This window comes from Lepidochelys kempii, chromosome 1 (genome assembly GCF_965140265.1).
Source record: "Lepidochelys kempii isolate rLepKem1 chromosome 1, rLepKem1.hap2, whole genome shotgun sequence".
Taxonomy (NCBI): domain Eukaryota; kingdom Metazoa; phylum Chordata; order Testudines; family Cheloniidae; genus Lepidochelys; species Lepidochelys kempii.
In genome coordinates, this window is record NC_133256.1 from 159,176,064 (window position 1) to 160,329,496 (window position 1,153,433).

Sequence of the window (1,153,433 nt, forward strand, 5' to 3'; positions counted from 1 at the left end):
CTAATGTCATAATTTCTATTCCACGGGAACTTCTGACGTTTCAAAATTTCCTTTCACTGGAACAAAAAATCAAAATTTCCTGTGAGCTGAAAATTCTGAACATTATTGTTTCAAAAATGACCATATCAAAATGCTTTTTTGAGTGTTTTATATATTATATTAAGGTAATATAAAAGTCTAAACATTACAGTTGAAATGAGGTTCTTCTACCTTATCAAAACAAAATGTCTGATAATTTTTCATCAAATCAGCATTTTCTGTTCTGTTTGAAATTTTTCAACCAGCTCTAACTGGATGTGTCAAAATATGAATTGGCCTCAGCATTTGATCTGACTGATAGTAAAATGTTACTAATAATGCAGAATCTGGATTCAGTAGTCACAATGTAATGAAATCGAAAATACTCAGTGCAAAACAAAATTTTCCCACAATTCAGGATCTGGATTTATTCTCTTTGTTGCATAGAATATCATTGTAGAGATAACTGTGGTGTCATCATTTCTTTCCAACAATCAAAAGAACTAGTCCTTATGTAATATCAATATATAAATTACAGGATAACTTAGAAAGTTATGAGTATATGGCAGCTAGAGCTGGTTAGAAAATGTTTTTTTCCATGGAAAATTTTAACTTTTTGGTGAAAAATCATAAACTGAAAAGTTTCCGCTGAAAATTGAAAAAGTTTCAGCCCATAATTTTTGGCTGAAAACCAAAACTTTCTACTTGGTAATGACATTTCAGTGCCTCATGTGAGGTGTAGTTCAGGTGCATCATGCCCCCATTCTCCTCTATAGGCCAAGCTCTGATGTCAGACTACATCACCCATGATGCACCACAGTCTCCCAACTTGATGAGCCACTGTGATGCATCATGAGAGAATCTGGCCAGAGTAAGCCAAGAGAGATGTCTGGCTGGAGAACTCAGCATAGAACTCAGAGAAATAACATATCCAAACTTCAGCTCTCATGAGGCATTGCCACATGAATTCTGAATCAACATTTTTCATTTTTCAGCTGACATATTCTGGTTTTTCAATCAAAAACAGATTTTTTCATGCTTTTATGTGTTTGCTTTTTTGACAAAGAGTTGAATTTTTCTTTAGAAAACAGTCCCATTTTGCAAAAAAATTTTAGTCGACAACCTAATTTTTAGTATAAATCAGTTTTGATTGAAAATCCTCAACCAGCCCTATTGAAAATCTTAGCTCATATTAGGAAATAAGAAATGGAAAAGTTTTGTTGATGATGGAGCTTGAGAGGATTGGAAAGTATAAATTAAGTAATATAAAAGCGACATTACACTAACCAGCAGTAGATTTTGCTGTTCCGGACTAATAAATCTCCAGCTTATATAGCCACTGGTCTTTCAGTTGGATCAAGGTGAGCAAACCTTTGTGCCCACTTGGAGCCTTACTGATTTCCATGGGACTCCACTGAATGGCCCCTTGCCTTTGGGAAATCCCCTGGGAGTCAGTGGAGCTCTACAGGGTGCACCTACCTGGATCCTACTACAGGATCAGAGCCATGATTTGTATACAGAATTTTATTGAAAATGTGTATGTTAAAGTCAAGATTGTTAGTGTCTCTTGGTAAAAATTGTTCATTATATGAAAAATAAATAAATCTATGTTTCTGTTTTCAAATATAAGTGAAATTATGATGACCTTTCTATGTTGCAGGAAGTCATCCAAAGGTATAAATTTCAGTGATACAGGAACCTCAAAGAGCAGTAATTCCTATACAAGTGTCACATTTCTGATTTTCCTTGGGTTGACTGGATAATCAGTAGGTCTTCGAGGTGATACTCTGTTCTGCTGCACCTTATAAGGTACCTATGGATAATTAACAAACAATTACATATTAGATTATATCAGAATGAAATCCATCAAGTGTCCCACTCAAAACCCAAGTATAAAGTAAAACAGGATTGGGAAGAAAGAAAACACTTATGTAAGTTTCACATGTGACACACTAATTGTAGGACTGACAATTCTGGCATTTGTTAATTAATCATTTGAAGTCTGAAAGCTGCTAGTACACCCTTGTAACCTGTACCCCTTTCAGCAAAAGACTGTTAGAATACCTCTTCTCTGATCTTTTTTACTGAAGCTATTCAACAAGCTGAAATACAAGTAGGACTTCTGGCATTGTTCTCTTAATACTAAAATTAAAAATATTAAACATGTCAACCAAAGGGAAACAATATTTTAGCGGTAGGTCGCCTGACTTTGAAGTGTTGATTTAGGGTGGGATTTTAAAAAGGCATTGGCCTACCTCTGCTCCCATCGTAGGCAATGGGAATTTTACAATTGATCGCAGTGGGGCCAATGTTAGGTCTACGCTGAGCACTTTTGGAAATCCTCCCCTAGAAGATTTGTGGTTAGTATAACGACTTACATCCTTAATTACATATGAGTCTGTGCAAAATATCATATGAAAGAGAAAAGACAAGGTAGAATAAGATTCAAAATCCTCAGCTACTGCAACCAAGAAATATGTACTTCAGATTGTTAAACCTCAAAAAAATACAGAGGTTTAAGAAAAATAGTTACTTACTAAGGAGATCCATGGACAAGAAATTACTGCAAAATTACAATTGTGCAACTTCACAAATGTAGTTTCACAACTGTAAACCAGCAGGGAATTTTAGCCAACGACCCAGGTCCTCGACTATGGCTGAGGAGCATACAGTGCAAATCAGGACAGGTGGGACAAAAAAAAGTTGGCTTTGGGCTCCCCAAACCTGGGACAATCTGTGTGTCAGTATAGTCCCCAGTGTGACTAGCAATGATTGACTCATAATAGGCCTGACTGTAAGTCCACTGAAGTCAATGGGAGTCTCTCCATTCACTTCAGTGGGGCTTTGGATCACACCCAGGATGAGAAAGCTGGATCTCAGCTATTGAATAGTCTTCCTGTGGTTTGCTTGAGTCTAAAGTGTAAGTGCATGAAATCTGTGTTCTCTTGGTATTCTGCCTGTATTTAACATCTTAAATAATGCATCTGGTACATATGAATTATTTAATAGGTCATAGAAGGAAATGGTAGGTAACAAATGTGGACAATATTGCTCCAGTATATAGCTTCGGATTTAATGGCTCCCGACACCTCAGAGAAAACCACAGGATAAATATAATTATTCCAGGAACATGTCATAAGACAGCTGTCTTCTGTTTCAAACATAAGTCTGTTTCTTTTTTCTTCTGCATCACTGAAACATAAGTAAGTTGCCAAATTTACCCATGTTATTAACTATTTATTTCAACGGAGAGTGAGCAGTACTTTCAGAAGTGACCAGGTGGCCCATCTCTCCTTATGAGACCCTCTCAGGGACCTTTCTGCTGGTCCCTGCTGATCTTAGCCTCTTGCAATTTAGCAACAATCTGAGGACTTTGCCTATCTCCCTCACCAGAGTCATTGCTCACTTGTAATTTCCAGAGCACAGGGGATCTTTCCTTTGGTCTGTGGGACCTATGAGGAGAATAGCTGATAGCAATTGTTCAGGTTATGGCCAAACAATATTGGGCATTTCTTGATACTTCAGTTATAGGTATGGTCATTGTGTCAGAACATCTGTGACAAGTCACATAAATAAAAGTGCAGGATCGCTACCTGCAGAAAAATGTACAGATTTATAAAAGAAATGGTGCAGATATCAGCTGAAAAAATCAGAAGGCAAATGTTGTTTGTGGAAAGCAGCCACCTGCTTCTCGGATATTCTGGACTGCCCATCTAACATAAATCATATTGAAAAGATTAAACTAAAGGTAGGGAGGTTCAGTCTGTTTGTTTGTTTTGTTGCACTTAATAACCATGAAGTCTCAAATAGAGACAGAACAGAAATGCATAGTTCAGAACTGGCTCTGAACTTTCCCAACATATGGGATTTTTTTAAATCTGATGTTTAGCAAAGTGTAGATCCATGACATTTCCATAGATGTGTTGCACCAAAATATTTCACGGTGTTCGACTTTATTAAAAAAGTCAATTGCACCAAATACTACTGTAGTGTTATTGTAAGATATAGAGTTTGGGACCATTACTAGACAATGCCATAGTAGGGTCAGTTTTTGCTACTGGTGGTGGTTGTTTTAATAAGGGTGAACTGACAGAGGCAGTCTTGAATAACGTTATGGCCAGATTGCCCTGGTACTAGGGCTCGTAGATAGGGAAGGGGAAGGGGAGTCTTCTATTGCCTTGGAAATCCCATCCAAAGGTATGGACAATTGCAGTTCCCCCCTCTCCACCCAGAAAGGGCTGGGGCAGTATGTGCACTCCCACTGCAGGCACGATAGAAAGGGATTATGCCCCTAAACGTACAACAGGCCTGCTTCACTATTGCCCTGCATCTTGTCTATACATTTACACCAGTTCCAAGTGAATGAAAAGTGTGTATAAAAGGCTATTACCCTGCTCTGGTTGTTTTACACCCACACTGCACTGGTATAAATGCCTACACAAGGTGCAGTGAATTAGGCCCAGTGTCTGCGAGATCCCTCTGCAGCCATGCAGCTCTACTCAGACTGTGGCTAATTGATACCATCTAGCCCCTGGCAATTTAGCTTTCCCTAATGAAGATTCTAAAAGATCAGATGCATTATACGGTTTCATACGTGAAATTCAAATACTTAGGAGCACAATAGTAACTTCTTGATTTCAATCATTGTGTTATGGATGCCACGCCCTCAGCTTGGTTTGATTCCAAGCTTTTTCTTCTTTGGAATAATTCAGCACATATGTGTTTCCAGTCTTTACAGGATCCCTCTCGGACCTCATGAAGATTAATGGCTTCATTGTCAATTACATCTAATTTGCTGGGGAGGGGAGGGAAGAAGTAGCAACAGTGATGCATGATTCATTTATTGAAGTATCTGATGCTGTGTTATCAATGTTCTTAGATGGTCACAATGATCCCCTCTGCCATATATGAAGCAAAATGGAAGCATTCCTTCTTCATAGCTTTAAATCTCCCTGCAGTCATAGCATGAAATTCTTTATCCGTTGACAATTGTCAGTAAAAAGCTTAAAACCTCACATGCTGATTTATCAACTGCCCTCAAGGTTATTGAAAGCATAAAGCCTTTCTTATCACATTGGCTTGGTTGGGAGGAACTGGATACCCAATCAATCTTTCTGTCTATTACAGCTCTTCAGCCACACAAAAGGAAGTAGTAGTTCATGGATGAAGCTAAGGATAAAACTGGTGCATGCAGCAGCTCACTTCAGGGTTGAATTCTTTCACTGTGTTTCTTCAATCAGTGAAAGAAAGATTTCAGCAAGTACAAACACAGTGTAGTCACTTTTAATTCCTATATGACATCAAGTAGATGAATGATGTGTACACATCTGCTATTATGAAACAGAGGTTTGAACTTCAAATTGATTTGACAGGTGGCAGCTCCTCAGATGCGGATGCTATGGAAATGTGAGATGAACTGAAGGCCCTGCCTATTGTTACCCAGCCAAAACTCCACCTCCAACGGCATTAGAACAAATTGCTGAAATTAATATAGTAGGCGTGTTTCCAAGCATGTCTGTTTGCTCGACGCACTCTACTGTACTAACAGCTGGAGCCACTGGGCAGCACACAGCTTAGGGGCCCGGTCCCTGCTCAAGCAAAACTCTGCCTGCAATCAGTGGGAGTTTAACCTGCAGGTTCAGGCCCTTGTTATGGGTTAGCTTACAGTGAGAGGAGTCTGTGTGCTTATATGGGTGGTGTATCTTTAAAGAGCCTGACTCTCTTACTGGGGGACCTTTTTAGAAGCTCTTCCAATCAGGTGCATTCCAGAGGTGAGACTGAGTGTCAGCCAGCTGGTAGGTATGGGGACATCTCCTGTTTGTTTTAGGCTTCAGGGTTGCTTACCCCCATTTGTTTCTTTTAATTCCAAATTTTATTTTAGTTATTTATTTCAATGGATAAATCAGCAAATAAGCACCCATCCTAAAGCATGGATACCCTAACAATAATTCAAATGCACCATATCACAACATCCACTGTGACAAAAATCATGTCACAGAACAGACTGCCTCCATACCCGCAGTTGTGTAACACCATCAGCCACACTCTCCTGCTCACCCAAAGTCACTCCCCGCACACGCCCAAAACAAGATCATAACCTTGCTCCCCTCCCTGGGCATCTGGAAAAAATTATCATCATTGTGTCTATTAACCGGAACTGCCTTTTCTTCAAATGTGTCGTGTCCATTTCTTGTCCTATTAATCAAGATTCACCGACCAATGAACATCATAACAGGACATACTCAATGGTACATTTCACCTTTAAATGGGAACTTACTTGCTGTCACTGGTTTATATTTCTGTTTTATTGGTCTTTTAATTCAGTTTTGATAGTGCAGTTTTTCTTCTCAAACAATCCACAGAGTCCCCATGTGGTTATATGTAATGCAATAAATGTGGCCACTACCCTAGCCTCATTCCATCATAAAACCATAACCGCAACTAACTAATATTTCTAATTTATGTGCAGTCATTTGTAGTAGTTAAAATGAAAACCAGATCTCTCCCCATTACTGGAATCATGATTCATGTTAGATTGAAAAATAAGGACTGCAGATATTATGCCAAATCCAAACCTGGTATAGCTCTACTGAAGGCAATTGACTTACGCTGAAGATGGATTTGGTCCACTATACATATACAGATGATTTTACAAAATGATCATCTTGTCTATTAGACAGGTTTCAGAGTAGCAGCCGTATTAGTCTGTATTCGCAAAAAGAAAAGGAGGACTTGTGGCACCTTAGAGACTAACCAATTTATTTGAGCGTAAGCTTTCGTGAGCTACAGCTCACTTCATCCGATGCATAAAAGTGGAAAATTAGTGTCTATTAGAGACTTTTCGGGTATATTAAGTGAGTCAATTATGTGGCTTGCTTAAGAGAGTGCCCAGTCCTGCACGGTTCTGAGTGCTTTTAATGCCCGTTGAAATCAAGGGGAATTGAAGGAGCTCATACCTCACCGAAGGTGCTCAGCAACTTTACAATTGGCCCTCATAGCCCTTTCTGGGGCAAAAATACCTGTGGTCCTGATCCAACGTGCACTGATGTCAATGTAAAAACTTCAGTTCAGTGGACTTTGCATCATGCCATGTAGGACTAAAATCAGTGCTTCAAAGAAGGTGAAACAACCCTAAGGCCAAAGCTAAATGCATTGAGAGTATCTTACTCCCAAAACATAAATTTGGTCCACAGCTTACCCCTGTAACTCTGAACAAGAAGCACACTTCATTATCATCATTGCCAGTAACAAAATATACAATTAAACAGAATTCATCTTCCTGTGGCTTTTCCTTAGCTAATGTATTCACAGTGGAGACTTTCCAGCACCTCTGGACAGATGCCTTGGCCTCGTCTTCTGCTTGCTGGCAACTTTCTCCTTAGCTCAATATTTATATCATATCATTTTTAAACTGATAAATGCTACAGCATTAGTTTTCCCTATGATGATTTGCCAAATCTTTTGCTTATGCTATGACTTGATCAGTGCAGTTGCTGTGCAAAAGAACCAGTATTCATAGTCTATGAATGTTTTACATTAGTTTCTATTCTGATGAGATTAATTTATGACAGCTGTTGTCTGTTATTTTGTGTTGCCAGTTTCTATAAAGAGACACTGTATGTTCCTGAGTGCTTTACTCTAAGGGGTCGTGAGCAAGGATTTCTGTGTAAATCAAATCTTTGGTGTCAAGTCCCATCTAGTAATTTAAAATTGCACCTTGTTAAGCATTGAAAAGTAAATGCCAAATTTGATGTCAACATGGTTTAAGATCCTAATCAGAAGCCTGATCCAAAGCCCACTGAAGTCAATAGGAGTTTTTCTACTGGCTGCAACATGTGCTGGATTAGGCCCTAAATGCCTAACAGTTTGCATCTAATTTTCACATAGGCTGGGGAATGTACTGTACAGAAGAAATGTTTAAATCAATCAGTACAGAATGTTACAATATGCTAAACACAAGGAATTTATTTTAAACAAGGGAAATAAGACACAAACATGGAACTCAATAATGGAGGAAATGAAAAAGAAGAAGACCAACCAACCAAGATCTTCCTGATTAGAATGGAGGAAAGGGGAGACAAAACCAACAATTCCCAAATCTGAAAGGAGGAGCAAAACAACAGGTAGAAGGTTTGCAAAAACAAAAGTAATGCTGCTGCACTTGATGGTTTGGAAGATCACAGGGGCAGCTCCTAGGTTGATGGATCTAAGGTTCAGGTGAGGGCTTCAGGTTTGTTCTGTCATGAGTTGCTGGTGCTGGCCTCTGGATTGATGGTTCCTGGATTACAAATGAGGGTCCTTTGGTTTCTGAGTCACTAGTTGGGGGTTCTGACCTGTGGATTTCTGCTTCTTTGATTGGGGTTCCTGACCCCAGAATTGTTGGGTCCTGGTACGGGGGTGCTGGTTCTTGATTTGCTGCCCCTGGGGCTGGTGGATCCTGGGTTGTGGGTGCTGACTTCTGAGTTGTTGGTTCTTTGTTTGTAGGTGCTGACCCTTTGGTTGCTGGGTTCTGGGATGCAGGGTCCTAGTGTGTGGGTGCTGATGTCTGTGTTGGTATTTGTGGCGGTACAGGGTCCTGATATGTGGATGCTGGCTTCTGGATTGCAGGGTCTTGGGGTAAATAATCCTTAAGTGAGGGGTCTTTATTTGCTGCCTCTTGTAGTTTTGTGTCTTGGGTTGCTGCCTATGATGATTATGGTGATGCACAGGTGAAATGGAAGTGTGGTATGGAAGAGAACATGATGATCTGGGGACCTGAGATGACTGCCACCCTACATGTGTTGAGATCTGTATGGGAAAAAGGAAGCAGGTTATGATCAGAATGCACGGTGAATAATCACATGATGATAGATACCCAACAGGTTTGTGGCTAGATCAGTAACTATGAATCCACAAGGAGTTGAAGACAAACGTAAAGGTCAGAGCAATCCTATCTGTGGCCCAATAGTGCCTGAGTGTGCAAGACCTCCTCTTAGTCCTCCTAAGATGTCAGCACTATAGGTATGATATTTTGATGTCTGCACACTACTTTATTTGCACTGCAGTGAGTACAACATTATGAACATAATAGTACTCACAATAATATTAGACCACACATACAGCTTTGACTAGGAAAAATGCTAATATTTGATTCAGATTCTATTCATTCTCAGTGACTGTGTTTGCATTATAGTCAATCTCTCCAGGCATGAATACCATCTGAAAATGAAGCCCTGTCGTCAAACCCTGCCATTCTCCTGCTGCCACTGCTGCTTCTGTTCTTCTTTCTGCTGATTCCTCAAGGTGTCAAGGAAGCCAAGCACAGAGATCTCCAGAGATGGAGAGACAAGTGATTGGGTCTTCACTTCCCATTCTCTTTCTTTCAGTGAGGGGGAGCAAGTATGTTCATTTCCTCTTCCTTCTCCTCCAGGGAGGTTCTTCACTCCCCTCACCTGTCCTCCATGGAAGGATTGCCAAAAGCCCAGATGTTTACTCATCCTCCCTTATTACCCAGGGACCGGGAGACAGGTGCTTGGGTCTTCATTCCCATATCCTCCTGGAATGTGGAAACAATTATTCACGTAATTCCTCTCCCTCCCCTTTTTTTCATTTCTGTTAAAGTACCCAGAAGAGCAATAGGGTAAGGAAGAAGAAGAAGAAGAGCCACTGGTAGTGTCTCCTGTACCTGGACAGAGAGAGCCAAGCAAGATGCATAGATGCCTGTGGCCACTGAACATGCTGTTTGGTTGAACAGTAATCACCAACCAAGAACAAATAACAGGAAGTTATATGGCTGGCCATCTGATTTTTTTCCGGGTTGACAAGACATTTAATATCTTGAATGAGCAGCACACTGTTTTACATGTTTGTCATGTGACATATTGGCAGCTGCAGTAATTGATCAGTCGGTGTACAAATGCAGTTATTGATGTAGATGTAAACCACCTTAACTTTCCCCTGTCTTCCTCTCTGATGTGAGAAATCGGAGCTAGACAACACAGCCCTTCCATGGTCTGCCTGCACACTGGACTACCAGCTAGTTTAATAGAAATGCTTCATCTTTATATTGTGAGACCATCCAGGCTTACCAAAATTCCAAAGCTTATCAGACAATGGTGAGAAAAAGGGAGATAATGAAAGACAGTTGTCAAATTGTTCATGATAATGTTGCAACAATTAAAAGAGCTAGTGATGATTTTGATGTTGCATCTTCAACTGCTTTGAACATATCTCACACCTTTGCATTAGTGAAATTTTTGTTAGCTAGCAGTCCATATGAAATATAATGGCTACCCAGAAAGATCTTTGATTATTTTAAGCAGTTATCCTGAGAAGTTTCTAAATTGCATAATATAAAGAAAGATCTAGGCTCACTCTTCAATGAATTAATACAAGATATCATCAGAAGATAGATCTCAGCTTTCTATACGTTGAAACATCTCATTCAAAATAAACAAGATTTCAGTGTGCTGTATAAACTCATAAATGTTCCTCTCCACAGAAATCTTTAGTAAAGGTGAAAGATTTATACAATCTGAAGAGAAACCAGAGTATATAGGAACTGAATGCCACACCACTGGCTCTTTCCTGAGAGAATATTGGTGAGATTGTAGTTGGCATACTAAAGCTCTTTTACAAATTTACAAGATAAATTAATACGGAGCAGACCAGCATTTCCTGACTGTGCTACCAGCTGTTAGAGCTTGAATCTACACTTAAGCGAGGAGGTAGCTGAGAGGGCAACAAATGAGAGAATAAATACTGAAATATGCTTCAGCCATATTGAATGGGCACAAGGTTCTACATTCACTTCTGTGGCACATCCATGCTTTAAGTTGTATCTTTCATTTTAGATGACGAATATTGTGATTCAAATGACTTGTAAAACTCGTGAGAAAGAATGTCAGTATCTGTAATAGGGGTATGAAATCTGAAATAAAGAAAATGTTGTCAAGTGGCCCAGCAAGAAATCATGCAGGGAAAATGCAAATCTGTGTTGTTACTCTGATTATGAAGGAGTCGCAATCCCCAGCTTCCACTACTACAATGGATAGAGAACTCATGTTTCATCTTAGGTTATGTCAACACTGCAACAAGAAAAGCCGCAACTGTGAGTCTTAGAGTCCAGGTCAAGTGACTTGGTCTTGCAGGGCTCACGCTCTGGGGCTAAAAGTAGCAGTGTAGGTGCTCAGGCTGGAGCACAGGCTCTGAAAACCATTGAGGGGAGTGGGTCTCAGAGCCCAGGCTCCAGCCGGAGTCCAAAGGTCTACACTACTATTTTTTAGCCCCATAGCACATGCCCTGCGAGCCCGAGTCAGATGACCTGGGCTCTGAGACTCACTATCGCAGGGTTTTTTTGGAGTGTTGACACATCCTCAGACAGCCAGGCCTCTTGGCCCTTTAAGAATGGTGGAAGCACAACGCTATGAGGCCTCCAAGTTTTGATGGTATTGCAAGGCTTAGAGCCGTACCTAGTAGTGCCCCTTCTCAGACAGTTCAGTACTGCTTAGGATATTTATGCTGATTATCAACATAGTGTTCCTGAGAATGTCCAGAGGTTTTGTTTTTCAATGTGTAAGCCTGGGCAGGTGGGGCTTGGCAGCCCAGCTAGGAGAAGAAAAATTCTGATTTCAAACCAAGAACATCAGGCCTGGCTAACCGGTTTATAAAAACTGTGCAAATCACACATGCTCTATAGATCTGCACCACCGATCCCAATTTACAGTACAAGGCAAAGGCCAAGCAAGCAAGCAAGCAATGTGTGGGTCTGTGTCTGCCACAAATGAAATAGCTTCAATTAATACAAAAGTGGGCGAGTTTAACTAATAGACTAGCTAGCTGTACTGAAAGCTAACTTTTCCTAAACCAGTTTTATTTAAAAAAGAGTCTTGTACCACAACTATTAATTCAACTTCAATTAAAAGTAACAGTAAATAGTAATCCACACGAATCTACATAGAAACCATTATTTGGTCATATTTCTTTTCAGTTGTTTTGTAACATCACAGAAAAAACACTTGCATATGTGCAGCATTTTAGAGCATGTGCAGTGGAACCAGTATCAAGTAACTGTCCAAGGTAGCAAAGGAAGTGGTGCTGTGTCTGTCTAAAGTCCCAATCTCATCCTTAGACTCTAGTCAGCAATACAAGGCCTCACACTTCATTCTGAGCATTTAACATCATCTGTGCCTATTTTAAACACATACTAAGCACCTAGTTCTGGGCACTTAAACACATAAATACACCTATTCTCATTGTGCCATAAATGTACATAGCTTCATGCAATAGCAACATGTTCTAAAATAGTCCACAAAGAACTCACAGTGTAATGGCCTATCCTTGTGAGCAGGTATGTGCTTCTATGTACTGGTGTATTTGTAACTTTTAGCACGAGCAGTAGTTTCAAAGGCCAAATCAGACAAACTTGAAAATCTAGAATAGCAAAAGGCTGACAAAATGGACAAAACTCCCTTTCACTTCAGTAGGGCCAGGATTTCACCTTTGGAGAGGAGGAAGATGCAGGCATAAAAGTTTTTTTCTGAGTTATTTTAGAAAAATAAATACATAAACAAGAAAGATTTTGTTTTATGGCTAAGTACTTATTAAATCCTGCAATATCAATATTCCAAAGTAAACAAGGAAATGCTAGGGGCATTTGTGAAATTATCAAGTTGGCACTCTGACAAAAACATGACATGGTGAGTTTCACAGACCAGCTTGCTAGGATCTGTCTACAAAAGAACCTTAGATGGAGCAAAGTGGTTGGTCAAGTAGTCAAAGCCTTCTCAGGTTGGAGTAACACAAGAGAGGCGAGAGAGATACCTGTGTGTAGAAGTTAGCTTTTTAAGTCCCTATAGTGGCCGCGGGACTGCAGTTTTGCCAAACTGCTGCTTTGTGGTAACCTATATCTTTCCTCTGTACTATACAGAGGAGATCATTATGGAATTGAGCTACATCATTCTTCATGTCACTTTGTTGTTCCTACATTCATCTGAGCCTGTCACTCAATGTCATCCTGGTGCTTTCTTGTAACAGCTATTGTTCTCAGCTCCAAATCAAATAGACCAAGAGACTTACATGCTGAGAAGAACAAAAATCATAGAGGAAATGAACTTCCATATTATCCTGATCATGAATTACTGAGGGCAGAGAAGATAGTCTTATGAATGATAAACTGCCATCTTTTATGCCGCAAAGTATGTTCACATTTCTTTTCTAACTAATGGCACTTCTCCCCACCCCGATTCTAATGAAGCAGGAGAGTTTCCTGGGATAAGTTCCGGTAGAATAGCCATCGCATTAAAGCATGTTCCAAGAGCATGCCCCATAGTGTACTTTATACCTATATCAATGTTTCATCTCAAAACTTTTTAGGAAGTATTGGCCTGATCCAAACCCTGCTGAAATGAATGGAAATTCACCCAATGAGTTCAATGTGGTTTGGATCAGGCCCTATGTGCTCCTGAATTGCAGCATCTTATGAGCTGGAGGTGAGCCAACTACTGCACACAGAAGCAAGGAAATGTTGCACATTGAAAGCAGAGCAAAAAACTCCATAATCTAATGGGCTCTTTAATATACAAACAGGTGACTTCTTGAAAAGCTGAACCAAGGAGGAATTCCTGCTGATGAATAAAAGACTGGACTGTTTTAAGTAATGATAACTATTGTATTAATGTTGCCTTGATTCTAGAAAAAGATGAGACGTTAATTGCCTATGGTTATGGCAGCTCTATGCCAGCAAAAGTCCCTATCACGCTGGCAGTGGAAATTCAGCTGCTGACTATCCCCTTTGCTCCACCTGAGAAGCACAAAGGGGCATGTAGCAGAACCTAGGATCTGGGTCTAGACCTAGGATCTAGATTTTTTTTTTCAGGAGCAGATGGGTGAGTCTGAGGGGGTCTGGGTGGTTGGGAATAGAAAAGAGCATACGATAAGGAGCCCAGATCTTGCGTAGTTATAGCCCAGGCTGGTAGGAAGGTGTACATAATTAATAAAAACAAAAAACTTTTAAACCAAATTTTTAGATTTTTAATTTTAGATGCAAAGCTAAGAAACTAGCATTAGCCTCCAGTGTTTCATAGAAGCTAAAAGGAGATAATGTTGAACGCCCGAATGGAGCCCTACTTGGCTTTTAAATTTCAAAGTCCTTTAGAAATCCATGATCTAAGTATAGAACATATTTGCTATATGAAAATATCAAGATCTCAGTGGGTTGTTTTCCAATTACCTCTGACGTAGAACTGACTTCTAAATCTTGTTCTGGACCATTCAAGCTGGAGGCCATTGGAGGAAGAGGGGCGATTCCTGTAACAGAAGAGTATATAAGATCATTGTTATTCACTGTCCAACATGGCATGAACCATAAATCATTCTGGTATAAAAATAAAACATGATTCGTTACTGTAGGTGTTTTGCGGAGTTACTTCTACCTAATGAATTTTCAAGGAACTCATCTAGGAGACTGGAGAATCTTCTTGCTGAAGTTTATCTAAGCTTGTCTAAGTTTATACTTTATGAAATAGCAATATATTGCTTCTGTGGACCACTGCAATCTTCATAGTAGATGCACTTCTTTATATGTACTTGTTTTTTAGGAGAAAGTGTGCATAGTTGGATTATACACTGTGTACAATCATTTTACATCCTTGAAATGTTTGATACAGCAAACGAATGTGATTATAAATACAAGTGGCAAGCAAGGATTTGAGGATTTGGTTGAGATTTACATTTACTATTTGTCTATATACGTTCAAGTACAGGCCTCCTGTCTGGGAGCTGGAATTTGCATTATATTAGTCATTTATTGCTAAAATCTTAAATCTCTAGTATATTTTCATACATATATTCAGCAACATGGAGAAAAGGACTGCAAAGGGCAATGGTTTTTCCTTGTATTTCTGTGGGAAACATAAGCTGTTCAAAGAATTGGGCTCTCTCCAACTTTTGTACCTCCACCTATATCTTCCAGACATGGTACAGCAGTCAGTGGTCTACCAAGTCCTTAGCCACCACTCTGTAGTCACCATGGTGAATGCAAACATTATAAAAACCACCACTTTAAAATGTAACTGTTGGGCTTTTTAACCACCCCCACACCCAGGATTATATAGTCTAGACAGTTAAGAGTAGAGCTGAGTGAATAATTAATTTTTTTGGTTCGGTAGCCAAACCAAAAAAGCAGGAGGAAAAATCAGTTATTTTAGAATTTAAATTGCATTTTGATATTTCTCACGGCAAAAAAATTTGGGTTGAGCTAAAGGGTTCAAATGTCAGTTTGAAATGGCACTTTTTCGAAGAAAATGTGCCTTTGGAACAAAACGTCAAAACGGTTCGTTTTAAAAATGTCAAAACAAAATATTTCAGCATTTCAAAAAAAAAATCAGCCTTTTTTGTCCTGAATTCTTGAATATTTTTAGTGTTCCCAAAAATGTATATGTGGGGTAATTTACTATTCCCTCCCCCACCACCAAAAATTGCCCAGCTCTAATTAAGAGTTCTACTACATGGAAACAGAATGTACTGTGGTGGGAAGCTGGACATGTCAGTGGGGTTCACTGTTCCATAAGTATATCATCCATAAACATAAAAAGAAAAGGAGTACTTGTGGCACCTAAGAGACTAACCAATTTATTTGAGCATGAGCTTTCGTGAGCTACAGCTCACTTCATCAGATGCTTATGCTCAAATAAATTGGTTAGTCTCTAAGGTGCCACAAGTCCTCCTTTTCTTTTTGCGAATACAGATTAACACGGCTGCTACTCTGAAACCAATCCATAAACATATCATCCTCTAAGAATATCTCTGTACTATTGTATAAGATAATAACCCAAAGAAATACCCACCCATGCCTGAAAAACTATGAGGATATTGAAATGTTACCCTGAGATATCATTCCAAGAGTAGTAGCTGCATGAATGAACAATACAACAAGTCTGCGGCTTGCCAGGAGCTAGGATTCACGATGTGACAGAGAGACTGCCGAGACTCATCAAGCCCTCGGATCGCTACCCCTTCCTGCTTCTCCACGTGGGCACCAATGACACTGCCAAGAATGATACCGAGCAGATCACTGCAGACTACATGGCTTTGGGAAGAAGGATAAAGGAGTTTGAGGTGCAAGTGGTGTTCTTGTCCATCCTCCCTGTGGAAGGAAAAGGCCCAGGTAGAGACCATTGAATCGTGGAAGTCAACGAATGGCTACGCAGGTGGTGTCGGAGAGAAGGCTTTGGATTCTTTGACCATGGGATGGTGTTCCAAGAAGGAGGATTGCTAGGAAAAGGGGCTCCACCTAACGAAGAGAGTGAAGATCATCTTCGCAAGCAGGCTGGCTAACCTAGTGAGGAGGGCTTTAAACTAGGTTCACCGGGGGAAGGAGACCAAAGCCCTGAGTTAAGTGGGGACGTGCGATACCAGGAGGGGAGACGAGCAGGAGAGCGCAAGAGGGGAGGCTCCTGCCTCATACTAAGAAAGCAGTACAAACAGCAAGTTATCTTAAGTGCCTATACACAATTGCAAGAAGCCTGGGAAGCAAGCAGGGAGAACTGGAAGTCCTGGTACAGTCAAGGAATTATGATGTGATTGGAATAACAGAGACTTGGTGGGATAACTCACATGACTGAAGTACTGTCATGGATGGATATAAACTGTTCAGGAAGGACAGGCAGGGCAGAAAATGTGGGGGAGTTGCATTGTATGTAAGAGAGCAGCACGACTGCTTAGAGCTCCAGTATGAAACTGCAGAAAAACCTGAGAGTCTCTGGATTAAGTTTAGAAGTATGAGCAACAAGGGTGATGTCGTGGTGGGAGTCTGCTATAGACCACCGGACCAGGGGGATGAGGTGGAAGAGGCTTTCTTCTGGCACACTAACGAAAGTTACTAGATCGCAGGCCCTGGTTCTCATGGGAAACTTCAATCACCCTGATATCTGCTGGGAGAGCAATACAGCGGTGCACAGACAATCCAGGAAGTTTTTGGAAAATGTAGGGGACAATTTCCTGGTGCAAGTGCTGGAGGAACCAACTAGGGGCAGAGCTCTTCTTGACCTGCTGCTCACAAACAGGGAAGAATTAGTAGGGGAAGCAAAAGTGGATGGGAACCTGGGAGGCAGTGACCATGAGATAGTCAAGTTCAGGATCCTGACACAAGGAAGAAAGGAGAGCAGCAGAATATGGACCCTGGACTTCAGAAAAGCAGACTTTAACTCCCTCAGGGAACTGATGGGCAGGATCCCCTGGGAGAATAACATGAGGGGGAAAGGAGTCCAGGAGAGCTGGCTGTATTTTAAAGAATCCTTATTGAGATTACAGGGACAAACCATCCCAATGTGTAGAAAGAATAGTAAATATGGCAGGCGACCAGCTTGGCTTAACAGTGAAATCCTTGCTGATCTTAAAACACAAAAAAGAAGCTTACAAGAAGTGGAAGATTGGACAAATGACCAAGGATGAATATAAAAATATTGCTCAGGCATGCAGGAGTGAAATCAAGAAGGCCAATTCACACCTGGAGTTGCAGCTAGCAAGAGATGTTAAGAGTAACAAGAAGGGTTTCTTCAGATATGTTAGCAACAAGAAGAAAGTCAAGGAAAGGGTGGGCCCCTTACTGAATGAGGGAGGCAACCTAGTGACAGAGGATGTGGAAAAAGCTAATGTTTTCAATGCTTTTATTGCCTCTGTCTTTACAAACAAGGTCAGCTCCCAGACTACTGCACTGGGCAGTACAGTATGGGGAGGAGTTGACCAGCCCTCTGTGGAGAAAGAAGTGGTTTGGGTCTATTTAGAAAAGCTGGACGAGCACAAGTCCATGGGGCTGGATGTGCTGCATCTGAGAGTGCTAAAGGAGTTGGCAGATGTGATTGCAGAGCCATTGGCCATTATCTTTGAAAACTCATGGCGATGCGGGGAGGTCCCGGATGACTGAAAAAAGGCTAATGTAGTGCCCATCTTTAAAAAAGGGAAGAAGGAGGATCCTGGGAACTACAGGCCAGTCAGCCTCACCTCAGTCCCTGGAAAAATCATGGAGCAGGTCCTCAAGGAATCAATTCTGAAGCACTTAGAGGAGAGGAAAGTGATCAGGAACAGTAAGCATGGATTCACCACGGGCAAGTCATACCTGACTAATCTAATTGCCTTCTATGACAAGATAACTGGCTCTGTGGATGAGGGGAAAGCAGTGGACATGTTGTTCCTTGACTTTAGCAAAGCTTTTGACACAGTCTCCCACAGTATTCTTGCCAGCAAGTTAAAGAAGTATGGGCTGGATGAATGGACTATAAGGTGGATAGAAAGCTGGCTAGATTGTCGGGCTCAATGGGTAGTGATCAATGACTCTGTCATAAATATAAAGGGAAGGGTAACCACCTTTCTGTATACAGAACTATAAAATCCCTCCTGGCCAGAGGCAAAACCCTTTCATCTGTAAAGGGTTAAGAAGCTAAGATAACCTCGCTGGCACCTGACCAAAATGACCAATGAGGAGACAAGATACTTTCAAAGCTGGGGGTGGGGGGGGGAAACAAAGGGTCTGTCTGTCTGTGTGATGCTTTTGCTGAGAACAGATCAGGAATGCTCTTCAGAACTCCTGTAAAAAGTTAGTAAGCAATCTAGCTAGAAATGCATTAGAATGCTTTTGTTTAATGGCTGGCAAAATAGCTGTGCTGAATGGAATGTATATTCCTGTTTTTGTGTCTTTTTGTAACTTAAGGTTTTGCCTAGAGGGATTCTCTATGTTCTGAATCTGATTACCCTGTAAGGTATTTTCCATCCTGATTTTACAGAGGTGATTCTTTTACTTTTTCTTTAATTAAAATTCTTCTTTTAAGAACCTGATTGTTTTTTCATTGTTCTTAAGATCCAAGGGTTTGGGTCTGTATTCACCTATGCAAATTGGTGAGGATTTTTATCAAGCCATCCCCAGGAAAGGGGGTGTAGGGCTTGGTGGGATATTTTGGGGGGAAGACGTCTCCAAGTGGGCTCTTTCCCTGTTCTTTGTTTAGCATGCTTGGTGGTGGCAGCATAGGGTTCAAGGACAAGGCAAAGTTTGTACCTTGAGGAAGTTTTTAACCTAAGCTGGTAAGAATAAGCTTAGGGGGTCTTTCATGCAGGTCCCCAGATCTGTACCCTAGAGTTCAGAGTGGGGAAGGAACCTTGACAGGCTCCATGTCTAGTTGCCAGCCAGTATCAAGTGGAGTGCCCCAAGGGTTGGTCCTGGGGCCGGTTTTGTTCAATATCTTCATTAATGATCTGGAGGATGGCGTGGATTGCACTCTCAGCATGTTTGCAGATGACATTAAACAGGGAGGAGAGGTAGATACGCTGGAGGGTAGGGATAGGATACAGAGGGACCTAGACAAATTATAGGATTGGGCCAAAAGAAATCTGATGAGGTTCAACAAGGACAAGTGCAGAGTCCTGCACTTAGGACGGAAGAATCCCATGCACCACTACAGACTAGGGACCGAATGGCTAGGCAGCAGTTCTGCAGAAAAGGACCTAGTGATTACAGTGGACAACAAGCTGGATATGAGTCAACAGTGTGCCCTTGTTGCCAAGAAGGCCAATGGCATTTTGGGACATATAAGTAGGCGCATTGCCAGCAGATTGAGGGACGTGATCGTTCCCCTCTATTTGACATTGGTGAGGCCTCATCTGGAGTACTGTGTCCAGTTTTGAGCCCCACACTACAAGAAGAATGTGGAAAAATTGGAAAACGTACAGCGGAGGGCAACAAAAATGATTAGGGGACTCGAACACATGACTTATGAGGAGAGGCTGAGGGAACTGGGATTGTTTAGTCTGCAGAAGAGAAGAATGAGGGGGGATTTGATAGCTGCTTTCAACTACCTGAAAGGGGGTTCCAAAGAGGATGGATCTAGACTGTTCTCAGTGGTAGCAGATGACAGAACAAGGAGTAATGGTCTCAAGTTGCAGTGGGGGAGGTTTAGGTTGGATATTAGGAAAAACTTTTTCACTAGGAGGGTGGTGAAGCACTGGAATGTGTTACCTAGGGAGGTGGTGGAATCTCCTTCCTTAGAAGTTTTTAAGGTCAGGCTTGACAAAGCCCTGGCTGGGATGATTTAGTTGGGGATTGGTCCTGCTTTAAACAGGGGGTTAGACTAGTTGACCTCCTGAGGTCCCTTCCAACCCTGATATTCTATAATTCTATGAACATTTATTGCATGAATTAACTAAAAAAATACAGTAGTACCAACTGTAATTATTATTAAGTAACATGGGTAGCAAAATAGTAGTGATGGACGAGCCTTAAAACATTCAGAAGTGCGGTTGTATTCAGAGAATCATCCAAAGTTCCAAGAGTTAGCTAAACTATTATAATTTCTGCAAAACTGGATTGGAAATCTCACACCAACAGGCTCTGTTGTGATGTTTCTTGCATTTTCTGCTTTCAGTCAAACTGTAAATCACTGCAAGAACAGCCTTTCTTGTGGGATTCTGTTCCTCCATCTCCAGCCCTTGCAGGAATTTGGAAGTGAAAAGACACATGGAAGAATTTTTTTTAAACAATCAAAGTTTTTACAACTTCACAAATGCTCAGTTCACACATTCACTTAGATTTTTGGGCAAAGGTCCACCCCTACAACTACAACTGTGTTTGGAAGCCTCCAAACACCCTAGCATTCTGAGAGATCTGAACTTCCCTGAATAGGGTCAGGCACACATTGTGTTTTCCATAATATATTGGGTATTCTAAGACTTTAAATAGCACAGAGTAAAAAATACTCATTTCTTGGAAATTGGTGAGCCAACTCTATTATGCTTGCTTCATTATCACTGACATGTTTGACTCACTTGGCATTTGTTTTGTGTACACTGGGTCCTCTGGACTGTACCCAGAATTTTCATTACCACTGCTTCTCCTGGTCTTCATATTGCTATCGTTGGTTTTCTTAGTTGAAACTTTTCTGGAAATAAAAATTCCAATCATTAAAACCTACATGCTATTGGCATTCTTAGGCAGTATCCAACAGAGAGTGAGGCACAAATTCTCAAAGGTATTTCGGCACCTAATTCTCATTGATTTTCATGGAAGTTAGATATCTAAATACCTTTGAGGATCTGGGCCAAAGGACTTGCAGATGTGTCCAACTTCCAAAAGAGTAAAGAAAAATAATGTATAATCCTTGAAAGAATTTACCTACTGCATGCACAGTCTTGTATAAATTCTAACTAGGCTTTGCTTAAAAAGTTCGGATCAGATGCTTAATAACATTTGGGAAATTAAGATGATTAACATCTTAAGACTTCAAGTCTGTGACCCATTTCAAAATTTTTGTAAGAACTAAAGCACAACCCAATATTCTGACCTTGATTGTGTGATTTAACTACAGCCCTGCATTGGGAGCAATAAGGAGAGTATCCCTGGGGGCAGGGGGACTATGCAGTCTGCTCCTTCTGCCTCCCCACCATTGAGGAGGGTGCAACCTGCTTCCTGTGGTTCTGTGGGCCAGTTTGGTGAGGAGGCCAGGCTATGGCTCTGCCTCTGCCTCCCCACCCCCAGCTCCTCTTTGGGGTGAGGTGCACCAGGTCTTTTTGCAAGCTGTGCAAGGCAACAGGAGGCTTCTTGTGTGCATCCTCCCAAACACACCATGTAAGGCTCCATCACAATCTGACCTATGGCCCTGATCCTTCAAACATTTACACACATGCCTAACCTCAAGCAGGTGTCTCGTCCCACTGAAATCAATAGGACTACTCCTCCGTTAAGCACATATGTAAGCATTTGCAGGGTGGGGGCCTACATTTGTAGCCAGTGGGATATAGATAATATAATTCTATTTATCACTCTGTTGCGCTACAAGGGATTTTACTCGTCATTTGTTCCAAATAGCTCAAGTCTGGGGTCCTCCAGGGCATGCTGAAAGGTCCATCTCTTTGCCCCGGCTTTTGGGGAGAGACAAGCCAGCTAAGGGTAGGGGTGTGCGGAAGAAGGGCTGGGATTTGTAGCTGGAGAGGGATTTTTTTCTTTGTTCCCATTATTTGGGGAAATTGCTGCATTTATTTCTATACTTTTAACATAATGTACAAAGTGCCTAGAGTTTCAGACAGGGGCATTTTCAATGCTTCTATAGATCTAAATAAATAGATGTTAGGATCAGATGAGTAGACTGCAATGAGTTTTTTTAAACCCTATATGAAGCTAGTGTCGTTCCAATGCAGTATTTAGGGATAGAGAGCACTCATTTATAGATATAATTAGAAAACAAAAGTACCAGTCCTGCAAACACTTATGCTCATGTGTAACTTTAAACACATGAGTAGCCCCTTTGTCTTCATTGGGACCATTTACGTGAGTAAAGTTGCACATGTACTTAAAGTCTTTGCTTTGCTGAGTTCCTAAATTCAATATAAACCCTAAGGCCCTGAGCCAGCAAAGTACTTAAGCATGTGATTAAAGTTAATCATGTGAGTAGCCCCACTGAAGTCAACAGGACTTCTTGTGTTAGACTAGGGACTAAAAAACATGTAGCATTTTATGAAGCTCCAACTTCATTTACCATGGGTCACATTCAAGCTCCTTTTTATTTTAATAATAGGTGTACACAGAAAAGAGGCAACCAGACATAACTGTTATGCCCTGCCTTGCACTCCTTCAAAACCTGTGGAAAAAACACCCTGTGGGCCCTCTGTGGAAAGAGAGAGGCAGGCGTGTACCTGGATGAGGGCAATAGATTTGGACATTGTGTTTTAGCATGTACACTCCCTGAACTACTGACTTCATCTGTTGTGTAGATTCCCTCTTTAGAGAATCATAGGTATGGTTATACTGCAATTAAAAATCCCTGGCTGGTCTGTGCCAGCTGACTCGAGCTTGTAGGGCTCAGGCTAAGGGGCTTTTTAATTGCAGGGTAGACATTCAAGATCAGGTTGGTGCCTGGGCTCTAGGACCCTGTGATGTGCAAGGATCCCAGAGCTCAAGCTGCAGCCTGAGCCCAAATATCTTCCTGATGATTAAACAACCCCTTCACCCAAACCCCGTGTGCTCGAGTAAGCTGGCATGGGCCGGTGTCAAACTGCAGTGTAGACATACCAATAGGTTCAGCCCTAGCAGGATTAATCCATACAGTGAGTCTGGTCAGGACTCAGAATACGAGCCACAATGACAGATCCTTTTACAGCAGTTTTATTTGAATCAAAAATAAAAATTGACTTGGACCTGCATTTGGCCTCAGGTGCTTTATTGATTTAGTCCAACCAGTTTATCTAGCTGTACCTGATAAATTGGTTGAAACAATAATTACAAACAGAATAACAAAACACCTGGAAGATCATGATATGATAAGGACTACTCAGCATGGTTTCTTCACAGGAAAATCTTGTTTCACTAATCTCTCAGAATTCTTTGAATGGGTCAATAAAATAGTGGATAAAGGAGAACCAGATGACAAAATGTATTTATGCAGTGTTGTTGTAGCCGTGTTGGTAGATTTTCAAGAGGCTGTTGACCAGTTTTCACACAAGATGTTACTAAAGAAGTTAAGTATCATGGGGTGAAAGGCAAAGTATTGTCATTGATCAAAAATAGCTAGGAGACAGAAAGCAAAGTAGGATTAAATATCCCAGAAGCATATAATAACTATGGTTGGATTCACAGTGTACATCTAAAAAATTAAAAAGGATAACACAAAGTAACCCCATTGAAAAAGTTTTTCTGTTCACATTAATACTGACAAATAGGATCTTAATATTGATTAACAGGATCCTACCTTTTAAGGTGTTTCAACCTAATGCAGTAATGCAAAACCAATTAGGTTGCTTTGTATTCAGATGTGTCTGATACTCAATTTGGTTAAGTAGGAAGTGTTGACAGGTATCACTGGCAGCTTTTTCTGTAGTATAACTAATGATCCTTAAAAAAGCAGGGGACATCATCAAATTTGTCTGCCAATCAGTCTCATTTAATTTGCATCAATCCATCTCAGTTTCAACATTTCTTCTGTACCACAGAAATTCTAGCTCAGTTATACTCTGGGCAAATTGTAAATCTACTGTAATCTTGACTGAAGCTTGGAAGAGAGAGCTATTTTGGTGCACAGTGACCTCCTGTGGAATTTGTTGCAAATGCTGAGTGTTGAGGCTGAAGGAAATCTGGTGCAAAATTGGAATATCTAGAAGTATAGGATCAAATCTAAACCCATATTCAGTGAAGTACTTGAGCATATGCTTAATTTTTGGGTACCTGAGTATTCTCATCGGCTTTATTGGGACTGCTCACATGCTTATAAGTTAAGCACGTGCTTAGGTATTTGCTGAATCTGGAACTCAGTAACTAGATCATTTTGATCATTTTCAAAAGAAGTTTTATGGGGACATCAGTTACAGTTTTCAGTAATATGGTGTTGCTGATTCACTCCAATGCGTGTAACGGGCACGTTTCTGACTGGGGGTTACTTTTTTAAAGGTAGTGATTTATAACTTCCAATTATGTAGACTTGGTTGTATAATCATTTTGGGGAGAAAACTAAAAGTGGAATGAGATTTTGGGCTGTACTTCAAAAGCTACGTTTGCATTGTGAGCAAGGGGTATAATTCCCATATAACTCACACTAACTTGATGAGAACTGGCAGGAGTATAAATAATAGCATAGCCATAGCAGCATTGAGGTCTAGCTTAGCCGTGCCGAGTACATGCCCACGGGGATCGGGCAGGTTTGTACTCAACACAGCTAAGCTGCTGCGGCTGCCCATGCAACCCCAGTATGCTGCTAGAGCGAGTATGTGTACACAAGCAAGGAATCACACCCATAGCTTGCAGAGTAGCCTAAAAGGCTCAGCATAAAACTCGCATCCCAGAGGGAGGGACTGGGAAGCTTGATGCTGGTGGCTTTGAGCCACCTTTGCTTCCTTAGGGTTCTGGACTGCTGAGGGGAGCCAGTGAGGCCCCAGAATAATTTAGAAGGGCTGCCTGTGGGTGACAGCACTGCCCGGAATTCCCACAGTGCTAGAGGCTGTGGCCCTCCCCCACCTCTCCTGGCACATCCCTTATGCCTAGGCTTGCGATGGGGGCCTCATAGGGCAGTGTAAGCTGCCTTCCACAGTTCTGTCCTGGCCAGATCTGGGGCGCTAATGGCTCTTTTGTGGTGCTGCAGAAACATACAAGGGGCATACCAGAGGAGGAAATCCATGGTATTCAACTTACCTCAACTCCTTTTGATAGGTGGACTCTGAAAGGAAGGAAGAAATGGTTTTAAAATACAGTGAAATAAAATAAGGCTTGCTACTGAGGTTCTCTCACTTTCTCACAGTTCAGACTGTATTTTAATACAGAAATTATTTCATAGCTGCCCTCCCCTCCCGTCTGCAGTCACATAACATCCTGGTGTACTTGCTTACATGGAAAATTAATACTAGGAAAGAATTTACTGAATGCATTTGTAGCTGGTGTGTACATTGGATAGCTGTACAAATCTAGGTGTAGATGTACAGTGACTGTCAATGAGATTTGTGTTCTACTTCATTTACTCACTTTTGAAAATCTTACCCTTCCTCTTTACTATTGACAGAAATACTAACGAGCCACCAATTCCACTGGAAACAAGTTACATCAGAAGAAGTCAGCAGGCAACTATCTGTAGTATCTACAAGCCACTGGTTATCAGAATCACCTTTCTTCCCTGAACAATCCTTACCAAACCATGCACTATGCTTTAACTTGCTGTAGGATTCTCTGCTTCTTGAAGTCTTTAAACTACGATTTGAGGACTTCAATAGCACAGATATAGGTGTGAGGTTTTTTTTTTTTTGTAGGAGTGGTGGGTGAAATTCTGTGGCCTGCGTTGTGCAGGAGGTCAGACTAGATGATCATAATGGTCCCTCCTGACCTAAATATCTATGAATCTATGAAACTGAAATAGTAATAGATTAAATCTATTTTGAGGTTTAAAAAAAGCATAGCCAGTAGCAAAAATCCTCTTACCTTTGTTTTTTAGGCGGCAGTATATTATTATAAAAATAATAATGATCAGAAGAAGAAAACCAATTGACAATGTGACTGCAAGTATAATAGTCCGTGTCCGTGTGCTGTCTTCTTGGTTACCATTTTCTATTAAATGAAATGAAGTATCATTACACTAGCAGAGCTGCGACCTTTCTTTTTCTGAAGAGCGTGACCAACTTTCTGGAAACATTATTAAATTACTTGTTGATTATTTAAAACAAGAGATGGATTGTGTTTCTCATTTGTGTTGAAAATGGCTTTCCCCTATATTGATGATACCCAGTACCACAAAATGCCTTGATCACGATAATTCTTTGTTACAATTATTCTACTTTATCTGCTAGTTGTATTTCTGACAAACCTAGGCTGCTAATTTTCTTCATTCTTCACATTTAAACTTGTTTTGTAGACATTTCGAGCCCAATCTAAACCCCACTGAAAGCAAATGGGAGTCTTTCCATTGGCTTCAGGAGGCTTCAACTCACTGTGCATAATTCAAAAAGCCCTCAGTTGTCCATGGTAAAGGACAAGCATGTTAACAACACATCTACTGAGTTTGAGATTGCTAACCGTAACACGTTCCTGCATCCTGGACTATAACATAATTTTGCATAGTGATATACACTATGCATTTATGGTGTTTTCACATAACTAGGATTTGATTTTTTTTTAACCTATAATGCTAAATTGGGTGATTTCAAAATCATTCAGTGTATCCCTGTTTCTGGTTGCCACAAACAAAAGGTGCTCACCATATATCCCCCCAAATAATCAACATTAAATTGATAGCTTTTACCCTTTAACTAGTTGTCAACATACAATAGACGCTTCTTCTGATGGTAATACGGCCCTGTCCATCAGGCTCATCCAATATCTATGGTGCTCTTTAACCTAATTGGAACCAATCTTTGATCTTCCTAACTGCAGAGAGTAACCTCAGCCCAAAAGCTAAGGCAGGTTCCAAAAGCAGTCCAAAATATAGCCCTGGTAGCTATATTAAAAACAAACTTCAAATCCAACCGAAAAGCACAAGGTTTGTACAGACTTGACAATACTGCCTCTGTTGCACTGGATTTGTGTGTGTCAGGTACTTTTTAGTGTTCCTAATTAAAGATGGGCCTGAATGGCAAAATTTGGATACAGATTTCAGACTCACCAAAGTTTGCAGATATTCTTCTGGGGTTTCGGATTGGCCCATTATAGCATAATAGCCCAGATGCAAAATTTGGACTTGAATTTGGATTCTGAACACTCCAAAGATTGGATGGTTCAGAAATTATTTAATTTAGTCTCCTCTCTAATCCTAATGAACTATCAGCATGTAAATTAATCATGCAAATTAACCCAATTGAGGGGCTGCTCCTGCACCTACTTATAATCTACTACCCAAAATATTCCTGGATTCCAACTTTAACACATATCTTTACCCATCTAGAGCACTTCAAGGATGTATTGTCTCCATGTCAATGGTCGTTATTAATGATCTCTAAGAGGATATTTTGCCCTTGGGTGCGTGAACATTAATTCCGTTGCGAGTAATGGAAACCCTGTGTATAAATGCAAAGGCAGATATCAGCCCCCATTTTAAATGCTCTTTATAGGTTCTTCATCCGCCATCCTCCTCCTCCAGCCACACGTGACCCACCTAATTCCCCCCAATATTTTCTGTTCATGTCATTCCCGACACACCTCAAACACCAGATTTTCTTCCCCCTTCATCCCAGGTTTTTTGAGCAACCAATCCTTCTCTCTCCTTCTGTGCTCAATCTCTGGAACACCTGCCTTCTCTGAGCACCTTCCTGAATCCTGTCTGCCTTCAAATCTCATCACAACCAGATTCATCCCTCGCTCTTATGTAGGGCTCTCAATGCACTCTCTGAGAAAACTAACCACCCAGATCCTGCTACCAGTTAAATAAGTGGCAAAAACCATTTTACATTAAGGGAAGCAGAATCAAGCCCTTAATTTTCCATGTCTCTGTCTTCAATCATTCTTCCTAAGACTGGCCTTGTACAGCTTTTGTTCTGCCTCGCCATAACTACTGAAGTTACCAGTATATTATGATCTGCAGCCTTGTAGTTAATATGTATAAATCAATTATGAAGTATTTTGTGATTTTTTTGCATGGAAGAAATAAATCTACAGCATAAATCTGCATTTTATTTTATGTTATTTTATTTTGTGCCATACAAAATGCTATGGGAATTTTAAGGTAATTAAAATATGAAATGAATGTTAATCTTGCCTGTGTGTTTAATTATGTTTTTAATAAGTTATTGCTACCAAATATCAGTTATTTTGAGTACTCTTATTTTTAGTTCTTGTTTTTCTATTTAGCTTCTTGTAATACATTTCTCAGTTAACTTTAATACAGATTTGTGATAAGATACATGCAGAAAATAATTTGTTGTGCTAAGTCATATCAAGGTTAGATACAAGCAGTATATAGATTAATAGAGCTGTGTTAGTCAATATTTTTTTAATGAGTCCTAGAAACAGATCTCCATATGTGATAGCCTAAGATTTCTGTTTGTCAGCTGCAACGTTATGCTTTGGCAAACGCTACACTCTCATTAGTTTCACATTTCTTGGTACATACAGCAACTAAGGTTTGAGGAATAGTTCTTACAACAGCTTCATTTGTTCTTGTGATTTTCATTTAACCAGCCTTTCAGCCTTCATGGCCTATTCATTTGCCAAAGTAAGATAGCTGCTCAGGTCAAATTCAGGAATACCTGTAGTCTGCTTTCCAGGCAGCACAGAGCAGAAAGAGAGAGCAAGGGAAGGTTTTTGTTCAGTGCCTGCCCTTGAGCTTTGACATAGATGGATCGCTAAGACTTGCCAGCATTGGAATGTAGAAGCAGGAAGATGCCAATGGCACTGCTCCTGTGCTCTGCATCAGCTCTTCTCCCATGTACTTGTCACTCAAAATGATCACTCTGTTCAGGAGGACTGTTTTTAACACTTGTAATTCCCAAGAATTATGTTGATTTAAAAGCAGAGGACTCTAATTATCATTAGAAATTCAACATTAATTGATAGGAAAAGCTAAGCACAAGAAACCTGCACTGCATAATAATCATATACTTGGAGTTCTAAAAATGTCCTTACTTCTTTCCCCTTACTTTATCCATACTCTATAATCTCAGGTTAATATAAATCTAATAAGTCTCCTGTCAGTATATTCTCTAATAGCATCTTTCACATTAATTCTAAGTTATTTCCATACTGTGGGAACTTCTTCAGTATGCATACTTTCACCAGTCTTGTTCACTGTCATTCTGTTGAGATCGAGGACTACAAAAAGCCTGCACATTGATGTTAAGAAACTTTACATACTTGAAACAAGTCTTGTAAGCAAAGTGCCCAGGATAATTTCAGATATTTCAATAAACCCCCCCAAAAGTGCATTGCTTAAGGAGTCATCTTCCTTCTTTTTTTTTTTTACCTGAATCCTCTGTTTAAGATGAGATTTGTGTGGAATTTTCACTGCAGTGGAGCATAGCCATCTTTCAGGATTGAAAGGGAACTAGCAATGGAAAGGTACTTCCTACTGTGTATCACTAGAATCCATTACAAGAGATCTTCTATATAATCTAGCGGAGAGGGAAACGAGATCGTTGTGTGCAAAACACAGCAGATTTTCTTTTTATAAAACGGATGAGAACAGACTGACTGTGGTATTCTTGAAGAAGCAGGGAGTCTTAGGTTTCACTAAAAAGCTGTTACGCCAACAATGTAATGGATGAGACTGCATCCAGTGTCTGGCTCGGAGAACTCTCTTTATGAGTATGTCTACCCAGCAGTGGTGTAAATCCCAGTGGGGGTAGATGTCCATGCACTTGCTCTGCTCGTGCTAGTGCAATAAAAATAGCAGTGTGCCCATGGTGGCACACGCAGCTGCTTGGGCTAGCCACCCGAGTACAATCCCCCCTGATCCCTTGGATACTCAAGCGACAAGCCCAAGGCACTTCCCATGTTGCCTGGCCCACATTGCTATTTTTAGGTGCTAGTTTGAGCAAAACTAGTGCATGTTTGTCTACCCACGCTGCAAATTAGACCTCCCAGCTACTGTGAAGACATACCCTCTGTCTGTGTCTAGCCTAGCCTACTTCCTACTAGTTACCTGGGGTGTCTGTAAGATGGCACTGTACCACATTGTCCCTCATAGTTCAGGATGTTGTGGAGACCATGAATGTGCCTGTAAGGAACTGGACTAGCTGGTGCTGGTATGGCTTAACACTTCCACATAAATCAGTGTGAAAAATAAACAGCCACAGACTTCCCATCTCAACGGCTGTCGTTATCATCTGCTTTTCCCAGTTTGGCAGTTTAATGAATCTCTTCCCTGTTTGATCTTCCTGCTTGCCCCAGGGACTGCAGCCCCATAAGAACTATAGTAGTTTGCTAAATTGCGCATGAGGAAGCCCTCACCTTAGTCTCTGTAATGTCTACACTACCACTTACGTTGGCAAAAGTTATGTCGCTCATGGGTGCGAAAAAACACCACCCTGAGCAGCATAATTTTTGCCAGCATAAGTGGCGGTGTGCACAGCGCTATGTCAGTGGGAGAGCTTCTCCTGCCGACATAGCTACTGCCACTCGTTAGGAGTGGTTTAATTATGTCGACAGAAGATATGCCGTCGGCATAGAGTGGCTACACAAGAGATCTTACAGCGCCGCAGCTGCATCGGTACAGCTGTGCCAGTGTAAGGCCTCTAGTACAGACATAGCTTAACTGACAGATTAGTTAAGTCTCTGTTGGCCAGGCCCAATGTAACATTATGTGATGCCTGGCCTCAGGCATTAAATAAAACATTAGGAAGTTCAACTAACAAGCTTTACGTTGGCCATCTCTCCATTTTCAGTGGTTACAAGTGAAATAAAGGATCAAATGACGTCATCTGGAATTTTCTGTGCAATTCTGATTTTCCATGTTTCAGAAAGAGGAAATCAAACTGGAACAGGTGCAGAGAAGAGCTACTAGGATGATCTGAGGAATGGAAGGCCTTTCTTATGAGACTCAAAGAGCTTGGCTTGTTTAGTCTAACGAATAGAAGGCTGAAGGGAGATATGATTGCTCTGTATAAATACATCAGAGGGATAAATAACAGGGAGGGAGAGGAGTTATTTAAGTTAAGCATCAAGGTGGACCCCAGAACAAATACATATAAACTGGCCATCAACAAGCTTAGGCTTGAAATTAGGCGAAGGTTTCTAACCAGCAGAGGAGTGAAATTCTGGAGCAGCCTCCCAAGGGGAGCAGTGGGGGCAAAAAGCTTAACTGGCTTCAAGATGGAGCTTGATAAATTTATGGAGGGGATGGTATGACAGGACTCCCTGCAATGGCATGTGGCCCATCGGTGACTGCCTATAGCGAAAATCCCCAATGGCTGGAGATGGGACACTAGATGGGGAGGGCTCTGAGTTACTACAATGAACTCTTTCCCAGGTGTCTGCCTGGTGGGTCTAGCCCACATGCTCAGGGTCTAACTGATTATCATATTTGGGGTCAGGAAGGAATTTTCCCCCGGGTCAAATTGGCAGAGACCATGGGGGTTTTCACCTTCTTCTACAGCATGGGGCATGGTGGTCACTTGAAGGTTTAAACTAGTGTAAATGGTGAATTCTCTGTAACTGGAAGTCTTTAAACCATGATGTGAGGACATCAGTAACTCAGCCAGAGATCAGGGGTCTATTACACAAGTGAGTGGGTGAGGTTCTGTGGCCTGCAACATGCAGGAAGTCAGACTAGATGATCACGATAGTCCCTTCTGACTTTAGTATGAGTATCTGAGTAAGAATATATATTACAATTTTAAACCTAATCCGTGTCCCATAAATGACTTGCCACAAGATGTCAGAACATGTTAGTATTAGAGCTGAGTGAATCTAATATTTATTTAATTTTCTTTCTTGGTATAGGAATTAGATACAGTGCTCCTGTCAGATATTTCTAAATTATTATCTGCAAAAACATTAGAGTTTTCAGTTGCCTAAGTAGCCCCTGGAATCACGCTTAAAGTTGCAGGGCCCCCCAAATCTGAAATGGCACCCCTGTGGACAGGCACAGAGTTTGCCCACCCCCAGCACGTGCGGTCCCATTGGCCTGATCAGAGCCGCCCCTCCAAATATAGACGTGAAACTATGCCTATGCTGAGAAATCTTGAGTATCTGTTACTGCATAATCATTTTCCCAAAGAGGAATGCATGATGGTCCTATATGATCACCAATTATGTACTAATTGTGTCTGTGACATCTGTTTTTCTCCTCTTCTAATGTACAGCATGTAACTATGGAAACTGTGGGCAGATGCCTCAATAGCTCTAGAATGAGTAGGCTGGGGAGTTTAATCATTTTATTAAGTCCTCAGGACAGATCTCTTGTTTAGTCAGTAATTAGAAGCAATTTAACTTAGAGGAAGCCTTATTAAACCTAGTAAAATGGCCTTTTTCAATTGCATTACAAAGTAGATGGTCCTGAGAAATTTGCTAACAATGGCTCACACTTAAAGTAAAAGGCCCAGCCAGTCTGCCTATCTATCTATCTATCTAGGTTTTTATACCACACCCATCACTGTAGTATCTGAATGCCTTTTATACACCATGCCAGTGCCACCCATTTCAGAACACAGAATGGGTCACATGTCACGTAACACTCCGAGGGGTGCCAACTCAGCCAAAGAGCTGTCAGTTTGATGTCACAAGCTCAGCTCCTTTTTTCCACACTCACCCAATCACTAAAAGAAACATGGATTTAAGGACCTCCTCTGCCTACGGGAAACTCTGGGTGGCACAGAGTCACCATAAGGGCTTCTACACCACCCCTCCCGCTCCCACCATAGGAGGTGTGACAAAAGTGTCTCTGTGCCCCAGTAATCTCACCTTTTGTAACAGTCCCTAGAGACCATGAGCAGCTGGTGTTAATTTCAGCAGCCCTGAAACGACTCTTCTTTGCAGCACTGGGGACAAACGGCCAGATAATTCCCAAGATTGAGGGGCCAAAAAGGGCATTTTCATGCCTCCTCCCTCTGCTTCACCAAGCGCTGCTTAGCCCCAGTTGAGGATCTAGTCCTGTTTGTTCTTATTGTGCTAGCGCTTGGAAAAGAAAACCATCCATCACTACCTCAAAAACAGGTAGTGCTATTCAGGCAGCACAATGCAGGTGGCAGCTCAGCTTACCCAGCTGGTTGGTGATTCCTCTGGCATCGGGGGTCATATTAAGCTATGGGATTAATTTCCACAGGTTGTTGGTGAGGCCAAGAATTAGGCAATATGTCTGGATGCTGGCCACTATCTGGGACTTGACGCTGGATGAGATGGGCCGCTGGGCTGATCGAGCATGGCAATTCCTGAGTTGGAGTGAAGCTTGGTAAAGTGCATGAGGCTGGAATGCCACTGTGCTAGAGTCATCCCTGGCTGATGGAACAGCCAGGACCCCCAAGGTGGAAACACGGTGGGGACCAAGCACAGTACGGCTCTGAGGCTATAACTACAATGGCAGAACAGCTCAATGCCTGCCGTGTAACCTTGTGCGGAGCATTGTGTTGTGCACAAGTGTTTACTTTGGGTTGTGTGTAGGGGTGAAATCCTACCTCTGTTGAAGTCAGTGGCAAAACTTTCAGAGTTTAGTATTTCACATTAGGATTTAGTCATGAGCAAACAAGACATAGCATACGATGTTTATGCGACTGGATTTCACATTAGGATTTAGTCATGAGCAAACAAGACATAGCATACGATGTTTATGCGACTGGATTTCACATTAGGATTTAGTCATGAGCAAACAAGACATAGCATACGATGTTTATGCGACTGACAGATAGAAATCTATTGTTATTTCATGGCCGGAATCAATTTTTTTCAATGCCTAAATTCATGTGGTGAGATCTTGCAAAAGGCAGAAAATCCAATTTTGTATGCAATGAAGCCCTTAATAAGCATTAGGGAGAGTTCTGTTTCCCTTGTGCTGTTCCAAATAAAGAGAATTTAGTGATGCTCAGGACTCGTGCTGGGGCGCAGCACAGGAGTGAATTTAACACTATGTGATGTCTGTATTGTTTACTAGAGTTTGAGTCTGTTACATTTGCAGGTGTCATGTTGCTTAAACTGGAATAAAAGATTTTCAAAATAAAAGGCATAGTATAGAGAACGTTCACTTACCTGCAAGAGAATCCTGCACAATAAGAGTTACAGTTGCATTCTGGGGCTTAGGGAGTGCCTCTATATAAGCTAAGCATGTCAGTGTCTCATTGGCCATTGGAGTCAAAGTTAAGGTGCTCCCTTCATTGTGAAGATCATTAGATCCTTGACTGTGGTTAGTAACATACCTGGACTTATCTACAAAAGAGTCGTTTATCATCCAGGTCATGTTTGGAGCTGGAGCCCATCCTAAGGCTTCACAAACAATGTCAATTGTTTCATTCTTTCTTACTGTAGAGTTGTGATCTTTGATGAGCAAAGATCCATTAACTGTGGGGGGAAAAGATGATTTGTTCCTTCAGAATATTTAACTGCAATGGTGTCTTATTGCCCGTTTTAAATCATCTTTGGCTACCAAAAATCCTATTTTGAAATTTTCAAGTTAAAAAAATAATTAAAATAAAATAGAAAACCTAAAACATAGAGATGTTGTTTACATGAGATAAACGTGGAAGCCACTGCAGCTTCTCAGCCATGTTATAGTCCATTTCGGCTTCACAACTAGACTTTATTTTCCACCATCTGTCCAATGAAAACTTTGGAAGTGTCATGCTTTGGCCATACTGAAATATCTCCTGCACCAGCTAAAGGACCATGTGTCATCAGGATTTTATTTCTCTGTTACCTCTTAGAGATGTTCTTCAGGTTTATCAAGGAAAGTTTATAGAAAGGTGATGCCCGAGGCATCAGCCTTCTTCTTTTTTGGACAAATGAATAGTAGATGGAAGGAAGATTCCACTTTATTGGATGCACTTCCTTAATAATGATGCTTGAGGAAGCTACAGAGAGGATGTCTGATATACATGAAAGGTTTACTGGATCCTGGAAGCTGTAGTGTACAGCAGCAGTCACATCCCATGATATCACCTTGTGACTCAGAGGCTAAATTTTTGCACTACATTAAACCCCAACACAAACTGGGTGGAGGCTGTCTATTACTAGGTCGGACAGTAGGAAGGAACTCTCCATTAAATACAAAAGTGTTATGTACAAAAATGAGAAAAAAAATCCATAAAGACTCTGGCGAAAAGAGATTGTTTTTGACTGATGGCTGGCAGCACTGATACAGGCTTCTGGCATTTTCACACAACTCAGAACAGAGTAAGAGCTGCTACAGAAAAAAGTGAGCACAACTGAAAGTCTTTTGCAGTGGCAGCCTCAGTCTACCTTGGAATGCCAATCTGTACATGAAATTACTGATCCAGCTTTCCAGATGAGAAACATAGCAGACTTTGGGCATTCACTGAAAGTTGGTACACATACAGTCTGGTAATTTTGGCATTGTGACATTGGATTTCTGTTAAGTACAAATTAATAAAAACTCTGTGACAAAAATGAAAAGGCATACAGACCTTGCACAGAAAGAAAGGCATAGCTGTTGGGGCTACTAAGTTGGAGGCTGCATTCTATTTGACCAGAATCGTCCAGCTGGACGTTGTGGATGATCAGCTCTGAGGTAAAAGTCTCACCGCTGGTATAATTTTGCTGAGTGAAGCGATTCATTGTTACAACAGCCCCTCCAAGGGAAGTTGTCGTGAGAACAGCATTCCCGTTTAAAAGCCAGATGATAACTTTCCATCCTTGTGACACAGTACAGTTAAACCGGGCCTCTGAACCGGCTAGGACGGTTGCATTAGCAGGGCCATTAACAATAGAATAACCAAAGCCAAAACCTGGAAAGAAAAAAACAAGAATTGTAAATATACCAGCACCAATGTCAATGAGGTGCCTTTGGCGTACCTTGCATATTCAACAAGATAAGACTACAAAACAAAAATACTTGGCTCTGAGTAACAGCACTTTGTCATGTGAATATTTTGTGTATTTGATGTCTGAAGAACATATCAGAAAAGGCCACTGAGTCCTCTAATCTGGCAACACATCTCTAATGATGAGTTTTACCAGATGCTTTCAGCGAAAGCTTAAAATCCCCACTATCATTAAAACAGGTTTCAGAGTAGCAGCCATGTTAGTCTGTATTCACAAAAAGAAAAGGAGTACTTATGGCACCTTAGAGACTAACCAATTTATTTGAGCGTAAGCTTTCGTGAGCTACAGCTCACTTCATCGGATGCATTCAGTGGAAAATACAGTGAGGAGATTTATATTCCTCACTGTATATAAATCTATATACAGGTATATAAATCTCCTCACTGTATTTTCCACTGAATGCACCCGATGAAGTGAGCTGTAGCTCACAAAAGCTTATGCTCAAAATAAATTGGTTAGTCTCTAAGGTGCCACAAGTACTCCTTTTATTATCATTAAGAATTCCCAGTAAAAAAATCTATGTTAAAATGGAGTTAAGGATGAGGAAGGTTGATTTTATATCAGTAGTGTTAAGGTCAAATACATTGCAAGGTTATTGTATTATCCCCAAACCAAGTGTTATAAACCCAGGAAATACACAATTAGAGTTAAACTTAAAAGAAACCTAAACAAGTTACCATATGGGAATGCATAGTTAGGGCACCCAGCAACCTGAACTCTGCTCTGCAGTGACAACATGGAAAAACAATGTGATTATGGCTGAGTCATTTTAAGTGTTTGTCATCCCAGATGAGATTAAACTGATTTGTAAAGACACATTAGATTTTTTTTTCCTTTCATGGTGTCACTATAGAGCAGAGTTAAGGCTTTTGTTGGAAGAGAACTTTCAGTTATGAAGACTAATGGGTGGGAAATTAAATATATGTTCAAATGTGCCTATGCACAAGATTTCAGTTAATTTTAACTTATTTATCGTTTGAAAAGTTACATTATACCTCAGATTCTTAAACTGTTATTTCCTTAGGGGGGAAAATACACTTTTCCGTCAATCCTCCAGGAGGAGGTCAGTAGAAGTAGTCATGGGAATAAAAGATTCTGTGCAGACAGATTTGCTTTTACATTCATGGAAGCCTGTTATAGAGACTTGCTGCCTTCACAGGTTTCCATTAAAAACATTGTGCCTTTCTACAGCATTGCAGTCTCCTAAATATCTCTGTATATGAGTGACAGAATAGCCACAAACTTCACTTCTACTGTTAGTTATCAAAATCATAAAATATATCGTAAAGCACTCTCCTTTCAACAGAAATAGCCCATTTTTCCTTGTAGAGTTGCAGTTATCCTTAGCATGCATCATTATCTTAAAGGTGAACTGGAGTGCTTTAAAATGTACAATTGTTTCAAGTCCTGAAACACAATTATATGTAAACACTTAACATGTTTTATTAACAGTTGTTAAAACAAAATATGTGAAAGACAGTTCTTCCACTTTCTACCTGCCAATTCCTATACTGAGGGGATCCTAGCCTACAACTGCTGATGACATCACTAAAACAGCAGTGGCTTTTGTGACGTCAGTACAGTGCCTAGGAAACAGACTGAGACCACTAACCAGTTTTACATGCTCCATTTACAGCAACAGCCATCAGATTATCATGAATTCTGGTCATTGCTGACCATTGCCAGATGTGAACCACTGACTTAGGTGAAAAAGACTCTGTACCCTTAACAATTCCCGGAGCCACCAAACATTCTGACCAAGGGGTTTTCCTGTGGATTGTGACCTCACAGACATATGTGACAGAACTAGCCTGCTTATTAGTTAGCCTTTGAAATATGAAACGTCTTTACCCGTTTTTTCCTCTCTGTCCCTTGGGACTACACAATTTTGATATATTGAATTCTGAGGGTTAAATTTTCAAGGCTTTCTGTGAACTTTAGATGATTGATTGCAACTGACTTTAATAGCCATCATGAGGGTCAAACTGTACACAACCATTTTTAGAATTCACTACAGAAATCTGATTTTTCCTGAATCCTGGGTTATATAACAGCCCAAAAAACCCTAACAGGTTTTCAACACAGTGCGCAGAGATTTAGCAACACAATTCCCATTAATGCAAATAGATCCCTGTACACACATAATGTATTTCTTAGCCAGTGCTCTTACCCCCTTGCTATAGCAGCAGTAGCAGGATGGTGGGGGGGAGGGGCATTAAAATTTGGAAAGGGCACCTGGAAAATTGGCTTGTTGGACAAACTGGAGAAATAGTTTACAGAATAATACCCCATGGATCCAAACTCAGCACAGCTTTATTCAGCACATTCCTAGGTTACAGTGCCTCTGGCTTAAGTACTGGACAATTACAGGTTCATGCAGATTTAACAGAAACTTCAGCTCGTCAACTCTCTCCTACAGCTGGGGCTTATACAACAAAAAGTACATTTTAGAACTCACTGGATTCCGTTCAGAATGGCAAAAGTAGAGATCCAAGTCAATTATGCTGGAGCAATGGAGCGTTGAATACTAATCTAATATATATGATTTTTGAATGTCCATTGTGCACGTACATGGGCATGAAATATTTCACAGAACTGATATGACTTTTTATTCTTTTGGATCCTAAAATAATCAATCTTAATTTACCTCACACTGGGATCGATATAATAAATCTACCATAATATTTAGCAGCTATAGCAGTTTTTGTCTTTGTGCTATTTCCATCTTGGAAATAATTTACAAATTTAGCTAAGCAATCTTCATAACCCTAGGGAAGTAGAAAGTAAACCTAATCATACTCAGATTACCGACTGCGAAAGTAATGCAGAGGTTACAGCAGAGGTGGGCAAACTACGGCCCGCGGGCCACATCCAGCCCGCGGGACCGTCCTGCCTTGCTGCTGAGCTCCCAGCTGGGGAGGCTAGCCCCCGGCCCCTCCCCCGCTGTTCCCACTCCCCCTCCCACGCAGCCTCAGCGCGCTGCGCTGCCAGCGCTCTGGCCCGCCACTCCTCCCGGGCAGCGCGGGCAGCATGCCTGGCTCCGGCATGGTAAGGGGGCAGGGAGCGGAGGGTCCTGGGGAGCAGTCAGGGGACAGGGAGCAGGGGGCGATTGGATGGGGCGAAGGTTCTGTAGGGGGGCAGACAGGGGATGGGGAACGGGGAGGGGGGTTGGATGTTGGAGGGCATTGGAGTCCGGGGGGGCCTGTCAGGGGGCAGCGGTGTAGATAGAGGTTGGGGCAATCAGGGGACAGGGAGAATGGGTGGTTGGATAGGGGGTGGGGTCCCGGGGGGGCGGTTAGGGGAGGGGAGTCCTGGGAGGGGGCGGTCGGGGACAAGGAGCAGGGGGGGTTGGATGGGTTGGAGATTCTGAGGGGGACAGTCAGGGGGCAGGAAGTGGGAGGGGACGGATAGGAGGTGGGGGCCAGGCTGTTTGGGGAGACACAGCCTTCCCTCCCCAGCCCTCCGTATAGTTTTGTAACCTGATGTGGCCCTCGGGCCAAAAAATTTGCCCACCCCTAGGTTACAGGCTAGATCTACAAAGGGACTTACACACTGCCATGCCCACTGTTACAATGTCCTGCCACCCAGTGGAAGCCTCAGCCCCAAGTTAGGCACGTAGGCTCCCTATTCAATGTATGGCAACAGTTAGGTGCCTAAGAATGGGATCCACAAAAGCCAGAAAGCTGAACAGGGAGCCACCTAAGGCAACCAATCACAGTCAGTGGCTTCCTCTGGGCTCGGGGGTGCGGTTCAACCCCCCAGGTCCACCCCAGGCCCTGCCTGCACCTGACTCCTTCCCCCAGCCCCCACCCCCATCCCGCTTTTTCCAGCCCCTGCTCCGCCCCAGGCCCCGCCCTCACCCCATCCCTTCCCCCAAGCCCCCACCCCCAACCTGCCTCTTTCCTGCCCAGTTTCACCCCCTTCCCCAATGTGCACCAGTCCCACTCCTCCACCTCTCTCCCAGAGCCACCAGCATGCCACAAAACAGCTGATCACAGCAGACGGAAGGCAGTGGGAGAGAGCGGAAGGCACTGATCAGCGGGGCAGCAGGCGGGTAGGAGGCACTGGGAGGTGAGTGGGGAGCTGGAGCACACACAGAGTTGGCACCTATGCAACCAATAGTAAATGCCAAGGAGAGAGGTGAGTCCTAAGCCCCACCCCCAAAGGAATTTAGGTGCCAAAATCTGGACTAGAGGAAGCTGCCTCCCTCTGCCTGAGATTTACAGCCAGGTCTGCTTTCCTGGAGTTAGATGTCTAAATCCTTTTGTGTCTCTAGCCCTAAGTGACTTATCCAAGGTCAAAGAAAAAGCTGGTGCCAGAATTGGCATTAGAACTCAGGCGTACTTGGTGCCAAGTCCTACTCTCAGACATTTCAACTGTACCTGCCTTTCTCAATGACCAACCTGGAACATTTCTGTGGAGAGCAGTTTAATAACAAAAAGGCTGATCCTTCAAAAATAAAAGCATCTGAAAGTGTGCATTTTATAAACCATTCCAGGAGACTGAGTTAAACCAGTCAATACAGATCCATGCCATTAAAAATACTGGAGGATAAGCATGGGGAACTATGGGTTTTGTGTGTGGTTTTGTAATCTTCTTATACAGTATTTTGTGCATCACTTACAAATGTATTACGTTTTGGAAATTTAAAAAAATAGAATGGAAATAAATGCACTCATACTGTTCCCCAGGCCATCACACTTCTTAGCTTCGACAGTAGTTGCTTAGCTTCAGCATGCACAGCCTACCTTTCCTCTACATCTCTCCAGTGCTCCAGCTTTGTCATTTATCTACACTGTCTTTTTGCTGTCTCGGAAGAGTCATAAAATCAGTCTTCATTCCGTAAACATTTTGTGTTATCAAAGAAGTTAACGGTTTACCATCCCTGTGAATAAATTGCCATGGGTTTCTGTACATCATCTATGGCTATGAGATCATGTTTATGAGTGCCACTGAATCATAGACTAAAAATTCTCGATTCTCTAGTCTAGGGCAAAATTGTGCCCTTGTCTTATGCAGCCAAGCAGGGTAGTAAGAAGAAGGAAGCATGATTTATTCCTCCTTTTAACTAACACAATTACATTTTAACAGTCCATGAGCCAGACAAAGCCCAGGATCTATGCTGCCTTACGCACACAAGGCCTGATTCAGTGCCTATTGAAGTCAATAGAATGCTTCCCATTCTAACCCAGACAACCTGGTTCAGGTCCCTACTGGGCGGAAAGTCCACTAAGGCGGGGAATGCCGCAAAAGTGAAAGTGGTAAGGTAGGTCACAACCGCCCCTTCACTGGGAGCCCATAAGACACCAGCACAGCTCAGAAAGTATCCAGTGCTACTCAGAGAGGAGATGTGGTCACATCCACTGTGGGAAGTGTTGATTTAACCTATCCCCACAATAACTTAAAGCTGCCCTTCCTTGACAGAAAATCCCAAGACAGAACGTAGATCAGGAGTGGGCAAACTGCAGCCTGGGGGCCGCATCTGGTCCTTCAGACATTTTAATCCAGCCCTCTAGCTCCAGCCAGGGAGCGGAGTCAGGGGCTTGCCCCATTCCTCACATGCCTGGGCTCTGTGCAACTCCCGGAAGCAGCAGCAGTATGTCCTCCCTTTGCCTCCTACACCTAGGGGAAGTCAAGGGGCGCCACACATTTCCCCTGCAGCTCCCATTGGCCAGCAACCACAGCCAATGGGAGCTGCAGGGGCAGCGCCTGCGGGCAGGGCAGCACACAGAGTTGCCTGGTTGCACCTCCGCATAGGAGCTGGAGAGAGGACGTGCCACTGCTTCTGGGAGCTGCTTGAGGTAAGCGCCGCCTGGAGCTTGTATCCCTTACCCCTCCGGCGCCCCAACCCCCTGCCCCAGCCCTGATCTCCCTCCCACCCTCCACACCCCTCATCCCCAGCCCCACCCCAGAACCCGCACCCCAGCCAAAGCCCTCACCCTCTCCCACACCCCAACCCCCAATTTCATGAGCATTCATGGCCCATCGTACAATTTCCATACCCAGATGTGGTCCTTGGGCCAAAAAGTTTGCCCACCCCTAGTGTAGATGGTACCACTGCCTGCCAACCCACATTGTGTTGCATAGGGGAATCATTTTCCTACACCTGGGCTCCGAGTCTAAGGACTGGTTAGACAGTGAAATGCCTTCTCCTGTATCTTCTGCCAAAACATTTTCAGGCATTTACCTGTTGTTTCAAAGAGAAACTTCATCTCTTTGGTTTTTTTAACTTTCATTATTTATCTTACAGGAGGACATAGGCCTAAATCAATATGAGCTCCCATTGTGCCAGGCAATGTAGAAACATCATAAGAGACAGCCCTGCCATGAACTCTGCAACCTAAATAGAAAAGGAGAACTGTGGAAGAACTAGGAAGCGAGCGCAGCTCTTCTGAGTCTCAGACTAGTGCTTAAACCACAGGATTAGCATTCCTCTCTAATGTACAGTGTTCCCTAATTCAACAAATACACTTCAATACCAATTTCATCACCTTACTGTCTGAAAAATACCTTACACGTTCATTGAGAAAAACTGAGACCTCAAACTAAATTCTCATTGCATTTTTCAGGGAGTTATATGTTCAGTTCTTATTAACACAAGTTCAGCACCTAACTTCTCCCATACACCTGATGGAAATTCTTGCGCTGACAATTAGCCCCACTTTATTACTCTCCACTGGAGAAAACTCTAAACCATGCACAATACACCATGAAATCATATTGTTCATTTGCTTTTGCATGATAAGGTGTGGATTAGTAAAGCTTCACATTGCCTTGGGCATATCAGTAAATGTTTACTAAAGGATCAATCTGATGAAAGTTCATAACAAGAATATTTCACCTAAGCCTAAGGGTACAGTTCTGTACCTGGTGTTTCAGCCATCCAACCTTTTCCAAAGGCAATCCAAAGGCATTCATGGTGCGCATCAATTGTTCTATGAATGGTTATTCCCCACTCTGTCACACTAACTTACTGTAACAGGTCTTCTGGTTCCTGCAGAAATAAATGCTTTTCTTGTGTAACCCTTCTGCCCATCAGAGTTGGCAGCAACAAGGGCAGGGTTCAGTATCTAGGGGTTCCATTTCAATAACACAATGCAAAACCGGCTCAAGCCCCCACCCAGTGATGTGGGACAATTACATACCACCTCCCAAGAGGCAATACTTCCCCTCTAGCAAGCACAGAGTCAGAGTGTAGCTAAAGCCTTTTAATAAAGGAGGGAAACAATGTGGCATTATGTTGGGGAAATACCACAAACAGGATTCATAACACCAACCATGGGCAAAAGACCCACCCCCAAGTAAGTTTGGCAGTGTCCTTTTCCCTTCAGAGTCTTAAATCCAGCAACCCAATAGTCACCCCCACCCACCCACACACACACAGTTTCTGTCCTTGGTCAGTGCAACCCCACAGTGTTCATCTGCAGAGTTTACCTCCCAGCCCGGGTGGAAGTGGAGGGAGGTATGGGGGGGCATCTTACATGCTCTGCTGCTTAGGTCAACGCCCAAGTGGCACACCTCTCCATGGGGTTCTGCTGCAGCCTTCACCACCAGCCATGCCTCTCCGTCAGCTACCCTGCTATCCGCTCCACTCCACTCCTCTCCGCTAGCTGCCCTGCTGTCCACTCCTCTCTGCCAGCCACCCAGCTAGCCACTCCAGCCGTCCACTCACCAACTTGTCTTCAGCCCCCCCTTAACACAGCTCTCAGCAGCTTCAGCTCTTTAGTGATTTTTAGCTGGTAACAGGGAAGCCCCAGTGCTGGTGCACCACTAGACCAAAGTAGGTCTAATGCTTAGACCTAGGTGTCAGTGACTTCAGCTCTGCAGTATGTAACAAGACTCTTAATAGAGCCAAAATTTGCTCTGTTACTACACCCTGGAGAGAGGAGGGGTCAAAGTAGTGTTTAGAGCCCTAAGAAGGGGGCCTCCCAATCCCCATACCCTCTCAAGTCCCTGGCAGTTAGAACCCATGTCCCTTATCTAGCGAGTGCTACTTAGTTGAGGGTGAGTCCCTTCGTCATAAAATGCCAAGTATAGTTCTACTGTCCTTGATTCATTCACATAACCAGGATAACAACCCTTTATTACTCCTGCCCCACAAACAGAGAGACTGGGGATCCCACAGCAGCTAAAGTTACCATTTGGGCAAGCAGTCCATCATGCTAGGCAGGGTGGGAGTGCCCATGCAAACAAGAGTGCCCCTGCAAATGAGATCAGCCCCTGAAGTCCTTTTCCACAGGTCACCACCAGATGTCAGGGTAGAGCTCATTCTGACTCTGCTTACACTTGTTTACAGTTACTCAGTGCAAGTGGCAAATGGTGCACAAGTTAATGAGACATTTGTCCAAAACCCATCCCTTCCTACTACCATTTTCCTGTCCTCACTTGCTCTTCCTCTCACAGAGGGGGATCAGATTTTCAAACAGGTGTTTTGGCATCTGGAAAGGATTGAGAAGAAAGTGCCCATTTCTCCTTCTGCTCCCTCCACCACCGACTACACTCCTTCTCCTTGATAAATGACACATCAGGACACATTACAGCAAGTGATGGGATGGGAAAAATGTGTTTACTCCCAAGTACTCCTCATTAATTGTTTTTTCTAGTTCTGTTATGGTATTTTTAAAGCATTCCCACAGTGCCACACCTTTTTCTTTTTATCTCCCACTGCAGATTCTCCCACATGCTGAGTCTTCCTTTCATCTACCATATAAGAGGTAAGAGATGGAAAGGAAGGGGAATGCTCCCTCTTTTTAGCAGAGGAGGGAGAGCTATACACATCTCCTGTACATGCATTCTCTCTCTCTCTCTCTCACACACACACACACACACACACTCACACTCTCCTCCTTAATTTATCTCCTGCTCAGCAACTCTTGCTTTCTGGGACTGATGTGAAAGCATAGACCTTTGTGGCCTCACTGGCGCAGCCCCGCTAGTTGCTGGTTGGCTGGTATGAGACAGGTCTCTGTGATGTCACCGGCTCAGCACTTACAGCTTGCTGGGAGGATGCCAAGATACAGACCTTTGTGAGCTCACTAATTCATCCCTTGTAACTGGTTAGGATTTCCAGGCTTGAGGCCTCTGTCTCAACATCTCTAGCTTGCTATGCTGGTGTCAAGGGCTATGCCACTTGACATTACTGACTCATCTCTAGCTTTCCGGAATTATTTCAAGGCAGGTTGCTATGCAGCTGTTGATTAAGCACCTGTTACCTGCTGGGCTGATGTGAAGGAACATATTTTTCTGATGTCACTGGGTCAGCATCACTAGTTTCATGGGATGATGCCTAGTTACAGGCCTTTGTAAATGACTGACTCAGCTAGGGTCACCAGAAGTCCTGCTTTACTAAAATTGTCCCAGTTTGAAGGTGTCATAAATACAAAGGGAAGGGTAACCATCTTTCTGTATACAGAACTACAAAATCCCTCCTGGCCAGAGGCAAAACCCTTTCACCAGTAAAGGGTTAAGAAGCTAAGATAACCTCGCTGGCACCTGACCAAAATGACCAATGAGGAGACAAGATACTTTCAAAGCTGGAGGGGTGGGGGAAACAAAGGGTCTGTCTGTCTGTGTGATACTTTTGCCGGGAGCAGATCAGGAATGCTCTTCAGAACTTCTGTTAAGTTAGTAAGTAATCTAGCTAGAAATGTGTTAGATTTTCTTTTGTTTAATGGCTGGTAAAATAGCTGTGCTGAATGGAATGTATATTGCTGTTTTTTGTGTCTTTTTGTAACTTAAGTTTTGCCTAGAGGGATTCTCTCTGTTTTGAATCTGATTACCCTGTAAGGTACTTACCATCCTGATTTTACAGAGGTGATTCTTTTACTTTTTCTTTAATTAAAATTCTTCTTTTAAGAGCCTGATTGCTTTTTCATTGTTCTTAAGATCCAAGGGTTTGGGTCTGTGTTCACCTATGCAAATTGGTGAGGATTTTTATCAAGCCTTCCCCAGGAAAGGGAGTGTAGGGCTTGGGGGGGCGTGTTTTGAGGGGGGGGGAGACGTCTCCAAGTGGGCTCTTTCCCTGTTCTTTGTTTAGCATGCTTGGTGGTGGCAGCATAGGGTTCAAGGACAAGGCAAACTTTGTACCTTGAGGAAGTTTTTAACCTAAGCTGGTAAGAATAAGCTTAGGGGGTCTTTCATGCAGGTCCCCAGACCTGTACCCTCGAGTTCAGAGTGGGGAAGGAACCTTGACATGGTGGCAGAGAAGTGGGATCATTTTGAGATTTTTTTTAGATCATTTTGAACCAGAAGCACAGCAGGATTTTAAAATGGTTTTATAAAAAGAGACAGCAGCAAGCATAATAAAGGGATCTTCCTTTTGTGAGCTGGAGTCTTCTCTACCTAAAGGCAGGATAGTTAACCTCCTGCAGGGAAATTCACAAGTTTTTCACAGACCTGAAGAGGTGGGGTTTTTTTTAGCTAAGAGCAGCTAGAGGATTTTTCTGTAGGCTGAGAATACCTGTCACAGAACATAGGTATCAGGTTACAGCACAACTAAATTTTACAAGCCAGGTTTGTTTGTTTTTTTAACTCTCTGGTGTAAAGTTAGTTAAAAACAGATCGGCTAAGATGACAGAACCCAAGACAGAAAAAGCCAAAGAGGCTGCCCACAGGAGAGAAATGGAGGCAAAGGAAAATGAAATGGAGGCTGCCCACAGGAGAGCTATGGAGGTAAAGGAAAAAGAATGGAAGCATGCACTGGAGATGGAGAAGGCAAAGGCTCAGCAGAATATACCAACAAACACTAGCAATCCTTCTCCAGGTACCACTTCACGTCCCAGAAAGTTCTCCACCTACAAGGCAGGCGATGATACCAAGGCCTTCTTAGAAAACATTGAAAGGGCCTGCCTTGGGTACAGCATCTCTACAGACCAGTACATGGTAAAGCTGAGGCCGCAGCTCAGTGGACCCTTAGCAGAGGTGGCGGCTGAAATGCCTAAGGAACACATGAACAAGTATGAACTGTTTAAAATCAAGGCGAGAGTCAGAATGGGGCTAACACCCGAGCATCCCCGTTGGAGGTTCAGAGCCCTAAGGTGGAAACCAGATGTGTCATTTACCCGACATGCCTACCACATTGTGAAACATTGGGATGCCTGGATGTCAGGAGCAAATGTTAAATCTCCAGAAGAATTGCCCTTCCTAATGCAAATGGAGCAGTTCTTAGAGGGTGGTCCTGAGGAAATAGAAAAATACATCCTAGATGGAAAGCCCACAACTGTAATCGAGGTGGGGGAGATTGGAGCCAAATGGGTGGAGGTGGCAGAAAAGAAAAGAACTAGTAGCAGTTGGGGCGAATATCAGAAGGGGCAACCCGGAACAAAACGGGTGGAGGGAGAAGAGAGGAACAATCCCAGTTGCAGTTGGAGCGGAGACCAGAAGGGACAATCTCTGACCTCACCCTACTACCGGGGACAGCCCAAGGCCCCAACAACACACCAAGGAACACTCCAGACACCTTATTGTCCTGCCACACCATTCTCCAGCAACCCACCTCTCCCCAGTGATGATGGACGATGTTTTAAATGTAACGAGCTGAGGCATGTAAAGGCCAACTGCCCCAAGAACCCCAACAGATTACAGTTCATTGCACTGGAATCACAGCAGAGGTCCTCAGGCCCAGATGCCTTCCAGATACCCTCGGAGCGGAGGGAAACTGTGAGTGTGGGCGGGAAGAAGGTCACCGCGTGGAGGGACACCGGAGTACAAGTGTCAGCTATCCATGCTTCCTTAGTGGACCCCAATTTTAATTGACCCAGAGATCCAAGTGACGATTCAACCCTTCAAGTCCAACTCTTTCAATTTGCTTACAGCCAAGTTGCCGGTCCAGTACAAGGGCTGGTCAGGAACATGGTCTTTTGCAGTCTATGATGATTATCCCATCCCCATGCCGTTGGGGGAAGACATGGCCAATCATATGAAGCTAGCCAAGAGGGTGGGAATGGTCACCCGTAGTTAGGCTTAGCAAGCTGTCACGCCTAGCTCTGTTCCGGAAACTTCTACCAGGACCCGGTCAGAGGTGATGGAAACAGACCCCATGCCAACGTCTGCAACGGCAGTAGTGGATCCAGTCCCAGAGACCCAGACAGAGCCAGTCCCAGAACCGGAACTGGCGGAACAACCAGCACCAGAACCACTGCCAGCACTGAATCCAGTACTTGCAACCCCAACACCAGAGGGCCCCACCGAACCTGCACTGGCAACAGCAGATAACCCTACACAAGAGGCTCAGCCAGAGCCTAAACCCCAGCGTAGTGGAAAGTGGCACCAGTGGAAAGCGGTTCACAGTCAACGGAAACAGCCCTATCCCCTACATCACTTCCAGAGGGACCAAGCCCAGATCAACAATCCAATGAGGAACTGATGTCTCCAGCCTCAAGGGAACAGTTCCAGACCAAACAGGAAGCAGATGAAAGCCTCCAAAGAGCTTGGACGGCGGCATGGAGCAACCCACCACCTCTCAGCTCTTCTAATCGATCCAGGTTTGTTGTAGAAAGAGGACTTTTATACAAGGAAACTCTTTCTGGTGGACACCAGGAACACGGGCATCCTCAGAGACAGTTGGTAGTTCCAACTAAGTACTGGGTAAAGCTTAGCCCATGATCATCCTAGTGGCCATGCTGGGGTGAACAGGACCAAAGACCATTTGGGGGGGGTCATTCCACTGGGAGGGAATGGGCAAGGATGTTTCTACCTATGTCTGGTCTTGTGAGGTATGCCAAAGAGTGGGGAAACCCCAAGACCAGGTCAAAGCCCCTCTCCAGCCACCCCATCATTGAGGTTCCATTTCAGCGAGTAGCTGTGGATATTCTGGGTCCTTTTCTGAAAAAGACACCCAGAGGAAAGCAGTACATACTGACTTTCATGGATTTTGCCACCCGATGGCCGGAAGCAGTAGCTCTAAGCAACACCAGGGCTAAAAGTGTGTGCCAGGCACTAACAGACATTTTTGCCAGGGTAGGTTGGCCCTCCGACATCCTCACAGATGCAGGGACTAATTTCCTGGCAGGAACTATGGAAAGCCTTTGGGAAGCTCATGGGGTAAATCACTTGGTTGCCACCTCTTACCACCATCAAACAAATGGCATGGTGGAGAAGTTTAATGGAACTTTGAGCGCCATGATACGTAAATTCATAAATGAGCACTCCAGTGATTGGGACCTAGTGTTGCAGCAGTTGCTCTTTGCCTACAGAGCTGTACCACATCCCAGTTTAGGGTTTTCACCATTTGAACTTGTATATGGCCGAGAGGTTAAGGGGCCATTACAGTTGGTGAAGCAGCAATGGGAGGGATTTACACCTTCTCCAGGAACTAACATTCTAACTAACATGTTTTAATCTACAAAACATCCTCCGAACCTCTTTAGCTCTTGCTAAAGAAAACTTACAGGATGCTCAAAAAGAGCAGAAAGTCTGGAATGATAAACATGCCAGAGAGCGTTCGTTCAAAGTAGGGGACCAGGTCATAGTCTTAAAGGTGCTCCAGGCCCATAAAATGGAAGCATGGTGGGAAGGGCCATTCACGGTCCAAGAGCGCCTGGGAGCTGTTAATTATCTCATAGCATTCCCCACTTCAAACCAAAAGCCTAAGGTGTACCATATTAATTCTCTAAAGCCCTTTTATTCCAGAGAATTAAAGGTTTGACAGTTTACAGCCCAGGGAGGAGATGACGCTGAGTGGCCTGAAGGTGTCTACTATGAAGGGAAAAGTGATGGTCGCAGAGAAGAGGTGAACCTCTCCATGACCCTTGGGCGTATGCAGCGACAGCAGATCAAGAAGCTGTGCACTAGCTAAGCGCTGATGTTCTCAGCCACCCCAGGACTGACTGAACGGGCATACCACTCCATTGACACAGGTAATGCTCGCCCAATTAAAGTCCAACCTTACCAGGTGTCTCCTCAAACTAAAACTGCTATAGAGCGGGAGATCCAAGATATGCTACAGATGGGTGTAATCTGCCCCTCTGGCAGTGCATGGACATCTCCAGTGGTTCTAGTTCCCAAACCAGATGGGGAAATACGTTTTTGCGTGGACTACCATAAGCTAAATGCTGTAACTCGCCCAGACAACTATCCAATGCCACGCACAGATGAACTATTGGAGAAACTGGGACGGGCCCAGTTCATCTCTACCTTGGACTTAACCAGGGAGTACTGGCAGGTACCACTAGATGAATCCGCCAAGGAAAGGTCAGCCTTCACCACACATGTCAGGCTGTATGAATTTAATGTGCTCTGTTTCGGGCTGTGGAATGCACCCGCCACCTTCTAAAGACTTGTAGATGGTCTCCTAGCAGGACTGGGAGACTATGCAGTCACCTACCTTGACGATGTGGCCATATTTTTGGATTCCTGGGAAGAACACCTGGAACATCTACAAAAAGTCTTCAAGCACATAAAGGAGGCAGGACTAACTGTTCAGGCTAAGAAGTGTCAAATAGGCCTAAACAGAGTGACTTACCTTGGACACCAGGTGCGTCAAGGAACTATCAACCCCCTACAGGCCAAAGTGAATGTTATCCAAAAGTGGCCTGTCCCAAAGTCAAAGAAACAGGTCCAATCCTTCTTAGGCTTGGCCGGATATTACAGGCGATTTCTACTGCAATACAGACAAATCCCCACCCCACTGACAGACCTAACCAAAAAGAAACAGCCAAATGACATTCAGTGGACAGAAGAGTGTCAGAAGGCCTTTAACCAGCTTAAAGTGACACTCATGTCTGACCCTGTGTTAAGGGCCCCAGACTTTGACAAACCGTTCCTAGCAACCACAGATGCATCCAAGCGTGGTGTGGGAACAGTTTTAATGTAGGAAGGACAGGATCAAGAATTCCATCCCGTAGTGTTTCTCAGCAAGAAGCTGTCTGAGAGGGAAAGCAACTGGTCAGTCAGTGAAAAAGATTGTTACGCCATTGTCTATGCTCTGGAAAAGCTACGCCCATACGTTTGGGGATGGCATTTCCACCTGCAAACCGACCATGCTGCCCTACAGTGGCTTCATACCGCCCCGAGAAATAACAAAAAACTTATTCAGTGGAGTTTAGCTCTCCAAGATTTTGATTTTGACATCCAACACATCTCAGGAGCTTCTAACAAAGTGGCTGATGCACTCTCCCATGAAAGTTTCCCAGAATCAACTGGTTAAAATCGTCCTTGAGATGTAGAAAATATTGTTAGTCTTTATACACTTGGTAGTATATTTAAAGGTGCATGTGTCTTATTAACTCTGTTTTCTCCTAGAGCTCCAGGAAGAAATCACAGCCAGTGTTTCACCCTATCTGTGATTTGGGGGGGGTGTCATAAATATAAAGTGAAGGGTAACCACCTTTCTGTATACAGAACTATAAAATCCCTCCTGGCCAGAGGCAAAACCCTTTCATCTGTAAAGGGTTAAGAAGCTAAGATAACCTCGCTGGCACCTGACCAAAATGACCAATGAGGAGACAAGATACTTTCAAAGCTGGAGGGGGCGGGGAAACAAAGGGTCTGTCTGTGTGTGTGATGCTTTTGCCGGGAACAGATCAGGAATGCTCTTCAGAACTCCTCAGAACTTCTGTTAAGTTAGTAAGTAGTCTAGCTAGATATGCGTTAGATTTTCTTTTGTTTAATGGCTGGTAAAATAGCTGTGCTGAATGGAATGTATTTTGCGGTTTTTGTGTCTTTTTGTAACTTAAGGTTTTGCCTAGAGGGTTCTCTCTGTTTTGAATCTGATTACCCTGTAAGGTATTTTCCATCCTGATTTTACAGAGGTGATTCTTTTACTTTTTCTTTAATTAAAATTCTTCTTTTAAGAGCCTGATTGCTTTTTCATTGTTCTTAAGATCCAAGGGTTTGGGTCTGTGTTCACCTATGCAAATTGGTGAGGATTTTTATCAAGCCTTCCCCAGAAAAGGGGGTGTAGGGCTTGGGGGGAGTGTTTTTGGTGGGGAAGACGTCTCCAGGTGGGTTCTTTTCCTGTTCTTTGTTTAGCATGCTTGGTGGTGGCAACATAGGGTTCAAGGACAAGGCAAACTTTGTACCTTGAGGAAGTTTTTAACCTAAGCTGGTAAGAATAAGCTTAGGGGGTCTTTCATGCAGGGCCCCAGATCCGTACCCTGGAGTTCAGAGTGGGGAAGGAACCTTGACAGAAGGGATAGTTCCATCATCCTGTTAGCACTGCAGATTTGTTCCACCTTCACTAGAACATTGTGACATCAGGTCACCTCCTCCATCCCAACGAGAACAGGAGGTGGACACAGGGAGCATTCCTAGTGCCCTTTCTTGTGTGGAGGTGAGAGAAGGGAGGCAGGGATCTGAGAGGGGTGGCTCAGGCACTACTATTGCTTTTTCAGGATAGGAAGCAAAATGAGAAACTGAGTAGATGGAGACATGGCTTGTTTCAGAGGAGAGGGAGAAGAGCAGGCTCTGCCCACTGCTACTTTCAGAATAGAGGCGGGAGAAACAGAAGTAAAAGGACCAGATGCAAAAGGAGGATTGGCTGGGGGCTGAGGGGTTCTACAAATCCAGGAGAGGAGCAGAGATGGGCCACCCATAGCACAGAGGCCTGCAGACAGGTAGTGGGGCAGCATAAATTGATTTGGGGAAGGAGGGCAGCATTAGTTAGTTTGCAGGATTATCGTCTTGTGGGGGATCCATTGCTTTATCGGGGCAGAATGTATTTATTGAATGATGAGGAAAGGAAAGGGCAACAAGAGCTGGAGCCAGCTGATTGGATGTGGCTGCTTGAGATGGGGTTGAAAGAAGAGAGAGGGAGAGAGGGAGCTGAGAGAGGAAAAGGAGCATGTTACTCTGCTGGCCCAGGCTGGAAGCTGTGTGTGATGATGACAAGTGAGGAGGAGCTTCAGTCTCACCTGTTCTGGACCTGGACCTGTCAGGATGAGTGTGCGAGCAAGGGCAGTAGGAAGGAGTGGGAATGTCTGGGGCCCAGGAGTTAGGAGCACTGAGGCTATGGGGGTAAAAGTAGAGGAGCCAAAGAAGCAGATGGGAGGAAGATCCTGGCAGAGGGAAGGCATTTTGGTAAGGTGGGGCTAGTCTTTGTATTTTATCAACTGGTCACCTAGCAAGGGAAAGTACCTTATTTTCTCCCCTTCCTCCTTCCTGCTGTGTAGCTGTCCTTGGTTTTCACTTTGTAAGCCTGGTCATGCTAGGTCAGCACTCCTAGCTGGCTGTGCTGCTGTGGAAGCTCAAGTCTCTATGAGATAACTGAGTAAGGTAACCAGAGGTTAAAGCAGATCAAAGTGGGAGGGAGGTGCTCCACAATTCTGGTGGCTTTATGTCATCATAGAGGGTGACATGTGGTGAAATGACACCGTAGTGACTTGTGTGAGAGACAGGACATAGGGGTGATAAGGGAATAAATGTGCGTCAAAGGTGTCTATGTCCCCAAACAGGTGCCAAACAAAGTGAGTGTGAGCATGTAAATGTGGTGCTGTGGGAACAACCTGTGTGTGCCTTATCCTCTCCCCACCAACACACACCCCACTATGGAAAGCTCGGAGGGCAGAGAGACCTGACAGGGCCATTCTTTTTCTCCTTGATTCAGTCAAGGAGAGGGGAAGGGTTTCTCATTTTTCCTGGAGGGGAGGGAGAGTTTGAAGTAGCAAGGTCTGCCTCTTTCCCTTCCAGTCCCCTAGGGAGAACCAGCAGGGAGACATATCGTCCTGTAGAAAAAAATGCAGTAGAGGTAGCTAGGAGATTCCCAGCTTGGACTATTCTTCTCCTCTCAGCTATTGGTGCTGTTTCGTCTGCTGGTGGAAAGACCTGAAGCCTCATAAATTCCCCAGACAGGTACAGCTCCCCCTGTTGCTCCCGACTGAAATTCTGCTGCCTGATGTGTCATTTCCCCAGGCAGTGCAGAGGCAGAAGGAGGGGGACTCTATGAGGAGCTGAGTTCCCTCAACCTCTGGAGAGGGCATGGATGGGGAACACTTTGCTTTTAGAGGAACTAAGGCCTTCCCTCTGCCACGATCTTCCTTGCATCTGCTTCCCTGACTCCTCTATGCCTTCTCCCTCTCCCCTCCTCCCCACTGTAACCCTTTCTAACACCTTCGTACTGTGGTCCAGCCAAATTCATGATGTATTTTCAGGCTTGAAAGGTAAAGCAATCCCTTCTAAGAATATTTAATAAATTCATTCACTATTAAGCATTACTGTGAAACATACATTTGATACTGCCTGTAATAGATATTTACGGTGCTTTAAAATTAGTTTATAAATGGTCTTCATTATGAGTCATTTAATGAATTAGCAATGTCCTACCTGTTAGTGAGGCAAATAGGAAAAAAGTGACTGGAATAAATTTCTGGAGGCTATCCATTGGAGCATTTTCTCCTGAAACCTAGGACAAAAAGGCATGTAGTTGTCATTGGATAGTTATCAAGAAGCTACACAACAGAATTGCTTAGGAAATGTTGCTGCTGGTTTTTATAGCGATCTAGCACAGAGGTAGGCAACCTATGGCATGTGTGCCAAAGGCGGCACCCGAGCTGATTTTTCAGTGGCACTCACACTGCCCGGGTCCTGGCCACCGGTCTGGGGGGCTCTGCATTTTAATTTCATTTTAAATGAAGCTTCTTAAACGTTTGAGAAACCTTATTTACTTTACATACAACAATAGTTTAATTATATATTATAGACATAGAAAGAGACCTTCTAAAAACGTTAAAATGTATTACTGGCACTTGAAACCTTAAATTAGAGTGAATAAATGAAGACTCGGCACACCACTTCTGAAAGGTTGCCGACCCCTGCTCTAGCATTTAAACATTTGTCCCTTTGTGTCCTGTATTACACACGTGTTGAGACGATTAAAGGTGACAGTGAGACCCTTTAACATAATGAAAATGGATCATGGGCAGCTGGGAGAAATAATTCTGAGTTGTCTGCAATTAAATGTGTACTCGGAGTACATCGTCCATGCTGCTGGTACTATTCTGGCAGACTAAAGAACTCTGTGGTCACCCATATCCTCTCTAAAGTAATTGGACAGGGTTTAATTCATGACTGAGGCTACCCATGGGATGTGTTTAATCAGTACAGCTCCAGGCTCCCTCAGTACATTTCCACTCTGGCCAGCGCCACACACTTTTAAAGCTATTCTGGCTAGCCCTGGGACCCTCAGCATAATGGGTTTTGTGGGAATAGTGCTCCTCTGCAACCCCTTCTGTGTGGGCTTTGTGCCCCTGAATGTCCTCTGCTAGAATCCACACTGGTTTCAAGCCCATTTTATTTCCTCACAGCAAAGCTTGGCAGAATTTGAGTTTAGGGGTTGGTTTTGTAATTTTGATGGCTAATATCAATGTTTATTTTTAATCATTTTTATTTGTATCAATTTAAACTTTCACAGTTGCACAAAGTTATGGGGTTTAAACATTTATTTTTATTTTTATCTATTTAAATTTTCAGAGTTGTGGGAAATTAGGGGGATAACACAACAGGGAGGGGCAGACAATAATTTAATAACAGTAGACGTTGAGATTCAAAAAGTTAAAGCTTTATAACCATTACAACACAGCTGCCAGTATCAGCTGTCAAAATATACAAAGTAAAGATCCTTAAACCAACCTCTAATAAGTTCTCAAGCAGCATTTTTCTCACTTTGCCTGTTAGTAAATTTTGATTATTACCAATGGAAATATTTTTTTTTCTTTGGTTTGTGTGTATCCGGTGAAATCAATGTTTATTGACATTTACCAAATAAAAATCTGTGGCTTCCTAGCCTACTCATAACACACCCATATTGGTTATGTTTCCAGAGAATTACTGACCAAGCAAACTACAATGAATCATGGTCAAAACATAATTTTCAAAAGTACTGATATTACTCTTATTACTGCACAATCCAGCTGCACACAAATCCTATTCACCTGTCAGTTATATATTAGTAGTTTTGTTTCCCTACAGGTACAATATCATCTACATTTCTTATTTTCCCAGCTCTGACAGGGCTGCAATATGGGTGATATTTGCATCTGTGCAGATAAGGTGTCACTTGGCACCCAAGGCGACTACACACCCCTATCTCTGCCCCTGCAGAGAACCAAGAGGAACTGGGAAAACATCACGGTACTTTACTTCCCCCTATAAAAACTGCCATTTTCTCTGTGCCCAACACAGCTCCTATTCAGTACTTTTATTCACACAGTTCAACAAGACTCTCAGCATGCTCTGTGTGGTGCCATTGATCCTGAGACTACTAGCTGCTGACGGAGAAAAACAACAGGACACATTGAGCTGTCTTTCCTGGTTTCTATTTGTGCGGTCACAACTAAAGAAGCTATCTGTACATTAGGGTGTGTCCTAATATTATTTTTCTGCCCTTTACTCAGGTCAGAAAAGACAAATATCCCTACTCCCAAAAGCAAACTTCTGCTGGCGTCCCAAAGAGGGCAGAGTTAAGGTTGTATGGATTGTCCTGTGTGAGAGTACCACCTTAGCACTGCATTTCCCAGGTCACTTCTACATGTGAGTCTGTGAGGCTCAGCTCACAGAGACATACTTATGCTAGCTCTCATCAAGCTAACCTACTAAAAATAGTAGCATAGCTGCAGTGGCACAGGCAAGCCACCTGAGCATAAACCCGTCCAGACCCCATGAGTACGTACTCAAGGCAGCTAGCCCATGCCACTACTTGCTGTTGCCCATGCTGCCACGGCTACACTACTATTTTTAGTACGCTAGCTCACTGAGAGCTAGTACAGGTATGTCTACTTGAGCTGGGAATCACACCCCAGCTCCAAGTAGAGACACTGCACAATCCCAGTTTCCTAATAGTTGTACTTTGTTTTATTGTAACCCTAACATTTATAAGAAGTATGTGGGAGGGACCTAGATTGCCTGTCATGGCTTGCACACTTTTCACTTTAGGGAATTAAACTCGTGCATTCAGGAAGAGGAAGAGGATGAAAGGATACTGTTTTGTGGCCACAACCTTTACTCCCTGTAACAAACTTCTGTTGCCTTTAAATAGACCTTGCTTTGTGACACCTAGACCCTTACTCTGGAACCTGTACAAATTAATAGCACAGCAGTGACACTGTGGGTTCCCTATAAAAATGTTTTACTTCTTCTTGCTTTTAAAAGCAATACTACTAGGGTGACCAGATGTCCCGATTTTATAGGGACAGCCCTGATTTTTGAGTCTTTTTCTTATATAGGGTCCTATTACCCCCCACCCCCCATCTCGATTTTTGACATTTGCTGTCTGGTCCCCCTAAATACTACATGGGGAAAAAAGCTGTCATGACCATTTTATTTCTCTTGAACAAATCCAGTACCTTGCTATGTTACAGTAAGAGCCTGTATTTAAGGGTCTGTATTAATAACCAATAGGGACTTTGTGATTATAGCTGTGTGGAAAAGGCAAATTTCTGCCTCAGATGAATTTGTAGCACTTCCTAGGATCAAGACCCTTAAAGGAATGTGCAGAATGTATGTGGCTCCCTCCTGCACTGGAACTATTTGTGCTGTGGTTACTTCTTGCAAAACAGCTAGAACCCTGAAATCACCCTGGCAGGTGAAATAAACAAACAACAGAAATGCCGTTTCAGTTCATTTAATTGCAATTTAAAGGCTAGTGTGTGTTTTTGTTAGTGATTCAAGGTCTTAGATAGATAGATAGATAGATTCTGAAATCATTTAAGTTTACTTTAGATACATGCTCGTTCTCACATTTTGTGTGGTGAAAAGTCCATTATTAAGCAGCTGAAAAAGACAGGATCCAATTCCTAATAAAATGAAACTTTTCTCTTTCATCTGCAGCATTTATTCTCACCGCACAAAATCTGGCAATGTTTGCATGTAATTATCTCCAGTATTAATAGAAATAATAGAGGTAAATCCCCAGACCAGGAAGCAAATCCAAAATTATTAACCTGCACTTTCTGTTGTACCCATGCAACTAGAGAAAATTCCATGATTTCAGATTTTGTTATTCTTCTGATTTGGAATGGAAACATAATTATAATTTCCTGATTAATTAAATTTTCAAAAAAGAAAATTAATTTTTGGTCAATCAAAATATTTTGTTTAAATAAAATGAAAGTGTTTCATTCCGGTTTTGACTTTTTAAAAATTTTCTATTCTATTGCCATTTATAATAGAATATAAAATATTGAAATGAAAAATCATTTTGAAATTAAAAATCAAGATGTTCTGTTCTAATAAGGTTGAAACAGAATGTTTTGCCGTTATTCAAATGCTTCATTTCAATTTTTTCTATATGAAATGTTGATGAAATTAATGCATTCCCAAGGAAAGTCTCAGTTTTGATAAAACAGCATTTTCAGCCAGCATACCAATTAGTTGGAAAAATATCAACCAGCTACTTGTATAAACTTAATATTGCATAGTCGTTAAGACTAAATTTTGCTTTAAATCTCTTGTACTTGTAGATCCTGGGCCTGCTCCTGCACCTATTAAACTCAGTGACAAAGATGAACACTTTTAAATAAATAGGAGCAGGATCTGGTCCCCTACATTCATGTGGGGCCTGAGTCTCCATTGCTGTGAAATTTGTGTAGTTGTTTACACCAGAGCTGACTGGGTGTAAAATGTGCCTGTCATAAATATAAAGGGAAGGGTAAACCCCTTTGAAATCCCTCCTGGCCAGGGGAAAGCTCCTCTCACCTGTAAAGGGTTAAGAAGCTAAAGGTAACCTCGCTGGCACCTGACCAAAATGACCAATGAGGAGACAAGATACTTTCAAAAGCTGGGAGGAGGGAGAGAAACAAAGGGTCTGCGTCTGTCTGTAGTCGTCTTGGCCGGGGACAGAACAGGAATGGAGTCTTAGAACTTTTAGTAAGTAATCTAGCTAGGTATGTGTTAGATTATGATTTCTTTAAATGGCTGAGAAAAGAATTGTGCTGAATAGAATAACTACTTCTGTCTGTGTATCTTTTTTGTAACTTAAGGTTTTGCCTAGAGGGGTTCTCTATGTTTTTGAATCTAATTACCCTGTAAGATATCTACCATCCTGATTTTACAAGGGGGATTTCTTTATTTCTATTTACTTCTATTTTTTATTAAAAGTCTTCTTGTAAAACACTGAATGCTTTTTCATTGTTCTCAGATCCAAGGGTTTGCGTCTGTGGTCACCTATGCAAATTGGTGAGGCTTTTTATCCAACATTTCCCAGGAAAGGGGGGGTGCAAGTGTTGGGAGGATTGTTCATTGTTCTTAAGATCCAAGGGTCTGGGTCTGTAGTCACCTAGGCAAATTGGTGAGGCTTTTTACCAAATCTTGTCCAGGAAGTGGGGTGCAAGGTTTTGGGGAAGTATTTTGGGGGGAAGGACGCGTCCAAACAGCTCTTCCCCAGTAACCAGTATTAGTTTGGTGGTGGTAGTGGCCAGTCCAAGGATAACGGGTGTAATATTTTGTACCTTGGGGAAGTTTTGACCTAAGCTGGTAAAGATAAGCTTAGGAGGTTTTTCATGCAGGTCCCCACATCTGTACCCTAGAGTTCAGAGTGGGGGAGGAACCGTGACAGTGCCCATTCCAATCTGGCAGCATTTTACACCCACTTTGCACCCACTGTGTACTGAGGTAAATGACCCCACGTGGTGCAAAACAATGGTGAATCAGGGCTGACACACATAAATGAGTATGAATTGAAAATAAATATGGAACTTAAGGTTTAGCTCAAGCTCCATACTAGCAACTGTGTTTAACACAAGGTTAGCTTTTGGCATGCTAGAAGCTTCTTTGTTGCTCCATGAATAAAGACTGAAGACATGTAAAGAAAGGTTACACGATGAATGCTTAGGCTCTGATCCTGCACTGAGCCCTAAATGGGAGGACCCCTGTGCCCACAAGAGCCTTACTTAAGTCAGAGGCTCTGTGTGTTCTGTTCTGTTTTATTCTATAATGGTTGTTGTGCCACGCTCATCACCATAGTATTTGAGTGCCTTCCGGTCATGCATTAAGTGGCGTTACTAACTTCTGTGGACATGACAACACACCCAAGCAGAGCTCATTGCAGGTTCAGGGTCTAAGTTAAAGCTGAAAAGTGAATACAAGAACAACATATTACCACACTCACTGTTCCCAATGTTAGAGTTTTTTTAAAGCTATATTTCAGACACAATTCCTTATGCCAGAGTATTTAGCAGTTAACTGGTAACACAGCTGGAAAACTGAAAGCCTTTCTCAAACGCCATTTCTAACCCCAGGAAATAGTTTTAAAACTATCTAAATCCAATTTAGATTAATTCTGATTAAATTATTTGATTTATTTATGAAAATCCATTGTAAAATCATTAATCTATTTTAAACTAATAAATACAGGTGATGTTTTCTTACCTTCGCTGTGAAGATTGTCTTTTAAAAGTCTTGGATAAATTCTCAGATATTCTCACATGAACAAAAAATCTACTACCAGTGGCACCTGGATGCACATAACTCCTCATACACACACACATACACTGAATGTCTCTCAAAAGTGTTGATTTCTCTTTCCCATTTTGCTGGACGATCTTAAAGAAACTATTTCAGTGTAGTTTCTGTTCACTGCTTTTAATGGCTGTGCTTTGCAGTGACAATGTAGTTGTGATAAGATAAGGTTAGATTCCAAAATCAATGTGCATATTCCTTTATTAATCATTAACAAGCACTGTGAAAAGAATTGCGTAAATGCCTGTGAGGTGGATCCAGGAAAAAACTGCACATAAATCTGACCTGAGAAGTTAGGTTGGTGATGATACTTACTGCCATAACTAAGGCTTGCTCAGAAACATTGCCTAGGGTTGATCTGTCAGATCATTCCAGTGTGAGCACTAGCACTTACTGTGATTATTAGTAACTCCAGAAAAAACAACGAGGAGTCCTTGTGGCACCTTAGAAACTAACAAATTTATTTGGGCATAAGCTTTCATGGGCTAGAACCCACTTCATCAGATGCATGGAGTGGAAAATAAAGGAGCAGGTATAAATACATGAAAAGATGTGATTTGCCTTACCAGGTGTGAGGATAGTCTAATGAGACAATTGACAGCAGGACACCAAGGGAGGAAAAATAATTTTTGTAGTGGTAATGAGAGTGGCCCATTTCAAACAGTTGATAAGAAGGTGTGAGTAACAGTAGGGGGAAATTAGTATTGGGAAAATTAGGTTTAGGTTTTGTAATGACCCAGTCCCAGTCTTTATTCAGGCCTAATTTGATGGTGTCCAGTTTGCAAATTAATTCCAGTTCTGCAGTTTCACATTGGAGTCTGTTTTTGAAGTTTTTTTGTTGAAGAATTGCGACTTTTAGGTCTGTTATTGAGTGGCCAGGGAGATTGAAGTGTTCTCCTACTGGTTTTTGAATGTAATAATTCCTGATGTCAGATTTGTGTCCATTTATTCTTTTGCGTAGAGACTGTATACAGTTTCACCAATGTACATGGCAGAGGGGCATTGCTGGTACATGATGGCATATATAACTCCAGAGTTACCCTCATGGATTTGTTGAGGTTTATTGCATTTACATCAGAGTAAAGTAGAGCAGAAATTAGCCTTTACTGAGAAGTGTATTTTTCAAAAAAGATAGTCAGAAAATTTCTGTTTTAAAATGTTTTTGATAGAAAATACAGTTTCTGCAAAATCAAAGTTTTCCATGGGAAAAATTTCAATTTTCCTGATTTTTTTTTTCATTTTACATTGGGAAAACCTAAACAAAATCTAAACAGTAGGTCAGGGTGACCTAAATCAAGATATTTCTCACAAACTTTAAGGCCAGAAGGGACCATCATGATCATTTAGTCTGACCTCCTGCACATTGCAGGCCACAGAACCTCACCCACCCACTCCTGTAACAGAAAATCCATCATTTACACCAGTTTAAACCTGCAAGTGACTCATGCCCCATGCTGCAGGGGAAAGTGAAAACCCCCAGGATCTCTGCCAATCTGACCTGGGGGCAAATTTCTTCCTGACCACTAATCTGGCGATCAGTTGGACCCTGAGCATGTGGGCAAGACCCACTAGCCAGACACCTGGGAAAGAATTTTCTGTAATAACTCAGAGCCCTCCCCATCTAGTGTCCCATCACCAGCCATTTGGGATATTTGCTGCTAGCAGTTGCAGATCGACTACATGGCATTGTAGGCAGTCTTATCATACCATCCCCTCCATAAATTTATCGAGCTCAGTCTTGAAGCCAGTTAGGTTTTTTGTCCCCACTGCTCCCCTTTCAGTTTGTTAAATCAAAACATTTCTGGTCAATTTGACATTAATCTGTTTTCTGAGCTATCATGCTGCCTCATAGGAGTTGTCGTTTGGGTGCATCATACTCCCATTCACTGCTATGGGCTGGGCTCACTGGCTTTTCCTACATTTCCTATGATCACCATGTCCTAGCTGGTTGAATCAATGCAGTGCATTACAGGAGTCACATAATCACAGTGCCGCGCCAGAGACATAATCCAGGGGGAGACGCTGTCCATAAGAAAGAATGGATGTATGAGACACCTGAACTGCAGCTCCCATATGGCAGGCCAGCAGCTCAGATAAACACAGATTAATGTCAAATTTACCTGAAATGACCCTGAAACATTTTGATTCGGGAATGTTAAAACATTGCATTTCAATATTTCCACATCAAAGTTTTTTGGAACTTCCATGAGAAAAAAAATCAATATTTCAATATTTGATGAAATATTTGTTTGAAGTATCATCATTTCACCTGGTACACAAATGCATATTTTGACTCGCTCTCATTTTTTACTTTTCTTCACTTTTCCAAACATCTTTGTTGCTGTGCCTCTGACATCATAGTAGAAAAGTTGTGGTTTTTTTTAAATGAGTCTTATCCTCTCAGCCAATAAGCCTAATGAACTCCATAAAAGTATCAAATGTGTACATTTATGAACAAGTATGTTTCTAACTGTCTGAAGCCAGATGAGGAGTGCGGAAGTCCTAGAGACCAACTACCATCCTGGATTGCATCAGTAGAGAAGGACACCTAGACAACAGCTTTAAAATATGTGTTTGGATCTCAAATTAGTTCTCAGGGAGGCTTTCTGAAGGAACATCTCTTTGTGAAATGGCCTGATGGACTTCAGTGGCTACTTTCAAACTTTTAAAAATTTATTTTCAATTTGACATCAATAGCTCTCTTGGTTTGTAACTTCAGCCACATCACCCCTCTCTTTGTATTCCACCACTGCCTCTCCCATCTCTACTGCATTAAACACAACTGCTTGTCTTCAGTCTTTAACCCCTTCGTGGCCTGTCATTGCCTGTATCATATAGAGCTGCCAATGATGGTAGTCTTTATCACCCCTGGGTACAATGTTCCCCTCAGACATCTTTATGCTTTCTCCTATGCCATCCCCTATGGGAGGAGTTTCCCATAAAAATCCACAAAACTACTCTATTATCCTATTTCAAATCCCTCCTTAAAACTCCCCTCTGTGACTGCTGCTTAGGACACTACCTGTGACCACTGCACGCTTGCCCTGTGCTCCCTCATCTGTGTGTTGTACCAATTTGTTGTCTATTATCAGACACTTAGACTGTGAGTTCTTTGGGACAGGGACCATCTTTTAATTACAGTTGTGTTCAGTGCCTACTACAACGGGGCACCAATCCTAACAGCAGTCTTCTAGGCACGGTTGCAACACAAACAAATGAATATTAATAACAAATGTCACTCCCATTCATGCATCAGTGTCATTGCATTGTGTCAGCAGCAAGCTATTATTGCAGTCAAAACTTATTTTCCATTCACATTACCACTTAATAACAATAGCACGAGAATGTGTCACTCCTCTATTCTCAGTGAGGCCCCAGTCCCGCAAAGATTTATGTACTTGCCTAACTTTTTACACTGTTCGTAGTATCATTGAAAGAAATGGGACTACCCACAGGGCATAAAGTTACTCCCCTGTTTAAGTCATTGCAGGAATGGGGCCCAAGCCTCCAGTCAGTTGAGTTTCCATTCCCACAAACACAAGCAGTTCTCAAGAGAGAAGGGAGGCACAGAGACAGGTTTGAGTGCCTGGGGATTTCCCTGGCGTGCACTGCACACTGAAATGGAAGCTCTAGAGGCATTTTTAAACTTTAAAAGCACAGGATAGCAGGACTGAGCGGTGGTATTTCTGTGTCCCTCAGCCTCAGAAAAGAATAGGCCAGCTAGCCACCCATCTGCTAAGGATATTAGCTGAAGGAGACATCCCAGGCACCCCTTGGAAGGGGATGATAGGCTGTTAGGCATCTCTCCTACTCCCCACACTGATAGCATCTCAGGTGAGAAGGGGGAAGATAAAGGTAAGGTTTAGGGGCTATGCTGGGACCTTCTCAAGCTCCCTCTAGAAGGGATGGTCCTTAACTTTCTCAAATGTCAGTAAGATTCTAGGCAAATTCCTTTTGAAGAATATTTTATTAACTTAATTGATTTATTTAGATGTTGGTTGGAAGGAAATTCCATTCCAAAGGGAGTCTGTCCAAAGCTCTCAGAGCCCTTGACAAACACTTAAAAACACAATGTAGCAGCTGCAAAGCACAAATTAGCCCAAACGGCAGTGCTGCTTCTTTCCACTCTACCATATCTCGAGTAATCACCATGGTGTGATCAGTGCAGCTTCACACCCCTACCATACTGTCCCATGAGACAAATACCCCACCTCAGCCAATGCCAGCTCAAACAGATGAGCTTTGCAGCATGCCAGGGAAGGTCAACAAATTTAGGCTATTTCAGAGATTGGGATGAGGAACAGCATTCCAAAAAAGAAGTGCCAGTATGGAGAGACCTCTGCCAGCAGCCCTCTTCTTTTGTGACACACACATTATTTTTACAATAGTAGATCATTCATCTCGATTTACCCACCCACTAAACCAGACAATTGATGCAATTTTCAAAAGTACCCAAGTCACTTAGGTTTCTAAGTCCCATTCCCAAAAGTAACTCAGGCTCTTGAGGCCAGATTCTTAAAGGTGTTTAGATAGGTGCTAGAACTAGGGATGCTGCCACTCCCCCAGGCTTGAAGTGATTTCCATGATATACAGGGTTTACAGTTTGGTTCAATGGCTCTCAGCACCCCCACTGTCCAAATTGTTCCAGCATACCTGGATGTTTAGCTGCCTAAAGATGCAGATAGGCACCTGGTAGAACTTTCAAAATGGCTTTGTGTCCAACTCTCACTGAAACTACTGCAAGTTAGGTATTCAGATTATGTGAAAATTCCACTGGTTACCTACTTGCACCTTTAGGTGCATAAATATCTTTAAAAATCTGACCCACAGAAGCGTAAATACCATTGACTTGCAATGATACCTACATCTCCAAGGCCCAGACCCTCAGAAGGTATGTAGGCACCTCACTCCCATTCATTTCCATGGGAATTACATGCCGAAATACCTGTGAAGGGTGGGGCTCCAGTATCTAAGTCACTTTTGAAAATGGAACTTAGTCTCCTAACTCACTGTCTACACTTTGATCTGGAGGCGTAAATTTCAGTTTGAGGAGCCATACCCTTGCTAGCTCTGATGGAATGAGAGTGCAACAGAAGGGGCTAGCCGTCCCGAGTATGAGCCCTTTTAACATGCTCGATCAGAGTGAGTGCAGGTATGTCTCCTCGAGCTGGGAATGTCAGCTCCAGGGTAGACATACTTTTAGATGCTTTTGAAAATTGTACCCAGTTTCCCCATGAATGAGGCAAATTTGCATGAGTGACACAAAGCTGAAGCTAAATTTTTTTAATAAGGAAAGTGTATTTTTCCCCACTCTGCTTCCTCTCAGAAATGGCTGATCATTTTTAGTTCACGTATTACAAAAAAATCTCCTTCAGGTTGGAAGCAAATTACTCCCTTCCCTCACCCTGCTGATCTTAGCTACTCTCCACAGAGCGACTAAGCAGGAGAGTAGCCTAACATGTCCAAACCCATAGTCCCTGTAGAGTACTGGTTCTCAGACTGTGGGTCGAGATCTCAAACTGTGGGTCGCAACGCCTTTTTAATGGGGTCCCCAGGGCTGGTGTTAGACTTGCTGGGGCTCAGCGTGGCAGGGAGCAGGTTACAGGCCTCCCAGCTGGGCTGAAGCCCTTGGGCTTTGGCCTCCCCGCCTACCACTGTGGGTTGCAGGCTTTGGCTTTGGTCCCCCTTACCCCCCCGACTCAGGGTGAGGGGCTCAGGCGGGCTTTGGCTTCAGTCCCTTCTCCTGGGGTCATGTAGTATTTTGTTGTCAGAAGGAGGTCGTGGTGCAATGAAGTTTGAACAGGGCTGGCCTTACCATGAGGCGAACTGAGGCAGCCACCTCAGGTGCCAGACTGGGGGCGAGGGAGTGCCACTAGGACCCAGATGTAGAAAATTGTGTCTGCTGCTGGGGCATATGTTTTCTCTCCGCTCTAGATGCACAGAGATGGTGGAGCGCTGTGCTGGAGAAAGGAGGGCACAAGAGACATATCAGGCAGGCAGGAGAAAAGGTGAGAGGGAATAACAGAAAGCAGCAGGAGCTGCCGGGAGAGAGAGGAGGAGGAGCCTCTTACATATCTCTCTAGCATCCCCAGGAGCCTGGACTGATTAACACCAGCTTCTCAGGGAGCTTCCTGTTTCCTGCGGCTTCCCAGAACCCACTTGAGGAGAACAGGCAGTCAACTGACGTAGTAGTAGGAGCCAATTAGGCCCTTAAGATGCTGATATCTTCCCTCACTCAGGCCCTGCTACCAGCCTGCTTATTTGTCCCCTTCAACTGAGTGTTGAGAGCCACTATAGCTGGCACAGAACAACAGTCATGAGTGAAAGAAGAAAACGCCCCTCTGGGGCAGCATTCAGAAAAAGAAAGAAAGCAAAGGAAGGAGCTCTCCTGAGATACATAGACACAAATGTTCACGGTGAGCCTTCTGGCCCCAGTGAGGATGTGAGTGGTGAGGAGATGCCTGATCTTCCAGTTAGTCAGAGTGCAGGTGACTTGGCAGCTACTGCAGCATCCATATCTCCATCTCAAATGGATGTAACCGTGCACAATCCTGAAGAAAAGTGTAGATCAGAGAAGAGTGTTGTAGAGGCGCAAGAAACAGCTACTGCTGAGTTTAGTTCCTTAAGTCTAGATGATCCAGGACTGTGTACCCACTTGAGCAGTAGCCTGAGGGACCTCCTTGTACTGCATGGGCCACAGCAAGTGAAAAACTTCATGTTCCCCAAAGACAACGAAAATAGAAGTTTCCATCCAACAAATTACTGGTGTGAAATCCCCAACAGTGACAAAGTGGAGAGGCCATGGCTTATGTACTCAAAAACCCAGAGTGCTGCACATTGTTTTTGTTGCACACTCTTCCAGTCTAATGTTCCAGCCACATTGGATTCTACAGGAATAAAGGACTGGAAAAATCTGGCTAGAAATCTGGCATGCCATGAGAAGGCAGCAAATCACCAGAGAGCATTCCATAGGTGGAAAGAGTCTGAGATGAGACTAAGGTTAAAGGCTACCATAGATGCTCAGCATCAAGAGAAGACTGCATCGGAGTCTCTTTACTGGCAAAATGTTCTGAAAAGGCTCATTGTGAGAATGCTTGCTACCCAAAACCTAGCACTGCGTGGCACTTCAGATCAGCTGTATGTGCCAAACTATGGAAACTTCCTTAAAATTGTGGAGCTGATGGCTGAGTTTGATGCTGTGCTCTAGGAGCTATTAAAAAGAGTCACCACCCAAGAAATGTACACACACCACTACCTTGGAAAAGCAATTCAAAATGAGATCATACAGTTACTAGCAACAAAAGTCAAACAGAAGATTGTGGCAGATCTGAAGGCAGCAAGATATTATTCAGTTATTCTGGACTGCACACCTGACATCAGCCATATGGAACAAATGACTTTAATGGTGCGTTTTGTAACAACAACAGAACCTAGTGAAAATGCCCCTGCAATGGTGACTGTCAGAGAGCATTTTCTAGAATTTATTAACATTGATGATACTTCAGGAGCTGGTATGACAAATGTGCTTCTTAAAAAGCTGGAAGATACAGGAATTGCGATAGCTGACATGAGAGGTCAGGGCTACGATAATGGAGCCAACATGAGAGGAAAGAACAAAGGAGTGCAGACACGGATCCGAGAGTTAAACCCTCAAGCTTTTTTTGTCCCACGCAGTTCTCATTCATTGAGCTTGGTGGTCAGTGATCCAGCATCAGCTTCTAGTGAGGCTGCTGAATTTTTTAATGTAATTCAAAGCATCTATGTATTTTTCTCTGCATCAACTCTTTGATGGCAAATTTTGAAGCAACATCTGGGAACATCCTCTCTGACACTGAAACCACTGAGTGCCACACGAAGGGAAAGTCGAGTGGAGGCGATAAAGCCTATCAAACACCAAACTGGGAAGATTGATGATGCCTTAGTTGCCATTATGGAGGATAATGCTATGACAGGAGCTGTTTGTGGGAGAACAGTAGCAGAGGGAAATGGAATCACCAGAAACATACATAACTTCAAATTTCTGTGTGGCTTAGTGTTGTGACATGACATACTGTTTGAAATAAATGTTGTAAGCAAGAGACTCCAAGGTGTTGACCTTGATATATCTGGAGCAATGGAAGAACTGGACAAAGCAAAGTCATACCTACAGTCTTACCGGTCAGATGAAGGATTTCAAAACGTTCTGAAAAGTGCACAGAAGTTGGCAGAGGAACTTTACACTGAAGCTATTTTCCCACCAATTCAAGCATACAAGAGTCATCAAAGAAGAAGACATTTTGATTACGAGGCACGGGATAATCCCATAGAGACCCCAAACAACAGTTCACAGTTGAATTCTTTAACCAGGTGCTAGATTGTGCAATACAGTCAGCTGAACATTTCATGCAGCTCAAGGAACACAGCAGTATATTTGGGATGTTGTATGATATTCCCAAACTCTTCTCTATACCTGAAGAAGGCCTACACCAGCAATGCAGGGCACTAGAGACAGTATAGACACATGATGACATGCGTGATATTGATGCAAGTGATTTAGGTGATGAACTGAAAGCCCTTTCAAGATACATTTCAGCAGGATCAACTCCAAAGGCTGTTCAGGAATATATGTGCACAAGTAAGATGACCATCCTCTTTCCAAATGCTTTTGTTGATCTGCGCATACTTCTAACACTTCCTGTAACAGTTGCAAGTGGAGAACGCAGCTTTTCCAAGCTGAAGTTAATAAAAACACATCTATGCTCCACAAGGACACAGGAGAGGCTGGTCGGCCTTGCAACCATCTCAATAGAGCATGAGCTGGCCCAGACTGTGGACCTTCAGCAGGAAGCAGTTCAAATCTTTGCAACCAAGAAGGCACGGAAAGCACCACTTTGATTATTCAAACAGATAAAAATGCCAGTGTTTACTATAAAAAGAAAAGGAGTACTTGTGACACCTTAGAGACTAACAAATTTATTTGAGCATAAGCTTTCGTGAGCTACTGCTCACTTTGTCTGCAACTCTGAAACCCGTCATTATGCAAGGCACAGTGTTTACTATGCAGACAAGAAAAGTTATATTTGCTGTTCAGGCGTTTGAAAGTTAAGTGTTACTTAAAATTTTTGAACAAGGCATTTAAAGTTGTTAGTTCTCCTTTATTGGGGTAGGTAGCAGAGCAGTACCGTGAGAGGAGTAGAACAGGAAGAAGGCAGAATTGAGACCGTCAAAGTTTTGGCCCAAGCAAGAGGGCATAGGGGTGTCATTTGAGCTCCCCACCTCAGGTGCCAAAATGTTGTGGGCCAGCCCTGAGTTTGAGAACCTCTGCTGTAGACTCATAAGGGCCTAAGTGGCCTTTCTAATGCTCCTGTGCGGGCATCTAGTCTGAGTCACAAATTAGAAAAGAGAAACATTTGTTTAAATTTTATCCCTAAAAAGAACCCCTAATTTACAAGTATCAGTATTATAATAATTAAGGTCCTAACACTGCAAACACTTAATGCCAAATATAGTAATGCATTTGCTACCATAATTAGTCCCATTTTTTTTGCAATAGGCTTGGTGTTAAGGGTTTGCTAAATCAGGCCCTGAATGTCAAATTTTTCATACCTCTTACAGGCCTGTACTGTTTAAAAATCTTAAAATTGTATTCTGCTATTGGTATGCAAGTGTATTAATGCTAACAGGAGTTACTAATGTTGATAGCAGCATAGTCTCATAATTGCTTTTCCTGTGGCTGCTGTTTGAAGTGTAGTCCTGCTCTTCTTATCCACTAGAGCAGTGGTGGGCAAACTACGGCCTGCGGGCCAAATCCGGCCCGTGGGACTGTCCTGCCCGGCCCCTGAGCTCCTGGATGGGGAGGCTAGCCCCTGGCCCCTCCCCCACTGTCCCACCTCCCCCACAGTCATGCTGCTGCATGGGCAGCACAGCTTGTGCCCGCCCGCCTCCCAGGCTTTCCAATAAGCCTGTCCTGACGCTCTGAGCAGCATGGTAAGGGGGGAGTTGGACAAGGGGCAGGAGGTCCTGGGGGGCAGTCAGGAGACAGGGGCGGTTGGATGGGGCGGAGGTTGGGGGGGGGGCGGTTAGGAGACAGGGAGTGGGGAGGGGGGGTTGGATACGGGATAGGGGGTCCTGGGGGGGCAGTTAGGGACAGAGGTTCTGGGGGGCAGTCAGGGGTCAGGGAGGGTTGGATAGGCATGGGAGTCCCGGGGGCCCTGTGAGGGGGCAGGGGTGTGGATAGGGGTCAGGACAGTCAGGAGACAGGGAGCAGGAGGAGTTGGATAGGGTGTGGGGTCCTGGGGGGGCAGTTAGGGGTGTGGTGTCCCCGGAGTGGGCAGTCGGGGACAAGGAGCAGAGGGGGGTTGGATGGCTCAGAGGTTCTGAGCGGGGCAGTCACCATCCTTCCACATCCCAACCCACTGTCCCATCCTGGAGCCCCATCCTGCACCCTGAACCCCTCATTTCTGGCCCCTCCCTGGAGCCCACACCCCCAGCTGGAGCCCTTCCGCCCTCCCGCACCCCAACCCCCTGAGCCAGCCTGGTGAAAATGAGCAAGTGAGTGAGGGTGGAGAGAGCGAGCAACAGAGGGAGGGGGGGGGGGGGCTTCGGAGAAGGGGTGGGGCATGGGTGGGGCCTTGATTGAGAGGCAGGGCAGGGGCAAGGCAAGGGTGTTTGGTTTCATGCGAGTAGAAAGTGAGCAACCCTAGGCTCCAGCCACATGGCCCTGGCCTCCAGTTGTAGGGCTTCAGCCTCCAGCCCCGGTTCCAGCTGTGTGGAAGCAGGCGCTGGCTCCTGGCTCCAGTCCCGGGCCTGGTCGCGCAGTGGCAGATGCTGGCCAAAGGCGCTGACCCCCAGCCCCAGCCACACAGCAGCGGGCTCCAACCACGGGGCTTTGGGCACCAACTCCTGTGTCTGGCCGCAGGGCAGCAGGTGCTGAAACCCGGCTCTGGCCATGGAGCTTCAGTCGGCCTCTGGCCCCCCAGATCTGTCCATGCGGTGACAGGCGCTATCCTCGGGCTCCAGTTACACGGCTCTAGCCCCTGGTGGTGATCACTGCCTCAGCTACACGGCAGCAGATGCCGACGCACAGCTCTGTTCCTGGGCTCCGGACACATGATGGTGGGAGCTGGCCCCAGGTGCCAACCCCTGGCCTGGGCCACGCAGCAGTGAGCACTGGCTCCAGCCACACAATGGCAAGTGCTGGCTTCTGGATCCAGACATGCAGCCCTGGGCTGCAGCACCCAGCTCCGGGCTCTGGCTGTGCAGCAGCAGGTACTGGCCCCAGACGCTGACTCACAGCTCAGGCTGCGCAGCAGCGGGCTCCAATCCCTGGCTCTGGCCATGTAGTTCCTGTTCCCAGAGCTGGGTTCTGGCTGCGGGCACTGAGCCCTGGCCCTGGCCACATGGCAGCAGGCACCAGTTTACCCACAAAGGTGCCAGTGTAGACATAAGTTTGTAAGCTTGATGAAGATGGAAAATCATTTTGTAAGTAATTGGCTTGTCCTCCTCCAAATTCTCCTCTCAAACCCTCCACTTTTCTTGTGTTTGTAGGATTTTTTCCTCCTTTTTCTAATGTTCCTTTGAACCCTTTCAAAATCACTTTTACAAGCCATGTAATTTTTTCTGTAGGTACCTACACATGCAAGTGAGTGGGGAGCCTCCATTTAGTTCACCACAGGACTCAGTTTAATGAATGTGAAACCTTTTAAAATGCACATTCTAATGCACATTCTCTTTCTGAGAAGAGTTGAATAAAAGCTTTTTTGCCACAAATGTAATTTTTTTCTAAGCTCCTGGTTTTTATTCTCCAAGAGAGATGGGTAAATTGTCATGATAGAAACTGAAAAGCATGTAGACTCCCTCGTTTGTAAAACACTTCTAATGAGAGAGGGAGCATAGCAGGGGAAGTAGGCACTTACTACTCTTTAATATTGTACATTATTTTAATTAGCTCAGGGAGAGAAGAACCAGTCTGAGAAGTCATGCACTGAAATGTCAGGGACACTACACGTCTCCATCAAATTAAGAAAACGTTATTTGCAAATGCGTAGTTGAAATTGCATTGAGATTTGCCGTAGAAGCAGGATTAAAATCCATCAGTTTCCTAAGTGGAATTTGGTTTGGAAATGTCAACTGCACACTTAAGTGATGGGAGCATTAGAAATGTCTCCAGTGGATAGCTCCACATTTGAAAATGTGCTTGTCTCCAATAGGAAACAGGAGAAAGTAGAGAGCACACTAAAGAGGATGAGCTAAAAGAGACGCAGACCTACCAGTTTTATAGGCTCTGTACCATGATGTCTATGTAGCCCTGCCTGCTGATATGCTGATAGCTGATCAGGGCTCGGCAGACACTGAGCCATGACTTTTCCTCTTCCACTTCTTTCCTTCTCCTGCTCCATTACTCCTACCTCTATCCCTAACTAAAAGTAGTAACACATGTAACAAAGCTACACCCATTCTTCAGCATTCATTTGCTTGTATTTGAATACCCTTATCCCCTACCTTTTGTCTGTTTGCATCTTTTAGCTCTGTAAGTACTCCAGAGTAGAGACTGTCTCTTTTCTGTTTGTACACCACTCAGCACAATGAAGTGTCAGTCCCAAGTAGGCCTTCGGGTGCTATTGTCTCATAAGTACTGGCTAGAAAATTTCAAAATGTCCTACTTTCTGTTGCACAAGAAAGGGCAAAATATTTGGCTACATATTCTACATGGACCCCAGATTTTAAAATAGCTGGTTTCCTGAGTAAGGCAACAAGTATTTGCTGTCGAGAAAACAATCATTTTTTTCATGTCACATTCCAATCAAGAACCTGCATATATGCAAATGGGCTGGAGAAGCACTTCTGGGACAGGGTTAAGTTCACAAATACCAGTATGTGGATAGATAATAACTGTATTCCATGGTTAACAGGAGCAATGGTGGTCTTGTGGTAAAGGAACTGCCCAGGATATTGAGACAGCTGATTTCTGTTGCCAACTGTGCCTGTGTGACTTTGGGCAAGTCACATGAAACCGTATTTTCAGAGTGCTCGCAAATTTTGCATACCTTAATTTTGGGTGCCTGTAAGGCGTTCGCGGCGGTCCCTCCATCCATCTGGGAGGGAGGCCATGCCCCTCACAAGTCCTCTGGAAGAGCACAATTCAGGGGGGAATTACTACCAGGTTCTCTGCCACTCAGCAGGGTAATCCAGTACTGGGTCTAGGGACCCCGGTCCTCTGACTGGACAGGGCACCAAACAGTTAGGGGGCTCCAGTCTACAATCAAGGTAGAGCAGGAGTGTCCACAAGCCACAGGCCTCTGGCAGGGAGAGGCACCAAGCAGTTAGGCAGCCTTGGCCACTGGTATTCAGGACAGATCAAATAAGGAATCTATTAGCCCAGGCCCTACAGGACGGGCAGCAAAGTTAGGAAGCTCGAGCCTGGACTCAGGACAGTGCAGCAACCAGTCTATTCGCCCAGGCCCTCAAACAGGGCAGGGCAGCAAAGTCAGGACACTCGGGCTTGTACTCAGGTCCGAGCAATAATGAGTCTCTAAGCCCAGGCCTTCAAACAGGGTGAGGCAGCAAGCAGTTGGGGGTCCTGGCTCTGTTGGACCGCCGACAAATGCAGGCTTCTTGGCCTCTGGTGGGGAGGCTGCCACCCTAGGGGTGGGGTGTCAGGGGTAGGAGGATGCAGGCCCACCCGACTCCACTACATCCCAGCCCAGAGCCCTAACCATGGCAGAGTGGTCTGCCACTGGGTCAGTGGGGAAATCTGGCCGCAACGTGCTGGCCAGCTGTCAGTCAGCAACACAGCCAAACTACATTTGGCTCCCCAGGCTACTTCCTACACTCCCGTTCGAGGGGTGTCCCTGGGTCGTCGTCGTCCCTCTTGCTGTGGTAGCCCCAGCAACTCCTCAGGGTCTCCGGTGACTGGCAGCTCTGGCAGTCCCTCCAGTTCTCGGGCACTGCAGTGGTTGCTGTTGGGTCTGAGCTCCAGCAGCAGGTGAGAGACGTCCTTCTCCAGCGGCTCCTCTCTAACTGAGCTGGAGGGCTGGCCTTTTATACGTCTGGTTCCTGTTCCGCCCCTCTGCTTCCAGCCGGGCGGGCCTGGGTGTCCTGGGTCTGCCCACCGGAGCAGGGCTCGCGACTGTCCCTCCATCCATCTCCAAGGGAGGCTACGCCCCCTCGCTACAGTGCCCAAATTGACATACATGGGGCTAGATTTCCAAGGGGGACTTAAGCACCCTACTGCCACTTAAAGTGTCCAAGTCCAACATTTAGCGCCACTGGCATTCACAAACTAGCTGTCCAGCTGTCGCCATAGGCCTCTAGAGCCCTTGGGCACCTAAGTTTCCACTGGTAAAGTTCCCCAGGTACCTAATTATCTGCATCCAGGCATGCACATAGCCACCTAAATCCTGACATCACTAAGCAGCATGGCACCTACCTCACACTTAAGCCCCAGCGAGATTCATAAATCATTCACTAGTCATGTCCGTGCCTATCTCACCTGTGAGATCAATGCAGTAGGCATGCCCAGAGACTGTTGAGCAGCACTCCTGCCAGATCGGGTCCTGCATAAAACACAGCTGAGGAGGAGGTAATGGTGTTGTCCCTCTGCTCAATAGCCAGTGGTTGGAGCACTCATGTAGGAGACCAGGGCTCAGACCCCTACTCTGCCTGATTCAGAGCAATGACTGGAATACAGGTCTCCCACCTGAATACCTTAATCCATGAGCTATAGGATAGGTTAGAGTGAGCTGCTCTCAATCACTTCTGTTGAAGCTGTTCCACTTTATATAAAATACTTAAATAGTCTTTGGAGAAGGGACTGGAACCCAGGTTTCTCAGAAGAGTGTGCTAACTAATAGGCTACAGAATCATTCATTCTCTCTCTCTCTCTCTGGCCCAATGGCTATTTAAGTATTTTATACAAAATAACCTGGCTTAAGCACCTAATTCCCTTTGAGTAGTGGGGGTTTAGGCCATACCCTTCTCTACAACATTTCCTTCTGGCTGGTTTAGGTAGCTACACACTCAGCTGGCTGGCTTCTGTGAATCACTTGTTTAGCTTCATAATTACCCATGCATTATACGGAGAACCTGGATACTTAACTCCAGGTTGTGAATTCCACTAAGTGGCATCCATGCCTGAAAGTTAGGCATTGCACTGCATGTGTCCTCCTTGTGAATCTAGCCCCTGGTGCCTTATTTTTAAAGGACCCAAAGTTCCTGTTGAAGTCAACTAGAGCTATGAAGTCTGAGCACATGTGAAAGTCAGGCACTAGTGATCTAGATCTACAAAGGTGTTTAGGCTCCATGGAAGTTAGATCCTAAATACCTTTGAGGATCTGGGGCTACATGTGCCAGATTGGGAACCCAAAAACTTCAGAACACAAAATTAGCCCAAATCTTAATTCTTGGTTCAAGTCTTTTTCCCAGTTTTCTCTTGATTGTTATCACAAAGTCATAAATTTATGAAAACTGCAATGGGCCTCCATTTAGGGGCAGAGTACAGCTCTATTCTGGAATCATTAAGGATTCCTACTTTTACACAGGAAGTCATGGAATTAAACCTCATTTTAACAAAAAGCCTTCCAGATCTTAGTGTTTTTATCTAGCCTAAATAAATCTGCATGTCTGGAAGTAGTTGTCTGCTACCTTACTCCCAAGGCAACTTTTTAACTGCATTCCACGTCTTCCCTTTGGTCAGTCTTCCGATAGAATTAATTTTGCCAGCTAAATCTCATTACGATTTTTAAAGTGTCATAATTCAGGGGTTATGGACAAGATTAGTTCAGCAGTGAGTCATCCAACTGTAAATAAAGAATAATATCTATCACAGAGTCAAAGAGGAAGCAATTTTGTTGGGTGCAGAAGGCATGTAAATTGAAGAAAGAAAATTTTAGTGCACTTCCTACGCACTGATTTCCCTGAGCAATGTACACTTTAGCTTTAAATTTTAAAAGTTAAATTAGATTAAAAACAAATTCTCAGCACTGTCAAGTTTCCCAGTTGCTAGTCTGGATATCAGCCAGTCTCTTCTAGGGAGATTTTGTAACTATCAGTGTACTGCAGTCTGCTATGACAGTGTAAACATCATGAATCATAACTTGTTTTTCCTAAGGGTTGTGTCCTCGGAACTCGTCTTGGGCTTCCCATTTACGCCCAATTTCTTCGAAGGGCTCAAGTGGAGAGCAGATGTTACAACCACAGGAAAGCTGATGTGATAAGATATGAAGTCATACTCTTTCTAAATGGTCAGTTCTTTTGCAAGGTTGCCAGTTATGAAAGATATAAATACCTGTACCTTTTGAAAACTGAAGACTCTTATTGGAATTAATTGTGAATGACCCACAGTGCACTGATTGGAGAGCATGTCATCATATGATCAGACAGTGGTACGTTTGTTTATTTCAATATTCAGCAGTTTGCTTTTTGTACAAAGTAAGAATCCCAGGAAGTGAGAGAATTGCTTTTAAAAATTGAAAATCCACTGGCATCACTCCTGATCTAGTGAGCATTTTTAAAACATTGGTGAAAGTGTCTTTAACTTCTTGACAAACGTTGCAGAAGGAGATCCTTCTCAGTTACACCTGTTCTTGGGAAAAATTCATCTGTCACTGATGAGGTGTAGGCATATTGGGGGTGTGAGGAAGGGCCTGGCCAAGGCTTTCCTCTCCCTTGGCTAACCTGAGCCCTTGCAAAGACCAATAGGGATAACTGCAGCAAGAATACACCAAGTTAGGGCAGCAATAAACTGTGCCAGGAGCATCACTGGCCCCGACAGTCTCTGATTGGATGAGGCACAAACTCCTTCCCCTCTCCCTACATCAGTGTAGGGATGTTCCTGACCTAGGGTTGCAGAATCTTGCCCTAAAAGTAATTGGCTCTGAATCCAAATACACATAAGGGGATCTGATGTGGAAGAAGATGCTATTTCACATAATGACTTTGCAGAGCAGAGCTGCACAGAAAGGGCCAAAGTACAATTATGTTGCTTCTCCTCTTCTTAACACAGGAGAAAGCTGCATTACTCATGAGCCAGATGAATGCCTCCTACTAGTGCATGAAGGCTCAGTTCATTCTTTCCATTTTTTTATTCTCTTGCTGAAACTTTATTAACAAACCACATGTAAAAGCTGCAGGTCCCTTATAGGTGAGAGTCAAACATTTACTTACACGGCTTTTCCAGTGATGGCAATTAAATTAAACATGAAGAGAACACTGCTGCTTGGAAGTTTTACAACCCGAAGGTGTAAATCACACCTTCATAACTAATTTATGACATTCCATGCCTTACAGCTCCTCGCTGGTGTTTTGTAAAGATTAGAAAGGATCTGCTTTCTATGTGCTTTTTGGGACAACAGAGTAGGAAGCTGATGTGTGTAGTCTTGGGTTGTGATCCCTGATCAAAATCACAAATTAAACAGGATCAGGGTAGGTCAGGATGCAGATGCAACAAAGGATGTAGATGACAGATTCACTTGGGTGACACTCTGAGTCAGCATCAAAAGGAGCCTGCTGAAATATTCCTATGAAGGAGGGTGAGGCGGGGGGAGGGTTGGTTGTTGTTATTTGACAAAACTTGCCTGGTTTTGAGTTTGTGAAACAATGTAACAGCAGGATTTTATGAAAACCTGAACTTGTCCAATTAAATTCTTCAGTGAAAAATTGTGGGAGGTTGTTTGCTTTGTAATGAGGAACCCTGAAACTGTTGTTTTAAACATTACTCTTTTGAATCTCAGTCTGGCTTGGTTGGTTTTGAGTAGTTACACAATGCACATGATATTGGTTCTAGCTCTTTAAGCAGAAGGATTCTCTATTGGCTAGGCTGCTAGCCTGGGGTTCAGGAAACCTAGATTTAATACTCTGCTCTGCCACAGACTTTCCGTGTGGCCTTGGGCAAGCCCCATCTCTATGTGCCCCAGTTCCCCCTCTGTGAAATGGGTATAGCAGTACTTCCTCACAGTGGTTTTGACAGGATAAATACATTCCAAAAGATAATGAGATACACAGGGGCCCTCTAAGTACCTCAGAGTTTTGAGCCTGCTCAGCAGTGTGGAAGACTTATTTAGGCTCTATTTCTCAGAGGGCAGCATTAACCTAATAAACAGGAATAACGACTATCCTGAGAAGGTGTCTCTCACATCCCAGGTGAGTGCCCTAATCACTAGGCCAGAGGGTTTTCAGCTGTGAAGGTTTGTGTGTGCATCTCTCTCTCTCTCAGGAAAAGGGGGCTGACCTGGGTTATTCTCCCAACTCCAGGACAGGTTTCACAGCTATGAATGCCAAATGACGATAGGTGCCTAACTGCCTTTGAAGGGTTCCTACTGGCTAGCTTAGGCAGCTCCCCACTCAGGTTGGTGACTTCTGTGAATCCCTTTCTTAGGTGCCTGACCCTCTCCATGCATTGTATAGGGAGCCTGGGTGCCTAACTCAGGGCTGAAGATTCCTCTAGGTGGCAGGGTGTTGCAGCTCCTAAATCCTTTTGTGGATTTAGCCCTTGGCCTCTCTGCCTCAGTTTTCCATCAGTAAAATTGGAATAGCAACATCTCACCAACGTGTTGTGAGGATAAATATATTAACAATCAGGATTTGCTCAAACACTGTGTTGATATGTATTTATAGGGCGCCTAAGATGGAGATGGAACATCCTCTTCTGTCCCTTGAAGTTCCAAGGCATCTGATTCTAAGATTCCAGTCTTGGCCTAGCTCTAGTCCTAGCAGCCTTTCCTTGTACATTTAACAATACTTTTATTGATAAGACATAGAAGTCATTTATAAAAATAGTTTACCTTCACATTTCCATGACCCTTTCTGCAAACAGTGTAATTTTTTACCCAAATGTTTTGTACCACAAAGAAGCATATTGTGGTGGCAGCTACAGTGACAGTATCATATACTATCTACTCTGGAAATAAAGTTCTCCTGTTCTTGACCAAGGGAATTATATGCTTGCATTGGAAAAGAAACCTCTTATTAGAGCAGTGGTTCTTAACCAGCGGTCCGGGACCCTCGGGTGCCATGAGCAGGTTTCAGGGGGTCCATCAAGCAGGGCCAGTGTTAGACTCACTGGGCCCCAGGGCAGAAAGCAGAAACCCGACCGCATGGGGCTGAAGCCCAGGGTCCTGAGCAATTTAGCTTCACGGGGGCCCCTGTAGTATGAGGCCCCAGGCAATTGCCCTACTTCCTACCCCCTAACTTTTAAATGTAGAGAACCAGTCTTGGCTTTTATATGTAGAGAATCAGTCATTGTGGCACAGGTGGGCCATGGAGTTTTTATAGCATGTTGGGGGCTGGGGGGCTCAGAAAGAAAATGTTTGAGAACCCCTCTATTAGAGGACCTCTCCCCCAAGGTATTTTAGAGACGGAAAGATATGACTCTTTGTTTTTTAAAAAAATAACCCTTTTAGAAAAATGAATTTCAAAGCATTAGTTGCACTCTCAAGTAGAAGACAACCAGACAGACAAAAAGCTTTAATAGCAATCTTTTATTACAATAGTATCATACAGCAAGTTTTGTTAATTTGATATTTATATGTTCTATGCAAATAATGTAAAGAGTGTCATACTTTTTATATCAGCCTTAAAAAAGTCGCATGTGCAAATTCAAGGGGAGAATAGACTCATATTTAAAACATTCACATTTTGTTACATCAAATACACTATATACAAATAGCCCTTTTGTTCATTCAGCTTTTACATATATGGCCTGAGTATAATCATAACAATTGAGGCTGCGGTTTTCAAAAGAGACTAATGGAGTCAGGTGTCCAAATCCCATTAACATGATGGCGGCACCTCGTGCTCTTCAGCCCCTTTGACAATCCCAGCAGAAAGGGAAATGTGATGTTTGAGTTTAGAATTTTGCACTATTTACTAATTGCTCTGCATTCAAAAATATACCTTGTACTGAAGGGGGAATATAGCATGTTGAAATACATTATTTATTTACCAACTCCAATATTCTGTCAGCACTATTGATTTTTTCTTTCCATTGGGTTCTCGATTAAGCCTTGTATGCATAATTTTAAATGTGAAATGTATAACAGAAAACTAATGCAGTGATCTTAAACGCTCAGAAGTTAACCTATGGTACTTAAGACCCTGCTCCTCCAACAGGCTCTGAATAGGTAGATCTGTACACCTGTGCAAAGCCCCATCAACTTCAGCAGGGTAAAGGGTTTCATGCAGATGCATGTCTCTGCTCACACACAGCTCATTACAGGAGTGTGGCCTAACCTTGTTATAATGTGTCAGGGAATGGACTTTGGACTGTAAACTTTTAATGTTAGGGAAAATGAAAAAAGGATAGAGAGAACCAAATCATATGTAAGCATTCCCAGCCTTCTGCTGACATTACTATACGTGTTGGTACAGAGACAAAGCAGTTTTGTTGTCTTTTGCTCTAAAGAAAGTCCAGTGTTTGCAAATAAATAACAGCAAATTTGCAGAGGGGCAAGAGATTAAAATATTTATCTGTGTCTTTTTGACTTTACAGGTCCCCGGCCTGACTTCAGTGGCCGAGTTTTGCCTGACTAAAGGCTAGGTTTACCACCTTTGAAATGCAAAAAAACCCCGGCACCACTCCCACCCCTACAAGACCCCTGCAAATCCTGCCCCCAATAGCCACTTACAGTATCTAGAGAGATAACACATATAGATAAGATTGATAACATCATTTTCTTACTTAAACACTGCAGCATCTTTAGCTGGACACAGAAAATTTTAACATTAGATATCCCAGTGTAATGTGGTGATAATAATTCAAATCTTTAGACCCATGTAAAAAAAAAGGCAGATTAAATTATTTTTCTGGCAACTGGCAAATCCATAAAAAAATGGCCCGGCCACTCAACTACTGGCCAGGTGGTAACCCTTCTAAAGGCTGGTCCTGGAGCTTTTTTGTGTCACTTTTCGTTAGCTCAGCTATTTCAATCATCTGGGCATTTTTCATCCATTGAGCTCTCCAGTGCATTCCAGTAGATCAGCAGTTCATGAGGTTTCACATAATGGCATGTCACAATTTTCTTGAAGCGACAAAGAGAGAACTCAACCCTGTCTGAGAAGAATGTCTGTTCTGAATGAAGTTCCTCCAGGTTGATTTTTAGTTTAGCAAGACACAGTCCTATGAAAACATCCTCCAGTTTAATAAAAGGGACACTTTCTGAAATTTTATAAATCTGACTAGCAACATCGGTGGAGAAAACATAACCAGTCCCTGAACAAAATGGAGGATATGTTAGTCCTGGATATTCATCTTTACTCACATACCATTTACTATATATCTTTCTTATTGGGAAGTCATTCATCTTTAAAAAGCCTGTGAAGAATCTAGTGTTTCTGTTTTTTCTTAAAAGAAGTTCGGTCAGGTAAAAGATATTGACAAACATATCTGTGTCAGTTTTCATCACAAACCTGGATTGATGACAAAATTTGTGAACCCATTCAATTCCCATCATTGTCTTTAAAGTCAAATTGTAATATGCATCTATAAAATCCTTCTGGATAATGTCTCTGTATTTCTGACTTTCAGCAATAATACCAGTTTGATCATTTTGGTTCATGGTGGTTCCCAGAAGAAAATATGTCATGATGAGGTTGCCAGCAACTAGTCTGTGTTTCCCCCAGGTTTCACGGATAGCCATCCTAGCTTTATTCTCGCCATGTGACGATGTCACAAGGAGTACCAGGAACGGAGGAGTCCTACTGCAGTCTATATTTGGCAACTGCAAAAAGTTTCCGCTCTCTGTTATAAAAGTCAGTGACGTGGCCTCTTCCTTCTTTTGACAGAATATACCAATTTCAATCAAATACAAACAAGCAGAGGCCAATACTACAATTAAAAACAAAAGAATTTTGAACCTCTTTGAAGCCATCTGAAAGAAATAAAAACAAATGGTACATTGGAAAATAATCTTGCTCCTTTGTATACCAAACTCTGTGCTATTGCTTGGGGATTTAAGGGTGTTCTCCCTTCTGTGGGACTCAGCAGAGTGTAGCCTTGCCCCCAACAAGATCAACATACAAACACCCACTGATGGCAAGGGCATTCATGCAGATACGCCAGACCCATCACAGACTCTTTGCCTCCAACATGACATAGAAATATGACTATCAGAACTACACTGCCAGGAACTCTCCCACCAGCTAGTGCTCCAAGAATGCATCCCTAAAGAGAGAACTCTACAACATTGATTGTAGGAAGCAGGCAGGAGTTTACCACAGACCTGATGGGAGAGGATAGTAGTAATAGCTTTATACCTTATTTCTCCATTCATTTTTTGACAGGTGACCATGCCCTGAGTTCGCAAGCATGGGCCACTTAAAAAGGCTAAACTAGACCACTAGTCTCTCCTTATCTCCACCCCGCCATTTATAATGGGAGCTGCATATCGATTCAGAAGTTGCTCCTATGCTTTCCTCCCTTTCTGGGGTCCTCTAGGGAACAGTGTTGAGGTCTTGGTGGCCATTTTGAAAAGAAACAGCAGATACGTTGAATTGTGTTTCTCTTTTGTACAGTTCTGTGTTGGTTCAAATGATTAAAACACAAAAAAGGAGGGCTTTGCATTTTACTCCTCTTTTTGGAGGAAAGATGTAATTAAAAAAAAGTTAAACAAAATAATTCATGCTTGTAAGCACAGAATATTCTTTGATTATCTCTTAATCCCTCTTATCCACTCAGTACAAATCTTAGATGGAACAAGCCAGAAAAGCCACAAAGTCTTAGTGATGGGAAAATAAAACACTTCTATATTCATAGTTTAACTCCGAGAGACAATTATAATTGAATTATTTACATACGTACAACGTGTGTGTCGCCAGTATCCTTTGAAAATTGCAGTCACAAAATAAAATTTTAGAACAGCTGCGAGTTTTAGACCAAAGGGAAAAGAGGGCAGAGAGAAGAGTATATAGAGTTATTTCTTCTTATGACCTTAGATATTGCCATTCTCTAGCAGTTATTCTCAGCTCTGGATCCCTGCAGAGCCACCAAGAGGTTCTTTCCTAGAATGTGGGGAAGAGAAAAAAAATGGTACTACAGAGACTACTCTCTCTCTTTTTCCCCATGTACTTTTGATAGGGAAATTAGCTTGATCTTCTAAAATTAAAGCGTTGGGCTTCTACCCATGCAAGGAATTAAAAACATACATGGTGGCATACATACAAAGGCAAGTTTATATTCTTCAGAGCCGCAGGTTCCTTGGGAGCTTAATCCTCTGGGATTGCTCTGTGTAGAATGTCCAAAACCACTTCAATGTCCTTCTTTTACTCCGATTCAGGTTCTTGAAATACCATGAAAATATCTGGTCACGAACGTAAGTGTCCTTAAAGTTCTGAATAACTGTTCTTGGCGCCAAATCCAACTCATTTTACTCACATGAATGGTCCCATTAATTTCAATGACACTTCTCGCATGCATAAGACAAGCAAGATTCGGGGCTATTGCTTTATTATAGATCATCTCCAGTCTGAGGCCTGCAGTGAACTCCATTGTTACTAGACACAAATCCACTTTTCAGATATATATATAAAAATACGCCACATGCCTTCTTCCCTTCATTTGCCTGTTAATTGTCTTTAGATTGTAAGCGCTTCTGTTCAGGGATATGTTTTTTTAATATGTTTGTAAGGCTCCTAGCACACTTTTGAAGCGACTGTCTCTGTGGAGTAACTGCTCACTAATGTGAATAATGGAATCACAGTCTGGCCCTTAGTGCAAGAATGGAAACCTGTCTGGTTCTGAATATAAGCATGGTAACCACTAGCTCCATTTAATCTTTATCCAGGTTTTTTGGCCTTTAAGTTCCCCTTCCTGCAAATGATCACACGCAGCCAGAGTTGAAAGGTTTCTGCTCTGGCACAGCAGTCTGCCTGTATGGATTGGAATCTCAGTTAGAAAGGTGCATTTACTGGAGCAAAGCAATGTCTGGTTTTAATTGTTTTCAGTCCAATTGATACTTACCATTTTTACTTGCTTCATCATACACTTTAAATTCCATTATGCTAATTTTAAGAAGTTGAATGTTCTTTTACTCTTTTGAAAGAAATTGTGTGCATGCACCCAGAGGTGTGATTCTTAGAAACCAAAAAAAAATATGAATTGAATGCATTTTCACTCTAATAATATTTTGCTTTTGCAATGTTCTTTCATTCATGTAGCTGAAGTTCCCCTCACCCCCCCTAAATTTTCTTACCCAGATAAATTCAGTAAGCTTATTTAGTTTTGGTGGAAGCATTTGCTGCTCACTGACACAGAGTCCTTGGTCTCTTACCTGTTTTTATTTTATTCCCCTGGTAATCCCAGAGGCAAGGCAAGAATGACTATCGTGATAATATTTTCAGTTTTGTGTATAAGCTGTTTTTTCTCTATGCTTCTCATCATTGTAGTAGCTGAGCAGTTGCAAACATTAATAGATTTATCCTCACAACAATCCTTTAAGTATCATTAGCCCGATTATACAGACGGGGAATTGAGGCTGAGAGAGATTAAGGTCGTTATCCTGAAAGTTGCTCCCTGCAAATGGATCCAGACACCTCTGTGGGGTCAGCACAACTCAGTGGGACTCCATGAAGGTTCAGGGATCTGCCCACACAGATGCAGTTGCAGGTGTGGGACCTAAATATCTAAAGCTGTGGGCACATAATATTTGCAGGCACTTTATAAAATTGTGGTTTACCCAAATGTATACAGAAAAACTGTGGGAGAGCCAGCAAGAGAATCCCCCTTTGCTGAGTTTGCGTCCAATGCCTTCACCACAAGACCATCCTTCCTGCTTACAAGTGAACAGGGGGAATCTGGAAGTTAAAAAAATACCTAATATTAAAATAGGCGACTTCCAAAACGACCCTGTTTTGGCTCATCTTTAGTTCAGTATGCTGAAGTTCTGTTTGCCTTCCTCACTAACAGCTGAGCTGCTGCTACCTTTCAGTGCCATAAAGCAGGTATTGAAATTCCTCAAACTTCCAGCTCCTCTCAATGTATACATTTTCAGTCCTGCTCAATGCATGCACCAGTGGCATATAGTCCAGTCTGCTGCATGGGGTACATAGGAATCAGAAGGGTCACAGTGAAGTGAAAGATTGGTTATATGGTTGCATCCCTGCTCCATGCAGCCACAACTTGCTCCTTGTGCTTAGTGGGCTATGGCTAACCAGAAGGGAGAGGGTATCAAGGAACAGCCACTACATGTAACATGGTCTACTAGGACTCCACTGTGAGTTACAGTGCAACTTCTTTCACAAAGAACAGCCATAATTCTTTCACCATGGCTTCTCATATCACAGACATTTGCCTGTTCAGAGTGTGGGGAACCAGCCGTTGGACTCTTGAAAGTAGAGATGTTGAAAACATCAATTATTTTTTGCAGGCAATTTAGAAAAATTTTCTTTGTCTTACTTAAATTTCCTGGTTGCGGGGGAGTGGGACAATTTTTAGTTAAAAGGTTAAAACTATGAAGGGAAAACCAAAATATTCCATTTTCAAAACACTTTTTTGGCAAAATGTTTCAGTTTTCAGTAAAAACGTTTGGTTTTCAAAAAATTAAATTTTTTTACCAAAATATATTTTCAGATTTGACCAAAATGGATTTTCATTTTGGACATAAAGCCGTTTTCCACCTAAAAAAAAAAGTTTTGGCCAATTTTTTTCAGACGCGTCTACTTGCAGACCCTCTTGTCATTGTTCAGGGTGGGGGAGATGACCCATGGAGGGGAAATCACTCTGTGAAGATGTTCCCAGATGTGTACGGTGTGCACAGAATTTCCTCATGGATTTTTGGGTTCTGAATGATTGCCTGGCCCTACCCCTGCTGTGCTGACACATTTGCAGCGACTGCCTACGCGAGCCTGTGCTCTCTAGGTTTAGCCTCTTCAAAACCATGAATTTGTATAGGTAAAACCTCCCAGTCCACAGCATTTTGCCCAGAAAATGGACGACACAGGCCTTGCTCCTTTCTGCCACGCACTTCCCTAAGAGTCCTTAATGGGCCTGTGTACCTGCACTACTATGAATATTTTTTAAACATTAGCTGAAGCCCATGTGCCTACACAGAGTACTGAGCCATATCTGTCAGCCTTACATGTATAACCCACACACCTCCTGGGCGTGGTGCTCCGTCCCCTCAGTGGCACTGAGACCACTTGGAGATTAATGAGTCTACTACAGCCTTAGCTAAAGGCCTTGTGGCTTTTTGCTCATGCAGTAGATGCTCGTGCACTCAGCTCCAGAGACCCCAGTTCAACCCTGCTCGCCAACGACTGGGGGTCTGTCAGTGTTACACGTGCACTACAGTTAAGTGTGGTTTCCTTCCAAGTCATAACAGGATATTTTCAATATTCACCATATTAAGGCTGCTTCAGGAGAAATACTCCTGGGGGAATTCTGCGCCACTGCATGTCTGCAGAATTCATGTCCCCTGCATATTACTTTGCTTCCCTACAGAAAAATGACTTTCTGACAGGGAAGCAAAGGGAAGCTGCAAGAGCAGTCACGCACCACTCCCTAACTGCGCAGGTACATTGTTTCAGGCACCCGGAGCAGCCGGTGGAGGGGTAAATCATTGTGTGGCTGGAGACACCCCAGCCAGTGGCTCCTAACCTGTGCTGGCGGCAGGAGAGGGTGGGACTTCCTCTTCCCCTACAAGGAGTGGCTGGGGCTGTGTCAAACCCAGCCCCAGAAGCCTTCCCCAGCTGCAGGAAGCTCAGCATCCTCCCCTGCTTTCTGACCCCATTGCTCCTCAGCTGTGGGGGGTGGGGAGGGTGTCACTCAATGGGGACCTGCTCCCCCATCCACATAACCCCCATGCGTCCAGACCTCCCATACTCAGACACCCCTGCCAAGTCTCACCCAGTACATCCAGAACCCCCCTAGCCCTCCATACCCAAATCCCACCCTACTGAACCTTAGCCCCTGCATCTGGAGGCTGCCTACACCCAGACCCCCTGCCTCCAGACCCCCACCCATGCACCCAGACCAACCCCCACTGAGCTCCCTGCACTCAAACCTCCACCCTGATGCACCACCCCTTGCACCACTTTGAGCCCCCACAGCCAGACCCGACACCACTGACCTCCAACTAGCTGCACCCAGACCCTGACCCCACCAAGCCCCAGTTCTCCAGCACCCAGACACCCCCCCACTGAGACCCCCACACCAAGACCCATCTGCTGAGCCCCAATCACCTTCATCTGGAAGCCCCTGCAGAGTCCCATTGCCCCTGGAACTCCACCAACGAGCCTGTGTGCATCCAGATCCCCCACACCTAGACCCCCCACTGAGCTGCCTGCACCCAGACTGATCCACACAGAATCCTCTCACCCCACACCTGGATCCCCCCAGACTGAGCCCCTCTAAAATTGGATCCTGCCTGGTTGAGCCTGCCTGCTCCACACCTGGTGTGCCTGGCACAGAGGGGAAGGGCCCCAGGGTGTTTCTGGGGCAGGCCCAGGCCTTGTGTTGTGTCAGGGTCATGTACAGCCTCACCGCAGAGTCCATGTCTCAGGGGTGGGGTGTGTGGAGGTGCAGGGTGATCTCCCACCTTCGTGCAGCCAGTGGCCTGTGCTCCCTACTGCCATGCTGGAGCCTCTGCATTTATTTATTGACAAATAAAACTTGCAGAATTTTGCAGAATTTTAAAATATTGTGCACAAAATTTTTAACTTTTTGGTGCAGAATTTTTAAGTTTTTGGCACAGAATGCTCTCAGGAGTAGAGAAAGGAGCATCTTGTGGTTAAGGCACTGAACTAGAATTCAGAAGAGATGGCTTCGCTTCTCAGCTCTCCAAAAGATTTCCTGTGAAATCTTAAACAAGTCACTTTCTCTCTTCATTCCCCATCTGTAAAATGGAGGTAATAATACTCCCTCTTGCCCACTCGTCTCTCGTCTGTTTATATTGCCAGTAATTTGGGGCATGGGCTACCTTTTACCATGTGTATGTACAATGCCTCACAAAATGGGGCCCTGATCCGGACTGGGGCTTTTCAGCTGCTATTGTAATACAGATAATCAGTAAATAACTTTGGTGGGATACAGGCTTAAAATTAAGCAAACATTTAAGCATTCTGCTGGACTGGGGCCTAAAGCCCAGATACTCAAAGGTCATATGCTCCTCACTTTTATTGATTTCAATGGAAGTTAGGACCCTAAATACCTTAGTGGATCTGGGCCTCAGTCTCTAATTCAGATTTCCATCCTGCTATGTGCATATGCTTATGGAAAAGTCCTACAGAATTTAATAGGGATAAAACAGTAGGATTCTACAGAAATTACTCTAAAAAACTAGAGAGATTTATAGCAAATTATCTCCTTTCTATAGGTTATCTTGAACCTCCTCTAGTATTTTATATCATGAAAATATATCTTTTCTGTTCTACAGGAAAGTCATCATTTTCTATTAAGTTCTATTAAAAGGAGGTTAGATTAGATGACCCTTGCAGTCCCTTCTAATGTGATGATTCTATGATTCTACAGGACTTTTCCGATATGGGTTTGAGCTGAAGATTGCATTGTGTCTAGTTTTTCAAAGGGTTTTGCTACTTCCATTGCTTTATCTGCACGGTGTTCTTTTTAGGGTATTGACCATTACCTGCTTTTTTGCCATTGAAAACTTTTTCCTTAGACTCACTGGTGCAGCAGTAAAAACAATGAGGAGTCCTTGTAGCACCTTAGAGACTAACAAATTTATTTGGGCATAAGCTGTCATGGGCTAGAACCCACTTCATCAGATGCATGGAGTAAAAAATACAGTAAGCAGTATATATATGAAAAGATGGGAGTTGCCTTACTAAGTGAAGGGGACAGTGGTAACTAGGCCAATTCAATTAAGGTGGAAGTGGCCTATTCTCAACAGTTGATTACTTTTGTAGTGCTAACGAGGCCAATTCAATCAAGGTGGACCTCGCCCATTTACAACAGTTGACAAGAAGGTGTGAGTATCAGCAGAGGGAAAATTACTTTTTGTAGTGACCCATCCACTCCCAGTCTTTATTCAAGCCTAATTTGATGGTGTCCAGTTTGCAAATTAATTCCAGTTCTGCAGTTTCTCGTTGCAGTCTGTTTTTGAAGTTTTTTTATTGAAGAATTGCCACTTTTATGTCTGTTATTGAGTGTCCAGGGAGACTCAAGTGCTCTCCTACTGGCTTTTGAACCACGTTGCCAACTCTGTCCCCATATCTTTTCAAGGGACATCATCATAGGACCTAACCACATCAGCCACACCATCAGGGGCTCATTCACCTACACATCTACTAATGTGATACATGTCATCATGTGCCAGCAATGCCCCTCGGCCATGTACATTGGCCAAACTGGACAGTCTCTACTTAAAAGAATAAATGGACACAAATCAGACGTCAGAAATGGTAACATACAAAAGCCAGTAGGAGAACACTTCTATCTCCCTGGACATTCTATAGCAGATTTAAAAGTAGCCATACTTCAACAAAAAAACGTCAAAAACAGACTTCAAAGAGAAACTGCCGAACTACAATTCATTTGCAAATTTAACACCATTAATTTGGGCTTGAATAGGGATTAGGAGTGGCTGGCTCACTACAAAAGCAATTTTCCCTCTCTTGGTATTGACACCTCCTCATCAATTATTGTGAGTGGACCACATCCACCCTGATTGAATTGGCCTTGTCATCACTGGTTCTCCACTTGTAAGGTAACTCCCTTCTCTTCGTGTGTTAGTATATTTATGTCTGCATCTGTAATTTTCACTCCATGCATCTGAAGAAGTGTGTTTTTTACCCATGAAAACTTATGCCCAAATAAATCTGTTAGTTTTTAAGCTGCCACTGGACTCCTCGTTGTTTTTGTGACTCCATGGTAAGATTGGTACAGTGATCCAGGAGTTCACATTTGTCCCTGGCTTGGTGAATTCTAATTACAGAACACAACACCAGCTTGGGCTGTCTGCCCTGTTTTTGACAGTCTACCTGAGGTCAGCATTCACAGTCATGAGCCACTCCAGACAAAGACAATGCGTGTAGCTGTTTATTGCTTTGTCTAGATCTGTATACTTCTTGTGCTAGATAAAGAGTGATTGGTTTTTAGAACCCTTTCAAAGTCTGTGTGTTCAATTATCACGTGTCCCTAAGGATGTGAACTGTAAACCAGAGTAACCACAAGGTTGGAGCTTTGGGGAAAAGTTGTGCTTAAGCTACTGAGAAGTCTGGCGGTGTCAGCACTGGTCCTGGGGGCCTAAGGCAGATGGGTTCCATGTTGATGAAGGGGTAACATGATCAAGAGCTTATGTCCAGGAAGTGTTCCAGAGAGGCCAAGAAAAAAGAGAGCACTGTTTACCCAGACCATGAGAAATGTAATAGCACACAAGTCTAAGGACCCAAATACAGCAGCCTGGTGTAGTTCTACAAGGGCGCTGTGACACCTTAGTACACCCACATATAAAGCCTTAGGCATTGTTTCCTGTTAAATATAGCTTTAAAATGTTCTAGTTATACATTTAAAGGACTTGACCCTCTAGAAAACAGTTTCTGCTAAACCAAAGGGAAAATTGGAGACTGTCATCTGACATGGAAGCCCTTCCTTTAGGCCCTATTAATTATTATATTTATTTATACAGTACAAGAGGTGTAAGGTTGCCTGGCATACAGGATCAGGGAAAATATTCCTGCCATAGGGAGAGGAGTAACAGTCTGGAGTCCTTGTGAGAAAAGGAGACTAAAAATGTCAGTTTAAAGAAATATTCTGCTCAGTTATTCTGGTGCAAATCTGGAGTAATGCCACTGAATTCAGTGGAGTTACTTTAGACTGGCACCACCAGTGTTACTGAGATCAGAACATGGCCTAATGAGCCAGCTACATCACCTTGGTGTGGTTTGGAGAACTTATTTCCCCCTCGCTGTAGTAAAAGACAAAAAACTAACAAGAGACTCAAAAGTCTTATGACACAAAAAGTAGAAGTCTGTTGTTAAATATCAAACAGAAGGGACGGTCCTCATCTGATGTAAATCAGCATTGCTCTGTTAAAGTCCATAGAGCTATCCTGGTTTACACTAGCTGAGGATCTGAATTAAAATGGTGTTATTATTTACTACAGGAAGTGTCTGTCTACTTTTGTTTATTTCTTAAGTGGCAAAACTCAAAAAACTTCCATTGTGGCCAAGAGCTACCAGTTCTTCTCTATCCACTATATATTGAATGGAGCCAAAATGTCAATACAAGGTTCATAACTATGTGTTAATTTAGGCATGAAATTTCCGCAGAGCGGGAGTCAAGCAGCCCCTGGGAACAGAGGAAGTCGGCACCTGTGAACATAGGTATGACCAGGGAATAGAGTATATACAGAGAGACACAGTAAGGACTTGAATCAAGTTAGTAATGATAGTTGTCTTTTTCTAGCTACAGAATCAAATTAAACACTTACATAAGTAGTCCCTTTGAAGTCAATGGAACTACTCATGTGTGTAAAGTTACACACAGGTAACTGAAGGATCAGGCCCTGACAGTAGCAAACAATGACATTTTATGCTTTTTGTGAGTTATTTTTTGTCTGCACCTAGTTGGATACAAAAATCATTTTAGTAGGTTTAACAGACTTAAAAGTGGCAATTCTTCAACAACAGACTTCAACGATAAACTGCAGAACTGGAATTAATTTGCAAACTTGACACCATCAAATTAGACCTGAATAAAGACTCGGAGTGGCTGGGTCGCTACAAAAAATAATTTTCCCTCTGTTGATACTCACCCCTTCTTGTCAACTGTTGAGAATGGGCCATATCTACCATGACTGAATTGGCCTCTTTAGCACTGACCGCCCACTCGGTAAGGCAACTCCCATCTTTTCATGTGCTGTAATATATATACCTACCTATGGTATTTTCCACTCCATGCCTCTGATGAAGTGGCTTATAGCCACAAAAGCTTATGCCCAAATAAATTTGTTAGTTTCTAAGTTGCCATAAGGACTCCTCGTTGTTTTTATTTAATGACAGTAGATGTTGAGATTCAAAAAGTTCAAGCATTATAACTGCTAAAACACAAACTGTCAACATCATATGTCAAAATGTTTGCCTTAAATCAAACTCTTAAGTTCTCAGGCAGCATTTTTCTTTCTATGACTATCTGTAAATTTTGATTATTATCTATGGAAATAATTTTTCTTTGGTTTGTGTGTTTATGATGAAGTTGATGTTTAACAACATTTATCATTAAAAATCTAATCTTTCCAAGCCTATAAATAGCTCTTGCTTCATCATGAAAAATTATTTATTGCATCCTCATTTACAAATGCTTATGGAAAGCTGTGCTGACATCTAGTATTGAATTTTTATAATTAGTCATTTGAGTGAAAGAGGAAAAACATGAACATGATATTTTTTAAAAAAGATGAGGGGCTTTCTCTTGTTACTTGGGAGTGATCTAAATGGATATAAAGAACGATGAAAAGAAAGGATACACAGAATTGATAGAGCTGCAAATATATCTTTGAACAAAAGAGAACATATTAGTGATACACATGTTGCAGATATTGCTATCAAATTTCTGAGACTATCAGTAAGATTTAAGAACAACCCAATAAGTTTTCAATCATGTGCATTCTTTTTAAATCAGAACCTCTTTTGGAAGGTTTCTTTTACCATTTTAGCCACTTTCATTGCCCATGTAAGATACCTCAACCCAGCACCCCCCTACCATTCTCTGCCCTTTCACTCCATGACAATTCTTAGCTTGTTTGTTTTTTAGTATTTTGAGGGGTTTTGGTTTCTAGTGTAGAATTTTTTCAACTGTGTCTTTTAACTATCGTATATATGTGTGAGAAGGGGAGTTTGGTGCTTTTTAAGGCTAATGATCCTAGAAGTTGTCCAGTCTATCCATAGAACTAGCACAGTGCAGGCAGTGGCAATGCAGGCTTCCTTCACTCCTCCATTAATGTGCCAAACCTCAACCTGGAGGGAACACTTCCAACTATTCATTTCAGTGGTGCCAGGCAAACATTAACAAATACACTCACAGGGCATGAACCTGTAAGATCACCCTTGTGGTGCTTACTAATGTAAGTAGCCCCATCAGCTTCAAGGGGACTGCTTATGTGCATAAGTGTTTTCAGAATTAGGCCGAGTGATTGTTTTCTTGATTGTTTGCATAGAAGTAGGGGGGAGGGGAAATGCCTTAATAGTTGGAAGCATATAATCCAGGTGAGATTTCAGGCAAACTGAGGAGGCAGTGAGGGAACCTGCATTACCATTACCTCTTCTGTGGGTAGGTAGGACAATTTCCAAGACCACTATGGCACCTTTTAAGAGCAACACATACGCACTCTTATCAGTTAGATTATTTATTTATCAACAGTTTAGGAATTCTCGATCAATATACTCACGCTGAATGTTAAATACTATGTGTATCTTCTTGCTTAATTTTATACAGTATTATAAATACTTTAAAAACAGCTAATGTAACAATTTTTAAAAATACTTGAACATCTGCAGATATTCTGTGCTGTGTCAGGACCACATGCTGCACGCTTTGTTCATTCTCGCAAGCCCACTGATTTGTGGGGTATGACTTATGGGAGCAAGGCAGTGCTTAATTTGTAATGGAAGAGCTGCTGGGGCTCAAGCAATTAGATGCCGGGGCTCAAGCAGTTTTTTTACTTTTATAACTGATGTGGAGACCCCAGAGGTGCCAGGGCTATGAACTGCCAAGACTAGAAGTGCCTCGGCTCAGCCCCAGCAAGCCCTGATACAAATAAAACACTGGAGCAAGGCAAGCTGAATTTCGGTCCTAATCCTGCTCTCACTGAAGCAAGTTTTCATTGACTTCAGCAGAAGCAAGATCAGACCTGACGGAAGGGTTCTATATGCTAGAGTTAGTTACCCTCCCTTCCAAAAGTTGTCTACTATTGCAGTTTCTTAGGGGACTAAATAATGTGGATGCATATGAAATAAAAAGAATCCAGATCCCCTTACCTCACGTTTCTGCAGAGCACCCTCCGCTTTTATAGCCATATTGTATGAAAGCTGCAGTGAGTGGGCTAAAATCTCTGTCACAAGAAGCAGATTAGGGTCTTTTACTTCTTCACTGGTGAGTGATCCTGATGCAAATGAGCCCAAATAAGATGAGAAATGATAATCTCCTTTAGAAGTGGGAGTGGGAGCAAATATCAATGTAGCAATGGAACCCTGATCTCTGTGTGTGGGAGTGTCTCTCTCCCTCTTGCTACCTCATTCCCTCTCTCTGGTAGTTAACAGACTAACAGTATCACTGCAGTGTGATTGGCAGGAAAAGGAAAGTTAGGAACTGTCTACAAATGTTCTTATTTTGTACTTGGAGAAGGGGGAAAATATACCCGTGCATACACCTTAAATCACAACCATGAAGATAAATCCTAGCAGATCTAAGAAAATTGTGTTCTAACAGAATTAGCCCTTTGTTGAGGAGCACTGAGAAAGCCCCAGCTCTACTCTCATAATGGAAAGTCACATTGCCTTGCGTCTCACAGTGGGAAACAAATCGCCCACTGCCAAAGAGGCAGTCTTGAAGCATTCCCCAAGTTATGAGAACTTCTCCACTGACAAATCACAACACAGTGAAAGGGGGTAATGGGGCACATACCAATGCTCCCATAAGATTATCACTGACATGGCTTGGCACACACCCTTTCCTGATCTCTGTTTCCCCTTCTTTTCCTCCTAAACATTCCTCGCTTGATAATTGTTTTTATTTCTTTAGCCATTTATTATTTCCATTCTATTATTTCAGGCCCTGATTCAGGAAAGCAGTCCTACTTAGGATAGCTCTGAAACATATGCTAAATTAAGCATGTGCGTAAGTGCTGTCCTGAACAGGAATGGATTTAAGCTTGTGCTGACATGCTTTCCCGAGTTGGGGGCCTACATGCTAGAGCTATGTACATAGATATGAATTTTTTCTGTGGTGGCCTTTTTTTTACTATTGACAATCTGAGATGTTTAGAGGCCTTCAATTATTGTATATGGGGTATTTTATTCTGTTTTTTACTTTGTATATGCTTCTACCTTGTCAATAATGTATCCACAAATAATTACTGATTTAGTATTGTCTAGATTTATGCAGAACATGTTTTAGGGGGAAAATGTTCTGTAGGCAGCAATCCTCTCAAAGAGAGCCTTAAATCCTTGAAGTTATGTACATACTTAAGTGCTTTCCTGAATGAGGGCACAAGTCCCATTCCTGCAAGGTACAGCAGTCCCCACACATACTACCCATTGCAGGATCAAGGCCATGCCTGGGGTACTTGATTCGTTCACACACAGGAGTTCATTTCCTTTCTAACTCAGTCCTTGGGGGATAGATTCTGCATTCTTTCCACAGGATAGGGGTGAGGGTGCAGTATCTGGCCCTTCCACTATACGTATTTCTTCCATATATCTTTCCCATCCCCCTTCCCCTCCCCCGGTATCTGTTGCAAAAAAGTTCACACAAAACTCCCACCAATCCACAGTGTCTTCTAACCAGGAGAAATTTGCTTAACTGCCCTTGAATCATTTCCCAGAGTGCCTTGCATACTCCCTTCAGAAAATAAAAAGTTAACGTGAGTTTCTAGGGCCCAACTCCACACTTCTTTTTGTGGCAAAGTTAACCCTCAAAGTGCAGTTGACAGGACAAGGTTTCAGTGCTATTTACCTAAAGAAAATCAAATGTATTGGTTACAGTCCCCACCACAGCAATTTGCAAGCCCAGCCTTTAGGCCTCAATAGCGCATTGCAATGAGGCCCACCATGTTCAAATGGTCATCTGGACTAAGTCATTATTGTAAGTGGAGCATTTGGTGTGCCAGGGCTGATGTGAACTTCCTCCAGACTGCTGGCTGCCTGCCTGCCTGCAGCTTGTACAGTTCATGAGCTGCCTATGTGGCCCTTAGGCCCTGCAAAACCACATAACTTTAAGCATGTAATTGAACTCAATGAGGGCATTAAGTGCAATAGGACTACTCACACACTTAAAATGAGGCATATGAATAAGTCTCCGCAGGGTCAGGGCCTTAGTCATAAAAGGCCTGGTCCTGCCAAGTGTTAAGAACTCCTGTGAGGCAATGAGTGCCCTCAACTCCCATTCAAGGGATGAATGAACTCCTCTAGAATGTACAATGACTTTACCATATTCTACAGAGGGTTTCACATAAAAGCACTTGCACCTTTTAGATTTTATTCAGCAATCCCTTTAAATCAGCCTCCAAATTTTGATAGTGCAGGTCATGATTTTCCCCAGGATTAAATACTGGTAGACTTTGCAGTATCTTATCCATTGTTAATAGGAAAACAGTGCTGCTAAATCTGCACCATCTGGTAGCCTCTAATAATGAGGCATGTATAAATAAGTGCTTATGATGACAGTCTCCCCTAAAAGATCCAATTTTGAGAACTGTATCACCCATCTAGTTGCATATGTCAAAGTTCCAGGGATGCTGCAGCTGTATTGCCCCTCGATGGCCCACCAACAGCACTGTCTTTAGGCTTCTGGCTCCCAGCCATCACTCCCTCCTGACCGGGGATATGAAGGCTGCGTAGTTCCCTGCCTTATACCGTGATAGCGTCAGCAAGCCAGTCCGCCTGAAAAGGCCACCACCTGTGCTTTGCTTTATGACCAGTGTCATGCCCAGAGTTACAAGTTACCACACAGCTCCTTCTAAGCAACCACATTTATTCTTCAAGTAAAAGCATTACAGAGAAAACATAAAAACAATAAAAGTTCCTAAACGCATGCTAAAATACTAACTAGAGATCATCCCCCTGCAACTCCAGCCTACGGCACTGGTAGGTTTTAGTCCTTCAAAACCCACAGCTGGGTTTCCCCTGTGGTTACAAGTTCATATCCATCTAAAAAAGATCCAGGATTAGAACAAAGGTTGTTTCTTTATACCGCTGGGGCCTTTGGTCTTGGCCTTCTGTAACAGGTAATTGGCAGAAAATGACCCTCTCCTCAGGGCACAGCTTCAAAAGGCTGGGTTTTTGCATAACTGGAGTTGGGGAATTTGCATTAACTTCTCCCAAGGGATTCCGCAGGAAATCCACTTCACACTTATTGTCCCAAAAGTCCATACTTCTCTGGCACATTTTCAGTATAGTCTTTCTAACTCCCAGGTCTTACATCTGTCACCCTCCAGAGAGGTTACATACAATCCCAGCCCACAATAATACATACACTTAATGCAATAAGGTCTTTCAAGGATATTGCAGGAAATTGCCAAATCTGTCACAGCATGAACACAGAGTCATAGAGTTTAAGGCCAGAAGAGGGACCGTTATGACCAGCTGTTTTGACCTCATGCCTAAATCAGGCCAAAGAATTTCACCTAGTGATTCCTGCATCAACTCAATAACTTGTAGTTAACATAGAACATACATTTTAGAGAGACAGCCACTCTTTATTTAAATAGTGCTGGTTGGGAATTTTCCAATGAACCAGTTTTTCATCAGAAAATGCCAATTCAATGAAACTGAAATATTTTGTAGAAACATTTTGGTTTTGATGAACTTTCACTGAAACACAGACAGGTTTCCATTAGAAACCTGCCTAGGTTCCCGCCAGCTTACCTGGTGTGCTGCTCTGGAGCTGGGCTTCTAGTGTCAGCAGCTCCAGGACAGCCCTGCCCTACATAGTGTCTTGGGGGAAGGGATCCCTGGGCTTCCAGGCTCCTTTCCACAGAGCCAGAAACCTGGGAGCCCTGCCTGTAGCACAGACTCTCAAGGTCTAGCCTCCCAGCTCTGCAGCAGGGAGCCTGAGAGCCCAAGTTCAAGCTGGGGCTCTCAGGTCTTCTACACCCCCTGCTCCATGGCTGGGAGCCCAGCAGCCCAGGAAGCATGGGGAGTTCTGGGTCACACAGTTTGGGGAGTCCCCCAGGAGTTGGACAGCCAGCTGCTCCATTTCATTTAGAAAAGAATCAAACCAAAACTGTTTGATTTGTCTAAAACAAAAAAATTCACAATTTCCATCCTGTGGGAAATGTAGAAATTTCTAGTTTTCTAAAGTGTTGGACTTTCCCATAGAAAGGAAATTCCAAGTTTCAACCAGCTCTAGATTTAAAGACTGCAAGTGACAGAGGATCCACCCCATTCCTTGATAAGCTGTTTCAGTGCTGAACAACCTTTGCTGTTAAACATTTGTGCCATATTTTCAGTGTGAATTTATATAGCTTCAACTTCCAGCCTTATATCTTGTTATGCCTTTGCCTGCTGGATTAAAGAGCCTCCCAGAATCAGAAATCTTATCCCTGTTTAGGCATTTATAGACCATGATCCAGGAGTGGCAGAAGGTCCCTAAAAATGGGGGGGCCAACAGTGCTGAACTCCTGGCCCTAGCCTCTGTGCCGCCCCTCCCCGCTGGGGACCTGCCCCTGCACCGCCCCTTCTCTCCAAGGCCCCACCCTCACGCCACCCATTCCCTCAAGCCCCTGCCCTCACACCGTTCCTTACCCTGAGGCCCCGCTCCCGCACCACTTCTTCCCCACAAAATCCCACCCTCTGCTTGCTCCTCTTCGCCCCCCCATCTCTCAACTTTACAACCAGTAAAAAGTGGGGGGGGCATTGCCCGCAGGCTGCCCCCCTTCCAGCACCCCTGCCATGATCAAAACACCTCTTTAATTTTCTCTCCAATAAACTAAATAGATTGAGTGCCTAAGGTCTCTCCTTTCTTTAGCTTTTCGGTTTTCAGTGCAGGAGTTATCTGTTTTCTGTGTCTATACAGTATGCTGCACAATGGGGCCCCAATCCAGATTGGGGCTTTTGGGTGCCACCATAATATTAATATTTACTATCACCGCTACTATTAGTAGTGACATGTTTTCCAGACCTCTAATAATTCTTGTAGCTCTTTTCTGAATTCTTTCCAGTTTGTCAACATCTTTTTTTGAAGTGTGGACACCAGAGCAGAACACAGTATTCCAGTACTGGTATCATCAGTTAAATGCAGCGGTAATACCATTGCCTTACGTCTACTTGATATTCCCCCTGCTTATACAGCCAAAGGTCACATTAGCCCTTTTAGCCACAGCACTGCTCTGTGTTCAGCTGTTTATCTTTCATAACTCCTAAGTCCTTTTCTGTGTCATTGCTTTCCAGGATACAGTGTCCTATCCTACAAGTATGATCTATATACTTTGTTTTTACAATTATATACAGGTCATCTAATCTGAAGACAAAGTACTGATTCTGGAACTTGCTGATGGCACTTTACAGTAACTAGATATATGCATGAATCTGTCTCATTTTCAGATACAGTTTGTGCTGCTTTTTCCACATAGTCTACTTTCTCTGTACAATCCAGCCTTCTGCATTTTGTTCTTTAGAGCAGTGGTTTTCAACCTTTTTTTCATTTGTGGACCCCTGAAAAATTTCAGATGGAGGTCCTACCCCTTTGGAAATTCAGACTGTGGTTCATGGACCCCTACCATAGAAGTCTTAGACTGAAAACTGACTGAACAGAATTCAACTATAAATGTTACATGTGCTTGGACTGGCATTTGACGCAGTGTGAGAAAGGGTGCCAAACTGTTGGCTTCTCTGGTAACAACAACACTTCTGGGTTTTGACTTGTAGGTGGGGGTAGTCACATAATTTTGATCAGAAAAATGGAATGCCTTTTCTGGGATCTGAAACTTTATTTTCATAGTCACCTTTTGTGGACCCTTTAAACATCGTCTGTGGACCCCCAGGGATCTGCAGACCACAGGCTGAAAACCATTGCTTCCTCCCTTGACCTGCGCCACTTCCAGCAGCTCCTATTGGCCTGGAGCAGTGAACCACGGCCACTGGGAGCCGCCATCGGCCAAACCTACGGACGCGGCAAGTAAACAAACCGGCCTGGCCCACCAGGGGCTTTCCCTGCACAAGCAGCGGAACAAGTTTGGGAACCACTGCTTTAGAGCATATGGCATTGCGTGTGGCTCACAAAATACAAGGGTAGCATTTTCCTTTATTTTTAAGTAACCTATCTGTCCAGTTTATTGTCAAACACACAGTATTTGGAAAACAATTTTAGATGGTCATTTTTCATACTCACAGATTACAGGACTTCCAGTTGTTTGAGAAATACTTAGCTACTCCAAACATAATCAAAGAAAATATAACAGAGGGCAGGGAAACCAGTGCAAGCAAATGAATCCTTGCATTCTTGAGAAAATACCACCCAGACAATAGTACAGTCCCATAGAAATAATGATTGACAACCAAATTTCCTATCACTCCTTTTCCTCCAACTGGTCTGCCTGCCAAGATTTCCTGAATCTGGCTGGAGCCCGGATTTAGGGCCCTGGAGGGTGGGAAGGTCCCAGAGCTCAGCCTCCAACCCAAGCCTGGAAGTCTACACAGCAATGCAAAGCCCCTCAGCCTGAGCCCCGTGAGCCCAAGTCGGCTGGCACTGTGCAGCTGCAGGTTTTTCTTTGCTGTGTAGACATCCCCCTAGGAAACCCCAGGAGGATTAACAAAGGATCAATTGATAATAGATAGCTAAGAGTTTGCAGTAGTTGGTTATGAGTCACATCCCAATACTCTTTAACAACTGGACCTGTCTACCATATATGCATTAAATCTTCTCTTTCATCCCAATTTGGCCAACATTTATCCCCATTCAATCTATATATTGTACACATTTTTAACCTGACCGCTGTGAAATATCATTGAAACAGTATCTTAAAGACATTTTCTTTTATCATACCACAAACTGAGTCCTCTTTTCCGGATCAAAGCCCATTCCTTTGGGGTAATTCATTTATTCAAATCCTTTTCCCACCATGTCATATATGGACATTTCTTTTCAGGAAAGTTGTCTGCAAAGATTAAGATATTAGTTATAATTTTTTGTTTCCTAGTTGACCAGCAGACATCATTTCTATTAAGTTAGTTTCTGTATAAAAATTTTCTAGGAGATTAAGTAATATAATGCCTAAGATACTGGTACCATGGGAGAGTGGGCCAACTGATAATTATTATTATTTTATTTATTTCTGGTTGTTCATTTACTGAAAACACTTTTTTTTTTTTTTTACAAAATTTGGACATTTAATGAAAAAAACTTGTATAAAAAAAAGTTTCTGTCCAAACAAACATTTTGACCAACAATTTTTGACCAGCTCTATTTATAAGTTATTGACAACTTTTTACCAGCCTTAACTTTAATTTAGACTGTTTTCCAGAAGAAAGAGCCAGTGGTCAGCTATGGAGAGTGAAGTTCTTAAGGACAGCCATTGGGATTCTGTGCCTCTCCAGAGGTATATAGAGGAAGCAGCCCCTTTGCTCCCCCAAACTGCAATTGTGACAGGCCCTTGTACACGTCAAGCAAATGGGGGAAGGCTCCCTGTGCATTCCCACCCTCCCTCACCACACCACACCACACCACACTGGAGCTCTGAGCTAGGTAAGTGTGTTGCTGTTAGCACAATAGAACAAAGTACTGTATTAAAAAGAGTCCCTCCTTCTTGTAATTCTCTTGCATTTGAGCATGTAAGCACCTGCTTTTAGCTTTCAGATGGAGCTCAGTAAATGGAGTTCCAGTTTAGAAAAATAAGGCAATTTAATTTTTGTTTTAAAAAATAAGATACTGGTACCATGGGAGAGTGGGCCAACTGATAATTATTATTATTTTATTTATTTCTGGTTGTTCATTTACTGAAAACACTTTTTTTTTTTTTTACAAAATTTGGACATTTAATGAAAAAAACTTGTATAAAAAAAAGTTTCTGTCCAAACAAACATTTTGACCAACAATTTTTGACCAGCTCTATTTATAAGTTATTGACAACTTTTTACCAGCCTTAACTTTAATTTAGACTGTTTTCCAGAAGAAAGAGCCAGTGGTCAGCTATGGAGAGTGAAGTTCTTAAGGACAGCCATTGGGATTCTGTGCCTCTCCAGAGGTATATAGAGGAAGCAGCCCCTTTGCTCCCCCAAACTGCAATTGTGACAGGCCCTTGTACACGTCAAGCAAATGGGGGAAGGCTCCCTGTGCATTCCCACCCTCCCTCACCACACCACACCACACCACACTGGAGCTCTGAGCTAGGTAAGTGTGTTGCTGTTAGCACAATAGAACAAAGTACTGTATTAAAAAGAGTCCCTCCTTCTTGTAATTCTCTTGCATTTGAGCATGTAAGCACCTGCTTTTAGCTTTCAGATGGAGCTCAGTAAATGGAGTTCCAGTTTAGAAAAATAAGGCAATTTAATTTTTGTTTTAAAAAATAAGATACTGGTACCATGGGAGAGTGGGCCAACTGATAATTATTATTATTTTATTTATTTCTGGTTGTTCATTTACTGAAAACACTTTTTTTTTTTTTTACAAAATTTGGACATTTAATGAAAAAAACTTGTATAAAAAAAAGTTTCTGTCCAAACAAACATTTTGACCAACAATTTTTGACCAGCTCTATTTATAAGTTATTGACAACTTTTTACCAGCCTTAACTTTAATTTAGACTGTTTTCCAGAAGAAAGAGCCAGTGGTCAGCTATGGAGAGTGAAGTTCTTAAGGACAGCCATTGGGATTCTGTGCCTCTCCAGAGGTATATAGAGGAAGCAGCCCCTTTGCTCCCCCAAACTGCAATTGTGACAGGCCCTTGTACACGTCAAGCAAATGGGGGAAGGCTCCCTGTGCATTCCCACCCTCCCTCACCACACCACACCACACCACACTGGAGCTCTGAGCTAGGTAAGTGTGTTGCTGTTAGCACAATAGAACAAAGTACTGTATTAAAAAGAGTCCCTCCTTCTTGTAATTCTCTTGCATTTGAGCATGTAAGCACCTGCTTTTAGCTTTCAGATGGAGCTCAGTAAATGGAGTTCCAGTTTAGAAAAATAAGGCAATTTAATTTTTGTTTTGGAAACATACTTCTCAGTTAAGAAATTTTAAGAAAATACTGCATAACACGTGCACAACAAATTATTGTTGCTTCACTTATACAACAGCCTCCTCAGAGCCAATTCAGCAAAGTAGACAAATATTTTGATTCATAGCTACATCTAACAGGAACCTTCAGGTATAGTCAGATATTAAAATAAACTATTTTGTTGTATGAACTACTTTTTGCTCATGTAAATTCCCAGAGTTTGAGAGTAATTAAGAATGTCAAAACTCACATTTTCTCCTCAGGTCTTCAGGCTCAAGAGGTGCCCGAGCTAATATTGCAATCAGCCTCCTTTCTGTGCCCACTTGAATATAGAAAAGCCTTTGGTGCACTGATTAAAATCCCAGGACTGAGGCCTCTTGGACTGTGAGAACCACTTCAAGTATGTCAATGCAGTAACCATGGTAACCAAGCTACTCATGCATACTTAAAAAGAAAAGGAGTACTTTTGGCACCTTAGAGACTAACCAATTTATTTGAGCATAAGCTTTCATAAGCTACAGCTCACTTCATTGGATGCATACTGTGGAAAGTGTAGAAGATCTTTTTATATACACACAATGCATGAAAAAATACCTCCTCCCACCCCACTCTCCCGCTGCTAATAGCTTATCTAAAGTGATCACTCTCCTTACTTTGTGTATGATAATCAAGTTGGGCCATTTCCAGCACAAATCCAGGTTTTCTCACCTCTACCCCCCTCCCCCCACACAAACCCACTCTCCTGCTGGTAACAGCTTATCTAAAGTGACCACTCTCCTTACAATGTGTATGATAATCAAGGTGGGCCATTTCCAGCACAAATCCAGGGTTTAACAAGAACGTCTGAGGAGGGGGGGGGGGTAGGAAAAAACAAGGGGAAATAGGTTACCTTGCATAATGACTTAGCCACTCCCAGTCTCTATTCAAGCCTAAGTTAATTGTGTCCAATTTGCAAATGAATTCCAATGCAACAGTTTCTCGCTGGAGTCTGGATTTGAAGTTTTTTTGTTGTAATATCACAACTTTCATGTCTGTAATTGCGTGACCAGAGAGATTGAAGTGTTCTCCGACTGGTTTATGAATGTTATAATTCTTGACATCTGATTTGTGTCCATTTATTCTTTTACGTAGAGACTGTCCAGTTTGACCAATGTACATGGCAGAGGGGCATTGCTGGCACATGATGGCATATATCACATTGGTGGATGTGCAGGTGAACGAGCCTCTGATAGTGTGGCTGATGTTATTAGGCCCCGTGATGGTGTCCCCTGAATAGATTTGTGGGCACAGTTGGCAACGGGCTTTGTTGCAAGGATAGGTTCCTGGGTTAGTGGTTCTGTTGTGTGGTATGTGGTTGCTAGTGAGTATTTGCTTCAGGTTGGGGGGCTGTCTGTAGGCAAGGACTGGCTTGTCTCCCAAGATTTGTGAGAGTGTTGGGTCATCCTTCAGGATAGGTTGTAGATCCTTAATAATGCGTTGGAGGGGTTTTAGTTGGGGGCTGAAGGTGACGGCTAGTGGCGTTCTGTTATTTTCTTTGTTAGGCCTGTCCTGTAGTAGGTAACTTCTGGGAACTCTTCTGGCTCTATCAATCTGTTTCTTCACTTCCGCAGGTGGGTACTGTAGTTGTAAGAATGCTTGATAGAGCTCTTGTAGGTGTTTGTCTCTGTCTGAGGGGATGGAGCAAATGCGGTTATATCACAGAGCTTGGCTGTAGACGATGGATCGTGTGGTGTGGTCAGGGTGAAAGCTGGAGGCATGTAGGTAGGAATAGCGGTCAGTAGGTTTCTGGTATAGGGTGGTATTTATGTGACCATTGTTTATTAGCACTGTAGTGTCCAGGAAGTGGATCTCTTGTGTGGACTGGACCAGGCTGAGGTTGATGGTGGGATGGAAATTGTTGAAATCATGGTGGAATTCCTCAAGGGCTTCTTTTCCATGAGTCCAGATGATGAAGATATCATCAATATAGCGCAAATAGAGTAGGGGCGTTAGGGGACGAGAGCTGAGGAAGCGTTGTTCTAAGTCAGCCATAAAAATGTTGAGCTCTATCAAGCATTCTTACAACTACAATACCCACCTGCGGAAGTGAAGAAACCACATACCATACAACAGAATCACTAACCCAGGAACCTATCCTTGCAACAAAGCCCGTTGCCAACTGTGCCCACATATCTATTCAGGGGACACCATCACAGTGCCTAATAACGTCAGCCACACTATCAGAGGCTCGTTCACCTGCACATCCACCAATGTGATATATGCCATCATGTGCCAACAATGCCCCTCTGCCATGTACATTGGTCAAACTGGACAGTCTCTACGTAAAAGAATAAATGGACACAAATCAGATGTCAAGAATTATAACATTCATAAACCAGTCGGAGAACACTTCAATCTCTCTGGTCACGCAATTACAGACATGAAAGTTGTGATATTACAATAAAAAAACTTCAAATCCAGACAGCTTATGCTCAAATTGGTTAGTCTCTAAGGTGCCACAAGTACTCCTTTTCTTTTTGCGAATACAGACTAACACGGCTGTTACTCTGAAACCTGTCATGCATAATTGGTGCATATGAAGTCATGGCATAATGGTACAGGAAAGTTTAAAATAAAGTGGTTACAATCAAAATTATATTGCAGTTTAACACTGGAGAAAAATGACTGTCTTTAAGAAATGAAGAAATCCAAAACATCAGGAGTGAACTTTTACTATTCAACAATCAAACATTTAAACAGTTAGTTACTGTAGTCTCTCTAGTTCAGCTTGTCATAGGTTTCCATTTAAAGCATGATTTTGAACCCCTCTAACAGGGGTGGCCAAACGTACTGACTCTCCGAGCCACATACAGTAATCTTAACAAATTTGAGAGCTGGGCATGCCTGCAGGGGCTCGGGGCTTCTGCCCCACATAGGAAGCACCAGCCGGGGCTCAGGGCTTCTGCCCCACATGGGAGGTGCCAGCTGGGGCTTGGGGCTTCTGCCTCGCAGGGTATGCCTGCCCCACTCCTGCTGAAGCCCCAAGCCCTGGCAGGCACCCCCTGTGGGACTGAAGCACTGAGACCTCCCTCCCCATAGGAACTGTAAGTAGGAGTGCTGGGGGTAGTGCTGGGGGTTCTGCCACACCCCTTGGCTTGAAGTTGTTTCCATTATATACAATGTTTACAGTTTGGTACAATAGCTCTCAGCACCCCTACTATAAAAATTGTTCCAGCACCCCTGTCCCTCCCCCCGCTGAGCAGAAGCCTCTAGCCCCACCACCCCACTGCAGGGCAGAAGCTCCGAGCTCTCCCCTCCCCATTCCTCTCCCAGTCTGGTAGGCAGAGAATGGGGGGGGAGCGCAGAGGGAGCTCTGCGAGCCACACATCAACTGTAAAAGAGCCACATGTGCCTCACAAGCTGCAGTTTGGCCACCCCTGTCCTAGAATTTCAGCAAAGGGAAACCAATTTCCCTGAAATGTCATGTGTATACTTCTACAGAACCTAAAGAGACATGTTCAGGAAAGTCTGAAGTTAATGAAACAAGGTATATTATCAATTATTACAATAGATATAAGAGATTAAAAGAAAAAGATGATTCGCTTTTTAGAAGTTTCCTAAGCTTTTTTTCTACTTGATATTTCAAAAACATTTTGGCCTGGCAACTCTAGATTTGTTTATTCTATTTACTTTAGTATGGATTGACTAGTTTTTGAAAGGGGATGTGATTTTTGGAGCAATTTGACTTTCTTAAAAAAAAAGTCTAAGAAGTTACAGAGTTACTAGAGGAACTTGGACTGTGGCTTCTTAAAAGCTGTGGACCAAATTATACTCTGAGTCACACTGGTGTAAATCCAGAATAACTCCATTGAAGCAAATGAGGCCAAGTTTTCCCCCTCAGACACAGATGCACACAACTCATTCTGGATTCTCTGGAAGCTGTGTAAATGTATTTGAAGGGACAGTTTAACCCACTATTTCAATAGTCTGACTGAGAGCAGACTCTAACCCTTTATTTGTGCTTGCTGGTTACTACATGTGGGATTTAAAATTAAACATTCACCAGATGAAGGCTCCATGCTACCACAATACTTCTTCTGAGGCTTTTAAGCCTCACAGGAAGTTTGTAAATACTATATTAGTCCTGGACCTTCCAAAGGCTTCCTCTCCCTCTACTTGGTAGTTATTAAATGTTTAAAAACTGGGAATTGTAAATTAAGGACAAAGGCCCAGTTATTCACAGATCACTTAACTCTCATTGATATCAATGGGAGTTAGGTACCTAAATACCTTTGAGGATAGAGTTAGGCACCCGAATACCTTTGGGGGATCTGGGCCTAAGTTTCCCAAATACCAAACATTTGAAAGTTTGGGAATTTAGAGTTCACGTAGTGCAAATAACCTTAACTCTACCCTGTCTTCCTATCTCTGATTGCTCTACATCTGTGTGGGACACACTGACAGCCACACATCATAACTTTTTCTACTGTATTCTCAGTGTTCTTCCTGTAATGTTTCATATTAAGCATACTAATATGAAGAGACCACATAAGAGCCATGTAGCAAACTAGACTATCCTTGATCCTTGCTTTATAAGCCAGCTGTCCAGTATCACATGATAAACAAAACAACACTACCCATCATACATTCCTGTTATAGTAAAGAGACTACAATATTTTCACATCTTGCCCACTATGTACAATGTCACTGTAATAAACCACATATCCAAGGCAAATTAATAAGGAATATGTCTAACCCACACCCATTCACCCACCTTCTTCCTGGAAACTACAAAGACAACTATAATCATCTCAAACACTCTCTTGATGTGAGGCTGAGACCCAAACATCTGAGAACAACCCTCCTTCCTGCCCCTCATCATTGATCAAATAACGCCTGTAAATCATAGAAAACCTATTCTCCAAAATAAACTATTACCTGTTGCATGTAGAGGATAAAGGATCTAGGACAATTACAGCTGGTCAAAAAATCCAATATTATTTCAGTGAAAAATTTTGAACAAAACAAGTTCATTCTAATTTTTTCACTGAAAATTTATATTTTTTTCATTTAAAAAATCACAATGAAAAGTTGTTGATTTGAATTCACACCTTTGTTTCATTCTGGGTTTTTTTTTGAAAACTAAAAAGTAATAAAAATATCAATTCAAAAGAAATTATTACTATTTTTTGTCAAAAATTTCATTTGCTATAAAATATTTTGATTTTGGCAAAATTGCATTTTTTAATCAAAAAAAAAAAAATTGTGGCCTGAAAATTTCAACCAACTCTAATGAAAAAAAATTGAAAAGTAATTGTGATAATTATCAGAGATATTTTTCTACGTCATGGAATGATGCACAGTATTGCAACATGGGGACAGCATTTGTGGGATCTTAACTCTGAATTTCCACACCTGTGTAGTTTACTAAAACTTTAGGTCAGATTCATCCTGGGTTAAAGGAGTTATTGCACAGATTAATTTGGCCCACTACCTTTAACTGAAAATTTTCAGGCCCTCATATTACATATTTTTATAATTACTTCACACTCATAAGGTTCTTCTGATGTAACCGATCTGTCTGCATAACCTTAAGCTTCTTGCCTGGCAATTATAATAAAATTTTGTGAAGAAATAAAGGTGAGTGGTGCTGGGTGTTAGAAGTAGGGTAGAGCAAAAACAGCAGAACAACTACCACCTTGCCATTCATACCACCAGCCCTGGATAAAAAAGCATTGCATTTGGCACTAGTACAGATGACTGTTGATTGGAAAAATCAATTTCTTTCTGGTGGTTACCGAGAAAATGGATGGGAATCATAAGAAACAGCCATTGACTGTAAACTGTATGGTTTGAAATTACTTAGCAGTGCCCACTGAGCCATTTAGTCCTGATCCTCTGATCTACTCAACTCAAATCTCAATACTGACCTGCTCAGCCAGAACACAGGTATGAAGAGACCAGGCTCTCAGCTCCCCACATTGCCCCTCTTAGGTCAGTGGAAGGACTCCTATTCAGGACGCACACCACCAACCCCAGGAGGGTAGTATGGACATGTACCACCCCTAAGATAGGTTGACTTACCGTTCTAGCGTAGACATACCCTGAGACACAAATTGACAGCCCAAGAGTTCCTTCTCCATATCAACCTCCTGAAACTCACAGTGGTCAGATATGCCTGCTAGCACTTCCTTCACATGATCAAGGTCAATCTGTCAAATTCATTGTGACGTTGCACATACTTTATGAAAATATGCTAATGAGCGTGAATATAATGTAATTGAAATATGCTTCATGCAAAAGGTCTCTTGTAAGGTATCATTACAGAGCTTATAATCTGACTGTTCGAAGGCATCAGCTAAAAAAGCCATCTCATCCACAGATTTTACATCTTTGTCCCATAGACATTGCTTTACATCAGCCTTACATATGCTTAGGAAATGCTCTTGAGCAACAAGATTCAACATTCCCTCCAAACTTGCCACCTCTTTACCCCTCACCCATTTTCCCAACAAATTTTTCATTTTGTTTACATATTCCCCATTACCCATACCAAGGGGAGTCTCTGACACAACTCAGACCAAACGTACTGCTTCAAGTAGAATCACTAGTGCAAGTACGGTGGTACTTTCCAGTGCACAGTACTGGCAAGAGATTTTAGGGGGTACAGGGTACTGGAGAGACTTGGGGCTAGCCTCCACCTCCAGAGGTGGCGGGGGGGGGGGGGGTGCTGTGCTCTGGTCCTTAAAGGAGCAGAACATGGCTAGGGAGGGCATTCATTCTTTTTATGGCTTTAACAGCACAATGCATATGCTAACAAACTTAAACAAAGGCTTTGTTTAAGTTTGTTAGCATATGCATTGTGCTGTTACCCTGGTCAGGAGTCTTCAAGAGGAGAGGGGTGAGGGGGATGGAAAGTGTTTAAAAAGTGGTTTTGGCTCTGTTTCTCCCCGTTAGTCTGAATTATCCATGACATTCATACTGCATCACAGGAAGTCCAGATCATTAGAGGAATGCCTCTGCTTGCACTGACCAGAGGATGTTTGGATTCTGATGTCAGCTCAGTTCTGCAGCCTGACAGCTTTCAGGTATTGTCCCCAGTGTACATAGAATTCTTCTTTGCAGCCAAACTAGTCTAATATGCATTTTGCTGACTGGAACTGAAGCAGCAAAACAAAGAAAACAAATGCCTCATTTTCCAGCTTTATGGGTGAGAGAACTGTAAGTGAAGATTATAATGCCAGACACTGATGACCTTAAACCAGCTGCCTCAGGAATCTGCCAAGAACTTTGCTGAAAATATGTTCCTCATTTTAGCAACATAGCTAAGACTTATCACACATCTGCCCTCCTTTATTCGAGTGACACTCTTTCTGATCTGACAGCTCAGGCATTGTCAGTTTCATCTAGAACAATTTACAAGCTTGGAAGCTAATCCTGTAAACCCTTAACCATTTGATCAATCCCACTGAAGACAATGGGACTATTTGCATGTCTATGGACCACTTTTGTGGTAAGAGTTTCAGGAGTCTGTTCTGTTCCTATAAAGGAAGCTGAATCTCCCATTGAAATGCAATGTTTGGATACAATACCATAATGCAGTTTAGGATACAGTTCTACTTAAAATTTGTCTTTTAATAAGTCATACATATACTGAAATGGCTCCTCACACAACTCCCATATTCCATATAAACAGACGGAAATACTACATATTCTGGGGGAAAGTGAGTAGTTAAGCATGTTGATGTTTGTATATGCAAACACCCATTTCATCACTGTACTGGAAAATATAGCTGAACTTAATTTTCTATGGAATTTGAAGAAAGTTTAACAGCCCCAATTGTTTTCTGTGTTAATCAGTGTGAACCTGAAAAAATCACATGCCTTCTAAGAGAAAAGAATCAGTCCACACTTACCAAAAAAAAAATTCCTTCCAACTGGTGTTCAGAAGAGTGCTACAAGACACAAACATAACCTCATGAGCAGAGGGCAGAGAAGATACCCTCCCACATTATGACTAGCAAAAATAATAAATAATAATAATAATAATAAAATCTCAAAGAGGCAGAGGTTCACAGATTCGCAAACCTAAAAACCTGTGTTATGCTTTAAACCACCTCAGCACATACCAGGTTTATGAACATTCAAAAGTTAACTGCAAAGGAACACTGCAGCCCATTAACCTGAATGTGTGCCAGCCAGTATGCCCTCACTGACTAAAGGTGCAGGCACACCTGAACAGCTAAAAATTAACCTTGCCCTTTTAAGCTAAAAAGAGTCATGTCACTGGCTCCATCTCTGTTGTTACATAACAGATAAAACACCTGTAGGGCATGGTGCTGGCACATAGGGTCTCAGGTACGTGGTGTGATTTTTCAGAATCTCTTTTGGGAACAGTCATGTAGGTGAAATAGCTGGTACTTATGATTATGCTATTTCTATGCATGTATATTCATCTTGGTATCTGAAGTTATGAATATTAGCTATGTTTACTACATGTTTGCTCCTGTGGTAACGCCCACAAAAGTATGTAGCCAGCACATGAAGGGACAAGTCAAGTTGAATGGCCCATTAAGGAACACTTAGCTCACAACGGACCCGGGAAAATGCCCATCTACACTTCATGGACTTTTTGTGAATGTTCTAACTGGAATATGGGTCGGGGTAATGGACATATAACTTGCCCATGTGACTCCAAACACCATCTTTCACAGTAAGAACAGATTTCCCTTTACTTGGCACTTGGCAGAAGCTAAAAGGCCCAGGCCTGGAAACATATCCATTTTGCCTCCTTCCTGCTCTGGCCTCTTTCCTGCTCCAGCCTCTGTACTATGAACATATACTAATGGGAGCATTCTAACCAAGGGACTGAGGACTTTAAGGTAATCTGGAGCCTTCATATTTCCTTGATCCTTTGCACATGGACTTATGAGTTGGATATGGTACAGAGACTGTTCTAGCCTCATTGATTGCTGATTTCTCCCTTGCAACTGACAAAGATCAGATGTCTGCTGACTTCCTCACATGAGTCAGCAGCTTTGATACCTGTGGTATAAGCAACATAGCCCTTGCTTGAGTGGTTTTGTTCTTTCCTCTCCAAATGTCAAAGCCTGTTTCCATTGAACTCAATAGCAAAACTCCATTTGATCTCAATGGGAACAGGATTTGGCAGCAAGAGATCAGAGAATGCGATTTTGATCAATTGCTTATCTGTCCAGAGACGGTTCTCATGCATGTTCTGCCAGGCTGATTTTGATTGCCCTTCCTGTATGTCATGCTGAGGAAAATAATAAAACAATTTGGGCTGTAGTTCTATCAAAATGCACATGGCACACACCGTTCTATGCCTCTTTTCCATCAAACTCCAATGGCGCAGCATCTTTGCTTTCCTAGTGACTGGTGGAGAGCAACACTTAGATAAAGGCAAGTGGCAGAAGCTTAGTTTGTACATAAGGGAGGCACTAATCGTGTGTTAAGGGAAAGTGGGGTGATTGTCCTTCCTGTCCTTCTTTCATTTAAGAAGGGGTGCTGCTGGATCCTCAATGACACCTGGAAGTACAGGTGGCACCAAGGTCCCAAAGCATAATTTTACAACTGCATCTGTTTAACAGATGCAGTTGTAAAATTTTAGACACATAAGGGGGATGCTGGAGGGGATGGGGAGAGTGTGGGGGCCCCGGGCGGGGTGGGGAGGAATCACATGGAGGGTCATGTGCAGAGGTCACGTGCCCTCCCTTGTGTCCCTCCCATGAGTGCAGTATAGGCAAGAAATTATTTCTGCTTGCACCACTTGGTAGAATAAACAAACAGATTTATTAACTATAAAGATATATTTTAAGTGATTATAAGTCAAAACATAACAAGTCAGATTTAGTCAAATGAAATAAAAGCAAAACACATTCTAAGCTGATCTTAACACTTGCAATACCCTTAGAAACTTAGATGTTTCTCATCACAGGCTGGCTGGTTGCTCTTCAGCCAGGCTCTCCCCTTTGATCAGCGCTTCAGTCGCTTGGTGTGGTGTCTATAGATGTAGGTGGAAGAGAGAGGAAGAGCATGGCAAATGTCTCTTCCTTTTATCATGTCCTTTTCTCCCTCTTGGCTTTGCCCGCCTGCGCCCCCCCCCCCCCGAGTCAGGTGAGCATTACTGAGTCTCTCCAAGCAACAGTGAGCAATTCCCCTGGTGTGGCCTCATGCAGGTGAGACATTGCATTGTAGCTTCCTTAACGGACAATGGCTGTTGATGGGTTGTTTGACACCCGACCCGGGCGTTGGTTACTTTCCTTGCTGTTGCCTCTGGGGAGCTAATATCTGGCTGATTCCCCCAATTTACAGCATGTTTTAGTAACAACCATACTACACAATTCTCATAACTTCATATGCATTAATGATGTACATATATGGATAGAGAAATGACTTTCAGAAGATCATAACCTTTCCCCTGATACCTTACAAGGCATGCTTTATACGTAAGATCACGATTATATGAAAATGAGGCATATGGGGGTTACAGCACGCTCCCCCAAGGTACAGAATGTCACACACCTCCAGTGTAGTTTGATTGTATGCCAATAAAGAAACCACAGTGACAAGTTTAGAGTTGAGCTGAATTCTTGGGAACTGAGTCAATAATGTCTCAGAAGCCACTCCAACATATTCCTGACTGGATAAAGTCTCTAAGGCTACCCCAACAACCGCATGTGGGAAGTGAACAATCAAATTGTCAAACATATTTTCCTCACCTGGAGTCTCCTGGGAATAGACCCTGTGACATAGGGCCAGAAAGGGTTAAGCAACTTGCAGGCTAAATGACCCTAAATTCAACCTTTAAAGACATATTAGACAAGTATAAAAACAACCAGGAGTCTGGTGGCACCTTAAAGACTAACAGATTTATTTGGACAGCTCTCCAAACTGAAGCAATTACTCACCAGCAACTACACACCACACCACAGAAACACTAATCCAGGAACCAATCCCTGTAACAAACCCTGTTGCCTACTCTGTCCCCATATCTACTCTAGCGACACCATCATAGGATCCAACCACATGAGCTACACCATCAGGGGCTCATTCACCTGCACATCTACTAATGTTATATATGCCATCATGTGCCAGCAACGCCCCTCTGCCATGTACATTGGCCAAACCGGACAGTCTCTACGCAAAAGAATAAATGGACACAAATCAGACATCCAGAATGGTAACATACAAAAGCCAGTAGGAGAACACTTCAGTCTCCCTGGACATTCAATAACACTGCAATTGTCTACCAGCTGCAGGTGTCCTAAGTCAGCTGACTTGGGCTCGGGGGTCTGTTCAAAAGCTTCTTGTGGTCCGGATCCCTCTCCTACAGCATTACATTATTTTTTTTAATTGTGATTTAATACAGTTAGTCAAGTTTTCACCTAAGCAAAACTTACATAGCTCACCATGCGGGTGAAAAGAGAGGATTTGAGATTATATCTTCTATGTTGTTTTGGTGTGAGAATATAGAATTTATACTTCCAAAACTAGGAGACCAAAGTGAATGTACAAGCTGAATGTATCTTTGAAATGTGTACTGTTAGTCGAATGTGTTGACTGAGGGAAACAAGGTCTAACACAACTCAATGGCATTTCTCTGTTTGTTTATAGGACTGGACCATATGGGTACGTCTACACTGCAATTGTCTACCAGCTGCAGGTGTCCTACGTCAGCTGACTTGGGCTTGGGGGTCTCAGGCTACAGGGCTGTAAGATTTCTGTATAGACATTCAGGCTCAAATGTCTACACAGCAATGTCACAGCCCCACAGCGTGAGCCCAAGTCAGTGGATATGGGCCAGCCATGGGTGTTTAATTGCAGTGTAGACATACCCTAGATTTCCCCAGAGCAAAGGGTCCACTAGCAGGTCTTCTTAACTTATACACCATGGGGTTGATGTAGGGCAATTAACAATATAAATGGAGAGATAATTAAAAAGAAAATATTAATGAAAGTGTGTTTAGCAAATGGCAAAGACAACGTAAGGGAAAAGGCTACTACAAACACCAAAGAAGATGCATTTTAATTAAATATCAATGTAACTTTCGCACCCTCGTGGCCAAGATGGAGTCTGCTCTGCAGGCAGCTCTGGCCAAGAGACGGCACGTGCAGGAACGCAGCAGGAAAAATCCCTTCCACCCCAGGGGCACCTGTTCCAACCCCCCCCCCCCCCCCGAGTGAACACACAAACCCACAGGAAAAGTACAATGGATACAACAAAGGGAGATATTTATTTACAGAGGGATGAGAGGAGAAAAACAACAAGGAGAAGTATAGGGGGAGCAGTAGAACAGGGTTGCATCCAAACCAAGGCCCCACCGGCCCAGTGGTAGCACAGTCTGAAAGGGCAGACACTGCACACAGAGTTCAGGAGTCCTGAGCAAAGTTCCAGTCCAGCGGTGAGTCTTGGATGCTCCTGGTCGTCTTCGGCGCCAGTGAACTTTCCCCAACAAACCCCCCCCCCCCCCCCAGTGCCCTCTTCTGCCGCTCTCTGCAAAGCCACACAGAGCGACCACCTCCCCCGCTTCACTAGCTACAGCCTCCCTCCTTATTCCCAGTGCAGAGTCACAAGCCGCAGTACTCACAGCCCCATGCAGCTCTGGGCAGCAGTGATACTGGGTCCAGCTCCGGCCTGTCCTTCTCGGGCGCGTCCTCCCTGGCACAGTGCTCCTCCTGGCTCCTGTCCTGGGGAGTCCCCGACCGGCGGCCCTGTCCTTCCCAGGCTTCCGGCAAGTTCTCTCTGCTTCACTTCATCCAGGGCCTCCAGGCTGCAGCCCTTCCCTCTCTGGAGCCCCAGAGCCACACCCCCAAGTTTCCCTCCTTTCCCTCACTGCTCCCCCTCCCTCCTAGGAAAAAGATTTAAAGGGGCCCATGCTCTCTAAACCCCAAAGGGGTTACATCAATATGCTGAGTAACTGGAAAAATTTGAAATTAGATTTTTGTGTATGAAAAACTGATTATTCAGAAGCTTGTAACAAAGGTTCTGTTAAGTGAAACACAACTGGTTTTTTAAAGAAAGATTTGTTTCTATCGTCTGTGTGATGTGACTAAAGAATTTACCTCCACTAAAAGGTGCCATGGCAGTATTTGGAGATCTGCTGCTCCCAGCTGCTGCACCATCTCTGGCACATGGGGAATTGGGTACAGTTGGACAGCTCTAAACTGAGATTTATTTCTCGGGGACTATCCTGCTTCAGCCATCAGCTAGAAGGGGATGAGCCAAACCCTTTCTCCTACTTCCTCTTTGAACCCCCTACCCCTTCCTTTTATACTCCACGGCCAGAGTAGCCATGTGAAAGGCAGGGGGACCTGTTACTTGCATTCTGCAATGTTCTTTGCTTGTCACAGCCTATTTCATGGTGCGTATTTTTTTGAAAAGTAGTTACTGTGTTTGTATCTACCAGACCTCATATTCCAAGATAAGGAGAGATGTACTTTGCAGATTGGCAGGTAGGATTGAGACATTTTACTGATCATATTTTAAAAATCTAAATTAGCAGTACACTATCAAAGATCTAACAGCATAAAATATCTCAGCTGTTCAGGCATGGTCTGAAAAGGAGAAGAAATTTAGCGAACAACTTTTGACGTGTTTTAGTCATAAGCCAAAATATTACAAACTACTTCTGATTTTAGAGTAGCAGCCGTGTTAGTCTGTATTCGCAAAAACAAAAGGAGGACTTGTGGCACCTTAGAGACTAACTTCTGATTTGACTTTTTGAACAGTTTCGATTTGTAATGGATGGGCTATAGCAGTGTTTCTCAAACCTGGGTCAAAAATCCCAGTGGGGTCACAAAAGGCAATCACGGGGGTTGTGAAGTGTTGAAAATTGTATAATAATCTAAAGCAAAGATAATCTTGCTGCCTGGCTCCCCACATATCCTCACCCTTCAAGGCCAAGTACCCTGTGTCACCCTCTTGAAACACACAAATAGATTTTATAGGCATATCACTTTCATCATGGATACATTTACTTTAAGAGTAAAAATGTAAGGAGTGAGTGAAAAATGTTGACTTTGACTAAGAGATTGCCAACCTGAAAAGGTTGCGAAACACTAGGATAGAGCAACTGCAGCTGACTAAAGAGGAACATTACTTGATGCTTGTACCAAGGAAACTATTGATCAAGTACATTTGTCTCCATTCAATTCATCCTCAAGTTTCATCAGAAGAAACCCTTAATGTAAATAAATGTCATGAAAGATGGTTAACCAAAATAGGGTTCTGTAGTTTAATGGTATGATTTTACATCATTCATTTCCTAACACAAAGGAAATTCCAGTATAACTTCCTTCTCTAAATGAAACTAAAGGAAAACACAGGCACTGGGCTAGAAAGCATTGTTTCAAATCCAGTGAAATCAGTGGCTTTCACACACTGGGAGGAGCAGAGGAAAGTGATGTATTCCAGACACAATATAAACAGATCTGCTTCCCTCAGTAATGCAGAAGAATGGGTGCTGCAACTAAGCCAGCTGTAAACAATTCAAAGGGAGGAGATAAGGAGAGGGTAAAAAGCTGTTTAAAAGCATATTTGATCTCCAAATTCTAACAAAGTTTATCTGTTTATTTCAGGCCTTGTCTACACCAAGGATTTTCCAAGCTTCAGCCATCGCTGCCTATCTACTGTAGCTGCACAAGTCTAAACCTTTAGCAAAGACAGGCAAAGTCAGTACAAGCCACGGTTTGCACTGACCCAACATACCCCCCACTTGATACTGAGGGATATTGCCTATACTCGGGGTTTTCATCTGCTGGTGGCTGGCCACAATGGCTGTCATCATCATCATGATATTCCTATTATGCCTCTGGTGTTTAGGCAGTGACAAAGCTTCTCCACTCCTGGCTGTTTCTGGCAAGTCTTTCAATGGTTCCCCATCAGGTTTTCCAGCTCGGCTTCCACAGCTCTTTGCCATGTTGTTTTCGGGTGGCCTCATTTTCGCTTGCCTTCCGGTGTCCATCTTATTGCCACTCTGGTGATGGAATCAGTTTCCATCCGAAGCATATGACTGATCCATCTCCAATGCCTCCTGGCAATGATGGTGCTCAGATCCTCTTGGCTGCACTGTGTCAATAGATCTTAAAGTGAGATTGTTCTGGGCCAAAAGATACGAAGGATTTTTCTGAGGCAGGTTGTATGGAATGAAGACAGTTTGGACATGTCATACTTTGTCATTTCCCAGCATTCTGCACTACAAAATAGTGTGGAATGGTGTTGTCCATCATCCTGTCCAGAAAACAGAAAAGTTTCTCCTGAGGCTGTTGTTAATCTTCCTGATCCCATCCATCTGCTCTCGCTGACACCCAGGATGTATAAGCTGTAGCGTCTCATCTCGGCTATGACCTGAGCTAACTTCCCTGTTTTGTACATTGTCCGTATATTCCAAAAACCAAGTCTGGTTTTCGTCTTGGTGTTGAGCACTTCAGTCTTCATGCCAGTTGCTTCCTTTCGGCTTTCACCACTGGCAGTCATACGGGTCATTGACTCCTGAAGGCCATCACACACAGTAATGGTCAATTTCTCTGTCGCTGTTTCTGTAATGTATTTTGTTTTTTACGGGACAGGGTTGTTAGCCCTGTGCCTAACCCCCAACCTGGAGGACCAGGGTGTCTGTTTTTTCTGGCCCCTCCCCCACAGACCAATGCAGCATGGTTGAACCTACCAGGAGCAAAAATCCCCTGCCAACACAGACTCTGGGGATCGTTAGAGCATTCAAGCTGTCCCATCACGACAAGGCACAGACAACAGGGGACAATGGCTGTAACTAAGACAAATTCCACTGTTGAGAAGGGGCTTGATTCACCTCGCCCATGTTGGTGTTAATCAGAAGTCAGTCCATTGAAGGCAATGGTGATGCTCTGATGTACAATCAGTGTAAGGTCAGAATCAGGTTCCAGGCCTCTGATACAACCTTAAAACTTTATCTAATAGTTTACCTTGTCTTGTATGGGCATAACAACTGGAGAGAAGGTTTCTTCACATCGGGGTGCAATTCATCCCTTCACTGTGGAGGGCATCAGCATAAGGCTTAATGCACCACATAAGCTTTCAGGACCAAGGCCTTACTGGTGTATGGATTTTGTGCCGGTTCTCTTCAGAGAGTTGAATTTCATCCATGCTGGTTTAATCATATGCTTCATGATGAGGGAGAGGATTAAAAAAAAATTGAAAAAGGAATCAACTGATGTAAAAATAACTTGAGTGCTTTTATTAGACCAGGCTGCAGCCAGTACTCTCCCTTCATGGTCAAATGCAGAGTCACTGCTGCCTAAAGTATTCCAGCCGGTGCACTCAAAAGACATTTGCTGCCATAAATGCATGGTCAGGGTCCCAAGGGAATGGGACAGAGGATTTTTGCCTTGTACCCATGAATACATTGTATTCCTTGTTTGGAAATGTTGTAGGGGGAGAGACAGTTGGGCACGCAATCCTACTGATTTTCAGAGGGAAATGGGCACCAAGTTGTCCTTTTTATCTTTGAAAATCTTCCACCTTAAGGAACAAGAAAATCATGGCAAGACAATTCAATACTGAATATTAAAGATGGCGGGGGGGGGGGGGGGGATTGTTGGTGAGGAGCCTTCCTGAGGTAATTTACTTTCAAAAGAAAAAAAGCACCAGGTAGTCTATAAATACAATTATGGTGGCAATTTAGCCCAACTGATGCTATAACTTACTGTGACGTGTATTTTTCATGATTATGGTGCATGTTTTGGTGTGGGTGTTAATGAGGGGTTATTTTCTATGGAGTTAGATCAAGGGGGGTTATGAAACCAAGCAGGAAAGATGAAACAACAGCCTAGATAAGGAGCTTCCTCACAAACACAATGCCCTGATTTATAGCGATGAAAATGTGACTTCTCAGCCCCAGCCCTGGTGACATAACTGTCTCTGAAGAGAGAAGCCAAAGGGAACGCTAAGCCATTAGAGGATGCTGGGGTCTAGAAAAGGCTGGGGATTGAGTGAGTGCCAGGGGGTGCCCCAGGATAGCAGCAGAAGCTGACAGTCTGGCAAGGCAACATACAGACAGGGAAAGGCTGATGTGATCAGGACAGCCTCTTTCTCCCAGCCAGAGATGGGGGGTTAGCTGGTCTGAGGGGCACTAACAAAAGCTGGCCAGGAAAGATGCAGATGTACCAGGCCCAGGCGTATAGTGCTTTTATTAGTTTTACCCTTTGCTCTACATGTTTTGTACCTTTAGCGGAAGGAGTAAGTAGTGCTTTGGTCTGAAGGCACTGTCTGAGTCATTTTAATCAACTCTCTGGTCACAGGTCCCCATAATGAAAGGGCTGACAGTTGTATTAAATGCAGTTGGGCCTGTTGTATTAATATAGTCGGGGAAACAGTGGGGCTGTAGCCCAGACTGCAGGTTTCCACCCAGGGTGAAGTGCAGGAAGCCAGGCCTGTCACGCAAGAGAGACTAAAAGGGATCTAAAATGCAGTTTGCCCTGTAATTAGCATAGAATCTCAGGGTTGGAAGGGACCTCAGGAGGTCATCTAGTCCAACCCCCTGCTCAAAGCAGGACCAATCCCCAATTTTTGCAGCAAATCCCTAAATGGCCCCCTCAAGGATTGAACTCACAACCTTGGGCTTAGCAGGTCAATGCTCAAACCTCTCCCACCAGCCAAGAGCCCCTCTCCCCCCCACAAGCCAGACTCCAGCCCCCCCTTCGTTACCCCCTCCCCCGCTAGCCAAGAGCCCCTCTCCCCCTACAAGCCAGACTCCAGCCCCCCCTTCATTACCCCCTCCCCACCAGCCAAGAGCCCCTCTCCCCCTAGCCAGACTCCAGCCCCCCCTTCATTACCCCCTCCCCACCAGCCAAGAGCCCCTCTCCCCCCAGCCAGAATCCAGCCCACCCCCGACCTCCTGAGGGGAGGGACAAACTAGGACAGCGGGTAGAGGGAATTATTCTAACCCCTCTCACAACCCCCTTCCCCACAATTGTGACACATTCCATGGTTAAATTAATGCCTCGGTGGACAAACAGAAGGCCTGACCTAAAATGTGTTTATTTAAACTACTGTACAATGGAAATCACACTCATTTTAAAGGCCAGTTCAGAGATAAGCAACACAAAGCTTGTACACAGGGATCTTCTTTGGAGTTTTCAGTGCTGAAGTTCTTTACCTCCTAATACAGTTTTGATGCACAACTGTGGTTATTTACTGAGTGCCGATAGTGTGCTTGGCAGAGTACAAACATGGAGGAAGACACGGTCCCTGCCCCAAGGAGCTTACAATCTAAAATTAGACATAGACAGTACTGTTAGAACATATAAAGCTAAGATATTGTCAGACAGAATTAAGGTGACCCACTTTAACAAAAGACCAGAATACCAATATATATATAATATAGGGCAGAGTGGTGTCTTGTATTTTGGGGATATACAGATGTCTATACATGTGTTGGTGCAAAACGCAATGGTGGGTTGTTTGGGGGGAAGAGGTGGTTTTATTTTCTCTGGTGCTGCACGGACTTGTGCTTCCTGAAGAGGAAAAAAGTAAATAAATAAATAAAAGTAGCACTGTCATAGAATTTCACATACAAAGCACTGTACAACATTAGGGCACATTAATCCCCAAGCAGTGAAGGAACCCAATGCTGGGATGAGGTATAGTAAAAGAAGGGAGGGCTGGCCCCTCATCCCTCACAAAGCCATGCTGAGACACTGGGTCTCCACCCTGGCATCCATGAATCTGCTGAGTTCTGTGGGTGGAAGCCCAGATACTGAAGTCACTGGGAATTCCATTAACTTCAAGGGGCTTTGGATCAGCTTCTGCCTATACTGCAAAGAAGGAGAGAACCTGTCCCACCAGCGACAATCTGCAAGAAACACTGAGTTTCCCATTCCCTAAACAAGTGTTTTCCCAGTTGGGAGCTGAGCTGGCCCTTAATAACCATTTCTTTTTAGAGAAGAAGGAAAAACAAAGAAAACCTGGGGAATTAAATACAAAAACATACTTTGATGTAACACTAAATTTACAATATTAAACACTCAGACATCTGGTCATGGAAGCATTCAGAGGCCCTTTCTCCTCTCACCTAGCAGGTGCTAAGTCAGGAGTAACCCTTCGAAGTCAATGGAGTTGCAGTGATGAAGAATGGAGAGAACTCATCCACATCAGACATATTGAGTATGATGATTTATTAGTTTGTACTGCTGTGTCTATATCTTAATACAGAATGGGCTCAGTCCTGGAGTTGCATATGCATTCAGAAATGCATGTACAACTCCAGTAGGAGATGCATGACTATTTCTGAGGGGAAAACTGAGCTCCATATCTGCAAGGTGGGTTTTTTCAGAGAATCTTAACCTTTACATTTCCAGACTTCAGGGTTTAAAATGGGAACTTATTCAATATTTATTTATTAATAATTAATTATTATTATCATTATTATTATCATGGACAATTTTACTTTTTATATAAAAAAGTGCTTTGAATAGAACTGATTATCATTTTTACAAACCATGTAAACATTCCAGTTGTGCAGGAAGGAACAAAAGTTCAATGTACTGGTGAATAGCACCCTAGTATGCAGCTACTGTAAAATAACTCTTTAGTTATAGTAGGTGACACAAGTCTATCAGATCACTATGATTTTGATCCATTCGCAAAATATCAAGGTGGGCAAAAAAAAATCTGGGAAGAATCAAATCAATCAAAAAAAAATTCTCCAGAGTACAGTATACAGAATTAGGTATTTAAAAAAAAAAAAGAAAAGAAAAAGATGTATGACTCTAGGGACTTGCTATAAAAATACACTTCAAATACATCCACTTGGCCAAAAAAGAGGGTGCGAGTCTCTCTGTCTTCTGCTTATTACTAGCCAAATCAGAGAAGTGATAATGGCAGTCCTCGGTGGAACTGATCATCTTGGCTTCCTAGTTAGGAGACTGGCCTCCTCTGATGACATCTATACATGGTTGAGGCCATAACGAGGGGTGAAAAGGATAAGTGTTGGTACCTGAAATACTGAGTATGGAAACCCCCAACACCCTTTCTATATTTTCTTTAGGGATAATGAGAGGGGTTATGTGTAAGGGCTGATGCTTGTATTCCTATCTTCCTCCGATTGCAAAAATAAATATAAAAAACAGCCAGCTGCTGAAGTTAAAGGGGCACTGTCCCCTTAAAATCTAGTCAAAAAGTAGTTAAAAAGTAGTTTCACACACTACACTTGCCTTTGAGGCTTCCTGGTGTTCTTTTGATTTTACAAGTCACTCTTCCTGTTTAAATATATATATTTGTCTGACTTTTGGTAGTCTAAAAGACTCACAAACAACAGGGAAAACTGACTGACTATACAGGGGTGGGAATAGTAATTAACTGTACACAAAGTGCTGTCAGGGAGAATCCGGATTTTGAAGTATATGATGCTTCCTTATGCTTGTTTAAAAACTAGAGCAAGCTGACTTCATAATTACCTGAAAAACCTTTTGAAGAAAAAAATGCCATAACAAAGTACTAAGATTCTTCCTCTTCCTCCTGTTCTTCTTCTTCTTCTTCCTCCTCCTTCTTTGTAGAACGGGGGTTCAAAAGTGATCACAGGAAAGTTGAAAGAAAAATGAGCAGTCTTGAAATACAGGTCCCTAAATTTGCAACTGTATCTAGATTATGTATCTAGCAGATGTCACATTCATTAGTGTATAAAACAAAATTAGCACAGATACATTTCATGATGGTTTTTTTTAAAAAAACATACACACAGTGCACTAGCCTTATGGTATTAACAGGCAAGCTTTGAGGTATAAAAATGCTTTTCACAAAGCAGTTGGGGGAACAGATACATCTAAGCTGTAAACAGATGCTAAAAGATTAGATTTTGAATATACATGTATGCAAATATGATAAGCATCTGACGTTTTGGATGAGATCTTACTCTATAGCAATGAGAAATTCAACATACATGCCCCATGAACTAGGCTACTGCAAAGCCTGAAGTCATTCAGAGTCAAATAATAAGCCTGTGTTTCCATTTCCAACATGTTCTTTGCTTTTTGAGATATAGAATGAATTTCAGAAGTGAAAAACAAAGCAAAAAAAAACCTTTCTGACTAAGGAACATCAGCCAGCCAAAGAAGCCATTATCTGAAAGTTGCCATTTCCATACCACAGAGAAAACAGCCTATGGGTATGTCTACACTGTAATAAAAGACCCCTGGCATGGGCACAGCTAGCATGGTTAGCTGACTTGAGCTTGCGGGACTTGGGCTGGAGGGCTATAAAATTGCAGTGTAGACATTCAGGCTCAAGCTGGAGAAGGTTGCCATTCAGGCTCAAGCTGGAGCCTGGGCTCCAAGACCACATGAGGAAGGAAGGCCTCTAAGCGTGGGGTCCAGCCCAACCCCAAATGTCTACACTGCAATTTTATAGTCCTATGAGCCCAAGTCAGATGGCCTGAAACTCAGTTCTGTGGATTTTTTAATGATAGTGTAGACATACCCTCTGTTTGCTCTGTCTTCCTCCGCATAGCAAGTGAAGCTTTTAGCAGGCAGTTCTACTCTGAAAGTGACTAAAATGGCATTGTAATGTTTTGCGTTTATTGTCCTTCAGTGATTTCTGGATCAAATATGCTCCCTTTGCAAGTAAAAAGTATTGCTAACTGCCACACCTACAAAGTCCACCTACATTGTGAAAAATTAAGGTGGGTTCTTTCAGGATTATGCATAACTAACAATTAAATACTGAGCAACTAGAATTCAGTTAGAAGTTCTGATGATGATATGTGAGGCAGAATATAACCCAGTTCTCTCTCCCAGAACTATATTGACTCTGCAGTGCTAACAGAAACAATAAAAAAAAAATCCTTCAGTCAGCAAAGTTAACGGTTGTAACTAAATACACACGTAGGTGTGGAGCTCTTGAGTACGAAGGTGCCAGTTTAACATAACTGCATTAAAGAACCATTCCTGCAGAATCACACTTTATAAAGCAAACTTTATAAAGCATTAAAATGAGCTTCCCCTTAGAGTAACTGAACTGGAAAATGCCCATCCAAATGGAATTTCATATGGCATCTTTGGAAGTATTTCCAGTCTATCCTTAAGAAGGATTTCTTTGGCCAGTGTTGTTGAGAACAATCCAAGAAGGCTCATAAAAAACTGACATCAATCCAGGTTTTGTGTATTGGATTTGAAATTCAAATCCATTAAATTTACAACATCAAGTGTAGAGATACATTTTTTAAAAAAAGCTCTGCATGACATCGCTGTGATGTATGAATGTTCAGTGAGATGCTGGAGCAGAACCTAGGGAGATGTCTGAAGAACATCAACACAGCAATAAATGGATGCAGATTCCTTCCACCTTTTACAAGGGAGTCTCACTTCTCTCAAGTTTAGAGTTGGAAACCAAAGTGAAAGGGTTTTTACTCTTCTGAGGCACTGGCTGATAGAAGGAGTGAATACAGAAAAGCTGGGGCATCCCTAGCTATGAGTAGCTTGTAGGTCTACGTGACACAATACTGACCATAGCCATGTATATATAATAAACCTATGACAGAACACAGTAATGTGGAGAGATTTAGAATGTATTAGCTATTTTCCAGTATGAATCAGCAATTAACTCCCAAGGGTAATTAACCTTACTGAGGATATTAGGGAAAGATTTAGGACATAAACTGCAACCCCGGGGGAATACTCATAGAGGTAAATTTAATCACCTGTGAAAAGGTTTGATGGATAGGGCTCTAAGAATCTTGGGCAGGAAAAAGTTGCCCTGTAGAGACAACAACACCTTAACTGGAAGGATGGTTTTTAGGGATTCAAGATATTTGTAAAGCATAATCAAGATAGTTTTAAATTAATGAGTTTCAAAGGAAATGAGTGTCTTGGGAACCCACAGCAAATTTTATTAAAGAGCCTTTGAACAAAAGGTTCTTTTCATTTAGTTTCTAATTATCAAGGTCAAAGGTCTGCTCCTCAACCAGTTAGATACGGGCACTGAACAATAATTGTCCCTAACCAGACTTTAATATCAGTATTTCAAGTTTGGAAGTGGGTAGATGTCAAAGAGATTTGTGAATTTGCTAACTTCTGTTGGAGTAGATGGGGATGAGTGGGCACTGCACGCATGCACACACCATAATTGAAAACATAGTGTCTGAACATTCTACTGCACCTCTGTCACTGGGTGTTCTTCCTCCTTTTCCTACACAAAAAGATACAGAAAAGATTTTTAAAAGGGCAGATCTAAGAAAAATGTCAAAGGCCATAGAGGGAAAACACAGGTGAGACTAAAACCAATTTAAATTAAAGCAATTATGTGGAATTATGAGCTATATTTTGAAGTATTGTTCCCTTGGGGCTCACTCCCAAAGAACACTTACACTATGGTTCTACTCGGAAAAGTGACTACAAAATTATAATAATAGAGTCTTATATCTTTTGTCACTTAATGACTTCCAGTCAATTCTGCTCAGTTTACAAGCAAAGCACTGCTGTTTTTAGTCCTAATTGTCCACCCTTCAAAATCAAAGTGGAATTTGTTATTGAGTCTGCCTAAAAACCCTAAAAATATACATTACAATTATTTGGATGTGAATGTGTGCATATTTAATTGTTTTTCCTAAAGTTAATTAAGTATTTTAGGGGGAAAGTGTCAGTGCAGACACCAGTGAGAGTTGGTGGCCGCACTTTAAGGCCACCAAAAATTTGTTGTGAGAACCCCTTGCCTTGGCTACTTGGGAGTGGAGCTTTTGAGGCCCAGTATCCTGGAGCAGCTCACAGCAGGGATTGGGTGGGAAGAGCTGTCAGGCCCTACATTTACCACCATTTGTTGCTAGTTCCTGATTCTGCTGTTGTAACTTTTGTTGTGGAGTGGCCTTCCAGAATCTGAGCTCTTCCATATAGGGTGACCAGACAGCAAGTGTGAAAAATCAGGACAGGGGGTGGGAGATAATAGGAGCCTATATAAGAAAAAGACCCCAAAATCGGGACTGTCCCTATAAAATCGGGACATCTGGTCACCCTACTGCCATACAACTCCTTAACTGAGACAGAGCCACAGCTTATTGTATCATCTGTCATATGTTTCTTGGCATAGATCAAGATATCTTTAACTAGCCAGGATTCCATTCGAATTTTTCTATGACATAATCACCAGCACAATTAAACAGGCTGGATTATACTCTACACCGAGCTTTCCTTTTTAAATTGTATGAAACAAAATAGTGAATAGAGCCAAAATGTCAGTACAAGGTTCAAAACTTTGTGTTAATTTAGACATGAAATATAAAACTATGGCACTGTAACTGTTTTATTTTGGTTTGAATGAGCAGAAGTTGGTCAACATGGTAAACTGAAACTCCAACTCGGACCTGACTAGAGTTCAGAAGATGCAACCATATGGTTGCAAATTACAGTGGGCACTGATGGAAAGGTCACCCTTTCAGAACATGAGACACACTGATGGCTTCTAAATTAACTGTAACCAATCAGGGGAAAACCTGGGCACGGACAGCTCAGTGAAAACCTCTGCTCAACGGCCAGATATGGTCAAAAAAGCAAACCAGAGGAGTTAGGCTGTAGAATAAATAGAGAATAAAACTGAAACTAGTGTAATGCCATTATATACATTGAAGCTACATGCTCACCTTAAAGACTGATGTCTACCTATCTTATGTATTTATATAGCCTCCATGACCATAGTAGCTGAGTATCTGACAATCTTTAACATATTTATCCACACATAATCCCTGTAAGGTAGGGAAGTGCTATTGTCCTCCCTTTACAGATAGGGAACCATACAGCGTCTAAGTGATTTGTTCAATTTCGTATAGGAAGTCCATGGCAGAGCAGGAAATTTAACCTAGATCTCCTGAATCCTGGGCTGGCACCCTAACTGCTACACCACCCTTCCTTTCTTCAGTTTTGGTTACCCTCCCTTACAAAGAATACAGCAGAAATAAAAATGGTGATCTTCTAGGAGCTAGCAGAAGTTCATGAGTCTAATGGGATCTGGAGTACTGTATGACAGTTTTGGGGGGAGATTTTTTCCTCTATTTTGTGCCACTTGAAGGAACATTTGAACATTGCTGGAGTCTGGTGGGTGAAATATGCTCTATGAGAGAACTCAGAAGAAAAATCAGGTTATGCCATAACCATAAAAAGATCACTTTAAACACATTATTCCCCCCCATACCCAGCTGTTATACTGGCCAAAAGACACTGTTTTCCACCGGGGACTCAAACCTATCTTGTAAGAAATGAAGACCAGAAAGTTGTTAGTTGTATAGAAATGGCATTGCATTATGTCATTACAAAGCCTCTCATACACAGCTGCTTGATACCTGTTAAGACTTCAACAACTAGTTCCAGCATTCTGTTCCCATTTGAAAACCATTAGACTAGAATGCCAGCCTGAACAGCAAGTAACTCAATACAGCCAAGGGGTGTTCTACAGCCTTATCCAGGGCTTCCCCCGAGGTCTGAGGAAAGAGGTATTAAATGGCCACCATGTGCAAGCTGAAAGTGAGCAAAGCTTGGAACATGAACAGATGCAACTGAAAGATGAAATTCAGCCCTGTGCCAAGAGCTGGCACAAGGACTAGGCACCACCTAAGTCCCAGTAAAGCCCTATTTTGAGGGTTAAAATGAAACTTTAATGGATGCCTAACCCTTATGCATGGAGGTGCATCTGATCCTTAATGATTTAAAATAAGTGAAGAGTGGGAAGAGGCTTTCAGAGAGGGGTACATCCTTTGGGAAAACCCTGCAACCAAAGGAAAAAAGCTTCTGTCTTCATTTTTAAGGTCTGTTGCTGGCAAAGAGGTGAAACGTCTGTGACTCCCATTCAAAGAAGACAGGCTCAGTTCAGCATAGTGTTTCTACTACCTTCTAAGCCACACAAGCTACAGAAGATTCTGGGTACAGACACAGCAGTAGGTCCACCTATTCAGAAGAAAGGTCAGACTGCAGCAGAAAGACATGCCCCAACCAAACAACTACAGTCATGCAGAGTAGTGGTGGGGTGGGGGTGGAAAGGCAGTCATGTGGAAAATCATCTCCCTCTCTCCATACACCAGGGTGAATAAAAATCAATGATATTTTTTAAAAAATCAGATTTTTTTTATTTAACTCAAATTTTTTGATAAAATGCTTTTTGAGGAAAAAACCTATCTAAAGATAGTTTTAATTAAGATACATTATAGCTCAAAGATATCTCATCATGGAATAGGGATTATAACTTCTAATTCTATAGTATGAGACAATATATTCATTTAATGTTTAAGAAAAGTTTTGAAAATGAGTTCCAATAATTCATGGATTAGGGAGCCAATTTTATGGGGTTCCAGGGCTTCTGTATAGATTATTTAGGTTAATCTTTCTATCTACTCAATGGGACTCAGTGCTCAGTCTAGAAGATACCATCAGAGATGCTTAGTTTTGCAGTTCTCAAACTGTGGATTTGTGTCTCCAGAGATAACATGCTTGTTAAGAGCAAAAATGTTTTTAAATAAATAAATCAATACTATATAGAGGTGAGAAATAACAGACCTCAACCCTGTTGTCCCTCTGCAAATTTGTGTACACAGAGTCAATCCCGTACCTCTCTCTAAAAGTGCAAAGTTTCAAAAAGTTCAATGAACAGAAGATTGTCTGGAGATAAATGTAAGAAGGGAGGGACAGGCAATAGGAACAAAAGTGAAACTGTTTGAGCAGCAGCATATTCCAGAAGTTTTGAGGTCTTTCTGAGTGTAGCCTTCATTGATTTGAGATCTACCATACCATTCTCTCACTAGAAGGGAAAACCTATAATGGCAGCAGGCCATAAAAGAGACCCAGTTTGGGAATAAGAACCATTCAAGAAATATGTTTGCTGATGATGTTTTAAAGAAAGTCACACCAGTGAACTGGTAGAAGTCACGTAAGCACTTGGATTCAGAGACTGTTGAAGTGATAATCTCACTTTTAACAGCAGTAGCTTCTTCTGCCTGTGTAGAAAGAATATTTTCTTCCTTTGGACTAATTCATTCAAAATTGAGAAATTGTTTGGGACCTGAAAAAGCAGGAAAGCTTGTTATTCTTTTCCAGATTATGAACAAACAGGAAAATGAAAGGGAAGACGACTGAGTTAGCTGCAGAAGCCAATATTTTAAGTTTCTCATGTTGACCTGGTTGACATAGTCTATTTAATTTCAGTTTTTTTCTAAAAAAAATATTTCATTTAACTATTTTAGTTTAAAACAATTTTAACAAAAAACAAACCTGATTTTAAAAAGCCTGAATGTTTAACTACATTAAAAAATTCAGATGCTTGTTTTGTTAAAATATTATATGTTTGCTGTTGAAGAAAAAAATCCAGAACAATAACGTTGTTTTAGCTAAATAAAACAATTTAAATGTCTGTCTGGTGATGTTCTCCTCCTAATACAGCATGGCAAGAAAATGCTCCAAATATTAATGATTAACCTGTTGAATTGGAGATAGTTCACCTCCCAATGACTTCATAAATATCTGCTTCAATTACCTTTGGTAAATGAAAAAAACCAAACAATCATTCATTTTCTGATATAGCTGTAAAAATAATCTGAAATGTTTTCAAAATAAATCACTTTAAAAATGTATATTGTGTACCTTCTTAAAATGAAACCTACATCTATCTCTGAGTTGTGAAGAATATGTATTAAGGTTATAACCAGTGATGGGCTGCCAAAATCTTAACAACGGGTTCCCTCCTCACCCCACGAGGGGGTCGTGGCCCACCCCCACCCCCCGGGACTCGTGCCCCATCCAACACCCCCACGTTCCTCGACGCCCGCCCCCCAGGATCCCTGCCCCAGCCACCCCCCTCCCCTGTCCTCTGACTGCCCCCAGAACCGGGCAGGAGGGTCTCGTGGGCCACCGTAGTGGGTGCCCACCCCTAAGAGCCAGAGGCACCTGCTGGGGAGCGAGGTGGGGAGTCCCGGCGGTGCTTACCTGGGGCAGCTCCCAGGAAGCATCCAGCAGGTCCCTCTGGCTCCTAGGGGCGGGGGAGCGTAGCTGGGGGGGGGGGGGCAGGGGGAGCAGCCGCTCCCCCCACTGATCACATCAAAAGTGGTGCCTTAGGCACCGACTCCGTGGGTGCTCCAGGGCTGGAGCACCCACAGGGAAAATTTGGTGGGTGCAGAGCACCACCAGCAGCTCCCTGCCCTGCACCCGGCCCCGGCTTACCTCCGCTCCGCCTCCACCTCCTCCCCTGAACGCCCCCCACCCCCCCAGCCTGGCTTCCCACGAATCAGCTGTTCGGCGGGAAGCCGGGGAGGGCTGAGAAGCAGGCCGCGGCTTCCCACTCAGGCCGAGGGTGGCGGAGGTGAGCTGGGGCAGGGAGCGGTTCCCCTGCGCACCCCCCTGGGTTACCTGCTGCGGCGCGGGCAGCCCTCCTCACAACCCCCTGCCCCAGCTCCCCTCCACCTCCCTGGGCCTGAGAGGGAAGCCACCGCCTGCTTCTCAGCCTGCCCCGGCTTCCCGTGCGAACAGCTGATTCTCAGGAAACCTGGGGGGGTGGAGAAGCAGAGCGGGGCGGCGCATTCAGGGGAGGAGGCAGAGCAGAGGTGAGGTGAGCTGGGGCCGGGGGTCGGGTGGGGAGCTGCCGGTGGGTGCTCTGCACCCACCAGATTTTCCCCGTGGGTTCTCCAGGGCTGGAGCATCCGTGGAGTCGGTGCCTAAGGCGCCACTTTTGGCCGGTTAAATTTAGAAGCCCTTTTAGAACCGGTTGTCCCTCACGGTTCTGAAAGGGCTTCTAAATTTAACAACCGGTTCTAGCGAACCAGTGCGAACTGGCTCCACCTCACCACTGGTTATAACAACCAACAAGAATGCAGTTTTATGTAGAAATCCATGATTAAATCGAGTCTTCCTGACTAGTGATTTAAATCATGATTTAAATCAATTTGATTTAAATTAAATCCACCCTGTCATACACATGGGCAGTCTGTGCCACGCACTCAGGGGAATTGGACCAGACCAGTAACTTAAAACACCTAAACAAGGAGGAAGAGGTTCCCCTCTTCCACAAACATACATAACCATCTCCACCATTCTGGATCTGCAGCATATTCACAGACAGCACTCCCACGGGCTGTTGCTGTACCAGACTCCTGAATAAACCACAAGGATAGCTGTATAGTTCCCAGCACATTTCTATCCACTGGCACCTTTCTGAAGTTAGCAAATTAGAGCAGGACCTGACTGGTATCTTTCACAAATAGTGGCAAAAATCCAGAGTGGCTGGTGACGGGACACTAGATAGGGAGGGTTCTGAATTACTACAGAGAATTCTTTCCTAGGTGTCTGGCTCATGGGTGTTGCCCACATGCATCTAACTGATCACCATATTTGGGGTCAGGAAGGAATTTTCCCTGGGTCAGATTGGCTTAGTCCCTGGGAGGGGTGGTTCATCTTCCTCTGGAGCACGGGGTATGGGTCACTTGCAGGTTTAAACTAGTGTAAATGGGGGGTTCTCTGTAACCTGAAGTCTTTAAACCATGATGCGAGTACTTCATAACTCAGCCAGAGGTTAGGGGTCTATTACAGGAGTGAGTGAGGTTCTGTGACCTGCAATGTGCAAGAGGTCAGACTTAATGATCATGATGGGCCCTTCTGACCTCAAAGCCTGTGAATCAATAAGGTTTGCACCAAGGCAGTGCAGACGCAGTGGTACTGGCAATGCTTGTGCAACATGAGGAGCACTTTTGTATGGGGAAAACAGGGTTTTACAAGCACCTCAGGTGCCTGAACCATTGATGGCAACAACTTTTCTCTCCGGTATAGACAGTGATTGAGCTTCTAGTTTCCGGATTATTCCTCATACTAGTTCTTAGTTCTAGGTGAGCTTAAAAAATGTGCATGTTTATAAGTGGTGGGGGGAAGCTGGTAACTAAAGGACAGCTATTGTTAGTCAAGACCTGCATTTACATATGTTTCCCATGCAGGTCCGGTGCAACCACTGGGCGAACTAGGCGGTCGCCTAGGGTGCCAAGTGGTTGGGGGCGGCGGTGGAGCGGAGGTAAGCTGGGGCAGGGGGGCGCGGAGAGGGCCGCCTGCAGCAAGGGGGGGACGGTGCACAGGGGAACCGCTCCCCGCCCCAGCTCACCTCTGCTCCACCTCCTCCCCTGAGCACCGCCCTGCTCTGCTTCTCTCCCTCCCAGGCTTGCGCACCAGACAGCTGATTGGCGCCGCAAGCCTGGGAGGCGGGAGGAGCGGCAGCGTGCTCGGGGAGGAGGCAGAGCAGTGGTGAGCTGGGGTGGGGAGCTGCCGTGGGTGGGGGGCGGCGCAAGGTGGAAGTTTCGCCCAGGGAGTGAAACCTCCTTGCACAGGCCCTGTTCCCATGATTTTTGTGAACTTGAAGAAGAATGCACACAAATGCCAGTTGTGGCCAATTTTAAGATCAAAGTATAGCCAGCTCCACCCTGAGAGTTATGCTGAGGAGTTTAAAGATTTATATGGAGACATCTGGATTTAATTAATTTAGCCCAGATGTGGATTAAACTTCCAGAGAAGAAAAGAGAAAATTACCTGTTGCTCTTCTGATGGCAGTTCAATAGAATTAGCGACTGCATTTACATTGTCTTCTGTGTGTGCCTCATTTTCTTCAGTTACTTCAGACTTTTCAGTCTCCTGACAACAAAGGAAAAGCACAGCAGAAAGAACATCAGAGGGGGAAGAAAGACAATAGATGTACAAAACTGACTGCTTATGTGCTCTCTCAGAAACTCACTGTTCAAAGCCAAATAACCATTATACAGTTGCCAACATTTATTCAGACATTGGGCTATCTGACTTATTTCTTTCCAGGGAAATGTACAAGCAGCTAGTACAGAGTTCATTTTTAGTGCTGATGCAAGTTTACGTGAACTGTTCAAGATCACACTCATCCATACAGAAACCGTGGTTGCATGAGTGTACTCACTCCCTTTAAGACAAAAGGAGCCTCTTTTTTAAGTATGTGAATAGGCCCTAAGGATTTATTTGTCTGTTCCTTTTTTAAAAAAACAACCTCATCTCTAGCTCTGCTGTTAGGCGAAAGGGCCACAATCCTGTGAATTCAATAGAACTATTCAAATTCTTAAAGTTAAGCATGTTGCTTAAAGGTTTTGTTGGACTGGAACTCAGGGGGAATAGAACATGCTGGATGATTAGAATGGGTGAAAATGGACTTCTGAGGGTGAACAAAATACTCAGTTATTACTTCCACAACTTTGTGCTCTTCACCCGAAATGTCACCGTTTGGAAGGTTTGATGTCTCTTCAGCAGTTTTCACCTCCTGAATCAGGGAAAATGAACAATATGTGAGAACCTGAATGAATCTACAGAACAAAGCTGGAGAAAGAGCAAGCAGGTGCTAAGAAAAAAAATGTTTAAAGATGTCTACCAGCATGACAAATTTTGGCAACTGACTCAGTACCTCTTTATACTGATAGTATTATTATTAAAAGGGCGTTCCAAGAGCCATTTGTTGGTTTAGTGTGCCCTTTACACTTCTGGCTTTTGGCCATGCAAACTAACAAAGGAATTCTAGAATGAAAATGCTAGCCATGCCCCATAAAGGCTCTTAACCTTAAAAAAAGAATTCTAGTATTATGAGAGGTTTTATAAATTTGTTGAAATTCTCTTGCAAAATATTGCATTTATCATTTTGCTTATGTGAATGACAGTTCTCTTTAGAGACACTTTTTTGTAGTGACTCATAAAATTTAAAGACATAGCTCTTATTGAGCATAATCTTTAAAAAAAAAACTGTTATGCCTTTAGATTTCTTATGCCCCTATCCTCACTGGCATTAATGACTTTTTATAAATATTTAAAACATACACAAGAAATGAGGATAAAATGTCCATAAAAATATACCACCATACAAACTATCCCAGGCTAACAGGACACTTACCCAAAATACAAGCTTAAAGGAATGGTTAGGAGAATTAGACTGTTAGTAATATTTTACCACCAAATATATACACACACCCAGCTTGACTGAGATGTGCATGTCTACTACCAAGGGCAGAATTTAGCTTTGTATGATGTGTGAAAGAAACTGACTCAAAAACATATGAATGATGAATATAGAGTCATACTGAAATAACACCATTTGGAACCTAGTCATGAAACTATCACTTCAAAGCACCCCAAATAGTTTTTATTAATTTAAAATTAAGCAACATTCCTGCAAACTGATGAGTCTTTTTCTTGTCAATAAAACACATCTATCAGTAGTTCATACAGCTACCTTAAGAGTGCACATTTTCTCTTTTTCAATTTCACATTCAGAGATGCTTTAAAAGGAGAATTCTCCATTTACTAAAGTATATATGGGACTAAACTTCAAAATCAGCATAGCAAATCCAAAAAGGATTTAGGGATGAGTAACACATACAGGTCCAGATTCTCATCTGCCATAAATCAGCATCGCTCCATTGAATTCCTAGAACAGCTGCAGAAAGGAATAGTGTAGCAGGGAGCTATCTGCTTTCTGGAGTTCTGGGAGATGTAAGCTATGCTCCATTTTTGCTAAATAACAGTAGACAAGGATAAACCCATTACTTCCCCACAACAAATAAACCACTGTCAGCATTCAAACCTGGCTAACTACCCTGAAGCCATGATGGTACAATACACTGCTTGCTAACTTAATTTAATTTAAGTCACAGTCTTCTCATGAACAGGATGCCTCTCCTGTAACATTTGAGAAAAAGATCAAGGGATAAGTCATGCTATACATCTGAACACACAGCCATGGTTTTAAATTAGTCTCAAAACAAACATCCCCAGAAACAATCTCTTGACTTCTTTGAAAAATGGGTTCCCTTTACAAAAACAGTAGCTTGGATATGCAAGAAATAGAAATATTTTCAAAACCAGAAGCATACTAGGGGATAAAGCTATAAAAAGCCGTCAGCTAATCTATACCAACTAGAGATTAATCTACCAATTAGGCATTACATTGTAAGTGTTTTTCTGATTGATGGTTCCTTTTTCTTTACTTTATCTCACCTAATTATTTCTTGACACCCCATCTAGGTTTGGGGGGCCAGAGGGAGGTTGGTTGTTTTTAAGCTTGCTCAGTACCGCAAGATTATCTTTCCATGCACATTAACAAAGACTGATAAAGAATGTTGAAAACAGAAATGCCACTCCCACCTTCTCCAAATTCAGCCAGACTTCTAACATAGCCATTCAGTCTCACATTACGTACAAGTATGAAAGAGGTAGGGGCACCAGGAAGATATCTCTCCAGCCTTACCTCATCACCCTGGTGATACCTAGAGACTAAGGTATGTGAGCCTAAATCACTAGAGTTACAACCTTTATGGGGCATGACTCAGATTCATATGCCTAAACCCCTCCATCTACACTGGGGGTCTGATCCAAAGCCTGTTGAAGTTAGTGGAAAATCTACCACTGACATGTATGACCTTTGGATCAGGCCCTAAAAGTATAGCCATCCCCTGCATTCAGATCTGAAACGATACGTTCTTTTTCGTTTGGAAGTTAGGATTAAAATAGACCGGGTTTAAGATCAGGTGGTCCTTCAGCACACATAAATAGATTAAAGAGCTTATAAACACAAAACTTCTTCTCTCCAGAGGAGTATAAAACTGTATTACTCATCCATGTTAAATGATACCATAGGAGATGTAATAACGGTTTTGGAAGGCTAGAGATGTAGCGGCAGATTGAATTAGTCCTGGTATAAATCAATAAGTAATTTGGCTCTTTGCAATGTCCTGTAAATTGAGGGCTAACAACCCCATTGGAAATGATAATATACTCAGCACTTAGAAAAAAACATCAGGTGCTTTGCCCTGACCCTGCAAAGACTTATGCAAATACTTAATGGTAAGCACAAGTGTGATCTCTAGTTGAGTTCAGCCGAGCTCCTTGTGTACTTAAAGGTAAGCACACATTTAAGTGTTTTGCTGGATAAGGGCCTACAAGTGCTGTAAAAACATGTATCAATATTATTATTAATTCTTTGTATTGTAGTAGTACCTGGGGACCCCAATCATGGAGCAGGGTCCCTTTGTGCTAGGCGCTGTACAAATTCAGAACAAAAAGATGGTCTCTGCCGCAAGAAGCTTACAATCTAAGTGTAAATGAGAGAAACTGGTGGATACCACAGATAGGCAGGGCTCGTCAGACAATACCAGTCAGCATGAAAAGCATCATAGCATACCAGCTTCATGCTAATTGTCCTAAAGCCTCAGTGAGGAGAGATACTGTGAGGGAGAAGCACACTAACTGACTTGTTGGCTTTATAAATTTTCATGTTATGGTTTTAAAAAATTACCTCTGTGTACTAGTAAGTTCCTAAGACAAGAAGAGATTTACTGGGAAATATTGTTTAAAGAATTGCCATTACCACCACTACCCTTCTAAATTCACCATGCGTCTCCAAATTCATGCCACTGGCCATCGCTTTCACATTTCTCCCATTACACTTCACACGAGGGCTGAATTGACAGTCAGGTGAAAGAAAAGCAGCAGCAGCACAAGGAGGTCATTTATATGACAAGCTATAACCACTCTGGCCTCCAATGAAGATGCTGAGAAATACTCTGCAATAAATGCTAAAAATAGGTGTTTGTCCTGATCTGTAGATCTCTCTCAAATTCAGCTGCAGATTTTAGATGGTGCTAGCTGTAAAGATAGTTCCATGTTTTAATTTTTTTTTTAAATGCTGTAAGGCATTCAGCTCCAGATCTGAAAGGCTAGCACCTTGGTACAGCAGTTAAAGCAGTAGAAACCATTCTTTGCTTGTTACTAATAGCACCAAAAGGTTGTTTTTCCGGCAATAGGTCCTAAGCATATTGTTTTCAACATTTGTGGCGTTGCCACTGACTGGACATTTTAATAGCCTCAGGTGTAAGCTAGGAATAGGTGAACTCTTTAAGGGGAAAAATAAAGTACTTTGCTCCACAGGAAAAAAAAAACACCTAGCTGAGCAATGCATGAAGGAATGGATGGTGTATGAAGTGAGAAAACAGGAGAAATACAATTTTCTTAATCCTATTGATTCACCACATTTTGATGATGATGATGATGATGATATGTAGCACATGTAGCTTCTTTAACACCCGAAACGCTCTATGGACATTCACTAAATTATTTCTCACAAGACTCCTCTGAGATAGACATATAAGTGTTGATATTCCTGGGATAGAAGTGGGAAACTGAAGCAGAAAGTTTAAAGGATTTTCCCAAGGTCACCCAGGGAATCACCAGCAAAGACACAATTAATAGTAGTAATGCCTTTGTTTTATGTATGTAAATAATGTAACTTTTCGTTTGTAGCTCTCAAAGCTCTTTACAAAGGAGGTAAGTATCATTATCTCCATATTTACAGACAGGGAAAGAGGTGCAAAAATGCGACGTGAGTCACCAAGCAGAACAAGGACTAGAATCCAGGTCACTTGAGTTCTACTCCAGTGTTTTGTCCACTAGGTCATGTTAAAACAAAGGAGTGTATTGCTACCAATCTTGTGCTCAGACTATGTCTCACCCGCCCACTTGACTCATTATATCCACGTCTGCCATGAGAATGATGGCAATATTTAGATCTGATCACATTTGAGTATGATCAAAGATAGAGTTATAAGCCCCCTACATGAACATGACATGTTAGGGACAAGTCAGCACAGCTTCTGTAAAGGAAAATAATAGCATGCCTCTCTATTATGCTAGAATGCATGTCAACAAAATATAGTGGATAGAGGAGAACGGGTAGAGATAGCCTATATGGACTTTCCAAAAGCCTTTGATAAAGTCCCTCACAAGAGGCTATTAGCAAATGACAGAATTATGATGTGAAAGATAAAGCATTGCCATGTTTTAGAAACATGAGAGAGAAAAAAAGAAGAGGAATAAATGGTCACTTTGCATAACAGAGCAAAGGTTAACAGTAGAGGAGACTCTGGGACCTGTATTAAGACCAGTACTCTAAGACCTAGGAAAGGGGTGAACAGTGAAGTGGGGAAATTTACAGTGGATACAACATTATTTAAGTTAGACAAAACTGGTGAAGATTGTGAAAAAATTTACAGGGACCCCACAGGAGAAAGGAGGCAAACGATTCATAAAAAACAGTGATGTATATGAATACTGGGAACATCCACAATTACATTGGTTAGGATTAAAAAAATAGAAGAATATAAACCTTCATGCTTCAGGTCAAAAGATGACCACTAACTGATGAGATTAGGAATAAATTTTCTCTGTGTACAGGTTAATTTCACAACTGTCGGTTGCAAAGTTTCTTGCAGCTTTCTCTGAAGCATAAGATGTCAGAGATGGGATATTGGACTAGATAACCACTGTTCTGGTCAAATTTGGAAATTCCCTTGTTATCTCTATCCCTTCTATAGGTGGAGTCGGTCTATTATAACAAGCATTAATTATGAATCAGTGTTGTGCACAAGTGCCACTTCATCAACACAATCTGCACATTAGTGAGGAGGATGGAATGCCCCCTCCAGCACCATGGAACAGATGTAATTCAACAGGCAAGAGGTGATCAGCTATGAAACCGTGTGCAGGGGAAATCAGCACATCCAGCACAACAGAGCTGGAATCTGAGCTTTATGTGGGACAGTGCAGAAGGGTGGCTTGTGGCACACCATGGGACTAGTTAAACAGCCCATGGTTGTAAGGACCCAATATCGACAACTCCCGCCGTCAGATTAAACAGAGTCACAGTCTCCCATTTCCTGATAGGGGATATCCACCCAGATAGGGGAATGGATTCTGTATCCGAGCCCTGCATAGTTCTCCCATACAAAGCCTGTTCACTCAGGGCTCTGTGCAATGGGGTTTGTATGGATTTCACCCATAATTTAATTAGGGATTGCCGTATGGTTTCAAAGTTGAATATGGCAAAATATATGTGCTTTTTTAAAAGTAGCAGAAGAGGTTGTAACAAATTCCTGGTGAAAGAAGACTTTCTATTGGAAAGCCTTCATTGTTGATTTTTTTTCTTAAAAGACTTTGCTGCAGTCCTGTGCCAGCAAACTAACTTCTTATTTCAGAGTAACAGCCATGTTAGTCTGTATTCGCAAAAAGAAAAGGAGTACTTGTGGCACCTTAGAGACTAACCAATTTATTTGAGCATGAACTTTCGTGAGCTACAGCTCACTTCATCGGATGCATACTGTGGAAACTGCAGAAGACATTATATACACAGAGACCATGAAACAATACCTCCTCCCACCCCACTCTCCTGCTGGTAATAGCTTATATAAAGTGATCACTCTCCTTACAATGTGTATGATAATCAAGTTGGGCCATTGAGTGGTCAGTTTGGATGAGCTATTACCAGCAGGAGAGTGAGTTTGTGTGGGGGGGAGGGGGGGGGAGAAGACCTGGATTTGTGCTGGAAATGGCCCACCTTGATTATCGTGCACATTGTGGGGAGAGTGGTCGCTTTGGATGGGCTGTTACCAGCAGGAGAGTGAATTTGTGTGTGGGGGGGGGGGGGTGAGAAAACCTGGATTTGTGCTGGAAATGGCCCACCTTGATTATCATGCACATTGTAGGGAGCATGGTCACTTTGGATAAGCTATTACCAGCAGGAGAGTGAGTTTGTGTGTGTGGTTTTTGGAAAGGGGGGGGGGGGGGAGAAAACCTGGATTTGTGCTGGAAATGGCCCAACTTGATTATCATACACATTGAAGGAGAGTGATCACTTTAGATAAGCTATTACCAGCAGGAGAGTGGGGTGGGAGGAGGTATTTTTTCATGCTTTGTGTGTATATAAAAAGATCTTCTACACTTTCCACAGTATGCATCCGATGAAGTGAGCTGTAGCTCACAAAAGCTTATGCTCAAATAAATTGGTTAGTCTCTAAGGTGCCACAAGTACTCCTTTTCTTTTAACTTCTTATTGCAGCACTTGTCACTGTCCATTATTTTACATGCTGAATCAGGGCCTACACCTCCATCTTTTACTAAATTAAAATGAATGGGCCTCAGCAAAGAACAGAAATTCATACCTTTGAACCCGGAGGAGGTGCCAGACCCAGGAATGAATAAATAATGTTTTCTTCCTTGGCAGAGAAGAAGGATTCAAAGTCCTAGAAAAGGAATTAAACAAAGAACAAGAAATTGGTAAGAAGCATACGCAAAAGAGAACAGAACCTACAAATCCTTCCATACATTGCCCCAAATCACTACTCTCATGACTAAGGATTTTCAGAATCTGAGACATAGAAAGAAGCATATTTAGAGCAATGTGTTTAATGCCACTTGGCAAAACGAATACACTTCTGCATCTTTGTAAGGACTAGGCAGAATCTGGCCTTAAGTTAGGTACAACAGAGCAATGGATGAGAAACAAAGTAAGGGGGAAGGAAGGACAAGGGTTACAACAGTGATGGATCATAAGATGTGCTTGATATTAAATACACACACCCTGTTAGTTCCTCTTTGGATAAAGTTGTTAGACTGTAAGTGTCCCAATAATTTACATGTACGTACATGGTATCTCCAGTGGATAACCAGACCTAGGATCACACCAAAACCAAACCACTGGCATCATTTAAAAACAGCACCCAAGACAGATAGTAAGAAACACAGCAATTTCAATGTGTTCCTGGTATCTAATAATACTCTATACGTAAGTAACCTTATAAGTGGATACTCTACCATACCCATGGTAGAGTTACCTCTACATTTTGGTAAATTAAGGACAACTGTATGAAAAATGTAGTCAAACTTATTTTTAAACAAACAATACCCCATAAGGTTTTATCTGTGATATAAACTCATACATTTTTATCACACTATATACAATCCTTTGCATAATTACTGCTGAAACACAAGACAAAAATGCATCATATATTATTGAGTATCAGCTATGCCAGACATTAGGTACAAAAATAAGGGATTTACCTCAAAATATGGGACACTCCTTAAAAATAAGGAGCAAGTGATCAATCTACTCTAGAGATCCAGATCACATAATGAACAGGATGTTTTTTTTTCAATTTCTTCCTTAGAAGTTTTCTTTGTCACAGAATCATAGAATCTCAGGGTTGGAAGGGACCTCAGGAGGTTGTCTAGTCCAACCCCCTGCTCAAAGCAGGGCCAATCTCCAATTTTTTCCCCAGATCCCTAAATGGCCCCCTCAAGGATTGAACTCACAATGCTGGGTTTAACAGGCCAACGCTCAAATCACTGAACTATCCCTTCCCCTCCCCCCCCCCCCCGCCACAGGTAAAAGCAAATGCAGGAAAACAACACAAAGTGCTCAGTGTATTTAGCCCTGGTCTACACTAGGACTTTCGGTCGAATTTAGCAGCGTTAAATCGATGTAAACCTGCACCTGTCCACACGATGAAGCCCTTTATTTTGACTTAAAGGGCTCTTAAAATCGATTTCCTTACTCCACCCCGACAAGTGGATTAGCGCTTAAATTGGCCTTGCCGGGTAGAATTTGGGGTACTGTGGACACAATTCGACGGTATTGGCCTCCGGGAGCTATCCCAGAGTGCTCCGTTGTGACTGCTCTGGACAGCACTCTCAACTCAGATGCACGATTGTTTGCCGTTGCTGTGATGCAAGGAGGGGCGACTGATGACACGGCTTACAGGGTTGGCTTAACAGGAAGCTAAAATCTACAAAGGGGGTGGGGCTTTACATCAAGGAGTATTTCAGGCAGGACTTCACGGAGGGTTCCAATAAGAAATGGTGCACCTAAGTTATTGTTCTTATTGGAACAAGGAGATTAGTCTGGCCTCTGATTGATACATGGCTAGATTTACCTCGCTGCACCTTCTCTGTGAGTGACTGCAGTGTGACCTAGAGGAATGAGTCCCCTAGAAGGGGGGCGGGGGGAGGTTTGCAAATGAGTACAAAACAAATCTGGTCTATTTCTTGTTTTGATACACTCCATCTATCTTTTACATCTTTGGCTGGCAGCAGACGGTGCAGAAGGACTGCATGCCATCCACATCTCATGGCTGCTCGGCAGAAGATGGTACAATAGGACTGCTAGCCATCCTCATTTCTTGCCTGCCCGGCAGAAGATAATGCAATAGGACTGCTAGCAATCCGTATCACCTGCCTGCTCACCATAAGATGGTTCAATAGGACTGACTGCAGGACTAAAGAGAATGACTTGATCAAGTCACTCCAAATTTAGTTCCTGCGCCCATGTCTGCCCAGGCGCTCCTGATCGACCTCACACAGGCAACCAGGAGCACCTCGGACATGACGATGATGGCTACCAGTCCTATTCCACCGTCTGCTGCCACAAGGCAGTTGGTTGCTGCTGCTGTGTAGCAATGCAGTACCGCGTCTGCCAGCACCCAGGAGACATACGGTGACGGTTACCTGAACGGGCTCCATGCTTGCCGTGGTATGGCATCTGCACAGGTAACTCAGAAAAAAAGACGCGAAACGATTGTCTGCCCTTGCTTTCACGGAGGGAGGGAGGGAACAGGGGCCTGACGCTATATACCCAGAACCACCCGCGACAATGTTTTAGCCCCATCAGGCATTGGGATCTCAACCCAGAATTCCAATGGGCAGCGGAGACTGCGGGAACTGTGGGATAGCTACCCACAGTGCAACGCTCCGGAAGTTGACTCTAGCCTCGGTACTGTGGAAGCACTCCGCCGAGTTAATGCACTTAATGCACTTAGAGCATTTTCTGTGGGGACACACACACTCGAATATATAAAACCGATTTCTAAAAAAACGACTTCTATAAATTCGACCTAATTTCGTAGTGTAGACATACCCTTAGAAAGTGATGAAGACCTCTGTGTAGACACCAACAGAAGAAGCAGCTTAAGTAAGAGATTAAGTAAAGAATATAATTGTCAACGTAGATGGTTTATAATGAATACTAAAAACTAATTTCAAGACTCATTTGACTTAGCTTTTAAAAATGGTTATCGTAACTGCCTTTTTTAAAAAAATAACACTGCACAGCACTGAGATGCTTTCACAAAGGATGTTGTATAAATATAAATTTGTAGTAACATGCAAATTCTTTTTTCCCAATATAGCTTCACACACAGAGTCAAATACTGCACATTTATAATTTACAGGTGCTGCAGCTGGTCTGCCTAGCTTTATAAGGCAGTTGCTATTTAATGGTATACAGTCACTATGTAACTTATCTTTATGGAATCTCAAAAATCTTTATCGTGACACAAGTTGGGCAAAAGGTACAGACTCAGACTCATAGACTTTAAGGTCAGAAGGGACCATTATGATCGTCTAGTCTGATCTCTTGCACAACGCAGGCCACAGAATCTCACCCACCGACTCCTGTAACAAACCCCTGACCTATGTCTGAACTACTGAAGTCCTCAACTTGTGGTTTAAAGACTTCAAGGTGCAGAGAATCCTCCAGCAAGTGACCCGTGCCCCACGCTGTAGAGGAAGGCAAAAAAAAACCCAGGGCCTCTGCCAATCTGCCCTGGAGGAAAATTCCTTCCTAACCCCAAATATGGTGATCAGCTAAACCCTGAGTATGTGGGCAAGACTGATGAGCCAGACACCCAGGAAAGAATTCTCTGTAGTAACTCAGATACCACCGTATCTAGCATCCCATCACAGGCCATTGGGCATATTTACCGCTAATAGTCAAAGATCAGTTAATTGCCAAAATTAGGCTATCCCATCATACCATCCCCTCCATAAATTTTTCACACTTAGTCTTGAAGCCAGATATATCTTTTGCCTCCACTGCTCCCTTTGGAAGACTATTCCAGAACTTCACTCCTCTGATGGTTAGAAACCTTCGTCTAATTTCAAGTCTAAACTTCCTGATGGCCAGTTTATATCCATTTGTTCTTGTGTCCACATTGGTACTGAGCTTAAATAATTCCTCTCCCTCCCTGGTATTTATCCCTTTGATATATTTATGAAGAACAATCATATCTCCCCTCAGCCTTCTTTTGGTTCGGCTAACAAGCCAAGCTCTTTGAGTCTCTTTTCATAAGACAGGTTTTCCATTCCTCAGATCATCCTAGTAGCCCTTCTCTGTACCTTCTCTTAAACATGGGAGACCAGAACTGCACACAATATTCCAGATGAGGTCTCACCAGTGCCTTGTATAACGGTACTAACACCTCCTTATCTCTACTGGAAATACCTCGCCTGATGCATCCCAAGACCGCATTAGCTTTTTTCACAGCCATATCACATTGGCGGCTCATAGTCATCCTGTGATCAACCAATACTCCGAGGTCCTTCTCCTCCTCTGTTACTTCCAAGTGATGTGTCCCCAGTTTATAACAAAAATTCTTGTTATTAATCCCTAAATGCATGACCTTGCACTTTTCACTATTAAATTTCATCCTATTACTATTACTCCAGTTTACAAGGTCATTCAGATCTTCCTGTATGATATCCCAGTCCTGCTCTGTATTGGCAATACCTCCCAGCTTCGTGTCATCCACAAACTTTGTTAGCACATTCCCCCTTTTTGTGCCAAGGTCAGTAATAAAAAGATTAAATAAGACTGGTCCCAAAACTGATCCCTGAGGAACTCTACTAGTAACCTCCTTCCAGCCTGACAGTTCACCTTTCAGTATGACCCATTGTAGCCTCCGCTTTAACCAGTTCCTTATCCATCTTTCAATTTTCATATTGATCTCCATCTTTGCCAATTTAGCTAATAATTCCCCATGTGGAACCGTATCAAATGCCTTACTGAAATCAAGGTAAATTAGATACCCTGCATTTGCCTATGTTAAGATAAATAGGGTCTGTTATCTGTCCCCCTGCCCTTAATATTTATATAAGAAAAGTAAGCACTTCATGATTTGAATTTACATTCAAGCTCAAAATGGCAAACTAACTGTACCAGGTACCTCCTTTGACCCTTACTCATAAAAAACAGTTACTAACCTTCCATAACTGTTGTTCTTCAAGATGTGTTGCTTATGTCTATTCCATGTTAGGTGTGTGTGCTTGCCACATGCACCAGTGCCGTAAGTTTTTCCCTCAGTGGTATCCATAGGGGACTGGCTCTGGCATCCTCTGGAGTGGCGTGCATATACACCAGTATAAGGGGCACCGCCGGCCCCACCCTCCCTCAGTTCCTTCTTGCCGGAACTCTGACAGAGGGGAAGGAAGGCGAGTCATGGAATGGACATGAGCAAAACATCTCTAAGAACAACAGTTACAGAAGGTTAGTAAACATTTTTTCTTCTTCGAGTGCTTGCTTATGTCTATTCCATGTTAGGTGACTCCCAAGCAGTATCTCCAGAGGCGGGTAGGAGTTCATGAACGTGTCGATCGCAACACAGCTTTGCCAAAGCCAGAGTCATCTCTGGCCTGCTGGGTGAAGGTGTAGTGGGTCGTGAAGGTGTGCACCGACGACCACATTGTGGTCCTGCAGATAGCCTGGATAGGGATTTGTGCCAGGAAGGCTGCTGATGACGCCTGAGCTCTAGCTGAATGGGCCATCACTATCGGTAGAGGTACAACCTGTGCCAACTCATAGCAAGTACGGATGCAGGTAGTAATCCAAGATGAAAGCCTCTGTAAAGACACTGGGAGGCCTTTCATCCTGTCAGCCACTGTGACAAAGAGTTGAGTCGATCTGCAAAAGGGCTTGGTGTGCTCTAAGTAGAGAGCCAGAGCCCGTCTGACATCCAGGGTGTGCAAACCCCTCTCCTCGTTGGACGTGTGAGGCTTTGGTCAGAACGCTGGTACGAAAATGTCCTGGTTAACATGAAAGGGCAACACCACCGTTGGCAGGAAAGCTGGATGGGGATGCAACTGATCCTTGTCCTTGTAGAACACCGTGTATGGAGGCTCCGACATAAGGGCTTTAATCTCTGAGATTCACCTCACTGAAGTGATAGCCACAAGGAAAGCAACCTTTCACGACAGATGCGAAAGAGAACAGGTAGCCAGAGGGAGAGGCTCAAAGGGAGGGCCAGTGACCCTAGGGAGGATTAGGTTAAGGTCCCATTGGGGCACTGGTTCCTGGACCAGTGGAAAAAGCCTTTTGAAGCCCTTAAGAATCCTGATCGTCATTTCATGTGCGAATACTGATCTGCCCTGGACACAGGGATGGAAGGCCTTGATTGAGGAGAAGGCTAGGCCCTGATGTTTCAAGTGAAGCTGGTAGTCCAGAATGGACTGCAGAGAAGACTGAATATGGGAGATCCTCCACTCCAATGCCCAGCAGGAGAAGCACTTCCCTTTTAATTCATGTCTCACAACATTTGTACAAGTAACATTTAATGTTCCTAGACAGTGAAGTTCTCTTGGATACTTGAGGAGATGCCTTTTCATGAAGTTTTGTGTCGGAACCATCTATCTGTCTCAGGTTCTGAACACCTTTTCCTCCTGTTTATGAATGCTTGTCAACAAGTCAGGGAGCAGAAAGGATAACAGCTGGGCCCAGATCTTCAAAGGTATTTAGGAACCCAACGCCCAGGCATTTCAATGGGAATTAGGTGCTTAAATACCTTTGAGGATCTGGGCCCATGTAACTAAATCATGGGCCCATGTCAGACCAGTCATGACATGAATGAGGAATAGGTTTCATGACTATTTTGTTTAACAATTGTAAATGATGAGCAAGTCTGTAATAAATAAAATCAAAATCTGTTCATGGATAATTCTCAAACAGGGGTCAAAGGGATGATCTATGTGCTGTAAGTAGCTAACCAAGCTCTAATGGTGACTAAACGGTGCTATGTAGAAGCTGACTGAAATCAGTATGGGCATAGAACTAAAGGACCTAAGTGGCCTGGTTGACTGGATAGATGAAAGATTCACTTTTGGGCAGCAGCTCTTGCAGTTTTGCGGGCTGAGCAGCCTGTCCCTCCATATCTGGCTATGTGCCCACGAGGTTTATTGTTTTCTATTCCGCATGTGACACCTCTGCTGCTATTGTTTCCAGATGTGACCTTCATGTTCTGGAAAAATGTCTGATGCTGAACCTGGCATTACAAGATGAATCTAATACCAAACAATAAAACAGGGAAAAGATGTAGGGCTCTGTCTAGAATAATATACCAGGGAGTTCAATCTAATTATGCAACAAGAAAACTCAGCTAACCAGTAGGGAAAGAAATAAATTTCCCCTTGTAACACTGGGAGCTAATGGACTGAAACAGTGGGGCAATTATTATTTTATATAAGCCACTGTCTAGGAAAAATGCACTATACCTGGCTGAAAGAGAGAACTCAAATATCAAGGAAGATTCTCCTATAAACCTTTCCTCTTTACATTTCCTCTCCTTTTTTTCCATTCATATCTTCCTTCCCTCTCTGCTCTTTCCCTTTTCTGTATCCTTGTGTGTGGTAGATGTGATGGTTTTATGTTTTGTGTGTATTGTATCTTTCCATTTCTAGGAATTTTTCACATCTGCAGAGCTCATTGCCTGTTTTGTTCCCAGAGTTGCTCGGTGTGATAAGGGAAAGTGGGGTGATTGTCCTTCCTGTCCTTCTTTCATTTAAGAAGTTTTCAATTTGGGGTGCTGCTGGATCCTCAATGACACCTGGAAGTACAAGTGGCATCAGGGGCCCAAAGCATCATTTTACAATTGCATCCGTTTAACAGATGCAGTTGTAAAATTTTAGACAGGTAAGGGGGATGTCAGAGGGGTCAGGGAGAGCGTGGAGGCCCTGGGCTGGGGGTGGGGCGGGGAGGAGTCACATGGAGGGTCACACGGGGAGGTCACGTGCCCCCCCCCCTTGTTTCCCTCCCATGAATGCAGTACCAACAAGAAAGGATTTCTACTTGTACCACTGCCAGCGATGCAGGTGCCTGGCTGGGCTCCAGAGACGTGCTGCCCCACATGGGCCTATGCTGCTCTCCGGATTTTCCCTTTTCAATGTGGGATGTCAGGGAACGCCCTCTCCCGGTGCGCTTCCTCTGCTTCTTAGCAGGTACCGGGGGCTGGGACCGGCATTGGGACGCTGATGCCGGTGGCGCACTTCGCACCAATACCACTGTGCTCGGAGTCCAATCTCAGCGGCTTGGAGACTGGCGCGAGACCCAACTCCATGAGGAGCACTCTCGGTCTTATGTCACGCTGCTTTTTAGTTCTTGGCTTGAAGCTCTTGCAGATGTGACACTTATTGCTAACGTGGATTTTCCCCAGACACTTCAAGCAGCTTTGATGAGGGTGGCTGATTGACATAGGCTTTTTGCAACCATCACAAGGCGTGAAGCCCAGGAACCAGGGCATGCCCTGTCCCTGGGCTAAGTCCCTTAGGGGACTATCTAACTTATCTGCAGTACTATTCGCTAACTATTAATAGAACTAAAAGAACTACTTATCTAAGAACTAGTTATACAATGAACAATAGGAAGAACCACTGGGTAAGAGCACTTGCCGAAGCAAGGAGATGCTCTAGCACGGTCACTGGCGATAAGAAAAAACTAGGGGAGGGGGAGCCGGAGGCCCCCCTTATACTGGCACATATGCGCGCCAGTCCAGAAGGCATCAGAGCCAGTCCCCTAGGGATATCACTGAGGGAAAAATTTCCGGCACCAATGCATATGGCGAGCACACACACCTAACATGGAATTGACATGAGCAAGCACTCGAAGAAGAATATTTATGGTATGGTATTGCCTTCCATTGGTTTAAACACATTACTATAAGGAGAGGTTATTTGCCCATTGCAAGCCCATATGCAAATATAAAAGCCCATGGGGCCTATTAACAGTTTCTGTCATAAAGTGGTGAATATTTATCATGTAAGCGATGCATATGCCAAAGCATTACAAGCAAAATAATCTGGTCGAAATGCTATCCATTGGAACCATTGCAGTTACTCTGTGTTTTACTATTTGCTTCCATTTATATTATAGGTTCCTCCTCCTCCAAAGTGCCTAGCCCGATGTGCCTTAGACATATACTTGCCTTCTTCAGTGGGGGCTTCATTGGATCTATAGCATTGCTCACTTACAACTACATGTGGAGTAAACAAGAACCCAGGCTCTAACATACAGGTTATGGAAAGAGATCAATAAAAATACCATAGATACTTAACTGAAAACTCAAGCAGGAAAATACATTCAAAATGGGACACAAGACCACCCTTGGTAGGAAACCTTTAGTCTTGAGTGACTCAGTATCGCCTACCCTAGGTATTCAAAATTCATGAGTCAGGCAGCCAAAAACCATGAGAGTGATTTAAAAATCACAAGATTTTAAAAATAATGAATCTGAGGTGCTTTTTATTTGCCTTCTAGGCTTAAGCCATTAGGGTGCATTCGGGTCATATTTTCAAACTTTCCTCTACAACCATTAGGGCTAGAACATACGCTCTCTTTTTGTTTAAATCAAAATGAGATTTTCATGTAATCACATGACTCTGGGAGCTGGAAGTGAAGATAAACAGTAAATTATCATGAGATTCATTGTAATATTGCAAGAGTTAGCTACGCACACAAGGTGAAGAACTGTCTGAATTAACTGGACTCTTAGTTCCAGGAAAAATTATGAAATAAATTGTACTCTGATTCAAGGAACAAATTAGATAATGTACATTCTGAGAGAGAAGTCCTGAATTTTTACAGAAGTGAAATTGTCTAATTCTAAATTATATGAGAGTTTGGGCTATAACTCAAAATAGGATCACATACAGAATTTCACATCTGGCCTTTGATCACCTCAAAGTTGAGGCCCAAACCCAAGCCACAGATCTCTTCTTATCTATAACAAAGGAAGGAAACCTGTTTGCTGAGAATCTGTGAGAGGAAAGGCTGTCTCCTTGAATCTTTATGATCTGGACAAGTTGTCCCATTTAAGAATATCCATTTTTTAAATCTTTATGAGGTCTGATCATCAAAAGACAAGAAACATTGGACTGAATTTTCAGAAAGGGAGCCCTAAGGTTCATGTGCAAAAGAAGTTCAAACAATTGCACACTTACAGCTGAGTATTCATTTATGTTGGTTCTGAGCATGACTGCATGTACAAATAACTAGATAGCTGCCTAAATATCTACGTGCAACAGCCAAATTTGCATGCAAAGATAAGCTTGTATTTTTGCCCATGGAACTCTGAGTTCCAGATATAAAAAAAATATTTTAGTCATTTGAGCGGGGATCAGGGCTTATTTTCATTTGTAAAGCACTTAGCACATTGTGTGCACTACCAGAAAAATATAATACATAAAATAAATAAATAAATTATAACAATAATAATAATAATAATTGTATTCCTCTTTCAGAATTACAATCTTGTATATTGTAAACTAATTGTAAATATATCTTTTTTCTACTAAGTTCTGTTACCTCGGTAATTCTAATGGTACAATCTATTTATGTCATCAAGGAGATGATAACTAAGGCTACGTTTTAGTCACTGGTATTTTTAGTAAAAGTCATGGGCAGTAAACAAAAATTCACAGCCCGTGATCTGTCCATGACTTTTACTATATACCCCTGACTAAAACATGAGAAGGGAGAAGGTGCAGGGGACAGCCAGGCAGGGCCCCCCGGGGTGTTCGGGGGGCACGGCCCCACAGGGTGCTGCAGGTGCTGGGGGGCGCAGCCTGGGAGGGCACTGCAGGTGTTTGGGGAGGGTGTGAACCGGGGGGGGGGAGGTGCCACAGGTGCTGGGGAAGGGTGGCCTGGGGGGTGCCATGGGTCCTTGGGGGGGCCTACCCTGCGGGGGCGCCATGGGTGCTGGGAGGAACGGGGAGGAGCTGCAGGTGCTGGGGGGAGCAGGGAAGTGTCCTGGGTTCTGTGGGGTAGGGTTGGTGGGGCTGGGGCAGGCTCCCTACTTGGCTCCTGAGCTCCACGTGCTACTTGCTCTCTGCCCCAAACCCTGGTTCTGCAGCTTCCATCGGCTGAGAACTGCAGCCAATGGGAGCTGTGGGGGCGGTGCCTGCCGGCAGAGGCAGCACGTGGAGCTAGGAGCTGAGGGAGGGGAGCCCCCCTCTCCAGGTAAGCACCACCCCACACCCCAATCCCCAGCCCTGAGCTCCCCCCCATGCCCAAATTCCTGCTGGTGGAGGGCAGGGGGCCTAAGACGGCTCCAATAGCAGCCAGTGCACCTGGCCTGGGGGCTGCCCAAGCTGCTCAGGCGGACCCTGGGCCAGGCACACCAGCCACTGCAGAAGTCACGGAGGTCAGGAAAAGTCATAAAATCCATGACTTCCGTGACAAACACTGAGCCTTAATGATAACTAACAGCCTGATCCAATGTTCATTAAAGTCAATGACAGCATTTCAAGCACTGGATGAGGCCCAAAGGGGCTTCTTCGTAGCAAATGCGCAATGTGACTCAAGTGGTACGTTACCAGGATTCATCACCAAATTTAGTCCGATGGTTGGATCATTAGCTTCCCCGGCTCAGTCCAGGTACAGACTGGGACCTAAGGGGCTGTCTGAGAGTGCTGAGAGAGTGTTATTCACAAATATCCATACGGAAAAAAAAAAAGCTCTATTAAGCATTTACAGATACAGTCACGGAGCCTAAACAAACTAATGAAACCCCACTCTTTGGCACAAAGGGGACAAAAGGAATAGAAATCATATCAGAAAAGGCCTCAAAGTTGCTGGAAGGAAGGAAGGAAGTAGAGCCAAGAAAGCAACATCCTGCACCTCCTCTCTGAGCTCCAGTGGTGCCCCTCTGCACAAACATCGTAGGGGTGGGACTCCCGGTTTATTTGCTGGGGATCCCACATTTATTTGCTTGCTTTGTATGTGTGGGAGGAGGTCATGTCAATCCAAAGGATGCAGAGCTGGACACCAGGACTGGGGAAAGGGACAGTTGCTCTCTAGGGTCTTGCCCCCTGACTACCCAGTGGAAGTTGCAGTATTGCCCATTCAGCACCCTTTAGCCCCCTCAAGATAGGGCAGAAGTAGAGTGTGAGCAGGGAGCCAATAGAAGAACAGCTCATGAATAAGCTATGCTATATTAGGGGCTGTGGTGAAGTGGGAGGGAACACATGATTTCCAGGGAGCTCCCATAAGAGTGGCAGGCTGACACTCCATGTACTTCACTGAACCCACAAGTCACTGTCTCTGCAGAGGACAGTTAGGAAACTCCATGCAGTTCACCAAGCAGAGTTTCCCTAATAAGTTTTCCCTCCCTGTAGGTGTCTCTGTGAAAGGGGACAATCAGGCCCTCTATTTTCTCTTCTGGGCTAAAGAAACATCTCCTAAATCTATTAGCTCGAAAGAGGATCTCAAATGATTTGAAGAGTGGTGGAATTTAGGGCACTTGTGAAATGTCCTGAAGGAAGAATGTCTGCAAAGTTATGAAAATATCAAATGACATCTCACCCCACAGTACTGCTCCTCATTGAAGATCTGTGGAGGGAGGGGGATTCCATTTTGTGGCTTCTTTTCACCTGGGACGTTCTCTCTCATCCATTTCCTGTTGTCCTCGTCACCAGCTATGTCCATTTGCTTAAAGTCAATCTTGTTGGCCTCTAAGAAGCCCACTACTTCTTGCTGTTTCTTCTTAATCTAGTTAGAAGACAGAAGGAAAAAACAAGAATTGTTATTTTCATGTAAACTAAAAAAATAGAATCGTTATATTAAGAACCAATGCAGCTATATCAAACTTGATGCTTTATCCAATATAGAACAGATTCCTTTAAGCTAGTCTTTACTTATGAAATTTTATTCTGCCAGGAATCTTTTCTTTTGGGCCTGCCCCTTAACACTTAGGCCACAGGTACAATTAAGGATGCTTGATGAAAAATGTTTCCTTAGCTCCTGTATTGGAAACTTTCCCCACTCAATCTGTGCTTTGCGGTTTTACAGGAACATCAAGAAGCGTTGTATACACAATGTTAGGGCATAACTTCCATTGTGTATCAGATAAAATTTAAACATGTCACTTGTACATTTTTATTCTAATATTCTGAGCAATTGGAACCCAGAAACCAATCCTGCAGCATATGCCATTAGTTTGCAGCTATAATTCTGATGATTATTTTCTGTTTGTTTGGTGAGAGGCCTGCACTATTCAGGGACTAATGGCATGAGTTTGAGTTTAAGCACCATGCATGCTTCCTCACAGAGTTCTGCTAATCACATGCACCTAATCTGTGACCAGCAACATCTGTGTTCCAGACCTGGGTCTCTCTTACTGCCACTTTTGCTAAACCATGTGGGAATTTAATGACATGTCAAAATGGTTACTAGAATGATCCCACCAAGGTAATTTTTGCTTGTGACTCATCAGATGATTTGAAAGCTGATTTGCAGAAATGAAACATTTGACCACTGAAACCCACAATGCCACCTAGCCAATGTAATTCAGATCTTAGCAATGAGACAGGAAATAAGCCTGCAATTTAATTTACTGCTATGTGTCTATAATCTAATCAGACTGAAAAGCTGGAGAAGAAGTAGACAGTCAGAACATTTTATTAAAGGACTCATTTTCATTAGCGTTATTGTTAAAAATAATAATGAAAACCCCTCTGTGTTTATTTCTACTAAGACAGAAATAAAATGACAATGTGTACAATTTTGGGACAAAAACTTAGCTTTGTAAAAAGGGCTAAAACAGACACTTGGGATGCAAACACTGATACAAAGTGTTTAAAACATACAAGTGAATATGCAACTGATCAGTCTAAGACAGTGGTTGTTAACTTGGGGTGCTCTTTCGGGGGGTGTGAGACATGCCAGATTTTTTTAGAAGGCAAATCATCAAAAACGCAAATTAAGCACAGGCACATACGTACAGCTACTTTGTTTCATTAAACCTCTGTATTTATTAACATTATACGTTTTGTAAAACGATTACTGTAATATACAAACAAAACATTTATTTTCAAGTTTTTAAGCTAATTGTAGTGAAGTTATCTCGCTACAAAATACAGTGTACCGCCACGTTGCAGGGTATTTCTTGACTCATGCGCAGATGATGATGTGGCAGGGCCGCGGCTTTGTTTGAATTCAGTTAGCCTCTAACTGTTAGTGCGTTGGTTACAGTTTACTTCCACAGCAAAACTCCGCAACATCTCTGGGTAGTACTTCCCTATTTTTGTGTGCCTACTGGACTATTATTTGTGGTGAGTAATAACAAAACTATTTTACATATATTTAATATGCATTTAAAAAAGTGTATGGGCTCCCGTATCTCCATTTATATATTTTTTTCATTTCAGTAACCCTTGCCATGTCGAAGAAACGCAAATGGAAGGACGACTGTGTTCGTTACGGGTTCACTTGTACGAAAGAGAAGGATGGAAATCAACGACCACGATGTGTACTGTGCAGCTCATCATTTTCAAACGCCAATCTCAAACCATCGAAGCTGTCTGAACATTTCAACAAACAGCATGGTGGTGCGGCTGCTGGACATGACATTGACACCCTGACGTCTACGAGGGCACGATTTGATCGTAGCGGAACCTTGAGGACGTTTGGGTTTGTGTCACTTGAGAAGCCCTTGTTACAAGCATCCTATCAAGTTGCATATTTGTGTGCCAAGGAAAAGAAGCCTCATACAGCAGCTGAGGAATTAGTGAAACCTTGTGCATTGGAAATGGCAAAAACAGTATTGGGACCAGATGCACAAAAGAAGCTTCAGCAAGTTCCCTTGTCAAATGGCGTGATCCGTTCTAGAATTCATGAGATGAGCCAGGATATCTTGCAGCATGTTATAAAGATATCAAAGCTAGTCCTCTTAAAGTGGGTATTCAGCTCTACGAGTCAACTGACGTTGATGGCTACAGTCAGCTGTTGGTGTTTGTGCGGTACGTAAAGGAGAAAGAAATCTTAGAAGAATTGTTGTTCTGTGAACCATTGCAATTAACTAAGAAAGTAATTGATGTGTTCAATCTCGTCAAAGACTTCTTTTTGGAGCATAGGATAACGCTTGACGTGTGTGGATCAATTTGCACCGATGGTGCCCCTTCCATGCCAGGAAAAAATTCAGGATTTGTTGCCTGTGTAAAGAAAGAAGTACTTCATATCATGATCACACATTGTATGTTGCACCGTCATGCACGTGCCGCAAAGACTTTGCCTACAAAATTGAAGGATACTTTGTCTACTGTGGTGAGCACGGTAAACTTCATCAGAGGACGTGCTCTAAATCATTGCCTCTTCCATGCTTTTTGCGAAGAAATTGGTGCCGAGCACATTGTCCTTTTTTTCCATACAGAAGTGAGGTGGCTTTCCCATGGCCGAATGCTTACTCGTATTTTTGAAATGCGTGAAAAAATAAGTCAGTTTCTTTGTAACCAAAGCAGTAATTTAGTTGATGACTTCGAAAATAGAGAGTTTATCCTTTGCCTAGCGTACATGGCAAATGTATTCACACACCTAAATGAACTCAACACATCTATGCAAGGAACTGGATGAACACGGTAACAGCCAGAGAGAAGTTATCTGCTTTTATTCAGAAACTTCCAGTTTGGATAAAGCGTGTTGAGAAAAGAAATTTCACTAACTTTCCTTTTCTTGAAGAAACAGTTGTTTTGGAAAATGAAGGAATGACCATCACAACGGAAGTGACAAACCATTTGCAACAGTTGAGTGACTCTTTCCAAGGATATTTTTCCACTAGAGATCTTGATGTGGCAAAGAAATGGATACTGGATCCATTTCTTTTTAACCTGGATTCCATCAATGATAGTGATTTGATGAAAGATGATCTCATTGAATTACGTGCCAATGGCCAAATCTTAATGGAGTTTGAGACAATGAAGCTTGAGCATTTCTAGTGTGCTCAACTAGCACCGTTTCCACAACCGGCGAAGACAGCGCTGGAGATCCTTGTGCCATTTGCCACTACATACGTGTGTGAGAGAGGATTTTCATCACTCTTACACATCAGAACAAAGGTCAGAAACCACCTAAATGCAAGTGATGACATGCGTGTGGCTATTTCAAAAAAAGTTCCTCGTTTCTCAAATCTCATTGAACAAAAGCAACAGCAAAAGAGTCAGTGAGCTGGTAAACTTAAAAGAAGTGTGTAATTTTTCATGGATTCTTAATTTTATTGTGAAATTAAAATAAATATATAATTCTCTCTCTTTCATTCTACAGTTATGAAATATCTAGGTTTAAAGAACTGACCTACTTCAACAATTTTTGATAAGGGGTGCGAGAACATATTTTGAGAACCAAAGGGGTGCAGGCTGCAGTAAAGGTTAAGAACCACTGGTCTAAGACCATGTCTACACTACAAAATTATGTTGACCTAAGTTATGTAGGCAAAGAGCCGCCACAATTATTTTGTCTCTTGTGAGTGTCCACACTACGCTTCTCGTGTAGGTGGTGTGCGTCCTGACCAGGAGCGCTTGTATCAGTGCAGAGTACAGTGCACCATAGGTAGCTATCCCACTGTGCAACTCATCACCATCCAGCGCAGGGTGTTTTGGGAAGTTTTCGCAATGCCTCCTGGGGCCAAAATGAGTCATGCAGGAGTGACTGGGAGCAAGGGTTCAACTTCCCATAAAGTTATGTGCTCCATCCCATCATTTCATCTGCATCTCATAATATTTCATGCCTCTTTTCAAAATCCCCACAACTCGCTCATCCCTCCTTGCTGTCCACCATCGCTGGCAGAAACATGCATCCTGCACAGCTCTGACTATTGTGATGAGCATAGTGAGCACAGGCCATCTGATCCTGCAATATTTGCAGAGATGCAAGCAAAGTCATGGATAACATGACAATTCCTTGGAGGTTAGATTGCAGTGGGACATAGAAAGAAACAATTAAAGGTTGGTGGTGACATTCACAGACCAAATGCACAGGGTGGAGTGCCTGTTCTGGGCCCAAGCACAACCTCCCAAGCCAGGCTCTCACAGGCAGCCACCCTGCTGCACAGAACAGGAAGCCAGAGTTGCCAGTGTGAAAAGTGATTGGTCCTGCCCCCTCTGCTACCCACCTGGGCCTCGCTGCCAGGACAGAGGCCGAGTGTGCTGGAAGGCAGGCACAGCAGAAGGACAGAGCCCCTCTCCCTCCCTCCTGGCAGACCAAGAAGAAATGGGGGGTGTGCACTTGACCCCACATGCCTCCCTATGCATCGCCAATGCCTGAGCCCTCCAGCACAGGGACACCAAAATGAGAACTGCATTTACAGTTGAGAAGCGAGTGGCGATTGCACTATGGAAACTTGCAATGCCAGATTACTACCGGTCAGTCGAAAATCAATTTGGAGTTGGGAAATCCACTGTGGGGCTGTTGTGATGTAAGTGTACAGGGCCATTAATCACCTGCTGCTACACAGGACTGTGACTCTGGGCAGTGTGCCGGACACAGTGGATGGTTTTGTAGCAATGGGATTCCCAAACTGTGGTGGGGCAATAAATGGCATGCTTATCTCTATTTGAGCACCAGACCACCTTGCCACAGAGTACATCAACAGAAAGGGCTACTTTTCTATGGTAATGCAAGCGCTGGTGGATCACTGGGGATGTTTTACTGACATCAATGTGGGCTGGGTAAGGAAAGGTGCATGACATGCACATCTTTAAGAACAGAGGACTTTCAGAAAGCTGCAAGCAGGAACTTTCTTTCCCGGCCAGCAGATTACCATTCCCATTGGGAATGTTGGAATGCCAATAGTGATCCGGAGAGACCTAGCCTACCCCTTACTCCCCTGGCTCATGAAGCTATACACCTGTCATCTCAACAGCACCAAGGAGCGTTTCAATTACAGGCTCTGCAAGTGCAGAGTGACAGTTGAATTTGCCTTTGGTCGTTTGAACAGTCGCTGGCATTGTCTACTTATGAGATTAGTCCTCAGTAAAAAAAAAATCCCAATGGTTATAGCTTCCTGCTGTGACCTACATAATATCTGTGAAGCAACAGGGGGGGAAAGTTTCTTGCTGGGTGGTGGAATGGCTGTCTGGTGAATATGAACAGCCAGATGCAAGGGCTATAAGAAGAGTTCAGCACAGAGCTATATGGTTCAGGGAGGCCTTGAATGACCATTTTAATAGTGAGCCACAGTAGTGTGTCTTGCTGCAGTGTGCTCTACCTGGCCTTGCGCTTTTACAGCCTGATATGAACCTTGCAGTGAGTGCTGTGTGTGTAGGAATATAGCATTGCAGATGTAGATGCACCTATTAATATTTTCTGTGAATAATGTTATGGGTTCTGTGACAAAATGAAGTAACAGGATTTGGTGAGTGTCAGGCCTCCTCAGCACCAGACAGCATATGTTGCAAACTAATAAAAATGAATTATGTTCCAAAAAAATAGAATTTTATTCTGTAATCAGGCAAATAAAAAAGCACATATAGAACTTAATAAAACTTAATAAATTAAGTGAACAGAACTTATGAAAGGGAAAGAACAGTCATTTCTATTTCAGGTACATGCACACCAGCCATGTATTTCACAGGTTAGTGTACATGGAGCTGTGATTGTCTTTAATGTCTCCCGGGTTGGAGGGGTAAGGCTCGTGCATGGCTCTGATGCCACGTGGAATGTTGTTGGGGGCGGGGGGGGGGGGGGGGCATCAGGAGATTCCAACATTGAGTTGTCTATGGGCTGCAGAGGGAGGCGAGCATGGGATTCTTGGACCTACAGGTCTATCAGATCCGCAGCATCTCTGTTTGCTGCCTCAGAAGCCCATTATATCTGGTGCACCTCCTTCGTCTTATCCTGCTTGAGCTCCCAGACTTTTCTCCTTTCTACTCTTTCCTTCTCCACGCTGTCTGCAAGGGTCATCCTCAAGGCTCTGGTCTCATTCTCTAATGCAGCACAGGTTTGCAGCATCTCCTGGACCATATCATCCCAAGTCCTCTTCTTTCTCCTCCTGACCTGGCTCAGGCATTCCACAAGTGTGGAGGGAGAGACCCTCAAGGCCACAATACCAGCAGCTGAAGATACAACACACAGAGGGTACCATTATCAGTGTATTCACAACAGAAATTGAAACTTAGGCTACTGAACTCACTCCCTTTGATCCACACAAGTTGTAACCACTACATTCTCACTTCTCCTTGAGATTGATACAGAACAGCGCCAGTCACATCATGAGCCATGGTGAGCCTAGGGAGCAGGAGGTCAAGGGGAGAGATTAAGGAAATGAGGGATAGTTGGGGATATCTCACAGGCACGAGTCTATGTGTATAGGGCAATGGAACTGAATACTCACACCGTTTTCCACAGGCAGTGGTGATTTTAGACAATATCTCACTCCTGAGGGTAAAAGAGACAGAGAGAGCCCAGCCGGTGCTGGCATCCTGATGCCACCCAGGCCCATACACTGCTAGCCTGTGCACTGCAATGGTGTCGGCTGACGTAATCTCTGAGTGGTGTGGGAAAGTATACTACCACAGCAGCAAAAATAAGGCAGTCCTCCCTAGAAACTTTCAGCAGAGGATTGCAAAATACCTCCATGAGAGTTACTTCGAGATCTCTACGGAGGATTCACGGGATACCCCGGTGCACATAAACAACTGCTCTGTGTGGCCCCTCTGACTAACTCTAGAGGGGAATGAAAAGCACATAGCAACTTACCTCTCCTGGTTGTTTCACTGCCTCTCCTAGCACAAGTACAAAAGAGTAAATCAAGAGATGTGTCCTGCTACTTTGGGGGTTCCATTCCTGCAATTTCAAAGCAAACAGCATACTTACCAGAGGTTCCTTCCCTTGCATCAGGCTAGGCCATGCTTGACTGTCAGCACTGGCTGGACTGCAGTGGAGTCAAAAACATGGCCTGGCTCACTACACAGCTGGATCACCTAGTCGCCTGTCCCCCATACTCCTCCTCCTCTCCTTCATCCACCTCCTCTTCCTCTCCGTTCATGGTGGAGGCCTGTGACTCAGGCTCCTCCGAAGTATCCACGGGGCTCTTAGGGGTGAGGGTGGGGTCTCCGCCGAGGATGGCATGCTGCGGTTCCTCACCAGATCGATTGTTGGCCCGCCTGGCTTTCTGGTAGGCCTGCCACAGCTCCTTGGCTTTCACACAGCACTGCTGTTTGTCCCTGTTGTGGCCCTTTTCCTGCATCCTCTGCCCAATCTGCTCGTTCATGTTGACGTTTCTACAGCTGGATTAGAGCTCTGTCTGCCCAGCCTCTTCTCCCCACAGAACCAGGAGATTTAACACCTCTTGGGTACTCCAGGCAGAAGCTCATCTGCAGCATGGAGCCAGCTTGGTCAGCTGCAGACTACAATGGAGAGCTGCTAGGTGTGTTTGCCAAGTTGGGCAACAAGGAAAAGGAATTTCAAAAATTTGCAGGGCTTTAAAGGGAGGAGTGGCTGCCTGGCCCCTGGGCAGCAGAGTTCACAACAGTAACCAGACCAGTGAGGGTGGGGCATTGTGGGACAACTCCTGGAGGCCAGTAACAACCAATGTAAGTAACACAATGTCTACACTGACACTGCATCGACCTAACTGCACTGACCTTGCCTCTACGCTGCTCAGGGAGGTGGTGTTATTAAGTCGGTGTAGTGGGCCAGTTAAGTCAGCGAGAGCAAAATTTAAGTGTAGACACATCCACAGCTAGATCAATGAAAGCTGCCTTGCGTCAACCTAACAGTGTAGTGTAGACCAGGTCTAAGAGGTGGTTTTGTTTTGTTTTTAAAAGGAGATCGTTTTTAAAAAGGCCATTTAACTGCACAGTTCTTTTAAGGAAACTTTCTGATGACAGGATGGGTTGCCTTGGGCACTCACAAGGGCATCACATCAAAAGAAATTAACATGAGAACATCTGTATAAATCATACACAAAATAGACATTCAAACAATACTAATGCTTATACCTAATCCTATAAAAGCCAGTAAACACACTGCTGACAGCTCTAATTCCAGCATTATCCCATCTCATTGTGCACAGGAATTTAAGCACATATGGTATACAGGGCACAACATCACCTAGTGCTCCAAGAGCTTTGTGAGGAGGAACGACAGTTGAACTGCAACCCAGCATTCCCTAGTTTATGGCTTTAAATATGGGTAAACAAGGTTTGTCTAATTTCAGACTCACATAGGTATAGTGGGATAGAACATTCAGCTCAAACAATATTAGGACAGAGAGTAAAACAAATACAGAGACATTTAAAAAAGGAAACCAGAGGTGGGGGAAGGACCTCAACGTTTATTATTTTTTAATATCTGGTGATTCTTAAGCCAGTGTGGTACTTAGTGGGGGGTCATGATTTTTGAATGCCTGGAGCTGTCAATGCTGTATTATGCATTATTTACACATAGTTGTAAAAGGTGTGACTCACATTAATGTTATCTCAGGTCAGAGGCAGCTTCAGATTTTAAAAAGTATCAGTAAAAGTCGATTGTACTATGTTCAAAACAGTTCTGAATAAAAATCTTGGCCTGTGTTTTAGTATCAATACACGGGACTGAGGGCATACAAAGTATCATAACAGCTTATACTGTATTGGTGAACAAAATATGGAAATCAGAAAATAGGAATTCTGTTCTCATCTCTGCCCCAGACCTGTTATCTGTTGTTTGCATTGCAATAACTTTAGGCACCCCAACCAGGGCCCCCATTGTGCTAGGCATTGGGTACTTAGATAAAGTAACAATCCCTGCCCATATAACCTTTAACAGCTCTATGCCTCAGCTATAAAATCATTAAGGCCCTACTTGAATCCCGGGATGATCTTCAAATAATTGCGGCTGAATTGTGGACAAGACATGAAAAATCACGGAAAAGTAATAATGGACTTTTATTAATAGCAGCAATTTGGAAAAGCCAGAGTTCACCTATTTGTTTTTTAAAAAAATCCTGGAATGATATAAACCCTTAAGTGTTATATTATGCCTGCTAATTTTTTTGATAACCAGACATTTTGCTGCAACTATATTACATTCTTTTTTTTTTTTTTTTTTTTAAGTGACCGGTATTGTCAGGGTTCCTTCCCCACTCTGAACTCTAGGGTACAGATGTGGGGAGCCGCATGAAAGACCCCCTAAGCTTATTCTTACAAGCTCAGGTTAAAAACTTCCCCAAGGTACAAACTTTGCCTTGTCCTTGAACCCTATGCTGCCACCACCAAGCGTGTTAAACAAAGAACAGGGAAAGAGCCCACTTGGAGACATCTTCCCCCCAAAATATCCCTCCAAGCCCTACACACCCTTTCCTGGGGAAGGCTTGATAAGAATCCTCACCAATTTGTACAGGTGAACACAGACCCAAACCCTTGGATCTTAAGAACAATGAATAATCAATCAGGTTCTTAAAAGAAGAATTTTAATTAAAGAAAAGGTAAAAGAATCACCTCTGTAAAATCAGGATGGAAAATACTTTACAGGGTATTCAGATTCAAAACACAGAGGATGCCCCTCTGGGCAAAACCTTAAAGTTACAGAAAACAGGAATAAACCTCCCTCTTAACACAGGGAAAATTCACATAAACCAAAAGATAAACTAATCTGCCTTGCCTGGCTTACCTATACTGGTTGCAATATTGGAGACTTGGATGAGGATGGGTTGGAGAAGATGGATTTCTGTCTGGCCTCTCTCAGTCCCAAGAGAGAACAACATGTAAACAAAGAGCACAAACAAAAGCCTCCCCCCCCCGCAAGATCTGAAAGTATCTTGTTCCCTTACTGGTCCTTATTGGACCTCAGGTGCCAGCCAGGTTAGCTGAGCTTCTTAACCCTTTATAGCTAACAGGATGTTGCCTCTGGCCAGGAGGGATTTTATAGCACTGTATACAGAAAGGTGGTTACCCTTCCCTTTATATTTATGACAGGTACAATGTAAAATTCAAAAGACTAAATGTCTTAACACAACTGCTGTAGAAATTGAGTCCAGTCACTTTAGCCTTTTACATTGAATGTTAGTGCAGTACTAATTGGATACTCAAAATGTATGCAAAATTGTGGACCGTATAAAGTAGGGTAATTAAAATCAAAATTGCAGAGGAAGACAAATATTGCAGGATCCCCAGTTTCTGCAATATCATGAAGTAGGGCTTTAGTGATAACACTTATCTCTGTGGTGGGGCTTACTTAAGCAGTGACTGTGAAATTATTTGAGTCCTGAGATGCTATTTTGCAACTCTACTGCACCTATTATTTTGTGTGCCAGTAGTAAATGCCAAAATATAGTAGTAAATAATAATAATAATAAATGCTGCTCACACATAGCATGCCCTTTTTGCTATCATCTGTACAGATTAAGGTAAACAACCCCTCTCCATCACCAGTGCAAGCCTGACTCCACCCCTTTACCACTCTTGCATCTCAGTAGGGACAAGGAATGGATAGTCGACTCATAGATGGAACAACAGCTCCTTTCCTCCAGTCCCTTGGAGGGGATTGGACTGGGAGTTAGAATCATAGAATATCAGGGTTGGAAGGGACCTCAGGAAATCATCTAGTCCAACCCCCTGCTCAAAGCAGGACCAATTGCCAATTTTTGTTCAGCTGTTGGGTCCCTGCTGTCCTCCTCTCCATTCAGGAGGTGCCTGAGGGGGTAGGGGTGTGAGATGTGGATGTGGGGTGGAAAGAAGAAGAATACATTAAGGGGGATATGATGAAATCATCATGCTCATGCTCTGTTCAGACACTGCTCTTCTATGCACTCAAATGGTGAAATTTATGTCCTTGTGGAAGGCCCATTCAAGGCCCTCGTGTACATTACTGAAGTCTCCTTCACCCTTGTGTGGGTGAGGGGATGGTGCAGATAAATCAGCCATACAGGGTGCATTCTCTTTGTGCCAAAGGTGGGCTCCATGAAAGCTCTATATAGATCAATCTAAAGGGGTACCTAAGGTGGGGCCCACAGGATCTGATCTCACACATAGCTCCCAACAGTCCCAGGTTTCACAGGACTATCCCACTTTGACCTCCCAGACCGCCTGCCCCAGTTGAAGTGACTTCTGGTCCATGGGTCTGGCTGGGCTTGGCTCCCTATTCTGTGCACTGTGACCTACCCTCGGTGCACAGGGTTGCAGCATCACTGTTTTGATCCAGCTCCCCTGACAGGTGGGCAGCTGGTCCACATTTGAGTGAGTGATGCTGCTGCATCCTGGCAACCACTGGTAGTTTCATCTGTTGTGGAGTAAAATATTTTCATCTATATCCCTGGCATCCAAAGTTTACCCACTGACCAACTGTCCATAGGTGTCCAGCAACAGCAGAGGGTATCTGGTCAGCAAGTTTATAGCAGCATTAAAGCTGGCAAATAAAGTTGATGCAGTTCTCTGATCTGACGCGATAAAAACAATCTGTTTCTGATGGGCTGACAGAACTATTTATGTTCATTACATTGCTGCTTCTGTTGTGGCTCGGCATGCTATCCTGTTTGTCTGTTTGCAATATGAGCTCAAGCCTACATTTGGCCAAATTCACCCACCCCGTCCCTCCCAGATACTAGTGCTCTGGCATGTATTTCAAAGTAAAAGAATACAGTTATTCTGTATTCAGCACAATCCTGCTGAATGGATGAGTTATTGTAAAACTGAAGTGTAAGGGCTCAATACTTCAAATACACAGGCCTTCACTTGCCCTCAGCTGGCTAAGTGCCTGCTATGTGACCTCTTTCCTCTCCCCTCCTCCGCAACCATGCAGTGGACTGATATATACACTATCCAATCCAAACATTAACACACACAATTGTTATCAGGGTCAGCAAGAATTAAAAGCCTAAATATGTTGTTTACATTTTATGAAATACATTTTATGAAAGCAGGCTCTCTCAGGCAGAAGCGGCTCCGTGCAGCTCTCCAGCTAGCTGCCAGGGAGAGTGGCCGGACAAATGTGTGCGATGAGACGCAAAGAGAGAAGGACAGACAGCTCCCCTTTCCCCCCCAACAGATAATGGGCAGGGAGAGCGCTGCAGCCCCAGGCTTGGCACAGGGTGGGAGGGGTCACTGGGCAGGGGATACACATGGGTCAGTCATGTGTTCTCCCCTATAGCTTGTGCCCCCATAGTATGGGGAGGCACAAGTCATCTATGCCTGGCAGGCTGCCCCCATCCCTCTCAGCTCCCCATTTCCCTTTGGGAGTGGGAAGAAGCCGCCCAGGCTTCTTGCCCCTGCAGAGCAGGGTCCAGGTGCCCCAACTTCTCACCGCTCTTCCACCCTCCCTACTACCTGCCAGGAGCTGGGCAGGTTTGTCAGTTTCACAACTCAGCCATGAAATTGACAAGACAGTCAAGGGTCCCAACTGAGCAAGGTGGGGGAAGCCGCCTGGGCTTCTTACTCTGACTTTTTGCTGAAGAATTGCCACTTTCAGGTCTGTTATTGAGTGGCCAGAGAGATTGAAGTGTTCTCCAACTGGTTTTTGAATGTTATGATTCCTGATGTCAGATTTGTGTCCATTTATTCTTTTGCATAGAGACGGTCCGGTTTGGCCAATATACATGGCAGAGGGGCATTGCTGGCAGTAGGAGAACACTTCAATCTCCCTGGTCACTCAATAACAGACCTGAAAGTGGCAATTCTTCAACCAAAAATCTTCAAAAACAGACTCCAATGTGAAACTGCAGAACTGGAATTAATTTGCAAACTGGACACCATCAGATTAGGCCTGAATAAAGACTGGGAGAGGTTGGGTCATTACAAAACCTAAACCTAATTTCCCCAATACTAATTTCCCCCTACTTTACTCACACCTTCTTGTCAACTGTCTGAAATGGGCCACACTCATTACCACTTCAAAAGTTATTTTTCCTCCCTTGGTGTCCTGCTATCAATTGAATTGTCTCATTAGACTGACCTCACACTTGGTAAGGCAAATCACATCTTTTCATGTATTTATACCTGCTCCTGTATTTTCCACTCCATGCATCTGATGAAGTGGGTTCTAGCCCACAAAAGCTTATGCCCAAATAAATGTGTTAGTCTCTAAGGTGCCACAAGGACTCCTTGTTGTTTTTGCTGAAACAGACAAACATGGCTACCATTGTGAAACTTGTCAATTTCAGGGTTCCTGCTGAGAAATTGACAAGACAGCCAAGGTAAGTAATACAGTGTCTACAGACACTGTATCACACCAACATAAGCCCTACAATGCTACACAAACAGGTGGCTGTGAAATTATCTAGTTAAAATATAATCATGCAAATCATTATTGTGACCACTGTTATATACTTGCAACGAATCTTATAAAGAGTGTAACACATGGCTGGAAAGGATTAAGCATCTTGCAGGCTAACTAACCCAGAGTCAGCCTGTAGAGACATGTTAGAAATGACAATTAAGGCCTTTCAAGGCTAGAACTTTGAAATGCAAACCTCTATTGTTAAAGAATGAAAGGTGATACTTATTGTGTGTATCTTAGATGATAGCCATGTAATCAGACAGTTCCTGTCTGTCACTATAACTATTAATTCAGAGATCAAAAGGGAATATTAACATTTAGATGAATCTTGGGTGAAATACTGTCATTGTCTATATTTCTCTTTGAAGTTTGTAATAGACTACCTAATGGATAAACTGCCCTATGTTAATTTGTGTAACTAATTACAGGTGGTGCTTAGGAAACAAGAGGTTACATCAAAAGACTATTGTTTACCCATGACTGTATGGTCAACCAAAACTATATAAAAGACCTTTGGGTCCTGATCCTGACATCTCAGATCTGCGTAAGCTTCATCAGGGGTGGTTTGAGCTGCAAGACTGAGGTCCCAGTTCATCGGCAAACACCCTGAATATGATATTGGACATTGGACTATAACCTATGGACTAAATTCTAAAAGAACTCTTTGCAACTACAAAGCTCACCATCTCTGCTGTGTATCTGAAATTCAAGAATTGAACTCATGTCTGTAGGTATATTGATCTTTTAACCATACTCTGTCTCTTTTCTTTTTTAAAAATTTTAGTTTAGTTAATAAGAATTGGCTGTAAGCATGTATTTGGTTAAGATCGGGAATATCCATTAACCTGGAAGGTAACGTGTCTGATCCTTTGGAATTGATGAAATAAGACTTTCAGAAATCTTCATCACATTTGACTTGGGTACCTGGATGGAGGCCTGAGGCTGGGTTACTGTAAGGGAACTGTGTTGTTGGTTTCTGGGCAACTAGTGAGGTAATAAAGAAGCTGTTTTGTGCTGGCTCGGTAAATGTAAGTACTGAAATATCCACCAGCTTTGAGGATAGTCAGCCCCATTCTTCGCAGTTCACCGTAACTGAGGGACCTCAGATGCCCCCACTGGGATTCTGTTCACAGTGGCAAACCCTTTTTGTGTGGGACTAGGATGATCAGCACAGAGGAACCCCACCCTCTGCCACTCTTATTATGAAGGGAAATGATTGGACTTACTGAGAATATGCAAGGTATGGGCCCAATCCTGCAAGCACTCTGCATGGCAGTAGACACAAGGAGCACTTCTAAGTGCATTGACTCATCTCCTTTTATAATTACAGATTGATTCTTAGAAGGCAGGTGAGCACATAAAAAGGTCAGATATAACAAGAGCTTATAAAGTGACATAAAAAGATTTCGGAGGTGTCATAACCATGAACGGCAGTAAGGAACATTGGAGGAGATATGGTATTCTCTCTCCTTAAGAATGAAACCCCCTTTTCTATTTATTATACAGCAGTGTACTTCTTAAGAAAATGTATCAGCTTACAGGATTTCTAAACACTTTAAGAGATAGTTAGGAAATGACTTCAATGGTTATCACTTTTTCAAGCCAACCATTTGGTAAATCTAGATGCTAAAATTAAGTGTTGATCTTCATCTTTCCTTAATGAATAGCTCTGCATCAACTAAATGCTTCTATTAGGATATCTATAATAGAGAATGTATTTAAAATATGTAAAGATTTAGTAAGGGAAAAATATATACAATAGATTTCACTCCAGAGCTTAACTGATTTTCACCAGCTGAGGATCTGGTCTATGGCATCAAAATGTAATCAGGTTCACTGGACTCACTTTGGGAAAATATTTTACTAAGTCAATAGCATATTGCAAATACAGATCCATATGAGTAATTTTTAAAACAGCAACAATTGAGCTAGACAGAAAAGGCGGGTGACACGGTAAAATCTTGTATTGGATCAGCTTCTGTTGGTGCGAGAGACAAGCTTTTGGGCTACACACAGCTCTTCCTCAGGTCTGGGAAAGATACTCAGATTATCACAGCTAAATACAAGGGTGAACATAAATATTTAGCATAAGCAGGTTTCAGAGTAACAGCCGTGTTAGTATGTATTCGCAAAAAGAAAAGGAGGACTTGTGGCACCTTACGGTTAGTCTCTAAGGTGCCACAAGTACTCCTTTTCTTTTAGCATAAGCAGTTAGCACCCATTAACACCACTTCACCTTGAATTGTCCTTTAAAATATGTGCAAACTACTTATGCTAACCTATCTGTTCAGCCTTGTATTTAGCTGTGACACCTTTCCCAGACCTGAGGAAGAGCTCTGCTCTGTCCAGCTGGAAAGCCTGTCTCTCTCACCAACAGAATTTATTTAGTCCAATAAAAGATATTACCTCACCCACCATGTTTCTCTAATATCTTGGGACCAACACAGCTACTATAACACCACATACAACAATTGAGTTACGCAGACTTACACCTTTTGAGTTTGGGCCAGTCGTGTTTTTATTCTGTTTCAAAATAAGAAGCATTTGAAGTAACAGCCAAACTGGAGGCTGCATCAGTAATACCAGTACAATTTAAATTCTGAATTGATAAAATTCACAGAAGGACAATACAAGACTGCTACAAAATAAGGCTTAAGTGGGACTTAAGCAATGTGTGTGCCTTGTGCTGGCCCTCTGTATGAGATGAGTTTCATGCTATATATATTTAAAGTTTATAAAAAAGGGCACTTTCCATTCCTATTGCTCTATAGTAATACTACAATAAGAACAATATGACTTCTTAGAAAAATCACTCAAGCAAAATATTTTGTTAAGGAATAGTTAAGTTTGCAGGCCCATATCAATAGTCTGAGTGTATGTTACCTTTTGAGAACAGTGGTGTTTAACAACGCATAAACATAACACACCTGTCTAACATTAGAAATCCAGGAAATGCAGAATTAAAGTTGTGCTTGAACCATTTTTACACAACTAACAAAAAAAATAAAAAAAAGTCAACCAAAATGTGTTGACATTTCACAAGCATAATATTCATATACAGCTAACAACGACTGAAGATTGGGCTCAAAAAATGCAAAATTTATAACGTCCATCTGGCATTGATCACCTTTCTTAGCAATAGTAGTTCAGTAGTAAAGTAGTAAATTGCTTTAGCAGTGCTTAAACTGGTGCATCTGGATGATAAGCATATGTAATCTACTGTTCAGGGCATGTTATGTGTCCCTTTCATTTCAGTGCCTTATCCATAGAAGAAAGGAATCTGCTACAGATGCCAGCTAGGTGAATATACAGTATCTCTGATTCAGGAAAGCACTGAAACGTGCAGTTTTAAGCATGAGTAGTCTCATTGGCAGCAATGATTTAAGCACGTGCCTAAGTGTTTTAAGGAATTGGGGCCTTAGTCCAGAGGCTCATGCTCTAGTCTCACATATTCAATTCTTGGGAATAACCAAAATGATAGCCATTGCACACACGTAAAAAAAGTCTGCAGAGTGACTTCAGTCATGCTTGCAGCCTTTCCTCAAGGACAGCTGATTGGGAACAAAGATAACTAGGTATGACTTTCCTTCCATGATCAAACATCAGAAAAGAGTAAATCTGTGCAAGGTAGATGGCAATTTATACAGCCATTTAAATAATCTGTGCTTGACTACAGATTAGCAACCCAACAGTATTTTCCTTATCGCTGTTCTCATACTTTACATCTCATTTTTTCATATAAAAACAAAAGGTTGGTAAAATGGGTCTAAAAAGTCTACAATAAAAGTGTTTCAAGCTGAAAAGCTCTGTGTTAGCAAGGTTAGTAAGAGCTTTGTCATTTCTCTGTTATGATCCTTTTGAGGCATTAGTGGGGCTCTACTTAGTTGCCAGAGACAGTGACTCGTCCAGAGAATGGTAGCTTTTTCGGTACTTTTCAACTCTTCTGCTCTGGAAGTTTCTTAAGGAGGTGGTGTCAGTGTAACTGTAGAGATGCAGTTACAGTTATGTGCATGCACTAGCCAGTTTGTTTACTGTGTCACCGTGATTGAGTGATTGCTAAAGCAGGGCTGCAATCTGAGCTCCTCTGGGAACTGGATATAAAAGGAAATAGTCCTTTCCCAGTTCCCACCTCCCCTGGATTTCCAGCTCTCTCTTCTCTTCACATGCCCTTAGCTTCAGCCAACGTGTTGTGCTGACAGCTACAGCAGCAAGGTTCAAAACTAAAATCTCCAGTATAGCTTTTCAAGAGACAAAAAAAAAAAGGGGGAAAAAAAGGCGCAGGGAGGAATAACTGGGAACAATTTTACTCTTTTCACTTTGGTTCTGGCTTATTCCTGGAAACAATATCCACTATGCAACAGCATTAAACCCTAGCCGAGTCACAAAGTATTGATCAAAAGTAACTATATATAATTTCTGCTGCAAACAACCTAGCTCAATATTTTTAGGGCAATGGGCAACAGAATAGCCTATTTTGTATACACCTATTGTATATATTATTTGCAAAGAGATTTCAGTCTATTAACTGAAATTATATTTAGACATCAATATATTAATTGCAATTAGAATTTAAATACGCACAACCCACATTTATTAACTATAATTCTCCATGTGTGGAGGCACTTGCAAGAATTAGCTATTAGATATGAGACTAGAGACATCTCACTGTTTCCCTCCCATTCAGACCCAGGCTCACCTGGTAACTAATACATACATATCCCATACTTAGACACCAGTTAATTCACAAAAATACTGATCCTGATAGAGAGAGGGTAGGGGTGAAACATACATTACATGAGTAACCTACCGCTGTAGACCCAGAAGATGTGGCTACAAAGACTTTGATCACCATTTTGACCGTTATAGAAGAGAACCACCAGAACAATCCTGTTATCTACAAGTCACCGGAGCCCTGAGAGTGAGCCTGACATGCAACAGCTCCCAGGGCAGCCAGAATCCCTTCCCAAATGAATCTCCCCTCCACATCAATCTAACCAGTTTTAGCCTCTCCCTCCCACTGTTATCCTGGGCTTTCCCAACTTCATTGGCTCTTTTAGGTATTTTGGGAGCCTAGAAGCTGGGAGAGGATTGGTTGGCAAAAGTATCTATAGCAGAGAGACTTGCACCTGCCCCTAGCCTCTTCACTTTAGAATTGACCCGGTGACAGTCCATAAAAGGCAAGGGAGAGTGGTGCACCAATCAGACAGGGCAAGGGAAATGCTGGTGGGGAGGGGAGGGGAAAGAGTGTTGGAAGAGTTTGCAAAGCTGCAGAACAAAGTTTAAAGGGATGTCAGCATTTTCATAATAATCCCCTGTATTCAAGAGCTCACACCCACTCTTGGACTAAAATAAGGAGCCTCAGTTTGAAGTTTATACGTAGAGTAACACCCACAAACTCTACCTTTAAAAACAAAACAATTTGGAAACAACAATTCTGAGATCAGCCTGAACTAAAGCCGCAGTTTCAAACACTCTGAGGCTTTGCGAAATTCAGATCAGGATCCAAACTTTATGGCTCTATTTTCTCTTTGCAATATATGTTAGGTCATTGTGAATTTATTTTGGGGTGGGCAAGATGGGGGGGAGGCATGCGGATGACTCTATGCATGAGACACTAAAAAATAAGTTTTTCTGTACTCTATGTGGCCAATGAAGATCCCATGGTACTTTTTGTAAAAGTAGGGCCAGGTTTCCTTGTGAAAATATTCTCTTCTCTGAGTAGTACAGGGCACTGGTTTTCCATGTGATTGCTGCTTTTCCTCCCATAGACGGCTGCCTGTCAGTGGTGCTGAATACACATATTGTTTAGCTTTTGGGGATCTTTCAGAATGAACTTTATTTTAGGAATGTGAAATATCACATTTTTAAACTGTAAGGGCCAAATTCACAACTGGTGTAAGTAGGCTCATCTCCATTGATTTCAATGGAATTGAGACTCCTAATGCCAGAGGTGAATTAGGCCTCAAGAATTTAGGCCTCAGTTCTGCAAAACGTTTTAAAATGTTTAACTTTAAGATTCAAGGCTTCAAGGCTCCAATCCTGCAAATGCTTAACACTGAACATAATGCTAACTATAATTGACTCCAAGAGAGTTATACTTATAGTAAGTAGTAAGAACTGCACTTGGCAAATGACTTACTACCTATTTGGACCATTATATAATTTTAAAGATACATTGCTCTGTTGTGTGAAAAATTATTTCCCTCTTTATGTAAATGGAATTCTGAAGAAATTTATTGAAAACAAACAACAGAATGTCAAACAAACAACAGTGTCAACAGAATGGATACTTTATAAAGTTCACTATTTCTCAATCTCTGTCACCTGCTTCTCCAGTAAGGAGGCGAGAGGCAGTCTTACAAGTAGTGAAGACAGGTAGTAAAAAGCTTTCGCTGACAATTTTTCTAAAAAAACAACAAAAAAAGAAACTATGCCAAAAAAAAAATCGTACTTCATGCTAAAACTCAGCATACAAGCATTTACCCAGGAGACTTTTTTTTACTAAATTCAACAAAAATTATTTTAGAGCAGAGCAATGATATGAATTCAAAGAAACTTGGACCCTGTTTTTTGTTAAATTTGGATAACGAATGCTGAGATAGCTCAAATAATGCCAGACTTCCATTGCATCTGTCCTCTCTGTTTTTTTCCCTCCATCCTGCCCCACCTCCACTCCCCTCTTTCCTTTTCTTATCTGGTTTTATATTGTCTGGTTGTGCAGCTCTGACAAGCTGTAAAGTGGTATAACAGAATAATTCTATTGGATAGCCTGCAAAAATGTGCAATATCTGGTAACATATACAAGCTGAGTCATTTACCTTTTTGTATTTTTATGGTTTCTTTATTAAAATAAATTAAAAAAATCACAAAATAAAGAGTTTAGCCAGTTTTCAACTATTACTTTTATTTATTGATTTGAATAGCATCTTTTACAGGCCTCAAAATGCTTTGCAGAATTACAAATGAAGGGTCTCATCCTGTAATCATTTTCTACAAGTCATAGTACCAACTATCATGAATAGTCATGCCACTAATAATTATTAAACATACCAGTATTCACAGGATGGGGCCATTAAGGCATTTAGTACCTTGCAGGACTGTGACAAAATGATGAACAGTGCATTACTCATTTTTATTACCCAACTATCAAGAGCAAGATCCTGTAGGCACTCTGTACCTGAAACTCCCATTGAACAGGATCTGGCCCAAATTTCTATTGATTTAAAACGTCATATTCAAGGTTTATGCAGTGGGGCACAATTCCTTTTATTCCCAGGTTTGAAGAAAATTGTTTCAATGTTTATAATTATATGAGTAAAATATCTATTTAAATTTTTCATTAATATTTTTTATCCTAATATACTCAATTAATTTCATTTCAGCCCCTCCTTTCTCTGGAGCTTGAGAATAAGGCTGGGTGTGTTATTGCCTCCTCTCTCTTTGGGATAGCCTGTAAGGGAGGATTTTGCTGTGTGTGTTTCACCCCTCAGTCATAGGCTCCCTACAGCATAATAGCACTGCTGGGATTGTAGCGAGAAGAGAGCCTGGTGTGTTTCTAAGGCATCAGACATTGGGGGTTATTACATGGATCTGATGGAGCGAGCAACAGGAGCGATCACTGCTGCTGTTCACTGTAAAATAGATCCGGGGTGGCCTTCCCCTTTCAACCCCTGTGGGTGGATATTGGGGGCTCTGATAACTGGTGTAGGGGGCAGCAAGGCAAACACCACAGAGTGCATTTATTCCCGAATATAGAAAGCGGGGACGGGGGGGGGGGAGGGGTGCGAAGGCGAGGAGAGGAGAGAGCATGTGGGAGGGATCGAGCAGAAATAGGAAGGGGAAGGCGGCTGAAGCAACAACCCCCCCCTGAGAACACTGAACTACAAGCCCCAGGATGCACAGCGCCAGAGTGCCCCGTTCCCATAGCAACAAAGAAATGAAAACAGCTTCTCCCGCTAGGGCAGTGGAGAGAGCCAGGTAACGAGGGGATGAGAGCCCCTCCCTGTGCGGGGTGGGGGGGCAGGGGAGTGGGGGGGGCAGTGCGAGGAGAGAAGGGGGGCTTACCTGTGGGGGGGCAGGGGAGTAGGGGGGACAGTGCGGGGAGGGAAGGGGGGGCTTACCTGTGGGGGGGGCAGGAGAGTAGGGGGACAGTGCGGGGAGAGAAGGGGGGGCTTACCTGTGGGGGGGCAGGGGAGTAGGGGGGACAGTGCGGGGAGGGAAGGGGGTCTCTATCTGTGCAGGAGAGAGGTGCAGAGGAGCTCCAGGGGGCCCCTCAACCAGGTTGACCTTCCTGGCAGCATCTCCATCCCTTGTAGGGCTTGTGGTGTCCCAGATTCTAACTCCATCCCATTCCTGCCCTAAGCCCATTTGTTCTTCAGACTGAGGCGGCCTGGTGGTGCCCTGGGCCTTGGACTGGCTGATTGGGGGACCCACTGAACCATATGGTAACACCCTCCTCACCCAGGCTGTGCTGTCCTGTTCTTTCTTTCGACTGTCTTCAAACCATAATTAATCTCTCCCCTCTCCCCACTCCTCACCCCTATTTTTGCTGCTTTTGGATGCCTGGGGCCAAATGATGGTTGAAACGGAGTTTGTAAACCGTGTTCGAATGTAGACCCTTGCCTAATACCTAGGCTAAAAGATGATTTCTGATCCCTGATGGATCATTGCAGTGGCCCAGAATCACGGCGGCAAAGTACTGCCCCTGCCACTCTTCCCACCCCATCTGCTCCCAGAATATCCCATGCATTAGGGTATCCCTTGTGGGGAGAGAGGAGAGGTCCCTGCACAGGGGTGAATTCCCCTGACAGGTTTCATATGATGTGAAGAGGAGGCAGGGTGAACCCCACACAGGAAGCAGTCCTTCGAAGAATCACAATTTAAAAATGGCACTGCTGAAAGCATAACTTAATCTGTTGTGCTAGCTCCTAGTAGCTCCAATAAGTAAAATGCAGTGAATAAGCAATTACACATCCTCTGATTTGTTGTTCCGATCTCATGTGAATAATAACTAGAAGTGTGTGAAATATTCAGAAACAAAACCCCTCAGGTATTTTCTGTCTTTTTATCAATATGAAAATTGCCCTATTTTCTGAAAAACTCACCAAAATTCACAGTTCATTTTGCTCGAAAACTCGAGTGGAGGGAGGAAAGGACACATTTTCAAATGCAATTGCGCCTCTTTGAATATATGGCAAAAGCACATGAAAATGTACCTAAGTCAAGGACTCATAAATCTGGAAATGTCTTAGTTTGATGTTATTTTCTGAATAAAATAGAGTTTATTATTTCTTTTTATCCTCACTATTTAATATGAACTCCCCGACTGGTACACTAAATTTTGTCCCTCTTCTGAGACTCCTGAGAACATATGCCTATATGGTGTTAAGCTCTTAAATAACAAAGATTATGTATAGTATTCTCTTTCTAGAATCTAAGGGTTTGTCTGCACAGCACAGTTAGCCTTGAGTTATAACTCGAGCGTTATCCCTAACTCAACTCCCATCCACACACAAAAATCTCTAGCTGGAAGTAGATGGTGTTTTAAGCTTGAGCTAGCTGGCCTGTCCGGGCATGTCTACACCGCATCTGGGAATGAGCCTTCTGGCTCGGGTCCACAGACTCATGCTTGCGGGGCTTGTGCTAGCACTATAGAAATAGCTGTATAGACATTGCTTTGACATTGTGGCTCAGTCTGGAGCATGAGCTCTTAAGCCCCTTGCCAGGCTTCAGAGGCCAAACTCCAGGCTAGCTGCAGCGTCTACAAAACTATTTTTAGAATGCTAACATGAGCCCTGCTAGCATGAGTGTGTGGACCTGGACTGGGAGGCTCCCTTCCAGATACAGAATAGCCATGCCCTGGGGAGTTGAAGCTCCAGTGCTTCTAATGCTCGAACTAGTAATGTAGTAGGGTTACAACAGGTCCAGTTACAACTCAGCAACAGCTTCTCCAGTCACTCTATGCTGCTAAACAAATCACTCTGTAACTCCAATGTTGAGTTGGACACAATGGTGAAATGAGGACAGACACATTGATGGATTTTAAGTAGCAGGCCACAACTTTTATTAAATTTTAAATACAGGGGAGGGGTGCTACCTGCCCATCACATATACTCTCCTGTACCAGCAATTTAATTGTTTCCAGTGTGGGAGTTACAGGGCTCCTACCATATAACCCATAACTCAGGGTAAGCTCTTTCACTGATGGCCCCATCAAGTTTCCCTACCCCTTGAGGCTGACGGGTGGCATTTGTTTTGAAGTGTGGTCGCACTTGAGCTAGGCTAGCTCCAGTGCATTAATCTGAGTACTAACTTGAACTAGAGTGGCCAGGTGCTCGGTTTTCGATCAGAAAGTCTTATTGAAAAGGGGACCTGACAATGTCTGGTCAGATCTACTGACTGGACACCCAAAGTCTGGTTACTGCGGGTCGGGGAGGCAGGGAGGCGCAGAGTCATCACCCTACACCAGCCACTATTTAGCCGGGGCTGCCTTCTATGGGCATTGCAGCTCCCAGCCCCGGCTCTGCAGGCAAGTACCTCCCAACCCGGGCAGAGGTGGGGGAGAGAGGGGAAGAGCTGCAAGTGACGGGGGGAAGGGGAAAGAGGAGCAAATGGGGGTGCTTCCTCAGGGGGATGGGGCAGGGAAGGAGTGGGACCTCAGGGGAAGAGGCAGGGAAGGGATGAAGCCTGGGGGGAAGGGGTTGGGCAGGGACAGGTCTTCAGGGGGAAGGTGTGGGGCAAGGATGAGGAAGGGGAGGTTCTAGCTCTCCTGCTGGAGTGTCCGTTTTTTAAATATTACAAAGGTGGCAACCATAACTTGAACTAATTGTTGCAGTGAAGATGAGCCCTAAATTATTGCCTTATTTCAGCCCACACAATTGTCTGTTTCTATTAGACTTAAGGAGAAAATATACTTTTGAACAGGCAAATAAATACTAAGTTTTTTCATGTTTATGTGTATAAACTGACAAACATTCCACTCCTGATAGGTCATGGAACCCATTTACAATGTCCTCTACTAGCAACACAATGATGGCCCTAGATGACTGTTTCCTCCGTATTATAGTGCCAGAAGATAGTAAGTCAGAAAGCTACACAAGAAGCAGAGGCAGTAATGAATCTCCTAGGACCAGTAAGAGCACCAGAAGCAGCAGTAGTAGCAGAATTAATGATTATAGTAGGTGCAGTAGAGAATGTGAAAGTGAAAGTTCTCATGTTAACTACTCTGATGATTTTCTCACTGACTATTTGGAATCAGCTGGCAATAGCAATTATTTAGAACTGTCAGGAACCAAAGAGAAGAAACTACAGAAGAAAAATAAGAAAAATGATCAGCCAAAAGGTAAAAAGAACATTGTTCTTGTTTCCCCACTAATGAATTAGATTTTTGACAATAGCTAAATAATATACATATGAAGATTGGTACTATCCCCAATTTTGACAGTTTTTGTCTTAATATGTCACATAAAATAAAAATAAGTTTTTTGTTTTAGGTCTATTTCAGTCTCATTTGTCAGCCAATGTAATATTGAATTAGCCATATTATACAAAATATATTCCTTCTGTGTAAACACTAACAATAAAGAAAATATCCCCCATCAAACCCACATTTTTACTTTCATGTCTGGAAATGGATTTCCTTAATTTCCACCATTCAAGTGCACAAAGTGACTGTAAAACTCAGGGGCCAACTCCTACCCCGTCCAAGACCCTTGCAGGGTCCCAAAAACGTGTCCAGCCCGAGCCTGAACGTCTACATTGCAATTTTATAGCTCCACAGGCCTAACCCTGCGAGCCTGATTCAGCTGACATGAGTCAGCCATGAGTCTTTTATTGCAATGTAGACATACCCTTTGAGCCTTCTTCCATGCAGCCCCATACAACTGGAATTCCCAACTCCCATGACCTCATCCATCATGCCTCCACCCCTATCTCCTTCAAGCCCCTCCTTTTGAGATACTTCTTCCAAAAGGCCCATAAACCTAGTCTTTCCCTCAAAGAATTGTTAATAAGACAGACTAGAGAAAATAAACAAATAAAACTAGAACACACTATAGTGAAAAATCATGGAATTAACAGGACACCAGCTAACTTCACTGTGTAATCACTTGTTTGTGTAATCCCCTCCCCAACCTTCATCTGTAACATGATCCAGTGTCTCGAAGTTAAAGCCAGACAAATTCAGGCTGGAAATAAAGTGTATTTTTTAACAGTGAGGGGTAATAAATCACTGGACCAATTTACCAAGGATTGTGGTGGATTTTCCATCACTGGTAATTTTAAAATCAAGACTGAATATTTTTCTAAAAGCTCTGCTCTAGGAATTATTTTGGGGAAGTTCTGTGGCCCGTGTTACACAGGAGGTCAGACTAGAAGATCACAATGGTCCGTTCTGGCCTTGGAATCTATGAATCCGTCAGGTCTGGCCTTACCATGAGGTGAACTGCAGCGCCTCAGGTGCTAGACTGTGGGGGGGCCCAATAGGACCCAGAGTTTCAGAGTTTTGGCCCAAGTGAGGGGGCATGGGGGCGTCATTTGAGCTCGCCACCTCAAGTGCCAAAATGTTGTGGGCTGGCCCTGGAATCCGTGAATCTATTATGTTTTCTACTTAAAGCCTGTTCTTGTAAATAGTTCATATCCAGAACTCCCACTGAGTTCAACAGGGGTGCTTAACAGGACCTGGCTCTTAGATTGCCAGCTGTTCAAGGCAGGGACCCTGAATGCATATTTATCTTTAAAATGGCTAGGAGATTTTGGGTGCTATATAAATTATAATACTAATTCTCTAGAAATGCACTTCCTGGAATGCCTTAGAGTTACTTTGAAATTGAATGTATGCATAAAAGCAAGGAAAACAGTCAGACTTATAGTCCCAACCCTTTAAATTTTCAGTTATACTTCAGAAAGGGACATTGATGCTTAGTAGTGGTACCCTTAGAATTTCAGGCTGTCAAGAATATTTATCAAATACAGTATATAGAATGGAAAACTGTATAACTATTCTAAATGCCTGATAATTTAAACAACACTACATATGTGTTTCTAAGCTATTTTTGATTTAGTTCAAATAAAAAAATGGTTTTAAAGTGATACAATTGGTACAGAATTCCTAGATGCAGGTGTGTTAGGAAATGTGTTATTACCATCACTTTGTTTTCTGAATTTTTGCAGTAAGTTATTGTTTTCTTCCTTCTTCATCATGAATTGAATTTTCCTAATCTAGGGCCATATCCAACTCCACTGAAGTCATTGGGAGTCTTTCCATAGGGAATTGGATCAGGCCCGTACAACCTAATCCTCTGACAAAACACACACTGACTTCAATAAATTACTCAGAGACAAACTTTATTTTAGGTGGCGCTGGGGAGACTGTTCTGTAAGCACATCCTACCAGCCCCAGAGAAAGCCTAATTTGTCTCAGAGAAAGCTGTTGCTGGAATATTAGCACTAAGGCTATCTAGAGTGAAGATGGTTCCTGCAGGAAGACAGTGGTCAATAGAATGAGGAAGTGAGGGAACCTTTGGACCTCATATGGACCTGACTTTAGTTGTGGCCAAATGCTGCCAGGAAAAATCCATGCTATAGATGTATCAGCACAAAATATTTGAACAGTGAATTTTTAGTACAGATTTTGAACTCTGTGCGATACATACTGCCTTTAAGTAGCTTAGGATAACTAGTTATGAGTAAAGATATGTACTGATTTTGCTTTCTGTACCATTAAATGATATGTAAGTCACTATTAGTTTGTTTTGGTCTGAATGCAGGAGGCAAGAAGTTGCCACCTAAGAAGATGCAATTCCAGAATACTTCATTTTTAAGTACTCAGAATAATATGATTTCCCAGAAAAAAGATGCTACGGCTCAACGTATATTATCTGCAAGACTTCACAAAATTAAAGAACTGAAAAATGAACTGTCTGACCTCCAGCATAAACTGGAAGCATCAAACTTAGAAAACCAGCTTCTGAAACAGCTTCAGTATCGGCACTTGAAAGCAATAGGTAAATATGAAAATGCAGAGAATAACTTGCCTGATATTATAGCAAAACATTATAGTGAGGTAAGATCTCTAAGGGGACTCCTTAGGAAGTCTCAGGAACAGGAGCGAAATACATCCAGGAAGCTTAGAGAAGTTGAAGCAGAGCTGTTAAAGACTAAAGATGCCTTGCAAGTATTGCAGAAACTTTCAGAAGACACGAATCTTGCAGAGAGAGGGGAACTTACTCATAGATTATCAATCCTTACAGAAAGAATGGAAGCCAATGATAAGAGAATACAGGTAATATGGAACATGTCCTTGTATTTTTAGAACTATAATAGGAAACATTTTTGTGAAAGAATAATGCAAGATTATTAATCAATGCATATAAAATGAATATTTATAGTGCAAGCTAACAACACAGAAATTCAGAGCCATTTGTTTTAATCCAGAGCTTTCCAAAGTTTAGTGATATTATGAATGAATTACCCATAACTTTAATAAAATCTTGCAAAAATGTATCAATGAATTAAACTTGGAAATAAAGATTAGTCAAACTGTTGCCCTATTACCTTTAAAAATATGACATACTACTGGAGAGCTGTCTCCAAGTCTCCCATTCACTCCTTAGTACAGGTGTAGTCAAACATATTGCAGCTGTTGACTAGTGAATTAAGCATGAGTCAGAAGTCCTAGTCTTAGGTCTACCACTGATCTGATACTTGGCACTAGGGAAAAGACTGAATTTATTTGAGCCTTAGGTTATCCTTCTGTTAAAAGGATGGACAGCATTAAAGGAGGGTGATGTGAGGCTTTATCAATGAATATATCTGAAGTGCTTTGAAATTCTTGTATGAAACGTGCAGTATAAGTGCTAATATTATTATTTATTTCAAGGGGTTTTTTTTGGCAGAGTTAATATTTAATTAATTTATATTGTGACCGTCATTGTGATATCTAAGGGTATTTGACCAAAACTAATAAAAACAACGTTGCCAACATTTAAGTAGACAGCACCCTTGTTAGGATGCAATATTCTTCCAGAAGGAAATGGAGGGAGGTGAAGCATGAAGAAATAATAAAAGATAATTCTCAGTAAAATGAGAATTGGGAGAGTAGCCATTGGGAAGAATAGAAAAACAATTGCCTCATAAATTCATAACACTATTTCCCCCTTATTTCTGGGTGTGGCGATCCCCTAAAACTTACCTCAGAGCTAACATGATCCCCTATCTGCCCACCTTTGATGCCTCTCCCCCTCTGCACTACAGCGACCTGTCTCCTGTGGACAAGCTTGTATATCGTTCTTTCTGAAGCTCACTAAGGGTATGTCTACACTACGAAATCAGGTTGAATTTATAGAAGTCGGTTTTTTAGAAATTGGTTTTATATATTCGAGTGTGTGTGTCCCCACAGAAAATGCTCTAAGTACATTAAGTGCAGTAACTCGGTGGAGTGCTTCCACAGTACCGAGGCTAGCGTCAACTTCTGGAGTTTTGCACTGTGGGTGGCTATCCCACAGTTGCCGCAGTCTCCGCTGCCCATTGGAATTCTGGGTTGAGATCCCAATGCCTGATGGGGCTAAAACATTGTCTGGGTACATATCATCAGGCCCCCGTTCCCTCCCTCCCTCCGTGAAAGCAAGGGCAGACAATCGTTTCGCGCCTTTTTTCCTGAGTTACCTGTGCAGACGCCATATCACGGCAAGCATGGAGCCCGCTCAGGTAACCGTCACAGTATGTCTCCTGGGTGCTGGCAGACACGGTACTGCATTGCTACACAGTAGCAGCAACCCATTGCCTTCTGGCAGCAGACGGTGCAATATGACTGGTAGCCGTCATCGTCATGTCTGAGGTGCTCCTGGCCGCGTCGGCCGGGAGCGCCTGGACAGACATGAGCGCAGGGACTAAGTTTGGAGTGACTTGACCAGGTCATTCTCTTTAGTCCTGCAGTCAGTCCTATTGAACCGTCTTATGGTGAGCAGGCAGGCAATACGAATTGCTAGCAGTCGTACTGTACCATCTTCTGCCGGGCAGGCAAGAGGATGGCTAGCAGTCCTATTGTACCATCTTCTGCCGAGCAGCCATGAGATGTGGATGGCTTGCAGTCCTTCTGCACCGTCTGCTGCCAGCCAAAGATGTAAAAGATAGATGGAGTGGATCAAAACAAGAAATAGACCAGATTTGTTTTGTACTCATTTGCTTCCCCCCCTCCCCTGTCTAGGGGACTCATTCCTCTAGGTCACACTGCAGTCACTCACAGAGAAGGTGCAGCAAGGTAAATCTAGCCATGTATCAATCAGAGGCCAGACTAACCTCATTGTTCCAATAAGAACAATAACTTAGATACACCATTTCTTATTGGAACCCTCCGTGAAGTCCTGCCTGAAATATTCCTTGATGTAAAGCCACCCCCTTTGTTGATTTTAGCTCCCTGAAGCCAACCCTGTAAGCCATGTCATCAGTCGCCCCTCCCTCCGTCAGAGCAACGGCAGACAATCGTTCTGCACCTTTTTTCTGTGCGGACGCAATACCAAGGCAAGCATGGAGGCCGCTAAGCTCACTTTGGCAATTAGGAGCACATTAAACACCACATGCATTATCCAGCAGTATATGCAGCACCAGAACCTGGCAGAGCGATACCGGGCGAGTAGGCGATGTCAGCGCAGTCACGTGAGTGATCAGGACATGGACACAGATTTCTCTGAAAGCATGAGCCCTGCCAATGCATGCATAATGGTGCTAATGGGGCAGGTTCATGCTGTGGAACGCCGATTCTGGGCTCGGGAAACAAGTACAGACTGGTGGGACTGCATAGCGTTGCAGGTCTGGGACGATTCCCAGTGGCTGCGAAACTTTCGCATGCGTAGGGACACTTTCATGGAACTTTGTGACTTGCTTTCCCCTGCCCTGAAGCGCATGAATACCAAGATGAGAGCAGCCCTCACAGTTGAGAAGCGAGTGGTGATAGCCCTGTGGAAGCTTGCAACGCCAGACAGCTACCGGTCAGTTGGGAATCAATTTGGAGTGGGCAAATCTACTGTTGGAGCTGCTGTGATGCAAGTAGCCCACGCAATCAAAGATCTGCTGATATCAAGGGTAGTGACCCTGGGAAATGTGCAGGTCATAGTGGATGGCTTTGCTGCAATGGGATTCCCTAACTGTGGTGGGGCCATAGACGGAACCCATATCCCAATCTTGGCACCGGAGCACCAAGCCGGCGAGTACATAAACCGCAAGGGGTACTTTTCAGTAGCGCTGCAAGCTCTGGTGGATCACAAGGGACGTTTCACCAACATCAACGTGGGATGGCCGGGAAAGGTACATGACGCTCGCATCTTCAGGAACTCTGGTCTGTTTCAAAAGCTGCAGGAAGGGACTTTATTCCCAGACCAGAAAATAACTGTTGGGGACGTTGAAATGCCTATATGTATCCTTGGGGACCCAGCCTACCCCTTAATGCCATGGCTCATGAAGCCATACACAGGCAGCCTGGACAGTAGTCAGGAGCTGTTCAACTACAGGCTGAGCAAGTGCAGAATGGTGGTAGAATGTGCATTTGGACGTTTAAAGGCACGCTGGCGCAGTTTACTGACTCGCTTAGACCTCAGCGAAACCAATATTCCCACTGTTATTACTGCTTGCTGTGCGCTCCACAATATCTGTGAGAGTAAGGGGGAGACGTTTATGGCAGGGTGGGAGGTTGAGGCAAATTGCCTGGCTGCTGGTTACGCGCAGCCAGACACCAGGGTGGTTAGAAGAGCACAGGAGGGCGCGGTACGCATCAGAGAAGCTTTGAAAACCAGTTTCATGACTGGCCAGGCTACGGTGTGAAAGTTCTCTTTGTTTCTCCTTGATGAAACCCCACGCCCCTTGGTTCACTCTACTTCCCTGCAGGCTAACCACCCTCCCCTCCTCCCTTTAATCATTGCTTGCAGAGGCAATAAAGTCATTGTTGCTTCACATTCATGCATTTTTTATTCATTCATCACACAAATAGGGGGATGACTACCAAGGTAGCCCAGGAAGGGTGGTGGAGGAGGGAAGGAAAATGCCACACAGCACTTTAAAAGTTTACAACTTTAAAATTTATTGAATGCCAGCCTTCTTTTTTTGGGGCAATCCTCTGTGGCGGAGTGGCTGGTTGGCCAGTGGCCCCCCCACCGCGTTCTTGGGCGTCTGGGTGTGGAGGCTATGGAACTTGGGGAGGAGGGCGGTTGGTTACACAGGGGCTGTAGTGGCAGTCTGTGCTCCAGCTGCCTTTGCTGCAGCTCAATCATACACTGGAGCATACTGGTTTGGTCCTCCAGCAGCCTCAGCATTGAATCCTGCCTCCTCTCATCACGCTGCCGCCACATTTGAGCTTCAGCCCTGTCTTCAGCCCGCCACTTACTCTCTTCAGCCCGTCACTTACTCTCTTCAGCCCACCACCTCTCCTCCCGGTCATTTTGTGCTTTCCTGCACTCTGACATTATTTGCCTCCACGCATTCGTCTGTGCTCTGTCAGTGTGGGAGGACAGCATGAGCTCAGAGAACATTTCATCACAAGTGCGTTTTTTTTTTCTTTCTAATCTTCACTAGCCTCTGGGAAGGAGAAGATCCTGTGATCACTGAAACACATACAGCTGGTGGAGAAAAAAAAAAAGGGACAGCGGTATTTAAAAAGACACATTTTATAAAACAGTGGCTACACTCTTTCAGGGTAAACCTTGCTGTTAACATTACATACATAGCACATGTGCTTTCATTACAAGGTCACATTTTGCCTCCCCCTACCGCGTGGCTACCCCCTCAACCCTCCCCCCTCCCCGTGGCTAACAGCGAGGAACATTTCTGTTCAGCCACAGGTAAGCAGCCTAGCAGGAACGGGCTCCTCTGAGTGTCCCCTGAAGAAAAGCACCCTGTTTCAACCAGGTGACCATGAATGATATCTCACTCTCCTGAGGATAACACAGAGAGACAAAGAACGGATGTTGTTTGAACGCCAGCAAACATACACTGCAATGCTTTGTTGTACAAGGATTCCCGAGTACGTGTTACTGGCCTGGAGTGGTAAAGTGTCCTACCATGGAGGACGCAATAAGGCTGCCCTCCCCAGAAACCTTTTGCAAAGGCTTTGGGAGTACATCCAGGAGAGCCGCAAATGCCAGGGCAAAGTAATCCTTTCACATGCTTGCTTTTAAACCACGTATAGTATTTTAAAAGGTACACTCACCGGAGGTCCCTTCTCTGCCTGCCGGGTCCAGGAAGCAGCCTTGGGTGGGTTCGGGGGGTACTGGCTCCAGGTCCAGGGTGAGAAACAGTTCCTGGCTGTCGGGAAAACCGGTTTCTCCACTTGCTTGCTGTGAGCTATCTACAACCTCATCATCATCATCATCATCTTCTTCGTCCCCAAAACCTGCTTCCATATTGCCTCCATCTCCATTGAAGGAGTCAAACAACATGGCTGGGGTAGTGGTGGCTGAACCCCCTAAAATGGCATGCAGCTCATCACAGAAGTGGCATGTTTGGGGCTCTGACCCAGAGCGGCCGTTCACCTCTCTGGTTTTCTGGCAGGCTTGCCTCAGCTCCTTAAGTTTCACGCGGCACTACTTCGGGTCCCTGTTATGGCCTCTGTCCTTCATGCCCTGGGAGATTTTGACAAAGGTTTTGGCATTTCGAAAACTGGAACTGAGTTCTGATAGCACGGATTCCTCTTCCCATACAGCGATCAGATCCCGTACTCCCGTTCAGTCCATGCTGGAGCTCTTTTGCGATTCTGGGACTCCATCATGGTCACCTCTGCTGATGAGCTCTGCATGGTCACCTGCAGCTTGCCACACTGGCCAAACAGGAAATGAGATTAAAAAGTTCGCGGTTCTTTTCCTGTCTACCTGGCCAGTGCATCTGAGTTGAGAGTGCTGTCCAAGCGGTCACAATGGAGCACTCTGGGATAGCTCCCGGAGGCCAATACCGTCGAATTGTGTCCACAGTACCCCAAATTCGACCCGGCAAGGCCGATTTAAGCGCTAATCCACTTGTCAGGGGTGGAGTAAGGAAATCGATTTTAAGAGCCCTTTAAGTCGAAATAAAGGGCTTCATCGTGTGGACGGGTGCAGGTTTACATCGATTTAACGCTGCTAAGTTCAACCTAAAGTCCTAGTGTAGACCAGGGCTAACACTGCTCTTGTAGGAGGCTGCTAGAGAGCTATGGAGGATGTTCCTTCCTTACCCCCAAGGGTTGGGCAAACTGCCTTTGCAGTGTTCCCAGGGTCTTAGGGGTTGAAACACCAAGCATCACAATGCCCAACTTTTAGGCGCCTAGAAAATCACAGAAAAAACACTAAAAAGAAAAGGAGTACTTGTGGCACCTTAGCGACAAACAAATTTATTTTGATCACAAAGCCTGAATTTGGTGCCTAGGCTCCTATACAATGAACGGGGAGAGACAGGCAACTTAGAAAGCCAACACACTAGACAGGGAGCCAGCTAAGCTACCCAAGGGAGATGCTGATGAGAGGGGTTTGCTGAGCCCCAATCTCTCTCTGAGATAGGCACCTAAATCGGGGCTTCAGGGAGGTGCCTAGGTCTGTTTAGTGATCCACAAATGGGAACCAGGCACATAATGTCAGGTGACCTAAGCCCTTCTTGAAGGAATGAGTTGTGCACCTGCCTCACACCACACAAAATGGCCACCGGAGGAGTAGGAGGTGGTGGTGGTGCCCACCATATAACTTTAGCTCTGTGCTTAGAACACTCACCTTATGCTCTTAACTACTGAGCCATGGGATATTCTGATATGGGGATCCCTCAATCTCTCCTTTGAAGCTGTTTCATTGTGGATTAAATAATGAAAGAGTGAATGGGCCTGGGGTCTCCCATATGGGTACCCTAACACACACACACACACACACACACAAGCAGTCATTGGATTAGAGAGAGAGAGAGAGAGAGAGAGAGAGAGAGAGAGAGTGAGAATGACTTTATAGGCTGGTGGTTAGAGCACCCACATGGGAGACCCCCAAGTCCAATAACCCCTCCTCCATTCACTCCTTCATTATTTATCCACAAAGGAACAGCTTCAGCAGGAGAGACTGAGGGAGCCCCACATCAGAATATCCTGTAGTTCAGTGGTTGGAGAACCCTCCTGAGAAACAGGAGATTCCCCTGCTCAAGTCCTTTCTCACCCTCTGGCAGAGAGGGGGGAATTGAACCTGCATTTCCCACATCCCAGGGGAGTGTTCTAACCACTGGACTAAAAGTTATAAGGTGGGCACCACTCTTTCCTCTTCCAATGGATTTTGAATGGGACCCAGTCTGGAAGGGAAGGCACCTACTGGATCAAGCCCCATATGCAATTTAGGCAGCTCAGTGCCTATCTTCCCCCAGTTCATTAATCACTCTGGGCTTAGGTGGGAGGGAGGCATCTGGACTCCCAGAGTGGGGCAGTGGTGGGCATGTCCCAGAGTCTAAAACTTAGGCACCTAGAGAACTTTTACAGTGGAAAGTTAAGCGCCGAGTGAGTTTAGGTGCCTACAGGGTTAGGCAGCGGCCAAGCAGAAGTTTTGTGGATTGCAGTGCTGCCACACATGGGGATTTAGGGGCCTAACTCTGGAGTTTAGGGGCCTAAAGTGCTTCATGGATATCTTTACTTTTACTCCTTCCAATTTAGATGTAGATCATTCAAATTTGAATTCATAACAGTATCAAACACAAATATTTTAATCAAAAAGTAATGGCGTACAGAACTGTTAAAAATAATGTCCCTGAGAGCGTGTAATAAAGGCATAGGATGAGAGAAAATAAAGAGGATTCCATGCCTTTAATGTCTCATACTTCTTTACTCTCACTGTCTTTATGGGGAAAGCCTCCATCTCCGATTTTTAATAAAATCTCAGAACAGTGAAGTCTTCCATTTACCCTCCAGAAATTCATTTCTACTCTATCAGAAGAATAACTGAACTCAGCTGCCATTCTGAAAGCTGTTCATTTGTAGAACCCCCGTTGAGAATCAGTAGAAAGTCTTGCTCATGAAGACTTTGCAGGATTGGGTGCTTAGCTTATAATTTTGATACTGACACAATGGCAATTACAGTTTATCCCCTGGATTCTAAATGATACAGGACCTGATTCTCATTTATACTGCCAGAGTGGTGTAAAGGGGCCTTAATGTAAATGAGAATCAGGTCCTGATGATCTCCCAAAAAAAGACTGTACTGGATTAACACATTAGGAATTTAGTATATTGAGTTATTTTTAATTTTTTAATACCTATATATTCATTTTGTTTGGTAACCAGCTTTTTGTTAATTTTAGATGTAAATGGATACACTGCATTTTTGTTTTATTACAAACTTCTAATTTCAGATTTTATTTACAGTAGAATATGATTATTAGAAGTTTCATTTTTCATTATGTTACTCTGCTTATTTTTTAAACCTGATGTGAATTGAAATTCTTCAGCTGTTACAGTGAGTATATCTACATGGTTAAATATGTAATGTTTCTAGGGCTTAGAAAAACAGCTGACATTGAACAGTAACATCTTTAGTCGTCAATTGGCAGCTGAGAATAGAAAGACTATAGCAGCTCGGACAATCACAAAGAACTTACAAATGGAAATTAAGTCTCTTCAACAAAAAATTAAGGTACTCAAGGTTTAAAATAGGGTTTTTTTTATAAAAGTGCCACATGTCTTGTGTTACATGTTCCTGTTACTTTCATTATATTCTTAAATAAGATAACTAAGGAATATGTAATGCAAAATGTATACACTGCAAAAATATAAAAAAGTAAAATAAATTAAATTATCATTACATCTATTTGTCAGAATCTGAAGTAGATTAATAACTGGTAGAAATGCAATTAACAATATCTGCCTGTTACCATTTGATGAGTCTGGATCAGCATGTTATGCTATAACTGTAGCAGGGTCCCACAGGGGTCGGTCCTGGGTCTAGTCCTAGTCAACATTTTCATTGATGACTTGGATAATGGGGTGGATAATATGCTTATAAAATTTGCAGATGACACTGTGACAGGTTGCCCTCCTTAGGATGCCACCTGATGTGCTGAGATACCACTAAGCCCGCCTGTTCTGCCACCTGGGCATCTTTTTTACCTGTCTTGCGGAGCCAGGCTATTAAGCCTCCTCCAGCACACACACAGGCAGCGCCATACCCAACTGCAGAACAACACAGATGCTGAGATCAGCTCTGGAAAGACTCATCTTAAGGGACTTGCCCCAGCACTCAGGTGTCCACCTCTCTTGGAGTGCAGACCCAAAGGTATATTATAAAATCCACCTCCTCCCTCAGTGTGGAGGAACGTATGCACAACCTCTTATTCCCCCACCCCCAATTATGAATTGCACAAACGGGGTTATATTATAAACAAGAAATAAGTTTTTTAACTACAAAAGGTGAATTTTAAGTGGTTAAAGAGATAGCAAACAGAACAAAGCAGATTACTAAGCAAATAAACAAAACACGTAAGCAAAGCTTATTTCACTAAATAAATTAGTTACAAATAGTAATTTCTCACCCTAGATATTGTTGCAGGCAGATTACAGAAAGTCTTGAAAGGCAGCTGCACTGGTCTCCAGCTTGAGACCTCAGGTATTATTACTCACAAGCTAGACACCCTTCCAGCTTGGGATCAACCCTTCTTCCCCAGTTCAGTTCTTGGTTCCAAGTGTTTTTCAGTATCTCTTTGGGTGGGGAGGCAGAGGAGAACCACAATGAGGTCACTCCCCTGCCTTATATAACTCTTGTGTAAGGCGGGAACCCTTTGTCTTCCAGTGGAAAAACACTGGCATTCCAAAAGGGAAGGTGGGGTATCCAGAACCAGGTTACTTGGACCCATGTCTCTGCATGGCTGTGGCAGCCATTGCTCATAGGCTGTTTCAAACGTCCACAGGAAGACTAAGCTATTTTACAGTCCATTGTCTTTGCTAATGGGTCATTAGCACTGTCTGGCTTTCTCATTGTTGTACCTGAATGGCTAGTTGGGGGTGCACCCAAAGTATCCCATTTGAAATACAGATACATAGTCAATATTCCTACTTCAGATACAGAAATGATACAGGCGTACAAATTAGATAATCACATTCAGTAAATCATAACCTTTCCAATGATACCTTACAAGACCCATCTTGCATAAAGTACATCTCAGTGATGTCATACCCATATCATAAGCATATTTTCATAAAAAATATGGAGTGTAATGTCACAGACACCAAGCTGGGAGGGGTTGCAAGCACTTTGGAAGACAGGATTAGAATTCAAAACGATCTTGACAAATTGGAAAATTGGTCTGAATTCAGCAAAATGAAATTCAATAAAAACAAATCCAAAGTACTGCTCTTAGGAAAGAAAACTCAAATGCAGAACTACAAAATGGGGAGTAACTAGTTAGGCAGTTGTACTGCAGAAAAGGATCTGGATGTTATAGTGGATCATAAACTGAATATGAGCCAACAATGTGATGCAGTTGTGAAAAAGTCTAATATCATTCTGGGTTGTATTAATGAGAACGTCGTATGTAAGACATGGGAAATAATTGTCCTGTTCTACTTGGTACTGGTGAAGCCTCAGCTGAAGTACTGTATCCAGTTTGGGGTGCCACACTTTAAGAAAGATGTGGACAATTGGAGAGAGTCTAGAGGAGAGCAACAAAAATGACAAAAGTTTTAAAAAGCCTGGGGTCTTTTATTAACCCAGAGTAAGTAGTTAATACCTGGGGGAGCAAACATCTGTGCATATCTCTCTATCAGTGTTATAGAGGGTGGACAATTTATGAGTTTATTCTGTATAAGCTTTATACAGAGTAAAACGGATTCATTTGGGGTTTGAATCCTATTGGGAGCTGGATGTCTGGGTGCTAGAGACAGGAGCACTTGCTAAGCTGTTTTCAGTTAAGTCTGCAGCTTTGGGGGCGTGGGTCAGACCCTGGGTCTGTGTTGCAGCAGATTAGCGCATCTGGCTCAACAAGACAAGGTTCTGGAGGCCCAAACTGGCAGAGAAAACAGGCTCAGAGGTAGTCTCAACACATCAGGTGATAGTCCTAAGGGAGTCTGTGTAACCCAACCTGTTGCATCTCCATCTCTTGAATGTAATGTTATGAAAAATCGATATGAAAGAATGTAAGTGTGTGTTAAGGCTTAAAAGAGATCAGAATTCAAATTCTGAGTTTAGATCTCTGAAGAAAATGACAGGTTTCAGAGTAGCAGCCATGTTAGTCTGTATTCGCAAAAAGAAAAGGAGTGCCACAAGTACTCCTTTTCTTTTTGAAGAAAATGAGATTGCTAGTTCCCATTTATGGACATCACAGGCTCACTCCCATTGGCACAATTCACCATGGTTGATAGTTTCTGTCCAAGAAAGGCTTTGGACTGGAATGTGAGGATTTTCACATTTGAGTTAAGATCAACGTGTATTGGTACAGTGATGTGTTAAACCTTTTACAAAGTGTCTGCCTGCAGAGCGTTTGTCTCAGGCCACAGCTACTTGTTCTCTATTTTCATGAACATTATTACATTCATTAACACTATTTTAAGATGAGGCACTGGAGCTGGTAAAAGGTAATCATTAAGTTTGATAGTGTGGATTTTTTTTTAGGAAAAGGAACGAGAAGTTGGTATAAAAAATATCTACGCAAATCGGATGCTTAAAGGTCTACAGGACAAAGCTGATCCAGTACCTCGCAAAAAAGGTACTGTATATCTGTAATATTTTTTATTTTTATATATTTTAGTGTTGAACTTGCATTGCTTTATAACTGGGACATAATGGGATAAATTTTCTAAAACAGGGACCTAAATTGCACCTGTAAATATGCAAAATGGGTTCTTGCGCATGCAGTTACCCCTTTGGACACACAATTACTTTTCTTTGCTCATGTGGATGCAACTAAGTAGCCCATTTCTGAATATTTAACTTAGTTTATGTAAATGAACTTTGGGCCAATTTTTACCTTTTTTTAGTGACATTTACATAGACTGTACAGTATATGATACTGTGTCTGTTAATACTTACAAAAGTTTTGGAAAATAAAGTGTAATAATGATGAGATGTAAGCAGTGTTTCTGCCTTAAGTACATAATCTCTGCATCGTTAGATCATTAGCATTCAAACAGTATTTCATATTACAGCACCACAGATTTTGTATAGTATGTTTGAACATAGCTGTGCTCTCTAACACCACTGTAGTTAAGGTTATGTCAGGGTTTTATTTGTAAAATCTGTTAAATTTTAAATTTATAATTTGTCTGCAAAAATTACTTTGGCCTGAAATTTAGCATTTTATTAGTCTAGTAGCAAACTTGCCTTACCCATTTCTTTAAAAATCAGATAGGCAGTTTAAAAATGATATAAATACTATTTCTGATGGTATGTGTGTAACCAAGATAACTCAAAAACTAAGATAAAATACCAGCATTGCTGCTCCAATCTTTACAAGTTAGTGGTTTTAGAAAATCAGATTTCTGGGATTCAGCTTGCCCCCTAAATCTAATTGCGTTTCTGCTGAGTCAGCTGATCTGAATCAGACAGAGCCAACAACATCCAGTGAGAAGTCCTCTCTGTGATGTCACAGGCCTTCGGTGCCTTTGTTTCAGGTAGCTTTTTACAGCAATGGCACTTCAGCAGAAATTGTTTCTATGAAGAAAAATTTCAGTTAGAAGCTTTCACTCTTATATTTGATCCATAAGATGAGTAAAGGTTTGGACAAGGTTTGCAAGAGGTGTGTTGCAAATTTCTTCAGTAAATACTGCCAAATATCCTGCTAAGAGGACAGGAGTAAGACATTTCTAGGCTGCTGCATCCAATCCGAGGCTTCCCTCTCCTCAGTTCTAATAAGGTAAGACTCTGTACCTCACAGTACACTTCATCCAGCTCAAGCCTCGCTCATTTCCACTCTCAGTTTATAGAGATGGCTATGGAAGAAATGCATTATACCCTTATCAGCCTGTCAAGATATCTGATCACTGAATTATATCTCTTGTCACCTCTGCCAGTCATCATGTGCAATAAACAAGGATGGTTATTGTTGTTCTTTGCAGTTTTGTGTGACACTTTCCACCTCGATCTAATTGTCATATCCAACAGTGTCTTTTGTATATATGTTAAATGTTCAATATCTTACGAATGCATACATGAGTTATTATGTGTTTATGTTGTTTGTCTGATAGCCCTTGTTATGTGATGTTTCCATTCCATGAGTTAGAATGTTTTTGGAGAACAGAAAGTACTGGATTGTTGCTGTTGTTTCTAAAATATAGTATGGGTATTATAAGATATGCATATACTGTATGAACTCACTGCAAATATACGGATGTTGTTTTAATTTTTTTTCAATATTCATTTAATGAATAGTTTCTTGAATGATTCTATCATTTCCCCCAACTAACATTTCAAATAGGGAGGAACCCTTTTCTAGGAGGGCTGGTTTCCAGTCACAGAGAAGGAAACATTTCTTGGCGTTTACTTACAGTACCAGGTAAATAATAATAATAATTAATAATAAAAACAGGACCCAAATAGCAACTGGATGAACAAATTTAAAATAAATTAAGGACATTCAAGTGGCAACTTCAAAGACTATTTTCCTAACCCGTAAGCCCTGGAGATTCTGTTATACATTAATCTCAAAGATGCATAACTTCCCATGAGCCTTTCACAGCTAAAGCTTCTAAGGGTATGCCTACACTACAGTCAACACAGTACCACTGTAGCACTGTAGAATAGGTGCTTCCTATACTGATGGAAGGGGTTTCTTGTCAGTGTAGGTAATCCACCTCTCAGGCTTGTCTACACTTACTGGGGGATCGATGCGTGGCGATCGATGCATCGTCAGTCAATCTAGCGAGTCTAGTGAAGACCTGCTAAATCGACTGCAGATTGCTCTCCTGTCAACTCCTGTACTACACCGGATCGAGAAGAGTAAGGGGAGTCAATGGGAGAGCGTCTCCCGTTGACATCGCGTAGTGTGGACCCTGTGGTAAGTAGATCTAGGCTACGTCGACTTGAGTTACGCTATTCACGTAACTCAAATTGCGTAGTTTAGATCGACTTTTCCCTGTAGTGTAGACAAGACCTTGACAGTAGCTAGGTCGATGGAAGAAGACTTTAATTGAATTAGCTGTGTCTACAGTAGGGGTTAGGTTGACCTAACTATGGGGTTCAGGGCATGAAATTCTTCATAGGCCTGATCATAGCAGTTAGGTTGACCTGGTTTTTATGTGTAGACCAGGCCTTAGACTTGCATTTTGAGGGTGAGAGATCCCAGACTAGGGCTTGCTTCTAAACAGTATTTACAAGACTGATGGTCACAGTGACAGGTTGTCTGACAGAAGAAGAGCATAAGAACATAAGAACAGCCATACTGGGTCAGACCAAAGGTCTGTCAAGCCCAGTATCCTGTCCTCTGACAGTGGCCAATGGCAGGTGCCCAGAGGGAATGAATAGACAGATTATCATCAAGTGATCCATGCCCTGTCACCCAATCCTAGCTTCTGGCAAACAGAAGCTAGGGACACCATTCCTGCCCATCCTGGCTAATAGCCATTGATGGACCTATCTTCCATGAATCTATGTAACTCCCTTTTCAACCCTGTTATAATATTGGCCTTCACAATACCCTCTGGCAAGGAGTTCCAGAGGTTGACAGTGCGTTGCATGAAAAAATACTTTCTTGTGTTTGTTTTAAATCTGCTACCTATCAATTTGATTTGGTGGCCTCTTGTTCTTGTATTATGAAAAGGAGTAAATAACACTTCCTTATTTACTTTCTCTATACCACTCATGATTGTATAGACCTCTTTTATAGAAGGGGAACTCTGTTTTCCTTTGGTTAGCTTCATAGATTCCAAGGGACCATTGTGATCATCTAGTCTGACCTCCTGTATAACACAGGGCATAGAACTTCCCCAAGATAATTCCGAGAGCAGAGCTTTTAGAAAAACATCCACTTTTCATTTAAAAATTGACAGTGATAGCGAATCCACCACTATCCTTAGTAAATTGTTCCAGTGATTAATTACTTTCACTGTTAAAATGTATGCCTTATTTCCAGTCTGAATTTGTGTAGCTTCATTGAATTGTGTTATACCTTTCTATGCTAGATAGAAGAACCCATTACTAAATATATATTCCTATAGACGGTTATCAAGTCACCCCTTAACCTTCTCTTTGGCTATGTCTACATTACAGACCTTACAGCGGCATAGACGAACCGCTGCAGTGGTGCCGCTATAAGATCTCCTGTGTAGCTGCTCTATGACGGTGGGAGAGAACTCTCCTGCTGGCATCATTAAACCATCCCCAGTGAGCAGCAGTAGCTATCTCGGCAGGAGACCATCTCCCGCCAACACATCACTGTCCACACCAGCACTTTTGTCAGTGAAACTTTTGTTGGTCAGAGGCTGTTTTTTCACATCCCCCAACGGACACAAGTGCTAGTGTAGACAAAGCCTGTGTTAAGCTAAATAGATGAGTACTTTGAGTCTCTCACTATAAGGCATGTTTTCTAATCCTTCAGCCGTATTAAAATGCATATTGGTTGCTTGCATCTAGTTTACCAAGTTTAGTTAGTATAAACAAAGTTCAAACAGACAATCAGAGAGATTGCAATAATTGAATTGTTAGAGAGCCTCCTTCCTAGTTGTCAGAGTAACACCCGTGTTAGTCTGTATTCGCAAAAAGAAAAGGAGTACTTGTGGCACCTTAGAGACTAACCAATTTATTAGAGCATAAGCTTTCGTGAGCTACAGCTCACTTCATCAGATGCATATCGTGGAAACTGCTGCAGACTTTATATATACACAGAGAATATGAACCAATACCTCCTACCACCCCACTGTCCTGCTGGTAATAGCTTATCTAAAGTGATCATCAGGTGGGCCATTTCCAGCACAAATCCAGGTTTTCTCACCCTCCACCCCCCCACACAAATTCACTCTCCTGCTGGTGATAGCCCATCCAAAGTGACAACTCTTTACACAATGTGCATGACAATCAAGTTGGGCTATTTCCTGCACAAATCCAGGTTTTCTCACATCCCCCCCACCCCCATACACACACAAACTCACTCTCCTGCTGGTAATAGCTCATCCAGACTGACCACTCTTCAAGTTTAAATCCAAGTTAAACCAGAACATCGGGGGGGGGGGGCGGGTAGGAAAAAACAAGAGGAAACAGGCTACCTTGCATAATGACTTAGCCACTCCAAGTCTCTATTTAAGCCTAAATTAATAGTATCCAATTTGCAAATGAATTCCAATTCAGCAGTTTCTCGCTGGAGTCTGGATTTGAAGTTTTTTTGTTTTAAGATAGCAACCTTCATGTCTGTGATTGCGTGACCAGAGAGATTGAAGTGTTCTCCGACTGGTTTATGAATGTTATAATTCTTGACATCTGATTTGTGTCCATTTATTCTTTTACGTAGAGACTGTCCAGTTTGACCAATGTACATGGCAGAGGGGCATTGCTGGCACATGATGGCATATATCACATTGGTGGATGTGCAGGTGAACGAGCCTCTGATAGTGTGGGTGGGGGGATGTGATTTGTGCTGGAAATAGCCCAACTTGATTGTCATGCACATTGTGTAAAGAGTTGTCACTTTGGATGGGCTATCACCAGCAGGAGAGTGAATTTGTGTGGGGGGGTGGAGGGTGAGAAAACCTGGATTTGTGCTGGAAATGGCCCACCTGATGATCACTTTAGATAAGCTGTTACCAGCAGGACAGTGGGGTGGGAGGAGGTATTGGTTCATATTCTCTGTGTATATATAAAGTCTGCAGCAGTTTCCACGATATGCATCTGATGAAGTGAGCTGTAGCTCACGAAAGCTTATGCTCTAATAAATTGGTTAGTCTCTAAGGTGCCACAAGTACTCCTTTTCTTCTTCCTAGTTGTGTCAGTCAACAAATAAGAGTGCACTAGAATCCAGTCTTTTCTTCATATGAATGTTCAGACAGGTACATGAGATATATCCCTGTGGATAAAATTACTTCTGAAGAGCAATTTTTCCCCTTTGCAATAATACAGGATTCACCCCATGATAAATATTTATCAACAAGCTCCAGTAGATACCTCCCCACTCTGCTACAGATGTGCTCCCCTCAGTTACGAAGTACACATACTGATCACTGTGCTATACTCCTATATAATCCATATATTCCTCATGGACAAAATATGAACATTCCCTGGAAATTACATTTCATATAAGCTTGCAGGGGCTGTTGCTATCCTCCATGGCTATAGTTTTTGGGGAAAAAAACTTTTTTTTTAAATGGAAAAAACAAATTAATGGATTTCTCAGCCCATTATCCCTTGCACATGAACATGAGACACCGATACTAGTCTGGGTTAGGGGAAGGAATTTTTGTGCAGAAGCCCTTCGTTAAAATATTGGCAACATGTTGCTGTCCCGAAATTGGAAAACTAAACTGGCACTTCTTTGATGAGGGGCAAGTACTTAAACTTCATTTGCTAGATACTATCATAAGGAAACTTTCACTTCTGTGAATATTGCAGAGTTCTTAGAAATTGAGTGGCAATATGCAGACTTACTGTTGTCTTCTGTCTATTCCTTTCCTAATGTACTGCCTCTACTGAATGTCTGAATCCCAGTAAGTGTTAGCTGGCAATTCATGTTGTGGGATTTAAAGACATGTCACTGCCTGATACTGGCCCTGTAAAAAGGAGCAGGGCTAGTGCACCTGTGCCTTATCAGTACAGTCCAATCTGGCCAATTAATTGATCTTAAAAGCGGGTACCTGAGCCTTAGGGGAAGGGAGACCCAGTGAGTTAGGAGGGAAGATCTGACAGAGCCAGGAGATTATGCTTCCTGGGAGAAGGCTGAAGGCAGGAGAGCAGCAAGAGGGATTTGCTGGCTGGTGTCCCCAAGCCAGGGGGCCAGGGCTGAAGGCCAAAGAACAGCAGAGGGAGTTGCCTGCTGGCTCTAATCTGGAGAGCTGGAGCCAAGGGCCAGAGACGGCTGAATACAGGGAGCAGCAAGGACAGAGGTGGATTAAGATTTATTGAGGCCCTGGGCACAAAGAACATTTGGGCCCCCCAAACCCTGGGAGCCCAGGAGTACCAGAACTGGGCCATGCCCTCCCTCTTTTTAACGTGTTCGTAGTAGCCCTGGGCAGGCATTAAGTTGTGGCGGCATGGGTGTACTTTGTGGGGGGGGAGGGGAGTTTGCCCCTCCAACTGCAAGCCTTGGGTAGAGGCAACAGGAGGAGCAGTGCCACATGTGGCTGCTGCCTCAGGCACAAAGCCCAGGCAGCAGTGCAGGAGCAGCCTCGCAGCAGGAGCGACCCAGTGGGGAGTGGGCGGTAGACTGGCACCTGGAGTCAAGTGCAGGCACTGAGCAAGCCTGAGTAGAGTGTGGTGGCCATTGAGGCCGGGCCAGTAGCAGTGGGAGCTGCACTGGAGGAGCCCTCCCTGCCCAGCTCCTTGCTGCCTGTGACCTTTCTGGGGCTCCCTGCCTCCTCCCAACTGGGCCAGGGCCTCCTCTCCCTGCAGAGCACATCTGCAGGCCCGGGGAATGGGGCAGGAGGCTGGACTGGAGTCCCCACCCATGAGTCCCACTGGCAGCGCTGTGCCCTGGGGTGCAGGGACACGGGCTAGGGGCTGTTCTCAGGCACCCTGGCCCCCACCCAGGGCAAGTGGAGGGTCTGGGGCTCCCCACAGCTGCTCAGGCTCCCTGGGCATTGCCCGGCTCTGACTTCTGTTCTGGCTGGGGAGCAGGGCAATGGGAGGGGGGGTGGGGGAAGAGGAGGAGCAGGAGGTGGGGGCACAGTTCCAGTGCTGGTGGCCCCCACACTTCTACCCAGGTTTTGGTGCTCCTGCAGGGGCCCCTAAATTGGCCAGGCCCCCTGGGCATGCGACCCATTTGCCCGTGTGTTAATTTACTACTGAGCAGGGAGCTTACTTGCTGACATCTCTAGGGCCAGAGAACAGGACCCAGAGGGACCATGAGAGAGCCTGGGGGAGTGAGGAATGCTCTCCTGGGAAAGATGATCTCCTAGCAGAGAAGCAGAGGGGGTTCATGCTGGGAAGAGAGATGTTGCACTCCAATTGGATGAGCTGGGGTTGCTGCTGTCCTTGCAGAGGGACAGAAGAAGAGGGCCAACAAGGAGCCTAGGTGTGGTGGAAGACACCAGAATATGGTATGGATGGGCTCCCAGCAGAGATGATAGGAGGGTGCTTGCTGGGAAAGCAGGATTTTTAAGAACTATATCCACAGGGTGTGGAAATGGACTGTGTTTGGGACTCTTGTTGAGGACTAATTGAGCTATGTTTTGGTAATAAACCTTGTGGATGGACTAGAGGGTAAGCTTGCATGGAGTTACTGGGGACTCAGGGAACTGAGGCAGGTGTAATTATCATGCTGTGGGGGGAAGTGGGTGCTCCAGGTAGGGCTGCCCTGTGACAAAACACATATCCCCACTTCCCACCCAGAGTAGGGTGACTTTTTTTAGTTATGATGTGTTGGCTTCAAATTTTAGTTACACGGCAATAATAAAGTTTTACTTTAAGTCTTATACTTCTTTTGTTGTTGCACTTTTGTTCTATTGTGTTATTCTTATTTAAGTTCTGTTTCTGCTTGCATGAGATGAGGAAGCTCTCAGGTGGGGAGAAGTCTGTAATTTTATATATGGGGGAAGAGTTCTGACAAAGGTCTGAGGGCTGGTATCTCTGCCAAATGGGTTTGGTTCTGAGCCTACCAGTTAGGACTGATTTAGAACCCAGAACTGGAAATGCCACCAAGTAACTTGTCTTCTGTCCACATTCTGAGTTGGTTTTCCCATGATCACCTTGATCAATCGGTCCATCAGCCCTCACAGAAAGAGCGCCGATCACAATATGTCATTGGTGTTGTTGTAGCCAGTCCTTCAGCCACCAACGGGCCAGGCTCTCAGTGGCACTTGTCCATGATATATTAAGAAAAAAGATATGCTCCCCCTCAAAATGGCCATTTTCTATTTTTTCATTTGTGAAAAAAGACTAATTATATATTTCTTGCGTGTCTGAGTTAACGACTTGAGATTGTCGAAATTACAGGGTCAATTGAAATTATCTTAATCTAAGATTATCAATCAGATTAGTACAGCACTATACAGAATGAAATAGATACATTACTACCCTTTGTTGTCAGACTAAGAGCTGTATATCTGTCTGTCCTGCATCTGGAAGGGACGTGCAGTTTTCATTCTCCCAACCTAAGTTTCCATACCAGTATCATTATATAGGGTTTCAGACAAAGGAAACCTAGTTGCCAAGAATATTCTCCCAGAAACATATATTGTGATGTCATTTCTATAGAGTCTCAGTTTACCTGATTCACAGGAGAAGGCATGATTATTTACAGCTGAGAGGACTAACAATTCTTCAAATTAATATCTCTCAATGGGTCTTTCTTACCCCACAATCATTCTTCCATATTGATTTCCCCAACAGAAAACATCTGACTGCTATAACAATAATTTCTTATTAGTTTTCCTAGTTAAGATATGCTTATGCCAGCATTTTATATGTATGTTAAGGAGATGGTTTTCCAAGAACATGAAGGTGCCCTGGAGTTATTAAATACAGCATAATGAATGAATTTCTGAATAGGGTTATTTACTGGTCAAGACCAGTGTTCTAGGCCTTAGAATTCAGACATACTCTTTGCTGAAGATAAAGATTCTAAAGAATAGCTAATATATATAAATGAATCAAATATACAGAAATAAAGAACTAAAGGTATTACTGTTTACTAACAGGTTTCAGAGTAATAGCCGTGTTAGTCTGTATTCACAAAAAGAAAAGGAGGACTTGTGGCACCTTAGCGACTAACCAATTTATTTGAGCATAAGCTTTCGTGAGCTACAGCTCACATCCGATGAAGTGAGCTGTAGCTCACGAAAGCTTATGCTCAAATAAATTGGTTAGTCAACTAAGGTGCCACAAGTCCTCCTTTTCTTTTTGTTTACTAACAGGTACTAACATAAGGCACATCTAAATCTCTAGCTCCCCCTAGTCCTGAATCTAAGAAATGCTCAAAGGACTTCTTCTGACAAGGCTTTTAAAACAACTCAATAGCACTCACCAAAGATTCAGAAAGAAAAGGAAGGTTCTCTGTAGCAGTGGCTCTCAATATTTCCTGACTATTGTCCCCCTTTCAGGAGTCTGGTTTGTCTTGCGTACCCCAAGTTTCACCTCACTTAACTACTTGCTTATAAAATCAGACATAAAAATACGAGTGTCACAGCACACTATTACTGAAAATTGCTTACTTTCTCATTTTTACCATATAATTATACAATAAATCAATTGGAATATAAGTATTGTACTTACATTTCAGTGTATAGTATATACAGCAGTATAAACAAGTCATTGTCTGTATGAAATTTTAGTTTGTACTGACGTTGCTAGTGCTTTTTATATAGCCTGTTATAAAACTAGGCAAATACCTAGATGAGTTGATGTACCCCCCTGGAAGACCTCTGTGTACCCTCAGGGGTTTGAGTATCCCTGGTTGAGAACCACTGATTTATTGGACCATTGCCACCATAGCTGTCCACCACACTGGTCCAAAATCCTTAAGAAATAATTTCCAAAATGCTAGCTATGAAGATCCTTCCTAGCTACCACCCAGCAACAGTTCAAGGGAGACAAAACAAAGCCAACACCAGGAAATCATGCTGCAGCCAATGCTCTGGTTTCAAACCGAGTGTGCTAGATGTAGAAATACTCATGCTGCATCCTCCCATTACTGGTTTAACCAATTGATTTGCTACTCTAAGTTATTATCAGAAATGCTCTGATCAGGAAAAGGAAACGCTGACAACTTTGTGTTCAATAAATGAAGCCCTCATGATGACACCTTTTTTTCCCCTTCTGCTATGTTTTTGTACCCCTTACATGGGGCTAGATTCGCAAAAGGTGTATGGGTGTTGCATCCTGTCGTCTAATGAAATTCACGGCCCTTTTTAGGCATGGAGTGAGAGTTAATTTTTTTAAAAAAAATTCACAGAAGCCAGCATGCTGGGAGCAGGGAAGCCATTTAAGCTAATCAGAAGGAAATGACGAGGAGTGGGGCTTAGGCCCCATCTCTGAAAGGAAGTTAGGTGCCTTCCTCCACTTGGGATTCACAGAGTTAGGCATCTAAGCCAGTTCAGTTTTTTCTCATGAAAAATCAGGAGGTAGCACGAGGAAATTATAGGCAATAGCCCAGTGGTTAGGGTGTTCACCCAGGCTATAGAAGACTCAGCTTCCAGTCCCTCCTTTGCTGGACTTGAACTCAGGTTCCAATATAAGTGCCCTAATCACTGGGCTCTTTCAATCTCTCCTGTTGAAGCTATTCCACTTTTAATAATTATTATTAATTGGGCCAAAGAGAGAGTATGAGAATGACTCTATAGCTCAGTGATTAGGGTACCCACCTGCAAGAGGGGGCTTCAAGTCCCTGCTTTAAATCAGGCAGAATGGGGACTTAAGCCTCGGTCTCCCACATGGCATGTGAGTGTACTTCTCGAAAGCTTATGCTCAAATAAATTGGTTAGTCTCTAAGGTGCCACAAGTACTCCTTTTCTTTTTGCGAATACAGACTAACACGGCTGTTACTCTGAAACCTGTCACTGGGCTATTGGTTATAAGAGGGAAAATTGACACCACCACCATTGTCTTTTGTGTGTTAGGCATGCTCTGAATATGCCTACCTGTCAGGTAAGAGGCCATGGAACACCTAGTTTGTGAAACTTGGCAGGTCTTAGACATGAGGTAGGGCATCAGGACTTAAATGGCTTTGTGTATGCCTGCTGGCAGAAGCATAGGTCCCTACGGGACTCCTCTGGTGGACACTTAGGCACTTATGGAGGTTAGCCAGCAGCTGAGTAGTGGTTTTGGGAATGCCAGTGGTGCCTGTTTTATCTGTGTGGATTTTGATAGAAACTGTTACAAACCTCTTCTGCCTTATGTTTTTTTATAAAATGGCATTATGGGAATAAAGAATACATACCCGGAGCTAGAGATGTTTAAAATAATAGATTTCCATACCAATATTGGTTTTATAGGTATTATCTATTTCCAAATATGGCATTGTTTCAGAAACTCTGTGCTTCCCTTTAATACTTGCTCTTCTTTCTACAGGTGTTAGTTTAAGCAAATCAGTACAAGTAAATAAGCAGAATTTTAGATCAGCACAGGTTTCACATCATCAAAAACAAGGAATAGTCAAGAGTGCAGCTCTATTCCTAGAGGTATGAAACATTTGGATCCCATTTAACCTCAAAGTTTCTAATGTGTTTGCTCCTATATCATACTTCATTCCATAATTTTCAACTTTTTTTCTGAATATCCTTAATTTCAGTGTGTTCTGAAGATGTATTGCATGCACCATTTTTTGTTTAAATATAGTGGTATTATTTTAAACATATAAGGATACTTTTGTGAGGGCAAAAGTTACTATATGAAATAAATGTATGATAATCTAAATAGAACAGAAAATACCAAAAATGAGCGTCTTGAGTCACAAAAAAATCACTGATCATTCACTAACATAAGTGTAGCTTTTTTTACCATTATCTTTGTTTATCTTGAATTGTAGGAGAAAAAGACAACTGAAGACATAAATCAAAAAGTAGAACCCTATGAAGATACAAAACATAAGATAGAAATTGAACCAACCAAGAAACCATCAAAGCAAGAAACTTCTAATAAAACATGTAGAGGTATACTTTTAATTTTTCATAACCTCATTTGAGCTTATGCAAACAGAACAAATGAACTACAGTACACTGGTAATATACGCTGCCGTGATGGCCATTAGTCTGTATCTGACATACAACAAACAAGTTCAACAACAGCGTTAATACAAGCCACTGAAGTCCACCTTAGTGATGCTGTAGCACTTATGTAAGTAATTTATAGTTGGTTTATATATGTCTGTGCTTCTGGCCTTCTAATAGCATTCTTGGTGACAATATGCAGAAATCAGGTGCCTTGTTTGAGCAGATAATGGATTATGGTGGTTTTATTGACAATTTATGCTGATCAACTTGATCCTGAGTGATAGGCTGCTGACCCCTATCATCTGGCCTTCAGAAGGGTGGTTTCAGATGAGGGTTGAGAGGTAATTTATGCTGCTACTGGAACCTTGTCTAGAGTTTGTCTCGGTCTACCTTGTCTCCCCAATTGTCTCAACAAGGATTGAGATCAGAGCCCATCTGCTCTCAAAACTTGTCCTCCTTTTGGTTTGTCATACCCCAAAGGTGCACCAAACCTGCTTGACCCTGTTTTGACACTATTAATGCTGTTATCCCTGAAGAGGCATATCTGATGTAGCTGCATGAACAAGGGGAATCCACCCTGCAAGGGGGGGAGGGTTTCTTACTGAGCCAAAATCACTCCTTGGTGGTCTTCAGTCCTTGGTATAAGGCCTTTCTGTTTATCTCTGTTAATCTTTGACTATTTTCACTTCTCCTTGTGATCTACTTTTTCTTTAAGGTTGTGTTTTAGCTCATTTTATTGTTTGGCAGTGAGTAGTTCTCTCCAAGACAGTGAGACCATCCCTATTTTTTTTTAATTGTATAGCAACTTGATATATAAGCCTTGGGTGCTCTCTGTGTGTATACTACCCCCCCAAAACAACCCAAGTAATGCCCACACTACAGAGCCAATACAGCTAGGATATGATAAAGTGGAATCTATTCCACCTTATTCAACATCAACAAAATTGTCACTTAAGTTCCAGAATTCTTCTTTATGATGGGTGATGATACTGAAGACAAAAAGAACACAATGTGAGTTTAGATCCCATGTTGAATTTGTTTGCAGGGCTGGTAGTTGGACTTTGTCATATAGAAGTATATTACTTTTCTAGGTTCACCATTTACAAAATCATGGAGTATTAAAAATTATCATGAATAAAATTATCACATTTATACACTGAATAAAGTTAAACAACTGGAAAAAAAATGTAATAAAAGCCTAGAGGAAAACTCTAGGGTCGATTTAGCGTCCGGGTGCTCTATCTAGATCTAACAAATCTTCTGGCATACTCATTAGTGAACAGTATCTTCTTAGTAATCTCATAAAACTGGTGAAATATAAACAAGAATGATGTTATATAGATTTACAGAGGTAAAATGTCTTTGCACTATCTAATGCTCTTAAACAATTTTTAAATTAAAAAGATTCCTAAATAAAAATATTCCATTGTAGAATTTTTAAGAGATGAAATACAGCTCACAGAAGAAAAAACTCATTTTGAATTTATGGAAAGAAAAAAGAAAAATAGAGAAGTGCAAAAACGGAAAGCTGACTTACTGAAAGAAGAACTGGAGAAACTGATGAAAGCAGGACAAACTCGACCGCCAAACGATGTCCCAGTAAGGAAGAATAATCAGGAAAAAGTTGTAGCAGAAGAGAATGAAAAGGAGGAAAGAAAAAGTAAACAACTAAGTGACAAAGGAGCAGCAGAAGATAAAAGTGTAACTTCAACGCAGAATAACAGAACACCCACTAGACTAAAAAAACAGTATACCTTCACAGAAGCCACTGAAAACTTGCATCAGGGGCTTCCTGCATCAGGTCCAGTGTCCAACACAGGCAGCCTCCGCAAAAACAGACAAGCTGGTCAGCACCAGAGTGAGACAGCTGAATTGAAGGCAAGAAATTCATTTGGCATATATGAGCCATCATTTGGTAAAGTTACCAAAACAAGGCAGAAAGACACTGCTGCAGAGGATGGATGCTATGTTCGTACAACGCTAAGAGAGAGGAAAAATTCTCTTATGGAAGAACTCTTTGGACCAAGCGGTGTCTTAAACAACCATTCAACCCCTAACACAAAAGGGCTTGATAAAGAACAAACAATTGTGGACAATGAAACGTTACATAATTATACAAGTGAGATTTCAGACTCTGACACTGGTCTGCAATGTGGAGATTCTAAACTTACACTAGGAAAGTCTTAGCTAACAACTTCATCCTCAGACTTAAAATAGTTTTAATATTCAATTGATTTATAAGTTAAATTGTTTATCTTTAATCTTGAAATATGCAGTATGTTTAACATTTGTTGAAAAGCAGTGTGTTGCCTACCAGTTTTGGGTTTTTGCCTTCATTATTTGTAAGATTTCATTTAAATCTTATTAGAATTTTTATCTGAACCATTCTTCAGCAATAAAACTGAAATGGAATACTCAGTTACAGGAGAGTATTTCTCTACAAGTGCATTATCCCAGTGCTCATGCACTCTACTCAATTGGTTGAACATTCTTGGGCATATTAGAATTCACCATAATACAGAATATTAAAACCATGTTTATGCTAGCTGCAGTGAAAGGCTGTCAAAGCTGGAAAGCAGTTGAAGTCTGTCTGGAAAAGTAACACATTAAAGAAGGGCTTGTGCTACAGAACAGTGAAGACAAATAGGATTGAAATATCTACTGGATTTAGGGGGAAAATTCTGCCCCTATGAAGTCAGTGAGGTCAGGATTTCACAAGTGTTTTAAATATGTGTGTAGCTTTTAAATCTGAGCCCCTAGTCTAGCAAAGCACTTAAGCAGTTTCATAACTTTAAGCACAAGTAGTTCTTCACTACGACTATTCCTGCTTAAAGTTATGCAAGTACTTAGATACTTTAGTGGATCAGCGCCCATATATAAAATGCTTTAAGACTATAAAAGTAATCATCTGTAAGCTATGTTTTTATCCAATAGTGGCATGACTCTAAAAGCTGAAGCGTTTCAGTAATCTTGTGTCAGAATAAGAGAATACATTAATTCAAACTGCCATAAGTTTAAAGTTGAAATGCTGGGGGCAGATAGCAGGCCTTTATTGGTGAAAGGTCTTCAGCTCTGGAATTCAATCATCCACCAACCCTCAAGAATGACAGGCAGCCTTTAGGGTGAAATGCAAGATCTTTCACTTCAATCTGGATTTCTAAGTGAGATTTGTCAGCTGGCTAAGGTGATTGATTTGCTTTTATGGTCATTATTTGGCCCTGATACAATAAAAGTTAGAGTTCAGTCCTGAAATATCCTCCAAAATTCAAACAAAATTATATTTTCACCAGCTCCAGAAAGCTCTGAAGCTTCATTTGTTGCCATTGAAAGTTAGAATTCCTCAAAGCACCCCACCCCAACCACTGGACTCAGGTGATGAAGTCTGCACTATTTTGCCCACCTAATATGTAGTTTTGGAAAAGTAGGGGATGCCCACTTCTCAAGTAGCCTTGCCTTTGTTTACTGTTTTGGTTTTTTAAAATCTGTACAGTCACTTAAAGTAGGATGTTTCAGATACGTAGCAAGGGTCAGAAAAATCAAAGACAGATTTTTTTTTCCTAATTTTCAAAAAAGCCAAGGACATTTAAAAACAGTTGCGTAAACATTAATTATCCTGTAACAGATTCCAATCACTTTTCAGGATTAAGATACTCTGCATGTGTTCACATAATAGTATTTCTCTTGGTATTTGATAGCTTTTCTCCTAAAGATAAGATACTTTGATTAAACTTTGCAATGAAAAACTTCAAAGATCATGGGTGTCATCAAAGATGCATGTGGAAAGAATATCTATGAAATATTTCTTTTGTGTGATTATAGCCATACCCAGCATATGGAGCAGTCACATTCAAAAAATACTTAAACCAACACCTTTGTTCACAGTTCTCAGAGCCAAAACTTCATTGCTCTTGCTCTCCCAAGGAGGTTAATTAAAGAAATCAATAGGATTACTTGTGTGAATAAATAGAGCAACACTTGGCCCAGTAAATGTAACCAAAACAGACAACACAAATCTACTGCTAAAGCAGCTTTTCTTTTGGAAAAAGATGCTGCTTCTACTGGTCTTGCTGCTCTTTCACTTCAAAACAAATGAAATGCAAGACTTTTGAGCATCAGCAGATGCGTCTAGGGCAGAGGTGGGCAAACTATGGCCTGCGGGACTGTCCTCCGCGGCCCAAGCTCCTGGCCAGGGAGACTAGCCCCCAGCCCCTCCCCTGCTGTCCTCCCTCCCCTGCAGCCTCTGCGCAACGCACTGCCAGCACTCTGGGCTGCGAGCTCCCTCCGCTCTGAGCGGCATGGTAAGGGGGCGGGGAGTGGGAGGGTTGGATAAGGGGCAGGGAGTCCTGGGGGGCACTCAGGGGACAGGGAGTGGTTGGATGGGGCGGAGGAACAGGGGGACTGGATAGGCATGGGAGTCCTAGGGGGCCTGTTGGGGGGAGGGTGTGGATAGGGATCGGGGCAGTCAGGGGTGGTGGTTGGATAAGGGGTGGGGTCCTGGGAGGGGGTAGTTAGGGGACAAGGAGCAGGGGGGTTGGGAGTTCTGAAGGGGCCAGTCAGGGGGCGGGAAGTGGGAGGAGGCCAGGCCGTTTGGGGAGGCACACCCCTACCCGGTCCTCCATACATTTTCACAACCCCAAAAAGTTTGCCCACCCCTGATCCAGGGGACCAGTGTTAATAGTATGGTTAAAATAATCTCCGTTTAGTGCCTCAAAGTTTGTGTATGTAATGCACTGTTTCCTCGTTTATCTCCTTAGGAACTACCAATTATCTTCCAATAAAATGATCGTTAATCTTTTCAAAAGTTTTAATTAAAATGAATATGGCATGAACCACCTATTTAATGAATAAAGAAACCATGCACACCGGTTCTCAATCCCTGTATTTTTTTCTTGGTGCTGCATATTTAATGCATAAATATTAATACAGACTCAACATAACCAACATAAAAAAACACATTAAAAATTCACATACAAAGAAAAGCATTTCATGCACACACACAGAACAGATATCATGACCTTAAGAATTCATTCCTAAACAAAGCGTTCATCTGGGGGCGGGGGATGAGAATCAGGCACATCCCTCTAGGACTATGAAGGGAGCTGAATGTAGTGGAACAGATGCGGGTCCATTGCACCGGGCAAGCAGGTGAGCCAACGTTCCTGGAACTTACACAGGCGTGTTATGTGCCCCTTTCCACGTGAGTTTTTTCCATGCCAGTGTAGAGGCATGCAGGGCTTGTGGATCAGGGACTCTGCAAATCCACTGACCATTGGCCCTCCAGGAAAGGAATGACATGGGCAGTGGACAGTGTAGCCCAGCAGTTGCAAAACAGTTTTATCACTGTTCAGCAGGTTAGTAGGGAGGTCCCTTACCCTGCAGGACCATATGCATCCAGCCTGTTTACTGTAGCTTAGCACTGGAGAAAAGAGGATTCATTCCAAAAAGTAAAGTTTTTCCTCTGCTAATTATCGTTTTCTTCAAGATTTTCTATTACTTAGAAATCCGAGTCCCTGACTTACTTTATTACCTTGCAGACTGTCTTGGGCTATCCTGGAAGATGACGTTACTCATATTTTGAAATGTTTCAGAGTAGCAGCTGTGTTAGTCTGTATCCGCAAAAAGAGAAGGAGGACTTGTGGCACCTTAGAGACTAACAAATTTATTAGAGCATAAACTTTCGTGGGCTACAGCCCACTTCATCAGATGCATCAAATGGAACATATAGTAAGATATATATACACACACACAGATAAGTTGGAAGTTACCATACAAACTGTGAGAGGCTAATTAGTTAAGATGAGCGATTATCAGCAGGAGAAAAAAAACTTTTGTAGTGATAATCAAGATGGCCCATTTAGACAGTTGACAAGAAGGTGTGGGGATACTTAACATGGGGAAATAGATTCAATATGTGCAATGACCCAGCCACTCCCAGTCTCTATTCATTACACATATTGAATCTATTGTTACGTATCCCCACACCTTCTTGTCAACTGTCTAAATGGGCCATCTTGATTATCACTACAAAAGTTTTTTTTCTCCTGCTGATAATCGCTCATCTTAACAAATTAGCCTCTCACAGTTTGTATGGTAACTTCCAACTTATCTGTGTGTGTGTGTGTGTGTATATATATGTTCCATTCTATGCATCCGAAGAAGTGGGCTGTAGCCCACGAAAGCTTATGCTCTAATATTTTGAAATGTTAGTGATTGCGCTTCCTTCTGAAGTTTAAACATTTCCTGCTTCTCCTCCTCAACCATGAAACAGGAAGAGACTGGCCACATCGTTCCTTCCCAACAGAGTACAAGTTGGGGCCATGCTCTGGCATGTCTTTGAGACTACCGCTTTTCTCCCTCTTCCTGGGCCAAGACAGAAAGAGGAGGAAAAAAGGAGACTTCAGGACCAGAGCATGACCCCAGTGATATTCCCTCAAGATAGGGGGAAGAGAAGTATTTTGACAGGGAGAATCAGGTCTGGGGCTAGGAAGAGCCATTTGGGAGAGGAGATAGAATACGTTCAAGAAAGTGGGTCTCCATTGTCATTTGGGAGCAGACAGGAACAAGTAGCCAGCCACCACATATTTGGCAGTTGAGAGAGGGCCAGGGAACAACTCTAGATTTCAATTAAATCAGTGGTGCATCTTCTAAAACAGCCCACAAATGCTGAAGTCCGCAAGGTAAAGTCAGGAAATCGCATTCTAAAATAAGCAAGCAGTAAATCTATCTCCCTACTCCACCGAAAGAAAATTATGTGAAGCAGTCTCCATACTTCTGCCAAAGAAATAGTAAAGCCCCAAAAGAATCCCCACCCACTCTGTAATTCACCTTAAAAAGCTATAGTTAATCCAGCATTGCAACTGATTCTCAGTGAAACTGTAATGACAAATTCTTGTTTCTACAGTTAACCAGTGTATATACTAGCCATCAACAACAAAAATGAGGCGTTTATCAAAAGAAATGTTATTCTTTAAAAGTTATTGACTAAGAACTTGAGGGATAAGTCAAGGGAAGAAGGTATGACCAATAAAGCTTATTGATAAATATTGAACTGAAATAAAAAAAGATGAACATTAATTCATGCTTAATTATTACATTGTATACAACAATTGTTTCCTTAGATGGACAGGGCTTTCCCCCTTTATACACCAGAAGTGAAGTACTTAGTGCAAGCTCTGTATTTTGTCTCTTGTAAAAGACTCCAGGACTCCACTTTCTAACTGTAATAACGGAAATGCAGTTTAGAATTCTGGGATTCCTTCTCAGCTGAAAGGGTGAAGCATAATGGCCACAACTTTGTTGCAGACGACAAGCCAGCATGTAATTCCAACACCCCCTGAAGAGAGAGAAAAACCTGATGTGCATCATTGTATCAGTAACTCTCAAACACACATCTCTAACTCTGGTAAGTAACTCAGGAAGTTTCAAAAATGAAAATTTTAAGAAATCAAGGGATAAAGTATTTATACCTAATTCTGAGAGAATCTGAAAGTCAGGGAGACGGTACTAAATGAGAGGTACAGTATGTATGTACCAATGGGTGGCATACATATCCTGCAGCTTCTAAACATACCTGTTGTATGATTAGAGATATATAACTTTGCTGTTGAAGACAAAGGTGAAGTAGAAAGGGAGCACCACAGTAGAACCTTCCTTTTAAATTAAAAAAAAAAATTCAAGGTGGGTAAAAAGAACGTTTCCTGAAAATGCTCTATTTTCTTAAAGAGATGTTTTAAATATGTATACCGGGGAAAAACTACTAACTCCGTCACTGCTGGACCCTCCCTCCAGATACTCTTGTGCTACTGTTTTAAATGGCCTTCCCACTAAAACCAACAGTGTTGACATACAGTAGTTATCTTTGGCAGAATAGAGTGTTTCCAGACTGAAGGACACCAGGAAGTTCAGCAACAATAAAGTGGTAAGTAAACAAAAAGAAAAAGATAATACTCCTTAAAAATTAAAAGTATTACAAAACTAAAGAGAATTGTTGTTTCCAAGTGAATGTACTGCTGCACACAAGTTTAAAAAAAAGTGCCAAATTCTTAGAAAGTAGAACAGTAATTTTTAATCAAAAGCTGGATTTTCTTGGCATCCCACAAAAGCTGCTTGACACTGACCAATCACATTTCACAATTCACTTTAGGCTGGCAAAGCAAAATAAAAAACAAAGGGAAAGATTCTGGATGAGCTTTTAGTTCATTATGTGGCTTTGAATCTTTTTTGGAAAGTTTCTGCATTTTTATGCTATGTCAATTCAGTATCATGTTTAAAAAATGAAAATTATTTCCTTGGGATAGAGGTGGAGAAACTATTCTTTTCAATGGTTTTAAATGTTTCTGTACTGGCAGCAGCATAATTTAGAAGCATTATCAAGAGCAATAGCCTTCCTTCCCTCATGATTATCAACTAAGACAAAAGAAGAGGATGAGAGAGAGAAAATTGAACAGAACTGTTCAAAGCTTTATGTATTGTTTAAGTAAATGCCTTTCAAGGACTAATCCTTCCCAGCACCACAGAAACAGTCCTGTCTCAGCAAGTTATCATGGTGAATAGGGACCATTCTCAAGAAAGCTTTTAAGTGTTAAAAAGATAGCAACATAATTTAGAATCCTTTGAAGAGGACACCATTGGCACATATAGGCTTGTCATCTGTGTTTTAGCTTGTGGGCATATATATACGCGTTATATTGTCCTTGCAGTCTGCCCATCTGCTCAGCTCGTCAGTATACGGCAGTCAGGGTCTCCATTCAGAAACATGGATCTGAGACCTCAGAGAAACCCTGAATCTTGAATTTACTGTTAGGTAGTGCTGGAGAAAAGTTGCATTTTTTTACCTCTCTGTTGAAGCTCTTGTTTTCAAAATGATAGATTTTCAAAGATCAGGAAGACAATGTGGAAAGATATAGTATTTTTTAAGGTAGGCAAAAGTTTAGACTTGACACCTTTTAAACTGTCTACCAACACCTTGCTAAGGTCTCTCACTAAACACTGAATCTTTCAAAGTCAATGTAAAGCTCCCCTTGACTTCAGTGGAAGTGGGAGTGGGCCCTCAAGCATTACTTTTCTAAATTCATTTCAGATCACTTTATATATGACCTGTACATGATTACTCTAATCTAATGTGAGGTTTTGGCTTTTATTAATTTAAAATTGATCTCTAGTTTATTTTCCCTACATAAATTCCTTTCAACATCTTTTTAGTTTTAACATAATAAAGGAAATACATACAGTTTCTCTCAGAAGCAAAGGCAGGGTTCTGCTAATGGCCAACGGCCCAGAAAGGAATATCCCAAATGGAAATATGGTGAATGAGGTTTGTAGAAGAGACCAGACATCCAGGGAGGCTTCAGGAATTGCTTAAACTTACTTCCGTAAAAAAATTAAAGCCAAGAAGGGAAACACTACAATGCATTTCTGTGTCTAGGCCCCCATGCAGCCTAATCATGTTTCCTTCAGCAAAGGAAGCTGAGAGCAGGCTGTTCTGTCTCTAATCACTTTTTTCAAATTTCCCATAATGTGAAAGAGGCCTTTATTTTTAACGTTATTTAATATTAAAATTGCAGTAGGGCCCAGAAGCCTGCTCAGTAAAGACTGTAGTTTAAAATTCTCTTTGTTATTAGAAAGATAGGTAAGGAAAGCATTTTTATCCTCCATGTGCCCTTTCTCGTTATACTATTGGAATCCACATACACTTGGAGAAGAGAAATGTATTCTATTTTACACACAATCTTACCTGCCACTCCTGTAGGAAAGGCTACTAAACGTTCCAGTGGTGCTAGCCATTTGCTTGGAAGCACAGTAACTGGCTCAGAATAATATTTCCAAATTAGTGAGATCATCAAGGCAGCCTGGAATGAAAATTCTCATTAGCCAGGACAATAACACATGAAAAGTATGTTCAAATTTCTATTTTGTGGCAGTAAATTAAAATATGAATAATTATGAAGTGCAGTTAAACTTACAAATGTAAGACCATGCCCATAAAACTACAAAAAGTTGTTACAATCTGAATGCTACTTAATCATCTTAACTAGACACACAATATTAAAATGTCAACATCAAAATACGGTCTCTTGGGGGACTGGATGGCTCATAGAAAAATGGTGCTTTTTACCTGTAGGTGCTGGGTCAATTTTAGCCCAGATAAACAGTGATCAAAAGCTGTTACAATCTGATGGATTTTTATTTTTTTCAACCAGGATAAACTGAGTTGATGGTTATAGTCTGCTACAAACTAGACTGGTGTCCACATCAAGAGAGGGAAAAAAAACACCTCACAATGGATTCTAATGGTCACCTTTTTTGACAGTCTCAGCAGAGAGACAAAACAATGAATTGGCATGAAATCTGAACTATTCAAGAAATGAATCTAAACCCTCTTTCAAGGAAAATTTCAGTCCAAACAGTTAAAGTCTGGTAAAGTTATAAGCAACTGAAAACAGGGTCTTATAACTGTAAATGTGTAAGCAACCTTAACAACAGGCAGGGCTACCAGCCCAGTTTACAAAGATAGATAGCACCTATCCTGGGCTCCAGCTGCCTCTGACATAAATAACAGAGCAATGACTTAATAGATAAGGCAAGAAGCCTCCTCTCCCACCAAAGCCAGAAAACAGCAGACCAGACTTTAAATCAAACTCAAAAATCCCTCCTCCCCACAAATACCACCCTTCCCCCCCATTAGCAATATCCTCTCTCCCTGGAAATAAGTGTTTTACTGATGAGAGGGTTTGCCATGCTACATATAGTCAGAATGTCAGATACACTTCTATGGCTTTATCTACATTAGCACTTTTGTTGGCAAAACTTTTGTTGGTCAGGGTGTGAAAAAAAACCCCACACCGTTGACCAACCTAAGTTTCACCAACAATAGCGCTGGTGTGGACAGCGCTATGTCGGCAGGAGAGTGTCTTCTGCCAACACAGCTATCACTGCTCATTGGGGGTGGTTTAATTATCCTGGTGGGAGAGCTCTCTCCGGCTGGTGGGAAAGCTGCAACGGTGCAACTGTGCCGCTATTAGGTCTGTAGTGCAGACATAGATAAGTATTAGCCAATAGCTGCCGAATGGTAAAATATCATTGTAAGTATTTGTTTTAATAATCCATCGTAATAAAGTGTTCACTTACTTGTAAAATGTAGAATACAATATTTATCACCCACTTTATTTTGGCTAATTGAGCAGTTCGTGCTTTCACTGTGAAAAGAAAAGAAATATTGCCATCTGTATTATTTATATAACAGTAAATGTGCTTAGCTCAAACTGGTGAATTAACAACATTTCACTTTCCAAATGAAAATATTCTGTTCAAAAATTATACTCCTATTTATGTGCTGTCTCTGGCAATTTATTATTGGAAAACATAGGCATTCTTTTCATCGTCCAAAATATCAGTGTATGCTACAGAGTATCCCTCTGCGAGTAAGATGCTACCTACTTCCTTAACCAAAGCTACTCTGGGGAATGTTTGAAATAGTGGTTCACCAGACTAAGAAATGTCATGTGTAACCAAGAGTTCTATCCCCAACCAAAGGGAATCTCTATGGCTGCTGACCTATGAAAACTTATGTTGGATTAAACACAAACGAGAGTACTCTCTTTTCCATAGGGACAGTGCAATCTCTTTAGCAGACACAGACTATTGCATTAGGCATTCTGTCACTGACTTTTTTTAACCATTTGGGCTCAGGGAATGTTGTCAAGAATACTTTCCTGCCCAGCTGAATGAATCTCATTCAAAATGAAAAATCATTTTAGTGTGATTAGTCCAAATAGTTACATCTGACAAGAAAGGCTGTTTTCTCAATTTGAGTTTCAACCACTGTGATGCTTCAGAGCAATGTAAAGGAATCCACCAAAAAGAATATATCTTTAAACATGGTGGCCCAGCGGCCAAAAGCTTTATTAAACAGCTTTGTAGAGACAATGCACTGTAGTTTTACCAAGAGATAAACTAGGTGAGGCCAACCACAGGCAGGAGGCAGAGGACTGACCATGTCTAATTAGCTTGTGCTAAAATCTCCAGTCAGTGCCTTGTCTCCATTAGGACTTTACAAAGGGACTGCTAACATGCATTAATTATCCTGCTAAAGAAAAAAACACCTTTTTGCAATGAAGCCAAAGCCTTACTAGCTCACTTTCATGTCTTAAAGACACGCTGCTATTTTGACTTGAACTAAAAAATTCTAGGTGTACTGACTGACTGGAGTGTTTCTTCAGACATAGAAAATGAAAACTTGTCTTCTGCCTCAGTTTCCTTGTGAATTCTTTCTCTGAATTGCTGCAGTTTGGGGAGATTCTAAATCCCACCCCTTTAGTATTATGTACAACAGAAATAAAAAACAATATTAATAAAGCCCTCAAACTTAAAAACAAAAAAAAACCAGAGACACCACTGCTTAGGGATAAAGAAAAAAGTGAAAGGCTCTACAAATAAGGTCAAATACAGTCAAAATAAAAACACATACTTGGAAAAAGATGTGTTTTTAGGTAAACTGAACAAGTGGCAAATATTGCACTCTACCATGAGTTTTAAGTTTGTCAGTCATTTTGTTAATCTTTCTTTCCAGTCGGGCATATCTAGCAAACTCATCCATCATACTAATGGTTGAGAGTTCTTGCTTCATGTTCTGAATGTCAGCTCTCATCTGGGACTCCTGCTCTGCATCCTTCTGTAGCAATCTGGATATCTACAAAAAAAAAAAAAAAAAAAAAAAAAGGAACTCAACCAGCTATTTAGTCAGAATTTAGTATATATTTATTTTCTTAAATATATAAAAGAGCAAATACCATACTTTCTATATACTTGTACAATTTAAAACTTATACCACAGAATAAATTTACAATATCAACTAAAGGACTCAACAACCTCACAGAACAAATTAATCTTTACTCCCACCCCTCAGAAAAATCTTGATTAAATACATAGACTGCAGCATAGCCTCAATGTCAACAAATTCTGGTTCTTTGTTAAGCTGTGAAATGGAGTTTGAGTGTTGAGGCCCAGTCACTAAGGGCTTGTCTACACTTAAAATGCTGCAGCAGCACACGTGCACTGCTGTAGCACATCAGTGAAGATGCTACCTACACTATTTGGAGGAGTTCTTCTGTTGGCACAGATAATCCACCTCCCCAAGAGACAATAGCTAGGTCAATGGGAGAATTTTCCCGCCAACCTAGCATTGTCTACACTGGGCCAGGTCAGTTTAACTGCTTCTGGATTTTTCACAATCCAGAGCGACAGTTACACCAACCTAATTTCATAGCTCATTTTATTCTCTAGTAGTCAAAGATTGGCTTAACCCCTGAAGCATGACATTTAATATCCCTTCCAAAATTCTTGTTACCTTTAAGTATTATAATTCTGATGTCCTTGCTATCCATATAAATGGCTAGGTCCTTTTTTGAATCTTGCTAAATTCTTGGTCTCAGCAACTTCTTGTGACAATGAGTTTCATGCTTTAATTACATATTATGTGAAAAAATATTTCCTTTTTACCAGTTTAAATTTGCTAACTTTTAATTTCATTGACCGTGCCCTTGTCTGGTATTGAGACAGGGAGAACATTTCTCTGTACCGATCATTATTTTATAAACTTGTATCATCTCCCCTCTGATTTGTGTCTTTCTAAGCTAAGCAATCCCCATCTCTTCATATAAGTTTTTCCATGCCCCTAATCATTTTGTCTTCTCTGAATTCCCTCTATTTCTGCACTATTGTTTTTAAGATGATGTGAAAAGTGCTGTAGTTCTCTAGCTGAGGTGCACCACTGATTTATACATTTTCCAATTTATTTGCCATTCCATCTCCCGTGCATCTTAACATCTGGTTAGGGTTTTGCTGTTGTTGGGTTTTTTTTTTTTATATCCACACTGGAAGAGGTGCATTGAGCTGGCTACCATAAAACCCAGATCACTTTCCTGAGCTGATATAATTAACTTCCACCTAACAAGATTCTATGAGTAGTTGAATTTTTTTCCCTCCAATGTGCGTTACCGTGCATTTACTGACTTTTGTAAAGAACCCAGGAGGAAAAGGGAGAGGAAATAATATGGCTGATAAAAGTGCACAGGCTAAAGGAGGGTCAGAGAGGACCAGCAAGAGACCTAGCGGGGCATCTCAAGAAGCTAAGAGTGCTGCAGTTACAATTTCTGGGATAGTAGTACTCTACATAAGACAAACATGTACAGGTTCTTTATTTTAAACTCTTGTAACTTTGTGCTTTATTCCAACTACTAAATAAATATATTTTGTTTTAAGGCATCTGTTACACAATATCCCTGGTCACAGGTTCCTGAAAGGAGAAAACACAAGTGTCCAAAACCAAGTCAACCTTCAGTAATAAGTGGTTGATAGGGAACCAGGTGTGCTACTCCATGCCTATCTAAGAGTAGAATTGTTTGATTCCATCCCAAAACAAGTTAAGGACAAAAAGCCTAACACTTCAGGCGGTAGGTCACTCAAACACCACAAAGAAAACAGAGCTGCAACTAGTAATGATGACATCGGTCTTCTAAGTTTTTTACTTATATAGTTTGTTGATTTTTCTAAAATAATTTCAGTACACCTCTTTAAGTGTTCCATTACTTAACTATTGTGAGATAAAAAGAATGGGCTGGGGGGGGGGGGGGGATTTTGCAGTGTATCTTTCTGCCTAACTTAAAATGAGAATCCACAATCTGAATGTTGGGTTTATATGGACTTATTCTTCAGAGCAGTGGTCTCCAACCTATTTACGCAAAAGATCACTTTTTGAATTTAAGTGCAACCCAGCATCTACCCCACCCAGCTCAGTCCAACCCCCCGCTCTCTCTGTTGCTCACTCTTCCCCCACAACTCACTTTCACTGAGCAGGGATTTGGGAAGGGGTGCAGGCTCTGGGCTGGGGCTGATGGGTTCCAAGTGTGAGAGAGGGCTCTGAGCTGAGCCTGGAGCAGGGGTTTGGGATGCAGGAGAGGGTGAAGAGTGCGTGCTCTAGAAGGGAGTTTGGGTACAGCAGGGGGCTCCGGGCTGGGGCAGAGTGTTGGGGTGCAGGAGGGGGTACAGGGTGCTGGCTCCGGGAGAGGGCTCAGGGCTGGGGTGCAGGCTCCCGCCAGGCGGCACTTACCTCAGTCGGCGACACAGCGGAGCTAAGGCAGGCTCCCTGCCTGCTCCAGCCCCATGCCACTCCCAGAAGGGGCCAACGTGCCCCTGCAGGGTGGTGGCACATGGCTCCGTGTGCTGCCCCTCTGCAGGCACTGCCCCCGCAGCTCCCTTGGCCACCGTTCCTGGCCAATGGGAGTTACAGGGGCAGCGATTGCAGGCAAGAGCAACGCAGAGACCCCTTCCCCCCCAGGCCGTGCTTGCCACTTCTGAATGGCATAGGGCTGGAGCATGCAGGGAGCCTGCCCTAGCAACAGCACTGCTATACCGCCAGACTTTCTGCGGCCGGAGATCACGATCGACTGGGAAAGTCTCCAGGATCTACAAGTCGACTGCAATCGATCGCTTGGTGACCCCGGCTCTATAGTTTCTAAACATTTCTAAAATACTGTCGATAAAATAGAGTTACGTCTTTCATGATAATGCTGAATAGCTACTTCAGAAGGATGATGTTAATATTTAAAGTTAAAGATTTTTTCACGGTTATTTTTGGTAAGTCACAGAAAGATTGTGAGCAATAAACAAATTCATGCAGGCTCGTGATTTGTCTGTGATTTTTACTAAAAATAATGGGGATAGGGCCTGATGGGGGAATGACTGAATACAGACGACAAAAAAAGATTCAGAAAGTGTTTTTTGACAAATGGATCCTTACTAGGCAAATTAATTAACAATATAATCACACAAGTTCCAATTATTTTGGTAATTTATTTCAAAATCCCTGTCAGCAAGTATGTCTATAACAATACAGACCAAAAAAAAATTCAAGAAATGTTTTTTGACAAATAGTTTCCTTACTAGGCAAATTAATACAGAACTCTGAGTAATCATTCATTTTAATTAAAATACAGAACCACATTTCCCACACCCCTCAGAAGCAGTGCAAAGGCTTGGGGAAGTCAGGGATAATGGAGGAGCTGAAAGAGAAGGAAGTAATTGCTGGGAAGGAGCCTAGAAGTGAGGAGGGTTGGTGGGTGTGTATGAGAGAAGCATGGAACAGTTGTGATTTTTTGGGAAAGGAGAATTTTAGGGAGTTGAGGAGCCTCCCCCATGCAGACCCTGGCCGACCCCTAGCCTCTCCCACTCAGTCAGGCACATCTGCCACCCATGTCCCCATGTGTCCCTGCACCCCCACGCCTCTTCCCTTAGTCCCTATGCATCCCTGCATCCCCTGCCATTCAGCCCCCATCCATATGTCCCCCCACTAGCCCTTCTGAACCCACCTGCGTGACCCCCCCAGCAGCCCAATCTCCCCCCACACACACTGGTTTTGTCTGTCCCCCATACATCGTGCCTCCTCACCTGGCCCAATGGGCAGAGCCAGGCTCGCTGAGCTGGCTGCCCTCTAGTCTGGTGCCATGGCAGCCCCAGTGGGTGAAAGGTGTAGCTGCAGCACCTGCCCAGCAGAATGTATTTTTTGTAGAGAAAAAAAAGTCTGTGGGGGGGAAATGAATTCTACGCGTGCACAGAATTCTCCCAAGAGTATAATAGGTTCAATTTATGGATGAGGTTGTAGGAGTACAATCTGTGGCTGGACACGAAACAGTGATTAACATACAAGGCCTCTGTAAAGGCCCTTTTGGTCACTAAGAGCCACCAAGGAATGTCTGGGGAGGGAGGTCAGTTTTTCTGAGACTCTAAATGAGCTCTCCGCTCGGGTTACTGGCAATGGATAAAACCCTGAACCCGGCCGGGGCGAGCGGCGTTTCCTGCACAGGCCTTTAACGAGCACCTACCACTAGGACGGGCCCTTGGCCTCAGGGAGCCAGGTGCCATTTCCAGGGGCAAAGCCTGGCAGTGGCAGCAGTCGCCTGAGGCCAGAGCACAGAAAACCCGGGGTGGGACGAAGCGCTTTACGCACCCTTGAGTCACGACGGCCCCGATAGGGCCGAGCTCGGCGCGGGACAGCGGCACAGGCCGGGCCTTTGCCAGCCAGGCCCCAGGGCCGGGGCCGTTTCTCCCAGGTGCCTGTAGCTGGCCCCGGGGCTCAGGCCCCAGCCTGGGCTCAGGAGACCGCGGCTCAGCTTCTCGCCCGCCCAGGGCTCCCTGCGCCAGTGCCCCGGCCAGGCCGCCCCAGGCTCCCGAGGGGCGCGCGCGCCGCAGCCGGGCTGTGGTCCCTGAGAGAGGGAAACACCGGCAGCGTCTCCGGCGTCCGAGCCGCCAGCCGGGAGTTTACGGCCACTGTCGCGAGCGGGGGCTGACGGTTGCTAAGGAGGGAGCCCGGCGCGCTGACGTCACTTACAATAGAGGAGCAGGTGGGCAGGAGGATTTTGAGAAGGTTGCACAGAAACACCGAACTCAGCACGAGCAGCCACGCGCCGCTCTCCGCCATCACCCACCCCTCGCAGCCACCACCGAGCTACCGTTACTACAACGCGCACGCGGCCGCCATTGTCCAACCGGACGACTCCGCCTCCTGGCATTGCGCATGCGCCAACCGCCCCCCCAACCAGAAACCCGCCCCATCCCTGCTCCAGCATAGAGGGCAAGCGGGACGGAAGGCGTGGCCATGTGAGAGACCTTGACCAATCAGGTGGGTGCTCATCCCCCTCCCCCTGCTGGAGTGATGGGCCACGCCCCACGTCCCAGAGTGAGCGACAGGGCCCGCCCCAGGGGCTTGTTGTGATTCGAAAGCAGCCCCGCGGGAGGCTCGACCCAATGGGCGCGCGCGGCCGCCAGTGAATGGGACGCGCCCCCTCCCCCCTAATCCGGCTGCATCCTGTTGCAGAGCCGCTGGCGCTCCTGGGATGGGGGAAGGGCGGGCTCCGACCACTGCGCAGCCAGACTAAGATTCACGCACAGGCAGCAGCCGCTCGCTGAGAGCGAGTGAACACGGGAAGCAGCAGAGACCTCAGCTGCACCAGCGAGTTGTTGGTCGGAGCCACCTCGCGTCATGCCGAGGAGAAAGGTGCGGGCTGAAGCCGCTCCCCACAGCACCGAGCCGCCGACCGGACGCTGCGGTGCCGGGCTCAGCCCGGGCTTCTCGCTTCGCTGCCCGCAAATTCGCCGGGCTCGGCTGACACTCGCTTCGGGGGCCGTTGGGTCAAATGGCGCCCGGAGCATCAGCGCCCCCCTCCTGCCGGGCTCGCCGGGACGCCAGGCGGACCCGCCAGCCTATCTCGGCGCTGAGCGGCCGCGGGGCCCTTCTCCCGACCCGCGGCTGCTGCGTCACTCGAATTTTTTTAGCCGTTAAACGCGACGGCACTCGGGGTTCGAAATCCGAACGCGGCGGCGGGAAGGGGCGTGTGTCTTGACGTCACTCAGCCGTGACCGCCTTTAGGGAGGGGGAGGAAACTTGGGCTTTGCGCTTGCGCACGTTTGTCCGATCAGTCTCCTATGCGTTTCAGAGTAACAGCCGTGTTAGTCTGTATTCGCAAAAAGAAAAGGAGGATTTGAGGCACCTTAGAGACTAACCAATTTATTTGAACATGAGCTTTCGTGAGCTTATGCTCAAATAAATTGGTTAGTCTCTAAGGTGCCACAAGGCCTCCTTTTCTCCTGTGCGTGTTTGTTTGCAGGTGAACGCGGCCGAAGCGGAGGCGCGGGACGAGGTAAGTGCCGGGCTCCCCGCGCGGGCTCCCGGGGGAGGGCGCGGGGCAGGGATCCGACTCTCACGCTGTGTCTGTCTCCCCTTCTAGCCCAAGAGGCGGTCTGCGCGCCTGTCAGCTGTAAGTATAGACATCCCCTGGCTGCCCCTTCCTAGGCGCTGTGTGAGGGGCGAGCACTAAACCTGCTTCTCTTTCCAGAAACCTGCCCCCGCCAAAGCCGAGCCCAAGCCAAAAAAGGCGGCGGCAGCAACAGCAAAGGTGAGTGAGACACACCTATGAATGGCACAGACTGTCCTTGTGTGGCTTGGTCGACACACCAATGTCCAATGTTGGTTGGATGATACAGCTGGATCTAGGGCAGATTTCAACTACAGATAAAAATATTTCGTATCTTTATTGCTACCTGAACGGGAAAGCGTGTATGTACTTGCATTTTAAAAGACTACATAGAAATTCTTGGTTTAACATTACAAAATGATTTTTGGACTTGTATTGAGTTCAGTATTAACTCAGGGCATATGTATTGGCAGAGCTGTACTGATGCAGCTGCGCTCCTATAGTTCATCTGGTGAAGACACTCTGTAATACATAGACACATGTGAAATACGGAAAATATCCCATTTTCTAGTGAATTTAATCTTGGCTATGTAAAATAAAGTCCTTAAGTTGCAGCTGTGAAATAATTTAGTGTTCTGATAGTATTTTCTGTAAATGTACTTGTGAAGGAAGTATATGACTATATGTGACAGTTCTAACCAGTAGGCTTGCAGTATGCAAATGAACTGAGACAGTCTGTTTGGGTTCTCAGCCATAATTTTACCCACTATACATGATTAATCTTCAAATTAAAAAAATGACTTTTTCTCTTCTCTTGACCTCAATTTTAGAAATAGAGATGCATGAAGATTTTGTGTATAGAAGCCTTTTAGATTAAATTTATATAATATTGAATGTTTGAAATGAAAAAGTAGGAAAGCTGTGAAGCATGGCTAAATATGTATGTCTTAAATTTTGCTAATATTCCCAATAAATATGTTCATTCCCATGACTATTCTGTCTAGAAACCCATCTGCTGCAGTTTACTTATAGTATTTGTGTATATAATAACAATTGCCTGATAAATCCCGTTCTTATTGCATAATACTGTTCTATAAATAAATGGCTGTGCAAAGTGTTGAAGTATAGTAGTGTCCTAGTTAAAAATTCTATCCTTTAGATAAATGAAGGTATTGCATCCTCTCCTTTGCCTCTTTTCTTAATACAGCATTATTAACAGTGAATTCCTTAGTCCTTTTGTCTAAACACAAGAACAAGTCTTAATCTGCTGTTCACTTAATGGCATCAATAAAATTAATGTTGTTAAACAAAAGTATTAAATTGTTCTTTTATATTAACTCCATGCTGCTATATTAAATATTTTCAAACCGTGGATATCAGCTGAAGCATTCTTAGAATGCAACTCAATGATACAAAGTTTGTTGGGAAGTTTGTACTGAATTTTTTTTTTTTTTAAATGAAAATATTACTTCCATTGAGTCAGAAGAAACCTCTAGCTTAACCATACTAGTTCGGGCAAAAAATATAAAGCCTATGTCAGCTGACTGTTGAATGTGCTCTTGAAAACATTTTAATGCATTATTAAATTTTTTCCATTAAGTTATAAAAAGAGGATAAAGCTTGATGTGTTTAGCCCTTCTATTTCAGAAGCACCATACATTATTATTCGGGCTGTCAGGCAATTAAAAAAATTGATTGCAATTAATCATACTGCTAAACAACAATAGAATACCATTTATTTACATGTTTTGGGATGTTTTCTACATTTTCAAATGTATTGATTTCAATTACAATGGAGATTACAAAGCTATGGTGCTCAATTTATATTTATTTTTATTACAAGTATTTGCACTGTAAAAAATGTGAAGAAATTGTATTTTTCAGTTCATTTCATACAAGTACTGTAGTGCAATCTCTTTATCGTGAAAGTTTAACTTAGTGTAAAATTATGTATAAGAAAACCTGCATTCAAAAATAAAACAATGTAAAACTTTAGAGCCTGAAAGTCCACTCAGTCCTACTTCTTGTTCAGCCAATCGCTTGGACAAATAAGTTTGTTTACATTTGCAAGAGATAATACTGCCTGCTTCTTGTTTACAATGTCACCTGAAAGTGAGAACAGGCGTTCTCATGGCAGTGTTGCAGCCAGCGTCCCAAGATATTTGTGCGTCAGATGTGCTAAAGATTCATATGTCCCTTCATGCTTCAACTACCATTCCAGGGGACATGTGTCCATGCTGATGACGGGTTGTGCTCGATAACAATCCAAAGCAGTGCGGACCAACACATGTTCGTTTTCATTATCTGAGTCAGATGCCACCAGCAGAAGGTTGATTTTTCTTTTTTGGTGGTTTGAGTTCTGTAGTTTCCGCATTGGAGTTTTACTCTTTTAAGACTTCTGAAAGCATGTTCCACAGCTTGTCCCTCTCAGATTTTGGAAGGCACTTCAGGTTCTTAAACATTGGGTCGAGTGCTGTAGCTGTTTTTAGAAATCTCACATTGGTACCTTCTGTGTGTTTTGTCAAATCTGCAGTGAAAGCGATCTTAAAATGAACAACGTGCTGAGTCATCATCTGAGACTGCTATAACATGAAATATATGGCAGAATGCGGGTAAAACAGAGCAGGAGACATGCAGTTCTCCCCCAAGGAATTCAGTCACAAATTTAACACATTTTTTTTAATGAGCATCATCGGCATGGAAGCATGTCCTCTTGAATGGTGGCTAAAGCATGAAGGGGCATACGAATATTTAGCATATCTGGCATGTAAATACCTTGCAAAGCTGCCATGCAAATGTCTGTTCTCAATTTCTGGTGACATAAATAAGAAGTGGGCAGCATTATGTCGTGTAAATGTAAACAAACTTGTTCTTCTGAGCGACTGGCTGAACAAGAAGTAGGGCTGAGTGGACTTGTAGGCTCTGAAGTTTTATTTTGTTTTTGAGTGCAGTTATGCAACAAAAAAAACCCCTACATTTATAAGTTGCACTCTCATGACAGAGAGATTGCACTACAGTACTTATATGAGGTGAATTGAAAAATACCATTTCTTTTGTTTCTCATTTTTGCATTGCAAATATTTGTAATTAAAAATATACGCTTTGATTTCAATTAGAACACAATACATGAAAATGTAGAAAGAATCCAAAATATTTAATATATTTCAATTGGTATTCTATTGTTTAACTTTGCGATTAAAACTGCAATTAATCATGATTAATTTTTTAATCCCGTTTAAGTTTTTTTTGAGTTAATGGTGTGAGTTAACTGCGATTAATTGATAGCCCTAATTATTATTTTTGTTACAATATTAGCATAGACAAGTCATGGACTTTGCAAGCTTCTCTGGGCAATTCTACCAATGCATTTCACTTCTGTCTTCCAGCATGTATTTTCCTCAGTGTTAGGCCTCTCAAACAGGTTGCCATTCATCAAATTGTATAGTGGTTATGTAGAGGTAGTTATGGGGTCTGAGAAACCACTACTAACCTTCTTACAAATATTTTCGTTTCTGATCCCAGTTTGACTCTCTTATTTCTGGAACGGAGATATTTTTTTTTCTATATATCTATGGAAACCACCTTCACTGGTTATGGAGTATATAGTTTCTGAGGTTTTTTTAGTAATATTGAGAATTAGTAACCAACTTGTTTTAAAAGGTTATCTAAATTCTTACATTCATTTAATTGTAGGATAAATCTGAGGACAGGAAAGCTCAATCAAAGGGGAAAAAAGGACCAAAAGGAAAACAGATTGAGGGGACTAATCAAGAAGAAACAAAGGACAACTTGCCTGCAGAAAACGGAGAAATTAACAGTGTGGAGGTATAGTAGTAGCTTTAGTCTTAACCTAGACAAAAGATTAGTTCTTGATTATGAAGAGTTCATATAATGTAGTGCACTAGTTAATCTAAACATCTATCAGACATCAGATTTAGTTTCTGCAAAATCTAAGATATAAATGTATGTTGCTGAGATTTTCACAGCAGCTTAGGGGATTTAGCCATGCATCTTCTATTAACTTTAATGGAAGATATATAGTTACCAGAACTGGTGTGAAAATTCATTCAAATCTTTTCCTGTGGAAAAATAAGAAACATTTTCATAACTCAATTTCCATGGAATATAGCTTTTACTAAAAGCTCAAAATGAAAAGATTTCAGCCAAATGTGGCAGTAGAGCCTCAGGGGAGTTGTAGGTTGCTCCTCATGTGCCCCATCTCTTTGGGCTGTGAACCCCAGCTGGAGTACATCTCCCATAATGCATGATGGCAAGGAACTTCATGTTGCATACAGCCCTCATCCAGAGAGGAGACTGGTGCATTACGGAAGATGTGTATCTGGGGTCCCAGCCCATGGAAGAGAGTGAGTACACAAGGAGCAAACTACAACCCGTGAAATGCTACAACTAGTCAAAAAACAATGTTTTCTGCAGAAAGTGAGAAACATCTCACAAAAATTCCATTATGTTAACCAACTCCCTCCCCTCCCAATAGCTGACAGAAAATTTTCAACCAGCCTCAGTGGCTTTGTCCTCTGACTGTTCTGAAAATCTCTAATAGTTTCTAGTCTTCATGGTTGCAAAGAAATACTCTAGAAGGATAACTGATGCAAATTCAAAAGAAGACTTTTTAGAGCTATTTTCAGGCTGTCTGCAATGTCAACTGCTTCGTTCATCTCAGTGGGATATTAATCTGACTTGGTGTCAGTAGGCTCAATACATTGATTAGCCAAACAAAGGTCAGAAATAGTATTTGTTGAATGCAACAGTTGTTCTTCAAGCGATGATGTCCCTCTGGGTACTCCGCTGTAGGTGTGGCAGCGCCCCCTGTGCCTGGGATTGGAAATCTTCAGCAGTGCCCATTGAACTGCACATGTGCACCTCCCCCTGTCACGCTATGAGCAGGACATGCATGCGCACACGCAGCTAGTGGGTCTCCTTTACCTTCAGTAGATAGTACCTTACCTGTCAGTTTCAGGGCTGGTCTACACTACCGCGGTAAATCGATCTAAGTTATGCAACTTCAGTTAAGTGAACAACGTAACTGAAGTTGATGTAGTTATATCCACTTACCATGGTGGCTACACTATGCTCTGTCGATGGGAGAGCATCTCCTGTGGCCTTCCCTTATCCTTCTTGGAGAGATGGAGTACACAAATCGATGGGTGAGTGCCCTCCCATGGATTTAGCATGTTTTCAGTTAAAATCGCTGCATCACAGTTAAATTGATGCACTTGCTGCATCAATTACAGCAGTGCTGATCCACTACTAAGTGTAGACATGTTGAGTGTAGTTAGTACTACAGTACTTGTATGAGGTGAATTGAAAAATATTTTTTGTTTTTACAGTGCAAATATTTGTAATCGAAAATAAATATAAAGTGAGTACTGTACACTTTGTATTGTGTTGTCATTGAAATCAATAGATTTGAAAATGTAGAAAACATCCAAAAATATTTAAATGAATGGTATTCTATTGTTTAATTGTGATTAATCGCACTGTTAATGTTTTTAATCACTTGACAGTCCTATTTTAAAGATAATGTTCATTGCATTTTTACTGCATAAATTTATCTATCAAGATGTATTCTTTCAAAAAGAACTGGATACCTTCGTGGAGGATAGGTCCATCAATCACTATTAGCCAGGATGGGCAGGGATGTGAAACCATGCTCTGAAGTGTCTCTATACTTTGTTTGCCAGAAGCTGGGCATGGGCATTGGGGATGGATCACTTGATTACCTGTTCTGTTTATTCCCTGTGAAGCACTTGGCATTGCGTACTGTCAGAAGACAGGATACTGGTCTAGATGAACCATTAGTCTGACCCTGTATAGCTGTTCTTATGTTCTAAGCTTGTATGAATTCATTATTTTGAAGTTAAGGGACAAAATACTGGCTTGATCTAGACCAGTGGTCACCAATTGATTGCAATCTCCAGTGGTGCAACAGGGCTGCCTGCTTTGGCCCCATGCTGCTCCCGGAAGGGGCCAACGAGCCCCTCCCGCCTGGGGGGGCAGGCACATGGCTCTGCATGCTGCCCCTCTCTGCAGGCATCGACCCCGTAGCTCCTGTTGGCCAGGAACAGGGAACTGTGGCCAATGGGAGTTGTGGGGGAGGTGCCTGCAGAGAGGGGCAGCACGCAGAGCCACGTCTCTCTCCCTCCGCAGGGGCGCGTTGGCCCCTTACAGGAGTGGGTGGGACTGGAGCAGGCAGAGAGATTGCCTTAGCTGTGCCATTGCCCGAGGTAAGTGCCGCCTGGCAGGAGCCCACACCCAACTCCCCTCTCAGAGCCAGCACTACATAACCCCTTCTGCATCCCAACTCTCTACCCCAGCCCTGACCACCACCCCCCCGCTGCACCCACGTGCCCCCCAACCCCCTGCTGCAGGCTCAGCCTGGAGTCCCCTCCCACTCTCCAAACCCCCCAGCCCAGAGCCTGCACCCCCTTCCCCAGCCTGGTGAAAGTGAATGAGGGTGGAGGAGAGCGAGCAATGGAGAGAGTTGAGGGTGGAGTGAGTGGGGCCTCAGGGAAGGGACAGGGTAGATCCTAGGTTGCCCTTAAATTCAGAAAGTGATCTTGGATGTAAAAAGATTAGAGACCACTGATCTAGATGCTCTGCCACTATTACTCAGTCGAGATATTTAATTAAATATCTGCAGAGATGGACTTCTAAATTCAAGAATACTGTGACATGATCACGTTTCGTCTTAAAACATGTTAGGAACCTTGAAATAGTTAAAGTAACAATGCAAATAGTGCAGTGTGGAATAACCCATTCAAACGTTTGCTTCTCTAAAGATATGCTATTCCCCAGGATCTAAGCTTCCTAGTATGAGAGAGTACTCATTAAATCTTAAAGTATTTTGACCTTTAAGGGCATCAATTAATGAAATGGACTCCTTTTTTTAAAAAAATCCCTTCACCTTTAAGCCTGTCTTGAGCTGGAATTGTTTTACATCACTACCTCATATGCATTCTAGAATCAGTAATACTGTTTAAAAAGTTAACCGTTTAAACAAAAACGCGATCCTGCCAGCGCGGTTGGGGCTAGGGCTCCTTCAGCCGGTATGGCCGGGCTGGCTGGTGCTGCGCCGGGCTGAACGGTTAAGACAGGTTAACGGGTAAAACTAATACTTACCGGTTAACCTTTTAAATTCCTAATATGAGGAGCAGACTTCCTAAAATTTGAGTCAGTTACATTTCACTTTAAGTTGATTTGTGTTGTAGAATGTTGTCAAAGGGGACTGAGACTGGTTCATTAATGATTGGTTAAGCTCATGAATCAAAATGCGTGAAGACTTTAAAAAATACCATATATACTCATTCATAAGCCGAATATTTTTTTCTAAAAAAGTGATGCATCAAAGAGCGGGGGTCGGCTTATAAATGGGTCTACACCAAAATTTGATGATTTTAAACTCTATGAAATCATTGCATTGAATATCTAATACGTTGTAGTTTCATTTACCTGGAGCCCCTCAGTTCCCTGTGGCTGCGGTTCGCCATTCCCAGCCAATGGGAGCTGCCAACCGTGGCCACAGGGAGCTGACGGGCTCCATGCTTGGGAACGCTCCAGGTAAACAAAACGTCCCGGCCCGCCAGTGGCTTACCCTGACGGGCCAGGAGCCAAAGTTTTCCAACCCCTGAAATATAGGGTCGGTTTATGAAAGGGTCATACTGTTTTTAGCTATCCATCTTGGGGGGGTCGGCTTATAAACGAACAGGCTAATGAATGAGTATATAAGTGATCATTTATCCTCCACATTTGATACGAATTTTGCTCTAAAATATACCTGATTTGTAAATCCTTTTGAAGCTACCATACTTCTTTTACTGTTAGATCTTGTGTGTGAATTAAGACGTTGAGAATTTCAGGAAACTGTTATACTAAATGTTCTCTATTTCTCCTCCCCTTTTTCAGGCTCCAGGGTCTGATTCAGCAAGAGAGAAAGAAGCCAAGTCTCAGTAATATCTCTACCAAGTCTTTTATCAGTGGTCCCAGTACCTACCTTCCTTGTACAATTCAGAGGAATATTTTTATCAACTATTTTGTAAATGCAAGTTTTTTAGTAGTTCTAGAAAACACACTTTTTAAAAGGAGGGAGTCCCGCCACATCCCATTTTTTTTACATAATTAGATAAGTGTAAATGCTGCTTTCTTTTTTTAAAGATGTAAAATCAGATACTGGTTGTCTGTTTTCTGTGTAGCCAGAAATTAATGGAATGTTAGATTAGGGAGAGACTTTGAAATTCTGATTACACTTAACATTCCATAGGCTGTGAGGAACAGTTTTTATATCCTGTTAAATGAGGCATGACACGGATCAAACTTTGGAATCATAAGTTGAAAATGTCTTAACATTTTACATATCTGTATCCACTGTGTCTGTAGAGTTACTTCTGTTATGAAACTGCTCCTTGGTGTTGGATCTCCCTTTCAGAATTGTGTATTATCTGTGACTTATTTTTAGTAGTGGTAGTTTTATTTTTGTCAATAACTTTGTAACTGTGCTGTGAAAGATTGGAAACCTTTATTGGGTGTGTAGTGAGTGTGATGTTACTGAGCCCTGGTCTACACTACAGACTTATGTCAGTATAACTGTGTTGCTCAAGGGTTTGGAAAATCCACCCTCCTAAGCGATGTGGTTATACCAACCGAACTCCCAGTGTAGACAGAGCTATGTCAATGGAAGGGCTTCTCCCATCAACATAGCTACTGCTGCTTGGGGAGGGGGAGTACCTTCGCCAATGGGAGAAACTCTCCTGTCGGCATAGGTAGCATCTTCTCTAAGCGTTACAGCAGCACAACTCCCAACTGTGCAGCTGTGCTCCTGCAGTGCTGTAAGTGTAGACAAGCCCTGAATAGGTGGAACTTTCTGTATAGCAGATCTAACTTCATATGACCGTATTCAAGATACTGGTACATCATGTCCAATTTTAAAGGACAGTTTGTCAACACAAGTTAAGATGAAAAGTCACTGGAATAATGGTTTTTTAAAAGAGTAAAAATATACAAGAATAAAAAATTATACAAATTGTTCATGGTGTGTCTATGTACTGAACACCAAACGAGCCAATAAAATCTTGGTTATAAAAGGACATTGCTTTTGTTGCCCCTGGGTTGACTTCAGTGACTCGTGTAACTCATACAGAAGTCTGTTTACTGGATTTTATTTTTCTTTGAAAAACTGAGAGAAACATGTACTAATTGATACTTTAATTATATATTCAGAGTGAATAATGTCATTCCTGGAGGTGAGGATAGAGAGGGATTTTTTTTAATTGCCAAGTGTCCAGTTGCAGTCTTACCTGGGTTGACCAATTGGAATGTTGATATCATAATTAAAATTGAGTGGGATTGTATGATGAGGTTGCCTGTGCTGGTGAGACTCTGAGTGCGGCAGCAGCCCCTGGGATCCCTTCCAGTTAATGTTTTATGTTCTTAAAATCTCATCTTCAGGGCTTCATTCGGTCAGCTGCTGGGAGTCAAAAGGAAATTTCCCCCTTCCCTTCCCTTGATGTATTCTGTTTTTTGCTTCTTTTTGTTTTCTTTTCTCTAAAGCATCAAAGATGGGCAGGGTTGGCAATTTACTTGGGAAAATTAGTTTAGGATTGGGCTAGTATTTACTAGTATCTAGTAAATACTGTCTTAATCTGGGAAAAATAAAATTATTAGAACTATACTAATGAAAAATACTGAAATATTTAGCAAATTGGTAATAGATTTGCAGTAATATAGTCTGCTTAATTTTAATTATAGGAACTAAAAACAAAAGTGTCAATTTAAAGCTGTACGCTATTGTCTAGGCTACCTCAAGTAGAAACTGAAACTTTGGAATCTGAGAATGCCTGTTCTTTGTTTAGCTATGAAAATTAGATGTTTAGCAAACCAAGAAGAGGAATTTTCAGATTGAGAAGTTTGTTAGTTTGGCAATTTAACTCAAAAAACTGTCTAGTCCATTACACTGTCTCTTGATCTGGCTGGCTGGAGTGCAACTGAACTGAACGAGTAGAGTGACTTAGGACAAAATATTTCTGCATGAGCCAAGGTGGAGGACTACTTGACCCAATTCATAACTATTTTGAAAAAGTTCATAAAGTTAGCAAAGAGTCTTAAATGCAGAAATTGCAAAGAAAAGGTGAGTAGGAAGGGAGGCTGAGGAAACATTTTACAAAATCCACTGGAAAGAACAGACACCAGAACCACTGACTTTAGCTAAACGTATGCAAGTATTGGAATTGGCCTCTGAGGATGAAGATACGGATAATATGATATTACCATTGCCAAGTTACAGTATGCTTCTGGGGATACACAGAGCTGTGCGCCATTGTGTTATCTCTCTCCCTCAGTAAGGATGAGTTTTGCTGGTGAGTAGACTGTGTCAACCCCCTGCCATGCCAGCCTCTCTTCCTTACCCAGCAAAATCCGCAGGACATTCCTGACCGACTTTGCCTACCAGGTAACAATTAGTGAATTCCAGTCCCTAAGCTTCTAAGAGATGTTTCAATTCTATGCACAACTCCTTTCACTGCTTTCACAGAAGATAACAAGTTTGCTGTCCTGTTAGTACATCACAGCTTATTAACTGGTGTAAATATACTAGGGCTGTTGATTAATCGCAGTTAGCTCACGCGATTAACTCAAAAAAAAACCTAATCACAATTTAAAAAATTGTGATTAATCGCATCGCACTGCTAAACAATAGAATAACAATGAAATTTATTAAATATTTTGGATGTTTTTCTACATTTTCAAATATATCTATTTCAGTTACAACAGAACATAGTGTACAGTGCTCACTTTATTTCTGATACAAATAACTGAACTTTAAAAATGATAATAGTATTTTTCAATTCACAAGTACCGTAATGTAATCTTTTTATCATGAAAGTGCAATTTATGAATGTAGATTTTTTTTGTTACATAACTGCATTCAAAAACAAAACAATGTAAAAGTTTAGAGCCTACAATTCCACTCAGTCCTACTTCTTGTTCAGCCAACAAAACAAGTTTGTTTACATTTACGGGAGATAATGCTACCCACTTAATTACAATGTCACCTAAAAGAGAGAATAGGCATTCATGTGGCAATGTTGTAGCTGGCGTTGCAAGATATTTACGTGCCAGATTTGCTAAAGATTCATATACCCCTTCATGCTTCAGTTGCTGTTCCAGAGGATGTGTTTCCATGCTGATGACACTTGCTTTAAAAAAAAGGAGGGGGGGTAAATTAAATTTGTGACTGAACTCCTTGTGGGAGAATTGTATGTCTCCTGCTCTGTTTTACCCACGTTCTGTCATATTTCATATTACAGCAATTTTGGATGATGACCCAGCATGTTTGTTTTAAGAACACTTTCACTGCAGATTTGACAAAACGCAAAGAAGGTACCAATGTGAGATTTCTAAAGATAGCTACAACACGGGACCCAAAGTTTAAGAATCTGAAGTGCCTTCCAAAATCTGAGAAGGACGGGGTGTGGAGCACGTTTTCATAAGTCTTAGAAGAGCAACACTCCTGTGGAAACTACAGAACCCAAACTACCAAAAAAGAAAATCAACCTTCTGCTGGTGGCATCTGACTCAAATGATGAAAATGAACATGCATCTATCTCTCTGCACTACTTTGGATCATTATTGAGCAGAATCTGTCACCAGCATGGATGCATGTCCTCTGGAATGGTGGTTGAAGCATGAAGGGACATATGAATCTAGCGCATCTGGCACATAAATATCTTCCAATACTAGCTACAACAGTGCCATGGGAGCACCTGTTCTCACTTTCAGGTGACATTGTAAACAAGAAGTGGGCAGCATTACGATTGGATGAACAAGAGTAGGACTAATTGGACTTGCAGGCTCTAAAGTTTTACGTGGGTTTATTTTTGAATGCATTTTTTTTTTTACATAATTCTACATTTGTAAGTTCAACTGTCATGATAAACAGATTGCAATACAGTACTTGCATTCGGTGAATTGAAAAATACTATTTTTTATAGTGCAAATATTTGTAATCAAAAATAAAGTGAGCACTGTACATTATTCTGTGTTGTAATTGAAATCAGTATATTTGAAAATGTAGAAAACATCAAAATAATTAAATAGTAATCTGTTATTGTTTAGCAGCACGATTAACTTTTTTTAATCACTTGACAGCCCTAATTTACACCCTTTCTCTTCACACAGCATTTCATGGGTTTATAGTAGAGGTAAAACAATTTTATTAATAGAAGTGCATGGACTAAGTGATACTAAATAGAAGGGAGTGAAAGTAGAATAGATTACAAGCAAATAAAAGTGAAAATGTATCTAAAACTTAAAAGCCATCTTACTACATTGAGATGGTTTTTCTCACCAAGTCTCCTAGGTTTTACTGGCTAGTGTTGCCAGCAGGCCCATCAGAGAGATTAGATCAGTTGATTCTTTGAGTAGTGTCCCTATGGGTACTCCAGTGTAGGTATATCTGCACCCTCTACTTTTAAGGGAGATGAGTCTAGGGAGATGCCTGTGAGCCACTCATGTAAGGCCTCTAAGAAAAGGTCCACGTGTCCCCATAGCGAGCCCCGGTCGAGCAGAAAACCATTTCTGGCTCTGTCCATATCTTTGGTATCAATGGTACCAAAGCCATCTAAATCTAAACCCAGCGCCTGCAATGTACCGAACTGACAGGACAAGTCAGATTGCCTTTGTGACAGGTTGTCACTCCCAGGGTGCAGTCTGGGAGCAGAGAGAACCGCTGTGGGCTCTGACCTCCCTAGCTGGGCAGGCCTCTCGGGCTGTTGTCTTCAGTTTGTCCTTGAGTGGCTTAGATAAAGCACTAAGGTAACTCAACTGGCTGTGTGGTGTCACCCCTGTTGTGGGGTGATAACAGGGCTCTAAGGGGCATTAGGGCTGGCCCTACAGCTACCAGTACGGGAAACATCTCTGACAACTGTGCACGTGGCACGCACAAACCTAGCATGGAATGGACAGGAGCAACACATCTTAAAGAACAACAGTTATGGAAGGTTAGTAACTATTTTCTCAAAGGTATAATGAACCTCTTCCCACAACCCAGACTTCCCATTCCTCAGTGGGATCTCAACCTAGTGCTAAAACGGTTGACACATTCCACCATTTGAACCTATGGTCACTTGTTCATTAACTCACCTTTCCATGAAGATGGCACTCCTGATCACCATCACCTCTGCAAGAAGGATAGGGGAGATAGCGGCTTTGATGGTGCACTCCCCTTTCACTGTGTTCTTGCCTGAAAAAGTCACACTTAGGTCACATCAAAAGTTCACTCCCAAGGTGATTTCTGCATTTTACATGAATCAGCTTATTCAGTTTTCAGCCTCTTATCCTAAACATCAGGATAATAGGGAATCCTCCATAGGCTCAACATGAGGAGAGCCTGGGCCTTCTATTTGGACAGAACAAGAGCTTTCAGAAAATCTCTGAGAATCTTACTCTCCATTGCAGACAAGTCAAAAGTTACAGTGATTTCAGCTCAAAGACTCTCTAAGTGGGTTATGGGCTGCATTAAACTTTGTTACCACTTGTGTAATGTAACACCCCCATCTTCAATGTGCATGCATTCTGAGGCCAGTCTCTTCCAGTCACCTTCTTGAAGGTATCCTATTATCAGAACTCTGCAGAGCAGCTACCTGGACATCTGCACCCCACTGCCATCCTGGGGGATTCATTTGCAGATGCCAAATTTAGTGCCACAGTACTATCATTCATATTGGACTTGACTGAAATCTTAGCTCCAGGGGTGGGCACTGCTTGAGTCACCTACAGTGGAAGAACACCCATAGGGACGCACATCATGAAGAATCATTGTTACTGCTCAAAGTTAGTAACTTCTTTCTTTTTGTCTCCTTTTAGATGAAAGATCAATACAAAGTCTCTGTTCCTTGCATTTCCAAAGGGATTTCTTTGCCTTATAAGTCAGGAAGGCTTCCTGGGTATTCAGTTTCTTGTGTCTCTGAGGTGCAGGAGCCATGTTCATTCTCTGTTTCCGTTCAGGCTCAAGATGATCCCTGCTGGTTTAGCTTTGTTTACAGCTAATGCAGATTTCAGTAAACCCATTATTTTGTCTCAGACAGACCTGTTTATCACCTATACCTAGAGTAGGCTTCTTTTGTTTTAAACATGTTCTATTAATGTCATGCAGAGGGAATCCATAATTTCACATATTAACACATGAATTTTACCATATTAATAACCATGTTGTTAGCTTTCATATACCTCACAAGTCATATTTTGTACAAATATTGCAGTAGTATGTAGGGTGTGAATACAGGGGTGCCACGGGTTAGAAAAGTATATTAAAAGAAAGCCAGATCCAGGTTGGCTAAAGCCAAAGAGGAGGAAGTATCACTGTCAACCACAAATGGATATGTTTGTAACAAAAACAATCCCAGAACTAAAACAGATAGAATTGAGAATTGCAGAATTTTTTTGTGGCTGTGATATTTCCTTTTCTGTTATTGAGAATCAACTTTTCAAGCAATGACCAGCTGCCTAAGGCCAAGCTCCAAAGCATCCAGTCAAAAGCAGGTAGAAGATGAACTGTTAGATGTGGTTACAGATGGCTTGAGGGTGGAGGCACAAAACAAATTACATGGAAAATAATTTAATACTGGATGCCTGGAACAATGTGCACATTGGCCCAATGACAGCTAAATGTGCACAGATAAGGGAAACTATGGTTTATCAGCAGCTGATACTGGAAGCAATAAGAAGAATGGAATGTAGTGTGCTATCCTAAGAGAAGCCAAAAGAAACAGCAGATAGTATTCACCCAAGAGTTCTGAAGGAACTCAAATATTAAATTGCAGAACTACTAATTAGTATAAAGAAAAGGAGGACTTGTGGCACCTTAGAGACTAACCAATTTATTAGAGCATAAGCTTTCGTGAGCTACAGCTCACTTCTTCAGATGCATATCGTGGAAACTGCAGCAGGCTTTATATATACACAGAGAATATGAAACAATACCTATTCCCACCCCACTGTCCTGCTGGTAATAGCTTATCTAAAGTGATTTCCAGCACAAATCCAGGTTTTCTCACCCTCCACCCCCCCACACAAATTCACTCTCCTGCTGGTGATAGCCCATCCAAAGTGATAACTCTTTACACAATGTGCATGACAATTAAGCTGGGCTATTTCCTGCATAAATCCAGGTTCTCACATCCCCCCCACCCCCATACACACACAAGGTAGCCTGTTTCCTCTTGTTTTTTCCTACCCCCCCCCCCCCAGATGTTCTGGTTTAACTTGGATTTTAACTTGAAGAGTGGTCAGTTTGGATGAGCTATTACCAGCAGGAGAGTGAGTTTGTGTGTGTATGGGGGTGGGGGGGATGTGAGAACCTGGATTTATGCAGGAAATAGCCCAGCTTAATTGTCATGCACATTGTGTAAAGAGTTATCACTTTGGATGGGCTATCACCAGCAGGAGAGTGAATTTGTGTGGGGGGGTGGAGGGTGAGAAAACCTGGATTTGTGCTGGAAATCACTTTAGATAAGCTATTACCAGCAGGACAGTGGGGTGGGAATAGGTATTGTTTCATATTCTCTGTGTATATATAAAGCCTGCTGCAGTTTCCACGATATGCATCTGAAGAAGTGAGCTGTAGCTCACGAAAGCTTATGCTCTAATAAATTGGTTAGTCTCTAAGGTGCCACAAGTCCTCCTTTTCTTTTTGCGAATACAGACTAACACGGCTGTTACTCTGAAACCTACTAATTAGTATGTAACCTAGCACCTCAATCAGCCTCTGTACAGGATGCCTGGTGGATAGCTACTATAATGCTGAGTTTTAAAAAAGGCTCCAGAGGTGATCCTGGCAATTACAAGCCCGTGAGCCTAACTTCAATTCCAGGTAAATTGATTGAAACTATAGTAAAGAACAGAATTATCAGACACATAGATAGCACACTATGTTGGAGAAGACTAAACACAGCTTTTGTGAAGGGAAATCATGCCCCACCAATCTAATAGAATTTTTTGAGGGGTTCAACAAATGTGGACAATGCATACTCATAGAAGAAGTACGGGGAATAAACAGGAAGAACTAGAATGTTCGTGAATAAACACAACTATGAAATAGTTGGCATCACAGAGACTTGTTGAGATAATACATGACTGGCTATAGAAAGGGGTGAAGCTTGCTCAGGAAGGAAAGGCAGGGGGAAAAAAGGAAGAGGTGTTGCCTTGTGTATCAAAGGTCTATGCACTTGGAGTGAGGTTGAGATGGAAATAGGAGACCAACTTGTTGAAAGTCTCTGGGTAAGGATAAAAGGGGTAAAAAAACCCCAAGGATGTCATAGTACGGGTCTACTATACCTAACCAGGAAGAAGAGGTGGATGAGGCTTTTTTTAAACTAACAATTATTCAAAGCACAGGACTTGGTGCTGATGGGGGACTTGAACTACCCAGACATCTGTTGGGAAAATAATACAGCAGGGCACAAATAAACCAACACATTTTTTAAATGCATTGGAGATTATTTTTATTTCAGAAGGTGAAGATAGCAACTTGCAGAAAGGCTGTTCCAGATTTGATTTTGGCAAATCAGGAGGAACTGATTGAGCATGTGAAAGTGGAAAGCTAGTTAGGTGGAAGTGATCATGAAATGATAGCGTTCATGATTCCAAGGAATGGAAGGAGGAAAAACAACACAATAGAGATAAAAGGATTTCAACATGGGCAGTAGGTGGATCTTTCCTTGGGGAGGCTAGCCCCGGCTCCGCCCCTTCAGCGGGAGTTAGGCATCTACATACCTTTCATTATCTGGACTAAAGTACACTGCAGTGGAGCGTGAATGCCAGCAGCCTCATGGAAATACAGAATATTTTTTGGATATTTAGGGGAAACTGTGTGCTGTTGGTAACCCTAACTCAGGCAGCGTAGCAAAGCTCATATCCCTTGCATAGGCCTTAAAGTGTCACAGACTCTCCCGATCCAAACCTTATTTGTAAATGGTCATCGTGAAGCTAAAGGCAGAGTGTTGAGAGTGAAAGTAGCGCAGTAAGGGACAGTGACCTGAACACGTTTGCAAGGCAAAAGGACATGGGCAGTTAGAAGCCCTGTGGGCTCTTCGCTGGGAACCCAGCCCAGGGAGGTGCTCGGCCCACCTTGAGTTCTGGGACCCTTCAAGCGAGAACCAACCTGGAAGCAACACAGGGATGGACGGGTCAGAGAACGACCCAGCGGCGCTAGTTGGGCACCAGCGCCTCCTGCCTTGTTCTGGGGGGTTTGGTCCCGCGGGCGGGAGCGCTCAGGGGACCCCCTAAGAGGTGCCCGATTTCACATGGGGCGAGGGGAGGCGCCGTTGTCGCTCGCTCCCGTCACAGGGGGGCAGGAGCGCCCTCGCGGAGGAGACGCGCGTTGCCCCGGCCCGGGCCGCCACCGTTCGCCCTTCCCCCACCCCCGGGGGAACCCTTCCCAGCGCAGCCTCCTGCCCTTCCGCAGCCGCCGGCCCAGGCCCCGCGGCCCCGGCCCGCCATCACCAGCCCGCTTCGGCCTCCGCCGCGGCGCAGCAGCTGCCCGTGCAGCTCCCGCAGGACATCGCCGGGCGGCCGCACGCACATCCCCCACTGCGCCTGCGCCGCCAACGTGCAGACGTTCCTTCAGTGTCTCGTCACGGCCTTTCTTCTTACGTCCCCTTCCGCGGCCGGATCTCGCTTCCCCCTGCACCCATAGCAGCAGCAGCGACCTCCCCATTAGCTCCAGCACTGACAGGCCGCGGGCTGCTTTTTACCCCAGAAGGGTTCACAGAAGAATATAAACACTCCTCTCCAGCGCCGCCCCCTGTGTCCCCGGCGAGGGACTATTTTTTCACCCACCCCTCCCCGGCGGAGACGGCAGCCTCGTCACTGCGACGGGTCGCTCCGCGGCAATGGCGGCCGGGCCGTGGCTGAGTTAGAGCGAGGAGGGGGAGGCTCGCTCGCGGTGGGGGAGGCGCTGATAGGACTATGCCGAGCGGGGCCCTGCCCGCGCCAAACGCTGCCTGAGCCCGTGTCCTGCCTGGGCAGCGGTAGGAGCCGCTGGGCCGCCCCCGACATGGCCGAGCCCTCGGTCCCCTCCTCCTCCTCCGGCGGCGGCGGCTCCCTGCCGCTCATGGAATCAGGTAACAGCCCAGCGCGTGAGGGAGCCGGCCGGGCGCCGCCGGTTCCTGCTGCTCCCCGCCGCCATCTTCCCGGTCATGATTATGAATTACAGTCGCTGAGGGGCTCCCCCTTCCCCCCCTCCCCCGCCCCGCGTTCATCGCTCTCCCCCCGTCTCTCTTGCAGAGCTCTACTTCCTCGTCGCCCGCTTCCTGAGCACCGGGCCCTGCCGGAGAGCGGCGGAGGTGAGTCGAGCCCGGCAGCGCCGCGCGCCCCGCCGCCGCCAAGGGCTCCGCTGCCTGGCCCCGAGCCCTGTGCAGCTGCGGCGGCCGCTGAAGCAACGGCGAGGTTTGGTTCCCCCCTCCCTAACTCGTGTGCATCTGTTTCTTCCTTCCCCTGCAGGTGCTGGTGCAGGAGCTGGAGCAGCACCAGGTCTGTGTGTGTGACACTCTCTGTTGCCTTTCCCCCTCTCCTCGTGCCTTTTTCCTTTAAGTCATTCATCTCCTTTTTAAAAAAAAAAACCAACCCACGTTGTTTTGAATTTGCTCTCCCCTCACCCTTTCCCCTTTTAATCACTCATTTTTGTTTCTTTCTCAATTTAGTTGCTTCCTAAAAGGTTGGATTGGGAAGGAAATGAGCATTGTAGAAGTTATGAAGATTTGGTGAGATTTAAAAACAACGTTGAATTAGAATAATAATGTTAATGTTAGACCCGCCACTTAATAAAAAGAGCCTTTACGTTTATTTTTGTATTTCACTCTGGGTCTGGGAGGAGACAGAAGGGTGACTTTTAGAAGGGGTGTTTGACGTCTTTACCTTAAACTAACAAACAAAAACATAAGGGGCTAGGGCTGTTTTTAATTGGAGGATATTGTTATGTAGCACAGGCGGGGCTGGAGGTTGTGCCACTTGCCCTTGTTCCTGCCTACCTATGGGGAAGAGCCAATCTGTTAAGAGGTTTCATTTCTGTGTTTCACTAGGAGACTTGTTAAGCAGGTTTTGATTGGATGGTATTTATCTTCTATTTGGTTTCCTACATCTGCTGCTTTCAACAGATTAGAAAACAAAATCACTGGTGCAGAAATTGTGGATGGGGATTTGTAGTGGTGTCTTTCTGATTTACTGGCCATAGTGTGTTCTTAATAATCAAAATGTTCCAAAAGATGCCCTTTGGCTCAGGGCTGCACAACTTGTGCCAAATTAATTGCACTAACTGTATTTACATCTCTACTCTGAAATTGTTGTAACTGTTCCTGGTGTTCTGTGTTACTGTTTCTAAAATACTACATGATAATGTGTGGCTATGTGGATACAAACTAAAGGGAAGACAGCATCAATATAGGAAGTCTGTAGTTCAGTTTATATTACTTTTTAAAAAAGCTTGGAGTAGTTAGTTACAAGTGATATCAAATTCTGTTTTTTTCCTCATGTTTTTCCCTACTTTGACAAAGTAAAGTGGTATGTGACTGAAGGTACAGGGGAAAGAGTGATATTGACTACACACAATTAAAAAATGTGAAAAATATAGTTATAGGTTAAAAACAAAAAGGTAGCCACAAATGTAATTTTGGATTTGACAGTTCTCTTATTTGAGCAAATGTATATAGTACTGCTTTAAATCAGTACACTGGAGGACCAATCCTGCTCACTTTACTTGCATGAAGTCAACAGGATTACTTTCCAAGATCTGGCCTAAATTTAGGTAAGCACAGAAAGTTTTCTTGTAAAGGACGTATGTAGGCAATTCGATTCTTCTGCAAATGTGGTGCTGGCATATATATTCCTGTGCTGAGTCTCATTGACTTTGGGGCTTCATGCATCTGTCTGTGCATGTGACTTCATAGGATTGGAGCCTTTGTGTGTGTCCCCCTTCTCCCCTACAACAACAACAAAAATTCCTGTGTGTGCTGTTAATAGTTTAGGTTATCAAAATTTCTGCTTTTTGTCATATCTTTTTTACTTTGCCATTTATGCTGTTTAGATACTTTTAATTGTCTAAGTGTAAAAATAGGCTTATCAGTTTCACACTTCTGGTTTTGGGTTTCAGGAACAGCTGGCAAACATTTAAGGCCCAAAACCTGCAGTGTTGACCATTTGGGTGTATTCCATCTCACACCAAGTGCTCATTACAGAATCTGAGCCTGAGCTTAAATAGTATACTACTTGATCTACCAAATATTGTTTCGCAATCAGTGTTAGTAACATGATTACTGTATTATACATTCAGATACGTTTCAGTGTGCAGTAACACTGACTCTTTCACTGAATTCATTTGTCAGGTTTTCAAATACGAAGTAACGAATAAACTTTATTTCAGTGTCTTGAGTAATCACATTTTTTCTTCAGGCCAAAAAACAATATAAATATTATGGTTTTAGAATTGACACTACTTACAGCACTGGATTTTTTTAAAGCTAATTTAATTAATGTCACTAATTGTCACTAATAATAAATAGTAAAAATTCCATTTAGTTGTCTTGTTTACGTTCTGCTTACTACTTGTATTTATGTCAATTAAGTCACCTTAACATTAAGTGAGTTCCACTTTCAGATTCTTAGTGCTGCAGTATTTGGGCTTTAAACACTGCTGGGGATTTCTTAAAATTTCAGTGTAAACAATCATTTTTATTTTTTAAATTACAGAAAATTTTCTATTGGTCCTAAGTTTTATAATTTATTTATTTGAAAACTTAACTTTAAGGTAATTCGGGTGTAATTTAAGTTGAGTTTGCCCTTTTTAAATATACAGAAGTCGAGCCAGTGGTTTTGGTTCTCACAACTGCAACTCATCCTCCATGTACGTATGAAACGTATATGCAGATTAAGACAAATAATTGCCAAATGGGTGTACAGCAATAGTGTGTGGGGGTTTGATTTTTACTTTTCTGATTATGGGACAACTGAGCCTCAAGTTAAGGTTGACTTATTGATATTTTGATATTTTTATCTTATGGGAACACTAATTCATACTTATAAACAAAAATGTGGCCAATTTGTGGAGGCTGTGGGAACCCCAACTTTGACTCTTACTCAAGTAGGTTGTCAGTCATGAAGTTGTATACATGTTTTTTTGCAGCGAACTTTGAAAAAATGAAAATATGAGAAATGTGCGTGCATTTTTGGTTGCAAGATGTTGTGTTTGTGTACAGTTGGATTCTAAATTAACTATATCTGAGAATCCTTTGTGAGTGGGTAAATTACATGATCTTATTTCCCTAAGATGTCTGTGGAAGTTTTGCCATTGAGTCAGTGTGAGTAGGATTGTTTGCTGCATCTCATAGTTTCCTTGAAGAATCCAATGCTCTTTCCAAAGGAGCTAGGTAGATGACTTGAGCCTTAAGTGATGTCAGTGGACTACAACTTTCCAGTTTGTACAACTCTTATTCAGCATAGCCAATTATATTCATTTGTCTCGTGTTTGACCATAACCTAACTTTTTTGGACCTACAGTAGACAAAAAATGAGTCAAGGAGTCTTAATATTTTTGTGGAGTGTTGGTTAAATCAGACCCCAAAAGAAGTGAGCATGAGACATAATTACATCATGTAGAATTGAAACACGGAAATTTGTGTCCATCTGGAGCAAAGTGATGGTGTTGCTTATCTGAAAGCTTTACTCTTAACTGTAGTAAAATATCTTTTGTGGAAAATACTGAATATGAGAGGGTGCTCCAATCTGAGCCATTTGTGTGAAGTCTGTATTTTCCATAGTAAGATGCTGATGTATAGTATGTCTCTTTACAACAGCTTTCCCATTCCTGGGTAATTCACTACTGTAAAGATCAGAGTTCATATAGCTGATTCTGCTCTATGAATTATAGAATATAAATATTTAGGCACTTCTAAATGTTAATGTAAATACTGACATACATAGAATCATCTATTTTAGATATACCATATTTGTTTTAAACTTAAATTCTTATCAGGTCTTATCCAACAAACATGTGGCTCCAGATCATTTGTTGCAAATTTGCAAGCGTATTGGCCCTATACTGGATAAAGAGATTCCACCCAGCATTTCACGAGTGAATTCCTTACTTGGTGCAGGGAGGCAGTCATTGCTACGTACAGCAAAAGGTATTGTTTTATTTTTAATTATTTAAATTTTTGCAATACTGTGGGGGGTGAGGGGAAAGGGAAGCCTGTCCAGGGGTCTGAGTGCTATTGCCATGTATAAAAGCAAACAAAAGTAAACCCCGCAAATTTTCCAAGACTAGGAGGGGAAACTGAAACAACAGTGGCCAGTTAGGGCTTTACAGATCAAAAACAATGGACTGACTTCACCCAGAATCCAATAGAGAGCAAATGCAGAGATATCTCACCGTGTTCACCTAGTACTTTCCAAATACTTTGCCCAGTGCGTGGATAGGGGCACAGAAGAGGGCTTGCTTGCTTATGTTCAATCCAGATAAAGAGGAAAAGGTGTTGGTAGGATGAGGGGAAGCAACTGAAAGATAAGTCAGTGATTATATGTGTGCCTTTACTCTGGGTATATACCTGCTGGTTGTTATGAGCATTTGGCGTTTGGGTACTGTTGGATTCCCAGCTGCTCTGTGACATCAATGACCAGGACAGCTTTTTTCATTTGCACTTGACCACGAGTTGAGTTTCTTTGACCTGCACTTCGCTAATTTGATCCATGGTTTTGTTGTTGTATCAATTTAATCTTGGTGTGCTATGCATGGAGATAAATGTGAAACTTCACTTAAGCCAGCTTCTTCAGTTTCTGAGCAGATTAAGGTGTAGTTGCACCTCCAAAATTTCTAAAAATAGACATTTGGTGTTTATTGCTAGATTGTGAATGTAGGTGATTAATGTTTAATTTTTGAGCAATGGTTGCACAATTGCTTCTTTCATAGAAGCTGGCAACTTACTTTTCCTACAGAAAGGCATGACAATCTCTTTCAGAGAGGAGGGACATGTATCTGCCGTCCAGTGAAGGTAGCCAGTACTAATCAAGCTGTCTATGACTGAACAGAACCACTGATTGAAAATTTGTGGATGTTATGGAAGAGGCAAAGAAACCCTCTTCTCACAGTCATGACAAGATGTTTTAAAAAACGCAACCTTTTGATACGTGTCAGATTGGCACAAGACTGCTGTTACCAGTGCTCTACCTGTCTTTAATCCCACTTCAGTTGTTGATGGGTCATTCGTAAGCATGGTGACCTGCGAGAACAAGGTGGGGGAAGAGAATGCCTAAAAGCCACTTAATAGTTGAGGACAAAATATTATAAAATCCAACCCAAACCCTTCTTAGAGTAGTTTTTATTTGGAGTAATGTTCTCCCTTGGAGCCTTTTGGAAATGCTCTGGTTTTATGTGCCTTCGTGTACCATCAAGAGTTCTTGGCTTCAGCTGAGGTCCATTCCAGTCTCAGTTTGTGGAGATACCTCTCTGAGTATCTGCATCAGATCATGATGAGGCTTTTCAGTGTATCAAGGCACTCTGTACACGAATGCCAGTCCCTTTTTGACTCTGCTCGTGGCTCTCAAGGGGGATAACATGGAAGTGATCCATTTTTTGGAGTAGGAGAGCTCCTGCACTTTGTGTTTGACAGAAATGGCTCACTATAACGCCACCAATTTGCCGGACTGGTTTTGGCACGTGTCTTCCCATTCACATTTTAGTAATACGTGTGAAGTCAGGGGTCTCATTCCTGATCACGGCAGTTTGACAGTAATGCTAGGCTGGTGATTAAGTAATCAGTAAGACCTTCAGGTTTTTCCAGAATATTTGTGTGTGTGTATATGAAATTCTGTGGGGTCTGTATTTTTTAACTGAAAAAAACATTTTATGAGGTGGAACTATTTTAGTGGATGCCAGTGCATTTCCCAGTTACCTCTCTTCTGCACTTTACAAGCTGCACAGCGAATGACGCAGTGACTTTGCGTTTGTTGTGAATCAAACTTGCTGCCATTTCAGCACTCGACCTGTTAAAATAAAAAAACTTTTAATATTGGGGAAAGTCTCCTCTCTTCCTGTAGTCAAACAGCTGACCTGTTGGCACAAATTTAAAAATAAATAAATAAATAAAATCCACCTTTGGGCAGAAAACAATCCTATAAAATTTCAGCCTAAAAGGTGGTAATGTTGGAAGGATATAAAACGGGTAGAATGGAAATGCTTGTGCAACCCGATCTGTAGTACTAGCTACTTACATATAATATGTAAAAAAGTGTCTCTTATGGTGATATTAGATGGACAGAGTGCAGCTTTTTGAGCGGGAACTTCTAGTTTTAAATAAATCTAAGTGCTTCCATTGTTTTGGAAAAAGGGACCCAAAATACTTTTCAAGAATAACCTGGATATATGTGATCTTATTTTTATTATCTGTAAACTGCCATGAAGACGGTGCTAAAAATATATTGTGCAAGAAAACTTTATACATTGACTTCAAATAGCCAGAGTTTTCTTGCTTTATTTATCACAACATTAGTAATGCAAATAATAACTCAATTAGTAAATCATTTACTGGAGAATGTAGCATCTGCATTTTGTGCAGAAATGAGTAGGTTGGTACTTCACAAATAACTGAAGTCCTCTGAGCCTTTGGAGCAAGTGACTAAGTGTGTCATTATCAAACCTCCCTTGCCAGGACAGTATCGTAACCTGTCTTAAAACTAGGCTTTCAAACTGTTGTTGGAAAGTTTTAGGTTGTGAGGTTCTGAGCTTCTTCAGCTCTTATTAAACTTAATATTGCGGTACGAGGCCCTTTGGCAGGCTTGTTCATTACTATTTTTGCTAAACTTTATAATGGATTTTAGAACAGTAACGTTTGTGTTGCTTTTCTGAAATGTGCTCTTATGGGTAACTTTCTATGCAACTAATATTGATGTTAAAGATTGCAGGAATACTGTTTGGAAGGGCTCTGCTTTAGCTGCTCTTCGTAGAGGAAGACCTCCTGAAATTCCTGTGAACTATGGCCCTCCACCAAACCTTGGTACGTAGATGATAAAATCACTTCGAACTTTAGTGTGATATGTATTTCTTCACACTTATACTCCCGATGCTTCTCTTCATATAAATAGTGATGGAAATTGCATTTAAGAACCAGCTCTAGAAGTTTACCTTTAGAATTTTCATATTACTTCAGTGGGGCTTTGCATGATCACATGGGTCCACCCATGTAGAATTCATTGCAGGAGTAAGATGTTAAATTCTAAATGAAAGTCTTTCTGCTTTAAAAAACCTAGTGTACTAATAAGCAAATAGAGATACTTATGGGATCTGCAAGTCAGTGGTGTTTGGTTAAAAGGACTCTGTTTACCTAATTTATGAAAGTACATGGCAAAATACAAGATAGAAGATGCTGTCTGTTTCTGTAAAAAAAAAAAAAACTACTTTATTTGGGGCGAGGTTAAATTAAAAAAATGCCCCACTTGTTTGTAACATAAACCCACAAGCTCAGAATAAATTTTGGAGTTCTGTGCACAAGCTAGAGAGTCACTTTACTAAATCCAGTAATCTGTTGGTTATGGAAGCAAGACAGAGTGGCTATCTACAGGAGACCTGTTTTTTTTTTTTAATTATTATTATCTAGGCCCCCTAGAAATAATTTTTAAACATGGCTTTTCACATGATTTTTTTTTTTTTTGCTTGCATTCTTTAATCTATTTGTATTTCTGTTTTAGTGGAAGTAAATCGTGCAAAACAATTAACTGGGTATGCAACATATAGAACATCGTTTCCAGGAAGTATGTATCAGCACATAAGGATGCATAGGCGGATTCTTGGCCATCTCTCTGCAGTCTACTGTGTTGCATTTGATAGGACTGGACACAGAATATTTACTGTGAGTTTATGTTGTGAATGATGGGTCTTCTAGAACTATTTCTAATTGGATATCGGGAAAGTAGCTTTTAAATGCTCAGTATTTATACCTGGAATATTCAGACCTCAAAATTTAAAGTTTAGAAATAAAAGATAATTATCTCCTGCACTTCATTTGGGTGAACTGTTTGGCATGTGTATGGAGGGAGGCATTTTTGAACTCTGTTAGCTGTTATTCCTTATTAGGTACTGATATCTACATACATGCTTTTTTCTCTGATACATTTCTGTTTTGGGTGTTGCATGTTTGTGAATAGTGGAGAAGGCGGCTGGTTTTATGGGACAGAGCTTTTATTTAATAGCCATTATTTTGGGGATTTGGTAGTGGAGGGAAAATTAACAAAAAGTCCAATTATTTTGATGTCATTTCAAATGTCTTCTGCTTGTGTTTGATATCAGAAACTGCTGTTATCTATTTGGATGAAACTAGGTACTGTGAACTTCAGAGTAAGCCAAAATAACAAGGGATCGCTTTTGTGTCATCAAACAGGCTGAAACTAACTTTTTTCCACTTAGGGCTAGAGTAACAAAATAATTTAAGCAGCTAAAATGGAAGCTAGATACCTAAATCCAACATTTAGACACCACTGAGATCCTCAAAACCTCTGCTCAACTGATGTCTAAAATTCCTCAGTGTCTCTGAGTTCCCACCAGCAGTGTCCCTTAGATGCCTAGGTTTCTGCTAATGAGTATGCACACACTCATTGTGCCTCTCTCCTGTCTAAACCCCAGCAGGGTCTTCAGACTGGGTGTTGCCCCACTTGTGAGGCTTGATCCAGTTATTCTCAGAGCTTGCCAGAACACTCTGTCAGTGCTGGAAGGGAGTGGTGGGGCGGGGGGAGGAGAAGGAGGCAGCCTCTCTTATAATCTTATTCCAGTGCCTAGGGCACTCAATTGCATGTGGGAGTTCCTAGTTCATTTCTCTCCTATACCTGATGTGGCAAAGAAATTTGAACTTGGATTTCCTACCTCTCAGGTGAGTGCTGTAGCTCTTGGATTATACTTATTTTTTTTTCTTCTCTTTTTGGCTCAATGAATATTTAATTATTTATGCGCAATGGAATAGTCTCAACAGGAGAGATTGAGACCCACACCACAATACTCTATAGTCCAGTGGCTAGGGCTCTCACCTGAGAGGTGGGAAATCCAAGTTCAAGTCCCTACTCCGTGTTAGGCAGAGGGGGAAATTGAGTCTGAGTCTTCCACACACCCCAGGTGGGTGCTCTAACCACTGGGCTAAAAGTTGGAGGCTGCTTCCTCCTCCCTCCCTCTTTCCATGGCTGTTTCTTGAAAAAACCAGTTTAGGCACCTAACTCCAGGTGAAGGTTCATGGGTGAGAATCCCAAGTAGAAAGAGATACCTAATTCGATTAAAGGGGTGGGGCTTAGTTCACATCCTTCTCAGTATTTCCTATTGGCTAATTTAAGATGCTCTCCACTGTGTGCTCGTTTTTGTGGATTCCATTCTTGGGTGCATAATTCTCCCCTTGTTTTATATTAGCAGCCTAGGTGCCTAACTCAGGGCTGTGGATTCCAAGGGATGGCAAAGTGCCTATGTCTTTTTGTGACTCGAGCCACTATGCGATATGACTAAATTTAGGTTCCATAAATACCAATAGCATAAGCAGGGTTTAATAGAAAATCTTAATTTTCCATACTCAGAATGGAGTTCATCATCTTTAAAAACAAAACTGAAGCAGACCGTATCTTGAGTATTTTATAAACTTGAACTTATGCCAGGTTCTGTAACCGTTTTTTCTTAGGGTTCAGATGATTGCTTGGTGAAAATTTGGTCTACTCACAATGGCCGCTTGCTCGCCACACTACGAGGTCATTCAGCCGAGATTTCAGATATGGCTGTGAATTATGAAAACACTATGATTGCAGCTGGAAGCTGTGATAAAATGATCAGGGTATGGTGCCTGAGAACTTGCGCACCAGTTGCTGTGCTCCAGGGACACACGGGATCCATTACATCTTTACAGGTATATTTCTAATTAATGGGCATGTCTATCCTTTGTGTAGTAGCTTTGAGTTAACATCTAATAGCACATAAGCATTAAAACATACTAATAACGTAATGATGTTTAGTTTTATACCTTCAAAATCATTGTAAAAACCATTGACTGTTTTTTAGTGTAAAACAGAAAGCAACGTGTTTTATTTGATCTTGTGGTTTTATTTTGCTGTTAGTAAGAATTGTAGTATTGAATAAAAATCCAGTATCATCTTTTGACAAAGGTGTGTAAGCGAAAAGTATTGTCCAAATAGAAACAAACAGCAATACTGTAAAAGACAACATTCAGGAGTCAGATTTATTATGCTGTTCTCTTGCCTCGACCTGATTGATACACCCTACACTTCTAACTCACTAGAATTTTGGCTGATGATAGTGTTTTTTAAAAAAAATTCATGCAGTGCTTAAATACTGTGAAGGTCTTGACTTGAGGAAAGTACATATAAATATTATAGGTGTTCCAATAAATTGAAATGCAAGATGTTCAAAAAGCAAACAAAGAAGTTCAGACATTAAACAGGTTACAGAGTAGCAGCCGTGTTAGTCTGTATCTGCAAAAAGAACAGGAGTACTTGTGGCACCTTAGAGACAAGTCTTGTGAAGAGAGAAGCCAGTCAGCCCCATGTGGCTCTCAAATCACAGAATTCCATTTATAAAAAAAGCAAACTTGAAGGCACTAGGCTGGCTAAACCTGTAAACAAAATCTGAGATAAATTGCACAAAAAATCTATCCTCAAAACTTAGGTCAACAAAGCTACGGCATTCAGGGGTGTGGAAAAATCTACACCTGAGTACCGTAGCTGTGCCAACCTAATCCCTGGGGTAGACATAGCTAGGTCAACCAAAAAAAAGCTTTTACACTGACCCAGCTACTGCTGCTTTGAAAGTTGGAATTCTTTCAGTGACAGGAAAAACCCATTCCGTAACTGTAGTCTGTGTCTATGCTGCAGCGTTAGAGTGGCACAGTGTTACCAGATTTACCTGTTACTTTGGGGTATGCTCATTTATTAGAGTTTCTCTTCGGGGGGGGTGGGGGGGTTCTGTAATTCTATCAATGTACTGCTTGTGTCACTTGTGTTCTCATACAGAGCTCTACTTCTCTCTTCTGAAAGTTTCCTCCCAATGGAGCTATCCTGCAGGACCTAGGTTCCCCAGGGTGGGGTTCTTCCAGCCGTAGAATCAGATGAACGAGAACACACACGCACACATTAACACAGCGCATCTGAGAGGACCAGGTTAATCAGCACTCCCAAGCTAACTCCTTACATGTCCCTGGACTCAGTAGGCTGAGTCAAGTAGCATTTCCAAGCTGTCACCCTCATAGGCCCTTGGATTCAGCGGGCTGGGTCCAACAGCACCTCCAAGGTGTCACCCTCATATGCCCTGGGCACTGCACCGGAATAGAGTACGTCTGAGCAGCCTGGGCTGAGCAGCACTTTCAGTCTGCCACCCTTATATGCCCCTGGACTTAGCAGACTGGGTCGAGCAGCACTTGCAAGTTACCACCCTCATATGTCCAAGGTTCAGCACGTCCCTATTCCCACTTTCACATTACTTGATGAGCAAACCACACAGGATTTTTGGGCACTGCAGGGATCTTTATCTTAGGTATGAGGAGGGTTGCTGCAGAGCAAATCAGGAAGCCAAAAAAACACCCACGGGGCGGGGGAAAGAGAGAGAGAGAAGCAGCCAGCTTAACCATGAAAGTTATTTATTGCCAGGTAACTATAGGGGAGCCAAAAAAACAAAACAGTTTTATAATCAAATTTAAGTTAGATTTAATATTATAAGTCAGGTTTAGAAAACTATAACTGATCACACAAGTGAAGGTCAGAAGGCTATACCTAGAGAGAGAGAGTTGGGTTCTCATCACTCCATGAAGCTTGAATCGATCAGGATTTCTAGGTGGTGGTGGTAGCAGAGGGTCCGGAATGCTGGAGACCTGCAGAGCCCACAGCATGATCAGTTAGGAGAAGATTCAGTCCCCATGGATCTAATGCAGATTTTGGATCCAGGCATCAGAACACATGAGCATGTGTAGGGGTTTTTGTAGGGAAAGAACAGTGGTTCAGGGGAGAACACTAGATTTGTTTGTGGGTAAACTGATGGCTCAAGGAAGTATACCAAAGTTGTTTTGTTCAGGCTAGACAATAGGAGCTGATCATTCCTGGCAATGGGCGATGTTCCTTCCAGGGAGCCCACAGTGCAATTAGGCAGCTTCAATGTTTTGGATACCATTAAAGGATTTATTAGTACAATTGGTCTGATAACTACTGAGCTGGGTGTGTGCTGGTGTGGGTTCATTAACATCTGGAGCAGAGATCCCCATCATGCAGTGCTTTCCTGCTTTTCTGGTCCCATAGTTCAGTGTGGTTCTTGCCTGGAAATCTTGGTTCTCCATTCTGTATGCTAATGGAGATGCATCCCTGTCCCATCTTTGATGCAAATGAGGCTAGGGGAGTTTCCTTAATCCTGTCACCCTTGTCCAGAGGAGTTTAGTTGTCTTCCCCCACTGCCTTTTCATTGCTTTTTGTAAGTCTTTCTTCTGATCTGCTTTGGTTCAAGCAAAGGCTGGGTGGAGGGGGAAGGTCTTCTGTGAGTCAGACAGGCTGGGTACTGCACTCTGGTTCCCCAAGAATACAGAGCTGATAGGTAACAATAGCTTCAGTTTTATGGCTGTGCTGCTGTAATGCCTCTAATGTAGACATGACCAGGGATGTGTTTGTGTCATGAGTCAAGAAAGCTAAAGAGAAATTAATTCAGTAATAGCAGTTATACTAGTCATAGGATGCACTAAGATTATCTAACCTATAGGAGGACAAGTACCTGACTCTCTCAATTGGTGGCCAAAGTCTAGGGAAATTCTGCTGCCCATGTGATAAGAGCCTGGATTTAATGTCTCTGTTATGTTAATACCCTCTGACAGTGAAAATTAGTTACTACTTTTGTATTTTGAGACAAATAACTCCTAACCAGTAAAAATTTTACAGCAAATTGAAGTTCTGATAGGTTGGAGGGGGAGCGGCAGTAGAGTGGTAGGTAAATGTGGCAAGTTATTTTAAACTTTGTGGCTTTGACATGACTGAATTTTCTTTCAAACTGTATGTTTGGTATTGACATTTACTAAGGTCAGAATTTTCAAAATTATAGGTGCCTAAAGTTAAGAATAGTTTTGATTCTTTTTTAATAAAAGGACAATATTAGGATAAAATTTACATATTTCATTTAAAAGAAAATATATTAATACTGAAGGATACAAAACAAAAATAAAACTCCTATACGCACGAAAACATGCTACCTTAACTGTTCTATGTCAACATAAATTATTAAAATCAATACTTTAAAATATCTAATCTACTCTTGTCACTTACATTGTTTCCATTCTCTCAGTTTAGAGTAAAAATAGACTAATCAGTTTCACATCCCACTTGTATGTTAGGATGTTCGGAATATTCCTTTCAAAGAACTATTTCTCAGGTTTAATATTAATTTATTTTAAACTTACTTTATATTTCAGAATTAAATTGATTTGATAATGTGTGAAGAAAAACACCCTAAGCTTGAGAAACAGCAATCCACAGTTTCTGACTTTACCTTAAAACATGCAACCATAGGACTCTTATTTTGGGAACAAACCATGCACAAGTGTGTTCTGTATGTTCTGTTGTGCGTAGTAGGTAATCCACTGTCTAGTTTCAATATATAATGTACTTTAATGTGAGTGCTGTGTGTTAATCATTGTCTTCCAAACTTTGCATATTTTAGGACCTTGTAATTCCACTTTTAACAAATCATACAGCAGGTTATTTATTAGAAACTGTATACAATTTGCCACCAGTGCAAGCTGGTTTGGGAGAGAGAAGTGGAAGGCTGGCATCTTTACCACCCCCTTGTCTTACAGAAATCAGTAGAAGATGAGCTCTCTTTCACCCAATTCTGTTTCCCTACAGCACTCTGGAGTTGAGGTTCCTTTTCATTCCTGCACAGTTTGTGGTGCTTGTAAGCATGGCTTTGTCTCAGCACCCATTATCCCTGACTTTTAAAATGCAGAATGCGAGTAGGCTGGTGGACTTGTTGAGTATTTGTACCTGAGACAGTTGTGTTGAATTTTCTTGTTGGCTGTAGCTAAGCTTTGTAATTTTAATGCTACTTTTACAAAATTACAAAAGGTTTTTGGTGTTGGGAAGAGTTAAAAAAAGTTAACCACTATGTATGTTGCTTTTCACATCTCCTGTGTAGCTATTTTTAAATAGGTAGCCACCTGTGTAGCTTTGAATCAGAATCCTTAAAGAAAAACATCAGTATGTGAACTTACATGTACAGAGCAAGTACCTGTAAATGGTTAAACAATGCTAGTTTGTGTGACCTGGTTAAAACAGAATTTATAACAAGTACCTACTGAGTGCAGATTTCCTCCACTGTCTTTAGAATTCTGTGTTTGCTACCTAGAATGATTCACTGACAAATTTTCAGTGAACTGCGACAGTCAATTGAGTTTTTTTTAAAAGGAGTAAAACATCTCCTGCACTTGCCTCTTTTTTTCTTTTTAAATATAGTCATGGCTGGAATACACAAGATAAACCCAACTTAAAAAGGGAATTTAAGACGCAAACCTTTGATTTCAGGACCTATAACTTTGTTTGTGTCAACAGTTGAATTTCAACTGTTCCCATAATTCATTAGAATCTAGAATAATTTAAAAAAATTATATGAATTTGTAAAAAGTTAACTTATTTCCTTACTTATAAAATAATTTCAAACAGGTAACATTGTCATTAAAAAGAAAAAGTTGGCAAGTTTTTATTTTAACATTTCCTGTGTATGGCTTTAATTTTAGTTTAGTCCAATGGTCAAAGGCTCCATGCGCTACATGGTATCTACTGGTGCAGATGGAACAGTTTGCTTTTGGCAATGGGATGCAGATTCCATGAAATTCAGGTATGTAAGTGGGTTGCTGTTGAGCTCTTCAAATGTCGTCTCTCCTTTCTTGATTACAAGATGGCAGTTATTTTGGGGGGTGTAAATTGACTTGTTACGTATAAATAATCTTTTGATGTTTATACACAGAAAGCTTAATATCCCACACAACAGCCTACAGAATATTTTAAGTGCCATTACACACTGCATTCATTACAAAATTGTGATTGATTCATTGTCCGGAGGAACAAACAAACCAATTCACTAGCTTCTTACGACATCAGAAATGCTGTGGGAAAAGTAAAATTGAGAATCTTAGTATATTAGACCCATATCGTAAAGGTATTTTTGCTGTCTTTGAGTTTGACAGTCCTGTTGTTCTGGGACCCATTACTTTTGTTCATTTCATGAAACTTGTGTGTAAAAATGTATTTAAAAGATGCTGCTGTCATTCAATTCATAACTGCCACAATTTACTGTTTTGATATGCAATTTTTTTACTAAATTAGTAATTAGGCTATTCCTAGTACTAAGCAGGAATCCATGATCAGAATATATTTAATATTTTTCCATGGAAGTGTTCATAATATCTAATACAGAATACTCAAATTTGTTGAACTGTTCCAGTATGTCTAATGTGGAAACTTCCAATACTTGAGCAAAAAAGTCTGTAATTCAGATTGTGAAAAGAAATCACTTATGCCTGTGCCAGTGAAAGCAGTGTAGTTGCAAAGGTGTTACTAAGGCATAATTTGGCCCAAAGAGCTTTTTAATGATACATGACACAGAAAAGTCCCAGGTTCACTCTCTGTTCCCAGTTTGTTTATAGGGCTAGTAGTTAAAAAATAAGTTTAAAAAATATATACAAGTAATATTTACTTCTATAGTGCATTTCAACTGTAGATCTCAAAGCACTTTACATTTAATATTATTGTGTCCAAAATCCCCAATGAGGATTTGGCCCCCATTGTGCTGGGTGATGTACAAACATAAGACACAATTCTTGCCTTATGAGGGGGTTTTGTAAACAAAATACATGTGTTCTGGAAGTCATTAAGGTATTTAGCATGGAAACCTATAATGCCATTTTTACAGTTAATTTTTGGAGTAGAACAGCCTTTCAGTTGTAGGATTTTTTCTTAGTTGACAAAGTTGGGTATATAATGGACTTTTTAAAATCTTACCTTTTCATCTCTCCCAGATCCATGTTTATCAGTATCTGTTCCATGAGTGATTGCAACACATGCTTAGCTGGTGACATTGCATCATCACAGAGCATGAAACCAAGCTTTTTACTCAACAGTTGCATATCTTTACAAAACTTTGATTTTTAAATCTGTTTTATACCTCATAAAATTACATGAAGCTGCAGAATCCTGAGACATACCTTACCCTTGTAGGCCAAGCTCCACACTTGGTACAATGTCACCAGCATAGCACTTACTGGATATGTCATGGAGTGTGTAAATCAGATTTGCAAAGGAGAGAGAACCCAAACTGTGGGGTTTCCATATTACCTCTGCTATTTTAGGCTGTGTATTCATAAATTTATGAATATATTTAAAAAAAATAGGACTGTCAAGCGATTAATCTGATTAATCGTGCAATTAAACAACAATAGAATACCATTTAAGTATTTTTGGATATTCTGCATTTTCAAATATATTGATTTAAATTACAATACAGAATACAAAGAGTACAGTGCTCACTATATTTTTTATTACAAGTATTTGCATTATATAAAAACAAGAGAAATAGTAGTTTTCAATTCACCTAGTACAAGTACTGCAGTGCAATCTCTTTATCATGAAAGTTGAACTACAAATGTAGAATTATGTACAAAAAAACCTGCATTCAAAAATAAAACAATGTAAAACTTTAGAGCCTGCAAGTCCTCAGTCCTATTTCTCGTTCAGCCAATCGCTCAGACAAACAAGTTTGTTTACATTGGCAGAAAATAATGCTGCCCGCTTCTTTTTTACAATGTCACCTGAAAGTGAGAACAGGTGTTCTCATGGCACTGTTATAGCAGGCGTCGCAAGATATTTATGTGCCAGATGCACTAAAGATTCATACGTTCCTTCATGCTTCAACCACCATTCATGGGGACATGTGTCCATGCTGATGACGGGTTCTGCTCGATAAAAATCCAAAGCAGTGCAGACTGACGCATGTTCATTTTCATTATCTGAGTCAGATGCCTCTAGCAGAAGGTTGATTTACTTTTTTGGTAGTTCGGATTCTGTAGTTTCTGCAGTGGAGTGTTGCTCTTCAGAGACTTCTGAAAGCGTGCTCCACACGTCGTCCTTCTCGGATTTTGGACGGCACTTCAGATTCTTAAATCTTGGGTCAAGTGCTGTAGCTGTCCTTAAAAATCTTACATTGGTACCTTCTTTGCGTTTTCTCAGATGTGCCATGAAAATGTTCTTAAAATGAACAACATGTGCTGGGTCATCATCCGAGACTGCTATAACATGAAATATATGGCAGAATGCAGGTAAAATAGAACAGGGGATGTACAATTCTCCTGCAAGGAATTCAGTCACAAATTTAATTAGCGCATTATTTTTTTACCGAGCGTAATCAGCATGGAAGCATGTCCTTTGGAATGGTGGCTGAAGCATGAAGGGGCCTACAAATTTTTAGCATATCTGACATGTAAATTCCTTGCAATGCCGGGTACAAAAGTGCTATGCAAATGCCTGTTCTCACTTTCTGGTGACATAAATAAGAAGTGGGCAGCATTATCTTCCCATAAATGTAAACAAACTTGTTTCTCTTAGCGATTGGCTGAATAAGTAGTAGGACTGAGTGGACTTGTAGGCTCTGAAGTTTTACATTGTTTTGTTTGAGTGCAGTTATGTAACAAAAAAAAATCTACATTTGTAAGTTGCACTTTCACATCAAAGAGATTGCACTACAGTACTAGTATGAGATTAATTGAAAAATACTGTTATTTTTACAGTGCAAATATTTGTAATAAACAGTATACACTTTGATTTCAGTTTCAACACAGAATACTATATGAAAATGTAGAAAAACATCCAAAATACTTCATAAATTTCAGTTGGTGTGCTATTGTTTAATAGTGCGATTAACGGATTAATTGTGATTAATTTTTTTGTTAATCGCATGAGATCAACAGCCCTAAAAAAAAAAAAAAAAAAATCAAACCGTTTACTGTAATTCCAACTTCTCACAAAGAAAACATACACACTTTAGCTCCTCAACATTGGTGATTGTGCATGTGTTTGTGGCAATGTGAACTCAGATTTTGAAAGATTGTGTTAACCTTTAATCTTTACGTTGCATGTCCTGATTTTTCAGCAACTTTTTTCTTTTAAAGTAATCGGCCAGTGAAGTTTACAGAGAAATCCAGGCCTGGAGTTCAGATGCTTTGTTCTTCTTTTAGCATTGGTAAGTTGTATGCATGTTGATATTGGTTTTTCCACTAATGTACAGACACATTCTGTCAATTTCAACTGTCCTACATTTGTAATAAGTCTTATAATTCCTCTCCTTACACTCCAGAATTGGATGTAAGGATCCATATAACTTTATCCTGTTCTTCCTACAAAGCCTTGTTCTATAGAATCATAGAAATGTAGGGGCTAGAATGGACCTAGAGGTTATCTAGTCCAGCCCCCTGCCCCGAGGCATGCCTAGACCATCCCTGACAGGTGTTTGTCCAACCTGTTTTTAAAAACCTCCAGTGTGCAATCCCTGTCAACCTCCTGCAGAAGCCTCTTCCAATGCTTAACAAATCTTATAGTTAGGTTTTCCATAATATCTGAATCTACACCCCTGACTCCTTCAGACTTGCTCCCAGATCCCTGCAGTCATTGCTGATCTGATTGGGGTCATACCTGGCAGTATCATAAGTGTCTATGTGGATGAGCAGCATGGGGTAGTCGTCAGAGACAGATGAACCTCGCAAACTTTCCATAACACCTAGGATGCAGGCTCCGGGCAGGTAGGGCATCTTCCGGGACAGCCGATCAGGCCAGCAGATGGGTAACGTTCAGCATCTGGGAAAGAATGGACAAAGATTTTCTTAACAAAGAACTTGTTGCAAGGTCCAGTTGTAAGCTACTTTGCCATCTCCTGTGCTGAGCACATCAGCTACTTCTGGAGCATTCTTCCTAGTTGAGCAACAAGAGTGTAGTGTAAATACAATGTTGGGCTCTTACATAACATTATAGAAGATGTCTGATACGCCCTGTCGATACCTCCAATCTAGAGAACTACATGATCTCTTGCATTTTCAGTGGGGGTGTGTGTGTATATATATATATATATGTGTGTGTGTGTGTGCTCTGTGCGTTCAGTAATGCTCTGAAGATCTATCACAAAAACAGTAGGTTGGCTGAAGGTATTGTGACAGATCTGCTGCTGCCTTTCTGGCTTGTGATTGGAGGGTGATAGCTCATCGGGGCTGGGGAAGGCTCTGTAGCCCTTAAGAGGACCGTTGGAGACCTGGGGGGACAGCGCTGAAGGTAGCTGTTCCAGATGGTGGCTGAGCTGGGGTTTCTGGAGTTGGATTCATCTGTGTTAAGAGAAACAAGATACATGTACATAATGTAAATAAAATACACAGTGTGAGGTCCTATCAGTTTTTCTCCAGTAACCAAAACTGACCAGCTATAAGGCCCTGAAATTGACCAGCATACTTATAAGGGTCAACAGTATATTTAAAATGTGTAATGTGAATTTATTGGCTTTGCATGCACTTTGCACATGGCTTAATGTCTTGTATGTTTTGACTATGCTTCCTTCAGTTCCCAGTGATTGGATGAATTCTTTATAAATAAAAGCAGGAGAATGAAAAATGTGTCTGGATTTTTTTCACTCTTTTACTGTTTCCCTGCTATAAAATCTCTCCGCTTGACCCTTAATTTCGTTTACAATATGTGGATATTTCCAGTGAAAAATTGCCGGTGTAACACACTCTTTTGAAGTATGGAGAAGTCTTTCTGCTCTAAAAACAGTATATAATTTTAACTGCAACCTTGTTTTAGAAAGTTCTCATTATTATTGTTTCCTTTAATCTTTCATACTAAAATGTAGTGATTTTACTTTTTTATTATTTATGGCTAAAAAGGATTTTTTAAAAAAATGAATTTTCACTCCACCTTTGTATAGTGGTGGGAAAACAGCAAGAAATTTGACATTTGTCAGAATTTTAATCTATCATGTTCTACCTGATATTGTAACAAATTAAAATTCTTATCTGTGTCAGCTTTTTAATTACTGTTTGAATTTTCAGGTGGTACATTTCTAGCAACAGGCAGTACAGATCATGTTATCAGGATGTATTTTTTTGGCTCTGAAACACCTGAAAAAATAGCTGAACTGGAAAGCCATGCTGTAAGTAAGATTGTTAAATCTACAAGTCACCTATTTAAAATACTTGAAGAACTGTGTTGGGGCTTCTAGCAGCATTCTAGATATGGCTTTAAAAGTTTTCTGGATTAGATTTTCCAGTATGCAAAATTTTAAGTGACGGTAACTTGAAACACTTTATATGGGTTAAATGAATTGAGGGAACATATCACAATGATGTTCTTTTAAGTATGTTTTATTTTAGGTATGTTTCATACGCTAAGGCCTCCTTATACAGTTCTGCAGGTGTGAAGTAAGGTAAATGTTTGTTCTTGTTTTAAGGCTCTTTTACACTTCTACAGCAGTATAAATGCAATTTATTACTGCACCACAAATGAAAGTACGCACTTCTGTCTTGCATGTTTAACAGTAGAACCCTTTTTAAACATGCAAGACAGAAGTGTGTACTTTCATTTGTGATGCGTTAATAAATATAGGTTATACATGTTAAAATGATTATATTTATCACCTATGGATTTAATCTTGCAATACTGTATGCTATAATTTGAAATTCAGTGACTGTTTTAGATCAGAAATACAGTTTATGGCTATTTTCAATAAATATTTCTTCTTACAACATAAGTTCTAGGATCACTAAAGGCCACTTGAGTTGCATTAGTTTGACTCTTTGTATTTGACAGGACTGCTCCCAACATTGCTTTCCCTAATGGCTTATGTAACCGACTGAGTATCTTCAGTGATGGTGCCCAATTTTCTCTTCAATTGCTCTTACTGTTAATAACTTAATGGCTAGCCTAAGTATTTTCTAACATGTTCCATGCTTAAAAAAAAAAAAAAAAAAAATCCTTCCTTTATAGATGTTCTCTGGGGCCTGATTCACATTTATACTGCTCTGGAAGTGTAAAGGAGCCTTAAAGCAAGAATAAATTACATTTACCCTTACTTCACACTTGCAGAACTGTAAAAGGAGGCCTTAGTGTGAGAGAATTTGACCCTTTGTGTTTATAGACATTGTGATCTTGGGTCCTCTCCAATACCATAAAAACTTAGCTTCTCTCCTTTGGTTCTTGTAACTGTTATTACTGCCTTATTTGGTAACTTGATTTAGTGTTCCTCCCCTGTTTATTGCTCATCTCCTGTAGGAACCAGATATCTACCTTCTATTATGGGTGCAGAAGCATTAGAGGAATGTAGACCAGCAAGCATGCTGACTTAAAAAAAAATCCGTAGAGAGAATGAGTGGGGGTGGAGGGGCAGGTAACTCCTAATTCCATAGGACCACAGTTTTATCAGTATGAATTGGGGATGGTTACATTACTTGTGTGCCAATAAACCTTAATACATGAAGGTGTGGTATATAATGTGTACCACATGCTTAATAAAATAGCGTTTGAGTTTTTAAATTTTTTATGTATCATTTGCCTGTGAAGTAAGGCACCTTTAGCACCATGAGTCCAGCTGTACAGGACTCTGATAGTTTTGTATCTCTTAAATATGTTTAAAACACCTCCTACATGTCAGTTTTAGAGGCAGTTACCTTGGTAATTTTCAGGGTCAGAAACAAGAATTGTCTTGTTAGGAAGTGGTGTATTCACTTAAAGTGTAAAAATCATATTTCCAGAGCTCATAAGTTTAAATATGCTAAAAAGAAACTTATCAGTTGTGCAGGATGGGGTAGTGCATGTCGTGGGCCATGGGCGGGTGTGGTTTGTGGAGAGGATTCTATATTTAGGCCAAGGAGAAAAGAACACTCTTCTGGCAGGTTATTTTTTTTTAAATGACTGAAGTTGTTTAGAAGTTTTAAATGTTAGAATGGGTGTCAGTTGTGATGCACTAGTGGTCAGAGTGTAAGAAAGGCTGTCAAAGATGTATGAGAATTACATTTTATCTGTAACTATGTGGTCTAAATGTGGTGATTAAATTTTTTTCCCAAGCGTTATTGATGGCTTTTTAAATACTTACTGTCTTTCTTATATCCCTGTTTCAGTTGCTTTCTTTCCAAATAATACTTTAACTTCCTCATTTTAATTATATGTTTTGGGAGGTGATAAGAGTTGGAGTGTTGATCATTACCTTTAGAGAAGACTTCCAAAACTCGCAAATTTTCTGGTGTGGGTACATCATCTCCTTGCCCATTCATTTTATCTTGATGAATATGAATAGCTAACTATTGTGTGTGTTTGGAGTGGGGGGAAACTTGCTTACTCTGCGCAAATACAATTTTGCTGTAGAAACCAGTTCCTCTAGATTCTAACTTGCTTAGGACAGTGAAAGTCCAAATTCAAATTTAAGTGCCTAGTTACTAATGGAAAGCTACTTATTGATGGGTCTGCAAAGTTTCACAAATTCATTCCAAGTATGTTAGCAAGATGAGTTTAAAAAGTGGACCATTCTTTTAAAAGTTGCAATTTAAATTTAGGGTCAGAATCTTAGCAAATTCTACTAAGATCATTGTATAGGGATCTGCTGACCTTTCAATTATATGTACCAGTTAGTATCAAAAATATTCTGTACTGTGAAACTTTAATCAAAATTGTTCTGAAATGGGAGAGTTTTCTGCAGTGTTGCAAAAGAGATCACATTCTCTGGGACTTGGCTAATACTTTTTTCTGATCCTGTATGTTAACGTCTTTTGTAAAGAAGGCTATGTACATTTTTCTAAAAGAAATTAAGTTCCTGATTAAAAATTAACTTCTAACCTCTCTTAAAAACTTTTCTTTTGCAGGACAAAGTGGACAGCCTTCAGTTTTCGAACAGAGGTGATAGGTATGTTGCAAGACTCAAAATGTAAATATGTCCTTTAAATGTTTTGGCATTAAATACCTACTGTTGCACTCATATGGAGTGCTCAGCTAAGAAAATCTGATACAGCTATAATTTGAAGGATGGTCTACGTTTCTCTAGAGTGCAGTGTTCACTTTAGTTTCAGCTCTGTGCTTTTGTTCCCTGTGAATATTTTAACATACCTTCAATTTGGATAAGCTGATTTTTTTTTAACTATATAGGAAAGTGTTGTCATATTTCTAATAAGAATTAAGGGTGGGCTTTTCAAAGCACTAAACGCTGGCCTAACTCTGCTTCTTCCATTTAAGGCAATGGTAAAATTCATGTGGTCTTAAATGGGAGCAGAGTTAACTGATGCTGAGCAGTTTTAAAAACCACACCCTTAAAATTTACAAGGCAACAGTGCATATATTTAAGCAAAGGACCCTGTCTGGATTGTCCAGGTTGATCTATCCTTCTAGTCACATTTAAGATTTCTCTAAAGCTGCTTTTTTTTCCCCCCGTTTTTTGTGCGGTTTTTATGGTGTTTTGTTTTAACTGGCTTTCTGGTAGCTTGTTGGAGAGAGATCTTGAATATTGGGTGTGATGTAACAGGAGAAGGGAAAACACCTTTGATTTGCTAGCTTCTGCTACTGGGGGTCCTCACAGTAGATGGCTCATCCTTTGACACTGCCAAGATCCCCTCTCACTCTCCCCCCACCCTTGCTACACACACTTTCTGGTACCCGCTTCTCTTCCCACAGCTAGAAATGTGCTGTGCATCCTGCTAGTGTCAGTTACATCACAGGGCACCTTCTCTTCCCCTCATCTGAGCCATCAGTTTCCCAATGCATAATCCAGCCTTGCAGGGCATACTCTCCATTTAGCCTGCTTATCAGTTCCAGTGTTACCCTTTTTGTCACCCTTTTTCCATGTCGGATGCGAGGAACGCTACACCTCTGCATCATATCCACTAAGAGCCCCCTACTTGGATCTAAGGCTTCAGGGAAAGGAAGTAGTAGGAAGAAACTATTTAATGTTATCATAATGCCCATAGGGCCGTCAAAGTGTTTGGACCCCCTTGTACTTTGTGCTGTACAGAGACAAAGATAGATTCAGTTTCTCTTTGAGTGCTTGTTCATGTCCACTCCACTCCAGTCAGGTGTGTGTGTGCACACATGCATGATGGCCAGAAGATTTTTCCCCTAGCAGCATCCACTGGGTCGGCCTGAGTACACCCTGGAGTCACGCCTTCATGGCGCTTAATATAGAGCCCTGTCACCCCTTCAGTTCCTTCTTACCGCCAGTGACAGTTGGCTGGAACTTAACTCTTGCTTAGCAAGCACGTTCTCTACTCATTGTATATAGTTACCTTAGTCTTAGAGTTCTTAGCATAGAGTTGTTGGGGGTTCCCCCCCATCCTGCCTCCCCAGAGCAGTGGCATGCTGCGATCCCTGGGGTTTAAAAACTGTGTGGCGTGCGCAAAGCACATGCCAAAGAGCAATCCACACTCCTCATGTTTACAGTGCCTAGGGGAGGGACACCAAAAGGATAGCTGTAAGATCTGCCATGTAAGATCACCCTAGAACTCTTAAAGAAAGGAAACAGCAGCTGAAGGTGATCCTAGTGGAGGCAGCCTATGCCCTCACTCCGACCTGGGCTCAGGGGACCTGGCCTCTAACGCTTAGTCTTTGACGTGGAGCTCCCCCGCACCGTTGTCAGGCTCAGTGCCAAGAAAGGACTCCTCTCGAGATGCTTGGCACCGCCATGGCACCTCGCGAGGCCCAGCTGACAGCAAGTACCGATCCCACTCGCTGGTGCCTCAGAAGAAAAAGAAACTGGACAGCCGCTCTCCTATGGCCAAACCCAGAGATGTGAGACCCCAGGTGGGCCACAGTTCTGGATCCCCTGCTGGGGCCGTGTCGACTCCTGCCCCCCACCAGTCGCCGCTCCCTACACAGCAGCTACAGCTCCCTTCAATGCCGGAGGCTTACCAAGCCGCTCAGGACCTCCTGCACCTTACGGTGCTGTTCTCGCCCCCCAGGAGGGAAGAACCTTCAGTGCTGGTGGACCTGCCCCAACCCCCTGGTGCAATCAGGAGGGAAGCCGGCTATGATGTCGAGGTGCTCCCCCTTGCTATGTCCCTCAGCGCCGGCTCACTTGGACAGAGAGCCTACCCACTCAACCGAGCTCTTGACGCTCAAGGCACCGAGGCTTGGCTCCTCCGTGGTCTTCAGTCTCAGAGACCTTGGAGTCAGAGTCTGACTCCTATCACTCCAGGAGAAGCAGGAACTGCAGATCAAGGTCTGGGAGAGACAGGAACGAGCCCCAGGTGTGGCCTCTGTGATGGCAGAACCCGCCTCAGTGGCCCTTCTGGACGCCCTGGGCTTTTCACCAAGCACAGGGAGGAATCCAAGGTCACAGCTCCATGATGTCTTCTGTGGCTTCAGCCACCTTTGTCACGCCATCAGCTACACGTCTGCCCTCGGCACCTGCCCACACACCAACGCCTCTGACAGCGGCACCATCATTGACTCCAGTTCTGTGCTTGGTTCTCACTTGGTTCTGCCAGCGTCCTCGCACTGTCTCCCACGCCGGCACCATTGTCAACTACGACGCAGGCACCAGCAGCGTCGACGTTGGGCCCTCCGCCTTCCTCAGCGCCTGTGAGCGGATTGGCGCTGGTTCCTTCGGTTCCTCCTATCATACTGATGGCTGTGCCAACTCTTGGTCTGTCGGCTGCAGCTCTGGCACCGTCGGCTGCACCCTTAGCACCAATGCTGCCCCTAGAGTCTCGGGGGATCCCTGGGGCAGATGGCAGGGAGCATCCGCTCATTATGAACGCTTCTTCCTCTTCATTACTGGATGAAGCATTGGTGGGTACAGTCATAACTCCTGCGCTTGAGGACAACAGGGTGCTGCAGCAGTTGCTGTGCAGGGCCACTCAGGGTCTGGGCATTAAGGCCGAGGAGGTAGTCAAGGAGGCTGATCCTGTGGTGGACATCCTTGCACCCTCAGGGCCTTCCCGTATTGATTGTGGACACCACCAAGACCCTGTGGCAGACCCAAGCACAATGAGAGGCATTATTTCATTCCCTCCACAAGGGCTCGGACATTTCTACTTCCACCCACCCCCTGACTTTCTTGTTGTGGATGCTGCTAACCAGTGTGAGACAGGGCTTTCAAGGGCCCTCCCCAAAAAACAGGGAGGCTAAGCGTCTAGACCTTGTTGGGAGAAATTCTATTCTACAGGGGGTCTGCAGCTCCATATCTCGAACCAACAGGCCATTGTCAGCAGGTGCAGGTACATGAACAACACCTGTGCAGTGATGGCTAAATTTACTGAGCTCCTCCCTTCGGACTACCGAACCAAGTTCTCGGCTTTGGAGGAGGATGGGAATCGAGTCTCCCGTGCTTGCCTCCAGGTTGCATTGGATGCTGCAGATGCTGCCACTAGGCTCATGGCGCCTGGCTACAAGTCTCTGGGCTCCCTTAGGAGTAGACCAATAGACCATTCAGGACCTCCCATTCAAGGGTGAGACTCTTCTCTTGTCCGTCTTTCAAAAGAGGCTGCGCAGCCTGAAAGACTCACGAGCCACCCTCAAGTCTTTGGGTCTGCACACTCCAGCCACATGGCGGAGACACTTCCGACTGCAACCTCCTCCGAGATTCCATCAGCAGAACCGACAGGACGGTTCTTGGAGGAGGAGGCAACACCCAACCTTAGGTCAGGGCTCTGGCCAGCCCAAGATGCCCTCTGGCCCTAAACCAGCCTTTTGAAGGTGCAGTCAAGGACAGCGCACCAGATCAGAGACTGCATCTACTCCGCCTTACTTTTTCCTCCGGACTATCCCCTTTCTACCGTGCATGGTCCCGTATCACCTCAGACTGCTGGGTGCTCTGCCCGGTAGAGAGGGGATACTCCATCCAATTCTGTGCCTTTCCACCCCCCTTCCCTGTCCCTCTTCAGGGACCCTTCTGATGAGCATCTACTCATCCAGGAGGTGCAGTTACTCCTATCACTAGGGGCAGTGGAGGAGGTTCCTCTGGAGCACAGGGGCAAGGGCTTCTATTCCCGGTATTTCCTAATACCGAAAGCCAAAGGTGGCCTCAGGCATATCTTTGACCTGCGAGAGCTCAACAAGTTCGTGAAGAAACTCTGGTTCTGCATGGTCTCCTTGGCCTCCATCATCCCCTCACTAGATCCAGCAGATTGGTATGCCACGCTCAACTTGAAGGACGCGTACTTTCACATTGCAATCACTCAGACCCAGAGGAAGTACCTCAGGTTTGTGGTCAATGGTACCCACAAACAATTTACTGTCCGCACGTTCAGCCTGTCAGAGGCACGTCGAGTATTCACCAAGTGCATGGCAGTCATCACCGCGTTCTTGTGGAGGCACCAGGTACAGGTGTTTGCATACCGCAACAACTGGCTGATCAGTCTGCTCCAGGACCCAAGTGAAAATTCAGGTCACATTTATCAGAGCCACCTTCGAGAGCCTGGATCTACTCCTAAACTAAGCAAAATAGACTGTCTCCTGTCCAGAGGATAGAGTTCATAGGGGCAGTACTGGACTCGACCCAAGCCAAGGCATACATGCCACAGGCGAGGTTTCAGGCCTTCAGCAGCGTAATCCGGGGCATCATGCATTTCCACACCACTCCGGCATGAAACTGTCTGAAACTTCTTAGGCACATGGCGGCCTGTACCTATGTGGTGTGGCACAGCAGACTCCGCTTCGACTGCTCCAGTCGTGGCTAGCGTCAGTCTGTTGTCCAGCCCGGGACGGCTTGGACAGGATCATGATCCTGCCTCGCCTGGTCCTCGACTCGCTTCGGTGGTGGACCGATGCTCAGCAGGTGTGCTCAGGGGTCCCCTTTGTTGCCCCACAGCCATGTCCGTTGTTGGTGACGGATGCGTCAGACTTGGGCTGGGGAGCTCATCTGGGAGACTGCATAACTCAAGGCCTCTGGTCTCAAGCAGATCTGTGTCTCCACATCAGTGTCAGAGCTGAGAGCGGTGTGCCTAGCATGTCAAACATTCTGTCCTTACTAATCGGACAATGTGTATTAGTCATGATGGACAATACAATAGCAATGTTCTATATCAACAAATGGGGGTGCATGCTCCTCTCCCCTGTGCCAAGAAGCCTTCATGCTATGGGACTTTTGTGTAGAATATTCACCTGCAGGCTTCGTACCTCCTCAGGATTCAGAACGAGCTGGCAGACCACCTCAGCAGGTCGTTCCACAGCCATGAGTGGTCCCTTCACCTGGACATCGCAATTTCAATCCCCTAGTGGTGGGGGTTTTCCCTAGTAGACTTCTTTGCCATGTGACGCAACAGGAAGAGCCAGCAGTTCTGCTCCTTCCAAATTCACAGCCTGGGCTCCGCAACGGATGCATTCTTCCTCCACTGGGGAGGTTCTCTCCTATACGCCTTTCCACCCATACTGCTCATTCACAAGGTGCTGCTCAAGATCCGCAGAGATCAAGCTCTGGTCATACTGATAGCACTGGCCTGGCCCCATCAGCACTGGTTCAGTTCCCTCCTAGACATGTCCGTGGGAGCCCTGATTACTTTGCTGCTCTCCCCAGACCTTCTCACACAAGAACGCGGACGTCTCCAACACCCCAACTTCCAGTCGCTCCATCTTATGGTGTGGAAGCTCAATGGTTAAATCCATTGGAGCCTTTCCTGTTCAGACCAGGTTAGACAGGTCCTCCTTGGTAGTAGGAAACCCTCTACAAGAGCCATATACCTTGCCAAGTGGAAGAAATTTTCAGTCTGGTTGGCGCAGTGCCGTTCGCCCCCGATGCTGGCTTCATTGCCGCACGTTCTAGACTATCTCCTTCATCTGAAGCAGGAGGGTCTCTCATTGCCTTCTATACAGGTGCACCTAGCCACCATCTTGGCTTTCCTCCTGGGTGTGCAGGGCCGCTTGGTGTTTGCTAACCCCATGGTCAGCCAATTCCTAAAGGGGCTTGACAGCTTATACCCTCACATCTGTCAACCGCTCCCTGCCTGGGACCTCAACTTGTTCCTTTCTAGGCTCATTGGGTCCCCCTTTGAGCCTTTAGCAACATGCTCCCTGCTCTACCTCTCCTACAAGGTCGCGTTCCTGGTAGCAATAACCTCAGGTGTCTGAGCTCAGAGCCTTGACATCAGATCCTCTCTACACCATGTTCTTTAAGGACAAGGTTCAGCTCAGGTCTCACCCTGCTTTCCTCCCGAAGGTTGTGTCGCAGTTTCACATCAACCAGGACATCATCTTCCTGGTTTTCTACTGTAAACCTCATTCCAATGCCTGGGAGCAGAGACTCCACTCTCTGGATGTCTGCAGGGTGCTGACCCTTTACATCGAGAGGACGAAAGCGTTCAGAAAGTCAGTCCAGTTGTTCGTGGCAGTGGCGGACAGGATGAAAGTCAGCTGGTTTCATCCCAACACATCCCTTCATGGATTGTGTCCTGTATCCATGAGTGCTACGACCTCACATGTGTTGCTGTACCTCCGATCACTGTACACTCTGCCAGGGCGCAGGCTTCATCTACAGCATTCCTGGCTCAAGTTCCCACCCAGGAAATCTGTAGAGCGGTGACGTGGTTCTCCATACACACTTTCGCCACGCATTATGCGATTACCCAGCAGGCCAGAGATGATGCGGCCTTCGGAAGAGCAGTACTCCAATCAGTGGACAGCTCCAGCCCCCGCCCCCTCCGAACTTGGCTTGGGAGTCACCTGATTGGAATGGATGTGAACAAGCACTGAAAGAAGAAAAAACTGTTTCTCACGTCTCATAACTGTTCTTCAAGATGTTATTCATGTCCATTCCAATACCCACCCTCTTACCCCTCTGTCAGAGTAGCCGGCAAGCAGGAACTGAAGGGGTGCTGGGTCAGTAGGGCTTTGTATTGAGCGCCATGAAGGCGCGACTCCAGGGGGCACCCAGGCCAACCCGACGGCTGCTGCTAGGAGAAAAATCTTCCGGCCATCGTTGCACGCACACACCTGATTGGAATGGACATGAACAAGACATCTTGAACAACAGTTACGAGAAGTGAGTAACCGTTTTTTCTTGCACCAAGGAATTTACAATCTAAGAAATGGACTTATTTGATGAAGTGTGCCAAGTATTTCTGTGACACGGCACTGCTGTCTGCTCAGCTGTTTTCTTTTGCTAGTGGATTCAGCAAACCACCCTAATTTTACAATGTGCTTTGATCAGGAAATGAAAGCAGGGTCTGGAAACAGGTATTTCTGTAACAAAATTGTATGAAATCATTTTAAACTTTTTTTCTTCAAGTATGGTTTTGTAGAAAATGTATTTTACAAAAAAGTGTGGCTGCATGAAAAACACCCTAACTGCTGCTATTATATTAAAATGAATGGGTATGATGTTATTAAATGCAGAAAAGATCCAAGACCATAACTGAGTGGCATATTGATAAATCAAAAAAATATTTGTGTCCTTTAGTTCTCCTGGTATATTTGCAACTGGAACCATAAATTGCATACATCTGGTTTTTACTGGAGACCTAGATAAGTGACTAAGAATGCTTTTGTAATCTACATCTGGCCTGGAGGTTGCAGTTTTTCCTTCTAAATATGGCTCTTTCTACAGTAATCCTTGTCTTTGGCACTTTCATATTGCAGTAATCCAGTGCTATCTACGTGGGGCTACTATTTTATGCAATCCATAAATTATAATCTGTAAAAAGTATGACTGCTTTCTTGCTTAGCCATGCTTCTTGTGCAGGATATGGATGGAGCTCAGGCATAAATCTACCCTTTATTGCAATTTCTTTCCCAGTGCAATTTTAAAATATGATTTTTGATCTGTAAAGCCCTATATGGATTGCATCCTGGATATCTCAGGCTTACCTTCTCTGTCTGATGCCATAGCATTTGAGCTAAGGGTTTTGATTTAATAAGGAAGGACCTGGAGACAGGTTTTTCATGAAGAGTCCTTAACTCAGAACTTGCTTTCCTGTTGTTTTGCTGGTTCTCAAATTTGTTGACCTTGTGCTTACATAGAAAGCTCATCTTTTTCTTTGGCTTTCTCTGGGAAAGAAATCTGAGTTTGGGTTGTTGGAGAGTCTAAGCCTGGGTTGGAAAGATAACTTGTTTTGGTCGTTATTCCATTTTGTAGGTTTTATTTAACCTTGTGTTTATGCCCCCAGAACTCTGGATGGGTGCATTTTTAATTCGAAATATTGTGAATATCTGCTTTTGTGTACTAGATAACATCTTTTACAATTATTTCAAGGTTCATAAGTGGCAGCAGAGATGGAACAGCCCATATCTGGCGCTTCCAGCAAACAGAATGGAGGAGCATCTTGTTGGACATGGCTGACAGGTTACCAGGGTAGGCTGAGTGTCTTCTATTTATGTGTGTTTATGGGGAGTCAGAGTGAATCTTTCAAAGTACCTATCTGCTTGGAATCTAATCTAAATTCTGCACCTTTTAATTTTAAGTAAGCATGTGTGTTGTTTTTTATTAGTCTATTAAAGAAGTTCCTCTTCTGTATAATATCCATTTTTTTTCATCAGAAGAAAAATGCCCATTCTTTAGTGAAGCCTGCTGCGTCTGATTCCTTTCTAGCAATCCAGAAGCCCTGTTCCTACCGTAAATTGTAACTTTATCATAACTTGATTTGCTTTAATTAGCATAGCAATTTGATTTTTTTTCCAAAAGTGTTCTCTAGTTTTCACCCACATATTATGGCATCTCAAACTGCTCCCAGAGTTTCAAAATTAAAATTCCAAAAATCTAAATGTGCTCCTAATTTTGAGGAAGTCAGTTTCATATGGGCTCCATCTAAAAAGATGGAGGTAATTTTGTGCACTGTATCCAATAAATACACTAACATTTTTAGCAGTGCTTTCCCATCCCTTCTTCAGAGGCCTACATTCAGTTAATTGAATTTGTTTTATTTTAGGTCTCCCTTGTTTTCCACAAATCTTTTTGACGTACACATGTAGGGACTGTGAATTAAGACACACAGTGGGTTCAACAGTCTCTTTTTCTTTAAAAGAGAAGCAAGAGTAACTTACAATCAGACTTCAGGGCGGATTGAGACTCCCAGGTCCTTGGTTTCTAGTATCTTTATAGTTTATTCTGGTTCTTAACTTCAATATTCAAATAAATTTCTTATTGAACTGTACTGTGACAACTTACAGAAACATCCCATTCTCATGAAATTTATCTAATTAAAAAAAAAAGTGAAATAGGATAGCTGAGCATTATTGGACTGTTGGGTGAGGGGTTTTTTTAAGTATCAGTTCTTCAGTAGATTCACTAACATTTTGAGCCTAAAACATATCAGTGGTATATTTCCCTTAAATTAAAAAGACACTTGTTTTGCATGCAATTTTGTGATTTAAAGTAAAACCTACCAAAGCAAGAAAACTCAGATTTAAAGTTTTTAAGATGTCAACACATTCTACGGTCAAGTTACTGCAGAAATATCAAAATAGTGGACAAGTTACGCCTAGAGTTTAATCCTTAGCTCAGTATGTCAGATTCTTAGCATCACAAGAGTTTGATTTTTGTTTAGATATTGAAATGAACATTTATTTTAAAAGTTATACTTACACTGGCGCTGGTCTCTTTTTAAATAGTGACTCTCATTCTGAAGAAGACCGATTTATGAAGCCTAAAGTAACAATGATAGCTTGGAATCAAAATGATAATTTTGTTGTTACTGCTGTGAATAATCATCTGCTAAAAGTTTGGAATTCTTATACTGGGCAATTACTTCATGATATGGTGGTATGTAATGATCTTACCTGCTTTTTAAAATATGCAGCCTTTCTCTTTTGATAGTATTAAAGTGGCATTTGCATGTTGAATTGGTCATTACATTTGATTGTCTTGGAAGCTTGTATCTGAATATAATGCATGTATCGTACTTATTTGAAAAAAAATAAACACCCAAAAACCCAACAGCTTTCCTTCCATCAAAAAACATCCCTGTTTGTTTGAGTAGCAGCTGTGTTAGTCTGTATCCGCAAAAAGAAAAGGAGGACTTGTGGCACCTTAGAGACTAACGGATTTGTGCAAAACAATAAAATTGAGCCCACCTTCCATGTGAAGTAGGGAAAAGCTTGACTTTTCTCGAATAAATATCAAATCCCATTTTTCAAATTAAGTAGGTATGTTGCCATATTTGTTTGAATCCAGACAATGGTATAGTTCAGAAACAGTCTTGTCTTTGTCACAAGGTGCCCTGACTCTTGCACCCATGTACAGTGTTTGTCACTTTCACAATTGCATGAATGTTGAGCCACCAAAAGTTCAGATTTCTGGAGGCAGTCTTGAGGGTCTTAGAAGTGTTAGATGATGGAGGAATCATGATGGATGCATGAATTCAGAACTGACTAACGTATTAATTGTAAACTTGTGATTTTTGTATGCCTATTTTTCTATCTTAAAATAGGGACATACGGATGAAGTATTTGTGTTGGAGACCCACCCTTTTGATTCAAGGATTATGTTATCTGCAGGCCATGATGGCAATATCTTTATATGGGATATTACAAAAGGCATCAAAACTAAGCATTATTTTAACATGGTAAGATCAAATTATTGTACATTCCTCTGCCTTTTTCAGGATTTGCAACATGTTTGAGCAATTGTGATCATAGTGTCTTCTCTCCCCATTTCTTTGGCTTCTAAAATGGTGGTTTGATATTAATTTGGCCCTGTTGGTCTTTAAAGCCCTTTACCTTGTGTAGTCCCTTGTTCTATTTAGACCAGCACCTCAAAGCTCATTCTGACAAATAATTACATTGTCAGCTGTAAGAATGCTACTGTCATTTAAGTCAGCAAGTGATGGTGCCTTTTTTTGTGGTTCACTGTAGCTATGCGATGACTCACTGGTGCGGCCCCTCCTGCTGGTCGTCCAGGAAATTAGCTCTCCAGCATATGGAGCGCCCTCTGCAGGCTGGTGTCTCGCCAGCCACTGGTCCTGTGTCCCTCCTGGACCCCGGTGCCCTTTACCTCAGGATTCTGCCCCAGCAGTATCTCCTTGCTCTGGGTCTCCTCTCCCAGGGGAACCCCCAACCCTCTAAACCCACCTTGCCTCAGTGGCTACTGTCAGTCATCAGCTAGGCCCCGCTCACTGGGGCAGACTGCAGGGTAATGGCGACTCATAACTGCCAAGAGGTTAGGGCCAGCTGCCTCTGCCTATTCCCAAGCTGCCCCTCTGCAGCCCCAGTACCTTTCTGGGCATTTACAAATGCCTGCAGCCTGGGGGTTTACCAGGCTGGAGCTCCCCAGCTCCCTTTGCGCTTCCCCAGCACTGCTCGGCTTCAGGTACCTTCTTCTCAGGCAGCTAGTCCTTCTGACTCCAGGGCTAGAGTGAGACTCCTTTGCTTCTGGCTTACAGCTGTCTTATAAGGGCCAGCTGGGCCCTGATTGAGCTGGCTGCAGCTGTGGTCAGCTACACTGTCGGCTTCCCCCAGCTGTTCTTAATCCCTTTCCCTGCTGCAGCCTTCTTCAGGGCTGCTTTTAACCCCTTCCGGGCCAGAGCAGGGTGACCACCCCACTACGTTCACCCAGCTATATGGAGCTCATTTTATTTTTGACAGCTGTCTTAGCCCATCCTTCTCCACTTTTAAATAACTTATTTTTTCCCCAAGTTGTGCTAGTATAACCACTGTTCACACTTTTTTTGTTTCTTTCTAGATGTAGACAATAAGGGATTGGCTGTCTTGTATTTTGTCTTGAGGATATCTTTGTACAGTGCTATAACAGTGAGGTGCTTTGAAAAGTAGCATTTGATATTAAAGTGGGTTTGTTTAAAAATATAAAGCTTTGTAAAAAGCATGTTTTTAGCTGTTCAAATTACAGGTGATCCACAACTTTAAATAAGGCCTTGGCTACACTGGGAGGGGGGGTCGAACTAAGATACGCTATTCACGTAGCTGAAGTCGAAGTATCTTAGTTCGACTTACCTGGCCATCCTCATGGCGGTGAGTCAACCGCGGCGGCTCCCCCGTCGACTCCGCTTACTCCTCCTGCCGAGGTAGAGTACAGACTTCGATTCGGGGATCAATTTATCGCATCTAGATGAGACACGATAAATTGATCCCTCATAGATCGATCACTACCTGCCAATGCGGCAGGTAGTGAAGACGTACCCTTAGTCTCTCAAAATTTGGACCTATCTAGGAAACTAAATAGTTGACTATAGACTCTTGACTTCGCAATCTAAATATAATTTTATGTTCCTCTTTATTTATATTGAGAATAGGTTACATATAGTAGAGACCTAGGATAAATCTCTAAATTTCTCATATTCCCCTCTCAGCAGGGAAAAATGGACTGTATTTGGGGGTATGTTGCTGGTGGGGCCCAAGCTTGTAATCAGATCTGCATGGGTGAATGCTTCTGCCTTTGCAAAGTCCAACTGACTTCAGAGAGACTCTACAGGTGTTAAGGGGGTTTCAATGCAGATCCAATTCCAAGATGGGAGTCCTAATTATCATGTAATGGGGAACGTTAAATAAACTAAATGTAACAACAAAATTTCACTGTAACGTGTAGTAGGAGAAATATGACCTTGTTTTTAACTAACACGGAGTCTCTGGTAATTGAAGTTTGGAGAAGGCTGTACAGTATTGCTTGTTCCAAAAAATATGACACCACTTACCTTGAATTTCATGCCCTCAATCTAGATTGAAGGACAAGGACATGGTGCTGTTTTTGACTGCAAGTTTTCATCAGATGGACAACATTTTGCCTGTACAGATTCTCATGGGCATCTGTTGATATTTGGTTTTGGGTGTAACAAGCCTTATGAAAAGGTAAGTTCAGATTTCTGTTGACATTAGCTTTTCATGATGATGACTAGAGGAATATAAATTCATGTGAAAAATATAATGCACACTTGGATATATGTATTTACTATCTTGACTTTTGTTTTTTGCTTTTCTTAATAAGCAGTAATTTTTCTTACAAGAATGTATGAAGTACCAGTCTATTGTAAAACAACAAACAAAAATTTTGTAAAAAATGACCACTCTAGTTCAACATTTATCATTTGAGGGTTTTTTCCTAACTATCCTACCTATTCAACTTGGGATCAAAAAGTGAAAAGTCGTTCATTTCTTCTTGCTTATTTTTATATTTTATACTTTATTACCATCAGTAATAGAAGTTCTGACTGTTACCTTTTTGACACTTTGCACCCCCACTTTCCTTCAGTGCAGTTGCTTGGATGTAACTGAAGGCTTAATTTTGATTGCAGAATCTTTTTCTGGTGTTAACTCTTGATGAAGAAAGAACCCAACCTGACTTTGAGATCCTATGGCAAATTTGTAGGTTAGCAGTTGGAAAATCATATGTTTAAATGGAAACAAAGCAAAAGTTTGCTAAATGTTAAATTAAAAATGTAAATTTGAAATGCTGTTTTATAGTTATTTTTCAGGGTTAAACAGCAATTTTATTTAATATAGCATTGCAGAACTTTCAATGTATTATCCTCTCAAAGATCTCCATACTGAATACTTTTAACTGCTTGCCTATCAAAATTCCTTGCTTTTGTGAGGGATATATCGTCAGAGCAACACAAATCTAGGATGGCATAGGATCTTTGTGTGGCTTTTTTCCTTTTGAGAACTTGGTCTCTCAATACCGATTGTTGCAATAGGAGGTAACTTAGTATAATTTTCTTCTACGTGCAAGTTCTTTAACATATCCTTTTTTCAAATTGACAGTATGCAAGCTTCATTTCTTTCCAGATTCCTGATCAGATGTTCTTCCACACTGACTACCGACCATTGATTCGAGACGCTAACAATTATGTCCTAGATGAGCAGACACAACAGGCTCCTCATCTCATGCCACCTCCGTTCTTAGTAGATGTGGATGGAAACCCTCATCCAACAAAATACCAGAGATTAGTACCAGGAAGAGAGAACTGTGCAGACGAACATTTGATTCCTCAACTGGGATATATAGCAACAAGTAAGAATAGTAGTTTTAACTTCAGGATCTGTCTGTGTCTGTCTGACTAGACTTTAGAACCATTACAGTTCTTTTGAATAGGAAAAGATTAATGTTCTACATTTACCTCAAAGCTATTTTTATATTTTACTTGAGATTTATGTACTTGTCTTGTACCGCAAATATCTACCGGATGTAATATTGTCTGATCAAGCGTATTTGCTATAGTTTCACCTTCTAGTTGCTGGTTTACAAAGAGGATATAATCACAAATGCACTGGCAGGTAATGAAGGTGGTGGTTTAGCACAAATTGAAAAAGTGAGAGTTCTTTGGAACAAAAGATTTCGTCCTTCTAGTGTCTTTTAGTTTATAACTGACTTCCTGGCTGTATGCAACCATAGCATGGGTATACAAGAATCAGTAAAGAATTTGAGACACACGTCATATTAAATATTACCCAAAAAAAAAAAAATCCTTGCCTGTGGTATGGATAACATCTTAAAATTATTGAAACAGAGCTTCTTAATCTAATTTGCTTTTATGCTGTTTACGCTTTGCATTTCTTGGTTTGGAGAAACAGTGAAAATAGTCTGTTTCACATTTTTATGGAGGTTTTTTGGTTAATTAAATTTTCTGATGCCATATTTGGGTTGCAGCGATTGCAAATATATTTTTTAAAACTCATGAATTATTTCTGTTCATTTTAGGTTTGGGAAATGTCCTTTTTAAAATATGAAGTAATATAAATAACTTGTGGGTGATTATCTACATTATGTTTCAGAATTATCCTCATACTCAATTTTAGACCAGCTTAATTGTTAAGGTGTGCTGTGAAGGTGATCAGCACAGCCAACTTTAGTTCGATGGCTGTTAACCATTTTGCTTGTTGTTTGCATTAAATTTACCAGGTGATGGAGAGGTTGTTGAGCAAGTGATAGGCCAGCAAACTGTTGACCAGGATGAACAAAGTCTGGAACGCAACATTCTTGATGGCATGATAAGACAGTTACAGCAACAGCAAGACCAAAGAACTGGATCAGATCAAGAAGTTGTTCCAAATGGACTACAAAATGGAGAAGGAACACCTAGAAGAGGTCAGTAAATACTGATAAATATTTGTTTAGGTGTGGGGAGGGGGAAATCACTTCATCTGAAGAGTTTTTTGTGCTACTTTTGAGTATGAAATAGACTAGAACCCATGTGGACTATCTGTTACCATCTGGGATCAAGATGCCCTATAAAACTGGGATTTTTGGCTGTGCCTTTTGGGCTAAAACACCTCCAGGTACTTCTGTAAATGTATCTAAAAATGTTGAATCTCCAGTTTTTGGTACATACAACCTTAAACATATAAAAAGCATTGGTTTTGATTGCAGGCAGCTAAATATTTAAGGATATATGTAGAGTACTGTAATATTTCAAGAGTTCTTGAAACTCACTTTTTACTTGTATTTTTCTAAAGTTTGCAAAAATGTCTTTTCATTGATTAATGGTTTCTTCTCCCTTTCTTTACCTTGTGGACTTCAAGTGGATTTAAAATGAACATGATTCTGTTCAACATGTATATACCTATGACTATATAAGTGTCATGCTGGGAATAGTATTTAGGTAGCTAGCTGTTGGTGCAAAATCAGCAGGAAAAACTCAGAACATCTTTCATACTGTGTTGCCTTTCACTGGGGTTTGAAAGTAGCAGTGGAAGTAATAAAGATTTTTAAAACAGCTTGAAATCCCGAATTTATTTATCACGAGAGAAGGCAATCTATTCACACAGTTTGATTCTTTAATATGTTTCCTGTGAGCTTTCTTTCGTTGGAGAATGTTAATTTCTAATTTACAGTCAAACAATTGGGGCAAACTAGACACCAAAGGTGTCCAGTGGCAGAGGATTTTCTACTCTTTCATCATATTTTTTTAGGGTTTAGAAGGCCAAGTTTAGACATCCAGTCCCCCCCAAATATTGGTCTGCGTCGCAGTGGGCAAGTGGAAGGTGTACGTCAAATGCATCAGAATGCTCCACGAAGTCAAATTGCCACAGAGCGAGACCTTCAAGCTTGGAAACGAAGAGTAGTTGTACCAGAAATACCACTGTATTTATTCAGGTGCGTGAAAATTTAGCTGGCTCATATGAAGGACATCTCTTTTTTTTTAAAAAAAAAAAAAAAATGTTGCTATCAATATTACTCCAGATGTTTAATACCTTAATGTTCTCCTTTATTCAGTGCTATTGGGCCTACACTAAAAATATACTCCTGTGCAAATTGAAATTATTAAATGTTAATTTCAGTTGCGTTCAAAACTAAGTTGGTAAAAGTATGCGAAATAAGGGTGAAGGGAGAACTAACTAGTTGGAAAATAACTTGAGCATGTAAGAGGATTTACTGCAAATAATGAAGCCTGTTCCAAAAGAATTGAAGGGCTAGTTAGGTTCACTGAATGCTCCCCATTTTTCAGAAAAGTGAGGGTTATAAGGTTACATTCACTAACTTGGAAAGATTAAAAAAAATATTTGGGGGGCTCCTGAGCGACTCTTCTCCTGGTACAAGTTGCTGTCCAGCAGTAACACAGGAGGAGCACTGCCTGAACAGGAGGCAGAAGAAGGTTCTTGAAGACAGCTGGCTGTTGCTTTCATACAGGAGCATTACATGCCTGGGAGGAAGAGGAGTAGCATTTGTTGCTGAGGATAAGGAACAGCAGCACTTGTAGCCAAGGGGGCTGTTAAAAGCTTTTTCCTTCAGCCCAGCCTCAGAGCCAGGTGTCTGCAAAAGGGAAAGAGGACGAACTCCTGTTGTCATCATCAACTGCTTGCAAAGCCTGGTGGTTGTGGGGAGGAAGAGAAGCAAACCCTCTAGTGTTAAATGTATCAGCTAAGATTTTGGTTGAATCTACTTTACTTGGCCAGCATGTTTAAAAGAAAAATCTAGAAACCTGTTCCTTTGCAAACATCAAATATGTTCTTGATGCCTATCACTGTACATGGTGCCTGTTAGCATGATTCTAGTAGTGTAGATGGGACCAAAAAGGTGTGTAAGGGAGGTGATCTATCCATATATTTGGACCTACTTCTACTGATGGGACCATAGATTGAAAATGGAGTGGGGATTTATTTCATCCTACAAGGTGGTGAATTTGGGAGAAAAATCCTCTTGTAAATTCTGCTTATCAACCATGTCTGCCAATGTGTGAGGAGAGTTTTTTCTTTATGAATTGATAGCTATATAAAAACCCTAAAAATGTAGAAACCATAGAATTTCTTCATCATGTTATAACCATTCCAAGAGAGGTTAAAATTTGGACATTTAAAGTGTCAATTTTGCTAGGTCCAGTGTCGGAATATAAAGTATTGTAAAGAAGACAAACCTGTAACTACTCAATTTACTTTCAGAATTGTGATTTTACTTTTATTTTGACAAGTTTCAAAAATCTCTTGTAGAAAACAGGAGGAGTACCGTATTGCAAAAGGAGAGGAAGAGAGAGCACTCTATACAACAGAGAGGAAAAGGAAGACATTTCAGTTCTCAGAAAAGGTATGAAACTGATATAGTGAATGATGAGCTCTTAACTTCTGCATGAGAGAGCCACGAGTTGAAAAAGTACGTACAAAAGTCTCTGAAGATACCATCTTGCAGGATTCTCCCAGATCCCAATGCCCCATTTTTCTGGTAATTTTTTTATTTAATGGTGACTCCCTTGAATTGGCTTTTTTTTTTTTTTTCTGGGAGCTTCACCTTCCTCCATCCACGGAACTGACTGGAACTTAGTTGGCAGCTTGTTTGACAGTCGAGAGCGCCTGGATTGGACTTCGTGCTGCTATTATTGTATTAAAGGATTCAAGATTTTATAGACAGGGCAGTTTTCCCAGTCACCTACAGTACTAATGAGTGTAAACATAGTGAGAATCCTCCAAGATATCTTCAGAGTTTATAGAAATTAGTTCGGAATAATAGGCTAGTTAACTTTTTTTTTAATTGAGTAGATTTCAAGTTGGTGTGCTACTAACAGTAAGTGAAAGGATGGATTTGCGACAAGTTCTGTTAGGTTGTAAAATAACCACTATTAATTTTATAACAGCTTCTTAAAAAATTGAACCGTGAAAGTGGCCTGCCTTTCTCTCAAATTCAGAAGGACTATATATTTCTTGTTTTAATCTATGTTGTCAAAATAACAGCTTATTTTTATATTTAAAACAACTCTTGTTTTTGCCTTACCTTTCTTTATAGTTATGTTGTTTGTATCTTCTCATATGACATAATTTTTTCTTTAATTTCATAAACTGCTCAATTCCACAGAAGATAATCAAACTACAGAATAAACTAGGAGTCTGTTTATGTAAATAATCATAGTTTCACTACACAACTATAATTAACTATAATTACAGTTTTAATCTTTTTTAAAAACTTACTGCATTAGGAGTTACGATTTTGACACTACTGTAAGGTATACCACATTTAAGCAAAAAGTGGGAACTCTGAATAGCTTGTAGACCTCAGCTCTTCAAGAATAGATACTCTTTGCATTCTTGTATGTTCACAATATTTGTTACAAGTCTATACAATTAAGTTTACTTTCATACTGTAAAGCTATATTTAACTTATCTATTTATGCAAAAATTGGATTGCATTAATTCAGCATTGTATCTTTATCTGTAATGCCTTACTTTTTACTTCTGTATATATTAGAGTGACTCTGAAGCTTCACTGATACAATCCAAGCGTAGACTGCATAGGCGTAAATATCCAAGTTATCGAACACGGAATAACACAGAACAACTTGATTCATCTGATGAGGAAAGGGATGACTGTTTTGGCTTTATAAACCAGGTAAGTGCTTTTCCAAATTCTTTAATTTAGTACCTGGAATTAGTGGAAAGTATTGTGAACGTTTCATAAAATGTCAGATTTCTGTTGCAGAAAATGCATGCATCCCTGTTTTTACAAAAACAAATATTTCTTTAATATGCTAACTGTCAACAGATATTACTAGTGCTCTAGGTTGCCCAACACTTCAGTTATAAAACCTTGCTTTTGCTTGTTTAAAAGTACTGTTGCAAACTGTCTGTCTGTTTGGGCTGCTATTTTCCATGCCAGTCATCTGCCTCAGGTTGAACATTTCTGAAAATTTCAGCAAAAATAGCTTACCCATTTCCAAGGAAGAGATTTTTTTCTATTGTTTTTTTTTTAAAAAAAAAAAACCCACCCTTACAATTGTTTCATTGAGAAGCTCTAGTGCCTTTATGCTTTTGTAGTAGGGATTTGAAATTTGGCATTGGCTACACCCTAGTTTCAGATGTCTTTTGTTGTTCTGTGGAAAAACTGCCCAAATTTATCCAAATTTATAATTCTTTGGTAAAAAGTATGTTTGCATATGCTCAGTAGTGAGTTTTGGCAGCTAAATTCTCCAGAGATTCTGTCTGTGTTGGGCAGGGGTTGAGCAGGAGTTTCCCTATAAGCGCTGCTCTTGGCTGCGGTAGTGGTGGGCACAGGAACAGAAAGCAGTGAGACTCTCTTGTGCCTTTCAGTGTTTCCCTTCAAATGCAGAGGGAACAAGAGCTGGACTTGGGGATTGAAGAACTGGGGCTGGGAAATATGGTAGTTGAAGCCAGGGGGAGAGACTGGTAGCTATGCTATAGGGTTGAGTCAGGGTCGTGTAGTGAAGAGACTGTTGTCTGTAGGAACCCTGCTTCATCTGTTGCAAGTCAAAAAGTGTATAGTGAATGAGACAGGGTTGCAGGAGTAGAGGACAGTATCGTGGTTAAGGCAGTTGAATGCACAGGCAACCTTAATTCTGGCATTTCTTAACTCTGAGTTCTTGACTATGCAACCTTAACAATTTTCTTTTAACATATGTTTCGTGCAGTATGCTGTAGGATACAACCTGAGTCATGACCAGCTCTGATAGCCCTCATGCTGATACGCAGTTACTAGGTCTATTTTCAAAAAAAGCAGTCCTTAACTTCACAATGGCCTATTGCTCCTAGGAATCTGAAATTCACATGGGCAAAAACTGCAGGAAATGTTAAAACTTTTGCAGTATATCGCGGGATATTTTACGTTCTATGTAATCCATTTTGTATTTAAATATACACTGCTTTACTTCAAAAAATTATTGAATTTAAGGCCAATCTATATGCTGAAAATCTACAAAATCACCATGCCCATTTTGTATGAAATATTTAAGGAAAAACAAATTTAGAGAAGTTAGAATTCTTCTGTTTTTATGGGGAGGAGGGGCATGGTATTTTTTCATTTGTGAATCCCCTTCCTCTACCATGTTAAATCCTTCTTTTGCATGGTAAGTGAGCCAAATTCTGTCATACATTGACTTTGTGAGGACATCAAGAGTCTAAGATATTGCAAATTATATTTCAGAATGAGTATTAAAATCTTGCAAAGCGTGTGCAGTCAAAGAATTCTACAGTATTCCTAGGCAAAACAGTGAGGCTACCACTGGGAGGTGGGCTGTTGTAGCCTTGGAAACAGCTGTAACAGTTCTTACGGCCCCTGTGTTTCTGTGCAGTCTACCCATGTTGAATAATTTAATGTGCAGTGCTAGTTTGTATTATTGTTGAGGAAGTCAGCTCAAATAGAAATTAAAGAACTTTACTTCACTATTTTTAATAATCTGTTATTTTTTAACGTACTAAGGAGATCTTAGTGTTTAAAACAATATAAAACTTACAATATGCACTGCAAAAAAAAAAATTAAGATTGATAGTCAACTAAACTTTTTTTTAAATCCAGGAAGCAGAAGAAAGTGACTGTTTGGATTCTTCTGATGAGGAGGAAGAATGGAAAAGTGACAAGAAAAGCAACAGTAACAGTTCTAGGTAAAAAAATATTTCTACTTTCTCACTTAAGTCTTTTCTGAATGTTGTCAAATTTTGTTTTTGAATGTCTAACACAAATGTAGATTAAAATCTCCCATATAAAGATCTAGCATGATTAGGCTACTTGAAGAAATCCATTCTTTGAAAACGCACTGGGATTAGGGGCTTTTTACCAGCAATCAAGGAAGATGGTGAGTCAAGGGACCTGTGTGTGTGTGTGTGTTAAACAAAAAACCTCACCAATATTCACTTCTTTACTCTTACTGAGATTTTTTTTAAAAAAAGTGAAGCCACATTTTGTGCATGCCAAATACAAATATCTTGTTAAGGCAACATTAAAGTTAAAAAGTTGATGTTTGGATTACCACAGTGATTTTTATTATCCGTCATAGAAATTTAGGACTGGAAGGGACCTCGAGAAATCAAGTCCAGCCCCCTGCACTGAGGCAGAACCGAGTAAACCTCTACCATCACTGACAGGTGTTTGTCCAATCTGTTCTTTAAAACCTCTGGTTTTAGGGGATTCCACAGCCTCCCTTGGAAATCTATTCCAGAGCTTAATGACCCTTATAGTTAAAAAGTTGTTCCTAATATCTAACCTAATCTCCCTTGCTGTAGATTAAGCCCATTACTACTTGTCCTAACTTCATTGGTCATAGAGAACAATTGATCACTCCTCTGTATAACAGCCATTAAATATTTAAAGACTGTTATGTCGTGTCGTGTCTCTCCTCCCCCCCCACCCCACCCCCCCGTCTTCTCAAAACTAAACATGGCCAGTTTTTTTAACCTTTCCCCATAGCTCAGGTTTTCTAAACTACTTATTTTTGTTGCTTTCCTCTGGACTCTCTCCAGTTTGTCCACATCTTTCCAAAAGTATGGACACTGTACTCCAGCTGAGACCTCACCAGTGCCAAATAGAGTGGGACAGTTACCTTCCCAGACTTACATACAACATGCTTTTAATACACCTGAGAATATTAACCTTTTTCACAACTGCGTCACGTTGACTCATATTCAAATTGTGATTCACTATAGGCCCCAGATCCTCTTCAACAGTACTACCACCAAGCCAGTTATTCCCCATTTTGTAGTTGTGTATTTGATTTTATCCTTCCTAAGTGAAGTACTTTGCATTTGTCTTGTTTGAATTTCGTCTTGTTTGAATTCAGGCTGGTTCTCCAATTTATCATAAGAAGTGCATAAGCTAAATTAAGTATTTAGAAATCAGCAAATACAAAAGTTAAGTAGTCTGATACCACTCTTTCTCAAATACAGTTTATGAATGTAAGAATGTGCGGTGACCTGTATTGTTTTAATATGAGAAATGCAGAATTTTTGTTTCCTGGTGTGAATCTTCAGTGCACATTAAGGATCTGTGAATAGTGAGTCCTTTACATTTAATTTCATAGGCTTGTAAAGGAAAAAGTTGGAAGATTTCCCCAGTAGTAGGGCTAATAAACAAGGGAAAGCACAGGCAAGTTTCACCTTTTAACGTCCTATAACTGTGTCCTTTAAGAATTTATAGGCATGATTTGGCTAATGGCTATTTTAAGCTATGTACATGTTTCTGTGCCAGTGCAGAAGACGTAGTGATCCCAGAGTTTACCAACATTAAGTTCTTTGAGAAGATGCAGCCGTATATTCCTAGTAAAATGGCAGTGCTCATGCTTTTAGACCGTCCCTTGGCTTTATGAGGTAGCGCCGCCCTGGCCACTCTGTTTCCTACTCACCGCTTGACAGCTGAAGTCGGAGCTCTGTGTGGTTCTCGCTTCACAACCTTGCAATTAGTTGTTTACTGTATATAATTAATAGTAGTGTTAGTTAAAAGTTACAGTATATAGCACAGTGTTAGTGGCAGTGCTCCCCAGTGATGCCCTCACCTGGGTTCAAGCATTGCCCTTTGTGGGGAGTGGTGATTCCTAATAGCGACCCCTACACGTGGTGCTTGCTCTGCCTTGGCGAAGCCCATCTTAAGGAGAACTGTTTGATCTGCAGATCATTCAAAAAGAGGACTTACGTGGCACGGGACCTTTGCCTTAAATAGCACCAGCTTGAGCAGTCCATGAGCCTGACCCAGTACTGAAGCTTCTGACGCACCATCTGTGGAGGGGAGCGGAGGGCAGACACCTCGTACCATCAAGTTTGGCTCAGACATCTGTTGAGGCTGGTACCGATGAGAACAGTGCTGGTACTGACAGTCTTAGTGGTGTTGACATACCAGGCTGCGGCAGAATTACTTTGCCTTTTGGTACCATCCTCGCTGCAGGTTCAAGATTTCAGGGCTGACACCCATGATGGCCCTTCAGTTGGAGTGTGCCGCTGAAGTCTTGGCACTGAACCACAAAGCTCTCATTCTGGGGCTTGGTATGGACATGGTACCAGAGACAGTACAAGGGTCTTCGGTACTGAGGCCATCCTCTGCACCGACACAATCAACACCACCCTGAACACACCCGATCTTGTCTGATCTCGGAAGCTAAGCAGGGTTGGGCCTGGTTAGTACTTGGATGGGAGACCTCCTGAGAATAGTGGGTGCTGTAGGCTTGGGGGGAGGGATAGCTCAGTGGTTTGAGTATTGGCCTGCTAAACCTAGTGTTGTGAGTTCAATCCTTGAGGGGGCCATTTAGGGATCTGGGGCAAAAATTGGGGATTGGTCCTGCTTTGAGCAGGGGGTTGGACTAGATGACCTCCTGAGGTCCCTTCCAACCCTGATATTCTATGATATTCTATGATTCTACCACAGATGGTTCCATGGAGGCTGTCGCCGCGCTTGATGTCAACGCACCCGGGTGCTCCAGTACTGTTGTTTGCACCAAGACAGACCCTGCCTGCTCCATCAGTCTTTTCAGCACTAGTGTTGCAGACTACATTGGGGGCGCCTATCTTGACCTTGTTCTGGGCCACAGATGAGTCGGATCGCCCAGTGGAATCTCCCCTCCCACATCTCCTAGGTCTTGGGACTCCTATGCTTCAGAATCAGGTTTCTCGCCCTCCCACTCCACGTCACCTGAAGAAGTCTAGAAGCCACTGGTGGACCAGTACGGCTACCAAAGTTGGTATGCACCTCAAGGCCTGGCGCCTACTGGCCACCAATTCCTTACCCATACCAGTGGCCACCTTGGGCCCGGTGACAAGCCGTTTGCTCCTGGAGGTCTTGCTTGTTGTCAAAGTCAAAGTGAGATCCCCTGCTGATGCAGCATTAGGGGCTGTGGACCAGCCACAAGTCCAGATGCCTGCGGTTTCCCATCCCATGGAGCAGCCAGAATTTCCTCATCCGGAGACACTGCACCAGGAGCAGGATCTGCTGGTAGTCCAGCCAGCAGCCTCATCCTTGTCCCTGGATGGTACGGTTTTGCCTGGTTCATCTTCCCCTTCCACCCAGAGGACTTCAGGGCATACCAGGACCTATTATGTCAGGTGGCCTTGTCACTGGGTATTCGGGTGGAGTTTCTCCAGGAGAGTACCCATAAACTTGTGGACATTTTCCAGTCCTCTGTCCCTGGGAGAGTGGCCTTCCCTATTAACGAGGCACTCCTCGGTATCGCTGGTGGCCAAGCGGTTGGAGAAGAGCTATTTTGTGCCGATACAGGAATACAAGGGGTTTTATTCCTATCTGGCTCTGAACTCCCTGGTGGTCACAGCAATGAATGACAGGACTCAGCAGAGCAGATTCAAGTCGTCGTCCTCCAAGGATAGAAACTCAAAAGTGCCTAGGTCTTCTAGGCAGGAAGATATACCTCTCATCATCACTGCAGATGAGGATCGCGAGCCAGCGAGTCCTGCTGGCCAAATATGACTTCCTCAATTGGTCAGCTATGGCCAAATTTAAGGAGCAGTTGCCCAAGGCTTCCTGGATGAATTTTGGGTGTTTTGTTGCAGAGGGCTGCTTAGTCACAAAAGTCAATGCACTCTGCCCTTCATGTGATGGACACTTTGTCAGGGCGATGGCCTCAGAAAATTACTAAGAGGAGGGCTTCCTGGCTCCAGAACTCAGGAATTATACTGTATGTCGAGCAAGCTATTGAGGACTTTGCTGTTCAATGATAAGACCTTGTTTTTGGACAAGACTGATGAAATCCTGCATTCCTTTAAGGATTCATGGGCTACCTTAAGGTTGTTGGGGGTATATATGCTACCTGTGCAGAGACACTGTTACAGGGCTTAGCAACTGCAGCCATACAGGCCACAGCACCCCTTCCCCCCAAGACAGTAAGCCTGCCCCAGGAGGAGGGATAAGTCTCACAAGGGGAAGCACTCGAGCTCGGGGCCTGGTCGTTCTTCACACCCTCCTTCGACATCTGCTAAGCACCCATTTTAACTTGTTGGTCTAGAGCCCTGTGCCAGTTGTTGTTCTTTCTCCCTTGTCCACCCATTCCTTTGCAGACAGGCTGTCCTGCTTTTACAATGCCTGGGTCTCGATAATGTCTGACTACTGTGTCCTACACACTGTCAGATCAGATTACGCCATCCAGTCTCCACACCCCCTCTCCATCCCTCTTTAGGTTCCCCTCTCACGAGATGGTGCTCTTCAAGCATGTCAGCTCTCTGATAGCATTGGCAGTGGTGGAGGAGGTTCTGTGAGAATGGGATGAGGCCTGTCCTTGACCTCCGTGAACTCAATAAATCAAGCACGTGAAGTTCTGTGTGATCACTCTATCAGTTATCCTCCCTGCTTTGTCTCAGAATGACTGGTTCACTGCTGTGGACTTTGCAGACTTTGCCTACTTCCATATGGCCATTCTGCTGAGTTAGTATCTTCGCTTAATGGTAGGAGACTGCCACTTTCCGTACATAGTTCTCCTGTCTGGGCTTCCTTCTGCCCTCTGGGTTTTCACCAAATGCATGGCAGCGGTCATGGCATATCTCAGGAGGAAGAGAATCCATATCTTCCCCTATCTTGATGACTGGTTGCTGAAGGCAGCTCCAGAGAGGACGTTTTTGCTCACACTGACACCACACTATGCTTACTCGACCATTTGGGTCTCAGTCTAAACACCATGAAGTTGACCTCCACTCCCACTCAGCAAATAGTTCATTGGGGCCCTGTTAGATTCCATGAGGCCAAGGGCGTTTCTGCCAACCAACTGCTTTCAGATGATTCACCAGCTGTACCTCAGTTTGCAATAACAAACGTCCATGTGTGCCTGAACCTGTTGAGCCACATGTCCGCACATAGTCCACCGTACCAGGTTATCTCTTCATTCTCTTCAGATGTGGCTCAGGATGGTTTACTGTCCTGCCCTGCATTCTCTAGGCAGGTTGGTTCACCTTCCTCCATCAGTCCTGCAGTCCTTGCTCTGGTAGGAATCTCCGTGTAATGTGGGCAAGAGATCCCCTTCTCTCAGCCTTCTCTGACCCAAGTCATTGGTTACTGTCGCATCCCTTCTGGGCTGGGGAGCACGTCTGGACTCGCGGTTGCAGGATCTGTGGTCAGAACAGGAGGCCTTACTCCATATTAGTGTGTTGGAGCTTTGGGCCATCAACAATCTGTGTTATGCCTTCCAAGACCAGATCAGGCATTCAGTGGTCACATACTTAAGGACAGTACCACCACAATGTATTATATGAGCAGATAAGGGGGAGCTCACTCCAGATCATTCTGCCTGGAGGAGATCAACATGTGGCAGTTCTGTATCGAAAAGACATCACTTACCAGGGGGTCAAGAAGTGTCTTGCCGATCATCTCAGCAGGGTTTTCTTCCCAACCATGAGTGGTCCCTAAAGATGGAAGTCCTTCAGATGATGTTCACAACATGGGGCATTCCGACGATTGACCTCTTTGTGATGAGGGAAAACAGAAAGTGGTGCCTATTCTTCTCTTCAGAGGGACTCATCCTAGCCTCCCTCTCTGATGCTTTCCACTGCAGCTGGAAGTCTACTCTGCTGTATGCATCCCCCTGCTATCCTGGTCCTTCCCCAGGTCATTACTAAGCTGAAGGTGAATTGAGCCAGACTCATCCTCGTTGCCCTGGCATGACTGAGGCAGCATTGGTTCTCAGATCTCTTCGATCTGTCAGTTTAGCCTCCCATGCTGCTTCCTCTCCTTCCCAACCTCCTCACAAAGGACTACGTCTACCCTGCATTCAGTGATCAGCTCCTTGCACCTTATGGCATGGCTGCTGCATGGCTGAATGAAGAAGACGGGTGTTGCTGGGAGGCCATTCAACAGGTCCTACTTAACAGTGGACACTTTCTACTAGAACGCCCTACCTGGCGAAATGGAAGAGGTTTTCTATGTGGTACTTGGCCCATGGGGACCCATCCAGCAGAGGCTTCCATCCAGGACATCTTGGAGTACCTGTTATACTATCAGGAATTGGGCTTAGCATTCAGCTCTCTGAGAATGCACTTAGCAGCAATATCAGTGTTTCATCCACCTATCCAAGGGAAATTGGTTTTCTCCTGTGCCAAGGTGACACGATCTCTGAAAGGGCTTTTCCACCTGCATCCTCTAGTCTGAGAACCAGATCCCTTCTGGGACCTGAACACTGTTTTAGCCGCTCTAATGGGGCCTCCATTCGAGCCCCTTGCCTGTTCTGTGTCAGAAAACTGCATTCTCGATTGCCATTACCTCTGTCAGGAGGGCGTTAGTTGCAGGCCCTGATGGCTGGGCCTCCTTACGTGCAGTTCTTCAGGGACATGGTTACGCTTCAGCCACTCCCAAAGTTTGTATCCAAGGTGATCTCTGTTTCATTTGAACCAAGCGATTTATTTTTCCCTAAGCTGCATTCTTCCACGTAGGAACAACGCCTCCATATCCTTGACGTTAGATGCTGTGTATCTTTCCATCTGAACAGGACTGAACAGTTTCGGGCTTCGCCTTGCCTGTTAGTAACATGTAGCGACCGCATGAAAGGACAAGCTGTCTTTGAGCAGACCATCTCTAGATGGCTTTGTCTTGCATTAAGAGTGCATATTAGATAGCATTGGCCACGCCTCCAAAGCTGGTATGGGGACATTCGATCAGAGACCGGCAACATCAGTGACATTCCCAAATGACATGTCTATATTGGACATTTGTAGGGCAGCCACATGGTCGTCCATGCATACATTTGTGGACCTTTACGCAATGACCATTTCTTCCAGAGCAGACGATAATGTTGGAAGAGTGGTCTTGCGATCCTTGTTCTGGTAGACTGAGCTCCGCCTCTGGATGGAGGTACTACTTCCTAGTCACCTACCTGGAATTCGTGTCTGCATCTACGCGAAGAAGAAGAAACAGTTACTTGCTGTAACTATGGTTCTTTGAGATGAGAGGCAGACTTGTATTCCACGACGCACCCTCCATCCCCTCTGCATTGGAGTCTTTTCCTGGGCTTTCGGTGTAAAGGAACTGAGCAGGGGTCAGAGCGGTGCTGCGTCAGATAGCCAAGGAAGGGACTACAGGCACGAGGCACAAGCGCCACCCCTCCTACAGGTATTGCCAGGCAAAAGACTCTGGCTCCAGTGTGCACACAGATCTTCTTGGAATACACGGCTGCATCATATTTTTCTTTTTACTATTAAAAGTACTAATCCAAACTTCTAAATTGGCCTGATTTCTAAGCCATGGTGAAATCCATAGTTTAACAATTATAAATGTTTTTATATCAGCAGACTTGTCTTCAAAAGCATGCACTTAATTAGCTGCACACAATGTGCACTGCATATCTTAAAGTCTGTGCCTATAAGCTTAATAAAAATTTGCGTATATTTAGTGTGGCATATTCTGATTCTCAGAGTTTGTTAAATCAAACACAATTTTTTCAAAACTGTTCTCATCCTCAGGGATGACTGTCCATGCCAAGTTACAGCTGTTTTTGTTGGAATCCTGTCTAACAATAATAAGCTATGATTAGAATGGCTTTTAGAAAAGGGAAGTTTTTGTTTTTTTAAACCCTCAATGAAATAGAGATGTCTGAAAGTATGTATCTTCTGTTGCCTGTGAGTAGGCAGGATGTTCCTATTTATTGGAATCCTGCTTCTGAAATACAGTAAAGGAACACATTAAATGTTGTACAGAATTTCTATAAGGACAAAAATGTCATAGTTGCATTCTAGTGACTGAAGAATTAGTGCCATAAGTTAAAACTGCTAGCCAAAGTGAAGGAATTAGAAATGTATCACAGCAATTAAATCTTCCTGTACTACTCCTGACAACCTCCAAAACCACTGAAGATCAGGACAGTGGAAAAGGAACTTTACACCTACAAATATTGTTATAATTCATTTAACATTCTTAACTAGTTGTCAGCTGTTTGAATATCTAAATTCCATTTGTTTCCATTATTTTCCCCATGAACAGTGACTCTTCAAGTAGATATTCTGACTGGATAGCTGATGCAGGAATAAATCTCAAACCTCCTGTGCGAACATCTCGACGCAAAGCTATCAGATATTGTAGTACTTCAGAAGATGAAGTATCAGCAGAGAAATCTTCTCCTCCAAAGAGGAGAAGAAAAAGAAGGAAAAAACCCAAACCGAAAAAGCAGGAAGAGGTATTATACAGTTAATTCCTTCTGTTCACTTAATTCTTGATCGATATCTCTTTTTACATTTTAAATCTTGCACCTGGGAATTTATGGAGTTTGTATACGTTACCTCCGTATTAGGCAGAGGTATTTATGATATTACTAACTCTGGTTGCTCCTTCCCCTTTTCAACACCCCCCCCCACACACACACACACACAACATTACATCGTCTAATTAAATTTTATGGACTTTGCTTTACAACAAGTAACTAAAGCCTCCTCACTCTTATGAGGTCCAAACACATGGCTTTTCTTACCCTTTACCACTTTTATAGCATCTTTGAATACAAAAGCAAGGAATGCAGATACTTAAGGGTTTTATTTGTTTAGATTTTAGAACACTCTTGGTGCTTTTCTGAATTTTAAAACAGTCTTTGATACAAAAACGTCTAAAAACAAATTAATTGAACTGCCATTTAGTATCCTCAACACAAACCTTTCCATATCTAGCTGATCCACTCTTATAATCCTGCCCCTGTTTCTCAGTGCCCATTCGAGAAGTCAGATGCCTAGAACGCCAGAAATCTGGATTCGGGAGAGCTGTGACTATGGAATTTGGTTCTTCTACAAAATGTCTTTATTTTAAATTGAGGGGACTCCAACTCTGGCATCTCCACTGATTACAGTTGTCATAGTATATTACATTTGAGGGCAGATGTGTCTTCCCTGGTAACCAGTTCCCAAACCATTTAAAGCTTTATTGTTTAAAACCAACACTTTAAGCTCTCTGGAAACTTACTCGCAGCCAGTAAAGGCAGATAAGAACTGATGTAATGTGCTGTCTGCATGATGTACTGCTTAATAGACAAGTGATTGCATTCTGCACCAGCTTCACTTTCTGAATCTTGTCAAGGTATGCCTTACATAAAGTGCAGTATAGTAATTCAATAGGCCTAGAATAACCAGGGCAAATTCTGCATCCAAAGTGAAGTCACATTCTCCTAGTCAAACATTAGATGGTTCACCATACTGATGATTAGGATGAGAAAACTTTTAAAATAAATTAAAGAAAATAACTGGTTAGAACTTCAGCCCTATCACCAAAGGAGTGTAAATAATCATTCACTTAAATAACTTAAGTCTTCAAAACAGCACAAGTATTAAATGGTTTATAGGCCTTGTTCTGGCCTCTGCACAGGGGGGAATTTTACCCTGAATTCCTTGGTAAATTCTAAAGTGATGGAAAATAGCGTTCTGTAATGTGGAGAACGAGAATCTTTGAGCGCTTCAGGTAATTCTGCAACTCTTGTAGCCAGGGGACTGGTGGTAAAACAGAGTGCCTTTCAAATGTATGTCATCATACAATATAAAATGTATGTAAGTGTGTTTTTCTCAAAGAATTATTTTGATTATATAATCACCTTTGATTCTGAATATTAGTTTTGAAGTGGCAGATATATAATAACTTGGAATTTCTTTGCTTTAAGCTACACTTGGTACACATCTAAATAGTCTGAAGGTTTTCTGTTTAATAAAATGAGATCTATCTCTATCTATATATCTCTATCTCAATAGTAGTTGCCAGACAGTGTACATTAGAATAGTAGTTTCAAAAATTAGACAAGTCTTTTGATAGTCATGTTAAGAACTACCATGCAGCTCTGAGAGAACTGTGCCCTACAAGTTTATTGGGAGTAGAGTACTTTATGGTTGACATACTTAATGATGACAATGGAAGAACTGCAAATATAGGAAGAACGAAAATACCAAACTTGAGTACCAAAATGTGGGCTTTAGGAGATTTTTGGTCTTAAGGTCCTGGATAAAGCTTAATTGATGATTGTTTCATGGTATTAACTTTGTGTAGACTTTAGAAGAAATTCTTGGATGACAAGTTTTCATGACACTGCACCAAGAACATAATTCTAATGTATAACTATCCTGTTTATCAGAATGTGCAGAATAGTACTCCCACACAGCCAGTAAACGAAGATGTGTTATATGACTACCATCCTCCTGTTTGGATAACTGACACAGCACTTCGAAAATCTCCTTTTGTTCCCCAAATGGGTGATGAGGTGAGAGCTTTTATCAAAAAGTGCTATAAAATTTTAGGTTATCTAAAAGTTAACATAGCAACTGGCACTAAAAATAGAAAAATATGTACTTTAATGTTTCAAGTAAATAATTTTTGTGGATTTTTATTTTTACAGGTAATATATTTTCGACAAGGTCATGAAGCTTATATTGAAGCAGTCAGAAAAAATAATATTTATGAACTAAACCCCCACAAGGAGCCATGGAGAAAAATGGTCCTTAGGGTAAGAATATATTGAAGTTGTTACATGTTCAATACTGGTAATATGTGTTTAACGGTTTACATTAGCATTTAAAATTCTTTGTGTAAATATAACTAGTGAGGACTTAGCTATGCAACTTCCCATTAATATCCTCCTACCAACGTAAAGGAGGAAGAAAGCTTTCTTCAGTCATCAAAGAAACCTTCAAAATTGCCCATGGGAGGCCTGGACTTCACTGCAATAGAAACATAAATCTTGATTTTAAAAAGGGTACAGACTCTGTGTAAGGATTTGGTTGTCTCCCAATAAAACCTCATACAGTATTTAACAATATTGGCTTTTGAGTGCTAAAACTATTCAGATGTTTTGTGTAATAAAACTAAACTAGAGATTGTCTCTAGTGTAGGGCTGAAACTTAATGGAATTTGTTGCTTTCATTTTTGTTTGTTATAGGATCAAGAATTGGTAAAAATTGTTGGGATACGATATGAAGTTGGTCCTCCTACACTGTGTTGCCTGAAGCTTGCCTTTATAGACCATGCCACTGGAAAACTTTCAGACAAATCATTTTCTCTCAAGTATGTGTTTCTCTGCTGAAAGCATATGCTAGATAACATATTTTTTTAAAAGAGGCATTCCTTAGCTTTTTTCCTCTACACAACATAGCATAATATAATATGACACACAAATGAAAGCTAATTTTATTTTTTATCTAGATACCATGACATGCCAGATGTCATTGACTTCCTTGTATTGCGTCAGTTTTATGATGAAGCACGGCAGAGGAATTGGCAAGCTTGTAAGTCTTCACCTTCCAAGTGTCTGGCAATACAGTTTTAGAATACAAAAATTTTCCACTGTGGCTAGCTTCTGAGTATGTTATGTACAATTCATTGTGTTGACATTGATTTAAAAACCGCTGTGTGGCTTGTGTCCTGACTATCGGAGACTTCCAACAGCTCTCTACCATCAGATGCTCCACTGTTGCACTTGAGGTCAGCTGAGACCCTTTTGCAAACAGTTTCTAGAGATTTGAACATGCTGGAATTAGATACTGATGGAGAGACCTGGACTATGAAATGGAGTTCATTGCCTCCTAAACCCTTTGGTATGCTAGAGCCAGCATCTGGCCTTCAATTTATAGTGTTAAGGCTCATCTGTTTTTTCAGGACTTTGCCTCATTGTGGTTGAAGTCATACAAGTTTTTATATATTATAAAATACTCAGCACCTTTAGTGATGCATGCCTTCCAGACTGAAACATATATTAACATCTTGTTGTTTACATGCTAGTATATGTTTGGATTTTAGAGCTTACTGTGAAAATGTACATTACTTTGTGTAATGGGTTATTTTTCTTTTATCTAGTGTCTGTTTTTTGACGTAGATACTTATAATTTTAAACCAAAATATACTATTGGAGGTCAGACTAGATGTTCATGATGGTCCCTTCTGACCTTAAAGTCTGAGTCTATTCAATAGTTTCCTCCCCAGTAATTCCATCCTCACAAAAAAGCATAATTAAAAACTTTTGGTTACCAGAATATGTATGAGTGGGGAAATGGTTCTTTCTCTTACAGCTGATAGATTCAGATCCATTATTGATGATGCTTGGTGGTTTGGAACAGTGTTGGGTCAAGAGCCATATCAGCCACAGTATCCAGATAGTCACTTTCAGTGTTACAGTGTTAAGTAAGTACAGAGGCTTATAAAATGTTTGTTTACACAGTATAAATCATGGCTTATATTGATGGGCTGGAGGTGTAAGAATGCACAAAAGATTGTTGGTTGAAAACCTAAAGCTCCATTAGCAAACTGTCTCGAATGTATTACCAAAATGCAGTAATTTTTCATGAATAGTAACTTAATGAACATAACTTGCTAAATACAAATTGTATTTTATATTTGTGAAAGAGAGGAACCTCTTATATATTACTATATATAATATAATAACTTATATATTATGGGTTACCGAATCTTCTCCATGGAACAGCCAAGGAAGATGCCTTAAAAAAAACAAAACAAAAAAAACACACAGCATCAGTAGTGCAAACTAACACAATGGAAATGATTTATTTTGGATTTTAATATTTGTCGGTTTGTACTGGGACATGGAAATGTTTAGTTTCTGTATTTGTTCTGTCCAGATCTTGCCAGCTTTATATGTATTAATATTCAAATATTGGATCCAGAACAAAATTGACTAAGATATGCTCATATATTCTTAAATTTAATTTTAATATGTAAAATGGTATGCAGTGTGCAAACCTACTGAGTGGCAGATATGGAAATAAAAATATTTTTGGAAGCAAAGTACATCTCAAAGTATTTAATTTTAATATCTATTCCCTTGTAGTTTAAAATCCAAAATATGTTTGTCATGGTCTAGTCAACCTCCTTTATCATTGTAGTAGTTCTTGTTCTTGGGAAGGACAAGTGTGTGGAGCTGCTTTTTGGTCTCTCATTTAGTGACATTTGCAACATATGTGAGAAGAATCTACAGCTGTTGGCCTTCATTTCTGTCCTCTCTCTCCATACTACAACTATGTTAAATCTGTAATATATGTGCTAGCTTACCACAGTGTAAGGTTTGGGAAGCTCTGCTTTACCTAGCTGCATGCATGTTAATCAGCTATGCGGAGGGGGAGGGGTGCGCCCGCATGCGCTACATACAAAAATCTTATGTCACCTCTTCTACTCAAAAGCAATCTGTGCTTCTATCCATAACGGAAATTTCCTGCTCTGTCAGCAGTGCTGTCCTTTTATTTAATCATCTTTGCATGCTATTTCAGCTCCTCTAAACTTCCTGTTCTTTCTGCTGTCAGCTAAATTATTGATACAATGGGTCAAAATGTTCAGAGAAATGGTGGTTCTGTCCCCAGCTCTGCCCACAAGCTACTTTTTTGCTTTGACTAAACACCAGATTAGTAGCCAGTAGTATCAACCGATGTATAATGCACAAATAATTAGTGGGGCCTCACAACAGCACCATAATTTGACATATGGTTAGTGTACCCTTCAATCCATTAAAGATGACAGAGCACAGAATGCAGGGTCCATGATATCCATCGGCACCATAGATCTGCAATTACCTATATTTCTTTATGGGCCTTTGAAACCCTGCTTTCTCCTGACCCCCAGTTCATTTGAAATACCACTTACTTGCAAAAGGTTAATAGCAGAGGAGAAATGCAGCAATATCAAAGTGGCTGAAATTGCTATGTGACTATACCTGTCCTCTATAAACCACCATAGGATGAGTTGGACCAGCTCATGGTAGCTTGGCAAGTCAGTAGCAGGCTTTTTTGGACATGGGATCTTGTGTTCGGAATCTGGGAAGCTAAGAAACTTGCTTCAGTTTAAATAGTTTTAAATTTGTGCAAACTCCTACATGTGGACGCTTTTTAAAATCTGTTTACATCTGGTTTATACCAACTTAACTTTGCAGCGATGTAACTAAATCAGTTAAACCATTACAATTATAGGGTGAGCTGCACCTCTGTCCATTTGTGATCTGAGTATGCCCCACTCAGGTGTTTAGCCTTGTGTCTTTACCTGTGTTTGGGGTGGAATTTTGCAATTTTCCCGTTCTTGGACCAGGAGCTAGTTACAGTACCCTTTGCATCAAAGATTGTTAACTACAGGTGTTGCTGGGTTTGAGAATCTGTGATTCTTCCCTTCAGGAGCTTGTGACCAAACAACTGTCTTAAAACAAAAGTGTTGTTTCTTTAGCAGTCAGAGCAAAACTTTGGAGAAAAAAGGATATTAAAACAGTCTATGTGCATGTCTGTCTTACCTGAAGTCCTGCTATTCCATGATGCAGACCTAGACAGACATGGCTTCTCCAGACAGCCCTGACTGGTTCCTGCATCTGTCTGATATCTTCCCTCCCCCCTCCGCCTCCCCCCCCCGAGATCCTTTTAATACTTGTTGAATTTTGTTCCCTTGTGTTTGCAGGGCCTCAGTCATACTTGGTTAAATCCAATTTTGTAGACTGGACAGTCAGTCACCAAAGCTAGTAGCTTTGACATTGTCCCTTAAATTATAAGTGTTCTTTGATAGATGGTTGTGTTGAGCCTTTCTTCCCCTTCATGCTTGAATCCAGACAGTGCTGAGTTTAAAATAAAAATTCATAAAGTAAATACCATCCCAATAACCAAACCAGCATACAGTATTCATAAATATCACAGGTTAGTTCCATATTATTCACATAGATGTAAAACAGGTGAAAGTTCTATAAGTAGACCATGCTTTTCCCAAAGGCTGGTCTAAACAGTTTTCATACCAATTTAACTGTATTGTTTTACTGGCATTGGTTTTTAAACCAATATAATTCTGATATATAAAGAGCTTATACTGAAATACGTTATATTGATAAATGTACTTGTGCACTGGTGTAATTGCATCCATACTAGGGGTTTCTAAACCAATATAATTAAATTGATACAAAAACTGAGTAAGCAAGCCCTAAGAAGTCTATAGTTTCTATGGTTGCAAAGTAAACCTTCAAACAGCAAACAGAGTGCAGACTGAACAGTGATGTCTGCTTGAGTTTGCAGACAGCTTAAAATAATTCTGAGAAGTGTAGATTGCCCTGATCAGCTAAATAGGTATTGGTTACAACACCTAACTATGGTAATTTAAATATCAACATCGTTAGCTATTTCATTGCTACTCAAAGCATAAAAAAATCTATACAGGAATTTAAATCAGTCTCTCATATTCAATTATCAAGTGAATATACTATTAGATGTGAACCAGACTAACTATTGCTTCCTCTTTTTCTCCCTTTTGCCTCCAATCCTATCACTTTATTTCTTCTTTTCCCTTTACTTTGTACCTATTAGCATGCTGCTCCCCATGACCGCAACAGTCTTTGTGCTCCACCAAACACCCCATTTCTTGGTCTACCTTCCTCCAAATCCCTCTGTATTTCCATTTCTTAAAACAATCCTTCTCCATTGACTGGAATATTTGCACTGTCCTTCTCGTGTACTAGTACATTGATCTTATTTGTTTTATTTAGACTGTAAACTCTTTATAGCAGCACATATATGATCTGTTTGTAAAGTGCTGTGTGAATTTATGGTGCTATGTAAATGTTTTAGAAGTAGCTAAACTGATTGATTGCTGTTGGCTTTGCTGAGTCAGAATTTTGACTATCCAGCAGAGCTGTTGCAAATTTTCCTTCAAACCTTCCAATATTTCCTGGCTGCTTGCTTCTATTTACTTTAAATACATTGTGAAATTTTCTGACATAAGCTTCAGACTGGTGAGTGCTTTTGACTGACTTTGTTTGAAATGTTCTTGGTCTGTAAGTTAGACACATTTTCTTTCTGTTCCCATTGATATAGTAGGAGATCAGTTAAGCATTGCCTGGAGTAGGAGCGCTATTGTAATTTTAAGCTTTTAAACCAAACTATGTTTGCAGTAGCTTTGCCTCTAAGAGAGCTTGGTTTGCTCTGTCCTTCCTATATATTTGTACTGCAAATTTCATTATGCTTAAAATCAAAGGAAAGATTCCTTACATTTGTTTGGAGAGAAACACTTATATATGAACATAATTTAACTTTTTTGTTAATTTCCTTGTTGTTTAAACAGATGGGACAACGGTGAAATTGAAAAGCTTAGCCCATGGGACATGGAGCCTATTCCTGATAATGGTATGTGAAAAAGCATTAAAAGCCTTTCATCCCCTTGTCTATCTCCAAAATATTTGTTTCATGCAAGTGGTAATACTAATCTTGATATTTTCTTATATGGCCCCTGTTACCATAGTACCTGAGCATAGTCTTATTTTATTATTGTAGGACACTATCATTTTTCATATACTTTTAAGGGTGGAATTGATATAATGGCACAGGTATTCTATTACGGTTAAGGGTCTGATCGTTTCCATTAAAACTGGTTTTGAGAGGAGGAAAGTGGAAGGAGGAAATTTGTTTTCACTTTAAAATCTCCGAATCTGGATATTAGGCTAGTTTTAGACTATTCCATGTCTTTTTCCATATGTTTTTTTATTTATTTTTTCCCCCCCATTAAATGGCTGAAGTATGTAGATCACAAACTTAAGTACTCCTATAGGTCAAAATGTGTATTCTATTTTAAAAACAAATAGGGGACAAGTGGAACCAGTCATGAGGCATAGAATCCTGTGACTGTGTCAGTTTTCTACAAAAGAGGCTTTGTAACTTTTGTTGTAATTCAGAGGTTCCATGGCCAGAAAGGACCATTGTGATGATCTAGTCTGACCTCCTCCATAACATAGGACATAGAATTTCCCCAGAATGGTTCCTAGAACGTATCCTTTAGAAAAACATCCAATTATGATTTTAAAATGATGAATGATGGTAAATCCACCACAACTCGTAGTAAATTGTTCCAGTGGTTAATTGCTCTGCATCAGAGCCCTGTTTTCTTCCTGCTTTCTTATTGGTGTGTTGAACTAATTAAGGTTGACATTTTAAAAATTCTCAACTTCTTGGCTTGTGCCAAGATTCCTACATTAATCGTAACCACACAACTCAGGCTGATTATCAAATATAATGAAATATGCACTCTATGTGCAGTCAGCAAAACTTTATAATAAATTACTAAGGTATATCTAAGGTTACTACTAGAATCAAAATCCGCTTTAATGGTGGTCATTCCAGTGGTCCATCTAATCCAGCATCCTGTCACTGTCATTTGTAAGTATTAGATGCTTCAGAGGGAAAGTTAATGAAACCTTGAAGAGGGCAGTCATGCAATAGCCACCCCAAAGGGAATTTTCTTCCCAGTTCCCTGAGTTAGGAATTGCCTTCCTTTCCAAGCTAACTGAAATTTTTTTATTCCTATCTAGTGTAGTTGTGGATGTTCTCAGCTGACTAATGCTTTTTCGAAGTTAGCTAAACTCTTGGCCTCAGTGATATCTTGTGATAAGTTCCACATGTTTGCTCTGTAATAAGAGCACTTGATTTACCTTCACTATACTGTTCATTATTTTGTATACTCCTCTGTAAACTAAGTAGTCTGTATGTTTTCAAAAGCTCTTCTGTGGTTAATTTTTACATGCTTCTAATTGGTCACCTGTCCATGACCCACCTTTTTTGCAGAACAGCTTCTGTCCTTATTTGTCCATCGCTAATGGGTTTATGTCCTCCACCTGTGGTATTCAGAGGTAGTCCATTTTTTCTGGAGGCTCTGGAACTAAATACCTTACTCCGGATCAGGACAACAGATTTTTGTCTCTGGCAACAGAAAAAGTTGGTGGTTCAGTTTCTCCCAGTTTTGTTTTATAACTTCAATTTCTATACGTTTTCATACAGTAGCAACACATAGTCTCTCTTCCTTATCCTCCCCTGGATTGGATATTTGACAGCATTGTGGCTTCAGCTGCCTGGATCTGCTGCTCGAGTACATTCCCCTCAGGCAGTAGCAGAGCTGTCCTACAATCATGGGGCTAAATTTAAGTGGCGAGTCTCATGTGAGACAACCATACACAGACTCTATATATGCCCTGCCTGTTCACAACACTAAGAGTCTTAAGAGATGGCTGGTAGTGGTCACAGAATGACTTAGATTGCAAGTTGCCCATGTTATCCATGAGTGTACAGACACTAATCAATGACTTATCCAAGGCAACAGATCCATTCATGACTAGCCAGCTGTGGCAAAGGGTTTACAGTCACCAGTTCTAAATCAAGAACATTTTGGACCCAGTGTTGAAAATATGTTCACCCAGGAGTCAAGACAGGTTTGGTAATGGTCATGAGTAACCATTTATCTCTAATGGCTTTGGATTGCTGGTGTCATGCATCAGTGTTGTGCCCTGAGTGGAATTTCTTAAAATGAGCCTTCAGAAATTCCTTGAGAGATCATGGAAGCATGCACCTGGTACAGTGGAAAAATTAGATGCCATTCTGATCACATCCAAATGTCCCTTTCTTAGCAGCTAAATACAGACCTTCTGAAAGCCAACCCAAATTCCACTCTATACCCTTGCATACTCAATATGGAAGAAAGCCTCATAGGTTGGGGAACAAAGTCCCAGCTCTGAGTACCTAACATTTTAGTTCACATAACCAGCTCTGTCTAACACAAACATAAACATTGGCCATATGGGATTGGACCAGTGGTCCATTGAATGCAGTATCCTGTCTGACAGTAGCTAGTACCAGGTGTGTCAGAAGAAGGTTCAAGAAATCCCACAGTGGTCAGTTATGGTGGTCACAGGGGAAGTTTCCTCCTACTTCCGGTTAGAGGTTGCTTGTGATTGAAGTATGATCGTTGGACTTGATGGAAAGTCAAGGAATCTCGATTGCACTGGGTGAAAAGACCAGTCCTCTGCAAACAGGGACTCTTTCATCTGAACCTGGACCAACTACAGTTGAGTCTGGGCATTGGAAGAAAATCAGTGGGGATTCTTCATTAGCCTTGTTGATGCATTTTGGTATCAGACAGAACTCAATCAAGAAACTTTACTCACTGGTCTGGTAAAATTGTTTCTGTGAGAGGGGAAATAGTAAGTTATTTTCTGGGCTGGAACAGACTTTTTTCTATATTTGTACAGTGCCCAGCATGATGGGGCCCTGGCCTCTGGATGCTGCTGTAATACAAAGTAGCAGTGTCTCCACTACATTAGAATTTCTCCACAGTGGTTGATTGGAGTCCTATGACCAAGCACCATAGCAAATCAGGTATCAGCCTAGTGGTGGTTTTAGGCAATCACAGTAGGCTGTCCATCTGAGTCTCATCAGGGGTCAGGTTTAATTGGAGTGACAAATTAAACTGGCTTGTGGCTGACCTTTGTAGTTGCCATTACCTCAGAAAGTTGCTGTGGACAAGATGTTAAAATCCTGCATGGTATGCTAGACATCTGGAAACTTTATGGAGAAGGAATCAAGGTTTTCTTTACAAGGTCCCTAAAGGCATTGGGGGGAGGAAGGGGAAATTGTATGAAACACATATAAAGAAAATTTGGAAAGTAGATTTCCATTCTTCTGTATAGGCATCCTTTGGTAGGAAGGTGCTGCTGGTTCCCAAATAATTATTTAAATTACAAATCTGTGGCTTTGTGGGCATGTTTCCATTTCTACCTATTATTCTACTTAAAACTCTGCTGCTTTCTTTCCCCCTCTTACGTTGTTCAATGCATGCTATTTCGCATTAGTGATGAATGAGGAAAGAAGCTGTGCTGCAGAATATGAAATTTAATAACTTTCTGCTAGTAGCTTCTCTCCTCATTCATGCTACCCTGGTAGTCTGATGAAAAGCAGACTATAATTCGTAACATTTAATTTTTTTTCTCTGAAGGGAGAATGAGACACAATTACACTAAGTTTAATATATTAGGTTTGTCTTCATGCTAATAATCGGTTGCCTGGAGTATTTCTGCAGTTTTGGAAGAATTCTTCCAGTGGCCTGAGCTGGAGGGCTAGGCTCAGTCTTGGAGCCTCCAGCAGCAACATTGAGCCACCTCCCATTTCCACTGATGGGGGCATTAACCAATTAGTGATCAGTGAATGAGAGAAGCTACTAGCAAAAATAAAACAAAAAACCCAAAACCCTAGAATTCCTTTAGAGCAGGGGTGGGCAAACTTTTTGGGTCAAGGGCCACATCTGGGTATGGAAATTGTATGGCGGGCCATGAATGTTCACAAAATTGGGTGTTTGGGTGCAGGAGGGGGGTGAGGGCTCCGGTTGGGGTGTGTGGGTTCTGGTGTGTGGCCGGAAATGAGGAGTTCAGGGTGCAGGAGGGGGCTCAGGGCAGGGGGCTAGGCAGGGGTGGGGGTGAGAGCTCTGGTTGGGAGTGTGGGATGGGGATGAGGGTTTTGGGGTGCAGGAGGGAGCTCCAGGCTGGGACTGAGGAGTTTGAAGGGCAGGAGGGTGATAACGGCTGGGGCAGGGGGTTGGGGCGCAGGAGGGGATCAGGGGTGCAGGCTCTGGGTGGCACTTACCTCAAGCAGCTCCCAGAAACAGCGGCATTTTCCTCCCCCCCACCCCACCCCCCGCTCCTATGTGGAGGTGCGGCCACTGCACACTGCCCCATCTGCAGGTGCTGCCCCTGCAGCTCCCATTGGCCACAGTTCCTGGCCAATGGAAGCTGTGGGGGCGGCTCTTGGGGGGGGGGGGGGGAAGGCAGTGTGTGGAGCTCCCTGGCTGCCCCTACACATAGGAGCTGGAGGAGGGACATGCCGCTGGTTCCAGGAGTCGCGTGGAGCCACAGCATCCACGGAGCGGGGCAAGCCCCTGACCCCACTCCCCGGCTGGAGTGGAGCAAGCCCCGGACCGTGCTCCCCGGTGGGAGATCGAGGGCCAGATTAAAACATCTGAAGGGCCGGATGCAGCCCCGGTCCATAGTTTGCCCACCCCTTCTTTAGAGATAGGAACTAGGTACGGTATTTCAGGTGATATACTATTGAGATATATAGCATAATACTCAGTATTTTTCATGCTATTCTTTAGGCATACTAACATCTGTTAGCTTTTTTGATCTCTGCTGCACTGCGAGCAGACTTGGTACTTGTCCTTTGAGTGGTCACTTAAAACAGGTTTCATTGTAGAACACAACATAATTGAAAGGAACTGCTAGTTTTTCTGTTATTCCATGGAACATATGGTATTACCCTGCATATCGTGAGTTCTTTATACGCTCAGTTACCCTTACTGTGCTAAGAAAAATGGTGTAGCTGCACTAGGACTACCAACTGTGTAAGGTGTAGTGTAATCAAAAATACTAACATCTTTTGCTAGTGGACATGTGCTTATCAGGCCTAAATTTAAACAGACAGTCTGTAAATGCAAACATTGTTAACAGCTACTTATATACAGTTTCCTTCGTTAAAAACAAAATTGGCCATTCGTACATTAACGTTTCTTTGTTGCAGATGAGTTTTTAGAATATTCTGCCATCTAAAGACATTTTGTGTTCCTAAACATCAAACTCCCCATCTTATGAGATTAGGCAAGATTTTACATAGTGTCAAACTTGGCAAGCATATAGCTTATTAAATTCTCATTTATTCTTTTGTTTGTGTTCTTTCTTCTCTCACCTCCCCATTTACTATAAAACTGTAGTTGATCAACCTGAGGAATTAGGAGCTAGTCTTTCTGTAACTTCCGAAGAAATGGAGAAGCTACTATACAAACCCCAAGAGGGAGAATGGGGGAAAAGATCTCGAGATGAAGTATGTGAGCAGATTATCAGTGGCATTGATCAGCTTCTGAATCTTGGTGAGAACACAGAAAATTAGGCAGTTCTTTGCTCTCATAGCAGTAAATTTTTATAAATTGGTATCTGAGACCTAGTGCTGATCCTTTTTTAAAGATTTATGATAAAGTACTGTAGTTTTGTGTGCAACCTGGTATACAACCTTTATCACAAATCTATATTCAGGTTAATAGGTTTATACATAACCTGTTTTGTTAATCGTGGTTATAGTAGAACAGTGTGAATGCTTGTATGAAAATCCATATGTATACAGGCTTTGAATTTGTTAGCTCAACTAACTGAAATATTACTATTTTTGACAGACATTTCAGCAGCTTTTGCTGGTCCAGTTGATCTGAGTACATATCCAAAGTACTGTACAGTGATAGCTTATCCAACGGATCTTTGCACTATTCGGATGAGACTAATCAACCGGTTTTACAGGTTAGTCTACTTTAGCAGTAGAAAAGAGGAAAACTATATTATCTTCACTAAGTTTCCATCAAGTTAAGTGACCTACAAAGATCTAAATATTTTTTTGGACAACGCACCAAAAAGGCAAAATGTTCTGTTTGTAAACACTGAAAATGAATAGCACTATATGAATGCAAAGCTACTAATATTTTATAAGTTATCTGAAAAGTGATTAGTTCTGTAATATTAAAAAAACTAAGATACTAGTTCCTTGTTTTCTCTTCTAGTGATATCACAATTATAAACATTGGTTTAAATTATTTATAAACAAAATTAGTTGAGCTATTTTGGAATAAACGAGCATGAAAACTGCACGTCTGTTTTTTAAGACTAGCAGTCAGGCAATGTAAACTGAATTTCTGAAGTGCCACGCTTGCCATAGATTTGAGGTAAATTTTCTGAAAATGGGACTTAGGCATTTTAGTGACTTAGGAGCCTGAATCTCGTCTTCTCAAACCCTTCTGAAAATGAGACTTGGGTACCTAAGTCGCATAGGTGTATTTGACAATGTTAAGAGTGTTTTAGTTATGATACATGGGGCTTGGTTTTCAGAGATGCTGAACGCCTGCAGTGCCCATTGACTTTAATGGGAGTTGTATGTGCCCAACACTCCTGAAAATCTGGCCCCTATTATCTTTGCATTTTAGTTTCCTCATCTGTAAAATGGTGATAAAACTCACCTTTTGTGAAGTGCTTTGAGATTTGTGGATAAAGTGGTAAATATATGTTTGCCAATTATTATAATTTGGTTAATAAATAGCTATAAGGATTTGGTTAGGAAGTGGTAAAATTAAGCCCTGTACGTGGCCATGCAGCACATCACCTCCATTTGCTTATAACTTGAGTCCTCAGTTTCTTCAAACTTGCAGAGGACCTTTACTCAGTAATGCTTCTTCTCAGGTCGTGATGATAAGGATAGATGGCAGGTGGGGAAGAACCCAGTTGGAAATGGTTATGTTTTAGGACATTGTGGTAGAGAGGTCATATTTTAACAATATTTATTTGTTTTCTTTTAGTTTCCTTTTCTGCTGGTGTGTGGCTTTTTGTTTTTTGGTGGGGGTTCTTTTTTTGGAATAGCACTCCTTCTTCCTTTAGAGGTGACTAAGATAACAAAATACATGAGTTTTCTGTATGCTGCATTCTCAGTACTCTATCAAAAGAGGCATCAGGTCTGTGTGGCTCAAAATAGAATTTGATACAATATACAGTACCAATTAAGTAACAGGGTTTTTATCATTTTCAGATGGGTCACATTGTTTTAAAATAATATATGGGCTTGAAAGCTTATGAACCTCCAAAGGAACTCAGGCCAAATGCAGTAGTGTCTATGCAAGTGAGATTTCAGAACCTGGGGGTGCCAGAATGCTTATTCTGAGCCATCAATATTTTGGATAGCTGGAAAAAAAACCTGCCATTGTGGATATTACCTTGGAAGTAGTTGGTTTTGAGGACTAACTCGTAGGAGCCTGGCGGACACAAACTTCATATACAAATTAACTAATTTTAATGTAGTTTTATCTTGATTTGTATTTTTTTTCAACTTAACTGACTCATGAAAGCATTCCACTCAATGTATGATTGTGTAGTCTGATAGTTGTGGAGAAATATGAAAGTATTTGCACTTTGGTCAGGAATATGCTATATCCCCAATGCTTGACTAGCATTAACATGAATCTCAAAATTGAAGGGGTGGGAGGAAAAAAAAGATTACTGTGTGATGTAGAAAGGGGTACTTATAAATTGTTGGACGCTAAGTAATTTTGTTTTCAAAATTACTAAAAACATTTAGTTTAGAGAAACAAGAAATGGGAGGCCAGCTCCTGCTGTTTCTCTTACTGCCAACTCAGGAGTGTGGGTTCCACTATTGACTCTCAGGGATTCTTCTACATTGCTTAGGGGATAGCAAGCAAACATTTAAGCCCAAGCAAAGTAATCAGTTATTAACCAGGGCTATTTCATTATTAAAGAAAGGAAAAGAAAATAGCACATATGACTGAACACAAATGATAAACTGGTTATTTCTATTACAATCTCTTCTGTATGGCTTTCTATGGAGAGTTTTTGACAGAGATTATGCCCCTGATAGTGAACACCTGTGAAGTGTGCTTTTCTCTTGGTAAGTTAAGACCAAAGTATATTATTTCCCAAAATTATTGTGAATCCATTTTTTAGTATATCCTTAGATAATGAAGAATGTCTATAGATGGACAAAAGTATTTTGTTTCAGGGAATGTGGACCTGTTAATAAATAACCAGCCAATTTATATTTGATAAAGTAAGCAATCTTAAAAACATCTTATGAAGCCCAAGAACATATTTAAATCAGTTACTTAGAAGAAGCCATTTAAAGAGCTGTCTTGTGACAGGCCAGTTAAGCAATATTAAAAATCTAAAATCCAATTAAATCCCCCTTTTTTCTGTTTACCAATGTTTAACCTGTCTCTTCTCATGAATACATAGTCTAATCACTTGATTAACAGGAGAAACTGTTAGTATTTTAAGTTACAATAGCATTTTAGTGTTCCAGGAAATGATTACAGGAGTTTTAAATCTAATCCCTTGGCGGTGACTTTAACTTTCTCTCACCAATCCATGTTGAAGTCTTGGGGTGGTTTCCTCTTGAGTCTTCTCTTTTTTTTCCTTCCTTCTTGTAGAGGTGGACAGGATGAGTTATGGAGTGCTTGCTGTTTAAGGAGCATATCAGGGACTGTGAGTGCTCACTTTAGAATCTGAAACCCTTTTTCTTTTGTGAAATTATAAGAAAATACCTCATTCATTCATGCTTGCTTAGATTCAGGTCGGTTGCTCTCTCCCTTTCATTGGCTTCAGGCCTTTGGTTTTGGTTTAGGTGGTACTTTGAGCTCCTGAATATGCAATATTTCTTTATTGCCTTTGTTCTTCTTGTGGCAGGAAAGATCCAGAAAATTCTTAGTTAGTTTTAATATTCTTTTTATTCAGTCCATTTTCTGAGATTTTTTTTTTCCTTTTCATTAGTTTGACAGGAAATGAAATTCTGTTTTCAAATAATCAATCTTGTTCTTAATATAAGAGTTTTTAATTCTCAGAACAGCTTTTTAAAGTTATCTAACTCTTAGAAAGTCTTTAGCCTAAGTTGTTGACTCTACATGGCAATTTTTCGAACAATGATTTTTTTTTCTCTTGTGTTGGGTGAAGGTTTGCTTGTCCGCTGTCAGTAATCAATTAATTCCCCATTGATCTAAATATTCTATGCTTAAATGGCTTCTTGCATTAGTAATTAGTCTAATATCTCATGTCCTTGCTATATTTGTATATAAAACATCTTACTATTCATACTGCAATGTAGTTGCTGAGCCGACTAGAGGGGATGCCATTTTAGATTTGGTTTTGGTGAGTAGTAAGGACTTCATAGAAGAAATGGTTGTAGGGGATAATCTTGGTTCAAGTGATCATGAGCTAATTCAGTTTTAACTGAACGGAAGGATTAACAAAAATAAATCTGCAACAAGGGTTTTTTATTTCAAAAGGGCCTACTTTCAAAAATTAAGGAAATTAGTTAGGGAAGTGGATTGGACTGAAGAATTTATGGATCTAAAGGCAGAGGAGGCCTGGGATTATTTTAAATCAAAGCTGCAGAAGCTATCGGAAGCCTGCATCCCAAGAAAGGGGAAAAAATTCATAGGCAGGAGTTGTAGACCAAGCTGGATGAGCAAGCATCTCAGAGGGGTGATTAAGAAAAAGCAGAAAGCATACAGGGAGTGGAAGATGGGAGGGATCAGCAAGGAAAGCTGCCTTGTTGAGGTCAGAACATGAGACCGGCTAAAAGTCAAGTCAGGTAGAGTTGGACCTTGCAAAGGGAATTAAAACCAATAGTAAAAGGGTCTATAGCCAAATAAATAAGAAGAAAACAAAGAAAGAAGAAGTGGGACCACTAAACACTGAGGATGGAGTGGAGGTCAAGGATAATCTAGGCATGGCCCAATAGCTAAACAAATACTTTGCCTCAGTCTTTAATAAGGCTAAAGAGGATCTTAGGGATAATGGTAGCATGACAACTGGGAATGAGGATATGGAGGTAGATATTACCATATCTGAGGTAGAAGCAAAACTCAAACAGCTTAATGGGACTAAATCGGGGGGCCCAGATAATCTTCATCCAAGAATATTAAAGGAATTGGCACCCAAAATTGCAAGCCCATTAGCAAGAATTTTTAATGAATCTGTAAACACAGGGGTTGTACCATATGATTGGAGAATTGCTAACATAGTTCCTATTTTTAAGAGAGGGGAAAAAGTGATCTGGGTAACTATAGGCCTGTTAGTATGACATCTGTAATATGCAAGTCTTGGAAAAAATTTTGAAGGCGAAAGTAGTTAAGGACATTGAAGTCAATGGTAAATGGGACAAAATACAACATGGTTTTACAAAAGGTAGATCGTGCCAAACCAACCTGATCTCCTTCTTTGAGAAAGTAACAGATTTTTTAGACAAAGGAAACACAGTGGATCTAATTTACCTAGATTTCGATTAGGCGTTTGATACCATGCCACATGGGGAATTATTAGTTAAATTGGAAAAGATGGGGATTAATATGAAAATTGAAAGGTGGATAAGGAATTGGTTAAAGGGGAGACTACAACGGGTCCTACTGAAAGGTGAACTGTCAGGCTGGAGGGAGGTTACCAGTGGAGTTCCTCAAGGATCGGTTTTGGGACCAATCTTATTTAATCTTTTTATTACTGACCTCGGCACAAAAAGTGGGAGTGTGCTAATAAAGTTCGCGGATGATACAAAGCTGGGAGGTATTGCCAATTTAGAGGAGGACAGGGATATCATACAGGAGGATCTGGATGATCTTGTAAACTGGAGTAATAGTAACAGCATGAAATTTAATAGTGAGAAGTGTAAGGTCATGCATTTAGGGATTAATAACAAGAATTTTAGTTATAAGCTGGGGACGCATCAATTAGAAGTAACGGAGGAGGAGAAGGATCTTGGAGTATTGGTTGATCATGGGATGACTGTGAGCCGCCAATGTGATATGGCTGTGAAAAAAGCTAATGTGGTCTTGGGATGCATCAGGCGAGGTATTTCCAGTAGGGATAAGGAGGTTTTAGTACTGTTATACAAGGCACTGGTGAGACCTCACCTGGAATACTGTGTGCAGTTCTGGTCTCCCATGTTTAAGAAGGATGAATTCAAACTGGAACAGGTACAGAGAAGGGCAACTAGGATGATCCGAGGAATGGAAAACTTGTCTTATGAAAGGATACTCAAGGAGCTTGGCTTGTTTAGCCTAACTAAAAGAAGTTTGAGGGGAGATATGATTGCTCTCTATAAATATATTAGAGGGATAAATACCGGAGAGGGAGAGGAATTATTTAAGTTCAATACCAATGTGGACACAAGAACAAATGGATGTAAACTGGTCGCCAGGAAGTTTAGACTTGAAATTAGACGAAGGTTTCTAACCATCAGAGGAGTGAAGTTTTGGAATAGCCTTCCAAGGGAAGCAGTGGGGGCAAAAGATCTATCTGGCTTTAAGATTAAACTCGGTAAGTTTATGGATGAGATGGTACAATGGGATAACATGGTTTTGGTAATTAAATATTCATGGTAAATAGGCCTAATGACCTGTGATGGGATGTTAGATGGGGTGGGATCTGAGTTACCCACAAAAGAATTTTCTGTAATAGCTGGCTGGTGAATCTTGCCCATATGCTCAGGGTTTAGCTGATCGCCATATTTGGGGTCGGGAAGGAATTTTCCTCCAGGGCAGATTGGAAGAGGCCCTGGAAGTTTTTTGCCTTCCTCTGCAGCGTGGGGCATGGGTCACTTGCTGAAGGATTCTCTGCTCCTTGAAGTCTTTAAACCATGATTTGAGGACTTCAGTAGCTCAGACATAGGTGAGAGGTTTTTTGCAGGAGTGGGTGGGTGAGATTCTGTGGCCTGCGTTGTGCAGGAGATCAGACTAGATGATCATAATGGTCCCTTCTGACATTTGTATCTATATCAGGCAGTTATTATATGAAGGTGTGCATTTTGATACAAAATAGTTGGAAAAATACATTAAAAGAAGCTTATACCATCTTAAGCATTTGAGAAACAACAAAGGTTTTCAACTTTAAGTGGAAACATGAGTTGGAAGTAAGCAGTGTCTTGTGTAAAACGTTTCCCCCTGTAAATGTTATCCAAGTCTGAAGAACGAAGACAAAATAAATCCATTTCAATAAGGATATTTCTAGAAATCTTTTGTGGGTTTAAAACCAGATTTTTCTTTGAAAAGTGTGGGGTTAGGTTTTTTTCGGGGGGAGGGAGCGGAGAAGAGATGGAGTTAGGCTCACTTTACCTCTGGATTTGTTTCTCTAATAATCCAACCATACAGTCTGTTCATAATCAGGTTTCTTCCTAAAAGTATTTACATGGTTTGTCTACTTGATGTTTGCTTATCCTTGGGAGATTGAAGCAGAAACCTTCCGGAATTTCTTTGATCAGCTTCAACATTTTGTAGCATAATTAGCTAAACATGTATATTATGTTTTCAATAATCCTGGCAGTAACATTCTTTTAACTATACCTTAATATTCAGTAGAGGTGCAAACAAGTTGGTAACTACTTAAACTATTTTATCATTTTTGCATCAATTTTGAAGTCTCTCTCTCCTCCCCCCTACAGCTGCCACTTCTCTGGCTAACCCTGAATATTTTATGCTGTTTTCCATATGAATTGTTTTAAATGAGATTAAGGTGGGGTTCTATACTATAGGATTGCCAGTTTAGTATACTAGACCTAATAGGGACAGATATTTACTGAGTTATTTTTCTTTTCTTCACTCCTTTTTAGTATTAAAAAATGTTAATTTGTTTTATAATCTTAAAGGAGGATCTCTGCATTGGTGTGGGAAGTCAGGTGCATTGAAAGTAATGCCAGCACCTTCAATGAACCTAAGAGTGCTATTGCTCGGTCTGCTAAGAAGATCACTAAACAGCTGTTAAAGTTCATTGAGTAAGTCCTATTTCAGTCTGAATATAATTGTATACATATTTCATTTACCTGGGTTGGAGATAGCACTTGAATTTCTCAATTTTGGCTTACTCCGTATTTTTTTTGCAAAGAATATTTGAAGCCTTCAGAAACTTTCACGTTCTAAACATTTCCTGAACTATTTATCAAACTAACTTTGAAGCATCTTGAGATGTCTAGTAAAGGGACATTTTTAGCACTCCTATTTAATCAGCATTTATTAATATTCGAGATTTGAGAAAGGTCATTCTATAGAACTTGTTCATGAGAGAACTTATAGCTGCAAGCAAAGGGTTCTGCTCATTCCCACACACCATCTGAATATAGTTTCATTAGGCATTTAGAGGTAAGTCAGTTTTACTGTTTGTCACACACAAGTATTCTCTACTCTTTTTTAATCTACCTGATCTGGTGTATTTGAGATTTTATATTATTTTTCACACTATAGAAAACCTGTAGGGTCTCCTGTTTTATCTAGACTAGAATTAAAGACCTCAGCCAAAGGCTAATCAACAAACTAGTGCTTGTAAACCATCTAGCATGGAGATGTTCCAATCACAACAAGTTACCATTTGTCCTACTGAAGACGTTAATCTTAAAATGCTTTAGCTGACCTGAGAGAAATTGTTAAACATGTACTACATTCTTTCCTAAATAGAGAATTCAGAACGTTTTATATCCCTTCCTTTCTCAACCATTACCACCTGCTTTTTCATTGGAAAAACTTCCAGCCGGCCACTCTAAATTCAGTTATAAATCTAAAGTTAGGAAGCTGAGATGGCTGCATATTATAATATATGAATTAGCTAGCAGATTCTGCAGAAATCATTTGAAATTGGTAAAAGGCATTTTTAATTAAATTATGTTGCCAATGCCCTGTTTACTGAGCTTAAAATTTCTTCCTTAAGCATGCCTTTTCAGACTTTAAATTCTCTTGAAAAATTATTTTCCACCGTTCATATGTGTTTTAAAGTCTAGAAAGTGGTAACCGTTTTTCCATTATTCATGTAGTAAAGCTTTTAATTCTACTTTACAGTGATCCAGTTTGTACAAACATATTTGAGCTTAGTAATACAACAGAAGATGAGCAGGACTCTCTTGATGCTGCTGATCTGGTAATAAACTCGTTTTTTTATTTTAAACAAATATTCAAAGTAGGAGCTTATTAGCTGTGATCAAGTAGAACTGTAAGTCTAGTTACTAGCAGCAGCAAAACTAATTTTAAATATTTTTTAAAACCTATACTTTTATAATATGCCACAATTACAAATGTCTGGGTTATAGACATATACCTGCTTTATATCCATATATTTTATACATAATTTTTATTTATATAATGGCCCAGTCCATTATTTGAACTTCCCCAAAGTTTGAGGATGTTTGGATCTGGTATAGGTAGATATACCATATTTCATAACTATATTTCAATAATTGTTGAGCTGTGGATATTTATATGTAAATAATATTGCACATGGAGTGTACATTTTACAGATAAATCACTGTTATCAAGTGTAGTATTCTTTTCCTTCCCTCCCCCCCCCCCCCCATGTGTGTGGCTCAGTTGCTCCATACCTATTACATGTGTAGTATATACATATATTACTACATCTGAAGACATATTTATTGAATTATATGTAACTCTGGGTATTTTTTTTTAATTGGGGTACAAAAATCATTATATATTTAAAAAATGGTAATGCCAAGGGTTCAGAACACGAAATTATAGATGTGATGAGAGCCATTACTGTTTGATATAATTACATTCATACTTTTGCTCTGAATTCTTTTCTTTATTTAAAAAAGATAAAATTGATTATTGATTACTACATTTGATTATGCAATATAAAACTAACAAATTCACTTCAATATTTGAGAATAGTAGTCTAATGCATTTATTATAATGTGGTGAGTTGTTGATAGCAATGCATACAGTGTGTACATTTGGAGTGCCACCTTTTGGTATATTGGTAGTATACATAAAATTAAAAAATAGTATACTACTTTTACCAAAAAGACATTTCAAGTATTTTTTATTCCTAAGCAAAAGTTTTTAAAAATGCTGAAAGGCACATGTTCTCTATTCAGGACTAAGACCAGGGAAACTCTGAAATTCAGTCCATAAGTGACTCTTACTACTCAAACCATGAAAAACAGTGTTTCTCCAGAGTTACTTTTGGTGGGATTTTCATGCCTGATCGTCTTTTGCTTCTGAGCCAGACAGGCAAAACTTGAAAAACTGTAAGATTTTTCATCTGCCACACACAGTCTCTCATGCCCTTTAGTGCTGAAAGTTGGTGGTATTGAGCTCTGGTTTGTCATAAGGTATCCTTTTTATATAAAAAGCATCTGATAAGAGGTACCAAGAGTGCAAGCATCCTTCTGATGCATCAGTGAAACCCCCAACTCTGTGTGCCTTTGCATCAAGGCTTCCAGTATCATCCATCCATTGAGGTTCAGGATATGATGCTGGAGCCAGGAATGTTGAGTATTGATTTGTGTTTAGGGTCCTAAATAAGTCACTCCTCATTTGAGGCCTCCTTAAAGGCTACAGTATCCCCTTTGATGTTTCCCTCTTGGCTTGTCAGGAACTGTTGGAACTCCTAGCTTCACTGGACGGTTTTCTATAATGTCCGTCACAATAGATAGTATGTTTACTGTTTTCATTGTAGTATAAATTATAATGGCAGCTTTTGTCTCAATCGTTGTTACCTATTTTATGTTGTGAATTATTTTTGAAGTGGTGTGTGGTCTGTTTTGTAGGAGAATGATAAATGTCTTCCAAGAAGTTCTTACAGAAGAGTAAAAGTAAGTTGGCCTGTCCTTACCATAAATATTGAAATACCAGCTGTCTGAAAAGTTGGTCAGCAGAAACAGTAGTGAAATAGCAGAACTTAGTGGAGCGTGCTACCTTTTGTAATTAATGTCTTTCCTAACTTTCCTAGTGATAACTGCAAATAATCAGATACAATTTTTTAAAGATTTCTTCAGTTTTTTTACTTATTCCTGTAACGAAGTCATAATGCAGAACGTGCAATGGATACAACTGATATTAGAACAGACTTCAATAACTGAATAACTGCAAATATAGTACCTAATTAAAGAAAGGAATAAAGTGATCCAGGAAACTACAGGCCCTTTAGTTAGACCCTAATTATATGCAAGGTCTTAAAACAAATTTTGAAAGAAAAAGTAAGTAAAGGCACAGTGGTAAAGATAATTGGGTTAAAATACAACATGGTATTGCAAAGGGTAGATCATGCCAGACCAACCTGATTTCTTTGTGACGATAACTAGTTTTGTAGACAACGGGAATGCAATAGATGTAATCTATCTGGATTTCAGTAAAGTGGCTGATATAATTCCACAGGGGAAGTTATTAGTTAAATTGGAGAAGATAGGGATTTATACGAGAATCAGATGATGAGCTAAGGCACTGGTTAAAGGGGATGTTGTAATTGGTCATGCTGAAAGGTGAACTGGCATGCTAGAGGGAGGTAACTAATGAAATTCCTCAAGGATCAGTCTTGGGACCAATCTTAGTTAACATTTTCATTAATGACCTTGGCACAAAAAGTGGAAGTGTACTAATATTTGTAGATGACACAAATATTGGGAGGTATTGCCAATATGGAAAAGGACCAGAATATCATAAAAGAAGGTTTGGATGACCTTGAAAACTGGAATAATAGAAACGGGATTAAATTTAATAATGCAGAGTGCAAACTCATGCATTTAGGGACTAATAAGAATTTTTGCTGTAAGTTGGGGACATATCAGTTGGAAGTAATGAAAGAGGAGAAAGACCTGGGTGTATTGGTCGATCATAGGATGACTGAGCCACCAATGTGATGTGGCCCTGAAAAAAGGCTAATGCAATCCTCGGATGTATCAGGCAAGATATTTCCAGTAGGGAAAGAGAAGTGTTAGAATCATTGTACAAGGCACTGATGAGACCTTATCTGGAATACTGATGCAATTTTGGGTTCCCATGTTTAAGAAGGATTAATTCAAAGTGGAATAGGTGCAGAGAAGGGCTACCAGGATAAGAGGAACAGAGAACCGGGAAACTGAAGAAGCCTGGCTTGTTGAGGCTAACAAAATGAATGCTAAGAGGCGAAATGATTGCTCTCTCTAAATACATCAGAGGGATAAACACCAGAAAAGAAGAGGAGTTATTTAACATAAGGGCCAGTGTTGGCACAAGAACAAATGGCTATGAACTGGCCATCAACAAGTTTAGGCTCGAAATTAGGCAAAGGTTCTAACCATCAGAGAAGTGAAGTTCTGCAATAGCCTTCCAAGGCAGTATTTGGGTGTAAAAAAACTAAATTGTTTGAAGAATGAGCTTGATAAGTTCATGGAGGAGATGGTATGATGTGGTTGCCTAAATGGCATGTGGCCCATCTTCAACTGCTACTAGCAAATAACTCCAACAGCTGGAGATGGGACACAAGATGAGGAGGGCTCTCAGTTACTTTCCAAGGTGTCTGACTGGTGGGTCTCTCTCACATGTTCAGGGTGTAACCGATGAACATATTTGGGGTCGGGAAGGAATTTTCCCTCGGGTCAGATTTGCAGAGACTGTGGGGGTTTTTCCACCTTCCCTTGCAGCAGGGGGTACAGGTCACTTGCTGGTTTGAACTAGAGTAAATGGATTTTTAGTAACTTGAAGTCTTTAAATCAAGATTTGAGACCTTCAGTAACTCAGCCAGACATTAAGGGGCTATTATAGGAGTGGTTGGGTGAGGCTCTGTGGCCTGCGATGTACAGAAGGTTAGATTAGATGATCATGATTAAGGCTACGATTTAGTCACGGAAGTCGCAGAAGTCACTGAATCCGTGACTTCCAGTGACCTCCGTGGCTTCTTCCAGTGGAGAGATGCAGAGTCCCCCACAGGGGTAGGGAGCTGTGGGGTACCCCTGCTGCCTGTGGCGGCCCCTGGAGCCCCAGCGATCCCAGCAGGTTGTGGGGGAGCCCCGGCTGCTCCCAGCTGCTGCGCAGCTGCCCTGCTGCAGGGACCCGCTGATCCCCATTTTGTCACAGATATTTTTGATAAGTCATGGACAGGTCACAGCTTCTGTTAATTTTTCTTTATTGCCTGTGACCTGCCCATGATTTTTACCAAAAATATCTGACAAAATCTTATCCTTAATTATGATGGTCCCTTCTGACTTTAAAGTCTGAGTATATGAACCTAATGTGTAAACGTTGGAATTATTCAGGAAACAAAGTCTTAGGTCTTTTCTTTAAGGTTTATACCTAAGGGACACAGGACAGTGTTTCTAGCAAGAAAACAGCTAGAAAAAAACCCAAGATGTGGGTGTAACCCCTTTGATCACTGGGTATACTTGTTTTCCCAAAGGAATTTGCAGAGATAAAGAAAGAGAGCATCTATGCACCCCTATCACACTTAAATATAATAGTATGCTTAATCCTCTAGGCCAGCCAATCAGGAAAACTGGGTTGAAGAGGAGAAAATTCTTACTCAACACTTATCAAAAATTGAAAAGCAGAAATTACAAAAAATGCAAAAAGTAGAATGCTTTTTGCATTTTTTTTGCTATTAATTTTTAGTTTCTTTACTAAGATACTACTCTCGAAGTTTAGCCAGCAATTTCTGCAACGTATTTAAAATTCTAATTGGAATTATTTTTGAAACTTAGTTTTTTCAGGAAGTAATTTTTTTTTTTTTTTTTAAGAGACGGGTTATGAAGAGACGAAGCAATATGAAAATTAACTATGATGAAAATACCTGGAAGAAACAATGTATGGAACTGGTGAATTTAATTTTCCAATGCGAAGATTCTGAGCCTTTTAGACAACCTGTTGATTTGGACCAATATCCTGTAAGTTATCCTTCATAAATCTTAAGTGATTTAATGTTTGTCTTATCATTTCTCTCTTTTGGTACAGAACTTGTACCATAATAAGACTGTCATTCATGAAGTTGGCTTCATAGATTCAAGCTCTTGGAGCTATGTGCTATATTCTCAGTCCAGAACTGTTGACACAAATTAGCCTTGCCATGTGCCTAGGTATCTATGTCCTATCATCTATGAAAAGATTTACATTGTCTGTATTCTTAATTCCTAGGTCTTTTTGTTTGTTGTTGAAACTGGAACTGCTTATCTCATACTAGTATCATTTTGTGTTGCTTGAAGTTAGTTACTTGTAATGGGTGTTTTAAAAAAAAAAATTTACAATTTCCTTGAGATTCATGGGCAGGGCTGTCAAATGCTTGGCATGAATTCAATCTGACCTATTTTTTTTATTTGTGGACCATATGACATTCATATTCTATAGAATCTAAGCTTTCATTTGAAAAATCGTCAATTCCTAGCCCCTGTGGTTGCAAAAGAAAACCTTGCAAATGTAGACCAATGCAGTGATGATTGCAGACAGCGTGAAACCGTGATTGAGAAGTGTGAACTTCTTTTGTGTGCATTAACTTCTTTGGACTGTTAACTTTAAATATTACTTTCTTGAACCACTTCATGGATGCCAGACTTTCACCCCACCTCTCCCCAGAGCTTGCAAAGACAGGAAGACTCACCTACAACTACTACTACTTAAGAAAGCCCTTGAGGCTAGATCCTCTGTATCTGTTCTGATTTCGGTTCAAAGGTCTAAAGAGCTAGCCTTGGCCCTGGTGGCCTCAGTCTGTTCCGTTTGACTGCAGGGTTCCAAGAAACCGCAGCCCCTACTGGGACTGGGATCAGTTCCTATGGCTCCTCCAGTCAAACCCCCAAGGTGATAATGTCCAAATTGAGGGCTGTCTGGTCAGATCCCACACTCTGGTTCTGTAAGAAAGGTTAAGGAACAGTTCGGCTGGTCTCGTTCATACCATACCTCGTGCCTCACAGCAGTCGGACTTTGATGTAATCCCTGTGGCAGCAGGACCAGGGTCAGTTCAGCTACCTCTTCCAGATGTATGCATGTGGTGTCTCTGAATGAGGGTCATCATTGCCTTCAGTTTCGGATTTTGAGATGCCGAGGAAGAACAGCATAGAAGCAAGATGGCCAACTCTAGCAGTGCGAGTTCCTGTGCATCAGAACTATGCATCTTGTCTGATTCTGGGAAGGCTGCCACAGTTCCAAAGCAGCGTCCTGTTCTACCTCTAGCTTCAGTAACAAAAGAGACAAGACCATGAGTGTCTTCAGATCCACTGGTTTCAGAGTAGCAGCCGTGTTAGTCTGTATTCGCAAAAAGAAAAGGAGTACTTGTGGCACCTTAGAGACTAACCGATTTATTTGAGCATAAGCTTTCGTGAGCTACAGCTCACTTCATCCGATGCATACTGTGGAAAGTGTAGAAGATCTTTTTATACACACAAAGCATGAAAAAATACCTCCCCCCCCACCCCACTCTCCTGCTGGTAATAGCTTATCTAAAGTGATCACTCTCCTTACAATGTGTATGATAATCAAGGTGGGCCATTTCCAGCACAAATCCAGGGTTTAACAAGAACATCTTGAGGGGGGTAGGAAAAAACAAGGGGAAATAGGTTACCTTGCATAATGACTTAGCCACTCCCAGTCTCTATTCAAGCCTAAGTTAATTGTATCCAATTTGCAAATGAATTCCAATTCACCAGTTTTTCGCTGGAGTCTGGATTTGAAGTTTTTTTGTTGTAATATCGCAACTTTCATGTCTGTAATCATGTGACCAGAGAGATTGAAGTGTTCTCCGACTGGTTTATGAATGTTATAATTCTTGACCTCTGATTTTGTGTCCATTTATTCTTTTACGTAGAGACTGTCCAGTTTGACCAATGTACATGGCAGAGGGGCATTGCTGGCACATGATGGCATATATCACATTGGTGATATATGTGATACATTCTTAAACCCCCCCCCCCCCCCCCGACGTTCTTGTTAAACCCTGGATTTGTGCTGGAAATGGCCCACCTTGATTATCATACACATTGGAAGGAGAGTGATCACTTTAGATAAGCTATTACCAGCAGGAGAGTGGGGTGGGGGGAGGTATTTTTTCATGCTTTGTGTGTATAAAAAGATCTTCTACGCTTTCCACAGTATGCATCCGATGAAGTGAGCTGTAGCTCACGAAAGCTTATGCTCAAATAAATTGGTTAGTCTCTAAGGTGCCACAAGTACTCCTTTTCTTTTTGCGAATACAGACTAACGCGGCTGTTACTCTGATTTCTGACACCAGACTCCCCGGTGGGGAAGCAACGGGCCATTGCTGACCTGCTGCACATTATACCATCTCAGATTCTAGGCAATTATTTGGATTGTTCTAAACCTATTGCTTATGTCTGTGTGTGCTTATGTCTAATAAATTGAAGTTTTAGATAAGAGCACGCTTACTTGTATTAATCTTCCATCAGATAGAATTGCTGTGCTTTCATTGATTTATTCCTGACAGCCCCTGGAGTGAAACAGTTTAAGTTACCGCTGCTTTGGGTTTTGAAAACCCTGGGTAACAGTGCCCAGGGACTTACTGATGACCATGCCAAGACCTCTTTAGTTACTCTTCTTGTAGAGGCGACATTTCATCTGCAAGGAATCTGAAAGCCCAGAGATCCTGTGGTCTGATTCCCCTGGATCTGTTGATGTCACTCCCCATCCTGACTGGGTTTTTGTAGTCGGCCAAATTTGTTTGGTCCGATCCCACCTCTTGTCTACCTATCTTAAAGAAGGCGGACAAACTATACCAGCTACCCTTGGACAGGTTCTCGTATTTTCATACCCACCCTGTGAACAACTTGCTGGTAATAGTTGCTGCCAGCAACAGGGCAAGGATGGGACAACTACACTTCACCCTGAGTGACAGAGGGGAAAGAAGATTGACTCATGGAGGAGAAAGGTGTTCTCCTCATCCCTCGGTATTAGGATGGTGAATTGGTGACTTATCAGGCAGTTATGGCTTGTGACCAGTTCCTTCTCTGGGAGAATGTTGTCTTCTCCAGGATGTACCTAAAGACAGGAGAAGGTTGTCTAATGCTATCTTATTGGAGGGTCAGAATGTAGCTAGGTATTTCCTCAGAGCTTCCTTCAGTGCCTCAGACTGCTGCCAGAGGATTGGGTCTGCTGTGGCTATCAGGATGCATACATGGCTTTGATCCTCTTGTATAATTATGGACACCAGAAGTAAGCTTGGACGATCTCCCTTTTGAAGGGGAAGGTCTTTTCCGTATAAAGACTGGCAACTTACCAGAAAAACTGAAGGATGCAAGTTTGACCGCTCAGTCTCTGGGATTAATCCCACCCATTGAAAGGAGGCCTGGCCCTCCTTTCAGTAGCAGAGGCAGCAATGCTCCCAGCCTTCAGCACCCTACTTTTCATCCAGTCAGAGACTCAAATTACCAACAACCTGCAGCCTCACAGAACGGTTGCAGAAAGAGACCTTTCAAACAAGGTTGCAAACCCAAATAGCCCACTTCCTCATCAGCCCCCTCATTCCGGAACACCAAGTCTCAGTTTTGACATGATGTCTGAGAGTCTAGGACCAGCCAGCTACCTTTTTTCTACCCACTCCTTTGGAGACAGGCTCTACCCCATTTCATCCACAAATGGAGGCAGGCAACATCAAACAGTGGATTTTAGAGATCATGGGAAAAGGCTATGGCATTCAATTAAGAAATGCTGTCTTCCTCAAACTCCCCTTTCTATCCCTCCTCAGGGACCCCTCTCATGAGGCAGTTCGCACAGAAGTGGAGAAGTTGCTTTGTTAGGAGCAGTCAAGGAGATTTCTGCTTACCTGAAGGGTCATGATTTTTACTTCTGATATTTTGGGGTGCTAAAGAAGAATGAGGGGGTTCTGATCGATATTAAATTTAATGGAATTGAATAAATACATCTGGAAGTTTCATTTCCATATGCTGACCCTGTCTTCAGTAATCCCTTGCTGTCAGTCCTGGATTGGTTCCCAACTCTCAATCTAAAGGACACTAATTTTCACATTTCAGTTTCAGAAACATCAAAAGTACCTTTGATTTGTGGTAGCTGGGAGCCATTTCCAGTACAAGGTGCTTCCATTTGGCCTTTCTGCAATACCCAGGGTATTTACAAAGTGTCTCTCTGTGGTAGCGTTGTATCTGAGGAAGCAGGGTATATTTGTTTGCCCTTATATGAACGATTGGCTATCAAAAGCTGCTGTGGTGAGGACTTTTCACATAGTTACTATGACCAGTCTTTTCTTCTTAGCATCCGAAAGTCAATCCTCTGTTCTACACAAAGGATCCTTTTCATAGGTGCCATATTGGACTTAGTGGTAATGAGAGTTTTTCTACCTGATGACAGGTTTCTCAAAATGAAGTAAGTGTCAAGAATTTGAAGTTGCCCCACATAGAGGGTGAGGTTCTTCCTGAGTCTCAGGGGTTTTATGACAGCCACTACCTATGTGACTGTTTGCCAGTTTAAAAATGAAACCTGTGAGGCAGGTCCCAGGCTTACAGTCGAAGTTGAGCTAGCCTTCAGCTGTTGGTCACTATACTTCAGAACATCATAGTCTCTCTGGACTGGGGGGCAAGCAGGACAAACATGCTCTGAAGTGTGCAGTTCAGTTCTTCAGGTTCATCTTGGACAGTGATTTCAGATGCCTCACCCAATGGTTGGGGGCGGTATGCTTGAATCATTTAAACAGTTCAAGGACATGGGTCTTCTCAGGAAAGAACGTTGCACATCAACATACTGGAACTAAGAACAGTTCATCTCGCTCTAAGAGCATTCCTCCATCAGCTGCCAGGAAAGGTTGTGCAGCTAGTAACAGACATGTCTGAAAAGTATTATATTAACAAGCAGTGGATGATCATTCCGCCTCCTTGTTTGCAGAGGTGATAAATCTGTGGGATTCATGTATCTACTATGAAATGTATCTTGTGGCACTACATTCGGCTGGGGAAAGCAATGTAGTTGTGGATAGTCTCAACAGAGACTGCTCTCAGATGCACATGAGGTCCCTAAAGATTAGGTGGTTGACCATATTTTCCAGATGGAGTCAACCCAAATGTGGACCTATTTGCAACTACGTTCCAAAGAACATGTCATTCTTCCTGTTCTAGAGTGGGTAGGAACAGACTGTGTCAGATGCTTTCCTGCTGCGCTGAGGAGAGGGGTCTGATGTGTTTCTTTTTCCCTTGATACAGCAGGTGATAGAGAGTTGTTAGGATAAGGCAAGATAATACTCATTGCCCAATCTTGGCCACATTAGCAGTGGTTTACTGATCTCCTTCAACTGTCCAGTGGAGTCTTCATATACCTCCCTCTGTCTCCAGACCTCATGTCCCGGGAGGGGGACAGGATTTTTCATGTAAGTCCCTTCGCTTGAGCGTGTATGGTCATACTTTGTCTGCTCTTGAGCAGTCGTGTTCATCTGTTCATACTAGTTAACTCTAGATAATGGTCCATTAGAAACTGTTATTTCCTAAAATGGTCTAGTTTTCAGGCATGGATGCAGAGGAGGTCTGATTCTCAATATTGGTTGGACTACTTAACGTACTTTAAAAAATCAAGAGTTGTCTAGTCTAACACATCATTAAAGGTCCATTTGGCAGCCATCTCTACGTATCCTGCTTTCGTTGATGGTAGATCGCTGTTTGTTCTTGCTTCAGTTAAAAGGTTTATAAAGGTGTATCTAAGATATGTGCCTCCTGTTAGGGACCCTCTCCTTTCCTTAGACCGGTTTTGACCATGTTGGTGAAATCTCATTTCGCCCCATTGGCTAAATGTTCATTTTATCATTTGGTGTTTGACTTTCACATTAATCAGTCTGTTAATTTACCATTTTTTCCTCTGAGCTACATTCTAGTGAAAAAAGATCTGTCCTCCATACATTGGCTGCCATAAGGGCACTTGCCTATTTTTTGGACAGAACTAAGAGCTTTTGTAAAATGACTAAATTGTTTCATATGCCAGGAACAACATGGGGTATACCGTTTCTTCTCAGACTATTTCCTGGTGGATTAAGCAATGTATTGCTGAGCGTTAAACACGAGCAAAAATTCCGGTAGCTGCTTCGATTCAACCACATTCCACTAGAGCTGCGTTGCTGCTTTCTTTTCTTGTCTGAGGCAGATGCCTCAGACTGAGATTTGCAAAGCTGCAACCTGAACTTCAGTGTTCCCTTTCACCAAGCAACGTGCTCTGGGGTTGGCAAAGTGGTGCTTCTGTTTTTATTCCCTGTTCCAACCTCCAGGTTAGTCTCAGTACTGCTTGTCAATCTTTCCCATAAGTAGGAATATGCAGAGCCACTCTCAGAAGAAATGAAGATTACTTACCAGTAACTGGAGTTCTTCAAGATGTCTCTGCATATGCACACTTCCCACCCTCCTCCTCCTTTCTGTCAGAGGCCTTGTGATTATGTCTCTGGCTTTGCAGTGGAAGGACCTGAAGTTGGGCGGGTGCTTCGTGCCCTTTATAGTCTCCACCTCAGTGGTGGGATACGAGAGTCCTATATCTGTTTCTGCTAGAAGAGGGTTCAACCAAAAGGAGGTGGAGTACCCATAAGTGGGAAATGTGGAGTCATCTCAAAGAACTCAGGTTACAGGTAAGTAACCTTCATTTCTTCCTAATACTTCCTCTGACCCTATTAAGAACACATCACATAACATGTAAGAACCAAAGTGTGCCATTAGTCATCTTGTTCATTTACTTGTATATTATGTCTTCCTAACAGTTTTTGTTCTAATGTTTTTTAGATTATAAGATATCTGTAGCAGGGACTGTCTGTGTGTGTTCAGTATTCTGTACAATTGGGCCCCAATCCTGGTTGGGGTCTTTGCATGCTAAAGTAACATAAATGTTCAGTAATACTCAAAGGTTCGGAAGAAAGTAGTGTTACTCTTCCGAGCTCTGCCCAGTTAAGATGACAAAATAAGATAATGCTCCAATAGATTATGTTGTCTGGGTTCTAGTCCTTGAGTTTGGCTCTCCCTTTATTGAGGTTCAAATACACCCATGGGCTCTGTTGGACTCCATGGTGGGGCTCAGATGCCTTGCTGGGCACTGCGCAGCCCCTTCTTAATTGAGGGGAGGGGAGAAGTAAGTGGTGGTATCTCTTAAGCCTGCCCTGTAAACTCAATCTACCAATTTACATAGTCACTTGGAGTAGATAGTATGAAAGATCTATGCAATGATCTTCCCTCTGCTTTGATAATTGGTGAAATAGTCAATGTTGACATTTAATGTTAACTCAGGTGCCCAATAATGATAACTTGCATTGAGAAGAATGGGGACAGTTTACCCACTCAAAGCTATAAAGCCCTGTGGACTCAGACATCACTGCATTAGCTGCTCTTTGTTTATATTCACGGTTTTCTCTGCTACCATAAAAGATGGAAACTTTTAAAAATGAAAGCTGCTGTAGTATGTACTCCCAGGTGGGACAGCAGCAACAGAGGCTGAACCTAAGCCATCTGAACCTAAAAGCTTGAGTCTTTTTTGCTGGGGTTGGGGTGTTTAAATTGCTGAGGTCAGAGCTCAAGACTTGAGACTATTCAGCTGTCCTTATTGTGCTAATAGAAATAATAAAATAACACACCAAAATTCTTCTGCTTTATTGTCTATATGCCCTTTTGAGCAACTGAAATTTTTTTGCTCCGTATCTTTTATCTAGGACTACAGACATATTATAGACACTCCAATGGACTTTGGTACAGTGAAGGAGACGCTGGAAGCTGGAAATTATGACAACCCGATGGAATTATGCAAAGATATAAGACTAATATTTAGCAATGCAAAATCTTACACTCCAAGTAAAAGATCAAAGGTAACTTTTTGTACGCTATGCTTTCATAATAGTCGTCAGGTTGGGCTAGGCTTCATTTAGTGTTGGGTCCTTTATTAATACCTATTTAGTAATGCAACAGAGCAAGCTACCAGTCTGGTGGGTTTGGACAAAGAATAGAGTGCAACAAAAGTATTCAGAAAAAGTAGGTGTCAGTCGTATGTCTCTTGTAGCTCTAATTTATGCTGAGTCATTTTGTCATTTTCTCCAGATGGTCTCTTCAGTAAATTCTTGTTTTTGTAAAACACTCAATTTACTCGTAAGATACTTTGTAATTTAAAGTTAACATCTCTTTATTTAGATTTATAGTATGACCTTGAGATTATCAGCGCTATTTGAGGAAAAAATGAGAAGAATCGTTTCAGACTTTAAAACTGGCCAAAAACACAATGAAAGACTACGAAGAAGCCAGAGATGTAATAGGAGGTTGCAAAGTCATAGCATGGTACAGCACCCTAACAAAACACTCAGGTAAATAGATTAAAAAGATTAATGCATTTGGGGCATTTTCACTATTGTAAAAATTATGCTTGTTGCATCAGTTTTGTAAGATGGCAGCATGATCTCCTAGGATTAACTTATTAGTTAAATGGTTAATTATAGTGAAATATTTAGTACAATTTTTTTTGCAGCAGTGAAGACTCGCAAAGAAAGTCCTTTGTGTAGTGCAAAATAAATTTATTACAAAACAGTTATGAGCTTATGAAGTAGAACCATTTTTAATCTCCGCTTTAGCCAGACAACCAAATTTTAACTGACTGAAATTATATGAAAGCTGGAAGGCTTAAATGATAACCAATTACAAGTTAGTAAAAGTTGCTAGCCATAATAAGGATAAGTTGTTATAACCAAGCATATATAGTAGGAAGTTATATTCCACATGTATTGTAATGTGGTGTTGGTAGCTCATGGTGAAGTTTACCCAAAATTTCCAAGAAAATAAGCCTCAATATCCCTAATGCAACATGGTTAATTCCATGTTTTATTCCACACTTTGTGTGCGTGCATGGTGGTGTGGCAAGAAGTCTCTGAGGGTCAAACCTCGTGGTGGTAGTGATTGATGCAAATGTAATTAGTCTAGATTTATCACCTACAAATCATTTTCAGCTGCTTCTCCACCAGTCCTTTTAAATGTGTTTTTCCCTTCTGTGCTTGCTATCCAGAGGCAATGGCTCTCATTGCCTAGCAACGTGTATTTGGATATATCCCTTTCTGTTGCCACCCAGCCATTCTGCTGCTGGCAGCAGAAGAAAGGTCCACCTACTTTGGCCAAATACAGTTCTTTATTTCCCTACTGTTTCTGGCAAGTAGTGAGCCAACTTAGGTTTTCAGCGCTTAACTGTAGAGCATATGGGGGCAGTGGCAGGTGCGCTGAGCTTATTAGGATCTGTTACAGGAGTATTCCTCACATTCTCAATCTGCTCCCTTCCCTCTACCAAACAGCAGGCAAGTATGGCTGAAATAAAGAAACACATAAAGAGCAGGCAATGCTCTATCTGAAACATCAGTCTCATTCATATCTGAAAAGGAATTGTGTGTGACATGTTCCCAGCACACAGACCTTCACTGAGCCGAGGATTAGGGTTTCAGAGGATTATTGAGACCTCATTTCCTCTTCAGCAGAATTCAAGGAGTGCTTCAGATAAGTCTCTGCAAATTACAAGACACATCTTGACCACAGCATGCACTTCTTGTCCCTCAAAAAGAATCTCTGGCTGTATGAATTTGTGGCTGCTTAATTAGAAAAATCTTTTTAGTGAGTCTATAACCCAAAGGAACCAAGTTACCACTTAGTATCCTAAAGTGGTAGGTATTTTCTAATGTGAGCAAACAAAATGGCCTCCTTCAAGGCTCCCCAGAAATCTCTGGATGACTTTCCTATATGTGGTGGATTCTCAATCTAATTCTTGCCCCATGTCTTTGCCCATGAAAGAGGACAGGGGGAGGAGGTCACAGAGGGGAACACTTGGTATGCTCCCAGCTAAAAGTCTGCTAGGAGGTAGCTATGGAAGAAGTGTACAAACGTCCCATAAACCAAGAGATGTAGTTTTATGTGTAAGTCTCTTAAGACAAGTAGAACAGGTGCAAGAGGTGCAGAATTCTCTCTGGCTAAGGCCAAGTCCACACTAAAGATTTCTGCCAGCCCAGTTGTGTTGGCCAGAGAGTTGAAGAGGTGTGGTTCTTGACCAACATAGTTGTGCTATCAGAAGCCCCTAGTAGTACACGCAACTATACTGGCAAAGTTGCACTTTTACCCGTGTACTTTGTTTTTTGCTTAGGTGTGGTGGAATAATATTCTAGTAAAATCACAGTTTTGGTGGTATAAGCTGCGTCCAGGGTAGGAGCTCTTTGCCAGTATACTATACCGGTATAGCCATACCAGCAAAGAGCCCTTAGTGCGTATGTGGCCTAAGTGTACAAGGATGCCTTATTCTAAACAATGAAGAACTCAAGATTTAAAGGACTAGTATATATGTTAATTCAGGGCTTTATCAGGTAACAAATTTTCCCTTTAGGCTTTTTTAATGCTTTAATTTCATTTATTAGAAGAAATATTTCTGGTGTCGAACAAGTGCTCTTTCTCTCTTCCATTCCTCTACCAGAAGAGCATTGTTCTCCAGTAATCAAACTGAACCCCAGGCTTGTGTGCAGCACTCACACAGGTTAGATTTGAGTTACGGTGGAAAACTATAGACTTCGTGTATTCATATTTCTGGGTACTCACATTTTATTTCAGAGAGCAGGATCTTTCTCCCAGGTTGTACCTGTTAGCTGGTGTCTTTGGGACTCTGTTTATCATAGGATATAATTGGTACACATGGTCCTTTTAAATGCCTATTGCAACTGATAAGTGAGGATTCTAGGGTACATCAGAAATCCAAAGGCAGCTGCTGCAACTTGGAAAATAGGGGGAAAAACATGATCAGCCTCAGATTTATGTATATATGCATAGTTGATATCTAATCCATTTCCTGATTTAATTAGATATTTTCACTGTAGGTGTAAATTGCACTTTTACCATGAGCACTTAGCATCAGCTACTGAGTTGTGAATGGTTTCAGAGTAGCAGCCATGTTAGTTTGTATTCGCAAAAAGAAAAGGAGTACTTGTGGCACCTTAGAGACTAACAAATTTATCTGAGCATAAGCTTTCGTGAGGTACAGCTCACTTAATCGGATGCATTCAGTGGAAAATGCAGTGGGGAGATTTATATACATAGAGAACATGAAACAATGATTGTTACCATACACACTGTAACGAGAGTTACAACTGCAGACATAATAAAATGTAATATTTTAGTTCACAAATTTAATCGCTTTTCACCAAGTTGGAAATGGTACTGAATACAGTCTGTTTTCTAGCAATAGCAATTATTGCCTTTTATCCAAGTTTCCAAATATTTCATTATTTCCTATTGAAATATTCTGCTCGCTTACATTGTATATTACAGTTATTTCTATTTCCTTTGTATGGCTAGAAATGTGAAGCAGAAACCCTTAAAATCTCAGGCAAAAATTGAATCTGAGCAGGAAGATTCTTCTACCCAACCTACCTCTAGCAGAGCAGCATGCGTTACAAGCCATAAAATAAATGCTAGCACCTATCCCCACAGTTCTGGTGAATCTTCTGATTCTGCTTGCATGTCCTCACGTGAAAGAAATGGAAAAGCTAGAACTACACCCGTAACAAATCATTCTGTGTTGTCATCAGGTGAGAAACAAAATCTGTTTTAAAAGTTGTGTTTGCTTATATATTAAACTTTAGCTATAAAATGTTTGCTAATATTTTTTTGCCTTTGTAGGCAAAGTTACCATAATTCCCATAAATTCTAGCTAAATAACTCTTAAAAATACAAAGCTTTTAAAATGCCTTCTGTAGGAAAACCTTGTCTCTGAGAACTGTGAATGTTTTGTAATAACATCTTGTGTTTTCATGCCGTTTGCATGTTAAGTATAGAAGTCTTCTGTTTTAAAGTTGTATAGAACCCAATAAGTTTCTTTAGTTTCAGCTTTTACTAGTGAAAAGCCTGCAGTAGGGGAAACTTATAAGTAAAAATACATTTATAATCAAAGAAGCAGACTTGTACACCATCTTTCAATCCTGTTGGTAATAGTCTGTGTGCCTGTACTCAGTTTCACATGGGGAGTCATCACGGAGCTAAATGGCTTGTTGAGGGGTGCGAGGGAGAAAAATGGTCCTGTCAGCTATACTTATTTGCTGCTTTAAAAATCTTCTGCTAAATGTGAAAATGGAACCTTGAAGTCTCAGACAACAGTCTTAGCAAACAGTGCTTGTGATGAACACTTTGAACTTGCCATGTCAGTACATTTAACACATAAATATGATTTATATTTAACTGTGTGTGTATTGCACACAAAACGCTATGCCAAAAGGCTATTAAGATTTCAAAGTTACGCACTCAGATGAAAGGAAGTGCTGGAATTAATGTTGCCTATGCAACACATGAAGGCCGCCCTGTCATATATCACATTTTTATTCCAAAGCATGAAGGTGCCAAACTCTTAAAGAAGAAGCCACCACAATTTTATTAACATTGCAAAGCCTTCCTTGAAAATGGCTGAACATTTTTAGCTGAACCTTAAAAAAAGAAAAAATGCCACCAGACAATGTAGCATGAAAAAATTCAGCCCACATACTTAGTTTGGCAAAGTCATGAGCAACTGAAAACTGTCTTACAATGGAAAATGTCAGCCAGCTATCACTCACTATAGGTGACACTACCAGTGCCACCTATAATGTATGCCCTACTGTCATTGTCGTCTATAAACAATACACTGTGAAACTAATTATATGGAAGTGATATGTGTAAGAAACATTCTGTAACGTGTAAACCAGCAAATTACAGCTACTAATTAATTTTCAAGGTAACTAATTTGCTGTGTTCCTACTTAGAATTCTAATATTTTTTTTACCAGAAAGTGAAATAGAAGGCTCTTCGGCTTCTTCCTCTGCCTCCTCATCAGGATCTTCCTCCTCTTCTTCAAGTAGCTCAGAGGAAAGTAAAGAAAGCTCTATGGCTCTTGCATCCCCAGTATTACACAATGGCATATCCAGAGCAAAGAACAGCAGCTTTAGGGAAACCAGAAATAGAGCAGCTCAAAGAAAGCAAATGGGTAAGATTCAATTAGTGTTTTCTGTGAATGGCCAATAACATAAGAAAATGCACATTCAGTAGTTACTATGTGGTGCAATTAAGTTCATGTTAATAACCCTTAGAAAAGTTAAAACTGTATGTTAACATTTTGAGTACGTGACTGAGGCTAGCTTAGTGGCATGGCACTTGTACCAATACTGTTGCTGTAAGAGTTAGACTTTTCTCATCTTACTGTCTGCTCTGGTGAAATAATTAACATTAGCACTGAAGAAAGTTACTAGTAAGGCAAAGAGATAGTCAAACAGTGAGGATGAAGGTTTTGCAACTCCCTTAGTTTTTAATTATAAAAAAGAAATTGAATACAACTGATACTGATGGTATAATGATGGTTTAAATACAAATAAAGCAAGCTTCAATTCACGGTGAATGCTCATCTTTTAGATTTGTGAAGAATGAGAATTGTTACCTTTATTTTCTAGTTAAATAAAATGTTCCATGTAAGTTGCAGCTACTACTACATTTGTACTTCAGTTCAGTTTGTGCCTGAGTTGAACTTGTTTGACTTTACAGGAAATTAAATTTAACATAAATGGGTGTCCTTATATTTAAAATTGACAGCGATCCTTTATTTTATAGGATCGGTTTCTCAGGGGAATAGAAATATCAGAAAAACTGCCAGGAAAAGGCTATATAGAAGTGACTCTGAAAATACTTCAGCAGTGGCTTGTGAATCATTGAGTAACAAAACTGGTAGACATAGAAAAATTCCACGCAGAAGTGCTACTGTGGCTGCTAATAAATTAAAGCTGATGAGTGATGTGGAGGAAGAGATCTCCAGTTCAGAAAGTATTGGCATTGGAAGCAAGAACAGAAAACTGCCCCACCGCAATGCTTCTGCTGCAGCCAGGAAACTGTTGTTGGAAGGCTCTGATGATGAGACAGGTTTAAAGTCTGAAAGTGAAAAAGAATTAAAAGAACCGTATGCAAGGAAGAAAAAACTTTCTCAGCCTGGTTCATCTGCTGCTAGAAGAAAATATATTAGTGAATCTGAAGATGGAAGTTCAGATTCTGAAACTGATACAAGAAAGGCACAAAAAAATAGGCAAAGCAATAGCAAAAAACCACCACACAGGAGAGTCTGTGCTGCATCTCCTAAAATTAAAAATCCCACAGTAGAATTTTCAGAGGATGACTCCAAAAGCCATAAGTCAGAGGATGGGATCAGTCAGGAAGTGTCCAAACAGTCAACTTCTACACACAAACAGCATGCAGTGAGCAACTCATCTGAGGATGAGGAAGATTCTGAGTCACGCAGGTGGAATGGTAGAAAAATCAAGAAGGTGACGAGTCAAAAACCTGTAACTCCATTCAAAAAAGCAAAAGTCTTGAGTGACTTGGAGGACACAGCAGAGTCTGAAACAGAAGTGAAGGAGAATGGAAGAAGTTCTGTGTCAGAGAGCATGGAAACTTCTGGGACTGCAGGGAGCTCAAAATCTGGACCGGATGCTAGTTTCAATTGCTCTTCTAATTTAGCATCTGAAACTGATACCAATAATAGTAACTGTAGCGATGCCATAAACACAAAAAGGAGGAAAAGGGAAGTCACTAAAAAAGGTATGTTTAAAAACTTAATGTAACTAAATCTGATACTGACTAAATTAAAATGTAGGATTGGTGGTTATTAGGAAGATTTGGACTACTCAAAATGGGTTCCTTGCCATTCTGAAGGAAACTTGTGTAGGAATATTGTAAAGTGCAACAATGATAGACGTATAAAGGTGTATGCTGTTAAAATTGGGTAGTGATCAGTGTAATTTTTCAGAGGAAAATTATTTCCCTTCCTCATGGCACTAGATCTCTTGATGAATGCTGAGTGTCTTACTATTCTGGAAGTATATTCATATGAAACTATTAATGCAAATATACTATTATATCATTTTTAACTTGTACTTTCTGTCCACATTGTAATATTTAGCACAGATGACAAAATATTCTTCAGTTGAGAAACATATTTAAGTATGAATTGTTTCATTTCATCCAGTAAGTTTACAAATGGTTTCACTGGGGACAGTTCATTAGTAGAATATGGAGTGTTATGGGTGACTCAGATATTGCCTTTGATAAGCTGTGCATTCAAGAATCAATAAATATGTATGTTCTAGATTCTGTTCTTGAATGTCCTCATGATAACTATAGCTAGAGTATATAGCACACAGCCACTATTAAGGTTACCTGAGTGTTTTCTTTCTGAAAGCCCATTTTCGTTTATTACAGCCTGGTGAATTTTTCACCTTTCAGGCTGGTTTCCACCTGAGGGTGGTCATGTTTTTATAAATGTGAGCAAAGGCATTTCTGCAGTTTTTGAGAATGAGTAGTTTGGAGGTGGGAAAATGCTTCCCCTATTCTTTAAAAACAGGACCGTGTAATTTTTAAAATATTTTTTATATATATATTTATATATTTATATATTTTTTTTAAAAACAGCTCCAGTTCTGGGAAGAAAGTAGAAATTTTGCATGGCTATAGGGCAGTGTTTCTCACCCTTTTTGATACCAGGGACCAGCTTGCTGCCTTCCTAAACTCTGCCAGGGAAATCTCAAGGATCAGCACCAGTCCGCGGACTGGTCATTGAGAAACAGATATAGGGTAATATTTTCAAAAGCACCTCACTGACTTAAAAACTTTCTCAGTTAGATGCTTTTCACAATGTTACTCATAGGCCTTATATTGGAGGTGCACTTTAAAGTAAGTGTTCCGATTAGCTCAGATTATCACTTTTTTTTTTTAAAACGTGCAGGCATTGTACATTTTTAATAACAATACTTTTTAAAAATAACTCCTGGAAATATAAAGTAAAAGGGCTGTTAATGCAGTCGCATAAAATTTTGAATAGAAATAAGTAATATGGTGCCCTCTATGTTGTCATGGGTATTTAATAAGGTTTCTATGATTTCCAGAGAAGCCCTGCTTCATTCAGTGAGATGTTCAAAAGTTCTTGCAAACCCCATATCATGGTTTGTCTACACACAATTTCTGCCTCAATTTAACTAAATTTATAGTTGTAAGCAAAACACATTTACATCAGTATGAAAGTGTTCACACTGAGGAGTTGCACCAGTTTGAGTAAGTTTGTTTTTAAACTGATTTATGTAAATTGGTGCAAAAACTCTGTAGACCAGCTCTCACGTTAGGTATTTTTGTGCAGTCTGGCCTAGTTTTATATCTAGGCATATAATGAGAGTCATATTTGAATTATTTCCTTTTTCTAGCATATTTCCTATGGAAAACATAAGATTGCAAAGTGAAGCGCTCAAGTCAAGAAATGTCATGTTTTAAGGTTGCATCTGAATACTTTGTATATTTGCCTCAGAAAAGTAATTTAAATTTTACGATCAACAGGGATTCTAGAAATCCTTTTGCCACAGGAAAAACTCGAAATTTGCATTTTTACAGAGAATCTTTAGTTTTTACATTTTGTGAAAAAATAACATGTATACAGTAGAACCCCATTTATGTGAGCCTCCATTATCCGGCTCTCCATATTAACCAAATTGGTGCTGTCGGTTGTCAGCCCCAGGCAGTGGGGCTCACAGCTGAAGCTCTTTGCCCATTCTCTGGATTATCCAAATTTTAGATGATCTGATCTGGCCCTGGCCCCAATTAGATCAGATAAAATGGGGTTCTGCTCTATATTGTGGCTAGGGAAGAAGTTCAGCCTTTCATTTTACTCATTGAAGAAAACAGATTTTGGGTTTTTTTTTATCGGACAGTTTTGTTTTTATCATGGGAAAGCTAGGATCCCTGATGATCACTTACTATTTTTTCCATAGATTTCCTGCAGGTTCCTGTATTCTAGCCCAAATTGTTTGCATTTACAATGGTGTAAATTAGGAGTAAATCAGCTGAAATCAATTAACTCTACTCTGAATTTACATGAATATATGAAAAAATGAATTTGAATAAAATAATATTTGGCCCTCAATATGCAGGTTGGATTTGTGTACAGCAGCAAGTGAGCCCGAGATGTGTACTCATTTAACTGTGAGAAAAACTTATTAAATATTTGTATTTTTAAATTAAATGTATTTGCATAGAGAAAATCTTTTTTTTTGTTGACAGCTAGCATTTTATATTGTGTACACTATTCCTTTTTGCTTCTAAGAAGCAAGTTATAAATAAATGTTGAATCCCTGCCGGGTCCACTGCAGACTCTACCTGCTCACTAAATGAAGATGGGGCCCTGTGAAAAAAGTTAACCTTTAGTTTGGCGTGTCCTGACTGAGTGCTTCATAGGCAGCCTTAACGTTGCTTTAACTTACATTTTCTATAAAATGCAGTCAGACCCTGATGTCAGCTAGCACTTCCTAACTAATCATACAGTATCTTTCGTAAATGTAAAATAATTATTGCTACAAAAATGACTTAATCGTTTGGGGTTTTTTAAAACACGGAAATATTTCCTTTGCTTATAGGTTTGATAAAAGTATATATTTGCAAAACAAAGTTTGGGCTGAAGTTGACCAGATATAATGTCCTTTTATCATTACATCTTCCTCATCAAATCTGAATTACGCATTTTCTGGATTTTTTGGATTAAATAAAACAAGTTTTTGGAGTTCTAGAATACTAGTAGTATGAATTTTTTTTCTACTTTTTAGATTCATTTCTTAATTCCTTTGTTTTAATTTTGGGGCTTTTATTTAACAGACTTAATATGGTGGTCGCCCACAGCTTTCTGTTGCCACAGATGACATGGTAATTTTTTAGGGCTCTGATTCATTCAGATAGTTTTGCATCACTCTGGGTCAAAGCAAGTATAAAACCAGCTGACCAAAGTTAGTAAAAGGATTACCCTGGTCTCAGCACATCTCCAGGTCACCTAAAACTGTTGTACCTATGCTGCCACAGCACAGAACATGTCAGAGGGAAAGGCACATATCCAGGATGGGCTCCAGTGATTCCTGGCTATTGGATAGGCATTTGGAGCCATGGAGAGCCAGGAATAAGAAGAGCAACGTGGAGTTGTGCTCATGCACTGGGAACTCACCTTGATGGCCCAAGGATTAGGGGAATGCAAAGGTGTTTGAAAGCCATCTTTGAATGGCCTTTGTCCCATATCTGGTCTTTTACCAAGAACAGATCAACCAAACTGCAACAAAACAAATAATATTTTTTCTTGCAGGTGCATTCTTAAAATGGGGGTGAGGAGATGGACTTTTCAGGGCATGTAATTCAGAGAACGTAAAAATCATAGGTGGAATGATGATATAGTTGGCCAAAACCTTAATTGCTCTCCACCGAATATAACATGTAATATGTTTGAATTACCCTTGCTATTATAAAATAAAAATACAGGTGTTTTTATCACCTTATTAAACACACAGTGTGAGCTGTTCTCCAGTGCTATTCGGGTTTGTACATTGTTAGTACTAAAATATAAATTTTTCTTGTTCTGTTTTAAAATATTTGTCATAAATTTGTCATATTTAATTTAACAAATATTTAAATCATTTTTATTTTTTATATTATAGGATCTTTCTCTCAAGAGAATGGTCATAGCAGAAGAGCTACCAGGAAAAGGTTCTATGGGAGTGACTCAGAATATTCAAAGGGGGCTTACAAAATAGTGAATGACAAAGATGATGGTCGTAGAAGAATTCCACGTAGAAGTGCAACTGTGGCTGCCAGTAAATTAAGACTAATGAGTGATGTGGAGGAAGAGATCTCCAGCTCAGAAAGTGTTGGCATTGGAAGCAAGAACAGAAAACTGCCCCACCGCAGTGCCTCTGCTGCAGCCAGGAAGTTGTTATTGGATGGCTTTGAAGATGACACAGGTTTAAAGTCTGAAAGTGAAAAAGAACTAAAAGAACAGTATATTAAACAGAAAACGCTTTCACAGACTAGTTCATGTGCTAGAAGAAAATATATTAGTGAATCTGAAGATAAAAGTTCAGATTCTGAAATAGGTGCACAAATGGCACAAAAGAATAGGCAAAGCAATGGCCATAAACAACCACACAGGACAGTCTGTGCTGCATCTCCTAAAATTAAAAATCCCACAGTAGAATTCTCAGAGCAGGACTCCAAAAGCCATAAGTCAGGGGATGGGAGCAGTCAAAAAGTATCCGACCAGTCAACTTCTGCACACACACAACATGCTGTGAGCAACTCTGAGGATGAGGCAGATTCTTTGTCAGGCGGGTGGAATGGTAGAAGAATTAAGAAGATGACCAGTCAAAAGTCTGCAACTCTTTTCAAAAAAGCAAAAGCCTTGAGTGATTTGAAGAACACAGCAGAGTCTGAAACAGAAGTGAGGGAGAATGGAAGACGATCTATGTCAGAGAGAATGGGACCTTCTGGAATTGCAGGGAGCTCAAAATCTGGACCTGATGCCAGTTTCAATTGCTCATCTAATTTAGAATTTGATACTGATTCCAATAGCAGTAACTATAGCAATGCCACAAACACAAAAAAAAGGAAAAGGAAAGGAAAAACAAAAGTCATTAGAAAAGGTAAAAATTTTAAAGCTAATGCATCTAAATCTATGATATTGTCTAGACAGAGGAAACGACGTAGGATTAATATGGATAATAATGACTGGGAGGATTTGGACTATACAAAATATGAAAGAGCTCCTCAACGCTCTAAAATCAGAACTAGAAATCAGGGTAGAAAGACTGCAAGATATGATGATAGAGATTTAGACAGTGTGTTCCAACTGGGAGATTATAGAACATAATGGAGGGAAATCTATTCCACTTTTGTGGTAATATTAGAATTCATGATGAATGGTAGCTGTTCTTTGTCATGAGATTCAGGGAAAACATTTATATTTTTCTGTGAAAAACTTAATCCTGTGACTATCCTTGTCGTATTTCAGATTGCATTTGCTGGTCCATGTAGCAGTATGTAGCAACTGATACCAAAAATGTTTCATTTTGGGGCAGTATTTTAGTGGAGACTGAAATGTTACTGCTCAGAGTAACAGTTTTCAAAACCAGTTGAACACTGGCCTGTATGTTGCTAGCACAATACTGAGGATCGGTGCTATATGAGAAAATTGATGGCAAGAGTTTTAGAAATTTCAGAATCTCAAAGTGGACTGTTCTAGCACCTGTTCCTTATTCTAAAGACTTCATCTAACGGTAACCTACTTTTATAATAAGTCTTATCATTAGTCCTGTTGATCTTGACATCATGAGTAAAGTAACAGTTACTTTACAAAGTAGAGAACTATTTTTATTTTTCCAAATTATTTGCTTTGTTAATGCAGTTGAATACATAAGAGCCATTAATTTAAATTTAAATAATTTGTATTGTTTGACTGAAAGGTGTTGTGTTTTAATACAGTGTTGCTTCCATGAGGTAAATTGGAATCTGCAAAATTATTTATTTTAATTTTTGTTTTGATGGCAGTTTTGCTACCTTTTTTTTAGGTGAAAACATAGTGTGTCCAGGATAGCAATATTCTGGTATTTATTTGGTGTCTGCATGCACTCCTGTTCTTACTATTGGTGTAAATTTTTAAGATGATAAAGCTTTTTGTCCAACAGATACAGTGATGTCCCCTATATCTGTTTCTCCAAATTTCATGGGATATTCTGATTTTTCATGTGTTCAGCCAAAGTGTTAAGTCACTCTTATGGTCCTTAAGAGATTTTCTTATGTACAGCATCTCATTGGCAGACAGTTGATAATGAATAGCCCAAAGTTGTAGTCTCATAGAAATGTTCATTAGCTTAATTTTGCTTTTGCAGTTTCAACCTATTCTCGAGTTTATTCTTCTCCATTTCTCATCTTTCTTTCATATGCATTTCCATGTGCTAAATGAGATGTAATTCCAGTTTGGGAATTTTTTTGGCAACTTGGCTCATCAGAATGACATTGGGATTCACTGGGCCATATCTAGTGTGTCGCTACAACTTCCTCTTTTAGGAGATTGGTGGTTCTTTCATAGTTGAGCCAACTTTAAAGACTCTTTACAGTCTTTATATTCTCTTTTCCTAACTATTCCAAAGATGTTAGGGAGATAGACACTAGTCCCAAAAACTGCTCTAACTACCTTATCTCCATCTTCTCCCCTCCCCCCCAACCTCCCAAAAAAAGATTGCAAAAAGTAAAGAAAGAACATCCCAAGTGCCCTAGCAGACCTTACTTTAGAGAATTCCCACAAATATTGCAACAGAAGCAATTGGGCAAGTTTTTTTTTACTTGTTCTTTTTGTTCTATTGTAAGTGGGAGGCATCTATACCATCCTCGTAGGGACTACAACTAGTTTTAGGGCTTGGAGAATTCTCATGACTTGTAATCCCCAGTAAAGGGGATTGAATCTAGCATATGGAGTTGTGGTACATGGAACTTGTATACATACTCTTTAGAAAAATCTCTCTCTCTCGCTTTCATCTCCTTTTTGCAGAGTGCTTTTTTTAACTATACTGCAGAAGGACCAGTCTTTTCCCTGGAGAGGTCTGCGCTTTGTGAAGCCAGAACATGTATAGCTTTACTTGTGGTTAGCACCCTACATATATTTTCAACTTCATGTAGCAATCAGTAGGTTGAATAGGAGTGTGGGGGAAATAGAGGCATGTTTTTACAGTAACTCTAAGATCCTGGATGAAATAATACTGTAGCCAGCAATGGTAAATAATTCACCAGATAGTAAACTGAATAAAGGAAAAGTAAGAATTTAATATTTTATATTCATATTTTGTTAGCCTATATTGTACCTTTGCATAAATTATATCTCTTATAGCTGCAGTACTCTTCCCCCTTTTTCTAGTCTCAAAATTGTTGTTGAATTTAAAGTAACATGCCCATGTACTACTTGACTCAACTTCTAAAAACTACTTTTTTTTTTGTTTGCTTGACACCAAACATGATTAAGAATGAAAACACAAAAGATAACATTTAACTACTCTGCCCATCTTGCCTGGGCGTGGGCTTGAAGAGAGGGTTACTATCTTTCATACCCCACTGTAAAAAAAAAAAAATGGGGCCCAGAGTTATTTTCCACCTCTAACTTCACAGCTGAAGAAAGATGACCTGCCTTAACTGCATTATAATAAGTTAAAATCTTCATGTTAAAGTTACCCTTTTCCAGTTATTAATTCAACCAAAATAATTTCTTCAAACTACCAAATATGAGGGGGGAGGATATGGAGTTGGGTCATCACTGTGTTTCTAACACAAACTTATCAAAATGTTGCCATTTCGTTCTTGCAAACTGACCTACATTTTTCTTGATTGCCACATAACTTATTGTCACACTTTAAAATGAGTATTGTATGCCGCCTTCGGCAGATAGTTTTGATATATTTTTGTGACATATGGATATATGTTTACATGGGGTGAGAATCTCAGGAAGAAAGTCATCTAAGGTGTTTTGTGACTAATTCTGCTATCTTGGCAATTTCCCACAAGAAAATTTTTGACCTGTTAAGATCTAAACACTTATTAATTTCTGCCAAATGCACCAAGTGATTTCTAACATCAATTAAATGTATAAGAATGGCAGGTAGAGTAGATGATCAGCAACAAAACAGTCACTGAGCCCTTGATTGCCCATTAAACTTTATATGTAGCTGCATTGCCATAGATACTTAGTTCTGTTCAGTTAATATTTTTTAAAGTATTGGCTTTATTTTCAGCACCCTTCAGTAACTTTTTGGTATTAAATGGCTCTTATCTGAAACTTGTTTTGTAAGTAGAAAATATTTGAATCCACTATATAACTTACTATTTTTGGAGACATGAAAAATTATTTTTCAAATTCTTTGAAGAGTTTTTTTTAATATTGTAAAAGGGAATCTTTAATTTTTATATAAAATATTACATCCAATTTGAATTTATATATTTTGTGGTAGAAAGGAAAGAGAAGTGATATAAACACCAAGGAAAATTTTCCTGACTTAAGACTTTATGTATTTCCTTTTAAAAGAAAAAAAGAGCTGCAAAATGCTATCTGTTCAAAGGTGATCAGTTAAAGATTTTTTTCTTAAACTTCTGTGGGAAAGTTGTTAACCATGATAAATGTGAAAAGTGCCAAAATAGATCAGCCAGCATTGAGCTTTGATTTTTTTTTTTTTTTTTTCTGGGGCAGGAGGGGGAATTGTTTTGCCATTGGTATGAAAGGTGGATGTTTTAACCTGTCATCTTCTGCAGCTTGAAGAAAATCTGGTTTATATCCCTTTTTTCCCTATTACTCTCTGGTTAAATTGTAGCTCTCAATGTATTGTACTTTTATGTTCTTGGATTCAAAATGTTAATATGTCTTCCAGTTTCTGGTATCTTAAATAGAGCAAAAATTCAAATATGAATCATTGTCTCCTCTCTTAATGAAAGAGTGCTAATCCTTCCAAAAAAAAAAAATTATACAATTCCTGAGTTAAAATGTGTCGGTTTATTTTTAATGTTTTTTCTTTACAAAGCAATAATTGGTTTTTAACAGCTAGATCAAACTGGCAACGATAAATACAGGTTTTTTAACACTGGATCAGTGGTGCAAAACCAGCCGTGAGGGCCACATCTGTTAATGCCAAACCTGAGGGATGCATCTAATTAATATAGTAAATTATGAAGTATTTTAATCTGAGAGATAGTTTATCCATAGAGCTTCTTGATGTCTTGCTTTTTTTTGAAGGTGGCCATACTTGTCATGGAATAATTATACTTTATATAGTACTCCTCACTCCCCAGATACAGCAGCCAACGCATTGAAGTGCTGATAAAATAGAGCAGTGTGATTGCTGACATTGTGTTATGGTTTGTTTAAATTGGTGTCCCTTTAAGCAATAAAATACTGCCCTCTTAAAATATAAGCAATGAAATGAGGGCATCTAATTTTAAGGGAAAGACTGAAAGACAAGATAGTATGTGTCAGGCAACACGAATGTTCTGAAACTTCTAGAAAAGCAAAGGTGTTCTTTATAAAATGAGAAGGGATGGAAAGAGTTCTGTGCTGCATGGGGCTCACCACAGCTGAAGCATAATCAACTGCTGATCTTGGATGAGATAAGATCTGTGTTGAGAGTAGTATGTAAAAACACGTGCATCATGGTACAAAGCTAAAGATGTGGAATCAAAATGTATTCAGAGCCAGCATCCTTAAGGGTTTCAAAAACCAATAGAGCTGATTTAAAGAGACACTGATTAGCACATTTCAAATGTGAGTTGCAAATATCCTTAGGCACCACATCTGCCCAGGAGGACAACTGCCATTTCTGTGCTTTTATAATTTTCCTGTCTTTAAAATGGTTTTATCTCCTCTATTGCTGTGTAGAAAATCCCACACATACAGGAGAAACTATTCTTTTATGTAGAGGAAAAAGTGAAACTAAATGTTGGCAATATTTTAGTGTAAATATGCAAAGGAAAACTAAAAATGGGAAATTTATTTTCTCATTTTTTCATTTATAGTAATTTGGGGGATTACTCAGACAGTAATGTAATTATTTTAAGTTGATGGGTGTCCTGCTCCTCAAGAGGCAGCCAATATGACAAATGTAAGGCTGTCATAATATAATTGTGATAGTTTAAATTAGTATGCAGCTCCACTCTGAACAGGCTGCATTGGTTTCTGCTGAAACTTAGGCTAATTTGACCCAAATTCACAGTTTTAGTGCCCTGAAAAAACATTTTCCATTGAATTTACAATTTACCAAAAAAATTTCACTCAGCTCTAACTGGACACAGTAGAATGAGGTTTATATGATGATTCATTTGAAAGCACTGCAGCTATTTAGTTTAGTCACTTTACTCCAGATTTTCCAAAACCAAAGAATTAAGGATGTTCTCAAGTTTATCACTGTTAGAGTGCACAGATCAGTGATGGGGTGGAGGGGAGGTGTCAACATTTTATAGTCCCTACCTGTCCTGTTCTAGACTGGAAGAAGAGGAACTCTTTCTTTGGAACATCAAGCATCAGGATGAAATTGGTGATTCAGGCAAACACTGTTCTCTGGATCTTCAGGGTACTTGTCTGCACAGCCAAAATCATTGCATCACAAATCACTTTGCAGTATTGGGTCAGTGCTTCCAAAGTCCAGCATTTCTGGTTGTCCTGGCAGCACCACCATTTATGGTAATTCTAGCAACTGCAGTAGGAGATTTATTGTATATACTCCTTTGATTGGCTTGTGTGAGGGGAGACATTTTTGGGGGGCATTTACATTTAATTGGGACATCTCCCAGGGAACTAATTAAGCTTAGTAATACTAAATAACAATACTTAATAAGGACAATTCTGCCTACACCACATTGTTTTAGGTGTCTCTTGAAATAGCTTTCAGTCCTGTTATGGCTGTGATACATGCAGTGTGAGAACTTCAGTAGTTTCTGTTCTGATATGTTATATTGGCTCTTTCCATGCCACTACATATTGCCACCAGTGTAGCTCCTGGCACTAGGCAGGCAGCAGACGTAGTCCTTGTCTCATTGTAGACAATGCCTTCCATTCAACTCCTAGATGGGCTTGTCCAGGGACAACAGGTTCTGCAGTTCCTCTGACAGCAGCAGCTGTACTAATAAAAATTAGTGTATGCTCTTACTCAGGAGTTCTTAATGGAGACAACAGGTCGTCCAGCAGATGTTCTAATTAAATGGATTAAGATTAATAAAGTATCACCACTTAGCACTTATGTAGTCCTTTCCATGAATTTGTGTTTTTCAAATTTCGTTTTTTCAGAAAATTGAGAATTTGCCAATACATTATTTTGAAAAAACATGAAACCAAAATGTATAGTGTCAACCTTGCTATTGTATATAATTTTCACCACAATATTTTATAAAGTTGTTTTGTTTTGAACACTCAATATTTACTGAGAATGTATGTTCACTAGACTATGAAGCACCTAATAACTAGAGCCCTACGCAGATTCAAAATTTGTATCCACATCCAATCTACAAAAATGGTCCGTGAATATAAAGTGGATATCCGCAGATTTGCAGATAGGAAAGTTGTATCCGCATCTAATCCATGATCCGCAAAAATGGTCTGCAGATAGGGATCGCCACATATATAAAGCAGATATCTTTGGATTTGCAGGGCTCTGGTAATAACATGCTTTCTCATCAAAGGCTAAATTAGAAATCTTTTTTTAAAAAAAGATTCATCCACAGAACAATATCAAATGTATTAAAGATACATTTCTGACCATCTGAGAAGGGTAAAAAGGGGTTTGTCCTTATTTGCTGCTTTGTGATATACAGATAACCTAAAAAGCTTTTTTTCCAAAAGTTTTTTCTGTTTTTAATCTCTGTGGATTGTAGGTGGTATTGTAATTACAGTAATAAAATATACAGTCTTAATACAGTTTTATGGAATTTCATTAAACCAAATCTATAAACAGTGATCCCATCCTACCATGGAATCCATTAGTGCAGCACAGCCCCCCCCCCCCCCCCCCCGTTTCCTGGATATATTATTTTTAATATCTAAAGAAATTAAACAAACTAGGTTTTAAAGACATATCATGACATGTCAGAGAACATTAGATACTATCAAGTACTTTTATATTTAATTACATTAATTATAACATAATTAAGTTGATATCTTTTTGGAAAATTAACATTTCTTTACTAGTTTTGTACTTTCTGTTGTCAGTTTTTTCACATTCCACCCCTATCGCTGCCTGTTTTATGTCTCAAAAGGAAGATTTTTTGGTTTTTGGCCTTTCTGTTCCCTGTCACTGTGTAGTATCTGAGCACCGGTCATCTATGAAAATAGAGAGATATTTTGTCTTTCTTGCTTCACAGTCTGTAGAATAAATAGCATTGTAAGTAGGGCCCTACCAAATTCATGGTTCATTTTGGTTAATTTCAAAATTTTTAAAATTGTAAATTTCATGATTTCAGCTATTTAAATCTGAAATTTCACATTATTGTCATTGTGGGGGTCCTGACCCACAAAGGAGTTGTGTAGAGGGGAGGGGGGGTTGTAGTACTGCTACCCTGAATTCTGCGCTGCTGCTGGCAGCAGCAATGCCTTCAGAGCTGGGCAGCTGGAGAGAGGCAGCTGCTGGCCGGGAGCCCAGCTCTGAAGACAGAGCCACCACCAGCAGCAGCGCAGAAATAAGGACGGCATGGTATGGTAAGGTATGGTATTGCTGCCTGCAGAGCTGGGCCCTTGGCCAGCAGCTGCCACTTTCCGGCCACCCAGCTCTGAAAGCAGCACAGAAGTAAGGGTGGCAATACCGTGATCCTCCTTAAAATAATTTTGCAACCCCTTTTTAGGTCAGGACTCCCAATTTGAGAAACGGTGGTCTCCTCTGTGAAATCTGTATTGTATAGGGTAAAAGCACACAAAAGACCAGATTTCACAGTCCATAACCTGTTTTTCATGGTTGTGAATTTGGTAGGGCCCTAATTATGAATTTATAAGACCTCGTGTCTCTGTGTGAAGAATTTAAGGGAGAGCTATTCTGAAGAAATGAGGTATGTGTTCAGTTCTGAAAGTGTTACTGCCTGTGATCATTACTCTTATGGGAGTAAGTTCCACAGTCCAGATCTGGGTTGAAAAAATTCTTTTATTACCCTGATCATTTATCAACTGCATAAAATATTAAAATTCTTCTGGTAATAGAATTTGTACTTTGCTTTCTGAATGGCTGCCTCTGCATTAGCAGAACAAAATTTATTACAGGTTCATAAATATGTGTAATTTCTTTTAGAGACTTCTTTGCAATAGAATGATAGTTTTAACACTACTCATAGATATTTAGAATCTGGAAATCATTCCCCTTCTTGAAGGTAAGTAGTGATTTTTTGATTGACTGTCATTGTGAGCAAAGAACGTCGCTTCCTGTCCTCTTTTATCTCAAACAAAAGCACAACATTGAAAGTTAAAAGGATCTCCATTGCTGATCTTATTTTAAATAATTACCCAACGTAAATTGCACATCGCTGAGAAGTGCATAACCTGTACTTTAATTTCTGTGTATTTCAGCATTAGTAGTAAAGCTTGTACCGAGTAAACTATATGATTTTAATAGAAATATAAGTTATTTAAAGGAACTTTTAAATCTTTATTTTGTAGAATCAACCTCTGAGGAGATTGGACAAAATACAAAAGTGCTCAGGAGCAGGACATATATGAATGACTACAAAAAATATACAAAGTTTTCTAGTGAGACATTAAATGCCAAAACTGTTACTAGAAAAAAAACTCCATGCAGGAGTGCTACTTTGGCTGCTAATAAAATTAAGATAATGAGTGATATAAAGGAAGAGCTCTCCAGCTCAGAAAATGCGTGCACTGAAAAAAAGAACAGAAAACTGCCTCACCGGACTGTGTCTGCTGCATCCAAGAAAAGGCTAAAGGACAGCTCTAAGGTAGATGCCACTTTCAAGTCTGAAAGTGAAAAAGTAAAAGAGCAGCATACCAACAGTAAAACACTTTCTCAGCCTAATTCAGCTACTGTTAGAAGAAAATATATTAGAAAGTCTGAAAGGGGAAAATCTGAATCTGAAAAAGAGACAAAGATGACACAAAAGAACAGGCATAGTAATGACGATAAGCAGCCACACAGAACTGTCCGTGCTGCATCTCTTAAAGTGAAAAATTCTGCAGTAGAATTTTCAGAGGACGACTCCAAAAGCCGTAAATCAGAGGATGGGAGCAGTAAGAAAGCTTCTGACCAGTCGACTTTTGCACGCAAACATCATGCAGTGAGCAACTCTGAGGATGAGGCAGGTTCTGAATCAGGCAAGTTCAAAGGTAAAAAAACCAAGGAGGTGACCGGTCAAAAGGCTGGGATGTCTTTCAGAAAAGCAAAATGCTTGAGTGCCGTAAAGGACACAGAGTCTGAAACAGGAGAGCAGGAAGGTGGAAGAAGTTCTGTGTGCCAGTGGACTGATCCTTCTGGGACTGCAAAGATTGGAAAATCTGGAGCTGGTGCCAGTTCAAATTGCTCTTCCAATTTAGAATCTGAAACTGATTCTAGTAACAGTAGCTATAGGAATGCCACAAAAACAAAAAAGAGGAAAAGAAAAAGAAAAACTAAAGTAATTAGAAAAGGTAAAAATTCAAATGTATCTAAGCCTTCCAGAAGGCCCCAGCGAACAAAACGCTCTAAACTTAATCAAGAAAATGACTCTGATGACGTGGACTACACCAAATATAAAAGAGCAAATCGACGTTCTAAAATAAGAACTAGAAATGGGGGTAGAAGGACTGTGAGATATGATGATGGTGATGATGATAGAGGTCTAGATGACATAGATTGTGGAACATAACCTTAAGAGGAAAAGCCAGTCCGCTTTTTTTATGGTAATAGTGCTAGGATTCATGATGAATGCTGGCTCTTCTTTGTCCTATATTTCAGGGAATATATTTATATTTTTCTATGAAAAAGTTATTAATGTTAAATCATGACTCTCCTTTTCATATTTTGACTTGCACTTGCCTGCCCATGCAGCAGCATTTAGCACAGATGCCAAAATGTGCCTCATTATAGGGGCAAAATTTTGTCTTTACTGGTATTTTACTACATATAACAAGAGTTTAAAAAAAGTTAAACACCTGGCAACAGGTTAATAGCAGTATGTTGAGTATTATTTTGGGTGCTGCAATGTGCTACTACCTGGGCCTTACAATATAAGTGCATTCAAGAACAGCTGATTTTAACACCTCTTAATGTATGAAATCTCATTCAACAGTAACAGACTTGCAGATATTACTGTACATTATAAAAACAGTGGTGAATGATGACATTACAAACATCAGAAATAATAAATGAATATTACATTAATAATTTGAATTAGTACAGCTTTTCAAATGTACAGTGCTACCACTATTGAAAATACACAACCTGAACCAACTAGTAATGGAAAATATATATTTACCAATTTTTAAAAAATGGTATTGGTAAAAATAGGGTTTTGCAGACAGGTGGTACTGTCATTTTTAATGTGACTTCCATGCTGTAAATTTGAGACCACGAAATGCAGGTGAACTCTTGGGCCTAAGGGTTTGTGTGTGTTTATGTTTATAAAATATGAAAAGAAACATGTGCTGTGTATTTTTTAAAACTTGTGTATTTAAAACTTGTTTATCTTTTAAATGGGTGAAAAGTTTGAGGCTCAGAATATTATTTCAGATGTGTTTGCTACAGTTGCCCACCTGCTTCTTTAAATTTAAACTTTTTACCTTAAAAGTGCCTCATTGTTAGATTGTAGGTAAACCACACCAAATTCTGATTGTCATCATACAACATCTACATGCTGATGTTTAAGTTGCCATTGTTGAGAACAAAAATAATTTCAACTTATTATAACGTACAAGGGAAAGGGAGTTGGACAATTGTTAATGAGATTAATGTACATTTTTCAAACTAAAATATGTAGTTCTGCATCAGTTTCTGATGCAATTTGCAAAGTGTTCAAGGAGTGGTATTTAAATCCTTATCAGTGGCTTTATATGTTGCAGTGCAGTAAGAATCTCAAGAAGAAAGATGTTCATGAATCTGATAGCATAAAGACTTTTCTTAATGACAGTTTTATTTCAGTGGTGCCCCTTCATACCCAAAATTCATTCCATTAGTTCAAATCTAATTGTTTTGCTATCAACATTTAACCCTTCACTTTGCTGCCATAGATCCGTGCTGTCTAACCTTTAGGGCTTAAGAATCAAAAATACTATTTCAGTAAGGTCAAGGGACTACAATAATTTCTCTACCATGTTTCTGCTCTTTGCACTGTTCTGGTGGTACAAAGGTAGTGGAAGCCATCCATAAGTCCACTCCTGGAGATTCCCCCACTGTGGGGGTTGTCCCCCGTGGGCATATGGCACAGGCGTATCCTACATCTAAGATCTCTCCAAGTTCTGTAACTAACCACCTGCATTGAGGGTGGAGAAGGGCATGTTTGAGGGGGTGGGAAATTGGCTGGAATATTAGACTCTGGCTATTTTAGCTGGCAGATCATTCCTTGAGAACCACAGCAAGTTGGCAAAAGTTGGAGCAGTCCCTAGACTGCTTCAATCTGCACCATTACTGAAGCCAGAGCTGTAACTGGTGGTTGGTTTCAACTTTTCTCCCCCTTTCCTCCCACATTTCCTGATCTTCCTTGACTAGTTGTGAGGGAGAGGAGCCGTCCTTTGCTCGGTGCTCCCATAGGATCAGGAACAGGCACAGCTAGTCTGTATTAAGCCTAATGGAAATCTAGTTTATACCATTTGTGCCCTAATATTTTGTTCCTTTTCTGATTTGAATATAGCTCTTAATTCAGTATATTTTTGTAGACGTTTGTGGGTTTAAATTGTTCATCTTTCTTTGTCTCTGATTTTTTAAGCAGAGCAAAGATGCCAAAGTACGAACCAGATTGTCTATTGAGATTGTTCACTGTTTTAAGTGTTTTGTATCTAGTACTTTAGAAATGCCCTTCTCAGAAGGGATAAATGTTTGCTTTATCTGAAAATTAATTGGCTGCATTGTACAGTGGTTGCTTGGTTGGGCTGGTAATTAGGGGTTTTGAAGTGTAATAATTCGGAGTCCTGGAGTAAACCCTTGAGGATATAAGGGAGCCTCAGAATTCTTGCTATCTAATTGAAGTATAAATTAAGTAGGTCTGTTAGGATTTTTATTTTCAACCTTGGTGTGTAATTTTTGTTTAGGCCTAGATTTAAAGAGAGATCTTTTAAAGTTCAAATACAGTACTTTCAAAGGAAGTATACAAATATAATTATAGGTTCATAAAACAAGCCTAAATGGTTGGGGACAAACTCTGCCCATTGATGCATTCAAAGGGCTCTCATTCTGTGCATGAGAGGGGAAAAATTGGCTTTTCTAAAGTACAGTCTTTCATAAGTCAACTTGCATTGTTCATGCTACACATTTACAATATTTGACAATCATTCTCTTACACACACCCTAATCACTGGGAGAAAATAGTATTTTATTCTATGTTATCATATGCTCCTGGGTGCTATTTCAGTTTACTATGTATAGGCAGGTAGTAGAGGGTTCTGGTTACAACAGGAGGATAAACTTTTAAAAGGTAAATGGAATTATGGCTGCTGATTCTTATTTAGCAATCTTCCACCCCTTTCTCCCAAAGTCAAACAATTATTCTTTCACAAGCATCATTTATAGGTGAACTACAAGGCTATTTTTCACTATTTTAAGTCGTAACTCCATTCTCAGAAAACAACTCCCTGCACTGCTGAAGGCTTTATTGATGTTACTCAGCAATTGCAAGGGAGTTGCAGTATTTACAACTCTGGGCTTGGAAAGTGTGGGGGAGAAGTGGAGGGGGAGGGAGAGTGAGGAACAGCAGTCCATCCTGTTCTGTGTCAAGTTGTGGGCAGAAGAAAATGTTGAAAGTGCTGCTTGGGCAAGCAATAGAACTTGTCCACAATGTGTAGGAATGTGCTTGGAGGTGGACCCAGCTAATACGAGCCCATGTGCTACACCCCCCTTTGGGCCATAGTATGTGTTATAGGGGAAGTGCTCAGCTTCCACCCCACCTCTACCTCCAAATCTAATTAGAGCATACCCTGTTGTCAATAGCAAGCATTAACTGATACATTTATGGATGCCCCTGCCCAGAGCAGCAATACACTGTACTCCACAATAGGTTACTTCCACCTACCCTGTGGAATATTTCTGGCTGGCAGGTTTCTTGTAAAAGGAGAGGCACTAGGCTGCATCTCTGTTCTTCATTATTCATTGGATAAAACAAGATTGACTGTAAGATGGAACATCTATTATGAATCCAGACGTTGAGGGGGGAACTTCAATCTAGTTCTGTTGCTACTTGTATGCTTTAATATTAAAATAGTGATAAAAGAAACATGTATATCAACAGAGAAAATAAATACTGCTTTTTCTGGATCCCCAATCTGAGACATTAGGGTGGTGCCTCTTTCTTCAAACACAGGAGACAATTAAGTCTTGTCCATAGGGCTTGGACCTGCCTCTGGAGACCAAGTGGCTGTTCAACAATCCTATTTTATTTTTAAAGTACTAGTTTCTAAAGCTTGTTTTGGGGCAGGGGTATGTTCCTTCAAAGGGAAGAGCCTCCCAATTTTTCCTATGTGGTCCCTCCTCATTATGGAAGAGTAGGCCAAAAACCCCAGAAGTGCTAAGAGGAGAAGCAGCAGAAGAGAAGTTCTGACATAGCTGCTCACTACCACGGATCTTAAATTGTCAGTCTGGAGGGCAAGTTAGGACATATTACTCCCTGCCTGCTGAGACTTCTTCCGTAACCTTTCTGAAAAGACGGGGCTCAACAAGTTGGCCCTCCTCACCTAATAGGGTTTGGGGTTTATTAGACATAAATCCCCACATTTCCCCCTCCTCCTGGTTTTAATCCATTCCAGAGTAGAAAAGTTGCAGAATTCTGGCCTGCTGTCTGACTCTTCTTTTAAAAAAAAAAAAAAAAAAAACACCTCGGAGCTTTCACAAGGATCCACACCTGCATTTGTTACTAAGGGGGATGTTAAACAGCATCTTCTAGGGATAAACATCTCAAAGTCAGCATGCCCAAATAATTTGCATTCAAAAGTGCTAAAAGAGTTGACCGAGGAGATCTCTTACTTAAGGATGTTAATTCTTATTAAAACTTGGAGTACTGGGCAAACTCCAGAAGACTAGCAGAGTGCTAATGTGCCAGTATTAAAAAAAAGGGCAATCAGGATGGCCCAAGTAATTACAGGCAGGTGATTCTGATGTCAATCCCAGCCAAAATAGAAAAGCTGACAGGGATTCAACAAATAAAGAATGAAAGGATAAGAATACAGTTGTCAGTCAACACAGTTTTATGTACATTGGTGGTATTAAAAAAAATTCACTTTTTGATGAGATTACAAATTTGGTTGGTAAAGATAAATGCACAGAAGTATATTTTGAGTAAGTACACAACATTCTGATTAAAAATAGCACTGTACAATATAAATAATGGACATGTTAAATGGATTGAAAACTCTCTAATTGACAGATCTTAAAAAGTAATTATTGAATGGGTGTGTTACCAGGGTGGTTCCTCGGGGATCTGTTCAATATTTTGATTAATGATAAAGAAGTAAATATAAAATCATTGCTGCTTAAAACTTGTGGATGACACAGATTAGAGTTTCAGAGTAGCAGCCATGTTAGTATGTATTCGCAAAAAGAAAAGGAGTACTTGTGGCACCTTAAAGACGAACAAATTTATTTGAGCATCTGTAGCTCACGAAAGCTTATGCTCAAATAAATTTGTTCGTCTCTAAGGTGCCACAAGTACTCCTTTTTACAGATTAGAGTTGTAAATGATTATGATGGGGCAGTCATAAAGTGATCTGGATTGCTTGGTAAGCTGGGCCCATTAAAATGCATTTTAATACAATCAAATGCAAGGTCATACAGATAAGAACAAAAATGTAGGTCATACTTACAGGAACGGGGACTGTATCCTGGACAGCAATGACTAAAAAGGATCTACAGTAGGGGGTCATGGTGGATAGACAACTCAATATGAGCTCTGAATATGATGCTGTGGCAAACGGGGCTAATGTAGGGGTGGGCAAACTACAACCCGACAGCCATTTTAATCTGGCCCTCGAGCTCCCGTGGGGGAGTGGGGTCTGGGGCTTGCCCTACTCCGGCACTCCATCTGCAGAGCAGGGTCGTGAGCCACTCCGTGCAGTTCCCCAAAGCAGTGGCATGACCTCCTCCAGCTCCTACATGTAGGGGCAGCCAAGGGGCTCCACTCTGCATGCTTCCCCTGCCCCAAGTGCCACCCCCACAATTCGCATTGGCCGGGAACTGTGACCAATGGGAGCTGCAGGGATGGTACCTCCACATAGGAGCTGGAGAGGGGACATGCTACTGCTTCTGAGGGCCACTTCAGGCGTAAGCACTGCCCAGAGCCTGCATCCTTGAGCCTCCCCCTATGCCGCACCCCCCTGCCCCAGCCCTGATCTCCCTTCTGCCCTCCAAACCCCTTGATCCCAGCCCAGAGCACCCTCCTGCACCAAACTCAGCCTCACCCCAGAGCCTGTACCCCCAGCCAGAGCCCTCACTCCCCCTGCATCCCATGCCCCCACCTGCACCCTGAACTCCTCATTTCTGGCCCCACTCTGGAGCCCACATCCCCAGCCAGAGCCCCCACCCCCTCCCGCACCCAAACCCAATTTTGTGAGCATTTATGGCCCACCATACAATTTCTATACCCCATTGTGGCCCTTGGGCCAAAAGGTTTGCCCACCCCTGGGCTAATGCAATCTTTGGGTGTATAAATAGAGTAGTGAGTAGTAGGAGGGAGGTGACTTTACTTCTGTCTATAGCACCAGTAAGACCAATATTGAAATACTGCCTAGTTCTGATGGCCACATTTTAAAAAGAACGTTGAAAAATTGGAGAGGGTGTAGAAAAGAACAAAAAAAAGCTTTAGAGTGAGACTTAAGTTTAATCGGTTTAGCTTGTCAAAAAAATTAAGAGGCAACTATAGGGTATGATTATTTTCATGGGAAGAAAATAACGGTTACTAAAGGGCCCTTTAGCAGGGAAAGACATGAGAACCAGTGGCTGGAAGTTTCAGATCCATTCAAATTAGAAATCACAACCTTTAAAAGTGAGGGTGATTAACTATTGGAACAAACTATGAAGGAAAGTGGTAGATACTCATCTCAAAGTCTTCAGATCAAGACTTGGATGGCTTATGGAAGATATGCTTTAAGCAAACAGGTTATTAAGTTCATTACAGGGGCTACTGGGTGAAATTCTACAGCCTGTGTTAAATAGCAGGTCAGATTAGATGCCCTAATGGCCTCAAAATCCTCTTTTGCTTTTCTGGTTTAGTTATGTTCTGCAGCCTTAAGTTTTTAAGAAAAGCTGGAGCTTGTGGAGGACAATGACTATCTGGGGTGCTTTTCTGTATCTTTTTAGAAGGGGAATTCTCACTATTATCAGGGAACCTGTCCATATTCTTGGCAGGGCCTCCTATTTTCTATTCAGCCTGTTTGGGTGGGGGAGAATGGGTTTGGTGCCCCGTGCTCATATTTCAATATAATTGAAATGGTAATTCATAGTTCTTCTTTGAGTGTTGGTCCTTGTGTGTATTGTACTGTGGGTATGCCTGCGCTCCACGCACATGAGACCAGAGAATTCTTGCAAGTAGCATCTATTGGTCCATGCCTGGGCCCCCTCTCTCCTTATGTTCCATGCCGAAGGTATAAGGAACAGTGCAGACCAACACCTCTCCAGTTCCTCCTTACAGCCGTATGGCCTGAGTGGGAATCTCCAGTGTCTGGAATGGATCCTTTTCAATGTTTTCCTCTAAATATTTCAAAGTTTTATATGTAGTTTAGTTTTAAAAGCTCTGCTAGGAGGAGGGTGGAGACTGATGCTCGACTTGCAGCAACGTGTTTGGTTTTTTTTTAATCACAAGCTAAAATTCTGCATGGTTACGCTGGCATTGATAATACTGTCCTTAGAAAAAGATGTGGTTTACAGCTCTCGATATGAAAGATGCATATTTTCATGTGGATTTTCACCCTTCTCACAGAAGATTCTTCAGTTTTGTGTTAGATCCTGACCACTGTCAATACAGTCTAGCAACTACATCCAGAGTTTTTATGAAAGTGTTTTCTGTAGTAGCATCACAACTCAGACAGGGCTGTTCCACATTCATGGGGATCTCTGTAAACGTGCAAAAGTCTACCCTTGCTCAGACCCAGACTATAGCTTTCATAAGAGCTTAGTCTGACCTTAGACTCAGAGCAAGGGCTTGTGTCCCTATCAGCAGTTTCCAAGCCATGAGCAACCTGATAAACCAGATTATGCACAACCCATAGACAGCAGTCTAGATTTTTCTTACTCTCCTGGACTTACGTAACACTGTTCACCAAACTCTACCTCTGCTGCCTGAAGGCTGGACTTTGATCTATATATACGCTGAGCACGAACAGCAGAAATGCTCCAGTGACATTCCCCACTGAGAAAAGGGCCTCTCTAACTTGGTGGAAAGATCCCACACCAGTGTGCGTAGGCATTTCTTCCCTATTCCCCCACACCCGATTGACAATCACAGACATCTCCATGTTAAGTTCAGGGGTTCACATTGATGGTCACACAACACAGGATACTTGGACACCTCAGGAAACTAGAACGCACGTAAATCTCCCAGAACTCAGAGCTATCCGAGAAGCATACAGGGCGTTATTACCAGTAATCCAGGTCTCGTCGTATTCTTGCACCGTTAGACAATATGACAACTATAGTCTGCATAAACAAACAGGGAGGAGCAAGAGCCATTCCTCTGTGTATAGAAGTGGACAGTTTATGGAACTGGTGTGTGTATTCCACCAAGAACCCAACATTTGCTGGCAGACAGGCTCAGCAGGTACTTTGCCAGCAGCCACAGGTGGGGTTACACAGCTCAGTGGTGAACATCTTTGCTCAGCAGGGAACCCCTACCTGGGATCTGTTCACCTCTGATAAACAAAGTGCAGCACATACTTTTCCAGGGGAGCTCAGGGCCAATTCTCCAGAGGTGATGCTCTCCGGTGCACTTGGACAAATCGTTTGAACTATGCCTTTCTTCCTAACCTGCCGCTCCCTTGAGTGTTGCAAAAGATTCGACAGGGTGGAAAGAGTTATTCTCCTTGTCCTCAAATGGCCCAGGCAGTTCTGGTTCCCAGGTCTCCTGCATACGTTAGCCCAGCCACTCATCAGCATTCATCCCTTCCTGGAACTTTTGACTCAAGAACGGCAGGGTCAGTCATCCCAACCTGGAAGCTGTTCGCCTCATGGTTTAGTATTTGGATGGGCATCAGACCAAGAACATTCCTGTTCCAAAACTGTGCAAGCCATTATCATAGAATCATAGAATATCAGGGTTGGAAGGGACCTCAGGAGGTCATCTAGTCCAACCCCCTGCTCAAAGCAGGACCGATCCCTGACTAAATCATCTCAGCCAGGGCTTTGTCAAGCCTGACCTTAAAAACTTCTAGGGAAGGAGATTCCACCACCTCCCTAGGTAACACATTCCAGTGTTTCACCACCCTCATAGTGAAAAAGTTTTCCTAATATCCAACCTAAACCTCCCCCACTGCAACTTGAGACCATTACTCCTTGTTCTGTCATCTGCTACCACTGAGAACAGTCTAGAGCCATCCTCTTTGGAACCCCCTTTCAGGTAGTTGAAAGCAGCTATCAAATCCCCCCTCATTCTTCTCTTCTGAAGACTAAACATCCCCAGTTCCCTCAGCCTCTCCTCATAAGTCATGTGTTCCAGTCCCCTAATCATTTTTGTTGCCCTCCGCTGGACTCTTTCCAATTTTTCCACATCCTTCTTATAGTGTGGGGCCTAAAACTGGACACAGTACTCCAGATGAGGCCTCACCAATGTCGAATAGAGGGGAACGATCACGTCCCTCGATCTGCTGGCAATGCCCCTACTTATACATCCCAAACTGCCATTGGCCTTCTTGGCAACAAAGGCACACTGTTGACTCATATCCAACTTGTCGTCCACTGTAACCCCTAGGTCCTTTTCTGATTTTTATACTCATCCCTGGTCATTTGTCCAATCTTCCACTTCTTGTAAGCTTCTTTTTTGTATTTAAGAGCAGCAAGGATTTCACTGTTAAGCCAAGCTGGTCGCCTGCAATATTTACTATTCTTTCTACACATCAGGATGGTTTGTCCCTGTAACCTCAATAAGGATTCTTTAAAATACAGCCAGCTCTCCTGGACTCCTTTCCCCCTCATTATTCTCCCAGGGGATCTTGCCCATCAGTTCCCTGAGGGAGTCAAAGTCTGCTTTTCTGAAATCCAGGGTCTGTATTCTGCTGCTCTCCTTTCTTCCTTGTGTTAGGATCCTGAACTCGACCATTTCATGGTCACTGCCTCCCAGGTTCCCATCCACTTTTGCTTCCCCTACTAATTCTTCCTGGTTTGTGAGCAGCAGGTCAAGAAGAGCTCTGCCCCTAGTTGGTTCCTCCAGCACTTGCACCAGGAAATTGTCCCCTACATTTTCCAAAAACTTCCTGGATTGCCTGTGCACTGCTGTATTGCTCTCCCAGCAGATATCAGGGTGATTGAAGTCTCCCATGAGAACCAGGGCCTGCGATCTAGTAACTTCTGCGAGTTGCCGGAAGAAAGCCTCGTCCACCTCATCCCCCTGGTCTGGTGATCTATAGTAGACTCCCACCACGACATCACCCTTGTTGCTCACACTTCTAAACTTAATCCAGAGACTCTCAGGTTTTTCTGCAGTTTCATACTTGAGCTCTGAGCAGTCATACTGCTCTCTTACGTACACTGCAACTCCCCCACCTTTTCTGCCCTTCCTGAACAGCTTATATTAATCCATGACAGTACTCCAGTCATGTGAGTTATCCCACCAAGTCTCTTGTTATTCCAATCACATCATAATTCCTTGACTGTGCCAGGACTTCCAGTTCTCCCTGCATGTTTCCCAGGCTTCGTGCATTTGTATATAGGCATTTGAGGTAACCTGCTGATCGCCCCTCTTTCTCAGTATAAGGCAGGAGTCCTCCCCTCCCCTCTCATTGTTATTAATTGCAGAAGGGTTTCAACCAGAAAATGTTACCTTGTCGAGTGGAAGCATTTCTCTGTCTAGGCCCAGCACCCCATGTGTCTCCTGATACTTTGGATTACCTCCTTATTCTCAAGATGGGTTTCTTCCTTAGCTTGATATGGGTTCACCTGGAAGCAATCAATGAGTGTCCCCCTCCAGCAGATGGTTACTCTATATTTACTCACCTCCAGGTTCTTAAAGGTCTTAATTAGAACTTTCCAATTGGTAATACTTGGTAATAATTGCCAACCCCTTAATGGCACTATAATTTAGTACTTTAACACTTACCAAGTCACCTTTCGAATCCCTGGCTACCTCTTTGATACTTCACCTGTCTATGAGGGTTGTATTCCTCATTTCCATTACCTCATCCGGATGGGTAGGTAAGCTGGAGAACCTAATGGCAGCCCCTCCTCATGGTATAAAGTCAATATATATGACTATATGCAAATTCATCCCAGTGTAGTTTTGAAATTTCACATAAACCAAATTGTCTATTTACCTGTGTTCTTCTTGAAGCCTTGCGCCTCCAGTGAAGTGACTTAATTCCTCGACATGAGACTAGCTCTGGCATTTTACCTACAGAGAACAAAACCAATCAAAAGTCACTTAAGTTTGTTTGCCATAGAAGAACAAGCCCGAAGACCAGCTGTTTCCTCCCAGAGGATCTCCATATAGATATGTGGCTGTATCCTACTTTATCAGCTAGCACACTTTCCTACCTCACATGGTGTACGGGCTCTCTCTATAAGAGTGAAGGCAGCTCTGGTAGTATCACTTCAAGAAGTAACTAGCAGCAAAGTGGAGTTCCATCTACATATTTACAAGACATTTTGATATAGTCCAAGCCTACGCTGATGCATCCTTTGGACAGTGGTTGTGTGAACAGCTTTACCACCTGCATCCTTACACCCTCCTTATTCTCCTCTGAGTACTGCTTTCAGTCACCCACAGTGGAATACAGAGAGGCCAGCACTCAAAGGGAAGAGTTCTTCGACATGTGTGGTCCTCATCTGTATTCCATTACCCACTCTCCTTCCCCGCTCTGTTGGATCATCTGATACACAGTAAGAGGTGAGGAACTGGAGAGGCCTCAGTTCCCACCGCCCCTTGTACTTTTTGGTGCAAAGTAGTAGGGGAGAGAGGATGCAGGTGTGCACAAACAGATACTACTTGCAAGAATTCGCTGGTCTCAGGCACAAGGAGTGCATGCATACCCGCAACTGAACTCAGATGGGACCACACATCTCTAAGAACTCCATTTATGAAGGCTAAGTAACTTCCCTTCTTTCTCCAGGTAGCTTTGAAAACATGGGGAAGAAGGTGGTAGCTATCATAAAGATTGGGGGAGCAGTCAGAGAAATCTGAACAAGCTAAATCTAAAAGTAAATACCTCCTATTCAAAACAGACACACGTTATCATTCTTCTACAATCTTGCGTCAAGGAGGTCATTTGGGAGGAGCAAGAAACTCTCAACAATGGGAAGAACTTCAGTTGGCAAACTGAGTAATTCTACCGGTTCCTAGAATGCAAAGATACTCTTTACACTTTCTACGGTTGATGGTGTAGGTGGATCCCTGGCACAAGAAATGGTAATTTCTGCTGAGTGATTTCTTCCCGAAAAACACCCTGCAGACAAAAAGATAAAAGCCACACATAAAAGGATCTTTGAAGCTTTTTCAGCTGTACTCACTCAGAGACACTCTCACAACCATCTGCTTCACCAGGGACACAATGTCCTGGTGTAATGACCTAAAAAGTGTAGCTACCCAGAACTAAGGAGAATTCAAGTTATGTTAAAGAAATATCTCAGGCAACTTAATTTGGAGCAGACTGATCCATGGATTCCATGAAACTGGCAGTCAACACTGGAGTCAGATGCGAAATCCTGTCTTAAGGTATGGACAGCAGATAATTTATTCAAAGCAAATATTTGTACCTCACAATTCTTAGGACAAATCTAGTTTGCGGAGAAGATTGATAAAGTGATGCTGACAACACAGATAACTCCAAGAGTTCATTCCCCACTCTGGAGAGAGCCAGAAATGTGCTACAAGCCTTCATTCAGGAGCAGAAGCACCTTTTGTTCTAGCCTACAACAAAGATACTAAACATGAGACTCATTGCATAGCTGGTAAATCTGGGTCTTGAACTCCAAGGAGAAACCTACACCTCAAAATAAGACCAATCCCTCTTTCCAGCTCAAACTATCAAAATAAGTACAGTTGTGCTTCCATCTGTACAAAAATAGATCTAGAGCAGAGGATATTCTCCCTTCTCCCATTCCCATTGAAGAATAACTTCTCAAACAGCTGGATCCATTGAACTTCAGAAAGGTGAGCACTGGAAATAATGCACCCTTGATATTCTGGAGCTCCAGGCTCATCTGCATCCTTTCTTCATAGCCTCAACCTCAAGAGACACCCAGGAATATCCAGAATGATTCTACAGCTACTAGAGATAGGAACAGTCTGTGTCCTTCAGTGTGAAAGATGTTCAAGACTCTCCATCTTCATATACGAAAAGGTCAGACGGTCATATTAGACTTCAAGATGCTGTCCAAGTTGACTTTTAAAGAAAATGAAATTTAAGATGGAGACTAGCTGCCACTATTGCTGCACGCTGTCCAAGAGATGTACTAAGATGTGGGACGTGGCAGAAGAAGCTCACCTGCATATTCCAATCAGAGTCCTTTATCAGCAACTTCTTTAGTTTATCTATTTAAAGAACATCTATACCACTACAAAATTTTATCTTTCAGCTTCTCCACCATCCACAGGGTCTTCGTAACAGTGTTGGTTGTGATTGTAGCTAGGGCCAGATGTTTCTGAAATTCTGTACCCATTTCTAAACATAGTACTCATCTGAGCCTCCTCCTCAAGGGCCTCACAGGAAACAACCTATTTCATTTTCTCATTTAAAACTGTCATTTTAATGTTAATTAACTTTTTTTGGTCAAACTGTACTCTGGAAGAATAAATGCTTTGATAGGTAGATGATGATAATGCCTATACTTATGCCGATTTTCAGTCACTTATTTTTGCCAAACTTGACTCAGACTGAAATTATCCATGTTTGCTCTCAGCCTCAGATGGGTGTGTTTAAAAGTTAGCAAAAATAGTTCCACCATTGCTTCCAGAAATGAGAGAAAAAATAGGTAAGTGGAAAGCATAGCAAATTGTTCCTTTACTATGTATGCTAACAGTTTATTGTTGACTTTTAATCCTTTAGATGATGGGGTAGAGGACTGGTGTGGATCTTAAAGTTCAAGGTGTGCGGGCGTGCACGCACACACACTGAACAAAGCAGAGCATCAACATGTCTATAATGACCCTTTTAAATAAAACTACCACTGTAGGATCTTGCATACAAAAAGCTTTACTACAACACCATTAACATTGCAAAGTTCAAATTGCGTGTGCAATCTTAAGTCAGTCCTCCATGTATGTTTTATGAAGTTTGTGTGATAACATTATTTATTCTACTTAACCCTGCCTCAGAGCGTAGACAAGAGTGACAGTGAATGAGGCAGAGGGCTGCATGAAGAAAGATTCCTTATTTAAGGCAGGGGTTGGTGTAGGACCCTAGGAGAGCTGGTCTTTACCTAGCTCTATCACTGCCCTAACCAAGCCTCTGATACTGTATATGCAGTGGTGTTGTACCTATATTGGTCCTAGGACATTAGAGAGACAAGGTATCATCTTTTAGTGGACCAACTACTGTTGGTGAAAAAGACAAGCTTTCCAGCTTTCAGAGGCTTACGTGAAGAAGAGTTCTGTGTAAGCTTGAAAGCTTCTCTCACCAACCACCGTTGGTCCAAAACAAAATATTACCTCACTCACCTTGTTTCAGTAATACTGAATGCTCACAAGTGGGCCATATCAAAATTGAACAAGCCCTCCTAATTCTAGTATTTGTTTAGTTTCAAAAGTCAGCCACTCAAAGGTTCTGTTTTAATGTAGGAGTTTTTTCTTTGTATATATTTATTTAAAAAAGCAAAAGCAAGGCTACGCTCCCTTCCCTTTTTAAAGAAATACATCTTTCCTAGGCTGAAACTACTCCTAGTTGCTGTTGCTTCCAGTAAGGTGACCAGGTTTTCTTCACATGAAAAACTATTCTCTTAGCTAAGAGGCAGCTTGGGCCAAGACCCAGACCCCCCCAGTCAGTGTTCCCTCTCATTTTTCCCACCCAGGTGTGGAATGAATTTTGTTATGTACACCAATATGGAGGTGGTGTGTGACAGATGACCATTATATTAGCGCACGTACCATTCATGTGGTGGCAGCGGGTTCTGGGCTGGGGCAGACGGTTGAGGTGGAAGGGTTGAGAGCTTGGGGTGGGGCTGGGGATGAGGGGTTTGGGGTGCAGAAGGTGCTTTGGGCCCCTGGAGGCGAGCAGAGAAGAGGACTCCTGGCAGCACCCTCTTCCCCAAGGCAGCTCCGGGATAGGTGCCCCTACCCTCGCCACAGCAGGTTTCAGCCGGCTGGGTTCCCTCAGCACCTGCCTGGGACTAAATCGGCGGCTGCGCAGTTTACAGAGACCTTAGGCCACAGTCCCCGCCCTCAGAGCGTGTCCGTACCCTGATGCCCTGATTTTATAGCGACAGGCCAGAGAGCCGGGTGGAGCGAGCCTCCGCGGGCTGCGAGGCGCCAGCAGGGGGCGCCGCGGGGCTGACTGACTTGCCCCCGTTTCTGTTTTTTTACGCGCAGCCCTGCGGGGCGGGCCGCGTGACGGGGGTCGGGTGCGTGGGTGAATAAACGTCACTCTGTCTGACACCCCCGCTCCCCCCCCCCCGTCTGGCACGTGCCGGCTCTGCAGCAGGCGGGGGCGGGGCGAGGCGAGGCAGCAGTTCCGAGGGCTGGCGATGCTCCCCCTTCCCAGCCCGGCTGGCCCGTGCGCCGTTGTTTCTGCGGGGCAGGGGCGGGGCTCGCGCAGAGCGGTTACTCTATGGTATGCGCGGGGGGGCGGGGGAGTGTCACCCATTCCGCAGCTCGGTCTACACAGTGGGGCTAGAGCGGCGCCCGTCTCCACCCCCCCCCCCACCCCCGGATTGGGCTAGCGTGGCTCCACCTCACGAGGATGGGCCTCCCGGGCACAGCGTTCTATCTAGGCTGAGCTTCGTTGGCGCCTGCGCAGTCGCGGGGAGGGGGCGTGGCCAGCGTTCCTGAGCCGTCGGGAGTGGACTTGGAGCCGTTCCGCGAAGCCCTGTCGCCGGTGGGGGCGGCCTGATGGCGACGTTTTTCGGTGAGGTGGTGGCGGCGCCATCCCGGGCCGGGGTGGACGACGAGGAGGAGGCGGCGGCGGCGGAGCGCGAGGAGACGCCCGAGGACCGCGAGATCCGCCGGGGGCTGGAGAAGAAAAGGTAGCGGGGGCAGCGCGCGGGGGGGGGGCGCGAGCCCAGCCGGACAGGGCCCCACCCTCCCCTTCCAGCCCCCGCTGGAGCGGGCGGGCGCAGGGCGCGAGCTTGAGGCGCTCGGACGCTCTCTGTGGTGAACACGCGGGATCGGGCCCTGGAGCCGCGTTGTCTTTATAAAGCGCAGCCAGGGGGCGGCTGGGCCGGCGGGAGGGGGGCGATCCCTGCCAGCCGGATGAGAGCAGCCCCCTCGGGGGGGAGGCAGGTGCGGACTGGCCTGTGCTCAGCTCAGTTTCTGGTCTGAGCTTATTTTCCTCTCCTCTTGTCTCTCTGGGTGTTAGGGAGGAGTCGTAGCAGTGTAGGGCTGGAAGGGACCTCGAGGTCATCTAATCCAGTCCCCGGTGCTGAGGCAGGACTGGGTATACCTGGACATCCCTGACAGCTGTTTGGAGGTGTTTAAGAACAGGTTGGACAACGATGGGTATTCCACAAATTCTTTTGAGGTTTTTTTAAAGTGCTTAACTATCCTCAGAGCTGGGATTTTTTACTAATATGGAACCTAAATCTCCCTTGCTGCAGATTTAAGATAATTACGTTGATCACCTGCCTCACCTGCAGGCTTTGTAACAGCCCTTAACTGTGTTTGAAGACTATCAAGTCTCTCTGCTTCTAAGCCCCCTCAGTCTTCTTTTCTCAAAACTAAAACATGCCTATTTTTTTTTAACCTCTTAGTTTTCTAAACTTTATCATTTTTATGTTTTTACTCGGGACTCTCTCCAGTTTGTCCACGTTTTCCTATACTCAGAACTGCACGCACAACTTCAACTGAGGACTCACCAGTAGCCAAATAAAGCGGGACAAGACTTTCTGTGTTTCTATCTGACGTACCTGTTATTACACCCCAGAATGATATTAGCCTTTTTCACAACTGCATCACATTGTTGACTCATATTCAATTTGTGGTCCACTATGATTCCCAGATTCTTTTCAGCAGTACTAGTGCCTAGCCAATTATTCCCGATTTTGTAGATGTGCATTTGATGTCTTCCTTCCTACGTATAGTATTTTGCACTCATCTTTATTGAATTTTGTTGATTTCAGAGCAGGTCTCCAATTTGTCAAGGTGGTTTTGAATTCTAATCTTGTCCTCCAAAGTACTTGCAGCCCCCCCAGCTAGGTGACACTTGCAGATTTTATAAGCATACTCTCCATTATCCAAGTCATTAATGAAAATGTTGAATAGTACTGGACCCAGGACAGACCCCCTGCGGGACTCCACTATATACATCTCTCCAGTTTGATTGCAAGCCACTGATTACTACTCTTAGATTATGGCACGTACCTTATAGTAATTCCTTCTAGACGACATTTCCCCAGTTTGCATATGAGAATGTCATGTGGTACAGACACTCCCTGAGTTACGCAAGACCCGACTTACGCAAATTCACGCTTACGGAAAAAGTTCCATAAGCTAGAAATAGGAGGCGGGTTTTTTATTATTTTTTTTTGCGTAACGTTCGAGTATACATTTCTGACTTACACAAAATTCGAGTTACGCAAGGCTTTCCGGAACGGAACAATTGCGGAAATTGGGGAGCGTCTGTACTGTGTCAAAAGCCTTACTAGGTTGGCTTGACATGATTTGTTCTAGAGAAATCTATGTTGACTATTAGTTTGGGCTTGTCTACACTTACATTTTATAGCGCTGTAACTTGCTGGCTCAGGGGTGTGCAAAATTGCCCCCCTGAGCGCAGCAAGTCTGAGTACTTTAAAACACTTGTGTAGATAGGCTCCAAGCTCTGGGAGCCGTGCTCCCAGCGCTCAGAGCTTATCACACTCACACTTCAAAGCGCTGCCGTGGGAGTATTTCCGTTGGAGCACTTTGAAGTTTCCAGTGTAGCCATGCCCTAAGAACCCTATTATCCTCTAGATGCTTACCATTTGATTAGTTAATAATTTGTTCTAGTATTTTTCTACGTGTTGAAGTTAGGTCTGTAGTTCCCCAAGTATTTTGTTCCCCTTTTTAAAACTCAGTCCTGTGTTTGCTCTTCTCCAGTTGTCTGAGACTTCACCTGTCCTCCGTGAGTTCTCAAAGATAATTGCTAATGGTTCAGAGATTACTCCAGCTAGCTACTTAAATGCCCAAAGGTGAATTTAACCAGGTTCTTCTGAATTGAATACATCTAACTTATCTAAATATTCTTTCACCTGTTTTTTTCCCTGTTTTGGCTTGTGTTCCTTCCTTTTTGTAAAACAGGATGATTCTCACAAGAACTATTTTTTTTATTGTCTTTCTAGATCATACAGAGGGGTAAATGGATCTAATCTTATTGCACAACCTGTGTTCTCATCCACTGTTTGTTTTGTTTGTATTTAACCTATTTCTGTTTCTTATGCTAGGGAGGTCCACATCCTTTGGAGTTCGAAGTTAAGTGCATCTACTGGAAGCTTTATAGATGAGCAGTTTCCTTGCTCTAAGTTTATATTGGCGATTGGACATAACTCTGTAGGTAAGTGGTCCAGACTGAGAGAAAAGCTTTAGAAACTCTGTACAATTGTTCGGCCCTGCTCCCATTGTAACTTTTGAATACTGAGCAGTAAGAAGTAGGAACGTGGGGAAGGTGTGTGTGCTAAGATAGCACTTTTCTACTTGAAGACATGTTTCATTTTGCTTTGGGTCTCACCATGACTGTTAAACTCCCTTTTATGCAAAGGGTAGCAGCAATCTGGGTGCCTGGAAGAATGGGTAGAGAATTGCAGTGCTCCTGCAGGAGGCATTCTGGCTGTCCTCTGGAGGGATTTTAATTATTTCCGTTTTTCATTCAGGAGATAAACTTTTTTAGACCTGATGTTGGTGAGGAGAACTTTCCAAATGTAAACTTTCCAAATGTAAGCACCAATATTTCTGCAGTTGTACATTGCTTTGCCAGAAAGTGTCTTTATTTTATTTCTTTCGATACCTGCAGAAGGTAGCATTTAAAAAGACATTTTTAAAAAAGCATCTATCCCATGTGGTTATCTGACACTTCTTTAAAAATGCAAATCATCCCATAAAGATGACTTCATCGATAATGTCAATTTCAGTCTGCCACTCAGAAGCTAAGAGTATGAGCAAAGGCAGGCCCTGAAAATTTTTTCAGTGGAATGGAAATAATCTGTTTTGGGATGAGAAGAGAGAGAGTAACTTCTCACTTAACGTCATCCTGGTTAACGTTGTTATGTTGCTGATCAATTAGAGAGCATGCTCATTTAAAGCTGCACAATGCTCCCTTTTAATGTTGTTTGGCAGCCGCCTGCTTTGTCCACTGCTTGCACAAAGAGCCGCCCGTTGGAGCTAGCTGGTGGGGGCTTGGAACCAGGGTGGACTGGCAGCTGCCTATCAGGTCCCTGTGTGTGGCAGCCGTCAAGCAGGCTGTCAATTGCTAGGCAGTTCAGCTGTCCCTCCCACCACTGCCGTGTGCTGCTCCTGCCCTCTGCCTTGGAGTTGCTCCCGGGAGCCTCCTGCTTGCTGTGTGGGGAGGGGAAGGGGTGGTAATGTCAGTGTGTCCCCCTTCTCCCCGCTCCTGTACCCCATCTCCACAGAGCGGGGTGGGGCAAGACAGGGCTCAGGATGGAGGGAGCTTGTTGGCAACAGCTGCTGTCTCAACTTGCTTATCTGCTTAAAAAGGCAGTGTACTTAGAGTGGGGTCAGTGTACTTAAAGGAGCAATGCACGTCTCTCTCACTCACACACAATGTCTCCTCCCTCCCTTTGTGCTGCCTTGTAGAGTGTGAGGCTATGTTAACAACAGTGTGTTAACCCTTGAAGGCTCAGCCGAGTACGAGTTCATCATTTAGCAGTTAGTCATTCCCTGGGAAATATCTTACCCTCTTCCACCCTCGGACTCCACCACCTCAACCAAGCTTCACAATCATCATTGCTGTGTACAGTATTAAATTGTTTGTTTAAAACTTATACCATGTGTGTATAATAGATATAGATTGTCTGGAGAATAAAATTTCCCTGTAACCTAGACACCCCCCCCATTTACATTATTTCTTATGGGGAAATTGGATTCACTTAACATCGTTTCGCTTAAAGTAGTATTTTTTCAGGAACATAACTACAACATTAGGCAAGGAGTTACTGTATACCTGCTTGCTCTGCCTTATAACAGCCAGGAAAACTGGGAGGGGAATAGAATAATGAAGACACCTCTTTCTTGCAGTCTGAGTCCCCCACAGCCATGAATTGGTAGGAAAGAGGAAAAATTCCTTCCAGCAGCCCAAGGGTGGATTGGGACTTCAAATTTCCAAACCCTGTTTAAATCTAGTCTTGACCAGGGTTTAAAGATGTAGTGTGAGTTTGAACTAGCTAACATAATCTAACTCTCACATTCTAGAACTAGTTAAGACAAGGCAAGTTGTACTTTAGCACTTGCTAAGCTGGTCAAGATAAAGCTTGGGTTTTTTGCTTCCCCCATGGCTTTAGCTTGACCTGTTTAGCATATGCTAATGTACAGCTTGCCTTGTCTTAACTAGAATTTTTGAAGGCGTGTGCTAGCTTGAGCTAGCTGATGTGATCTGAAACCTTTAAATCCTAGTCTAAACAAAGCCTCTGAGAATGGAGCATTGAGCAGAGTAGGGTAGGAATTCTAGCACCTTCGTTTCCTATCAACTAGGGATGGAATCTGGCTTTCTCACCAGGGATTTGCCCTTGGATTTGACTTGTGAGTGGGCCCCCCTTATTCCTCTCTTAATATTGGTGTCTGATTAATATGCTTAGTCTCTGGCTAGGTGGTGTCTGGTAAATTCTTCAAGCCCTACTTTTGATCACTTCCTGTAAATTGTGAAGTTCACTTTTGGCAAAAGCAGGCAGAGCCTTGCTCTGAGTCTTGGTGCTGAGGAAGAAGCTAGTACCAAAACCATGATGCTGTGGATTAACAAGCTAAGAAAAGTTGCTTCACTCATTAAGACAAAAGTGCAAGTAGTATTTGAACAGTGCACTCCTGCTATTTCCGCTACTTGGGTTTGATTTGTTTCAGAATTGAAAATCACATCATGGTCCCTGTGATGGAGGCTTATATTGCATGACTGTAGCACTCATTCCCTGGGCTGTTGGAAATAGCTGCATTTTAGCATGTTCTGTTTGAGTGTCTAATAATGGGAGATGAGTCTGAAAGGGAAACAATTCTGAACATATTATCATGTAGTTTCAACCAATTAACGAATGCAGTAGATTTGATACTGATTTTGGACGGAGATGGTTCTCTCTGCCATCCAGACTGCTACCAAAGATTTTGTGAGGGCTTAAGGAAAACAGGGAGACAGGTCAGGATCGGTACAGAACTTGTCACAGTGGACAGTGTCTGTTGACTCAATGACAAATAAGGGTCAAGCTTTTTCTGTTTGTTTTGTAGTATCTGATGAGAAAAACAAAATATTTCCAGGTGACACATGCAGTATTTAGAATATACATAACATATATTTGATTAATATTAACTGAGATTTTTTTTAAATTCTTGACCTTTCCAGGTGAAAGGGCACTAAAGTTTATGGTTTTGTTGCAACCACTAGTGTGTAATTGATAATGAGTTCCTCCAAAAATCCCAACCACAAACAAACTGTAGTAATCCAGTTCAGGAGATTTGTGTAGAACAGTGATTTTTGTTTCAATGGGAATGTCTCACATATCTGATATTACTATATAAACTAATACTGATGTTGTTCACAGCTTTCCTGTCCTCTTTTGTCCTGAATTCTGGATGCTGGGAAGCAGTTGGAGCTGTCAAATTATGGAATGAGTGGTGCAGAACATCAAATACAACAAGTGTTCTTCCAACAGATGCTTTCTGTTTGTTCTACAAATTAATATCTGATCCAACAGTAAGTAATCATTTAAAAATGATTCTCTCTCCCTATTTGATTTTCTGTTGAGAAAGAGAGTAAGAGTGAGTCTTTTCAGCAAAGAAAACCAATAAGGTTGCAGTGTTCTTAGCTTACCACATCAAAAAAATTGATTTGACAGCTCACTTGACGAGGTTGCTGAGACATGCGCTGCATTTCAGGAAGTTTAGGGTACTCAGTTCTGCCACGTAGCTGTACTAAATTATGGAATTCAAGGTTACTTCTAGGTGTTAACTCCCACCCACAAAGTCTAGGGCTAATAGGTGTTCTCTGTGAACATTTTGAGTCATATCCTCAGTTGGCATAAACTGATGTAATTAAGCTACATTGATTTACATTGGATGAATATCTGGCCCTTTATGTACAATACAAGGAAGATTCATGGCAAGATGGAGTGCTTCATACCAGTTGCAGATGAAAAATCCTCATTGAAATGGTAGTAGTATATAGTGTGAGTGTAATCAATATCATGTTCATGTAGAGTCTGTCTCATATTAAAAAGATATTGAAAGGAACTGTAACTGAGTTGTCTGACTCGCTTGTTTACAATTTTGTCTTTTCAGGTATTATTGTGCCAGTGCAATTGCTATGTGGCTGAGGATCAGCAATTTCAATGGCTTGAAAAGGTAAAATTTAGATTAACAGGAATTAGGCAAAGAATTTGGGGGGGGGGGGGGCAGGGACCTCTTATAAGAAAAACAAAACACCTCTTCTTATAATGCTCAGTTATTTTCTATATTGCTTTCCATTCCCTTCCACCCCCACCCCGCAATACTCAAAAACTAAATGTTGTTTGAATTTTGTACCAGGAAGTTCTGTCAAATCCCACTATGGCTGGTACTGGTTGCGTCTGCTGTAATTAAACTTTCTAAAACAGTTCCAATAGAGAGAGCCTCTGTTTTCTCATACTCCTTTTCAGAAACATCTGCCTTTCAGGCTTAAATTTTCTGGGGTTGATTTCAACAGAGGTGAATTATTCTAACCGCGTTTGGGTTACAGGAATATGGAAAAAATTTGTGTGTTTTTGGTTGGGTTTTTTTGTCTAGGAAAGAAAAATGTAACAGCACTTGTACAGAGCTACGGCTGCCAAAAATAACTAGTTTGAAACTTAGCATGGGCAAAGTCCTCACTGAGGAGTGTGTGTTCTTCTTTCTTTGAGGGAGAAGTGCTCAGTTCCTGCCTCTCTTGTTCCATCACTATAACTCTGCCCATTCTACCGTACAGAGAGGCTGCTGCTGGAACAATTTGCAATATTGTCAACCCCAGTCACTCAAAAGACATGAGTCAGATCTGAAACTATTATGTAATCAACTTCAAAATCATGATATTCTTAAATAAATATTGGGTTCTTTTTGTTTGCCTTCTAGTTTTTGAAGTGTAGTGTACACTCAGATCCTATTTTTCATATTTTTTCCTGCAACCTCATGGGTTACAATTTTTTAAAAAATTTTTTTTTTTAAGTGAAAGCTCAGATTCAAATAATCACAACTTCAGGAGCTGAAGTATTAACAAACACAACAGATGTTGCGAGGCTTAGGTAAAATCATAGGAGTTTGGTAACATTATGCAAATTACTTGTGTAAAAAGTTCGTGGCAGTCTTGGTGAGGCAGAAAGGAAAATAAAATGTGCTTTATAGATCTGCAAAGAGATTTTAAAATTGAATTGTACCCTTATATATATTAAAAAAAGTAAAGACTGGAGATTGATTTGTTTGCTTGCCTGAGAAATATCATCAATGTCATGTCTTTCCTAGTTTGTGGTTCTAGGAACCTTGTTGTTCTGAGCTCTTAAGTGACAATCTATGGGGCAGAGATGCTAATCTGTAACAAGTGTTATATTCTATTAGGCATTGCAGTTAAATAGATGTTAATAGAAACTTCAGCTTTCTTTTTTTGGTTAGCAGTTTGACTAAAAACCCCCCTTTTCTTCCTTTGCTGCTCTCTCCCCCCAATGCTCTGCCTTCAATCTCCTGTGAATTCATAATTTTGCTGGTTCTTCAGTCACTACAGAGTCTCTCCCAAGGAAAGCATAAATCATCAGAAGCAAGTCTCTTTTTGTTTTCAAGTTATAGGGTAACAAAACATTAATGTGGAGGATTGTCTATCTTTAGGAGGAATTTAGTATTTGGCTACCATGTACATAAATAAGAGAACTTCTGTAGCATATTTCCCATATTGTTCCTTGTCTTCTTCATGGTGATGAATCCTAAGAAGGTGGTGGGAGGGATATCTGCACATTTTTACTAACTAATCAGTTGTAAAAATGACATAACACCATGTAGAAAATGAAGCCATTTTTAGTAAGTGTGTACTGATCTTAGAGTAGACAGTAGTAACATCTGAAGGTTGTATGTGGAAGAGTCAAGGATCCAAAAATGTATTCCTATTAGGGCTGTCAATTAATCGCATTTAACTCTTGTGATTAACTCAAAAATGTTAATTGTGATTAAAAAAATTAATCGTGCTTAATCGCACTTATAACAATAGATTACCAATTGAAATTTATTGAATATCTTTGGATGTTTTTCTACATTTTCAATATTGATTTCAATTATAACACCGTATACAAAATGCACAGTGTTCACTTTGTTATTTTTTATTACAAATACATGCACTGTAAAAACAATAAACAAAATAGTATTTTTTTAGTTTACATCATACAAGTACTGAATTGCAATCTCTTTATCGTGAAAGTGTAACTTACAAATGAAGATTTTTTTGGTTACATAACTGCACTCAGAAACAAAACAGTGTAAAACTTCAGAGCCTACAAGTCCACTCAGTCCTACTTCTTCTGCCAGTCACGAAGACAAACAAGTTTGTTTACATTAACGGGAGATACTGATGCCTGTTTCTTATTTACAATGTCACCTGAAGGTGAGAACAGGCGTTCTCATGGCACTTTTGTAGCCGGCGTTGCAAGGTATTTACATGCCAGGTGTGCTAAACATTCATATGCCCCTTCATGCTTCGGACACCATTCCAGAGGATATGCTTCCATGCTGATGATGCTAATTAAAAATTGTGTCAATTAAATTTGTGACTGTACTCCTTGGGGGGAGAATTGTATGTCTTCTCCTCTGTTTTACCCACATTCTGCATATATTTCATGTTCTAGAAGTCTCGGCTGATGACCCAGCACATGTTCATGTTAAGAACACTTTCATAGCAGATTTGACAAAATGCAAAGAAGGTACCAATATGAGACTTCTAAAACTAGCTACAGCACTCGCCCCAAGGTTTAAGAATCTGAAGTGCTATCCAAAATCTGAGAGGGACAAGGTGTGGAACATGCTTTTAGAAGCCTTAAAAGAGCAACACTTTGATGCGGAAACTACAGAACCTGAACCACCAAAAAAGAAAATCAACCTTCTGCTGTTTGCATCAGACTCATGATGAAAATGAACATGCATCAGTCCACACTGCTTTCGATCGTTATCAAGCAGAACCCATCATCAGCATAGAAGCATGTTCTCTGGAATGGTGGTTAAAGCATGAAGGGACATATGAATCTTTAGCACATCTGGCACATAAATATCTTGCAACGCCAGCTTACAACAGTGCCGTGCGAATGCCTGTTCTCATTTTCAAGTGGTGTTGTAAACAAGAAGCAGGCAGCATTATCTCCTGCAAGTTGGAACCAACCTTGTTTGTCTGAGTGATTGGCTGACCAAGAAGTAGGACTGAGTGGACTTGTAGGCTCTAAAGTTTTACATCGTTTTATTTTTGAATGCAGTTTTTTTTACATAATTTTACATTTGTAAGTTCAACTTTCATGATAAAGAGATTGTACTACAGTACTTGTATGAGGTGAATTGAAAAATGGTATTTTTTTACAGTGCAAATATTTGTAATAAAAATAAAGTGAGCACTGTACACTTTGTAGTTGAAATTAATATATTTGAAAATGTAGTAAAAATCCAAAAATATTTAAAATAAATGGTATTCTATTGTTTAACTGGTCGATTAATTGCAATTAATTTTTTTATTTGCTTGACAGTCCTAATTCCTATTTTTTCTGCAACATTATTTCTTGAGGTCAAAATAAATAAACCTTAAAAATTCCCAGGCTGTCCCTAGAAGTTCTCAGCAAATTTTAACTTCAGATAGAAGGAAATGAGAAATCTAAAATGTGGAAACAAGCCAAAAAAAAAAAAAAGAATTAGCTATTATGGAGTATCTAGTGAATAGATAAACTTGGAAATGTAATCTGAAGGCTCTTTCTTAATTTACACAATCATTCTGATTTCATATGGATTCCTTTCCCTATCCACTCTCACATTAGGAAAAGTAATCGTTCAAGTTTCTCTGCAGAAAGGGCCAACAATCTGAAGCCTACAGAGCAAGTCAGTAGACTTGACAGATGTGTAATTGTTACCTCCTCCTGTTTAGTAGTTTGTTTTGATTGAAGCTGTAGAACACAGTAATTCCTGCTTTTGAGGGTGTGGTAAAACTGTCAATTAACTTGGTAAATCTGAGAGAAACTACTTTTTGCCATCTAAACTAAAATGAACCCAGTCTTCTGTAATTGGACTCCATTTCTGTATTACCATAAACCTCACTTATGCTGGAATTAATATTTTCATTCCAGGTTTTTGGCTGTATGCGGGAGGAGGATCTGCAAGTAACCATTCTTTCGACATGTCCTGTAACTGATTATAAAACTCCTGAATCCACTTTAACGCTTCCTTCTCCTTTTCTGAAAGCTTTAAAGACAAAAGAATTCAAAGAGAGAGTCTGTTGTCCACTGCTGGAGCAGCCAAATATTGTACAGGGTCTCCCTGCTGCTGGTATTATGCAACTTCATTTATACACTTGCATTCATCCATTTATTTTTTTTGCTGTATTGCAAGGTTATGCTTGTGTCCTATGCTAGCCATTGACATTTATTGGTGAATGTTAATTTTGAACAGCATAACGTTTAACAGATGATCCTACTTTTAAGTTTATCCTCCAATATATAATTTAGTGAATGAGCCAGGAAGATAACATTAATTATCTTATCATTAATTATCTTGAAAATTAATTCACAGCACTTTGGCATTTTCCACATCGGTATGTAAAACTGCTGAGATATACAAAAATTATGTTCTGTAATTAACAGCTTATACTGTAAAATGTAATGTTATGTAGTATATCTTGAACCAGGAGTCATCCAATGAAATTAGCAGGCATAAGGAGGTACTTCTTCACACAATGCACAGTCATCCTCTGGAACCCTTTGCTGGGGAATGTTGTGACTGCCAAAAGGATAACTGAGTTAAAAAATAATTAGATATGTTCTTGGGGGATAGTCCCTCAATGGCTGTTAGCCAAAATGGTCAGAGATGCAACCCCAGAGCAAAATGATATATTACTTAACTTGAAACGAGATGTTATGCAGTGTGGATTAGATTACTTTGATGTAACAGTCTTTTTTCTTTTTGGTTATATTTAGTTCTGAGTTATTGTCAAGTATGGCAGATTCCTGCAGTGCTGTATCAGTGTTACACGGATGTCATCAAACTGGACACTGTTACAATTGAAGCATTCAAGCCTGTGCTTTCTTCTAAGAACCTGAAGAGTTTAGTCAAGGTAAAGTTTAATTTTAAAGATTAGTGGAAAGTTCTGTCACTTTGGCCTCCATCACTGTAGTATTGGAGTGTCTGAGGTTGTAGACCGGGGTCGGCAACCTGCGGCGTGCGTGCCAAAGGCGGCATGCAAGCTGATTTTTAGTGGCACTCTGCTGCCAGCTGGGGTTCCGGCCGCTGCCGCCCACACTCAGCCCGCTGCCTGCCTGGATGAACAGAACCCCAGGCTGGCAGTGGGCTAAGCGGGGCCGGTGGCTGGGACCCTGGCTGGCCGGAGCTGGCGGACGGAACCCCAGACCAGCAGCAGGCTGAGCAGCGCAGCCCGCTGCTGGCCTGGGGTTCTGGCCGCTTGGCCCCGTGCCAGCTGGGGTCCCGGCTGCCAGCCCCGCTCAGCCCACTGCCAGCCTGGATGGATGGAACCCCGGGCTGGCAGCAGTCTGAGCGGAGCCGGCAGCCTGACGGCGACCCCGCCTGACGGGCTGGTGGACGGAACCCCTGCGTGGCTCAGCCTGCTGCTGGCCTGGGGTCCCTGCTGCCAGCCTGGATGGCCGGGACCCCAGGCCGAGCGGGGCTGGCAGCCGGGACCCCAGGCCAGCAGCGGGTTGAGCGGATCAGTCCGCTGCCGGTTTGGGGTTCCAGCCACCAGCCCCTGGCACACACAACCTTAAATTACAGTAAATAAATGAAGACTTGGCACACCATTTCTGAAAGGTTGCCGACCCCTGTTGTAGACTAATGAGACTTAGATGTATAGTACAGACGCTCCCCGGGTTACACAAGACCCAACTTACGCAAATTCAACCTACGCAAAAAGTTCCATAAGGCATAAATAAAATTTTCGAGTTGCAAAAAATATTGCGTAGCATATGGAAAGGTAAAGTACTGTAGTGCAATGTGCAGAGAAATACAGCAGTAACATCTCCTACAAGGGAAGGCTTTGCACTCTCTCAGTCTCGTGTTATTTCAGTGATACTGTATTTCTGTTTCAGAGTAGCAGCTGTGTTAGTCTGTATCCGGAAAAAGAAAAGGAGGACTTGTGGCACCTTAGAGACTAACAGATTTATTTGAGCATAAGCTTTCGTGATGTAGCTCACGAAAGCTTATGCTCAAATAGATTTGTTAGTCTCTAAGGTGCCACAAGTCCTCCTTTTCTTTTTGTATTTCTGTTGTTTCACCCTATAATTTCATTCAAATCATGCCTGGAAAGCGACCAAGTGATAGCAAGTGTGCAGGACCAGTTTGTAAGCGAAAGAAGATTGATTCAGAACAGAAAATGAAAATAGTGAAAAAGTACAAAGGTGGACAAAGCCTGTCGTCAGTTGCTCGTGAACTTGAATTGGCTACCTCAGCAGTGAAAAGTATTTTGAATGATAGTGCACACATAAAAGAGCATGTGAAAGGCTCTGCTCCTTTAAAATCAACAGTCCTAATGAAGCAGCGTTCTGGTTCCATCTATGAAATGGAAAAATTATTAACAATGTGGTTAGAAGATCAGATTCAAAAACGTGTGCGCCTTAGCCTAATGATTATTCAAGCTAAGGCTAAAAGTATTTTTGAAGACATAAAGGGAAAATACAGTGATCCTAACACACAGTTTGTGGCTAGTCATGGGTGGTTTAATAGATTTAAACAATGCAAATTTTCACAATGTAAAAGAGAGTGGTGAGGCTGCTAGTGCTGATACAAAAGCAGCTGAAAAGTATCCCGAAGTGTTACGAAAACTTACAGAAGAATGTGGTTATACAGCACAGCAAATCCTTAATGTCGATGAGACTGGATTGTTTTGGGAAAAAATGCCAGACAGAACATACATTTCAAAAGAGGAAAAGACAATGCCAGGGTTTAGAGCTGCAAAAGATAGGCTGGCACTTTTGCTTCAGGGTAATGCAGCTGGAGATTGCAAATTGAAACCGTTGCTTGTTTATCATTCAGAAAATCCCCGTGCGTTTAAAGGCATTAACAAGGCTACCCTTCCAGTTCATTTCTATTCAAATCAAAAGACTTGGATCACAATGGCACTTTTCGAAGACTGGTTTATAAATTTGTTTATCCCTGAAGTGGAAAAATTCTGCAGAGAAAATGACATCCCATTCAAGATTATGCTTATCATCAATAATGCTCCTGGAGATCCCGCACATTTAGACAGTTTTCATCCTAATGTAAAAGTCGCGTTTCTGCCTCTTAACACAACTTCGATCCTACAGCCCATGGATCAGGGTGTCATTGCTAATTTTAAAGCCTATTATCTACGAAGCACATTTGCACAGGCAGTAGTAGCAACTGACGGAGAGACTGGCAAGACTTTATACAATTTCCAAAAATCGCATAACATTTACCTAGCCATCATAAACATTGCTCAGGCCTGGGCAGAGGTTACCCAAGTTTGTTTGAATGCCATATGGAAGAAAGTGTGCCCACAGTTTGTACACAGCTATAAAGGTTTCAGAAAAGATGAAACATAGGAGGAGGTGGCAGATGAAATTGTGAAGCTTGCCAAGCAGCTTCAGCTGGAGCAGACTGAAGCTGAGGATGAAGTTGAAGTAGAAGAGCCACGACACTTCAACACCAAGGAGATGGCACTTGCATTTTGTGAGATTGACTCTGCAATGGCAAGGTTTGAGAAGTTGGACCCCAATTCCTCACGATTCTTGAAAGTGAACAGAGGCATTGACGAAACGCTGGCCTGTTATAGACAGATATATGAAGAGAAAAAAAAGGCCGCTATCCAGTCATCTCTCAATAAGTTTGTAAAGGCCTGCAACGTCCACATCTCCACAGCCTTCCACTTCCAAAGCCCCCTCTGGCAACCCCGATGATGTAATGTCTATCTCCTCCTCTCCTTCCTCATCTACAAATTGAACCCATTGTCATCCACCACCAAAATGCAGCCTTCAGTGTGCCAGGATAACAATAGGATTAAGGTAAGATACTTTAAATGACTGCTTCTTGGAGCAGCTGGTACAGGAACCCACAAGGGGAGAGGCAACTCTCAATCTAGTCCTGAGTGGAGCGCAGGATCTGGTCCAAGAGGTAACTATAACAGGACTGCTTGGAAATAGTGACCATAATATAATAACATTTAACATTCCTGTGGTGGGAAGAACACCTCAACAGCCCAACACTGTGGCATTTAATTTCAGAAAGGGGAACTATGCAAAAATGAGGAGGTTAGTCAAACAGAAATTAAAAGGTACAGTGACTAGAGTGAAATCCCTGCAAGCTGCATGGACACTTTTCAAAGACACCGTAATAGAGGCTCAACTTAAATGTATACCCCAAATTAAAAAACACAGTAAAAGAACTAAAAAAGAGCCACCGTGGCTTAACAACCATGTAAAAGAAGAGTGATAAAAAGCCATCTTTTTAAAAAGTGGAAGTCAAACCCTAGTAAGGTAAATAGAAAGGAGCATAAACACTGCCAAATTAAATGTAAAAATGTAATAAGAAAAGCCAAAAAGGCGTTAGAAGAACAGCTAGCCAAAAACTCAGAAGATAATAACAAAATGTTTTTTACGTACATCAGAAGCAGGAAGCCTGCTAAACAACCAGTGGGGCCCCTGGACGATAGAGATACAAAAGGAGCACTTAAAGACGATAAAGTCATCGCAGAGAAACTAAATGAATTCTTTGCTTCAGTCTTCATGGCTGAGGATGTTAGGGAGATTCCTAAACCTGAGCCATCTTTGGTAGGTGACAAATCTGAGGAATGGTCACAGATTAAAGTATCACTAGAGGAGGTTTTGGAATTAATTGAGAAACTTAACAGTAACAAGTCACCAGGACCAGATGGCATTCACCCAAGAGTTCTGAAAGAACTCAAATGTGAAATAGCGGAACTATTAACTATAGTTTGTAACCCGTCCTTTAAATCAGCTACTGTACCCAATGACTGGAAGATAGCTAATGTAACGGCAGTATTTAAGAAGGGCTCTAGAGGTGATCCTGGCAATTACAGACCGTTCTAATGTCCGTATCGGGCAAATTAGTTGAAACAATAGTAAAGAATAAAATTGTCAGACACATAGAAGAGCATAAATTGTTGCGCAAAAGTCAACATGGTTTGTGTAAAGGGAAATCATGTCTTACTAATCTATTAGAGTTCTTTGAGGAGGTCAACAAGCATGTGGACAGGGGGGATCCAGTGGACATAGTGTACTTAGATTTCCAGAAAGCCTTTGACAAGGTCCCTCACCAAAGGCTCTTACATAAATTAAGCTCTCATGGGATAAGAGGGAAGATCCTTTCATGGATTGAGAACTGGTTAAAAGACAGGGAACAAAGGGTTGGAATAAATGGTAAATTTTCAGAACGGAGAGGGGTAACTAGTGGTGTTCCCCAAGGGTCAGTCCTAGGACCAATCCTATTCAACTTATTCATAAACGATCTGGAGAAAGGGGTAAACAGTGAGGTGGCAAAGTTTGCAGACAATACTAAACTGCTCAAGATAGTTAAGACCAAAGCAGACTGTGAAGCACTTCAAAACGATCTCACAAAACTAAGTGATTGGGCAACAAACTGACAAATGAAATGTAATGTGGATAAATGTAAAGTAATGCACATTGGAAAAAATAACCCCAACTGTACATACAATATGATGGGGGCTAATTTAGCTACAACTAATCAAGAGAAAGATCTTGGAGTCCTCGTGAATAGTTCTCTGAAGACGTCCACACAGTGTGCAGCAGCAGTCAAAAAAGCAAACGGGATAGAGAATAAGACGGAGAATATTTTATTGCCCTTATATAAATCCATGGTACGCCCACATCTTGAATACTGCATACAGATATGGTCCCCTCAACTCAAAAAAGGTATACTGGCATTAGAAAAGGTTCAGAAAAGGGCAACTAAAATGATTACGGTTTTGGAACAGGTCCCATATGAGGAGAGATTAAAGAGGCTAGGACTTTTCAGCTTGGAAAAGAGGAGACTAAGGGGGATATGATAGAGGTGTATAAAATCATGAGTGGTGTGGAGAAAGTGAATAAGGAAAAGTTATTTACTTGCTCCCATAATATAAGAACTAGGGGCCACCAAATGAAATTAATGGGTTGCAGGTTTAAAACAAATAAAAGGAAGTTCCTCTTCACTCATCGCACAGTTAACCTGTGGAACTCCTTGCCTGAGGAGGTTGTGAAGGCTAGGACTATAACAGGGTTTAAAAGAGAACTGGAGGTTCAGTCCATTCATGGAGGTTAAGTCCATTAATGGCTATTAGCCAGGATGGGTAAGGAATGGTGTCCCTAGCCTCTGTTTGTCAGAGGATGGAGATGGATGGCAGGAGAGAGATCACTAGATCATTACCTGTTAAGTTCACTCCCTCTGGGGCACCTGGCATTGGCCAGTGTCAGCAGACAGGATACTGGGCTGGATGGACCTTTGCTCTGACCCAGTATAGCCATTCTTATGTAAATGCAATATTTTTAATTGTTGTAATTGTTTGTTTGGGTTTTTTATGCTTGCACAATATATGTTTCCGACTTACGTAAAATTTGGGTTACACAAGGCTATCTGGAACGGAACGATTGCGTAAGTCGGGGAGCGTCTGTATTTGAGAAAGAGACAAACTTGGATTAACAGACCTTCCTAAATATAAACCTTAGAAATTGGAACACTTAAATTCCTTAAGCTGCTTCCTTCTGTGATAGAAGCTCTAGATTCACAAGAATCATTTCATTTTTGAATTTATTATAATCAGGTATTTAAAGGAATAACTTCAAGTGACTATTGTAACTAGAACTTCCTATAGATCTTATTAAAAGCCTCTAAGCTACTCCTGTTGCTTACTGATCCGTGAGCTAATATCTTACAACTGTGCATCCATAGTCAAAATGGCGCTATTCTATTAGCTGTGTATCAGATGAGAGCGATTCTAGATCTCATTTAAACATTATTTTGAAAACAATTTTTTTTAGTTGTATCAACTTCTCTTAAAGCTGAAAGAGTACAAACTTCAGGGACATATTAATCATAAAGGGCCAGATTTTTAAAGGTATTTTTGCCTTGGTATGCTCAGTATTGCAACACCTAACTGATTTAGGAGCCAAAATCTCATTTTCAAAAGAAATTTAGGACCAAAGTCCCCTAAACGGTCAGGTCTTCTGAGTCCTAGTCTAGTGCTCTATCCACTGGGCCACACTGTCTCCATCAGCAAGCAAAAAGTTGAGTATTTTCCTTTTTTTTAAAATGTTTGTTTACAGAATGGCTTCTGTAAAGTACTTGCCCTGCTTTTGCCAGTTGAACGTGAGTTTAAATGGAAAAAGTGATTGGTAGGAGAATCTTTGAAATGCTCAGGTTTCAGCTGTGACTGAGATGCAAATTCCAGGTTTCAGATACCACCTATGAATTTTAGGTTACAACAAGTCTTCTAAATTGATATTAGAATTTTGTTGAGGGGAAATAAAAATACAGCCTCCTTCCTCCTCCCTTTTGTGGGTGTTACTGTTTGAGGGGGGGAATACAGGTTAACAAGTCCCGGTGTGTGATTCAACTGGAGACCTTTGGAGCTTTCACTGGCTCTCTAGATATCTTCTTTCATAACACCTGACTCTTACTTATACAGTAACTCCTCACTTAAAGTCGTCCCAGTTACGTTGCTGATCAATTAGAGAACATGCTCGTTGTGCAGTGCCCCCTTATAAGTTGTTTGGCAGCCGCCTGCTTTGTCCACTGCTTGCAGAAAGAGCAGCCCATTGGAGCTAGTCATGGAGGCTTGGAACCAGGGTGGACCACCAGCCCCCCTAAATTTCCTGTGCGGCAGCTGCCCAGCAGGGCCTTCCTTACTCATATGCAAATTTTCTGGTGGCTGTGCAGCTGCGTTCTGCTCCAGCAGCCAGCCTGATCCCCTGGCCGGCTGAACCAGTCAGGAAAGCTGCTCCCGCCCCTGCTCCGCCTCTTTCCCAAAGCCCCCGCCCCTGCTGTGCACCCACCCCACCTCCTCCCGCTCCTGCTCTGCCCCAACCCTGCCCCCACTCAACCCCTTCCCCTGAGCTACATCCACGGGGGACTGCAGCAGGAATCAAGCACACCCTGCACTCACCAGATGGCAGGAAGTGGAGCGACCCAGCCCGCTCCGCTCCACCATCTCCCAGCCATGCTGCCGGTGAGTGCTGGGGGACAGTTCCCCCCTGCCCCCCGCCAAGTCCCAAGGCTGGGAGCCAGGGGAGCAGAGCGGAGCAGGCTGGGGCCAGGTCGCTCCACTTCCCACCGCCCCGTGAGTGCGGGTACCCTACAATCACCCGGCGGCGGGAAGTGGAGCAACCCAGCCCCAGGCCGCTCTGCTCCGCCGGCTCGTGCTGGGGGTCGGTTTCTCTCCTGCCCCTCAAGCCTGCTCCTGCACCCGCTGGGGAGCTGCGTAGGGCACCAAAATGGCTAGGGACAGCCCTGATTGCCGAGCAGTTGAGCTGTCCCTCCCCCCACTGCCGTGTGCTGCTCCTGTCCTCTGCCTTGGAGCTGCTCCCAGGAGCCTACTGCTTGCTGTCCAAAGGATGGGGCGGAAGAGGGGTGCTAATGTCAGAATGTCCCCCGCTCCTGCCACCCCCACCCTGCTCTACAGAGCAGTGCGGGGGACACAACAGGGCTCCAGAGGGAGCTTGCTAGCAGCAGCTGCTATCTCAACTTGCTGATCTACTTAAAAAGGTAATGTACTTACAGTGGGGTCATCGCGCTTAAAGGGGCAATGCTCGTGTCTGTCTGTCTCTGCCATGCTGTCTCCCCTCCCTCCATTCGTGCTGCCTTGTTGAGTGTGAGGCTACATTAACAACAATGTGTTAACAAATCCGCACAGACACACCCCTAGAACCCTGACCAGGGGTATTCTATCTGCTACCCAAGATCCATAAACCTGGAAATCCTGGGCGCCCCATCATCTCAGGCATTGGCACCCTGACAGCAGGATTGTCGGGCTATGTAGACTCCCTCCTCAGGCCGTACGCTACCAGCACTCCCAGCTATCTTCGAGACACCACTGACTTCCTGAGGAAACTACAATCCATTGGTGATCTCCCTGAAAACACCATCCTAGCCACTATGGATGTAGAAGCCGTCTACACCAACATTCCACACAAAGATGGACTACAAGCCATCACGAACAGTATCCCCGATAATACCACGGCAAACCTGGTGGCTGAACTTTGTGACTTTGTCCTCACCCACAACTGTTTCACATTTGGGGACAATGTATACCTTCAAATCAGCAGCACTGCTATGGGTACCCGCCTGGCTCCACAGAATGCCAACATTTTTATGGCTGACTTAGAACAACGCTTCCTCAGCTCTTGTCCCCTAATGCCCCTACTCTACTTGCGCTACATTGATGACGTCTTCATCATCTGGACCCATGGAAAAGAAACCCTTGAGGAATTCCACCCTGGTTTCAACAATTTCCATCCCACCATCAACCTCAGCCTAGACCAGTCCACACAAGAGATCCACTTCCTGGACACTACGGTGCTAATAAGCAATGCTCACATAAACACCACCCTATACTGGAAACCTACTGACCACTATACTTACCTACATGCCTCCAGCTTTCATCGAGACCACACCACACGATCCATTGTCTACAGCCAAGCTCTACAATACAACCGCATTTGCTCCAACCCCTCAGACAGAGACAAACACCTACAAGATCTCTATCAAGCGTTCTTACAACTACAGTACCCACCTGCTGAAGTGAAGAAACAGATTGACAGAGCCAGAAGAGTACCCAGAAGTCACCTACTACAGGACAGGCTCAACAAAGAAAATAACAGAACGCCACTAGCCATCACCTTCAGCCCCCAACTAAAACCTCTCCAATGCATCATCAAGGATCTATAACCTATCCTAAAGGACAACGCATCACTCTCACAGATCTTGGGAGACAGGCCAGTCCTTGCTTACAGACAGGCCCCCAACCTGAAGCAAATACTCACCAGCAACCACACAACAAAAACACTAACCCAGGAACCTATCCTTGCAAAGAAGCCCATTGCCAACTGTGTCCACATATCTATTCAGGGGACACCATCATAGGGCCTAATCACATCAGCCACACTATCAGAGGCTCGTTCACCTGCGCATCTACCAATATGATATATGCCATCATGTGCCAGCAGTGCCCCTCTGCCATGTACATTGGCCACACTGGGCAGTCTCTATGTAAAAAAATAAATGGACACAAATCAGACGTCAAGAATTAGAATATTCAAAAACCAGTCAGAGAACACTTCAGTCTCTTTGGTCACTCGATTACAGACCTAAAAGTAGCAATGCTTCAACAAAAAAACTTCAAAAACAGACTCCAAGGAGAGACTGCTGAATTGGAATTAATTTGCAAACTGGATACAATTAACTTCGGCTTGAATAGAGACTGGGAGTGGATGGGTCATTACACAAAGTAAAACTATTTCCCCATGTATATTCCCGCCCCCCCCCCACTGTTCCTCAGACGTTCTTGTCAACTGCTGGAAATGGCCCACCTTGATTATCACTACAAAAGGTTCTCTTTTTCCCCCCGCCGCCCCCCGACTCTCCTGCTGGTAATAGCTTACCTTTCCTGATCACTCTTGTTACAGTCTGTATGGTAACACCCATTGTTTCACGTTCTCTATGTATATAAAATCTCCCCACTGTATTTTCCACTGTATGCATCCGATGAAGTGAGCTGTAGCTCACGGAAGCTTATGCTCAAATAAATTTGATAGTCTCTAAGGTGCCGCAAGTCCTCCTTTTCTTTTAACTGTTGAGGGCTCAGCCGAGTGCTAGTTCATCATTTAGCAGTAAGGCATTCCCTGGGAAATATCCCACCCTCTTCCACTCTCTGACTTCACCACCTCAACCAAACTTCACAGTCGTCATTGCTGTGTACCCACCCCCCATTTCTATTCATTCTTAGGGGGAAATTGGATTCGAAATTGGATTCGTTTAACATGGTTTCGCTTACTTGCATTTTTCAGGAAGATAACTACAATGTTAAGTGAGGAGTTACTGTAGTTCGTGTTTTAATCATATTGCTATTCACTGTAATAAAGTTTTGAGTGGGTATGATTGAACTGTTGTGTAACCTACTAGTGATGACTATTTCTTTATTTTACTAGGATGTGTCCAAAAGCACAGAGATACTGAAGAAATTAGTGACAACCAATGAAATTCATAACAACATCTATACGTAAAGATAAAGTGGACATTTATCACCAATCAGGACATTCAAGTCTGATGTGTACTTTTGTAACTCCAGTTGCTTATTTGAAGATATTTTGGAATTATAGCTGCTTCTTTAAAAGTGGAATAAATCCTAACAGGTTTTTTTTATATTTTGAGGTACTCTTTTTATTTGAGCATTGTTCAATGCCTAGAGTGGCTTTACACATGTCAGATTTTCTTGCTTCACTAGATGGGAGTATATTTTTAACAGTTTATTAACCCAAAGAAGATGACTTTGGGAAAAATGTGCATTTCATCCTCTAAGTGGATCGAATGACTTGTTTTAAATATAGACATGCTATATTCAAAACAGAAAAGTAGGTTTGATATCTAATGTCATACTTTGTAAAATTTATTTTGAGTTATAAAAGTTGAGTTGTCTTAAAAATCTATGTGGGTGATCTGAATAAAGATACTCAGAAGTTCTCAAATGTTATATACAGAATATTTATATCTTAAAGACATATTGGAAATTTACTAATGCAGATGGTGGAATCCTGAATTGTATTTTTACACCTAAGTAGAAGTGGTGGGAACATGGAATTATCAACTATCTAGGAAGCAGGTGAAATACATGACTCCATTTTTACTTCCCTTTGGAATTTGCCTCAATATTTTAGCCACCCTTCTCTTACATAAAGAGAAATTATACTTCATGGTAGTCATATATTTTGCAGGCCAAAACTTTTCTTAGGTGATTCTTAGGTACTGCAGTAATACAAATGGTAATCAAAACTGACTTTAATATTAAAAGTCTGTCTACATCCATACAATAAAAATTTGCTTCAGCCATTTTAACTGAGTTGACAAAGGAGTAATAAGAACAACAGTCACCTTTATGCTGAATAGGAAATTTTCAAAGAGAAGCAAATAGTTTAAATGTTCAATATTTAAAGTTAAAATGATTTTAGAGGTTAATATTTTAAAAACCTATCACTTATAACGTTGTTCTGACTGTGTTTTTAAAATTAAATTTTGGAATTGGCATAAAGCGGTGGTACACTAACTGTATATTGTCCCTGCCCGTGTATTCAAAATCATAATTACAAATGTGGCATGAAGAGTTAATATTCTGTTGCAGCCAACTGTATCAGAGTGCTGGTGCTACAATGAGAACTTTAAAATATATTTGGGTCATTTTACAGGAAAGAGAGATTACTTTGAATTTGCTGTGGCTTAGATCGTTCTCAGCATAGTCAGTTTGATTTTTTTTTTATGGTAAAAGCTCACTGGAATACTTGTAACAGTACAGTTTTGTGTCTTAACTGCATTACTTTGCCTGGTTCTGAAATTTCTGACTCACTTTATATTGTGCTAGAATCTCAACTGCCCCTGCTATATTTGGCCTTATAGTGTGATAATTGATGAAGGTAAGACCAAGTCTTCAGCAAATTTTATTAGTGTAAAGCCTCTCATCATTGGGTGCTTTCATTTAAAGTACTGTTAATATAGTAAGAGTTTAGAGCTCAGGAAAACAAGTGGCCACCACTATATAAGTGGTATATTTTGAAATGTACAAGTGAGGAGACCTTTTTCCTTTTTTTACTTCTAAAACAAATTTTACTTAATTTGAAGAAAACCCGTTTCTAGGGTTGCTTTGTAGGTATGACCTGAGATGAAAATATTTTTGCCATGAAAGAATTGTTCATTGGCTACCCCACTTGCTTGCTTATACATTTCAAATGTGAACATTTATTTATTGTAAATTGAAGATTGCAGAGGAAAACCTTGAATAAATAACAATACTTGTAAACTTTTACAGCAGTGGTTTTCAACCTTTTTTTCATTTGCGGACCCCTAAAAATTTCAAAGGAGGTGTGGGCCCCTTTGGAAATTTTAGACATAGTCTGCGGACCCCCGGTTGAAAACCACTTTAGTGTATGGTAAGAGGTCTGCAAAAGGTTGCTGTTAGACAGCGTGTGCAGACCCCCAGGGTTCTGCAGACCACCGTTTTACAGAAATAGAAAGTATATTTCTAGTGTTTGTCTTAGTTACCACTGCAGTTTGCAACTTTTCAAAATAGTACCTTAAATACAGCTGAATTTACTCCCAGCTTATACTAAGCAAAAAGGAAAAATTATGTATTTATTATGAAGGTGTTTTAAAAAAAAAACAAAAAACTGATAAATCCAAAGTCTGGATATCAAAGCTAGAAAAATTAGAACTGGGAAAAAAGTGTATACTGTGTTTCTAACAAGGAGTGACTTATCTTTGGGAGTAACTTATCAGGGGATGTGATAGGGTCTTCATAATTTGAAATCTTCAAATCAGGACTGAATGTTTTATAAAAGATGTGCTCTAGTTCAAATTCATCTCACTGAATGAATTACTGAGTGAAGTTGTGTGGTCTTGACTATGCAGGAGATCAGATTAAATCTAATGGCCTGAAAATATATGGGTCTGATCCAGTGCCAACTGAAGTTCATAAGCCTCTTTCCATTAGCTTCAGTTGGCATCAGCTCATGTTCTGTGGATCCGAAATATCCGCCATCTCCACTATGAGAAAATAGAACAGTGATTTGCTTTTTAAAAAATCCTGTAGTCTTTTTCAACATGGATTCCAGAGGCAGCAGCTTAACAAACTCCCTTCCCCCCACAAAATTTGCAACCACAATTCTGCCCCTCTGGCCTCCCCTCCCCCCCAAACACCTTCCTCAACTTGGAAGAGTTTTCTTCTTACAAGTCTTATTATAGGGGGACCTGGCAGCCACCCCTGGATACAAGTTGCCCGACATGTTTTTATAAGATTCTTGCAATCTGGTTTGAGAAGCTATAACCTCTCCCTATGTTGCTTGCAGCCAGCCTTTGAAATTCAGCAGGGAGAAAGGCACTTATCTGGCTCCAGAGGTTTTTTTTGTCCTATGAAGTTCAAGTTTGGTTGAGACATAAACTTTAGAAAATCACCGTTTCTCTGCTTTTGTTCCGTCATACCAAAGTAACAGCACCATGAACATTCTAATCTAGGACTGGGCTGAGATGTTCCCACCAAAGCTGTGGCCATAGTAGCTCACGCTGCACTGGGACTCCCTGGAACAAACAGCTGGGCGAGGCTCCCTCCACTAACTCCACCCCTCCGACCCAGTATGTGGCCCCTGCACCTCTCTTCCTTTCCACCTGGACATCACCTGGGTAAGGAACTCCCTAAATCTCTTGGGGTAGGGAAGAGAAAAAGAGCCAGCCTAGGGTTCCTTCAACAGCCCACTCCATGTTGGATCCACCATGCGTACCCCCTCTCTTGGGTGCAAGCTCTCCCTGATCACCATGCATGTCTCCAGCAGGCCATTCTACCTTTCCCACACCCCAGCCTTGTCGTGCTCTCAGCTAACGCAGTTAGTCCTGTAGCTTGAGTTGCCCTGTAGTGCTGGACAGTCAGAGTTCAAGCACTATCAGTGATCCACGATGAGGGGTTATTACAATTACAGATTTTTTTTACCTTTTTCCTTTAAAAAACAAAAAACCTATGGGATAGTACACAGCAAAAACTGCTTAAAAACATATATTAAGGTTGCAAAGTCAGGAGCGCAAAAGTAAGGAACAGCCCATGCAACCTTAATTCAACCCCCTTGTGCCATATGCATGAGGATAGTCTTGAATTACATATTTGGATACTATTTTTTTCCCTAGGACCCTTGCCTCATTAAGAACAGGATGGAGAGTGCCCAAGGAATGAATCAGAATTATGCTGTTAAGGAAGTTGTTTGTAGGATTCCAGCTTCATTTGCTCTAGAAGTTGGAAGATGTGTTAGCAAACAAGGTAGGAGACTGCAGGAAATGAGGTGATGGTCTTATGGTTAAGGCAGGTGAATCTCACATAGGAGAACTCATTTCTAACCCTACTTCCGTCACAGTCTTCCATTGTGATGCTAAGCAAATTATGCAAGACACAATTTTGGCATGTGGCCACTAATTGTGTGTTCCTTGTTTTCTGGATGAAACATAAAATAAGATACCTGGGCCTGATGAGCAGAAGTGCTGAGTACTTACAACTGCAACTTAAGTTGATAGGAGGCATGGGTGATCAGTCCCTGTGTAATAAGGTAGTAGTGTCAGCAGGAATGAGTTCCAGTCGTGGCTTTGTTTCACTGTGTCTTGCTCAGGCAAGTCTTTTTACCTTAATTTTACCTTTATAATAATGGTCTCTTAGGGGAAGCGCTCAGTTACTATCATGATGAATACCCTAGAAAAGATTGAGGAACTAAATGCTTCTCTTTTCCTGCCCGTATTGCTGGTTTTGGATAATGTGTGGTAAATAATGCACTAATTGAATGATGAGGATAAAAACATTGTGAACAGCAGTTTCAGATCCAGAACATTGCCTATCCTTGATACCAAGGGAGGAAGGGGTCCTGAGGGAAAAAAAATACCATGTAATTAGACTGTTATAATTACGTGTACAAGGGGGCCAAATTGAGGTTGCACGGACAACCTAGATTCTGGCATTTCCTAACTTTCAATTGCTTGACTTTGCAAAGTTAATAAATATTTAAACATAGTCTTTGTAACATAGTTTTTGTATGTGACAATATAGAATACAGTGTTCGTTGAGGTGTTTTTTAAAAAAGCTATATTGTACGGGCTTTTAAATGTGTGCATTTCTAAAAACAGATTCCTACCTTAAACAGTTGCTAAAAAGAACATGCGTAGCTACTTGGGTTTTAGCCAAGGGGTTGCAGAGAGCTGCCACAGTCAGTCATATTGTCCGCCTTGCTTTTGAGGCTGATTAGGATATTTCAGATATTGAAATCGCTCTGGTCTGACCATCTCGTAGACAATTTCAAGGGAAGGGCTATTTCATACTCATATTGTTGACAAAACTGGGTTATTTCATCACCACCTCATAGACTTTAAAATTAACCCATTACTTCATAGAGAGCTAATTCAAAGAACAGAGGGGCAGGCAGACTAGTCTCATGATAGCTGAACCCAGTGAGCAATTGTTCTGCTCCCTTCTCACCACGTTGCAGGTGAATGACCAGTCCTGCAAAGAAATAACAAAAATAAAGTTTGCTGACCCAGGGGCCTGTGCTGCTATTGCGAGGTTGTCACAGGATAAAGTCAGCCACTATGTAGGAAAAGGGACCACAGTGGGAAGAGCTAGGAGCTGGTCACACAATAGGGTAAGAAGCATCCTGGACAGGACCATGATGTGCCACTGTCAGCCTTCTAGGGCAATAGGTACAGGCAATTCTTTGGTTTGTGGTTTACAAAGAGCTGCTATAAAACAGTTAAACATACAATTTAAATAGTGCCCAAGTTGGCTATTTCTCTTCAGCAGTGTGTTTGCACAGTTTGTATTAAGCACCAGCAAGCAGCAAATATGACATAACTTTGCTGTAGCGTATATGAAGAGAGGTGCACAGGGGATGTGGATTCAGCCCAAAAGCCTGCTCAACACCCTCTCTAACACTTTTTTCCCCTATATTTTCTTCTTTGGCATCAGCTGTGTGAGAATTTATGCAAAGAATATTTACTTTGATAAGTACTGAAATATAGCCGACTCTCCTTTTTTTATATCAAATTGTACATGTAGTTGGCTTTTTTAGCCTTCTTCCAAGCTAGTGTAGTAGGTATATTTTATTTATTCATTAACATATATTACACCTCCTACACTCTCTAGGCATATGTAGGCATTTTAAAAAAGATAAATCCCTATTTTTTTTCCTAACAACCCCTCCTGCAGATTAAAACACACACCACTGTATTGAATGGGTACCTCTTGGGTAATGGTCACTGTCGGGAATAGCGGGGTCTCTTGAAAAAACTGCAGGAGCGAGTTTCCTGAGTTTGTGTGTGCATTTGTGTTCACCACAGCTTTTTGTGTGTGAATACTCTTCACTGCGTCTTACCGAGCACTCATTCGATTGTTTCACTGTTCTGCGAATAACAGCAGACTAAAAAGCCATGTAAGAAAACCTGCAATCTTTGACTCTTACTCATTTTTATTTCTAATGTGCTCGTGTTCATTTTAGCATGAACTACCTGAAGAGATTGGGCCCTTAAATGCACAGAAATAAAAACACTGTCTCTCAAAATATTTTCATTAGCCAGAGGTGGGCCATATAATGCTCTGATTTTAAGAATTATGGTCTCCCGGTAACAACGCCATAGTTAAGGTTGCATCAGAATTTTCTGTTCTATAGGGTATGTACCTCTGGTGTCTCCCCTTTTTTTGGAACCCATTTTATAAACACACCTTGGGGGACTTGAACCAAATTTTACTCACTAATGAGCATGTGGAGCGATGGCCAGTGTTTTTTTTGGTGTTTGAAAGTTCTTGGGTTTTTAGGAAATTTGGGAAAACCACAACTTTGGAAAGATTTCTCTCTCCTCGCCCTTCACTCCCATGCACAGTTGCAGCTGCTTGAGCAGTAATCTTGCAACATCAGAGACAAATCAGCCGCTCACCTTCCTTCCAGTTTATTTGCATACTAAGGGAGAGTCACTATTGCGTTGGTTGTCCTGGAAATGTGGCAGCAGCTGCCTTCCATAACTGATTTACCTTAGACTAACATAACATTATCGAGAAGGATCACAGGAGGGAGCTGTAATGAAAGCAAAGGAGATTGTATTTGAACTGTGGTAAGTTGCACTGTTGCCTTTCAAAGATCAATTGTTTACCTTCCTTAAAAAGGTGGGTTTTTTTGGAAGCAGAAAAGATGATAAACAATACACAGGAAGGGGAGCTGCAATTTTGTATCTGCTTCTTACAAAGTGGGGAATTGTAGCCCTGAGTCCCTCTTCAGTTCTCTGTTACACACAAATAAAAATATCATTGAGCAGCTGCAGGAAAACTGGAGTTCCATTTATAAAAAAGGTTCACAAAGATAACAGCAACAAAATCAATATTGAAGACAATGAATGTGTGCTTTATTAACAAAATGGCACATTTATAAAAATTTCAGTTAAAAATAGAAAATTCACCAACAAAAAATGTTTAGTTAAAGATCACTCTGGTCAATAAATCATAAAAATTAGGAAACACAAAGTTAAGGATTAAAAAGGCCTAAAATGTTACAAAATCAAGGACTCATTAGTTAGGAAATGCCAGAATGAATATTGCTAATTCCCTGCCCAGCCCTAGAGTGCCGTGTGGGCAGGCAGCAAGTGCCCCCCGCTGCCCCAGAGGTGGGCACGCCCCTGACCCAGAGCATGGGGTGGGCAGGTGGTGTGTGGACCCTCCCCCAGCCCTGGAGCATTGGGTGGCACAGCCCCAGCAGGCTTCCCGGAAGAGGAGCAGTCTGCATGGGCTGGGGCCAAGCTGCAAGCAGGTGGGGGCCTTGGGGTAGAGTATGGGCAGGGCCACGTTGGGCTGTTTGGGGAGGCACAGCCTTTCCCTGCCTATGCTACCTGCCATGGCACTGTTCTACTCTACTCATCTAAGATATGCCTCACCGCCTACACTGCTATTTATATCCATGGTAACTGAGCATGCAGGGTCTGTAGTCTACACACTGCCAAAAGTGTAGATGTAGCCTGTGTAACTATATTTACCCTGTCAAGTTTCCTTCCCTACTCTGAACTCTAGGGCACAGATGTGGGGACCTGCATGAAAACCTCCTAAGCTTACTTTTACCAGCTTAGGTTAAAACTTCCCCAAGGTACAAATTATTTTACCCTTAGATTTCCACTTCTACCACCAAACTTTATCTGGGTTCCTGAAAAAACAGAGTTTGGACACGTCTTTCCCCACAAAATCCTCCCAACCCTTACACCCCACTTCCTGGGGAAGGTTTGGTAAAAATCCTCACCAATTTGCATAGGTGACCACAGACCCAAACCCTTGGATCTTAGAACAATGAAAAAGCATTCAGTTTCCTTACAAGAAGACTTTTAATAGAAGTAAAGGAATCACTTCTGTAAAATCAGGATGGTAGATACCTTACAGGGTAATTAGATTCAAACAGAGAGAATCCCTCTAGGCAAAACCTTAAGTTACAAAAAAGACACACAGACAGGAATATTCATTCTATTCAGCACAGCTATTTTCTCAGCCATTTAAAGAAACCATAATCTAACACATACCTAACTAGATTACTTACTAAGTTCTAAAACTCCATTCCTGTTCTGTCCCCAACAAAAGCATCATACAGACAGACAGACCCTTTGTTTTTCTCCCTCCTCCCAGCTTTTGAAAGTGTCTTGTCTCCTCATTGGTCATTTTGGGCAGATGCCAGCGAGGTTACCTTTAGCTTCTTAACCCTTTACAGGTGAGAGGATTTTTCCTCTGGCCAAGAGGGATTTTAAAGGGGTTTACCCTTCCCTTTATATTTATGACATACCCTATGCAGTTTGTCAGAGTTATCTGTACTCACTTAAGTCCAGAAAATGATTGTAGTGGCTGAAGCCCATAGCCACTGATAAATGGGAACCATTCTGCTCAGTACTTGTACGGTGTAGCACTGAAGTTCTAAAATATGCCCTGCAGATCCCCAAAGGTGCTATAGTCAGCATGCTGCCCTCAGACACAAAGAGGGTGTGTGTGTAGAGAGAGAGAGAGAGAGCGAGATGGTGAATTAAGTGGCTTGAGAAGGAGGCTGGGATCTGTCAACTCCTGACATCACCTGCCTCTGCTATTGACTTGCTGTGTGTCCTTGGGCAAATCACTTAAGTTCTTTTTTTAGTTTTGACACCTTTCAAATTGTCTGAGGTTCTGGGTGCTATATAAAAAAGTAAGCTAGTGGCAAGGCCCCATGTACTATGTGGCAAGCTTGACCTCAACTCTCCTGCAAAGCCCCCTGAATTCTGCAACATTCTAGTACAGCAGACAGGGGATTTATCTGCCTGTTTAAGTAAACTAAAAAAATGGAAGTATTTATTGGATTAAATATTAAAGCAAATAATACAATTGGTATAGTATTTCCTGTATTATTTGGTTTTGGTCAGAGTCTGTCAATCCTTAGTCACTTAAGTAATACCTTACTAAAAATAGGAATAATTAGTAAGTATGGTGGGGCTTAACCCTCATCACCTGCAAGGCAAGGGAAAGAATTGTAGTTATTAATTGTGCTCTGCACCTGGAGGGTGAGGAACTAATTGCCTTCTGGCCAGAGGAGGTGGAGCTAAGACTTATAAGTAGACTGAGCAAGCACACTTTTGTGGAGATAAGTTGCTGTGGGCGAGAGAAGCCCTGGGATAGGGGTTAATCAAACAGGTAACAGAAAGATTGGTACAAGAGTAGTAGGGGAGGTCCTGAGATAGAGCTATCAAGGGACCTGTCTGAAAAGGGCTTCAGATTGAAGATTTGATGGGACTTTATCTGAATTACTGGATTACTCCAAAAGGGTAATTTAAGCTTTTTTTTTTTTAATTTAACCTGGCTGGAGGGCTAGACCACAGAGCACTCGGAGAGGGAGTTGAAAGAGGATATGGGTCTGAGGGAGACTCCAATAAGGGGTTCTAAAGATGAAGACTCCATGTCTAGGCACAAAGGAGTGCCCTAGAGGTGAGAGTGGGTACTCATGCTAAGGTACTACTCAGCGTAAGTAAAAATGGTAATCTTGATGCTTTAATGTTAAATTTAACTTAATTCAGCTGTGATTGAGGTTTTTAGCTTTGCTTCTGAATTTTTTTTTCCCAGAACCAAGAATCTGAATCAAATGAGGTCTTCAGTGTATTTACAGCTTTTATCTTTTTGTCCACATACTATGTGTTTCAAGTAAAATCTTACTAATTAAGTAAGATCAATCTGTGATGGTTTTTTCCTAATTAATGTTCTTCTGGGGCTCCTAGGAAAATAACATTCATAGGACTAGCAGAAGAGAAGTGCCTTAACATTGAGTCTACCCTATTCCAGCCACAATCTTCTGCTGAAAGATTGCTCTGCAGGGCAGCCTGCTTCCACAGCTGTGAGATTGAGTAATGCATGTGCCTGTCTTGAAAAGTGGCCTTTAATATTAGAATTTACAGCAAACCAGCCTGATGGTCTCTGGTGTTGACATGTGGTTGCCAGACTGTTTAATAGTGTCTATAATTACTTTAAAATCTGATGCACATTATGAAAATGCAGGAGTGTTGAATATAAACCATATTTTAATAATTTGACCACCTGTACTCTATCCTAATCCTAAAAATAAAGAATTTGAGATCCTCTGTACATTTATTTGTAGCAGATGTTAAATCTTTGGTGTGTTTTATGTACTAGGCAACCTATATTAAACATGACCCTTACAAAAATAACTCAAAGCGTATTTGTTTCAAAGAATTAGAATTCTTTGTATGAGGAAGTGGATACAGGAAACTGTATCCATTGTTGTGGTTGGTTTTTAGAGGTGTGCTCACAATGGGATGAGATGTTTGAATCATTACTGTGGTTGGACAGAAGTATTTCAGGGTTTAAAAGATGAAAGCCTCTTTATTTTGTTTTAGTAATTTTTCTCAGCTGTTATTTCTAGCCCGGATATTTTTTTCTATGCTAGTCCCCTCTCTGACATTAAAGAAATGACCCTGATGCGCTAGATTGCGGGTGTCAAATCCTTTCTGAAGTAAGGGATACATTACCCTTTCATTCAGTCTGGGAGTTGAGAATGAAAAGTTTGCTGGCAAGAAGCACATTTTGCACTCTTATTTGACTGCAGAATGTAGCTTTTTAGCGAGCAAAGCTAAATGCTACATTTAAAGACACTGTTAAAAAGTAAATGCATTTATGCAACCTTCCTAACCTCAAGTGCCGCAAAATTCATGAGTCAGCTGCAAAAAAAAACAAACAAAAAACCTTAGGTTTATTTCCCTTGTTGGGTTTTTTGAGCGGTTGTGGTATACATGATCACCTTTTCAAGCTTTTTCCTTAAATGAAGATGAATTGAACCTTTGTTTATGAAAATTGACACTCATGTAATCACGTGACTTTAGGAGTGGGGGCTTTAAGAAAATCTCCAAACATCACAAGGCTTGCAATAAAATCATGAATTGCTCTACCTCCCCCCGCCACCCCAATGCATTTTATCTTCCTTCCTCCCTCTGTTAGGAAATATACTCCCACCCACTTTCCCCATCCCTTTGGGGAAAATCTCACTACCCACTTTCTCTTTTCTACCCCCTCACATTTGTCTCCCTCTATCCCCATTCTGAGGTAAATGCTGCCTTTTCCCTCACTCACCTCCACCTTGACCCCATTTTGCAGAATCCCTTTCCTTTATTCATTTTGGGCATTTTTGTGGGCATGGGTGGGGAATGCTGTGGAGTTCAGCTGTAGCCGCAAAGTTGGTGGGAGAACCCAGTTCTGTGAGAACAGCACTTGTAGAAGCAGGGAGTGCAGCAGAAAGAGCCATGGTGATAGTGATGATTTCTCAAAAAGCCACTGGTTGGCTGTGGTAGGGTGATTGGGCCCAGACACCAGAATCTTATGTGTGAGCTCTCTCCAACCCCTTGAACTGTACAGCAGGTCCCTTTTGAAGTGGACTGGGCAAGCTATGGACTGGAGAGACTGGTCAAGGGAGTCCTGGGACCATATCCAGGCTCTGGGCCACATGTTGGACATCCCTGCTCTCTACTATGTGTACTGTGGTAAGGGCTATGGATCCCCAGTTATGGATTAGGCCCTATTGTCGAAGTCATTGTACAAACACACTTCATTATGACAAAAAAAAAAAGTTTGACATCCAAGCCCAAGTTTTCAACACAGGCCACTGATTTTGAGCACCCCAGTTTTGGGTGCCCATCTTGCCCCTGATTTTTACACTTGCAGCTCAAGTTGAAGTCTATAGTAGTTGCAGGTACTTACCACCTCTGAAAATTGAGGCCAAGGAGTCTCAAGTGGTCAGAATCAGTGGCCAATGTTGAAAATGTTGACGTAAATCACAGTGCTGCTTGTGCCCTCTATAGGAGAGGCCCACATGGAGTGAGCTACTACATGCATTAAATATTGTGGGCTCTCAACTATAATGAGGCTATTAGCCACTCTAACAGTGTACACAGGGCTAGTTTGTTTGCAGTGAGAATTGTACCTGGCATGAATTTTTGTTGCCTGATCTAAAACACCCAGGTCCGCTAGCCAATATTACAGCAGGCTCATCAACTTCTAGCGATGATAGGGCACATACAGGGGGCAAAGAGCACTACACTGAGTGGGGGTGTGGTTTTCACAATTCTGGCAAGGATGGGGCGGACTTGCCTTCCCTGTAATTACCTGTGCATACAGAACTTTCCCATGATCATTTAGAAATCTACTATGTTCACAGCATCCTTTTGCACAGTGTAATAATGAAAGGTCACTACAGTAGTTCCATTTTATTTCCAAATATTCTATCAGACCTATCCATTCACGCATGTGCAACGAGCAAATGAAAAGGGGGCAAGAAGATGTCTGACTTAGCTCTAATTATGGGTCACCTGTATTTAAAAAAAAAAAAAAAAAAAAAAAGTAAAAATTTCTCTGGACTGAAACTCTGCTTACAAGGATCCAACATAGGAAAAAGTTTGGTTTTGTTTTAATGTTGTTTGGTGTAGACTAGGCTTTTTTGTCTTCTAACATATAAGCATTAGTTTAAAATTGACTGGTCCTGGCAATACATATCCTGGCATTCTGGTCTCTGAGATAAATCATTTGCATAATCACGAATGTCACCAAAATATCCATTAGGGGTTCTCGAGTACATAGGTCTCTGTTAAGCACATGTTTATGTGCTTTGTTGAACTGGGGCTAGGGGAGAGAGAGTGCTGTTTTATTTTTTGTTTGTTTCTCTGTGTTTTTAAAAGGCTCCTTTGAATACACTGGTACTTGGTAAACCTGAAATGAACATTGCAAAATATCTTTCTGAAAGAAAACAAGCTCACGAAAACTACATTTCAAAGCTTTTTCTTGGTGTATTTGCAGATGTATTTCCTTTATACCAGTTGTACTTTTCTTCATTTTAAAAAACAACTTCGAGTCCAGGACTAATTCCTGTCTTGACTAAGGTATGTCTCTGATAGAGAGACTGTACTGGCATGGATACATCATAATAGCTATGCTGGCATAACCCTGTTGTAGAGATGTCGCCTACACCAATAGAATGGGTCTTTCAATCAGTGTAGGACACCAATCCCTGAATGATGGTAGCTATGTCAACAAAAGCATTCTTCCATTGACATGGTGGCATGTACACTTGGGGCTACGTTGTCATGGCTATATTGGCCAGGGTGTGGTGGTTTTTAACTCCCCAGAACAAGTCTAATAACGTTATAAGCCAGAAAATGTTAAAGTTAAAATTCACATGGTGATTGTACACAGCAATCCCATGAAATCACTTGGTCTGAATTAGACTGAGTAGGCCCCTCAGATATGTAGCATGTCCATAATGTATGCTGGGTCAAGACAGGTGATGGGGATTTTGTTTCAACTACCCTAAGCACTTAATGTATCTCTAACAAATTCTGTTTTGCAAATCAGCTAATTGTTCTCTTATTGAAAACCTCTCTAAATAAGCTTTGGGTACAGATGTATTAGCAGTGATGTTTCATAGCATGGTCATGTTTTTTGATCATATGACCATTAACCCACCCCATTGTCACCCTTAGGGGTAATAATTCTATGAAACCCAAAGAGATCTGGGGTTTACCATCTTTTTGACAGTTTCTGGTCATGAAACTGGTCATGAAACTTAGGGATCCCAGTGCCATAAATTGCTATTACCTCTCAACCTTAGCAAGAGAGAGCTTTGCTGAAGCTTAAACTGTGAGACCACTCCCTGACATACTAGTCTGCTTTACCAGGAAACTCCTTGAGACTCTGCCAGTCTCAACCTTGCCTTGCAGGTAACATTCAGGGAACCCCAGAGGTGTCTCTGCAGTGTCCAGTCCCCCTCTCTGGACATGCAAACTATTAAGTCTGCTGTCTCCAAAGAGACAGCATACAGACAAATAGCCCGTTAGCCCAACTGAGGACAGGCTCTTTATCTTTTATACACAGCACTGAGTTGGTTTATTAATAAATGTATTCTTAGTCTTACTATAATGAAAAGACAGTTACCTTTTCCGTAACTGGTGTTCTTTGAGATGTGTTGCTCATGTCTATTCCACAATAGGCGTGCTTGCTCGCCATGTGCACCAGTGCCGGAAGCTTTTCCCCTAGCAGTAGGGGGGGAGCACCCCCCTCAACCCCTAGAATGGCGCCTGCCTGGCATGGTATAAGAGGAGCTGTGCGCTTTCCCCCCCCACCCTCAGTTCCTTCTTGCAAGACAACTCTGACAGAGGGGAAGGCGGGTGGGGTGTGGAACAGACATGAGCAACACATCTCAAAGAACACCAGTTATGGAAAAGGTAACTGTCTTCGAGTGATTGCTCATGTGTATTCCACTATAGGTGATTCCAAGCTATATGTGTTGGAGGTGGGTAGGCATTCACAAGTTCCCAGGACAGAAGACAGCCCTGCCAAACCCAGCGTCATCCCTGGTTTGGGGGATGATCGCATAGTGCGAGGTGAATGTGTGAACCGAAGACCACGTGGCGGCCCTACAAATGTCTGGGATGGGAATGTGGGCCATGAAGGCAGCCGACAAGACCTGCGCTCAAGTCGAGTGTGCCCTTACAATGGGCAGTGGGGGGACACACGACAGCTCATAATAGGAACGGATGTGTGAAGGGATCCAATTGGAAAGCTGCTGAGTGGAAATCGGCTGGCCCCTCGTGCGCTCAGCCGAGGTGACAAACAGTTGCGAGGACTTTCTGAATGGCCTCGTCCACTCGAGGTAGAAAGCCAGAGCCTGCCACACATTGAGCATGTGGAGATGGCGCTCCTCACTGGACGCATGAGGCTTGGGGCAGAGGACTGGCAGAAAAATGTCCTGACTAATGTGGTAAGCGGAGACCACCTTTGGGAGGAATGCAGGGTGTGGGTGGAGCTGGACCTTGTCCTTATGAAAGACTGTGTATGGCGGCTTGGAGGTCAGGGCCAACGCGATTACAACCAGGAAGGCCACCTTCCATGAGAGGTGAGACCAGGAGTACGTGGCCAGTTGTTCAAACAGGGGCCCTGTGAGATGAGCCAATGCCAGGTTTAGGTCCCACTGTGGGACCGGGGGGGTCTAGAATATGGAAAAAGGAACTGGCCAGTCATAACATGGGGAAAATACCGTGCGTTCTTACACCGGCGGATGGAAGGCCGCTATGGCGGCCAGGTGCACCTTGACAGACAATGGCGCTGGGCCCTCAGGTGGAGGAGGTAGTGCAAGGATAAGCTGGATCAGGGCAGCCACAGTGGAGACACCCTCGTCCGCCCACCTAGAAAACCAGGACCACTTGGCCCTCCACTTGACGCGCTTATTTGGCGATCTACTTTCAAGGAGGACACGCTGAACCTGTTCTAAACACTTCCTTTCCTCTCCACCTAACCACTGAGCAGCCATGCCGTGAGCTGAAGAGCCACTAGGTTGGGGTGGAGGCGGCGGCCCTGGTACTGAGAGAGCAAGTCTAGGCAGAGTGGCAGTGGCCACAGTGGAGCTACTGCCAGGCCCATGAGGGTCCCGTACCAATGCTGCCTGGGCCACGCTGGGGCAATCAGGAGGACCCGGGCCTTGTCCATCTTTATCTTCTCCAGGACCCTGCTGATTAGAGGGAATGGGGGAAAGGTGTAGAGAAGCTGGCCTGACCAGAATAGGATAAAGGCATTGGAGATCGCGCCCTTCCCCAGGCTCCCACTGGAGCAGATCTGGGGGCATTGCCAGTTCTGCCAAGTTGCGAATAGGTCCACCTTTGGAAGAGCTGGTGGGCCACTTCCAGGTGGAGGGACCACTCATGTTGTGAGGAAAAGTCCCTGCTCAAGCAAGCCGCCCTGTCATTCTGGGCGCCCGGTAGGTGGAAGGCCTTCAGGTGGATGTCATGGGCTATACAGAAGTCCCACAGCCCGAGGGCTTCATGGCAGAGGGTCAGGCCTCGCCTTGCCTGTTGATATAGAACATTGAGGCCATGTTGTCCGTGAGGACCCTGACTACCTAGCCTTCCAAGTGCAAGCAGAAGGCCATACACGCCAGCTGCACGGCCCTGAGTTCCTTGATTGTTTATATATAGAGTCAGGTCTTGAGCTGACCACAGGGCTTGGGTCTGAAAGTTCCCCATATGGGCCCCCAACCTAGGTCCGATGCATTGGACACCAGCTCCAACAACGGGGCCCTGTCCCTGAACGGGACTCCTTGGAGCATGTTGTTTGGGGTGGACCACCACCATAGGGAGGTGATCACAGAGTCCGGCACGATTAGGACTTTGTCCATCCTGTCCATGGCCTGGGAGAACTTCAAAGCCAACCAGAGCTGGAGGGGCCTCATCCTGAGTCTGGTGTGATGGACCATGTATGTGCACTCCGACATATGACCCAAGAGCTGCAGGCAAACCCTGGCTGTTTGTCACTGGGAACCTTGTGACTGAATCAATGAGACCTTTCAGGGTCTTGAATCTGTCTCAGGGGAGAGAGGCCCCGGCCGACGCTGCATCCAGGAATGCCCCAATAAACTCTATGCATTGAACTGGGACTAATGTGGACTTAGTGGTGTTTACCAACAGGCCCACGGTGGTTCACGTGGACAGGAGGAGCACCAAGTGATCCCTCACCTGGGACCCGGAGGTGCCCTTGACAAGCCAATCGTCCAGATAGGGAAATATCTGGACCCCCCCACTGTCTGAGGTAGGCTGCTACCACTGACATGCATTTTGTAAACGCCGTGGGGGCAGTGGACAGACCAAACAGGAGGACCATGAATTGGTAGTGATTCTGTCCCACCACGAAATGGAGGAAGTGCCTTTGCCCCTCGAATATATGGATGTGGAAGTACATGTCCTGTAGATCAAGGGCAGCGTACCAGTCCCCGGGATCCAGGGAGGGGATGATGGAGGCCAGGTGAAACCATGTGGAACTTGAGTTTCACCATGTAGTGGTTCAGATTTTGCAGGTCCAGGATGGGCCTGAGCCCCCCTGTTTGGCCTTTGGGATAAGTAAATAATGGGAGTAATATCCCTTGCCCATGAACTCCTCGGGCACTACCTCTATCGCTCCTAGGAGCCGCCCCACCTCCTGCTTGAGCAGAGCTTTGTGCGAATGGTCCCCCAAAGGGGACTGGGGTGGTTGGGCAGGGAGGAAGTCAACTGGAGGGTGTAACCCCGGGAGATGGTGTTGAGGACCCATCGGTCCGAGGTTAGCCGTGACCATTCCGGGAGGAAAGCACACAACCGGTTGGAGAAAGGGAGCTTTATTGGGTGTGGATCCCTGATGAGGACTGGTGGGGTGCCCCCAAGCATCCCTTCAAAAGCGCCTTTTCCCTGCCAGCTTGCCCTTGGAGGACCCAGGCTGGGGGGGCAGGCTGAGACCGCTTCTAAGGGCATCTCTTATAGTCCCGCTGCTTCTTATGGGCGGCCTCATACTTTGGGAGGGTGACCTGGGTGGGAGTCTGCTGCGGCTTGAACTTAGACTTTTGCCAGAGCCTGGACATAGAGGCCCAGAGTCTGGAGGGTTGTGCGGGAGTCTTTCATGCCATGTAGCCTTGTATCTGTTTCCGCTGCAAACAGAGCTTTCCCGTCAAACAGAAGATCCTGCATGGAAGACTGCGCCTCACTGGACAGTCCAGAGAGCAGGAGCCATGACGCCCGTCTCAGGGACACCGCGGAGGCCATGGATCGTGCAGCCGTGTCCATAGCATCCAAGGCTGCCTGCAGGGATGCCCTAGCAGCCACTGCCCCTTCCCTCCACTAGTGCCTTGAAATCCTTCCTATTGCACTCCTGGAGGGAGTCCCCAAACTTGGGCAGGGAGCCCCACAGATTGAATTTGTACCAGCCCAGGAGAGCCTGATGGTTTGCCACTCATAACTGGAAGCTTGAAGACTAATACATTTTCCTTCTGAAAGAGTCCGGTCTCTGAGAGTCTTTGCTTTGGGGTTGGGGCTGGCTGACCTGCTGTTCCCTGTGGTTGACCGACTCGCCCAACTCCCTGGTGGTTATACAAGTACTCATGCCCCTTAGGGTTCCGTCTTAGTGGACCAGTACTTGTGTTCCGCCTTCTTAGAGATGGAGGCCAACGAGGCTGGTGTTTGCCACAGGGCATTTGAAATCTTAGCCACCCCTTCATAGAGAGGCAAGGCCACCTTACCCGGTGCTGACAGGGACATCACATTAAACAGGGAGCCTGAGGGTTCCTCTGCCTGGAGGTGGAGGCTTGCTGCCATCCTCTTTAAGAGTTCTTGATGGGCCCTGAAGTCCTCCTGTGGGGTAGAGCGGGGGCGGGGTGAGGGAGCCAATGTGGTGCTCTGGGTATTGGTCGGCACCGGAGGGTCCACCACCTGGTCGGACTCCGGGCACGGTGCAGAGGACGTACGTCCCACTGACTCCTTTCTCGGGGGTCTGGAGAGGGAGGCCGATGGTGCTTCTGAAGCTCCGGCCACAGAGAGAACTCCCACTGGGGGCTGTGCCAGAGGCCACGGTGTCCACTGGTACCATTGGGCCAGCCACAACGCTCGGTGCCATTGCACCTGCTGCGGCACCAGCGGAGCCGGCTGTTCGGGTTGGCTGGCCTGGCCCATCGAAGGATGGCTATGAGTGGGGGCCAGGCTGGGGTAAGATCTGCTGCTGTTTCTGGACCAGGAGGAGTAGCGGTGCTGGGATCTACATCAGCCATGAGACTGTGATCTCAACATGGAGGACCAGTACCGACGGTAATAGCTGATCCACGAATGGCCTGGACGGGTGGACCTGCGACAGCGAGACGCCAGCAACTGACGCCCAGGGCTGCGATGTCTTGGCGGAGACTTGGAGCAGGAGTCCAACTGGGAACGGCGTTGAGGACTGGGCTGTGACCGACTGTGGTACCCCCTCCAAGACTAGGACCATTGGTGACACCTGCCACGGTCCCATCGACATTCGCTCCTTGAGGACAAGCGGTGCCGAGAGTCCCGGCTGGCCGGAACCCAGCCCGACAGTTGGCATCGAGGGCAATCCACATGGACTCTGCCCCAAACAGTAGCTGCGCAGTGAATGGCGTTGGGAACATTCCCTTGACCGAGACCGGTACTGGGCCAGAGGTGACCGCAGAGATCCTAGTGGCGGCTTGCCTCTGGAGCATGGGGCCAACATTGGCGGTGTTTCGGGCACTGGCATGGACATGACGTCCCAGGCTGCCTGGAGGGCTTCAGGCATGGATCGTTTCCAAAGGGGCTGGGCTACTCCGCTCAATGTGAGTCGGAGGCCTGGGGCCTGACATGGGCCTAGCCTCTGTCCCAGACTTCCCTTGGTGCCACTGTGAAGAGGGAGTCTTCCTAGTCCTCTTAGCGTGCCCTGTGGATGGGGAGCAGTGCTGACTGGTCGATGGCACCAGAGGGTCGCCGCGTACTGACAGTGTGGTGCTGAGTACCAGTTCAGAGCAGCGTGCTGGAGTCGGGGGTCAGTGCTGACTCCATCAGGATGGCCTGGAGTCTAATGTCCTTTTCTCTTTTGGTCTGAGGCTTAAACGACTTGCAAATCTTGCACCTTTTGCTGATATGGGTTTCTCCCAAACAGCGCAAACAGTCTGTGTGTGGGTCACTTCTTGGCATAGAACACCTACAAGAGCTGCAGGACTTAAACCCCGGGGGCGGGGCATGCCATGCCCTGGCCCAGGCTCACTGACTGACTAAACAGCTAACTAACAGGTACTAACACCGAACAAACAGTTCTAGGGATGAGCTACAGCAAAGCTGGAGCAGAGTAGTTCCGAAGCACCTTCACCGGCAAGAAGGAATTGAGGGTGGGGGGAGCACGCGGCTCTCCTCATACTGCGCCAGGCAGGCGCCACTCCAGGGTGTCGCTAGGTCGCTCCCCTACAGGTACTGCTAGGGGAAAAACTTCTGGCATAAGTGCACGTGGCAAGCACGCACACCTACTGTGGCATACACATGAGCAATCGCTTGAAGGACATAGATTTGCATCCGATGAAGTGAGCTGTAGCTCACAAAAGCTTATGCTCAAATTGGTTAGTCTCTAAGGTGCCACAAGTCCTCCTTTTCTTTTTGTGAATACAGACTAACACGGCTGTTACTCTGAAACCTGTCATAGATTTAAGTGATACTAAGCAAGAGAAAATGGGACCAGTATGGTTACAAACAAAACAATCTTTCTAGTGTCTACAACTTAATTTTAGCAATTTACAGTCTGTCTCAGCAGCTTTCTTACTTACATCAAACTCCGCACTTTCATCTCGTGAGGTAGCAGAATCCATTGTTCGCAGAATCAAAGGGTGCTGACCAGTTGGGTTCTCAACCTTTTTCTGTCTGTGGCTCCCTTCAACATGCTATTAAAAACTCCAGGGCCCTGTGGTGGTTGGGGAGGGGCTCAGGCATAGGCGTAGTTTCACTTCTATTTGGAGGGAGGGGGGCAGAGGCTGGCAGGGCTTGGGCCAGCTCTACACAGCAGAGTCCAGGGAGGCAGCACCACCTCTACCCCTGACTCACCTCAGCAGACCACCCAGCCTGTCTGGGTTGTGTGTGTTGGGAATTCAGCTCAAAAAGTTTGAAAACTGCTCAGGGTGCAGGCAGGGGGTAGCTAGGAGCTGTGCATCAGGAGGTCTCCCCTGTGGTCACTGCTTCCCAAGGGCTCTGCGAGCCACAGAGCTGGGTCCCCCTGCCTGGGATGCTCTTACTGGCTGCATGAGCTGAGGAACAGCTGCAACCCCAGGCACCAGCAGCAGATGGGGAATGCCATGGCTGCCTGCTCCATGACACCAGCCAGAGCAGCAGCTGCCCTGCACTGCCCGACTCCAGCTTCCTGCCTCCGACATGTCCAGGGTGTGGGGCCTCGGGGGTGGGGAGAGGAGGAAGGAGGTGTGTGTGGGGCTCTCTTTGGGACTGCCCCGTTCTGGCACTGCAGGGGGTGGGGGGTGAAACCAGTGCTTGTGGGTTTCAGCCCCATGGGGAGGGACACTGGGGTTTGAAGTTTCAGCCCTATGGCAGGAGGTGCTGGGGCTTGGGCTCTGGGTTTCAGGCACAGGGTCCCATGGCACCCCTGAAAGGGCTCATGGAACCCCAGTTGAAAACTGCTGCTCTAAGGGATTCTCTTTCTTTATATAGTCCATAAACCTTTGCTATGCATTCCTTTGAAGTGTATACACCAGAGAGTTCTTCTCCCCAATTGATGGGCAGATGCCATGCCCTCTCCTTCATCCTCTGGAAAATTTGATTTTTGGATTGGCTTATTACATTGTTTACCTTTAGATGCAAATGTACTTTAATTGTCCTTTGCTTGTAATCAACGCAGATTGGTAAATCCCCATGCCTTTTTCTAGGGCAGGCTTGTTTATCAAAGACTGTACTTTCAAAACTTTTATTTTAAAAATGTATTTCCAGCATACATAAGTATACCTCGCACAATGATATTCATGATCAGCATGTCACCAGTTTTTATATAACAACTTACAAGACCTTGTTTGACTAAATACCTTAACAGTGTATTGGTTGTGCCTTTTGCCATTTGGTATGAAGGGACTCCATTAATTAATTATGCCTTCATTAGAGGAAACCATCCTGGGGTTTGGCTGAATCCAGAATCATGAAGGAAGAATTAAATGGCATGTTGGGAAGAGACTTTTGTTCAGAATGTTAATTGCCAATATCTAAAGACTATTAGTGTTGACTCTGTGCCCCACATGTGCTTTAGTTTGCCAAGAAAGCATCTCAGTTGTCCTCCCCAAGTTCTTGTTCAGTGTAATAGAATTCAGCCATTGTTGATCTTGATCTCTGAAATGTAAATCAATGAGAGCAAACTATCCCTGCAGATGAAGGGCCCCAAGCTGCAAACTTTTTCATTCAGAAATATGTAGGTGCATTGGCTTCAGTGGCATTACTTGTGTGTAAGGATTCCTCAGCTAATGATTTACAGCTGGGGCTCAGCTCCCCTTAGGAAGTCCTCTCCACAATCACCTTTCCAGGTCCAGGAAACCCTGTTCAACATTCCAGGCTTCTCTGTCAGGTAAGATCCAGAGCACGTTGACAATCTGCTCTAAAAACCCTCTCTGTTTTTTTAAAATTCTTCTGTAAAATGTTAGTTAAACATTGGATCTGGTCTTTGGGCTTTCATGTGTTTTTAATTATGGCCACATGCTGCACTGAATTTTATGCACCCCACCTCTTCTCAGGCTAAGCAGTTGGCCATATATACATATGGCCAAGGCAAAATGGCTCAGGGGTTAGCAAAAGCACTGTATTTTCCAGCTGCATAATGAGCACTAAACAGAAGATTGTCTATGTAACAATTTCAGATTCTCCACTACATTGAAAATGACACCTGGGGGTGAGAGTAACAAACATGTTTGTCGGAAAAACATATCTCCAGAAATGTTGCCACAATGTAAAGCCCAATGCTTTATATGTATCATCTATAATAATGGTAATTAAATCTATTGTCTAGAGAGCACCTGTTGCAAAGTTCACTAAAATAAATGTCTAAGCTATTGATTTAGATAGGCTCTGGATCAGCCTCTTAGTACCTAAATCATACTTGACTTACCTTTTTAATCTTTAATCATGGAAGACGTTTTACTTCCAGCTGCCATTAATGTATTGCAGATGACACCAGCTTAATATACAAAACAACATATGGTTGCATATGGAATAATTCTCAAACCTTAGTTTACCAAAAACAAACCAGCTTAATCTTGTATTTAGGGAAAAAGTTTTGATGTGTGGTAGTGGTTTTATTTATTTATTTATTGGTCTACCACTAAGAACTATGAAGATCTGTGTTAATGGCCATTTCAGTCCTCTGTCTAGCTTTAGGCTCGTAAAATATTCAGTTATGAGAACACTTTAAAAATGTAATGGGAAAATAGGATCCTATCCTTAAAATAACATAATAGCATTTCCTTGTATTTTATTTCTCTAAGGCTTTTTCTCCACTACAAAATCTTACTGTCCTAAAACATGACTGTGAAGAGTCAAATTGGCTACTGTGATGCTGATTGCAACTTTGCAGTCTGTGTAGACAGGGACAAGCTGTGGTCAGCTAAGAAACACCAATTGCAAGGTACTTTAAAGGTACTTTCTGAAACACTTCAGTGTGTGTTAGCAGTTCAAAATGTTATGTAACTATATGATTTCCCCCCCCCCCAGGTTGCTGGCTGAGTAAAATTATCCATGTTCCCTCCTCTTTTGGTGTTAGAATTTTCACCTTCTTTAAATGCCTTACTGTCTATTTACTTTGTTTTTTAGCAGTTTATTTTTAAGGCACAAATTTTAAAGATGAGTCTTCACTGTATGACAGCTTAATTTGAAGGGAAGATTATACAATATTTACTGCTTTAAAATTGAGAATACATACCTATGGAATTCTTAAAATGCAGTTTGTTTTAGTGAACTAATAGTGTGAGCTATTGACAGTCAGGTTCTCAAACTTCATTGCACCATCACCCCCTTTTTGACAACAAAAATTACTACATGACCCCAAGAGGTGGGACCAAAGCCTGCACCCACCTGAGCCCTGCCATGGGGGGTCAAAATCCAAGCCCCACCACCCTGGTGGGAGGGGGCCAAAGCCTGAGCCCCATTGCCCTAAGCAGGGGGACCAAAGCCAAAATCCCAGTGCTTCAGCCCCAGGAGGAGGGCCTGTAACCTGAGCCCTGCCACCCAGAGCTGAAGCCGCTGTGCTTAGACTTTCTGGGGCCCAGGACCAAAGCCAAACACCAGCCTTAGTGACCCCATTTAAAATGTGGTCGTGACCCACTTTGGGGTCCCAACCCACAGTTCGAGGCTAAGTGAATCTGAAGGTTTATTCTATTGAAATGTTAGGTTACAGTTTCACCACAAGAGGGTAGTATTGTTTAGTACATGTTTTGCCTATTGAAGAGAGTGTCCTTTAGTAAAATGAGCGCAGCATACTTCAGTGGTAAGCCTAACACATAATATTGTGCTGTTTGCCTGTATGACAATCCCATGCAATTAGAAACCCAACAGTAATTTTGTATTTAGAGGCCTTTACAAATATTTATAATATGACCGGTGAGACTGCAATGGCATTTTAAATTTAGACTTTGGCTGAATCTTTCATCCTTCCTTAGAGTTGTTTACAAGGATTCTGCTTGTGAGGCTATAAACTCTACTAATCTCTGAATTTTCTCAGGGAGTAGCGTGTCTTCTGTTAACATTATAGTCACTTAAGTACTTTTGGCGGGGGAAGGGCTTATTCACTCATTTACACTTCCAGGTGTATGTTCAGATTTTTATAAATGCATATATTTTGAAACTCATTATTTTTTTTTCACACCAAATGTTTACAGATATCATAAATTATCTGGGACTAGCTACAATCTAGACCTTAATGGTATTTGGGAAAATCTAGATAATTATTAAGGCTGTGCTTCATCATTACTTTTTAAAGTGGGCCTCTCATATTTGCATTTTCACTGTATGGCTCTGAAAAGCATTTAATCTAAAACCTGCTAGTATGTTAACTATTTTAGTCATCAGTGTTCTCCATCAACGTTTTGCTGTTTTTGATTGGCACCAATTTTATAGGACTTTGCTTTTCCCGCTGCCATGGTACATATATTGTGCCATGTTTTTAGATACTGGCTGATTTCACCATATGGCTTCCATATGGGAACATGTTGCTCTTGTTAGCCACCTTAGAAGCAGCCTGTCAGCCAGGTTCCCCACTCAGAAACAAATAAATTGTCTAGTGTCTACTGTATTTCCTTTCAGGCTGCACTCTCCACTTGAAACTTGGCCACATTTCAGAGCAATCAAAATCCAATCAGCAGTCGTGCAAACTCCATATGTTTTATTTCCAGACTATGCTATAGAGAGGAAGCTGAAACTATTTTCAATATATAACAATGTTAGGATGACATGCCACAGATCTCTTTACATGTTTTCCATTGAGAGAGTGTGTGTGTGTGTGTGTGTGTATATATATATATATATATATATTTTAAATAAAAGCAAAAGCCCCATTCAGTAGAACAGAGCCACTCAGGTTTCATGTAGAAAACTGTGGTCAGCCAAATATTACACATCCAATTAACTTTCCTGAAAAGCAGAGCACCACTAATACAGAGTGATACAAATGTAAATTACAATTAGTCTGACTTGTTGTAAGTATGGTAGAGTCCTCTGTGTCTAAGCCTCAGATTTTAAGCAAGTTTGACGCACTAACTTTTTTACAATAGTGCTTTATAAGTAGCTAGCACTAGGAGTTTCCACAACACATGCTGGTTGGTCTTTGGGCCTCTTCTGTTTAACTCAGCAGCTTGTGCTAGTACAAGTCAGCTTGTCCTTCATAGAAAAGGACAAAGCCCATTTCACAGATCATTAGACTGAGGCAGAAAGCAGCAATGTCCAGTACTTCAGAGGCATTAATACCACCTTCAAGCTATTTGCATGGATTTTGCTTCCTCCAACATGGATGTTGGATCAAATAGGTTGGTTTGCCTCAGAGAGTCTTGATCTCAACAAGCTTTCAGAATGCCCTGTTGGTAGGGTGACCACCTTTTCAAAAAGCAAAAGCAGGATACATGCAGGAGCGCTGCCCGGGCCAGAAACCAGAGACTGGCTGTGGTAAGACCTGCCCGGGGTGCCCCAGACCCTCCATCTGCCCTGGAGAAGAGTGCAATGGGTCTGGATATACTCCATTTTCTGGGGTAAGCAGTGGGGGAGGCTCTCTGGAACAGATGCCCCTCTACAATGGTCATGCCAAATAGGATTCGGGGGAAGTGACCAGGAGGGCCTGTATCGTGGTATGCATAGGGCCTTGGATTACCTTAATTTGACCCTGATTAGAAGTATAGAAAGGCTGAGCAGCTGCTTAGTCTGTGCCCAGTGTAAACTGTCCATATGTAATTTATACTGCGTTATGTGCATCATGATGCTCTGTTAGCTAGGCAGGATAATATTCCAGCCAAAAGTGATTGCTTGTAACTACCATCAGATGGCGCTGCGCTATATAGATTTGAATGAGCTGCAAATTAAAAACTGCACTGTTAAAAGAAGCCTTAAAATTGACTCTCTACTCCTTATTGTAGGTCTAGCTTTAGGCATCTATTGATGTGTGGCTTTTGTTTGTTTTGCCCTTCTTGAAAAAGAACTGAGCTGCCAAAAATCATTTCCATTTTTTGAAAAGAAATCCAGTTTGAAGCTTGTGTTGCAGCATTCAAAATGAACCCATTCTTCGTTTTCCACTATAGTTATAAATTTTTACCAAAATCTTCACTAATATTGGTTTTTGAATACTTTGTTAACTGAAATGAGGATTTTTGGTAAATTGATTTTTCTGTGATACTTGGTGAAAATTTCATTGGGGGGAGGGTGGGCAGAGCAGGGGGAAATATTTCTTTTTGTGAAACTTTTTTTTTTTGAGAGGCCATGTTTCAACAACAAAGCAACTTAGTATGAATTTTTGACTAACTCTTAAAAATGATCTTTGCAATAAGGGACTTAAACAACCTGTCTTAAAACTCACACTGACCTAAACTTATTTGTGTATACTTACAGCAATAAAAAGTACCATGCATTAGCACTGGTTTATAGATCTTAGAGTTGGGCAGGAAATGGTTTTTGCTGGAACTTGAACCCGTGTCTTCTGCATCCAGGGTGAGTGCCGTCACCTGCTAGGTTATTGACTGTTCTGGCATTTCCCTCTCTCACTTTGACTGGAAATTCCATCCTGGGCTCTTTTGGGTTCAATGGCTTTTCATTTTCCACCAGAAAATCTGTTTGTATAATTTCCAACCAGCTCTAAACTTCTATTTCCCACTGCTGTTTCAAAACATCAGTCTTACAAAGAAGCACATCCAGGTAAACCACAAAGCCAATGTTTAAAAGTATTACTGCTGTCTCTTAAAAATTCTCTGCTTGAGTCCAATCCTGCTCCATTGAAATCAATGGGAGTTTTGTGTTTGACCAAATATTGCTAAATTGTGTAGGTCCTATATTCCTATGCCTTGTTATATTTTGCACCTATGTCCCCTCTGGCTCTACCTCAGTGATACTCCAACTGAGGCTAGCAAGCCACAAGTGGCTCTTAATGTGACCCTTGCAGTGATTTGCAGCACAATATTAAAATTTTAATTATTAACCAGTTGGGATGCTTTTACTATGTTAACCAATTGTAGTTGACAAAATACTTGGTCAGTCATTTTGTTGAGACTAATATATATATATAATTTCCCCTGTTATACTGTTTATGTATGACTATATAATTCAGAGTTTCATTTACTCTAGTAACAAGTCACACTACTGTGACTCTTGGATAATGTTGATCACTAATTTGGCTCCTGAACCAATAAGGTCTTAGTATCCCTGTTCTACAGGGTATTTTCCCTTTTCAGATCAACAATTTAGTGAATTATTAACCCTTACAACCCCTAGAAAATACATAGCAAAACTGTGCATATACGCTGTGATAAGACTGGGGAACATTTATAGCTAATTTCCTACAATATACATATGTAGGATGTACATTGGTTTTAAAAATTGTGATTTTAAAAAAAAAATTCTTGGGACCCAGTCCTGCAATTGGGCCTGTTCAAATGCATGAGAACTGGTGAGTTACTTATTGGAAACTGACCAAACAAAAGAGAAATGGATTAGTCAGTTTTCACTGTCTATAGGGAGAAAAGACTAAACAATAGTGTAAGTGGAAAAGGTAAACTAGAGTTTCAACATTCGTTTAGCTTTACCAATCTAAAGGGTGCTAAGCTATGGCTGTGTGACCCGGTGGCTGAGCACTTTAGGAGGCTGCCTGGATTTCTGTTTGGGTTGCTTTCTTCTCCCTCTTCCACCAGGGTTTAGTTTGTAGTTTTGGATGACTATATTCAACACCTGGGAACTAAGTGTTGTTATCAAGGGCCATTAACAGCTGCAGAAGATAGCCATTAAGGCAACAGGAAGTTGTATAAAGATGAGATCAGAGGGTCGGTGAGGCATGGGCAGTAGGTATTGTCTGGAACTTGACTAGTCAAACTGACCGTGCTGAACGCTCCTGGGATGCGTTTTGGAGGTTGTTGTGCTGCCCCTATTCCCAGGTATTGCGGAGGCAATGGAGGTGAGACAATCTCCAGGGTACAATCTGGAATGTTGAACAGCTGTGTCCCCTTAAGGCTGTAGCCTGGGGTGCCTTTTACACTGCTTTGCTGTCAGAACAGCCACAGCTGGCCTGCTCATGCAGCCTGCAGCATGAAATTCACTCCCAGCTAAATACAGGAGTGTTCAGACCAGTCACTCGTGAATTACATACAGGGCAACACCCATAAGCTCTCTAGTCCCAATCTTGTTCCCTGAGAAATGTGCCTCTTGTACTGTCCAGCACACTACTGAACAATGCAAGCTCATAGAAAGCCTGTAATTTCATCAAAGGAAAACGATATATGCACTAGCCTTAGTATCCCAAATGGAGTTTCCTACACACTTTAATCCAAACACAATAAAGATAAAACAATAAGATATGTATGTTAACTATAGAAAGATGGATTTTAAGTGATTACAAGTGATGCATAAAAGTCAGAATTGGTTACAAAAGAAAATAGACATTCGCTTGCATATTACTCTTAACTTCACAAACTAAGTGAACATAAAAGCCAAGGGTTTGTCTCACCATATGCTGTTGTAATTTTCACAGACTGGGTCTCCTTTCAGTCTGGAACCCCTCCCTCTTGGCTCCGCTTCTGTGAGAGTCATTGATCTTGGAAGCAGAGAGATGGGGGAGAAGAGGTGAAGTATCTTCACCCTCTGTATAATTTAATTTTTTCTTGTGCTAGAAACATCCTTGCTGAGTCATGGTGAGACACACTCCATTGTGGATGAGAGGTTTGAATTGTCCCTTTGATTAAATGTAAATTTCTTGTTTACACCTTTCTTCCTCCTCCGATGGCCCTTTAACACCTGTCTGGGGTGCAAGTGTGTCTTGGTCTCTAAAAAACCAGGTTGTGGGTATTAACTAGAACATAACATAAGAATGGCCATACTGGGTCAGACCAAAGGTCCATCTAGCCCCGTATCCTGTTTTCTGACAGTGGGCAATGCCAGATACCCCAGAGAATGAACAGGTAATCATCAAGTGATCCATTCCCTGTTGCTCACTTTCCAGCTTCTGGAAAACAGAGGCTAGGGATACCATCCCTGCCCATCCTGGCAATAGCCAGTGATGGATCTAGCCTTCAGGAATTTATCTAGTTCTTTTTTGAACCCTGTTATAGTCTTGGCCTTCACAACATCCTCTGGCAAAGAGTTTCACAGGTTGATTCTGCGTTGTGTAAATAAACACTTCCTTTTGCATGTGCCAGACACGCTAGCCTGCTACAAACACAGATCCAGGTCTGAACCATGTCCCCTAAAAGTTGCAGTCTTAACTGAAAACAGCGTAAGAAGTGATCCTGTCTCCAGCACTCAGATACCCAACTCCCAATGGGGTCCAAACCCCAAAAATCAGTTTTACCCTGTATAAGCTTTATACAGAGTAAACTCATAAATTGTTCGCCCTCTATGATGCAGAGAGAGAGAGGGCTCTTTTTCTCCCCCCGCCCCCAGGTATTAATACATACTCTTGGTTAATATTTAAAAAGTGATTTTATTAAATACAAAAAGTAGGATTTAAGTAGTTCCAAGTAATAGAACAAAGTGAATTACCAAGCAAGATAAGATTAAAATATGCAAGTCTAACCTTAATACAGTCAGAAAGTGATTACAGATGAAATCTCACCCTCCGAGATGTTCCAATAAGCTTCTTTTACAGACTAGCTTCCTTCTAGTCTGGGTCCAGCAATCACTCTCACCCCTCAGTTACTGTCCTTTGTTCCAGTTTTTTTCAGCTCTCCTTTGGGGGTGGAGAGGTTACCTCTTGAGGCAGCTGAAGACCAAATGGAGGGGTCTCCCAGTTTCTTGAGGGTGGAAACCCCTTCCTCCCCCTGCATAGAATTCCCTCTACAAGATGGAGTTTTGGAGTCACCTGGGCAAGTCACATGTCCATGCATGACTTCATTATCTACAGGAATGTTCCCAGGAAAGCTCAGATGTGGATTGGTGTCTATCAAAGTTTATTGTTGGCTTAAGTGTTTCTTGATTGAGCACTTACTGAGAATAGTCTTTTCTCAAGAAGCTGACCAAATGCTTCACTGAGGCTACTTAAAATCAAACAAGTACACAGCCTATATTCATAACTTTGAATACAAAAATGATACATGCATACAAATAGGATTAATATACTCAGTAAACCAGTGGTTCCCAAACTTGTTCTGCCGCTTGTGCAGGGAAAGCCCCTGGTGGGCTGGGTCGGTTTGTTTACCTGCCGTGTCCGCAGGTTTGGCTGATCGCGGCTCCCACTGGCCACAGTTCGCTGCTCCAGGCCAATGGGAGCTGCTGGAAGCAGTGCGGGCCGAGGGATGTACTGGCCACTGCTTCTAGCAGCTCACAGTGGCCTGGAGCAGCGAACCGCGGCCACTGGGAGCCGCGATCGGCCAAACCTGCAGACGTGGCAGGTAAACAAACTGGCCCAGCCCGCCAGGGGCTTTCCCCGCACAAGCGGCGGAACAAGTTTGGGAACCGCTGCCGTAGATCATAACATTTGCAGAGATATGTTACATGGCATATGTAGCATAAAACATATTCCAGTTATGTCATATTTACATTCATAAGCATATTTCTGTAAAGCATTATGGAGTGCAATGTCACAGTGAGTTTTAAGGGGGGACTTTTGGGAAAGGATGGAGCTTTGTGGACCAGACATTGCCTACAGTATCAGTGGCTAATCTTAATGACAAGTGCTGGTGAGGCTTGGTTGGCTGAGTCCCATTTACTACATATGCTCTGACTCCAGGTGGAATGTGTGTGCTCCAACCCCTAGTCTGGCTCCAGTGCAAGTTAGAGAAGGCCCAGGTGAATCGGGAGGGTGGACATTAGTTAGCACGGCTGAGGCATTAGTCTGAATCGTCCTGCCTTATATCACTAAGGGCAAATCCAGTCACTGGTTCCTTGCCTGAATATCTCAGCTGGGAATGGGGGAAAACTACAGGTGAAGTGGAGCAGAAATCTTCTCCCTGCCTTCAGGTGGCAGAGGAGAGAATTCTTGCCTCTGTGGCCCTACTGCACCCACTCTGCTGAGGGAACAGACAAGACTAAGCATACATGCAATGGAGGGATTCTTTGGCCTTTGGCTCATGTATTCACCCTGCATACTGTGGTGCAGGCAACCACCACAGAGCTGGTCTCTGTATAGGGGGCACACTCCCTGCACAGCCTCTCCTGTCCTGTAAACCTACCATCCACGAAGTGTTGTGGTGATGGTGTTTGAAGTACCAGTCGGGCAATTCAATGATTTGTGAGGAAGGGGAAATGAGGACGTAGCTTTCCCGCCTCAAGGAAGGGGCTCTTCATTCTCTTCTACCCAACAAAAGAATGGATCAGAATTGTGGGGGGATGACTTGTTTTCCCTGCAGTGCTTCTAGGACTAGGGACTTCCTGTTGTGTGAATGAGGTGAACTTAGCAAGGGGGAAGATGTTTTATTACTGTGCCTGTGTCTGAGGTATGGGGTTCTTGGTGTCCCGAGAGGCCGTCTTGGAGGGATGTGACTTTCTCTGAGAGGAAAATACACCTCTTTCCTTGCCAGCCCCTACCTCTTCCACTTTATCCCAAATGCCTGTCTAAAGTAATCTGTCTTTCTGGTCACTCAGATCCCACCACCTCCATGCCTTTCCTGCCCTCACTTGAGTTGCTTCATTGTCCTCCTGTCTCCTACCACTTCAAATTAAACTCTCCATCATCCTGTTTAAATTCTTCATGTTCTTTCCCTGATCTCACTTCCTCTTCCCATTCCTTGACCCCAACACTCTTACCTTATTGTTTCTATTTACCCTCTTTGTACTTGCTTCTCCGCTCCTCCTTTTGCCATGCCCTGTGCTTGGTACAGGATCCCACTTCCTCTCCTGGGTCGTCTCCTCCTTCAAATCCTGATCTCTGCTCATTATCCCTTCCCTGAACTGGTGTCCTCTAGTTTGTGTTTGCCTGGTATTGCTTTGGCCTGACTTCAATAGGAGCAAGACTGGGCCTGTGGCTTGTTAAGCCTGTGAGGGCAGAAATGTCTGTCTTTCTGCTTGTTAAATGCTATGTGCATTTACAATGGTGCCACAAATAACCTGTAGTAATTGTAATATATTGTGTATGCGTGGCTACCTAGGGGAGAAATGAGTCCTTCTAGTGCTATAATGGTGCCTTTTTCTATAGAAACTAATACATAGGGCTGGATTCTTGCCCAGTGTAAACTGGGATAGTTCTTTTGGCTTCAATGTCTATTAATTCCTCTTTGGTCACAGTTCATATTAATATATCAGGCTAATAAATGCAGCATGCTAGTGCAGGCATAGAATACAGCAGATACAGTATTCGCAGAACATAGATGCTTAGCAGACTAATTCACCAAATGTGGTGTTTGGGTGGCTTTCAACATCCGAACTCAAAATAAATTTCAATCATGCTTCACTCTTAACTGCATTGAAATGTATCCCATAAAAATGGCTTTCATGGTATCGTAGGTTGAAAATCACAGCTATACAAGTCGGAGACACTGCCTCATTAGTCATTGGTCAGTGATAATGAATCTCAAAGAACCTCTGAGTGATGGTGCTGGGAATGACAGCAGTAAACAGAGTTGGCTAAAAGTATCACATCTTTGCCAACATGTACGGGCCAACTGTGGCAAACAAAATCAGTCTACCTGATGACAGAAGAATCGCTGGCACGGCCCTCACCCTGCAGGGTACCAAGAGATTGGCTGATGGGATGGCTGTGGCATAGGAAGAGAACAGTGTGTATTGTGAATAGGCTATAATGTTATGTCGTGTACCCAGACTAAGGAACATAGGAGAATAGAAATGAAATATATTCCATCAGAAACAAAACTGCATGTGGTAAAGGGAGACTGACCACTGTGCTACTGCAAGGGTTCAAGTTGTGCTATTTTAGTTTAGGCAGGATAGATCTAACAGGGCTTTTCCACTAAGTTTTTTTTTTAAAATGTGAATTGTTCTAATATATTAGAACTAAAGAAGCGTCAGTGAATAAGGCATTGACCTGGGAGTTAGGAGACCTGAGTTCTAATCCCAGCTCTGCCATTGACCTGGTGTGTAACCATAGGCAAGTCATTTCAGTTCTCTGTGTGCCTCCGTTCCCCATCTGTAAATTAAGGATTATGTATTTTCCTGCTTCTGCAAAGCTCTCTGAAATCTATAGATTTCAAAGTGCCCTACAAGGATTATTTCATAGTGCATGAGACTTCGGCTACTGTTCTGGAGATGTGTAACTTCATGCACATGAGTATTCTCACTGAATGCAATGGGACCACTTCTGTGTACAGATACTTGTGTGTGAGTACATTCAGGATCAGGGGCTCAGTTTGTTTGGATTTCTGATACTTTAGGGAGAAATGTGTCCAACAGACCTAATTGTTTTTTAGTTGAAATGTAATATAAGAAACAGAAAAATTGCACAGTAAGAAACTTTTAAATAAAAACCCTGGACTGCTGCATTATTTTAGAAATGTGTAACATAAGCCCCAGAATCATTTTGGTTGATATGTTGTTGTTTCAGAACTGCCACCTCACTCTCTCAAAATTCAGCATATGCATTTGAAAGAGAAATAATATTTTGCGTTTTTATATATAAAAATAGTGCTTTTTGGCCTCGCATCTCAAAGCCCCTACAGATGTTAATTAAATACTCTTTCAAACCCTGTGTGAAGCACTTAAGTGTTGCTATCAGACCTGATTCTCATTTACCCTAAAATCCCCTCTCCCATGCCTTCCACTGCACTGGCAATGTTAGCGTGTGTAAAAACTCCCCTCTTCCCTCATGAAGACAAGGCTCAAGTGCGAATCAGGTCTGAATTTTCAAAAGTACTGATTTGGGGCTAATGCCCCACTTGAGGCACTTTTAGGAGGCATCTGATTTTCAGAGGTTGAGTGCTCAGCACTTTCCAACAAATCCAAACCCCTTTAAGGTGTCTCAAACACTAAGCCTCCCAAAATCACTTCTGAAAATTCAGGCCATTAATGTTCACAGGTGGGTAAACTTTGTGTTGCCAAATACATTGGGGATAATGATTTTTATTTATAAAATGTCTCTAACCCACCAGCCAGCAGTTCTTGAAGTGCCATAACATAATCAATGTATACGTGCTTAGGAAAAGACGTATGTAAAGGAGGTTGGCTGATCATTTGTCTTATGCAATCTGTATTGAAAAGGGAGAGTTAAGTTACTGATCTGGTGCCTTTTGAAATAGTTTTCATAAAGAAGAGTGAAAAAATAACACCAGCAATAGACAGGCAACTGGAAACAATCAGCAGGTTTGCAGCCAAGATAGGCAGAAGGAGTGAAATATACCCTTCAACCTTCCCCATGACTGGGCTAGTTGGGCCATGAGGTATTCTAAACTTTTGCTGAGAAAGGATAAGATTTTCCCAATGTTCTTTAGAATTCTGGACTGTATTCTTTATTGTTGTTTGAGTGCCCTTATTTACATGGAGGGAGCTTTTAAATACAGTGTGGCAAATTCAAGACTATTTTTCTGAAAATAACTCTCCACTTGGAAGGAGAATGAACAGTGTTAATCTCAGATCCTTGCCTGCATTTCCTATAAAGTTTTTACTTCTCCATTCCTAGGAAACACTGCACTTATTCTTAAGAAATAATTCATATTCAACATGTTACTCATGGTATAAAACTACAGTGCAAAACTAATCTTTAGAAGAAAAAGTGGTCCTAAAAAAAAACTAGCCAACTCTGCAGTACCATAGAATCATAGAATATCAGGGTTGGAAGGGACCCCAGAAGGTCATCTAGTCCAACCCCCTGCTCGAAGCAGGACCAATTCCCAGTTAAATCATCCCAGCCAGGGCTTTGTCAAGCCTGACCTTAAAAACCTCTAAGGAAGGAGATTCTACCACCTCCCTAGGTAACGCATTCCAGTGTTTCACCACCCTCTTAGTGAAAAAGTTTTTCCTAATATCCAATCTAAACCTCCCCCACTGCAACTTGAGACCATTACTCCTCGTTCTGTCATCTGCTACCATTGAGAACAGTCTAGAGCCATCCTCTTTGGAACCCCCTTTCAGGTAGTTGAAAGCAGCTATCAAATCCCCCCTCATTCTTCTCTTCTGCAGGCTAAACAATCCCAGCTCCCTCAGCCTCTCCTCATAACTCATGTGTTCCAGTCCCCTAATCATTTTTGTTGCCCTTCGCTGGATTCTCTCCAATTTATCCACATCCTTCTTGAAGTGTGGGGCCCAAAACTGGACACAGTACTCCAGATGAGGCCTCACCAATGTCGAATAGAACGACACATGAGGAACGATCACGTCCCTCGATCTGCTCGCTATGCCCCTACTTATACATCCCAAAATGCCATTGGCCTTCTTGGCAACAAGGGCACACTGCTGACTCATATCCAGCTTCTCGTCCACTGTCACCCCTAGGTCCTTTTCCGCAGAACTGCTGCCTAGCCATTCGGTCCCTAGTCTGTAGCTGTGCATTGGGTTCTTCCGTCCTAAGTACCTAGTGTATATGGACTTGAATGCTAGGCAGAATGTTGAAAGAATTTTAAGGGTTTTTTTTTTTTCCTCCCTGAAATATATTTAAGAAAACTCTTGGCTAAATCTTTTACAGATGGTAGACAGCTTAACTGCTGTGGTAAACTTGCCTGACGTTTTTGGAAAACCTTGGGTGCAAGAATAACCCATAGAACCCAGCAAAAATGGTTTCAACTCCTACAAAGAGACACACATGTTTTAGAGTCCTGGCTTGTCTGCAAAAGTTTCACCCAGGGGGTGTGTTTGGGCTTTTCCCCCTCTTCTTTTTTCACTTAAGACCTTTTAACCAGCATGAAAATATTACATGTATTATTTGGACAGCAAATCAGAGACCCTAAATGCAGTAAATGAGGGTACAGTATTCCTCTGTAATGGAATGGCTTCCTGGAAAGCTTTATCCTGTACACAGCTGGATAGCCTTTTAAAAAAAAAAAAATTAAAAAATCACATGTTAATAGAAACAGCTATTCAGGTGTGTTGTTACTCTGTACTCCTTTGTTCAGTTACCGGATAAACATCAAAACAAAGGCACATAGTATTCCATTCTCAGTTTATTGTTGAATGGCTGAATCCTTTGTATGTCATCAATACACAAGTCACATATTGCTTTGTTATGCAACATCATGGTATTTCTAAACTGATGTGTCTGTCCAGGGCTAAATAATGAACAAGCTCTTTACTGGTCGTCTGGGTATGAGCAGAGAGAAGGGTGGGGGGAATCTCCAAGACAGCACAACATTTAGGCTATATTTCTTTCTCCACATATGCCTTTTCTCATCAAGCACTTGCTGAAAATAGTTCCCTAAATTCCTGTACATAATTGCATTATAGCCCCCTCTATGGGGAGTAACGACTGGCACAATAAAACAATTCTTATTTTATAGAATGCTGCTACTGTGCATATTGCATGCTAGTGCTCACATACATACAGAAAATTGCTTAGGGTTTCGTTGTTAGGATGATCTAAAATGTGCTTTTCAGTATTTTTTCGAATCGTGCTTAATTAACCTCGCGCCTGATAATACAGTTATTGCTTTGTGGTAGTAGTTTAGACAAATATTTTGTATTTATATGCAGCCTTTCATCAGTCTTACAGCACTGGGGGAAAAAAAAGTAGTAATCATATTTTTTAAAAAAGCTTATTCCTCTGAAATGATCCAACAAATTGCAGTAACATACTACATTAAGTAAATCATTGAGTTCTTTTTATTTGCTTTCTGGCTTTCGTGGTCATATTTTTAAGCTTTTTTCCTGTAAGCATGAGGGATAGAAATTGGTGTGTCAAGTGATCTCATGACACCAGGAGCTGGGGCCTTAAGAAAAACCCCAAAATATCATGGAACTTGTGATTAAAATGTCAAGAATCTGCAACACTGACTATATAAGGCAAGTTTCATTTTCAGTGTGGGGGAGACAAGTACTGAGGCAAGATCTGGTGTGGCGCTTACCGCTAAGGGTATGACTACATTGCATCTGGTAGCACATTTCCCAGTTTGAGTAGACAGATGTGCCCCAGCTCTGCTTGACCCAGCAAGCTAAAAATAGCAGTGTAGCTACGGTAGCACAGGTGGTGGCTTGAGCTAGCTACTAAAGTATGTTACAAAAATATCCAGGTGAATTTGTACTCCGGCGGCTGGCCTGAGCTGCTACCCCTGGCTACCCTGATGTTTTTAACATGCTAGCTCGAGCAGAGCTAGCCCATCTGCCTGCTCGAGAAGGGAAGCACCTCCCTGCTGCAGTGTAGACCTATTAAGTGAGCCAGGGAAGGAGCTGTGGCTATTAACGATCTTTCTGGGTGAAGGGAGGGTTTGTTTGAGACCAGAGAAGAGCGCATGGATGACAAGGAGTCTGTGGGACTATGCTGAAGTAGATAGGGAGAGGGTCTGAAAAGGAACAAGAAAGTTAGGAGCCACCAGAGCACCTAGTACGTCTGGATCCACTGACACAGATGAGGCAGTGGTGCCAGCGTCCCCTACCCCTCTGGATGATGACAGCCAGTACCAAGTCTGCTAAGAGGGATGGCTGACACCCTCCAGATCCTGCTGGAGGAGGTTCAAGATCCTACACAAGCTCCTGGATGTTCTCCAGTCAGCTGCTCCCTATTAATGAGGCTGTTTTGGAAGCTGCTCAGGACATATGTTGCACACCCACTATCTGTGACCTTTACCCTCCCCCCAAGAAGGCTGGAAAGAAAGATTTCATTATCCCTAAGAAGGCAAAATATTTATTCTCACCCGAACCCAAAATGTCTGGTACAAGTGGTCATGGAACAGAACAGACTACGCCAACTGAGATCTAATCCCTCAAACAAGGATGTCATGAGATTGAATCTCTGGCAGAAAGAATTTCCTCAGCTCTATTTTGTATTGCAGTCTAACAGGCATTTGCTCTCAAAGTATGACGTTATTAACTAGAGCAAGCTGTTGGAGATCACCAATAAATTACCACAGGAATGTAGGTCCAAATTCCAGGCTGTCCTTGACAAAGGGAAATGAATAGTCAGGTCATCGCTTCAGGCATCACTTGATGCTGTGGACATGGCATTTCACTCTATAGTGACCTCGATGGTCATGAGATGGGCTTCCTGGTTGCAGTCAATGAGGTTTCCCAAGGAAGTTTGGGTGACGATAGAGGATCTCGCCATCAAGGGTAACCACCATTTCAGTTAAAAGACCAAGTCAGTTCTCTCACTCATGCCACCCTCTTATCCTTGGAAATATGCATCCTGGTGTCTCATCTCACAGAAAATACCTATGTTGTGGTGTCTCAGAGTATTGGTCAGCCCCACAGCCATTCTACCATCAGAGACCCTATGAACCCTACAAAAAGTGCTAGAGGGTACAATGTGACAGATACCCTGTCCCACCATCATCCCCCTCTCTAGACCCAATGCCTAACAAGAAGGCATTTTGATGGGATGTTCAAGAGCTGTCAACCAGTCCCAGTACAACCAGTCTCCCTTCAGTGGCTGCCTGGTCTTTTTCCTTCCAATGCAGCAAGGTCTAACTTCAGACTGAGTCTTGCACATCATTGGCTACATGACAAAGTTCCTGTCTATTTCTTCCCCCAAGCCCTTCCATGTCCCTTTTATTCCCCAGGGACCCCTCTCACAAAAGGATTCTCGAACAGGAAGTAGACTCCCTGATTTGGCTTGGGGGGTTAAGAGCAGGTACCTCCTCAACACAGGGAGAAGGCCTTTTACTCCAAATATTTCCTAATCCCCACAAAAAGACAGGGACTGGAGACCCATCCTGGATCTCAGGTAGTTGAATGTTGTCTTCTGCCACTCAAGATTCAGGATGATTACTGTAGCCTCTATAATAACATAAGAACAGTCATATTGGGTCAGACCAGTATCCTGTCTTCCGACAGTGGCCAATGTCAGGTGCCCCAGAGGGAATGAACAGAACAGCCAATCATCAAGTGATCAATCCCATCACCCATTCCCTGCTTCTGGCAAACAGAGGCTAGGGGCACCATCCCTGTCCATCCTGGCTAATAGACATTGGTCTCCAGGAATGTATCTAGTTCTTTTTTTTTGAACCCTGTTATAGTGTCGGCCTTCAACGTCATCTGACAAGGAGTTCCACAGGTTGTCTGTGCATTGTGTGGAAAAATACTTTCTTTTGTTTGTTTTAAATCTGCTGCCTATTAATTTCATTTGGTGACCCCTAGTTCTAATTCCCTCCCTGAATGTCGATGACTGGCTTGCAGCTCTTGATTTAAAGGATGTTTATTTTCATACAGATATCCACCTGGTGCATAGGACATCTCTGCATTTTATGGTGGGTTGATTTAGAGCACTTCCAGTATAGAGTGCTCCCCTCTAGTCTTTCCATAGTGCCAAGGCCTTTTACAGAGGGGTCATTGTTATAGTCACAACACGCCTGTGCCATCAGAACTACTGTTTACCTTTTCTGGTCAATTGCTCCCTACACTTCTTGATACATTCACCATGCTGCTCAACCTTTGCCGCTCCTTAAGTCTTCAAGTAAACCCAGGAAAGTCCACTTTACCCCCCTCCCCCCTTCCTCCCAGTGACTATACAGTTTACAGGAGCAGTCCTGGACTCAAGGGTGGCCAGGGCCTGGTTGCCACAGCACAGATTCCTAGCGATGAAAGAACTCAGCATCCACCTTAGACTCAGCCTCAAATGACATTCTGGTCCTGTGTGGTGGTCCTAGGCCACATGGTATTGTGCATGTATGTGACACCCCACCCCCCCCTTCACCAGACTTAACCTGAGCAGCCTCCAGGCCTGGCTGAGGAAGGCCTTCATCCTAAACATGGACTCTTTGGACAAGAGAGTCTCACTTCCGCCTAATATCTGGGCATCTCTCCCCGATGGGAGAAGAGAGACAATGTTTGTGTGGGGTTCCCTTTGTACCCATCACGCCCACAAGAACCCTTGTCACAGATCCCTTCTAAGCTGGGGAGCACACTGAATAAACACGTAACTCAGGTTTCCTGGACTCCACAGCAGTCTATGCTCCACGTCTATCTCCTTGAGTTTCGAGCCATACACAGAACATGCGAACAATTCTTGCCTTTCAACTGATCCCTCCTGTCCAGGTCAGGTCACATAACATGTCCACTGTTTAAACAAATAGAGGGGAGCAAGGTCTGCACCTCTCTGCAAGGAGATGATAAAACTTTGCAATTGGTGCATCCAACATCAGATCACCCTCTTTGCAGTGCACATACTGGGGCTAATTTAACTCTCAAGCAAACAGCCTCAGCAAGCATTTTTACAAAGGCTGTGAATGGGAGCGCCATTTGTCAGTGATCCAGAAGATATTTATCAGTGGGGATTCCTATCTTGGGACCTCCTCTGTCACTTATGCAAACAGCAAGCACCTGGCTCACTGCTCTTGGGACACACACGGATGCTGCTCCAGAGTGGGTGGCTTCCTAGTGAAATGGTCAGACTTTTTGATGTATGGCTTCCCTCCTAACGCGCTTCCTCAAAGATCAAGATGGGTTAGGTGACAATATCAATGGTTCCTTGATGGCCAACACCGTTCTGGTTCCCGCTGGCTCTACAGATGGCCGCCCATCCATGCATTCGCTACCAGACATCTCCAAACCTACTGTCACAGAACAGGCATAATCAAACATCCCAACCTGGCACCTTCAATCTGAGAGCCTGGATTTTTGGATGAGCATTAGACTTAGTGAAATCCTGCTTGAAGGCGGTCCAAGCCATCCTTAATTGTAGGAAGCCCTCTACAAGGAGAGGTTATGCTGCCAGATAGAAGCACTTTTCCCTGTGATGTCATGAGCATCCAGAAGGGTCTAGAATTCCCTTTATCCTGGACTATCTCCTCTTGTTGAAATTTTCAAGCCTCTCAGTTAATTGTGAGTGTGTTTAGCAGCTAATACATTCCATTGCCTGATGGACAACTGGCTCAATTTTCGTCCACGCCACAGCAGTAAAATTCTTTAAAAGTCATAGTGAGAACCTTCCCATGTATGTCAAGGCTGGTGCCAGCCTGGGATCTCAACCTGGTGCTCTCTGCCTTACTGAAACCACCACTTAAGCCCTTGGCCTCCTGCTCCCTATTGCACTTAGCCATGAGGAAGGATATCTACACTGATAGTACCTTGGCTGTAAGGCAAACTTGGGCCGTAGGGCAGATCCATCTTTCACAGAGAAAAAGTATCCCTGAGACTGCATCCCAAGTTCATTCCCAAGGTGTTCTCTGATATTGGTTTTTTTATTTAAATCAGACAGTCTTCTTATCTGCATTTTACCCGACGGCTCACAAGACTAAGGAAGACGTGAAGTTCCACTCCCTAGATGTGCATAGCGCTCTGGTTTTCTAGCCAGGTAGGACACAGGCCTTTAGAAGGTTGCTGTGTCTCTTCCATCCCCTGATGGAACATGGAGATGAAGGCTTCACCTCCATAGCAGGGAGGCAGTATCCTCCAGAGACTTTCAAAATGGATTTCTAGTTGCATCCTACACTGTTTTATAAAGGGTTGGAGCTCATCCTTCTGGGCTCATTTGACAAGCACACAGGTGGCCCCAATGGCATTCCTGCAAGGGGTCCTACTCTGAGATATGTATAGTAGCAACCTGGAGTTCCATCCACACATGTACCAGGCACTATTTGTTGATTCAAACCTCTGTGCAGGATGCTTCTTTCAGGTCAGCAATCCTCCAAACTGTAGTACAGAGCTCTTCCCCACCCACCTCCTTATAATACCCGCAAGAAGAACATCATAACAATGGCCCTATTGGGTCAGACCAAAGGTCCATCTAGCCCAGTATCCTGTCTTCCCACAGTGGCCAGTGCCAGGTGCCTCAGAGGGAATGAACAGAACAGGCAATCATCAAGTGATCCATCCCCTGATGCCCATTCCCAGCTTCTGGCAAACAGAGGCTAGGGACACCATCCCTGTCCATCCTGGCTAATAGCCATTGATGGACCTATCCTCCATGAATTTATCTACTTCTTTTTTGTACCCTGTTAGTCTTGACCTTCACAACATCCTCTGGCAAAGAGTTCCACAGGCTGACTGTGCATTGTGCGAAGAAATACTTCCTTTGGTTTGTTTTTAAAGCTGCTGCCTATTAAACCCATTGCCCATAGGGACCAGCACTTAAAGGTAAGTAACCTTCCTTCCTTCATAGTCCAAGGAAGTTCTTTGAGGTGTGTGGTCCTGTGGATGTTATGTGACTCATTCTCCTTCCACACTGCTTGGACCCTCACGTGATTTGTGGTAGAGTAGGAACTGGAAAGGTGGTTGGTCTGTGTTGCTACTGATGCCCTTGGTTTGCAGCACAAGGAGGTGTAAGGGCACAGGTGCAGACCAATGCACACTACTATAGAAGAATTTCTGGTCCTAGGCACATGGAGCACGTACAGAGTGCATACCCGTAGAGACCCCACATCTCCAAGAACTCCAGTTACTATAAGGGTAATATTCCTTTTTGGGTGGAGGACTGCATAGCTTAGAGTACCAGGGACAGCTGCCATAGAGGGAGGGCCCCCCTACAGTGCCACCTACAGAGGTGGTTTTGGAAATCCTTGTGAAACTTGGGTGAAGAATCTTGTGATCCCTGCGCTGAGGGGCAAAGCAATATTGATCTGTTTGCCCTGAAGAGGGTCAACAGTGACTCCTGGAGCCATGCACTGCAGGGTGAAGGCTATAGCCTGGGTAGTGCCAAGAATGAATTGTAGGGTGGGGGTTCTTCCCTCCCCACCCCCATTTACCCCAGGAGGTGAGTACTTTTTTTGGCTTGTCCAGAGGGCTAAATTGCAAATCATGCTACCGGCTTTCAAAGGGAAACTGAGGTAATGGATGCATTCTGATGCTGGGGCAGGTAAGATGCTTCTCCAGGACTATTTGGCACCATATCTGTGAAATGCTGGTCTTGAAAGATGAAACCACCTTGCCTTTGGTTTTATGGACTGATTTCTGAAGTGGTTTGTCTTTACAAATGGCTAAAGTGTAACTGTACAACCTTTCATAAAATTTCTTATTGTTTTTAGTGAGGTAATTCTGAAAGGGGTAAATCCAGCACTTAGTGACAGAGCTCCCCCTTCTTTTCCCGCACCCCCTAGGAGTGAAACCAGCATAGTTCTGTTAAATCAGTGATGGGAGGGGTATGCACAGGGGTGCTGGAGGTATGGCAGCACCCCGTGGTTTCATGTAACAATAGGAGCCGAATGCACGGCTTCAACCATATAGAAGGTATACAGTTTTATGCAATGGCTTTCAACACCCCTGCTATAAAAATTGTTCCAGCATCCCTGGGTATACAGGGGTTGAGTGCCACCTCTGCAGAGATGAATGGAAGCAAACTATGGAAAGGGCAGGGGTTCCAGTGCTTCATGCACTCTCCAGTGCTCTCTCTCAAGGTAACATTGTTTTGGGGCAGCTTCCTTCTCCCACTTCCTTCCAAGTTCCTCACAGGGAAGTGCAATTCACAGCTCTCTACTCATGCTGGGTGATGGGTCTTCGGATTCCATCCGAAGTGTTCTAGGCACTCTGTATAAAGATGAGAAGACAAAATTCCTGCCCTGAGGGGATCTCAAGCTGTGTAGGCACTGGATGTGTGATGAGAGGCAAAGTGATTGAGAAGAAAAGTGTAGCGTGAATGAGACTACCCACTTCAGTAAAGGACTTTTGTGTAAGTGGTTGCAGGATCAGGGCCTTGATCCTGACAAATTTTAAACTTCACACCATTGTCTGTGTTACTCACAGAATCAAACCATATGTATCTTAAAAAGTGCAGAGCTGTATTTTTAACCATTGTCCTTGTTGCTGATACATTGATGTTCATTATACTCAAATAACCAATGTCAGTCAGGTTTATTGCTGTAAGTCAATAATACAGAACTTTTTTCCTGTACTATATGATGCCAGTCTCTGGGAAGCCATCTCATGCAGTGATGTTACACTTGCCTTACACCAAAAATGCGCTCCTGAAGTTTCACGTTTCATGTGGTGGTATTTACATGTCTATTTACATGTCACTAAAATTGAACACATCAGTTTTGTCCCAATTTCCTAATTCATTGTTCTCTTCCTTCCTTGTCTTTGTTTTGGATACTAGTATTCCAGGTACTGGTCCATTAAGGTACCTCCCCTAGCTTGTACTAAGACGTAGAAGGAATAGATCTTAATTTTATTATTATTTTTTTTTTACAAGTTTCCTATTTGCTTATGCCAAATGCTTGCTTCAGCTAATGTAAGGTGTTATGGGATACTTAACATAAGAGAGCAATATTATAGTAAAGGGATAGCCCAATTTAGCCTGTATAACTGCCATACTATTTGTGCTTAATGCATACTAATGTACATATGATGTACATAATACATATTATTATGCTAGCCAGAATATATTGGTCAACCTCCTTTATGGCAAGCTTATTTTTATTCAGACCTTTGAATCATGTATGTTTTTGTTTCTTTAATTCTTAACACTCACTTTTGGCTAGTTCTTACTGCCAGTTACACCTTTCACTGGTGTAACTGCAAGCAGAATTTGACCCTTGGTTTCCAATTCGTTTTTTTTTTTCTTCCTGGCTTGCCTCTCTCGGCTTGCCTTGTGTAACCTTCATTTTGACTCCCAAACCATTGATTTATATAGTTTAGTCATGGATCCCATTCACCTGTTCGTGTTATCCAATTACAGACTATGGAAAACTGCAGTCAGCAAGCTTTCTCTAGACACCATGTATCAAGAGCAGGGTACATTTTTCTCTTGTGCATGTCTAGGAAAATGAGTCTAATACAATAACCACCTTTTTAATTTCCAAGGCTTTTAGAAGCCAGACAACTGTCAAGGCATCTTTAGATTCTCTTTGTGAGTGTATCTGTAACGATCAATTAGCTGCTGCCTCTGAGTTGAGTGATGTCCCAGCAATGCTCCCATGTGTGAAACAAACATTTCTATTTGTACCTGTCGCTTGCTGCAGTTAGTCTTGCTATCCCTGTGGGCAAAAGTAGCCTGTTGATGAGTATGGCTAGTGCACAATGAAAATAACTTCTCCATCTCAGCCACTTAATCATCTGGACCGGATTCCGCTCCTATTGAAGTGAACGGGGAAACGTCCAGTGATTTGAACAGAAGTAGGCTAAGGCTTTTGCTTCAGAGACTAAAGGACTGGCGAACAAATTTCTTGACTGGATCTACATCTCCTGCTAATTCCCTTCCCTTGTCCCAATCCCCAGCATACCTGAAAACTAGCTCATGAGCCTCTGATTGCTTAAGCATTTAATTTTTATTTCCATCACAATCCCTGCTGAAAGCAGGGAAGTCAGTGCTATTCAGGATTACTCTAATTCTTCTGAATAATAGTGTTAGCAGCTAGTACTAGCCTATCCAAAGGGGGCAGGGAGACAGGGTGTGGACCCTTCGCCACTGTAGCAGTACTGGCATAGGTGGGGTTGGAGGGTGCAGGTTACACCCATGAAAGGGTGCAGAGCTGCTTCTCCAGCATTCCCTCTACCAGAAAATGCTATAAAGAGCAACTGCTGAATCCGCTGGAATTCCTCATGAGTTCCCACAGCGGCATGCGCCATCCTTATGCCTCCCACAATGCGAGCTAGCTCTGAAATGCCGGGTGAAATCCTGGCACCATTTTAAAGTTAATGGGGATGGGATTTCACCCACCATCTCTACAGTAATATAAATCTTTCCAATTATGGTCTGTCTCTTCTTTATAGGTAATAAGTAAAAAGAGGGTAAACATTTCTTTTCCATCTGCAGAACAATATTAGGATGGTACATGGGAGAAAATGCATTTACCCATCACTATAAAGCAAAGGAAGGCATGAAACAGTCTGCCACTGTTCACTAGTCCCTCCCTGGTGCATCGTTCTTTTAGCAAGTTTCTTACTGTAAATGTAATGATTATCAAACCCTGTGAATTATACCATCCACAGCAGAACGTCTGGCAGAATATTCTCCTGGAGGGAATGAGAATTCTTTGGTCCCAAATTTACAAAATAACAGAATTGTAATGAATGTGTTCGATCATTTGGACACTTTTTTATCCGTGCACAAAGAAACAGCATGTATTTCTGAGTAGATGAACCGGATTCACCATGCATTTCTAAGTTTGAGTTTATGGGCTTGCTCAGTGCAATTCATTTTATCGATGCTGATTTAATAGAATCACAGTAAAAATCTGAGCTACAAACATGTAGATGTCTCTCTTAAACAGAATCAGGCTGAAAAACAAAAAGAAATGTGAAAAAACTACCTAGATCTTAGAATGTTACATGAAGTTAGAGGAGGCAGCTTCTCTGCCTCTCTTCCTCCGGTAACATGGGAGAAAATTGATCTAAGTGCTTGTTGAGTGTTGGTTGATAAGGTCAAAGGTTAAACAAGACTTCATGGAGCTCTGGGATCATGCTCCTTCCTGCAGAGAAAGGGGGAAAGCCTAGAGTGCTTAGCCCAGATTTCCTCTTGTGATAACCTCTGATCCTTCACTTTTTTCTTATGGGCTAACTGACATACAATAGTGTCTTTTTTACTTCAGTGGTTCAGTTCACACGCAGCACAAGCAAGCGGTGCATTCAGGTAATGGAAACATGAGCTCCACTGATATGCTTATGCAATATTTACAGACAACAACTTTCCTCTCACTTGTTTTCAAATATTTGGCTCTAGAATTGAGAGAGATGAGGTAACTCAGATATCTCAATTATGGGGCTGTAGTAGCTCTGGGAAATGACCAGTATTATTTGATGGAGGCTGGAGCAGGCAGATTTGATTTTGGATTAGCAGATGATTGAATCGTATAAAAAGACTAACTTGGCTGCCGTTATATTTTATGTGAATTTCCCGCACCTGAAAGGTGCCAGCTTGACCTCCCTGGAGACTGCAGTGCTCTGCCTATGGAGATATCATTGGACAATGGCACTGCAAATTTGTCTCTGCTACTTTATCCATGACCAACTCTGGCCATGGAAGATGTGCAGCCAGCTCTGTTTTCTTGGCTTCTCTGCTCAGTTTGCCACTGATGTTGCTAATTAGTGTTGATTGTCATGTGTACACACGTCCACTGGGAACTTGATGGAGGCCACCAAACTCATTTCACATAAGTCATCAACCAATCATCCGATGGCAACAACTGCCGGTCATAAGACCTGAGCTGAATTTGAACCAGTAGCATTATATTCTTTTTATACTATGTTCCGTTTAGTAAAAGATTTTTGATGCTAGGAGTCAATTAAAATATATAGTGGTATAGATAGGAAAAGTATTTTTCCTTTTAGAAAGTAAGGAATGAGAAGAATGATAGTAGCTTAACCAGTTTTTCACATCTTGTGTCCTAGATTATATCATTAAGAAAAAGGAATAGATATTTTATTCAGAGGATAACTTGTACAGAGTTCACCTCCAGACTCAAACTCTGTGCTCTGGGTGCATTACCAAAATGGATTTGATTTAATCTGTAAAATACAAACCTCGTGTGTCCCTGGCTGGCACGGGTGATGCTTATACCTGGCTCTTATAGGGTGCTTTTCATCAGTAGAGCTTAAACGGCTTTTCAGTGTCATCATCCCTATTTTACAAATGGGGAAACTGAGTCGGGGTGAAGTGACTTGCCCAAGGCCAAGCAGGCCTGTGTCAGAGCCAGGAACCCAGGTCTCCTGAATCCTGCTCTATGCTCTAATCACTAGATCACATTGCTTCCTGTTTTAATAATAATGCTATAGATATGCTTGTATGTATACTGTAGCACCATTCTCACTTACTGTATATTAGTTGTTGAGTGTTGTTTACAACCTCTCTTCTGGTTGCTTTTCTTAGGATGCTTATGCTTCTTGTGAAAGCCAATTACACACAGACCACAAAACACTACAGTCCCTTTGGTTGAGATATCTAGAAGCCTCAGAAATAGGATGTGAATCTGTAAGCTTTGTTCCTTGGAAGGAACTGTGTTCATCAGCACACTTTGATCAGCACTTGATTGCACAACAGAAGACAAAGGAAGAATGAGGTCAGTTGCTTTAAAAGAATTACATATTAACTTTTTAATTTGTCACCATCTAAATGTGGGTTTAACTTTAACTAGAACAGGTTATGCAATGTGCAGAACTGAATGTATGTTCCACGAAAGCCTATTGCTAAAGAGACACCAGTACATTGTGTTGAACTCCCATGCAAAACTATGGCCAAAATAAGCAGGCTTGTGAGTTCTTTTACTAGGCACTTTTCTACAGTGTTGGACACTTCTTTTGCTTTTAACTTCCATCTCTTTCTTGCTTGTAAGCTGCACATTCACTGCAGTCCATGCTACAGGTTACTGTCCCCCAATGATGAGTAATTGCAAGATGAAACGTTTCAGAGTAGCAGCTGTGTTAGTCTGTATTCGCAAAAAGAAAAGGAGGACTTGTGGCACCTTAGAGACTAACCAATTTATTTGAGCATAAGCTTTTGTGAGCTACAGCTCACTTCATTGGATACATTCAGTGGAAAATACAGTGGGGAGATTTATATACACAGAGAACATGAAACAATGGGTGTTACCATACACACTGTAACCAGAGTGATCACTTAAGGTGAGCTATTACCAGCAGGAGAGGGGGGGGGATGGGGAGGGCTGGGAATCCTTTTGTAGTGATAATCAAGGTGGGCCATTTCCAACAGTTGACAGGAACATCTGAGGAACAGTGGCGGGGAATAAACATGGGGAAATAGTTTTACTTTGTGTAATGACCCATCCACTCCCAATCTCTATTCAAGCCTGTTAATTGTATCCAGTTTGTAAATTCATTCCAATTCAGCAGTCTCTCGTTGGAGTTTGTTTTTGAAGTTTTTTTTGTTGAAGAATTGCAACTTTTAGGTCTGTAATCGAGTGACCAGAGAGATTGAATTGTTCTCCAACTGGTTTTTGAATGTTCTAATTCTTGATGTCTGATTTGTGTCAGCCCCCAACTAAAACCTCTCCAACGCATCATCAAGGATCTACAACCTATCCTGAAGGATGACCCATCACTCTCACAGATCTTGGGAGACAGGCCAGTCCTTGCTTACGGACAGGCCCCCAACCTGAAGCAAATGCTCACCAGCAACCACACACCCCACGACAGAACCACTAACCCAAGAACATATGCTTGCAACAAAGCCGCTGCCAACCGTGTCCACATGTCTATTCAGGGGACACCATCATAGGACCTAATCACATCAGCCACACTATCAGAGGCTCGTTCACCCGCACATCTACCACTGTGATATATGCCATCATGTGCCAGCAATGGCCCTCTGTCATGTACATTGGTCAAACTGGACAGTCTCTACGTAAAAGAATAAATGGACACAAATCAGACGTCAAGAATTATAACATTCAAAAACCAGTCAGAGAACAATTCAATCTCTCTGGTCACTCGATTACAGACCTAAAAGTGGCACTTCCTCAACAAAAAAACTTCAAAAACAGACTCCAAGGAGAGACTGCTGAATTGGAATTAATTTGCAAACTGGATACAATTAACTTAGGCTTGAATAGAGACTGGGAGTGGATGGGTCATTACACAAAGTAAAACTATTTCCCCATGTTTATTCCCCCCCACTGTTCCTCAGATGTTCTTGTCAACTGCTGGGAATGGCCCACCTTGATTATTACTACAAAAGGATTCCCAGCCCTCCCCATCCTCCCCCGCCCCCCCCCCCCCCGCTCTCCTGCTGGTAATAGCTCACCTTAAGTGATCACTCTGGTTACAGTGTGTATGGTAACACCCATTGTTTCATGTTCTCTGTGTATATAAATATCCCCATTGTACTTTCCACTGAATGCATCTGATGAAGTGAGCTGTAGTTCACGAAAGCTTATGTTCAAATAAATTTGCTAGTCTCTAAGGTGCCACAAGTGCTCCTTTTCGCAAGATGAAAGAGTTCTAGGCTTGCCAATCTAGCCTGGGAAAGCTCCTCTCGCTTTATAATCTCTGGTCCTTGTGCATGCGTCTCTCCTGTTGAAGTGGATGGGAGTTTTGTATATGGAAGCACAGTAAGATCCAGCCCTAAGTGCTGTGATTATACTGTGTATAAGCATGCTTGACAGAGAAAGGGGGATATGTAGTGAATTCATTTTTATGCCATAGTCCAGGTTGCATTTTCTGATCACATGCAATGTCCTAGAAAATAAGTGATTCCACTTGGATTTCTTACAATACTGTCTTATTATCAAATTGTTACATATTGAGTTTTACAAGTGGTCCTTTCTTTCTCATAAAAACAGGCCTATGTTAAATGAATGAAATCCCCTTAATGGAGATCAGGGCGCTATTGTAGCAGGCACTGTACAAAAGGTGCTTTCTGTTCTGATGGGTTTTTATAATCTAAATGGACGAAGGGAGGGGAAGGAGGCCACAGAGCGATGAAATGACTTGCCTGTTATTAGTGGCAGAGCCAGGATTCAAACCCAGGTTTCCTGAGTCTCAAGCCCCACTGCCCATCTAACTTCTGTGGCAGTTTTGCTATTAGAAAGCATGGGGAATCTGAAATTTTCCAAGCTAGTTCTTTCAGTTGTACTGTGATATGTGAGCTGAGTGGGTTTCTCTTGGGGAATATCGTTCAAGTGGCAGCCTGTACTGAGACAGGGTAAAAGCCCTACACACTGAATGGGAATTCTAGAAAAAAAATCTGCCACCATTTCAGAAGCCTTTCAATTTATATATATATATAATTCTTAACTAAATGTTTCCTAGGCATCTTAAGGGCAAATCCTAAAGTTCTCTGGAATGATCTGCAAAGACTCAAAGTAGCAGGATCTATGTGTTTATGTATGATAAGGGGACTAACCTGTGGGAAAATCCTGTAAGGGGAAATGTCTACACCTTTGTACTTTGTGGAAGTGACAACCATTGCACGAGTCTATGTAGAGGGGCAGCCAATGTCCCCTTTGAATGGGAGCATGAGCACAGGATCCTTTTACAGTGCAAAGTGTCACTGCTCGTGGCAGAAGCAGTTGGCCCCATCCATTACTTCCTCCTCTCTTTTAACATGAGTTGGGGCTGAGGATTTCTTTCCTTAATGCTACTGCGTTGTAGCTTCATTTCAAATGAACAAAGCCATCTTACTTTTGCTTTTCTCGTGAGTTCAGGAGTGGACCTTAGTGTACACTAACAAAATGCTAGAGCTTTTGTTTAAAGAGACATGACTGATTTCTTTCTATCCTCCATACACACTGGAAATCCCCTTTAACCGGAATTCCAATAAATGTCTTGTTGTTGGAAACATTCTTTCAAAAAGTTGTAATCACTTTGAAATCTCTATAATAGACCATTACATCATAGAGAGCGATAAACAGCATTTATTCACCACGGGCATTAAGGGACTCGGCATAGTTTGGACAGAGTGATGCGTGGGTGAGTGTGCTGTCTTTAATTTTTAAAAATAGTTGAGGGAGGCACCAGAACTCAATTAGGAGAACCTGTTTACTAAAACTTTTTGCCTGTGCACCATACCAAGTTTGCAAGTGACTTTTGGATGCCCAATTTGAGACACCTTTAAAAGACCCTGATTTATCAGAGAGTGCTGAGCACTCACACTTGAAAATGGGCCCCCTTACAGTGTCTCAGATTGGGCACCCAAAATCACTTGTGCCTTTTGAAAGTTTGAGGCCAGTATACGCCCCACTTTTCTCCAACAAAATTATTTAGGTACTAATCCATTCTTGTGTTGGTTTAGCCTTCATTAATGAATGTGTGTATAATTACTCATCTGAGCATGATCCTGTTCTTTTTCCAAAGGTCTCTTGACTAGTGCTGCCCTCTCTAACTGCCTAACATCAAAGCATTGAGTCAGAACATCAGAGGAGAGTCAGGTGGCTTCCCCCCCTCGCCGTTCCACTTACAAGATTTCTCACTTTCTCTTTCTTTCTCAGTTTCATTTACTTGGTCTATGGAGACAAGGAGCTGCAGAAAGCCGCATAGTATTTCATGTGAAAACACAATTATACTTTTTAAACAGACTGATATTTTTGTCTTCCTGAAGAAGGCCAGATGGCTGGAGTTGCAGTAAAGAATCTGATAAGCAAAAGTCTGAGTTACAGAAAGTGTGGCTAATTCATATTATCATTAAGGATGAGATCTATCTTCCATTCTAATCTTCCTTTCTTTTCCTCCAGTTGCTCATAACTCTGTCATACTAGTTCATTTTGGGCTGAAATTTTCCTTGCTTGTGTGTCAGGTCAAAGGTTAAGCGTTCTGGAAAACATTAGCGGAATCAGGTCAGTTGTTCTTGTTCTATATGGGGGAGGGCAGAGGGAAATATTCAGTCAGGAAACTTTGCACATGTATAGTTGAGACTCCAAAGGCAAAAATATCACTCTTGGCTTATTTTGCAAAGATCATTGAGATCTGCAGCCAAGTTGGAAGAAAATCAGGTCAGTAGTTTTTTCTTTAAAGTTATGAGCACATAAGTATGGCAGATGTTGTGATCCTACCTCTCCTATTGAACTCACCCTGCAAGTAAGAGTTGTATCACCGCATAGAAATGCGGAGTAAGTTTTTTATGCACTAACATGTAAGCGAGGTTGTTATGAGCCTCTGGCTGGGTGGAGTCAGGGGCAGACATGGGAGATCTGCGAGAAATCCTACAAACAGCGAGGTTTAGGGAGAAATCTTTGAATGAGATTCATGTTGGCTTTACCTATAAAGCCGGGGGGGGTGGGGTGGGAAAGGAACTTTGGGGCTTTGAGTAGCAGGTGTTTAGTATTGGGAGCAGTGGGGTAGTACCACTTGCTCACGTGTTGCATCAGGGGATACATCCTCCTGCAAAAAGGAGTGACAATGTGAGAGGTCCTAAAACAGATCTAAAATTCTCAAACTACATTTTTTTAAGTTTTTTTTTCACTAAACAAATTCTGTACGACTTTTTTTTTCCAAATTGCTTTTTAGAAATTGCTTACTATTTTCAACCAGCTCTAGTTATGAGGCATCTGCCTTTTAAGGGTGGGAATTCTAGGGTGTATAATCCAGAGGGACTGATAGAGGATATTGTCCTGGGATGGGGGGAGGTTGTGACTAATCATGTGACCAAGAGCCAGGCTGGCTAGGGCAGCATTGGATGGGGGTAGAGGGGGTTATCTAAGGCAGCTCCATTGCACAATCAGGATGCTATGCTGGGGAAAGCAGGCTGTTTGAGTCTCTTTCCCACAAGTGACTGAAGAGGGAGGGAGGGTGGGTGGAGACTATGAATAACCCTGTTCCTTAGGAAAATCGGTGGCAAACTTTTTCAAACCTAGCAATTGATCACTTTAGATTTTCAAGGATCTCTTTGCAAGGAGTGGTGTTAGGATCTAATTTCTTAAAAATGAAAGTTGTAATCAACTCTGACATTTCAAGGATTCCAAAGTAAGAGAGGCCTGTGGTTGAGCTTTGTAAAGACTAGCTCTGACCCTGCACATAGTACAGTGCTGAATGGGGGGAGGCAAAAACTTCCTGATCCCAGAAATGATTGCTCCACCACCTGAAATGTGAGATTAATTTCACTGATGTTTAGTATGCATGCCTGTAAACGTATGGAAGGCCAAAAGTCAGATGGAACTATATAGTAAAAAGCATACACTGCGACACCAGGTTAGGACGATGCCGTAGAAATAGTGCGTAAAAGCAGAGGAAATTGAAAAAGGTGCGAACATGAGCTCTGGAGGAGATGCTGATTGTACTGAGCAAAGTGTTTTGAAATCCTCTAATATGAGAGGATCCTAATAACTTCCTGCTATGAGGTGCTTGGACTTCTGCTCTGGTTATCCTTTTAGTCATGGCTTCTCAATGACCAGAGGCTTGCTCACATTTCTTCACTACCTTTATTGTAGTGAGGAGGAGAAGCCCACGTTAAGATGCTTTCCACGTACTTGTATCTGGCAACTAGGAAGAAGCAGTCCTGATGATGGAGACTGATGCAATGCACTTGGACAATGTGAGGGGGAAAAGGTGGTAAAGAAATGAAGAAGCTGACATACAACATATTTGCTTTTGACTTTCTGACCTAATGCAACATCAATCACTAGGTCAGTTAGCAGTCACCCATGGAATGGAGGAGTAATCATTGAAATCAGTGTCTTGCCAGTGAGGATTTTGCCCCGTGTATTCACATGTGCAAAAAGTCTTCTTTACTAGTGACTTGTCGATACTTGCAGTAGCATAATTATCAGTAGCGGTATTCGTAAAGCATCAACAGGGAACTCAGTACTGTACGAGACCGATGCTAAGCCAGACCCTGCCCCAAATGTACATTTGGGAAGGAAAATAACAAATCCCTCTGAGACACTTACCATAGTGATGAGTTATCTGAGCATCTGGTCACATTGTATAAACTGACAATGTGGGATGCTAAGAACGTACTGTCTTTTCAGTACACAGATAGATGGAGATTGTGGTTTTGTAAGGTGGGCAGGGCATCGTGAAGAGTTAGGCCTTACCTTTCTTCTTGGAGGTTAACTACTCCATCATTATTATAATTTATTATAACATCTAGGAGCCCTCATCACAAAACAGGACTCCATTGTGCTAGGCGCTGTACAGTCACAACACAAAAGGATAGCCCCTGTCACAAGGATACAGGCAGGGAGTACAAAGAAACAATGAGACAATTGGTCAGCATAACAGGCAGCTCATCAGCAGCCTAACCATTACTAAGATTTGTGTGGACCCTATGGCCTGAAGCCATAGGGAGTAGACCTTACTGTGGACATCCGTTGGTGAAATGGGAAAAGAGCAGCCCAGATTTGCTTGAGCGCTCCACAGGGGACAGTGCTATCTGATGGCATTGGTTACAGAGCAAGGGGCTGGCTATACTGGAAAGTCAGGTCAACCCAGCTACATCATTCAGGGGTATGAAAAATTCATACCCCTCAGACATTAAGCCCACCTGAGTCCCAGCGCAGACAGCACTAGGTTGATGGAAGAATTCTTCCAGTGACCCAGCTACCACCTCCAAAGGGGGTGGATTTACTACAGCGTCGGAAGATCCCTTTGGAAACACGACAGTGGCACAGCTGTAGTGCTTCTAGTGTAGACAACCTGAATGGACCAGGCCTCATGTGCATTTGTTCTGTGATGCTGTGGGCATCTTGGTTAAAATACAATTATGTTTTGAGTTTGCGGGCAATGAAATGAAATGAAGGGACAAGAAAGGAACACCTAATGTGCCTGGGGTCACCCTGACTGAGATTGCAGTCCGGCCCGGTTGGGTAAGGGAGCCTGGATAGAGTTAAAAGTAGAGAAGGGCAGGATGGTGGGTGGGGTGGGGGAAAGAAGACTGCTGGCACTGGGAGTGCCATTCTGGTGGTAAGGATTCACTTTAGGGTCCTGAATATCACCGATCCCTCTCTAAATAGCTGAGCCCAGCCAAGCCAGCTATAAAACGGCCTGGGTAGAGACCGTCGAATCATGGAAGTCAACAAATGCCTATGCAGGTGGTGTCGGAGAGAAGGCTTTGGATTCTTTGACCGTGGGATGGTGCTCTAAGAAGGAGGAGTGCTAGGCAGAGACGGGTTCCACCTAACGAAGAGAGGGAAGAGCATCTTCGCAAGCAGGCTGGCTAACCTAGTGAGGAGGGCTTTAAATGAGGTTCACCGGGGGAAGGAGACCAAAGCCCTGAGGTAAGTGCGGAAGTGGGATACCAGGAGGAGGCACGAGCAGGAGCGCGTGAGAGGGGAGGGCTCCTGCCTCACACTGAGAAAGGGGCGATCAGCAGGTTACTTCAAGTGCCTATATACAAATGCACGAAGCCTGGGAAGCAAGCAGGGAGAACTGGAAGTTCTGGCACAGTCAAGGAATTATGATGTGATTGGAATAGCAGAGACTTGGTGGGATAACTCACATGACTGGAGTACTGTCATGGATGGATATAAGCTGTTCAGGAAGGACCGCTTCCTGACAGCTTTGGGGGGGGGAGGAGGGATAGCTCAGTGGTTTGAGCTTTGGCCTGCTAAACCCAGGGTTGTGAGTTCAATCCTTGAGGGGGCCATTTAGGGATATGGGGCAAAAATTGGGGATTGGTCCTGCTTTGAGCAGGGGGTTGGACTAGATGACCTCCTGAGGTCCCTTCCAACCCTGATATTCTATGACAGGAAGGGCAGAAAAGGTGGGGGAGTTGCACTGTATGTAAGAGAGCAGTATGACTGCTCAGAGCTCAAGTATGAAACTGCAGAAAAACCTGAGAGTCTCTGGATTAAGTTTAGAAGTGTGAGCAACAAGGGTGATGTCATGGTGGGAGTCTACTATAGATCACCAGACCAGGGGGATGAGGTGGACGAGGCTTTCTTCCAACAACTCGCAGAAGTTACTAGATCGCAGGCCCTGGTTCTCATGAGAGACTTCAATCACCCTGATATCTGCTGGGAGAGCAATACAGCAGTGCACAGGCAATCCAGGAAGTTTATGGAAAATGTAGGGGACAATTTCCTGGTGCAAGTGCTGGAGGAACCAACTAGGGGCAGAGCTCTTCTTGACCTGCTGCTCACAAACCAGGAAGAATTAGTAGGGGAAGCAAAAGTGGATGGGAACCTGGGAGGCAGTGACCATGAAATGGTCGAGTTCAGGATCCTAACACAAGGAAGAAAGGAGAGCAGCAGAATACAGACCCTGGACTTCAGAAAAGCAGACTTTGACTCCCTCAGGGAACTGATGGGCAAGATCCCCTGGGAGAATAACATGAGGGGGAAAGGAGTCCAGGAGAGCTGGCTGTATTTTAAAGAATCCTTATTGAGGTTACAGGGACAAACCATCCTGATGTGTAGAAAGAATAGTAAATATGGCAGGCGACCAGCTTGGCTTAACAGTGAAATCCTTGCTGATCTTAAACACAAAAAAGAAGCTTACAAGAAGTGGAAGATTGGACAAATGACCAGGGATGAGTATAAAAATATTGCTCAGGCATGCAGGAGTGAAATCAGGAGGGCCAATTCACACCTGGAGTTGCAGCTAGCAAGAGATGTTAAAAGTAACAAGAAGGGTTTCTTCAGATATGTTGGCAACAAGAAGAAAGTCAAGGAAAGTGTGAGCCCCTTACTGAATGAGGGAGGCAACCTAGTGACAGAGGATGTGGAAAAAGCTAATGTATTCAATGCTTTCTTTACAAACAAGGTCAGCTCCCAGACTACTGCACTGGGCAGCACAGCATGGGGAGGAGTTGACCAACCCTCTGTGGAGAAAGAAGTGGTTTGGGTCTATTTAGAAAAGCTGGACGAGCACAAGTCCATGGGGCTGGATGCGCTGCATCCGAGAGTGCTAAAGGAGTTGGCAGATGTGATTGCAGAGCCATTGGCCGTTATCTTTGAAAACTCATGGCGATGCAGGGAGGTCCCGGATGACTGAAAAAAGGCTAATGTAGTGCCCATCTTTAAAAAAGGGAAGAAGGAGGATCCTGGGAACTACAGGCCAGTCAGCCTCACCTCAGTCCCTGGAAAAATCATGGAGCAGGTCCTCAAGGAATCAATTCTGAAGCACTTAAAGGAGAGGAAAGTGATCAGGAACAGTCAGCATGGATTCACCATGGGCAAGTCATGCCTGACTAATCTAATTGCCTTCTATGACGAGATAACTGGCTCTGTGGATGAAGGGAAAGCAGTGGACGTGTTGTTCCTTGACTTTAGCAAAGCTTTTAACACTGTCTCCCACAGTATTCTCGCCAGCAAGTTAAAGAAGTATGGGCTGGATGAATGGACTATAAGGTGGATAGAAAGCTGGCTAGATTGTCGGGCTCAATGGGTAGTGATCAATGGCTCCATGTCTAGTTGGCAGCCGGTATCAAGTGGAGTGCCCCAGGGGTCAGTCCTGGGGCTGGTTTTGTTCAATATCTTCATAAATGATCTGGAGGATGGTGTGGATTGCACCCTCAGCAAATTTGCAGACAACACTAAACTGGGAGGAGTGGTAGATACGCTGGAGGGTAGGGATAGGATACAGAGGGACCTAGACAAATTGGAGGATTGGGCCAAAAGAAATCTGATGAGGTTCAACAAGGACAAGTGCAGAGTCCTGCACTTAGGACGGAAGAATCCCATGCACCGCTACAGACTAGGGACCGAATGGCTAGGCAGCAGTTCTGCAGAAAAGGACCTAGGGGTTACAGTGGACGAGAAGTTGGATATGAGTCAACAGTGTGCCCTTGTTGCCAAGAAGGCCAATGGCATTTTGGGATGTATAAGAAGGGGCATTGCCAGTAGATCGAGGGACATGATTGTTCCCCTCTATTCGACATTGGTGAGGCCTCATCTGGAGTACTGTGTCCAGTTTTGGGCCCCACACTACAAGAAGGATGTGGAAAAATTGGAAAGTGTCCAGCGGAGGGCAACAAAAATGATTAGGGGACTGGAACACAAGACTTATGAGGAGAGGCTGAGGGAACTGGGGATGTTTAGTCTTCAGAAGAGAAGAATGAGAGGGGATTTGATAGCTGCTTTCAACTACCTGAAAGGGGGTTCCAAAGAGGTTCTGCTAGACTGTTCTCAGTGGTAGCAGATGACAGAACAAGGAGTAATGGTCTCAAGTTGCGGTGGGGGAGATTTAGGTTGGATATTAGGAAAACTTTTTCACTATGAGGGTGGAATGCTGGAATGCGTTACCTAGGGAGGTGGTGGAATCTCCTTCCCTAGAAGTTTTTAAGGTCAGGCTTGACAAAGCCCTGGCTGGGATGATTTCGGCAGGGATCGGTCCTGCTTTGAGCAGGGGGTTGGACTAGATGACCTCCTGAGGTCCCTTCCAACCCTGGTATTCATTGATTCTATGAAAACCGTGGACCGCGAGGAGCTGAGTTGGCTTGGACTGAAGTTGTGGAGACAGCACCAGGGATCAGGTGTCCTGGAACATTTGGTACAATGGGGGTGCTGAGAGCTACTGAACCAAACTGTAATCCCTGTATATAATGGGAACCACTTCAGCAGCAACCCCCAGACCGCTAGTTCCAGCACCTATGGCAGGGATTTTGGTGTGGGCCTCCCTACCCAGCAATTAAAGCTGAAATCACTTCAGCTGGATCAGACAGCAGAGTCCCCAGTCACCACTTGACCTGCCAGAATCCTTGGACTCCAGAAAGCCAGAACAACCAATTGTGATTGGGGGAGCAAGGAAGTGGTTAGAATGTGTTAGTCACTCAAGTACCAGTAAGACTGAGCTTGGGGCTATAGTTAATTAAGACACTTCCATAGGGTGGGAGTCTTACCTAATATCGTTAATTTGTTGGTTGCTGGCTTTTCCAAATTTGTTCTGTTTGTCCTATCTGCCCCCTCCCCTCCAGTCAACTTCTGTTTTAAATCTCTGGACTCTGTGCTTGTGAGTGAGGTGGCACTGCCCCCCCAGGGTGCAGTCTATCATTTCCCAGGTTTCTGGGTGAGGGCTCGAGCCTGTGTTAGTCTTTAGAGTGACCCCCTCGAAAACTGAAGCCAGCTCTTTTAGCTGCTGACAACAGCTGACAGAAGAGTTACATTTTGTCATGGGGAAGGAGACATTTTTTGAAGGGGGAATTTGAAGGGGGATAATGAGGTAGCTTTGTGGATGTTTATGGGGAGTGCCTCCCGAGTGTGAAGGGCAGCACGGGAGGAAGCATGAAGGTACTTGCTTGAAAAAATTAACAAGTGGGCAGTGGAGGCCGGCATCTTAGGCTGATCGGAGGTGAGCACTGAAAGCTTGATGCCAAATGAGAGATGATAGGTATGGTGGTGATGGACCAAGAAGAGCCTTTGAAAGTGAAGACCAGTGCAAACCTTATACAATATTTGTTAAGCTATAGCTGGTTATTTTGCGTGCAACCCACAGAACCTAATACTGAATTTGCACTTTTCATCTCCCTGGCAAGCTAGATCTCAGAGTTGCAGAGGGATAGCAACTGTGAGACAAGGCTTTAGTTTTCCTTTAGGCTGCAAGAGTCCTTTTTTTTTTTTAATTTATTTGTTCTGGAAGTGAGGCAGTTATTTGGTAGAATTTGTGAAAGATTTAACATGCCTGACACACAGATTTCGAGGAGGATGGAGCTGAATATGGAAAAGTCCATCATAGCTACTGTCCAAATACGAAGGAAAATAAGGTACGGTTGTTTTGAGATCCCAAAGAAGGTACAGTATGTTCACAAGAATTTATTTGGTTTGAGAACTGACACACATGCATGGAAAATTACTGTGCTGTTTATGCTTTCATATAATATAGTTTTACATTTCCTGCATGTTGAACGTTAGCAATGGTACTAATTCAGGCTGCTTAGATTGGGCCAGCAACATTTCGTGGCAGTCTTTCCCCTGTAGAGTCCTCTGTTCAAATCCTGCATTAGGTCACAAGTAACAACTAAATTCATTGTCCCATCTCAAGGTAGCTGCAGAATGGGTTAGGGCACATTGACAGAGCTGACGGCCTGATCCAAACAACTCTTGCTGACTTCAGTGGGCTTTGGATCAGGCTGTAAGAGAGAGGTTACACAGTAGGAGACCCAAACCCACTGAGATTCCTAAGGCTTTTCACTGACTGTCATGGACTTTGGGCCAGGCCTTTGTGTGCTGCTTGCATCCTGTCTGCTCCAGCCAGCATTAACAGTATCACTTTCATGAGCACCATAGTAACTCTCAAATCAGCCTTTTCAGAGTCCTTTATCAACAGGCATGGACTGTGCATAATAGACAGGCTTACATTCATCTGACCCTCTTGCAGGCTCTGACTGAGAAGCAATCTAAAATGCCATGTCACAGTAAGTATATTATACGTTCAAGACTTGAAGGCCAGAAGAGACCATTAGGACCATGTAGTCTGATTTCCTTTGTAACGCAGGCCATAGAATTTCACTCCGAGTTAGGACTGAGATTCTACTAGCTAGATTTTTCTAGCTTGAGGGAAGATTTTTAAATTTCACTCTTCTTAAACCCCAAATGTGGCACATTTTCTGTCTTGATGCTGGAATGTTTAACCAACCTGTGATTTGATTTATTTCCCCCTTCAGCATGCTCTTCTGACTCTGGAAGAGAGAGAGCATTTCATCAGTGCAAAGGGGACACGTTCCTTTGTTAAACTTTTACATTCATTTAAAAATACCCATTTACGTAACAGAATAATATGAGTAAAGAACTCAGTGCACCATAGCAGTGTATCAGGTGATGAGACTTTCCTTGGTGCCTGCTGAATTGGAAAGATTTTCTAATATCTGAACCCTTACAAAAAAGAATAAGTGAACTCTGTGAAAATATAATAGTAGGTACTGTATGCTAACTTAAAACCTAATGTGTTATTACTGGCTTTTATACACCTGGTTACCCAGGGATAAAGCAATATGATATTTATAACCGGGTGGTACTGCTTTGTAATCTGAATATATTGCATTCACACTAGTGACTTGAACAAAGTGTTTCTTCATTTCTCAAACCATTTAATGGTTTTCTCATAAGAAACCATGAAGTCAGTTTTGTTGTGTTTGTCAGCTGGGTTTTGACTGTGTGTATTTTGCTCCACAAGAGGGTTATTCAGAGCTCCCCTTTGGTCTTAATTAATTGCAGACCCTCTGGAAGGCAAGCCCTGTGGGGTTGGAGAGCTTCCAGTCTGGTTTCCATTTAGCCTGTGGGCTGCAGCTAAGCATGTTGAAGAACTGTTGGCACATAGCTGTGTGAGTTCAACTACTTCGTAAACTCTTGCAGTGTTGCTACAGTTAGTAATGAGGGAGAACGTTAAAAGGCATTCATTGATGATTCTCCAACCAGGATCCATGGCTTTTCAGTTCAGGACTTTATAATCAGAAAATAAGTTTACATGACTTTAAAAAAAAAAAGCGTATAGCTCCTTTTGGAGACTAATTTCCTATTCACAGCATTTAAATCTTAAAACTTTCAGCTGTGCTTTCTTTAAACCCTCAGTTCTATTCCAGGATTTTCTTGATTTTTTTTTTTTTTTTTTTTTTGTCTCTTCAAAATGCCAAGTTCTCATACCAGGGAACAAGTCAAAACTTTAGATGTTTTTTTTCCAGTCTGCCAAACCTCTCTAAATTCCACCATATTTTTTATTTGATTTGCAAAGGTTAGACTTGTAGCAGTGTGCAGTAATCTTTTCTATTGAAAACTTCCAGATATAAGGAACAGCCATATTAAACATATAATGTGCAAATACTGCTGGTGGGTTAATACACTTATGTCTCTCTCCGTATTTTGGTTTATGCATACTTACGGTTTCATGAATACAGATCTTTGCGAGTATCTCTATTTGCGTTGGAGGTCTGCTATGGAATTCAGACTGAGAAGTAAAGCCAAGTGATCTATTCCTAGATGAATTGTGAATCATGTACGCTCTAGTAAAAACAGAAGGACCATCAGGATATTGTATAACAACATTTTGAGATGGAAGGAGAGGCAGCTTGACTGAATTCATCTAGGGATCTTTTGCTACTTTATAGCACACAGAAATTAAAAGTTACTAATGAAATAAAGCCCAGAAGGAAACAGTCACATGTAAATGTCTCTTCCCCCCCATCACCTCCCAGAGGATCTGGGGAGTCTTGGGGAAAATTCTGCATTTGGATCTGGATTTCAGCTCCAGTATCTACCCTTCCTGCATGCACAGGGCTCCTGTTGTTCTCAATGAAATTTTAATGCTTGGGGGAGGGGGAAACTATATGCAATACAGCTTTACTTTGTATACTTTCATGACTTTCACACAAATGGCATTGCAAAATGCTTTATAGAAGTAAATGAGAGAAATTAAGAAGTATAGGCCAGGGACAAGATAGACTTTTTTGATGAAATTAGAAGAGAGAGTCTGACAGTCTATGGCAAAGTAATCTGAGCTGAGACCAGCTATGGGGATATCTCTTCTTAGAGCTGTTAGATGGTGTCAAGGTTCCTTCCTCACTCTGTACTCTAGGGTACAGATGTGGGGACCTTCATGAAAGACCCACTAAGCTTATATTTACCAGCTTAAGTTAAAACCTTCCCCAAGGTACAAATTTTGCCTTGTCCTTGAACCCTATGCTGCCACCACCAAGTGTTTTAAACAAAGAACAGGGAAAGATCCCACTTGCAGACGTCTTCCCCCAAAATATCCCCCCAAGCCCTACACCCCCTTTCCTGGGGAAGGCTTGTTAAAAATCCTCACCAATTTGTACAGGTGAACACAGACCCAAACCCTTGGAACTTAAGAACAATGAAAAATTAATCAGGTTCTTAAAAGAAGAATTTTAATTAAAGAAAAGGTAAGAGAATCACCTCTGTAAAATCAGGATGGTAAATACCTTACAGGGTAATCCAATTCAAAACATAGAGAATCCCTCTAGGCAAAACCTTAAGTTACAAAAAGACACAAAAGCAGGAATATACATTCATATCCAGCACAGCTATTTTACCAGCCATTAAACTAAAGGAAATCTAACGAATTTTAGCTAGATTACTAACTAACTTAACAGGCGTTGTAAGGCTGCATTCCTGACCTGCTCCCGGAAAAAGCATCACACAGACAGACAGAATCCTTTGTTCCCACCCCTCCAGGTTTGAAAGTATCTTGTCCCCTCATTGGTCATTTTGGGTCAGGTGCCAGAGAGGTTATCTTAGCTTCTTAACCCTTTACAGGTGAAAGGGTTTTGCCTCTGGCCAGGAGGGATTTTATAGCACTGTATACAGAAAGGTGGTTACCCTTCCCTTTATATTTATGACAGATGGACAGGGTGAAAAACCCATCATGCAAAATGAGAGGATGAGACTGTTTAAGCAAATACATTTTTTTCTTGCTTTTATTTCATTAAGTGATGACACTGTGTTTGGTGTTGTACAAATAAGGGGAAAAATGGTCCCTGCTCCAAGGAACTTGCAATTCTGAATGCATAGGCAAAGATCACACACACACACATGCACTGGGAAACTCCGAGAATGGTGCTAATGTAAGGCCTTGTGTTTTGGGTTTTTTTTTTTTTTTTAATAATAGGTATTAGTGTTAGCTTTGTAGAAGAAGTGGGTATTAAAGAAGGATGTGAATGTAGAAAGGTGTAGGAGACAGCATGGTGGGAAGATGGAAATGAGACCTGCACCGTGGAAGAGCTGAGCAGGATTCATTGCCTGACTACCATAGGAACTGCCAAGTCAGACCAGGGGTCCCTTTATTCCAGCATTCTGCTCTGACGCTGGCCAGTTTGACACTTCCAAGGATGGACCAAGAAACCTCATAATAGAAAGGAATTAAATGAAGGCAGAGGCCTAGGCAAGGGTGATGCTGAACAGAGCCCAGAACGAAAGGCTGAGCCACTTAAACTCACTGTGGAAGAGACGATGAAGCTAGTGGAGGGATTTACAGAGGGATATGATGCAGCCAGACAAGACAGGCAAGGAAGATTATTTCAGCTGAAGCTTGTTTATGTTTTCATTTCTTTCAGCTAGGAAAATTTTTCCCACTATTTTAGTGGGCACAGGTAACACACAACAGGTGAGGCAAAGTTCCGCTGCAATGCCCCCTTTTCCATTGCTCAGAGCTTTTTCTGAAACTAATTATCTTCTTTTCCTCCCCCCCACAACCTTCGTCTTGGCCCAGAGGCAACTTGTTTGTTGAAGGACTGAAGACGGATAGTTCAGCTGTGTTCGTTGTTACATCTGCACACAATAGGAATTGCCACACTGAGTCAGACCAGGGTGACTGGCCAGTACCAGGTGATTCAGAAAGAGGAATCCTGCTTCAGGCAGCTATGGGATAGCCTGCCCCCAGGGGAAGTTTTTCTCCTCACCCCTAAGAATTAGAGGCTGGCTTATGAGTTGAAGCTTTACAGTTTGTGTCCCCTCTAAAGCTTTTCAAAATTTTAGTATTGTAACTGGGGATGATCTTATCCATCTAACTAACTAGGTAACCCTTTTATTGAATCTTGCTAAGCTCTTGGCCTCAAGTGAATCTTGTAGTGTGGCTTCCGCAGGCTAAACAGGCATTGTGTGAAGAAAATGTTGGCTTTGGCAGGTGAATGAGCCTAAAAAACCTCTTCCCCACCCATATTCCAGTGAGAAATTTTGCTCTGGCAGACTCAGTAATGGCTGTGATTTTGTTCAATCTGCTTGTTTTCTAGATCTTATTGAGAGCTAAGGAGTAAGCCAAGTTTTAAGTAAAACAATAATCATTTGAAATGTCTGAGCATTTAATTCTTTTGTGCAAGCTGAGTAGAACTTGCTTCTCTTGTTTAAAAAAAAATTGATTGATCTCTGAAGTTAGAGAGAAGGAATGGGACTCTGAAGTTTTGGAATTAAATTTTCATCCACAAATTAGGGCAGCTGAGTTCTAGGTTGAGAGCATCGATCCAAACTGTTCCAGATAATAAAACTTAAAAGCTCCATTGGACCCTTCACTTACTTTTATTTAAAGAGGGCAATGCTATGTAAAAATAGTGTGACTGCAACATTAAGTATAAGGAATGAAGCACACAGAATGGAGCTGGAAAGCAAATGCTAAATTTGTCCAATTATGCTTTATTTTAGTGTCTTGCTATTACTATACATTTGTCAAGCAATTCAATGTAATAGCGCAATTTGGGGAATAATTTCTTACACAGTCGTACATACAGTAAGGAACAATGCAGCTATGGTCTTCAGATTTGGCTTTTCCTTTTTAGTCTCAATATGATGAATGAAATGAGTCAAACTGTAAGAACATCAGTTGCTTTAAAGTTTATGAATTTTCAGTTAGCAAGCTGAAACTTTTTTCAGATAACGAGTCAAAACTACAACAGCCTAGGATAGTGGGTCATCTCACATTGAGGTGTCCTATCAAACGATGGAGTATTTATCATTAACTATAGTATCAGGATAAACTAACCTAGAATTTAATATTCAAATAATAACAATCATGTAATATGCTTCGAAAGCGTATGTCATATCCTCTATGTGGACCTGCCACTACAGGGAGATAACTGCCTATTAGCTGGCTGTTAAGGGAGTAACTCCTTTATCTAAGCTAGTAAAGGTCTGTGCTTCTGTGCTAAAGCTCTGAAGTTCATATCCTGCTGATGACCTGGGTTGAGGGTCATTACATTAACATGCTTTATTAGATTCTGCTTTGGAAAAACTATTCTGGAATCAACAGGGTTCACAAATTTATGGATGTTAGGAAACAAGAAATCTGAAATTCTCTAGGATAAGCTCGAATCAGATCGTTTGATTTGTGACAAAGTCTAAAGATTTCAGCAGATACTTAAATGTTACATAATTGGAGCATTAATGCATCTGAAGAATTCTCTTCCACTAGCATCATCCAAATAATCAAAAACCCAACGCTTCTCAAGTATATTACTGTTTTCTTCATCGTGAAGAAAATGCTTAAGAGAATGAACTGGTTATAGAACCAATACACTTTTAGGCTGATTTACAGAGGTGCTGAGCCCCTGTAGCTCTTAATGAAATTAAAGGGATCAGCAAGTATGCAGTACCTTCGTTGAATGAATATTTCACTGGCTTGAGCAATGGATGCTTACGAGCATCATTCATTAGCACCTGGACTGCAATTGTATTATGAATTCAGCCTGTGCTAATAGAGGAAATTGGATCTTTATCGACCAGATGCTACATGATAAATACTTTATCAATAAATTGGCATAGAAGATTAAATGGCACTCTGAAATAAATGAAGTGTGTGCGTGCATATGCACACCCATTAATTTTGCTGAGAAGCTCTAAAAGCTTATTTAAGAGGCCTAATGATGTCACACCTACATATCTAAGTTGCTCTCTGGCAGAAGCTACGACCTCTGTGCCATTGAACATTCAGACTCACTCTGGCCTTTGGATTCTGGCTCAGTGGTCTGAAGGGGGACGACGACAGCTCTAAGGCAGCCTCCGCTCCTCCATAACTTTGTCTAGCTGTGTGTGTGCTGCAGGTCTTGGCAAGATGGTCGTAGGGATCTGTGAGAGGCATAAGGGCCCTGGAGCAGGTACTGAGATTTCCAAGCAGCCCTGTTTCAGGATGACCTGATTACCTAATGTGAGGGTGGCCCTAGAAAAGGTAGGTCAAACAAGCCCTGCCTCATTGTTTTACATCCTGGCTCAACTGTTTTTAATAAACAGAATTGCTTGCAGAATATTTGGACCCTTGGATATGACTTTGATCTGAATTTGGATTTGAGGAAAATGGCTGTGTTGAATAACGAGCTTGCATGCTTCAGATTGCATGCTCTTTCGGAAACTTGCCTCTCAGACACAGGCTTTGTAAGGGGGACAGACTACGCTATTTACTGGCATGAGAAACCTGAAGGCGTAAGGGGAGAGTACAATTATAGGTTTTGCTATCAGAAATGATTGTATGTCATCGTGTGAAGCTCCAATTGCAGTGTTCATGCGTATCATGACACTTTGAGTTAGTCTACCGAAGGGATTCATCAACCTCGTCAGTGTCTATGCTCCAACTCTGCAGGCTAGTGACGAGGAGAAGGATAGCTTTTACCAACAGCTGGAAGAACTGATTGTCTGGATTCCACAGAAGGAACCCATCCTAGTACTTGGAGACTTCAATGCAAGAATGGGGTCCAATGCTGAGATCTGACCTGGGAAGGGTCAGAGAGTTCTTGAGCTCTGTGCCAGGCAAGGCTTATTGGTGACCAATGCATTCTTTACTGGTAACATCCGAAAAACATTGTGGAGACATCTGAGGTCCAAGCACTGGCATTAGCTGGACTTGGCACAGACAAGACATACATACTTGAAAGATCTCTTGAATACATGATCCTTCCAAACGGCAGACTGTGACACAGATGACGCTCTTGTCAGCTTGAAATTTCATTTTGCAGCAAAGAAGATCCAACGTAATAAACCTGCTGTACAACCTCATATTGTCTTGTGCCAAATCAATGATCCTGTCAAGAAACGGCTTTTTAATGAAGTAGCAAAGACAGCTGGAATGAATTAAACTGCTTCAGATGCACGGGAAGTCTTGAAGACAAGTATCTACAATATGTCAATCAAGAGGTTTTTTTTGGAAAGAGTACTAGGAAAAAATGTTGACAGTTCATAGACCGTTTGGACATACTGCTGCCACTCATTGAGAGGAAAAGATCTGCCCTGATCACCTACTACTGATTCCATCAATAACCTAAGAGAAGCTTGTAAGATTGTTCAAATAGCTTCCAGGAGGTGTGGTGAAGAATTTTTGGCTGGGTATCTGACCGCATCCAGCGGGTGGATAGTGCAGGTGACAGTAGAAGGTTGTATGAGGGCATTAGAAAGACCATTGGGCTGATTAAAGAACAAGACAGCTCTGCTGAAAGCTCTAGGATAATATCATAACTGATAAAGGAAAGCAACTGGAGAGGTGGATTGAACACTATGGAATGATATACTCAAGGGAATCTGTAGTAGACCAAGTATGTTAGGCAAATTGCCTGGGTTTGAAGTTATCACTCCAGTGAACCTACACTAGAGGAACTTGGGAAACTTTCTGATGAGTTGTTCAACAACAAAGATTCAGGATCTGACTGTTTACCGGCTGAACTCTACAAAATATACAAAGACTTGCTGCAAAGATTGCACGAGGTATTGCTATTCTGTTGGAACAAAGAAACTGTTCCGCAAGATTTTAAGGATGCTTGTTTCATCTAGCTCTATAAAAACAAAGACAGAAGTGATTGTAATAACCACAGAGAGAGATTTCTTAACGTTGGGGGGGGGGGGAAATCTTAAACTGTATTCTTTTACCTAGACTTCAAACTCTAGCTGGGAGAAGCTATCCTGAGAGCCAGTGTGGCTTCTGCTTGGGAAGGTCCACCATAGATATGGTCCTTTCTTTAAGAAAATTGCAGTAAAAGTGCAGAGGGAAACATTTCATTGTATGTGGCTTTTATAGATTTCACAAAAGCTTTGACACAGTTGGACAGGGCTTTACATTGTTGTGAAGAAGCTAGGTTGTTCACCCATATTGCTAAACCCAATGAAATCTTTACACGACAGCATGAACGCAACCGCAACGTATGAGAACCAAGAGTCTGATTCCTTTAACATCAACAATAGAGTGAAGCAGGGTTGTGTACTGGCTCCTACATTGTTTAAAATTTCTCATTCCTGCTTCAATATGTGTTCTGTGATGTTCAAGATGGTGTCTATCTTAGCACTAGACATCATGGTGGTTTGCTTCACATTGCAAGGTTCAGAGCTAAGACAAAGGTGAAGGAGATCATCATAAGGGATCTGTTTGCGGATGATGTGGCCCTTGTGGCTCACTGTCTTGATGCCCTACAACATATTAGCCAGTTCTGATTCATGCAAAATCTTTGGGCTAGCAATAAGCTTGAAGACTGTTACCATGCACCAAGGCTCTTCGGAATCAATTCTAGATATCACCTTAGAGTATTCAACTGGATGTTGTTGACCAATTTTTCTACCTTGGCTCTGTTATCAGCAATGTAGATCTTGATGCTGAACTAGCAAGTACAGTCAGTAAAGCAGCCAGGAACTTGGCTCTTTTGCAAGACAGAGCCTGGAACAATAATAAATTGTCAACTAAAGTGAAAATCCGTATTTATGAGATGTGATTTTTATCCACTCTTTTCTATATGGTTCAGAAACATGAACCACTTGCATCAAACATATCAAAAGACTAAACTGCTTTCATAGACGATGCTTGTGTAAAATTCTTCAAATAAGATGGCAAGACAGGGTGACAAATGTGGAAATGTTTAAATTGTGCTAATATGTGTTTCATGGAAATGTTGATTAATAAGAGACTCAGGTGGCTTGGACATGTCAAGCAAATGCCAGATTACAGGATCCCTAAGAGTTTGCTGTACTCTGAAGCTCATGAATGGTCTAGAAAGAGGCAGACTGCTGCGCAGGTTTTGGGATGCTTGCAATGATGACTTAGTATCCTGTTTAGAATCTCTGTGGATGATTGGGAAAGGAGTACAGTATCTGAGCACCTCACAATCATAAGTGTAGTTATCCTCACAACACCCTCTGGGGTAAGGTAGTGCTGTTATTCCCCTTATACAGACAGGGATTTGAGGCACCAAGACTGTGGCTTGCCCAAAGTCACACAGGAAGCTGGCCATTGAGTAGGAAATTGCACCCTTGCCTCCCAAGTCCTAAGCTTTTTCCCTAACGCTCTCACCATCCTTCCTTCTCGCCTCCGCACAGTGCATGTAGAATCCAATCATTCTGATATGGTAGCACTTTGGACCCACTTTGCACAGGTGTAATGTCTCCACAAAGTGCCAGGTGGCAAAGAATCAGTCCAGTGAGTCTAGATTTGCAACTTTCTAAATATGTTGCATTTCTTATTTAGGTAAATGTTACCCATGAGAAAATAAGTGCCTAAAGGCACTCAAATCCTATGGTTTCAGATAATATTCAGGGATGATAAATGTTGAGATATATCTGCAGGGTTTATAAATAAAGCATTCTTCAGTCTCCAAGAACAACCAGAGGCGGGCAGCAATTTCCTTTTGCTTTGAAAGTGACATCTTTTGTGAACAGGAGGACTCTGACTTTGCGGATGTTATTTCATGGGTTTGCATATGAACCAGGAACAAGAACAAGCAAGCCTTAAGAGGGTTAGTCAGAAAAGGCCATATTGCACTAAACAGAAAACTAGGGAAATGGATGCAGAGGGGGAGGAATATGCTGGAAAAAACCTAATGTGTTCAGGTACTTCTACAACAGCAGCAGCATTTGTAGGTTTTATGAGCCCTCTTGGGCACAATTATGGTTTTGTTCCAACCCTACTGCAGAGAACGTAACTGAGATGAGGTGGAACCAAATGAATTATTTGTAAGTCGTCCTCAAACAGATCGCTGTTTTCTCTAATTCATTTGTTCAGAATTATGCACCATATAAAGTTTTGGGCTGTAGCTTATTTGGAAGCACTTCATTGTGGATGTTTGAATTTCAAAGAGTTGAACTGTTTTGCTTAGGTATCCAGGACCCATGATCTGATTCTTTTACCTGATTGGATGAGCACAACTCTCACAACCAGGTTTCTGGTGCCAGCACTCCTGACTATAAATTTATAAAAAATTATTTTCCACGTATTGTTCATTTCCTGATTGTAATTAGCTGTGTTGGTGAACATTCCTGTTAGTAAACTATTTTACTATATTTGCAGACAGTGAAGACAAAGTGATCATGAACAGCTGAAATTAATTCATTTAAAAATTCTGACACTCTTGCACCATTTGTCATCTGTTATTAACATTCTTAAATACATGGTGGTAGTAGAAGAGATGCTAATTATACCACTAACTAAAACTTTTAGTTCAGTGGCAGATTTTAGAGGATTTGGGGAAGCAATCTTCCACACTGCTTTTTCATCAGTATTTAACCCCTCACCCCCATTTATAGGGTTGGTGTTTCATGATAGATACAGCCTGGAGTTGATGAAGTTTTTTGACTTCTGACCTAAACAGGACCCAAACATGATAAAGAATGATGGCTACTTCAAACAGATCTGAGAATGAAATTATTCTTGGTTACCTCAAAAAAACTAAAAATGAATTTAATACTGTTCAAAAGTAGGTGCCAAACAAGCATACTTAAAACCTGATCCAGGTCACTAGCCTCCCCATTGACATCAATTGGCTTTGGATCAGGCCCTTACTGCAGCATGTAGGAAACCCAAAAGATAGCTCTGGGGAAGTGTGTAATCAAGACACAGGCTAATGAGTATTTACACTTAAAAAAAAAAAAAAGGTGGGGTGTGTGTGTGTGTGGGGGGGGAACTGGGGGGAGCTAGTAGGTAGCAGGGAAAGATAGAAAAGCAAAGTAATGCCATTGAAGTAGGACCCCTGAGGTCCTGTAATCAAGTAAAACAAATTATATAAACCATGAGTGTAAAAATCTGCCCAAAAGCTGTTAAAACTGATACCAAAATTCACCTTTCACATCTATGGCTTGAACCTTGATATCACTGGTCATTCAGACTCTAGTAGGAGAGCAGAATGACTGAGATGAGACCTTTCTCTTTAGATAAGAAATTTTATGCCAGAGTGTCACTGATGACAGAGAACACAGAGGGTGCTCTGCTCCAATGTCCGAGTGCTGTAAATCCAAGCTGGAGTTAGTCAGATGACATTTCTCATACTAACAAAGGTGAGACTGCAGCTATTTCTTCAAGACCCGTTTAATCACCTAATCAGACAGGGTACCACTGAGACAAAGTGAAGCTCCTTGAGGAGGTTTCTGTAGCTAACTATCCCTGAACTGTTACTGTCCTCATGAAATGGCAAGGGAACTTTTTCAGAAGCTAATGAGTCATTGAAGAACCACAGCTGCACACCAGTGGATCTTTATAACATCCAAATCCCATTAAATTCACAGTTGTTCTGTATTATTTTTCCACTCATTGCTGACTTATTATGAAGATATTGATGGTATAACCATTTAGGTTTGGTTTTACATAACCAGCCTTCTTTTTGCCTGACTTAGTCACTCTCGTTTTAGTGACACTACAGCTGCTTTTGGGATGATGAATGCTGATGTCACAAACAGGCTAGTACAACATCGCTGAATGAATCAGGCAGAAAGAGAAATCCAGCTTTGAAAACAGCGACTTTCTGTTTCCACACAAATACTTTGGTAAGCAGTAAAGAGGGGCAAAGAAATAGAAGTTAGTAAGGCTTTAGGAGAACATATATTTCAGAGTTTGCCAGCGTGTGGCAGTGGTCCTTTAATAATTGCAGTCTCATGAAGTTAAATACTGTATGTTCCACACTTTGCTGCAGAAGCCAAGTTGGAAAAGGATCCGGACAGCCACTTATAGGGTGCACACAGAATTCAAAACAAAGTCTGAGACACCATTTAAATAAAAAAAGATGTTTTTAAAGTGATTGCAAAAATTACAGTAACCTGACCTGAAATGTGGTGGATGGAAGCAAATTACTAGTGCACCCTGCCAGGAAGGAGCAATTTAAAGATGCCTTTAACACTTTTCACAATAAAATGATTTTCATAAGCAGCTTGTGTGTCTTTCTTGCATCCTTGGATTTGTTGCTTTTGAGTACATTCTGTTATGAATCCTGAATCAAACTTTTTCCATAAGAGCAAAGAATTAACATGCTAGTACATTGCAAGCCTGTTGGTATATACTTGAAATATGCTACATTTCGGTAAGGAATAGAGTTGAAAGCCAATGGGAGCTGGGTGCCTAGCTGCCCTTTGTGCCTTTAAAATTTCTCCCCAGAATTGCTGATTTATTTATATCTGTAGCTTTTATTTCAGAGACATCACTTGCGCTAGCAGTGTGGAACTCCTTACACCAGGGAGACATGTTGTGCTTATACATTGTGTTTCCTAGGGATTTGTACTGTTGCCCATCTGAGCACTTTTCATAAAGTAGGTTGGTTTCAATGGGAGTTAGGTGCCTAAACACCTGTTGAGGATCTGGGCCAAAGGCCTTAGTGGACTCCATAGAGTCTCTGGCTCTTGTCCCTGTTAAATTTTGTGGAAGTGAGGGAAGGAGCTTGGCAATAGCTGGCACTCAACTGGGAAGCAGCTTTTAAAGGCTCCCCCACCTGATGCTAGTCTGCTGATGTAGGGGGTTCCCTGCTGTGAGGGGCTGGAGAGATTAAGATGTAATGCTGTTTGTGGCTAGAGGATCTTCAGTGCCATTAAAGACTGTGGTCATAACATGTAGAATGCCATAACCTTGAGGACTGTGGTCTCTATTCTAGATCTGGGAGACCTGATCATACAGGTGTCAGAATGATTTCTTGGTGGGGTAAGCTTATTCAGAGAGCTGAATCCTAAAATGCACCAGCTTTCTTTAAATCGTGGGGGCAGTAAACAAAAAGCCAGCTACTGTACAGCCATGTCTGCTGTGTACTTTTGTGTACTGGAACATAAGAACTGCAATGCTGGGTCAGACCAATGGTTCATCTGGCCAAGTATCCTGTCTCCAATGGTGGCCCATACCAGAGCTTCAGCAGGAGTGTACGGAACAGGGCCGTTGGAGAGATCCACCCTGCTCTTCCCCGTCTGGCAGTCAGAGGTTTAGGGTTACCCTGGCCATCTTGGCTAATAGCCATTGCTGGATGTATCCTCCTTGCATTTTACTAGTTTATTTTTTTTTAACCTAGTTATACTTTTGACTATCACAACATCCTCTGGCAATGAGTTCCACAGATTAACTGTTAATTAGGACTTTTGTGGATGTGTGGTGAGCTTTACTAAAGGAAGAATAAAGGATGACTAACTCCAAAGGTAAAGATGGCTGGGAACTGAGATATATGCTGCTAGGAATAAGGCAGGAGAATGGTGATTTTTTGGGGGGGAGGTGTGTGTGGGGGAGAGGGGTGGATGCTAGTAGTCTGAGCTGGAGATTACCTGGTTAAAAGAACGGTAAATAAAATAAAGGAAATGTCATTCTTTGTTCTCTGTTCATTTTGTCACTATGCTCAAGAAATGCATTGGTGTCGTCATGCATGAGGTGACATATAGGGAACGATGGTGACTTGATGCAGTATCATAAGCGAGGTCACCATGTACAACCCTATAGTTTGATGTCACCATACAGGATCACAGCAGAATAGGGTGGGTTTCCTCATTTGTAAGAATGAAAAACGCAAAGTGCTGAAAGAATAGAAGCAAAGGGAAAGCGCTATGGTTACTAATATTATTTGTATTACTGTAGTATTTAGGAGCCCCAGTGAGGGACCAGGATCCCATTGTGCTAGGCACTGTACACAGAACAATTTAGGTACCAGATTCTCATAGGGGAATAACAATAAATAATGGCATGAACAGTATTTAAGTGCTTCTGAGCACATGCAGAGTCCTCCATTGGCCTGAAACAAGCAGGTCTTAGTGTGTGCAAATAGGGAAACTTGTATATGTGAATCATTCGCTTCGTGTTCACGTGATTTGTGCCTGTAAATGACACTGCATGTGTAAAGAGAGGCACTCACAAGCAGGGAGGACAGAATTTACTTCTGTGGATAAGACCCTGGGGACCATCCTCAGGCCTGGTGAACTCCAGAGCTAACCATAAAGTGGTCCTAGTTGTGCCTGAGCACTGTCTAGAGCCCCCGGCACCTGCCAGAGAATAAAAGAGGAGAAATAAAGTGATAGAATACAAAATAAAAATGCTGGACTGTCTAAAGTCTCCTTACTGACCTTTCAGGAAATAACATGAAGCCGTATTGCTTTTTTTGGTGACTAATTTGTATTGATTTTTTTTTTCAGAAGGAAACAGACAATGAAAAGTACAGAAAGGTGAATGGATTGACACTTGGTAAGTTTCTAAATACTGCACGGAAGTGGTATTACTTTTAAATGCAAGTGGTAAAAGTGATGGTGGATTAGGAAAATGAGGCTTTTTGTGGTCTCTCTTTTAAGTACTGTAGTAACTGATCCTGCAAGCTGTTAAATCCACAACTACTTAACAGTTCTGCTAAGAACTATAAACTGGACTTTTCTTTTTATTGACTAAGCAGTTTGTTTATCTGACTGTAAGAGAGAAATACAGAATCTTATGGATCTTTGCTGCTGTTGATAGCAGAAGCTTGGTTAAATTTTAACTCTATAAAAGTACTTGATGAGATTAAGTCCATGACAGGTGCTACTGGTACTAAATAGATGTGGTCACCGCAGACACACTTGTGGATGAGAAGTTAAACTTTTGGGGGGAGACATCACCAGTATGTCATCTTTGAGATAACTGAATGCATTAACGCAAGGCCGCCTTTAAACTCAGAAGTCACACCAATTTAACAGTATTATTTTAAACCGATTTAGGTAAATCCAAGCAACTGTGTGTGTGTGTACACTCTCATTAGCTTACATCTGAATATTGGTGTATGAGAGAAATGTGCTGTAAATATAGATGGTATTAGATTCACAAACATGATTTCAGTAAGAATGTTCAAGTACAGATAAAAATGTTGTCTTTAAAATATTAATAAAATATAATAGACACCCTCCACTTAAGCCCCTAAATACGAGAAACTCAGAATATGTACATTTTAATTAGGGCTGGTCAAAATTGGCAAAATGTTTTTTTTTAGAGTGGGGTGGGGAGTGAAATTTCACACCGTGTTCACACACAATTCATTTAGCATGGTCCTCAGAGCCTCAAAATTATGAAAAAGTTTCTTATACATGCAGATGCCACGAAAGTGAGGCATGCTATTTTCCTGTGAATACTTCACTACCTTTTATTTTACTCTGGTCTGACAGACAGCGCTCTCTGTAAAGTGACACGTATTGCAAAATATGAGGCGTGTGGGCTAGCATTCCTGGGGGGGAAGAGTCAAGCTTGTGGTGAGTGGTGGTCAGTATCTGAAGTAAGGTGCACGCCTGTGAGTGAAGTAGTAGAGGATATGGACTGTTAGCTTAACTTTCTTTTCCTTGCTTTTTTGGTTGTCAGTTATGTCAGGTGTGTGGCAACCTGAGCTATTTCACAATGAAGTTTTTCTTTTTTCTTATGCATGAGTAGCTATATTTTCTGCTTCAGTGGGGCTACCAGAGTACTACTTGGCTCATAAAGTTACCTTGATGGTGTTTCACATGAATGAAAAAGACTATATCATGCATGCTCTCACTTGCCATTCAGTTTTCTGACAGTATAACACCAGGGTGGGGCATTCCAGGAAGACTCATCATACATTTTATCTGAAGGGCATTCGTTCTACAGCTCACACCTTTCATTAGCAAAGCAGACGTTCCCTTTATATAACATATAACTTGGAAAGTCCTCCCCACCCTCTTTTTTTCTCTTTGAAATAAAGGGCCTGATTCTTCACTCTGTTACAGGTTTTGCACCAGTATAATTCCATTGACTGCACTGTTAAACCAGTGTAACCGGGAGGGTGATCAGACCTGAAGATTTATTTGTGGTTTTGTTCTTTAAATTTTTTTTTAAATGGCATCTGTTTTAATTTTGAAAATAAAAAGTCATTGTGGTGGAAGATGGTTATTTTACACTCTTTCAATATTATGTAAACTATTCTGGATTTGTCAGTACTTTTCTGGTTTTAGAAAAATGGTTGGATATTCGAAAAGAAGGGAGATTAATGCTGAAGTTAAAGACCATATTCATTCCTGCCTCTTACTCCCTCTCTGTCCAGAGACTACTAGATGACCTGACCACACACATAGAGGTAGATACAATGGAAAATCTGTCTGGCAATTTGAGTGAACTGCACAAAGGCAAATATATGACCTAGCTGGATATAATCTTTCATTCAACTAGCTAATCACACAGCTGATTCCAAACCAGGCATCTCTACAGAGAACAGTAAACAGGAACAATACATTAAAAACCCATCTAATAACTAACTTTATATGAGTTCTGTAAGCCTATGGTATTGTCCTTACCCAAGAGCCAGCTGGAACAAAAGGCTTAATTTCTAAGATTATATATAAATAAAAATTTTGTTCGGAAAAGATGTTGACAAGAAAATAATCCAGGTGAAATGACGGGGGAGAGATTTGGGGAGGAAAAAAGATCTGAATGAGTGGATCTGGTTATGGGAAGGGGGAAGTTCATCTTCAATTTGCATAGCTCCTAGTTTTTTTTTTGTTAATTTATTGTACAGATTGCATTTGACTCCAGTTAAGATCCATCATATATTTGCTACTAGGGGGGTGCTCTATTAGTGGGGTTGAGAGGAGAGGGGAACATACTTGCACGTGTGATGGTAGCGTCCAAGAACTGGACGGTTTTAGGAGGAAAGTGTTAAAGAAATTCATCATATTACAAAATGCCAGATGTCTAGAGATCTCCTGATCTGCTTACTCAATGCTCCAGTAAAAGATCTATGTTTTAAACAGAATGACTAATTTATTTTTTATTGTTAGCAGCTAGACTCTTTATTACACATTACTGGGGAAAATGTCACTTCTGCCTATGAAATAGTAATAAAATACGGAATGTTCTTGGTGGTATAGTAAAATCTGGAATGTTCTTGTAACTGAAAAGTTTTCATACCAATTCTGTACACAAGAAAAGCACCAAAAAGACAATAGATATTTAGGAGTTTGGCCACCCTTTTGAGTGTCCTCAGAGGACGAGGGCTCCTCAGCCAGCAAGCCAGAATCTTTAGCCAGGTTCTTTGTATATTAAACTGATCCTGAATAAGTAATATACATTGTAGTATGTTAACATTTAACATAACATTGCCTTAATAAACAGTTTCAAAAAATTGTCCAATGTTTGTCATGATTCTCCAATTTTCTTTAGGAGTTAGAATCTATGCCCTAAATGAATGGTATTTCGTTGTGTTTACATCTTGTTAAAAAAAATTACTACAAAATGAAAAGTTCAGAACCAATGAAAATATGAGCTGTGTTTGTTTTCATTACTTCCAATACCACAAAGGGCTATAGTGCAAAGGAGGTGGGTATGTAGGACATTTCTCACTATTTAATAGGAGAATGTGATGAGCTTTACAACTTAAGAATCACTTTCTTTGTCAGATTGTAAAGCTTAACAGCAACGTTTTAAAAGGGTGTCTTAGCTCACAGCAATCTCTGCTACCCTAGAGAAAAAATGGTATCTGGGCAAAATCTCTGCTTCTCAATTGGTGGAGAGTGGATGCTTTACTTGTGGAATTTGCTTTGGCTCAGTGAATTTTGCTAACGGGTTAGTTGAAGATCTCTTCCCCAGGTTAATTCTAGGAAGATTGAACTCTTAAAGATGTAGTGAGTTTACAACACAAGCTAGGTAGGTGCAGGTGCTGTAACCTAATAGCCAACAGAGTATTAGCCTGTATGTACCTGAATCTATTTTTAGGGTTGAAAATAATCTGATAAATACACCTCTTATCCTCAATCCCGAAAGGCTTTCTATTTGATCTGAAATTTGTCTTTGGAGTCTCAGCATGTCTTAAATTCTGCAGAAGGGTGCTGTGGGGCTAGGAATGAAAGGAGGGAGGAAGAAAGGTTGAAGGTAGAAAAGTAGAGAGGGAGAAATGAAATCTGACTGTGAAGAGATTTGGATAAGCATTCGGTCTTAATGGCTTATCTGAACTGAACTTTTGGGGGTTTGCCCGTCACAACGAAATATCTCCAGTGATGCTTATTCCACAGCCTCTCTGAGCAGCTTCTTCCCTTGTCTAATTGACTTCACTGTTTATGAAGAGCCTCGTCATAGCACTTATCCTAAAGGTTTCCTTTCTTCAGTTTAGACCATTAGTACTTCTGGTCTCTGCACTGACACTGAACCAACTTCTCCGCTCCTTAACTAAGCAATGGGGATTTTGCTTGATTTGAGGACTGCATAATGTGGCCTCCTTTTTTCTTAGTTTTCTTTTTCCCGGCGGTACAAATTCTGTTCTGTTAACTTCTCATGTTGTATTTTATCATTTCTGGGTGTCCTTTACTGGATTGTTTTCAGTGTATTGACATTTTTATAGTAGGGTGTCCAAACTGAAGGCTGTACTCCAGCTGCAACCCACTAATGTTGCATAACAGAATAAAGAACCCCCTGCTTCTAGGTACAAATGCCTGTGTTTATGCATTCTAGGGTCACATTTTGTGTTGTGCAGCAGTATTATAATAAATGTCTGTGTTCAATTTATTGCCCGCTATTCTATCCATACCTCTCTTAAGGTGGTAGTGTTTCTGACCAGCATCCTCCCTCATTTAATACATATGCACGCTGGATTCTTTCATTAGTGTGAACTACCTCTGCATTGATCTGGATCAAATCTCATCTGGACTAAACTCCATTTTAGTTGTTTTTTTCTGTTAGTAAATATTTATATAGTGTGAATTTACCTGCAGACTAACAAGCCTACATAAGACACATTTTCTCCTCTGAAATGCTTAGTCTAAATAAGACAAGTCAAGTAAACCGAGTCCTGACCCGGGACTTTTTCTGCTCCTTTCTCCAATTTTTCTCTATTTTGCTGTATTTTAAGTCTGCCTCCGACAGTATGTTGCTGGCTACTCTTCCTACCTTGCATAATGGGCAGATTTTCTCAATGTGCTCCCTCATTTTTTCCTATAGATAAGGGATTAAATAAATTTGGACCTACCACTGACTCTTAGAGAACTCTGCTCAATACCTCTGTACAGATCTACATAGTACCATTTCACAACTATGCGGTTTGTTTTTAGATCGTGTATTCTCTCCCTCTCTCAGATCTCATTTTAATTTCAGTTGGAGGAGCTCATGTACAACCATATTGAATTCCTTATGGAAGTCTAGGTATGTTACTGTATATCCATTATACTCGTCTGTTTAATAAATGTGGTAGATTACATTTTAAAAAGTTGTTGTGTTGATATGATTTTGCTTTTTAATAACCCCTGCTCTCTATTATGTATTGTTGGGGTTACATTTTAGAGAGGATTTGGTCAACATCTTTTATAAATATTATTTTAAAATGTTACAATAAAAAAGTTTGGTCTTTTTTCTTATTTGTTTTCAATCTTGAACAAACATTCTAAGGAAAAGATTAAGCTATAAGTAAGAGTAGGGTAAGGAACAAAGAAAGTTTTTGGCTAAACGATTGTCAAGAAAAAATAAATTAGAGGAATGAATTGAAAGTGGAAACTGTTTATGGGCAAAGGGGGGGAAAAGAAAACCAACATAGAAAGAAACCACTCAGGAAAGAAAATGCTGGAAGAAAACTGGTTTCAGAGCAGAGAGGAAGAAAGATAAGGGATGATGATGATGATAGAGCTGGGTAAATACTGGGGGGAAAAAATCCATGAGTATTTGCACAAATGTTTCAGTGAATTTGCTTAGCCATGCTTGCATCCCTTTTGCATTTGCTCCCTGTGTACATTAGTACAATCACCTTTTACTGGCATGAACATTCATGGAAAGAGTATTTCAAAGTTGCAGGTACAAGTATTTGTAGAAACAAGAATGTATTTCACATGTGAATATTTGCACCCAAATTGTTTGCACTTTCATCCAATCAGGAAATAGAAACAATACAATGTGACTTATGTGACCAATCCTGACTAACACAACTGATCTAGCAAATAAAAATACTCACACAGAACCGTTTGTGAACAACCACACACAAAAATTGGCAAACAAAAAATGTGTAACTTTTTTGAATAATGAAATCCTGTTTGGAAACTGATGTGCCGTTGAATATTTCATTAACAGAAACAGATGGTATCATTGGCTAAATTTGTTGTGAAATATATGTTCATCTTCAATTATTAGGGATTGCAGATGGGGTGGGCCAGTAACATGGAAAGATTTAGAATGAGAACCAGAATCTTAAAATTAATGAGAAGGCAAAACAGAGTGCGGGGGGGGGCGGGTATATGGAAGCTAGAGAAGTAAGGGATCACCTAAAGATAAGCACTAGGGTGCTGAACATGCTGTTTGTTTTCTTCAAAATGCTTCTTACTATTTAGCTCGTATTAATTTTAGGATAATTGGCCTGTGATTTCTCATATCATACGTTCTCCCCTCTGGTCTCTAGGCTTATATTAAACGTATCCTTCTCCAAGTCTGTTACCTCATCTGCTCTCCATAACTTCTCAAAGGTAACTGATGACCACTGGCTGTGATCCTCCTCATCCCATTCCTTAATAACCTGTCATCGGACTCCACTGATTTTAATGTTTGTAAATCCGCAAAGTATGTTTTCACTTGTATCTTATTTCATTCTGATTCCTGCTATTCCCAGATCCACTCTATCATTTGTCTCGCCAGGTCTCCTGCTGCTTCCTCTACCTGTGTGCTGAAGACTGCAACGATTGTGGAATATTTCAGTTGTTCCCCTACCTTCTGCTATCTGAACTCTTACCTCCTTCATCAGGGTCCTACACATTCCTTCATAGTCCTTTTACCCACACTATATATAGCTAGTTTTATAAACCATTTAAAAAAATCCCTTAGTTAATAATTTATTTTTCACTTTCCTTCTGAGCTAAATGGTAGCATTAAGCCACAGCCCTGCTTTGGAGTTAGTGCGGAGCTCATTTCTCCAGGGAGAGTTCCAGGAGTGATTGTGCACAATGCTTCTCCTGGAGAGTGTAGCCAAAGCATCACTCTCAGAGAGGATCCCCTCTGCTGCTGGAGCTCAGCTGGTGGATGTGCATGAGGGTGGGCTGCAGCCCTGCTTGCTCCCTCCCCTCCCCATCGCTCGTAGAGCATTTAGATGTGCTAACCAAAAGTGATGCTTGTGTTCAGGTGACTATGCCCTACCTGTGTTGAGAGGATGGGGTGGGTGAGGGACTGTACTCTTTACTCCCTCTCTCCCAGCACAGCCTACAGGGACCAACCACAATTTGGCCCTTTACCCCTATAGTTCTTTACTGCCAAGACAAACTCTCCCCTTATAGTTTCTCCCTTTTATTGTAAATTTCCTTTTTTCCTGCTCGGTGTCTTCAGTCCTTAGTGCATCCGCATTGTATTCTGTAACTTTCCTAGTTTTCTTTTGTAGAGAGAATCATTCTCTGTCTCTCTCGCCTCTGCCACTGCTCTGTATCTCCCTCCCCCATTTTACTGACTGAATATAATGCTTGTGGAAGGTGCTGGATTCACTCCCCTGGAGACTGAAGCCCACTATTTATTCCTGCAACTGGTAAAGAACAGGCAGTGCGCTTATAGCTCCTTTTCCTGAGAATCTCAAAGTGCTTAATGGAAGTGGTGGTGGTTATCCCCCTCTCAGAGGTGAGGGAACAACACTCTCACCCAGCTAGTTTAAGGGACTTGTTTGTGGTCACACAGCGAATCAACACCGGAGTCGGGAATAGAGCCCCATTTCCATTCACTTGCTTTAATCACTGCACAGCAGTGCAAGTTTCCCCATTCTGTACTGCTAATGTATGTCAAACCTGACCTGGAGAGAGTACCTCCAGGGAGATGAGAACAGTTTTTCTGTGCCCATTCAGTCCTCTACATCTCTGCTCGGATGGCCAAATAGTCCCACTTCTGGGGTGGATAGTTGCCTACAAGCCACCGAACAATTATCCAGTGAAGAAGACTTTAGTCACTTCTGACCTAGGCCCTGTTCCCAGGCTGATCTTTTCCTCACAATGTCCCTATGCTAGAGCTAGGTGAATAATTGTTTGGTGGGGTTACTTGTTGTTGGATTTTTGTGTGTGCTTTTTGTGTTGGCAGTTCTGAAAAACTGGAGAAACAATTTGATTTGGGTTGAACTGAGTCTGAAACTGTTGTGAATTTTTGGTGAAATCGAAAGGTCTGTTCCAGAGCGAGGATTTGAACCTGGGTCTTCTATATCTCTGGTGAGTGCCCTCCTACTGGGCTAAAGGTTATTGGGGCAGAGGATGAGGAGAAAGCTGCACCATTATCTCCTCATCATCATCCTCCTCTGGCTGTTTGGAAATGGCCAAAACTATTTGTGTTAAATTTGTGACTAGTTTCAGGTTGACAGACACTGTATATTTTGCTGAATATTGTGTTGGTCCCAAAAACTTTGCCCAGGTCTTCTCTGCACTTTCTCATTCCTGATTTTTTTGTCTACTTTGTTGGATTAGTCTGAATTAGGTGTTAAACACTTTGTGGGCAAGTGATGTGATCACTTTGTGGAGTAATGTGTAGATTACAAAAGTAACAGTTTGAACCAGTGCCCTAAAGAACACACTTCAGCGCCTGATGCAATAAACCTAGTGCCGGTAAATTTGTAGCTGGCAGAGCAGCACTAACCGCTATGTGTTGAAACACCAAAATTCTTGCCATGTTCCTTAAAAGCCTCGCATTGTACTTGGATTAATCTCTGTAGCTTTGCCCTCTTTTCACATGTGCTGCAGCAACTTGTCCTGGATTTGCATCTGACCTGTAGGCAGGTTTGTTTTCTCTTGAATGTGGAGGGAGAGAGGAAGAGGCATGGTTATTTCTTGTTTGACTCTATAAAGAAAAATGACTCTCTTGAGTTTACGTCTAAGTTTCTGAATTAAATATGAGCTCCGGGTATGCTATGCTGGCGAGTCAAAGCTCACACAAAGAGAAAATCAGAAGCCTGTCAAAGCGTGGTCTGTTCAGGCTTTCCAAACTGGTTGGTGTTCAGAGCTCGAGAGCTAGAAAACATTTGTATTGCACTCTGTATGAAACTTTTTTTCATGGCTCTTAGGCATATTTTACCTGCCTCAAATATTCTGTACTCACCTGCTGCAGAAGGAGTGCAAAATCTAGCAGTATGATGAAGTTGACTGGAAATGGAACCCTGCTTTTTGCCAGTTTGCATAAAGGTTGACTCAGACAAAAGGGGATTAGAGTGTCCTCCTTCCTACCACTCCCATGCAATTAGACAGGCTAAAACTACTACTTATCCAGTTGTTTGTCTTTGATGGCCACATTGTCAGCTGGTGTATATCATCATACACCATTGGAGTAAATGGAGATGCATCAATTCACAGCAGCTGAGGAGCTGGCCCTGTCAATTATTGATGATATAGTTCATTATTAAACGTAAGTGCAGCAGTTGGTACTCTCCTGGCTGGGTTCTCATTGTGTTTATTCACAAATAGACCTCATTGAAAGAATCTGATCTAAATAGGAATCAAGAGTTATATGGGCAGGAAAACAGCACTGCAAAATACAATCTCATCTGCATCTCCTATTTCCTGTATGATAAAAAAAAATTGGCTTTCCTTGGGCTTTGTTACATCCACTGATTTGAAAAGCAGCTGAATGAAAAAAGGGTGGGGGGGGAGGTTGGGAGGCCCTGAGTTCTAATCTCAGTTCTGCTACTGATGCACTTTGTGACCTAAGACATGTCACTTAACGTTTGGTATCAGTTTTCACATCAGAAAAACTGGAATATTGTTTACTCACTTACCTGCTAGGAGTGTGGGGAGAATTTAATAAATGTCTATCTGTACAGTAGAGCTGGGTGATGTTTTTCAGCAAAAAGTTTTTTTCAGCAAAAAGTGAAGATTTGTTGACACTGAAACATTTTGATTTTTCCAAATTTTGTGTTTATTCAATATGAACGATTCAGTGAAACTGATGTGAATTCACAAAATGTTTCATTTAGACATTTTTGCAATGTTTTGATTTTTGGTTTGAAATGACTTTTCACTTTAAAATTTTCTTTAATTTTATTTAAAAAATTCAGAACTATAAATTATTCAAAAGGGAAAAGAGACTCTTAATTTGACCTAAAATGTTTTTTTTTGACTCTTTGATTCACTTAAAATGTTCATTTTTGGTTTTACTTGAAAAGATTTTAAAATTGCCAATAAACAGAAAAATCCTGTTTCCCCAGCTTTGCTCTACAGTACTTCTGAATACACAAAGTCCAACAGAAATGTTAAGTATTTCATTTATGTGCCAAGAAAATTTATCTGAGCACTGAAGAAAAGGGAATTTTGGTATTTGGACAGTACGAGTCTAACAAGACAAGGTTTATTGCCAAGAAGGATTTTTAAACTCATGAACAAATGGACTTCCACAATGTATGTATTAGGAGGTTGTATGCAGTCTATAATCTATAAAAGTATGACCCTGCTAACCAAAGACACCATGTGACCGACAAACATAAAGTTAATCTGTGTAATCTATTGCATCTGTAATGCATATCCATAGTATTTAGGCACCAAATGCTGATGATGCAGCACAGAGGTGAAGGAGAGATCCCAGAAGATTAACCTGTATCCACAAACAGGCTATGAATAGAATTAGAGTGACAAAAGTGAGTGCTGACTGTCAAGAGCCTGCAAATAACTGTCAACGCTCTTATCAGGCATATGCAAGAAACATTTGTTTCCCTTTAAGTGTGGTAAAGGATGGAAGTGTGACCAGTTTACCTCTGAAAGCCCTACCCCTAGACTCTGAGGATGCCCCAGTTCTTTCTGAGCATGCTTAGTGCAGTCCATATGAATTCAATACATCTGATTCCCCATCTCACAATCAGGTAACTAGTTTCTTTATTCATGTTAGGTTTCATGTTAGGAACTGCTACTGAAGCCTGTAAAAGAAGGTTCCTAGGGTTGAAGTGTCAAGATTCCTTCTGGGCCTAATTTGGATCTCACCCAGTTATAAATCAGGAGTAAATCCACTGATGACAATGGAGTTACAGCTGTGTAAAACTTCTGAGTAGTGGATGAAAGCTTGATTCTGATAGCAAACTCAGACCCTATGGTTTTCAAGCTTAAAAAATGAGAAAGTCCCAGCATTTTGCTCAGTGGTACCCATAATTAGTATGTTTTCATAACTGAAAAGAGTAGGAAGTTCCTGTTAGTTCTCACAGGGCATATTGCTCACTTTCAGAATGTCACTTTGAAATGGGGAAATGTGTTTTTCCATACGGTATCTTTAGGAATATGTAACGTTTTCTTTTAAACTATTGAAAATGAATGACTCAAAAGGGAAGATTAAAAAAGAGAGCAAATAACTGACACATCAGAACTTTTCCATGGTAAGACAAGATAGTATTATGGAAAACAAACAACACTTTCCAGACACTTCTGGTGCACTTTGAACACTCAATCCAACTGCCACTGGAGTTAAAGGACAAATTACTATTGGTTTCAGTGGGATGGGGCCCTGTCACCATGTGGGCAGCTCTGTTTTTGTTAACATCCAAAAGGTGTCAAACATCCTATTCTCATTCTGGTTTATGGGAAATTCAAACGTATGTTGTGGGAAGAGTTGGATTTGGGAAGTCCAGGTTTCTATTGCTATTGTGAAAAGGGAAATTCAGGTGGGAGAGAGTGTTCCTTGATTTCAACAACAACATAATGTTAATTTACAAGATATAATAGAAAGCCAGACTACCTAGAGCATTGCCAAAGTCATTTTTTAATTACTGGGGTGAAAAGGCATCTCAGACACATTGGGCCTCAGCCTTTGTTTGGACAGGAGAGAGGGGAGGGTGTGGGTTAAAGATCCCCAATCCTGAGGGTTGGTCTGCCTCAGCCTGGTGAGAGTTGGCGCAGCCCTTGACTGTTCCATCTTACGCCCATGGAAGGAAGACTGCTGCAGAGAAGCACCACTGTGTCACACCCTTTTGCTCCCTCTTAGCTTGGGGTTGGGAGAGACTGGTGCAGTAGTCCCTCCCCCCAGCTTTACACCAGGGGAATTCTCTGGTGGTTGTCATAGCAGGCCCTAGCCTAATCCAGTATCATACCTTGCAGCTGCTTCAGTTTCTCTCTTCTGGGGTCCCCAATAGTAGCATATAGATTTGTCCTTTGAGTCATCCCCTCCTTGGGGTTCTGGTGTATTGAAATAATAGTTCAATGTTAACTCAAATCAAAGCCCCCATTTCCCAGATTCTACAGTTCACCAGGCTCAGTAGCTCCTTCCCAAAACCAGGTCCAGCTGCTGGGCATTCTCTAGATCCTCTTTCTCTGTACTCATTATGGAAAAGTTCTCCTCGCCTGGCTTCCATGTTAAACACGCTGGGCCCAATTGTGCTTTCAGAAGAGCTAAAACCAGAAATTGGCCCACTTTTTCTTTTCCCATGTATGCATCCAGCCTCCTCACATAGTCACCTTCTTCTTCTGCTCAGTGTAATTTAATGGAGACAGCTACTTTATTAGGTAAATGTCACCTGGTACACTGGGTGCTTTATTAACTTGTTAATGTTATGTGTTTGCACTCTGTCTAACCATAACATTTAATTTAAAACAGCAACAAATTTATAAGGAGTGGGCTTTCCGTGATGTTGTAAATACATTGTGCACGGATAAATTAATTCAGAAATCCTATAGCAATCGGTCTCTCTGTTTTTGAATTGCAAGAAAAAGAATTAATTTTCCTACTGGGCTCTGTTTATCTTTGCTCTATTGGTTGCTGAAATGACTTTTCTCCAGTAAGTCTTTGTAATTCTCTCTCTCCATGACAACCAACACAAACAAACTGAAGGTCCTAAAAAGAAGTGGTGACTGGAAGTAGAACCTATGGGGAACAGGCAAAGCAATCTTTAAAGTTCTTAATTATGCAACAGTGATTTTTTACTTCTGCAATGCTAATCTCATTATAAATGTATTGTCTTAGATTCATTCGCTGGGACAAATCCCCCCGCTAACCTGTGGATCTGTCGTATCTGAAATCTCTTCCTCTTTCCTGAATAACTGGCTAGGTGGTAATACTGCTGACCAGGACCTGGAGTTTATAGTGGGTCACAAATTGAATGAACCAGGGACGTGATGCAGTTGTGAAAAAGGCTAACAACATGTTGGGGGGCATTAACAGGAGTGTCGTACATAAGACATGGGAGGTAACTGTCTTGCTCTACTCGGCACTGATGAGGCCTCAGCTGGAGGACTCTGGCCATTTCTGGGTGCCACACTTCAGAAAAGGTGGGGACAAATTGGAGAAAGTCCAGAGGAGAGCAACAGAAATGATAGAGTTAGAAAATCTAAACTAGGAGGAAAAGCGAAACCGGACATGTTTAGTCTTGAGAAGACTGAGGGAGGACCTGACACCTCTTCAGAGAGATAAAGGGCTGTTATAAAGAAGACTGTGATCCCTTGTTCTCTCTGTCCACTGGAGGTAGGACAAGCAGTAATGGGCTTAATCTGCTGCAAGGGAGAGTTAGGTTGGATGTTAGGACAAACTTCTTAACTATAAGCATAGTTAACCTCTGGAATAGGCTTCTCTGGGAGGCTGAGGAGTTCCCCCTCACTGGAGGTTTTTAAGAAAATGTTAAACTTTGGCCAGGGAAGGTGGAGGGTTACTTGGTCCTGCCTGAGGTCAGGGGGCTGGGCTTGATGACTCAAGGTCCCTTCTCATCCTACATGTCTGTCAATAATTGCCCATTTTCCTGAAGGTGGGGTGTCTCTCTGTCTCTGTCCATGTGTCTAATAGTTTTCCTTATTCATGGCAGATTTCCCATGCCCACATCCGCCAGGCTTCCCCTGTGCAGCCTGGACACGCCTGCAGTCTTTTCATTTGTTTGACCATGAGGATTCCTCCACTCTAGTACCCCCTTGGGTGTTAGTCACTGTTAATGAGGCTGAGCCATCGTTCTGCCTTCCCTATGTGCTGATTAGCTGTACTGGCCAGCAAAGGAAGCTAGAATGTGTTGCCTCTGTACTGGTTGCCACTTTGGACAGGGCCAGAGTCTCCAGACCTGAAAGCATGAGGCTCTCTATAGCTTGAGTGAAAGAGACAAAGTCTCTAGCCCGAGCCTGTGACAGACTGTCCCCACCTCTGTGGCTTGGGCCTGGCGGGGGACATATGACACACGCTGAAGATCCATATCATCTGATCTGCTCCCTTTGTGCCCAGTTGTATGCGCAAAACTGTGCACTTACCGCAGTTTTCCATGCCAAGAGCAATTATGTGTCTAACTTGTGATGTGTGCACACCTGTACTAGATTTGCACGTACAATGGCAATGTTTGCAGGTATAAGTTAGGAATACAGTGGCATGTCTGTGTTTTTTGACAACGAGGCCTATTATGTCCTACAAAGGTCTGGGGGTTACACAGAGGTTACACAGAATCTGAACTAACTTCTTTTATCAAAATATTAGTTTTATTCAATCAACATGTAGTTCCAGCCAGATAAACAGAATACCTTGCAGAGCTTTTGCTAACGTGTTATAGAAATGTCTCCATGTTCGTGTACTTACATGACAGAGCTAACTGTTTCCAATTGCTCATAACTTTCTGAGACCTTTGAACTATGGGCTGAAACTCAGACCTATTATAATAAGCAATAATTTCCATGTCCATACTTTATTAGTATCATTAGTATAGCTGTTTGTATAGGAGCCCCACGCATGTGCCAGGACCGCATGGTACGAGGTGCGGTACAAAGAGGACTAAAAGACAGTCCCTCTTCAAAGAGCTTATTGTAACTGACCACAAAGGAACGAGAAGCTGTTGGTGATTTTTGTGGTTTGAATGTTTTCTTTCTGCTGGAAACTAGATGGAGATCATCAACTCATATCTGTAAATAGTCATCTGGGTTGAGTTTTAAGCAGTGACTTAGTAGTTGAAAAGCTCTGTATCCAGTTACTAACCCCGTAAGCCATGAAGCCATCATAGGAACATGTGATTAATATAATATATATTCTGCTGTGATCATCTTGCAGAATATGTCGTGTTGTGAAAGTTTTCTTCTTGCTGGAAAATATTTATAATGCTGTTAATCAAAACAGTACTTCTCTGTGCTTATAATGTTTGGATGCAAAGTTTCAGCATGCAGCTTGTTACTTTCTAAATAAGTAACAGAACAAATGAATCAGTGGAGATACTAATGAGATTTCAAAATTAGGGACAAGTTACAGTTGGTTCTTTCTAACCTGTATGCAAATTTGGATATTAAAAGTCCCGCCAGCTGTTTCTCTGAGGTTTATAGCTACTTGCTCAGTCCAGGTTGTGCAATCTTGTAAAGTACTCTGCATACCTGTTTTCTATGGCAGCAACATATCAGCTGAAGTGGTCACAGTGAGTGTTTAATGAGATACGTTATGACAGCTACTTGTTTCCATTTGGGTGGGTGTTTGTATGAGATGAAACACTGCTACCTTTCTTTGAATCTTTGTTTTCTTCCTGGATGTTCTAAAGGAAGGTTGTCACTTGAGAATTCCTGCCTTCCTCTGTATTTTAATGATCACTACAACTTTTCTATCCTAAAATCCTTAAATCCTTTGTGATTTAGATGGTTTTGGTTTATTTCAAAGGGAAACATCCAGTGACAACACTGGTATATTAATTGTTTCCACGGATTTTGAATCAGAACATTTTTTTGAAAGCTTTCAAGGTTTTGTTGTTTTTTTTTTTAAAAAATTTTACATGACCGTGTGAAGAGGTGGTGTGTCAATCAGATATAAGAAAACTCAATATTTGTGTGCTAACACACTCTGCTGCAGGCCATTCTTCTGTCAGTCAGCCTGCCCAGTATCACACATACATTATTTTAAAGGAACAGTTAGGACATGTAGCTCTGCAAATATAGGCCCCAGTTCTGTGTTGTCTTAAGCATGTGAATTACTTTAAGCTGAGAGTAGTCCCATTGAGGTCAAAAGAGTCATCCTATCGAAGTGCTTACACTTTATGCTCATACTTAAGTGTCAAATTGGAACTACAGAGAGAGGCCAGAAATATGCCAGACATCCTAAAGCAATGTAGGACAGAGTGTAAAATTTTTTCTATAGAATAGGAAAAGCTGTTTTTTCTGGAGGCTGCTGTGTTCTGTCCACATAAGACAGTGGTTGGTTGAAGTATCATACTAGAAGAGCCTCCCCTCCCCTCCCCTCCCCTCCTCAGGCCCCACCCAAATGTTATTGCAGTGAAATTCAAGGTGGCATTTCCAAGATGCAGTAGTGAGCAGTGCAAAGGAACAAAATAGGTGGAATAACTGGTATTTACTGCTCTAGGTATATTCATATTTAAACAGTATTTGAAGTACAGTCTTTATGCACAGCCAGAGGGTGCCTAGCTGTAAATAGGGGCCTTCCTTCCTGGCCCCATCAGACCATATAACGTATTTCAGAATTCTCCAGGCACACTTTTGGGGGAGGGGAATTAAGGAGGTCATATCTGCCTTGCTCTGAAGCATCCAGGTATAGGACACTGCCACATATACTTCTTATCTCATACCTGGCAATAGATGCACATCTGCCTCGGTCTCTCTCTCTGTTTTATACTACTGCCCGTCACCGTAGTAGCTGAATGCCTTCCACGTAAAATCAACACCAATAGCCAAGTCCCTAGTGGACTTCGTGTTGTCTCTGAGGTGGGACACGGCAAGGGTTTTAGTCTGAATCCATTTCTTGTTGAGTTTGGATCTGAATTTGGATCCAAGCTTTGTGCCTTGGGACTGTGTCTAGACATGACATGATATATATGTGAGATGTGGAGTAAGAATACATTCTGAATGTACAGGAGAGTTAAATTGTTTGTTGTTCCCTGCTATAAACTCACATAGGAGGATTCATTCCGATGCTGTAGGAACTGTTTCCATGGGACCTGAGGTGAAGTGTGTTCGTAAGTACACATGTAGGGCTTCAAGAACTCATTGACATTACCATTCAAAGACTTCAGCTTTTGAATACAGTGATTTGAATACCAAACTGTTAGGCTAACAAACTTGAGCTGTGGGAAATTGTCCTTGGGATGGGGGAGGAGGGAACGCATTGACTAGAGATAGCTGGAAGAGGGGATAGTTTAGTAGGGGTAGGGATGCAGAGAGGGTGTGTCTATGATTAGCATGCAATATGTGAATGAGAGATGACTTGATGGAGAGGGACATATAACCCTCCCCTGCTTAACTTATTGTTGAAGTTTAGCCTGGAAAGTGCCCCTTTGCTGAAACCAATGCATCACTCACCTGCTGGCCTTGCCTCGCCTCTTTGATTTTGAGGTCGGGGTGCAATGTGGAGTCCTGTAGTAAGGCAGAGTGAAAACAGGAAAAAGAGACAGACAGGTGGACAGTATATCAGGCCAAGTGCAGCTTCTGTGCCTTACTTCAGTAACAGGGCAGGAAAGAATGGGCAGAGGTGAGTTCAGTAGAACATAGGGGTCAATTCATGTAAACTGGGTTGTCTGAACAGTAAAGAGCAGTTAATCATGAAAGAAGACCAAACAGAGCAGAAAATCCTAGTAGATAAAGTGAAATGATTCAAGGATATTTTTACATTATTATGTAACAGAAATATTGTCCAAAACTCAAAGAAGGAATGATACGATGCTTTAGAATGTCATGTAATGTCCTCCTAGCAGACCATGGTTTCATCTGATAGATATCACAAGGACAGAAAGAAATACTGTGGGAGAAGAATCCCTCACAAGTAATCCTAGCACCTCAGGAATTTCAGTTTTTGCTGACTCGGGGGAGGGGGGTGAAGGGGAAAGGGGAAATAATCTGAAAACCAGATGGATTACTAGATTCCAAGGCCGGAAGGGATCATCGTGGTCATCTAATCTGACCTCCTGTACGACACAGGCCATAGAACTTCCCCAAAATAATTCCTCGCAGAGATCTTTTAGAAAAAACATCCAGTTTTGGTTTAAGAATTGTTAGTGATGGAGACTCCACCATGACCCTTGGTAAATTGTTCTAATGGTTAATTACTGTCACCATAAAAAAAATTATGCCTTATTTCCAGTCTGATATTTTTTTCTAGCTTCAATTTCCAGCTGTTGGATCATGCTGTACCTTTCTCTGATAGATTGAAGAGCCAATTATTAAATATTTGTTCTCCATGTAGATACCTATAGACTGTAATCAACTCACTCCTGCCCCTGCTCATTCAGTAACCTAGATTGAGCTTTTTGAGTCTGTCTATCACTATAAGGCATGATTTCTAATCCTTAAATCATTCTTGTGGCTCTTTTCTGAGCCCTCTCCAATTTACCAACATCCTTCTTATTATTACATATTTTATGATTATTGCTACATATAATTAGAGCTTTGTGGTACAAGAGTGACTGAAGCTATGCAAAACACAGAGAACTGCTTTATCTGAGCCTGATGCAGGCGTTCCATTGAGGGGGTGAAAGGAACACTATTGGGCTCAAAATGGCATTTATTTATCTGGTGTTAAGGAAAATGGTAGATAGCAACAATGTATGAGAATAGGATTAGAAGTGCTCGCCACTCCTAGCTCTTATTTCAAACTGATTTTTAAAGGATCTTTCAGTAGAGTTCCATTTTTATGGGAAGGTATAAAGATTTGGCCTTTGGCGACCAAATCTTCAGAACATGGCCTTCATTTTGTGGGGGGAGGAAGAACTGGATCTGTGCCCTTTTTTATGCTTCTTTGAGGTATAAAGAAGGCCTTAGCTGGTTTCTGCTTGGGTTGTGTACTATTGTGGGTTTTGAAAAAACAAACAAAACTTGTTTGTTGTCTTTTATCTTTAAAAATGTCAGAAAGTCTTGTCTTCCCTGTTTTGAGGCTTGTTTTTTTAAAGCAATCACTAGGAATTAACAGAATTTGCAAACCCACTTGCACATGCAAAATGCAGAGGAAATGGGTTTTGTGGGTATAAATGCTAGCAGTGGCATGCACAAGTGGTATCCCACACAAACTATGCAACTCAGTATATTGCATGTGAAAAAGTGAACAGCCCAAGTAAAGGACAGTTTTTTATAATGCTGTTTCAAGATGTGGCCCCATAGATCCCACTTTAATGTAGAATGGAAAAATTTGGAAAGACAGAAAAATTGATTACAAATGATCAGCAGAATATTTTTGTATTTGTAATGTCTATATTTTAATACATTTGAAAACAATAGTTGCAAATTATTTCCTTCTTACTTGCCATATCTGACCTCCAGATTCTGTATTTCCCCTGCTGTAGTGGAGAGCATCCCAAGTAGTGACATATCTGTTTTTTCCTCATGTACTGTACACAATCCAACAACTGATGCATCTCATCAGATCTACCTTTAAGAATTTCAGTTGTTTTTTTTAAACAAGTCTTTGCTGCGGCATGAAATCCAAAGACAAAGAACAAACTTGTGCATCTCATTGGAACAAAATCAAAGTACATTGTGTTATCTTTTATCACAACATGTGCATCAATTTTCTTTCACTGAATAGCATAGTAACTCAGATGTTCATTTTCTCTTGTTTTGTTTTGTGCTGATGCAAAGATGGGCTTAACATTCCCACCCAGAGCGTTCTCATATATGCATACATGTGCACATACGCAACTAGAATCTTTAGGTTAGTAACTGCCCTATGGGGCAACTTTCAGACTAGGTCAATTTTGGGGGCTGACAATACTGGCATTGATGGGCCTCCCTTTAACTTTGAGGAAGGTTGACTAAGTGGAAGCTTTGTTCGCCTTTTGGGCTAGATAAAGGTGTACATATATTTGCCACGTAGCAAAAATTAGTATTACTAAGGCCTGATCTACACTTAAAAGTTTTGCCAGCATAGATATGGTGTGTGTGAGAAAAATATCATGTGTAACCATCAAAGCTATGCTAGCAAAATCCTGACTGTAGATGCAGTTATGACAGCCAAAACAGTGCTTTTACTGATATTACTTATTTTGTTTGGGGACCTGGTGTAAGCTATGCTGCCAAAGAAGTCTTTGCTGGTATAAACTGTGTTTCTGCTAGTTACACTGGCAAACCATTTCCTAGTGTAGACAGGACCTCAGGGTGCTTTCTTTGTATATACTCACAAAGGGTTCTATTCACCCCGGGCAAAGGGCCAAAACAAAGTCTCTGCACCATTAAGTTTCACTTCAGTCCCAAGCAAGCCCAGTTTGGAAGAATTAAGTGGGACATAGGCCTGTTCAGGCCCTCTGCCCAGGCGTGAATATCAGCCCAAGTGTGTTCCACACGCCATAAGTAGAAGAAAAGGAAAAGTGAATTGCATAAGAGAAGAATATTTGGTCTAGTCGTGTTTACAAAGATATAAGCCAAACATACTTCCAGAAGCCTCAGAGCACTGAGGAAATTTGTTGAGAAGAGGCAGGAAAAGTTGCTTATGTTAATGAAGTGTGTGGTTATCAATAGTTTCTTCTGGGGGAAGCAGGAAGTAAACACTGTATTTTTGCTTCTTTCAGTTTGCTGTATTATAGACAAATCATAAGTAACAACCTTCAAAGCACTTTATGGAAATGCTTCTTGGTAGAGTAAGTTAACTGTAAGTCTATTTAAAAAGAATCCAGTCTTTTTATATTGCCTTAGGGCTACGTATAGTCATGTTTACTTTCTACTAGGATATGACATAAGTGGAAGAATGTAGTAAACTTTCCAGAGAAATCAAGCCATGTCTGTGTGTGGAATTCTCTTTTCTCCCTTCCTCTGTCTTGTTATCTGGAATAATTATTGATGTCATTTATTATCTAATTAGGCATGTACTCTGGTATTTTAAGAAGTGAGAATCACTTTATGTAGTAGCTGGTAAGTAAGTGTGGTTTATTTGATCTTTTTGAGAAAAGAGCTTTCCCTTGAGGACTGTTCTTTATTTTTAGATATGGTGCTATGAAAGTTTCAGTGAGATCCAGCAAGAATTCTTCTTAACACCAATGGCTTAATTTTAAGTACATTCTAGAATGTATTTTAAGTACCTATTAAGGTCCAAATACATGCACGTGTCAATAGAAATATAGCAATACAAGCAACTCACACCTGATCAAGCTCCCCTTGAGGTCAGCTCACACTGACTTCAATGGGAGTTGGATCTGGCTCCCTTGTACACTGCACTGGAATTTCAGAGTGAATATCAGACAAATATATTCAAATAAATTGCAGGAGGCTGCACCTTTATCAATCATGAACCCGCTTCTCCTCTACTCTGCACCTTGTATAGGCTCTTGCACCTCTGCGTAGTTGGTGTAGATGCTCCCATATCGGAAAGGTAATATTTTACAACTGCTTTGCACAGGTGGTGTTGATGATGTGAGGTGAAAGGCAGGGAGAATCAGGCCCCATAAATACAAAGTTCTGAGGGTAGCTAGTCCTTCTGTCCCCACCCAGCGTAGCAGCTAACCGGCATATCAGTCTGACTCACCAGACAAAATGTGATCTGACATTGCAGAAACATTTTGATGAGATTCAATTAAAAAATTATTAGAAACCAACAGAATGTGGTAAGGTTTTCACACTTTTTCCAATCTGAAAAGCTGTGGACAACACAAGCCCCAGACTGGGGCTCTGCCAAGGGCCCCCATATGGCCTTGGATTTAAAGGATCTGAGATGGGGATGAACATCAGCATATCTTGCGACAAACTCTTGTTGGTGATGGATGTGTGGTTTACACCAGGAGCTGCCCATCTCATCCTAGCTCTGAGACTGCTAATTGAGTCACTGCTAAAGGAAACTTCTGGCCAGTCATTTGCGATGTTGGCAAGGTGTCAGGCATTGATTCAGAAACTACCCTGGAGTGCTGAAGTAGAGTTCACTCAGCAGCATTGAGACCCCTGAGACAAAATATGCCCGCAATTCTTTTAAACCGTTCAGCTGCTCTGTTGCTGCCCCGATGAAAGGGCGATGTGGTAGCATTCTAGAACTGAAAAACCGGCCATGCTCCAGCAAGATAAACTGTGGACCAGTGTGAAAAACATCTGGGGCAGTCCTCAGCCTGTGATGTTTTTGTGTAACAGGCTGAAAATGAATTGCAGGGGACAGATCTAATTAAACTAAAAGAGAGCACACAGATAAGCAGGCCATTCCTACAGTCACAAAGTCCTCATTAGTGCAGGGCCACTAGATGTAAAATGAGCATGGCTCCACATCCAGTGGGAGAATGTCATGGAAGTCCCTGGTTAAGCAATGATCGTGTAGTGCTCACATCAACCGTGAGCTGTGTCCCGCAATCCCACGGCGCTCAAGGGGTCATTGTGCTTGGCATTGCACAGGTATGTAGCAACAGGTAGTCGCTGCTCCAAAGGGCTTCCATTCTGAAGAACAGACAAAAGAAGTATTATTTCCATTTCACAAGCCCAGTAAACAGCATGTAAGATTCAGCTGTTTGAATTGCAGCTGCTATTGACACCTTGTTTATTAACCACACTAAGTGGACAACAACCTGTAGGAAATCATGGGACAACTGTGGAGGACTCCATTAGCTTGCGAGGTGCTACAAAAGTGGGCAGTAGAAAGCACTTGGTAACAGCAAAGGTAATGGCAGACCAGCAATCGTTAACTCTGCGGGCCTGGGGGAGGGAGGCTTCAGCGTTGCCTCTCTTGGTTGAAGCCTCTAGGCTCTATTGTCATACTACTAATAAAGAATAATTTCCTTCAGATTTCCAGTGAAAGTTACCCTTTCCCTCACTGGAAACATTTCAACATGTTCCTAACAGGCTTGAAATGCACAGTTAATATTCCCTACCATTCCACTGGGCAGGGCCAGATTAAGGCACAGGCTAGGGGCTGCAGCCCGGGACCCTGCAAAAATAAATCCCAAGCAGCAATCTCTGGGCCGCTGAAAGGGGCGCTCAGGCAGGCTGCCTGCATGCTGTGGCCCAATGCTGCTCCCAGAAGCAGCTGGCTGCTAGCATGTCTCTGGAGCCCCTGACAGGGGGGAGGTGGCTCTGCGCGCTGCCCTCGCCCCAAGCACTGTCCCCACAGCTCCCATTGGCCAGTTCCCGGCCAATGGGAGCAATGGGGGTGGCACTTGTGGGCACAGGCAGTGCACGGAGACCTGCTGCCTCCCTCCCCTCAGGGGCCGCACAGACGTGCTAGCAGCCAGCCGCTTCCGGGACCAGCATGGGGCTATGGCAGGCTGGCAGGCAGCTTGAGCCCTGCTGTGCCGCCTGCTGGGAGCCGCCTGTGGTAAGCGCCTCCCACCCAGAGCCTGCGCCTTGCACCCCCTCCTCCACCCCAATCCCCTGCATCAAAACTCCCTCCCAGACCCCACACCTGCTCCTGCACCGCAATCCCCTGCCGCAGGCCCCTTCTGCACCAAACTCCCTCCCAGAAAAAAGACTTGTATACAGGGCTCCCACAAAATCTAATAGCCCCAGCCCACAGGAGAGTTAATCCGGCCCTGCCACTGGGGTATAATCATTGTACCATAGAGCTGGGGACTAATATATTTCTAGTTAAGGGAACTATAGAAGAGATGGTAACTAGTGGCAGTTGAGAGCCATTCAAAAGCACAATGTATTGTGGTGATGACACATTTGTCCATCAAGCAGGGTTGAATGCTGTATAGTAATAACCTATTAAGTCTTTGATCCAGGGTTCCAGTTCTCGGGCTGTCCTTTTTCTGCTATCCATTCCACCTGCAATCTGTAAACGTCTACTCTCCATTCCCATCTCTCATCCACAGAAAAGGCCTCGACTCTCTCCTGTTGGGAAGAAGTCTACAGCTGATGCAATTTCCACTGATTTGCTAGAAACTCAAGGGTTAACGTGACAGGATTGCATTGTGCTGGTGCTTGCTTTCATAGAAAATGTTGGGGTGAAATCTCTGTTTCTTATGGAGCTAATGGAGATCACCCACTCTTTGGGAACTGTTAAATCATCCCCTCCTCCCCTGAGCTGTCTTATTCCCGGGGCTCTGACAATATATTTGAAGGGCTCATTTTCATCTTTGGAATAGACTGGATTGCACAAAAGAGAAGGTATTTAAAAGCAAATCACACGGGAGGATAGAACTCTGCTTCTCCCTGCAAATGTCGAACCCCAGCCCCAATTCCAATGACACAAGTGGAACCATGTGCTATCCGTGATATGTGCTCCATCTGTTTTTTTCAGAAATCAAGAAAAAGCATTTCCAGCAAGTCCATTTAATATAAGCTTGTTTGCTAAATGGTGCTGCCTTCCTTATTGGTTCTGATTTAAGCACTGTTTAACTAGGAAAACAAATGACTTAGTTCCTCCTCTGCGAGCAGTTGTATTCTGGTAGGTGGTGGTTACCATTGGTTGGGAGTGGGAGGACATTTTTGTGGGAGCCTCTTCTTTGGCATAACATTACTGAATAGAATGAGTTATTTATGTACTTGATGGCTGGAAAGATGTGCTGGGCATGTTTAGAACTCTCAGGACCTAGACGGTCATCTTACAGTATGACAGTAACTCTAGTCAGTTTAGGCATTCGGCTGAGATTTCATCAAATATGTAAATAAAACTTTAAAGAAAATGAGCTTGACTTGAACATCTGGAGGACTAGAAGCAGGAAGAATAAACAAAAGCTTCTGCTGTCTTTCGTGCCAATGTTTACTAGCAGCACAGAGACAAATGCAAATGACTAAAGCTGGGGAATCTATTTTTAGCAAGTAATTTATGTGACATATTTAACCCCTTTCTTGTTCACAAATTATCCAGGAGCAGGCTTCAGTTCGGACCAATTTATTTGTTAGCTGAATATATTTGTGAATGCATTTCAGCATATGGGTTGCTGACCCCATTATTCAAAATATCTGGGTGAAACTTTTTCAAAGAACAAGTAAGTTGCTGTTTGGGGTGACTGAAACTATTCTTGAATTCAGGTTGAATTTGGCAACTAATTTTGCTTGAAAATAAAATGTGAAATTCTTTTGTCCAAGTCAAAATATTTCATTTTGACATTTTCTACATGAATCGTTTTGACATTTCATTTGGAAACAAACTGTTTTGTTTGAAAATATCATGTGACCTGAACAAATTCTGTGAGGAAAAACACACACAAAAACTAGTTTCAGTTTGAAATTAACCATTTGGGGGGGAAAAAAATCATTTCAGCCGTTGAACCAAAAGATCAAGTATTTGCTCAGCTCTGCTCTGCATTGACTGTTGTCTGAGTATTCATGGTTCCTGTGGTGTGATTTTGTCACACCTGCAACAAACTTTAAGGACAGCTACGTGAACACTTCCACCAATGACATTTGTACAAATACATATTTGTGGTGGTCATTTGCAAAGCTTTCTGTTTCTGCAGATGGTTTTATGAAGACAAATGTGCTCATGCAACAGTTTGTGGAAAATTAATTAAAGGGTTGTGGCACATTAGGGCTGTTTGTTTGAGTGGATACTCCTCATCTCTTTTGGCCGTATTGACCGTGCTCTACAAGTAACCTACTGTACTTGATGGCTGTGTGGGGGCAGAAAGATTGATATGTAAGTAAGAGGAACATATCAACATGCTTTGCACAATTTGTACAAGGGTAAGTATAAGTTAGCAGCCTGAGTGCACTAATTTCTGTAGGCCGAATTATCAGTAAGATCTTCACTGAGCCTCCCTTTTGTATCCACACAATTGTGAGCTCAGATAATTGCAGGTGAGTTTACTGTCACTTGGGTTTCTCAGTAAGGTATTTGGACATCTAAATGGCCTAGATTGCATCTAGGAATCATGGCAGGAACAAAAATGAGGCCCCACATACTCGGGCACAAGAGAGTGACAGAAATTATTTGTGCCACCAAATGTAGGTGTGAAAAGGAAAGAAGGAAAGGCAACTTTAGTGGTAACCAGAGTCAGGTTTTGCAAGTTTTATTCAGCTGGCAACAGGGAAAAGAGCAAATTTAAGATATTTTAAAACTTTCCCTTCACTGGTGGCTGACTTTGTTGTTCTCAATGGTCCAAATCCATGGCTACGGCTGAAACTCTGCACTGTGCAAGTTGTGGGACTGGGGTCTAAAAGAGGAGTCTAAAAGAGTGTGGCTTGGTTACCCTAGCAAAAGGACGGTTGAGAGGGGACATGAGTGCGCTCTCTAAATACAGCAGAGATGTAACTACCATGGAGGGAGAAGAGCTAATTAAGTCAAAGGAAAATGTTGGCACAAGAATAATATATATTGAGGCTGGCAATGAAAAGGCTTCTAACCATCAGAGGGATGAGGTTCTAGAACAGCATCTCAATATGAGTATTGGGGGGGCAAACAACTTAATTAGCTTTAAGAACGAACATGATATGTTTAAGAGGGATTATATGACGGGGTTGTCTGCGATAATGCGGGATGGACTATATGACATAGGATGTCCATTCCAGTCCTATGCCCCTGTGATGCACAAGGGCATCCTGTCCACGTCCTCTTTCCTCTGATCATGCCCTTTTGCCTTGCCAAGCCTGTAATAAAGAAGGGGATGTGGCATATGCGCCCCATATATCATCTCTGTGCCACTGGAAGATCACTCTCTTGCTTGGGAGATTCTTCCTGGTCTAGTTATACCAGCTTCTGGGCCAATTTAGGCAAGTGGTGCAGTGGAAAGAAGCCTCACTGCACTGGGCTATCTGGCCCAAGATGATTCTTAGATAAATATTTTATTTTGCAGTGGTGGTGTAGCTGTGTTGATCCCAGGATATTAGGGAGACAAGGTGGCTGAGGTAATATCTGTTATTGGACCTACTTCTGTTGGTGAAAGAGATGAGATCCTGAAGAAGAGCTCTGTGTAGCTCAAAAGCATCTCTTTCACCAACAGAAGTTGGTCCAGTAAAAGATATGACCTCACCCACCTTGTGTTTCAAGTATTTTATAACTACAGTGGCACACAACCGGAGAGGGGCCCCACTGTGCAGTACAAGTTCATTGGTGGAGCTTCTAGAGCTGGTCAGGAAATAGTTTTCACATCCTGGGAATAGTTCTGAGAGTTGAAAATGTTTTTCCATCATGAGTTGGGACAAAAGGCCGAAATCTCAAAAATAGTCACCAACTGAAAACCCTTTTGGTTTCTGGTCAATCAAAACATTTTGCAATTTCTAAAATGAAATGTTTCATTCCAGTTTCAACCTTCCCCCCCCCCCAAAAAAAACCACTTTTTTCCCCCAGTCAATTTAGTTTACATTTTGAAACAAAAAGTTATTGTGAACTGGACATTTGCACATTTTGTTTTGAAAGTATCAAGTTTTTTTCTTGACCTGTTCCACTCGAGGAAATTTGTCAAACCAGACTCTGTTTTACAGTTTTGGCTTGGCTGAAATAAGGATTTGACAAAAAAATTCCCAACCAGTTTTAGTCCCTACCCCAAAAACCTTACAATCTAATTCAAGACATAACGAGTCAGCAGAACAGCAAGTAGGAGAGAAAGGTGGGGGGAACTGAGCACGAGATTAATGGTAGCAGTATCACATGATGGTATAACCTAACCGTGTGTGTAGCTTAATAGTTCCAAATCATGTACAAGTTTTCTTTAAATGACCATTTAAAAAATTCCATATTGAATCATCACCCCTGGTGCTCCCTGAACACCTACCTACCTACCCCTGGCCTAGCTTTGGTTAAGAAAACATATTTGAGACTGCTTGGTTTTGTTTTGGGGGAAGTGGAGGGGAAGAACAGGAAGCTTAAGTTAGGGAAGATTCTTTTCTAGTTGAATATTAAAGCATGAAAGGGAAGAAAACAAAACATATGGCAAGGAATGTATCCAAGTCCCAGCAATACCCTTATCTTTCCTTTTCTGCTGACTTCCTGCTAAGAATGCTTTGGCAGCTTTTAGGACAGTGTCTAAACTTTGCAAGCATAAAGGAATTCAAATGGAACCCTGGACGTCATCACATTTTCCAAGTTGGCTATAAATCACAGTTTGTTATGGTTATTTCTTGTGAGGCAGAACATGTGCAAGGAGATAAGAGCCCAGGGGAAGGAGAAGGGGAGGATATCTCAGAATAAAAGGCATACAAGTAGGGAATGCCTTATAAGAAATGTTTTGCCAATATATATTTACATGCAGAGGTAGCTGAATGTCTGTTGAGGAACTGATGTCTGCTCTATTTATTTATTTATTTATTTAATTACTCAGCCTGGCATGGAATTAAAAAAAATCTGTTTCCTGCCATTCTGATTTGGCACAGCTGAACATGGTATTTTGCCCCCCTCCCCTCAGGCAGTCGCAATATAGCGAATCATAGGGCAGATCCTCAGCTGGTGTATATCAATTGATGAAAGTGGAGTGCTGCTGATTTACTGAGAACCTGCCTCCTAGAAATTAGAGATGGAAAAGACTTGTACACTCTACATTCCTGCCACTGTGAGTTCCCTATTGTACATTTGTCCTGTCTAATGTTAAATATCCCAAGCATGGGGGCTTCCACTGTTTTTCCTAGGAGACTGTTCTACTATTAATTCAAGCTCCCTTTCAGAATGCTTTCCCTGATGTTCATCTCAAATTTTCCTGTTCTTAATGCCATCCTACTGCTCTTAAATTTACGCCTCCTACAACTCTAACTAATTGCTGTCAATCCTGTGTGATTATACCCTTCAGATATTTGTTAGAGTAATATGTCCCTCCTGCTCTCCCCCTCAAACATCCAGGGGCTCTGCATTTGGAGTCACTCAGAGATCAGAATCCAGTTCAGTATTTAGCTCTTTAAAACGTTAATCTTTTAATCTGGCAGTTGGACAATCTACTGGTGGGGGGATAAATTGACTAACACAACACTGGCCGAGGTGTGTGGTTATCATGGATGCATTGTGTGATGGCCAGGTGCCTGTAATTACCAAAGTAATGTGTGCTGTGTGTCACTGCTCTTATAAAAACAAGAGGAGCGTGTCTGGTTGACCCATGACCTGTTGTTCTGGCTGTCCTCATGACCCCAAAATCTGGTGAACCAATCCGGTTCCTCCTCCTATCTAGCGTGGTTCATAGCCTGTAAAATGAATCATACCCAGTCAATATGCATTACATGCTGTTCTGAGTCTGCCTGTATGCCATTAACTGTGTTGTCTCCTGCTCCTGTTGCCAGATGCCAGAGAATAGAGAGGGTCGAATGGCTGGTGATCGGATGTTTGTTTTCAGGTGTGTTAAAGGAGGCATTTTCAGCAGGGATGTTCTTTGCTTCTATAGAAATAAACCTACTTCTAATTCAATGGGCCCTTTTCCGTACCAACAAACTGACTTTAAAATAAAGCCAAATTAAAACATTTCTCTTTAAAATACCAGTTATAAAATACAGTGAACCTGATACTTAATCCTCATCCAGTGCCTCAGCAAACATCGATATCTTTTTACTAAAGATTTAAGAAGAAAATTGACTGGTGGTGAATTTGGAGTTAGGAAAATCAGGCAGCCACTGCTTATTCCTTCTCCTTCCTACCCCCAGAGAAGCAGGATAGCGTGGGGACCATGAGAAGAGCATCTGGCAGCAATACCTTCTTTCTGTAGCCCTCCAACCCACAGAATTAGACAGATCCAGTATTGGTAGCTTTTCTTTCTTTCTTGCTCCATAAACAAAGAATGGCTGGTCATTAGAGTGGGTGGAAACCATTATTTTCATGGGAAAATTTTTCAATGTTTTTGTGTTTCTGGAGTGTTCAGGACGGACCCATTTTTTCATATTGCTAATATTCTTAATTTGATCAAAAGTGTTATCAAAATGGTTATTGGAATGGATTCTTTTTTCTCAAAAAAACTGGGTTTAAAAAATTTTTTAAAAAAGAGCATGCCATTTTTCAGTTTTTTGACAAAATAGACTTTTTTGTTGAAAAGAAAAGATGTCTGAAGAAAGGACTCCTCTTTTTGATGAAAAAACCTTTTTATTTGAAAAATATTGACTGGCTGTACTAGAGCCAACTGCCACTGCGTCTGTTCCCCATGGGGGACAAACAGCATTGCTACCTCCATGCTGATGAGTTCCAAATAACAGAAATCTGCTTGAAATGAACCCCTCCTCAGGCCACGCAGTGGCCAACGAGTGGACATTTAATGGAGATAAAGCAACAAATAAACTGTTTTACATTGCTTGAGATGAAGTGTTGCCACTGGGCGGTGACAGGTTCCATTGTACTTAACCATACGTTATCCCCCTTATTTTCTTCCTTTTAAATATTAGTCATTCACCATTTGTAAAAGCAATTCCCTTATTGAGGATAACAATTTCATTAGATGGGTCCAAGCTGGGACTACCACTCCCCCCTTCCCATGCACTTCCTAGGAATGTGCAGGGCCTAGAAGTGTGCAGGAATAACCCTCTTCCCCTTCAGGGACACTGGGACGCCCCCTCCCCTGAGCCACATGGGCTTGGAAGAAAGAAATTCTAGGGATGAGCCAACATCAAGGACCAAAGATACTGGAGCTGGTGGGAGCAGACAGAGGAGCAGCCTCAGCAAGGACCCAAGACAGATGACATCCTAGTTCTGACTCTGGATTTTCTCTCCTCTATGCTGATTGGCTGTTTGCTCCAACGCCCCGATAGTTTCTTCACCTCAACTCCATCTGCCTTCTATGCTCCCCATTTCTCCTCCCTTCTTTTTGTCCTCTGCCTTGTCTCCTCACCCCATCCCTTCAATGTTGCCTCTCCCTTCCTTTGTCTCTCTGTTTAGTCCATTCCCTCTCAACAGAATCTCACCCCAAAAATTAAATAGACATGGCCCTAACATCACATTGTTCTCTCTGCTTGTACGTTATAGCCTGGCACCCTCCCCTGTGTCTGTCTTGTCCATTTAGCTTGTCAGCTCTTCAGGGCAGGGACCATCTACTACTGCGTCTGTACAGTGCCTAATACAATGGGGCCTCATTCTTGGTCCGTCTTTAGGTACTATGATAATCATAATTTGCAGGTGACCATACTACTGTGGGCTGTGATCTCACTGGCTTTCATAGGCTAAGTAGGGAAAGGCCTGGTGAATACCTTGAAGATGCACCTTCAAGGAAAATTCAGGGTGCTGCAAGAAGTGCTGGAGACACTGTTCCATTTGAGGCAATGCTGAACCAGTGTCGTAGCGGAGAGAGCGGAGCTGCTGTGGGGAGTGCCCATCTTTTGGAGGAAAAATAAGAGAGGCCAATTGTATTCTTGTGCTATTTCTGGCAAGGGAATAAGTGTTGCCAACTCTCACAATTCTATTGCAAGTCTCATGATATTTAATGTTTTCCTTGTAGCCCCGGCTCCTAGAGTCAAGTGATTATGGGAGAATCTTGGCTTTCATTAAGAAGAATAAGTACATTTCTAGATCTCACGGTTGCAAAGAAAAGCTCAGAATTGTGGCCAGGTGCATCCAGAAGGCAAAGAAAAACCACCCTCTTTTATTATTTAAAAAAATAAAATAAAAATCTCATGATTGTTGAGTGCTTGGAGTTGACAGTATCGTTCGTATTAGCCCTGATGTCCTGGCCAAATTCCCATTGGCTTTCTGCTTTCAACTTTCTGGTTATCTACCCCCTACAGTTAAGGTAAGCATTCACACACACTTTCAGGCACCTTTACGCTGCCAGATTGGTGAGTAAGAATGAGTGGGTGAGAATCAGGTCTATTATATTTCACATCGTATGTGGCTGCATTTTCAGGGATTCCTATGCATGTTTGTGTAGTTCTGAAGCAGCTTGAAGTGTGCACTGAGATCATGCTGGGTGAAAACCATGATACAAAATGTCAGGTGAAACTTACTTTTACTGCTTGGCTGGTTTTGTTTTTTGCTTTTTTATTTTTTATTTATTTATTTATTTTTACAGCGTAAGGCCCTTATATGTTTTCATCTGCTGTCAAACGCCTACTAATTTCATAAGTATTAGCATGCATTGATTGAGGGCAGTGTCTGTGCAGTACAGTACAGTACTCCTCACTTAATGTCCTCCCGCTTAATGTTGTTTCAAAGTTAAGTTGCTGCTCAATTAGGGAACATGCTCGTTTAAAGTTGTGCAATACTCCCTTATAACGTCGTTTGGCTGCTTGCTCTATCCACTGCATGTGGAAGAGCAGCGACTTTACAAGGGAGCATTGCACAAGTTCCTCTTCTCCGCCTCCTCCCCCTCCCTCCCAGTGCTTCCCCCACTGCCAAACAGCTGTTTTTGGCAGCGCTTAGCACTTTCTGGTAGGGGTGGGGTGGAGCAGGGAAGCACCGTGTCTCCGGAGAGGAGGTGGAGTGGGGGTGGGAAGAGGTGGGCCTGGAGTGGAGCAGGGACGGGAAGAGGCGGGCCTGGAGCATCCCCTGGCAAAGTCAGCGCCTGTTCTTCTCCGGATAAGCTGCCACTGCTGTTGTGAAGGCGCTTCCTAGTGTCCTTGCCTGCAGCGGGCTGTGCCTGTGTGGGGTAAGCCAGGGACACTTTGCAACCACAGTACAGTATATAATGCCTTTTATCTGCCCCCCCCGCAAAAAATTTCCTTGGAACCTAACCCCCCACATTTACATTAAATCTTATGGGAAAATTGGATTCATTTAACATCGTTTCACTTAAAGTTGCATTTTTCAGGAACATAACTACATTGTTAAGTTAGGAGTTACTGTATTCAGTGGCTTCAAAACATTCCACTTCTTTATAGGTTACCCCTTTAAAAAGGGAACTATTGTAAACCTTTCCAGTATCCTCTTTTAGTTTTGAATAACAGTTTAATCACATACCCAGGGGTGGAAATGAATAATTACCAATAAATTTCTTTGCAATTTTCAAGATTCGCTATGTGCTACATTCATTGTGTCCAAGTTTGTCACATGCCCGTGATTCATGTGTGCCTGTATCCAGTATAAAATTAGTAGGTGTGTCTTATAAACAATAATAATCGCCCTGTGAGTCAAAGTAAAATTCCCCCCATTCTGTGGAGGTGCTTATTAATCTGGAATTTTAAATAAGGGGAAGGGTTGAGTGTAGATGGGTTATACTCCTTGCTGAATCTTGAAGCAGTTAACATTTTTGGCTTGTGATGGGTCTTCCAAAGCATGAAGTGTGAGTGTGTGGTCTAATAAAACCATTAGTTTGCCTGAGCCTTGGCCTCTGATGGCCATTAATGGCAGTTCAGTCCCCAAGGCCCATTCAGCGTTTGGCCTCTCTGTTGGGACGCCCAACAAGGACGCCTACAAAATGTTCCTTGAAAAATGTTGTTTTTTTTTTTAAAAGTGATGGTTTATCTAACATCTGGACTGTGTTTCTCTTTGTTGTACTCCTTTATGTAATTTGTCCATTTTGTTTTGATTTGAAATGACTCTCTGGGTATGTCTACACTGCGGCTTGCAGCGTGCTTTCCAGCTAGGGTGACCAGATAGCAAGTGTAAAAAATCGGGACGGTGGTGGGGGGTGCCTATATAAGAAAAAGCCCCCAAAATCAGGACTGTCCCTATGAAATCGGGACATCTGATCACCCTGTGCCTAGCACAGGTCGACAGACACATGCACGCTAAAAGTAGCCATGTAGCCAGGGGTAGCACAGGGAACAGCTGGGGCCAGCTGCCTGAGTACAAATCTGCCTGGATCCCTGGGTATGTACTCAGGTGGCTAGCACAAGCTGCCACCCATGCTACCCCTGGCTCCTCTGCTATTTTTAGACTCCTAAACTTTCAGGCCAGAAGGAACCATCATGATCACCTAGTCTGACCTCCCGCACATTGCAGGCCACAGAGCCTCACCCACCCACTCCTGTAATAGACCCCCCTAGTCTCTGGCTGAGTTACTGAAGGGGGCGAATCTTGATTTGAAGACTTCGAGTTGCAGGGAATCCACCATTTACTCTAGTTCAAACAAGCAATTAACTGTGCCCTATGCTGCAGAAGAAGGCGAAAACCACCAGGGTCTCTGCCAATTTGACCTGGGGGAAAATTCCTTCCCAACCCCAAATATGGCAGTTAGTTGGACCCTGAGCATGTGGGCAAGACCCACCAGCCAGACAAGTGGGAAAAGAATTCTCTATAGTAACTCAGAACCCTCCTCCTCTAGTGTCCCATTACCAGCCATTGGGGATTTTTGCTGCTAGCAGTGGCAGATGGGCCACCTGCCATTGAAGGCCATCTCAGCATACCATCCCCTCCATAAGTGTGCTATCTTAAGCAGAGCTAGTGCATCTCTGTCTACCTGATCTGGGAAGCATGTCCCAGTTGCAGTGTCCTCATGCTCCACCCATCCAGGCTTTTAATGTGTTAAGCACATTTACCAAAAGATGTAAATATTGGAGATGGATCCCAATCAAATCCCCAGATTCAAACATCCCTCAAATCTTGGGGGTGGTCAGACCCAATCCAAAATTTGCAGCTGGACAAACCATTTAGTAGTGATTGTATACAAATTTTGACCTTTACAGCTCTGTTTTGTCTTTAGTAACGGTCTAAGAAGATGTATTCTCTCCTTGATATGCACAAATAAATACCTGGTTTCAGAGTAACAGCCGTGTTAGTCTGTATTTGCAAAAAGAAAAGGAGTACTTGTGGCACCTTAGAGACTAACCAATTTATTTGAGCATAAGCTTTCGTGACGAAAGCTTATGCTCAAATAAATTGGTTAGTCTCTAAGGTGCCACAAGTACTCCTTTTCTTTTTGCAAATAAATACCTATAATAGACAAATAGATCTTTTTACTCCAAATAAGAGACGTCACATTATGTACCATGTACATTTTTTCTGGAGGACCAATAAGACTAAAACCAAATTTTCCATTATATTTATAAGATGTTTGAGAGGCCTCATAATACAACTGCTATTAGGATAGCTTAGAAATGCTAGAAACTGCATTTACTACTTTTTAAGATAATGTCAAACTGTAAGTTTCTGCCAAATCTCTAGTGTGAAGGGCTTTGAATCTTTTCATATATGGACCTGCTGGATTTCATTCTGGTAATGGGAAAAGTAGAAATGTTTCCTTTCTTTTGCAACTCCCTATTCCAAAATTGACAATGTCTACGGTGCACATTTCTTAATGAGGTTTGAACTAAAAGTGTGTGTTTTTTATACAGTGCCCTTTCACAAAAGCCCATGTTCACTCAAGAATAATTTAGTAATATTCCCCCTGGAGTCTTTGCATAAGCAAGAGCAGAGAGAACCAAAAACAGAGAAATAAACAATAGGAATACTTTGGTGCTGTATACACAGCACATTAGATCATTGCCCTGTAAAAATCCAGTGTTTCTTCTAGATTGCTCCTTATGAAGTCAACAACAGCAATTAAAATGGCTATTAAATCTTTGGATGTCATTCCAAGGCATAATATTTTATAAATAAAGGCCAATATTCATTAAATGCCATAAACATGTTGAGCAATAATGTAAAGCCACGTTTATCTGAATAGAATGGGAGACTCATAATTTATTTGTATAAATGGAGTTTTGAATTTGCAGGATACTTTTTAATGTAAATGATGCCATTTGAGGGTAATCATAACCCTGATTTAGATACTGGGATTTTATTTTTTGGGAGGCTGGGGGAAATAATGAGTATTTGGCTATATAAGATTCTACTGAAAATAGGGTTTTTAACATATTCTAGAAATGTGCATTATATTATGCTACACTGACTCAGATTTTATTTTATGCTATCAGAGCTCTGTGGCAGAAGAGTGAATATATGCAATCTGAATGTGGTCTGTTTTTATTGAGTTAATCGTATACATTTATAAAAATCATACACTGATTTGCTAGTGTAATACCCATGTGGACATCGTTAGTATTTTGTGATATTGTGGACATAGGTCTTCTAAGTGTGAAATCCACAAATCATCACTTTCAATGGCTGATGGTCTGTGAAGAGTTAAGGACTGTACATTCAGAATTTCCACTGTGTGTGTGTAATGGGGTAGACCCTCCTCTGGAGTAATTTGTCATAACTCTATTGATAGTAATGGACCTGTGAAAATTTACACCAGATGAGCATCTGCCCCAATATTGAGTGTGTATAGATATGTGCATGATTATCATCTATATGGTGTGTGTGGGGGGGATGTATGCACATGTGCACGCATATGCATATTCACACGCACGCACACTGAGCATACATGATTAACGTTAGGCAAGTGATTTGAGGTAAACCAGTTACAGCAACTAGCTGGATTGTGTTATACGGTCATGTAAACATCAAAGGAGAGATTTCCATAAATTGGGTAGACAGGGTACAACATTTCTTCTGTTTCCGTAGGGATGTTGTGTCTTCAGCCATGCATATTTCTCTGCTGAATCAATTCTGACACACCTACACAGAGCTGTGATTTGCCTTCAATAACTATTTATGCCTGAAATAGAAACAAGAAGGAAGGTGCAGTGATATTTATAAAGCCAGTACCTTCTTCCATAAACATTTATAGCTTTGGACACTGAGCCGCACAATGTAAGAAAATAAAAACTAACCACCTTATTTCTGAAGAATTGATTTTGCTGTTTTATATCTCTTCTCCATGTGTGGTGTGGTGGGTTCTGCTCATTAGCTAGCAAGATGTGATTGGAATAACAGAGACTTGGTGGGGTAACTCACGTGACTGGAGCACTGTCATGGATGGGTATAAACTGTTCAGGAAGGACAGGCTGGGGAGAAAAGGTGGAGGAGTTGCACTGTATGGAAGAGAGCAGTATGACTTCTCAGAGCTCCAGTATGAAGCTGGAGAAAAGCCTGTTAAGAGTCTTTGGGTTAAGTTTAGAGGCGAGAGCAACAAGGGTGATGTTGTGTTGGGCATCTGCTATAGACCATCAGACCAGGAGGATGAGGTAGACGAGGCTTTCTTTGGACAACTAACAGAAGTTTCCAAATCACAGGCCCTGGTTTTCATGGGGGACGTCAATAACCCTGACATCTGCTGGAAGTTCCAGGAAGCTTTTGGAGAGTGTTTAGGTCAACTTCCTAATGCAAGTGCTGAAAGAACCAACTAGGGGCTATGTTCCTCTTGACCTGCTGTTCACAAACAGAGAAGAATTGGTAGGGGAAGTAGAAGTGTATGGCAACCTGGGCAGCAGTGATCAGGAGATGGGCGAGGTCAGGATCCTGACAAAAGGAAGAAAGAAGAGTAGCAGAATACAGACCCTGGACTTCAGAAAAGCAGACTTTTAACTCCCTGAGGGAACTGTTGGGCAAAATCCCCTGGGAGGCTAATTTGAGGGGGAAAGGAGTCCAGGAGAGCTGGCTGTATTTTAAAGAAGCCTTATTGAGAGCGTAGGAACAAACCATCTCGATGTGCAGAAAGAATAGCAAATATGGCAAGCGACCAGCTTTGCTTAACAGAGAAATCTTCGATGAGCTTAAACACAAAAAAGTAGTTTACAAGAAATGGAAACTTGGACAGATGACCAGGGAGGAGTATAAAAATATTGCTCGAGCATGCAAGGGTGTAAGCAGGAAGGCCAAAACACAATTGCAGTTACAGCTAGAAAGGGATGACACTAAGCTGGGGCGGGAGGTAGATATGCTGGAGGGTATGGTCCAGAGTGACCTAGACAAATTGGAGGATTGGGCCAAAAGAAATCTGATGAGGTTCAGCAAGGACAAGTGTGGAGTCCTGAACTTAGGACGGAAGAATCCCATGCATTGCTACTGGCTGGGGACCGACTGGCTAAGCAGCAGTTCTGTGGAAAAGGACCTGGGGATTACAGTGGACGAGAAGCTGGATATGTATCAGCAGCGTGCCCTTGTTGCCAAGAAGGCTAATGGCATATTGGGCTGTATAAGTAGCAGCATTGCTAACAGATCGAGGGAAGTGATTATTCCCCTCTCTTCGGCAACGGTGAGGCCGCATCTTGAGTATTGCGTCCAGTTTTGGGCCCCTCACTACAGAAAGGATGTGGACAAATTGGAGAGAGTCTGGCAGAGGGCAATGAAAATGATTAGGGGCCTGGGGCACATGACCTATGAGGCGAGGGTGAGGGAACTGGTCTTAGTTAGTCTGCAGAAAAGAAGAGTGAGGGGGGATTTGATAGCAGTCTTCAGCTACCTGAAGGGGGATTCCAAAGAGGCTGTTCTTAGTGGTGGCAGATGACAGAACGAGGAGTAATGGTCTCAAGTTGCAGTGGGGGAGGTCTAGTTTGGATATTAGGAAAAACAATTTCACTAGGAGGGTGGTGAAGCACTGGAATGGGTTACCTAGGGTGCTGATGGAATCTCCATTCATAGAGGTTTTTAGGGCCTGGCTTGACAAAGCTCTGGCTGGGGTGATTTAGTTGGGGTTGGTCCTGCTTTGAGCAGGGGGTTGGACTAGATGACCTCCTGAGGTCTCTTCTAATCCTAATCTACTATGATATTCTACCTGTGATAAAAAACTGGCAGTCATCCTCTACTAATAGTTGTTTCTGGGAAAATCTGCAGCAGTTAAAATGGAATCACATAATGTAAAAGGAAAAAGACATTTGAGAAAAGCTGCAGGAGAAAATTGCAATAGTAAACAAGTTTGAGATGACAGTGCCCACGTATTTGAACCCCAGCACTGATCTTCCTCAAAGAAGTTCAACACTTTGTCCCCTGTGCCTACTTATACTCATATTCACCCTGCCCCAGCACTGGGAGCCCCAGGGTGTAACTGCTCTTTGTGCTAGTTGAGGAGAAATGTGCTACTGCTCCTCTTCACTGCACACTGACATTGGGGAGCTAGCGTGCAGCCTCTGACCGGCTAACTGCGCCAGCAAGCCAGGGTGCTTTCTAATATATTTACAGTTGTCTCCCAGCCTGACTCTCCTGGCTCTGGATATACTCTGAGTATCCCAGGAGCTCGAGAGAGTAGAGGCCCCAAGTTCACCCCTTCCCTCCCGCCACCCAAGGTGGAGGCAGAAGAGCTCGTGTTGAGAAGGAAAGCTAACAAAGAGGGGCCCCACAAAGGGAAGGCCCTTTGCAGCTAGACCAGGGGTTCTCAAACTGGGGGTCGTGACCCCTCAGGGGGTCATGAGGTTATTATGTGGGGGGTCACGAGCTGTCAGCCTCCACCCCAAACCCGCTTCACCTCTAGCATTTATAATAGTGCTAAATGTGTGTGTGTATGTGTGTGTGTATATATATATATATATATATATATATATATATAAAAAGTGTTGTTTTTAATTTATAAGGGGGGTCGCATTCAGAGGCTTGCTGTGTGAAAGGGGTCACTAGGACAAAAGTTTGAGAACTACTGAGCCAGGTGCTTGGCACAGTCATAGGGCTGTCCCTGTCAGAGATGGTATGTTGCTGTACTTGATGTTTGGCTTGCACCTGTCTAATTACTCATGAGACCAAGTTGTGTCAGGAGGGAAGGTGCTTTTAAAGATCAAACTGTCATTGTCCAACACACGAGACAGCCATAATAAAGCTACCAGTGCTCTCTGACCGCTAGGGATGCTGAAAGTATCCAGTGCTCCAGAGCGGGCTTGCCTGAGTGGGTGGCATTGTCATGGTCCCTGCCACACTCACATGTACAAAGATCACCATGCTTGTGAGAGACCAAGCTGTACTTTTTTTGGGGGGGTGGGGGGTAATGTAGAAAGGGCAACCCGCAGTCATGCTCCCTGTAGCACGTTTGTAGGCATTATACCTGTGCCTGGCCTCTGTAGCCATAATGTCTCCACAGCTATTGGAAGACACTGCTGTGGGGGGACACTCCTTCCCACCCTCCAGCGGCTTGGCTGGCAGAGCTGCTAGTGAGCGCTGGGCTGTTGTGATGCTCGCTGACCATCTGCCAACATTTGTTTGTGCTTACACCTTGGCTGGTGTAAGTCCTCATAGCTCCTTTGAAGTCAGTGGCTTCACTGACCTCCATGGAGCTGTGCCAATTGACACCCATGGCAGATTTGCTCCATTGCACTGCCTGCATCTGTCGACTGTGATGGTGTTATGTTGCTGTCAGGCTGAAATGGAGGAGAGAGATTCAGGCCTGTTCTGGTTAAGGAAATCCAAATGAGTGACCTGTGATTCTCCAATTTGCAACCCGCCAGTCGTGTTAACTTACTCATAACTTGATATTCTGGATCTGATGAAACTCTGGGGTGGGATTCATCAATAATGGAGAGTGGCCACGTGTTAGTGACAGACACCAATCCTGACACATACCACTGGTATGGAAAGCAGGTGCGGAAGGGGGCCAGGTAGTGCTGGGATCCTCTGGGGCAGGGAAAGGGCTGCAGGGTGGAAGTTATTGTATTGCGCGGAGGGACTGGGTGAAATAAGTCTGGTACTAGCAATGGGGTGGAGGGAGACAGCCAGTCAGCAGGTTGGATCAGTGGAAGGACTCTGAGGCCTCTTTGAGGTGGGAGAGGTAGGTGGAGAACCAATGCTGGGGTTGAAGAGAGAGGAGGCAGCCAGCCCAGACAGCAGTAAGGAATGTGAAAGGAGCTAGAGGATGCTAGGAGTGCTGATGCCATATGGCAGGGGACACTTTGTTTTTGATCCATCTGAGTGGATCCAAACTCACCAAATTGAATCTGAGCTACGGACTCATTCTTTCCCTACATTGTCCAAGGTTAGAAACAAATGTTTTTAGATTCCTCTGAGACTGCTTTTTTCATTTGGTTTACTACTGGTGTGCGTGGTTATTGCATAGCAGTGCCAAACTGCAGAGACCATTAAGGGCCATATTTCTGAAAACAAAGGCTTTCTTGCATGCAGAAAAAGTGCACAAGTGTACACTTGCTTACAACTGTGCACACAGTTCCTGCAAGATGTGTGCTGCTTAGGTAACCTGCATGCAAATATCTACCTAGACTGTTAACTTTGCATGTGCAAGTAAGCACAGATAGAAGGCCAGATCCTGGAGTGCAGCTAAACTACACAGAGTACAAGCTAGGTTGTGTGCTTTTCTAAAGCTCCTCTTTCCACTCTCCTGGTCCTGTTACTGCTCTATGCATGCCAGTCCTCTTGCCCTGTGTAAGGAGCAGTGTGAGGGCTGATCTAACTTATGCCTGGCTGCGATGGCCACAGGGATCCAAACTTACAGCTGAGGATCAGCATAGCTCAGGGCATCCTGGCCTGGTCCATTTTCTTCTGGCTATGTTTCCTTTCCACTGTAATGCTTGTGGCAGAGGCACTGAGGGGTGTAAAACCCTTGTTGTCTGGTCTATGCCACTGACTAAAGGATTCTCCTTGCACTGTGGTGATGATCCTCCTTGGGCAGGTTAAAATGGCTTTTGGCCGGCATATGTCCAGGATGTCACACAACGGATGTATGGCACTAGAGGATCTGACCTTAACGTTTTTTACATGGTAAAAAACATTCTTATGGGCACTCAATGGGCCAGATTCTGCCCTGGCTTTGCAGCTGTGCAGGCCCCTAGACATCAGTGTGAGGCTGCGCGGATTTAAGTGGGGAAAAAAATGCCCTGATTACCAAAGTGTTGATGACAGACCTTTTTTATTACAAAAGGGTTTATCGTGATCTATCTAGTCTTAGTCTGTCTGTTGTGCAGAATGCCATTCAACACAGTATCTAGGCAACAGCTACATGCTGGAAGTGAGTGACCTGGTCCCAATTCCAAGTGCTGGTTAAATCTTTATTACAGTGCAATTCTCCTGTTGTAGACTGCCAGTGACAATGCCCAGTTATTATAACTGCTGGGTAGGTGATGTCTGTTTTTGTGTTCAGCAGTGGCCCGTCTCAACCCCGCCCTCCTCTTAACCCATTTATGGACAAAACTTCCTGCTTGGAAATGATCCAGTCCTACTAAACTCCTAAAGTGAGGTGACAGATATTGGGTAAACTAGATTGTTTGGGAACCACTCCCAGTGGATGGAATTATCTGTGATTCCAGAGGACACCTCCTGTGAACTGCTTGCCTGAGATTTAACTATTTGCTAACTAGAAATTAAAAAAGCGAAGGAAAATCTAGTCCTGATGGGACACTAGATAGGGAGGGCTCTGAGTTCCTACAGGTGTCGGGCTGGTGGGTCTTGCCCACATACTTTGGGTCTAACTGATCACCATATTTGGGGCTGGGAAGGAATTTTTTCCCAGGTCAGATTGGCAGAGACACTGGGGTTTGTTTGTTTTTTGCCTTCCTCCACAATATGGGGCACAGGTCAATTGCTTGTTTGAACTAGAGTAACTGATGGATTCTCTGTAACTTAACATCTTTTAAATCAAGATCTGCCCCCTTCAGTAACTGAGCCAGAGGTTATAGGCCTATTACAGGAGTGGGTGGATGAGGTTCTGTGCCTTGCAATGCGCAGGAGGTCAGACTAGATGATCATGATGGTCCCTTCTGGCCTTAAAGTCTGAGTCTATGATTTTAGCTGCAAACATTATAGTAACCTGTTGTGACCCTATAAACATTTTATTGTACGGCCAGTCCAAGAGCCCTTCTGTCAGGGGTGGAGAATAAATGGCAGGAGTGAGCAGCCTTCGCATTCAATGTGTGGTTAATACCGAGATGAGGAACCTAGAACATGGACTCTTCTGCATATGGGTGTTAAGGTGACTTCAAAGCACAAAGGTTATCACATTGCAAAGCTCAAGTCTATGGAATTCAAGCCTGTAATCTCCTGATTTAGCTCAGCATGGTCAAGACAGGCCTTGTTTAGGGAAAAATACAATCCCACCTGAACTTTTTCTCAGTTGCAATTGACGTCCCTCCAATCACGTAAGCTTCATTCAGTCATTAAATTCACTTGGAAGGTCCAAGAAAACCTAAGATCTGCCACATCACCAGAGTTCTTAACAAATAAGCCTGCCCCATTCACAATAGGTCTGCTGCATCTTTATCTGCAATTCATAATGTGACTGCATGGGTGTGGTTGAGTTGGAATCAAGAGTTGCGGGTCAGCAAGAGTGATGGAGGAAGAGAAGAGAAGCCAAAAGAGTGAAGAGTACTTTTTAAAGGTGTCTTTTCCTTGTGCTCTGGAGTCTTCAATGGAAGATAAAAGCGAAGAGCAAAATGGAATGAATCCCACTGAGAATTTTTCAGAGCTTTTTGATCTTGTGTATTTTACGTTTAATTATGGTACCTGTGACCAATTATACAGAAGGAATAGTCACCCAAAGAAGATGTCAGGGTACAGGACAATGTGATCACACATTTAAGGCATTTTTCCTGACTAGCTAGTCTGTTATAATATGACACTGGTGAAGGGGAAAAAAATACAGTATGATCTGGAAACGAAGACCGCACAGCTATTGTGTCACATTTACTGAAATCAATAATAAGGGATGTAGTAAACTTGTGTCCAATTGAAAAGATGGGATGGGGTGTCTCTAGAAGATGGACAAAAATGTGATAAGCCATTCTGAGCTTATTTTTTTGTTGTTTTTTAAGAGTCATGATCCTCTACTGAACGTGTATATGCGTTCTCTAGCTATTTGTGTGCGCATACATTTTTTTCACTACCAAGTTAAATCTGTCTGTCCATTTATCTATATACCCATCCTCACCTTGAGGGTCCTATACAGATTAGCTGCTGCCTGTCTCCTTGTCTCCTTCGCTATGTTCAAGCTGCACACTCATCCTAAAGGCTTCATAGACGCACTGACCAGGAGGGCTGACAGTTGAATTATGTGGTACCCTACTTAAAAAGCCAAAGAACATTATCCTCTGAGTTGTTCTTTTGGGTGGAAAGTCTGAAGCCATCACAAATCCATCCACTCCCCCAAGTTCAGTAGAGGGAGAGGAGGGGGAACTCTCCTCCTGCTATTAGCTGTGGAGAGTGCACTGTGCTTACATGTGCTCCTCCCGTTAACCCCTGCGCAGCACCTCTAGCTTGGTGGTGTGATGCCAAGAGACAGGGCTCTGTGATGTCACTGATTCAGCACCTCTAGCTTTGTTGGGTGTCATCAGCACCTTTCGTTTACTGAGATGATGCCAGGGCACAGGTGTTGTGAGCTCACTCACTGAACACGTCTAGCGTTCTGGGCTGATAGGAAAACACAGATCTGCTGAGGTTACCGCTCCGCCATCAGCAATGTTGCAGAGGAGGAGTGCAGAAGCCTGGGTGCTTCCTCTTTATCTGGGTCGGTAGCTGCCCACATATTGTAGCAGGCCAGCTGAACTGCTTGTCTCTGTGCCCAGAGTCTCAGGCCTGAGTCTCCACTCACTGACACCAGCTTTATACCAGACTTCAGTGGATGTACTCCTGATCTATACAGGTCTCCATTAGAGGTGAATCAGGCCCCCAGATCTGACTCTGTGAGAGGGAGGGATTGCTTACTGCAAACTTTCATAGGGGTAGGGTAGCAACATTAGTGTATGACAGATCTGTAGTGTGTGCTAGGGTTGCCCACTTTCTAATTGCACAAAACTGAACACCCTGCCCTGCCCCCTACCCTGGCCCTTCTCTGAGGTCCCTCCCCACACTCACTCCAGTCTCCATCCCTCTGTCACTGTCTCTCCCCCACCCTCACTCACTTTCACTGGGCTGGGGCAGGGGGTTGGGGTGCAGAATGGGGTAAGGGCTCCAGCTGGGCATGTGGACTCCAGAGTGGGGCCAAAAATGAGGGGTTCAGGGTTTGGGATGTGAATCTGGGCTGGGGCAGGGGGTTGGGGTGCAGGAGGGGGTGAGGGCTCCAGATGGGGGTGTAGGCTCTGGGGTGTGGCTGGGGATGAGGAGTGCATGAGGGGGCTCTTGGCTGGGACCAAGGGGTTAGGAGTGAGGGAGCAGGCTCAGGGGTGGGGCAGGGGGTTGGATGCAGGAGGGGGTTCAGGCTCCGGCTGGGGATATGGGCTCTTAGGTGTGGCCAGGGATGTGGTGTTTGAGGTGCTGGAGGGGGCTCAGGGCTGGGGCAAGGTGTTGGGCTCTGGGGTGCAGGCTCTGGGAGGGAGGTTGGGTGCAGGAGGGGGTTCTGAGCAGGGCAGGGGGGTGGGATGCATGTGGGGGTTTGGGCTCCAGCTGGGCAGTGCTTACCTCAGGCGACTCCTGGTCAGAGGCACAGTGGAGCTAAGGCAGGCTCTCTGCCAGCCCTGGCTCCGTGCTGCTCCAAGAAGCGGCCAGCATGTCCAGCCCCTTGGCGCAGGGGAGGCCAAGTGGCTTTGCATGGTGTGTGCTGCCTGCGCCCACAGGCACCACCCCTGTAGCTTCCATTGGCTGTGGTTCCTGGCCAATGGGAGCTATGGAGCCGGCGCTAGGGGTGGGGACAGCACATGGAGCGTCCCTGATTGCCCCTGCGCCTAAGGACCGGACGGACATGCCAGCTGCTTCTGGGGAGCTGTGCGTAGCCAGGGCGCGCAGGGAGCCAGCCTGAGCCCTGCTGTGCTGCCGACTGGACTTTTGATGGCCCAGTCAGCAGTGCTGACCAGAGCCACCAGGGTCCCTTTTTGACCGGGCATTCCGATCGAAAACCGGATGTCTGGCAACCCTAGTGCATGCATGCTCACCCAGCATGGTATCAGTTTTGCCAGCTCTGCCGGCCTCTGGCTCTTTCAGGTGGACAGTCAGGTGAGATTGGCAAAAGCCAAAATAAACTCTTCTTTTGGTAAGACCAACAGGGACAGGCCCTGAAAACAGGACCATTCCAGTTTTCAGAGACACATGATAATCCTATTTAGTTATCAAACCTGAAATTTTGTGGATCATTCACATGAGCCTGTTATTTTCTTTTTGGAATGGGAGTGTGGGGAGAGGAAAAGTGGGTCACCAGGAGTCAGTAATTTATTTTGAATTTGTATGGAGGGAAACTGGTAGCAAAATATTTTGCAGGCCTGGCCTGTTTGTAATATACATGTTAATTATTACTGCACCTGATACAGAACAGGGAACATTTCCATGTAGGTGCATAGTTTTGTATTCCTGCTTTTTTTTTTCCTTCTCTCCATTAATTTCTTTCTAGCTTGTCCAACTTTTGGTGAGCATTTGACTTTTGTTCCAAGAAAAGCAAGTTGTGGCAGCAGGGCAAATGGGATTTCCCGAGTCCTTTCAACTTTTATCCTGAGGGCTGGGGTGAAAGACTGCCAGGCAAAGAGATCCCATCCTTGATGTAAGGAAGATGATGTCATCTGTTTCCAAGAAGGACACCCTGAGTAGTGGACAAAGTGATATTTTATGTTCACACTTCTCTAAGCAGCTTTTCTTTAAACTATCTAGGTGTTCAGGCACAAATTCCATTACTCATACCCCTTTAGGGGGTATAATTAACCTTTGACCTCTTCCTTCTGTGTATAGCAGTGGTTCTCAAACTAGGGCCGCCGCCTGTTCAGGGAAAGCCCCTGGCGGGCCAGGCCGGTTTGTTTACCTGCCGCGTCCGCAGGTTCGGCTGATCGCGGCTCCCACTGGCTGCGGTTCGCCTCTCCAGGCCAATGGGGGCTGCGGGAAGGGCAGCCAGCACGTTCCTTGGCCCGTGTCACTTCCCACAGTTCCCATTGGCCTGGAGCAGCGAACTGCGGCCAGTGGGAACTGCGATCGGCCGAACCTGCGGACGCAGCAGGTAAACAAACCAGCCCGGCCCGCCAGGGGTTTTCCATGTACAAGCGGCGGCCCTAGTTTGAGAACCACTGCTGTACAGGGTTCTTTTAGTTGTCTGTTTCCAGCTAGTAGCCACTCCTTAGTGAAATAAACAAGGCTAGAACGGTCACATTGTTGCCCCCACCTGTAGTGAAATCCTGCTTACAGACTGAGGAAAAAAGACCCTTGACACATGATTATGGCCAGTAAATTCTGACTATGAAGCCACTTTTTATCACTTTTCCCACATTTACCTCAGTTTGTCGTCTGTTGCCTTGCCCAAGCCCTGTTCTTACTCATCAAGGGTTAACGGAATTCATAGAGAAATGAAAGATCATCCCCTCCCATGCCACAGCAGGCAAGAGTAACGTATTTTATTTGAAAGACTTTCAGTAACACAATGAATAACTTCCCTGCTTCAGATTGATGTCTTAGCTCTTTGTCAATGGAGACCACAGAGTCCAAGAATGAGAAACTTTAGGATATGGCTAATTGTACTAATAAATGGTAAGCTTAAATATATAGAGGAATTACTGCTAGTTGACATTGTTCATCTTCTTAACTGCCTGTTTGCTTACTCCTTCTAGGATTAAGTTAATCTTTAATTCACAGACTTCCATGATTTTGGGAATGTTTGTGTCTGTCTCTCTCCGCCAGCTGCCTTCCTGTATTTCAATAAACTGATGTGTGTGTAAATTGTATACAAGGTACGAAGAGGAAGGTTGGGTTGAGGCTGGCCTGAAAATCTGGGCTTATATGTCTGTTTTCTCATAGCTGGTCCTGTACTGGCTATACAACAAATGCAAGGCAATTTATCTTGTGCTGCTTGATACAAATGCATTTAATAACCAGTCTTGCCTTAAGTGATAATGATTTTCTTGAACATGGCAATGTGTTGAGAATGAATAATGTGTTTCAGCCTTATCTACCTTCGTCCACAGTAAAGTAACACAGAATAAATATTGTCTCACTTCCTTTTTAATATAGTTGGAAAATAAAAAGGAATGGTGTCTAATACTCTGATTTCCATACCTCTAATACATTTCATATTAGAGCCTGAGTATTTTCCATGGCAAATCCACACACAGATGAAGTATACCAATGACCTTTACTTTTGTGTAACTGTTGGTTACTGACACTCATGCAGGAGCCCTTTCAATGAAACTTCTACTACTTAACTTGTAAATTGATTGGCAAATAGTGGGTACAAATTAGAGCCATGGCTGAGAGCTTCATCACAACCCAGCTTAACTATGAGCTTTTGCCTTTTAGAAGCAAGAAAGAGAGTATTCTAGAGCTGCTAGGCTTTGACCTGTTTTCTCCTATGACTTAATGTCATGTGATGCATTTCCAGCTACTTGTCTTAGTTGCCTAGCAGCTGTGGCTTAATTGTTCAAGATGATGTTTTCTCACTCATATACCAGACCGATGTTGGGTAAGGATGGATCCCTTGTAAAACATTTGCTCTATTGTGTGTCAGTCATGAGATCTGCCTAACTTATGCAAGCATGTGGTAAGCCCTTGTGGCTGACTTGCTACATACAGATTATTGCCAAACTTTTCAGCAAGGAGGACACTGTCCTTTGGCAAACTGTTCTGTATTGCTTCTACATATGATCACAAAACTACCTGTATGGAGTGTTTTCCTTCTTGGACAGATTCAATAACGATACCACTGTACTAATTGTCTCTGGCTCTGTACATTATCACGGAAAGTTTTTTATTTTTTAAATGATCTGGATGCTCTTCATTCACCAATATGTTCTGAAGCGATGACAGTCTTTTTAGGGTAATGTTAATCCTTAACATGAAACTACAAGTTGTTTTCTCTGAGTTTTATTTAGCTACAATTTGTTGTACAACGCAGTAGCTATGAGAAGAAATATTATAAAAAATATGCTTACTGGTAAACCCAGTGACCTGCGTTGGCTAAGCACCAGCTTCCAAATTCCACCCTGTTACTCAGTAGTAGGTGCAACCAGCTAGTGACGTACGTATTGCAGCCTGAGGCTTTTTTTAAAAAAAAAAAAACCCACATAATAATTTGCAGATGTTGGCAATTAGCAGTGGTGCCTGCACTGAAGCCCGCAATGGGTGCCAAACCACAAAGATAGATCATTTTTATAGTCTGTGATTCCTGGAACTGAACGATGGTTAAAACAATCAATATGTAAACACAGAGATGCAGCATTCCCTTCTGGGAAGCTTGTCCATCACCATTGCTGCTGCTGCTACTACGAGCTCGTTAGACTGAGTCTTCTCCTTGTGTAATAAGTCCTTCTCTCTCCTCCTATAGCCCATATTTCTTTATTTGTCCATATTGTACTATTCAGACCCAGAGGTGCCAGGAGGCTTATATAACTCAACCAAGAGTTGGATGTTAGCTGGATAACAGTATTTTCACAGGTTTATAAGCTGACAATGCAAATGGTTCTGGGCTGAACCTAGGTATGTGATTGGTGTCAAGCTTTTTCTTTTTTTAAGTGTGAATTTTGTGCTTGAAAGTGCCGTATTTAATAACACTACAAACTGAAAGCTGCTGTTGATCCAGTGAGCAGTCAGTGGCAGTGCAGGCTTTCCCATACTATCCCACCAACTTATTTTATCCTTGATTTGGAGGGACCACCTAAGAGTGAGGGGAGCTCATTCTCCAGGCCCCTTCGGCAACTGGCATCTCTACTGAGGCTGAATGTGAGCTAGAGCCAGTTGTGGTGGGTGGGCTTGGGTGATGCTCATTTGTCCACCGAGAACTGAACAAATGCCACCAGTTCATTATACATAGGCCACCAAACAGCGATTCGACAGGAACCGCTTTTGGTCACTCCCTGCCTAGATTAAAATGCTGGCTGTGAGCCTAATAAATTCACTAGCAACACAGTAGGTCAGTACTGACCTCCTAGACCATTACTTACCTATATTTATCATCATCATCGCCATTTATTTGTATTACCATAGTGCCTAGAAGCCCGAGTTGTGGCACCAGGATGCCATTGTACTGGGCACTGTACAAACACAGAGCAAGACTGTTCCTGCCCTAGAGAGCTTGCAATCTAAGTGACAACAAGAGACAACAGGTAGACAGACAAATGCAGGAGCACAAGGAAAACAATGAGACAATGTTGATCAGCATGATGGACACTGATATCCACATGCCAGTTGCCTAACCCTTTCCAAGATATTTGTAGGCTTTCTGGAAAAGGAGAGCATTGAGGAAGGTTTTGAAGGAGGACAGTGAGGTAGCTTTGCAGATGTTTATGGGGGAGCATAACACGAAGGTTCTTGTTTGAAAATTTAATCAATGCAGGCTGGCATCACTGAGCAAATGGAGGCAGAAGTCAACATCTCAACAGTGAAGTGCCTTGAAAGTGAAGACGGCAGCTTATATTTGATATGGTATAGAAGGGGAAACCAATGGAGGGATCCAAAGAGAGGGAGTACGTGGTCAAAATGATGGGCCAGGAAAATGTTTGCTGTAGCATTCTGCATGGATATGAATGGGGCAATATGGCACTTATAAAGCCAGAGAAAATGATGTTGCAGTAATTGAGGTGTGAGAAGATGACAGCCTGGACAAGCTGAATGGATGGATAAGAAAGGCTACATCTCCAAGATGTTATGCAGAAAGAATGTGCAAGATTTAGAGGGAGCCTGGATACGAGGATATAGTGAGAGGTCTGAATTGAAGATGATGCCCAGGTTACAGGCAGGATGTTGGGGTTGTCTACAGTGATCAAGAAAGGAGGCAGCACAGAGGGTTTGTGGGGCAGATTAAGAGCACTGTTTTAGCTATGTTGAGCTGACGGCCAGATATCAATGTGGATGTGTCAGAGGGACAGGTCAAGATTTTAGTATGGACAGAAGGAGACGGTTTGAAATAGAGAGGTAGATCTGTGAGTCATCAGCATCAAGAAGGTAGTTGCATTTGTCTTTGCAGATGGTTGTAGAGGGAAAAGAGAGGAGCCTTGGGGAATCCTCACAGAAAGTTGGCGGGAGGACGAGGAAGATTCTCTGAAGGACACATTGAAGAAGCAATTAGAGAAGTAAGAGGAAAATCAGGAGTGGACAGAGCCATGGAAGCCAAGAGAGGACAAGTTTTCAAGTAGAAGAGCATGGCTGACTGTGCTGAAGATGGTTGGTAGGTCACCATGGACTACTGGTTCTGAACTTTGGTTAGAAAGAGGTCATTAGTGGCTTTAGTGAGAGCAGTTTCAGTGGAGTGCAAGGGGCAGAAGCAGGATTGGAGAGGGTCTAGGATGGAGAGGAACTCCAGACCGCTATTGTAGACAATATGTTCAGAGATGAAAAGGAGAATTTAAGGTCCTTCATCCAATTAACAAGCCCTGGCAATGCAGGCTTTCCTATACCATCTCACTAATTTATTTAATCCTTGACTTAGAGGGACCACCTAGGTGTGAAAGGGCAGGTAGAGAGTTGGAGTGGGCAAGTGGGCTCAAGGGTGAGCTTTTCAAAATGGGAGAAACTGAAGCATTGTGAGGAGAAAAAGCCAGAGGACAGTGAATGATAGGTTACAGAGAAGAGTAAGGGAAGGGATGAGAGTGGGTGTAAGGGAGATCAGGAGTCGGGATGGGATGGGACCACGGGCAACTAGAGGGGTTAGAGGAGAAAAGCAGGCAAAAACATCTGTATCTTTGATGGGGAGGGGGGTTAGAGGAGAGAGTTGTAGGAGGGGGAAGGAAGGCTGTGTTGCATATTGTCAATTTTCTCTTGGAAGAAATTAGCACAATCTTCTGTGGAGAGAGGAGTGGAAAGAGGCAGAGGGCTGAATTTGAGGACTGACTCAAAGGTGGTGGAAAAAGCAGCTGGGATTGTGGGCATGGGATTCAATTAAGTTGGAGAAGTAGAATTGTTTAGGCAGGAAGATGTCAGAACTAAAGGAAGAGAGAACAAACCTGTAGTGGAGGAAGTCAGCATGGTCATGGGATTTTCTCCAGAAATTCTCTGTAGCACAAAAGGAGTGTAGAAAGTGGATGTTGGTGGTGAGCCAGGGCTGGGGGTTGGCAGGGCTGACCTTGTCATGGGAGAGAGGGGTAAAAGACTCAAGTTTGGAGGAGGAGACAGAAACAGAGAGAGAATTAACAACCATATCAACAGAAGAAAAGGAAGAGTGGGCAGGGCGGAGAGGTTCTGAGAGCAGATGAGAAGTCGTCGTTGCTGCTGGGCTGGAAGTCACGGAAAGACCAGGGGCTGATGGGTGATCCTGAAAGAGACCAAGTAATGGTCAAAGAGGGGGAACTCAATGACAGAAAAATCAGAGAGAGAGAGAGAGAGCAGTGCTTGGTGAAGACTAGGTCAAGTCAAAGGCCATATTGGTGAATGGGAGAGGTGAACTAGGACAACAGGTTGAATGAAGAGGTGAGCGTGAGGAAACCTGCAGCAAAGGGGTTGGATGAGTCCTGAACATGGAAGTTGAAGTCATTGAGGATCAGTGTGGGAGACTGTGAGGAAAGGAAGAGAGAGTGAGTGAGCCAATAGTCAAAATCTGATATGAAGGCTGGTGGAGAAGAGTTGGGTAGACAGTAGATAACAGCAGCATGGAAGGTGAGAAAAGAGATGACTCAGCTGTGGTGCTGTTCAAAAAATAGAGTGGTAGGGAAGGCAGAGAAGAGAGAGGTGAAAAGTGGGAGAGAAGCAGCCCAACACCCTAACAACACCGGTGGTCTGATCCAGGGCAGGGAGTGTGAGAGAAGGAGAGGCCTCCCTAAGAGAGGGCAGTTGCAGAGGCAGTGGCCGACGAAGGGATCCAGGTCTCTGAGAGAGGCAGGAGCTGGAGGCTGAGAGAGAGGAAGAGGTTGTGGATGGCTGTGATCTTTGTAGAGAGGGAGTGGGCATTCACGAGAAAGGGAGGTGGTAAGCATGAGGTTGGGAATGGGAAGAGTGGAGTTTTAGGAGGAGATGGGTGTGGGAGGTGGGGAGGGTGGGCATGGAGGGAGGGACAGGGTTGGGGCAAGTGTTACCAGAGGTGAGTAGGAGAATGTGGATGTGCCACTTATATTTGTTCTGGTGGGAGAAGGAGGAGGGAGACCAAGGTGGAGAGGGGAAGAGAGGTAGGTAGAGCTGGTGGGAAATGTAGAGGGGTGACGGGAAATGGAATGGAGGAGACAGTGGGGGAAGGGAGGAGGAGGACAGCTCCTAGACGCAGAAGAGAGGTATGGTGAGAGCCATGGATGAGTGGCAGATGGACAAGATTATTTTTTAAAAAGAAAAGGGGGGGGTGGGGAGAGGATTGTCTGAGGGCATGCTCTTATGCTGTCTGATGGCTGGAAAGGACTCCCTAGAGCACCGCAATCACAGTTCCTTTTGGTGCATCTTCATTCTCCGCCTCCTGCGCTATCCAGCCCCCAAATTCTTCTCCTCTTCATTTTATACACAGTTCATTTTGGATGTTTTACATTCTGAGTGCAGCATGCACTCTCCTCTCGGGTCCTGCCAATGAGGCTTAAAAAAGTCTTTGTTTTTTAAATTGAAATGGCCGGTATTGGGCCCCAAGGTGGATCAGAGGACTTTAGTATTTTGGAAAAAATAATTAAAACCAGCTACTTAAATTATGTGCACACCTGGAGAGACTTATAATCCTCTCTGTATTAATGTGAGCTCAAATAGTACATGTGTTTGAGCAAGAGGCCATAAAGACTGTCTGGGTGAATACTACATAATTTATGATAAACTTCAATGAAAGCTGTGTTCCACCTCAATGGTGGGTGAAGAGATCCCTTATATGCACCAGATTCATTGCCTGGAATCTGCTGGCAGAAATCCACCTGAAGTGGGGATACAGTACTACAATCTGCCCTAAGTCTGCTGCTTTTAGGGGTTTGGACCCAAGGGCTGTGGCCCCCAAAGTGGTCATGGATGGCAAGGACACCCAGGACATGCACAGATTCTGCATGTACTTTGAATAACCTGTGCCAGAGAGGCTATCATGGATCCTGGAGGAGAATGTAAAGCTATTGTTCGCCAGTGGAACCTCCCAGGGAAGGGTGGGATACCACCATCCATCTCATTTCCGGAGGTGAACTCCCCCACGTTCTCCCACGCACACATGCTCCTGAGAGGAGAGCTGGCTCCATTGAGACAGTGCAATACTCTGAGCCCAAAGGGTGAATCAATTCCTCATTCTGTAAAGGGATCCTTCGAGAGGAAAGAGAGTGAAACATGAAGTCGCATCAGGGATGAGTTTGGCCCATCATTTTCAGCACGTAAATGACAAAGAGATCATAATTCTCCAGAGTTGAATCAATGTAAGCCAGTTTTTTATTAAGGTCTTCAGAGAAGCCTCTCCAATCTGCTTTCTTGAAGTTGAAGCATCTACGCATTGGTACCAAATTTGGAGTTATGGCTGCTAGGGCATTGATTGTGATTGATCTGTGTTGTGTGTGTGATGGGTTCCAACATGTCGTCTTTGCACATAATTTCTATGCTGCTGTCAACAAAGGCGAGATTGGGATTACACCTTCCCCTCTATCAGGAGTAGTTTTGAGTCATGGATCAGGCTTAGGTGATGTGCCTTGGCCCACATCTTGACAAGTCTCCATTCTCATAATTTTTGTGGTAACCCCATGTGATGCTGTGGCTATTAAAGTCACCAGTGATCACGCTTGCTTTGTTGTGATCTACATTTCCTGGGCTCATAAAGGCAAATGGTTCCCCTGGGGCTCATAAACAGATGTTATGGAGACGTTCATATCAATGGTCACAACTTCGATATAACCGCTCCATCATAGATTTTGCATTGATGATGAGCTCTAGTTTCACAAAAATAGTGCTGTGGTATTTCTCGTGCTGCCTTTCAATGGCTAATTTCATCCCAGGAATCTACGGCCTATTGTTGTTTTGCCCTCTGTGTGTTTCCTGGAGACAGAGCACATGACATTTGTAGTCGGTACACATCCCGACAATAAGATGAGTGCCCTGATTTCTTTCACAATAATCAATCCAGTTTTTTCACACAGATAAAAACTGAAAAATTTGGCCGTTTAAAACATTCACTTCTGAGGAACTTGGTTTAATAAAACTTGTGGCATGTCATCTGTTCACAATAATTTGCCATTTTAAGCAAGGCTCTTTGTTTCTGGGAATAAAAGATTGTTCTTTATATACATATATAGTTACAGTTCAGAAATATTGCATCAGCTTGGTTTACAATGCATTTAGTTGCACGAGTAAGGTTGGTGACATTACACAACAGAACTCAGTTCCCCCAGCCCACTGTGACTCAGCATATTGTCATATGTAAAATGTAAGAGAGACACTGCGTGAAATACAGACATTGTTGAAGTCAATGTGGGTTTTGCCATTGGCTTCAATGAGGGACAGGGATTCACCCAGTAAATTGATTTTTAAGTTCTTATGGAAAACTGCCACCCTATGATTTTCATAAAAATGACATGAGCTTTACGAGTCATGTTTTGTCTGCTCGTAGGCTGGCACTAAGTGCAGGTTATTGAGCATGTCTGTATAAAGTGCTAGAGTGGATGGGGATGCATTTTTGTGGCTTTGTTGCTTTCTTGCTGACAGATTCCAGCGTGCAGTGTGGGGCAATTGTCCCTCTGCCTGGAGGGCGCTCTCATGTTGGGTACCACAATTCTGTAACCCCACTTATCCAATATGTATGTGGGCCAGTGAAGCGAATTATATACAAATCTCTGGATTGAAGGATTCACAGTATGTTGATGACCCCCAGCTTTATATCTCTGTCAAGTCCAGCCAGTGAATGAGGCTGTGCATTTTTCCTAGTGTCCATGCTAGGTTAGGAAATAAATTAGAGCAAATTGGCTGAGGCCCATTCCTGAGAAAACTGAGGATTATGGAGTGTGGGCGAAACAAATGGAAGAGTTGGCAGAGGATACGTGAACTTCTTTGACAGAGGATGTTTGGGAACTTCGACAGTAAACAATGGTCATGTGGGGGTTTGGTTAGATTCCCAGATGCTTTCGGACGACAGCAATGACCAGGACAACATTTTGCCATTTGTATCTAGCTAGGAGGCTGCAACCTTTTCTCTGGGATATGGACCTAGCGACCATGATCTATGCCTTTATCACCTCTCGACTGGATTACTGCAGTGTGCTTTACCTGAAATCCATTCAGTGGGTGAAGATAGAGCAGAACGCAGTAGCTTGCTTATGAAGCAGAGTATCTGTCTGAGCACCTCACACCAGTGTCCAGAATCTGCACTTGCCATCTGTTTATTTCCAGGGAGAATTTAAGGTGCTGATTTTTAACTGTAAAGCCTTAACTGGCCTGGGAACCTTCCTATCTGAGAACACCCCTCTTCTGGCGCCTTACTGTTCTGAGTAGTGCAGAAGCATATAAGCTTTAGCCACTTCACTATATAAGTACAGGAGCTGCTGATGGGGAATTGTGCGATGGCCCCTCATCTTTGCAATTCACTCTCACCCTGCATCCAAAGCCTTGTGAGTCTGTTGATGATCTGGGCATACAGCAGGTCCCACCTGTTTGAGCAGGCTTTGGTGGGGGTAGGGAGCTGAGGCAGTTGGTGGCGTGGCTTTTAGGAGCAGAGTGCAACAGGTAGGAGACTTTGATTGCTTTGAGGGAGAAATGTGTCGTTTTTTGGTGGAGGAGGAAAAGGAGAAGAAAATATTTTAATTAATGGCAAGGGTGCCTAGAGAAGGACAGGCTTCATTTTATATTGTCCTATAATCAAAATAAATATATAGAATCCTTACACAGTTCTTTAAAATGAATGCTCTCAGTATTGGAGGACTTACATAATTAAAACTGTGATCTGCCTAAAGTCACAGTGAGTCATTCTCAGAGATGGGATTAGAACCCATTGGTTCCTTTTTCCCAGCTCTGTGCTTAGACAAGCCTTTTAGACATTTGAAACTACACATTATGTTTGTTACTATTTCTCCCCCTTTGCTCTGTGCATAGACACTGCTTTGTCATTATAAGGTTACCCAAGAATTCTTGGCTGCTGGCAGTGATTGATTTTTATTTTTTAAAGAACAAAGTGTAGGGATGCATTCACTAAATAAAATCCACTCAACATAATTCATGAAGACATACACACAGTTTTAACTTTTTTTAAAAAAATTTGAGTTAAGTCTAATTTTGTGTCCTCCACCTCAGATCTTCGGCATTGATTGACACTTCTAGATACAGGTGGTGTTGTTTTTTAAATCTGTTAGGCACTATTATGTAAGCTGTTTAAAAGTGTTTCATATCTTTCTTTTAAAAGCAACTCTTACAAAGGTATTTGTTTTTCTAAGCACAATTACCATAGTTATATTACAATTTAGTCTAGCTACTCTTTGCACAGACGTTAGAGTGACCACACTCCCTGAAGATTCCTTATTGTAATTATATAAAACATTATTGCATTGGGGAAATAACCTGGTTGTTTGTTTGTTTGCTTTGTAATGAGGATTGATTTATGGAAAAAGCTTCTGCCAGATGTTTTATAGCTCGCTGTTCTTTTATGGTATTAATGTTAAATAAAATCAACATTTTAAAAATCTATGTTGTGTTTCTAGCTCTTGTTCCCATCTTACTGTTCTTTTGGTTGTTTGCTGTTCTTTCTTTCATCTGTTTTTCTCCAGGCTCCCGCATGCCTCCTGTAAAGGGCCTGCTTGATTCAAAGCCTAGTGAAGACAATGAGAGTTGTTCCACTGACTTCAGTGGTCTTTGAATCAGGCCCTAAATGCCTCTAGACTTCATTTTCTCTCTCTTCCAGACAATTTATTCATTCCATCCTTTATTCCTTTCTTGTGTTCTGTTCACTTTTTTTTCTATTTACTTTCTTCGTGCTCTCTCTGGTTGTTTGATTTCTTACTGTTTCATCTCTCTCTCTCTTTCATAGAATATCAGGATTGGAAGGGACCTCAGGAGATCATCTAGTCCAACCCCTCCTGCTCAAACCAGGACCAATCCCCAATTCTTGCCCCAGATCCCTAAATGGCCCCCTCAAGGATTGAACTCACAACCCTGGGTTTAGCAGGCCAATGCTCAAACCACTGAGCTATCTCCTCCCCCCACCTTGCCTCCATGCCTTTAGGGAGGACAGTTTAGTCTAGCATTTAGCACAGGGAACAAGAAGTCAGGGCTCCTGGGTTGCATTCCTGGCACTGCTGCCCATGAGCAACTCATTTAAATTTTCATTCCCCTTAAGTGAAAGATGCTGTATAGATGTAAATAGTAAATCCTTTGTTTCCCTTCCCTCACCCTAGCTTTCTGTAGCTCCCTATTTTCTCCACCTCTGTTCTCCTTTTGTTCTTTTTTCCTGCCAGGCACTATTTGAAGTATTTTCCACTGAATGCATCCGATGAAGTGAGCTGTAGCTCACGAAAGCTTATGCTCAGATAAATCGGTTAGTCTCTAAGGTGCCACAAGTACTCCTTTTCTTTTATTTGAAATCTGTAATTGAACAGGAAGTTAGTGCAATATTTGTTTGACACAATACAACAAAGACAACTCTACCTGTCATGTTTTCACTGATGGGCTTTGAAGAGTGGTCAGTCACAGAGCACCAAATGGCAGTGTTAAATGGGCTGATAAGTTTTAAACACAGCATTTGCTGAGCTGTTGTCAAAGCAGAGGCTTCTGTGATCTTCCTGGCTGGGCTCATGTCAAGATACAGCTGCTATGATGTCATTACATCAGCACCTCTAGCGGATGGCCTTTGTGAGCTCTCATCACCTCTGGCTTGCAGGCTATTATGAGGTCCCTAGCTCATCATCTGTAGTTTTCTGGGCTGATACCCCACAGAGACCTGTAATGTCTCCATTAACTGGCTACATTGATGTCTTGGTAGAGGTCTCTGAATTTTTCCTACTCGGCACATCTAGCTTCCTGATCTGTTGTTAAGGCAGAGGCCAGTCTGAGGTTAGTGGATTATCAAGTGTTGTTGGTTGACCTTGTGTGAAGGCCCAGACTTGTTGCCTCAGTCTGAGCACCTCTGTAGGTAAGTAATTACTTTCTACCTTCTAACATTTCCCTGGATACAGCATTCTTCCTCACTCCTAATTTTAACCTGTTGTGTAGTGTTGCTGTCTTCTGTTAAACAACTGCTATTTCCCACCTTATAGGTGCCTGCATTTCAGTAATTCCTGTATATGTATTTTTTAAGTCCTGAGGCCCTTTGAAGGGAAAGGCACTCATTGCTTATTCAGAGTATGTAAGTCACTTTACAAGTATTTAGTAAACTGCCAGCACTGTTCATTGCCTTATACTGACTTGGCAAAGTTTACTCACATCTTCATTGCCTCTCCTCTCATTCATTGGTTCTTAGATTGTTCCACGGTGTACTTCCAAGTAGTCTCAGAGAGCTGTTTCTTTCTCCTAGGTGAAACATTTTTTGGTCATCAAGCAGTGACAGTTCCTGTTTCTTGCTGTGCAGGTCACTTGGGCAGAGCTATGTGAATAAAGGGTAATTTTAGTTGACCGTTCTGAAAAATGGGGGGGGGGGGAAATTTTGCATCGACATGAAAATGATTTGTTTTCAAATGTTTTGGTGAACTGAAAAATTGAAAGAGAAGTAATTTGGGGTTAAAAAATATTTTGTTTGACTCAAAACAAAACATTTTGTTTTGATTGTCAGTATTATTTTTAGTAATTTAAATAATATTTTTTAATAAAATGAAGCAAATTTCAGAACAGAGTTTTGAATAGAAAAATAAAAACAATTCATTTTGAAAATGACTGAGCAAAGTGTTTTAACTTTTTCTAATTTTTGTTCTGTTTTATTTCAACACAAACAATGTGGTGAAATGGATGTAAATTTGCAAAATGTTTGTATTTGGTAACATGCATTTTTCATTGGGCAGAGGCAAGCCTCAGCCACAGAATGGTGTCCAACTCTACTCTTAGGGTTTCCAGAAGGTTTTTTGACCATCTAAACCAGGGGTCTCAAACTCAAATGACCACGAGAGCTACATGAGGAAGTGCATTTGGCCCGAGGGCTGCATCACTGACACCCCACCCACTCGCTGCCCCTAGCCCTGCCCTCACTCTACCCCTTCCATGAGGCCCTGCCCGTGCCCCACCTCTTCCCCACCCCCATTCCAACTCCTTCCCCGAATAAACAGAATAAAATTAATATTTGATGCTTTCTGGGGGTGTAACAGGGTGTACTGCCCCTTTAAGACAGGCTTCTGGTCCAATGCTACCCTATTCCTGGCTTCAGACAAGCCCCAATGATGACTGTGCAAACATTTCTGAGCCAAGAGGGAAGCAAAAAAACTAAGAAAAGTATTCTGAAAAGATCTGAAAAAGTGGTCCGGGCAAGGGAGCAGAGAGAGCGGGAGGCTAAGACTGGGTGTTTACTTTGTGGTCAGGATCCCAGGCGTAAGCTCCCAATAGAGGGTGTGGAGGAGCTCCCTTTCATCACCACAGCAATCAGGTACGGACGTACCGCTGGGTGCCTTGTTTGGAAATCCTTTAAAATTCATTCCGCCCCCTCCCTCCCCACTGGAACAAACACACACCTTCAGAATGGGCTTGGACTCCTATAGCTAAAATGGCAGTAGCCCCTGAGTTAAACTGCAGCATTTGCATGTTATGCTTCCAATGATACCACTAAGGGACTACTTATTAATAGAAAACTTAATAAAATGTATGGGATATGAACTTCCAAAAATGTAACCGGAGACACTCCAAGCTCATACAGTCCTAGGAAGGGGCTAGGATTAACAAATTTGGAGTTTAATTGTTCGGTGCATAGTCTAGCTCAGATGCTGTCATCGATATAAATAAGAGGAACTAATGCTTCAGTAAGGCCACATCTTAATCTTGCTGAGCTGGTGCCTGACCTTCCCTGTGAAACAGGTAGAAAACTCTACAATGAAAGGGATGGTATAATTAAAAACCCATTACTTGAGAAAAAACTTAATATACCTGTCTACAAAGGCTACAGTCAGCTCTCACTGAAGTCCACAGCAAAATTCCCATTGACTTCAGTGGTGCCCGCAATCTCCTGTCTGGTGTAATTAAAATGGAGAGAAGGTTGTTATATGTCAAGAGGTAGTAGACGCGAGCACAGGAGCTACATTAAAATGCTAACAAAGCAGTCTTCAGCATAGTTACAACAAAGTTAAATCCTCTCTCCCCCATTAAGGGAACCATAGTGACAGGGATATATAATGGAAAAGTGCTGTCTTACTATTTTATTTAAGACATGCCTTAATCCTTAAAAGTAGCACAGCTCCTGAAGAGAAGGGGTGGTTTTGTGGTTACGGTACTGGACTGGGACGCAGGAGATTTGGGGTCAATTCCTGGCTTTACTTAAGTCTTTCTATGTGACCTTGGGCGGTCTCTCTAAGGATATGTCTGGACTGTCATCCCTGGGTGTGACTGGAGCTCAAGAGGGCAAGCTATCTTTAATCTAGCTGGCTTAGGTCCCGTAGCAGTGAAGCTTCACCTTCGGCTGAACAAGCCCACCTAGAACCCGGTGTAATTACTAGTGTAGCAAGTTTGTACTGCAACAGCTTCATTATTCTGGGATCCAAGCTTGCTTGGCTATGGTGGCTTGAGCTGCAGTCACACCCAGTGATTGCAGTCTCGACATCTAGTACTTTCATGGATCAGGGATAATAATGCTTCCTTTGTCTCTTTAGATTGTAAACTCTAGGCCGGGACTCTTTCTTAGCATTTATATTTACAGCACCTAGCACAGTGGGGTCCGAGTTTCAGCTGGGTGCTACCATAATAAAAATAGCCTGACAAAAGTCCTCTCCAATGTTTCATGCGGTTTCCAAAGCATATTCCTGACTATTGGAAATATGCAGAATGTCAGCCTGTCATTTTTTGGGCATGGATTTTAGACTGTACTAACAGATGAGCAAAGGAAAGCTAAACTGAATTTGATGCAATTTAAAAATATCACCTAAGACTTATTAGACTCCACCTCCTCTCTTGAGAGGTCAGAAAAGGACGGTGTCTGTTGTAGATATAACAGACCAGGACGTACTGATGCACATACCATTTGTTCATGTCCAAAAATGGTACGATTCTGCTCAGATGTATTTAGCATGCAATGAAAGGGTATGGAGATATAAATTGCCACTCTTCTCATGGCTAATCTGGTTACATGGTATTTTCAGCACTTCAGGGTGCAATAAAATATTTCAGAAACTAAGCTTCAACTGCTCTTCTGTGTGTGAAGCAATTGATCAGTAATGCTTCCATATAAAAACTGCCAATGTTCTAGTGGTTACAAAATAGCATTTTAAAGTGGCTTCATGTGACTATCTAACACACAAAATAAACGACAAAGTTACAGGGTCAAACTTCACCCTCATAAAGCACATTGAGTTGTTACCATTTAAATTAGGGTTGGATTTGTCTCGAGGGGCCAGATTCTTAGCTGGTATAAATGGGCAAAGGGTTTAATTCATGATGGTCAGCGTTCATCCAGTTTTATGAAGGACCTAGGTGATCACAGAGGTTACAAAACAAATTGTAACTGAGGAATAGAGAGAAAAGCATCTTAAGGACCTGTGTGGATTGGTACAAACCTTTCAGGGGTGGGAGATGGAGGAAACTGGTTACAACATGATTGCCCTGGGCAGTTTTTCTCTCCCCCCCCCCCACTCATGTTCAAGCATAGTTCCATTGGGTAGTGTAGCTGGAAACTCAGCTATGTCACAGAACAGGGCTAAAACCAACCTGATTAGCACTATCCTTCACAAAAGAAAACATAAAATACCTTGGGGCCCACTTATTTGACAAATGCAAACACATTTGTCCCCCAACGTGTTGAAGGAAACAGTTCAGTGTGATAGTGGGGGTGGGATCTTAACATGTCTCCAAATAGTATTGGGTCCTACTTTTTAAAAAAAAAAAAAAAAAAAAAAAAAAAGTTGTGTTCTGGGAGGTATTTGTTGGTGCAGTAAGTCTATTTTCTGAGGACTGTGTTTGTCTTTACTCTCTTTATACGGTGAACTTGTTTAGACAAACACTTAGTTTGTGGCAAGCTGTTGTGTGAATCTATCCTGCCCTAGCCCGCTGCACGCTAAGTGTCCATGGGCCTTAGGACCATGCACTAAAAACCCCCTAGTATAGTTTAATCTACTTCTGTTTCAAAATGGGGTAGCTCAAAGTGTGCTACAGGGTACCTCCTCCTCCGGAAGTCCTTGCAAGAAAGGGCTTCGGTAGCTAGCTCCAGGAGACTGTTCAGGGCTGTGAATCCTGAATGGAGATCAATGTTGTCCCTTCAGCCCAGACTTAGGTCCCTAACGACCTCTGAGGTGTGGGGCTTATGGCACTCCCCTCTCCTCGGCATTTCCTACTGGCTAGTTCAAGGTGGCTCCCCGCTCAGCCTGCTGGCTTCTCTGGAACCCATTCTTGGCTGCTTAACTCTTCCCAGTATTGTAGATTCCACTGGGTGACAAGGCACTTAAAAATGGGGGTTTGCAGTGCCTAAATCTCTGTGTGGAGCTAGCCCCAAGTCAATATATCTCTGCTTAGGGTTTTACTGATCATAAAGCAGAATGAAAAAGCATGATTGCCATCTCACAATGAGAATGCTGAGCAAAACACCTGGAAGCACAAATACTAACTTGCCAACTTATGTACGCTTTGCAAAACTTTAGATTTTTTTTAACTAAATACCATCACTCACCTCAATTTTCGGATGTGACCGTTGAAATCTGAATGAGCAGCTGGCTAAATGGTCCACATCACACCTCAATCTGACTCCTGCCATTTGGGAGACCTGTGCTGATTTGTTAGACCTTTCCAATTTCACCATCCCTCATGCCAGCCCTACTCACGAGGGACTCGCCCTGTAAGAGCTGGAATCATTCCAGTCTTTCTAATGGGTTAACCATCAGGCTCTGCCTACACAAAGATGACCAGGAATAAATTAATAAGATGGGTTTACTTTGGACATGCTTCTACCTGGAAATGGGCAGTGAGCCAAATTTTTTAGAGGTGAAAGAACTGTCCCACATTAAAATTTAGTTAATTATCCCTGTTGCTCTGTATAGCTTGTAATGTGGAGAGAAGGGTGGAAGCTTTTAAGTATTCTGATGTCTTATCTGTCATGGTTTTTCTTTTAAAAACAAAAGTGAGTCCTGTGCTGCTCTTTTCTTCACCCTCTCCTCACTTACCCCACACCGCTGGGGTTCCATCTTCTGGGGCTCTTCCATGGGCTTTCCACCACTGGGCACATTTAGCCTGGTTTTCAGTGGCTCCTAAAGACACATCACTGCTAACAAAACAGTTTTCATGGAAGGTTCCAAAGCTTGTATGATGAATCTAAACTGGTTCAGTATATAGTTAGGCTGATAAAATACGTATTACATACTTAGGAAACCAGTACAGTAGGGTTTTTCTTTTAATGCTCTTTAAAAATGTCTATGAACTCTTTATCCAAGAAACTGGAGTGATTCAGAATTAAGTGCCAATCTAGGGCTAAATTTTCAGAAGTACCACTTTTTTTACTGGTTCAGTTTTTGGGTGCCCAACTAGAAACATCTAGGGCCTGTTTTTCCCAAAGGGGTGGAGCACCAGCAGCTTCTGTTGAGTGAAGGGCATTCAGCAGCTCTGCTGATCAGGACCAACATGTCTGAAGCTGGGCATCCAGAATTGGAGATATACAAAGTCACTGCCCATTTTAAAAAAAAATGTGGTAACCCCCCACCCGCCCGGATCCTTTTTTGTTTTGTTTTGTTTTTTGTTCAGTTGTCAGTAACATCTGGAGATTAAAACAATGCCATGACAGACTTTTAACAAAGGTTTGTTTTATTCGGTATCATTCAAGTTTGTCTTGTGATATTTTTGAATACTGTCAAAAAGTGTCTATTTTATTTTATTTTTAATAAAAAAGGAGAAAATGTGTTTCCCTAGCTGTAGACTTTGTATGCCTCATTTCAGCCTGGCAAAGCATTGTTTGATTTATAAACCCTGATAAACAGGTATTATACTGGAAATGCGCAGAGACCCTAATTTGTAGCTTCATAGAGCCCTGCTAATAAGACATTCTTGTTTTCAAATATTTTAAAATGAACAGAAGTACATAATGGAGAGAGATACAGTCCTGAGTCATATGCGAAGTGTGGTTTGGCCTTGTTGGTGGGAAGGGGACACCGAAGAAACAGCAGGAGTGCTGCTGTGGGTGAGCCAGCTGGTGAGTCTTCTCTCTGATACACCACAGAATTGACCTGCTGCTAAGGGACACCGTACTAGTGGACGTACCTTCTGTTGGATGAGAAGTAAAACAGAAGTCAGAACCCTCTCTTATGAGCCCCAATCCTGCAATCAGACCCAGGCAGGCAGACCTTTGCACCCACAGAGAGCCTCACTAGAGTCAACAGAGCAAGTGTCTGTTCTCACAGATCCAATTGCAGGATCTAGGACATGGTCATTATGAACCAGATTTAGTGGGGGAAATAAAGTATCAGAGGTCAGCACACAAGCTGTGCGTGTGTGTAAATAATATATAAAAATTGGAATTTGGACATACAAACAGGCATTTAGATATGTAAATGACTCCTGTTATAAACATGTGGGCTTAGCTACCATGGCACTTTTGGCAGGGGTAAGGGTGTTAACCTGCTTGACCTAGCAAAATTACAACCTTTTACTCACCCAAGTAGTCCCTGCAATTATAATTTGAGATGTTTTTCTTGACTTCCTCTCTTAACACAGCAATAAGCCACTCCAGGGTGTGCATTATTAGGCGATTGATGCATGCCTCAGGTGCATTATAAGACACAAATAAGAAGGTTGATAAGTGAATCAGTAGCCTACTAATGCACACCCTGAAGAGGCGCATTGCTATTAGAGTATGACTCATTCATTGTGCATGTTCTGGTTATTTTTTAAAAGTTTTGTGGGGGTTTATGGAACTATAAAAACTTGTTCAGAGGAAAAATATTTAAGCATATTTAAAGGCTAGAAAAAATTAACAAACAATACATGAAATAGCTTGGTTGATTTATGGTTTTTTGTTTGTTTTATGTGTGTTTTTGTGAGGAAAACAACTTATTCGGAATGCGGCAAGGACCATGGTCTGTCTTGTCTCTTGTGTGAGAAAGTTCTGTAACCTCAGTCTGGCTTCTGTGGAAATTCCGCACGCCATTTGGCAGACAGAGGATGGATCCAATGGAACACTTCTATCACAGAAGTCATGGTCACAGTGCGGGAGGGAATATTTTAGGTTACTAGGGCCAATCCCATGGACAGAGAGACCTTCAACCAGAGTCTACATTCAGGCTGGGAAAAAAAACAAATTTTTAACAGTGAATGTAACCACTGGAACAATTTACCAAGGGTGCTGGTGGATTCTCCATCACTGACCATTTTAAAATCAAGATTGAATTTTTTTTCTAAAAGATCTGCTCTAGGAGTTACTTGGGGAAGTTGTACAGCCTTGTTATACAGGAGATTATACTAGTCCCTTCTTGCCCTTGGAATTTAGGAATCTGGGGTTCCAGGACAGAAAGCAGAGCCAGCAGAATTATGTTTTCCTGGTGAACAGCTATGGTAAGCAGATGGACTTCTGTGTATCCACTGGAACTTTTTCAGGGTACGTGGCGAGATTCCTAGATATGAGTTGCAATAATCAAGTTTGGAGGTCACAAATGGATGGATCACTGTAGCTAGATCTGTGCCTCATAGGAAAGGGTGCAACCTTTCAGCCAGATGGAGATTGAAGTAGGTGTGTTTTGCTGGCAGGACTATTTCAGCATCCGATAGTGCTGAGGAGCTCAAAAGGACCCTGGGGCTGTAGGAATATTCATAGAAACAATGAATTTCAAACTTGTAAATGTGAGTATTCACACTGAAAACCTCGTTACGGCCCCAATTCTGGGACAGGATTAAGACCATTCCTATTAAGGAAAGCACTTGAGTATATCCTTAACTCTAAGCATAATTAATTTCCATGGGCCTTAAATGTGTGCTTAAGGGTAAGCACATGCTTAAATGCTGTTCTGAAAGCGGATGCTTTCCTGAATTAGCGGCTTACAGGGTATGTCTACACTGCACAGTAAATCCGGGATATGACTCAGGTTTTAGCTCAAGCTGCACTTCCAGCCACACACAAATCGATCTGACTTGGGTCAGCAAGCACCCAGGTCTTAGGACCCAGCTGAGCCCCACTGTGAGTTGGGTCCAAGCCCTGCCATTCTGCAGTATGGATGCAGCTCAAGCCACAGACCCAAGTGGAAGGTCTGTGTAGTGCAGTATGGATGCATTAGCACAAGTTGTAAACCCAGATTTACAATGCCGCATGGATGCTCAAGCGTGGGCTTGGAAACACTGAGTCCCACAGACCTGGGTTTACAATGCAGTGTAGACATACCCTAAGAGTGGTACTCTTCCAGTCAGTGAACAGAACAAAACCATGTCCCCTGTTTGTCCACTCAAAGCTAACCAACACAAATTTCAAATATTCACCAATTGCTCATGAACGGTTTACAAACAGACTTATTTTCTGAAATTACTTGCCAAATAATTTTAAAATAATTTTGAGAAAATAGCACTTTGTGGAAATTCTTGAACAGGCAAAAAGGCAGAATTCTTTGAACAAATAATTTGCTACAAATTTCAGAGTAGCAGCCGTGTTAGTCTGTATCCGCAAAAAGAAAAGGAGGACTTGTGGTATCTTAGAGACTAACAAATTTATTTAAGCATAAGCTTTCGTGAGCTACAGCAGCCGATGAAGTGAGCTGTAGCTCACAAAAGCTTATGCTCAAATAAATTTGTTAGTCTCTAAGGTGCCACAAGTCCTCCTTTTCTTTTTGCTACAAATTATTCACCAGCTGTTTTTAACGTGTGGTGCATTTGATCTCTTAATATGCAGCACTTTGAAATAAATCCATTCCTCTATAGAAAATGGCTCTTTTTAATTAAGCAAAATGTGCTAGCACGTGTTTGTAAGGTCTTACTTTAAAGGCATTGGGGTTAAAGCTTTCAAGTCCTGCAGGTAGAGTGCAGGGTTGCTTTGCCTCTGTTCCACATAAAGAACTTTAGCTGAGTTGCAGCTCAGCAAGTTAATGCTCTAGAGGCCTTTCTTCTCAGATCTTCTTTTGTTACTAAAGTCCTACCCCTGGTGTCGAGTGATGAATGTCTGGAAATGAACTGTGTGACGATTTAGCCCAGGAGGGGAGATGAAAAGAATTCAGAATGTTCTTTTTTTGTCATGAAATATGGAAATGTTTACTTGAATTATGAGTAACATATTAGTCTTATTCTCAAGAGCAGCAGCTCGGAAAAGAGTTTATAATTGATGAGGGGAGTATAACTGATTTATAGCTTTGGAAATATGTCATGGAGATTTGAAGTTTATGAAACTGTGCTGGTAATTAAAAAGAGTGGCTAAAATACCAAAAGAACAGGTTAGAGAGGCAATATATTTTATTGGACGAACTTCTGTTGGTGAGAGAGACGAGCTTTTGAGCTACACAGAGCTGCTGCTTCTTTAGCACAATTCAGCTGAGAAGTAAAGACAAATGTTTAAGGCCATTATTAAATAGGAGTTATTGGAATTAAATAGCCTCATTTATGGTAAAATGGGACTGTGAACTGCTCAGACAGATGATGTTTGGCTAAATGTCAAGGCTAACTGTGACACTCTAAGTTTCTTTCCCAGAGCAGAGGAAGAGCTCTGTATAAGCTCTAAAGCTTGTCTCTTTCACCAACAGAAGCTGGTCCAATAAGAGAGATTACCTCACCCACCTGGGTCTCTCTAAATTTCCATAAGGCAATGTGTGCTGGTCAGGTAGCAGCAGACAACTGTTGGGATTTTTCAGTGTTGTCTTTCAATGGGAGTTCAGCATCTAACTCCTTTAGGCTCCTTTGAAAATTGCACCCAACCTCTGCAACTCCTCCTGAATAGTGTCAAAATGGAGGCTTTTGGGAAGATGGGAGGAGTCTAAGATCTCCACAAGAAGTACATATGCTCCCCTATACAGCCAACATAGGTTAGGTGAGAGACACCACCATCATCAAGTGTGTAGTACTCTAGGCAACCACATATCTGCCTCAACACAATAGCTGTGAAAAAATCTGCACCATGAGTATGGCATCCAGACTCACTGTGAGGTCTAACACAATAAGCTCCATTCAGATCCAGGGACGTGTGACAACACAAAGTGACTGACTTTTAGCTTCTCTCTAAGTTTTCCTACAAAAGTGGGACATAGGGCTCCTAATTTTGACTTCCAAATTACATAAAATGAGGATCTGGACCAACGGTTTATCAGAATCTATTAGGAGTATTTCTATAGTACCAGCATGGTGCATATTAAAGGCCTGGTCCACAGCCCACTGAAATCAGTGGGATTTTTTTCCACTGATTTCATTAGATTTTGGATTAAGCCCTAATTTCTTCCTACAGGAGGCTCAGGATGTCATTTCCTCAATGCTAACAGTATCTTGTAACCCAAGACTCTTACAATCACTTCCATAGCTGGGTCTTTGGTGTAGAATCACAGAAATGTAGGGCTGGGGGGAACTCACGAGGTCATCAGGCCCAGCCCCCTCACTGAGGCAGGTTTAAGTGTACCTAGAACATTCCTGACCAGTGTTAACCTGTTTTTAAAAACCTCCAGTGGTGGGTATTCCAGAACCTCTCTTAGAAGCCTGTTCTAGCCCGTAATTATCTTTACTTATTAGGTAACATTTCTAACTATAATCTGTTGCACTATTACTAGGGCTGGTCAGAAAGCAAGAATTCCATTTTGTGAAACATTTTGAAGTTTTAACATCTGTTTTCATTTTGCATCAAAAACTTCTGAAATTTTTTTACAAAAATGAGAGAGAGCCATCACTCCTAAAATAGCCAGTATTCCAGTGGTTAGGGCACTCAGCTGGGATGTGGGAGATCCAGGTTCACAAACTGTTCTCTGCCTGCCTACTTCAGGTCAGCAACTTGACTCTAAGGATACGTCTACATTGCAGTGAGACACCCATGGCTGGCCTGTGCCAGCTGTCTCCGGTAAAGTGGCCAGACTGGGGGCACTGTTTAATTGCAGTGTAGACATTTGGGTTTGGGCTGCAGACTGAGCTCTGGGACCCTCCCACCTCATATGGCCCTGGAGCCTGGACTCCAGCCCAAGCCCAAATGTCTACACTGCATTTACACAGCCCCTTTAGCCTGAGCCCTGCAAGCCTGAATTAGCTGGCACAGGCCAGCTGCAGGTTTTTAATTGCACTGTAGACATACCCTGAGTCTCCCACATGCCAGGTGAGTGTCTAACCACTGGGCTATAAAGTCAGTCTCACACTGGCCCAATGAATATTTTATTATTTATTATAAAGTGGAACAGCTCCAACAGTTGAGACTGAGAAAGAAGGAGAGACTTACTTTATAACCTGATGGTTAGGGCACTTGTCTAATTCAAGGCCCCATTCTGCCTGACCATTGGGCTATTGGCTGTTCTGAGGTGGGGCTCTCTTTCTCTTGACCTGAAAAGGTTTAGTCAAAACTGATGTTTCCACAAAAAGTTTTTGTTTCAACAAATTGGCATTTTGTCAAAAATTTCTCGACTAGTTTTAATTATTGGCCAAATTATTAGAGTAGGTCACTCTTTTTAGGTGGGGACTGCATACCAAGTTATGTACTAGACTTTCATCTCTGGAGATTGAATGTAATTTGGGTTATAAGGAAAAATGAATTTAGTCATCTCATCTTTGTCCCTAGCGGTCCTCTATTTACAGCGTTAAGTCACTGTGCTATTAGAATTGACAGTGCCTGCACTACAAGAGGTGACAAGTGAGGTGCAATGGCTGAGCAGTAAGGAATCCGGCAAACTACTTGCTTCTGTTATACTTGGTTTGAGCCAAAACTATCAGTGCCTCACTTTCCTCTTCATTAAATTCCCTGGAATTTCACCTTCCTTCTCCCAAACTCTGAAAATATTTTTTATTGTAAGATTATCATCAGGTGTATATAGAGCAAAAATGGATTGAAGAATTTAGAAACTTAATCATCGCCTTCTAGAAAACCAAAGGCTAAAGATCAAATCTTTCCTAACATTTCTGAGACAACTTAAGGTATTTTCAAGAAAAACAGTGCTAATTAGCAAACAGTAAAATTTATTAAAATTTGGGAATATGTATGGCTGAGTAGATGATTACAAAGTGTGCTGAACATTCAAGACCCTGCTGTCACCATTATTAATCAGGCAGGATACATTATTCAGAATGATACAATTCTGTATCTAGAGATTAACTAACTCCATGCTTCCCTGACCTGTGAATTGAAAGCTACATACAGGAAACTAAATTAGATGATTGGCACAAAGCTGCCAGAGTACAGACACAGGTAATTTTCATGCTGTCCAATTCCCACTACCTGGTAGGATGTGAGCCCTGCAGGTCTTTATGTGGAAGTCACATAAAAAGTGCGAAAAAGTGTCAGGAATCCCAATGGTTTCAAAGCTGGCTACCCCCTCTGTGGAGGACCACTGTAAAGATGAAAAAGCAAAAAATCTACACATCACTGCTTTGATTAATCCAGACCCTTATCTGGAAACTCTGAGAGATACAGTCTGTATCTACGAAGAATATAGTGGGTAAAGTTATTTGACTGGAGCATGAACAAAAGTCTAAACAATAATGAAACAAAGGGCCAGATCTTCATTTGTGTAGACTGGCGCAGCTCCACTGACTTCAATCTATTAATGCCAGCTGAGATTCTGTCCCGAAGAGAGCGGTAAAACGTAACAGTCCAGATTCTAAGCTCATGTAAATGGGTGAAACTCCAGTGCAGTCAATGGAGCTTGCCAGTTCAGACCAGTTCAGGATCCGGCCTCATATATTTTGCCAAGGTTCAGTATAGTGCCAGATAATTAAATCCATTGAACAAAGTTAATACTCTGCTTGAATGATTTTTTTGTGATATTTTGGCATGTCTCTTCAGAATAATCCAATCTGTAATATGGACATGTGATGGGACAAGTTATTTCCAGCAAACTTGGAGTAATTGTGGTCACCCACAGAAACATTAAACAGTATAGTTAATGTTCTTGCTTCTCATTATGGTTTTGCTTACCATAATTTAGTGGTTATTGTCTATAGCACTTTAAGTCTTGTTGAAATGATTGGTGTTCCGATGGTATGACTAAATGTAACAACTTCTAGGTCGTCGTGATGCGCCACAACAGGATGGTTCTCAAAAGGACTCTAACAGTGATCAGATTGATTCTTGATGATATATTGATGTCATTACTAAACCTCTATCTGTAATCTATGGACTGTACTATTGATATCTGTCTCTGTAATTATTATTTATTCTTTGCATTACTTTAGTGCCTAGAAGTTCCAACCAAAATAGGGGGCTCGTTGAATGAGGCCCTATACATACACAGAATGAGAGAGTGTCCCTGTCGTGCAAAGTTTACAATCTACACAGTCAAGACAGACAAAGGGTAGAATAGTAATACTTCCCTTGTCCTCGTTTTACAGATGGGTAACTGAGGCACAAAAAGATTAAGCAATTTGCCCAAGGGAGTCCATGGCAGAGCTGGGAACTGAAACTAGGTCTCTTGATCCCAGTTCAGATCATCCTTTCTCTCTAGCCTATGTGAGCATATAGTTAAATTATTCATTCTCACAGCCATCAGTTACAGATTCCTGACTGATCTGGAGCTCAAATACTATTTGCAATGAAGTCAATGGCAAAACTCCCAATCATAACATTTGGAATAGGATCAGGCTTTTAGGCGTCACATTGAACTACCAGTTATTACATACAGTTATCACATCTTTATAGAAATACACAGTTTATTCTTCTGCATGTATAGCACCTCTCATGCTGAAGGATCCCCAAATGCTTTACAGTCTTTAAAAAGGGCCTGATTCTGTTCTGGTTGAAGTCACCAGGCGTTTTGCAATTATTTAACAGCAACAATACACAGCATTTTAAGACAGCTGGTGAAGACGTACACTACTGAAGGTGCAAGGGGGATTTAGCTAGACAGAATGTAACTATACAAGTTAGAATTTGGCCAGGAGATCAGAATTAACACCTCTCTTATGAAATGAACCATCGGGTCTTTCGTGGTGCTAAATTATCAGAAACTTGATGTTACATCTCGCCAGCAAGATGGCAGTAGAGTGACCCTTAATGTAATGCTGCAGCATTGGTTCATTATAAACTCAGAAGAAAGTGCTACCTACTAGATCACCAAAACCACTTCCTGTAGCACCAGAAGTTCCCATTCAAGTACAGACTCAATCTAATCAGGCTTAGTTAGAGACCCAACAGATCGCAGGAACATAGCAACAGCTATAAATATTACTGATAAAATAGAGCCGATGCTAAGGTCCAAATACAGTCTTTGGACATGTGTACACAGCTCCTTTGGACTTGGCATTGCAGGGCAGAATTGGATGCAATTCACTGATATTTCTGCTTGTTGGAGGAGACCTTTCTAATTCTGAAAGTTGAGAAAATGCCATTTTACCTTCATTACTTGGATGTTTTCCATTAGCATTTCATGCTGGACACTGCTATTGTTTATATAAGAAGTGCCTTGAGAATGATCTGACAAAAGTGAAGTCCTTTTTCCATCTTCTAAATGTTTCTGGAAGAAAGGCTATTTTGAGCATAGTAATATGTAGTGTACAAATGATGTTTTTTTTATATTTTTCAGCTTGGAGCAAGGAACAGTTTTCCTACATAAGACTGGGTAGTTAAGCCACTGTAAACAGAATGTGTGATGAATAGCTGTGGGGATATTGTGTGCATGTTTGTTTGGTACATATGGAAGAAAAAATTTTATTTTAATCCTACACCAAAACACACTTTCCCCTGTGTAAACAGAGAGATAATTAGTTAATCCACCCATTGCCAGTATCTAGTTTGCTACCCACCCAAACACTATACTGCATTTTGGATATTTCTTTTGCAATAACAACCGAAAAATTATCTACTCAAGTCTCATGAGATGTACTGTAATGTTTAGTGCTGCATGCAAATTTAGGAATATGTGGATTAGAAGACTGAACTGCACTGAATACAATCCTTTGACTTCTTTGCTTCATCAAAAACAAACCCCCAAACAGCTGTGTTTGCACTAAGGAACCCTCTTTACCCATCTGCTCAAAGAGGGCATTGTACTGTCCACCTGTCAATCATCTTAAGTTTCCCCTTGTTTCTTCCTCCTTTGTAATGATAAAAGTTTTATTACTGGAAAGAATAGATAGGCATATGTTGTCTTTACTCAGAATTACGGCCCTTAAGATAGGAAGTTTCCATGCACTATATTTCAGATACCGGATACTTCCAGTTTTAAAAAGACATAGGAACCCATCTCAGTGAAACAGAAAATAATTTTTAAGTTAAGAAAAGTTGGAGGAGGGAAAACACTCACTACCTGTGCTAAAAAATACATTAAACTTTATTACTAAAATGACTAACTTGTATGTAGAGAGATGATGTTGCACAGTAATTTCAGCTGTTCTATTTCTAAATCATTACATACAATTAGATGCATTGGTATATAGCTTGCCTATTTACCGAACCTAAACTAGTGTCCTAGAGTATGTATGATCATGAAAACTGAGAGATAATAATAATAATCAGCATTTATATGATGCTTTCTATCTTCATAGCAATGTACAGACGTCTATTTGACCTAGATGGGGGAGTACATACTTCAGTTACACGCAGTATTTGTGATGGTTCAGTATAACTATTTCTAATAGATGTTACCATTTATCAAAGTCTAGAATTAGTACAGTGGTTCTGCAACTTTTTAATTGCCATTTCCATCAATGAAATCCTTCCACTGCATGTTCTCAGAAGACCTTAGATTGCAGCCACCAGAACGGATTGCATTGACTAGGGCCGGTACATGTGCTACAGCCTGACAACCAGTGAGAAACTTTTTATGAAGATTTGAAACCTTACAAACTTCTCTGGCTCATTGAAATCAGAACGGGATGGGAAGGGCACAGATCTGGCAGCAGACTGATATACAGACTCTTACAACAATTATTTTGATACCATAAGATATATCGCCAAAATGTGACTCTAAATTTCAAGTAGGAGCTATTTAGAGCCCTTCATGTGTTTTTAATTTAATCTCACTAACCAAGCACAAAAACAAATCTGAGATTTCTCCTCCACAGTACTGCTAAGGTGTCCCACTTTTGGCTAATCATTTGGAGTCAACCTACATAACTTTAAAATCCAAATCTTATCTACAGGACTTAAGTCTATTGCCTCTGTTGTTTTTTTTTTTCTATGAGTTAATGTTTTTGGATACACTTTAAAGGAGATTTTACAGATGTGTATGGATAGTACTCATCAGTAATGTACTGTAAACTAAGCATGCACTGCAAATTGCACAATACATCACTGCTATTACTAAGCCATGATAAAATGACTACTTCTGTGATAAATGTGTTCTAGTCCTTTCATATGTTACTTGAGTAAATGATAAAAGCTGCAGTTAAAATTTAATAGGGTATGTTTACAAAGGCATTTTTCATGAATGCCAAAATCTACAATCTGTAGTCTGTATTTTTATATACCCCAAGGTGGAGTCTAGGTTATTTTTATGGTAAACATATGGAAACTTGTTCTACTTGCTAGTTTTTTTTCCAAATAAAGTTTTTCATTAAGACTTTTTGGTTGATCTATTCATGCTGTTTGAAGAATTGGAAATGATTGCTGTATTGTGACTAAATTTCTCCACTCTTTATAACGGACTGGAATGTGTTTGTGACTTTACTTCGGTAAAAACAACCACCATGCACCAAAAAACAAACAAACAAACAAATCTGGCATGTGGCTAATGATCTGAATGGGATATGGGATTCTTGATGGAAAACTATTAACACCTGTTGGGAATAGGAGTCTTTATTCCCAAAGCCAAATCTTCTTCAACATTTCTAAGAGCATCATAACTAGGAGATGTTACCTGTGGTGGCTATTAGTGGGTTCATTTTAAATTTGTCATACTGTTAGCAATTGTTGAATATTGTTCTACAACATTAGGGCTTGATCTTGTAGGCCCTTACCCATGTGAGGTCTTATCCACATGAGTAGCCCCATTGAAGTCAATCAGTGAGGATTTGCAGGATTGTGTCCTCAAATAGTAAATGAAAACACTTAAAGAATAGCAACAGACTCTTTTGAAACCTCTGCTGGATCACAGTCCAGAAGCTGGATCAGAACTTTTAACTTCAATAAAAATTTCTGAAATAAAAACAAAACATAACCCCTAATCTATGTAATAAAATATGCTCAGGTATTATTTACAAAGATTATCATTCAAAATAACATTCTGGAATGTTAGTATATTTGTGGATTTTTTTTAACGTTGTTGTTAATGCACCAAATTCTGCTCACTTTCATTGGTGTAAGTATGGACTAACTCTACTGACTTTAGAATTTGGCCCAAGGTGTATAAAAATGTTATCAAACATGACCGATCCTATTCTACAGTGATGGAACAAGAGATTTGTAGCTATTACTCTCATTAATGTGAATTGCTTTTGAGCCAGTTTCTGCTGCTTCCATTATGAGGTACCTTAGGATCCAAAACCTATGGAAAGATTCCTACTGCCTTCAGTAGGCTTTGGCTGAAACTGTAAATCCACAAAGAGGCCCTTATGCCCAGATTCACAAAGGTATTTGACTTTCAAATAGGAAATCAATGGGAGTTAGGTTCCTAAGTACCTTTGTAATCTGGGTCTTCATGTAGGGATGAGAAAACTCGTTTTGCTAAATTTAGGCTACACTTGCATTACAAGCTAGGGGTGTGATTCCCCTGCACATAGACACACTAGAGCTCATCTAGCTAACACAAGTACAAATAGCAGTGTAGCCATGGTAGCACGAATAGCAGCAACACATGGCTGAGCCACGCTGAGTACAAACCCTCCTGTAACCAGTGGGTACGTACTTGGCACCGCTCAGCCATGCCTCTGCTGCCCCTACCCTGGCTACCAGAGCTACACTGCTGTTTGTTCTCATGCAGGCGCGATGAGCCTTAGAAGCTGCTCTGCAGGTTCTAGATATCAAACAGAACTTGAAACTTTTAGGTTCCAGCTGCTTTTACCTCTGTCAACAATACTCTACGTATTTATTTTATTTTAATTCCTCCATAGGTGAGGAAGCTGGGGAGGGGGAGAATTATTTCAAACACAAAGCACATGTTTTGGTGTAGCTAGAAAATATGTTTTAATTAAATTTCCCTTGGGGAAAAATAGTAACAAGGATAAAAAGTTTTATGAAATTATAAAATGTTTTGCAAAATCCCAAACTTTTTAAAAACAGGCCAGCTAAGGACAGCTGGTCAAAGCAGCTTTGAAGCTACTTTTATTTACATCTGGAACCAGACTTGCCCCCAAATGAGGGGAGCATAAAGAAGTTTTATAGCCATCTCTCCCCAGGCTGAGCAAAGCTCAGATGCGCCAGAGTATCAAGGTGTTTTAAACTAAAAGTGAAAATTCAAGAGAACGTAGGTTTGGGTGATGGACTGATGAAGACTGGGAAATCAGAGCAAGAATGTGAAAGAAGCTGTGTGTTCAGGCAAAAGATATTAGATTATTCATAGTTTTTATATAGTGTGTGTTTATATTTGTATCACAGGGACTTTCAAAGCAATTGCAATTAAGTTTGTGAATAATCCTTGGTAAACACGTGACTAATACAACATGGATGACATCATCATAACTCTGAGTTGCCACCCTTAGTGAAGATGACACCATCTTTCAATGGGATTAGTCATTCATATAGTGCAACTCCCACTGATTATCCCTTAATTAGGAAATGTATACACCTGAAAAAGACAGGGTAAGTTATCAATAGCAGGACGTGACCTTTAATGTTAGTAAACTGAGTAAGTTAGGGAGACAGTCCAGTATATTAGATATTTTGCAGACATGGTTTCTAAAAATAGCACCATGTGCTGTACATCCTTTACACAGAAGTTCACAGGTAATATTGAATGGCTCTGTTCAAAAGTGAGTATGGGAATGTGAACGGTGTGATGATGCCACAATTCACCTCAGTATGAAAAATAAATAACATTGTGACCTTTATTTTGCTGGGCACTACTTAATTGTAGACACACAGCTGTAAATTGTAGGGTTATGGCTATGTCCATGATGAGAACGATCTTGGAAAGGTGCCGTGCTCAGCACAGAAATAAAGTTACACAGGGTCAAAAAGTGGTCAGGGATGGGGGTGGTTCTTATCATTCCATATTTATACTGCAGTAACATGTGAGAGCCCCAGTCATGAGACAGGCACTGTGCAAACACAGAACAAAACGTCAAACCTTGCCCCACAGAGCTTACAGTTTAAATTCTATCATATCATATGAAAAATGTTCACACATAGTGGCTGTTCCACCTCTGCAGTATAGGAGCCCAGAAAACTAGTGCTAACTCCCTTAAATAATTCTATATTTCAGTTTCTGAGTTTATAGAAGGGTCTTTTGAATTTTTTAAGGTTGCTGCAGTGGAGATAAAATTACAAAAGCCATCACAGTGTATACATATTTTAGCTTTAAAATAAAATTAACATCAGGTTCTACTAGCCTCTAATAAAAGCCCTACAAGAGAAACACCTTTAAACATCTTGGGCCAGGTCCTCTGCTGGTGTAAATCAGTGCAGCTCTGTTGAAGTCATCATCCCTCTGCACTGATGATTGCATTTTCAAACACAGAAAGGCACCAGCTGGCTGCTCCCCAATTCCTTACATTTAAAATCTGATTATATTGTTGTAGTGGGCCAGGAAGGAGGTCAGTGCTAGAAGCCTGATCCACTGAAGTCGGTAAGAGTCTTTCCAATGACTTCATTGAGCTTTGGCTCAGGCCCTTAGTAATTCCCAGTATTTAATAGAGAGATACTATTTCATTGTTACACTTGCCAGTGGGCTAAATAGGTATGTTACATCTCCCGCACTGTGCCTGATCCACAGAGGATGGGTCTTTTACAGTCCCAGTTAAAGAGCTTTAGCTCAAATTGTAGCTGCTCATGCTTTTAGTTCTGGGGGTCCATCACATAAACTCTCATGATTTTATTGCAAGTCTCTCAATATTTGACACTTTCCATAAGTCCTCAGCTCCTGGAGTCAGCTGATTACATGAGAATCTTAGCTTTCTTTTTTCTGTCTAAAGTAAATGTCTAGCCTTTATGGTTGTAGGGGAAAAACTTGAAAATGCAAATCTCAAAGGCTTAAAAACCAGAAGGCAAATAAAGAGATCCCAACATTTATTATCTTTGAAACCTCATAATTTTAAAGTCAGTCTCGTGATTCTGGGGAGCACAAGTCATGGTTTGAATGCTTGCAGTTGGCGGCATTCGTATTGTCTACACTAAGAGTAAGGTTGACTGCTGTAGTAGATCCTTTCCAATTGTTTTTCCCCTATGAGAAATGAAGAACAGTTCTTAGTAAAAATACAGTGATTAAGTGTGGAGTCATAGTTGTTTCATGTAGGTTTCTAAACCAGGGCGATTTAATGATGGTAATATTGTAGGCAGCATGCTCTTCCTGTTTTCAGTGACTGAAACCAGATCTGGGCTTGCCTTAATCACCCTAGTAGTTTAAGTGGCTGAGTAAGGGCTGCAGGTCAGACCTCAAGAGATTAGAAATAGGGGGCTTGTCAGTCTTCTTAGTGAGATCATGTAGGTGAATGTTCTCCCATTTCTTTCATAAATCAAAAATATTTAATCTAGAGATGGGACAACCCAGTGCTGGATTTTGGTGTTTCAAAACCTTATTGGTAACATAGTGCTTTTTGCACTTTAAACCAGAACTTTGTTTTGGTTTTGTGTTCATACCTGTAGATATATGGAGTATTACAGCCTTTCCGTGTTTTCCCTGTTTGCTTACAACTCTCAGACTGGAATTAACAATCCCCTTCTCCCCTGTCTTTGCTCACCCTTAAGTACCTGTCCAATTTTTAGCACTGCAAAGGGAAAAAAATCTATGCCAATTCCCACCATCAATATTGCAAAATATGGTGGCCTGGATTGTGCCTATTAGGCACTTGCCTGCAGTGGGAGAAGTGCAGAGAGATGCTGTGCTCTGGGATGGGAGGAGCAGGGAGCTCTAGAAGGAATTATGCCTCACAGAGATACAATGTCTCAGGGAGTGCAACGCTTAAGGCATATGGGGCTCTATCATGGGGACTGCTCCTGTGCTCTGGAAAGTGCAGGGAGTTGATGAGTGGGGCCAAAGGTTCCTTGTGCTTTTCTTCTCCTTTAACACCCACTCACATGCTAAGTGTAATCTTGCCCTGGACATATCTAATCCCACTGGAGCAGCTGTCGTAACATTATGCTCACTGTACCTGCATCTGTGCAAATATTGCTGTGGGTTTTTTCAATCTGTGTGAAATGTCCATGTGCTGCTGTGTTGTCCATGCCAGTACACGGTAAACAGTTAGGTACAGGGATCAGTGTTACAGGCTGGGTACCTGGTGGATTAGTCATGCTACTCATACTAGCAGTAATGAGAAATGCATGTCACATGGCACTGAAAAGGTACTTATGGCACCTTAAGACTTTTTTAGGATAATGACTGGTTTGAGTCAGAGCTTTACTGTCTTCTGATATTCAGTGGCCATCTGCCAGGGTGTATTTATTAATTTCTAATGACAACTTGGTACCTCTACTCAATCCATTAAAAGTCATTTTGTGTCAATTATTATCCACCCAGACTGGTCATCAGAGAGCTGCGGTGACTGGCATCAACGCTAATTGCAATGCACTGTAGAGATGTGTGTAACTGGCAGGTGTTCTTCCCTGCATGATGCTTTTTATCAGTATGATTGCAGCTGGACTTGACAAGGGAATGACGGTGGAGAGGGATGGCAGATACATTGCAACTTCTGGCTCAGAGAGCAGTCTGGTTGTAGCACTTTAGGTTTCCTGCACTGTAGTGAATAGGAGCTTAGGGAGATAGTAAAAGAAGAGAATCACAATAGTCTAGGTGTGACGTGATTAGGACAGAAGTAAGGATTTCCAGAAGAGAGAACATAAAAACGAGGCTGAATAATGGTACCAACCTCATACTAGTGACAGACAGATTGCAGAATTGTGGTGGTGGGGGGAGTGTGCAGGCTTTAGGGGTGACTCCAAGATTTCTGGTCTTGGGAAGAAAGTTAAGGACTGAGTAAAACATGATCTGCAAATAAGAAAATGGAAATTCAGTTTACTGCAGAAACAACAGTTGAATATCCCCCACAAGCCTGATCAAGAGGGACCTTCAGAACAAGAAGGTCTAATCCAGTCAATGGCTAGACTCCCATTGACTTCAAAATGCTTTGGATCATATCCCTAAGTTACAGAAATAAACTTGGAAGACAGTGGTCACCATGAAAAAGTCAACATTTTACCAGCTATTACCATGCCCACGGTATCTGAGAGACAATTACTTCCTGTTCTAAAAAATAGTGCTATGCAGCAGTAACTCCAATACCATGATGTGGTGTGGTGACTGTAGATAAATACTTATTTTTAATGGTGACCACTGCTTTAGATCAGTTATCGTGGGGATTCAGCACCTACTGCTGCAGAAACATTGAATTTCCAATTTGTTATTTGCGGATCATCTTTGAGGATAGTATTAGGGCAGTCAGAGATATGGCACAAAAAGGTCTTTGTTCTATTTCAGCAGCAGGAAACTATTGTCTAGTCAGGGGATTCTGGTAGGTTCAGAGAGCAAATCAAGTGAGATAGAACTGACATCAAATTTAAAGTTAGCAGTGAGACATCCTTGAATGAAAAGACCTATAGGAAAGAGCGGAGGGATAAGGACAGTGTATTCCATAATAGAGGGGGAATGAGTGGACAATGTTAAATCATCTATCAGAACTGATTAAAAGGAGCAATTGGAACAGTAGCCATTAAACATTCACATCCCTTTGACTGTATTGGTGCTGAACTCTGCTGTTTGTTTATATAAAGTTCATGAACCTGAGCATAAGACACATTGTTTGATCAGCACCTATCAAAGTTGTTCAAGACCTCAGACACTGTTTAAGTGCTTGTAGCTATTGTGACATTGAACAGTGACAATGCAAACACTCTGTAAATGACCAAACTGGGACTCGAATACAAACATATACTTGGTGATCAGAACCTGCTAAAATAAGTGAATGGTGTAAGCATACCTTTTGTTTCTTGTAATCCTTTATGGTATTTGGATAAAAATAATAATGCTTTAGTTTATTAAGAAAAGGAGTGAGAGCAGGAAACCAGACTGAAATTGGTCAGTGAGGTAGCACTTGAAGCTGGTGGTCAAAGGAAACTTCTTTCTCCAGAATGCGAGTTGGGAAAGAGGGGAGACATGGTGTCATAAATATAAAGGGAAGGGTAAACCACTTTGAAATCCCTCCTGGCCAGGGGAAAGCTCCTCTCACCTGTAAAGGGTTAAGAAGCTAAAGGTAACCTCGCTGGCACCTGACCAAAATGACCAATGAGGAGACAAGATACTTTCAAAAGCTGGGAGGAGGGAGAGAAACAAAGGGTCTGTGTCTGTCTACATGCTGGTTTCTGCCGGGGATAGACCAGGAATGGAGTCTTAGAACTTTTAGTAAGTAATCTAGCTAGGTATGTGTTAGATTATGATTTCTTTAAATGGCTGAGAAAAGGATTGTGCTGAATAGAATAACTATTTCTGTCTGTGTATCTTTTTTGTAACTTAAGGTTTTGCCTAGAGGGGTTCTCTATGTTTTTGAATCTAATTACCCTGTAAGATATCTACCATCCTGATTTTACAGGGGGGATTTCTTTATTTCTATTTACTTCTATTTTTATTCAAAGTCTTCTTGTAAGAAACTGAATGCTTTTTCATTGTTCTCAGATCCAAGGGTTTGGGTCTGTGGTCACCTATGCAAATTGGTGAGGCTTTTTATCCAACATTTCCCAGGAAAGGGGGGGTGCAAGTGTTGGGAGGATTGTTCATTGTTCTTAAGATCCAAGGGTCTGGGTCTGTAGTCACCTAGGCAAATTGGTGAGGCTTTTTACCAAACCTTGTCCAAGAAGTGGGGTGCAAGGTTTTGGGAAGTATTTTGGGGGGAAGGACGCGTCCAAACAGCTCTTCCCCAGTAACCAGTATTAGTTTGGTGGTGGTAGCGGCCAGTCCAAGGACAACGGGTGTAATATTTTGTACCTTGGGGAAGTTTTGACCTAAGCTGGTAAAGACAAACTTAGGAGGTTTTTCATGCAGGTCCCCACATCTGTACCCTAGAGTTCAGAGTCGGGGAGGAACCTTGACATGGTGGCATAGTGGTGGGATTAACCTGAAATCATTTTGAGATCCAGTTGAGATTTTTTGAACTAGAAATACAGATTTTAAAAAGGAAATTTTTTTTTCCTTTGGAAAGGAAGTCCAGAAAGCCGCTGAAACTGAAAGCAGCTTTCAGAGTAACAGCCATGCTAGTCTGTATTCGCAAAAAGAAAAGGAGTACTTGTGGCACCTTAGAGACTAACCAATTTATTTGAGCATAAGCTTTCGTGAGCTACAGCTCACTTCATCGGATGCATACCGTGGAAACTGCAGCAGACTTTATATATACACAGAGAATATGAAACAATACCTCCTCCCACCCCACTGTCCTGCTGGTAATAGCTTATCTAAAGTGATCATCAGGTGGGCCATTTCCAGCACAAATCCAGGTTTTCTCACCCTCCACCCCCCCACACAAATTCACTCTCCTGCTGGTGATAGCCCATCCAAAGTGACAACTCTTTGTCATGCACATTGTGTAATCAAGTTGGGCTATTTCCTGCACAAATCCAGGTTTTCTCACTTCCCCCTCACCCCCATACACACACAAACTCACTCTCCTGCTGGTAATAGTTCATCCAAACTGACCACTCTCCAAGTTTTAATCCAAGTTAAACCAGAACATTCGGGGGGGGGGGTAGGAAAAAACAAGAGGACACAGGCTACCTTGCATAATGACTTAGCCACTCCCAGTCTCTATTTAAGTCTAAATTAATAGTATCCAATTTGCAAATGAATTCCAATTCAGCAGTTTCTCGCTGGAGTCTGGATTTGAAGTTTTTCTGTTTTAAGATAGCGACCTTCATGTCTGTGATTGCGTGACCAGAGAGATTGAAGTGTTCTCCGACTGGTTTATGAATGTTATAATTCTTGACATCTGATTTGTGTCCATTTATTCTTTTACGTAGAGACTGTCCAGTTTGACCAATGTACATGGCAGAGGGGCATTGCTGGCATATGATGGCATATATCACATTGGTGGATATGCAGGTGAACGAGCCTCTGATAGTGTGGCTGATGTTATTAGGCCCTGTGATGGTGTCCCCTGAATAGATATGTGGACACAGTTGGCAACGGGCTTTGTTGCAAGGATAAGTTCCTGGGTTAGTGGTTCTGTTGTGTGGTATGTGGTTGTTGGTGAGTATTTGCTTCAGGTTGCGGGGCTGTCTGTAGGCAAGGACTGGCCTGTCTCCCAAGATTTGTGAGAGTGCTGGGTCATCCTTCAGGATAGGCTGTAGATCCTTAATAATGCGTTGGAGGGGTTTTAGTTGGGGGCTGAAGGTGACGGCTAGTGGCGTTCTGTTATTTTCTTTGTTAGGCCTGTCCTGTAGTAGGTAACTTCTGGGAACTCTTCTGGCTCTATCAATCTGTTTCTTTACTTCTGCAGGTGGGTATTGTAGTTGTAAGAAAGCTTGACAGAGATCTTGTAGGTGTTTGTCTCTGTCTGAGGGGTTGGAGCAAATGCGGTTGTATCGCAGAGCTTGGCTGTAGACGATGGATCGTGTGGTGTGGTCAGGGTGAAAGCTGGAGGCATGCAGGTAGGAATAGCGGTCAGTAGGTTTCCGGTATAGGGTGGTGTTTATGTGACCATTGTTTATTAGCACTGTAGTGTCCAGGAAGTGGATCTCTTGTGTGGACTGGACCAGGCTGAGGTTGGTGGTGGGATGGAAATTGTTGAAATCATGGTGGAATTCCTCAAGGGCTTCTTTTCCATGGGTCCAGATGATGAAGATGTCATCAATATAGCGCAAGTAGAGTAGGGGCTTTAGGGGACGACAGCTGAGAAAGCGTTGTTCTAAATCAGCCATAAAAATGTTGGCATACTGTGGGGCCATGCGGGTACCCATAGCAGTGCCGCTGATCTGAAGGCTGATCTGAAAGCAGCTTGTTTTTTCTCTGGTTTGTGGCCAAGCAGAGACAAAAGGGGATTATCTTTGTGAATTGCAGGTTTTCTTTGCCTGGCGGCAGGGTACTTAACTCCTGCAGGGAAATTCACAGTCTTCCAACCCAGAGTTTTTTTTCTTTTCTTCCTAAAAGTAAATAGGGGGTGTGTGTTCTACCCATTTGCTTTTTCTTTGGGCTGGGTAAGCAGGTTTCCAAGTAGTTGGAGGTTTTTTGCTTTAATTTGGGCCCAAAGCAGAGACAAGGGAATTGTCTTTTTCTGTAGGCTGACAATCACTGTCAGAGAATAGGTATTCTATTCCAGCACAGCAAAATTTTACAGCCAAGTTTTGTTTGTTTATTTCTAAACCTCGGGTGTAAAGTTAGTTAAAAACACAGAGGTTAGAATGACCAAATCCGCAGCTCGACTACAGCTGGAATTAGCCAAATTTCAGGCTGAGGAAAGACAAAGGGAACATGAAAGACAGATAGAACTCTTGCGGCTGAAGAAGGAGGAGAAGGAAGAAGAGAGGGAGCATGTGGAGGAGGAGAAGGAAAAAGAGAGGAAGCATGTGGAGGAGGTGGAGAGGATAAAGGCCCGGCAGAATATACCAACAAACCCTAGCAATCCTTCTCCAGGTACCACTTCCCATCCCAGAAAGTTCCCCACCTACAAGGCAGGTGATGATACTGAGGCCTTCTTAGAAAACTTCGAAAGGGCCTGCCTTGGGTACAACATCTCTACTGACCAATACATGGTAGAGCTGAGGCCACAGCTCAGTGGACCCTTAGCTGAGGTGGCAGCTGAAATGCCTAAAGAACACATGAACAAGTATGAACTGTTTAAATCCAAGGCGAGAGTCAGAATGGGGATAACACCCGAGCAGTCTCGTCGGAGGTTCAGAGCCCTGAGGTGGAAACCAGACATGTCATTTACCCGACATGCCTACCACATTGTGAAACATTGGGATGCCTGGATATCAGGAGCAAGTGTTGAATCTCCAGAAAATTTGCCCTTCCTAATGCAAATGGAACAATTCTTAGAGGGTGTTCCTGAGGAAATAGAAAGATACATCCTAGATGGGAAACCCCAAACTGTAATCGAGGCAGGAGAGATTGGAGCCAGATGGGTGGAGGTGGCAGAGAAGAAGAAAACTGGTCGCAGTTGGAGCGGAGACCAGAAGGGACCACCCCAGACCACACCCTATTACCGGGGGCTGCCCAAGGCCCCACCTACCTCCCAAAGAACCTTCCAGACCCCTTATCGTCCCGCCACCCCGTTCTCCAGCAACCCTCCTCGCCCCAGTGACCCGTCAGCTGGACGATGTTTTAAATGTAATGAGCTGGGGCATGTAAAGGCCAACTGCCCCAAGAACCCCAACAGATTACAGTTCATTGCACCGGAATCACACCAGAGGTCCACAGGCCCAGATACCTCCCAGATACCCTTGGAGCGGAGGGAAACTGTGAGTGTGGGCGGGAAGAAGGTCACTGCGTGGAGGGACACCGGAGCACAAGTGTCAGCTATCCATGCTTCCTTAGTGGACCCCAATTTAATCAACCCAGAGATCCAAGTGACGATTCAACCCTTCAAGTCCAACTCTTTCAATTTGCCTACAGCCAAGTTGCCTGTCCAGTACAAGGGCTGGTCAGGAATGTGGACTTTTGCAGTCTATGATGATTATCCCATCCCCATGCTGTTGGGGGAAGACTTGGCCAATCATGTGAAGCAGACCAAGAGGGTGGGAACGGTCACCCGCAGCCAGGCTAAACAAGCCGTGAGGCCTAGCTCTGTTCCGGAAGCTTCTATCAGGACCCGGTCAGAGGTGATGGACCCAGACCCCAGGCCAATGTCTGCAACAGCAGTAGTGGATCCAGTCCCAGAGACCCAGATGGAACCAGTCCCAGAACCGGAACCAGCCGAACAACCAACACCAGACCCCGTGTCAGCACTGAATCCAGTACTTGCAACCTCAACACCAGAGGGCCCCACCGAACCTAAACTGGCAGCGGCCGATAACCCTACACAAGAGGCTCAGCCGGAGCCTGAATCCCAACATAGTGCACCAGCGGAGAGCGGTTCACAGTCCACAGAAACAGCTCCATCCCCTATATCACTTCCAGAGGGACCAAGCCTAGGTCCACAATCCAATGAGGAACTGATGTCTCCAGCATCAAGGGAACAGTTCCAGACCGAACAGGAAGCAGATGAAAGCCTCCAGAGAGCTTGGACGGCGGCACGGAGCAACCCACCGCCTCTCAGCTCTTCTAATCGATCCAGGTTTGTTGTAGAAAGAGGACTTTTATACAAGGAAACTCTTTCTGGGGGACACCAGGAAGACTGGCACCCTCAGAGACAGTTGGTAGTCCCAACTAAATACCGGGCCAAGCTCTTGAGCTTAGCCCACGATCACCCTAGTGGCCATGCTGGGGTGAACAGGACCAAAGACCGTTTGGGGGGGTCATTCCACTGGGAGGGAATGGGCAAGGATGTTTCTACCTATGTCCAGTCTTGTGAGGTGTGCCAAAGAGTGGGAAAACCCCAAGACCAGGTCAAAGTCCCTCTCCAGCCACTCCCCATCATTGAAGTTCCATTTCAGCGAGTAGCTGTGGATATTCTGGGTCCTTTTCCGGAAAAGACAGCCAGAGGAAAGCAGTACATACTGACTTTCATGGATTTTGCCACCCGATGGCTGGAAGCAGTAGCTCTAAGCAACACCAGGGCTAAAAGTGTGTGCCAGGCACTAGCAGACATTTTTGCCAGGGTAGGTTGGCCCTCCGACATCCTCACAGATGCAGGGACTAATTTCCTGGCAGGAACTATGAAAAACCTTTGGGAAGCTCATGGGGTAAATCACTTGGTTGCCACTCCTTACCACCATCAAACAAATGGCATGGTGGAGAAGTTTAATGGAACTTTGGGGGCCATGATACGTAAATTCGTAAATGAGCACTCCAATGATTGGGACCTAGTGTTGCAGCAGTTGCTCTTTGCCTACAGAGCTGTACCACATCCCAGTTTAGGGTTTTCCCCATTTGAACTTGTATATGGCCGTGAGGTTAAGGGGCCATTGCAGTTGGTGAAAGAGCAATGGGAGGGATTTACACCTTCTCCAGGAACTAACATTCTGGATTTTGTAACCAACCTACAAAACACCCTCCAAACCTCTTTAGCCCTTGCTAGAGAAAACTTACAGGATGCTCAAAAAGAGCAAAAAGCCTGGTATGATAAACATGCCAGAGAGCGTTCCTTCAAAGTAGGAGACCAGGTCATGGTCTTAAAGGCGCTCCAGGCCCATAAAATGGAAGCATCGTGGGAAGGGCCATTCATGGTCCAGGAGCGCCTGGGAGCTGTTAATTATCTCATAGCATTCCCCACCTCCAACCGAAAGCCTAAGGTGTACCATATTAATTCTCTTAAGCCCTTTTATTCCAGAGAATTAAAGGTTTGTCAGTTTACAGCCCAGGGAGGAGACGATGCTGAGTGGCCCGAAGGTGTCTACTATGAAGGGAAATGTGGTGGTGGTGTGGAAGAGGTGAACCTCTCCATGACCCTTGGGCGTATGCAGCGACAGCAGATCCAGGAGCTGTGCACTAGCTACGCGCCAACATTCTCAGCCACCCCAGGACTGACTGAACGGGCATACCACTCCATTGACACAGTTAATGCTCACCCAATTAGGGTCCAACCTTACCGGGTGTCTCCTCAAGCTAAAACAGCTATAGAACGGGAGATCCAGGATATGTTACAGATGGGTGTAATCCGCCCCTCTGAAAGTGCATGGGCATCTCCAGTGGTTCTAGTTCCCAAACCAGATGGGGAAATACGTTTTTGCGTGGACTACCGTAAGCTAAATGCGGTAACTCGCCCAGACAACTATCCAATGCCATGCACAGATGAACTATTAGAGAAACTGGGATGGGCCCAGTTCATCTCTACCTTGGACTTATCCAAGGGGTACTGGCAGGTACCGCTAGATGAATCTGCTAAGGAAAGGTCAGCCTTCATCACACATCTCGGGCTGTATGAATTTAATGTACTCCCTTTCGGGCTGTGGAATGCACCCGCCACTTTCCAAAGACTTGTAGATGGTCTCCTAGCGGGATTAGGAGAATATGCAGTCGCCTATCTTGACGATGTGGCCATATTTTTGGATTCCTGGGCAGACCACCTAGAACATCTACAAAAAGTCCTTGAGCGCATAAGGGAGGCAGGACTAACTGTTAAGGCTAAGAAGTGTCAAATAGGCCTAAACAGAGTGACTTACCTTGGACACCAAGTGGGTCAAGGAACTATCAGCCCCCTAGAGGCCAAAGTGGATGCTATCCAAAAGTGGCCTGTCCCAAAGTCAAAGAAACAGGTTCAATCCTTCTTAGGCTTGGCTGGTTATTACAGACGATTTGTACCGCACTACAGCCAAATCGCCGCCCCACTGACAGACCTAACCAAAAAGAAACAGCCAAATGCTGTTCAGTGGACCGACAAGTGTCAGAGGGCCTTTAACAAGCTTAAAGCGACACTCATGTCTGACCCTGTACTAAGGGCTCCAGACTTTGACAAACCGTTCCTAGTAACCACAGATGCGTCCGAGCGTGGTGTGGGAGCAGTTTTAATGCAGAAAGGACCTGATCAAGAATTCCACCCTGTAGTGTTTCTCAGCAAAAAACTGTCTGAGAGGGAAAGCAACTGGTCAGTCACTGAAAAAGAATGTTACGCCATTGTCTACGCTCTGGAAAAGCTACGCCCATATGTTTGGGGACGGCGTTTCCACCTGCAAACCGACCATGCTGCACTGAAGTGGCTTCACACCGTCAAGGAAACTAACAAAAAACTTCTTTGGTGGAGTTTAGCTCTCCAAGATTTTGATTTCGACATCCAACACACCTCAGGAGCTTCTAACAAAGTGGCTGATGCACTCTCCCGTGAAAGTTTCCCAGAATCAACTGGTTAAAATCGTCCTTGAGATGTGGAAAATATTGTTAGTCTTTATGTACTTGGTAGTATATTTAGAGATGCATGTGTCTTATTAACTCTGTTTTCCTAGAGCTCCAGGAAGAAATCCCAGCCAGTGTTTCACCCTAGCTGAGATTTGGGGGGCGTGTCATAAATATAAAGGGAAGGGTAAACCCCTTTGAAATCCCTCCTGGCCAGGGGAAAGCTCCTCTCACCTGTAAAGGGTTAAGAAGCTAAAGGTAACCTCGCTGGCACCTGACCAAAATGACCAATGAGGAGACAAGATGCTTTCAAAAGCTGGGAGGAGGGAGAGAAACAAAGGGTCTGTGTCTGTCTACATGCTGGTTTCTGCCGGGGATAGACCAGGAATGGAGTCTTAGAACTTTTAGTAAGTAATCTAGCTAGGTATGTGTTAGATTATGATTTCTTTAAATGGCTGAGAAAAGGATTGTGCTGAATAGAATAACTATTTCTGTCTGTGTATCTTTTTTGTAACTTAAGGTTTTGCCTAGAGGGGTTCTCTATGTTTTTGAATCTAATTACCCTGTAAGATATCTACCATCCTGATTTTACAGGGGGGATTTCTTTATTTCTATTTACTTCTATTTTTATTCAAAGTCTTCTTGTAAGAAACTGAATGCTTTTTCATTGTTCTCAGATCCAAGGGTTTGGGTCTGTGGTCACCTATGCAAATTGGTGAGGCTTTTTATCCAACATTTCCCAGGAAAGGGGGGGTGCAAGTGTTGGGAGGATTGTTCATTGTTCTTAAGATCCAAGGGTCTGGGTCTGTAGTCACCTAGGCAAATTGGTGAGGCTTTTTACCAAACCTTGTCCAAGAAGTGGGGTGCAAGGTTTTGGGAAGTATTTTGGGGGGAAGGACGCGTCCAAACAGCTCTTCCCCAGTAACCAGTATTAGTTTGGTGGTGGTAGCGGCCAGTCCAAGGACAACGGGTGGAATATTTTGTACCTTGGGGAAGTTTTGACCTAAGCTGGTAAAGATAAACTTAGGAGGTTTTCCATGCAGGTCCCCACATCTGTACCCTAGAGTTCAGAGTGGGGGAGGAACCTTGACACATGGGATGGTGATTAAGGAGTGAAGTGAACTCTCCAGACTGGTGAAAATATAGTGGAAACTACAGCCAGTTGAACAATCTCTATTGACGCATTTTATTCACCTAAGATGGCTTCTGATCAAATGAAATTTTTCACAGAAAAAAAAATCCCCTTCCCTCCCCCCCAAACTGAAAACAGTTTGTTGCCAAAAACGAGAACCCCTCAGTTTTCTATGGCTGAACATGGAGAAAGCTTTGGTGGTTTGTTTTTGGTTTTATTAAAACCTGAAAAAGCTGAAGAAAAATAAATCATTTCCTGACCAGCTGTAGTGTAAATTCATAGATCCCAAGGCCAGAAGGGACCATTGTGATCATCTTGTCTGACCTCCTGTATAACACATGCCATAGAACTTCCCCCAAATAATTCCTAGAGCATCCAACCTTGATTTAAAAATGCCAGTGATAGAGAATCTACCACAACGTTTGGTAAATTGTTCCAGTCATTACTCTCATTGAATGAAGAGGCTGGTAATGGATCCAGTGACGAGGTGCTTCACTTCATGGCCCACACGAAAGAAATGATGGTTTCAGTGGAGGCAGGTGAGAGAGAAGGAGGGTGTCAGACTGCAGGAGGTAGATGTTTTGTGGAGGTGATGATATATCAAGGTACAAACAGTTCAGAATAAGCATGGTAGATGACCATTAACCTCAATGGTGACTAACGAGATCTCTGTGCTCAGGCACACATGAAGCCATGTGGTGAGAGAGGGAAGATGCATATCTTTGCGGGGTGTTGCACACTTTATTCCATGTATTACAGTGACAAGTTTACTCATGAATGTCAGAGACATGAATGAGTAAAGCACTCATAATGAGTGAAAAGCAAACATGCACCCAACCTTTTAAAAGGCATGTGTTTTTTTTTTTATTACACAGGGGAGGAGTGTAACTGGAAGAGTAGTTTCCATTTTAGTAATGCTTAGCTATATACAAACCAGGAAGGATTTGTGGGTTTTGGCATGAAAGGAAAGTGTAATATGCTGACGATATAAGGGACGTAAATCTATTCCTTTAATGATGTAGATTAGTATACTGTGTTCCAGGAATGCGGAGGAAGAATATTCTATGGTGGGTAATTACATTGGACAATGATCTATTGGGCATTGTTAACATCAAAACTAGGAATGGGCTTTAGGATGATTCTATAAAAGGGTCAAATAACTCCTATCCCCAATCAAAAACAACCCTGTGCATTAGGGTGTTTGAAATCTAGATTTATCTGTAATCTGTGACATTAGCCCATCCAATCCCATTTTTATACTAAAAAATATTCCTCCATCCCCAAACAAAAATAGCAACTCTGGTCACCATCTCCACCCCACTTCTAAAATGGTATCAAACCTCATTGGTTAGGCTGGGACCACGTGTGACTATTCGTCAGTGCAATCACATCCCTCCCTGCTTTTACGTTGCCATCCCACCATCCTCCTCCCACCCCAGTTGTCTGTTCAGCTGTCATAGATTTCAGTGGGTTTTGGGTAGGTGCCTGTTGCACATTGTCTAAACCCTAGATTGTTAGCTCGCTGCAGGTGGGATTTTTTGGGGGTTACTTGTTGGTAGAGTACCTAGTACAGTGTGGTTCTGGTCTCTGTTTAGGGTCCCCATAAGCTACTGCTTTAGCAAAGCTTGATGATAATGATAGACTTATATTCATGATGGTCTGGTTTGGTGGAAGTGTTACTGGCAACCCTAGACATCTAAAAATCATGAGGTTGGCTTAAAAATGATGAGATTTTTTTAAAAAGAATAAATGCCAAGTTTTCTTTATTTGTTTTCCAATTTCAGAGCCTTTTGGATGCACTCAGGTCACGTTTTCAAGTTTTTCTCTGCAATCATGAGGGCTAGAAACTTACTTTTTAAAAATGAAGGCTGAGATTCTCCATTAAGAAAAAGGCTAAATACCACACTAAAATCATGAGAGCTGGCAACACTGATTGGAAGAAAAAAATGCAGTAAAGGCAGCATGAGACAATTCCCGCCCCCCGCCCCTCCCCCCCACTCTGGACCCTGAGGAGTCCTTTTAAAATGTTTTCTTTTTAAATATAGTCTCCATTGTTCATCTTAGAAATTTGAAACCATTTTTCAAACACTGTTTACTCTCCCCCTGTGTTTCGAATGGAGTCAAAAATAACAATGGCTGTGTATGTTCACAAATAAAACCATGCTACCTCACAACATGTTTTGGGGCACCAGCATCAACTGCTTGGCCCAACCTTACAAATAACGTGAGACAGGTGTGTAAGGTTTCTGAAAGATGCAGTAGTGAATGTGGAGCTCAGTGGTGTAGTAGGCTCCATTCCCTGCTGGCCTATCATAGTGCCAAGGCCATTGACTTGGCCTTGTTGGTCCTAAGTGAGTTTCTCAGATTTGCCTATCTTATAAATAGCTAAAGAGGCTTTTAAAATCTTCTGAGCAGAGAGTTTATACAGTTGGCTACATTTCTACCCACAGAAAACAGTTATAATTGCAATACGTAATTTTCTAAAGATAAAGGCCCTGATTACCTCAGGGAGATCCACACACAGAGGGAGCTCTCTGCCAGTGGCTCTCCCCTACCCTGTGTAAATGGAGGAGGAGAGCAGGATCTAGGGAAGAGGCAGCCCCTCCCCAGCACTATCTCTTTCCCTGGACTTCCTGGCAGGCTCTCTACAGGGTAGAGATCTACATGTATGGGAGTGGGCAGGCAAGGGATAGGAAGAAGGCCAGCCAAGGTTAGGAGAAGGCAGGTGATAGTGGGAGGTCCATGGGGCTGGTGGGAAAACAATGGAGACCACCTGCAAAAAGTAAGTCTCCCTTTGTATGACCTTTGCCATGGTGTCCCCTTGTCAAAGGGCCTGACTGGTTGGGTTGTCATTTAAGTAATACACAGGTGCTCCAGACAGACAGGGAAAGAATAAGGTTAACTTATTTCTGCATACTCCCTCCTCACCCCAAAACCTGGGGGGAAAGGACAAAAACAAAAATGAGCAAAGAGCAAAATACATCACTCAGTTTATCAACAATACCAGTCTCTGCCACCAGCCAGTCTGAGAACAGAGGTCCCCTGCATCTCCACTAAAGTATCTGTCCTCTTTCTACAGTTTCCTGCTAACACAAAGTAATGAGTCACACACACACAAAGGGTAATAGCAAACCTCCTTCACAATGAGTAGCTCATCAGGAGAGGAAGGATAGTCCAGTGGTTAGGGTAGTAACCTAGGACTTTTATGACCTAGGTTTAATTCCCTGCTGTGCCTCAGATTTCCTGTGGCAAGTCAAATTTACAAATGGGGAACAGAAACACAGAGTGGCCAAGTGATTATAATACCTCACAGGGGTGTTATGTGGATAAATACAGTCAAGACTGTGAAATGCTTTGAGATCTACTGATGAAGATTGCTATGTAAGAGCTAGGTACTATTATTATCTCTTCTCTCAGACTGACTCCCTTCAGGGGTGCATCCCTGGAAAGGGAAATCTCAGCCAAAGTTATTGGTTTTTTTATGGAAAACTCATCTGGTTCTGGCTAATGTCACCCAAAACTGAATGCAAATTTGCCAGCCTTTCAGTAAATACGGGCTGAACTCTGCCTTTGGGTGGAATCAATGCAAAACTTGTCTAAGAAGTAACAAGTTTTACTTTGAGTTTTTGCCTTGATTCAATCTCGAGATTCGAAACAAAACTTTGGTGGGTGGGCTAGTGAGCCCTCACAAACTGAGAATGAAAATTAAAAAAAAAAAAAAAAGACATTATGTCCTGGCTGACATCAGCCTTAACGGTAGCATTACTATTAGGTACAAAGGCTTAGTATAGGCTGAGCAGGTACTACAACTCAAGGACCTTGGCCATAAAATCATTCACACTGGCATGGTTATTCATCAAGAGGTCATTCCTGAACAGCTGTTCCCCAGCACCACAGTTCAATCCACCAATTCCCCTTCCTTCCAAAAAGGAGTCCCTATTTCTGCTCAGTCATGTGCTCCGGGTTCCTTTGGATCTCACTGGAGCCCCAGAATCCTTTGAACTACAGTACTCCTTGTAAGCACAACTGCTCCTGGCACAAAGGATTCGGTGGTTTGTTTGGAAGCGAAAGCTCAGCTGAACACAGGTGAGCAGAAAAAAAGGATCCCCTTTTGGAGGGGGAAGCGACAGAGAACAAATACCACGGAACAGTGAAATGAACAGAACACCCATATATTATCAAAGATGATAACTCTGTGTGATCTCCTCATCACCCATTCTGCATTCAGAATACCCAGTTCTCTGGGGAATTCTTATTTGTGACTAGAGTTATCCAGAGCAGCTCACAAAAGAAGAGGGGACCGTAGGTGGCTGTTGAGGAGGTTAGCATTTCTCTGTGATTCAGTATAACCGGACCCCCTCCTTTTTCTGTGGTTTCATGGTGTGAATTTGAAACTGGCCTTAGAATTTACTGCTGACTGTTTACACATGATCTTGCAAAAAACAGTACATGCTGCTGGCGCAGATCAAGCTAGGGCTGCTTTACAGGAAGTTGAATAATTCCAAAAATAGCTGTATATGAGTAAATTTCTGTAGGATTTGCTTACAATTTTCATGGGTATTTTTAATGTCTCAGAGAGAGATGTAGGAGTCATTTTAACTTCAGCTCTGGACTTGTGCCATTCAGAAGAAATACCATCAGACCTGGTATCTCATTATTTTGGACCTATACATTGCTCCCTAAGGCTTTAGAAAAGTCTGTGAAAAATGTAAACAAAAGTGCAAAATCACAGAATATCAGGGTTGGAAGGGACCTCAGGAGGTCATCTAGTCCAACCCCCTGCTCAAAACAGGACCAATCCCCACCTAAATCATCCCAGCCAGGGCTTTGTCAAGCCTGACCTTAAAAATATCTAAGGAAGGAGATTCCACCACCTCCCTAGGTAACACATTCCAGTGTTTCACCACCCTTCTAGTGAAAAAGTTTTTCCTAATATCCAACCTAAACCTCCCCCACTGCAACTTGAGACCATTACTCCTCATTCTGTCATCTGCTACCACTGAGAACAGTCTAGATCCATCCTCTTTGGAACCCCCTTTCAGGTAGTTGAAAGCAGCTATCAAATGTTAGGCCATTGTAAACTGGTATTTTGAACCATTTTTCTGCTCATCCTTCTCCCTCTCTTTTTAGTCCTTCTGACAGGTCTTCTCCATTTCTACCTAATTTGATTTCATGATTTTTGAATTAGCTAAGTTCAAAAATCCATTTTGCTCCCCCCCCCCCCCCAATCTAAGGGACACTTGCTCCTCCCACCTTCAGATAACTAATAAATGGTTCGACTGATTTTGGTCAGGAACTTTCAAAGAAATTTTCACTTGGGGGCTGAGATTCATCCTAGGAAATTTCAAACCAAAGAACACTTTTGAGATAATTGGGGCTGTAAATAGGGGTTTAGGAAGAATGGCTCTCTGAACGCTGTGTTTATGTTGCTTGTGATGTTACTCACAGAAGAAACTGGCTCAGATTCTTTAGCATCAGAGAAAGTGAATGTTTTAGATTCTTTCAAAACACACAACAAACTACATATTTAATACCAGCTAAAAATGTTTTCATTCTATTGGCATCTTACAAAGAAAACTTATTTTCCAGCCAACCCTTTCAAAGCCACTTTTAAACAGCAGTAAGGAATCCTTTCTGAATTTGCCAAATCTAACAGGTTATAGATTCATTGTTAGGACAGGTTCTGATTTTAGCAATAATTATGTTGGTGATGTAGTAAAAGGCTACAGTGCAGCTTATTGAAGCTAATGCCACTGTAAGTATTACAGGTTTCAGAGTAACAGCCGTGTTAGTCTGTATCCACAAAAAGAAAAGGAGTACTTGTGGCACCTTAGAAACTAACCAATTTATTTGAGCATAAGCTTTCGTGAGCTACAGCTCACTTCATCGGATGTCACCGGGTAACAGATGATTCTAAATAGATACATGTGGTGGGGGGAAAGGTTGCTTGATTAATGAAGGGATTGTGTTTGAGTTAGGAAGTACCAGTCTGAACTTCGTATGCAGAAGTAAAAACATTTTGGCTGAAATTTTGCTTAAGTAATACAGATACATTACATCCCAAGCTACGTTTAAAGAAAGTTCAAGTTGTAAAGTCAAGGACCCAGCAGTTAGGAAATATCAGAGTCAAGGTTACTGTACAATCTCATTTCAGCCTCCTTGTGCATATGCTTTATGATACAGTCTTTAATTACATGATCAAATACTATTTTTTCCACAGGACTCGGTCCCATTCAGTGCAGAGGATGGATGGTGCTCTAGGAATGAGTCATTGGTGTGTAACGAAGGAGGACATTTTCTTTAGGAGCTCTGTTTCAAGAAGTTGGGAGTTGTGTTGTGAAAGAGGCAGGAAGTGGCAGAAAGAGAAAGGATAGCATTGCTGTGGTAGAGATTGGTTGAAATCTGACTGAAGCTACTGGGCATGACAACTGCCCTTCATTCAGAATAAATGTAAGAAGCAACTAAGCTCCTTTTTGGAGTAAGATAGCTGAAACAATAGAAACCACCACCCAAAACACAGATCATATGCAAGGCTGATCAGATGCTGAGCTATGTGGGTGCAGTGGTTTTGCAAGGATCTGAATGCAAATACAGCTGCTGGGTATTATATGGTAGAAGGGTGCTGACTGGAAAGAGGTTTGACCCTGTGGGCAAAGAAACTGTCTCCTCTTGTTTGGTTTCTGCAATGTTCACAGAAACAGGACTTAGTACATCCTCTGTAAATAAACAGGATTGCATCAAAGAAATAACTATCATAGATTTCTCTCATAATGGAAAATAATCACCCAGGCTAAAAAGGGGTAACAGTATTGTGAAGAAAGTTGGAATGCTGCCTTGGAGAATGGGATTCTATCCCTACCTCTGCCACAGAGTTCGTGTGTGATACAGAAACAGTCACTTAAAGCAAACTTTTCACAGGTGGTCACTATTTGTGTGTTCCTTATTTTCTGACTACCCAGCTTGAGATAATTGAGGTCTGATTTTCAGAAGTGCTGAGAACTCGCAGCTCCATTTGAGATCAGTAAGAGCTCTGCTCTGAACATAAAGTGCTGCAAAATGGGGTGAGTATTCAGAAAAATCAGTCCATGGTTTCTAACATAGGGCATCTAAAACTAGCTAACATTTCGGCCAATTTTGCCTTTCATCTCTCTGCCTGAGTTCCCTATGTGGAACATTAGGATAATAATACAACCTCACCTCCCAGGGGCATTGTGAAGATAAATTAATTAATGTTCAGAAAGAACTAAAGTCCAAATCCTCAAAAGTATTTAGCCTCCTAATTTCCACCTATTTCACTGGAAGTTGGGAGCTTAAATACCTCTGAGGTTCTCTGTCTAAAATACTGCAATGAGAGCATCTCAGGAAATCAGTAATTGTGTATTCAGTGCAAGCTTTGGATGGTGGGCAGGAAATAAGGCTTGGGAACACACACTGAAGGGAGAAAATAAAAAGAAATACTGGCTAGCTGCTCATTCACTGAGCACGGTCCATCCTGTACACTGAACAAGGCAGGCAGGGGTCCTGTGGAAAAAATGATATCTGGTCATGTAGTTAAAGACTGCATATGCACAAGGAGCTGAATTAAGTTTGCATGGGCAACATTTATCCTGACATTTTCTAACTTTGGAGTCCTTGACTTTGCAAGCATAACGTTAAAGCTGTTCACAGGACAGAAATTATATTTTGCAAAGGTTTTTGAGATTTTGAAATTTGGCTTTGTTCTGAATCCAACCAAAAACTCAGATTTCAAAATTCTCTCTGAAGGAAAAGTCTGCAATTTTCATTTTTAATTGATCAACATGTTTTGGGTTTTTTTGACTTTTTATATTGTATTATATTATAAATAGAATTAAAAAATGAAAAGTCTTTTCAAAATAAAAAATCAAAATGTTTTGTTCTGAAAATGTTGAAACAGGACATTTAGATATTATTGGAACTATTTTCCCCCAGGTTTTTCTCCAAAAAAAGAAATTTTGGCAAAATCAATAGGATTTCAAGGAAGCATTTTGACGGATGAGCATTGTCCAGTGGAAAAAGGTTTCATCTAAGTTTTTCTGACCAGGTCTGCTTAACATTCTTTTACCATACATTTAGTTGATGTAATAATTATATATTTGTACTATCAACAATTGTGTTTTATCTTTAATTTAAAAATTAGTAACCAAGTTCCCGTTCCTACAGATACTTAAGTTAAGAATCTAGCATTTTTATCTTATGTTGTAATGAAGGTGTTCTCCTGTAACCACTGTTCAGTGTGTGTTATCTGCACTGAAGCTGCAGAGGATATAATCCACCACTGGATTTAGGGGACTTAGTCCCCAGTTCTGCAAGGAGTTTTGCAGAGATTGATCTTTGTACCCATGTGGGACATAACTGACTTCAGTGTTCTTTTGCGGTGATGGCATTTAGCTCATGATGTAGAACCTCATGCTTCTATATTCAGTTCCCACTGATAAAGAGTATGATGGTATTTACACTATGTTTTTTCTTAGTTATTGAGGGGAAAAAAAAGAAAAACTAAAATCTAAAAACGCTACAGTCTATGTTTAATGAGAAAGAAAATGGAATGAAGGGCTTTTCTAGAATGGTAATTGGAGAAGAGCCCAAAGAGCCCAAAGACACATTGATCTGACCCCTTTTCCCCTGAAATTTTGGGAATTTCAGATCCAGACCTGGCCTTGAACTTCACAACTCAGAACTATTGCTAAATTGGGTGAAAAAACAACACTTTGTCCTCACCCTCCAAACTTTGGGGAAGAACTGATACAGTGCTGAACTTAGACTCAAGATTAACTGTTGGATTAATTTTACAGCCAGTGCAATTGTTGCATTACCAACTGCTTATTTTAATGTGTAGGTTCAGACGAAAGCACATGCTAATTTATACAGCACTGTGCTAGGCATTGGTTTTTGAACTGGTTCTCCCCAGCTACCCAGTTTGTCCAGTACTTCAGACATGGTCACTTCAGGGAGAGGTTGAAACTCCCCAGTGCCAAAGCTGCTAGTTGCGCTGGCTTGAAACAACCATTAAACTCCTTCGGACTGAAGCCAATTTCATTATGAATCATGGATATGGTGGATTACCACATGCTAGCCTTAAAGGACAAATAACTTCGCTACTGCAGGAATAACGGTCTTGGGGAGATCAAAAACAAGGAGGGGAAAAAATGCTTCCAGCCGTGGAAAGTGCTCAAAATGAATGGTGGTACGAGGATTTTATATTACCGACGCACATACAGCAAAGCAAAACCATACTTTTAAATGTTGGTGCTTATTTGGTAAACGAAGGACATGAGTAAGCTCCTTCATACAGTGGAGACTTGTGGGCCAAAATTTTCAAAAATGGGTGCCTAAAGTTAGGCTCCCAAGACCACATTTAGACACCTAAAAAGTGGTCTCATTTTCACTGACTTTTATGGGTGTTTCTGAGCACTTCTGAAAATCAGGGCCAAGACTCCCAAATCCTTATTTTAGGGGCTTAAAGAAGCGGCTTGATTTTGCCAAAATGCCTATCATAAATATAAAGGGAAGGGTAAACACCTTTAAATCCCTCCTGGCCAGAGGCAAAACCCTTTCACCTGTAAAGGGTTAAGAAGCTAGGATAACTTCCCTGGCACCTGACCAAAATGACCAATGAGGAGACAAGATACTTTAAAAGCTGGGGGGAGGGGGAGAAACAAAGGTTCTCTCGGTCTGTGTGATGCTTTTGCCGGGAACAGAAAAGGAATGGAGTCTCAGAACTTAGTAAGTAATCTAGCTAGATATGCGTTAGATTCTGTTTTGTTAAAATAGCTGTGCTGAATGGAATGTATATTCCTGGTTTTGTGTCTTTTTGTAACTTAAGGTTTTGCCTAGAGGGATTCTCTATGTTTTGAATCTGATTACCTTGTAAGGTATTTACCATCCTGATTTTACAGAGGTGATTCTTTTACTTTTTTTCTTCAATTAAAATTCTTCTTTTAAGAACCTGATTGCTTTTTCATTGTTCTTAAGATCCAAGGGTTTGGGTCTGTGTTCACCTATGTAAATTGGTGAGGATTTTTATCAAGCCTTCCCCAGGAAAGGGGGTGTAGGGTTTGGGGAGGATTTTGGGGGGAAAGACGTTTCCGAGCAGGCTCTTTCCCTGTTATATATTTGTTAGATGCTTGGTGGTGGCAGCAATAAAGTCCAAGGGCAAAAGGTAAAATAGTTTGTACCTTGGGGAAGTTTTAACCTAAGCTGGTAAAAATAAGCTTAGGGGGTTTTCATGGAGGTCCCCCCATCTATACCCTAGAGTTCAGAGTGGGGAAGGAACCTTGACAATGCCCAACACCCAGCAGCTTCCATTGGCTTCAGTGGCAGCTGCTGGGTTCTCAACACTCCCGAAAATCAAATGCTGAAAAATGGTGCCTAACTTTAGGCACTCATGTTTTAAAATCTTGGCCATGGACTCTCCTCACCAACATGAGAGAAGAAAGAGGAGGGAAGAACTAGCCAGAAGAAATAGTGATAGACCATGACTGAATATACAACTGCTGCATTCATAGAGAATCAACCTCCTTATTATTAACAGTTTCTATTGCACAACAAACTGTAATGCTACAATATTTAGACTTTGGAATAACTCTTGTGAGCTGCTCCTCAGATTCCAAATACAATTAGCCTCAAACAGAAACTATTTTTCCTTTAAGGTTTTATTAGAAAAAGTTTCCAAATAAATTAAAGGAGCGAAGTAACAAGCATGCCTCTTTATCCATAAGTCGAAAAATTCCCAGGCCCTAGGCTACTTCAGAGCATCCCTCAAAAATAACAGGTTTCCTGCCAGCCTAGGGATTCATTCTAGTTTGTTTATGTTCATGGATACGTTTGTGCGAGGGGATATGTGAAGAAATTCAAGGAAAATTAAGTGAAACAATGAATTTTGCCTTCACTTCTGAAAGTAGTGAGGTCCATGGCACTTCTGATCACATATGGCGACAAGTTCCATACTCTAGGTCCAGCTCTCCGGAAAGTTCTGCCTCCTGCCACGTTCATAAACCTCTCCAGGTCAGTCATCAGTTTTTGCTCCAATGGAGTGTAGCTGTCATAGAAAGTGATGCTGTGGAGGGAGAAGAGTTATTCGAAGCCTTCCATTGCTCTCTGAGATATCAGGATAGTAACCTTAAATAGTACTCTGCATGAAATGAGGAGCCAGGACAGCGAGCGGAGCACAGAGGGGGCATGTTCATTGCTGAGTAGTTGGGCTGCTGTGCTTTGAACCAACTGGAGCTTTATCACTATGGCTTCTCTCTTCGGTAGGAGGCTGGGGATCACAAATGTATATCCAGCAAAAGGAAGTGCTGGGAGTTTTAAACCATCCTTCATCTTCTGGATGATGTATCTAGAAAGGCCCTGTGGGATCATTTACATACAGGGCATAGATGTACCCAGAGGCCAGGCACATAATGTTGGGACCCCTGTCTTGTGGGAAAGTGCATTGTGGGATGTCTAAACTCTCAGAGCTATGGGAAGAAGGATGACTGGCTTTTCCAGATAAAGTGGGAAGGTTAGGAGTGCCCAGTGACATAGCAAAATAGTTCTGTGCCTGACCAGGGACCAAGCCATGTAGCATGGGTGCAGCTAGCAGCTATGTTATTGAAAACTATGTCTTTAAGGGCTATAGCTTCCAAGACAGGAAGGCTGGGGGAGGGCTGCTGCGGAAGCCCATGATCTGTCATTCAGAGACAATTTGGAACTGGGTCACTCAGTGAATAACTATCTTTTTCAAGTATCTTGGGCCTAGAGTGACCACTGAATAACACAGCAGGGACAGCACAAGGAGAAGTAAGCTTCACCAGTTAACCAATTATTAACAGTGTGCTGTGTGGCTACAAACCATATTTTTAGCCAACAGTGCCTGTAAAGTGGTAAGGGGGATGGTAAAACTTTACTGTAAGGGTGAAGCCTAAATCAGCTTCTATTAGATCCAAGATGCACCTTTTTCCAGTGCCTTCCAAATTGTGATGACTATTGTAAAAGTTCACTTAATTTTGTGGCTGCAAATACCTGGGCTCAAATTTTGCCTATGCAACTTGCATCCTCAAAACACAGGGAGGCCAGGTCTCAGTTCAGCTGAAAATATACTGCACGGTGTTTGGAAAGCACTTTCCATTGCAAACATGTAAAGAGAAGCGAGATCCTGCCTAGGCCTTGCTGGTAATGAATCATGGTAGATAACTGAATGAAATGACTCGGTCCCTATGATCTTGTAAAGTCCAGACAGGCAAACAGAAGTTACAAAGGGCAGAGCTTCACCTGCTTCCTCTCCATAAATGGTGCATGTTGTGTTCTTCCTACTTACCTCTGCTTGATCTGACGGAGTGCGGCTCAATTTTGTGGTAGTGCGTATCTTCCTTACACATGCCTCGAATGGTGACGCTGCAGCATGATGCAATGTGATGGTGCAATATCACATTATTATTTTTATTGTCTAGTTATATAGTCTCATAGATGTACAAAGTGGTGTAAAATGTGATAAACAAACATCCAAGGCCTGGTTCCAAAGAACTTGTAATCTACAGCTGCTACAACAGTGAACGGCATAGAGCAGAACAAACACAGGGAGGGGAGTGGCTGGGTCCCACTACTTTTACAGCATGACTGTCTGCCAGAATGCTAATGATCAAAAGCCCGATAAGCTGTTCCAAATGACAGTCCGCAGTGAGCTCACCCTTTTCCCTTTGACCTACTTTAACCTGTCTGTAAGTGTCTCATAACCCTCTCTTGTACAGGGGTCCATTTATGTTCTCGACATTCGCATCTCTTGCAGTGAACAGGTGTGAATAAAATAAACTTCACTTGCTATCAAGACAAAGCCTTTCTGTTTTGTTTTATAAGGGCTCACAGAGAACATTTATGCTTGTCCCAGTGAAGCAAATTAATTGTAGTCTTAAAGGACAAAGTTCCCTATGTAGGTGATATGGCTCATCTGGCAGCCCTGAACTTTAGTTCTGAGAACAACACCTACGCTGCTGGGCAACTTGCCAAGAGCTGCACCCACATGGGAGTCAGCCCAGCCAAGATGAAAAAAATTAGCACTAAACCAGCATGATTCTTCTTTCTCTCTTTCTCTTTTTAAGAAAGCAGTTTAATTTTGGCGCCAACCCTTATCCTTATCTTTTTGATCTTTTCCTGAAACTTTTCTGAGTTCTTCCTGAGGATTCTGAAAACATTCTGCAACCCCTAACTAAACACCTGAGAAGGCCAGCACTGTAATGATGACTGCTAATGTTTGGGTATAAAACTAGCATTAAGCAGCAAATGTCCATACCGTACGACAGCAATAATACTCCAGTCTCATCAGCGTCCCCTTCCCCTCCAGCAGACTTTGTACCACTTCCCTTGCTGCTCTCTACACCTTCCTGGACTACTGCTGCTATTGCGATTCATTATTTGTATTATGGTGGTACCTAACTGTGGCCTCAATCAGAGATCCCCTTGTGCTAGGCACTGGCCACACACACAATGAAAAGACAGTTCATATCCCAAAGAGCTCACCATCTAAGACCATTATGATTAGTGTAATAAGCACAGGTCGCAGCACATCAGGCCACAAAAACTTCCCCTCCTTTATATCAAGAAATGTGTGGTAGGGCCAGGAACAGATCTTAGGTTTCCTAAGTTGGTCTGGGACTTTAAACACAAAGCTGTCAGTTCTCCTGAATTTAGTCTTGGCTCAAGACCTTATCTTCTAAGTTTCAGCTTGCGGCTGATTTGTGAGATGGATTGCAAAAACCCAGCAAAGAGTGAGTTTGTATTGTAAAAGCTGACACACTTTTAACTATACTATATGCATCTGCTAGCAGGCATTGCTATAATTATTACTACCTTATCCAGTGTTTTGGTTCCTGATGCTATCTTGTGTGGTTTTTGTTTACATCATTGCACCTTTGAGCAGCTTTGCTAATGTGTACTCCCCTTATTCTCTGTTACTACAGAGAATTCTTTCCCGGGTGTCTGGCTGGTGAGTCTTGCCCACATGCTCAGGGTTTAGCGGATCGCCATATTTGGGGTCAGGAAGGAATTTTCCCCCAGGGCAGATTGGCAGAGGCCCTGGGGCTTTTTCGCCTTCCTCTGCAGCGTGGGGCATGGGTCACTTGCTGGAGGATTCTCTGCACCTTGAAGTCTTTAAACCAGGCCTGCACACCTTGTAAAGCAGCGAGGGCCATATTACTCCAAAGAAAACAGCTGAGGGCTGAAACTGCCCCCTGCAGTGCCATCCGGCCCCACGGAAACAAACCCTCCTTCCCCAGTGCCACCCCGCCGGGTGTGAGGGGGTGCAGGGGTCAGGGCAGGGCAGGGGGTGTGTGAGGGAGGTGCAGAGGGCTGGGGAGGTGTGAGGGAGGTGCAGGGATCAGGGCAGGAGGCTGGGAGTGTGCGAGGGGGTGCAGGGGTCAGGGTGGGCAGAGGGCTGGGGGTGTGGACTGGGGTTGTGGGGGTGCTCACGGCAGGGGCTGGAGGGGATATGCCCCGATTCCAGCCCCTATCCTCCTCCTCCCCCCCGGAGCAGCGAGTGTGCTGAGGCTCCGCTTCTCCCACTCCCTCCTGCCGGCCAGCAGTGGCAGGGAGAGGGGGAGGGGATTGCTGGAGGAAGAGGTGGGGGAGGAGGTTGGCTGCAGCAGGAGCCCTAGCTGCCGGCAGCATCAAGCTTCTGCCCCCCCAGGAGAGAGCAGGGGGACGGAGAAGAGCGGGCCAGGCCAGGGCCCCTTTGGACCTGGCGCCAGTGGCGCCATGGTAAATCCGGTATTGCCGCCACTGCCCGCCCGCCCGCCCACGCATCATCCCTCCACCCCCCCGCCGCCCGCTTGCCTCCTCAGCCCCCCTCCCCCGCCGCCAGCTCACCTGCCCCCTGCCACTGGCCTCTTCACCACCCCGCCTGCCCGCCAGCCAGCCAGCCAGCGAGCCATTGGCTTGCCCCACCCCGCCGCTTGCCCCAGCCCAGGGGCCGCACAGTGAGCCCACCTACTCATCCTCCCTTGGGCCACACAGCGAGCCCACGGGGGCTGCATGTTGTGCAGGCCTGCTTTAAACCACGATCTGAGGACTTCAGTAGCTCAGACATAGGTCAGGGGTCTGTTACAGGAGTGGGTGGGTGAGATTCTATGGCCTGCGTTGCGCAGGAGGTCAGACTAGACGATCATCATGGTCCCTTCTGACCTTAAAGTCTATTGCTTACTACATTATTTTCTAATTGGGGAGTTTCCAGCAATAGCTGCATATGGAAGACTCCATCATTTACTCCATGTTAATCGATCACTCACACTCTGTGTAGGGCAACAAAGGAGGAGTCCCGGCAGGGTAAGATTAGCTGTCTGAATAGACTTAGCTAGGCTGTAGCATGAGGCTGTGCTAAAGCAGAGGGTTACGAGAGTCATCCAACAAAAGGCAGCAGATCCTGTGATGGAGGGATTGTGCAGTAATGTGCTTTTTAAAATAAAAACAGAATTAGCCAATTAATTTTGCTTAGTTTGAAAGTAGAAGTCTTGTTGTGAAAAAGCAGTTCAGTCATAGTAAAAGACCATGCTGACCAAAGCCTCTTAGCGAGCCAGAAAGGAGGATAGCCCAGTGAGCATTTTGATTTCAATAGCATTCCAAATTCTCTCACCGAACCCGTCAGCTGTAATAAAGAGATGAGGCAAAGGCCAAAGTTTGTCAGTTGTGCTTATTGTTCAAGACTATTAATTGGGAGGTATGTATTTTCCATATTAGCACCTTCACTTAGTGGTCATGATATTGGGAGCATAAACGACTGAGACGATCACGCTACGGAAATTCTGGGCCAGGGGTCTGGCCCTGCTCAGTCCCCTTTGGTAGCACAAAGGGGACTTAAAACTGCCTTCCTTGGCAGCTGAGGATTTCCCCCAGGGTGGGGGAATCCCTGGGTGGTGTGAAGTTGATGTAGCCAATTCTGTGCCATCCCCTTCTGGGCCTTGTCCCTGATGCAAGGGGCATTCCAGAGATGGGAGGGAGGCATAACTGTAATCCAGCAATCATGGCCACCATAACCGCCCTTAAGGAACCATTACAATCCAGCACAATTTACAGCTAGAGACTAAATAAGCTGTCCTCAGGATTGAAGTACAGGGAGGGGGTGGAAAACCTTCTCCAGCACGCCTGGGGAGTCAGCCCTGTGAGTGCTAGTCAAGCGGTACTGGAGAATGTTGGGGTTATGTGTAGCTTCGCTGCAGGGCTTTTCCACACCCCCTCTTGCAGACTTAAAAGAACTTTTGGATGGTATAAACAGCTTGGAACAAGTTTGATCAGGTTTTAACAATTTAGTGGCGCTTAGCTGAACCGCTGTTCTGGCAATGATGAAGTGCTTCTCCTTATTCACACACTGTTTATTGCAGCTCTTGTGCAGTTACGTTTTTAATCTCCAGGGAACTTTGACTACGATTGTTTCTATTTTCATTCTTGGAGGGAAAGAAACATACTCCAAAACAGGCTCAGCTTGCAAAGGCTTGTTCCGGCACCCTTGTGTTCTTTACCGTTTCAAGCAAGTTAAGGAGAGGGCAAACTATCAAAGGCAATTGAATGTTCATACTGGATTGGGGTTGCTTTTGCCACAGTGATCCCACTAGCTCAAAAACAGCTGTTGGTGGAAATGCTCTGCAAACAATAAAAGGTTATTGGTGGCTGTTAAAACTATTTACCTACTAGGCTGTATGGTCTAGAACAGTGATGATAACATTGTTGAGCATAAGTGCCAAGAACGAAGCATTGATTCACCAAGTTACCAGCAGTGACGGGGCTTCTGTTGCCTCCTCCATCCCCTGCCTGTGGCATGACCACAGCAGAGTGTCACAACACCCCAGCTCATCATAAAAGGAGGAAAATCCCGTCCTTCCCTTTCCCTCCAGTCTGACACTGAAATGGCTACGTTGGCTTCAGGTGGATTGCTCCTACACCTCTGTTGCCCAACTAGCCTGCTCTGCACCATGCCATGAGCCCACCCTTCAACTTTTCAGGACCCTCTTCTGTCTTCCCATCCCCTGCTCCCCACTGAAACCACGTAACCCTAGTTTTCTAGCATTGGGGTAGGGGGACGCGCGGGACTATCCTTCTCTCAGAGCTCCAGTTTGGGAGCCTAATAAACCAGAAGTGGGAGGAAACAAGTTTAGCTTGTTATTAAACACTTGTCCCTTCTTCCCCAATGGTAGCTTGCCCTACTATCATTTTGCAAGAGTAACATCTGGTTTCTCTTGGGAAAAGCTTTGTGCTCCCATAGGCCACCTAGTATTTTATTTCCTCTTTTTCCTGTGGTAATGTTGCTCTCAGGCCAAAGAGGCATCCATTTGAACCACAAATCTGGCTGCAGCATCTGTGCTAGAGCTGGTAAGAAACATTCTGGTGAAACCTTGTTTCACAGGAATTTGCCAATCTAGCAAAAGCAAAATGTTTAGTGAAGATGGTTCCATTTTAATTTCCGACCGAACCCAAGCAGGTTTCTGACAGAATCCTCTCTGGTTTCCTGCCAGCTTCTAGCTTGGCTCCTTGGTAGCCTGCCTGCCAGGCTGCTGGGGACCCCAAGATTTCCAAGGCCTGTGGTTCTGGAGCAGCGCCAGGGTCCATTCACTTTTGTGAAGAACTTTGAAATATTTCTTTTTTGTTCCTCATCAGAATGAAAAAAAATTTCAAAATAGCAAATTTCTTCACAAATGGGAATTTCCTTTCTCTGTCCAGCTCTACTGTGGTCATTGACGTACTGGGGGTTCACATATTTGCCTTTTTAGTGCCTGGGAGAACCAGTCATACTCCTTCATTCAGGCCCCTTTATTTAGTTTGATCTGTTCTATTAATTCAGCCAAGAATGCTGCTGATGAAAAGTGTAGAACTAACCTATATTGCCCAATTTACACAACAAAATATCTTATGCATTTCTTGGTTCATGGTGGCAGACTTTCTAAGCTAGTTTGTACTTCAAAGTTTCACAAGGTTCCACTAAAGTTTCACAAGGCCTCTTCCTAGCAAATATTCCAGGTATTTAACCTCTTCCTGGTCCTATACACATGTTGCTGGCTGTACTCTTAACCATGCTATCTGTAGCTCTTAATGTAAGCGGGGGAATAGTCCCGCTCTTGTGGGGAACTTTCCTGGCTTCTGCACTACCCCGGTGAAGTGGGCTAGCGAAAGGATCTGATTCCTTGCTCCCACTTCCTTTACCCAATGGCCTCCCTGCCCTTGAGGACTCCCCTTCCACTCTCCTGTCTGGCAGAGTTCTCATAACCCCAACAAGGCTGAGCCCAGGATTCCTGGGGGGCTCGACCCCCAACCCTGCTGTGGTCACCTAGGACAGGGGCTAGGGTGTCCCCACTCCGGGGTACTCTCTCTGCACTGGGCACTTCTCTGACTCACTGACCATTACATACAAGTTAAAGCAAATGCAAGTTATTTAATCAACAATTAATTTTAAAAAGAATAAAGAAAAATGGGAAAGGTTAAAGGAAACATCACCCTGCTCTGTGGCAGGGAACATCACAAACAGTGTCTCTGGAACATCAGGGCAGTTCACAGTCTGTTCCTTGTAAGTCCCAGGCCTCCTGCTCAGGCCCTGGCTGTGCTGCAGGGATGCTGTGGGTTGGACGCTTGCCCTGGTGGTGGCCACACGCTCTCAGGCTCTAGGTGGTAGGACCCTTCTTCCCAGTGTCGCCCCCGCCCTGTCGGGGTTATGATCCAAGCCTGGCCTGCAGAGCTTCTTGGCTGAGGCGTCTCCCTGTGCTGGGCCCGCTGCCCAGGGTCCCCCTCGGTCTCCTCAGCTGCTCACCACACCCAGCTCCAGACTGCTCCAGCCCCAGGGGCACCACTCTGTCTCTGCACTGCTGCTGCTCTGCCTCCAGCTCCCTGGGCTGCTTCTTTGGCCCCTCTGCCTCTGGTTGCTGCAGCTCTGCTCCCAGGACAGGTCTGCTCTGCAGGCTGCTTCTGTGACTCTGCTCCCAGCACTGACCTGCTTCCTGGGCTGCTTTTCTGGCCCCTCTGGCTCTGGTTGCTGCAGCTCTGCTCCCAGGGCAAGTCTGCTCTCTCTGGGCTGTGCCTCTGGCTTTGGGGCTGCAGCTCTGCTCCCAGGACAGGGTCTGCTCTCTCTGGGCTGCTTTTCTGGTCCCTCTGGATCTGGCACAACTCTCCTCCCCAGCTTAGCTTGGGCCCCTGCTTTCTCCTTAGCTCGGCCCCACTCTGTCTGACCCAGGCAAATCCAGCTCACATGGAGGACGGGACCTCCCTGGCCTCCTGACTCTCTGATTAGCCTGCCCACCCTGTCATTCAGGCTGACCAGGAGCATTGGCCTCTCCCCATTGTTCCTGGGGACTATCAGTCTCAGGGTCCTGGTTTCCCATAGACCCTTCCCCTTTTAGTACTGGGAGCTAGCCAACCAAAACACCCCCACTGACTGTTAGTAAGGGGGCAACAGTCCCCTTACATTAAGGTACCTTCTCCAGTTGTTCAAGATGCTTGAGGTAGTACTGTGAATGACTATGTCATCCAAATAGACTGCTGCATAGGACTCAAGTCCTGTAAAAGGCAAAGACAGTGTGCCAGTAACGCTAGTTTAGATTCAGGGTTGAGTTATACTTAGCTTTTCCTGTTCACTCGATCAGTTCATCAGTGAGAAGCACGGTATATGAGTCAGCTTTGACAGCACAGTAAGATTTAGAAGATATGTAGCTTTGTATCTTTCCTTCTTTGGTATCAAAACTGTTGAGCTTGAAGGATTGATCCCTCCTGTATCATTGCCAATTCTTCTTCTGATAAGAATGCTAGGCATGAACTGGTTTTCTACACTTTTAACTCCTAAATAGCTGAATAAATGTTCTCTAACATATACAAAAAAAGTAAAAACAAATTCCCCCTCCAGTTATCTTGAGACCTTGTATGCCAAATGTCAGCCCCAAATGAAGTGTCAGGTCTAAATGTAGTTAATGATTAAAACAGTTTTATTTTGGCAGTGTGCATGGTAGGCTCTGCCTTTAATACCAGTGCATGGGGAGTGAGGAACACAACCCTGGTTACCATAAACAGTCATAAGAACATAAGAAGAGCCATACTGGGTCAGACCAAAGATCCATGACGCCCAGTATCCTGTTCTCTGACAGTGGCCAATGGCAGGTGCCCCAAAGGGAATGAACAGACAGGTTATCATCAAGTGATCCATGCCCTGTCACCCAATCCCAGCTTCTGGCAAACAGAGGCTAGGGACACCATTCCTGCCCCTCCTGGCTAATAGCCATTGATGGACCTATCTTCCATGAATCTATGTAGCTCCCTTTTGAACCCTGTTATAGTATTGGTCTTCACAACACCCTCTGGCAAGGAGTTCCAGAGGTTGACAGTGCGTTTCATGGAAAAATACTTTCTTGTGTTTGTTTTAAATCTGCTACCTATTAATTTCTTTTGGTGGCCTTTTGTTCTTGTATTATGAAAAGGAGTAAATAACACTTCCTTATTTACTTTCTCTATACCCCCTTAGTCACCTCTTTTCAAGCTGAAAAGTCCCAGTCTTATTAATCTCTCCTCATATGAAAGCTGTTCTATACCCCTAATCATTTTTTGCCCTTTTCTGAACCTTGTCCAATTCCAATATATCTTTTTTAAGATGGGGCAGCCACATCTGCACACAGTAGTCAAGGTGTGGGCGTACCATGGATTTATATAGAGGCAATATGATATTTTCTGTCTTATTATCTATCCCTTTCTTGATAATTCCCAACATTCTGTTCGCTTTTTTGACTGCCACTGCACAAATAGTGGATGATTTCAGAGAACTATCCACAATGACTCCAAGATCTCTTTCTTGAGTGGTAACAGCTAATTTAAACCCCATCATTTTATACGTGTACTTGGGATTATGTTTTCCAATGTGCATGACTTTGGATTTTTCAACATTGAATTTCATCTGCCATTTTGTTGCCGAGTCACCCAAATTTTGTGAGGTCCCATTGTAACTCTTCGCAATCTGCTTTGGACTTACCTATCTTGAGTAGTTTTGTATCATCTGCAAATTTTGCCACCTCACTGTTTACCCCTTTTTCCAGATCGTTTATGAATATGTTAAATAGGACTGGGACACCACTATTTACCTCTCTCCATTATCATCTCACCCATGGTGTATTAAAAGAAGTTGCATCACTTGTTTGGTATTACCACCAAGTGGAATGAAAGACTCAAAGTTGCTCTGAAATCTGGTTTTCCAAAATAGTGCAGAATCTTGAGACCACCAGGCCAGCTAGATACGTCTTCAGCTGATGTGTCACACCTGGAGAATCTAAGCTAATTTCCCCAAATCATCTTTTGTTGCAGTCAGCATTCTTGCAGTGCATTGCATAATTGTCTGCAGATGATCAGTGTTGTATGGATTTTTTCAGAGGGACAACCTTGAAAATATCACCAAAGAAAAAAATCAAATAACAGTTTGATGGCTTTCTTTGAATATCCATCTGAAAATTTCATACAACACTCAAAGTATAGAAACTACATATGAAAGGTATAGGTTAGTTATTTGTTATAAATTATCATTTCATGGTCACCATTTCATATGGTATCACTTGCCTTGGACCAACCACTCATGTTGCAGAAGAATGATTTCTTTCTTTTATGTTTTGTAAGGAGAGTCATAATGCAACCTTCCCCTAGCTCCATAAAGAGGAACTCTGCACAGTGTATAGTTGGCTCATTCTCTTCCTTGCCAACATACTTCCCCACCGCAATTATTTCCCCCAATAGCTCATACTCCTGACATATATTGTGAATTAGGGCAAAAGGATTCTAAATGAAAAGGAACTGGGGGTTTCACTCATCCCCTCCATCACAGCAGTGTTCCACCACCACACAAAACTCGTATTACCAAATGGTGAGACAGGTTCTAGATGTTTCTAGTACTGAGGTGTTTGGTGTGGATTACACACACACTTTCCAGGAGCAAGTGAATGCAATGATCTATAGAACAAAGGCTGTGAAATCTCACTTTAGAATTGCTCACTGCATTGTCTGGAGCCAAAAGAATTCTATGGTGGGAGCTATGCTATTGGAGTTTAATGGTTTTACTGAATCAGTTCATGACAAGCTAGTGGAATGTTTCAGCAGGAGAAAGCGTGGTATTTTCCATAAGGTTTAATAATGGTTGCAAGAAAGTGAAACAAGCCATACAAGTTAACAGAAAGCACAACAGAACTCTCTGGCTTGAAGTTCAACCCAGTCCTATAGCCCCTGAGTGTAGCACCCAGTCTTTCCAAAGGCACCTGACGTCCTGGCTTCCAAGCAGCCACTTTTGTAGCTCTTCTCCTGAGCACCAGTGCCAGGGAAGGGAGATAATGACCTGTAGTTAACCCTTTGTTCACTGGGGACCAAGTAATGCCCTTATAAACTGTCACATGATGTGTGAGGTAGTTGTTAAGCTTTCACATTTAAAATATTTTCCCTTGGTTTTGTGTGAAATACAGTGTAGCCCAATATCACAATGGAAATCATATTGCATATACTGCACTTTAAGTAAGGTTTTTATTTAACCAATTTAAAGGCCTTTTTTATTGTAAATCACTTGGATTTATAAACTGACCAACCGATGAAAACCCTTTGATTCACGGCTCTATAAAACCATGCAGGAGGAGGAAGTGTTTGAGATAACTAGATAAGTTCGTGTGTCACTCTATAACCATTTTGTGCCCTATGAAGATGACTTTTAAGAATGTCTATTCATGTAGCTTTGCACACAGAAGAAAGGAAAAGTGTTGGCTTTGATTGTTTAATTATTTTGGCCTGCAATTTGACATTTGCCACTGGTTTTGCTTTTCTGAGTTATTCACGAGTTTTCTTTTGGACTATCTTAACCAGTTTGGGCTTGGTTCTCCACTGTGCCCAAGCAGAGCCCTGGGTGAGACCAGAGGAAGGGGACTTTCAGGAGACAATAGCTGGTTCAGTTGGAGTGAACTCTCTCAATCTGATGTAACACAAAGCAGGGAGCTGATGGTAGGAACCCTCAGAATCAGCATCTCAGGTAGTTTTGAATGTCTGTAATCCTCTGTTTTAATGACAAAGTGTTCATGGCATTTATATGACCTGAGTCTTTTCCCTTATTGAATTTGTATTCGTCATCTTGCCTTATACCAGAGCTGGCTACCTATGTGGTGAATCATGATCTAGCTTCCCCTAAAGGCAGTCTGACAGAAGAATGCTTTACACTTGTTAACTCTCAGGAGTCAGTATGAGAAAAGAGGTGGATGACTATTCAGAAAAGAGATCCTTCACAACTCAGAAACATGAACACCAGTGCTTGATTCTCATTTTCCCATTAGCCCGCCTCATTAAATATGCACAGTGTACTAAGGACCCTGGTGCCAGACAGAATGACCATAGTCGATGGAGTCGCATCAGGCTGTTGTACCAATAAAATAAAAACCAGCAGGATCTTATTAAAGGGAAAAAGGCAAAATACCACATTTATTGTGAATACAGAAAGAATCATAGTAAGCAGTTAGTTATAGCTATAACATTCCATTCAATCTCATATTTATTCACACATTCATTCATACAAACACACACACACACACATACACACCCACACACACAGGTTCTGCAAGGTTGTTATCATAGTTACCAGCCTTAGAGTTGCTTATGCCAAGCCACTGGCCAGGTGGCCTGGACATGAGGAGGGAGCAGGGCCTTGTCAGATGCTCATCTGATGCTCCTGGAAGTTGGTTTGCAGAATCAGACCCCAAAGTTCTCACTTTTTAGAGTCTATTTTTATAGGAATTTCTTCCTATGCCAGTCTATGGGAATTGCTTCATCATGCTGTTGCTGAATCAATCAGCAGATAGCACATTCCTGACGGCTCCAAGATGTTATCTTGTTCTTTGGTTCTCCCATTCTTGAGGCTGTTGGGTGGATTCCAGTCTGCCCTCCGGGTGGGGTCCTCTGGTTATTTCCACTTGACGCCTTCTTCAGCCGATGGACACTGGATTCTTAGGCTGGCACCTCCCTGATCATTCAGTTATTATCCACACCAAGCATCCATCCACATACATCCTCTATCTCTATTTTAATCACAATTGTTAATACAACAAAAGGGTGGGGAGTCTCTGGGTGCTGTTTCTGTTGTTAGAGTATTGCTTTGAGTCTCTCTCTCTGTGAATTGCTTTGAGAACAGACTCTGTCTTAGAATGTACTAACACAATTAGCAGCTTGCAAGTTTCATACAGAGAGGGAGAGAAACAGTACCAAAAACCAAGAGACCTCTTAATTAGTAATACCCTGGAATTTAAACTCTGGGGAATCAAACTCATTTGTGATTTTAATACAGAACTTCTTTAATATGATCCAACATAATCCCCCTTTTGACACTAAGATTTATAATCGTCAGTGTCACTTTCTATGTAGCCTATTCAAGAGAAAGTACTGTGAGAAATAGGAATTATGTTGGATCACTTTAGATAAGCTATTACCAGCAGGACAGTGGGGTGGGAGGAGGTATTGTTTTATGATCTCTGTGTGTATATAAAGTCTGCTGCAGTTTCCACGGTATGCATCCGATGAAGTGAGCTGTAGCTCACGAAAGCTCATGCTCAAATAAATTGGTTAGTCTCTCAGGTGCCACAAGTCCTCCTTTTCTTTTTGAGAATACAGACTAACACGGCTGTTACTCTGAAACCTAATATAAGACTGAAACTGAAAAGCACTTACATGTATGGCATGGCTGGTGACCTCAGCTGGCCTCTTGATATTGTCGTGCATTTTTTCACTCACAATTAAATACAGGCTCAAAATGGAGGGTGCATTTACTTGCCCCTTCAGTTGCATTCAGTTAGACACTTAATTACATATCTCTTATTCATATCTTAAAAAACCACACTCAAACCTGTAAATTGGGCACCTCGCTAGTCTATGCAGCCATGTATTACTTTCACTGCTACCTTCTTTCTTTCTCCTCTGCTACCTTCACTTGTTTGTCATACCCACTTGTGCTTGTATTAACTTAGACCCTGATCCTGTAAACATATATGTACGTGAATAATTTGTGCGTTTGCAGGACTGAAGCATTACGATGTGCATAGAAGCTATGTATTTATTGTGATCGTATCAGTACAAAGTTCTGAATTGTGTCTCCCCACTGACTTAGGATCTGATTTTTGCTGATGGCCTGTATTATTATGGGCACATTTCTCACACATAATTGTGTCTGCATTGAGGAACTGTGTGCAACTTTTAGAAGACATCTAATGATCTGATTTAAAAGTGCGAAGATGTAGACACAAAACTGCAGGCATGATTATTTATGGGCGCACACCTGCATCTGCACCTGCTTGAGGCCCAGTTCAAAATCAAACTTACAAAAGAGAGGAACAGCAGAATCACCCAAACAAATGAAACTGGCATTTTGCCCTGAAATTGCATGACTTTTAAACTTTGGAAAAAATGAGACCTGCAGGAGTTGATTCTGATGTCTCTTTCATAGAATCATAGAATATCAGGGTTGGAAGGGACCTCAGGAGGTCGTCTAGTCCAACCCCCTGCTCAAAGCAGGACCAATCCCCAATTAAATCATCCCAGCCAGGGCTTTGTCAAGCATGACCTTAAAAACTTCTAAGGAAGGAGATTCTACCACCTCCCTAGGTGACGCATTCCAGTGTTTCACCACCCTCTTAGTGAAAAAGTTTTTCCTAATATCCAACCTAAACCTCCCCCACTGCAACTTGAGACCATTACTCCTTGTTCTGTCCTCTTCTACCACTGAGAATAGTCTAGAACCATCCTCTCTGGAACCACCTCTCAGGTAGTTGAAAGCAGCTATCAAATCCCCCCTCATTCTTCTCTTCTGCAGACTAAACAATCCAGTTCCCTCAGCCTCTCCTCATAAGTCATGTGTTCCAGACCCCTAATCATTTTTGTTGCCCTTCGCTGGACTCTCTCCAATTTATCCACATCCTTCTTGTAGTGTGGGGCCCAAAACTGGTCACAGTACTCTAGATGAGGCCTCACCAATGTCTAATAGAGGGGAATCTTTAATCATGTGGCAAATGATCTTCAGCAATACTGAACTTCTGCTTGCAGGTTAGGGCAGTACTTTGAATGTCTGCTTCAAACCATTTTATAAAGAGTATGTCTGGGCATTTAACAGAGGGGTTGGTTTGTTTATTTAAGTACCAGACAGAAACCACCATAGAAAGTTACTCTTGTACTATAGTAGCCAGTGAGACGAATGGAAGTCGAAAGGAAAAATTCCATATACATTGTGGCAAAATACCTTGTTCGCCTCAGTAGGCTCAGTCCTTTTTAGCCTTGGAGACTCAGGTTTGGGGCAAGGCAAATCGTTATAGGTGGCACAGGGTCCTGCTACTCCTCTCCTCAGTCAGTCCCTTGTGCTTGTTTTCCTTCCCTTCTGGGAGCGAGTGCAGCCTCCCTACTGGGAAGGTCTGGTGTCTTGCTGCAAACAGCCTACTGGCAACTTCCCTGCTCCTCTCACTCCCTCCCTCTTCCCCTCCTACCGCCCAGGGGAGGATTTAAAAAGGTCCCAAGCAGTTGGAGTCAGACGAACCTAATTGGTTCCCTAGCAACCCCTTTTCCAGCTGAACCTTATTGCCCCCTGGTTCTCTCTCCTCAGTGGATAGGGAGGGGCCTTTTAATCCCCTGGGACTAATTACTACCCCCTTTTATAGCTGTTTGTCCTGGGTTTACCACATATCCCCCCCGCACTGAACATTACTGGGTTGGGCTACTTGGGTCGGCAAACAGTGCACTCTCGACAGGCCATCTGCATTGCCATGTTGGATTCAAGACCTATGTTGTACTCTGAAGTGGAAGGGTTGAAGCGACAGGAACCATCTCGTCACTCTGGCATTTTTGTCTTTATTTTGGTGTATCCACTGCAGAGGGGCATGGTCCGTGACAAGGGTAAACCTCCATCCCAGTAGATAATAGTGGAGGCTTTCTACGGCCCATTTTACCGCCAGGCATTCTTTTTCGACAACAGCGTATTTCCATTTCCTAGGCAGGAGCTTCCTACTGAGGAAGAGGACGAGGTGTTTGTCATCCCTGACCATTTGTGAAAGTACCGCCCCCAACCCTACATCAGAGGCGTTGGTTTGTAGGATAAACTCCTTCCCCCAGTCTGGGGCCACGAGTATGGGGTCAGTGCAGAGGGCCATCTGTAGATCTGAAAAAGGGTCTTCAGCCGCGGTCGTCCATCTTACTATGTCTGGGCCCCGAGCTTTCGTTAGGTCCGTTATTGGGCATGCCCTGGTGGCAAAGTGAGGAACCTGTTTTTTTCGGAGTGGTCGGGGCCACTTCTGTATAGCTTCTAACTTGCTGAGTTGGGGCCTCACCATGCCCCTCCCTACTATATACCCGAGGTATTTGGCTTCAGCTAGCCCGAGCGAACACTTGGAGGGGTTTGCCGTCAGCCCCGCCTTCCTCAGAGTATCCAGCACTGCCTCCACCTTCTTCAAGTGTGTCTCCCAGTCGGGGTTACATATGATAACGTCGTTTAGATAGGCTGCTGCGTACTTGCCATGTGGTCGCAACAGTTTATCCATGAGCCTTTGGAAAGTAGCGAGCACCCCATGCAACCCAAAGGGGAGGACGGTGTACTGATATAGTCCCTCTGGAGTTGCAAAGGCCGTCTTCTCTTTGTCGGCCTTGGCCAGGGGGATCTGCCAATAGCCCTTGGTCAGGTCAAGGGTAGACATAAACCGTGCTTTTCCCAATCTGTCAATTAGCTCATCTATCCGGGGTATAGGGTACGCATCAAACTGGGACACCTCATTCAGCTTTCGGAAGTCGTTGCAGAACCTCACACTGCCATCCGGCTTAGGCACTAAAACCACGGGACTTGACCATTGGTTATGAGATTCTTCAGTGACTCCTAAGGCCAGCATTTTCCTGACCTCTGTCCTGATCTCCTCTCTTTTGGCCTCCGGGATCCGGTATGGCTTGACGTTCACCTTCACTCCAGGCTCTGTGAGGATGTGATGGTGAACCTCAGTAGTCCTGCCTGGCTTTTCTGAGAACACATCCTGGTCGGGCTGGTTGCTTTTAGGGGATGGTGCCCCTAGCACAACCACATGCGCTTCTCTATCCTGCCATGGTTTCAGCAGGTTTATATGGTAGATCTGCTCCAGCTTCCGGTGACCTGGCTGTTGGACCTTATAGTTGACTTTCCCTATGGCTTCTATTATCTCATATGGCCCCTGCCACCTGGAGGAGCTTGCTCTCTGCCGTGGGTATGAGCGCCATTACCCAGTCTCCCACCTGGAACTTCCGGGTCATTTCTTGGTGATTGTAGTATGTCCGTTGGGCCCCTTGGGCCTTCTCCAGGTGTTCATGCACAAGCAGGGCGACTTGGGCTATCCTGTCTTTCATTTGCAATACATGTTCAACGATGTTTCTCCCGGTGTTCGGCTGTTCTTCTCAGCCCTCTTTGGCCATGTCCAATATGCCCCTTGGGGGCGACCATATAACAGCTCGAATGGGGAGAATCCAGTGGAAGCTTGGGGAACCTCCCATACAGCAAACAGCAAGTAAGGCAGCAGGGCGTCCTAGTCTTTCCCATCATGATTAACCACTTTCCGTAGCATGTTCTTCAATGTTCTATTGAAGCATTCAACAAGACCATCAGTCTGGGGATGATAGACTGATGTCCTGAGGGTCCGTATATGGAGCATTGTACATAGGTCCTTCATTAACTTAGACACAAAGCGGGTCTCTTGGTTTGTCAGGATCTCTTTAGGTATCCCTACTCTGGAAAAAATCTGGACTAATTCTTTGGCTATGGTCTTGGACATGGTGTTCCGTAGGAGTATTGCCTCGGGATATCAGGTGGCATAATCTAGTACTACCAGAATGTACTGATGACCCCACGCTGACTTCTCCAGTGGCCCTACTAGATCCATAGCTATTCACTCAAATGGGATTTCAATAATTGGTAGAGGTACCAAAGGGGCCCTTAGGTGTGGTCGGGGCCCATGTAACTGACATTCTGGACAAGAGGTACAATATCGCCGGTCAGCCGCATAAATGCTGGGCCAAAAAAACCTCTGCAGAATCCGATCAAGGGTCTTATCTATCCCTGGATGGCCCCCAAACAGATGGCTGTGGGCCAGATCCACCCACCCCTCTGATGCTTCTGTGGGACCAAGAGTTGTTCTACGACTTGCTCTTGGACCTGGACTACTCTGTATAGCAGATCACCCTTAATCACATAATATGGCCCTGGGCCCTTGATTCTCCCCTCCACGGGGACCCCATTTACCTCGACTACTTCTTTATGAATATTGCTGTATATTGGATCATTGGCCTGATCCTCACCAAAATTCCCAAGTGAGGTCCCCATTTGTCCAAACTCAGGAGGATCTACCTCTGTCTCTCCCTCGGGGAAAACCCCTGGGGAACAAGGTCCAGCTATTGGGTTGTTGATCTCCTGCCCCGGTATTTCCACTCATGGAAGCCCTGGGCCTGTACAGCTGACGTCACACCTGACCTTGCCAGGATTTCCGCCTTCAGCTGGGGGTAATCCACAGCTGTCTCTGTGGTCATGTCGAAATAGGCCTTCTGGGGCTCCCCACACAGAAATGGAGCCAGGATACCTGCCCACTGGTCTTGGGGCCAGGCCTCCCGCAGAGCTGTCCTCTCGAAGGTGAAGAGATATGCCTCTATATCGTCATCCGTAGTCATCTTCTGTAAATAGTTGCTTGCCCGCAGCGGCTGGATCCCCTGGGGCCCGTGCGTCCGCGTGGTCAGGGCTTTTAACTGGTTCACTACTTCATTCAGGGTGGCACCATCTTGGGCCGCCTGATTCATCAGAAATTGGTTCATCTCCTGTTGGACGTGTACTGACTCTTGCTGGGCAGCCATCTGCACCCTGGTAGCCTCTTGTTGAGCCGCAGTGGCCTGTACCAATGCCTTCACTAAATCCTCCTTTTTTTTTTTTTTTTTTTTGTGATTTACCCTGCCCTGAGATGGCTTGCCACAGAGCCTTACTCACTCACCACATCCCACTTCTCACACCACATGTGGCAAAATACCTTGTTCGCCTCAGTAGGCTCAGTCCTTTTTAGCCTTGGAGACTTAGGTTTGGGGCAAGGCAAATCCTTATAGGTGGCACAGGGTCCTGCTACTCCTTTCCTCAGTCAGTCCCTTGTGCTTGTTTTCCTTCCCTTCTGGGGAGCGAGTTCAGCCTCCCTACTGGGAAGGTCTGGTGTCTTGCTGCAAACAGCCTACTGGCAACTTCCCTGCTCCCCTCACTCCCTCCCTCTTCCCCTCCTACCACCCAGGGGAGGGTTTAAAAAGGTCCCAAGTAGTTGGAGTCAGCCGAACCTATTTGGTTCCCTAGCAACCCCTTTTCCAGCTGAACCTTATTGCCCCCTTGTTCTCTCTCCTCAGTGGATAGGGAGGGGCCTTTTAATCCCCTGGGACTAATTACTACCCCCCTTTTGTAGCTGTTTGTCCTGGGTTTACCACAATATTTAGAAACCAGCCATTGCAGAGGCTCTGTATTTGGAGTTTGTATTTAATCTATGTTCAAGGGCAATAAAATAGTTCAAACACTTTGTGAAAGTTATTTCTTTATACATATATTTTTATGACCATGTATTAAGGAAAGAAATCCAGTGTGCGAGACAAGTAGCAGAAGTCATGAAGCCTGAGGAAGTAGTAATCCCTGCAGGCTTTTACTTCGCCCAGTATCCATGCCTAACACTTCTCCCCAAATACAAATTCTAGTTGTAAGACTGCACTGTGATACCATAGCTGGCAGCACCACAGCATTCCAAGCAAATGCTAGCATCAGGAGACAATCACAATGCCTGCCACAAGGCTGGAGGAAGTTCCAGCTGCTGCAATAAAATAATCGATTCTAAGGCCAGTGGGGACCACTGTGATCATCTACTTGGACCTCCTGCATAACATAGGCCATAGAACTTCTTTGAATTAGTTCCTGCTTGAACTAGAGCATATCTTGCAAGGAAATATCCATCTTGATTTAAAAATTGCCAATGATGGAGAATCCACCACAGTCCTTTGTAAATTGTTCCAGTGGTTAATTACCCTATCAAAATTTTGCTCTTAATTTCTAGTGTAATCCCACTGTCCAGCTCCAACTTCCAGCCATTGGATCTTCTTATACCTTTGTCTGCTAGACTGAAGAGTCCTCTATTATCAAATTCTGGTTCCCCATGTAAGTACTTATAGACTATGTGATCAGTCACCCCTTAACCTTCTCTTCGATACAAAACATAGATTGACCTCCAGGAGGTCAATCGCTATAAGGCCTGTTTTCCAATTCTTTAATTCTTGTGGCTCTTCTTTGAACCTTCTCTGGTTTTTCAACATTCCTCTTGAACTGTGGACACCAGAACTGGACACTGTATTCCAGTAGTAGTTGCACCAGAGCCAAATACTTAGGTAAAATAGTCTTGCTACTCTGACTTGAGATTCCCTTGTTTATACATCCAAGAATTGCATTAACTTTTTTAGCCACAGTTCAGCTGATTATCCACCATGACATCTCACAGCTAAAGGGCTCTGGAGGTTCCCAGGTTGATCCCCAGTGCACTGATCAAGATGGTGGCCATCACATAAGCACTGAAAAATGTTATCTTCTAAAAAATACATGGTAGAGTTAATTTTACAGATATTTCTGCCAAAGTACACAGTAGTTTAGTAAAGGAAAATCTTTTAACTCTCCTATCAGATTAATTATAGAAAACCACTACCATTTAATGTTTCTGCAACTATTACAACAAAACTCCTAGGTCTTTGTAGAAGAATCCAGTTGTTTTTAACACTAGTAAGGCCTTGCGTATTTTGAATAAGGCTCTGAATAATAATCTGATTACTCCTGTGCAAATATCCATACGACTTGACTTGAAATTTCAAATTAATTTTTAAAAAATTTGCAGTGAGCCTGACTCACAAAATTTGGGTCCAGATTCAGAACTTTTCCAAAGTTTGCATAGAGAAGTTAATTTTGAAAAAAAATATTGAAAGTTGAGTTCTCATGAATTGTTCTATGGCTGCTAACTTTCCTCAAAAAAACCCAGAGAAATCCCCAAACCAAGAATTTTTCTGCATGTCTTTTACCTTAGAATTCATGTGTTCCCTTAAAAGACTCCGTGATGACTTAAATTACATCACAAGAGGCAAGAAACTAAAAGCTTAACAGTTGATGGGGGAAGGAATTTTCAGTCAGGGTGTCTGTGTTTGTCCACACTGAATTTGTGTGTGTGTTTTTTTTCTTTTTTGCACTGGTATGAAAAGTAACTTGCATTTGAAATGCGGATAAGCCACAACAATGCAAGTAAGGGCTTGTTTATACAGGGAAGATATTCCTGTATAATGTACGGTATGGATTTAAAGTGCCATAACTGTTCTTGAATAATTTCCTATATGGTCACTCTTCTTCTGGAATAAGAGTAACTTTTTCCAGTTTAGCTTAATCCACTATCAAAATGGATTCTGGACTAAGACTGTCCACTTCCAAAGTGGATTCTGAATGGAATAAGAGTGTCCACATTTGGAGCTATTCCATAATAGCTATTGAGGAATAATTTATTCTGCAATAACTTCAAGTCAATGTAGGTAAGCCTTAACTATTTACACTAAGGCAGTATGTTTACATTAGAATTTTGCACTGCTGCAGCTGCACACAATGCAAACAACTGCTCACCTCCAGTGTAGAGAAGACCTAAAACTCTTTATTTGTATTTGTTTTTGTTAGTACCTAATTAACTCCAACACCAGTTGGTAGTTGAGTGAAAGACTGTCTTTGTTAAAGATTCAGCATTATTGCTCCTTTAATTGAGGTGTCAGAACTCACAATACATTTTCTCTGAGAACCTGAAATTCCTCCAGTTAAAGAGGGAACGGGAAAAAAGGAAAGGAAATCAGACTTGACTGCCTGATGCTTGTAATGTAAAAAGCAAGAAAGTGAAGGGGGGAAAAAAGATCCCCCAACCCACATCCATACCTACAAATACACCTTTTCAGGAAGGAGAATAAGCTGTTCTAGTATAATTATATCTATACTTGGGGCTTATATTGGTCTAACTATATCTGTAATAAATAAATAAATAAATCCTGTAACCACATAATTATACCAGTACAAAATCTGCTTGTAGATTGTCACCAGGCCTTAAAAATATTCAGAAGCTTAAACTACTGTCATTAACTTTTATGCTTTTTGTGATCCTGATAAACCAACAGCAAGATTATTTATTTATTTATTTATTTATTATTTTTTTGGATGCTGAAATGCTAGATTGCTCAACAACTCAGCACTGTGTCCTGGCAATCAACCCTTTAAGAGACCAAATAGTAGGGATTTTTACAACAATATGATGTAACCTTCAACTCCCTTATTGTAAGTGTTGTGTTGCAACCTTTGCCTGTTTTTAATCATAAAGCTGTAATGTTTAGAATAGAGAGTTTTTACTGCAACCTTAGCACACTAGCCTTGCACTTCAATAAATATTTCATAACTTTACCAGTGAAGAACTCTATGTTCAGTGACTTAATCAGGGGATTCAGTTTCCAGTTCCTACTTTTATTTTTAGCTAGATATGCTCAGTGGAAAGTTTCTCTTTGCTCTGCAGTTGAGAGCAGCTGATGCTTAGTTCTGTAGCTGCTCTGAGAGCAAAGTCCTCACTTTTATAGCCACAGAGGCCATCTCCATCTAGAGCTAGGTGTTGATTCCTCCAGGTCTTTGCCTGGGACAGAGACAGAACAGGGTGAAGCAAAGGTAGCTTCATGCTACCTCTGCGCTTCTCGTTCTCTTTTTCACCATAATCTTTTGTGTTCTCATGGGGCAAATTCTGACCCCTCCTCTACTGCCAAGGATAATTGTCCATAGACAAACCAGCGCCATTCTGCTTTTGTGGGAAGGGAGGTAGCTTTGGTAGACTTTGCACAGGGAGATTTTACTCTCTTCATGTCCTTGGGCCTGGGGAGGGGATATCACTGCATTCCAGCATGAGTGGGGCAGGAGCAGGTCTGGTGGGTCTGTGGCTATGCCAATGCAAATGTGGCCCAATGAAATGCTCTCTTATGGAATCTGTGGACAGAGCTTGAAAGATTAGCTCTAAAAGAAATGTAAACAGCTCCTCTTCATCTCCATGGGGTCTTTGTTCTGAAGCCTAATGAAGACTGTTTGAATGACAGTGTTGTTAACTAGTTCACTGTGAGTGGAAACATCCTGGGGATTTGTGTATCCATGGTGGGTGGACAGTATAGAAATGTGCAATGGAAAAATACTTGTTTTAAAGGTACTACTGCAGGAAGGAGAAAGGGGGCAGGAAGCACTAGGGCTGAGGGAGAAACTATGAAAGGAGGGAAGAAAAAGAAAGTGGAATGACAGCAGTTGCTTAGGGATGGAGCAGGGGAGGGAGTGCTGGGGAAACTGCCCCTCTGGCTTTAGCAGCTGAGGGGAAGTTCCACTCACACATGCTACCCCGTATTTTAACCCTTTCTCATCATTTCTACTCTGATGGCAAGGCTCAGGCCTCTCTTAGGTCCCTAGCTTAGCAGCTTTAGCTTGCTGAGGTAAAGCCAGGACAAGGCACAGAGGGGTCTCTGAGCTCACTGGCTCTGCACATCTGCTTTTTGGGCTCATGTCAAGGCCCAGGCCTCTGTGAGGTTACTGGTGAAGCATCTCTAGCTTGCTTCTTTTATGTGTAGGGACAGACTTTTATGAGCTCAGTAACTCAGCTCCTTTAGCTGTCTGGGGCATATCTTGGCAGAGACTCTCTGAGGTTACATATGCAGGGTACCATTCGTTTGCTAAGCTCATGTCAAGGTTTGGGCCTCCAGGAGACTTCTGGTTCAGCATCACTAAGTTGCTGAGATGATGCCAAGGCACAGGCTTTGTGAGGTAACTTGCTCAGCAGGGGTAGTGTCTTTACACAGTTTGATGAACACAAAACCAGAAAACCTGCTATCATTATCAGCTTCTGGTTTGGTGTCATTTCATCCTCTTGGGATACAGGTCAAAGGACATTTTGGATCTTAGGGGGAAATCTGTGTCCATATAACTGAACTGGTGTCAGTAGCTAAACAGTGTGCAGGCAGTTAATTTTACTCATTACTGGTTTGTCATCCGAGTCCCAGCTAAACTTGATTAACTGAAGGGTGCGGTTAGGGAATGTTGGAAGAGCCTCTATTCGACAAACTGTTCTGGAGCCTGAGCTGAAGTTTGCAAAAGAATAAGAATCTCAATCAAAACTGATTTTGGGTGGGTTTTGTGTAAATCATTTACAAACCTAGATAAAAGCAGCCAAAAGTGGGCTTAGGACAAGCTCCTGTCCTGTACAAGTGAGTGAAGATACTGTGGAGACACAATATTAAGGTATTAATAATTCTTGGATTCATTTGATTTCTCATGCTTGTTTTTTTCAGTAATTGCCCCTTCCCCTGACAGCGATTTCTGTAAAATTATTTTCCTTCTTAACTTCAAGTGCTTACTGTTTTATTTGAAGGGTTGCTCAGATGCAGGGCAGCTGGTGGGTTTTTTAAATATATGAGACCATTTTAATATTTGCTGGAGAAAAATTAATGTAATAAAAATATTATTCTTGGGCCTGACTTTTCTGTGGTGGCAAGAACTGCTGGTGATGATGGCTCTACTGAGTTATTTGTTAACGACTGCATTTTGATTGCCTAAAAAAAAAAAAAAGGTGGGAAGCCACACCAGCGCTCCAGTTTCTGCTAAACATCTGAGCTGCTTTTCTGATGGAAAGACTCACGAGTTTAAGGAAGGAAAATGTACTGTACATGGGCCTCTGTGCCATGTGGTGGTTTTCGTGGATGAGTCAATACACACAACTGACCTGGTTCAGGATGATATAATGGGGGTCAGAAATCAGTGCACCAGTGGTTACTGTTCAAAAATGTCTTCTTGAACTGCTTTCATTGAACAGTGTTATTGAAACTAGGGTAAAGGCAACAAACACCAGAAGAATGAAATAGCCATAGTGAGTTATTCAGCATAGTCCAAGGGTTATAATTTAGGAGTATTGGTATGAAATTTAAATAAAATGAGATTGAAAATGAGGACAAGTTTCTGATCAGTGAGGCCTATTGAACTGTGTGATAATCTTCCAGAAGAAATGGGGGGAAGGTCCATTACTTGACTCACTTAAAACTGGACTGGGCAATACCATGTACCATGCAGTTTAGGGAACAATCCTGCATTAGTAGCATTGGTATTGGTGATGGTATGGACTCAGGGTCTTTCCCAGCTGTGATTCTATTATTATAAATGTATGAAGACATCTATATGGACTTACTCATAACTGAGCAGCTTCCTCAATGTTTAATAAGTTTTGTCTGGTTAGATGTTTATATATATTTTAATTGATTACATACCTAATAAAATGAGAGCGGGGGGAACCCTATGAACTTTCCGAGTTGATATATTTGGAAAAACTAGGCTGTATTTTGAACCTTCCAGTCCTGACAAAGTCCCTTTTAAGAGAAAGTAGAATTTTGTATTGGCAACAATGCATGTGTTTGTTTAAGGAACCCACCAGACCTAACTTCCTGATGCAGAAGACAAGGAGTGTTGTGTCTAGGACACTGAGGGAATTGGAATTGTTCAAAAACAGTTAATCCTTATGTAAAGATTGTCCCTGTTAGACTGCCAGAGTCAGTGGTAGGCAGCTTGAGTTAGACCAGCCAAGTGGCAGTAGCATAAAGCTGGAGATCTGGGGGCTGATCCTTATTTCAGCAAGAGATGTGGGTTCTCAGCACCTCTCAGCAAATGACATGGGCAAATAGGGGACGTGTGTTTAATGCAGAAGTGGTTTCTTTGTTGGATTCACAGCTCTTCCTCCTCTACCCTGCAAATGCATCATTCCCTTCCACTTTGCCAAAGCCATCCTATTCCATGGTGAAAACCCTTAAGTTAAATGGGAGAATCACATTTTGCCTGATTCATCTGTGACCTTACATTCAATCAGTGACACTCAGACTGAGGCTTCGGAGCTGCAAGTGGCTCTTTAATGTATCTCCTGCAGCTCTTTGCAGCATGATATTAACACACTGTGTGATTGAATTATTCACCATTCTAAGTTATTAACCAATCGGGATGCTTTTACAATGTTGTTAACCAGTTGTAGAATACTTGGTCAGTCATTTTGCTGTGAGAATAATATATATAAAAAAAGTAAATTAAACAATGAATTCACACTACCGTGACTCTTTTGGGTAATGTTGATCACTAATTTGGCTCCTGAAACACTGAGGTCTGAGTATCACTGCATTAGAACCATCTTCAACATGAAATCAGTTTTAAGGAGGGGGATTTGTTCCCTAATTGTTCAGTATAGGTGGCTTTACCTTTAGCAGGACATCATCCTGGGATCATCTATCATACAACAGTGATTCTGTTTGCTATTGATTTGTACATTTGCATGTTCACTGTAAGTTCACTGATGTTAGCCTTTGTTAGCTAAAATTCACATGAATTAGTAACGCAGCAGGGGCCAGATCCTCAGTTGACATAAATGGGCACTGTTCTATTGACTTCCAAGGTACCTGGTCCTTACTGGAGTGGACAAATCTGTTCTCTTTGTGATCCACAGAATAATGAAAGCTTGGAATGAAAAACTAGGTTTTAAAATGCTGACTCCCAGGGAGTTACATCAGGGTGCATCTGCCTCTGATTTTTATGTCACAATTTATAAACTGTTTACCACCAGGATTGGTGTCTACCCATTAAACATATGAAACAGACTTTTTTCTTTCAGAGAATGAAAACTTTTTTGCGTGATTTCATAATACACAGGGAGCTAACCTTGTTATTTATGTCAGAGAATAAATGCCAAGAGGGAGAAAGGCAGGACAACAAAACATGTCATAGCTTTGTTCCTTCATCCCCAAACACAGAAAATGTTCAAAACATTTCTATTCATAAATGAGACCTACCATTAGAAAATCTCAGTTTGCATGGGGCAAATTATACTGAGACAGAGAGTTTATATAGTCTGCTTACTTTTAATAAATGTGTATGTTATATGGTTACTGACTTTGTATCCTATGACACACATTAGACATTAGACAGGACTCCTTCATAAAGGAACACACACATTGGTGTGTAATGTGAATTCTTCTCACTTTTAAGGGCATATTCCCCCCCCCACACACATTTTCCTATTAGCATTAACACCAGTCACATGTCTAGCATATGAATCAAGAGAACAGTTGTGAACACATATACCTGAACTCATGAAAAGCTACATGCTGAGAAAGGGAGAGAAGTTATAGAAGAAAGATAAGCTGGAATGTCTCAGATTTGGCAATTCTGTAACTCTGTTGACATTTGCATAATACTTTGTGAGGGCAGCAAAAAGTAGCTGCTGGTTTCATAATGAACAAAGATCTGTGTAAATTGTAGCCATGAGATTGCAGCCAGTCCTGTTACAGCAAAAAACAATCTTTCCCCTTCCTATATTAAAACTGCATGTGAAATGTTGTGATAGTTTAAACCCTAACCATAGCACAATTACAGGTTCTTGTCTTCTTTTTCTTTTTTTACTCCAATATGTTTCCTTAGCAAAATTAATATTGCGGAGTCTATCTACTGGTAGACATTTATATTGGGTCACAGTATCGGAGCACCTTACAAGTTATTCAATATTAAGGGCCAAATTCTGCACTTAAACACTGTGCAAGGCTATTGATCTCAGTCACTGCAGAATGTAGTATATGTCTTTGAAATATCAGTGCAAAATGTGTCTTTTTAAAAATTAAGTGGGCCCTTAATGTTAAATGGAGTGAGACTTTGCTGTTACTAGTCACATATATGCTAAATACTTTTGAAAGGTGCTGAACTATTATTATTTGTACGAGGTTAATAGCTGGATGCCCTACCTGAGTTCAGGGCCCTATTGTGGAAGGCATTGTACAGACACTAAGAGACAGCCCCAGAGCACTTACAGGCTAAATAGGGCAAGATGGACAAAAGAAGCTTTATTATCCCCATTTTACAGATGGGGAGCTGAGGCACAGAGCTGAGGTGCCTTACCCAAGGTCACAGGAAGACTGACAGAGATAGAAATAGAATAGCATGCTGCACTTCTTACTCAGTGAAGTCAATGGGAGTTTTGCCTGAGTTAGGAAGACTGGACAGGGCCCTGCAACACCTCACTCATTAATAAGGTGGCACTTTGTAGATGAAGGTGGCATATTCATCTTGAGGAAGGAGCTCACTGTACCACTTTATGACAGCCTGGCTGTCTCTGGAGCAGAGATGACAGGCTTTGGAAGGATCTGCATTCAGGTCTTCACATCTGGAAGGACAATTGGGTCAGACCTTTAGGAATGGGGAGAATTTATTGGAACTTAGCAGTCACTCCTTTGGCTGTGGGAAAAGAGTAGAAGTTTTCTACATGGTTTGTTCTTCAGCCACATAGAAGATCCTTTTAAAATGGTCTTTACATATATTATATAGGGTTATGGCCTAGGATCTATGTCACATCCACTAATATGACACAGTGCAAATGGTTGGGTTCTCATAGACTCATAGACTTCAAGGTCAGAATGATCATCTAATCTGACCTGCACATTGCAGGCCACAGAACCTCACCTACCCACTCCTGTAATAGACCCCTAACCTCTGGCTAAGTTACTGAAGTCCTCACATCATGATATAAATATTTCAGCTTACAGAGAATCCACCATTTACACTAGTTTAAACCTGCAAGTGACCCATGCCCCATGGTGCAGAGGAAGGCAAAAAAACCCCAGGGTCTCTACCATTCAGACCTGGGGGGAAGATTCCTGCCCGACCCCAGATATGGATTCTGAGCATGTGGGCAAGACCCACCAGCGAGACACCTGGGAAGGAATTCTCTATAGTAACTCAGCCCTCTCCATCTAGTGTCCCATTACTGGATGTTGGAGCTATTTGCTGTTAGCAGCTGCAGATCGGCTACATGCCATTGTAGTCAATCCCACCATATCATCCCCTCCATAAACTTAACACACTCAGTCTTGAAGCCAGTTAAGTTTTTGCCCCCAATGCTCCCTTTGAAAGGCTGTTCCAGAATATCACCCCTCTGATGGTTAGAAACTTTGCCTAATTTCAAGCCTGAACTTGTTGATGGTCAGTTTATAGCTCTTGGTTCTTGTGTCCACATTGGTGCTTAACTTGAATAACTTCTCTCCCTCCCTCGTATTTATCCCTCTGATGTATTTATAGAGAGCAGTCATATCTCCCCTCAGCCTTCTTTTGGTTGGCTAAACAAACCAAACTCTTTGAGTCTCCTCTCATAAAATAGGTTTTCCATTCCTCAGATCAGCCTAGTAGCCCTTCTCTACACCTGTTCCAGTTTGAATTCATCTTTCTGAAACATGGGAGACCAGAACTGCACACAGTATTCCAGATGAGGTCTCACCAGTGCCTTTTTAATGGTACTAACACTTCCCTGTCTCTACTGGAAATACCTCGCCTGATGCACCACAGGACCACATCAGCCTTTTTCACAGCCGCATCACATTAGCAGCTCATAGTCATCCTGTGATCAACCAGTCATCCAGGTTTTTCTACTCCTGTCACTTCCAACTGGTAAGTCCCCAGCTTATTGCAAAAAATCTTGTTGTTTGTTAGTCCCTAAATGCATGACTTTCCACTATTAAATTTTATCCCATTTCTATTACTCCAGTTTACAAGGTCATCCAGATCATCTTGTAAGATATTCCGGTCCTCCTCTGTATTGGCAGTACATCCCAACTTTGTGTCATCTGCACATTTTATTAGTGCACTCCCACTTTCTGTGCCAAGATCAGTAATAAAAATGTTAAATAAGATTGGGTCCAAGTCTGATCTCTGAGAAACTCCACTAATAACCTCCCTCCAGCCTGACAGTTCACTTTTCAGTATGACCCATTGTAGTTGCCCCTGTAACCAGTTTCTTGTCCACCTTTTAGTTCTCATATTAATCCCCATCTTCTTCAAATTTAACTATTTCCCTTGTGGAGCTGTATCAAATGCCTTCCTGAAATCCAGGTAGATTAGATCTACTGCATTTCCTTTGTCTAAAAAATCAGTTATCTTCTCAAAGAAGATCAGGTTTGTCTGGCACAATATGCTTTTTGTAAAACCATCTTGTATTTTACCCCATTCACTTTTATGTCCTTAACTACTTTCTCTTTCAAAATTTGTTCCAAGAACTTGTGCACAATTGAGGTCAAACTAATAGGCCTGTCATTTCTTGCATCACTTTTCCCCCCTTTCTTAAAAATAGGAACTTTATTAGCAATTCTCCATTCATAGGGTAAGACTCCTGAGTTCACAGATTCATTAAAAATCCTTGCTATTGGGCTTTCACTTTCATGTGCTAGTTCCTTTAATATTCTTGGATGGAGATTACCCCCCCCCCCCCCCCGATTTAGTACTGCTAAACTGTTTGAGTTTGACTTTCACCTCTGATGTAGTAATTTCTAACTCCATATTCTTGTTCCGATTAGCCACCCTGCCATTGCCCCTATGCTCTTCATTAGCCTCATTAAAAACTGAGGCAAAGCATTTGTTTAGGGGTTGGGCCATGCCTAGTTAATCTTTAATCTCCACCCCCATCCTCAGTGCTTAGCGGTCTCACCTCTTCTTTCCTAGTTTTATTCTTATTTGTGTGGCTAGAGAACGTTTTACTATTGGTTTTAATTCCCTTTGCAAGGTCCCACTCTGCTTGGCTTTTGGCAGTTCTCACTTTATCCCAGCCCTTTCTGACAAGAAGCCGCTTTCCTTGCTGATCCCACCCATCTTCCATTCCTTGTAGGCTTGCTGCTTTCTCTGTTTGAGATGCTTGCTCAAATCACCTGTTTGAGATGCTTGCTCATCCAGCTTGGTCTGCAACCCTTCCTTATGAATTTTCCCCCCTTGCTTGGGATGCAGGCTTCAGATAGTTTCTGCAACTTTGATATAAAGTAGCCTCTTCCACATTCAGATCCTTGAGTTCTTTGATCCAGTCCACGCCCCTAACTAATTTCCTTAATTTATTAAAGCTAGCTCTTTTGAAATCAAGGACCCTAGTTGCAGATCTATTTTTGTTTATCCTTCCATTTAGTTTAAACTGAATGAGTTCCTGGTCACTCGAACCTCTACAACCAGTTTTTCTGTGAGGTCCTCACTCCTCACCAGTACCAAATCTAAAATTGCAGCACCTCTTGTTCGTTCAGCAACTGTTTGATGAAGAAATCTGCTATCACATCCTGGAAAATGTAGGCCCTACAGTTAGTAGTAGCACTTGTCCTCCAATCTCTATCTGGGAAGTTAGTCTCCCATAATCACACAATTACCAGTAATATTTATTTCATTAAAAACATTTAAGATGTCTCAATCCATCTCTAAATTGGATCCTGGTGGTCTGTAACACACTCCAAGAACTGTATCAGGGGAACCTCTAGTTTTCCTCCAAAGTGATTTTGGCTCAAACAGGACTGTCTTATCCAGTCCATCACTTCTAATTTCTTTACAGTTCAACTCATCAATATACAAGGGTACTCCACCACCTTTCCCTTTATTTCTGTCTTTCCGGAATAGCACATACCCTTCAATACCCGTGCTCCAGTCATGACGACTATTCCACCATGTGTCTGTTTACCCTAATATCTGGTTTCACTTCCTGCACCAGTAGCTCTAGTTCCTCCATTTTGTTAGTCAGGTTCCTTGCACTGGTGTACAAACATCTTAATTGTGGGCGAAGCCAAGCAGCAACATTCTTTGCCTGACTGGATACACTGTCATTTTATGGCCAGTATTGCTTATCTGACTGGTGTCAGCACTATCCTTCCCCTTAATGTCCATTCTCCTAACCATGGCTGTACCCTTTCTTACTTGATTTTCCTTCCTCTCAATCTGGTGTGGAGATCACATGAGCATCTCCCACCCTTCTCTAGAGAACCTAGTTTAAAGCACTTTTAATCAGTTGTGCCAATCTCCATCCCAGAAATCTATTTCCCTCACTACTCAGGTAGAGTCCATCCCATGAGAACACCACTCAGGATTAAAGTAATAGAAGAGACATGTTAATGAGTACTGTGTCCCCCTACTGCTGTAACATTTTTTGTTGAATTTGGGAAATAGAAAAAAGGAAGTTGTGTTTAAATGCCCATCATATAAATAATAAACTATTAGGCTTCAGCTCTAAATGAGTGACAGGGCTGTGTTTAGGAAATGCATATTGAAAATGAACCTTTTATGAACTGAAAGTGAGATTAGGGCTGAAATACCCTATAATCAAAGCATATGAGTGGCACAGAAAGAGGAAAATAGGATTGTAGACAATAACATGGCTGTAAAGGAAATACTACATTGATGGCTCCTGCCCCCCACACCCATCCTAGAAACCCAGGCTAGAAGCAAGTCATTTCTGTATCTACAGTGTAGTACATTACAAATCCCACTGACAATTTTGGCTGCCTTTCCATTGACTTTATTGGGCTTTGGCTCAGGCCCTAGAAACTGTATTTCTGTTCAAGCTATACATTCCTCTGTTTGCAGATAAGACAGCTACAAACTGCAGCCTGAATTCAGCAGACCCCATATGTGGGCCTGAAATGGGGTGGGGTGGGGTGAGCACAGTGTTTCCCCCTCTTTCCCTTGTAAGGGCCATGGAAAGGCTAGAAAGAAGGGCAGTCCCTGTGCATGATTTAGCCCTCAAAGCTCATGGTGCATCCTACAGCCATTGACAGAGGAGGTTCTGACCAAGACATTTAGAAGGCCAAGTTTGAGAACTTTTCCCACTGTATTTTGTTTTAAAGAGCACTTTATAAAACTACAAGTTCTGCTTTTACAGTAGGTTGAATTCAGCATAATGAGAGCAGAATTTGGCCCTTATTTTTGTAACTACTAAAACAAGGACAATTTATCTTTTAAAAACACTTGATCATATTGTTTCCTCCATTTTTTCCTCCTTTAGAGAGAGGCAAGCTTAAAAATGACTGGCATGTTATGGCCTACTATCTTATGGTGGGAAACAAATGACTTATGGTCTTTGCAAAGTAGCTTATTCCATACCAAGAGGTGTTGGGAATGTTTTCCAACATGAGTGGGAGTTATGCACCCTACACACATGCTTACCAGTTTGGGACTAGGTTGTAATAGCATTTCTACAGAACATGGAGTTATTCTGGAATAAGTGGTCCATAATTGCACTTTAAAATTCACACTTCACCTTAATCCAAATGATCAAATGCCAGTTTGAGTTAAAACTCTTGAAAAATATTAACTTCTCCAGATGATGGGGGAACATAAGTTCTTGTAACTTGAATCAGACATATGTACTGTACTCTCTAGCAGTAAAGGGGGAGAAGGCCAGCACAAGGCTGTTTGAGGAAGGGCATAGAGCCTTGTGCAACATATTCTGTACAAAGCTAATCACCACTGCAAAGAGTTATTGCCTGATTCTCCTCCCACAAGAGCTGTACACTGAGGTACTTCAACTCTTTTCAAGAGACTTCCTTCCAGTTTACACTGGTCTGAGAATCAGGTCTGTGACTTTAGAAGGTATTTCTGTTCCCAAAAAAAGGAATATAAGAGCCAATCAAAATGTTTAGGAATTCATAGAAATTATGCACACCATTTTTTCTGTTTAAGATGTTTTAATAAAGATTTGTCCATCCGTCCGTCCCCCCCCCACACACACACAGTACAACACATTTCAGTGTACATCAAGCTCAGATAAAAAATAAGGCTCTTACAAATTACATTTTTTCAGTGAATTGTTTGTTTTTTTTGCAATAAAAATTAGCTGCTACATAAATCCCTCCTGATCTCTGAAAAGGAGCCACAATTATTTCCAAAAATAGAATTCATATTTTAATCATATGGGATAAACCAGAGGGGAAAAAAAAGACAACTCAAAAAAAAGCTTGTATATAAATTGTTTTTAAAAGGACATGCATAGAAGTGAAAAAACATGCGCCATTTATCAAGAAAAATTCCACTTATCCATGTTAATTTTTTTTTCAGTTAGGCGAAACAGGCCCTTTATGCCCCAGATTACATCAGTTTCTTGTAAAAATGCCAAAATGAACAAAGTTTACCAACTGCAGTCAGGGCAAAATATTCACCAATACCCTCCATCTGACTGTCATATTACAGGCCTACAGTATAATCATGTACAAGGCATTTAACAGACTTCCTCAAACTGCAAAATGTTGTATGTCCTATTCAAACATGAGACAAATATTTACATTCTTCCTATTTCAAACACACATACAATTAGTTTAAATTACATTATACAATATCTGTTAAATAGGAACATTAAAGAACTTCAAGAAGCAACATATAAATATATACAAACTGACTTGAAATGGTGTGATTCCCCCCCTCGGAAGAAAAAAATTATAATTGCTACACCAAATTTTGAAACATAAAACAAAACTTTTGTTTCTGTACCTAACATGTTTGTGTAATAAAATGTACAATACAAACTGTCTCACTCTTGGCTTTAAAATAAAAGGTTAAGTAGGTTTTTTTTTTTAAAAATGCATATCATGATGTAAGCAACGTGGTTAAGTTTTGAGCTAGAATTCTGATGTATAACTGGTCACTCTCCAACCTTTGGTATTAAAAACAACCCATAATAAAAGGCCAAAACATTTAACCCTAGAGCATTTTCATGTCTTCAGGTTAGAGCTAGGCACTGTGTCATCCTCCACACTGCTCCAAGGGACTTGGTGCAGCAATACTTGAAGCCATTGCATCTGATGAAATAAGGCCACTTCTTCCTTCAGCTTTCCCTGATTACAAAACCAGTTCAAGGTCCTTATTTCTTAACAGTTGCACCAATCTGAAAAGACTGACTGCAGATGGGTCCTAGTCACAGTTCAAAATCTTGCAATCTCTGCTAGTTTTGCACGATATCGCAGTGCTCAATCTTCTGTGTCTGGCTGTACTCCCAGCATGGCATGAAGTTCCTCTGCCGTGTACCCCAGCAGGTTCTGTAGGTCACATACAAACCGGTACACATAGCGTTTCCCTGATGTTTTGTGGATGATGTTCTTGTCATAATAATAGCGCAGGCCTCGGCTTAGTTTCTCATAGTTCATTTTTGGCTTGTTTTTCCTCCTTCCCCATCGTCGTGCCACCTTCAGCCCCAAGGTGGGGGAAGAAGAGAGAAAGGCAGAACAAACCAATTAAAGCATACTATCTCAGTTAGCTGATAAATAGGAAAATTAAACTTAATTTAGCAACCAAGTCATTTTGTTGGTTCAAATGCCATCAAATCAGTGAGGATACTTGGGTGAGTAAGAGCTGAAGTCTTAAACAATCTGAGTTATGGGCCAAGCTTTTTGGCCCAAGGGCCACACTGGGGTTGCGAAAATGTATGGAGGGCCAGGTAGGGAAGGCTGTGCCTCCCCACACAGCCTGGCCCCTGCCCCCATCTGCCCCCTCCCATCCCCTGACTGCCCCCCTCAGAATCTCCAACCCATTCAATCCCCCGAGACCTCACCCCCTATCCAACCCCCCCCGGGACCCCTGTTCCTAACTGCCCCCTCCCCCCTCCCCGAGACCTCACCCCCTATCCAACCCCCCCGCTCCCTGTTCCTAACTGCCCCCTCCCCGAGACCTCACCCCCTATCCAACCCCCCCGCTCCCTGTCCCTAACTGCCCCCTCCCCGAGACCTCACCCCCTATCCAACCCCCCCGCTCCCTGTCCCTAACTGCCCCCTCCCCGAGACCTCACCCCCTATCCAACCCCCCCGCTCCCTGTCCCTAACTGCCCCCCTCCCCCCCCCCGAGACCTCACCCCCTATCCAACCCCCCCGCTCCCTGTCCCTAACTGCCCCCCTCCCCCCCCCCGAGACCTCACCCCCTATCCAACCCCCCCGCTCCCTGTCCCTAACTGCCCCCCTCCCCCCCCCGAGACCTCACCCCCTATCCAACCCCCCGCTCCCTGTCCCTAACTGCCCCCCTCCCCCCCCGAGACCTCACCCCCCTCCCCCCCCCGCTCCCTGTCCCTAACTGCCCCCCTATCCAACCCCCCGCTCCCTGTCCCCTGAGTGCCCCCCCAGAACCTCTGCCCTTTATCCAAACCCCCTGCTCCCCACCCCCATACCATGCTGCTCAGAGCAGCAGGAGCTCGCAGCCCGCCAGAGCCAGCCCCACCACCCGGCAGGAGTGGTGGGCCAGAGCGCTGGCAGCACAGCAGTGGCATTGCTGCGGGGGAGGGGCCAGGGACTAGCCTCCCCGGCCAGGAGCTCAGGGTCCAGGCAGGACAGTCTCACGGGCCACATATGGCCCACCGGCCGTACTTCGCCCACCTCTGGTCTATGAGCATGATGCCAATAGGTAGTGGATGGGCGCATGAGGCACCTTGCCACAAAGGGTTTAAAAAAAAAAAAAATTGTTAGTGCAAGAGAAGAGGTTAAGGTGAATTCCTCTCTCTCAAAGAGCTACACAACTCACACGTTAGGTTAGGTGGTTAAGTCACTTAAGGCCATATCCAAAGCTCACTGAAGGCAATGGGAGTCTTTTCATTGACTTCTGTAGGCCTCGGATCAGGCCCTTTAACTGCGTCAGAAAGGGGTTCCATCGTCAATTAGAGGGTTGGAGTTTATTCTGTTAGTGACTAATTTCCAAATGATCACAGCAGTCATTTGATGTATATCTAAAAACCAGACCTTTGAAGGCCTCACTATTCTGTGCATCTGCCATGTTTCTCTCAATTCCCAGGGGTTTTATCAGTTAAGTTACTTTCCTTAAACAGTTAAGCAATGCTGCAAGTTAAATGTAAAGGCAGCATGCAAAGACAGGACTATAATACACTAAACTTTTATGTACATTTAAGTACTTGACGGATGCTCTCGAAGTCACCCAGCAGTAAAACGTTTACAGAGGCAAAGACTCCTGATCTTGTAAACACTTTGCGTTGAGGGGTGTGCCTTTCTCTGATGGAGGATCAGGCCCTAGGTTTTTATTCAGTCACAACTGGCCACATACCTCATCTGGATCAGCAAGTTTAAACTCCCATCCATCTCCAGTCCAGCTAATAAATGACTGACAGGATTTGTCTGTTAGTAACTCCAGAAGGAATTGCCACAGTTGTATAGGTCCACTGCCTGTAAAAACCAAGAAGAGTAAAATTATTAGCCACAACTAAAGGCTATAGTAAGACACATACCATAATCCTAAGGTTTATCTAACTGATATAATTTTAAAATGTTTGGCTGAGGCAAAGAACGACTGTTTCTGTAACAGGAATCTGCTGAAGGATACATTATAATGAATTGAGTACACTATTTTAATTCAAAGTAGTTATTTGAACCAAGCTTTACTTCTCCCCCACCCCTTCACTTCATTCCTTTCTGCTGGCAGCTATATTTAAAACCTTAAAGGTCCTAAACTAAAGTCCGTGCCCTGATGAAGCTTCCAGTGATGAGCATTTTGCCTGAGTTAAGTAGTCTAGGAACAAGTGCTTAGTGGGTGAGTCAGTGCTGGTGAACTCCTTGAACTGACTGTTTTGTCTGGAGTTTCCCTTCTTTTTAGGCAGATGGAGCTCTACCAAGAATAGAATGCATTCCAGGTTTTAAAACAGGCTGTTTTTTACTAGAATATTGCATTATTAGTGAATAAATCATTCATGAACAAACAGTGAGTAAGGGAGGTTGAGAGGTACACTCTTCCTTTATCACAACGGACATATACCCACACAAGGGATCAGAAGCAAGAGAACAAGAGATATATTGTGGGACATCACTTGCCTGTAAAGCCTGCTAGAATTGCTGCTGGTATAACTGGTTTCCCTTGCTCTACAGGATCACTTCTTTCTTGAATGTAGTCTTTGAAAGACATTGTAGGTTTATTCAGACATAGAGACTGACTACAATCATCTTCAAAACTTTCATAAGAGGGCACACGTTGTACATCCACTAAAGAGGATTGGCTGTTCCAGGACTGAAGTTGAGAATCTGTGCTTTCATAACTTTCTGTGCCACTGTCACTTGATTCATGCTCTCTGGGCTTACCTAAAAAATTAAATAATGGTTGTTGTTCAGTTTATTTTGTATGTATAAGCCACATTAAGTAAAAAAGAGTGCACAGAGTATAGAGCCTTAAACTAATAATTAGCAAATGGAGAAGGTAAATCTTACCAGAGTTATCCATCAGCAAGTTCAGATTGTTTGTGAAGTCGCGGGTCATGGAGCAGTAGTTCACGCTGACGGTCTCTAACTGAGCTTTGGGGAACATCGAAAATTCTTGATCTGGGCTGAGGAGATTTGGTCCTGCAGAAGTCTGACATAAGTCACTCAGGAGGCTGGCTTTGGGGTAGCTATGCATTTGCATACCATAAGGGGCCTGTTCTGAATTAAAACCTAAAATGACAAGGGGGGGGAAGGAATGGATTAGTTATTCACTACAATCCTTCTCATAAACGTAATACCTTCATGTAAGCAGAACAAAACCAAGTCAACCCTTCCACTGCAACACAGACATACAGTTATGCCACTAAAAAAATATTTTTAAGCTGAAAACTTGACTGAGTAGGAACGATAGGGTATGGGTCTAATCCAAAAAGTCTACTAAAGTCAGCGGAAGGACTCCAATTGACTGCACTAGGGTTTAACCAGGTTCTGTATCACACAACCAGTATCTGCCGTATGATTTACAGATTGCCAGTTGCGCACAGAGCTCTCTGTGGTTTCCCAGAATGACAGAACAGAGAGAAAGTGCTGGGGAGGGGGCTAGGTGGTCCATAGCAGGATTCCTCTCTTGTTAACTGATCAGCAGATTGAGAAATACTGTGCTGAAAATACAACCTCATACACATAAGCAGCCTGGGGTAGGGGGGAAGAGAGATGTCAGGAGAGGGCCACTGGTCCCTGTCCTCTCCCTCCCTATTTACTCCATCTGCCCTCTGAGGCTTCATATTGCCTCCACCTTTCTTCTACCAAAAAGAACCAAAAACATGACTCCTGCTGGACCCCCATCAGTGCTGCTTTAGATTCAGCCTGGTAGTTGTGGTAATGGCCAGTTTGTACTAAACCATTTATTTGTGCAGAAAAGTTATGAAATCCCAAATTTGTTTTTGGTAAATGAATTGCCAAAAATCAAGACTTGACTTTTATTAACCACAGCTTTCACACTGTCTTCTTTCCTCCTGGTTTCACAGACTCCAAGATTTGCCTCAAAAAAAATATCTAGTCTGATTATTTTCAGTGTTCAAACCAACTTGCAGAATTACAGTTTGTGATATCACGTGCAGCATAATGCTAAGGAAGGGATTTTAAATGTCAACCAAATCAGGATACCTACTTAACGAGTTGTTATTGACCCAGTGTGGGGCTGAGGTAAGATGAGAGTTTTCAACATATTGGTCCTGTGTCTTCTCTTGACTGTCTGAAAACAGAACAAATATCCTTTTTATACATCTGACCAGGACATTATGGGGAACTTCAAGGCAACTGGAGGTATTTGTGACAGTCATGAAGTTAGTTACCCGACAAACTTTCAAAGAAATAACTGCTGGTAGGGAAAATTTCATGCCGATGGAATTCTAATATTCAATCGGTCTAAAAATCTGCAACACATTTAAGGCCCTGATCCTGCAAACATTTCAGCAATTGCTTAACTTCATGCACATGTGCAGTCCCATAGAAGTCATGGGGATTATATACCCATACTTAAAAGTTTGTAGGATCTGGGCATTAGGTAAGTGTTTTACACACAGGACTATAACAGTGAAAAGACAAAAAGCAAAATCACCAAAACCCAGCTAGACAAAAGAACACTCAACTTCCAAAGTTGTTTAACAAATGCTTAAATGAAAAAGACAACTTATGGTAACAATGGGAAAAGAAAAAAAAAGTTCTCCCTTTTTTCAATGTAGTTGTTTTGGCTCTCATCTTGTTGGAGGATTAGGGTGGGTAGATCCCTGCATCCATGTGAAGCCCCTCGACAAAATTTGTCCTCATCCTTCTTTTGTCTCAATGAAAAGACCCTGAAGTCTCTGTCACTCTTACATTCATTCACTGACTTATTCCAAAACACTGGTAAAAGTCACTAGTAACATGACTTGACCTAGTTTGACTTTTGGTTACATTTTTCTGATTTGAATTATATATTGCATCAGATCCATCCTAATCTCATTTATATCAATGACTATTCTGTATAAAACTGCTGCTGAGAGAACTGCAGTTTGGCAGTAATTGACAAGCTAGAAACGACTGATTGCTTTTATGCTCTCCAGAAAGTGATTTTTTAAAGCTACCTTTGATAATGTTTAAAGATTTTAAAAATTCACTTTGAATTTTTTTAGGCAATTACAAAACCACAACTCGGTGAAATACATCACCATTTTGTTTGAGGGGGTTGCTTTGTTAGGATCACAGAGGAGTCGTCCTTTTTGGCTCTCTAGTTACCTTTTATCATCTGTTCCAGGTGTTCCCACAGAATGTCACCTACATAATCAGGAGCCAGCTCCAAGAAATGTTCCTTGCCCAGGTTGCACAAGTCTTGGCCGTTCATGACAAACTGAGGAAAGTTCACATTTGCCAAACTAAACTCCCTGGTAGCCCAAAAAAGCCATTGGCAAACCTGCTGTTCTGTCCATAGCCAAGGATCTGCAAATGGGGGGGTGGGGGGGTAGTTGTGGAAGAGAAAAGAAAAACGCGTAACATTTAGAGGCAACTCTTGATATTTATGTTCATAAGAACCTAAAATAAAAGTATAGGTAAAAAGATATTGAGAGTGAGGGCTCATGTTTAAAAGAGAGTTATCTAGGATATCTACTTCTGAAGCTCAAATATCAATGATTTAGTCTTAATTTTAAATCACTGCCCTAATTTTTCCTTCTATATTCTTTTAATCAGTGGATGAGCTCAGTTTACTTGCTATTCTCGTCATCTAACCAATCAGCATCATTTTGCACTAAAAAGATTATAAAAAGAAAGCACTTACTATTTGGGATACCCAGACGACACTGTTCCTTTGCAAAGCCACTGAAAGTAGCTTTTAAAGCTTGACTCATAACGGCCTTACTGCATGGGGTTAGGAGAGGCAATTCACAGCTGTTTGACTCTAAAAGAAAGGGGGAGGAGTGGAGACATTAGCATTTAGGCTAATGGACCAGACAAATAAGAATCCACAATGTTAAAGAACGAGCAAAAGAGGCTTCCAACTATAAAATGGGACCAAATATGGCAAGCCCTATCTGTAATAGTTATTTCTATGCCAGCGTAAGATTGTCGCAGCTAATGATGCAGACTCAGATTGACTTTGGTAGTAAGAAGTATGCCTTTGTTATGTAGAGTCAATTATCTTTATGAGAAAACAAGACGACTGCTTCTTCCTCTTCTCTCCTCTATAATCCAAGAGCCAAGTGACCTCTTGTCAACTCTGGATACCCTGCACTGAGCTTGAGAACCAAGTAACGAGGAGGGTAGTAATGATGAGTTGGCTTGTGGTACATTGAACACTGCACTAGATTGAATGTCAGACCCACTCATGCGTAGATCAGTCAATTGAATTTGTGGTGTTGTCATGTATTATTCAATGGTTAGAGTGTAATACATAAATTTGGCATTGGGAACTAGCTTGTGACCCAAAATGTAACTGGCTGATGATCCTGGTACTTGAATTTTATGCAGCCATAAATTGTTATAAATTCATAATCAACTCCTTAGTTAATGCTGCAACCAACTTCCATTCAAAGGAATAATTTAGCCCCCATCCTATCTTCTTTATTAGAAAGATTTGGCATGAAAATTTCCAGACTTCTTCTGGAAGTAAAGAGCATTTTCAAGTAAAGTTTGAAGAAAATTGGTCAAATTGTTTTTGCATTATCTGTCATTTTAAAAAGTTACCCGGATTTGATATTCTGACTGGTGTCAGACATTTCCTTGGGTTCCCTCTAGCTTGAAACCAGCTGGTCAATACTTCTTCAAACTTTCAACTTTCCACAAATCTCTTTGAAAACGAGTGCACAGATTGTAGTTGACACAGTTAGGTTGCACTCATGTTATTAATAATTGCTATATCTAATAAAGTTAATGTCACAGGGAGAGCATGCATACGCATGAGATAAGCTGTCAGGCTTTAGGACTGTGCATGAATCTGCAAAGCTAATCTAGCTATCTATGGTCTGCAATGAGCTCCACGTGAGCAAGCAGGTGAACCTCTGCACACATGTGGAGCTCACTGCAAGGCTGACTAAAAACTTAGGTGCAACACCCATCACCATTGTATTGGAGTAGCTCAGGAATAAGCCAGTCAGAGAGATCTGAGGTGAAGGTAAATTGAGAACTTTGAGTACAGTCCTGCTACAAGGATTTCAGTGTGTTACTTATGCAAAATTTCTAAAGCTGCACAATAAACCTGAGGGAAAGGGGGCCAAGGACCTTGCAGAGTTCTACATTTATACTAGTTCAGCGGGACTAAATACAGCTCTAATATTCTGTCTTTCCCCATTTTAAAAATACACCAACTTGAGTTATAGAAATGAACAAGTAAGTAAAGGTAGGTAAAGATTATTAGTAATGTTAATCTTAACAGATACACACATCCAAAGACCTTTTTAATTCTGCCTCAGTATGCCTAACTGGCCTTCTACAGACAACAGATCCTCTTATATTCACACACCCTACTACAGTGTAGGTTTCCGCTATGGGAAGCTGTAAGCCAGCAATAGAACTACTCATGTGAAAAAACTTAATGTATGTAAATGTCTGCAGGACTGAAGTCTTAAGGTAATATTAAAAAAAAGTCTTCTCTATTATTAAAGATTTATTGTTGTGCATCGTAGGTAACAGTGACAGAAACCTACTTAGAGAACCCAGCACTTTCTATTTTGACTGATGTGGCTGATCAAACTAAAAACGCAAGCAATATTTACCATAAGAAATCGAATCAAATCCTGTTGGTACTTCTTGAAGGGTTTGATCTTCATTTAATGAGGGAAAATATCCTGCAAACAGAGAGTTTGTGACGTCAAAGGCATCAAATGCTGGTTGATGCTGCAAAACAGTTTAGAAAAAGAATATTCAGTGTAAGTATTCTGCTAGAGCACTGCTAACAGCAACTACAAAGAGGACAGGTTGTTTGTATGTACACTCTCTCCAGGTACTATCTTCTGAAAACTATTAAACCATGAGTTCAGAGTATAAACAAATAACTATTAATGCAATGTTAAGGGTTGCATAGTTAAAATAAAAATGCAAAAGATTCTAACAGCAGCGTTCACTTTCCTGTGTGGCACATTCTGTATGTCCTATGGTAATCATTTTTTTTACAACATGAACAGTGGTATACTAAGCTACACATTATACAAAATAGATGAATGCTATGTTTATATAATGCAGATGAACTAATTTTTCTGTTAAGTTTCCTCTCCTTCTGCGCCAGACCCACAGATGGTGTAAATAAGAATAGATCACTGACTTCACTGGAGCTAAGCTGATTTTCATAAACTGAGGATCTGGCCTTCTGATTTTTGACTGTGCCACTCTGATACACTAAAATGCAAAAGAGCTGTGTTTAATCTTTTCAAAGACAATGCTGCCTGCATTAAATTGTTAGAAGTTAAATGACCCCAATTAGGCACTGATGCTTCTACCTCCATGAAGGTGAGAGGATCAAGTTCCCGGGTGAGCGGTTATTGACTGGAGGCAGTGTTCTGCAAGACTGTGTTTGAAAAGGCTGCTTTACAGTGTGACAGCTGCATCTTTGAATTAAAAGATGCTAGACTACTGAGATACAATGAAAACTACAAACTTTAGTTATAGTAGGCACAACTAGCAGCCATTTTAACAGGTGTGTATCTAAATTTTAACGGATTGCTAAATTGTAAAGAGATGTTACTATCATTTTTAGCCTTGTAACAGACAGCTAATGATGACTTCAAGTGCTAATTATTATAATTCACTAGTCCTTCTAGTATAACAAAAATAATTGCCAACATGAAGACGCAAGTAAGCTTACTTATATTTTTGGAAATATTCAATCTGAATGATATTACTTAAGACTGTAAAACAAACAGTCTTACAGGATTTATGAAGTAGAGTCTTTTCTTAGGTTTATTTTATTTTTATGGTTTAGGTAACCGGATTGTACCAACTACTGCATTTCATAAAAAGCAGCTTGTTAATCCGCAGCAGTCTCCAATGATTCTTTGCTAGTTTAAACCAATTAACAAGAATAAGTAGGACTGGCTATAATAGAATGTTTGAGGGGGAAAAGGAGAGATTTCTGATGAGCTAATAGTCACTTTTATTAAAGATTACAAATATTTGTAGAAAATCTTGTCTATCATTCAAACTCTGAAGTGCTCTAGTTGGGAGGTGGTGTACATGCGAAGTTATTACTGAATCTCCCAGGCCACATGCACCCCTTCTTCATAAATAGGTCTAAAAGTTACAAGCTTTTTCTACCAAAGTGAGCTGAATAAGTTTATACTTAACATGCCAACTAGTCATGAACAAGACTTGTAGCAACAGGTAGAGGCTATCACTAGACATTCCTATTGATGAGATTTAAAAACACAAACCAAAAGCCACAACCCAAACCTGTGGATACAGTATTTGAAAAGCTACAGGGCACAGCAATGATACCCATATGAGAGCATCTGCAGTAAAGGGGAGCCAGAGACTAAGGAACCACATACAATATCTGTAGACAGTTCCTATTTGCTTAGGCATCCACTTAAATGTTCATGCCAAGGTACAGATTTCTGGTGAGAATAAACTAATGCTCCTCAGCATAACACAGATTTGGTCTCAATTGACTGTACTAACTTAAATTGTTTTTGCAGAATAGCATATTAACTATCTGGTCTTTCCTGAATCCACCATGGTTCCTTTCTGGAGTTTACAGCTTTTCTATTTTGGTGTATGGTGCTATTTTTGTTTTGTAAACTGGCTGGGCAGAAACTCAAGACAGACACACACTTTGGCTTGCATGTAGTACTGAGGTTGTTTTTTTTATAAAAAGTTGCTATGCATTTCAGGGTGCAATTCATAGCAGCCTATGACCCACAGAAGGAAGAGGCTGGCATGAAGAAAAATCTAGAAGTCTTCCTTCTAATGGCTAATTTAGTCCAAAAATTAACTCTGCTGGTCAGCTCAGTGTAAGTAATATTGTTCAGACTAATTAAGATTGTTCGTGTACATATGATAGCAATAAGAAAAGTCAGAGTAAAGATACTTTAAAGATTTTTGTTATCTGTGAAATAGTTGTTAAAACCAGCTGGTCTGGTCTGCTACTAAAAAATGCTTTAAATGTTAATAGATAATAGCTCTGATTCACCATTTGTATCTAGAGAAAAGGCCAAGATCTTTCAACATAATCTGGAAACTCCTGTATTTTGTGTAAATAAATGACCGTTACAGTGACTCACTGAAGGGAAAAAAAGCAGTAGTATATGAATGAGTAGAAAGCATACTGTACCCATGTCTCATATTTCAGAAATGTAAAATGTATTAGTTAATGTTTGAACATTGCTCTGAATAGGTAATAAAACCCCATATGGGATAAATCCTGCTCACTTTACTCAGTCAACCAAAAAAAAAAAAGAGGGGGTGGGGCATTATGTGGTTTCATGGCAGTTATGTATAAATTTAGTAATAAACTGTGCAAAACTTGAAGCAAATCCAAAAGAATATTTCACCATTGCATAGTTGTTTCCAAGAGTCATAAGGGTTGACCTAAGATTGCGACAAATTGTCATCTAACTCCAATTTCCTTTGTGCCTGGCATAACTCCTGCATGGGAGAGCACTCAATTCACAAATTTCACATAAAGCTTCCTATTATGCTCTATGAAATGAATATTTGGTTGCTGGTTAGCAAAACAAATTATATAAGCCAGGGGGTGGGGGGGGGTGAGAGAAGAGGAGAAACAAAAAACAAAAACACACATTTGTAACTGACTTTAAACGAGACTGTGATATAGCCTCAAACACTAGCATTTCTCATAACATTCTAGGCCAAAAAGAGTTTGACTGGTCTTTATTTGCTTTTCCTTGATCATCACAATACAAGCGACCAATGCTTGCTAAAGACCTTTCATGAATAATTACAAAAAGTATGTTAAATGGATGTTCTTGCAGACAGTTACAAAAATGAAATCTTTTAAATTCTGTTTTTTCTAACCTGTCCTCGATTTGTAAATATCTTTCAAAGCAAGTCAAGACATTTGAACAACCGTTTCTTACATATAAGACTGAATAGTTTTGTTTTCATGCATTTTACTCTAGATTTTCATTTGGTAGATTTGCACATAACCACAGAGAATTTAATTTTCCCATACTAGACCAATGCTTTTACATACATCAGTCCTATCAAAAGACATTGACAGCCTTGCATGAAGTTAAATGTAGAAAGACCATCTAGGACCCAGTCCTGCTGCCCTTACTTGCACAATTCTGATTGAGTTCAATAAATTGAACATCAGAATCTGACTTTTCATCTTGCTTTCCAATCTTTAAGATGGATTTGTCAAATGTATATTTTCCTGTTTAAACAGGGTGCTTTAAATGGCTAGGTATAAAGTGTTTGTTCCTTATCTTATAAAAATAAACATCAGCAAGAAGGAACCCAAATGTAGTTAGCATAGTCTCTCTTCAGCATGCATATGCAGGTCTCTCACTAACATGAGAAATACACGCATGGAGTGGGAGTTTAGGCCACTTGTTTTTAGCATCTCTCCTAGGAAAACTCACCTTGAGCATTCCTCTGTAGACATTAGACACAGGGGCTACCTGATCCATGTTCTTGATTCCAAAGTCACTCATCTGAAATGAAAAGAGAACGTATGAAAAATGTGTTCTTGCAAAGGTGAGTCCATTAACAGGAGCACCTTATCTGCTCTACTGTAGACCATAAACTTGTAATGCAACAAAATGCTTCATTCAGAGAATCCTCTGACAAGGCAAGAATATGAAAGCTTTCATCTTGAGTACTGTGTCCTCAACACCGGGCCTGATTTACACAGTTTGAATTGGGATGAACTCCATCAAAATCATTGACATTAAAATGGTAGGAGATGTATATGTGAGAAGCGGATCAAGCTCTTCGCATACAAGATGAAAGTCTTCCTAGTACCTAAGTTTGTTGAATTTAAGTTTACAGGCCTACAGAAATTCTTTGCTTGCCAACTATTCATTGCTTATCCCTAGGTGTCTTCAAGTTTTGGTTCCAGTGCCTTAAATGTTCATGCTTTGACTTTTTGAATTTTGACTTTGTTTACTGGATTTTTACTAAACACCCATAAACGACTTACGACTTTCCCTTTCCAATTAGGGTGTGGGGTTGCATGTAAGATTTAGCGAGTCCTCTTTGTTTTCACTCAAAATATTTTGGAACTAAATCTTGGACAATATGTCTTTTGGGACAATCCAGAATACGCAATCAAGTACTGAATACAGGTTGTTTATAATGTGAATTATTAGCCTAAGAAAAATGTAGCTTCTGATAGATGGATACAAGTTTCCGTTATTTACCCTTTGACAATCAGTTGAATAAACAGTATTTGGAGACTAAGCAAAATAAGCAATAATCCATTGTGAGCAGATGTAATTTCACAACACTACAGGGTTAGGTACTTTGAACACATCAGAAGGAACATGCAGTAAGATGCATCTCTGAAAAAGTTGACTGTCTGGTAGATATTTTAATTCTATTACCCATTTTCCATTCTCTCCCTTTTTATGGAAATCGCAACAGAGTCTATTCCAAAGACTGATCTGAGTATTTATTAAAGAAAATATCCCCAAAGTGTTACACTACTGTTTTGCACATAACTTAAAATGTAACCAAGTTCGGTAAAAATATTTGTTTGAGGATCAACTGTCTGCTAAGTTTCTGCCTAAAATATCTTACTACAGTTATAAACTCAACATCTTAAGAGGGTTTGTAATATAATGGGACTGATAACAGACTTGTCTGCAGTAGCATAAAAATACTGTCCTATGGCCTATAATACAGAAACAGAATTGTGTGTGATTTTATGACTAGTTCTAATCTATGTTTGACAAAATAGTGACATATTCATAGTAGCTCACTCAAACAGAAGGCTGTAACGTAGGCTTACGGGCATTGCTCTGGCTTATCATAAGGACAAACCACATTGAACAAAAGTGATTTATCAGAATCCACTGAGACACTGTTCATTTAAAACTTTTCCTTTCATTTGGTCTTAGCACAATGCTGGCTTCTCCACCTTCACAGAAAGTGTTTAGAAACTAATATTAGTCCATAAATGCCATATCAGGAAAAGGTCAGCCCCACCATTCCTACATCAAAGCTGTAGCTATTAGAAAACTAAATTATTTCTGCCCCCCTTGGTTACTTCTATATACACATGTAAAAATAAAATATTTAAAAAAAATCAAGTACTCAAAAGAAACTAAGCAAATCAAAGAAGGTCTAAGCAAAACAAATACAGCTTGCTGTAATGATAAACATCCAAAGTATCTATAAAAATAAACCAATAAAACCAGCCTCTTTTCTCCTCTCCTTTGTCCGATCACTCAAAATCCTAAATATTTAAGCTTAAAGGCTCATTTTGGCTTTAGTGTCAACTGTTCTTCCACATACAAAACAATGACTGAAAACAGAGAACAACTGCATTTGAAAGGAATACAGTCAGGCAAACTTCACCTAAATATGGAAAATGCTAACTGGTGTGATTTTGTGGAAATGAGAACACAAAATATCCTCTCTCTTTTATGAGCATGTTGGTAATGAACAGTGATCTCTCCACAGTTCAGGTCATAAATTCACTCAAGTGTCCCTCGTCCCTCCCCTGAAGATATTACAATTTTAAATTAACATCTTATCCTGTTAATCCTGTTGTTGCTCCTTTTCAGAGTATCATGAATTTCTAAAGCTTTTTAGTCTCTGTTACTACTCCTTTTAATTTAATAGTATCTAGCTATAAGCCTCAACTTCTAGATATAGCTGCAATTTGTGATGCAGAAATGCTTTTGCGTATGTTTTCCCAATAACCTTAATTTTTGGCCCATCATTTATTGTGATTAGTCTGAAGATTTCAGGTGAAATCCTGGCCCCGAAGTCAACTGTAATCTTGCCAATGACTTCAAGAGGACTAGGATTTTACTTGTCTTTTTTTGGTCTCAGTAAGTGTTCACAATACAAGTAGTATTTAAAAAGGTGTAACTGGCATTTCTTCCAGTATATTAAACTGAACACTATTTCTCTATGCCAGTCTGCTCACTTGCTATTTCAACCACACACAATCACTTTGTCAGTGTTATGTTTTGAAGGCAACTGGAAATAGACTCTGTAGCACACAATTATGCACCAAAATCCTCATCAATATATTTTTTTTCCCTTTGATCAAATTCTTCAAGTACAACTTGTATGACAAATGAAAGGATACAGTTATTCATAGTGTTACCAGTTTGGGTGATCAACCAATGAGGCAAGGGTTTCCAGCTCTGTGATAGGGAACTCACCAGCATACTGGAAAATAAACTGGGCGGAGTGTGCGATACAGATCTTTGCAACAGAGAGACTTAAAGTTGGAGTATTTCATTGGGATGGTGAATGTGTCTTTTTAAGAACTTAAAAAGACACAACGGCTCAATGTGACTGGGCCTCACTACCCACTCCTCCACTAAACATTGACAACTGATTCTCGTTGGCTACAATGAGTAACTAGCAGAACACCTTTGTCAACACCTGTGCACGGCTGAGAGTGGGTGAACCTGAACAGACTCAACAGGATCAAGCAATTAACTAATACTTCTGAATGCTGGTCAACTTCTTTCAGCAATAACCAGGTACTTCCTTTACCTAGAGTAAACCTGTACCTATTCAAAAGAAAAACTAAAATCGGTGTTAATATTTGAGACCTAACTAATTAGGCAGCTAGTCTTCATAGGCTAGATCCACCAGTTCTTCCTAAGCAAAACTCCATCGGACTTCAAAGTGTTTCTTACAATGGGCTTTAAAAAAATAAAAATAAAAAAAAAAAATCAAGAAAGCTCTTAATTTCTAAGTTTAACTATTTGATTCCAGTTAGGAGTGATGCTTCCTTACAAGATAGATGACTTGTCATGGCTGACACACTTGCCCATAAAAAAGTAAGGTGTAGAAATCATGCAACCAGAACTACCAAAAAACCAAAACAACCCCCCACCACCACCTTTAACATAAACCACCCAAACAAAAAAACAAAAACCAGACCAAAAACATCTGATGCATCTGCCTATCAAATGGTGGCTTAGAAAAATATTTCTAGACGTATTGGGGGAGGGAGAATCTATATAGTTCTCACCCAAACTCCTGGTTACTGGTTTTAGATCACACAAGGGGCTTTTAAAACTTGGATTTAATTTTTTTAAACTGACTTTATACTGTAATGTACATAGACTCCTATGTAAAAGCTGCTGCTGTTGAATCTGTTTGCTCCCCCCAGCCCTCTTCTTCCCCCTCCACCCCCCCCCGCATTTGTATTGTAAGGTAACAATAAACAGTCGTATTGGCTGACATGTCAGCCAGTCTTTGCTACTAAAAAAACAAAACAAAAAACCCACCACACCCCTCGTTGCCCCCCAACACAGTCACATCCAAGGGACTTCGGTGAGTTCCAACGTTTAACCTACTGCTCAAGCTTCCAGAGTATCAGAAACAATGTATAAAACAATGTTTAAGTATGCGCCACCTTCTTCCTACCCCACTAGGAGGATAAAGGAGATCATCATAATCCAGCGATAGATTCCAAGAACTCACAATTCAGCGTAAGACCAGCCAGGCTAAAAGAACTTCTAAATGTTTCTCACACCGGCAAGGCTAGGAAGAGCCTCCCTGTAAGGCGGCGGGGGGGACGGGGACGGGGGGGGGACGACGGGACACGACCTTCAAAAACCAATTTCGATGGGCCCTCGCCGCTTGACTCCAAATCGGCTCTCACCTACTTAACCCGATGTCATCTGACTCACCCATATAAAATACAGCGATTCCCTTACACGCCAAACCGGGCGGGGGGAGCAGCCGGGCTCGCTGAGGGAGCGGGGCGAGGAAGGGTCGTTCCGCGCACAGGGCGCTGCCCGCGCCGCAGTTCGAGGCGGCTCCCTCCCGCAAAGTTTGGGCGCCGGGGCAGATCCCGAGCCCGCTGCGGCCCGGCGGCCCCTCCAGCGGCGGGGGCGGCGGCAGAAGCGGGGGCTGGTCGCGCTGCAGGCGCCGCGCAAGAGCGGGCAGCGTGAGACAAGCGGCACAGGCTGCGGATCCACGCGGCGGCCGAGCGCCCCCTTCAAATCCATCGCGCCCCCCTCCGGGCCGCGCCGCGCCGGGCGGCTGAATCCTGCGCCTTACCTGGGCCGCCCCGAGCCGAGGTCCCGCCGGGAAGCTCTCCAAGCCCAGCGCTCGCTCCTGCTCCTCCTGCTGCTGCTGCTGCTCCCGCCTCCAAACGACGCCGCCGCCTCGTCCGGAGCCAAAATCGCCTTTGCAGGGGCGGGGCGCGGGGGGCGGCGCGGTGCGGTGCGTGGGCGCTGGCTGTGCCCGCCGCGGCTGCTGGCTCCGAGTGCGCCGCGCTCCGCTCTGTGCGCTCCTCCGAGCCTCCCGCGGGCTCTTCAGCGGGCAGGAAAAGGGGGCGGAGCGCGCCTCCCTGCGGGCCCGGCCTCCCCGGCTTACACGAGGAGGCGGAAGAGCCGCTTCCTTTTCTTATCGCGGGTGTTGTCCTTTCGAGTCGGCCGGGGCTGCCAAGCCAACAGCCGCCACCCCCTCCCCCGCCCGGGTGCGAACGGAGCCTGGGCTGGGGCTTTCACGGGCCCCCGCCTCTCTCCTCCGTCTGTTGGTTGTTTTCTTCCCCGAAGGGAGGGGGCCAGCCTGCCTTTGAGGAGTTTACATCACAAAAGAAGAGAGAGGGGGGAAGAAATACCTATATCCTTTGAGGGAGATGGCCGTGATTCTCTCCCAGGGTCCGGGGGACTTCTTCATCGGGGATGATTTTGTTTTTCCAATTCAGACTGGATGTTTTTCTAAAAGCTCTGCTCTAAGCATTATTTGGGGGACGTTCTACGGCCCCTGTTATACAGGATCAAAGAAGTGGGGGTTTTACCCACGAAAGCTGATGCTCAAATAAATCTGTTAGTCTTTCAAGTGCCACCGGACTCCTTGTTGTTTTTGTGGATACAGACTAACATGGCCACCCCCTGAGACTAGATCGGTGGTTTTCAACCAGTGCTTAATTTGTATGAAGGAGGAGCCCGGGCTCACACATTTAGGTGCTGGGGTTCAAACAATTTTTTTTTATAATCATACCTGATGCCGCAAGCCCAAAGGTGCTGGGCGATGAACTTCTAAGCCTAAAGGTGCCAGGGCTGAGCCCTGACACAAATTAAGTGCTGTTTTCAGCCTTTATTTTCATTTGTGTATCCCTAAAAATTGTGAATGGAGGTGTGGACCCTTTTGAAAATCTTAGACATAGCCCACGGACCCCTGAGGATTGTAACTGCTGTTCTGTGGCAACGACAGCCTTTTGCGGACCCCTTACACATAGTGTGCGGACCCCCAGGGGTCTGCAGACCATGGTTTGAAAACCACAGGGCTAGGTGATAATCCTGGTCCTGCCTGGCCTTGGAATCTGTGAAGCTAAGAACGTCACAAGCATATAAAATATTTAGTTTTTAATTACACCAAATGATGTACCAAACTATTGTAAGATGAGGTGTGTCAGGCTCTTGGGCACGGACAACATGAAAATAGTTGTTCAAGTCTGCCTTCCAACCTGGACAGTATTGAGTGCCATGGTAGAGGATGTATCACATTAAACTGACACTGGGTTTCTCCAGGGCCACTGTAACCTATGTAAATGGCTTTGTTGGGTATTGTCCATTTATCAGTGTAGATACTTCTAAGGACGAAAAAGCACAAATGTTGTCATTCGTTCCAAGCCTGTTTATTATTTCTGATGGAGGAGTTGCCATGCCAAATACTAAGTTATGGGATTGATGCAGGAATTTCTGGATGAAATTTTATGGCAAAAGATCATGGTCACAATGGCCCCTTCTGCTCTTGTATGTATCTTCTAGAACTGAGTACCTTTCACTGAAACACTTCTTGCTATCAGCTTGATAGCAGATCATAGCTGCTGTAGAATCACACAGAGAGATGCTTTTTAAGTAGCCAGCTCCCAAACCATTTGAAGGGTTTTAGATATAAAATCAAGACACTTCATCTTATTCCTTTAATGGGGAGGCTACAAGATCATTGAGATATGTAACCAGGATTCTGGAGCTCTACCACATAGAAAGGACAGACAATATCTTGGGACAGCTAAATATTTATTGGCTGTTCTTTTTCATGTAAGCAACAGGGAACTGGGGGACTACAAGTGAGAGTTCAATCTTCTGGGTAGCCTCAGGCAACAAAACCTTAGAGCTGACTGTACAGTGTGTTTTTGTTGTTAAGAAAACCTAGACCTCTCTTTACCTGCAGGACTGCAGTGTATTTATTCTGAGTCTTGGTCTTTCTCCCCCCTCATTTATTTCTAGGGTCACAGTGATAAAATTCATGGACCTTTTAGGTTTAAGATAGTTTGCAAGAAACCAATGTTATGTATTTGATTCTGTTGCTTTGTCCGAGACACTGACTGTTCTTTTTGTATCCTGTAAAAAAATATTTTGATAAAGCTGATGAAATTTTCATTGGTGACATGTGACTTTTTGTTGTATTAGGGGACAGCACAAGCTGGCTTTTTCAAGCTCTCAGGGAAGATAAGCGGATATTTTAAAGCCTATGTCTCTGATCTTTTCTGAGCTGAATTTCAATATAGTCTGTTTCTGAGTGTTTCAAGGGATGCAGAGTAAACTAAAGATTTTATGTAAACAAAGCTAAATCTTCATAGGGTCTCCTGGTTAACAAAAGAAAGTGCCCTAGGCATGCCCTGTCAATACAAAATCTCAACTGCCTTGTCTTGCTGCTCTTTCTCTCAAAGGGAGCAGTAGTTTATGCAGAATCCTGTTTACTCATACAGGTGCAGAACTGTCCTACTGGTTAAGGGAGACAGGCCTAGGTGTCTGCACAAGTAAGTACATCCATTTATTCATATCTGAATATCAGTGACATCGTAGCAGAATTTTCTAAAGCCTTCACAATCCATCGCTAACTTTAAGTACTCAAAAAGAAAAGGAGTACTTAGTGCCACAAGTACGCCTTTTCTTTTTGTGAATACAGACTAACACGGCTGCTACTCTGAAACCTTTAAGTACTCAGCAACTGATCTTCCAGTGACATGCCACATGCCATACATCTACTTTCTTGTCATCCCCTACTGTGATGACCCACCATTCCTTCCACAGTAACTTTCTCAAGTTTATTTCTAACTCTACGCCTTTGACCAAAGTGCATAGGCTTGTGTCTGTTGTTTTCCGACATCAGAGTCTTCTTCTCTCCAATAATATTTCTAACAGAGGATTCGTTCTTTTTTCTGTCCAAGAGATACACAAGAGTCTTTGCCAGTGCCACCTTTCAAAAGCTTCAGTTTCCTTCTTGTCAGCACCATTAACTTCCCACAATTCACATCCATAAATTGCTATGGAAAAAATTAGGTTTTTCATCAGACACTCCTTTGTGCATTTCAAGGTGCTGTGGTTTTCCCACACTTTCTTAAGAGAAGCCATTCCAATCTTAGGCAGTTCTAAAGAAATCAGAAGAATCTTCTTGGTTGGATATATATGATCCCAGATAATTAAATTAATCTACTGCCTCTATAGTTTGTGACTTCCACTTGCATCCTGTTTTTGTTAGTCAAGTCACACACATGTATTTTGTTTTCATCACATTCAGGAATATTCCTCAGTAACTGTTTTTACAGACTCCAGTTTTTGTTGCATTGCATCCGTGGTTGTAGCAAAGAGTGTTTCATCTGCGTATCTGTGGTTGGTTAAGAGGTGTCCGCCTGTGGAGATCTCAGATCCTTCCACTTTGTTAAACCTTCCAAGGCTTGTCTCATAATAAATTCTCTGTATAAGTTAAAGAGGCTTGGGAACAAAATACATCCTTGTCTCACACCCCCGCACAGGGGAAAACCACTCCCTGTCACCTACTGCTATTTGCACTGTGTTCTGTTGGTGGGGGTAGAGACTTGCAATGAGTTGCTTTGAAATCCCCATATCTGCAAGTGTCCTCCAAAGATGGTCATATTAGGTGGCATGGTATGCTTTTGCGCAGTGTACAAAGCACGTGATCAATGGACGATCATACTCTCTTCATTTTCAGTGATGTGACAGTCATGATTTACTCATGTGCCTTGGCTGTCCCTGAAACTAGGTTATTGTGGTATTAGTTCTGCTTCTATCCTTTGTTTCATGTGATCAAAGCAGAACTTTGCTCATGTGAGATATCAGGAAAATGATAGGATAGTTACTGCACTCTGTTTCCCTTCTTTGGTATGGGCAGAAAAATTCCCTTCATCCAATCTTCTGTCCAATTTCTAGTCATCCATACACCATTCAAAATTTTCCACATAGCCTGTGAATGTGTCTGCTCAGTTTCTCACAGTCTGTCCTGCGTTCTTCTGTCTCCAAGCCAGTCTCTTTCACTCTATCATTTTCCTACCAGCTCAGACAACCTTTTCAGTTAACCATGATTTGGGCAGAGACTTTGGTTTGGGAATGTGTGCTTTGGTGGTTTCAGACATAACAATTTTTATTATGGGAAAAGCAGAATAAACACAAGACTGTCTTGGTCAAATCAGAGGGACAGAGAGACTCTGAGTCCATAGTGAAGAGAAATCACTTTTGAATATTTTCCCACTGGTTTTAATTAACACCCTTATCCCACCAAAGACTTATGAGAGTGAAGCCTTAAAAAAAAAAGTATGAATAATTGTATGTTTTTTTCTTACAGAATTTGTTCTTATAAGTCAACTGTGTCACTTGTTCTATTAATTTTAACAACGGTTCTGTACGTAGTATCTTCTGCAATAGTTTCAGATCACTTAACATTTAAAAGCAAATTTAAAATCATTATCAGATGTATACTTAAAACTGGTACCTATTCAGCTTTGTGAATTTGAATCAGAAGCAGATAGCAGAGTCATGACATGTGAGTACTCTTCAGGCCTTGAAAAATCTGCTTGCCCCTGGAAAGTGAGATGCTTCCCCTAGTGTATGCAACGGCCTTAAAGTGTCAACTTTTTGCACAATTTTTCATTCAAAACATTTGTTTCTCACTCTTAGTGAAAGTTGAGCTCCCCAAGAGGAGGTAGAGTGGTCCATCGGATAAGGCACTGGACTGGAAGTCAAAAAACATAGGCTGTATGCCACTGATTACTCTACCATTGTGTGTCTTTGGGCAAGTTACGTAATCTCTCTGAGTCTCCTGATTTGTAATTTGTGCATAATAATGATACTTTGTAACCCCTTATAAAGCAGATATCCGCAGATCCCCTTATATCCCCTTATATTTGATATCCGCAGATGAAACGTATTATAGCCCCAATTCAGAAGAGTATTAATGTAACTCACATTCTAGTTTAACTCTTGCTTTCATTCGTAGCATAACTTGGTAGCTGTTACTTTTATGTTCAGATTTCTGTACTGGAATTCAAACCATCATTTGAACATTGATTTCACATCTCAAAATCAGTATTCTTGGCATTAACTTAAAAGTAGCTTCTTTTAGTGCTGGTGGTACAATTTTATAATTCCCCCACTTGCTGCCCCTAAATAGTGGCTCCCCTGCAATTTGTGGTTCTGGAGGTCTGTACTCTATGGCTTGTAGACCAGTTTCCTCAAAATTAGATTCTTGAATTTAATACTTTCCTCATAGTGTATCTTCCATATAGCTTTTGCTCCAGCCTCTAGATAGGAGCTTGATACCTGATTCCTTCTGTCAAACGTGCACAAATCAGGCAAATTATGACGGCACACTTTTGAGAGAGACACAAAAATGGCTCGATTTTGATGATGACATTTCTTAATACAAGAAAGTCCTGATCTAATAGGGTGGCATCTGCTAAACTCATAAGGGAAACAATTATATACTGTATGTCAGCTGGATAGCGATCTTAATTATAAGACTGACAAGAACAATTATGCCACCATTAATAGAGGGGAAGCAACTCTCAGAAAGGATAAGATGACAGATTGGAAGTTACTCATTTTTTATTGATCGTTTCTGTGCTGGGATCCTATGCAAAAATAAAATCTTTTAAATAACTCCATTAAAACTAATGCATACATCACTATTTTAGCTGCCAGATAGATAATGTTATGCTATTTTAAACTGAAACAGCCAAATTTACATCAGAACTTGGTTTGAATTGATTAGAAACACTTGGTATTAATGCAACTTTGTCTTGTCTTAGGTGCTGCCCATTTTTATTTGTTTTAACTTACTATAAAACATGGTGACACGTGAATGGTGCATCATAAGTCAATGAATAATCCCAATGTCAGTGCCATTGTGAAATCTCCACTGAGAATGTTCATTGTGAAACCACTGTGGGAGACTGGCACCTTCTTTGCCGCTGAGTTCTCACATTGTTGCCAAGTGACTAGGAAGGTGTGACGGCCAGACAGTGAAAGGGAAGAGAAGTGTTAGGGTCAGAATTACTAGAAGCTTGTGTTGCATGGGAAATCTCCAGTAATTCTTCCAAAGATTGCTTTTCTCAGTACATGTCATCATATGCTGTCTTTCTAGTGAGGATGGAAGTGAGTCCTCAGATTTGGGGGATGGTTCTGGCTTGCTTCCTGCCCTTCCCGGTTATAATTTCTTCTAAACACTCTAAAGAATGTCCCTCTGACTTTGTGATTCCCAGTGAAAGAACTTGCTGAAATGTCAAAGTATTTAAATATGGGACATTTAATGGGTCAAATTTTTCTCTTGGTTATATGTCTCCCATTGATATCACTGAAAGCGGTGGATACTTATCTGGGGGCATAATTTGGGCCAATCTTCTTATCAATTTGACTCCGGCTACTTTACATTTAACCGCACGTCTCAAAAGGAGAAGGGTGTATCTGATTTCTCTGGTCTCAAAGTGCATGTTCAACTCTTGTTCTGTGCACAGAACTCCCACTGATGTCAAGACAGAGCAAAATAGGACCCTAAGAATTTATGGTTTAAATCACAAGGGGTGTGTGAGAGGAAAGGTATGAGGAGGGGCTTCATTACAATGGGCACCCAGATGAATTACAGCTGACTGCCTCAAAATTCCTCCTGGGACTCTGGAGAACATACTGGGGTGGAAGCCTGTCATGCTTATAAAGGATGCAGCGTGTGCTCACCTTCATGTTGATTCAGCTTCCCCAGTGGGGTGCATCGGGGAGGGAAGGGAAGCCTGAGGGCAGGCATGGTCCCACTCTCACCACCCCCTCTCCTCCCACTGAAGAGCCTAACAGTGCTGGCTGCACTGTCTTGGAATAGTCCTTGCACTCAAGGCTGCAAATTACAGCAGTCCCTGCTCAGGGACACAATATTGACGGTAGGCCTGTGCTGTCTCTCTTTTGAGTACCCATGCAGCACCTGCAACAGTCCTGCTCAATGGATCATTTGTATTAAGTACTGTTATAAAAGGAATCATCTTGGATTAAAAAGTCCACATGTGTGTGGACCTTAAAGATAACTTCCAGTAAAACTACAGAGGACACCACATATAAGGTCATAGCATAAGGGTTTGGGGAAATAACATGTCCAAAGGCTAAATGCTTATTTTTCTCAGTTTGAAAACATCAGCATGCAAACTAAATTCTATTATAATTTAAACAAAACAAAGGGCCAAATTCATCAACTCCATGATCTAAATGAAGTTGCAGCAGAGATTAATTTAGGCCATAACGTTTACGCAACTGGTACCCAGCAAATGATTGGTTGTATATAGTTAGAGTAGAAGTAAGAAAAGTGACCCTCCCAGAATCTACCTTTCAAGCCAATGTGTATTCCATTCCTTCTGAAGAAGAGACTTTAAATTATTTGAAGAACAAAATTTGACCAAGGTAACATCTGGAAAGACATCTCAGTGAGTCATAAAGTACAGTAACTTCTTCGTGTGTGTCATTGCTCTTAAAACATGCAGACTGGCATTAACACTGCAAAGGCAAATACTATGCCAAAGTTCTTTAGGCAAGTTTGAACAAAAGAATCAACACCATATATTCTGCTTGTGTTGAATAAAATTGATGATCATTAAATAAACCTTACAACGCAATCATTTATACTTATAAAAACTCAAAGATTTTTATGTTCATGTGGCTTTTGAATTTTAAAATGATCTGAGCATGACTTGCATAACTTTTGCAGTTGGACTGACGGAGATGCATAACACATGAATTTTATTATGTATCATACAATTTGAAAAACTAAGTCTTTACTCTTCATATTAAAGCAAAAGCTTAATCATTATACTACTCAGCCTTGCTATTGCTTAAGAGATTGCCCAAACTATTTAGAGTACACTTACTTCATTTGGTGCTGTTGCAGGCATAAAATAAAAAGCATATGTTAATACTCTGAAGGCCAAATTTGTCCAGAAACTGAAGAGGACATTCACTGGTTTTTGGATTTTGGATCTCTTTTTTTCCAAGAGATTGTGTCTTTTGACATTTCCTTTCAGCAACTGAAAGGTTTCATATCTTTTATTGTTTGCATTTTACATACTGCTCATTTCTTTTATAAGCTTACCTTTCTGTTATAAGTTTACCTTTCCTCTGTACAGATTTACCATGCTGTTGTCCCAGACTTTTATAACTAACGTGATCTCGTCACCAAAGTTAATTGGGTTTCTATTGATGTGCACAGTTGAATGATTCCTTCACCAGTAAATAGTATCCATGGTTTAATCTATACACTTTTTCCATATTTGGATTTTCACCTTTTTTAAGGTTACAGTAATTGCTGTTGGTACTCTGTTGCTGCTTTTGCCCCAGATATGTTTAGGAAGGCATTCTAAAATACAAAATCAAAAAGCCCCTGATACCAGGCTTGCTTCTTGTTCTGCAAGCTACAGCATTCTGGGCAAGTGAAAGGTTTTGTCACTGGATGCCACTTCAGAAACTCTGCCTTACCTATATCCTTTAACTACTGGTTTCAGAGTAGCAGCCATGTTAGTCTGTATCCGCAAAAAGAACATGAGTACTTGTGGCACCTTAGAGACTAACAAATTTATTAGAGCATAAGCTTTCGTGGGCTACAGCCCACTTCATCGGATGCATAGAATGGAACATATAGTAAGATATACATTACTAAAAAATAAAAAATTTCTCCTGCTGATAATAGCTCATCTTAACTAATTAGCCTCTCACAGTTTGTATGGTAACTTCCAACTTATCTGTATGTGTGTGTATATATATATCTATATATATATCTTATTATATGTTCCATTCTATGCATCCGATGAAGTGAGCTGTAGCTCACGAAAGCTCATGCTCAAATAAATTTGTTAGTCTCTAAGGTGCCACAAGTACTCCTGTTTTTTCTGTGCTTTAATGTGCAACCCAGCAGCAGTGAAGAATCTGCTCCCTATTGTAGTTAAGGAAAAATAAACATTTGTTATATTCACACGTCATGCTTCACATTATGGCTCAAATTCTGGCAGGTGCTACACATAGTCACCCAGAAGACACATGGTTCCCAGTACCAGCATTGTGGGGGAAGTTGTTTGACTATTTTGACCTGCACACAAATGCATTCAGAGGCAGGCTGCTCTGTGGGCTCTCTGAACTCAGATAAGCTAGGGCTGCCAGGGTGTAAGCCACGTGTTGGTGAAATTAATCACTGTGCAGAGGGTTAGCATGAGGTCTACACATAGGGTGACCAGATGTTCTGATTTTATAGGGACAGTCCCGATTTTGGGGTCTTTTTCTTATATAGGCTCTTATTACCCCCCCCCCCATCCCGATTTTTCAGATTTGCTGTCTGGTCACCCTGTCTACATACCACTTCAGTTCTATTTTAAATTTCCAGTTTCCTGCATGGGATATTTCCTACATAGAGAACAATTTAGGTCCTGCTGTCTAAAGAATTTGAGCTAAATATCACAGAAATACTTGGCAAGCTAAAGATAGTAGCAGGCCTGATGTGTAGATGGGTACACTGTACTTGGAAAATTGTCTACCGTTTGCTAACAGCCACCTCTTCAATGAGGCATGTATTTTGTCTAAGCGGCATCTTCTGCCTTTTTGTTTGCTTCTTCATCCCTAAAGTCATAATGTCAAATTAATCATTTTTATACCAGAGAAACTTTAATATCTACACCCATATGTATTCCAGAACACTGACAAGACAAAGCCATTTTTATACAACTGTAAGCAGCGATTGTTCTATTTTTCCAACACTTTTTTAAACAGGGCAGGTGCAATGACCATATCTCTTATCAGTTACTAACAATGAATCGCTCACATTCTTCAGGTATTACATGCTCTTATTAGTCATCCTGTTCTGTGCTTATCGGAATTCAGACAGACAAAACATTGCTCAAGGTGTATCATTTAGGATTCATTGAAGAATATCCGGGTGCAAACAGCAAATGAAGTAGAAAAATGGAGATTATGGCTTTTTTAAACATTTGTAGACAATGAACTTGGTAAGCCAGGTCACAGAAGAGTTTAAGAGTATTATTTATGAAGCAAAAACTACCACTGTCACTTGACCCAGCCATTGATCTACTTGAGTGAAATTCACTCAACGTATATAGAGCCTAAATACTTGGGCTTCTTTTGGGTGGATTGTAGGTCAGTGGGAAAGGTGAAATCCACCACCATACCCAACAGGGCCAATGTGTAGGACTGCATTACAGTCCACTGCCGGCAACGCCTCCTCCATGGCTAATCTTCCAGTTTATGGCTTGAATAGCATTCACAGTCCCAGTGTTTTGGTTGCACCAAGTTCTGGGGCCACCGTAAACACTGATCCACAACGCTTCCCACGGGTCAGTTCCCTGGCCTACCCACAATGTGGCCTCCTGCTCATGCCTATGCAAGGCTGGCATAGAGCTGGATGGGAAATGGTTTTCCTGTCCTGCAAGAATTTTCAGTGTTTTTTGTTTGTTTGTTTGTTTTTTGTATTAAAAATTCCTATCCTGAATCAGGATGAAAAGCTGAAATTTCAAAAAAATTTGTTAACTGAAAATCTGGAGAGGAAAAAAAATTGCATCATGTCAACTGAAACACTTCATTTTGATTTTAATCATTTAAAAAAACCTTACATTTTAAAACTAGAAATGTGGAAATTAAAAGTCATTTTGACCAAAACAGAACTTTTTCATTTCAAAGTGGGATGTTTTGACAATTTTTAACCTTGTTTCAAAAATTTTTGGAAATCGGTCCAAACCAGCTCCTGCCTGTGAACAGTTTTCAACAAATCAGCATTTTTCTAATGAAAAATACATTGTGTCTAAAAATTCCCAGGGGTGTAGGCTGGCAAGTAAAGATTCTTCTTGTGGTATAGCCCCTGTGCAGCCACTCAGCGGGCTGATTCAGTGTAGCATCTATGGGGGGCAGGGTGTTGACTCTCCACACCAGGATGAACTTCACCTTTTGTCCCAGACTTTGGCCTTCTTACTCCTTGCACCGGTGTGAGCAATTACTCAACTGAGCAGTCCCATTGCCTTCACTGGGACTTGTACTATAAGGAACTGCTCACTGGTGTAGGTAAAGCGGTCATAATCTGGCCCTTTCGGAATAAGCAACATTTGCAATTTAGTGCATGTGTGCTTTCACCCAGCATCTGAAAATGCTGGATTCCTGGGAAAATAACTTTGCTAATTCACTACTGTTACCACAGTGTAAAACTGCTGTTTTTTTATTGTTCCAATATAACCTATATTATTAATCTGACAGATTTATAGAAAAGCTGGGATGAGTACAAAAATGTTTTTAATTAATATTCCTTATGCTTTCTGCTGTAACTTCTAAATTCATCATTCCTTTTCACTAATGATCCGTGTTACTTTAGCAATCAGTACACACTTTATATCTCTAATTTGATTCATATATGAATCTGTGCTTTGGAAATATTATGCTTTAACATATATGGATAATCTTTTGAGCCAAGTTCAGAGAAGAGGAAAGCGAAAGCAACTCCACTGACTTCCATGGGCTTTATTATGGAGACTTGTATCACTTTCAAACTTGCCAGGTATACAAGGGAGAATCCAACTGTTCTGAGCTGATCTGTGGTCTGAGAAGAACAAACAATGTCTTGTTTTCTGCTCAACCAAATATAAAATTCAAAATATGGAGATTTTGATCTTGCCTTCTTTAAATCCCTTCTACACCCTTGCAGCAGCTTTGTCAGTTCCAGTAATTCTGGAAACCAATGCCAATTGCATGCAGGGGCCACCATTCCAGTGTGAGACCACCAGCCCCTGTGAGACTGTAGGGGCCACCACGCCAATGACCTGGTGGATGTGCTCAAATAGCAAAACTGTTGGTAGCTATCTATCTCACATTCACACCATCGGCTGCCCCACCCAGTCTCCTCAGAATTCCCACTAAGGCCATCCCTCCTACTGGCAGACCTTTCAATTTCTACCATTGCGAGACATGCCAAAATAGAGGCCTTCTAACTAAACATAGTTGCTTAAAAGGTGTGTTCTAAAAGGAACCTGTTGGACACCCACACAGAGGAGATAACGATCAGCCCTAGACAGTGAGAGGATTGGCTTTTGTGCAGAATACACTACAGTGAGAAAAGACGGGTTAAAATGCGCTGTAAATCATAAATACAGCTGCCTCCAACAGCACACATTTTGACTCAAAAAGCTTCCCTGATTTTTTTTTGTGCCTCTGCATCCTGTTTGCTTTCACACTCCAGTGGAGAGTTCAGCTACTGAGACAGAGGCGAAGAGGGCTTAATTGACCATGCACTTGACTCCTTTCGGCATTTTGAGTATTCTAAGGATATTTTCTTCCTCTGTTCCCATCCCCTTTCACATCTCATACACACACTTGGAGCTAATCAGTGTATGAAGACTCCTTAGACTGAGACAGCAAAGTTTCTTGGTAATATTTTTTGAGAGATGAGGGGAAGGTTTTGTGTTTATGTTTGTTTTGCATAACTTACCGGGAGCAATATCGCTGGGATGAGCAGAATAATGAATCACTTACACACATAAGTAATGTCCTGACCGTGGTGGAACTCGATGACTCAATGTTGATAATAGGATGCAGAACATACCTGCATTAATCTGGTTTGGATTTGAAGTGTCTGGAAATTGTTACCATCTGTAGGCTATTCACTGGCTAATGTGAAATGAGTTGGTGATTTCACACTGGCACCTATTTGGCAACTGGCCACCACAGTTGGTACCCATGTTGGTCAAGTCTTGGCAGGAAGGTCTGGGCTGAAAAAGCATGGAGACTGGGCACTCATCTGTCTCTAGAGAGCGGTCAGCTCTGTTATCTTTGTTTTAAATGCATACTATTTATCACTTGCATTACCCCTTATTGTACCATAATTGATCTGTGAATGATTAGGGGACTTCGTTATAGGTTTAAACAGAAGGGGACTGGTGGTAGTGTTTTCACTGAGAGTCCTGCTCTATAGAACCTGCTCCTCTCCCCACTTCAACAGAACCTATGTTTCTAGGACTTCGGGGTTCACGGCAAATTTTATCTATTTCCCAGGCTTTCTCTGGGATGGGACTGAGCATGTTTTAGGGAGTTTTTTTGTTTGTTTTTTATTTGGGAGGATTTATCAGAAAGTGGGCCTGTTTGACTTTACATCTGTATTTTATAAATTCTGAGCATTGGATGGGCACAGATTGATAAACATAAAACGCTAAAATAAATACAGCTTAGAGAATTTGAAATCTGGCAACTTTCATCAACACTAAATTCCCTAACCCTATCTTATAAACATTGTCTAATGTGGCTTATTACTGTCTTCATTTCAGGAAAGATGTGGACAAATTGGAGAAAGTCCAGAGAACAGCAACAAAAATGATTAAAGGGTCTAAAAAACATGACCTATGAGGGAAGACTGAAAAAATGGGTTTGTTCACTCTGGAGAAGAGAAGACTGAGAGGGGACATGATAACACTTTTCAAGTACATAAAAGGTTGTTACAAGGAGGAGGGAGAAAAATTGTTCTTCTTAACCTCTGAAGATAGGACAAGAAGCAATGGGCTTAAATTGCAGCAAGGGCAGTTTAGGTTGGACATTAGCAAAAACTTCCTAACTGTCAGGGTGGTTAAGCACTGCAATAAATTGCCTAGAGAGGTTGTGGAATCTCCATCATTGGGGATTTTTAAGAGCAGGTTGGACAAACACCTGTCAGGAATGGTCTAGACCAGTGGTTCTCAAACTTTTGTGACTGGTGACCCCTTTCACATAGCAAGCCTCTGAGTGCAACCCCCCTTATAAATTAAAAACAGTTTTAAATATATTTAACACCATTATAAATGCTGGAGGCAAAGCAAAGTTTGGAGTGGAGTCTGACAGCTCGCGACCGCCCCATGTAATAACCTTGTGACCCCTGAGGGGTCCCAACCCCCAGTTTGAGAACCCCTGGTCTAGATAATACTTAGTCCTGCCTTGAGTGCAGGGGACTGGACTAGATGGCCTCTCGAGGTCCCTTCCAGTCCTATGATTCTATGATTCATCCGGTGGTTGGATGGATGATGATGCTGATGATTTGTATTACATGAGTTTCCAGGTTCCCAATAAGAATCAGGTCTCAGGGTGTTGGATGCTACATAAACAGAGTAAGAGTCAGTCCTTGCCCCAAAGATTTTCTCAATTTAGTTTGCCAAGATGGAACAGGCAGGTGTAGTAGACAAGGGACTGATTGGGAAGAGCTGATGATGGTAACAGCAATGGAATGCCAGGTTGATTGGATATGCTGTGTGCCTAACTTGTAGTTTTCAAACCAGGAATTATATACTACAAAGAGGAGGGATTAATGAATTTCGACAGACCATTCATCTCACTATTATCATTGTCCTCCTTCAAATCCCTCCCTAAAATTTTTCTCTGCCATGACACCTACAAAAAGCTTGACAATGGTTAGGCAGCTAGCTTGCTGTGACCACTGATTTGCATAAGGAAGAAGGCACAAAGATGCTTGAGAAGGCATTCAGGCACTTGACTCCCACTGAAATCAGTAAGAGTTAGGTGCCTAAGTATCTGTGAGCATTTGGGCAGTATAGATGGAGCAGAACTGGGGTTGAGCAGATAGGTAGGGAAGGACTAAACTGTAGAAGACCAGGTCCTAGTAAGGAGCAAAAGTCTGTGTTTGATGCGATGAATAGTTTTGGAGAGAGGGGCCAAAGTGACAAGCCAGGAAGATGATTTTAGCAGCAGTGTTTTGAATGGCTCTGAATGGGGCAAGGTGAGTACCAGGAAGGCCAGGAAAAAAGTTGCAGTGGTCAAGATGGGAGAGAAATAGCCAGCTGAAGGATTAGACCACACTGTAGCCCTTGTTTATATGACAAAAAACATAAAGAACAAAATTTGAGGCCACTTTATCTAAATCAGTTCAGTGGCTTTTCGGCCAAAATAAACTCCAGTTTAGTGAGCTGGGTACTGAACATTATGGGTAATGTGGCGTGTTTATATTATTGCAATTTTTATTTTTATTTTTATTTAACTGTTTTGATGTCAAAATATACCAAGTGTGCCTTTTGGTGAGTGAATAATAGAGATCAGTTCTGCAAAATGTTATTAGTGGATGTTGTTTTGCTGTTGGCCACACCCCGATGTATCCTTTTAAAGATACTTCCAAAGAGGAGCTATGGAGATAAGACAAATATTTGGCAACATGCACTGAAGCAGTTGGTTGAAGTGGTCATTTTTAATGTTAATACCCACACATCTCTAGGGAACAGTGAACAATGTTGGAGTCATTCTTAATCACTGGTTCTCCACTATCAGTCATCAACTCCTCCTTCTCTACATACTATTATTTATAGAAATGACTAGTATGCTACTTTAAATGTGGGGTGCAAACTTATTTAATTGAAATTAAAATCTGAACTTGTATTTAGTGATCTGAATTCCTATCCTTACTCATTCATCTATCATTCATGAAAATTATGTATCTGGAATGTGACGTGCATACTTAAGATTAATTAAAGCCACCAACAGTATGCCGAAAGACTTGCATTTAAAATAGGGACTTGAATAATTAAAGTAATTAGTCAGATTAGCTGTAATGTAGCTTCTCAAAAATATGGAAGAATAAATCGCTAATTTTCTAGATAGAGCTGGACAAAATATCAGTTTGGTATTTAATTTTGTAAAGATCAGATCAATTAACTGAGGTGGTGCAAATCTGAACCTCTTTTTATTCAAACCTCTAACATTCAGGGAAGGGGATAAGTGGCAGATAAGTGGTTCCAGTATTGACCCCTCTGTATAAGGAGTTTCCATTGTTCAGAATACATAAATAAGAATTCAGTGTACCAGCAAGAATCCCCAAACCTAGCAGGACACTTCCCACTTTTAGTTTCCATAACTTTGGTTTATAATCCTTAATTTATCTACTAGCTTTCTACAGAGTGTAACAGCTCTTATTTCACTCGCAGCTACTGTACTACTGTTAGGGCACGGCTACACTTGCAGATGTAAAGTGCTTTGAGTTAAACCAGCCCTCGGAGAGTGCAGTAGGGAAAGCACTGCCATCTGTCCACACTGTCAGCTGCAAGCGCACTGGCGTGGCCACATTTGCGTCACTTGCAGTGGCATTGGGAGCGGTGCATTATGGGCAGCTATCCCACAGAGCTCCTCTTCCCATTCTGGCACTCTGGCTTGTGGGAAGGGGGTGGAGGGGTGCGGGGCATTCTGGGTCCTGTCCCAATGCCCCATGATGCATCGCTTTGCATCCCAGCAATCGCTGTGCTTCCGTCCACATTTGGCGCCATCTTTCAAAGTTTTTTGTACTGCGAGCTCTGTCTTCCCTTTCAGTCTGCAGAAATGGATCCCGAAGTGCTGAGGAACATGCTGATGGATCTCGCCAGCACGTCACGAATGGCAGTCGAGTTATTCCTTAAGCTACAAACTGATAGTGAGGAGTCCAACGATGGTGTCGACTTGCATAATGCATATGACACGAGATTGCTTGTGGCATTCACGGACATACTCACTGCAGTGGAATGACACTTCTGGGCTCAGGAAACAAGCACCAAGTGGTGGGATCACATCGTCATGCAAGTCTGGGATGACGTGAGGGGCTGCAGAACTTTTGGATGAGAAAAGCCACTTTCATGGGACTGTGTGATGAGCTTGCCCCCACCTTGAGGTGCAAGGACACGAGATTGAGGGCTGCCCTGCCAGTGGAGAAGTGGGTGGCTATTGCAATCTGGAAGCTGGCAACTCCAGACAGCTACCGATTGGTCGCTAACCAGTTTGGAGTGGGAAAGTCGACCGTTGGAATCGTGTTGATACAAGTTTGCAGGGCCACTAATCGCATCCTGCTCAGAAGAACCGTGACTCTGGGTAACGTGCATGACATTGTGGCTGGCTTTGCTCAAATGGGTTTCCCTAACTGCAGAGGGGTGATAGATAGCACGCATATTCCAATTCTGGCACCAGCCCACCAAGTACATTAATCGGAAAAGGGTATTTCTTTATGGTTCTCCAGGATCTTGTGGATCACCATGGGCGTTTTATTGACATTAATGCAGGCTGGCCCGGAAAGGTGCATGACGCACGCATCTTTCGGAATGCTGGCCTGTTCAGGAAGCTGCAAGCTGGGACTTTCTTCCCAGACCTGAAGATCACTGCAGGGGAAGTCGAAATGCCCATTGTGATCCTTGGAGACCTCGCTTACCCTTTAATGCTGTGGCTCATGAAACCCTACACAGGGAGCCTTGACAGCAGCAAGGAGCAGTTCAGCAACAGGCTGAGCTGGTGCAGAATGACTGTGGGGTGTGCTTTTGGCCATTTAAAGGGCCGCTGGCACTCTCTGTATGGGAAACTGGACCTGGCCGATGACAACATCCCCACGGTTATATCCGCGTGCTGTACCCTCCATAACATTTGTGAAGGGAAGGGTGAAAGATTCACTCAGTCATGGACCTCAGAGGTTCAGCACCTGGAGGCTGAATTTGAACAGCCAGAGAGCAGGGCTATTAGAGGGGTCCAGCATGGGGCTGCAAGGATTAGGGATGCCTTGAGGGAGCAATTTGAGGCTGAAAGCCACCAGTAATGTCTGGTGCCCTGCACGGGAGTGAAGTGCAGTGGATCCAATGTTAGTAGGAATCTATGTTTGCTACACTGACTTGCAGTGCCTGTTTCTTTCCTGGGCTAAGATATCTTTTACTTCATGCAATAATAAAGAATGTTTTCAAAGCCAAAAAATCCATTTATTGAAAAGAAACACAACTGCTTGGGAAACAGAAAGAGAAAGGGGGTGGGGTGGGGAACGAGACAATCACAGATTTGCGTATGTCCTGTTATCATACTCAGCCTTCCTGTCTGGAGTGCTGTGCAGTGAGTGCTGCACTTCAGGCTGGCTATACTGCATGGTGATGGGGGCTGAGTGCAGTGGGTAAGGGTCGTAGTTTGCAGGGCGGGGTGGTGAAGCTACAGGTGTTGGAGGCAGCTGGTGGCGATAAGAACCCGGATGATGGGGAAAGTGGGTTGGAGGTGACATGGGGGCATAAGGGAAAGAGTTTTGGGACAAGAGCTGCAGGGATGGGGGCGGGCAGGCACTGAAGTGCTCTGCCTGCATTGCTACGAGCGCCTGTATTGAGTCCACTTGGCGCTCCATAATGCTTAGCAGCCACTCTGTGCTTTGGTGCCGGTGATCCGCATTCTACTGGCGGATCTTCCTTTCACTCTCCTGCCACTCCTGTGCTTTTTGATTTTCATTAAGCGACTGCTGCATTACTTCATGCAGCATGTCCTCTTTGCTTCTACGTGGCCTCTTCCAAATTCTTTCGAGTCTTTTGGCCGTTGATAATAAGGATGGCTGAGATCTCAAGGTTGCATCTGTAAAGCCAAAATGCAACACTTAACAGAGGCAGCATTGTTCACATCAGACAGAACAATGATTTGGCCGTACTTAAAGTAGACAAGCACAGTCTACACAATAGCAGAAATTGCCCATCCCAAAGTGAGCACACATAACCCACAGGAGCCCCCAAATGGTGAGTAAGCACAGGGGAAAGGGGGACTGATTGTTTCATGGCCATACTGTCCTCTAGGATTCTGTGCCTTGGGGAGAGCCAACAGCTGCAGGGTCCCCTATATGGAACACTGTCCCCACATTTACCACAAGATGAGTTCGTCCTGGAAGATATCTTGCTGCTGAGGGTGACCTGGGAAGCAAGGGAGGGTCTTCTACTGCAATGTGGCTTCCTTCCTGGCTCATATGCAGCTTGCCTGTGTCCAGCAATGGTCCTCCCGCCCCTCACGGCACAGTGGCATGGACATGTAAGCCTGACTGGGACAAGTACCACAGTAGCTCTGCCAAGGAACCTGCGAAAGCGGATTGCCCAGCTTCTGCATGAGACCTTTGAAGAGATCACCGAGGCCGATTACCACAATGTGAGAGAGCACATCAACGCCCTATTCCGCATCTAGGCATGCATGCAGCACTAACCCTCCTCGCCCCAAGAGCCCGCACCAAATAATTTCCTTCCCAAAATAAAAGCCGCTTACTGGGCACGTCCTCTGATGTTTGTTCTTCCCCAAGCACCGGCCACTGTGACTGGCTACCTTCCTCCTGGCTTGAAAACAGCTCCTGGCTGCATGCATCTAGGGATTCTGGGGTGTCTTCCTCCTCAGCACCCTCGCTTCCACTTTCCTCCTCCTCCTCCTGCCTTGTTGAACTGAGCTCTGAATTGTCTATGGTGGTACTCAGAGTGGAGGTGGGGTCGCCCCCAAGTATTGCATCCAGCTCTTTGTAGAAACAGCAGGTCACGGAACAGCGGTTTGCCTCACAGGCTTTGTAGTAGGTATTCCACAGCTCCTTCACTTTAACCCTGCACTGCAGTGCGTCTCGGTCATGGCCCCTTTCCATCATGTCCCTTGATATCTGCCTGAAGGTATCGTAATTCCTATGGCTGGAGCACAGCTGGGACTGGACAGCTTCCTTCTCTCAAACACTGATAAGGTCCAGCCCCTCGCCATTGCTCCATACTGGGGATCGGCTGGCGCATGGAGGCATGGTCACCTGGAAAGATTCTCTGAGAGCACTCCATGCCTGGTTGAGCAAACAGGAAGGGGATTTTCAAAATTCCCAGAGAATTTAAAGGGCAGGTCTGATGGTTGGTCACCTGAGGGCAGGGCAGTAGAGTTCAAAGTGATGACCAGAGAGTCTAGAACAGGCATTGTGGGACACTTCTGGGGGACAATCAGGGTGCATTAATAGACAAGGGCATCCAAATTGGTGCTGGGGCGCTCCAGCCGGGGCGCAGCAAGCATTATGCTTCTTGTCGAGGTGGATTACCGGGAACGCTCCAGCTGCAGAGTCCGGGTGCCCTACGTGCCTTGCCAGTGTGGACGTGTCATGAGTTAGGGCGCCCAGGGCTGCTTTAATGTGTTCTAACCCACAAGTGTAGCCATGCTACTGTTAGTGCTTGCCTTAGATCTGTGTGCAAGATACAACATGGCAAGATATCTCATGTTCTTTATCCCTCCCTGTAGGCTTAACAAGCTTCTTAAAACTTTCAAGGAAGGTGTGATGGAATCTAACACCCACACTCTGGGAATGCACCTCTTTGTCATCATGAGTTTACAAACTACCACTGGGACTAGAACTCAAGGAGAGAGAGAGAATAGGAGAAAGATCTGGAGTATTGCACAGGTTTTTTTAAAAAAGGAGGACTTGTGGCACCTTAGAGACTAACCAATGTATTTGAGCATCAGCTTTCGTGAGCTACAGCTCACTTCATCGGATGCATTCAGTGGAAAATGCCGGCATTTTCCACTGAATGCATCCGATGAAGTGAGCTGTAGCTCACGAAAGCTGATGCTCAAATAAATTGGTTAGCCTCTAAGGTGCCACAAGTCCTCCTTTTCTTTTTGCAGATACAGACTAACACGGCTGCCACTCTGAAACAGGTTTTAAGGAATCTCCCAAAATTGAACCTTTTTGTTCTTTATCTACATCCTCCTTAGTTGGACTAGCATCCTTTACGTTCAGTGGCATTTTTTGCCTGTGTAATGGGGAGTTGTGGATAGGTTCCACAGTCACTGTACCATATGTATCACTAACTCAGTACTATAAAACACTCCATTTTTAGAGACTTGAAAAGGTTCATTATAAAACCTTCTTTTCTCTTGGACTTAGAGACTTTTACACAAAAGGCAATGCTAGTTAAATTATTTATTGCAAGATCTGAAATTTTGTATTTCCAAAAGCGTTAACGTGCTCATGCCAAATTCTGCTCTTGGTTACGCAGTTCCTGAATTTGGATCATTCTCTTCAATGCTTTGCATTAAAACCCAGTTCAGCAAAGCACTTAAGCACCATGCGTAAGTCCTATTGACTTCAATACTTAATTTTGAGCATGTGTCTAAGTGATTTGTTGAATGGGGGGCTTTGTTTCTCAACTGAATAAACCTACAGGGAGATGACTAGCAGGGTTTTTTTAACCAGCTCAGAAATATTTTTAGAGTCTGACAAAATGATACTTTATAACAACACAGAGTAAGCTGTTTAAAAAGAGGAAATAATGTCTCAAGGGAAGTCAGGAAAACGTTGCCATCTTTCTAATTACTAATCCTTTTGATGTTGTCAACTTGTACCTAAGCAAGGGGAATCATTGTCTAACTTCCTTCCTATTTAATGCGGTCACTTTATTGCTTACAAAAATGGCCATTGCTGGTAACACTTACCATTTAAGGTCCTGATTGCGACATACAGGCACAGCCTTGTGTTGGGGGTGGTGCTACGCTGAATAGCCCCAGGGAGAGCACTGGGAAGCATTCTGCCTTGAGGGGGAAGGCGGCTTCCCAGAGCTTCCTGGGGCACACAGAGAATGTGCCCTCTACACAATACCCCTTTGCGGGGTACCTGTTGCTCTTCCTTGAATGGCCTGCTGACTCTATTTATCAATGCAAAAGAGAGGCAGAACCATGCCTCTTCCCAGCCCCATCCTGGGATTCTATGTACCCCATGAAAAGTGTGGATCAAGCAACCCTTGCACACCTCTGATCACAGGGTTTGCAATTTTACCAGGCCTTTACATAGGCTGCACACAAGGTGGGGGAGGAAGACTTCTTAGTCTTTTTACTAATTTTGGGACTCTTTTTCTGGGAGTTACTCTTCCAAAAACACTTTTCATTATCACTGGTGCTCAGTGTTTGCTATGAAGGATTTGTTTATTCATGCTTTTTTTTTTTTTTTTGCTGCCCCTTAATTTATTTAGTTTTAATTATGAAAAAGGAAAAATCAGGCTTGCAGGCAAAAAGAAAAGGAGTACTTGTGGCACCTTAGAGACTAACCAATTTATTTGAGCATAAGCTTTCGTGAGCTACAGCTCACTTCATCAGACGCATCTTGCAGGCAAGTATTTCCTTAAGCAAAGACTGATAAAATTCACACTAAACTTGATTCAAAACTAGACGGAGGCTCTATACTGATACTATTCAAGAATATTCCTGGTCTGAAGCTGAGCTCAAATGCCACACTGTGTATGTGGCATGCAAGTCCATGTGGGCTCTGAGGTATTGTTATATTATCTTTCAGAGGGCCTTATGAAATGCTCCAAAATGTAAACTTGCTTTCGATGATTTTGCACGATATGTGGTATCAACACATTAACAGGTTTCTACGGTGTTTGTAAATGAGATTGATCCCTTGCTTTCCAATCTGTTTCCAAACATGCTGAAAATTCCTTGTACCTTAGTATTGTTATGCAGGTTTGCAAGCAGAAAGGTGCATACAAACCTGGTTAACCAGTCTAGAGGGAACTGTGTTTCTCAAACTGAAAAACAAGTGGTAGCTCCAAGTGGGTGGAATAAAATGACCTCATAGTCCAGATTTAAAATGTCCACACAAATAGTTTTAAAAGAAATCCTGCTGAAATGTGTAGCCTGATTAAAAAACAGTGACTAAAGTCAGCTCATATATTTGCATTATCATCACATTATTGGGTCAGATCCTCTGCTCATCCTCCACAAGCTCTGCCAATTTACACTAACTGAGGATCAGGCCCTGCATATTTAGTGGCTAAATTCTGTAGTCTTTACTTAGTTTTGGCCCCATTTTATCAATCCTTACTCAGGCCAGGTCTACACTAGGAAATTAGGTCAGTATAACTACGTTGCTCAGCAGTGTAAAAAATTCACACCCCTGAGTGATGCAGTTATTCCAGATAAACTCCTGGTGCAGACAGAGCTATGTCGACAGGAGAGCATCTCACGCTGACATAGGAGTACCCCTGCTGAGGGAAGAAGACCTCCCGTTGGCATAGGTAGTGTCTTCACTGAAGTGTGAAAGTGGCGCGGCTGCACCAGTGCAGTTACACCGCTGCAGTGTTTCAAGTGTAGACCTACTCTCAGATAAAATCCTACGGACTAAACAGTCCCTAAGAAAGCCATGTTTAAGAATGGTCATATTGGGTCAGACCAATGGTCCAGCTAGCCATCTGTCTTCTAACAGTGGCCAGTGCCAGATGCTTCAGATGGAATAAACAGAACAGGGCAATTTTGAGTGACCCATCCCTTGTTGTCCAGTCCCAGCTTCTGGCAGTTGGAGGTTTAGGGACACCCAGAGTATGGGGTTGGGTTCCTGACCATCTTGGCTAATAGCCATTAATAGACCTATCCTCCATGAACTTAGCTAATTCCTTTTTTTTAACCTAGTTACACTTTTGGCCTTTACAACATCCCCTGGCAACGAGTTCTACATGTGGACCGTGCATTGTATGAAGAATTACTTTATTATGTTTGTTTTAAACCTGCTGCCTATTACTTTCATTGAGTTTCTTGTGTTATGTGAAGGGGTAAACAACCCTTCCTTATTCACTTATTCACTTTCTCCACACCAGTCATGATTCTATAGACCTCTATCATAGTCCTGCCCCCCTGTTTGTTGTTTCTTTACTATGCTGAACAGTTCCAGTCTTTTTAATCTCTCCTTGTACAGAAGCTGTTCCACACCCCAACCATTTTATTGCCCTTCTCTGCATCTTTTCCAGTTCTAATACATCTCATTTGAGATGGGGAAACCAGAACTGCATGCACTATTCTAGGTGTGGGCATACCAGGGATTTATATAGTGGCATTATGATATTATCTATCCCTTTCCTACAGGTTGCTAACATTCTGTGAGCTTTTTTTGAGTGCTGCTGTACATACAGCAATGTTTTCAGACAACTAACCATGATGAGTCCAAGATCTTTCTTGAGTGGTAACAGCTAATTTAGATCCCTTAATTGTGTATGCATAGTTAGGAGTATGTTTTCCAGTGGAATTACTTTGCATTTATCAACATTGGATTTCATCTGCCATTTTGTTGCCTAGTCAGATCCCTCTAAAGCTCTTCGAAGTCAGCTTTGAATTTAACTCCCTTGAGTAATTTTGTACAGTCTCCAAACTTTGCCATCTCATCATTCACTCCATTTTCCAGATCATTTATAAATATGTTCAACAGTACAGGTCCCAGTACGGAACCTTGGGAGACCCTGCAATTTACCTCTCCCCATTATGAAAGCTGACCCTTTATTTCTACCCTTTGTCTCCTGTTTTTTAACCAGTTACTGATCCATGAAAGGACCTTCCGTCTTATTCCATGACTGCTTACTTTGCTTAAGAGGCTTTGGTGTGCAACCTTGTCAAGGCTTCCTGAATGTTCAAGTACCCTATATCCACTGGATTACTCTTGTCCACATGCTTGTTGACCCACTCAAAAATTCTAGTAGAGTGGTGAGGCATGATCTCTCTTTACAAAAGCTGTGTTGACTCTTCTCCAACATATCGTATTCATCTGTTTCTGATAAGTCTGTTCTTTACTATCGTTTCAACCAATTTGCCTGGAACGTAAGTTAGGCTTACAGGCCTGTAATTGCCAGGATTGCCTCTGGAGTCTTTGTTAAAAGTCAGCCTTACATTAGTTACCCTGCAGTCATCTAGTACAGAGCCTGATTCAAGTGATGGGTTACATACCACAGTTGGTAGTTCTGCAATTTCACACTTCAGAACTCTTGGGTGAATACCATCTGGCCCTAGTGATGTATTACTGTTTAATTTATCATTGTGTTCCAAAACCTCCTCTACTGACACCTCACTCTGGACAGTTCCTCAGATTTGTCACCTAAATGGAATGGCTCAGCTGTGGGGATTCCCTCCCCTCCCCACCCCCCCCAATTCCTCTACAGTAAAGATCAATGCAAAGATGGATGGAACATGGATGTCTCCTCTCCAGCATGGAAGGGACATTTGGCCATATCGGGTAATACCGCATCCCCCTTCTGTTGGACTCAGGTGCTCTGTGTGTCTGGCATCTGTACAGTAGGAGATGGTGGAAACTGTGCAGGCCAAGAAGCCACATTGCTCCCCGCAGCCTCACAAAGCTTTGGCAGAAAAGATAATGTACAGTATGATGTCCCTCTGCACACAGCGTTGCTCAGAGATGGTCTCTGAGGTGCAATTTCTCCCCAGGAAGTCATGCACCTCTGAACTGCCCCCAACAATTTCACCCTTAGTTGTTTTACCATAAAATGCCTTTCATACTGTGTATTAGCTATGTGTGGTCTCTTATTATTTAATGATCCACTGTGTTTAAGGCATTATACCATAAAGTTATTATTGTGTATAGATGTATAGAGAAAGTTAGGAGTACAATAGTCTATTGTGATTGGTACATTATACAAGGCAGGGTTATCGGGGGGGAGGGGGAGTAACTCAGTGGTTTGAGCTATTGGCCTGCTAAACCCAGGGTTGTGAGTTCAGTCCTTGAGGGGTCCATTTAGGGATCTGGGGCAAAAATAAGGGACAGTACTTGGTCCTGCTGTGAAGGCAGGGGACTGGACTCAAGGTCCTTTCCAGCTCTATGAGATAGGTATATCCCCATCGTATTATTATATATCTGATTTTATAAAATAGCTGCCCAACTCATAAATGATTTACTGGGATGGTAAGAGATTAGGAAACAGCACAGATTCATAAAGCTGACATTTATGGTTCCTACGTGTGTCCCCATGTGTCTTAAACTTTTTGAAGTGGTCTCAACCAAGCTTCAAAATCAGCACATAATTTTTTCATACAAAATCTTGCATGCAAATAATAATATCTCATCTCCCCAATCTCCATTTGCAAACACATGTAATTGTGTAGGTAAAATTGTATGCCCTAATTTAGAGGTTGCATTTGAAAATATACTTCTAATTATTCTACATTATATATGCAGAAAGTTGGCAATTGTAATGAGCCAGATAAATTTGTCAAGGTGTGCAGGTTCTGATGCTTTAGTGTGAGTATTTTTTTTATTCTGCAAGCTTTTAAGTAACTAAATACTTCTAGAAATGGAATTGTTTCTACTTTATTGTTTTGTCTTGTTGAATACGTGAGACCCATCAGTATTAACTATACATATATATATATACATTTGAGCTTGAGAGAGAGAGAGAGAGAGAGGAGAGAGGAGAGAGGGAAGATAGGTAAGGTAATATTGTTTATTGGACCAGCTTCCATTGGTGGAAGTTACAGGCTTTTGATCTACAGAGTTCTTCAGGTCTGGGGAAAGAAATCAGAGTGTCTGAGCTAAATACAAGTTGGGACAGATAGTTAAGCATAATGGGTAACGTTGTAGGAGGTCACTTGAAATGGAATGGGCAATAAGGGTCGGATTGTTATGCAAAACGGCTTTGAAGTGGGCCATTAAGAGTTAGCAGGCAGGCATGTATTACAATGTATTACATTGTATTGCCAGGAAACCGTGTCCCTGTTTTAAGTGATGAAGTGAGCTGTAGCTCACGAAAGCTTATGCTCAAATAAATTGGTTAGTCTCTAAGGTGCCACAAGTACTCCTTTTCTTTTTGCAAATACAGACTAACACGGCTGCTACTCTGAAACCTGTTTTAAGTCCATGGATTTTAGTGCCTAGCAGTGTTATGAATTGAAGTTCCTAGGCTTGCCTTTCTGCAGATGTTGTGCAGGTTTCCGCTGAGGATGAATTCTGAAAGATTAGATATGGAGTGGTCACTTTTGTGAAAAGGTGTTCACCATGGGTAATATGGTGTTTTTTGTCTGTCTTTTATCACTTTTTTGCGTGAGTTCATTCAAGAGTGTGGTGCTTGTCTGGTTTCACCCACACAGTTGTTACTGGGGCATTTAATGCACCGTATGAACCACATGTTGTGATAGGCATGTGTAGGCCCCGTAAATCTTGAAAAGCATGTTGTGGGTTGTGTTTAACACCATAGAAATGGAGATATGTCTGAAGGTTTTGCCTCTGTTGTTTTGGCAGGATCTGGTGCTGCTTTGAGTTGGTGTGTCCTTGTCTGCGGGGAAATTGTTTCTGATGAGATGGGGGGGGGCAGTGTTTGAAGCCCACAAGAGGGGGTCCAGGAAATATTTCTTTCAAGATATGGTCCCCGTCAAATATATGTTGTAATAGTTTGATACCCTGTGTGGGATAATAAGTGACAACTAGGGGTGTATGGTCGGTAGGTAGGTCCCTGGTTTCAAGAGACAGTTTTGGTGTCTGGGAATAGCCAGAATGCAGAGGTACTCAGCCATGCCTCGTTTCTCACATGACACTTCATATTGTAAGGCTGCAAGAAGGGTGACACAGGTCTGTTATGCCAGCTCTGTGCCACACAGGGATTCCTTCTATGCCAGGGGAATTTCCATGTAGCTGGTTAAGCCAGGTTTTACAGCCACTTTAAGTTTTTTGAAGCAATGTGAAGGGGTAGTGGATGAAAAAACAGGCCCATTGTCTTAATCCCAACAGTGGCATGTATACAATGGGTATGCAGTTCCCATAAAATGATATATATCCACTTGTCAAAGGGGGTTTTGAGTCCAACGTTGGCAGAACTGCCTAGTGGTGATACTCCGGACTGTGCTACCCAGTGGTGAGAGTCAGTGGCCACGTTGCCTAGTTGTAGGATTCAGCAGCCGAGTCACCCAGTGATGAGAATCAATGGCCACTTTGCCTAGTAGCAGGATTCAGCGGCTATGTTGCCCAATAGCGAGAGTCAGTGGCCATCTTGTCTAGTGGCTGAATTCAGTGGCTGTGTTGCCCAGTGGCGAGAGTCAATGGCCGTGGACAGGGGAATCTGGGTCCACCCTGCTCCACCTGGTTCCAACCCAGGATCAAAAGAAACAGTCATTCGAATTGCGTGGCCTAGGAGATGGGCACCCCTATGACTGATCCCTGGGCCACTTCCTACCCCAGCTTCGGATCCTCTGCTGGTTTCACTGGTCTGTCTCAGGGTCCCTCTTGGAGTTCTTTCAGGTCACTCCCTCTGTCTGCAGTGGTTTGGCATCCTCAGTGCCCCCAGCTGATGGGTCTGCAGCAGCGTGACCATGGGGCCCGTTCCTGGCCTTTGGGAGCCTCCATGGCTCCTCCACAGGAGGCTGTAGCATCCAAGTGCTCTCCTGCTCCATCAGCCCAGACTGAGCTGAGTTGCTCCCTTTTGAACCCTGCCTCCGCTGGCAACGGAGGTGAGGGGCCATGACTTCCTGTGTCCAGAGCAGCTCCTTAACGCCGCCCCAGTGTGGGGTTGGTATACCCCGTCACACCACTTCAGCTCTTCCTTCCTGCTGCCCAGACTGACACACTCTTTTTATAAGCAGCCTCACTGTGAAAAAAACAAGGGGGCTGACAATGTCTGAGATCTAGTGAGAATGGACAAAATGACCTGTTTCAAGACTCATTTGTGACATTTGGACTCCATGGCTTCCTTTCATCAATTATGAGAAAAGAATACAGGCTTAAAAATAAACTAAGTTCCATAAGAATTTCTCTGTTAATAAACTTAGGTGTGAACACTTTACATTTTTATCTTTGTAAATATTCATTGTACAACTGTTCTTCCTTAGGATATATTCATACTGTATCTTATATTATTGGGATATATATATACTGTATGTTATATTATCCATGGCTGATCTTGTGCACCCTACTCTTTTTAATATTCTACTTGTTTTTATTGTCACAGAGTATCTTTAAATAAAAACACTTTATATATAATGTGTTAAGAGGGACAACATTGCAGTTGTTGTTTTGTGACCAAAGTGTCATAGCAGCAAAGAGTCCTGTGGCACCTTATAGACTAACAGAAGTATTGGAGCATAAGCTTTCGTGGGTGAATACCCACTTCTTCAGATGCAAAGTGTCATAGTCGTATTTTGGGGAAAGACATAGCAGAGGGCCAAAAGACTGGTATAGATGTATGACTCAGTATAAACTGTATCTGATACTTTTCAGTTTAAGATTATTTAAAAAACAAAATATTAGTACTGTCAGTTTTTGTGTGTATGTATGTGTGTGTGGCAAAATGCATATTTCTCAGTCATTAGTATAAGTAATGGATGTTGCCATTTGCATGAAGCCCCATTCTCTAGGTTCTAGACCAGGGATAGGCAACCTTTGGCACATGGCCCATCAGGGAAATTCATTGACAGGCGGGGACAGTTTGTTAACCTGCAGCGTCCGCAGGTTCAGCTGATTGCAGCTCCCACTGGCTGCGGTTTGCCATTCCAGGCCAATGGAGGCTGCGGGAAGCGGCGTGGGCCAGTGGGAGCTGCGATCGGCTGAACCTGCGGACACTGCAGGTAACCAACCCGTCCTGGCCTGCCAGCGGATTTCCCTGACGGGCCACGTGCCAAAGGTTGCCGATCCCTGTTCTAGACAAATCACTTCAGGCTGTGACCTGATGAGATCTCACAAGTTGAACCGGATTGGATGACATTCCATCATGGAGAATGTCGGGTGCTGCAGGAAGTCTTTCTGGTGATTCAGTAAGTGGCACTCTCTCTGAATCATTACTGAACCACTGTTCTAAGTCAGTATCAATGGAGCATTTCAGGACATAATGGACATAAACCTGAAATCCTCCACACCCATAATTAATAATTATAGTACGACATTTATTTATTGACAGAGTTGGGCTGTTAATCTGTGGTGTTCTTGCCAAATTCCAGTTCGGATAATTACATTCTGCGTAAGTCTCCTCCACAGTTTCAATTTGATATGCTATTCTTTTTTATTTTATAACCTAAAGGGTTTAAATTTCGGTCAACTTTACTTTCAACCCAGAGCTTGCTGCATTTCAATGGTAGATGATGATTCTGCTATCTACATACTTTGTAAAGGAAATTCAAGGGGTGTTGGATTTCTTGGGTTGATAGCAGAACTGGTCACAAGTTTTTGACACAAACTTTCAGTTCTACACTGGTCTACACTGACGCGTGCTGTGCTGCTAAGTCACATAAATGCATTGGAGAACGCTCCAGAGTTGCTTCTGCAGCATTAGAGCTACAGTAACTGACAGCTTGGCTGGTGGACTTGCATAGCTGTGGGTCCTCATACAACAGACTTGCATAGGTTCCACTGTGTTCAGATTCTTTTGGGGCCTGTACGTGGGCCAGAAGATTACTTATTTGTAGTACAGTATCACCTACAGGCCCAAACTGAGATCATTGTGCTCGGTACTATACAAACAGCTGGTAAGAGAAAGTTCCTGTATGTCCAGAAGAGCTTACAATCCAAGTAGACATGAGATTCAAAGAGTGGGGGAGAAAATATTGTACTGGTTTTGTTTCTTAATATGGGAAGCTGAGACAGAGAAACTAAGCAACTTGTCTGAGTCTGTGGCAGAGCTGGGAAATTAATCCAGATCTCAGAGTTCTAGTCTAGTGCAGCAAGGTCGTCCTTCCTTTCTAATTATACAACCCTGAACAAGAATTTTGAAAAATATCAGCAGTAAACTGATTTCAGCTTTCAGAATGATCTATTTGCGAGTTATGCCATCTATAAAATCTCCTATCATTTTAAGCCAAAGTTTCATTTTTAGATCAGTTACACCTTAGTCATAATTATACTTTGTACCAGTCATGTTTACAAGCACAACTTCCTGGCTCTGTCTGTTCACTTAGTAGAGGAATTCATCTGAGGGATTCAAATGGGAAGAATGAAAACTGGCATATGTCCTCCCCACAAAAACCACAACTGAGGCACCATCCACAACTGTAAGGGTGCTAAACTATTACGTCCACTGTGAATAGCATCACTCAGCATGACATTAATCTACCAACATGTTGTCTAAGGTCCTTGCTTTATTATTTGAATACCAAACCCCACCACCACCACCACCGCCCCGAAAGGCTACTCTGCTGGCCATAGCTTGATCCTAAGCACCCCACATAAAAGCCAGGTCTTTAATGATACTTTGTTTAATGAGTCAGAAGCATTTGTAGGATTTGTGTGGGAGCACAGAATTATTTTATGATGAAAGATTGAGTCAAAGTTTGTTGGCATCTCATGTAGTAGCTGTTTACATATAAACTTGAAACTAAATCTAGCAAACAGAGTGAAACCATCCAAGGCCTAAACTGTCATCTGGCAGAGTAGAATACTGCAAATATCAGATCAGAGTGCACAGAACCATTTGGCTGCTGTTAGCACTGAAATGAGCTGTTTGCCAGACGTTTGAAAGCTGGCCATAAAGCCTTTCTAGGCTCACTTGCTTAACCTCCTACAGCTTATTTCAGGTTGAGAAACAAGTATGAAAGCTGCCTCTGTTTATACATTGGTATGGGAAGGGGAACAAGGAAAAGAGCAAGAGTGACTTTCTTTGTGTGTGTTTTTTTGTTTGGTTTGGTTTGTTTGTTTGTTTTGTAAGTCCGCAGTAAACAGCCAGATACCACTCCCATTAAAGTCAACTGAAAAATTCCCATTGATTTTTGTTTCATTGATGGTAAGTTGAAGCCTAAAGTATAATAATATACCACAAAGGCAATGCTGGGGGCAGCCACTCCATTTCTCTGTAGTTTCCTTTGTATAAACCAGTAGAAATATATGGTGTCTCCAGACTTAGTCTGTCTGTAGCTTTCCTGTATAAAAACTGTACATGGACCATAATGGATAGAGCTTCCTCAATCATGGGGTGCTGTTCTGGGAAGGAGAATTTCTGGGAACTGATGGGGTCCACCTGACTAAGGGGAGAAGCACTGTGCACCAACTCACCGACATAGTGAGGACGGCTTTAAACTAGGTTCAAGAGGAGCAGATGACAAAAGCCCACAGGTAAGCATATAAAAGTTCATCTTAACAGGGCTAGATGTTGTGGAGTGGGGGGAACACAGAAAACTACAATAGGGTCATAGGAGAAACAAGAGGGGAATCAGTGGAGGAATCTGCTCAACCAATACAAAAAGTAGGGGGAATAACCAGGAAGAACTGCAAGTATTAGTACATAGGATACATTGTGACTTAATTGGCATCACAGAGACTTGGTGGGATGTAGCTCAGGAGTGGAATATTGGTACAGAGAGATATAATTTATTCAGAAAGCACAGGCACAGAAAAAGGGAAGAGGCATTGCACTATACATCAAGAATATATACACTTGTTCTGAGATCCAGAAGGAGGTGAGCGGCAGACCAGTTGAAAGTCTGTGGATAAAGACAGAAAAGGAGAAAACTAGGGGTGACATTAGAGTAGGGGTCTACTATAGACCAAATGAGGAAGAGGAAGTGGATGAGGCATTTCTAAAATAAATAGCAGAAATATCCAGAACACAAGACCTGGTAGTAATGGTGGCAAATCTAAAGGCAGAAGGCAATTTGGGTGAAAGTGATCACAAAATGATAGATTTCATGATTCTAAGGCAAGAAAGGAGAGAGGAGCAGAATAAGGACAATGGACTTTAACAAACTCAGAGAACTAGTAGGTTCTAAGGGATAAAGGAGTTCAGGAGAGCTGGCAGTTTCTCAAGGAGACAATATAAAAGACACAACTGCAAGCTATTCCAATGCAAAGGAAAGATGGGAAGTATAGTAAGTGAGTGATAGGGCTCCATTAGGAGCTCTTTAATGATCTGAAAATGAAAAAGGAATTCTACAAAAAATGGAAACATGGATGAATTGCTAAAGGGGAGTACAAAAGAACTGCACAAACATGCAGGGACAAAATCAGAAAGGCCACAGCACAAAATGGGTTACATCTAGCTAGGGATATAAAAGGCAATAAGGAGAAATTCTTGAAATACATCAGGAGCAAGAGAAAGACAAAGGAAAGTGTAGGTCCTTTACTTAGTGTGGAAGGAGAGCTAATAACTGATGACATCAAGAAGGCTGAGGTGTTTAATGCTTCAGTCTTCACTAGAAAGGTCAAATATGATCAAATACTTGCTACAATTAATATTAACAAAAATGGGGAAAGAACACAAAGCCAAAACAGAGAAAAACAGCTTAACAAATATGTAGTTAAGCTGAATGTATTCAAAGTGGCAGGACCTGATAAAATACACCCTAAGGTACTTAAGGAACTAGCTGAAGCAATCTGGAAACCGTTAGCGATGATCTTTGAGAACTCATTGAGGTCCCAGAAGTCTAAATAATGGCAAACATAGTCTTTAAAAAGGGAAAAAAGAGGAGCCAGGGACTTACAGACCAGTCAGCCTAACTTTGAAACCTGGCAAGTTACTGGAACAAATTTATTTTAAAGAATCAGTTTGTAAGCCCCTTGAGGATAATAGGGTTATAAGAAATAGCCAGCATGGATTTATGAAGGACAAATCATGTCTAGCCAACCAAGTTTCTTTCTTTGACAGGGTTTTTGGCCTAGTGGATAGGGGTGAAGCAGTAAACTTCATATATCTTGATTTTAGTAAGGCTTTTGACACAGTCCTGCATGATGTTTTCATAAGCAAACTAGGGAAATGTGGTCTAGAATAAATTACTAATAAAGTGGGTTCACCACTGGTTGAAAGACTGTATTCAGAGTTGTTATCAATGGCTTGCTGTCAAACTGGGAGAGTGTATCTAGTGAGGGTCCCTCAGAGTATGTCTACACTGTAATTAAATACCTGTGGCTGGCCTGTGTCAGCTGACTTGGACTCATAGGGCTTGAGCTACATGGCTATTTAAATGTGGTATAGTTTTTTGGTTTTCAAAACTTTAATTTTTTTTAGATGAAGGATTCCCCTTCCCCTCACATGTTGTCAGGAAATGGCCAATTCAACGAAACAAAAGCCATTTTCCACTGAAAAAACACTGACAAATTTTCAGTCTTCTTTCTTAGTGGATCTCAGTACAGCGTCACAGGATAAGGCTCGTGAAGTGGGATGCAGGCTGAAAAAGCTGTTGTTGTAACAACAGTAGTATACTACTGCACCATTCTGAAGATGATTAACAGGAGCAATGTCCACTTCGACATTGCAAAATTTGAAAGGTTCTCCTTATGACAGTTAAACAGATTCAGGTTCATAGAGTTTATTTCATTTACAACAGTTCTATACCAGAGTAACTTCATTGACTTCCGTGGAGTTACCCCTTATTTAACTGGTGTAAGTGAGATCGGAATTAGATCCTGTAGTACAAGCAAACATGGCTTTACACTGAACTTTATGTGGGCTAGATACATAATTGCTTTCATAATGGACAGTCCAGCTCTGTCTCCTTTAAGTTTTGTTGCTGTTTGTTTTTGTTTGACTCTCCTGTAGCTCAGAGTTTCTTCAAGTAAAGATGGAATTACCATCTTTCTCAGCAGCTTTCCATATGTGATGTACCTATATGATATTCTTGCGATCTGTGACATAAGCACTACCCCTAGAGTGTGTTATTGTATCTCTCTCTCTGTGATAATGTTTCATCTTTATGTGGTTTTTTTGTTGTTGTTAATCTTGGGACCTCTGCTGTGTGGTATGTTTCTGTAACCTTAGGTTTACTTACATTTAGCTTCACTGGGGATTTGGGTTGTCTGGTCTCTATGGAATGTGTCTTACAAGTATACCCCAGCTTTTAACAAAAAGTGGTGTTGTTTCACGATAGGTAATAAAATTGCACCCTCTATGTTTGAAAAGTTTAGAGTGCTGTCCTTCTCTGAAAAGTGCCTGTAAAAATATAATGGGCTTTCCTCTCTTTGTTGTCATCATCAGCTCTGTCTTAGTGATGATGTCCATATCAGTTAGTTCATTTTACAAGTGAAAGATGGCTTTTCTAGCTGCCAGCGCTTCAAACTTAGTATTCCACAAACAGTTTGTGGGTCCTCTGTATGCAGAGCCACAGAAGGTCACTGCAGGATGGAGTTCAGGGGGTGGGAGAACATTTTCATTGACTCCAGATCCACTGACAGATAGGAGTCCTTGGCACAGAGTCAGAGAGGAAAGCAGGAGGTTCTGGAACTGGTGTTGAGGCACAAGGCCTCCTCGCTGCTAGCCCTGTTCTCATTCCAGGAGGGACAACCCGTCTGAGTTTGTGACAACACAAAACAGTCTGAGATAAACTGTATGAGGTTCCCCTCAGAATTTTTCTCCCTTTCCTCATGATCTTATTTTTTGACAGGAAGGGGAAACTGAGCCTTAAATTCTTTACATGACCATGGTAGCAGATGGGCCATGTGGTAGATTCCCCCTTTTAATACACTATAATCCTGATTCTATATGTAATTTAGCATAAGATAGGAAATGTGTGTGGAGGTTTTTTTGTCACTATTTTAAGACATAACCTCACTCCATAATAACTAAATAAATTCAGTAAATCATAAACAGTACGACTGAGCACAGTAAAATAGTTTGAAAAGCATGAAGTCACTTAGAGGATGCATAAATATAATGAGGTTTCAATCATGGTGTAATGCAGAAAATATTCAATGGACTATCAAGGTTTTCTGTGCTATTCATTCACCATTTCCAGTCTAACACCTGCTCCAAAGTCAGTTGCTAAAGAAAACATAATAAAACTCACTACTCTTCAGAATGGGAGCAGAATACATTTGGGTGCTGATGATCAGATGCCACAAAACCCTCTAGAAAAAAATACAACCTTCTAGTATTGTTACCAAGACCAGTGGGATGGCCTGAGGGTTGTGTTTTTCAGCCTGCTGTTACACTAAGGGTATGTATTCACTGCAGAGTTAACTCGAGCTATCTACATGGGCATGACTTCTCTTGAGGTAGCCTACCTTGAGAATGGCCACACTACAAAACAACACGTGTGTAGCTGTGTCCATGCTGGCACAGCACTCACCCCTATGTGGTGATAAAACATTTGGGGGCATATCGCAGAGTTCTTTATGCTGCAGTAAGCTGAGCCACTCTGAATTATTTCCCAATGAATTGTGGGAGAACTTGTCTATCCTTTCTGGGCACATGAGGGAATTGTGGGAAGGCACTGGAGGACTAGTGGCACCTGAGTGGAACTAGCCTATGTCCACACGAGAGTGGTCATGTTAGCAGCTGATGAGTTGTAGTAACTTGAGTTTTAGCTCATACCTCTTGATGGGCCAGCCAACATGAGTTAAAATCACTAGGATGCTCAAGCTAAGGGCTTTAAAAAAATTTTTTTGGTAGTATTTGTAAGTACTGGGACAGGCAATTAAGGGTTCTTTTTATGGGGATGGGATTTGAGTTATAACTTTGTAGCTGTAAGGCGGTCACAGTTCTCTCCCTGCCCGTCAGGGAGAGAGACCACGCTTCCTCACTGCTGTGCCCCTAGAGTGACACCGTTCAGGAGGGAATTAACCGACAGTTAATAGTCCCAAGCCTGCAGTCCAGGCCAGGCAGCAATTGGGTCTGGTAGCCCCAGCCCTCAGCCACAGCGGGGCAGTACACTGTTAATGGGTCTGGCCCGCAGTCGGGCAGGGTAGCAGTAAGTCTATAAGCCTGGAGCCTTCAATCAGGGCAGGACCATAATCAGTTAATGGCTGTGGCTTGCATTCAGGCAGAGGAACAGTGAGTCTACCTGCCTGGGCCCCTCAGTTAGGGCAGGGCAGCAATCAGGTAAGGGCTCTGGCCTGCTGTCAGGTAGAACAACACAGCAGTCTTGGGAGGATTAGCTCTCTGGCGGGAGACCCAGCAAAACCGTCTGGCATCCTAGCTCAAGCAAGTGCTAGACCAATGCAGGCCTCCTGGCCTAAAGGTGGGGAGGCTGCCACTCCCAGGGGTGGGGTGGCAGGGGTAGGGGAATGCAGGCCCACCTGACTCCACTGCATCCCAGCCCAGGACCCTAACAGTGGCAGAGTGGGTCAGCGGTAAAATCCAGCCGCAACACACTAGTTGGCTGTCAGTCAGTAACACAACTGACTCCTCTTTGGCTTCCCTGGGCTCCTTCCTACACTCCCAGTCAGGGGGTACCTGGGTTCCGGGGTTGTTATTAATCTCACCAGGGTAAATGGCTAGTGGCAGCCCCAACAGCTCCTTGGTGTCCCCAATGTCTGGCAGCTCCGGCAGTCCCTCCCAGTCTCTGGCACTGTAGTGGCCTCGGTCGGGTCTGGGCTTCAGCAGCGGGAGGGAGATTTCCTGCTCCTCTGGCAGCTCTGTTCCAACTGAGCTGGAGGGCCTGCCTTTTATATTTCCGGTTCCTGTCCTGCCCCTCTCCTTCCAGTGGGGTGGCTATGGGTGTCCCAGTTCTGCCCACCACAGGGCAGTCACGGTTCAGGTTCATAATGTACAGGGAGGGAAACCATGCCGCTCGCTACAGTAGCAAAGACAGGCCCTGAGCATTTCTTTCTGATCTACTCTCATTCTAATCACTTGTTAATGGCTGTATTGGAATTCCCCTTCCTAATCAGAGTTGAGAGGGCAGGAAGTTCAAAGAAATAGCCAACATAAGCCACCTCCCACTCTGTCCCAAAAAATTAAAATTGAAAATAAGAAGTCCACCAACAACCGTTTGTTTTATGGTAATTGGCTAATGTGATACAGAATTTGGCATGCTAAAACAGCAACTGGAATGAAGATACTATCATAAAATCAAATAAATCTTGACTTTATTAAAACTGGCTTAATAAGATCAATGTTTTTTCTTGGCCAAAATGTAAATTATGTAATAAAGTGTGCCTTATCCCCCAGGGTTGTTTCCACACTCTATTAACAGGTTATAGCAGGCTTTAAGTATGCATCACGATATTTTGAGTACCTGGGAATAAAGAACAGAGCGTCCTTTTCAAGATTGTATGTACATATGTCTGGTATGATCTTGCCTAAACAATTCACACCATTACCTAATCAATCTTAGCAAAAGCTAGAGGAAGAGATGCCATGAGTTACAAACAAAAACATCTTTCCTTTTAAACAATGGCTGTTTCCACTTACCTAATGATAATTAGCATTTCAGTAAAACTGCTAACAAAATTGATTAATATTCCTTTATCCTTACAGGAAAAAAGAGAATTCAATTATATGAAGTAAAACACTGGTCTCAGTTTCTTAATTTTGTAGAGAAACAGACTTTTACAGGGCTAGATGACCCAATCTATTTGTTTACGTGCGTCCTCCTTGATTTCTCTCCCACTGAACCCTGCTCCCCTTGGGCATTTAGCCACTGATTTCACAGACTTCAGTGAGAACAGAATTAGGCTCTAGGGGTAACATTTTCTAAAGCACCTAAGTGACTTAGGAACCTATGTTCCATTGACTTTCAACAGGACTTAAGTTCCTAAACCATTAGGCACTCGTGAAAATTTTACCTAAAGCCTTTATAACCCATCTTGTACCCTCTTGTGATCTCGTTGACTATATAATCCTGCTACCTTTGTTCTTAGGTGTTATGGTATTTCTGTTAGGAAAAAGTAAATTATTCTTTAAATATATAAACATGTAAATAATCACTGCTACCTTAAAGAACATATACTTATGAGAACAATAAAAATGGAAAATGCCAGGTCAGCTTAGTGGGAGACCAAGTTTTCTGTAATGAGTTCAGTCCTGCACTAGGCAGGATGGGTATGCTCTGGCGGCAGAGTACTCTGTCCTGAGGGGAGGAAGTGTCTTGAGTCCCTTCTCATAGTGGAGAAACAGCTTTGGAGGTTACAGGGGAAGCCACATCCATGAATGAGAAGCAGGGTTGGCATTGCACATTTCTGGGCCAATGGAAAAAGAACAAAGGGAAAAAAGGAAGTATCCTAAATCAGTGGTTCTCAATCAGGAGTACACGTACCCCTGGGGTATGGAGAGGTCTTCCAGGGGGTACATCCACGCATCTAGCTATTTGCCTAGTTTTACAACAGGCTACATAAAAAGCACTAGCAAAGTCAGTACAAACTAAAATTTCATACAGACAATGGCTTGTTTATACTGCTGTATATACTATACACTGAAATGTAAGTATAATATTTATATTCCAATTGATGTATTGTATAATTATATGGTAAAAATGAGAAAGTAAGCAATTTTTTGGTAATTGTGTGCTGTGACACTTCTGTAGTTTTATGTCTGATTTTGTAAGTAAGTAGTTTTTAAGCAAGGTGAAAGGTACACAAGACAAATCAGAATTCTGAAATGGGTACAGTCTGGAAAGGTTGAGAGCCACTGTCCTAGATGACCTCCTGAAATGAAAACCTCATATTATGTTGGCACTTACACCAAAGCTCCTGGGTAACTTGGTGTTGTACTGAACAGTAATATTGAGAATCTGCGTATTTGCCACTCATCTGTACATGGGTTTCCTGTTGGATGTGGCAGCTCATTGGAAATACAGTAGGAGGCATTATAGCTGCTCCTCTAGTTTGGGAACTATCCACACAATGAGATCTGTGCTGTTTCCTCTCATTGACATCATGCTCTCTGCTCTGCATGTACTTCAGGCAGAGCAAATGTTTCCACACTAGGGGGCTCAGCTCTCCATGGATGGGAGAAGGTAGCAGAGAGTGGGTGGGTTAGGGATATGTGTGGGTGGGGCTGGAGGACATACTGTATTTCACAGGCACTGGCAACACTTGGACTCCCAACTTGGATGACTCTCTTTCTCCCATCAGGTGCTCCAGCTACTCGTTGGAAGGTTTGGAATCCCCTAAACTCTCCAGTCGGGGATAGCACCTCCTGCTACTTCCACTGCAGAGTCTCTCTCTCTGGCGTGATGCAAACTCCTTTCACCAGCCAATGAAGAGCCAGGCAGAAATGGAGCTCTAAGGAAAATGAGCTTCCCCCAACCCCTAAGAGAGAGTGGAGGGGGAATTCTCTTATCAGAGGAGATGGAGCTGTGCCCGCCCTATCTTTAACCTTTGTTGTATCCAGCTCTTTACATGAATAATGATGGACAGCACATTCTGCTGGTTTCACCTGGACTGATCTAGCATGTATTTTATTGAGGGTTTTTTCTTCCGATGCCTGACCATCTTGAAGAACTTTCTAGCAAAACAAACTGAAAAGTGGTCTTGCTCATTTAGGGCCTAGTCCAACAAACACTTACTCAGGAGCAGTTCTTACCAATGCAAATGTTTTCCACTGAAGGATGCTACTAATGTTACCCATTAAAGGTGGGACTTTAGAAAGCACTCAGTGTCATCCTAATGCTGCTTCCTGTGAAGTCCATAGTAAAACTTCCATTGACTTCATGGGAGCAGTCAAGTCAATGCTGAATACTTTTGAAAATCCCACCTTAAAGGCCTGATGTTGCATTCCTCACACTCCCCAAACACCCAGGGTGAATTTCTGGACCATTAAAGTCAATAGGGTCAGAATTTCACACCCAGAGACCAATGCAGGATCAGGTCTGAGGAAGTTTTTCCAGAGTTTGTCCAGTTAGTCACATACTGTAAGAAACAACAATGATTTCTGAAGGGAATCAGTGTCCCCTAGCAACTTGAATGAGACCACCAAAGCCTGGTGTCGTGCACCCCTTTGGGCAGAAAGACAAAAAACATGCACAAATTTAGTACTAAACTGAACTGTGTAAGTGAATTCATAAGCCATCCAGTCGTGAGAAGAAAACTGATTGCTGCAACCTGCCAGGAGGCAGGGAGAGAAACACAACTGAATAGTTAAAAAACCTGTGTGGGACCATTTCTGTGTTAGAAATTGATATGGTAGTATACTGAATAGGAAGGGGTTTTTTTCCATGTATAATTCTGAGGCAGGTTCTGCAGTACATTGCTACACTTGCAGGGACTCTCAAATTGGGGGTTGGGACCACTCCACGGGTCGCGCGGTTATTACATGGGGGGTTGCGAGCTGTCAACCTCTACCCCAAACCCCGCTTTGCCTCCAGCATTTATAATAGTGTTAAATATATAAAAAAGTGTTTTTAATTTATAAGGGGGGGGTTGCACTCAGAGGCTTGCTGTGTGAAAGGGGTCACCAGTACAAAAGTTTGAGAACCACTACTTTACAGCATTCTAGCAATGTGATCACCATTGCTGGAATTTTAATCTAAGAGGATTCAGAGTAACAGCCGTGTTAGTCTGTATTCGCAAAAAGAAAAGGAGTACTTGTGGCACCTTAGAGACTAACCAATTTATTTGAGCATAAGCTTAGGCTCTGAATGCTGTCTCTTTAACTTCATGGTATTTTCTATAAAGTTATTTGGAAGCTAGATATCTTAATGTCAAGGACATGTTTTCTTTATTATTTTCCTAAGGAACAAAATATACCTTATAAAAACACTTTATATTTATATCTAAAATGATCGTCTTTGAAAATATTTGATTCACCTACTGTGACAGTTTCTAGAATCCTTAAATATTGATTATCATAAGCTTGAATTAACAAGTGGACTGAGTGCTCTATCTTGCATGAAAACCTAAGAAGAGCTAAAAGGAAGGACATTTCTGTGAAGTTTTTCTCACATATTACTTTTGAATTGTTCTATTGTAGAAGAGAACAAAGTTTGCTCCCATCCTGTGGATCCAGCCATGTGGAGCCTGTGGTGGGGCCATTTACATGAAACCCCCATGTCCCTGTACCTAGCTCTGCCATTCCCTGCAAGCTTGTCCCCTTCATTTGCAGTTTAGCTCCAACAGAACCAGGCAGTCAGCGCTTCTCCAGCTGTCATCATCACTGGGTAGCCCTTGAAAAGGGGATCCCTATCTTTAAGATTCTTGGAAAGGAACCTTGAGGAATATTCACAGGGGTATTGGTGAAATGATGCTCATTCTGCTCACCTAACCTCAACCACTCCCCACCATTTACAGCTCCACAGAGTGTTTGATATGGGGCAAGGCAGAGACTCTGGCACACAGGCAGCTGACCACCCCTCTCCTCTGCCTGGAAGGAGTGTGACCCACACCTAGAGGATGCCTGCCACATGTAGACTGCTGGGTCATGATAAGACCCCAAACACATTTCACTGTCCTGAGTAAAAGTGCAGTAGTGTTGTGCATACACAGGTTCCATACATTTTAATATATTGACCTTTTCTAATATTATTGCTTTTTTTCTCTCTCAGCAGTACTGCTCTCTACACCAGCCCTTACTGGCTGTAAGAAAAGTTAACTTCGCATCCCAACTGCTGTTGCTTTCATCTGGAATGCTGTCAGACTTGCCTTCAGTCACGTTCTGTAATGCAGTCCATTTCAGATCTCTTCTTGGGGTGTTGAGATCCAGGAACTGATTACTAATCAGTGTGCTGTAATTCTCTCTCGCTCGCTTGCACACCTATAGGGTTATTTTAGTTTGGGCTAAGTGTCTTATTTCCATTTATACTCAACGCCTTTTTAATTTTCCATAATAAACGGAAGTGTGGAATTATTATGCAGAGTTTTTTTATTTTCCACATCTTCCAGTACAGACAGTAATCAATAATCTTTTATTGTGTCTTAGTATCTAAAATAATACACCAAGGCTATTATAAAATCACAATAAATAATTTACTGATTTCCTTTCAGCTTCAGAATATATTTCTTTCAATATGTTTTGAGATGTAATATTTCTCTGGGGGAATTTATTTAGTGTAGTTTTCTAATTTGATGGGATAAGGGAAGTGAAGTCTGTCCATTTCAGATGCATGCAGGCATTTTAATGCATTAGGGAGATGTTTAGCTCTCTGTGTAGGTGTGTTTAATATGTTTTGCCTAATTGTATTTCCTCTTCACTACCTAAGTATTTCTTAATGGGATTAATCTTTCTAGCCCTACCCTCCTGGTTTATATTGTGCTACATGTAATTTAATTATACAGTTGTAATGCTCAAAAAGAAACTGTGCATATCAAGAATATGATTTGATAAACACTCGGGGCCAAACTCTGCGTTGGTGTACACCGCAGCAGCCTTGTTGCTTCATTGGGATTGCAGTGGATGAAAAATTGTAGGTCTCAGAGTAAAATCATAGTGCCCTTGAATACATGTGAATCAAAACTTCAATGGGAGTTGCATGTGCAAATCTGAAATCATACTGCGATTTGTCCTGTACTAATTTAACTTAAGAACATAAGAATGGCCATACTGGGTCAGACCAAGGGTCCATCTAGTCCAGTATCCTGTTTTCTGAGAGTGGCCAATGCCAGGTGCTTCAGAAGGAATGAACAGAACAGGTCATCATCAAGTGATCTATCCCCTGTTGCCCATTCCCAGCTTCTGGTAAACAGAGGCTAGGGACAATTCAGATGATGATTTGGCATCCCTGCCCATCCTGGCTAATAGCTATTGATGGACCTGTTCTCCATGAACTTATGTAGTTGTTTTTTGAACCCTGTTATAGTCTTGGCCTTCACAACATCCTCTGGCAAAGAGTTCCACAGGCTGACTGTGCGTTGTATGAAGAAATACTTCCTTTGGTTTGTTTTAAACCTGCTGCCTGTTAATTTCATTTGGTGACTCCCTAGTTCTTGTGGTATGAGAAGGAGTAAATAAGACTTCCTTATTTACTTTCTCCACACAAGTCATTATTTTATAGATCTCTAGCATATCCCCACTTAGTCGTCTCTTTTCCAAACTGAAAAGTCCCAGTCTTATTAATCTCTTCCCACATGGAAGCTGTTCCATACCCCTAATTATTTTTGTTGCCCTTTCCTGTACCTTTTCCAATTCCAACGTATCTTTTTTGAGATGGGACGACCAGATCTGCACGCAGTATTTAAGATGTGAGTACCATGGATTTATATAGAAGCAATATGATATTTTCTGTCTTATTATCTATCCCTTTCCTAATGATTCCCAACATTCTGTTTGCTTTTTTGACTGCTGCTGCACATTGAGTGGATGATTTCAGAGAACTATCCGCAAAGACTCCAAGATCTCCTTCTTGAGTGGTAACAGCTAATTTAAACCCCATCATTTTATACGTGTACTTGGGATTATGTTTTCCAATGTGCATTACTTTGCATTTATCAACACTGAATTTCATCTGCCATTTTGTTGCCCAGTCACCCAAATTTTGTGAGGTCCCATTGTAACTCTTCGCAGTCTGCTTTGGACTTAACTATCCTGAGTAGTTCTGTATCATCTGCAAATTTTGCAACCTCACCATTTACCCCTTTTCCCAGATCATTTATGAATATGTTGAACAGCACTGGTCCCAGTATAGACACCTGGGGGATACAACTATTTACCTCTCTCCATTCTGAAAACTGATCATTTATTCCTCTTTTGTTTCCTATCTTTTAACCAGTTATCAATCCATGAGAGGACTTTCCCTCTTATCCCATGGCAGCTTACTTTGCTTCAGAGCCTTTGGTGAGGGACCTTGTCAAAGGCTTTCTGAAAATCTAAGTACACGATATCCACTGCATTTCCCTTGTCCACATGCTTGTTGACACCCTCAAAGAGTTCTAGTAGATTGGTGGGGCATGATTTCTCTTTACAAAAGCTGTGTTGACTCTTCCCCAACAAATCGTGTTCATCTACGTGTCTGATAATTCTGTTCTTTACTATGGTTTCAACCAATTTCCCTGGTACTGAAGTTAGGTTTACCAGCCTGCCATTGCCTGGATCACCTCTGGAGCCTTTTTAAAAAATTGGCATCACATTAGCTAGCCTCCAGTCATCTGGTACAGAAGCTGATTTAAACGATAGGTTACATACCACAGTTAGTAGTTCTGCAATTTCATGTTTGAGTTTCTTCAGATCTCTTGGGTGAATACTATCTGGTCCTGAAAAAAGAAACGGAGGACTTGTGGCACCTTAGAGACTAACCAATTTATTTGAGCATAAGCTTTCGTGAGCTACAGCTCACTTCATCGGATGCATACTGTCAGTATCAAACCTATTAAAAACACCTACACAGTATCATCAAGTGTCTCACGAAAGCTTATGCTCAAATAAATTGGTTAGTCTCTAACGTGCCACAAGTACTCCTTTTCTTTTTGCGAATACAGACTAACATGGCTGTTACTCTGAAACCTATCTGGTCCTGGTGACTTATTACTGTTTAATTTGTTCCAAAACCTCCTCTAATGATACCTCAATCTGGGACAGTTCCTCAGATTTGTCACCTAAAAAGAATGATTCAGGTTTGGGAATCTCTCTCACATCCTCAGCTGTGAAGACTGATGCAAAGAATTCATTAATTTTCTCTGCAATGGCCTTGTCTTCCTGGAGTGCTCCTTTAGCATTTCAATCATCCAGTGGCCCTACTGGTTGTTTAGCAAGCTTCCTGCTATTTTTTGAGTCTTTGGCTAGCTGTTCTTCAAATTCTTTTTGGCCTTCCTAATTATATTTTTACGCTTCACTTGCCTGAGTTTATGCTCCTTTCTATTTTCCTCAATAGGATTTAACTTCCACTTTTTAAAGGATGCCTTTTTGCCTCTAGCTGCTTCTTTTACTTTGTTGTTTAGCCACAGTGGCACTTTTTTGGTCCTCTTGCCATGTTTTTAAATTTGGGGGCATACATTTAAACTGAGCCTTTATTATGGCATCTTTTAAAAGTTTCCATGCAGCTTGCAGGGATTTCACTTTTGACACTGTACCTTTTAATTTCTGTTTAACTAACTTTCTCATTTTTTGTAGTTTCCCTTTCTAAAATGAAATGCTACTGTGGTGGGCTGCTTTGGTGTTTACTGTTCTTTATTAAAAATGGACAAGCATCTGTGTGAATTTTTACACTTTCGCTCAATATTTTAAAAGTAATAAAAGGGGTCATGTCATACTAACCATAGTCCTTAAAAAAAGTCTTTGTTTTTTAGTGGAGAATTCTGATTGAAAAATGAGGCACAGCCTGGCCACAAAATAATACTCTGCACTTTGATCCTTCATTCTAGGATCTCAAAACGCTTTGAAGTGTTGTAATAATTCATATGAACAAAAATAGCCATGTGATCTGGAAAAGAGGAAAACAAATCAATTCACCATTATAATGGATGGATAGATAGGTAAAGAAAACAAAATGGTTAATCTGTATTGCCAAATTTAAACATTCAAAAATCACAAGTCAGACCTCAAAAACATGAGATTAATTTAAATCATGAGTTGTGTGTGGGTTTTTTTAGTGCATTTTGTTTTATTTTTATTTGGCTTCTGAGCCTTTAGGGCGCCCTTGCAGAGAGACGCTTGAGAAGGCAAAGTAACCACGAAGGCATATGTGATGGGGTGGGCTGCCCTGAAGGGCAGCAATGCTTAGTGTCCAACTCATTCTGCTGCCTGGCGTGGCCCTTTAAGGATTTTGAAAGGCCCAAGAAAGGACCTAAGGAGGCATAAGGATAGAGACGAAGTGGTTCCAGGAGTAATTAGTGGTTAAAAGAAAGATAGGCAGTGTTTCTTTTAAAGGACTGGGACCAGGAGCCTGGGAGAGTGGGCAGGGCAAGAATCCTCTCTTCCCCAACTAATCAGGGGATGAACTGGGAGAAAATAGCCAGCATAAATGTTGCCTTCTCCCTCACAGCAAGTGCAGACACTGACGGGAGAACGCTGGCCAGCTGAGCCCTCCAGAGTGGAAGGTTAATTAGAGAGGGGGTTCAGCTGAAGGAAGGTAGCAAAAGCCCTGCAGCTGACTTTTCCAAGGCAAAAGACCTGAGACACCAACTCCAACCTCAGAGAGAGGGCTAAGGGGAGTGCCTGTTTGGAGGAGGGAGATATTGATTGCTCTAAAGGTGACAGGCAGAGGGAATGCTTGCAATATAGTCCAGCTGCCACAGAGAAGGGCTGGGAATAGTCTTTAGGAAAGCATCATCATAGCTGGCTATGGAGAAGCTGTGAGGAACCACAGATAAAGGCTGGGATAGCAGAGACCTGGTGAAGAGCCCAACAAATGGGGTAAAGGTAGGAGCAGTTCAGGGAAGTGGAAAAAGGGATGGGAGGAACAATCCTTATCCACCTAAAACAGGATATTTGTACTGGAACCCAGAGAAGAGGGTGGGCCTGGTTTCCCCTTGCTTTTCCTCAGACCAAGTGGGGAGTGCATGGGTGTTAAGAGTAAAAATGCTACAACCAAGATACAGATAGATGTCAGGAGACAGACTTGAAGGCCATGAGTTCCCCAGTTTTGCACTTTTTTTTTTTGTTTACAGCAGAAGGGGAATGGACTGAGTAGTGACCTTGCTGGAAAATGACAGATTATTGTGGAATTGGAACAGCTAAAGAGGGCACTAAACTGAAGGGGGAAAAAAAAATTCCTGCAACACTGTTCCTGAACATGAGGAGATACTCTGGATGTGAGAGCTAGAAACATACTTAAAAAGTGAAAGCAAAGATTCTCATGCAGTGTCTTGATTCTAGTAGCTGGAGCTTTACTATTGTAAGATATGATAGAGTCCCAAGAGTTGGCAACACAAACCTAATCTGGATGTTCGTGTCTATATGGTCCTCAGGAAATCAGCACTTGTTTTGTTTGCTCTTCCTCACTTCTGCAAAATTGAAATGGAAGAGTCCCCAACCCAAAGGTCAGCCCTGCAACTCTAGGGGCTTGTCTACATGGGAGGTTTAATCCCTAACTTTTTGCTGTTAGGTAATACACAGTATGCAAGCTGCAGTAATAGCATGCACATGAGATGGATCATCCAACAATCAACGCATATCATTGTGTATACCTGGCAGTGGTTTGCTGCGAACTGAAGGTGTGGTGTTCTCAGAAGGTATCCTTGCTCCTTTGGTTTGCAGATGAGCAATGGCATTCTGGGATTTTCATGCTGTGCATTATGGGATGCATAGCAGAAGCCAGGCTAGTTTATTTTTTTTAAAATTCCCATGATTCTTCTGTCTCTGCCCCTGTACTTTCTTAATGGGCAGGCCAATGACAGTTTGAATTGCTGTCAGTCACTGGGGACCCGACAATGCTCTGTGCCACTATGCTGGCAACCTCGAATAAGCAGAGGCTGCTTGGGCTGTGTTTCAGCATTCAAAGCCGGATGGAGTCTGCTGGGGACGTCACCTGCTGCACCACAGAGCTGATGATGTGGCAGCAGCAGGAGGGTCTTCAGCAGCGGTGGAACCAGGACAGGTTGAGGAACATCCTGAGCAACTGATAGTAGAGGACCGCTTCCAGGAACAGCTTCTCAGGGTGCAGTGCTGTTTCTGGGCTCGGAAAACCAGTGCAGATTGGTGGGAAAGGGTTATTCTGCAGATCTGGGGTGACCAGCAGCAGTGAGAGAATTTCAGGATGCGGAAGGAAACCTTTCTGGAGATATTTGTTGCACGGGCCCTGGAGCTACAGCGGCAGCATACCAACGTGTAGTGCCACCTACTCCTGGACAAGCATGTAGCAATTGGCCATCCCCGAATGCTACTGATCCATAGTGAGCCAACGTCGTGTGGAAAGATAAACGGTTAAGGCCATTGTCATGCAAGAGTGTGATGCCATGGAAAAGGTACTGTTGCACTGGGTTATAAAACTTGATAATGCTCAGGAGGTTAGTTGGCTTTGGACGCATGGAGTTCCCAGACTATATGAGCCCAAATAGTAAAGCAAGCTTGAACTGGACTCTTTTTGAGGTCAGCAGTTCAGATTTGATTCTTTTCTATAGACGTTCTTTTACCATGCTTATCACCATAATATCTGAGCACCTTCCAGTAGTGCATTCAGTGAGGGTATATCTACATTGCAATAAAACACCTGCAGCTGGCCTGGGTCAGCTGACACGCTGTGGGGCTATAAAATTATAGGGTAGATGTCCAGGCTCGGGCTGGAGCCCAGGCTTTGGGGTGCTGTGCACAGGGTTGGTCTCAGATCCCATGCTCCAGCCCATGCCCTAATGACTACATGGCTACTTTTAGCCATGCAGCCCGAGCCCTATGAACCCAAGTCAGTTGCCCCAGGCTCAGAGACTTGGTGCTGCAGGTTTTTTATTGCACTCTAGACATACCCTGAGTGACTATTATCTGTCCCGCATATATTCTCATCTCCTCCCCAATAGGAGCATTGTTGTGCAGTGTAGCGTTTTTGTTTTGGAATTTATTTTTAAACTATATATGTTGCTCTGTGTTTTTTACAGAAGGCAAGGTCAAAGAAATGCATTTTCCCTAAGAGCAGAAGGCGGTGAGGTCTGTGATGGTCCATAGCTCTTGGGCATGGAGTTAATTCCACAGTCTTTAGCTGACCCCCAAGAAAGCTGTCTCCTGAGGGAGATAACTTTGTCCCCACTCCCACCCCTTCTTTCCTTTTCTCACGCACCTCTGTGTTTCTTGGTTCCACACAGGGCCAGAAACAGAAGTGCAGAAACATCAAGAAAAGTCACTTGTGGTATTTGTGGCGTGACCAGGAGTGTTGGAACTCCCGTATGGAAGCTTCTGTGGTTTCTAGCCTTGTTTTACAGACTCAGGACGTGTGGACAGTTTGGGTAAGGGCCCAATAAGCATCTGAAATGTTGGGTGTTTATCTGAACTACATTTGAACTCTGAGCCTTTTCAGATTTACCCATCAGTAGCTAATTATTACTAGAATTTTTGTTAAAATTTTAAAGGTAGATAAATAATACAATTCAGAAACAAAGAACCCTAACAAAAACATTGTAATTAACCCTTTGATGCTGGCTCAATGTTTCAAAATGGATGTTCTTTGCAACAGATAGTGTACCTGGAAATATGTTTTAATGAAAATGATAACATAGTATCTCTTCTCTATAGAAGATCAGGAAAATGTTGTTTGTTGTTTGTATTCCTGTAATGGCTAGGAGCCCTAGACATGGGCCAAGACCCCATTGTGCTAGGTGCTGTATGAACACAGAACAAAAAAGTCCCTGGCCCCAGGAGCTCACACAGTTGAATAAAGGGAAACTTGGCAAATATAGAGGCAACAGGCCATAGTCTCATCATTCTCATACCACTGCATACCAGGACTGACACTATGAAGTTAATGGAGTCACTCTGGTGTACAGCCAATCTAAAGTCACAATCCAGCCCAGTATTTCTGAAGCCGCAGCTGCGTCATCATTGTTTTAACACTTTATACTGTGGCAAAGCCTCAACAAGGTTGGAGTCTTGTTGTTCAGAGCACCATACAAACATATAGAAAATGACAGTCCCAAAGAGCTCAACGTCTACATAACAAGACATAACAGGTGGATGAGACAAACAAGGGGGTAAAGGATGGTAGGTTACAGAAAGAATGCGATGTGACTCAGGCAGGAGCAGTCTAAAATCATTAAAATAATGATTGAAATCCTTAAAAGTGAGACTTTTACCGCAACTAAAACTGAGTGTCGTTGGGTTCCCTTCTAAATAAAAATTACAGTTGTGTCTAACTCAGTAAATTATGTAATTAAACAAAACATCACTGGTGATGCATGACTTAGCTACTATTTACTACCCTGATGGTGACGTTAAAGTTTAACACAATACCAGTTTGGCGCACAGAGAGAATGGTTTCCACCCACATGGATAAATATTGATCCCAGTGATAAAGAAGAACAAACACTCTGATGGCGCCATATAAAAGAAAATGAACCTGATATGGTAGGTTTGTTTTTACTGTGTAGTAAAAGAAAGTTAGTCTTTCAACTAAGAACAGGGAAGGGCGAAGGATAGCTTATCAACACGTGGTTTACAGGATAATAAATTCTCAGACTTCAAACTTAATAGACACGTATTGGTTGTGCACAAAACCAAATAGATGTCTGGGGTGAAATCGTGGCCATATTGAAACCAGTGGGAGTTAGGCACCTAAATACCTCTAAATATCTGGCCCTAAGCGCTTACTTAAATCCTTCCCCATTCAATAAAGCACAAGTACTTTGAGCCGGGGCTGTTGTTTGAATTAATTCAAGCTTTTACCAAATTGAAAAACTGTTTATTGACAGGTTTCAGAGGAGCAGCCGTGTTAGTCTGTATTCGCAAAAAGAACAGGAGTACTTGGGGCACCTTAGAGATTAACAAATTTATTTGAGCATAAGCTTTCGATAAATTTGTTAGTCTCTAAGGTGCCCCAAGTACTCCTGTTCTTTTTGTTTATTGACAGTCTGACTTTTTTAGCTTGTATTTGACATTTCATGGTTTTTGTTTTGTTTGAATATTTCCATTCATATGGGTCCTGATCCTGCAGCCTGCAATGGGCAGTCCCTGTATCGGTGCAGACCCCACTGACTTCAGTGGGAGTCCATGTGGGTGCAAGTGCGTTCACCTGCCTGCATCAGGTTGCAGGGTCACGGCCACAAGGCATATATATCTAAGCTCTCAGAAAGAATCAAAGTGCTATTTACATCCCAGGGAAGAAATGAACTTAGACACTTGTGTACATTTCATTGTGTCAAACTTCCATTTTAGGGCATGTGTAATGCACTTGAAGCACAAGCCCCTTCTCCCCCCTCCCCCCCGCCGATATTTCTTATCAGAACATCAAGAAAGTTGCTGTTATCTTACCAGAGGATCTTCCAACCAATGAAGCTCAGGGCCAGACTTTCAAAAGACAGGGATCCATGCATGCACAAAACATGAGCATAAACTTGTGCACACTTGCATCTGAGAAATGAAGCAGTTATATGAGCAAATTGGTATTCCGCTGCTAATGCCTTTGCTCATATTAATATATAACTACAACTTGCATAGTCCGTTGCAGTTCTACATGCACAAATGGCCACACACTGTGTATTTTCTGGCACAGACCATTTTTAAACATTTATCCCTTGCTTTCATAATGGATATAATAAAGTAACCAGGCAGAAACCATATTCATTTTCTGATGCTTTATATTTTGCTCTCTATGAGGAATGAATATCTTTAGGGCTTGATACAGTGGACTCTAGTGAAAGCATTTCCACTGATTAATTTGTAAAGCAAATTATTTTGCCCTTCAATGTTTAAGATGATAGGTTGAGATTCCATTCTTGAAGATTTTATTTATACCCTTAGCTCATTTGTCTAACAGCGGAATCACTTCACCACCCTCTTAAGACTACCCTTGAAATTGACAAAAGCTACATTCAAAAGTTTAGTTATTGATGGTATTGTAAGAACGTTGTTGCTACTATACCTTGACCAGCCAATATGCACTATATAATAACTTGGAAATAATTGGTTTAATTCAGCTATAGAAGTGAAAAATCTGTGTTGGCTTTGGAGTATGAAAACATTTTTGGTTGCAAACAGATCCTGTTAGCTGATTTGCTGATACATGGTAAATAGAGGCAGTCTTTAAAAGTTCATGGTCAATGGAGCTATGCCATTTGTACTAGCTGAGGACCTAGCGTCTGCTTTTACTTACACAGACAAAACTGTGATTAAGTGGAGCAATGTTACTGAGACACTGTCAAGCCTGATTGGTGGTAAACATACAAATGGGGATGCAGTAAGGGGAGAAAAAAGGACTAGTCATGTGTTCCAATGGAACAATATCGAAGAACTAAAGGATGGCCAGATACATTTTTGGAATGTAAGTGTGGGTGGAGAACTCGTATCCACAATGAGCCAAATGCTGGTCTGTGGTAACGTATAAGTGCAGTGATTACCTTGCCTCTGTCTCCAAGGGAGCTTCACTAGGACAGGTATTTGGGGTGGCAGGGAGGTGGAGCTCTTCCCACCCACTCCTGGTGGGGTGGGGTGGAGCTCCTGAGCATAGGAAGCACATACAAATGAGTCCCGCCTAACCTTTCCCTCCTATTCTTCCGGATAGTCCTCTGTGCATCCTGCATCTTTCTCTCCCTGTGGGGAGAGAACAGGCTTTAAAACCTGTCACTCCACTATACAATTAATACCTTTCTGGGGTGCGGGTGATCCCTGGGTAATGGAGGAGGTGGGGGAAGTTTTTCTTAACTCCTGTCTGACAGCTTCAGAACAGTAAAGGTGTCTGACTCTTTTAAAGTTTCCCATGTATGACTGAGAACTGCCCCCTCCCCTCAAAGGAAGGCACTGCACACACACCATACCTCACAGACCTCATCCTAATAGGCACTGCTTGTATTTTGTCCCATGAGAATGAGCCAGGCATGAAGTCCTAACAGGTCCTCTGAATGACGTCCAGCACCCTCTATCACCCATCTTATAGCTTGTTGAAAAATGTGCTATTTCTCTGCTCTACCATCTCTTGTAACCTAACTGGAGGACATTACAGTTGTCCATTTAGAGTTTTTTTTGTTGGTTAACAATGTCACCTTTCCCATTCAAGAAGGGCAGAATCAAGAAAGCCCTGTTAAAATAAATGTAAAAAAACAAACCTTACAAATGTAATGTACAAGTACAGTCATGGTAAACACTGTTAATTCAGCTAGGGTGCCCTGGCACACCCTGGTCTTAGATCTCTAGTTTAGAGCCGATGGAATCTTCGGTGAAGCAGAATGCTACTTAAAAAAAAAAAAAAAAAAAAAAAAAAAAAGTGGGGGGGGGGGGGGGCAAAATAAAGTTTGGAATACTACCATAAATACTGATGATTGATATCCTCAATGTTCATCACAGCAGAAAACTGAGTTACCCTAAACCAAAGGGGCTTACATGCACAAAGCCCTATTAGTAACTCTGAGTGACTGTGATTAGCCATTGAGTAGCATCTGGTAAGCCTATTTCTCAGTCAATTTGAACATGATGTTTTGCTATGAGGGTTACAAAAGGTTTGTACTTACATTTTTCTATACTGCTAGGCTCCATTAAAAAAAGACACCCTCTCCTCCCCATACTCTTAAACATAACCAGCTTTGAAAATCGGTCTCTGGGGGGCAGGGAGCACTCTTTTCACTTAACAATAATTCTTTCCATCTTGTCCCTTTTTAGCTGGAAATGTGGGGGCTCACAAAATTTGCCCTTGGGAGTACATGGGATTAAAACAGAATGTTCCAGCCACTACCCTCTTTACAGCGGTGAGGAGTTGGGAGTGAGAGCAAGCAGATGGGCTGTCACTGACTACAGGGGGCAGGTGAGGCCATGTGGAGCCTGTGATGATATAAGCAATTGCATTTATTCTTAAATAGGTGTTCATTAAAGAAAACTAATACTGACGAATAGGTTTACACACAACTTGAATTCTAGATTGATGTCTCTAGTTTATAAGGTTTGCAACCTGTTTGGAACTCTAAGTAGCATACAAACATCTAGTGGCTGAATAATATACTAAAAGTAAACCTATAATTACAAATCTTTGCTTTTATGCCTTTAAAAAAAAGTTACTTCCACAAGTCACATCTGATTGATTTTGTATGTAGGGGTCTCACACTAAGCCTGAATACTGGAATTAAGGAAGAAACTATTTATTATGGAAGCTGCTGCCCCTACCTTAAAGAGGTTATAAATAAAGATGGTTTATTTTTCATGGGTGTATGAAACCTGATAAAAGGTAGGCAGAGAGCTGCAGAATAAAAATGTGCTCAGTATATTTCTTCTTCCAATTATTCTCCAGAGCTGAGTCTCATTTTCTTAATCATTCAGAACTTTAACCCTGGAACTAGGTTTCTTCACAATACCACAAGAATGTCATAATTGTATTAGTTTTGCGACAAAAAATGTCTATCTGACCACTTCTCGTTGGGTCGTCACTATTTTCCCAATAAGTCCTTTTTCCTAGGCTTTCCCTGAAGACCAGAGGAGTTTTGCATGCCCAACTGACACAGTGGCTGGGCCCCTGCATTTTAAATACAGAAAGGTGAAGTTCTGTAGTACTTTTTCCAATGTTCAAGGGCTGATTGCCTCCTCAAGAGAGATTATAAGCAGCCCAGTGCTTTAGAAGCCTCCTACCTGTGCCTTCCTTGCAGGCTGAAGAGAGCGTGAGTGTGTGTGTCTAATAAAAAGGCTAGTTTTGTTTATCAGCACTACTCTCAAATCAATGGCCTGTATCTTGAATGAAGGAGGAATCCCCCAGGAAGATCAAAGAGCCATTTGGCCTTTGAAATTCTGGTGTAGTACTAGTTCTCTCATACCAGCGTGAGTGTTCAGCCTCAGGCCTTCCAGACCCCCCTGTCAGCACTTTAGAGTATTCAGTTCAATAGTACTTTATTGACATGACAAGTTTATTTTTGTGTTGCCAAAGTGTGAAAGGGCCAAAGCTTCGGGTAACTCTCGGAAGCAGGACAAGATGGATGAGGTACTATTGTTTATTGGGCCATCTTCTGTTGACGAAAGAGACGAGCTTTTGAGCTACACAGAGCTCTTCAGACCTGAGCTCTGTGTAGCTCGAAAGCTAGTCTCGTGCACTAACCGATATTGGTCCAGTAAAGATGTTACCTCCCCCACCTTGTTCCTCTAATATCCTGGGATCAACACAGCTACAACACTGCAAACAGAAGTAGATACAGTATATCAAGAATCTTCTCTCAGTGTATTTTGAGATTTTATCCAGTGTCCATTTGTCACTGTCAGTTCCTAATTTGGAATGAGATTACTAGATATAACACTGCACTATCTGCTATCTTTCCCTTCTGCGGTTCTGTAGGGCTTTTCCTCTTCACCTTTTAATGGGAAATCTCTTATTTGTCATAAGGAGTGAAAGAAAAATATTTTCCCAAAATTATTTTCAGCATGGAAACAGAAAGCATCTCTCTATTTCAGTCTCTTCTGTCACATGAGGTTTCTCTTTGTAGTCGTACTGTGCTTTGTCGTCTCATTTCGGTCTCTTAATTTATGGACGCTGACTTGGTATTTGGTAAGAGTCTGCTGTGGCTTTGTACGTTTCATGGTAACGAAGCAGTCTGTTAGTGTACTAGTTCTGAGTGACAGTCTCTTACAATCTAGATTGTCGGTGATGTTTTTTGATCTTTACTTCCCACTAATTCTCATGTTGCAGCTTTAGGTTTTAGCCTAGTGTTTTGAGCATTCCTTGGTTTTGGCAGGGGTTGTTCTTGCCATGCGTATAGAAATGATTTCGTTCTGTTGCGGTTTGGAGGTGATATTACATAAAAGTGGATTTTATTTTCATTTGGATTTAGATTTTGATCCTTTAGGATGTATGGGATGTATATTATATACAGGAGATGTACATCGTTTGTGATCCTTTGTAGTGCAGGAGATGTATACTGCTGTGTTTTGAGGTAGTACTAGAAGCCGAGTGGTCTTTTGTGGATGATGATAACGGAATTTATAGGATTAGAAGGGACCGCGAGGGTCAGATAATCTAACCCACTGCCAAGATGCAGGATTTGTTGTGTCTAAACCATCCAAGGCAGATGGCTATCCCGCCTCCTTTCGAAATCCTCAGTGAAGGAGCTTCCACAGCCTCCCTAGACAGCCTGTTCCATTGTCCTGCTGCTTTTACAGTTAGGAAGTTTTTCCTGAGATTTAATCTAAATCTGCTATGCTGTAGTTTAAATTCATTGCCTCTTGTCCTGCCCTCTGTGGCAAGAGAGAACAACTTTTCTCCATCTTTTTATGGCAGCTTTTCAAGTATTTGAAGACCTCTCTCATGTCCCTCCTTAATTTCCTCTTTTCCAAACTAAACATACCCAGTTCCTTTAGCCTTTGCTCGTATGGCTTGCATTCCTTCCCTTTTGTGGTCCACCTCTGAATCCTTTCCAGTTTCTTCACATCCTTTCTATATATTGGTGACCAAAATAGGACATGGTACTCCAGTTGATACCTAACCAGCACCAAGTAGAGTGCTATTATCCCCTTCCATGACTTGCATGCTTTACCTCTGTTAATACAACCGAAAACTGCATTTGGTTAGTCTCTAAGGTGCCACAAGTACTCCTTTTCTTTTTGCTTTTCTTTGCAACAGCATCACATTGCTGACTCATGTTGAGATTGTGATCCACCACAACTCCCAGACCCTTCTCAGCAGTGCTGCTGCCAAGCTAGTTATCCCCCATTCTGTATGTAGGTATTTGTTTTTTCTTCCCGAAATGTAGCACCTTACATTTGTCTTTGTTGAATTTCATCTTGTTGTCTATAGCGCAGTTCTCCAACTTGTCAAGATCCCTCTGGATTTTAGCTCTAGCCTCCAAAGTGTTGGCAACCCCCTCTAGCTTTGTATCCTCTGCAAACGTGATCAGTCTGCTCTCTATACCTACCTCCAGGTCATTAATAAAGATGTTAAACAACACCGGACCCAGAACAGGTCCCACTTGAGACCTCCCTCCAATCTGACATCATTCCATGTCAGCTTACTCTTTGCTTGCGGTTGTAGGAATTATTCTAGATCTGCTTTTCAACCATGACTTGTGGAGTTCCTGTGTTTGAAGAAAGGTTGGTGTAGGGTTTTGTCTCAGTTGGTTATATAGCTGACTACTAAAACTGAGCCCCACTCCTATTGAATTTGGGGAATTACACTGTTGGGGAAAAATGCACTTTGCCGATAAAACATACTTAGTGACTTCGTTATGGGGTAGAAGCTTCTTGTAGCTTTTCTTCTAATGACTTTTATAGCTTGAAACTCACTGGCTCCTTTATTATGAGACTCAGGTCAATTGCTATGCTTAAGGTTTACTGGTTATCTTGGGGGTCTTTCGAAAGTTCAGCCTGTTTTTGCAGGTTGACTTGTGGGACCCATGTGTTGTATAAATTCCAGGAGGTAGATGGTCCTTTGGAGACAAGCATATGTTTGCGTTCAACCCCAGTCAGGGTTAATCTGCAGACATGCTTAATGCTACAGGCCTGTCTCTGTAAAGTTCTTTGCATAGAGAGCTCTATTTTCTGTCCCTGCAATGTGTGTGAATAAGTGGGATCCCTTTATATAAGTTACTCACCAAAACAAAAATAGGACCCAAGGCTGGTGCCTAAAGAGACATTACTTTATTCAGCCTTTCCTGATTGGGTAAAGGATAATGGGTGAGAAGGAAGCTCCATCTGCCAGATTAAAAGCGTAAACAAGAGGGAAACGGCATTAAAACATTTAAAATCAGAGTTCTGCTGGATCTGTTGTTCCAACATGCATCACTGTTTCTGCATAAAAGAGGATAAGCACAAATGTTGAGCCAAAGGGAAGGAAAACGACTAAAGCAAGTAAAAGAAATTCTCTCTGCTTATTTTTTTTTTAAAAAAAGAGTCCAACAGGGTCGACAAACCCCAGGGTGGAGCTTTGGTGCTATTCCTGGAAGTGCTGCCTTATGAAACTCTGCATCATATTCCTGGGATGAAAAGCACACCTAACCTGGGGCCCAGTCCTGCTCCCACTTAAATCAATCAGAGTTTGGCTATTGACTTCAGTGGGAACATGAGGATGCGTCTCCCCACATGTGTGCTCTCCAGATAGAGATGACTAAGGAAAACCATGCTTTAATTTTGATAGGGAGTGATCCTAGGAAAAATATTAGAGAATGGGCCCTCGGGCTATATGTGCTCCTTCCTTATGGATTTCTCTGTCCGAATAATTATGGAAGGAAAGGAGAAATGCAGAGCTGGGGCAGAGCCTGGCAAAGGAACAAGGTGGAGAAATGAATACCATAAATGAAGAAGCCTGCTCACAATTAAAAGGTGTCATGTCATGGTGGTTTAAAATCCTTTCATGATAAATTTCAGCTACATGAGGGTCTCAACAAATGTTGGGCTAATCAGTGGTTTTCATAAGATGGAGTGCAGGTGTATACATTTGGCCTAATTCTCTACTGCTTTGCAGCAAATGTAATTATTTAGATCCTGATCCAAAGTCCACTGAAGGCCAATGGGAGTCTTTCCATTGACTTTATTGGGTCCAACTCATAGAGCTGTACGAAATTTGCCGGTGTAAAGTGCTATTATCTGGTAAAGTGCTGATCTGGTAGCATGAACTCACTGTGCAAGGGTATAAATAACAACCCAAGGAACAAGACACAAGAATCAGGCAACTGAAACATATTGGAATTATCCAAACTTTTGGTGTCTGCAAAACTCAGCTGATATTCTTACAAATATAACTTTTACTGTGGTATTTCAGAACTTCTCCTCCTTCTGGTTTTCAGTGGGAAACCAGAAGTAAATTTTTTTTTCTAAATCTTTCAAGAAACAAATCAAGACAATACTACTGCATTTTCCTGCCCCACAAGCAAATTGTTTGTCAACCTGAATATTCATTCTAGGAAATGTCTGGCTTTTTGTGCGTTCCTGGGAAAAAACAGGAAATATCTTTGATCTAAAATTAATAGTCTGTGATAGGGCAGAGTGGCCCCGCACTGATACCGCAGGGGTTAACCCTTCCTTCCTAGCAGGGGAAGCCCCGCCTGGAAGCTCTGCTGGGCATGCTCCAACTGGAAAAAAGGTATAAAAGCCTGCAGAGCTGCTCAGTCTGGGCTGACCGCTGGAGGGGAAGAAGGAATGCTGCCAGCTCCTGAAGAGGGACAGCCTGTGCACCAGAATATGGAGGCCAGCCAAGCCGGGCCGCACCCTGATACCCAGACGGAGTATGTCACAGGAGGGGAACAGACCATAGGACTGCCCAAAATAGAGAACCTGGTGTTTATGGTAGGCAGTGACCAGGGGAACTTTAGAGGCAAACAGCGTTAGAGCCACACAGATGCTCGGCGAGTTGTGGGTGGATCCCCGCTGAGCTGGTGGCAAGGGGAACTTGCCACTACCAGGGCCCTGGGTCGGGACCCAGTGGAAAGGGCGGGCCCAGGTCCCCCTAACACCCACCCCCTGCACCGCGGGAATCCTATGGACTCCAGCCACTAGGTCGCACTACCCTGCTTGCAAAGGGGATCGTATGGACTCTGGCCATTAGGCTGCACTGCTCCCACACGGGTAGCAAGTTATATGGACCCTGGCCATTGGGCCACACTGCCCTGACATCTGGGGGCAAGTTACATGGACTCAGGCTGCACTACCCCGCCCAAGGGGTGAGTGTGTGGAAGGAGGCCATTAGGTCGCAACTGGCCATGTGAACATGGGCGCTTGAACTTGTGAGGTTCTGACACCCCATTCCACCCCTGCCACAAAGGGACGGGGAGGGGGGTACCAGGCCCACCACATAACCTCTTCAACTTGATGCACTTAAGTGAACTTTCGAGCTCCATTTTGTCTGTTTGCACCCATTTTCTGAATTAACTACTGTGGAGAAATGTGGAAAACATAGGACCTGCTCTTGGCCCCAACAAAATCAATGACAAAACTCTCATATAAACATGACTAGACTCAAGTTTTATGCCCAGGATTTCTACCATTGTTAGGGACTATCTCCTCTGAGATGGCAGTGATTGCTTGTAAGAGTAGGGAAGTATTACTTTCCATGACACCTACAGTGTACACAACTCTTATTAGGATTGGACCTGCAGGTCTGACTGGAGGGGGGAGGGGACCCCTTCTCAATTTCACTAGGAGCTGGTTCTCTCGTCTCCTACAAGTCACTTGCATTTCACATTTCTTCTTGTGGATTTTTTAAAAAAGTAATTAAACTCAGCGTCCTGACTTGTTCTTACTTTTCTTATTTTCTGGAGTACTATGACTCAGTGTCATAAAATATCATTTTGCTTTGGGTGAGTAGCTGTTTGTTTGTTTTTTCTGAAGCTCATTTAAGTGGTCTTCCTTATTGCACTACAGTGAACAATAATGCATTCTCTGTGAGCATGCTATTTGTACACTTTCAAGGCACAGAGCTGATTTTAGCCATATCACTTAGCAATGGGGATCTCATGACGTGAAAAACCCTTTGTAACCAACCAACACCCCCCGCCACACACACCGTTCTGCTCCTAAAAAGTGAAAACTCTCTGTTTTACCAGCCTTTGGTAAGTTTATTGATTTTTTTTCAAATGTATTCCTGAAATGTCAGTGAAATTTGCACTGTAATTTTTTTCATGAAATTCAGAGAAACATTTCATTTTTATCCAGAGTATTTTGCAAATGAGAAACAAATGGTTTTCCCAGCTCATGCTTTCATTTTATTTTTTTCTCTGAGGAAACCCTGTTGAAATAAATACTTATGTCTTCAGTCCAGACTTTTTTTTTTCTAGGATATTTGAGCAATGAGAAAAGGAAGCAATTGCAGTTATATCAAGTGTGTATAAGGTCCTGATCTTGCAAACGCTTATGCATGTGTGTTAACTTATGTACTAGAGCAGTCCAATTAAATTAATGTCCATAAGTGTTTGAAGGATGAATGCCAAAATTCATTATGGCGCTCTGCCTCGCTCTTCCCCTCTGTAAAATGGGGATAATTGTACTGACCTCATTTGTAGAGCACATTGAGATCCCCTGATGAAAAATGCTATATAGCAGTTAAGTGTCATTTAATGTTAATATCCGAGAAGGAGGAACACAAATCATCCTGAAAGAAAACCTTTTCACTTTCAAGAAGGTATCATCTTAAATAAAAAGTACACTTAAACTAATGTGAAAGAGGAATAAATATCTCTTGAAAAGGATTATCACTGCAAAAAAAATGAAAAAAGAAAAAAGGCTCTGGAGAAATTATTGTTAAATACAGTTTTAAAAGAGGGAAAATGTTGCTGAAAACAAATTCAGCAACAGCACTGAGTTAATCATTATGTCCAATCTGTTGCCTGTTTAATTTCCTTTCCTACTGTATGTATGCTAGACATCCAGTTTACTTCCAGCCATATTATATTCCTGATTACTCTGCTGTAAATCAGGAATAATTCTGCTGAAACTAATGGAGTTGAGTGGCTGTGAGAGGAGATTCAAGCCCTTATATTTTGCTGCATACTCTGTGGGTGAAATCATGGCCCCACTGAAGTCAATGGGAGTTCTGACTTCAATGGAACGAGGATTTCACCCTCCATCTTTATACACCGCCTACTACATATTATATCTACTTTGCTGGGCAGCATGTATCTTTCCTTACCTTACTATAGAGGATACATATTTGTTATATAGTGTACATTTCTTAAATGGAGGATGATCTATAATATGCAAAATTGCTATCCTGTATAACCTACTGCTTTATCTGCTCAAGGAGCCCTTCTGAGATCAATTCCTTGAATTTTGTGTCTGATTTTATTTTTATATAAAATTTTTCTTAGTGTCATGGTAAGAAAGATCATTTGGCAGCACACCAGGATTTCTTTCTTTGCTAGAGAATGGAGAACAAATGATTTTTTTTTTTTTTAAATCTCCACAAGACAATCTTAGCCTACTGCTTATGAACTGGATATTCCCTAGCCTAACAGTTTAGGCTCAATATGGCCAATTCATGCAAATTAAACCATTTATGACAGACTCATAAATAAAGATCAAAGATTAAATGTTGTAAAATTATATTGCAGTGGATGCGTTCACTTTTCATTACATAGTAAGAGCTTATAGTGCCACCAGCTGGTTGAGATAGGAACTGTTTGAAGGATTTCTTTTTTTAAATACACATTAGGCACGAATAGAAGGAAACGACAAGCTGGTGTGTGAGGTTGCTAACTTCTCTTCCTTTTCATTTTAGTTAAGAGAAACATTTCCAAGGCATCAGCTGTGATTGCTGATGCTGGCATAGTAGTGTAATGAATAGCTCCGAAATGGGGTACAAAGAATAATCTCCCATTTTTCAAAATTGTGAATATAAATCTATTTGAATATTTTTACAAGGAAAATGCTCTGTTGTAGTAGTATTTTGGGGGGGGGGGATGAGGGGCGCGTGTGTGTGTGTAATATATTATAAACTTCCCTACATATATTACTAATATTTTAGACTTTCAAATTGAAAGAATTTTAGAAATCTATTTTAATTTTCACTGTTTGTGCTTTCTTTTCATGCTTCAGGCACCTTTGGAAAATGAAAATACATGAGTCAATTTTGTTTATAGTCAATTTCACTTTCTGGTTTTTATTCTTCAGCACAATTCTGTCACACTATGGCTGTAAATACTACAGAGAACTTTTCAAATCTTCTGGGATATGTGGATGAATAAAGATTAAAGTATCAAATCTGTAACATGAATACTTATCTTTTGTACCAAAAGATCTCTTAAGCTATCATCTGAAAAGGCCTGTTTGAGGATACATTTTCTAAGAAACAAGGCTATATGTATTAACATGTTAATTCAATTTAACATTTTCATGGGTGTCTTTATATTTGTTACCTTGTATAGTGCTTTGTATTACTACTTTATGTGCATGGTGTGTAGAACAACTAGAGTGCATAGCTGTGCTGGTACTTAAAGCTTTTGTCCCTGGTACTTGGCTGGTTGCCCCAAAGCCACTTCCCCTTTTCCTAAGTCTTCACTACCCGCGGCAGCGATTGATCCAGCGGGGATTGATTTATCGTGTCTAGACTAGATGCAATAAATTGACCCCCGAGTGCTCTCCCGTCGACTCCCGGACTCCAGCACCGTGAGAGGCCCAGGCAGAGTCGATTCACCGCGGTGGAGACACCACAGTAAGTCGATCTAAGTACATTGACTTTAGTCACATAGCTGAAGTTGCGTAACTTAGATTCCCCCGCCCCCCAGTGTAGACCAGGGCTAAGTGATGGACTCAAGATTCATGCTCTGTGCTTTAGCCCAGTAATTCTCCATTACCTGCTTCCTAGTAACTTGTTTTTAGCTTGCAAAGCATCCCATTGGCAGGTTGCTGTATGAACTAGGGGCTGCGCCAGCCCTTGGTCCAGTCCCAGATCCTGGAGGTGCAAAGGTGATCTTAAGTCCTCTGTGCTGCCTCCTACCACTGTCTCAGACCCCCTCCCACAGCACACCAGGGCCTGGCAGAGGAATCAATTTGGAACTTCTATAACAGCTGTACACTGGCTGGGGCAGTCTATTCCCTCCCACCCATCTTAGCCTGCCTTCTTCCTACATATTGCTCCAGTGACATATGGGAGCAAATCACACCAGGGAATCAGCATCCTTGTTTGTTTAAAGGTTGGGCACCTGGCATTGTTTCCCCTAAAGTTTAGAAAGGCTGTTATATTTCATTTGCTGCTGCCGAAATCTTCTGCTTTTAGTCTGTATCATACGAGGGCACAAATATGACCTCCACTAAGGACCACAGTGATGAATATATCAAAGAGTAAACTTATAACGTAGTTATTCTTTAATAGATTTCCTTTGAGCAACTATGCTGTGCAGATGCCATGAGTTATTAACTGTTCTCTAGGACACTTGAGTTGAACCTTTTCAGAGAGGGAGATTTTAGTAAACAACTCTCTGGTGCCAGGCATTTCAGTTTTAAATGTGCATTTTAGAGTCTACTGGCCTGTGATATTTCACATCCTATGGAAACAGAAAGCACATTGCTATCATTGTATTCTTAAGATTAGAGCTGGTGGCTGAATTACCTCATGATAGAATATTCAACGCTGATAGCCTCCTTTTGTACTCAGTTTCAACACAACACACAAAAGAGATGAAGAATGGGCTAAAACTCCGTTCCAACTGTTAGAGGTATGGTCAGTTTTTGTTTTTCATTCAATATTATTTCAGCAAGCTTTGTCTCCCTTGAAGTAATGTGGGTTAGGAGAAGTAGCAGCTTAAGGGAAGGAATCTCCCTTGTGATGCCAGTAATTTGATATGTTTGCCTTCGTTGAAGAGAAAGTGTTTTGCTTCTGTATGCTACAAGCACAGTGAAGATCCCTTCTCCAGTATTTCCCTCTTCTGTGCAAACATTAATTTGTATAAACATGGCCCACATGGTTTCCTTGAGAAGAAAATGCATAGTGACCTTTTGCTAGTTTTTCAAAAGGCTTTATGTTGCTAAATGTCAGTCAGTTATTCATTACAGTAATATTTTCCCAGGGCCTGACTGGGTCCAGTCAGAAGAACATGGGAGAAAACTTGGCTGTCTCCCCAACCCTGCCCCTACCCCCTAGTCCAGACTTCACAGAAATCCATTTGCAGAGTTGAGGGTCAGTGCTGAAGAGGGAATACACATCGGACTCAAACCACACAGAAAATCTGTCAGTTAACACCACTGGGGTGGCATTAATTCTGCCATTATCCCCTGAGCCCTTAAAAGAGGTCCGGGGGACAGCGTTGGAGGCCCTGGAAGTGTGTGTCCAATGACAGGAGTAGAGGCCAGTGTTTGAAAGCTTGCTGGGAGCAATGAGAATTGAAGGAGAGTGAAGCTGTATGGTGCATGGGACCAGGGAAGATGGTTTCTTGGTGTAGCTCAAGCTAAAAGAAAAAAGCAAGACCCAGTACTATCCTAGAAAGAGCTACAAACTCCAGCTGATGTTGCTAGGAAGGAAATAAAAACCTCTACCCCTAAAAAGCGAGAGAACTGGGCAGGTCCCGCTCTTATATTGGTACAAATCAGGAGTTTCTCCACTCAAGTCTGTGGACTTGATCAGGTGTAAAAACAGTATAAACAACAGGTGGGGCCCAATATGTCTAAAAGGAGCTGATAATTTCTGCCTTCTTTTGTCCTTATCTAACATTTCTGAAATATTGTGATCAGTTTTTAATCTCTAATGCCAAATTTGACTGTGGGTTGATTACAGGTTTAGGATCACTCAAGTCCTTAAAAATAAAGAAAAAATTGATTTTAAAGTGGGATTTTCAAAGGTGCCCAGAATGGGCCTAAATCTGGTGCCACTGACAGTGCGGAATTTTACAATTGACTTGAGTGGGAGCAGAGTTAGTCCACTCCTGCACACCTTTTGAAAGTCCCGCCCTTAAAATAATTCTTCTTTTTTGTTTCCAATCTGATTGGTTGCATCTTCATTCTGCAGCTGCATAATGATTTCAAAAGTTTGATTTCTAAGCCAATTATATGACTGCCATCACCATGGTATGTGAGCACCTCACAACACCCTATGAGGGCGGGAAGTTGTTTTATCCCCCTTTTATGGGGAATTGAGGCACAGAAAGACTAAAGCCCAGATCCTCAAAGATATTTAGGCTCTTAACTTCCACTGAAATCAATAGGAGTTAGATCTCTAAATACCTTTGTTCTGGGCCTAAGTCCCTTGCCCAAGATCATACAAGAAGTAGTAGAGCAGATCTCTCGAGTCTGAGGCTATTGTGCTAGCCACTGAACCTCTCTTCCTCAGAACTAAGCAATAAACTAATGAAAAATTTCACCCTACTATCTTCTTCCCTCTAAACCAGCTTAGTGAGATGCAAAGGTTTTTTCAGTCACAGTTAAAACTAAATAAAAGCAAACTTGGAGAACTCTTCCACATTGATTGTAATGGAACCATCCATCTCATCTGTATGAATGATTATCTCTAATTTCACTCTGATCTCTTGTAAATGGTTGTATATCCAGTCATCGATCTTATTCTCTGCACTCAGTGATAGTATCTGATTCAGTGATGGAAATCCCTATTCCACTTTAGAGAGCAATTTAGTCTTCCATACTGAATATGTTTACTTAACCATGTAACAGCGATTACTCCTTCATCGGTTATAAATCTACCAATATTCAAATTCTCTTGGGCTTGAATCATGAAACTTTGATGTAGATTTCAAAATCTAGGTGGGGCAGAGGACATCTATACCAAAACCTCAGATCCACTCCATTATGGATCCCAAATTTGGGTCCAGCTGCTGGTTTGGTCTCTAAATCCCCAGAAGTTTAGAAGGTTTTGGAGCCAAGGTTTTGATTCAGTCCCATTTCTAATCATTAGCAGTGCTAGGAACAAGATCAGATGAGACGCTTCCACTTTTGGATTTTGACTTTCGCTTTTGTTTCCACTTGTAGCATTCTTAGCTTTTTGCCTGTGATCAGTTGTGCTTACCACAAGGGAAATGACTCTTGGTTTAGGCCAAAGCAACATCATTGACTTTGATGGCATTATGCCAGACATTAATGTAGCCCTTTAAGCATAATAAAATATTTGGTTGTGCCAGACAGATTTTAGAAATAAGGACAGCTGGACACAATGAGAACACTAGGATTAAATGCTTGAATTTTCTAACTAACTTCCATGTCGGCCATAAAGTGAATGTGTGAAGGTTTACCTGAAAATAGTACTTAGGATATATTTGGCTTGAGCTTAACTTTTTAGAGAAATATCAATGTTTCACTTTAAAGAATTTGATCAGCAGAATCCCATAAGCAGAGTAACAGGAATTATTTAATCTTTTTCCATATCATCTATCCCAAGGGTAGATCATTCATAGCTGTGAAATTCTCTGCTGTGAAAAGAGACTTCACCCTTATTCGAAATGTTGATTTTAGATTAACTTAAAGATTTCTTAATTATTCATCAGTTTAAGCCTATTCCAGTTTTCTCTGCAAAAAAGACAACATGAGTATTAGACGATGGTATTGGGTGGAGAAGTGTAGCTCTTAAAGAAACTGAGTATGGAATGTTAGGAAATCCGCATCATGGGAGATAGCTGAAGACAAATACAACCATGAATTTGTCATGTGATCATATAAGCCAAATAGTTTTCTTATGGCACATTGCAAGTTTGTGCGACTTTAAAGGCATATACTAGACAAGACATCCTAGAACAGGAAAGAATGAGAGAATGTTGAATAAGGGGAGGGGCTGAAAATCTGGATAACACAAAATGGGAAGATGGAGTCAGCAATGAAAGACCCATAAAATGGGCAAGCAAGACACTGCAAATGGGTAAGACCTAGAGAATGAGAATCATGGTACAGAGACCGTGCAGATTTGGGGAGAGCAATAGGAGTGAGGGAGAGGAAGCCAAATGTGAAGAAGAGAGATGCATGTGAGAGAGAGCCATTTGGGTACTGAGGAATAGAAGTAACTCACCAGAATTGGAACATGCAGTAAGAAAGCAATTTCATCAGGTGATCAATAGATGGGAGGTGCAACCAAGGAACCTGTTATGCATAGAGAAATTCAACCCAGACACTCGAGGGAAGGTAGCTCCACTTAGCCATGGATGAAGGTTTCATAACTATGCCATCTGGAACTGGTTTGAAGGGAAGCACATAAATATGAGAAGAGGATGAGACAGAATTTGGACTACAATGCTTCTGCTGGGTAATTATGATTTATGACACTTTTTAAAGCAATAAACTTTTTATTTTTAATGTCACAAAGAAATGTGTAGTTGTGATCAAGTCCTCCTGCTCCATAAAAAAAAGAGCTGACACAGATACTCGGGAGCACAACTGGTACTTAATGCTATGTAGAAAATAAAAGTAGTATAAAGTATAACTATCATCAAAGAGGAAGAGTGGGTGAAGAAAGAAAGGGAGCAGAAGGGGGAGTGATACAATCTGTTACTCAGTGTCACTTTCAGTCAACAAGTTCAAGAGAGATTTAGGGACCCCTGTATAGGTCAAAATAGGCTTTGACATATTGTATCCCTCTATAATGTCTTATAATCTGAAGATAACTCTTGTATGTAGCTGTCTGATAAGGCGAATATGGCCTTTTCTAATTCTTAATAATAAGACCTAATATGGCCTTTTCTAATTCTTAATAATAATAATTTGTTCTTCTGTTTTGAAAAGAAAACATAGGATCACTTTGGATGCAAATCCTACATAGAGTAGAACCAAGAAGGCTATCAAAGAATTAAAGGAGCATAGCTTTCCTTTTTCCCCAAGACAATTCTCTAAAATCTTATCTACCTTTGTTGCAAAACTATGCTCTAGTTTCTTAGATTATCTGAATGATAACAGTACCAGACTGTGGCACCATTACATTAAGTAGTGTAGCCCGATCGACTTTAATGGGAATTCATATGGTGTAAAGTACTATTCAGTGCATGTATGAGTGTCACAATCTGGCCCATAAATCGCTTCTACCTAGCTAATACGAATCTATAAAGTGCCAGTCATGATGATTATTGAAGCCCCCAAAACACTCTGAAAACTGTCTCAGGGTGTTGCAGTGTGATAACTTTCAGACTTGCATTACTAGGTAGCCTTATAGTATTGTGATATATTCTTACATTCTTTTTAGAGGAGAAGTTTGTTCCTGCTCCCATGCTAATCTTGTGTTCTGATCCTATGAACCACTTTCAAGTTAAGGTGAAACAATTAGCTGCAAAACATTGATGCTTTGTGTGGAGGTTTTTTTTTCTTGGCTATTTAACATTTGGGCTTGATGAATATTGCACACATTGTCCTAAGATATCTGAGGTTTTTAAATGAATGTGTTTTGGCTATATTTTTGCCCCTTTTCATGTACACTTCCTTTGAACATGTTGAGTGATTGAGTTTCACTGGCACAAATTCATGGAAAGTGACTTCCAAAGTTGCGTGCATGAGCATTATTAGTAATGTTTCTAATGGTGCCCACAATGTGTTAGCTGCTGAACAGACATAATGAAAAGTGCTGTTTCTGCCTCCCAAAATGTACATCATTCATGGAAACTGAATTTTGCATGCACAGATGTGAATATTCATGCCAGAATTGCTGCTGTAATTGGGGAACAGCAGCAACCCCATATGAATTACCAATTAAACTGAGACCCTGTTTGAGCAGCAAATATTAAATATTCTTTGATAACCCCCCATGATCAATGCAGAGAATTAAAATTTAAAAAATAAATGCAAGGAAAATGATGTACTGATAGGTGTTGTGTTAGTAGAAAGCTACATTCATTCAATTATTCACTACAAAATATTCTCTGTTTTGTTACCCACAAAAAACCATTGGAAAGACAGTTGAGGATAAAAAAAAGATGGAAGTTAAGGATTTTTTTGAGTATCTTTTTTTTTTCTTAAATTGATCATGTAACATACCAATAACTGGATGAATACCCAATTTTTCTTGTCAATCCAGAAAAGAAAAATTAAAATCCTTGTAGACAAACTAAGGAAATGTGGTCTAGATGAAATTACTATCAAGTGAGTTCATAACAGGTTGAAAGACCATACTCAACGAGTAGTTATCAAAGATTCCCTGTTACACTGGGAGGACGTTTCTAGTGAGGTTCTGCAGGGGTTTGTCCTGCATCTGGTAATTTTCACTGTTTTCATTAATGGAGCGGAGGGTTTGCTTACAAAATTTGTGGATGACACCAAGCTGGGAGAGGTTGCAAGTACTTAGAGGCTAGGACTAAAATTCAAAATGATCTTGACAAATTGGTCTGAAATCAACAAGATGAAGTTCAATAAAGACAAGTTCAAAATACTTCACATATGAAGGAAAAATCAAATGTACTGCTACAAAATGGAAAAACTGGCTAGGCAGTTGTTAGTGCTGAGAAGGATCCAGGGGTTATAGTGGACCACAATCTGAATATGAGCCAACAATATGATGGAGTTGCGAAAAAGGTTAATGTCATTTTGAGCTTTATTAACAGGAGTGTAATATATAAGACACAAGAGGCCATTGTCCCACTCTACTTGGCACTGGTGTGGAATACTGTGTCCAGTTCTGGGTGCTACACTTTAAGAGAGATGTGGACAAACTTGAGAGAGTCCAGAGGAAAGCATAAATAAAAAAAATAAAGTAACCTTTCCTCATTGGTCATGGTTTCAAAACCTTGACCTATGTTTAGTCCTGAGAAAAGAAAACTGAGGGGAGACCTAATAAGTCTTCAAATATGTTAAGGACTACTATAAAGAGGATGGTGATCAACTGTCCTCCATGTCCACTGAGGGTAGGACAACAAGTAATGTGCTTAATCTGCTGCAAGGAAGATTTAGGTTAGACACCAGGAAAAACTTTCCAACCATAAGGTTAATTAAGCACTGGAATAAGCTTCCAAGGGAGGGCGTGAAATCCCTGTTGTTGTAGGTTTTAAAGAAAAAGTCAGAGAAACACCTGTCAGGGATGGTCTAGGTGTATTTGGCCCTGCCTCAGTGCAGGGGGCTGGACTAGATGACCTCTTGAGGTGCCTTCCATCCCTCCATTTCTTTAATAGAATCAAACAGGTCTGACAGAGGGTAAAACTGTGCAATGAAGCTAATGCACTAAAATTGGGCACCCTTAAATATTCAGATCTGTCATCCCACACTAGAAGTGAAATGGCATTAAATTTTTTTTTACTCCACTTCTCCAAAGAATGCATAAAACCCAAGATAACAATGGTAGTGAAAGTACAATAAACCAGTACAATCCATTAAACCTCTGCTATGAATGAGTAATTAGAAATTGATTCTTCCCGCCCCCACAGAGTGGTCTGGCACTGAACCGTAGTTAGGAGCAGATGCCATTGTAGACAGAATAGTCCTCTCTGTCTTGCACAGTACCAGCGAAGAGACGGTAGCTGGGGAAGAGTATAAAAAGTGAGAACAGCAAATAAAACTAGGTTTGTAATAGACTTCACCTTTTCAACCCATCCTCAGGAGAAGGACTAGAGGACTTCACTGGGAACTCAGACTCAGCTTCATAACTCCTTGCAGTTTACCTACAAGAGATCAAATCCATGGTGGATTGCTAATTGAGCTTTTGATCTCTATAAATCAGCCACTGAATTAGTATTAATAGAATCATAGTGTTAGAAGGGACTGCGAGGATCACCTAACCCCCTGCCAAGATGCAGGATTTGTTGTGTCTAAACCATCCATGACAGATGGCTATCCAGCCTCCTTTTGAACACCACAGGTGAAGGAGATTCCACAGCCTCCCTAGGCATTCAGTTCCTAACTGTAAGAACAGTAGGACAATGGAAGTTTTTCCTGAGACTTAAGCTAAATCTGCTATGCTGTAGTTTGAACCCATTGCCTCTTGTCCTGCCCTCTGTGACAAGAGAACAACTTTTCTCCATGTTTTTTTAAGGCAGCCTTTTGCTATCATATCCTCCTTTTAATCTCCTTTTTTCCAAACTAAACATACCCAGTTCCTTCAGCCTTTGCTCACGTGGCTTGTATTCCATCCCTTTAATCATCTTTGTCGCTCACCTCTGGATCCTTTCCAGTTTCTCTGCATCCTTTCTATACATGGGTGACCAAAACTGGACACAGTACCCCAGCTGAGACTTAACCAACACTGAGTAGAGCAGTACTATCGCCTCCCATGACTTACATGCTGTGCCTCTGTTAATGCAACCTAAAATTGTTTGTGTTTTTTTTTTTTTTGCAACAGCATTGTGAAGCTTACTCATGTTGAGATTGTGATCCACCACAACTCCCAGATCCTTCTCAGCAGTGCTGCTGCCAATCCAGTTATCCCCCATTCTGTATGTGTGCGTTTTGGTTTTTCTTTAAGTGTATCACCTTACATTTGTCTTTTTTTCTTTTTTTTTGAATTTCATTTTGTTGTCTACAGCCCAATTCTGCTATTTATCAAAATCCCTCTGAATTTTAGCTCTATTCTCCGAATTACTAGCAACCCCCTCTAGCTTTGTGTCCTCTACAAACTTGATCAGTGTGCTCTCTGTATCTACCTTCAGGTCATTAATAAAGATGTTAAACAACACCGAACCCAGAACAGATCCCTGTGGAACCCCACTTGAGATTCCCTCCAATCCGATTCAATAGTTACTCTTTGTCTGCAGTTGTTTAACTAACTATGTATTATGTTATAGTCTAGTGCTTAACATTTGATAGCATTTTAGTAGCCATTGTGAAATAAGTGACTCTTCTGAGGTGCTGTTCATCTATAGCTATGCAAGATTTGCAGAGCCCTTTACAATGCGTTATCCTCAGTTTACAGTTTGGAAAGCTGAGGCCCAGAGAGGTGTAGAGACTTGCAGATAATAACATAGATGAAATGGCAGACATGGGAAAAGGACTCAAATCTCAGAGCATCAGATTGAGCCAAATCTGTGGGAGCATGATGCACTGCTGTCTCAATGCAGCTCCTACTGGATGGGTATCCACATCACAGAAACCAACGCTTTATTTGGCATTAATTGGAATACGTGATGGCAGATTTAGTAGAGAATGCAATATTGACTTAACACGGAAAGGAATTACCCTCTCGCCTCTAGATGTGATTTGGTCAGATAACCATGAGGTACAGAGTTGCGGCTGGATAGGTGGGTGGGTGCTCATGCTTGCATTGTGGGTAGACAAACCAAGGACTTCATGTCAAAAAGGCAAAGGTTTCTGGCAGACTACAGGGGAATATGACTAAGATGCTTGATTTAAGGGACTACTAGCAATGTCAGCTAAATGATTAGTTAAATTTCATACTATGCAGTTTTTCTACTCCGAAATAAACCAGTGGCCTTACCAGTCATATTTTTTTCAGAGCCATAAAGTGAAGTCAGTATCCTTAAGAAAAAATATAGCTTCTACTTGTTCACAACTTGCTTTGTACTGGCATGTGTTTTGTTTTCAATGTTTTCCCTTTCTGTCTCTATCCCACAATGTTCTCAAAAGACTTCAAAGTGTGTCATGAGCATCAAAGGAGCATTCTCGGAGCTTGTCTAAATAGCTATTTAGTTATTTGGATATTTCCTCAGACTAATCAGGGAGCTCTCACATTTTCCAATTATTTCCCTTTAGCTTACTCTATTGGTTTGAACAAAGTCCCCCTAAATGTGTGAAGTTGGAAATCTTTATTAATAAAGGGAGTTTGCTTGCTTGTTGGGATTGGCCACTGTTGGAAGACAGGATACTAGGCTAGATAGACCTTTGGTCTGATACAGTATGGCTGTTCTTATGTTCTTATGGGTGTGCCTTTATGTATATAAAGTCTTGACTTATAGTATAGCAGAGTTTTTTGGGACCATGACCCAGCATTGCCAACTCGTTCAATTTAATTGTCTGTCTGACACCATTGTATGGTTAAATACAGAGGCGTCAACTTCATTTAAATCTATTACCTAACTGCGGTAATTACCCCCAAACTACCTGGCAGGACCTAAACTGGCACAAATGGTACCACAAACCTCAGGGTGTGTGTGTGAAGGTCATGCTCCTTCTATACCCTTAGGTCTGCCAAAATACTTTGATTGGAAGGCAGAGTCCCACCCCATGCAGGCGGGAGGTAGGGAAGCTAAGGAAGAGGGGCACAAGCTGAGCGAGACATCAAGGCAAACCCCCTCACCATGCATTGCTGTACTCTGGCCCAAGACCCAGGCAGCCCACTGGTTTACAGGGACATCCACTGGACACTTCTAACCCACCCATTGGAACCTGCTAAATTAGCAGTGATTGTAACTTAGACCTGCTGGATGCAAAGTGGGGAAAAAAAACCCCATCCAGCAGTCTGCCAGTTTTGCCATATGGAAGGCCTAGCCTCTGGCATCAGAGGACATCCAACAACTAGATTAAGGGTGGGTAGGGTGGGACAGAGAGCTCACAATGGCTATTTCACCTAAGCAACAAACAGTTGCAACATCCCACCCCCTCCAGCACTTCCAGACAGGAACCAGTCTCCCAGCACCCCCACAGCCCCATGGCAACATCAATAGATTGGACAGGGTGCAGAGCCCTCCCCCCCACCCGGGCCCACAGACAGCAAGAGGGAGGGGCAGCAGAGAGAGCATTTGGAGCACTGCCCTAGCTGTTCTTGGTTGAGATCTCCCCCTGTCCCCAATCCCACCCAAGAGGGTCTCTCCAGAGTGCCCAGCTCTGTCAGAGACACAGCCTGCCTACCAAGATGAGCATTTGGAAAACTTGTGTGACTTTTAAACCAATCTCCTGATTTTTGAGGCCTGATTGGTGACTTTTGAACACTTGGGATTAGCGATGCTAATCCACTATAGAGTGTGAATGACTCTGGAGAAACGCTCTTGGCCGGATTTTCAAATGACCTCTGCTGCTATGTAGACTTCCCCAATAGCATTGACCCCCCCCCCCCAACCAGCTAGTTTGGGTACGGAGGCATTAAACTGCATCTACACTAGGTTCTAAATGGAGTTTCAAATAGACTAGTGAAGGGCTTGTCTACATGGAGAGTTAGTGTGGGGCAAGCCAGGGTGTAAATCTGCAGGTTACTAAATCACTGCATGGACCCTGCTACAGTGCCCTAAAAGTTCTGTAGCATGCCTTGATGTACTGCTGTTTGAAATGGGAGTATGTCAAAGCACACTACAGAACTCTTAGTGCATCTAGGCAGGTCCACATAGTCAGTTAATACATGGCAGAGACTAGTGTGCTGTCAATTAACACTGCCTGACTTGCCACACGCTAGCTTTCTATATAAACAAGCCCTCAGACATCGTAACTAACATGATTTTTTTTCTTAGTCTAAACAAGGCTTAATTGAAGTGGCCAGACTTTCAAAAATGCTTGGTATCCATCAGCTTGCATTGTTCTTAGTGGGAGCTTCTGGGTGCTGAGCACTTTTGACAATCTGGCCACTTTATTTAGGTGCCTATGTGGAAGCCAGTCTCTCTCTTGAAAATTGTGTGCTCTGTGCTGTACTAACTTTCCTAGGGATATGGTAAACTGCACAGAGAATACAAAGGATACAATCTATGTCGCTTTTTATTTGCATCTCCACAGATGGCAAAAAGTGGGCATACGCTTTTCTGTAGGAATATAATGTGGGGATACTCCTCTCCAAACAGACACAGTGAGTATACTTTGCACACCCATGTTGTCCCTTCCCTTCTGCTCTTAGCTCTACTCGGGTGCCTCGAAGGAATGAAAACAATATTTACATTTTTCAGACATACATTTATCAGTAGTTTATTTGTGATTCTTATCATGTTGTGACTCTGTTTTCAGAAGATGGGATGATGGTCGCTTCAGATCACCGGCCCTTTTCTATTGATGAATCTGCCCCACTTTTCTTCCAATGATCTATCATTCGTGGTTTGAACAAAAAGTATTCCTGTTTGTTACTTTTGAATGTCTGATGTCTGCTAACGTGCTTCATTCATTAACAAGTCTGTTTTCATTAAATATTGAATTATAACATCTTAAATATGTGCCATGTCTCTCAAAATATAAAAAAGGGACCATTGCCACTAAAAACTATTAATTTTAAATGGAAAAGTAGATAAGTAGGGATATCGACTGCCTGTCTGTTACCCCTCCATACAAGTTGTTCTGTTATGCCTCTGCTGCAATGAGGCAGAATAAATCAGTTTCATGTTTCTAACGAAGTGCCATGCTGAGCCAGGCAGGCACAAGTTAGTTTCAAGAGAATGCCAGAGTAAGAAAATATCCTAACCCCATCTGAGAGCATGGAGGGCACCCTGTGTAGTACAGCTGGTTTGGCCCTACCGTGTGTGTGCAGAGAACCACCTGGGAGTCAGCCCAGGGTTCACACCTCCCTGTATTCTGCTCTACTGCAGCAGGGCTGGAGGGTGAGGTGGGACATTCTCTTCCCTTGTGTCTATAGGGGAGATTGAGGCTCCACAGAGGGAACTTCTGGCTGTTAGAAGTCTTCCTCCATCTTTACCGCTTCACCCATTGTTAGCAATGGCTCGAAGCCCCAGAAACCCTTCAGCCAGTCACCAGCTCCTCCCTCCATAGATGCTGGACCTAGGGATGCTGGCTTGCAGTGGTTTCCATAATATATAGGGTTTACAGTTTTGTTCAACAGCTCTCAGCACCACCACTATAAAAATCATTCCAGCACCTATGCCTCCCGCTCCTGCTTCAGATTCCCCCGTCTGAAAGTGTGGCTACGTGTGAACTGGAAGGTGTGATTCCCAGCTTGCATAGGTGTACTCGCGCTAACGCTGCTTGAGCTAATGCCTAAAAATAGCACTGTGTCCACAGCAGCACAAGTGGTGGCTTGGACTAGCTGCCCGACTACATAGCCAGCTGGTCGGGTGGTATTGTATTTGAGGCAACTATCCCGAGTGACCAGCTGTGCCACCATGGACACACTGCTATTTTTAGATGCTAGATCAAACAAAGATAGCACAGGTATGTCGACCTGAGCTGGGAATCACACCTTCCAGCTCAAATGAAGATGTACCCTGTGTCTTCATGAGGGAGGAGGGGGAGCTCTCCCTCTGCTCTTAGCAGACAATTGTGAGTTCTACTTCTTTAACTCCTGTCCTTCCCACTTCTTAACCACAAGGAATTCTCTAGTAGGCAGCCTGGCTGCCTACGTGGGCAAAAGCTGGGCCAAACACACTATTATCCTCACCCAGACAAATGTTCACCAATAAAATAATTTCACAAATCCTCTTTAACTGTCATAAGTATTTCTTGTAGCTCTTACCCTGCATCGCTGACAGGGTATCTCACTATATTTGTAAGTATGCACAAAAGCTTTCTGTTTTCTAGTCATCCTTCTCCTAGGCTTGGTTCTTGGAGATACCGCAGTCCAATACTTGTGACTGCAGAGTTCACTGACCTTGCCCCACATTCTGATTCTTGCTCCCACTGGAGCCGAGCCTCCAACTGGTGTGTGCCAGGACAATTTCTGTGTACTCTGTTTCCTCTCTCTGGCCAGCTACTAAGCAGCCAGTTCCCTTTTTCCTTATTACCTCCTTCTATTAATAATATTGCATTCTTCAAGAATGGGAACATTCAGGATTTTCCCTAATGCAATACTCCCAGTCAATCCAGATTAGATTTTTTTTCAAGTATTTATTTAAAGGTAGGAGCAGAGAAAAACATACAGAAAATAAGAGGCGATTTGTTTAAACATACGGCATATTTTATGCAGAAATCTTAATGCACACTGGAGGAATACTTAGACTTCTTTGTTACTGAGGTAGAGTCTGGAAGGTTACCATGTTCTAATCTGTCTTGCTCATTTAACCTGCCTCCTTCCCCAGCTATGTAGTGGAGAGACAAGCTCATTCCACTGCAGAATAGAATCCTCTCTCCCCACTCCACTTGTCCAGAGCTTGGGTCACTTGTAACCTGAGTCTGCTTTGCAAGCTAGGAGAATATACAAAGGGCCATGTCTTGGTTCTCAATGTCTTCTTCTTATTTCCATAAATGACTGTTCAAGATACTTTTCTGTTTCCAACTCCGCCCTCCAAGGCTACGTCTACACGTGGAGCTGGGGGTGAGATTCTCTGCTCATGTAAACGGTCTCACTAGCTCCTCTTGAGCAAGTGCACTAAACATAGCAGTGGAGTTGGGGCACAGGCAGCAGTGAGTGGCGGTATGGGCTTGCCACCCTGAGTATCTACCCCCAGGCTCCAGGGGGCTTTGTGCCTGGGGCAGAGCTCTGTAGCATGCTAGCTCAATGAGAGTCAGTGAGAGTGTGTCTGCGTGAGCTGGGAATCCACACCACCAGCTCCAAGAGTAGACGTACCCCCAGTGTTCTTCTCCAGCAGATACCTGCACCCTGAAGCTCTGCTCCGGAGCAATGTCGAGCACCCTCGGTTCCCACGGGCGTTAATCGGATTGTCTGGTTTCAATAGTTTATCGAAACCTCAAAAGACATTATTGGAAGAGCCTATGCAATGACATTCTCCATAGATAATTGAGAGCAATGGGAATGCTCTAGCCCAGGGGTTCTCAAACTTCATTGCACTGCAACCCACTTCTAACAACAACCAATTCTACATGACCCCAGGAGGGGGCGAGGGGAGGGCAAAGCCTGAGCCTGTCTGAGCTGGGCGGGGGGGGGGGCAAATCCCAAGCACAAGGTCTTCAGCCCCATGCAGGGGGCCTGTAACCTGAGCCCCACTACCCAGGGCTGAAGCGCCCGGGCTTCAAACCCAGGCGGTGGGGTTTGGGCTTTGGCAAGTCTAATGCCAGCCCTGGTGACCCCATTAAAATGGGGTTGCGACCCACAGTTTGAGAACCCCTGCTCTAGACTAGTGGTTCTCAGCCTTTCCCGCACCATGACCCCTTGTTACAACCAACATGTTTTGAGACCCCTGAACGATTTCCTTCCCATTTAACTATATAGACAAGGAGGTTGCCTGTGACCCACCCCCACCCCCGAGATTGTGAATGCATATTCCCTAATCAGCAGAGCTAGACTGACTTGAGTACTTAAGAAATCTTGATAACTATGCATTGTTAGCATTCAATTACAGTCACACTAGTCACTGTTTTGTGTGTAGCAGGACTTGTAATTATTACTTAAAAGGCATCATAGATATCCGTGACAAAATGCCCTGAAAAGTTGATAATCTAAAGCTCCAAACCTACAATTGATACCATGTGGGCTCATAACTATGCCCATAATCAGCCCCATTGAAGTTAGTGCAGCACCATGCAGTCACAGCACTCCACCCATGTGCTATCAATTGAAGGATCAGGGCCTAAGATCCCAGTCCAATGTATGGAAATCAATGGGAATTGTATTAAATCCTATATAATACACTTCCCATTGATTTCCATACATTGGACTGGGATCTTAGCACAGAGCAGTAGAGGTTTTGAAGAAAGGGGTTCTTTCCCCACCTCAGGTATAAATCAAGAAGAGAAATTCTCAAAGAAATTTTAAGTGAGACAAAAATCAGAATTTTAATTTAACAAAGTTTTTTTTTAAAAAAAAAATGCATATAATCAGTTAATATCAGTTTGCAGTGGTGACATCACAACAATTCATACCTTGAAAATAGCATGTACACTGTAGTGAAGGAAGATGAAAAAAGATGACTGACCAGGAATTTCTTATCAATAAAGGAAGAGGAAATAAAGAAAAAGCATGGTGACCATTTAACTGAACCTAGAAAAAAACCCACATTTTGTGAATGTTTAACCTTGGAAGTGGCAGAAGTCCTTCACAATTTCCAGATAAACTAATTTTTCAAGATTATATGCACATTGGAGGATATATGACATAAAATAATAAAAATATTAAGTAGCATAAAAAGGTCAGGGATGTCATACAATACGGTCGCTAGCATCTATCGTGCTGAACATGTTCCAAGGGTAATTCCTCCATTGTGGCAGCAATGGAAGACTGACTGAGGATTCCATGATCTTCTCTGAGTGACGACTTCTGAGGGCTGGAGTCAGACCTTGGCAATAAGGTTTTTGTTCTGCACAGAGAGATGCTCATAATATGTCTCTACCACCTGACATGTGGGAAGGGTTCTCCTATTTCACTGATATTCAACAGCCCCAGCAAAGGGAGCTGGGCCAGCCCAGAATTGTAGTGCAGAGGAGCATCGGAGGTGGAGAGTTATTCCAGCATCAATCCCCTACCTCTCCAGCACATAACTAGTAGATCTGCAGAGACTCTATTTTTCAGCTGTGTACAATGGGTTGAATTTTCTTTTAGACAGGCCTCAGTGGAGGCAGCATCTACAGCTTCTGTGGTATGGAGGGTTGCAGATATTGTTGGACTGGATCCAAAGTGTTCAAGTTAAGAAAAAAATTCTTACTGTATTTCCTTATCTTTCTTGTTGTTTGGTACATACTGATTTTTTTTAATTCAACAAACCTCAGGGAAGAACAAAACACCCCTCTCCCCTGCACCTGTCATTAGTGATGTTCCCTAAACTGGGATAAAAGAAAAGATGGAAAGAACATGCTGAAAGTGTAGAGAAATGATAAAATTGTTTTGCTTTTGGATGTAATAGGATAAATTCTAGCTGTTGTGTGTGCCCAAGTGCTTGCCAAGAAACCTGCAGTTGGAAGAGGAAAGGCAAAGTAGATGTTTGCTGCCTTGAGTTCTGTTTCCTTTTGAGCGTCAGGAGGCCTGGGACAAGCTAGCCCTGTTCAATTAGCTCTGCTACACCTGCATGTGTATGCTGGACGTAAAAGGAAGAAAGCCCAGCAGGTGGGGCAGGTTTGGGAGGAGAGTAGACAGGCTGTTCCTATGTGGGTCAATAAGTCTGGCTCAGGCTAGGAACTGCCTGAAGGCCCATGGTAGGAGGGCAGAACTGGCCTGGAGTGGTGGGTTTATTGGTGCCCAGGAGCTGGAAGTTAGGTCCCAGGGGCACTGGTCTCTCTTACTGATTATCTGTAAGGAAGGGAGCTGAAAATTCTTTTGCTTTGATATTGTTTTTGGACTTTGGACTAAGGGATCCTGTTATCCTTGATGCTCTGACCCCTTCCATGTGACTTGGCTGGAGAGCCAAGTCACCACCCCAGATCATGGGAGCCCTGAGGAAAAGAGTGAGGTGGAGAGACTGAAATGCCCGGTTATGCCATGAGGGGCACTTGGGGATAGTGAGCCTTGGACATCCATGGAAAGGCTTTTCTTTGGGCCCTTTATGATGCATTCCAGGGCATGGACAAACTTATATCTACATGTGCCCTGTCATTCTGCAATGAGAACTATACACCAAGCCCAACCATATTATTTCCTGTTACTATCAGGAATAATCTGCATTAGGGTGGGTGTGTTGCCAGTCAAAATATAGGAATACAATAAGGGCCCAGTCTAGCTCTCATTACTGCCAATGGCAGTTGTTCCATTGGCTTTAGTGAGAGGTGGATTGGGGCCTTCAGCCTGTTTGTGTAGCATTAATTTTCACCCATGGAGCCATTTAAATGACTGGCCTGAATCTGGCCCCATGAATCTGAATGAACTTTATAACACATCTGCTGCTTGTATGGATCTTGATAATCTACCCATGCTTCAATGCTTGCCTTTAATGTACTACTTTTAAAGTATCCTATAGTAGCAGACATTTAACGGTAAAAATAAAAATTGTAAAAGTAAAAATGAAAAGTGTAACTGATGGTTTTGGCAGGTACAAAGGGCCTGAGGAATTGGAGATCTGATAAACGTGTTCAGGATATAATGAGACCCACCCACAGGAGAAAAAATGAAACTATTGTTTAGTAATTCATGACATCTTTTGTAAGTTTTGTAGAAATGTTAATTTTTTAAAAAAATCCCCCTCACACACACCCCTGAAATCAAGAGTTAACTGAACAGGGGATAGAAATAATTGTGATATGTCTGTTTTCCCCAATCTATAGCGCCAAAAAAAAAAGGGGGGGGGGGAAAGGATACTTTTCAGGGGTGGGGATGGGAGAGTAATGTAAAAAGGCAGCAAACCGTGTCTGTCTTTTGGCATGACTGACATAGCAAAGATGGAAACAATTATATCTGATAAAGTCCTTTATATGAACTGCTAAATGCCATATATGTTTACAGTTTCCAAAAGATGTGTACAATTTCAGGTACACTAAAGCAGGACTAATTACCATTTAAGAAAATGCTATTTAAGCATTCCTTTACAATGTATCCATTCTAGCCCAAGGTTTGAGAGAAGGCTGAATAATCTAATTCAAATCTGCTGACCTGAATGTATTTCACCAAAAACATTTAAGGGGCAAAGTTGCTTAGATTTTTTTTTCTTTAAACTAATTGCCAGAGGTGAGGGGTCAATGTTTTATATGCGTGTAAAAGATACAGGTGTCATATCACACATTAGTGTCGTGTGCGTGTGTAGTATATATAATTACTTTTTTATGCATCTGCGCGTGCTCACACACACACCCTACATTAAAAGAACATTATGAAGGTTGCAAAGTCAAGTACTGAAAAATTAGGCAATGCCAGAGTGATTGTTACCTGTGCAGAGTATTTGACAAGATCTTACATTGTCATACCAGTTTCCATTGTTTTAATGAGTGTAACGTTGTGACTTGAGTCTAGAGTTTGGGGCTTTGCTGTGCTAACCAGCACTGTACTCTTTGCTACAATTTAGGGATGATGTCCTGCTTCCACCGGGGTCTTCTGGACTCTGCTGCCATTGCTTATGGTGCCTTTTACTCTTTTTGGACAGATTAGAACAAAGTGTCTGAGTTTATGCTCAGGATGGATAAATTATTGTGATGAATGTTAAATAGCAACATTGATCCATTAGTAGGTTTCTTAGTTTAAATCTTTGTGCTATTTGGTCCATTTGCAGGGCTGGCCTGCAAGCTTTGTCAAACCTGTGGCTGTGGGCCTCCTGGATCTGGGCAGTGGAGGAAAAATAGAGGAGAATCTCGGCTTTTGTTTTAATAGTAAATTTCTAGTCCATAATAGCGTTGGAAAGATAATCTTGAAAACATAAACCTATGTAAACTGATAGCAATGGCTGAAAGAAACAAACACCTCTGCAGCAGGGGGAAACATAAATATTCCTCCCTCTCCTGCCCTATAAACACTTTTGTTTAAACTGAGTCAGTTAGGTTTGAGGTGTTATCTGAAGAACACCTTCAGGGATGTAGAGAACAGATTCTTCAAAGAGTTACTGGGGTCGGAGTGTGGGGGTGGGGTGGGATTTTATAAATGGATTCCACTTTGTTTACCATTACAGATATCTCTGATCTATTCCTTCTATTTCCTATTTTAGAAGATCTATTGATATCCTCAAACTTCCATATCCCCCTCACTTCTCCACCCCACAATTCCCCTATTTAAAAAAATAGAACTTGTACTTCAGTATAAGTGACTTGTCATTCAATTCTCTAAGGCTCTGATTCAGGACAACATGCACATGCTTAAGCCCCTCCCTATTAACTTAAGCACATATTTATTGTTAAGCATGTGCTTAAGGGCTGTCCTGAATCAGAGCCATAGACCCACTCTGGCTACCTCTCCTGCTGCACTTCATCTGAGAACAAATTTCTGAACTGTGAACGAGGAGGAAAGAGAATAGTTAAAGGGAGAGGGGTCACGTGCTTGAGGAATTACCTCAGTAGCCTCTGTAAGTTCTGTATGTTGTTTTTATTCTTAAAATCAATAAACACTTTAAGCAAAAATAGAAGAAAGAGGCCATGCAGTAAAACATAGCATGTGGTGCTGGCCCTTCACAGGAAAGGGAGAAGCAGCTTGCAGAAAGCCATGTGAACAAATGAGTTATTTGTGTGGCTATGTGATCCAAAATGGAAGACATGTGTCACACTGCAAATCTGTATAACGTGGCAGACATATACTAGACAGGAGCAGTGGGGCCTCCTGGGTTTTCCACCACCCTTCATATCCTTGGCTGTCATATTAATCCTCTTTAAATCCAACCTCTCCTTTCCAGTGATTGACTCCTACATCTTTTTTTCATCTTTCATTGCAGCCAAACAGCATCCCCGTGCAGCTGAAAACTATTCAGCTCCAGAATCAATCCTGCAAGACGCACAGGGCAGGAGAAGCCTTTGGCCTTTTCTGGTGGTGATGGCCAAGTATGTATGTAATGTGCTTAGTCTCCACTGGCCCACACAGTGAGAGACCCTGATCCCCTCTTGAACTTGGGTGGAACGCTTTCCCTTTGTGATTGGGTGGGCCAGCTCTAAACTAATATTTTCTGTATAGTTAATGATGACATGGCAAGTGCCATACCCTGGTGGAAATTTGCCATTTGAAAAATTGCCTAAAAATATATCCTACAGTAAATCTTTCTATGCATGATTGTGTGTGTGTGTACTGTACTGGACTGTATGGGATGGTCTCCGTCCCCACAAAAAAACAAAAATCTCAGCTATAAAAAAATATGAATCTCGCCACAGAGATAACAAACAATGTCTCAGCTAAATCTTCTCTCTGCTATTGTTTTATTTACTAATGACAAGAACTACACTGTTTGAGCTAAAAATTCAAGAAGATTATCAAGGTCTTTAGAGGTAAAAATATGCAACAGGTGAGGAAAGCAGTTTGCTCCTTAATGGGAAGGATGGTCTAGTGATTAGGATGTTAGCACTGGTCTACCACAGGCTTCCCGTAGGATCTTAGCTCAAATGTAGATGTATCCTAAGTGACATGCCTGAGAGGTATGATTCCCAGCTCGTGTAGAGGTACCCAGGCTAGCTTTGCTTGAGCTGGTGCTTAAAAATAGTAGTGGGTCTGCAGCAGCTTGGGCTAACTGTGCAAGTATGTACCCAAGAGGTTGGGTGAGATTGTAGCTGGGGCGGCTAGGCTGTGGCCACAGTGCTATTTTTAAGTGCTAGCTCAAGCAGGTACATCCAGATGAACTGGGAATCCTACCTCCCAGCTCAACTGTCGATGTAGCCTTAGTATCTCTGTACCTCGATTCCCCATCTGTGAAATGGGGCTAACAATACTTCCCTTCCTCACAGGCGTGTTGTGAGGAAAAATGTTAGATTTTGAGATGCTCAGATACTCTGGTAATAGGGGTGACACAAGTACTTTAGAACAAAGCTGGGGAATGTTCTAATCTGAACGGTAGGCTCTTGTTGAGTGTTAGGTGCTAAAACCTTATCTTTACAGTGTTTCACTTATGTATGGTTTGCTGATTCTAGTAGTGGAAAATGGCCACGGGTGGGAGGAGTCTGCATTTCAGTCTATTTTACACACCACTGTCTCTTTCCAAATGTGCAATGGCATCTTGAAATCTAAAAGGACAATGCAAAATTAGGACAGTATTTTATTCAGATCCAGACAGTGGATTTCAAAGCTGATATTTTACCCTCCCTATATATATACAAAGTTGGAATTCTAAGCACATAGGAAGGGCAGAACAATGTAAATGGGAGCAGCCATGTGGGACAGAATTTTGCCGTGAAGGTGCATATCATCTAGGTGCCTAGGGTGGGAGGTCTATCTGGATGAGAGGAACATTGCAATTATACCCTCTGAGATGAATTAACAGAAATCTGCTCTATACTTGTACAAGACTTGTAATGCTGTGATCTACCAGAGTTGTAGGGTAGTTAATCTGAGACAGAGATTTTATAAAGGTGCTAACTGCTGTTTCATCATGCCCCGGGGGTGTTTCATTTTCATACAAGGACTTGTTTGGAGAAATGCTGCGTGAGCCTTTAAAACAGATTGCCTGCTGTCAAAAGGACTATTTGAACAGTCATAATGGTTCCTTTATGCAATATTTTGGAAAAACAGTAACTTAAAACTGCGCTTTTTAAAATCTCCAAGTAGTTGGAATCCTAGAAAACCTGAGTAAATCTGAGAAGCTCCTTTCCCTTATTCTGAATTATGACAATTTTGGGAAGGAAAAAGGAGCAAAGTTATTAGAAAGAAACTGAACTTATACATCTTTAATATGAGTGTCACGTTCAAAAAGCATTTCCGGTTTTCTTCATGTCACAATGCTAGTGTATTCCTTTTCGTTTAAGCAGAGAGCATCTGTTTTCCAGAAAGGGACAAATACAAGAACAAAATACGATATGCTTATGAAGGAGGAAAGTTGCATATTTCTTCTGGGGACATTCATTTTACTTCACTTTGGACTGTTGGAAAAGGTGACTGGGAAAGACACTGTTCGCTCAGCAGCCATGCCAACTTGTACAGCAGTTTGGCCAGAACTGACAAATCAAACAAAGGTCTGACTCCAGACACAGTGACTCCTGGCAACATCTAGATACCGTAGAAAGTTATTTCTGGCAATTCAATTGATTGCACTCTTTCTTTTCAGTCAGTACCTGATTGCCAGAAGCTGGGACCAGACGACAGGAGCTGGATCACTCAATAATTGCCCTGTTCTGTTCATTCCCTCTGAAGCATCTGGAACTTGCCACTGTCAGAAGACCGGATACTGGGATAGATGGACTATTGGTCTAACCCAGTATGGCCATTCTTTTGTTCTTACAATATTGTAATAGGGGATATTGTGCTGCTGGAGAAGGTGCCACTGTATGGATGAGATGGAAACCAGAGGGCCCGACTGCTTGTGTTCAATAAAGCTCCCAAGGCATTCAAGTTTCAGAGGTTTAGCTTTGGTGTCTTAGCTAAATATTAATTTGTGTCATTCTCTTTTCTACTGATATACAATCTTCCCCGTCTCCCCCCCCTTGAGTTTTAGCTAAATAAGATATGCCTCACCTTGTCTGTTTCTCATGGCTGTGTGCTGTTAAGACTCCATCTGTGAGGTACGGAGCACCTCCTGTGAAATGCTGAATGCTCTTATCTCCCATTAATTTCAGTGGTAGCTGGGGGCACTCTGAACCAAACAGGGTTGTGCCCTTAAATAGCTGCTCCATTTCATCTCACAGGGGGCTGCTTTTCAGTGGTGGATGGCATGATTCCTTTATAATTTAAGAGCCTCCTGTGCAATCCTAGCTCAGACACCAAAACTCCACTTGACTGCAAAGGGAGATTTGCCTGCACCAAGGGCCCTAAAGCACATTTCTGGTTAAGACAGTATTGTCAAAAGCAAACATTCAAAAATCACGAGTCAGACCTCCAGAAATCATGAGATTTTAAAAAGAAGAATTATTGGTGGAGCCAAGCTTGAGGAATTCAGCAGGACATGCACAATTGCATACTCTGGAATATTTGCACACTCTGCTTTAAGTGGCATCTCACTTCAGCATCTCAAGTAGGTGGCTCTTGGTTTGTGAGCACACCACTACTTCCCTGCTTCTCCCACCCTCCACCCCCAATCCAAGCCCTGCTTTCTCCTTAAAATATCCTATCCCTCACATTCTCTGCCACACCCACTCCACCCACATCAGCCTCCTCCAGCCCCCAAGATTTCCCTGTCATAGCCCCACACCTAGGTTGCATCCTGCCCCCTAACTTTCCATATCTCTTGACAATTTCCTGTCCATTCCTAGCCCAGGAGCACAGGGAGCAGCCGTCTTCTCTGAAGACAGCTTGACTTCAATGTCATTGGAAACAATAGCAGGTAGTAGCAGACTTTGTAAGGGGAAGCAGCATTTCAAAAGCTAGCTATAGGGGAATAATAGCCATTTTGACTGAGGGAAGTCTGTGTGGCTTCAGTCCCATTTGAAAATAATGGGAAATGTTTTACTACTTTGAATGAGTACAAATGTGTGGTGTCAGTAAGTATGAGCCCATGAGAAACTTAAAATAACCCCACCAAATATCATGTGCTTTTCAATAAAATCACAAGAGTTGTGTGAATTAATAGCTCACAACCAGGTCTTAGAATCTGAAAAAGTACTGGCTCATTACAGAACATCACATGAAGTTGGAGATTTCAGTCCTTGTCTTGAAAGTACTAAGACATCTAGGTCCAGGATGATCATCCAAAGCTCTGGGACCTTGACTACCCCTAACAATTCTGCTCCTTGGTACAAAGGAATTGCTCATTGTAAGGGGCAAAGCTCATTTATATATGGGACAGGACATTCTTGGCAGCCAGTCCAAGAGTGTGGAACTCAAGGTATGTCTACACTGTGATTTAAAAAAAATCCACAGCACTGAGTCTCAGAGCCCAGATCTTATCGGGCTCAGGCTGTGGGGCTATACAACTGAACACATGAGGTCTCAGAGCCTGGGCTCCAGCCTGAGTCTGAACATCTACACTGCAATTTTATAGCCCCACAGCCCGAGCCCCACGAGCCTGAGTCAGCTGCTCCATGCCAGCCACAGCCAAGCCATTGGTCTTTTATCAGAGTGTAGACGTACCTTCAGTCCTTCATGACATAAGGGCGACCACAAATCTGGCTACTTTCTGGTTCAAGTGAAAAGTGCAGTTCTTCAATCTCACTTCCACCTAACAAAAGCATAGAGCAATGCACTTTAAAACAACAAATCCTAACAAATAAAAAACACCCTATGCAAATTTTTCTCAGGGAGAGGAATGAAGAAGTAACTTTTCTTGACGGTTGTTGGTCACCTCACTTTATAGTTGAAAGGTGTTCAGATATGATGGTGATGGGTGAGGTATAAGAAACAGAGAGAGATCCCTTGCACAAAATATTTTTCAGATTGTCAAATTTCTAATAAATAACAAGTACCTGATTTATGTTGTAATTTACAGTGTGGGTAAGTAATTAATATATTTAAGTATCTTATCATTAAAGCTAAAAAATATCCCCTACGTATACAGAGTTATTCCTGTTTAAGACCAGTTCTGTTTCCAATTGAAGCTAATAGTTATAATGAGCTATAGTTGTCTCTTCCTTCACCAAGATACCTTTTACTAGAATTGCATTATTAACACACTTTATAAACTCTCCTCCACAAATGTTTCTATTTTATATTATGGGGTGGGTTTTTTTTGTATTTTTGTTTTTTGTTTTTTTTAAAGTGAATCTAGTGCTCATGAAAAATGCCACACTGGTAACCCTGTGAAATCATATATTTATCCACAGAAGAGGAGCAGCATGGGCAGCAAGCAGTAGGGAAAGCTTCCCCACACTGATTCAATCACAGAAGAGCTTGAGAGGAAGTTCTGTTATTTACATGTATTTAACCATATTCTGGTACCAGTAACAAGGAATCCAGTAAGTATTAATTATGGTGATGTTTTAGCAATAAGGATAACTATCCACTAGAAACTGAAAAGCTATTGTTTACTTATTCTATATAGGCTACCAAAAAAAAAAAAAAAGCCATTGTGTGGTGACAAATCAATCCACTAGTAGCCTGGATGAAATTTATACTGAGGTCTTAGAGGTAAAAATCTTCATATCCATTTATCAGTTCTTTGAACCATCCATTTCCCCTATGTTTTTTTGCTTGTAGCTCTTGTTGTGCCACAGTCTTTCATCAAACTTTCACTCTTTCTTCATGTAAGATCCCAGTGTGTGATGGATAAGGGGTCAGAATCTGAACCTGGATCCCAGTTGAAATTTTGCATCTTGCATGTAGTTCTCTAATAGGCTAAAGCAAAACCAGTGAAGCAAATGACTTCAAATGGTGGAATGATCAAAACTCAAATCCAAATCTGAATTTTTGCTCAACCCCTTCTATGCGAACTATATAATTCTTATGCACAAACACATCTTGAAATGAATATGTTAAAGCTGGATATTGAGCCAGAGATTAACAAATAGTGGAATAACATCAGAGTAGTTGTACTTTCTGTTGAGTAAAAATGCTTAGAATAATTTATTATTGTATGAAGTAATGCAGCTGTCTTACTTAAAATATTCCTCTCTTCCACACGGAGAGAGAAATGACCACAAGAAGTGTTCCAGAAAGCCATTTCATTCCCATGTGGCTTGTTTTGCTAAATCGGTTGCAATAAAGATCTGCTCCAAATGGTGCATTTTTTTCTTGCCTCGACTTATTTTGTACTTGTTCAGTAAAATAGATTCCAAAAAAGACAGGATTGTAATTTTTAATAAGATTTGTTAAAAATAGCAGAGCTGTGGTCAGAGAAATGACCGCAGGAAGTGATTTGTTTCCTGTGATCATTCCTCCTCCTCTACCACTGGCCTTTTTTAGAATATCAGCAGAAGAGAAAATGTTTCATTAACCTGATTTAAAATGAATCATAAATAGCAAATTATACAATTAATTAGCTATCAATCTAATAGATTACAAGTGAGTTTGAGTCTTTGGAGGGTTGGGGGTTTAAGCAGTGGGAGAATTGTCAGAGCGGCGAGTGCTCTCATAGATAACAATGGTGTATAGGACAAGTGTCTTCCTCATGTTGATACAGGGCCAAATTCTTAGCTCAGTGCACACCCCTTTTACTGGTCTGTGTGCTGGAGAGTTCTGGGGAGGCTATCAATGGAAGGAAACATTACTCCCCAGGGTTCGTGCCCATCTGGTCCATGAGAGGGAAATGGTTTGTGAATGAATGTAGTGGTAGAACTAAGGACATCACCTCTTGCTTCCACTACGAGCCTATCGCCTATCTCTCACTACAGGGTGACACCAAGAGACTCCATGGAGCAACAGGGTTTGCAGACCTCCTGAGATGGTACTCTGCCTTCCCCCATTTCTGACCTCCCAGCAGACCCAGTATGATACATGCCAGAGCAGGTATTAAAGTTGCCACTGTGATGACTATAACAGTTTTGGGTTCATACAAGTACTTGTACATTAGTTATCAACAGAGTGTAGGCATCTTCTTAACTACAGTTTAACAGATATGTCTCCTCCTGGAATTTTGCTAGTGTTTTAGAATTCCAACAAAAGTGATCGATTTAAACAGTTGTGCACTTTTTCCTCAGCAATTCCATAAAAGGAGAAAGATTAACAAGGCACCACGGGGTATTGTGATAGTATAACCAGAGTGACAAAACAGAGCTTCACTAAGCCCTGGTCTACACTAGGACTTTAGGTCGAATTTAGCAGTGTTAAATCGATGTAAACCTGCACCCGTCCACATGATGAAGCCCTTTATTTCGACTTAAAGGGCTCTTAAAATCAATTTCCTTACTCCACCCCTGACAAGTGGATTAGCGCTTAAATCGGCCTTGCCGGGTCGAATTTGGGGTACTGTGGACACAATTCGACGGTACTGGCCTCCGGGAGCTATCCCAGAGTGCTCCATTGTGACTGCTCTGGACAGCACACTCAACTCAGGTGCACTGGCCAGGTAGACAGGAAAAGAAATGCGAACTTTTGAATCTCATTTCCTGTTTGGCCAGCATGGCAAGCTGCAGGTGACCATGCAGAGCTCATCAGCAGAGGTGACCATGATGGAGTCCCAGAATCGCAAAAGAGCTCCAGCATGGACTGAACGGGAGGAACGGGATCTGATCGCTGTATGGGGAGAGGAATCCGTGCTATCAGAACTCCGTTCCAATTTTCGAAATGCCAAAACCTCTGTCAAAATCTCCCAGGGCACGAAGGACAGAGGCCATAACAGGGACCCAAAGCAGTGCTGCGTGAAACTTAAGGAGCTGAGGCAAGCCTACCAGAAAACCAGAGGGGCGAATGGCCGCTCTGGGTCAGAGCCCCAAACATGCCGCTTCTATGATGAGCTGCATGCCATTTTAGGGGGTTCAGCCACCACTACCCCAGCCGTGTTGTTTGACTCCTTCAATGGAGATGGAGGCAACACGGAAGCAGGTTTTGAGGACGAAGAAGATGAGGAGGAGGAGGAGGTTGTAGCTAGCTCACAGCAAGCAAGTGGAAAAACCGGTTTTCCCGACAGCCAGGAACTGTTTCTCACCCTGGACCTGGAGCCAGTACCCCCCGAACCCACCCCAGGCTGCCTCCTGGACCCGGCAGGTGGAGAAGGGCCCTCTGGTGAGTGTACCTTTTAAAATATTATACATGGTTTAAAAGCAAGCATGTGAAAGGATTACTTTGCCCTGGCATTCGCGGCTCTCCTGGATGTACTCCCAAAGCCTTTGCAAAAGGTTTCTGGGGAGGGCAGCCTTATTGCGTCCTCCATGGTAGGACACTTTACCACTCCAGGCCAGTAACACGTACTCGGGAATCCTTGTACAACAAAGCATTGCAGTGTATGTTTGCTGGCGTTCAAACAACATCTGTTCTTTATCTCTCTGTGTTATCCTCAGGAGAGTGAGATATCATTCATGGTCACCTGGTTGAAATAGGGTGCTTTTCTTCAGGGGACACTCAGAGAGCCCGTTCCTGCTAGGCTGTTTGCCTGTGGCTGAACAGAAATGTTCCCCACTGTTAGCCACAGGGAGGGGGGAGGGTTGAGGGGGTAGCCACGTGGTGGGGGGAGGCAAAATGCGACGTTGTAACAAAAGCACATGTGCTATGTATGTAATGTTAACAGCAAGGTTTACCCTGAAAGACTGTAGCCACTGTTTTATAAAATGTGTCTTTTTAAATACTGCTGTCCCTCTTTTTTTCTCCACCAGCTGCATGTGTTTCAATGATCACAGGATCTTCTCCTTCCCAGAGGCTAGTGAAGATTAGAAAGAAAAAAAAAAACGCACTCGTGATGAAATGCTCTCTGAGTTCATGGTGTCCTCCCACACTGACAGAGCACAGACGAATGCGTGGAGGCAAATAATGTCAGAGTGCAGGAAAGCACAAAATGACCGGGAGGAGAGGTGGTGGGCTGAAGAGAGTAAGTGGCGGGCTGAAGAGAGGGCTGAAGCTCAAATGTGGCAGCAGCGTGATGAGAGGAGGCAGGATTCAATGCTGAGGCTGCTGGAGGATCAAACCAGTATGCTCCAGTGTATGGTTGAGCTGCAGCAAAGGCAGCTGGAGCACAGACTGCCACTGCAGCCCCTGAGTAACCAACCGCCCTCCTCCCCAAGTTCCATAGCCTCCACACCCAGACGCCCAAGAACGCGGTGGGGGGGCCACTGGCCAACCAGCCACTCCGCCACAGAGGATTGCCCTAAAAACAGAAGGCTGGCATTAAATAAGTTTTAAAGTTGTAACCTTTTAAAGTGCTGTGTGGCATTTTCCTTCCCTCCTCCACCACCCCTTCTGGGCTACCTTGGTAGTCATCCCCCTATTTGTGTGATTGAATGAATAAAGAATGCATGAATGTGAAGCAACAATGACTTTATTGCCTCTGCAAGTGGTGATCGAAGGGAGGAGGGGAGGGTGGTTAGCTTACAGGGAAGTAGAGTGAACCAAGATGTGTGGGGGGTTTCATCAAGGAGAAACAAACAGAACTTTCACACCGTAGCCTGTCCAGTCATGAAACTGGTTTTCAAAGCTTCTCTGATGTGTACCGTGCCCTCCTGTGCTCTTCTAACCGCCCTGGTGTCTGGCTGCGCGTAACCAGCAGCTAGGCAGTTTGCCTCAGCCTCCCACCCCGCCATAAACGTCTCCCCCTTACTCTCACAGATATTGTGGAGCACACAGCAAGCAGTAATAACAGTGGGAATATTGGTTTCGCTGAGGTCTAAGCGAGTCAGTAAACTGCGCCAGCGCGCCTTTAAACGTCCAAATGCACATTCTACCACCATTCTGCACTTGCTCAGCCTGTAGTTGAACAGCTCCTGACTACTGTCCAGGCTGCCTGTGTACGGCTTCATGAGCCATGGCATTAAGGGGTAGGCTGGGTCCCCAAGGATACATATAGGCATTTCAACATCCCCAACAGTTATTTTCTGGTCTGGGAATAAAGTCCCTTCCTGCAGCTTTTGAAACAGACCAGAGTTCCTGAAGATGCAAGCATCCTGTACCTTTCCTGGCCATCCCACGTTGATGTTGGTGAAATGTCCCTTGTGATCCACCAGAGCTTGCAGCACTATTGAAGAGTACCCCTTGCGGTTTATGTACTCGGCGGCTTGGTGCTCCCGTGCCAAGATAGGGATATGGGTTCCGTCTATGGCCCCACCACAGTTAGGGAATCCCATTGCAGCAAAGCCATCCACTATGACCTGCACATTTCCCAGGGTCACTACCCTTGATATCAGCAGATCTTTGATTGCGTGGGCTACTTGCATCGCAGCAGCCCCAACAGTAGATTTGCCCACTCCAAATTGATTCCCAACTGACCGGTAGCTGTCTGGCGTTGCAAGCTTCCACAGGGCTATCGCCACTCGCTTCTCAACTGTGAGGGCTGCTCTCATCTTGGTATTCATGCGCTTCAGGGCAGGGGAAAGCAAGTCACAAAGTTCCATGAAAGTGCCCTTACGCATGCGAAAGTTTCGCAGCCACTGGGAATCGTCCCAGACCTGCAACACTATGCGGTCCCACCAGTCTGTGCTTGTTTCCCGAGCCCAGAATCGGCGTTCCACAGCTTGAACCTGCCCCATTAGCACCATGATGCATGCATTGTCAGGGCCCATGCTTTGAGAGAAATCTGTGTCCATGTCCTGATCACTCACGTGACCGCACTGACGTCGCCTCCTCGCCCGGTATCGCTTTGCCAGGTTCTGGTGCTGCATATACTGCTGGTAATGCGTGTGGTGTTTAATGTGCTCCTAATTGCCAAAGTGAGCTGAGTGGCCTCCATGCTTGCCTTGGTGTGGCGTCCGCACAGAAAAAAGGCGCGGAACGATTGTCTGCCGTTGCTCTGATGGAGGGAGGGGCGACTGATGACACGGCTTACAGGGTTGGCTTACAGGGAGCTAAAATCAACAAAGGGGGTGGCTTTACATCAAGGAGTATTTCAGGCAGGACTTCACGGAGGGTTCCAATAAGAAATGGTGCACCTAAGTTATTGTTCTTATTGGAACAAGGAGGTTAGCCTGGCCTCTGATTGATACATGGCTAGATTTACCTCGCTGCACCTTCTCTCTGAGTGACTGCAGTGTGACCTAGAGGAATGAGTCCCCTAGACGGGGGAGGAGGCAAATGAGTACAAAACAAATCTGGTCTGTTTCTTGTTTTGATCCACTCCATCTATCTTTTACATCTTTGGCTGGCAGCAGACGGTGCAGAAGGACTGCATGCCACCCACATCTCATGGCTGCTTGGCAGAAGATGGTACAGTACGACTGCTAGCCATCCTCATCTCTTGCCTGCCCGGCAGAAGATGGTACAGTACGACTGCTAGCAATCTGTATCGCCTGCCTGCTCACCATAAGACGGTTCAATAGGACTGACTGCAGGACTAAAGAGAATGACCTGGTCAAGTCACTCCAAATTTAGTCCCTGCGCCCATGTCTGCCCAGGCACTCCCAGCCAACATGGCCAGGAGCACCTCGGACACGATGAGGATGGCTACCAGTCGTACTGCACCGTCTGCTGCCACAAGGCAATGGTTGCTGCTACTGTGTAGCAATGCCGTACCACATCTGCCAGCACCCAGGAGACATACGGTGACGGTTACCTGAGCGGGCTCCATGCTTGCTGTGGTATGGCGTCTGCACAGGTAACTCAGGAAAAAAGGCGCAAAACGATTGTCTGCCCTTGCTTTCATGGAGGGAGGGAGGGAACGGGGGCCTGACGATATGTACCCGGAACCACCCGTGGCAATGTTTTAGCCCCATCAGGCATTGGGATCTCAACCCAGAATTCCAATGGGCAGCGGAGACTGCGGGAACTGTGGGATAGCTACCCACAGTGCAACGCTCCGGAAGTCGACGCTTGCCTCGGTACTGTGGAAGCACTCCGCCGAGTTAATGCACTTAATGCACTTAGAGCATTTTCTGTGGGGACACACACACTCGAATATATAAAACCGATTTCTAAAAAACCGACTTCTATAAATTCGACCTAATTTCGTAGTGTAGACATACCCTAAAAGTAGTCAGAATTGCAAGCTTTGTCCAAATAAGCCAGGAAGCCTCTTCTTCTGAGTTCCATAAACTGTCATGTTCATTTCAAAAGGACTTTTCTGCTGGATGGGTTGGATAGTTATTTCATTTTGACTCCATCTCCAGTAATAATAGTTACAGCTGGAATGAAACTCTACGTGATGTTCTTTCTTCTGGGTCTGGGATGGATTCGTAGTTCGGCCAAGGCCTGACCGTCCATTGGCACCAGAAATGAAGTATTGGTAGATACTCAGATAGCAGAGTCAAACTGGGAGCGTTGTTATTGTAGTAGTTTCAGGTGTCTATTTTCTCGTCTGTGCTTACTCAGGGCAACCGTTTAATTGGAATTCCTTGCACAGCTTAAACGGAAAGAGTCCTACCCTTATGCCTGAAGAGTCTGTCAGTTGGGTCTTTCCTTGCCAGCCTGCCTTTCCTACTTTTAAGGAGGTAAATTTGATGGAAGCATTTTATATAAGAATGATCTTTAGAAAAAAAAGATACTATATAGACATCATTAAGGAAGCTATTCTCTCAAAATGGATCTGAACCAAAACCCATGAAGAACCCTAAGTCATGTTGTTCAAATACTTACTTGCAGGAGTAAATCATTCAATGCAAAAGTTAGAGAAACGGGCCCTAATGGATCTAATGGACCTTTATCTTCATTTGCTGTTGCCGTGGATTCTCCTAGAAAAGACTGAAGTGTGCACAGAAAGATATAACCTTAAACATTTTCTCCTGCAAATCTAATGTTTTATATTTTGCTATTGATGAAGAATTTAAATAGGTAATCGCTGAAAATATCTTGAAGAATGGCATTTTTTTTTCCTGAAAGTCATCGTCTTAAATGTTTCTATTTATACTAGAGAGGAACGAGGACCATTCAGACCAAATAAAATGACACATTATATTATTTCATATATATTTCATATTGTATATTTCATATGCATCATAACGTTTCTAAATTGTTGTTGTTTATCACTGAAACTGAGTTCATAATAGACAAGAAATGCCTAAAATATCAAATTTATTAAAGTTAATGGATGGAGAGGAGGGTGGGTGGCTGTGTGTTTGCATGCTCCTCTGATTCTCCTATTCTAGACATTTCAAAGACAAGTATATACACACAATCTCAGACATGATTCTACAAACATTTAGGCATATGCTTAACTTTATTCACCTGAGTAGTCCCACTGAAGATCTAAAATGTGATTTGCTAACACTGAGTGAGGAAATGTTTTGGGGGTTATGTAAGTACAGTTCAGAACATGAATAAATATGTGCTAGATGGGGACCCAGGGTTCAACCCTTATCCCGTGGAATTCTATTTATATTTGCTATTGAATTAAAAGGGATCAGGATCAGGCTCTTATTCTTCCGTCTCACATGTTGTATTTTTAAGTATTTCCTTTACAATGCAACCATCTGCTAAATTTAGACTACCTTTTTTTTAGAATTTATTTTATGAACATACAAAAAAAATCACATTGTAAAAAAGCATGCAGGCTTTTGAAATGCCATTTGTGAAATGTTCCAGCTATGTACAACTGGCTCAGTTACTACAGTTCACAATTGCCATCTGAACATCTATTTTTCCAAGCATTTAAGAAAAGTGATGTGTACATTTTTCATGTGTAATTAGGCAGTGTAATGTGATCCCTTGCTGCAGTCAAGCTGCCATGTGCCGTAGCCTCACTGAATAGCTTCCAGATTTCAACCCAATCTCTTCTGTCTAGACTCTACGTTGCTATTTTTTTCCCCCCTAGCTTAAAACAGACTCCAATATGAAATGCCAAAAACAGAAGTTTTTGTCCCTCTTTCTCATAAAGATGTGGGACAGATCTCTCAGGCCCAGACAAGAGCTGGGTCCCAGACTTTCATAAGACACGTGTCATCTGAAACTGACATTAAAGATTGCGCAGGCATGTCAGCAGGTCATGCACACAAAAAAATGCTTAAAATATGGTTTTCATTAAGAAAATGAGTATTTTTAGAGAGGTGTGGTTCAGTTCAGATGAAAAAGAAAGAAAAAAATTAAAGCAGCACAAGAGATCCCAAACTGCAACATTATTTATATTGCTGTTGAAATGTGGTATATTCTCTTTATAAAGTTTTTTGGGGGAGTGAAATAATATACACCAGGCCAGAACCAGGTGCATATCCTGTAGAGAGTGTTTATAATCGGAGTTAAAGGATAGCAGATTTATACGAGAACAAATTCTCTAAGAGAACCTTGCAGCTTAAGTACATTGTCTTAATCCTGAGAAATTGTACATTATGTCCTCAATAAAGAGTTCTTTACCAAAAAGAAAATAAAGTTAAAATGATTTCACAGATAATTTCAAGGAACTGTATATGGTCTTATATAGTTGTAAACAACATATTCTGTTATCAGCTTTTTATCTGATGACAGTTTGTTTTATTTCAGCTGTGTCAATATTGATAAAAAGTCCAAAGAAATGATTCCGTTCCAAGGAAAGATGCATTCGTGTAACATAGGAAATAAACTAGGTTTTCTTTCTTTGAACTACATTTCTGAACCATTCGTCCTGAAAACTTGCTGCAGATTTTGTATGCTGGAATTGCTGTGCCTTCCAAAAAGTACTCAAAGTACAGTTGCTCTGTCTTTTAGTCTAGAAAATTCACATTTTTTTTGTTTCATGGCATTTCTTTTGAAAAAATGTTCATCTGTTCCTTTTATGCAATTTTGCAATGCCTTAAATTTATGCTTTATTTGAGGTCTCAATGCAATGGCTGTTTTTCCAGTGAAAATGTGCCTTTTTGGCAATTATCTAGGTGACTGGCACTCTGGCTTGAAAATAGGCCTATTTTCACTCATTTCTGAATGGAAGGGTATTGTGTTGGCTTACAAATGCCATACTTGCTGGAAAAGTGGCTCATTTTTAAATTAAAAATTCACATACTGTAGCAAACTTTTTTTTAAAAAAATTGGCCCTTTTTTTATTAACAGGAAACTGCAACTATTGAGATTTTGAGTCATTGTGAATGCTCTTAAGTATATTTTCTCACAAACCTACAAGAAAGTTAACCCAAAAATTTGATTCCTAAAGGAAGATTTCTTGGCAATTGTAAACAGTGAAAGAAAGTGAACGAGACATTTCACAGAAATTCTATCCTAATTAAGGTATTTTAAATCAATTTTTGCAGTAAAATCAAGATTTGTTAAACAATAATCCTCAGATCTCCTCTTAAAGTTATCATATTTAGTGCTTTTCATCCACTGATTTCAACGTGCTTTTCAAAGGTGAATAAGTAATATTATCCCTGTTTGAACAGATGGGGAAACTGAGATACAGAACAATGAAGGGCTGGGGCTAAAGCAGCTACACAATGAGTCAAGGGGAATAGAACTCATAACTCCTGGCTCTTGGACAGGTGCCCTATTAACTACAGTGTGCTGCTAAATTTAAAACACATTGGGTTTATTGTGGACCATTACCTATCCCCATTCAGTTTTCCATTTTAATTTCAATAACCATATCAGCATGACTAGATATAGATATACAAGGGCCATCCCAATTGTTGCTTTAAGGACCCTATTCTGCACTAAGTTACAACTCCTGCAGCCCAATTGACTAAAATAGGGATTGCACAGGTTGTAAGTCAATGCAGAATTTGGACCAATGTGTCTAGGCAGACTTTGCATTGCTAGTGGAGTTTCATATGGAGGTCTATCCCACATTGTACAGATTTCATAGTTTTTGAGGCCCAAAGACCATTCTGATAATCTAGTCTCTAGTTTGACCTGCATAGCACAGACCATAGAATTTTACCTGGTAACACCTCCATTCTGGCTTGTATCTTGTAATATTGTTCATTCCTATTACATTCCTTGTAATATGTGATAAATCATTAAGGGCCTGATTCTGAGCTCCATCCCACACATGCAGAGCACCAAAAAGTAGAATGTACAAATGTGAGAGTTTCTCATCAGCCTGCATACAACATTGTAGTTGCCCTGCAATACTGTCGTCCTCGATGGGTCATATTATGACAGGTTATGATGTCTAACACCGCTATCTGTGTGATTAGACAAAATGAGGGAGGTTTTGGTCTTAATCGCCCGCTCTTATATATCTACCTGAAAGCAGAGTATTGGAAGCACATGTCATGAGTGCAATATATTGAATGTACTTTTTGCATAAACAATGCATGTGAACCTGCTCAAATTCAGAATCGGGGGAGCTGTCTGTGTACAAGTGATTTTAAATATTTTCCAGTTAATTCAGAGATCCAAATGCAAAACCAGTACTCAGGAATATCATGTAGATTTGAGATATTTTGAGACTATAAACCAACAAGTGACTTATGTTCCTCCAACATGTATTTTTTTTTAAATCTGTGACAGATAGAAGAGTCTTCATTTAATAGCTAATCCAAGCACAATCCAGTACAAATTACTACTACAAATTAAACACATTCTTCATGTTCATTAGTTCAGAAAACCATGTGTGAAAAGAATGCAATCGAATATACATTGCTTATATGAAAGAAAACTGCAGTTTATTGTGGCATGACTCAGTGAAGTAAAGGGAATGTGACACTGGTTGGATAGTGAGCTACGCATAGGTAGGATGCCATTGGAAAACCTCCTTTGTGGTCTTACTTCACTGGGATCCATGACATGTCCCCAGGTGCTGCCACCAAAGCAGCAAAAAGTTATCATGTAATTTGTGTGTATTATATATATATATAATACACACAAATTACATGATAACTTTTTGCTGCTTTGGTGGCGTGTGTGTGTATATGTGTATATATATGTGTGTGTGTGTGTATATGAATACAATTCAGGATATATGTAACTTGTGACCACTATAGTCACAAATTTGATATGAAAAGTATGTCTGGCTATATATAATACTCATCCCCACACATGGCATTTCCTGTTCATACATTGCATATGTTGGCCAAGCTCTTTGTAGCCTGAAGTTTCAGGCAAAGATTGTTTATTCCTCCTCTAATAATAATCTCAGTTATTTTTCTGGTTTATGATTAATTTAGTAAATAAATGACTTGTAAATCTGTGCTGGATTAACAAGGCAGATGTGGCACATGGTAGAACAAAGCTATGTAAATACAGATCTGTACATAGACCTAAGAATAGGTAAAACACTGATCGTATAGGCCAGAAGCCTGGCTACTGAAACACCATTCACTGCCAGTTATTCACAGATCTGCCAGGCAGAGCAGTGTATAGAATTGCATCATTGCATTTATGCCCTTATAGGAACAAAGACCATAGACTTGAAGGCAGAATTTAGCTAATAGCAGTGGAACATGAGAAATACAGAAAATAGAGTAGATTAATTTAAAGAAGGGAAAAGATCCAGAAAGTGCATTTATTTAAATTATAGAAAAAGTATATGTAAGTGCATATTGAGTCTTTGTTTAATTTAGTTTTTATTAAACCATGGTCTCTTCAAAGGTTATAATATACCAAATAATCAAAGGCAATGGAAATAGAATAAAGTATATGTGTAAAAATAAACAAGTAACCTTATTGTACTTAAGATTATTAATTTTCTTTATCAAACACTTTATAGAAATTTGTAAGAAGTCAGAATTTTCCTTATTTTACTCAGATGAGGGCAAGTTAGGACCTTTTTATATTTAAATGCAAGTTCAAATTCTGAACTTTATTTATTAAATAAAGTCATAATTTAAAAATCGTGATCTAAGTCTTTTGGGGCTGAATTTTCAAATGTTTCCGAAAGTGTATTAATTGTATGGCTCTAAATTTTTTAACTTTTACCTTGTGGTTGAAGAAGTTCATAGTTCTTGAGAAGATGCAGCCAGTGATCAGTGTTTCTGCGGTGATTCATTGGACTATTAGTTATTCCTTTAATCCAGGGAGTGAGCAGAGAAAATGTTGGTTTGAAATTGGGAGTGAGGGAAATGTTTTGTATAAAATAAGAAATTACACGAGCAATTACCCTCTGACTAAAAATGAAGAACAACTGAATTTTTCCAACAGCTAAAAAAAGGTTGCTGAGTTTGTTTTTTTCATTATTCTTGTTTGCAGGAATCTGCTCTTCCTAGTTCTAGGTAGGCCAGGAAGCAGAAGTGCCAAAAAAAACCACAAGAAGAGTTGTTTACATCAGTGGTTCTCAACCAGGGGTATTCATACCCCTGGGGGGTATGCAGAGGTCTCCCAGGGTGTACATCAAATCATCTAGATATTTGCCTAGTTTTACAAAAGTCTACAGAATAAGCAATAGCAAAATCAGTACAAACTAAAAGTTCATACGGACAATGACTTGTTTATACTGCTCTCTATACTGTATCAGTGTTATTCACCCCAGGGGTTGTGATTTAGTGGATAATTATATGGTAAAAATGAGAAAGTAAGCAATTTTTCAGTAATAGTGTGCTGTGACACTTCTGTATTTTTATGTCTGATTTTGTAGTTTTTAAGTGAGGTGAAACTTGGGGTACGCAAGACAAATCAGACCCCTGAAAGGGGTGCAGTAGTCTGAAAAAGTTAAGAACTACTGGTTTACATGACAGTTGTAGCTCAGATTTCTGATTTAGGATATTTAGATAGTTTAGAAAATGTTCAGGGAAGCATCGCAACTTCCAGATTATTTTCCAAATCAAACCTCTCAAGCTTCTGAGGTTCATCCATCACTAGTTTGGGGCCTGATCCAAAGCCTGTTGAAGTTAATGGAGTCGTTCTAGTGAGTTCAATGAACACTGAACCAGGCCTTTACAGAATATTTCCTATTAGTTAAACCTAGCTAGCAGCTTGAACAAGGGAAGAAATTACCTTGTTCCTCTTACACGATTATATGAAAATTGCTTGATTTTTTTTTTTTTTTTAAATGGGACAGGACGGCTGCATATCAGGTTGATGATGAGTATTGTCTGCTATACCGTTAATCTGATGAGTTTTTATTTTTCTTCTAATGAAGTATTTTCTTTTAGTATTCATTAGTACTCTTAACACACAAGGAATACATCTCTTTGCCATTAAAAGTCATCCTTCTGTTAAACATAATCCCAATATTCTTAGGGTCCTGTCAAAGAAAGTCAGAGAGATTGTCAAAATGTCCAAATTGTGGCTTAAGGGAATCTATGAACATTCCAATAGTCACCTTTTCTGATAACTATTTTTAAAATGTATCTGGCTGTATGTAGAGAGAGGGATGTATGAAAATATCCTCCTATCTGTCTTGCTTTAAATGTCATTTTTACAAGAGAAAACCTTTTCTAATGAATGCCATCCATACCTATGAGAGGTGATATTGATAGATGTGTCACCTTTTTATCACAAAAGCGCTTGATGTTAGATGTTAGGTTTTACCTAGGGAAAATGTTAACCCTTTTGATTTTAATGTGGAAGGTAACCACTGAAGTTATTTTTGTCTTCTATGTAGTGGAAAAAATGATTTTTCCCATGTACGTTTGAGTTTCATCTATAGTTGAATGTTTACCTTTTGTACATTGGTTCATATGCTAACAGGAAAGCTTCTAATGCATATTTTTATTTGTATTGGTAATACTGTACACATCATCATCAATAACTTTTAACTTCTATAGATCTTCCTTTCATCTGAGGATCTATATAATAAATTAGACACATTATCTCTGTAAAGTAAATAAATATACAGATTTTACAGAGGGATAAACTCATGCACAGAGAGGTTAAGTGATTTGCCCAAATCCATACAATGAGGTGGTGACATAACTGGAAGTAGTCTTGGAACCTTGACATCCCCATCCAATCCCATGCTGCTAGTTCTTAAATAGGCAGCAATTCTATAAAACTCTTAAGCCATCAGTGTATAGTTAAACAGAAGTTATGGGCTTGATTCTGAAATTACTGGGTGAGGGTCTTTGGCCCATATTATGCATGTAGCTGAGCTGCTACTGCTAGTAGCAGATATCCCCAATGGCCAGTGATGGGACACTAGATGTGGAGGGCTCTGAGTTACTACAGAGAATTCTTTCCCAGGTGTCTGGCTAGTGGGTCTTGCCCACATGCTCAGGGTCCAACTGATCACCATATTTGGGGTCAGGAAGGAATTTCCCCATAGATCAGATTGGCAAAGACCCTAGGGTCTTTTCTGCCTTCCTCTGCAGCAAAAGGCATGGGTCACTTGCAAGTTTAAACTAGTGTATAAAGCCTTAAAGTCTAAATGGCAGTAAATTAACCAGTGTTTGGCAATGTGAACTCTGATCCAATGAAGAGTAGAACCATCTCCCACCAGGTTAGAGAAAAGGGAAATTGGAACAATCATGGAGGTGCCAGCAATCTTTAACTTAGCAGGGCCCATTTCTATTTTCTTTTACACCCTAAATTCCTATTGAAGAAGGAAGTGTGGTTAATTCTGTGAAAGTAGTCTCGGAATAGAAGCTTGTTCTAATGAGGTTGAAGTAGCTTCAGTGGCTAAAGATTGTAGGCTATGCAAATAAGATTTTGTGAAGACCAACAAAATATTTCAGTAGTCTGTTTTTTAAAACTTCAACTAATATGTCTGCCTGCAACATGGAATGACAATGAAAACCAGTTCGTAATTGTAGACAAAAATCTCCACAATCTTTTTACAAACCAATCAATCTTCACAGTAGAGTAGTAATTGCACTACTATTGGATGTTTCCATTTAAAAACCGATTCAGAAAAAACTCAGACATATTTGCAGAATGCGGTAAATTACCCAAATGTAATTGTACTAATGAATATCCTAGTTAAAACTGAAAATATTTTAGTGATCCTGGTAGACATGTATGTATACCCCATCCATTTTTGTAGAAACTTTGTCACTAGAACACTGTGACAGATGCACAATATGTTCAATATCATCTTATTCTGTGCGTTATGTAAGTTGATAGGAATTATACAATTTTATGAAGCAGTCTGTGGTCACCATGTGTTATTAAGAACTGCTGTGTGAACAGAAGAACTGCATCTGACACACGCTGCAAAAGTTCTAGACTGAGTACCAGTTTGCATGAAATTGTCTGTATTCCAGCCTAGCCACCATTCTTTGGGAATAAAGAGCATCAACTATTGGACATTTTAGTTGGTTTATCAATCATAAAGACAAATAATTATATTTATTTCATTTGTCAATCTAATGACTGACTCTTAGTATTCTTTCATTATAAGTAGCCACCCATACAAAGTAACTATAAAATCTGTAACTACCTTAATATATTGTGATACTTTCTGTGTCGAAGAAAGATTCTTTTGGGCCCTCTTCGTGGTAGATTTATGTTCTCTGAAGATTTAAGTATATTAGTATGGGTAATCGCACTCCATTACCTTCTATAAAACAGGATCTGTGACTTCCTCCCTGGTGTGCATTTACCGTATCGAAATGGGCTACTATTTTCATATTTAACTCACTGGTAAGTCATAAAATCAGCTCAAGGAGTGTCTGCCCAAAGAACTGAACATACAAGCTGATAAAAAGGAGCTTTTATTACTCATAACAGTATTGATGTTATGTTAAACATTGAACATTGACTATTGTTTTGAATTGCAGCCTTGGCACCCTCATCTAGCCTCCCTTTCAGCTTTGAAATAGACCAAATTCAGAAATTTACAAGGCTTTTAAAAAACCTAGATGAAGCAATTAAAGCTCCAGATTGGAGGATGTGATCCTTTAAAGGCCCTTTACAGAATATCAAAAGAAAGAGAGGATTATATTTAGCAGGTGTGACAGCCCACGCAGGACATTTCATTGAGAAAGAGACTGACATTATCCAGCAACAAATACTTAAATTAATATAAAACATCTTGGGGGGGAAGTGGATTTTCTTTTCTTTTTTGAAATATTAGGAAATTATACCACTTTGTGGCTCCTTCAAACCTGAAAGGTCCAAATATACATGAGTCAATGGTATGTAAAAAAGAAAAAAAGAAGAAGGGGGGAGTTTAAAACAAAAAGACTTGGTAGGACTGGGGAGACAAAGAGTGGGGGTAACTGACCATTTGCCTTACAGCAAGCAGAGTAGCTCTGCATTTTCTTTTCCTGTCTCATTCATAGATCTGCACACTACCTAATGGATCAAACTGGAAACAATGGACCACAGACTAAGCAGCTAGCACAGTTTATGGAATAGCATTTTGAATGGAGCTTTGGAGTCAGATTATTCTTAGTACAGGGCTAGGTGTTCCAGGGGACTGCGAGTGGGGGGACTTAAAAGAACCAGACTATTGACAGCCGCCAAACCAGGTTTGTGTCTGCGTACTCCACCTTGATCGTGATGGAAGCAGCATCTTTCTTCTGTTTTCTGGATCCCCTGAGATGCAACCTTTCATTACAGAAATAGTGTATTCTGATTGGTTTGTGTCTATCTAGGTAATATACTCAATCATCTAAAGTGGAAAACTGGACTCTGTGGTTTTGTGGGGAGATGTACCCTCATCTATTCCTTTATTCACCAGTGTGTGGTCCTAAATGTTAACCAGTTGCTATTTTTTTGCTTTTCTTGAAAGTGGTGAATGTAATGCCCCAAAGCCCCATGTGTTCTTGTTATAACTCAGTAAAGCCATTCAGTTGACACTTAACTATCTGTAGCACTAATAGTGCTTAATAGAAAGGAAGGGCCAATTAAATAACACTTCTTACTGACAGATAGGCCTAATCCAACATTTTATTTTGCATTCAAGCTACCAACAAAGATGCATTATCTGATCTCCATAAATAGATTAAAGTGAATCAGGTTTGGGATAGATGTGTCCTGTCCTGTCCCACCTTTTGTTTAATTCAAAAATCTATGATGTGCTAAAACTGATCTCACTCATATGACTAGTCTTAGTGGGAAGGACACTTGTGAGACATCTAGATTCACGCATTGCCAAGTACCGTCTGGCATCTACAGAGTTAAAGGTCCTCAGAACCTATAAGATCTGGTCTAGGTAGTATCTAAAATCAGTACTAGACCCACTTTATTTTTTCCTTAAAAACAGGAAATGGAGCCCTGAAGGCTTTTTAACTGGAGAGAGAGAGAGTGGGGAGGGGGTATACTAGCTCTGCCCATATCCAGCCCTGAGCCTGACCCAGACTTGGGGGTCTCTCTGTGTGGGTTCCCCCCCATTATTTTGGCAGACTTTTTGGAATGTCTGGGAGCTAAGGGCTTTGCTTCATAGAGCAGAATTCTGAAGCAAGAAAAAGAGAAAGTTATAGACTAAACCACAGAAATGTAAACATGTCTGCAGCTAAAATAACTCCACTTTCATTGAAAACACGCCTCACTCACAATCAGACTTCTGTGTGCGCTGCTCCATAAAACTGCACGTTAATAGTAAGCAATTAATACATTATGTAGCCCTGCTTTAAAAACCGAGACACCTTTAATTATGATTATTGTTATGATCATTAAAGGAGTACTCGATTTTCTTCTTTGCATGCTTTGCTCTCGATTCCGACTGTCAGCTGGGGTACCTGGCTGGGAAAGTGCAGGAGAGGTGACTTTCGGAACACGAGTGAGACCAACATGAAATGAACGGCAGGAACACTGCGCAAGATAAAGTAGGGAAAATGCAGTTTCAGCACGGAGATAAGGGAGAAAAGACACCTCGGTAAGGACCCTTTTGAATTTTAAGATTCTTTTTTGTTTTGTGGTGGGTGGGGGTGGTGGGGTGGGGGCAGGTTAGAATCTAAATGACGCTGAGGAGACCCTCACGTGGTTTGATGGCTCTCACTTCACCCCTTGTCTTTTTGTCCTGGTGGTTTTTTCATCCTTTCCATTGCTGATGCGTTCTTCTCGGCTTTTGTAATGAATTAACTGTCCTTACCATAGCTGTGCCTGCGTTCCCTTCACTGCCTCAACTTTAACATCACACCCCCCCCCGTCAGTGCCTTCACGCTCCCCTCCCGTCTCTACAGGAGCGGAACAATATTATGGCCGGCTAAGGACGTCGGGCTTAAATAGTTGCCCTGCATCCCACCCTTCACTTGTCTTGCACTGAATCGAGGTATCTGGTTTTTACACTTTAACGTTGGCTTTCCCCCGGGTCGGGGCGCAGTCTTTAACCTCAGGGCAGTCTTTGCAGACAGCCATGCCTTGTAAAGTTCGGTGTTCCGGGGGGAAATACCCCGGACGCCTGGGTTCTCTCCTCCAGCCCAGTTTTCAGGTTTCGTTCCTCTCCCTCCCTCCCTTCCGAGCACCCGGCTGCCCGGCTGGAGGGGACTCCCCGAGCCCGCTCTTTCGAGCCCGTCAGGTCTCTCTCACCCCCCTCCCCCATCTGCTGGGTCCGTGCCCACCCGCCGCGGCCGCGTGCCGTGGGCTCGGAGCTGGCCGCGGCGGGGCAGGTCCCCCCGCGCGGAGGGAGCTGGGGAGAGCCTGGGCAGTGGCCCTGCTCCATGATTGGAGCAGGCGAGAGGCTCGCTGAGCCCGGGGCCCGCGCTCTGGGCCGAGCCCATTCCGAGTGAAGTGAGTCAGTGCAGCCTGCGGCTCCCCCGTGCACTCGCTCCCTCGCTCACTCAGACGCTGGCGGCGGCGGCGGCCACTGGCTTCACCCTCAGCCCCGGTCTCGCCCCGTGCCCGGCCTCTCCCGGTAAGTCCCTTCTCCTTCCCGCTCGGGCGGCTTTTCGGGGGTTGCACGGGACGCGGCCTCGGCGCCCCCGCCCCAGCAGCGGCGGCGGCAGCTGGGACAGGGCTGGGGCGGGGCGGGAGGAAAAGTTTGACAGGGAGCAGGGCGCAGTTCCCCTGCCTCCCGGGGAGCGCCCGAGGGGCTGGCTCAGCCCGCTGGCAGGCTGGAGATGCCCCCCGGGGCGGCACGGCGGGGCCGGGAGCGCTGGCAGCAGGGCGCACTCCCTGCTTGCACTTCCGCGGGGGCAAGCGGCGGCTCAGCCTGGCCGCCGCCTGGCTCGTGTCCGCCCAGCCCCGCGCCGGGTTCACAGGGGGCGGCTGTGGGCGCAGGCTGGCGGCAAAGCGCGGGGCCAGCTGCTGCTCCAGGAGGCTGGGCTGGTTGCGAGCAGGGCGACAGGCTCCGCAGGGGAAGTTTCCTGCCTCTGGGCTGGGGGTGTGTGTAATGTGGGTAACGTTACTTCCCCAGGTGGGTGTGGGTGGAGGGAGATATCCCAGAAGTGGTTAAGGATCCGCTAAAATCCTGCTGCCACCAGTAAGGTCATGGGGCTAGATTCCCTGCTTACTGGTAAAATATGTGGAGCCTTCCGTAGGGCAGCCGAAACCTGGGACGTGTGCTCGGTGGTGTTTGCCCGGCAATAAGGGTTGAATTAAGGTGCTGCCTTGGTTTTGGCTGAATGGCTGAAAGACAGCCTTCGGAGGGAGTTTCTATGCAGCCCATGCATGTGTGTATAACACACAGCTGTGAAATATTCGCCATCATCACCTCGGCTAGATTTGCAAAAAGGAAAGGAGGACTTGTGGCACCTTAGAGACTAACCAATTTATTTGAGCATAAGCTTTCGTGAGCTACAGCTCACTTCATCGGAAGCATACTGTGGAAAGTGTAGAAGATCACTTTCCGAGCTATAGCTCATGAAAGCTTATGCTCATATAAATTGGTTAGTCTCTAAGGTGCCACAAGTACTCCTTTTCTTTTTGCAAATACAGACTAACACGGCTGTTACTCTGAAACTTGGCTAGATTGTACGTGGAATAGTTGCAAGAGAAGCTTTGTGCCTTCCGAGTTGCGTGTTTATTACTGATATTTCTCAGTAATCCCCCAGTTTTACCTTTTCAAGCACTTGTATACTTTGAATATATCCACTTCTGAGTGCTTATTATTTTTGGTTTGATCATTAGATATACTGAATGGTAGCAGGAGAATTATGTCTTTATGTCTGCTCTCCCACACTTATCCTTTTAAACTTCCTTTAGTTTTAATTTCTTCATACACTTTATTTTCTGCCTGGCTGCTGGCTTTGTGGCTATTTCCCTATGATTTTCCCATATTTTGTTCCTTTTCATAATAGCAGCGCCAATATTTTTCTGTCCTCCTACAATTCATGATTCAATTAAGTGGTATCAATGGTACCTTTTAAGTTGTACAGCTCTTGCAAAAAGTTAAAGGGTGTTTTAGATCTATTTTCCTAAACCTTTCATTAAACTGAGATTATCTAGTGAGAGTCAAAACTGGTTGTAGTACATTTTAGATGAAGTGCACTGATATAAATATATTTAGTGATCAGATGACTTCCTAGCCCTATTTGAATATAAATAATCATATTTATAAAACTAAAATGGCAAGATAAAATTAGCATAGACTTCCATGCATGACTCTATTTACTATGAATCTACAGAACAGCAAATAAACTTTTACTTTTTAGTCAAAATTCTAATCCTACTGTATATTAGTGTTGGAGTAATAGTTTGTAGTTTACATTCTGTCCGTGTAATTTTGAGTTCACTAGGGAAAGTGGGATACTTAGGTCTATGGACTGCACATGGAGAACTGTCACATTCCTTAGGTTTAACCCTTTATCCACTTGCATAGTTTCATTCAAGCAAATGGAGCAGACTGAACAGACTGCTTCTGGCTAAGACAAGAAATCAAAACTTTAATTACATTAGCTTAGGTACTATTGAACTCATACCTGATAAATACATTCTGATTAACTGGGGAGGGAAGGGACTTTAAATTGAGTGTTTGACAGGTTCTTAATTAAAATAAATAAGAAAAGGCAAATCAAACCAATACACTATTAAAGTGATGTCATACCAAGATATTTTGGTGTTGAATATCTTATCCAATTCTTAAAAGAAGACTTTTTTTTTAAATATAGGGATATTGTAAATTAAGTTATAATTCAGGCCTTACATTACTATTTCAAACACGTGCACAAACACTGGCTAACTTACTACAAATCTGTGCAAATCTTTGCAGGAAAAAAATCCTCAACTCAAAAAGCATTTCAGGATTTAGTTTTGAATAGCATCCACCCCCACCTTCCAGCAATTTATTCCCAAAGGTTAAACAAATCATATAGTACTGGATAGAGTTACATGTTACAAGAATTTTATAAATGATCTGTCAGTGTAAGTTCTAGATGTGTTTAGTGTGTTTCTACCTTAGGATTTTAGTGCTGCTAAAATGTTACTCAGTTTTGATTATATGTTGGGCAGTCTTTAGTCCCCAAATACATATTTTAACTATGTGTCTTATATATTAGACACATCTTTCTCCTTATACTTTTGTAGTAGTGTCTTCCCATCCCTTTTATTTCTCTTCTTTGAAATACTTTTAATGAAGTTTGCTTTGAATTCTGTGTCATACTCTTAAACAATGCAAGACTTTAATTCCATAGAGGGATTTAAGTGAAATAAGCCATGAGAGCAAAATGCAGGTTGTCACAAATTTCAAGATGGACTTTGTTGTTGCAAATTTGTTATTTGTATGTTATCAGGTTAAATTTTTTCTGTCTGTAATGCCAATTTAATTTCCATATCTAAAATCATGGTTGCTTATTGGTATTATGACACGAGGCATTGATGTGACTTTGCTATCTGCTGTTATATGTAAAACGTATTTTGTGTGTAAACAAATATAAAATCTTTCGATAACAATCTGTGATCCAACAACATTGCATGAGCAAAATAACTAACCACTGATGAGGCAAAACCCTTTCTATTGCACTTCACGCAAAATGCCAACTCTCCCCTACCTAGATGTAAGGCTAATTTGATTGGTTGTTTCTCACCAGAGTAGTTCATTAATGATGCACTGTCAGTCGTGTCCAGGCCCTCAGCAAAGCACTGTTTCATCTCTTTCCTAGTTATATGCACTCAGTTAGGGCTAAAGAACTCCAAAATCTTTTGCAATCATGATGGTATCTGGGCATACCAAAATGTTACATTTCTTTCCCTTCCTTTTACTTGTGTGTGCAATTCTTAAATACTGGAGAACTTAACAGAATGGGTTAGCAGAGTCTTTTAATGCAGTGAGACCGAAAAGGACCTTTTAATTGACAACTTTTAGAAATGTTTTAGTTACCTTGGAACTGGTTATTTTCGCGGTAAATACATTTTTCTGGAAAAGGCAAATGGGCAAATGTAGGGTTATGCCTTACTTCCTTTAATCATGCAAATAGTTATGTAGAAGTCAGTGGGACCCTACTCCAGACAGAAGTTGTTTACATGAAGTGTTTGCAAGAAAGGGTCCTGTGAGCCTGATACAGCTTCCATTGAGGTCATTGGTGGAAGATCAAGCCCTGCATAACTAATGCTGCACCATACATTTTTCTAACACCCAGTTGCTCTTTTAGTCTATATTTTATATTTGCAACTTTCCCATCTGTTAATTTAAAGAGATTTTGTTCATAAAATACATTTTAGCAAGACACTTTCAATATAATGTTCATCCACAGGTTGAAAAAAATTACCTTTCATGCGATAATGTCTTACTCTGGTTTTCATTTCATTTCTGCAACTATTCACTTTCACAACCAACAGAGTATTTTTTTTCCTCTTATGGACTTGGTCCTGCACTTCTTACTCAGGCAAAGCTCCCACTGACGTCAAACATCTCTGAGAATTTTGTCTGAATATAGAATTCAGGTTTGAGCTCTACGGGTTCACGTTTAATTTGGCATTCTGCAAGATGATGAAGTAGGAGGGCAAAATTTAATATGCTTACTTGGTAGCATAGTAAGACTAGTGTAGGTAGAAAGCTGGCAGTCTAAAATTACTTTGCTAAATTTAAATGTAAGTAAAAAATAGGCAATAGAAAAAAAAATTAAAGGGTATGTCTAAATATGGAGCTGTGGACATATCTGTTATATTTAACCTGCATTTTAACCTCTTTTATTTATAGATAGTGGTGTGTGTATAAGCTGTTGGACTTGATTGAGTATAGGAAACAGTAATTTAAGAATGAAAACTAAAGGGTATACACTTCTTTAGATACAGAACATGCATGCGTACGGCTGATTAACATAGATGTGTGTATGAAAAATAAAATATCTGAGTTAGACATTTTTTATGTTGACTGGAGAACTAAAGTGATATTTGATCTAGAATAAACATGAATGGATTCACTAAAGGTCTGATTCCCATATATCTAATGCAGGCAAAACTCCCACTAAATTCAACAACTATTTTACCTGTATAGAGTAGGAGATTGTGTCCTAAAGATTTTTTTTCTCAGTTACATTGCAACTACACTCTGTTAGTGCTTTTTAATTTAGAAATTTGTTAGGAGAAATAGATTGTTCTTGCATGCTGCTTGCATCAGATGAAATCCCTTCTGGGCACAACTTCATTCCAATAAGAAAAACTTTCTCCAAGACAAAAAGAACAAAATCGCTAGTTATTTTTATTATATAAGAAAATTAATATTTATATGCTGCATTATCAAACAGAAGACAATAACCATATGTTTTCATTTTATCTTGAGGTACAATACACAGAGTCATAAGTATGCCTTGATGGAGAGTAGTTTTAAACTAAGGCCACAAGCTTGTAACTACTTACTACACACAGGAGTAGCCCCATTGAACTCCATGTGACCAGTCATGTGTGAGGTTACTTGTGTGCGTATGCCGTTGCAGAACTGGGACTTTATTTTTGAGTTAAGGATGTTTTAAAACAGAGGATCTAATCCATTAGGAGCCCATCATCATGGCGTTTGGGTGGCTGTTAAAGTATTCTTTCACTGTCATGTCTTCCCATTTCTTAACTATCCATCTATTGGTGACATGCTTGTATTTGTGCCTTTAATATAACAACCAGTAGATTACTCATATATTCTGACATTGTGTAGTATTGTTAAAATAATTAAAATGGTTACCTTTTAAAAAAGGGCGGGCCTAAAGATAAGCATGATTTCCCTTCACTGATTTTCACTGCATTTTGGGACCTTTTTCAGGATCTGACATTTAACCCAGAATTTTCAACCATAGGTGCCTAAAGTTAGGTAGCTAAATTCATGTTTAGGCTCTCAGATGAGGGGCTTGGTTTCCAGAGATGCTAAATATAGATTAAACCCAATTCTGAAAATTTTGGAGTAAAAAGCAGATTCTGCAGAAGGTTCAAAATTGAGTGCAGATGTATTATCACTTCACAAGGATCCAGGTACTGGATTGGCTGTTCAGAGGGCTTTGCAATGGCTTAATAGGTGACCTCTACTTGAGAGCAGGGGGCAAGAGTTTGTGGGTGGGACAGCAGAGTGGAAGCAGAGCATGGCCAGTGCATCAGACAATAATACCACAACTTCATTTACAGCAAGGGGACATAGCAGGTTACAGCCACAGCTATAGCAAATGGGCTGGGCTGTAATAGCAGCAGCACCTTGGCAGGCCCAGACCAGCTGACTTGGGCTCAGGCTGTGGGGCTGTTTCACTGCTGTGTAGACTTCTGGACGCAGGCTCTGGTACCCTTCCACCGAGCAGGTAATAGCAGTCCTGACCAGGCTGGTGAGGAGTAAGATTCTATTCCCTGTCAGGCCCAAGTATAGATCCCTTGCACAAATGGCTTTACTAAACACTATGAATTGGCCATAACTGCCATTTGTTCTAAGGCTTTGTGTAATTAGCAAAATGTTGTTGTTATCCCTCAGTATTGCATCATGGGGATTTTAAAAAAAAAAACAGCCTTCAGAACATACAAGATCTTTAAGCATAAAAGGGGGAAAGCTACCACCATGAGTCACCAATCAACCCTGTCCACAAACTGACTCTGTAGGTTTGGGCAGTCTGGAGTTTTGTTAAACCGTCCACAGAAATCCAGCATTTTAGGTGCTCAAGTGCACTCAGTCTTCTTTGAGTTCCCTTAAAATTCTCACAGTGCCCAAGAACACGAATGTCTTCTGGAAGTCACTGATCATGATGTCTTGCACTCCTAACATGTTCTTGAGCTGCCCCATAGGGATTGCTCCAAGTGCTCCAGTAATCGCTGGGGTCGTCTTTGTTCTAGTTTTCCATGAACATTCCCCTTCGTGGCAGAGTTCTCCATACTTTGCTATCTTCTCTTTCTGTTTCTGTCTGCTGGCATGGCAATGTCAATTAATATGGTCTTGCCTGTCTTCTTTTCTGTAGCAGCTATGTCCAGCCTGTTTGCCTGCACTATTAAGTCTGTGACAATTGTCAGATTGAATTATTTTTCATGTTTATATTACGTGGTACTGCTGAGAGTCCTCAGTGAGGATCAGGGCCCTGTTGTGCTACTTGCTATACATATTCGTATCTTCTAAATTATGCAGATTACAAACTTTAGCAAAGCTAGGAAAGTGTTGTGATTAGCGGTAGTGCTGTATGTTGGCTAATTTGTTTTTGCTGATTAAAAGTAGATATGTTTAGTATGCGGGATATGTTTTGATCAAACTGTTTTTTTTAAAACTATTTTCTTTCATTCAACAGTTTCAGTGTATTCAGTCAATAAATGATTATCTTAACACAATAGAATTTATGCATGAAAGTCACATAAGTTTCTTGAACTGTACAGTGAAATGCTTAAAAAAGTTAAGCTCTGCTTAAAAGCACAGCACAATACAGCACAGTTTTACACTTTCCAGTATTATTTAGAAAATTAAAATGGTCTGTATAAGGAAAGAAATGACTGGATATGCAGAAGCAAAGGCTTCTAAGCTAATTTCAGAAAGCGTTCTAAGGAAAGCGTTGTCAGTTCTGGATAAACTCCCTAATAGATTTAAATTTTGATTTAAAATTCAGTTTATGAAATGGACTATTCTCTATAGAGTACAGAAATTAGCTACTGAGGATTTATGGCATTACTTCAAAAGTAACGTGATATATTTCATTACAACATATAATGGGACTGGACTTCAAAGTCTGCTTTAGAAAGAATCAGATTTTTTTTTTTGTCGAACCCCATGTAAAATAGGTATGATAAAATTAAGCCATGAGTTTTCAAAAGAAACTTTTACTGTCACAGTTGCTGCTCTGAATGTAGTTGACTGTTCAAAAGTTTATAGGTTTTCTTGGAATACATTTGTTCCAGTGGCATTAAAAGTAGACTTTAACAGAAACAATTGATGTAAAAAATCAAGGGCCCACTTCTGCTCTGATTTACACCCCATGCACATACTGATTTCATTAGGTTTGCCTAGAGTGAAATTCAGAGAATATGGTTCAATAACTTTCTTTCCATTTACAAGTTATCTAGTATTTTTACAGCCAACCATCCACACGATATTCTGCATCTCTTACAGACAACACAAGCTAAATCATCTGCCACCATGTATGTCAGCGTCCTGAAACTATGAGGAACAGATCTAAATAAATATCACTAAGGCCCCAATTCAGCACAGCACTTGGGCATGTGCTTGAGTTTAAGCACATGCTGAAGTGATTTGCTAAATCAGAATTTAAGATTTTGATCCTATTGTTCTTATTCAGGTAAATCCCTCACTGACTCAATAGCAGTTTTACTGAAATGAGAATTGCACCCTTAGGGACTGATCCAAAGCCCAGTGAAGTCAATGGAAAGACTCTGATTGACTTAAATAGATTTTGGATCCGGCCTTAGAATACTAGCAGCTGATTTCAGAGAGATTGAACAAAAATCATCTGACTGTAAGGAAATCAACTGAACAGAATGCTAACTTCATATTTTAAAATGAATAATAAAATTGCTTTAAAGTTAGCAGATTATGTTTTTAGTAGCATGTACTATAATAGTCTTGTTTCTACAGATACACAATGCAATATAGCTTGGGAGCTGATCACTGCTTAAAAATGCATATAGACTACCAAAACAGCAATAACGTTTGCCAGTCAAACAGATGCTAAATCCACCCTTATTCTATAGTATTTTCACCAAGAAAAGGAAAAGCTATTTTATGCTTTCTGGTGTGATATGTATTTTAAATTCAGTCAAAAATGTGAATGTTTTATCCATAAAATGTTTCAGTGTTAAGTTAGTTCTGAAACAAGACAGACATATACTGTACTTTACTGAGATTCCATTCTGCTGATGACAGAACTAAGATAGCTTTGAAATGTCAATTTGTGTGTGTTTTTTTTTTTAAAGAAGTGTTCAAATGTGTTTGACATTTTAAACATTGAGTGAATTTCATCCACTCTATGGTGCAGAGGGCCAGCAGAAGGCCTCTGAGCCACTTAAATCTCTCAAGCCCCACATGCACTCTCAAAGCAGGGCTAAAGTAGCATATAAGCTTTGTGCTGGCCCTCTGCATAGAGTTGTTTTTACTCAGTGAGTGGTATCTTATCATGTGACTCCTCAAAGTGTTGGCTGAGCAACTAGGTGCAGCTCTGAAGTTGCGGTTATATTTTGAAAAGTAACTCTGTAAAAGCTAGCATAGCGGGGGGTAGGGCTGTTCCATGGTTTGTTGGCTTTCAGTGAGTTCCATGGCAGTTGACTGGGGAAAAGGGCTTAACTGCCAGCCTTACAAATTTAATCTAGATGCTGAGCACTATTCCTTCTGGCTTGTGCAACAATACCAGTGGTAAAGATTCTGCAACTAGAATTTGGTGAACAAATTTCTTAATGAGGTGTTAGCCAGATTAGAATCCCACTAAGTCTCTCATTGCTGTGGTGGTTCTGCAGGACTAAAGAGGACTGAAAAGTAGTGAAAAATCTATTTCAGTCACTGAAGTAAGCAGACATGACTCAGAATACTCACAGGGAACAGATCTGTTGAGTAAAAAGGTGCCATTTTTACACAGTTTTCTGCCCATAAGTGCCCTTTAAACTCTTACGAAAATAACATACTTGCTCTGGCACTTCTCTTGGAAAGCTGAAATGTGAGTGAGAGAGGGTTGCTTTGCTGTATTTCAGCATCCACTTCAAAACTGAACAAATTGTGTGTGATATTTGTAATGAATATATGGCATCAGACCATATTGCACTTAAGAGAAATATTGAAAGAAGCTATTGGAACTCACTGGGAAGGGGATTCCTGTTTGGATCATTTCAACATTGGGGGGAGTGTGACTCCCATTTCCCTTAAGTCTGTATGTTAATGGTAAAATGAATCATAAGTCTCAATCATCCTAGATTCCCAGTAAAAGTTCTAATATAGGCGTTGCAAGTAAATTTGTGAGATTTGTATTAAGACTCTTGTAATCATTCACTGCAGGTTACACTTAGAATATGCAAAGTGAGCGGTCTAAGCTAAAAATGAGTTTGGAACCACAGTGACGTAAGCCATGAGTGTTTATGGTCTTTGAGAAAATGATGTAATCACTGGCAACCAAAACCCTGAAGTGGTAATGCTGATATTCCAGTGAGAATAAAATGTTCACTGCTTCTGTGCATCTGGGGCCTAAGCCAGCACCCACTGAAGTCAATGGAGCTATGCTGATTAACACCAACTGACGATCTGCCCCAAATGAGACTTTCCATTGATTTCAGTAGAAGTTGGATCTGGCCCCTATTTCACAATCTGTCATGGAATCAGCATCCAGGTTAAAGAGAGAAATGGATTCACAAAAGGCTACTTACTCCTAAATACATGGTCGAACATTTCTGAGCACTGGTCTGTTTTAAAAGTGGCAAGTGGGGAGCCTAAGAATCCTTGCTGGCCTGTGACAATTCAAACCCATTCATATATTTCACTTCAACCACAAATGTGGACTTGTCAGTCACGTTATCCACTCTCAAAGCAGTAGTCCTATCAAAAGACAGAAGTGTTTAAATGTTCTGTAACAGAGTTGGCAATCATCCACACCCACTCACAGCTAGAGGTCATTCTACAGCACCCTCCCTCTGTTTTCCCCCCTCCTCAGGGCCCTTTAAGAACTCACCGTCCACACACCATTCAAACAAATCCCCTCTTGGCCCACTTTGTTAAGGCCCTTGGTACGCTCCGGTCCTCTAGATCTTAAGCCCAGCTCAGTGCCTTTTTCCTGATTAACCCAAAACAACAAAGCAGAAATTAACAGTTTTCAGCTCAGCTGGCCTTTGCAGTCACTCCCAAGCTTCCCTGCCTGGAGAGCTTTCTCCCACTCACTCCAGCTTTTTCCTTGTCACTCGGGGGCCTTCTTGCTCCCTGAAATCTTCTAAACTCTACCCCCCCCCGGCTTTTTTACTGTAACGTCCTGTTTTTTATATATGGGGAATTACCTTATCAACCCAGGTTTGGCTCATCTTGTAATCAGGACTGGCTTAGCTCTAGGCTCTCCAGCCCGGAGGTAAGCCACCCTGTTACAGGTTCTGTCCATATTCAACATTTTCAGTTGGTTTTAAATAAAAAAATATACCAAAGGGTCCCTGTGCTTCCCTAGTTCAAAATAACCCAGGATGAAGGGGTTTGGAAATTTTGCATGTGTTTTCTGTGGATGAAAACCTGATCCCATGGAAGTGATGGGTATTTCCCCACTGACTTGAAGGGGCCAGGATTTCACCCTAATTCTTCCATTGGAAGTAGCAGAGGCTTCAGACATGAAATCCTGCAGATCCCCCAAGATCTGTAGAATTTGGGAGGTGAACCTCCACTCTTATCTTCACATAGGAAGCAAATCCTGCCTTTTCTACAGAAGAATTAGAAGGAATTTCCCCAGTACAGACGTGCAGAGTTTCCAGGCCTTTGTATGGGTTCTTTTCCTGTAGCTAAAAGTACAGGACTATATGCATACAGGCTCTGTGCTTCCTACTATTCCTGTCATTTTCCAGCCCCATTCCACAAAGATTCAGTAGAGCTGTGCTGTCATGGATTTCTAACATCCCCTCCCCTAGCCTTCTGCCTTGGGCCCAGCAGCACTTCCACTGCAGAATACTACTTGTTTTGTCACTTTAAAATGTGAAAGGCATTTAAGAGATAACAAAATTAACAGTTACAAAGCACACACGTTTGCATTGTTCATATATCCTATATCTGAATCTGCCTTATAATATAGACTGCATTCTTGACTTCAGATTTCAAATACAAGCAGGAATGATCTCCTCCTTTTGAGCACATAGAGGAACTGAGTGCCTGAACACAAGGCTTTCTGCAACAGAGTTAACTCTAGGCTTTCAGTTATCCAAGTCCAACCAATTAGTGAGTTTCTCGGAAAGCCTGGAATGAGGTTCGCATAGTTGCTAAACATTTTGTTGCTTTATAGAGTCACCTGTCCTTGCTGTTTAATTGAAGTGTCCCTACTCTCTATATTATTCAGGAACCAAAAGTTAGCCTGTATCAGTGTGCAGTGCTCACAGAGGTGGCTCAGGTGTTAGCTCAACACAGTTTGTTCATGTTGATGCTTCTGAGGCATGTGATGGTCTAAAGGATGCTGTTCCTACATCCTGTGCTGTTGGTAATAATGAATGCTTTGGGGAAATGGACTAAGGCAAACCCATTTCCTTCACAATTAGGGGGAAACTAGTGGTGCAGAAAATCATTAAACATTAGACATCGCTTGACCAAGTCCCTACAAAAATGCCCTCTGTTTAAATTAAGATCCAGTTATGACCCCATTATCTTGAATATCTTGAAAGAAGATCTCAAATAAAAATGTAGTTATGCAGGCCACATGTTAGATTGTTAAAAAAATGGATGCAACAAGAAAACATTCATGCCTGTTATGAAGGGGAAAACATTTGGAGTGAGAGGTCAAGAATAACTCTCCATCCTACCCCTTAAAATTAAGACCATCATTGTCCTGCCAGGATCAGTTTCCACAGGAAGTATCTGTTGCATAAGTTGTAAGTCACGGAGATGGCAGCAAGCCTTCTGTAGCTTCTGCATGTGCACTTGATATTTTTTAAAATGTCTGCTGTCCTTGCATGAATGTAACTTGCTCTTTCACGACAGATCTTTAATAATTTTTCTCCATCCTCTTTTTGACTTGCTCACTCCCATTCAGCACATATGCTGTGTGTGTCCTTCAATGCAGTGAGTAGCCATATTTATGAGTTGCCATACTAATAGTCCTTAACAGGCCAGTTTCACTCTTGCAGTATGACAAGTTTGTGCTGCTCTACTTCTGCAAAGCTGCTCTAAAGTCAGCTTAAACAGCCTCTTAAGGATTGCTGAGTGGCTCCAGGATCATGGAGGTGAAAACATGGCTTAAAACTACCTTTCTCTGCCAAATCCTCCTCAGCAATGCAATGCAATGCACTCCTAGGCCAAACTGAGGATGAGGGCAAATATCTCCAAAGTACGTTATAAACGTTAACTGAGACAAAGAACTAGTTAAGTAACTTGCATAAGACCACAGAGGAGAGCTCAGTACTACAGGGGGAATTAGAATTCAGGAGTTCATGGCTGCCAGTTGTGAGCTTAGACTACTAGACCACATCTTTAATTGATCAGTTATTTTAAGTTAGACTGGAGAGTTGCTGTGCATCAATTTTTATTCAAGTTATCAAAATTTTGGCCTTTTTCAAGGCATTGTAGTAAAGAGCCTGTAACCTTTTTCATTGGGATGTATATTACTGCAAGATCTCAGAAATGCTTCTTCCATGTAACATTACACAACGGCATTCCTAAGGAAAGACACTACAACCAGACAGTGTAATAACTGAACATTAAAGCATACATGGCTTTGAATTATTACTCAGATAAAATCATTAAACTCATAAGTGATAATGAGAAAAATTAGTGATTAGTGGTTTGCCATTTTGGTTCCCAAAGAATAAAAGCAACTTCATTAAACTGACCCCATACTGTCCTTTTTCAGCCTCTATGAAGGGCAAACACTCCTGAAAATCTGAAACTCATGAATTTACGTAATAATTTAGTATTCGCATTGGAGTCAATTCATCAAAATACTCACAGAATATATCAGAATTCCAGTAATGAGGGGTTTAGTCTTGCTTCCAGTGATATAAATGAGAATTACATAGGATCGGATCCTGAGTGTGTGCCTGGAGGAACAACCCTTGCTCCCTGCCACTCCCCCCCAAAATGTGCTAGTCAAACTGGGGCCTGATCTAACTGTCACCAAAGTTAATGGAAAGACTCTCATTTACTTCAGTGGGAGTTGGATTAAATTGATTTCAATGGGAGTTGGATCAGACCCATAGAAAGTACTTCCATTTATTACTCTGAAGTCTATTTTAGCAGTGGCTTTGGGGGCCATGTGCTTTGGAGGGGAAAAAAGGGTTTTGGGGGGGCTACACCCTTATAATAAAAATATAAAAAAAACCTCAGAATTCTGCAGGAATGGTCCAAAACACTCCAGCATACGTCAGTGCGCTACTGCAGTGTTTGGGGTGATGATTGTTTTTAATAAAGGCAGATGTTAGTGGTAATGTTTCCTCAGACTAGCCTTGATTCTAAATACACATACAGTAGCTATTACTGATGGTTTCATGCAGCTGCATTACATTGACTATAGTGTTTTCTCTTACGCAAAAATGGAAAGTTTTGGTGTTTTTTCCCCTTAAAATGACCATTGTGCCTTATTCAAAACAAAAATCAAAGAAGAAACACATTTGGGTAAAAGGCAAAAGAAACAGAACTGTGCCAGGGCAGATTTTTATGGAAATGCTCTCTGAAGTATTTCCATGAAAAGGCAACTTATTCACTCACAGATGGAGGCTGCTTTTTCGTGAGACAGAGAATAATGTACCACACCCTGACGCTGACATGGTGTATAACTTTTCACATATTTTAAAATTAGGCAATAAGGAGGCCATGTTTAAGACACAAAGCTTTTCTTCTTTACTGTGATATAATCAAGTTATCCCCAAAGAGGGAAAAAGTAAACCAGGAAAAATTGATTTTATGGAAGAAAAATTAAAATATAAAATTGCACCAATGAATGAGCTATTGAAATGGAAAATTGCAATATTATAAAAAGCCCAACATTACCTTTAAATAATGTTACAATTATATAACACTTAAGTCTCATAAGCTTTCCATGCATAGAGTTTCTGTTTAATTCAGTGGGAGTTTCATACAGTGAAGGATTTCAGGAGTGGCCTAAAAAAACCCAGTTATGTTTCCATTGAAGTCAAGGGGCCTTTTGTCATTCACTTCAACAGGAGTAGGATTGGGTCTAAAAATACGAAAATGTAAAACATCGGCGCCGACTCCGTAAATGCCCCGGGGCTCAAGTGCCCACGGGAAAAAAATAGTGGGAGCTCAGCACCCACCAGCCACAGCTGATTGGGGGTGCTGCTGATCAGCTGTTTGGCAGCTGGTGGGAGGCGCTTGTGGGAGGGTGAAGAGCAGCGAGTTGTGGGTGAGTGGGAGCCTTGGGAGAGGGGGTGGAGTGGGGGCAGGGCCTCAGAGGAAGGGGTGGAGTGGGGGAAAGTACATTTTGGGGTGTTTTGTGAAAAGAGAAAAATCTTCTATGGACTCTCACTCTCTATCTGCTTATAAAATGATGGAGGCATCAGTTGTAGCTCCATAATTGAGGTTGCCTTGAGGTTTGCAGTTCTATGCCTGGATCCTACAATAAGTTTTGCATAAGCACAGAGGTCTGCCTGTGTGGAACTCATTGCAGATTGGGGTTAAATCCCTTAGTCTAATATATAACAAATATGTGTCAACACCAAATTTATAACATTTACTCTTTGTGTAAAGACTGAATTTTCAGGAAAGTCATAAGTGAGACTCTGTTCCTGCAAGCCTTTAGACATGTGTATGTAAGTGTTTGCAGGATTTGGGCCTAAATCTGTTCTGTAGTTTAGGAGTTAGCAAGTGAAAATAACTCCTTTTCAAAACTTATAATTTGAGTCTGACATTTATTTGGCTCTCTCTAGCTAACAAGTAGCCGGGTTATTATGACAGTTCAAAGTTCAGATTCATCCAGCTCTAGAGTAAATCTCCAACATAAGCTACTTATATGCATTTGACTTTGTGTGTAAGGGTGGGTGTCAGTTTGTATTGGAAGGAAATAAGTTGAGGTGGTGTGTAGGATGTCACTGTGGGTGTGTATTATGTGTGGTTGTGATGCTAAGTCATGTGGAAGTTGTGTGGATGATAAAGTTAACTAGTTGTTTCCTAGATTTGTATTAAATGTATTTAATTTATTTTGATTTAAATAATTTAAAAAGATGCCTACACAAAGGCTCTAGGCACTCTATCTCTTAATGACAATTATAACGTAACCCCAGTAGCATTAAAACTGGAGTTGTGCAAAGAAAGGTAATTCTGTTTCATAGAGGATTTTGATATTTTGCAATTTGGATTAATTCTGATGAAGAAGAACTTTATTGAAATCAGGAATCTCCATGGAACGCTTAGATTTCAACAAATTGGTAAATTCTGACAGAAAAAAAAAACAGTTTTGTTGCAGTTTTTCCAACCAGCTCTAATAGAACAATCATTCTGACAGGAAACTGTCCCCCCCCTCCCCACAAGAAGCTTCTTTCTACCCCTTCATTGCTCTTCAAAAACCCTATCAAATAGATGTTCTTTGCACCATGCATGGAGGGTCACCACATTTGGGCTATTTTGGATCAAGGGTGTGGGGACAAATTCTAGAGTCCTGGGGGCCACTCTGCAAATGCCTTGCCATCTCTTGTATAATGAAGGGGGGTCTAGCTTGGGTGGTTCTGCTGACCACGACTGTGGCATAATGACATTGTGAGACATGACCTCTTAAGTAATTCAGTCCCCAGGTCATTTAGGGTTGTATAGGACATAACCAACACCTTGAACTCTACCTGGGATGAAATGCTGGGCCATTGAAATCAATGGAAGTTTTGCCACTGACTTCAGTGGAACCAGGATTTCACTTCTGGAGATCAGTTAGTGGTCAGAGCAGCTCATGGAGAACTGGTGTCATGTGATCCCAGCCAGATGCCGTGCTCTGTAAGTGAGCTGTTGCTGTACTGGCTTCAGTCTCTTAATGGTTTTATGGTGTAGCCCATATAATGTGCAATACAGTCATTTAATTGTGAAGTGACACAGCCATCGATACCAATGGTTAGGTCTGCAGCCGAAAGGAAAAGCTGTAATCTCCTAGCCAGAGGCAGATGATAGAAATTGGAGTGGGTTACTGCTGTTACATAACCATCAAACAGCAGCTGGGGGAGGTGGGGGTTCCTAAAAATCACCCCAAAGTTGGACCACACCGGTAATGAACATAGGACATACTCTGTCAATCAAAGGGACTGATATTACTTCCAGTATCTCCTCAGGCTCTTTCCCCTAACCCACCGTCATCACTTCAGTCTTGTCTGGATTGAGCTTCAGCTGGTTCATTCTTACCCATGCCCCAATTTCAGTGAGGGCCTGGTTGAGGTGCTGAACTCTATCATTTGAATTGAATGAGATACAGCCGTACAGTTGGGTGTCATCAGCATACTGAAAATACTGCACCTCATGCTTCTTAGTAACCCTCTTAATGGACCCATAGACAAGTGGAGGCGACAGACTGGTACCCTGTGACACCTCATGTTTAAGAAAACTTTGGAAAGAGGAGCAATTGCCCACAACTACCCATGGAGATTGTTCTGAATTTACCAAGTTATTCCACTATGTCAGAGAAAACCTTTTTGCAGAAGAAATAGGAATGCATTTTTGTATTCATGACTCTCCAGTGCACAGGTCTTAAGATGTAATTATCTGTTCTTCTAAGAACATCAGTACAGAGTTGTTGAAATTGACTTGACTTTCTGCATTTGCTTTAACACTTCAAGTAATAAGTTAGTTAAAAATTCCAATCACATTGCTCTACCATCTTAGAATTCATCACCAGAAAGCAGAATAGGAACAACATTTGAGTATGGTATAGAAATGTATGGTTTAGTTTCTTTGTACAGTGGCACTTAACAAGTACTCTAGCCTCTTCCTAAAGGCATACAATTCTCTCACCACATTGAGGTTTTGTTATAACATAACTTTAAAATTGGTAGTTATATGCTACTAATGGTTTGAGACTGAATTTATGCAAATATATGCAAATAGAGAGTATACTTTTAAAAAAAAGATGTTAATTAAGGATAGGTAAAAATGTAGATGTGTATATATTAACACTTCTATGAAAGGAACTTTAGCAAAATAATCATAGTCAGGTATTTGATTCACATGCATTGAGGAGCTATGACAATTCATACCAGCTGAGAATCAGCCTCTGAGTCTTTGAGTTTCAGTACTAAGAAGTAAATCCTGACCTCTGTTGGTACACAGAGGAAAAAGGGAAATAGGGGGTAGGAATCTTTTCCTCCCTCCATGGCATTCAAAGGAACTAGAAATCATGCCCAGATAATGAACTAGTCCCTGCATGGCTTGCCCATGTTGATTTATTTACTCTCCCTTCTGTTATATTCTGTATAGCAGTGGTTCCCAAACTTGTTCTGCCGCTTGTGCAGGGAAAGCCCCTGGCGGGCCGGGCCGGTTTGTTTACCGGCTGTGTCCGCAGGTTTGGCCAATTGCGGCTCCCACTGGCCGCAGGATTCGCTGCTCCAGGCCAATGGGAGCTGCTGGAAGCGGCGGCCAGTACGTCCCTCAGCCCACACCACTTCCAGCAGCTCCCATTGGCCTGGAGCAGCGAACCATGGCCAGTGGGAGCTGTGATCAGCCGAACCTGCGGATGCAACAGGTAAACAAACCAGCCCGGCCCCCTGGGGGCTTTCTCTGCACGAGTGGCGGAACAAGTTTGGGAACCACTGCTGTATAGGTTCTTATACCACGCTCATCACCGTAGTATCTGAGGGCCTTCCCGTAGTGCATTTTGTAACATGACTAGCATCTGACACATGTTGTTTGTTCTCTCACCCACCACTCCAGGCAGTTAATGTATTTAGGGGTCAATCCTTTGAGGAGCTTAGCATGCTCTCGATGAAGTCAGTGGGACTTGCAGGTGCTCAGGATCTCACAGGATTGCTTTTCACCTTGTAGGATTGAGCCATGATGATGTAAACAGAAAGCAACAGCTGGCATCATGTAGGGACACTCAAAAGAACATATCTCTGTCCTGCCACAAGCAAATCCTTGTCCTCCAGGAGTCTTTCTGCAATATGACAGGTTTCAGAGTAGCAGCCATGTTAATCTGTGTATGCAAAAAGAAAAGGAGTACTTGTGGCACCTTAGAGATTAACAAATTTATTTGAGCATAAGCTTTCGTGAGCTACAGCTCACTTCATCGGATGCATCCGATGAAGTGAGCTGTAGCTCATGAAAGCTTATGCTCAAATAAATTTGTTAATCTCTAAGGTGCCACAAGTACTCCTTTTCTTTCTGCAGTAGATGCACTGATCAGAGCCCATACTCCCTGTCACTGAACCATCCAAGTCAGCATTTAGTCCATATATTAAAATGTAAAATGCCATGGACATCAATGGAACACTTGAGATGACTGAGAAAAGGAGTTCTATTACCAAAGGTTCACAACACTCTTTCATTCAACACAGAACAGAATATTAACCCTTTCGATGATGTCACAGGAAAAAAATACCACCAGTTTATTACTGTTGCATTATGAGTTAGCTTTAAAAGATATGTAAATGTCACTGGGAAAAAATAAAAATGGCCCGGCAGATGTTATAAATAACAATAGCTGTCTTGGAGTGAATGAATGCAAGGCTGAGTTCAATCTGCTTCAGTCCGTAAACTGTTAGTGCAGTGCTCTTGTGGTTTATGATGTCAGAAGTGCATTGGAGTGAATTATAGCCTTCTGTTAACTCTGGAGCCATTTATTATCCTGTGTGTAGCTGAAGATCTGTTTCACTACAAGAAACAATTAATAGAATGTTTTTCCTAAAAAAGAAGAAAAATCAGTGTGTATCAATGCTTTGTTTCCCTACCTCCCTTCATACTAAGCATTAGAAAAGGGATATTGCATCTTTAAACTAAGTCTCCCGTGCCTACATTTTTTAACCCACCACAGGAAAGTTCATAGAGTGTGTCCAGAAAGATGTTTTTGTTCCCCCACCTTGGGTTTCAGTCCCAAGACTGCCAATTAAATTATCCCATAAATCCTCCATTATAGGTAGTAAAACCTAATTTTAGATTTCCTGCCCTCTCCAGTGTCTTGCCTGATTGCTACCAGTTGGATAGTGGCTCAACCTGTTAAGCAGACAATTGTAGTGAATTGCCTGTTTCTTTCTAGGCCACATGTGGAGATCTTTTTTAATATGTAGAATTTTGATTATAATTCTCTTTGGCTATCTTTTACCTTTTAGTTGCTAAAACTTTTTGTAAGGCTGCAACTTAGACATCTGTAATTTATTCTTCTGTAGAAATTATTTGTGGGAGAAAAAGTTATTAAAATGTGGATTGAGAGAAACTGTAACCTGACAGCCACAGCTAAAATAATATTTCATAATTAGTTCTTAGGTAACTCTTGTAAAAGACTGTACTGATAAGGCAAACACATTTATACCATTCCTAAAATGTAAGATGAAAACCATCTGAAAATTAACTACCGTAGTTTTTTCTTTTTGCCCAAATCCAAATGTATTAGCCCTTCCCAAATAGTGTTTATTTTCTCAGTGACACATTCTGCTAACCTTTCTCATGCTGAACAGCACTTTACTCAACAAATGGTCTCATTGATTTCTTTAGAGAAGAGACTGTCTTTTTGTTCTGTGTTCTCTACAGCATCTAGCATATTGGATTCCTAGTCCATGACTAGGTGGTATAGTAATACATACAATAAATAATATAACATAGGCCCATTTGTCAACTAAAGTGCTATGCAATGTGAGTGGGGGGGGGGGAGAGGAGGATCTTACCCTTTTGGTTTCAGACTTTGAGCCTATAAAGAATTCTGGGCAAGTGGACCTCTGCACTTACATGGAGCACTTCTTTCACCGGGATTCCATGCGAATGCAAGGTTCTCCCTGTGTGGAGCTTAGGAAAAGATTGGGATCCAAATACTAAGAAAATTAACTTCTTTTTTCCTAATAGATTCAAATATTTCTCTGGTATTTTGGCAAGAACTAGTTCCTCCAAGTTCTAAAGTGCTTGGGAAAACTTAAGAACACCTCATTGCATCTTGCATCCTTGCAGGATCTTGCCTATTCGAATGTGGTTCTATCTACTGCCCGGAGCAGGTTGACTGGGTTTATTGCAACGCAGAGATGGTTTTGATCCATGAGCTGAAGATGGAAATCCAAGTTTTAGTGATGAGTCAGGAATGACTTTTTTTCATCTCCAGAATAGAGTAACAAGAAGTTGTAATGTTTAATTCACGACATAGGGCCCAGTCTTGTTAACGTTAACATTTGTACATTTCTGCCAATGTAAATAGTCACACTGAAAGCAAAAGGACTACTTCTGTGAATCAATTTACTCATGTACAGGATTGGACTCACAGACCTAACCTTCATGATCACTGCCTTTTTGACCTCTAGGCTGGATTACTTTAGTACACTTTATGTAGAACTACATGTGACAACACTCTTTTGCAGCTGTTGCACCATTACACAAAAGGTCTTGTAGTGTTGCTGTGATGGACTGTAGATGCAATAAGTGCAATCCCCACAAGTGCAGAGTTGTTTTATTGAATTGTATAAAGAGCACCACTTTTATATAAGCAAATATGTATATATAAATTGAAGTGTGTTTCATTCCTAAAATTATCTTAATTGCATGCACACACTTTGTTTATTATTATAGGGCTGTTCATGAGTGGGGAGTTTTTCACTTACTGAATGATCACTGACACATTTTTTAAAAAGTAAAACACTTACAAAGAATAAAATAGGCTGTGCTAACAAAGCAAAGAAAAAAGAAAGGGTGTTCAAAATTAGGGCCTACCTGCCATGATAGTGTCTCTTCAACAATTAAGGAAATGATATCTGAAATCTCCATGTAATATTATTTAGGTGCTTATTGTAAGATCCACAATGTAATAGATGTTTTCTATCCAGACAGAAAGAAATGGTCCCTCCCCAAGAGTTCATAAATGAAGACAGACAGACTTGTAGACAGAGAATAGGGGAAATGGGGAAAAACAGATGCTTTTTCTATAATGAAGTTATCTCTTTACCTAAAACTGTGCACAGTATATGGGAGTAACTAATAGCACTTGTATATGTTTAGAACCTGTGTACTCTGCAATTTCTTGGCCATCTAATTTGCACCAGAATCCAGTCCTTGCTGTAAAATTGCACTACATGATCAAAATGTTAAGCTTAAAGAGTTAAGTTCACAGAGGGACTTAAGCACATAACTGCCACTTCAGGCACCTAAATACCCAGATTTAGGTGCCACTAGTATTCATAGAACCCCTGCTCAGCTGCTGCTGAACCTTGTAGAGCACCTACACTGCTTCAGCACTTTGCAGTTTGCAGTACAGGTTCCCTAGGCACCTATGTTTCTGTCTCTGGACATGTGCACTGCTGCCTCACTTCAGACATCAGGATGCCTAAACCCCAGGACAATTCACAAACTGGGGTAAGGTAGGCACTCCTCACCTTTGTGGCTCTGATCCAGTAGGCATGCTCTGAGCATACCTACCTCCATGTGAAATGGGGGTGGGGAGAACAATCTCCCTCACAACTTTTAGCCTAGGAGGTAGGGTACTGACCCAGGGTGTGGGAGACACCCACTTCAAGTCACCCCTCTGCCTCACAAGGAGAAGGGATCTAACCAGGGCTCTATCACATCTGAGGTGAGTATGCTAACCACTGGGTTATGGGGTATTCTGATGTGAGGCTCCCTCAATCTCTCCTGTTGAAGCTGTTCCATTATGGATTAACTAATAAGAGTAATTGGATATATATATGAGAGAGAGGGGGGGGGGGAAACAAGCAAACACACACACACACACACACACCCCCCTGATTCTATAGCCTGGTGGTTAGAACACTCACCCAGCATGTGTGAGATTGAGGTTCCACTCCTCTAGCTTCAGTGAGGCTTTAACTATTTATCCACAGTGGAACAGCTTCAACAGGAGAGGTTGAGGGAGACCTGCATCAGACCATGCCATAGACCAGTGGTTAAGACAGTCACCTAAGACGTAACAGATCCCTGTTCAAATCCCTTTTCCTCATCAGGTGGAGGTGGGACTTGAACTGGAGGGGGAGGATCTCTCACATCCTGGGTGAGTTCTCTAACAACTGAGCTAAAAGTTAGATGAAGATGGTCCTCCTCTGCTTCTTGCAAGAAACACCTTAGGCACTGAACTCTAAGGGAGGGTGCACAGCTAAGAATCCAAAGCAGACATAAGGGCTTCTTGGCTACTCACAATGACAAGCTTAGGTGGGGAGCTGCCTAGTGTGTTAGGCTTTTGTGAATCCCGTTCTTAGGTGCCTATCTCCTGCCATTCATTGTATTGGAAGCCTGAGTGCTTAACTCAGGCTTCTTGAATGCCAAAGTCCCTTTGTGAATCTAGCCCAAAGTCTCTAAACATTATGATTGCAAAGATAACCTTAAAAATATGAACTGAGTGTACACCAATGCAGTTGTGTCCGCTCAAGTCTGCGGATAACATGAAACACGAGTTCTGAGAAGCATGGAGTGCCTCATCCATCTGGGGGAGTTAATTCTGAAACCTTATGCTAACAGTGTGAAAAGTCAACATTGTTAACTATTTCTCAGCTGATCATTACTATATTGGGCACTTTCATATTTACCTCAATAAATATCTCACTTTTTAAATTTAAATTCAAGCTGGTGTAGAATGTCCAGTCTCCTGTTTTGGAATGTGAGAGAATTAAGCTGCCTTGCTGCAGAATTCAGGTTAAGCTTGCTGAAGAGCGTATAGGGTCTTGGTTATGCTATTGTTACAAGCAAAAATGTCTCTCTGGTACCTTAAAAAGATAGGAAGTGCAGGAGTTTATAATTTTGAGTATTACTGATGCTTTATTATTAAGAGACCAGTGGGGATTTTTCCAGATTTCCATGAGTCAGAAGAGCTCACATTAGTAAATCTTATGTATTCATTTATTTATACAACTATATGTTGGATCTCATGGTCTTTTCAGCCCAGAAGGAGCCAATATATTGGAAGTATAAATATATTGATTGATTTTTAGAGGTCACAAATATCTCCTTTAGGCTCTGATTCATTCTGAGCCGTGTGAATCTAAAGAGGAAAAACAAAATTACTAAAGATGATGTATACTGCTCCCTTGGATAAACTGTGTATTCATAACCAGAGTGAAACCTTGGCAGAGAGCAGATAGAATTAGCTGGCACCATCAAGGCTGCGTTACTTTATGAACTGCAAGGTTGTATGAGTTTTATACATTCAGTTATTTTGCTGATTCAGGGCCCAATCCTACTCCCAGCAAAGTCACTGACAAAACTCCTATTGATTTAATTGGTGCAGATACTATAAGAGCCTCATTCTGGGGGTAGGGGGGGTGGAGAGGGGGATGAAGCTGTGTGCCTCCAGTACAATTAAATGTTGAGCACTGTGGTCTCTCACTGAAGTCAATGGGAGTGCAAGGTATTAGCAGCTAGTAAGGAGAGAACTATCAGGCTGGAGGGGGGTTACCAGTGGAGTTCCTCAGGGATCGGTTTTGGGACCAATCTTATTTAATCTTTTTATTACTGACCTTGGCACAAAAAGCGGGAATGTGCTAATAAAGTTTGCGGATGACACAAAGTTGGGATATATTGGCAATGCAGAGAAGGACCGGGATATCATACAGGAAGATCTGGTTGACCTTGTAAACTGGAGTAACAGTAATACGATGAAATTTAATAGTGAAAAGTGCAAGGTCATGCATTTAGGGATTAACAACAAGAATTTTTGTTGTAAACTGGGGACGCATCACTTGGAAGTAACAGAGGAGGAGAAGGACCTTGGAGTATTGGTTGATCACAGGATGACTGTGAGCCGCCAATGTGATATGGCCGTGAAAAAAGCTAATGCGGTCTTGGGATGCATCAGGTGAGGTATTTCCAGTAGAGATAAGGAGGTATTAGTACCATTATACAAGGCACTGGTAAGACCTCACCTGGAATACTGGTGTGCAGTTCTGGTCTCCCATGTTTAAGAAGGAGGAATTCAAACTGGAACAGGTACAGAGAACAGCTACTAGGATGATCCAAGGAATGAAAAACCTGTCTTATGAAAGGAGACTCAAAGAGCTTGGCTTGTTTAGCCGAACCAAAAGAAGGCTGAGGGGAGATATGATTGCCCTCTATAAATATATCAGAGGGATAAATACCAGGGAGGGAGAGGAATTATTTAAGCTCAGTACCAATGTGAACACAAGAACAAGTGGATATAAACTGGCTATCGGGAAGTTTAGACTTGAAATTAGATGAAGGTTTCTAACCATCAGAGGAGTGAAGTTCTGGAACAGCCTTCCAAAGGGAGCAGTGGAGGCAAAAGACACATCTGGCTTCAAGACTAAGCTTGATAAGTTCATGGACGGGATGGTATGATGGGATAGCCTAATTTTGGCAATAATTGATATTTGACTATTAGCGGTAAATATGCCCAATGGCCTGTGATGGGACATTAGATAGGGTGGGATCTGAGTTTCTACAGAGAATTCTTTCCTGGGTTTCTGGCTGGTGAGTCTTACCCACATGCTCAGGGTTTAGCTGATTGCCATATTTGGGGTCGGGAAGGAATTTTCCTCCAGGGCAGATTGGCAGAGGCCCTGGGGGTTTTTCACCATCCTCTGCAACGTGGGGCACGGGTCACTTGCTGGAGGATTCTCTGCACCTTGAAGTCTTTAAACCATGAGTTGAGGACTTCAATAGCTCAGACATAGGTCAGGGGTCTGTTACAGAAGTGGGTGGGTGAGATTCCATGGCCTGCATTGTGCAGGAGGTCAGACTAGATGATCATAATGGTCCCTTCTGTCCTTAAAGTCTATGAATCTATGAGTGTGTATTCCTTGCAGAATCAGCTCCATCATGGACCAAAAAAATTGGTTCCATCCTCAGCTGTGCCCAATAAGTACTGGGAGCAGTTGAGGGGTGTGGGAGCTGTAAATAAAAGAGCTATTTGTAGCTCTCTGAACTTGGAGCCAATCCTCCATTAATCAATCTCTAGTATAGTTTAAAACAGCCTCAGTTCTGCTGTAAACTACAGTAGCTGGCAATGACCCCAGTTCGGCTGGGACCTAGGCTGAGGATCACCAGAGATTCTCCAGCCATGCTCCCAACTGGCCCACTAATTCTAAGGTTGGGGCTGGCATGAGAGCCATCTGTGTGGCAGAATCTTTAGACAAGTTGTTGGTAGAGACCTTTGAAAAAAGAAGAAATTTCTGTCTTCCTTTTTAAGGGATGACAAAGGGGATTCAAATAGTTCAATGGAAGTCACATTTCTTTTCTCTCATGTGGCGACACCAGGACCAATGGAAGAGATCAAGCTCCAGCACAGAGGGAGGTGTGGGAACAAGAGTTTCAGGGGAGGAAAATTCCATCAGGGGAGGAAAATTCCACCAGAAGCCTGGACAATCTTTCTCTGGTTTAAACAACAAACCTTCAGCCTGACAATCTTGGAGAGGCTGAGGACCCCTGTGTGACTGGAGGGCATCTATTTAATTTTCGTACGAATCAGAAGAACTTCACCAAAAACAAATGGATATTCAGGTTAATAAAGAGCAGAAATTTGATTACGCAGGAAAAGTTCATTCAGTCAAGGACTACAAAGGACCTACCTTCCTTAGAAATGATATAACAAGTTTCCCCCACAGGAGAAGCTGCTTGGAGTTTATTTCATCATTTTTTAAAACCATACAGAAGAGGTATAGGGATCAGTGCTGTGCTGGACCCCAGTGCCCTCCACAACGGCACCAGCTACAGATAGTTCCAAATGGGGACTCCTCCATGCTGGTGAGCAGATACCAAGGGGATTTGCTCACCTTAATGGATCTCAAAGGCATAGCTATCCTTTCCAGTCAGTCAGACACAAGGTGCTTCCATTTGACCTCTCAACTGCATGGGTACTTTTCAAGATTTAGAAACCGTCATTGCCAGCCTTCATTTCAGGAGATCACACATCCACCAACTCACCCTCTTCCCCCATTGCCATCATAACTGACCTTCTCTCTCAGGTTCCAAACAACCACAAAGATCCAGGAAGCCTGTACATAGCAGCACGTCTGCTGAAAGGAGCAGAATAAAAATAAATGGTTAATCCATTGAGGTCGTTGACTTCTTATTGGTCTCCAGAAAATGTTCTGTATCATGGATCTACACAACCACTTGGGACAAATGTGTAGCATGGCATGGAAAAAGAAATTTGGACCACCTGGTGACCCATATTCTGTCAATTCTTCTGGTTCCTCAAGATATTTTATCCATGGGTTTGGCAGCCAGCAGTGTCAGCCCTAAGATCTTTGCTGCTAAATAATTTTGTTTCAGATTTTGTATTATATAAAGTGCAAGAAAAATATTTTTATCTGCATACAAATATAGATAGAGACTTATATGAACTAGTGTGGGGATGTTAGTTTTTCCTTAAGTAAAATTACCCCCAACTAATGCAGCCAAACCAAGATTTTCAGAAGTGGCCAACGACTTTGGGTGCTTCAATTTTTGGATGTCCAACTTGAAACCTATTTTTGGGAAGGTGGGTCCCCAGACCCTTCTGATAATCGTGCCCCTTTAATATGACTCAAGATGGGCCCCCAATATCACAAGTCACTTTTGAAAATCTTAGCCAGGTCTATTTTTAGAACATTTATATATTAGGGGAAAAATTAAAAAGATACAGATAGTTAGTTGCTTGCTTGGACTAAACATTCTCAGCAGGAAGGCAATTGTTTTAATTGTTGCCTTTGACTGTTTTGTCCTGTAATCCCATCATTATTGTAATGGAATTGTGGACAGATTTGACTTGTCTTCTTGATTATGGAAGTTGATTTGGGAGAGTCTCCTACTCATTGTTCTTCATTATAGCACAATAAATGTTTCTGTGTGTTCTTTTTAAAAAAAGAAAAGGATTGCAAACTTTCTCAGTATCCCCCCAGGAACATTGCCTTGGGATTAGAGCTGTCAAGTGACTAAAAAAATTGTGATTAATCATGCGATTAATCACGGTGTTAAACAATAATAGAATACCATTTATTTAAATATTTTGGGATGTTTTCTACATTTTCAAATATATTGATTTCAATTACAACACAGAATACAAAGTGTACAGTGCTCACTTTATATTCATATTTGATTACAAATATTTGCACTGTAAAAGGAAAAGAAATATTATTTTTCAATTCACCTAATACAAGTATTGTAGTGCAATCTCTTTATCATGAAAGTTGAACTTAAAAATGTAGAATTATGTACAAAAAACCTGCTGCATTCAAAAATAAAACAATGTAAAACTTTAGAGTCTACAAGTCCAATCAGTCCTACTTCTTGTTCAGCCAATTGCTCAGACAAACAACTTTGTTTACATTTGCAGAAGATAATGTTGCATGCTTCTTGTTTACAATGTCACCTGAAAGTGAGAACAGGCGTTTACATGGCACTCTTATAGCTGGCGTTGCAAGATATTTACATACCAGATGCGCTAAAGCACCACCATTCCAGAGGACATGCATCCATGCTGACGACAGGTTCTGCTTGTTAACGATCCAAAGTAGTGCAGATTGACGCATGTTCATTTTCATCATTGGAGTCAGATGCCACCAGCAGAAGGTTGATTTTCTTTTTTTGTGGTTTTGGTTCTACAGTTTACACATCAGAGTGTTGCTCTTTTAAGACTTCTGAAAGCATGCTCCACACCTAATCCCTCTCAGATTTTGGAAGGCACTTCAGCTTCTGAAATCTTGAGTCTAGTGCTGTAGCTATCTTTAGAAATTTCACATTGGTATCTTCTTTGCATTATGTCAAATTTGCAGTGAAAGTGTTCTTAAAACGAACAACATGCTGGGTCATCATCCGAGATTGCTACAACATGAAATATATGTCAGAATACAGGTAAAACAGGGCAGGAGACATACAATTCTCCCCCAAAAAAGTTCTGTCACAAATTTAATTAATGCATTATTTTTTTTTTTTAACAAATGTCATCAGCATGGAAGCATGTCCTCTGGAACGATGGCCGAAGCATGAAGGGGCATATGAATCTTTGGTGCATCTGGCATGTAAATATCTTGCAGCACCAGCTACAACAGTGCCATGTGAATGCCTGTTCTCACTTTCAGGTGACATTGTAACTAAGAAGTGGGCAGCATTATCTCCCATAAATGTAAACAAACTTGTTTCTCTTAGTGACTGGCTGAACAAGAAGTAGGAGTGAGTGGATTTGTAGGCTCTGAAGTTTTACATTGTTTTGTTTTTGAGTGCAGTTATGTAACAAAAAAAGCTACATTTATAAGATGCACTTTCATGATAAAGAGATTGCACTACAGTACTTGTATGAGGTGAATTGAAAAATACAATATCTTTTGTTTATCATTTTTACAATACAAATATTTGTAATAAAAATAATGTAAAGTGAGCACTGTACACTTTTTGTATTTTATGTTGTAATTGAAATTGATATATTTGAAAATGTAGAAAACATCCAAAATATTTAATAAATTTCAGTTGGTATTCTATTGTTTAACAATGTGATTAATCACAATTAATTTTTTTAATCATGATTAATTTTTTTGAGTTGATCGCATGAGTTAACTGTGATTAATCGACAGCCCTACTTGGGATACATTGGTTAAATGGTAAATGAGAGTAAAAGGGAGTGTTTTCATTAAAGTGAAACAAGTTGGTTTGACTTATTTTTTCTCCATAAGAGGTTACATGAGGGTGATGAAAAAGAATATTGCACCAGAATAGATGGAAACAATGCAAATGTCTGTGTAGAAAATGCAGGGACTGATGCATTGAATTATTAAAGACTCATTTTGCTTTGGATTAATATGACAAAACACTGCAAGTTAATTGTTCATATGTTGGGCAAATTTACGGGAACTTTTTGTGTATATATTTTCTCTTGTAGTAGTCTGTGTGGATGTGGTTGGAGATGCACCTCATTTTCAATCTAAAACAAGAGTTTGCATCCCTTTAGGCAGAACAAACGTGGGGCCTTGTGAAGGGTATTCAAAGCTGTTCTTAGAGCTCTCTACATTGCTCTCTACAGTGATCACTCTATAAATGCCTTTCACAGTGTAAAAGCTGTCTTCCAAGAGAAGAGAGGGTTTAAATAGGTGACCCACGTTGTCTATAACTGTACAACGCATTGGTAGTGAAGAGCACATTGTATTGTTGTTACCCTGTACTGAAACTTCATGCACCGTGTAACGCTTGAGAGGTTGAAACTAGAACACTTTGTATGCTACAGATTGTTTCACAATGTGACTGAGTGGTTCTGGTAATAGGAACAGACATGAATGTGTCATCTGCTCCTCTCTTATCCTTGTCATTTCCTGTGTTCCTAAGAAAATGAGTATTTTCTTTAAAGAAAAAGTTTGTTCCTTTCCTAGCAATTTTTCTTCTCATCGTATTCTCTACTTGTGGTCACTTTCCGTCTGGTAATTGAACTAGAAGCATCTAGAGCTGTGTTTCTGGTAGGTTAGTGGAGGAGGAGACCTGCCCACTAAACTCCTGCCACAAAGAGTTCTTCCAAAGATTACCAAAACTAACAACAACAAAATGGTTAACCTGGTCATCAGCTAACTTTTATTTGTACCTGTGCACACACTTGGACCACATTAGACCATTGCTCTGATCTGTGTTGGTTTCTAATAAAAGCTTCTGGGTGGATTTAAGGTGTTGATTTTAACCTATAAAGCCCTAGATAATTTGAGGCAGTTATAGGAAGGATCTCATCTCTCTCCTTGTTATATACCGCCATACTTGAGATCAACAAAGGTGCTGGGGCTGCCTCAACAGAAATTAGGAGGAGCTACTGGCGGGGTGTTCTCTGGGAGGGGTCTTTGTTCCCATCCCTGTCTGTCAGAGCCCAGGTTTGTTAATCCCTTGGGCATGCTGCAAAAATCATCTTTCCCCCATATATGTTAAAGCTGGTGAAGAGGGTGTGGAATGAGATGGACATTGTTATGGACCGTCCTTTAGTTTGTTTATGTTGTGAACTTTTAATTTATGCGATAGACATCCAGAGCCTATGGGTGCCTATGTGGTGTATTTTAAAATATTTGAATAAATAAATAAGAATATTCTCTGCTTTGTATGCTTTTCTAATGCAGTTATGAATCCAAACAGAAATGTCGCCCATGTGTTCTCTCTCTTCTCTGTTTCATATTTAGAAGGTCACAAATTGGGAATCAGATTTCCTGAACTGCTGTGTTCTGTAGAGAGATATTTTTTCAGGGCCCTTTGAACACCCAGATCTTGCCAGATTTTTTCTTACCTTTGTTGTGGAGTGTCATAGAAATAAGGTAGTACTGTATCTTGGGCTCTGTGGAACATTGGACTCCTCTTGAGGATGAATTCTTCCAGGATTCCTAGTACCACCTTGTCTTTATGTACAGCAGTTACATGGAAAGAGTTCTGAGTTCTGATATTCTGAATACAGGAGTGATTGCCACCAGGCACAGTATATTAAGACTTGTTAAATAAAGGAAAATAACTGATCAGAGTGGTCCACATGATTGTGAAGTGAGAGATTCTGAAATAAAAATTGAGACTTCATGTTGGGCACTTGAAAACCTTGGGCCTGATTCTCTGTTGTCCTTCATCCCATGTAGTCATCCAGTTCAAGACACTACTAGATGAGAATGGTAGGATTTTATACTAACTGCACGGTAACGTGACTATATTAAGTGAAGGGCAATGGAGAATCAGGTCCAATAGGTCTGAGCATCTCCACTTCTCTGAGGAAATGTGATACATATGGGTGGTCTGTTAGTGATCATGCTCAAACTTCAAAATATTCAGAGGTTATTTAGATAAGCATGCTCATCCAGCACATGTCTGAACATTTTTCAACTGAGAAAATGAAGGCCAGAAATGCCCTGAGATGAGTTTTTTCCATGAAGTTTTCGACAAGTCTGGTGTCAAAATTAGGAAATGCAGAGAAGCACATACATCTAAATAGACAATACTGAACTTTTCCTAACCGCACTAAAGATTTGTGTGAGGTTTGATTTTTTTTTTGAGAGAGAGAGACAGACCATTTAGGTCATTTCCTCTTTTATCAGAATGCATATGTTTTCATCCTTAAATGCAAGAAAGTCTTATTTTGCAAACTCTTTTCTATAGAGGTGAGTGCTTTCTTCAGCACCATGAACGTTTTGTTTTGTTTTCTTAAGCAACTTTCTTCAGTTGTCCATGTGACTTGCTCAAGATGTAAAATGCTATATTTATGATTCTACTTCTGTTTGGTTTTGATTCCAGATGTTGGGACTATGTTTGTACTTTGGCGAGTTTCCTTAAGTGGGTTACTCTGGCCCTATGCCAACTCCCATTGAACTCAATAGAAAGACTCTCACTGATTGCAAGCTTTTTGGGGTAGAGACTATCTTTTTGTTCTAAGAACATAAGAGTGGCCATATGGGTCACTGGGTCAGACCAATGGTCCATCTAGCCCAGTATCCTGTCCTCCCACAGAAGCCAGTGAGAGATGCTTCAGAGGGAATGAACAGAACAGGACAATTATCGAGTAATCCATTGTCTATCATCCAGTTCCAGCTTCTGATGTTTATCCCCATGTAAACCAAATGGAAGTTAAATTGACATGGGACACCTTTATTCTGAAATGAGACTGTCCTTATACAGACTTGTGTGAATTAAAATGGATTTAATTATTTTGGTACAAGTTTGTGTATAGACCAGTCCTCAAGTTACTGGCTGAATGGCATCAACTCCAACCCAAGCCCAAATGTCTACACCACAGTTTTATAGCCCTGCGGCCCGAGCTCTTCCAGCCTAAATCAGTAGATACGGGGCAGCTGCACATGTTTTATTGAAGAGTAGACATACACATTACCCTATTTCTGCAGTTCTCCAGTCTTGCCTCTTCTCTGAGTCTAAGCTGGGAATCTAGTTTGGTGGGGCTAATTTATTTAATTAGCCATTTTAATTATTCCTTGAATGGTCATCCCTGTAGTGCCTTGGTGTTAATTACACTAAGAAATAGTCAACTAGTTGTCCATAGCAGTTTTTACTCTTTGTTTCTTCTAAGATCAGGAAATTTTCTTTCTTTCTTTCTTTGAGTCTCAAAGGATTCATTCAAAGATGGATTGATTTCAGTGGCGTTATTCCAGATTTTTTTCTAGTGTAACTGAGAGCAGGGTCTTGGTGTAACAGTATATTGAATGGAAAAAAGTCAATTCTTCTTTGGTACTGGATTGTAATTTAGAATTAACTGTAGGAGTACTATCAGCTTACATTTTGAAGCCTGAAGTATCTTCTTTAACAGAATATCTCAGCTTAAAATTGCACTTCTGTATGATTTTTTAAAACCATTTACTATCTTTACAAGTAATATATATGATGATTATAAATGACAGAGATTAGAGGAAACATATGTTTCCAGTTTGTTTACTTTGTGCATTCGACACCACTTTGTGTGCAGTCCCTTTCACTGTTACCCCTGTATAATCAGTCAGTTTAGCCTGTTGTTGTTGTGGGTATTTCACACAACAACAAACAAAAACATTTTTAATATGGGAAAATGTGATTCTAAAACCACATAAATTGTCAGGGGTTCACAGCAGCAAGTGCTATACCTGAAACTACCTTTAATTCAGTTTTTGAACTGGACTACCCTTTTAAATCAATAATGTTCCTGTAAAGGATTAATATTCTCTCTCTCTCTCTCTCTCTCTCTCTCTCTCTCTCAAGACACACTGGAGTACTTAAAATGTATACTTTTAGCTGTACTGAATAATGTTGTTGTCAGGTCAGTGCAATGAGAACTAACAGCCAGACCCTTCTGTACAGTGCAAGGATGAGCAAAGGTGCAGGAAAATGAAAAGGGGCCAAAACTTGCAGAAATGGAAGAAGTGGAAACCTTGTGTCATGATTAATGGCCTGAAAATCAAAAAGAAATCTTACAAACAGTAGAGATATGGATAGATTTCTAAGGATGAATACAAACGAACTGAAAAAGCATGTAGGGACAAAATTAGAAAGGCATGAAATGAATTACACATAGCAAGGAACATAAAAAGCAATAAGAAGAGGTTCTATAAATACATTAGGAGCAAGAAAGAGATGAAAGAAAGTATAGGTCCATGACTTAGAGGGGAAGTTGTGACCAGATGATTAACACAATTCATATTAATAAGGGGAAGAAACACAAACCGTAACCGGGAAAAAAACAGTTTAAAGAATATTTAAATAAGTTAGATGTATTCAACTCAGCAGGGCCTGATGAAATTCACCCTCGGGTAATTAAGGAACTGGCTGAAGTAATGCTGGAACAATTAGTGATAATCTTTGAGAACTCATGGAGGATGGGTGCCATCCCAGAGGACTGGAGAAGGGCAAACATAGTAGTTATCTTTAAGAAGGAGAACAAAAAGATGCCAGGGAATTATAGACCAGTCAGTCTAACTTTGATACCTGGAAAGATACTGGAGGAAATGATTAAACCATCAATTTGTAAGAACATAGAGGATAAAAGGATTATAAGGAATAGCCAGCATGAATTTGTCAAGAACAAGTCATGCCAAACCAACCTAATTTCCTTCTTTGACAGCGTTATTGGCCAAGTGGATTTGGGGGGGAAGCAGTAGATGTGATATATCTTGATTTTAGTAAGGCTTTTGACACAGTCCCACATGACATTCTGATAAGAAAACTAGGGAAATGTAGTCTATATGAAATTACTATAAAGCGGGTGCACAACTAGTTGAAAAACTGCACTGAAAGATAGTTATCAATGATTTACTGTCAAACTGGCTGGACATATCTAGTGGGGACCCACAAGGATCTGTCCAAGGTCCAGTACTATTCAATATTTTCATTAATGACTTGGATAATGGAGTGGGGAGTGTGATACAGCAGGGTGGGAGGGCAGCAGAAGCATGATAGATGGGAGATACATAAGCCTCAAGATGATCAGAGCCTTATTCCCTGGGGACTGAGGAGAGGATACTACAGGTTAATTAGAGCACCTGGAGCCAATTAAGGCCCTGCCAAAGACCTAATCAAAACCTGTTTTAGTCAGAGAGGGAAGCGGGAAGGAGAGCTGCCTGTAGTTTGGAGGAACACTGTTGTTAACCAGAAGATCAGAGGACCGGGGGAAGGGAAACTCTGCTCAAGCAGAGCAGAGGGACTCCCCAGACATAAAGGACTGAGAGAAACCCTGCCCAAGGGAGTAGAGGGCAGAAAGCCCAGGAAGATGAAGGGACCCAGAGTAGAGGACGAGCCCGGGTCCCTTCCCCTCACCCCTTTCTCTCCCACCAGGGCACTTGCGGAGCCCTTGACACCCAAGAACAGAGGCAAGAGGCGACGCTCTGACCCACCACACGAAGAGAAAGCACGGGACGCACAGTAATAACACTGGCCATTTGTCATAGGAATATGCATATAAAATTTGTAGATAACACCAAAGTGGGAAGGGTTGCAAGCACTTTGGAGGACAGGTTTAGAATTCAAAATGATACATTTTAATAAATTGGAGAATTGGTCTGAAATCAACGAGATGAAACTCAGTTAAGACAAGTGAAAAGTACTACACTTAAGAAGGAAAAATCAAATTCAGAAATACTGAGGAATAACTGGCTAGGCAATAGTACTGCTGGGGAAGGATGTGAGGATTATAATGGCTCACAAAATGAATATAAGACAGCAATGTGATGGAGTTATGAAAATGGGTAATATCTTTCTGGACAAATTGGAGACAGTCCAAAAAGAGCTGGCTGAGGAGCTTACTGGACTGAATGCAAGCTAATGTTGTACCAATTTTTTAAAAAGGTAAATGGAATGAGCCAGGTAATTATAGGCATGTCAGCCTGACAATGATCCTGGGCAAGATAATGGAGTGGCTGATATGGGACTCAATTAATAAAGAACTAAAGGAGGGTAATATAATTAATGCAAATCAACGTGGGTTTATAGAAAATAGATACTATCAAACTAACTTGAAATTTTTGTGATGAGAGTACAAATGAGATTGATAAAGGTAATAGGGTTGATGTAATATTCTTAGACTTCTGTAAGGCATTTGAGTTGGTACCACACATTTTGATTAAAAAAAAATAGAACAATATAAAATTAACATGGCACACATTAAATGGATTAAAAACTGGCTAACTGATAGGTCTCAAAATGTAACTGTAAATGGGGAATCATCACTGAGTGGGTCTGTGTCCAGTGGAGTCCCACAGGGATTTGTTTTTGGCCCTATGCTATTTAACATTTTTATCAATGACCAAGAAGAAAATATAAAATAATCACTAATACATTTTGCAAATGACACCAAAATTGGGGGAGTAGTAAATAATTAAGAGAACAGGTCACTGATTCAGAGCCATCTGGATCACTTGGTAAGCTCGGTGAAAGTAACCAATATGCATTTTGATACAGCTAAATGTATGAATATATATCTAGGAACAAAGAACATAGTCCATATATGTAGAATAGGGTTCTATCCTGGGAAGCAGTGACTCTGAAAAAGATTTGGGGTTTGTGGTGGGAAGTCAGCTGAACATGATCTCCCAGTGTGACCCTTTGGGTAAAAGAGCTAAAGCGATTCTGGGATGCATAAACAGAGGAATCTTGAGTAGGAGCAGAGGGGTTATTTTGCCTCTGTATTTGGCACTGATGCAGCTGCTGCTGACTACTGTGCCCAGTTCTGGTGCCCATCATTCAAGAAGGAAGTTGGAAAATTGGAACGGGTTCAGAGAAGAGCCATGAGAATGATTAAAGGATGAGAAAACATGCCTTATAATGATGGACTTAAGGAGCACACTCTATTTAGTTTAACAAAAAGAAGATTAAGGGGTGACTTGATTCTAGTCTATCAGAACCTACATGGGGAACAAATATTTAATAATGGGCTCTTCAAACTAGCAATCCAAGAGCTGGATGTGGAAGCTAGACAAATTGAGACTTTAAACAAGGTGTCCATTTTTAACAGTGAGAGTAATTAACCATTAGTGGTGGATTCTCCATCACTGACAATTTTTCAGTCACAATTAGATGTTTTTTGAAAAGTTATGCTCTATGAATTATTTTGGGAAAAGTCTATGGCCTGTGTTATACAGCAGGTCTGACTAGATCAGTGGTGGGCAACCTGCGGCCCATGGGCTGCACGCAGCCTATCAGGGTAATCTGCTGGCAGGCCGCAAGACAGTTTATTTACATTGACTGTCTGCAGGCACGGCCATCCGCAGCTCCCAGTGGCCGCGGATCGCCATTCCTGGCCAATGGGAGCTGTGGGAAGTGGGCATGGGCCACAGAGATGTCCTGGATGCCCTTCCTGCAGCTCCCATTGGCTGGGAACGGCGAACCATGGCCACTGGGAGCTGTGGGCGGCCGTGTCTGTGGATGGTCAATGTAAACAAACTGTCTCGCAGCCTGCCAGTGGATTACTCTGCCGGCCCACGTGCGGCCTGTGGACTAGATGATCATGATGGTCCCTTCTGGCCTTAGATTCTATTTATCTATAAGTCTAAAGGAGAGCAACAGAAGTGATAAAAGGTTTAGAAAACCTGACCTATGAGGAAAAGTTTAAAAAACTAAGTATGTTTAGTCTTAAGAAAAGCAGACAGAGGAGAGACCTGATAAGTCTTCAAATATGATATAAAAAGGAAGGTGATCAGTTGTTCTCCATGTTCACTGAAGGTAGGACAAGAAGTAATTAACTTAATCTTCTGCAAAAACTTTCTAACTGTAAGGTAGTTAAGCCCTGGAATAGGTTACCAAGGGAGGCTGTGGAATCCCCGTCCTTAAAAGTTTTTAAGGAAAGGTTAGTCAAATACTTGTCAAAGATGATCTAGGTATATTTAGTGCTGCCTCGGCATGGGAGGATGGACTAGAAGACCTCCCTTCCAGTTCTACATTTCTATGATTCCTCTTTTCCTGAACCCATGGATGCTCCTCCATGTGAAGATTATCACTGAGGTAAGGCAGGGATGAGAGTGGTGGAGGGTAGAGTTGGGAGCAGTCACCCCGTGCAGTATGTCCACCTAGCAAACTGGTAGATTTCCTAGCAAAAATTTGCATGGAAATTGTTGCAATTTCATGCAGTGTGGATTGGAGAGGGAGTGTGTGCTATCTGTTTGCACAGACATCCCATTGATGAGGACTGAAAATTGTGTGTGAATCCTTGGGTGCTGCATAGTTTTAAAGCCTCCTTCTTCTCCTGTACAGCCACTAATAGCTACCCGCCCTCCATCCCACTTAGAGACCAAGTGGTGGCAACTCCATGAGTTTCTGCTCAGAAGTTCTGGAAATATTTTAAACTAAATACTGGTGGATGGTTTGGTATGAGTCATTGTACTGTTGAAAGTGAAGATCAGCAGCATTGACAGCACTAATCTTTTATCTGGACAGTAAATCATAGGTATTACAGTAGGTGTCTCCATTTGCTGCTTGATTACCAATTTTACGACATACTGATGTGTTTAAAGAAGGAGGCCAAGGTTTAAAAAATGGGAGTTTTATATTAGGCTTCTATGTGAATATTTAAGCACCTAAATAAGTGGCCTGATTTTCATGGGTGCTGAAAACCCAGCAGCTCCTTTTAACTTTAATGAAAACTACTGACTGCTCAATATGTTTGAAACTCAGGCAATTTATTTAGTGCCTAAGGATTTATGAGCCTAACCTTAAGCACCTGTTTTCTAAAATCTTACCTGAAATGTGGTATTTAAATCTTGACTGATAGCATTCTCCAAAACTTCTTTGTAGATGGAAGATAAAGTAGTGTGACTCCTTGGCTTTTTGTTGTGATTGTATTAATAAAATGGATGTTATAAATCTGATGAATTATTAAAATAAGTCAGAAAGGTGGGGCCAAATTTCTTCTTGGCATATACCATAGCTGAGTCTGTTTCAGTATGACTAAAATGTGTCTGGGGTAAAATTTACAAAAGTGCCTAAATGACTTAAGAGCCTGAGTCTCTTGAAAGTCAAGGCATTTTTGAAAATGCTACTTTTAGTCTTTATTTCTAGGGCAGTGGTTCTCAACTCTGGTCCACCGCTTGTTCAGGGAAAGCCCCTGGCGGGCTGGGCCAGTTTGTTTACCTGCCACGTCCACAGGTTCAGCTGATCGCGGCTCCCACTGGCCGTGGTTCGCTGCTCCAGGCCAGTGGGGGCTGCAGAAAGCGGTGCAGGCCGAGGGATGTGCTGGCTGCCCTTCCCGCAGCCCCCATTGGCTTGGAGCAGCGAACCGTGGCCAGTGGGAGTGCGATCGGCCGAACCTGCGAACACGGCAGGTAAACAAACCGGCCTGGTGCACCAGGGGCTTTCCCTGAACAAGCGGTGGACCAGAGTTGAGAACCACTGTTCTTGGGCTTTATCAGATCCTGTCTTTGCCATCAGCTACTTTGTACCCAAGATATATGCCAATCAGGCTCTCTTCTCCACAAGAGGCAGTCTGAGTATAGTGCTAATCTCTAGGTAACAGAGTCTTGAAATTTTACTCAGTCCCCCTGGCTGGCATTCATTTCTTAAAATCACTCCATCAGTTCATACTAGTGAATCCAGTGCCCTCACCGGGGGAATTGGGGCCTGATCCAACCCCCTTGAAAGTTAGTGGAAATGTAACCCTTCTGCCAGGCCAAGTTGATAGCAGCAAGGGCCGGGTTCAGTACGCATCAGTTCCCTCTCATCAAAGCAAATGCAAAACTGGCTCGAGCCCCCACCCAGTGACCTGGGAAAATCTTACACACCCCCTGGGTGCCTCAAAGAGGCAATACTTCCCCTCTCGCAAGCACAGAGTCTCGGTGTAGCAGAGAATCTTTAATAACGTGAGGTAAACGACAGCAGCATTACATTGGGGAAACACCACAACTAGTATTCATTAACCAAACCATGAGCAAGGACCCACCCCAGCAAACTGGGCCACATCCCTTCCCTCGGGTTCTTGAGTCCCAGAACCCAAACGTCTCTTGAGTCCAGCAATCCACAAATCACCCAAAGTCCAAAGTCCAAAAAGCAGAGTGTTACTCTCCAGTCTGGCTAAAAATGTGCCTGTGTGTGTGGGGGGGAAAGAGGTAAGGGGCACCTTATGTGACCTGAAGCTGACTGCCCCACAGGGCTCCGCTCTGCACAGCTCCGCCGTTTCACAAACGGCTCCGCTCTACACAGCTCGCCGTCTCACAAATGCTCTGCCAGCCTATCCGCGAACAGCACCACTGCACTCTAGATCTTCCGGCTCACCGCTGCTTGACACAGTACTCAGTGATTTCAGCTCATAGTAGTGGGAGCCTTAGTGCAAAGTGAATTCAGCACAGTACCTGTAGCAAGACTCTTAATTGACCCAAAATTAGCTCTGACATTCCACAGTGGAGAGAGACAGAGGTGCAATTGGTGTTTCAGGCCCTCACAAAGGGGCCCAAACCACCAGGTATTAATACCTGTCTCAAGCCTTTCTCAATTCATAGAGTTTTGGAACCCATGTCCCTTGCCTTACGAGTGCTACTTAGTTGATGGTGAGTCCCTCCATCATAACAAAAGGCTAAGTACAGTTCCAAGCACAGTTCCCATAATCAGGGTAATAACAATTTATTCTTCCTGCCCCAATAACAGAGACACTGGGGATCCCACAACAGCAAAAGTGACCATTTGGGTAGCTATAGCCTCATTCTAGGCGGGGTGGGTGTGCCTATGCAAATGATATCGGCCCCTGAAGTTCTTTTCCACAACTTGCCACACCTCACCACCAGATGTCAGGGTGGAGCTCATCCTGACTCTGCTTATAGAAAGATTTATATGGACTTTGATGAGAGCTGGGTGGGACCATAGCTGAGCTGTTTTTTCGAAGTTGTCAGCTCAGTACAACAGAGGTCGCTTAGTGCAGTCTCATCTGGATTAGATAAAGAACATAAGTACATCAGAAGAGCCATACTGGGTCAGATCAATGGTGATCTGGCCCAGTTTCCTGTCTTCTGACAGTAGCCAATACCAGAGCTTCAGGGGGAGTATACAGAACAGGACAATTTTGGAGAGTTCCACCCCTGTCTTCCCCTCCCAGCTTCTGGCAGTCAGAGGTTATGGGTTGTCCTGAGCATAGGGCTGCATCCCTGACCATCTTGGCTAATAGCCATTGATGGACTTATCCTCCATGAATGTATCTAGTTTTTTTTTTAACCTAGTTATACTTTTGGCTTTCACAACATTTCCTGGCAATGAGTTCCACAGGTTAATTCTGCATTGTGTGAAAAAGTACTTGCTCTTGTTTGTATTGAACCTGCTGTCTATTAATTTCATTGGGTGAACCTTAGTTTTTGTATTGTGAGAAAGGGTAAATAACACTTCCTTATTCACCTTTTCCACACCGTTCATGATTTTATAGACCTCTAGCATATCCCTCCTCAGTTGTCTCTTTTCTAAGATGAACGACCCTAATCCCTTCTTGCTTGCTCTGTTTCCCTACTGAACCTGGAGTTCATTGTGCTTCAGACACCAGAGGCAAAGCTGTAATGATTGTGAACAGTCTCCCTAGACGTTCCAACACTGTTGACAGTGTCTCTGTTGCTGACATACAGGACTGTATGCTCAGTTTACCTCATTACTACTGAGTGTTGTAGAAGCTGGTTAGAATCAGCACAAAGGATTTGTGCAGCTGGATTTTGGAAAAAGCTCTGGGAGAGACTGCATAAATTTTGGACAAAATGTTCTCAGTTTTGGCTGAACACTAGGATGGGAGTGAGACCCTGGAGTGAGAGAGAAGATTTTAGATATCATCATTGCAAAAAAACGTGGGCACATTGTGTGCATGGCGAGGAGGAGTTGGGGAAATCTGTAGCAGAATGGGGAAAGTATAGGAGGAAAATAAGGAAAGTATTCATTTCATTCTGCAAAGTATGGCTTGGTTTGGAGGTAAAACTGCAGCTATGTGGGAGAGGGGCCATAACATAAAGACCATTTTGTTTTTTCATTTGGAGATAAGCTAAAGCGACACAGTTTTGGACCCGGGTCTACATCCCTAATTTTAGGGATTCTGTTTTGGGGCCATCTAGACATTAAACAAGAATTAATCATAATTTAGCAGGGGAATAAATGTGGGATCTGTATCTTGGAAGAACAAAACAAAGGGAAACATTTATTATGTAAGCATTTAAATAGTCCTTGCTCAAATCAAGAGATGGGGAAGGCAAATACATCTGAAAAGGACTCCAGAGAGAGAGAGAGGTTTATTTACTGGACATGTGTTTGTCAGGGTTGAAGATCAAAGATCTGATTCTGCAGTTTGGGGAAGAGTGTGTGTGTAGGACATGTGGTGAGGGCAGGGGACGGAGTGGGAATATGGAGCAATATTAGATATAGCACCTGAAGCTGTCATCTCACTAGATCTTACAAGCTAAACAAAGTCAGGTCAGGCTCATACTTTGATGAGGGATCTTTAAGGATAAAACAAGGTTCTGCAGGAAGTGGTACTGGTGTTCCATAGAGGAAAGATAGCCTGTTAGCCTCTATTAAGGAGACCTATATTATATTCTTTGCTCAGCCACAGACTTCCTACGTGATCTTGGTCAAGTCACTTAGTCTCTCTGTGTCTCTGCTCCCTACTTCCCAGGGCTATTTGCAAAATAAATACATTAAGGATGATGAGGTATTTAAATACCATGATATTTTAGTATCTCATAATCCTTAATGTATTTATGTACCTTAAACACTTAGCCATATAAGTGCCTAAAATAGGAGTTGTTGCTCTTTCCTTGGTTGTATGGGTATAGTGTCCGGTGCTTGCGGAGGGGCCAAATTTCAGATAAGATATAAAACAGGTCTTGTGATTATTAAAGATTCCATATCATTTTCACAAGTGATAAGGGCTTTAATCTTGATGTCCTAGCTAAAATTACATTTTGGATAATTACTGTCTCTAAAATTGCCAGTGTAGTTTCAGTTGGCTATCTTCCTTCACTTCCTAGCCTAAACTGTTTTTTAGGGTTAATATGGCCTGTTAAAACAGCTGTTGTTTCTTTGCAGAGATGAGTGTATTCAGAAGTCAGTGAAGTGATTCCTGTATAGGGAGTTAGGTCCCAATGCTGCACTATTAAAGTCAATGGTAGTTTTGCCATGCACTTTAATATGAACAGGCCTTTGTTGATCAAGTGCTTTTGGGGTATGTCTACACTACGGAATAAGGTCGAATTTATAGAAGTCGGTTTTTTAGAAATCGGTTTTATATATTCGAGTGTTTGTGTCCCCACAGAAAATGCTCTAAGTGCATTAAGTGCATTAACTCGGCGGAGTGCATCCACAGTACCGAGGCTAGAGTCGACTTCCGAAGCGTTGCACTGTGGATAGCTATCCCACAGTTCCCGCAGTCTCCGCTGCCCATTGGAATTCTGGGTTGAGATCCCAATGCCTGATGGGGCTAAAACATTGTTGCGGGTGGTTCTGGGTACATATCGTCAGGCCCCCCTTCTCTCCCTCCCTCCGTGAAAGCAAGGGCAGACAATCGTTTCGCGCCTTTTTTCCTGAGTTGCCTGTGCAGACGCCATACCACGGCAAGCATGGAGCACGCTCAGGTAACCGTCACCGTATATCTCCTGGGTGCTGGCAGACGCGGTACGGCATTGCTACACAGTAGCAGCAACCCATTGCCTTCTGGCAGCAGATGGTGCAGTACGACTGGTAGCCGTCCTCGTCGTGTCTGAGGTGCTCCTGGCCACGTTGGCTGGGAGCGCCTGGGCAGACATGGGCGCAGGGACTAAATTTGGAGTGACTTGACCAGGTCATTCTCTTTAGTCCTGCAGTCAGTCCTATTGAACCGTCTTATGGTGAGCAGGCAGGCGATACGGATTGCTAGCAGTCGTACTGTACCATCTTCTGCCGGGCAGGCAAGAGATGAGGATGGCTAGCAGTCGTACTGTACCATCTTCTACCGAGCAGCCATGAGATGTGGGTGGCATGCAGTCCTTCTGCACCGTCTGCTGCCAGCCAAAGATGTAAAAGATAGATGGAGTAGATCAAAACAAGAAATAGACCAGATTTGTTTTGTACTCATTTGCCTCCTCCCCCGTCTAGGAGACTCATTCCTCTAGGTCACACTGCAGTCACTCAGAGAGAAGGTGCAGCGAGGTAAATCTAGCCATGTATCAATCAGAGGCCAGGCTAACCTCCTTGTTCCAATAAGAACAATAACTTAGGTGCACCATTTCTTATTGGAACCCTCCGTGAAGTCCTGCCTGAAATACTCCTTGATGTAAAGCCACCCCCTTTGTTGATTTTAGCTCCCTGAAGCCAACCCTGTAAGCCGTGTCGTCAGTCGCCCCTCCCTCCGTCAGAGCAACGGCAGACAATCATTCCGTGCCTTTTTTCTGTGCAGACGCCATACCAAGGCAAGCATGGAGGCCGCTCAGCTCACTTTGGCAATTAGGAGCACATTAAACACCACACGCATTATCCAGCAGTATATGCAGCACCAGAACCTGGCAAAGCGATACCGGGCGAGGAGGCGACGTCAGCGCGGTCACGTGAGTGATCAGGACATGGACACAGATTTCTCTGAAAGCATGGGCCCTGCCAGTGCATGCATCATGGTGCTAATGGGGCAGGTTCATGCTGTGGAATGCCGATTCTGGGCTCGGGAAACAAGCACAGACTGGTGGGACCGCATAGTGTTGCAGGTCTGGGACGATTCCCAGTGGCTGCGAAACTTTCGCATGCGTAAGGGCACTTTCATGGAACTTTGTGACTTGCTTTCCCCTGCCCTGAAGCGCATGAATACCAAGATGAGAGCAGCCCTCACAGTTGAGAAGCGAGTGGCGATAGCCCTGTGGAAGCTTGCAACGGCAGACAGCTACCGGTCAGTTGGGAATCAATTTGGAGTGGGCCAATCTACTGTTGGGGCTGCTGTGATGCAAGTAGCCCACACAATCAAAGATCTGCTGATATCAAGGGTAGTGACCCTGGGAAATGTGCAGGTCATAGTGGATGGCTTTGCTGCAATGGGATTCCCTAACTGTGGTGGGGCCATAGACGGAACCCATATCCCTATCTTGGCACCGGAGCACCAAGTCGGCGAGTACATAAACCGCAAGGGGTACTTTTCAATAGTGCTGCAAGCTCTGGTGGATCACAAGGGACGTTTCACCAACATCAACGTGGGATGGCCGGGAAAGGTACATGACGCTCGCATCTTCAGGAACTCTGGTCTGTTTCAAAAGCTGCAGGAAGGGAGCCAGACCAGAAAATAACTGTTGGGGATGTTGAAATGCCTATATGTATCCTTGGGGACACAGCCTACCCCTTCATGCCATGGCTCATGAAGCCGTATACAGGCAGCCTGGACAGTAGTCAGGAGCTGTTCAACTACAGGCTGAGCAAGTGCAGAATGGTGGCAGAATGGTGGTAGAATGTGCATTTGGATGTTTAAAGGCGCGCTGGCACAGTTTACTGACTCGCTTAGACCTCAGCGAAACCAATATTCCCACTGTTATTACTGCTTGCTGTGTGCTCCACAATATCTGTGAGAGTAAGGGGGAGATGTTTATGGTGGGGTGGGAGGTTGAGGCAAATAGCCTGGCTGCTGGTTACGCGCAGCCAGACACCAGGGCAGTTAGAAGAGCATAGGAGGGCACGGTACGCATCAGAGAAGCTTTGAAAACCAGTTTCATGACTGGCCAGGCTACAGTGTGAAAGTGCTGTTTGTTTCTCCTTAATGAAACCCCCTGCCCCTTGGTTCATTCTACTTCCCTATAAGCCAACCACCCTCCCCTCCTCCCTTCGATCACTGCGTGCAGAGGCAATAAAGTCATTGTTGCTTCACATTCATGCGTTCTTTATTCATTCATCACACAAATAGGGGGATGACTACCAAGGTAGCCCAGAAGGGGTGGTGGAGGAGGGAAGGAAAATGCCACACAGCACTTTAAAAGGTTACAACTTTAAAATTTATTGAATGCCAGCCTTCTGTTTTTAGGGCAATCCTCTGTGGTGGAGTGGCTGGTTAGCCGGTGCCCCCCCCCCACTGCGTTCTTGGGCGTCTGGGTGTGGAGAATATGGAACTTGGGGAGGAGGGCAGTTGGTTACACAGGGGCTGTAGTGGTAGTCTGTGCTCCAGCTGCCTTTGCTGCAGCTCAACCATACACTGGAGCATACTGGTTTGGTCCTCCAGCAGCCTCAGCATTGAATCCTGACTCCTCTCATCACGCTGCCGCCACATTTGAGCTTCAGCCCTGTCTTCAGCCCGCCACTTACTCTCTTCAGCCCGTCACCTCTCCTCCCGGTCATTTTGTGCTTTCCTGCACTCTGACATTATTTGCCTCCACACATTCGTCTGTGCTCTGTCAGTGTGGGAGGACAGCATGAGCTCGGAGAACATTTCATCTCGAGTGCGTTTTTTTTTTTTTCTTTCTAAGCTTCACTAGCCTCTGGGAAGGAGAAGATCCTGTGATCATTGAAACACATGCAGCTGGTGGAGAAAAAAGGGGGACAGCGGTATTTAAAAAGACACATTTTATAAAACAGTGGCTACAGTCTTTCAGGGTAAACCTTGCTGTTAACATTACATACATAGCACATGTGCTTTCGTTACAAGGTCGCATTTTGCCTCCCCCCACCGCGTGGCTACCCCCTCAACCCTCCCCCCTCCCTGTGGCTAACAGCGGGGAATGTTTCTGTTTAGCTACAAGCAAACAGCCCAGCAGGAATGGGCTCCTCTGAGTGTCTCCTGAAGAAAAGCACCCTATTTCAACCAGGTGACCATGAATGATATCTCACTTTCCTGAGGATAACACAGAGAGATAAAGAACGGATGTTGTTTGAACGCCAGCAAACTTACACTGCAATGCTTTGTTGTACAAGGATTCCCGAGTACGTGTTACTGGCCTGGAGTGGTAAAGTGTCCTACCATGAAGGACGCAATAAGGCTGCCCTCTTCAGAAACCTTTTGCAAAGGCTTTGGGAGTACATCCAGGAGAGCCGCCAGGGCAAAGTAATCCTTTCACATGCTTGCTTTTAAACCATGTATAGTATTTTAAAAGGTATACTCAGCGGAGGTCCCTTCTCCGCCTGCTGGGTCCAGGAGGCAGCCTTGGGTGGGTTCGGGGGTACTGGCTCCAGGTCCAGGGTGAGAAACAGTTCCTGGCTGTCGGGAAAACCGGTTTCTCCGCTTGCTTGCTGTGAGCTATCTACAACCTCCTCCTCCTCCTCATCTTCTTCTTCTTCTTCTTCGTCCCCAAAACCTGCTTCCGTATTGCCTCCATCTCCATTGAAGGAGTCAAACAACACGGCTGGAGTAGTGGTGGCTGAACCCCCTAAAATGGCATGCAGCTCATCATAGAAGGGGCATGTTTGGGGCTCTGACCCAGAGCAGCCGTTCACCTCTCTGGTTTTCTGGTAGGCTTGCCTCAGCTCCTTCAGTTTCACGCGGCACTGCTTTGGGTCCCTGTTATGGCCTCTGTCCTTCATGCCCTGGGAGATTTTGACAAAGGTTTTGGCATTTTGAAAACTGGAGTTCTGATAGCACGGATTCCTCTCCCCATACAGCGATCAGATCCCGTACCTCCCGTTCGGTCCATGCTGGAGCTCTTTTGCGATTCTGGGACTCCATCATGGTCACCTGTGCTGATGAGCTCTGCATGGTCACCTGCAGCTTGCCACGCTGGCCAAACAGGAAATGAGATTCAAAAGTTCGCGGTTCATCTGAGTTGAGAGTGCTGTCCAGAGCGGTCACAATGGAGCACTCTGGGATAGCTCCCAGAGGCCAATACCGTTTAATTGTGTCCACAGTACCCCAAATTCGACCCGGCAAGGCCGATTTAAGCGCTAATCCACTTGTCAGGGGTGGAGTAAGGAAATTGATTTTAAGAGCCCTTTAAGTCGAAATAAAGGGCTTCATCGTGTGGACGGGTGCAGGTTTACATCGATTTAATGCTGCTAAATTCGACCTAAAGTCCTAGTGTAGACCAGGGCTTGGAAATCTAGCAGGATGAAAGGCACAGCAATAGTGAAATTGTCTTATTTATTTTAGAAATGTATGTTGATGCCTATCTCCGTGCCTTAGGTCAATAAAAACAACCAATTAGAAATCAACTTAATATAAAAGGACACTCTGCTTGTTAACAAACCTCTCTCTCATCCAACCTCCAAACTTCTAGAGCTGGGTAGAAAACAGTTTTCCTATCTTGTAAAAGTTTTGAAGATTTCAAATTTTGTTTCCCCATCCCAAATCAAATATAATTTGAAAAGTCAAAATATTGGAATTTTTCACAAACCGATAATCAGAAACATTTTCATGTTCAGTCAATTGAAATGTTTTGTTTCAATAATTTTGAAATGTTCATTTCAATTTTGACCTTTTTATTTTTTTTTAACTGGTTCATGTATACATTAATTTTTTAAAATAAAAAGTTATTTTGAACTGGAAAACAAAAGTTAGCGTTTTAAAAATGTTGAAATGAGATGTTTGGATAATTGTGAAACTTAAAAAATATGTTTTTTATTGGCAAACTTGTTGAAATGGACCCCTTCCTGTGAACAGTTTAGGTTGTGATGAATTGGTATTTTCTTATGAAAAAAACTTTAGTTAGAAAATTTCTGACCAGGTCTACAAACTTCTTATTATGAGAAAGGTCAGCTGAAACCCTGGACAGATAGACTTAATTTATCCCACTGAGTCCTGCCCATGAATGAAAACCACCCAACTTCTGAGTCACAGAGGGACAATTATAGCCCTGGTTTTGCAAAAGCTTATGCACATGCTTTATGCACTGTAGGTAGACCCATTCACTTCTATGAAACTTCACTCAGTGGGCAAACTTATGCATGTGTGTAAGTCTTTGCAGGGTTGGGGAATATGTAAGTTTCCTCACTCATACATACCAGAGTGAGTTGTAAATGCCTTAACTCTGAATTCCTTTATTATCTTAGTTTAAACATTAATCCTTAGAATTTTTGTTTTAGCGCCTCTTTTTAACAATTCTGTGTAATCTAAATGCCAAACCTACAGAAATTCCACTTGTTTTTTCTTTACTTTTCTCCTAATGGGTGAGTGGACTCAGTACTCTGAGTACATTATTCTTGTTTTGTGTTTTTAAATAGAATATTAGAGAAATCATTGACACTACTTTTGAGGAATAAAGAAGTAAACTATCTAGTATTAGGCCTAGTGAGTTTCATACTAACTTGAAAGGAATTCCTGTACATTTCTAACCCAACCTTGCACCTTTTCTGGGTAGATGTGAAATAATGTGTTGTAAATTTTATGATGTGGTTTTCCATTCACTGCTAGGAAGTACATTTATACACACAAAAATAATTATTCTAAGGATGTATTTAGAATTTACAGCTTCACAAATGAAGGGTCCATGTGTCCATCCACTAACTGCTGCAGAATCCAGATGCTGAAAAAAATAAGTCTAAAATTATATATTCAGTGTTAGCTATTTATAGACATTCTTCAAATGGATTTGAAATAAAATGAAAACAAAGCTATGAAGGCCACAAATCAAAGTATTATTAAAGATGACTTATATCCTTCCAACATACTTGGTTTTGCTAAAGGTACACCATATTTATATTTTTATAATGTATTCAGATTTTTATTAATAAGGCTGGATTTGAATTGCAATGCAAATGCCAGTCTCTGATACATACTTTTCCAGAGCTTTCTGCAATAAAAGTCAACACTTATTGAAAGTCACTTTCCTCTCTAAATGTCTGGTATTTATACAGCTGTGGATTTTTTTTTTAAATTCATACATTTGAAATGGAGGTGCCAAAAGTTAAAAACAGAAATTAAACTAATAGAAATAAGGGGTTTATGCCAAAGACAAAGAACAAGGATGAAAAGCATAAAGGAACATAAGGGAAAATGGATCAGAAGAATTTCAAACCTACTAATGGACTGTGTTTTGTGTCATATATTTGTTCTGCATAAAAACCAATCAAAAACATCATTTTTATTTGATAAATGTTTTAGAGAGGCATCACCATATGTATTTAGATTTTTTATATAAATAAAATTTGAAATAAAAAATAAGCATTGCCAGTCACTGCAGACGGGCTAATATTGGTGACAGCATAATCCCAAACATTTAAGGATGCATATCAGTGTCTGAAAAACAACAAAGTGGGATGTGATTTCACCAAAATTAGGAAGTACTGGTCCCATATTCCATCAGTTCTCTAATTTACTAATTTCTGGAATAGATGTATTAGGAACATTTTTCAGGAGGTTGGATCATCCACTCCATTGTGGGAAGGGAGTATGGAGGAAAAATCTCATTCTATTGGGGTTTAGGAGGGATTTGCTCCCTCATTGATTAGGTCCCCTGGGCTGACCGCCAGTGATCTGTAGGAGACCAGAGACATCTGCATGGAGGACACTGTGTTGGCTCTGGCCTCCAAGCAAACTCCTGGTCTTAGATGCCCCCAGAATCCTCAAGATGGGTGTGATAGGGCCCTCAGTGGCCAGACAGCTTAATGGCTAGATCGTTGGTTAGGGAAGCTGTAGCGGGACTTGACCCCTCCTTCTCCCTCAGGTCCTGGCCCAGGTTCTTGTGTTGCACAAACTCCTAAATAGGGAAGATGGACTTTTCTCCCAGCCATGAGAGGGTGTGTGTGGGGTGCAGGGCCTGTTTTCCTGGCCTGCTCCCTATGTGAGTCCTTTTAGGTTGGGGCATGACCCCACTAGTCCAGTTGCCCCACAGTTGGGGCTCATCTGTAGGTTCCCCTTGGCAGGGGAAGATTTACTTGCCTCCAGTGGCTGCATTGACAGGCAGCTTATTGGTCTGTGCCTTCAGGCAGGCATACAAAGAGCTCCTGCCTCTTTGCCAGCCAGGCTCCCTTCTTTTCTTTCCCCTCCAGGCCTGGCACTGGTTGGCGGTATAATGGGGCGGGGCTAGCTGAACCCAGAGGTTTTCTTTAACTCCTTCTGTGCCTGGCAGCAGTCTCTCTGCTCTTTCACAATAGGGCTATAAACATAAAATAATACAACATCAGGCTGTATTATTTCTTCCAGGGAATCTCCACATCACCAGATGGGGTAATTTGCATCTCTCCTCAGCCTACCTATTTGTCATCCACTCCCTTGTTGTGCACCCCAGTCCTGTGTGTATTCCCAGCAGGGGATAGTGATGCAGAATCAGCTCAGTACCCTTTTGTATGTGGAGGGGACCATCCATACAGGGCTCTAGGATGGGAATGATCAGGCCCAATGAGTGTTGCTTAATCCAAACCCATGTTGGAAAAACATGCATGCGCCGCCTTAGGTGCATATTCAGTACGGAGTGTTTTGATTATATATGAGTTTATGTATCTTCCAACTATGTCAAGATGCAAAAATTCATTTGGATTTGTCACACACTCCCTGAAGGACTTTGGGTCCATAAATAAAAGAAAAGATTGTGTCCATATGGAGTATCTGCAACAGATTCTGTATGATATGGAGAATATGCTTCAATCAGGCCATGCAATACAATTTACACTAAAATATTCTGCTTTTGAGTTAACTGTTTCAGAAAAACATCTTTATAACAAGCCCCGTATTTCAGCTGCTGTAACCTCAGGCCCAGGAGGACTTGGTGACGTTGCACTCCATATGTTTTATGGAAATATGCTAATGAGTGTAAATATAAGGTAACTGGAATATGCTTTATGCAAAAGGTCTCTTGTAAGGTATCATTCCAAAGATTATAATTTACTGAGTGTGTTAATTCTTTTTGTATAAATGTATCATTCTTGTATCTGAAACTAGAAATATGAAGTATTACTGTGAAGTCCTATTGTAACTGTGCAAAGAGTGGGCCATTAATGGTGGCTTGGAATCTTGATGGCTCCCATTAACTAGGACAATTGGTTGTAAATGGCTCTGTTTACTTGTAAGCTTTCCTGTATATGTGTGTGTGCCAGCCAGTGGGTAATGAAGTCTCACAGGACATGTGAACATGTCACATGATACTGGAATCCATCTTAAACCTGGTGCTTTTCCATTTAGAAGGAAGGGTGGGAACCCAGAGAGAGACAAAGGATTCTCGCCGTGTGCCAAAGATATAAAAGGGGGTGAAACAGTGCAAAGGGGGCTGCCAGTCATGAGAAATCTAGTTACCACCTGTGCTGGAACTAACAAGAACTGTACCAGGGGAAAGGATTGGGCCCAGACTAAGGAGGAGTCTAATTTCTGAAAGAAGCTTATTGGAACATCTCTGAGGGTGAGATTTACCTGTATTCGGTTTCTTAAATGTATTAGGCTTAGACTTGCATGTTTTGTTTTATTTTATTTACTTTGTACTGTCTATTATTACTTGAAACCACTTAAATCCTACTTTTTATACTTAATAAAATCACTTTTGTTTATTAGTAAACCCAGAGTCAGTGATTAATAGCTGGGGAAGCAAATGGCTGTGCATGTCTCTCTATCAGTATTATAGAGGGCAGACAATTTATGAGTTTACCCTGTGTGGCAGAGTTCCGACCTTGTCCCCGTGGGTCCCATGCTTCCAGGTGGTTTATGCTAGCTTCAGAGGCTCACTGCGACCTGTCACATAGCCCGTCTCTCTCTAGGGCCAGGGTACAGTCTACTGAGCCCTTTTCGTCATAAGCCAGCAATGGAGGTTGGTGAGAGAATTCCCACGGTCTCTGTTGCTCCTATGGCCTCATGCCAAAACAGTTTAGCCTCCTGTCCTGACAGGGGCCTGTTTTCCCCTCCCAGGAGGTGTTTCTGTAGTGGTGGGTTGGGGGGAACCCAGGCCCGCCCTCTACTCCGGTTTCTGGCCCAGGGACCCTAATGGTAGCAGCTGTTGGCAGCCAACCTTTCACTGCCAGAGTTGCTACATTTCCCTTGGCCACTTCCCCACAGCTCTCCTGCTTCTCCCTTCTTCACCCTTACCTTAAGGCTCCCTTACCAATGACTTGAGGGTGTCTTCATTAACCAGCTCTTCAGCCACATTTCCTCTCCTCTGGCTTCTCTCTGCCTGACTGGAGTGAGCCCTTTTATATTATCAGAGGGGCCTTAATTAGAGTCAGGTGGTCACATTAGCTTAATGGCCTCACTTGGCTCTTTGCAGGTTAATTGGAGTCAGGTGTTCTCATTAGCCTGGAGGAGCCCCTGCTCTGGTCAGTCCGGGAACAAAAAAATGTTAATCCAGTGGCCAGTATATCTGCCTTCTGCTACTCTGCTGTACCAGTGGGCCAGCCTATATTCCACCCTGGTCCCAAGGCCCGCCGGGGATATCAGTTGGCGGCTCCTTCACGGGGCCGTGAGCACAGGCGTGTACTTGGCGCGGTTCACCCCAATCCCGGACACCTGCCCCTTTTGCAGCGTGAGGGAAACCCTGGCGCACGTCTATCTGGAGTGCGCCAGGTTGCAGCCCCTATTCCGGCTCCTCACGAATATTTTGTTAAGGTTTTGGTTGCACTTTTCTCCTCACCTTCTTATCTATGCACTCCCTGTCCGTGGCCCCACTAAGTCGTGGGACCTCCTGGTCAACCTCCCCCTGGTCCTGGCTAAAGTGGCCATCTATAAAACCAGGGTGAGGAGGTTGGCCGATGGAGTCTCCTGTGACTGTGGGGCCAATTTCTGATCCTCCGTCCATTCACGCATCCAGGCAGAGTTCCTCTGGGCGGCATCCACTGACTCCCTTGATGCCTTCGAGGAGCAGTGGGCGCTGTCCAGGGTTCTCTGCTCGGTGTCCCTGTCCGGTTCCCTTCGTTTGACCCTTTGACCGCACTCCTGTCCCTGTTGTTCATTAGTTGTCCCCCATAATTATTTGGTTTTCCAGGTCCTCTTAGGCTGGGGTGGGGGGGGATCCTTTAGCAGTGGGCGGACTTTGCCTGCCCACTTCCTGGATCCTAATAGAGCTACTCTGATGTACCCAACTGGCCTGAGTCTATCACACCTGTATAAGCTTTGTACAGAGTAATATGGATTTATTTGGGATTTGGATCCTATTGGGAGCTGGGTATCTGGATGCTGGAGATAAGTGACTTGTAAGCAGTTTTTGGTTAAAGTCTGCAGCTTTGGGGGCGTGGACAAGACCTGGGTCTGTGGTGCAGCAGACTAGTGTGTCTGGTTCAACAAGGCAGGGTTCTGGAGTCCCAAGCTGGCAGTGGAAAACGGGCTCAGAGGTAGTTTCAGCATGTCAGGTGACAGTCCCAAGGGAGTCTCTGTGACTGAACCCATTACAGACTCCATTGGTAGAAAGCCTTCCGGGGGAAGGCTACAGTGGTGCAAAGTAGTTAAAACTTCCTCTTTGCCACCAAAAGGTCCATTGGGCTACTCCAGCAATAAAGCTGGAAGTGGTGGCGGGAGAGGTGATCTGGTGTGGGCAGTCAGGGGATGTGTATCTCCACAGCTCTCTCCTCCTCTGAAGGTCCTGAAGGAACTTTAAGCTTTCTCCTTGTTCAGACTCCCCCAAGGAGGACAAGGTATGATTTAATTGACAGTGTTCCTTTGGGTGACTCTCCTGGGGTTTGGTGGCCAAGGCTGTTGCAGACGGGTGCAGTTTGCACCACCCTAAACTAACGAGTGAATGTGATCACAAGTGTAAGAGAAAACAACACTGCTCATAGAAAATGTTGTGGGTAGGAGATTGGCTTTTATCTTCACTGAGACATACCTCCTGTCATAAAACCCTTCATTTCCGTAATACAACAATTCTGTTGCTGAACAATAGGTATTTTTTTAATATGACAGTGAAGAGAAATATAAGAGAAATAGAGCAAATGTTAACTATATTTTATTTCCTGCTCATATATATCTAAGCTAAGCTGCTTAGAGCTTGCACTCTATTTCTCACATAAAACTAATTTAAGTCATTATATACTCATGCTAACCTATAAAATGATAGAACTTTGCCATGTTTGACAGAGATGGGTGAATAATTTGCAGGAGATAATTTACTCAGTAAACCTAGCCTCTGCTTTGGTTCATGACTTGTCTGCAGACAGCATACAATGACTTTGAATATGCTATTCAAAATTATTCATTCAATTTCTATGAGTAATATTTGGTCTGTTCATAGTTTATGGAATCATTCATTACAAGTACTCAAAATCTAAACAGTGCTATGTAATTTTGATTGGATACATAGATAACATGGTATTGCGTGCTGCAGAATTGAGTGACTAATTCTTAAAATTAGTTTTCTTATGTAATTACTTAAGTTTGAGGTTAAAATCTAATCTATATTTATCTAATTTATTTTTTTAATATTAGTTTAAAATGTGTGGTTTCTACCATTCCTGATTATGCAAATTCAATTATTTAATCAAGTAAATATTCACAGAAAATTTGAGGTATTCATCCTTAGATATTTTAAAATGTTATTGTTTCTTGTTTCTTATTTAGATAGCATCAACATTATAGTAAGTGCTTAAATATGACTGAAAATGTTAATATTTGAATCACAATGTTGTGTAAAGCAAAGCCAATTTGACTTTTATCCAGCACTTTCAGTGAGTATATATAAATCAGTTCTCTCTTAAGTGAAGGAAAAACAGTGATATAGATATCTGATAGAAACCGATCCAGGGTCCTCACAAAAGGAGCTCTCACCATGGTGTTTGTGGACCCTAACTTGGCTCCGATGATAACATGTGATCTTCAGAAAAAATCCATAATAAACTTCCAACCAGTGATCTGATTACATTTTTCAAAGTTGTTTTTGCAATGAAAAGTACTGTAGACTTACTTAACAATATAGAAAGCTGAGAAATAATAATAATTCTCCTTTACATTCCTAGGTAGCCCAGATTAGTGGAGGAGAGCTGCCTGAAGTCATAGACTTTTTGGTTTCAAACGCCAAGTCTGGGGCTGATTATGCAAGTCCTCTACGTGTAGAACTGTTTTAACCTCAAAGGGAGTTCAGCCCATAGAAGGCTTGCAGGAAACGGATACATGGTATCCACCTACAGAATATCTATTTGTTTAGCCATTGTTATTGAGAAGGATTTCATAATTATGCATTCAAAAATACTCTTATTTGACTTTACCTTTCAACAAAAGATATTCCATTTCCCTAGTTTGTGATTTGCCTTGGAATAATCTCTCAGTATTTCTTTCCCTTTTATTGCATGTTGCATATTTTATTGCATGTTGCACATTGAATGTTGCGTCAGCTGAGATTAAGTATTGCAATGGTTAAAGCTTTTGAATAGGGCTTTGCCTTTAACAGTGAGCTAAGCATAAATTGGAGAGAACCACCATTTGGAGATGTATTCCTGTCCTGACATCACCTTACTTTCAGGCGAGGCCCTGTTTTTCTTTGGAAAGTTGTATTTCTGTAGAGTGCTTATGTGCATAATTGTAACCTTCAGACAGAAGTTAGATGGCGGTCACTCCAGTGTGGTATGTTTTGTTTTTGTGGAGTTTATTGCTCTGTACCTTCAGGTTAGCAGATAGCCTGAAAATGTAGATATAGAAATATGACAACTGATCTGGAGCGAAACAGAATGGCAATAAAACAGACCAAGCAAGAGTTTGATTCAATCCAGCAGCTTTTTTGGTGAACTCTGTGGTTTTCCACTTGGAATCCACAAACTTGTGGATACATTCTTTACTCTCTCCAAGGTATTTCATGCATGTGTATAAGTATCCTGTAACAGGATAAGCATCAGGGACTAATCATTATCAAACACTTCTACACTGTATTGAAATAGACAGTCAAAACCTTGAACTATGGAAAGCAGTTATCGTAGTTAAATGTGTCAGACGTGACTCAAAAGTCTCCTTCCTTTCTGAAGATATTACTTCATTCATTTTAACCACATTTGTAAATGGCCTGGAGTGAAGAGATGCTGTTTGGGGAATTCCAAACTCTGTTATACAGAGTTGGAATGTTCAGGAATAGCTGCACTGCATTCCACATTGATACATAATCCAAGTTATAGGTTTGAATAAAGACATGGTATTTTTCCAAAAAATAAAAAATGTTATTGGTCAGAAGCATATTATATTTGGAGCTAATAATAATAAAAACATTTTTGGCTGGTCCTTCTGTGGAATAGCTAATTTAGGGCTATAACCTGCCATGAGATTGGAGGGTTAGAACTAAAAGTAAGTAGCAGCTAAAATGACTTATCTGTGGAAATGTGACTTCTCAACACAATTCCGTGCTCTGAAGAGGGTTTTCCACAGCTTCTGTCATACTGCTCCATTGGTCCCTGTGGATCTCCAAGCAAGGGACACTGTTAGGTCAAAAAGGGAGGTTTGTTACCTACCAACAATATTGATTTTACTTCTTCAAAATGTGTGCAGCTTAGCTTTGCCTTATAAAAAGGATGCACCATCTCCTAGATGGATTAACTGCTGCTTAAGGGCTGCTGCAGCGGTAGAGAAACAAGCATCTGTTCGCACATACAGATGTTAAGGGCATAAAGCGTTCATTGATCGTTTTGACGGCAAAGAGTCCTGTGGCACCTTGTAGACTAACAGACGTATAGGAGCATAAGCTTTCGTGGGTGAATACATGCATCTGACGAAGTGGGTATTCACCCACGAAAGCTTATGCACCAATACGTCTGTTACTCTATAAAGTGCCACAGGACTCTTTGCCGCTTTTACAGATCCAGACTAACACGGCTACCCTTCTGATACTTGATAGTATTGAGTTCACCATAGATAGGGTCATCCAAGAGCCTACAAAATCAGGTCATTAGCTTGTGAAAGATGTCTGAAGAATGATCACATATGTCTCCATTCTGAGTTACTACCTTTCTCATGCCAACACTCTGACATGTTGTATCCCAAAAAGAAAAGAAAATAATTTTGTAAAAATTGTTTTTGTTGAAAATGTTCTTTTGGAAGCTTTTCAGGTTTTCGTCAAAATTTTTTGTTTGTTTTCTGTTGAAAATTAATTTGTGTACGTGTAAATTTCCATTTTGTCAAAAAGCCATTTTCCATTCAAAAAAACATTGAAGGAAAATGGTCAGCCAGCTCTACTTGAAGCACAAATTTAAATTAAAAAAGAAAAATACTTTATTTAAATACAGCTTCCAAAGAATTTACTATTTATTTAATATATTTTCAAAAATGGACTTTACTAAAATTTCTGGACAAAATTCACAGGCGTTTTGTTAGGTGGTATTAGACACCACTTCCTATCCCTGTCTGACTTCCACCACTAGTGCTGTGAAAATCAGTATATATTGGTGTAACTTACATTCTGAGGAGCTGGAGGAAGGTGTAAATTGTATCAATTTGTGTTCCCTTATAGGGTGGTTGAGTGGGTGTAAGGAGATCTAACTGACTGCGGGGGATTGTAAGGTGTTCTGATTTATGTATCGCTTCTGAATTTGGTCCTCTGGTTCTATATTGTTGTTTTACTCACTCCTGTCATTTAGAGTGATGAAATCTCATTTGAATAGTGTAAATTGATAGTGTCGATCAGTGGTTTCAACCTTTTTTCATTTGCGGACTCCTAAAAAATTCCAAATGGAGGTGTGGATCCCCTTGGAAATCTTAGACATAGTCTGTGGAACCCCTGGGGTCTGTGGTCCACAGGTTGAAAACCACTGGTGTGGATGAAGCAGCTGCCTCTGCAATGAAAATATTTCATCCAGCATATTCCCTCTGCATGGTTTTATTCTTGAGGTTTCTAGAGTGCAGGGATTATGACAAAAGAAACAAAAATTAAAATGGTTTTACACAACCACAAAATAAACAGAAAATCCCCAGCCAGTGTTATACAACTCAATGTGGAGATCTGCCTTTTGCATTCAAGAAAGCCCACTGGACTAGAAGAGCAGGGATGTTTGTAGGCTGCACATTGGCTGAGTCTGCCCAAACTATCCCTGATCTATAAATTTTGATTTATTAACACACCTACGATTCCAATTTTGGGATTTTCTCAAGCAGACACTATTAATTGTCATGAACTGTGTCATGTGAGGAATTTACCTCTTGTAAAATATTCCTTTGAGGTGTCTGGTAGTCACTTTTCAGTTCTGGAGCAGTATCTCACAAGCCTATGTGGAAAGAGAAGAGTCTCATTTGCTCACTGGAATCCATAACAATTGCTTCTGGCTCTGGAACATTATTTTGTACAGAACAGCTCCTTTTCTTTCTTTCATGGATTCCGAAATATATTAAATCATTTTCTCCTCCTTTTGAGCCTTGCACATGGTAACTAAGTCGGGGTGAAATCCTGGCCCCAATGAAGTGAATGGCAAAAATCTCATTGACTACAATAGGTGAGGACTTCACCCCTGAGCTTTAAGAGTACCAGTAAAGGACGTAATTCACCCCTGAGTGCAGTAGTGAAGTGAAAATTGTACCCCCTGCACCAGCAGAACAACTATGTCACCTAGGGCATTCACTTACCAAGGGAGAGCAGCTTTAATTTCTGGCAGTAGCCATATGCTCCAATTACACAGCTGAATCATCACATCTCCTGGGTACTCTAGCATTGTCTTGCTGTACACACTGCCTTACCAGTGCCAGCTAGATTTAGGTGCCCAGATAGAGTGAGATTAGCCTGGATTCCATTGGCAGATGCTGATAGAACCTAGGGATTGAATAGAGCTCCACATTTTAAAAATGCTCAAATGTCTTAAAATAGATTCCTGTAAAATATATGGCATATGCAGGCTACATGATTGTGTGGTAGGGTTTAAAGGCTTTACTGGCACTCATTTGGACTGATTTGTATAACTCACTCTTGGATTCACCCCTGTGAATAATAGTAATGATCCCAAAGTCCTCATGCTAATAAAACCTCTGTACAATACCACATCATATTATTCACTACATTATACACGTGTGTGCTTAAGTAAAATTTACACTGCTGTCTACCATTCATAGCTTTTCATATTATCTTATACTTACATATTTATGAAGTGTAAGTTTTTGTATTGCTATTTGACTATGCCTTTTGAAGGGGTGATAAGAGGCTGTTCCCAAAGTGTAATTATCAGCTGGAAGCGGGCTGTTGAATAAAATTCCACCATCCCTCTCTCTATAACTGGCTGTTTTGGGGTGTTCCTTTAATATGATCATTGCCTTCATAGAATCATAGAATAACAGAGTTGGAAGGGACCTCTGGAGGCTATCTTGTCCAACCCCCTGCCCAGAGCAGGACCAATCCCAACTAAATCATCCCAGCCAGGGCTTTATCAAGCCTGACCTTAAAAACTTCCAAGGAAGGGGATTCCACCACCTCCCTAGGTAACGCATTCCAGTGTTTCACCACCCTCCTAGTGAAAAAGTTTTTCCTAATATCCAACCTAAATCTCCCCCACTGCAACTTGAGACCATTACTCCTTGTCCTGTCATCTGCTATCACTGAGAATAGTCTAGATCCATCCTCTTTGGATTCACCTTTCAGGTAGTTAAAAGCAGCTATCAAATCCCCCCTCATTCTTCTCTTTTGTAGACTAAACAATCCCAGTTCGCTCAGCCTCTCCTCATAAGTCATGTGTTCCAGACCCCTAATCATTTTTGTTGCCCTTCGCTGGACTCTCTCCAATTTCTCCACATCCTTCTTGTAGTGTGGGGCCCAAAACTGGACACAGTACTCCAGATGAGGCCTCACCACTGTCGAATAGAGGGGAATGATCACGTCCCTCGATCTGCTGGCAATGCCCCTACTTAATACATCCCAAAATGCCATTGGCCTTCTTGGCAACAAGGGCAAACTGTTGACTCATATCCAGCTTCTCGTCCACTGTCACCCCTAGGTCCTTTTCCGCAGAACTGCTGCCTAGCCATTCAGTCCCTAGTCTGTAGCGGTGCATTGGATTCTTCCGTCCTAAGTGCAGGACCCTGCACTTGTCCTTGTTGAACCTCATCAGATTCAATGGTGCTGTACCAATTTACACCAGCTGAGAATCTGGCCCATGAAATTTAGCAGGTCAGTTTTCATACACCAAGGATTCCATTATGGTTAATGATGAATATAGATGCAACAAGCTGGAGTTTACATATTATACGTTTTGCAGATAGCTATTGTGGGCCAAATTCACCCCTGGTATAACTGCATGCTTTGAGTTGACAAAAATAATCACGGACAGAATATAACTCTAAATTATACTAAGGGCCAAATTTGACTGAGTTTCAGTACATGTAGCTCAGAGTGGAATTTAGGCCTAAATCTGAGTTCATTTGTTAAACTGAATTGCAGGACATACTGTCTTACTTTGTTTTAGTGGACTTAATAGAACCTGCATCTAGGTAAGCATAATGTGCCAATTTGTGAAAAAAGAATTTATGCTCTCATCGTGAAGGGAAAGATTACACAGGGGAAACACCTACTAATATAACAGTAGGTGAGTAGACCCTCTAGAGTAGAGGGAAGACTTTGTGAAATAACTAAGAGTTTATCATTGTATATATTAAATAGTCTGATCCTTTTGATATGACTATAAAAGGGAAAAACAATTTAATCACATCTGTTCATATTTCGAGGGCTCTTTGATGTATGCATACAACTTCAAGATATTCCAGTTGGAGTTGCAAGTATGAATGGAAAGGGTAGTAGAGTCTATAGTTTATATCATTCTTCAAATACAGAATTGATATATTATTGGTAGGGAGTATGACAGTAAAAATACATATCCAGGTTTGGTTGATTGCATTCTGTGCCATCATTTTATTTTTCTCATTGGAGTTCCAATGGACCTGAACACCACTGTGGAATTTGTCCCCCTTAATTTAGTATCTAATGAACAAATGCTACTTTGTTATGTTCTGTATATGTGCTTGTAAAACAAAGTGAGTGAAACTTTGTGTAAACTAGGGACACCTGAAGTGTAAGAATTTTGCTGAAGTACAGTTAATGTAAAGAACTGCTCTGTAAACACTAAAATATGCTATGGCTCACCTATTTAGGCCCTGATTCAGGAAAACACTTAAGCACATATTTAACTTTAAGTATGTCCTTAAGTCCCATTAACTTGGGACTTACATACAGGCCTAAAGTTAGGCACATGTTTATGTGATTTCCTGGACAGAGATGCTTTCCTGAATCCAGCCTTTAGAGCTTGTTACTGCAAGGTGCTGAGCAACCTCTGGGGGTGGTCAGCACCATTCAGGATCAGGCCTTTAAACTAGAGCAGGGATCGGCAACCTTTGGCACGCGACCCGTCAGGGAAATCCGCTGACGGGCTGGGCCTGTTTGTTTACCTGCAGCATCTGCAGGTTTGGTCGATTGCAGCTCCCACTGGCCGCAGTTCGCTGTTCCAGGCCAAAGGGGGCTGCTGGAAGTGGCAGCCAGCACATCCCTCAGCCCACGCTGCTTCCTGCAGCCACCATTGGCCTGGAACAGTGAACCGCGGCCAGTGGGAGCTGCAATCGGCCGAGCGTGCAGATGCTTCAGGTAAACAAACCGGCTTGGTCCACCAGCAGATTTCCCTGACGGGCCACATACTAAAGGTTACCAATCCCTGAATTAGAGGCATGTTTAACAAAGCTGTATATTTTGCACTGTAATCTAAGGGCAGACCCTTTGACAGATTGTGATGCACAAACATGACATGCATGAAACTCGGGAGTGGGGGGCATTCTAACAAAAAATACTGTCTGATTCAGAAAGTTAGTACCAGATGTCTGAAACTTCTATATCCAACCAGTAAAGGTGGAAGTGAAATGATTTAAATAATGGTTTTATTTTTTGGGGGAAAAGAAAACAAGAAATATAATGAAGGGGGTTTTTTAGGCAATAATTTGCTTATGTAGAAATACAAAGTTGTGCTTTCTGTAGTCTGGGATCTAGAAGGGCACCATTTCTGGCCCGATGAAGCTGTAAATGGTTATCCAGGTCAGAATTAAGACTGTGCTGTGACAGATATGGCAATTTCCTGCCATGCCCTTGAGAGAATTTATTGAATTAAGTTTACATATCTTTTCTGTCCATTGGAGGGTTTTGAAGGACAGACATCTACCAGAGCCCAAGGTGGAGTTGAGGTGACGTCTGGCAAACTTTTTAGCAAGTGTGTTTTCTTGTTTTTAATATGTTTTCTCAGTAATACATTTATTCTTAAGGTGAAAATGCTTGCTTAGTGCTTCGTGGTAACATAACTGAGGGAGTCATGGGAGTCTCTACTCACTATCGGAGCACCTCCTGCTGGCCGTGTCTGGGAATTAGCTCAGCCAGCCCAACACCCTCTTCTTGCAGTTCCTCAGCCTGCTGTCTCACTCTGTTGCCTCTCTCTTGCTTCTCAGGAGCTGCCACACCTCATCTTCATGGCTTTGCAGTCCAGCCAAGTCACAAATAGTCCTCCCCTTCCAGGGTACTGTTAAGGTCTTCCCACTATCTCAGATGGTCATTAAGTGCCCTGGCTGAGCCACTCCATTAGTAGCCAGAAAAAATGGACCCATACAGTCTTAAAGTTCACTGCCCAGATTGTACTTCTCATTCAGTGGCTGTTAGGGGAACCCAGCCTTTCCCTCTAATTTGGATTCCAGACCAGAAATCCTGTCTCCAGTACACAAGGTCTGTACGAGCACAAACCTTCCTGCCGCTCCTCTGGACTCCTTCCTACCTTGCCTGTCCCAGGCTCTTATTTTCCACCCTTTTAGCCAAACCCCTATCTCCTGGTTCTGATAGACAAACCCTTCCTCTTGAGTCCAAATCCTTTTCTCTCCCTTGTTCCAGGGAGAGTGACTGCAGTCTCTTTTCTCCTACCAGCTTCCTATTTTTATAGAAGCGCCACCTGTTCCTGCACAGATGACCTTCCCTTACTTAGAGCTCTCCGGTCTGCCTAAATATTCCCCAGTTTGCAGCCTAATACGTTCATTGGCCCATCTGGTCTATGTTAACCCCTTTGGGGTTAATGTGAGTGTGAGGAGCACGCCCTATCACAGCAGGCAATACGCTGGGCATAGAGTCTGGAGAGAAAGCAAAGTGAAGTTGTTGGTCTTTTAGGCAGTCAGTCTTGATGGGAATATCACAGTGTAGGCTGGGAAGTGTGCAGCCTGGAAACCCCCTGGTTAGGAGGGAGAGAGATATGGGTCTCTGCCCAACAGAGGTGATGACTGACCCGCAACTGACAAATGTTTCACTGACAAAAGTGCCAATGTGGATAGTGCTATGTCGGCAGGAGACTGTCTCCCTCCGACATAGTTACAGCCACTCACTGGGGGTTGTTTAATTATTCTGGCATAGAGCAGCTATCCAGGAAACCTTACAGCGGCACAGCTTCATTGGTACAACTGTGCCGCTGTAAGGTCCATAGTATAGACGTAGCCCTAGAGTGGGTGCCTTTGGTAGACCACAAGTGCTGAATTCAGGTGCAGTGGCCCTGAACTATGACATATGTTATTGAAATAGCAACCTCCATTTCGGAGCACTGCTACAGACGCGTTCCTTAAAGACGAAAAATATAAAATTGCCATAACCTATCCATGTTTCAAACTCAGACTGAACAAATATTTTCTTTGATTACCAGTTTGATTTACAAATTTCTCCCACCCTCTCTTTTGTAAAGAATTCTCTGTTCTGGTGTCTAGATGCAGAGTGAAAGAGTACCAGCATAATCCAGTCAGTTTTGCCTAAGCTACTGCCCCAGGCTGTTCGCTCCAGGTAAATTTAAGCTCTGTGGGCTTACAGGGTGGGCTTGCAGGGCTCAGGCGAAGAGGCTGTGTAGTTGCAGTATAGACATTCTGGCTCAGGCCACAGCCTGAGCCCGGCACCCTCCCATCTCTCAGGTTCCTTGAGCCTGGTCTCCAGCCTGACCCCAACATCTACACCACAATTAAACAGCCTGTTGCTCTGAGCCCTATGAGGCTGAGTTGGCTGGCACAGGCTGGCTGTAGGATTTTAATTGCAGTGTAGACATACCCTAAGAAGTCTGGTGATCCTGTTCCAAAAATACTAAACTGATTCCTGCCATAGTTTTCCCATGTAGAGCGAAGCCCACATACGTTAATGACAGGTAAATTAGTGAACAGATGTATTTAAATTCTTTACCAATGGCCAGATTTTTAAAGATATTTAGGTGTCTAAAGATGCAGATAGGAGCCTAGTGAGATTTACCAAGGGCCTAAGTGATTAGTTCATATTTAATTCAATTGGAGTTAGACACCTAGGTGCTTTTGAAAATCCCATGAAGCACCTATCTGCGTATTTAGGCACCTAAATACCTCTGAAAAATTGCCCCCAAATCTTATTTTATGGGCTAAATTGAGGCAACTTTTTCTGCATATACAGTAAAGGAGATGGGCAAGTTAGGCAAAACCCTTAACCAGGCGCTCTCCACCCAAACCTGCAAAATTCACACAGTGCAGATCTCCCCGGTCAGATCCATGAAGTGGCATTGTAGTTTGGTACCTGATGGGCATGTTCAACTGTCTATCGTGGATACTCCCTGTCCATTTTCTCAGTCTCCCATTAGCCTCGCTCACCATGATTTTAGTCCTGCAAGGTGCAGAACACCTAAACATCCCATTGACTTAAATGGTAGTTGCACTCCCCAAGAGCAAATAAGCACCTTGCCAGGGAGAGGGTCACAAATGTTTTCAGGTCTTATCTTTGTTAGCAATTCAGTCACAATACCTGACTGAGTCTAGCTATCTTCCTAAAACCTGAATGAAACATTTCAAAATAGATTGGGGAAATAATATGTATTTCCGTGTCAGGCAAACCTGCATTGCTTTGGGCTGACAAAAATAAGCACTGATACAGCAAAACTCTAAATTTTCTTTGATAATTTTTCACATTTTTCCAATGGCTGTAAAAACGATGAACATGACGACAGAGGGAGTGAAATAAAATCTTACAATTTATACAACTCTAATATTTTAATATATGACATTTTGAGATCTTAAAGTTTTCATCCCTTAAAACACATTGGATAATGCTGCTGATGTTTGAAAAGGGGTTTGCAGTTGAAAAAGGAGTTAGGTTCATTTGTTCAATAATTAACTTTTTTAAAAAAATTAAAAATTGCACATCTGTTTTGCATGTATTTGTAACAACACTTCAAATCATGTGGGAGAGAAATCTCCAAAGAACACAATCACTCCAGCAACCTGTTTGATCTTTCATGGCTAGCTGGGGAAACTGCACCAGTGGTTCACCTAATTGTAAATGTTGCTTGCATTGGGCTTTCCGAATTGGGTCTTAAAGTTTACTAATCCAATTCCCATTGACTTCAATGGGAGTAAGGTTGGGCCCTTTGAGTAGTAAAGGGAAAATTCACTAAGGGCCAAATTCTGATACCTTTAATCACACTGAGTAATACCTTATTCCACAAGTGGTCCCATTAAGGTGCAATACAATGAATCAAGGTATCAGACTTTGGCCGTGACAAGTAAATAGAAGCTCGAGCCTCAAAATATCTTAGCTGTAAGAACAGTATTATTAATAATATCATCGTGTCACTTTAAAAGACAAAAAGGAGTTCAAGAATCTAAAGGAATCACTCTGCATGGAAAATGGGGATTTTCCAGGCTTTTAAGGGAAAACAGATAAAACGAGTTATCTTTTGCTTTAAATGAAACTCAAATTATGTTTTTGCATTTTGTTTTCTTACTACAAACCATGACACTCTATAGCTAATGTTCCTGTTATTGAGCAATATGTTATTTTAGATGAGACATTACTTTAAAAAAATTATCTAAATAATACTATCAATCATATATTGGGAATTTCAAAAGTTCTGCATTTTAAAATGCTATTGAACTAGATGATGGGCCAAAGCCCCAGCTCTTGTAGGTGGGCAGAGCTCCACTGAAGCGATTCTTATTTATATCAGCTGAGGATCTGCCCCAATTACATTGCATCTATGTTGCAGGGGAAGAAGAAATTCTAGAGCAACTCTGCCCTATATTAAGAATACCAGTGCTATAATAATTAGAGCCCAATCCTGCAGTTCTTATTCAGGGAGAATTGCCCATTAAGTTTAAAGGAGAATTTTCCTGAATAAGGAACACAGGTTCAACCCCTGAGATTGTTCTCTCCTAAAAGAAATAAACCTATGGAACCAATAATATCTTACTTACAGCATCAGTTATATTTGCTATAGGGGGGGAAAAGAACTTACTTCTCCAGAAAAGAAAATAGAGTCCTATTGAAAATAAATATAAGCATACAGACTCTTATGTGATTTTGCTTTCTTGTTTGTGCAGCTGCCCTGGGGTTTGAACTGGTAAACACATTGGCCTCTTAAAGGACATGATTCAGACTGTCCCAGATCCAGCAGCTCATATCAAGGTAATTTTTCTGTTGACTGTAAGTCTTTAAATGTTCAGAAAATAATAATGTTAAGGATTGTATATTCGTATTACATGCCTTCTGTATGGCTTTAAATTCTAACAATTTACCGTTCGTTCATCCCTTTATATTTGTATGTCCTCAAATACTTCACAAAATTAACTTTTTTTTGGGTACTTGTTCCAAAGACTGAAATAGACTTCAGTTGGTCCTATCACATTGAATTTTGAGGATAAGTTTCTGTGGATTATAGAGCTGTACTTTTTTTGCTTAAAATTCATGATGTTCAATAAGTGAATCCACCTGGAAAATACAAAGCTCACACAGCACAGATCCTGTTCCATTGAAGTAAATGGCAACACTTCCACTGACGTTATGGCAGCAGGAAACTGCACATAACATAGAAAACAAAGCAAACCAAAAACCCATAAAAAAGAGTAGATTCTTAGTTGTATATAAATCAGTGGGAGTTTGGCCACTAACTTCAGTGGGACTGGGATGTAGTCCAAAATGCAACACTGCTTTTCTAATCTTGAAAACGGTAATATTTTTTGAACTCCGCTGTGTACATCATATTAGAGCCCAAAGCATTTTCTTACCCTTCTATCATGGAACAGATAATATTTATCTAAGTAGACTTACAAATGTAGCCAACTGCTGTATTATTAAGAACACTACATTTTTGGAAATAGAACATATGCAGTACTGTACCACTTGAGCCCAACAAGCTAACACTGAATACTGTATTTCTGCCTATTATATCATTTTAAAGGCCTTGTTTGGGAAGACATAACTGCTTTGGAAATGACAGGCTTACTTCCTAAAGAACACTGCTGGAACTGTCATTGTCCAGTAAAAAAATGCATCCACACCAGTGTCAAAAGCCAACTGATATTTATTTACATCCAATACTTTAAGACTCTGTTGTTTAGGTTATCGCTGCTCCAGCCACTGAAAGATATCACTTGAAAAATAAAACTGCAGCAGTAAGAGAAATAGATTGACTATGTAGTTTGATGCTGAGCTGATTTTAAATGAAATGTAATGTTTCTTTTGATATCCAGCTCTGAGTATTAAAATCTTCTGGGTTTTATTGGTATCTTAACATTGGGTTTTACAGTATTTGATTCAATTTCTTCTGTTTGCTTGGTCGTATTCTTATAGTTCTGTTAGCTTTTTTACCTTTTGTGGAGTTCCTACTCAGTCAACTGAAAAATAGTAGTCAGCAGCCACAATATAGAATAACTACACTTCTGAAATTTATTTTTATTGAGTTGTAAGTTAAAACAAAAGTATATGGCTGTGGGAAGAGCCACTTTTCACAGTCTTCTTGTATTCAGATGTTTTTAAGGAATATGAGCAGTAAAATATTGATGTGCATAATAATCTGATATGAAAATGGTAACAATTCAAATGTTTTTAAGGCATCAAATATATTTTTGCAGAATGTTGGTATTTTCAGAGCCAAAGATAACACCAAAAAGAACTGAATTTCACATATTTTGCCAAAAATGGCATCAGAAGCAGTTTTTTTCACAATGAGAATTGAATTTCAAAGGGGTGGGAGGTGTGGGGGTTATGTTTGTGTGTGACTTTTGTGGCAAGTCTAATAATGAATGCTTCTGACAGACTGGCAATTGTAATCAACCATTTTTCCTATGTGTATAGAAAACACACAAGCCTAGGTCCTACATCTTCCAGCAACAGTTACTAGGCTTTTTATAAACTAAATTTGAACCAGGTCTGAGACATGTCCATATCCAACTGTGCTCCAAAAACAGTTACTATAGACACAGAAGACTTATGTTATTCTGTCAACTTAGCACTACTGAGCAAGCAAACTGTATAGTTATAGGAGTAAGAAATGGAGTCTGTTTGCAGCAGCAAAAAATGCCCAAATGTTAATATATCACCAATTTCTGCAAGTACTTTAGCCAATCCATGTGCTTATCATGTTTGTTGAAGTGGAGGGGAGAGAATGAAATCAGTACTAGTTAAAAAAAACTTCAGCTCCTCCACATTAATGATAGAATTTACTTTTGTATAAACATATTCTCCAAAAAAACCTAGGGGATGATCCATCGGTCAAGACTTTAAAAATGGACTAGATGAACTACCTAAAATATACCACAGGGAGCAATCATGTATTGGCAGGGGAATAAAATAACTGGCCTAATATGTCTTTTTTTTATCTCTAATTTCTATTCTTTCAGAGGGCTAGAGTAATTTGGCTTTATTTAGTTATTGCTATAGTGTTGTTCAGTTGTAACTATTACTTTACCTCACTGAATGTGTGCTCATATACTTCTGGAGAAAATACTCATTCATGCACATTTAAAATTGCAACTTTGAAGTTCACTTTCCAGGAATGTCTACGTGACTACAATTTGACAACTTGTACATTTGTTAATAGTGAACACAAAAGGAGAGCATGTATGGCCAGTGTGAATATTTGTAGACATTTCTGTGCAATAAGAGTGATTATTTTTTCATTATGTGATGTTTTACATTAGATATACAGAAAAAAGCCCCAGTTGCCAAAGAAAAAAAATTAATCATTTTCACTGTTGTATTCCCTAGAAGATAATAAGGTGATAAGTAACAGTCAGCATGGATTTGTCAAGAACAAGTCATGCCAGATCACCTCCTAATAGCATTCTTTGACAGGGTAACAAGCCTTGTGGATGGAGGGAAGCAGTGGATGTAGTATATCTTGACTTTAGTAAGGCTTTTGATACTGTCTTGCATGATCTTCTCATAAACAACTTAAATGGAGCTACTATAAGGTGGGCACATAACTGTTGGAAAACAGTTTCCAGAAAGTAGTTATCAATGGTTCACAATTAAGCTGGAAGGGCATAATGAGTGGGGTCCCACAGGGATCAGTTCTGGGTCTGATTCTGTTGAATATCTTCATCAATGATTTAGATCAGTGGTTTTCAAACTTTTTTTTTCTGGTGACCCAGTTGAAGAAAATTGTTGATGTCCATGACCCAACAGAGCTGGAGATGAGGGATTTGGGATGTGTGAGAGGCTCAGGGCCAGGGCAGAGGGTTGAGGTGCAAGGGTGAGGGCTGAGGGGTGGGGCCAGGAATGAGGGCTTCAGGGTGTGTGAGGGGGCTCTGGGCTGGGGCAGGGAATTGGGGTGCAGGAGGGGGTCAGGGCTCTGGGCTGGGGGTGCAGGCTCTGTGGTGGGGCTGAGGATGAGGGGTTTGGGGTGAAGAAGGGGGCTCTGGGTTTGAGGGGGGGCTCAGGGCTGGGTCAGGGGATTGGGGCATGGGCTTACCTTGGGTGGCTCCCAGTCAGCGGTGCAATGGGAGTGCTAAGGCATGCTTCCTGCCTATCCTGGTCCTACGGACCACACTGCACCCTGGAAGCAGCCAGCAGCAGGTCCGGCTCCTAAGCGGAGGCGTGCAAGTGGCTCCGTGTGACTCTCGCCCGCAGGCACTGTCTTCCCCCCTTTCCCCCCCAGCCAATGGGAATGCGGAACCGGTGCTCGGGGTAGGTCAGTGTGTGGAGTCCCGTGCCCCCTCCCCCTGCCTAGGAGCCAAACCTGCTGCTGGCCACTTCCGGGGTGCAGTGTGGTGTCAGAACAGGTAGGGACTAGCCTGCCTTAGCCAGGCAGCACTGCCAACAGGATTTCTAATGGCCTGGTCGGTGGTGCTGACCAGAGCTGCCGCGACCCAGTGCTTTATATTCTGTGACCCAGTATTGGGTCGCAACCCGCAGTTTAAAAACCACTGATTTAGATCATGGCATACAGAGTACACTTACAAAGTTTGCAGACAGTACCAAGCTGGGAGGGATTGCAAATTCTTTGGAGGATAGGATTAAAATTCAAAATGCTCTGGAAAAACTGGAGAAATAGGCTGAAGTATATAGGATGAAATTCAATAAGGACAAATGCAAAGTAATCCACTTAGAAAGGAACAATTAGTTGCACACCTACAAAATGGGAAATGACTGCCTAGGAAGAAGTACTGTGGAAAAGTGATCTGGGGGTCATAGTGGATCACAAGCTAAATATGCGTCAACAGTGTAACGCTGTTCCAAAAAAAGCAAACATAATTCTGGGATGTATTAGCAGGAGTATTGTAAGCAAGACACAAAAAGTAATTCTTCCGCTCTACTCTGTGCTGATTCAGTCCCAACTGGAGTATTGTGTCCGGTTCTGGGTGACACATTTTAGGAAAGATATGGACAGTTGGAGAACGTACAGAGGTGGACAACAAAGGTGACTGAAGGTCTAGAAAACATGACCTACGAGGGAAAATTGAAAAAATTGGGTTTGTTTAGTCTAGAAAAGAGAAGCCTGAGAGGGGACATAATAACAGTTTTCAAGTGAATAAAAGTTTGTTACAAGGAGGAGGGTGAAAAATTGTTCTACTAAATGTCTGAGGATAGGACAAGAAGCAGTGGGCTTAAATTGCAGCAAGGGAGGTTTAGGTTGGACATGAGGAAAAACTTTCTAACTGTCAGGGTAGTTAAGCACTGGAATAAATTGCCTAGGGAGACTGTGGAATCTCCATCATTGGAGATTTTAAAGAGCAGGTTAGACAAACACCTGTCAGGAATGTCTAGGTAATACTTAGTCCTGTCGTGAGTGCAGGGGACTGGACTAGATGACCTCTTGAGTTCCCTTCCAGTCCTTTGAGTCTATAATTCTGTGGTTACTGCACTTTACAACGAGAACTGAGGCGTGCCTGATTCCAAAACCCATGTACCATCAAACTTTGGGAGTGTTTTAAGTCTGAATCTTGGTCTGGATCCAGATTGATCAGTTTAAGCCCATCTCTAATGAACGTTAAGATTTGAAATTATGCCGCCTGATTGAAGCATTTATAATTTTAATCGTTATTTTCCTGTTCATTCTAAAAGTGCAGTTGCCCCAAACCACCATTTTGTGTTTTCATTCAAAATTGTTTGGCAGGAATGAAAAGAGAAGGATATTTTATGTGGATAATGTACCATGAATGTATTCAGTTCTAGCTTGGAGTATACAAAGAGAATGAATGGCTTGGAAATTTGGTCCAGATCCTGCAAACATTTATATATGTGCTTAAGCTCTGTGCATGAGAGTGGTCCCATTACAGTCAATGGGACAACTCATATGTAGGACCCTACAAAATTCACGGCCATGAAAAACACGTCATCTGGTCTCCCTCTGTGAAATCTGGTCTTTTGTGTGGTTTTACCCTATACTGTACAGATTTCACAGGGGAGACCAGCATTTCTCAAATTGGGGGGTCCTGACCCAAAAGGGAGCTGCAGGGAGGTTGCAAGATTATTTTAGGAGAGTCATGGTATTGCCACCCTCACTTCTGCGCTGCCTTCAGAGCTGGGTGGCTGGAGAGCGGCGGCTGTTGGCCGGGCGGCCAACTCTGAAGGCAGCGCTCTGCTAGCAGCCGTGCAGAAGTGAGGGTGGCACTACCATTCTATGCCACCCTTACTTCTGTGCTGCTGCTGGCGGCAGCTCTGCCTTCAGAGCTGGGCTCCCACCCAGCAGCCGCCCCCCTCCAGCTCCTCATCTCTGAAGGCAGCGCCGCCACCAGCAGCAGCACAGAAGTAAGGGTAGCAGTTCTGCAATCCCCCCCCCCCCACACAATAACCTTGCGACCCCCCCTCCCCAACTCCTTTTGTGTCAGGACCTCTACATTACAACACGGTGAAATTTCATATTTAAATAGCTGAAATAATGAAATTTATGATTTTTAAAATCCTATGACCGTGAAATTGACCAAAGTAGACTGAATTTGGTAGGGCCCTACTCATATAGGTAAAGTTAATCATGTGCATAACTGTTTGCAGGAGTAGGACCTTAGTTTGCCATTTAGACAGAGTTATTACTGGCAAATAAGTAGTGCTTAGTCACATGAGATTGGTGTAATAGGTAACTATAAACAGTAAAGATGTTTATTTGATTTAAAATAAGGTCAAGAATTTCTCTTGATTCAAAAGGCTTCAATTAATACAAAGGAATTCATGTTGGACAGTCATTTGTAGAGTTTTTGATTTGTTGAAAGTCTTACCATGGTACTTGGGTACCATGCCCAAGCGTTTATGGCAAAGCTTGACTCTTCCAAAATGGTTTTGCTGTAGGAGGATTGTGTGCTGAAAAGATGATGACATCCAGTACTGTTTGAAAGAGCACTGGTTTCCTTTATATTTCATTCCTGGAAGAGGGGTATTGTTTTAAGTTGGAGCTGTAAGGAATTAGATGCAAAATATGATATAAAAGATGATTTTGTCCATGGTACCACATAATCAAGATGTGTTTTGGTATTAACAGAATATCAGGATTGGGCACCTTCAGCTGAGTTTGAGTACTAGCCGGCACAGCCTTCTGGCAGATTAATCAGCTGGGTTGTGGTAGGACAGCCTGATTGGCCAGTCCCCACCCCACTCATTGGCCAACGGGAACCAGCAGGCCTGCTTTGAAGCTCAGCAGTTGCTGGCTACTTAATGCTTTGTCCTACAGCTGTGACTGTGGTTGCTCCTGTCCTGCATTAGCTTTTGCCTTGCTCTGGTTCTGCTCCAGCCTTTGCTTCTACCCTGATCCCGAGTCTAACTCTGACCCTTGCCTCTGGTTCCTGACTGGGGTTCTGACTCCTGGCTCTGGTTTCCAGCTCCCTCGGCCTTGTTCTAACTATTGAGCTGGACTGCCAGTGCCCAGGCCTGACCCAGAAGAGTTTAAACTCAACCAAAAGTTCCTTTGTGCCATATGTATTAAGGTTCAAATCCAGAAAAGACACCATTAGTATTAGCTTTTTATGGAGTGAAAATATGGAACATGGAAAACATGGAATGTTCTTTTTCTCAGAGAAGCAGAGCCTTTGCTTTGCTTGGTGTACTTGTTTTCCTTCGTGACAAGTGGATATCTCACTGTTTAGCATTTAAGGGTGGAGAAGCTAAACAAGGAGCCAAGTAAGGGTTTTTTTAAAAAAAGATTTTTAACTTAACAGTATATCTATTCATATCCAAAAGAGAGGTTATGGATGTTTTCAGAAAGGTCAGAGCTTAACTTATCTCTTTGCAAGGGCAAGACTAATTGCCATTTACATAGGTTTTTACTTGACTTTTTTGCTTTACTATTCATTAAAAACAAGTACTTGTAATAGTAGCCATAGCAACACATTGTGCAAATGCTACCTCAGATGAGCATGGCTTGTTTTTAAAGGAAAATACTTATAAAACACCAATAGTTAAAATAAAGGCTGTATTTTTTTAAGAGCCAAATTCTGTTTTCAGCAGCCTGGCCTGCAAATGTCTGGTGTTTTTCTGGCCGCCTGGATATGATCCATTCAACGTGTTTCACTGCTGTGGGGGAATTTCTGGAGTCATATTTCAAGAAAGGTATTTAAGTCCTTTCTCTCTTTCCTGCAGGATCCTTTAATTTGGATCCCTCACTTGGTTTTCTGAGGACAGCAGTTATGGATATGTAATAATGGGGTTACTCCATTTATCGTGATAGACCCCCAGCTGGTGTAAATGGGTGAAGATCCACTAAAGTCAGAGCAAGGTTGACTTGCATCAGCTGAGGGTCTGGCCCACGTATGTCTATGTGGTTCAAAATTTTCTTTTTGTTGGATGATAAAACAAGAAGAGAGGGATAAATGTCTTGGGGGGGAAAACGTTTATTTTTGATGTTTTGTTCCGGGTACTTTTCAGCTGTGATCTTCAGAGTAGTCATTATCAGATGCAGGATTCACTGACATCTGAAAAGTTCCAGTGTAGTAGAGACATTTGTTGATTATATTGTGTGCTTTAACATTTGAGAAGTTGAAGACAAAAGGGATGCTTTATCTCCTAGGTCAATGGTGGCACTTTTTTTGGAGACTTGTCAAGAAACATTCTAAACCGTGGGCCACATTCTGCGGGTATACACCTGTGCAACCTCATTGGCGAGGACCAGGTTTAGCAGTGAATGTGGGTGAAGTGCAGTATTGACAGTGCTCCACAGTTTGGTTCATTCATGTGACCCCCAGTCTGCTGGTGGTAAAGTCTGGTACATTATCCCTCCACTGTACCTCCTAATGCCTCAGATGGAGGTATCTTACATATTAGTTACTTACATGTAACTCACCTGTCAACACAGGTGAGTTACAATGGTTATCTTGGCATTATTACATGTATCTGGATACTGGTTCCTCCTTACTCTCAGAGATGAGGTTACGCTTTACATCCATTTTACATTCAGGACTGAGACATAATTATTGACATAGAGATTACAGCAGTAAAACACCTTTCTTTCTTTCTTGAACACCAGTCTCCCCCTCTCATCCCCAAGCAAACATCATCTTGGTAAAATAAAAGAGAGATAATGGCTTCTGTGTGCTGTAATTGATGAACTTTCAGCATTTCTGAGCAAATCCAAGATCTTTGCCAACAGCCAGATGGAAAACAATGCTAATGACATGTTCAAAGGGAAGCATGTTATTTTGATAGGAGATGGTCTAGAGACTTTAATCTCTATTGTTCGGGGGACAAATAGCATGGATAATTCCTTAAATACAACCACTTTTAAACAACAATTATCTCTTTCATAAACAGGAAGGGGCATACTACAAAGTACTTAATGCATTTTTAATGCACTGGCTAGCATGTATGTTTTCCACTGTCCTGTGCTGGATGGAATCAGATACTTTCAAATGCTATTACAACTGATGGAGGTTCTCCTTCAGCTCATATTGTAGAAGACTGTGGTTTTGAAGCCAAAGGGGATGGAGTCTGTTGGGGGCTTATTCCTTCCTTCACCCACTCACTTCCTTGGTCCTTCTTGCATGAACAGAGAGCAACAATACCCGAAGTCCAAAGGTGCAAACAATTCAGTGTTTATTGGGGTGAACTTCCAGCAAGCATGATTCCAGTTTCCTTCCTTAGTATCCTCCTTCCCAGCTCTGACACCACAGAGCCTTACACCTGTGTCCCTGTTCCCATTCCTGCCCTTAGCTAAACATGATTCCAATTTCCTTACCCACATTCCCTGTTCCCATCTCCCCCTTTAACTAAACATGATTCCAATTTCCTTACCCACATTCCCTGTTCCTATCTCCCCCATCCATACCCCCACACCCACTCACTTCCTGATTGACTGCAGACTATATAGTAAAACTTGAATTCTGCTTAGCTATACCTTAACCAATCATTTTCCTGAAATTTAACTAACCAATCCTAACATATTGTAACATGATTATGTAACCAATTATATCCCACCACCTTAATTAGTTTACACCCAGCAAAATTAATTATACAGCAGACAGGAACAATCACAGAACCAGACAGAGATTATACAGACAAAGAATAGCAAAGTGGGAACTATAATGACAAAACAATACAGAAGTGAGGATTTCACATCCCACCTATTGATAAGAGAGTTCTTGACAGACAGGATGCTATCAAACTAAGTTTCCTTTTACATCTTCTAGGCACTTCCCTTTCTCTGGAGGTGATAGGCACTATCAGGACAGGATTGTATTTCTAACAGCCCAATAGCACCTTCTTTCAATGTGACTAGTTTGGAATGTGAGGAGGTGACCGGTCGCTTCCCAGCTTATGGCTGCCTCCGCTGCTTAGCCAAAGGCCTTAGCCTAAGCACAGGGCCTCAGACTGTCACAGTAAGAGAAGGACCTTACACTGGCAGACAGTGATTTTGATTCTTTCTTTTATACCTCTGGAACTAGCCAAGTGATAAGAATACACCTAAATTCTTAGAGTACAGGCCTTTACCGACAGGCCTGAATATCTATATCCTAACAGAGTCTGACTGGGATGGCTAAGCTGTGGGGAGAATGAACCGTGGTGAGGGAATAAGAGAGAAGACTGAGACAGGGACAGGCTGCAGGGGAGTGGGAGGAAACTGCTGCATTAATAATGTAGGATTCTGTTCTTTACTCCCTGGAAGCAGAAGGGGTCAGGAGTGAGGTGAACAGAGGCAAAGGGGACTGCGTCCACTAGAGCACACTTCCTTCCAGAACCTGGAATGCAACCCCGGATTCCTGAGTCTCATCATTCCTGACAAACTATGTGTCTCGTCCTCTTCTAATGCACGGCCACTGTTTTCGGTGACAGCATTAGCTCACATGGCAGGGGTTTTGCTGTGAATCTAAATGTTCCAGCCCTGCTGATGACCCATGTGGGTGTCAGTATGGTTCCACATGATAGAAATTCTGTTGGTTTTTTTAGTTTGCTTTTCTAAATATGTAAGAAATTACACACACAAAAAATGTTAAAAAACATTAAGGTCACAAAGTCAAGCAATCAAAAGTTAGCAAATGCAACAATTAAGGCTGGATTGGGACCTGTGGGCAACATAGGCAGAGGAATGTCTAGTCTGAAATGCCACTGCATTATGGCTCCAAGCAGCTTAATAACTGTGGGCTGGCTTCAGGACTTATTCAGGTTTGCACATAACTACTAGCAGAAATTTAGACCTCTACAGGGTTAGCAGAAGCTCAGCAGTGTTTTTGAGAATGTCTGTGGCACCTAAAATTTGGACGTAGGTGCCTACAGTGAATCTAAGCCTTAGCCCCTGTATTTGCAACCTAGCAAACCCCTCAGTCTATCCAGTTTAGCTCTGACCTTCCATGTGCCTTGGGCAGTCCCTCCATTGTTTCCAGCTGTCTTTACTACATAAAAGGGGCTCAATTCTTTTTCCCATTGAGTCCGAAAGAGTGCTTGGCACATGCATTAACTTTAACGAGGTGTGTGATTGTCTTTGGATTAAAGACTGATTTAATGGCAGTCATTAGCACCTGCTCTCATAACAGTAAGGTTTTGTGAAACGTTGAAATCTGCTATTTCAAATTCAGGAAAATATTATTTTAAGTGAAATGCTATTACTAAATGAAATAAATGTGGTCCATTAAGGTTATTCCATGATGAACCAGCACAACTTTTGTTTCATTATACCCTTATTCTGGATGTAAGTTTTCCAGAAACCAAAAATCTGGTAAAGGTAACATATGCGAATAATACCCTCTAAGAATTCTGCATAACTTCAGAATTCCTATATCCAACAGAGCTACCACTGTTTTCTAACAGTATAAAACCTTTAATACTAGGGATCCTGTTTATAAAGAATATGTTGTTGTTTATTGACTCCTGATTAAAACAAATATACAACTCACATCTGTATGCATACATGTTCTTATTACTCCTCATCAACAGGGAACATTTAGGGATAGGAAAGAACATTTGGTCCCTGAAGGTGACCATTCCCATATCTCACATAACTCTTCTACCATGGGGCCTGATCCCCCAAACCCGGCTCACATGAATGGTCTTTGCTCAGGTACATGGCTGCACACTGAAGTCAATAAGACTGCTCAAGTCAGTGATCCTTGTTCAGGAGCCAGCCCATCATTACAAAGTGCAAGAGTCTCTACTCTCAAAAGCACAAAGAGCTGACGTTATGCTTCATGTACACAATGGAAGAAAAATGAGATCACAGAAGAGAACCTTGAAAAGAGCACTGATTAGAATAAGGAGTCCGGTGGCACCTTAAAGACTAACAGATTTATTTGGGCATAAGCTTTTGTGGGTAAAAAACCACTTCTTCAGATGCATGGAGTGAAAATTACAGATGCAGGCATTATATAATGACACATGAAGAGAAGGGAGTTACCTCACAAGTGGAGACCCAGTGTTGACAGGACTAATGCGATCAGGATGGATGTAGTCCACTTCCAATAATAGATGAAGAACAAGGAAAATAACAGAACACCACTGGCCATCACGTACAGCCCCCAGCTATAACCTCTCCAGCACATTATCAACAATCTACAACTTATCCTAGAAAACGATCCCTCATTCTCACAGACCTTGGGAGGCAGGCCAGTCCTCGCTTACAGACAGCTCCCCAACCTGAAGCAAATACTCACCAGCAACTATACACCACACCACAGAAACACTAACCCAGGAACCAATCCCTGTAGCAAACCTCATTGCCTACTCTGTCCTCATATCTACTCTAGCGACACCATCAGAGGACCCAACCACATCAGCCACACCATCAGAGGCTCATTCACCTGCACGTCTACGAATGTTATGCATGCCATCATGTGCCAGCAATGCCCCTCTGCCATGTATATTGGCCAAACCGGACAGTCCCAACGTAAAAGAATAAATGGACACAAATCTGATATCAGGAATGGTAACATACAAAAGCCAGTAGGAGAACACTTCAATCTTCCTGGACCTTCTGTAACAGATTTAAAAGCAGCTATACTTGAGGGGAGGGATAATTCAGTGGTTTCAGCATTGGTCTGCTAAACCCGGGGTTGTGAGTTCAAACCTTGAGGGGGCCATTTAGGGATCTAGGGCAAAAATTGAGGATTGGTCCTGCTCTTTGAGCAGGGGGTTGGACTAGATGACCTCCTGAGGTCCCTTCCAATCCTGATATTCTATGATTCTAACAAAAAAGCTTCAGAAACAGACTTCAAAGAGAAACAGCAGAACTAAAATTCATTTGCAAATTTAACACCATTAATTTGGGCTTGAATTGGGACTGGGAGTGGCTGGCTCATTACAAAAGCACCTTTGCCTCTCCTGAACTTGACACCTATTCTATTATTGGGAATGGACTACATACAGCCTGATTGAAGTGGCCCTGTCAACACTGGTTCTCCACTTGTGAGGTAACTCCCGTCTCTTCATGTGTCATTATATAATGCCTGCATCTGTAATTTTCACTCCATGCATCTGAAGTGGTTTTTTACCCACGAAAGTTCATGCCCAAATAAATCTGTTAGTCTTTGAAGTGCAACCGGACTCCTTGTTGTTTTTGTGGATACAGACTAACACGCCTACCACCGATGCTTGACACTGATTAGAATGGAATCCAATAAGGCCATGTCTACACCGCAGCTGAGAGGTGTAATTTCCAGCATGGGTAGATAGATGCACTAGCTCTGCTCGGGCTAGTGCACTAAAAATAGCAATGTGGCTGCAGAAGCACATGTAGCAGCTTGGGCTAGCCTCCCAAGTGCAATCCCCCCCAACTCCCTGGGTATGTACTTGGGCAGCTGGCACACAGCGAAATGCAGCCACACTGCTCTTTTTAGCATTCTCGCCCCTACAGAGCTAGTGTGTGTGCACCTCCCTACTTCTGTGCAGACATACTCTAAGGGGCTGATCCAAAATCAGACAAAGTCAAGGGAAAGATCAGATCAGGCTTCAAGTGCAGAGCCATTAAATTCATTTAATTAGAGAAACTAAACAGAGAAGTGAACTTTTGGCTGGAAACTCCCTGATTTGCATTTACAGCATCAGAAAACCAGTCGTACTTTTAAAATTCTCTCCCTTAACTGTGTTCTCGCAGCATTCTAGCCAATCCACTAGCAGAACATGGTACTTCTCAACAGACGACATTAACTCAGAAGAAAATATACTTGAATTTATTACATGATAATAATACACAAAATAACAAATGCACACAACAGAAGCAATTATATAAGTAAACATTTAACTCCAAGATTGATTTTTTAAATTGCTAATAACTTAAATCAAAGAGAAAATAGGGATAATTTTACTAATGGCATCTAATCAGTGCCTTAATTTTAAATACATAGCCATAGAGGTCAAAATGCATAAGATCTCATGCAAGTACAGAAGTGGAACCAGAATGAATAAGAATTCCTCACTTGACCAGAGTCCTCTAATTGGGAAGAGCTTAAACACATGGAGTAAGAGACCTTGGATGTACATAGTTCTCTCTAGATTTCTCTCTAAGAAGGATGCATTTATAAACAGTCTTTCAAAATAAGTGCAAGCCCTGAACTGATGTAGAAATCTGATGCTGTGTCTCCTGTTGGCCTGAGACCTTTCTTTCTGAGAGGCCACCTGTCTGAATATGCCAATTGCCCAGATACAATCAGGAGAGGGGGGTTCCCCTTAATTCAAAAGGGAGGGGGGTCCAGTGGTGGAGCATTCTCTTTGAGGGGCCTTCAGCTCTGCTACAGTCTTCCTTCTGATCTGAAATAGCCCTTGTCTGCTAGTCTTCCAGGCGCACTGCAAGGAACCTCTACGGCATGGGCTGTTGTGGAGGTTGGGCTTTGATGAGGGTTAGATCTGCAGGGGATGGGGAGGGGAGTTTTGTGTTCTGTTGGCTGTATGATTGTATTTGTTTTTGTAGCTTATGGCAAGAGTGTCCCATTTTACTTTGTATAAAAATCTTAAGGAACTAAAATGGATACACGGTCATATTTATCCATTCCACTGGTTGTCCTGCCCAGGGGTGAAAGTAAGTTAGAGGACTTACCGGTAGGCCGGAGTCCTGAGCCTGAGCGTGGCCTCAACCGGAAGAGGCAGGGCCTTAAATCCCCGGGCTCTTTACATCTTGATTTAAAGGGCCCGGGGCTCCAGCTGCGGTAGTGGCTACTGGGAGCCCCGAGCCCTTTAAACCACCCCCGAGCTACCAGCTGCAGAGGCGGCTGGGAGCCCGGGGCTCGGGGGCGATTTAAAGGGCCCAGGGCTCCAGCTGCCACTACCGCAGCGGAGCCCTGGGCCCTTTAAATCACTGAGGAGCCCTGAGGACTCCTGGCTGCTACCGCTACCCCGGGGCTCTGGGCTCTGGAAGAGCTTTAAAGGGCCTGGGGCTCCACTGTGGTACCAGGGCTTCGGCAGCAGGGCTCCGATGGGGATTTAAAGGGCCGGGGCGGTAGCGGCGGCTGGAGCTGCAGGGCTCTTTAAATCCCTGCTGGAGCCCCGCCGCCGCTACCCAAGGGCTTTAAATTGCTGTCTGGGAAAGCCAGTCCCGGTACGGCGCACTGGCTCTTCCCTGTATGCAGTACCGGCTTACTTTCACCTCTGGTCCTGCCTCACGTTTTAACATGAATTATATGTTGGAGTTATACAAGGGTTGCCAGTTGATACAGAAGCAACCCTCCTATTAAGTTGCCTGCAGGTATCCCCTAAAAACATTTTAAAGTTCCTTCCACCATGTCTTCTTTTTAAATAAAAGCAGAAGAAGGAAAAAAAATCCACCTCAATGGGTCTCAGTGCTGGTGCATCTGTTTGCAGAACTGGTGGCACTGAGAAGGTAATAATGCAAGTCTATAGTCAAGCAACACAAAACTATATGGATTTCCATTCACATGCATGGAATACATGAAGCATGTTTTCATCAAGGCTAGCACTGACAGAATAATTCAGAGTGGATTTCTGCTATGATGGGCTTTAAGGGGGATCACATTTGTGGGGGCAAGTGGACTTTTGTGTTGGCTGTTTAATTTTATTTGTTTTTACAACATATGACTGGGCACCTAGAGCTTTGCAAAGGTGCCCCTGTTTTCTTTTGTATATATTGAAATAAATCATAATATCTGGTGAATTTAACCGCTTTTTCTGTTCCTTTATGTACAATCTTTGTGTGTGCAGATTTCAAAACTGATTTCTGTCAATGGTCTTTGCATTTTCCACATGCATCTTAGAGACACACATGATTAATATGATTTTGTTATTCCATGATTTTATGGAAGAAAACATAGTCATCACTGATAAAGTTTGCAGATGACACTAAAATTAGGAAGTGGTAAATAATGAAGAGAGGTTCTCTATATTATTATCATTGATTATTTATTTGTATAATTGAAACATGTAGGGACACCAGGACCAGGCATGGACCAGGACCCAACTGTGTTAGGTGCTTTACAAAGACAGAACAAAAAAGACACTCCGTGCCCCAAGGAGTTTACAATCTAAGTATGAGGCAGGAGACAACAGATGGAGACAGACTACTGGGGAGTGAGTACAAGGAAACAATGGAACAAGATAGCTGTTAGATCAGCGCAGATTTTTTTAATCTTTTTTCATTTGTGGACCCCTAAAAATTTTCAAATAGCGCTGCGGACCCCATTGGAAATCATGTTCTGCCTACCCCTAAGGTAGCACAGACCACAGGTTGAAAACCACCTGATCAGAGGGAAATTTCATTTAGGAACACTGAGTTCAAGGTTCCTTTGGGCTACACAGGAGATATTTCCAATTATTCCGATATAATTATACAAGCATAGTTGAAGTGCTATAGTTATATTTGTATAAGTCCCCCACCTGGATACTCTTATTCCAGTATAAGAGTGGCTATTTTCAGTTTATTTTAAGCCACTTCCAAAATGACATAAACTAAGCTGGAAAAAGGTCATCTTGTACCTACATAAGAGCATCCATGCCGGGAGTTACACCAATATAACTATAGTGCTTTAACATTTTATCTTATACCAGTGTAACTATCCTGTATAGACTAACCCTAAGTCAACAAATATGCTTTCTTCAGCTACTATTTCATTCCTCTCTTTCCACTGAATCTACCTCATTTTGTCGTGTGAAGTCTGTGGATGTAGTGGTCTACATGGGAAGAACAGTATCTGAGACGAGTACTTTAAGATATGCCCCAATCTCTAGATTCATTTGTCTTCAGGGTTTTCTGAAAACACATTTTCCTTACAGCTTTCATAAGATCACAAATCATGAGCCATTTCTCAATGAAACGGACCTGTCAAATATGAGGAAACAATAAGGGCTGGTATAAAAAGTGAAAAATATTAATTCTTAAGAAAGAAAGAGAGTTCTTTTTATGTGGTAAACAGGTAGGGGACCTATATCCCAGCAAATGCCCTTGATGTCTTCCTTTCCAGTGGTAATCCCTATTCTTTTGAAAAGCTAATAAAAACGGTGTATGAAAGAAATTCCTGCGGCTGTGCAGAACTCACCCTCCTAGGGAGAGAGCCAGATGTGCTAGTTAATAATCCAGCAAACATCCAAAGCTAGGGTAGGGATCACTTGGTATCACCTAAACCAGACATTCTGTGTAGAGAGAATGCAATATTGCAAGCTGGTCACATTCACACCAGAGACGTGCAGTCTTATTTTTTTTAATAAAGGGGGACACAGACAGTCAGAGACAGAGACAGTATGTCTGTTCTGAGGAGCAGCAAAGTAGCAGCACACTCTTCCACATGTGCATTAGTCTGTCAGCATGGATTCTGTTATCCAGATGTTGGGATGGATCCTATGGCAAGGATTGTGAGGGAAAAATCTTTAAAAAGAAATCAAATTCCAATGGTGAAATTAAGGTTACCAGACTTTTAAAAATACAATAGTGTAATTTTAAAGAATGCTCTGGGTTTTTAAATTTTATTACTAATTCTACACAGTACTTATTATTGTTATTATTTGTGTATCTTTCTGTGCATCTTCCAAGTACAAATTCATTTTCCTTTAGCTTTAACTTAAACTTACCTATCAACTTTAACACTGGCATGCCTCAGGATAAGCAATGACATACGCTTTTTTAAAAATGTTTCAGATCAGCTCTAATAAACTGAAGAATAACTTGTGTTATTTTGCCAATTGGGTCCAGAGTTGACAAAGTACATGTTCAAAACTTGTTGGGATCTCTTCTGGTCCCCCTCCACCGATTCCTAACCCAACATGACCTCTGTTTTCACTCAAATATGTCCGTTGTAAATCCAGAAATATATTTGAAGTGACAATCAAAATAAATCAACATAAATTAAGCTTAAATAAATAAATAAAATTTACTTCTCCTCCCCCCATTAGATGGAAATCTAAATTACTGATGGCGTTTGTAATATATTTGTAATTTGAAAGCAAGGGCTTTGAGTTACTAAGTATAATATGTGTTACATACACACAAATAATGTTTATAGAAGTGTAGGGTGGTCATGGTTCTCTCCCCGTCAATCAAGGGGGGAGACCACGCCCCCTTGCTGTAATACTCCTAGAGCCGCTCTGTTCAGGGGGGACATTAGCCAACAGTTAACAGGCCTTGGCCGTCAGTCCAGGCCAGCAGCAATTGGGTATGGTAGCTCCGACACTGCCAGAGCAAGGCAGCACACAGTTAATGGGTCTGGCCTGCAGTTGGGCAGGGTAGTGGCATGTCTCTAGGCCCAGCATCTTCAGTCAGGATGGGGCCATAATCAGCTAAAGGGCTCTGGCCTGCTGTCTATCTATCTACCCAAGGCCCTCAGTTAGGGCGGGGCAGCAATCAGGTAAGGGCTCTGGCCTACCGTTAGGCCGAGCAACCCTAAGCAGCCTAGGAGAGATTAGCTCTCTGATGGGAGAGTCAGCGAAACCATCTGGCGTCCTAGCTTGGGTGGGCGTCAAACCAATGCAGTCCTCCTGGCCTGAAGGCTTGTCTACACTGGCAATTAACAGTGCTGCAACTTTCTCGCTCGGGGCGTGAAAAAACTCCCCCCTGAGCGCAACAGGTTGCAGCTCTGTAAAGCGCCAGTGTAGACAGTGCCCCAGCACTGGGAGCTATGCCCCTCGTTGAGGTGGTTTTTTTAGCGCGCTGCGCTGCAACCACACAAGGCATGTTAAAGCGCTGCCGTGGCAGTGTAGACTAGCCCTAAAGGTGGGGAGGTTGCCACCCCTGATGGTGTGGTGGCAGTGGGACATAGGCCCACCCACTCCACTGCATCCCAGCCCAGGGCCCTAATAGTGGCGGAGTAATCCGGCCACAACGCGCTGGCTGGCTTGCAGTCGGTAACACAACCGAACCCTATTTGGCTTCCCTGGGCTCCTTCCTATGCTCCCAGTCTGGGGGTACCTGGATTCTGGGATCATCGTTCGCCTTGCTGGGTTAGACAGCTAGTGGCAGCCGCAACAGCTCCTTGGTGTCCCTGGTGTCTGGCAGCTCCAGCAGCTCCTCTAGGTCTCTGGCAGTATAGCGGCCTCTGTCAGGTCCGGGCTCCAGCAGCAGGCCAGGGGGTTGGGGGAGAGAGGTCCTGCTCCTTTCCCCAACTGAACTGGAGGGCCTGCCTTTTATAGTTCTGGTTCCTGTCCTGTCCCTCTGCTTCTGGCGGAATGGCTGCAGGTGTCCCAGTTCTGCCCATCAGGGGGTGGTCATGGTTCTCTCCCCATCAATTGGCGGGGAGGGAGGAGAGACCACACCCCTTGGCTTTCTCTCTGTTGTGCTTGGTCTCTGTGGCTCTGCTCCCACAGTGAGCTTCACATGGGCATAGGCGCACGCAGATCCTAAACCCCATGCACATGGCAAAACACCGTGCACACAAAATTTGCACAGAAGCACAAAAATTTGCACAGAAGAAATGTTTTGCGCGCACGGCCTGTCAAAAAGTAGAGGGAACGTTGGCACTGGGGTGCAGAGCCTCCTTGATTTCAGTGGGATTCATGGGGTGGGGGACAGACCCCACCTGCTTGGAGCTCTTTGCAGGGTCCTGACTTCAGAAGGTACCAGTAACAGCAAAAGTCATGCGCTGTTGGTGTGAAATGGGAATCCCAACAGCAAGGGAGAGCGTCTGTGAATCAACATTACTTCAAAGAGTTAAATCGTGTGGTTGCTCGTCTTGACTGTAAATCTTCTATGAGGCCCTGGGAATGCAATATTTACATAAATTGATTCTGACATTCAAATGTTGCTATCCTCATGTTCACACGTCCTTGATAAGAAGAGGCTGCTGTACTTCCTGTTATCAGAGAAAGTGAGACCCCCCCCCCAGGTACAGGAAAACTTGCATAGAGCATATTTTGGTTAAATTTTAGACAGAGGGATGCAGAGCTACTTTATATCAATGTTGGTTACAATTTACTGTGGAAAGGCCATCTGAAAATACACAAAAAGAACTATGGCTGCAATAAGCAAACAAAATGTTATATAGATTGTCCATGTATAATTTTTTTCAGTTAGGTTGTCTGTTAAACAGGAGTCGTGAGAAGTCTTGTGATTTCAATGAGAACCAAAATTCCAGATGTAGATATCTTGCTGAGCATTCTGAGAGTTTTCATAGAAACATATGACCGGTAGAGGTAAGTAGGATGCTGTCAAGGACCAGACCAGCTAGGGCCAGCTGCTGGCCTGCTCCCTGACTGGCTGTGCTGCTAGGCAATCAACGGATCCAACTACACTGCCTTGGAACTGACAGAGTGGTCACGATCAGTGGCTGCTCAACGTATTGCATGCCCACAGCTCTGCTTACCCTTGTTCCAGTCTCTACTTCAGCCTGCTCCCATTCTCTGCTCCTGCTTTTTTCCAGCCCTTGTTTCAGTCCCTGCTCCTGCTCTCCTGTGGCTTCAGATTTCTGGCTTCAATCCCCATCTGTGCCTTTGGCTTATGACTCTGACATTCAGCTTCTGTGTCTGTGGTACTGATCCCTGGCTCTGTCTCTGGCCTATGACTCCGATTTAACCCCTAGCTCTGGCATTTGGCTTCTCTCTCTCTCTCTCTGGTACTGACCCTCAGCTTGTTTCCTGGCCTCTGCCGACCCCGAACCCAGCTCTAACCAGTAGACAGTGGTATGAGTAGAAATCATTTCTTGCTGTACTCATAGGAGGGACACAAAGGGGGGGCATGTGACCTCCCCATGTGACTCCTCTCCGTCCCCAGCCCAGGGCCCTCTCGCTCTCTCCATGATCTACATGTCCTTCTGCTGCGCCGGAGACTTCTGCTGTACAGACCTCAGGCAGGAGGACTCAGGAGATGCAGCTGCGTGGAAGGGCTGGGGGCAGTACAGCTGTGCTGGAGGAGCTGCTCGCGTGGGGCTGCCCGGCGGCCCCACATTCTGCTCCTTTCCCCGCTGTGGTTCCTGTCAGAGCCCTGTGGTCCAGCCCTGCCCACTACCCTTCGATGGAGCTCCGTCTCCTCCGTCTGTAAAGCAGCCCTGCCAGAGGAAAAGGATGGGGGCATCGGCGCCAACTTCTCCTGGCGCCAGTGGGTGCTTGACCTGCAGCCCTGCCCTGACTCCACCCCTGCCCCGACCCCATTCCAACCCCTTTCCCCAAAGTCTCCACCCCAGCCCTGCCTCTTCCCACCACCTCCCCGGAGCACGCCACATTCCTGCTCCTCCCTCCCAGAGCTTGTTACCCCACGAAACAGCTCTTTCACAATGGCAAGCGCTGGGAGGAGAAGGGGGGACGCGGCATGCTCAGGGGAGGAGGTGGCACGGAGGCAGAGGTGAGCTGGGGTGGCGGGGCAGGGAGCTTGGCTGCCAGTGGGTGCAGAGCACCCACCAATTTTTACCCACAGATGCTCCAGCCCTGGAGCACCCACGGAGTCGGTGCCTATGGCTGGGGGCGGTACAGTCACCGGAGGAGCTGCCGGCATTCTGCTCCTTTCTCCGCTGGGAACCACAGTGGGGAAAGGAGCAGAACGCCGGCAGCTCCTCTAGTGCAGCGGCACCACCCCCAGCACCGCTCTCCCAGCCCTGTCCTCTGACAGGGCTGCTGTACAGATGGAGGCGATGCAGCTCCATGGAAGAGCTGGGGCTTGGGGCAGGCTCCTCCTCTGTCTTTCCGATACACAGTACCAGCTATAAATACCTTACTAGTACAGCGTACCGTACCACCGCACTTGCACTACTGCCAGTAGGTGAACTCTTGCTTCCACTACTAGGCCTGACTGCCCATGGACTGGTCAGCTCCAGTTTGAGCAGCTCAATGCAAAGGCAAGAGGCTCTTGTGCACTTCGGAGTCTCGGGTAATTTTATGGAAGGCTAAGGCCCACAAGATCCCTTCTGTGCGTAAAAATCCCCTAGATCTGATGAAAACCATTGATGGGTTGCTACTGGTCTTAGGGCTAGTACCCAACCAGACTACCCCCTTATGGGATTATTACCCTTCAAAGGCACTGGAAGACTCTTGAGTTTGGGTTGATTCAGGCCCCATACTCTCTGATCATGAGAACATAAGAACAGCCATAGTGGGTCAGAGCAAAGGTCCATCTAGCAGAGCATCCTGTCTTCTGACAGTGGCCAATTCCAGGTGCCCCAGAAGGAATGAATAGAACAGGTAATCATCAAGTGATCCATCCCCTGTCACCCATTCCCAGCTTCTGGCAAACAGAGGCTAGGGACACCATCCCTGCCCATCCTGGCTAATAGCCATTGATGGACCTATTCTCCATGAATTTATCTAGTTCTTTTTTAACCCTGTTATAGGTCATCCTGGGAAGGCCCTGGGTCATTGCCCATGACCCCAGTATCCATTGATGAAAAGGAACAATACAGTTTTTCTCCCTATACTGTCAACGATTCTGTTTCCCAAGGCCAAAGAAAGAACCAGTGTCCACTGTAGATCCTGTGATAGTTCAAGGAATCCCTGCTGTGAGGGAACAGGCTCACATAAGTTGGACATGCCTCTGTCCGTTCTGCCTGCCACCACTAAAATACTTCACAAGTACCATGACCTTGCAGATGCATTTGACAAGGGAAATGAGGATATACTGCCCTCACACCACAAATATGACTGCCCAATCAACCTTCAGACAGGCGCCGAAATTCCCTTCTGCTGTATATATGCCCTTTCCAAACCAGAGCTCCAGGCCTTTCACCTTAGTCTGCAGAAGAGGCTTATCCAACTGTCCACCTCTCCAGCAGGGGCCGTGATCATCTTTGTTAAAAAGAAGGATGGTTCCCTGAGGCCCTGTATTGACTACTGGGCCCTCAATAAGATGACAGATTGAAACTGTTACCTGTTTCCCCTCATTCATGAACTCTAAGACCGATTATACTCTGCCTGAATTTTTACAAAGTTAGACCTTTGAGGGGCCTATAACCTGGTATCGTGGCGGGAAGGAGATGAATGTAAAACTGTCTTCTATACCCGGTATGGACCCTTTGAATACCTGGTCATGCTGTTTCATCTATGTAATGCACCTGACATTCCAGAACTTTACCAATGACATTTTCTAGGACATATTAGATCAGTTCATTATTGTGTATCTCAATGACATTATTTTTTCAAACAACCAAGCAGAGCAAAGCCAGCATGTATGGAGTGTCTTGGAAAGGCTTCGCCAACACCGCCTGTATGCTAAGCCAGAGAAATGCCAGTTTTACCAGGAGCTTCTTGGACACATCATCTATCCTGAAAGGCTGGCTATGGACCCACACAAAGTGACAGCCATCATTGGCTGGGCGACACCCAAAGAGTGCAATGCTTTTTGGGTTTTGCCAATTTCTACCGATGGTTCATCAAGGGTTTCTCAGAAATGGTTGCCCCAATCACAGCCATCCTGCAGAAGAGAGCCCATTTTTCTTGGCCCCCAGAGGCACAAATGTCTTTTTAACTCCGAAAGCAGAAATTCATCATTTGTCCTGACCCAGGCCAGCCATTTATGGTAGAAGCAGATGTCTCAGACTTTGCACTGGGAGCAAATCTCTCCAATGGTCAGCTTCATCCTGGTGCTTTTTACTCATGCAAACTCACCCCAGTGGAGCAAAACTATGACATCCTTGATAAAGATGTATGAGCCATCAAAGAAGCCTTTGAGGAATGGTGGCTTCTCCTGGAAGGTGCCAAGTTCCCAATCCAAGTCCTCACTGATTACAAAAGCCTGGCTGACCCAGACTGCAAGTCCTGCAAATCTATTGCAATACTCCTCTGGCAGGTCACTTTGGTCGATTCAAGACCCAAGTCCTGGTGGCAAGGAGTTTCTGGTGGCTGGCCCTCTGTGCTTCACAAGCAACTTATGTCTGCTCCTGTGACCTCTGCTCTTGTGACCTCTGTAAAACCTGCTGTGTGAAACCACTGTCGTCTTCAGCCCTTTTCCACTCCATCTTGGTCTTGGGCCATCATGTCAATGGATTTCCTCATGGAGCTACCAGCCCAAGAGTACACCACAATTCTAACAGTAGTCAATCACCTGATGAAGATAGCACAGTTTATACTATGTTGTGGCTTCTCCACTGCCCAGAAAACAGCCTGTCTGTTCAAAGACAACATCTTTTGCCTTCCTGGGTTGTGCCTGAGCTCGAAAGGTGGAGAAATACGCATCTCTGACTGATGCCTTGAGAGCTAGGGGTTACGAGGTTCAAACACATACGCTAGTCATCGGAGCTCTGGTGAATGGGACCCCAGTAACGAGCGAGTGCTGCGGAAATGCTGAATCGGTCAGCTCTATGCTCAGCTGATATGGCAACTCATGGTATTGGATGCCATCAGGTGGTCGAGGGACATTAATTTAGAATACATCACTGGACATCAGCAATACCAGGAGAGAGGAGCTGGAATGCTGTTGAGAAGTGAAGTTGGGAAAGTAACTGAAATACTTCTCTGATTGATTATATTTATTGAGGGACAGCCTATCCTAAATTCTTAATTACTGAGGGACCATCTACACTCAGTGCTATATTTGCTTTCCACAAGCTACTCTTAGTATAACCTTTCATGAGTGATGTACCCGAATATTTGGATGCCAATACTTCAACTATATTGCTGAATTTATTCTCCTTAATTTGGGATATTGCAGATTATGTACTATATGTATTTTATGACTTTTAAACCACAACTTTGTATTTTTGGATAATTTAAGTATTATACCCAGATGAACAGACACTCTTTCCTTAACCTGTGTATTACATAATTTTAACATTAACATTAATAAAAAATGTAAAGTCTGACTGGGGTGTCAAGTTCATTTCCTGCTTTTTGTGGGAATGGCTCCTGGGCTTCTAACCTTGTACTTCAACCGCTTATCACCCAAGTGCCAACAGTCAGGCAGACAACGTCAATCAGGTCCGGAGGAGTACCTATGCTGCTTCCTAAATTACCACCAAGACAATTGGTTGGCACTCATTCTCCATGGAGAATTTGCCTACAATTTCACACATGCTGCGATGCAGCAGACCCCTTTCTTCATAAAGTATGGGTTCTACCATCTGTATCACCCCCAAATCCCCCTTGACTTGCCAATACCCACCATTGCTGAGATTGCTGCGCACATCTTCCAAGTACATCAAGAACTCAGGAACCAGTTAGAAGAGGTGAAAACAGCATACAAGTGCCATGCCAACTGACACAGTCAGCCAACCCCCAACCTCAAGGTAGGGGATAAGGTTTGGCTGTCCACCCAAAACCTGTGATCCACCTGTCCATCCATGAAGCTGGACTACAAGTACTCGGGGCCATCCGGTCTCCCCATCTCAAAAAACTACACTCACCCACACACTGCAGTTACACAATAATAAATAAATAACAATAATAAATAACAATAATAATGCCATACTTGCTTTTGATGCCACTATCATTGTCTGTTCTATGTTTATCTGGTTGTTAATGGGTTTGTTGAGTGGGATGGGTATGGAACTAGCTATGACTACAGGGAATCATACTTGTATAGTGGTGTTTTTTAAATGTATAGTGGTGTTTTAACTGATCCAAGACTGTCACATGCATGTTGTATAAGCCAGTGAATATCCAGCCATCTGCTGGTAACAGCTTTTGATCAACACTGCACTGAGCTGGATTTAAAATAACGTTGTGGAAGGCTGTGTCCCATTTCCAGTCTCCCAAGCTAACTTGTGCTCCAATATCATATCTTTCCTTAAGAAACCCACATGATACCGATACCACACTTTTCTTTCAGTCTCTATTACTATTAGTTTATGCAGACCATGCCAAATTCTGCTCTCGATTACATCTGTTCAAACTAAGTGATTTGAATCAAATCATTCATGTTATTTAATTTGGTTTGAATCAGTGAGGCTATATGGCTATAACTGTCCACTCAGTGACACCATCCTTCTAAGATGCAGCTGTTTCTTGCTTTAGAGTAAAGATTTTCACTTTCTACAGTGAGAAACCTTATCTCTGATTAGTTCTATCTGTTCATGATGTCCCTTAGGTAAGGTCTTTAGTTATGAAGCCCTCTCTAGCTCAGTCTCCCTTTGTTCTTTGCAAATACTTGTTTCCTGAACCTGACTCTAAATGACTTGCATACATGTAGGCTGACTGCTTCTCTAGTGGAGAGAGAGAGAGTCACTCTTTAAGGGGCTTCTATATTGAAAAGGAATAGACACTTATTACCCTCAGCCATAACAAAAAAAAAATAGATGGTGAAAAAGCTCACCAAATGTATTTACATATAATGTATTTATCTTGGATTAGGTCCATCTGAGTAATCAAGTTTTACAGCTTTAAAATGTGTGTTGAACAATAAAATCTGTGGTTCTAATACACAATAATGCTTTCAAATTCACAGGAATTAGCTCTTTAGATTTACAAAATTCAAGATGGCAGCTGTGTTTTCATGATTCCTGGGGAATGTGAAAAATGTAGCTTTTGGTCTCGTGGGACATGATACTTTTTAAAGTTACAGAACTCTATTTTATATAGTAATTTTCATTTCACTAGTACTTATAGGTTTACAAGCAATTTTAGAAAGCATATATAACCATCCTGTAGTTTTAAGAGTCTGGAATATTCTGCTTTAGTGCTGTGTCAGTGCTTGGCTGAGCCTGTTAAGTAAATACATGTGAATCAGTTCTTCGAAAAAAAGAAAGAACCAAGTTTCTCTTAAAGGCGGTTCAAATTCACAACCTCATTATTTATACTGATGGTATCATTGCTAACTAGTATTCATATGCCTCCTACAGATGTGAAATTTTTGTGGACAAGGAGGCAAAGCATTCTTGGCTATTTGCAATATATGGTGAATAACTTACATTTATAGTGTAGTTTTTATCTTGAAGGAATCCCAACTTGCTTTACAAACTATTTTTATAGGAATCACTTCACTCATCACGGAAATGGAGCCAGTTCTGGGGTCTAACATGGCAAGTGTTCAACAATAATTTAAGCTGCAAAACTTCTGCTAAATTGGAACAATTATACAGAATTTCAACATTTTTGATGACATTTCCCATTAAGGGCCAGATCCTCAACTGGTGTAAACCGGCATTTAGTGTCATTGACTTCTGTGGTGTTACACTGATGTACACCAGCTGACAAGCTGCCCCTAAGTGTTTTTTTCACTATATAAAGGTTTTCAAGAACTTCAGAAGCCACTTCCATTCAAATTCACACTTGTGAATTATGCAGCAGCTGCCAGAAGAAGAGGGCTGCAACATCGAGGAATGAGCACACAGCTCAGGACGTCCTGACTCCTATTCTCACCTCTGCTACTGTCTGACCTTAATATGCTTCGCACTTTTATAGCACTTTACAAAAAATGGGCCACATTCAGAGTCCACACTGGCTTGTTTTAGGATGACAGAAAACAAAGCAGACATATCCTTGCTTTCACCAAGTGGACACATAGAAGGGCAGCCCAGCCCAGAAGGTAGACAGCAGAGGCTAGGAAGGGGGCATAACTAGGGTAACCTCTTTATGTTGATTTTAAGTAAAAGATGTTTGATAATGAGAAGACTAGATGGATGGTCCAGTGGCTAGGGCACTAGTGTGGGAGTTGGGAGACATGGATTCAGTTTGTTGCTCTGTCACTGACTCCTGTGTGTCCTTGGGCAAGTCACTTAGTCTCTCTGTGCCTCAGTTCCATCTGTAAAATGGGGATATCAATGCTCCCTAACTTGCCTGTGTGTTGTGAGGATAAATGCATTAAAGATTGTATAAGTTCTATGGATAGATTTCAAAACTGCCATGACATATACTTTGGTAGTTTTTGGCTTTGTCTCTGTTTTAAGATATGAAAGAAATTTGTGATTTTGTAGTTTAGGCATCCTAGATAGTGTTGGATTGTTGGTTTGCCAGAGGGCTATTTTGTTTTTGTTTGTTATTCATTCAAATGTCTGCAAATACTGGTCAGTTCTGCTGTTCTAACTCACTCCTCACTTCATCAAAACTCCCATTAAAATAAATGGGATCTGAGTAAAGATTGCATGATTTGAATGATTTGCATAGATGCTACGAACTTTGTGCTCTATGCTGGGAAATTGTATTCTGAGGAAATGAATCAACAATTCCCTTTCAGCAATGATGTTTTTATTCTAAAAAGTATGCAAAGTCTTATGATCTAGTAAAATAAATAACACGACAGAAAGCTCTCCAAAACATATTTTTAGTCTCTGAGTTCCTATAATCCAGGAACTTTCCACTGGATCTAGTTGTGCTCTTCTGAAGGCTTTTATTGCGAGAGACTTCAAAAATGAGGACCATCACACAGTGAGTGGAGTTGTGTTGAATAGGACATGTGCATATAAGCGTTTCTCCCCACCCCACCCCCATCCCCGGCCCACCACAAGAAACTGGAGTCTGAGTTCATGATTTCAGATGCTTTATTGTATATTGCTAGTGATCTTGATGAACGAATCACTCTTTGTTTCTCTCCTGACTGATGTTCATATAGTATGTATGCTCACCTATTGTATGCTTTACAGTTAGTGTAAGTTTTACAATCTACTCTGTGTGTGTGTGTGTGTGTGTGTTTTGAGTGAGTTAGAATTACTTTATTTTAATGAGAATTCAATCTTGAAATTCCTGCCTATAGCAGTAGGACTGCTAGTATTTGAGTTTTTGGCTTTATAGACTCAGGAAAATTGTTCTAGAGCCAAAAGTGTGACTGACTTGGATGGCGGTAGAATTTCCTCTATCTGTCTCACTCTACATGTGGTAGAACTTAAGACATTATTTCATTTATGACAGGCAAATAGTTTGCAAAAAAGAAAAAAATCTACTTGAATATTGACGTTAAGGATCTGTGTCACGTGTATAGGTGTAAACCCATTACGCACTCGGTTGATATAGAGACCTCTGTCCATCGGCAAAGTTCTCGTAGGATTGTTTTGTGAAATACCGCACTGAAATGAACACAAGAAACTGTCTGTTTAGTATGTGTAGAGATTGCAAAGTGATGATCGAGTCAATAATTACTAGGACTGTCAAGGGATTTAAAAAGATTAATAGTGATTAATAGCACAATTAAAAGAATTAATTGTGATTAATCGCATGATTAATCGCGCTATTAAACAATAATAGAATATCATTTATTTAAATATTTTGGATGTTTTCTACATTTTCAAATATATTAATTTCAGTTACAACATGGAATACAAAGTGTACAGGGCTCACTTTATTTTTTATTACAAATATTTGCACTGTACACAATAAAAATAGTATTTTTCAATTCTCCTAATACAAATACTGTAGTGCGATCTCTTTATCATGAAAGTTGAACTTACAAATGTAGAATTCTAAACCAAAAAAAGCATTAAAAAATAAAACAATGTAAAACTTTAGCGCCTACAAGTCCAATCAGACCTACTTCTTGTTCAGCCAATTGCTTAGACAAACAAGTTTGTTTACATTTGCAGACGATAGTGCTGCCTACTTCTTGTTTACAATGGCACCTGAAAGTGAGAACAGGCGTTTCCATGGCACTGTTGTAGCTAATGTCGCAAGATATTTACATGCCAGATTCACTAAAGATTCATATGTCCCTTCATGCTTCAGCCACCATTCCATGGGATATGAGTCCATGCTGATGACGCATTCTGCTTGACAATAATCCAAAGCAGTGCGGACCGACGCATGTTCATTTTCATCATCATAATTCAGATACCACCAGCAGAAGGTTGATTTTCTTTTTTGGTGGTTTGGGTTCTGTAGTTTCTGCATCAGTGTTGCTCTTTTAAGACTTCTGAAAGCATGCTCCACACCTCGTTCCTCTCGGATTTTGGAAGGCACTTCAGATTCTTAAATCTTGGGTCGAGTGCTGTAGCTATCTTTAGAAATTTCACATTGGTATCTGTGACATTGCACCCCATAATGCTTTATGGAAATATGCTTATGAATGTAAATATGACATAACTGGAATATGTTTTATGCTACATATGCCATGTAACATATCTCTGCAAAGGTTATGATCTATTGAATATATTCATCCTATTTGTATGCATGTATCATTTTTGTATTCAAAGTTATGAATATTGGCTATGTATTTGTTTGATTTTAAGTAGCCTTAGTAAGGCATTTGGGCAGCTTCTTTAGAAAGGAATTTCCAAGTTAAGTGCCCAGTCAAGAAACACTTAACGGACAACGGATCTTGAAAGGCTCCAATCCACATAAGAAGTCTACCTGAGGACGTTCAAGGTAGCATGTGAACAATGGCTGCTACCTGTTAGTTCTGAGTCATGCATGGACATGTGACTTGCCCATGTGACTCCAAAATTCCATCTTGTAGCTGGGATTCTACACAGGGGGAAGGGAGGGGTGTCCACCCACAAGAGAAAGTCTATTTAAACCCCTGGGAGACCCCTCCATTTTGTCTTCAGCTGCCTCAAGAGATAGCCTCTCCACCCCCAAAGGATACCTAAAAGAAACTGGAACAAAGGACGTGGGGATGTGAGTGATTGCTGGACCCAGACTAGAAGGAGGCTAGTCTGTAAAAGAGACTTACTGGAACATTTCTGAGGGTGAGATTGTATCTGTATTCAGCTTCTTACTGTATTAGGTTTAGACTTGCGTGTTTTATTTTATTTTGCTTGGTAATTCACTTTGTTCTGTCTGTTATTACTTGGAACCACTTAAATCCTACTTTTTGTATTTAATAAAATCACTTATTAATTAACCCAGAGTATGTATTAATACCTGGGGGGAGAACAGCTTTGCATATCTCTCTCTCAGCATTATAGAGGGTGAACAATTTATGAGTTTACCCTGTATAAGCTTTATACAGGGTAAAATGGATTTATTTGGGGTTTGGACCCCATTGGGAGTTGGGCATCTGAGTGTTGAAGACAAGAACACTTGTTAAGCCATTTTCAGTTAAGCCTTCAGCTTTTATGGGATGTGGTTCAGACCTGGGTCTGGGTTTGCAGCAAGCGAGTGTGTCTGGCTCAAACCAGGCAGGGGACTGAAGTCCCAAACTGCCAGGGGAAACAGGCTCAGGGAAAGTCTCAGCACATCAGTTGGCAGTTCCCAAGGGGTTTTCTGTGATCCATGAGAATGCCTATTCTCATTATCAGATGACATTGTAATTAAGACGTGGGCAGCATTATCTCCCGTAAATGGAAACAAACGTATTTCTCTTGTGATTGGCTGAACAAGAAGTAGGACTGAGTGGACTTGTAGGCTCTAAAGTTTTACATTGTTTTTGTTTTTGAGTGCAGTTATTTAACAAAAAAACCTACATCTGTAAGTTGCACTTTCATGATAAAAAGATTGCATTACAGTACTTATATGAGGTGAATTGAAAAATACTATTTCTTTTATCATTTTTACAGTGCAAATATTTGTAATAAAAAGTAATATAAAGTGAGCACTGTACACTTTGTATTCTATGTTGTAATTGAAATAAATATATTTGAAAATGTAGAAAAACATCCAAAATATTTAATAAATTTCAGTTGGTATTCTGTTGTTTAACAGTGTGATTAATCGTGATTAATTTTTTTAATCACAATTAATTTTTTTGAGTTAATCGACAGCCCTAATAATTATATGTCAGTTTCATTCTAGGGGCCAATAGTAAAGATCTTCATCTTCAAGTGGTGACTGAAGGTTGGGCATTGAAGTATTGTGCAGATTTCATTGTTTTTGGTTTTATCTATGTGGAAATATTTAAAGGTTGATCTCATATTCCTATATAGTTACATTTATAAACAAAATAAAACTTTATAAGAAATATTTCTAGAAATATGAGAACTGAGTAGCTCATTGTTTAAAGAAGCTAATCAAAGATGATGAATTCTTTAGGAGATGCTGAACATAAAATTATTATTATTATTAAGATCTGATAATGTGTTCAGTGCTGCATAATACACACACTTTTATAATTTATTATTTCTATTGTAGTGGTTAGTAGCCTTAGGTATGGACTAGGACCCCATTGTGTTAGGCACTGTACAAACCCGGAAAAATCGACAGTCCCTGCCCCAAAGAGCTTACAATATAAGTCTAAGACAAGAGATAACAGATGGGTACAGACAGATGGATAGGGGAGTACAAGGAAAAATGAGAAAGTATTGTCTAAATAGACAAGACAATCATGGTGGGGGAAGGGATAGAACAAACAGGCAGAGTAAGCAGTGTGATGGTGGCAAATATCACGTTTAGTTGCATGATTTATTTATTTATTTATTGGTGTGTTGACTTCAGAAGAGATTGGCTAACTGGAAAGAGGACACTGTGAGGAGGTAGGAAGGGTTGGTGCAAAGAGCCAATCAGCACAGGCCAGAGAAAGGCAAAGAACTTTCTATAAATGGAACGTCTTCCATTTGACTGGAATGTCCAGCAATCGGGAGGTCCCGACTTAGGCTACTTCTGGTCCTACCAGTCTCTGGCCGGCAGCTCTCTGCAGTTTTCCCCCAAGCCACATGGTGGGGGGATGAGGAAGCTCCACCAGGACCATAGTGACCCCAGAGTGGCGGGGATGTCACTTTCACAAAATACAGAGTTCCCTGCCCTGCAGAGTTCTGTCCTGTGATGGGATAGACACAACATAGACAGAATGCACTAGGAAACCCAGAGGAGGAAATAATTATGATTTTAAAAAAATAAATGATTAATAAAATTGATTAACATCTCATAGTAAAAAGATAGTCACATGAGACCTACATTAATGCCTCTTGCCTGTTCGCAAGTGAATTGGATTATGTAATTATGCTTTTTGATAGTTGGTGGGTGTGCCAATGCTTTTCGGAAGTAATCCAGCAAGTTGATTGACTAAGGCCCTGAACCTGCAATGAACTTAGCCCAAACAGAGCTCTATGCCTACACAGAGGCCGCTTGGTATGAATGCAGCATGGAGTATGTTGCAAGATCAAGGTCTAAGTGATTAAGAGATTGACTCTGCAAGATGCAGAACATTCTCGTACATTGTTGAGTGTCCTCCACTGTCACTGATTGCAATGGGTGTTCATGGCACTAAGCATCTAGCAGAAGTAAGTAATGTGGTATTGAGGGCTCTGTGCCTTTAAGGGCTGAGCTTCCCAAATGGAGTTTGGGTGGGGCACCCTGCAGCTCTTGTTGTTAGGCTCAGTTGGTTAGAACCAAACATTGAGTAAAGCAGATGTCTTGCAAGCACCTAAGCACTCAGTGATTCCTCAACACCACAACCAGCCTCTTGCAGCAATGAGCCCTAAAGACTGAGCTCTGCACTCGGATCCAGATGAGTATACTCCTGGGCCTGTGTGAATCTAATTGCAGGATCTGGCTTTACATTGTTGTTTTTGCCTGTGTTAAGTGAGGAAGAGAAAAGAGGAAAGGGATATGCTCATTTTTCATGGTGTAAGGCATTCTCCTCTTCCCACAATGTACTATAGTTTATGGCCAAAATGTTGTGCCTAAATTTGGCTCCTAATTAATATAAATATAAGTGTTCTGATTTTCAAAGCTCCCATTGCCTTCATTAGGATATTTGGGTACTCTTCGAAAATCAGGCCAGGCCACTTATATTTATGTGCCTACGTTAGGATTTAGGATCCTAACTTAGTCTTGAGGGATGGGATTTTCCATGCTCCCTAAGGGAGTCAAGCACCATGGGGCTTGTGGTCCTAAGGGCTTGGCTACACTACTTCGTGGGGTTGATCTAAGATACGCAACTTCAGCTACGTGAATAGCGTTGCTGAAGTCTATGTACGTAGATCTAGTTACTGTGGTGTCTTCACTGCAGTAAGTTGACAGCTGACGCCTTCCTGTCGACTCTGCTTGTGCTCCTTGTTCTGATGGAGTATCGGAGCCAACGGAAGAGTGCTCAATGGTCGATTTATCGTGTCTATACTAGACACGATAAATCAACCCCACTGGATCAATTGCTGCCTTACTCTCTTAGGCACTTTTGAAAACCTCCTCCCAAAATTATAATTTGAAGTCCTTCCTTACTAGTTAAGGATAAGGTGACCATATGTCCCGTTTTGGCCAGGACAGTCCCTTTTTTAAGCCCTGTCCTAGCCGTCCTGACTTTTTTCCCAAAAGGAGGCATTTGTCCTGTTTGCTCTTGCTGACTTGATCAGTTGGCAAAAGCAAACGGGACAAATGCCCACTTTTGTCAAAAAAGTGCATTGCAGTGTGGAAGGGATGAGCGGAGATGCCAGCCTCCCACAGCGGGGAGGCAGGGCTGGAGGGGGAGCAGGGTTCCAGTATCTTCCTCCCCCACACCATCCCAGGATTCTAGCAACTGGGCAACAGCCTCCTGAGGGGGCCCTGCAGCGACCGGGCAACAACCTTGCTGTGAGAGGGGTTCCAGCCAGCAACAGAATGGGGGAGGGGCCTTGGGCAAGCAGCTGGGGATGTCCCATTTTCTCTTTGGGAAATGTGGTCACCCTAGTTAAGGAATAGCATTTGTATAAATAGTTAGGATGAAATCCTGGCCCCATTGAAGTGAGTGGGAATTTTGCCATTGGCTTCACTGGAGCCAGGATTTCACCCTAGCTATTTGTACAAATGCCCACTGACTTCAGTGGGGCCAGGATTTCACCCTAAATGACTATTGCTTTACAGATGGTGAATTGCATTACTTAAATTGCTTTCATTGTGTTTTAACAAGACCTATCATTAAAAATGTTCAGTTGTTTTTAAAGATATAGTTTGTATTTTTTGCACTCAGATTGCTGAATTTGAAAAGAAAGACTAAGCGTGCTCTTCTAAGTGTAAGAAGAACACTGAAAATCTGCCTTAATAAGGATTGTTAAATTAAAATTAAGAGATAGTGATAGAGATAATTCTTTAAAATATGGTTCTTTAAAATAAACCAGAGGATAACAAGTGAAACAGGTGAGAGAGGGCTTAGGCTAGCTCTGGGCAAACACTTTGAGACAACATTGTATTCAGTACTTTTATTTTTTTTCCCTTGTTTGTGAATTGTCTGTGGACATACAGCAATTTTCTATATATTTGCTCTCTGAAATTGTTCAAAATTTTGTGTGAGCAAATTTCTGTCTATGGATTGCTCGTAACTATTCATTATAATAATTACAATTCAGTATTCAAGCTATATGACTGGTCCCCATAATCACATGGTATTGTTTTTGTTTCTTGAATAGGTGATTGAAATTCTATAAACACTTCATCCAGAAACAAAAGTGGCATTGCTCAATTCCCTGCCATTTTCAGAATTAATCCTCTTTTGGGACAGAACTTCCAAGAATGAAGGCATCTGTGAGGGTAGGAGGACATACACTGGGGTAGACTTTGAAACACTCCTTCTTTGCACCCCCAGATTCCAAATGCATTAAGCCAGTGGTTCTCAACCTTTCCAGATTACTGTATCTCTTTCAGGAGTCTGAAGCGTGAGTCCTGCCTCCTGGGACTGAAGCATGTAACTTAGATTTCTGGCATGGGGCCCCAGGCAGTTGCCCTGCTTACCACCGCCTAAAGCCAGCCCTGCACTTGTGACCCTCCTATCCTGTCCCATGACCCCCTGCGGGTCACGATGCCCAGGTTGAGAAATAGTAATCTAGACGATTGTGGAATCTGAAAGACATCTGTGTACCCCTTGGGGCACGAGTACCCCTGATTGAGAACCACTTCACCAAGCTATTTATACTCTTATGGCAGTGACTTAAAATAAAAATGTGTTTGATTTTAAAATTACTGGGGCATGTTGCTCAGCAATAGTTCTTTCTAATGAAGGGCCTAACACACAGTCTTCGTAGGTAATTCTTACTATTATTGATTTACCATTGGTGTCTCCAATAGTAGCATGCTTTAAAGGAATTGACAAAAGTCCTACTGAGTTTTGTCCGGTAGTAATTCCTTAATTTGCTTGCAGAGTCATGAACTTCATTTCAAAGTGATCAAAAATGACTGTGTGTTAGAAATATCCAACAATTAACGTTCTTTAAAATATGCAAATATTTGTATCATTGCCTGCGTAAATCTAAGTATTTTGACACATAATGAAATTGCATCAACATCAGGAACACATTAAACAACTGCGGTAACCACTGAGATTCTATTACATCTTGATGATCTTCCAAAATCCAGCTGATGTAAACACTGTTAAGCCTGTAGTAGCAATGATGTAATTTGCCTTGTAAACAGTTTGAGGGCTTTGGATGAAAAATATCAACCTTTGTGCTACAGTTTATAAACAAACCACCAAAAATGTACACACAGAAAAGTCACACATTTCAACAATTTGTGCCTACAAGGTATTAATCAGAGCTCTCTAGGGCAGGGAGGACGTCTTTTTTGTTCTGTGTTAGTACAGCACCTAGCACAATGGAGTCCTAGTCCCTGACTGGGGATTCTTGGTGCTACCGCAAGACAAATAATAATAAAGATAAGGGCATCTCACTCTGGCCCAAAGAGATTTGGATGCCCAGTTCTCATTAAAATTTAATGGGGACTGGGCATCCAAATCCCTTAGGCATCTTTCAAAATCTTAGTCCCAACATTCACCACAACAGTTCGCTCAGTACCTTGGTGGCACATTGGTTCAAATTGACTCAGGAAAAAAAAAAGTGTGCACCTCTCACAGATGCTGTGTATTCCTTTTAAAATTCCCATCAATGCGTTTACCAAGCCACACCCTGCTTGTCTTATGAGATCTGATAGGGTTCGAGCCAGAGGTGGCATGGCTGTAGACAAAGCACTGTAAAAAGCCTTTAAAAAGTTGTAGTGCCTCATCTTACAGACGCTATAAGGAGATCTATCCTGAAACAGCTCTCTCTAAGTCAAAAATTATAGTTCTTGATATATGCTGCTTTCCCTACACCATTGCATGGGCTACAATTCACGTGGAGCAGGACCCTCGTAGTTTCATGAAAAAAAAAACAAAAAAAAACCTCTATGAGCAGTGTTTCACTGTGAAAAGGGAAGCCTACATGGCAAAGGTGCAGAAGGCAATGCTGTTTGGGATGAGAGTGCAGAGGGGGCCATTCCAAAGATGTTCAGTTTTGAGGGGTAGGGGGGCATGGTGACTCCTTAAAATTTTGTGTGTGGGGAAGGGGTTTCCTTGTGTTATGTTCAATTGTAGAAAAAGTGGAGCTGTCCAGCAGTGCAGACAAAAGATACTAAATTTTCTTGGGGATATAGAAACCAAACAGCCTGTTACATGGGGGGGAGAGGGGGGGTTGGGAGTGAGTGTGAGTGAGAGAGAGTGAGAGAAAAATGCTCTCCTACCACTTTCCTGCCCCCTTTCAACTAGCTCATTTGCAATCTGTGTTATTTTGAACACTTGCCAATGCTGTAGGATCTAATGAAGCACTGAATGTTTCTGACATCATCCACAAATGTTATATACAAGTGAAGCTGGGTAGATGGGCATTTTCCTTTTGAAACACAGTTTGAAACGTTGCAGTCTTCAAAGCTGGCTTACATACACTATGTCATGATACACAGCCTTTTGTTTTGCATAAGTGTTCATTTTAATGAGGTAGCCCAATGCAGCTCATTGAAATCAAAACCATATGATGCACCCTAGGCAAGAGAGAGGCAAAAACGATACAGATTTTTGAAGAGGGCTAGTCATACCACAGGTTACCATTATTACAGAAAAAACAACAAGAATTTTAATATAGCTGTCTGGCCAAATATATTAATTTAACTTGAATGGCTTTTTCCGATATTATAGCTGTGAGGCACAATGTTCTACTGGCAAGCATCTTCAAAACCTTTTTTAGAAGATTCATTTCAACTTATTTCTGTGTACCAGATTTTGATGGTATTTGGGAGTCCCACGAAAAAGTACCTTTTGATCATTTTGGTGACCTCTTTTGGGGTTTGACCTAAAAGAAGATAGTTTGAAAATGTACCCCTTTGTATTACAATGTGTCTCATTGTAAAATATTGAAAATCTAGCACTCTGGTCACTGCAGGAAGCATCCTGAGGTAAACTGTCTATGAAGCAGCTCTTTAAAATAAAACAAATGCTGACATGAGCCAGCACAAGAAAGCACTTTTTATTTAATGAAATCCCCTTCACACAGATAAGAGCCTTACATAGTTTTTTGGTCCTAGGTTTCCAAAGAGCTCATTGTCCAGAAGCTCCCATTGCTCACAAAAAAACAAAAACAAAAAAACCCCAACAACCCTGTTCGGTACTGAACACTCATGAGCATCTGGACACTTCATTTAGGTGCCTAGATGCAGGCTGAGCTCATTTAAAATCTGGTTCTAGTGGTGGATGCTGAGCACTTTGGACAAACTGGTCTTTATTATGTCAATTCTTTGTCATACTTTTATCAACCTGAAAATGCTTTTTCCCCCTTAATCAGTCGTGTCCTTTTCCAGTTGACAAAACTGGGATATTGTCTCCCTTGTGCATAAGTAGAGAGAATGTGATCTCTTCTGTTTTTTCTTAACACCCATGTCTTAACCCATGTTTTTTCTTAACACCCATGTCTTAACCTATGTTACATACCAATAGCACCTTATCTCGTCTGAACATCTTTGCACAATAGTATCATCCCATGGCAGCATAGCTCTGGGACATGGTAAGCTCCAGAATTCTCAATATGCTAAGCAATGTCCACGCCCATCCATGTCAGTGAGAATCAAGGTGCTCATCTCCTCTCAACAACTTGCACAATAGAGCCCATTATTAGGTTGCTGCTGGTACAGAGCCAGAGAAGTTGTACTAAACCCTATGGGCTCAATACTAACTGCTCAGCACAGCTGAAGGAGGGGGGAAAAAGTGTCTATAAGTTGCCATCCTGCTCACCTGATCCTGGGCTGGTTGGTTCCCAAATGGTGGCAGGAGTAACTTAGAACAGCCTATGGGATACTGTAACCTGCACCAGCTGCAGCGATCCCATAAGAACTATTGGGCTAGCTGTGGATCAATAGATGCTGGTTCTATGCTACTTGAAGGTTCCTTTACATCAGGGGTCTCAAACATGCGGCCCACAGAGTTATTTCCTTTGGCCCGCCATAGGCGCTGACACCACTGGCAGCCATGCTCCCCTCTCCCCCCTCCCCCGCAAGCACGCTGCATCCCCGCTCCTCCGCCTACCTCCCAGCACTTCCAGCTGCCAAACAACTGTTTGGCGGCACTCAGGACTTTCCAGGAGGGAGGGAGGAGCGGGGACACAGCATGCTCAGGGGAAGAGGCGGAGAAGAGGCGGGGCCGGGGTGGGGATTTGGGGAAGGGGTTGGAACAGGGGCAGGGAGGGGGCGGGGTTGGGGTGGGACTTTGGGGAAGGGGTTGAAATGGGGGTGGGAAAGGAGTGGGAAGAGGCTGGGCAGGGGCAGAGCCTCATGGAAGGGGTGGAGTGGGGGTAAGGGCGGCGGGGGGGCTTTAACCGAAGTAATTCTAAAAGTAAATGTGTGTTTTGTCGTTTGAGTGAGGTGCATTACTAAGTGTTTATATTTTATTAAAACTCCTCTTCGCATTACAGTTTTTAAAAAGTTAATACCTTGACTTTTAATAGCATGCTATATTACACTTCATTTTTTTCATTTTTGACTACTTTTGTATCACTGTGTGAAAAGGTGTCAGTGATGCAGCCCTTGAACCGATGTACTAGTCCTCATGTGGACCTCGTGGTGATTTGAGTTTGAGACCCCTGCTCTACATCAAAGGGAATCCTCAGTTACCCCTGCTAGAGCATAAATCAGCTGACCAGGGCCAATGATCCGACTTTATGTTCTTATCAAGGCAACAGAACTAATTTTAGAAAGGAAAATGATATTCTATTTTATACCTCTTAAAGTTCGGTCTCAGTTTAAAATACCCACATAATCATTTATTTTTCTCGGTATGCTTTTAATGATTTTGGAGCCACAAAAGCAGTTTAAAACATGTGTGATAAGATCAGTTGAGGAAATAAAATATTAATATTTCATCCACTTCTATTGTATCACATGTTGCATTATGCTGTACTGAAACTGAATTAAAGTTTTCTCAGTCCTAAGCAAATCACAAGAACACTATAATTATTTTTTGATGTTTAACCCATATCAGCAGTTTGAGGTACAGAAGAGCAGGTTTTCTCAGGCGCAGAGAGGATGAAACCCACAAATAGAGAGCCCCCCAGCATGGATGATGGTATTATTCATCATCATCATGTTCATTACAGTGGTGCCTAGTGGCCAACCAAGAATAGGTATATATTGTGCTAGGCACTGTATGGAGTAGTAGCTGGTCCCTGTTCAGAATGTTGTATCGTTCCCCTCCCTCTGATCCCCTGGAAGGGCTTCTGTGAAAATATCATGCAATCATTCTCTGCAAGTTAAGATGAGGTCATTGCCAGGCAGAAGCATGTTGCTTGGGGTTGGCCACTCTGTATAGCATCATCCCCCCAGTAAACCTACTAAGGTAGAGGAAAATACCTTAGGGGAGAATTGAATAGCTCTGACAGAAATAACATCTGTTGTTTCCACTCTGTGCCAGTCATCTCCCTTGGAGAGGTTTGGGCATGCAGAGATAAGTTCTAGCTGCAGGCAGGGAGCCCCATTCCTGACGGAACCATGCTACCATAAAAGACAGGTGGAGCCTGAGGACTAGTGCAGCCTCTGAGCAAATGCTCCAGCCCTCTGCAGACATACAGTATTTTGGATCTCAATATTCTTCAGGATTGGAGAACTGAACCATTCTTCTTGCATTGTTCATGGGGACAAATCCCTGCCCCCCACTCCCAGCACCCCTCACACACGCACACATTCCTGCCCCGAACTATAACATGCTATCTCTGGAGCTTTGCCCATGGGGTTTTCAGTGAGAGGGCATGATAAGGGCCATTGCCAATAAATGTAAGACAAATTTACACAGTATTTTTGGTTTGTTTCTTCCTTTGCCTTGTATTTGTGTTTGGTGATACATTGCCTTTCACATCCATGAGAGAGATGGGCACAGACTAAAACCTTGGATCCTTCAGACACAATTGAAATTTGTAGGGAGTTCAGTTGACTACAGAATCATGGCCAGCCCTTATCTGGGCAATGGGCAAAACCTAAAAAGACCTAAATATGCCGCACTTTGTGGAATTCAAAATCTGAATCTAGAGCTGAATTGTATTGCCCAGGCCCATTTCTATCATCAGTACTTGCACATAGCTAGCAAGATGAACAGGGAGCTATTGGATTGGATACACTGCCTTCAATGTCTTCAGTAGTCAATATTTTTTTTTTAATATTTTGTATTTGTTCTTTAACTAGATATTCATCCTTCCAGTAGCACCAGCAACTATCAGAACCATTTATTAATGGAAAGAGTATTTATCCAAGATGTAAAAGTTGCCTGTTATAGATCAAAAGATTGATTTGTATCCACATAAAATTTTCTAATGAACCTGATTTCTAGATTTCTTTATATAACGATTCTTTGGCATCCTGGCTGGCTAACTTTGCACCATTGGTCACCAGCTATGTTAAGCTTTGGACTCGGCAAAGCTGGTTTTCCTCGGAGTTATGTGGCTTCAAATGATTGATTTGCTGTTCTAAGCATTGTTGGAGGATATCCAAACTTGTGTCGGATCTGGGTATTTTCCAACAAAATGTTCTTGTTTATAAGGATTGCCTTGCTTTTATGAAGCTGCAACTTTTGTTGTTGTTTTATTGAGGCATCCAGCTGTAACTCTTAGTGGGCCAGATCCTGAGAGATGCTGAAGACTTGCAATACCCACTGACTTCAGTGGAATTGATGGACAGTGCAAATCCTCAGCACCTCTTGGGATATGGCCCACAAACTTTAATGCACCTTTCTCTGTGCTCAATGGTTCTTCTTCAACTTAAGTGACTTGCCAGGATTTTTGCCAGATCATTTCACAACATCAAAAAACAGATTAATAGAGTTTGTACTAATTTCTCCTGTGAATCATGTTGGGGCAGCACCATGTATTTCTGTTCTGTTTTGTTGCTCTCTGTTCCTTTTAATTAGTTTGTGCTTCTTTAGGAGAGCAAATCAACCACTTCTCTCTCTAATCTCATTCTCCAAGGTTTTCTTCAGGGGCTTCTTCAATTTCTACTTCCTCTAGCTGCAATCATGGTTTTTTTATGGATTTTCTGAGAACATTCCTAATATCTTTTATCATCCTCCATTAATCCTAGTTTGAATTTTTTTCACTTGTTTCTAAGCTTATCATTATCAGTCTACTTCCCAGCTTCCATTTGTACTCTCTGAAGCCTGGGTTCAGGAAATCATTTAAGCATATGCTTAATTTTAAGCTTGTGCTTAATTCTCACTGACTTGAATGGGACTTAAACGTGTGCTTAAATTTAAGCATATATTTCCTAAATAGCAATGCTTTCCTGACTCGGGGCCTGAGTGCATTGTCTTGTCTTTATAGATCAGGGATCAGCAACCTTTGGCACGCGGCCAGTCAGGGAAATCTGCTGGTGGGCCGGGACGGTTTGTTTACCTGCAGCGTCCACAGGTTCAGCCGTTTGCAGCTCCCACTGGCCATGGTTCCAATGGGGGCTGCGAGAAGCGGTGGCCAGCACATCCCTCAGCCTGCACCGCTTCCCGCAGCCCCCGTTGGCCTGAAACGGCCAACTGCGGCCAGTGGGAGCTGCGATCGGCTGAACCTGCGGACGCGGCAGGTAAACAAACCATCCCGGCCCACCAGCGGATTTCCCTGATGGGCCACATGCCAAAGGTTGCCAATCCTTTTTCTAAACTAACCACTACTTTCCCTCAGTTTCAGCCTGCTTGATTTGCCTCTGCCTATGCTCAAGTGTTATCATTCCAACAGTTTTCAACTTAGAAATATGGGTGTTTTTTCATTTCCTAATGCTGTACCAAAAATCATTAACACAGATTTGATGTTGCTTAGTAGCACTGTGTTACCTTTCCAGAACATGGTAGTTGGCAGATGAAAACTGAAATCTCTAAGAAGCAGGAAATGTATACAGCAAAACACAAACATTAGAAAACCAAGAAATGCCACACACACCTGCATGCCCTACACCCTGTCCCCTTTAGGGCAGGGAACACACCATGTAATCCTCTGAAATCATAGAAGTACCGCTGTGACACTGCACCTTACATTCTTCACAGTGATATTATTATGATAGGATTATGACATAATTATGATGCATTTTATATAAGATAAGTCATGTGAAGTGTCATTGGAAAAGTTATGATTTGCTGAATATGATTATCCTATTTGTATGCATGTATCATTTTTGTATCTGAAGTTATGAATATTGACTATGTATCTGTACTTCAAATGTAGTGACACCTGGGTAATGCCCACTATGCAAGGTGCTTTCAGTCTAGATAGCTGGTTGGGAAGGGCCTATTCAGGACAGTGAGCCATCAAGAAAAACAACAGGCCTTAGAAGAAGCTTATCTCCCACTTGGGGAGCCTTCCTGAGAACACTCCAAACAGCCTGTAAGTAATGGCTGCTATGACTCTACAAGGATGTGTGACCAGGCCACATGATTCTGGACTCCATCCTGGAATGTCAGTATTTTTCCACCGACTGGTCTGGGAACCAAGCTTTGGAACAAAGGATTCCCACCATTTGCAAAAGCTATATAAGGCAGGGAGTGACATCATCTGTGGTTCTTCACATAAGAAGACTCCTGGAAACACCCGAGGAACAAAGTCTGAACTGGGGAAAGTGCTGGACCCAGGCTAAAGGGCTTTCTAGCTTGTGAATGAAACACTTGAGGATTCCAAGCTGTAAAGCAAGTGCAGCTTGTCCCTTAAGAATCTGCAGCCTGCTTGTACCATCTCTTAGGGTGATAATCTGCTAATTCATATCCAATTTAGTATATTAAGCTTAGTTTGCATTTTTTGTTTATTTGCTAGGTAATCTGCTTTGATCTGTTTGCTATCACTTATAATCTCTTAAAATCTATTTTTTGTAGTTAATAAACTTGTTTTTGTTTTAATCTAAACCAGTGAGTTTTGACTAGAGTGCATGGGGAAAATCTCTGTTTGGTTACTACAAGTGTACATTGTTCTCCTCACATTCAGGGAGAGGCGGACTGGATATAAAAACCCATATACTGGCCAGATTTGACCAGGGCAGGATGGTACTGATCTGGGGTCCCAGGCTTGGAAGCTGGTAGTTAGAGAGCCTGTGTGTAACTGCAGCTGGGTATGTCCCTACCTGCGTGAATGCTGGTGAAAGTTCAGGCTGGAGGGCTTTGCAGCTTGTCTCAGCAGCACAGTGTGAGAGGGAATTTAGCCTGGTGGTCAGGGGGATCCAGTGGTGCAAGTATGGTGGTACGGTACGGTACGCTGTACCAGTAAGATATTTATAGCTGGTACGGTGTACCGGAAAGACACAGGAGGAGCTGCCACCAGTCCTGCCCCCAGCCCTTCCACAAGCTATGTCTCCTGCATCCTTCTGCCTGACATCTGTACAGCAGCCCCACCGGAGGACAGGTCTAGGGGCAGTACAGCAGCCGCACCAGAGGAGCTGCTGGCATGGGGCTGCCCGGCGGCCCCACATTCTGCTTCTTTTGCTGCTGCAGTTCCTGGAATAGCCCTGTGGTTCAGGGCTCTCCTAGGAACCCCAGTGGTGAAAGGAGCAGAACGTGAGGCTCCTCCAGCGTGGCTGCTGTACCTCCCCCAGCCTGGCCCCCGGCCCCTTCATATGCCTGCATCTCCTGAGTCCTCCTGCCTGAGGTCTGTACAGCAGAAGTCTCCGGCACAGCAGGAGGAGGACAGAGCCTACCCCCACCCCCGGTAACATTGGACAGATGTAGATCATAGGGAGGAGATGGGGAGAGTGCGGGGGCCCTGGACTAGGGGTGGGGCAGGGAAGAGTCACGTGGGGAGGTCATGTGTCCCCCCCCTTTTGTATCCCTCCCATGAGTTCAGTGTACTGGCAAAAATTATTTCTACTTGCACCGCTGGGGGGCTCAGTAACACCCCAGTTCCAGGGGGAACCCATCACAACCGCATTCAGATAATCTTTCCCACACCACATCAAATACAAATGTAGGTTTCACTTGCCACTGAAATATAGAAATCTATGGTGTCAAAAGTAGCAGCAGTTCAGCCCTGCACAGCAACACTACATTGCAGTTTAGAGCAAGATATGAATAGTATCTTGTCCTGTTGAAAACAAAAGGGAAATTTACATAGGCAGCAAAGAATAACTCAAACTGATGTCTTTTGAAAAATAACTACTTCAGCAAACCTCTGCTCGCTAACACTATATAAACTCAACCAAATACAGTATAACTTCAGAGTTACAAACAGATTGGGAATGGAGGTTGTTTGTAACTCTGAACAAAACATTATGGTTGTTTTTTCAAAAGTTTACAAGTGAACATTTACTTAATACAGTGTTGAAACTTTACTATGCAGAAGAAAAATGCGGCTTTCCCTTTATTTTTTTTTATTTAACACAGTACTGTACTATGTTTGTTGTTGTTGTTGTTTTTGTCTCTGCTGCTGCCTGATTGTGTACTTCCGGTTCCAAATGGGGCGTGTGGTTGACTGGTCAGTTCGTAACTCTGGCATTCGTAACTCTGAGGTTCTACTATATATATCTAATTCAGAAGGATATGTGCCACCTACTGGATCACTAACATTTTTTCTGCTACATTCTGAATTTTCTTTGGAGATTTTCTATCCACGTACTGACCAGTTTTGACTCTAGTTAACTGTTGAGATCCCTGCCCGAAACAAGATAGCTGCATATACACATACAGCTGTCAATTACAGAGTGCTTTAGTGCAGTGGTTCTCAAACTAGGGCTGCCGCTTGTTCAGGGAAAGCCCCTGGCGGGCCGGGCTGGTTTGTTTACCTGCCGTGTCCGCAGGTTCGGCCGATCGCGGCTCCCACTGGCTGTGGTTCGCCGCTCCAGGCCAATGGGGGCTGCAGGAAGGGCAGCCAGCACATCCCTCGGCCCACGCCACTTCCCGCAGCCCCCATTGGCCTGGATCGGCGAACCGCAGCCAGTGGGAGCCGCAATCGGCCAAACCTGCAGACACGGCAGGTAAACAAACTGGCCCGGCCTGCCGGGGCTTTCCCTGAACAAGCGGCGGCCCTAATTTGAGAACCACTTTTTTAGTGCACGCGCCTCTCATTAATAATCAGCTAAGTGGAGTGGAGTTTTATTTGCTGGCTTTTAGATTTTTTTCATAGACAGGCTAATTATTTCCAAGGTGGCCAGCTGTTTTCAGATTAAAAGGTACTACAGCATATATACTTTACTCTTGCATTTTTTTAATTTATTTTTCTAATAGAAGTTCAAACTGGAAAGCCCCACTTCTTGGCAGTTGATTAGAACCACTTGGCAAGATTTTTGACACTGCTGTTATGTGGTTCTAAGTGAAATATTACATTAAAATTCTTTTGTCATGGAGAGAACTGACAAACTTTGCACTGCCTAGAATGGATTATTCTTTTGATATTGATAGAAAAACAGTGGTGATCTGCAAATGGTTGACTTGAATGAAGCCTGCTCAAATATTCTTTCTAGAGAAATACTCTTAGTATTATTACTGTTATTTATTAGTTGTATTGCAATAGCACCCAAAGGCCCCCAGAAACAATTTGGCCGCATTGTGCTAGGCACTGTACAGACATAAGACAATGTGGTCCTTGCTCTGAAGAGTTTACAATCTAAGGCCTTGATCCAGGAAAGCACTTAAGCATGTGCCTAAGTGCCCTTCCTGAACAGGGGTATTTTCCTGAATCAGGGCCTAATTTGAAACCCAGAACAAGAAAGGCCTGACCTAACTCCATTGGGGCATCAATAAGAGTTTTGCCGTTGACTTCTGTAGGAGGAGGAGACGTCTCCAATGGAGTGTAACAAACCAAAAGGAAGGATGTACACATACCTGTCAAATATTTTTCATTCCAAGAGATGTCACTCATTTCAGTCCTAAAGTTCCTTATGTTCCACTTCTAGTGTTCAAAATCATTTATATCAGAAACAAAGGATCATGATGAAGCTGAGGTTACAGAAAAATTCAAGGAAGGACCACTGGAGCGTTTTAACTTTCCTGCCCGAATATCTTTGTTGTGCACCTCATTTTTCAGAGTGGGAGCCGTGTTAGTCTGTATCAGCAAAAACAACGAGGAATCCTTGTGGCACTAGTCTCTAAGGTGCCACAAGGACTCCTCCTTGTTTTATTCACCTCATTTTTGTTACTCATTGCATCTCACATTTTGGCTGTGGTTGGGGCAGAGGATAATGGTATTACATGGGCTAGCTATGTGCACTACTTAATAATTTCAAATCACCTAACAGCTTGTTTTCCTATAAAGAAATGAAGAATATCAACTCTCCCACAACTTCGCCACAAGATAAATGACAGAGAACTGGATTGGTTGAAATTGTTCTGCCTTCAACTATGTTGCAAAAACAAAACCTGCTTGATCCTGCAAATTCTTCCCACAAAAGAGCCTCTACTCATTAAAACAGCCCTATTAAGGTCTGATAAACACTATCCATATGGGAAGAGTTTGCAAGATGGTGCCCAGAGCTTTGCCCTTGGACAAAGCACTGGGCTCGAGTGATAGCATATTGAATCAAAAGGCTATCTTCTCAATGACTGATTTTGATCTTAGGTTTAGAAGATCCAGAGGAGAGACTGCATAAACCTGACATAACATTACTAAGTACCTTTAAGAGACATAAAATTGCCTAGCTGCTTCCAGCTGTTATATTACTTTATGTTCTTTGAATACTGATTATATGTAGATAATTGGTCTTTCAGCTCAATATGTGTAAAAGACCATTAATATCTGAGTTTGAATTGGGGTGTGCGGGGTTGAGCTGGGATTTTTTTACAGTTTTTTTAATGTCTGGCTGTTTTCGTGTTGGGTATTTTTGTTTTTAAATTGTCTGAAGCTGCAAGCATTTTAGATTGGTGCGATCAAATCGAAATACATAATACATTTCCAGTGACTACTAAGAAAATTATGTATATTCGGTGTCATTATCTTGTAAGTTACTGAGACTATTACTAGTAGCTCAACTCAGCTTAACTAGTAGCTCAACTTAGAAAGACAGCACTACCATATCTATACAGGACTGGATTTGAAAGGGGCTCTTGTGTTTTTCAAAAAACCCAGTCACTAATTTCAGATACAAATAATTGTGGAGAAATGTATATCAAATCTAGGAAAATTAACTCTTTCTACCATGATTACAATTTTTAAAAAGCTGTTACGGAGACTGTTTTAAAGTTTTTCCTCTGTGTTATCTTTATCTTTCTAACTTTGGAAAAATACATCACTGCTTTCCAAATCAGCCAGGGAAGGTCTGGATTTTCAGAATCTTGCCGCCAGTTTTGCACCAGCAGTTTTGATCACTTGGAAATCTAAGTACCTGATGGCACTTATAAATCAAGTAGTTAGATGACCTAAAATGGGAGTGCAAAACAGTGTCTTCAGTTATTTGCACCTCCAATTTGGGGTTGCGTGAATGGAGGCCAAGTTGTGGTGTGGGTGAAAATTTGGCACTAATTTGTTTTAAACAACTAAGGCCTTATTAATATGTGAAGTCGTATTCATATGCTTAACCTTGTACACTGTGAGCAGTCCCATTGAATCAGTGGAACTGTAGTGTCAAAAATACATTGTATAAAATTAAGCACATGTGTAAGTCTCTTCTGGATTCAAGCCTAAAACTGTAGTATTTCCAAAATCCCCAAAAGAATTTTTTTTAAAAAGTACAGTTAATGTTTCTAAGTGACAACAATGCAGTTACCTGTCATGTCATTTACTAAACATAAGAACTTAGAAGCAATGAAATATTAATAGTTAAGGAAACAATAAATCTTGGTTACGTTGAACTCTAAGGAAAATTTTCCCACTAAGATTGAAGAACACTGGCCAAACCATTTTTTGGGTATCAGGTCATTAAAATTGACACTGATTTGACTAATGTGTCTCTCCTTCTTGCTCAGAGCAAGTTTTGTAGTTCACAAGCCAAACAAATTTTTCAAGCATAAGTTTCTAGACTAAAATAGGACTATATAATGGAAACTGGTAGTAAGTGTAAATGGAAGCTATTGCCTCTCCATCAGAAAGCAATAAGTGTACACGAGGCTGTATAAGGAGGAAAAACATACCAAACAAATAGCAGATTCCCTGCCTAAAAATTTAAAGGCGTGAATGGTTATACAATATTGTACAGAACGGAATGTTGCGTGTTCTTTACGTGAATATTTACTGGCATGGTGTGTCTTCAGTTGTTTCTGGAGATGTGAAGTAATACTTTATGTAAAGATTATTAAAAATATAATTTCTTTCTTTTGTGGAGTAACGAAAATCTAACATTTTAGTGGAAAGGGGTCTTATTCTGCACCTGTTAAAGTCAATGGAAGACTTACTATTGACATCAGAGGAAGCAGGAGCAGGCCCCAAGCAAAGGAGGAAAATGGTGTTTGAAACTTTTGGTATGTAGAGTTTTGTGAGAACCTGGCAATTATGGATTAGACCCTGCAAGGTGCTGAGGGACATTAGTTGAGGGTTATCAGGACTTTGCAGGATTAGACCCAAAATACCGAACTTGTTAGTATATATGCTGTTCTTAGTGCGCAGTAGATATAGAATATAAAATTCAACTTCAGCTCCATTTTATCCCAACTAAATATGATGCATCTCTTTCTTAGTTCTGATTGCTGGAAAATTCTGGGCTGTGAAAATTCTTGGCAGACGTGTTTTAGCATGTCTGATGAGCCATTCATGTTGGAAGAAGGATTTAGGGATGTATTCTTTGGCCTCAGATCATGCATTAAACTCTATCGATTACTGACTCTTTGATTTATCCATTTCTGCTCATCTTAACCTTACAAGTCACAAAAAAATGTAATAACCTGGTAATCTTATTACAGTGGAGGTATCTGGCAGCACTTTAGTTTCCAGGTTGATCCTGGAAATGAGACTGGTGGAATTCACAAGAATAGATTGAAAAATGGGCAGTGTGTGTATCCTATGTGGTTTTCTGTTGCAATGTTTTATGCAAAGCCTGAATTTTAGTTTCTGTTGAACATATTTGTCTTTGTATCCAATTTGTTTTGATCCCTTCAGACTTAATTTTGCACTTGATTTGATAGTCTTTATGAGGCATAACTTCCATTTAACTTCCAATATGTTGGGATTATTTCCTAAAAAGCTGCAATATTGTTATATTGCCATTGACATGTCAGCTAAAAGTATGCATATATATTTGCACACATATGCAGTATATATATTTATTCATACCAGGTGTGTGTATGTGCATTGTGTGTGCATATATGCATATACTTGTCTAACCTAGATAATAAGATTTTCATGGCAAGGACTCTGAGGTTATGTCTACGCTGCAATTAAAAACCTGCGGCTGGTCTATACCAGCAGACATGGGCTTATGGGGCTCGGGCTGTGGGGCTGTTTAATTGCAGTGTAGATTTCTGGGATTGGGCTGTAGCTTGAGCTCTGGGACCCTCCCATGATCCTAGACCCAGGGCTCAAGCCCAAGCCCAGACGTCTACACTGTAATTAAACAGCCTCACATCCTGAGCCTTGCAAGCTCGAGTCAGCTGGCATAGGCGAGCCGTGAGTGTCTAATTGCAGTGTAGATATGCTCTGAGTGAAATTTTGGGCTCACTGATGTTAACAGGAGTATTGCCATTGATTTCTACAGGGTCAGGATGTCAGCTCGTCTTTTTTGTTTGTTTTTACTTTTCTGTAAAACATCGGGTATGCTATCCATACTTTATAAACATGCAATAAAATTATAATAATTTCCAAGTTTTCAAAGATCCCTGTATTATAATTACCATGGCAGGCAACTGGGTGCATTGGTTTCTTAAACCAGATAAACTTCCTATATTCAACTACTTCCATTCAAGTGATCAAGAATTCTAGCCATCTTTTTACTCATTTCATTGCAGATCCATGTAGTCATTATGATCAGATATTCTATTTTGTGGTAACCAAAGCATTTCATTTCACCATGACTTTCCTAAAATATTCACATGATGTTCTTCTGTCTATTTTTAAAATGTGTTTACAAATACACTGCGGTTTTAGTAAAATGATCATACACATATCAGGTCAGAAACAACTTTTTCAAAGTGACATTTCGTAGATGCTGGAAGCACTCAGTATTTATTATTATTATTATGTCTGACACACCCACGATGTCATGTTATTACAAACTTATAAGAGTTCCCTGGGATGTTCCATACTGATAGTATAAAGTGTTTTCATAAACTGTTTGGGTGATGCCAAGTACAGTGAACTACCTCAATCACCAAACAAAAGCACTTTATGCTATGTGAACAAGGCAGACATGGGCATCCGTACACATAAATTGTAAAGCTCCAACACATGGGATTTTACTTAGAGTAGAGGCAGTGAATAATTTGCAGCACATCACTTATTCCTGGTCCTGAAGTATCCATAAGCAAATTGCGATTTCCACAAACTTTTTGTTTGTGACTCGACCAATTTATTTTGCTTTGCTCTATGGATAGATCATGAATAGTTTAGCTCATTACTTGATGTTCAAAATTTGAGGTGTGTTCATTAGTATTGATTGGTTGATCACAAGTGACATGGTGGCACAGGGGCTTTGAATCTCTCGCAGTGGGAGGGATAGCATAACATGCTAGGCAGCAGTAGCACAGAAACCGGATTAGAGAATTTTAGAAAATTGTGAATGTTTTTCTTTGTGGGCCACACAAGTCTGGCCTGAGGCATCTTTCCTAGAAGAATTAAGCTACTGTCACATTTACTGGCTGGGTGCAGACTTTCAATTTACTTTGTGTTCATCACATTGCCACAACAGAATTGTGCAATGGCTATCCTGTCTTCCTGTTTCCATGCTTTAAAAAACTCCAGTTAATTGTATCACTGTAGTTTATACAGTGAGTAAATATGTTCCTAATTGGAATGCACTCATTTTGCGGTTATGAGATACGTGAAGAGGTTCTACTTTTACTGTATGCAACATGTGTTTAGTGTTTGGGAATACAGGGACATGAATGGCTCCCCATGGAGCTAAAATTTGTACATTATGGTTTTGACCAGAAAAATGCGTACTTTTAAGGGAGGCTAGTAAATGTATCATCCAATCACCCTTTTTTTAGCTGCAAGTCCTACACACAACCACTAAAGGCCACCACAGATGTGTTTAAGTCAGGAAAGAGTGTACACGTTTTATCTAAGCATATAATATAGCCATATGCATGACATAAAATGGAAAGCAACACTGTCTATATGCACCTATGGCTTCTGTTATTTCTGTGTCTCTTTCTCACCACTGAAAAGTTTGTCTCTCTTTGAAGATAGTTGTATGAATTGAAACAGGCTCTTCTGAGGTTGGAATATTTTTTTCATGCCCCTGAAGACTCCACCTACTTTTGGTTTAAATCTGACCAGCTCTGGGTACATAGATAATAGCAATGGATGTAAATGCTCATTGTGCAAGTCCCTTAGCATTTGAATAGAAAGAAAGAAAGAAAGAAAGGTAGGTCTAGGTGGTCAAAGGGTGGCAGTTTTGAGTTATTAAGAATGATTTGGATTAGCCCCAGTCTCTGTGGGTCACTAGGTTCCAAACGCAGATATTTCACATCTGTTTCTTGTTCACAGTCACTAACAAAGAAGCACAATATGTACACAGTCACAATTTTAGATGCATGTCTGATCCTTTAAGGAACTGAGCTAGCCACTAAAAAAAGTACAGCCATACCTTGTATTCAAATATATAGATTAGACAAAAGCCCAGAGGTGAAGGGTCATTTAAAGCAGTTGAAAGCATTTTCTAGGGATTTCCTGATTGGGGAGGAAAGAAAAAGAGTCCTGCAGTTCTACGAAGTGTGCCATAAAAGCCAAAGTAATACACGAGACAGTTTAATGGGTTCCATTCTTGATGAAAATCTTGAAACAGCTTCACTAATATGGTATTGAAATCCAATATGCCAGCCATATTATCTGTGTGAAATGGCTTATTATCTAGGGATGAAAAGACCTGAAGGGCAGTGCTCAATATTAAAATACTCAAATTGTGTTATATATTTGAGTTTAAAAAAATCCAACCTAATTATTTAAAAAAATATTTGTGAAAAAATGACAAAAATCATTACCTTTGACCTCACTGTTATTTTTTCTTCTTGCATAAAATTTGCTTTTTTGATTTGTGGTATGATTGTCACATATAAAATCATTAAATTAACATCTAACATAATAACCAATAGCTTTCACTTCTACAGTGTCTTTTAACCAAGGATCTAAAAGCACTTAATAAATATTAATCCTCACAGCACTCTTTTGAAATAGGGAGGTATAATTGTCATAGTTTTACAGATGGGGAAATTGAGGCAGAAGAGGAATCAGAGGAAGGCTAAGGGTTTGTCTACACTGCACACTAAGCCAGGGATCTAATTCAGGTTTGAGCCCAGGCTACTCCTTCTGTCCACATATAAATCAGTCTGACTCAGGTCAGCAAGCACTCAGGAACTGGGTCCTAGGACCCTCCTTGACGGGGTGGGTCAGAGCCCAAGTCCCCCTGTGACTCAGTCCAAGCCCTGTCACTTTGCAGTGTGGATGCATGTCAAGCCATGGACCCATGACAGAAGTCTGCATAGTGCAAGATGGTTACATTAGTGCGGATGTGAGACCCCTAGGTCCAGCAATTGTAAACCTAGGTTTACAGTGCAGTGTGGATGCTCAAGTGCAGGCTTAGAAACACTGAGTCCACAAGCCCAGGACCCAGAGACATGTGTTTACAATGCAGTGTAGACATACCCGTAGTGACTTATGCGGGATCACAAAGGACGTCTATGGCAAAGCTGGGAGGGAAAAAAGGTCCAATTATTACATTTCTAGCTTGGGACTTGGGAGTCCCTCATCAATTCTCCTCTCCTCTGACCTTGCGCAAGTCGCTTAGTCCCTCTGTGCTTCAGTTCTCCATCTGTAAAACTGAGATAATATATCACAGGAGCATAGTGGAGCTAAATACCTAAAACATTGTGAGGTGCTCAGCTACAACAATAATGGGTGCTGTACAAGTAGCTAAGGTACACAGAGCTGGGGATATACTCGGGACTCCCACACCTCTGTTATTTTTCATGAGTGAGAGAAAGCTGGCCTGTAAGCAGGTTGAGAGTGGCTGAGTGTAAGGATGAAGACAGTAAGACAGGGTGCGGTTCTCATATCAGCATTTATATAGTTATAGTTTTATATATATAAAAACTATATATAGTTATAGTTATAGTTTTTATATATATAAAACTATAACTGAGAAGCCCCCTTGAAAAAGTGGATTTTAAGAAAGGATTCAGAGGAGGAGAGGGCAGAGGTATGGCAGATAAGGTGACGATGGGAGTTCCTTGTATACGGTTAGCATGAAAGAAGGCATATGGGCATAGGAGAAGGATTTGAACGGAGCGGTCTGCTAAGCAAGCTGGGATGAGTGAAGATGGTTTAGAGGGGACAAGAGAGGAGGCAAGGACAGAAAGGTAGAAAGGAGCTAATTTGTGATTAGCATTGAAGGCAAAAACAAGGAGCTTGAATATGATTCTTTGATGGGAAGAAATCTGCTTCTGGTAGAACATTCTCTTTTGTGTAATCCTCGATATTAGGTACAGAGACTTCCTATAATTGTGTACCAAACAATGCAAGTAGCCTGCTGAGACAAACCGACACATTTCTTTTAGAGGGGCACTGAGCACCATCTAGTGACAATTACTGTAACAAAAAAACGCTAGCCAGAATTCTCATCTAGCTCACATTCAGTTCAGCGTAATCTAATTGAAACAAACAAGTAGTGCACGCTACTTAAGGCATTCATTGCCTGCCGTCCCAATTCCACACTGCATATTCCTTTTTATAAGGATATCGTTTGGTATTACAAACAAAATCTCTGTGTTTGGGGAGAGGACGTCAAAAGGAGATTGATGAGTTCTTTCTCTCTCTCTGCTATTTAAAATCTGATAATGCAGTAAATTAGAAATGTGAAGCTTTTTATGGAAAATGTAGGCATAGAGCTACATTGGGTCTGAAGTTGCATGGATCCAGTGGCTGGAAACACCTGCGTGGGGGTATGGAGGGACAGCAGCTACCATTTTAGACTATAGATTGAAGTAACAGGCATGGAAGGCTTGCCCTGCTGTTTGGCCCTGGTTTGTGAAGGTGGATTATTTTCTGATGCACCGCCACTTAATTCCCTGCTTAAAGCCCATTTATGTGAGTTTTATTTTTGTGAGGGGATGAATTTAATCTCCTGCGAACAGATTTACTGGTTTTGTTTTTTGTTTTTTTGAGTCAGTGGAAAACAGTGAGTTAGAGAGAGGAAGTCCTGGTGGAGAGTTTGGTGAAAACTTGATAAGAATACATTTTTCCCTCACTCAATGTGTAGGTTTAGCTTGGCCAAACTGAATGAAAGGCTCAGAGCTACGTTTAATCAGAATACTGTGCTTTTTTAAAGAACAAAAACTCTACAAAAAATTAATTGAGTAAGCATGGTTGCTGTGATGGAATGACCAGATGTGTCATGCATTGGATCAAAAAAATCCTTCTGTTTCTGAAAATCTACATCTAAAAAATAATGCAATGAAAACTGTTTTTATTCCTTTCTACTTGTTTTGTATGCAGTCTGGTGCTACTTTGGGATATATTGACAATTGACAGCATGTGGAGGGGGACTGCTTTGCTCTTACAGAGCTTCAGTGAAGTCACTGAGGCTCTGCCCAGGCATATAATTAATCAGCATTTAGTAAATTGCATGATTGGAGCCTTAATTTCTTGGATCCTTATCCATTGCCAACTGAAGTCAATGACAAAGTTCCTGTTAACTTCAGTGGTGTCATTTCAGCACCTTTGGGATAGACTTGATTTCAAACACTGCACAGGAATGATTATATGTTTTAAAACAAGTTTAAAAAAACTGTTTAAAAAATTGTGGACTCATTTCTGCTAGTCTTAGGTTTTATAAAAGTTTGTTTTTACAGAATTTAAATTTTGGATGAAACTGAGCTTTGGAATGTCCTTTCATTTAACTAGGAATTCAAACCAAAATTTGAAGTAACCATAAGTTACTTAGCATCATGCCCAGGTGCAGTAGATTGACTGGTAGAAAAGACTTTGCTCCTGTTGATGCTTTAAAACTACCCATATCAAGATGGACTTTTATTTATATTAGGGCTGTCAAGTGATTAAAAAGAATTAATCGTGATTAATCATGTAGTTAAAAAAATTAATTGTGCGATTAATCGTGCTGTTAAACTATAATAGAATACTATTTATTTAAATATTTTTGGATATTTTCTACATTTTCAAATATATTGATTTCAATTGCAACACAGAATACAAAGTGTACAGTGCTCACTTTATTTTTTATTACAAATATTTCACTGTACACAACAAAAATAGTATTTTACAATTCTCCTAATACAAGTACTATAGTGCAATCACTTTATCATGAAAGTTGAACTTACAAATGTAGAATTTCTATACAAAAAAAAAGCCCTGCATTCAAAAATAAAACAATGTAAAACTTTAGAGTCTACAAGTCCAATCAGTCCTACTTCTTCTTCAGCCAATCGCTCAGACAAACAAATTTGGCTACAATTTGCAGGAGATAGTGCTGCCCGCTTCTTGTTTACAGTGTCACCTAAAAGTGAGAACAGGCGTTCACGTGGCACTGTCGTAGCTGGCGTCGCAAGATATTTATGTGCCAGATGCGCTAAAGATTAATTTGTCCCTTCAGAGCAGACTGACGCATGTTCAGTTTAATCATCTGTGGCAGTGTTCATCTGAGTATTATTTTCTTTTTTGGTGGTTTGGGTTCTGTAATTTCCACATCTGAGTGTTGCTCTTTTAAGACTTCTGAAAGCATACTCCACACCTCGTCCCTCTCAGATTTTGGATGGCACTTCAGATTCTGAAACCTTGGGTTGAGTGCTATAGCTATTTTTAGAAATCTCACATTGGTACCTTCTTTGTGTTTTGTCAAATCTGCAGTGAAAGTGTTCTTAAAACAAACATGTGCTGGATCATCATCCGAGACTGCTATAACATGAAATATATGGTAGAATGTGGGTAAAACAGAACAGGAGACATACAAATCTCCCCCCAAGTAGTTCAGTCACAAATTTAATTAATGCGTTATTTTTTTAATTAGCATCATCAGCATGTCCTCTGGAATGGTGACTGAAGCATGAAGGGGCATATGAATGTTTAGCATATCTGGCACGTAAATACCTTGCAGTGCTGGCTACAAAAGAGCCATGCGAATGCCTGTTCTCACTTTCAGGTGATATTGTAAATAAGAAGCAGGCAGCAGTATCTCCTGTAAATGTAAACAAACTTATTTGTCTTTGGGATTGGCTGAATAAGAAGTAGGACTGAGTGTACTTTTAGGCTCTAAAGTTTTACATAGTTTTGGTTTTGCTTGCAGTTATGTGACAAAAAAAAATCTACATTTGTAAATTACACTTTCGCAATAAAGAGATTACACTACAGTATTTGTATGAGGTGAATTGAAAAATACTATTTCTTTTGTTTATCTTTTTACAGTGCAAATATTTGTAATAAAAATAATATAAAGTGAACACTGCACACTTTGTATTCTGTGTTGTAATAGAAATCAATACAGTTGAAAATGTAGAAAAACATCCAAAAATATTTAATAAATTTCAATTGGTATTCGATTGTTTAACAGTGCAATGAATCGCAATTAACATTTTAAACCGCAATTAATTTTATATATATATATATATATATATATATATATATAAGAAATCCTTAAATTAGCTGATAAGGGATTCTTTACTTAGTGCTGATATCTGACTCCAGTAAGAAGATTTGTGAGCACTAAAACCCCACCTTACACCAATCAGCATTTGTGCAAATCATGTATCACCTTCTGCAAACTTTAGTCCTTTGGCACACCAGACTATAGAGTCATTACATAGACTCTGTCTATATTTTTCATGATGGAATATGTCTCAGCTGTCTGACCGAATTTTTAGATAAGTATCATTCACAGAGCAGATGCCTATCATTCTCAAAAGATATTAATTAAGACTGAGTTGAGAATGGGAAGATGTAGTGTAAGAGTGGGATCTAATAGGCCGGGGGGCGGGGTTAGGTTGACGGTGGAGTTTGGAGACAGCTAAAAGTGGAAATGCAAAACTGACAGGTAAAGCTATATCCAGAAATTAACAGCACCATAAAAACAGTGCTATCTATGGGGGCATTACTCCCACTCCCTGCTAAACAGCGAGTGTGAAGGGAAAGTGTGCTGTGGTATTACTGCCTCCCTGAAGAGGGCAAAAAGAGCTCATCTCAGGCCTCCTAGTCAGGCTGGGCCCAGGACAACATTCCTGGTTAAACTCCCTGACAGCAGCCTTAACAAGACAAATCGCAGATCTATTTAAAACATGTGTGTCATCTCATGTTAAAATATGTATTTCCCACATTCTAACACTCTCATATTCATGATTTATAGAATCCAAGGTCTGAAACAATCCTACCTATAGCGTGAAAATCAGTCAATTTAGGATACAGTTGCCAGTTATGGTTGTACATATTCCTGGAATTTTCATCACACCAAATACTCTTTAATTAAAGATTAATCTGGACAATCCCGGAGGATTGGCAACCCTAGTTTAGGAATGTTTTAACTGTACACTTTATTCAGCTGGTTGGATGTGTTTTAAAAATATGTGCAGCCCATGTTATGAGACATGTAAGATATGAAACATATTTCTATTTTGGAATTTTTTTTACCCATCTTGGTCTCAGTCTTGCACATAACTTTGCATGGTTAGATTCCTGGGCATGTGTAAAGCTCCACTGGCTTTACCAGGATCTGGAGTAACTTTCAAGGTCAGAGCCTTTGTCAAGTCAGGTCTCTGAGTCCCCTCTAATAAATAAGAAGTTTAAGTTTAAAAAAGACTGCATCAATGCTTACTCACTATGATCCTGACTCAGCTAAGCATTTAAGCAAATGCTTATGTCTATCCCAATTCAGGAAAGCACTTACGTACGTCCTTAACTTTAAGCATGTGCTCAGATCCCACTGAGGTCAAGGGTCTTAGGCATGTGCTTAAAGTTAGGCACGTGCTTAAAGTTAAGCATATGCTTAAGTGCTTTGGTACGCTGCGGTTTATAGCTGCAGGTTTCAATGTGAATGAAAACTTCAAAAGAAAAACACAGAGACAAGCCAGGGAGACAGGGTTAAGAGAGACATCTGAAGTGGGAATATTTGCTGGTCCTAGCAGTCTTTCCCCATCTAGCACTTTTTTATGTCTTTATTTTATTCATTGACAAAAGCTGCCATTTCAAAAATATTTGAACCATTATTGAAAATGATAAATAATATATAATGTAACATAACTTACTTTCTATTTAATCGTAACAATTTCAGAAAAAAAATAATAAAAATGTTTATACTGTTTCTGTTTTGTGTGGGCTGTGATTTGATGGGCCAATATTTTCCTGCCTGTTCAATACCAATGCCTAACCCTGCAATCAAATCCACACAAGCAGATCCCTGTGCCAGTGGGGAGCCCTAATGAAGTCAAAGGCTCTGCATAGGCTCAGGGCTCTGCCTGTGCTTATTAGCTTGTAAAGTAGATGTAAATTCTCTGGCGAAGATTTAAATCTGCAAAATTCCTAACACGCTATGGATTCTATAACAAATGTTACATAATAGTAGAACTTGGTAAGATCTAATCTCTCATCTGTTGTGCACTGAAATGAACTGAAGTCAACAGAAGGTTTGGGTGAATGAAGAGGGTAGGCTGGAGAGGGATTATTACTGACACATGCTTTTAAATGGATGTGTGGGAACTTCTTCAGACTCTACGCATGTTGGAGAGCTGGAACTGATATTTCAAGCTACATAATATTTTTGAGCACAAACGTAAACTAAGTTATGAAGTTAATTAGAGGGGAAGTCACCCACCTCAAGCATTGTACAATGCTTTGAAAATTTGTACAAAAAGGTTCTAATCTTTTGGATGTCTTGCTCATTGTTTGGAGATGAAAAGGGAGGAAATCAACATCCCCCTGAAGTACAATTACTGTAAATTGCTTTCTTATCTTACTGTTCATAACGAAAATTGGAAAGTAACCACAATTTACCTACTCTGCACAGGCGCAATAATGAAATTAAATTGACATAGATTGTGAAAAAATACCGTGCAGTACAATTGGACTATATATAAATTACCATAGGCAGACATTACATTATCTTATCACAAGACTAACTCTGAACTATTCTGATGTTACCAGTAGACATGTTGCACTAACATTAAATCATCCCCTCATTCTTTTTGTCACATCTACCAGCCTGTTGGTGTCACCTGTCTACAGTTGCAGCTTGCTTGCAGGTCGCTTTTAATGTCTAGCAGAGGAGAGGTCTGCGAATGAGTAATCAAAGCCAGGTAGGAAATGCTGGAAGGAATATGGGGCTCTGTATGAATCCCTTAGAGTGAAAGATGGAATCATAACTAAAACTATGGGCAGAACTTATCCCTCTGCTGGTGCAGAGCCCAAATCAGGGAGGGAGAGTAATGAAGGCTTGTTCAGCCTCTAACTCTTGTTAGGGCAGTCCAGAGGCTCTTCAGGCATTAGTTGAGGTACAGAGCCACCCTGACAACACTCCCTCCTACTCCCCTGAACACCTGCCATCTTCCCACAGTGTGGGCTGGAACAAATCCCGCACCATGAATTGGCCCCTTTTGTTTACTTCTCTAGTGCTGTATTGTGTTGTGAAAAATGCCAAAGGGGGCAGTACTAAGCAAATGGTTATCAGTTACACAGTGAAGCTTTACTTTCCCTTTGTTTCATAAATGAGAGGGTAGTGGGGCAGTGAGAGAGGATGGGCTCGTAGGCACTGGCTGTTTGGTTCTCTACTGTCTGATATTTCTGTGCACCGACCAAGAAGCTTCCAATCTACTTTCCTGCCACCACATTATTATTATTATTTATTTGTTAATTGGGGTAGCACCTAGAGGCCCCAAGCAGAGCTCTGTGCCCCATTATGAGAGGCACTATGTGTTCAGGTGGCAAAAAGACTGTGTACAGTTATTGTTATCCTGTTGGGCCCTGAACCTGCAATGCCAATTGCCTATTGCAAGATTGAGGCCATTCTTAGCTAACATCCTAACAGTGGGAATGTTTCTTGTTTCATCAGATTTTTGGTTCAAACTTAAAATAGCTGTTTGGGAAATCTATTCAGTCCTTTAAAGTATGCCTTATGGGTAAATCCTGCTCCCACCACTCAGCCTGGGTAATTACTGGAGAGATCTGAGATGTCCAGGGGAGGAGGAATCCTGTTCCCAGCCCATGGAGTGGCTGTGAGGCTGTAGTAGCTTCCATGGGCTCTTTGCTCGCCTTCCACAAGGGTAATGACTAGTGTAGAGCCACCAACCTGCCCTTGTAACACATGCAGTCAACCCTATAGAGCTGTGTTCCATAGCGCATAGTTGGTAGAAACTCCCTGCCATATCTTTGAGAATCCTGTCCCTCCTTACACACCAGTTCTTCTGCTTTGCCTGCATCTGCAACAATGCCCGCAACAGCGGGGCAGAGCATATTTTCCCTTGTGTGAAAGGTGAAATCTGTTTCCTCGTTACACTACAGCCCCCAATGTCATTAACAAAGGGAAAACTGGCAAAACGATAGTCCCCAAAACAATTTCAGCTTTTACTTTTAAAAAAAACTGCACATTTCCGTAGTTCAATATTGTCATCCCAAGCATTCAGAAAGCATGAGTCAGGACTCCAAAACACCATGAGATTGGCTCAAAAATTCATGAGTTTTAAAAGTAATCTATGTTGGGTGCTTATTATTTTTCCTTCTGTTTTTTGAGCCTTTATGAGCCATATTTTATAGCTTGTCTTCTAAACCATGGAGGCTAGAAGCTTATTTTTTGTTGGGTTGTTTGTTTTTGGTATTATTTTTTATTTTATGAAAGCTGAGATTTTCACATCATTTCTTGCCTCCAGGAGCTGGGGCTTTAACAAAAACATCAAATGTTTTGAGACTTACAATAAAAACACAAGAGTGGGAACACTGAGTTTGAGTGTTTGTGTACATGCTTTTTGACTTTGTCCATACTGTATAACCTTTTCATCCTTCCCAAGGCCATAAAAAAAAAACTGCCAGCAGCTCAGCACTCATGAGCAACCCTTTCGGGGCAGGGATTGTCTTTTTTTCTGTGTTTGTACAGCACCTAGCACAAAGGGGTTCTGGGCCATGTGTGGGGCTCCTACGCATTATGATAATATGACGAATAATAATTAAGAACAAAGCAGCATCATGTACACAGTTGAGAGGGGGAATAAATTATGGGCTCCAGTTCATTTGCTTTATAGCTAAAAATAACAGTATAATAGATCAGACAAGATATAAACTGTCAATACAGTACCTCGGGTAACTAGGCATGAGATTAATGCACATATTCAGATATGGTGTAAACAGATTAGACTCCCCTGATGTCAATGGAGTTGCATCCGCATACACCAGGTTTGTCTTTGGCCCTGAATCGGTAAATCCCCAGGGGATAGCCTGTATGAAACCCTGTCGAATTTGGCCCATTTCATCTGACATCTGCATCCTGCTTCAGAGTGGCATGTCACACTTACTGCACATCAGATCACACCTGCCTAAGCTGTCATAGGCAATTGACTTTTTTTTGTTTAAAAAAAAAATCTGGTAGCTGCATATCATCAAGAAAAACAACATTGTTTTTAGGACCTCTTATCTCTTCGCTCCCAAATATCCTGTTTCTTCGAGCTGCAGTAGCCAGGACCAATAGAAACCTCTTCCTGCCATTGGCTGACTTCATTTCCCAGAGTTAGCACAATCTCATCCGCTCTAAACAACCTCATCAAAACTTCTTTCTGGTCAGAGCGAAGCAATAATTATTATTAACAATTATTAGCGATCAATAATCTTAATCAAATTATGGCAAGCACTATTAAGGTAAGAAAGGGGTACATTTTTATTGGACCTTTTTTCAATAATATGTTCTTTGGTTTCCTTTATCAACACAGATAAGTTAGAATTGGGCAACACCCCCACTGCCACAATAGAGGACAACAAGATTTCCTTTGTACTGCCTAGTAAATTTCCTTTTTCCTACTCCAACCATCCGCAAGGCTTAAAAACTTCTAACTCGGAAAAAAAATTGGGTTTTTTAAATTCACTGTTCAGTGCTGTGGATTGCATATGCAAAGCCCTTTTATGAGAGCTTCGAATTTTCTTGTAGGTATCATTTCTGACAACTTGGATGTGTATCTGGATTGCCGTAAGGGGATAGGTTGTTCACTGAAAGAAAGAAAAAAGGGTTCCTCAGAATGCTGAACCTTTGGATACTTTTAAATGCTTCCCATATTGACAGGGACACAAACATTTGCAAATGGAAATGAAGAGACATCAGCTCTTGTTTTGAGTCATGCAGATGTTACAGATTTATTTTTGTGGAAACTCTATACTGATGTTCAGGATTTTTCTTTAATGTTGTTTTAATAGTGGTGGCATTCTGCTTGGTGCGTGCTTTTTGTCTTTATTTTTTCGACAATAAAAATCTGTCATTGGTTCATAACTAACTTTTATGAGTAAGCATTATTTTAACAGCTGTTTAAAAGACTGCTTTGCTGAGTTTTGCAGGTTTCTTTGCTCAGATAGCTGAATAAATCTATCTAATTTTTGCTGTATTATGTTGCAATAGATAGCAGTTACAGATATAGCAATAGCTATGATTAATTGCAGAAGAAAGCTAACTGTAACTGAATGCCTGGTGATAATGAAACCAGTTTTATGTGAAGTACAAAACTACACATACAATAAGGACTCTGCATTAGTGGGTGGGGGGAGGTTTCAGATACAGAACTGAGATATTCAATCGCTTTGAGGTATTCTGTATTTTTATACTTTTCCAATTATGATGGAGATATAGTAAATGATATAGGGCAGCAGCAATGCTAGGCCACTAAATAATTGAAGCTGATGTTTGATTCCTGAATACCTTCTGCTTTGTTGTTTGAATTTGTTAGGTGTTTGATGCTCTTTTTGTTTAAAATTTTGTAATACGAAAATCTTGCCTGAGGACTATTTGAATTGTATGCATGTGTGTGTCTGTATTTATACAGCTGTCTGTTCTTATCCTTTTGTAATGAGGGATGCTTTCAAGAGTCTACCTACAGAGATCAAAATATGAATCTACTTTGCATTGTGGGCCAATACATGTCATATGCTGAGTACCCTCTGCAACAGCTGCTCTCCCATTGATTTCAGTGGCAATTTATGGGCACTCAGCACCTGGCAGGAGACATTCAGCACTTTACAGAATCAGGTTCTATATGAAAATTTTGAGGTTCTTTGAGTCAGCATGTTTGCTGCTAAGAGAAAGTGCTGTGTATTCATTTAGTAATGGTGAACTGACATTTCTTTTAAGCAGGACGGTCCTCCTGATGTGAGTGGGAAATTTTGCTTAAAAACTGAAGGCACACTATGCCTAGATGCAGTATAAGATTTTTTGGGTTTTTTTATTTCTGTATTTTTCGTTAGTATATTTATAGTGAGGTCAATGTTAACAACTATTATAACACTATTATGTTGCTGTTTATATTACTGCCTTCCAGCACAGTGATAAGAACTAGCTGTATTTTACACGGCAGTTCCTTAAATTGAAGCTTCAGTAGAGAGAGCAAAGATCTCCTAAGTGAAATAATAATTAGCTTTTGCCACCGCATTTTGGCCAAATCCTACAGTGGAGTTTTGCCTGATTAAGGCCTGTAGGATTTTGGCCCCATTCTGCTGGAAAGTCCTTAGTTTTGATGCCAGGATTTCATTTATGTCTGTCCACAATGTAAATTAACTGGGGAGCAATTATAAAAGTTTTAGACTCTAAACTAAGAAAGTATATTTAACATGAAGATCATTTCCAGTCCCAAGCGGTTCAACTTCTGTTCTAGATAGAGTAAAGTAGAAGCAAGTATTTGACTCAGAGAGTAATCAGAAATAAACATTTCTGTCTATAGGCTTAAAATGAAAAAAGGAACTGTATAATTTCTCACTTTTTTGCCATTTCAGAATAACAAGCCAGCTCCTTAGCTGGTGTAAATCAGTGTACCTCCATTGATGGACTACATTGATTTACACCAGTGGAGGATCTGGGCCAAAGATTGAAAGCCTTCTAAATAGTCCAAATTGGATCTATGCATGTGGCTTTTAGTCACTTCTATGGGAGCCTTACACGTTCATCAAAGGTGAGAGTTTGGCTCAGAATATTTGTTTTTATTTATAACTGAGTAGAAATTGTTATTGATTTATACACACAGAGAGATGGACTTTCAGTATAATTCACTGATTCATTTTTCTTTAAAATGCCTAAGGGCCCGATCCTGAAAACACTTAACACTCTTAACTTTAAGCACAGGAGTAGTCCAATCGACTTTATTGGGACTAGTTGGTATATTTAAAGCTAACTATGTATGTGCATGTTTCCAGGATCAGGGGCCCATGTCACGAATGTGATATCTCTGTGATCCTGTAAATAAGCTAATATGTGGCTGCGCTCATGAATTCTAACTCTCTAGTATCTCATAATAACTCTCCCCCGATTATATGGAAAGCACAATGTCCTGGGATGAGCTGTCAAACTAACTGGCAAAACTCAATAGATTCATAAGCTTTTTTGCCAGCAATCCTGGGCTTTTGAATAAATTATTCCATTTATACTTGAGGAATAACCGTATGGGATCAAACCAGCTATCCATATTGGTCAGTATGTTGTCTCCACCAGTGCTCAATATCAGCTGCTTTAGAGGAAAGTGCAAGAAACTCTATGTAATAGAAAAGTATAGAATAATCTGCCTTCAGAGAAAGTTTCTTCCTAACCCCCATAATTTAGTAGTTGTTTTAAACCCTGAAGCATGAGGGGTTATATTTCTAATTTGTTTATTTATGTTACCCGTCTAACTATGGATGTTCTCATTATTTATATAAATGGCTAAATCTTTTTTGGCATCTGAAGGATAAAATGCTCCGTCAGGCAGAGAAGTCCTCCTGACAATTGGGATATTAAATACTAAGAAGCAGTGTTTTCTTCCAGTGCAAATTGTAACCTGAAGATGTGTGCAGTGCATGCAGAACGCAATGTACAGAAAATGAGGGCTAGAAAATAAATAAAGTACCATTGATTGTAGGCTTCTATTTTTCTTTCTCAGAATGACATGAAAAAATAATCCAGTCTCACCTTGTGGTTGATATTAACATACTTATCTTGAATTTCTTTTTTTCTATCACCTTTCAGTGATGGAAGGAATGTCAAATGCAAAAATGTCTACATTCAACGGGAATTTGAATTCCACAACCTACAGCAGGCCTGCTTATTTTGTTGTCCTTGCCTGCCAGTGCAATTACAGTTATTTTGAATAAGAAAAAGCTATTGAGTAATTAATAATCTACATTTTATAATGGCTTATCAATTACACATGTGGTCAGTTCTCTTAAGCTAATCTACCTCTAAATATATTTGCAGTCTCCTTCTTATGACTAGTTTCCTTTGTGTGGTTTGACTTGGAAGCTATTGTTTGTGAGATAAAGTGTCTACATATTTGATATAAGAATTTGGAATACTTGAGGTTGCCAGGGCTTGTGTTACAAATTCTGTAGGTCTCCGCAGACCATTGGTGTACTGATTAAATCAATATATACAATACAAGAACCTTTCATCAGAAATCTTAGTCTTCAACTCTAAGCTACTCTATATAGCATTGTTGCTCCCCTCACCTCCTTCGAAAGGCAAAATACTGATTTCAAATATTTTTGAAACCACGCAAAACTGAAGGCAGTTTCAAACCCTGCTGACTGACGTCTTGTGGAAAGCTTTGAGAAATATTCTGCTTAGAGATGGGTGTGATTACTTTACAGCAAACATCATTTGTGTAGTATTGTGTATTTCTGTTAGTTACATGAAAACAAAATATTAAAAGTTCATTGGTCCTTGTTGCTTGTTTCTCATTTGGATTCAGTCCAACAAAGCATTCAAGCTTGTGCTTGACTATAAGCAAGTAAATAGCCACATGGACTTCCATGGGACTACTCATCTGCATAAAGTTAACCACACAGCTAAATGCTTTGCTGAATCAGGGCCTTAAAGTCTTTTGGCCTGATACTGTACTCCTTAATTCAGACAAAATTGTCATTGATTTAAATTGGAGTTTCGCTCAAATGAGGATTGCAGGATCAGGCCCACAATTATTTCCAGAACAAACAAGTATAGTGCCACAAACATGAAGTTATGACATCAAGTCGAAGCAGATTAAATCTTGTAAAATAAACAACAACAAAAAAGGACCAGATTCAGCCCTGTTGTGACTCCAGTTGATTTATGCCTGCCTGCGTCAAGCCTGACTTTGATCCAAAGATACAGTTTCCATATAAATGACTCTTTGAGTAAAGAAGAAGGGATGAAAAATACCTAATGGATTTTTTGTTTGGTTTGGTTTTAACAGAAGCTAAGCTATCTCTAAACAGCATGGTTTTGAAAAAGTTCCATGAGACTTCAGCAGACCTTTGAAGCGGTAATGTTGGTAGAATTAAACATTCTGAACACATTGGAGATCTTCTGCTGTGAAATGCAGAGGCATTTTAATGAAATGTTAAGGCAAAACAAAATTTTTTATTTAAGTGGCAAATTCATAATCCAATAAGAATATATCATACCATTCATTTAAAAAGGATTACTCCATATAATTTAGCTTTCTAAAGCAACACAGCAGGTTCCTTTAGGAAATCAGTTAAATGGAAAAATATTGGCTTACGTCACTTATATTATCATTTTTAGCAAGGTAAAATTAAATAGTGGGGCACACTGGGTCTCATCCAAAGCCCATTGAAGTTAGTGGGAGTTTTTCCAATGGGCTTTGGATCAGCCCCATAGCCTTTGCTGGATAGTGATGGAATAGGGTGAGTGATACCTGCACTTATTTCAACTGTCAGCATTGGCAAGGTGTATGCTAATGGACTGAGCAAATTGCCATATACTCTGCTTATTTTACTATTGTTATTTATTTCTAAATTATTTGTTGATCTCTGAGTGTGCTCATCACTATACAGAACAGAGAAGTGGCCATGAGGAGTTTACATGTACAGTTGCTGAATCTTATACCTAAGTATGGGATATGTGTGTATGGGGTCCGGACCTAGTCTGCAGCATTGTGAATAAACTGTTTTCAGACTGGATAATTGTCTCACCCCCACCTTATTTTAGTAATTAAGGGAGTTGTACAGTCCCATAGTAATACCCATCAGGGTGTGTGGGGAAATAGAGGCTGCAGGATATTTGGTGAGATTTGTCTTGGAAATCAATAGTAAGAGGAAATTCCCATCACACAAGGGGCAGACTCTTCATACTGCTTTCCATGTTCTCTCTCCCCTGGCATGCATGGCTCCCTTGAGAACAGTGCTGACAGTTTTTGTTATGTGGATACCAATCCCATTAGGAACAGAAATGAGAACAATAACTTATTTTACGAAGATCATGATATAGATATTGGTAATGATTTTCAATCTGCTCGCCTGTGCTTAGTTTGAACTAGTGACCTAGAGGTGAAAGACACTGTGGAAATGATCATCCTACAAGTCTCACTTCTCTCACTAGTAAAATAATGGAACAAATATTAACATAAAAACAACATCATTAAACATCTAAAGATTACAAGAACCCTGGGCACTAAGCAGTGTGTAAAGAATGCATTGTGCCAGACAAGTTAAATTGTTTTTTAAATAGAATTTGAAAATCAGTGGCTGAAGAGAATGCAGTAGATATAATGGGTTAAGTTCATCCAGGGCATAACTCCATTGATGGGAACAGCAACCCTTGACTGGTGTAAATTGGTGTAGCTCCATTGGTTTTGGTGGAACTATGCCAATTTACACCAGCTAAAAAAAATGGTTTATTAAGAGCAGAATGTACATAGCTTGATTAAGAGAGAGATGATAAATTACAAGTATTTGGAGTGTGTAAATTCCAAGGAGGGAGAATGATTATTTGAGAAGGTATCACCTGAAAATGTGGCCATAAAGGACTTTACAACCGTGAGAGAGAGAATGAGAGAGTCAGCCCCAGAGCTCTGAAGAGAACCCAAGAGTTCTGATTCCAGTCCTCTTCCCTAATCATTAGTGCACTCCCCCTAGAAACCACACTCCCACTAGAAAAAGGAAATTTCTCACTTTAATCACCATTTGCAATTTTGTTGAAAGGGAACAGATGATGGTATTTGAGCGCTATTTTGAAGTTTATGATTAAATACAGTGATATCACATAAGATTTTTTTTGAAGCCTTGTTCTTTAGAGCTGAAAAACATCTTTTTTTAGACTATATGTTTATTACCTTGATAAACATTAAAATGCTGCCACAGCAATTACCTTGATGATAAAAGGTCTGTAGACAGATACTTCCTGTGTTCATTTCCTACCCTGATAACTTGCCAAATCAGGGAGTACCAATACAGGAAATGCTTTCAATAGGAACTTCCTATCTGCTAATATCTAATTCATTAAAAGGAACTAACCACTAAGTGTTCAATATAATGGGAATTCTCTAGCTATCACTGTTTCAATTTAAACCACAGTGCACCAGATTGGTTTACGTAAAGACCAGGAATCGGCCGTTACTGCATTCGACTACAGATTCTGTCTTATCGCATTGGTGGCCATGTATGTTATGCTATGTTTGTAAAGTACTCTGGCATTCTTTGAAACCTCTCCCCACCCCCACCCATGTGCTGTGGTAGTAGTAATACCAAGACTGCGTTTTATTCTGTTTCGTAACCTCATGGGTTAGAGATCTTGAATCTTTAAAAACATGTGGACAAAGTTATGGAAGTATACTGTAGGAACAATCTTTCATTGGTGGCGAGATGGACTAGAAGAATCTTTTCCTTCCTTGATGTCTACGATTCTATGTACTCATTTCTTACATGAACATCTATTCTCATGGGTTCTGTATTGATCAAAGGCTCTTCCCTGCCCATGTGGAAATGGGAAGGGAGCAGCCACATGGAATGCCCTCTGTAGAGCAGGGGATCTATGCATTGGGATGGGTGGTTTGGTGGCAGGCCAGGTAGACTGAATGAGGAACTGAGGAGACTTGGAAAGGATACTCCCTACCTTCCCTATTTATGTGCTTCTGTCACCCAGTTAACACCTATAACCAGAGCTAACACAGGCGTGTCCAGTATGTAGCTTAGGGCACGTTCTAGATACATTACTCAGTTATAGATGGCACTTGTAATCTACTATGCAAGGTACACTCATTTGAACTAACTGAAATGGAAATTTTGCCTTACTGGGCAGACAAATTAGGCAATGACTGACGTACAAGTCTGGACTTTAGAGAAACATGGATCAAGGGAAAGAGAAACAAAGGCATAAAAACTCAAATGGTAATAGTAATATTTAGGTAAGTAGTTTCAGATACATGAATCTGGACAAATCTTTTAGAAACCTAGAATGCTATCCCAGCCATATTGAAGTCAATGGAAATTTGGCCATGGATTTCAACAGGCCAAGGATTTCATGTTAATTGTTCAGGGCCTTGGGATTTAGAACCTGCTTCCTGTCTTTGGACCAGATTCTGATAATTGTTCAGCCAGTAACTCATTGACTTCCAAGGAATCACTCCAGTTTACTGCCAGTATAACTGAGACCAGTATTTTAGCCTTTGCCTACAAGGTTGAGCAGTGCTATGCCACTGAGCTTGTTCAATCTATATCATATACATTGTGGCCCTGTCTTTGAAAAATAGACCCAAGTTCTGTTACCCCTAAACTGCTACCATGATGATGGATGTCATGTTTAGAAGGACAGTTATTTAAACTAATATTACTTTTTAAAAGACCGTGGCATTTTAACTCCAGCTCTTAGAGTTAGACTTATAGACACTTTCAAACATAACTTGTGCTCCAACCAATCCGTTGGTATTATCTGGCAGAAGAAGGCAGTCATGTACTGAGCAATCTTCACAGTTACATTAACCTCAAACCTGCTAACTTCTGGAGCATACCTAAACTCCACCAGTCCGCAGGGCAAAAAACTAGTTGTTTCTAAATGTGAGCCTTGAGGAGCACAACGGTCGTACAATGACACAATCCATCCTGCCAGGATTGTTAAACTAAAAGGGATTTAACATAAGCAGACTGAGCTAACTCTCGTCAACTTGCAAAGATTTTTGTTATTGTTAATCTTTGATATACTCACACCAACTTCGCTGATAACTTATATGTAGGATATTCCCTTGGTACAATAGCTGCTGGAAGTGGTCAGAATGATTTCTTTTTGCTAACTAGATCAGCCACCTAAGGCAAAGGTCAAAGATACAGTTCACAGCGAATCCATAAGCCCACCACCATTTCATAATTTTTCCTGAGATTTGGCATGGGTGTACTGTTGCACATACAGTTTTCATGGAATGAAAAACCTGATTATTTAGTCTTCACAGAAAGAAAAGGGGATCATGTGCCTTTAATGCTGTTTATAACGGTTGGATAGAGCTTGTCAGGTGAAGGTTAATTGCTCTCCAGTTAAAGCAGTTCTCTGCACAGATGGGTTATCAGGGCTGAACACTCGTTACAAGATTAATCTCATTTCCGACAAGACTTCCTTTTCCTTCAACTGATTTTTGCTCAGCCATTGGACCTGTCATCAGCCGTTAAAAGAAGGGTGGATTACCTCTGGGATATTAATGCTTGTGTGCAGCAAAACAATACAAAGTGTGTGTCATATCGGCAGGGAACATCTTTAGGGGACAGCACATTTTCGTGCCTTACGAAGGTCGAGATTCATAAACAACTGAAACAATCAGGAGTATTTGAATTGATGCTCTTAATGAACACAAACACTAGCTGATTCATCCAGAGGCCCCTTTTTGCATGTCAGGCCTTTTCTAAATGTATGATTTTTTTAAGTTCCCAAACTGTATCTCTTTGTTGACATTTCAGATGAACAATTTGATATTTCTGAGTTGTGTATTGTCTGTGGTGTGCTACTGTACTCTATAAAGATGACTTCAAAATAAGCTTAATCAGACCCTTTTCTTTAAGAAAACAAATGATAAGTTTGAGTGGTTCAATCAATATTTGTTTAAGCAGGAGGCAATGTGGCGCAGTGGTGAGAGTACGGAACTCAAAATCAGAAATTCTGGGAATCTATTTCTGACTCTGCCAACTGAACTCATTGAATCAGATTTTCCACTCCCTCATGCTGGTCTAAATTAGAATTAAATCCATTGAAGTGAAAATGGCTACAGTGGTGTAAAATGGATGTTAGAGGAGAATCAGGCCCATAATGTAGCCTTGGACACGTAACCAAATCTCCATTTTAACGCATTGTAACGGTGTGGGAAACTCAGTGAGGTTCTGAGCAGCTAGACAGAGTGAGTGAGTTCACAGGAGGCACAGATCTAAACACAGAAAACTCTCTGGAGTTTGGGTTTATTTCAGGAGTTCTGATATAACCAAAATAACACAACTTGGCAAAGTCTCTGGTTACAAAGTTTCTTCCTTGCAGATTTACAATCAGTAAATTCCAAAACAAAAAACAAATATTCAAACCAACAAACAGGGTAGTTCTTATGTTTCCTCAGAACTTCCTGTCCTGGCTTCTGATCAGCAAAATCCCTGTCCATTTAAGGTGCTGAGTCTTTCCATTGACTACAATGGGCTTTGAATCAGACTCCTAGTGCTTTGGGTCATTCAAGGCTGTAGATCCAGCTAAAACGAGAGCTCTGAGGAGGGTCTAAGGAGGGAGACATGTGAGTGCATGGGCATTATAGTTCTGATCCAGCAAAACACTTAAGCATATGCTTAAAATTTAAATGGTCCTCTTGATGCCTAAAGTTAACTACATGCTTCCCATGATTTGCTGTATTAAAGCCTATGGAATTTAAACAAGAGGTTTTGCTCCCTAAATATTTTTATCGACCTAACAAGACAAACACTACTTGTACACTTTTAAGTACAGTGGTGTCTGTAATGTGTATGAAAAAGGTAGTGGAATGTTAGCTAGTACAGGTGGTTGCGGATCATACGTACATGGTGAGATATGAAAAAAGTGTTGTCTCCTAACTGGAGTGGGAGGGTTTGGTCGTTGATCTGTGGGCAGGTCTACACTATCACTTAAATCAATCTAATTTATGTCACTCAGAAGTGTGTAAAAAACACACCCCTAAGCAACAGAAGTTACAGCGACCTAAGCACTGTCCACATCGGCGCTATGTCGGCAGGAGATGCTCTCCTGCCATCATAGCTTCCGCCGCTTGCAGAGGTGGAGTAATTATGCCAACAGGAGAGCACTCTCTCGTTGGAATAGAGTGTCTTCACCAGATGCGCTATAGCAGAGCAGCTATGCCAATGTAGCACTTCTACTGTAGACCTGCCCTGTGTCTGGTAGGTAAGAAGCAAGATGATGAACTCTAAATGGCTCATTCCTAGAAGGTAGGGCTCCTGTGCAGTGAGGTTTTAGTTCACATGGTATTAGTAGAGCTTGTCAGAAATGTTCTTTTCCCTTAAAAAAGCTAAACAAAATCAGAATTTTCTTCACAAAAATTTCCATTTTGTTGAAAAGCCAGTTTTCATCCAAAGAAGGTTTGATTATTGGTTTTAACCAGCTGCAATGATTAGGTAAAGCATGGGCTATTAAAGTGGGAGCGTATGGCTCATACAGAAATTGATAAAAGGGTACAAAGTGTGGTTGTATAGGTTTATCTGGTATCGATATGGAGTTAAGTTTATTTGTGGAATCTTAACCCTGTATTTCGAGTTTCAAACATTTGGGATTTTTTTCCCCACAAATTTAACCTTAATTTAGAATCTCTAGGCTTTTCAAGCATTTATTTTTTATAACTGCCAGGCTGAAATTAAATATGGGCCTGAGTTTAACTCTGCAGAACTCTGCAGAAGCTTAGATCCAGGTCCAAATTTTACAGTTTGGGGCCATCTCTGGTTCTATTAAGGTAAGAAAAGTGGCTGATAAACCTCTCCATCTCTAACTGTATTTTAAGAGTTGCTTGCCTGAGAATTCAAGGTGGTTAGGATGTATTTAAAAACAGTAGCCAATATTTTCAAAAATAGGAGCCTGAAGTTAGGTTCTTAAAGCCATATTTAGGCACCTTGATAAGTGGCCTGATTTTGATCAGGATTGAAGCAGGGACAAGCTTGACTCTAGAAACTTAGGCTTTAAGAAAAACACCAAATATTGTGAGACATAAAATCGTGAGAGTTGGCTACACTGCAGTGTCTATAGCAGGAGTCAAAAAATAGCCGTATGTGGAAACTTAGCAAGTTGGATGTCAGGTTTCCTAGGAATTAGCCTCTTAAGACCTTTGTTATAGAATAGAGTAGGATATAGAAAATAGAATTTGGATTGTATTGAAAATGAAATGTCCAAGTTTGCAGATAACACTAGAACTCAAGACTAAGCAGGAAGAGGAACAACATAACTTGTTTAAAAAAGATGTGCAAAAGATTGCTCAGGTGACTGGAGTGATCACTGATAAATTCAGTACAGTGGTGTTAAACATGGAGCGATTATTCAGGGAGCAAAGAACCTAGCAAGGGAATTTTTGGGAGAAGGAATGAATCATCCCCATGTTGAAGGGGGGGAAAGGATTTGGACGTTTTTGCAGAAAAAATTACCTGAAATTATCACCCTAACACAGAGCAGACATCTAAAAGGGGAAAGAAGACACTATAGCCTGAATCCTGAATTCTCATTTACACTAAAGTGAGTGTAAATTGCAGTCTCACCCACTCTAAGACATGTTTATGCTGCCAGACTGCTGTAATGGGACCAGTGTGTATGAGAATCTAGCCCTATCTATTAACAGACATAGAGAAAATAGAGGGCTAAATTTTCAAAAGGTGTATATCCACAAGCAAATAGGAGCCACGCAAATTATGCCTGTGATTCACGATTATCAATGTAAATCGGGCAAATCCATGAGCAAACCAACGGTCAAGCACCTAACTAGCAATTTGTGATTGTGTTTGTGTGTGCAGCTGGGTAGACCTTGAGTCTCCATTTAAAAAAGATTTGTCTCATAGAGTGAGTCTTATTTGCTTAATCATCGTCCTGCACTGAGGGTGGGATGGGGCCACCACAGCACTAGGGGAGCCCACTAGCATGCAGGAGTATGTTTGTTGCCACTCCCCCTTGATTCATTGGCCTGTATGTGAGGATTAGAGCTATGGCCCTGCCTCCTTCCAGTGCCACCCTCCCTGCTTTGGGGTGTCTTGAGCCCCAGCAGATGAGCAGAGGGAGTAGTGCTTGTATCCCTAGGAGTATAGGACCTGCAGTTGTGCCCAGATGCTGCCCAGGAGGGCATATGAAGGTTTCTTGCACCCACCCTTACCCAGCTGTGGAACAGCCAGGCACAATCTGGTCTAATATCTCACATTCACATTTTCAGAGTCTTCTTAACAATATAGTACTTAAACCTGGTGTATGCTAAACATATTTGTATGAAGATCAGTTACATACATATTATTCTCTGGATGTGGTTTCTGACAGATTTTTTAAACTTCAACAAAAGACACAGAATGAGTCCTAATTTCATGGATTTTAATGTATGCTGTGTTCCCTGAACACACCATTTCAGTTCCCATTTTTGTACTAGACGGATCATTTCATACAAGTGCCAGTAGAACAGAGATTCACATATCATAACAAGGACATTTCTTAATATAACTGGTTTAGTAGAGACGGCACTGTGATTTCCTGGTCTATCTGAAGAGCAGAAGAAATCTGAGCTGAAGAATTTATTTCACAAATTACTTGTATTTTTCTCATGCTTTATCTTCTCTAGTAGTGCAGTGTGGAAATTAAAACCATATCAAGTCTATTCTACTCTGTTATGCAATACTACTCTAAAATACCAAATGCCAATTCCATAATTTTTTTGGAGCCCAAGGGAACTTTAATGCAGAAGCCTGTAAACTTATAAACCTCTCCAAGAAACTTTAGGGAGCAGCAGAGGAAGGTGGTTATGGTTCGCAAGCTTTCTGTTTGCATGCTGAGTTTTTGCAATATGTACTAACAAATAGACTCTCATATAACTCCTTTTTCCTTTCCCTGGCTTGCTCTGAATATCTCCAATGCACCAAAATCACTTAGATATTACCATGACTCTCTCTGATTTCTACAGTCCCCTCTGATCTCCTTTCTTCACTCTCAAGGTCTTTCTAATATCCTGTTCCCTACTGGGACTTTCCAGTCTCACAGATTTCAGCCTGCGCTCTAATCACCTTCTGGGGCCTCTCCAAATCACTCTGATCTCTTCTAGAACTTGATTTTGCCACCTCTGTCTCCTGTCTCACCCAAATTACTCAGATTCTTTCTCAATTCACCTCTTTCCTTAGCTGCTTTCTGGCTCTGCAATCTCCATTTCCCTTTAGCCTCTCTGGGCTTCTTAATACTTGCCTCTGCAGGACTATACTGGTCTTACACAATCAGTCCCTCTAACCATCCCCCACTGCTCCCGACATATACACAAGAACACAGTTTACCTAGCTTTACCTTAGATCTAGGATTAGGATCTAGGTGACATATTTTTTTAGAGGAGCTTGTTTACTAAGCTAGGTCTCTTTCCCCCCACCCACCCGAGCAATGGTAATGCCAAAAGAAAAATAGATCAAACACCCAAAACATCTTTCAATATTTTAACTCATTAACCTGCTACTTATTAGTTGTCTTTTAACCTTTGTATATTTTTGTTTAGAGATGAATTCATATAACTGTTGGCAATTAATTTGGGCAGGAACATGGAACATTTTGTATTTTAATTAATAGGTTATGTAATGCAATAGAGGCAGGTAGATTTTTTTTTTTTTAAATTCATGAGTCAAAATAAGTTATCTAAATACAGGTTTAGTAGTTGGAGCAGAGGACTAGATGTCAGGATTCCTGGAATATATTCACAGATTTATCACAGATTCACTGTTTGACCATGGGCAAGTCACCAAGGTTTGAATTTTCAAGTGTCCACTAATTTTGAGTGCTCAACCTGAGTCATCTACTGCCTGACTTTCAGAGGTGCTGAACATACACAGCTTCCACTGAAGTCAGTGTAAGCATCAACCTCTCTATACTTTACCCCATCTGTAAAAATAGGTACAATAATACTCAGATACTGATACTTTACAGACCATCATGAAGTTTAATTTATTAAGTGTTTTGAGAAGCATACAAATACAGAGGATTATTAATAATTATTTATGAGAATCGTCCCATTAATGTCAATACAAATACTCACAAGAGTAAGTGTTAAAGGCAAAATGGAAGATGTTTTAACTGCCAAGTTTTGAGATCAGCAATATGCTTTTCTTTGCAAGAGTTGATTTCAGCGCTAACATCTAATCAGAGCATTTGGTGTTAGTTATGCCTTGAATTGTAGCTGGCGAAACGCAGAACCCAGGACTTGATTTTCAGATTATTAATTTTATAGTATATGTATTTGTGTATGTAAGTTTTCTGCTAGCATGTAGTACATGAAACGTGCAAAATGGTTGTAAGAGAAAGCACAAACACAGCAAGGCATGGCAGAAATTAAGTAAGTGGCATACGTAGACATCCTTGAGACCAAAATGTTTAACATTGTAATGGGAGCTACAGCACATTGTAGCTAAGGCAAATTTCTTTATTCCAGTGACAACTAACCAACAACAGGAGTTGCACTCCCAAGTTCAGCGTCTTGCCTTCAATAGTGACCTTTGCCTGACGCTTCAGAGGAACGTGACAGGTCTATAATGTATGTGGGCAGTGGTGCAGTTCTCTATGTGAGGAAGCAAAATTATCCTTGTGAACCCAAAGTGATCAGTTGTCTCACTGAAGCATCAGATCTGATTGCCTCTGTCTTACAAAATAGCTTGTTTTGAAGGCAATACTCTTTTTTTACAGTTTTACAGGAGATGTGTTTGGGTCCAAGGCTTCAGATGGCTTTCAGGTGTTTAAAAGACACCCAGACGGTCCAATTCTGTCTCACTGATGTCAGTGTGAGTTTTGTCATTGACTTTAATAGGAGCAGGATTGGCCTGTAATCCTTTATATTTATATCACCAGTAGTTACTTATCACCAAATGGTCTACAGTATATAGCCCTAATGAATTTAGGCCTATGCCTGATGCTTAGTTCAAACTTGGGTACCTACTGCTAGGCACCTAAATTCATATTTAGGCATATATAAGTGGTGGCTTGATTGCAAACTTGTTAAGCACCCACAGATACCCCTGACCTGTTCCAAATGAATTGTTTACTATATGGTGAAAACTCCTGCTAAAAATTCACACTGTGAAATTTCAACCTTCAGGCTGTCATGGGAAAGAAATGTGGTTCAAACAAACAAACGAACGAACGAACAAACAAAAACACTCTAGCTTTCATTGACTAATAGCCTTTGGTTTGCTTTCAGTGTTGGTTGGTTCATTACTTTCTAAGAAGTCAAGTCAGCAGTAACACTAAAAGATGGGGATTCTTTCAGGTGAAGTGTAGAAACATCTTAACTTTTATAGATGTGCTCCCTGGGAAATTCACTCCAGGAAGTGCAGGCCAGGATGCTGCCACCTGCACTTCTTTGCAATCTCTGCTAGGGGAGGGGAGCTTTAATCTCAGTGCGGGATTCCATAGGAAGAGTGCTATAAGGAGTAACTGCCAATGGCATGTATTGAATTAATGCATCGCCCAGCTGCTCTAACCAGACATACCCTTCCCACCAAATAGCATCAGCCATTTTTAAGGTGGTGTTGGCCAGCTGCAGGCTGCTCAGGAAGGAGGAGGTACCTTCCCTGTGCCCTGCCCTGTGGCCTTGGGAGCAAATGCAGAGAAGAACAAGCCAGCGGCTCCAGCCAGTAGGAGTGGCTGCAGAAGCAGCCAAAGCAGGGAACTTCAGACATTCAGATTCAGAGAACTTTCTGCAGTTTTGAGATGACCTTTTCTGCCCTGTACTGATTGACTGTTTGATCCAGTTCTTTCCCAATTAAACATCAAGGCTGGCCCATGTTAGCTGACTCAGGCTTGTGGTGCTCAAGCTACAGGGTTGTTTAATTGTGGGGTAGCAATTTGGGCTCAGGCTGGAACCTGGACTCTGGGATCCCAGAATGAGGGAGGGTCTCAGAGCTCAGGCTCTAGCCTGAGCCCAAACATCTACACAGCAATTTTTAGCCCCACAGCCTGAGCCCTGCAAGCCCGAGTCAACTGACCCTGGCCAGCCATGGCCATGCAGCAGGTCTTTTTTTCCAGTGTAGATGTACCCATGGTCTTTCCACCTCAGCTTCTCTCCATGCCTGCCCGTCTTACCCTCTTCTCCTATGCCTTGCCTCCCTCACCCCTTTCCCTTCAATGTCCCCTTTTCCTTCCTTTTTCTTTCCAGTTAACTGATCCCCTCCAAACGAAATCCACTTAAAAAGACAAAAATTAAAACTAATGTGCCATTTGCTGCCATCACATTGTTCTCTCTGCTTGTGTGGTAGACTCCTTCCCCTACCCTGTGTCTGCCTTGTCTATTTCAATTGTAAGCTTTTTGGGGCAGGGACTGTTTGCTACTCTGTGTTTGTACAGTGCCCACCACAATGTGTCCGCATTCTTGGTTGGTCCCTAGACACTATTATAATAATCATGATTAATAATAAGAGAAGGAGGAAAGCCTCTTTCTAGATACAACACCCATGCTGTTAAAAAGTCCACAGTGAGAAGTCAACATATACCCTGGGTGAATTCCTGTATCACCTTCCCCATAGAGTACATATTTCACATACATATCAAGCTAGCATTAATTCATGGTATTATTTTAGACAACAAGTTTTCATTGCAAATGATTACAAAATCTGTGTTACATCTTCTATCTATAGAAAACAAATATCAACCACATTTCTTAACTGAAAGAACAGAATGGGCTCAACTTCAAGTCCTTTATCAGATTATACAGATTAATTAATGGGGAAAGTGTATTATAGTTGCCAACAAAGGCAGTGCTAACCTATTGGGGTCCCTAAGCAGGAATATTTCTGTGCCCTCCCCCGCACAACACATACTAAAAAGCGAATGGGGGCCCCTTTGAGCTGCTCAGGGCCCTAAGCAATTGCTTAGTCTGCTTATGCCTAGTGCTGGCACTGGTTGCCAAGTTTGTTCTAAAAATGGAGTCTTCTGACTTGCAACACTATTTTGGGTAGGGCACCTAAAATACTTTGTCACTTAATTCTGTTCCTTATTTTCTGTTTTTATGTCCTTGACAACCCAGATATGGAAATAGGAGTTAGAAACAACACTGACATTTCTCACTGGCTTTTATCAGATGTGTCTCCATGAACTATGTGCAGAATACCTGCAGGAGCTCAGTGCTTGGGTTTTCCTGGTTTAAATGGGTCTCATGAACTTCAAAGATTGCACAGTTCATCCAGGAAATAAATTAAATTAATTAAATGTTCTGTATTCTTCTTATAGAATAATGTGTGTCGTTTGCCGTACTTTATGTTATGAACTTCTATTTTTGCTGGAAGCATAAACTGCATTTGTTTACATTCATTACTGAAGCAATTGAAATCATGACTTGTACATTGTATAAAATGATACAGCCGTTTCTGGCTCTTGGACATATAAAGGTGTTCCTGGAACCTTAAAACCCAAGGTGAAAATCAGTTAAGCTTCTGGATGATTTTGAAACCTCAAATCCTTTGAAATAGTTGGCAATATGCTTACTGCATAGTTGCAGTTGCACAACTCTTCCTCTTTGTGACTTTTAAAGTTCCTCCTTCCTTTTTTCTTCAAGTCCCTTGGCGGTACCAAAACAGCGGGTTTTTTGTTTTGCTTTGTTTTTGTTTTATTTTCCCCCTCTCTTCTTGGTATAGTGCATTGTTCTGTGGAAATGGGTTGTTTTGAGTTCACACTTTGTTTTCCTGCTGTTTTTCTGGGAAGTTGGATATGGCACAAAAGATATGGGAACAGCTTGTAGGAAATGGGTTTGTTTGGGGAAACAATAAAAGAGCAACTGATTGCATTCCTCCCAGATGTATGTTTTAATGTATAACATGCAATATTTTCTGTGGCATTTATAAAAACAAGTGGAAGATAAACAAATCAGAGTATTTTCTTTTGAAGTATCTTAAGCTTTGTATGAATACTGCTTCATTTCACATACAAATGACTATTAGTCATCTAGTTTTACTACATTTCTAATGTCTCCATTGTGCCCGGAGTTGTGGGGGGTTGGGGGGGGGAAGAAGCACCATTAATGTTCCCTACTCTAATATAAATATCTAAATGCTCTGGGCATTTCTGTTGACTGTAGAGGTTAGTGATGGTGCAATGGTAAGACGTTCTGAAGCAGAATTGCAGACAATTCTTCGAATTGAACTGACTATATCAAGCATCAGAAGCTCAACTAATCTATGCTTGTCTACATCTGCTATGGATACAAATATGCACAGCTTGCTGAGGTTTACTCGTATCCATTTCTTGGTGCAGTGATCATCTACACCTACATTTTCTTTCTTTTACATGTATGCTACAATATATTACAAGCCAGATCTCTTTAATTAGTCATATATGTAATACCTGATCTCACCCAGTTGTATCCTTTAGATAACCCTCTAACTGTACTCTGGTTACATTTAAAAAAAATGTTTGTACTGAACTGAGGCCCTGATTCAACAAAGTATTGCTTAAAGTTAAACACATGCATAAATCTATACCCACAGAACTATTAAGCATTTGTTTGACTTGATGCATGTGCTGAAGTCCTATTGGGACTTAATTGTGTTTGTGGCTGAATCAGGTCTTTACTGTTATAGCATTGGACTTGATATTCATTTGATCAGAGCCAAAGACAAAGTTAAAATGTCCTTAAGTACAAATTAAGATACTGATTACAAACTATTGTGAGAGGGCATGTTAGGCTATATACTGTAAAAGCTATCATGACAGGCAGTCATATTGCACATATACAGTGGGCCCACTTAAAAAATTCATTCTGGTTTTAGAGAATGCTTCAGGGCCATTTCTACACCTCCTTTGCAGGTGTTGTGTGTGATTCCCCCATTGCTGGTCTAGGATGGTACCTGTGTCCCAGCTGTAGCTCCATTGCAATCCACAAAACTCCCACCAAACCTTGTATGTGCCTAAATTCACTCGGCGCCTAATTTTTCAGGGTAAAATTTCCCTTGGCATCTGTGTTTCTGCCCCGGGCAAGTGCACTGCTGTCTCCCTCTAGGTGTCTGGACACACATCTCCAACCTAAGCCCCAGAATGGTCATGAACTGGGGAAAATAGACAGCCGCCTAAGGATCCCCAATCCAGGAGGCATGCTCAGAGGCCCCTTACCAGATCCAGTCCAATTCAAAATTTGACCACAGAGGGAGGTGCTCACCTCGCTCCCCAGGGATGGGGGAGACCAGGTTCAATTCCTCCCCTCTGTGCCCGAAGGGGAGAAAGAATTTGAACCTGGGTCTTCCTTCTCTCAGGCAGGTGCTCTAACCACTAAGCTATGAGATGATCTGTTCCAGGGCTCTCTCCATTTCCCCTGTTGAAGCTGTTCCATAAATAATGAAAGAGTGATTGCACTAAGGGGGATTGGCCCCCAGATCTCCCATCTCTCAGATGGGTGCCCTAACTACTGGACTACAGAGTCATTCTCTCTCTCTGGCCTAATGACTGTTTCACTTTGGATAAATACCTAAATAGTCATTAGGCTAAAAGTTATAAGGTAGGCACCGCCACCTATGCCTCCTCTGGCCATTTTGTGCAGCGTGAGGCAGGCATCTAACCCATTCCTACAAGAAACTGCTGAGGCACCTAACCTGCCTGACTCCAAGCTGGTTTCCATTTGTGTATCACTAAGCAGAGCTAGGCACCTCGCTGCAGCCCACACTTAGAAACATATCTCTGAGAGAGGGGCAGGGCTTAGCTCACACCCCTCTCATCAACATCTATCATTGGCTACCTTAGGCAGCCCCCACCTAGCATACTGGCTTTTGCAGATCACGTTCTAAGGCACCTATCTTTCCTCATTTACTGTATAGTGACCCTACGCACCTAACTCAGGCTTTGTGGATCACAATGTTGTTCCTGTGATTTTCTAGTCACCTACAAGTAGGCACCATGATGCTCAGCATTGCAGCCCCTAAGTCCCTTTGTGGGTCCCACCCATTGTGGATATAATAAGTGGTCGTAGGTTATGGTTAAGTGGTGGGAAGAACAGTTGTTAATGTTTGCAATCTTATGTAACTTTGAGCATGTCTCTGGAACCCCTCCTCGCTTAATCAGCTTCACTGGAATCTTAAATAAGATAAAAGAAATCACATGATGTCTTTGTTTTGAGATTTCCTGGGTAAATAAATTGCAAATTCAAAAACACAAGGCCTCAAACTGCATTCACATACAAACTGTAATTCCATATTGAGATGAGTAGCTTTGATAAAACACAGTTCTTCAAGACATGATATTTAGGTTGTTGAAGCTACCTGTTGTTTCCAACGATGCAGTATAGACGCTCAGAAAGAATAGGATTGTAAGACTAGAATGATATCTGTGTATAGGGTAGTGCAGCTATTTTGGCCAAGAGACTAAATTTCACAATATCATTTTGATCTAATAGCAAGAAAAGTTCTTAGCAAGTGCGGCATGCAGCCTCAGCTCATTTCCTTTTGGGCTGTGGCCCACTTTAAAACCTGCCACCCATTTTGCCAAACGAATCTTTGCTTGAAAGAAGACTGAGACAAAAACAGATGTTTGTACTTTTTAACAAAGTAGAAGGCTGGCTGCTCTTTCAGATTGATAAGGTCCAATGCTGGAGTAGTGCGGGAGAGGCAGCGTGCTGGCACTGGTCCGACAGATTAAAAGGAATTTTTGATCCAAGTACTCTCAGTTCTTCAGCTTTTTTTGAGTCCCAAAAGTTATCAACAAAACTGAAGGGTAAAATAGTTTGATGGCTTTCAAAGTTTATAGCTGAGAAAAATATCAGAATGAAAAGGAATATCGGAATCTGTTTAAATCGCTTAAAGAAATAGCCCTACATGCCTCAGTGTTACAGTGTTTTACAGTATGGAAGTACTAAAATAAACATTCAAAGTGAGATATTCTTTAATATTACACATACAACGGGACTACTGAAGAATACAACTGTATTTTTTGGCACTCGAGTTTGTGTGGACCTAATTGTTTAGCAATAAATATTCTGGGCCTGATTGATCATTGTGTTACTCCAGATTTGAACCAGTCTAACTATGTTGATTTTAGGCTTTCTGCTCCTTAAAGGAGAGATTTAAAACATGTGAGGTGCCTAACTCACATTGGAAGTCATGGGAGTTGGGTATCTAATTCTCATTTTGCCTTTGAAAATCTCTCTAATTTTTCTTTTCAGTATCTGAGGTGTGTGTTTTTAATTTTTCCATTTAGTATCTTTATAACTATTATAATCCATGGTAATAAGATAAGACCTGCCCCTTATTCCTCTGCTGTATTCTATATTTTTTAGTTCTTATTCTTGAAATATCATGTAATTAGATGAGCAGGCATCATCTGAATACTCAGCCATTGTCATTTCATTGATATTTGGCCAGAACAGCTCAATAATCAGCAATTTGTTTTTGTATAGGAAACATGTTTATGCTCATAGACATCAGTGCACGAGGCCATAAACCTTTGCCCACTTTAGAGATTTTATGTAGTAAGATAATGATGATGCTACTGGAAGGTTGAACCAGTCACAAGCCACAATGTGCCACTTGCTTGAATAGCAAAGTGGCCAATTAATACATGAAGGTTAGAGCTCATCTGAGCCATTAAGGATTGACCAATAGATCTTGCTGTTTGCGTGGAAGAAATGAAGGCACTAGATCCACCTGTGCCTAGGTGGAAGAACGTCTTGTTTTATCATGGGATGCCTATTCCCCAGTCTTGTGAATTCTGAGGTCAGCTCCCTATCAGAGACCTAATGTAATGCCTTGTGCCATGATCCTGCCACTTGCTCTGTGTGAGCAGAACCCTGTTCCCTTGGGCACCCTATTGAAATCATGCTAAGAGATCAGTTGGGCTCTACAGGTGTCTGCCTATACCAAGCCAGTTGTAGGACTGGGGCTTTAATCTTTGAAGCTGAACAAGACTGCTGTATAATCTTATAAGAAAGCATAACAACGCCGTACACTGTGTTTATGAGACAATGTTTATGTTGTATGATGAACATGGCATGAGTGAAATGGTTTCTCTATTTCCATCATTTAATTCTTGTTTGGGACCTTAGTTTTTAAAAATGTGTATGTTACTTAAAATTATTCTCAGATGGTTTGTGGAACACTGCATTGTGAAAAAGGAGGTCTTTAAGTCAGGCAATCATTTAGACTTTCTGATCTATGGAGATGATTTGTCCACAAATCTCCTGGATGTTATATTGTTGTCTCTATGCACTGGAGAAAGGAATGGCCCAATAGAGGGTGCTAAGCTAGGAGTCAGAAAGACCTAGCATCTAGTCCCAGATTCTTGGTCACTATACCTCAGTTTCCCCATCTCTAAAATGGGTATAAATGATAATTGTCTTTCTTTATAAAGAACTTTTGAGAGCTATAGAGGCTTGTGGATGTTCTGGAAATGATATTCTATACAATAAAATTATCTGATAATTTATACTGAAGCTTTGTGCATTTCTAGTAATTAGAAAAACAATATTTTCATTACAATACAAAATATAAAACCTTTTAATACTTACGTCTTCACTATCCACCGGTTTGGTGGGTAGTGATCGATCTATTGGGGATCAATTTATCGCATCTCATCTAGACGTGATAAATTGATCCCCAAATCGACAGCTGTTCTCCACCTCAGCAGGAGGAGGAAGTGGAGTTGACGGGGCAGCCGCTGCAGTTGACTCGCCGCCATGAGGACGACCAGGGAACTTGAACTAAGATACTTTGACTTCAGCTATGCGAATAGCGTAGCGGAAGTTGTGTATCTTAATTTGAACTTCCCCATAGTGAAGCCCAGGCCTTAGTTTAGTCTTTCAGTCCTTATCCACAATCTGAGTTCCAGTGAAGTCAAGAGAATGACTCACATAATAAGGGCTGCAGGATCAGATCTCACCTACCCAGGGCTTTTTCTCTTAGATAAATCTGGCCTTAAATTTCATAAACTTGTTTTGATTTAGGATTGGATTTTATTATTTTCATTATTATTATTTACAAGTGGGACTGTAGCAGTGTCTCTCCCTTGCTTTCAAAATATCCTTTGTATTTTTCCCAGCAAGAGGTCAAGATATTAGATAAGTGGCAGCACCAGGCCTTTACTTGGATTACCACTGGCTTCCCAAGTGCCCTTTTCAGATAGATGGAGGATGTTAACTGAACTGGAAATAAGATTCTCATGGGTGGAGGTGAGGACGACACCTGTCTTTCCTATCTTGTACTAGCCAAGGCTTTTTGTTGTTCCTGAACACTCTCATGAATATAATCTGTGGATTTCAGTCTGCTCAAATGATTCCAAGTCTCAGAGGCGTATGGGTAAAACACATTCCAGATGTGTGCTGCAGCTCCTGAAGCAGGTGGCTGTATTTGAGGTTGTAACTTTTTCCAACATATTCCTCACAGACTATTGTGTATCTGTTGATGATGCTTCTTTTGAGGATGGTCAGAATAGAGTTGTAAGAATGGCATGATCTAATAAGCTGTAGCAAGGTTTCAGCATTAATCATTAGACTTTCGTTTCACTTACTATTGCCTTATGCAATGAATTCAAGGCTCAAAGATTTGGCTGTAAACTAGGCTGCAAGTTTAGGCTGAAATGCCTTCAGCATGTGTAGAGCCCTGCAGCAGGACTGGGATCCCACAGGACCCGCTGCCATAATACAGGGAGCGGGTAAAATGTTGTGGGCAGGATTGGGTGGGCAAAAAAAACAGACTGTGGGAAATTGCAGGAAAACACTAAAACTCTCGTCAGTTTGTCATAAATGTAATTTCAGCAATGTAAAGCAATTTTTCTTTTTCTTTTTTTTTAAATAAAGGTTTTAATACTTACATTTAAGTGAGAGCTAGAAAGAGATTTGATGTCTATTATAACAGGAGTTAAAGTATTTTTACGTGGTTTAAGCAAGATTTGTTTTCTTTTAGTGGTAAAATTTATATATGTAATATATTAACCAACCTTTTTGGTGTGGTGTGGTTTGGTTTGGTTTTAAAGCAGCATGGGGGAATCTCTCTCTCTCTCTCTCGTGGGATTTGCAGGATCTAAGATTTTTGCGGGTGGGAGCAAGATAAAAATGCAAGAAACAATGCGGTAGTGAGTGGGAATGGGTACTGCAGGTCGGGACAGAAGTTGGATTAAAAATATAGTCCCGCATAGGGCTCTATTCCAGCACCCTGTGTTGCATGTTTCAGACCTGAATAGTGTGGAGTTGTCAGCCTGAAAGATTGCCCAATGTCCTGTGAGCTATCATTGACTGTTTGGCCACTGGCCCCTCCTATGGTATCTGTTGCAATGTAGAAATGACATTCTTTAGCCTGATTGAGATGAAGCTTTACTACCCAGGGAACTACTTCCTAAAGCTGTGTAATAAACTTTTAAAAAAAGAACGTATGTAAAAGAACACAATAAAAGTAGCAAGATGGAGTGATGAATTTCTGAAAGCTTTGCTAAAAATCACCTAAAATGGTTATATTAGTCTGTACCGTGTGCTCGTATCCTAGCATGGGCTGATCTTTGTTTGACTCATTTTTATGACCACAATTCCATGCAATGACTCTTGATTCAGAAAAATGATATTTAACTCATTGTGGGCCAGATACTCAGCCAGGTTAAATGGATGTAACTCCGTTGAAATCAGTGGAGTAATACTAATTTACAGTAGCTGAGCATCTGCCCCAACACTTGAAAACATTTTCATTTTCACTGCATTTTTACCTCGCTCCCACCCGCAAAAATGGGGAAGATAGAGAGTGACTGGGTAGAAATATATTATTGCTACCTGGCTCTTGAACATGACGCTTCTTTTGGAAAGGTTTGGAAGGCTCCTTTTTAGATCCTTTTAAACATTCAAGCAAGAAGGAGAACTGACTTTTCACATACATCCCATGACTCTTCACATACATCTGTATGTTTTTGAATTCATATACATCATTTATCACTATTGTACCTAAACCATCTATAAATTCTACTAGATAGGCAGATGGATGGGGGAATGGAGAGAAGATGCAAACATGGGGTTTCATAAGGTGAAGTGCAGGGACAAAGCCTATTTAACATGTTCATTAGTACATGAAAAATGGAGCTGTGGAAACATTTGTCCAAATCTTCAGATGTTGTAAAATGTAAGTAAGAAGATTAGTATAGTGAAGAGTGGAATAATAGGAAGTATTTAGCAGAGCTGGTCAAGAAATTTTTGACAGAACAGTCTTCCATCGAAAAATGCAGTTTGTCAAAATTGAAACATTTCTCCGGATCATGTCAATGGTGACATTTTCATTGGGAAAATGTCAAATCAAATCATTTAAATTTTTTCATGTTGATAGTGACAAAATGTTTGGTTTTCATAGATGAAATATTTCATATTTATTTTATTATTTTGATTCATTTAGTTTAGAATTTTACATTATATTAAAATACTAATTTTAATACTATATTATATTTGTATATTGTTTGATATTTAATATTTTCTATTGTCTTCTATTTTCTTATATATTTCATATTATATATATGTTTTATTTTGACATTATTGGAATGAAAAATTTAGATCTCTCAGTCACTTTTTCAGAATTTCCATTTTGTGAAAAAAAATTTCAACTATTTGTTCTGATTCAGAATAAAAAAAAAATTTTTTTTTGAAATGTCAGAGTTTCCTGCAAAACAGAAATTCCATTTTCCGACCAACTGTAGTGTTTAGATAAGCAAGGGAAATGGGAAATGTCTAGAACATGATTTCCAATATTGGGAAATACAAGCTGTTGCATCTGAGAATATCCAGGTAAGTAAGCATTATAATATGGATTCAAGTTAGATGAGGGGAAAAGGAACTAATAGTGATGGTGAGGAATATCATGAAAATAGGGCCACAAAAAGTTTATGTATTTAAGTCAATACATTTAAAAGCAATCAGTTCCTATATTTAAGGGGCTAAAAAAGGCTGCACTTGGAATATTATTTACATTTTGCTGATATACTTTAAGAAATTATGACCAGGTTATAGAAAAAGTATAGTGGAGGGCAACAAATTCATTTTGTGGTTCTGGAGGTCTGTGTTGCAAGAAAAGGCTCAAAAGATTTAATATGTTTCTTCTGGGACATAAGGAGAATGAGAAATCATCTCCTTACAGATTTCAGGTAGCTAAAGGGGCCAAAAAAGATCTAGGATATCTGTTCTACCTGTAATAAAGAGGGTCCAAATCATGGCCATATTTGGAAAAAATGGGAGGAAAGAGTGAAGCTAAATATTAAGAATTCCTTTTCTTATGTCTGATCCAACTCTTATCGAAGTGAATGGAAAGTCTACAGCTGACTTCAATACGAGTTGGACTGGGCCCTTAGTATGTTATTGGAATGTTGAACAGTCTACCATATGATGATATGGGAGCAGACTGCATAAATGAGTCTCAGACAAAGAGGGGTATGTTCTGTACCTGGTATAAAGATAATACCATTATTTCATAGCATTATCCAAATTCATTTAACATCCTGCTACAGTATATTTTTCAGTAATCTCCTGCATTAGTAGATTACACTGGTTAATGGTATGCTACATTAAGAAGTATATTCTTCTATTGGTTTTCAATTTTACTGGTTTAAAAAAAATCTTTCCCTGTGTCCTCAATTTCTGAGATTGGAGTAAAAGAAGGAATTGATCAGTTTGTATATACCCTTCATAACGTTGAGCATCTCAGTCATGTTTCCTTTATATTCTGCTTTCCAGGCCAAGTAATTATGCATTTGATTAAATAAACATCTTTGTCCTAATTATTTTATCCTATTTTAAAGGCATTACTGTATCTATTGTTCTAGTTATTTGTCAGTCTGTTATTCTGTCTTTTTCACTTGTCAGCAAAGTATAAACCAAACCCAAATACAAAAAGACATTTAGTGCTTTTATCACTAGAACAAAAAGTCCAAGGGAGAAGCAAAAAGCCAAGTATTGTGGAGTTGGCGGAAAAAAAAATCTCTCTGTGAAAAATGTATTTTCTTTTGTGCTGGTGATACTCTCATAGGACTTTATGCCCCCCAAATTGAAAATATTTGTCTAATATGAATTTTATTTTTCATAATTTATCAAAGCATTATATTTCATGCACATATGTGAATAATCTTTCTTGTCTGCCATGGTAGCGTGTGTCTCTTCATGCCGTGTCATGTCAACCACTAGTTACTGGAATTGAGAGCTTTAACTTCTGAGGTGTCATGAAATCCAGGAAGATGATCCATCCATTACAGTATCTGTTCCCATAAGGGTACAAAACTTGGCGAGTTTAAAGGAAGTCTATTAATGGGTCTGTTTATGAATATATTAATATTTACTTTGCTTTACCCACTGACCTACTTGAAGATGCTAAACTGGTTGGGTAACAACATATGGGTGTGAAAAAAATGAGCATAAAATTGAGCAATGAAAATAGTTAATAGAAATATAACTGACATTCATATTCAAAATTACATTTTGTTGATCAGTTACACTATTAATACATGTAAGGCTAGATCATGCAACTGTTATTCACATTGCTGAGTACATAGGGCTACTTCTGTGAGTAAATGCTCACCAATATAATCAAGGTTGCACAGTCTAATCTGCAGTGAATTTTTTACATTTAAACTTTTAAAGTTTTTTACTTTACATTTGTATTTGCAAAATAATGACAAAGTATGTTGCATCAAATATGAGAAATTGCAGTTAGAGTATTCCTTTCCTAGCCTTCAAGACTGAGGTGAATGGCATATGAAAGTCATTTTTACTCATTGCAATTTAGAGCTGATTAAATAATAAAAAGTCCGTTCCCAAATAACCTCTTTGACAAGGAAAGAATTAGTGAATAATGTTTTTAATTACTATTATTTAGTCATTTATAGAGCTTTTTAAAAATGGAGAAACATGAAAATTCAGGATCACCATCTTAGTCAACAGAGAGAAATCAAGGATAAATAGTATGGGCAGAAGTATAGGAGGAACAGATGAAGGCTATTTACTGTCTGGTTTTATATACCATATTGCTTGTTGAATCAGAAGATTTTATGTAATCAAGAGACAATTTCCATATTTCTTAATATAATTTTTGTATTTTCTACAATATGAATATTAGTCTTTAATATGAGGCTGTCTCTCTTATTATTGTGAACCATCCTTAAATTGTTAGGTATTGCTTCGTCTGTGCAGTATCTGAGGATTGGCTAAATGCTGAAGTGCCTTTGGCCATTAATTGCTCAAACCACCACAGGGATTTAGCTTACAACAAACGCCATTAAAAAGTCAGTATTTGCCAATTCTCACCACACAGTGCCCATACATGTACCACAGGTATCTTCTACTTAAAATACAGGGAAAAGCTGTGGTAGTCTCAGATATAAGTGTGTGGTAGCTGTTGACACATCATGAAATTTCAATTGCAGCCACTGTAGTTTGAAAAGAAGCAGATGGCAGAAAGTATGATTGCATGAATCCTGGCAGACGGGAGGAGTTGTGGAATGGCAGTTAAGCATATTGCATATTTCCAGAGGTGAAATCCAAGCCCCACTGAAGTCAGTGGCAAAACTCCCATCGACCTCTGGGGTGAAATCCTGGCCCCATTGATGTGCTGGAGAAGGATGATGAGTCATGGAGGAAGTAAGGATAGTCTGTTTTAGGTCATGCTTTTACATATGTTGACTCCACAGACTCATGGAAATGCTTTGTCAACCCGTGCAACTTATTCTGGCTCAGAGATGAAATAAGACTGACTCTGTTGTCCACCCTGTGTCCCTACATCCTTCCCAATGGAGAGAGGAGGCATGTGGTGTCACCCAGGGCTCAATAGGAAAACATCAAGGGAGCCAGTAAAGGCTGAATAGTTGTAACAGAGAGCTCACTCTGCCACTAAGCCCTCCACATCAGGTACCCCAGCAGCCAGTCTCAGACGATGACAGAAGCACAGATATTCCCACATTGCCTATAGTGAGTTGTGCATGTTTTCTTTTGAAATCATCTATAATTGAATATTTTCTTGACATATGAAGCTAGACTCAGTCTCCTGGGTTTGTTTGTGGGTTGGGTTTTTTTGGTTTGTTTGTTTTTTTGTCACAGTCTCTCAATTATCCACTGTAATCCTAACTAATTGGCATATTCTTTCCAGTGGTCAGTATAACCTGCACACAAAGTTGAAATACGTGTACTTTTTTTTCCTTTGTGTGATATAATGTGTTAGATTGTGCATTGGTAGCATATTGAAAATAATTAAGATGTGAGGCAGATACTATTGTGTTGCAGTTATTTATCCCAATATATGCAAATTTAGTAAATCTCATCTTTACCATCTCCATTTGTTTTCTATAGTTAGTCCAAAATTGTCTTAATTTATGTGATTTAGAGCCAGGTTTTGTTTTAATGCTGAATAAATCATGTTTTTTATTCAATTGTGGGTGGGAGATTAAGTAAATAAAATCAACGAGTGACATTTTGATGCCACTTCTGAAGATAGCTTAATCTGTAAGCAACATATAACAACATCTTGGCTTGCCATATTTGCAATTTTGCTTCTGCTTTCTCTTGTATAATTCACACTTTCTTATACATATTTATGGTAATCAGTATTGCCAAAGTTAACATTACATAATGTGTTATTCTTATTTAGTCCCTGTACTGACTCCTCAGTGGAGCAGAGGAGAAAGAAGCGGGTAGAAAACCGTCTCAGACACTGGATGTCAGTCCATTCAGTGCTGCGGGTACGTGGTCAGGGGTGTGTATATTTTCATGGAAAATTACTCAGAACTTTGTAAAACAAAATATTTTTCCTCCTGAGTAACTTTATTACTTTAAATCTTGTTATATGAAAATAAAAAACTTGGATTTAAGGATCCCTAGCTAATTTAGTAACTGACTCAGCAGCCAGCATCAAGGGATCGCAACCCTTTCCCCCGAGCTCTCCCTCAGGCCCAACCCCTGTGGAGCCAGGCTTTGAGGGCAGAAGGCTCCAGCAGATAACCCACACTCCAGGAACAGCATGTAGGCAGGAGCCCTCCACAGACTTTCCCAACAGAAATTAGAGTGACCAGGTGTCCAATTTTCGACCGGAACGCTGGGTCAGAAAGGAACCCTGGCAGCTCCAGTCAGCACTGCCAACCAGGCCATTAAAAGTCCGGTTGGCAGTGCTGCAGAGCTAAGGCAGGCTAGTCCCTACATTTCCTGGCTCCACACTGCGCCACAGAAGCAGCCAGCAGATCCGGCTCCTAGGCTGGGGGGCACGGTGCTCCGCATGCTGCCACCACGCCGAGCACCAGCTACACACTCCCATCGGCCGGGTACTGCTAGCTGGGTAGCTCATATGCTGCTTTCAGCTGGGGTTGTGTGTTGCTCAATGTCCAAAGGATCAGCCTAGCAATCACCTCCATTTGGTACCTTGGATCTCTGTCTAGAATCCTGGGCTAACCTGCCATTGATCCCTGGGGCAAAGGACTCACTGGGCAGTATCTGTGCTCTTCAGTTCTGTATCAGCCAGAGCAGAATTTGGCACTAAAGGGTCCAAACCTGCCCTGGGCTGTATGGGTGCACAAAGTTTTTGGTATTATGTCCCCCAAAGTCTTGTCAGCCAATTATGCCCTCTAACCGAGCTACAGTGACTTTAATTAGTTCATAATAGCAACAAGAAGAAATAAAGTAACCACATTAGCTGCAATGGCTCAGTAAGAGAGACGGTCTTTGCTTATAAGCTACATGCAGCACTGCTTCATTGTCGGGTTCAGTCTCCAACTTACCAGAGCTGCAGCTGCCTTCAAAATGACAAATCTTTTGAACTCTGCCACCCAGAACGTTGTGGGCCATAAAGGTGCAGTAACCATGCTGTCATCACAATGGGGGAAGAGACTGTAGAGAACCTCTTCCCACACATGCAGCAAAGTAGAATCTATACACACTGCTTGAGGAAGCATTCTGAGAGAGAGAGATGGCGAAGGGGGTGGTCAACATGCCACATCTTCAAGGTGGTATGGTTTGTGGTTTAGGGGTGGTGTCCAGCCCACCAGCTGGTTAGCACCCATTCTGCAGCCAGCAACAAGTGCTAGGCTGGCTTGCATTTTGTTTCTACTCATAGGAAGAGCAGGATCCCTGAAACAGAGGTTGGAGCCAGCTATATCTCTTCTTTCCATCACTATATTATCTAGGAAAGAAATTGGTCCTAATTCTATAGGCAAGAATGAAGAGAAACTCCCAAGGAGTCAGCAAAACCAAACCTTATTCATCTTACAGGGGGAGTTAATGCATAGTACTCATTATTTCTTTCTCCAAAGATGGCTTTTTAGTTTCTTTATTTTAAATGTGTTAAAGGTTTAATTAATTCAGTGTTGGTTAAAGAGGCTAGTTAAACAACTCAGGAGACTGAACTTCTCTGTTTCTCTACCAAAAAGCACAGTGGCAGAGCATGTTTCCCCACCACACTCGTCCCATCACAGTGCCTGAATCATTACCTAGAAAGCACCTTGAGGGCAACAATGTAGTATATTCTCCAGGCGTCTCCAATCCTTGGCCACTCTACTGAGACCAAAAAAATTGTCAATTGTGGTGATAGCTTTTCTGATGTCAAAAATTCTTTATAGCAACTGAATAGAGACCATTACTCGTTTCAGAAAGACCTCCAGAGCAGACAGTAATGACTTTTGGTCACTTAATCTGGGACAGAGGTGATCTAATGACCTATTGTACAGATAAAGGCTCAGTATTCCATTACACATCCCCTAAGCCATCCAGTCCATTCATGGTATATGAGAATGCCAGGATACGAAGACACCAGGATTCCAAGAGTAGAAGTTTCAAGGACCAGATCATAATTTGGTGTAAAGTTGTTGAAGTCAGTGCACAGTATGTCAGTTTACACCATCTGAGAATCTGGCCTCTAAGTTCAAGCCTTAGAAGTAAAAGATTTAAGTTCAGTGCTACTCCTGCAGTGTTCTATTTAGTCATTAGCTTTCTGTCATCTTTTCTGAACTCTTAATAAAGCCTTGGACATGGCGCATTTTAGTTCCTGATTGGAAACGTCAAATAGGTAAGTTCTCTGGGCAGGTACTGTCTTTTTGTTATAGATTTGTACAGTGCTTTGCACAATAGGACCCTGGCCTATACCTGCTACTGTAAAACTAATAAATAATAATAAGCATGCAGACAAACAATTAATGTATATACCCCACAAGACTTTTGAGACCTATCTCATTCTGTTAAGGGATTTTATAGTATCTGTATGACTTCTCTGACACAGTGTCATGTTGATATCTCTGCTTTGGTTTTCAGGAAGCATTATCAGTAGTGAGCGAAGACCAGTCCTTGTTTGAGTGTGCCTACGGAACACCACACCTTACTAAGACAGAGATGACTGCCTCCTCTTCCAGCGAATATGGGCAGACGTCAAAGATGAGTCCACGTGTCCCCCAGCAAGACTGGTTATCACAACCACCAGCCAGAGTCACCATCAAGATGGAATGTAACCCAAATCAGATTAATGGCTCAAGGTAATGAGGCCAGAGTTTAAAATTACTAGCAATGATGCTTTACTACTATGTGTATCTTACCTGTCAAGGTACTTATATGGCCTTACCACTGTAGGATCTGAGCTCCTAGTATCTTCCACCAATATAATGTGGAAATATCAATCCATGTCAAAAATAGGATTTAGGGGAAAAGACATCACAACAATGTGAGGATTGTGTAGTTTTTGCTGTTTTACTGACTCGAGTTTTATTCATAGTATTGTGATGGTAGATGTAGCAAATCTATCTGATACAATGTATTTACTAAGTGTCTTTTGAGACACTAAAGGGACTTAGTGGGAGAATATACCTTTAAGAACTTTTATTATCTGATAAATAGAGCTGTACTAAATTGGAGAGTGTTTTGCCCATGTGTTTCATATAATTTTTCATCATGGGATTTTGGGAAAAAGGATTTTATTTACAAAAACAACAAGGAGTCCGGTGGCACCTTAAAGACTAACAGATTTATTTGAGCATAAGCTTTCGTGGGTAAAAACCCCACTTCTTCAGATGCACCTGTGAGGTTTTTACCCACAAAAGTTTATGCTCAAATAAATCTGTTAGTCTTTAAGGTGCCACCAGTCTCCTTGTTGTTTTTGTGGATACAGACTAACACTGCTACCCCCTTAGACTTTATTTACAAAGCCACTCCTGTGCAAAAAAAGGAGTAGGTGTCCCACCAAAAAGCCACCTGTTGTTGTCCTCATCCAATTAAAGTCACTGTAGTTAAATTAAAAGTTATGATTGGCTGATTGGACTTCGAAAGACTATTTTGCAAGCCACATTTGAAAACAGGCTAATTATTTCCAGTGAATAGTTTTGTCCAGCTGTATTGGTAAGTGTCTCATCCAGTATATTTTTGTGGTTAAATTATTACAGGTAGTATCTTATTTTAATCAGGCTAGCTAAAAATGTCTTTGTGTTATTTTTAAAAGGTTACATTGGGCCAAAAGGGGCCCTGGAAGAGTTTTCTTGGGTTTGTGATCTGGACCTGATCTTGTTATGAGAAAATGGTGGTAACAAATAACTGGGTGTTTGAGCTGCTGTCTCTGCCAGAAATGTAACAGGACAATGCAAGAAGCAAGTCCTTATAATGACAAGCAGAGTGAGCTGTTGATCTTTACTCCCGTTCCCATGAAACTGCACGGGGTGACCTGAGGCCTCATGTTTAAAGTGCCTCACTCCAGAAACAGTTTATGCAAAATTGCTAGCTGTGTATAAATAGAGGGTACAAATTCCCATCACCTTGTAAAAAAGCACCTGCATTTATTCACACATTAATCTGATCTCCTACACTCAAATTATTCAAAACAAAAAACAAAATCTAAAACGAAAAACAAAACATTCTTTCCCCCCCGCACCTCCAAAAGGTCACATGTACTGTGGTTCTGGTCATATTTGCTGCACTGCCAGACATCAGTGCCATAGGTATGGTGAAGCAGTCCAGCAGCCATGGATACTCAGGGGGGAATTCTGTACAATAAATTGTGTATCATTAATGTAATAAAATACATTTTCAAAACTGGGGAGAAAAGTTGCCTCAGATCAAATCTGAATTTCCACTAAATTGTCAAAAAATTGTGTAACAGAAATTAACAAACAATTAACTGAAATATAAGTTATACAATGGTAACTATATGTAATCTTCTTGTAAGTCCAATCATTTAGAGACAAATTTCTAGTTTTGTGTATTAAAAAGGTTTATTCATACATAAGAATGTAAATGTTTTTGTCAATTAAAAAAATAAGCAGTTTTTCCTCCTCCCAAATATTACAGTTAAATATTCCCCATTAGTTTTAGTAGATTCTTTATGAGCATTGGTGGTTATAGTTTCTCTGGCCAAGCTCAGTGAAATGCTCAAGAGTAAACAAATAGCATTATTATTATTATTTAGATTATTTAGATTTGTTGTAATTGTCTGTGGTATTATTAATAACTAGGGCTGCAAAATCTTAGCTTCAAACACTCCCACAGTGAGAAAGAATCTGGATAATGTGAGTCCATCTGAATTTTGCAGTTAGTTCCATTTCTATGATGGGCCAAACCACAATTCTGCATTAGAATTCCCGCAGATTTTGGGATGCTTGAAAGAAATGAGAGAAAACCAGCTACATGTTGTTTTGTCATATCACTGCATAACTGCAAAAGAGATTCTCTAACAGATAAGGTAGAAAGCAGCACCTCTGAAAATCATGTCCGCTTTACTTAGATCAGGGATCTGCAACCTTTGGCACGCGGCCCTCCAGGATAAGCCCCCTGGCGGGCCAGGCCAGTTTGTTTACATGCCTTGTCCACAGGTTCAGCTGATCGCAACTCCCACTGGCCGCGGTTCACCGCTCCTGGCCAATGGGGGCTGTGGGAAGTGGATTTTCCACACCACTGAGCAATGTAGTTATGTCGTGGCTCTTTTGGGAATCCTACATGTAGTGTAGACCAGGGCTTACTCTTTTGCAGATGTCTTTTCTCTCCACATTGATTTGTAGCCCAGAGGTTTGTTTCCTTATTTTAATTATCCAGTTCTTAAAAGTAATCCAAATAAATACCAAAAAAAAAAAAAAAAATGCACATAGTAGATGGAGTGCATGGTTCTGTTTCTCATTTACATGGAAGCCCTTTACACTGATCTAGTTACAGTTACACCCACTTAAAGGCCACTTTACCAGATCAGTGTAAATCTGTAGTGTATGTGAGAATAAGATTGTATATGTATATAATGTGCTTATTTATTTATGGATTATGTTTCTTAAGTGGTTCATCTGGGATCTTCAGAATATCCTCTAATAATTATATCTCCAAAAGGGAGACTGGGTCTGTATAGCATGAGAGGTAGAGCATGCAAAAAAGAGTGTAAGATGCTACAAAGGAGCACAAACAATGTGGTTAGTTTCATATTGTTCTGTGTGTAGCAGAACAATCATTGAAAAGTTCCTTCTCATGACATTATACAGCTTCCTGACCATATAATCTATCGTTTGGATGAGGATATAAAATGTTAAGCGTGTACAGACACTCTAACAACACAAGAACAAAGTATGCTTTCTAAAAAGAAATATACTCCACTTTAACTCTTCTTTCCCTGATAATGCTTCAGCAACTTTGCTGTACTTACACTGCATTCAACCTCAATACAAAATGGTCCCTGTTATAAGGGCACTTGTGGATTATATCAGAAAAAATTGGCTTCCAAAACTATTACTGTTAAATACCAAAGAAACTACATTAAAGTAATACTAAGGAGTTATTTGCAGTGTGTTGCACAGGGAATTAGATATGCAGTTTCCTTTAACAATAACAGTATTTGTAAGACTAAATCCCAGTCCACAACACTAGAAAATGTAGCCCTAAGGGCTTACCTTAAACCAAATGAAGCAAGGAAATTTGAACCAGAGTAAATTTCATCCTCTATGTAGTTTTTTGGCCTGTATAAATTAATTTTCATGGAAATCTGCATATATTTGTTTTAAATCATTTTATTATTTATAATTATAATACATAATTTATAATAAACATAAAAATAGGTTGATGGCCCTGTGTACAAGGCCCTGTATACCAAGAAAGCTTATGCTCAAATAAATTGTAAGGAGAGTGATCACTTTACATAAGCTATTACCAGCAGGAGAGTGAGGTGGGGGGAGAGAAAACCTTTTGTAGTGATAAACACCCATTTTTTCATGATTTGTGTGTATAAAAACAAACATCTTCTGTATTTTCCACAGTATGCATCCGATGAAGTGAGCTGTAGCTCACGAAAGCTTATGCTCAAATAAATTGGTTAGTCTCTAAGGTGCCACAAGTACTCCTTTTCTTTTTGCGAATACAGACTAACATGGCTGTTACTCTGAAACCTGTCACTTAAATCCCCTGATTCTTCAGTGGCCTCTTTATATTCTTACTTAAGGGATTTAAGGTACCTGATAAATGGCTTATCTTTTTTAAATGGGGCCTAGGTGTTGTATAGTATCTCCTGTGACCCTTACGGCTGGGATGAATTCCACCTATTATGAAATGTAATGATTTCCTAAAAAGCATTATGAAAGTTAGCTGTAGTGATATCCCAGCAGAAGTTTTCCAGAGTTAGCTTTGCTGATTTAGTTGCTTTAAACAAATGCCAAAAATAATTATTTGGCATTAAGATCTATATTGTTTACAAAGTATTATTTTTCAGATATCACCAATTGTGCTCTAGTGTTGCTTGAAAAACACTTGAAACTGAAAATGTCATTTTTATACATCTTTTTGCTTGGCTCTTTTGGGAATCCTTACATATACATTTGCCTCAAACATCTTGGCAAGTCTGAACACATACTGTACAATGGAAGACTTCTCTTAATCTAGAGTCCCCAGTATTTTGCCTTACATTCTTATCATCCTTAGAACCTTGTTTTAAGATCTTCTGAATAATAGCTATTTGTTTGATACTTTAGATACAAAAAGGATAGAAAGAGAATAACTGGGATTAAGTTGACTGGGTGGTAGATCTAATTTTATTATTTAGATACTTTTTATCCATCTTAAATATTAACAACAAAAATCCACCTGGCAGAAATAATTTTAATACCATTCATTTTTCAGTGGCATGTTTTTTCCATAGCTGAAGTACAGCCACTCAGCTGGTGTCTGACGCCATCCTTTCCATCATTGGGTAGTTTATTGCTGGCACTCTACTAGTATTCTGGTTAAAACCTTGGCACAGACTAAACTATAAACTTGATCCAAAGCCCACTGAAATCAATGGGAGTGTTTCCACTGACTTCAACAGGCTGATCAGGTCCTATTTCACTTCACAACAAAACTGAGAGAATTATCTAATGGGATGACTTATCTAATATTATTTATTTGAGCAGGCTCCATAAGGCAGCTGCAATCCTGGGAAAGGGATTTGGTCTTGGATATCCCTACTCAGATACCTTTTTATTCCCACTGACTGGGTGGTTGGTGTTGGTGGCTGTGGGCCAGACAGAGAAAACTGAAACTTCAGTATCTTCTTCACAGAGAGCTTTGTGTTTGTCTGCTTTATGAAGCAGCTCATTGCTCTGAAAAGCACCAGTTTAGTATTGTTTCTGATTTGGCTGTGGTTTTGGCACAAACAAACTGCCAAGGAGGGGAAAAAATGGTCTATCCAGCTCATCTTTAAAGTAGGGTTTTTGGTGTGGTTTTGGCTGGTTGATGCAGCTCAGAAGCTAATTATGTCACCACACTGTCTTCTTAGCAGGGTTGATGTGGTTCTGGTCTGGCAGGTGCAAACTGTGAAGAAATCACTTGACTCTCCAATCCAATAGGACTGGTTTACTTTAAAATGAAACAGATGTATCTCAGATTGACAATTGTTACTGAAATGATAAAAATTTAGAAGAGTAGCTAAATATGCCTGCATTTTTCACTTTTGAAAATTTAGACTGAGATTTTCAAAAATGGGCACCTACATTTAGATTTATGACCTTAATCTCAGTCTCCTGAAAATTTTGAACTAAAGCTCTGTAAACCCCTTCATGATCATCCCTTTTGGGTCATATGCACCCATGGTCAGAGGTGCAGCATAAGGCCTATGCAGCATTTAAATCTCACTGACGCCGTATTTTGAAATCTTAAGTGATGTATAGGCCATGCGGTAGCCCTCAGCACCAGGGTCAGTTTCGCCAATAGAGAACTGTAGGACCTTAAAGTGTGTAAAACCCTGCTGGCTCATACCAATACATGCGGCACCTCACTCTGAGTGTGTTGTTGAACATTTACAGTTTAATCCATAAAATATAAATAGTATCTACTGTGTTTAATGAGAAAGAGATACCAGTACTTTAACGACAAAAGAAAGAATTTTATGTTTGCAGTTTTGGTCAAAGGATATGAGACAGACAGGGTGGGTGAGGTAATAACTTTTATTGGACCAACATCTGTTGGTGGAAGTTACAAGCTTTCAAGCTACACAGGCCTCTCCTTCAGGTGAGGGGAAGGAAGCAGAGTGTCTGAGGTAAATACAAATTGAGATAGATTGTTAAGCAGAAGGGGTAACACATGCTGGAGGCAATCAGTTGAAATGAGGTGGGCAATTTGGAGTTAGATTGTTATGTATAAAGGATTTGAAGTGGTCAGTTAAGGGTAGGAGGCAGTGTGGTGTGTTACAAGTTGTTGTAATGAGCCATAAAACCAGTGTCTGTGTTAAGTCCATGGCTTTTGGTGTCTAACCAAGTTACTAAGATAAAGAAAATGGGTTAATCTTTTTTAACTTAACATGTTTGTGCACATCAATTTCACAGCACAAATATGCTAATCACTAAAATCAGCAGACATTCCACAGACACTGGGGATTGTGGTTTCCATACAAGATGTCATTTCTATGTATGCATGGCATTCTGTACATTGCTAGCTTTCTATATGATCCCTGCCCACAGTAGAAGGAATATGTGTTTTGGGAAGGGCCCCAACTTCCAACACACTAGTATTTTATGAAACCGCAAACACAACAGGCTTATAAGCTCTTGAAATGAAATACAATTTGAGAAATGTAATCCATTACCATTATAATAGAGTTTCTATAAAAATAATAAAAGAAAAACAAGAGAAAATGGGTCCTGAAAGGTATAGGCCAACTGGGAAGTTATTGTGGCTTTGGCTTGACTAACACTGTATCAGACTTCAGAATTCTCCCTGGCAGTAATCTAATTGTAAATTATGTATATACACAACATCATTTCTTAGCTTTGGCTGTTAGTGCCCCCCTCTCCTTTCCCTTTCTTCACTCCAACTTCACACATAAGAAATATTGAAGTGTTTGCACTAATGGAGAAATGACAACGTGCAGTCAAACTTAAACCAGCTGTTTCCCTGCACTGTGAACACAAAGAGTAGGGCTGGTAATATTTATAGCTTGCCTGGCCTCTAGTGAGCTAGATGCTGACTGCCTTAATTTTCTGTGATGGCCTTAAGGCTTGAAGCAGCTGTGGATTGTGAGATAGCCAGAAAAAGGCAGGGGTGGAGGAGGGGAGATTGTGTCAATTAGCAAAAAGTTATTGTTTGATTGAAAATGTATGGCTGCTGCATATACATCTTGGTAAATTAGCATCTTTTGTTTTGCCTGCAGAATGTCAATGAGGTTGTATGTGTTGATATGTGGAGTTTGCTTTATCCTTTTGCTATATGAAATAACAGAAGGCTTTGATTTGACCCAGTTATAACAACACCCTGGGTTCCATGTTCTTATTTGGGATACGCTCCAAAAATGGGTAGACTTGTCCTGGTTAGCAAAAAACAAACACACAGTGAATCAAAGTGTACAAGCATAGTTGTATGAAATGCTCACCTGCAAAGGGCATTGGCCAGAGAGTGTGCAGAGCCAAGAGTTGTCATTTTAGAGGAATAATACTAAGTTAATGGTAAATAGTGGATGAATCCATTAATGGTATTCTTTTCCATGGGCACTGAAAAGTGCCAGCAGGGGAACTACCATGAAGGATGTTTCCTGGGAAATAGTTTAGTAAGGTATGGAGGAGGGAAAAGCACTTTTATACAAGGCGCAAACCTGTTCTTGTTAAATTCAGTGGCATAAACCCCATCAACTTCAGTGGGACAGGATGGGCTCAGAGTGCTTGGTAGGACATATTATAACCTACATGCATTTTTTGGTATTTTCATGTCTGTGTTATATTATAATCATGTGTAAAGAATGGCATGAAGCTTTTGTAAGAAAGAGGCTATGCAAAAATAGGAGTGTGTTCTTTCAATGGGCCAAATGCAGCTCACACCCAGCAAACTTCAGTGGGAATTTGCTCAAGTAAGAATTGAATAAGAACCACAGTATTTGCCTACCTATGCGCATATAACACCAATTACCCATAACTTCAGTTATGCTTGACCTGGGAAAGAACATAGATGGCATTAATTGTACTGTGTCAACTAGTTTGATCTTCTGATATCATTACTGAAGTCTGGCTTCATAGTCTCAGTTCACATGCAAAGGAATTGTAGTTCATGCCAATGGAGCCAGCCTCTGGGGTCTGCAAAGTTTCTAGCTGTTTCTCCACCCTTTCTGCAAGATTTTGGCAGTATGGGAATAGCTTTGGTTCCCTGATTGCTCCTGGTGTCCCAAGCAGTGTTGGGACCCAGCAGTGTTTTTCAAATGTATCTGCTAAGGCAATTCGCAGCTGACGTGGACGTTTCCACAGTAATGCATGTGTGTGAGATTTAGACACATAACTGGCCATGTAATTTACATAACTGTTGCAATGAAAAATATTGATTAAAAATGTTGTGAAAAATTTTGGGAAAAGTGTCAAAAAATCAACACTGGTAGGGAACAATTGCTTTGTAAAAAGGCCATTTTTCAAAGAAAATGCTTTTGTCTGAAAAAATGTTGAGCACCTCTACGCAGTAGAATTTACGTTTGTGCAAAGAGAGGGGAATAAACTGAGTATAGCTTGGAACAAACTAAATATAGTTTGATCTTCAAATGGTGTAATTTTGGTCATATATAATTGACTTTTATTGGCCCTGCCTTTCTGAGGGATACTTCTTTGCGTGGATGGCCCCTGCCTTCTGTGGGACAGGAGACCTGTGGAAGGCTCTCTGAGGTGTTGGGACAGCCTAAAGAGGGAGTGTGGACTATGTGAGTCTGCAGCAGGAATTAGGTGGGCCTGGTTTTGGAGGGGGAAGGGTGAGCTGGGAGCAGAGCGAGTAATGCAGCCTGGGGATCTGTAAACATTGGGATGGAACCCAATGGTTCATGCCATAGAATGTAGGGAAGAGAAACCCCCTGCTTCCCAGCACATGGGATGTTCTGACAGAAAGCTCTGCAAGGAGATTCTCAGAATTCTACTCTCGTGAGACTTTCCCTCCCATGCAAATAGCCAGGGGAGGGAATAATCCAGGCTCTTATTAAATTAATCAAACCAAGCACTATACAGATATTTCCATAATACAGTTGGTTTTATTTTTTCCCTCTGGTAAATGAAAGATAGGTGGTTGTTTTTTCAAATCATAGAATGCTACAAGGAGATGGGTTTATAATCAAAATTACATACATTATATTTCATTTGTCATCTCTTGCATTTACACACAATATAGGTATTTTATGTCACAAATAAATATTTCCTTGAATAATGAAGAATAAAAATTGTACTTCATATATTTATTTATGGACTCAATTCTGCTTCCATCAGAATCTATGAATGGCAAAACTCCCACTGGCTTCAATGAGAGCAGGAATGGGCTCTAAATCTCCCCCATAAAATCATCTTGATTTTAAATGTTCCTAAATAAAGGGAATAGTCCCAGTTCCAAAAGCCTATGGAGAAATTTTTTCAAAACAAACATTTAGCAGAACTTAAGAATTGAATTAGCTCAGTACCTAACAAAACACTAAGAGCTCTGCTAACTGTTCTTGGTTAGTATTGTTACGATTGTAGCCTTTTTGGGGCTTTTGTAAATTCCAGGTGTAACCAAGTATATTTACAAAGGGTAAAAATAACATGCAGCTGTGAAGAAAAACATCTCAGGTTTCAGTTCAAGCCTGCAGTTCACAATGAATCACTGCAAAGCTGCACCATTTGTACTTGGGCACACTTTCTGAAGGCAACTTTCCATTGCCCTCAGTCCCCTGATGATTCAGAAATAAAGCAGACTTACAAAATGTCCTAAAAAAAACCTTTTAAAGACAATCCCTCTCTTGTTGTTCTGTGTAGTAAAAATATTTTCTTCTGGTGGCTGCCCTGCTTATGTTTTCAGGTCTACTCTTCATATTATGAAAGTCAATTTAATTTGCTGAATTAGGTCTGGTTCAGTAAAGCAGTAAAGAATGTGCTTAACTTTAAGGACTTGGGTAGTCCCTTTAGCTTTGTTGGTACTTGCTGGAAGTTAAGCCTGGGTTTAAATGCTTTTCTGAATGGGGGCTTCGGTCATTTATCCAGTAGAGTAAGGGACCAAACTCTTGACCATCTGCTTCTGGATTTTAATGAAATATGCTAACTTAAATTGTGATCTTCCCCCCCACCCCCCACTCTGTTTATAGTCAGATCAGAGAACCACCCGAGCAGTCCTGTCAGTCTGCCAAAAGCCTTTTGCTACTACTTGATCTTTCACATCATTTATTGTTTAGTGTTTACAATAGTTTTTTAAGGCATGATTGCCTTTGGAAATGGTGCAGGCTAAAACTGATGTATTTTATAGATAGAACAATCTGCTTAAATCCCTTTGCATTCCAAGTTCTTTTTATAGAAAAAGAAAATTAAGTAACTTTGCAAATTAGACCAGAGGATGTGGCTTGTAGTCTGTTTCACAAAACCATTGAAAATAATCTCATCATACAAAAAAATCAATGAACAGGCCAAACTGCCCTCACTGACATCCATGTAATGCCATTGACTTCAATAGGGTCGCAGCGATGACTAAGGGCAGAATTTGGCCTGTGTTTCTGATTATAAATGTAGTTAAGTGTGCAATCTCATTTATACACAGGTGCCATTTCTATTTGTTATCGGTAAACAGAAAAAGCCAACATTTCAGCCACAAAAAGATTTTCTAAGAAACTTTCTCACAACATGTAACTATGTCTGGGATTTTTTTTTTTTTTTGGTCTGTTTGCCTCTGTGTAGTAGAAATAAGGTTTAACAGGCTGCAGTAATTAATTCAATTTATATTTTGAGGTGTGCATGGGGGAGAAATTTACTCTCTTAAAAAATGCCCAAGTATTCTGACTGTGTATGGGCGGTGGTAAAATCCACCATCACCCAACCTGAGGCCTGGGTGAGGAGCTGCTGTGAACCTCCAACATCCACACACATAGCTGTTATTCAGGCCCATGGCCTGGCATAGTGGTTGCGGGAACCTAGCACTCTACTGCATGGCATGTGCATCTATCAAAAAATAGGAGGTTCAGCTAAAGCAATGTCCTCTATCTAAGGCTCAGATTATTGCGCTGTTTCTCTATTAAATAAGAAACAGCTACAGAATTCACCCAAGATCTACTGAAATCACATTCTGGGATCTGGAAGACAATATGTTCCAATGGATACAAAATGGGACTGGAAGTCAGGAGGACTGGAGGAGTTTTCCTGGCATTATATAACCTTGGGCAAGTCACTTTAGCCAAAATTTTCAAAAGTGTATCTCATTATGGGAAACCGCAATCTGAGACATGTATGTGAGGGCCTGATTTTCAGAGATGCAAGAACCCACAATAGCAATTGACCTCAACTGGATATGTGGGTACTCAGCATCTTGGAAAATCAAATGCCATATTCAAGTACTGCACAAATGCAATTTAATATAAAATAAAAATGGAAACACCAATAACTTGTGGACACTTTGAAAATTTGGGCTATAACTTCTTTCTACCTCCTCTCCTCTTGTATAAATCATTCTTGGTTAAATTCTGTCAAATTTATGGTGGAAAATGCTATATAATTGCTAGGTATTATTGAAATGCACACATGAGATTATTATAAAGTACATATAGATAACCTATATTAATAGTTTGGTTGTGAAATTTAGACATAGGGTAAAATATCTGCCACAAAAGTTGCTTTGAGAAGTGTGTTGAATGCCTAATCTGTGCTTTTTATGGCCTAATTTCCTGTCCAGGACCAGCCTAAAAGAGCTCCAAACTGAATGGAACAAAAGTAGCAAAAGCAAAAGCCTTATCTCAAGAAGTTTCTCTCTTGCTGAATTGTATGCTGTAGACTGTATATTGTAATGACATAGCCACAGCACAGTAATGGCAAAACAATAGGTCCACCAAGCATTAAATTAGTTCAGCACAAAACTTTTTTTCATACCCACTGAAACAATTTGGCGATACTGGCTCCAGTTCAGCAAGGAACTTAAGCACATGCCTAACATTGCCTTCAGTGGGACTATTTATGAGCCCGGTGGTTTTAGAAATTTTTGTATTGGTGACCATTTCACATAGCACACCTCTGAGTATGACCCCCCCATCCTTCTACATTAAAAATGAGGAGGGGTAATTTAATTTAATTGAATGGGGGCTGTGGACCATCAACCGCACAGAACTGACCACTCGCAATCCCCACATAACCATCTTGTGACCCCCTGAGAGGTCATGACCCTCCGTTTGAGAACCCCTGAGCGAAAAGTGAGGCATGTGCTTAAGCAACTTGCTGAATTGGGACCTCATAGTTGGACTTTTATTTAGATATTAATTGATATTTGAAAATTAAAAATATCAGCATTTTTTAAATGAATCCTTAATTGAAAATTATACTTTCATATAACGGTACACATTAAGATAATCTTTAGGAACTATCCCATTTAACTCATTCTCCTACATATGGTGTATAGACTCTGGGCCAAATTGTGGGTCCTCTTCCAACTTTTGTCCCCATACAAATGCAAAGTAGAGGTGTGAAAGCGTGCATAATCTGGTCATGTGTGATCTTCTGCATTGACACCCATGCAAATTGCTTGTACCAGGAGCATAAATAATCCAAATTGGGGAGGGCACACAGTATCCATGGCTAGATTGAAGGGACCATGCTAAAATACATGGACCATATCACAGGACCACTTTGCCCTATCCTGAAATGGACCCCCATGATTTAATACACGGAGGACACTGTAGGTTCTGTGGAATGTAAACTGATCGGGTTTCGGAGAAGCCAGGATTGAGGTGCAACTATATTTATGGGGTTAAAATGTCCAGGAAAAGAAAATCTTTTAAGAGTGTAATTTTCATGTAAACAGAATGTCTCTCTAATCAACCTGACCTGCTGCCTATTACATACATCCACAGCACAGATGCATTATTGCAATAGCAGAATTAAATGAATGCTTAAGATATTAGTACTGTATAACTTTAAAAAACCCACCCTCTTTACATTTAAAGATATTCCCCTGTGGTTATGCTCTTTCTTTTGATTTTTTGAAGCAATATTTGTCTATATGATGAAACACATTGAAGACATTAAATTAAGGGTCAAATATGCCTGTGTCTGGCGGGAAGAAAATTGTGATGCCATTAAAAGGCCATTAAGGAACCCCCTATGGAACGTTAAACTCTAAAGGCTCTATTCAGAAAGCAAAGCCAAAAGTAAAAAGGTGTCTGGTTGCAGATCCTCTGCAGACGTCCACTGCTTGACTACAGTACCATGGAGACTGTGTTAGGCAGGAGCTGAAAGTCTTTCCCAGTCATGCATGTGGTATTTTGAATCATGGCTTTGGCAAAAGCCCCTTTTATATGGGCATACATAGAAGTGTCTGCATTGCACTACATGATATACATCTAATGGCACTGAGCACATACCTAGTGAAACAATGGCAACCATGGAGGTAGAAAGTTCTCCAAAGCTGAGTAATAACTCTGGCTTTAAGTATATCTGTGTATTTTGCCATGTTCTCTATATCTTATATTTAGAGAGAGAAGCAAGGTCACTGCCTGTAACAGTCCAGTCTAAATCCTCAGGCCTCACCTCTTAAAATAAATTAATTACTGGCCATAGTATGTTTGCAAATATAGGGCCAGATCCTCAGCTGGTGTAAACTGGTGTAGTTTCATTTAAGTCAATCATATTTTCAGAGCAAAATCAATTAATGGACCAGAAGCGGGGTCTTCCCAGATGACTGCTCAGCCCTTACAATAAAGTCTCTCTCTCTCATATGCAATTCGAATACTAATAAAAATATTAGTGACGGTGTTATAATAATGTAGGCAAATTCTGATTGTTTTTCTAGGAATTCCCCTGATGACTGCAGTGTGGCAAAAGGAGGGAAGATGGTCAGTGGCTCAGACAATGTCGGGATGAACTATGGAAGCTATATGGAAGAGAAACATGTTCCACCACCAAACATGACAACTAATGAACGAAGAGTGATTGTTCCAGCAGGTTAGAAGCTTTAAAAGACCCCCCACACACGCTTTTAAGTAGCAAAATCTGTTACTGATATTACTAGGAAATCTGTTAACCTGATAAGATTGAAAGATTACCCAAGTTTTTTTTTTATTAAACTAGATATGCTACATGTAAAAGACAAAGACAGTCTGATAAGAGAGATTAGGAAGAAAGACTACTAAACTCCCAGAATTGTTATGAAGAATGAGTTGAGAAATATAACAATAAAGCCACCTCATCAGCCAATGCTGCCGGCATTTTGGAGGTTTCAGATGCCTCCTGCCTGGGGTGCTTTCCCTAGCAGCCCCTTGCTCTCTCCCAACCATAGAGGCTACAACTGTCACTGATTCTTGTGCAGAGTACACAAGAGGAAGAAATGTTCCTTGCACAATTCCGCCCCCCTGCAAGTGACAGAGGCAGTCCGGTCCTAAGCATAATAAAAAGAGGCCCACTTTGCGAAATTAAACAATGTATAAGAATCCATTTGTCTAGATTATTCTCTGTGTTTGAGCAGTGTAATAAATTTTAATAAGCAAACTAACAACTCCCTGCAAGACAATGGCATGGCTGTTACATTCAGTAGCTGGTAGCAACCTTTATTATGGAATTCAAAAGGTAATTGGACAGGGAGGCATTCACTACTTTGTGCCCTGTCTTCTTTGGGTACCTCAAGTGCTGGGAATATGCTTCATATTACAGAATGATCAGCATGCACACGCCCAAACTCAAAACAACAGACAATCATGTTACAATGTAAATATATACACAGGACATCTGCATCACGTAGACAGAAGAGTATAATTTGCTATTAGTTATTGATCTGCAGAAATGACTTTGTATGAAACATTCCTGCTGCTACCACATTGCATAATGTTTTTACAGTTATTCAGTTGCTAAGGTCTGCAAGAGTACTAGCTGTGGCTAATTTTGCAAGCTGTAATTACATCAGTTATTTGTCAAGCAACATACACACACACACACATATATATACACACACACATTGCACAATCCTCCACATGTATTTAGACAGGGCTTTTTCTGAACTGTAGCAGAGATTCTTTCTGTGATAAAGTCTTCTGCAAAATTGGAAACAAGCAGCACTGAACATGATAGCATTCATATGTAACTTTGCAAAATGAACACTTCTCTCAATGGTAGCTCTTGACTTTCTGATCTTTTAATTACCATAGGCTTGTAAAGGTGATAAAGATGTCTTTCCTTTTAGCATCTCCCTTGAGATGAATCTAAATGTGAGCTAGGGAGCAAGATGATCATAGTTACAGCCAGTTATTTTGTAAGCTGTACAAAAAATACTTGGGTGAAGCTCATCTGTCAGACAGCTAGAGGTGTTTTCATTTCTCTTCCACAAGTGCAGTGTACACGATGATGTGGCAAAGCTTAGGAAAATCAGAACACAGGATTTATAACTCACAGTTAAGCTAATGACAAGAGTTCAGAACTCCTATTCAAATTCATCACCAAAAATAAGAAGCATTTCAAAAATTTGTACATATAATAAAATGGTTGGCGAACCTCTGAAGGGTTTGGATGTTCACTTCAATTTAAACTGAATTTAACTGATGGACTTCTTGTGTTATCCCAGTCAGGACTGGGCAACTACTGATCCTCTCATCATGAACACTAGTTCTAGCTCCCCACACCACCCACGCACCCTTTCCTCCCTCAGTAACCAGACCCACTATCCATGAAGATCATCAAGGTCCCTCAGACTATCATCCATGCCCACTAGGCTGTGGGCTGCCTCACACTTCCCAGTAATCAGATCATTCTGTCTCGGGCTGCTTCAAAATATAGGAAGAGTCTCTGAAGTTCCTGAGAGCTAAGGGCTTCAGACCTTCAAAGGCTTAAAATGGATGTAGCCTAACTAAACGGGAAGCCCAGGATGCATGGAAGTTGAAGTGAGCAGGTGCACGTAGTCTGAAAGACTTTGAGGAGCACCATAGACCTTTGAAAATGGTTTTGGGGAGCAGAATGGGTTAAGACTGATTAGGAGAGGAAGGGAGGTTTTGAGGTTAAGACACTTACTGCACAGGCATACAGAAGATCAAAGTTCAATTCCCAGCTCTACCATGGGATTAATGTGTGACCTTGGGCAAGTCACATAATCTCTTTCTTCTCAGTTCCCAATCTTTGGGAATAATGTTTTTTTTATGATCTTTTGTCTGTTTAAATATAAGATCTTCAAGGCAAGAGCTGTCTCTTACTATCTGTACGTAGAGTGCATGGCTTGATGGGACCTAATATTGGTAGAGGCCTCTAGACACTATTATTATACAAATAAATAACGAGGAGAGAGGTCAAGGACTACGTGCATAGGATTCTGTGGGATGGTAATGGAAGGAGGGAATTCAGAGGGAAGAGTGGTGGTAGAGTTGGAGTTAGGGGTTAGAACTGTGTAAGTAACTGATTTTTTTTGTTCAGTGGATGAAATGAAAAATTGGAGGAAAAAATCATTTCGTGGCAACTCAAACCAAAAGTTTTAGAAAATTTTGGGGGAATCAAAAAAGTTGAAAGAATTTAATTCTGGTTCATACTAAATATTTTGTTCACCCCAAAGCAACATGTTTTTTCTTTATCTTGATTTTTTAAACTTTTTAAAATTATATAGATCTAATTAAAGTAACAGTCAAAATAAGAAGTTTCTCAAATCACAAAGTCAAAGTGTTTCAATATTTTGACTTTTTGGGGGAATTTTATTTTTTGAGGGTTTTTTTCAACTGAAGCAATTTGGCGAATTCAACACAAATTTGCAAAATGTTTCAGTAAACATGCATTTGCAGTTTTTGGTGAAACAACTTTTGTCCACAAATTTTGCTCAGCTCTTAAAAAAAAAAAAAAAGGAGGGGGCAGGTCAGGAGAGGAATGGGCAAAGATTTGGAGGAATGGGCAAAGATTTGGACCAGTTCATTTTTTCCCCACAGCCAGATTTGTCAGTATCTGATATAATTAACAAAAACTAGTGCAAGACAGGTTTCAGAATAGCAGCCGTGTTAGTCTGTATCCACAAAAATAAAAGGAGTACTTGTGGCACCTTAGAGACTAACAAATTTATTAGACCATAAGCGTTCATGAGCTACACTCTCTAAAGTGCAAGACAGGATCTGGTTATTAGCATACAGCAGTACATCACAACATTCTAGGACAGGGCCAGATTAATGAGATTGCAGGCCCAGGGCTAATGTTTTTCTGAAGCCCTGTTTTCGTGAACCCTGTATTTTAATGAAAACAAAAGTGTACCCAGCTTCTGGCAATCAACAAGTCATGTATATTACTGAATAAACATGAAAAGAAAATTGAAGACAATGAACAGGTTACATACTGCCTGGATAAACATAAAAATAGAAAACTTTAAGCGTCAAATGAATTGCTGTAGGTTTAAACTGGCATCTTGTGAGCTTTACGTGATTCAAATTCAGTTTTGAATCCTCAAATGACAGTAAATTAAGTAAATCCCATTCAGCTGGCATGATTGCAAGAGCATTAAATTTTGTTTCTACCATAGCTCACCAAAGACAACTTTTCATTCAGACAAAGCTTAGAGAACAATTACTCTGCTTCACAGCTGGCAATGGGTACATTCAAATACAGTCTCAATGCAATGAAAATATTCGGGAAGACATTACTCAGATCTTTGTCATGAAAAAATTTGCTGATTTCAAGAGCACTCTTATCCTGCATGTCACAATATCTTATAAATGCTGAAAATGGATACATTTTGGAAAAAGCTCAGGCTCTAGATCATTCGAGTAAGGGTTGAGCAACCAGTGAGTGCATGTTTTCTTCTCCTCTTCTCTTTGTATTTTTAAGGTTAGGAAAAGAATGCTCTATCTAACTGAATCTATGCTAACTTATTAAATAACAGGCCAAATTCTAAAGTCCTTACTCAGTCTTTCCTTAGAAAAAACTGTTCTTGACTTCACTGAGCATTTTGCTTGAGTAAGCAGTATGAACTTCACCAGAAACCTTTGAAAATGATAGTTACTGGCTTCTGTCCTGCAACAGGTGCTGCAAATACAAACACCTGTACCCAGTGGTCCTCTGCATATGGACAGGGGTTCACATCACTATGTGAACAATAGTGTAGGATAATGATGAGGCATAACAGGTGAAGATCAGTGATGTGGGAGGACAAGTTAACAGTAAAATAAGTATGTAATAAATAATAAACAGCAGTCCCACCTCACCACCGTACTTTGGACAGTCATTTTTTCTCAGGTCTTCTTTCCCCCTAATAGGCCAAATTAATTTTTTGTATAACTACACTGAAGTTAGTGCATCATGGATTATCATCATCCAGTTTGACAATAATGTACTTTGTTAATTTAGTATTGGTCCCAATGGTGGCGTGCCCCAGGGGTCGGTCTTGGGGCCAGTTTTGTTTAACATCTTCATTAATGATCTGGATGATGAGATGGATTACACCCTCAGCAAGTTCGCAGATGACACTAAACTGGGTGGCGGGGGGAGAGGCAGATACACTGGAGGGTAGGGATAGGATACAGAGGGACCTAGACAAATTGGAGGATTGGGCCAAAAGACATCTGATGAGGTTCAACAAGGACAAGTGCAGAGTCATGCACTTAGGATGGAAGAATCCCATGCACTGCTACAGGCTGTGGACCAACTGGCTAAGCGGCAGTTCTGCAGAAAAGGACCTGGGGATTACAGTGGATGAGAAACTGGATATCAGTCAACAGTGTGCCCTTGTTGCCAAGAAGGCTAACGGCATATTGGGCTCCATTAATAGGAGCATTGCCAGCAGATCGAGGGAAGTAATTATTTCCCTTTATTTGGCACTGGTGAGGCCACATCTGGAGTATTGCATCCAGTTTTGAGCCCCCAACTACAGAAAGGATGTGGACAAATTGGAGAGAGTCCAGCAGAGGGCAACGGAAATTATTAGGGGGCTGGGGCACATGACTTATGAGGAGAGACTGAGCGAACTGGGCTTATTTATTCTGCAGAAGAGAAAAGTGAGGGGTGATTTGATAGCAGCTTTCAACCATCTGAATGGGGGTTCCAAAGAGGATGGAGCTAGGCTGTACTCAATGGTGGCAGATGACATAACAAGGAGCAATGGTCTCAAGTTGCAGTGGGGGAGGTCTAGGTTGGATATTAGGAAACACTATTTCACTAGGAGGGTGGTAAAGCACTGGAATGGGTTACCTAGGGAGGTGGTAAAACCTCCATCCTTAGAGGTTTTTAAGGCCCAGCTTGACAAAACCCTGGCTGGGATGATTTAGTTGGAGTTGGTCCTGCTTTGAGCAGGGGATTGGACTAGATGACCTCCTGAGGTCTCTTCCAACCCTAATCTTCTATGATTCTAATTTTATGCTTTGTGAAACCATTCAGATCCTACGTTATGGAGTACAGACCATGTACGTCAGTGGTTGGAATGGGCTGTGAAGGAATATGGTCTTCCAGACGTTGACATCTTGTTGTTCCAGAACATTGATGGGAAGGAACTGTGTAAAATGACCAAAGATGACTTCCAGAGACTCACCCCAAGCTATAATGCAGATATCCTCCTCTCACATCTACACTACCTCAGAGAGAGTAAGACAATTTCCATTCTTTATGATGGTTAGAACAAATCTATCAACAGCATTTCCAGTTGTAGTACCTTTTCAATTTGGGATTTCAAATCTCCCTATCTCGAATATTACTGCTTCCGAAAATATTATGTAGGGCCTGATCCAAAGCTTATTTAAGTTGATGGAAAGACATCCATTGACTGGAGTGGGCCTTAGATCAGGCTCATTGTGACTACTTTCAGAAATTATCTTAAGAATATCTCCAAATGTCCATATTAGGCAAAAATTAATTTGAAACCCAACCTATTCATCCACAATACTGTAGGAAGAAAATCAAAGGGACTTTTGGTGATGATGTTTTTTCTGGTCACGTACTCTTCTTTCCATTTTAGGTTTGAGAACCCTAAATGAGAGTAAAAACATTGATTTATAAAGAAAATTCCAGGCATGATTCTATGAACATGTATCATCTGTTCTACTCTGCATAGGTGTATGTAGCTCTCATTTAAATTAATAGGAGTTATGTACATTCATGGAGAAGAGAACAGAATCTCCTAAATCTGAAACCAAAGGATTTGTAGCAGATGACTAACATTCTAAGGGGGAAGAAGGGAACAGTGAATTACTGATTTGAAGGCTGTAGTTTTGGCATAATTTGCATAATTTAAAACATTAAAATTAGTGAATATTGTTTTAAAAACAAACAAACATTGCAACACCAGTGTGGTGCAGTCTTTTACATACACACACACACACACACACAATCAGACTGAAATATTATGTATTAATAATATTATTTAAATGAATACCCTAGTTTAAGCTTTAACACACACACACCTCCCCCACAAATAGCAGAACTAAACTGATTGTTACTAGACTTGCTTTAAAACAATCCTATCGGGGGAAAAATGTCTTTAGAAGATAATTCTCAATTTTTTTTCATTTTGGTGTTGCTTTTTGTTTTGTTTTGTAGCTCCTCTTCCACATTTGACTTCAGATGATGTTGATAAGGCCTTACAAAACTCTCCACGGTTAATGCATGCTAGAAACACAGGTAATGCTGGCATCGCTCCCATTCCTATAGGTCATCTTCTAAAAACACAGGATTCCTGTTTGAGTTGCATGCTAAAAAATGGAAATGGTAAATCACCAGGGAGACAGTGTATTCTCCCCTGATATTTGTCTAAGATTCATATTAGCAATTATGGGAGTTTTCTACACACACACTGAACAGAGGCGAGATCATTTAGGACCAGATTCTACAATTGGATCCCTGTGTGGAATTTAACTCTTGTACCCACAGAGGCGCAAGGGTCCACCCACATGCAACAAACTGCACTTAGTCTCTAAGGCTCTGATCCTATCCTATCAGATCCACACAGGTGGATCCTTTTGCCTGCATGGAGCCCCACTAAAGTCAATGGAGCACTGTACTGGCTCAGAAGTCCACCTGTACAGATCAGCTTGCAGTGTTGGTGCCTAAGTCTGGTTTATTTCTCCCATGCAGTATATTGTATCACATATTTAAATTAGGGTTACCATACGTCTGTATTTTCCCGGACATGTCCTGCTTTTTGGTTCTTAAATTGTCGTCCGGGAGGAATTTTTAAATATCTAAAAACATCCGGGATTTTGCCATTATTATTTTTTCCCAAAGAAGAGTTGATCATTCAAGAAAGAGAGTGAATGTTGATCATTTGAGAAAGAGAGTGAATGTTGATCACTCGAGAGAGTGCCCGCTTTTTCCCCCTAGCTCCCAGTGCTTTCGCCGCAACACAGCTGTTTCGCGCAGCTGGGAGGGAGTGGGGTGGAGGGGGAACGCGGTGCACTCAGGGCCGGGGCGGGGATTTGGGGAAGGGGTCCAATGGAGCAGGGAGGGGGTGGAGTTGAGGCGGGGACTTTGGGGAAGGGGTTGGAATGGGGGCGGGAAGGGGTGGAGTTGGGGCAGGGCTGGGGGAGGCGCAAGCAAACACCCCCCCCACACGCACCCTGTGGAGTGTCCTCTTTTTTGAATGTTCAAATATGGTAACCCTATTTAAATACTATTTTATCACAAAAAGAACTGGATAAGCAGGGATTTTACTTTTCCCCATTTTAGAAGACAATACTGACTATTTTGCTGATGGAGTATTTCCAGTTTTAATTTTTTAATTTAGATTGTACCAATAATAAAATGAAACATGCTAAATTAAAAAGGGTGTTATAACCTCACAAAATGTAAAAGATGTGTGGGATTTTTTTTAAAGCAAAAATCCCTTTTTACCATGCTAGGCCATTATCCTCTACTACTACTATGCTTGGGCCTTTTGAAAGTCATGGGGTAGGGAGAAAATGTATTTTATGGACTGCTTTCCGTCCCCAGGTTTTCATGCTGCTTCCCTGAGTCTTGTTCTGTGCTGAAGTCCTACTAAGTGCTGATTCTTCTCTCTGTACAATGCTTTATAGATACGCACATAACCCTCCATCACATACATTGTCTATAATATGGGGCTTCTCACCAAGTCTCAGCAAAGTTTGATCTTATTTAAAATTAAAAAAAAAAAGTTACTACTTACCCTCCTATGAGCCACCCTGGACAAGTAGGAGATGAATATGAAACGCTCCTTAAAAGTATTTCTTCTGCAAAATTCTATGATGTTACAAAATTTCACTCAAAATATTTATGAAAAAAATCAGTGGAAGTTTTGTTTTGTTCTAGCAGTTGCATAACAGAGGGTGACATGGAATGCTATATATTATAATTTGATTAAATACAAGTTTTGAACATCACGTTATCATGCCTGAGGGTATTAGTTACCTACAGTGACCAGAAATAACAACTATTTAAGAAATGGAAAAGCTAATATCAAAAAAGAATGTGAAATATTCTGCAAATTTTCTTTCACTGTCATAATTAGCACTGTTTCCCTGCAAACTTACAGCATAGTTACTCAAACATTAAATGCTCTTTGCTAAGATCAAATGTTTCATATCCAATATATCCTCTATCGAGGGCTGCTAGGTTTGATCCAAAGTCCATTCAAGTCAGTGGGAGCCTCTCCATTCACTTCAATGGACTTTGGAACAGCCCTTAAATTTCATTTTAAAAGTAGATGGATTTGAGGGTCTTTTCCATCTCTATAAGTCACAATCCTAATTTAGCAGTGAACTTCCCCGCACAGTTATCCAGTAGTTTCTCAATGAATCCCTGTTACCTTTTCCTGTGTAATTGCAATGGTGTTGAGATTTCTTAGTTTCTCTGCCCAAAACAAAATAATCTGCATTTACTTCACTGGGATTATTGATACACTGCAGCTACATAGACGGCATTTATGTCCGCAATATCATACAGTATGAAAGAAAAAGAAATAATATTTGTTCGGTTTGGTTCTGTTTGTATAAAAATGTGGGATGGGAACTTCAAAGGAGCCTGAGGGGATTAGTGTCCAACTTCTTTTAAAAGTCACATAATCCCCTTAGATTTCTTTCAGATTTCCAACCATGATAACTATAAATCTGTTAGCATGGTTAGAGCTATTTAAATTCCTGAAATAGTCAGACATCGTTTTCTGCATCAAACTGGTTATTTTTACAATGTTTCACTATACACCAAGAATTAATTCTCTGGGAGACTGATCCAAAGCCTATGGAAGTAAATGAAGAGAGTCCTATTTACTTCCATGGGCTTTGGATCAGGCCCTAGGTTATCTGCTGAAAATATGCACAGGTTAGGGAGATGTACACACTAAATAAAGATAAGGCAAAATAAATTGCACTTCACAACAGCTATGAAACCTGCTGAAATCTGGGGCCAGTTTTTCTAAATTTAAAAAAATATGGACTTAATTCTCTTCTTACTTACCTTGGTTTACACTGGGGTATCTCCACTAATTTGAATGGATTTACACTGATGTAAAGGAGACTAGAATCAGGCCCTATAAACCTCACTCCTGGGTGACAAAACATTTATTCATATGCTTCATTCAAATACATTGACTGGCTGAGTTACCAGTGACAGCACTGACTGTGGAAAAAACAGTCCTTATGTGTTTTGTCTCCACTTTTTCCTGCAGGAGGTGCAGCTTTTATTTTCCCAAATACTTCAGTTTATCCAGAAGTGACACAAAGAATTACAACCAGGCCAGGTATGAATGATGATCTTACTATGTGATGCAATCTTGCTCACTCTCACTATCCCTCTCTCTTTCTCTTTCAGAGACTCCTATAAAATAGCACAGTATATAAATGTTGAATATATATCTATAGGTATATATGGTCCCCTGTGTGGGATGAAGTGGGATGGAAGAGCAGCTTAATGAGTCTGTTTTTCCATAGCCATCTGTTTTTGAGGCAGTGTGGCCTAGTGGATCGAGCAGTGGGCTGGGACTCAGGAGACCTAGGTTCTATTCCCAGCACTTTCCATTGGCCTGCTGAGTGATCTTGGACAAGTCACTTCACCTGTCTGTGCCTCAGTTTTCCCATCTGTAAAATGCGGATAATGATACTGAGCTCCTTTGTAAAGTGCTTTGAGATCTACTGGAGTAAGTGCTATGTAAGAGTGTGGTATTAGTATTATTATTTGTTTCTTCTCTCTCTGTTTACTGTTTATTTTTGAGACAAAATAACTAGATGCAAGGGTATAAAAGCATAAAAACAAACAACAAGAGATTCTTTAAGTATATCAGAAGTGGTAAGCCAATGACAGGTTATGTGGGTCCGCTAGATCACCAGGGATAAAGGGAACAATGAAGGAAGAAAAGAACAATGCTGAGAAGCTAGAGGATTTCTTCACCTCTGAGGATGTTGGGAAGATACCTAGCCTGGACCTTTGCTTTTCCAATAATGAAGAGGACGTACTAGCAGGGATTGAGGCAACAGAAGAAAGTGATTAAAAAGCAATACGTCACCAGGTTCAGGTGGTATATATCCAGGAGTACTGAAGAGACTTAAAATTGAAGTGACTGAGCTGCTAGTAAAGATATGCAATCTCTCACTAAAACAGCTAGTACACCAGAGGATTGCAGGATAGCAAATGGTGTATGTATATCTTAAAAATGCTCTAGATAGTAATCCAGGAAATTAATCACCACTACATCTTGCACTGGTTGAAATGACAGTTTAAAATTTGAACAACAACTGGTTCTTCTATATCTAATACTTTATTGATATGTTCAATAAGTCTAATAAAACAGCAAGGCATGATTTTCCTTGCAGAAATTGTGCCAATTAGACCCTATTATATTATGATCTTCTAGGTTTTTCTAGAAGGTTTTTCCTAGAAGTTCATAATATAATAGGGTCTAACCGGCACAATTTCTGCAAGGAAAATCATGCCTCGCTGTTCTATTAGACTTCTTTGAACATATCAATAAAGTATTAGACATTGAAGAACCAGTTGACATAATTTATTTAGACTTTCAAAAGGACTTTGACAAAGCGCATCAGAAGAGGTTACTAAAGAAATTGAGTAGTAATGGGATGAGTGGCAAAATATTGTCATGGATCAAAAACTGGCTAAGACGTAATACTAAAAATAGGAACAAATAATCAACTCTTATCGTGACAAGAGGTTAACAGTAGGCACCTCACAGTACAGTTAGGATGACTGATGTTTAATGATCTGGAAAGGATGGTGACAAAATCTGTGACAAAAGTGAAGAAGCAAAATTTGCAAATGGCACAAAATTATTTAGATTAGTTAAATCCAGAGAGAACTGTGAGGAACTTCAGTGGGAATTAACCAAGCTAAGTGAATGGGCAATACAATGGCTGATGAAAGTGAATGTTGATAAATGCAATATAATGCAAATTGGAGGGGAAAATTTGAACTATTCCTATACCTTACTGAGTTATAAATTAACCTTATTAATTCAGGAAAAGGGACCTGGGCATCACTATGGACTGCTCAATGGAGACCTCTGCTCAGTGTACAACTGCTGTCAAAAAAACTAACAAAATGTTAAGCTGCATAAGGAACAGGGTGGAGAATGATATGGAAAAGATTATTGTGCCACTATATAAATCAACAGTGCAGCCTCATTTGGAATGTTGTGTTCAGTACTCGTCACCCCATCTTCAGAATTATATTTGCAGAATTAGAGGGCATTCAGAGAGAAGTGATGAGAATGATTAAAACCCTGGAAAAGCTCTCCTCTGAGCAATTGGAAAATCAGGGATTTTTTACCTTAGATAAGAGATGACCAATGAGAGGTACATGATAAAATTATTACAAAATAATGAGAGGCTTAGAAAAGGTCGATTGGGAAAACTTCTATTTTCCGTGTGTCTCAATACAAGAATGAGAGGACATTCAATGAAATCAAGAGGAAGCAAATTCAAAACTGATAAAAGGAAATACTTTTTCACACAACACATAAGTAGACTTTGGACCTCATTGTCATGGGATGTTGTTGAAGTGCAGAGCTTAGCAAGATCCAAAGAGAGATTGGACATTTATATGCATAACAAGAATATTCAGTTGGAGTAGTAATTACCAACACAAATTTATATCAGATATGAAACCTGATCCTTCAGAGCTCTCAATAATCTCTAACTAATCCTATCTCTCGGAGGAAGATTACCCCAAATCTGCTTACTGTGTGGAGTCTTCAATCTTCCTCTGAATAGTTGGAAACAGGATAGCAGACTAGATGGAACACAGGACTTTTCCAGTATGGCAATTCCTATGTACCTATCCTTAGCACATACTCCTCTGGATGGTTCATTCATCTTTTTTTTTTAATACAGAAGAATCAAATATAATTTCCTTACATAAAATTAAAGTACTTTCTTATATATGTATTGCCTTTCTATCTCTATTTTTATTAGTTATTTGTTGTTCATTCTGTGAATCAAGAATTTTGATAAAGGTATGTTTAAAATATGATCAAATACATTAATATGATCCCTGAAACAACACATACAAGAGTTGTACAATAAAATTTTATTATGCCCACTGTCATGTGACCCCCTCCTCCCATGATACACCTCAGGGTTTGGTCAGAAGGGAAACCACATTGCTTCTAGCCAGGGTGTCCAGGAGAGAACTAAAGCTCCCATGAGGCTATGCAACACCAAAGGGAGATGCAGTATAATGTTGAACTGATTCAAAATGAAATGTTTTGGGTCAGTTCAACCAACCAAAATATTTCAGTCTGGGTCCAGCTGACCTAAAATGTAAGATTTAATTTTGATTTTCCCAACAGAAAATAAAAACAATTAAGTAAAATCTAGGTACAAGGGTTCCTGGGTACAGGTGTTTTCTTAGTTTCTTAGTTTTCTTTCAGCAGAAAATTCCTGATAACAGTAGTTTTCAGACAAGGTCCAAATCTCAACTAGAATTGACACAGCCTAACTTTTACAGGGAAGCTATTCCATAACTAAATGCTCTTTTGCTAATAACAGGAGTAGCTATGATTGTCCTTGAGGCAGTCATTGATTACAAGTAAAAGGAAAAAGAGGCATAGAGGATGCTAAAGTAAAAATGCATTAGCCAAACATTGGGAAGCAATTCCAGAGAAGCAATTCCAGAGAGTGAATCAAAATTAAACAATTACCATTGTTAAATGAATATAATGGATAATAGGAAGTGAGTGAAGTTCCTGAAGAATTAGAAAGGCAAAGTCATATTTCTTCAGCTGTCCTGACAATAGAATACCAGGAATTTTTTGCAAGTTAAAAGTGATACACTGTAGTAGCTCAGGAAGGACTAATATGGGATTACCTAAATGTCTCATCAAATGAGAGTGAATTACAAGATCTGTTCTAGATAAGGACATATTGTACCAATTTCTCATGAGTAAAAACAGACCTGCTTATCTATGATAGCAATATGTTTAACAAAATACAAATCATTGTCCAAATAAACTCCCAGATCCTGAACTAAGAATGAAGTCTTAATTTTGATGCTGTTTCAAGTAGGGCTGAGAGCTGGATCTTTCCTTTAAAAGAGGGCGTAGTCACACAACCGTATGATGATGTGTTTTGCCTCTTGACTCAAGAGTTTTCTCACAGTACTAAATTTATACTTCTTAATGAATTTCAGGTATGTGGTATTTTAAAAATAAAATCCTAACAACTAGCACTAGTATGCAAATGCACAAGTGCCATGCAACTGCCCTTAATATACAGTTGCACAAGAGTTTATAATCTGAGCCCCCCTTCCCATCCCTCTCAAAAAAAACAAATGAAGAATGGGAAGGAGTGCAGACTGGCTGGTGACAGGCACATATCTCATCAGTATCAGTATCATCAGTTGTTCTTTTCTACCTTTGTGGGAGAGTGAAGGGTTAGGAAAAATTGGAATTACCGACTTGTGCACCTGACATCACCCTTTCTCCCCTTTGCTTGTATATTGTGTCCTACTCCTCCTCCCTTTGGGCTAGATTCTTGGCCCAGCTCAAGATGTTGCACACACTGGTCACAACCCCCAAGCTGGGAATACCACAGCCTGGAAGGGTTTTCATCAGGTGCAGCGTAGCCAGCTTGTGCACCTCCTACCATGCACTCTGACAGTCCTCAGCTGGCTTATGATCCATTGTGGACCATAGCCACCTAGTGCTTGTTTAGAGTAGCCCCCAGGCTGTTCTAATTTTCATCCAGAGTTGGGCAGAGGATCGGGATCAGCTCCTTGACAGCACCCCCTCTGTTTCTGCTGTGTGCAGTAGAAGCTGCACACAGCACACAATTTGACCCTTCGTCTGTCTTCGTTTTCCTTTTAGATGGTAAGTTCTCCAGTGAGAAGACTATCTCTAACTATATGCTTTAATGGTACTGAGCACAACTGGATCCCAATTTGATTGGGGCTTCTGGGTGCGACTATACTATAATAAATAATTATAATAGTACCGTTAACAGTTACTCAGATCAGGGATAAATACCTATACAGTTAGCGCTATTTTGTCCAATTCTCCATGTTTCCACAAGAGAAGAATGTGGTATAAAAGTAGAAAAATCAAGGATAAAAAGGCACAGTTACTTAAAATATAATACAGAACAAAAAGTGTGTATTCCAGCAAAAACGAAATTTTGAGAGTGTAAGATTCCATCAGACCACAGTGATGGCAATGCCAGTTATACACGCAAGCCAAACAGACTAAATAAATTAAAGGCAATTTGGTTGTGAATTACACATTACACTTTGTTTCCATTCCATTCTCTCTCCAGTAGTGTCTGAAAATGGGCAGATATACAAAAGCCACACTCAGTCAAACTGCCTTCTCAACTGGGTTCACAACTTCCTACCTGATTTCATTTTTAAAGACTGTCAAACAACCTTTCTAAAAGAAAGCTAAGACACTATTAAGAATCTACCATCCATTCAAAGGAGTCTATGCTTCTCCCTTAATACAGCACTGATTTGGCAACAGGTGTATTTTATTCCCTTTCTTGAGATCTCAAAGGAGGCCCAAAATTAGTATATTGTGTATATTATAGCTACTGGAGCAGTGCAAAAAGAGGCTCCACACGGCCCAGACTAAGGTTGAAATTAAAGAAAGGGGAGGATGAGGGACCACTCCCTTCATCCCCAAGCTAGCTAATGAGTGGCTGGACACTCCGGTGTCCCCTCACTGTGTGTTCTCCACCCCCGTTCAACTGGGGCTGTCCCAATCACTGCCGGCTCATTGTTTCCCACCCTCTGAAGCGGTTGGGTGGCATTGCACTCTGAGGGTTACAGACACATGAGCTATCATTGTCATGTTAACTTGTAGGATGTTTCAGTTTCTTTTAGCAACTATTTGAAATTGTTTTTATGGGAATGGCAATGAGGAATGCTGAAGTATAAGCCATCAGCTAACTGTTAGCCAGAAAGAGGTGGGTTTTGTGAATGGTTCTGAAAAAGGAGAGTGAGAGAGGCTGTATCAAGTGTAAGAATAAAAGAAGGAGCCATAGGTGGGAGAACAAAAGGCAAATGAAAGCAGCGGAGTTAACAGAGTAAAGAGCGCATGCAAAGTGAAAAGTAGCAGACAAGGGCAGAGATGTAGGGTATAGCAGAGGTACAGGATATTTAGTACAGCCTCACTGGGTTCAAAGGATATCAGGACTAGTGATTGCCTCAGCTACAGAGCAAATCCTTCCAAATGCTCTGTGATTAATAAGAATAAATAATTTATTTATTAAAAAGTTACATAACATTAAATAAAAGAAAATGAAGTTTATCAAAAGTCTTAGTAGTAACTTAGTGGAACATCATAATAACAAAACTAGTGCTATACTGTCCCCACTAATATCCCCACTGGATGGGACCATATGTAGCTCTCAAGCCTTCCACATCTCGAGGAGTGACAGCAGCAGACTAACAAGGCAGTAAAAAGACCAAAGTCCATTTTCTTAAAACAAAGAATGGTAGAAGAGACTTTCATCTGACGCACTGTGATGGGAGATCTTACCCAAGTAACTAACACTTACTCCTGCCTCCAACCTCCATGGATCCTTGAACCCACTCCAGTCAGCCAGGCTCTAGTGTGAGCTGTCAAAGTGCCTACTCAGTCCCCCCGCCTACATCCCAGTGGAATTGTGTTGGTGGGGGGGATGATACGGGGAGATTAAAGGCAAGAGCAGAGTTGTGGAGATGCTTGAACGTGAGGACAATAAATTTGAATGTGAGGTGGAAGGAGACAAGAAGCCAGAGAAGAGACATTACCACAGCAGTGGGGTGAAGATTTTTTTTGCAGTGGTGTGTTGGGTAGACTGCAGAGGAGAAAGGAAAGAGGCAGGTAGTTAGGGAGGCCAGGGTGCAGCTGTCAGGGTGAGAGATGACTAAAAGGACCAGGGGCTTGGCAATGGGGATCCTTCTCATTTCAGTAACCTTCCCAGGTCCAGTGATTTAGCCACTAAGAATGTGTCACACTTTATGCCGTATATATTTGAGACAGTTTATTTATCTCTACAGATTTGTCATATGAACAAGCCAGAAGGTCAGCATGGACAAGTCATAGTCACCCTGCTCCTCAATCAAAAGGTAAGCACCTGCTTACTTTCCAGCATGGGGGCCCAATTCATGTCAGGTGTATCTCCTCTGGAAATGGAATTCAAACTTGAGCACCTATGTTATGCCACAGAATTTGCATTTGGGTATTCAAACTATTATTTGGTGTCTGAAACTGGTACTTGGATATCAAAGGACTGGTCTGAGAATTAAAATAAGGATTTGGGTGTTTTAAACTTAGGCACCCAAATTTGAAAATCTGCCTACAATAGGCCTATTTTTGATATTGCTCACTCAAAGGAAGAAAAGTAACAAGAGTTTGGATCAATGTAAAATCCTTAGTTCTACCAATAAATCAAACAGAGATATAGAGCAGAAGCACTGTAGACTCTGCAGAAAAAAATAGGTTAATACTTACTGAGTGGTTGAAATGTTTCAAAAGTGATTTGAGTATTCCTTCTAAAGTTTGTTCTTTAAGGTTTTGGGTCCTATTTTCTCTTCTATGACTGCATGCAGAGAGGAGTCGTGGGTGGGAGGACCTTTGCCTCTGTGGTATGGTCCCCTTCCCTTTCTACTGCAAGAAAGCTCCTTCATGGGGACTATCTGGGATTCTAGCTCCATGAAGTTGGAGGAAGCAGGCCACAGTTGGACTTCTCTGGATTCTCCCCATCCCAACTTGCAGGAGAACATAGTGCAAGCCCCTTATCACCAGTGGATGCCATGAGATCCACAAAGAAAAAGTGGTCAAAACACTAGCTTCTTCTACTGGGGGAGAGGAAAACCACACTCACACCCATCCTCTACCACAATGGAAGAATTCAGAAGAAACACTATCTGTAAATCATTAGAACTCATAGATTTTCTTCTCCCCTGCATGGGTTAGTCACATATAACAGAACAGAGCCCTTTCTTTGCAAGTTATATAGTATATGCTCCTTCCAAAAAGTAACTTTACATGTACGTTATTTAGGAGAAATTCATTGTTTCTTTTCCACCCTACATCAGTATCTCTGACAGAAACCAACAGATATATGTAGTGTTGGAAAAGGTCAAACAGTGACAGAACTTGCCTTAAGCTGAAGACTTTCTGCTTTAGAATTTCTCATATTTGATACTGTCTTAGCAGACAAGTGCAATAAATATGTGAATATTATGCGAGATGTAATTATCAGTAACAACTATGTACTGATTGTAGGGCCCAAACCTGCTCTTATTGAAGTCGCAGGCATGTTGGCATTTATTTTAATAGGAACATGATCAGGTCAGATCAGTTTAAATCTCATAGTTGACATCACCAAGTGCTGAACTGTTGAAGTCCAGTGAGTTGTCTCTACTTATGCCAGTGATGACTTTGGCCCATTCAATGTAAGACAGTTTTGGTGATTGATTTGCAAATTAGAAAAAATAGATAAATGTATAAATTTTTCTATTTTCAGTTACCCAACCATCATCATCAACAGTGCCCAAAACAGAAGACCAGCGACCTCAGTTAGGTGTGTGTAACTTTATTTAAGTTGGATATGGGTTAAATGGAATATTTTAAAAGTGATCTGAAGTGCACTGTAGTCTGCAACAAATAGCCAACTGCGAGAGCAGACGCAAGCAATTAGCAGAGAATCCCTCATAGTGGCTGAGCTCATTGTAGCATCCTGCATGGTGGCTGAATTGTGTATTCGTGTCTTGTGTATACCGTTAACGCAAACTGAGACCCCCATGACCTACAAATCAAAGATTCAAGAGAACAAATTAACAATTTGCTGGAAAGTTGGATGTGGTGGACCTCCAAGTTGCCAACATGCTATCACAGCTCATTGTGACTTCCTTTTAGTAATTCTTACAAGGGTCTTGTTGCCTTTAAGGGGATCAATGAACTATTAAGCAAAGCACACATATTCAGTTCAAGTACAAAAATGTGGAATCTAAGGATTTCAAAGAATTCTGTTCATAATGGCTGATTGGAGTATTAGCATCAGAAAAATGTACAGAAGTGAAGATTTCAATATCTAGAAGAAATATAGATAGAACTGGAATTCCTCACATAATCCTACTAGAGTTTGAAATCCTGGACTACTGAAATACAGGGCTGAAAGTTGGAAGGATTTCCATTCTGTTGGGTAACCATCAGGAGAAAGTATCAGTTTTATCAGATTATGTTCAAGTAATCTTGAAAGGCAGAAGAGTTTTGTGGCTGGCAAGCAATTAGTTTGTTATATGGGACAGAAACCCATAGTATTAAGTTAGATTGTCCCTTGAATGAGAAAGTACATCACAAAAGCAGTAATGGCTTTTACTAATGGCAAAATGATAGAAATGGGAGATGAAGTACACCTGCAGAATAATCTGGATTCAGATGGACACGGATTCTATGTTTTTGAAATGGACTTTTCATTATTCTGGATTTTGTTATAGCTAAATAAGAATATGTGCATGACTGCATTCCATTAGCTTGAACTGTTTATATGTATGTGGTTTGAGAAGTATTATTATTGCTGTTTGTCAAAATAGCATTTTTTAGTTTAATACAATTGTGCCTCCAAAGGCTTTCAAGAAATATATTGGTAATTTATGTAAACTTTTTGAGAACATTTAATTGCTGTGTGTGCGCTATGATTAGTATTTTACATTTATAAAGAACACAATCTGAGTATTCTCTTGGCTGTAAAACTGGAAGCCAACTGAGAGCAGCTGTCAAGTGGTCAGAGAACTCAGGGACTTGAGAAAGACTTGAAGCTCTTCTACTGCCCTCTAGTTTTGGCTTTGATATTTGTGGAACAGAATCCCTTTTCTGTTTGTTTCTTGATTTGAGCTGGGATTTTCAAAGGAGCCTAAAGGAATTCCATGCAAGAGCCATTGAAATGCTATGGGAGCTGGGTGCCTAACTCCCTTTGGCTTCTTTGAAAATCCCACCCATAGGTCTTATATAGGATATTCCTTAATGGATCAAATTTTCATAGGCGATTCAACCCAACCTCCATTGCATGCATTCAGCTATGTACTTGAAAAGCACTTAGTGGGTGCTATTTTTGTACATTAAAGGTTTTGCTTTGCATTCGTAAATTCTGCTATTTGTTTATTCAAAAATAGTGCACAAAAATGAGTGATGTGAAACAAACTAGGTCACACAGAAATAGAGGCCACAGCCCAATTAGAGCAGAATCTGTCACTTTGTTATATGTAGTGTGAGACATGGATCACATGCAGGTTTAAACTAGTGTAAATATTGTTACACTATTTGAAATGGCTCAGAACTGAGAGTGCCAATCTCAAGTCAGACTGTCAGAAAACAGGGCAGACACCCCAAACTGGTGGTATATTCTATAATAGATTTCACCAAGACAGTAACAAATGTGCATTTCTGTATTACTATATTAGTCTTACCATAGAGTCACAAACAGTTCTCTGAGGCTCTCCAGTGCATCTTGCCACCCAGACAAACTAGACTTTATGATACTGGTCAGTATGCCAAATACCACATCACATTAGGTTACTCCCAACCCCAAAGGGCCAGTCATTTAGCCCCGGTCAAATTGGCAGTCTGGATCTCACCAAAGACAATGCTGAAGCCAGTTTCTCTAGTAAACCAACTAAAGATTTAGTAGCTAAGAAAAGAAATGAGAGTAATTGAGAGGTTAAAGCAGATAAAATTCATTAACCAGTGAGTCAAAGCTTGTAAGTCCAAAATGTTAAGAGAGTTGTAGTAATCTGCTAGATTTCCAAAAGTTCCTCGGAGTTGCCCAGTGTAATTCTGGGCATCTCTGTCCACTTGTTAAGTATTCCACCCTGTTAGAATCCAAAACAGTTCAGAGATGCAGGATCATTCCCTTAAACCAGTATTTATAGATCTTTCACCCAGAAGACAAATTGACAGGTGTCTTCACCCATGTGGGTCCTTCCTTAGAGGAAGAATAAATAATGCAGACAGTCTGTGAATTCCCATTTCAGAGTAATAGCCGTGTTAGTCTGTATTCGCAAAAAGAAAAGGAGGACTTGTAGCACCTTAGAGACTAACCAATTTATTTGAGCATAAGCTTTCGTGAGCTACAGCTCACTTCATCGGATTCATTAGTCTCTAAGGTGCCACAAGTACTCCTTTTCTTTTTGTGAATTCCCATTGTTACTTAATGGCCCTGGCTTTGAAGTGAACAAGCTTCTTCATTTACATCCATTAAGTCCTTCATTAACAAATCCAATGTTTCTTTGAGGAGCAACAGCAAATAACATTCTTTCATTAGTTTTCATGAGGTTCACATCAAACATTTAACATCGACACACACTTACATCTAAGTTTATCTAATTATAGGGGACACATGAGATATATGTTATGTAATAGCCAAGAACTGGTTATAGATAAGTGAAGACAATAACATTAGATTTCAAAAAGAAAAGGAGTACTTGTGGCACTTTAGAGACTAACCAATTTATTTGAGCATGAGCTTTCGTGAGCTACAGCTCACTTCATCGGATGCATACTGTGGAAACTGCAGAAGACATTATATACACAGAGACCATGAAACAATACCTCCTCCCACCCCACTCTCCTGCTGGTAATAGCTTATCTAAAGTGATCACTCTCCTTACAATGTGTATGATAATCAAGTTGGGCCATTTCCAGCACAAATCCAGGTTTTCTCACCTTCCGCCCCCCCCCCCCCACACACACACAAACTCACTCTCCTGCTGGTAATAGCCCATCCAAAGTGACCACTCTCTTTACAATGTGTATGATTATCAAGGTGGGCCATTTCCAGCACAAATCCAGGTTTTCTCACCCCCCCATTTTTTTTCCAAAAACCACACACACAAACTCACTCTCCTGCTGGTAATAGCTTATCCAAAGTGACCACTCTCCTTACAATGTGTATGAAAATCAAGGTGGGCCATTTCCAGCACAAATCCAGGTTTTCTCGAAATTAGCATTTCACTGGTTTTCATTAATTTAAAGCAAATGTAATTACCGTGGCATATGCTATGTAAATGTAAGTGATAACAACCCCCTTTGTTCTATCCTAACAAGTGAATTGGCCTATGCCTAGAAGCCCACATAACATTTCTTTGAGATTCACACAAAAGTGAATTGGCCTATGGCTCTGATCTGAGCTAGCAACTGCTAGACAGCATCACATCTATTATTCTCACAGCAAAATGACTGACCAAGTATTATTATCTTATGAGCTACAATTGGCTAATAACACAGTAAAAGCATCCTGATTGGTTAATGATTAAACCACAGAGTGTGTTAATATCATGTGCTGCAGAGAGCCGCAGGAGACACATTAAAGAGCCACTTGCAGCTCGCACAGTCTGAGTGTCACTGATGTAAAGTAAGGAAGGATGGGAAGGGGGCAACTCCTCCTTTTCTGCTAAATCTAGAAGGGGACTCGCCTTCCTCTCCTTGCTTTGGATAAGCAGCACTCCCTCAACAGCTCTTCCTTCTCCTTGGCTGGTGCCTTCCTATTTCAGTGTACTTTAACTACTGGACTTGGGCAGGGAGATCTCATGTGATACCACACAGTTTGCAGGTCCTTAGGGTAGACTGAGCATTTGTGTATGTATCTGTGACAGTTATATGTGCAAAGAGGTGTGCATGCATATTTGTGTGCACTCAATCCAGATCATGTTTTGTAAATCTGGTCCTTTGTTTTTGCCATTTTGAATTTATTCTAAAAACACTTTTCATTAAAATGAACTCAGAACACAAGAAAACAACAAGGAGTCTGGTGGCACCTTGAAGACAAACAGATTTATTTGGGCATAAGCTTTCATGGGTAAAACACCACTTCTTCAGATACATGGACTGAAAATGACGAATGCAGGCATTATATAATGACACATGAAGAGAATGGAGTTACCTCACAGTGGAGAACCAGTGCTGACAGGGCCAATTCGATCAGGGTGGATGTAGTCCACTCCCAATAACAGATGAGGAGGTGTCAATTCCAGGAGAGGCAAAGGTACTTTTGTAATGAGCCAGCCACTCCCAGTCCCTATTCAAGTCCAAATTAATGGTGTTAAATTGCAAATGAATTGTAGTTCTGCTGTTTCTCTTTGAAGTCTGTTTCTGAAGTTTTTTTGTTCAAGTATAGCTACTTTCAAATCTGTTAGAGAATGTCCAGGAAGATTGAAGTGTTCTCCTACTGGCTTTTGTATGTTACCTTTCCTGATGTCCGATTTGTGTCCATTTATTCTTTTACGTAGGGACTGTCCGGTTTGGCCAATGTACATGGCAGAGGGGCATTGCTGGCACATGATGGCATGCATAACATTCATAGACGTGCAGGTGAATGAGCCTCTGATGGTGTGGCTGATGTGGTTGGGTCCTCTGATGGTGTCGCTAGAGTAGATATGAGGACAGAGTAGGCAACGAGGTTTGCTACAGGGATTGGTTCCTGAGTTAGTGTTTCTGTGATGTGGTGTATAGGTGCTGGTGAGTATTTGCTTCAGGTTGGGGGGCTGTCTGTAAGTGAGGACTGGCCTGCCTCCCAAGGTCTGTGAGAATGAGAGATCATTTTCCAGGATAAGTTGTAGATCGTTGATAATGTGCTGGAGAGGTTTTAGCTGGGGGCTGTACGGGATGGCCAGTGGTGTTCTGTTGTTTTCCTTGTTGGGCCTGTCCTGTAGTAGGCGATTTCTGGGTACCTGTCTCGCTCTGTCAATCTGTTTCCTCACTTCCCCAGGTGGGTATTGTAGTTTTAATAATGATTGATAAAGATCTTGTTTGTCTCTGTCTGAGGGATTGGAGCAAATTCAGTTGTATCTTAGGGCTTGGATGTAGACAATGGATCTGGTGTCCTGAATGGAAACTGGAGGCATGTAGGTAAGTATAGTGGTCAATAGGTTTCCAGTATAGGGTGGTGTTTATGTGACCATCACTTATTAGCACTGTAGGGTTTAGGAAGTGGATCTCTTGTGTGGACTGGCCCAGGCTGAGGTTGATGGTGGGGCGGAAATTGTTGAAACCAGGGTGGAATTCTTCAAGGGCCTCCTTCCTGTGCATCCATATGATGAAGATGTCATCAATGTAGCGTAAGTAGAGGAGAGGTGCTAGGGGACGAGAGCTGAGGAAGCGTTGTTCTAAGTCAGTCATAAAAATGTTGGCATACTGGGGGGCCATGCTGGTATCCATAGCAGTGCCACTGACTTGAAGGTATAAGTCATCCCCAAATCTGAAATGGTTGTGGGTGAGGACAAAGTCACAAAGCTCAGCCACCAGGTGTGCTGTGGCCTCATCAGAGATACTGTTCTTAACAGCTTGTAGTCCATCCTCTTGTGGAATATTGGTGTAAAGAGCTTCTACATCCATGGTGGCCAGGATGGTGTTTTCAGGAAGATCACCAATGCATTGTAGTTTCCTCAGGAAATCGGTGGTGTCTTGAAGATAGCTAGGAGTGCTGGTAGTGTGGGGTCTGAGGAGAGAGTCCAAATAGCCAGATAATCCTGCTGTAAGAGTGCTGATGCCTGAGATGATGGGGTGTCCAGGGTTTCCAGGTTTATGGATCTCGGGTAGCAGATAAAATACCCCTGGTCGGGGCTCTAGGGGTGTGTCTGTGTAGATTTGTTCCCGTGCTGTAGCAGGGAGTTAAATAATTTTAATTTATTTAATAATTAAATCATTTTCTTAAGTAAATCAGTTATCATTTTAATACAACTGGGTGATAATTTCACTTTTTTCAGTTTTTAATAGTCCTTTTGTTGGCAAACAAATGCAGAGTATTGCAACTTAACAAGACTCTGAAGTAGGGTTTCTTGCCTCTTTTGTAATAAGATCGGAATTTCAAAAATGATTTTATGTAGTTACAACCTTTTAATTCATTTCTTTTGTCCATATTTTTGTAGATCCCTATCAGATTCTTGGACCAACCAGCAGCCGTCTTGCAAATCCAGGTGAGAAGGAGTTTTGCTGCCCGAGGGATGATTTTTCTTCAAATTTCACATTTTATCTCTATCACTTGTTTTAGATTGAAGGCAAGGTTCAGAATGCAGTGAAATCAATAGGAATTAATCACTGGAGTCTGATGGCAGCTAGTGGATTGCATGATTTGTAATCATATGAGTAGTCTTAGTGAATTCAAAGAGGGTCAGTGCAAGGCATATGCAGTACTTAAGCCTTATTTTGAGAGCTTAAGTGGGATTTAAGCAGTGCATTGGACTTGCAGTGGCCCATTGCACAGGGTTGAATTTCATCCAAAGAGAACAAGGCAAGTAAAATTAGTCCCATTATTAGATTAGAAAGGAAGAGAGAGCAGTGAATATTTGGCCAGTGTGTAACGTGACAGATTTCTCCAGTGACCTAGGCCCTGTCCACATAGTCAAACTGTGTTTTTCATTATTAGAAATATATTTAATCCATAAAAAATGCTATTCAAATTATTAAATAACGGCAGTTCATTTCATTCAAATGTTCTATACAGGGGGCCAGATCCTCAGCTGGTGAAGCTTAACATCCAGTTTACCCTCACTGAGGATCTGGCCCAGGATGTCCTCAGCTATGAAAATATTGGTTTCATATTACAAGTAAAATCACTAAAGTGAGCTTTTCTTTTTGACACCAATTTTATTTATTTGCAGAAATGATGCCGCGTACTAGACTAGACAAATACAAGAGACTTTTAAACAGACAACTTTATGAATTGACAAGCAGTAAAATGGGAGCAAATGGGAAAGCAGAATCCCCTCTGGAAAGAAACAACTGGGTTAGAAGTCTCAAAGACATTCTCCCAAGGCTATAGTTCCAAGAAAAATCAGAAGATGTTGTTTAAATATGGAATTCCATCCAGGAATATCTTATTGAACGCAACCCGAACTATGGCCTATAATGTTAAAAGGCGAGGGCGGCGGGATGGGGAGAAGGCCAGGGAGCTTCCTGGGAAACTGTTATTGATATACTATGGACCAGACTGATTTAACTGTTTATTTGATTCCACTATAGTCCGTCTGGTTTTACAACAATATAACTGAGAACAAAATCTGGTCCAACAGACTAGCAATGCATATGCCAAATACTGTTACCCCTGCTTTAGCAGCCAAAGGGTAGAATGCTCCTTTCTCTCTACTCCCTTTTTCTATTGTTAGTAAGATTTTGTTCTGTAAGAATGATCAAATCATCATGATGATTCTTTTGATGATATTGTTGTGACCTGTTTAGGTTAGGAGTATTTCAACACTAACGGCTCTTTTTCCCTGTCATTTAGCTGTATGGTATAGTTACATCAAACAAAGTTATAGTTTAGTTTGCATTTTAAGATAAAGATTTTTGTATGCCATAAAAAACCAAATGAGAATTACAGCTGTTTTCAAGAGGGCTAAGGGAGTTAGGTGTCCAAATCCCATTATGATTCATTGGAAATTGGGCATCTAACTCCCTTAAACTCCTTTGCAAATCCCAGCGTAGCACATATAGCATCAACTTTTGCTAGCCTTGTGCCTATGGCATTGTGAAAAGAGCTAATGTGATATGTCCTGGATAGAGATACATGTTAACATTTGGGGAGAGCCACGGGTATGGAATTTCTATAAACTATTATTCCTGCACTTTAACAAGTTTTGTGTATTTATAAAATGGTGAAATTACTCTCTCATTAAAAGGAAATTGACAGAAACCATTTATTTTCCTATGACTATATATTACATTTGGAAGGCAAGTGTTTATATTAAAACATATGTCGGATTGTTTATTCAGAAATTTGTGTTTTGTCCACTGCTGGACTGCTTATTGATTTTCCAACTCTAATCCTCTAGTTATATTTCATGTATTAAAAGTGCGTGCTTTGCTCATACCACGGATTCTTTTGTTTGTTTGTTTATTTAATCATGTTAATGGACCAGAAGAAATTCATTAAGAACAGTTTGCATAAATATCATTTAAAGGAATAATAGTTTCAGTTGCACTGAAGTATAAACTGCTAATATATTTCAGATGTGACTTTAGACTGATATGATAGTCCACCCTTATAAACTTTCTAAAGAAATGTTCATTTATTAGACCCATATATCTGCTTTTTTAAAAAAAAATCTAATCTTTGGACAGAGATATAGAGTACTTAGACGTTAGCACCAAAACTCTGTCTGGCAAATTCTGCTGCCATTGCGACTGCAATATACAGAGCACTGAACGCTGTTACAGAGTGTCAGTTCTGCTTTGTCATAAAATACTACTTTTTTACATGCATATCGGTGGCAGGACCCATCTAACCCTACTGCCAACTGTTTAAAAGGGTTGTGTTTTAGCTTTATGATGTTGTGTAGAGCCCTACTGCAAAGTTGTCAACAACAACACAAATTCTTTCTCTTTAAGATTTAATTTCCAAAGAAGGGAGAAATACCAGTGCTTGGAATCATAACTTCAGCAGTCGCTTTCACTCCTGTTTGACAGAGAACAATTACAAGAACTCACTTTATAGACCTTTTAATTTCTTTCTCAAATGCTCTGCAAGGCAGACAGATGCAATGCAGCAGCAATCTAATGAGTTTCCATTCTCAATTTCCCTAACTATTGGAAATGAGCGATATGGTTTGGAAAAGATCCAGCTTTCTCTAAACTTCTCTATTTTGTGTAGGTTTATTCCATAATGGAGAAAATGTAGTTGCAAAATGATATTGTGGGAATTATTATGCAAGTGAAAGCTGTTTGTCCTGAACTTTAGGTATTAGTTTCCTATATCTGTGTTGTATTATTTCACCGTCAATTTTCCAAAGTAAATGACATGAGGTAATTATTAAATATGCACATAATGGCATTTTGCCTTTCAAAATAGGGAAAAAATACTTTAAATTATGGCCCCTGCTGTGCCGATTTTTTTTTTTTTTTTGAGAGAGAGACATTAGTTAGGCTGGGAGACAGGCGCAGAGGTTGCAACATTTCCTAATTAGGGCTCTGTGGTGAAAATGCACTTGGATTTCATATGTGGAAGTCGGGAAGTGTTGATGTCCTGATGTTGTTAGTCATTGGTTCTTCACTTTTTCACCCCCCAACCATAGGGAGTGGACAGATACAACTGTGGCAGTTTCTGCTGGAACTCCTGTCTGATAGCTCCAATTCCAACTGCATTACCTGGGAGGGCACCAATGGAGAGTTCAAGATGACTGACCCTGATGAAGTAGCCCGGCGCTGGGGAGAAAGGAAAAGCAAACCCAACATGAACTATGACAAACTCAGTCGTGCACTCCGTTATTACTATGACAAAAATATTATGACTAAAGTCCATGGTAAGCGTTATGCCTACAAGTTTGACTTCCATGGAATAGCTCAGGCCCTCCAGCCTCATCCTCCAGAGTCATCCATGTATAAGTATCCAACAGACCTACCCTACATGAGCCCCTACCATGCACACCCTCAGAAGATGAACTTTGTAGCTCCCCATCCTCCTGCTTTACCCGTAACTTCCTCCAGCTTTTTTGCTGCCCCTTCTACATACTGGAATTCACCAACTGGAAGCATCTACCCTAATACGAGGCTTCCAGCCACCCATATGCCTTCTCACCTTGGCACCTACTACTAAGAGGGAAAAAAATAAGAGACACTTCTCCATGGAATATAGTACCCAATTAATTATGATGAACTATCTTGGAGAACATGAATTAAAAGTGACATGAAAAAGTTTGACTGGGGGGAAAATGTCAAAAAGACGCTTTGTAGTAGGGAAAGTATTCAAGAAGTATAAAGATGCTAAAATGTAATGTATATGGGCATCGAATCTGTGGACCAAACAAAAAAAAAACTGTTGTAGGTAAAAGCATGAAATGATAAGGACAACCTACAAAAGAAAGTGGTCTTAAAAATTTGATAAGCTTCTGTGTAAAGTTTGATATCTTGCTAATGCAAACTGGGACTATACTACAGCAATATAAGGATCATTCTATAGTGACCTAACATACAGTATATGCATTCATTAAAAACAAAAAATAAAACAAACAAAAAAAAAACCCAAACCAAAAAAACCACCTGTATTTAAAAAAATGAAAACATATCAAAAAGACTGGTTGAATATGGAAGTTGATTTGGAATACAACAGCGTTGGTTTTGGTTAAACTCAAAAGGCATTCCATTCATTGTAAAGGTATCAGCTATTTCAAACTGTGAAGACAACCCAAGCTTTAAGATTCCGTGACAATACTACAGGAACCCTGAGCCAAACATTGGAATTGAGAATGTACTGAAAGGCAAGAGTATGATTGTAGATCAAGGGCCTGCATCTGATACAGGAAGTAGAAAGGAGGAAGAGGAGGACAAAGACGAGAATGGGAGAAAAGAAACTTCTTTACCAGTAGATACTGAAGAGACTGAAAACTTGGTAGTGTTGGGACTATAAAGAATTACTTGTTTGGACTTGAGAAATATTTTGATCAGTATTATACCATTCCCAGTATTATAGAAGGAATAGACTTGATTTTTTTTTTTTTAAAGTGGAGAAAGGGAAAAGCAGTAGAATTCAGAAATCAGAATATGCATCTCTTTAAAAAAGGGAAAACTGGAATTGTCTGATATTTAAAAGTAACATTTAGGACCTCATCATTATTAAGGGAGCTTGTTTTCTACTGGTTTAAGGTAAGAGACAACCCCCGACTGCCAAAATCAGATATCATGTAAGTATTTTTGTTAGGCGGGCGCCAGTTTTTCTTTTTCGAGTCGCGAACGCTGTGCGTTTGTCAGAATGAAGTATACAAGTCAATGTTATTTTTTTCCTTTTTATATAATAATTATATAACTTATGCATTTATACACTACGAGTTGATCTCGGCCAACCAAAGACACAAAAAAGGGACAATCAAAAATATTGTGGCCTTGAATTTTAACTCTGTATGCTTAATGTTTACATTATGAACTTATTAGTACTTAGAATGCAGAATGTATGTAATAAAATAAGCTTGGCCTAGCATGGCAATTCAGATTTACACTGTAGTCTGTATTTGCATTTGTAGTGATCGAGATGCCTATTAGATCTTCTTCCTAAATGGTTTAAATATTTTAAAATATTCGGTTTAAATTTTTTTTATTTATGAATTTTAGCAATCATGCAAATGAGGGACAAATCCACACAGTTCTGTTAATACACCTGAATTCTGCCCTACAGTACCTCTCTTGTTCCTGTCCTGAGCTTCTCTTGAGTGGAGATTGTAAACTCTGCCAAATTTTTTGATGACTTTGTGGCCAAACATGAAAATGAAGTCTAGAACTGGGAGAAGGTTGTGATCCAGAAATTCTTTTTTCATCATCATATGAGAAATCCCAGCCTACATCTTACTACTATATTAGAGTTTGTTGAACTATCACAGAATCTTGCTATTAACACATACTGTATCATTACAGTACAATAGCAGCTGGTCCTGGAACCCAAAAGAGGAGAGGCAATTCTTGATTTAGTCCAAAGTGGAGCACAGGATCTGGTCCAAGAGGTACATATAGCTGGACTGCTTGGTAATAGTGACCATGATATAATTAAATTTAACATCTCTGTGGCGGGAAAAACACCACAGCAGCCCAACACTTTAGCATTTAATTTCAGAAAGGGGGACTACACAAAAATGAGGAAGTTAGTTAAACAGAAATTAAAAGGTACAGCGCCAAAAGTGAAATCTCTGCAAGCTGCATGGAAGCTTTTTAAAGACACCATAATAGAGGCTCAACTTCAATGTATACCGCAAATTAAAAAACATAAGAAAACTAAAAAAGTGTCACCGTGACTAAACAACAAAGTAAAAGAAGCAGTGAGAGGCAAAATGGCATCCTTTAAAAAGTGGAAGTTAAATCCTAGTGAGGAAAATAGAAAGGAGCATAAACTCTGGCAAATTAAGTGTAAAAATATCATTAGAAAGGCCAAAAAAGAATTTAAAGAACAGCTAGCCAAGGACTCAAAAAGTAATAGCAAAAACTTTTTAAGTACATCAGAAGCAGGAAGCCTGCTAAATAACCAGTGGGGCCACTGAACAATCGAGATGCTAAAGGAGCACTCAAGAATGATAAGGCCATTGCAGAGAAACTAAATGAATTCTTTGCCTCGGTCTTCACAGCAGAGGATGTGAGGGAGATTCCCAAACCTGAGCCATTCTTTTTAGGTGACAAATCTGAGGAACTGTCCCAGATTGAGGTGTCATTGGAGAAGGTTTTGGAACAAATTGATAAACAGTAATAAGTCACCAGGACCAGATGGTATTCACCCAAGAGTTCTGAAGGAACTCGAATGTGAAATTGCAGAACTACTAACTGTAATCTGTACCCTATCATTTAAATCAGCTTCTGTACCAAATGACTGGAAGATAGCTAATGTGACGCCAATTTTTAAGAAGGGCTCAAGAGGTGATCCCGGCAATTACAGGCCTGACTTCAGTACTGAGCAAACTGGTTGAAACTATAGTAAAGAACAATATTGTCAGACATATAGATGAACATAATTCATTGGGGAAGAGTCAACATGGTTTCTGTGAAGGGTAATCACGCCTCACCAATCTACTAGATTCTTTGAGGGGGGTCAAGAAGCATGTGGACAAGGGGGATCCAGTGGATATAGTGTACTTAGATTTTCAGAAAGGCTTTGACAAGGTCCCTCACCAAAGGTTCTTAAGCAAAGTAAGCTGTCATGGGATGAGAGGGAAGGTCCTCTAATGGATTGGTACCTGGTTAAAAGAGACATATAATTGGTCAGTTTTCAGAATGGAGAGAGGTAAATAGCGGTGTCCCTCAGGGGTCTGTACTGGGACCAGTCCTATTCATAAATTATCTGGAAAAAGGGGTAAACAGTAAGGTGGTAAAATTTGCAGATGATACAAAACTACTCAAGATAGTTAAGGACCAGGCAGATTGTGAAGAGCTACAAAAGGATCTCTCAGAACTGGGTGACTGGGCAAAAAGATGGCAAATGAAATTCACTGTTGATAAATGCAAAGTAATGCACATTGGAAAACATAATCCCAATTATACATATAAAATGATGGGGTCTAAATTAACTGTTAACACTCAAGAAAGAGATCTTGGAGTCATTGTGGATAGTTCTCTGAAAACATCCACTCAATGTGTAGTGGCAGTCAAAAAAGCGAACAGAATGTTGGGAATCATTAAGAAAGGGATAGATAATAAGACAGAAAATACCATATTGCCTCTATATAAATCCATAGTACTCCCAGATCTTGCATACTGCGTGCAGATGTGGTCACCCCATCTTAAAAAAGATATATTGGAATTGGAAAGGGTTCAGAAAAGTGCAACAAAAATGATTAGGGGTATGGAACGGCTTCCATATGAGGAGAGATTAATAAGATTGGGACTTTTCATCTTAGAAAAGAGATGACTAAGGGGGGATATGATAGAGGTCTATAAAATCATGACTGGTGTAGAGAGAGTAAATAAGGAAGTGCTATTTACTCCTTCTCATAACACAAGAACTAGGGGTCACCAAATGAAATTACTAGGCAGCAGGTTTAAAACAAACCAAAGGAAGTATTTCTTCACACAACACACAGTCAACCTGTGGAACTCTTTGCCAGAGGATGTTGTGAAGGCCAAGACTATAACAGGGTTCAGAAAAGAACTAGATAAATTCATGGAGGATAGGTCCATCAATGGCTATTAGCCAGGATGGGCAGGGATGGTGTCCTTAGCCTCTGTTTGCCAGAAGCTGGGAATGGGTGACAGTGGATGGATCACCTGATGATTGTTTGTTCTGTTCATTCCCTCTGGGGCACCTGGAATTGGCTACTGTTGGAAGACAGGATACTGGGCTAGATGGGCCTTTGGTCTGTCCCAGTATGGCCGTTCTTATGTTCTTATTAGTAAGTAAAATGAAGAATGAATAACCTCCATTATTCCTCACTTTAAAATTGAGTGAATGATAGCTTCTCAGTTTGTCATTACAATCCATCTTCAATGTTTACACTGAAAAGACTATTTTCTTTATATTCTAGATTTAGAGTATTTCCACACTGTACATGGGGGCCCAGATCCACATTTAGTCTGTAATGGCATAACTCCATTTTTTATACCAACTGAGGAGCTGGCCTTGTCATTTATGAATGGCTCTCCATAGCAGACAGTGTTTATTGTGGAAAATGCAATTGAGACTTCAAATGATATCCCCTTCTTTGCTTTTCTTCTGCACCATTTAATTAGAATGGGTATGGTTTCATATTGTGACTATTTTGCATAGCCATTTTTCATTTTGTTCATCCTTGCAATGCAACAAGAACTTAGTTGCCAGACCTCCATGTTCTGGGTAACTTGGCAATAGTCTGTAAATGTCGGATTACATTTAAGACTTTGAGCATTACTCAGATTGAAAGCAACAGCATGATCAGTCATACAGTAGTAGCCTGGAAAAGATCCATTCAGAGCATACAGCTCTTAAAAAAAGAAAAACTAACTGAAAGGTTACCAGAACTATGCTACTGGAAAAGGTTAGTCACTTGCTATTTTAGAAAGTCAAGCCAGGCACACCTACATTCTGAATATAAGAATAATAGTTTGCTTTTCTGTGGAAACTCATTTCTACAAATGTCTGATATTACACTGTGCACACTAGAGTAAAAAAATATATATATGTTTATTATTGAACCACCTTTTAATTAAATATTTTTAAAATCCAAATAAAACAGCAGCTGTATTTAAAGAAATCATCTGGAAGGGGCTTGGGAGTGATCACAATAGTGCCCATAGAGTTCTAGAATATGTCTCTTTGCTGCTCTCATCTGCAACAGGAACGAAGGGTCTAATGCCTCCATTTTGATGCTTGCAGAGATTGCTTGGATCAAGATGGAGGATCACGTCACATGTTGGAACCTGTGGCCAGTGTAGACTGCACCTCTTAACAATTAAGAGCAAGATCCTTGGGTGTGCCTTCCCAGGGGATTCTGCTTGTAAATCTAGTTGAACTGGCCATAGGAAGATTGCTTCAGTATAGGGGCGATGCCACCCCTCTGTCACTGCTACTGGTGTAAGTGACGTGGCCAGAGGATAAGGAGTGTGGCCAGGAGTATGGCCAGTGCATTCAGTGGATGATTCCTAAATCCCATTTCAGCCCACAGCACAGATGGTTCCAATTACCAACTTCTAAGAGCTTCCTCAGCAACCTTTATGTTCCTTTTCTGTGTCTAGCATATTCCACCATTTGGATCTTGCAGATCTTCTTAGCCTAAAGCTCTAGATTCTTTGTATATTCTGCATGGATACAAAAGGACTCTGATTTCAGAGGGGTAGCCGTGTTAGTCTGAATCAGCAAATACAACAAGGAGTCCTTTTGGCACCTTAGAGACTAACAAATTTATTTGGGCATAAGCTTTCATGGGCTAGAACTCACTTCATTAGATGCATGGAGTGGAACATATAGTAGGGAGGTATAAATGCACAGCATAGGACTCAGTGATTCTGAGTGAGTGCTGAACATTCCTTGCTCAGTTCATATTGTGCTAAAACTCTTACAATTAGGCTTAAATTGTGTAAACTTCTAAACAGAGCAAGAGAAACAAAACCTAACCTTTAAATGAGCCTTTGTATATTTTTACACCTCTCTTTTCATTCTAACACAGGGTGAATTTGAAACAAGAATCTTCCAAGCACCTCCTACAAAATAAACTCAGGTCACATTAGTTGCCAAGTGAGGTGCTCCTCATAGCAGATTGTGTAGATATTCAAAATATGATCATGCATGCTCTCTGGGCTCCATTCTGCCAGATTCCTTGACCTGGGCTGCTTCTTGATCAGGAGGGGAGGAAAAGTGGTGGCATTCTCCCAAATGCCAACTACTTGTGGTACCAAACTGATCCATCACTCACAGTAGATTGTGCAGATCTGCTTTTTTACCTGCTTTCATGAGGAATGAAATCATTTAAAATGTTGACATTTATCATCACTGGTCCTCCGCGTTAACCACTCTCTCTGAGTAATGGGACGCTTCACACCTCTCAATACTATTGTTATCTACTACTCATCTTGCTCACCTGTATGAGAAGCTGCTTGAGGACACAGAGGTGATATGATTTGTAGTGTTTTCAGTATGCAGACAATGCTCTTATCCCCACGTGTGATGTCCCCATGTCACAAAACTGGAATTATGCAGTTCAGAGGCTCTCAGAGTTTAGCCAAAATGGAGATTTTAATGAGAGCTGGCAGAATGAGTTACCATCAGGGAAAGATAAATAATGCAGTTAGGTTAGCAGAAACACTTGGTAGAAATAGTGCGGGTAATATTTGACCCTGATAAAGGGAGTTTTGTCTGCCTTTTGTCACTTAGGTTTGCAATTTCAGGGGCTAGTTGAATTCTTGGCTGCTCCTAGTCGCTCAAATTCAGAAGTGGCCAAGAGCACTTGGTCTTCTCTTCTTAGCTAAGAGGTTGCATCCTTTCTTTCAGGAGGAGGATCTCACCCCAGTTCTCCATGCATTTGTCACCTACAGACTGGATTACTGCATTGCTTTCTCTGAGCTATAGGAGAAGGCCACTCCAAAACTTCAGCTACAGCGGGACACAACTGCCTACATGCTCGCAGGGCTTCTCACAGGAAGCACATTACACTTTGCTGAAGACTGCACTGGCCTCCATTTCATTTTCAAGAGCATGTTTTGATCTATGTAAAGTACTTAGTCATTAGTCTCTTGCATGTCTGAGGAACTGCCACTGCCTTAATTGTATACAAGGTGGCTGAGAGCATCTCAGGTGCTGGAGCTTACAACCAGCAGAGTTAAACAGGAGAGGAGTTACTCTCACTTATGCAAGGCAGTCTCAGTATAGGACCTTGGGCTCTGGAATTCACCCCTCCTAGTCTCACAGGGTACGTCTCCACTGCAATAAAAAGCCCTCGGCACTGAGCCTTAGAGCCCAGGTCAGCTGACCCAGGCTCAGACCCACAGAGTTTAAGTGTGCTGACTATCAGGTCTCCTCTCAGTCTTCTTTTCTCAGGACTAACCATATCCAATGATTTTACCTTTCCTCATACGGCAGGTTTTTAAATATTTTATCATTTTTATTGCTCTCCTTTGAACTCTCTCCAGTTTGTCCACATCTTTCCTAAAGTGTGGCACCCAGAATTGGGCAGAGTACTCCGGCTGAGGCTTCATCAGTGTTGAATACAGTGGTACAATTACCTCTTGTGTCTTACGTATGACACTCTTATTAATACTCCCAGAAAGATATTAGCCTTTTTTGCAACTGAATCACATTGTTGGCTCATATTCAATTTGTGATTCACTATAACTGTTACAAGAGAACCTGGATTTCAAATGACCTGGACTTGACATAACTTGCAGCCATATTGTCTACTCAACTAGCCACCACAGGCTGGAAGTGAGGATACCATGTAGCAAGAAAGAATTTGGCCTTGCTTAGGCAGACAAAAACCACTGCAGTGGCAGTATTACTAACAAGGATAGCTAACTTTGAGTCTCTGTGCCTCTGATTGTAAGTTTCTTGCTGAGAAGTTGCTTTTGCTGCTAAAGAAAGATTATGAGTTCTTTGCTGTTGCTAGGGAAACAGTCAGCCCATTAGGGGTTATTATGAGCTGTAGTTTTGTTTTAAGTTATCTATAAAAGAGTTTAGTCAGACCGTGTACTTTGGAGAAGTTTTGGATTTCTGCAAGTCAGGATACACTGACACCCTTCTCCCCAGTGTGGCAGAAGGCTGGCCACCCCGAGAGCTGCTGTTGTCACTCATACCACCTCAGAGTTTGCGTAACTATATTTTGGGGTGCTCTGAGACAACTGCTAGGTTTTTATGTGTGCTTTAGACTCATCAAAAAAGATTTTTGAGTGAAAGCACTCTTTTATCTGATGGCAGTGCTGCGTCCTCATTGATTTATGTCTTGACACTTGACGCTACCTGGAAAATAGAGATTCGTTACCGTAGATTTAGATTCAGATAACCCCGAGTAACATAACCTCCAGATCCTTTTCAGCAATAGTACCACCCGGCCACGCCTCCATTCATCACACTAAATAATTGTTTATCCCTCCTTAATGTTCACATTTTTCAAATATTTGTATCTTGTTTCACTCTATGTTCTGGGTGACCCTAAACCTCCAACTGCCAGCAACTTAGACTGACAATAGTCAATAATTGCCCTCTTCTGTTCATTTGCTCTGAAGCGTCTGGCACTGGCCACTGTCAGAAGACAGGATGCAGGGCTAGATAGACCATTGGTCTGATCCAGTATGGACATTCTTATGTTAGCATGTCCCCCTTGACTGGCACTTAGGCAAACTAGACATACTTAGCTTTGCAAAGCAGCCCATTTATTCTCCTGATAATTGTTAATGATGATTTTTGCTGGCTTTGCACTTGATCAATCTTGATGTCTCTTGTACAAGACTTGGTCATCTGCTCATCTTTCACTGTAGCCTCGTCCTTTGGCTTTCATGCTAATGCTGCTGATCTTGATCCTGTGGCTACACCATATACAGAACTCCTTTTGGCCTCTATGAATGTTCCACTCTGAGTAGCTAGAGTAACTCAGCTGTAGATGTAACCACCCCCATCATACCTGTGCTTTCTTCCATGCCACCCCTTTCATCTGGAACAGACTCTTTCTTGTACACAAAACAACCTTTTTCTCCTTCTTCAAATCCCTCCTCACAGCATAGTCTCTGTTAAGCTTTTCCAAGTGATTACTGCAAGATCCTTATGCTCCCTCCAGCTCATGTTAGTAGTCATGTATTGTTCATTTCTGACCTCTTTTGTCTGCATCCCAACCAGATTGTAAGCTCCTTGGGGCAGAGACTGTGTATTCTTATTTTGTTGTAAAGCACAAATAGATAAAATAGTGATTCCAAATAAACTGAGTTTATTCATGATGAATTTACTCATGATGTAAATGAGTTTACTCATGATGAATTGTTCCTTTATTTTGAAATTTCACTGCTGCTCTGAGGAAAAGGGCACCATTTCCCTTTAACCAGCAGAAGGTCAGACAAGATGCTCATAAAGATCCCTTCTGGCCTTCAAATCTATGAATTGCTGAAAATATGAGAACTGAATTAAAAATTATAGGCGTGATTTTCAAAATGCACTCTGTTTCTGTGGGTGCAACTTACACGCCCCATTTTTGCATCTGTAATGAATTGTAGATACAGATATTTGTAGCAATATGTATAACTGCCAGTTTGTACTCTCAGGCTAGGTATTTAGACATCTAAGTACTAATAATTAGGCCCTCAAAAACACAGGCAACAGTAATTCACAATTTCAAACCTGCATCCACAAAAGTGGAAAATAAGTGAAGGCCCAGTGAAAACTACTTCCTGTATGCACGTCAATTTAAAATAGAACTAAAATTCTATCTATCCTACCCTTGGCCCTGCAGTTATTATTTATTAGTAGTATTCTGCAGTAGCACTGAGAAGCACCAACTGAGATCAGGGCCCCATTGTGCTAGGTGCTGTACATGCACATGGTAAGAGCCTGTCCTTGCCTCAAAGTGCTTACATTTTAAATACACAAGACCAGCAAAGGTTGGAAGAAAGGAGGTATTATTACTAATGGTGGTTGAAATTTTTTAATTGAAATTGTGTTTCAACAGAAAAATGGATTTTCCGTGTAAACAACATTTTTCGCAAAAAGTATCTGGAATTTTTTTATTTTTCATCAAAACTGAATTCCCAAAACCTGAAGTTTTCAGTTTTCAGCCACAAACCAAAATATTCTAGGTGAAAACTGAAATAATTTGATTTGGCAAAACACTGCTTTTGTTTTTTGTAGTTTGGTTGTCTCATGTCCCATTCTCCTCCTTAGGTCAAGCTCCTTGGCTGCACTCCATTTGCCATGATACACTACAGCCAGGGACTCCCATGCTATATTGCTTCCCCTCACCAAGAGGGAAAGCTGTAGTGCATTTTGGGAGATGTAGTCCAACCAGTGAGAGGCCAGCCTACAGAGGATAATGGGAGCATGAGGCACCCAAACTACAGTTCCCATAAGGCACTGAATCAAACTATTTGCCTTTCAGACAAAATATTTTGGTTTTCCATATTTTGCCAAACAGATGAAATTTTCTGCAGAAAAAACAAACTAACTTCCAGCCAACTTTAATTATTATCCCCATATCATAGAAGGATAACTGAGGCACAGAGAGATTAAATGACTTGCCTGAGGTCACACATAAAGGCTGTGAGAGCTGGGAACTGACCGTAGCTCTCCCAAGTCATTGTGCAGTATGGTAACCACAAGACTGTCCTTTTCAGTAGGATCTGAGTTTGTAGTGTCTGAGGGCATGTCTACACTGCCCTGAGTTCAGACAAAGGGGGTGTGAATAATATCGGACGCCAAAGTGCTGCAGTGTAACTCCCCAAAAGAGCCGTGAACTTAAAAGGTTACACTAATGTAGTCCTATTTGAAGAGTCTTTGTGGGACTTAATTAGTGAGTATGAGTCTTAGTGCAAACGTGGGATCTTAAAGTTTGCGCCTGCGGCATCCACAAGGGGGAGTTACAGCACAGCATTTTGGTGTGCACTGCTATTCACACTCCCTTGGTGTATCTAACCGAAGTGAGCTGCAGCTCACGAAAGCTCATGCTCAAATACATTGGTTAGTCTCTAAGGTGCCACAAGTCCTCCTGTTCTTTTTGCGAATACAGACTAACACGGCTGCTACTCTGAAACCCATCTGCTTATTGGCTCCATATCACAAGATATGCTGCAGTCTAAACTTTGCCTCCCATTGCCAATGATAACATCCACTTGTGAAAGTATTTATAGATTGCAATTGTAGATATCCTACCTTTAAAATTCCCCATATTTTTACATAAATCGTGGCCCTTTTTCAGGGTAGATGTCACTTCCCTTTCACCAGACATATGCTGAATTGGAGACTTAAACTATTTGGAACAGGAAAGCCACATATTTGAAAGGGAGACTGCTGTCTGCCCCATAATCACATTAAATCCTACACACAGACGCTAACCCACAGCATATAACCCTGCATCATGTCATCTTCAGGGAAGCTGCATGGTGATGGCGATAATAAAGATCATTAAACACAGTCCCTTGCTGATTTCTGAAAAGTTTTATACCTGTTTGTGGTTTTTGTTGTTACACGTCAGTAGTTTGCCTCTTGCCTATTTAGTCGCTGTAGGACCTTTGGAACTGGCACCCTTCACTGTGAGTGCCTGTGCATTCACTCACACTAGCCAGTTTATTCCATTGGTATTGCTTTTTAGATCACTATTATTGGACTAAAACGATAGCATTCATGACACTGCCCTAGGTAAGGGGTAGGGTGAAGCTGCACATTCCAGGAGGAGCATCTGAAAAAATTGTACCTATGGCAGACATACTGGGCCTGATCCAAAATCAGTGGTAGTCTGGCAGACATGTTTTGCTCAGCGGCTATTTTGTGCCCTTTATCATCTCCAGGTTGGAACAGATTGCTCTCCCTGGGTCACTGGCTCCATTGAATGGGCTGCCTTCATTTTTCCTTTCTGTATAATGGGGATAATAGTACTTCCCTATCTCACGGGGGGTAGCGAGGATAAATCCAGAAAATACTTGGGAGGAACTCAGATACTGCGGTGATGAGACCATATAAGTACCTAGCTAGATAGTTCACAGCCCTTCCTTGGACTGGATTTTCTGTTTTCTATAAATTATTATTTTTCATGCCTTTCATAGTGGCGTGGTTGTAAGTGGCTCTCTGCAACAGCTGAACTGTGCCAAGCAAATCAGAGTCCCTGCCAAACAGAATTTACAGTCAAAAGGCAGCAGATTCAGAACAAATCGGTGACCCACCATAACCTTCCAAGCTGCAGTGTTCCATGGAAAAGATTGGTCCTCAGAACTGTTATGAAGGTGAGAGAGATGGCTCCTCATACAGTAACTGGGATGTTGCATAAAATGAAAGATCACTAGTTCAGTCACCACAGTTGCAATAAATCTTGTACAAAGTATTTCATGTAAGGTATCAATGGAAAAATTATAAGCTGTTAGGTATGATTATCCTGTTTAAATCCATGTATCATCTTTGTATCTGAAGTTATGGATATTGGCTATGTGTTTTTATCTCAAACATGTTATTTTCTTGGGTGACGCCCAAAGACAGCTTTACATCAAGGCTCGCCTGCCTGCTTCATGGCCCATTAAGGACAATAAGCTTGCCCAGAGATCCCCTAATGGAGCTGTTTCAGAGGGCACTGAGGCAATAGCTGCTCCGTGATTCAGCAAGGCATGTAAGGACATGTGAACTAAGCCTCCCTCTTTTTTCAGTAACTTTCCATGCACATGGGCTGAGGATATAGAAGTGGAGGCTGTGACATCACTTCTTTGCCTTCATTCCTGCTCCACATCTCTGGACATGATTTCTAACAAAGGAGAACATTGACCAATGGACTAATGATCCCCAATCTGATGGATGAACCAGAGAGACTTATTAGAAACTAGCCAATTTAACATCACCGCTATTATCCTGACCTGCAAACTCTGAAATCAATTGTAATGTATATGATTCCTTTAACAAATCAACAACTCTCTTCTTTTCTTTTTATATTAATAAACCTTTGGTTTTTAGTTACTACAGAATTAGCTACAACCGTGGTATTTGGTAAGATCTAAGGTGTATATATATTGACCTGGGGAGTGGCCGATCCTTTGGGATTAGAAGAACTTTATGGATGATGAATCTGGTTTTCAGTAACCTCTCAGAATAAAGACCAGATGTCTGGGTGGTGATAGGAGCTTGGAGGCCTAAGAGACTGTGTTTTTAGCTTCTTGTTAAACCAGAGTGGTGACACAGGAGCTCTCTTTTTTGTTACTTACTGGCTTGGTGAAATCTAATTATAGAATAAGCAACCAGTTTTGGGGTGTCTGCCCTGTTTTTACGAGTCTGTCCTGAATTTGGCATTCAGCTGTGATCCACACCAGGCACACGGTCATAGTAACTGGGAACCTATTCAATATGTAATGGGTGTCAGGAAAGCATCAAGGACAAGAGGAGGAGAAAAAGGGTATGTCTACACTGCACACTCCTTATAGTGGCGTGTGGAGCACTTACAATGCAGGCTGCCTTAGCACAGGTGTAAAGAGCAGTGTAGATAGTGAGGCACTGCTTAGGTGAGTAAAGACATGCCAGAACCTTACGGTATATACCATTCACAGCTCTCTACATACCCGAGCCACGCCATCTACGCTGCTATTTTAACAGAGGTTAGGCGAAGGGAAACAACAATAGCAATTTATACAGAAAGCAACTCCGTTCACTGGAGCAGCACAGCAGCAAGTATTTAAGAGGGACTCAAATTTGGACAGAGTAGGGGCCTTGCTGTACCATACATAGGGGGCTGGATGGAAGAAGTTACAGAGACGATTGTGCAAGAAACTAATAAATGGATGGAAAAGCCTGGGAACTTTGAGTCAGAGGCTGTAGGAATGGAAAGTCTAGGACGGATCTTGGAGATGTGAGGGTGTGTCGACTAAGGGAGAGGGAGACGTCAAAAATAATCCCAAGACTGCCTCCCCACTGCTAGAGCCTTTCCCGGAGGCAGTGAAAGTCAATGAGGAGGAGGATGCTGGCGCTTTTGAAAGTGACAGGGGGCGGGCAGAGAGTAGAAAAGGGTTGTTGGGAAGATAAGGAATTCCATTTTGGCCAAGATCAGCTTAAGATGACGACACGACATCCAACAAGAGAGACAAGGTCGGATACAAGACTGGATAGAAGGAGAAAAGTTAGTGGTGGATATTTGCAAGTCATCATTCTAGAAATGATATCTGAACCTGCGTGAGCTGACGAGATTGAAGATTCTATAAAAGTTATACATGATTTCTCTTTCTTCACTGACCACTTTATTGTATTTTCATCTAACATTTCATTATAATTTCCACAAACATTTCATGTTGCAATTTCATTACAATGCAGATTGCAAGCAGAACCGCTGTAAAATAGCCTTCCCAGTGCAGGATAATTTCCACTGCAAATTTACTAATCAGGTACCAACCACTGAAGAGTTCTATGCAAAATAAGTTAAACAACGTTTTTTTTTCTTCATTTTTCTAACAACCTATCATAACAATTAGACGTCGTATTGCAATGCTTCCTTTAGAGTACATAATAAATCAGTCCTGACTTTGTAAAAAGCATCAGCTGATACAGCTTTGTTGTTTTATCATAAGCTGTATAAAATACTGACTCAGCCTTCAGTAAATTGCTTGGGTCGATCTTGTCATTTTAACTGTATACCAAACAACTGTGGAGTTTACCATATACAATGGCATGTCTCTCATTGTTTGCCAGACCCTATGTGTTCTCCTCAAAGGAACATGGTCTCCTTTTTCACAATCGTGATAAAGAATTTTAACATTGCAATAGATAGGGGAAACTATGCACTGCTTTTGGTTTTTGTGTCGATTGTGGAGAATTCATAGTAAATATCATGGATGCTTCTTGTATTGCTTCGTAGAGATGGAATTCATTATGGAGCCACTGCAGACTTCTTATAGTTAATGCGGCATTTTAGGTTTCATTACAAACTAAATTCCCTAAAATGCACAACAAATTGAATATTGGCCGCAGAACTGGCATTTTGTCTGTGGCTATTCTAGAATTTTTCTGCCAAGTCTGAAACAAATCAGGCAATGAGTTCATTAATTCTAAGATGCTAAAAATATATTCATCAGAGTCCTAAATGTCTTTTAGCTTTCATTTTGCCAGTGTGTAACATAAATATGGAAAGGAAGGGGAGAGAATTAAAGCAGCTTATTAGATTCGGCTAGTCAAGGGCTAGTGCCCAGAACCAAAGGTTAGTTGATTGAGGGTGAGATTTTCAAAAGCACCAAAGTATCTTAGGTGCGCAAGTTCCACTGACTTTCCACGGGACTTGTGAACTTGTCACTCAAGCACTACTGAAAAACCTACCCTCAGCTCTGATTTTAAATAGTAATGTCAAAATGGAATGATGGTGCTGACTGGATATCAGAATATCCTGACTCTAGCCATTCTCTTGGAGAGACAGATGTCAGAATGTAAAATAATCATTGCCTCTGAGCTAATAGTATTTACATGGAACAAAGGACACTGGGCCCCAGATCTCACACTGCACAATCTTTTCCTTGCTCTAGAGCAGATTCCAGCTTCTACTGCAGTACCTTTGCGAAAAGGGAAACTCCCTAGGTAAAACTGAGTGTTGCAAGAGTATTGGAGTTATTTAAAAGAAAAAAACCCAAGAAAAACAGGAAATTCAGTGTCAACGTTACAAGAAACGTAGCTTTTTTAAAATTAAAAATACAGGAAATGATAAGTTAAGGTTAAAATTTGAAACCTATATGCATGAGACCAAGGAAAGTCACAGTAGAGGTCACCTAAACAGTCATAACTCTTCCCTTGTAGTGACTCCCAAATTCCCTTCTTTGTAGTTTATTCTTCAACATTTCATGGGGAAAACATAGGATACCTTGGCTCCATAAGCTGCACTGGCTTCTAGAGCTGTGTGGAAAATGGAAATTCCTTTCTGTGAAAAATGTTACATATTTGAAAAACATTTTGTGTTGGTTTGGGGTGAAAAAAAGAAAACCATGGCTTTTTTTCAGGAAGGGATTTTAAGAAAAAATCCACGGTGGGAGACCTGGAATAAAATTTTTTTGGCTTCCCACTTCCTCTCCTGGAAGGCTCTTGTCAATTTCAAGCCTGGATCCTGGAAATAGAGAAAGCCCGGGGTGCTTGGACCCTCCAACATGAGAGGCGGAGAGACTGAGCTCTCAGCTCTCTGCCTCTCCAGCCCTGAAGCTGATTGGGAGACTGAAAGGCATGGAGGCAGAAAATCAGGGCACTCAGTGCCAGCATCCCTCCTGGAAAGCTTTTGTAGAAAGTGAAATTAACAAAAGCCTTGGAGACCTGCAGCTGGGAAGCTGCCATTTCAATGTTCCTGAAGGAAAACTGAAATTTCCATGTGGAAAATGCTGATTTTGCAAAAATGACTTTTTTTGGTCAGAAAATCATTTTGATGAAAAGTTCTTCACCAGCTCCAACTCCTTTCGGGGTACAAATCAAGGGGGCTGGATTTGATTTCCAAAGTCTTACCTGGTTTGTGTCTTCAGTGACTGCCTTTCCTCATGTTCTACCCAGGAAGCCGAGGCCAGTTGAGGTGACCGTGCTGACATCTGGTACATGTGTATGGCTGGGGACAGAGCTCTCCATGGAGATACTCTAAATTTTCAGTGGAAGAGCCTTCCACTCCCTCTTTGAGCAAAAGAGGAGGAGCTGCACTTCCCCTTTCTTAGCCCCTGCTTAGCATCTCTAGTTGGCTGGGCTAGTGATGTCTCTCAAAGCCCTGTGACTTACTAACTCTATGTTCCTGGGTTGTTGGTAAGGCACAAGACTTATGAGCTCATTGGATCACCTCTGCTTTGCTGGCTGATTTTAATTTCACAAGTTTCGGTGGGGTCTCTGGCTCAGCTTCTTTCGCGTTCTGGGTCGGTGTGAAGAAACAAACCTGTGAGCTCAGCCCCTCTGTCATGCTGGTCTAATTTCAAGGCACAGGTTTCTGAGCGGAGCACCTCAAGCTCCTTAGGCTGATGGCAAAGTACAGGCCTCTGTCAGCTCATTGGCTCAGCACCTGAAACTTGTTGGGTTGCTGTCAAGGCACAGGCCATTGGGATGTCACTGTATTAGCACCTCTAAATTTATGGGAAGAGCCAGATTCCTAGGAGGTCTCCCGCTCAGCACTTCTAGCTGGCTGGAATGATGCCAAGGCTGAGAACTTTTTGTGGTACCAGGGTCCGTAGCAGTGGATACAGTTAATCAGGATAGGAAGGAGGTGCTCACCAATTTTGCCATCGTAGGGGATGATGTGATGAAATGCCCTGTAGCGTCTTGTGCAAAGGGACATGGTGAGGGGAAGATATGGGGACAAGGCCATACATGTTTCCGAAAGGAGTCTTTGTCTTCAAGCAGGCCCCCAGCCAGCCAGCCAGCCATCTGGTGCGTGTGTGTGTAGCAAAGGGAGAACAGGGTATGTGCACAGGCAAATGTACAGTTTGGAACTCTGTAGGGGGACATGTACCCTCCCCCCACCCCACCCCCCCAAAAAAAACAAAACCCCTAATGGAGAGCCAGGCTAATCAGAGTCTGTGGCCAGCCACGTACAGCTCCTCCTGCTGCTCCCACTGCCAATATTTCTGTAGTCTCATTTCACCAGTCAGCAAAAGGCTAGGAGGAGGAGGAGATCTGAGGGCGCTGAGCTCCCCCAAGTACAGGCGAGGGAAAGGAGGGGGAACTTTACTTCTGCTTTTAGCAAAAGGGGGTGAGCTGCACTCCCACATGCTCCCTCTGTAGCCCCTTGATGTATCTTTTCCACATGCAAAGCCTGCCAGAGCTCTTGTAGCTCTTGTTGCAGTAATATCACAGTCGCTACACTCCCTACACCAGGAGCGGACAAACTTTTTGGCCTGAGGGCCACATTGAGTTTTGGAAATTGTATGGAGGGCTGGTTAGGGGAGGCTGTGCCTCCCCAAACAGCTGGGCGTGGCCCAGCCCCCACCCCCTGTCCGGCCCCCCCTGCTTCTCGCCCCCTAATAGCCCCCCCCGGTGCTCCTGCCCCATTCAACTCCCCCTTTCTCTGTCCCCTGATGGCCCCCCCGGGACCTCTGCCCCATCCACCTCTCCCTGTCCCCTGATTGCCCCCCGCCACCCCATCCCACCCCCTCTCCTTCCTGACTGCCCCCCCAGAACCCCTGCCCCCCATTTCCCGACCCCTGTCCACACCCCTGCCCCCTGCCCACCACCCCAAACTTCCCTGCCCTCTATCCACCCCCCCTCCCCAGCTCCCTGCCCCCTTACTGCGCTGCCTGGAGCACCGGCAGCTGGCGGCACCAGAGCCGCACTGCCCAGAGCACCAGGACAGGCAGCCGCACCGCCCAGCTGGAGCCAGCCACACACCGCGCAGCACAGAGCACCGGGTCAGGCCAGGCTCTGCAGCCGTGCTGCCTGGCAGGAGCTCGCAGCCCCACCACCCAGAGCATTGCACTAGCAGTGCAGTGAGCTGAGGCTGTGCGGGAGGGGAGACAGCAGGGGAAGGGTCAGGGGCTAGCCTCCTGGGCCAGGAGCTCATGGGCTGGGCAGGAGAGTCCCATGGGCCGGATGTGGCCTGCGGGCTGTAGTTTGCCAGCCTCTGCCCTACACCTAGGAGCGTGGTGTTCTGAGCAGCAAGTCAGAAGTTACTCTGTTTACATTCCTCTAATACACTTGCTAATCAAGTCACTTGAGAGACTCTAGCTGACTTGTGTTTTCCCTGATAGCACTTTACTGGTGTTGTATCTATTATTTAATATTCTAAAGGAATATAGATTTTAAGAGGATCAGGTTTTGTAAAAGGAGGCATAACCATCTCTCTGGTACCTCCCTCCCCATTCCCATCTCCCCACCTCCTTGGGCTGAGCAAAGCTTGGACAATGGGGAAAGGAGGTCACATTGTTTGTTTTAAGATGTCACCTGAGCTAATAATCCTGAAATGCCTGTCCTGAAATCTAGATTGTGCCTTTTGGCCCAGCCCAGAGTAGGCAGGAGTGCTGATTCACAATGCCTCAGTGGCACAAAGAAAGTGCTCAAACTGCACTATTTTTAGGAGGGAGAGACAAATTAAATAGCCCAACCCCCTGTTCCCAGCCATCACCACCTTGGGTGTGATTTGTGCCCATGGGTTCACATGGAGGGAGTAGTCCATGGACTCCATTAGTGAAGGGATTGCAATTGTTCTGCACCCTTACACGGGCATGTAAGTGGTGAGGTTCCTTGCACCCTTTCCTCAGTAGCCACCAGTAGGGCCAGGAACAACCTGGTCCCATGTGAAATAGACTGGGAGATAAAATAACTGAAATAACTCTGCTACTTGTGTTCTCTTCATCTGTCACGGCATATACAACTTTCCCCCAAAAGATGGCACTAGGATTCACTGAAAAAGAATACACTCCTCCTGTGTGAAGATTTTATGTCTGTGCAAAAATTCCATTGGTGCCCTTGGACTGTCCTCTCCACAATTCCACCTCCAATAAAACAGATAGCTAAACATCTCCTGCAAGAAATAGAATCACTGAAACAGGACAAACCATAGCTAAAGGATCCTTAGTTATGGTTAATAATGACAGAGTAAGACAGGGCGAGATTTACATATGCTGAGGAACGTAAGACGGAGGAATACATGACAAAGGAAGGATCTCTTCTGTGATATGAGAAGAACTGATTGTTTTTGACAATAGCTGAACTTTGTTTATAAGGCAGAAAAAATGTGAAATATATGTGAGATTTAGAAATATATTATATTGGAAGGTGAGAATCAGGCTACTGAGATCTGCTTTTATCTGCTACAAAATACTAATGCTATGAGGTTTTGTACTGAGTAGTTTTATTATAGCATCACTGTTCACAAGCCTGTAGTTTAAGTGACAGGGTCTGTCTGGTAATTTAGGCCCAAGATTTAAGTTTCTGAAAAAGCAAACTATTTTACATAATAGTATTTATAAAATATGTTCATGATTAAAATAATAAAATATTTTTGGGGACTTGCATTCTCCTGCAGTTTTTGTAAAGTATAAACTAAGCAGTTTATCAGTTTAGTAAATCAGTAGTTTTTAGCTGTAAGGACAGAATAAATGCCAACTTCCATGCCAACCCATACAACTGCAATACCCCTCATCACAGTATTTAGAAAGATTTTGGAACATTCAAAAGATAAGTGGACAAGAACATAACTCTGGCAATGAGAAAAGGTTTATCCAGACTCCTTGTTGCGCTGAAAAAAGATGTGTTTAATACACTGTACCACCAATTCTATTGTCTCAACATTTTTAAAAATTCAGGTCATACCCTGTAGAAAAGATCCACCTTAGAGTGATGCTCAACAGCCAGCATAGATGCAGAAACACTAGATCTTTGGGCAGTCCCAGTCCTAGCTACTCATATACTATTGTTTGCTTTGGCAACTATTAATTAGGAACCTCAAGCTATAGACACTCCTTGCAGGATAAGTGCTCTTGTACTTTGCAAATGTGGGCTGGTATCTTCTGAAAGGTAGTTATCCCACTCACATGGGTTCAAAAGGCGAGGATAATGTTACTCCTGGGGGAATTCTGCACCATTGTATGTGCATATTGCATGTGTTGCGCAAACTTTTAATTTTTTTTTTTTTGCAGAAAATAGCTTCTGCTGAAAAGTTGCTGCAGTTCTGCTCCCCAGAGGGTGCTTTGGTGCTAGAACGGAGCAGCTACTCCTGGCCAGCCTCAGCTAGATAGGGAAGAGAAAAAGCCTGCCTTCTTCATAGCACCTGTCAGGCCAGGTCAGGAGACAGGGGATATGCGGAGAAAGACGGCGTGCAGCTGCTGGGGGGTCAGATAAGGGCTCATAAGTGCTAGTGGGGGAGGACAGACCGGGCCAGCAGCTGAATGGGAGTGGAGGCGCAGGGCCACAGGGTGGAGGGAGGGTGGAGGGCCACATGGGCAGAGGGGGAGGAGTGCAGAGCTACAGGGCGGAAGGGGGATGGCTGAATGGGGGCACAGAGACACATGGGTACAGGGGCAGATGTGTCTCACTGAATGGGAAAGGCTAGGAGGTCAGCCAGGGTCTGCACAGGGGAAGCTCCCTAACAATCCCTTCCCCCCCCCAAAAAAAACCCTGTTCCATACTTTTCCCACCCATACCCAACAACCCTTCAAGTTCATACCCAGGCTTCTTCCCAGCAATTACTTCCCTCTCCCTCAGCTTCTCCATTACCCCTATCTCCCGCAAGTCTTTGCACTGCTTCTGAGGAGTGTGGGAAATACATTTCTGTATTGTAGTTTAAATGAATTATTACTCAGAGTTCTGTATTAATATGCTTAGTAAGGACTCTGTCAGAAAAACATTTCCTGAACCTGTTTGTTGTCTATATTGTTACAGACATAAGAACATAAGAATGGCCATACTGGGTCAAACCAAAGGTCCATCTAGCCCAGTATCCTATCTTCCAAAAGTGGCCAATGACAGGTGCTCCAGAAGGAATGAACAGGTAATCATCAGGTGAGCCATTCCCTGTCACTCATTCCCAGCTTCTGGCAAACAAAAGCTAAGGACACCATCCCTGCCCATCCTGGCTAATAGCCATTGATGGACCGATCCTCCATGAATGTATTTAGTTCTTTTTTTGAACCCTGTTATAGTCTTGGCCTTCACAACATCCTCTTGCAAAGAGTTCCACAGGTTGACTGTGTGTTCTGTGAAGAAATACTTCCTAACATACTTACTGACATGTATTTTGAAATAAATTACCAAAATAATTGAAACTGGTGTGATTATACTGTGTTATTTTCACAAATAAAATATGCAGAATTTTAAAATATTGTGTGCAGAATTTTTAATTTTTTGGCACAGAATTCCCCCAGGAGTAATAATGTACATGTGATTGGCACACTAGCACTCAGAAATAAGCCCAAAGACTCATCTCTCAAGATGATTAAGAATTGTCACTAAAATATTGCATGTTATTAGAGACACAAATGTGAAACGTGATCTGTGAACTATTATTAAACCCGGAGTATGAGGGGTCCTTAAATATGTGAATACAGCGCCAGTAGTAATGTGGATTTCCAGTCATAGATACATAATTTTAAGAGTATAGACTTAAAGATGTCACACACTACTCAGTTGACATTACTACACCTGAGCACTGTTATTTTGATTCTGAGATGCAAGATACATTTTGCCCTATTACTAAAATGCTCATGTTTTTTTTAATAAGCAAGAGCGCCTTGTTAATTTGTGTATTATGTTCAGCAAAGCTGTTACAGACCTTAAGTTCCTCAAGGCAGGGAACAGGTCTTCTCATATGTCTCTACATTTGTCATGCATAATGATGGCACTGGAAATGATCACTACAAAGAAGACGATATTGATGACAGTGGTGCAGACTTGAAGGAGAGGTCTGCCCTATTCTAGGGATAATCGTTCATTGCATCAGAATCACTTCTACAGCCCTTCTACAGGTCAGAGGTTTCTTGACTTTGATAAATCCATATGTGCAGATAACTGACAGATAACTAAGGTTATAAAGCATATTTTAAAACCACTCAGGCATATATAGCACGTGGATGGAGTATGAATTCAGGGTGTAAATTTTGGGAGTACAAGGTACACTCTGGGGGCAAAAGTGTGGGTGTTTTAAAGTGTCCAGACACTAGATGGTACAGTGGGTTAGAACTTGAGCCTTTCAGGAAACCTCATTTTATGCACATTTCAGGACCATCCTACAATTTGGCAAGACTGTGCACAGTCTTGTCAGCTTCTGCTCAAGAGAAGCCAGGCTCTGAACTAGCAGCGCAGTTGCCAGTCTGGACTGAGGTCCTTCGGCAGAGCTGTGAGCGGCTGCTTGCAATGATGTCTGCGTGCAATGTGGCTCAAGACGTTGCTCTCATTCGCTCCCCTTCCTTAGCAATACCGTTGCGCAGAAGTTAAAAACAAAAATATCCACCGTAACTCGACAGCCCAAACACAAACCCGCAGCAGGCGCCACACTGCAGTTGCACTGTTTGGCCAAAATGGATATAGTTGCATGTAATCATTCCTAGGCCTGTCCTCTTTCAACCACGGAAGTTAATCGGAACATAGGAGCCAAATAAGAATGCTCTGAGGCCCTGATGCAGCAAAGCACAGGAGCACATTCTTAATTTTAAGCATATGCCTAAACCAAGCCCTATTCAGCAAACCAATTAAGCACGTGTGTAAGGCGCATTGCCTTTGATGGGACTATGCACTTGCTTCTACCTAAGTACATGCTGAATTGCTTTACTGAATCATGGCCAAAGGGCTGGTCTGCAGGTGCTGAGCACACTGTTGGGGGTGTTGAGCACCTGCTACTCCCATTGACTTTAATGGGAGGAGAGGCTCAGCACCTCACAGGATTGCTCAGCCCTTTGCAGGCTAGAGCTTTTAATGTAGTGCCAGGGAAGCAACTGAAAGCAAGATTTGGCACAGGGGATTGAATATCTTTGCCTTGGCATACTCAGTCATTTGTATGGCTGCATTTCTTCCAAAGTACAGTAATTAATGTAATATATATTTTAGTTAGATTTTGTTAATTGCTCAGAGGCCATTGAGTATAGGGACACTAAAATATTATTATAATAGAAGAGTTTCCTTGTGTTGAACAGTATATCAAGGGCTCTGAAAATCTGCAGGGTAACAAATTATCATAATAATTGAAACAAATGATCTGGCACTGACCTGGGCCTGAGCAGCCCCCCCTGCATCCATCCTACACCCAGGGTACAATCCAGCTAGGTGGATGCCATTTACAAATGTGCCAGTCTACGTTAGGTGCACACGTCCCATTGACTTTTCATCCAACTCATTGTCCTAAGTCACTTAAGCACGTCTGAAAATCCCACCTTCTATCTGGAAAATATTCTCCATGTATTTTAAACATAAATAGAAGGTTGATATTCATTTGTTAGGCCATCCTTTGCTTAGTGGCAAGAGTGGCCAAAATCAGAACATTACATCCAAATCCCTTTGAATCTTTAGAGCTGAAACTACCCGATGGTTCTGGTTAGTCTTCATTGGTATTTGTATACTGCCAGTAGAGTGCTAGGCTCTTCCTAGACATAGAAGAATTTACCAGTAGCCAAAAGTGGAAGGTTCCTACTTTCCAGATAAAGATCCAGGTTCTGGCCCCTGAAAACTCCCTTTCTCCTGTGAGCTGCCCCATTAAACCCACAAAGTAAGGTACTACTCAACGTGTAAAAGAGGGGTAAGCTGGCATCAAGTTGGAAAGTGGCCAAATCTCATAAGAACCTTTCAGGAGAATTTTGGCAATATCAAATCCATCCTCAAACCCTGGCACTGTCTGGGCCTGTAACCTGAACCAAAACCGAAGCCTAACTCTAATCTGACACTGGATCCAACACCAGTGTCTTCTTAGACCCATCTCTAGTTAAACCTCCTGTAAGCATCTACAGGTTCTCTCGTCAAAGACAACTAGAGAAGTGCATTTACATAATTAGGCCTGTGTGCTTTTCGGTTTGTTTATGATGTAGAAACTAGGTCTGACAGCTTGGTTGGCTTTTATTTTTTAAGGCTTTTAAAAAAATAAAAATATGGGGCCCTGGGCATAAAGAACATTTGGCTGTCCCCCAACCCCCAGTCACAGGGCCCCACCCTCTGCTCCTTCCCTTCCCCGCAAGGCCCCACCCTCTGGCCTGGCTGGACGCTTGAGCCGAGCCGTGGTAAGAGCTGCCCATGGAGACCGAGTCGCTGTGGGGAGCCCTGGACCCTCCATCTGCCCTGGGCAGTGTGCCCTGGGAGGAAGGGACATAGGCTGGGGGTTGCTCTCAGGGCTCCCAGGCCCCCACCCTTGGCAACCCGGGCTCCCTGGGCAGCTCTTAAGTGATTCACAATCTCAGCATCTCTCCTTCTCTGGCTCTGGAGGGGGTTAACCCTGTGGCTCCCTTGCTTAAATCAGGATCAGGGCTCCATTTCATAAGACTACATAGACATCACAATCACAGACTAAAGGATGGCCCCAATCATTCTTAAAAGCCAACACAACAAGTGAACAGGATGGATGCTAGGAGGCTTGTGATGAGGGACTCTTGCAGTTTGCAAGCCTGACAACAGGCAGGTCCCAAAGCAGGTATATTTTTAAAAATACCATTGTTAGAGTTCCCTATCAAACCAGATCCCCTGGACTCCCTCAAGACCCCACCCCAGGAACAAGTGACCCTGGGCTTGCGGCCCATTATTTTTAGAGTTATTTTATTTATTTTCCCCTTCTGTACGGACTCTCCTCACCAGGGCCCTTTACCCACCATCATTAATTCCCATCTCTTCAGCCCCCACAAACCATGGGCCAGTCCCTCAGGGTGTGTTCTTTCCCCGTCTCCTTGTTGCTACGCTGGGGGCCAGGATGGGCTCATGAAGTATACGGAGTCCACTGATCTGTTATGGAATGCCTGCTTTGATCCCCACCTGTGAGGGTGCCCCTGGGGCCTGCCCATTACTCAACTCCCTACTTAGGCTGCCTATCACTAGGAACTTCCTTATTACTATTGATCTGATGTGGAAGGCGTTCAGATACTAAGGTGATGGACAGCAGGACAAACCCCTAACCTAGGAAGCTAGACATCTCGCCCTCCCAGGAGTCAATCTCCCAACCCGACAAAAACACGTCCAGAGTCTGGAAATGCTGAAACCCAAGGAGTAAAAGGAACCTCCATGTAGCACTGCTGAGAGGGGACAGGGGGGTTACCAGGGCCACGTGCTCCCAAAAGCCTGGCATTACAGAAAAAAGGGGAAGAGGTCAGCTCCGTTACCAGTTGCAATTAGTAGCAAGACTTAGCTCTGTCAGAACAGCCCCTTTGTGCTGCACAGAACGCCCCTTGGAGGTAACAGTCAGAGCTACTGGCTCCCAGGGAAACAAAATCTCCTGTTAGCCCCATAGACTCAGCCCAGTGACAGGAGAGGAAACCAGAGGCTGTCTGGCTCCCACATCACCAGCAGGATAGTTAGCTGGGCCACGTGCTCTTGATTACACGTGGGCAATCTAATGAAGGCAATGGGGTTAGGGCTGTGTGTGGCTCACCTGGGGCAGGACCCAAAGGCGATAAGGGGGAAGAGGATGTGGCTGTACACGGGACACCTGTGGGTCTGAGCTGAAGGTGATGGAACAGTTGGGGTGGATACTAGAGGTCAGGATGTGGCCTGACGAATCATTCTTGCTTTGATGCTACAAGGTTGGCATCATGTCTTAGCATGACTCCCAGCGCCTGGGTGTTTGAGGCATTTGTGCCACTGAGACGAGTCCAGGGCCCCGTGAGGTGGGCTTGACAGTCACTCACTAGAGCAGAGCTGCTCAATGAGCCACCGTTTCCCTGTGCTGTGATGGGGAGGCCACACGCGCCTGCTAAGCTGGGGCACAGGGAGGGAGCTTCAGCTCCTGATAGAACTTCCTGAGCAGGGAACAGGCTAGGAAAGCCCTTGCAAAGGCTCCTCCCAGCCCTGATGCTGCTCGTTCTCATCCCCTGCATGAATAGACATAAAATAACCATTGAGCTAAAATCTGATCTCACCATCAGGATTGCAGCAGCAGCAATTTAGCCACTCTTATGGAGTACATCTAGATGGGTAAAAAAAGTGACTCAGGAATATTTTTGTAAAAAGGGAAGTGAGTTTGGCTTGTTCTGATTCACAGATTCTAAGACCAGAAGGGGCTGTTCGATCATTTAATTGGACCTCCTGCATTACACAGGCCAGCGCATTTCATCCAGTTACCCCTGTATTGAGACCAGTAATCACAGGGTCATATTATTATTATTTATGAGTATTCAGACAACTGCAGAGTAGCTGTGAAAATCTTCACAGATTCCTTGTTTCACCAACTTTAGCACAAATGTTTAGCCATCTGAAAATTCATCCAATGCATAGTTTATTTGCTGTTTGTTATTATCCCATTTAAAAAGTATCCGTCTTCCATTCAGGAAGCAGAAAAAATATACCCTGTAACTTAGGTGACCCACACACTTCATAACTAATCAATTGCCAGTAGCTGAAGTGAATAGTTTATAGGCTGAAAATTATTTATCCAAAATATTCAGCAAATATTTAATAAGGAATACATACAAAGGAAAGGAGGAGGAGTTTGTGAATAATTCAGCAACCAAAAGAGCTCGTCTGTCACTTTTAAGTAGCATTGTAGTACTATCTAGAGGTCTCAACAAAGATTAAAGCCCCGTTGCGCTAAGTGCTTGGGGTAAAAAACCAACTTAGGGCTTGCTTATCTACACCGTGGGGTAATGCACTCTCGGGGGGGGGTGATTTCTCAAGGGCACAAATGTGTTGCACATTAATTGGGCTGTGTGGACCCTGCTTGTGTGCTTTAATGTAATGCTGTTGGAAGCAATACCCCATTAAAGCACCCTTGGGAACCTTTATTGTGTGCCATCTGGACCTACAGACCAATTAATGTGCAACACATTAGTGCACTTGAGAAAGCAACCCCCTAGAGCGCATTACTCTATCGTGTAACTAAGCCCTTAGTAAGGGCTAGTTCCCATCTCAGTATTTCAACACTCTAAATACACAAGGCAGACAAAGGGTAGGAGAAAGGAAGTATTATTATCCTCATATTATAAGCAGAGAATAAAGTCATAGAGAGATTAATGTTGAATCCCATTTACTAGTACTCCTTAGTCACTTAGGTACGGCTGAAAATCCATCCCTAAGAGACTTGATCAAAGTAATACAGGAAACATATTGTAAATGTAGGAATTAAACCCAGGGTCCCAATTCAGTGCATTAAACACAAAATCATTTTTTGTAAATAATAATTCAATCCAATGCAATCTAAAGCAGGAGGTGGTGCTTCTAACTAAAACACGGAGATTGATGCTTTTGGGGATTTTTTTACAGGTAAAAATTAAACTATTACCATTTGCTTCAATGGCATTTTTCTTGTCTCATGGGTGGTTTTTTTTTTTTAATAGCTAGATTTTTGTCTGAAACAAGACGTAAATGTGTGTGTTGTTACACTGTTCCAAAACTGCACGTAACTCTGTCCACGTTATTGTACATGTCCCTGTCAAGGACACAGTGTAAACCCATTTCCACAAGAAAACATTGTCTGGACATGTGAACAAATATTTGACTAAAAGTGTAATTGACTATTGTTCAAGAACTGCCACCTGTTCCATGGTTTCTGGTGCTATCTCAGAATCAGACGACATTGTAAACCACTGACTTCAGCCAAAAATCATGCATCAGCCAGCACTTGATCAGCATTCAACGATCAAGTAAACACTCCACTCACTCGCTGTTTTCCAGGCTGGGTCATTTTTGATAACAGAGGAAATGTTCTAAAGAAAAAGTGAAAGGCAACTAGCTCTGCCTTGGCTACAGCTGTGTGAAGGATATTATATATGTGGTGCCATATTCTGCATTTAGATGCACGCAAGTGTTCCCACTGCCTTCAGTGAGACTTTTGCCCATGCATCAGGAGGAGGAAGGTGACGTGTAGTCAAATTGGCTTACTTAGTTACTTCATATTTGCACAGATGGTGAAAAAAAATCACATTTCAAACTTCTTCCCTCAAAAAAAAATAAATGATATTTTTGCTTGGCTAAACTGATAGCCAGGCACCTGTGGAGTTATGCAGTCAAAGGGGGGGAGGGAGGTGACAGCCAAAGGGAGACTACATCTTAAAGCATCTAGTTTTGATCTGAATCTGAGTAGCTATACCCAGTGTGAGTATGAGGAGAACTGAAGGGGACAGAGAGGGGTGGAGCTAGCCAGCTGTGCAAGACAAGGAGTATGATGCACCCCTTAAAGCAGTGTAGCAGTGTCCATGCTTCCCTTGCACATTGCAGTGTATTGCTGCTGTTTGCTACTACAGCTTCTGAGTTGTATTTCCCCTTTGCTTCTGTAGTTTCTGTTCTCCACCAGACTATACTGGGAACAATTATTTGCCTTATTACCACTGATCTCTCTGTCCCTGCAGAACATGTTGTATAATAACAATATGGTCCAGAAATGGAGTCCCACATTCTGACCTATTCAACTGTTATGACACTTCCATTATTTACCTAAGCTGTTTACATTTGTGCAATAAAAACTGGAATTCTGCCTGGTCACTATTGCCTCCTACTTGATCCACCGAGGATGACATGCTGCTTTATGACAGGTTTCAGAGTAACAGCCGTGTTAGTCTGTATCCGCAAAAAGAAAAGGAGTACTTGTGGCACCTTAGAGACTAACGAATTTATTTGAGCATCAGCTTTCGTGAGCTACAGCTCACTTCATCGGATGCATACTGATATTCAGCTAGTCAAATACTTAGCCAGCTGGAGTAACTATAGACTTTGACTTCATGAGTGTTCTGTCCTGTGCTGACTATGGGAAGTTCTATGAAGGCAAGGTGCAATACATGACACACTGGTAAATTCCTCAGCCCCAGGGCACCCACTGCATTTATGCCAATATAGGGGGTACAACAGCAGCTTTAGCCCCAGACGAAAGGCAAACTTGTTAACTGCTCTGTCTTCTGATGTGGCCTTAGCTTAATCACAAATTGGTTGGCTCCTTTTCCCTAACAGAAGGCTTTCCACTAATTTATTTTCTCTTCAGCTACATAGTGTTGATTGAGCAAGCTAACCATGGCACTTCCACTCTCCTTCCAATTTCCCTCTCCAAGGCTTGGTATTTAATAGAGCTGAGCAAAAAAATCAGAACTTAATGGAAAATGTTGATATTTAACATTTCCCCTCCCCCAATTGGGAGAAAAAGTTGAAATATTGCAATTTTTTGCAAAAAATGAAATATTTTAAAAAAAATCTATTGGGAAGTGGTGAAACGTTTCATTTCAAGTCAGTTCAACCACTGCAATTCCTTAGATTGGCACACTGTCTCATGAGAGTTGAAGTTTGGGTCTGGTTCCCCTCATTTTCCCTTATGGACCATGCTCCCAGGCAGATTACGCCTCCTGTAATGCACCATGCCATTCAGTCAGAGGCAAGACTGCATTACATCTTGGAAATAATCCTAGCTTGATTGCCTTGCTTTTGGGGGGAAAACTTTCTGATACCTGAATTGCCACATGATATGATATATGCATTCACAGTCCATCTTAAATGGGAGGCCTTTATAAAAGAAAACCACTGCAACTCCAGACAAACAGGCTTCCATGCAGCTTGAGTCCCAGCTTTGCCTCCTTTGTTTACCAGAGCTCACACCCTTTCTGGAACTGTATATAACTCAGAGAGACATCTAGTGGCTGAATAGTATTCTGAAAGTAAAATTTCGTTATCCCAGATGTGTGTCTCTATAGTTTATCCAAAAATGTAATAACCCTATTTGCTACCATTCAGCAAAAGTTTTCAATGCTTTACTTCCACTAAAAGCCCCAAGTCAGTTAATGGCCAAATTCCTGGCTGGTGTAGCTCCCTTGAACTCAATGCCCAATGGTTGCCAGATGTCTCCAACTCCATAATCATTTACTTTTTCTTCCCAAATCTCCCCTAGCTATAGGAGTCTCTTACCACTTTCAGAACATTTCAAGAATTGACCTTACCTTGACTGTACTGCTAACATCCTCACTCTCTTCTTCACTCACCTATTGCAAGTCCCTCTTTTATGGCAAGCTTAAATCTATACTCTCTAAGGGCCTGTCCACCCTGCACAAACAGCTCTGTTTCAACTGTGTTATGAAACATAGCTGAGGCTAAACCATGTTATTGCATGGTGTATCCTTGCCTGAGTAGACAGAAAAAACATACAATAACATATATTAACCAAAGTTTAAATGTGGTTTCTTCATGTGATTATAACTCATCTTCATCCACAGAGGCAAGAATGAATGTGAACGTGTTTGATCCCCAACACTGTTTAAATATGATTATTTTTGTAGCATGTATGGTGCCAAAAAACTTCAGGGGATCGATCCACAAACTGAGGAAGTGAGATCATATTACTCCATCTTGCTCCAGGAAGTGAGACAATAATAAACCCATCCTTCATCATTTACACCTGTTTTCTACTCCAACCTGGAGTGACCCTCCTGCTTGTCAAAGCTCTCTATGGACTTACTCCATCCCTTACTTCTGGCAGTGTATCCATCTACAGCACTCCATTGCCCACTCATGCCACTGTTCTCTGGGGAGACAGGTGACAGACATCCCACACCCAGCTGACCTTCCTTTAAAATGGAGGGAGTCAACATGGATACGTACATGTGCATGCTGGAGTACCCCTGCTGATCTGAATCTCTTCGCTCCTGGGTGTCTTTCTTTGAGCTAACACTATAATTTTATTGTAGCACTTTAGAGACTAACAAATTTATTTGCGCATAATCTTTTGTGGGCTAAAGCCCACTTCATCATTAGCCGCTAAGGTGCCACAAGTACTCCTCGTTCTTTCTACTGATACAGACTAACACGGCTACCACTCTGAAACCTAGAATTTTGTTATGACTTTCAGGGATGGTAACAAGTCAGGTAAACAAAGAGTTCTGTTAGCAAAACATCTCAAAATAGCCTCACCCTCTTGAAAAGTCCTTTTTCAACTTCAGGTGACAAGAGCCCAATGCAGAAAATCTGCCTCCCTTGTGTGTATATCAGGGGAGGTTGCTATCTCTAAAACATGCCACTGTTCAGATCATGCATTTAATCCACAAAGGGCTAGGAACTGTACAGTCTCAATTCATAAATGGAGTCGCTCTCCTTCTCTCTGAGCCTGCAAGAGGCTCAAAAGAAAATTGCTCGTCTGTGATCTACTGAAGTTAGATACCATAGGATATCTAAGTCGCTGCCCAGTTAGAACAAACTTTTTCACTATAAAATGGATCAGCATCCCAGTACAGCAGAGATCAGAAATTTGAGACTAGCTGTGCTGGCCAAGAACACTGAAAGCTAGCTAATGTCCTTGCACAATAACTGAAAGATTTGCTCAAGTAGAGAGAGGAATGGGGACCAGGGACTCTGATTTCTGCCAGAAGATTGCTAACAAAGGCTGCTGCTTCTAACAATCCTAGGGCTTTTCTTATTGTCTGCTCTAGGAAAAATCAGATGTAATTAGATACTAATGGAGCTTTATTTGCGGTAGCAGTGGTAGAAGATGTGGCATGGGAGATTTTACTACTGTCTAACTCTATTCAGAATGGGGAGGCAGGTGTGGGGGAATAAGAGTAATTGAGAATGAATTATTATTCAACAGCATGACTGGGGCTAGACTAAATGGTGACAGAAACACCTGAGCCCTCTTTAGACTAGAGCTTCTACCATTGTTATCACTGATGAAGCAATGCAGTTCTGAATTTTCCCATCTACACACTGGGTCACAGCCTCAGCTGGTGCAAGTAAGTTGATCTATTCCAGCTGAAGACCTGACCCATTGTGTGAAGTTTTAGCTGTTGCAAGAGGAAACGATTCCTTGATGCATGCCAGCTCTATAATTGGGGAATGTACGCAACTGGGAAATACCTAGGCTTTCTTCATCTCTTATGAGGAAATTGAGGCATTTGTCAGCCAAATATTTGTTTTTGTGAATGAAGAGGAAGCAGAGGTGTTTATTCATCAAAGGAAACAGGAGGGCTCAGCTGCTTCTCAGAGTCATTGTCTGAGTGTTTTACATTTACACAGATAATAGGCCTACCATGCTCTCATCCTGTTCCCATTACTACATAGGAAGTTACCATCTTTCATTCTGCTAATACACGTTGCAACTGCAAAACCTAACATTTCATACATATTGTGATGCATGTTTTGAGTAACAAGTTTTATTTTCTCTTCATGTCTGATCTTTGAATGATGCTACCAGAATGAGCCATAGCAAAAGTTGATTATTTTTTTTAGCCAAAGTTCATCTCATATAGCTCATTCCCTCATTGGCTGCAGGTTTGGTTCTTCTTTGGGAATGGAACCCACCAGAAAACCTTTTTTTCTAACGGCCTGAGCCAACATCCATTGCAGGTAATGGAAAGACACTCTTGCCTTCAATGGGCATTCTGTTCTTTATAGATTCTTATACTGCCCTCATCCCCACGCTATCTGAGTGCTTTCCAGTAGTGCATTAAGTGACATGATTAATATCTATTGTGTGGTTCGTTCTTGTTCTGATCCTCTCCCTGGAGACAACTGTGTATGCAGTGGAACGTTTTGATGTGGTAGGCTTGGATTTTTTCTTATACACACCCTGCTCTCTGTTTTTGGTCAAAGGAGTGCATCTTGTATTTGGCATGGAAGGTGGTGAGGTCTGTGATGGTCCTTAGTTCTTGTGGGAATTGGTTTCACAGTCTTGGACTGGCCTCTGAGAAAGCTCTGTCTCTCGCACAGACCGGCTTTAACTTTATGGAAGAAAGTTCATTGTGCCTGAGGAGTGAAGTTGTCAACCACAGTCAGCATCCCAGAGCTTTAGGTCATCTATTAGATATGCCAGGCCCAAGCCATTGAGCATCTTGGAAATAAGGACCAAGACCTTGACTCGATAGTCTATGGAAAGCCAATGCAGAGGGTGGAGGACAGGTCTGATTTGCTCATGATAATCCATCTTGCTGAGGAGATATGCTGCAATGTTCTGTACTAGCTGGAGTTTTCTAAGAGCTGATGGCTTCATTCCTAGGTATAATGAATTGCTATAGTCCAAACAGCAGGTGATAACGGCGCTTCTATAACCCAGACCAAGTCATCATCCATCAGGATGGGATGCAATCTCCTAGCCAACCAGCGATCATGGAAAGAGTTATTTGTGGGTCCTGCCATGTGAGATCTCAGTGTCAGTGAGGAATCCAAGCGCCTCCTAAACTGTGGACTGAATTGACCAGTTGTGGCTGTGTTCCTTCATCCACAGGAGACTGCACCATGGCTACAAACTCTTCAGAGTGCTTTCCTCTGCCCACCACCATAATCTTCATTTTGCATGGGTTTGGGATTGGATTGCGTTTGAAAAGAAATCTGGACCTGCCTGGTTAAACCTGCCTAGCTAATTCTAAAGAACAGTTCTTGCAGCAGAATGTTGATATCTCAAGGAATGTAGGTTAACAAAAAAAACGACTGAGGTTTATTTTATAACCACTGTGGAAGAAACAGTGCGCATTTCCATAGTCCTCTGTGAGCCTGATCCAATGCCCTTTGAAATCATGAGAGTATTTCCACTGACTGCAATGAGCTCATACGAGCAGGATTCCACTGACTGCAATGAGCTCATACGAGCAGGGAAATCTGGGGACCCCTTGTATTTATTTCTTTACATAGGTATTACACAGTACATCAAATATTATTTTCTGCCATTTTTGCTAGTGGGACTCATTCATTTTTGCCCAACCCTACAAAGCATTTCTAGGACAACAGTCTACAAATTTGTAAAAAGTTGTAATAAAGAGAGTGTTGATCCATTGTTCTCCATGTTCACTGAGTGTAGTGTGACAGATATAACAATATCCTGGACAAACCTTATTGAAATGAGTTAAACCTTACTGAACTGAATTTAATGCCTTTAGGCCCCATTGTATTAAAAATGCAGTTGTTTATGTGTTATTGTGAGACTGTATGTAATTCTTTCAGTCAGCAGCCCTTTGAAGCCACCTCCTGGAGACATTTGCATATCCTAGTTCAAGGGTTGCCAGGTATCTAGCTTTTGACTGGAACATCTGGCCGAAAAGAGAAACTGACAACATCTGGTCAGCAGTCTGGTTACCTGCAGTAATCAGCCTCCGCCACCGGGGGTGCGGGGAGGGAAGAACAGCAGCTGCTGCTGGAGGAGCGGCTCTGCTTAGCAGCTGCTGCTCTCCTTTCCCCCCCACCCCACTGGATACCAGTGCCATCCAGGCGGGTGTAACCTGTCTGCCCCCCCCCAACCCTGCCATGCCCCGATTTCCCCACTCCAGCCCCTTGCTTTGGGGACCTCCCACCGCCCTGCTGTGTCCCAATTTCCCCACCCCAGCCCCTTGCTCCACGGATGGACCCCCGCTCCACCTAAGGGAGCTGCATTTACAGTCCATAGCTCAACAGGCAACAGTGGCTATCTGCATGTTAGCAAAGCTAAAGGAAACTGACTTGGAGTCAGCTTTGTTTGTAATCTAGTGACAAAGTGCGTTAAAATCCCTAAGAAAGCAAATGCTAAACCTAGTCCACTTCTTTGGGAACCCAGAACCATGCAAATTCATGAAGCTGCAATAGGCTGCAGATGGTGTGGATGTGGGGAGCAGAGGGTGCTGGCTGCAAGGAGCATCCCTGAGTTAGTCAGTAAGCCACAGATGGGAGTGTGTTTATTGTTAATAAAGGACAAAGGGTGGAGGAGTGCTGATAAGATCTAGCAGTGTGTCCACAGGATTGCTTTCAGTTTTATTTTCCAAACTGCCCATAACGCTTTAACAGTTACCAGGTAAACTGTGCCTCTGAGCCTTCCTGGTCTCTCAGTGCACACCCCTCTAGGTCTCAGGCCTTGAGTTGTCTCCTTTCTTGAGATAGGATGACATGATTCTCCACTCTTGGACCAGGTGGTGGGTTGCAGTCCCCTGGGTCTCAACTGTGATCACCTCAGCAGGTCTGGTTTACGCAATTCCATTCCCCTGGGGCAATAATAGTTGTCATTAGTGACCAAACAGCCTCCTTAAAGGAAAGGATCATTTATTTAGAACAAAAGCATTTCAGAGAAAGTATATCTTAAACAATAAAGCCTATTGTACACATACCTACTTCTTTTCTAAGACTTACCATTCCCTGGATCTAGAAGGCCCAATTCCTTCAGACTCCTCCATACCGCCCTGTCTGTGCCAGCCTGTTTGCCTAGATGACTGCTCACAAGAGACTCCTCTTCTCCCCTTCAGAAAGTGCTTTTTAACTCTTCAATCTCCATTTGCTCTCCAGCCTCCTAGTTCTGGCAAAACAAGGTTTACAGGGTGTTGGGAGACTCAACATAGGTTCTTTGAAGCTAACAGCTTGACCCATTGTTCTTCTAGAGGGCACCTAGATCAGTAGTGGGTGTAGCAAAGCAAAGACTCACTGGTGCGGCGCCTTCTGCAGGTCATCTTGGGAATTAGCTCTTGTCCAGCCCAGAGCAGCCTCTGCAGGACGGTGTCTTGCCTGCCTTAGGACCCCCGGGTCCCTCGCAGAACCCAATGCCCCTTACCCTGGGGTTCTGCCCACCACAATAACCCCACATGCTGAGTCTCCCCTCCCAGGGGAACCCCAAACCTCTACACCCACCTTGCCTTACTGGCTACTGCCAGTCATCATCTAGCCCCCCCTCTCACTTGGGCAAACTGCAGTTCGTAATGGCCACTCATCATTGGCAAGGGGGTTGGACCAGCTGCCTCTGCCTATCTCTGGGCTGCACCTCTGTAGCCCCAGTACCTTCTTTGGCCTTACCCAAGGCCTCAGCCTGGGGAGTTCCCAAGCTGGAGCTCCCCAGCTCCTATTGCCTTTCCTCTGCTCTGCTCCCAGGCAGCTAGATCCTTCTCTCTCCTCAGCTAGAGAGACAGACCCAGCTCCTCCCTGAACCCTTATAACAGGGCCAGGTGTGGCCTGACTGGGGCATGGCCCCAGCTGTGGCTGCTTCCCCAATCAGCCTAGCCCTTTTTCTACTGGAGTGAGGTAACTGCCCTGCTACAGTGGGTAACCTGTGGCCTGTCAGGGTAATCCGCTGGGGGGGGGGCAGCACGTCAATGTAAACAAACTATCTTGCAGCCCGCCAGTGGATTACCCTGATGTGCTGTGTGCAGCCCCTACTGCATTCAATAACTATGCTACTACCCCATTATAAATTATACAGCCTCCCTCAATAACTAGGCTACATATCACTATTCTCAAATGCTTACCTAGCAGGTCCAACAGTATTCATAACAGTGGTGGTACATCTTGCCCACATGCTCAGGGTTCCGCTGATCGCCATATTTGGGGTCGGGAAGGAATTTTCCTCCAGGGCAGATTGGAAGAGGTCCTGGGGAGGTTTTGCCTTCCTCTGTAGCATGGGGCACGGGTCACTTGCTGGAAGATTCTCTGCACCTTGAAGTCTGCACCATGATTTGAGGACTTTAATAGCTCAGACATAGGTGAGAGGCTTATTGCAGAAGTGGGTGGGTGAGATTCTGTGGCCTGCGTTGTGCAGGAGGTCGGACTAGATGATCATAATGGTCTCTTCTGACCATAATATCTATGAGTCTATGTATCAGCTCCACTTCTCTCACAGAGTGACAGAGGCATCAGTAGTTCTTTATACAAGAGGGTAAAGGGTTGCATTAGGGGACTATAGGTGGGAAGGTTTTACTGCGTATGCCAAACATAATATAGTCTTTTTATACTTGTACTCAAAGGTTGGTTATAATTTCTGATAGATTATATGAATTCTTTAAACTATGGGGAGTTTCAAACATTTTTCATTATCAAAGCAAAACGCCTGCCAACCCTGAAGAGTAGTGTTATGTATCCACAATGCACAGGCTTTTAACCACAGTAGAGTTTGTTCCAGTCATGCTCCAGTTACTGAACTATTTCCTGTTTATTTTCCACTGTAACTCAAAACTAGGCACATCAGTGGTAGTTACCAACTTCTAGCTCAGGTTACGGAGGGACCTAATCATTTGTACCTTGTAATGGGGTTGCTAGTCACTGCTAGCGTGCCACCTCGTGACTCATCTGGGGATTAACTTGCTACTGGTCAGACAGCCCTTCCTGCGATCACTCAGCTTGTTGTCTCCATCTCACCCTGGGTATTCTTCTGGGTATTCTTCTTTGTTACTCGACCCTCCGGCCAGGAGGCTTTAATTCTCCCCTTCCAGAGGGTCTGTCAATGTTTCTCTGGACAAGCTGTTCCTCTGCCCTTCCAAGCAGTCCTCTGTTCTACATCCAAAGCTGTGCCACATACCCAGTGGCTGGTAGGGGAACCCAGGCCCACACACTACCCCAGGTTCCAGCCCACACACCCTATACTCCGCAACTATGGTCCTGCTGACTCCCAGACCTGGTTGTTACTTCCCTGGGCTCTGTCCTACCCCCTCTTTCTTTCCTCTGGGTTTAGCACCCACCCAAGCTTCCTCCAATCCCTGTGGCTACTTCCCCCTCTGGCTTCGTGCCAGACTCTGTAATCTCTAACAAACCTCCCTCCTGTCATGGAGTGATTGCAGATTATTTCCCCCTACAGCCTCCTTCCGGTCTCAGCTTCTTCGCTTTATAGAAGCCCTACCTGTTCCTGCCCAGGTGAGCTTCATCCTTAATAAAACGTTATTGATCCCTGGTTCCCCTCCAAGTTCAGCCTAGGTGGTTAATTGGCCTGTCTAGTCTACCTTCACGCCTTCAGGAATGTTGTAGGGTGAATACCTCCATCACAGACCCTTTCAACTTTCTGATCACTTGCGAAGGCTATAGTGCAGACACTTTCATCTAGACCACTTCATTCATTAGCTTTTCCTTGAATGTCAATTGAAACAGAATCCCAAAAGTCTCCATTTGGTATAGCATACACTGATGTTTGTGAGAATGTGAAGTTTTCTCTCAGTGTAACACGGCATCTCCTCAAATGTTACAACTAAGGAAAGCGACTCCAGACAGCAGTCCTGGACTTGGGCCTGAGCCTGCAAGATGCTGCAAGTGCCTCCTGTGAGGTGCTGAGTCACCTTGCCTCTGATTGAACCAGAGACTGATACAGGTATTTCATTCGACCACCTGTGGGAGGCTGTACCAGGCTGCGAGAGGCCCTCACCAATTGATCTCAAGAACAACAGCTTCTCCTGTGGACAATATTTCGCACACACAGATGAAATTGCTCCATAGGTCTTCATACCCGTTCTCTTCAGGCATGTAACTATGGGTATAGAGCCAAATGCTGTGCTGAGGCTCACTTGAGGCTTGTACAGAATGTAATTCAGCCCCATACAGGGGCTGTACTGGCCAACCTCGAAGATTTGCAAGCCTACTTTATTTACACCATTTTTATACCAGGCCCTATGTGTAGAGAAGCTATACTGTGACAAGGTTGAGGTTGCTGTTGGTTGGTTAATCACTATGGTTTGTTTGGCTTATGGATAGAAGGAGGTTGTAAAGCTAGTTCAGGTATGTCTATACATGATGCGGTCACACCTTGGATTGCAGTGTTAACACATCCTCAGTATCTGGGTTCAGTTCCCATTCTGCCACTGACTTCCTGTGTGACCTTGGGCAAGTCTCTGTGCGCCAGGTCCTCATCTGAAAATTGGGATTGATAATCCTTCCTTTCATCATCCCTTTGGTGGTCTTGTCCATTTGGACTGTAAACTCTTGGGTGTGTATGTTTAGAGCAAGAGGAAACAGCAGCAGCCAATGACCGAGAGGAAAGGAAATGACTGGTTTCCGCCCTGTGCACCAATACTGACATGGGAAGGGCACAAAAACACTTAGTACTTGTAAATGTCTCATGACTTTTAAGCCAATCTTCTGATTTTTGGTGGCATGACTCCTGGTTTTTGAATGTACATGTTGGGTCCTAGCAAAACTTCACTTTAAGATCTTAAACAACTGTAAGATGCGCCAACTATATTTGTGCTCTGGGCATGGAATATGCAAACTCAATATAACCATTTTAAAGGCAAAAGGTAATGAAAGTAATGGAAAGTTGGTGCTATGCACTGCAAAGATAAAAGCGCAAACCAACAGCAGCATCAGCGATTGTTAATGGCAGCATCAGCTTGTGATATGAAGCATATCAGGTGGGAAGGTCTAGTATGTATTTCAAATGAACTTGCTTGTCTGCATGTGTTTAGAAACACAAGGGTCCTGTATTGCAGCTCCAGGGGCTAACTTGGCAAAGTGCTGGAGTCATACCATTGAAATTCATGGATGTTGAGGGTATGCAGCATTACACTGGAAGTACTCAGGACCCTGTAGGATCATGACCCTGATTCCTCGGGGACTGAAATCTCACGAGGACTGCTTCCTGCTAAGGAATCTCATCAGATGAACATATACGATTGCTGTTCCCTCAACTATGGATCTGCACTTTACCCTCAGTCAGCCTTGAACCACAATGCCCGCCTAAACCCCAACTGGATTCAAGCATGCTTCTTCACCCATTCATAACACCAAAGAATTCTAAAGCTGAATTTTGGAATTTCCGTGGTACATTAAAATCGCCATGGAACAGCCTGTGGGTAAAACAAGCATGTAGTAGTATTTGGTTACTGAGGCCCAGATTTTGATGCCTTTACTCACACTGAGTAGTAGTTTACTCTCTGAGCAATACCACTGAAGTCAATGGACCTACTAATTGTGAGTAAGAGTGGCAGAATCTGGCCTTTAATTTATTGCCTGTAGCTTCCTGACCCTGGAGTCAGAGAGTTCAGAATACGTGCAAACATGGAGCTCTGTGCAGGTAGTTGCCAGGTCAGAGCAGAAAATGTTTACTCAAAACCTGAAACATTAAACCTGGGAAAAGAGCGAGAGTATCAGCTATTTCCATCTGAGATTCCAATACTGAGTTGCTCCCCACAGGAAGAATTTGCCCTCACAGTGTCTGGTAGAACAGTGCAAAATATTCAAAATAGGTGAAATTCACCTCTGTGCAGAGGGACTGCACAAAGGCTTTCCCACTGTTTAAGAGTCCCATTTAACCCTATTTTCAGGGCTTAAAAGGTGGATGGGCCTCTTGCAGGTGGTTTGTTGCTCAGAGATGTATTTCACCCAATGAAATGTGAGCTACCTAAAACCTACCTCATGCTTCCACAACATTTAGCAAAAATGCAGGAAATGTACTGCGGAAATTGTATGCACCAGGTGCACTTTTGCTCAGCTGCTATGTCAGTGAGGGACTTCATTTAGCAAACACAATTTGCATAAAAAGTCCTTGCCTGTTTTCTAGGGGCCTAGTCAAACGCCCATGGAAGTCAATGGGAGACCTTGCTTTGACTTCAGTGGGAGCTGGATTAGGCTATATCTCCCTGGGAGTGATTTTTCCTCTATCAGCTAGTTTACAGGTAATTTGCTAGCAATCCAAGCTACATGTTAATATTGCACCATACCAAGTCAATAGTGGATAGAGAACAGGGGAGGGAAGAAAACTGCAGACAAAGGAAATGGCAGATGAGCCTATTAGCTAGTTATTTAGCGCTGATCTGCCCCCATGTTTTGCAGCAAGGGGGCATGGAGAAGGAATGTTTCAGTCCATGGCTTTGTAAGTCTGAAGAGTAATGGAAAATATTCATCTGCTGAGCTAGCAGGATGCATGTTAGAGTTTGGGATTTAGACCAGCCTCTCCTAAGCACCAACAGTTGATTCAGAAAAAGAGCGAGAAAACACATTATGAACTCTATTCAGCTAAGCACAATTCCAAGCAATAGTAGCAAGAGTGTTTGCTAGGCCAAGGCTTCTCTCAGAAAAATTAGAGACCGGACCCTGGTCTGGATGGCAATATGATCTGAGACTTTCCCTTACAGCAAAATAGTATAGCTAATGAAAAATGGAGGCATGGTTGAACAGATGAAGGAACAAACAGGATTTTTTTTTAATGACAGCACAGGATTGTGAAATGAAGAACATTACTAGGAAGCATGTGGCTTTGCTGATCTGAATGTTGTGAATTGTTGTGAATGCCAGACTATGTATTTAGGACTGAATTCATCCCAGTGCAGAGGATCAGCACCAGGACAATGCTCAACTTCAGGCTCACTTAAACGGTATTTTAAGAGATTAAGTGGGATTTAAAGCCTGGCTCCAAGAAAACATCTTCAACAAATGTTTAACGTTAAGCACATAAGTCTTGTTGACTTCACTGGAACCACTCACAGGTTCAGCATTAGCATGTGCTTAACTGCTTTGCTGAAGTAGCGTCTAATGTTGGATGGGTCTTGGGTAAACTCTCTGCACATGAGTAAATATCACACACGGTTTACAAAAAGAAAAGGAGTACTTGTGGCACCTTAGAGACTAACAAATTAACAATTAGACTCATAGGGTTGGAAGGGACCTCGAGGGATCTACTATTTCATCCCCCTGTGCTGGCACAGGACCAGGTAAATCTAGACCACCCCTGCAGAGGTGTTTGTATAACCTGTTCTTAAAATCTCCACAGCCTTCCTTGGTAACCTCTTCCAGTACTTAACTATCTCAATAGTGTAACTATAGTGCCCTTGTGGCCAAGATGGAGTCTGCTCTGTAGGCAGGTGTACATGCAGGAACGCAGCAGGGAAACTCTCTTCCACCCCAGGGGCATCAGTTCCAATCCCCTCCCCCCAAGAGAACACACACACTGGACTAGTACACTGAATATAGGAAAAGGAAATATTTATTTACAGAGGGCTGAATGGAGAAAAACAACAGGGGGTGAGGGGAGATAAGGGGAACGATAAAACAGGGTTATATCCAAAATGAGCCCCACAGACCCAGTGGTACCACAATATGAAAGGGCAGACACCAAGCCTCCCTCCTTATTCCCACTGCAAAGTCACAAGCCCCAGTACTCATGGCCCCATATAGCTCTGGGCAGCAGTGATACTGGGTCCAGCTCTGGTTTGGTCTTCTGGGTGATTCCTCCCTGGGACAATGCTCCTTCTGGCCCTGGCCTTCTCCATCCCAGGCTTCAGGCTGGTTCTCGGCTTCTTCACTCTGTGAAGGCCCTGCTTGCTGCAGCCCTCTTGTCTGGAGCTCCAGACACACACCCACCCTATCACCCTCCCTCTTTCCACTCCTCTGAAACAACCAGCACTTCCTCTGCCTCAGGGTAAGGCTTTAAAGGGGCCAAGCTCGTTAAGCAGTTAGGTTAGATATTAGAAAAATCTTTCTAAGTAACCCTGCTGCAGATTAAGCTCATTACTTCTTGTCCTACCTTTAGTGCACATGGTGAACAATTGATCACCATCCTTTTACATCAGCCTTTAACATGCCCAGTTCTTTTAACCTTTCCTCATCTGTCTGATTTTCTAACCCTTTTATCATTTTTGTTGCTCTCCTCTGGACATTTGCCCGTTTGTTCACATCTTTCTTAAAGTGTGATGCCCCAAAATACTCCTACTGAGGCTTCACCAGTGCTGAGTAGAGCAGAACAATTATCTCTACCAGTCGTACTGTACCATCTGCTGCCACAAGGCAAGGGGTTGCTGCTACTGTGTAGCAAAGCCGTACCGCGTCTGCCAGCACCCAGGAGACACAGGGTGACGGTTACCTGAGCGGGCTCCATGCTTGCCGTGGTATGGCGTCTGCACAGGTAACTCAGGAAAAAAGGTGCGAAACGATTGTCTGCCCTTGCTTTCACGGAGGGAGGGAGGGAACGGGGGCCTGACGATATGTACCCGGAACCACCCGCGACAATGTTTTAGCCCCATCAGGCATTGGGATCTCAACCCAGAATTCCAATGGGCAGCGGAGACTGCGGGAACTGTGGGATAGCTACCCACAGTGCAACGCTCCGGAAGTCGACTCTAGTCTCGGTACTGTGGAAGCACTCCGCCGAGTTAATGCACTTAGAGCATTTTCTGTGGGGACACACACACTCGAATATATAAAACCGATTTCTAAAAAACCGACTTCTATACATTCAACCTTATTCCATAGTGTAGACATACCCTGTGTCTTACATATGACACTCCTGTTAATTCCTCCCAGAATGATATTAGTCTTTTTTTTTTTTGCAACTGCATCACATCGTGGGCTTATATGCAATTTGTGATCCACTGTAACCCTCCAAAGCCTTTTCAGCGGCAGCACTATCACCTAGACAGTTTCCCCCCATTTTGTAGTTGTGTATTTTTCCTTCCTTAGTGGAGAACTTTGCACTAGTCTTTATTGAATATTATCTTGTTGATTTCAAACCAATTCACCATCCTCTAGATCAGTGGTGGGCAACCTGCGGCCCGTGGACCGCACACGGCCCATCAGGGTAATTCGCTGGCGGGCCGCAAGACAGTTTCTTTACATTAACCGTCTGCAGGCACGGCTGCCCACAGCTCCCAGTGGCTGTAGCTCACCGCAGCTCCCATTGGCCGGGAACGGTGAACCACAGCCACTGGGAGCTGCAGACGGTCAATGTAAACAAACTGTCTCGCGGCCCGCCAGCGGATTACCCTGACGGGCTGCGAGGGGCCCGCAGGCTGCAGGCTACCCACCACTGATCTAGATGCCTACAAACAGATAGTTTAATAATTTGTGCCTTTATCTTTCCAGGTATGGAAGTTAGGCTGACTGGTTTTGTGTGTGGGGTGGGGGGTCAGGCATGTTTTGAGCCTGCCTACTGGATTGCACCTCCCAGGCAAGATAGGTGGAGGAGCTCCTATCTATCTTGCACAGGTTTGTGAAGCACCCGGGGGCTCAGCCAGGAGATATAAATTCAGGTGCCTCGAGCGAGGCAGCAGTGCACGTGCTCGGAGCAGAAACACAGGTGCCTAGGGATCGTTTACTGCGAAAATGTAGGTGCCAAGTGAGTTTCAGTGCCTACAGGGTTCAGCAGCAGCTGCGTGGGGGTTTTGTGCATACCAATAGTTCGTGTAGCAATTCAGTAAGCCCTTTTGTGAATCTAAACCAGTGCCTCTAATATATGCACAGAATGAAGACTCTTGTTCTGGAAAGGTCAGTATTCAGACAACTCTACATTTCTGCTACGTCTACTAAAGTCCCATATTATATCCTAGCAGAACTTTTACAAGCCACATGATTTCATGTTTCCTCTATTAAAAGTCCACTAAATGAAAACCAGGAAAATCATAATCATGTAATCAACGCTATTCTATTGCCAGTGTTTAACAGAGAGGGGGCTACCGTGATTCACAAATGTAAGGAAAAGAATAAAAAGTATACTTGCAAATGGTTAATGTTTCAGCAATGCACTGAAACACAAGAACACATTTAAAAATAATTGAGGGGAAAAGCAAAACCTTCTTCACAGTGTAACTGGGCACAGAATGTAGTCTATGTGCTGATGGGCATGAAAATGTAATTACTGCATCAGCTATTGAAATGAATGATGCAGCCTCCCATTCCTACAGAACAGTGGTTCCCAAACTTGTTCTGCCGCTTGTTCAGGGAAAGCCCCTGGCGGGCCGGGCTGGTTTGTTTACCTGCCGCGTCCGCAGGTTCGGCCGATCGTGGCTCCCACTGGCCGCGGTTCGCTGCTCCAGGCCAATGGGAGCTGTTGGAAGCGGTGCAGGCTGAGGGACGTACTGGCCTCCATTTCCCGCAGCCCCCATTGGCCTGGAGCAGTGAACCGCGGCCAGTGGGAGTCGCGATCACCTGCGGACGTGGCAGGTAAACAAACTGGCCGGGCCCGCCAGGGGCTTTCTCTGAACAAGCGGCGGAACAAGTTTGGGAACCACTGGTCTAGACCATCATGTTGACCATTTTGACCAGACATAGTACTGCAGCCCAGACCAGTGCAGGAGTGGGAATGGAGTACCCAGTAGTTAGTGGTTTTATTTCTGTATCTCAGGGTCAGGTCAATAACTAGTCAATGCACATTTAGAGTAATTCCATTTCATAATTAGACCATCCATTTGCTTGCATTATACTTACTGCCAAAGTGTTGTCCCATCACCTAGCACAAGGGAGCTCAGGGACCGGAGCTGACCAGGAACATGTGGAAGAAGAATGGCAAAAGAGAGAGGCTATGCTGGTGGGCAGTGATGATAGAAATGATGCAAAACAAAATAAGTATTTAATAGAGACATATCCCTGCTTACAGGGACTAGAATAGAAACATCCAGCTCTACTGATAGAGCAGATTCCAGTGGTATGCAGTACAGACAGTAGCAACAATGTCACATACCTACCATGGCCTAATTGATAGAGCACTGAACTGGGAGCTAGGGCCATGGGTTCTAATCATAGTTCTGCCACTAGCCTGTTAGGTGACCTTGGATAAGCCATGTCTCTCTGTGCCTCAGTTTCCCTTTCTGTAAAAGTGGGGATGATGATATTGACCCCATTAATAAGTGCTTTGAGATCTATTGATGAAAAGTGATATGTAAGAAATAGGCATGGTTATTAAACAGCAACTGCATTCAGGTATCAGCTGGGTACTTGGACAAGCTTCTTGGGCTCACAATGGTACTTGGACAACTGCTTGCTGATAGCAGATGGTCAGGTTTGAAAATATCACTTGCATTTCATTTCTGGCTACTATCAGACTACAGCAACTCTTGTTTACTCATCTGCTAAATATTAGCACTGAAAAGATCTGAATTCAAATACCAGCTAAACATCTACATTTAAGGCATAAGAGAGAGAATTTAGATAAACCTTTATCTGTGATCAATTTATCATCATAGGACAGAATTAGAGTTAGGCAAAATATTTGTTATTAAATTCAAAACTATCTGATGTGTATTTCATATTTAGTTATGATATCAATTGTGGACTCATTTTTTGCATAGGATTTAATTGAGGCATATATTTTTGTAATGAAAATGAGGCCCATTTTTCAGTGGATCCAGAATAGTCTTCATGCTATTTTGATCTATGCCAGGGAAATTCTCAGCTGGACTGTTACGACGGCTTTACACCTTTGCACCACCAGAGCAGTGCAAAAGGACCATTGTGAGCCCAAGAATCCGGCCTATTGACTTCAGTGGCATTACACCCAGGAAGTTTGACTTGGTATGTTGAGCATATGTCAATTTAATTAATCTTCACAGGCAGGGGATAAGGGACCATGGCTCACAATATCATGTAGTAATAGTGCATCTTTCCTGTGAAGGAACATTTCAATAAATGGAACTACAACCATTACCAACAATCTGAAAAAGCCTGGGGAACTCGAGTGTTATCTATAACTGGGGGAATTGGGAAATCACACCGGAAGCAAGTTCTGTTTGGTTCCTCCCCAAATTTAGCTCATTTGTCCAGGTCAGTGGGTTCAGTACCGTAAGTGAACAGAGAAATCAACGCTTCAGAAGAGAGTCGTTTTGGAGATCAGAGCCTTTTTTAAAATCACCAGCCAGCAGATTCAGTTATTTTTTGGCTGGGCTGTTGTTCGTAAATATTTTATTGCTCCAGCCAAATTTTGTGTCTCTGCTTTTGTCTCTCAAGTGCTGTGGAAAGGAGGAAAAATCAACTTAGTGTCTCTCTATGATTTATTTGTAGAGGTAAGCCAGGGAAATCAAGCCAATAGGTTCCTGAGCTTGAAGGGCTAGATTTACAAAGGAATTTAGGTCTGGTGATGCTGAGCATCACCACACTCAACATTTAGGTGCCTAGAAAGTCACTGGGATTCACAAAGTCTGGTATAGGTGCCTCAGGTCATAGAGACTGAATGAAAAGAGATAGGCACCTCAGAACAGGAATCACAAAAATCAGCACATTAAGTGGCTCCCTGGATAAACTAGCCAATGGGCGATGCCGAGGCAGGGGACGTGTCCTAAACCCGACCCCCTCTCAGGGAATTAGGGTCCTTAATCCAGGCTCCAGGGAGGCGCCTTCCTCTGCTTGGGATTCTCAACTGCAAATCCTCTCTTGGGGTTTGGCTGTGAGGGCTCCACTGCACTTAAATCATAGCACATGAAAAGATGGGAGTTGCCTTACCAAGTGGGGTGGGGAGTAAGTGCTAATGAGCTGATTCAATTAAGGTGGAAGTGGCCTATTCTCAACAGTTGACAAGAAGGGGTGAATACCAAGGGAGGGAAAATTACTTTTGTAACGCTAAGGAGGCCAATGCAATCAGGGTGGCCCATTTCCGACAGTTGACAAGAAGGTGTGAGTACCAGCAGTGGGAAAATTACTTTTTGTAGTGACCCATCCACCCCCAGTCTTTATTCATGCCTAAGTTGATGGTGTCCAGTTTGCAAATGAATTCCTGTTCTGCAGTTTCACGTTGGAGTCTGTTTTTGAAGTTTTTTGGCTGTAATATTGCGACTTTTAGGTCTGTAATTGCGTGACCAGAGAGATTGAAGTGTTCTCCGACTGGTCGCAATATTACAACGAAAAAACTTCAAAAAAAGACTCCAATGAGAGACTGCTGAATTGGAATTAATTTGCAAACTGGACACCATTAAATTAGGCTTGAATAAAGACTGGGAGTGGATGTGTCATTACACAAAGTAAAACTATTTCCCCATGTTTATTTTCCCCCTTACTGTTCCTCACATGTTCTTGTCAACTGCTGGAAATGGCCCATCTTGATTACCACTACAAAAAGTTTTTTTTTTCTCTCCTGCTGGTAATAGCTCACCTTAACTGATCACTCTCGTTATAGTGTGTATGGTAACACCCATTTTTTCATGTTCTCTGTGTATAGAAAATCATCCTTCTGTATTTTCCACTGCGTGCATCCAATGAAGTGAGCTGTAGCTCACGAAAGCTTATGCTCAAATAAATTTGTTACTCTCTAAGGTGCCACAAGTACTCCTGTTCTTTTTTCAGAGAGATTGAAGTGTTCTCCTACTGCTTTTTGAATGTTACAATTCTTGATGTCTGATTTGTGTCCATTTATTCTTTTGCGTAGAGACTGTCTGGTCTGGCCAATGAACGTGGCAGAGGGGCATTGCTGGCACATGATGACATATATCACATTGGTAGATGTGCAGGTGAATGAGCCCCTAACGGTGTGGCTGATGTGGTTAGGTCCTATGATGGTGTTCCTCAAATAGATATGTGGACACAGTTGGCAACAGGCTTTGTTGCAGAGATTGGTTCCTGGGTTAGTGTTTTTGTTGTGTGGTGTGTAGTTGCTGGTATTTGCTTCAGGTTCGGGGGCTGTCTGTAAGCTGTCTGGACTATTTCCACCTTAATTGAATTGGCTTGTTAGCACTGACCCCCCCCCCCCACTTGGTAAGGCAATTCCAATCTTTTCATGTGCTATAATATATATTCTGCTTACTGTATTTTTCACTCCATGCATCTGATGAAGTGCGTTTTAGCCCACGAAAGCTTATGCCCAAATAAATTGGTTAGTCTCTAAGGTGCCACAAGGACTCCTTGTTATTTTTGCTGATACAGACTAACACGGCTACCCCCTGAAACTTGTTCATTTTAGTTTTCTCAAGAGGAAGGCAGTCGTCTACAGACTCATGCTCAATGACAATGGCTTCATGGCACACAACAGGCATCCTTCACTGGTTAGGTGAAACCATTGCTATAATATGTGTTATTCCTTCCAAGATTTGCCCTAGTGTAGGATAACATAAAGACCTATACTTAAAGACCTCTCCTACTTAATGCAACATTCCCAGAGAATTTTTAGTGATCTCTGTGAAAATAGCCCTCCCTTTTCTTGCCATAAATAGCAAGGTTAGCAGTTTAGCAGGCATTGCATACTTTATTCCAGTTTGTGGATTTTCATATTTATTCTGAGTCATTTCTTAATCTGGAGCACTGCAATGGGTACATTTTCACACACAAGTTTACAAGTTTATTGGATTAAAGGATAAGCAACAATCGCCTAACTTGAAAATTATTGTTTGACCACAGCTGTTAAGTGAAATCTTACTCTTCTCAGTGATTTAAGGGTATATCATCTTAGCAGAGGAAAGTAAGTGAGTTGTGACCCTATCTGAAATCAAACAATTCGCTCCTTAACATGTACAGTACAGGAGGAGAGACTTTGGAATGGAACAACGGGAGGCTAACACTTTGTAGTAGAAAAGCTATGCACAAATATTGAAAATATACATGGTCCTTTAAAGCTCCCGGTCTAAGTCTCCTCTACACTAGAATCAGGCCCATAGTATTTTGTTTATGAAGATATTCATCTGAGGTTGGTGTGTCTGCTACCAAACCTCTAGCAGATACTTACGTCTATACACAGCGCTTAGCTCCTATCAGTTCTAATGATGTCAGACACATTGTTCAGGCTGCTAATCAAAGAAGGTAAAATCGAATTAATGTAATACAGCGCACGCAATCTGTTGAGATGTGCAATGATCATCAAAAAGTTTATTATTAAAAATATATATACAATATATACAAAATACAGTTGCTGTGCTACTTGTGGATTACATGGTTTGGGTTCTGTTTGTTATGTGGTGACTCAGAACAGGACAATTCTGAGTAGCCTCCCCTGACAGACTATGTAAAGCACTGGAAATGTTTCAAAAGTTTTTCCAAGCCAGGTGGGTACAGGATGTTCAGCAGAAATCTTCTCCATTAAGAAGACCCAGAACTGGTAATCTAATATTTTCATAGAATAGGCTGATGGCTGACCAGCCTAGTAAGAGCATAACGTTCCATTATTCATGTAACAACATACATAAGTGTGACAGATAAATAGTTATATTCCAGCCAGGCAGAATTTTAATATCAAATATGCAAGTGCTACAGTCTACACAATGCCTTCTTTTGTGCTGCTTTACATTATGGATCAGGCACAATCGGTGCATAGTCATCATACCTGTTTTGAATTGAGAGCAGGCTGTCATAGGAAGTGTTCTCACTGGAGCTGGGCAAATACTACCAAATGTAACGGTGGAGATTTGTTCGAATATAAAATCATGAATTCACTTCAGTGCTCACGACCCGTTTTATTTGTCTATACAAATATGAGAGCCATTTTTGCAAGAAGTTTTGCATTTGTTTAGAAAGCAAAGGCCTCCCAAGTAGAACGGGGGAGGGGGGAATTTCAGTGAATAGTAAATTTGCCCCAGAATGCGTGTTGAGGGGCACTGAAACTATTCACAAATGCAAAATTACTTGGCTGAATTTGATAAATAGGTTTGGCTGAAAGGACCCTGAAAAAATATTCATTTTTTTAAAACTAACCCTTTTGACATTTTGTTTCAAAACAACATTTGCAGAATGAAATGACAGTCTAAATATTTTGTTCAATCCAAACACAATGTTTTCTGTTTTGTTTTGATTCAGTGAGCATTCACTTTCAGTTTGAAACTAATCAACTTTTTTTCCCCAGATTTTTCGGTTTAGAGACTGAACCAAAAAATCAATTATTCACTTAACTCTACTCACAAATACTTGTGCAAATGCATTTGCACAGTGCTATACACTAAGGGTGGGATCCACGAAGGGACTTAGGCTTTGTAAAACTGAGCATCATGGTGCCTAACTTTTAGATGCTTAGAAAAAATCACAGGAACAACGAAGCTGAGTTAGGTGCCTAGGCTCCCTGTACAATGAATGGAGAGAGACAGGCACTTTACAATGGAGCTAAAAGCCACCAGTGCTAGACAGGGAGCCGCCTAAGCTGGGCAATGGGAGACACCGATCAGAGGAGTGTGTGCTAAGCACGTCTCCTCTCTCGGAGACAGACATCTAGCTCTACGCAGCAATTCACAAACAGGAACCCACCCTTTGGGGTCAGGCAGCTTAGGTGGCTAAGGCATTTCTTGCAGGAATGAGTTAGGTACCTGCCTCCACACAAAATGGCTGGAGGAGGAGGTAGTGGTGGTGCCACCCACCTTATAACCTTTAACCCAGTGGTTAGAGCCCTCACCTGGGATGTGGGAGACCTAGGTTTAATTCCTCCCTATCTTCCAGAGGGGGGAAACAATTTGAACAGGGATCTCCCACCTCTTAGGAGGGTGCTCTAAGCATGAGATATGGGATATTCTGACGTGGGGCTTCTGCTGTTGAAGCTGTTCCACTGGGATAAATAATGAAAGAGTGATCAGAGCAGGGGGACTGACTCCCCGTTCTCCCACACCCCAGAAGCGTGCCCTAACCACCAGGCTATGGAGTCGTTCTTTCTCTCTAGCCCAAGGACTTTTTCACTGTAGATAAATCATTAAATAGTTATTGGGCTAGAGAGACCAATGGAACCCGATCCAGTAGACATGCTCTGAGGCTGCCTGTCAGATTGGGCCCTGCACATGAGGTAGGCAACTGAATGCCTATCCTCTCCCAGTTTGTGATTCACTCTGGGGCGTAGGTGAGGAATAGACATCCAGATTCCAGACACCTAAGGTGAGGCAATGGTGTTTGTGCTCAGAGGCAGTAACATAGGCACCTAAGGAACTTCTACCCTGAAAACTTTGGTGCCAAGCAACTTTAACACCTTCAGGGCTTGGCAGGAGTTTTGTGGATCAGAATGGAGCAAAAACTGGGATTTTGGCACCTAACCCTGAGACTTAGGTGCCTAAGTCCGGGGTTTAGGCACTTAAGTACCTTTTGGATCCCACTATAAGTGTTCGAGGCCATCTCAAAATCTCTTTAAGTTCTTTTTTCCTGTCTCTAAGATACCCAGGGAAGTAGCGGAAGGTAGCCCATGTGACTTGAGTCACTTAACATCATGAAAAAGTAGTAATGAGGAGCTGAAGACATTGATGAAGCAAATAGTTCATAAACAACCCATAAGCTGAAATTTCTTCATATTTGTTCATGGGTTGTACAGTTTCAAATCCTTAACACATTTTCAAAATCAAAGTCTACTCAAAGCTAATTAATGAGCAGGAGAAAAGAGGGCTAACTTTCTACTATTATTTGGTACAAGTAGATTAACAGAGTTTAAGGACAGACTGGACTATTATAATCATCTAGTCTGACCTCCTGTGTAATACAGGCCACAGCATTGCACCCAGTGATATCTGCATCTAGCCTAGTGACTTGTAGTTCAGCTAGAGCATATCCTTTAGGGTTTGCACAGCTCTAATTCTGGTCAAGTGCAAGTGAGCTAACATTTTTCTTGGCATAAAATCATAGAAATGTAGGGCTGGAAGGGAACTCGAAAATGATTTACCTTAATGGCAGAACCCAGTGCTTCCCAGACCTAGGCCTAGCCTGCATACATGACACACCCAAAGCTCACACTCAGGTAAACAGGCACTTATCTATGTACCAGGTTTGCCAGATCAGGGCCTCTGGAGTTCACTACTGCCACTGGCAAAAGCACACCTGGGGCTGAAAGGAAACTCATTTCTAAATTGACAGGTTTCAGAGGAACAGCCGTGTTAGTCTGTATTCGCAAAAAGAAAAGGAGGACTTGTGGCACCTTAGAGACTAACCAATTTATTTGAGCATGAGCTTTCGTGAGCTACAGCTCACGAAAGCTCATGCTCAAATAAATTGGTTAGTCTCTAAGGTGCCACAAGTCCTCCTTTTCTCATTTCTAAATTGTATCGGACAGCTGTTCTTTGTGCAGAAGTATGTTTCCCATTCACCACTGGTTTCTGCCAATTCCCTGTCTAGCTAAAGTGAGTCAATCTGTAAGCTTTGCTTTTGCTATATGTAAATGAATATTCCAAGCATATCCTAACTACCACACCCTCTGACTGCACCACAAAGAAATCAGCAATTGTTCAAATTACATTCCTTTATTAATAGAGTGGTTTAATAGACCGAAACTGAAATGGATCAAAGGAATGTTTGTCCATTAAAGTGGGCAGAAACAGTAAATATTGGCTACAGATGTCATCAAGATTTCATTTAACAAAAATTAAATATGGCCCATGGCAAAACAAGCAACCTTCAGAAATGTATTGTTAGGCTGCTAGTAGAAATGATTTACACTTTATGAAAACAAAAAGTCTTGGCAAAGCCAGTTTTAACTCAGTTAATTACTGTTTTGATTCAGTGTTAACTGCCCTCAGCTCTCTCCCTAGATATTATATACAAGCCTGCCATTAACATGGTAAAAAAACAAATGAGTGTTCAAGAAACTAATGGTCCCTAATGGAGCTGAGAAAACCCTTTTAACAAAGCCCAGCGGGCTATTAGTGTACAAGTCATTTTCTCTCTCTCAGGATAAAAGAATGTGTTTACCAGCTATAGGTTTCAGAGTAGCAGCCGTGTTAGTCTGTATCCGCAAAAACAACAGGAGGACTTGTGGCACCTTAGAGACTAACCAATTTATTTGAGCATAAGCTTTCGTGAGCTACAGCCCACTTCATCGGCTCTCCTCTGGGATATAAGAAGTTCTGCTTTAGCAGACGGCACTAGTGGATTCTACTGTGGCATTCAAGCGGACAACCAGTTCAAAATCTCCCCACTGTACTTTCCACTGCATACATCCAATGAAGTGAGCTGTAGCTCAGGAAAGCTTATGCTCAAATAAATTGGTTAGTCTCTAAGGTGCCACAAGTACTCCTGTTCTTTTTACCAGCTATAGTATGTCTGCATTGATTGAACCACACTTCTCTCACATTAACTTAGTTAAGACCACGTAAAGAGAATAAAGCACTGGTTTGAAAATAAACATTTTAAAGGAGCCTGTTTCCTTCTGGAAGCACTTGTGTGCTAGCTTTGAGATCCCACTGTTACAATTAAACCATGGCAAATACCTATGTGAAGAAATCTTCTCATGGTATCAAAGGCCACTTACCAAATGAAAAGTAGTATGTCTGATCTGACAGTTGGTACAAGGCAGATTCTCAAAATAAATCCAACTCTGTTAAATCATTATGATAAACAAAGAAATCCCACCTAATTAAAACAAATACTCAATTAACAACTTGACTTGACAAAAGGACAGGTTTACTCTATACCAAGGTACTTGCTTAAGAGGTCTCTGATGCATTTTCTTAAGAGCCATACAGTATATAATGTATGCTTTTGTTTCAGTTTGTAAATAGGCATTACTAATGTTAGAGTTTGCTCATACAATCAAACATTGCTTTGCTGTAACAACATTGTTCTCAGTCCTCTCTCTCTTTCATCTTCCTGTCTGTATCTCTCTTCTAGTTTCTGTTTTTCAGAGTCCATGCTATAAAAAGTAGTGTCTACACTTCTTCTGATTTGCTCAAACTGACTAAAATCAGCAACATATTTACCATTTTGAGAGAGAGAAACCACAGGTACAAACTCATAACCCCAGTGGATCTCCTCTGGGATATAAGAAGTTCTGCTTTGGCAGACGGCACTAGTGGATTCTACTGTGGCATTCAAGAGGACAACCAGTTCAAAATCCTTTTCTTTTAGGTTTTGGGGTGTGAGATCTCTTAAAGGGCTACTTTCATCCAATATATGATAAAAGGTTAAAGGTAAAATGAGAAAAGGACTTTCTGAAGAGGAGTCAACATGGAATTTGACACTGGCTTGGTTGAGCAGGATTCTCTCCCCTTCTTTGGTTTCATAGGTTTGAAGAAGCTTCCCAGACAGCTGACACTGAATCAGAAGGCTCTTCCTCATATTTGCCACTCTGATCACAAGGCAAAGCTCTCCATTGTGTTTGGTAATTACAGCACAATGACTGAACTTAATAGTCTCAGCCCGTTTTTTGGGTCTTGCAATTTTGGCCAAGAAGGTACCAGTGATAAAGATCTCAATCAAAGTTGTGATGACCAGCTGAGCAACCAGGAGGAATATGGCATGAGGGCACTCCTCTGTGATGAAACGGAAGCCATAACCAATAGTTGTCTGTGACTCCAAAGAAAAGAGAAATGCCCCCGTTAGTGAGTTTACTTCCTTGACACAAGGCATATGTTTGGGGGGGAAAGGATCCCTTTCTAAATCTCCATGAAGAAATGCAATGGCATAATAGATAACTCCAAAGAGGAACCAGGTCATCACAAAAGTAGCAGCAAACAGGGTAAGTTTGTATCTCCACTTCATGTCTATAACCGTTGTCCACAAATCTTGAAGGTAAAGCAGGTATATACCATCTACTTTGTCAATTCTCACATTGCTGTGACCATTTTTGGACATCACTCGGGGTCTGTGTGTCTTGAGGTCAGCATTGATGATACTGTTAATGAGTGGGGCACTCGATGTATTGATTTGAGTGGTGCCCATTTTCAGTTCCTCAGTTCTAAGAAGAGAAAAAAAGAATTTAGTTATTTAACAAAGTCAAAGTACACGAGCCTTAAAAATCATGTGAAACACAGAAGGACAGAAGGTACACAATCATGACCGCATTACAGATGTATAGTAAAGGAATGCCCCTGGAACAAAAAGCTACCATCATATAGTGTCTGATATTAAAGCTAGTTGACTTTTTTTTTTTTTAAAGTAATACCTTGACTGTAGTGACTGCCATATAAGGAGAAATGGACTATCTTTTGGTAGCTTGGAAAAGAAATTTGACCAAGCTAAAATCCTATGTTAGGACTGTATTTTTTAAAAAGGCATGAGGTAAAATTCTTCTCATATATTGTCGAGAAAGCAGGAGAGACTTGTTTTGACTACTACATTTATTCCCACTCATGCACTCAGGAGAGGGATTTCATTAAAATTAAACACATTTTGATGCTTGATTTAGAATGCCGGACTACCTTTGTCTCGCAAAACAACACAGTCAAAATAAGCAAATCAAATTTTGTTCATGGCTAATTAACTTCCATAAGTGATTTAATCAATCATTTCTAGCTCTTCCCTAAACATAGAACTAAGCTACAGGGAAACAGCATAGTCCTGTGAACACATAAAGGAGAGTTTTGGAAAGAAATATTTGCACCTGAAAACTCTTCAAGGCTCTTTGTAACATATAGCACTCCAATTTCAAACAGTCAGTGGAAAACAGGAGGCAATTCACAAATTCAGCATTCTAGCATTAGGCCCTGACCTGTGTAAACACAGGACTCAATGGAGCACAAGACTCAAAAGGTTTGTTTACTGTGAACCAAGTTCAGTGCAGATGGAGATTAAGTGGGAGTACATTCAGGACAGAACAAAGCCCACAGAGTGCAGGAGAAGGTTGCCTGTGCCAGTTTGATGAGGCAAATAAAGAAACACTGCTTCCAGGACAAGACAGTGGTTGCGTAGTGCAAGGACAGGGGATGTTACAGTGGTAGTTTCCAATAACAAAACTTCCTGCTCTAAAAAAAGCCCCCATGCATCCTTTGTGCTTTTGGCAGTTCGTACAACAAACATCGGTTTGTTCCATTGTTTTGCTTAAAAAGAAGCTTTAATAAGTGTTTCTTTTTTATGAACCACAGGAAAAAAAGTTCTCCCTTGTAACTACTTAAAAGAAACTTGCAGGAAACTCAAGACCTATTTGTGGGGGGGAGGGGTGCCTGCCCCGGACAACAACATAATTGTTCAGTGTTGTAACTTTCCTGTTATGTCAATAAAAGAGAGTTTTGTTTACTAAATACACTGATAACCACATTACAGGTTTTTCAGGGGGAAAGTAATTGCAATTTTATTTGTATTGTCACACTGTAATTCATTCAGATTTTGTATTAATCGTTAAAGCTCATTTTAGGCTCAGTTCTAAATTATGATGATCCCAGCAGGAGACCTTTTATGGGACAATCAAACCACCACACAGACTGGGCAGCATGTCCAGATAAACAGAAAAAAAGAAGAAAAAAAAATATCAAGTGATCTTAAAAAGAACTACAGGAGGAAGCAGAAAAAGCAAAACAAAACACAGCAGCATATGAGCAACTGCTATTTAGACAAGCCCAGAACTCAAATGGTGCTGCCAGAGAAAATACAGCTTATGTAAGTATATGCAACATGCAATGCAAAACTCATGAGGAAAAAATTCATGCCATACAGTCAAGAAGCTCCATTGCCCTCATCAAGCATTACCATGATAAGATATTGATATAAAAAGTGCCTAAAATCTGTCCTGGTATCAATCCTATCTCCTCTAATGCTCACTTCTCCGTAGTCTCTGCTTCCATTCACGAGAAGTGATGGGTTACAATCAGTTCTCTGCCACAAGTAGCTTTAATCTTCTAAAGGCCAAATTGTACCTGGACTTTGAGGCCATGCAGCAGAGTAAGGGCCAGCCCACTCCCCTGTGCAGCCCACCAGCATTGCTGCTTTGTGTGCAGGGGGCAGAGCAGGCTCCCCAGAGCTGCTACCTCCTCCCAGTTGTGCAGTTGTGTGAGGCATGGGTGGAGAGAGCCAAGGACCTGCTCTCTCCCCTCAGTGCACCAGTCAGTGGAGTTGAGCTGTGGGGGGATGGCAAATGATGGGCCTGTGAGGTGGGAAGGTCCCAGAGCTTGGGCATCTACACCGTAATTAAACAGCCCCTTTGCCTAAGCCCCGGGAGCCCAGTGTAAACATACCCTAATGGGCTATAGCAAAACAGTCTCCTCCAAGACAGCAGGGAGGAGCCAGGGAAGAAACTGTGATTCTAAGGCGTGATTCTTTCTCAGGGTTGCTCGGAGCAGGGAACAGTTACAACTTGTGCTGCCTCTTCCGAAGACATCAGATTTCAGTTCAGCTGTAAGTGACCTACAGAATGTTCCAAGTAACCTCCCATTCACCCTTTCACTCAAGCGACCTGACGCTCTGTTCCTGACATCCCCAGCCTTTTCTCCACTTCTGTGGTGGGGACTTACTGATCTGTAGGTTGCTGGATCTCCCTTAGCTTATATACGCATGATAATAGCTTCATTCTGGTCTTTGCTAGGCTCCTCTCTTGATTTTTTTTCTATATTATCTCAAGGCTCTCAGCTCTTCAGATACTTCCTTTGGTATTCTGGAATGGATCCCATCTGATCCTGGACTTTTTTCTGACTTCCTGCATTTTCCCTGTTACATCATCTATTCCTGCACAAGTTTGAATTCCTTTATTATATTTATTCCTCTCATGGGAAATTCATGTTGGTTTTTTCTTACTGTAAAAGTACTTTGCTTGGTGTCATCCTTGCTGCATGACAGAGGCATTGCAATACTGTACAAGACCAGCAGCCCATCTAATCCAGTGTCAGATTCTTCAGAGGAATGAACCCTTTAGTAACTAGTTATGGGATAACCTGCACCCAAGGTAAATTTTCTCCAAACCCAAATAGTTAGAGATTGGCTTATACCCTGAAGCTTGAGGGGTTTTATCCCTTCCAAAGCTCCTGGTTTTAAAAATGGTTTCTATTTTAACAGGATAGTCTTGTTACTCACATAAATATCTAATCCCTTTTTGAACCTGCTAAACTCCTGGCCTCTGTGATATCTCGTGGCAATGAGTTCCACAGGCTCACAGTGAGCTGTCTGGATAAGCATTTCATTTTTGTATTTGCCACTTTCCAATGTCATTGAATGTCCCCTTGTTCTTGTGGAGATTAGAGAGAAAGATTGAACAGAAGATGCCAATCAACCTTCCCTAAATCATTCATTATTTCATATACTTTTATCTGATCCCCTCTTAGTCAGTTCCTCTCTAAGGTTAACAATCCCAATCTTTTCAATCTCTCTTCATATGAGAGCTTTTCCATGTCCTTAATAGTTTTCATCACTGGTCTCTGAACCTCCTCTAATTCGGAAATAGCCTTTCTGAGATGGGGTAACCTGTACAGTATCCCATATGAGGGCAAGTCATTGAGTTATACAATGTCATTATAATATTTTCCTTAATATTCTCCATCTCATTCTGTATGCATTTTATAAACAGGCACCTTAAAATATTTCTACAGGGGGACTTCCTTACATCTGGAAGTTTTTAGTTCTGTCTTGATTCCCTGCCCAGCTTTTATTCTACTTCTTTTCCTTTTAATTTTTTCCTGAATCAGCAAACATTCCTAAAACAACAAATTTACATTTTTCAAAGAAACATTCCCAATAACAATGACATTTGCTAGTTGTAAGGGAGCAAACTAGTTGATTTATACTGAAGTGAAAACTATCAGGTTACTTAGCCAAAATACCTTGTTAAAAAAGAAACCAAACCCGCCCCAACTCTAACATTTGAATTAATTGATAGCTTAAAGAAACAGTAGCATAATAAGGGCAGGGAAGGAGTAGTCTCAGATTTATTTTGTACTGTAATGCCCAACAGTTAGCCCCTCCAGATTTCTGGTCAGAACTTTGTAACCACCAAAAAAGAGATTCCCCACCAGACTGTGTACTGGTAAAGGACTTTAGTACACACAAGATCAAGAAACCTTAGGGTATGTCTACACTACGAAATTAGGTCGATTTTATAGAAGTTGATTTTTAGAAATCAATTTTATACAGTCGATTATGTATGTCCCCACTAGCACATTAAGTCGGAGGACTGTGTCCTCAATACCATGGCTAGCTATCCCACAGTTCCCTCAGTCTCTGCTGCCCATTGGAATTCTGGGTTAAGCTCCCAATGCCTGATGGGGCAAAAACATTGTCGCAGGTGGTTTTGGGTATATGTCATCAGTCGCCCCTCCCTCTGTGAAAGCAACAGCAGACAATTGTTTCGCGCCTTTTTTCCTGGGTTACCTGTGCAGATGCCATAGCACAACAAGCGTGGAGCCCGCTCAGCTCACCGCTGCTGTTGTGAGCATTGTAAACACCTCACGCATTATCCTGGAGTATATGTGCAGACCTGGGCTAAGAGACGCCAGCATGAGGACAATTGTGAGGAGGACATGGACACAGACATTCCTGAAAGCATGGGATGTGGCAGTTGGGACATCATGGTGGCAGTGGGGCTGGTTGATACAGTGGAACGCTGATTCTGGGTCTGGCAAACAAGCACAGACTGGTGGGACCGCATAGTGCGGCAAGAATGGGATGATTCACAGTGGCTGCAAAACTTTCACATGTGTAAGTCCTCTTTCCTTGAACTTTGTGAGTTGCTTTTCCCTCACCTTGGACTTTATGAGTTGCTTTTCCCTGCCCTGAAGCGCAGGAATACGAAGATGAGAGCAGCCCTGAAACTTGAGAAGCGAGTGGCAATAGCCCTGTGGAAGCTTGCAACACCTGACTGCTACCGGTCAGTTGGGAATCAATTTGGAGTGGGCAAGTCTCCTGTGGGGACTGCTGTGATCCAAGTAGCCAATGCAATCAATGACTTTCTGCTATCAAGGGTAGTGACTCTGGGGAATATGCACGTCATAGTGGATGGCTTTGCTGCAATGGGTTTCCCTAACTGTGGTGGGGCAATAGACGGAATGCACATCCCTATCTTGGCACCAGACCACCTTGCCAAGCAGTACGTAAACCGCTAGGGCTGCTTCTCAATGGTGCTGCAAGCACTGGTAGATCACAAGAGACATTTCACCGACATCAACGTAGGATGTCCAGGAAAGGTGTATGACGCTTGCATCTTTCGGAACTCCAGGCTGTTCGAGCAGTTGCAAGAAGGGATTTACTTCCCAGACCAGAAAATTACTGTTGGCGATGTTGAAATGCCAATAGTTATCCTTTGGGACTCAGTTTACCCCTAGCTCCCATGGCTCATGAAGCCATACACAGGCAGCCTGGACAGTAGTAAGGAGCAGTTCAACTGTAGGCTGAGCATGTGCAGAATGGTGGTAGAATGTGCCTTTGGACGTTTAAAAGCTTGCTGGCACTGTTTGCTGACTAGGTCAGACCTCAGCGCAACCAGTATTCCCATGGTTATTCATGCTTGCTATGTCCTCCACAATATCTGTGAGAATAAGGGGAAAACGTTTATGGCGGAGTGGGAGGTTGAGGCAAATCGCCTGGTGGCCCATTTTGAGCAGCCAGACACCAGGGCGATTAGAAGAGCATAGCTAGGTGCGCTGCACATCAGAGAGGCTTTGAAAACCAGTTTCATGACTGGCCAGGCTTCAGTGTGACAGTTGTTGATTTTAATTCCCTGTAAGCCAACCACCCTCCCCCCTTCGATCATAGCTGGCAAAGGAAATAAAGTAACTATTGTTTTGAAACCAAGCATTCTTTCTTTATTAATTAAAAAAAGGTGAGATAACTGACAAGGTAGCCCAGGTTGGGTGGGGTGCGGGAGGAGGGAAGAACAAAGCCACATTGCTTATTGTAGCCACACTACAAATCAAAACTGTTCAAATGACAGCCTTCTGTTGCTTGGGCATCCTCTGGAGTGGAGTGGCTGGGTGCCCGGAGCCTCCCTCTCCCTGCGTTCTTGGGCATCTGGGTGAGGAGGATATGGAACTTGGGGAGGAAGGCAGGTGGTTATACAATGGATGCAGTGGGGGTCTGTGCTCTTGTTGGCTTTCCTGCAGCTCCAACAGATGCTTCATCATATCCCGTTTGCTCCCCCATTAGCCTCAGCATCGCCTCCTGCCTCTGCTCTTCGCACTGACTTAATGCTTTTACGGCCTCTGCCACTGAATGCCTCCATACATTCAGCTGCACCCTATCAGTGCGGGAGGACTGCATGAGCTTGGAAAATATGTCATTGCGAGTGCGTTTTTTTCGCCTTCTAATCGGTGATAACCTCAGGGACGGAGATGATGGGGAAGCATAGAAACATTTGCACCTGGGTGGAGATAAAAAGGGAGAGTAAAATGTAAGATGATACATTTCTGAGAACAAAAGGGAGACTCTTTCACAGCGAATCAAGCAATCTGCAGCAGATAGCACATGTGCTTTAGGTAAAGGTCGCATTTTCCCTTTTATATTGAGCACCTGCCGGTATGGTGACACATTGCACATGGTTGGGCAACAGAATTCGGTTTCCAGGCAGCCATGGTAAGCTAAAGGGTACGCAGGGTTGGCTTCCTACGCCTTCATAACATGTGGGAATGGTTTCAAACTGCAGCGCCCTCCTTTCCCATAGCAAGCAATGCTGGCTGGATTTCACATTTAAAAGGAGGGGCTGCAGTTTTCGGGTGGATGTGCAGCACACACCTCCCCCCAACCCTACCGTGTGGCTGTTCTCTGGGATAATCCCTTCACCCCTCCCCCCACCACGTGGCTATTCTCCAGGATGATCCCTCTTAGCCAAGCGCAAACAACCCAGCATGAACGGGGTCCTTTTACTGTTCCCTTACAAAAATTCCCCTATTTCAACCAGGTGACCATGAATGATATCACTCTCCTGAGCCTGACACAGAAAGATAAAGACCAAATGTTGCTTGAATGCAACCAAAACCCAGAACCATTCACTGCCATGCTTTGTGCTGCAGTGATTCCAGACTACTTGGTACTGGCTTGGCGTGGTAAAGTGTCCTACCGTGGAGGATGAAATAAGGCAGCCCTCCCCAGAAACCTTCTGCAAAGGCTTTAAGGGTACCTCCAGGAGAGCTTCATGGAGACGTCCCTGGAGGATTCCCACTCCATCCCCAGACACGTTAACAGACTTTCCCAGTAGCTGTACTGGCCGCGAATGCATCCCAATTCTTCAGGGCAAATCAAACACTAGTTTCTATACCCCGTACTGTAGTTACAAATGTGTACTCACCAGAGCTGTCTTCTCTGGCTTCAGGGTCGGGGATCCCGCTTTGGGAGGGTTTTGGCTCCAGGGTGATGAAAAGGTCCTGGCTGCTGGGGAGAACAGATTCACCGCTTGCGTGCTGCACATTCTCCTCCTCCTCCTCGTCCTCATCCACAAAATCCTCCTCCGTGTTGTGTGAGACTCCCCCCTTGCAGGTGTCCACGGGACACCTACTCCTCTCGCCGGGGAGGCATACCAAAGTCGATTTTAAGAGCCCTTTAGGTTGATGGAACGGGGTTGCTCGTGTAGACACATTCATTATAAAATTGACCTAACGCGGCTACATTCAACCTAACCCCGTAGTGTAGACCAGGACTTAGAGTTATGTATCAAACCACTGACAATCAGTATCTTGATGTTAACACTGACGCCAAGGGCCACATTATCAAAGAGCTGAGACCCACTTGCATACACACAAAAATGTCCTCACCATGCAACTAGATATGCTTGTTTAGGATCTGCTTGGGCCTACACAAATCAATTAAAGAAGTACAAAAGCATTATTTGATCAAATGGCCTCAAATGCCTCCTTTCTTATCCATCAGATATGCTTTGCCAATGGAGCCTCCCCCACCCTCCTCTTGAATATAAATGGCTAAAACTTACATTGCTCTTTTAGCCATTGTAAGCTACCAGCATTTGAAAAAAAGAAAACAAACCTTTTTCATCTTGAGATCTTTGGCAGGTCACACATAGGGTTGCCTGGTGTCCGGTTTTTGACTGGAATGCCCGGTCGAAAAGGGACCCTGGCAACTCTGGTTGGCACTGCCAACTGAGCCATTAAAAATCTGTTCGGCGGCACAGTGGGGGCCCGGGGCTAAGGCAGGCTCCCTACCTGCCCTGGCTCCTCATTGCTCCTGGAAGTGGCTGCCAGGTCCCTGCAGCCCCTAGGCGCTGGGTCAGACAGTGACTGGGAGGCTCCATGTGCTGCCCGTGCCCCAACTGCTGGCTCCGCAGCTCCAATTGGCTGGGAACTGCAACCATTTTGAGCTGGGAGCGGGCAGCACCTGCAGGCACAAAGGCACCGTGCACACCTGTCTGGCCACCCGTGCGCCTAGAGGCCGCAGGGATCTGGCGGCCGCTTCCTCGGAGCCAAGGTAAGTGATGCCGGGACCCTGTAGCCCCGCCCACACCCCAAACCCCTCATCCCCAGCCCCACCCCAGAGCCTGGTGCCCCCTTCTGCACCCAATCTCCTCATCCCTGGCCCCACCCTCAGCCAGAGCCCTCACCTCCCCCACACACATACCCCACCTCCCTGCCCCAGCCCGGAGTCCCCTCCCACACCCCAAACCCCTCATTCCCGGCCCCACCCCAGAGCCTACACCCCGCCAGCTGGAGCCCATGCCCCCTCCCAAACTCCAAACCCCTTGGCCCCATCCTGGAGCCCCTTCCTTCACCCCAAACTCCTTATCCCCAGCCCCACTCAAAAGCCTGCACTCCCAGCCCAGAGTCCATACTCCCTTCCGCACCCCAACCCCCTGTCCCAGCCTGGTGAAAGTGAATGAGGGTGGGGGAGAGCAAGCGAGGGAGGGAGGGGGGATGGAGCAAGCGGAGGCAGGGCCTTGGATAAGGGGTGGGGCATGGGCAAGGCCTCAGAGAAGTGAGCGTAGGGGGCAGGGCAAGGGTGCTCGGTTTTGTGTGATTAGAAAGTTGGTAGCCCTAGTCACACAAGGTTCAGAGGGTTGTAAACATGTCTCAGAAATTCTCACAACTTTGTCCACCATCCCTCTGGGCTACACAAGTGCTGGACGGTGGCAGGTTCTGCTCTGTGACAGTCGACCAGCTAGACCCTCCTCCATGTTCCAACACATGGAATCAGAAAGGTGGGCAGTACCTGAAAATGAGCTCCTCATCTTCCCCAGGCTGCAGCATCCAGTAATAGAGCCTTGTCACCTGAAACCCTGGACTCTTCCAGTGACTGTTACTTCTAGGCTCCTGGCTAGGCTCCAGGCTGGAGTAACAGTCTTCTCTACAGCTGGGAGAAGGGAAGAACAGGCTGGTAGCCCATCTGATCAACAGTGCCAATATGTTTTTTAAATGAATTGCCTTTTATTTGTAAAAAGGCTGGACTCTCATGCCTATAAATATATCTGCCTGTGGCTGATAGATCAGTTCCTAAAGCTAGCCCATCCATTTGCCTCTCCCCAACCACAAGTTGATACTAAGGCACATAAAACAGAGTCCAATGGATGATATGAATAGCTCTATCTGACTGAACTTAGACATGCATCTCTCAGCAAAGGGAGTAAAACATCAAAATCCAGTCATAGGTCTTCATAAGTTTTTCTCTGCCTGACTGACATTTGATCAGTCAAGGATGAGGTCAAACCAAAGAAGTCTGGGTGTTCCACTGTGTCCGGCAGAGATTCATATCTCTCCAAGGCCATTGCTATTGCTTTTATGTGTAAGATGCTCAGGTACCACAATGACGGGCAGAAGAAAAAGAAAGCAAGCAAGAAAGAGAAAATCCATCCAAGTCAATGGAGAGATTCTGTTGTTTTCAATGGGCTTTAGATCAGATCCCCAAACAGGTTTGAGGAACATAGACCCTGCAGTATGGAGAAGCTTTCACTGCCACTGCCCATGTTCAGAAGATAAACAGAGGGTTTTGCTGTCCACAGAGCTATCAATCTGGAATCCTTCATGAGCACCATTTTTTAAAACAAACTAAACTGTTACTAAAGTTTGTTTTTCTGTTGTATGAAACAAGTTATAAAATGCTGCTGGAACAGAGACAAACATTTATGTGAAGCATCACCAGAAACCTGTTATATTCAAACCTTTTTATGAATGACTTTTTCTCAGTTACAAAATGTTCAGTACTTTTTTATGTGGCTTTTGCTGGGGTATTATTTTTTCAAATTCCTTAAGTTCAAAGTGCTTTCATCTTTACTCTGTATTAGTATAGCCAGGCATTCTGACTCCCAATTCCTGAGTGGTACTCTGCCCTCCCATCATCCTTCCCCCAGTTCATTCTGTGCAAACCTTACCTGTCTCTTTAGGAGGGCAAGTCTAAACAGACACTAGTTCATTATGAAGTCACACTTTCCATTTCTGAGGCTCGGAGTGCTAGAATTAAACTGCAGGTTACAAAGAGCCATTATCAGCTGAACATGCTTATCATAATAATACTTAGCACTTCCCCACTGTATCACTTACAGCTTCAAAGTGCTGTACAAACACTATTTAATGCTCACAACACTGCTGTGAAGCAGGCAAGCATCCCTAGCCCACTTTATGTAAGCAGAAAGGAGCAGAGAGAGAGGCCAATGTCTTATCCAAAGCTGCATAACAAGACAGTAGCCGAGCCAGGATTAGAACTCTGGAGATCCTAGAGACTACCCATTTTCTTGTCCAGTAGGCATTGCTGTATGAGGTTCCCCATTTTTTTTCTCCTTACCTTGTTAGTGTGCCCTTCTGGGGGTCCTCCATTCCCATGTCCTCTCCCCCTTCCCTCTGGGGTGTGTCTTTTCCCTGTGAGGTATTCCTTGGTGTCCTGTTTTCCCTGGTCCTGGGAGGTATCCCCTTCCTGTCCTGCCCTCCTTAGCTCTTTGAATTAAAGGGACTCTACATATTTACATGTGTGTTACCACATTCACCACCACAGTATCTTGGTCTCCTACAAGTTTTATTTATTGCTTTACAAATATCGTATGTTAGGCAAGACTGATAGCACCACCTACAGTGAAGGTGGTCCGACACTTCCCATTATCACACCCTGTTTTCAGTTATAACTGCCAAACTTTAACCATTTGGGCTCAAATTTTCCATGCTCTGTGTCTGCTGCAGGGTGAATTATTTATGGGAGTTTCCGCCAAAATGGTTCAACCGTTTCCAAGAACGAGGCTAGGGAAAAGTATGTTGTTTTATGTAGTGTCAAGTGTCTACAGTTCTGGGGCAGCCCCATTGTGTGGCTGGCTTTGGGGATAGAGACCTCAGGGCTTCCAGGGTCCATGGTTCCAGGGCACCTCCTCTCTGGCACGGAGCCAGGAGCCTGGAAACTCTGGGATCCGCTACTCTAATTATGGCTTGGCTCCAGTCTCCATAGCAAGGAGCCTGGAAACCTTGAGGTTTTCCCAGGGCTTCTAGGCTCAAGCTGTGGAGCCATAACCTGGAAACCCTGTGGGGTTCTCAGGACTTCCCGGCTCCCTGCCATGGAGCTGGGAAGTCCTAGGATGGATTTCCCAAATGCAGCTCCTGGGCAGCCCCATCCTACAGACTGTCATGGGATATGGAACCCAGGGCTTCCAGACTCCCAGGCCAGCTGGCTCCTTGGGAGCCTTCTGTCTGGAAGTCCTGCCATCCCCAGCTCAGGCAGTCCATGAAGCAGGGCTGCGCCTAGCCGCAAATCCTGTAAGCCCTTCCCTGGCAGCTTGTGGTGAAATTGACAGGATTTCTGTCAGATTTACTGCTGCTCACTCCTGAATCCTATCAAGATTCCTGTCAAGACAAGAATCCTATCAATTTCATGCAGCCTAGGGGAGCCTTTTTCATTTCAGAAACACTCTGAGTCAGCATTTTCAAAACAAACCATTTCTGGAGTTTCAGGTTCACAGAAAAATGTCAAAAAATTGTTTTAGTCCAAGTCAGAATGAAAAATTTTAAAATGTCAAAATTTCTTGTGAACTAGAAATTCTCAGTTTAGGCCGTCGCTAACAAAGAGCTAATTTCTAAGCAGCCAGCAGCAATTAATTGATCTTAGACTATTAGTGGTAAATGTGCCCAGTGGCCTGTGATGGGATGTTAGATGGGGTGGGATCTGAGTTACTACAGTTCTTTCCTGGGTGTCTGGCTGGTGAGTCTTGCCCACATGCTTAGGGTTCAGCTGATCGCCATATTTGGGGTCGGGAAGGAATTTTCCTCCAAGGCAGATTGGCAGAGGCCCTGGGGGTTTTTTGCCTTCCTCCGCAGCGTGGGGCACAGGTCACTTGCTGGAGGATTCTCTGCACTTTGAAGTCTTTAAACTACAATTTGAGGACTTCAATAGCTAAGACAAGGGTTAGGGGTTTGTTACAAGAGTGGGTGAGATTCTGCAGCCTGTGTTGTGCAGGAGGTCAGACTAGACGATCAAAATGGTCCCTTCTGACCTTAAAGTCTATGATTCTATACTCAAGGTGCTTAGCACTCTTAGCTCACTTCACTGTGAGAAACAATGCATACCAAGGACTTTGCTGCAACAGACAATGCAGAAGACTTTATGGTATGGGACAGTGAAGGGGACAACAGTTCATTGAATGGACGCCCCTTAGTAAACCTGAATTATCAAAATGGGTTAAGTGGTGGTACCTCCAGGCAGGACCAGGTAAGCTGCTCCTTTGGGACTGGAGAAGACCTGCAAAGGGACACTTGGACTACTGATTCCAACAATGAGTGGGTCTTGGTGGATGGGTGAGGCAGTACAGTCAGGGGACGCCCATACCAGGGGGCATGGAAGTTAGGCAGGCAGACGACCGCCAAAATTACTGAAATGGGTTGGGTTTATTTGCATATACATTCTGGTGCTGTGTTTTCCCAACTTTAGCACTGGGTTCTCTTTCCCCTACTAAAGATTTTCTTCTGCATACGCAGTCGCAGAGAGCTTGTGCACAAGGAAGTTCAGTCTGACTGTGAATGGCTAGGATGCATTTAACTTTCCCAGGTTACTGGGAGGGGGCTCAAGACATCAGTTTAGTTATTTGGTGAGAGGGACCCTACTTGTATTGAACCTCGCCCTTATTGCTGCTGTTAACTTCCTGGCAGAAGGATTACCTATGTATATACCTTAAGAGACACTCACACTGTTGCTACCAATGAGGACTAGAACTGGTACCTGCCTCCCCTGCTGTATGCTGCAGAATCAGAGACAAAACTAGAAGAGGAACAGTCCCAATGGGAGGTGGAGGAATACAGTGCAAATAGCCAGACAGATGATGAAGCAGAAAGCAAGGCAACAGTTGCTTCTTAGACAGCTCCTGCACAAAGGGACCCGCTGCTGGCACCTGGGGAGCAGCAGCACTAAAACCTCACGCAGGGCTTGTCTTCACTGCCATGCTAATTCGGTGCCACTGCATCAAGTGTTTTCCTGGTGACTTAATTACTTCACCTAAATGAGAGGCAGAAGCTATGTTGGCAGGAGAGCATCTCCCACTAACGCAGCGCAGGGTAGATAGCGCTTTAAGTCGATGTAAGTTACATTGGTCGTGGGGGTGGTTCTTTCACACCCCTGAGAGATGTAACTTATATCGACTGAAGTGGCAGTGTAGACGAGCCCTCAGTCTCAGTTGCCTAGGAACCAGAAATGGGGCAAATCAGGACTCTCCCAGGCAAACTGGGCAGCTGGTAAGTCAGGCTTGATTTTTGCTAAATGCTGATGCTCAATTTTGCGAAATTGATCAGGATGGTTAATTCTGGATCTCAGCCTCTGTGGAAGCAGAACTATCACTGGTCAAAACCTCTATCCAGGGGCTCAGCAACCTTGGGGGCGAAGGGGAGTGAGACAGCGGCCTCCAACTGCAGGCAGATCATTCATCCAGTTGTTGGCTGGACACTCCTGTCTTTGTAAAGTTTGTCTCCCTGTCCAGGACTGATATAAAACCGGGCATGGTTTTGTCCAGCATCATCGCGACGTGGATGCACGGAGAACGTCATTGTACAGGGCATGCTGCCAGCATGGCCTCACCATTGCGCCCCTGGATGGAGACTTTTATCAGTGATATTTCCATTTGGTTTATACCATGTTATGTATGACACGGTCGCTGAGCCCCAGAATTTAACATTGTCATCCATTTAGCAAAATTGATCACCAGCACTTAACAGCAAGTCAGGGTCACCCTGTGGCATGACTGTGCATGTGAGGTCACGCTGCTGGGGGCGGGGCAGCAAGCTCTGCAAAATAGCATCCTCTGTGTAGTATGACTGAGTAGCAGTGGGGTCATGACAGCAGGGGTGGGCCCACACCATTCCAGAAGTTCATGCAACCAAGCTGGATGTCCTGTATTCTGGGGATGCATCAATGGCCTTCCTACCCCCTTTGGCCCCTGACCAGAGCAGGAAATTTGAGTGGCATTGCGCCCCCATGCACCAGATTGCAACTCCACTCCCTGGACAGCAGGGCCACATTGGAATAGCGTTGCAACCCCATGTGCCTGCTTAGCCCCCCAACTTTTGTAGTCTTTCTGGTGCCCATGGGCATAGGGGCTTCCCAGCTCCTGAGGAGAAGTGGAGCAGGAGGTACCTGGAATTCCCAGCATGGTGGGAGGGCTTTCAGTGCTTTCTGGGGAAGTGGAGATGCAGAAGGGATCTGGGGCTCCCAGAGCTGCCTAGACCCTAGTGAGGATGGTACTCTTCAGCCTGACTGCCTCACTGGGTAAGAGCATGGAGCTGGGTGTGGGGGCAGAGAGACTGCGGGCCTTGGTGCAGAGCACATGGGGCTGAGTGAGTCTGGGGGCCACAAGAAGGGACTGCATGTGGAGCTGGGTGCAGGGCGACAAGCACAAGTCTAGGTGCAGAAGGAGAGAGCCTGGGGGCGAGGTGCAGGGCTGGGGAGGGAGAGTCCTGGGCCCCTCCTTAGGAAAATTCTGGTTGTACCCCCCCCTTTATCCATCTGCCATATCTATACTGCCCGCATTACCATATTATCTGAGTATTGTATTTATTAACAACACCTCGGTGAGGTAGGCCAGTGCTATTATCCCCCTTTTACAGATGGGGAAACTGAGGCAGAGAGAGAGATTAAGTGACTTGTTCAAAGTCACACAGGGAGTCTGTGACAGAACCCAGGGCTCTCAAGCCAGCACCCTAACCACTGGACCATCTTTCTTCTCCCCAAACCGATTTATTAATGTTAATAGGAATAGGCTCTTCGATGTTTACTTCAGCCATTTTCTACTTAGCACCATTCCCCCTCCACACAACCACATAGTAAGAGACACTCCCTGCTCCGAACTCCTCAGAAGCCAAATAGACAAGGTAGATAAAGATTGAGAAGAAAAACAGAGGCACAGCAAGGTAAAAAGTGACTTGCCCAAAGTCCCACAGCAGGTCATGGCATAGTCAGAAAGAGAAACTAGGTCTCCTGGCCTGCAGATGAGTGTTCAAGTCACTGGCTAACAATGCATCTAAAATTAACTAGATTACACTAGTTTTTCACGTTTCCATTTAACTTCTCAATGATTTCAACCCAAACCAGCTTTCCCAATGCAGCACTGTTGCAGAGTGGAGAAAATATATTTTAAAGTGTTCCGCTTTCTGCTGGGAGCATAATTGTTGACAAAATTGACAACTCGGTAACTCACAACAGTATTAACTTACTCTGGGCTTTTCCTAGTTAGGAGTTCAGCAAATAGATGAGGAAGCAGACCAGAGTTTGTCTTAGGCTCCAGCGATACTTAGTGAAATGGAGAGTATAGTCGCACCTATAGGTATCGCTTTTAAATGGGCAAGGTTTCTTCATTGTAAATAAATTAGGAATAAACAACAACCTGGATGACTCAGAGAATTCGTACCAGAGCTTTGCTAGGTCACAGGTTCAATACTGGCCCACATGCACTAGCAGTGACCAATGTGTTACCATTTGTTTGGCTTTCTGGGAACTATATAAGACTGGAACTTAGCTGGTGTAAATTGGGGTAGGTCCATTTACTTCACTAGAACTTGGACAGTTTATAACAGCTGAGCATCTGGCTGATAATTTGTTTAGGTCCCAAAATAATTGATCTTTCATTGCAGGATTTTGCCCAGAGAAGGCTGCCGTGTCCCCTCTGTCACCGATTTCAGTTTTTCTTTCTCTCTTTTAACAGACCAGACCTTCTCGCTGCTACATCGCTCACAGTTACTTGCTCTCCAGTAGAGGTTACTATACGTGGCCCAGATCATAACCCTCCATGGAAAATCCCACAAGGGCGCTGGGGCCTACACAAAGTTCCCCTCACGGATCCTCCTGTCAGTTGGTCAGGGAGTCCCCCCATCATTGAGGAAAGAGGGGCTTGGTCCCCACAACCGAGGATCTTAGGGCGTCAGTGGAAGGCGGGACCATGCACTGCCCTTTAAACCCTCCTTAAAGAGGATTCCACAGCCTGGGCTGGGCTTTATTCCCCACAGGGTTAATTCACTCCTGAGTTTGCTCTCCATGTGCTTGGGGAAGGAGGCGGGAGGAGTAATGCATGGCTTGACCAGGCACAATCTGCCCTTAGGAACTAACACAGTAGATCAGTTACATATTGCCATGCTATAGGAGGGTTGGTTATGCTTCCATATATTGCATCATTCATACATGCGCTGAAGAGCTCTTTCTTTTAGGTAGTTGCAGTAAACTATTGCTAATTCATTTCACTGCTGCCTGCATGCGCTCTATTACAGTCAAGTTGGGGTTTGTTTTTTAATTAGTCTCAATACACTGTTGCTTTCATAGCAGAGGGTAGGTATGGCAGCAAGGTGTGGCTCACTGGAGGGTGTCAAAATTTTGTTATGGCAGATTTTGTAACAAACTCACTCCTTTCTTTATTCAGCACCTAGAAGGCCTATAGCATCACGAACAAAGGGTGGGTAGGAGAAATAATCAGAGAACCTCCCCCCTCCCCGTAATCCCCGAACACTCTTTCTCGCTCCAAAATAATTTTATTTGACACATTGTAATGAAAATACCAAGCATAACTCTGAAAAGGGCTTAGTAGAACATTTATGATGAAATAAAAGCTTTGCATCAACCTGGAAACATCTTCGTAAAATAAAATTCTTCTGGTATACAGGAAGCACAGCATGCTATTTAAAACCACACTACAGCTTCATAAGGGAAGAAAAGGGGCAAGGAGTACAAAGTCCTGTATTAAAAGGTCAGTATATTGTTGGGTCTTTTGGTCAGCTCAGATCTAATGCCGATAGACTCTAATCTAGCTGGGGGAATACAGCATATTCGTTCCCAGAAATGGGAGAGACCCAATCACACTGCTAGAGTTTTCCATCTCTGAGAGCTATGGGCCAGATTCACCTGTACACTTCAGCTGCTATGCAAAGTAGCAATAGATCTAACATAACCTGCTAGTTGAATCAGATTTGCATGACCAGAGCGCACCAGTGAATCTGGTCTGATGATTTTACAATATTACAAAGTGTGTTTCCAAGAAAGGATGACTCCTCTTGTCAAGGTTTCATCTCAAAACTTGTTCTATGCTGGTTTTCTCAGGAAGTGCTTGTGCTATGCGGGAGAATTCCATTGCTTGTGTGAACACGTTCATGCTGTGGAAGGGCAGATGATAAGACAAAGCATCTTTTTTCCCCATCTAAGTCTATTAGTTTTTAAAGCAAAGCTTTAATTTCATTCTGCTAAACACTAACTCAGGCCAGGTCTACTCTACATACTTGCTTTGGTATAACTACCTTACTCAGGAATGTGGAACAATACACCCCTGAGCGAGGTAGATATACCGACCTAACTCCCTCCCTTCCCCATGTAGACAGTGCTCTATCGGTGGCAGAGTTTCTTCTGCTGACCTAGCTACCACCTCTCACAAAGGTGGAGTTACTAAGCCGACAGGAGAGCTCTCTTCTATTGGCTTAGAGCGTCTTCATCAGAAGCACTACAATGGAGCACCACACTGTTTGTGGTGCAGACCTGCCCTCACATACCATATGACAGCATTCTGCTCTAAGCTCAGCAACTAAAAAACCCAGTTACAGCAGAACTTCACTAATTTGCACGAGCAGCTAAGAAACACACGACAGCTTACTACAATCTGGGTGAAATTCACTCCTGTATAGCTGGCCAGTACAAGGTCTGTGTGCCACTTAAGCTACAGAGGCGAAAGTGGGAAGTAAATGGTGCCTTAGACTTCATGCTGATCCTTTGCACAAGCGCGAATTCCACCCTTTGTTAATCAGTAAACAGCCAGGATGAAAAACTAAAACTATTTATATTTTCAAAATGAAAAACTGGGTCACTTGTGTAGACATTCTTTTTAGGGCTGCGACATAGCCATTCAAAAGATAAAAGTACACGGTGGGTAAAAATGCGCTGAAGTCAATGGCAAAACTCCCACTGTCCTAAAGGGTGAAATCCTGGCCCCCTTTATTTTGAAAATGTGTGCTGGTGTCATACTGCCAGCTTCTGAAACAGCAGTGACACAGGCATGTTACTCAGAGTGGAGGATTTTCTTGCAGCTACTTTGGGTTTTGAAGGAGCTGGTCATGTAGTACTGAATAAGCATGTTGAACGCTCCCTCAGAGTCACAGAACAGCTTCTAGAATGGCCCCTCTCATTTGAGTTTTTGCTTTAAACGCCAAATGTTGTAAAGCACACAACCACTTATTCCCTTGGACTGTTTGTTTCTGGTAAACACAGAGCAAATTCCACTCAGGCTTGAACAAACACTCTGTAGCTCTTAAACAGACAAACTTGTGAACTGATGAAATGAAAAACTGGTACTGTCTGGGAAAATCAGGACATGGAGTTGCCTTACAGCTGATTCATCAGTACCTATACTTCGTTCATTTATTCTGACCACCTCAGGTTAGCTTTCACTATGTATAATGGCACTTCAGAGGACAGTACTCTCTTAAATGACCAGTAGTATATTTTGTAAAAGTAACTTTTGGTGCAGCAGCAGGGTCTACACAGACCTATTAATGTGCAGCACGGTAGTGTGCTTTAGAAAGTACATCCCTGTAATGTGCATTACCCACCATATAGACATGTCATTGGTAACATGATCTATCAGTGCAACACTCATTTGCTGCATCTTTGTTGAGTAGTGGCTTGAGAACGAGCAGTTGCAAGTATGAGCAGGTTTGCCTATTAACCGAGTGTTAATTTGTGAGGTATTGCTGGATCTAGGCTCAGTTTGGAAACATCTGGTTTTGAATACACATTCCTTTGCACGTCTTGCCTACAGAATTGCTAGGTTCAATGAGGAAAAGTCTTTAGATCGTGACACAAATGGAACTTCTGAACTGATCCTTTGTGATGCCTTAGCCATCTCACTAATGTCCAACAAATACAGGGCTCGGAGTATTCTCTTTGAGCTAAATCTTGAAGTTCTTCATCAAAATGCCCACTGAGTTTTGCCAATGGGCCATACAAACATGCAGTTCATGTCCTCAAAGAGGCCCCTCTAACCTATGACTGGCTGCTAACTGAGCCGTGCAAAAGCGCTATAGCAGAACGGAGAATTGGGCCCTAAGCCCAGACTGTGAAAGGTACTGAGGCACCTAACTCCCAATGGGAGTATCACGTCTAAACACCTTTGAGGATCTAGGCCTACTGCTTTACTCTGGCAGCAGCTGCTGGTGCATATGCCACTGAGCCCTCACCATCACCCATGTGGATAATGGCTTAAAGCTACAGTCTGAACTTATAATGAGCACTAAAAGAGTGACACGGTTCATGTAAGCAATTAAAATGCTTGGGCAAAAGGGGAGTCTTTCACCTGCCACTATGAAACTAATGGAATGATATTTAAAGTGCCAATGGCACTTTCAAATGGGGGCAGTAGTGCTTGTTTTCAGTGAGTGTATTATTTCAGGGCAAATTTCTGTTTCTTTCCTCACCAGTCCATGCATGTGATCAATTTATGGTTTAAAAGGCTTTCTCTCATACACACCCATATATGTTTTCCACTGAAGTCTGTGCTTTTTCCTAGACCCACCCAAATTCCAGTACATAACTCACTTGTGTGCCAAGTTTTCATACTCTCCATGCAATGAATGGAAAAAATGCCTTTCCCCCCCATTTCTGCACATTTCTGGGGAGAGGAAGGAAAGGCCTCCAGAGGAATTTGGTTATACCTGCTGTTTCAGAGCAGAAACATGAGAGTGCCACTGTTAACGAGAACATTCTAGTGCTGCCTGTGGAAGGAAGTTTCTGGTGTTGGAATCCCAAACTATTTGATTGTGTTTTCAAGCCATAAATATAGAGTGCTACAGAGACTTTTCAGAAAAATAATTATAAAGTGAAAATAATATAAACTACTAGATTGTGCGGCTCCCTGGCTGTTTATACAAAGTATTCCAATAACACTCTTGAATGCATTGTTGTTTTATGAGGGAGGGCAAACAAAAATCAAAGCTCCATGGGGAGAAATATTCGGGAGCTTTATAAGGAAATGGTAGCTTGCAGCTGTAACCTCAGAGACTCTCTTTACTCCAATATGGCAGGGGATTGGAGAGGCTTTGTGAAAGGTGCTGGACTGACAGCATTGCAGTCCTCTCCTTATCCACAGTGCAGAGAGGAGAAAGGCGGCAGCACTTTGGGCTTCCCCACACTGCCCCAGTTGCTGCTTTAGAGGGAACCACTTTTAGTGCTGAAGGGGTCCACTGGCTGCATGCCTCTTCGAGCCCCACCCTATGTCCAAAGCTAACTGGAATGCCTGTAGTGTTCTGAAAGGCCTGATTCTGTTACCTTTACTCACACTGCATAGTAGCTTACTCCACAAGTGGCTCCACTGAAGCCGGTGCCCCAGCTCATCTCCATGGTGGTAAGGCCCTCAGGACAGGCTCTGAGGGCATTTCCTCATATGGGTGGCAGGGGTTTTTGTCAGCTTCCCTCCAACCTGGCCCTGAGAATTCCCAGGCTATCTGCTGGAGGTCAGGGCCATCCACACAGAGCTCCTGGGCAGTATGGCTTCATTGGACTGGGCTGCTGTGGCCACTGGGCTCCCATATGGTGCGGTGCTCTGTGGAAAATAATACATCCCCAGGCTTCTTGTTTTCCAGGTAAACTCCAGGGGAATGTGTATGTCCCCTTGGTCCTTTACCCACTTTCCCACTGCAGCCTCTGCCCCATCCCACAGCAGAGACACCCCTCCTCCCCAGACCCTCAGAGAGATCATCATGGATTCCAGAAAGGGAAAGCGTACTGTGGGTAAGTGCAGATAGGGAAAGGCACTGTGAGCACCCCTTCTGCATGGGTCATCTCAAGGGCACTCTCTGAGACAATGAAACTATTTGTGGAACAAGTTACTACTCATCCTAGGTAAAGGGAGCAGAATCCATGCCTAGGGTCTTTATTTGGGGGGATAACTTTGTGGTATTCCATCCTAATTTATTTTCTCTTCACTTTATGACTCTTTAGGAAACCCTTGTAAAACCTGTGGCTATGCTGCCCTGCAACATACTTCAGAGAACAATGGTACATTCCCAACAAGATAAATACCAACCTGTTTTTCAAAGTCAACATATATATAACTTTACTGAAGGGAGCTTGCATTGCTTGTTTATTTACACTCCATCTTATCTTTATTATTGTTTCTTTATGATCCTGTCTCAGCTCAAAAGTTCAGTGATCTTACGCACTAGGGAACTTGAGAAAGTCTAGCTTTGATCATTGAAGAATTAAACTGGATATTACTTTCATGTTCTGTTGAGAAATAGGTTTGTTCTTTTTTCAGAGGTCCCCAAATTTATTCTTAAAACTCTACAAAATTCAACAACTTGAGTAACTATATTACATTATTTTTGTCTTAACTTTTCCAGATGCTAAAAAGGTCAGAAGTTACTTTGATGTTTTCCAAGTCATCTGCTTTACCAGAATAGCAAATATGACCCTTCCCCAACTACCTTATTATGTCACTACTAGGTGTTTGGTTGACAAGAATAACTTTTATTTATCAGGCTTTTAATGGCTTCATAATGTGTATCACAGAAGAGAACAGAGAAACATTTAAATTTAAACATGAGAGCTGGTTGGAAAGTGGGGTTTTTTTCCGCTGAAATTTTCAGTGAAAACAAATTATAACTTTTCAGATAAAAATTGAAAACTAAACCAAAATATTTCTAGTCAAAAATGCTATTGCAGTGACTAAGAGGAGCTGTAGTTTGAATGTCTCATGTTTCTGTTCTCTTGTACAGGCTAGGCTCTTTGGTCTCCCTTCTTGGGGAGGGAAAGTAGTGCATCATAGGAGTCCTGGTCCATAAAGAAGAATGGGGTCATGAGAAAACCAAACCACATCCCCACCATGAGACACACAGCAGCATTTCTTGAATCAAATTGTTTCAGATTTCAACTGAAAACATTTTGGTTTTCAGGTGTCTGTTTTTGGATGAAAAATGTAAATTTTCCATCAAAATCAGACACTTTTAATGAAAGATTTTGTTTAATTGAAATCCCAATTTTTTGATCAGCCCTAGTAAACAGCCATCTGTAGTCTCATTAAGTGATAATCCTATATAAAGGTAGCTCTTATTCTATCATGAGTTGTTAAAGAGAAGTGAATCTAACAAGGAGTTCTGAAGCTTGAGTTGAAAGGTACTGTAGGCTACAATACTACATACTATTACAAATCAATAAATGTAAGAAAATCGTTTCTTGTTTCTACTACATAGCACACTATGAGTCACCTACTCTTGGTGATAGATAATAATAAAAAAAGACCCATGAGCATTAATTTGCAGTAGTATATTTCAGTGGAATCTGTTTGTAACCACAGTGATGGATTAAAGACAGATCCAGTCCTCACACTCCAAAAGGGCACAGACCACTGTGTTTGCATTATGGATTATGCAAATGATACAACATTCTGTCATCTTGATGCAAATATAACATCAATCCAATTCATTTGTCCCCATGTTAACAAAGTGGCACCCCTGGAAAACCCATAATTTACAAAAGGAACATTTTCTGTGGGATATAGCATCCCTTGCTTCATTCATTAAATGAGTAAAACTCCTCCCTTTCTGTTGGCAGCTAGACACTACAATATAGCCAAAATCCTTCCCTTCCTCTGTGAACCCACTGCCCAACTCTGGTTCATTAGCTAGGTGTTTTCTAATTTGCCTACTGCAACCGCATGTTCTTAGCCCTTCTCTACCTTATGGCCTAGCCATCCAAAGTGCTGATGCAAAGATCATTTTTCTCTCCCATTATTCTGACCACGACTTCCTCTTTCCTCAATACTTGCACAGCCTTCCCTTCCATTACTGCACAAAAGCATAGCTCACCTTCAAAGTTTCCCATAACTCTGCCTTCATCCACTCCTACCTGGCCTCCCACTTCTTCTGATTCACTTCTGACTGCTCCTTTTGTCTCCTTTGCTGATATATCACCTTGAGATTTTTCTCCTACCACTTCATGTGCCTGGAACAGCCTCCCAATTAACATATATAAAATCCCATCTCTGGCTGCTTTCAGAACAACTTCTCAAAACACATCTGGTTTGATGAAGTATTCCAGCTATAGTAGCTACATGCCACCCTATGTTTGCCTATAGAGTACCCGTATCTGTTGTTTGTGCTGTATCATGCTCCACTTGTGCTGTTAGATCTGCAGTTCTTCAGAGCAGGGATTCTGGTCTTTGACAGCAGCACTGTACAAATAATACATTCAAATTATGGACCACATTTAGAGATTACAAGTGGCTTAGTAGCTTGGAGGTATGTGTATTGCTTGTGAAGACAAATGACCTACCTTCAAATTCCACAGAAGCCCCATCAGGTGGATGGAGATAGGGCTCCTATAGGACTTCAGCCTACATGAGCTAAATGTTTCTTCTGACCTTCACATCTGTGAGTTTAAGTTATATATCTGTAAGCAGGTGTAAGTTATACACAAAGGAGGCAGAAGAGAGGGACAAGGAAAACAACTAACTGAAAATATAAGGTGTGGGGATGTATCTTATCCTTTTGATGCTTTTCCTGCCCCAGTTCACCCCCTCTTCCATCTCCTCTTCATGTAAACTGTACCACCTTAGACTCTCTTGTACTGACTTACTGATGCATAACTTACATCACTGGGAAGAATGCAAAAAAAGCAAACCAGTGTTGGCATTAAGACAGAGTAACAGACAGCAAGACCTGCCTGAATAATTCAGATGGACTTTCAGGACCAAAGAGTCATGGAAATAAGGGATAAAAAAGACCTGTTAAACCATCTAGCTCCATCCCCTACTGAAGTGTAGTCTCACCAATCTAACGCTGTACAGGACTCGCAGCTCCCTAATCCATGATGAGATCTAGCTACACTTGCAAGTTAAGAGTGCATTAAAGCAGCCCCTGGCGCCCTAACTCCCGGTGTGTCCATACTGGCAAGGCACGTAGAGCGCCCGGACTCTGCAGCTGGAGCACTCCTCGTAATCCACCTCCACGAGAAGCATAACGCTTACTGCGTCCTGGCTGAAACGCCTGGGTGTCAGTGTGAACGAGGTGTTGCATTACTGCACTGTGATTGTCCTCCAGAAACGTCCCATAATCCCCTGAAGTCAAGTGGCCACTCTTGTCATTGTTTTGGAATCAGCTGTAGGAATGCGGATATCCCCTTTCAAAGCTCTGTTTCTGACAGCCAGCATGCTTATCTGCTCTGGGACAAAGCAACCATTAGTGTGGAATGCTGCTGCTGTGAGAGAGAGAGGCAGGGGGGTCTGCTGACACACTCTCAGCACCTCAAAACACACTGTCTCTCCCCCCACATACACACAATATACTCCCTGTCACATTCTACCCCTCTCCCCCATTTGAAAAGCACACTGCAACCACTTGCATGCTGGGATAGCTACCACAATGCACTGCTCTCTGTTGCCTTGCAAGAGCTGCTAATGTGGCCATGCCAGTGTGCTTGAATTTGACAGTGTAAACACATGGCAGCGCTTTCCCTGCTGCGCTCTCCGAAGGCTGGTTTAACTCCCAGGGCTCTACATTTGCAAGAGTAGCCATGCCCTTAGATGAATTTACTTTTAAGGTGAGTGCACAGCTGTTGAAAGACTATACTCAAAGAGTTGTAATCAATGGTTTGCTGTCAAACTGGGAAAGTGTATCTAGTGAGGTCCAGCAGGGGAGAGTCTTGGGTCTAATACTACTCGATATTTTCATTAATGACTTGGATAATGGAGTGCAGAGTAGGCTTACAAAATCTGCAGATGACACCAAGCTGGGAGGCGTTGCAAGCACATTGGAGGATGGAATTAGAACTCAAAGTTACCTTGATAAACTGGAGAATTGGTCTGAAATCAACAAAATGACATTCAATAAAGACAAGTGTAAAGTACTACACTTAGGAGGGAAAAATCAAGTGCACCACTACAAAAATTGGGAATAATGGGGTAGGTGGTAATACTGCTGTAAAAGATCTGGAAGTTATACTGGATCACAAATTGAATCTGAGTCAACAATATGATGCAGTTGCAAAAAAGGCTAATATTCTGGGGTGTATTAACAGGTGGGTTGTATGTAAGTCACAGGCTCTCCTTGCACTGGTGAGGCCTCAGCTGGAGTACTGTGTCCAATTCTGGGCACCACACTTTAGGAAAGATGTGGACAAATTGGAGAGAGTCCAGGGAAGAGCAACTAAAATGATAAAACTTTTAAAAAACCTGATTATGAGGAAGAGTTAAAAAAAACTGGGCACGTTTTAGCTTGAGAAAAGAAGGGTGGGAGCTGATAGTCTTTAAATATGTTAATAGCTGTTAGAAAAGGACTGTGATCAATTTTTTCTCTGTGGCCACTGAAGATAGGACTTGAAGCAATGGGCTTAATCTTCAACAAGGGAGATTTAGGTTAGGTATTAGGAAAAACTTTCTCAATATGAGGATAGTTATGCTCTGGAAGAGGCTTCCAAGGTAGATTGTGGAATCCCCATCAATGGAGTTTTTTAAAGAAAGGTTGGACAAATACCTGTCAGGGATGGCCTAGGTTTACTTTGCCCTCCTTCTGCACAGGGCAGGTGGACTTAATGACTTCTCAAGGTTCCTTCCAGCTCTCATTTCTATGATTCTACATGTATGCAACTCCAAAAATGGTACTGACTGTTTTTAGTAGCACATTTCATTGTAAACGCATCCAATTCCCTGTCCACTGTCAACCCTACATCTTTTGTAACATCACTTTGATCTTCCAAAATTGTATATGTTTCTTAATTCTACCATTGTTTCTTAGTGACACTTGCATTCCCTGAGAATTAGCCAATAACCAATAGAAAAAGAGACAAAATTAGAGCCATACACTGTCACCACAAGCCTCTGACAGATGTCTTTGTCTTTCGTCTTAACATTTTCAAAGTTACTGATCACCCACAAATTCCACTGATTTCAACCTGAGGTCTGGATGCTCAGCAGATTCTGAAAATCAGGTCCATTGTTTTCTAAGGCTGAGAAACAATAGTCTGTTTGTTGTTCAGGCCTTTTTTATATATTCCCATGTTAACCTTTCAGCTCCTACAGCCTGTGTTTCTAAGCAATGTACTTTAACTGATGTTTTCAGAGGTTATTGCCCTCTGTGGCACTTTCACCCTTGAACAGTAAAAGTTACTGTAACAGCTTAAAATGATTAACTAGTTTCATAAGACTGTCTAAAGTATCTAGAAGTAAATGGTTTGTTTTGTTTTTGTTTTCTAGCTATTATTCAGAAGCTTTCCAAGAGAAATGGGTTCTACAAAATCTACAGAGAACCACTCTTGGAAATGTAAGTCTACAAAATCATGACTACACTCAGCAAAAACAAAACTCCTTTACAGGATACTGTTGGAAGATATATCATTGGGACTGCTCCATTGAACTGGTTTCTGCACTCCACTAAAGGACAAACAAGGACAAATGGCATCAGGGTAGTATTTTCAAGTTCTCCACCACACAGGAGCACTGAATATGATGTTGCAAAATTGATGCAAACATTATTTTGAAGCCTTGAAACTCAAGTCACAATTTGTCTATTTATATTGGAAAGAAATAAATCAAGACCAAAGGGCAAATTTTCTGTTTCAGAAAATCCAAATTTACTGTGCAGTACATTCTTCAATTGCAACAACACTCCTGAAAAGGGATGAACTCAAAGGGCCACATATCCTCAAATCCTGTAGTCACACTCACACTATTGTGTACGGGAGATGCAAAAGGGAAGAGAAGTATGTAGCTTTAAGTATGTTGGTAGAATTAGTTCAAGAAGAGCAAGGATATGAAGAAAAATAAGAAACTGTTGGGGGGAAAGTAAGCATAGTAAGCACAACTGCACTATTGTGTTTGCCTTTTAATTTATTTGAAGTTGAGTTTAGTGCTCATGAATTCTAGCCGACTGATCTCACCGGAGGCAAAGGCCTGAATCTCACGTGCACCAAGAGCTCTTTACACCACTCTGGCAGTGTAAAGGGACCTTAGTGGGGATGAAAAAGAACAGGCTGAAGAAAATTGTTTATCCATAGTGTACTGATAACAATGCAATATTGTTAATCTATCAAACTATACTCTTAGCCCAGCAGAAGAATCTGTCCTATCTCGGGGCATCTCCTTCTGCCCCTCCATCCCCACGAACATGATACAGTTCTGTGGTGACCTAGAATCCTATTTTCAACGTCTCCGACTCAAGGAATATTTCCAACACACCTCTGAACAACGTACTAACCCATAGAGACCTTCCTACCAAGACTACAAAAAGAAGGATTCTGGGTGGACTCCTCCTGAAGGTCGAAACAACAGACTGGACTTCTACATAGAGTGCTTCCGCCGATGTGCACGGGCTGAAATTGTGGAAAAGCAGTATCACTTGCCCCATAACCTCAGCTGTGCAGAACACAATGCCATCCACAGCCTAAGAAACAACTCTGACATCATAATCAAAAAGGCTGACAAAGGAGGTGCTGTCATCATGAATAGGCTGGAATATGAACAAGAGGCTGCTAGGCAGCTCTCCAACACCATTTTCTACAAGCCATTACCCTCTGATCCCACTGAGGGTCACCAAAAGAAACTACAGCATTTGCTCAAGAAACTCCCTGAAAAAGCACAAGAACAAATCCGCACAGACACACCCCTGGAACCCCAACCTGGGGTATTCTATCTGCTACCCAAGATCCATAAACCTGGAAATCCTGGATGCCCCATCATCTCAGGCATTGGCACCCTGACAGCAGGATTGTCTGGCTATGTAGACTTGTTCGTCAGGCCCTACGCTATCAGCATTCCCAGCTATCTTCGAGACACCACTGACTTCCTGAGGAAACTACAATCCATTGGTGATCTTCCTGAAAACACCATCCTGGCCATTATGGATGTAGAAGCCCTCTATGCCAACATTCCACACAAAGATGGACTACAAGCCATCACGAACAGTATCCCCGATAATGTCATGGCAAACCTGGTGGTTGAACTTTGTGACTTTGTCTTCACCCATAACTACTTCACATTTGGGAACAATGTATACCTTCAAATCCCTGGCACTGCTATGGGTACCCGCACGGCCCCACAGTATGCCAACATTTTTATGGCTGACTTAGAACAGCGCTTCCTCAGCTCTCATCCCTTAATGCCCCTACTCTACTTGCGCTACATTGATGAGATCTTCATCATCTGGACCCATGGAAAAGATGCCCTCAAGGAATTCAACATGATTTGATTTCCATGGTTTCAACAATTTCCATCCCACCATCAACCTCAGCCTGGACCAGTCCACACAAGAGATCCACTTTCTGGACACTATGGTGCTAATAAGCGATGGTCACATAAACACCACCCTATACCGGAAACCTACTGACAGCTATTCCTACCTACATGCCTCCAGCTTTCATCCAGACCACACCACACGATCCATTGTCTACAGCTAAGCTCTATGATGCAACCGCATTTGCTCCAACCCCTCAGACAGAGACAAACACCTACAAGATCTCTATCAAGCATTCTTACAACTACAATACCCACCTGCTGAAGTGAAGAAACAGATTGACAGAGACAGAAGAGTACCCAGAAGTCACCTACTACAGGACAGGTCCAACAAAGAAAATAACAGAACACCTCTAGCCGTCACCTTCAGCCTCCAACTAAATCCTCTCCAATGCATCATCAAGGATCTACAACCTATCCTGAAGGATATCCTATCAACCAGTCCTTGCTTACAAACAGCCCCCCAACCTGAAGCAAATACTCACCAGCAACCACACACCACACAACACAACCACTAACCCAGGAACCTATCCTTGCAACAAAGCCCGTTGCCAACTGTGTCCACGTATCTATTCAGGGGACACCATCATAGGGCCTAATCACATCAGCCACACTATCAGAGGCTCATTCACCTGCACATCTACCAATGTGATATATGCCATCATGTGCCAGCAATGCCCCTCTGCCATGTACATTGGTCAAACCGGACAGTCTCTACGTAAAAGAATAAATGGACACAAATCAGACGTCAAAAATTATAACATTCAAAAACCAGTTGGAGAACACTTCAATCTCTTTGGTCACTCGATTACAGACCTAAAAGTTGCAATTCTTCAACAAAAAAACTTCAAAAACAGATTCCAACAAGAGACTGCTGAATTGGAATTAATTTGCAAACTGGATACAATTAACTTAGGCTTGAATAGAGACTGGGAGTGGATGGGTCATTACACAAAGTAAAACTATTTCCCCAAGTTTATTCCACCCCCCCACCCCCCACTGTTCCTCAGACGTTCTTGTCAACTGCTGGAAATGGCCCACCTTGATTATCACTACAAAAGTTCCCCCCTCCCGCCCCCGGCTCTCCTGCTGGTAATATCTCACCTTAAGTGATCACTCTGGTTACAGCGTGTATGGTAACACCCATTGTTTCATGTTTTCTATGTATATAAATCTCCGCACTGTATTTTCCACTGAATGCATCCGATGAAGTGAGCTGTAGCTCATGAAAGCTTATGCTCAAATAAATTTGTTAGTCTCTAAGGTGCCACAAGTCCTCCTTTTGTTTTTGCCTGCTCTATGTTCTTCCACTTTTACTGGTGAAGCAGCACTTCACATGCTGTGCCATTTCAGTCTTTGACTCTCTTGTGAGACTGCCAAAAAGGACCAGTGTGGTGGCAGTGGTTTTTATGGTGTAACATCAGTATACCAGGAACGGCGCTGAGGCCAAGGGCATGTTTCAGATGGGCCACTAAAGAGTGGCCAGATGGAAATCAAAAGTTTCCTGATCAAATACTTATTTCTTGAATCACCCAGTCCCCTGTATTCACTCAGTGAAATGTTATGCAAATGGTGCCTCAGTTAATTTCTTCCTAAGAAAATGAATGACAATTACACATGTGCTAGAACATCTAAGCATCACCACATATACACCAGGGCCAAGGCCTTATTTATATGAGGGACAATCTGACTCACATTTCCACGAAAATCACAGAAATCACATTGGCTTTCTTCCATTATTTCTCATATTTTTTTCCTACGCTGGCTGCTTTTGTAGTTTTGTGTCATGTCTTTTTAGGGGGAAGGGGGCGTATTGTTAATAGATTTAGCATCTAGGAAGTTAGGGCAGATGCTTTTGTGGATGGCTGCAGGTAGCTAAGGCCGCAGGGAAGTAAGGACTGTTTGCTGAGGCTAGAGAATGACAGTGGATTCACCAGCTGAGAGGAAAAGCGAAGATGCTGGGAGTGGGACCAGCCAGTGGTGCATTATAATCAGAGCTTGTCAGACAATTGAGGGGAGGGTTCATGGAAAATGTCAAAAAAACAAAAAAAATTTTCGTTTTCATTGAAATTTTCCACAGAAAATGTCGCCTTATTGACCCCCCTCCCTAAAAGAAACAAAAAACCCAACCAGTTTGGACAAGAAAACAGTTTTGATGAAAAATGTTCAGCCAAACGTAGGTACAATTTCCATGGCTCTGCCGTGACTAAATTTGCCTTTATCTCCCAGGAGCAATTATTCTTGATGTGATGAATTGTGCCTATTGTCCACAAAGTTATCTAAAAATGACAGAGCTGGTGGAAAGATTCAAAAAAATTATTTTTTATGAGATTGTCCAATTTTGTGATGGAAAAAGGGGAGCAAGTTTGATGAAATATTTATGATGTTTTTCCATGTTTTTTCCACCAGCTCACTCTAATCCACTTTTAAGTCAGAAAAGCAACACATACCGCATTTTTAACAACATGCATTGAATTAAATGTGCTGTGTTGTACATTGGTCCATTACAAATTACACTCATTGTTTCAACAGATAGTCCTTATTATTAAATATCCTTAATAAAAAAAGTGTTAAGTTCAGATAAAAAAAGTGTAGATGACAATAAGACTTGAGAAACTGGATGTTTTGTAAAAGCTCTGCTCTAGGAATTATTTCGGGGAATTTCTATGGCCTGTGCCATACAGGAGGTCAGACTAGATGATCACAGTGATTCCTTCTGGCCTTGGAATCTACGAAACTAGTGAAGAGGAACAAGCTGTGATTTAATCTGGTATGAAGCACTTGAGTTGAAGCTGTGGAAACAAATTGAATCTAACCAGGTCATACTAGTGTGCCATTGCTGATCAACACCTTATCACTTTCGATTTATAAAGGAAGTTTAAAAGCTCTGTCTACCTTTTACACTTATTTAAAAATACCAGGCATACAGCAAGTCCAGCTGCCAATCCTCACTACATAACAAAAGTAAACCAGCCAAGCTTTTAAAAAAACAAAACAAAAAACAGGTGAAAATATCTCACCCTTCTCAGCTGCTAATCCTCAGGTGTCCCCATCCCTCCCTAAAAGCCAGAGGGAGAAAAGAACTTTGTAGCATGTCCTGAAGGTCAACAAATTGGGCTCTTTTGAACCAAGTGGGGAGCAAATTCCTTAGGGACCCTCCAGGAAAGTAACACACCCGCAACTCCTTTGCTCCAGCTTGAGCACCTCTGCAGGTTTCAGCTGCAGCATCTGTGGAACAGGCTAAGGAGGCGGGAGGAATCTCTCAAATAGGCATCTCCTAAGCCATTTACAGCTGCATAGGCCAAAATTAACATCTTCAGTTCCACAAAGAAATCCAAAGGATGCCAGTGTAGTTCCCAGAGCACCAGTGTAATATGGCATCCCATGGTGAAATGTACAGGGAGGAAAAAGATATTCTTAAGACTTAGGGTATGTCTACATTACAAAATTAGGTCGATTTTATAGAAGTCGATTTTTAGAAATTGATTTTATAGTCGATTGTGTACGTCCCCATTAAGCGCATTAAGTCGGCGGAGTACATCCTCAATACCACGGCTAGCATCGACTTACGGAGCAGTGCACTGTGGGTAGCTATCCCACAGTTCCTGCAGTCTCTGCTGCCCATTGGAATTCTGGGTTAAGCTCCCAATGCCTGATGGGGCAAAAAGATTGTCGCGGGTGATTTTGGGTACATATTATCAGTCGCCTCTCCCTCCCTCCATGAAAGCAATGGCAGACAATCGTTTCGCACCTTTTCACCTGGATTACCTGTGCAGACGCCATACCATGGCAAGCATGGAGCCTGCTTAGCTCACCGCTGCTGTTGTGAACATTGTAAACACCTTGTTCATTATCCTGGAGTATGTGCAGAACTGGGCTAAGAGACGCCAGCATGAGGACAATTGTGATGAGGACATGGACACAGACGTTCCTGAAAGCGCAGGATGTGGCAAGTGGGACATCATGGCGGCAATGGGGCTGGTTGATACAGTGGAACGCTGATTCTGGGCCCTGCAAACAAGCACAGACTGGTGGGACCGCATAATGTTGCAGGTATGGGATGATTCACAGTGGCTGCGAAACTTCCGCATGTGTAAGGCCACTTTCCTTGAACTTAGTGAGTTGCTTTCCTCCACCCTGAAGGACAGGAATACCCAGATGGCAGCTGCCCTGACAGTTGAGAAGCAAGTGGTGATAGCCCTGTGGGAGCCTGCAATACCTGACTGTTACCGGTCAGTCGGGAATCAGTTTGGAGTGGGCAAGTCTCCTGTGGGGACTGCTGTGATCCAATGTGTGTTTCTCCAATGCAATCACTGACATTCTGTTATCACGGGTAGTGACTCTGGGAAATGTGCATGTCATAGTGGATGGCTTTGCTGCAATGGGTTTCCCTAACTGTGGTGGGGCAATAGATGGAATGCATATCCCTATCTTGGCACCAGACCACCTTGCCAAGCAGTACGTAAACTGCTAGGGCTACTTCTCAATGGTTCTGCAAGCACTGGTGGATCACAAGAGACATTTCACTGACATCAACGTGGGATGTCCGGGAAAGGTGCATGATGCTCACATCTTTAGGAACTCCGGGCTGTTCGAGCAGTTGCAAGAAGGGATTTACTTCCCAGACCAGATAATTACCGTTGGTGATGTTGAAATGCCAATAGTTATCCCTGGGGACCCAGCCTACTCCTAGCTCCCATGGCTCATGAAGCTGCCCACAGGCAGCCTGGACAGTATTAAGGAGCAGTTCAACTATAGGCTGAGCAAGTGCAGAATGGTGGCAGAATTTGTCTTTGGACGTTTAAAAGCTTGCTGGCACTGTTTTCTGACTAGGTCAGACCTCAGCGCATCCAACATTTCCATTGTTATTGCTGCTTGCTGAGTGCTCTATAATATCTGTGAGAATAAGGGGAAAACGTTTATGGCGGAGTGGGAGGTTGAGGCAAATCACCTGGTGGCCCATTTTGAGCAGCCAGACACCAGGGCAATTAGAAGAGCATAGATAGAGCTCGACCACATCAGAGAGGCTTTGAAAACCAGTTTCATGACTGGCCAGGCTACGGTGTGACAGTTGTGTGTGTTTCTCCTTGCTGCAAACCCGCCCCCTTCATTGATTTTAATTTCCTGTAAGCCAACCACCCTTCCCCCTTCGATCACAGCTGGCAAAGGAAATAAAGTAACTATTGTTTTAAAACCAAGCATTCTTTCTTTATTAATTAAAAAAAAAGTGAGATAACTGACAAGGTAGCCCGAGTGGGGTGGGGTGCGGGAGGAGGGAAAACAAGGCCACATTGCTTATTGTAGCCACACTACAAATCAAAACTGTTTGAATGACAGCCTTCTGTTGCTTGGGCATCCTCTGGAGTGGAGTGGCTGGCTGTCCGGAGCCTCCCTCCCCCTGCGTTCTTGGGCATCTGGGTGAGGAGGATATGGAACTTGGGGAGGAGGGCAGGTGGTTATACAATGGATGCAGTGGGGGTCTGTGCTCTTGTTGGCTTTCCTGCAGCTCCAACAGATGCTTCATCATATCCCATTTGCTCCCCCCCCCATTAGCCTCACCATCGCCTCCTGCCTCTGCTCTTTGCACTGACTTAATGCTTTTACGGCCTCTGCCACTGAATGCCTCCATACATTCAGCTGCACCCTATCAGTGTGGGTGGACTGCATGAGCTCAGAAAATATGTCATTGCGAGTGCGTTTTTTTCGCCTTCTAATCGGTGATAACCTCAGGGACGGAGATGATGGGGGAGCATAGAAACATTTGCACCTGGGTGGAGATAAAAAGGGAGAGTAAAATGTAAGATGATACATTTCGAGTACAAAAGGGAGACTCTTTCACAGCGAATCATGCAATTTACAGCAGACAGCACATGTGCTTTAGGTACAAGGTCGCATTTTCCCTTTTATATTGAGCACCTGCCGGTATGGTGACACATCACACACAGCTGGGCAACAGAATTCGGTTTCCAGGCAGCCATGGTAAGCCAAAGGGTACGCAGGGTTGGCTTCTTACACCTTCATAACATGCGGGAATGGTTTCAAACTGCATCACCCTCCTTTCCCATAGCAAGCAATACTGGCTGGATTTGCCGTTTAAAAGGAGGGGCTGCAGTTTTGGAGTGGATGTGCAGTGCATCCTTCCTGCCATCATGTGGCTATTCTCCGGGATGATCCCTTTTAGCCAAGCGCAAAAAACCCAGCATGAACGGGGTCCTTTTACTGTTCCCTTACAAAAATTCCCCTATTTCAACCAGGTGATCATGAATGATATCACTCTCCTGAAGCTGACACAAAAAGATAAAGACCGAATGTTGCTTGAATGCAACCAAAACCCAGGACCATTCGCTGCCATGCTTTGTGCTGCAATGATTCCAGACTACTTGCAACTGGCTTGGCATGGTAAAGTGTCCTACCATGGAGGACGAAATAAGGCAGCCCTCCCCAGAAACCTTCTGCAAAGGCTTTCAGAGTACCTCCAGGAGAGCTTCATGGAGATGTCCCTGGAAGATTCCCGCTCCATTCCCAGACACGTTAACAGACTTTTCCAATAGCTGTACTGGCCGCGAATGCATCAAGTCTTTAGGGCAAATCAAACATTAAACACTATTGCTTTTAAACCCTGTACTGTAGTTACAAATGTGCACTCACCAGAGCTGCCTTCTCCAGCTTCAGGGTCGGGGATCCCGCCTTGGGAGGGTATTGGCTCCAGGGTGATGAAAAGGTCCTGGCTGCCGGGGAGAACGGATTCACCACTTGCCTGCTGCACGTTCTCCTCCTCTTGCTCCTCATCCTCATCCACAAAATCCTCCTGCGTGTTGCGTGAGACCTCCCCCCTTGCAGGTGTCCACAAACAGTGGTGGGGTAGTGGTAGGGTCCCCCCTAGAATGCCATGCAGCTGATCATAGAAGTGGCATGTATGGGGCTCTGACCTGGAGCGACCATTTGCCTCCTTCGTCTTTTGGAAGGCTTGCCTGAGCTCCTTAACTTTCATGCGACACTGCTGTGTGTCCCTGTTGTAGCCTCTCTCCACCATGCCCTGTGCGATTTTGGCATATATATTAGTATTTCTTCTTTTTGACTGGAGTTTGGCCTGCACAGATTCTTCTCCCCATACAGCAATCAGATCCAGTGTTTCCCTTTTGGTCCATTCTGGAGCTCATTTGCGATTCTGGGGTGACTGCATGGTCACCTGTGCTGCTGAGCTCATCTCGCTGACCAAACAGGAAATGAAATTCAAAATTTCCTGGGGCTTTTCCTGTGTACCTGGCTAGTGCATCAGAGTTGAAAGTGTTGTCCAGAGTGGTCACACTGGAGCACTCTGCGATAGCTCCCGGAGACCAATACCAACGAATTGGGTCTGCATTACCCCAAATTAGACCCAGCAAGGTCTATTTTAGTGCTCCTCCCCTCGCTGGGGACGAGTATAGAAGTCGATTTTAAGAGCCCTTTAGGTTGATGGAACGGGGTTGGCTGTATAGACACATTCATTTTAAAATCGACCTAACACGGCTAAATTCAACCTAACCCCGTAGTGTAAACCAGGGCTTGGTGACTTTACAATCACAGAATTTCCATAGTTTCACGCAGGTGGGAGGATGGGCTTTACCTCATCACTCAGCCTAGTGGACCCTGGAACATCTCAGGTGATCATCTTGCAGAACTCAGTAAGTCTGAACGGAGCACCTGCCCCTTCATGGTATTCCTTGGCCCCAGCATTGCTCCACTCTATACCTGAGGTGTAATCATGGTCTCACTGAAATCAGTGGGAGTTTTGCCACTGATTTCCTGGAGTCAGGATTTCACCCTGGACCATAACTACACTCCCTGAAGTGGGCAAATATGAGCGGAGCTGAGTTTTTCAGAAACTAACTCTGACCCCCCCCGCAATTGCACAAGAGTTTCCATTGGCCACTAGGGGAATTATGATACACAGAGCCATCCTTTCTAGTTTTGCTCCCTTTCCACCTGGCTATGTCTTCCAACTTAGTGAGCCTCAAAATATGTGCTGTCCATGCAATGGACTTTCACATGTTCCTGGGCAAGGAACAATGCTGCTGATATTCCTTCCCCCTCCCATATGAAGAATTTATCAGCTGGTTTGGGCTGGTATGCGTTGCATTGAATCCTATGCATGTCTAGATACCGAGAGAATCATTTGGCCTTTCACTTTAAACTCATATGCAACAGTTATAAGAGTGCTGTCTTTTTCAACTGTGCCATTTACTCCGATAGTGCACACTCTTGTCTTAGCTCCAAGCCTTTTAACATATTAGTAGCACAGATATACAGAGTTCTGAGGTGATCCTGGAGTCTGTAGTAACTTATTCAAGTAACTCATGAATGCTCTTTCACGCCAGTGAGTTAGGGACATCACAGCAGGAAGGCAGCTTTCAAATACTTGACATTTAATGGATTCAACTCAGATTAGAGATTTTGAATTTAACTGTTTGAGGGTCCAGTCAACGTTTTCCCTAATTACATGTATATTTTTACAGGCAATAAGATAAAGATTGCCTGACCGCGACCTCCCGACAAAATAAATACAAACCCATCAACCCACAATTCACTCCAGTTTTTCCACAAGCTAAAAGAATCCAAGTTTATTTCAAAATGTCCTGAGGTTCAGTGTGCAAAACGATTAAGTTTAGTTTTTTGGTCTCTACCTGTACCCAAAAAATACAGCTGGTCTCTGCTACTTGTATGTGTCAGGAAAAAAAACAGGGGTCAGAGCACTTTTTGTAAAATCTGTGCAAACCCGAATTTCAGCTCCAATCAGTATTGCGAGCGGATGACGTGGTTGTTTTTCTCCTTTGCATGAGCAACGGAGGTAAAAAGCACTATTTGTTTTTACTTGAAAGGCTATCAAAAGTAACGGGACTGAAATGTTAAAAGAGTGAAGCCCAAGTCATCTGTTGCATTTTTTGTCTCTAGTCCATGCCTAATTTACCCACATGGAATTCTTTTGGAAGTTTTGGTCTCCTCAATGCTCCAGTTTGCAAAAGTGATGCCAGTTTGTAATGTACGACCAACTGCACTAAGTCATGTTTTGAGCCTTTCTTCCCCACATAAGCTGGTTACCAGAGAGTGCAGAGAGCCCAGAGCAACATTTTACAACAGAGAAAAATAAAGCCGTTTCTGTAGCAGCTCTCTGTTTTGAAAATGCCCCTGCTGCCTCCCTGCTTTGAAAGAAGAAATTGTGAGTGATGATATCAAATCAGAATTAAAAAACAAAAAAAGTTGAGGTTTAAGGTGGGCACTCGGACACTAAGATGAAGAGGCCTCTAGAAATGCCTATACATATAAGCAAAGTGAAGTGGAGAAACAATGTTAGTTATAAAGATCATATAACTCTCCATTGTTCATGTAGAAAAGCTAGTTTTGTTGCATTTTCACACCCTACATGACATGGGAAAAATAATTTAACTACAAATATGTTCAAAGCAGAAATTCTACAGGAAAAATAATAGTGGGAAGGTACAACTAAGCTAAACAGAAGTAATGGGGAATTTGCAACTCAGATGGGAGATTCTGATTGTTGACAGTAAGTCATACTCGTTATACACTTAAGGAAGAAATATAAAGACACCATCCAGGAGCTGGGGGAAAGTGCATCGTGCTCTCCAAGTCAGAATTGTTTACATTCCTATACCTACCACAGAACACTTACAAACCCTTATTCAGATATGCACCAAAGGTTTTTAAATGTTTTGGTCTAGTTTCCCACTGTGGAAACAAAAACTGATTTCCCCACTGGAAAAGGAGAAATAACTGACTGAAAATTAACAAAAGCAGATTTTTAACAGAACAAAAATCATTAAAAATGTCTTCAGCAAAACACCATAACAGGAAAAGTCTTCCAAAGATAACTCTTGTATTATCCCCTAAGAGACCAAAATACTACCCCCCACTTTAAACATAATGTTTGGAATATTGTATCAATAGGAAGAATAAAACATAACAGCTTTTGCTGCACCATCACTAAACTGCTTTGTAGTTCTATTTTTCACATGCAGACATGATCTAATAAGCAGATTTTCTCTTGCAGATAGTTTCTGGAACAATACATTATTAAAATAGTTAAAATAGGACAAGAATGGACTCATTAAGCTTTACTTGAAACACAACGTTTTCAAACCTCTCTTAAGCACATATGCATTTTTTTTTTTAAACCGATGACTTCTTCTTACCTGTGAAAGATCAATGTTCAGATTCCTTACTAGATGTTATTGTCATGACAGGTCAAACAACTCTTTATAAAAGAATGAGTCTCCTTTAGGTACAGCATAACATATGTATGTTTTAAACACTCCTCCTCTATTCCCCTAAAAAGTCTTCCTTAATTCACTGTCAGTCAAAAACAAGTTGGTAAGAGTCTGAGTTGGAATTACCTGAAGGAGGAAACCGGAGAGAGAGGGAAAGGAATCTGAGAGGAGATTCGGTGATGTCAGCAGTATGTCTTAAGGAAATCTAGAGTTGAGCCCAGCAAACTTTATAACTACAATAGCACTCAACAACCCAGTTACGTGGTAAGCAAATACCTGCTTAAAAGGAAACTGATGTACTTTTAAAGAATGTCAGTTAATCTTTGAAGAAACTTTAGCCACACTGAGCAAAGTCCCTCAAAGGCCTTCTTGCCGAAACAAATAAGCTTTGCACATGTGAAAAAAAAAAAAAAAAAGAAGAGACCCAAAAAAAAAAAAGTCAACATTATTGATGATCCCCTTCCTTCTGGCAAAAAGGAGACTGAAACCCATCTGAAATGAATTTATACCAGGACTATTTTAGCACACTGAACCATAACAATCATGGTCATAGCTGAAATCCCTGAACACTAATGTTTCCAAGCTGGTTAGCCACAACAATATTTCTTTTTGATGACTTATTCTGAGCTTTCCTGTGGGCCATTTCTTCTGTTATTTACCAGATGCAGAAAATAAAGCAAGGTGGTAGAGATTTGATTTGGGGAAAATTTGGATGCTTCTGAATGTGAAGAGTGAGTGGTGTAGGTGTTTTGCCATACATAACCCTTCTGAAGTGCCTTAGGTGCTACTTTCTTGTTTGATGGGATTCCCAGAAGTAAATCCCAAAAGCAGAAATGCAAGGGAAGACATTACAGCACTGGAAACACTGATCTGCTGGCTCTGGGATATTGTTCTCTGACATACATCCTCCCAGATGCATGGCTTCACGGAATTATGTCACAGCAAGCCAGTCCAATGCAACAGATCATAGAGACAAGCAACCATAGAGACTTCTGAGGGAGCACTTGATGCTAGATTGATCTTGCCCCCTTTAGTGTTGAGGTGCAAGAGGTGTTTTAAGTATGGGTTTTTACTAACAAAATCACAACCATCTCACTTCAAAGAAAACACACTAACAGAAACGAAAGCTCTTTTTTCCACAGTGGCGTTGGTAAACAAACAATCATGTCATCGATATGCAACCATAGGAAACTAGAGGCCTGGAATTCTGCCTTCATGTGGTTAAGTATGTAGGCATTTAGGCAGTTCCAGCAGGCAACAGCTGTTTTAAATTTAGAAGGACATAAGTAAGATGTGATTTTATCTCTTTGTCGAAGACAAACAAACTTCACACCACTCACACATACACTCCTCCCCCAATTCTTAGACATGTGGCACGGAGTGTCCCTTTATTAATTATTATGAGAGACGGAGCTGGTAGCTACCCCTGTATTTAGGTTGTCTAGTGCCTTGCATTATAAAAAGAGTCCAGTGACCTTTTTTTTGAGATGCTGTAACTTTACCTTTGTTTGCAGCAGGCCTTTGGAACTGGGCAGGGATAAAACCCTTGAGCTAGAGAAATTCCATTCAGGGTTAGCTGAGCTATGAATGATTAAAATTGCTATTTCCCGGCTCTGACTTGTGTTCCTCAGGAAAATGGTGGCAGCTTGCTAACATAATAACAATGTGAATATACTAAAGTGTCAGGCCCACAGTGCCACTAATGCAGCACACGCTGCACTGGGAAAGCCTGGTAGCTGCCAAAGCCAGTATAATGGTGGGTGGGGTGGAAAGAGAGGCAGACTGGGCTCTCATCAGCCCTTGCACATGGTTTCAGCATCCTAGCCTCCCTCTGTGGATATCAAATGGGGCAGCAATTCCTCCAACTCCCAGACAGTGAGGAGAGAGAAAGAGGTGGCTGAGCTCTCCCACCAATCACACCTTAGACCCAGAACATGCACCAGCAACAGATTTCCTCTGAGGTAAGAGCCTTCTCCTGCTGTTAACTGATGCAGTTAGCCTTGTATCTCAAGTGCAGTAGGCTGTACTGCAGTGCTGAAGGTTCAGAGTTCACACCCTGTTAATGATGCATGATGATATATATCTACCTTTTCCCTTCTTAGAAAAACCTAGAAAATTACTTGCAAAAAGTTATGTTAAGGTTGCAAAGTTAAGCACTTGAAAATTAGGAAATGCCTGTTGTACAGTTGCCTGTGAATATTTATTCAGACCCTTTGTACATATGTGCTATGATACAGTCTTTAATTACATGAGCTACTACTATTTCTCCCACAGGATGCCTGCCTCATTCAGTGCACAAAGTGGTAGAATTAAGGGTCCACAGGTAAATATAAATCTGACATTTCCCAACTTTTGCATGCTTGACTTTGCAACTCAAATGCCTTTCTCTTAATGTAGCTTTTTCTGCGTAATTTATTATACACAGTGCCCATAGCATGCAAGACCCTTTACAGAGAATTGTCAATACAAGATCCCTGTCTTAAAGCACTTACACTGCATGTAATGTCTTTTACTGTACCCCAGTGCTATGGCTCACATTTAGAACAATGATAGGGAAGAGTATAACATCCCAGAAGTTCAGTTGTTTATCTGTAGTTTTTGGATCTATAAATTTGGGCAGGAAATCTAATGATAATAATTTACTTTCTCGTGGTATTTCCAACTCTTACACTGTTTTTGGAGAGAGTCAAGTAGGGAAGAGACAGAAGAAAACAAAAATTTCAGGCAGAAAATGATTCAGACTTGCAAAAAAGTTTTAGTCAAGGTTCAGTTCAACATGTGTCTGCATGCATCCCAAAGGGGGAATAAAAGTCATAATGAACATTTGAATTTTAGCTTTTCCCTATCACAAATATGTCAGAAAAATGTTTTACTGTCTCTCTGAAATAAAAATAAAGATACACATTTCATTGCACAATTTTTTCTAGGTAAATATATATAGGAATTAGCAAAAGTTGTGTTACAATTTATGATCATAAACAAGTGCAGAAACACATCTTGACCAAAATGCATCTCTAAGTTCTATTTCCTAACAAATAAAAAAATTCTTAAATCTTTAATTACATGCATTAATTAGAAGTTTCAGGGTCACTGGGTGGGTTAAGCAATGGAAGAAAGAGGCTACTTCCACCTAAAGAGGATAGATGTGCTTGAGCCATGAAGTTCAGACCTGAAATTATATTTGAATCTGGATTCAAAACTCTCCCAAAGTTTGGGGGAATTTAGATCTAAGATTTTGGCCCAGCTCATTACAGAAATAGGAGCAACTATGCACTGCTCGGATCCTGATCAAAATGTCCTGCAAAGGTATTTGAATCAACGAGTTTGAGTGAGGTCCACATCTAATTATTATTGAAGAATTTGGGGAGAAGAAAAAACAAATTTATGGTGCATCTCAAAAGCTTGGAGCAGCGGAAGGCATTGTTTCCAAGGGACAACATGTTCTTTTGGAAATGCTGGAGCTATTTTTGGTGAGCTGGTAGACTGAAACCATTGACTTAGCCGGCACATATTGCCTAAGACACCCACCTAAGTAGGCAGAGACCAGTTGGTCAGGCTAACCTCACAGTATGGTTCACTCTCCTGAAAGTTGCTTGTGCTGAAGAGGACAGTTCTTGGGATACTACTGAGCACCTTAGAGGAAAAATCCTAGCTATGTATAGCCAATACAACCAAAACTATTCCTTTCAGCATAACAACTTTTCACACACACAAAGAACTAAGCTCAAAATGCATTTTTATCAATCACTCTAATTAAATGAGATCTGATTATTTAATATGTAAAATCTACATAAAAAAGCCAATTTCCATTCCCATTTAAAAAATGGTAAGAAAATACACACTGCACTCTATAAATGATATTTTAATTAAAAAAACAAAAACAAAGATGCTAACTTGAAACTTCTTTTTAGATTCCTGGGCTAATTAGAAAAGTCTACAAACCCAGATCCCTACTGACATTCTATTCTGCAAATACTCATGTATCGCTTTCCAAACTATAAAGCTTGATTACAAAAGATCAGTAGAAATTTGTCAGAACTGCTTTTTCCACTACAAAAGTCAGTTACCCTTTTTAAAAAACCCCATTGACAACTGTGTACTCTCTCCTTAGTATATTTTCTTTCATTATTTTTAAATAACCTTGTATTGTTTGCATACTTTTCCTGAGATTAGAGATTTTATTTGTAACTATATCTAATTTTGAATCAAACTGGCAAATCTGTTTCTTAATGACTGAATTGTTGATAAAGTTAGATGAAGAGGTAGCGGGGATATATGTTTCAACTGAATGCGCTGTTTCTAGGGCAGTTGTGAGCAATGTGACCATGAAAGGAAATGAGGCCCCACTTCTGCTCCACTGAAATCAGTGGTAAAGCTGTCATGGAATTCAATAGTACAGGATCAGGTATTGAACAAGAAGACATCCTCTTCAGTGTCACTCCCTCCCATTTAGGTATCATCATGGTCGTCACTGCTCTCCACTTCTGTGTCTTCATCTTGCTTTTGTCATCTCTTTGAAGATGTCACAGAAGTCCACACTAGGGGGATTGTACCATGGTATAGTTAAAGCGATACACTTTGTGTATGTAGACAAGCCCTCCTTCGCCTGTCTCTTAGGGTGAATGGGGATGGGAGACTCAGGTGTTGGTTGGCAGTTGGCAATGATATGCCTGTAAGAGTACATAATTGGAATGGGCTTCTTTTCCACTTGAAGAGCTTCACACACTGAAAGATTTTGGTGGGATTATCAAAAGCATCCACCACTGGCTTAACTGCTCCTATTGAAGTAGACTGTAAATTTTCCATTGACCTTAGTAGGAGGAGAGTTACTCCCACCAACTAATGCCTTTGAAAATTCTTTCCTTTTTATCAACTAATTTTATTTTACCAAGTGAGCTATTGCTGAGATGGTTCTTATCAGTGCATGGTAAGGAATTTGTTTGTTTTTCCACCTGATTGGTCGTGTTATCAGAGCAGCAACAGAAGTGATATCTTGTTAGTTACGTGAAAACTTCCATTGTAAACCCAGTTTAAAAACTGGATTTAGGACAAGCTTTTCAAAAATGGACATTGAAAGTTAGGTTTCTACATCCTGAAGTTTGGTCCCAAATGACAGAAATATTCATATATTTCAGCTCATGATGTCAGGACTCTCAAAACATTTCGCAGGATGGCTGTAATCTCATGATGACAGCTGTTCCTATGAATTTGTGGCTTCAGTTTAATTAAATAAGTTAAATTAAACCCTTCTAGTTTTGATTGTGGCCCAGAACCAAGACTGAAGGGCTAGATTTACATGCAGGAATTCAAATACAAACAGCCTTCAAGCCCCAAATTGGAAATTTTAAAAGGCTTAGATTCAAGAAAGTATTTTTTTCGGCCTGATATGTTCATGCAGCTTCAAAGCAGCCAAAATTCACCTCACTTGCCTGAAACTCAAACATGTCCCTTTCTCAAGACGCTTCTGGTTAGTGGCTGACTGGTCCATCTGCTGTATTTTGACGTGGGAGGACAAAGTGAGCTTTCGCTGATTACACACACAATATCCCTTCAGGGGAACAGATTGCCCACCTGCTTGTAACATACTAACCTACACAGAGGCTTCACCTACACCCCTTCTTTCCTTCCTCTTAGATCAGGAACAGAAGGATCCAAATGATTCATCCAGGTCTCTCAGGCTGTGTCTATACTACACAAATGCTTTGTGCAATGGGGCTGAAAATGAAAAACCTCTATTGAGGTTTATTCCCTAGGAGGTCATGATATCTACCTCTCAAACAAGGAAATCGCTTCAGATTGATGATCCTAAACACTGAGAAATACCTTTATCACTTTTGCAATCCAAGGATGTTCAAAGGAGCCCTGCTTTGGAAAATTAGTGCAAACAATGGATTAATTTAATTAGAAAATGGTTTCCATGGACCAGCAATATGGGACCTGACCCAACATCCACTGAAACCAGTGGAAATTCTCCCACTGAATTCAATAGAGTTGTGTCAGGCCTATGGGGATTTGAGCATCAAACCATGGAATTAGTACAATCAGTTTCAAATGCCCAGAGATAAGATTGATTCTCTGTAAATAGAACTAAAAAAACCCAAACCAAACCAGTGCCTCATTGCATTCCAAATGTGTATTCCTGGAAAACAGCATCTTGAATAAACATTTGAGAATTCTTCATCATCTGACTGTAATCAAAGGAAATGAAATCTGTGTTTTTGCAAATGTGTTACTAAGAAAGGTTTCAGAACTGAGCCTTGAGAAAACTACTGAGGTTGACAATGCCTATGAAATTTTATTAAAAGTCCAAGAAGTGATGGTAATAAAGAGAAGACTACACATATCCTGTACCTCAAATCTGGTACAATGATTATCTATCTCAGAGAGATCTTTTTATTTCTACCATGGAAAAAGTTAAGAAATGCCCTTGGAAGGTCACAGAATACATTTATTTACAGATGTAGCTAAAATTACTCAAGCTTAGGAAATAATCTATAGAAATAATAATCTATAATCTTTATCCTGCTAAATTCAGAGTTGAGAAGTGCTAAAAAAATTCTTCCTTCTAATTAAGTTGGTCCAATAAAAGACATTACTTTGCCCACCTTGTCTCTCTAATATCCTGGGACCCACAGGGCTAAAAAAACACTGCAAACACTAAGAGACAGTGCTTTTCTTCAGAAGAAGATGTGATAGTAGTTCCTGGCCACACCTATTATCACTATAGTTGCAAAATAGTTTCCATTATAACCCTCTGTTTTCACATGCTCAAACATTGCAAAACGTTGACCTTTGGGGCTTCATTTTTCCATAGTTGCTCTCTATCCTGAAGGTGAATTCTTTTAGAAAGTTTGAACAAAATCCTTTCAGAGACAGAGGCTATTGTTTTCAGGCAGTCGCTGGGATAATTTGCCTGAGGAAGATTGTACAGTAAGTTTCAGAGTAGCAGCCATGTTAGTCTGTATCCGCAAAAAGAACAGGAGTACTTGTGGCACCTTAGAGACTAACAAATGTATTAGAGCATAAGCTTTCGTGGGCTACAGCCCACTTCATCGGATGCATAGAATGGAACATATAGTAAGAAGATATATATATATACACATACAGATAAGTTGGAAGTTGCCATACAAACTGTTTCAGAGTAGCAGTCATGTTAGTCTGTATCCGCAAAAAGAAAAGGAGTACTTGTGGCACCTTAGAGACTAACCAATTTATTTGAGCGTAAGCTTTCGTGAGGCTAATTAGTTAAGATGAGCTATTATCAGCAGGAGAAAAAAACTTTTGCAGTGATAATCAAGATGGCTCATTTAGACAGTTGACAAGAAGATGTGAGGATACTTAACTTAGGGAAATAGATTCAATACGTGTAATGACCCAGCCACTCCCAGTCTCTATTCGAACCCAAGTTAATGGTATCTAGTTTGCATATTAATTCAAGCTCAGCAGTTTCTCGTTGGAGTCTGTTTCTGAACCTTTTCTGTTGCAAAATTGCCACCTTAAATCTTTTACTGAGTGGCCAGAGAGGTTCTTGTCAACTGTCTAAATGGGCCATCTTGATTATCCACTTCCTGGACACTACAGTGCTAATTAGCAATGGTCAAATAAACACCACCCTATACCGGAAACCTACTGACAGCTATTTCTACCTACATGCCTCCAGCTTTCATCCAGACCACAACACACGATCCATTGTCTACAACCAAGCTCTACAATACAACCGCATTTGCTCCAACCCCTCAGACAGAGACAAACACCTACAAGATCTCTATCAAGCATTCTTACAACTACAATACCCACCTGCTGAAGTGAAGAAACAGATTGACAGAACCAGAAGAGTACCCAGAAGAACCAGAAGAGTACCTACTATAGGACAGGCCTAACAAAGAAACTAACAGAACGCCATTAGCCATCACCTTCAGCCCCCAACTAAAACCTCTCCAATGCATCATCAAGGATCTACAACCTATCCTGAAGGACGACCCATCACTCTCACAGATCTTGGGAGACAGGCCAGTCCTTGCTTACTAACAGCCCCCCAACCTGAAGCAAATACTCACCAGCGACAACACACCACACAACACAACCACTAACCCAGGAACCTATCCTTGCAACAAAGCCCATTGCCAACTGTGTCCACACATCTATTCAGGGGACACCATCATAGGGCCAAATCATATCACCCACACTATCAGAGGCTCGTTCACCTGCACATCTACCAATGTGACATATGCCATCATATGCCAGCAATGCCCCTCTGCCATGTACATTGGTCAAACCGGACAGTCTCTACATAAAAGAATAAATGGACACAAATCAGATGTCAAGAATTACAACATTCAAAAACCAGTCGGAGAATCCTTCAATCTTTCTGGTCACTCGATTACAGATCTAAAAGTCACAATATTACAACCAAAAAGCTTCAAAAACAGACTCCAACGAGATACTGCTGAATTGGAATTAATTTGCAAACTGGACACCATTAAATTAGACTTGAATAAAGACTGGGAGTGGATGTGTTATTACACAAAGTAAAACTATTTCCCCATGTTTATTTTCCCCCCTACTGTTCCTCACATGTTCTTGTCAACTGCTGGAAATGGCCCATCTTGATTACCACTACAAAAAGTTTTTTTTTCTCTCCTGCTGGAAATAGCTCACCTTAACTGATCACTCTCGTTACAGTGTGTATGGTAACACCCATTGTTTCATGTTCTCTGTGTATATAAAATCGTCCTACTGTATTTTCCACTGCATGTATCCTATGAAGTGAGCTGTAGCCCACAAAAGCTTATGCTCAAATAAATTTGTTTGTCTCTAAGGTGCCACAAGTACTCCTGTTCTTTTTGTGGGTACAGACTAACAAGTACTCCTGTTCTTTGTACAATAAGTGTTTTGTTCCTCTGAGGTAAAGTCAAACCTGCCATAAACCATCTGCAGCTGAAAATTACAGGCATGAAATATAATCAGGGACTTCAGAATTTTAAGGTCTGCAAGGAATTTTTTAAGTTTTCAGGTGGTTGGGGGTAGAAAGGGGGAATAATTAACTGGAAAAGTTATTTTAAGGATGATTGTCCCTTTTTCCCCTCCCCCACCCAATATGCATCTCCTTTAATGCAGACTATATAGAGAATTCATATTAGCAGAGTATATTCCTCTCAAACTCTTGGTCTGATGGTGCTGATCACTGATATTTGAAACATGCTGAAAGGTATGAGTAAAGCAGGGGGAAAGGATTTTCTCTGTTTAAGGTGATGGCAACCAGGGAGAACCAGCCAGGTTAGTGGATGTCTACAGAAAACAAGGATCAGTTTTTCAAACTTGATGCCTAAAAAGGAAAAATATGTCACAAACTTTCTCTATGCAGCTTAGCAAGGAGTAAGGCAGTGCCTTTCTCCCCGTATGATCTTTGTGCATTGCTGGGGAGAACAGGCTCCACGGGCTCATTCCTCCATCCCCCTGACACACACAGGCAAGAGGGGACTGGACAGATGTGAGCAGAGAATGGATGAAGTTTTGGCTCCCACCCAGCTACACCTAAGCTGGCACAGAGTAGGAAGCAATCTGCTACTGTTATAAGCCAGTAGCAGATTAGTTCCTCTCTGGAGCAAGGGGGAACTGGTGAAGGAACTGTGAGTCTCAAAGCCCCTACGACAGGGGAGCTACAGGTGGTCTTTTACACAGGAGGAGACAAAGTCATTGTGTGAAATTCTTACCCTGTTCAAGTCAATGGGAGTTTTGTCATTGATTTCAGTGGAGCCAGGATTTCACTCTTAGTTAGGCACCTGCATCCAGCAGATGCCTAAGTAAATGACCTGATTTTCAGACATGCTGTGCTCACAGCCTATACTGATGTCAATGGGAACTGTGGGTGCTTTGCACCTCAGAGAAATCAGGCCACTTATTTAGGACTCTAAATAAAAATTTCAGTGCCTAACTTCAGATACCCAAGTTTGCAAATGTTGGCCTTACAGAATACGTATCGATGTTCATAATCCAGTGCTGTGGCAATCATGGATTAAAGTATGAGTAAGGAACGAGAAGAGCAGCAACACCCAAAGCAAAAGTAAGATACGGCATTAAACTACAACGCTCCAGGGAGTCTGCAGCCTCATGTGCCCACGCTCCTGAACGTGTCATCAACATAAGACATGTGGGAAAGACACTGTACAGACAGGAAAAACAAATTTCCCTAGAGGCAACAGCAAAAACTAGAGCTGTCCAAAGATTTCTCGGTTTGCAACTAAATTTGTTTCGTTAGGACTAATTTGTGATGATTCATCTCACGCATATTGCATGTTATTCAATGCCAAGTTGCAGCAGATGAAAGTTGGCATTAGTTCACTACCATTTGGCTAATGCCACATCTCCAATGTAAAGCTGGTTGGGAACGTTTGACCAATCTCGTTTTTGTCAAAAAATGCCATTTTTGTCTCAATCAAAACTTATCACAAAACAGGGGCATGTTCAACAAATTTCCTTACTCAAAAAAGGCCACGAAAAAAATGTAAAATTATTAAAATGTTTCATTTTGGCAATGTCAAAACAAAAAATTCTGGTTTTCAGTTTCAAAATGACATTGTTTCAAAACATCAGCTCATTAGAGTGAAAAAATGAAAAAAGATCAAAAGAAAAATAAAATGTTTCAATTAACCCAAAACAAACAAGGTTTTGGTTTGTCAGTTTACAAATATTTTTGAGATTTCAAATTTGCCTCTTGATTTGAGAAAGGAAAAAATGTGGAACTCTTGCAGAAATTCCCAGGATTGGAAAACGATTTCTCACCCAGCTCTGCTCCAATGGCAGAGCACCTGCAGGGATTTCTACTTCGTCTTAGATTTTAATGCACCTGACATTTTGAGGTAAAACTAAATGATCTACTTTGATCATGATCAAGTTATGCCACCCTGGCCCCAGCACTGCCATCACCCAAAGCCCAACTACAGCCCCTTGAAAAAGCTGCCTCTCTGTAAGCTGCCCCTTGAAAAAGCTGCCCCTTGAAAAAGCTGCCTTCTCTGGAGTATGGTCTCAAGTTGCTGTGGAGGAGGTTTAGGTCGGATATTAGGAAAAACTTTTTCACAAGGAGGGTGGTGAAGCACTGGACTTGGTTACCTAGGGAGGTGGTGGAATCTCCTTCCTTTGAGGTTTTTAAGGTCAGGCTTGACAAAGCCCTGGCTGGGATGATTTAGTTGGGGATTGGTCCTGCTTTGAGCAGGGGGTTGGACTAGATGACCTCCTGAGGTCCCTTCCAACCCTGATATTCTGTGATTCCTGCCTGTTGCTTCACTGGCTTTTTCTGCTCTGGCACTGCTACTGCTGACCATCTTCATTTTCGTTTTGCAGTTGGTATGAAACAAATATTTATCTTGGTCTAACAAACAGGGAATGTGGGCCTGCAAAATATACTTATAAGACACTTAGGATATGTCTACACTGCAGTCAGAAGGTGGAACTGCAGCTCATGATATCTGAGCAAGATCAAAGAGAGCTTGAGTAATAATCTCAGCAAAGCTGAGGCAGCATGGGTTGGCTGCTCACGTATGTCTCGAGGGTCCTGGGTGAGCAAGTGTAAGCAGGGGAATAGTCCCGCTCTTGCGCAGAACTTTCCTGGCTTCTGCACTACCCCAGCGAAGTGGGCTAGCGAAAGGATCTGAGTCCTTGCTCCCACTTCCTTTACCCTGTGGCCTCCCTTCCCTTGAGGACTCCCCTTCCACTCTCCTGTGTGGCAGAGTCCTTGTAACCCCAACAAGGCTGGGCCCAGGATTCCTGGGGGCTTGACCCCCAACCCTGCTGTGGTCACCTAGGACAGGGGCTAGGGTGTCCCCACTCCAGGGTACTCTCTCTGCACTGGGCACTTCTCTGACCCACTGACCATTACATACAAATTAAAGCAAATGCAAGTTATTTAATCAACAATTAATTTTAAAAAGAATAAGGAAAAATGGGAAAGGTTAAAAGAAACACATCACCCCGTTCTGTGGCAGGGAACATCACAAACAGCGTCTCTGAAATGTCAGGGCAGGTCACAGTCTGTTCCTTGTAAGTCCCAGGCCGACCTTCTCCGGCCCTGGCTGTGCTGCAGGGATGCTGTGGGTTGAACACTTGCTCTGGTGGTGGCCACACGCTCTCAGGCTCTAAGTGGTAGGACCCTTCTTCCCAGTGGTGCCCCCGCCCTGTCGGGGTTACGATCCAAGCCTGGCCTGCAGAGCCCTTTGGCTGAGGCGTCTCCCTGTGCCAGGACCGCTGCCCAGGGTCCCCTTCGCTCTCCCCAGCTGCTCACCACAGACTGCTCCAGCCCCAGATGCACCACTCTGTCTCTGCACTGCTGCTGCTCTGCCTTCTGCTCCCTGGGCTGCTTCTCTGGCCCCTCTGCCTCTGGCTGCTACAGCTCTGCTCCCAGGACAGGTCTGCTCTGCAGGCTGCTTCTGTGACTCTGCTCCCAGCACTGACCTGCTTCCTGGGCTGCTTTTCTGGCCCCTCTGGCTCTGGTTGCTGCAACTCTGCTCCCAGGGCAAGTCTGCTCTCTCTGGGCTGTGCCTCTGGTTTTGGGGCTGCAGCTCTGCTCCCAGGACAGGGTCTGCGCTCTCTGGGCTGCTTTCTGGTCCCTCTCAATCTGGCACAGCTCTGCTCCCCAGCTTAACTTGGGCCCCTGCTTTCTCCTTAGCTCGGCCCCACTCTGTTTGACCCAGGCAAATCCAACTCATACAGAGGACGGGACCTCCCTGGCCTCCTGACTCCCTGATTAGCCTGCTTGCCCTGTCATTCAGGCTGACCTGGAGCATTGGCCTCTCCCCATTGTACCTGGGGGCTGTCAGTCTCAGGGTCCTGATTCCCCATCGACCCTTCCCTTCCCCCATCGACCCTTCCCTTCCCCCATCGACCCTTCCCCCTTTTTGTACTGGGAGCTAGCCAACCAAAACACCCCCACTGAATGTTAGTAAGGGGGCAAGTATGTGTAGACATACATGCAGCAATCACACCTCCTGACTGCAGTGCACACATATCCTTAGAGCTAGAATTATTGGCTGGACAAAGAAAGGAAAGTAGCTTCGGTCTAAGTTTACACGAGTCTGGTCCCTGAACAGAAAATCAGAGGTACACGATAAAAAATACATTATTACAAATGCAAAAAATTATATTGTGTCCATTCCTCCCTGGCTAATTGATGATACCAAGACAGTGATTTTATGTGTGAGAAGTTATTTTAAAAGCTGCAATATATGCAGTTGCTTTACTCCTGGGAAAAGGTATGCAAAGCTCAGTGAAACAATTTCTCTTTGGGTGTAATTTGCCTATTTGCAGAAGGCAAGCACCAGTCAAATCCCATTTACAGTCTAGCTATGTGCCATGGTGCCAGCCCTCTGCACAAGGATGAATTTTACCCTTTATGGACATACAACCACAGCCGGCAATACGGTGGCCCCTTCGAATATATGAAGTTCATGTCATTCCGCCAGAGTTCCAGAGAACCTGCTACATAATTTACACCCGGGGATCTTTTGCAATCAACCTGAAATGAACCCTTTAAACTTAACAGCTAGAAATCCACATTACTCCAGGCAGAGCAAGGCATTTCACTTCTAATTCTGGCAAGAAGTTTGCAGTCTCAAAAACGATTCACAAGGTACCTTGCTGTCTCTGGTTTTGGGTTCACTCTCTAAGGCAGGTGACTGTTTGCATGGCCTTTCACTTGCAGCGTGAACAAAACATTTCACACAGCTCTAGCCAAGCAGAGACCAGCTGAGTGTTAGGAAGCTGGTAAGGACTGCAGGGCTATTGCACTCTCTACCAGCAGTTTCCGAAGCCAAAAAACAAAGTAATAAAGTAATCAAGATAATCAAGTATGATTCTATATATATGCAGACTAAGAGTGAATCATTAAGCCTTCAGAGGGTGCCTGGACACACCTACAGGCTCGCTATTTCCTAAGCACAAGTTTAATTGCCCTGTTAAACAATGGTAGAATACCAATTTACATTTATTATAAATATTTTTGGATGTTTCTCTACAGTTTCAAATATGTTTGTTTCAATTACAACCTCAGAATACGAAGTGCACACTGCTCACTTTATATTATTTTTTGTATTACAAATATTTGCACTGTAAAAAGATAAACAAAAGAAGTAGTATTTTTCAGTTCACCTCAGGCAAGTACTGTAGTGCACTCTCTGTTGTGAAAGTACAACTTACAAATGTAGGGTTTTTTTTATTTTTTTACCTAACTGCACTCAAACACAAACCAATGTAAAACTTTAGAGCCTTCACGTCCACTCAGTCCTACTTCTTGTTCAGCCAATCGCTCAGACAAACAAATTTGTTTACATTTACAGGAGATAATGCTGCCCACTTCTTATTTACAATGTTTCCTGAAAGTGAGAACAGGAGTTTGCATGGCACTGGCATAGTACAAAGTGAGTACTGTACACTTTGGATTCTGTATTGTAATTGAAATTAGTATATTTGAAAACGTAGAAAAACATCCAAAAATATTTATAATAAATTAAAATTGGTATTCTATTATTGTTTAATAGTGCAATTAAAATTGCAATTAATTGTGACTTTTTTAATCTCGTGATTAATTGAGATGTTAAAAAATTGTTTGACAGCCTCTATATAGGTATAGATATAGACATACAACAAACCCTTTAAGAAGCATCAGTACAATTTGCTTTTTCACACAGTGCTACAAAAACCATAGCAGCTTGAGAAGATTCCAGAGGAGCATCTACAAAATAGCTGGTAAATAATATTTATTTTCTAAATTAATGTCCAAGCCAAGCACAATATGGGGTATTTATCAGCTTGGACCCTTTACAATCTTTTAGATAAATATCCTGGTTTTTAAAAAACCTAAAATGTGTATCTAATCCTGTTGTGCCACCTCTCATTTCCTTCAAAGAGAGGGGGAGAAAGCTAAATTAAATCTGAAGCTCTTTTGAATTAACTGCCAATTCATCATTAAGAGGCCTTGTTGTGCCAAAATATCACTGCATATATTGTCTCTCACTTGCCTAAGACCCCTGCAATGCCTAAATACAAGGCGGTGCATAATAATAGTAGTATCACTTTACATTGATATAGTGCTTCTCATCTCAAAGGACCCTACGGCACTTTGCACACTGAGCTACTAACTGTGGACTAGATTGTACCCTTTAGGGACCAGCTCACACCGTGTGTGGTACAGAGTGCTAGTAAGTGGGGGGAGGGGCGGAGCCTGAGCCCACTTGTGCCATCCCACTTTAGGGTTGCCAGGAGTCCAGTTTTCAACTGGCAAGTACGGTCAAAAAGGGAACTGGCAGTGTCTAGTCAGATCTACTCACTGGACACTAAAAGTCCACTTACCACAGATAGGGGGCCAAGGAGGGAGTGGTAGCCTGGTGCCCAGCCCTGAAGCAGCAGCTCCCACGGCAGGACACATGCACCAGCTTGGGCTGTGGGCAGCTCCTTTGAGGAGCATGGTTTGCAGGGCTGCAGCGGAGGACAGAGCGTGGGGGCCCATGATGAGTGAGGTAAGTGGCTTCCAGTGGGCATGGAACGTTCCCCAGGAGGGAAGGAACGCAAGCTGCCCCACCAGCCAGTGCTTCCCCTGGCCATGCTCTCAGGCAGCTCCAGGGTGGGGACGGCTTGAGTGGGTGGGAAGGGGGCTGCTGGGCAAGCAGTGAAAAGGGAGGCGGCGGCGGGGGAGCTGCCGAGCAGGAAGGCCACATTTTAGCGCACCAGCAGGGCTGCCTGGCTGCTTCCGTACGGCCACAGTACTCCTCTGACCTGCACTGCTAGATGACCTGCTGGAGCTGGGGTTTTCAAGTCCCCTGGGGCTGCTCATGCTGGAGTCGAGGGGGCAGAGCAGAGGGCGACAGCGGGGTGAGGGGCGTGGAGAAGAGGAGTGAGTGGGGGGGCAGGGCTTTGAGGGAAGAGGTGAGGTTGGGACAGGGATGGGGGTCTGGGAGAAGAGATGGGACAGGAGCAAGGGAGTCCAGTTTTCAGACATTAGGAAGTTGGCCACCCTGTCCCACATGCTTCCAGTTAATTTGCCATTTCTAAAGTGTAGCCCACTGAGGCGAAAAACCACAGGAAGTGCTCAGCAACACTGCACTGCAGTTCCAAAACCCAAACCGAAGAATGCTCAGAGCCTTATTCTCATGTACACTAAGGTCTCTTCGCATCTCTCTGGCAGCACAAAGGGAGCTTACTCTAACTGAGGCTGCAGGGGAGGGGTGGAGAAGAAGAATTTATGTTTGCACAGAGTGGTTAAGTAAGCTGCTGTGCAGCCAGGACGTCAAGGTTAATGCATCCTTATTCTGATGAAGAAATATTGTGGCACCTTTAATTACCACAGGTTAAGTGGTCAAGACCTTACGACACTATTCCCCTAAAATCTATCAATTCCAGCCCCCACGCATTCTTCTTGCCACCCTCAATATCCAGGGCTCTTCTTTTCAGCAGCACCTCTGCAGATATTCAGGCTGAGCAGCTTGCTCTTGATTCTGCTGGGTTAGTGACTGAGATTCCCATCCTCCCTCCCTCAGTTCTCCTGCCAATTTCTCCCACTCCTCCTCCTCTGCTCAGCCATTCCCCCAACTTCCTCTCTCTCTCTCTCACTGGACAAGGTGGAGGTGCTGAGCACAGAGAGCTGGATTGCTGGCAAGAGAAGAAGGGATGGAATCTCTACTGTTGGTCATGCCTACCCTGTAAGACAGCTAAAAAACAGCAGAACCCAGGGGAGAGGCCTAGGAACTGGACCTGAGGTCAGAAAGCTCCAGTCAAATTCAAGTGTTTGACAGGTCTATTCCTCCTATCCAACATGATAACCCATAATTCTTAATTGTCAGCACCAGTGACGTGCTGTGGGCCTACAGGTTCCTCTTGTTAAAATGCCCTGCATTCTTCTTCCCTAATCTGCTGAGCCGCAACAAGAGAGGGAAGAGGACAAAGAAACCAGCTGCCCTGGAAGAAGCATGCTATATTTTTTCCAAATGTGCAACAAGGACTAGTAGAGCTTGATGTACATAGTAGATTGAGCTAGTATATCTGCTCCTGACTGCTTCAGGTAAAATGCCTGCAGCCACTGTCACTGTGCCTCCCCTCTTTTAGTTTAATTGTGGCCCTAGGAATCTTCATTCAGACTTTGACTTTGACTTCATTTATCCCAGTTGCTGCATGAGGGGGAAAAAAGCAGCAATTCACTCAAAACACATGCTGCCTCTGCACTAACTAGATAAATCAGCTACACAAATAAAGGGTTGTTATGTACCATTTTGATTCTCTGGTAATGTTGTTGTGTTTTCACTCTTAATATACTGATATTTAAATCCCAAGTATGGCATAACATTTTAGATTATGGGAAATATCCCACTGGTATTTGTTATGAACACAGTAGTTAGTTACTGTTAATTTATCATTAAAAATTAGGGAGAAATCAGCATTCAGTTTATTAGAGTGGAACATACAGAACATTCCAGATTTTTCTTCAATTTACATTTCTTCAATCTACTTTATAGCTTGTATCATATATATATATATATATATGAGAGAGAGAGAGAGAGTGAGAGAGAGAGAGAGAGCGCTGTTCCACCTAGTGTGCTGGAACAAGTTGACTCCAGCACCTACTTGTCAGATCGCATTGGCTCTACAATAAATATCTTGGTGTATATTCTATTTTAGCAGTAGAACAAAGAAAAACACTTTATCACTTAGATATGCTTGCTTGCTTTCCTTTGTTTTAATGCAATATCCCGAGCTGATCTTACAATATATTAGATAACACTGATTTTTGGGGGGGTGGAAACATTTAATCAGTGTTTACAGTTCTAAGGAAATAAAAGAATGTACTGAGCACTATAACCTTGAAATCTCACATGAAAAATATTGGTGCATTTCAGAAGCTGAATTAAATGGAGACAAAAGTATTCTGTTGAATGTAATTTCTTCTATTCCTGTTAATTCACAATTTCATTTAGGATTGATGAGTAGTAGAGTATTTCAGAAGCAGACAGATTCGGAATTTAGTAAAGCTTTAGGTTTTTTCCCTTAAGTAGAATTTAGTAGAATGTGTTTATGAATGCATATACAGTACGTACGCCAAGGTGTGATGAAGTTTATCTATGATACACAATGAAAATTAAAAAGATAGCAATGATATTTTGAATATACAGCCACCTTCAAGAGTGAGTAAGGAAAATGGAGAGGTTGCAAAGGAACACAAGGAGAACTAAAGGTTAAAATAAGCACAAAAGCTATCATTATGTACTCAGACCATAGTTATATACACTCCCATCATCCTCCATCTCCCTTGAGACTTGTGATTTCTCCCTTGGAAACATGCAATCAATTAACTTGGTTTCAGATAGTCCTCTCTACAGCCAGTCCAGAAAAGAGAGGAGTGCACTACTCCAAGCACTTGCTTTATGGTGCCAGCAGAGTCTCAGGGTGCTAGGGTCTTGGCCACACCTCAAGACGCCAGTCAACAAACACTTAGGGAAAATGACCATCCCTGGCATATTAGTTAGATCACCAGCATAGTTCTCAGAACACTAAGTCACCATTCTACCTGCTTCCTGTGCAACGCAAAATTAACTGTTGGGCAACAGGTAAGCAGAGAAGAGTCTCCCAAACTCTCTTCTTCCTAGTGCAAGACAAGGCAGAACTTACCCCGTATCATTTTCCTTTACAGATGATTTCAAAAGGGGATCTTCATGTTTGAAGCACTCTTCCTTACTTGACCATTTTTAGTCATCTGTTTTTCTATTTACAGCCAAAATGCTGATGCAACACTTGCTATTGACTTCAGTGGGTTTGGATGAGGTCCTTACATCACCCTCCTGCACACTCTGTGATATATCACAGGGTATAAAGCAACAGAAGAGAATATAAAGCCTTAGCCTTTGGCTGGATTTGTGATTTCTGTAGCTACTTGTTCCCACCATGAACAGATCACAAGCCCTCAGAGACATATACAAAACTTGAACATGTCTACAAATGGACAGGTCATCATCATAGAATCATAGAATCTCAGGGTTGGAAGGGACCTCAGGAGGTCATCTAGTCCAACCCCCTGCTCAAAGCAGGACCAATCCCCAACTAAATCATCCCAGCCAGGGCTTTGTCAAGCCTGACCTTAAAAATATCTAAGGAAGGAGATTCCACCACCTCCCTAGGTAACGCATGTCAGTGTTTCACCACCCTCCTAGTGAAAAAGTTTTTCCTAATATCCAACCTAGACCTCCCCCACTGCAACTTGAGACCATTACTCCTTGTTCTGTCATCAGCTACCACTGAGAACAGAAGTATAACTTCTTGATGGGATTTATACCCGGTCACTAAAGTCACAATCTCATATTCATGAAGTGAAGAGAGGCTGTAGCAATGCACAGGAATCTGTTCCAGACTTGGTTTCCTACTAACAAGGACTAAGATTGGGTGTTGAGATTGCCAGAGCCCTAGACACTAACTGATGCTAAGTAGGAACTGGTTGTGGAGTCACTGGAAGACTCCAGCACACTGGAGATTGTTGCTGAACCCAAGTGAATTATCTGTACTGTGTCCATTTCAAGAACACGTTTTGTTAGAGTAGTTGTTATTGATCATGGACATTAGACCTAAAACCAGCGTTCCAGTGGCCCTGTCCTGTGTATGGCGCATGAAAGTTTGTTGATTAATTTCAAATGTTTCCTCCTCAGCACTGAGTGTTATAATTGTATATAGCAGCAAAAGTGTGCCAACATCTCTATGCTGTTGGTGTGGATTAGGTGTCTTAGACATTTTTATAAAGTGATTCAGGAGGAATTTTCTCCATCAAGGTTTTATTCTTGAGCGTTTAAGAGTGTATTTGTTATAAGAAGAGAGGGGAATAAAACAATCGTATATAACTAGAAAGAAGAGAGAGAAACATCCCCAGCCAAGATTACCACGCCAGATATTCAATACAAGTGTGCAGAGTTCCCACAGTTTCCAGCACATCTTTCTATTATGTCTCACAAGTAGCTGTTCTTATAAAGTTCCCCGTATCCCATGCCCAAGGTTATGTCTCACACTGTGATGAAAGACCTGTGGCATAGCTGTGACTGGCCCAGGTCAGCTGACTTGGGCTCACGGGGCTGGGGGGGTTATAAAACTGAAGTGTAGGCATTTGGGCTCGGGGTGGAACCTGAGACCACATGATGGGGGAGGGTCTCAGAACCCAGGCTCCAGCCTGGGCCTGAACATCTACACCACTCTTTTTAATCCCACTGCCCAGGCCTTGATCAGCTGAGACTCTGTGCCACACAGGGCTTTTATAGCTGTTAAGAAAACCTAAGAATCCAAATGGAACTTACTGCCTCATCCCTATCTCATCATTTCCCCCTGACCATCTATGTGAGGTCTTAACAAGGAGCTAGCTCCCTTCTTGCTGGGCACTTCTGACAAAGTATGCAGACCAGCTTCCTACCCAAAGGGGCTCACAATGCAAATCACAAGAGTGAAGCAGCACATCACTCTCCAATTTCATTACAACATGCTCCATTTTTCACATGGATATGTTAAGCTGTGAACTTGATGACCTATTCCACTTATTTGTCCACTGAGGCCTTTATTTACTAGCATCCTCCTTGTAGTGGCTGAAAAACTGGCTTCAGCTAAAACTGAAGTTAATAAGACTGCTGCTATAGAATGAATGCAAGTTAGCAAAGTAATTGTACTGGCTATTGAAACTTAACCCCCAGCATGACACAGTTAGCTCTGAAAGTCACAAATCAGAAGTTTTAAGTAATCTACTGAAGTTCTCCAGTACTTTTATTGATAAAGATGTGTTAATTCTGTATGTAACAAAAATACTGTATTAGATGTTATTTGGAAGGGGTTGTGCCAACAATAAAAAATAAGGGTGAAAAGTAAATGTAGCTATAATGTATCTTGGTTCTATTCCAGTTGATGGCTAATCTCCCATTGACATCAGTGGATCCAGGATTTCACCCTTGTTCTTCAAACACACTTGAGTTCAAAGAACAATCCTCTACCTGGAACTACAGAAAGGAAACAACAGATATTAGCACCTTCACGGAAGCATATTTAATATTTAACTTAATATTTAATATTTTAACTTTAATATTCACCTTCATCCTCTTTAATATTTAACCTGTCATTATGGCTACTTTTACTTATTAACAATGTCCTAGCTGTTTTTTAAACTGCTCTTGATGTGCATAATTCTGACAATGCATGTCAAGGCAAGTTGTTAAATGATCAATGTGAACTTTTAGCTCAGTTAGTTGTACTAACCCCTCAGTCAAGTGGTTAAAAGTCTAGAGAATAACTGAGGGTCTAGCCAATGTGTAATATAGTCATAGGGACAAATCCCGCTCACCTGAACAGTCCCATTAAAGCCAATGGGAGTACTCACATGAGACAAGCAACTAGAAATCTGCCCATTCTTATGGTGGCTAATGCAGTGGCCATGGAGGCCACTGGTAAGGCTCCCATTGACTGCAATGGTTGCTGGATCAGGCCCTTAGTTTGCAGTGTGTGAGGATTTTGCTTGGGAGGTAGGAAAAAAGAAAGTGGTTGCTGTATTAAATTGTGATGTGCTTTTTTATTTAATTCATCACATTTCAAACAGTACATCTTGTAATCTTTTGCAAGAGGAAAGACCTAAAAATAATAGAGCCCTGGAAACACCTTTCAAGTATTACAATAAACAAAGTGTAAATGTAATTATTGCTCCAAGAAAAAAAAACTGTCAGTTTTGATCAGATTTTTTCAGCTGCAACATGAAGATCAAGGATCAGAAAATTCAAGCCAAACATCTGAGCTAACTGATGAATTTTTAACAAAAATGCCATTTTTTCACTGTACAGCTGCCACAGCAAAGCAGATGCTAGAAATCCTCACTCCAGAACTCTCTGCTTTCAGTCCAAAATAAAAGCTGTGTGGTGTTCCAAGTTAAACTTACAAAAGAGAGAGAAATATGCTGTGTTTTTGCTGTAATATGAATTTTCCATTGAAGATGTGGTTGAATTAGCAGTTCATTTTTAAAACTATTACTTTAATTTACTCTTTGTGGTCAGTGTTTTCTTCTATAAAAGCCATACCTCAGTCCTAGCTCTTTTGAGACACCTCACAATAAAACACATACAAGGGCAGAGAACTGTCTAATTATATGTCTGTAGTATGCCTCACACACTTTTGGGTGCAGTAAAACAAATAACAGAAAACGTGGTGGAATGTGCTGCTGAATGGAGCTGGGTATGGCCATCTTGTTTCTGGACATGGGCAGCAATACACAGGTGTTGGGAGTAATTCCTTAGTTAAAGTTGAGTCTAGACACCCATTATAAGCCCTATATTTTCAAGCCCCCCCCTTCATTACTTTAGGCAAAAGTTGATTTGTTTCCACATGAGGACACTTAAAAATAAAGCACAAAGCGTTTTTTTTATCCCCCGAACATTTGGAATGAACTTGATTAAAGGTGGGTTTTTTGTTGGTTTTTTTTTTTGCTGTTTCATCACAAACTGCCTGTGTTTTAAATTTTTCTCTAGAGTTATGCTTTTGGTGGGGCCTCAAGGATATGCTCATCAATGGTAGGTTTTCAGAACCTCAGATGTTATAGTCTAATATGACTATTTAGGGCAGTTTTAAATCGTGGGGCATTTTTTCCAAGGAAAGGAGTATTTTTGACTCTTGATCCTTATGGACAGAAGCCACATCGAACAGGAAGGCATCATAATATACAAACTAGTTTCACTGTCCCAGGAAGGTCTCACCTGTTTGCTAGAATTGTCTACAATTCTGGAGAAAAAGAGATGGAATCCCAAGAGGTTGGTGGGGAGAAAGTGGAAAATGGAGAGAGAGGAACCTGGAGGAGTGTGACAGAAGGTGGAGACCAGAGCGGGAAGCATGGGGTGTGGAATGTAAAGGGTGGGCTAGAAAGGAGCACCTATTTTTGTTGTGGCTGAGATGCCAGTTAGGCTCGCTGAGTGGCTGAACTGCCAGAAAAGGCCCCTTGTGTTGAAAGAAGGAGGGGGGGCTCTGGGGAATGAAGAACCATTTCCCCTCTCCTCATCATGATACTCCCCTGCCTCAGGCAGGAAATGTTGGACAACAAAGCACTTCTACACCACCTATCCTGCTATATCCTGATGCTCTCTGGCACCCATGCAGCAGGTCTCTGCCCTTCTCACTCTCCCTGCCAGGGCCCTGGTAACATGATATTAAAAAACAAAACAAAAACAAGGAAGTTTCCAGACAAAAAACAAAACAAACTACCCCGCCGCCCCCACCTTAGATAATGCAGGAGTTAAGGTTGAGAGCAGGTGTCAGAAAGCCTTCGAAGAATATGACCATACATTCTGGAATGCTTTACAAAGGTCTTTATACAGAGTCTGATGTCACTGGTGGGATGAACGTCTTTGTAATGGGTGGATAAGGTTTTCTCGGATTTTGGTTTCTTTGCTCAGGGCACCACTACTGGAGTAAAGTTAAGGTTGTCTGGATGCCTTAAAAGGGCATTTTCATACTCTCAGAGGTTTGGGATCCTTTGAACTTTGATTCTGAGTTTAATGGGTTTCTAATGCTCTTTGATAATTGCAACATTCCTAACTTTTTTTTCTTCTCTTCAAAGTTAGTGATATGTACTCTGAGCAAGCGTGCATGTGTGTACAGCATCTCTTTCCTAATTCTCTACTTATGCCATGTCAAAACTCATTTTTCCGAGCATAGCAGCTGACAGACTTTCATAATAACTTATTACAGATTTAGACTGCATTTTTCCTCCAGAAGGATTCCAAAGTATTTTAGTGGGCGGTGAAACACCACCATGTGCAGGATGAAACACACTGACTTTTTAACCTTATAGTGCAACACTACACAACAGGTTAATCCAAGAAGTGAAAATATTATCCAGTTGAAACAATGCCTTTCAGGGCAGGCACCTGTCTGTTTGGCATTGACCTATACCTGTCCAATGCTACATATACTTGTGGCACTATTGAAATATTGTGCCATATGCCTTTCAAAATTCTCAATCCTTCCTCCACACTAGTGGATTTTAATTTTTACTCCCATTGCATCTTAATCCGTAACTGACTTAATTCCCCCAAATTTACTTTTCTGAAACTGAATGTCCTTGTGCTTCTCCATTCTATGATTCCCATTCCTTACTATGTTGAATTCAAGTAGTTTGAGGTAATTGATTCCAAGATCACCTCTTAGCCTCTATCAATGCCTCCCTGACAGGAGGAAGTAGATCTAGGATGGCTTCTCCTCTGGCTGAAGTCTCTAATTTCTGGAAAAGAAGTTGTCTCTACTCTATGCAATTTAGAACTCTCTGATTATGCCTGTTTACCTGTATTTCCTACCCAGTGGCTCTCTCGATGGTTAAAATCACCCATGAGTCCTCTTCCTGTCTTTGTGGTCTACAGCTTATGTTCACAGTCCTCTCTCCTTTGCTTTTCATTTGTTGTTTCCTTACCCAAAAACACTGAGCTTGGACCAGATTCAGTAACAATTTACCCTAATGTAAATTCAGGTTATAACTCGCCTGATTTTAATAGAGTTACTCTGGATTTTTACTTGCTTAACAGAGCAAAATCTGGCCTCCTGACTTCTGAGTTGCCATATGGCAACAGAGAGAAATATGATGAATATTTATATTGTCTGATCACAATAAGCCCAATTGTGCAAGCTTTTTTCACATGGGGACTTATGAGGTGAGTAAGTGCTCTGTAAAATGAGAAAAGGCTGCACAACTGAGTTATATGTCTTGTTCAATTGACTAAGATCTCGCTTCAGCAAAACACTTGAGCATGATCTTGATCGTCAACATGCGCTTAAGTCCTTCCCTGTTCAGCAAAACCTTAAGCACATGCTTAACTCTCATTAAGGTCAATATCATTTAACCATATACTCCAATGCTTTGGTGAACAGAGATGGATACAAACACAGTCTGCAAGAAAAGAATCAAACTTTACAGAGGAATGTGTGATAGTTTAGGAGAACTCTATGAGCATCCATGATACACGTCTCCTAGTTCTAGTTAAGGAAAATAAAAGATTTCAACAGAAGGTGGCTGATATTTGAGAACTAACTTTGTTATAAAGATGTGAAAGCAGTGACCTTGCCTGTGGTGCCTGTCCCAAAAACCTCCAGGCCACTGACTGTTCTAAGAGTGCAACTCTTTGTAATCTAAGGCTGAATAACGTATTGCTTCAAAAGAGAGACTGTGAAGTAGATCCTATTGTGCTTTTAACATGCTGCTATAAAAAGTTCCAGAATTACTTATTCAAAGTTTAAGAAAACTAGAGCTTGGTCAGCATCACAGAATGTTTCTAACCTGTCTATTCCCAGGGCTGTTTAAGAAATAAAAGGCTTCCCCTTTGGACTAACTCACACTTCCTCCACCCCATCGCTGCACACCCACAACTGCTGTGGAATTTTTCTCTTTCTGGCTTTGATACTGCAAGATACTGAGAGCTTTTGATAGGCACTGCTGAGTCCAGTCAGGACCCACTGAAGTCAATCTAGCAGGATTGAGCTCTTTGTTTCTAGAGAAGTCCTAATTCAGGAAAACATAGGGATGTGAACTTAAAACATCTGAACTTTAAGCACATGCTCAAGTCCCATTGAAGTCAAAGCAACATAGCAAATACATGTTTAATGTTAAGCATGTGCTTATGGGTTTTCCTGAATTGGGGCCTGTGATGGGATGGTCCCTTCAACCAGGTCATTCAGTGTTCCCCCCTTCTGGGGTATATCAAAGTCTTTCCTTCAGCTGTCCTAGGCAGTCTTCCCATTCACCACCTCAGGTGCCACTCCTTCAGTGGCTAGTAGGGGAACCTGGGCCCACCCTCTACTCCAGGTTCCAGTCCAGGGACCCTCAACCCAGCAGTTCTGGGTTTTACTCTCCCAGCCCTCACTTCTCCTTCCCTGGATTGCGTCTTATCTGATTCCCCTCCTTCTCTGGGTGTTCTAGCTCCAAACCCTCCTCCCACTTCCCAGGGAGCGACTACTGTATCTCAGCAGCAGTCACTGTCATTGCCAGCTTCCTGCTTTATAGGCCCCACCTATTCCTGCACAGCTGAATCTGCTTGCAGTCAATTCCCTGCACCCTGGTTCTCTCTCCAGGTGCAACCTGTGGAGTTAATACATCTCCCTGGCCACCTTAAACTAGTCCTGTGTGGGGTGAACACCTCATCACAGGGCCTAAGTTCAGAATTGCATCAGGAGGGCATAGAGTGCATACTATGGATAGAAAAGTTGGTTTAGTTAAGAATAAATACCAACCTGATTCTTTGAGCAACCCTGAAACTGAATCAAATCCGATTTCTTTTAATTTTTTTTAAACCTTTGGGAAAGTTCAGTAAAAACTACTCCTCTCTCTCCCTCACACATTCCCTCTGTGGCCTGACTGCTCCCTTCTTCCCTCTACCTCACCATCAATCAATATGACCTACTAGTGGACTTTCTGCTAGTGGACTTTTGAATCAATTCACATCACTGCTCTGAATAGCCCCTCTGACAGGTCCTTTGCCACCACAACCATTGCTGTAAGAGAACAGTATGTTTTATTGTCCCTTAGCATTGAGGTTTCAGTCTGCTTGCCTTGGCTACACACATACCCTGAGAACAAGCTCCCAGTGTAGTTCCCTTGCTGATCTGACTCCTGTGCTTGAAACTGCTGAATGTTGGTTACTATTTAGGCTCAGTCTTCATTATGAGAATAACTGGCAGCTGACCAAGCTATAACAATAAACGAGTCTAATGGGTGAACAGCAGAGAACTTGCAAACTATAAGGGACAGTATGTTCACCACTTTGGCAAGTGGTACCCTATAAATTATCTATAATGTTATTTTAATGTCTGAATAGTAAACCGTAAATTCTTGCATTTTGCCCAAGTCTAAAATACAGTCAGCTGACCCAGGATTAAGCCACTGGGAACAGTACAACTCTTAAGTAACACAGAAAAATCTAGTCAATGTTTTAAATTAGAGGTTCACCAAGGAGGCTGTGTTCAGGTCCAGATGAGGTAAAAGTTCAGAGAACAAGTTTGAGGATAAACCAGAGCTCACCTTTCAGGTCAGATTCAATAATGGTGCCAAATGTTATGAGGGTTGGGAAATAGGAAAGATGACCAAAAGAAGGGATGCCAGGGAACAAGTGACTGTAGAAGAAGAGTGCTACACAAGTTTGAATTATAGGAACATTCTACAGAAGAGTGGCAAACCAAAACTAAGTACTCTGTTAATGTTCGTGTCAAGGTTCCTCCCCCACTCTGAACTCTAGGGTACAGATGTGGGGACCTGCATGAAAAAACCTCCTAAGCTTATCCTTACCAGCTCAGGTCAAAACTTCTCCAAGGTACAAAATATTACACCCGTTATCCTTGGACTGGCCGCTACCACCACCAAACTAATACTAGTTACTGGGGAAGAGCTGTTTGGACGCATCCTTCCCCCCAAAATACTTCCCAAAACCCTGCACCCCACTTCCTGGACAAGGTTTGGTAAAAAGCCTCACCAAATTGCCTAGGTGACTACAGACCCAGACCCTTGGATCTTAAGAACAATGAACAATCCTCCCAACACTTGCACTCCCCCTTTCCTGGGAAATGCTGGATAAAAAGCCTCACCAATCTGCATAGGTGACCACAGACCCAAACCCTTGGATCTGAGAACAATGAATGAAAAAGCATTCAGTGTTTTACAAGAAGACTTTTAATAAAAAATAGAAGTAAATAGAAATAAAGAAATCCCCCCTGTAAAATCAGGATGGTAGATATCTTACAGGGTAATTAGATTCAAAAACATAGAGAACCCCTCTAGGCAAAACCTTAAGTTACAAAAAAGATACACAGACAGAAATAGTTATTCTATTCAGCACAATTCTTTTCTCAGCCATTTAAAGAAATCATAATCTAACACATACCTAGCTAGATTACTTACTAAAAGTTCTAAGGCTCCATTCCTGGTCTATCCCTGGCAGAAACCAGCATACAGACAGACACAGACCCTTTGTTTCTCTCCCTCCTCCCAGCTTTTGAAAGTATCTTGTCTCCTCATTGGTCATTTTGGTCAGGTGCCAGCGAGGTTACCTTTAGCTTCTTAACCCTTTACAGGTGAGGGGAGCTTTCCCCTGGCCAGGAGGGATTTCAAAGGGGTTTACCCTTCCCTTTATATTTATGACACGCCCCCCAAATCTCAGCTAGGGTGAAACACTGGCTGGGATTTCTTCCTGGAGCTCTAGGAAAACAGAGTTAATAAGACACATGCATCTCTAAATATACCACCCAGTACATAAAGACTAACAATATTTTCCACATCTCAAGGACGATTTTAACCAGTTGATTCTGGGAAACTTTCACGGGAGAGTGCATCAGCCACTTTGTTAGAAGCTCCTGAGATGTGTTGGATGTCGAAATCAAAATCTTGGAGATTTACTATATAATGGACTTTATAAACTTCAAGTAATTCATCCTCCCAATACCTACCTTCAGTATTTAAGTACATATTATCCACATTTAACAGATGGGCAACAGAAACATACTGAAAGAGAGTGGGCCAGATTCACTCCTGATATAACTCCTCTGACTTCATGTGACCTTCCTTATAACACAGCAAGTCTGAGACAGAGTTTGGATTAAAATTGAGGCATTCCTTGCTCTTGGTCCTGTGCTAAGACCACAGGACAAGTCTCCCTCTCTCTTTAAGGAGAATAAGATGGCTGGTTGGGATACCTTTTACAGAATTTGGATCAAGCAGACAACTATTATTTTGAATCTAATGAACTTTCATTTCTGTTTCAGAGTAACAGCCCTGTTAGTCTGTATTCACAAAAAGAAAAGGAGTACTTGTGACACCTTAGAGACTAACCAATTTATTTGAGCATAAGCTTTCGTGAGCTACAGCTCACTTCATCGGATGCATACTGTGGAAAGCGTAGAAGATCTTTTTATACACACAAAGCATGAAAAAATGGGTGTTTACCACTACAAAAGGTTTTCTCTCCCCCCACCCCACTCTCATGCTGGTAATAGCTTATCTAAAGTGATCACTCTCCTTACAATGTGTATGATAATCAAGGTGGGCCATTTCCAGCACAAATCCAGGGTTTAACAAGAACATCGGGGGGGGGGTAGGAAAAAACAAGGGGAAATAGGTTACCTTGCATAATGACTTAGCCACTCCCAGTCTCTATTCAAGCCTAAGTTAATTGTATCCAATTTGCAAATGAATTCCAATTCAGCAGTCTCTCGTTGGAGTCTGGATTTGAAGTTTTTTTGTTGTAATATCGCAACTTTCATGTCTGTAATCACGTGACCAGAGAGATTGAAGTGTTCTCCGACTGGTTTATGAATGTTATAATTCTTGACATCTGATTTGTGTCCATTTATTCTTTTACGTAGAGACTGTCCGGTTTGACCAATGTACATGGCAGAGGGGCATTGCTGGCACATGATGGCATATATCACATTGGTGGATGTGCAGGTGAATGAGCCTCTGATAGTGTGGCTGATGTTATTAGGCCCTGTGATGGTGTCCCCTGAATAGATATGTGGGCACAGTTGGCAACGGGCTTTGTTGCAAGGATAGGTTCCTGGATTAGTGGTTCTGTTGTGTGGTATGTGGTTGCTGGTGAGTATTTGCTTCAGGTTGTTCTGTAGGCAAGGACTGGCCTGTCTCCCAAGATTTGTGAGAGTGTTGGGTCATCCTTCAGGATAGGTTGTAGATCCTTAATAATGCGTTGGAGGGGTTTTAGTTGGGGGCTGAAGGTGACGGCTAGTGGCGTTCTGTTATTTTCTTTGTTAGGCCTGTCCTATAGTAGGTGACTTCTGGGAACTCTTCTGGCTCTATCAGTCTGTTTCTTCACTTCCGCGGGTGGGTATTGTAGTTGTAAGAATGCTTGATAGAGATCTTGTAGGTGTTTGTCTCTGTCTGAGGGTTTGGAGCAAATGTGGTTGTATCGTAGAGCTTAGCTGTAGACAATGGATCGTGTGGTGTGGTCAGGGTGTAAGCTGGAGGCATGTAGGTAGGAATAGCTGTCAGTAGGTTTCCAGTATAGGGTGGTGTTTATGTGACCATCATTTATTAGCACTGTAGTGTCCAGGAAGTGGATCTCTTGTGTGGACTGGACCAGGCTGAGTTTGATGGTGGGATGGAAATTGTTGAAATCATGGTGGAATTCCTCAAGGGCTACTTTTCCATGGGTCCAGATGATGAAGATGTCATCAATGTAGCGCAAGTAGAGTAGGGGCATTAGGGGACGAGAGCTGAGGAAGCGTTGTTCTAAGTCAGCCATAAAAATGTTGGCATACTGTGGGGCCATGCGGGTACCCATAGCAGTGCCGCTGATTTGAAGGTATACATTGTCCCCAAATGTAAAATAGTTATGGGTAAGGACAAAGTCACAAAGTTCAGCCACCAGGTTAGCCGTGACATTATCGGGGATAGTGTTCTTGACGGCTTGTAGTCCATCTTTGTGTGGAATGTTGGTGTAGAGGGCTTCTACATCCATAGCGGCCAGGATGGTGTTATCAGGAAGATCACCGATGGATTGTAGTTTCCTCAGGAAGTCAGTGGTGTCTCAAAAGTAGCTGGGAGTGCTGGTAGCGTAGGGCCTGAGGAGGGAGTCTACACAGCCAGACAATCCTGCTGTCAGGGTGCCAATGCCTGAGATGATGGGGCGCCCAGGATTTCCAGGTTTATGGATCTTGGGTAGTAGATAGAATATCCCAGGTCAGGGTTCCAGGGGTGTGTCTGTGAGGATTTGATCTTGTGCTTTTTCAGGGAGTTTCTTGAGCAAATTCTGTAGTTTCTTTTGGTAACTCTCAGTGGGATCAGAGGGTAATGGCTTGTAGAAAGTGGTGTTGGAGAGCTGCTGAGCAGCCTCTTGTTCATATTCCGACCTATTCATGATGACAACAGCACCTCGTTTGTCAGCCTTTTTGATTATGATGTCAGAGTTGTTTCTGAGGCTGTGGATGGCATTGTGTTCTGCATGGCTGAGGTTGTGGGGCAAATGATGCTGCTTTTCCACAATTTCAGCCCGTGCACGTCGGTGGAAGCACTCTATGTAGAAGTCCAGTCTGCTGTCTCAACCTTCAGGAGGAGTCCACCTAGAATCCTTCTTTTTGTAGTGTTGGTAGGGAGGTCTCTGTGGATTAGTATGTTGTTCAGAGGTGTGTTGGAAATATTCCTTGAGTCGGAGACGTTGAAAATAGGATTCTAGGTCACCACAGAACTGTATCATGTTCGTGGGGGTGGAGGGGCAGAAGGAGAGGCGCTGAGATAGGACAGCTGCTTCTGCTGGGCTAAGAGTATAGTTGGATAGGTTAACAATATTGCTGGGTGGGTTGAGGGAACCATTGCTGTGGTCCCTAGTGGCATGTAGTAGTTTAGAAAGTTTAGTGTCCTTTTTCTTTTGTAGAGATGCAAAGTGTGTGTTGTAAATGGCTTGTCTAGTTTTAATAAAGTCCAGCCACGAGGAAGTTTGTGTGGAAGGTTGTTTTTTTATGAGAGTATCCATTTTTGAGAGCTCATTCTTTATCTTTCCCTGTTTGCTGTAGAGGATGTTGATCAGGTTGTTCCGCAGTTTCTTTGAGAGCGTGTGGCACAAGCTGTCAGCATAGTCTGTGTGGTATGTAGATTCTGGGTATTCCAATCTTTTAAAAGAACTTACAGCTTTCAGTTTTACAGCTTAGTGGTGACAATGATAACTACAGTGCTGAAATGAGTTTGTTGACATCTAGAAATGATTTTGATAACTTCTTTCAGAGGCTCTGGGGAAAAGTTAGCTTTTAATTTTCTTTTATGACTGCTTTTTCTTATGACTCAGCTTATTCTTCTGATTACTTTATTCACCAAGCGTGTACAGCTACACTGAGAATGTCACTTACTTTCAAACCGTGATTCTTAATCAAATTACTTCAAATTGCCCTAGGTGTCTGACTGGGAGTTAATTTTCTTTGACTATCACAAGTGAAGTACATTATTTTCTTTTAGGAGTACAGAAAACATATTCAACTGTTTCTGTAGATGTATGTGTCACTCATAAGTTTTGCAATGCACTTATCAATTTGTATGGTCTCAATAAGCTGTTTCATTTGTTTCAGAGTAACAGCCGTGTTAGTCTGTATTCGCAAAAAGAAAAGGAGTACTTGTGGCACCTTAGAGACTAACCAATTTATTTGAGCGTAAGCTTTTGTGAGCTACAGCTCACTTCATCGGATGCATACTGTGGAAAGTGTAGAAGATCTTTTTATACACACAAAGCTTGAAAAAATACCTCCCCCCACCCCACTCTCCTGCTGGTAATAGCTTATCTAAAGTGATCACTCTCCTTACAATGTGTATGATAATCAAGGTGGGCCATTTCCAGCACAAATCCAGGGTTTAACAAGAACATCGGGGAGGAGGGGGGAGTAGGAAAAAACAAGGGGAAACAGGTTACCTTGCATAATGACTTAGCCACTCCCAGTCTCTATTCAAGCCTAAGTTAATTGTGTCCAATTTGCAAATGAATTCCAATTCAGCAGTCTCTCGCTGGAGTCTGGATTTGAAGATTTTTTGTTGTAATATCGCAACTTTCATGTCTGTAATCGCGTGACCAGACAGATTGAAGTGTTCTCCGACTGGTTTATGAATGTTATAATTCTTGACTCTGATTTGTGTCCATTTATTCTTTTAGGTAGAGACTGTCCAGTTTGACTAATGTACATGGCAGAGGGGCATTGCTGGCACATGATGGCATATATCACATTGGTGGATGTGCAGGTGAACGAGCATCTGATAGTGTGGCTGATGTTATTAGGCCCTGTGATGGTGTCCCCTGAATAGATATGTGGGCACAGTTGGCAACAGGCTTTGTTGCAAGGATAGGTTCCTGGGTTAGTGGTTCTGTTGTGTGGTATGTGGTTGCTGGTGAGTATTTGCTTCAGGTTGGGGGGCTGTCTGTAGGCAAGGACTGGCCTGTCTCCCAAGATACACATTGTAAGGAGATTGGTCATTTTAGATAAGCTATTACCTACAGGAGAGTGGGTTTGCGTGGGGGACGGGGGGGAGAGAAAACCTGGATTTGTGCTGGAAATGGCCCAACTTGATTATCATACACATTGTAAGGAGAGTGATCACTTTAGATAAGCTATTATCAGCAGGAGAGTGGGGTTGGGGGAGGTATTTTTTCATACTTTGTGTGTATAAAAAGATCTTCTACACTTTCCACAGTATGCATCTGATGAAGTGAGCTGTAGCTCACGAAAGCTTATGCTCAAATAAATTGGTTAGTCTCTAAGGTGCCACAAGTCCTCCTTTTCTGTTTCATTTGTGTGCATTTTAACTAGGATGAAACCACGGGATTAATTTGATTTTTATATTTTTAAATGTTAAACTATGTAATTGATATTTACATATAAGGCATGTCATCAAGATGGAGATGAAGAGTTCTTCATAAATATTTCTGGCCAAAACAACTGAAACGCAAGAAGCACAAAGTTATCTCAGATTTAGAGACACTTTACTATCAATTGTGCCCGATTATCTACAGGATTGCCATTCCTATGCAATTTAAACAAAGAAATGGGAGCTACTTCTTTCTTTGTGAAATAAACATTGTATTTGCAGCTCTTGTATATGGGAAGAGTCTCTTCCAACATTAATGTTCATTAAATCTTTATTCTTCATTCACAGTTGTCACCCTTACAATATCAATGGTTAATGTAACTAGCAAATGCTGTTGCTACATAGCCTTAAAAACTGCAGTACGAAGCCAGTAGCAGATGACTGCCGGGACTATGATTCTGAAAGCTAATTACTAACAATGCGTCGTTTTTTGGTAAAATGAATTATTTTATTAATTACAGTAGCACTAAAGACCTGAACCAAGATTGGGGGTCCCATTGTACTTAGCATTGTATGTAAACATTACAGCTGATTGGGAATTTTCCATTATAATGATTTTTTTGACAGAAAGTGTAGTTTCTGCCAAATCAGCATTTTCTACAGAATTTTGATCTTGCTGAAATTTTTCAATTTCCTGATGGAAATCCAAGCAAAATATTTCATTTCAGGTCCATTTGACCCGAATTGAAGTATTTTGGCTTGTTGAACTGTATTTCTCTGTAGTGCTGCATTGTTTCAATGGGAGTTGTAGTTCCAGGTGCTTCATGCCACTATTCTCCCCTATGGGATGGATTCCCTGGCTAGACTACATCTCCTATGGCATGCAACATGTTCTCCTCTCTGACTGACCCATGAGAGTCATATGGCTACAGTGCATCACGACAGATTTAGTTTAACCGGAAAGCCCAGCCCAGAGGAGACAAGAGGGCAAGAGGAGCCCAGAACTATAATTCTTATGAGGCAGTGCAGCACTATAGGGAAATACAGTTTAGCGTTGACCTCCCTCATAACTAAATGTTACCACTCTGTTCCACAGGGTGACATGTTTGGTTTTGACATTTCTGAATGGAATTTTTCTTAGAACTTTTCATTCCTTGGAAAATTTAAATATTTTGACTTTCAGCCCAATTTGTGATGAAAAAATGTCAACATATTGGAATTTCCCACAGGATGGATTTTTTGCTCAGCTCCAACAGACGTGGTAAAAGAAAATCTATGCTCTGTAGCGCTTACAATCTAAAGAGGCAAGACAAAGCGTGCGAGAGCACATTATTATCCCTATTTACAGATGGGGCATAAGATTAAGTGATTTGTCCGTGTTCTTACAAAAGGTAGGTGTTTGAGCCAGGGACAGAACCCAGATTTCCTGATCCCTAGTCCATACCTTAACCACAAGTTCTGCTCATTAATCTTCTAATTTGGTATACAAACCAAGAGACCAGGCTATAATATGTATAGTGTGATAGTGGCTGTAAGTACACATAAAGATACTATGAGATATAATTCTACTCTACATTTTCTAGTGGTAGAATCCCCAGCTTCCTTTTCTTCCCAGAATTCTCAGCTATTTGTTGTGGGGCTCCAGAACTAAAGGAGCAGGAGTATAATCCTGACCACTTCACAAGGGATGATGTGAGATAAGCTTTGCTAGCAACAATTCTGTAGTAATGCAGACACAAATTCTAGGAACAGAATGTAATAACAGGATGGGAACTTGCAAGAACATGGGTTTATAGTAACATTCTTAATTAATGTTTCAGTGAAGTTTTCAAAGAGCTTGTCTCCTGACATGCCTGCACAAACTCTTTTGCTGTCCAAATGTTTTCTTTGCAAGTGTAAGTGCTGCTTGTCATGAGGACAAGAATCACCTGATGAAATTCCCTACAGCAAACACCAATTTTCCCATTGAACTACAGGTTCCAACTCCCTCCTGCCCCACACTTCCCACTGAGATAAAGTTGAATTTCCTTTTGGTGGGGAAAAGTCCCTTGCATTGGCAGAAAGTGATATTCTTTTACAGTTTTCAGGAAACATCAAAATTCACTAGTTTCATTTACTCTTCAAAACTTGTCACTAATACTGTATATGGATATGGTGTGTAGCTGCAGAGGTCATCCTCCATCATCAAAGTAGGTTGGGGGTGGGAAGCAGAACAGACTGTAGCGGGCTAGAGCAGGTTCCTACCATTGTACTACATAATATCCTAATAATAGATTTTGGGGGCAAGCTCTTTTTTTGTTCTGTGTTTGTACACCACCTAGTACAATGTGGTCTTGATCCATGACTGGAGATACCACAATATAAATTATACATAAAATTGTTGAATACAAGCTCTTGACCACCACAAGTACCAGTTCTTTCCTCTCTTCATAGAATCATAGAGATTAGAGACACAAAAGACCTGGCTGGTCAATTATTCCCGCTTCCACTGACAATGCAGGATTGAATTTTCTACTGTTTTGTCCTTTGTCATGAAAGTTCATTTACGCAGATGACATCTGTTGTGGTACCCAGACCCAGATGTTTCACGAGCTTGATGCCACCTTAAACTGGGACAGGGTAAAGTTAGCTGACTACTGAAAGATTTGGCACCTCCAGCCAAGCATCATAAAAACAGTCTCCAATTTGTTCCATCTTCATCATGCCAGCACAACCCAAGAACTGAATGTTTATCTGAATGATCAGAAGGTGAAGCATGAAGTAGAACTGGTCTATCTAGGTGTGACCTTAGACCGCACACTGAGTTACCATGCCCACCTGAAGAAGACAGCAGCTAAAGTTAAAACACACAAGAATCTTCTTAGCAAACTGGCAGGTTCATCATGGGGTGCTCGTGCTCCAACTCTGCAGATGTCAGCTCTTGCCACCTTGTATTCCGTAGTGGAGTACTGCACACCAGTATGGAGTCGATTGTCACACACCAAACTGGTGGATACACAATTACATGCTGCCATGCGTATCATCTCTGGCACCCTGCACCGACTCCCCTCCCATGGCTCCCAGTTCTGAGCAATATTGCTCCTCCTTGAATCAGACAAGAAATTGCCCCCTGGCAAATTACTGGAGAAAGTACATGCCAACTCAAGCCTGCTGCTGCACAATGACCTTTTTAAACCACCAGTTGCACATTTGCCGTCACATCACCTATTATGGTCTCATCCGCCGCACCAGGATGTTAGGGCGGAAACTCTCTGGTGAGAGGAACAGATATCTGTTATAATCCCCCACCAGTCCCTTGTCACTGACCACACAATTTGCCTGCCTGGTTTTGACCTGCCCTATCACCAATGGTCCCTGTTGAACAGGTTCCGGATTGGGGCAAGGTCTCTGTGCAGCCAACCAGTGTCTTCGTGACAGCCCTTTGTGCAGCTTGGCGCAACACAGACGATGATGCACGTTGTCGATGAAACCTGCTGACTAGGTTCAGCGGTGACCTAGAAGAACTGCATCATGCCACTGAAGATGCCATCACTTGGCTAGATGACTATGCACACACTAAATAAAATAAAATAAATAGATCTCATGGACAGAACGCTTTTCTTGATATGCAACCTAAACTCCATTACTTCTATCCCTTTCAAATTATCTGTCTCCTTTCTTGCTGTTTATATCTTTCAAATATCTGTCGATAGCTATATTCTCTCTGCATCATTGCTTAACCTGGCCACAGAGATTTTGCTTTTTTAAATCTTTCATCACAAATTCATCTCTCTCTAACCATTTTGTTGCTCTTCTCTGAATGGGTCTATGTCGGTTGGTGAGGTTCTCAGAAATGAACACAGTATTCTAGATGCAATCTCACTGTCTGATCCTTGTAACGTATAGTGGCATCTGAACTCTTCCTCACATCAGGCTCGCTTCATTTATGCCATCTTCTGGTTGCTTAGTGAATGGTATTTATTCCACAGTACATATGGCTGTTATATCCTTTGGGAAATGCATAAATCTCTTTAATGAATTTTACAATTGCTTACAATCATTTTTCCCCTTGAAGCATTATGAAATTCTGAACTATTTCTGTTTTTTCTCAATCATTTTTCTTTGTTAAATATCTTTACACTACAAAAAGAAATTGCCATTTTCCGACAATGTTATGCATTGCTCATCAGTAGGCTGCTCCTATTCTAAAGAAACAGTTATTGAATCTAATCCAAAATCCTGCTTTGGCAGTAGGGCTAGATTAATTGATCTAGTAGGTTGAATGCTAGTTTGGCACATCTGAATTCTAGTTTGAAAGATTGCCTCTTTTTTGCTGTAAAGTGCATGAGTTAGTAGTATATGCTATGGGCTGCCTTTTCAATACTTACTCTCCTTTTATTTTTGTATCCATTATGGGTCTGATGCCATTGACTTCAATGAGAGCAGTAACAAGCCTTCTATCTGCTATTTTAGAAACAATTATATCTGAAGGATGCTACATTTATTATTTTCTTTGGGGATAAAGGAATGTTCTAATCAGCTTCTTTTCTGACTATTTTCATTACTCTCCTGCCAACATTTTTGTTATCATCCAATCACAGATGAACTTGTATTAAAAGAAAAATATTGATTTCTAATAGCCTTAAATTCTTTGCTGTGTAGAATTCTACAAAAGTAACTCCTGTCTGAGGCCCATATTCAGTAGGACTTCAAGTGAGGAGCTAGCAAGTCAGTAGGGAGCTAGCAAAGTGGGGAACAGCAAACAGGGGAGTTTGAGAGGGAGAGAAGAAGATCTCCCTGCTGCACGAACAAGGTGCGAGTACTAATCTTGGGGTGAGTGAGCTAGTTTGGCTGTTTGGGTTTTGACTGTTTGTGGTTTTCTCTCTCTTTCGGGCATAGGTGCCTACTCCGTGGGTAGTCCAGGGCTGGAGCACCCAGGGAAAAAAAACAGTGGGTGCTCAGCATGCACCAGCTACAGCTGTTTGGCGGCTTCCCTGATCAGCTAGTTGGGGGAACTGCCAAACAGCTGATCGGGGATGCTGCCAAACAGCTGATCGGGGATGCTGCCAAACACCTGTTTGGTGGCTCAGGGAGGAACGTGGGAGAGGGCGGACACCAATGAGTGGTGTGCAGGTGGGGGCCTCGGGGAGGGGGCAGAGTGGGGGTGGGAAGAGGCGGAGTGAGGGCAGGCCTTGGGGGAAGGGGTGGGGTGAGAGCGGGGCTTGGGGGAGGGGCAGAGCAGAGGCGGCGCCTTGGGGAGAGAGTGGGGTGAGAGTGGGGCCATGGGAGCTGGGTCTTAGGGTGGAACACCCCCGGGGAAAAGTAAAAGTTGGAGCCTATGCTTTCGGGTTATTTACAGTTACAGGGTCAGTTGGGATTGTGTGTTTGGGGACTGTTTGGACTTTTGTTCCCTTGATCATCTTTGATCAGCCTCAATCAGCCTTGTGATGACCCTTCCCCTGTGTGATTAATGAGTGCTGACCTAGGAGAGAAGGCCTTAAAAGCCAGAAGCTAAGCAACTAAGGGAAGCTAGTGATTGGAGGACAGCAAACAGCAGAGTTTAAGATAGAGTTTGTAAGAGGGAGTCATAATATAATTGCTATGGTTTGGAACGGCCGCATCACCAGTACCAACGCTGCTCCTGTCTCCTCCATCTGTGCCTGTATCCAGATGGAGAACCTAACCATGGATGCCTCTACCCAGATCCTGGTGTGGATTTGCAGAGACTGTGGCTTGCATTTCCCGCTCACAAAAAGCCAGGCTGGGGGACGTCCGCTGTATGAAAGGTACCTGCTGGGGGAATCTCTCAGGAAGCAGCTGAGGGAGCTACAGGAGGAGGTGGCCAGACTGAGGAGCACCATGACCACAAGGAATTCATAGAGAGTATTCACAGGGAGACATCCAAGCCTGAGGAGGATCTGGCTCTGTTACAGGGAGGAAACTGGATATTGAATACTTCTGGTAGCAGGCAGCACTCCACCCCTACTCTCAACCTACCAACCATTGTGGTGAAGAACCGTTATGCTTCCCTGGCAACGAGTGATGAGAAACTGCCTCCAAAGGTGGAGGAGGAGAAGCTCTGTATCCCCAAGGCTGGGAGGAAACGTAGGGTGGTGGCTGGTGACTCTTTTCTGAGGGGGACAGAGGCACCCATCTTTCTCCCTGACATGGCATCCCGGGAGGTATGCTGCCTGCCAGGGACTGGTATTTGAGATGTTACAGAGGGACTGTCAAGGATCATCCAGTCCTCTGATACTACCCCATGCTGCTCATCCATGTGAGCACTAGTGATACTGCAAGGTATGACTCTGAGCAGATCAGAAGTGACTACAGGGCTTTGGGAGTAAGGATGAAGGAGTTGGGGGGCAGGTGGTGGTCTCTTCGATCCTTCTGGTCAAGGGTAGGGGCCCAGGCAGAGACAGATGCATCCTGGAGGTGAATGCATGTCTGTGCAGATGCTGTTGCCAGGAGGGCTTTGGCTTCCTGGAACACGGGATGCTGTTCCGGGAAGAAGGCCTGCTGAGCGGAGATGGGGTCCACCTATTAAGGAATAGGAAGAGCAGCTTTGGATAGAGCCTGGCTAACCTAGTGAGGAGGGCTTTAAACTAGGTTTGACGGGGGGAGGAAGACAAAAGCACACAGATAAGTCAAAAACATGGAGACCTGGGAGAAGGGACAAAAGTTGGGAGGATCATGAGCCATTATAGCAAGGATAAGGGAGAGAGACAAGAGAACACAGAGGGGAAATCAGATCAGTATCTTAGATGTCTGTATATTAATTCAAGAAGTCTGGGGAATAAGCAGGAAGAACTACAAATTCTAGTTAATAAACATAGTTATGACATAGTTGTCATCAAAGACTTGGTGGGTTAATACACATGACTAGAATATTGGTATAGAAGGATACAGCTTGCTCAGAAAGGACAGGCAGGGAAAAAAGGGAGGGGGTTGCATTATATATCAAAGATGTATACACTTGGACTGAGGTTGAGATGGAAATAGGAGACAGACTTGTTGAAAGTCTCTGGGTAAAGATAAAAGGGGTAATAAACAAGGGTGATGTCCTGGTAGGGGTCTACTACAGACCATCTAACTAGGAAGAAGAAGTGGATGAGGCTTTTTTTAAAACAATTAACAAAATCATCCAAAGCACAGGACTTGGTGGTGATGGGGGACTTCAACTACCCAGACATTTGTTGGGAAAATAACACAGCAGGGCACAGATTAGCCAACAAGTTCTTGGAATGTATTGGAGACAATTACCTCTGAGGAGAAAGCTACTAGTGGCGAGGCTGTTCTTGATTTGATTTTGACAACTCAGGAAGAACTGGTTGAAAATTTGAAAGTGGAAGGCAACTTGGGTGAAATTGATCATGAAATGGTGGAGTTCATAATTCTAAGGAATGGTAGGAGGGAAAACAGCACAATAAATATAACGGATTTCAAGAGGGAAGACTTTAACAAACTCAGGGAGTTGGTAGGTAAGATCCCATGGGAAGCAAGTCTACAGGGAAACAGAGTTCAAGAGAATTGACAGTTTTTCAAGGAGATATTATTAAGGGCACAAGAGCAAACTATCTGTAGAAAAGAGACCACTCTGACTTAACCAGGAGATCTTCAATTATCTGAAACTCAAGAAAGACTCCTACAAAAAGTAGAAACTAGGTAAAATTACAAATGATGAATATGCACAAACAACACAAGCAAGTAGGGATAAAATTAGAAAGGCCAAGGCACAAAATGAGATTAAACTAGCTAGAGACATAAAGGGTAACAAGAAAAAATTCTACAAATACATGAGAAGCAAGAAGATGACCAAAGACATGGTAGGCCCATTACCCAATGGGAGGGGCAGGAGGGGGGGGAACAATAACAGAAAATATGGAAACAGCAGAAGTGCTAACCAACTTTTTTGTTTCAGTTTTCACCAAAAAGTTTAGTAGCGATTGGATGTCCAACATAGTGAACAACAATGAAAATGAGGTAGGATCTGAGGCTAAAATAGGGAAAGAACAAGTTAAAATTTACTTAGACAAGTTAAATGTTTTCAGGTCACCAGGGCCTGATGAAATACATCCTAGAATACCCAAGGAGCTGACTGCGGAGATATTGAAGCCATTAGCAACTATCTTTGAAAGGTCATGGAAGACGAGAGAGATTCCAGAGGGCTGGAAATAGGGCAAATATTGTGCCAATCTATAAAAAGGGGAATAAGGACAACCCAGGGAATTACAGACCAGTCACCTTAACTTCAGTATCTGGAAAGATCATGGTGCAAATAATTAAGCAACCAATTTGTGAACGCCTAGAAGATAATAAGGTGATAAGTAACAGTCATGATGGATTTATCAAGAACTAAATCACGTCAAACAAACCTAATAGCTCTCTTTCACAGTGTATCAAGCTCCTGTGGATAGGGGGAAATAGTAGATGTGGTATGTCTTGACTTTAGTGAGACTTTTGATACTGTGTCGCATGACCTTCTCATAAACAAATCAGGGAAATACAACCTAGTTGGAGCTATTATAAAGTGGGTATATAACTGTTTGTAAAACCATTCCCAGAGAGTAATCATCAGTGGTTCACAGTCAAGCTGGAAAGGCATATCAAGTGGGGCCCCACAAGAATCGGTCTGGGATCCAGTTCTGTTTCATATTTTCATCAATGATTTAGATAATGACATAGAGAGTACAGTTATAAAGTTTGTGGATGATACCAAGCTGAGAGGGGTTCCAAGTGCTTTGGAGGATAGGATTAAAATTCAAAATGATCTGGACAAATTGGAGAAATGGTCTAAAGTAAATAGAATAAAATTCAATATGGACAAATGCAAAATACTCCACTTAGGAAGGAACAATCAGTTGCACACATACAAAATGGGAACTGACTGCCTAGGAAGGAGTACTGTGGAAAGAGATCTGGGGATCATAGTGGATCACAAGCAAAATATGAGTCAACAGTGTATCGCTGTTGCAAAAAACATGCACATCATTCTGGGATGTTGTCATAAATATAAAGGGAAGGGTAAAACCCTTTGAAATCCCTCCTGGCCAGGGGAAAGCTCCTCTCACCTGTAAAGGGTTAGGAAGCTAAAGGTAACCTCGCTGGCACCTGACCAAAATGACCAATGAGGAGACAAGATACTTTCAAAAGCTGGGAGGAGGGAGAGAAACAAAGGGTCTGGGTCTGTCTGTAGTCGTCTTGGCCAGGGACAGAACAGGAATGGAGTCTTAGAACTTTTAGTAAGTAATCTAGCTAGGTATGTGTTAGATTATGATTTCTTTAAATGGCTGAGAAAAGAATTGTGCTGAATAGAATAACTATTTCTGTCTGTGTATCTTTTTTGTAACTTAAGGTTTTGCCTAGAGGGGTTCTCTATGTTTTTGAATCTAATTACCCTGTAAGATATCTACCATCCTGATTTTACAGGGGGGATTTCTTTATTTCTATTTACTTCTATTTTTTATTAAAAGTCTTCTTGTAAAACACTGAATGCTTTTTCATTGTTCTGAGATCCAAGGGTTTGGGTCTGTGGTCACCTATGCAAATTGGTGAGGCTTTTTATCCAACATTTCCCAGGAAAGGGGGGGTGCAAGTGTTGGGAGGATTGTTCATTGTTCTTAAGATCCAAGGGTCTGGGTCTGTAGTCACCTAGGCAAATTGGTGAGGCTTTTTACCAAACCTTGTCCAGGAAGTGGGGTGCAAGGTTTTGGGAAGTATTTTGGGGGGAAGGACGCGTCCAAACAGCTCTTCCCCAGTAACCAGTATTAGTTTGGTGGTGGTAGCGGCCAGTCCAAGGTGTAATATTTTGTACCTTGGGGAAGTTTTGACCTAAGCTGGTAAAGATAAGCTTAGGAGGTTTTTCATGCAGGTCCCCACATCTGTACCCTAGAGTTCAGAGTGGGGGAGGAACCGTGACAGATGTATTAGCAGGAGTGTTGTAAGCAAGACATGGGAAGTAATTCGTCTGCTCTATTCCACGCTGATTAGGCCTCAACTGGAGTATTGTGTCCAGTTCTGGGCACCACATTTCAGGAAATATGTGGACAAATTGGAGAAAATCCAGAGAGGAGCAACAAAAATTATTAAAGGTCTAGAAAACATGAACTATGAGGAAAGAGTGAAAAAAGTGGGTTTGTTTAGTCTGGAGAAGAGAAGACTGAGAGGGGACATGATAACAGTTTTCAAGTATATAAAAGGTTGTTACAAGGAGGAGGGAGAAAAATTGTTCCTTTTAACTCTGCGGATAGGATAAGAAGCAATGGGCTTAAATTGCAGCAAGGGAGGCTTAGGTTGGACATTAGGAAAAAGTTCCCAAGTGTCAAGGTTGTTAAGCACTGGAATAAATTGCCTAGGGAGACTGTGGAATCTCCATCATTGGGGATTTTTAAGAGCAGGTTGGACAAACACCTGTCAGGGATGGTCTAGATAACACTTAGTCCTGCAATGAGCACAGGAGACTGGACCAAAAGACCTTTCAAGGTCCCTTACAGTTCTACAATTCTATGACTACCCATGTAGTTAAAGTTAGGCACATGCTTAAATACCTGGCTTGAATCAGGGCCTGGATACTGAAAGATTTGAGGAATAATTTTAACTGTAGACATAGCCAGAGAACTCTGCTTATCGTTCAGGTTTTCTTCTCAACTCCACTACATTGCTTAAAGGAATGTAAATAATTCACTGGAAAACTGAAAGAAATAATTGGATGTTTCACTTTAAAAAATATTGACAGGCCATTAGGGATTGAAGTGTAGAATGGTGCTTTTGTACAATACTTTCTGGATTTCAGTTTAACCCACTAATAACTGGGGTTTAGAAATAAACAATGAAAGTTACAATTATTCCAATAGGCAAATCTTTTGTGAAAAGTGGCATTTTTTATTTGAAAAATAAACATTAAAATAAAATCAAACTTTCAATTGCCAGAAAGACATTAAGGTAAATCACTGATATTAATTTCATGTCCTGCTGCTACTTATATTCAATTTTTGTACAATTATTTTTGGGTCAGTTGTGAAAGAAAAGTAATAATCTGGATAAATTTAACACCTCAATCTAGGACACACACTAAGAACAAAGAGTTCTAAATCTACTATACCATTGTTGCATTACCTTACATTAATACACATATTCATTTATTGACAATGTCTGGAAAGACAATTCCTGCAATTGTTTTGCATGTATTGAAAAGCCACCATTTCTACTCTGAACAATTCTATATTTTTACTGGCCTGATTGTAAAACAAATTATTTGTGGAAGCTGAGGCTTCAATGGAGAAGTTATATGCATGTTATATATACTAAGTTATTTTAAAAAGAAAATAAGTCAACTTTATCTATTTCAAGTTAAATTAGTCATTTAGCTAATTTACAGATAATTTTTTTCAGAGAGATACCTCCAGTCCACTTTCTCAACACACACATAATCATATTTACATGACACACATAATCCCAGTCATGGTGGGTGCAAATTGTAATTTGCACATGCAAATTGCACGTACTATTAGGACAGTGTTTCCCAAACTTGGGACACAGCTTGTTCAGGGAAAGCCCCTGGCGGGCCGGGCTGGTTTGTTTACCTGCCGCGTCCACAGGTTCGGCCAATCGCGACTCCCAGTGGCCACGGTTTGCTGCTCCAGGCCAATGGGGGCTGCGGGAAGTGGCGGCCAGTAGGTCCCTCGGCCCGCGCCGCTTTCCACAGCCCCCATTGGCCGGGCACAGTGAACCGCGGCAAGTGGGAGCTGCAATTGGCCGAACCTGCGAACACAGCAGGTAAACAAACCAGCCCGGCCCGCCAGGGGCTTTCCCTGCACAAGTGGCGTCCCAAGTTTGGGAAACACTGTATTAGGATGTCTGAATGGCTATATGCATAGTCACAGCAACAGACACTATCACATACATGTAAATGCATGTGAACCTTGGATTTCTCTTACTCAAATTTTGGCACTTAATTTAAAAAATTCTCAGTTTTCCTCTTCAAAACTAGAATTTTAATATCACTTGTGAATACACAGCATTTCACACTTAATAACTGTGTGGATGTCATTACTTTAGATCAGCAGTAGGAAGCAAGACAGGGAACTAAGAAAGGTATGAGTCAGAATCACTTCAGTGAAGCAAAAGAAAGACGGAATAGCTTTAAGTGTCACACTGCTTGCTTTAATCTGAAAACCTGTTCCTTGTTGAATGTTAGAAGAAAATGACTCTTTCTGCAGTTCTTTCCCATTATGTTGTGACAATAATTAATTATCAGCTTTTTTTCTGTAGCTATTTTAGGGCCAACAAGTGAGAATATGCATAGTATTTTGGATAAAATAGAAACTGACCTGAACTTCTACCCCAAATTCAACTCTTCACACACACACAAAGGCCTTGTCTACACTGCAAAGTTTTGTTGGAAAAAGTTATGCCACTTTAATTAAAGTGCTTTATTAAAAACCGCTATTGCATGTCCAATTAGCTCCTTGTGTCGGCAGAGTGCATCCACACAGTGCACGGTGGTCGCTATCCCACTGTGCAACTGGCCGCAGGATGCTTTGGGAAGGGTTTGCAATACCTCATGGGGCAGGTACAGCATCACATGCGGCAGGTTTCTCAATCCCATCATTTCAGGGGCATCCTAGTAGATTGTCAGCTGCTTTTTTCAAATGAAGTGTGTGGTGGGAGGGAGAGAGAGGAGAGTGGTGTGGCTGGGGCAGACCACCTATCCTGAGAGAGGTAAGGGGACCCACACCTCACATCAGCTCCCAACTCTGCTTGGCAGTCGGCACAGCAGTCTCCCCTCAAGCAGCCCACTTCGCCAGCCTATGGTTCTATGATTCCCTCCGAGTTCTCCCACAGCCTCCTGAGCTGCCAGGAGCAGCATCCTGAGCAGCTGTGTGAGCTCTCCATGCTGAGGAATGTCAAAGCAGCACAGCAATCATCCATCGTCCCCCCTGCTCCCCGCAGCAGCAGCCTGCCTGCCCCTGTGTTCCCAGTGCAGGGCAGAACAGGAGCATTCCACGCTAATAATTTGCTCTTTGTTTCCCAAACAGAGCAGCACACTGAGCTGTCAGATACTTCCCAAAGCTTTGAAAGAGAAGAGGCGCATGCCTACACTGAGCAGAGCGGTCATGGCAGGCATTGTGGGATACTGGTGGAAGTCAGTTATGTCGACAACAAACAGCAGTGTCTACACTGACACTTTGTCGCTTTAACTTTTCCGCAAAAGGCATTATGCCTCTCGTTGAGGTGGTTTTGTTTTGTCGGCAAAACAGCTGAATTTTGCTGACAAAAGTAGCTTTGTAGTGTGTAGACCTCTCCTGTGTTGTTGGCAAAAAAAAAAAAAGCTGCCTTTTGCCATCAAAATTTTGGAGTGTAGACAAGGTGACACACGCACACACACACACAGATTGAGAGAGAGAGAACATGTAAGGGGCCTAACATTCAGTAGAACAGTGGTCCTCTCCCATCTGGAATATTCTGCCAATATTTGAACACTCGTCTCTTTTTGTAGCTCCTGCTAGAAGTTCTGCTGCTCCCAGAAGAAGATCATGTCCTCTCCCCTACCATCCCTTGGTAATATGAGCCACAGTAAGGAACTGAGCAGGGTCTTCACTTTCACTCTCAGGCCTTGGGGGCAGAAACTGAACCAGCCAGGGAGAAATAGACACTTTTCTTCCCTCCAGAGGTGAGGAGCTGAGCCAGCTGGGGAGGAGATCTTTATTCTCCTCTCTGCTGACAGCAGCAGGCCCAGAGAGTACTAAATTATCAGAATACATGTGAAGATCAGTGATATTTGGGTTATTTATGGGAATATCAATCATATTCACAGCTGGGAACCTTAGTATTTGATTCCCCCCTCCCCTTTGTTGGTATGAAAAAGAAAATCAATCATCTCTATCCCTTATTTCTCATTTTCATGTGTGTCTGCAGTTCCAGATTATGGCCAAGAATGGAAGTGTTGAAATACCATGAGAAGATTTATTCTTACACTATTTCTGGCCTGACTGGAAGCAGAGAGTATCTGAAACCCAGTGCTTTGAGATACTAGCTTTCCATCCACTTTTTGGAGACTCCAGAGGTTCGGATTGTATGTATGAGCACCATGAGAACCTGAACTGTTGGATGTGTTTTTGGGTTCACCCATGTGTCCTACAAAAGGTGGTGAAGCAACAACACTATCCAAGAACATTACAGCTATTGCTTGATCTCAAATCAACCTGTTAGGCTTCTGCTTGCTAAATAATGTTCTTAACACAATCAGTGACAGAGCCAGCAAGAGCTCAGCCTCAAAAGGACCAAAATACTCCTATCCAATCTGTACCTGTACCCCAGTGAGTCATTAAATTGGCTCTTGCTCTCTAGAGTGATTGTTCCCTAGAGGTGTACATTCCAGTTTTGTAATATTGTCAAGTTTCGGTCCCAGAATTTAAAGATTGCCTTATTCTGCCTCACAATCATATGGAAATAAACATAAATCATTGATATATGCCTTAACCAAAATCTTGGCTATGAAATTTGAGAGGGGTGGAAATACAAATATGAATCTGTATACACATTATACAGCTGGTCTTTATCTCTATATTATATTGAGCCAAAGCCCAAATCTAAACGCCCATAGTTTCAGAGTAACTTATATTTCCCCCTCCCTCGAGAGCACCCACTTAAAGGTTTCTGGCTCCCAGTCATCACCTCTCCTGGGCAGAGACCAGTGTCTGACACCCTTCTGACCTGGGCTTTGAAGGCTGCACGGCTCCCTGAGCTATACTGTAATATTCCCAGCAAGCCAGCCTGGTATGCTTTCTCTCTGAAGGCTATGACTAGAGCAGCAATACTCAGACCTCAGTTGTTCAGGAGCCAAAAGAGTGATCAACATGACCCAGAAGAGCCACACTAGTAGGAATTTGTTGTTTCATTTACTATTTTTCTACGTATATACATTATTCTCACAGCAAAATGACAGATGAAGTATTATTATTTTATCAATTAAAACAGGTTAATAGCATAGCAAAAGCATCCTGACTGGATAGTAACTTAGATTAGTTAATAATTAAATCTCACAGTGTTTTACTACCACATGCTGCAAAGAGCTGCAGGAGACACATTAAAGAGCCACTTGTGGCTCACGAGCCTCAGTCTGAGTATCAGTGAACTAGAGTATTGCCAGCAGTTTCAAGATACCACAGAAGCAAGCACATTTATTCTTCAGGTAAAAGCATTGCAGAGAAAACATACAAATAATAGACATTTCTATATGCATTGTAAAAGCTCACCAGAGGTTACCCATCTCTCTTATGGGGCCCTTAGTCTTTCCAACCCTTCTGCAAGGGCTGGAGCAGAAAGTCCTGTAACTTGCCTAACTAACTTGCCTAAGGTCCTGTGAGTCCATGGTAAAAATTTTAGGAGTCCTGATTCCCCAGTCCACTGCTTTAACCCTGCTAGATCACATCTCCTCCTAAGTCAGCTAATTTTATTATAATTAATGCAATGCCTTTTGCATGAAGGACACCACGTACAAATAAAGCAAAAGACATATGCCAATGAGAATGCTTTGCAAAGTTGGCTACAGCAACTTGTGTTCTGGCAAGAAAGAGAAAATAACAGAAAGAGAGGAAGCTAAATAATAGAAAGCTGAAAGTTACAAGGGTAATGATAATAACAGAAACTACACCCTTTTGACATCATTTTTCATTTGAGAATCTCAAGCTGCTCCCCAAACATTAAATTCCCCTCGGAAATAAAATATTTTACAGATGGATAAAACTAAGGCCAATATAATATAATAATATAAAATGAAAAATAGAATAAATCCTCCAAAATAGATAAACAGAAATAAAAATATTTTATGCCCAATTTTCAAATGTGCTGAGCCTAACATTGTCAGCTGGAGAAAATGAGGGCCACAGCTACTCAGCACCTCTTAAAAATCATGCTCATTTCATGCTGCTCAGGTTGGGCATCCAAAAACTGATGCACCAGGAATTAGTTGACTATTTTGAAAACGTGGGTCTTTTGGATTGACTGTGTTGAGACAGTGAGCCAGCAGAAGCAGTAGCAAATCTATCAATCCTGATTTCTAGTCTCCTCTAACCACTACAGCATTCTGCCTCTTACACTTATGCAAAGAGGTATACCTAGAGACTAGTTAAAATGTGGGAAGAATAGAAAGATGCACTAAGGTAGGAAAAGGAAAAAGGAGCACATTTCAGTGCTGATCAGACTCTAAAGTGAAAAAAGGTTATTAAAGTTGCAGAATGGCTTGGAGAGAGCAACAGTTGTAGACAGAAGGAGCAGGAGAAGTAAAATTCCCAGCCTCCTTTGTGGCAAGTAGAAGAGACGGGGGACAGAAATAACAGCCAATCAATCATTGTGTTTAATAGCAATAACCAGATTACACACCCTGATGGAATTCTACTCTGATTATTCCAGATTTTAAATGTTTCTGTCCCCAGTTTCACCTGAACTGTTCTACCTTCAGAAAACCACGACCCAGTTTCCCACCACTCTTTTCTAATTGTAATGATAATATCTCTCTCCAAAGCATGTCATAAACTTCCCAAAAAAGAAAAACCACAAACAATACCATTCAATAGTCACTCTTCTACATTGTTTTCTAAAGAGCCATTTCTAATCTAATGATCTGGTCCAACATACCTATGATGCTGCTCCTAAATCCACTTTGTATTGTTAACCGATTACTTCTGTCTAGATAATGGGACAGATTTTTTTGCTGTTCTTTCATTATTTCTCAAGTAATTGATGTTAATCTCACAGATTTGGGGATGTTGGCTCTGACAGATTTGGTCTCGGTTTGCAAATAAGTGCTATAATCCCCTTGATACCACTCTTATATCCAGTCTACATTAAACAGTTCTGCAACTAGTTCAAGTGTATTTATAAAGGAGAGAAGCAGGTTTTTAATCATTACATTGCAGGTATTAGTCTGTTCCAAACCAGCTGGCTGCCTGAAGCACAACAGACTCAAGGGTCTTACCCAAGGTCCCATGTTAGGGGCTCGATCCTGAATGATGCTAAGCACCTTCTGTGAGTTACTGAAGTCAATGAAAGCACTCAGCACTTTGCTGAACTGAGCCCTAAAATTGGTGGCTCAGCCCAGATTAGTATGAATTCTCCTTCTGGCTCCCAGCACAGAGAAAAACAAGAGTCCGTGTGAGAGGGGCACTGAAAAGCAGTGACTGAGGCTACATCTACACTACAGCTGCTACAGCAACATAGCTATGGTGCTGTAACACCATAGCATAGATGTTTCCTACAACGATGGAAGGGGGATTTCCATTGATGTAGATAATCCACCTCTCTGAGGGCAGGTCTACACTATGGGGCTAAATTGACCTATGTTATGAAACTCCAGCTACATGAATAACATAGATGGAGTCGACGTACCTTAGGTCAACTTATTGTGGTGTCTACACCGTGCTGGGTAGACGGGAGAAACTCTCCCATTGATTTACCTAAGGCTTCTCGTTCTGGTGCAGTATCAGAGTCGATGGACGAGCAGTCAGTGGTCAATCTAAAGACCCGCTAAAGCGACCCCCGGTGAATCGATTGCTGCACGTCAATCCCCCAGTAAGTGAAGACAAGCCCTGAGAGTCATTAGCTAGGTTGACAAAAGAATCCTTCCATGAACCTACTCGTGTCTACACCGGAGGTTAGGTCAACCTAACTACAGCATTAAGGGTGTAAAATTTTTTACAGCCCCTGACCAATGTAGCTAGATCAACCTACATTTTAGATGTAGACCAGGTCTTAGACTAAGACAGGACTCCTCTTGTGTTTGGTTGATGGAAGTGACTGAAATAATATTGAAATCTCTCTGCCAAACCCCCAACCACATGAAGGTGTTTTGTGAAGGGGTAGCGGGGAAAGCCTGGGATGCTGATTACGAGAAAACCACTGGGCTCCTTGATATCTGTGCAAAGGAAGTGTAAATGGCCACTATTCTGATTTAGTAGATGTTATACCCACTTTGTACTCAGATTGCACTAGTGTAAATGATTGCACAGCAGAGAGTCTGGTCCACTGACTATCTTTTCATCCTCATGCCGCTCTGATTAGTGAGGGGATCGCCTTTTGTTTAGGTGTTTATTCCAATAGTGTGCGGTTTTTATTATTAATTATTGAGAGATACATAGCTCTAGTCAGAGCAGGGAGACTGAACAAATTGAAGGAACGTGGGCACAAACCTGTGCCGCAATGGCAAATTTGGGGGCTTAAGGCATAATGAGTTAACTTTAAAAAAGAAAAGATTGAGTGACCAGTATCGGTTCACAAACTGATCTAATTAAAACAACCCCCTACATGTGATGTTACAGATGAGATCCCAAGGGCTGTGCTGTCGGAGCTGGATTTCAGTTGGATTATTTGGGATTTCTCTTTTTAAGTTTACATATTCAGTGGAATCTTCTTTCAGCAATTTATTTTTCACAAAAAGATGTTTCTAGCCAGAGCTGTCATTTACACACTGCAATGAACTGAAACAATTAGGCTTCCAAGCCACTGTAAAGAGAGTTTTACTACAGTTAACTCACCATTAGCAGGTTCCAGTGTATTTTTCTTCTTACATGTGCTGAAGTGACTAGCTGACAGTTCACGCTGTAATAGGAATATTTTGTTTTAAATGTCTAACAAACCCAGTAACTATACACAGCATAATCAGTTCCATGGGCGTGCCATGCTACCAGAAGCATGGTTCTGCTCTAAATCCCACTGAAGCCAATGGAAAATTTTCATTGACTCCACTGGGCTTTGGAACAAGCCCTATAACAACAAACCCAGGGAGTCTACTACTCCTCTTAGCAGAGGCAGACTTTTAGGCTGTTACAGAAAACCGGGTGGCATATTTTCATGCTGAAAGACATACAATACAGCATAAAAATCCACATAATATGTATGACTATTAGTAATTTCAGCCATTCTGAGAGATTTAGAGAAGTTCAGACTGAGCAGCAGTAGGGCTGCAGTTCATGAAAATGTCCATATTGGCGACAGATTCTTAAATGGCTAACCCTCCACTTTTTACATGGTTCAGCGGTTCCAGGAATGACACAGAGCTAGGTAGGGACAGGCGAGTGAAAGCTGCACATATGGTTTCTAATCTCCTCCTTGCTAGCCTCAGAGTGCTAGTTAGGATCTTTTTACCTAGGGGAGCCATAAATCCAGTTTTCATCCACCTTTCTACAACAAAACTAGACATCAATAAAATCCTGCAGAAGGCAGAAAAATGGCAAAAGCATTGGAGGAAAAGGTCCCCTTTAATTGCATAGAGTGAATACTGTGCCTCTCCAGGCCAGAATTACTTATAAGAACATTTTTGAGTTGAAACTTGGAGACTCTAAGGGCCTTATGGATGTTTGCCCTATGGTGGATATCATCTAGCACCTACCAGCTTTTACTGCTGGCACTGCCCAAAGAGATGGTTCTCCCTTCACTATGGGCCTGCTCTAAAGCCCACAGGCATTAATAGAAGTCTTGCCATTGACTTCAGTGAGCTTTGGATCAGTCCCTATGACCAGGAGAGAAAGTTGTCACAGTGCCTGGTATGGGACATAGCTAAAAGCGCCAATCTCAGGTCAGACTGCCAGAAAACAACTGGTGGTATGCTCTATCATGAGATGTCACCAAGACAGTAACTAATGTGTGCTTCCAAACTACTACACTAGTTATTATGAAGCCACACACTGTTCCCTTCAGGCCCTATAGCCCCTCATGTGTCACCCCGACAAACCAAACTTCTGGTTTTAATAATAGTTTATCACAGAAGTCACATTAGGTTCTTCCAGAGAGTCAGCCACTCATCCCAGGTCAAAGTATATGCCAGACCTTACCCCAAAACCAAACCTTTTGTAAACTAAAGCTAAAGGTTTATTAATATAAAAAAAGAGAAGAGAGTTATTAAAAGGTTAAAATGAATCATATACATTACAGTTGATTTCAGAGTCTGTAGATCAGGGTAATAACAGTTATGTTAAATCTGCCAGACTGTAATAAGTCTCTCTGGTACATCCAAAATATTGAGGTCCTCAGTCCATTGCTCAAAGCTTCCCTGTTGTTAGAAATCACAGTCCAGAGATGTGGAGCAGGAAAGCGGCCTTGAGGTGATGTCACACTCTCCAATTTATACCCCCAGTCCATCTGCATGGAAAAATACTGGCTCAAACATGGGGTCATGGATCACATGTTCTATCTGCCCTGCTGAGTCATGGGCATCCATTGTCTGAGGCATCCTTGGCGGAGGGTGGGGCCGGACTGGAAGAGCTGATTCTCCTTAATGAATGGTCCATCAACACATGGCTGGCTAGTCGTGATGTAAATCTGTCTTGGGGGTGTTACCAAGGAACACAACATATTTTGTAAGACGCATACAGCAAAATTTCGTAACTTCATACACAATAGCGATACACACTTTTCAACAGGATAATAATCCTTAGCAGATTTTAACTTTTCCAATGTTACCTTACAAGGCATACTTCGTACATGATTTATCAGAATGGTGTAACATTGGTGACAACATTGGTGTCGACGGCCACCTTCCTTTTTAATACAGCATCACAAAAGTAATGGAAGCCTTTGGCAAGAGACAATTTAGTAAATGGTTTGATCTGTGGAAAGTTATGCATCTACTGATCTGACATTAATAGCTGAACACAAGGTTCTGGGGAGAGAAAAAAAGAACGGAAAACCCAGAAATAACATCCTCTTTCACTGCATCCTCTTCATCAACTTTGTCTCTGCATCCACCAATTCACAGGCAATCTCTGGACCTGAGCATGTTCTCTTGTTTCCTACCCTTAAGAATTAAATCTAAGGCTCTTGCTACACTACCACTTATGTCAGCAAACCTTATGTCGCTCAGGGATGTGAAAAAACACACACCCGAGCAACATAACTTTCACCAAAAGAAGCACCAGTGTGCACAGTACTATGTCAGCAGGAGAGCTTCTCCCACTGACATAGCTACTACCACTTGTTGGGGATGGTTTAATTATGTCAACAAGAGAGTTCTCTCCCTTCAGCATAGAGCAGCTACACAAGAGATCTTACAGTGGCACAGCTGCATCGGTACAGCTGTGCTGCTGTAAGCTCTCTAGCGTAGCCACAGGCTAAGAACATTTAATACAGGGGAAAAAAACAGACTTGAGAAATTACAGTAGCACAGAAGAAGAACCACTACTCTGTCTTCCTACAGGCCAAATTCTGCTCTCCGGCACATCTGTGCAGTCACCAGGGCTGGCTCCAGGCACCAGCAAACCAAGCAGGTGCCTGGGGCGGCACATGTAAAGGGGCGGCAGGAGGTCGGGCTCTGGGGCAGCGATCCGCCCTCGGCAGCGGCAGGAATTCAGTGGCTGCTCCATCACTCCGCCTCCGTGTTCGGCAGCTAGATTTTTTTTGCTTTGTTTTTTTTGCCACTTGGGGCGGCAAAAACGCTGGAGCCGGCCCTGGCAGTCAAACTAGGGTCCACAGAAACTTCATAGGTGTAACTCGGGGCAGAACTTAGCATAAGGAATCAGCACATACCAACACCCACATTTCCATTTGCAGGTGGTGATGTCTGATTTAAAGAATGACTTTTACTTCTTTGGTTTGGAAAGTAAAACCAAGGCTTAGAATGAATCAGCAGCCAAAGACATTTGAAGACCAATTTTCAGACAGCACAAGTTACAAAACTGCAGCAAGCAAAACAAATCCCACAATGGTTTTCAAGGAAGAGTCTCACATTTCCCCCCACCCTCCCTGTGTTACAAATTGCTTTTCTATCTGACAACAAATTATATAGCATCATGCTTTCTCCCCAAGTTATTTATGGGCATTCTGCAGACTGGGGATGAAAATACAATGTATGCCATCCAGCTGCTATTCTACTTGTAATACCAGGGTTGACAGTATCTGAATTTCAGTGAATTGGTTAGCATATTTCCTGTCATAGACAAAAAGTTATTTACAGCAAAGCAAGAGCAATACGGTAACAGTAATTAAACCAGAGTGCTTAGAGCATATTGTTCCTTGGTAGGAGAAAGCTTCAATGATAAATTACTGGAGCAAACTATTTGACTAGAAAAAAGAACTTTGCTAGCTTCTGAACTTTAAAAGATGAGTGCCGCTCAACTACCTGATATTGCTACACAACTGGCTATAGGGAGCTAGACATGCCAACTCATCAGCAGTCACAAACTGGGACTGGGTATTGAGAGTTATTTGGTGAACTCAATGACTTTTGCTTTGTGAACATTCCAGAGTGATCCAGTTTTATGGTTCTAAGTTTAGTCTAATTTTTATTTGCTTTTATGCCTTTCGTCCTAAAATCACAAAGTGATGGAGTCATTGTGGCTCTCACTCAGTTACTGATCCATCTTGTCCTTGCGTAAGTATTTCGTACCTCATGGAATCACAATACATGGCTTTGGCTGCAGCATGTTTCCGTTATGCACTTGTTCAGCAAATTGGGATCTTTATCATGAATTTGGGCTTAAATTTGCCATTTTGGAAATAATAATCATATTGGTGACAGAGACCATTTTTCCATACGTACACCCAAAGCTTCCAGAAAAGAAAAAGCAAAATTAGTCATTTCACCTTGATGCAATTTCCCTCTGGCCCCCCTCCCCAATGGTAACAGTCAGTTCCTGACTACATGACCTGAAAAGCAACTGCTGGGATTGTGGCCAGGCAAAGCATTGATTCATCTGCTTTCAGCAATGGAGAAGGAAGACAGACAATAAACCATGGCCACGAAAAGAATAAAGAAGAGCTGCACTATTGCAAAAAAGAACAAAGCAGGCCAACAAAATAAATCCCTCTTGCACGGCCGAAGAGTGAAATATAAATAACATCTCTTACACTGAAAGAGTTTGCTGCAAAACAAACACCAGAAGGCTTAGCACAAACCAAAGTTATTCCATGAGATCTGGAAACATTTTAAAGGTTTGTCTATGCTAGGAAAATGACCTGTTGCTGACAACCATTGTCAGCAACAGAATTCCCCCTTTCCCTTACGCACCATTTTCCTCTCAACTGGTGATAAAAATGATTTAGTTGCTAGTGTCTGTGGGACAAATATCATTTTCAGCACAGTTATTGAAAGGCTGCCTGATAGAATGAGTGTCCAGCCCTTCTTACACCAGCCTTTATAAATCTCTTCAACGCCAGTTGAGGGGGAACAAGCGGAGACCTGACCCATTGCTGACCACCTCTGGCAGCAGCGGGTAATTTGCCTCATGCAGATGGACTCTTGAGTCTCGTCTATACCTTTGCTAACACTGGTTTGGCTCTGAGGGTGCTAGGAGACCATCGTGTAAACAGGCTCTTGGTTGCCACCAGCATTTGAAGCACGGCCTCGCCAGACCCTGCTCAGCAAACAAATCAGTTGCAGAGCTAATTACGGAACCCTTGGTGTCTTGCTCTCAACACTAGACTGCACTGCGCATACAAAGTACCACCAGGGGGTGGTTGTTATATTTATGGAGCAGAGGAGTTGGTTTTGTGACTGACTTACTGAGATGATCATGCAGATCCCAAAGCAGAGACTGGATGGCTTGGGGTCACTGGCAGCGTTCCTGACTTTTTCCATTATTTCTGCCTCATGTTTCCCCTTCAGCTCTCCAAGTTCCTGCAGTGCATGCAACAGCAGAAGATTGTCCAAGTGAAGGAGCTGAACAGAGGGGTGGAGAGTATCGTGCACATAGACTGGAAACACTCTGAGTAAGTTGTAACTAATTGCACTGAAGTTGGTAGAGATAAAACTTAGCAGGTCTAAACTTTGAAACAGTGTTTGAAACCGGGAGGTGGTAGCATGTCTGCCACAAGGATCTCAGCACTGGTACCACCAATGGAGCTGAACTGGTGCTAGCAACAGTGGACATGTTTTGGAAAAAATCCTTACTGTAGACAAGGCTCTGAGGTGTTGGGCAGCTAGGGCACTTAGCAGTGTATATTAAGGTTAAGAAAGTGAAAACACTTCAAGAGGCTAGATGGTCCTCTCACTCCTATGGCACCTCCTCCTGGTCGCTCTGGAGATTACCTCTTTCCAGTTCCAGTGCCCCCTTCTGCTGCTTATTATGCATTGTGCCACCTCTCTCTCTCTTTCTTTTCCTGCAACTCTGGGTGCTTATCCCTTCATGGCTTGGCCTGGACAGGTCACCATAGCCTTCCCCTTCCAGGGTATCAAGTAACCATCCCAGGCAGCCAGAGCCGTCCCTTGGGTATGGTGAATTGGTGCCAGTGCGATTGGCTGGCACCTAAGACCCCAGGCGCGTGGGACCGGCAGCCAGAGGAGCCTCGGGTGCGCGGGGCTGGCAGCCAGAGGAGCCCAGGGGTAATGCAGCGCCCCCCGCACCGTAGGTCCAGTGCCTAGGGCAGGGGCTGATTTGTCCCGGGCCCTGCACCCACCTAGGGACAGCCCTGCAGGCAGCCTTCCCCAGTGGCAACAGGCTCCTTCACTGCAGCTCCCTTCCTGACTTTATACTATCCCCACCTGTTCCTTCTCAACTGGGTTCCATCATCATTCAGGGGATTACTTAGGCCATCTAATTCCCCTCAGCTGTGGCCTATCATGTTAATTGGCCCATTCTCAGACCCATTAACCCCCTTCTAGGCTAGTGTGGGGTGAACACCCCATCATAGGCCTTCACAAGTAAATCTTCAGCTCAGGGTCAGCATGAGATACAGCCTCCATTATTACTACCGTGTCCTCAGGACTGTGGTGCTTTCAGCAGCTCACTAGCAAACCCCACTGGCAGCATTAGGTCAGTAGATCAATGTAGACAGCTAATCCCCCCTCTGTAGGCTTCCTGGAGAGGCCAGTAAGGAGCCCCAACTCACAGCACACAGATGCCGCAAAAGCCACTTTGTCCCCCCCCATTTCCCGCTCAGCAGAACCATGCTAGTTCCCCTGCAGTCAGTGGATTTACATCATGGGCAGACAATTATCAGACTGTTCATAAGAGAGGCTCTATCCCTGTTTTGGGACAAGTGACTCAAGTGACTGTAAAGACGAATGGGAAAGCAACAAAGGGGAAGGGAAGGAACAGGGAAATGAGACTGGTTTCATGTGTTATATAAATTTTTTTTCCAACATAGGTCTATATTCCCACCTCAAGGGTCTGCGACTTGAACTTCATTTTTGTAGCTCTTGATTTCATCAGGATCCATTTATGGATTTACAATCCCTAAAAGTAAATGCTAACCACATACACAGTACAGCACCACACAAACACTAACTCAGTAACCCTCTCAACACCCTTATGAGATAGGAAGATAGCATTAAACCTCTTTTACTGATGGAGAAATATACACAGAGGGCCATAGCCTCAGGGCCAGCTATGTCTGGCACAGATGTGCTGAGATCTTAAGGCTACTAGACACTGAGTTGGTTCCAAGGAACAACTTAGAGCAGCCCCAGGGTTATTCTAAACTGCACTAGTAACAACAGCTCCCAGAGACCTTTATGGCTGGGGACTGCTGGAGTGCAGCAGCATTCTGATCTTACCATTTTGTGCCCAGAGTAGGGGAAATGGTGTAGAGCCAGCGTTAAAGCTGCTTTGAACCATCAGTGCAGCACAGAGCAGCCTTAGCAAGGGCTAGGATCTGGCCCACAGACATTAAGATGCATATCCTCAGCCCCTAGTAAACTATAGGGGATTTAAATTTCTGTTAAGGCAGCAGCTTAAGATTGCCCTGTCATAGAAGCCACATGTGACCCATCTTCCAACCCCCAGCAATGTAGGAGTTAGGGCCAGCGCACAATGCATTCTTGAGATTTTGCCCAGTGGAACAGCTTCTAGGAAGCTGCTATCTGCCTGCAAAAGTTGAAGTAACCCTGACATTGACAACCTGCATTGGGAGCATTCTGAAGCTGCCCCCCCCACCCCAGAAACCACAGAGAAGGGAAGCTGGAATGAAGCCACCTCTACGCTTCCTCTGGAGCATCTGGGGCTCAAACTAATCATGACTTGTCCAAGGTCACGCAGCAAGTCCATATAAAAGCCAGGACTACACAGATCAGAGCCAGTATTCGAGCTCAGAAGATTCCGATTCTCATTCCCATGTTCCGAGCCCCAAGGCACGATGCCTGTTCTGCAGTGGCTATGAAACCATTTGTGGAAAGATGCTTTTTGGTCACCTTGCTTCTTGTAAAAAGAAAAGGAGTACTAGTGGCACCTTAGAGACTAACCAATTTATTTGAGCATGAGCTTTCGTGAGCTACAGCTCACTTCATCGGATGCATCCTTGTGTGATGCAAAGAAAGTACAATTTCTCCTTTTACAGTTAAATGTGGTAGCCTTTTATTATTTCCACTAGATGGCACCTCCATTCTTCAAAACATGCCTCATTTCTACAGCATTTTCTAATGCTGCTAGACTTACAGTGCTCACATACCATAATTCCATTGTTTCACAATTAAAGATGGGCAAATATTTTATTAGCCTGTATCCACTGCTATTCCTGGATATGCAAGAAAGCTTGCTGAGTTGCAGCACTGCAATATCTTCCTTAAAAAGAAAAGGAGGACTAGTGGCACCTTAGAGACGAACCAATTTATTTGAGCATAAGCTTTCGTGAGCTACAGCTCACTTCATCGGATATCTTCCTTGTGAACATCCCCACCAGGAAGCGACGAAGCCAGAAATGACCTTCCAATGGTATCGAATCAGTGTTTTCAGTAACGGTTGATGAAATCATTTCCAGGTGCACGGCCAGATTTTCAGCACTGACAAAGAGCGTGGTATACAAATCCATCAGTTCTAGCAGTGGCAAAACCAAGATATTGTTACCTCAAAATTCCATTTATGTATTACATCACAGCATGTTCAAGCTATATGGCTTGTGCCGTGGCTACTAGCATGAACATACAAGCTGTACCACACATTTCTCTCATAAATGCCTTGTCCCAATATCTTTTCAGCACTTGTAGTTATGATACAGTTTGGAACCTTTAATAGATGCCCAGACTGAACATAAAACTAAAGCGGCCCCTTGGAACTGGGTCTGCAGTCCAATTTCTGATTAAGAAGTCCGCCTTGAATGAACATAGTTTATTAATGTGCCTTCAAGTCCACGGAGGCTGAACTTGCCTGAATCACAGTACAGTGAAGACACATAATGGATGTGGCATTTAATTTTGCACTGTTCTGACACACAATGGGCCCAATTCACCACACCACATTTGTGTCAGTGGAATCAGTGGTGTAAAACTGGGATAGCACTGGGGAGAATCAGGGCCAAAAAGACATAGAAGGAAGTTAAAATACATAGCTGAAAACTAACTAAACAGCTCCGGTAAAGGAGGTAGAAATTAAGCCCCAGAACAGCTGCACAGCTGCCACTTGCAGTAGCAGTCCCTGTACTTGGGGAGAGAACGCAGGCCTGATCTAACGCTCACTACTGAAGTCAGTGGAGAGACACTCATTACATGGCATGGATTTTGGATTAGGCCCTTAATGCTCACTCTTGCTCTTTCCCCCAGGCATCCCTGGGAGCAGGAAACGGATAGGGGGAGCAGACAGAACTCTGAGCTGTTGCCCCATCATCCAGCCTCATTTCACACCAGCCCATGGCGTGGGGCCAGTGCGCCAAAGGGAACATTCAGCACCAGCCTAATGGCTGGTGCAAAATGCGTGCTCCCTACATGCGGGGAGCAGCACAGGGAGAGATTTGTGCCTCGGGGATTTGTACAATCTCTTTGGCTTTCTTCTGGGAGCAGTGCAGCTCCACTCTGCGTCCTAGTTAGACTGTGGCATTTTAGTCACAGAGTCTGTCTGCTTAGAATGGGTTGAAAACATGCTACTGCAGTGGATGCCGCATAAGCCAACAGAGGAGGGAAATGCAGAACCTTTTCAAATTTACAGTCCATTTGCTCTAAGTAAGTTAGGATTTCATGACTCAAAGAGCAGCCACTACTCAACTTGCTGAGCATAAGGAATACTGCAAAAGCCTTGGTATCATTAATCAAACAAAAGGTAAAATTATAAAGATTTTCATGGTGACGACTATGTGTACTAATTACATGGATAGAAGTGCAAAAAAACAAAGCAAAAATGAAAATACCTCACTGAGGACATGCATAGGTGGTAACTGGTCATAAGTTAATGAACTGTACATTACAGAACTGACAATGGATGTTAATGAGATGGTATTTCCAGTGAAAGAACTGCAGATGCAAGAAATCTGACATTTCGTTAGTGTAGGAAAGGAACATTACAACAAAAATAACTGAATAAAGAACAAGAGGTAAACTAGATGTTCAGACACTATGTCTGTACTTTACCAGCCAGTGGAAAAGATACTGAAGTGGGAGCCCAAAGACCTACGTTCCACTGCCAGGTCTGTCACTGACTCATTCTGTGACCTTGAGCGAGACTCTACACTTCTATGTCTCATTTTCGCCACAGGTAAAATGGTGGTAAAAATTCTTAGCCATGTTTGTTAAGTGCATTAAGATTAACAGCTGAGAAGTGCTAGGAGAGTGATGTATTATTAGCTGTTTGGGGGCAGGGGTGGCTCCTCTTCCTCTTTTCCTCTCTTTCTGTTACACGCTTATGGAAGATGGGATCATTTTAAAGTGCGTAGAGTCCTTCCACTTCTTCTCAGACTCTCAGTAAGTTAGATGCTTTTCGAGACAAACCTGAACCAAAACCATGGACACAAACTGAATTGTGTTCATGTCTGAGAATCAAATCCAAAATTATCAGTTTGGTTTTCTCCCTAGTTTAGAATCCATATTCACCTCCAATAGCTGAACGTTGGACTAGCTGGGACTAACCTCACACATGAGGAAGTAAAGTTATCTACTGATTGCAATCATGATGCAGTGATGTGGACTGGAACACTTTGTTATTCCTTTGAGCAGTTGTGTTGACTCACATCCTTGGAGGGGGGGCGGGGAGGTGAAAAAAACTGAATTTTCTTGCCAACTCACTGGTGCAATTTTTGACCATTTCTATCCTTGTGACAGAGTTCACTCACAGAGCGGCAGCTCCTGCTGACCGTCTCAGGGATTAGCTCTCTCCACTGCATTCTCCTCCTGCAGACCTGTCTCAGTCCAAGTATCACAGCATCCTCTTCATGACTCAGCCTTCTGGCTGTGACAACATCCACATTTCCCCCTTCCCGGAGGAGGGGAGTAACTCAGTCCAAATAATCCAGCCACTTTCCAAGTGGTGATTGGGGGATGGGGGTGGGGGTGGGGGGAACCTGGGCCAGCCCACTACTCTGGGTCCTGGCCCAGGGACCCTGCAGGTAGCAGCCTTGTGCTGCCTCTCCTTAACTTCTCCGCAAGTGCTGCTTCAATTCCCTGGGCCACTTCCCTATGGCCTCAGCACATTCCTCTCCCTCTGCTCAGGGCCTCCAGCCAACACAACCCAGCAGCCACCCAGGAGCTCCCTCTTATTCCCCCTGTCCCTGCCAGCAGCTGCTCTCTCCAAGGTGCTACCTTCCTGCAGCCCACTAGGAACATAGTCCTCTCTGCTTGGGCTCCCTACAGTCACTGACACTGCTCTGCCCTGCAGCTCCCTTTTATGTGAGCCCACCAGGCCCTGACTGGTTGCTCTGTTCAACCTCTCTCTGATTGGCTGCCCCCTGTGCAGCTTCCCTAGGCTACTTTTAATCCCTGGGTCCTTTCCAGTGTGCAGTGAACACCATAGCACAATCCTCCATCTTTATGATGAACCTAGTGGGCAATAGACTAACTATGAAAAGCAAATACAAACATTAAAATCTTGGATGGACTACATAAATTTGCAGCACTGGCAAACCAGCTCTAGTAATTGCACTCCATGTTAATATATTGCCAACTAAGTTAGTAAATAATACCGCTGCAATGCAGCTAGAACTTTTTCCTTTTTTAAAAAAAACAGAGACTTTCTTTTACATGAAGTTCCATTGTCATAACAATATTAAGTTGACACAATTAAAACTCTAAGCACCTCTTCATTCATATGCATATTTCTTCTATAATAAAAGAGCCATCAAAAAATTGCCGGTTATGTTCCTTTATGATAAAAACCTGTGCCCAAAACCCACCATAATTGGTGTGTCTTTTTTCTTGAGTATTCAATTCCCAGGAAAGATTAGGAGTATAATGAAGGAAAATGTCACCATCTGGTCTCAAACTGGCTTGGAGAGTGAAATCAAAAAAAAGAAGAATTTTCCTCCCAAATGTAATTTATCATTTTGACACAAAGATAAAAAAATCATTAAAAGGAACCAAATATTCTAATAATCAATAAACTTTTAGAATTTCTTGTAACCTTTTATCAACACTTGTCTTTCAGTATCACAGAAGAGATGACCACATTAAAGCATGAAAGTGTTGCAGGTACAGTGAGAAACAGATGGCTTGAACGGTGGAATAAACCAAGATAGAATGCAAAAAACCTGGAACCCCTAAGACTACTTGCTGGATTACCTAATGCTAGCTGATTCTGGAACACCTGTACGATAGACCTACGGTTTGCATGCTATAGACTTATAGCTCTTTGAAGAATGATTTGTTGTGGAATGCTGCTAATAATCAAGTCATAAAACTGAGATTATAGTTCAGAAGCAAAGCAGTGAACTGCATTAAAGGCAACAATTAAACTCTCGCAGACTAGATAAGATGACAGACCATTACATTCTCAGCCTTTTGTGTAGATTGACTCCCATTTTCAGTGTATCGCTTTTTGTAATGTTGGGCCTTTACGTTCTTTCTGGTATATTTGTTAAAGCCTAGCTACTATAATAAAGCTGTAACGCAAGGAATGTTGGTAAGAGACCAGTCTTTATTTCCTGGCCCCAGTTCCATGACAGGGGTCAAGGTTACAAAATCCTCTGTGTGGAAATCCTGGCCCCACTGAAGTCAATGGCAAGACTCTCGTTGCTTCAATGGGGTCAGGTGTCACACGGTGGGGTCAGTATCACTAACTCCAGGGATCACTGTTGCAGCTACAATGATTATACTCAAAGGACTGTTCCATTTAAAAGCTTGTTCCATAAGGAGTGATATTCCCCATTACTGACACAAGGATGGAGCTGGAATTGGTTATAGCCCTAAAAGTTGAGTGTTTTTTGTTTGCTTTTTAAAGTGTGACCACTGTGTGTTACAATTGGCCCTTTGGTTTTACCATCCCCTTAAACTCCATTGAGGCCAGAAAGGAAGCAAGTAAATTGACAGCTCCTTGGAAGGGTTTGATCTCGTGGGGGTTTCATCCCTCTGTTTATCCATATTCTGAAATAGCCAAAAAGAAAGAAAAGAAAGTTATCTCTTGGCTTTTAAAACCACAAATATATGAGCCGCATGATGAGGAGAAAAAGTTAAGGCTTTTCAATACCTAGCTCACATATAGAGCCCTTTTCAGCCATAAATTTCAAAGCACTTTGACAAAGGAGGCAAGTACCATTATCCCCATTTCACAGCTAGAGAAACTAAAGCACAGAGGTGAAGTGACTTCCCCAAGATCACAGAGCAAGCCAGAAATAGAACTTGGGTCTGAATCCCAGTCGAGTACCCTATCCACTGGGCCACATTGGTAATCTATTCTGTTCTCACACTAAGATAACAATTGAGCTCCAGTGGCCTTCAGACATTAGGGAAAACATGGTAAGTACGAGGGGTCATTAGAGTTACATTTGTAGGAGCATTTCCATTCATAATCTAGATTTTCAGGCATTCATAACTTTCACTTTTAAGGTGCAAAATTTAGGCGCCAATATGTTAGCCAACTTTTCATAACTGTAACTCCACTGATTTCAGTGGAATTGCACCAGCAATGGAATGGAGTAAAGTGGTAGTGATTCACACCCTCCCGTCTGCCTAAAAGTGATAAAGTTCATGCCAGAAGAATTCAGCCATTTCGGGGGGCAGGGGAGTGAAAACAAAAATAAAACAGTATTTTCCTTATTAAAACTATCCTTGCAAACTTTCCCCCTCTAATAGCTCGACCACCAGAATGCCCACATGTAGAATGTGGACATTTGGCATGGAGAAGAGGTATAGAGAAGCTCTGTGCTGGGGAGTCACCATATCTGAGAGAATCCCCAGGCCAACGCCAATCAAACTGGCTTCATGGCTGGGAGCACAAAGGAGATACTGTGGGTCTCAGGATCTGCCCCACAGTGTAAGTGATACAAGGCAGTGGAGCATCAGGCCTGCAGATTTTCAGTGCTATGTTCGATTTTAAATTGGCTGCAATTTGAGCTTCAACAATTTGGTTCACTGAACAACTGGGCTCTGGTTAAGAATGCCCTGTAAGCTCATATGGAAGATGAGTGCACCTTTATGTTCAATCAATACCCTTATAGTCTTCTTGTGTAGCTGCTTCATTGTGAAAGCATCAGCCAGGTATGTGACAAAAGGTATGCCTACACTACAGAGACCATATTGACATAGCTGTGTCACTGTAGCTATGCCAGCATAACCCTGTAGTATAGACATAGCCTACCACTATTGAAGGGGTTTTCCCATCCGTGTAGGAACACCATGTCCCCGAATGACAGCAGCTAGGTCAATGAAAGTATTCTGCCATCAACATAGCTGCATCTATACTGGGGGTTAGATTGACACACCTACGTCAGTTAGGGGCATGGATTTGACCTAACTTTTAAGTGAGGACCAGGCCAGAGACTGCTGGCATCCTCCCAGATCACTCTGCACTGGTCCTGCCCTGGAGCAATGACTTATAATTGCTGCAAAGGCAGGCATTAGGAGTACCTGGAATTTCCTATATAATTTTCCTGTTACATGGCTGACGGAGTGGGGATGGAGGAGGATTTGGTAGCAGAGAAAGACAGGACAGAGGAAGACGATATTTACAATACTTTTAGTCTTGTCTCCAAGGAGAAGTCTGCAGCTTTTGGAGAGGAGAATCCAAACTAAGTATTGATTTTTAATTTTAAACTAGGTTAAAATGTTTGTGATTATGACCCAATTCTTCCAGTAGGAGAGGGAAAGAGGGCAGACATCTGATCTTTTCTGTTACATATAATGAGCCAGTGCCTCAGCTGGGGTAAATAGCATAGCTCCGTTGACTTCTACGCCAATTTGCATCAGCCAAGGGCAGTCTGGCTGAAAATGGCATGCTGTGGGTTAAAAGTGGCTTGTTTGAGAAGAGGCTGCCACTGGGAGGGTAGTGTTTTTTAGCTCTGTCACTTTAAAAATGTCTGTTCCTGAACAGGGCTTCAAGGCAGAGTTGAAGCCTGAGCAGATATATTTTAAAGTAACAGTAATTAAGCCTTCCTTGGATATCAGCTGGGGAGCTGTAAAGAGATCCTGCTCACCAGGCAGGTTGTTTCAAGCATTCACAGCCCATAACGCTATTTGTTCATCAATATCCAACCTCCACACTGTGCCCTCCTCCTCTTTCTACTGCCATTCTAATGCTTTTGAGAAAGCATCCCTCTCCCACGGTGGTTTCATACATTCCAGACAAGTTTGTTAAACCTAGCAGTGCTCAAAGCTACCCAGTTATTTTTCTGCACTCTTGCAGCAGATCTAGAAGTGCAGCTGATCTAAAATGTCCTTCACAATGCAGGCAGATGGCCTCTTCTAAACGGAGCTGAGCCATCGCACGCCTATCAGAAAATAGAAATGCAGAGCCAGACATTGTAGGGAAAGCTATAAAAGGTTTGTTTAACAGTGTTGGAATCTCAAGCAAAGAGTTTGCTGAGCTCAAGGTAATGCATCAAATCCCACCCTGGTAGATGGACTCCATTTGATTACCTGGGGTATTAATCTTCTCTGATCAAGGCTGGCATGACTGATAGGAAGGGCTTTAAATGAGGAGAAAGTTGGAAGCGACGCATGAAATCTCAATGCCTGACTTCAATACACAGGAACAGGAAAATCAGCTAAATGAAGGTATAGTAAGGGATAATGGAATGTCACAAGCAAGAAAACTGGGTGAGGTCTGAGGGAAAAAACTGAAATGCTCATACACGAATGCAGGGGGCCTGGGCATTAAAATGGGGGAACTGGAACTACTGGTTCAGAAGGTCCAACCAGATACTATAGGGATTACAGAAACATGATGAAATAGCACTCATGACAGGTATTGAAGGGCATGTTGTGTTTAGGAGAGTGAGGAATAAAGTTAAAGGTGGTAGGGTAGCATTGTACATCAACAAAGCAGTACACGGTAAAGAAATAGGAAGTGATAATATGGACAACAGAAACTGTTTGCGTATGTTGGGATAGTATTCGGGGTCTGCTCAGATATGGACAGTGATCCCTTAAATATTATTAGAGAGAAATATTTTGGGGGAATTGTGTCATCATGGGAGCCTTAACTTCCCTGATGTAGATTAGAGAATACATGCTACTAATACTGGTAGGCACCAACTTATCCCTGGACATGATAGATGACAGTTTTCTTCCTCAAATCATCACTGAAAAAACAAAAGGTGATGCAATTTTAGACTTCATTTCAGTAAGTAGTGAGGACATCCTAGGAGAGCTGGTTGTAGGAAATAACCTTGGATTGAGTCAGTTTAAATTAAATGGAAGGATAATCAAACCCAGGTCATTAGCTATGATTATTTATTTCCAAAGGGCAGACTTTGGGAAATTAAAAGAATTAGCTAAATAAGTCAACTGGATTGAAAAGCTCATGGATTTAAAAGCAGAGGAGGCTTGGAATGTCTTCAAATCAACTATACAAAATCTATTTGAAATTTGCATCCCACAAAAAGGGAAAAATCTTGAAGAAAGGCTCCAGACTCACCTGAATGAATAACCACCTCAAAAATACAACCTAGATGGAACTAGTATAAGGTAGGTGCATAACTGGTCGGAAAACTGTTCCCAGAGAGTAATCAGTGGTTCACAGTCAAGCTGGAAAGGTATATCAAGGAGGGTCAAGCAGGGATCAGTTCTGGGTCCAATTCTATTTAGTATCTTCTTGAATTATTTAGATAATGGCATAGAGAATACACTTATAAAGTTTGCAGATGATACGAAGCTGGGAGGGGTTACAAGTGCTTTGAAGGATAGGATTAAATTTCAAAATGATAATGACAAACTGGGGAAATGGTCTGAAGTAAATAGGATGAAATTCAATAAGGACAAATTCAAAGTACTCCACTTAGGAAGGAACAATCAATTGCACACATACAAAATGGGAAATGACTGCCTAGGAAGGAGTACTGCGGAAAGGGATCCGGGGTCATAGTGGACCACAAGCTGAATATGAATGAATAGTGTACCACTGTTCCAAAAAAAGCAAATATCATTCTGGAATATATTAGCAGGAGTGTTGTAAGCAAGACATGAGAAGTAATTCTTCCACTCTATGCCACGCTGATTCTTTCACTCTATGCCACGCCTCAGCTGGAGTATTGTGTCCAGTTCTGGGTGCCACATTTCAGGAAAGATGTGGGCAAATTAGAGAAAGTCCAGAGAAGATCAACAAAAATGATTAAAGGTCTAGAAAGCTTGAACTATGAGGGAAGATGGAAAAAAATTGGTTTGTTTAGTCTGGAGAAGAGAAGACTGAGGGGGGTATGATAACCATTTTCAAATACAGAAATATTCTTACAAGGAAGAGGGATAAAAATTGTTCCCCTCAACCTCTGAGGACAGGACAAGAAGCAATGGACTTAAATTGCAGCAAGGGCGGTTTAGGTTGGACATTAGGAAAAACTTCCTAACTGTCAGGGTGGTTAAGTACTGGAATAAATTTGGATCATAGAATATCAGGGTTAGAAGGGATCTCAGGAGGTCATCCCCAATCCCCAAATTTTTGCCCCAGATCCCTAAATGGTCCCCTCAAGGACTGAACTCACAACCCAGGGTTTAGCAGGTCAATGCTCAAACCCACTGAGCTATCCCTCCAATGAGAGAATCTCCATTATTGGGGATTTTTAAGAGCAGGTTGGACAAACACCTGTCAGGGATGGTAGAGGTCAGGGGTTGGCAACCTTTTAGAAGTGATGTGCTGAGTCTTCATTTATTCACTTTAATTTAAGGTTTCGAGTGCCAATAATACATTTTAACATTTTTTAGACGGTCTCTCTCTGTAAGTCTATACTTGATTATCACTACAAAAGGTTTTCTCCCCCTCCCCCCCCACTCTCCTGCTGGTAATAGCTCATCTTAAGTGATCACTCTCCTTACAGTGTGTATGATAACACCCATTTTTTCATGTTCTGTGTGTATATAAATCTCCTCACTGTATTTTCCACTTTATGCATCCGATGAAGTGAGCTGCAGCTCATGAAAGCTTATGCTCAAATAAATAGGTTAGTTTCTAAGGTGCCACTAGTACTCCTGTTCTTATAACTAAACTATTGTCGTATGTAAACAAGGTTTCCAAAATGTTTAAGAAGCTTAATTTAAAATTAAATTAAAATGCTGATCTTACACCGTTGGCCCACTCAGCCTGCTGCCGGCCAGGGGTTCCTTTCACCTAGGCCGGCAGCGGGCTGAGTGGGGCCTGCGGCCGGGACCCCAGCTGGCAAGGGGCCGGCAGCCAGAACCCCAGACCGGCCCTGTCCACATAGAGTAGGTACCTACTTTCTCCCTGGTTCTAGCCATTCTCTTCCTTTCTCTGCACTAAGATGAGGGTGGGAGTGTGCTGAGAACAGGGCTGAGGGGTGAAGGAGCAGGCTGGGGGTAGGGGTTTAGGGTCTGGCTAGGAGCTAGAATGAGGGAGGGGGCTCAGGGTTTGGGCAGGAGGTTTGGGTGTGGAGCACTTATCTGGGCAGCTCCCATTTGGTGCGAGGTGTGCAGGTGGGAATGTGCGGGTGTGTGTGTGCAGGAGCTCCCATTTGGTGCTCAGGGTGGGAGTGGGGATGTGGGGGGTGCAAGAGTCAGGGCAAAGGGTGGGGGGGGAGGCTGGGTATGTGTGGGGGTGCAGGAGTCACGGCAGAGGGCTGGGGGGTGTGAGGAGGGTGCAGGAATCAGGGCAGGGGGCTGGGTATGTGTGGGGGTGCTGGAGTCAGCGATGGGGTTGTGGGGGGGTGCAGGGGTCAGGGCATGGGGCTGGGGTGCTGGGGGGTGCAGGGGTGAGGGCAGAGGGCTGGGTGTGTGTGAGGGAGGTGCAGGGGTCAGGGCAGAGGGCTAGGGGTGTGGGCTGGGGACATGGGGGTGCTCCCAGCCTCTTGCCCTGAGCGGCTCATGGCAGGGGGTTGGAGGGGATATGCCCTGATTCCACCCCCTTCCCCAAGGTCCTTGGAGCAGAGAGCACGCTGCAGCTCCGCTTTTACCTCTCCCGCTTTGTAGCAAGGGCCGTCAGCTGATCGGCCGCAGGGAAGGAGAGAAGGAGGGGCAGGAACCCAGCACGCTGGGGGAAGAGACAGGGGGAGGGGGAAGCTTGCCTGCCCTGCAAGGAGAGATCAGTGGGCGGGGGGCAGAGAAGAGCGGGCCGGGCTGGGCAGGATTTTTAATGGCATGCTGCTATTGGGTCCCCGACAGACAGCAGTGTGCCATTAAAAATTGGCTCGCGTGCCGTCTTTGGCACGTGTGCCATAGGTTGCTGACCCCTGGTCTAGGTAATACTTAGTCCTGCCATGAGTGCAGGGGACTGGACTAGATGATCTCTTGAGATCCCTTCCAGTTCTATGATTCTATGAAAGGTAATTAGGAGTAAGCAGAAAACCTATAGGGAATGGAGAAAGGAGTTGATTAGCAAAGAAAACTACATCATGGAGGTTAGAAAATGTAGGACTAAAGGGAGAATTGCTAAAAGTGAAGCTGAATTAGCTCTTTCCAAGGAAATTAAAATAAATAAGGGGGTTTTAGTTATATAAATAAAAAGAAACTAATGACGGGTGAGATTGGCCCACTATGCAGTGTGGATGGGAAGGAGATTAAGATAATCTAGGTATGGCCCCAAAACTAAATAAATACTTTGTCTCCATTTTTCAGTAACAATGCTAATATGGAACATGTGCATGAAGAAAGTACAGCTGATGGAAATGAATGTCTAGAAATGGAAATTACTACATCTGTGGCGGAAGAAAAATTTAAAGAGCTTAATGCGCTCAAATCAGGGGAATCAGATAATTTCCATTCCAGAATATTGAAAGAACAGGTACATGAGAATGCATGTCAAGTAGCAAGGATTTGTAATAAATCTCTTTTCAGGGGTAGTACCATATGACTGGAGAATAGCTAATGTCCCTATATTTAAGAAAGGGAAAAAATATAGTCTGGTAAATTACAGACCTGTTAGTCTGACCTAAGTAGTATGTATGGTTTTAGAGTAAACAGTGAAAGAATTAACAAATAAATTCACAGAGATAAATGTAAAGGGGATGTAAAGCAACACACGTTTACCAAAGATAGATCATGTCAGACTAACCGGACTTCCTTCTTTGAGAAAATAACTGATTTTTTAGATAAGGGAAGTGCAGTAGAGCTAATATATCTGGACTGCAGTAAAGCATTTGACATGGTACCACATGGGAAACTGTTAGTTATATTGGAGAAGATGGGGATCTGTACAAGCATTGTACAGGTGGATCAGGGACTGGCTAAAGGGGAACAAGCAATGGGTTGAATTAAAAGACTAATTATCAGACTGGAGGGAGGTTACTAACAGAGTTCCTCTTGGGACAAATCTTGTTCAATATTTTTATTAGTGATCTTGGCACAAAAAGCAGGAGAGGACTAATGAAATGTGCCAATAATACAAAGTTGGGAGGCACCGTCAGTGCAGAGGAGGATCGGAATATTATACAGGAAGATCTGGAAGACCTTGAAGATCAGAGTGACAGAAAAGGGATGAAAATCAATAGTACAAAGGGGAAGGGTTTATTAGGGTCTAATAATAAACATTTTTGCTCATCAGTTGGAAGTGACAGAGGAGAGAGACCTAGATGTGTGGGTCAATCACAGGGTGACTATGAGCCACTGTGACAGATTTCTGTTACCAATCTGCCTGAGGCATCAGGTGATCAAGCTGAAGCTGCAGGATCGTTTGGGGAGGAGATGACAAAACACACCAAGTGTCTCAATTTTAAAGCTTTATTTATAAAATAATAAAATAACTGCGGAGAGTGATTGGTGCTCCCCACATCACTCAGAGGAAGGAAGAAAGCGTTAGTGCCTCAAGGCCTAACCCATTTTCATACTCACACATGCTCTACCCAAGGCTGGCCAAGCCTGGGTGTATCATAAGCAGAAGAGGGGGAAGGGTGGACGGGAGTTCTGTCCTGGGCCCAGGTCGTCCGGGGTCCACTGTGATCTCTGAATTACTCCAGCTCTCAGGATGGTTTTAAGTCCTGGGTTCCTCTGGGGGTGTTCCATTCCACGACCTCTGTTCCTGGTGCTCTTTGTGCCAGTCCAAACCGGCTTTCTGTGGTCTTCTTTGCTTTCCCAAAACACAATGACTCCAGGGATACGAAGCTCTGCTCCCCCCCTCATCATCTCGCCTGTGTTTTCCATCTCTGCAGTCCTGGTTTTCTCATAGCTGGCTGTGGCTGGGTGAGAGAAAAACTTCTCATCTATCACCTTGACCTTGGACTGGGGCCAGCATCTTATCATTGGACTGAGCTTGCTAGCTGCACTGTTGAGTTAACCCTTTCTCTGTTCTCTTTCTCCTTCCCCTTTTGGCCTCTTGCAGCCTGCAAAAGAATATTCCACTCCCCACTCATACCTTTGACCCTCCCCAAAATGCTTTGCAATGCTTGCAACAGAATTAGCAACATGCAGTGCTGATCTGCCTTCCCCAGGTGAACCCCTGAGGCAGTGACATCAGCAATGTGATGCATCTGTGAAACAGGCAAATGTGATCCTAGAATATATTAAGCAAGGTATTTCCAATAATAATAGAGAAATATTAATGCCATTGTACAAGACATTGGTAAGCCCTCCTTTGGAATACCATGTAGGAGTAAAATGGGAATTCTGATCACCCATTCTGATAACCCATGTTCAAGAAAGATGAATTTAAACTGGAACAGATGCAGCCGAAGAGCTACTAGGATGATCAGGGGAATGGAGGGTCCATCTTATTAGAGGAGACTGGAAGAGCTTGGCTTGTTTAGTCTTGCAGAAAGAAGACTGGGAGGGAATATGATTGCTGTCTATAAATACATAAGGGGGGTAAATACCAGGGAGGGTGAAGAGCTATTTAATGGACAATGTTGACACAAGAACAAATGGATATTCATTGGCCATGAACAAATTCAGGCTGAAAATTAGAAGGGGGTTTCTAATCATCAGAGGGGTGAGATTCTGGAACAGCCTCCCACTACTAGTTGTGGGAGCAAACAACTTAATTAGTTTAAGAGAGAAATAGACAAATTTGAGTGCAGTTGTGTGACAGGGTTGTTTGTGAGGGATGGGGATGGGGATGGGGACAGGGATCAACAGCTCTGAGGCTCACTTCCAGTTTGTCTTATGTTCCTAAAGCTCATGCTTCTAGGTTTCATCTGGCCACTGGCAGGAAGGATACCTCCCCACATCTCCTTCCTCTGAAGCCTCAGGGATAGCCACGGCCAGACATGGGACACTGGGGCAGATTGGGCCAGGGCTGTAAGGTGGCACTGAGCATTCTCTCTCTGGTTCTTGGTTGGCTGGTTCTTGCTTACATGCTCAAGGTCTAACTCAGGGTTGGGCAAACATTTTGGCCTGAGGGCCACATCAGGGAATAGAAATTGTATGGTGGGCCATGAATGCTCTCAAAATTGGGGTTGAGATGCAGAAGGCAGGTGACGGCTCTGGTTGGGGGTGCAGGCTCTGCGGTGGGGCTGGGGATAAGGAGTTTGGGTATAGGAGGGTGCTATGGGCTGGGACCGAGGGGTTTGGAGAACAGGAGGGGGATCAGGGCTGGGGCAGGGGGTTGGGGCATGGGGAGAAGCTCACGGGTGCAGGCTCCGAGTGGTGCTTATCTCAAGCAGCTCCCGGAAGCAGTGGCATGTCCCTTCTGCGGCTCTTAGGCGTAGAGCAGCCTGAGACTGTCAGAGTGGGGCCATGCCGTGGCTTCCGGGAGCAGCGTGGTGCGGCTCCCAACCCGGTGACTCGGCTGGAGCGCCAAAGCAGAGCCGAGCCGTGTGGTGCAGGCCCCCGACCCAGTTCCCCAGCGGGAGCGTGCAGGCCAGCTTAAAACAGCTCGCGGGCTGGATGTGGCCCACGGGCCATAGTTTGCCCACCCCGGTCAAACTGATAACCATCTGTGGGGTCAGGAAGGAATTTTCCCCCAAGTCAGATTGGCTTTTTCAGATTGAATTTTCCCCCAAGTCAGTGATAGTGGGGGAGGAGGGGTTTGCCTGCCTCTTCAGCGTGTGGGTGTGAGTTACTTGCCAAGATTATCTGGGTAGATCTCATTTAATCATTGCCCTGCCATTGCAGGGGCCTCAAGCACTGGTGCACCTTGGTCATGCCTCTTTCTGTGGCACATAATAGTCTGGTCTCCTGTGGGCTGTAATGTTTGGTTCTAATTTCAGTTGATAGGTTTAGTGTGCAGGTGCTGGCTGGGGTTGGGAGCCCTGTGGTATACAGGGGGTCAGCCTAGATGATCTAGTGGCCTCTTCTGGCCTTAAATTCTATGACGTTATGACTCAAATAAACCTCTGTATGAATTTCTTTGATGGGCTTCCAGGATGCACAAATATTTTCTAAAATAGTTTGTTTCTGCAAGGATTACAGAAAATTGCGGAATAAAAACAAAAAATTGAAAGCAACCTCCGGAGGGAAAGTCTTTTGTTGCACACACATGATTTTTCTATAAGTGTTATTGATTTGATCCCTCGGTGAATGTAATAAAAAAAACCTTCACAAACACTGCTCCAGAGCGATTGTAACCATAAAGGGTTATGAAGGGATGAGTTGTGTGAGATTAATTTCCTTGACTGCTGTGCTGATTGTCAGAGCTTTGTCAAGTGGGGATTACAGACTTTGCATACTTTGGAGGAAAATAAATCACCATAAATGGAAGAGGAAGACAAGGTTAGTCCAAACTCCGTTTACACAAGTATGTTGAAAAGAGAAGAATTTTAAGATAACCTGCAGAAAAATAACTTGTAAACACTAGACCTTTTTTCTTTTAACACTGGAGGAGATCAGCTTCAGTTGAGCAGAGCTTCACAGTAAGCTCAGATAGATTTACTTGTCAGACAAGTAGTAACTCTGCCTTTATTGTCATCTTTTCCTAGAGCAGATACACTTTGTAAGGTCTGCATAAAGACTCTCTACACAGACTCAACTCCCTGTCTTATATGAAGAATATCACACTTCAGCTGTGTTTCTCCTTACCTCTGCAGTCCTGCCCAATGCCAGACAGCCACACGGTGCCCTCCCCAACATTGATAAGAAATAAATATGGAGGTTAAACAGAGGCGTGATTTTAAAAAAACACACGTTCTGGAGCTTTTTTCTGTTCAAGAAAGCCAAGAATCTTTAAAAATTTAGAGGACATAACCCCATATAATGGGGTTATCATGTATTGCACATCTAGTTAATGTTCATTTAATATGTGGCTTGATGTACAAAATAAATATTTATTTCCAACCATAAGAGATGCTATATTTACACTGCAGCAGAGGTAGCTGATTTATCAGCAGATCTCATGTGTAGGTATTTGCCTTGCTTTATGTTCATTGCAAGTACAACTAACCTCTTAAGGTGAGCACTGTAACATGCAGGACAGTGTAAAAGGCAGTGGTTATCTTTGGCCATCAACAGCTATTTTCCCTGGAGTATTGGAAAAGAATCAATCCTGTTCATGACACACTTAGGTGCACTAGCCCAACTTGGTTTTTATTTCCAATAAATAAGCTACCCACCCCTACCAGAGGAGTTGATCATTAATCAGGTTTTCCAACCTTACATTACACTTAGCTTGGTCTTTAATATAAAATGAACAGTATGAAGCATGAAACAAAAGGCTGCAACCATGGCTTTCGTAGCAAAAATACAGGATGACAACATGTGCATGGGAACAGGGATATTATCTGTGATGCACATGGGACTGAGACCCTCACTGGAAACCTGGCAGCCAACAACTACCGCAGCAGTCATTGGCATAGGTGTAGCAAATTCCCTAACCTCAGTCTGAAAAATGCAAGTGGGGCCAGGCCAGAGGGAAAAGGAAGAGGATTGATTTTCCAAGGGGCCATCCTATTGGATGGTTGATCAAGCTCTCAGATTCATTTTTTAAAATAGCCCTTTTGATAATTTATCAGACTCTGATCTTTGTATGTAGAGCGACTGGAAGACGGGGAAGTTATTATTTTGCTCTAATTTCAATAAAGGCTGACATTTCCATAACACCATTTCATGCTGGTTATCTCTAAAGCAATTCTTGCATCAATATTCTGACATCAGACCAGAAGTCTTTCCACTTCAGACATTCCAAGAGGATAGAAAACTGGTTCCCTAGACCATGGCTATGGTTTCAAAAGGCTCTAAAGTTAGTTAGTATTGGGTTTTGTTTTGCTTGTATTACTGGGAAATTTCAAGAAATGGGAGAGACTGAATTTGAAAAAAACAAGAAACTCCTTAATACTATTTAAAAAAGAATTTCTGTTAAAGTGTCATTCTAGTCACCTGAAAAGCAACACCATTTTTAAATGGTAGGATGGGCTTCCTTGGTTATTGTCTCTCATGAGCGCGATGTCAAATTGGCTTATTTTCCTAGTACAGAGTACCAAAAATCTTAGCTGTGGATCTGAGAGTTAAGCTGGGTTCCTTCCTTTTGGCTCTAGCATTATGTGTAGAAGTAAAAAGTGAAAAGACAAACGTTTTCAAAAGTGGGTACCCAAAGATAAGTGCCTACGCTCGCAGTTTGGCATCTGTGTAAAAGTAGCCTAATTTTCCACAGGCACTGAGCACCACCAGCTTGTACTATATTTTAAACCAGTGCGTGTTCAGGGTTTCTAAATAAAATAAACTACTACTAACAACAACAACAACAACAACAACAGCCAGGCTGCTTAGTTTAAACATTTTAGCCATAGTTAACGATTCTTTTGATGGCAGACGAGATACTACAAAATCCAGCCCACTTGCCCATACCTATATTGACCCTGCACGGCAAAAGTTACACGTATTTGCTTTTCTCACTGGGTTCAAATCTGACTCCACAGAGCAGATGTGTTGAGTAAGAAGGTGTCATTTCCTGATCACAGATGCCCTTAAAGTTTGGCAAAACAATAAAAATGGAAAAGCTTCTCTAAAGGGGTGATTGAACTCACTGCCACCACCTGTAAAGAGATGCTGTGCTAGAGTCCTGGGGCTGGGTCTACAGAACAGTCCTGAAGCCTCCCCTCCAGCACAGCTACCTGGGTAGACAGGAACAAGCCCCCTTGAAAGAAGCCCTTAGCACTAGAATCACTAGTTGAAGGGCTAGGCCATACACAAATCACATCTGCAATGACAGTGATCAGTGACAGTATCCTCGTGCATCTCCTTCCTCCCTAGGCTATCACAAAGTGCAGCTACCAAAGCTATAATTGCAGCTCACGCCCTGTACTTTTGGAGGCAAAAATTCTTCAAGCCCTAATGTACGCAGCCATCCCATACAGAAAATACTTTAGCGGCCTCTCTTCTGTGTATCTTGCAGACAGTGACCTAGAATGGTAGAATTAATTCTATGCATAAGCCTATGGGTTTCACAATGAATTATGAGCACATTCGTTCTAACCCACACGTTTTCAAATTCCCTGGCCTAAACCCATCGATCCTGGTTCTGATGGCAAACTAAACTTCCCAGTGCATTTGAAATTAACTTGGAAATGTTTACACAACTCTAGCAGTGAATTTAACAGCAGGCCCCCGATTTTCTGGTCCAGCACATGGCAGGAGACTTGGTGTTAAGGGGCAGGCAAAGATGTATTGAATCCACATTTATGGTCCCCGATCATGGGGGCAGCTGGAGACTGGGCTGTTTCCCAAAGCTACAGTGGTTCTACACTATCCAAGCATTCCCCTGCCTAGGGAAAGAGTTCAGGCTCTGGCTCAGAATTTCTAAAGGAAGTGGCCCATGGGGCTACAGCACTGCAAAGGCCCTGCTTCGGTGGAGTGCAACATTGACATGACACAGGGGAAGTGTCCTCACAGAGTAGATGGGAACAAGGCCAGGTGTACGCTACAAACGTACATCGATATAACGACCTTGCTCGGGGTGTGAAAAATCCACCCCCCTGCGTGATGCAGTTATACCGACCTACCCCACCTGCCAGTGTAGACAGCACTATGTCGAAGGAGGGTTTTTCCCATCGACGTAGCTACCGCCTCATGCAGAGGTGGCTTAACTACCCTGGGGGAGAAGCTCTCCCCGCAGCATAGTAGCATCTTCATGGAAGCCCTACAGTGGCGCAGCTGCAGCATTTGAAGTGTAGACCTGCCCTAAAACTCTCAAGCCTCAGCTTTTGGTTGACAGGGTTTCTGTGGAATACAAACCCCCTTTAAAATGATACATCATGAACTCAGAGGTGGTTTACACCGAGGAGGAAGCCAAAGACCGAATTGTCTTTTTTCCATTTTGTAATCAGCATCAAGGGAAGACATAATTAGGACTGAGACAACAGCTTAAAGACACATTGAAGACCACAGATAAATTCCCCATTGCTGTAGGATGTGGCAGTACACTGAAGGAAGACAGTGTACTCAGGATATAGATTTTACTGAATGACTCAAGCATTTTCATCTGCAAACACCGTTTTACATATACATATTGATTAAAAACAAATAATGGGAGTCTCTCTCAATGTGCCCCCATTCTTTACTACTGGCAGAGCACTCCAGAAAGCCTGGCAAAGTGCTACTCTGCATTCATGAAGAGGTCAGTGGGCTGGTGCCCTTCCAAATCTACAGTTAAACAACGGGTGAGAAACAAAGCCAGTAAAACAGAGCTGGGAGAACCCAGAAAGCCATGATCCTTTTGACAACAGCAGCTTTTTCTCTATGCTGGCTTGTGGCAGACAGGCTGATGTCAGTTACACCTTCAGTTATAAAGCACAGATATCTATTTTGATGTATGGCGTTTATATAGTTTATTTTGGAAATGCTGTTCGTCTACTGTAAATAATAACACGTTCCTGCCAATTACTACAATTGTAAAAACCCTGCTTCCTCCTGCTTTTTACTGGCACTTTGAAATCAAATGTGCACTGTATACCAAAGCATTTAATTTCCTGTGTACTGCACACATTTAACTACTTATGAATGCCCCTCTACCCTCCCTGGTAAACTGCTCCTTTCACAGAAGTGTTTAAACTCTTCCTGGACTCCTGATGGTATCCACGAATGCAGCTTCCCATTACATTGCACTATGCTACTCCACCCTTTCTTTCAAGGCAAATATGGTCATTGATGCTGTCATTTGGATACCAGCGAACCCGTTTACCACAGCCACACATTCAGTCAAGACCTGGCAGGAACATTAATATATTGAAGCAACTACGTCTTCAGTGACATTGCCATTTCTAACATGCTGCCACGCTGGTGGGAGTCAGAGGGGTGAATAGTGTTTCCTTGGAGACTGCTTCAGTGGGGCCATTTGCCATATTATTTCATAATTAAGAAGTGCAGTTTTGAGAGTTACGTCCTTAAGACCAACAGTTCTGTTGAGCCAAAATCTGCAGTCCTTAATTGAAGTCAATGGAAACTTTGCTGGATGAGGGACCACAGAGTTTGGACCCCTGTTGGACCATCAGAGGAAACTCAGTAGCTTCGGATACAGAATTTAAAGTACTCTTTGATTTGCACCCAATGGGAAACATACAAAGTCAGATTCTTGGCCTTGCTTTGCTCTCTCTGTGAAGCACAGTTAGCACATGAGGGCTTTTTCCACTCCCTGTCGTGGGGGCAGGGTGTTTCTGGAAGACCAAGCCAGAATTACTGGCTCCTAGACCTCCTTCCCTGTAGCCCTGGATACAGAGAGCGTGTTGGAGGCAGGAAAAAGAGTTGCCAGAGCAAAATGGGCTCAGATATCCTGAGCTGGCATATGGTCCCTATGGGACTACAGCCAGATGAGCACAGTATAGAGCAACTGCTGCAACCTGGTACAAAGGCTTTGTCACTGGCACCCTGACAGCCCTAACCCTAGCAGAAGCTGCATGCAGCAGAGAATCTGACCCAAAATAGTTCCGAAAGCATTCCTCCCGTGTTATAGCCTACCGTTCCATTTTCCATTCTTAACCCTTTTCTTACAATCCAAATTGATGCCTAGTCATGGTCAGCTAAACCTGCTAACCCAGAGCTATCATCTTCTGCAAGCCATATGGTCAAGTAAATCCGCCATCTGCTGTGATCAATGCAATTTATGCCACCAGTACAGTAATAGAGAAACCCACAGGAGAACCAGAAGGAAAGAAAGATCAAAAGCCTGATGGAACTGTGAACACTAATTTACTGCTTTGATAGTGTCTTAATGTCTGAGAACCCTGAGCTAAAAGAAGAGATTTGAAAGGAACAGATTTAAGAGATTAAGATGAATGGGTTCTGACCTCCAAGACAGACAACATTCATGCTCTTTAAACATTTCATATAAGCAAAGAAAATAACAAAAGACTACTGCAATATGAAACTTGTTCTCAATTAAGAATGCTTAGCATGTTTGTGCCAACTCCATAGGCTCCTCAGTGGCATACAGTGAGGATCTGTTAGTTCACTCCTATGGACAAGCAATGACTGACTATTAGGAAATCTTCTAATTAAGACAAGTTAAGTGCGACAGGAAACCAAATGCTGTATTGAAAAAAAAGACACCTCACCTTCACACAGCTAGTGTGCAAGTTGTTGATGTATTTTTCAGTTTGAAAACTACCTGGGGTTTAGTTTCTGGCTTATCCACAAAAACCCTATTAAAAAAGGCAAAGGTGTAATACAATGCTGTGTAATACAGTGTCATACCATGAGACAAAACATAACACTGTGGGAAGAACTGGAACCAGTGACGGTTTTGCTACCTGCACATCACTAATATCCACATTCAAATTTGTATTTCAGCCATTCACAGAGCAGGTGCTCCAAAGGAAAGAGGCGCATAATCCACCAAGGCTCTGACAGCTTTAAAATCCGGTGGCATTCAGAGATGACACATTCCCAGAGTAGTCACTGTTTTACTCCTGCAGCATTGCTAGGCTGTACTTTTCACAATGGCTCCTGAACAACTAGCTAACCAGAAGCCAAATGTTGCCTTGAGACTGATGGGAAGGAATGAAGGGGAAAGGTAGCCAACTATGCTTAAAAGGGAAGAGAAATATGTAGCAGCTGGCCCAATCAGTATGTGGCATCATACCATTGGCAAGAAAGCCATGTAGCTTCACACAGATAGGAAATCCATGATAGCAATCTAGGAATGATCACAGCAGGAGGAGAGGAAAAGAAATTATCGAGGAACCCTTGGAACCACACCCTATCAAACTCAAAACATCGTCCAAATGTTTGAGTGAGCACAGCTCTAAGTTAAGACAAATTCACTCCATGGAAACACTTCAGAGGAATGTGTGGTCCACCTCAGCACCAAATGAAAGCCACCAATATACTTCAGGCCAGACACTGAATACACACCGACACCAGAAGGGCACCTATGGTAGATGGGACCTCATCAGCAGGGACAGGACATGGGTGCCAGTGTGCTCGTTGGGAGTAACAATTGTACTGTTTGCCGTTGACTGACTTGGAGAACACAAGCAGCACACTTTCCAGCGTATCAGTGAATTCACATTCAGGATTTGCTCCTCTTCATAGCCACATCCTTTTGATATGGGCAAATATGGCCGTGATACCATGCTACTGAGTCCAGATGGGCAGCTTCATGAAGCATGTGTCCTATTATACATCCATAAAAGCCATCACTGGCCCATACAGTCAAGAAAGAGGAAGAAACTGGCTTCAGTATACAGTACCATTCTCCTCAGACAACTCCTTCTCCATCATCCTATCATTTACAGACATGAGTTCTGCAGGATCTGGGAAACTGAGCAGCATGCAGCGTGTGACCACAGTATTGTTATTGCTGAGCAGATGCTGTCAGGCACAAACATAGGACAAGTGCATAAGCATCAGGCTCCAGTAGGAGGCCACATACTCTCAACATCACTGAAACATATCTATGCAGTAGGTACTGAAAATATCCATCACAAAATGCTTAGAGACTAGGATACTCACAGGCTAAAATATGTTAACAGATTAACTCAGATATCCCAACCAATTAGTCCATGACCATCTAGCTCTCAGAGATTACACTGCTGACAGGAAGCAATAACCACCAAAGATCACCTGGTGTAACTCAGAGACTATGTGACTCACAGTTCAGAGGTGACATGCAGACCCTCCACATTGAGGTCTGTTTGGATATGTTGGTGCCATGCTGAATACTGACAGCAATCAGGGCAAAAGTAATACAGCCGGGACACAGACTTAACAGCAGGGGAGTCTCTATTGAAACCATATTTGCATGTAGTTTCAGATTCTGATTGAGCATGTATAAAATAAACTCCTTTGCTCTTCCTTCTCCATTTGCTGTCTATAGCCAGAATACTGGAAATAAGCTTTAAAATGCTTAAAACTTGCTCATCAAAATACATTTAACAGCAAGTCAGAGATCAAAGATTCTTTACATATGAGGGCAAATGCCCCCTAAATGTTTTGATTCAAGTGTGCACAGAATGGTGGATGGACAAAAGAGACATTTTGAAAACAGTATCTCAGTATCCTGAAATTAAGCACAGCAGGTGGGAAGACTGTAATTTTTTCAAGAGATATCATATGTTTATTTGCTAGTACATTTTTGTCAGGTCCTTTGGGGAATAAGGGTTAGTAAAGCAGTGTGTTCATCTTTCCTACAAATTAGTTTACTGAGCAGTCAGCATGATAAATGCTTCAGGAGAACACACAAGTATTATTTGACTGTCAAGTAGTTTTAAAATGGAATTTTCACTTTTTATTTTAGTTTGTATGTTCTATAGTAATAAAGTTACAATGAAGGCAGAATCAGCATGAAAAACACCATGTTAAGGGAGGATCAGCATGAAAAATGCTATGTTATAGCAGAAAATGTATCTCAGTTTGATGAAAAAAGGAGAAACATATCAAAGAAAATATGGTGCTGATTATCATCAATTCAATATAACAAAACAACAATTATTGTGTAGCAGTTCATCCCCGTACTTAATCCATAGAGTATTAATTTCCTCCTTACGTATATATAGTAACTGAGGAAAGCCTGCCAATTTCTGAAGTGTCTTTAAAAAAAGAGGGGGCGGGGAGGGGGGGAAGAGTGCATAGAATAGTTTATTTACTAAAAGATGGGGTGAGGTCCCCTTCTGAAAGTCCTTGACAGATGGATACCTAACCACTCTCAAATCATTAATGATCCTCATTATTTCTGAGTAAATTAGTGTCAGTTAGGTATCTAAGCAGTTCATTTAAGAATGAAATTGTATTCCTCATGTAGGCTAGATCTGTATTTTGTTCACGGGTAGCAGAACAGCATAAGCTATGCAAAATCTTTCTGCTATTACTGAACATAACACCATCTTTCATACACCAGAAAACACCACCACTACATTCTTGATGTTCGGGTTTCTCACTGAGCCCAAAATTTTCAAACCTGGGCGCCTAAATATTCAAATCTGGGTGCCTACACCTACATCCATATATATATATATATATAAGCTTATCCATATAATTAATACACTATGGATTAAATATGGGGATGAACTAATGTTATTCTGCTAAGCAGAAATTGTTGTTTTGTTATATCGAACTGATAATGATCAGCACTATATTTTCTTTGATATAATATGTCTCCTTTTCTAATTAAGCTGAGATACATTTTCTGCCTTAACACAGTATTTTTCATACTGACCCTGCCTTACCAGATAGAAATGGTCTGACTTTTCAGAGGTGTTGACCACCCACAAATCACAGTGAATTCAGTGGCAGCGAGAGGTACTCAACATCTTTGAAAAAGCTTTTATTTGGGTGCCTAAATTTGGGCACAGGGGGTTGAAAATTTTGCCTTTAGGTCTTAAACATCATTTGGTAATTTTAGCAGAAAGCATTAAAGCCCCATTGGGTTAAACACCAGAAAACACCAGACGCCCTTTAAAAAGGACTAATTAGTGAGTAGAGATTAAACCACTAAGTAAAAAGGTATTCTAGTTACAAAAACAATAGCTTTGAAAGAAAATGACTGTTTCTTTTCAGCTCACAAGATATTGATACAATTTTATATCTCAGGATATTTAATACAATTTTTATTATGCCAGCATAGCATTAATGTTATTAACCAGATCATTTCCGACTTTCTATTCAAACTTCCTAGATGACAGCTCAAACCCCTGTGTGTGGGAAAATGTATGAAATCTATAATAACCATGTCTAGAAAGCAATACAATAAATAGCATGTTGATGGAAGAATAAAAGAATATTTCAAAGAGACATGCCTATGTAAAGAGTGGGGGTAGAGGATCAGATTCAGATTTGATTTTTGTGAGGTTGTGACTACGCATTCATTTTTATTTTTAAAGAGCCAAGGATATTACTGCCAAGTGTAACGTTGTTGGATCATATTAAAGAAGGTCTGTATTAAAATCACAAATGAGTTTGATTCCCCATAGTTTAAATTCCAGGGTATTACTAATTAAGAGGTCTCTTGGTTTTTGGTACTGTTTCTCTCCCTCTCTGTGTGAAACTTGCAAGCTGCTAATTGTGTTAGCACATTCTAAGACAGAGTCTGTTCTCAAAGCAATTCACAGAGAGAGAGACTCAAAGCAATACTCTAACAACAGAAACAGCACCCAGAGACTCCCCGCCCTTTTGTTGTATTAACCATTGTGATTAAAATATAGATAGAGGATGTATGTGGATGGATGCCTGGTGTGGATAATAACTGAATGATCAGGGAGGTGCCAGCCTAAGAATCCAGTGTCCATCGGCTGAAGAAGGCGTCAAGTGGAAATAACCAGAGGACCCCCGGAGGGCAGACTGGAATCCACCCAACACCCTCAAGAATGGGAGAACCAAAGAACAAGATAACATCTAGCAGCACGGAGCCGTCAGGAATGTGCTATCTGCTGATTGATTCAGCAACAGCATGATGAAGCAATTCCCATAGACTGGCATAGGAAGAAATTCCTATAAAAATAGACTCTAAAAAGTGAGAACTTTGGGGTCTGATTCTGCAAACCAACTTCCAGGAGCACCAGATGAGCATCTGACAAGGCCCTGCTCCCTCCTCATGTCCAGGCCACCTGGCCAGTGGCTTGGCATGAGCAACTCTAAGGCTGGAAACTATGATAACAACCTTGCAGAACCTGTGTGTGTGTGTTTGTATGAATGAATGTGTGAATAAATATGAGACTGAATGGAATGTTATAGCTATAACTAACCGCTTACTATGATTCTTTCTGTAGTCACAATAAATGTGGTATTTTGCCTTTTTCCCTTTAATAAGATCCTGCTGGTTTTTATTTTATTGGTATAACAACGTAACTGAATTAACTCCTGTAACCACTTTATTAACAGAAAAGCTGAGAAAGTTTGCATAGATTTTGATCACTGGAATGGAACTAGTATAAAAACGGGTCATCAGTATGTCATTTAAATTGAACAAAGCAATTGGTATGTTAATACTAAAGTGAGGCCAAAGCTTTAGTCTCCTCTCCCATGGACTAGCTAATGCCTATTAGCTAATATCATAGTGAGATAAATTACAAATGTTTTCCACCCCATATCCCAGCTACTCAGCAGATTTATTAAGGTGCCAAAACTGTTCTCAGTAGTGAATTGATAAACAATCTTCAAAAAATTGTACTAACTATTCTGAGATATAAAACTGTTTCAAGATCTAATGGGAGCTGAACAGAAATGGTCATTTTCTTTTAAAGCTCAGAGGTAGCCTGATTAAAAGGTGAATCAATTAGTCCTCCTTAAAATGGGATCCTGCTTTATAACAAAACCACAGCTTGTTTTATGTCAAAATATTGGACTACTGTGCATGAAAAGCATTCTGAATAGAAAGAAACCCTGGTTCCCCACCTCTGTTAACCCCAGCTCTAGTTAAGAAAAACTGGAAAGCAGAGTGCACCCATCTGAGCAAGTTCTAAGTATTTGAAGCTTGTAATTATTTTCTAAAACAGGAAAGTGCATTCCTATGACACTGCTAGCATTCTCTTAAGTTAGGGTATGTCTACACTACGAAATTAGGTCGAATTTATAGAAGTCGGTTTTTTAGAAATCGGTTTTATATATTCGAGTGTGTGTGTCCCCACAGAAAATGCTCTAAGCGCATTAAGTGCATTAACTCGGCGGAGTGCTTCCACAGTACCGAGGCTAGAGTCGACTTCCGGAGCGTTGCACTGTGGGTAGCTATCCCACAGTTCCCGCAGTCTCCGCTGCCCATTGGAATTCTGGGTTGAGATCCCAATGCCTGATGGGGCTAAAACATTGTTGTGGGTGGTTCTGGGTACATATCGTCAGGCCCCAGTTCCCTCCCTCCCTCCGTGAAAGCAGCAGCAGACAATCGTTTTGTGCCTTTTTTCTTGAGTTACCTGTGCAGACGCCATACCACGGCAAGCATGGAGCCTGCTCAGGTAACCATCATCGTATGTCTCCTGGGTGCTGGCAGACGCGGTACTGCATTGCTACACAGCAGGAGCAACCCCTTGCCTTGTGGCAGCAGACGGTGCAGTAGGACTGGTAGCCGTCATCGTCATGTCCGCGGTGCTCCTGGCCACGTCAGCCAGGAGCGCCTGGGCAGACATGGGTGGAGGGACTACATTAGAAGTGACTTGACCAGGTCATTCTCTTTAGTCCTGCAGTCAGTCCTATTGAACCATCTTATGGTGAGCAGGCAGGCGATACGGATTGCTAGGAGTCCTATTGTACCATCTTCTGCCAAGCAGCCATGAGATGTGGATGGCTTGCAGTCCTTCTGCACCGTCTGCTGCCAGCCAAAGATGTAAAAGATAGATGGAGTGGATCAAAACAAGAAATAGACCAGATTTGTTTTGTACTCATTTGCTTCCCCCTCTCCCCCGTCTAGGGGACTCATTCCTCTAGGTCACACTGCAGTCACTCACAGAGAAGGTGCAGCGAGGTAAATCCAGCCATGTATCAATCAGAGGCCAGACCAACCTGCTTGTTCCAATAAGAACAATTACTTAGGTGCACCATTTCTTATTGGAACCCTCCGTGAAGTCCTGCCTGAAATACTCATTGATGTAAAGCCACCCCCCTTGTTGATTTTAATTCCCTGTAAGCCTACCCTGTAAGCCATGTCATCAGTCGCCCCTCCCTCCGTCAAAGCAACGGCAGACAATCGTTCCGCGCCTTTTTTCTGTGCGGACGCCATACCAAGGCAAGCATGGAGCCTGCTCAGATCACTTTGGCAATTAGGAGCACATTAAACACTACACGCATTATCCAGCAGTATATGCAGCACCAGAACCTGGCAGAGTGATACTGGGCGACGAGGCAACGTCAGCGCGGTCACGTGAGTGATCAGGACATGGACACAGATTTCTCTCAAAGCATGGGCCCTGCCAATGCATGCATCATGGTGCTAATGGGGCAGGTTCATGCTGTGGAACGCCGATTCTGGGCTCGGGAAACAAGCACAGACTAGTGGGACTGCATAGTGTTGCAGGTCTGGGACGATTCCCAGTGGCTGTGAAACTTTCGCATGCGTAAGGGCACTTTCATGGAACTTTGTGACTTGCTTTCCCCTGCCCTGAGGCGCATGAATACCAAGATGAGAGCAGCCCTCACAGTTGAGAAGCGAGTGGCGATAGCCCCGTGGAAGCTTGCAACGCCAGACAACTACCAGTCAGTTGGGAATCAATTTGGAGTTGGCAAATCTACTGTTGGGGCTGCTGTGATGCAAGTAGCCCACGCAATCAAAGATCTGCTGATATCAAGGGTAGTGACCCTGGGAAATGTGCAGGTCATAGTGGATGGCTTTGCTGCAATGGGATTCCCTAACTGTTGTGAGGCCATAGACGGAACCCATATCCCTATCTTGGCACCGGAGCACCAAGCCGGCGAGTACATAAACCGCAAGGGGTACTTTTCAATAGTGCTGCAAGCTCTGGTGGATCACAAGGGACATTTCACCAACATCAGCGTGGGATGGCCGGGAAAGGTACATGATGCTCGCATCTTCAGGAACTCTGGTCTGTTTCAAAAACTGCAGGAAGGGACTTTATTCCCAGACCAGAAAATAACTGTTGGGGATGTTGAAATGCCTGTAGTTATCCTTGGGGACCCAGACTACCCCTTAATGCCATGGCTCATGAAGCCATACACAGGCAGCCTGGGCAGTAGTCAGGAGCTATTCAACTACAGGCTGAGCAAGTGCAGAATGGTGGTAGAATGTGCATTTGGACGTTTAAAGGCACGCTGGAGCAGTTTACTGACTCGCTTAGACCTCAGTGAAACCAATATTCCCACTGTTATTACTGCTTGCTGTGCGCTCCACAATATCTGTGAGAGTAAGGGGGAGACGTTTATGGCGGGGTGGGAGGTTGAGGCAAATTGCCTGGCTGCTGGTTACGCACAGCCAGACACCAGGGCGGTTAGAAGAGCACAGGAGGGTGCGGTACGCATCAGAGAAGCTTTGAAAACCAGTTTCATGACTGGACAGGCTACGGTGTGAAAGTTCTGTTTGTTTCTCCTTGATGAAACCCCCCGCCCCTTGGTTCACTCTACTTCCCTGTAAGCCAACCACCCTCCCCTCCTCCCTTCGATCACCACTTGCAGAGGCAATAAAGTAATTGTTGCTTCACATTCATGCATTCTTTATTCATTCATCACACAAATAGGGGGATGACTACCAAGGTAGCCCAGGAGGGGTGGTGGAGGAGGGAAGGAAAATGCCACACAGCACTTTAAAAGTTTACAACTTTAAAATTTATTGAATGACAGCCTTCTGTTTTTTGGGCAATCCTCTGTGGTGGAGTGGCTGGTTGGCCGGAGGCCCCCCCACCGCGTTCTTGGGCGTCTGGGTGTGGAGGCTATGGAACTTGGGGAGGAGGGCGGTTGGTTACACAGGGACTGTAGTGGCAGTCTGTGCTCCAGCTGCCTTTGCTGCAGCTCAGCCATACACTGGAGCATACTGGTTTGATCCTCCAGCAGCCTCAGCATTGAATCCTGCCTCCTCTCATCATGCTGCCGCCACATTTCAGCTTCAGCCCTGTCTTCAGCCCACCACTTACTCTCTTCAGCCCGCCACCTCTCCTCCCGGTCATTTTGTGCTTTCCTGCATTCTGACATTATTTGCCTTCACGCATTCGTCTGTGCTCTGTCAGTGTGGGAGGACAGCATGACCTCAGAGAACATTTTATCATGAGTGCGTTTTTTTTCCTTTCTAATATTCACTAGCCTCTGGGAAGGAGAAGATCCTGTGATCATTGAAACACATGCAGCTGGTGGAGAAAAAAAAAGGGACAGCGGTATTTAAAAAGACACATTTTATAAAACAGTGGCTACACTTTTTCAGGATAAACCTTGCTGTTAACATTACATACATAGCACATGTGTTTTCGTTACAAGGTCGCATTTTGCGTCCCCCCACCACGTGGCTACCCCCTCAACCCTCCCCCCTCCCCGTGGCTAACAGCGGGGAACGTTTCTGTTCAGCCACAGGCAAACAGCCCAGCAAGAACGGGCACCTCCGAGTGTCCCCTGAAGAAAAGCACCCTATTTCAACCAGGTGACCATGAATGATATCTCACTCTCCTGAGGATAACACAGAGAGATAAAGAACGGATGTTGTTTGAACGCCAGCAAAAATACACTGCAATGCTTTGTTGTACAAGGATTCCCGAGTACGTGTTACTGGCCTGGAGTGGTAAAGTGTCCTACCATGGAGGACGCAATAAGGCTGCCCTCCCCAGAAACCTTTTGCAAATGGGAGTACATCCAGGAGAGCCGTGAATGCCAGGGCAAAGTAATCCTTTCACATGCTTGCTTTTAAACCATGTATAGTATTTTAAAAGGTACACTCACCGGAGGTCCCTTCTCCACCTGCCGGGTCCAGGAGGCAGCCTTGGGTGGGTTCGGGGGGTACTGGCTCCAGGTCCAGGGTGAGAAACAGTTCCTGGCTGTCGGGAAAACCGGTTTCTCCACTTGCTTGCTGTGAGCTATCTACAACCTCCTCCTCATCATCATCTTCTTTGTCCTCAAAACCTGCTTCTGTGTTGCCTCCATCTCCATTGAAGGAGTCAAACAACACGGCTGGGTAGTGGTGGCTGAACCCCCTAAAATGGCATGCAGCTCATCATAGAAGCGGCATGTTTGGGGCTCTGACCCGGAGCAGCCGTTCGCCTCTCTGTTTTTCTGGTAGGCTTGCCTCAGCTCCTTAAGTTTCACGCGGCACTGCTTCAGGTCCCTGTTATGGCCTCTGTTCTTCATGCCCTGGGAGATTTTGACAAAGGTTTTGGCATTTCGAAAACTGGAACGGAGTTCTGATAGCACGGATTCCTCTCCCCATACAGCGATCAGATCCCGTACCTCCCATTCAGTCCATGCTGGAGTCTTTTGCGATTCTGGGACTCCATCATGGTCACCTCTGCTGATGAGCTCTGCATGGTCACCTGCAGCTTGCCACGCTGGCCAAACAGGAAATGAGATTCAAAAGTTCGCGGTTCTTTTCCTGTCTACCTGGCCAGTGCATCTGAGTTGAGAGTGCTTTCCAGAGCGGTCACAATGGAGCACTCTGGGATAGCTCCCGGATGCCAATACTGTCAAATTGTGTCCACAGTACCACAAATTCGACCCGGCAAGGCTGATTTAAGCGCTAATCCACTTGTCAGGGGTGGAGTAAGGAAATCAATTTTAAGAGCCCTTTAAGTCGAAAAAAAGGGCTTCATCGTGTGGATGGGTGCAGGTTTACATCGATTTAATGCTGCTAAATTTGACCTAAAGTCCTAGTGTAGACCAGGGCTAGAGAATCAATCTGTTGCAACACATCTAATCATTAAAACATACTGATGCCAAATCATTAGGATCCTGAAGCTATTTTCTGATTATCAAGCAAAGTCCATTCAATATTTGCCCCTGGGGAGATTCTAAAAATGAACCGCGTTACTCAGTGTAAGTAATCTATTGCTTTTTGCATTAAGAGCCAAATCCTGCCTTGCCATAATGCATTGGTTCCAAGCCTTTTTCACCAGATAACTCCCCTCCCTTCCCATAGCCTCTCGTGCCCTGACCAGGAATAGCTACAATGTCACTAGTTCTTTTTTCGGTCAATTCTCTGCACATCTCTATCCTTCTATCCTCATGCTGTGGCCTCGTTATCTATTTTTTGTTCATTTTTGCATTTTTCCTGGGGTATTTTCACTTGCCCCCTCATTATCCCCTTCACTAGAAGGCTGCATGCTGCTTGGGATGAGTCTAGTGGTGGCTCCAAGGCCAGAACATCTGCTTTTGCTCATGTGCAGAGTATTTCTGAGACCACGTGAGACACCCCAAGTCCAGGCAGCCATGCTGCTTGCTTAGCCATATACATATATGATTTACTTCTGTGGCCCACTCTGTTAGGGATTGCAACAGGAGAAAGAAAGGAAGGAGATAACCACCATTTTACCCACAGACCACATTTGCAATGAGGAAGCAGAGTGGATATGAAGTCAGGCAGTTTTCCCCTATCTTTACTGCCCTGCCCTACCACCCTTCCCAGATTTGTCTGGTGTCCAACCCAGGGGGAGATCTCCAGTTTGATAAACACTGCCTTACTCGTATTAATACTCCCACTGATGTATAGGAGACTAGTCATGTAACACACACAGGATTGGCCCAAGATAAGGAAGAAATGCTAGTAATTATTTTCAAATAGTTGCAGTAATTTTTAAGAAGCTGACAAATAAGTAGTGTCTGATTGTTGTTAAATGGATTAGTATTAGGCCAAGTATTAAAAACTCTACAAAACCTAACCAATCAACAGCATTTGCTCAGATACTTAACCCCATTTGTTGAGATGTTTGAAAACATTTTGGAGGACAGGATTAGAATTCTGTAACGATGCTGGTTCTGGTGGGACCCAACTGAGAGTGCCAATTCAGGACAAATTGCTTAAAGTGGGGCAGTTACAGCCCAAGACTGGGGTTTTTCCACCTCTAAGGCAAACCAAACCAGACAGACAGAGAGAACTTTGGTTTCAAGTCACACAAGCAATTCCCTTGGACACTCCAGTTTCCCAGTATCACCACCAGTGCCACTCATTAAGGGGATAAATGGTTATGGAAACCAATACCCCAGTAAAAGAAAAAAAGGTTCTCTCGATCCCAAAGGACCAAGCCCCAGACTCAGGTCAATATACAAATCAGATCTTACCCACAAATCATGCTACTGCCAATCCTTTAGAATCTAAAATGTAAAGGTTTATTCATAAAAGGAAAAAGATATAGATGAGAGCTAGAATTGGTAAAATGGAATCAATTACACACAGTAATGGCAAAGTTCTTGGTTCAGGCTTGTAGCAGTGATGGAATTAACTGCAGGTTCAAATCAAGACTCTGGAGTACATCCACAGCTGGGATGGGTCTTTCAGTCCTTGGTTCAAAGCTTCCGTGTAGCAAAGTTCCTCCAGAGGTATGAAGCAGGATTGAAGACCAGATGGAGATGAGGCATCAGCCATTTGTAGTCTTTTCCAGGTGTAAGAACACCTATTTGTTCTTACTGTGGAAAATTACAGCAAAATGGAGTTTGGAGTCACATGGGCAAGTCCCTGCATACTTTGCTGAGTCACAAGGCGTATCTGCCTTCTCTCAATGGGTCAGTTGTATAGCTGATGGTCCTTAATGGGCCATCAAGCAGGCTAGTCAGAGCTGACACCAACTTGTCTGGGGTGTCACCCAGAAGCATTGCATAAGTTTGAAATACAGACAGTATAGAGCCAATATTCATAACTTTAACTACAAAAATGATACACACCTATAGACAGCATAATCATAACCAGCAAACCATAACCCTGACTTAGAAACCTTATTTGAGTCCCTTTATACAAGATTTGGTGCCACTACAGGACCTTGGTTCCAACAATGTTCTATATGGTCCCAGTTCAAGTCAATAACATCACAAATTCAAAAGGATAAATTAGAGAATTGCTCTGAATTCAACAAGATGAAATTCAATAAAGTGCAAAGTACTGCACTTAGGAAGGAAAAGTCAAATGCACAAATACAAAATGGGGATTATCCAGGTAGGCAGTCAGTAATACTGCAGAAAAGGACCTAGGGGTTATAGTGGATCACAAACTGATATGAACCAACAATGTGAAAGGCTAATATCATTCTGGGATGGGAGGTAATTGTCCCACTATACTCAGCACTGCTGAAGCTGCTGCTGGAGTACAGTGCTCAGTTTTGGGTGCCATGAAAGATGTGAACATACTGGAGACATTCCAGAAGACAGCAACAAAAATGATAAAAGGTTTAAGAAACATGAGCTATGAGGAAAGTTTTGAAAAAGCTGGGCATATTTAGATTAGAGAAAACACTGAGGAGGGAGCTGATAACAGTCTTAAAGGCTGTTATAGAGAGGATGGTGGTGAATTGTTCTCCATGTCCACCAAAGTCTAGAAAAAGAAGCAATGGGCTTAATCTGCAGTAAGGCAGATTTAATTTGGATATAGTTAGAAAGTTTTTCTTGACAAGGACAGTTATGTACTGGAACCGGTTATCAAGGGAGGTTGTAGAATCACCATCATTGGAGGTTTAAGAACGGGTTCAACAAATACCTGACAGGTATAGTCTAAGTATACTTGGACCCACCTCAGAGCAGGGTGGTGGACTAAATGACCTTTCTCGAGGTCCGTTCCAGCCTAAATTTTCATGAATTCCCCAGGCACTGCCCCCGCAGCTCCCATTGGCTGCGGTTTCCTGTCAATGTGACCTGCGGAGGTGTCTCTTGGGGTAGGGGCAGCGCAGAGCCCCCGTGGCCACTCCTACACCTAGGAACCAGACATGCCAGCTGCTTCCAGGAGCCGTGGGAAGTCAGGGCAGGCAGGGAGCCTGCCTTAGCCCTGCTGCATCGCCAGCTGGACTTTTAGCAGCCTGGTCAATGGTGCTGACCAGAGCCACCAGAGTCCATTTTTGATCGGGCGTTCCAGTTGAAAACTGGATGCCTGGCCACCCTACATATACTGCTAGTGACTGAAGCTAGTTTGAAGCTTCTTAGAAATATTTTGGAAATAGAAGTCAAAAAGCCAATATTTATCAATAAGCCATTCCTCTCCCTGCTTGGGCTACGGCCCTCCATCAAGGATCTGAGAAACCTTCCCCTCTTGATGCAAGAGGTTGAAGAGGGGCTTCTTCCTTTCCACTACAGGAGTCTCCAATCTTGGGCCCGTAAAGGGAAGCAAGTGCTCCCACAAGCTTCTGCTTCAGTGCCCGGGGTTATTGCCCCCCAAAAAAATCCCCTCCCCCCAACCTCAGATAAACGAACTCCTTTGTCATGCTTCTCCAGAACCACCTCTTTTTCTCTCTCTAACCCCACATTTAGTCACCTCCCAGACTTCTTCTCAGGTTTGTCTGGAACAGACTCACCAGCTGCTGCTCCTTTTACCAGATCTCTCTCATGATAAGTCTAGCTGCCTCCCCTCCAGGCACCACTCTTTCCAAGGAGCAGGGAGCTCTTCTTCCCTTTCTTTTCCCGCTTTCCCAGCAGGCACAGCTGCCCAGCCTACAATTTCTCACCTGGCCCCCGGGACTGCCCATCCCAGAAGGCCCTTTTGTCTTGAACAGGGTTGTGCCAAGCGATAAATCTGCTTCCAAGAGCCCAGCATATCCTGATACAAATCTAGTCATATTTAAATAATTGCTGATAACATTTTATGGTTACTAAAACTAACCAAATGAAATGAAATATTCAGTAAAATGGTGTGGCATATATTCCTTAGACTGTGCGGTACATCCTCCACAACTCCCTTCACAGGCTCAGAGTCCTGAACACAGTAACACAGGGAGGGAGCGACACACGCTAGGGGGCTGATCCTCCATAGCGAGTGCCCTCAGCTCTTGAAGACATCAGCGGGGACTCAGGATTGGGCCCCAACTGCACACCAGAGTGCAGCTCCAGAGGGGTGAGCAACATCTGAGTGTGCTGGGGGATTTTGGAAGTGGGAGCTGGCAAGGCCAGGTGGATCCCTGAGTATGCAGATCCAACAGCCATATGGAGGCAGAGACACAGGCCACAGGGACTGAGAATGACATATACATAGCATGCCTGTAAATAGGAATAGAGAAAGGTGAGTCTGTAATAACAAAAATGCTGGTATGTGACTCAGTAAATATGGTTTGTGAGGGAGAGGGGACAACACTAAATTTGGCTCTTTTCATGCTACAGGAATGCCACAAATATGTTTTTCAGCTAAAGATTTCCTTTGATTACTAGAATGAGATTTAGCCTGAAAACAGTAAATGTAGTCTCAAGGCTGGAGTTGTATGAGAGTTTATACGTTTAATTATTTTCCAAATAAAAGCACTAAACCAACTAAGACATTTTATGTAGCCCCTGATGATTCACTTACAGCATCAATGACCCATTAAAAAGCAGCAAGACAAGAGTCAGCAAAAGACTTTTTAAGGCAGCGCACAGTGTGCTCTTACCGTTGCCCTGACAACCAGCCGTCTTCACTCTTTGGCAATTGCTGCGGGTGGAATGATTTTTAGATTCCTCATTATAATGTTGTTATTGTTACAAGACAAAAAAAGGTGAAAGGAAAATCATGTCAAATATAACTCGTGCACCCAGGCAAGGAACACTTAGCAAGTCTGATTTTTAAATAGGTGTAATGACTGGGGCACAGTCTAATCTCACAGCACTGTCAATCAATATGTATCGTCTGGAGGCACTCTGATTCTTAGGTGGTGGGAGTCCTACAAGTACCTAGGTAGATAGATGCTGTAAATGTAAATTCCCATCTGTGTGGTTGAGTTTGGGCCTTATCTCTCTCCCCCTAAAGCCAAGGGGAAAATCCCCATCAACTTCAGAACCAGCACTCTCGGCAAGCACTCCTACTTGTGACAGACATGCCCAGTTTGCACAGGATGAAATTCACTCCTATATAGAGGGCCGGCATGAGGTCTATGCACCATTTAAATCCCACTTGAGCCTTGTTTCACAGTGGTGGCTTTACCCCATAACCTTCATTTCACAATACTCTGGACGTTGTGTGGAATTCTCTCTCTCTAATCATCCACTTTTTTTAGTAATAAGATATTAAACTTGTTCTTAACGTGCAAGCATAACAACGCTGCACCGCGAATACAGGAGCATAGCTTTTTAAAATCTGTCAGATTAGACTCAGAACTAAACCCTAGCTTTGTTCCAGGTATTAATGAATTTAAAGCCAGTCCACCTCCCCATGCCTTTTCCCGTTAATTTCGGAGTAGTGCCACAATCATCTCCCGGGTGATGACAAGAACGGAGTTATTTTAAGGAAACATCCCATGGGGAAATATATGTAGAGATATTCATGTTAATCTAAATATAAACTGAGAACAGCCCAATGAAATGTTGTTTGTATTTCTTTGGCTGACACCCAACCCCCACTTGTATGTTACTGTTAACTCCCCCGTCCAAAGTAAAAGAGAGAGCCAATAATAGGAAAGCTTCTGGGACACATCATGCTCTCAGGTCCTCTGGTATAAATCTGGAGCAGTTCCATTAGTTTCACGGGGCTTATTCTGTATTTACACCAAAGCAACAGAGTAGAGTTTGCAGTTATATCTGGTTGTATCTAAATATATTTGGGAGAATAGGTCCCATCATCAGTCTAGCACATTAACAACTACAGATTTATAATCTGCACTACAGATTGCTGGCCAAAAAAGCAGATACAAATCATCTGATAGCATGTCCTTGGCTGGCACCCTATGCTCTACAGGCCATCATCAGGTCAATGTTTCACTGAGTTGCTGCCATTTACATCTTCACAGTTTCAACATTAACCCTGCATTTGTTTTCAGAAAATTGAATTCCCCCCTTCATGGTACTCCCTGTCTGAAATAACCCAGTTACCCACACAATCCATGTTCATTAGCATGCAAGCAAATATACCATGCTGTCATTTTCCTAGCTCCTATTTATAGTCATTATATTATTAACAGTTGTACTGTTTATCAAATAGAGGCTGTCATGGATCATGAAATTGAACAGACAGTTAAACTGATCTTTTAATTACAACTTTTAAGCTAAATTGTTACGTACTTGATTTAGAACTTAATAGGTTTATAAATACTCCACTCCAGAACAAACAAAGCAAAAAAATCCTTTTCACTTCCAAGTAAACCTAACAAAAACCACTCTTTGTACCACAAGTACCAGAGCTTATCGATCAGTCAAGATGCTATAATATTAAAAGACTCTTAACCATCAAATGCAGAGGATGGAAAATGAACCTTCTGGCATATTTTATTCATGCAGCAATTCTAATTGACATTAGTATGCTTAAAAGCTTAGTGTGAAATTTACCTATCACACCAAAAGTTTGAGGAATCAGGTTTTCTGCAGGGTTCTAAGAAGTGTTAGGGGGAAGACATTCAATGCCCTCAATCCAGGGACAGGCCTTGGGGCTGCAATACAGTCCCTCCACAGCCATTATACCAGGATGTAGGCTGAAACTGGCTACTGCTGCTCTGTATCTCCCTCACACCAGGGTTTTGTTATCCCAGAATCCACATGGGCACTGGTCCCAGGGCTCCTCTGACGCTTGAGCTGTTTGGAGTCTTCCCTCTCCCCTGTAGAGACCATTGCAATAATCTGAGCTCAAGGTGACAAAAGCAAGGATCATGACAGCAAAATTAGAACCTGAAAGAAACAGCCACCACATTATTGCCATATGCGGATGAAAAAAGGCCATTGCACTCCCTGATGTGACATGATCATCCAACAGCAGCAATCAGTCCAAAAATACCCTTAGACTGAAATCTCTCATAATAGAGGATAGAGACATGCTCTCAGTTAAAGGGACAGGTAACATCATTGCTACATCATCCGTTCCTCCCCCCATCCAACCATCATCAATTACGTCTTATCTAGACATATCCATCTTATCCATATCCCAATCTCTAGCAAACACTGCATAAGAATTTGACAGCATTGGCAGGGTCAGATAAAATACAGATAACTGGGTGTCATCAACATACTGTACATGCCTCTTTACTAACCCTTCTACTAATGTCCCCATTAACCAAGAGAAAGGTAAAATGCAGCCCTGGAGAATTCCAGGAGAACACCCTTAGGGCCTCAAACCATCATCTGGCATTTCTCTGAGAGAGAGAAATGAAGCCACTGAAGGGCAGCCTGCCCCTTCTGCTTGGGTTTTCAAGTGAGTCACAATACATCATATGATCAATGCTATCAAAGGTAAGTGGTAAATCTAACAACATCAGCACAAATCCCATGCACCATCACAAGGAGAAGACTATTGGCCAAAGCAATCAATGCAGTCTCTGCAAATACCCAAGTCTGCATCCTGACTAACATGGGTCAAAGAGGTATGAGACATCTAGCTGTTCAGAGAACTGCCGCGGTACACACATCTCAGGATCCAAAATCAGAAAATTTGATACTGAACAATAGTTGCCCAGATTATCATCATCAAGTACCTTCTTAAAACTAAATGTTGCATGATGTTGCCCTGACTGTAAAGTAAAATGTTGAAATTATCTTTGTTGGCAATACATTTTTGAACTTGGTACAATAAAAAAGCTGAATATATTAAACCACCTTAAAAAGCTTAATTCCCCAGTGAATTATAAAATGAGAGAGAGTACTATTACCAGATGATATCTGTGCTCCCTAGTTCAATGAAATATTATTGAGAGGTACTTTGCAAGTCAAAGAGAAAAACATTGTATGAGAGGGGGAAATTGGAACCCCACTGCCCTGTTCTCAAAGGATGCCTTCACTGCACACTGAAATCAGAAGGGGGAGACTCACACTAGGATTATCCCAAATTATAGTGTACCCCTCTGCATCCTTCCTCCACAATGGTTGGACCACACAGCACTCGTGCGTCCATTACAGCCTTTGAGCTAACAAAGCTCAAGCAATAAAGTCGCATGGTTTTAGGCTACATCTACACTTGTGCACTTCTTGGGTACTTGTCCACGTACTGCTAGCACATCAACCCCATACCTGTGTATATAACCACAGCCACACTGTCCCTCTTTGGTATGCGATGGTAGTGCTACCATTTCATACGCCATGGAGTGTCACAGGAGACACTCTAGGAACCACCTTCCTGTGTGTTGCTGGTACTGTATGCCACCTTCACACATTTGGTGATGGCAGTTCCCGGTCATGTTTCCCTCCAAACTGCATTGGCTACATGGAGCAAGTGTTTCTGCTCTGTCTACTGCTTGCCAGACAAATGTTCACACAGTGTAGTAGCAGATACTGGATGAAACTGGTCCAGAAAAATCTGAATGGCAAAGAAAGATGACACAGTAGGGGAATGGAAATCCACTGTGGTCACAAGGAACAGATGTGTTAAGTGCTGGAATTGCAACAGTATGCCCATGTGTAGACCTCCACTTCTGGTCCCAAAGAACCAGCATAGTGTGGTGGGACTACATTGTCTTGGAAACCTGGGATGATGACCAGTGGCTGAAGCACTTCATAATGAGGAAGCAGACCTTCATCGAGTTGTGCAAGGGGCTTGCTCCAACATCAGACCATTCAATTTCAGAAACCCATACCATTGCAGAAGCAGGCGATTATCATAATTTGGAAGCTGGCAATACCTGATAGCTATCAGTCAGTTACAAACCAGTTCAGGGTGGGAAGTCAGCTGACAGGGTGGTGGTTGTACAGGTTTGCCACAATATCAATACTGTGATCTACCCAAAGGTGGTGGCCATAACCCAAGTACCTTAAGTTACTGCAGGATTTTAGAGGATGGGGTTTCCAAATTGTGCAGGGGACACTGATGGAACACACACCCTATGCTTTGCCCACCGAAGGGGGCCAGTGAATATGTGAACTGCAAAGATTACAGTTCACTGGTTCTCCAAGGCTTTGTGGACCACAGTGATTGGTTCATGAACATGAATATTGACACACGGGAAAGGTCTGTGATGCTAGGATGGTCAGGAAGTTGGAGCTATATTGCAGAGGGGTGGGGTGGGGGTGGAGAGAGAAGGTTCTTTCCCCCCCTGTAATGATGTGATTAAGCACAGTGTTTCTGTGCCAAAATTTATTTTGGGAGCCCCTGCATACTGCTCCTACTGTGGCTCATGAAGCCATACCCCAACATCTTGGATCAAGAAAAAGAGAATTCAAAAACAACCTGAGTAGCTGTGGAATGGTGGTGAAGTGGGCCATTGGATAGCTATAGGCCCATTGGTGATACCTCCAGATCCATCTAGACGCAAATATGGGCAATGCAGTTCAGATTATTATGGCATGCTGTGCCTTGCACAATATATGTAAGGCTAAAGGGAAATACTTCCATGCTTAGTGGGCACAGGACAGATCTGTTTCTCAAAGCCTGTACAGGCAGTTACTGTTGTGCATACAGCTTCTGTTTCCCAGTGGGCCAAGGAAATTTGTAATTCTGTGTGCTCGTATGTCAGGGAACAGAAGGTAACTTGGGACTGTGCTGAGGGACACTATTGTGACACTATGGTGCTTCTGGAAAGCCCAAGAGAGCATTGCCACATACTTCTGTTGCAAGACACCTCGGTGGGTTTCAATCCTCAGCAGCCGACATCAACACCTTTGGCTGTAGTTTTGTGCTGAGGAGAATTTTAACACACTTCAGGGGCATCACTGAGCAATGTTTTTGTTCTATGTTAACTGCTCCGTTTGGGGTTGCTTTAAGGGAAGAACTTCTGCATTAAAGTAATTTTAAAAAAATTCTGTAAGGTATGGGGAGGGACTTCACACATTCCTTCCTCACAGCACCATTGCTCACACTGCTTATCAGGTGTTATACATCATTACTCCCATGGTTTTCACTGGTGACGGTTGCGGGGGAGGAGGGGAAGAGAGGATTATAAAAGTGCCTCTCAGTTACAGGCTTTGAGAAACAGATCTGTGGTGTGCCCACTCGACATGGAAGTATTTCCCTTTAACGTTAATTTAGTTTTGCTTCCCTTGTCTATATTATTGCTTAAATCATTAAGGAAGCCATAAAGACATTTCATTCATCTTGTCTTCTGTTTTTCATTCTGGTGCTTTGGAAAGCAACAATTATTTCACATCTTATTTCATTGTCATCAACTCCCCCCCCCTCTCTCTTTTTTTAAACATTAGCAAAATTCATGGCTGTGGGGAGGGATTGTGGGAGAGATGAAATTGTTTGCATTTCTATGGCACCAGACTTCTAAGAAATCACAGTCATGTGCTGTCAATTCTGCTACTCCATCCCAAATCTCTGGGAAGTATCATGTTGATCATACTTGGAAAACAAGGTCACACACAAGTGAAGTGAACAGTAACTTTTATTTACATACATTGAACATACAGCTAAAACAGTTTGTAACAGGAACAAATGAACCAAGCAGAAGAAGAAGATCAAATTCCCTGAGAAGAGGGGTAAACATTAATGTCTGTGGACACATCTCCTCAATCTTCCCCTCCCCATCCCCTTCCCCATCCTCCTGACAACGGGGGGAATGACCACAGAATAGTGTGCGGTGGGACAAACAGGGACATCTCCTGTGTGTGGTTGAGGGTCTAAACACAGACTGGGCTACAAGGACTGGATCAGGTTCATTGTTCCCTGTCCTGAATATTCCGGGGCTTCCCCTGCAAGGGGTTTTGAGTGCCTGTTGAGGATGTTGTCCAAGGCATCCAGCATGCTCCTCCCTGTCAGGGCAGAGGTTGGGATTCACTGTCTCAGCAGCAGCCTGAGCAGCAGTTGGAGGATGAGGAGATGATGCTTGTTCCTGTAGAGGAGCAGCAGCCACAGTGGTGGGGGGGCCCTGAAACCATTCCGTCGCCAGTTGGACTAGGGACTGCATGAGTGCGTGGTCCCGTTCTGCCTGTGCGCGCTCCCATGGCCTGTGCTGTCTCTCCATTTGCAGGGAATGCCTCACCCCGCCTAAGAGTTCATTGCTCCTGAATTCCTCTGGACTCCTTTCTATGTCAAGAAGCACAGTCTTCTAAGACCCTTCTGTGTCTTCCTCTGCCATCTCTGTGGTACTGCTCCTGCCCTACCACCGGCATGATTTCCCTGTTGGTATCACAATGTCTTGCCAAGTCAAGGGTAGCTTTCATTTCTCCCTGGAAGGTACCAAAATCCCCCCACATAATGCAACTGTGCTGCTGAAAGCCACAATATTGATACTTTCTACAATACCAGGAGTACAAGTTTACAGCTTCCTTACTTCAGATGACTTTTGCAGCCCACAAGGAAGAAGCTGAGGAAGGTAAGATACCTGCATCACTTTTATTAAAATGTTGTAATGTTTATAGTGCAACAAAGGACCGGTGTGCTTCCATTCCTTTAGGGGTCATGTTACCAGTCATTATTTTCTTCTTTAAAAGCTGGCCATCACTTGGAGAACAGAGCAGTTTGGAAGGTACTGGAATGGAAAAGAGAAGTGGCTTTCCTGGACTGTGGAGGAACCCGGCCACCTATGCCAGAGAGATGTTTCTGCTAATGGTGACGCCTCAACATATTGCTGAGTGGAGAGGTTTGGTTTGGCTACAGAGGTGGACAAAATACATTTGCCTTGCTGTTAAACCTGAAGAGCCAGCTTGAATTTCTACTACACCAAAAATTTGCTGAATTATACTTACAGGACTGGGAGGCAATTAGAGGGGAAATTGACTATATTCTAAGATAGCAAATGAAGAGGAACACAGAACCACAGAAAACATCCACCCACACTCTAAACCCAAGAGTATCACTAGAAAGTCTGGCCCCTGTGTCCAGCAAACAGCATCAAAAGGGACAGGGAAACAGAGAATGACTCCAGAAGTGTATTTTCTTCCCTGAACTTTTGGATTAACACCACAAGCCAGTCACCTCTCTACTGCTAAGGGACACAGCATTGTGTTGTGCAACCGCCAGAGTGGGGGCTTTACCCATTCCTTGCTTCTCCTGGCTTCTGCAGGGTGGCTTAGTGTGGGAAGAGGACAGACACCAGGGACTGGGAACAGTACAAAACATCTGAAAGAATCACAGGGAGAATAAACCACTCAGACTTTCTTCAAATAACCAAACAGTTCCCTTTCCTTTCCCAGACCTAGGCGGGCTTGTACAAAGCCACCAGCAACTTCCACCATCTTTCTGCACAGTTCCCATTCATAAAGGGGAAGGAAAACAGGGGATGGGGAGTGGGAGAGAGGATGTTGGATCTTTGCACAACCATAAGTGTCATGAAATTGTTCTTTCCTCCCCTGGGCCACTCTCACGTTCTGTGTTAGATTCCATCCCGGTTCACTCTCTCCCTTCCCCACCTCACTACAAGTGGAAAGGAACATTAGCAGCAAGAGAGACAAAATATATCCCTCCAGCAAAAGAACTTCTCCCCACAAAAGGCTATGTAATCCTTTTGCGCTTTGATGCTGGTGATAACACTGGCCAGCCTACCCTGCTGTAAATTATATTAAAAAAGCAGAGTGTCAGTTCCTTTACATGCCAGAGATGCCAAGGCTTATAAAATCAGAGATCTCCATCATTAGCTATTGCATGGACATGAACACTTTGACAGCTTAACTCACTGCCCACTCCTCCTCGCAGAAGTGGTCATCACTAGTACATGAGTGTCAAAGCAATAACCCGACTATATAAAAAAAAGGCAATTCTGGCTTTGCTTAGCATAGTGTGCTCAGAGAGATTAGCAAAGAAGTTCAGAATGACAGTCCTGACAATGTAATCTTCAGTGATGGAATCTTCTTAGCATTCCCAGAATATTAGTTGCCCAGTGCACATGTCATCAGCTGGAACCTCTTAACTTGAGCAATGGGTTTAGTTTCTTCTCTGCAGTCTCTGAATTAAATTCTGTCCTGCTTAGAAGTACATTTGTCAGTTGTGTTCAGCCAATGTGGCTACCCTTGTCCCTTTATGGATGCAAATTCTGCCTGATGATGCACATAGGCAGCTCTCATAGACTTTGGTCACAGATTCACACATACATCCAAGGAATGAATTTGCCTCACTGGAGGCTTGTTTACTCAAAGACTTAGTGTGTAGCAAACTGAGCCGAGGTGTAAATCTACAGTGAACAATCTGAGCACTAGCGGCCATGTGGATCCTACTGCTGCACACTAAAATTTCCATAGTGCACTTTGATGTACTCCCATTCCAAACAGCAGTATGTCAAAGTGCACTAGAGAACTTTTAATGCTCAGTGGGAGACCACACAGCCAGTTAGTGCACAGCAGGCTGAACATGGGCTGTACATTCACACCCTAGCTTGCCGCGCACTAATTCCCCATGTAGACAAGCCCTGAGTATGTGACTATCTATGCTGAGCAACAGAGTCTCGCCACTTATGCAATAAATTACCTATTTTGCCAGGAAAGCACCAATACGGAAACTCTTAGGCTTAGAGACATGTTGATACCCATTCTTTTTTGTTGCATATGCTTATATTTCTTTAATGTTGCATGTTTGTCATTATTTATGCCAGTTTCCACCTAGTCAGGATTTGCCCACTCTTGCAAGGCTAAAACAACCAACAATATGTATTCCAATTCAGATACCTCCCAGATTAGACTTTTTCAACATTTGTCCTTGGAAAGGTGCTCCTTCTACTCCATTTCTGGGAGATGTAGTACAGTAATAAGGATTTAATGGGTAATGCGGAAGAATCAGGGGGTAAATGTGTTTATTGGCGTTTATCGTGTCAGCAGTCATGATGACATGGGAAATGCGGTTAGATTCCCACAAAGAGGGAACAGTTTCTCCACTTCATTCACTCTTCGAATTAGGGGTTTGATTTAACCTTCTTGACAATAGGTTAAAGGGAAATGTAAAGAATATTTGAAAAAGAGGCTTTAATTTCTCTCAGTTTCCTGAAAAAGGGGCTGTATATTTTGCAGCTTTATATTGTTTAGGAAGAAGGAATTCAGCACTTTGATTTTTTGTTGTTGTTTTAGTCCTAGTGTACAGTATTTTATTTTAGATTGAAATGAATAAGAACAAGGAAAAGAAAGGATGGAAGGGGAATGACTATCAACCGCTTCAACATACACATTGCATCCCTTGGTACTTACAAATAGGGGAAATGGCTTCAGCATAGATATATTTTTTAAAAAGCTGGACAAAACCATTTCTAGTGGTATTTTCGAAAAGCCCTGTGCATCTCCCAGCTCAAAAACAGAGAAGAGCTACATATAGAAAGGTCATTACACTTTTATTTGCCTTTCTTTATTTTTTATTCTTTACTTTATGGGCCAGATTCTGCCATCCTTACTCACACCGTGTAGCACCTTACTCCGTGATTAATTCCTTTTAGCTATTAGAGGAGCAATGTGCTACCCACCAGGAAGAAGGATATCACAATAGGCCCTATAGTAGTAGGTTTATTTTTGACTCGAAGATTTTGTTATTATGTTTATTGCAATCCTCTGCTTGTCTCTGTAACTCTGGGCTAGATTGGGACCTAACATTACCACCACTGCATACCCCTGCTCCAGCAGTTGTAGATGCCACACCCTGCACCTTGGGCTACAGTATGTGCTGCAAATGTAAGGAGAAGGTGGAGCAAACCGAGCTCGCCAGAGGAAATATCATGGCCACATTCAGCATTGTGACCAGCCAATCCCTATGCTCCTCCACTCTGTTGCCACGCTGCTGGGGAGCACAGTATCATGGCCTGCACCTCAGCTGCTGTCCTTGTCACCACAAAGAGCCCAGAGAGGAAACTGTTGCAAGATCCAAAGCCACACTTGGTGGGTCATGGCTGCCCAGACTGTGTGCCATCAGCAACAGCATGTGGACTGAACTATTGAGTGGGGCCACAGCAGAATCCTAGAAAAGTCAAGTGCCCATGCCAGCAAATGCCTGGCAGGCAGCAGAGACCATAACCGGTGTGCTCACATAACGCCTCTGACCAAGAGAGAAAGGGTATTGGCAGCAACCTCTCTCAGCTGGGAGTGGCTTTCCCCAGACAAATAAGAGAGCTGATACACTCCAGAATGGTACACGAGTCCCACAATCGTGGCAGGGATGTGTCACCCAAAGATCACGAATGCAAAACCACATCAAGAGAGGGGGGAAAGCAGGAGAGTGACCAAGCACACTAACATGGCAGGGGAAGGAAGTAGGCATCACTTGCACATAAGGAGCCACAGCCAATAGTCACAAAGGAGAGCAGAACCACCAAAACACAAGACAGGCTGACCACGTAAGCCCCCAGGCACCTGCATGATCTATAGCCCATGTCAATGTGAGTAGAGTGTGGAAGTGGAACACCCACCATGCCACCAGCTCATTTTTCTTCGGGCAGGATGCTGACAAGTGACTCCTGTTGCCACCTGTTCTGCAATTACTATGTCAGCAGAGTGACTCACAGCTCAGTCAAGGGGGCACTCATTTGTGGCTCTCAGTGATGCTGGTTACAAAGGGACACTTGGGGTCAACTGACCAATGCGCTACACTCTGGAAACCACGCTCCCCGTGCATCTTGCACTTGCAGATTTAGGGCCTGATCCAAAGCCCACTGAAGTCAACAGATGTTTTTCCATTTGACTTCACTGGGCTCTGAATCAGGTACTTACACCCCAGCCATCCTCAGTGTGACTAATATCTGTCAGTATGGCATTTACTTCTCTCTGACATTTTCTAACCTTTGAGTGCCTTATTATACAGTGTTAATATTGGATTAACATCATTGTATTGCATTTATTATTCAGTTTGTAGAACTGAAGACTTTCACAAGATTTAAACATGAGAAAACAGAAACAAAGTCCTTCAATACCTGGCAGAACCATATCTAAAACATATCTCTGCCTTCCAACAAGTATTAGAGAGACCAGGTGGGTGAGGTAAATATCTTTTATTGGACCAAATTCTGTTAGTGAGAGAAACAAGCTTTGGAGCCACACCGAGTCTCTCACCAACAGGAGTTGGTCCAGTAAAAGACATTACCTCTCCTACCTTGTCTCTCTAATATCCTGGGACTGACACAGTTACAACTATACTGTGTACTCCAACAAGTATATCTTTCTAAAGTTCTGTTTGTTCAAGAAATAAATGAAAACAGAAATGGGAGAAATGATTAAGATGTTTTTGTTTAGACTTCAGTTTGATTTCTAATAGCTTAATTCAATTTTAGCGTGATTTTAGTCAATCTTTATGCTCTTATCCTACTTGTTAAAATGCTGTGAAATCTGATCATATGTCATTCTTTTTGCCAACAGCATCAAGCAAAAGTCAGTGTTCATGTTTTGCACAAGTTTTGCTCCAAGTGTAACATTTTACACAGCTTTGGTTATTACACGTGACTGTTACTCTGACTCACAGCTCTAGCTGATTCAGAACCTCAATCCAGCAATCTATCCTTGTTCAGCAAAGCACTTACGCACATGCTTAGTTTTAAGAACTAACTTCTGTCCCATTGACTTCATGTGCTTACATGCTTAGCTGAACAGGAATGAAGATAAACTCATGCTTAGATGTTTTGCTGAATTGGGATCCCAGAGAGAGGGAGGGTTATGCCTGATTTTCATTGATCTGGTATGATTTTGTACTTCTCCTTCTTGTAACAGATCACAGTGAGCCATTCACTATGAAGAGTATTGTTTATTTCAGTGTGTGTGTGTGACACAGAGAGACAGAGATGTATTTGGTTCAGCTAACAAGCCACCCTCACATTGGCTTGACTCCGTTTTCTCACACCGTGATTTTGGCAGATTTTCTATTGATTCCATGGTAAATCAACCACCAAATTCCAACCTGGAGTGAAATGTTATGATGTTAGAAACCTTCATAGGCTATAACTGTGCCAGTGTGTCTAAATATCCCTTGCCATATTACAAGTAACAAATTCATGAACCAACAAGCACTATTATCTAAGGTATTTTAAGGCTACAGAAATAAAAATAATTATAATGGCTAAAATGCCTATTTAGCCACTCCTTATTGGGAATATAAATTGCAAAACTTATATTAACATCTCAGAAATGTGTGATTCTGTACCCAGTAGTGTTTATTTGCAGTTTGAACAGTTTGTTTCTGGAAAAAAGCTTGCAGACTTGTCCATTAAATTATTCCATGAGCTGTCACGTTATCAAAAAGGCTGCAGTTATTAATAGAGCTGCATCAAGCCACTCACCAGAAATTCAAAATATAAGAACAAGTTGCCCTCCCCAAAGACGTACTTGGAAAGGCTCTCAAATTCACTGACAATCTCAGATATGTATATCTCCATCCTGCCAATATGCCTGCAGTACAGCAGAATCCAAAACAACAACATACCTGAAAATCTGCTTTAGAATGAAAGGTATACAGTAGTATTTTGGGCCCATTCCTTGTGGAAAATTGGCAAGACACTGTGCAGAAACTTTAAGTACATTAGGCTGAAAATATAAGTGTATTTATGAACAAACGGCTTACATTAAGAAACAAATGATAGTTTTAAGAAATGTAGTAAATGATTTATGAAACTGACTTGAAAAAAGAAAATGACATTTAAAGATGAAAATATGTTACTAAAATATAGTGGAAAAACATAAGCAGTGAAAAACCTTCCCCACTTCAAAAAGGAATTATGAAGGTTACTAACTCAACATCTCCAGCTCACTCCTCTAAAATGAAGGAACAGACCTCTGTCAGGTTTACTAGCAGAGTTTCTCTAGAATATTGGGTTGATATCTAGGGCTCATCCAACTGGAACTTACCTCATTTGGGTCCATTTGTCCTTAATAGGAAAGAAAAATGAAATTATTCTCAAATAAGAACCATGGATCTCTTGTGTGTATGGCAAGTAAGATACATGCCAAACTGAGGCCAGGATGTCAATTCTAATGAGAAAACGAGAGTGGAGAGCATATATTTCTATGGCTACAGTAAGGAGTAAAATCAGTAGGTTGTCTCACCATACACAGAATCATAGAATCTCAGGGTTGGAAGGGATCTCAGGAGGTCATCTAGTCCAACCCCCTGCTCAGAGCAGGGCTAATCCCCAACTAAATCATCCCAGCCAGGGCTTTGACCTTAAAAACCTCTAAGGAAGGAGATTCCACCGGCTCCCTAGGTAACCCATTCCAGTGCTTCACCACCCTCCTAGTGAAAAAGTTTTTCCTCATATCCAATCTAAACCTCCCCCACGGCAACTTGAGATCATTACTCCTTGTTCTGTATCTGCTACCACTGAGAACAGTCTAGATCCATCCTCTTTGGAACCCCCTTTCAGGTAGTTGAAAGCAGCTATCAAATCCCCCCTCATTCTTCTCTTCTGAGACTAAATAATCCCAGTCCCCTCAGCCTCTCCTCATAAATCATGTGCTCCAGCCCCCTAATAATTTTTGTTGCCCTCCACTGGATTCTCTCCAATTTGTCCACATCTTTTCTGTAGTGGGGGCTCCAAAACTGGATGCAATACTCCAGATGTGGCCTCACCAATGCCGAATTGAGGGAATAATCACTTTCCTCGATCTGCTGGCAATGCTCCTACTAAAGCAGTCAAATATGCCGTTAGCCTTCTTGGCAACAAGGGCACATTGCTGACTCATATACAGCTTCTCATCCACTGTAATCCCCAGGTCCTTTTCTGCAGAACTGCTGCCGAGCCTTTCGGTCTCCAGCCTGTAGCAGTGCATGGGATTCTTCCATCCTAAGTGCAAAACTCTGCGCTTGTCCTTGTTGAACCTCATCAGATTTCTTTTGGCCCAATCCTCTAATTTGTCTAGGTCACTCTGGACCCTATCCCTACCTTCCAGCGTATCTACCTCTCCCCCCCAGTTTAGTGGGGAAGGAGAGAAAGCAGCTGCACTTTCTCCCCAGTTTCACACCTGTGAAATGTGACCACCTCTCACAGTTGTGATTTTCTCCAAATTGAGAAAACCCACTCTTCTTTTTCCCCTGGGAGGAGGGGAGAAAACAGTGAGGAAACTCTAGAGAAAACCCCCACAAAAGGTTTTATTAAGCATATTTTGTGTAATTCACTGGTTAAGCATATTTATTCCTCAAATATGAAAAGGCACCCATTGTCCAAAATGGGAAGTTGTTATTATGTAGGTGAAAACACAAGGACAAAGGAGTCAAGTCACCAGGACACTAATTAGTGAGGTCTACAACTCATATGTATCTGCCATTAGGTAACTATGCACTTTTACCAACTTATTTGTTTTCTCAACACCTCGCTCATTATTAATATTTGACCCACCCAATCTGAATGTCCAAACCCCACACCTAATTGGTATTTCAAGTCTTTTAAATATTGGCAAGATTCTCATTACAATTGTTCTGTCTTCCATGATTTTATTTCCACGAGTTTCTACCATTTTGATGTAATGAACAGTAATGCAACCGCCCCATTAAACACACATTTGGGGTAAAACAATCTGAGTCTTCCATTTTAAATACTAAAAGAGAAGGAAGGAACTCAGGTTTACATTTCAGCAGACATGCTTCAGCCTCTTCTTTCTGTTCTGGGTTCATCCTTTGAATTTGGGATCAGTCTAGTCAGATGAGTAATGGGGAAGATTCCATAAGCCTCTGAATTCTTTTTAGTCTTGTGTGGTTCAAGTTTTATGCTGTTAAGCCAAACCAATTTTCACCAAGACTGCCACAATAGCACTATCAGCCTCTACTCTGTCAAATCCTGCTGAACGTCTTTCATTTGCTTTCATATGCTTATTGCCTCCCTGTAAAAGCCCTTGTGTAAATGAGTGCTGTGTTTTCACCACAAAAGTTCTCCTTTTGCCCTCTCATAAAGATAAAGGGAAGGGTAGCCACCTTTCTGTATACAGTGCTATAAAATCCCTCCTCGCCAGAGGCAAAACCCTTTCACCTGTAAAGGGTTAATAAGCTAAGATAACCTCACTGGCACCTGACCACAATGACCAATGAGGATACAAGATACTTTCCAATCGTGGTGGGGGTGGGGGGGACACAAAAGGTCTGTCTGTCTGTGTGATGCTTTTGCCGGGAACAGATCAGGAATGCAGACTCAGAACTTCTGTAAAGTTAGTAAGTAATCTAGCTAGAAATGCGTTAGATTTCCTTTTGTTTAATGGCTGGTAAAATACAGTGTGCTGAATGGAATGTATATTCCTGTTTTTGTGTCTTTTTGTAACTTAAGGTTTTGCCTAGAGGGATTCTCTATGTTTTGAATCTGATTACCCTGTAAGGTATTTACCATCCTGATTTTACAGAGGTGATTCTTTTACCTTTTCTTTCATTAAAATTCTTCTTTTAAGAACCTGATTGCTTTTTCATTGTTCTTAAGATCCAAGGGTTTGGGTCTGTGTTCACCTGTACAAATTGGTGAGGATTCTTATCAAGCCTTCCCCAGGAAACGGGGTGTAGGGCTTGGGGGGATATTTTGGGGGAAGACGTCTCCAAGTGGGCACTTCCCCTATTCTTTGTTTAACACACTTGGTGGTGGCAGCATAGGGTTCAAGGACAAGGCAAAGTTTGTACCTTGGGGAAGGTTTTAACCTGAGCTGGTCAGAATAAGCTTAGGGGGTCTTTCATGCAGGTCCCCACATCTGTACCCTAGAGTTCAGAGTGGGGAAGGAACCTTGACATGCCCAGTGCAAATTTCAGCAGACTTATGGTTAGCAGCAGCAGCAGTAGGGCAAATCCCAACAGGACATGGAGTCCTGACATATTGGGCAGCACCTGGCTCGATCACTGGCTAGGTCCTTACAATGGCCTGTCTGTATATCAGTTATGTCCACCACTGGCAATCTTGGATTCACCAAGGGAAGGTCATGCCTGACTAATCTAATCGCCTTTTATGATGAGATTACTGGTTCTGTGGATGAAGGGAAAGCAGTGGATGTATTGTTTCTTGACTTTAGCAAAGCTTTTGACACGGTCTCCCACAGTATTCTTGTCAGCAAGTTAAGGAAGTATGGGCTGGATGAATGCACTATAAGGTGGGTAGAAAGCTGGCTAGATTGTCGGGCTCAATGGGTAGTGATCAATGGCTCCATGTCTAGTTGGCAGCCGGTATCAAGTGGAGTGCCCCAAGGGTCGGTCCTGGGGCCGGTTTTGTTCAATATCTTCATAAATGATCTGGAGGATGGTGTGGATTGCACTCTCAGCAAATTTGCGGATGATACTAAACTGGGAGGAGTGGTAGATACGCTGGAGGGGAGGGATAGGATACAGAAGGACCTAGACAAATTGGAGGATTGGGCCAAAAGAAATCTGATGAGGTTCAATAAGGATAAGTGCAGGGTCCTGCACTTAGGATGGAAGAATCCCATGCACCGCTACAGACTAGGGACCGAATGGCTAGGCAGCAGTTCTGCGGAAAAGGACCTAGGGGTGACAGTGGACGAGAAGCTGGATATGAGTCAGCAGTGTGCCCTTGTTGCCAAGAAGGCCAATGGCATTTTGGGATGTATAAGTAGGGGCATAGCGAGCAGATCGAGGGACGTGATCGTTCCCCTCTATTCAACATTGGTGAGGCCTCATCTGGAGTACTGTGTCCAGTTTTGGGCCCCACACTACAAGAAGGATGTGGATAAATTGGAGAGAGTCCAGTGAAGGGCAACAAAAATGATTAGGGGTCTAGAACACATGACTTATGAGGAGAGGCTGAGGGAGCTGGGATTGTTTAGCCTGCAGAAGAGAAGAATGAGGGGAGATTTGATAGCTGCTTTCAACTACCTGAAAGGGGGTTCCAACGAGGATGGCTCTAGACTGTTCTCAATGGTAGCAGATGAAAGAACGAGGAGTAATGGTGTCAAGTTGCAGTGGGGGAGGTTTAGATTGGATATTAGGAAAAACTTTTTCACTAAGAGGGTGGTGAAACACTGGAATGCGTTACCTAGGGAGGTGGTAGAATCTCCTTCCTCAGAGGTTTTTAAGGTCAAGCTTGACAAAGCCCTGGCTGGGATGATTTAACTGGGAATTGGTCCTGCTTCGAGCAGGGGGTTGGACTAGATGACCTTCAGGGGTCCCTTCCAACCCTGATATTCTATGATTCTATGATTCTTATCACACCATCAAAGCTTTTGATGCATGTGTGATCGCCAGCCATGTAGCAACACTGGTTGATATACTCACTTCAGAATTCATTGATCTTCTATTTTAATAATATGTCCATATCAAGAAAGCTGCCAAAACCAAACCACAACTGCTGGAGGCAGCTGCTGGGTTTGGCTTTGAATGTTCTCATTTCTGATCTTGTTCTGCCACTTGATATGGAGCAGCTGACAAAGACAATGAGAATCTAAAATGTCACTCTGGTGTTCCTCAGCGCCTACATTTCACACCCATATATCAGCTGCCATGTTCTGGATCCTTCAGAGGCCTCAGTGGGGATGTAGCAACACCAAGCTTGCCACAAAGCTGCCAATCTATAGAACCACAGTTATACCAACTCTTGAAATTATTTACATTTTACTTTATGGAACTAAGTGTTTTCCCAACTTCATTTCTTTCAGTTCTTTCCTATCACTTCCTTCAATTTTAGACATGTTGAGCCTGATAATTTCACACAGTGTTTGTTTGGTAATCACTACACTCTAGTCACTCATCTGTAGTACTGATCAGAATTTTTCACATTTACTACAGTTAAAGGGAACAACCACCACCTAGTGACTTCAGCACTGTAAAGACTAACGACGGAAGCATAAGGTGAGCAAACCAGTTTTACGCAGAACCATAAGATGCCTGCCCACTTTCCAAAAGTTCCCAGAACCAAGTAAATCAGCCACACCCCTTTTCTTGACAGGAGAGATTATTCTAATTTAAGATACTTAAACAGTGTGGGAGGATGGGAGGGGGGCTGCTGACAGGAAATGGCATCTTGGAGAAGCAGCATCGTTCTGATAGTCTTTAAAGGTTTTCATAATGAAGATATCTTCGCTTAGCTAGAACAAAACCAGGCACCCTTTACACACACTAAATCTCATCATGACAGAAACTTTTGCAACATTATGTTAGACAACAAATATCTGCTCTGCTTCCTGGGATTGACAGTTGCCATAAGAAGCTAGTCCAAGGAGATTGAATTGAAGAAATATGTCTGAAAGGCAACAACCATTTTTTCCTTCTTCTTTGCTCAGTGGATACAGACTAAATGAGTTTTATTGTCCCTCCATCTCACCTCATTTTCTCAAATCTACACAACTGACCTTTTCTGCTCCTCAGTGGCATATACTGCAAGTGTTTCTTTCAGAACCAAGTAGATTCTCTCTAAGAGATTGGCCAGGCTGGTCAGTCCCTCAGGTATATTCACCTTTGATAACTGTATAAAAAATGTAGCCTGTCATTCTAAACATATACTTTTCAACATTTTCCCATTGAAATAGTCTTTTAAAAGGAAATTGTCAGATGTTTAATTTGAGTTCTTTGGTGATACAGCCTTTATTTTATATCATCTTCCTTTTACATCCACTATTACATGCTATGTTTCATCAAATTCTGGTAACCAGACACCATTAGATCTGCTTTTATAAAGAAACCCAGAATACACTAGATTTGTGAGAAGCACTTAAATGTATTTTCTTTTTTATATATAAGAAAAAGCACAGGAAAGCAGAAGCAATCCAACTCCAACCCAGGCCAGGCCTCCACTAACCAAGCATGCATAAAGCACTGCTTTTATAAACATTTGTGGACTAGAGGACAACATTAGATGTTTTGTTTAAATTGCCATATACAGACAACCCTTTTCTAACATGGCTGTTTTTACAGCGGTCAATATTCTATGGCTGAACTACTTATTTTCTAATGTGGCTATTTTGTGCAGTATGTGTTTAATGTTTTACATGTGTGACAAAGTTCCTCCTCTACGTTGGTGGGTCCTCCGCTTATTGGCGGATTTGCTTGCCTCAGAGATTCATGGCAGCCCTCAGTTTTGCCTTGGTGGCTCAAATCTCCGTTCACTCAGATAACCTCATCACTGGCCAGCATGGGGAAAAGGAGAACAACTCCCACAGTCTCTGCTGATCCACCGTGTAGGTCGGGGAACAGCCCAGAGACCTCCCCTCTTGTGGAACCCACATTCCAGGTCAACTCCTCCTGTGTCTGATCAGGAGTTGGGAGGTTTGGGGGGAACCCAGGCTCACCCTCTACTCTGGGTTCCAGCCCAGGACCCTGTGGTCTGCAGCTGTCTAGAGTGCCTCCTGGAACAGCTGCATGACAGCTACAACTCCCTGGACTACTTCCCCATGGCCTCCTCCCAACATCTTCTTTATCCTCACCACAGGACCTTTCTCCTGCTGTCTGATAATGCTTGTACTCCTCAGTCCTCCAGCAGTAATCCTTCTCACTCTCAGCTCCTACTGCCTCTTGCTCTGAGCTCCTCACATGCATGCCACAAACTGAAGTGAGCTCCTTTTTAAACTCAGGTGCCCTGATTAGCCAGCCTGTCCTAATTGAGTCTAGCAGTTTCTTCTTAATTGGCTCCAGGTGTCCTAATTAGCCTGCCTGCCTTAATTGGTTCCAGCAAGTTCCTGCTTGTTTTGGAACTGCCCCTGTTACCTTACCCAGAGAAAATGGACCTGCTTAATCAGGGACTAATATATCTGCCTTCTAACACTCTTTGACTGAAAAAAAAACCCCCAAAAAACCCCACTCTCCTGTAGCCATCTGGCCTGACGCTGTCACACATGATAGAGATAGACAGCGATATATATATGGTGTGATTGTACATTCAATTGACATACGTTCTGCATATCTCTTATTGCAGTTCAGGTGAAAGCTAGAGATATCATGACTTTTTTTAAAGTAGGTATTAACACCAATATCCTGGCCCACGGATAGCTGACAGCATGCACACAAACTATACAATCCATTCCCCAAGGTTCTCTCCTCAGTCCGCTCCTCTCCTACACATTCTCTTGGCAACCTCGTCAGTCCCATCATTTCAGCTACCACCTTTATGTGGAGAGAATACTCAAATCTGCTCAATGCATTGGTCTCCTCCTTCATTCTGTCTCGCAACTCTGACATCTCTTGGATGGCTTGCCACCATCATTATTAGATTTTATTTATATTATGGTAGCACCTAGAGGTCTCAGTTGAGATCTGTTCCCCATTATGCTAGATGCTAAAAAACAGTAACCGCCTAGAAGAGCTTACTATAAATAAATAGAGAGACAAGAGGTAGAAAAAGAAACTGAATGCAGATCTGCTCATTCCCAGTTATCATATATCTTTCCTGGGATAGGAAGGTTTCTTGACAAATTAGCAAGGCTGAGCACAACATTGTTTTATTAGCATAGCTCCTCCAGTAATCTGCACCTTACTTTCAGAGCCTTAGCACCGGACTTCCAGCAGTAGTGGAATAATAAGGTTACAGCACCCCTAAACACTCCATATCTCTGGACTCGGCAACCCGTATTATGTTCCAGGCAAAAGTCAAACTCTGACAGATTCTTTTACAAAAACATGTGTTGTATCTTGAGAACTCTTAGCAACTGTAAGACTTAATTAAGTTGGTTGGATAAAATAATTGAATACGTCAAAAGGAAAGATGAAATCAATAAAATATAGAGATAAGAATACGTTCTTACATGGGCATTCTTAATTTAGTACATTAATGTAATACTTTAACTTAATATTCCTTGTTCATGACTTGTAAATCAATCAATATGTTCTAAACATTCCACTTGATTTCCTGTTGTACATTAATTTCTGTCAGAGATGCACTGGTTTAAAATTTGATTAATCTAATTTCATGTTTATTTCTTGGTGACGTGTAATTTAAATTTAGGACTTTGGCTTGGCCTTTGACAGTTTAATCTAGTTGTTAAACAAATCACACATGGTGCTGGAGCCAGATCTTTGTTAAAGGAGACAATAACTTCCCTTTCTCTCAGAAACATCTTTCCATCACCTCAAAAAACTTTGTGACAATTAATAGGCTGTAGCTCACCCCAGTTTCTTTGTAGTGAACACTCTGCGCATCCATCCATCGTTATTAGGCAGACATGGTATATCTTGACTTTAGTAAAGCTTTTGATACTGTCTCGCATAGCCTTCTCATAAACAAACTAGGGAAATGCAACCTAGATGGAGCTACTATAAGGTGGGTGAAAAACTGGTTGGAAAACCGTTCCCAGAGAGTAGTTATCAGTGGATCACAGTCAAGCTGTAAGGATATAATGAGTGAGGTCCTGCAGAGATCAGTTCTGGGTCTGGTACTGTTCAATATCTTCATCAGGGATTTAGATAATGGCATAGAGAGTACACTTATAAAGTTTGTGGATGATACCAAGCTGGGACGGGTTGCAAGTGCTTTGGAGGATATGATTAAAATTCAAACTGATCTGGACAAACTGGAGAAATGGTCTGAAGTAAATAGGATGAAATGTAATAAGGATAAATGCAAAGTATTCCATTTAGTAAGGAACAGTCAGTTGCACACATACAAAATAGGAAATGACTGCCTAGGAAGGAGTACTGCAGAAAGAGATCTGGGGCTCATAGTGGATCATAAGCGAAATATGAGTCAACAATGTAATGCTGTAAATAAATTAGCAGGAGTGTTGTAAGCAAGACACGAGAAGTAATTCTTCCGCTCTCCTCTGTGCTGATTAGGCCTCAGCTGGAGTATTGCATCCAGTTCTGGGCACCACATTTCAGAAAAGATGTGGACAAATTGGAGAGAGTCCAGAGAAAAGCAACAAGAATGATTAAAGGTTTAGAAAACATGACCTATGAGGGAAGATTGAAAAAATTGGGTTTGTTTAGTCTGGAAAAGAGAAGACTGAGAGGGGACATGATAACAGTTTTCAAGTATGTAAAAGGTTATTTCAAGGAGGAGGGAGAAAAATTGTTCTTCTTAACCTCTGAGGATAGGATAAGAAGCCATGGGCTTAAATTGCAGCAAGGGTGGTTTAGGTTGGACATTTGGAAAAATTTCCTAATTGTCTTGTGATGTTACTGACATAACCTGTGACCGTACAGATCATTGTTGCAACCACTGTTATATATTTGCAGCAAATATTGTACAAATGTTGTCAGGTAATGTGTCTATGGAAAGGTTATGATTTTCTTGTTATGATTATGCTATCTCTGTGTGTGTACCATTTTTGTAGTCAAAGTTATGAATATTGGATATGTACTTGTATCTCAATGTGTTTTGATTCCAAGAAGCCTTAGTGGAGCATTTGGTCAGCTTCTTGAGAAAGGAATTTGCAAGTTAAGTGCCCAGTCAAGAAACACTTAATGGACAATGGACCTTGGAAGACTTCAATCCACATAAGAAGTCTTCCTGGGGACGTTCAAGATATCATGTGGCCAACGGTTGCCACCTGTAAAGAACTAAGTCATGCATGGACATTGATTTGTCCATGTGACTACAAACTCCATTCCGTGGTAATTTTCCACAGTAAGAACAAAGAGGTGTTCTTACACCTGAAAGAGACTATAGAAGGCAGCTGCCTCATCTCCATCTTGTCTTCAATCCTGCTTCATACCTCTGGAGGAACTGTACTACAAACTGAAGCTCTGAACAAAGGACTGAATGACCCATCCCAGCTGTGGAAGTACTCCAGAGACTTGATTTGAAACTGCAGTTTATTCCATCACTGCTACAAGCCTGAACCAAGAATTTTGCCATTACTGTATGTAATTAATTCCATTTAATCAGTTCTAGCTCTCACCTATATCTTTTCCCTTTTATGAATAAACCTTTAGATTTTAGATTCTAAAGGATTGGCAACAGCGTGATTTGTGGGTAAGATCTAACTTGTCTTCTGATCTGGGTCTGGGGCTTGGTCCTTTGGGATCGGGAGAACATTTTTTCTTTTACTGGGGTATTGGTTTTCATAATCATTCACCCGCATAACGAGTGGCACTGGTGGTGATACTGGGAAACTGGAGTGTCTAAGGGAATTGCTTGTATGACTTACGGTTAGCCAGTGGGGTGAGACCAAAGTCTTCTCTGTTTTTCCTGGTTTGGTTTGCCTTGGTGTGCAAAGGAACCCCAGCCTTGGGCTGTAACTGCCCTTTTTAACCAATTTGTCCTGAACTGGCACTCTCAGTTGGGACCCAACAGAACCAGCATTGTTACATGGTGGTTTTGGTTGGAAATTAGGAAAAATTTCCTAACTGTCAGGGTGGTTAAGCACTGGAATAAATTGCCTAGGGAGGTTGTGGAATCTCCATCACTGGAGGTTTTTAAGAGCAGGTTAGACAAACACCTGTCAGGGATGGTCTAGATAATACTTAGTCCTGCCATGAGTGCAAGGGACTGGACTAGATGACCTCTCAAGGTCCCTTCCAGTTCTATGATTCTATGGTTCTATGATATTTTAATAACATTTGGCCAGGCTTATCTTCATATCGTCCTGTGCAGCACTGCAAAATGCACTGTAATCACTACTGACTAACTTAATCTTGTCCAGGCATAAAGTGTAGTGAATACAGTACAAGGCGAATGGATTATGAGAAGAAATAAATTCCATTTAAAGCAGTTTAAAGTATAAAGGTCCCTTAGAATAATTTTCATTTTACTTAGCTAATTCAATGGCCAGTTACTGTTAAGTAACAGTAAAATTAATGAGCTAAAATTAATGTCAATCTCCGAGGAAGCCTGTGTCAGAAGTTCTGAGGCAAAATAACAATATGCCAAGACACTGAAAAACAATGCAGTCACCTGCTGAAAATGTATGTAAAATTTTCAAAGCAATATGAGGTGATGTAGAGAGGCAATTACAATAAATGTCAGTGGGGAGTCACACAGCTAAGTCACCCACACAAACTTCAAATAATTAGTGGCCAACATTATCTGAGTATAATTTGCAGTGATTTAGTTTCGCTTATACCATGAAAAAATTCTATGGCAAAAATAAGGTATTTTCACTGCACAGCATATATACTTAATTTTATAGTATCTTCATTGCTGGGCTCTCAAAGCACTTTATAAACATTAAGCTTTGCATCACCCTGTGGAGGTATTATTCCCCTTCTTACAAGTGGGGAAACTGAAACACTGGACTGTTAGCAGACTCGTCCAAGGACACACAGAAAGTTTGTGGTAGAACTAGATATAGGACTTAATCATTGAAATCCCCGTTACGTGCTTTAGTTACAAGATTAACTCTGCTATCCTGTATTTAATCACATGCCCACTGTAATGTACATGCAAAACACACACAAATACGCACCCAGTTACAGACACAATAAAAGTACATTCAAAGAATATCAAGATTACAAATCAAGCACTGAAAACTTGGGAAGTGCCAGAATTTAGATTGCCCATGTAACCTTAAAATCAGCCTCCTTGTGCACATGCCTTGCCCAACATTATATACACAAAGTCTATAGCAATCTACCACTGCAGGAGCTGGTTGCACCCAGCAGAAGTCAGGATGCTCTACTCTATGTGCTCACATTGTGAACTTGTGTGGCCCAATGGAAGAGGGGGAATAGTACCTGTACAAATGTTCTTGGGGGAAAAAACTGGCTCATTTATTTTTTGGGAGGAAAGACAGTGCTTGGGAGGGAAGTGGGCTTGATGGTAATGCAACGTAAGTCTGATTGACATGATCATTAATGAATCTGGTGGGGATAGGGCACAATGGCTATACAGATTGAATTTATTGAAAAGTGAATTGTACCTTGCTAAATAGCTGAACCTTGCTGTACCATTTGCTTACGAACACTTAGTTGCTCCTGAACATGTTTTTAGCTGTATTGTCTCAAATTGTAATTGTATGATGTGATCAGTGAGAGCAATAACCTTTCTTGACAATATAATACGATTTATTTGTAAACATGTCTTAAAAGAGCAAGCCACTCACAAAGTCTTGGGCAGGCTAGGAGCCACTACAAAACCGCACACCTAAAAACAAAGGGCAGGAATTAATTAATACCCGACACAATCCCCCTTTTGCTGCATGTCCCCTGGCCCCATGTCCTCCTTCTCCCTCACTTGGCAGTTCAGGAGGGGGGTGGAGGTTTCCACCATTGAGGAATGGAAGAAGGAAGGCTGCACAGAGTTTAGTTACTCTTCCCAGCCGCTCATAAGTCCTGAATGCATGGGCCACCCCGTGCTGGACCGAGGGGACATTGTAGGGTGATCATGCTGTGGTGTAGGAGAGCCAGTGCTCTTGCAGCCATTATGGACAGCAGCTGCTCAAACAGTTCTCTCTCCTGAGCTCTGTCCTTCTCCCTTAGCTACTGTTCCTGTTGCAGGAACTGCTTTGCAAGTGCCTGCTCTATCGCTGAAAGACTGTCCTCCACCGGGGTGGTAAGCCTGAGCCTGTCCTCCTGCCAGTCAGCATGCCATTGTTCCAGTCTTTCATCCCTCTTCTTCTGGTACTGGACCTACTGGTCAGCCCTCTCAAGAGCATCAACCAGAATTTCATTATGGAAACACTTCCATTTGGAATGGTTTTTGACAGCATGTTGGGCTGGGGATCGAGTTCTTGAAGAACAGTGGGTTGTATAGGTTTAGGGTCCAGAAACAGGACAGGAAACAGAGGTTTATTGTCTAAAATAGCTCTGTGGAGGAGCACAGAATTAATTACTGTGGAATCTCAAGGATATAAAATGTAACGGTTTTAAAGTGCAGCAACACATATCGTGAAGGGGATGCTTCAGTCCTCATACTGTCTCTGGACACAGCCTTGTTAATAGGGTGACCAGACAGCAAGTGTGAAAAATCAGGACAGGGAGTGGGGGGTAATAGGAGCCTATATAAGAAAAAGCCCCAAATATCTGGACTGTCCCTATAAACACCCTACTTGTTAATCACTGTTACAGAAGTGCAGAGGTAAGTTTAAAATAATAAGTATAATTAACATTATAATTATTTTTTTCTGTTGCATAAACATTTCAAAACTAATTGCCATATTGGTGGCAGACATGTATAGTGCCCTCACTGCAAAAGACTTTTTCTCTTATTTCAGGCCTTTCCTATTTCAGAAGAAATAGTGTTCTTGTGGTGCCCTATTGGCAGAGGGAGATGTTATTCCAAGCTGCTGGAGGGATAGCTGCAATGTCTGCAGCTGAAGTATTCCAACAAATAGTGACCGAACAGCTCCTTTGTGAGTGTAGTGGACTAGGCAGCTATACTGGGGGCCTGGAAAATACGCTCTTCCCTGCAATGTGACAATCAGGTGTTCCTGCTTCAGGAAGTTTTGCAGCTATCAGCAGCCAGGATTGGGTCAGAATCCATGATGGAATTAACGTGATGATGTGCTAACTCACACATGGCTTACCCTGTTATTGCTGCATGCAAACACGCTGAAATCTGCTGCTTTCCTCCATTCCACACACTTCTGGGGAAAAACTGACACCCCACTCGTAGTTTGGGGAAATGATTAGGTAACCTGCAGACTGCATGGAAACCTCTAACTGAAGTGGACTAGATTTGGAAATAGAATACTGTTTCCCACACATACTCAGTTCAGTGTTCACAGGCAGCTGCATAGACCCAGGAGAAGTGATTACAAAGTGGCAAATTTCTAATTAGTGAAAGGAAAAAAGAATGACCATAGAAAATCTCTTATTCAACAGCTCAAATAATCTCGACATATGTTTACAAATGTTTGAAATTCCAAGCTGCCATTTTGAACGCCACATGATGGGGGGAGGGGAGAGGGCAAAGGATGGGTGGTGGGGGGACATCTAGGTGCTGTGATGCAATCCGCAATTGGTGGCCAAATGCTGGTAGCTGGGGCTTACTATTTTTTCATTGTTTCTTACAGCAGAAATCCCTCCCTTTGCTGCAATAATAACATTTTAATTTGAGTCATACACTTACGAGGCTCTGGGGTGGCTTCTGTCTCCACTGGGGTTCTCTGCAGGCTCAGCTCTTCTGAGTAGGGATAGAGAATTTGCTGTTGATCCTAATACATGGCCTTCTCTGGGAGTGGTTTCATTAACAGAGTCACTTCATGCTTCTGACTGGAAATCCTCTGCTGCCTCTCATCAGTCCCCAGGCTGAATTCAGGGGCCAACAGGGCACCATCCCAGCTGAGCATGTTGTCATGAAGCACAGTTGGCTGCCTTTGCAAAGGGGGAGATGGCTTCCATTTTCAATAGAGTGGATTGCAGATGGTTGGGATAGAGAGGACTAAGAAAATTGTCCCATAAAATTGTGGGATACTTCTGGCTGACACCCAGGACCAAAGTCAAGTGGGGCTGAGACTACACTGCAAAGCAATAGGGCTCAGACTATGGGTCCCAGCTTAACTTGAGCTTGGATGCTCCAGTTCTGCAGGGTCCTGGGATCCTGGGTCAAAGCCCTGGGTTAGCACAATTGCAGTGTAGATGCAAGGGGCGGGGCAGGATGGTTAGGCTTGAGCCCAGCATCAAGCATGGGCTTGCATTGTAGTGTAGACACACCAATGTTTCCCAACTCAGCTTACCTCCCCTTAGACGAAATAGTATTTTACTGCACCTGCTTCTGTTCCTCTTCTTCCCACTGCTGCTTTGTCTGCATCCAGTCTGGAACACTAGCTCTGTGTCTGCTATGGGAGAAGCTCTACAGTGCCTGAGTGTATGCTCATATTTGCTATATGCAGACATGCACACTTATAAAACTCAATAATACAACGGTTCACAGAAAGTAAATACCCCACTCACAGTCGCAGTTTCCCTCTTCCACCCTCAGGCTTCTTGTCCCAATCTCCCCCGACCTCTGGCACCTTGTCCCAATATACTTCCCCTGCACCTTCCCCCCTAGGTTGGGCTCTTATCTCTGCTGAATTCAAATCATGCTGCTTCCACAGGTCATAGAAAGTGCAGAAAAGACAGGCCCCCTGCTCCCTGCTGTGGGCCTGGCCCTGGCCCTGGCCCTGGCCCACAGCATCTTTAGAGTGATTATGGAGTTCCTAATCCTCCACAGTTACCAGAGGGGACCAGGATGTACTGCAGTGGGAGCTCAATAAAGAGAAGAACTTCCTGGTCAGGGCGTTCTCTAGTTGCTGCTTAAGACATGGGTCTTTGTGTTTATGTCATCACACTACATTGTGTCAAAAGTGGGTGAATCTCTTTCTTTCTGAAGGAGTAAGGAAAAGAAAAATGACTCCCAGGCTGGCAGAGTTCTGCGTGAGTTGGGAAAGTGGAAAATCGGGGCGAAGACCTGTGAAAGCTGCAGCAGGAAGGAGGCAGAACCCTGTCTCAGTGCAGCAATGGAGGCCATAGCACAAATGGCTTCTGTGAGAGACATTTGATTTTGGCAACTCAGGAGACTGGCCTTTCTGGATCCAAAGATTTAAACGATTCCCACTTGCTTCTGATTTAATAGAGAAAGCTCAAAAATGCCAGATAAATGCCCTGATATTTGCCCTGGGTGGTGATGCTGCTAATATTCTGTGTGCCCTTCCACTCACTAAAAGGAAAAGAATACACCAAAGTGTAAGAGAGTTTTGATGCCCCTTTCACAGGCAGACAGAATACTATATGTGAAAAGGCCAAATTTAGTAGGTGCCAGGAACAAGGTAAAACAGCTGAGGCTTCTATTACTGCAGTTCATAGTCTTGCTGAAAAGTACAAATATGGTAGATTAAAAGAACTAATAAGAGACAGAATAGTTGTTGTCATAAGAAACACCAGTTTATCAGCAAAGCTTCAGTTATACTGAGGTCTCACACTAGCAAACGTGATAGCAAAAGCGAGAATGCAGGAAACTAAAATGAAACAGCAATTTGACTTACATGCTAGCAGCATAGAGAAGACGGCATCAGACAATACTGCCACAGTAAACAGTAAAGACATAAATGTGAAAGGAGCAGTCAGACCAAATTTACAATCTAAGAACAGTGTACAACTAGAGTGGAAGACCAAAGAACCTTTATAGGAAGGAAGGTTGGAAAACCTGTGGAAGATGTGGCAAGACACCCAGCCACAGCTGGCAACAATGGCACCCAAGGGCTCTCAAAATTAGATGTTACAGTAAGCTTCTGGCAAATCCCCCTTGCTAAAGAATCTAAACCTTTAACTACCTCCCTTACCCCTCTTGGAAGGTACTGTTTCAATCAGCTTCCATTTAGCTTACCTTCAGCATCAGAACATTTCCAAAAGAGACTCTCTCAGCTTGTGTCAGGTTTGCCTGGTGTCCTTTTCCCTGCAGATGATGTGTTGGTGTATGGTGAATGAACAATGAACATGATGAGTGACTACATGCAATTTTGAGACACTTCCAACAACATGGCCTCCCTCTGAATGAGAAATATGAATCTGGAAAGAAGCAGATAAAATTTGTATGACACAAAATTAGCAAACAGGGAATTTGGCCAGATTCAGACAAACTGAAGGTATTCTTTGTCTTACCTGACCCCCAAGATGTTTCTGCTGTAAGGAAATTACTGGGCATGACAAATCATTTTGGAAAAATCTTACCAAATGTAGGTCATCTAACAAAATCTTTAAGAAATCCCCTTCATGGTCACAACATGTGGATCTTGGGAGAGTGGGGGAGCACAGAACAAAATGCATTTAACCAACTGAAAGAATTACTGTCATCTCTACCAGCTCGGGCACAATACTCAGCAACAATAGCAGCAGAGGCTTCCTCATCTGGTTTAGGAGCAATGCTCACACAAAAGCAACCAGAAGGAGACCAGAGACCTGTTGCATTTTTATCAAGAAACTTCACAAAAAGTGAGCATCAGTATGCTCAGGTAGAAAAGGAAGCTCTAGTAGTCATTTAGGTCTGTGAATGGCTCCATACATATTTCTTTGGCTTGGATTTTAACATGGAAACAGATCACAGGCCCTTAGATGTATTTTTAGATTCAAAATCACTCAATTACCTTCCGTCTAGGATTCAAAGATTTCTACTACAATTGATGTGATTTTCTTTCAACATTGGACACATACCAGGGAAAGCACTCACAGTAGCACATGCCCTGATTAAGCAGCCACCAATGGAAGAAGAAAAGACTTTACAGAAAGGTGTCAAAGTCTATGCTGACCTTGTCTTGGCAGCAATTCCAGCACCTGCCAGCCAACTTCAGCAAAACAGAAACGAACAACTAAAGGAAGAGAGGTACTCCTTTCCTTTTTTTTTAAAGGAAGAGACTTGCCAGAAACTTACTCAACTATGCCAAATAGGGTAGGGTCAAAGTGTCACCTTCCAATAGAATTAGTACCATCCTCGCAGGACTGAAATGACCTTCACATAGCAGGTGGCCTGCTTTTGAAAGGATGGCACATTCTTATCCCTACAGTACTTCACAAAAAGATGATCTCCAAACTCCATGAAGGACACCAATGTATCAACAAGTGCAGAGCACAAGCACAGCAATCTGTATGGTGACCTGGTCTGAGCAGGCAACTTCAAACTTTAGTAGAGGGCTGCAAAGCATGTAACAAGAAAAAAAGTAGCTATAATCCTTATTCCCTACAGAGCTACCTGACAGGTCTTGGCAATGAGCAGTAACAGATTTGATTTTCTGGAAAGGACACACATACGTCATTATAGTCAATTACTTCTCCAGATATATTTGTTTGGCTATACTTTCACAGACTTCATCAGCACAGGTATCCAGAAACTAAAGTTAGTATTTCCCAGATATGGTGTTCCTGACATCATCATATCAGATAATGGGCCTCTATTTACACATGGAACATTCCAAGCATTTGCACAGGACTTTGATTTTGGATATTATACTATTAGTCCACATTACCCTAGAGCAACGGGGAGTTAGAGACAGCAATGCAGACTTTTTAAAAACTTCTGCAAAAAATTGTGGACCTGTATAAAACATTGCTGGCATATCAGCCAACAGCACTTAAGTTTGGAGTATCTCCAGTGGAACTTCTGATGGGAAGACGATCAAGGATATCTCTGCTCTGTGGCACCAATATAGCTTAAACCTAAGTGGCCCAACCTGAAGCAATTTTGAACATGGGGTGCTGAAATAAAAATTATGCAGGTAAAAAATCATTTTTTGACACAGAATAAAAGTACTATCTGAACTAAGACCAGGGAACAAAGTTTGGCTCAAGAGCTCCCAGACATTTCTGTTCTGAACTTGACAAACACTCCCAGATCCTACCTAACTGAGACTTCATTTAAGGAATCGGGTTCATCTTCAATGTTTCCCAAGTCCAAGACTCTCTCAAAACCTTGACCTGTCAAATGCTGATCAGGACTACTTAAATGGAACTGATAAGGGGACATAGTAATGTAAATAGTGTTAAGGAATGTGAAGTTTATTGTGAGTTGTGTGTGTTTATAATTTAAGTTTTAAATGTTTATTATAAAGAAAGAGAGATGTGAAGTAATTATAAAGTTCCTGGTCCTCCATGGGTACCAGAGAGAACCAGGATGGGTTGTGCTGCAGGGGGAGCATAAGAAAAAGAAGGACTTCCCAGTCACAGAGTTCTCCAGTAACTGATTAAGGCATGGCTCTTTGTGTTTATATCCTCACACTATAGCAGCCCAGATATGTAATTTCAGGGAAAGTCCTGTTCAGCCATGGGATGGTGCACACTCAGTGTAGATAGAATCTTCGGGCAATTTAGCTGTTAAAATCTAAGTCTTTGCTCAGCGTGTGCAAACTATGATTTTTCACAGGCTTGTACATTGGCCAAATTTGGGCAGATTTGTGGGGTGACCTTTGTATCAGGGTTGTGCCTTTCACCATCCCAGTGAAAATCTGCCCAAATGTGGACAATTTCCAGGCCTGTGAAAAATCAGCCCAACGGCTAAAATTTAATAAAGTTTTAAGCAACTGAAAACAGAGTCTTAGAATGGGAAATATCAAGCAACCATAATTTATATTGTTTTAATTATATGGGAAGAGATAATGTTTCATGCTGTTTTTTAGAGATATGAAATCATATAGCTTTGTATCAATCTCATAGTCTTTATTTTTCTATATGAAGAAACACCTGAAAAACCTATAGTAAATGTTTTATTTCCACAGGAGAAAGAAAGAGGATTGGGGAGAGAGAATCTTTGTCTGTTAATTAACTGATTGTAATTACCTACCAGAATCAGATACATTCCCTACACTTGCATACATTAATGAATTTTGTTATACAGACACTTGGAGTGGCACATCTATAAGTACTTTACTTCACCTAAGACATTAATTACATGGCACTATTCAAACCATCTAAAAATAAAACGAAAAAACTTATGTCAGTGCTCATGCATTGTTCAGCCCAATGGTTTGTTAACACCTGTGTGTTAAGGTACCTTCTGATAAAGCTCTGAAAGCACTGATAGAACACTGAAAATGCTCTTGAAAGTACAAAAACCATCGCAGACGCAATGAGGTTAAACGGGTATACAAATTAGCTCATAAAACTCATAATTACGAGTTTCTTCAACCCAAACAACACCTAATAGAAAACAAAATGAAGAAAAGAAACAGCTTTATAACTCTTAGGTGGCAAGAATCAACAATTATGCAAATGAACACAAGAAGAAAACACAAAAACATTCCAGACAAGCAAGAGACATTGTTGCAATATGCTTAAACTGCAAAGTGCATCAACTGGGCATTCACAGTTACTTAAATAGCTTAATAAAAGAGAAACAATGGCAATATATTAAGCCTAGAACATCATGTGCATATAACAGAACAAATATTTGAAGTCCTGCAAACATATAATTATAATTTCTAAGTACTTCATACTCTAAGTGACCTCAGCACCCAATCATGGTTTATTTTTTAACAGATTGCTAGAGGTAAAAACCTTTCCAGATTTCTGGTCCACCTTCTTTGGAATTCTTTGCCAAATTCCTTTTTAAATAAATTGGACTTCTTAATTCTTCTTGTGATTTGTATATTTAGCACTTTATGTTTCTTGTTTATTAATGGTGTGATCTCAAACAGACTTACTCATTGCTTGTAATGAAGTTGGTGGGGCAGGGAAAGTCTTTTTGTTCTGTTTTTGTACAGTGCATAACACAGTAGGGTCCTAGTTCACGACTGAGGCTCATAGGTGCTATGGCAATATAAATATATTTATTATTAATTATTATTATTATTACTTCTATAGAAGTGCTGCTTGTGATTCCATAGTTAAGGTAAAGTTTTGCACTTAAAGCAGGGATTCAAACACTTTGTTGTGTACAACTAATACACCTTAACCTCCCCAAAAGTAAATCACTTATTCTTTAAGTACAAAATGAATTTTCTGATCATTTAAAAGTTCATTGGTTAATTAGTTAGAACGAACTTTACAAGGGATCTCTTACGAAATTTAGCATTCAGTGTCATCCTGTTTTTTTCTCCCAAATGATCTTAATAATGAAATAATGCAAATGAGTCAAAATTCCCTTATAGCTAAAGCACACTGAAATCTTATGCACAGGCTACATATGAAGACTTTTTAGGATTAGTGATACTTTTCCACATTATGCTTCATAACTGCTACACTACAGAGAATCCCACTCTTTCAAAATGACTGTATGCCTCCATTGTTCTCCATGGAATGAGACAACAGGCTGTTCTTAGCAAAGACGGCTGCTGGTTTCACTTTCACTGGAAACAATGAGAGGCGATGGCCATTTTTAAATAGCGGGTCCTTCATGCGTAAGGAAAATATTTTTATGCACTAGCCTCTGCTGACAGAAATGGTAGGAGGGAAAAATGGGTATGTCCATGTAGGGAAATGTGAAGTGGAAGAGGGAGGGGGAAACTGGCATGTGTGCAGGGAAATGTGTGGCACAGGAGGGAGAGGGGTGAATGCAGGGAATATAGGGAGATGTAGGAGACGGGGAATTCAGAGAACAGGAGGGAAGGAACTACATACATGTACTCTCAACCTTAACTCCATCTTTATATAGTCCTTGGCTTGGATTATATTCATGTAGTGTCACCATTTATTGGTTCTCTTTTGATTTTCTCTTTTTCTTTTCTTTTTGATCTGAATGTCATTAGCTTTGTATTGCTCCTATATGAATTTCATTTCTTTGAAATAATAAAAAGCATATTTATGTTTTAAGCAAATTTAGTCCAGAGCTACAGAAAAAGGAATGATACTCAATAAGGGCCTGCTCCCATTCAGTTCATTTGGAGTTTTGCCATTTACTTCAATGGGAACAGGATCTTTTGCGACAATTACTGTCAGCAAATAGTTTGAATGTAGTCAAACTCTTTCATCCCTCCCCTCTCTGTCCTTCTCTCTCTCACAGACACACACCAACTTCAACTAGCAAACAGTGCCTAAACAAAGTTAGCTGAAAGAAATGTTTATCTCATCAATAACACCTTTGCGGATTTCAGTAAGTCAATTTATACATAAAACAGAATTTAATATATATTTGCCTCTCAGAGGGATATATGTAATATATATTTGGCCTCAGTCCCAGTCGATACAAAAATACATGATGCTGCAGAAAAACCAGGCAACTCTAATAGATTGTAGATGTACCTTTCATTTATATTCTAAAGCTTATTATAAAAGCCTTATTATAAAAGGCTACAGTATATAAAAGCAAATTAACTCATAAGACTTTTTCTAATATAAACCTTCTACACCTTCGCTTGTAAGTATACATTCAGCCTTATTACACTCAAACTATCCCATATTCTTCCATGAGTTATGCTGTGTTGAGTGAGGAGGAAAAGCAAAAGCTGTGACAAAAGCATGATGCACCATTAACAAAAAAAAACCTAGCTAAGTGACATATTGCCACACAGAGATATAGATTATTCAAACAGTTCCCCAAAAAGGGTCTGATCCAAAGAGCATTGATTCCCATTAGATCAGGCTCAAAATTTTTACCAAAGTTGAAAGGAAAAAAGTGGGGGTAGGAAGAGAAGTAGGACCCCAACTGTCTGCAGCATGCACTTCCCCACTGCCAAACACTGTGTAACCATATGGTCAGCAAACACTGCACATTATGGCTAGTAGAAGTAGCAGTAATTTTCACTCACCAGGTTTGCACTTTCATTCCAGGGAACGTAGAGGTTTGGTCAGCTCTCGAATATGCAGGAAACAGCTCTGCCCTCATCTTTTCATATAGGATTTTCTCTGACCTGCACGGTCCCCATAAACAGACTGGGCAAATAACTTGAGTTTGCCAGCCCTCCTCTACATGTCTTCTTGGCAACAGAGGTAGTGTCATTTCCAATAGTTTTAAGCCATGCTAACCACCTTCAATATAGCTAATGGGTTCCAAGCACATTCAATGAGATGATATGTTTTGTCTCCTTCTCGCCTTTCCTTGTGCATCTTCTTTTGGATCCCTGTTCTCTCTCTGTGCTTTTGCTGTAAGACATAAGCATATGGCTCAAAAATGCTTTCCATTTGTAGATGTCTATTGAGCTATACGCAGGGCCTCCACGTAGGGGTTACATAGTTGTCTCTGTGTTAGAGTCATGATGTGGCTTGCAAGATACAGTGCCAATCAGAAATATAAGGAAAACATTACAAGGATCACTTTGGGGTTGGATGTTTAGTTGCAAGGACAATTGGATGAAGCTGTTCCCAAGCCTGAAGTGAACCACACATTTAAAAAATAAATAAAAAAAATACCCTTAGTCGGATCTAACTTACATGTTATACATGCATAGACTGGTCAGTCTTCCTGTTACAGAAATACTGACACAGAACTATTTGTGTATTAAAATGATCAATAATTTTTTCATATAAGGATTTTCATTAGGGTATAGATATTCAGGCCTGTCTGCAAAGGCCTGTACTTTAAGAATTTAGGGGTATTCTTATCACTTGGCTAGTTCTAGAGGTATAAAAGAAAGAATCAAAATCACTGTCTGCTGGTGTAAGGGCCTTCTCTTACTGTGACAGTTTGAGGCCCTGTTCTTAGGCTAAGGCCTTTGGCTAAGCAGCAGAGGCAGCCATAAGCTAGGAAGCGAACAGTCACATCCTCACATTCCAAACTAGTCACATTGAAATAAGGTGTTATTGGGCTGTCAGGCACTATCAGGACAGGATTGTATTCCTATCACCTCCAGAGAAAGGGAAGTGATATCCTAGAAGCCTAGAAAATGTAAAAGGAAACTTAGCATCCTGTCTGGCAAGAACTCACTTATCAATAGCTGGGATGTGAAATCCTCACTTCTGTATTGTTTTGTCATTATAGTTCCCACTTTGCTATTGTTTGTCTGTATAATCTCTGTCTGGTTCTGTGATTGTTTCTGTCTGCTGTATAATTAATTTTGCTGGGTGTAAACTAATTAAGGTGGTGGGATATAATTGGTTAGCTAATCATGTTACAATATGTTAGGATTGGTTAGTTAAATTTCAGTAGAATGATTGGTTAAGGTATAGCTAAGAATATTACTATATAAATTAGGGGCAAACAGGAAGTAAGTTGGGATTCGAAAATAAGGAAAAAGGAACTTGTATTTAAGCTTGCTGGAAGTTCACCCCAATAAACATCGAATTGTTTGCACCTTCGGACTTCGGGTATTGTTGCTCTCTGTTCATGCGAGAAGGATCAGGGAAGTGGGAGAGTGAAGGAGTAAGCTCTCTAACAATACCCATCATCATAATCCATCAGAAAGGATAATTAAAATGAAGCTGAACCCTATAGCACAAAGAGAATCAGCCACTCTGTCAAAAGAAGGGCAAATATTACAGGATCCTAAAAGGAAGAACATTTAAAAAACATTTAAGATTCCTAAAGGTTTGGACTACCTTAGGGAAGAGAGAAGAAATGAGCTGTTGCAAATGAGAACAATGTTAAGAAGGAGAATTTAGAGTTCTTTAGGAGATTATGTTCATTTACACCCAAGAGGAGTTGTTTTTTTTTATTACAGAGCTATAAAGTAGCAATGACCAGCAGAAAATTAGAAACTGTTTAGAGACTCATTTGATTTAAGTTGAGCTCAGGAGAGGAAAAAATCACTTCAGCTTAGTTGTGATGGGAAAAACTTGAGGGAAGAGAAAACTAGAAAACAGAAAAACACTGTCATTAAAAATGTAAGCTTAACTCACAGCATCTCATTTATCTTGATAACGAGATAAAGGAGAATATCAGATATTTATTTCCAAATTTAAAATTTATATATATTTGTGACAGAAATGGCAATTTCCTGCAATATCATGAGGAGACCTTATTGAATTAAATATCTTTAGGGTCTGTTCCCTGACCCTTTTTAAGGTTGATAATGTTTAGATTAATGACCAATTGATCTGACTACACTAAGGTTCTTCATCCAGAATCAGGCTACACAGAATTCACACTATGGAGTTCAACATCTTGTGGAGAGTCTCGGAGTGGATAACAAGGACACTCACACTGAGGGCAAAATAAAACCTTAGATACGTTTATTAAAATAATTGAGAAAGCTAGAAAAGATCCAAGCCACATAACAAGATAAAGATAATGCAAGATCAGGGTAATCTGTGATATCATTGTATGCATAAGCTTTTAGAATTGCATACTCACACCCTTGGCTTAGGACTTTGTGTTAAGAGACAACAGGACCAGCCCTGTCTCTGGCATGCAGTGTCCAATGGCCCAAGTTTCCCAATGAGTTGAAGAGTCACGTAGAAAAGAAGCAGACAGCAATGGAAGAGGCCCAGGAAAGAACAGCCCTGGACCACATGGTGACTGCCCTGTTATAGAGCCTGAGCATCATCTGCTCATGCTCAGTCCTCCACACCCATTATTATGCCCATATTTTGCCTTTTCACCAATATAATACTGAGGTGTACTTATTCTATAGGTTGACATATTGACATGTATAACTACCATTTCAGTGCATGATCATGCCATCACCCCTTGCTTAAGTGGATTTGCAGTCATTACTTCCATGTTCCTTGTGGTCGCACTGAGTGGAATATTCTAACCCCTTCCCTTGAGCAAGCTCTTCCTAGTTCCCACATTTTCTTCAGATTTGCCAGGTACTCCAAAAATATTTCCCCTTCTAACTGATTTTACAAGTATAGTCTGTAATATTTTCAATAGTTTCTTCTTTGGAG

At 42.2% G+C, this 1,153,433-nt stretch overlaps 12 protein-coding genes, 3 long non-coding RNA genes, 1 other non-coding gene and 1 pseudogene across 50 annotated transcripts; 7 read left to right on the forward strand and 10 right to left on the reverse strand.

Annotated features, from left to right (window-relative positions):
* Positions 1–209: 209 nt before the first annotated feature.
* Positions 210–103,485, reverse strand: IGSF5 (immunoglobulin superfamily member 5). Of its 5 annotated transcripts, none has more exons than XM_073360414.1 (10): positions 103,355–103,485; positions 100,938–101,049; positions 54,185–54,263; positions 35,509–35,829; positions 34,118–34,426; positions 25,934–26,059; positions 25,157–25,181; positions 20,809–20,921; positions 14,228–14,304; positions 210–1,831 (listed from the first exon to the last, which is right to left on the reverse strand). In XM_073360414.1, the coding sequence occupies exons 2-10, from the start codon at positions 100,989–100,991 to the stop codon at positions 1,736–1,738; spliced, it is 1,200 nt and encodes a 399-aa protein (XP_073216515.1). In that variant the 5' UTR covers positions 100,992–101,049; positions 103,355–103,485; the 3' UTR covers positions 210–1,735. The 5 variants fall into 5 exon arrangements, with proteins under 5 accessions (XP_073216515.1, XP_073216480.1, XP_073216508.1 ...); XM_073360379.1 differs by lacking the exon at positions 210–1,831 and adding an exon at positions 8,012–8,805; XM_073360407.1 differs by lacking the exons at positions 210–1,831; positions 34,118–34,426 and adding an exon at positions 8,012–8,805.
* LOC140905679 (U5 spliceosomal RNA) lies at positions 10,434–10,551 on the reverse strand. Its single transcript, XR_012156918.1, has one exon. It is a non-coding gene; the product is annotated as a U5 spliceosomal RNA (small nuclear RNA).
* On the reverse strand, positions 79,844–115,848 carry B3GALT5 (beta-1,3-galactosyltransferase 5). The gene is made up of 2 exons (XM_073360428.1): positions 115,695–115,848; positions 79,844–82,155 (listed from the first exon to the last, which is right to left on the reverse strand). The coding sequence occupies exon 2, from the start codon at positions 82,153–82,155 to the stop codon at positions 81,211–81,213; it is 945 nt and encodes a 314-aa protein (XP_073216529.1). The 5' UTR covers positions 115,695–115,848; the 3' UTR covers positions 79,844–81,210.
* Positions 115,849–121,127: 5,279 nt separating this feature from the next.
* Positions 121,128–214,534, reverse strand: SH3BGR (SH3 domain binding glutamate rich protein). Of its 3 annotated transcripts, none has more exons than XM_073360569.1 (9): positions 206,471–210,501; positions 206,254–206,273; positions 153,311–153,496; positions 141,075–141,155; positions 134,282–134,356; positions 133,609–133,710; positions 126,233–126,262; positions 123,538–123,625; positions 121,128–121,596 (listed from the first exon to the last, which is right to left on the reverse strand). In XM_073360569.1, exons 1-8 carry the CDS (start codon positions 206,496–206,498, stop codon positions 123,578–123,580), a joined length of 570 nt encoding a protein of 189 aa, XP_073216670.1. In that variant the 5' UTR covers positions 206,499–210,501; the 3' UTR covers positions 121,128–121,596; positions 123,538–123,577. The 3 variants fall into 3 exon arrangements, with proteins under 3 accessions (XP_073216670.1, XP_073216661.1, XP_073216679.1); XM_073360560.1 differs by having other exon boundaries at positions 123,538–123,628; XM_073360578.1 differs by lacking the exons at positions 206,254–206,273; positions 206,471–210,501 and adding an exon at positions 214,450–214,534 and having other exon boundaries at positions 123,538–123,628.
* Positions 174,864–209,005, forward strand: LCA5L (lebercilin LCA5 like). 4 transcript variants are annotated; one of them, XM_073360521.1, is made up of 9 exons: positions 174,902–174,946; positions 177,958–178,310; positions 180,736–181,250; positions 189,439–189,576; positions 192,547–192,640; positions 194,348–194,425; positions 204,076–204,185; positions 204,533–204,656; positions 206,149–209,005. In XM_073360521.1, the coding sequence occupies exons 1-9, from the start codon at positions 174,906–174,908 to the stop codon at positions 206,901–206,903; spliced, it is 2,208 nt and encodes a 735-aa protein (XP_073216622.1). In that variant the 5' UTR covers positions 174,902–174,905; the 3' UTR covers positions 206,904–209,005. The 4 variants fall into 4 exon arrangements, with proteins under 4 accessions (XP_073216629.1, XP_073216622.1, XP_073216648.1 ...); XM_073360538.1 differs by having other exon boundaries at positions 174,916–174,946; positions 178,227–178,310; XM_073360528.1 differs by lacking the exon at positions 194,348–194,425 and having other exon boundaries at positions 174,864–174,946.
* GET1 (guided entry of tail-anchored proteins factor 1) lies at positions 210,792–222,318 on the reverse strand. The gene is made up of 5 exons (XM_073360591.1): positions 222,100–222,318; positions 217,239–217,404; positions 215,844–215,911; positions 214,450–214,564; positions 210,792–212,049 (listed from the first exon to the last, which is right to left on the reverse strand). The coding sequence occupies exons 1-5, from the start codon at positions 222,187–222,189 to the stop codon at positions 211,976–211,978; spliced, it is 513 nt and encodes a 170-aa protein (XP_073216692.1). The 5' UTR covers positions 222,190–222,318; the 3' UTR covers positions 210,792–211,975.
* A 125-nt stretch (positions 222,319–222,443) lies between these two features.
* On the forward strand, positions 222,444–232,563 carry HMGN1 (high mobility group nucleosome binding domain 1). 2 transcript variants are annotated; one of them, XM_073360611.1, is made up of 7 exons: positions 222,444–222,765; positions 223,376–223,408; positions 223,496–223,525; positions 223,604–223,663; positions 227,156–227,287; positions 228,811–228,842; positions 231,386–232,563. In XM_073360611.1, the coding sequence occupies exons 1-6, from the start codon at positions 222,751–222,753 to the stop codon at positions 228,823–228,825; spliced, it is 285 nt and encodes a 94-aa protein (XP_073216712.1). In that variant the 5' UTR covers positions 222,444–222,750; the 3' UTR covers positions 228,826–228,842; positions 231,386–232,563. The 2 variants fall into 2 exon arrangements, with proteins under 2 accessions (XP_073216712.1, XP_073216704.1); XM_073360603.1 differs by lacking the exon at positions 228,811–228,842 and having other exon boundaries at positions 222,447–222,765.
* On the reverse strand, positions 226,727–240,820 carry LOC140917540 (uncharacterized). Of its 2 annotated transcripts, none has more exons than XR_012160885.1 (3): positions 236,615–238,664; positions 227,508–227,541; positions 226,727–227,312 (listed from the first exon to the last, which is right to left on the reverse strand). It is a non-coding gene; the product is annotated as an uncharacterized lncRNA (long non-coding RNA). The 2 variants fall into 2 exon arrangements; XR_012160884.1 differs by lacking the exons at positions 226,727–227,312; positions 227,508–227,541 and adding exons at positions 234,336–234,669; positions 240,633–240,820 and having other exon boundaries at positions 236,615–236,714.
* A 508-nt stretch (positions 240,821–241,328) lies between these two features.
* Positions 241,329–354,596, forward strand: BRWD1 (bromodomain and WD repeat domain containing 1). Of its 8 annotated transcripts, none has more exons than XM_073360442.1 (42): positions 241,329–241,593; positions 241,757–241,815; positions 241,973–242,002; positions 242,173–242,232; positions 245,496–245,646; positions 248,413–248,511; positions 249,203–249,363; positions 251,164–251,385; positions 256,255–256,355; positions 259,681–259,751; positions 261,601–261,701; positions 264,403–264,443; positions 272,712–272,810; positions 274,067–274,217; positions 274,885–275,019; positions 277,127–277,255; positions 278,192–278,417; positions 279,306–279,491; positions 280,316–280,499; positions 281,831–281,924; positions 283,077–283,217; positions 285,138–285,223; positions 293,511–293,703; positions 295,630–295,755; positions 295,891–295,998; positions 296,431–296,555; positions 296,694–296,776; positions 297,557–297,668; positions 301,578–301,639; positions 307,035–307,190; positions 307,491–307,611; positions 314,501–314,626; positions 315,681–315,759; positions 317,405–317,449; positions 320,345–320,491; positions 328,225–328,377; positions 328,697–328,866; positions 331,874–332,106; positions 333,333–333,530; positions 334,148–335,125; positions 339,043–340,023; positions 348,543–354,596. In XM_073360442.1, exons 1-42 carry the CDS (start codon positions 241,527–241,529, stop codon positions 349,739–349,741), a joined length of 7,989 nt encoding a protein of 2,662 aa, XP_073216543.1. In that variant the 5' UTR covers positions 241,329–241,526; the 3' UTR covers positions 349,742–354,596. The 8 variants fall into 8 exon arrangements, with proteins under 8 accessions (XP_073216543.1, XP_073216552.1, XP_073216561.1 ...); XM_073360451.1 differs by lacking the exon at positions 348,543–354,596 and adding an exon at positions 340,392–340,656; XM_073360460.1 differs by lacking the exons at positions 334,148–335,125; positions 339,043–340,023.
* LOC140905662 (5S ribosomal RNA) lies at positions 287,652–287,770 on the forward strand (annotated as a pseudogene).
* Positions 354,597–365,124: 10,528 nt separating the features above from the next.
* PSMG1 (proteasome assembly chaperone 1) lies at positions 365,125–700,199 on the forward strand. Its single transcript, XM_073360662.1, has 12 exons — positions 365,125–365,391; positions 367,783–367,892; positions 371,095–371,246; positions 371,831–371,893; positions 375,859–376,057; positions 376,705–376,841; positions 386,914–390,773; positions 434,784–434,973; positions 462,067–462,115; positions 697,592–697,697; positions 699,624–699,809; positions 699,902–700,199. The coding sequence occupies exons 1-7, from the start codon at positions 365,258–365,260 to the stop codon at positions 386,986–386,988; spliced, it is 870 nt and encodes a 289-aa protein (XP_073216763.1). The 5' UTR covers positions 365,125–365,257; the 3' UTR covers positions 386,989–390,773; positions 434,784–434,973; positions 462,067–462,115; positions 697,592–697,697; positions 699,624–699,809; positions 699,902–700,199.
* On the reverse strand, positions 447,042–450,391 carry LOC140917565 (uncharacterized). Of its 3 annotated transcripts, none has more exons than XR_012160904.1 (3): positions 450,372–450,391; positions 449,117–449,237; positions 447,042–447,920 (listed from the first exon to the last, which is right to left on the reverse strand). It is a non-coding gene; the product is annotated as an uncharacterized lncRNA (long non-coding RNA). The 3 variants fall into 3 exon arrangements; XR_012160903.1 differs by lacking the exon at positions 450,372–450,391 and adding an exon at positions 450,177–450,227; XR_012160902.1 differs by lacking the exon at positions 450,372–450,391 and having other exon boundaries at positions 449,117–449,457.
* Positions 596,739–614,741, reverse strand: ETS2 (ETS proto-oncogene 2, transcription factor). 2 transcript variants are annotated; one of them, XM_073360638.1, is made up of 10 exons: positions 614,062–614,741; positions 609,817–609,888; positions 605,995–606,115; positions 604,062–604,181; positions 603,524–603,724; positions 602,418–602,501; positions 601,256–601,477; positions 600,862–601,129; positions 600,105–600,219; positions 596,739–598,249 (listed from the first exon to the last, which is right to left on the reverse strand). In XM_073360638.1, the coding sequence occupies exons 1-10, from the start codon at positions 614,380–614,382 to the stop codon at positions 598,034–598,036; spliced, it is 1,740 nt and encodes a 579-aa protein (XP_073216739.1). In that variant the 5' UTR covers positions 614,383–614,741; the 3' UTR covers positions 596,739–598,033. The 2 variants fall into 2 exon arrangements, with proteins under 2 accessions (XP_073216739.1, XP_073216749.1); XM_073360648.1 differs by having other exon boundaries at positions 614,435–614,740.
* LOC140905343 (uncharacterized) lies at positions 632,348–651,431 on the reverse strand. Its single transcript, XR_012156830.1, has 2 exons — positions 651,293–651,431; positions 632,348–632,997 (listed from the first exon to the last, which is right to left on the reverse strand). It is a non-coding gene; the product is annotated as an uncharacterized lncRNA (long non-coding RNA).
* Positions 700,200–703,906: 3,707 nt separating the features above from the next.
* LOC140917559 (uncharacterized) lies at positions 703,907–706,589 on the forward strand. Its single transcript, XM_073360672.1, has 3 exons — positions 703,907–704,169; positions 704,781–705,384; positions 705,972–706,589. The coding sequence occupies exons 1-3, from the start codon at positions 704,158–704,160 to the stop codon at positions 706,124–706,126; spliced, it is 771 nt and encodes a 256-aa protein (XP_073216773.1). The 5' UTR covers positions 703,907–704,157; the 3' UTR covers positions 706,127–706,589.
* A 14,981-nt stretch (positions 706,590–721,570) lies between these two features.
* Positions 721,571–926,430, forward strand: ERG (ETS transcription factor ERG). 10 transcript variants are annotated; one of them, XM_073360708.1, is made up of 12 exons: positions 788,050–788,064; positions 879,409–879,685; positions 880,362–880,452; positions 883,007–883,224; positions 896,924–897,075; positions 902,455–902,658; positions 903,610–903,690; positions 906,689–906,760; positions 913,507–913,575; positions 914,979–915,035; positions 921,376–921,423; positions 924,517–926,430. In XM_073360708.1, exons 2-12 carry the CDS (start codon positions 879,651–879,653, stop codon positions 925,035–925,037), a joined length of 1,548 nt encoding a protein of 515 aa, XP_073216809.1. In that variant the 5' UTR covers positions 788,050–788,064; positions 879,409–879,650; the 3' UTR covers positions 925,038–926,430. The 10 variants fall into 10 exon arrangements, with proteins under 10 accessions (XP_073216824.1, XP_073216862.1, XP_073216809.1 ...); XM_073360751.1 differs by lacking the exons at positions 788,050–788,064; positions 924,517–926,430 and adding exons at positions 850,289–850,505; positions 922,108–923,138; XM_073360699.1 differs by lacking the exon at positions 788,050–788,064 and adding an exon at positions 850,308–850,505.
* A 51,397-nt stretch (positions 926,431–977,827) lies between these two features.
* Positions 977,828–1,019,628, reverse strand: KCNJ15 (potassium inwardly rectifying channel subfamily J member 15). 5 transcript variants are annotated; one of them, XM_073360806.1, is made up of 2 exons: positions 1,019,499–1,019,628; positions 977,828–980,511 (listed from the first exon to the last, which is right to left on the reverse strand). In XM_073360806.1, the coding sequence occupies exon 2, from the start codon at positions 980,493–980,495 to the stop codon at positions 979,368–979,370; it is 1,128 nt and encodes a 375-aa protein (XP_073216907.1). In that variant the 5' UTR covers positions 980,496–980,511; positions 1,019,499–1,019,628; the 3' UTR covers positions 977,828–979,367. The 5 variants fall into 5 exon arrangements, 2 of the variants coding, with proteins under 2 accessions (XP_073216907.1, XP_073216897.1); XM_073360796.1 differs by lacking the exon at positions 1,019,499–1,019,628 and adding an exon at positions 1,019,298–1,019,489; XR_012160915.1 differs by lacking the exon at positions 977,828–980,511 and adding an exon at positions 1,014,309–1,015,989.
* Positions 1,019,629–1,153,433: the final 133,805 nt, after the last annotated feature.

Coding starts and splice junctions, on each gene's coding strand:
- B3GALT5 (XM_073360428.1), bottom strand. CDS start 82,155: ATGGCTTCAAAGAGGTTCAAAATTCTTTTGTTTTTAATTGTAGTATTG.
- IGSF5 (XM_073360379.1), bottom strand. CDS start 100,991: ATGAATTACCCCAAAGGAATGGGCTTTGATCCGGAAAAGAGGACTCAG. Junction 26,060..34,117: donor TGTGCAGGATTCTCTTGCAG/GTAAGTGAACGT, acceptor TTCATTTAATAG/AAAATGGTAACCAAGAAGAC. Junction 25,182..25,933: donor CTGCCGCCTAAAAAACAAAG/GTAAGAGGATTT, acceptor CCTTCCTTTCAG/AGTCCACCTATCAAAAGGAG.
- LCA5L (XM_073360521.1), top strand. CDS start 174,906: ATGAAAACAGCTTCTCCCGCTAGGGCAGTGGAGAGAGCCAG. Junction 174,947..177,957: donor AGGGCAGTGGAGAGAGCCAG/GTAACGAGGGGA, acceptor CACTCCTGATAG/GTCATGGAACCCATTTACAA. Junction 204,657..206,148: donor TTCTAATAAAACATGTAGAG/GTATACTTTTAA, acceptor ATTCCATTGTAG/AATTTTTAAGAGATGAAATA.
- SH3BGR (XM_073360560.1), bottom strand. CDS start 206,498: ATGCAAGTTTTCAGTGGCTTCTGTGAAG. Junction 141,156..153,310: donor ATGAGGAGCAGTACTGTGGG/GTGAGATGTCAT, acceptor TTCCTTTTCTAG/GACTTTGAATCCTTCTTCTC. Junction 134,357..141,074: donor CACCTCCTCCGGGTTCAAAG/GTATGAATTTCT, acceptor TCCCTGATTCAG/GAGGTGAAAACTGCTGAAGA.
- GET1 (XM_073360591.1), bottom strand. CDS start 222,189: ATGGCGGAGAGCGGCGCGTGGCTGCTCGTGCTGAGTTCGGTGTTTCTG. Junction 217,405..222,099: donor TGCCCACCTGCTCCTCTATT/GTAAGTGACGTC, acceptor TTTTTTTTGTAG/ATATCCAGATTGCTACAGAA. Junction 214,565..215,843: donor TTGTATTCTACATTTTACAA/GTAAGTGAACAC, acceptor TTTTCATTCCAG/GCTGCCTTGATGATCTCACT.
- HMGN1 (XM_073360603.1), top strand. Junction 223,526..223,603: donor GGTCTGCGCGCCTGTCAGCT/GTAAGTATAGAC, acceptor TTCTCTTTCCAG/AAACCTGCCCCCGCCAAAGC. Junction 227,288..231,385: donor GAGAAATTAACAGTGTGGAG/GTATAGTAGTAG, acceptor CCCCTTTTTCAG/GCTCCAGGGTCTGATTCAGC.
- BRWD1 (XM_073360442.1), top strand. CDS start 241,527: ATGGCCGAGCCCTCGGTCCCCTCCTCCTCCTCCGGCGGCGGCGGCTCC. Junction 249,364..251,163: donor CTGGACACAGAATATTTACT/GTGAGTTTATGT, acceptor GTTTTTTCTTAG/GGTTCAGATGATTGCTTGGT. Junction 281,925..283,076: donor CATTTCAGTTCTCAGAAAAG/GTATGAAACTGA, acceptor TGTATATATTAG/AGTGACTCTGAAGCTTCACT.
- PSMG1 (XM_073360662.1), top strand. CDS start 365,258: ATGGCGACGTTTTTCGGTGAGGTGGTGGCGGCGCCATCCCGGGCCGGG. Junction 367,893..371,094: donor GATTGGACATAACTCTGTAG/GTAAGTGGTCCA, acceptor TGTTGTTCACAG/CTTTCCTGTCCTCTTTTGTC. Junction 371,894..375,858: donor AATTTCAATGGCTTGAAAAG/GTAAAATTTAGA, acceptor TTTTCATTCCAG/GTTTTTGGCTGTATGCGGGA.
- ETS2 (XM_073360638.1), bottom strand. CDS start 614,382: ATGGATTTGAAGGGGGCGCTCGGCCGCCGCGTGGATCCGCAGCCTGTG. Junction 604,182..605,994: donor ATTTGATTCGATTTCTTATG/GTAAATATTGCT, acceptor CCTTTCTTTTAG/AGTCAAACAGCTGTGAATTG. Junction 601,130..601,255: donor CTTGCTGATGGATAACTCTG/GTAAGATTTACC, acceptor TTAATTTTTTAG/GTAAGCCCAGAGAGCATGAA.
- LOC140917559 (XM_073360672.1), top strand. Junction 705,385..705,971: donor AGGTGGAGAAGGGCCCTCTG/GTGAGTGTACCT, acceptor TTTCTCCACCAG/CTGCATGTGTTTCAATGATC.
- ERG (XM_073360708.1), top strand. CDS start 879,651: ATGACAGAAGCACAGATATTCCCACATTGCCTATA. Junction 879,686..880,361: donor ATATTCCCACATTGCCTATA/GTGAGTTGTGCA, acceptor ATTCTTATTTAG/TCCCTGTACTGACTCCTCAG. Junction 921,424..924,516: donor CAGCCGTCTTGCAAATCCAG/GTGAGAAGGAGT, acceptor CCCCAACCATAG/GGAGTGGACAGATACAACTG.
- KCNJ15 (XM_073360806.1), bottom strand. CDS start 980,495: ATGGGCACCACTCAAATCAATACATCGAGTGCCCCACTCATTAACAGT.